Source organism: Lissotriton helveticus, chromosome 8, assembly GCF_964261635.1.
Source record: "Lissotriton helveticus chromosome 8, aLisHel1.1, whole genome shotgun sequence".
Classification (NCBI taxonomy): Eukaryota; Metazoa; Chordata; class Amphibia; order Caudata; family Salamandridae; genus Lissotriton; species Lissotriton helveticus.
This window is the reverse complement of record NC_136069.1, coordinates 120,029,720-121,136,421: the sequence shown is the minus strand read 5'-3', so window position 1 is coordinate 121,136,421 and position 1,106,702 is coordinate 120,029,720. Positions and strand designations below refer to the sequence as shown.

The window sequence follows — 1,106,702 nt, the reverse complement described above, 5'->3', positions numbered from 1 at the left end:
TTAGACAAGAAGGGATTTAGTTTCTGACAACCATAGAACATGACAACTTTGCTCTCCCCTAATCAAGAGTCAATCTCAAGAGTCGTGTGAGCACAAGGCAATTATTTTACTCAGTCAGTACGTGCATTCTTAGTCTCATCAGAGTGTAGAGAAAAGGAAGAGACGGGCGTGTTCAATAAAAGATGTTATTTATTGATCAGTCTCTTTTCTCGTACAAGAGAAATGGATCGATATTATTGCAATACTTATAGTTAAGTAAAGTGCATACATTAAAAGCAATAGTATAAAATAATACTGTAAAAACATTGATATGGTTTCTGAGCCATATGATGTTTAAAATGATTAAAATATATTTACATACACATATACATTTGACTAAACGTACTCAACTGGTGTTTCTAAATACGCCTACCCCGTGTACCTGACCTAAGTCTAATACGTGGGCGGGAATAGAAAGTTACAGTTTAAGTTAAGTTTGTTTTTGCCAAGTGAATAACTAAAGAATTCTCTAGGAGGGGTTATTCAGTTCTGTACCTGGAATTTAGGATGAATGAGGAATGGTATCTCTTTCTCTGCTCTCGATATTCCAGGCTGCCTGCGAGGGCTGCCCGGAAGCGCCGGTGCTGGGTCTCTCGGCTTGAGATAGCAGCGCGTCTCTCAGCGCGTCAGGAAGGCGGGGCTGTTGCCTGCGGGGTCTGCTTCTGCTCTTGGCTTCGGCAAGTATGGCTGCTCCGTCTTGTCACCACGCGTGTGTTTGCATAGGGCAAGGTCGGCAATATTTATACCTTAAAGGTGCCGAGATTGACGTAAGGATGGACATAGGTACGTCAATAAAGATGTCATACGACTTGCTCGTTAGCACATTCTTTACTAAAGTTCTCTGTGAAATCAAAACAATGGCCGCACGGATTATCCAGGTTGTCATAGGTTTGATTTGTTATGAGAACGTCGTATGCCTTATCAGGGGCTGGAGGAATGTCGCTTGTCTAATTAGATCTCAAGCGTTATGACCTAATCAGATAACACGTTCCTGTGCCGTAGTGTGACTGCGTCAGATAACGGTATCTGCATCATGGGGGTTTTCTTGCCTCATGGGCTGACTGTTAGTTAACTTGATAGTTAGTTTAACCAGAATAGGGTCAGGAATAGGGGGACTGATTCAGAACCTATAGAAATACACGACATGCTAAGCACATTTACTAGAGGCAACCAAATTACACAGCAGGATTACCTAAGGTCTGTTCCTGCTCAGTCTGCGAGGGACTCGAGCAGGAAAGCCTGGGATGCCAAGGCAGTCGCTTTAGTAAAAGACCTAGAATCCCTATGACTAATAGTGCTGAATGGTAGATTTCAACAAGACACGCTACCAGAATGGTCCTATCATTCCACAGTCTCAAACTGGACACTAGACTACACAGCTGCTACCTCCCGTTACTCCACTTAGTTACTTCATTTAAGGTAATCAAAATGGCCGACTGTGACCACAAGCAACACAAAATCGAAATAAATGCGCCAAATCTGCTCCATCACAAGGCATGCTCCTTACCAGGAGAGCTTGGCACAACTCATTACTGGAAGCTCCGCTGGACATAAAATACCATAGAACACACTGGGAACACAGCCTTAACTCTTGCTAATAACTGCTTCAGTAAGGATTGTCTTAATCCGATCACCAAATGAACACACTTCACTGACAAATTAATGGGTATAAACGAAATCTACATATAGAAGATCATAGAATGATTACGCTATCTGCTTTTAGCGGAGCAGTTAGGATGAAGCGTAACAGAACTCAGCGATAGGCCAAGAAACATCCAGGTTACCCAGAAATACATAGGTCCGTGAAGAGTCTAAATAAAATATTTCGGAAAATGATATGGGAAAAAATATCAACCATAAAACAAAACATTTGGGTAAAAGCACTGTATGTCTCCAAAGAGAAAAACTGAAGGGACTTTTGGAAAATTGTTAACAACCTGAAACGAGCTCCTACCACAGTCAGCAGTAATAACCTAACAGAAACAACTTGGGTTATGTTTTTGACTGAACCTTTTAAAATCTCTCTGGAAGTGGCCATCCCTTATGCATATATACAGGCCTATTCTACCATATCTCCATCTCACAGCCTGGAAGTCATTCCAGATACCTTCTCGAAAGAACAAACATGCAACGTTAATTTTATTTATGTCATTTGTAGAGCGCCTGAATCACCCCAAATGGGGTATCTCAGCGCTATGGGCGAGAAGAGGTAATGAGACAGTGATTAGAAGAGCAGGGTTTTAAATTTTTTCCTGAAGCCCAGGTAGTTAGTGGAGATGCGAATATCCAGGGGAAGTTGGTTCAATAATTTAGGAGCAAGGTAGGAGAAATGATCTACCTCCCATTCTGGTTTGTTTGATGCGAGGTATGAAGAAGGCCTTTCCCCTCTGAACGGAGAGTGCGAGATGGTGTGTATTTAGACAGTTTACTGGCCAGATAGACCGGCCCCATATGTTTTAGGCTTTTGAATACTGTACAACAGATTTTGAAGTGTATTCTTTTACGGATGGGTAGCCAGTGGAGTTTGCTTAGGAGTGGGAGGGAGGGGGCATGGTATGGAGAACTAGTTACCAGACGGGCAGCAGTATTCTGCACCACCTGCAGACTTTGAAGAGCAGAGTCCTTGGCGGAGATCAGCAGAGCATTGCTGAAATCCAGGTGGTTGAGTACTAATGCGTGAATTAAAGTCTTTCTGAACGACTGTCCGAAGCAGGCTGAGGGCGTTAAAGCAGGCTCGTTTGGTTGCTGCAATGTGTTCATCCATGTTCAAGTTGTTATTAAGAAGAACTCCGAAGTTTTTGACCACAGGCTTGGGCGATGGGGCTATGCTTAATCAAAGGGGCAGGCAGGATGGGGCCCTGGAACCGAATGGTCTGCCACAAGCACTGTTTAAATCAAATCCCCTTTTCTGGGCTGCCACATTAACAACAGTATTTAAGAGTGTCTTGCAAGGACAAATATTTCCAGACTCTTGGAAGGGCTTCATAGATAATCCAATTTTCTAGGGTGGTGCTTGTCACCAACCAAAAAATTATCATTTGATCATCCCTATAGACACTAAGGCTAAACACTGTGATAGTTTGCTATTTTAAGATCTGCTGCGGTGGGCTGATGACAAAGACATTGTGCCACCAAATCAAACAGGGTTCACTCAAGGGGCCGGCACATCAACCAATATTCTAGCATTATCACTAATAATGGACAAGCTCAAGCAAAAAAAAGCACCTGCTCTATCTCTGCACCGTTGATTGTAAGGCCGTATTTGTTTGTGTGTAACATAACCTTCTCTGGCAAAAGTTAAAATACTGGGGTATTCCGGCTCACCTTCTACAAGCCATACAGCTTCTGTACACGGACACCCAGGCAAGGGTGATAATTGGAGATAGCTCTATTTTGTCGAGAAAAATAACAACTTCTCAGGGCCTAAAGCAAGGCTGTGTCTTGGTGTCATATTGGTTGAATCTATTTTTTTTGCCAATTTATGTTCTAATCTGGATGCAGTAAATGTTCACACTCCCAAAATAGGTTCCATGCTCATTTCAAACTGTTATATGCGGATGACGTGATCTCAGCCAGACAAAAATCGGTTTACAGCAACTTATTGATAAGTTATTCTTATACTCATAAACCAACTGTATGAAACTAAATCGGAAAATAACTAAGATTATGGAATTCAGCAGCAAGATTGAGAAAAGTTACAAATGGTTCCTGAAGAAGGCAATAACCTATAGATACTTAGGAGTCATTTTTGACGTTAAAGGCTCTTTTCAACATCATAAGAAAGGCTTGATGAGGAGAGGTAGCCCTTTTATACTTGCCTTTTGCACCTTGCAAAGAGACCTAATGGACCAAGCCTTCTTCCCCTGCTGAAAATAATAGCTGCAAACCTCATCCGAGTGTCTCTCATGAAGGCGAAGCCCTTCGTGGCAGAGATGGGGCAACCATAAACACAATCTCTTCTAAAATATTCAGATTGCTGTTTCATCTCCCTCCAAATGCTTCCCAGGCCCAGAAAAGGCTGGAGTTCCACCTATTAAATAAGATAATAGCGAGGAAAGGGGTCTACGTTAAAACATGGAAAAGAATAAGGTCCTCCTCAGGAAGCCTACTATGCCAATTGTACTTTGGCAGGAATTACAAAGAAATTAAAGTGCCCATGCTCACCGTTACTTCGACCTGGCCATTAAAGATCTAGGGATTCACTCAATATGGGAAAACTGTCCATCACCAGCTTCCTTTAAAACGTTGCTCAAAGTCGTAATTCAGAAAGCATTTGTGCTTAAAGACAACGCGATTTTATCCTCCAGATAGCACACCTGGGCAGATCCAAGTGAGTATAAGAGACTTAAGCCCAAATTCTACTTAGAGGCTGGCTGGTCAAGACATTTAAAAATACTTTGGGGCATCTTATCAAGGGTGTAATTGGCGCTATGTGCAGAAAAAGCGGCGATTTTTCTATCACTCTTTCAACAAGGACATGCTAACAAGCGTTAGCGCGTGTTTCTTTGCTACTTTGCATGTCAGCGATAAATGTCTCTAATGACATGCAAAGTAGGCGATCCCGTCCATAACTCCATATCAATTCACGCTGACATGGTTTTGCGCTTTTTACAATCCTGCAGCAGACATGCAAAGCGATTAAAAAAAACTTGCTAACCGTGTTTATCGCTGGAATTTAACGTCTGCTTTTTATTTGACTTGGCTATACTAATAATGGGAGGTGGATTGTGTGTTTAGGTCCACACTCCCCTATCAGCAGCCCCATAGCGCTGTGAAATCTTTGCTGGATTTCACACGATATTTCTCATTTTTGTCCTTTATCGCTGGAATTACATCGCCTGTTAGCAAAGCGTTGATAATACGCTGCTAACACGGCGATGTAATCCAGCGATAGACGGCGATACACTAAATGCGCTTAGCGATGTTTATCGCTATTCTTTGATAATATGCCCCGTGATGCGCTATTGCTTTGGCCTCCTCCTTGGTGAAATCAACGCAAAGTCAGGGAAAATGTCTACTGCAAAGAAATGTTGCAGACTGTGTAATTATGGGGAAGAAAATATCATACACATTACATGTCTATGCCCAGCCTTATGGCAAGAAAGGAGACTAGTGCTGAAATCCATTTTTAATAAACAAGGGATCCGGAGGTGGTATGTTTTTGTGCGATTGTTAAATTATGTTGTGAGGGTTCACTTAAAATGATTTTTTTAAACATGGTATACATTTCATGTGATACCTTATTAGGAAATTATCATGAAAACCACATTTTAATTTGTATTACGTGATTATAATAGAAAAAGATCTTAAATAATTTGTATGCACTTTATTGTTAGGTTTTAATTAACTGTAGAATAAAAATTGATTTGATTAGTGCCTTCTGCACCCATCCTGGGTGCATCGGGAACCAGTCTTGCTCCTGCGCAGAGGGAGCAGCTGTTTTTACTTGCTGTAGAACTGGCCTTGGGAGCTGAGGGTCCCAGGGCCTTTAGTGGCTATGGGAGGGGGGCCACGTGCACCTCCCACTATAATTCTATGTCGGCCCCAGAGAGTGGAGTCCCGTTGGTGTTTAAAGACTTGGTGAGGGGGGCCATGCACCACCTTCCCATTAATTTTTAATTGGCCCGGGATATGGAGTCCCCAGGTCCTCAGTGAGGCTTAAGGGAAGAGAGACGTGCTAAGGGAAGGGAGACGTGTTCCCCCTTTCCTTTGATATTGTGCCAGGCCCAGGGAGATGGGGTCACTGGGGCTATTAAGGGTCCAGAGAAGGGAGCTGTGTACCTCCTCCATTATTCTTACATTTCAGTCCCCATGGTCTCAATGAGGCTCAGACGGGGCTCCACACGCTCCCCTCCACTTTATTATGCATGGTATCACTTGGCCGCCATTTGATTTTTTTTATATACCGCAAGTCAATGGGAGTCCCGCAGGACTACCACAGGATTGTGGCAAACATTTTATTTTTTATTTTGGCCTCAGTATTGCAGGGTATCTCTACCCTTATGTAAACAAACTCCGGGCAGGGTAATTATTCTCCGAGTTCAGTGATGACTGCCTGCAACATTTTGTCTCAAGTTTCAGGCAGCCAATCAGACCGCTCGCTCCTGGGGGAGCCTACTTCTGTAGGGGCAATTCGGCCCAGGGGAAAAAAAGTCAGCTGAGTCAAGCAGGATGCTCTAATTTTTTAGGTTTCGCCCTGGCTGTTGCAACTGCGTAGCAGTTGCTCCGCACAGGGCGAAATCTTATGACCTAGATATGGGGCTTTGGTTCCGCCTCTGTCTTCCATTGGCTAGCTCCATAAATGGAGGCTAGCCATTGGAAGAGATTGGCTGTCAATCACGCTTTCCCCGTCGGAACGCGAATCGGGGGCGTTTCTGTGTCTTTTTTTAAGTCCCGCCCCTTTTGTCAATGAAAACAGATGGCGAGTCTTTGATCACTACGGAGTGTCTTGCTAACGCTGTCTGTACGGGCCAGTCGGCTTTCTGATTGGTTGGCAACTACCAAATATGCTTTGTGATTGGTGGACCTTGTCAGCCAATCAGAGAGCCTACTGGCGTGTACAGGGAGCATGAGCAAGACACGCTGTTGACCCTTTTCTCCTTTGCTTTCCTTTTCTCCGTAAATAAATCTTCACCGTTTTACAATGCCGAAGCTTCTGAAGCCCATCTGGTTTCTAATTCTTGTTGAGATACATTCCGTCTTGTGCTGCAGTATTTTTTTTTCAGGGGAAACTCGTGGCCGAGGTGCCGTGCACCGAGCACTGGAGAGCTGCGCTGGGACCGTCGGCCACCCCGCTTGTCCTCAATCCTCGTCCCGTTCACTTTAACAGTAGCCAGCCGCCAGAAAGAACACTAGATCCCTTTGACTGTTTTGGGGGTGGGGGCGATGGCAGCTACACGATTATGGAAAGCATTTTTAGAAACATTCGCCCCTCCCGACGTGTTTGTCAATGAAAACAGATGGCGAGTCTTTGATCGCTACGGAGTGTCTTGCTCACGCTGTCTGCACGGGCCAGTCGGCTCTCTGATTGGTTGGCAACTACCAAATATGCTTTGTGATTGGTGGACCTTGTCAGCCAATCAGAGAGCCTACTGGCGTGTACAGGGAGCATGAGCAAGACACGCTGTTGACTCGTTTCTCCTTTGCTTTCCTTTCCTTTTCTACGTAAATAAATCTTCACCGTTTTACAATGCCGAAGCTTCTGAAGCCCATCTGGTTTCTTATTCTTGTTGAGATACATTCCGTCTTGTGCTACAGTATTTTTTTTTTCAGGGGGAACTCGTGGGCGAGGTGCCGTGCACCGAGCACTGGAGAGCTGCGCTGGGACCATCGGCCACCACGCTTGTCCTCAATCCTCGTCCCGTTCACTTTAACACTAGCCAGCCGTCAGAAAGAACACTAGGGGGCATATTACCAACAACTAGCGATAATTTTTGTCTCTAACTTGTTTAGAGACAAAAATTATCGCCGCACATCGGCGATTTTTATCGCAGATTAACCTTACTATTAGCAAGGTTTTTCGCAAATGCGATAAAAAACGGCCGCAATGCATGAATATCGCTGAAAAGTCAGCGATATTCATGCATTATCGAGCAAATGCTCTTAGCCATGTTATCCACCTCCCATTGGATAACATGGTGAAGAACTGCTCAGGGCAGGTGTTAGCTTTTGGAGATATTCGCGCTTAGCGCGAATATCTCCAAAAGTTGGTAATAGGAGATAGCGATGTTAGCGACTGTTTCCAGTCGCTAACATCTTGGCACGCCCACTTTGCATGTCATTAGTGATAAATATCACTGACATGCAAAGCGGGGCCCAAGATGGTCGCTATCTCCTATTAGCTGTCACTAACTGGTGTTAGCGACAGCTTGGTAATAGGGAGATAATTTTATCTCCGCTTTCTTGGCTTTTAAAGCCAAAAAGCGGAGATAAACCCCCTTGATAATATGCCCCTTGATCCCTTTGACTGTTTTGGGGGTGGGGGCGATGGCAGCTACACGATTATGGAAAGCATTTTTTTAAACATTCGCCCCTCCCGACGTGTTTAAACTACAAGGAAAGCAGTTTGCCTCAGCGGTCGTAGAAGTATTGAACTGAGGTCACAATTGTAAACACATTTCGGCTTCTGCCTGCCACTTTTGGGAAAAAAACAAGGGGTATATTATCAAGCCTGTGAGATAAAATTATCGCCGCTTTATCGGCCGAAAACGGCCGATAAAGCGGCGATAATGGGCTTGATAATATGCTCTAAGGAATTCCAATCGAAGCCCATGTTAGATGTGAAAACATCTAACATGGGCTTCGATTGGAATTCCATAGAGCATATTATCAAGCCCATTACCGCCGCTTTATCGGCCGTTTTCGGCCGATAAAGCGGCGATAATTTTATCGCACAGGCTTGATAATATGCCCCAAGATTTTGTTTGAAAAATGTGTAAGCCTGGGTCCGCCCTTCCTCGGGTGAATGCAATAGTTCAAGCTGAAGAAGGCTTGTGGGACGTCGACTACCTTTGCATTGAAAGCTGTCGGCATAGTGTTTTATCGAGTACAGCAAAGTATGTCAAAATATGGACATCGAGTAATACAATATCCAACCATTGTTTGAACACAGAACTGAAGTTCACCACGCACTCCCACATGGAACTACCTAGTGGAAAGTTCTCTCAAGATTTTTACCTACTTGCGATACTTATTTATTTATTAAAAACCAGCCTCCGCAGAGAAAGCTGTCTGGTGTTGCTATTTATATTTATTGATACCTTCGTGCATGGATGCGGCTTGTGTGTGTGTTTTTTAAACACATAGGTGTTCACAGTGATGAGATTAGAAGTCTTTTGTTGGTGTTCGTGCCCATCACTTAGAACGCACTGCATTTAATATCAGAGCAAAGGGTGGTGTCTTTAACGTGCATCAATGTTGCTACAAATGAATGCACGGCAGACACATCTAGAAGGTAAAATATATCCCTAAACTTTTGGAAGGTGGATAATCCATTCTAAGGTCAGCCAGCGTGCATGTTACCTTCGGCCTATAGACTATGTATCGGCATCGCAGTTTGAACTGATGTGAAATCATTTTCTATTGACTATTTGCTGAAGTAAAATTGCAAGAATTGTATAAATGAATCCCAGGTTATGTTTTTGTCTTCAAAAGGTTTCAGTAATATCACGACATCTTGTCATTATCACGCCCTCTTCGTCTGCATACCTTCCACCGTTCATTTTATCTGATATGCCAAGAGTTGGTGAACTTTTGAAGGTAGAAACAGAAAGGTTTTCTCACATCTCAGTGCAGAAAACTTTGGGGCATATTATCAAGCCTGTGCGATAAAATTATCGCCGCTTTATCGGCCGAAAACGGCCGATAAAGCGGCGGTAATGGGCTTGATAATATGCTCTATGGAATTCCAATCGAAGCCCATGTTAGATGTTTTCACATCTAACATGGGCTTCGATTGGAATTCCTTAGAGCATATTATCAAGCCCATTATCGCCGCTTTATCGGCCGTTTTCGGCCGATAAAGCGGCGATAATTTTATCTCACAGGCTTGATAATATACCCCTTTATTTTCTTGTACTTTTCTTGGTGCACTGATCCTGTTGTCTAGCGCCAGGACGCTCCCAGGAGCATCTGTGTGCTTTATGTATCTGTCTTCTTCATCATCATCACCATCTTCAATTTACTAATGCTGGGTTGGCTGCAGGCTACTGTTCTGACGTGGTAACATGCTGCTTCTCTCGAGTGCTGGATGCAGATTTCGAACGCTTAGTCTCCATGCAGACATGACTTCCACTCAGTATTGATTGCCTTTTTGCTGAGGTAGCTGAAATGGTCACAGGAATAAGGAAATAAAACGGAATCAGTAGACCATTTTTTTTTGTACGGAATTTCAAAGAAGAGGCCGGGCCCAGATAATACAACCCAGCAGGGATGTAAAATGAACACTTGGTTCGCGAACACTGTCTGCACTTTGCAACTATTGATACATTCCAAGAAGAAACTAAACAGGCATGGTCTCTCACTGAATACAAAAATCACGTTGCCACTGAGTAACTAAATCGCTTCCCCTTTAGTTCGTAGGTAGGGCAGTCCACAGTATGCCACTCTCACGGCTTCTCTCTTGTACACAATGAAAAGTAACTAAAGGGTGTGTTTAAGTTTAGCAAAAGGAGAGGATTGTTTGTGGAACGAAATGGCGCATTTTGTTGCCGAAGTGGAGGCAATGATGAGTGGTAAAAGGGGAACACTTTACTGATGCCATACATTGCAGGCAGAATATTGGCCAGCTACTTTGTTTAGAAAAATATATTGGTTTGTTATTCTTCCTTGCGTGCTTTTTTGAGACGACGTCATACTCTCGGAACGCAAAGATGAGTTAGGTAGGTCATTGAGGACACCGCTGCTTGTCAGACCGGCTTAACTCTCTGGAGCAATGGGGTTGAACCTCACGGCCTGAAAGACTTTACATCTTGTACAGCGATTTTTTTACCTCTGTGATTGTAGGTGCTCAGAAGTTATTTGTACGAAACCCACATGTTACTGGAATTTGTTGCTGAAATAGGCGGCACCTATTTTTCTCTTGCTGGCCACTGATGTTGTATTTCAGCATTTAATCCCTTCCGTATCTGAATCTAATCTTCACCATATTTGACAAATGTGACAGCAGAATTCTATATGTTCTATAATCCTCCTGTTCATCGCGAGTCTAATACAATAAAAACAGCTTCCATTTGTCAAACACATTTACAGGCTCCTTGTTTGATTATAAGATGAGGGTTGTCTGGATTTTCGGTTGTTTTTAGTCCTCTGTTGAAAGTGGTTTAGACAATGCTGCAACCAGTCATCTTATTTTTTTATGCTAATAGGGGTTCTTTCTGCAGTGAGAGCTCTCATGGCCTACCTGTCCAGTTCGTTTTTTTGTAAATTGAAATTGAAAATGTAGTACTTTTTTGCACTTCGGATGATTGTAGGTGATATGCCGTGTGATCATTAAGTTCTAGTTAGAGCAAACGCGGCATCATATGCCCTGTGACTTCTCTTAATGGTTATTCTACATTAATACATATTTTGCACAAGAAACATGGCAGTGCACAACTTGACAAACGGGGAGTCATTACAGACGAAAATTGCTATCAAAATCAGCAGATGCTTGACAATAGATGCATAAGGATTATTATACACCTATTGTGTTCCACTGTGTTGAACTTTGTGATGGACACCAGATCTTTCCATAACACCCCGCGGGCTGTATTTTATGTCTTATTGCGAATTAATAACATTTGTTTACAAAAATCAAAATCAGCAGATGCTGAAGGCTTCCTTACTACTCCAAACACATTTTAGAAATATAGTTTTACAATTTTTTTCCCGGCTATCTCTGTTTATGAAACCACTGTCAGAGTTCACTGCCTATGTTGTGTATAGTTTGCTTGTATCAGCTATAGTGGTTGAGAACCTTGCAGCTTCCTTGTTTCCTAACACTTGCCCCATTTGAAGTGCCAGCTGTATTACCGAGGTTACATGAATAACCAAAACATTGTTTCAATTCACTGGTTCTCTAGTTTCGGAGAGTTTGACTTAGCCATACAGGAGTGCCCGTGCAAACTTCCAGGATACATGCAAAATGCATTTTGGTGGAAGATACAAAGTTTAATATTGATTGTATTCACCTTTTGAGGAGCAGAGAGCCTAGTTAAAGTTTAGTTTGAAAACGATTTTTGTTGAGGTAAGACAGTATCTCAAATGCATCACGTTTCATTGACTTGCGTCATGTCTTCGCTCATTTACCATTGCCTCCCTCCTCCTTGTAGCTCCCTCTCAACCCTGACTTCTTGCTTCGTCTGAAAGGAGAAGGTGAGAATCCCTCCCATTTTCCTCTCTAACAAATTCTTTAAGTGCAAGTTCCTCATTAATAGGGATCCAACGCCTTTATTTGCTGTGTTCCACTTCTATGCATTCTGTGCTAGTGAGATGATCGATCAGTGGTTGACACGTTGCATGAACCTTTTTACGTTGTTGAGTTAGGAAATACATTCTTCTCCTTAGCTAGCACCATCCACAGGTTAGTGTTCCATATAACCGCTTAACCGCGGCGGCAATTCCGACACGGTCTGGCGGTTTAGCGGAGTGGGCGGGGCCACATCGGCCAACGGACATGCGCAGCACTACGAAGGTTGTGCTTGCGATGGCCGTTGGCCGACAGAAGCACGCAAAGGGTTAAGCAGTGATAGGGATTCTGTCAGTATCCGATACAAGGCTTGATTGTTTAGTTGCTGTTAGTAGGTTAACGGTGAGCATCCTTTGTGCCGTAGTCATGGTGTTGCCCTCTTATCTGGTAGTCCGAGTAAGACTACATCTGGAGTATCTTGTGTAGGAAAAGCCCCTTTATTGTTTACTTTTGTCGAGCACTTCTTTACAGAAATTTCTCAGTTTGGTGCATAACCACCAGAAAAGCAAGATTGATATTTCGGGATCATCACATCTCCAACACTCACCTTTGAAACTGTACTATACCTCTTTCGGCGCTGTGGTGTAATATACCAATTATAAAGAACTTTGAATGTGGCTCCCTGTGTATAACACGTTTGTGGTTGGTGACAATATTTCACCGTAATTTGTCCAATTATTTTGTCATCTATGCTTTTTGTAGAATTCTCTACTGTGTTCTTAAACTTTTCATTGTGTACTCCTTTTTAAGTCTCACCTAGCATCTCAGCGCATGCGCTGCTCGCTCTGCGAGATCTATTGTCGTTGGGTTGCTTTTGGAAGTGGAGTTGAAGCTCCGCCCATGCATTTCATTGGCACGCGTTACACACACGCACGCTTTTGATTGGGAGTGAGGCTCATTTGTAACCTCTGTGGCTCCTTTAGGACCCGCCCACCCGGACTCTGGTCTTGTGTGTTTTTGTATATGGGCATATAGCTTGCACTGTTGCTCTCTCTGCTATACATTTTGCTCTGACACCTCTGGGTAATTAATGTGTACGCTGTAAAGAAAATGCATAAATATATAAACCAAGGGTTATTTTAGACTTATGTCTACAGTAAAATGTTGGATTGCCATGCACAATTATGCCCTGGGCACTCTTGGTAAACACTGGGCAGTGTGGTAAAAAAAAGGGCTACTATTCTTCTCTCTTCACCCTTTAGTAATAAATACAGGATTTTGCCAGCCCTCCGTCGTCGTACTCTTTTGTATTTCATCGTATTAAAAAAAAACAGTTTTTCCCCTGGTCTGGTGTAATCCTGAAGGGCCATCTCCATTGTACTAAGCCGCCACAAACGCCCTGCACGGAAGCGTCTCTTGTGAGTAGGATGCGTCCTCTACCACACTCATACGAATTATAGCAACCAGAAGTTTTGCCGTTTGCTTGTTTTCCATGCTGCTCTACCTCACTGCCCACCTCTTCTCCCCGCGTCCCTACCGCTTGCTGTTGTCCTCTTTCTGGCCTCCGATTTTCTCACTTTTCCGGGATGGGGTTTTGCCATCCTGGTCCGTTTTCCCGGGGGAGACCCTGCTCTTGCTACTTCGGTAGCTCCTCGGGGCAAGGGTCACAAGGGAGGAGTGTGCCCCCCGCCTCCCAGGGCTTCTATCTACCACTTCAGGGAATATTATGTAGTGCTCTCAACAATATGGCTGGAGACTCTTAACCCATAAGGAGGCGGAACCCCAAGGTGCAGTTGACGTAAATTCTTCACCTTTGGGGTTAAGGTCCCCTGGGCTTGAGGGTGCTGAACAATAGACAGTAACACCCCCCCCCAAGACCCACCACACGTGGCCCCTCCTCCGGGCAGCTTGCTGCTGCCGAATCCCCATTGGCCCTCATTTTCTCAGTATATGTACCATTTGATTACTATAAACGATCTATTGTCTGTTAGTTGTGTGAATACATATTTCGTGTTGTCTTAGAAATGTTAGCAACTGTTTTCAATATATCAAATGTATCTAAGTGCTCGTGAAATGTGTTGTTATCGTTCTACCTTTAATACAGTGCTTAGAAACAATACGTGTAAGGTATCGTCCATTTGCGAGAGATTAAGCTATTGGCATTCTAAATGACAATGCCATTAATTTATCTGTTTTCAAAACCAACACATAAAAAAAAAAAATTGTCATTTACAATGCCAATAGCTCTAACTTTTACAAAGGCGAAACCGTTGCATTGTAAATGCTTGTTTAAATTGGGTTCGAGGGACTCTCAAAAGTGTCTGTGAACCCAACCGTCCAGACATACAAACATTTTTGGTCCTTAATTTCTCAAAAACTGCTCAACAGATTAACAGCAAATCACAAAAGGGATGCTTTCTGGACTAAGATTTAGCTTTCTGCCAAATTTAGTGTAATTCCATACAGCAGTTTTTGCAGTAGTGCTGCCTAAAAAAGTCAATGGAAAATGCATGGGGATTTTGCATTTTGGGACCCTATTTTTCATGGTCCCTGCTTAATGTATTACCCTGAAACTTTCCATGAAGAAACGACTCAAAAAGAGAATCTTTTTGGACAGGTTTTTGAAAATTCGTCAAATGGTGCAAACCAAAAAGACATTTTATGGAAACGCACACCTAACTATAACAAGCCAGTGGCGACCATCACTGGTTAGATGTAGTTAGGTCTGTGTTTACATAGGAAAAGCATTATTTGTTTTCCTAATAATTTTGGCTCCGTTTGATGAATCTTCACGAAACTGTCAGCAAAAAAAGTCTCACCCACATCGGCTCCTTCCTGAAAAGTTTCAGGGTGATCTGACAAGCTGGGCCAAGAAAAAGGGGGGTGGGGGTTCCAAAACATGTTTTCCCCATTAATTTCTCCAAAGCCATACCTCTAAAACTGCTGAACTGAAGTACACCAAATTTGCTAGAATGCTAGATCTTGGTCCAGAAAATGTGCTTTTTGTGATTTGGTGAAAATCCGTTCTGAAGTTATTGAGCAATTTAAGCTCACAAACTTTCAATCTTTCAAGCCTCCGATGCTCCTCGGAGCCAATAGATCTCAAGCTGAGTTGTGTTTTTCGTAGGATCCGGGACTGAGTCCTGAGTTTTAAGACAGCTTCCACCACATCAAGAAGGATGCCATAGCAGCCATCTTAGGACTCAGGAATCAGTCCCGGATCCTACAAAAACCACACAAAAAAGATATAAGGGGGCCGTATAGGGATACATTACCCCCCTAGGCCAGGAGGGAGGGACCCAGAGGGACACCCTGCCCCCTTCAATCATGGTTTTATTAAAATGTTGCTGTGAATTTGCGGAGGATCCGTAAATCCAGGGTATAATTTAAAAAAAATGCGGGACATAGTGCTATTAAAAGTAACACTTTCAGGGAGGACGACACATTTAATTATATAGAGGTAGAGGAGCGTGTGGCCCTCCTACCCAAGGCTCACATTTATAAAAAGGCCCCCTCCCCAAACCTTAAAAAGCACAGGTACCCCATCCCCTCGAGTCACATACAACATTAAGGGGAGGGTGGCGCATGGCTCCCCTACCTGAACCTCTAAGAGGTGCAGGGGCACATCCTCCGGGGCTGGAATTTTAATTACTGGTAGGAGAGCTGTGTGCCACCCCTCCTCTGAGCTTGAAAAGGCTCAGGGGGACCCCATTCCCCAGAGCCAATATGTGCAAAATGGGGAGGATATTGCGTGGCCCTCCTCCCAGAACAATTGTATGGCCCTGGGGACCCTATCCGGGATGTTTTCCAGGTTCCTCAACTCCCGAAACACTGCCTTTTTCCCTGCCTGAGAGCACGGACGTGGAAAGTGTAATGTTTCCGACCAAGTGGGGTACAAAGCATCATCCGCCAGGTTAGAGCACAAACTATTAAATTGCTCCCACCCAGCAGGAGCAAAAGAAAACTGCTCCTGCGGGGTGGAAGCAATGTTGGCTCTCACTGCAACCTGTATGACTGCATACAGGGGAGCAGGCGGGGCTGTGGAGGCCCTCGGTCTCCCCTTGAGGGACCCCCAATGAGGGACCTTCTGTGGGGTGCCCAAGGTGGGCATTAGGGCACCCCACTTAAAAATAAAAAATGATAGAAGCAGGGAGCCAGCAGTGACATGGGGGCCTGGGGCTCGCCCCATGGCTCCCAACAGCAATAATCTTGTGGGGTGCCCCAAGTGGGCTCCGGGTGTACCTTCCAAAAAATATTTATTAATAATTGTCGGTTCCTGCTTGGCTCTATTAAATAGGGCTGCCTGCAGGGATCCAGGAGATCTGGGGCTCTTTCCGCAGCCTCCAATGAAAAACAGATGTATTAGTGCCCCAGGTATGACCGGGTCACCCACAAGAAAATGAACTGCAGTAATGGAATTATAAATGAGCGGTCAGAGCCGTTCATTTTTTATTCACTGCTCCTACCAAGGAGAACCCCATCATGTCCTAGACATACTAAACAAGGACAATCCTAAAGGTCCACAGGACATGGGTCAAAAAATATTATCCAAACACAAAGTCATATGGGACTCAGCCAGAATTGGAAACCTCCTCTATGTGTTCGATGTATCCATTATCTAATTAAGTCCAGGATTTCATTTCAACTAAATTAGGCAGAAAAAAAAACAAATTGAGAACAGGAAAAATTTAATTTTCAGCAAGAATGTATTATTTCAGTACATATTCAGTGCAATGTGATGTAACTGATTATAGTGCAGACGACGCAGTGCTCAAATAGTGATAGTATTTACAAAATATAATACATAAGACACTGTACAATTCTGAATGGTTGTATGACTTTGCCAAAACAGAGTCAGATTAGGGAAATTCAAGCAAATTCACAATCCTTTCTTGTTTATTGTCATCTGACTACCATAACTGCACACGTAAGAAACAAAAAACAGAAAAACCTTGAGTCCTAGTGCTGTGCCCTAAAATGCTCCAAACCACAATCACCCATAACTCTCAAGTTAATCACCACTTTCATGTGGGCTATAGGTTATATGACCTGTATGCATCCAGTTAATCTTAGACAATCTCAAACCATCCTACGAATTCAAGAACTTGTTCAACACTACCACCACCTATATGGGTAGTGCCTTGAATGTCAAGTGCTACCAGCTAGAAGGTCCAACATTCACAGAAACCTTAAAACCATAAAAGAGTAGCCATGAAAAATATTCCACCTTTCCTAGCCACATGCTGGTGTGTTAAAAAATTAAATTCCATGAGAATACCAAAGCCTGGTACCACCTCACATAGGGGCAGATGCACAGAACTAATCCGAGATAAAATCCTAAACTTACTACTTTTGGTATTCACAGAAGGCATTTAGTAGTAGTAAAGGTAGGACTCCTAACTTTACTATACTAAATGCCTTTTGTCAATACCGAAAGTCGTAAAGTTAGGATTTTGTCTCAGTTTAGTAGTAGTAAAGTTAGGAGTTCTAACTTCACAACAACTAAATGCCTTCTGTGAATACCAAAAGTAGTAAGTTTAGGATTTTGTCTCAGATTAGTTCTATGAATTGGCCCCACAGTGAACAATAGGTCATCTGGGTCCGACAAACTAAAAATCACCGTAATTCATTATTGCATGTTACCAGTGATATGTAGACTCAATTTATATTATTCTCTTACGGCTCCACGATTCCACTAAGCACACATTGCTTCCATCTATACTAATTCCCCTCAGAGCTACAGCCATAGCCAAATCTCGGATCATAATGTCTGATAAAGTCCAATGCAGAGCAAGAAAAATAGAAACAAGCTTAAACCAGAATCGATCAACAGGCAAGACTAATAAACAAAACACTGTTTGCGAGTAACTCCACTTACCTCGAGCGAGACAATACCCTGCTCCCCGCTACACTGTAAAGACCAAAGAACTGAGGGTAGAGGCTGATTAAATCCGCACACAACAAATGAATGATGTGTCTAAGTGTTAGATAGTGCACGAAACCAGGGAGTACTCCCCTCTATACTCCCCAAAAAATAGGAACAAATCCTACAACAATTTCCAATGCAATAAGTGTTCAGCACTATGCACAGTAATATTGGCGCATCATATCAGAGTTCAAGAACAGTAACGCATAAAGAAATTTCCAGATCCAAGATGTATGTTTCTTGACGAGGTTTTTGTCTTTATTTTTCACAAGCAGATTTTCTCTTTAACATTCCATATATCATATCCTCATAGCCAATGCGTTTCATCTCCAAAGAGACTTCTTCAGGGCTTCAACGTATGGCTTACAATCTATTCCTTAAGTGATTGTGAGATTTCAGATCCAATGGTCATGGGATATCTATAGGTGTCAAATGCTGTTACTTGTATTCTATAAGCTAGCAGGGAAGATGAGGCAGATGCTCCCAAGTTAGTTACCCTCCTGCCCTGCCGTACACTATACCACTAACCTCAAGTCTGCCATTTTGGAGCCATAAAAGTCCCCTTTCAGTTCTAATGAATGATTCAATGTGAATTCATGCCAAGCAAAGTCAATCTTGTCAGCATAGCCTATGAAAGCTGTGGGTCACTATAATTGTGTGCAACCACCTGAACACGGTTTCAGTGCGCCAGAAGCAGCTAAGTAAAGCAGACTGTTAATACTTCCTGAGACAGTGATTGGTGCCCGCACACCATCTGCCTCGCAAATTCGGCGCCACTATATACCAGTGCTGATAAGAAACACCCAGCTCTCCAAACAGATAATTGACATTGAGGCCCATATTTATCAATATTTCATATAATGCAACGCAGCAAGCCATCTTGCTGATGCTGCGTGAAAGGGAGAGGGCAGGAATGCGCCATATTTAACATTATATGGCACATCATTGCTCTGTGACTGTGCTGGTACACAAACTGCTGCCTAGTGGCAACGCAGACACCCTTGCACTACCTGTGTTGAAGGAAGGATTGTTTTGTGCAGGAAGGGGCAGAATCCAACACATAAACAACTCTCAGAGGCATTGTCCTCTTTGCACACTTAGAAAGAGGAAACAGCACAGAGAAATAAAGATTTCCTCCTCGTTGCACCTCTGGTGGGGACGTGTGCAATACGGATGAATTCCCAGGTTTAACAGTGTTGGTAAATCTGGGAATGTGCCAAAATTGTATGTGTGGATGTGAGTAACTCAAGGCAGCACAAAACACTCTAGATTTATCAAGCCACATGGGGCCACACAAGGTGGCCTTGTGTGACTTGGTAAAGGTCATTTACATTTTACGTTCATCTCGCGTCTCTTTGGAAGGTGCAAAGGGTGAAGCAAGACCCTGATAAATATGGGCCTGAAAGATATTTTTGAGTCTAGCGATAGTGGTTCGGAGATAGGAAATGAGGCATATTGGGAATTGGAAAGTGGTATTAAAAAGTTTTCGATCAATGGGGGAGGGAAAATAACATTACATTTTTGGAAACGGGATGGCATAATATTGAAGTACAGTGAAAGTGGAATGGGGGAGTGAAGGTACAAGCACACCTATATGTAGTGCTTTAAGTGGGGCGTGTCCTTGCAAATCAAATTAAAAACAGACACGAAAATGGCTCTCCATTGGCTCTATTTTCATGTTCTTAACTTTACTGGCAAATAACACTGATCAACTTTTGAACATTTAATGCAAAAATTGTTAATTTAATACATGTGAGAGATTTAGTTGCTGTTTATATTTTACGTTTATCTTACATTTCCTAAGAGTGTTACCTCCAGGATGTTTTGTCTCTCATGTCTGTGACAGGTATAATTTTGCCATCCTGCGGCACACATGAAGGTGCCCAGGGGTGTGGCGAATGCAATTAACCACATAGATTCCGGATGTAGTTCCACTTGGTGATACTCCATAGATAAGTCTATCACACTGAAACACTTTGCTTCTCCAGTTGTGATTAGCATTTTGTGAATGTGCAGTAATGGTTGTTTTCAACCCATATATTGTTATTGAGGTCTTGTAAATCAACACATAATCTGATGGGTTTTTTGGTCTATCACTATAGGGACTATCCATTCCAAACATTCTATCAGTTGTATACTACCTAGATGGTTTAATCTAGTTAATTCCTTTCCAACATGTTCTTTTAATAGATGTGGTATAGGGCAAGTCTTGTGTATAACCGGATTGGCATCTGGTTTCAAGATTACCCTATGCTGATAATTTTGTAGGAGTCCTATTATTCTGTGAATGCTTCTAGGAATTCATCACATACCTGCTCTCCATTAATGGATCTATTTATAACTAAGACCTGTTCTGGGTTATTAGGATCTAATGTAATTCCTAATCTTTTTGGTGTTGCCATCCTAAAAGGTTTGATTATTCTTCCACTATGTATGCTATGCCCACCTTGGAGCGATCTTTGAAAGTGATGTGTGCATTTACCATGCCTGTGAGTGTAATGGAATCCTTGTTATATTCACTGGGTGAGATATCAGGTGATTGTAGGATGGCATTCCCTTGTCTGATATGAGGTTAAATTCTCTTTCATTTACTAAAGTGAATGGAGAACAGTAGTCTGAAAGCATTATATCGGATTACTATTCAAGTACAATTTGCATTCTGGGTATTTGATTTGATTATTTAAGTTCTTTCCATTCACCTGGAAAATTATTTTATTTATTACTTGAGAATGTTCTTCTTATATTTTGTTCCCACTTTCACTACAAATTCTGATGAAGTGGCATTTTTATTACATTTTCTACAAGTGGCTGTCCTGCCCTAGCAGACAGGATTATTAGCCAAATGATTACTGCTGCCACATCAGTAGCATTTTAGTTTATTGGGTTCAGGTACATTGTTGTAGTTGTGGGTAGGAGCGTATTTAATTTTACATACTATTGGTTCTGGTTTTTCTTCTTTGATTTCTTTAACTTGTTCTGTGGGGGTTCTTATTTCTTTGAGACAAAGGGCAGTATGCTCAATACATTTTGCAATTGTGATGGTGTCTTGGAGGCTAGGTTTCTTTTCTAGTCGTTTTTCTTGTATTTTCTGATTATTCATGCATTGCATCAGCTGGTCTCTTATAAGAAAATCATTTACACTTCCAAAGTCACAATCTTTACTTAATCTTCTGAGAACGGCATTGTAACTCGTAACAGGTTCTTGTTTCCCTTGTACTCTGCGGAAAAACTTGTGACGTTCTAGTACAATAGTTATTTTGTCCCTAAATTGGCTTTCCAACTTTAAAAATGTTATTTTGTATCCATCTAGGTCTCCATCTTCCGCATCTTATGGTATATTTGGTTCTGGAAGGCTCTCATAAATTATCCTCCCATGGGTTCCCAGGTTGTGGAGTAAAGGATGCTGTTTTCTGATTGGGCTGACATTTTCTCCTCCTATGGCTATTAGGTCTGTTCCAAAATGTTTAACCCACTCTTTCCATGATAAATTGGGTCCACCCTGTTCATTCAGAAATGGTAGTGTTTGTGAAATACATGTGGCTGCCATGGTGGCAAGTTGAGGAAACAAGGAAGGAGTAATAGGATGAATATAAACAATGTATAGCTATTTATAAAAGGAAGATATAGGAATACATGCAGCACTATAACATAATACCTTATTACCACAGAGTACATAGAAAATCTAACAATAAAGTAATACTTTTTCAAAACCATACAGTAAAATGCAATCACTATACAAGGGCACATACTAGAGGTAAATGGAATTTTATACAGGTATATATTACTTTTAAATACACAGAAGGTTTCCTTATACGATTGTTAATATATAATGCAGAGAAAAGGAAAGGTCAGCATAAATCTCCTAAGATTGACACACACATTGAAGGGTGTAAGTATTACTGAATATAATATTGAATGAAATTCAAAGTCAGACACGCCTCACAAGCAGACTATAACTTATATAATATGTGTATTCCATAAGCTTGACAAAGTTAGCGTCACAGCACAAAGCTCCTGGTATGCACGTATTCTGCAATATGGTGTGCATGTCACTGACTGATTTAATGACGACTATCTTATAGAAAATTTGACATCTTCATGATGGTGTGTGTGTCCCCGATAAATTGATAGATGTTGAAAAATAACAATGATCTATGCCCTGGGCAGATGCAGCGCAAACAACCTAAGCCTTAGTCTAAACAGACCAAACTGATATTCAATAGTGATTATCATGATTGGCAACATACCAACAAGAGTTCAATATTAAAATATGATGATAGGCAAAACTGAGAGCCTGATTTAATTTCAGGTGGGCAGCCTGTTTCTCTGACACCCTGATGGGGTGCCCCCCGCCAAATTGAGAAATGGCCACCAAGCATTGGCATGATCCTACTTTGCAGCGGTTTCTGTCAATGCTTTTTGAAGTTTGATGGACAGCTCTGTCAACATGACAGAGCCGTGCACCAAACTGTTTCTTTTTTATTTACAAAATGAAAATTCTGAAGCTGGATTTTCTTTTTGAAAAGAAAAAATTAAAATGCATCCATAGCCACAGAAGCCCTCTCCCATAGCAAGGGTAGCATTTAGTAGTATTCACTACCCTTTATGGTTTTCCTGGTGGTGAAAGGCAGTGAAAACAGACCTCTATTCCTGTCCATCTAAATTCCGTGGGCGGGATGAGAGGTCTGCCTCAAAAAAGCTGCACCTCCGTGGGGACACTGGAGGGATTTAATCACGGCAGAGATGGAGTAGTCTCTGAAGTGATTAAACATAAGGTCCGCCTGCATCGAAATTTGTTGGGCAGAACACAGTCTTGGCGGTCTGTATACTCCTTTGCGATGGAGAATACATTCCGTAAGATTTAAATCAGGCTCTAAGACAAGATCCCAAATTGGGAATAATGGCTGCCTCTGATAAAATTATTTTCCTTTGCTCTTCCTAGCTCACAAAATTTTCTGTCTTGAGGTGGAAAGTAGGATTGATTAAGATACAGTGTCTCAATGCAGGCTGAGAGGAGCACATGCCAGGAAGGAAGAACCCAGTCTGCAGATTATTTACTCTTTAAAGTAGCTGAAAGGGGAACATCCTTTACAACGCAACTGTTACAACGAAGTACCTTTACGACGCAACCATTACAACGCAACTTTTACAACGACTTGCGCTGGGGGGGCGCTCTAGGATAGGGAATAGTTTTAATTTACTATCCGACACCTTCCCTACTATCCACGGGGACTGGAGTTGGAATAGTAAATGAAACTATTACTATCCAGCGACCCCCAACGCAAGTCGCTGTAACGACTTGCGTTGTAAAACTTGCGTCGTAAAGGCATGCGTGGTAATAGCATGCGTTGTGACGTCAAACATCCGCTGAAAGCACCAGATCCCTTCAGGATCCTATTTCTCATGCCCTCTTTGGAGTGACTGAAAGTTCCACTCGGTCAGACCCAGAAGGTGAAGGGAAATGTTAACCACTATATGTTGTATTTCCCCCAGGGATAGATGCTCTTATTGTGGGGGTGTCAGGGGCAGAGACAGAGAGGGCAGAGATAGAGAGGAGTGGCTGTGGCCTTTTCCCTTACTAGTATTGGATTTATTTTTAGTTATTTGAAAAGTTTTATATAGCACGGACTAGACCCTGGAAGGGTATCAGAGCGCTTCACAAAGGTTATATCACATAGCACCTTAATACAATAGGTACAAAATGAGAGTAGAAAGTAGAGAGGGCATACTTGATGTCAAACATTCGTTGTGGGTCCAGGGGTACTCAAGGGTGTGATAGTCATTTGTCTTGAAAATCAAGTGTAAGTTCTGTTTAGAGAGCAAGATAAGTGTTAGAGTCGGGTAGGAATTTGTTCATTAAAAGCAATTTGACTTCATTTTTGAAGGAGGTGCAAGAAAAGTTCATTCTAATTTCCGGGGGCAGAGTATTCCAGATTCTAGGTGCTAGACCGGAGAAAGTATGGTTGCCTGTTTTGTTTTCCAGAATTTTTACAGTTTTAATAGCCAGGTGCTGGTGCTTCCCGATATTATGCCACTGCCTGATAGTTCCAGTTATTCAGCTTGATATTTTGGTGTGCTAAGTGCAAGTCTGTGTGTGTCATAGAGGCAATTTTTAGCTGTGATCTTGCTTCAAAAGGGAGTAAGTTCAGTGCCATTATATCAGGGGTGATGTGGTTGTTCCTTTTAGAGCGGGTGACAAGTCTTGCGGCCACGTTGAGCAAGGCTTTTAGTGGGGCCAGAGTGGATCTCGGCAGACCACATAAGGTTGTATTCCCATAGTCTAATCTGGGTAACACTAGTGCTTGCGCTGCTGCTTTGAGGTCGTCGATGGTAAAAAGGGTTTTAGTTTTCAACTAATGTTCATATGAAAGTTTGCTCCTCTGGTGGCTGCACTGATGTGTTCCTGCATGTTGAGATTTTTGGCGATTGTTATTCCTAGAGATTTTGTGGAGTCTATGATGTGTGATTTGTAGTTGAAGGCTGTTAAGAGTTGTATCCAGTCTTCAAAGTTGATTTGTCCTTGCGGGGAGGTAATTAGGAGAAATTCGGTTTTGAGCGTATTGAGTTGGAGGTGGTTTCTGGTTAGCCAGTTGTGTGGTTTTTGCAGGGTTGTATTGAGTGAGCGGATATCATCAGATGATGATACCTTTAGGTATAGTTGGGTATCATATATGTATATATGTGGTAGTGAACATTGGAGAGTTTCAGAATTTCGGTTAAGGGCTCCATGGATGTGTTGAAGAGGGTAGATGATAGGGAAGAATCTTGAGGGACTCCTAGGGTGACTGCTGTTCTGGTGGACATTGATTGAGCTTGATTCTTTGTGTTCGGCTGTCTAAGAAGGAGGTAAACCATTTTAGGACATTCCCAAATATCCCCATTCTGTGTTCAAGTAAGTATAGGAGACTATCGTGTTTGACCGTATCAAAGGCTGAGGATAGGTCTAGGAGGATTAGGAGGCAGGATTCATTTTGGTCTAGTGTTCTGAGCGTTCGTTCACAATGTGTGTCATGTCTGTTTCTGTGCTATGGTCCTGACGAAAGCCTGATTGGAACTGGTCAGTGAGGTGGAATTGAGCTATGTGGCTGCATAGTTGGGAATGGATGCTTTTCTCCAGTAGTTTTGCTAGGGTAGGACTAGTGGAAATTGGACAGTAGTTATCTGGGATTGTGTGGTCAGCTGTGGGATTTTTTTAAATGAGTGTTACCTGACATGTTTTTAGGCAGCTCGGAAGGGTTCCTTGCAGTAGGGAGGCATTCACTATCTTTGTCCAGAGGGGAATTAGAGAGGTTTTGATCTCACTGAACATATTGGCTGGAAGGGGTGAGGTTCTGTTAATTACGAATTCGTTCGTGCTCAGCCTCCATTTTGTAGACGCCGCCATCTTATGTTGCCCTCACTCAGGCAGCGCGGCGAACGCGATGTTTTTGTCGTTTCTGCATTCACGTGTCAGGTGGCTTCTTTGCCTATGTTTACTGGCCGAGTACACCAATTTTCTGTCTGAGCTGATTAATCCCCGTCCGGACTATTTGTTGGTTCACACCATTCTTTCCTCCCAAGTTATCTTATCTGCTGTCCTTCGCAACATGTCTCATGCATTCTCCTGTTTCACGACTGTCCTTCTAAAACATACAGCTGTGTTTTCTCTACTCGTAAATCGAATTGTGTGGATTCATTTGTAATTTGCTTAAGGGGTCGAGTGACAAACACAACCGGGAAACTTGAGTTGCTTTAGACTTAAAGCATTGTTTATAACGTTTGCCTATGTCTCATGTTTTTGTGTGATTGCATTTTGCATTGTATTGTACCGTATATAAACCTGTGCGCCACGGAGTTAAGTGGCAGTCTCTTTTGAAACTCGTTTTATCAACGACTTCTAAGACCACTGTACTAGCTGCAGCTAATAAATACTATCTTCTACGCCAGACGAAGAGTCCGTGTCTCTGTTTTTGACAAGGCAGGTGAATCCCGGGGATTTCAGGCGTACCCCGCGCCGCCGGGCCTTAGGGCTGCGGTTCTCCAACTGGCGCCCAACGTGGGGCGACTTCAGCGGTAGCGGTTGAGCCCGAGGGTCGTGAGGAACCCCGCAAGAAAATTCTGGAGGAGGCGCACCACATGATCGACCCCTGTATGTCGGAAGTGGACCGAAGGTCTTTGACAGCGCGGCTACTCCTTTCCGATGGTTGCTGACGACTGCTGCCCTGACTGTCGCCCTGCCTTGGACCCTTTTTGATGATGTTTGGTAAAGCGAGACAATAGATGGACCTTCGCTGGTGTAGGACGATCCTTAGTTAAGTATTTGGTGGGTCGCTCCCACAAACCTTTGTTTTGTTTTGTTTTTGGGTTTTATTCGGGTATTGCAATAACCGAAGCCAAGGGGTGAGTACGTTTGTACTGTTTCATTGATTTACACCCCTTGTTGTTTGTGAGCAGTCTAGAGAAGTAACGATGCCTGGACTGAGTACGTTCAAAAGAATTTGTTGCTTAGGTTGTACGAGGGATTCCCAGTTGGAGGATTCATGTCCGATCCCTCCAGTTGGAACTCCCACTTATGAGCTCTATTCTAAACATGGTATTGGTCCCATTACCTTTAACGAAACATGAGTCCGATACACGAAAAATAGTGGAGTTTTGAGATGGCCCCAAAATGGTAGTTTTGACCCCGCCATATTAGATAATTTGGAAACGATTCTGTTTCGAAGAAAAGCCCGGCCGGCAATGTTTGACTCTTTTCGCCTCTGGCGTAAGGAAGCCAAACAGAAAGAAATTAAACAAGCAAAAAAGGATAAGAAAGCGCAAAACATGTCCATTATAGAGGCTGCTCAGCAGTTTAAAAATAATGAAGTAGACGGTGCGAATGAGATACTAGAGAGACAACATCGAATGGCGATAGATAGATGCTATCCGATGCTGCCTACTTCCTCGTCAGATAAAAGTAAAGAATTAGAAGAAGATCCCCTAATGTCTTGTTTATTGAATTCACCACCACCCTATGCCCAAAATCCTAATGCACCTCTGTTACCCCCTCCTATTGCTCAACCAGTGGTTGCTCAATTGCCGATTGTTCAGCAACCGGTTCAGCCTATTAATGCTTCCTTGCCTGCCTCTGCTCCGTCTTTACAGCCTGTAATTCAGTCACTACCTCCGCAACAATCCCCCGACCTTGTCCCTCAGTCGGCTATGTTCCAGTCCCCGTTACCTTCTACATCTGTAATGCCTCCTATTCTCTCAAGGGATTCTCCTACTTCACACAGGAGACTAGCAGATGCTGTCTCGAATTTCTTTTCTCCTCTTTTTGGGTCTTTGAATCTGTCTCCAGCTTTCTCTAGACGACAATCTCGTTGTCACCTTCCTCTTACGGACGAGAAAGTAGTTTTGGGTTCCCTCGCTCGTAAATGGATTGAGAATGGACTAGAATATAGTACAGGGGACATTATGAGTTCCTTCCATCAATGGGTAGAGCCCACACAAAGATATGTTTTTTTTTTTAAAACCTTTATTGACATCAAAGGAAAGACAAGTCGAGGCCTACAACCAATCCGGCCGGCCGCAATGTGCAAAATAATCAGGAGTCACCAGGCAAATATTACATAATCAATCAACACAAAGTAGAGGCCGTACAATCGTAGAAGGGGAAAATTACAGAAACCAAAGGGCTAAAACACAGGAGTAAATAAGGCTTAATTTTATAATATGGGGAGAAGACATATGACAGGCTCATTTGCAATACGGAGGCATCCGATATCCCAAACCAACCTCAACATTAATAAGGGGGCATGGGGGCAAAATATCGGGGGGACAATACAGTGCATTCAAGAAAATCAGGATACGTGAGACACAATCAGCCCCTGAGCATTATCATCGTAACATGCCCGCCACCCAAGACACTACCAAGCCAGAACAGCGGGATCGGAAAAACAATGCATCAAAACCAGCCCGTCATAATAACCTCTGGGACACAGGAAGGAAAAAAAAAAGGGGGGGGAACGAAGTGGGGAAGGGGAAGAGGAAGGGAGAGGAAAATGGAGGGAAGACAAAATAAAACAATAAAAGGAAAATAAGAAAATATGAAAAAACGAAAGGAAGAAGACACGCCGACACAGGCCCCCCGTGGCGGGAAGACAGGAGACAAAAGGAGTAGCGGCCCAAGTGGGGGTATGGCGATCGGGGAGAAAGACAGCCGAAACATAGCAGGAGGATGAACGACGCCACACCCCCCACCCGAAACACACCACAGGAGGTCGGGACAGACGCGGCCTCAAGAAAAAGAGATACAAAAGGGCCATAGAACCAGAAGACAAACAAAAATTAGAGCCCAACCCACCCGTCCCACCCTGCACCCCTGTAGAAGGCTATGGCCCACCCTTCAAACAGCGTGCCTGTCGCCCTAAACCAGAACCCGAAATATAGCGAGAAGTAAGAGAGAAGAAAGAGACAAAAAGGCAACAAAAGCGGAGAAAAGAAGACAGGAGGGAGGAGCAGAATAACCATAATCCGAACGGGCGGCCGCAGCCCTCCGCCCAACCAGACAAGCCCAATCAAAAACAGACCAGGACGACACCCCATCACGTGCCACAAAACATTAGGAGAAGGGGACCTCCCATCTTTCCACGATTAAAAACAATTATGCTACTAAATCGTATACCGGGAATCAAACGGAAGTCGTACATTTCACCCCCAACCCTTTCGAGCGACAAACCCCACCCACCACACGGCAATGTAAAACCACATACTAAGTACTAAATCAGCATGTAATCGAGTGGAATGGTGACTAGCATAGTTACGTGGGGGGTAGATAGATCCACAAGGGAGCAATAGTCCAAACAGAAAGTATCGATGCATCAAATATCGCAGCACGAGCAATGAAAAACAAGAGTTCAGTTGCGCCACTGGAGCAGGCGAGGTGGCCCCAAGTATAGACACAGGCAAAGTCATCGAAGCAGGCACAGTCGGCAGTCCACCAATAGTTTCAGGCAACAATGTCGAACAGGGTCGCAGTACAGCATCCAAGTCCCCGGGGTCCGAACCTTGTAAAGCAGGGCGCCCCAAAGTCACCTACATACTAGACGATCTTCGATCAGTGGCGGAGACACTCAAGTCAATCGAGGGGGGCGAGGCAATGAAGTCTTCGAAACAAGAGGGCGACACGAAGAAATGGCCGCCCAAAATGGCACCAGATCGTGGCGTACCCACCGAGAAGCCCAGGGCCAGGGAAGCGTGTAGGGATCTCAGGGCTTCCAGGATATCTCTGACCGTCGGCTCACGTCCACCAGATCCGCTCCCCACACCAATAGGCAACACGGGCCCGCCGCCACAGGGTGATTCTCGTTGCAGAGGGTCGGCCGCCATTTCGTGAATCAGCCCAATCGCCGCTCACCAAGACCCCCGGAAAGAACAGTTCTCAAATGTAGGACTTTACAAGCTCCGGGGGTCCCAGCAAGGGCGGCCTCGATGCCAAATGGATGTCTGCCCGAGACGGGTCTCCGCCAGCACCAGCACCGGTGCCCCAATCAAGCGGAGTCCGGGCCCCGAGGACCAGGGCCGCCGGACAAAGCAGCGGCGGGGAGAGACCCCCTCACAGACTCAGGTCCCTGGCCCTCTCACCCACGTCGGCCACACGGCCACCAGGGCAGGCCCGGGTCAGGATCGCCGGGATCTTCGCACATCGGCTCCCAACACTGGTTCTCGCTCTCGGCCGGGGCCGAGAGCCGTCGGATCCCACCGGCCAGGTCCCGGTCCAAGTCTCGCAGAGGCCCCGATCTCTCAGAGGCCACAACTCCTGAGCCACTGCACACCGAGACCCCGGGGTCGGATGGTAAGTACAAACAAGCCGTTATGTTTCCAATGCCCCAAAAATGTGTCGTCCCCGGACAGGATGGAAGACAGGATAGGCAATCAGGACGGAGGGCTGCGGGAGCCGAGCTAAAGGACGACCATTACGGCCGCGAGCTAGGCTCCTCCCCCCAAAGATATGTTTTTAATGTCATGTGTCAAACTCTTATTAAAGGTTGGGAAGATATGGAGTTGGATACAGTTCCTTTGGAGTTACTGAAATTACAAGCTGATTTTGATAAAGGTTTTATTGTAGGACCACGAGTTGAAGGGGCGGTGAATAAACTCATTGCGTTCCGAACCATGTTTTTGTCCTTGTCCTTTTCCGAGACTTATCCTGCCAAAAACAAAGGCATTAAGAATTATCCGATGCGTGAAGTTCCTCCCGTATGGAGAGAAGCAGTAGTTGGTCCGCCTCCTGTCCCTGCTCATTTCCAGGGTATATGGGTCCACGAACCCTGGAAAAGGTCTGAAGTATTGGCGCTTAAACAAACTCTTCCGGACCCCCGTAAAAATCCTGCTGCATATTATAAAGAATTGTCTCAAACAGTTGAGGCCTGTATTATGAATTTGGCCGATATTGATATGTTGTTTGGAAATGTTGTTCCGCAAGCAATATGGGCAAGGATTCGTAGGGAAAATCATGTTGGTGAATTAAGTGGTGATTGGGCTGCTATTAGAGCTGCCGATGCAGGTCAAGTGGGTGGTGTGAAACCCGATGATCTGATTACGGCCCTACCAGGCAGAATAATTGACTTGATGAAAACTATGATGCCCGCGGTGCGAGTTAATTGGGATAAGCTGGCCGCATGCAAGCAAAAGAAAGACGAAAGCGTCTCGGATTTCTTCACTCGTTTTGAAGAGACGTTTATTGACCATAGTGGTCAGGATTTGAGTCAGCGGTTGTTTGTGGATAAGTTTGTATATAACTTGCTTCCCGAATTGTCAGGTAAATTAAAGAGTTCTGAAAGTGCATGGGCTGTCTCTTCCCCTGCTAAAATATTGGCTACTGCACAGTATTATGAGAATAGAGATAAGGAGGAGAAGGAGAAACAAGAGAAGAAAAATAAAGATTTGAAAACGAAGGTTCTTTTACAGCATGCTTATCCTCCGCGTTCTGCACAGCCTCAGTTTTCTCAGCCCCCACAGTTTCAGAGAGTGTTCCAGAAACCTGAGTATTTCGCACCAAGTCTTCCATTAGGTCCTAATCAATGTGCGTACTGTAGGGAAGAGGGACATTTCAAGAATAACTGTCCGGTTTTATTACAGCGTAATAATGGGATGTCTGCTCCACGAGGTCGTTGTAATCTTCAGTCAGGATCTAAAGGTAGAGGACGAGGTGTGTCCTCTCAGGAGCAGCGTTCTTTTCCTTCATCTACTACAAATTACTTTGATCAGCAGAGAGTTCAGTCTACGCAGTATTATAATGACGATTATTGTGAAGAAAGGGTTGACGATTTTCAGATCGAATAGGACAGCCATGGACGAAGTGAGGGAGTTGTGTCGATTCCAGTAGATCAAAATGGGCCATATGTCACTATCAATACTATGGGTATTTCAGAACCGTTTCTTTTGGATACTGGTGCGATGAGAAGTTCTATTATGCATACTAAACTCACTGGGGCACCTTTGTCTGGCTTAATAAATACTTCTGTGGGATTTTCTGGCGCCCCAGTTCGTAATCCGGTTTCTTGCCCCTTGCCCGTGTCGATTGGTCCCTATGATTTGAATGCTCCACTTATTCTGACAACTGGTTGTGGCGAGAACCTGCTGGGTCTGGATTTGTTGAAAAGACTACATGCCACATTGTATTGTTCCCCTTCTGGTGTGCATCTTACGTTAGGGAAGAAACTGACATCTTCCATGTATTTGTCCCGAGATCAGTTTCCACCTGAGTTGCTTTCTCTTCCTGAAAGTGTTTGGGCTACAGGCCCGAATGACGTGGGTTGTCTTGCGATCCCACTGTATGTTGTCATGGTTAGAGAGAATGTTAAAATGCCACGCATTCCCCAGTACCGTATCTCTAGTGATGGAGAGAGAGCACTTTTGGCTATCGTTGATGATTTTATTCAGAAGGGCGTGGTTGAAGAAACGAGAGGCAATGTTTGTAACCGTCCTGTTCTTCCGATTCTTAAGAGAACTGATCCTTCACAGCCTCCTGTTTCTCGTTTTGTTATTGACCTTACAGAAGTCAATAAAATTGTTGTGCCACAGTTTCCTGTTGTTCCGGACATCACAGCTTTGTTGACGATGATTCCTGCTTCGGCTGCTTGGTTTTCAGTTATAGATCTTAAGAATGCTTTCTTTAGCATTCCTATTGCTGAAGAAAGTAGGGATATCTTTGCTTTCTCTCTGGGTGGCTGAAGTTTTAGATTTAAGAGAGCACCTCAAGGCTATTGCGAAAGTCTCTCTAGCTATAGCAAGGCTCTTAAGTCACAACTTGATGCTTTCTCTTTGCCTCCAGGTGCTTCGCTTATTCAGTATGTGGACGATTTGCTGGTGGCTGCTGATACGGAAGATGTGTGTAAGAATGTGACTGTTGCGTTGTTGCATCATTTGTCTACTCTACATCATAAGGTGTCCCCCTCTAAGTTGCAATATGCCCGCCAAGAGGTTACCTATCTAGGTCATCTCTTGTCGAAGGAGGGAAGGCGATTGACCCCAGAACGTATTCACGCTATTTCACAAATGTCGGTACCTATCACGCAGAGAGAAGTGCGTGCCTTTTTGGTTATCACTTCCTACTGTAGACAATGGATTCCCAATTTTTCACTTTTGGCTAAACCATTGTTGGCACTAACGTTGAAAGATACGCCCCATCCGCTCCCTTGGACGGATGAATGTCAGAAAAGTTTTGTTGACCTACGTACTGCTCTGTGTTCTGCTCCAGTGTTGGGTACCCCAGATTATAGCAAGTCCTTTACACTATACGTCCACGAGAGAGAGGGTTGCGCATTGTCAGTTCTGACACAGCAATTTGGAGATAAGCACAGACCATGTGCTTATTTCTCCGCTACACTAGACCCAGTAGCTAAAGCTTTGCCCAGTTGTCTCAGAGCTACGGCAGCTGCGGCGAGTTCTATTAGACAGTCTGCCGGATTAGTGTTGGATAACACACTCATTGTTATGGTTCCACATGCAGTGGATACCTTGTTGAACAGAACAAGAACACAGCATCTTACGAGTGCTCGTTTGTCTGGATACAAGCTGACACTTCTGGCGAGTCATGTACATATCAAAAGATGTAACACGTTAAATCCAGCTACACTGTTTCCACTCCCAGATGAGAAAGACGTTCAGGAAAAACATGATTGTTTTCTTCGAACGGAAGAAGAAACAAAGGGTAGGATAGATTTGAAGGACACTCCGCTCAAGGACCCGGATGGGATCCTATGGGTGGACGGTTCTTGTTTCAAGCTTCCAAATGGGGAAACTACTTCTGCCTATGCTGTCACCACCTTATGTACAATTGTTGAGACGGCACGTATTGGACATAATTCAGCCCAAGCAGCTGAATTGATAGCCTTGACTAGAGCGTGTGTGTTGTCGAAGGGAAAGAGAGTGAATGTGTACACAGATAGTCAGTATGCTTTTGGCGTTACACATAGTTTTGGTAAGGTATGGAGGGAGAGAGGATTCCTTACCTCTCACGGGACAAAGATCCAGCATGGTCAGTTAGTGACTGATCTTCTTGAGTCACTTACCTTACCTGCACAGATAGCAATTATAAAGTGCAGCACGCATAGGAAAGTCACAGATGACGTGGGTCGTGGAAATGCGTTTACAGACGAGGTAGCAAAAACTACAGCTAGAGACACCACTGGCCGAATGTATGTAGCAGGTCCTGCAAACTGGGTTAGGGAAATTGGAATGTGTGAAGACACGATTGAGAGTGTGAAAACGATTCAGGGAGAGGCTACTGAGAAGGAATTGAGAACGTGGAAAGAAAGTACGGGAATGTTAGACTCGATGGGTTGTTGGACGGAATTGTCGGAACATCAGCGATGGTTATTACCGGACGCTTATGTGTTGCCGGTTGTGACTATGGCTCATGGTCCAGCTCACATTAGTGCGAAAGGCATTTGTAAACTTTTGGCTCCTGTGTGGCAGAATGAAGGAATTCCGAAATGTGCAGAGAATGTGGTTAAGCATTGTATTGTTTGTCTAATACATAACCCAGGAAAGGGTACCCAGACTCCGGCAGGTCATTTTGCTCCCCCGTCATATCCTTTTGAAGGGTTGCAGATCGATTACATTCATATGGATCGATGCAACAACCTTAAGTATGTTCTGGTATTTGCCTTTTCCCGCTGGATAGAGGCCTACCCCTTGAAAGATAACACTGCTCTGTCAATTGCTAAAGTGTTGCTTAAAGAGTTCTTCCCCAGGTTCGGTTTGCCGCGAATTGTCTGGAGTGACAATGGAAGTGAATTTGTGGGTCAAATTATGCAGAAAGTGTGTTTTGGTCTTGGTATTAGACAGAAGTTCCATGCGGCAAACCATCCACAGTCAGCGGGTTTGGTTGAGTGTTATAATGGTACACTCAAGCTTAAACTAGCTAAGATTCAAGCCAGTACGGGTCTTGCTTGGCCTGATGCTTTGCCCCTAGCTCTTGTGTCAACCAGAACTACTGTGCACTCTCGTATGGGACTTAGCCCATATGAAGTGGTATTCGGATGCCCAGCTAATATTTGGGGTGTCCCTCGTCCCAAGAAATACTCTGACATACCATATCCTCTGTTAATCGACTATTTACATGACTTGACTACTAAATTAAGTGTTATTCGTCAACAGGTACAAAGTGCTTTGCCAGAGGCCTCCACAGACACAGGTCACACTATTTTGCCCGGTGACTGGGTCTGCATCAAAAATTTTCAACGGACTAAGAATCTGGAGCCTCGTTGGTCCACGCCTACGCAAGTTTTGCTCGTCACCCGCACAGCTGTGAAAGTGGTCGGCAAGCGAAATTGGGTGCATGGCGTGCACTGTAAGAAGGTGCCATTGCCATTACCCTTCGACCAGTGGATTCGCAGTGGTGTAAGGGAATCGGACACTGCAGCGGTTCCTTGTTTTGTGCCTTTCAGTGATGCTCACATTTATGGAACTCAGTCTGAGAAAGTGGATGACGACATTCTTCAAGCCGCTGTGCCTGCGCATCTTCGAATAGACACTACGAATCCAAAAACTCTGTTTAAAGACCAGACCGTGCCGAGCAAAACCCGCTACAACCTGAGGCCGAGAGCTGGCCAGAGGAACTGAACACTTTGAACACCTTTTTTTTTTTTGCTCAGAGACATTTTTTTTTAATATTTAGTATTAAATGTGCCATCTGTCTCCGTCGCAGGGTCACGGTAGGAGACTCGGACTGTAACCTGGGTTTTTGTTCTTTTAGTAAGTGGCTAGTGACTCAGGATATACTGAAGTGAGTAGCTGAGTGATTGAGGAAGATTGCCGTGAGCGAATTTTTTTTTAGATAAAGATGGATGGTACAACAATCATAGGTAGGGAAAATAGGAAGCAGGAAATGAGATTGAAATATTGTAAATTATTGCGTAGTCGATTTGGCGTAACTTTGTGTATTTTTATGTTTTTGTGTATTTTATTAGCCTGCATAGGTTGGATTGTACATGTTCTACACCCGAGAAATGTTGCTAACTCTACAACTTCTTTGCCCTTCTCGTCTTTCTGTCTTTTCACATGAAATGCATGCTCTACCCCCTCATGAACAGATAAGGAGAGCTGAATATATGAATAATACGTTTATCCAGTTGTTAAACCAACACCAGTTGGCTATTAATATGACTGACTGTTGGGTGTGCGGTCTTATGCCACACAATACACGAAAGGGGATGCCATATTTGGTTCTTCCTTTCTCATATGAACGTTCAGCTTGGGCTTACCTGACTATGTTTTCGGCCGCATACCACAACAGACTCAGAAGCCCTGTAAAGACTTCTGGGAATGGATTGGATTTCAGCCACAGCTCTTTAATTAAAGGTATAGTAATGATGGCTAAGATTGTAGAGAAGAGCAAGATTCTGTTAGATGAGAAAAGAGCTTATGAAGGATGGAATGTTACCCACTATGTTTCTAGTCTTGATGACAAAACTAGAAAGGGTGAGTCTTCTCCTGTATGGACTGTACCCCATCAAGGTAACTTTTTTCTCCAAGTCAACAGCAAGAAAACTGATAGCAAGCAGAGTTGTTTGTATACTTACATTTTTTCGTCCCCTGATTTCCCTCTGCTGGTTTCCGTCTCAAGGAACATATTTTGTCTGTAAAGATAGAGCTTACACATGGCTCCCTTCCAATTTTTCTGGAACCTGTTATATAGCTTTCCTTCTTCCCCCTACATATACGGCTCCGTCACACCACCACAGAGTTAGATATAGCCGAGGTATATTTGATGTCAAGGACACGGCAGAACAAGAGGGAGGAGACTTCCTCAAAGGATTCCTTCCCTTTTGGGGCCTGATGGTCAACAGCAGAAACATCAGGCAATTGGTTCATGTGGTTGAGACCACTATTAATGTTACTGCAGGTGCCATAGGTAACATTACAGCAGAGCTTCAGGCTGACCGTCTTATGACGTTGCAAAATCGGATTGCGCTAGATGTGATCTTAGCAGACCGAGGAGGTGTCTGTAGATTGATCGGATCTAGCTGCTGCATTTATATTCCAGATGATGCTCCGGCAGTATACCAAGCCATTTCCAAATTGCATACCATCTCCGAATCGATTCATCAGGACGAAGGCGATTGGTCTCTTATGGGATGGTTTTGGGGAATATTGTCGACTTGGGGATGGAAGATCTTAACGTTCCTTGGAGCAATTTTGGCCATCATATTCTCTTGTTGTCTGTGTTAAATGTGTTCCCGCAGTTTGTGGCCTACTGGCTACTTTATGTGTTCCACAACCTGCAACTCAGAAGACAGAGAATATTAGGATGATGGTGCAGCAACAGTTTGAGGATTTTATGAACATCGATGCTGATTCCGACTCAGATTAGCATGAGTTGGTTTGTTTTTGCCTGAGTAATGGCAAAAGGAGGGTCTGAGGTTCTGTAAATTACGAATTCGTTCGTACTCAGCCTCCATTTTGTAGACGCCGCCATCTTATGTTACCCTCACTCAGGCAGCGCGGCGAACGCGATGTTTTTGTCGTTTCTGCATTCAAGTGTCAGGTGGCTTCTTTGCCTATGTTTACTAACAAGTGTCAGGGTCTGGCCGAGTACACTAATTCCTGTCTGAGCTGATTAATCCCCGTCCGGACAATTTGTTGGTTCACACCATTCTTTCCTCCAAGTTATCTTATCTGCTGTCCTTCGCAACATGTCTCATGCATTCTCCTGTTTCACGACTGTCCTTCTAAAACATACAGCTGTGTTTTCTCTACTCGTAAATCAAATTGTGTGGATTCATTTGTAATTTGCTTAAGGGGTCGAGTGACAAACACAACCGGGAAACTTGAGTTGCTTTAGACTTAAAGCATTGTTTATAACGTTTGCCTATGTCTCATGTTTTTGTGTGATTGCATTTTGCATTGTATTGTACCGTATATAAACCTGTGCGCCACGGAGTTAAGTGGCAGTCTCTTTTGAACCTCGTTTTATCAACGGCTTCTAAGACCACTGTACTAGCTGCAGCTAATAAATACTATCTTCTACGCCAGACGAAGAGTCTGTGTCTCTGTTTTTGACAAGGCAGGTGAATCCCGGGGATTTCAGGCGTACCCTGCGCCGCCGGGCCTTAGGGCTGCGGTTCTCCAGGGGGTCACAGAAGTGATTAGATACTTTAAGTGATGTTAAGATCTTGAGAATTTCATTTTCGATAAGAGTTTTGAAATTGTTCCGGGACGCTTTGTTTTTGAGGGTGAGTGCATTTTGGTCATAGGTATGTACAGACAGCGGTGAGTGGGGGGTAGGAGGAGGTATTTTTTTGAGGTGCTCATTTGCTGTTTGGAGTTCATTTTCTATATTTTTAGATTTCTCAAGGAAGTGGGAGGCAAATATGTTGCAATTTGGTTGGGAGTTTGAACCTAATGTAGAAGCATTGGCTTGTTGAGCAGATTGTTGCTTGATAATTTCGAAAAGATTCCTTGGTCGATTTCTATCCTTGTTTAGCTGAACTTTGAAGAAATGTGCTTTTGAGGGTCTGATGTGTTTGTTGTAGGTGCTTCTTCAAGATCTCAGTTGCTTAAGGTGTTCTAGTGATGGTGAGGATCTCCATGCCCGTTCAGCTAATCTCAGGTTGTGTCTTTGGTCAATTTGACTCCCATTTAACCATGGTTTGGAGTCTAAAATGCTAGTCATCCAGTTGTTGTAGTGGTTACTGAGGTCAAGGACCTCTGTCATACCAACTAGCGGAAGTAGTATGTTGTTGCTGAGGCTTGTTAGATCGTTGAGGTTAATGTCACATGTGTTCCTTTTCCATTGTTTGGGTTTCTTAAGTTGGGGTTTATGTGTCTTAGTTGGTTCAGTTATAAGGAAGGTGATGGTAGTGGTTATCTGTCCAGTTAGAGGGGACGACTGATTCTAGTTTGACGGAATTTAGTTTAGCAATGACGAGATCCAGTGTAGCACCCAGGTTGTGTGTCGGGCTGTCACAGATTTGGACCAGGTTATGGTCAGTGAGGAAGGTTTTTAGGCTATTGACTGTGGGGTCATTGTGATCATTCCAGTGAAGGTTGAAGTCACAGAGGAAGAAGTGGGAGCAGTGTTGTCCAATGTTGGAGGAGATGATTTCCATGATTTGTTCGATAAATGAGGGGTTGTTGCCGGGAGGGTGGTAGATCAGGTGTAATTTTCATAGAGGACTGTTGGTGCTCCAATTTTTATGCTTAGGTATTCGCAGGTGAGGTGGTAGGTGGTTTGGTACTGGTTTACCTTAGGTATTGCTGTAATATGTAGACCAGGTGGCTATGAAATATATAATGCACATACTGTATGCCCTTCTAGCAGTGAGCAGTGGGAGGGCTACAAATAGAAAGGGTTTCATCTCTGATCCTAGGGCCATTAAGCTCAAACCCCAATTCGGTAGAATTTCTTCTCTCCACCAGCCCCTATCAATAAATGAGGCATGACTGGACTTTTCTGGGGTGCTTTGTGGCCCTGTGGGCTCGGTGAGGTTGAAGCTGTATTGCCCAGGTTCTGAAAAGGAGGCACCTGGGGGTATTCAAGTGTTGTTTCCCCCACCCCCCATTTCAGTGAATTGGGGGAGACAATGGCGATCATACGATTCTTAGGGTGTTCTTGAGCCTGTCCTTGTATTCAGGATTATTGCAAACAATCGTCTGCAAGTCTCCTTAGCCCACTAGTTTAACTCACTAAACCCTGATGCTTTGCCAAATACTCACTCGCCTACCCTTCTTAAGTTCAGCAAGATCATCAAAAAGTAGTCTAGTCACACAAGATCACACCAGCCCCAACCATCTCCTGCATGACTATCAATCTGGCTTCAGATAACACTGCGCCACCTGGAGACCTACCTTACGAATCATAGGTGGTCTCCTCCTGACCGATACCTTGCCTCCTACTAGATCTCTCAGCTGCCTTCAACATTGTCAATAACTCCTGTGGATGAGGCCACACCCTAAAGTCTTCAATAATATTCATGACAAAGAACCTTCACCGGTTCTCCTCCTCCTCATCCAACCAACACTGGTATGGTCACATGGGCACCTCACAATCCAAATCACCAGCAGAGTCCTGAGGATTCCATTTTGTCCCCTGTCATATTCAACTTCCACATGAAGTCTCTTGGGTCTTTGCTCACAGATAACATAAAATGTCACCAATATGCTGATGACACTCACCTGTACTTTAAGGATGCCTCTGCTCCAGACAGCCAATGCCTCATACACTGTGTGCACTTAATACAGACCTGGATGCCCAGCACCTACCTGAAGCTTAAACTCACCAAAACAGATTTCTTCTGATCACCAGTTACAACAAACAACATCTAGTCCTATGCTTGCTCAACACCATGAATCTGGATAGATTTGAACCCCAAATTTCACCCAATGCCAAGACACTTGGATTTACCCTGAATATCTAATAACATCCTCAAGTAACACACCACTAAGAAAAGAAAGTAGCCTAGTATGAGCTTTCACTACTAAGGAAACATTTCCTCCCAGAAGGTGACTTCCTAACTACTGTTCAAGTTATCACTCTCTTGCAGCAGGAGAGTGGCACAGCCATGCTGCACAACCTTCCAGACTCCACACTGGGAAACTTTATGGGTCTCTTGTGGCAGCGTGCTTCATCAAAGGGATAGCTGAAGAGATATGACCAAATCATCTTCACCCTGCTGGAACTACACATGCTGTCCTTGCCAGCCCACATCTCCTCCAAATCCGCATAGGTTGCAAAGTACTGGTAGCAATATTGTGACCAGAAATTTTGAGACCAGTGAGTAATTTTGTACACCGACCTATGTACTAATAGGTCGGGTTGCAAAATACAAAATTGTAGTGGGTCACAATTCAACCTACTTTATGAATTATAATGAGGTACATCACGAATTGTGATCCACTGCGATTCGCTTCCATCACAGGGATGGTGGCATGCTTGAATCAGCAGACCACCATGCCTGTGACTGCAGTTAAATAAGGCTAACATATTTGTAAACCATTTTACTTTCCTTAAAGGAAATTGGGAAAAAATTAAAAGTTTAACAAATAATTGTTAAGGGTAGGCAGTAATCTATAGGACCACAGCCTACTCTTACATGTGGATTCACAAAAGGGGAGGTATCCCTTCGGGGTCCCTTCCCCTTTCTGAATGGGTTACCACCACCTTGGTGTAGTCGGTAATATAGTCAAGTTTTTCAACAGGATTTTGCTTGTAAAACATTAATACATTCCGGGGGATATTCTCAAGAACGTGCAATAATCATCACCAAAATCGGTTAACGCAATGTTTCATATAGCCGTCTATCGCGGGAAAATAACTCCGTGTTAACCTCTTATTCCCAACACGGCGGTAACATGCAATAGTTACCCGATAACGCATCAAATGTCCGTGATAAAGTCACCGGGACGGCGATAAAAATCTAAACCCCAGCATGAAAAAAGTTGCGATGGGCCCAACCGCTTTAAAAAAAACCTGTGATAATCTTCGCCAGGCCTGCAATTCACACAAGACAGGCGGGAAAAATCACTATAAAAGTAGAAAAAAATAAACACAAACAAAACCAAAACAACTGCGAAGCACAATGGAGGTAATGGTGCAAGTACAGAGGACAACCCCACAGAGGACCAGCCTGGGACCTCAAGGTCAGGGAAGGGCATGTAGAAGAGGAGGATGACGTGGTTCAGTCCGCAGGAAAACAGGATCCCGATAACGGAGGTGACACTGCCACCATCTAATTGCCATCGGTGAAATTGTCAGCACTAAATGTTGCACTTACACTTGTTAGAGTAATGTGCTAATGCCGAGGATTGAGATGCACACAGGGAATGTGTCTTGGAATGAATTTATTTGCATGTGATGTGCCTGTGGTCATTTTGTCCTGTCCCATGATTGCTAAGGACAGTCCCAATGTGACCTGCTCATGTGAAGAAATTGTTAATGATAGTGTCCCTTCGGGCTATTCCTGCTGCTGCTGCACTGGGGTGTGGTCCACCTGCCTCATCCTCATCATCATCGTCCGGTGCATCTGGCACATGGATCCATGGGGCATTGGTGCGTACACATATGTTGTGCAACACACAGTAAGGTCCAGGCACCTAAAACGTGACTTCAACATGCCAAATGAGCGCAACACAATGCCCATGGTGCGTTTGTGGGTCGCTTCAAACTTCCTCTGGGCCTGGGTGGTCGAGCTCGGAGGGGTGTAATAATCCACGGGCAGAGTGCATATCCTTGATCACCTTGACAGGGGAGAGAGCTGTGTCAATCGGTGGTTCTGCATTCTGTGTCGGCAGGCTTATTAGTATATTGGTGTGTGATGTGTGGGACTTTGAGATTCATGTTTGACATGTCCTGCATGTGGCAAATGAGCGGCATCTATATGTGTTACGTTGCCTCGCAGCTTCTCCTTACTCCCCCGAGCCTATTTACTTGTGTGCCCTGCGCAGTTGCATCACTTGCACTCCTAAGATACCCATTGTCATGACTGTCTGCGCATGTCCACAAGCCTGACAACGACACTGTGATATTGGCCATTGAAGGTGGTCAGCCACATGTGTGTAGGCCTATGGTCAAGATATGGCGGATCCAGAGACACACGCAGTAGTTGCTTTGGTGGCCATCCCGGAGGTGAACCACACTCTCAGCGCCTGGCCTAATAATTTCCACTCCTACGCTGGCCCAGCCCACTCAGCTTACGCTTACAGGGGATGACGACCTAGCTACATGTCCAAGGTCTACCCCACTGCCTGAGTTAACATGGTTGCGTCCACTGTCTACGACACCACTTACACCAGCAGTATATGTCCACATGGACATATCTGTGCTCTGCATACTTGAGTCTGTCCAGAACATCACCGCCTCACTTGGCATTGTGTTCATTCTAATTCATGGGTCACTTGCCTCCTTCGCACATACTTGGTTCCCACCTCTCACCACATCCCACTTTTGTGTGGCAGAGGTGCCATGACGTGCAGGGTTTGTCTACATGGCAGGCCCCTGTTGCCACAGTTCCTTGTGTTGTGTCTGGTAGGTGGGAATGTTGTTTGGCATGCTGTATGTAATGTTGTAACGTGTGCATTCCCACAGTTGTGAGTTACATGGTTGTGGAGTTGAGGTGTGTGATGTGTTCATTTGGTACTTACCAACGAGCAGTGCATTTCCGTAGGTGCCCTCCTCGAAGCGCTGGTTGATGATGGACTGTTGGAAGATGTAGCAATCCCGGTCAGATTTTATAAAGTTTTCTGACAAACTCACTCATGCATTGGCCCTGAGAGTAAGGGTGCATGGGAGGGGTGCTGCAGTAGCCACAACAGACAATCAATTTTTCTGGAATTGTGAAAACAGTGCTGCTTATGGTCCTGGTGCCCAGAAACCTATGGGTATGTGTGATGTTTTATAAGCTGCTTTATATCTCACTTACCTGCAACCCTTCGCTGCACTGGCATGGCCGCACTTTGAAATGTCTGCCAGAAATGCAAAAACCTCTCAGCTGCCACTGGAAGGACCCACGCCCACCCCAGGTGTACTGGTCTGACTCACTGTGACCTGGTCCCATCTAGGAATGAAGCTGGTCTTCCAGGCCAGGAAAGGTGTAACCCCCATGATCAGGAACCCACTTTTAAGCACTCTTGAATTGGAAAGTAAATGGCGTAATCTTTTTTTATGATTTTATAATGTAGCATTAAATTATGCATAAAAAATGAAACATCTCAGGGGTCAATATACGAGGTACAGAGGTTATATGACTAAAGTTCTTACATTGAAATTGGAAAGGTTAACATGTTGGCAACAGAAAAGATACAAATGATATGGTCCTTTTTACTATACATCTCTACACAATGTAACAATCAAAGATCATTGAAAGTAAACAATAATCATTCGTAATGACACCAGTAAGGACACGATTCCTGAGAACTGACATAAGGGAACCAAGGAGCAGGAAGATATCATTTATTGATTTTACATAAAATCCCTACGTGCAAATAAATATTTGTATACATGTACCTCGTATATGCTTCCACTATTGACTCTGTGGCTGAAAAGACCCAGGCATCCCCCAACTATACTTCTTTCCCCTGGTTATCACTCTCGGTCAACATCCATGATTCAGGAACATGGTAACAGGAGACAGCATCACAACCGGGAGCTCTCTGCACCTATTGATTGCCTATCATAGCTTGTATGTCTTTGTTCTCCTACTGGGTGGTGCAGGCTACTCCTCGTATTGGATGGTGGTGGGAGAATGGGAGGTTTTGCAAACTTTGTCTCTAGGCACTTGTTTATACTTAGATGATATTCTACCCGGAGAGCACTGTATTTTGTCCCAACACTCCCTGTTTCAGTGCATATACCTCGCGCAAGATCTTTGGTATTAGGCCAAGAGGCCAAGGTCAAGGTGGTATGTCCATTAAATGCTTTTTCCATTTCAGTAGGATAACTAGAAATCTTTCAATAATGCTCAGCTAAAGCACATTCATCATAAGACATCTCCAATCTAGCCCAACTGGAATCCCACTTTTTCTATTATTAGTTCTAGGTCAAATTCTATTTCTCCTTTCCATTGTGGAAGGAGGCTATTTATCTGCAGACTACAGGTTGACACGGGTTCGATCTTCAGAATATTTCAGAAGACATAGCTGTAACCTGATCCCAAGATGTCTGAAAAGCTGGACAATTCAAGAACACATGCATGAAGTCAGCCTGCGCTTCGGGACACTGAGGACAAGGGTCAAAAGGCACGCCATAAGCTGGCCTTGAACTTTTTTTGAAAGACCACTTGGCCTTCCCTTTGATGATATATTTGAAAAAAAAATCAAGATATGGCCAACTATTTCTTAAAACTTTGGTCCATGTGAAGATGTTCACATGAAAGATCAGTGGTGAAGTCACCGGGGGTTGAACTTCTGCAGCTTCCATAGTGCGGTGGTACTTTATGCCAAATTTCCCATTTTCTGGTGCGAATATCCTCTGCCTAGCATGGTTCTTCTGAAAAAGGGACCTGCTGTATCTACAAGAGGGAGCTGTGGCCCACCCCGATATAGGGAATGTGGGCGCACGGAGACGCTTAGCAAATGGTCACTTGGAGTTGATGGAGGCGTAGACATTCAAGCCCTTAGAAAATGACCCCTCACACACAAGAGCTAGAGATGTTGCAGATCCAAATTAGCCTGCGGATAACAGAGCTGACTGGACTCGGAGATGAAGAGATGCTACAACACACTCTAGAAAGACACAGGTTGCTATTAAGACGCCTCCTCAATGACTGGGTCCAACACAGCCCTGGACCATCTACAGGAATAGAGCATTAATTGCAACACAAGGGAATTTGTGAGATATTTTTAAATCCCCCACCACTGAGGACGGATATTAAATGCGCGGTCGTGTTACAACAATCTTCAACCCCAACCCACACACATCACTGGATGAAGTAAGTAGCCTTAATGGTTCAGCTCTGGTTTACTTGTCTGACATTTGAAGAACAGGGGCAATTACGTATCCTCCCGCCCATTTAAAGACTTCTTCGGCTATGAGAATACGCGCTCCCATCTGCCTTATAGGGCAGGACTAAATAAAGATTTCCAGTCGAGCTCTACCATAATGTCTTGTTTAATTCTGAAAACAATTTCAGTCGCTCTGGCCATGTGAGTTGCCATGTCAACTGCACCTAATAAGAGATATTATTTGATGTAGCATTTTCAAGAGCCTTGCTGCTCCCTGGCAGAGTGGGGGCTGGGTGTTTGCAATCTGTTCCGCCTGCAAAGTGCGCTTCCTGGGTTCCTGCACTCTTTTCTGAGATGCATTCCGCAAAACATAAGGATCAGGGGGTTGTCATGTAGGGGGACAATGTTCTTTGAAACAAAATACATCACAATTGAATGTATTTTATTGTTCCGGCTTCCCGCACTGCTTCTGCCTCTATAAAAGAACACAACCTAATTAAGAGAAACACACACAGAAAAAGACAAAGGTGACAGTTACACAAAAAAAGCGCCAGGACAGAGCTGGCATGCTTCATCAGCACTGACAGTAAAATATGTGCATTATTACACCTTTTAATTTGTAACAGCAGGTGTTTCGAAAACGTTTTGGTGCATAGAGTAGAACGTGAGACAACAACCATACCGAGCATTTGCAGAGCTGTCTGCGGGATTTGCAATCAGTTTTTACCCTTGTAAGCTCCTTCTATTTTTTATTCACTCCTTTAAAATACAATTCACTCAATATTATTAGACAGTATTTAAACATTAGTGCACTCTACTGAAGGCGTTCATAGCGTTTTTGCTTGAATCTGTTTTATTGTTAAAATCTTAAAAAGGGTAAGGGATTGACAAATCAGGACAAATTACATTGCCAAGCATACAGCAATATCTTATATAAAACAGGGAAGCAGTATTAACCACAAAAAGGGTAACATGGAACAATGAAACAGGCCTTTGGTCTTAAGTAAAGGACCGATGGTGGGGGCGCCTCAGTGTAAGGGGCCCGCTACTGCGGTTCATGGTCAGCCCACTGCAGGGCCCACAGCACGTGGCATTGACGCAAATCTTTTACAAAATAATCAACAAAGGGGGACATAAAAAAAAGACAAACTGACCCAACATAGGTCTCCCCAGTCCCGCTCCACCCCTCAATCCCTCAAATGTGTCTGCAATACACAAGCTTCCAAACACCTAATCCAGCAGATCTTAGTTGTGGGGCAAGCATGGAGGCATCGACTATCTCCTCACGTGCTCATTGCAAAGTAGTGAGTCAGGTCTCTACATCTGCCTTTGCATGCAGCTCCTTGATGGCAGTAAATAGATCCCTGTGCTATATCAGAACGCGTGCAACTTATGAACTGGTAGCAACGCAATGATCTCGGGGTGAAAAGCAGTAGCCCTCTTACCTATCTACCTAAAATACAAATCTGTGATCTACACATTACACAATTTGCTTTGCAGCAGGCACATTAACCCTCTATGCTGCATAGAGTCAAACTAGTGACTGGGAAAAACACAGATCTCACCAGGTGCTGCATTAACCACCAAAGGTCTTGCTGTTATTATAATCCTCTCACAATTGCTGGGCACTTAAAGATCTCTGCAGCAGGTGTATTAGTCATGCAAAATATTTTAAAATGGAGCCTCTTTGAGACCAATTAATTAAGCTATAACATATTTACTGTCACATTTGTCCTTGTTGCCAATTTATTTGCTGTAGCAGATTTTGTTTTAAACAATCTGAGTGACCCACAGTCATTATACCTTAAAAGAAGCTTATGTAGCTTTATAGCTCACTGCTAAGGGCTACACCAACTTTTAATCAGGGATACATCAACTGTTAATTGCTCTCTCCCTAAGTTTTACGCTCAATTCAGAGGTAAAGACCTATTAAAGTATAGAAGACATATACCAATAATTAGAAGGTTGTAACGCAAAGTCCCTAAGGTCCAACTCCATCTTATGTAGGCCACCACTCCATCATAATCCATGGAAGTCTCCATCTTCCATGGTTCCCGATCAACAAAAGAATCACCGTCAAGGCACACATACAAAGCCCTCAGCACCACCGGACCTGCATACTTCAACCACAGCCTCTCCTTCTACACACCCAGCAGACATCTCCGCTCCTCCCAACTGTTCCTGGCAACTTTCCCATGGATCCGTCAGACCTCGGCCGGAGGAAGATCCTTCTCCTACCTCACGCCGAAGACCTGGTAGACAGATCCAGGTTTTCGCTCTACATCTCGGGCAATCACCTTCACTGCCTCAATTCAGGAAAGACCTCAAGACCTGGCTCTATGACTAAACTACAGAAACCCCTCCAGCCCTCGCAGCACCTTCAGACCCTAACAGGTGATTATCCGTGCTCTATACGAACCCTGATTGATTGATTTATTGATTGATCTTCCTCAACGTAGACAATGGACACCGCCACATTCCCTGATTCATGCAGAATCATTGTCATGTCGGCCTTTTAACGCAGATGTCGCCAAAACATATCTTTCTAAGAATTGTGATATCAAGTTCTTCAATTAATGACATAGATACAGCATTCACCTGGGTCAAATGTCCCCTCTCATCATGTCAAGCTTAACTAAAAAACACATACAGACACATAACCAAAATAATATAGTCTGAATTGACATTCTTTGACCTTGTTGTTCATAAGGAAACATCTGAGAAGCATACCTTGATCCATGCAATCTATGTGAGACATTCCTAAACCTATATCAGATATTCCAATTTTTGTTGATTTAGGATATAAGGACTGCCACTTGACCCCTTGTCAGGAGAGGTCCTTTGCCCCGATTATCCCCCGTGATTTTGCCAGAGAGAGTCTCACCTGCTGTAAGCGCACTTCACACTTTGCAGATGTTACATCTCGCCTGAAGCTAATAAAGCCAAGTCCCGGAGGAAGAAGGCCTGACTGCTACTACAGTGGGTGTTTATCCTTTGCAAGGAACACTGTCTTCATGCCTTCACTGATAAAGACAGACTTTGCAGTCAACAAGGTATGCAGTGTGTCTTTTCTTCCTAAGAAACTCTAGACTGCAAGTTGCTCTGCCTGTCATGCTCTCATAGTATAGTGCATAGAAGTAGGAATTAGGGTGTTAGGTTCTAGATTACATTTTAATGACATTTTAATAATGCTAAAAAAATCATTTTATTCTTGTTTTTTATAACGTGACTCATTGCTGTTTTTATAATATTCTGTGCAGTTGTTTTAGATGTACTGATAAACAGGTTTTTCCTGTAATAATAAATACTTTTAACGTAAAGTGTTAATTCTTCTTAGTACAGTGTGTTTGATACTGTGAATAACAAAATATGGTTGTTGCTGTTTCCACACTGCCCCTGATACCTTCATGGGGTTATTAGTAACCCAAACCCAACACTTGTATACTTCTATGTCAATTACATGTGAAATAGTGTTTTTCAGGGCTACAGTAACTTGTCTTTCATATTCATCGCTGGTCATTGAACGAAGTTCACCCGAGTCACCTGTGGGTGAGAAAGGACTCCTTGTAGAGTTACACCAAAGTTGTAACTTACGCAGCAGTTGGCGCCCTACGCGGGCCCATATCTTATGGCTATGCCTTAAGTAGTTTATACATATCACACACACATTTGAACCACTATTATGTTATTACAGAGACGTCCATAGTAATCACGTTTACCTCCTACCAGGAATAATGAAGCACCTATTTATGTTGGTTTGTCAAGCTTTACTCATAAAGGTTATTCTCCATTCTGTGGATTTTCAAATTCTTTGGTTTCAATTACAATTGACTCCATTCATCATGGCAACACCTATCATCATAGTGGCCATTTGCAGGGAAGCAGTTACTCAACACCTCAAAGCTCGAGGTGTCCTGATGAGGAGGACGCAGTTGCTTTTGTAATAGCTGAACATCCAGCGTATAACTTTGAGACTTTTTACTCCTTGGTTGAGTTCGAGCCTGTTGATGGTGCCCCAGGGCAGCTTCATGACTATACAGTTTTATATCTGCCAGCTCACTATATGGCTTACCAGAAATGTGAAATCCTGTTAACATAGCAAGAACACCAAAATTGGTTTGGTGGTAATTTGCCACACATGCATAGACATGTTAGTTTGGGGCCTCAAAGCTATAAGAGGGATGTGTGACCAGTCCTGGCTGGCTACACTGCCGTTCTTCCCCCTGAAACCCTACCACCACATGCAGAGGAATTAGTGGTATTGAATTATACAGTCACCTTATACAGGAGACTCATACAGTTTGTAAAACCTACTTTGAGCTCCAGACATGCTGTCACAGCAGGACCAAGCCGTTCCTGCACAAATTCAAACTATTAGTCCACAGGCTATTAATGCTATCATGGGAAAAGCGTCGACGTAGCATGATAAAATGGCTTTCTGGATTGTTCGCTAGACCAATTAGTTAGAAGCAGTGCATCCGTACACTACCCCTCCCCCAAAGATAAACACAGAATACTGACTATGTGTCTGCCATTTGGGATGGTGCCTCCCATAGTTAAGTGTAGCTCCTGGGGAATCATCTTTGCATCCATTTATACCAGAACCAATGGTACGCCTTCATTGGCAGTCTTTCCTGATGTACTTCAACAAGTACAAAACAAACAGGGAGCTGCCTCAGCTCAGGATTTAGGAATGAAGTTAATGGTAAACATCTCTACAGTTTCCTCTATCATTGTAAGAAACCTAAAGGGAGAGGCTACAGTTCTGGCTATACATCAGAGACTGGAAGCAGTTTCAGTTTCAGACGTGAACAGGAACTACCAAAAATAGTTGCGGAAGTTTATACCTCTGTAGGTAGAGTTACCTTAGGCAATCGACCTGTTAAGCTACACTTAAAACCTAACCAAGACAGAGAGGGTTCTGTTAAGGAGAAATCTGCAACAGCAGCGAAGAAAAAAACATAAAGATAAGAATAAAAGATAGACTGGATCACCCGCTTCTCGGAAATCCAGCAGAGATGGTTAGAACTTAAGAGACTACAAAAAATTACAAAACCTGACTGGTATCAGTATTCTGAGAGCTGTTCTTCATGTTCTTTTCAGGACAATGAGGGTAAAAGGACAGAAAGACGGAGTCGATCCAAGTACCGAAGAAAAGAGGCGTACAGTAGGGAAAGTGAAGGAGGACATGAGACTGTTGTCAGAGTAAAGAGAGAAGAGAAAGGATTGGACTCTAAAACCCAAGAAAAAAGAGGAAAGGGGCTGGACTTTCTACAAAACATGCTGATTCAACTACGCATCCTTCGTAGAAACAGGACTTGGGTGAGAGCACTTCTAGACAGCGCCACAGAAGTCACAATAGTACATGAGACGCATCAGAGGTTTCTGGATTCAAATTCAACTGATAACTTTATCCAGATCAAGACTCCAGATCAACATTTAAATCCTCCTGAGAGGGTTTATAACCTAAATATACAAATTGAAGGGGAAATACCATTTATAATTAAAGCAGCCTTCTGGACCCAATTATCGGATGAATATGAGATTGTCCTAGCAGAAGAAGACTGGACTTCAGCCTTCATCAGGAAAGCACCCCAGGGGAAGGAAGTCATAAGGGTATCCTCCTCTACAATAGTACATGAAAATATCAGGGAAATGTATGCTGGGAAGGGGCCATAAGAAAGGCTCCAGCTTTATATACAAATCAAGAGGGGTAGGACGAACACTCTAGTCCACGTTATTCCCGACATAGTGAACCACAACGATAAGCACAGTACCCTTTAAAAGCAGAAGCAAAATGTGGTATTAAAGCAATGTAAAGCCAATTGCAGTATGAAGACATAATAAAGCCTTGTCTCTCAACTAAGAACACATCCCTTATTTTCGTCTCTATGCTAGAGGGTGCATATAGAATAGTGTTAAACTATCAAAATTGTAATTCTCATAATCAAACATATGCAGTGCCAAATGCACAAAGGACAGCTTTAATGACAAACCTTTTGCAGAAAAAATACAAGATGACTGGATATTCCCAATGGGGTTTCAGTCAGAATATAGCACCTGAAAGTAAGTATCTAACAGCTTTCAGTTTCAACAAAGTGCAGTTTTCATTTGAACGATTACCTTTGGGCTATAAGTATAGTCCTGGCTTGTTCTCAGCGCGAATCATGGAGATCTTACAAGCAGATCATGAGGTACTGTCATACATTGATGATATCTACTAAACTGAAGATGATTTGAATCTACACCTTACCAGGGTTGACAGAGTAGTGACTATGTTAACATCACAGGGTTACAAGATTAATTTAAAAAAAACATAGGTCGCCTACCTGACAGTGAACCTTTCTTGGATATGAATTTGGCATTAGAGGCAAGGGTCTAGCCCCAGATTTCATCAAGAAGTGAGCTACCTTGAAACCTCCCGGCATACTGAAAAAGTTGCAATTCCTGTTGGTGTTTTCTGGCTTTAGACACACTTATTTGCCTCACTACGCAGAGAGAGAGAGTGAATCCTGTGTATGACAGGATTTTTTCTATGTTTTATTCTAAACAGTGACTGACTGAGAGCACTTACTGATATCGTGTGTGCGGTACAAGCAGACGTGCTTCAGACAAAATATTTACAAGTTAGGGACAACAAAACCAACCTAGCTATTAGAGTCATACTCAGTCACTATGGGTCCACCTATGTGACATGTAATGAAGGATAGACTGTCCTCATTGACTTCAAGTCTCACTTATATTCCCTGGCTGAAGCATAATTTGCTCCTACTGAAAACATCTTGACAACTATACAAACAGCTAGTCTAAAGGAGCCCCCTTTGACGCAGGGCAAACATAGCATTGCTGTTTCTCCAATACCAACACTAGAGGTGGCCATGAAGGACAGCATTCCTAATGCCCATGTCCTACACCGAGATGGGTACAGTTGGCCTCTTCCTTAAGTGCAGTGGATGTAAAGTTTCAGTATGATCCCTCTCTTTGTACACAAGCTTTTCTCCAATATGAACAGGACACTGTTCCAACTCCAGACACTTTACCTGTTGAGTCTTACCAGAGCATCTTTTACACAGATGGGTCTGCCCAACCTGCAGTAGGAACCAGATTCAAGTACTCAGTAGCCTGCACAGCAGTGCAAGTGTAGTGAAGGATGGTGAGTTCATCCCACAAAACACTCACACAAACTCTTAGGTGACAGTACTGCACAACGTGCAGAATTACATTACCTACTGCTTGCATTACAAAAGACTAACTTGCTAGTTTCCACACTTGTGTCTGACCCAGCTTTCTGTGTGCAAGGTTACAATGCCGATTTGCAACACTGGTGACTGAATTGATTCAAGGATTCAAATGAAAACCAATAAAGATTAAAGAGTTTGGAGGAAAGGCAGTTGTCTTAAAAGACAAGCTTCCATTAGTCCTTATGAGGCACATTTTGCGCCATCAGCCTTGTGGTATTCATGCTAAAGGGTACTGTGCAACTTACCAAGCAAAAAAAAGCTGCAATTCAGATTGTCCGAGTAGCAATTCGAACCTGATCTTGAACGAAGATCGACACAGTTTTATTAACAATCATACATACAACCAAGCATGCTGGGAAACCTCTGGCAGGTTTTCCTTCAAAATACTCCCACACCCTTAACTCAGATAACATTCAAGTAGTTACCATACCAGGAGTAAGAGACAGAGTAGTACCTAATAATCTGTCTAAATAAAATGTGTTAAATAAACACACGAGGGGTTGGCCTCTGCATACGCAGGAATAAATGTAACCGTAGTAATATTCTAGCAACCCTATTGGTGGGCCAATCTATATAAACAAACTAGGACCATGTTAGAAATTTTGATATTTGTCAGCAAGCAGTTGGAAGGCCTTCGTGAGCTCCCCTCATGATCTCAAATATCCACTTCACGTCGGTTAATTTGGCTGCTTCAATTCAATTCAGCTAACCAATATAAGAACATATTGGTAGCTGTTGATTCATGTTCTCAATGTTATGGGTATGGCCACAGATAAATGCAAATGCTTCAGTTGTCATAAACGATTTGCAGTGCCTAGTGCCAATGGCGGCAGTTCATTCACATAACAGTCCTGCTTTTACTTGCAAGCCTCAAAGTGATTCAATGTCTGCTCTGGGAGTTTGTTTGCAATTCAACGACCCATTCAAAGCTGAATCAAATGGCATTTGAGAGAAGGCCAATGGCATGATTAAACAAGTTTTGACTGCTAGGGTGTTAAGTTCAGGTCTTAGCTGGTACCATCATCTGTATGAGAGTCAGAGAGCATTGAATAATTTGCCTAGATGAGTATTGGGAGGACACACTCAATACGAGGTCTACTTCGGAGTTCCTATGTATGTGCTTGGCTTTGATAAATCGGAGAAGGTGGCGGATGAAGATAAATTTGATATGGAGAAATGTTTTACAGAGTATCTAAGAAGTCAGAGACAAGCTGTCTAATACAAACTACTCTGATGCCACCACCTGTGAAGAGAAGGTTATTACTGCTGCTGACGGGTGGGTTCCCAAAGTTGGGGAACTAGTTTGGGAGAAAATCCACGACAAGCAAACTTTTGAGCCATCCTACAGATCACCCATCACTATTCTTGGGGTAAACGGAAACAGAACCGTTATCCTGCCCCCTCTGCCTGAATCAAGAGGAAACAGACAGGTGTCTATCGACCACGTCAAAAAACATTATGTGGCCAGTCCTCAATACCTGGTCACTACAGACAACAGGAAGGATTCAGAGTAGTGTCTACCAGCCTCTCCCTACTCTGAATAACATACCGCCTGAAAAGAGCAGTAACATTTCTGGCTCGACTTCCCAGCCGGGGATGTTTGAGCTTAACACTGGCAGTGTAACAAACACAGCTGATGCTGCCGACATGACAGCGGCTACTGTCCAACATAATTCCAATGGTCTACTATGAAATTCTAACCGACGCAACACCATTTGAACTGGTACCCGTTCGAGAGTCCTGCAAGACAAACAATGCTGAAAATGACTCCGGATATTACTTAGAAGATTTTTCAACCCTTTGCACAGTAACTCGTCGTCAGAGACTGCTTCACGTTTGTCAGTGGTTTTGTGACAAGTATATGATTCCTCCATGGTCCCATGAATGGATTGTATTAGGAACTTTTCTTCTCATCATGTGGTTGTTAATGATATTCGGCATTCTACAGCTACTAAATGAACATTTTGTCCTTGCCAGAACAATTGCATCATCTGTGGTTCATGAACTACAGCCTCACTCTTCACCCCACAGAACTCAAAGAGCTTTCTATGCTGCAAACATTATAGTGTATCCTATGCTCAATGGCATAGCCTGGGAAAAGATTTCATACCAGATTATGGGACCTACTGAGACATTGCAATTGCCTTTAGTGATAAAGGTTCAAATACCTGATTCTCTTTCAGATGATTGGGACATTGAGAATGTTAAAAGGAAGATGTCTGATTAAGAGGCATATGGTACTTTGAATAATGAGGATCCTTATTTGAATTCAGCAAACTACAAACTAGATAGTTTGCTATCATCGCTATGCCCAATACTACATACATAGGACTAGTTATCCTAGAGAAGTTCACAATCATACACAATGGAAACATTGTGAGGCTCTGCCTCCCAAGCTTCATTCTATTTTTTTCAAGCAATTCCCTTACTTTCAGAGAGCTGACAGGTCACACCCTTCAGCCTTTTATTTTACACAGAAGCAAGAGCAGCTTCTGAAAAATCTAATCACTACCAACTAGCTGATTTTCTCCACTGGCTATTCAAGTTGATGAGTATTGGAACACAAATGTTGATGAGAAAAGCATGTGGGGAACCAAATTCTGGCAAATTCAAGGTAAAGAAACCTTATTTCAAGCTTCTATAATACCAAAAGAAATGCTTTCTGAACAAAACTATCCAACAGACTACTTTTCTGGGATTCAGAACAATAAAGGATTAAAAAAAACTTCTACTCCAAAGGTCAATTTGACTATGTTCAATAATTGGCAATTGCACATGAATATGTCTCAAAGCAGACATAAATACTATGATATAGAAAAGCACCTGTAACTCAAGACAATTTTCTGTTGAAGGTTTGGTCATAGAATTCTAAAACATGAATGCAGTGTTTCCTTTCTAACACTCCTGGACACAAATGTATTCATCCAAAATCTACATTATATTACAATACAACTATGGTGATTACCACATATAGCATAGGCAAATTATGCCAACAATGGCCAGAGCAGGGGTGCGTGGCCAACAGCATGGCCGGCTAGGACGTGCTCTGAGATAGCTCCCGGTGAGCTGCTCATTGATCTGACTTTGACACCAGTCCCGAGACCCTGAAAAGACGAAGGTGGGTCCGTGAAGGTCCCGGTACCCGTAGGGACCGGAAAACTGCTGAAGAGCACATTTAAAACAGAGGAAACGGGCAAAAGAAAGGCAGCCGCGCGAGGCGACCGCACCAAGATGGCGGCCAGCAGCACTGCAACGGGCCTAACAAAATAACGCGCCGAGCCCAGGATCCGCTAAAAGTGAGTGCTGGAGGGTGGAAACAACTGGGGAGAGCGGAGCGCCGCCGGGACCAACACAGACCCTGCTGCGGTTCCCCTGAGGATAGCAAAGACGGCCAGCGAGGGCAGGACCCAGAGAGCGCCCGAGTCCGGTGCGGGAATCGGCAAAGGAGCGCCCTAAGCCTTGGGAAGCAAGCAGAGAGGCCACCGCACGAGCAGCAGATAGAACGCCGATTACCGGAGGCCAGCGGTAGCTGGTAAGACTGCGCAAACCAAGGAGGGGACAGATATGCAGGAGGAGATGTAATCAGGGAGCCGGGACGCAAGGAAAAAGCATAGTTACGCGGTGGGGAACGTGCACTGAACCATCAGATCGGCTCGGGCGGTGAATGGCGAGCAGAGCAGCCGGAGGCTAGCGCTAGACAGCGTAAAGACCACACAGACAGGCCTGAAGCCGCGCCGTCCACCATCCCTGCACCAGAGAGAGGGGCCAGAATCGGAGGCTGCCACGCGGAAGGCCTAGTGAGTGAGACCAGGCCCTCACGGCAGAGCCTTCCGCCTCCCCCCCATCCACCCCACGGTAGACAAAAGGGCGCAGAGGAGTGCAAGAGGGACCCATCTGAAGGGGGGAGAGAGCAGAAGAGAGCGAGATGGGGAAGAAAGACCAGGTCGCAAAATCCTCACGACAGGAGACTCTGGATAATTATGCCATGGCCCGTCCACAGAAAGAGGTAACTCCGACTGCCACAGGCACACGCTCGGACACTGATTTGCTTATGAGTGCTATACAAGCATCACGGAGGGACATTCAGGACTCGAGGGCAGCCTTGGAGGTCAAGATCGGCGAGGTAGGCTCGGAGGTGCTGCTTTTACGACAAGACTTTCGGAATCTGACAGAGAGGGTGACGACGACGGAGACATGGATCAGCGAGGCGGAGAACTCTCTCATCTCCCTCCGGAGAGACATGGCGGAACTCCAAGCATCACACCGGCAGCTGTTATGGAAGGTGGATGACACGGAAAACAGGGCACGATGCAATAACCTACGCTTCGTAGGTTTTAGAGAAGGAATCGAAGGGGTGGACATGGCGGCCTACCTGCTCTCCTGGCTGAAGCAAACATTCCCGCAGGCACAATTCTCGAACTGCTTTATAATTGAACGGGCGCATAGGGCGCTCCTGGCGAAACCACCAGAGGGAGCAAGGCCGAGGCCGGTCATTGCACGTTTCCTTAACTTTGCAGACCGAGATTTAATACTCCGAGAGACTAGAAAGTTGGGAGAGATACGCCTAGAAAATACAAACATCATGATTTTCTCTGACTACAGCCAGGAGGTACAGAAACAAAGACGCTCATATGATACGGTAAAGGCGAAGTTGAGGGATCTACACATAACATATATGTTGCTCTTCAAGGCGAAACTGAAAGTAATACATGAAGGCAAAACACACTTCTTCAACCGCCCGGAAGAGGCCTGGCAATGGCTTGAGGAGCGACCTGTGCTCCGAGGGGCAACGGCCGAAGGAAATAGAGTACGGGGCGAATTGGCAGCTGCCAGACTTAGACGCAGTCCCCCTAAGACCCAAAGACTCAAAAAACCATGAACCAGAAGGCGCACGCAGACGACGCCGTATCCAGGTCCTAGCACAGAAGAACAAAGAAACTCGGCATCTTCAGCGGGGAGTGCAGTGGCGGGGTCCAGGTTCAGCTGCCTGGCCAGTCATGGTCGCTCCGAAGGGGAAGAAGACTCGGGTGGCCGAACAGCGGAAGGGGAGGAAGAGGAGGACCGCTCCTTGCATCCATTGGTGACTGCAATTCGAGAACTGGAACAGGAAACGCCCAGCTTGGCAGAAGAACTGGGCAACGGGACACAGGACTCACATTCCTAAGAGGGGATCGAACTGGTACCTCAGAAGCAGCTTATCGATGGAGGGGCACGCAAGTTATAGACACCCCTTTTACCTACTGTTTGCTGTTTATTCTTTCTTATGTTCTTGGGCATGACAAGTTAATCGGTCGGGGAAGGAACATGTATCCGCTACACATATTGCAATTGTAGGTTAAGAAGGGGGATCCTGAGGGAGGGCGACAGACCCTCTCCACCAGCAGTCTTGATTCTACGGAAGATGAGACTGAAGGAGGGGGATGGTGGGGAGGGGGGCATTGGAGGGAGTTACGGTTGTTTCCAGTTGGAGGGAGTTGAGGGAATGGAGGGGGACAGGGGGCGGGGGGAGAGGTCCATGTTTACGAGGGGAGAGGAAGGGTGGGGGAGGGGGAGAGACGCTTGTTCTTTATCATGTCATGTCGAGCACGCACGAGCACTACACACCAAATCCCACCACAGGACACGAGGGGCCATCAGACCTCATTCCAAAGAATTGCTCATGGGTAACCCAGAAAGCGAAATCATGCCTAGGGAGGGTTTTAAGGTGCTGACCTGGAATGTAAATGGCCTGGGGTGTAAAATCAAACAGGGACTGGTTAACAACTATGTGAAAAGATCCGGAGTAGATGTAGTACTCCTGCAGGAAACGCACTTACAGGGCACTAAATGTGCCTTCCTGGCAAGGGGGCAATATAGAGTCCTGGCTCAAGCAGGGTTTACCTGGGGCTCCAGAGGAGTGGCAATCTTAATTAAAAAGCATCCACCTATGAGAGTAGCGCAAGTGTGGACGGACAAGCAGGGCACATATATAGGAGTACGCGGACAATGGGGAAGGAAGGAATACACGTTTGTTTCAGCCTAAACCCACCTAAACTTCAGGCAGGTACACTAAAGGGAGTCTCTGATATTATCCTTAACACTTCAGACACGATTCAAATCCTTGGGGGAGACTTTAATGACGTAATGAACCCCATGGTGGATAGAACAGTTGATCGCGACAGGCCCCAGAATGTGACACCGCTAGCCAAATCTATGACTGCGCTCGGTCTGCTTGATGTATGGAGATGGCTCCATCTGGATGCCAAGGCATATTCCTTCTTCTCCAGAGCACACAAAGTATACTCTCGCCCGGATTACATTTTCATGGCGTGACAGACATTGCAGGTATCTGATACAGCAGAATACTGTGCCCGTGGTGTGTCTGACCACTCCCCATTAATACTAGAGGTGGGTAGGAAAAGGAGAGAGGGGCCCAAGTCACCCAGACTGTCAGCATGGGACCTATAAAACGTGGCAATCCTGAAGGGACTAAGAGCAGACGTGAAGGCATACCTGGCAGAAAATATAGGCTCGGTGGACTCGCGGGTAGTTCTCTGGGAGGCTCTTAAAGTTGTACTCCGAGATAGGGCACAGTGTAGACTGGCGGAAGATAGGAAAAAAGGCTGAGATCCAGGACCTGGAAGCACAGATACTGGCGATGGAACATGAACACCTGCTTAACAGGGACCCAGGGAAACTTCGATGCCTCTCTGATCTGCAAGTCCAGTATAAGCAATTAGTGAGTGGGGAGGCAAAGTCGCAGGCGCTGGCGACTCTGCACCGTATCTATGATGTGGGAGACAAATCCGGGAGGCTATTGGCATGGCTAAGCAGGAAGGAGAGAGATGACCGATGGGTGGAGAAGGTAAAAGATGGGCACGGTGGGTGGGCCCGCACGGATGTCAAGATAGCAGATGCATTCGCTGAGTGCTATGAAACCTTCTATGAAGCACGAGACCTCGGGTCAAAAGAGAATGCGCTGCAATATATGGCAAATATCAACCTCCCGAATCTTGAAGAGGCTGATCAAAAAGACCTGGAGACAGATATAACTGAGGAGGAAGTCAGGGTGGCACTGACTAAGCTCCGTGCGGGCAAGGCCCCGGGTCCCAACGGCTTCCCAGCGGAATTCTTCAAACAAAATGGCGGATCTCCTGACTCGCCACTTGCTCGGCATCTTCCTGGACGATGAGGAGGAGGGACAGTTCCCGCTCGACCTTAGACAAGCCACAATTGTCCCAATCTATAAGCAGGGAAAGCCAGCAGATGACTGCTCATCCTATCGCCCCATTTCCCTCTTAAATGTAGAGGCGAAGCTATATGCAACAATTCTGGCTCTCCGCCTGAGACGGGTCATACCGGGGCTGGTCCATCTTGACCAAACAGGGTTCATCCAGGAAAGGGCAACCAGATATAACTTACGACGAAATCATAACTGGCTCCGGGAGGTAGGAAGTAGGACGGAGCCTCACTGGTTCTTATCCCTAGACGCAGAAAAGGCGTTCGATGTTGTCCACTGGCCTTTTCTGGAGGGAGTACTGGAACGCTTAGGATTCGGACCTAAGTACAGGAATAAAATTAAATTAATTAATTAGCGCTAGGGTTAGGGTTAATGTGGTACTGTCGAGGGCCTTCCCTATACAACGGGGAATCAGGCAGGGATGTCCACTGTCCCCCCTACTGTTTGCCCTCTCTATTGAAGTAATGGCTTGCGCGGTTAGGCAGAACGTAGGGATTACTGGATTCCGGATAGGGCGAGCGGAGGAAAACGAAGAAAAATTGTCCCCATACGCGGACGATGTCCTGCTTTATATCACGCAACCGGAAATCACCATACCGGCACTGTTTACTGAACTAGACCACTACGGAGCCAAGTCTGGGTACCAGATCAATTGGCACAAGTCGACACTCTATGACGATTTGGACGATTGGCCCACGTTGCCTGAAAGACTGCAGACAACTGGAGAGGGATTTATGTACCTGGGGATCTTTATCACGACAGACGGTGACTTTCCTATGAACGAAACATTAACCGCGTCGTATGCAACTTTACAGACGACGCCAACAGATGGCAATCGCTCCCTCTGACGATTCTCGGACGGGCAGCTATGTTTAAAATGATCTCGCTCCCAAGATTCTTATATGCATTCCAAAATGAACATTTCCCCATGAAATGCAAGGTCTCCCGAGACGTCCATGCGGAATTGAGGTCCTATTTATGGCTGGGTAAGCAACCGAGTGTAGCACTATCGACCCTACAGAGACATCAATATGATGGGGGGATTTCATTGCCGGATCTAGAGGCCTACTACTGGGTGGAACACCTGACCCCCATTAATGAATGGATACACGCACCCGCCACACACCCCACCTATGCACTGGAAAGGCACACTATGGGCACCCACACGTGTCTACACTACATATACGGAGGAAAGGGGCAGGCTAGACTACTGCCGGCAACTAGAATCACGCTGGGGGCCTGGAAAAGGGCGATGAAGGCAATTAAATGGGAACACAAACCAACTAAGCAAACACCGCTGTGGGACTGCTCCTGGCTGAAGGAACTTAGCAAGCTGAGAGGGTTTCAGGGATGGGACGCCATAGGCATCTCTACTCTAGGAGACGTAACTAAAAATGGGGCGCTGAAGTCCTTTCCAACACTGCAAACAGAATTTGGGCTCCACCGCTCCCAATTTTTTAAGTATATGCAATTGAGACATGCATGGAGGGCGGAGGAGACATTGATAGAGGTACTCCCCGAATACTCTCCACTGGAAGGCCGCCTTTTGCAGGAACGGATCCCCGAGAAGGCAATATAACTAACATATAAAACTATCATGAATATTAGACCAAACAAACTAGAAGGCCTCAGGACCACGTGGGAGCAGGAAGTGGGAGACATAGATGACGTGGACTGGGGTGTAGTACTGATGCACCCTAGGGAGGTAGCGATTAAATCACGTCTCCGTTTGATCCAGTTTAAGATTTTACATAGGTCCTATTTTGATAGAGTGAGGCTATATAAAATGGGGAGGATACCTGACCCCTGCTGCCTGCGCTGCGGCCACGATATCGGAGATTTCTTGCACACAATCTGGTCCTGCCCACGCATTCAAACTTACTGGGGAGAGGTCCTAGCCGAACTGGGAGAGGTATTAGGGAGGGACATCCCATCAGACCCGAAGTTAATACTACTGGGGATGACCAATGATGTAGACTTGGCCCGTCCATTGCTTATTTTTCTGGTACTAGCCCTGGTAGTGGCCAAAAGGGACATAGCCAGAAAGTGGGGAGCACCAGACATACCACAGCTGGAGGAGTGGAGGAGGGGTATGGACCTCTTCATGGCAGCCGAAAGGGTCAGGTACAAAGCCAGAGGGTGCCCAAAGAAGTTCCGAAAAGTGTGGGGAAAATGGCGACAGTATCATGGACTGGTTGGAGGGCTCTAAGGGGTCGCAGCCATTTGCACGTATGATTGCCATGGGGGGGATGGGCTTCTGGGACCAGGAAACATTACTGGAGTGGACTTGGAAGACTGTAATGGCTGAATACTTGGAAGATGGTATTTGGTTCCTGAATCATGAGGGGGTGGAGAGGGTGGGGAGGGAGGGATGTGGGAGTGTGGCTCGACGTCGACGTGCTTGTTGTTTGTTTTTCTTGCTGCAAAAACAATAAAAATGGTTTTTAAAAAAAAGACAATGGCCAGAGCACTCTAGTCTCTCAGCTATGAAAGAACATTTTTCTTCCATTAATGCCAATATGTAATTTTCTGACTTTCTTCTAGGACCACGTCCTCAAAGAAAGAAAATCCTGGCCACAGCAACATAGGCCATCTACAATGAATAAAATAATATTCTGAAAAAAGAAGCTGCAGAAAGAATTACCATATGCAATCACATTGTAATACTGCGGTCGGGACCGCCGACCAGGAGGTCGGTCAGTAACGATTCCGCAACATCCGCCCAACATCGTAATGAGGCCCTATATCTTTATACGGAATGTGTAACACTTTAAAGCCACGGTTAAGCTGCACCATACCTGCTTCCCCCTTCCATTCATTCCCATACATCATGAATTTTTTAATAACGGCCCTTATTTGTTCTAAAAAATACTGAGGGTTGAAACTTAGCCAGCCATACCTGATAATGGTTTCAGAAACAACAGAGTGGTGTGGTAGAACCTTGTATCATCCGCCTGGAAATGTAATCAGGAACATTCCTAGGCATTGTATTTATATTAAATCTATGCATTTTGACAACTTGAACAAATATGTGTCTGTCACCCTAAAAAATAAGTCCCTTTGACTTCAGCAGTTAAAGTTTAAAATCTCCAGACAGCCAGGACTGTTTCAGAAATTCAGCGGCTGTTACATTGACATTACCCGACTCAGTTTTCAGATATTGTGCAAACTATTTTTAATTCATCTGTAACAACTGGTGTTGTGCATCTTCAAAAACAAAAACATAAAATCTGGTCTAGTGATTGGATTTAAAGTAGTATTTGGACTGACTCAGTATATTTTTTATTCTCTGTTCTCTAGCCTTTTGGAAGATTCCCATTCATAATACTGCTAATTGGGTGTGGTATCATCATCGATCTCCTCTTCCGTCATGGAAATCAGCAACATTGAGTACCCATATCCAACTGAATAAAGTTGCACAGAGACTCTAGCATGCTACATGGGACATGCTTGGCTATCTGAACTCAGCGAGAACTGGATGCTCACATATTGCAAAGTCAATGCTACACAAGTAAAGCCTGTTTTCAAGTGCAGAAGTTGTCAGGCTGACATCCTATTGGACTTACATCTTGAGCAGCATTGTGGCTTATCTTGATATGGAATAATCCTACAACCTCTGTATGAGCATCAGAAACAATGTTGAGCAATGCATTTGCCTCTTCTACAGAATGTCACCTGTGACAGACCAGTATCACTAGTGGCATTTCTCGACATAGCTCATGACGAATGGCTTGATTAATTGTTATTCTTTGATCCACCTGGAGAGAAGCCACAACCAGCATTAAGTGTCTCAGATGAGCATCCAGTTGTTGGTCAATCGAGCACAAAGACTATTGACCACAGACATGCTCTGTATGTTCTTCATAAAGATCACACATGTGCTGCGTGTGCACCCAACGATCAATATTTCCTCTGATGAGGAGCGAACTCAATAACTAAGCCCACCAACAAATCATGGCCTGCAGTCTTCACATATAGCACAAAGTATATATGAACTAAAAAAAAAATCTTTTTGATGGACTTTTATTTTTTGCTTTTTATACAGCTTCCTTTTGATCTGGCCTATCCTCACCAACATGCAAAATATGCTCTGGATAGATTACGAAATATGATGTATTATTATTAGCTGTAACACAAGAATTACAAGTATTCATGCTTTGCTATGTGAATTATATATTATATATGTTTTATCTAGCTTTTGTATCTGCAATGCACTATTGGATTTTATATTATACTACAAGTACATAGCAGATAATTGTTTTAGGCCTGTATCTTAACCTAGATAAGAAAAGGGAATGTTAGGGCATGGCAAGTGGGTACACTTGCCAGGTCGACATGACAGTCCAAGAATGCGCGCACAGACTCTGCAGTGGCGGGTCTGAGACACATTTACAGGGCTACTCGGGTGGGTGGCACAACCACTACTGAAAGCCCACTCGTAGCATTTGATTTTCAGGCCCTGGGCACACACAGTGCACATTACTAGGGGCTTACCAGTAAATCAAATATGCCAATCATGGATGACCAATCATACTCACAATTTACACAGGGAGAACTTGCACTTTAACACTGATCAGCAGTGACAAAGTTCACAAAGCATGTAAGCCAGCAAAAATGAAATCCAGTGCACAGTCAAAAATGCAGGCGGCAGAGGCAAAAAGTCAGGGAAACCACACCAAGGATGCCAAGTCTAACATGTACTGAGAAAGATAATTTTCCTGTAGTAATAAATACTTTTATCGTAAAGTGTTCATTCTTCTTAGTACAGTGTGTGTGGTACTGTGAACAATTAAATTAAGGTTTGTTACTATTTTCACTGTGCCCCTAATCCCATCATGGGATTATTAGAAACCCAAAAGCAATATTTCTTTGTCAATTGCACATTGAATAGTGGTTTGCTGGGCTACAATAACTTGTCTTTCACATTCATCGCTGGGTGAGAGCACCCGTGTAGAGTTACGCCAAAGTCGTAACTGACAACAGTTGGAATGTTGAGAGCCATATTGAAGACAATATTGTGGCTCCAGGCAAATGATGGCTGGTAGAACATAGAACTTCTCTCAAATTCCTGCGCTTTTATTTTTGTTTCTTCCTGTTTATTTCAGAACATTCTAAAAAGCAGTAATGATGGGACCCCCTCCACGAATGAAATCAGGCCAGGGAACAGAGGGGAAAAGTTGAAGTACAGTCAGAAAAAAGTTCCCTCGTTGGCCACAGCTATTTTTAACACGTGTACATCATATACTTAATACAACCGGTGACAAATACACAACAATTTTTTTGAATTTTCTTCACCAATATATATCATTTTTATTTTTCTTGGGTATAAATTGTTCATAGCTTTGCTTATACTCATATGTTTTCATGAAAGAAAGAACACATCTATAATAATTCAGTAATACATACAAAAAAAGACAATAAATATATATATATGACATATCACACACGAATAAAAAGAAAAAAGGAGAAAATTGGTTTAATAACTATCTCCATGCCCCTGAGAATACACAACAGTCCACAACATACATACTCATTCATACTAACATGGCATACACATGCACTACGTGTGAAAAAAGTAAATCTGAGTACTCGACAGCAGGGAAACCCTACTGACTAGCAGGTCTCAAAAGTAAAGTATGAGACCCCGCACTCTGGTCTACGCGCGTTTCGGCGGCACATCCGGCCACCTTCCTCAGGACCTTTTTCCTTCTACAGACACAGGAAACCAGGGGACCTAAAAAAGTACAAAGCATAAATTTTGTTGTCGGTAAAGTGTCACCTCAAAGACCCAATTTAATTCTAAATCCATAAATATATACAGTTTAAAAACCCATAGTTGACACTCGTGCTCGAAATGAAACACCACTTTGTCTAAGTATGCAAGGAATAAACATGGCGTCACAAAAGTACAGTCATATCAATACAGTACCTCAGGGCTCAAACAAGTACCCTCGAGACATGATTAATTAGTCAGATATAGAGATCTATATGAGTATCACCCAGAGATCTACCTCGGTCAGCATCCTCTATAAAGGATGTATATACCTCAAAATTCATTGTCAGGAAAAGTTTACTCACACTATAATGCATCAGCAAATGATAGAATCAATGGAACCGATAACTTGGACCACAGCGGAGACAATATCACAGTCTAGCAAGTCCCTAGACAAAAAAAAAAATCATGCCAAATCATTAAATAAGTAGAGGGGAAAATCCTAAATCAGAGTCCACCACATATCGGCTACAGTACATTACCTATATAGGGCTTGCGGGAGTTCCTATGGTAATTTAGAGATGGCACGGAGGTGAATTTGAAGGTTCTCCGGTGTAGGGAGTATTTCTTATATATTGACTAGAAAGGTCACAAATAGAAAAAAAGGGGAGGGGGGAACAAAGAACAAATTGGAAAAATTATGTAAGTACTGCATGACCGACCCCTATGTCCTATCTAATACAGCTGGTAGGTGTAAACATGACCACGAGATCGGGACCCACCTTGAATCCTACACCCGGGGTCATTGTTCTGCGTCCCAATTCCTGCTGCTATGGTTATTTAATTGAATGGATAATAGCGGAATTCTCCATCGGAGGACCCGAAGTAAGCCACCAATTCCTTTTGCACTGTTTGGGGGAATGGAGAAGAAAAATAAAGTATGTATGGAAAGAACTGCCTCAAGACTATGTTGGTCGTATCAGTGAGAGAGACAATCTATCTCAGTGCTACACCTCCCGACTAGAGTGGAGCGTCCCTTATCTCTGATGAATTTGGACCTAGTCAGATACCCTCACTACATCACCATACCATGTGGTAAGCAGTACAGTTACCATCCTATCTCCATAGTGATAACCGGTAGCGTCGGTAGACTTTCTATGTATGTGTACATATGCTGTTCCCTTACCCCTAACAATATATTCTAAGCATCTAGAACAAGCAAATACTACTCATAAAACGCTGCATATGTCTAAATAACACTGTGGATAGAGTGCCATATAGATGTCTAACGGCTTCCCTCAACTCGTACTTCTGAGCACACACGTAATTTACAGATTCTCAATAGGCTACTTACTCAGGTCATGCACGAAGTGCGGCGTCAAGGAAGGAACCCCCACCAATATCGATGGTTCCAAACAGAAATGAGGAACACCGGACCCGTAAATATGCTGGGTCAAACGATCGAAAATCTCGCGGTATCTCGCGAGTAAAGTGAAGACAGAAACTAGAAAACGGACTCCTGCCAGCCTAAAAAGTGCGTGCCATAAAGCTAAAAAAAGAGCTGGATAGAACCAATCAAGGTCCTAGAAGTTGAAAACGGACTGCCGTCAAAGTTATTCACTTAGATATACCCGATGTAAGGATACTTTTACATGCGCCATGTTAAAGCGGTAGATCGGTCCCCAAAAGACTTGATGAAAGTCTCGCGATCTCTCGCGAATGATGAGATCGGTCAGGGTCCTGGAGATCAACAACGGACTATCGTCGAGTTAATTCACTAAGCAAAACACAACGATGCTGACCGAGGTAGATCTCTGGGTGATACTCATATAGATCTCTATATCTGACTAATTAATCATGTCTCGAGGGTACTTGTTTGAGCCCTGAGGTACTGTATTGATATGACTGTACTTTTGTGACGCCATGTTTATTCCTTGCATACTTAGACAAAGTGGTGTTTCATTTCGAGCACGAGTGTCAACTATGGGTTTTTAAACTGTATATATTTATGGATTTAGAATTAAATTGGGTCTTTGAGGTGACACTTTACCGACAACAAAATTTATGCTTTGTACTTTTTTAGGTCCCCTGGTTCCTGTGTCTGTAGAAGGAAAAAGGTCCTGAGGAAGGTGGCCGGATGTGCCGCCGAAACGCGCGTAGACCAGAGTGCGGGGTCTCATACTTTACTTTTGAGACCTGCTAGTCAGTAGGGTTTCCCTGCTGTCGAGTACTCAGATTTTCTTTTTTCACACGTAGTGCATGTGTATGCCATGTTAGTATGAATGAGTATGTATGTTGTGGACTGTTGTGTATTCTCAGGGGCATGGAGATAGTTATTAAACCAATTTTCTCCTTTTTTCTTTTTATTCGTGTGTGATATGTCATATATATATATTTATTGTCTTTTTTTGTATGTATTACTGAATTATTATAGATGTGTTCTTTCTTTCATGAAAACATATGAGTATAAGCAAAGCTATGAATAATTTATACCCAAGAAAAATAAAAATGATATATATTGGTGAAGAAAATTCAAAAAAATTGTTGTGTATTTGTCACCGGTTGTATTAAGTATATGATGTACACGTGTTAAAAATAGCTGTGGCCAACGAGGGAACTTTTTTCTGACTGTATTTCAGAACATTCTACCACCAGTGGGTGAAATATTTCTATAGCAATATGAAAGCAGCCAATGTTCAGATTTGGTTTACTTTTTATAAGGAGAATGCTAATTGAATAAAGGACAGTAATGATGCTGACCTGTTTGTTTTGATATTTGCATCATTTAGGTACATTATTGTGCTTGGAGGCTTCTTAGCTGGTGAGAAGAAAATGTGACTCAGAAATCAGTTCTGTAGCTCTCTCAATGGATGCAATAATTCTCAGATATTCTGATATTTCCGCAAATAAGAAAATAAAATGTACATGTCAGTGGTCTTCTTCATGCTCCACTGATGCCATTCTCTGTATCCCAACTTTATTTTTTAAAGCAACCTCTCTCCTTTAAAGGGACATGGGCTATAGACAGGGGCCACAAACTATACATGTGCTCTGTTCCTTCCAGGAGATTGGCCCATTCCGAAAATAAAAGGTCACAGTCAATCTGGCCACCGATGCTTTGGCGATTCAGAAAATTCAAGGAAATACATTCTGTTAGTGGCCTGACCAACAGAGGGAGCTTGAACCTTTAGTGACAGGGAAAACAGATTTATGATTGCTGAGCTTCTGAGGACAGAGTCAGCCAAGCCCATACCATCTCTAAGAACTTCTAACCCGGATTGTGCCTTAGCTGAAGTTCTAAATAGTTTCGAGGGACAAAAAAAGAAAAAATGGCAGCATTAATGAATCGGAGGTACAAATAGGGATAGTGCCTGTAAGATGTAGTATGCGTTGAAGGAGCACTGCAGCTGGCCCTCACCAAAGGGCTCTAGCCTTGGGTCCAACATGCATGTAAATACATGGCCACACCAGCAACGGTATACACTTAAAATTAAAGAAATAACAGTTTGAGAATGTTTGCACTCCTCCAGTGACACAAACAGACTACATATTGAGAGAATGCAACTTCCATTATCAGCCCAGGTTAATTACCAGTGCCTTCATTCAAGCATTTTCCCCATCACTTTATTATTTACCTCTACCTCATATTGTTGCTCCTTTTTGCACTCTGCATGCAGTAGTGGAAAGTTACATTCATTTTCCCACTTTCTAAAGTCGTTTGAAAGAAATATTTTAAAAGAAGGACCTAAACGCCTCCTTCTCTAATAGACTAACTAAGCGTAGTTTATTCCCCTGAGGAAGGTGACGGGAAGGGAGGCATACATGCTGACTGAAGTGGAATGCACACTCCAGGGAATGACAAACTCTGGTGCAAAAAAAGAAGACAGCCAGAGACAAGTCACAGGCAGAAATGGTTCAACACAGAACACTGTGGCATTACTGCAGACCAGAGCAGCCTGTGAGTGATGACATCTGTGGCTCAAAGATGTTAACAGTGGAAATAGTATCTCCCCACAGAAGTAGCACTGCAGCAGGGAACCCTGAGCTGAGACCAGTACCTATGACCTTGCCTATCTGGGTTTTTCATATGAAAGGACTTGGTAATGTGCTGATTCTCTGTTCAATTCCATAAAAAGCTTGTATTGGGCTCTTAGCATTGCTCTCAACTGATCGTATTGGACAGAACACCAGACGCACACTCAGTACATCGCAGGTATGGACATATAGGTAGATAAATCCATGCACACTGATACAGCGGTAATTTCATGGTAATTTCTCAATACAAAACCTCATCTACCTCTATTTTACCGCTGAAAAGGTGTTGGGCCCTTGACACCATGTATTACCTTCAGGAGACTTTACATAAACATGAACAGACAATAATGCAATTATTATTTAAGCCAATGAAGAGAGTTGTTGAGTATTTTAAAGGGTTTTATTTTCTAGTCCAAAAAATTAAGGTTTTCTCTAACCCTTTATTCATTATTCAAATAACAATCAGGTTACAGAATTTTAAAAACAGGAAAAATAGCATTAATATAGAACATATTACAGTCTACATATAAAAGCATCACATGTAGAAAAGAAAATGTGGCGCAAATGTCAGTCAAAACACTTAAAGAGTTTCTAAAAAAATGAGTCATGCAAGGCTAATCAATAATAATAATTTGCAGAAATCTCCCATATAGAGAAAAAAATGCATAGGACAAATAAACCTTTTCAAAAACTAATTAATTAGTCAAAGCATAAACTTTAGATTTTTAGCAACTAAACCTGTTCTAATCAGCGGCACTCTCTGCTCTGGTGATTGCTCAATCTGTCTCTCTCCCTCTCCATCATCTGACAGAAAGGCTGCTCCTTGAAAATACCCCTCCTTCACAAGTCCTCAGAGGAATGTGATCTGCCTTGCCAAAAATATGACATGCAAGGACTTCTCTGAAAAAAAATATGAGCAAGGCCCCTCCCCTCCCTCCGTCTCTCCTTGGACGCAATCTCCACCCAGGCTGCACCCGCAACGATCACATACCTAACCAATATGATGTCTGATCTCTCCTCTCTCCTCCCTCTCTGACAGAGGCCCCCTGGCTTAAAGAGAAGAGCCCACACGCCCCCTAGGAGGTCATTATTTATACTATAATTCTTGGCAGACTACACAAAATGTTGCATTTCTCAGTAAAGCTTGTAATTGATTGGTTAGGCAAAATGGCACGAGGGTCTCCCCATCCTGATCTCATTGCAAATTCCAAACCATACCGGTTTTAACAAAAGAAGCGTTAATGATTAATACATTTATATGTTTTAGCAACATTTACTAGGAAAAATGTTTCATTCTATTTTCCTCCTTCCTGTCACATCGCAGGCAGGAAGGATACTTTAACTATCACTGGTACATTGGCACAATAACAAGAATGTACAGTTCACAGTGGCCTTGACTCCTTCTGTACTTGAGGCAAGCTGGTATAATCTGCACATGCTCTTTTCTTTTTAATGCAAGTCACAGCCTTGCTGGATTCACAGGCAGCCATTTTATCCTAGACCTAAAAACAAAACAAACACAAAAGAGTATTAACTTTATGTAAATAAACCCATTATGTTTTCCCACCCCCATATTAATACTCTTTATAAATGATTACCTAGCAAAGCTATTAGTTTAAAGCAGCTTTTCCTATTGTTTGTGCACAACATGCAAACAAATGAATACATGCTCATAGCAAAATGCTTTTATGTTTTAGATAGCTTGTCATGCAAAAAGTGTTTTACCCCACGTATAGTGTTTGGTGCATTGTTAATTAACACACATTATAAAAAGAGATGTTATAAACTGAAATATAATCTTTTCTAAATATGCAACAAAGCCAAAGTCTTTTAAGGCAGGAATAGTGAATGTAGATTTCAAGGAAAATGAGCTGGGTAGAGAGAACACATTCTATTAGTATCTTCAAAGCTCAAAAGGCCACTTAAATCACACGTTTTTTCTCTACACTGAAAAAAACATGTTAATTCCGCACAACTATTTCAGACTGACTAGGCCTCATTTCATATTTTCATGTGCCATGTGTTTTAACTTGCACCAAAATGTGCATGTCAATTTAAATGCCGTCTGTCTGAAGCACAAAAATAAAGCAATGCCTGACTCCTGATGAAATCTGCTCCATCAACACAAAGGCATGCACTTAGAATCATGCATCATATGCCAATCCCATTGTGTTGGGACACAATATCGGAAATAGAAATATCGTGGGACAAAATATTGTGTCAAGAATAACAAGGAGAAAAATATAATGAATGCAAATTTCTATTGGTAGGCAAGTTTTTACTATAAATAATTCCACATCCATGTACCTTGACGATATATAAATCTTCAAGGTAAGTAGATGTGGAGTTAAGAATAGTAAATCTAAATTTACCTACTTGCACTTAGTTTCTCAATATTTGGGTCCTCGATATTTTTGACACAATATTCTACCAACATTATATTTTTGTTTCCAATATTCTGTCAGAGATCCCCAACACATAGCTTCCACTACACATTAGAGATAACATATTACACACACCAGAGCACAGATATGCCATACTGTTAAATATCAACATGCCCATACGGTACTCTGTATGTCTGTTCAAATGACACACCACTTGCATATTTCCCATAAAATATTACACATCCAATAATTTAAAGGTGCACTCTCTGTGGGTATAGAGTAGAATATCGAATATGAAATGTCGACTTGCACTAATATCGAGTGCAAAATATCGAGATACATAAATATCTACTGCAAAAATGTCATGGTCAAGAATATCAAATTTATGCTGGAGGAGCTTTGCGCGCATCCGTGATGGCCGCGTGAGCACAGGGCTCCCGAGAACCCTCGCTGCCCCCCGCATTTATCCTGGATAATATCCTGATTTGATGGACGGTCATTGAAGACATAGACCGGCTGATGTACTAGCAGGCTTCTGGGTCGGAATCGGACGCAGGGTCCCCGAGTTACGCCATCCTGAAGTTTGCGGCCTTCTCCATGGAATCGCCTGGGCCTTGAGTTGTCGCTCTACCCGGATCGTAACTCAACAACAACGGCTGGCGGGGATCAGTTCACAGCCTCACTTCACTTTCGGTTTCGTTTCTCCTGCGCACCGTCTCCTTCTGCCGGGTGACGGCTGATCGGGCTGTCCCCTTTGCCAGTTCATTGGGCTTGGAGCTAGCGACAGTTTGGCTGTGGACTCGAATTGACTCAACTTTGCCTCTGGTGGTCTAGTGGGTGAATTCTAAGTAGCCATTTGGACCAGATCCCAAGCCTCCCTTCGGGGCACCCGGCTCGCCATGACGGGCAAGCCCGAGGGTGAAAAACGGAAAGTTAAGACCAATTTCCGAGGAGGCTCAACCCAGACGAATGTCATGGACCGCTACACACTCTCTAAAGGATCCCCCGGTGGCACGCCTAAGACCCGGGAGGAGGCTGTCGACGATCCCGCTGTCTCGGCGAACTTAACGCTACAGGACGTGATGGGCACCATTGCTGGTATCAAGTCCTCTATCGGCCAACAATATGAAGCCCTGGCTCTGAAGCTGGACACGGTGGCCATTGATGTCAACCTCATTCGAACCGATTTGGCCAAGACGAACGAGAGGGTGAAGTCACTTGACATAAAGACATCCAGCCTCACTACGGATGTGTCCGACTTGCAAACAGAAGTGCGGAACCTCAGAACCGCCAATGACTTCTTTGCTTGTCGCTTGGAGGATTTAGAGGGCCGTGCACGGCGCAACAATGTGCGTATTATTGGGGTCCCGGAAGACTCTAGTCCACTCTCCACTGATCTTCGAGTGGAGGACCTTATCCTCAATCATCTTGCTCCCAAGGGCCTGAGCAAATTCTTCGCCATTGAACGTGCACATAGGGTGCCGGGGGGGGCTGGCGAAGCCCGGTTTCCCCCCCCCCGTCCGATTATCGCACGGATCTTCAACTTCAGAGATCGCGACGCCATTTTTCAGGCGGCACGGACGGGCGGTCCTACGCAGTTCGAGAACGCTGCTGTGAACTTTTATCCGGACTTTTCTCAATCGGTCCAGAAACAACGAATGGGTTTTCAAGGGGTGAAACGGCGGCTTAGAGACATGGAGTTAAAATACGCGATGTTGTTCCCGGCCCGACTGCGTGTTGAGTTCGACAATCGGACATTCTTTTTTGTCCGGCCTGAGGACAAAAGTGATTGGTTGGACACTTTACCGGCTTGCCGTGCTGGCCAGGACCATACTGGTGGCGCTGAGGGGGGCCTAATGGACCAGGAATGACTAGGACGTCCGTGTCCGGAATACTATTCCTTATGAACAGCTGAGGCTCACTGACTTCTTTGATCATTCCCTTCGTATCCTGGGGGGTAGCAGGGATGGCGGGACCCTTTCCTCCTCTGGGGCTTCTTTGTGTAGACTAGTTGTTTGTTTGTATTTGTTAGGGCGACAGGCACACTGCAAATTGGGGTGGCTTCTGAGTCTATGCAGGGGTGCAGGGTGGGGGGGAGTTGTGTTGGGAACATTGAGGGGAGGGAGGGAAATGTGTTGGGTTTGTTCGTTTTTTCTTTTTCAAGGCAAAGAACTTTCCCTATTTCTGACATTGGTGTAGTGCGCGTTTTGAGATGGCAGTTCAAAGTGGATTCGGATGGGGGGTAGGGGGTTGAAGGTACTGTGCTGGAATGTGAATGGGTTGGGTGATCGGATAAAGAGGGGGGTGGTTGCGCAGCTTTTGCGGCGCCTCTCGCCTGACGTTGTTTTGCTACAAGAGACGCACTTGAGTGGGAATACTTGCCACGCCCTTAATAGACGGGGTTTCCGTCTTGTTGCCCATTCTGGATTTACATCTAGTTCTAGAGGGGGGGGCATATTGCTTAGGACTTCCCTACCTTTCGAGGTTGATGATGTGGTCCTCGATGCCAGGGGTCGATATGTTGCACTTGTCGGGCGGTGGGAGGGAAAAACGGATTCGTTGGTGTCGGTGTATGTTCCTCCTGGCCTGCAATCCAAGACATTTGCTGACTTGGGGCGGGTGGTTTTGGGTCTCCCGGAGGGTGTTTTGATATTGGGTGGTGACTTTAACTCCGTCGTTTCTGGCAGAGCGGATCCCTATCCGCCCAGAGACCTTCCTGCTGCGCAATCCTGGTTGGGTGACTTTCTGGAGACATTTGGGCTTGTGGATTGTTTTATTTATTTATTTATTTATTCAAAGTTTTATATAGCGCGAACAAGATCCTTACAGATATCAGAGCGCTTCACAGATACAGGGGTAGGGGCAACAGGAATGAACAAGATAATGGGAACAGCATAGTAATCACTAACATAGTAGGATAACAATAATGTACAGAAACATATCAAAATACAATCAGGTAAACAAGTAATATAAGACGTCACAAGTCATTGCTCCCACTACAGAAGGGTTTAGGTAAAGCCTTGGATGTGTGGATGGCTTATACCAATTTCTTAGGATAGAGAAAGCACTGGGTGGGGGCATCGGGAAGGTGAGACAATACACCAATGTGTTAACATATATTGGTCGGTAGTAAGAGAGTAGCGTAGTAGTGACATCATAAAGTAGGAGTATAGTGCCAAAGAACAAGGTGATCAGTGATACAGAGCGATGCAGAGTCTCAGATCCAGTATCTATAAAGTTCAGGAGATCTTGGCCAGAAGGATTGTTTTCACCTCTTTCTTGAAGAGTGCAGTGGAGGAGATAAGCCTGGTTTCCGGAGGGAGCGCATTCCAGATCCTGGGTGCCATTCCTGAGAAGGAGCGCTTGTATGTTTTTTCTTTCCGGAATCTGCGAGGTTTCAGGAGTAGATTTTTTGTACTACGATTGGATCCTGACCCTCCTGATATAGACAACTTTTGCGCGAGGTAGTTGGGTGCCTTGTGGTGCACGGCCGAGTGTGTCATTACTGCAATTTTTAGCTGTATTCTGGCTTCAAAAGGCAGCCATTTTAGAGATTTTAAGTCTGGGGATATATGCGAATGTTTTCTTGAGCCAGTAATGAGTCTCGCGGCAGCGTTCAGGGAGGCTCTTAGGGGTGCTGTTGTGGAAAGCGGGAGTCCGCTGAGGGCCACAATTCCGTAGTCTATGCGAGTGATGACTAAAGCTTGTACAGCAGTTTGGAAGTCTTTGGCAGGGAGGAAGGGTTTAAGTTTCCTCAGTGTGTTGATTTGAAAATTAGCCCCTTTTGTGGCTTTGCTAACGTGCTGTTGCATGTGGAGCTTGGCGTCGACTGTGATGCCTAGGGATTTCGCTGAGTCCACGATAGTAGGTTGGACATTGAGTGCTGTTAGGTTATTGAGCCAAGTTTGGGTGGTGGAAGTTTTCGCCGGGGGTGAGATGAGTAGGAACTCAGTTTTCAGCGCATTTAGTTTGAGGTGATTATCGGCCAACCAAGATTGAGTGTTGCTAAGTGTGGAATTCAGAAGTTTGATATCTTCCGGGCATTGTAGCTTTAGGTAAAGTTGTGTGTCATCGGCGTACATATGGAATTGAACATTGGATGCTTGGAGCAAGGTGGCGAGCGGTTCCATGACGAGGTTGAACAGTGTGGGGGAGAGGGAAGATCCTTGTGGAACACCTAGATCTGCAGGCACCGGTTTAGATAGCACATTGTCGATCTTGAACTTCTGCGACCGGTTATGAAGGAAGGAAGAAAACCATTTGAGAACAGTTCCCGATAGACCCATTCTAGTGCTTAGCAGCTCCAATAAGTTCTCATGTTTGACCGTGTCAAATGCTGAAGAGAGGTCAAGAAGGATGAGGAGGCAGGACTCATTGCGGTCAAGGATTTGGAAGGCGTCATCAATTACGTGTGTCATAGCTGTTTCCGTGCTATGTTTCGCTCGGAAGCCTGATTGGTGAGGGTTGAGGAGGTCAAATTGGTCAATGTGTTTTGTTAGTTGGAGTTGGACACATTTCTCCAGCAGTTTGGCCAGGGTGGGGATATTGGTGATGGGCCGGTAATTGTTCAGGTCAGACGGGTCAGCTGTGGGTTTCTTGAGTATAGGTGTGACTTGCCCCACCTTGAGGGAGTCTGGGATGAGACCTTGTTGAAGGGAGCTGTTGATGATTTTGGTCCAAAGAGGGAGGAGCAAGGGGATGAAGTCTTTTACTGCATTAGCAGGTAGGGGGTCTGTGAGGTGATTAGAGGGCTTCAAGGTGCAGAGTAGTTTGTGTATTGCTTCTTCCGAGTAGGTGTCGAAGTACAGCCAGGATGCCTTGTTTTTAGGTTGAATGTTAGACATTCTGGTGTGGTTGGGGAATCGGCTTAAATCCATGACGAGGTTGTTTCTTATGTTGTCGGTCTTTAGCTTAAAGAAAGCAGAGAAGGCTTCACAGTGTGGGGTGTCGCTTGTTGCGTTGTTTGATTGTAAGGGTTGTGTCTTTGTTTGAGTCTTAATTAGTTCGAACAGTTTTCTTGGCCTGTTTTTTGCTTGGTCCAGCTGACGGCTAAAGAAGTCCGACTTTGTGCGCTTTATTTTCCTAAAGTAGGCATTTCTCTTGTTTTTAAGCGTTTTTAGATGCAGTGATGAGGGGTCAGATCTCCAGGTACGCTCTGCCATTCGCATAGTACGCCTGTCGTCATTGAGTCTGCCATCATACCAGGGGTTAGAAATTTTGTTGGAGACTCTCTTCAGTTGCAATGGAGCGACTTCATTGACTATTGATTTCATAGAGTCAAGGTAGTGGTCGGTCAGTGATTGAACATCCGAGACACCTGAAGGGGGAAGGAGGAGACTGCCGATGTGGGGAGGCGGGGTAGTGGGGTTAAGATTCTTCATGTCCCTTTTCCAGGTTTTGGATTTGGTGGGTTGAACCGGGTTAGGTTTAACTTTTTCGTTAATAAAGAAGGTGATAATGTGGTGATCTGACCAGTCGCAGGGTTGGATCGCCTCCAGTTGGGTAGAGTTCTCTTTGGCGATGATGAGATCGAGTATCGAGCCTTTGTCGTCTGTTGGTCTATCGCATATTTGGGTGAGGTCAAGCGCATTAAGGAAAGTTTTGAGACTATTCACCTCTGTGTCTTTCTGATCATTCCAGTGGAGGTTAAAGTCACCCAGGTAGACTTGAGTGATCTGCCGACCGGCATTGGATGTGATTTTGTCCATGAGTTGTTGGGTGAATATGAGGTTGTCACCAGGCGGGTGATAGATGAGATGTAAAGCACAAACTTGTTTGCCCTCGCTGGTGATATCGAGGCAGAGGAGTTCACAGGAGGTAAGGGAGGGGGAGGCGGCTTTAGTAACGGAGAGGTTGCTCCTAAAAATGCATGCAATTCCCCCGCCCGTCTTGACAGGCCTGTCCAGTCTAATGATGTGATAATTGGGGGGGACTAATATGTTCATTATCGGGGTAGAGGCTTCAGTAAGCCACGTTTCAGTCAGAATGGCTAGGTCCAGATCCTTGATGCTGGGAACGAAGAGATTACCATCTTTAGTGCCGATCTTCAAGCACTTAATTATCTTTGCCGGATGTATGACGTTACAACGCATACTTTTACAACGCCTACCTTTACAACGCGGTTTCCACCACGCATACCATTACAACGCATAGCGCTTTGGGGTGCTGGATAGTGAATAGTTTAATGTACCATTCCAACTCCAGTCCCCGTGGATAGTAGGGAAGGTTATTGGATAGTAAATTAACCTATTCCCCATCCTAGAGCGCCCCCCAGCGCAATGCGTTGCAATGGTATGCGCTGCAAAAGTCGCGTTGTAAAGGTTGCATACCATCTTTGCCTGGTTTGCTGGCATGTCAAGCTGACAATTCACAGTGTACCAGACTTTGTCTTCTTGTTTTTTTCAATCTTTAACATATTCCTAATAGAAGGGTAATGCAAAGTGGCTGGGTGCGCGTTGTATGCACCCGGTTTAAAAACACTTATGTTATGGTGTACATCGGTGCAGCGCTTTATGCAGTCTTACAGTTCTTCCCTGTCCTTCTATGAAATCATCTAAAATGGCACGTCATGTACTGACTATGTTAGGCTACTAGGGTGAATTAAGTGTTGTAAATATTTCAAGAAATTAGAATAATTAGCGCGCGTAAAATGTGTTCACATGTCGCATGACAATGCATTTTCAGAAAACTAAACGCTTTTATTTAGAAGCCGGTTTCTTTTTATAGGCAATACATGTTTATGCTTTGATGCACTTTCATTCCCAATAAATAACACGCCGTGGATGCCATGTACCAAATGTCATTTGCGTGCACTTTGCTTATGTTTTCAAATTCACGGTCACTTACTCTTAATGTTATGCTATGTACCTGTTTTTTTTTTTTATTCTTCATCCCTTTTAACAATCTATGCCCAATTGAAGCGTAATGCAAAGGGGCTGCGTGCGCGTTGTATGCACCCGGTTACAAAACACTTATGTTATGGTGTACATCGGTGCAGCGCATTATGCATACATTGCCCTGAAAGTGTGCAGCGTCAGACACTACTAAACCGTACTTCTACAAGTCTCCCGTCATGGTGTGTTAATGTACACAACACTCTTTCATGAGCCACAGCCTTTATTGCCCATTTCAATACACATTTCCAAGCAGACATAGGATTATGGAGTTGGCCTAACGGCTAGAGCGCCTGACTTCGGACCTGGGGAATTTGGTTCGAGTCTCAGTAATGCTGCTAAACTTCCTGTGAACCTGGGCAAATCACTTAATATCCTCGTGACTAACAAAATGACTGTGTCCTTGTGTAACGCAACTGGTGCTATGTAAAGCGCTCCGATACCCTGCATTTGAGAAAACGTCTACAAGTCTCCCATTATGGTAGTGCTGCAAGGCTCTCCGCAGCAGCATCGGAGCACTATGCAAGTAACACATTTTAATGTAGACAACACTGTCTTTTATGAGCTGCAGCCTTTATTGACCATTTCTATCCACATTTCCAGGCAGACATAGAATTATGGAGCGCTACGAATCCATAGACATGACAGCTATGCGCTACACTGATGACCTAACCGCATACTTCCTAGTGCCTTGCAACATGGCGATAGCCTGCAAGGTCTCAGCAGCGGCATCGGAGCACTATGCAAGTGACACATTGTATAAACTACTAACTAGTAAACTTCGCTTGCAGCATGTACCCTCCCCTCCCCACTCTTACTGATGCACACCAATCACCCATGCCCCCAATACACACCAAACACTTTTGGATGATTGGTATGTGCTAATAACAATAATGACGTGTTGATTTGTCACACTTTGGCCTGGTGTGCTTTGCGCACTCTCCCATCCCCTTGGCGCTTCAGTTGGAAATAGATATGACACACTCACTCTACGAGTACTTTGTCCTGGGAGGGGCGTGTGATCAGACTTCACAACGCAGGGAGGGTAGTGTGTAAGGAGTGGGTCTTGTCAGTATGAATGAGGGCGTTGGGGTCCTGGTGTCATTTAATGCCGCACATTCTCTGGCTTTGGAGTATGAACTAAAATGTATTCGAGTCACTGACTTTAGAGCGGCCCCATGGGCTTAAACGATGTCACGTGTCCTTGTTAGCATTCTTTATTTCTCTGCCTTAATGCATTTTAACTGTCTTATAGATAGGTGTCCATTAAAGTAGTTCTTTAAATAACGCTGAACAATGTTAGCTACATCAGAGTGAGTAACGAAAACATGACAATTACATTTCCGGATGGAGACTTTTTTAGGAAGCATAATTATAGTGATTTACATTGAAATATTTATTAAAATGTCTTTGAAGAAAGTAGCATTTTCCGACTGCTCCGTTTACTACGAAAGTCAAACTTGGGCTTTTAATCTGAAGTCAACGTAATATAGGTATGTTCTTAGTTCTGCCCTGTTTTTTGCTGGTTGCTTTAAAATTAAGGGCAAATGAAAGTTGAGGGTACTAACTCACACAATGCACGCACCTTGCCTAAACGCAAGTATAATACACCTGTGCACATTTCACATGTCTAATGTATACACTTTAGACATGATGTAGGCGTATGTTTATCGTTTTAAAATACTTCCTTATTGCAGAGTGAAACAGAAGGTCATCTTCATTTGTGGGGGGCTCTGCCTCGGCATCTCTTGCACTCTCATGCTATGGAGTGAACAATACCCCCTAGTTACAGCGGCCCCAGAGGCCGCAGCTGCCCATGCTATGCTGCATAAGTGAGGTGGATGGACGCTGTTCAAATTCTATTCCGTGGTCCACCACAGCAAAGCCCATAGGCCGGCCTCTCGTGCAGAGGGCATCGCTGACACTCGCCAGCCTGCTTCATCCAGCCCGATGGGTCTCTGCGTGTGCCGCGGCCAGTCGCACCCTTTCTGTTTCACAAAATTACTTCCAGCAGCATGCGCAGAATATTGTACTTTAAATGGCAACATCAGCGCGCAGCTTCTGTGTGAGGGGCCGCGGGATTCCCACAGAAGCGCCCAGGGTTATTAGTGGGCACGATGCCATAGGTCCTGGTGCAAGCAAGTGAAACTGTCATTGTCTCTGCTGAGGCGGCGATAAAACACAAACAAAAAATATCAGCGTTCAAAGGCCCCTAAGGGCTCTAGTTCCTGGCGCCACTGCACCTGCTGCACCAATAGTAGGCACACTCCTGGTTTGAATTCGCCAACATGGGGTGGCCATGGCAGTTGTGGTGGGAATATTGCTCGCTTCTCGGCCCATTTAATGCTGCGGGCTAAGGCAGGAACCCACAAGGAGTGGGTTAAAGGCCTGCACAGGTAGTTTATCAAACGTACCTCTCTCTCTTCTACTGCAAGGCTCCAACGTGCTTTAAGGTATTTAAAAGACTAGGCTAGGTATTGTGGCCTTTTGTTTACAATTCAGTGTTGAATCGGTTATAGGAAACAAAATAACTTTAAAAAAAAGAAAACTCACTAATGTCAAAAACTGGTGACATTGGGCTGTCAGGCACCAAGATTCATATTTTGGTGTTAAAAACAGGAACATAAAGTGCAGCTTTAGCTCACAGTCTCAGTGTGAGGTACTTTGCCTGTTGAGGAGTGTTACCAAATAACCATGCAGTGGACACAGTAAGGCTCGTCACCATCGGAGCTAAGTCAACCCTGTTTAGCAACTCGAACTTGCGGTACATTTGAAGGCACTTACTGGCACATCATATAAACAATACTACAACACAAATAGTATCAGCTCTAACTACTCTCACACATAGGACAGGTACACAACAGCAGCAGTGCAAGCATCAATAATATGAAAAAAAACAGCACAAACAGCAACAGTGCAAGCTTCCATCATATACAACAACAGTACAGCAAAAGCAGCACACAATTCCAATGCAATAAGTCGGACATTACTAGATTAAGCTGCTACTGTTGCATTATTATTAGCAATACCAACAGCTCAAACTTTTAGAATGCGAGACCTATTGCATTGCAAATGCTAGTTTTAACATGACATGTAAATTGGGTCTACCCAGGTCATGGTCCGAGTCAGTTATTGTCCCGATTTTTAAAAAGGGTAATAGAGGGGACCCAAGCTGTTACAGACCAATTTCACTCAGACTCTGCTGGAAAGGTGCTTGGAAGGGTGGTACTTCGTAAACTCACGGCTTGGTTAACTGAATCAAATACCCTCTCAGATCTGCAATACGGATTTAGGAAAGGAAGGGGTACCACCGACCAGTGCCTGAATCTGCACCTACTAATTGGGAAGTACACCATTGCCAAAAAGGGTACTTGGTGTTCATGGATTTTTCCTCTGCCTTTGACCGAGTGAATAGATCCAAGTTATGGGCTATACTTATCAAACTAGGTGTGGATGGAAATATTGTCCATTTCCTTGCAGACCTGCATAGGGATCGGACCGCTACAGTGAGGTATGATCAAAGGGAGAACTGTACCCAGGGAATATGCATCGCTAATGGTGTTAGGCAGGGGTGTATTTTGGCTCCCCTACTCTTTATCAATAACGTGGATCAAGTTTTAGGGGAAGCCAGTAAAGATATTCTGCGTGGGGGGGATGGGGGATTAATCCCAGCACTCCAATACGCAGATGACGCTGCCCTATTAGCAAGAACTGCGGTTGGCCTACAATGTCTTAACTTCCTTTGCTGTTTTTATGAAATCTTTGGATGTAAGCGTAATTTCTCAAAATCACATACAATGATAATAGGTTCTAAGCCTAAAAGGGTCAAAACTCTATTGAGAGGGTAATGCGATTAAGAGGGTTACCATTTTCCCTCATCTAGGGGTTTTATTTGACGATAAGGGCATGTGGATCCCGCACCTGAATGCACAGAGAAATGTATTGGCTAGATCAACTCCTGCAGTTCGTTTTTGCACGTAGGTTAGGGGCAAAACCAATGCAAGCACTGTTAAAATGTATATAGAGCAAAATGTACCTCAATCGCAATTTACGGTTCATATATATGAGGTTGTAGGGAAGCAAAGGAAATAAAGTAGTTGAGAATACATTTTTAAGAAATTTGCTAGCGGTACCACAATCCACGCCAACATATATAATTCACCAAGAGACTGACAGGCTTTGTGGAGGACTCAATTGTAATAGCACCTCTACTAAAATGAATAGCAACTTGGTTAAATCCTGAACTGGAAATTAATCGTGAAATTATAAGTGATTGCTTAGTTCTAGATCAAGCTAGTAGCATTCCTTGGCTGTGCCATGTTAAAAGGCTGTCAGAGAAACTGGGATGGCCAGAACGATTTAATTCCCCAGACAAATCAGTAAAGGGTGATATGCAGTAGGCGAAAAAAATCCTATTTATATATGGAATTCATGGAAAGGGAAGAAAGGGAGTTGGCAAAACCAACGGTACGTGCCCATCAATTGCTAAAAACGATCTGTGCAATTGAACTTTATTTGAACGTAGTAACCAACTCTAACCACTGCTTTCTCCTGGTAAGATTTGGGCTGAACCAGTTACATTCTCTCCTTGCCGATCCTCCGGGATGGAGAAGGGTGAAGGACCTGGGAGTTTGTTCATGTGACAATTTCTCCACCTAGGATACATTGCACTTGGTTTTATTTTGCGAGCACTTTTTGCGCAGTCGGAAACATTTTATGCTTCTAATTTTAAAGGACAAAGGATTTTTACAAGCAAAACCAGCACTTATATATTTACAGATGCTGTCCAATGTCTGGGAAAATTTTAGTTTAGCGAGTTTCCTTACTGCAGCAGTTAGAATAAGGAGGTAAAAAAAAAAAAAGGAGTGCTTCCTATGACCTAGTTAACATTAATTAACTTTTAATAAATTAGGGTTTTTAATGTCTTATTTTAAATTGTTCGTTGCTGTCTATTCTATGTTTATAATGAGTGCAATATTATCGTTGCTAACAAAGGTTATATTCATGTTAATATTCTTTGTATAGAATGCTTTTATGGTTTTAATTAACCGAATAAAGTACTTTTGACTGACTGACATCCAGTGTCATAACACAGGCTCCCCACCCCCAGGGGGCCCTCTCAGCACAGTACTATGGCTAGAAAGCTCCAAACTGAGTTCAGAGGGGGGGCCCTCCACATGCCTTGCTGGGCCCCCTCAAGTTTCGTTACGCCAGTGGCACTCACCACAGATGGAGCAACACTTTGCAAGAAAAAGCTCTTAAAATCTGTTCCATACTCCTGAAGCTTTGGTACATGATCCTGGGTGTGGGACAGTGCTGCCTACATGTGCTGCCTACATGTCCTAGAACATTTCTTGTACACTGCACTTCTCTGCTCCATCTCTCTACCTAGGCACTGGCCCAATACTATGGTGAAAGACAAGGCAACCACTCAGTGCATCAAATGAAGATAGAAAAATGTTAAACACCTGCTTGGTACAAACTAGATTATCTGAAAAGGCAGCAACTAGACACGTTGCTACAGTGTCTGAAGAAAGGAGGGGTGACAGGCTTGGCCTGGTCATGGCTGGAATCCTTTCTCACCTACCGTAGCTTCTCGGTAGAGCAAGGAGGAGCACGCTCTGACACCTTCGACCTTGGTCAAGGAGTGCCGCAGGGCTCAAGCCTCAGTCCAACCCTTTTTAACTTATATGTCACCCCCGTGGCTACTACTGCGGAACGATACGGGGTAGAAGTAGTGACATACGCAGACGACACACAGTTGGTGGTCGCTCTGACCCAACCTGCTGAACAAGTCGCCGCTAACTTCTCAGCATGCCTCCAGGATATGGCGGGATGGATGGCGAAGAATTGCCTCCGTCTTAATGGTGACAAGACTGAGGTGCTGATTGTGGGAAAACCCCCCTCAGTCTGGTCATCTGCTTGGTGGCCGCAGACCCTGGGGCCCCTTCCTACCCCTAGTGACCAGGTCAAGAATCTGGGAGTATGGGTGGACTCAAAGCTGGACTACGACTACCATACTAGACGGGTAGCCGGGACGTGCTTCTCGATTCTACGGAAACTCCGCAAAACCATCGACCTCCTCCCAGAATCATCTAGGAAGACCCTGGTCCACGCCCTTGTCACGTCAAGACTGGACTACGGCAATGCCCTTTATCTGGGAGCCAATGCCACTAGCCGGCGGCGACTGCAGACAATTCAGAATGCTGCCGCTCGCCTGGTCCTCCGGCTGCCCAGAAGAGCCCCTTCAAAAAAATCCCTACAAACCCTACATTGGCTTCCGATCAATGAAAGAATTGATTTCAAGGTCCTTTGTATTGGTCACAGGATCGTACATGGCAAGGGCCCAGCCTTCCTGCGGAACCTTCTCTGCCCCTATACGCCCACTCGACAACTCCGCTCGTTAGGGGCAGGCCTCCTCGCTGTCCCCAGACATAAGAAAGCCAGAATGGGAGGAAGATCCTTTCGTACATTGGCGGCACAGAAATGGAACACTCTCCCCCTGAGCTTAAGACTGGAAACATCGGAGCTCATCTTCCGTAGAAAGCTCACAACTTTCCTCTTCCCTAAAGATTAACCCGTCCTGTCTGACTGACGGAGTAGATGGCTCTTCTGACAGCGCGGGGACACACTGTAAGTGTAACCATGCGCTCTACAAATTCAGAAATAAATAAATAAATAAACCACAGCCTCTACTACGGATGACATTTTAAAAACTATTCAAGATACTCACCTGTCACTCAAAGGGAAAATTGTTAAGGTTCACACGGGCATTTCCCTGCTCTACCAAGGTGTCTTGTAGCCTAATGCAGCCCCTGGTGATCCGGAGAGAGGACACAGGATAGGTAAGAGAGGGCAGGCTGGGCCTGAGTCCTTGTTGCAGACGACCAGCTTTGGGGTCAGAGCTGAGATGAGAAGGGCATTGTTGGAGGTTAATTCATCCTGAGCAGACTCAGTTTACCTTCCACTCGGGAGCACATGGTAGTCTTTCTAGACTGGATTATATCCTGGTACCGGCTGCCCTGTCCCCTTCGATTGGAGAGATTAGACACCTGGCTCGGGGTATATCAGACCATTCCCCTGTCTGGTTTCATTTTCATCTTAACACAGGCGCTGCAGGGAGGGTAGCCCCGATTAACCCCTGGTATCTTCTTAACCCTAAAACCCGCACTGAATTGATTAAATCATTTGATCTGTATTTTGCTGAAAACGTGGGTTCTGTGTCCTCACCTGTTTCGCTGTGGGAAGCTTTCAAAACTGTTATCAGGGGCCAGGCATTGTCTTTGATTGGGTGTGCCAAGAAATGTAAGAACGAGGCAATTGTTCATCTCGAGACTGAAATTACAGACCTAGAGACTGCATTGGAGCGAGATGTGACTCGAGAAGCATTGCATGTTCTCCACCTCAAACAATTGGAATACAAAACTTTGGTTACTGATGCGGCCAGGATGATGAGTAGGGAACAGCAGGGACGGTTATATGATGTAGGCGATAAAGCAGGAAAATTGATTGCCTGGCTGGATAGAAAGGAGAGCGCGAGTCGTGGGGTTCCTGTGATTGAGAAATTGGATGGTGTACGCGTGACGGACCCTGTTGAAATTGTTGAATGTTTTGCTGATTATTTCCGAGAGGTATATACCTCGGTGTCCGATAGGCCCGAGGAAGACTCTCAATTGTTGCTTAAAGATATAGCACTGCCGTGTTTGTCAGAATCGGATCGGGATTGTTTGGATGCCGCACCCTCGGTGGATGAGGTGGCTCTCGCGTTGAGCTCCGTTTGTTCCGGCAAGGCTCCGGGTCCCAATGGCCTTCCTATAGAATTATATAAATTACGCCTTGATACCCTGGCTCCCTATCTCCGAGATATGTTTTTGGCTGCGCGACAAAATGGCTCCCTCCCTAGGGATCAGCGTCTTGCGACCATTGTGGTGATCCACAAGGAGGGCAAGCCTAGGGATCGCTGCTCGTCTTATAGGCCTATTTCGCTCTTGAATGCGGAGCCTAAGATTCTCGCCAAGCTACTCGCTAATCGTCTGATTACGGTGATCAGCGATCTGATCCATCCGGATCAGTCGGGTTTTATCCCTCATCGTAACACGGCATTAAATTTGCGACGTTTGCATGGTGTTCTCGCGAGAGCCTCGACGTTGCGTGAACCGGCCATCTTGGCGTCCTTGGACGCCACGATGGCCTTTGACACTATTGAATGGTCGTATCTTTGGGCCGCGCTCGCCAAGTTCGGATTTGGCGCCCGCTTTATTGGTTGGGTCAAACTCCTGTATGAAACGCCACTGGCACAGGTGGTGGTTAATGGTCGGGTCTCCATGCCTTTTGCTCTCGGGAGAGGCACGTGGCAGGGCTGTCCATTGTCTCCGCTTCTCTTTGCTCTTGCTTTGGAGCCTCCCGCCGCTTGGTTGCGGTGGGAGCCTTCAATGAGGGGCATACGTTGGACACCGGAATTCGAAGATCGTATCTCCTTGTATGCGGACGATATTTTTTTATAACTCACTTCTCCCCAAAAATCGCTTAACATATTGTTCGACGTGCTTACCTCCTTCGGGAGGAACTCGGGCCTTGTTATCAACTGGTCAAAATCATATATCTACGTGCTCGCGGGTGATGTCCCTCGTTTACCACGGGGCTGGCCCATCCAGTTGTCGCAGTCCGGTTTTAAATACTTGGGTGTGTTTATTATGCTGGATCCGGCGGTGCGCTACGAACAAAATGTACTCCCCCCACTCCAAAGGCTGCGCTCGGATGTAGTGCTCTGGCGTAAATTACCGTTGTCTCCCTTGGGGCGTGCGGCCCTTTTTAAAATGATGTCCTTACCGCGATTTCTATATGCACTTCAGAATAGTTTTGATGTGATCCCGTCGACATATTTTCGGGAGGTAGAATCGTTGCAGAGGCAGTTGATATGGGGCGGACGTTCGCGCATCGCTCTTGCAAAATTAACACTCCCCTGGTAGGATGGCGGCATTGCGCTCCCGGATATTCGCAGGTATTATTGGGCTTCCCAACTTGCTGCCATCAACCATGGGATGTACGGTCCGGCACTGAATCCGGCTTTTGAAATGGATAGGTTGCTGCTCCCAGGTGGTGACTACTACAGGGCGCTTTACTCGGGGTCCTCCCGTTTACAAATTTCGGGACCTACCGCTATAGCCGTGCGGGTATGGCATAGCTCGACTGCGGCTATGGGCTGGAGCTATAGACTAACCGGCGCAACTCCGCTTTACGCCTCCGCGAAATTGGGTTGTCTATGGAAGACTAAGGGATTTGATAAGTGGGACTCGATCGGTATCAGTAAAGTGCGTGATCTCTGGGTTAAAGGTGGGGTGAAGACTTTTTCGGATCTACAAGCGGAATATAAGCTGAGTGACAGGGAAATTTGTCGTTATGTTCAAGTACGCCACGCTTTGACTTCTGTGTTCCCTGTGGGTAGTGATATTCCGGAGTCCTCCCCCCTTGAAGATCGTATATTAGATGGTCACGTGCCGGATAGTACTATCTCATTGTTTTATAAAAAGATGATTAATGACCGATCGAGTTTGCTTGATCGCCTATGTGCAGCCAGGATTGCCGATGGTATTGAACTGGATGATGAGGACTGGCAATCCGCGATCTCCTCTCCCAGGGAGGTTGCGATTCCGGCCCGCCTCCGTCTTGTCCAACTCAAGATCCTCCACAGAATCTATGTTCCCGGCCCCCGTCTGATCCATATGGGCTACTCTACGGATGGCCTGTGTAGGCGTGGCTGCGGTCTCCTCGGCACCTATCTACATATAATATGGGAATGCCCTGAGGTGGTGCGTTTTTGGAACCGTATACATGATGTGATGAGTGAAGTGACGGGTGTTGTGATGATGCCAGAAGCCCGGCAATGTTTGTTAAATGTATGGGGTCCGAATGATTATGATGTGTCGCAGTTTCGGTGGGTGACTCTTGCTAATATGGTAGCCAAACGAGATATTGCACAATTGTGGGGGTCCCCGAGGCCGCCTACAGTGACTGCCTGGAAAGAGAGTATGGACTGGTGCATGTTCAGAGAGAAGACAGTGTATATCGCAAGAGGTAGACCCGGAAAATGGGGAAGGATCTGGAACCAGTGGAACTCGTATCGGGGAGATATCTGTACGCCCCCCCCTAGCAGAAATTCCTAGTCCTTCTCAGTCACCCTGACCTGCATTCCTTCTAGCTGTGTTACATTGAGCTGTTTTTGTGCAATTTTGCCTTTGCCCCCCCCCTTATCGGTCTTCCAAGTATTTTTCTCCTGTTGACATGTGTCTCCCGTCCTCCTCGAGCACAGGCCTAATGGATGTACTATTGCCATATTGCCTTGACTGTTTGTTGATGTGTTTTTTTCTGTTTTATGCAATAAAAAGTTACAAAAAAAAAAAAGAATATCAAATTTCAGGTAAGAAATATCGTTTTCTAAAATATTGAAGTCATTAATATCGTTTGCAAAAATATAGTTGTAAAAACTATCATTATTTAGTTAGTGTTATGTATTTTAGTATGTATTTTACATGTATATGCTCTATTTTTTTGTCTAAGGGTTACATATGTTTTCTAATATATCTGTTAATTTTTTTTAAGTTATTAATTTTATTTCAATTAAATTTTGCGTTTTAGTTCCATAGCGGGTTGTGAGTTTATAGGGGAATACGGTGGGAAGTAATTTAATTATAATTAATATATTGATATTTTTTATGAATCAATATTTATTTGACATTTTATATTTTTATTTGTGGGAATTCATTTATTATTAATTAACGATTAATTGGTTGTTAATTATTATGAATTAACTTGTAATTATGTTAATTGTGGTTTTATAGGAGTGTGTTGTGGGTTGATAGCAGAGTAGGGTGGGAAGTCATTTAATCTTAATACATTTATCAATATTTTTAATATAATATTTAATGTTATTTTATAGTGTTAATTGTGTGAATTAATTTAATAATTATTATATTTTGCATGTTAAATGTTATTGATTAATGTATTGTTAATTAATTATGTTAATTTTGTAATGTTTTACGAAATTGGTGGTGGCATTTATAGGAGAATATGGTGGCAGGTAATTTATTTATAATTTTTTGTTAATTAATGCTAATTAATGAAAATGTAAATGTGACAATTGTGTAATAATTTTGATGTGTGAGTTGTGGGGTTTATAGTGGTAAATGGTGTGAAGTATTTTTATTAATTAATTAATGATTTGTTGTTAATTCATATTAATTTATTAATGTAAAATTAGCTATGGGAATTATGTAAATATTTTTGGTGTGTGTTGTGGTGTTTATTGAGGTAGAGAGTGGAAAGTACTTTAGTTTAAATTAATTAATCATTACTTGATCATTAATATTCATTTATGAATTAATAAATATTGTTGGTAATTGTTTAGTTTTTATTTTGTTCGGGGTTTAGGTTCAATAATTGTAACGTGTTGCTTGTTCATTAATGTTTACATGTTTTAATGTATTTTTTAATTATTAATAATATTTTGTTTAATTGATCATTAATTGTGTTAATTATGGAGGTGCACATTTTATTTTTTATTTTAGATGTGTGTTGTAAATTGTGTGGTGTTATAGGGTAGGAAAAGAAACATTACATTTATGCAAATTCTGATTTTTTTTTTTTTCATAACCAATTTTTATTATGAGTTCAAGCAAAGCTCAACACAGCCCTCCACAGTCAGGAGGAGACTGTCAACGACAGATAGAAAGAGACACATCATTAGCACAGCATCGAACCCAGCGTTATACAATGAATGACAACGAACTACCCCACCCACCCAACCCCAAAAACACCAACCAGCCCCGCCCACAGCTACCCACCCCTTATCCCACCCTAACCCAGTGCACGTGATCACAGTCCAGCAACATGAGATAGCCTGCAAAGGTGGAGCCGGCCAGCAGCCTAGAGTGCGGGATCCACATCCAGCTGTAATGCATCATCAATGTCCACGGGGGGGTCAAGGAGCAGGCCCCGGTAATCCGCCCACCGTTTCCAGATTTTGTAGTGTTTGCGAGGACATCCCCGGGCTTCAAAAACAGGCTGCTCTAGTCCCATGAGGAAGTCCAGGCCCGCCCTCCAAGCCCCGATTGGGGGGGCGCGCTCGTTTTTCCAGGCCTGTGCCAGGTCTCTCTTTGCCACCACCAGCCCCAGCAACAGCAAATGGCGTTTGTAAATATTGCCCCCAACGTTCTCCAGAACATGAAGAAGGCCCAACCTGGGGGTACGGGGTAGGTCCCAACCCAACACCTCTGACAGGCAGTCCCAAACCCCAGCCCAGAATCTAGTCAGTCTCTCACAGGACCATACCGTATGAAACAGGGTGCCCTCTTCAGAACCACACCTCAGGCATTCCGGAGTTGCAACAAGGCCCGCCCGCCATAGGCGGTGTCTAGTATAATAAGCCCGGTGCAGGTATTTGAACTGGATGAAGCGAAGGCGGATGGCTATAGCAGCACCACGGGGAGATTCCAAGGCCTCACGCCAGTCGTCATCATCCAATGGACCAACATCACCCTCCCAAGAGGCCCTCAGCGCCGCAAGGGAAGGGGAACAGTGAGTGACCAGAGAGCAATATATCTGCGAGACCTTCTTGTCACCTAGGTCTCCCATAAACAGTTTAGCCTCAATAGGACTAAAGTCAGGGAGTTGTTCCAGGCCCACCAGGCTAGGAGTAAGAGCGTGGCGAAATTGAAGGTAGCGGAAAAACTGGGTCTTGGGCATGCTAAATTCGGAGCTAAGATCCCGAAAGGACTTTAGGGTAGTACCCGAGAGGACATGACCTAGGGACGAGATCCCGATCGCATCCCAGCCGTCAAATCCGGACAGAGACGCCAGTGCCGGCAACAGGCCATTGCGCCACAACGGGGTTTCAGCTGTAAGCCGACCCCACCAGCCCACCCGGTGCAGGGCCCGCCGCCAGACAGCGAAGACCACTTGGGTGACGTGCGGAAGCAGTCGCCTTCGCCTAGCCGAGTACAGCAGGGTGTGAAGGGAGGCGCCACCCATCAGTGAATGCTCAAGGGCATAAGCCGGATCACTACGGTCCCCATACCACCACTCGTTAAGCACAAGGAGATGGGAGGCCTGATAGTAAGACAAAATATCCGCGGCCGCCAAACCGCCACAGTAGGTAGAGAGGAAGCATGTGCGCAGCGCTACCCTGGCGGCACCGCCAGCCCACAGAAACCGGCTCAGCACAGAATTAACAGTACGGAACCACTGCGGGTCAACCTGGAAGGGATGATTCTGCAGTTGATATAATAGACGGGGCAAAGCCACCATCTTGAAGATGGCCGACCGGCCGTAGATATTAAGAGGCATGCGCGTCCATGTCTTGACGTCCAGTTGGACCCGATCCCATACCGGCAGGATGTTCCGGTCCCATGCCACTGCAGGCGAGGCAGAGAGGAAGACACCCAGGTACTTCACACCCTCCACAGCCACCTGAAGGGATGCAGCCCAAGGGCAGGCCACTGCCGCACCCCCCAGCACCCACAGGGTCGATTTGCGCGGGTTAAGGAAGAGCCCCGATGCCCGACCAAATTCCTGCATCAATTCCAGGACACGAGGACCCGTACGCTGCAGGTCAGTCATGAAAAATAGCACATCATCCGCATATAGAGCTATGCGGTCTGAATGATCCGCACCCCAGACGAAGCCACGGTAGAGCTCATCGCGGCGCACCCTGGCGGCCAGCGGCTCCATGGCCAGCGCGAAAAGGTAAGGGGAGAGCGGACACCCCTGACGTGTGCCTCTAGACACTGGAAAACGAGCCGACGCCGTCCCCGAGATATGCACCGAGGCCGTGATCTCAGTGTAGAGCAGCCTGACATATGAGAGGAAGATCGGGCCAAGGTTCAGCAGCGGCAACAGAGCAAAAAGAAAGGTCCAGCTGACCGAATCGAAGGCACTATCAATATCAGCCAGCAGGAGCGCCGCCGGGTCCCCTGAAGACTCAATCGCTTGTATCGCGGCCTGCGCCCGTCGTATATTGTGTCTCGTCGCCCTGCGCGGCATAAAACCCGCCTGATCTGGATGGACAAGGGCTGAAATGTGTGGAAGTAAGCGGTTCGCCAGCGCTTTTGCCAGGAGCTTGGCCTCGAAGTTGATGAGGGATATGGGGCGATAGGAGTCATGACGATCAGGGGGCCTACCTGGCTTCAAAAACACCACTATTTCAGCATGACGCCAGTCCGGTGGGAGGCGGCCATGTTCTCGTGCCTGTTCCAGGGCCCGCAAGTAGTGCGGCCCGAGCTGCAGATGGAACTTCTTATAAAATTCGCTGGGGAATCCGCTTGGCCCCGGTGCCTTGCCTACATTTAACTGACCCAGTGCGTCACCCAGCTCCTTAGCCGACAGGGGAAGGTCCAGGGCCTCGCGCACCTCATCAGAGACAGCAGATGGGGGAACCGACGCAATATAATCCGCGATAATGGTAGGGGAGAGAGTCTCCCGAGAGGCATACTGGTGCCCATAGTAACGCGCAAAACTCGTTGCAAGAGTTGCCGGATCCGTGATCGCCACTCCTGCACCATCAACAAGGCCCGGCAGCGTAAGAGGCTGTAGGTTCTGTTGGCACAGCCTATGGAGCATGGTGCAAGACTTGTCGCCCCACTGGTATACCCTACTACGGGTGGCCAACCACGCCTGACGAGCCTCGTCCAACAGGATCGAGGAATAGGACTGTTGCGCCTGCAGGAGCAGCCGCAGTGCCATATCATCAGGCGCCTCGCTGTGCCGAGCCTCGAGCTCCTCCACCCGCTCTGCGGCCGCCGCAACACCTCCCAGCCGAGTCCGGCGAGCAGACGCACACCAAGCAATATCTATGCCCCGCAGGGTGGGTTTCATAGCCTCCCAGACTGTCACCGCATCTATCCCTCCGGTAAGGTTGTCTTGCCAATAATGGGCGATCGCGCTACGCAGATGTTGGGAATAATCAGGGCGCTGCAGATGCCACGCGGACATTCGCCATCTGAAAGGGGAACGTGCTTTGCACAAGTCAATTTGTACTGCCACAGGGGAATGATCCGAGAGCCCGCGAGGCCGAATCGCTGCCCCCCTCACCCTGTCAAGGAAAGCCCTCGGGACAAACACACAATCCAAACGCGAAAGGGAGCCATGAACAGCCGACACAAAGGTGTACTCTCGCCGCTCCGCATGCAGATGTCTCCACACATCCACCCAGCCCAGACCATCAACCATAGCCCCCAACCGTGTAGGGGAAGACACAAGTGCCACTCCAGGCCTCCTCTGCCGGTCCAAAGCCACATCCATCACATCATTCCAGTCTCCGCCAATCACAGCCATGGAGCGGGGGAACTCAGCCCATAAGGCAAACAAACGTTCAGCTAAGGCCCATTGCAAGGGGGGGGGGGGGCATACACACAGCCAAACACAACCGGCTCCACACCGACCTTCCCCTGGATAAAGACAAAACGTCCCTGGGGGTCGAGCCACTGACGCTCATGTACATATGCCAACCGTCTATGAATAAGAATGGCCACACCCCTGGAGCCCCTGGTAAATCCGGCATGGAACACTTGATGGAAGCCAAAGCGCTGCAAACTCAGGGCCTTCGTACCCAGCATGTGCGTCTCTTGAAGAAGGAGCACATCTGCCAAGTCCCTCTTAGCCCAGCGAAGCACCGCTCCCCGTTTAATCTTGTCCAATAGTCCCCGTACATTCCAGCTAAGAACACGCATAAGAGCGCCATTGGGCGCCAAGTGTGGGACATCAACCATGATCACAATGCTCCCATCCCCACACTCCCCGACCCCCGGCCCATGCCCCAGACCCCACAGTTGCAAAATACACAGAGACCACGTGCCCCCCCAGAATCAGAACCCCAAACCCCACAAACCCCGAAGCCCCAAACCCCACTACCCCTCCAATCCCGACCCAACCCACAAGCAACCAAACACCCCAGCTCCCCCCACCCCCACCCCCATACCTCAAGGAACAATGAAGTATCTGTCGCGGTATACGGTACTTCAGGCCCAAAACACAGCGCCCAAAGCCAGCCATACCAATGGATCCCAACTAGTCCCCCCCCGAACTAATCAGACGCACTCCCAGAACCACCTCCCAGGTCCAACAGGAGGAGGCAGCCCAAAGTACGCGCCCCGAACCCCAACAAACATACAGCAGAGTCATAAGCAAAGCACCACAAGAATGTTACAGACCATGACGGCCCCGGCATTTGCCAAGAAGAGGTCAATACTGCACCAGCCGATGTATGTCCCACCGACCACCGCTCAGCCTCTGCCAGATAGAGTCACATATAGAAGGCAACCAGCAGACAGTCCCCATGACGGGCGATCAGGAGCCTCCACTAGATTGATCCGTATCAGGCTGTGTGTCCCCCAAAAGGGGGTCCCGGGACAGGGACCTCCGCCGGGAGCGAGACTTGCGATGACGTTTCCCTCTGCCAGGCGGGTTGCTCCTGTCCTGAGACGAGCCACGCGACGATCCAGAGTGCAGCCCCGGTTGGACGTGAGGGCGGATTCTGACTGTCTCATCGGTCCAGTTGAAGACGGCCTCCGGCGTATCAAAGAAGAGGGTCTTGGAGTTGAAGATCACCCGGAGGCGGGCCGGGTAGAGCAGCGAGTATTGAATTTTCAGGCCACGCAGCTTGGCCTTGGCATCTAGGAAGGAGTGCCTCTGTTGGTGGACCAGTTTGGTATAGTCCGGGAATATCATTATTTTATGATTGTCATACAGCAGGGTGTCCTTCAGCCGCGCTTCCCGGAGAATGACGTCCCTGTCGTGGAAGTTGAGGAGCCTGGCGATGATCGGGCGAGGCCGTTCCCCGGCCGGTGGTTTCTGTGTCAGGGCGCGGTGGGCACGTTCCACTATGAAGCATCGCGACAGGGAGTCCGGTGGTAGCCAGCTCTCCAGCCACCGGGTCAGAAAAGCGTCCATAGGCCCATTCTCGCAGTCTTCCGGAAAGCCAACGAAGCGCAGGTTGTTCCGCCTCATCCTCCACACGATGCGCCAGGCCCCGTTGGATCTGTTCCATGTCGGCAATCTTCTTCTTAAGGACACCAACATCTCCCTCCACTGCCGTGACCCTGGTCTCAGTTTCAGTAATGCGGGCGACTGCATTGCGAAGATCTTGGCGCAGCAGCATCACATCAGCCCCCACCGCACCAATTTTCGCATCCAGCATGTCGCGGGACTGTGTAATGGCCGACATCAACGCCGCGTTGTCTGGGCCAGCAGGAGGACCCCCACCAGCCGCCCCGGCTCCTCCACCATGGCCAGTGAACTTGTCAATGGGTCCTGTCTTAGTGGCGGCCGTGCCCCTCGTCATGGCGGCCGCTCAGACGGCAGAGCAGTGACACGCACCTGTATCAGGGCCGCTTCTCGCGATAGTCCACCAACCAGGCCCCGGCCGAGGCGTCCCGAACACAGCAGGCCGCTCGAGAGTCCCTCGCCACCGGCCCACAGATCAGGTATACCCCAGGCAATGCCGCCCCGCCAAGGCGTAGGAAGTCGTCTTCGCGCCCACCGGTACTCCTGGCGCGGCGCAGATATGGGCCTCTCCAGTGCAAGCCACAAGTTCACCAACCGCCGCCCCAGGTACCACAGGAGCAGGATAGGGCAATTATCTGGGCCAGGCGCCTGATTGACCCCTCCGGTCCCGGGGGGCCCCGCTGTGTCCACTCACCAGGGCAATGGATCCGGGCCAGTGACTCCGGGCGGGGACCACCAAACTAGAGGTCCCGGCTTCACCAAGGCCAGGTAGGCCGCAGACCTTCCGACACCCCCTCCAGTCGCAGGCCCCACAGCGAATATGGTGAGGAAAGGCAGGGGATCCCTCCGTAGGTCGTCAGGAGCAGGCAGCCCCGGATCGTGGCCAGCACAGGCTGCAAAAATCAGGGTCCCGGCTGCGCTCGGGCCACCAGGCCGCCCCTGCCGCTCCGGTCCCTTCTCCGCGTCCGCACCACCCGCAGGCCCAGCCAAGCCCTGGGAGGAGAGGCACTGGTCAAATGTTCAATGTCTGCGGCGTCCCCCTCCGGCACAGCTCCTCGCAACAGCCCCCACAGCGCTAGCGAACAAGAATGGAGGATGCAGCTCTCACCGGCAGCGGAGCGCCGCCGCCAGTCCCAGTGGAGGGTGACGCGCCCGCCAGCGGTGGGGGGGCGCCGCGCCCCTGGAAGGCAAAGGGTGCCGATGACCACAGCAGCAGAGCGTCCGAGCACCAGCGTAGATGATCTCAGGCGGGGGTCGCCAAACTCGAGGCCCCGGCTCCGGCAAGGCCAGGTAGGCCGCAGCCCCTCCGAGGCCCCCCACCGGCCCAGGCCCCCACCGCCGGCAATGTAAGGATGGGCAGGGCACTCCGCTGAGGGCCGCCGACCGCAGGCAGCCCCGGAACGCGGCCAGGGAGCGGCAGCGTCGGCTCCGGGTCAGGTCCTCTGGTCAGGGGTGCCAAAATTGAGGCCCCGGCTCGTTCGGCGGGCACCAGGCCGCTCGCTGCACTCACTTGCCCCACCGCCGCAGAAGGTCTCGGTGCGTTGTCTCCGGCACCGGACGATTCCCGGTGTCTTCCGCCACGACCACCTCGGACACGGTACACCTATCGGGGTTCAGGGGCCAGGATAATTCCAGGATAAACGGCGGGCCGGCGGGAGCTCTTAGGCAGCTACGTCCGCCATGATCGCCCGCTAAGCCACGCCCCCAAATTCTGATTTTTTGATTAAGATTCATTCCTATTACAAAATATTTATTTGTGAATGTTTGTTAAATTAAAAAATATATTTTTATGTCAATTTTAGATTGTTGCTAAATTAAAATATTTTTATATGTTTTGTTACTTTTTATATTTTTATATAAGTTTTGCTTTTTAGGGTTTTTATTATATTTTGTCTTATAGTTAATATTTTGTTTGTTTTCAAATTTGAATTTTGTTCTGTGGGAATATTAATTCTTACATTTCCGCTGCCCAAACTTTCCCTGCTGTTGCATTCGCAGGAGTAGGAATAGTTATTTATAACCCTACGTGATCCAACACTTTCCTTACTGTTGCACTTGCAGGAGTGGAAATAGTAATTTTCTTCCCTCCGCTATCCAACACTTTCCCTACTGCTGCACTCATTGGAGTGGGTAAAGTAAATTATTACCCTCTGCTATCCAACACTTTCCCTACTGTTGCACTCATTGGGGTGGGAATAGTAATGTGTACCCCTCTGCTATCCAACACTTTCTCTACTGTTGCACTCCCTGGAGTGGATATAGTAATGTTATCCCCTTGCTATCCAACACTTTCCCTACTTTTGCACTCATTGGAGTGGTAATAGTAAATTATTCCCCTTTACTATCCAACACGTTCCCTACTTTTGCACCTGCTGGAGTGGGAATAGTAATTTTTACCCCACCGCTATCCAATACTTTCCCTACTGTTGCACTCGCTGGAGTGGGAATAGTAATTTTTAGCACTCCGCTATCCAACACTTTCCCTACTGTTGCACTAGCTGGAGTGGGAATAGTAAATTAGTTCCCTCCGTTATCCAATACTTTCCCTACTGTTGCACTCACTGGAGTGGGAATAGTAATTTTTACCCCTACGCTATCCAACACTTTTCTTACTTTTGCACTTGCTGGAGTGGGAATAGTAAATTATTCCGCTCCACTGTCCAATACTTTCCCTACTGTTGAACTCGCTGGAGTGGGAATAGTAAATTATTCCACTTCGCTTTCCAACACTTTCCCTACTGCTGCACTCGTTGGAGTGGGAATAGTGATTTTTTTACCCTACGTTATCCAACACTTTCCCTACCGTTGCATTCATTGGAGTGGGTATAGTAAATTTTTCCCCACCGCTATCCAACACTTTCTATAAATCTGCACTCGCTGGAGGGGGAAGAGTAAATTATTCCCCTCCGCTATCCAACACTTTCTCTACTGTTGCACTCGCTGGAGTGGGAATAGTATGTTTTTACCCTCCAGAATGACTGGAATTTTGTAGGGGGGATTGGAGGCATTGGCATGCACATCTTGGGCAACCCCCACCTACACAAGTGAGGTATCATTATACTCGGGAGACTGAGGGGAACACTGTGATGTAGGACATTTGGGCCGGCACGATAATTCCACATATAAATATGTGGAAAATGTGTTTTTTTAGCTAAATTTGAGGTTTGCAGGCCATACCTCGCTAGACTCCCCTGTGTATCTAGTTTTGAGACATGTGTGGGTTTGGTAGTTTCCCAAGAAGGCCGCCGAGCCCGGGGCCAAAAACCCAGTAGACCCCCCTTGCAAAACTAGGTTGTTTTGTGATAGGTAATTTTGACGTCTCCTCAATACGTTTTGGGCCCTTGCCTGTTCCGGCTACTTGACCCAACCACATGAGTGAGGTACCATTTTTATCTGGAGACTTCGGAGATCGCTGGCTGGTAAGAAATGTGTGGATCAATGCAGATTCCTGAACTTTCCCACACAGAAATTTGGAAAAATGTGATTTTTGTAAGCTAAATTTCCTGAGTGCTGTGTCTTTATTCCAAACTCCCAGGATACACAGTTTCACACTTGGTCCTATTGAGACCAATGATACTCTTGCTAAGCATCCCATTACCCCCTCTTAAAAGGCCCTAAACAGGGACAATCCAAATTTTGTGAATGCATGTTACTGTGTGTCTGCAGCCCATAAGGCGTTTGTCTAATTCAGTTCATCCAAACTTTTCACTAAGTACCCTTGTATAATAACTCCTATACAGATTTTAAATTGCACAAAACCCAAAAACTGTTCATCTCATGACCCCAGCATTTACTTTGTTTACTCCTAATCCATTAGTTCTCCCAAGTCTATCATTCATTTCGCCGTGCACCTATATTTAAACAAAATCTCTCGCTTTTTAAGAATTACAGAGGATTCTAGGAGCACCCCTTGGAGGCTTCAATAGCCATAATTTTCCTGGAATAGTTCTGGAATTTCCATGTTAATTCCAATGGTCTGAGATGTGAAAGTAACAGGTGTTCAAAATGCACATGTAAATACTTTACTAAAGTACATTTTCCACTATGAATACGTTTTCTCCAAGGGGAAACTGTTTTCCTTCATGGAGTAAGCGCTTCAGTTGCACTGCCACAGAGTTTGGGGGCATTCACCATTTCCACCTTAGACAAGGACATACTCCTGCCCTCAACAGAAGTTATACTCCAAAAGTAAATCTCCTACCCAGTTTTTAGCAAGAATGTGCCTTGCAAACATTTAGAAATACACACAAACAGGCAACTTAGTGGTTGCTTACCTACTTTCCACTTTCTCAATTGTAAATTTACATTATCTTATTGGAATTTTATTTCTGAGTAAATAAAGTTTGCATTTTTAAGTTAACAACCTGCCTGCACACTCTTAAAACAAGCTCTTTGTGCACCATCATCTGGACCCTTAAACTATGTTCCATTATTGCGGTAAACGTATGTGTTTCGGTGCTCTTTATAACTCTAACATGGAATCTGTACTGTGCATCACTCTAAGTATGCGGAAAGTACAGCACAGTGGAATCCACCCAGACACTGGATGGAGTAAGCAACGTGCACAGAACGGTTTGTGCTGTGGGCGATCTTCATTCTCCGTTGGCCCCACAGGCAGCCATATTGGACAGGTGGGTTAGGTGGATGGGGCCAGGATTTCATGTCAAGGACGGGGTCTAGACCGACTTGAAACCCTTCAGACGGCAGCACATGTGAAGGAAAACAGATTGAAACCCTGTGAACTACCTACAAGTAAATATAACTTCTCAAAGTACAGGATAAAGGGTCTACCCAGTTATATTGGGAAACCATCAGCTTTTCCATTATATAGATGGAACTATAACACCCTCACAGAGATGGAGGATATGTGATCAGACCGGATTTCATTCAACTAAAGTACTTCTTCCCCAGATAAGAATGTATTAATCAGGGAACAACTTCTTGACAGAATATCTGACTGAAGACATCGATCTGGATAACATAGAACCCCTTTTAGAACCAGAGATAACCCCATGTTAAAAGACAGAACCCCAGGCCACTATACAGATGTAAAGAAATATCTTTTTGGTCCTGAAGAAGGTGATACAAAATTGTTGTTTTCACAGAAACGTGCGTAGACCAGTGATCACACATCTGGGCATTATACATAACCTTTTATTGCCACTCGAAACTGCAGCACTTTAAAGCATTTCTTACCTACACCTAAAAATTCAGAATTAGAACTTCACCACAGTCCATATAAACCAGAACACAGCAGCCACCTTCCTCTTTTATTTCCTGCTCCTGTCAGTTAAGTATCTGCTAGCACTTGCTTAGTTTTTTAATTATTCAATATTATTGTTTGTTGTTAGCATATCTAAATTACAATATATTATTATAGGATGAATATATTTTAAGGAATGCTTTATATTGCTTAGGAAGTGTAGTTTGTTTTATTCCAATTTATGTGAATTTTTGTTAAAACATTTTTTGATGAGTATTAGGAAATGAAGGGCAAGATGTAGGTAAAATCAAATTTGTGAGTCCTTAATAGCGAATTTTACTGATTCGCTATTAAGGAATCGCAAAATTGAATGTAGGTAGGAATCTCTAAAATATTAGCGATTCCTTAATATTCCTTGATAGCGAATCGCAAATTGAGATTCGTTAATAAGGAATACCTACCCATTCATTCCTATGGGCTAGGAGGCCCCTAGGAATGAATGGGAAGATATTCACTATTTGCGATTCGCTATTAAAGAATCGCAAATAGCGGGCTCTATTTCAAGGGTGCCAGGGTGTCAAAAGGACACCCTGTTGCACCCCTGAAATGTGCATGTGTGCACATGTGGCGCACATACATGCCCAAAGGTCATGAATGTGTGCCAGATGGCACTTTAAAAAAAGCAAAAAAGGAAATTGTTAATTACCACCGACTTGAAGTTGGTGGTAATTAGCGATTCCTTAGGGCTAAAGTGCACTTTATGTTGTGCTACTTACATTGCATTTAAGGAATCACAATTTCCGATTCCTTAAATGCAAGAGCAAAATAAGGAAGTGCATATTGTTGATTCCTTATTTTGTTAGTAGGTTTATACTCCCCTATTTTGCTTGCAGCCAAATAGCGATCGCAAATGCTGAAATACTGTTAATTTCAGCTATTTGGCCACCTACATCTGGCCCTAGGAGGTTAATGTAGAAATTAATTGAATCTTAGAAAAAAAATTCTGGCATAGGTAACTTAAGTATAATCAAATGATTCTCTCAAACTAGCGTGAGGTGCAACCTGTTGTGTCCTCTGAATGCAAATGTTCTGACCTAGAGTCTGGTCGTGCTAGCCCCCTTTGGCCACTGATATGCTAGTTCTGGGGTAGAGAACAGTAATTTAAATCCCGTTTCTACAAAATGTCTGAAATAAGTTTGGCTAAATGTGCAAATTCAGTTCAGGTAGAGTTTTTTGTAGCAACATATTTTTGCAAGGTGAAGATTTTGAAACTTGCACTATGAATCTCTGTTTTCGTAAAATACGTCTGATTGCAACATATGTTTTTAAATGAAACCCTCTGCTCATCTTGAACTCTGGTTGAGTTTTGGTTTTAATTAATATTTTTATTAGAATCCACGCTGGAGCAGGACAGTCCAAGCAAGGTGCAACGCAGCTCTCAGATGCAAACACATACAATGCCCGGAAGTAGTTCACAGAGATGGTAGCTGAAGGACTGTTCACCGCCTGAGCCGGCTGAGGGACGCGCAGGCATCTCTCTCCGCGCGCTTCTTCCTGTGAACGTTATCGAGGAGGGGTTCCTTAGCAACGTACCTGCTTCCTCGGCACCTTCTTAACTACAGGTACTCTGCGGTCCTCGCATGAATGAAAGGTCCTCCCAGGGGAGACAGCCGTCCTGGTGGTTACCAAGAAATGTTGCTATAACAACAGCGATGGTAATGGAGGATTGGAGGAAAGAGAGGGGTGAGCACGTGAAGCATTGGAAGCCTTTACCAGCAAGACATCCTATGGCTCTATTATTCTTAAGATATTATATTATTATAGGCATTTGTAAGGCGCGACAGGTACCAGGGAGCAGTGCCCTTAATTGGGCAAAATAATTGAACACGTTCACCATATTGAAAAGCGACAAAATGATGGTGGGGGCAAGATGCAAAGTTAGATGGGTAGGGGCAGCTGAAAGACTCGGCCAAGACTGGAGTGGCGCATTCAATAAAATTTCTAGATTTTCTAGTTAGGCGTGCCCCTGTCTACGATTTTAGTTACTTTCTTGCCCTTATATTTACGACAGGATCAATTTAATGTATATTTTTCTATTACAAATCCTCTTCTCCAGCATCTAGTTTGCCTCTGCTGTTCACTACCTCACACCGCCTTCTCTCTTCTGCATTCCCCACACCGCTCAGCTTGCTGCCCACCCCCAGGGCAGATTTTTGCCTAACCTAACATTTTCCCATACCAGAGTTCGGAGCTCACACATACCTCTTAAAAAAAACTGCAAGTACCAGACACCAGAGGGGAATTTAAGGCTGGAAGAGGCACTTATGCCTAAGAGGGGACACTACATATAGTAAGAAATGCCTGTGAAACCTTTCAGTCTTTCAGTCTTCTTTCATTCAAGCAGACTCAACAGTTCTCCAACAGCGGCTACCCATCCTTGGTATGTTGTATCATGACAGGTGTCACAAGCAACTCATGCTGATGTTCTCGTAGATGCAGTCCCACATTTATTATTGATTACAAAAATACTACAAGTACCAGAATGCATAGGGGAATCCAGGACAAAATGAGTACTCCCTTCTCCCTCCACATATCCTGTAGTGAGACATCTACAGAGCCTTTGGAACACCCAACCAGATTTTCAGGCCTTGCTAACAGACATCTTTTAGTTGCCTGTTGTAGACAATACCAATACTAGCAGTGGGCCTGGTTCAGCCATTGGTTACCACTGGCTGGCTTTCTAGTCAGTCTTGTTTGCTTCTATCGTATTCACTGGCTTTGATTCCACTTCTTGTGTTTGCTGGTCATAGCAGTATTTCCTTAGCATCCTTTTGATTGGATGACTTGTATCCTTCCACAGCTCCACATCGGGGAACTACGGGGCATATTATCAAGGGCACTATCGTCACTTTAGCTGGATTTTTTTGCCGCTAGAGCGGTGATAATTTTATCGCCCTATTAGCAAGTTGTCGCTAACAGCAGTTAGCGACAGCTTTTAGGCGATAGCGACTGGTTTGGGGCCCACTTTGCATGTCAGCGATATTCATCTCCAATGACATGCAAAGTGGGCGTACCAACCTGTTAGCGACTGAAAGCAGTCGCTAACACAGCTATTGCCTAGTAGCAAGGCAGGCTGTGCGATTAAAAAAGTCGCGCTAAGTGCGATTATCGCCAGAACCTAACACCTGCTCAGACCATGACTTAACCTGTATATCCAATGGGAGGTGGATATACAGGTTAAGTCCCCATTAGCGTTAATGCCTGAATATCGCTGGATTTCCAGCGATATTCACGCATTGAGCTGCTATCGCCAAATATTTTATCACATTAGAGATAAACGTTGCTAATAGCATGTTATCTCTGCAATAATATCCGGCGATAGACAGCAATAAAAAAATGCACTAAGTGCATTTAGCGATAAATATCGCTATTTGTTGCTACTATGCCCCCACATTCTTTCTTTTCCGTACAAAAATCAATGAGAGTGCATGTGTTTTCTTGCTCTTTTTCTATGTGCTGGTTCCCCCGCACACCCCGCCCCTGCCCCCTGTTGCACCCACCCATAAGCTCATCCATTGCTGTCCCACACCTATCTGCTGCTCTTGCCATTCATCTGCATTTACTTTACTATCTGACCCTCTATCCACTCCACCACCGCACCCCTATTCTGTTTTTGTGGTGGTCCGACAGCTACAATTTGCTGCCGAATTGCTCATTCCTACAAAAAAGGTGCTTTGGTGCACTTTTTGTTTTTTCTTTACTGCTCCCAGTTGGGTGTCCATCAACTTGGAACTTTTAAATTAAAAGAACAAAAAACAAAAAAGCTGCTGCGTTGTGACACATGTACACGTAGACATCACCATGCCGGGGCCAATGTAGTGCAGTGACAGATACCTCTGCATGCATGATGATGCATGCACACATATTCATCCTCACTTTTTTTGGCAAATGCTGTTTCACAACAGCAAACAAGAATTTAATTTCTTTTTGTCGATGCAGAAACACATTAGTAAAAACCATTGGCAAAGTCAAAAAGTTGGGTAACACCATTGAAAGGCTAAATCTATTGTCTTTGCTAATACATTTCATCCTATACCAAGACATCTAGCATTGCTTAAAAACATCTCAACCTATGACCACAGTATGCCTCTGTGCAAGAGTATGAAGGCACCAATACATCTCTCATACTACACCTCTGTCATGCTTAACGGTGGACACTGGACATTCACAACTCTCATACAATACACCCGCAAACTTGACGTGTATCATTTATATTTATATCAGTTTTGACAGATCTATGCAGTTCTTACAAAGTACCTCTGTTCTGACTTGCTGCATTTGTGGAGAATGTCAATTCTGAGAAACATTTATATTTGAGGAAACATCAGTCAATTGTCCAGGAATACAAAGGTAGTAAGCAAAAGTGAGGTTATTTTCAGACAATCTGAAAGTTGAAGTTATAGAGTAAGAAAGTTTATTCACTAAAAATGCACAATATTGGTTTTGAGGCAAAATTTTGTCTTTTGAGAGAATGACAAACTGATCATTGAGGAAAAATGTGTCCATCTAGCAAAAACGTAAAACTAAATTTCAGGGATCTATATGTGTATTTTCAGAAATTAACTCATGATGTGATATCCGATTATTAGGTAAATTATACCATGCTTTAGCCTTTTGTGTATTGTTTGAAGATTTTCTAGAGGGAAATTCCTTTCCTCTGGCAGGTCACACTTACTTCATTTGAAAAAGGAGCTGGAAAATTGTAGTAAGTCAAACATCTTCAAGGTTAAACATTAGTTTATTTGTTAAATAACAGAGACTGCTAACAGTGCAGCCTTTTGCAATCAAATATCCTCCAACTGATGTCTATCTTTAACTCAAAATTCTACAACAAGCGTCATGACATCATAAGCATAACAATACTACATATACTCTTCCCCTAGGCATTTTTACACTAATGCAGAAATACGCTAAACTACACAGTACAACCTGTTGAAAATATATAGGTACATAAATAGGATTAGACAAAAAATCTGTGTAAAAAACATAATACATGTAAACTAAAATAATAAATAATATATGATATTACTATTAAAATAGTTAGGAGCATATTATCAAGGGCCTCATCTCTGCTTTCTTGGGTTAAAAAGCCAAAAAAGCGGAGATAATTTTTTCGCCCTATTTACAAGGCAGTGCTAAATGCATTTGCGCATGTCAGCAGCCTTTTTCCAGATGCCTCGCTTTGCATCTCTAGTGAGATGCAAAGTGGGTGTCACTAGGCATATCACCAATCAATTAGATGTAAATTATCGCTATGAGTACATCGCGATATTTACAATGCGACCCACAACACAGTTAGCGATTTTAGAAACCGCGCTTACCGTGCTTTTGTCCAAAAACTAACATTTGGTAAAACACTGAATAACCCTCTTTGTCCTATGGCAGGTGGATCGTGCGGCTGAGGGCACCTTTGCCTATTTACAAGGTTTACGCCATCTCTGTGGTTGCATCGCTGGATTTTCAGCGATATTCCCCTCACAACACCGCTATCGCTGGAAATATTATCCCCCCAGTGATAGGCGTGTTTAATAACGCACTATCTCGCCAATAACACCCAGCGATAGACGGCGATAAATAAAAGCGCGCTAAACACGCTTAGCGATATTGATCGCAGTCCGTTGGTAATGTGCCCCTTAGTTTCTATAATGTACACAATAAGCGGAATCTGATAGACAGTCTCTTAATGCATATACTTCTACGATGACCATACCCCATAATATCATTCCCATGGACCAAGGTATCATTCTCAAACATCTGAGAAAGCTCCTCATGTTTATTTCCTTCCTTCCTTAAACTGTTATACAACTTGATCATAAGGATAAGTAGCTTACTCGTTACTATTACAAATCCTTCCAACTTTCACCACTTTTTTAACATTCCACCAATTCTGCCCATTGACTTTAATAGCATTTCCACACACACACTCTGTCAACAACCACTGGCTGAACATATTTCATGCCTCCTTTTCTTGTGTGAACAGGAATTTTGATTCTCACAATAGCTCCAACTGCAAACTGATGATCATATACTCTTTTCCTTGCATCAAAATAAATTCTGTTGAGCCTATGCTTTACTCACATTTTATTTTTACAAAACTATCAGTGTCACTTAACATGCCTTTTCTGACTCACTTAGACATCCATCTGTCCAGGTCCATATCTAGACATCTAGTGACGGGTTATGGCCGCGCGACTTCTGCCCAGAGCGTGAAAGCATTGAGACCATCCATAACATATGCACCATGTCCACGGTTGGGGATCGACAGTGAGAGCAATTGGTAGATACTGGAAAGTATATTTTATCTATTTTGGTTGGTGTGAGGTAGGCTCATGTAATATGTATTATTGGATGTACTGAAGGCGGGCATTTCAGGAGACCTGCGGGTATGCCAGCGCTCTACCACATTCTTTCTGGGTCAGCGTACTCCATATATTGTGCTCCCAGAATTGCCTGAAAGGTGCCAGTGGATCTTGTGTCGTATTTGAAATGGCATTTGAGAGCCAGGAAACCCAGCGGCACCCGTCACCCATTGTGTGGATTACCTGTGTCAGGGGATGTGGAGCAGGTTCAGTGTCGGTGATGCCACATAAGAGCTTCAGTTCAGCTGTGAGGCGCCTATGCATCAGGAACAGACCCACCGGGGTTCTGATTTGTTCCGACAGCAAGTCAAATGGGATGAGCGCCAGTCTTGAAATAAGTCAACTATGGTGCCCACTCCTGCTGAGCCACATAATATCACTTCCTCCCAGCCAGTAGCCTCCCGGAGGGCACAAATAGAGCGTAGGTGGATCTTGGATGAGTACAATGTTATACCTAGTGTGGTCCGCAGTACCCTGCAATGGCATTCATATGCCTCTAGAAGGAGGCTGTTGGAGAACTCCGGCAACTCTGAGCTGGGGAGAAATAGCTCCCATACCAAACTGATTGCTCCAGTAACTGACTCCAAGCACCTTTCTGTCAAATTATCCCCAGCTTGCCATTGAGTGGGTCATTGGACTTGCGCCTCTAGATAATAGTGCTCAAACACGGGGGTGCCATGCCCTTCACGCTCTGTCAGGAGTTGTGGTTTAGACAGGGTCACTCTACGCCCTCCATTTATTTAATATGAGACCACACAGCATTTCCGCGGGGATACTGATCAGTAAATTTGTGAAGAAGTATATGGGTCATAGCAACATTTTAGAGAGAGCCACATGACCCTAAACTGTGAGGAGTAGAAAGCACCAGAAGGCAATCTGAGGCTGCTGTGTGGAGCTCGTCCTTCTAAAGTTACCATTAAATAAAACTTGGGTCGTGTGATAAATATTAATGCCCAAGTATAGGAAGGTGCGAGGTACCCACCCAATGACAAGAGTGCCCACAACAATGTTACGCATGAGACAGTCTGGATGTATTGGGAACAGACAGGTCTTGGCCCAGTTGAGACCCAAGACTGAGTTGGCTTTGAAATCATCCAGAATGTGGGCGACCTCAGCTATATCATCACAAACATCTATTAGATACACTAGGACGTCGTCGGTGTACAGTGAGATGGCATAGATCTTGAAACCCACAGGTATGCCCCAGCCATTGCCAGACTGATGAAGGCACTGTGCCAAGGGCTCCATCGCCAAGGCAAAACACAAAGGGGAGAGGGGATCCCTGAAGCGTGCCCTGCCAATTGGAAAAGGATTATAGATTATGCTACCTATTGTTACCCTCACCAACGGCTCACTGTAGAGGAGTTTGATCAGCCATAAAAGCCTATCCCTGATGCCCACCTTCTGTAAGACGGAAAACAAGGTGTCAAATTCTTTCTTGAGGTCTAGAACCAGGAAAGCTGAGCAGGGCCATTGGGCTGGAGCTTCCTCCAATAATCTATGCAATCAGCAAGTATTGGTTGTTGATCTGCCCAGTATGAACCCCTTCTGATCATGATGGACCAGCACCAGCATGTGTTCCAGCAACCACGCCACCAGCAATTTAATAAGGATTTTATAATCACAAACCATCATGGACAGCGGTCTGTAGGAGGAAACTTCAAAAGGGTCCACCCGACTTAGGGAGGAACACCAAAGCAGCCTCCCTCATGGATGGGGGTAAAGGACCGAGCAACGAGGATAGCAGAGTACAGTTTAGCGAATGTGGTGGCCAGCAGGGCTGCATATGTCTGGTCAAACTTGATTGGTAAGCTGTCCAAGCCTGGAGTTCAGTATGGTAGCCCTAATTTCCTGCTCCACTATAGTTCTGTTCAGGACCTGTCTCGGTTCAGCCAGTATTGTTGGTAATGGGACAGTAGGGAGGTAGTCTGGAGTCCTGGGCTGAGATGGGGAGCTAGGTTGTAAAGGGCATGGTAGTGTAGGCAGAATGCATTATGTCTCGCTTCCTGAGTGGTGGCGACTGTGTTGGGGGAATCACGGACAGCGGCCACCGGCACAGTGTCCGATGCACCCTTTAGCAGCCACATCAGTAAGCGTCCCAGCTTATCCCCTGCCGCGTGTACCCTGGTTTGATAAGCCTTGTAATCAAGACACCTCAAAGTAGTTTGTTGGTATGCAGACAGAATATCGAGTTGGAAATGTCAACTTACACAAACATCGAGCTGGAAATATCGTGACACAGAAAGATCGACAGCAAGAATATCGTGGTCAAGAATGTAAATGTAAATGTAAATGTAAATGTAGTTGAGCTTATATAGCGCACAGCTACCCGCAAAGCAGGTGTCCCGGCGCTTGCTTAGGGAACCCTTCCTGATATTCCCCTGTGAGATAGCAGGGTATCCACAAGGTGAAAGTCAGGCATCCCGCCACGAGGGGCCGTTGTGGAGATTAAGCAAGCTGTTGCCCAGAGTCGCAGAGTGTGAACCCGTGAGTCGAGGAGGCACCGGGGTGAGAATTATCGAGTCCGTGGAATTTTTAGCCCAAGACCCGCCGGGGAGGGGAATTGAACCCTGGTCCAGGACCGATCTCAGATTCCGGGTCTGCCGCCTCTAACCCCTGAGCCACACTTCTCCACAATATCGACGTTAAGGTAAGAAATATCGTTTTTAAAAATATCGAAGTCATTAATATAGTTTGAAAAAATATACGTGTTTAAAATATCGATTTTTTAATTAGTGTTAAGTATTTTAGTATGGATTTTAAATGTATGTGATCGACTTTTTTGTATAAGTATTGTTTTATTTTTTTAATATATGTGTTACATTTTTAGTCGTTATTAATTTTATTTTAATTACATTTTGCGTTTTTTAGTTCCGTAGCGAGTTGTGGGTTTATAGGGGAATAGGGTGAGAGGTAATTTAATTTTAATAAATTCATGATTCTTTTTTTATTTAGTAATATGTATTTAATTTAGATTTTATAGTTTTAAATGTGGGAAGTATTTTTTTATTAATTCATTTATTAATTGGTTGTTAATTAATGTTAATTCATTAATTGGTAAATTATTATGGTAATTGCGACTTTTTTTAGGAGTGTGTTGTGGGATTTATAGGGGAAAAGGTTGGGAATTAATTTAGTTATTATAAATAAATGTTTTTTTTTAAAATATATTAATATTTAATTTAGATCTTATAGTGCTAATTGTAGAAAGTAATTTATTATGAAGTAATTATTGATGGGTTGTTCATTACTATTAATTAATCAATTGGTAATTAATTATGTTAATTGTGTAATTTCTTTAGGGGCTTTAGGGGTTTATAGAGGTGAAGGGTGGGAAGTAATTTATTTTTCATTAATTAATAATCATTTGTTAATTCGTGCTAATTAATTAAAATTTAAATATGCAATTGTGTGACTAATTTTAGATGTGAGTTGTGGGGCTTGTAGTAGTAAAGGTTGGGAAGTAATTTATTTTTAATTAATTATTAATTGTCAATTGACATTAATTTATTATTTTAAAATTAATTATGGAAATTGTGTAATGATTTTTAGGAGTTGGGTTGTGGGATTTATAGGGGTAGAGGGTGGAAAGTAATTTACATTTAATTAATTAATAATTAGTTGATCATTAAAAATAATTTATCAATTGATAAGTAATTAGGGTAATTGTTTATTTTTTGTGTGTGAGAGTTTTTGTTTTATAGGGGTAATGTTTGGGAGTAAATAAATGTTTATGTTTTAATTATTTGTTTAATTCATATAATGTTTTTTGATTGATAGGTATTTATCTTAATTATGAAGGTAAATTTTTGAAAAATTTAGATGTGTGTTGTGAATTGTGTGGTGTTATAGGGTAGGAAATAAAATAATTACATTTATGTATTAATTAATGTTTTTGTGTATGAATATTTTCTAATTAAAAATAGTTATTTTTTTATAAAATATTTTTTAGATTATTTAATATAATATTTCTAGCTATCTCTCATATCTATTTAATATTATAATATGTTTTGATTTTTTAGATATTTAAAATATTTTGTTATATCTAAAAAAAAAAATTGTGTTGGTGATATTTTGTTTGTTTTTATTTTTGTACTGGCTGGAGTGAGAATATACATTTCTGCCTGAGGTACTAATGGCATCTTGTAACTATTCCCAGTCCCTGGCCATTCCAGGTAAGAAACGTTATTTTAGCCATTCAACATACAAGATCAGATGGGGCAGACAGAGTTCCCCCCCCCCCCCCCCCCTTCCCCGGCCGGGAGCCCCCAGGCATGCTGCAATGATGGCACATTGAGAGGTTCAAATATAGTAATAAAACGAATTCCCCAACTCCTAGTTCCAGGCCGTCAGACCAACATATGACTACCCAAACAGTTAACGTAATGATGTAAGTTTGTGGGCCCTACCACACAGCAGTCCAATAGTTGCAGGGTACCCAAAGGGGGGTGGGGGGCATGAGCATTGTGCAGTACTAGCTGTGCTGTATCCAAGCAGCTGCAGAGAGGGCCCATCTTCAGTCTCAAGGTCCAGGGACTCTGACCCGAAGGCACACGCCGCAGCAACCGTTATCAGGAAAGCACCCATTCTGCTCTCAGTTAGAGCAAGTCATCGGCCGCCCATGGCATGACAGAAAGAAGCAGGGTAGGCAATGCACTCAGCTGGGAGTTTGCAGAATCTCCATCAGAGGAGAGAATCCTCTGATTACACTGTGGTGCAGGCTGTATCAGGGTCTCGACAATGAGCCGCCTCTGCGAGGATCGATGTGCTCTCACAGCATGCATGTGCAAGCGAGGGAGCCCCAGAGAAACGGGCAACAGTCCAGGTGATTTGCATTGCTGCAGTCTTCATCTTGGTCAGAGCAGTCCCAAGGCAGGACTCCACAGTGTGGCATCACTGACTTCGGATGAAGCTTGTCTCCGCTGTTCAATCCAGTCCCAGGCATCTCCCGGCTCTGTGAAGAAATGAGATTATCAGATCGACATCATTTTAAGTTTTGCGGGTAACAAGAGAAAGTACTTAAATTCCCCCTCTCTCAGCTTGTGCTTCACACCAGTAAAGGATGCTCTTCAACATTGGATTGCCCTAGTGTTATTTGGAAAAATGAGGATCTGCACATTATAGAATATGATGCAGCCTAGCCACCAGGGGGCTTGTACGACTGTGTCTCGGTCCCTAAAGTTGAGTAATCTGGTCATTATAGGCCTTAGGGGGCACCAGGCATGGGTGTGTGGCCAGCACCTGGTGTGCGCGCTGAGATGGAAAGTGGGGGGCTAGCCCCTCAGGCTCGATTTTAGTGGAAAACCAAGTTTCAAAGAAGGCAGCGCTATCCTCTGCTCCCTCCTGGAAACAATGATTTGGATATTGTTGCACTTGGAACGGCCCTCCATGTCATCCAATTTCCCTTCCAATTGCTTGACTCTAGAGGTAAGGTCGCTGACCTGTTTGGTAAGGGTTTGAGTGATTTTGGCTGAAAGCTAGAAATGCCGGACTCTACACACTTCACCCTGTCCAAAAGCGTCCTCTGGGCTTCTCACAGTAATCCCAGCTCCAGTGCCACAGCATCTACCCTGCCCCCAAGGTCCGGCCGGGTTGCTGGGAATGGTATTGAGGATGGTGTCCAATTTCATGGGGTTTGAGTCCAGTTGTGTCTGTTCCCCTGTGGTGGCAGGAAGCGATGCAGCTCCCACAATCAGGTCTCCTACAATGGGTGCACCATGGGGTGGTCCTTTCCTGTCTTTTACCACACCATTTATACCTGCCTATGGTGGTCTTCCATACTTTCTCCTTCACAAGGGAGAGCTTGAGTATTAACTGACCAGAAAGGGGTGTTGAACCATAGCTCAGGCCTGCCATCGCCAAGCACCGCACTCCAGGCCTAGTGATGCCGGGGACGCACATTCAGCCTACCATCGCTCCTCTGTGAGCGTCTCCCTGGGACGCCCACCTCCTGGACCCAGGCAGCCATCAACTCAGCCCAAATGTCCCCCAGTTCAAGCAAATGCACAGAATAGGGCGATGCAGAGCAGGCGCTAGACCCAGCCCCCCTTGGGCTGCTCCTGGGCGATACCCCCACCTGGCCTGATTGTTTTGAAGGTCCAGCTGCCACCGCTACACGGCCATGGCCACTGGTACTGCCTCCGATACAGCAACAAGCAGCCTCCGGGCCCATCTCTAAGGCCCACCGGAAACCCAGGGGGGCTGCTCTGAGACCAAATATGGCCCCCACCCCTCCTCGGGGCCTGGTGATGCTGTTGACATAAAGGCCTTCTTGCTGGAGCCTCAGCAACATGTGTTCACCATTTTGTGGAGCTGGCCCATGCCCCCCAGGGTGATTGTCTTTGTTGTTAAGATTTCACTGCTTCTTTACACCAAGGAACATATTTGTTTTCTCACCAGTATCAAACCTTTTTCTTATAAAATGTTGTATACATCTTTTAACATACAGTTGCGGAGCTCAGTGTAAGAAGGACAGGTATGAGACTGAGGCTGTGGCAGAACCCAGGCAGCAAGATCAAGAGCATTCAGGTATAGCTTGGTCCATAGTCTTGCAAAACTAAAAAAAGGTTTACTTTGAGCAAAAGAAGAAGGAGCCTCACATGCAGCAACAGGGAGATGTGCACAGGCCTGATGAAGAAGCTGGATTCAGAGGAGTGGTAGAATACAATAAAGGAGTTCACAAAGCTGGAACCGTACGAGGCACAAACATATTATATGAAGGGTACTCCCAAATATACTTGTAGGTCTAGAGGGGGAGAAAAGAACAGCAAATACATATAAAAAAAACCTCTGTACTGACCTATAATACTTTCAAAATAGAATGTATCTAAACATTTCTCAGAGATGCAACTTTGATAGAAAATATTCACATAAACATATTACTCTTTAGTTTTTCATTTATTTTCATTTTCATGATTTGCGAGAATAAAACATTATTTAACATTTTATAGTTTTTTAGATATCATAAAGCTAGAAAAATTAATTTGATTGGAAAATGGATAAACAATGTTTACAATGACAAATTCATTTTTGAACCCCACATACAAACTAAACAGTATTGGCAATCTTTCTATCATTCACTCTACATCACTCATTGCAACTCCACACATACTCTTACAAGTGAAAATTTACAATAAAACAACAAAAAGACATCAATACATCTGAGAATCCCATTTGATCTATTATGAGTAAATTCCCATGGTTGTTCACTCTGTTAGATAATATCTTGTATATTGCTTCTTCTTTTTGATCTTATTCCTTGTATATTTCTTTGTCCGGGTATCCCAGATGTATAGGGCCTACGTACGTTTCGGTGAACTATTTATTTTACATCACCTTCATCAGGGCCAAACAGATACATAACAAACATATATTAAAATAAGGGGGTTCTTCACATCTGAAAAGATAAATATAATATACTGCATATTAATTTGACAGTATATGTTGCATCCTGAGATAAATTATATGTATTTACCGTACGAGGCACATCCTTGGTGATTGTCACTTAACAGGGGACAGTTTGGGACACGCTGCTCGAAGCATTTAAATAAGGATCAGATAACTTCAGTATGAACAGGAGGCATAACTCATGGGAAAGGTCCTTTAGGACGAAGCCCCCATCACGGTGTGCCTTCACAGTGCCAGCAACAGAACAAACACGTCTTAAGCACGCATTCGTTCTGCACACAGTTGTTACAACAACTTGCTTTAGGGGCGCGCATTGGTGAAATGGTGTGGAATTAAAGTCCAACACCTTCCCTGATGTTGCGCAGACTGGAGTTGGAATAGTAAATTAAACTATTCCAAAATTCAGCACCACCTCTAAGGCAAGTCGTTATAACGACTTGCGTGCAGAACAAATGCGTGCTAAAGACGTGCTCATTCTAATGACGGCATTCCCAAGGCATGTGTGATAAACTCATGCGGAATACCGTCATACAATGGTGACAAGTATATTGCTCCACTGTAAGTAGTCCTGCAGCACACCCTTTTTTTTGCCTAATCCGATTTAAAGTTTCTGTCGATATTTTCTCCATTTTAGCGTGCAGCACTCCATAATGCTCCGTCCCAAACAAGCACCTAAATTAATCAGCTCTGTAAAGGGCACGGGTCGTCCGTGCCACAGAGGAGTTGCACAGCCATATGCACAAATGTAAATGATATTCACACATAAACCATATTTTCTCCAAGTTCATCCAATTTTTATTCCAAGTTATATTCCAATGTTTACTCGTTTTTTCACCATCACGTCAAAGACAAGAAGTTTTCAAATTTTTATGCTTCTTATTACTCTGAGAGTGCCCATCCGGGCTTAATCACAGGCAATTGCTTAAAACTTCAAGGTTCCAGAACATTCCTTTCTACCCAATGCATTTCGGTCCGCTTGACCTTCTTCGGGGGTATCTACAATGTTAAAAGCAGGTTTTAATAAACGCTCCATTAATAAAAGCTCCATTAGTAAAAATGCACCAACAACCAAATAAACCGAGTGTCTCTACTAGTACATAAGTGCTACAACTAAACAGTGCATATTAACTCTTGCGCGCGCTGTTGGCTACCCCGTCCTGTATTCTTAGACTAGCCCATAAGGACTGCCCCATTTCACATGGTCATCATGTGCCCTCTCGGTGAACCTCGCGCTCGAAACCCATATAATGAGACTAAAGTGAACTTATGTACTAGTAGAGACACTCGGTTTATTTGGTTGTTGGTGCATTTTTACTAATGGAGCTTTTATTAATGGAGCGTTTATTAAAACCTGCTTTTAACATTGTAGATACCCCCGAAGAAGGTCAAGCGGACCGAAATGCATTGGGTAGAAAGGAATGTTCTGGAACCTTGAAGTTTTAAGCAATTGCCTGTGATTAAGCCCGGATGGGCACTCTCAGAGTAATAAGAAGCATAAAAATTTGAAAACTTCTTGTCTTGACGTGATGGTGAAAAAACGAGTAAACATTGGAATATAACTTGGAATAAAAATTGGATGAACTTGGAGAAAATATGGTTTATGTGTGAATATCATTTACATTTGTGCATATGGCTGTGCAACTCCTCTGTGGCACGGACGACCCGTGCCCTTTACAGAGCTGATTAATTTAGGTGCTTGTTTGGGACGGAGCATTATGGAGTGCTGCACGCTAAAATGGAGAAAATATCGACAGAAACTTTAAATCGGATTAGGCAAAAAAAAGGGTGTGCTGCAGGACTACTTACAGTGCAGTTTATTGAATCATGTCCCTAACCCTGCTAGAGCACCCCGCTGAACATTGAATACAGATTACAATTGGAGCTACTGAATATTCACGTCAAAGACTCATTCTCTGAACATGAAGGAGCAACATTTCTGGAAATACCAACAACGTAATTTGGTTTCAAATGAACACTTACAGCACTGATTCACAACGTGACACTAATATGTTGTTATTTGTAAACCTTTTAACTCATTTGATTATCTCAGCGGTGATTCACATTGTTTATTTTCATGTTTATTTTCAAGTTTATAAATGTATACAGGGAATGGGGAAACTGTTAGCACAGTACATTTTGAGTTGCAGGGCGACTGAAGGGTAGGGTGCACTTTAAGAAACACAGCGAGGCACAGAAACCACGTGACAAAGAAACGAACACAGGTGGTTGGAAGGGGTTATAAACCGTTATGCAGAGAGTCAAGAAAACTTAGCACGCAGTCGAAGGGAGATGAGGAAAGTGAGGTGGTTTAACATCCAGAACGTTTGAGCAGGTATGTTCAAGGATTGATGGTGGGTTTAGAAAGGCAGACGTGGGTTGCACTTTAGTAGATTGTTCACTTTAGTCTCATTATATGGGTTTCGAGCGCGAGGTTCACCGAGAGGGCACATGATGACCATGTGAAATGGGGCAGTCCTTATGGGCTAGTCTAAGAATACAGGACGGGGTAGCCAACAGCGCGCGCAAGAGTTAATATGCACTGTTTAGTTGTAGCACTTATGTACTAGTAGAGACACTCGGTTTATTTGGTTGTTGGTGCATTTTTACTAATGGAGCTTTTATTAATGGAGCGTTTATTAAAACCTGCTTTTAACATTGTAGATACCCCCGAAGAAGGTCAAGCGGACCGAAATGCATTGGGTAGAAAGGAATGTTCTGGAACCTTGAAGTTTTAAGCAATTGCCTGTGATTAAGCCCGGATGGGCACTCTCAGAGTAATAAGAAGCATAAAAATTTGAAAACTTCTTGTCTTTGACGTGATGGTGAAAAAACGAGTAAACATTGGAATATAACTTGGAATAAAAATTGGATGAACTTGGAGAAAATATGGTTTATGTGTGAATATCATTTACATTTGTGCATATGGCTGTGCAACTCCTCTGTGGCACGGACGACCCGTGCCCTTTACAGAGCTGATTAATTTAGGTGCTTGTTTGGGACGGAGCATTATGGAGTGCTGCACGCTAAAATGGAGAAAATATCGACAGAAACTTTAAATCGGATTAGGCAAAAAAAAGGGTGTGCTGCAGGACTACTTACAGTGCAGTTTATTGAATCATGTCCCTAACCCTGCTAGAGCACCCCGCTGAACATTGAATACAGATTACAATTGGAGCTACTGAATATTCACGTCAAAGACTCATTCTCTGAACATGAAGGAGCAACATTTCTGGAAATACCAACAACGTAATTTGGTTTCAAATGAACACTTACAGCACTGATTCACAACGTGACACTAATATGTTGTTATTTGTAAACCTTTTAACTCATTTGATTATCTCAGCGGTGATTCACATTGTTTATTTTCATGTTTATTTTCAAGTTTATAAATGTATACAGGGAATGGGGAAACTGTTAGCACAGTACATTTTGAGTTGCAGGGCGACTGAAGGGTAGGGTGCACTTTAAGAAACACAGCGAGGCACAGAAACCACGTGACAAAGAAACGAACACAGGTGGTTGGAAGGGGTTATAAACCGTTATGCAGAGAGTCAAGAAAACTTAGCACGCAGTCGAAGGGAGATGAGGAAAGTGAGGTGGTTTAACATCCAGAACGTTTGAGCAGGTATGTTCAAGGATTGATGGTGGGTTTAGAAAGGCAGACGTGGGTTGCACTTTAGTAGATTGTTCACTTTAGTCTCATTATATGGGTTTCGAGCGCGAGGTTCACCGAGAGGGCACATGATGACCATGTGAAATGGGGCAGTCCTTATGGGCTAGTCTAAGAATACAGGACGGGGTAGCCAACAGCGCGCGCAAGAGTTAATATGCACTGTTTAGTTGTAGCACTTATGTACTAGTAGAGACACTCGGTTTATTTGGTTGTTGGTGCATTTTTACTAATGGAGCTTTTATTAATGGAGCGTTTATTAAAACCTGCTTTTAACATTGTAGATACCCCCGAAGAAGGTCAAGCGGACCGAAATGCATTGGGTAGAAAGGAATGTTCTGGAACCTTGAAGTTTTAAGCAATTGCCTGTGATTAAGCCCGGATGGGCACTCTCAGAGTAATAAGAAGCATAAAAATTTGAAAACTTCTTGTCTTTGACGTGATGGTGAAAAAACGAGTAAACATTGGAATATAACTTGGAATAAAAATTGGATGAACTTGGAGAAAATATGGTTTATGTGTGAATATCATTTACATTTGTGCATATGGCTGTGCAACTCCTCTGTGGCACGGACGACCCGTGCCCTTTACAGAGCCAAGTATATTCCTCCACCATATATTCTCAATGTTCTTGTGTTTGCAGAAGGTTTTAGTCCCACTGTGTGATCTTCCTTATAAACACATTCCCCATTGTGGCACTGGGCTTGCTGCTGTGGGACTGGAGCCTTTTTAACAGTTTACAAGCAATTTTAAAATGTTCCAGGCCTGTTTGTGCCTGACTACTTAAATTTGTGTCTACCATAACAAAGTAACATGTAGTTTGGGAGGTCAGAACTTTGATTGGGCTCTGAATTAAATTGCAGGAAGCATACTTTGAGTTGGCAATATAGCAGAAGATTTATTTCCCCACCATTTTGAATTGGAAGTGAGATGAATTTATCACGAGATCATCCACAACTCCATAACCTGGAAACATTATAGGTTTTAAACAGTCCAGGGCTGATTTAGGGGTCATTTTGACCTTGGTGAATGCTGGCCATGTGACAAAATTAGAGCATGTTCCATCGCCCAATTTAGAGTGTGTAGCCAGGTACACATTCTACGTGTCCTGCACCCGCCAAACACACCTGGGTTATAGTAGAACACATTTTACTTAGGAAACAAGAGACATTTCCGTTTTAATGCACAACTGTAAATGGTCTACATTGTATTGGAACATTAAAATGTTGAGAGCTCCATTGAAGACAATGGAACAGCTCTGGGCTTCTAATGGCTGGTATAAGCCCGGATTTCCAAAATTCAGATGTTTGTCTTTCTATTTCCCCCTTTTTAATTTAGAACATTCTATCCTTGGTGGGTGGGATGTTCTAATAGCCTTATAGCCCTTCGGCCTCAGGCTGTACACGTTGTTAAAGGTCCTCTCCCTCATTATAGGCCTTTGTCTGCTACTCGGGCCTAAACTCAGGTTCTGGGCTGAACGGCCAATCAGGACCAGTAACAGTCAGTACAGCCCTCGACAGTGGACTATGAGGCTATATTAGTACTATTTTAAGGTACATTTTGTCAGCGTCATTGTAATGGATAACAACAAACATCTGTTATCTATCAGTAGCAGCAAGAAACCCTTAAGGGATGAACGTGCGCCCAGTAATATTCCGGTTGTGTTATATTATGTTATAAAAAGGAATCCATGTTGCAAATATTTTCTGGAAAGTTACAATCAACAGACAGCTATAAGAAAATGTAGGCATTAAGTAACTCTTTGAACAAAGCATTGCTGTTTTATGTGCTAAATGAGGGCGATTTCGGTACCAAATAGAGGGTACGGTACTCCACACAGACACAAGGCATGCGTTATAAAAAAGTCAACTCCGGATTCTACTACTAAAACCTGATTGAAGCACCTCCCATGTTTAAGACACTATGAAGCTGTTCTGTAAATATGAAAGGTGAGTGTATGGGGAAGGGGAAATAGGACAACCATCTATCTCCCTGGGCTGTTCTTGATTCTAGTCGGGAAAATATTGATTATTCATGTGCATTTAATGGTTTTCATAAAAAAATACACATATATATATGTATATATCAAATCAAATCAAATCAAAATAACTTTATTCGGTTATTGTGCAGAAGAAATAACCATAAAAGTACAATATAAATCACAATTTCAAAATTTAAAAAGATATAAAAGCAAGCATGGTTCATTGAAAATATGCTAGTTGAATTTCATACAAAAATTGATTTCCGTGATCTAAAAACATTTTGTTAAAAAGCAGAGACAGATGCAACAGTAAATATATTGTCTAATTTCTGGATGGCTGAAAAAGCGGGCCGACATTGCCTATTGGTACAATCCATCTTATCCTCGGAATAGTGTAAAACTTACAGAATAACAAGATATGCATATCCGATTGGCTGGACAAATCATCGCATGGACAATTACAAAGTTGTCTTGACCAGTCATTTAACTTGGGGAAACTTAAAAATCTAAATAAAATGTTTAACCTAAGCCGCGTTAATAGGAACCTTTTAAAATTTGTCTTGTGTAGCTTAACATACGGTTGGATATTAAAAGTGGTAATTGTTAGGTAGTGGGCCACCACGGAAATCTTTGTCATTTCGGTGTTAGTTCTACAATCACTCAGATGCAACATGCAAAGGTTTTTTAGTCTTTCCTAGAGACCTGACGCATCAGTAAGGGATCTCTGTAGTATTCTTGGTGGTCCTATTTGAGTGAGAAACCTCTTTACATAGTATAACCAGCTTATCTTGCTGACATTATCAATGCTCATAGCATCCTTCTGAATAGAACGATTAAAAACACACTCCTCGGTTGTCCATACCCTATGCCACAGAAGAACCGGTTGTACCTTAATAACATCTTCTAGATACGGCTGACCAAGTTCAGCGTGGCAAATGAACGTGGAAACACTGTCCGAGACTGTTAAGAGGTATCTCATAAAGCAATTTTCTGCCACCTGTAATGATTTCATATTTATATAACCCCATATTCCCGCACCATAAATCGTAATTGCTACACAAGTTGCTCTATAAACACATAAAAGTTCCCCAATTGGTCGCCTACCCATTTTTCCGCTAAAATTAATCAAAGCCATTAAAGATTTACTGAACAAAAACCTTCTTGTTTTTATCGCATTACTCCATAAACCAGACTGATCGAATAATATTCCTAAATAGGGGCATGTGGGAGTAAAATCCAGCGGTTTAGAATTAATGTAGATTATTTTTTTCTTTTATCTGCCCCAGAACCACAATTCATAAGGAATGTTTCGTACAGTTAATTCTCAAATCCAGATTAGTCATGAATTGGGAGAAAGATGTAACCAACCTTTGCATGGCAACATGCGTCCGGGTCATCAAAACCGCGTCATCCGCGTATAGCAGTGCGGGGACAGATCTGTTAGCTATCATAGGCATGTCCCTGCACTCCCTCAACAAAGTTCTTTCTAGGTCGTTAATGTAGATTGTAAACAAGAAGGGGGCAAGGACACATCCTTGCCGCACTCCTCTTGAGATGCTAAATGGCCTAGTACAATCCCCATTCTTCCCAAATCTAACTTTGGCCCTTGCCCCAGAATAAAGCTCCCTAAGAAAAATAATTATATTTTCATCCACCCCTAATTTTTCCAGAATCAACCATAACTTGCTGTGGGTGACGCAATCAAAGGCTGACGTTAAATTAACAAAGGTTAAAAATATGCGACCTCCCTTGGTATATTTTTCTAAAAGAATGTGTAAATTAAGGCCCTGGTCAGTAGTACCAAGGCCCTTCCGAAAGCCATATTGGAGATCACTAATTATCGAATGTTCATCAGCCCAAAGTTGTACTCTGCTTAAGATAACACGTCCAATAATCTTAATTGTTGAGTCTAGTAATGATATAGGGCGATAGCACGAGTAACTTGTTCTATCCCCCTTTTTGAATATAGGTACAATAATAGACTCATACCATGATGGTGACAGTCCGCTCGAAAAGCATGCATTGAAAAATTGCGTGAGGAGTTGGCCCCATAAAGCCACATTATTTTTATACAGATCAACCGGCACCCCATCCGGGCCTGGTGCCTTTCCTCCCATACTGGCATTAATACCCAAGTTAACTTCATTCAGGGTAATACCCAGGTCCACTCTCTTAAAAGTGTGTAGGGGCTCCTCGTTCACTACAATCTCAGTTTGTAACTGCTCTGATGCGGTCGAAGCACTATATAAGTCTGCATAATGTGATACCCATTCACTCTCTGTTATGGCTATCTCTAATCTTGCTTTTGTTTTATAATTAAAAAAAGGGGCATTAACCGCTTTCCAGAAAGCGGCAGCGTCTCTTTTCAAAGAAGCCTCACACAAAGAATCCCATGTTTCCTTTTTCATTACATCCTTTCTTTTTTTCAGGGTCTTCTTATAAATCTTTCTCAAATCCCTTATTAAAATGTGATCTTTATCAGAAGCATTTAGGGCGTGCTTGAGATTAGAACAAGCCTTAGTGCAAGCTGTATCGAACCAGCCCACTGTAGCTTCTCTAAGGTTATTCGTTCCTACCCACAGACTTTTTTTATTATAGGAGGCAATTACTGTAAAATTTTAATAATTACAGAATTGTCTGAATTTTCATCCAGGAAAGCGTGGATACTGGGTTCACATCTCTTTACTATATTGTAGAGAAAGTCCTCCGGTATCACTTTTGTCCATTTTAGGGAATACCCATTTTGTCTATTGAGGACAATATTGTTTATAAGCTGCCTTGATACACTATTTTTATCGGATTCATGGTTAGGTGTTATAATTTAGACACTTTAGGAAAAATGATCGCTTAACGTGATATCCGAGGTATTAAAATTCTTAACTTGTCCTGAGTATCTAGTATATATTAATATAAATCATCGATTATTGAGAAGGCACTTTTACCATTGAATGTGGGACAAAAAGGGACCTCTGGCTGACAGATTCTGTTGGCGAGCCCATGTCACAATAAAACATAATTTCATTCATGAGGTCCCCGCATACAGTATGTTCAAAATGCGTTAAACTGGTCTCTTTGTCCAGCATTATACCACATGTCCCTAACTCCCCTCTTTTACATAATGAACAATTAAAATCCCCTCCCCAAATGACAAAAACTTCTTTAGTTTTCCATCCTAGCAAACTTTTAACATCTTTACTCAAAGCACTTTATCAATATGTATCTTAACCGTATGATAATATACATTATTATGGGGCATCTCTATTTTCTCACATTTAAAAAGATTCAGAATATAGGTGCAAAGTCCCCCTTTAGCCCTACCATGTGTAGATCCTATCGCCGGTGTAAATAATGTTTTTTTAAAACCACACAGATGGTGGGCCTCTTCCGCTCAAGTTTCTTGTAGGCTCAATATATCGTACACATTTACAAGATCAATCCAGATTTGGTTGGACACCTTAGTTTTTAGACCAGCCACATTCCAGAATATAATCTACCATTCATCCTTTTTAATGGTTCTATATACCTGACCGATACAACCAAGTTCATCACTAGTATTGATGTTGTTTTCAACAACGATATTCGCTGCTAGACATTTCCTACCATTACACCAATCTGTTCTGTATTAGTTGCCCCAAGTCTTGCGCAAGGATCTAGTTGAAGGCAATTTGCCCCATCTATGGAATCGCCATTTGATTGTATTACATTTGGTAGATTTGAAGTCAGTTCAACAATAGGGTTCCCGGAACTCAGTCAACCCACTCCTTCAAGCCCATAGAGCATGTCAAAGCGATTAAACGACGGAATGTTAAATTGATTTTTATGCGAAATTGTGGAATCCCCTCGTTGTACCCCGGAGGAATACGGATTTAGTGGCAGAGTAGAAGAGGGGGGATAAAAGTAACTTAAATCAAAAGTTTGTATACCACTTACTCCCCTTCGGTGGTACCAGTCACAAATGTGACGGACCACCCATCTACCCCTTAAATTAACAATGATACAATCACGAGCTAAATCCTTTGAACTATGACCCACCCAGTTTACTCTTCGAGCATACAGAATTTCCCTATGTATATAAGAAGGGAGGGGTCTATTATTGTTTAGCCAAAAGATTGCCTTATTTTTTAATTCGAGATAGGTTTCTGTTCTACCATTGTCCAATTCGGGGAACCCAGCCAATACAACAACATATGGAAAGGAATCTGCTGGTAAATCGATGCGTGGGAAAGTGCGCTTTGATTTAATAGGATTTGTTGTTTCCTTAACTGCACATGTAGATTTTTGGGCCAGTCCCATGTCCCGGGATTCCTGTTCTAACCCTCCTTCCCCTGCCCCTTGTCGTCCCTCTCTTCCTTGTATCAATGCCTCACTATAAGTACTTTTGCCAGCTTCACTAGTCCGGCACAATAATAAAGAGGGTGTATTAGATGCCGTTGGAATGAGCAATGGGAGAATTGTGGTTGTGGAATCTTGTGTTATTTTATTTTTCGCTGCACTTGGATTGTGTATCATCACTATAGATTTTTTCAGGGAATCAAAATTTACTGTGGTCAACTGCTCAAATTTTTTCCAGTCTTTCGCTAATCGTTTTTAACCTCTCTAGCAAGGGTAGCATTAAAGATTTCATCAGTTGCTCTACTTTCTCCATAAATCCTTCGTCAATTTGGGGCAAGGGCAGAAGAGGGTCATGCCCTTAACAGGGGGGGAAGGGGGTAGATGTCATTGAGGGTACAGTATCTAATGGGACCGAAATCTCATTTTCACCATTCTTAGTTGTACTAGATATTTTTTGATATCTTTGGATATCTTCCCTTATGGGAACCCCCTCCTCGCTTCCTCTTAACATTAGGTCCTGATACTAAGGATTGAGGGTTAGGGTTGGATTTGGGTGCTAACCTTGTAGATAAGCATGGGGCTGTTCCATTAAATGTATCGACAAGAACAGAATCATTAGTTAAAGCGATGGAGCTAGGATCGTTTGTCACATATAGATTAGACAATTCCTGTGGCTGATGGTCATTACTTTCTCCCGCAGCAATGTAGTCAGAATTAACATACATTTCTTGTTCTGGTTGTTCTGGCGAGATCGCCGACGTTAGACCTCCGAAGGATGATCGTTTAGAATACATGGGGTCCAATGAAAGGCGACGTTCAGGCAAGGCTATCTCGTGCACTAATACTGACGTGGCCCTGGTGATAAACGGGTCTAGTGTCCCAACAACACTCCCACCGGTCGCTCCTTTCTTCCCTTTCCCTACACGTGCTGCCATTGTTCCTATGTGCTGCACTATATAGCATTTGCCAAACTTTCCTACCCCGCAAAAATAAAACCAAATTTTAATTCACAGTTAATAATATCCTTACGATGGGGACGTTGTTGGAGGGGTGGCCCAGCCCAGCCTCCTCCAGTCTCTGACTGGCTCAGACGGGCTCGCCCTTGGCCCGGGCTTCGCCCTGGCGCGCCCGGGCACGCCCGCGTGCTTCCAGCGCTGCGGGAGCCCTGGCGCCCTTTTAAGGACCTCCTGGTGCGCGAGGTCGCGTTGGGCGGCGGAACTGCCGCATGGGATGCTGGGGGATGTAGTCCCCTAGTGTCCAGGAGTTAATGGTGGCACTCAGCGGCACTCGGCAAGACTTCTGGAGTGCGGCGGCCCCCATCGGCATTCTGGACAACTTCTTTATTTAGGTAACTAAAATCATATATATATATATATTCACTGAAAAAACCATAGGTTATAGACCATATATAGTTAGGAATTAGCATTTACAAAACCTTGAAAATTCACTGAAAAAACCATAGGTTATAGACCATATATAGTTAGGAATTAGCATTTAAAAAACCTTATTTTACTCACACAAAACCATTGAAATTCCATATATAGTTAGTTGCACTAACTATATATCGCGCACCCGCAATCCACTGCTGATCATGTCACATATTACATCATTCATGACATGGTCAGTGACATCACTGATGACATCACTGATGACATCTCAAATGACATCACTGATGACATCACTGATGACATCTCATTTGACATCAATGGTCACATCACTGATGATATCATTCATGTGACAATACAATGCATCTCCTCACACTTTAATATAACCTCTGTTACACCCAGTGTTAAATACAGAATATAATTTTTTAAACCATTGACACACCAATACTAGTTACTACATACGCACTCACTGATTCCTATGTCTACACACACATTCACTCATTCACCCATACAATCATTCATACATACAATCACTCATCTTTACAACACTATCATATGCACTCATACACCTATACAGACACTCACACTCTGCCACTCATCCATGGAGTTACTCACACACCTAGTCAGTCCTGTAAAGAATCAATCACACTTCCATTTTCTAATCTATAAACTTAAACATAGAGTACCTTACATTTTCAAACATATACTAACACATACTTACTCTCTTATACAATCATTGATACAAGTACACATTGATATGCACAGAGTCACACATCTCCCAGCCAGCCACACACACACTCAGTCTCCCATACAAATACTTGGACAATCAATCAATAACCCATATAGTTACTCATATAGCTACTGATCAACACATGCAGCACTTTACAGAACAACAGACATAATGATGCACAAATTAAGACAGTTTAGTCACTAACCCATGCACTCAGTGAGACACATTTAATCACTCACTCATACAGTCAGTCACGCACCTACTAAATCCTTCATCCAGACACTTATATATCTACTCATTCTTCAATATGTAAAACATATTTAAACTTTACAGAAACACACAGTCACTGGATGATGTCATCAGTGATGTCATCAGTGATGTCATTTGAGATGTCATCAGTGATGTCATCAGTGATGTCACTGACCATGTCATGAATGATGTAATATGTGACATGATCAGCAGTGGATTGCGGGTGCGCGATATATAGTTAGTGCAACTAACTATATATGGAATTTCAATGGTTTTGTGTGAGTAAAATAAGGTTTTTTAAATGCTAATTCCTAACTATATATGGTCTATAACCTATGGTTTTTTCAGTGAATTTTCAAGGTTTTGTAAATGCTAATTCCTAACTATATATGGTCTATAACCTATGGTTTTTTCAGTGAATTTCAATGGTTTTTTAATAGCAAATATCATAAGCTGTCGAATGTCAAGTACGTGGTAAGTGAAAACATTTTCGTGTTTATGCACACTGATCTGCTTTGAATGGTGCCCCCCCCCTCATTTCTATTAGGAGTACTCTCTCTTTGCAGATAGTGAAAGGTAGTTAACGCAGGCCTTTGCCCCCGTTGTAATCCGTCGTGCCTGCTTCTCTCTCCATTTGATTGATTGTTATCCAAGTATTTACTGTTTTAGAATTAGTTCTCTTTAGTTCATTCTCTATTTACAAACAAACACAGAGTCGCAATACTCTGTTTAGTCTTTGCAGATAACGAAAAATCGTGTAAAAAAAAAAGAAAAGGAATCGAGCAAAATCAGTAGGCCACTAATGGGATCTCTTTTTGACCTCGCTAAAATAGAAACATTAGGAACAACCCCTCATGACAAATACAAAACTAGTGAGATGAACTGAACTCCACACAATGATGGCTGCAAAACAGCTCGGCTCCGCCACCCACCCCGCCCAAAATAACGATAAAGAACGGCTGCCATGATTGGTTGCGGAATGACCACGACGGAGCTACGAAATGGTGCTGCTCTCATGCTAACCCCAGCTTCAGTCTGAAACATCCAGAAACACTGTAGACTACCAATTCGATCAGTTCCGGTAGCGCCCCAATGTAACCCGGTAGAGAAGAACTAGCCCTCCCCTCTTTGACTGATGGTTCTTGTTGCCTGTCCCTTCTGTTGTCATTTAACAGAACTATTTAGCCTGCTGAAAGGGGTTGTGTTCCGACCGCTGGTTGGTGGAGACATTTTGACTATATTCTGTACCTGCGTTGTCGCGTAATGCGTCATATGACGCGCCGCGTTAGCGCATCCGGAAGTCATCCGGGGCGCGCAGCGCGTAACGTAAGCATAACAAGTCATGTGACTTGTTAATAAAACTTTTCATTGGTTCATTTTACTTTTCTTATTGTAATGATGAAAGGCTTGGTCATATGACCTAAAAATTACGCTTTTCATTACTTCCGAACATTATTTTTTCTTAAATATATGTTATAATGTTCCAGGCTAATGTACTTTCCCGGAAATTTTACAACTGTCCTGCAAGTAAAATATATTCTTTTTTCGAGAAAAAGAGCGTTTCTTCGTCCCATGACGGAGCCGTTGAGCAAAAGAGGGTCGACCTGCTGTCTTAGTCGCCGATATGCCTGAATATGAGATTCTTATCGATCACTTTATGTTGCAGGAATAGAAAACACAACAGCCCTTGACCATTTATCTTTACTGCGTTCCTTCGTATTATACCTTTTACCCTTCATGTAATTGGTCTGCTTTATTTCACTTGCCTTTTAATGATTCTAAAACAGTCACTATTATTAAAAACTTTACCAATGTATATACTACTACCATGTTTTCTTTTAAAAACCTTTATTGTGAAAATTTCATTATACAAATACGAGCCTATAACCACGTGGGCCTGCCACAGAGAAAACTGTAATCGTATATGATGAATAGACATTTACACTGTAGAGGAACGTAACGGGCGGGCCATTAGGTTGCAAGAACTAAGGTGTCTAACAGTTACGGAATCGGTGGACGTACATTTTATAATTAAAATACGACAGGGCCAGTTACAATAAAATTATCTAGATATACATTTGCGGGCAAGTACCATGGGTGACGTTAATTCGAACTTTCAACAGTACAGTAATCAATAACACATCAGAACTTAATATCAATAGGGATGTCGAAATATTCAATCAATTCTCGTCCCCGCCCGCCATGTGCTTCAAAACTGCATACGTATCTCGTGATTTCAAGGTTCTGCAACCAGTACACAACAAGGAGTTACGAGTCCCATTTATTCCGGCGCCATTTTGGGCGAGGACGGGCAGGTCCAGGATATAGTCAAAATGTCTCTACCAACCATCGACTATGATGATGTTCATATGCTGTATTTATTAGAGTAACACTCATCTGTCCACATGAAATTAATTTGCCACAATCTAAACATGTCATTTTAATCTTTCCAAAGTTCTTCTAAATATTTGGGACCGTTTCCCTTGCCTCTGAAGCTCTCAGTGCCACTTCTTTGATGAATGTACTAGCAGGTCAGGGGTTCTCCTCCAAATCTCTCTTTTATGCAGCACTATAATTAATTGGTGCCACCTCTCCATATGACGATGCATGGTATAGTTACCACAACTATATATTTTTTCGGTTCCTCTGGAGAGTTCATCGTGGCAGATGAAGCGTGTAACGTACCGGGCATTTACCTTTTTTTGCATGTACAGGAAAGGGAAAAAAAATCGAGCGTCCGAGTTCTAAGGTGTCCCAGGGCCATTTTAGTGGACCAGGCCCAAATCCAAAGAACAGGCCGCCATTTTGAGAGTCCTCTTGCAGCCGCCTGTCGCTGTAGCATCAAGAGCAGCCGAAACTCAGCTGAATGGCAACTGAAACGGTAAAGGGGCGCCCCACTACAGCAGACGAGCCTCCACCTAGGAAGGCCCATTCTGTGGTAAATAAATAAATAATACCCTATTTTTGAATGTATAAATGAATAACAGATAGCTCAATAAATAAGAGTCAAGATTCGAGGTAGTAGGAGTTTCGCAGGTTTATTACAGCATAAAGGACAGGAACAGGACAACCTGCATAGGAATAGGATGGCAGGGCCCAGCAGCTGCCGGGGCTGGATCTGGGATGAGCGCGCTAGCATTTAATAACAATACACAAGCATATATAGTAAAACAGTTGCATTACAGTACATATGATAGGCGGAGCAGTGGGTGGAGCAAAAGGCGTGACGCGTAGCAGTCGCGAAAGATAAGGGTGAAAGTGGGTGTAACAGGGCGTATACATAGACATGTGATGCAAACGTAACAGAATATGTCATGAATAGGGCGGAAACCATGGAGGGGGCTACCTGAGGAGCCGGGACCTCTAACCTGGTGGTGCGCGCAAACTGGCAATGACGTATCACTAGGAGAAGCTGGGGGCTATGAACTCTGTGCTAGGAGCAGAGACTGAAGTCTGGAGAGTCAGGGCGACATGTACCTAAGCAGTATCTAGTATCCGATGTTTAGAGAACATGTTGATATAAACTAGAAGTCAGGAGGGGAAAGGCTAACTTGATTCTAAGACTGGACCATGCATTATTCTACATGTAGTGCGTGATGAAGAATATTAAATGACCATTAAATGCAGTATTTCTCTAACGTGGAGACGTGAAGGCTAGACAATGACGGAAACTATTGATGCAGTTCAGTAGCTTAGGAATGCAGAGAAGGAGGACTGAACTGATAACTGGAATCATAACATTTTCTTGGCAGACTCAGAGGCAGAGCCAGGCTGAACCGGGCACTGCGAGGCAGGAAGTAAGTGAAGGGTCGAGGATACAGGTGGGGGCTGTATCGCTCCTCAGCGAGGGCTCAGGAGACAGGAGCTGAATCTGGTGTCCAGGCCCTTTTGAGGCCTAGAAACGGGGACTTTATAATGGAATAATGTGCACACTGAGAAACGTGGCAACGTAGCTTTACATAGACCTGATATTCGTAGTATTCACGAGAACTGGAAACTGGCATACTAGAGGTGGACACAACTATAATTGTGTCTTGAATCGAACATAGGGAATACATATGCATATTTAATCATGCACACATAACATATGATGGATGACACGTAGGGACACAGAACATGGCAGAATTTACTTTTCCACATTCCCTCCTTGTCACTACGTTTCCATCAGGAAACATCAATATTCATGATACCATCTATCATTTCATACAGTATCATTTGCTCGTCTCGAATTATCCTGGAACGGGATTTAGAACGGGGTTTGGGATTAGGAATACAAGAGGTAGCACAAATGCCGCAAATCGCAGGGCCACATTGTATACAGAGACAGCAGCTGAATATGATCGCTACTGCAATACCTAGGAAGGACAATATTTTCCATCCCCATGCGGAAATTATATTCCAGAACCAACCGGACCATGTCCAGGTGCCTGGATCTTGGTGTATCAGATGGGCAATTTTATGGAGTCTGGTTATAGCTGAATAAACAGACGGCGCGTTATTTGGAATGAAAATGCAGCAACTAGATCCGATGACTCTACAGGCCCCGCCCCTATCGGCCAGTATGACGTCAAGGACGAGACGATTCTGTAAAACGACAAATCTCATAGCAGATTGCTCTTCGGTTAAGTTACCTAGAGCAGAGGCAGTCTCATTTACTACAGCTTCGAGGGTTCTGGTTAACCTACGGATCAGTTTACTATTCTGGATAGGTCCTATAAAGAAGAAGAAACCTCTATTGAAATCTGTATATTGTTCTAGAGCAGTTTCAGTATAATCGACAATTGGGGACTCCCTTCTATGTCTAATGTGTACTAGATGTGTGTTTCTGTGATAATCAGGTGGGGCTAGGAAAACAGGTGGCAGTAGGAAGGCAATGTAACAGGTTCCCTCCCAATCGAGGGGCAGACGAACATATGCAGTTTGACCACAAATAAAATAAGAATGACGTGAAGCTTTGAAAATAGATTTCCCACTGTCACTATACTTGACAATAGTAGTACAATCACTATGTCCTACATGTACAGAACCATAATTTCGGACACATAATTCGCCTTTGACTGGTAACACTGAAATAGCAGGTAAGTCGGGAGTAGTATCAGACTGAACATTCAGGACCATGAAATTCGAAGAATAGTTACCTAAATTATACACTTTATTTTCTAGATCTAAACCTGTTCTGTGGGGGAGACCTTGCTTGTCTCGGAAACATGTACTGTTAAGAAAAGACATATCTGTTGAGGATGACGTTAACGTGGACCATGCTCCACACGAACCATTATGTGAAAATGGATAAGGAAAAAGTGGCAGAACTCCCTTCGGTGTCTGGAAAGGGGGGAGTCGACCACACACCCAACAATTAGTGGCATTGCTGGTCTGGTGTGAGTAATGTAACATGCGGATAAAGGAATTATTTCGCATAGCGAGGCGGTAAGAGAGTTCATGGGGAGGTAGGTCACTAAACATGTGCTCTACAGTAGCATTAGAAGACATATTTACATGAAGAACTGGAAGATACAGGTAAAATGCATAACTGGTGCAGGAAATCATAATGCTGAGAAATAATATGAAACATAGAAAAACGATACATCGAATTGAGTTTTGACTAACTCTCTCACTATGGGGGTCTATTTTATACATGTCAGAAACAGTCTAACCGTTTCACCTAGGGGAGGACTTAGACAATCAAACTGACTGACTTATTTTACTAGACCGGAGTTTTAACTTATACTCCTGTTGCGGAGTTTTCTCTAACAGGGGGGGTGTAGTAACATTGTCTTTTGCGGGACAGTCCTTAAAAATGGTGCTTTGGCAATCCTTCAAATCCTGGGAAATGTTCTTTAAGACGGGTTTCAGTCCATAAAACTTTTTTATATGAGAAAGGTGCACCCAGCCTTTGCGACCTTCCAACTTCACGGCTGTACGGGTGGTGAGGAGGACCTGTCGGGGCTCCTTCCAGCGAGGCTCCAGCGGACTTGATCTGTCAAAATTCCTCACCAACACCATGGATCCTGGAACGATTTAATGCGGTGCCACCTCGGTATTGTCTGGAAATGCGGCGGCAACCTGTGAACGACATGAGTTGAGGGCAGACATCAAGGAAGCTAGGTAATCTGTCAGCATATTACTTGAAACATCGGTAATACTTCGGGGTCTAGGAGTACCCCACATGTTAGGGGGGCGGCCGAAAACGACCTCATACGGGGACAGACCTGATCTGGAATGTGCGACCATGCGCATATAAAATAAAGCAACTGGTAGAGCTACCAGCCAGTCCACACCTTTTTCTTTGCATACTTTGGCGATACGGATTTTCAGAGTCTGATTATGTCTCTCTACGAGACCGGCTGCTTCAGGATGGCGTACACAATGAAACTTCCACTGGTACCCTAACAACAGGGAAACATGCTTCATGAGTTCAGATGAGAATGGCTGACCGTTATCAGAATATACGACTCTAGGGAGTCCATAACGGGGGAAGAACTCACGAACCAACTGCTTGGCAGTGGTCGCGGCTGTGTAATCTGGGACTGGATATGCTTCTGTCCACCTGGACAAAGCGCATACAACTACAAGGACATACTTGAAACCTCGACATCGCTCCATCTGAATATAATCCATCTGGAGGACTTCAAAAGGGTGGTCAGGGGGCTGGAATCCACCTTGTTCCACCGGGACACTTTTACCTGGATTAAACTGACAACATATCATACAGGTACGGACTTTCTGCTTGGCTGCAGCTCGTAAATGCTTGTTGAACCAAATATTCTGGATACTGTCTAACATAGCTTTTTCTCCTAAATGTGCTGGACTATGTGCGGTATTAATAATGACTTGAACCATAGAGTCGGGGAGAAACCATGTTGCTCTACCCTTCGTTAACCATCCTTGATCTGTCTGGACCCCTCCTTGTTCGGACCATTTCTTAATTTCTTCGGGAGTAGCATGTAACTGTATATCTATGACATCTTGTGTAGGGTCCTTAACTGTCATACATGTAGTCGGATCTGGAGTATGTGTCTGATTAACTGGAATGTCTGGAGTCTGTGCTGTAAGCTTGGCTGTGCGATCTGCTAGATCATTACCTTGGGAAATAATGTCAGTAACTTTCGTATGTGCTTTGCATTTCATGATAGCGATAGATGTCGGTAAGTGTATGGCATCTAACAGAGCTTGAATAAGGAGACCATGCTGAATCTTGGTTCCATGAGAAGTCATGAAACCTCTCTCCTGCCAGAGCACTCCGAAGTCGTGTACGACTCCAAATGCGTAACGTGAATCCGTGTAGACATTAACTTTCAAGTTCTTGGCGTGTATGCAGGCTTGTGTCAGAGCAACTAGCTCTGCTGCTTGAGCGGACAGGGTGTCAATACGGTGTGTCTCAATAACTTCAGTGTCAGTAGTCACTGCATACGCGGCGACTAGTCCTCCTGTACTTGTTCTCATACATGAACCATCCACATAAAGTGTCAGGTCGGGGTCTGGTAACGGAGTATCTGTCAGATCTTGTCTTGGCTTTGTCGTAATGTTAACTACTTCCACGCAATCATGTGTGGCAGAATTCGAAGTAACTGATGGTAACAGTGTAGCAGGGTTCAGGATGTTGCAGCGTCTGATTTCTATGTGTGGCTGGAATAATGTCAATTCATAACCTGTTAAACGTGCAATTGTCAAGTGCTGAGTTTGTGTTCGGTTCAAAAGAACTTCCACAGAGTGTGGAACCTGTACTGTCAGGAAATGTCCTAAGACTATGGAATCACTTTGCCTGATAGCTAGTGCTGTGGCTGCAACTGACTTGAGGCACGCAGGCAGAGCCTGGGCTACAGGATCTAATGTGCTCGAAAAATAAGCACATGGCTTGTATTGTCCTGCTTGATCTTGTGTGAGAACAGATAATGCTGTACCTTCGCGTTCAGTAACGAAAAGTGTAAAAGGCTTACTGTAGTTCGGTGTCGCTAGAACTGGAGCTTGGCATAAAGCTTTCTTTAACTCATTGAAACTAAGTGTATGTTCAGATGTCCAAGGGAGAACAGTCGATACGGCTGCCTCCTGTGTCGTCAACTGTATCAGTGGTTTGGCTAGAAATGCATACTGAGGAATCCATTGTCTGCAATAAGAAGTAAGGCCAATAAAAGCACGTACCTCCTTCTGGGTCTTGGGCTGAGGAAGACTCGCTATTAACTGGATACGGTCTGGTGTCAACTGCCTACCCCTCTTGGACAGTAAGTGTCCTAAGTATACCACTTGCTGGACACAGAATTGAAGCTTAGAAGGGGACACCTTGTGCCCCATCTCGGCTAGGAAATACAAGACTGTAAGGGATGCTCGCTCGCAAGCACGTTCAGAACGGGCTGTGATCAGTAGATCATCGACATACTGGAGCAGGGCAGTGTCAGTTGGCATGTGAATGTTGTCTAGTTGTCTCTTAAGTGCTTGACTGTAAATACTAGGACTTTCTGTGAAACCTTGAGGAGCTCGTGTGAATTTATAGCTCCTTCCATTTAAACAAAATCCGAAAAGGAACTGGCTGTCTGGATGAATGGGAACACTAAAAAACGCGTTCTTGAGGTCGATTACAGTAAAGAACGTGGCTTCGGAATCAATGGCTGTTAATAGGGAAGAGATGTCTGGGACAACTGGGTACTGAGGAATAATACACTTATTAAGCTCTCGTAGGTCAATCACTAATCGATATACTGGGGGTGCATTTGGATCAGTACGTTTCATGACTGGAATGATCGGAGAATTACATACATTGGAGTCAGTTTCTACAACCACTCCTTGAGCAATAAGCTCGTCAATAATTTTGGATAAGGCTGCTACAGCCTCAGGTGGCAATCTGTACTGTCTGATTCGTGGTAACACTACACCTGGCTTGAGAGTCACACGATAGGGTGTGATTTGCATGTAACCTACATCAGTTGGACCTTGCGCCCATAAATGCTGTGGAACATTAGACAGTCTTGAATCAAAATCTCGTAATACATAGTGACCCTTAAAGTCACGTAGGAACAATCGTATTCCCTCTGGGGAACAGCATATAACTGCACCTAACTCTTTCAGTGTCTTAATGCCTAATAGATTTTCTGGACATGACTTAGTAAGTAACAGATCAGTAGTGCGGGACAATGGACCTACTTCTAGAGAAACTGGCTTTGAGATCTCATTTACGATAGGCTTTCCTGAAAATCCAAGGGAAACATTTCTTGAGCCTGAGAGCGGAGCCCCTGGAACTTCGGCGTGACTAATTGTGGTCCTACTTGCCCCTGTATCGATCAAAAACTTTCTGTCTTTCCCTAATACTTGACTATGAACATAGGGACCTTCTTGATCTACAGGTATCTCGATGAGAGGCAAGCCTACCTCCCTCTCTAGGCTGTTTCATGAATACTGTTGGTACTCTGGATACTCAGACTGTGCATACTGGTACATCTGCTGTGTGACATGCTGTGTTGCAGCGATAGGCTGCGGTGCTGTAACTGTCTGTGGTGCATTCTGTAACTGAGGAGTCTGTGAAACTTGTTCTTGTCTAGGCGGACGTGGTCTTTCTTTAGTCTTACCAGTAGCTATGTTGTGTTTCAGAACTGCACACTCGTTTATAAAATGACCTGGCTGTTTACAATAATTGCAATTCCCTTTAACGGGAGCTGCAGGATGACTGGCTTGATTCGGACCCCTCTTCTGACTGTCTTGAGGAACAGATTGTGCAACTAGTACTTTCATTTTCGTGTCTTTCATACGTTTTCTTTCATGTTCTTGCTCTTCTCTGATTCTATTCTGGTGGTATTGGAGCATCTGCAACATCTGGGACGGGGTATTAGCTTGCCAGGTACTTTCGACTTTCAAAACTCGATTTTTAATTTGTGGGCTTGAATTCTCGACTAATTTAGTAACAAAAAGGTGAGGGTATGACTCACTACTTGTCTTGAGGCCACTGTTGATGCTAAAACATTTCTCGAATCTAGAATAAAAATCACTAATATCTTCGTCTTGTTTCTGTTTACAGGCTGAGATTGCATCCCAGTCTTCCTTTTTAGTTGTTAATAATCTGGGTAAAACTTGAATCAATAATTCAGGTAATTCTTTACATTTATCTCCGAGACCGGTACCTGGTACTCGTATCTTATCTTCAGCTTCTAGGACTGCCCAATCGATCTTTTTCTCTCCCACCTCCCATTCTTTTTCCTTGAGCTTTTCATACACCCCTGCGGGCAACAGAACCTTTAACATTTTAATTATATCTGGATACGTGTATTCTCCCATACGGAGCATGTCTTTTAATTCTCTATGGAACCCTGCTGGATCTTTATCATGACAGGGAATTAATTTCTTCATCTCCAGAAGTTCCATCTTTGTGATCGGAGTGTATACAAACACTCGCTGCATTTCGCCACCCGTTCCTCTAACTGGGTGGACTTCTCGTAACGGATTCTGTCTGTCTATGTAAAATGGTTTACTTTCTGGGGGTGAGACATGAACAAAATGCGGGTTCAGAAACGTTCTATATTTGTGGCGCTGTTCTAGAATGACACTAATTAAATCGGTACCTAGACCTCTCCATCTATACTGGAGTAACTCGTTCAGGATATCATGTAACGGACCTGGATCAGAATGTTGACCCTCATACAGAGTAATGAGGTGCTGAATCATATACATACCCACCAGTCGTTGCTCGGCTGGGGGCATTTTCAGAAACATTTGTGCCACTATTTCGTCTGGAAAAGTGGTAGAATCAGTAATCCATCGGACTGCTGATCGGGCTAGTTCTTGTTCATGCATAGTACTTAACTCACTGTAACCGATTCGTGATTTCAGAATGTGATCGGTAGCTTGAAATACTTGTTCTAGAGAACCTTGGTCTGGTACTGGATGATGGAACGTAGACTTGGGTTCTAGACGTAAATGGCGATCTGGAAATCTAGGTTGTCCTACATACGCTATTCTGGCGGAATTCTCGTCGTCTAACTCTTCAGTATCAGAGTTACTTTCTTTCTCGTTTACTTGTGCTGCTTTACGTTGTTCGTGTAACTTTATTATTTCTTTACGGATTTTCTTGTACATACTCTCCATAGCACCGATAGTCTTGTGCTTACCCTCGGCTATACTATTACTCCACTTCATCAGGGCTTTCATTTCGGCCTGATTTTTGGACGGGTAATCTTGTTCTCTTATTAGACAATTAATCAGAAACTTTAATATCATGAGCTGGGTCTCAGCTTTCCTTTGGGACATGACATCACTAATACTTTCTGGATCTTCCCCTGTACGGATGAAACGATATATTCTGTCTAGATCTTCCTTCATATCTGGTAGGGTGACTAGATACTCGGCCACATTTCTTACGCGTAATGAATATAAAACCATATCATCTTCGCCTGGGACTGGGTCATAGCAGCATTCGGCAAGGGATTTTCTTATTTCTACAACAGACAGTCTGGGCGTACGTTGTGACGCTTGCATATGTAATTCGGCTGCCGTTAAACGCTTATGTGGCGGCGGGGTTCGAGGAGGACCTCCTCCTGCGGCCCCTAGACTAGAATCATCAACTGATGCTTTTCGTCCTGGCAGGGTGGGAAATTGGAATGTGGGCTGGACTTGTATGGCGGGCTGGACCGGGGGGACCGTAGCAGGTGCTGCAAAGGGTGCCCCGGTGTCTGGAGGAACGGGAAGTGCCTGATTTACAGGGACTGGTGGAGCGGGAACAGGATTTGCATATTCTGGGACTGTGTCGTCCAAATAGGACGAGATGAAAATATCAGCTGCGGTTGGTTTGTGACGTAACTTGATCGGAACTAGTGGTGGCGGAAAATTACTGGATGCCTCCGGGGTCGCTTTTGGCAAGCCCTCGGCAAGAAGAGGATACATACCCTTAATGAGGGCATGCCTCTGTCTGTCTGACTGTTCGGCTTTGACTTGTTCACCTATCTCGATTAGTTCTTTTTCTTGTGCTCGTTCTAAGGATTCTCTACTTAATTCTGACTTTCTGATTTCTTTTTCGGTTCTTTTATGAGCTTCTTTACGCCATAGCTCAATGGCATCTTTCTGTGATTGTCTGGCTTTCTTTTTCCATAATGCCTCTTCTACTCGCATGATGCACTCGGCATCCCATGTACCCGATACGGGCCATCTATACTTTTCTTCTAACTGTTTTGTATACTCTACCCATAAATCTAGATATAATATGGCACTTATGCCATGCTTCTGATACATAAAATGACCTGGACTGTCCCTAGGTGGGACTGGAACTGCTTCCTCTAACAAACCCTTTCTAGTTTTTAACTGACGTAATTTTGAAAACAAGGGCATGACTGGACTGTAATCTAGACACAATACAATACACAATGAACACGATACTTATTCCCCATTCATACCACGACATTAAAATACATGAAAAACATTTAGAAATAACAGTTCGAACAGAATACTACCTGGAATACGGAACACAGAATATATGACTTTATATGAATTTTCTCGAGAACAGAACTGACTGGAACAGAAACTAGATGCACTGCTGAAACAGTACGAAACTTACCGGTCTCATAAAGAGACACGTCAGGACCCGTATCCACCGAAGTGGACTCTTCGTTTGTGTGTCTGGGTACCACCAACCCACGGACCAGATTCAATTAGATTGACCCTGTCTAGATACTACCCCAGTAATGGTACTCACCGGGCAGCAAGAACGGAAGGCCTCGGACTGGACTGGACTGCTTCGACGACGGACAACGAACTTCGGACTTAAGTTACGGGTGGACCTCCAGATACCTCGGACCTTGGACTCTTGGCTTGGGCTCTGGTCGGGACTCGCCGCATTCCTCCACCGCCTCGTCTGGATGCTGGACCGCCTCCTCCGTCTCCTCCGTGGGCCTGAGGGATACTTGAAGCAGAAATATCTGCACGTGCACGGTATGGTTCCGTCACGGCTGCAGAGGGTCAGGGGGCCGGCGTGGCTTCACCGGCGAGTGGGGAAAGGGCAAGTCCCTATTCGGGCGCCATTATGTGGTAAATAAATAAATAATACCCTATTTTTTAATGTATAAATGAATAACAGATAGCTCAATAAATAAGAGTCAAGATTCGAGGTAGTAGGAGTTTCGCAGGTTTATTACAGCATAAAGGACAGGAACAGGACAACCTGCATAGGAATAGGATGGCAGGGCCCAGTAGCTGCCGGGGCTGGATCTGGGATGAGCGCGCTAGCATTTAATAACAATACACAAGAATATATAGTAAAACAGTTGCATTACAGTACATATGATAGGCGGAGCAGTGGGTGGAGCAAAAGGCGTGACGCGTAGCAGTCGCGAAAGATAAGGGTGAAAGTGGGTGTAACAGGGCGTATACATAGACATGTGATGCAAACGTAACAGAATATGTCATGAATAGGGCGGAAACCATGGAGGGGGCTACCTGAGGAGCCGGGACCTCTAACCTGGTGGTGCGCGCAAACTGGCAATGACGTATCACTAGGAGAAGCTGGGGGCTATGAACTCTGTGCTAGGAGCAGAGACTGAAGTCTGGAGAGTCAGGGCGACATGTACCTAAGCAGTATCTAGTATCCGATGTTTAGAGAACATGTTGATATAAACTAGAAGTCAGGAGGGGAAAGGCTAACTTGATTCTAAGACTGGACCATGCATTATTCTACATGTAGTGCGTGATGAAGAATATTAAATGACCATTAAATGCAGTATTTCTCTAACGTGGAGACGTGAAGGCTAGACAATGACGGAAACTATTGATGCAGTTCAGTAGCTTAGGAATGCAGAGAAGGAGGACTGAACTGATAACTGGAATCATAACATTTTCTTGGCAGACTCAGAGGCAGAGCCAGGCTGAACCGGGCACTGCGAGGCAGGAAGTAAGTGAAGGGTCGAGGATACAGGTGGGGGCTGTATCGCTCCTCAGCGAGGGCTCAGGAGACAGGAGCTGAATCTGGTGTCCAGGCCCTTTTGAGGCCTAGAAACGGGGACTTTATAATAGAATAATGTGCACACTGAGAAACGTGGCAACGTAGCTTTACATAGACCTGATATTCGTAGTATTCACGAGAACTGGAAACTGGCATACTAGAGGTGGACACAACTATAATTGTGTCTTGAATCGAACATAGGGAATACATATGCATATTTAATCATGCACACATAACATATGATGGATGACACGTAGGGACACAGAACATGGCAGAATTTACTTTTCCACAATTCACGCCGGCTCCCCCCCCCTTCGGGCACCCCACGCCGTTATTCGGAGCAGTATTGTAGGATGGCCACACCAGTGCGGCAACTTGCTAGACATCACCTCGGTGGTAACCGAATCTCAACGCCTTGTGGTGTCTTCTATTCAAAAAACATTGTTATGCTGCCTTCGACCTATTCGCCGCAAGTGCGGACACAACTCAACTGCATAGCTTGCTAGACACCACCTCGGTGCCATCCGGATCTTGGAATGTCAGCACCTTTTGGTGTCTTCTCTTCAGAAAATATTGTTGCGCTGCCTTTGGCCCCATTCGCACATCAGTCCGCTACTGACGCCATCTCACAGGCTAATGGGGCGCCCCACGCCGACTTTCAGCATTGTAGAATGACCACACCAGTACAGCAACTTGCTAGACATCACCTCGGTGCCATCCGGATCTCGGCGCCCCACTGCAGATGAAGTGCCTCTCAACTATGAAACCACCACGGTGACATCCGGATCTTGACGCGTTGTGCTGCCTTCGGCCTATTCGCACATCGGTCCGCTACTGACGTCATCTCACAGGCTAATGGGGCGACCCACGCCGAGTTTCAGCATTGTAGGATGACCACACCAGTACAGCAACTTGCTAGACATCACCTCGGTGCCATCCGAATCTTGGCATCTCAACGCCTAGTGGTATCTTCCATACAAAAAATATTGTTACGCTGCCTTTGGCCCCATTCGCACATCAGTCCGCAACTTAGACATCACCTCGGTGCCATCCGGATCTTGGCATCTCAGCGCCTTGTGGTGTCAGTCAGAAAATATTGTTGCGCTGCCTTTGGCCCCATTCGCACATCGGTCCGCTACTGACGCCATCTCACAGGCCAACGGGGCGCCCCACGCCGACTTTCAACATTGTAGGATGGCCACAGAAGTGCGACAACTTACTAGACACCACCTCGGTGCCATCCGGATCTTGGCGCGTTGTGCTGCCTTCGGCCTATTCGCACATCGGTCCGCTACTGACGCAAATTCACAGGCCAACGGGGCGCCCCACGCCGACTTTTAGCATTGTAGGATGGCCACACCAGTGCTGCAACTTGCTGGACACCACCTCGGTGCCATCCGGATCTTGGCGCGTTGTATTGCCTTCGGCCTATTCGCACATCGGTCCGCTACTGACGCCGCCTCACGTGCCAACGTATTTTCTCCGCATTTTATACCCTATGCCGCATAACAGGTCATGTGACTTGTTTATAAAACTTTTCATTGGTTCATTTTACTTTTGGTTTCCTAATGATGGAAGGCTTGATCATATGACCTAAAAACAACACTTTTCATTGGATGAAAACTTTTTTTTTTTCCCAAACGATGAAAGCCCCACCTTGTTTCTGGATGTTTCAGACTAAACTGGCGTCAGCATGAGAGCACCACCATCTCGTAGCTCGGTCGTGGTCATTCCGCGAGCAATCATGGCAGCTGCTCCCCACCAGAAGCCTGCAGGAGTCGGGGCCCCCAAAACTTTTGATGAATTCTCAAGGCGGAGGGGACGCTTTCGAGAATGGGGTCCAAGACCTAGCAGACAAGCGTCCGATTTCCAAGGTGTCCCAGGGCCATTTCAGTGGACCAGGCCCAAAAAGGAAAGAGCCTGCCGCCATTTTGAGAGTCCTGTGACAGCCGCCTATCGCTGCACCGCAAGAGTGGGCGCAACTCAGCTGAATTGCGGCTTTTGACACAGTGGACCAAAAACGGACGGAATGGCAACTGAAACGGTAAAGGGGCGCCCCACTACAACAGATGACACTCCACCTGGAGAGGCCCGTTCACGCCGCCTCCCCCGGGGCGCCCCACGCCGTTATTCGGAGCAGCATTGTAGGATACCAAAACCAGTGCGGCAACTTACTGGACATCACCTTGGTGCCATCGTTCTGCTGCCTTGGAACTATTCGCACAACAGTTTGCTACTGATGACCCACCCCCCGCGACGCCCCACGCCGTTATTTGCTGGGTGGCAACTTACTAGACATCACTTTCGTGTCATCTAGATTTCGGCGCGTTCTGCTGCCTTGGAACTATTCGCACAACAGTTTGCTACTGATGACCCACCCCCCGCGACGCCCCACGCCGGAAATCTGGACGTTGTGCTGCGTTGGGACTATTCGCACAGCCGACCGCTACTTCGTTGTTTTTCCCTAAAAATGTTTATATGTTATTACTATTTTTGTTTTCTTGTATATATTTATAAATTATTAAAGTTTTATAATCTTACTACTTTGTCGGAGTGCTATATATTTTTAATGTGACACATAATTGTAAAAACTTTGATGAACAAAGAGTCATCCCTGGAATCTTCCGCTTCACGCTCGGTCCCCTCCCCAATCACAATACAGGATGGTTTTCAGATAATAGCAACGCTTCTGCTGTGACGGATCTCATCGAGTGTGGGCCTTGATCTACTATAACTCCTTTGAAGAGGGGTGATTCTTTACAGCTGTGGCCATAAACTACATCTGCAGGGCTAGCTGATAGCCTAGGACCGGCCTGGACAATCGGACACAGAGGAAAAGGAGTGTCAGAGGATGCGGTAGTGAATAGGGCGAAAGGGAGATGTCGGGCGGGCACAGGGTGTGATTCTCAGGGAAGAGCAGCGCAGATGGGGGGAGGTTTATTACCCATGCATAAGACAGAGAGCGGGGGTGACCACTGCCTGGGTGAGATGCTTGCGAGGGTGGGGAGCCATGCTAAGGATCGACAGCGTGCACAGAGTGGGTCTGGTCAAGGCATCTAAAATGGCTGCCGTGCACGACAAAAGTGTGGCATTTGAAAAAAGACAAGATGGCGCAGACAATGTTTTTCAACACTTCCTGATTTCCTTCGAATCGAACGTTAACAGACGTTGGGGCATATTACCAAAGTTAAGCGATATTTATCCCTAACGATGCATTGCAAAGATTTTTTTACCGTCAGAAATTATCGCAGATAAACCTTGCTATTATCAAGGTTTATCGCAAATACGATAAAAAACGACCGCAATGCATTAATATCGCTGAAAACTCAGCGATATTCATGCATTACCGAGCTAATGCTCTTAGCCATGTTATCCACCTCCCATTGGATAACATGGCTAAGAACTGCTCAGGGCAGCTGTTACTTTTTGGAGATATTCGCGCTTATCTCGAATATTTCCAAAAGTTGATAATAGGAGATAGCGATGTTAGCGACTGTTTCCAGTCGCTAACATCTTGGCATGCCCACTTTGCATGTCATTAGTGATAAATATCACTCACATGCAAAGTGGGGCCCAAGATGGTCGCTATCTCCTACTAGCCGTCGCTAACTGGTGTTAGCAACAGCTAGGTAATACAGATATAATTTTATCTCCGCGAAGCGGAGCGCTGTTACAGATATATATCTTGTTTTTGAACGTTAATTTCTCAAAATGCACTGAAGCACATATATTGAGACCTAGCAAAGGCACATCGGGCTACCAGTCCCTAATATTTTACCAAGTTTCGTGCAAATCCATTCAGCCGTTCGATTATTATTATTATTTATTTTTTTTGCCCCGCGGGGCCCTTTTAAAACCTCCACATCAAACCTAGGGGGTCAGCGAGGATCTACTATGCCCCCTTATGGTCATTTGCCCCTTCGCTTTGGCCTCCTCTTGTCTCTCGATCCTACCGAGAGACAAGATGGCGGCCGCTACGTACTGTTTGGAATGTTTACAGACACCGGAGAGCCAATCAGCTTCGCTTCGCAAAGCTCCGTAACGCGAAAAGTACGCGAAGCGGTGCGCTGTTACAGATATATATCTTTTTTTGAACGTTAATTTCTCAAAATCCACTGAAGCACATATATTGAGACCTAGCAAAGGCACATCGGGCTACCAGTCCCTACAATTTTGCCAAGTTTCGTGCAAATCCATTCAGCCGTTCGATTATTATTATTATTTATTTTTTTTGCCCCGCCGGGCCCTTTTAAAACCTCCACATCAAACCTAGGGGGTAAGCGAGGATCTACTATTCCCCCTTATGGTCATTTGCCCCTTCGCTTTGGCCTCCTCTTGTCTCTCGATCCTACCGAGAGACAAGATGGCGGCCGCTACGGACTGTTTGGAATGTTGACAGACGCCGGAGAACCAATCAGCTTCGCTTCACAAAGCTCCGTTGCGCGAAAAGTACGCGTCCTGGAGCGCTGCCCGGTCCGCTGTTACAGATATATATCTTTTTTTAAACGTTAATTTCTCAAAATCCACTGTAGCACATATATTGAGACCTACAAAAGGCACATCGGGCTACCAGTCCCTACAATTTTGCCAAGTTTCGTGCAAATCCATTCAGCCGTTCGGGCTAAAAGTGAGGCCAACCGCCCTATGGAAAACTCAATGTTAAAAACACGTTTTGGGACCCCCCTTTTTTCTCAACCCCCCCTGGACGAACCCCCCCCCAATTTTCAGGGGCTGCTCAGAAACAAAATGTGCCATTTTCCTGAAAATTTCAGCCAATTCCGTCCACAAACGCCAAAGTTATTAGACATAGAATTTTCAAAAAAGCCATAGAGAAAAAATCCTAACTATATATACCTACTGGCGACCGCCAGTAGGTAATATATATATATATATATATATATATATATATATATATATATATATATATATGTATATATATATATATATATATATATATATATATATATATAAATATACACACACACACATCTATCTATACTACTATTATGAAGAGAGAACTGTGGGGCATATTATCAAGGGGGTTTATCTCCGCTTTTTTGGCTTTAAAAGCCAAGAAAGCGGAGATAAAATTATCTCCCTATTACCAAGCTGTCGCTAACACCAGTTAGCGACAGCTAATAGGAGATAGTGACCATCTTGGGCCCCGCTTTGCATGTCAGTGATATTTATCACTAATGACATGCAAAGTGGGCGTGCCAAGATGTTAGCGACTGGAAACAGTCGCTAACATCGCTATCTCCTATTACCAACTTTTGGAGATATTCGCGCTAAGCGCGAATATCTCCAAAAGCTAACACCTGCCCTGAGCAGTTCTTAGCCATGTTATCCAATGGGAGGTGGATAACATGGCTAAGAGCATTTGCTCGATAATGCATGAATATCGCTGACTTTTCAGCGATATTCATGCATTGCGGACGTTTTTTATCACATTTGCGATAAACCTTGCTAATAGCAAGGTTTATCTGCGATAAAAATCTCCGATTTGCGGCGATAATTTTTGTCTCTAAACAAGTTAGAGACAAAAATTACCTCTATTGGTTGGTAATATGCCCCTGTGTCCTTTGAGCCAGGTAAACTCGAAAAGTACACCACCAATCGCAACACCCAATACAGCGTTGGAAAGGGGGGGTCCAGTAGATGGACATAGGCTATAAAAAAAATAAAAATAAACGTTATTTAAAAAATAAACAATAAAAAAAAGTAGTCCCTAAGAAGTAGCTAACAACGTGCGTGCTGACATCATCGGAGGACAGGAACGCGAGGAGGAGCGGACAACAGCGCGGGGAGGAGTGGAAAACTTAGCCAGACTGGAGGGAATGAGGTACGTGAACCCCGGGGAAGAGCGGTGAAGTAAGGCGGACTGGAGCGGAATGGAGGACAACAGCGCATGTAGGAGCGGAGAACGTAGCAAGACTGCAGCGCCATGAGGTTTGTGAAACGCGGGGAGGAGCGGTGAAGTACGCAGGGAGGAGCGGTAAGTGAGGCGGAATGGAGCGGGATAGCGGACTGCAGCGGGGCGTGTAGACTGGCTTGGTGTAGTGGGGGGCGGTGAAGTGAGGCGGACTGGAGCGGGATCGCAAAATAACTGGAGCGGGATAGCAAAATAAATGATAGGTTTTAAAACGGCTTTCACATTTGGTGCAGACATTTAAGTGAGAGTAGTGGGGGGCAGTGAAGTGAGGCGGACTGGGGCGGGGGCCTGGGTTTGTGCGACTGGGAGCAAGCGCTGAGGTAAGGTGCACGCAAGCCTGAAATGCTTCCCCAGCCCCCTTCTGCCCCGGGCAACGCTGGGGTGGGCTGCTAGTACTAATATAATAAAGAGAGAGCCCAAACCTTTGAGGCGGGTAATCTGAGGAACCACAGCACCAATCACAACACCCAATACAGCATTGGAAAGGACAGTTGCAGCAGATGGACATAGGCTATACAAATGGCCACCATATACATTTCAAAGGTAAAACAACCTTAGGGGTAAAGTAGTTCCTTGTGGGTGTGGGCGTTGTGCTGTCAGCGATGGGCGCGGCAAACAAACCTTCACAGGACTCCCTTGTGGGCGTGGGCATTGTGAGAGGGGCGTGGACAAACAGCAAACACCAATAGGCGTGGCATTCACGGGGCACAGAGCGCGCCATTCCCCGTCATTACTGGTAAAAGCGAAAACGGCATTGTAAACAAAAACCTTCACTTTACTCCGCTGTGGGCCTGGCCGTTGTCAGAGGTGCATGGCAAAACCTGAATGGGCGCCGCATTCACGGGGTGCGCCTCTTGGACGTTGTGAAAGGGGCATGGTAAAACACCAATGTGCAAGGCTTCACGGGCCGCGGCATTGCTACGGTGCTCACGCGGGGGCTCAAGCCACTCAGCCTAACAGCGGGGATCACAAAGCTTTGCATACTGCTCCGGTGCTCAGGCGGGGGCTCAAGCACCAACTTCAATAAACAGGTACATAACGGTGTGTAAGCTCAATGATAAATAATGCTCCGAAATAATCTTACATTTTGTGACACTTACCTAATGCTGCTAACCTCACGGTTACTTTTTTCCAATTACGACAATGAAAAGGCTTTCAGAGGCACAGTTGTAAATGTAAATGTAAATGTATTTGAGCTTGTAACGCGCACTGCTACCTGTCCGTAGGTTTCCTGGCGCTCTATAACTCTGGGGAACCCGTCCTGGCTTTCCCTGTGGGATGGTCCCTGCTGGGAGTCCCCAAGGTGGAGCCAGGCATCCCCGGAATTGATGGGGCCGTTGTGGAGATTAGGCAAGCTAATGCCCAGAGTTGCCGAGTGGAACCCCTGATTAGAGTAAGCACCGAAGCGAGAATTATTGAGTCTGCTGACCCAAGTCCACGACCCTGCCGCATCGGGAATTGAACCCTGGTCCCGAGCCGACTTCTGCTCCCGGGTCTGCTGCCTCTAACCAGTGAGCCACACTACTCCACAGTTGCTCACACATTCATTACAAATCACGTATGGCACAGGGAGCGGATTGTAAGTGATGTGCCACACATTCTATTTCTGCCCCGGACAACGTCGGGACGGGCTGCTAGTATATATATATATATATATATATATATATATATATATATATATATATATATATATATATATATATATATATATATATATATATATATATATATATATATATATATATATATATATGTGTGTGTATGTTTGTTATTTTACATTTATTGACACATGTTTATCTTGCTCACAGCTTTGGGAAAATCTCTATTGGGAAGAAATACTTCGGCTGTTAAAGAGTTGACCAAATGGATATGTTAGATTACAAATGAACCATAAGGGACTGAAACTAAATCTACCGTTACTTCTTGGAGAGTTCACGGATTCAGTCCACTGGAAGAATGCACATTTTTGGATTACTTAGCGTACACTGAATGTTTGTTACTGTATGCTTCCCGCCACAAGTTACTAGGACGGGGATCTGCAGTAGATGTTCCCTTAGTGATTGTGCCGTTTAATTCAAGAAGTATGGATTGAGTGGGGGTTTATATTAGCTACTAATGTAAATCATCAACATCAAAATAAAGGTTATGACTAAAGAGAGCAATCATAAGCCCTTCCCAGACTGTAACACTTGCTATAGTCACAAAATTCAATATGAAGGTTACCAAGGCAACGAGGGGGTAATCACCAATGACGTCAACATTTCTGTGGACATGAGTGCCATCTGCAGGTAGGAGTGTCAGAGGGAAGTGTCTATAATGGGAAATATTGGATGTAACATCAAAGATCTCTCAATTTTATTGCGTCCAACTATCTATCACTCTGCCTGCTACATATCGCATCTTCCAGGTTCTCAGAGTATGCAGTCCTCTGACGTCCTCATGAGGAGAGAGCGCCCTCTTGATTCCGATGGGGCAGGTTGCAGAAGTTGCTGCCCCCCTTGAAATCTATGGCAGAGCTCTTAACTGGAAATGTTACATTGGAAACCCTCTGAGTGAAACTCGGGGGCAAAATGAAAACTTATTGGGGGAATCAGACCTGGAATTACCAATTTCCACAGGATTTTCTCATTTCTCTGTGGGACCCTCAAGGTTCAACTCGGAATGGGCTGAATATTCTCTATCTCGGAGGTACTGGTGCCACCAGTATTGGTAACCCAGGAATGTGGAAAATCCGGATCATTCCCCATGCCACTCATAATGAGGGCCTGAATATAGGAAAGCAGTGAACACCCACAAAGTCATAACTTTTTTGGTATTCTCAGTTTGACGCATTGTCTGTCATGAGCAGTGTGCGGGCCTACACCCAGCTAAAAGAGTGCACATAGAGTGTGAAACCCACCTCCACCATCAAACCCTTATTTTCCTTTGGGGTGTAAGAGAAGAGATTATCCCTCCAGGGAAAAAAAATCTTAACCATGCAAATTTGCAGAAAAGATACTTCTGCAGACTGTCTTCCATGCAAACAGCTTTTAGCAGGCAGTACAGGGCAGGAGTATGCGTATACATCTGCAGTTTGTATACATGTCCACGTGCACTCCTGAAAAATTTTGTGAAGCCCTTAAAAGATGCAAATCTATGGATTCAATCAGAGGAAAACTGTGATGTATGGATTTCAGATTTTTAACTTCTTTGTTAATCACCCCTCTCCCTAAAGACATTCCTGTACCATAATATGACGTAATATAACATATCATTATAAAATATGATTTGCAGTTGCTTGTCATCACGGACGAGCTGTGCCCGATTGGAGTATTCCTGCTCCTGCTTGTGAAATGTGACGTAAGGCGTGTCCATAGAGTGCAGATGTTCTGCTTCCTCCCAGAGTGGGTGCACATACACAGGGTTCCACATCAGGCCCCTGCATCAAGGTGGGCGCAGGCTGGGCCAGCAGCTGGGCTCAGCCGCTCCACCGGTGGATGCACTAACTGTACCTGGCATCGCTTCTGCCAACCTCACCTCAGCCTGTCAGGAACCATCAGAGCTGGCAGTGCACGCGGCCCATGAAGAGAGTGGGAAACATCTGCTGGAGTGTGCTCTGCTCGGAAGGAGCAGTGCACAGAAGAAGCGGGTATCTCTGCAAGCGATGGGACTTACCTTTATGTTGGTGCCAATGGACCACAAAACTGGCTCTCGAGCAGCAGAGCACTGTACACGAGAAGTGTAAGACATCTGGGCAGGTACTGAGGATTTCGGGGAGAGGTGTTGGCCTAAGGGCTAGGGCGTCGACCTCGAATCTGGGAACTGGGTTCGAGTCCCGGCAATGACGCTGAACATCCTGTGATTCTGGGCAAATCGCGTACTCTCCCGGTGGCTAACAAAAATGAATGTGTGTCCTCATGTAATGTAACTGGTGCTATGTAAAGCGCTCCGATACCCAATTCGGGTCAAGTTCGCGCCATAAAAACACTCTGTAAAAAAAAAAAAAATAACAAGACAGGACCTGGGAAATTCTATTGGCATAAGGAGCTGAGGATTTTAAAAATGAAGTGTGTGTGTGGGCGGGGGAGGAGGGTCACCTGGCACAAGTCTTTCCCATTCACCCTTCTTCTACAGCCCTGTGTTCATGGTTTCCTGATTTGACCTATTACATGCTAGATAAAGGATCACCCACACATTGTAATAAAGATATATTTCACGGAAGCCTGCAACCCCTTATTACAGTAGAAATGGGATGTCCTTAAATATAATATGTAAAAGATAGAGCTGCTTACATGTAATCAGTTCTTACAGTTGAGTTGTGATGTCATAGCGCCTTCTGCCAACGCCAACAGCCAGGGTGAAATGCAGGACACAGAGCATCGCTGCACCTTCCTGTTTAAACAGGAAAAAAAAGAACTGCCTTTTGCCTTCTTATGATCTGTTTTTCTGAAATAAACCGTTTTCAGCTGAAAGGTGAGATTTATGGCAAATGTGCTCATTTTCTGCACATAGTTAATTCCTGAAAAAATCTATCTGCATGTCAATACACATTCTGAGCTACAGCCTTTCTTATTTACATTACCCCGATTCTAACATGTTTTAGTTAAACATTACTGTTTTCGGCGTACTTAAATTCGCATCTATAGAGTCAGACTTTTTTCTTCATTTTAGCAACCACTTCCATATAAAAGAGCAATACCGAAAAGGGTTTAGAATGTTTGTAGAAAGAATGATGATGTGACAATGCATTGAAAGGAATAAAATGCCCTCCGCCATATGTTAGTCGGAAATTGGGATATCAAAGAAAGCTCAAAGTTCCATGACCTTATAAATGATCTGGGTGTCCGCCTATCTACTGTGGAAAACACAATGAGAGAGAAATGGTATTTTTCAAAGGGAATACTCCTTGTCCTCTTAATACGTATCAAAAAACAAATGGAGGAGTACCCCCTGGAGGCACCTCAATGCCTCCACCAAAGGGTTTAGAGGTGCACAAAAGAAAGGAAGGAAAGATTCATACTTTGTTAGAAGACCCCTCACTCACCAACCTAGTTGGTGACATGCTTCATCATTGGGGTCCCACCCGGATAGCCGAGTGGCAGCCGAGTGGCATCCGAGTGTCCTGCGACACCTGACTACAGTGGAGCGGGTTTTAAATTTTTTTTTTTGTGTAGGTGAAAAATGAGTGATTTAAAATGTGTCCAGTTTAATGCTCACTACAAAAATACTATTTATTTTGGAGTAACTGGGCAATATTAAAAAAGATTAGTTGGACACCATGCCAGATTAGGTTGGCCAGTTGTGTCACGGGTTAAGATTGTGAGATAAAAAAAATGGTCTACATGTTTCAACCTCTATTATGATTATAAGGTTTTCGTCAGGAACAGTGATAGCATCCCGGGCGGTATACAGTCGCCAAGGTGTACCCTACCCTTGACTATGTGCAACAGCCCCACTTGGTACTCACAGTGGTGACAAATAATTATTTTCCGGATTCCTAGAAAAGAAAACTTGAGGCACTAAAGTAGCGTGCCTCATGGGCATCGGGGGTGCAGGCACCAGTTCCTACCATGACTTGTGGAGAATCAGAGGGAGGCTGTTATGCCTATCTTGCAAACCGCCACGGCGCCCCGTGTTGTCACATAACTCTTCAGTGACTTGCAATATCATTATAATGTACAGCAGGGGGTACTTTATTTCATATATTGCAAGTCAATGGGGGAGACATGTGGCCTTATCGGGGAATGTGGCTGAAGGCATGTTTAATCCTGCTCAGTGACTTAGCATTCACACTGTCCAGGGGGTCCAGGAGGAGTTATTGTGACATCACAACTCATCGCTAATAGAGAAGTGATGACATCTTATTACAGATGAGTACCAATTTCACAACCGAACAGCAGTTAGGGCATTAGAAACAGAATATGTTGTTCCTAGTGAAATAAGTGGCTCGATGACTAAGGATGGACAGAAGCCAAATACTATTAACATTAAGACTGCAAAGGTCTTAATGAGATTTGACACTGAGTATTTGTTTGTTGGATATTGTTCAGGGCTCCAAAACAGTATATCACAGTAAAACTATTTCCATTGTATTGTCTTTGTGTTAGTGGTGCGCGAGCAACTGAAGGTTGGAGCTAGGCTCAAGCCATATGAATGGTTATAGCCCAGCTCGAGCCCAAAATGAACCAAACTTTCAAGTGGCTTCTGCATGCTAACCATGCCTCAATCTCATGTACTCAGAATTATAAACAAAGCATTCATCTTTGAGGTAAAGCATGAGAGAGAGTGAAAGATATCCATCTATTTGCTGAATTGCACAATGTAAAACCGGAAAACATGACATCAATCCCAGCGTCCCCGCTTGACCAAATCATGTGATCCTAGGCAAATAATTTATGTCACTGTGCCTTTTTGTTTCCTAAATTATTACATACAAGAACATCTTGAAATACATGAGTTCAGTGTGTGCCCTGGCAAGGCCTACCTCCTGTTTGATTTCATAGACTACAATTCAGTTCCACGAGTCATATTTATCTAGAATACATACATGGTGTTCATGACCACTTCCTTGCCTCATAGTTTTGAAATGGTTCGGTCATCAGTGTGGTGAAGGGGCATGAATATATTTAAGTTTAACTCTAGGATATGACCATCTTTTGTGTGATGTTCCCCCAATTCTTTCCCTATTTCCTTTGATGACATTAGTACTCTGTGCACTTTTTATTTTATATTCTTATAAAGCGCCAGACTAGACCCCCGAAGGGGTATCTCCGCGCTATTGCTGCAACACGAGAGTGTGCTAATTCTGAAAGTGTGTCCAGTTAGGAGGAATGAAAGCTAGAGGCGTTATTTGTCAGGATACAGGTAAGTTTTTAAAGTTTTCCGAAAAGTCAGGTGACTGGAAAGAGATCTAATTTCTGGGGGCAGAGAATTCCAGAGTGCTGGTCCGGCATAAGCCAATGCACGGCCGCCTTGTCTGGCCTTTTTTACTCTGGGTGTCTGCAGGAGCTGCTGATGGCTAGAGCGCAGATGGCGCACAGGGATGTAAGGCTGAAAGATTTCGGTCATGTATTTGGGGCCCTCCCCTATCATACTCTTGTGGATAGTGCATAGAGTTTTAAATTGGACTCGTTTCCTCACTGGAAGCCAGTGGAGTCTCATCAGCAGGGGACTGGAAGGAGTCCTTGATGGAACATTCAGGACAATCCTTGCTGCTGTATTTTGGATTACCTGCAATTTACTAAGTTGCTCCTCGTTAGCTCCGAGGAGCAAACCATTGCAGTAATCCACCCTGCTGATGACCAGAGCCTGCACAAGCGTTTTTCTGTGATGGTCCGGTATGTAGGGGAAGACTCGTCTCAACATCCCAATAGCCCGAAAGCAGGTACCAGCAACCTGATTTACATGTCCTTTGAAGGTAAGTTGCTGATCAAAAAGCACTCCCAAGTTCCTAACAGTACTCTTGGGGATGGGGACAGGACCTAGCTCTGAGGGCCACCAGTCAGATGCCCAATATGTTGCCGCTTGTCCAAAACACATAACCTCCGTTTTCCCCACATTACACTGCAGACAGTTTGTTGACATCCAGTCTGCAATGGCTCTCATGCCATCTGCAAAGGATCTTTTGAAAGGAAAAAGGAGTTGGGTGTCGTCGGCGTACGACACCGGGGTGAACCCGAAAGATCTAGCTAAGTTGGCTAGGCGGGCCACATACACGTTGAAGAGTGTAGGACTTAGGCACGAGCCTTGTGGCACTCCCTTATTGAGCTCCCTTAGTGTGGATTTGTGGGAGCCCAGCCTAACTTCTTGGAAACGACCAGTCAAAAAGCTCTTCATCCATGTCAGGGCCTCTCCCTCCACACCCACCTCACCTAGGCGGTCAAGAAGCACCGTGTGAGACACCGTATCAAAAGCGGCGGAAAGGTCCAACAGCACCAGAATCATTGAGCTGCCATCATCCAGTAAAACAGTGCCATCATCCAGTTTACCCCTGCAAAACACACGTAAAGTGTCTGTACTCCCCCTCAGAACAGGAACAAATGGGTCTAACACTGATTAGAGCAATTAACTTTCCTATAAGGCCATAGTATTTGGTGTGGTAGTACACTCCTGCCACGGAAAGCTAAATGCCACATCTGGACTGCAGCACCCACTGTGCTATCCACTGTGCTATCCACTTTAGTGGCAGTGAAAACATAGCTTCAAGCCTATCCAGTGTAGCCTGACAGTAACAGCTTAAACCCAGGTGCCCAAACCTGTCAAAATGACCCTTTTGAAAGGTGGGAAACTCTGGTTTTCAATACTAAATAAGTCACCCCTAAGAGCACCTTGCTGCCACTAAGGTAGAGTGTGTAATCTTTAAGAGACGAACATGTGTGACATTAAACATGGCATGTTCATGCAGTGACTAGGTCCAAAATCACATTGATGGTGGTCAAGTTGTAACTGGCACATAGAAAAAGTTAAATGATATATTATATACTTTAATCTATAGCTTCTGACATGTAACAGCTACAAAAGCCATTCAAAGATGTATTTTTATATTTATAAAAAGAAACAATCTATTGGTAAAGTCTGATTTCTATTAAATATATTTCTAGTGTAACTAATGAAATTGCCCTTTACCTGCACGAGCTTTCAGCTATCTAATTAGCATTAGCCTCTGCAAACAACCAGCCAGTCCTCAGCCCTTAATGAGGTGTTAAAGTTCTCTCAGGAACCACACAATAGGTCACTGTGATTATCAGGTCGACGTGCGTGGGCAGATATGGCCCATTTGAACTCAGCAGAAGGAATGGGGCTGCCATTCGGAACGCACCCTGTAGGAAGCCGACTGTATATACTACACCAAAAGAGGCACAGTGTGGACAGAGTCCAGTGAGTCTCCAAAGCTATGGCAGAGGTAAAAAGTAGATAACAACATGTTCCCAATTCAGTGGTAGCTAGGCTGAGCAGTTCGACGTATCAGAGGGTAGTGTGAATGCATTTATTAGACACACCCACACAAGACAGGAACACACACTCAATGACTAATTCCAGACCAACGTTTCTTAAAAACATTACTTTAATTGCTTTTATTTTAGAAACCAAGTTGAACTCAGTTATAGGTAGGTAATACTTAAAAAAAAAGGCAGTAGGAAAACGTTATGGTCTTGGAAGTACTTTGGTATTGTTAATTCAGTATTGGTGCAAGATAGACAGTTGCAGTTAATCAATAGAGTGCAATGCAATCCTAAGGAAGGAAAACAGTGTTATGCAACAGCGGGTAAGTACACAACTTACGTTGCCAGTCTTCGAGGGTTAGTCCAACCCTGGGCAAGAGTCAGTTTGAGCTGGGCACTGCCCCACCAGCGGCACTGGGGCAACTGGGTGCAGAGTTCAGTAAATATGCCGTGGCGGTCAATACCGGTAATGATGTTTGCTCTCGCAGTCAGTGGAGAACAATGGGGATGAATGAGAGTCAGTGGGCTGCCAACAAAGGGACTGTCGCGTTCGTTGTCAGAGAGTCACTTAAGATCGAAAGGAGACACCACCAGCCCAGCAGCACGGTAGTGGAGATGGAGATGCGCAGGGGATGGGCCATCTTGGAGAGGCCACAGTCAAGCAGACAGGGCAGGAGGTGGCCAACTGGGCCAATTTGAGGATGGTACAGGCTTTCAGGAGCAGAGCTGGGATCAGCTTGGTTCATTGGGTTGAGAGGATCCCTCGATGTTGCGGAGGCCGTCCAGCGCTGGTTCTTTCTTCTGGCAGGGCAGTTTCGTGTCAACACAAGTTTTGATCCTCTACCACTGAGGTCTTGTGGTTTTTGTAGAGTAGTGAGTCGGTCCTCAACTACTGCGTTCATTGTACCGGCGGACGCCGGGGACTAGTGCCTCTAGCCCAAAGGGAGGTTCTTGGAGATTAGTTGAAGGCTGGAAGGTCTCGGGGGTTTCTTGGATGCCTTACAGGGTTCCCGGAAGGGCAGCAGGTCCAGTTGTCAAACCGGCTACAGGCGGCGGGGTTCATGCCGGGTTCTGTCTGCAGCAATTCAGTTCCTAGCCTGGCAGAGGCCTCCTTCCATCTTCTTTTTTTGGTCTGTCGAATCTGAGGAACAAGGTTTAGGAGAGCCCTTAAATACTAGATTTGAGGGCATTACTGGGGTCGGGGGGCAGTAGCCAATGGCTACTGTCCCCTAGGGTGAATAAACCCTTTGGGTGTCCCCTCCCTTTGGGGAGAGGGGCCCATCCCTGTTCCTATTGGGTTGAATTCTCAATCCAAGATGGAGAATTTCTAAGAGAGGAGGTCACCTCAGCTCCTGGTGACCCTAGGGGTGTGCCAGGCTACGCTGGACACTCCTGCTCTGGTTACTAATTTTCCTACCTGTTTTGCATCCAACAAAGGGGTCTGGACAGGGGGGCGGGCATCTCCACTAGTTGGAGCTGCCCAGATCAGCGGCTCACAAGGTGAGAGCCTTTGAGGCTCATCGTTAAATGCCGCTGTTCCAGCCAGGTGGAGGTGTGAAGCACCTCCATCCAGACCAGGCTTTTTTTCTGACATCCGAGAGCACAAAGGCCCTCCCCCCATGAGGTCAGAAACCTGTCTGGTGGTGGCTGGCTGGTAAGGACCGGTCAGCTAATTTTCTAAAGGTTGGTTGTTTTCCAGGGGGTATCTCTAAGATGCCCTCTGAGTGTATTTTATAATAAACATTGGCATCAGTGTGGGTTTATTCTGCTGAGAACTTTGATACCAAACTTCCCAGTTTTCAGTAAAGCCATAATGGGACTTTGGATTGTGTAATAACAAACTCTCAACCCATGTACTTAAAATGGGTTCACTGCACTTACAATGTCTGTGAATGGCACAGACACTGTAGAGGCATATTGCTCATGCAGCTATGCCCTTCCTTGTGGTATGTAGAGGGGTGACTTACCTATGCCACAGACAGTGTTGGGAAGCATGGCACACAGGGAGTTGTCTCATGTCAACTCTTCAGTTGGATCTGCACCAAAACACACGTCATACAGTGGCAATGCATGGGTGTTAAGCAAACGGTCTCCGAGCGTGGCATAATACATTCTGCAGCTCTCAGAGGCCCTCTCTTGTCACAAGGCACTTGGTGCCAGGGGTACCTTTTACAAGAGACTTACTTATGGCAGAGAGTTGTGCCAAGTGTGGAAACAAAGTTACAGTTTTGGAAACGAACATATGTGGTGGGGCCTGGTTAGCAGGGTCCCAGCACACACTGGGTCAAGTTGGCATCAGCTATCTGGCAAAAAGGTAGGGGGTAACCATGCAAAAAGGGCACTTTCCTACACAACTCCTTTCCCCAGAACGGAGAAGGATGAGACTAACCTTTCCCAACAGAGGCTTCATTTTCTAAGTGGAAAAAAACGGGAAAGGCCATCTACACTGGCATGGGCAGGTCCTGGTCGGTGTTCCACTGTAAAGTCCATACCCTGTAGGGAGATGGACCACCTTAACAGTTTGGGATTTTCACTGTTCGTTTGCATTAGCCATCTGAGAGGTATGTGGTCAGTTTGGATTAGGAAGTGAGTCCCAAGCAGGTAGGGTCTCAGCTTCTTCAGGGACCAAACCACAGCAAAGTCTTTCCTCTCAATGGAACTCCAATACTGTTCCCTGGGGAGTAGCGTCCTGTTTATAAAAGCAACAGGTTGGTCCTGCCCATCATCATTGGTCTGAGATAAGACCGCTTCTATACCTAGCTCAGAGGCATCCATCTGGAAAATGAACTGCTTGGAGTAGTCTGGAGCCTTGAGAATAGGTGTGGAGCATATTCCCTCTTTCAGGGTGTCAAAAGCCTTTTGAAAACTAACTGTCCAGTTCACGTTATTTGGCATTTTCTTGGAGGTAAGTTCTGTGAGGGGTGACACAATGGACCCATACCCCCGCACAAACCTCCTGTAATACCCAGCCAAGCCAAGAAATGCCTTGACTTGGCTCTAGGTTGTTGGAGTCCCCCAGTCCAGAATGGTCTGGATCTTGGGTTGTACTTGAACTCCACCTACAAGGTGGCTCAAGTATACCACAGTTCCCTGCCCTATCAGGCACTTGGATGCCTTGATAGGCCTGCAGATTGCAGGGCCTGTAACATCTTCCCCAAGTGGACCAGATTATCCTGCCAGGAGCAGTAAAGACCGCAATATCATCAAGATATGCTGCACTAAAGGTCTCCAAACCTGATAATGCCCATCAGGTGTGGAGAATGCTGTTTTTCCTTTGGGTCCTGGGGCCATGCCAGTCTGCCAGTATGTTGCTGTTGAGTCAAAAGTACTGCGAAATGTGGCTGCCCCTAATCTATCAGCTCATCAGCCCTGGGTATGGGGTGTGCATCTGTTTTAGAGACAGCATTTAGTCCTCTATAGTCCACACAGAACCTCATCTCTCTTTTTCCACCCTGGGGGTGAGGTTTGGGGACTAAGACCAAGCAGCTTGGACCAGGGACTTTCAGAGGGCTCAATAACCCCTAACTCCAGCATCTTGCTTACTTCAGATTGATGCTGTTCTTAACTTGGTCAGACTGCAGCTAGATCTTTGTTTTGACAGGCAAGCTGCCCCCAGTGTCCAAATCATGGGTACACCAGTGTGTCTGGTCAGGGGTTAAGGAGAAGAGCCCAGCATACTGTTGCAAGACATGCCTACAATCAGCCTGCTGTCAAGCAGTGAGGGTTTCTGAGTAGATAACACCATCGATTGACCTATCTTTTAGACTGTTGGAGAGGAGGTGGGGGAGAGGTTCACTCTCTATCTCCTGATACTCATTGGTGGCCAACAGTATGGAAAGATCAGCCCAGTTGCAGAAAAGTTTTAGGCGGTTCACGTGGATTACACTCTTGGGTTGCCTGCAAGTGCCAGGTCTACCAAGTAGGTGACCTCGCTTTTCTTCTCAAGGATAGGGTAAGGGCCACTCCATCTGTCTTGGGTAGACCTTGGTGCCACATGCTCTAAATGCCACGCCTTTTACCCTGGTTGGATCTCTACCAGTACAGCTTTTTGGTTGCACCACTGCTTCTGGAGCTGTTGGCTGGCTGCAAGGTTTTGGGATGCCTTTTCCATGTACTCTGCCATCCTTGGAACGGAGGCCTAGAACATAGTCCACCCCATCTTGTTTAGGTTCATGGAGAGGCCTCACCCAACCTTCTTTAACAAGAGCACGTGGTCACCTTACAGGATGGCCAAACAAAAGTTTGAAGGGGGAAAACCCTAGTCCCTTTTGAAGCACCTCTATGTAAGCGAAAAACAGGTAGGACAAGAGGACATCCCATCTCCTTCTGAGTGTTTCAGGGAGCCCCATGATCATGCCTTTCAATGTCTTGCTGAATCTCTCAATAAGGTGATTGGTTTGTGGGTGGTAAGGTGTAGTAAATTTGTAGTTCGCTCCACACTCATCCAGTATGCTGACATGAAGTTGGTACCTCTGTCTGACACCACCTCCTTAGGGAACCCTACCCAGGTGAAGGCACCAATGGCTACTGCCAGAGCTGTAGTAGACCTAAGGGGAATTGCCTCATGATAACTGGTAGCATGATCCATTACTACCAGTATGTATTGGTTTCCTGATGCTGTGGGTGGCTCCAGTGGATCCACTACGTCCACACCAACCCTTTCAAAGGGAACCCCAACCACTGGTATTGGAATTAAGGGGGCCTTTTGGTGTCCACCTGTTTGCCACTGGCCTGGCAGGTGACACAGGAACTGACAAACTCCTTTACTTTTTGGGACATCTGGGGCCAGGAGAAAAGGCTGACAAGCCTTTCCCAAGTCTTGGTCTGGCCCAGATGCCCAGCTTGGTGGATGTCATGGACCAATGTAAGTAGAAACTTGCTACTGAGGCACTACCAATCTCCTAGTGGCCCCAGGTTTATGGTCTCTGGCATGGCAGGAAGCGCTCCACCCAATAGGTCATGTGGGAGTCACTGACATTTCCCTTTTCCTGTGCAGCGTTTGCTGTTGCAGGCCTTCAAGAGTTAGACAGACCTGCTGTCCAAGGCACAGTTGTTCCATAGAGGAACTCCCTGGGCCCAGGAGCTCAACCTGGTAAGGTTCATGTCCAATGGGCTCAGTTACCTCTTAGGGGCACAAATCCTCTCCCTGAGGAGAAGGGGCCTGAGTCTTTGGCTGTTTATAAGCGGGTCCTCCAGTCTTCTTACATTTCCTCCTGGAAACCTGGGCCATTCTTCCAGGCACCAACACTTCTTTTTCAACCTGTGCTTGAGTTTGTGCTCTGGTCTTCACACAAACACTATCTCAGGGATTTGCAGCATGGCTGCATGGCTTTTCAGCTCTACCTAAGCCCATGCTGAGGTCTCCAGGTCATTTCCAGCAGACAGGTAGCTGGAGGTTTTGGAGAGACCACTACCTGCTTCAGGCCAGTAAACTCCCCCCCTTAGCCATAGAATGGTCTGTAGTGACACTGTCAACGCTTGTGACTGGATAGGTTTTTCCAATCAGTTATTGTCCTGGGGAAACCATTGTATCCTTCACCATTGTGACACTGGGAGGTGTATCCCTCAGGGCTTCTACTCTAGTCCAAGTCACTAACGGGTACAGTAAGTACTATTTTAAGTTAGGGGGCCAGACAGATATAGTGGCCAACTTTACCTCCCCTCTAGAAACTAGAACAGCTGCCGTGTGTGCCCTGTGCTCTGGGCATATTGTTGATCCCATCTGGAGATTTGCCACACCAGTTCTAACTGGAGGTGGACTAGGGGAATTCTTATTAAAACAGGCAGAATCTCAAGTTTGGTGTCTAACCTTGCCTTTAGGGTATCAATAGTTTTACCCTGATACCGACCCTTACATTTTGTGACTCGCAAATTGCGTCACTTTGTGACCTGCAAAATGCAATGTACAACAGTGTCACAGACACTGTTATCGATTCCTAATGGGGTCTCAAATTGCCTGCTTCATTAATATTCATGAGGTAGGTGCCATCTGCGACCCCATTAGGAATGGCGGATACTCCCAGGGATGATGGCCTTCTGGGGTCAGCAGACCACCATGTCTGTGACTGCTTTTTAAATAAAGCAGTATTTTTTTTAATGCAGCTGGTTTTCCTTGAAGGAAAACAGGATGCATTTAAAAAAGAAAAATTAAACATTCCTGTTTCATTTGTAGGTCACGCCTATGCAGCGTGCATGCACTGGATAGGAAAGAGACCTTTAGCCATCGGTACCTTTTTTCGCCCAAAAACGTGCACGCGTTCTATTGCCTTCAATGGCTACGTGTGCACGTTTGGCGATTCCCATGCGTGAGCGAGCAGCTGGCGCCATATGTTATCAATTATCACGCCCTGCTTCCGGGCAAGGCGTGCACGTTTGTGCTTGTGCTTAAGGGCAGTCGCCTCTTCCAAGGCTTGTATTAGAAGGACTCTTGTCTGCCAGCAGATTTTGTTTGAGATTTGCCAGTCGTAAGCAGTTTGGGAAACTTTCTGTCAGTTTTGCTCTCGCGACTTGTTGCTGCTCGCAGCGTCCCCGAGTCTGTTGGTGTTCCTCTGATTTCCTCACTCACGCTGTCTGTTGAGCTGTGTCAGTGTTTAGCAAGTTGACAGGCTGATTTCCTGCGCAGATACTGCAGGGAGCCAAAACTGTTCTGGTTTTGAGAACACATGCTTTTCTCGTATATTTTATAGCATATTACTGCATTTGTCACGGAAACCAAAAACCTACAAAGAGACCGGGTTTTGCTCTCGACGGATTATCAGAGTTGACAAGGGTGGGGGCTGCGTGGGACATTAGCAGCTGAGTGGTGTAATCTGGCAGTGGCTTTGCCGAGTGACCCGTCTTTGGGTTTATGTGTCGCTTCTGTGCCCTTGTAGGGGTTCAGTCCTGTGGTTAGCACTTAATGCCTCATTACTTTATCATTGTTCTGGTTGTTTCAGCTGCTGCAGTTAATCTGGATTCCTCTTCTGTTGTTTACAATTCCTCGTCAATCTAAACAATATAGGCGCTAGCTTGTCTAAATCAGCGGGTCATGTGATGGCCATCAGTACAGCACTTGTCCGTCATTAAAAGCAGAGCGTCTTCCCCTTCTTTACTGTTGTACGTAGGGTAAGTAATAGGGGAACCAATGAAGGCTGTCAGATTAAAGGGGCTATGTATTTGAGATCGGTTACCTTTTTCGATCCATTTGAAATAGCATTTGTTGTTTATTTATGTATCTACTTTGCTCTTGAACTTAACAGAAACAAAGGTTCAGCAATTTGTCTCATGGCAGAAAAAATTTAAAAGTTTAGTTTTCGTACACCAGTTTCAAAGCCTGCTGTATTGTGTGCTGTCAAAGTTTCATGTGGTTTTACTAAACACCTAAGAAACTGGCCTGTGTCTGGGCTGTTGTGGCTAGAAATATATTGTGTCCATCTGAGTGGAGTGTTGGAATGAGACTGTCAGCAGTCACCTCCCCAGAAGATTATTTTAGGTGGACGAACATGGCCCGTTTTAGAGTGATTATCCAACTGTTACTTCAAAGATGCTCAAATTCCTTATTTAAGCATTGTTGTTTGTTTTTCAATGTCAAGTTGATCTATGTGTACATGATTGTGTGTGAAAAGAGGTTTGTCCCACTTTCCAAACCAGCAGCTCGAAATCCTGTTTGTGAATAAATGAATATATAAGTGTTGTGGCCTGTCCTGTCTGTGCATAGATTTTCTTTTAGGAGACGTAGCGCCATAAAACATACATGAACATCAATCAGTTATCGCCATCTAACGACCAACCACTCTTTCAGGCAGAGCTTTGAGTGGGATGAGTAAAGGTGAGGGAGGGGCTCTAAAAGGGGCGTGCCTTAAGACGTGTAATTGTCATTCTGAAGGGTAGTGGCCTAAATAATTAAGGGCGTGACATAACCATGAAAAGTAAAATCATGTGCTTCCAATAGTTCTATTCCACCAGTATTTTGGTTCCTCTCTGTGAGCTTCTATCAAAGGCATATCACACAGTAATGGTCATACATCTAAAATCAAGCCAAACCTATTGTAATTTCCTATGCTTGTTATCAGTATCAGGTAAATGAGTAACAACAATGATTGTTTCATACTGCCAATTTGAAGAGAAAACTCACTGTGAGGAGGGGCAGGGTCTTGAAGGGACGGGGCCTCATGCTAAGAAGTTACTACATGCACTTTTATAGGGACCCGTTTCAAAGCCCGTTTTTAATTACTACCTGAACTGAGTCCCAGAGGGACTGAGCCCACCCAAATCCCTTTTTTCAGGTCACAGAGGACATGCTTAATTTGTGCCTGCTGTTATAGGAAGTTGACACCAACACTCATATTTGGCAACTGGGCTTATTTTTCATCAGCAGACTTTGTCCCAAGCAAGGTCCATACAACTTGTCATAGGTAGATAAATGGAGTCCATTGCGTTAGGAAATAATTATCAAATGCTACCATCACCTAGAGACCATGAAAATGGTATAGTATGCCATATATTTCTATTTTGTATTAAAGTACATGGTGGGACAATGACTTTCTACTTATGAAGCAAAATAGGGTTATTTCGTAAATGCATGTACTACCTGAGATCTGTGATTGGGTACATCAAGGCTCACCATGTATTGTCTCCTGATGAGCGGGCCTAGGTGATAGCGTCACAGGATATTGCTCTAGCATAATTTGACTGGAAAATCCTAAAATACATGTGAATACAGGGGATGGTTAATCTACTATTATTATGTTTGATTAATTAAAATCTTACATATAAGAAACAATAAAATAATGCCTATCCCTTTCAAGTATTCAATTAAATAGAAACTTTATTCGGCCACGTTCTAGCCATAAAAGTACATTTCACATAAAAGAATGTTAGAATCACCTTATAAGTGTTTAACCCTTCAACAGTTGCTGTTGTTGCACTAAGGATATTGTGCTGGATAACTAAACACTTATAAGGTCCCAAAAGCGAGACCTATTGGCTATGCCAATGCTTGTTTAAGAGTAGGCAGTGGTCCCTTTGACCAATGCCTGCTCTTAAGAAAATTCTGGCACCCACTCACAAAAGGGTCCCCTGGGGAACCTTTCCCATTTGCGAGTGGCTTGCCACCTACTTAAAGTAGGTGGTAAACTGTGAGTGTTTTGCAACTGAAAATGTGGTCGCAAAGCAATCATACATTGCAGTTAGACTCGATATTAGGAAGGGATGTCCTTGGTACGACCCTTCCTAATAGCGAGTCGCAAACCATATTTTGCAAGTCGGTACTAGGTTACCGACTCGCAAAATAGGGTTTGTACATGGGGCAGACCAATTTTGTGGGGGAATCCCCCACTTTCCCCTGCGGAGGTTTTATAACCCCTTTCTTTTGGTCACCCCCAGTGGAAGTGTTGCTCACCCAAGTCTTGACCAAATGGTCTGCCTTCTTTCCCAATTCTTAGGGAGAAATTAGACCTAGGACCAACATATACTGATGCAACTTTTTTTGTGCAATTAAGGGGTCGATTCCGATCCGGTAAAAAGCGCCCCGATTAGCTGTACGGAGCCTTTTTCCCCTACGAATCGTACACCTACAACGTCCCCGTACGAACTAGCAAGTACGATCCTAACCCAAAGCGCCACTCCGTACGACTCGTACCAAACACCGTACAACAACAAAGTACATACGAATTCAATCCGGCCGACGCAGTACGCCACGTCCGTACGTAAATATGCAGCCATTTCCGAACCAGGAAGTACGATCTGTGTTGACGACACTGCATATGGCCCTTTTGCTCCGAGAGCTGGAAACTGCCGTAAAACCAGAGTCCGCCACGAACTGCACCCCGGTACGCGACATACACGACATGAACCCCATCGACAGTGTCATCCGAGCCCTGCACGCCTACGTCCTCATACTTAGAAACCGACGACAGCGCAGACGGTGAGTACAACCCACCGCAACAAAGGAAGTATACCTGTACGGTGCGCCACACGCCAGCACATATCACCATTGCAATAGTAATACGTGGCGTACACACGTCCGAAAGCTCGGGGTACGGTGCGTCACAATCTAGCGCATATCACCATAGCAATAGTGATACGTGCCGCACACACGTCAGAAAGGTCGGCGTACGGTGCATCCCAGGCTAGCGCATATCACCATTGCAATAGTGATACGTGGCGCTGACACGTCAGAAAGCTCGGGGTACGGTGCGTCACACGCTAGCGCATATCACCATTGCAATAGTGATACGTGCATACACGCCGAAATATGGGGGTACAGTTCGTCACATCTGAGTGGTGGTTAGAAAAGACCCCCAGCAGTGCCCAACAGTATAGGGGGTGGGTGCAGAGGACCCCCAGCAGTGCCCAACAGTGCCCAACAGTATAGGGGGTGGGTGTAGAGGACCCCCAGCAGTGCCCAACCGTATAGGGGGTGGGTGCAGAGGACCCCAGCAGTGCTCAACAGTATAGGGGGTGGGTGCAGAGGAACCCAGCAGTGCTCAACAGTATAGGGGGTGGGTGCAGAGGACCCCCAGCAGTGCCCAGCAGTATAGGGGGTGGGTGTAGAGGACCCCCAGCAGTGCCCAACAGTATAGGGGGTGGGTGTAGAGGACCCCCAGCAGTGCCCAACAGAATAGGGGGTGGGTGTAGAGGACCCCCAGCAGTGCCCAACAGTATATGGGGTGGGTGCAGAGGACCCCCAGCAGTGCCCAACAGTGCCCAACAGTATAGGGGGTGGGTGTAGAGGACCCCCAGCAGTGCCCAACAGTATAGGGGGTGGGTGCAGAGGACCCCCAACATTGCCCAACAGTATAGGGGTGGGTGCAGAGGACCCCCAGCAGTGCCCAACAGTATAGGGGGTGGGTGCAGAGGACCCCCAGCAGTGCCCAACAGTGCCCAACAGTACCGGGGGTGGGTGTAGAGGACCCCGAGCAGTGCCCAACAGTATAGGGCGAGGGTGCAGAGGACCCCCAGCAGTGCCCAACAGTATAGGGGGAGGGTGCAGAGGACCCCCAGCAGTGCCCAACAGTATAGGGGGTGGGTGCAGAGGACCCCCAGCAGTGCCCAACAGTATAGGGGGTGGGTGCAGAGGACCCCCAGCAGTGCCCAACAGTGCCCAACAGTATAGGGGGTGGGTGTAGAGGACCCCCAGCAGTGCCCAACAGTGCCCAACAGTATAGGGGGTGGGTGTAGAGAACCCCCAGCAGTGCCCAACAGTATAGGGGGTGGGTGCAGAGGACCCCCAGCAGTGCCCAACAGTATAGGGGGTGGGTGCAGAGGACCCCAGCAGTGCCCAACAGTGTTCAACAGTATAGGGGGTGGGTGTAGAGGACCCCCAGCAGTGCCCAACAGTATAGGGGGTGGGTGCAGAGGACCCCCAGCAGTGCCAAACAGTATAGGGGGTGGGTGTAGAGGACCCCCAGCAGTGCCAAACAGTATAGGGGGTGGGTGCAGAGGATCCCCAGCAGTGCCCAACAGTATAGGGGGTGGGTGCAGAGGACCCCCAGTAGTGTCAAGCAGTGCCCAACAGTATAGGGGGTGGGTGCAGAGGACCCCCAGCAGTGCCCAACAGTGCCCAACAGTATAGGGGGTGGGTGCAGAGGACCCCCAGCAGTGCCCAACAGTGCCCAACAGTATAGGGGGTGGGTGCAGAGGACCCCAGCAGTGCCCAACAGTATAGGGGGTAGGTGTAGAGGACCCCCAGCAGTGCCCAACAGTATTGGGGGTAGGTGCAGAGGACCCCCAGCAGTGCCCAACAGTACCCAACAGTATAGGGGTGGGTGCAGAGGACCCCCAGCAGTGCCCAGCAGTGCCTATCAGTATAGGGGGTGGGTGCAGAGGACCCCCAGCAGTGCCCAACAAAGCCCAACAGTATAGGGGGTGGGTGCAGAGGACCCCCAGCAGTGCCCAACAGTGCCTAACAGTATAGGGAGTGGGTGCAGAGGACGCCCAGCAGTGCCCAACGGTGCCCAACAGTATAGGGGGTGGGTGTAGAGGACCCCCAGCAGTGCCCAACAGTATAGGGGGTGGGTGCAGAGGACCCCCAGCAGTGCCTAACAGTATAGGGGGTAGGTGCAGAGGACCCCCAGCAGTGTCAAGCAGTGCCCAACAGTATAGGGGGTGGGTGCAGAGGACCCCCAGCAGTGCCCAACGGTGCCCAACAGTATAGGGGGTGGGTGCAGAGGACCCCCAGCAGTGCCCAACAGTATAGGGGGTGGGTGCAGAGGACCCCAGCAGTGCCCAACAGTGCCCAACAGTATAGGGGGTAGGTGTAGAGGACCCCCAGCAGTGCCCAACAGTATTGGGGGTGGGTGCAGAGGACCCCCAGCAGTGCCCAACAGTATAGGGGGTGGGTGCAGAGGTCCCTCAGTAGTGCCCAACAGTGCCCAACAGTATAGGGGTGGGTGCAGAGGACCCCCAGCAGTGCCCAGCAGTGCCCGGCAGTATAGGGGGTGGGTGCAGAGGACCCCCAGCAGTGCCCAACAATGCCCAACAGTATAGGGGGTCGGTGTAGAGGACCCCCAGCAGTGCCCAACAGTATAGGGGGTGGGCGCAGAGGACCCCCAGCAGTGCCCAACAGTGCCTAACAGTATAGGGAGTGGGTGCAGAGGACCCCCAGCAGTGCCCAACTGTGCCCAACAGTATAGGGGGTGGGTGTAGAGGACCCCGACTAGTGCCCAACTGTATAGGGGGTGGGTGCAGAGGACCCCCAGCAGAGCCCAACAGTATAGGGGGTGGGTGTAGAGGACCCCCAGCAGTGCCCAACAGTATAGGGGGTGGGCGCAGAGGACCCCCAGCAGTGCCAAACAGTGCCCAACAGTATAGGGGGTGGGTGCAGAGGACCCCCAGCAGTGCCCAACAGTGCCCAACAGTATAGGGGTGGGTCGAGAGGACCCCCAGCAGTGCCCAACAGTGCCCAACAGTATAGGGGGTGGATGTAGAGGACCCCCAGCAGTGCCCAACAGTATTGGGGGTGGGTGCAGAGGACCCCCAGCAGTGCCCAACAGTATAGGGGGTGGGTGCAGAGGACCCCCAGCAGTGCCCAACAGTGCCCAACAGTATAGGGGGTGGGTGCAGAGGACCCCCAGCAGTGCCCAACAGTGCCCAACAGTATAGGGGGAGGGTGCAGAGGACCCCCAGCAGTGCCCAACAGTATAGGGGGTGGGTGCAGAGGACCCCCAGCAGTGCCCATCAGTATAAGGGGTGGGTGCAGAGGACCCCCAGCAGTGCCCAACAGTGCCCAACAGTATAGGGGGTGGGTGTAGAGGACCCCCAACAGTGCTCAACAGTATTGGGGGTGGGTGTAGAGGACCCCCAGCAGTGCCCAACAGTATTGGGGGTGGGTGCAGAGGACCCCCAGCAGTGCCCAACAGTATAGGGGGTGGGTGCAGAGGACCCCTAGCAGTGCCCAACAGTGCCCAACAGTATAGGGGGTGGGTGTAGAGGACCCCCAGCAGTGCCCAACAGTATAGGGGGTGGGTGCAGAGGACCCCCAGCAGTGGCCAACAGTATAGGGGTGGGTGCAGAGGACCCCCAGCAGTGCCCAACAGTGCCCAGCAGTATAGGGGGTGGGTGTAGAGGACCCCCAGCAGTACCCAACAGTATAGGGGGTTGGGGCAGAGGACCCCCAGCAGTGGCCAACAGTATAGGGGGTGGGTGCAGAGGACCCCCAGCAGTGCCCAACAGTGCCCAACAGTATAGGGGGTGGGTGCAGAGGACCCCCAGCAGTGCCCATCAGTATAGGGGGTGGGTGCAGAGAACCCCCAGCAGTACCCAACAGTATAGGGGGTTGGGGCAGAGGACCCCCAGCAGTGCCCAACAGTATAGGGGGTTGGGGCAGAGGACCCCCAGCAGTGGCCAACAGTATAGGGGGTGGGTGCAGAGGAGCCCCAGCAGTGCCCAACAGTGCCCAACAGCATAGGGGGTGGGTGCAGAGTACCCCCAGCAGTGCCCAACAGTATTGGGGTGGGTGCAGAGGACTCCAAGCAGTGCCCAACAGTATAGGGGGTGGGTGCGGAGGACCCCCAGCAGTGCCCAACAATATAGGGGGTGGGTGTAGAGGACCCCCAGCAGTGCCCAACAGTATAGGGGGTGGGTGCAGAGGACCCCCAGCAGTGCCCAACAGTGCCCAACAGTATAGGGGGTGGGTGTAGAGGACCCCCAGCAGTGCCCAACAGTATGGGGGGTGGGTGTAGAGGACCCCCAGCAGTGCCCAACAGTTTAGGGGGTGGGTGTAGAGGACCCCCAGCAGTGCCCAACAGTATAGGGGGTGGGTGTAGAGGACCCCCAGCAGTGCCCAACAGTATAGGGGGTGGGTGCAGAGGACCCCCAGCAGTGCCCAACAGTGCCCAACAGTATAGAGGGTGGGTGTAGAGGACCCCCAGCAGTGCCCAACAGTATAGGGGGTGGGTGCAGAGGACCCCCAGCAGTGCCCAACAGTGCCCAACAGCATAGGGGGTGGGTGCAGAGGACCCCCAGCAGTGCCCAACAGTATAGGGGGTGGGTGCAGAGGACTCCAAGCAGTGCCCAACAGTATAGGGGGTGGGTGCGGAGGACCCCCAGCAGTGCCCAACAGTATAGGGGGTGGGTGTAGAGGACCCCCAGCAGTGCCCAACAGTATAGGGGGTGGGTGCAGAGGACCCCCATCAGTGCCCAACAGTGCCCAACAGTGTAGAGGGTGGGTGTAGAGGACCCCCAGCAGTGCCCAACAGTATAGGGGGTGGGTGCAGAGGACCCCCAGCAGTGCCCAACAGTGCCTAACAGTATAGGGTGTGGGTGCAGAGGACCCCCAACAGTGCCCAGACATAGGGGTGTGCATTTCCTACATCATACAACAACTACATGCCTGTATGTGTACATCCCTAACTTGTGACACTCATGATAGTTGCATACCAACACATCACTCACAGCAGTGACCAACTCCACGGAAAATGGTCTCCTGTCACACACTGAGTGACGCACCACATGTGGGTGTTTTGGAAGATCTCACAGCCATATCTACCCATGTAGTTTGCTTGCACACCCCCTCCCCCCCTCCAGCATGACTCAATAGTGTGTAGTCATGCAACAGACCACTCAACAAATGAAGCACAAATGGAATTAGGAAGAGTCATGTACATCCCGGACATGATGTGACTGTCCATGTGGTGAAACATGTACTCCCTCATAGAAGGAACAGGGTAGGAAAGCCCTAGATACCAAGCACCCAAAAGTGTATTTTTAACACATATTTGAAATGAGACTATCTGAATCATGAGGTCAAGGCGGATAAGATCGTCATGCATAGTGTTTGAAAATTATGATGGACTCCCTGAAGGCATTAATACACACCACAAACCCAAGCACAGTGAGTAGCATGGATGGCACTGACCAATTGTCAGATAGCATTTGTGAGCAGGCATGGCCATTGTGCAAGTGAATGCACTAATCAATGGGAAATCTATACTGAAGTCACCACAACAATTGTGCAACTGTCTGTAGTGAATATCTCATGTGTCACAGAGGAAGGGACACTCTTTAGGATAATGTCTGTATGCAAACTGCACACACACAAATCTAGATAATTATCAGAGACATTGGGATAGCACAGAGACACCATGGTCCACCTCATTCCCATCTGAAAAATAGACATCTTTCACAATACCAAAACATTAACATTACACAAACTTTTAGGCACACAGCACCTAAAGAAATTCCCTGAAAGGCAATAGTTCAGACAGAAAAATAAATTGTTTTATTCAGCGCCAAGATGTAAAAAAAAAAATTGATTGCAGGCTCACAGAAGGCCAATAGCCAGTCCAAAACCCAGTCAATAACAGTGGTGACTTTGTGGAGGCTGTCACCCCAAAACTTGCCTGCACATGTTGGACTTAGAGGTCCGTGGACCCATGGGGGGCATCATCTGACTCTGGGGCCGGCACCGCGGGGAGAGGAGAGGGAAGGCTATGTGTAGTGGGTGCAGGTGGGGAGGATTCCTCCACAGTGGCAGGTTCAGCGCAAAAGGTTGTAACATATTCAGCGCTGCACACTGCTGCCAGTTCAGACAGGCTACCACCTGAACCCGGGGATACAATGGGAGTGGAGGTAGAGGGCTGTGAGTCAGGTGTATGGTGCTTGTGGGTGGGTGGGTGATGTGTGTCCCCTGTCCCTGTGAGTGTGCATACATCCCCCTGAGATTGGGTGAATGGGGGTCTGCGCTTAGACTTACGTGTGGGTGTGCTGGGTGTCTCTGTTGGGGTGTGTGATCTTGGGCATCTAGGTGTATGGTGGACACGGATGGGAGAGAGGGATGTGGATGGGTCAGAAGGAGTGGGGGGGATTGACGCTGCAGGATGGCAAATGCTGCCGTCAGTGTTGAGTCCATGGACGCCAAACTCCGACGTTGATCAGACATGTCAGCTGACATGCCCTCCATGAATGACAACAACTGTGTCATTATTTGTGTTTGTCCATGGAGGACAGTCAGCATTGACGCCTGACCAACTTGAATCAGCCGGAGTAGGTCAACAGACTCAGCACTGAGGGCAGCAGGGGAGACAGGGGCAGGGTCTGCGGTGCCGGGGACAAAGGAGACACGGGGTGTAGAACGGACTCTAGGACCCCTAACAACTGGGAGGGTGGAGATGGGTCTGGAGGAGGAGGGGACAGACATAGTTGCAGTAGATGGCATTACTGCATATTCCCCCATCTCCTGGGAGTCATAATCCGAGCCGTCTGCATGGTAGGAAGTGTCGTGATCCTGAGGTCCGGCCGCCTGACTCCCCTCACCCTCTGTGCCACTGCCTCCCTCCGACTCCTCGAAGCTGGTGGCACTGTTGCTGGGTCCCTCTGTCTGTTCTGTGTCTGTGTCTCCTCCAGGTTGTGGTGATGATGCTGTTGGCAACGAGAAAATGAACAATATATCAGTCACCTGTACACATCAGACATATTAGCAACTCAAAAATTGGGGGCATTTCTAATCATGGCATGCATCATGAGTCACATGCCACAGAACTCTGCACATATATAAGTCTAGTAATGCGCAATTGTAAGAGACAAAACACTCATTGTATACAAAGATCCAAGTCACAGACCAGGCCACAACTTGGATTACAGTCACAATGATGAGCCACTGCCTGTCAACAGGAGAGGTGTTGAGCAATCACCGTCAAGTTGCCCACTCTGCCACCCAAGGCCAGTGATGGACATGTTCAAATCTGTTTTAGCCTGTGCCACATGGGAACAGTCTTGCCTGGACAGCCATGTGATGCCATCCCTGGATCTGAAACAAGTTTGCCATCAACTCTCACTGGCATCACAGCTGTATACAGCCAGGCTTGTGTGAAACACAGATGTGTATACAAACAAGCATGGCTGAAGACGGCAGTAATGCCAGAAAGTTGTAGCAGGAATCTTGTTACCAGTCCAAGGAATGCATGACTTGACAATTATGGCTAGACTGTTTCCATGAGGCACACGGATAGACAGATCTGCACATGGCCATGTTTGAATTTGGGGGCAGAGTGTGCAACAGAGAGAGGTGATGGCAAAAAATATGACCTGTTGACTGTGTGTGAGTATATGATTGGTACAGAGGCTCCCTCGCCAGACACCTTAGTGAAACTCCTCACAGTGGCATCTATCCCCAGACCATATAGTTGCTAGCACATAACACACACTGGCTGTCAAGTGAAGTGGCACACATGTACAAAATTAAGAAAATGTCAAAGTTAATGCGCCTACAATTGTGAATGTCAGAAACATTGATACATCATTGACACATCTGCAACCAGATGGGAAAATTGAAAACAGTAGTGTGGACACCAAGCCCAAACTGCGTAGCAACACCAATACATACATGTATCATAAAACGCTGTTGAACAATCATCTCTGGGAGCCAATAACATTTCCTGTAAATCCTACAATGACTACATTCTCCAGCAGCACAGCCTAAGTGCATAGTGACAAGTCCACATCAGATATGACATCCTCAGCACACCACTGACAAGGCTAAACAGTTGGTCCCATCAGACCTCCCATGCACAACATCCCAAGCACTCCGTCAATGTGAGTAATACTGCCCAAGTAGTAGAAAATATGAATCTGGCTCTCAATAACTGGGAAGCTATATAAAGTAAGCCAAGGTCACATTGTTTTGCTGCACATCAATATTAGTCCCAAAGAACCTGCAACATTCCTTGTGAATATGCACACACGCACCGCCCAGTGTGAGTATGCACAAGCCAAAATTAGGGTACATGGGCAGTGTGCACATGTAGCTAACACATGAGAAATACAAAGCATACCAAGGACAAAGGCCACTGATGCAGACCCGTGCAGAACTCCTTGTTGAGACTCATGATCAGTGCCAAGCTATCATGAAGGGCAACCACAGTGCACAGGTTGTTGAACAGTTAAGGTACCAACAAGTGTCACAGACCCCCTCCAACATGATGATTTGCTAAACAATCTGCACACCAATACCTTTCTTCCCTAGGAGGACATGCACAAATATGAAATAGACAAAGCAGGGGCCAAATGTGGAGGAGGGAAAGGGATGTAAAAGAGCATTAGCTTTAAAAAGGGCATTGAAATTACAATGCATAAAGTACCTGCCTGACCAAACCACCCCAACTGTGGGACTGTTACCAGGCTTCCAAACACTGCAGGTAGCATGTGACACACATGACAGCAAACAGACATGTACCTACCCCCTCCTTGCTGCTGTCCCTCCTGCATCTGCCTATGGAGGTCAGGGAAAACGACGGCCAGGACCCGGAGCAGGTTGGGGGTGAGGTGACGTGTGCCTCCATGCCGGCGTGGAGCCTCAAGCTTCAGCTGCAACCGGGCGATACAGCGGGTCCAGCCCTGGATGTCCTGCCACCTCTTGCGGATGTTCCGGACCCTGCGGTAAGGTCCCCCCTCAGACCTGACATCCCTGACAGCCCTGGCAATGTCCAGCCAGATGTCCTCCTTCTCATGGGCAGATACCTGTCAGGAATAAAAAGTGAAAGTACATCAGTACACCTGCTCCATGTCCCAAAGACACACACTTGCCCCACATTGATGATATCAATAGGGCAGAGGATGCAGACAGGACTAGTATCATTTTCCATGTGAATGTGGCCTGTGAGCAAAGAACAATGCACTACATGCCTGTGAAAGGCAATAGATGCCCTAGGGCTTTCAAACCACTCACGGAGCACGGCTAACACTGAACAAGTTATGCTTGTGCAGGGTGGTGTACAGCACGTGACATGCTGGCACAGATCCCACTACGGTTAATCAACAGGGAGGGATGAGGATTTTGTGTGTGTATCTTTCCCCAAGGTAATGTATATTTTTAATCAACAAAAAAGGACACTTGTAACACTGCTCAACCTTTGGTTCAGTGTAGATAAGGAAACCCTCAGAGAAGTCAATGTTTTAGATGGAATTGCGGTAAATTTGTTTCATCCGCCCCACATTGACATTCACGCAGTTATCATAGGGTTATTCCTATTTGTGTGTACTGCTTGCCTCATCCAGAGGCACCTCCAGTCTCGAGTGCAGTGTCCAGAGACAAAAAGGATTTTCCCACAGAAAAAGGTGAAGAAAAATGCAAACAATTGCTTAAAAAATGAAGAAAAAAAAAATGCCAGATAATTTTATTTCAGGGCAAGTTTCCATTGGTTAAAAAGTTTATATATACTAGATTTAGGCCGAGTTACTGGGCCACGTAGTATTGCAAAGAAAAAGTTGTCGACATGTTTCAGCTCTCTGGGCCAGAAGGTCTGCGGAGCTTTCGTCAGGACTTACAAACAAAAATTAATAAAAAATTGATAGACATAAATTTTTACACATGAAATACTACTCACACATCTTGTGCGGTAATCCCTTTCTCATAGTAATTTTATGAGAAGTGTGCTCTTCATAATCTATGGAAGAATGTAAATTAAAACATCTTAGCTGATTGTTGCAGACATTAAATTTTAAAGTGTTCTATGTGGGTTTGTGCAGAATCACAGGTAATAATTTTATTTACACTGGACTTACTAAGAGAGGAAGGAAAAAGGGGGGGAGCTATCAATGCAACTTAGTTGGATGCGATTGGGCGCTAGGAAATCACATTACTTGTATTCAAGACGATAAGTGTATGGGCACAATGCATTTGCGAGACGACCCGTACACACGCACGCACCAGTGGGGTACGCTCCACACTTGTATCGCGTATGGGCACAATGCAATGGTGAGACGACCCGGACACCCGCACGCACCAGTGGGGTACGCTCCAGAATTGTATCGCATATGTGCACAATACATTGGTGAGATGACCTGTACACACGTACGCACCAGTGGGGTACGCTCCGCACTTGTATCACGTATGACCACAATGCAATGGTGAGACGACCCATATACCCGCATGCACCAGTGGGGTACGCTCCAGACGTGTATGGGCACAATGCATTTGCGAGACGACCCATACACACTCATGCACCAGTGAGGTACGCTCCGCACTTGTATCGCGTATGGCCACAATGCATTGGCGAGACGACCCGTACACACGCACGCACCAGTGGGGTACGCGCCACACGCGTATGGGCACAATGCATTTGCGAGACAACCCGTACACACGCACACACCAGCGGTGTACTGGGCGTATCACATGCTCCAGTGAATGCATGTGTACAGTGCGTTCCACAAGCTCACGCATGGCAACATTACTATAGTGACAACAGGAATACACATGGCAGCGATGTGGGTGTGAGTTCATCATGAGGATGTCCATGTATGTATTTGCATGGCAGACCTACATGAGCAGGCCCCCGGTGTGGTACACAGTCATATAGCAGAGGGCATGTGAACTAGTGGCACTGTTGATGTGTGATGGGCTGTGGAGACATGAGATTTGTGACGGGCCACTATGTGGTTTACATCACCTTGACTCTTGTCACATGAGTAACATAATGAACATGTAGTTATTCACATGAACATTATGATGGCACACTGTTCATTACGGACATCTGTCACATGATGCCAGGGACAGGGGCACTGTCTCACTGTACCCATTGGCCCTATGCATGACCCTGTGTGACAATGTAATGTGTGTGCCATGTAATAGGTTGGACATGCTGTTTGTATCGGGTAAACGTCATCCTCTATAGGTGCATCTATGATGAGTCTGTGTCGTGATAGCAAGTGTCTCACATGTACGCACACCATGCCACAGGGGCATTTCAGCAGCTCATGTGTGTGATGGCATCATAAAGCATTTGCCCACAGACATACAGATCTGCATTGAGAGGATGGCTGTGGTGTAGTATTGTAAAATGCTAAACTCATGCACAATACCACTGAAATGTTAAATATAGAGCACATGTGACGTGGGTGTGTTCCGTGCAGTCCGCTGTCTGGATCTGTTGACCACCCTCTCATGCAGGTCATGTGATGTGTGTCACTGACGCAATACATTGGTCTGCCAACTCTGACATGCCCAGATTATCTTTTGTGTGCATGTCATGTCCATTTCACCTACAACAGGGGAATCAGTTTTGTTGTAAGAGTGCAAACCAGCTTGCATAACTGTCCATGATGTATAGCCCACGGCAGGTTCATAAGTGATTTCATGTGTGTAATCAGTGTTGATTGTGCTATGTACATTGTAAATTTTGTTTGTTGATAGTTGTACACATTTTTACCCACACATGTCGTGCAGGGCACCCCCTCTGCCAAGGCCATTGCCTGACTTGGATGCCATGAGGGAACGTGATTGCATCCGCTGCTACAGATTTCCGCAGGAGTTGATTAAGAATTTGACGGACAGGCTGGAACCACATCTACAACCGCGACACAGGTATCCAACTGCGCTACACCCAAGGTAAAGGTGATGGCAGCCCTACATTTCTTTGCCACAGGTACGTTCCAATTCACCATAGGTGATGTGGGGGGGATGTCCCAGACCATGTTCAGCCGTGTCCTCCGTGATGTCTTAGCTGCTATGTTGCAGCACATTGATGAATTCATTAATTTCCCCACTCCACAAGAGTTGAACAATGTCAAGGGTGCATTCTATGCCCTGGGACACATGCCACATGTAATTGGGTCCATTGATGGGACACATGTTGGACTGGTACCACCACAGGCTCAGGAGCAGGCCTTCCGCAACCGCAAACATTACCACTCCATAAATGCCCTGGTGGTGTGTCTTGCTAACATGATGATTTCCCATGTTTGTGCATGTTTTCCAGGATCATGCCACGATGCATTCATCATGAGGCGGAGCAGGGTACTACAGATGATGCTGAAGCTGTGCAACCATCGGGCAGGTCTTGTTCGTGGGTATACACTGTTACTCATGTATGTCTCAATGTACATTTGCTCTCTCATGGCTACTCATTGCACACTCATAGACATGATGTATTGTTGTAGAAGACGCCGGATATCCGAACATGCCGAGGCTCATGACTCCACTACGCAACTCCAGAACTGCCGCAGACCAGCGTTACAATAATGTACATGGTCAGACCCGACGTGTAATTGAGCGTACGTTTGGACTCCTGAAGAACCGGTTCAGGTGTCTCGACAAGACAGGCGGATCCCTACCATAATCCCCGCTCAAGGTGTGTGACATCTTCACTGTGTGCTGCATGCTGCACAACATGGCAGTGGAGGGGGAGGTGCCACTCATCCTGGATCCTGATGAAGAGGACCATCCGCCCGTTGAGGACGAAGGCCTTGGCCAGGATGCTAGCGATGAGGAAGAGGAGGATGATATCTGGAGTCAACTCATACGCAACTTCTTCTCATAATGGTGAGTACCTGTACAATAGTGTGCAATCTACTACCATAGAGTGACATGTGTAGCATAATGTGTGTCCAGCAGACTGTACACAATATCACGTTGATGTTTGTGGTGCTGTGTCACACAAGTGGCGATGTCATGCCACACACATGAGCACAATGATTGAAGTTGGAATGTACAAGTGTACTACGTTGTTAGTGTATTGTACGTGACCATGTCTAAATGAATCTATACAGTACGTGACCCCTTGTGTGCCTGTCCTTTCCAGGTTGCCCGGGCTGTTGTCTGTTTGGGTCATCTTGGTCCTCCTGCAATTCCTCTTGATGATAGCAACGTCGGGTGAATCAGCGTACCCTGCACAGACATGTGGAAATGTCACCTTGGGTAAGGATTCCAAACAGGCAGTCCATTGTTGGTATGGTTTGTTATTGTGTAGAAACTGTTCATGCACATGTTGTAGGCCCATACATACATGTCACATTACCATGTATCAAATTTCATGTTACGCCACTCCCATGACAAGACAGTCACCTTTCTTGACAGTCATCTGTAGTGGAGTTTTGACTTTGGTGAATGCATCAATGTGGGTTAACATTGACCCTGACACATTGCGGATGGCACGGGTTGCCATTGTGTGTGACATCACAAACACAGGCTCTGTGGAGAATTGCTGCCTCACTGTGTGCAGCAGGATGTGTCTGAATCATCCACTCAACCTTGTGGGCCAGTACAGTTGGATTTCCTGTGAACCATGTTGTGCCGGTGTGGGCCAGTGTATGTCCCACATGTTCTATCAACTGTCCTGTGAGTCTGTTTGCATGGATGCATTGCCCCTTGTGGCAGTATGTCATGTCACTGTCATATCGTTACCTCAGTGCCAGTGGAGAACACTGCTTCGCTAGCCTTCTCAGTAAGTTGATGTTAACTTTCCATTCTCATGATGCCAGATATGTTGCGCTGATTATATCACAACGTTGGCCTGTAGCAAATGTTCACACTTACGTGGCAACAGTTCGGTGAGGTCATTGCCTGAAATCGCTTCTGCCATGCAGCATATCCTGGTCACGGTAGGGTTGTATCTTTTAGCATTGTTCCTATTTACTCGCAGTTGAGTTTGTTTACACATGCTTGTCCTGTCTAGCATAGTAAGGCACAGTTGAAAGAGGTAATAACTGGCCCCTATGGGTCTTCCTGGTGTTTAGGTTATTTCCTTCCTCATTTGAGTAGCTGCTTACGGCTCTTGCAGGTGATGTCTACTTTCCCTTCATGACCCTTACTGATTCACAGGGCTGAGTACGGATAGTTGGCTTTGTGTCATTTGCACTGCTATACGTCACAATTACTGAGATAGCGAGCATAAATCATGCACTGTGACGTCGTTCATGACTGCATAGATCTAATTGCATTGTAGCAGCCTAGTGAGCGTCATACATGCTCCATTTTCGTGACAACCTCTATTAACTCTCATCTGTCCGGGATGAAGGTTCTGATCTTGTCTCATTGCAAGATCTGTGATCATTAATAGGACACAGTGGCAGTGGTTACACTACACAGGTGTGAGTGGTACAGTGTTGGTGCCAAGGTAATCTGTTAATCTGTAACAAAAAGTATGGAATCCTGATGCTTGGTTTGCTTTGTTTCAGATCTCCCTCCCTGCAGTTCCCATCCTCACCTTCCCTCGCCTGATCGCCCTAATGTGTCTGTCATTAGTAGTCAGACCAAGGGGATATTGGGAGATGGAACCCTTCCTGCATCACACCACTCTGATGGTCACAGGTACGGACAGTCCCTGGCAGTTGTGTGGAGAGTGTATCACCAGCATTACAGGTAACATCATTGCATGAGTGTTATAGTCGTCAGAGCAATGCCACTGGCCATGTAAATTGGCTGATGCAGCATGGCCTTGCAACTAAGTTCATCCTATTGTGTAGGAACTGTGGTTCACGCTGTACATTGTGCCTCATTGCTGTCACCGCCGGCATCTTTCCAGGCTGCATGCGTTCTATATGGGATTGTTTACAATGATTGTTCATATGTGGTTATGTGTACAGTGACAACAAGCATGCTGTTCGTAAAGGCTAATGAACCATATTGTGCATGATGTACATGGTTGTGTATGTGTTCTGTTGCTTGCTACACACAACGTGCAGGCTACAGCTGCTGACGCAGTGTGTCCTGTGCCCCGCTTTGGATGATGATGACTCGTCCTGTGGCCGTGATGTTTGTTGAATGTTCACACATTTTCTGGCAGTGACCCATGGTTAACCAGCCACTCCTGGCTCACATACACATGTCACTTAGTGCCTAGCAAGAATCCTTGGGTTGTGTGCCTGTTTTGCATGTTCTATCGCCCCTTCTGCCGTCATGTGTTCACTCCTCCCGGCAGCAGCATCCCCAGCCACAACGCTGCACCGCGTGGCCCAATCCTGCTACACACACACCTATGAGATACTCCTCCATCCATCCATCCAGCCATCATTGAAGCATGCCGCAGCTTGTCTGTACCACTGTGCACAACCGCCATGACAAAGGCAGGTCCGTCAGCACCTGCAACATGCACACTGCAAGACACTCAGCTCATTTGATGACACATGTGACAGCATCAGTAGGAAGTCGTTTAGCTAGCAAGTCCATCCCCTTTTTAATAGTGGTGGCCGATTGTCTTTGGCTATCACAGGGGTTCCAGGTGTACACACACTTTAGTTTGACCTTAATTGATATGAGGGGACATAGTAGTTGTTTATATGTGCACCATATTAGTATTCGTAAGGGAATCACTGTTTGTATTTTCCTCTTAGTTCTTTACTCACACGAAGGCAGTGGCCGATGATGAGAAGTGGGTAAACTGGCAATTGTCTGTCAGGAACCCCCTCAGGTGTTGCTACCGTGAGGCACTCTCTCTTTGCTCTCTTTTTTGAAATTTTTTAAGTGGGAGCAGACCTTGGTTTAAATTTTATGTATACATGAAACACACCATGACCCTATGGATTAGTGTCAAGGTACACATCTGAAGCAGTATTTTAAATTGGCCATGTAACTCTGCCATTGGTCGTAAGGAATTGGTTGTGAGGTGGGTTAGGCCTTTTGGTTTTTTAACAGTGTCTGAATGGGGTGCGGCATTTTCCCTTTGTTCCCACTTAGGCTCCTTTTGATTGAATGACACATGTGACACAACATACTCATTCCCGAGCCAACCTCCACACAGTGAACACCAGACAATCATCCACCTGGTAACACGCTACCACAAACACATCCATGACAGCCTCTCAGGCTGTGTGTGCAACTCATACTGACAACACAACGCAGCCACACTTAACAGTGCGTGTACGTAAAACCAGGTCATGTGCCTCGTACTGCACACACACTACTTCCAGCAGCACCACATTGTGGTGTATTACCTCATTGACACAACACCACCACACATCGCATCCAATGCTGTAACATGGTAGTACGCAACCTCAGAACACAACTTCTGCCTGGCCATCACAGATGGATAGCCAAAATCCCACAGGGATCACACACCCAATCCAGCATTATGATTGGTCAGACTTAACGGGGTACACCCTCAGAGTCACATCCAACACCATGGACACACTCTGCATTGTCAAACATCTGCACAGCCAGTTTCACACCAGCATCCTGACCAGCCTCATTGTAACTATCATCTACAGCTCTCCTATCCTACACACAAAATTTGGCTAAGCCATCTATCAATCAGTTGATTAATTAGTTAAACGCACTACCTACCCTTGACGGTCTCAATGCGCAGGGGGGGGGGTGCTGCTACTGATCAAAACACACTGGGCTTGAGAAGTATTGTGTAGGGCAGCAGGTCCTGGGTCTGTAGTTGACTTGTAGGGAGGGTGTTCCAGGTCTTTGAGTCGAGGTAGGAGAATGATCTGGCACTGTCCGTGTTTTTCCGGATGTGAGGGACAGTGGCGAGAGCATGGTTGGTAGAGCAATGGCTGCGGGTGGGTGTGTAGAAGATGAGTCGGTGGTTGTGGTATGCTGGTCCTGCGTGGTGTAGAGCTCTGTGTGCGTGGATGTGGAGTTTGAAGCTGATGCTGTTGTTGACAGGGAGCCAGTGCAGGCCTCTCGGGTGTCGTGTGATATGGCCGGGTTGTGGCAAACTAGGATCAGACGTGCCGATGTGTTCTAGATGCGTTGCAGCAGGCTCAGGATTTTGGTTGTTGTAGCTGCGTAGATGGCGTTCATTTACTCAAAACAGCTGGTGGAGAGGGGCAGGGTGACTGTTTTTTGTGTATTTGAGGTGATCCATTATAAGATCCTGTGGGGCATTCAGAGGGTGTTGAAGCAGAAAGCAGAGATGGCGTTGTCTTGCTTGGTCATGGGGAGTGAGGAGTCCAGGATGCCCCCCAGGTTGTGTGCATGTTTGGTGGGTTATGGTGCTGTTCCTAGCAATGTTGGCCACCAGGAGTCGTCACAGGCTGAGCTGGTTGGGCCGAGGATGTGTTCTTCAGATTTGTCTTGATTCTGCATCAACCTGCTGTCCTTACTCCATTTTGCTACATCCGTGATTCCTCTGTGGAGGTAGATGTTGCCTGTGTGTGGGTCCTTGGTGAGGGATATGATCAAATGTGTGTAATTGTCATAGTAGATGATATTGAGGCTCTGTTGTTGTGCCACATGGGTGAGTTGTGCCATGTGGATATTTAAGTCAGTTGGGCTGTGGGATGATCCCTGTGTGACGCTGCGGATGTTGTCAGTGGTATTGTAACAGTACTGTTGGAGGCAGATGCTCGAGGTTGTGCCGGTGGGAAAGGATGTGGTCCAGCCAGGGCATTTGCTTTGATTCCTGCGTCATGGATGTGTACTGTTAGGGTACCGTGGGCAACCGTGTGGAAGTCTGCTGATAGGTCCTGATGGATGTGGGCGTCTGTTTCTCCTTTGTCCATGAGGATGCAGATGTTGTTGGTGTTGGCTATGAGTGCGGGGTCTGTGCTCTGGTTGATGTAGGATCCAGACTGTGTTGGTTCTATGATGTTTTTGTCTTTGAGGTTGTGGGTCAGCTGTCTGTTGAGGATCCTCAACAGGACTTGTTCGGGGAAGGGGAGCAGGGAGATGTGCTGGAATTTCGACATGTATTTGTGGTCAACATTAGGTTTATTCAGTAAGGCGGTGAACACAACATTCTCCAAACTCCCTGTGAAGGTTGTTGTCTTGAAGGAGAAGTAGGATATTTTTACAGAGAAGGGGTGAGATGGCTTATCTGGCTTGTTAGGAAATGTGGATATGCCATGTGTCAGATGGGGTGTCAGATGGGGTTCCAGAGTGAATGTAGTCCTTGCTCATGATGGTGTCTTCAGTGCGGACGTTGTAGCAGGCAATAAGGTGAATTTTGTGGGTGTTTGTTGCATGGGGGGTGGTCTCGGTTGTGGATGTGGGGCTAGTGGAGTAGAAGCTTTTGTGGATGTCGTTGATCTTACGGCGAGCGGAGTTGGCCAGTGAGTCACACAGGTCTTGTGATGGTGGAATGTAGTTGGCGCTATATTTGGCTTTAGAGAGTTGAATAGCGCTGTAGATGTGCTATTTGCTGGTGTGTGCGTTGCTGTCTAGCCGGTCCTTGATGGGTGTCCTGTTGTCTGTCATGAAGTGTTGGTGGTGTGTGCGGGTTGCACTATTGTGTACGTAGTAGCTTTTTGGTGATTGTTTGCAGTGCGTGCTCCTCTACAGCTTCCAACAGGTGCACTTGGAGGTCCTGGGTTCTTTTGTGAACCATGTGGCAATGTGGTTGTTTTGTTAGGTGGTGGAGGACTTGATTGGGATGAAGATGTCTGCGCAGTCGGTGATCCACTGTTTGAGGAAGATGGCAGCGGTGTGGGGGTTGGTGGGGTAGGCTTGTGGGCCCAGGGTAAGGGTGGCTGTCAGTTAGTCCTTGTTGAGGTAGCACCAGCATCTGCGTGGCATGGTCTGTGTGCCGGGGGGTTGTGTTGGCTTTCCTGAAGGTGAAGTGTAGGCTTCTGTGGTCTCTCCAGTGTTGTGAGGTGTTGTTGTTGGATGAGACGTGTGGAGTTTCTGCAAAGATGGGGTCCTGTGTGTGTCTAGCGGTGTGGGTGTGGGTTGTCACGAGTTGTGGTAATCCAAGCTTGGCAAGGTTGTCCATCAGGGCGGTGGAGTTTACGTCATTGTTATAATTACGGTGATCGTAAATTTCCCCAGGGAGTATGTAGTCCGTGTAGGAGAGGGCATGCGTGATGATGAGGTGAGCGATGGAGTTGATGAATAGTGTTGGGACTCCAGGTGGTCTGTAGATGAGTGTTCCTCAGAGGGTGGTGTTGGTGTGGATCTGTAAATGCATGTTTTAGGCGATGTGGAGGGTGTTGTTGTTGTTGGTAGTGACTCTGGGAGTTTTAATGTGGATGATGGCTATTCCTCCTAACACTCTGTTGGTGTGGTGTTAGCGGGATTTGTCATTTCCTTCAGGTATGTCTATGGTGATGTCTGTTGGCAAGGTGGCGTTCAGCCTGGTTACCGACCACAACACCAGCCAGCCCTACTACAGCAACTACCTCTACACAGGAACAAGAACGTGACTTACGGAGTACTTGTGGAAATCCAGGGTGCATGCACACACCTCATCCTCAACATCCCCTGCTGCTGCCACATGACCATCCGCCTGAGATACCTACCATGGTCCCACAGTCAAAAGCAGGTGCACCTTCATACTCATCAGCCACACTCAGTCGGCACTCCACAGACCCAGGCAAAATAAATGATATTGACGTCTAACATCTAACACCCTATTGCCCACAGTCCGTGTTGGCACCCTCGTCCAGGCCATCAATCTTCACATCCACAGTACAACAGCATGTGGCTTCTAGTTCTCATACCTCATTGCACAGATCCTGGTGCTCACTCCGTGGACACCTAGCATTTTTGCCATGCTCTTGACACCTCACACACTCTTGTATGACTGTCTGTCTTTGCAGTTTTTCAAGCAACCCCCATCTTCTGCAGTTAGTAACCATCACGGGTGAGTATTGCTATCCATGTATGTAATTTAGGCTATCTTGTGACCTAGATGGCTATAGTTTGTAGGAGACGGTGGCATTTGAAGACATTTCACCTCACAAATGTATTAGATTCTGGGTACATACAAATACATCAAAGCTTTTTGTGCGAGTTAGATTTATCTTTTTACTCTTGTGCGTGTAACGTGAGTAGGTGCTGTACAACAAGGGGGGAATCCAAAGTTCACAGCTGGAGATGTGATGCCTTACAGTATGAATCAACAGAGTCCAGGCCACAGTGCTTGGCATCATTGGGCACACTGCGACCAGCAAGTCCATGTGGGAGAGTGTGAAAGTCAATAGGGTGATGCTGTTGCCCACGAAGGCAAGATGACAGACCAGGTGACCTGGGAGTTGTTCATGGCCCTATGCCTCTCAACGTCTTGACCGTGGACGACTCACCTTCCTTGGTGGACCCTCACGTGCAGGCCTTGCCGATGCATGGGATTCTCCGTCTGACAATTCCGCCTCCTCCTCCCTCCCTGTGCCTGTTGTTGGTCTTTGCCTAGATGTTTCTGGCCTCGTGACACAGGGAGGGTGCTGCATGTTGACAGCGATCAGACGGAGCGATTGGTTAATTTCCTGATGCACCATCATGAGCTCATCCAGTCTTGCCTCCATCCGTCCCTGGTGTCGTTCTTGACTGGCATGTAGCTGGGCCTGCTGATCTGTCATTTTATTGAGGGCCTCTATAACCAGGCTGAACTCCCTGGTGTCCCGCCGGTATTCATCCATGATGTCTCGGAGTTCGGACATACCGGGCCCTGCAGCTGGCTGGTCAGGTTCTCGTCTCCGCCTTGCACCACTCCCACCACCCCTGCCCACACGAGCCGGGCCGACGCTTGTGGGCACATCATGTCGATGGGACCCATGAGTGCTGGCAGTGGAGGTGTCGTCTGCCACCTCATGGGTGCCCGGCGAACGATGTCCCTCATTGTCAGACAGGCTCTGTTGTGTATTATGGGCAGGGCTCCGAGCTGTCTGCTGGGATGTGGCGGGAATGGGTGTGGTGGTTGGCACAGATGTATCTGTTCCAGCTGCTGCAGGGGTTTGGGAGCCAGAGGGGCCTGGTTGGTTGGGGTCATCCACAGTGTGTTGAGAGGCTTCGGTTACGGTGGGGTCATTGCCGTGCTGAGACTGGGATCCTTCTCCTCCCTGGTTGGGGGTAGTTTCCACACGTTCCCCTGTGGGTGTGAGAGACAAACACTGTTAATGCACTATCATGCAACATTCAAATGTAATATACATTGTCGTTAGCAATGCTCCCCCTGCTTTGTATATTTTAAATTGTTCACTTGTGTATGTGTATGTTGTGGGCTGAGATTGACATGTGTTCAGGGGTGCTTGACATGTTGGGTACTGTTTTTGATGAATGTCACAGCCATTGGTGTGGCTTGTGTGGCCAGCACCACACAGATCCAGATGTGCTCTGTGTGGCCCAATCTGCACAATGCAGTCTGAATAATTATTGCTGGTTCAAGCATGCACAGGGTTTTTATGCTGCATGTTTATGATGGTGATTGAGTGGAATTTAGCTGATTTCATCCAGGGTTTGCAGGCCCGTGATGAACACCCACTGGCAACCCCCCAGGAGCAGTATACCCTCTTCAGGCACAGGGCTTTAGGACGTGGCACTTCTCTAAGATGCATTACCTTGTCAATACCCATGTCCATGGTGCTACTTGAGTGCATCCACTGCATCACAAAGCTGTGGCAACAGCACTGTGTGAGAGACACAATGGACTTGTGATTTTGCACTGTGCTTTATTTTTTTGCATACGTCATCAAATCAGTATTTTAGAGGTTTTGTTACATGACGATTGTGACAGTGGTGTACTCCATTGTCTGTCCCCAGGGGCTCATTTTCTGTAAAGGATGTGTGTGACAGGCCATGGTAGTAGTTTGAGTGTGATTGGCAAGTGGGCGTCCCTCTTGGTGTGTCTGTCCCCCCATGTAGCATGCTGTCATGATAGTGGTTGTGAGTTCCTGTGCAAGATATCTGCACTTGTCCTGGTGTTAGTGTTTGCACTGGTCACAGGAGGTCCATGTGCTGCCTACACCAGGGCCCAGTGTCAGTTATCTTATCAGTACTTTCACACCCCCTGTGCATTGTGCATGGTGCATGGGTGTGTACCTGGCCCATATGGGTTGAGTGCAGCCTCCTACCATATACCTTGCACCCTCTCCCCCTCACAGCCTTCTGCCACTACCCTTGCACCCCCCCATGCTGTTGGGCACTGCTGGTAGTCATGCCCACCCCCCCACACCACCCCCCCATACTGTTGGGCACTGCTGGGATTCATGGCCACACACCCCCACACCTCCCTACACCCCCATACTGTTGGGCACTGCTGGGAGTCATGGCCACACCCCCCACACCATCCCCCCATACTGTTGGGCACTGCTGGGAGTCTTGGCCACCCCCCCCCACACTACCCCCCCATACTGTTGGGCACTGCTGGGAGTCATGGTCACACCCCCCACACACCCCTACACCCCCCATACTGTTGGGCACTGCTGGGAGTCATGGCCACCCCCCACACCACCCCCCCATACTGTTGGGCACTGCTGGGAGACATGGCCACACCCCCACACCCCCCTACACCCCCCATACTGTTGGGCACTGCTGGGAGTCATGGCCACACCCCCCAACAACCCCCCTACTGGGGCACTGTTGGGAGTCATGGCCACACCCCCCCCACACTGCCCCACACCCCCCTAACCCTCCCATACTGTTGGGCACTGCTGGGAGTCATGGCCACACACCCCCACACCCCCTACACTCCCCCCATACTGTTGGGCACTGCTGGGAGTCATGGCCACATTCCCCACACTACCCCCCCCCATAATGTTGGGCACTGCTGGGAGTCATGGCCACCCCCCCACACCACCCCCATACTGTTGGGCACTGCTGGGAGTCATGGCCACACCCCCACACACCCCCCCATACTGTTGGGCACTGCTGGGAGTCATGGGCACACACCCCCACACCCCCCATTCTGTAGGGCACTGCTGGAAGTCATGGCCACACTCCCCACCCCCCACACCACCCCCCATACTGTTGGGCACTGCTTGAAGTCATGGCCACACCCCCCACACACCCCCATACTGTTGGGCACTGCTAGGAGTCATGCCCACATCCCCCCATCCCCCTATCCCCCCACACTCCCCTACACCCCCCCATACTGTTGGGCACTGCTGGGAGTCATGGCCAAACCCCCCACACCCCCTACACCCCCCATAATGTTGGGCACTGCTGGGAGTCATGGCCACACACCCCCACACCACACCCCCATACTGTTGGACAATGCTGGTAGTCCCCCCATGTTACATGAGTTGTTTGTATACTCACCAGGCTCAACAGCTCCTTCGCTTCTGTGAACTCCCACCGGTGGTAGCAGGGCCATGACTTTCTCCTCCCAGGGATGATATTGTGCCGGTCTGCAGGGAGGTCCACCTCCAGTGTGATGAGCGTTGGCATAGTCCTCATCCATCTTACGCTTAATCATCCTCCGCAGATCGTACCACCTGTTCTGGCAAACCGCCCTGGTGCGCCTGATGGATGCAACAGCATTCACCTTCTCGACGATCCTCTCCCACAGGCGTGTCTTTTGAGCTATGCTGGTCTGTCTGACCAATGCACCAAACAGCTGTGGAAATACTCTGATGACTTCATCTGTAAGGATCTCCATCTCCAGGTTAGTGAACTTTGGATTCTTTGGTGTGTTCATGGTTTGGGGTGTATGTGATTGGGGGGTGATGGTGTGTATGGATGAGGGTGTGTGGGTCTGATTGTGAAGGGGGTGGTGTGTGTGAATGAGATAGGGTGTATGTGTGAAGGTGTATGGCTGTAGTTGTTGGTGTGATGTCAGTGTCTTAGCAAGAATAGGTATGTTGCAAAGGATGATGGGTTGTATGTGTGGGCCCTTCTATTGGTCCTTTTGTGGGTGTGGCTTATTTTGAATTTTTTGTGGGTGTGTCATAAGGGGTGGTTGTGACTTTGGCCCTCTGTTTGTACGTGTACGCTTGATTGTGGGGTGTGCGCCTCGTATTTGTTGGTGCGGCTGGCAGTTCGGGTCGTTAATCGGGCCCGGGGTACGTGTACGCTTGATTGTGGGGTGTGCGCCTCGTATTTGTTGGCGCGGCTGGCAGTTCGGGTCGTTAATCGGGCCCGGGGTACATGTACGCTTGTTTGTGGGGTGTGCGCCTCGTATTTGTTGGTGCGGCTGGCAGTTCGGGTCGTTAATCGGGCCCGGCGTACATGTACGCTTGATTGTGGGGTGTGCGCCTCGTATTTGTTGGTGCGGCTGGCAGTTCGGGTCGTTAATCGGGCCCGGGGTACGTGTACGCTTGATTGTGGGGTGTGCGCCTCGTATTTGTTGATGCGGCTGGCAGTTCGGGTCGTTAATCGGGCCCGGGGTACGTGTACGCTTGATTGTGGGGTGTGCGCCTCGTATTTGTTGGTGCGGCTCGCTCATACGCGATGTTTTCTGTACGATTCGTGCTTCATGCGGGACAACGGTTGCCCGTACAAATCGCGTACTTGGTCCCTAGTCAGGATCGTACTTGTTAGATCGTACGGCATGTTTACAAATCGTACGGTTGGAGTTCCGACGACATTTCGTACGGGTTTTCGATTGTGATTCGTACGGTTCGCTGATATTCGTACGTATTTTCGGAAATCGGATCGTACTACGCTATTCGGACGGTCTTTTATAAATCGTAGGAAACGGCTACGAATACGAATCGTCCGACGGATTTTTCTACCGAATCGGAATTGGCCCCTTAATATGTGTTCTTTCATCAACAGATTATAAAGCGCAACATAGTCATGTACCTCACCTCCAGTTAGCCACCTATCTAGTGTTTTTACTGAGTAATCTATGAAGTCAACCCAGGACTGGCTCTGGGTTTTGCGAGCCCCCTTGAATCTAATCGTATACTCCTCAGTTGTGAGTTCAAAGCCCTCAATAAGGGTGCCCTTCAAGCGGTCATAGGACTCAGCATCTGCCCCAGTAAGGGACAGAAGTCTGTCTCTGTAGTTATCAGAGTACAGTTCCAAAAGTACTGCTCACCAGTGTGACTTCTTCACTTGCCTCATTCCACAGGCCCTGTCAAAGGCAGTGAACCATTTGGTGAGTTCATCACCTTCCTCATATTTGGGGACACTCCCTTTGGGGATTTTAGGGTCATAAGGACTTTCCTTTTCCTAGGTTTTAAGTTGCTTCCACCATTGATGGGAGCTAAGCCCATCTCTGTTGTTTCTCTATCTAGAGCCAGGAGTCTGGACTCTAGGTCTAATCTTTTGGTCACCTTTGCTAGAAGGATGCCCTCTTCATTGGGGGTGTCCTCAATGATCTCATCAGGACCTGATCCACTGTGTGGGACCTAGGTGCTTTGAGTACTACCCTTGGAATCAGGGGCTTAGGGGCCCTGTTCTCCCTATTTAGAGCGAGAGTTTGAGGGTTGTCTTCCACATCACCAAGGCCGGCTTCTGAGTTGGGATGTCTCCCTTCAGAAGGATGGTCCCTTGCATACTCTGGCAAGAGCTCCTGAAGCTTTACCTTGGAGGCACAAGACCACATGGAACTCTTTTTAAGTCTACTCAGAGACCATAACTCACTCATCTCTAGATGGAGGTAGGGGTTTGGGATCGAGCTCCTCAACCCTGTCCTGTGTATTGGGCGTTATTTCACTACTAGTGAGGATCCTTTTACAAGAGGACTAAAATAATTTCTAAAATACTTTTACCCCTAACTTTAGTAAGTTTTAAATTGCTAAAAATAGTAAAAGGCCCTAATAGACTTTTAAAATTTAGAAAAAATTGTAAATTTAAAAAATAGAATCTAAAGACAATTTAGGAGTCTTGTCATGTGGTCAGGGTTTGTCTGAGTAGTCCAACAAATGCAAAATCGTAGATCCCACCGCTGATCCACCAATGTAGGAAGCCGGCTCTGTATATACTACACCAATAAAAGGCACAGTGTGGACAGAGTCCAGTAAGTCCCCAAAGGTATGGCAGAGGTTAAAGTAGATTATACCTTACTCTCCAGAGGTAGCTAGGATGAGCAGTTAGGCTTATCAGAGTGTAGTGTGAATGCATTTGTTGAACACACCCATACAAGACAGGAACACACACTCAAAGACTAACTCCAGACCAATGTTCGTAAAAATATTACTTTAATTACTTTTATTTTAGGAACCAAGGTGAACTCAGTTACAGGTAGGTAATACTTTTAAAAAAGGCAGTCGGAATATTTTATGGTCTTGGAAGTACTTTGGCACTGACAATTCAGAACAGTAACATTCAGTACTGGTACAAGATAAACAGTTGCAGGTAATCAATAGAGTGCAATGCAATCCGAATGAAGGAAAACAGTGATATGCATCAGCGGGTAAGTACACAACTTACGTTGCCAGTCTTTAAGGGCTAGTCCAACGCTGGGCAAGGGTCAGTTTGAGCTGGGCCCTGCACCACCCGCAGGACCGGGCCGGCTGGGTGCAGAGTTCAGTATCTATGGCACAGTGGTCGATGCCATTGATAATGTTTGCTCTTGTGCTTAGAGGAGAACAATGGGGATGAATGGGAGTCAGTGGGTCACAAATGCCGGGTCATTGTCAGTGAATCGAAGGCAGACACCACCAGCCCGGCAGTCGAAGGGATGGAGATGCACAGGGGATGGAGAAGTTTCGCTGAGGTTGGGCCATCTCGGAGAGACTGCAGTCAAGCAGGCGGGGCAGGAAGAGGCCAACAGGGCCACTTGGAGGTGGGTACAGGCTCTGGAAAATGGAGCTGGCATCAGCTTCGGTCGAGAGGATCTTTCTAGGTCACGGACACCGTCCAGCTGTGGTGCTATCATCTGGCAGGGAAGAGGGGCGTTGACACAAGTGTCGGTTCTCTACTGCTGAGGTCTTATGGTTTCTTTTGGAGTAGTAAGTCACGTCGACACAAGTGTCGCTCCCCAACTACTCCGGTCTTTGTATTGGCAGATGCCGGGGACTAGTGCCGCTAGCCCAAAGGGTGGTTCTTGGAGATTGGTGGAAGGCTGGAAGGTTTTTTGGTTTTTTTTGGGTCTAGCAGGGTTTCTGGAAGGACAGCAGGTCCAGTTGTCGAACTGGCTACAGGAGGCGGGGTACTTGTCGGGTTCTCTTCTACAGCGGTTCAGTTCCTGGCCTGGCAGCCATCTTCTTCTTTTGGCTCGTCGAATTTGAGGAACAAGTTTCAGGAGAGCCCTTAAATTCTAGTGTTGTGGGCATTACTGAGGCGGGGGGCATTAACCAATGACTACTGTCCCATAGGGTGACTACACCCTTTGGGTACCCCCTCCCTTTGGGGAGAGGGGCACATCCCTATTCCTATTGGGCCTCATTCTCCAATCCACAATGGAGAATTTCTAGGAGAGGGGTTCACCTCAGCTCCTGGAGACCCTAGGGTTGTGCCAGGCTAAGGTGGACACTCCTACTGTGCTTACTAATTTTCCTGCCTGTCCTGCCACCAAATGTGGGGTCTGGACAGGGGGCGAACGTCTCCACTAGTTGGAGCTGCCCAGATCCGCTCATCACAAGGTAAGAGCCTTTGAGGCTCAGCGTCAAGAGCTGCTGAAGCACCTCTACCCAGAGCAGCCTTAGTTCCTGACCTCCGCGAGCACAAAGGTCCTCACTGCATGAGGTCAGAAACCTGTCTGGTGGTAGCTGGCTGGTGAGGACCAGTCAGCCAATACACTAGAGGTCGGAGAAGTGTGGCTCACTGGTTAGAGGAGGCAGACCTGGAAGCAGAGGTCAGCCCGGGACCAGGGTTCAATTCCCGGCTCGGCGGGGTCCTGAGTCCTAAAATGTCCATGGACTCGACAATTCTTGCTCCGGTGCCTACTCGATTCACGGGTTCACACTCTGCGACTCTGGGCAATAGCTTGTTTAATCTCCACAACGGCCCCTCGCGGCGGGATGCCTGGCTTTCACCTTGCGGATACCCTGTCGAGGTTATGTCACAGGGGAATACCAGGACGGGTTCACTAAGCAAGCGCTTAGAAACCGCTTGGTGATTTGCGCTATATAAATTCCTGTACATTTACATTTACATTTACATTAGTTAGCCAGGGGGCATCGCTAAGATGCCCTCTAAGTGCATTTTATAATAAGTCCAACACTGGCATCAGTGTGGGTTTATTATGCTGAGTCTTGCACCAAAACACGCAGCCTACACTGCAGTGGCAGTCCATGGGTGTTAAGCTAATGGTCTCTGCGAGTGGCATAATACATGCTGCAGCCCTCAGAGGCCCTCTCTGGTCATAAGGCCTTGGGTGCCAGGAGTACCTTTTACAAGGGACTTACATGTGACCCAGAGTTGTGCTAATTGGGGTACGGGTTCCATTCTGGGAAAGAACACATGTGCTGGGACCTAGTCAGCAGGGTCCCAGCACACTCTCAGTCAAGTTGGCATCAAGTATCTGGCAAAAAGTTACGGGGTAACCATGCAAAAAGGGGCACTTTCCTACATACCCCAATGTCAAATCCAGCCTGACAGGTGTCTTTGAGCCACACTTAACATGTTGGTGCACTTGAAAAGAAGCAAACAGGATGCCTCGCAAAGCACTAACTTTGATGTAAAGCACGAAAGAGAGTGAAAGATACCCATCTGTTTACTGAATTACACAATGTGAAACCAGAAAACATGACATCAATCCCAGCTTCACCACTTGACCAGATCATGTGATCCTAGGCAAATAATTTATGTCATTGTGCCTACATTTCCTTAATAATCACATACAAGAGCATCTTGAAATACGTGAATTCAGTATGCGCCCTGTCAAAAGCCTACCTCGTGTTTGATTTAATAGACTAAAATGCTGTTCCATGTAATATATTTTTCTAGAATACATACAGGGTGTTCATGACCACTTCCTTGCCTCATAGTTTTCTAATGGTATAGACGTCAGTGTGGTGGAGGGGCATGGATATTTCTAAGTTTCATTCTAAGGCATGCAAAGGCAGAGTATCCCCAGACGTGGGTCCCTTGCTCACTTTGCCACTGGATTCAAGCTAGCCTAGCTGATGAGGGCTGCTAGCCCGAAACCGGTCCCAGGATGCTTGTTTCCAGTCCAGGGAAGACATGGCTTGGCAGATTGAGCTGGACTGTTCCCATGAGGCACAGGGTCAAGACTGATTTGCATATAGCTGTGTCTGAACTGGGGTGGCGAAGTGAGCTAAAGAACAATGATGGATTCAACCAAGATCTGTGACAGAGGGTGCGTGTCTGAAAAGTTTCAGCGCTCCGTCCATCATCTCCTTGTGTTTGCTTTGTTCACCCTTAGTTGGCAGGGTATGCCCAGACATGGGTCCCTTGCTCACCTTGCCACTGGATTCAAGCTAGCCTGGCTGATGAGGGCTGTTAGCCCAAAACCGGTCCCAGGATGCTTGTTTCCAGTCCAGGGAAGACATGGCTTGGCAGTTCGGGCTGGACTGTTCCCTTGAGGCACAGGGTCCACAGCAATTTCCATACAGCTGTGTCTGAACAGTGGTGGCGAAGTGAGCTAAAGAGCGATGATGTACTCAACCCAGATCTGTGACTGGGGATGAGTGTCTGAAAAGTTTCAGCGCTCCGTTCATCTTCTCCTTGTGTTTGCTTCATTCTAAGACATGACCATCTTTTGCCTGATGTGTCCCTAATTCACCATATTTGTTTACTGGCACTAGTACTCTGTGCACTTTACCCCTGCAAAACACCTGAAAAGTGCCTGTGCTCTCTCTCTAAACATGTCAAAATCGATCTAACACCGATTGGAGCAATTAACTTTCCTATAAGGCCATAGTATTTGGCATGGAAGTACACTCCTGCCACGGAAAGCTAAATGCCACATGTGGACTGCAGCACCTACTGTGCTATCCACTTTAGTGGCACTGAAAACATAGCTACAAGCCTACCCAGTGTAGCCTGACAGCAGCAGCTTGAACCTGGGTACCCAGGCCTGTCAAAATGACCCTTTTGACTGGTGGGTAAAACTGATTTTAAATAGTAAATACGTCACCCCTAAGAGCACCTTTCTGCCCACAAGGTAGAGTGTATAATATTTAAGAGAGGAACATGTGTGACATTACAAATGGCATGTTCATGCAGTGACTAGGTCCAAAATCAGATTGTTACTGGTCAAGTTGTATCTGGCACATATAAAAAGTAAAATTATAGATTATATGCGTTAATCTATAACTTCAGACATGCATCAGCGATAGAAGCCATTCAAATAATTATTTTTATATTTAAAAATATACAATCTAATGGCAAAGCCTGATTTCTATTTAATATATTTGAAGTGTAACTTTTAGGAAATTACCCTTTACCTGCATGAACCTTCAGCAGGCTAATTAGCATTAGCCCCTGCAAACTTCCAGCCAGTCCTCGGCACTTAATGAGGTGTAAAAGTTCTCCCAGGAAACACACAGTAGGCCACTTTGATTGACAGGTTGACCTTAATGGGCAGAGAAGGCCCATCTGAGCTCAGCCATAGGAATTTGGCTGCCATCCTATTATTGCCCCAATGGCGAATCCTGCCTGACAGGTGTCTTTGAGCCACACATAACACTTTGGTGCACTTGAAAGAGGTCAAACAGGATGCCAGGCAATTCTTCCATATCCCTGTTGGGGTGCTTCAGGCACCTGCTTTTGTCCCACTGGACTTCTATCTCTTGGTCTGCTGGGAATAAAAAGCCTGCTTCAATCTGAGTTTTAGAATTAGATATCGGAAACATTAGTGATTACCATAGTGCACTCCCTCAGACCCTCAGAGTCCAAGTTTAGCATGGTTGAAGAGTTTCACCATCTTGAAAATGCACTGGCACATGGCATTTAGGTCCTGTTTACTGTAAGGCAAAAGGGAAATATGGTAAAAGTGGGTACGGTTGCCTCCGGGAACATTGGCTATGGAGTGCCCAGGAGTCAGCCCCGCTCAGTAGCTGGTGCCAGGGCGAACATGGGGCACCCAAAGGCACCTCCTTAGAGCACAGTCTGTACCTGTGGAAGACCAAAAGAGGATTTGACGTGCTGTCTGTGACCTGAGAAGATAACTTAAGGACTTGGACCGGCTCCCTCTTGTGCCGAGGCCAAGGAAGTGGACTTCAAGGAAAATGTTGATTGAGTTCCTGTGTGGCTACAGGGAAACAACAAGCTGTAAGAGGCCTTAACGGAAAGTACCCAGCTGACCAGTGGCAACTGACCCAGGATTGGACTTTGCTGTGGGCTGCTGCTCTCCCCTTTCTAAGTCCCCTCCCCTGACTCTTTGAGGCCTTAGAAGTGTACTCTTGTGTTTTTTGGGTACCAAAAGACACTTTGGAAACTTTGAAAAACGTTAGCTCCAGAGCTCTAGGGAGGCCTGCGTGCAAAAGTATTTGACTGGCTATTCATGGTGTACATTCGGATTTTGAAACATTTTCAAATATTTCACTTCCAGACTTTCACCGGGGCCAATGCATTTGCTGTATCTCGGATGGCCTCAGATTGCCCCTATATCTGGATTTACCTCGGGAGCTTTATGCTTTTTTGGTGCTAGTTTCACTTCAATTTTTAAAAACCTAATGTCTTCAATTCCTCTTGTTGAATTTTTGTCATTTTGGTATTCTTTTGATCATTATTTATTTTTCTATTTCAGAGTGGTTTGACTTTATACTTTTTTGGTACTGCATAAATACTTTACACATTGCTGTAAATTAAGCCTGTCTGCTCTGTGCCAAAGCTGCCAGGGGGTTGAGCTCAGATTAATTTAGTGACTTTGATGGTTCGCAATAACAAGAGTTGTGATTATTCCTTGAGGTGGGCAGTCACCTATCTCAAATATTAATCCAATTAGTTACAATCATTTTTAATAAATGCCTCTCTAGGTAGTGATATAATCTGATGTACAAATTTGAAACGCTAGTGCATGTAAAAGAAATAGACATTTTTCAAGAGGCTTTATCATATTTTTACATGTTTGTCACATGATTTACATGCCAAACGTTTCCATGGCTCAGACTTTCCATAGGTTCCTAGAGCCAAGCCAGACCCTTGGCTTGACCCTAGCTTGGCACTCCATGTTAATTAGCTGGCTTGCCAACCTCTAATTTGCTTTGATTTTTGATCTACCACTGGATCCGTATGTCAACAGCATTTCCAAATTCGATTTGCACCACCTCCTGATAAGCAATCAACATCTTTCTATGGTGGTACAGCTTCATCTATGCTCCCATCCTTGGGAAACTAACTCGTGTACTGAACATATAAGAATTATGATTAGTGCAATAAATATTGGATAGTGGAGAAGCGTGGCTCAGTGGTTAGAGGCGGCAGACCCGGAAGCTGAGATCAGCCGTGGACCAGGGTTCGATTCCCCGCCTTGGCGGGTCTCGGGCTCAAAAATTCCACGGACTTGACAATTCTCGCTCCGGTGCCTACTTGACTCACGGGGTCACACTCTGCGACTCTGGGCAATAGCTTGCTTAATCTCCACTACGGCCCCTTGCGGCGGGAAGCCTGGCTTTCACCTTGTGAATACCCTGCCGGGGTATCTCACAGGGGAATACCAGGACGGGTTCCCTAAGCAAGCGCCTTGAGACCCCTGGGTGATTCGTGCGCTATATAAATCGAAATACATTTACATTTACATATTGCATCCCAAGATACATTTCGGGCGGGCAGGGTTTGGTAAATAGCGGGACATGCGGATTTTTGTGCAGTAAGCACTAAAATCTGCAAGCTATAGCCATTACAGGGGAAAATTCATAATTGAGTAGTAATTATCACACTTGGCAAATACAACCCACCGGAGTCGGATTTTGATGGGAGTGATATATATTGCACCATAAAGAAGACCTAGCACGGAAAAAAAGAGTTAACAAACAGTGTGCCATATTATCAAGCCTGGGCGATAAAATTATCGCAGCTTTATCGGCAGGAAACTGCCGCTAAAGTGGCGATAATGGGCTTGATAATAGGCTCTATGGAATTCCAATCGAAGCTCATGTTAGATGTCCTTCACATCTAACATGAGCTTCGATTGGAATTCCATAGAGCCTATTATCTAGCCCATTATCGCCACTTTAGGGGCAGTTTCCTGCCGATAAAGCGGCGATAATTGTATCGCCCAGGCTTGATAATATGGCCCAGTGTCCTTGTCTCTTTCTGCACATTACGAGGGTCTATCCAATATCCCACCCTAACTACTCACCTAGGATAGTAGAAATTGACCATTTGCTCAACAAAACTAAAACCAGCGCTTTGCTCCACCTCGTTAAAAATCTCATTAAAAACAAAATATTTGAGATGGGCGAGAATCAACTCCATCCTAGTATTTCTTTTTCATGTTTTACTGAGATTGAGAATAGTGGAACAGGAAAAGTGTCTGCAGTGTCAATATTTTGTACCTCTCTGGGACATATTCCAGTCCTTTGTGTATTTGTTGGCTCTGTGCCACCCAGAAAGACTCTAAACATATGCATATCAACTTTCGCCTGATCCAAAAAGAACAGTCAAGCCTGAACTAATAGACTCAGTGAGAACAAGCATTGGAAAGCCAATGTGTTTGTCATTAATGTGTCAACACATGTAAACACAGGGATTCACAATTGCTATTGACATGTGTCACAGCACAAGTGCACTTCAGTGCATTAAAGCTTGCCCACTTTGCCAGAGCTGGGAAAAAGTATCAGAAAAGGATTGCTTTCTGAATAGAATGCATACAGAACATAAAGAATTGAATACTAGAAACAATGTTGATTTAGAGGGAAATTTTCAGAAGTAATCCATCATGCATTCCGAAGGAAACACTTCTAGGAAGGTGGAATGATATACCACACACCCAATAGCATTAAGTGACTGAGGGCCTCATTTATGAGGCTGTGCGTCACTTTTACGCCGCCGGTGCGTCACTTTTTGTGACGCACTAGTGGCATTACAAATGCGCCTTGTTGCGCCATATTTACAAAGTGACGCATCTAGGTAGATGCGTCACTTTGAAAACCTCTGCGCCACATTATACCTGCGCCAGGTATAATGTATGCAAGGGGGGCAATTTGACGCATGAAAGGGTCATGGAAGTGACGCAGTGAAATCTATAAGATTTCACTGTGCCATTTCTTGGCCGCTAATGCAACAAAATCTTACGCCTGCTTCATGGCAGGCGTAAGACTGACGCAGGCACTAACAACATGGGACTTGCCCATGTGAAAGTACACATTGCTGGAGTTGCGTCACTTTTGTGACACACTCCAGCAATGCGTCACTTTTGCACCTACGGATACGTCAGAAATACTGACGTATCTGTAACTCCTTGCGACATGATGCGCCATATTATAAATATGATGCATCAATCATGACGCAAGGAGTGCGCACTGAGCAGTGACGCATCGCTGCTTTCACGCAGCGATGCATCATTTCTCATAAATTAGGCCCTGAATATTTAGGGGAGGGTGAAATTCGCAGCATTTAATTCCGTGGGACAATGCAGAATTACATTAAAAAACTCCACCAGATTCTGCGGAATTTTGCAATGCGGCGGAATGGGCATTTTACGCAATTTTCTTAAAAATGCACCCTCACATCCAAAAATGGATGAAAGGATGCATATTGGCTAAGAAAATAGGGCTTATGTAAGGGCATTGAGTAGTAACTATGTCGTTTTTAAATGTAGAGGTATTGCTCACGGCAGAAAGAGAGAGCAGTCCCTCTACGTTGAGAAACTGCACCCTTTGGCGTCCTTATATACTTTCCAAACAGGGCGGGAAGAGGAAGCAGTCTCTTTATGTTTAAAAATCACTGCAGGTTTAAACTTCAATCTGCAGTCACTTGTAAACATAGAGGGAGTGCTCCCTTTTCCTGCCCTGTTTAGAAATCACTGCAGCGCAGACCCCCGGCGCCCTTACATACTCTGCAGTAATTACTGCAGAGTATGTAAGGGCGCTGAGGGGTATGCACTGCAGTGCAGTGGTCTCTGAAAAGGGCGCGAAGAGGGACTAGTCCCTCCATTTTTAAAACCCGACTGCAGCCGCGGTCGGTAGTGGGAGTACCTGCCGGGGGGTGACGTGGTTGGGGCAAGGTTTGGTAAATCAAATTTCGTTCTATTCACTGCATCCCATTTCGTTGCATTCACTGCATCCCCAAATGGGATGCAGTGCGCGCACCGAAATTCGTTTTATTCATTTAAATATTTACTTACCTGTAAAGCTCCGTAATCCATAGTTTACTACCCCCCTTCCCACGTCACCGCCCGACTGGTACTCCCACTACCGACCGCGGCTGCCCGACTGCATACTACACTTTAATCTGCAGTGGTTTTTAAACATGGAGGGGCTGCTTCCTCTTCCTGCACTGTATAGAAACCAAACCACTACTGGTGGAATTGATCAGTAATCCTGCATTACAAGAGTAACGTGAAATTACCAAATTCCTCCGATTCAGCAGGCCGAATAACAAATTCTGCCCAGCCCTATGAATAATACGCTTCTGGGTGTGGCCAAATACCACTTTATATATATTTAAAGTACTGGTAACATTACACCTTGCCTACAACTGCTTTGCAAAGATAAATGTAAAAAAAATGATGCACATGAATGTAGCCTAGAATATTTGGCTGGGATTCATTCAAGCATCCATTAATCATTTTTGTATTTCTCAGTGTGTAATCCTAAATTGAACTGGTCTGTCCAGATGTGGGGCCAATACATTGAATTGTCAGTCCTTCGACTCGAGCAGCTCCATACTGTCAGTTTACTATCAGTTTAGCATGGAATGTCTGCTTGGGGGTGGGGTCATGTCTGATTGAGTAGGGTTAGTTCCTATCCCACAGCAGACCCCACCGACCTCAAGAACTACCGTCCCATCTCGCTCCTCCCGTTCCCGGCCAAAGTCATCGAGAAGACCGTCAACAAACAGCTGGCCGCCTTCCTCGAGACGAATGGATCCCTCGACCCCTCACAGTCGGGCTTCCGAGCGAACCACAGCACCGAGACCGCCCTCATCGCTGCCACCGATGACATTCGAACTCTGATGGACAACGGAGAAACAGCGGCCCTCATCCTCCTGGACCTCTCCGCGGCTTTCGACACTGTCTGCCACCGCACCCTAGTACAGCGCCTCGGCAACATCGGAATCCAGGACAAGGCACTGGAATGGATCACCTCCTTCCTCGACGGAAGAACACAGAGAGTCCGCCTACCACCGTACAAGTCAGAGGCCACCAAAGTCATCTGCGGCGTCCCTCAAGGATCCTCATTTAGCCCCACCCTCTTCAACGTCTACATGAGCCCACTCGCGGCCATCGCACGCCAACACAACCTCAACATAATCTCCTACGCCGACGACACCCAGCTGATCCTCTCCCTGACCAACGACCCCGCCACCGCCAGAGCCAACCTGCACGAAGGGATGAGAGATGTAGCCGAATGGATGACGACCAGCCGCCTGAAACTGAACTCGGACAAGACGGAGGTCCTCATCCTGGGCTCCTCGCCCTCCGCCTGGGACGACTCCTGGTGGCCCCCCGCCCTGGGCACCGCACCCAAACCGACGGACCACGCACGCAACCTGGGCTTCATCCTGGACTCCTCCCTCTCCATGACCAGACAAGTAAACGCCGTCTCCTCGTCTTGCTTCAACATCCTGCGCATGCTACGTAAGATCTTCCGGTGGATCCCCACCGAGACAAGGCAGACGGTCACCCAGGCCCTCGTCACCAGCCGACTGGACTAAGGCAACGCCCTCTACGCCGGAACCACCGCCAAGCTCCAGAAGAGACTCCAGCGGATCCAGAACGCCTCGGCCAGACTCATCCTCGACATCCCCCGACGCAGCCACATCTCCGGACACCTGAGAGATCTGCACTGGCTCCCGATCAACAAGAGAATCACCTTCCGTCTCCTCACCCACGCACACAAAGCCCTACACGACCAAGGCCCGAGCTACCTCAACAACCGGATCAACTTCTACACTCCCAAGCGCCTCCTCAGATCAACCAGCCTCGCCCTCGCCGCCGTCCCCCGCATCCGAAGAGCGACAACAGGAGGAAGGTCCTTCTCCTACCTGGCCGCCAAGACCTGGAACTCACTCCCGACCGACCTGCGCCTGACCCAAGACCACCTCTCCTTCAGGAAGAAGCTCAAGACCTGGCTGTTCGAGCAGTAACGGCACCCCCCCCCCACCCAGCGCCTTGAGACCCTACGGGTGAGTAGTGCGCTCTATAAATGACCTGATTGATTGATTGATTGATCAAAAGTATCCTCAGTAGAACATTCATTTGATGCAGTAGGGTCCTGTAGTTTATTATTTTATTTATTTATTTTGAAGATTATAAAGCGCACGGCTACCTCCAGCGGAGGTGTCCCGGCGCTGAGATTACCCGAATGCCACCCAAAGAAGGTACCAGGAGTAAATCCTACAGAAAGGAAATAAAACGGAGCAGACACTATTATGACCGATTAGTAAACAGCCAGGTTTTGAGTTTACGTCGGAAGACCGTCTCAGATTCAGTGAACCTAAGATCCAAAGGTAGGCTATTCCAGAGTTTGGCAGCAGTGACGGTGAAAGTTCTGCCGCCACACCTGGAGAGTCTGAATCTTGGGACGATCAGTAAGCGAAGGCTGTTAGATCTGAGGTGTCTAACTGAAGATGAAATTTTAAGGCGTTTACTCAGGTAAGACGGGCCTATTCCATGAATAGCACGAAATGCCAAGGTCAAGATCTTAAAATCAATACGCCGAGCTATAGGGAGCCAGTGAAGCTCATCTCTATACGCTCTGACTGAGGTGCGAGCAGGGATATTGCCAATAAGCCGAGCCGCGGCGTTTTGGACAGTCTGCAGGCGATCAATCAAATACTGGGGGGCACCCGCATACAGACTGTTAGCATAGTCCAAATGTGTGGTGATAAGTGCCTGGACCACCGTTTTGCGGGAAGATTGAGGAAGATACGGGAATATCTTCCTGATCATGCGCAATTTCGCAAAGCAAGCCCCCGCAACCTTGTTGACTTGGGACTTACCAGACAAGGTGTTATCAAATGAGAAGCCTAGGTTGCGGGCAGCCTGAACTGGCTTAGGAGGGGGATCCAGAACAGTGGGCCACCACAGGCTGGCCGGGGGAGGAGATTTCTGACCGAAGAAAAGAACCTCAGTTTTATCGGCATTGAGCGCCAGGTGGTTAGCAGACATCCACGTGCAGATATTGCCAAGGCAGTTTCTAAAATTAGAAAAATGCGAGTCAGAGTGGCCTCTAAATGAGAAGATAAGCTGAGTATCATCAGCATAGGAGACCACCCTGACACCCCAAGATTCTACTACCCTAGCAAGAGGAGCCACGTAGATGTTGAACAATAGAGGGCTGAGGGCAGAGCCCTGAGGCACCCCGCACAGAAGGGGTTTATCCTCTGATTCAAAAGGGTGCAACGTGACCCTCTGGAACCTATTCGACAGAAAGGAATTGAGTTGAGTGTACCCTACTGTATTTTAGGATGCAGCCAGGACCTTTAACAATAACAATAATAATTCTCTGATTTGTATAGTGCAGCTAATCACCCATGAGGGCCTCTAGGCGCTATTCATAGGCCCGGGGAGATTAAGGGCCTGAACAATATCTTGGCAAATGGGTTACTCTGTCACAACGGTGACCAATATCTCGCCCGCCTAAATATAAATCCTATAGGATATAATGGGATTTTTATGTCAGCGGATCTAAATCCTGCCCTAAGTGATCTACCCAGAATCAGAGACCATATGACTCAAACTAAAACTAACAGTCTGAAATATTATGCTATTATATCTTTAGCTCTTACTCTCTAAACTCTATGGTACTTTAGTGCTCTCCTTTTTTACTTTTAGTGTAAGCGCTAACATAATTTCGAATTTTCTGTTTTCTTTCAACGGCAGACTATTGGCTCGGGCCCGGATCATTCTTTAATAAATACGATGTTATTGTTCTGTTTCTGCTGCAACAGTGCGGCTTCATCCTCATTTGAATTTAAATTGACTTCGCCACATTTTGCTACTTCGAGTGAAATAATGTACATTTCTTTCTTTTCCTTCTCCGACCTTCACAGTGTTTCTACCATGGTGTTTCCGATTTGTCGTGTCCTTTTTCCCTGGGTGGAACATAAAAATAGATCATTTTGAAGAGCTGCTTTCATTTAAATCCCATTTCACCTGAAGGAGGGCTTCATTAAAATGTATTTATTTCCGGCTAATCGCCGGTTTCCTTCTGTGTGGAATTTCCATACATTGCTCGTCTCCTCGCGCTGCATTATCAATCCTGGTCATGCTGGCGACGTAATTGTCATGTATATCTCCGCCGGCAGGCATGAGTAATCGCACTATACTACCAGGAGAGAATCAACCCACTCTGTTATCTACCTTTCTTAGAGGACAAACGATTAGCCGAGACTCAAAAATTTGCTAGCATTCGCGACAAGAATTTTCAATTCTATTAAGGACAAGGAGGCGAGGATTATGCTTCTCAATCTTTACTGCATAAAACACAGCAGCCAATGAAAATGTATATTTTCAGTAACATTAACAATAAACTTCATTACCCATGAACACCCATGAGTATAGGCACGCCCCCACAGTCCATAAGAACCCCTTGCGTGCTCCCATCATCCTCTTTCTTTGAGGCGAAACAAGTCCAACAAAACTTGAACAGTCACAATCCTCCAACGTGGAAGAACATCTTCAGGCGGAACATCCTGATCTCCGGAGCCGATTAATCCGACTTCTTATCCGATCCTGAAATAAAGGAAACAACACCCCGTAATTCTTGCATAAAAGGGTGGGTAAGCTTAATACATACAGTACATTAAGCCGGGTGGGATAATCCTCGCCTCCTTGTCCTTAATAGAATTGAAAATTCTTGTCGCGAATGCTAGCAAATTTTTGATTCTATTACAGGACAGGAGGCTTCAGATTATGCTAGTTTAACGCTGTTTAAATACCACAGAAGTAATATCTCCCACCGGCTTGTAATAAAACGTCTTAAACGTTGAATCAGAGGACCAATCTGCACAATGCATAATATCCTGGATACTGGATCCCAAACCATATGACTTGGACGCCATCGCGCCTCTAACTGAATGAGCACCAAAAATATTTGTATCAACACCAGCTTCCTTCATAATGAACCGAAGCCATCTAGCAATAGTGGCAGCCGCCACCGGTTTAAAGGGCTTTTGAATAGAAATCAATAATTGTGAACAGCCCTGCGGCCGCAAGGCCTTAGTACATTCCTCGTAGGTCTTCAAACAATGGACCACACATAGTTTTTCATTGTCAGGAAAAGCATTATAAGATATATGTCGAGACATCGTTTTAGTACGACCTGTAATATGAAAAGAAACCCCTTCCGGGGTAAACACTCTACCTGTTACGTCGAGTGCTCTGACATCCGAAGATCTTCTGCAAGAGGATAGACAAAGCAACATGGCTAATTTAGCCCACAATTGCTTCCGAGACAGGAGAGAATTAACCGGCCATCTGTCGAGCAAAGAAATCACCACTGAGACATCCCACAAACCCGTATACTTGGGTTTGGGAGGGTTGGCCACCCTGATGCCTTTCAACAACTTACAAACAACCGGGTGCATGCCTACTGGTTTACCATCCACCAGGGCATGCCCCGCCGAGATGGCTGAGCGAAAGTTGTTGACCGAACGATACGCTAGGCCTCCTGCCGCCTTCTCGGACAGAAAGTTCAACACTTGGGGTAATCCTGCCCCCACGGGATCCAGACGTCGTCCCATGCACCAATCCACCCAGTTCTTCCAGGCAGCGGAGTATCGCTTCCTGGTGGAAGGTGCCCAAGCCTGCTTGATAAAGTCAGCAGCCTTGTCCGAAATTCCTGGCATTTGCCATTGTTCCCTGAAAGCCTCCATGCCATCAGGGATAACCTGCCCTCCAACAGCAACGGATGCTGTTCCTGACGAGGGCCCTGCAACAACCACTTCAAATCCGGCAGTAGCCGGGGGCGGTCGCAGCTCCACTGCAACAACTTGGGAAACCACGCTTGTGATGTCCACCACGGAGTTACCATGACAATTTCCACCGCTTGCCGTATCACATGAGTCATTACTCTGGGAATCAACAGGAAGGGGGGAAATGCATACTGGGTCCCCACCGACCAATCCTGGAGAAAGGCGTCCGTCGCCGTTGCCATCGGATCCGGTCTCCAGCTGAAGAACCGGGGAAGTTGATACGTCAACCTGGATGCGAACAGGTCCGTCTGAAAAGGACCCCAAATCGCCTGTAACCAGAGAAAGACCTGGGGAAGCAGCTTCCAATCGCTGTAATCCCTCAAATGTCTGGAATGCCAGTCTGCCACTTGGTTGGCCTGACCCGGGATGTACTCCGCTATGACTGATATCTGGTTCTGTAGACAGTAATGCCAAAACTCTTTGGCTATCTGGACAAGAAGAGACGACCTCGTGCCGCCCAACTTGTTGATATACCTCACTGCGGACACATTGTCCAGGCGCAGGAGGATGCAACATGATGTCTGCTTCGGGGATAACGTGCGGACCGCGAACGATCCTGCCAGTAATTCCAAACAGTTTATGTGGAGTTCCAGATCCTGAGATGACCATCTGCCGCCTGTGGAAACCTCTCCACAGCGCGCGCCCCATCCCCATCTGCTGGCGTCCGACTCGATTACCACATCTGGTCGCGACCCGAAGATCGCTCTGCCGTTCCAGGCATCCACGTGGCCTAGCCACCATTGGAGTTCGTGCCGAACCTCGTCCGTAAGCGGAACCGAGTCCGTATACGAGAGACCCTTCTGAAGGTGTCTGATCTTCAGACGTTGGAGGGCTCTGTAGTGCAAAGGACCTGGAAATATCGCCTGGATAGATGACGCCAGGACTCCTACAATCCTGGCCAGGGTTCTGAGCGAGACCAATTGACTGTCCAGTAGTTTCCTGATCTCCTTCTTCAGGTCCCTCAACTTCGCTTGCGGAAGAAGCAGCTGCGCCGTGAGGGAATTGACCGTGAACCCCAGAAAATCTATCACCTGAGCCGGGGTCACCACTGACTTTGCTAGATTTATCACAAACCCCAGGCTTTGTAACAAGGATATAGTCATGGTCAAGTGTTGCTGTAACACTGACCTGTCCTGCGCCATGATCAGAATGTCGTCTAGGTAAATGATCATGCGCACTCCCCTCTCCCTGAGGAAGGCTACCACTGGCTTCATTACCTTGGTGAAACACCAGGGAGCCGAGGAGAGACCGAAAGGAAGAGCTAAATACTCGTACCACCGGCCGTTCCACTGAAACTGCAGGAATCTGCGGTGTGGAGGAAAAATAGGAATAGAAAGATAAGCATCTTTCAGATCTAATCGCACTAACCAATCTCCTTCCTGTAACAAATCCGCTAACATGTGGATACCCTCCATTTTGAAATGGTTGTACACCAGATGCTGGTTGAAGTCTCTGAGGTTGAGCACAAGCCTGTTGCCACCTCCCTTCTTTTGGACCAGAAAGACATTGCTGGCGAAGCCGCGAGGACTTCTTTGACAAAAAGCGATCGCGCCCTTCCTCAGCAAGTCTGCCACCTCTGCCTCTATAAAACTGTGATCTAGTTGGGAAAAATGGAGAGGTGGCGGGGGAAACGCTTGCGCCGGCTGGGAGTAGAAATCCAGCCTGAATCCCTGAACAGTCTGCAAGACCCAAACATCCTGGGTCAACACTCGCCACTGAGGCAGGCAATGTTGTGTGCGACCCCCCAAAGGAAGGAAAGACACATTTGTCAGACTCACCGGAACTTTGATGGGCCTTGAAATTCGCCCTGTTGTTTCCCGACTGGAAACGGCCCTTGTTGAAGCCTCTTCTCGATGGGTAGAAGGTTCCTCCGCGGGTAGAGTCCCACTCGCCGCGGCCACGGCCGAAATCACCTCTCTGGGAGCCTCTCTGGAACCCTCGGCCTGACGAGCGACCCCCGCCTCGCCCGGCCCGGTTGAAAACACCCTGCGTTAGAGCTCGTTTAATACCACTCTGGGCCTTATCCAATGCGGTGAAGGTGCCTACATATTTGGTGACATCCTTCACGAACCTGTCTCCAAAGAGACATCCCCCGGCCAGAGGGCCCGGTTCTGCCTCCGCCAGCTCCGTTAAATTGCTATCCATGCGCATCAGCAAGGACTTGCGCCGCTCCGAAGAAACAGCGCAATTCGCATTGCCCAGGAAACAAATGGCGCGCTGAGTCCATTCCGCCAGGATGTCAGGATCTACTGGATTCGCCCCTTGTTTGGCCGCCAAGGCCATTTCCAGGATCTTCGCTAGGGGCCCTATGACATCGAGCATCTTGTCCTGACAGCCCCGCCAGGCCCTGTCGAGCCCTCTTTTAGGATCCTTTGAAAATTTTTTAAGGAATGTCAGCATACTTGCGTCTATTTCCGGCGTGTCAGCGACGCAGTCCGGAATATCAGGACGCGGGCACTCCGACCGCAGCCGGTTGCGCACCTCCCGGGTGAAGCTCTTCCGGAGGTGGTCATGAATATAATCCGACACATCCGGTGGAGGAACCCAGTCCGAAGACCGAGGGTGAACAATATCCGAAGGATCGAAATGAAAAGCCTTAGGGGTCTTATCCTCCACCACTTTGGGAGCCGGTCTGGCCTTCTTAGGGGGCGGAGGTTGCTCCTCCGAAGTATCAGTATCCGTATCGGTATCTGTAGTCGTGGTTGTGGTGGTATCCGTGTCCACCACTACCAGGCGTTTACTAGTAGCCTTGCCTCCAGACCTTGGCTGGCTAGGGACATCTTTGACCGGCAGGGCAGCTAAGGACTGCGCATGCGGCCACATCTGCCGCTCCTCAGGAACTGAAGCCGAGGTAGAGGGAACATCGCGTTTCTGCTGCTTGCGCTTCCCATACCCATGGCGCTTAGCAAAGCCTTTCAATTGCTTTTGAATGGGGCGTAGGGCCACTGCCAGTGCCTGCTGCACAGTCTGGGGGACCTTCCGGTCCAAGGCCTTATCCACAGAAGCTTGGACCGAGGCATCCAAGGCTTCTACAATGTTATCCTCGAGGACAGCCTCCTGCTGCCCTTCATTAGTTACCTCCCCATCTGCCTCACCATCTTCAGGGTACTGAACCCATTCCTCCATGGTGTTGAAATAATAAGATAACAGGGAACAACCCTGGCAGTATATGGGGGTGGTGGGGGGGGTCAGCCCACTGCACACAACTAAATAATATCACCACCTGTACCCAAACCCCCTCAGCAAAGCTGTAATCAATGCAGCCAGTGGCCAAGGTCCTTAATCTAGAGAGCGTGTGCTCACTCTGGACGCTCAAAATAATACACCCAGCACAGGCGATCAAACGTGAGGCAAACCGGTGTGTAGAACGCGCAAAACGCGCGTTCTAGAAAGTCAGGGAGACGTGCCGAGGCGCGCCGCCCAAAACGCGACCAAATCCAACTAAAAACCAGCCCAAATGGTCAGCGTTTCTGGGCGCGCGCGTCGGCCGTGAGCCACCCGGCCTGAACGCAGGGCGCATTAGGGAAGCCTCCGCGCGCCCTCAGGCAGCCGGTACCGGGCCCCAGTGGTGCAAGCGGAATGCCCCTCGCCGGTCAAAGACCGTGAAAACACGCGCTGAAAGTCGCGCACTCCCCAGGGAAGCCGCGCGCTGACAGGCGCTCGCTCCACCGCGGGAGCAGCCCCTGGGAGAAGACGGCCCAATCGAGGGAGCGCAAGGTGAGCGCTCGAACCTGCCAAAACACACAAACTAAATATAAATCACACCAGAGAGCACCCCAGTCCTCAATCCATAAGCGGAACCACCCGCATCAGTCAGTCAACACATACACTTCTCCCAAGACACCCCCAAAGCGACAAGCAGAGTGAGGGGACAGGGAAGGTACACTTAACTCTGGCTTGTGAGCAGCAAAGAAAGAGGATGATGGGAGCACGCAAGGGGTTCTTATGGACTGTGGGGGCGTGCCTATACTCATGGGTGTTCATGGGTAATGAAGTTTATTGTTAATGTTACTGAAAATATACATTTTCATTGGCTGCTGTGTTTTATGCAGTAAAGATTGAGAAGCATAATCTGAAGCCTCCTGTCCTGTAATAGAATCTGAAAAGCTGATACTGAAGACAATAATGCACGTGGCCTCCGCGTCCGTGGTTCTGTCCACCATAGACACTCGTCACGTGTTTTAAAAGGGTCAATACTAGTTGCATTCGGAATTTATACCCTTCTACGCGTCGTACTTGGAGAAATGTAATTTAAACTCGTTCGCATGAATTAAATTAGAATTTGCTGACAAAATGTGAGTCAATCCTGGCAGGTTGTAGAATAATGGAATAGTTCCCAGCATTTGTGAAATATAATCATCATTCAGGGAAATCTTTTTGATCTCTAAAACTGGTTTATCATCTGCCGTTTAATTAAAGAAATCAAATTAGAAATATATTTCAGCTTTTTTTTCCTGAAAATATCTGCATTTGGTGCAAATATGAATAATGGTTCATTTTTTAAGGTGATAAAGCGAATGTGGGATCTTATAAATATGTTGATTTATTTTCATGTCATGCAATTCTCAGGGGCTTTGGCATAGCCTTCCAGATATCTTAAGGTTCAACACTAACTTGCTATCTATTCGGAAAATCCGAAAGAGAATGCACCTTGTACTATAACCATTTTCCAGATGAGCTAAATATAACCACCAGTGTGCTGCCCTTGTGCAAAGGCTTAGAAACGCCTGTTCCCAATGTACAGAGTGTTTCCCTCTCCCACATTTCCTGTCTTTACATAAAAAACATGTTGTGAAAAATAGGATATTTGTTAAAGCATAAATCTGAATGACAATGCTTTCAGTTGTGGAAATATGATTTTTACTCGTAATAATCTAGGTCATATTACAACACGTGATAAAATAAGCAAATTGATTAATGCTCCTTTTTTGAGCACCATATGTCGATATCGCAGCACTCTTGTACAACATTGGGGCTGGTTCTTCGGATTACTCGCTTAATTTGGATTAAAAGAAACACTTCCAATTCCTTCATAGACTTTCTTATGAAATTCAAGTCAGGTTGTAATTTCTCCTATAATGAGATCTGGTAAAGAAACTGAAGGAGGTTCTGTGTTGTTTGTAGGAGCACTAGCACTGCCGTAAATAAGCTGCTCCCGCCCTGCTAAACTCACAGTTTCCCGCTCTATTTAGAACCAGGGAATCAATGGGACTACCTGTTCAGTGGTATATCTCAAGTAACTATGGGGCAGATGTATCAACTGTTTTGCGACTCGCAAAGGCCGAAATTCGCAGAATTTCGGCCTTTGTGACTCGCAAATGGTTGTTTTGCATGTTTTTTTAATGTATCAAAAAATCGCAAATTAAGAAATCGCAAAGATTTGCGATTCCTTAATTTGCCATAGCATTTAAGGAATCGCAAATTTTGAGATTCCTTAAATGCTATGTATGAAGCATTTTTCTTTTGCGAATTTTTGTTAAGGAATCGCAAATTACCACCAACTTGTAGTTGATGGTAATTTGCGAAGTCCTCAACAAATGCACAATTTTGCATTTTTTAAGGTGGCATGTGACGCACACACATGCCCATGGGGCATGTATGTGCGCCATATGCACACACATGTACATTCCAGGGGTGCAGCAGGGTGTCTTTCAGACACCCCTGCACCCTTGAAATAATTCTCAAATTGCGATTAGCAAATTGCGAATTCGCAATTTGAGAATTAGTTCAAAATCATTCCTATGGGCCTCCTGGCCCATAGGAATGCGTGGAGAATTATTCCTTATTTGCGAATTCGCAAAATGCGAATTCGCAAATAAGGAAGTGAAAGGAATCGCAAAAAAATAGCGATTTTTTTCATACATTCCATTTTGCGATTTCTAAATAGCGATTCCTTAAAAATCGCTATTTAGGAATCGCAAAATTGAATCTTGATACATCAGCCCCTATAACTCGTGCCGCTACCATGCACAGTTTTCTCATCAATAAATTCATTGTAAATGTTGCAGTTTTATTATAATGGTGTAATATGTGGGGTAATTAGCAGTGCATGGCAAGGGCGCAAGTTATAGTTACCTTAGGGCACAAGTTATAGTCACTTGAGATAACTATAACTCGGACTGGTGAATTTCAGTGTTTTTTAGATTTTAAAACATTACGTTGTTAGGGAACATTTCACCTAACTAAAACATTACTTTACCCTTTTTTTTTGCAGTGAATTTCTAGGACTTTTTTTTAACATAAAATAAAATGTAATTGCCATACATAAATCCAACCCCCACCTGGCACAGCCTTTGGACGTGCACGTAGGAGTGTTGGCTGCAGCCAACCCCACACTGCTCATGGCCTTCGGATGTGTGCAGAGGGGGGTTGTCTGCAGGGCCTGGCCGCAAGGCACCCAATTTCAGACTGCACAGAGCCTTTGCTCGTGCACTGCAGGGAGTCGGCCATAGGGGCTAGTTCTGGCAACCCCGACCCCAGGACCCTATTTTTTTTTAAAGGGGAGGAGGAATGCGTGGCACCCCTCCCTGAGACTTAATAGGCCCTGCGGATCTCAAAAACTGAGGCCTTTAAAAAAAAAAAATAAGGGGGGGGGGCTGAGTTACCTATGTGGCTCACTCCGGGTGGGAACAATATTTTGATCTGTTTCCCGGCCTGCATCGGTATGCAGCGGGAAACAGTTAAAAGTTTGATCCCAGCCAGCAGGAGCATTTTTAAAGCTCCCACTGGATGGGAGCAGACTTTGTGTTTGCTCTTGCACGGCAAGATTTTCGAAAATGCTCCCGCCAGGTGGGAGCCAACACATGTTTCCCTGCCGAGCCTGTGTGGGCAGGTAAACTTCTGTAATGTAATGTAATGTAAGGAACATTTCTATAGCGCTTCTTTCACTCCAAGGAGTATCTTGGCGCTCAATCCAACCTAGATGAAAAAGGTTGGAGGGAAAGAAATGACTTGCATACTACACCACATATTACACCAGCTCCCAACACGCCGCATCAGGTAGAGGAAAGATCCAAGTTTTTAATGCTTTCCTGAAGTGTGTTTCTTGAGAGAGTATTCGTAGATGGGGCGGAAGCTTATTCCAGGCCTTGGAACCCAGTACAAAAAGTGATTTACCACCTTTAGTTACCAGGGGAATTGTAAGTAGATTCTGACTGGCAGACCTCAAACAACGTGTCGGGTGATATCTCTTAAAGCCATTGCACAGGTATTTTGGACCCTGCTGATGGAATGCCCTGAAAGTAATTATGAGGATCTTGAACAGAATTATTTTGCCTATGGGTAACCAATGAAGTATTTTAAGTGCTGCCGAAGCAGAAGACCTGCGGGGCCAACGTAATACCAGACGGGCGGCTGCATGTTGGACCATTTGCAACTTATGGAGAACGGTTTTGTTAGCTCCAGCATATAAACCGTTGCAATAGTCCAACCTAGAATTTATTAAGGCCACTGCCACTGTTTTCCTAGCCGATAGTGGGAGAAAATCGAAAAACTTTCTCAAAGCTTTTATAATCTGGAAACAAGTTCCAGCCACTGCCACTGCTTGATTTTTAAAGGACAGTTGAGCATTCTGGGACATAGCTAGTGAGCTGGCCCCTGGGGATGGGGACCCTGTGGCCATTGATGGCTCAGTGAGGGGTCCTGAGCAGCCCAGCTCCCCAAGCCTTAAGAGGCCCTGGAGACCTCATTCCCAGGGGCCGGCCATTATGCTGTGTCCTGGGTTGGCTATGCACAGGGGTTGGAAAGAGGCCCTTGCCACAGGCTAGGACCTGCAGGCAACCCAACACCCCGCTTGGTCAGCGTTTGAGGTTGAAACAAGACGCCATTTGTCTTGCTCCTCAATTTGAAACAAACAATGTAACTCAAATTCCTGCAATGTCACAATTTTGCTGTATGATCATGTGGAAGATGTGGTCGTTCTAACCTGCAGGCACCAGTTGATGGCAGAGCACGCCGTGTTTTGGACCACATTGTGGAGAAAATATATGTACATAGGCTAATATATATATTTTTTTTCCCCACAGAATAAAAAAAAAAAAAGTAACATTATAGTTAGGTGAAATATTCAGTGACTATGTAATGTTTTAAACTCTAGTAACCACAGAAATTCACCAGTTAAAGTTATCGCAAGTAACTATAACTTATGCCCCCGCAATGCACATTGTTACTGAACATGTCACCTAAATATAACGTTACTTTAACCATGTTTTTTTCCAGCAAATTTCTAGGCTTTTTTTAATGTAAAGTGAAATTTAATTACCAAACGTAAATCTAACCCCTGCTGACAAGGCCTTTGGCTGTGCACGGCGGGGTGTTGGCTGCACCAAACCCCGTAAAGGCAGCCAACACGACACTACGCAGACCCTTTGGTTGTGCACGGCTGGGTTGGCCCTGTGGCCAACCCCATGCATGTAGCAAACCTCACGCTGCACACAGCCTTTGGCAGTGCATGTCATTGGGTTGGCCATAAGGCCTGGCACTGGGGACCCCCAACCTGGGAGCCATTTTTTTTAAAGGGGGAGGAGGCCACGTGGCCCTCCTCCCCGAGCCATGATCGGTCCTCGAGACCCCATCCACCGGGGCCCTCATTACGTAAAGGTGGGTGGCCTGATGGCCACCCAGGATACCCACCATACAATCAAGGGGGGGCCTATGGGGGAGCGCCCGGGACCTATGACCCCAGCCAGTTCCCTGCATGTTCCAAGAGCTGGCATTGCACCGACCTAGAGGGAGCAGCTACAATGTTGCTTCCTCTGGGCGGAAGCAATATTTTGTTCTGTTAACTGGCCTGCATCAGTGCGATCCCAGCCGTCAGGAGCTCCCACCGGCTGGGATCAGACTATGTGTTCGTTCAAACGTGGCGGGAGTTTTGAAAATGAAACATAAGTTTCCCTGCCAGCACCGGTGTGGGCAGGGAAACAGCTGTGTCCGGGGGTGGGCTCCCCGGTACATAGGTAGTGAGCCAGCCCTGGGGGAAGTCGCACCCATAGCCATTAATGGCTCAGGGAATGGGGCTGCGTGTCCCCCTCCCTTTCAATTAGTTTAGTGGCCTCGGGGATGTGGTACCAGGGACCTTAAACCAGCTTGGAGAGGGGGGCGCTCCTCTCCCCTTAAAAAATATTGTGAGCCCTGGGGGATGTGGTCCCTGGGGCCGGATACGGCCCCAGGGACCCCAGGGACCACGCACTCCCTTCCCTTCTTGTGGCACTAGCAAACTCTACTCTCTTGGAATTACAGATATCCTGCACACCATTATTCAGCCCCAACAACACCTGAAGATTTTTTCTGCCCTTGTGACTTTTTCCTTCTTGGTTGCTCATTCTGGAAGGCACTAGTTGTCCAGTTAAGTTTTACCCTGGATGGCACTGTGGCTTCTGGAAAGGGTCGCCTGTATCTAAGTCAGTCCCTTTGGAAGAAAAAAGTCTCAAGTATCCAGCATCCAGCCCTTGGCAGGTTGCAGCTCCAGTGATTTCAGGCTCAAGGCCTTAGGATGAATTACGGGGAAAGAAGTCCGAAATATCCAGGTCACGCTTTGGCTCAAGACCTGCAGCAACAAAACCTGGAATTGCAGCAACTACAGGATACAAATCTGGCCTCAAGATGGTCCTTAATAGCCAGGGCCGCAGATTTACCAATGGTGCCTTCATCCACCGTCTAATTTTCTGGGGACCTGACTACAGTAAAGGAACTTGAGGACTCATTGACAAGGTATTTCTCCATTTGCGAAGTACAATTCACACAAGACCGAACTATGGTTGGGTACTTAATCAGCACGGAACCAGCACAATCCTGGGCTATGCCACTGGTAACGTCAAACGACCCGACTCTGTTTATCTGTGGCGAATTCCTCTCCATTTTTAAAAAAGATGCATGAGAGACCAAATCGTCAGCTGCGGATGCTCCCTGTAATTCAGTAGGAAACCTCAGATGTTCTATTTTATGTTACTACATTTTATCAACTGCAGAGACAACTTGAGTAGCTCACACTTTAATGACCATGTTTTGTCGATTTAGGGGACTAGAGTAAGTATAGATTTGATCATTCACCCCGATCTATGACTTTTTCAGAATTTGTTGATTTGCCTTTGCTGACGGAATATCGCTTCAGAGAACAAAGATAGAAGAAGGGTAACCAACGATTTGCAGTTTTATATGGAACTTACAGAACCTCCTTCCAGAAAAAGCCCAAAGTCCAGTCTCTGGAACACATCACAGCTCGACAAAAGAACCGATGCAGATCTGAACAGCCCAAGATGAACTCACTGAGTCAAAAAGATAACACAGTTGCCGGAGTGGTCTGTGCATGTATTGTGGTTCTCCTGAACATTTAGTTGTTCTTTCCCAGCTTGGCCTCAAGTGGGAAACACCACATCCTATCCATTATAAGAGGGTGAAGGATGGGAGAACGTTGACTTCTCTTTGTTGGTTCACCTGGAGCCTTCTCCTCTTCATTATTCCTTATTCCTATAAGGATAGCTATTCCAGGGGGTTATAAATACCTTGTTTCTGCCTTGCTTGATTGTAGAGGCAGAGACCTGCATATCAATGAAGACTAGATACCTGAAAAGGGTATTTTCAAGATGCCCAATGAAGTACTGGAACCTCGGCCAGTCAAAGAAAGTACAACGTCCTTAACATTTGGTCACCAAAGGAAGTCTAGTCTGAAGGTTTTACCACTGGTAGAATTATCAGCAATATGTTATCCCCCCCCCCAAAAAAGAAAAATCAAGGATATCCTGACATCTTTTCAAAGCCACCTCAATAAGAAGTTTTTTGTGCTGTCAACATTGATGCAACCAGGACCTATGGTTCCTTTCTCTACCATCTATTCATCACAGAAGTCTGTAAAGAAGGTCTGAGAAGAGTATCTGCAAGAAAACCTGCATAATGAGTTAATCACTCTTTCCACCTGTCCTGCTGGAGCTTTGATATTCTTTGGGCCCAAAAAATCAAATGATTTGAGGTCTTTCATCGACTATAGAGGGCTAACTAAAATTATGTTAAAGATTATTATCCATTACCCTTAATTAAGAATATATTGGAATCTGTGAGAGGAGCCAACATCTTCACCAAGCTAGATCTTCGTGAGGCATATCAACTACTATGAGTCGAAGCTGGAGGTGAATGGGAAACGTGCTTTCTGAATCCCATTCGCTTAATGTGCGTATTCAGTCATAAGCCAATAATAAAGGGGCCCCCTGCAACGAATAAGGGCAGACGTCAGGGGAAAATAACACTACTGCACGAAAAAAAGTCCACCCATGCGAATTAAACCATGGCTCATAAAGAGTCCACTTATTTTACATTACAACATGGAACTCACCACAGGGTGACATAAAGGTCACAAAGTAACATGGATTACCGATATTGATATAAGAAAGAGTTTTTATTTCCTTTTTCACATTATTTACTTTGTATATTTCTTTTAAATTCAGAACATCAAATTGCATAAAACATCAATAGATAGTTACACAAACATTACATAGATAGATACACATCATATAGATCCCCCACCTCAGCCTCTCAGCAACACACTCTGGTTCATTCAGTCACACACAGACATTCACAGATATACCATACCAAATACATATTCCTCAACGTAATCCCCAGAGTGACACAAGGAGAGGACCCTGCAGGACCTTCGTGGCACACCGCCAGGAAGCCCAGATCGATTAAGCAGGATCCAGAATTCATATAACGCCAACGCGCGTTTCGGTGCAAGGCCCAGATCAACGGGCGCACCTTCGTCAGGGCTTTCACGCCGAGGAAGAGGGGAAGACAAGACACATAAAAGATGCACCAGTGACCAATCTGTTATAAAAAGAGATAACATTTAGATTCAACAGTCTAAATATAAAGCTTATTGGTTTACAATTCTATGCTCAATGGAAACAATACATAGTGGAGAAAAACGATTTTTATAGTTAGTGCACTTTTCATTTGATCAAATTCAACAGTCATGAGTAGATAAACCTATATCAATATGCTTCTAGAATTCTCCACCCATACCAGGTGAGCTCCAATGTTTAGAATAGTATAGTGAATGAACAATAATTCTAAATCAAGAACAACAGAGATAGTCTGCATGAAATCCCTAGATGCAAGAAACATCAAACATCCCATTTCATCACATAAAGAACAGAACAGCAAATTTTCCATGTACATTCTCCCACGGTCACGAGGCTAACCTAAGATAGAAGGTCTCCTCCTTCACTAATCAGGGTAGCAATTCAGATTTTCATTGGGACATATACCCAAATTCTTAGGGTGCTTGAGTCTTTACATACTGCTATGGCACCCCAAAAAGCAGGTTCTAATTAGAGGGTCCCCATTTTTACCTCAGCCCCAATTTGAGGTTCCATGTTGTAATGTAAAATAAGTGGACTCTTTATGAGCCATGGTATAATTCGCATGGGGGGACTTTTTTTCATGCAGTAGCGTATTCAGTCATACCCTTTGTGTTGTGTGATGCTGCAGCTGTGTTCCAAACATTTATGGATCATGTGTTCCCCAACATTTTCTGAAAATTCTTGGTAATATACTTGGATGATATCCTTATTTTGCCTCATAAGATCAAAGAACATAATTGACACATAACACAAACACTATCTATATTAAGATAAAATCAACTATACTGTGAACCTGAGAAGTAAAAGTTCGATCACTCCAAAGTTGAATAATTGGGTTACTATCTGAAATGTCAAAGTTATCTATGGGTCCTAAAAACGTTTCAGCAATCAGAGTAGCCCTATGCTTCACATAGGAAAGAAACCCAATGCCTTCTTAAATTGGCAAATGTGTACCAGCATTTGTTTTCCTCATCTGCTCAACTAACCAGTGATAGAACCCAGATCCAAAAAAAGAACGACCCAAGGATGGGTTTTTCAGGGATTCCAGTGCTGAACATGCTGTCCTAAAATGAAAGCCACCTTTCACTCTACCCCAATTCTGCGCCACTCAGATTTAACCAAAAAATGTATAATGGAGACAGATGCCTGACATTGAGCTACTGCTGCTGTGCTTTTACACAAACAGCAAGATGACGGCCTAGAACATCTGATATTGTACTCGTCTTATATCTTGTCTGAGCGTGAGAGACACTTTTCAGTCTTAGAGTGTGAGTTGTTGCCCATGAAATTAGCCTACAATGCATGAAGAAACTATTTGATAGGTGCTCAAGAGAACTCTGAAATCAGAACGGACCACCACAATTTGCAGTGTCTCCAGATTTTTCATGCAGCTTACTTCTTTAGCCATTACCAATTTTATATTACTTATATTCCTGCTACCAAAACAATGTGGTTGATGCTTATCCCAGAGATATCCAGACAATTATTTAACCTTTCAACAGATTGCCATTCCACCTTAGCATGTCATTAAATTAAATCAATCCTTCATTCAAAGAGTAAAGATTGGTTCTTCACAAAGCAAAATCTAAGATGTGAAAAAGTTAATCTTATCCAAAAAAGAGAAAATGTAATTTAAAGCTCAAGCCCTATTCATGTCATCCAAGGAGTTAAGGGTTGAAATTCTACAGATGTGCCATGATTGCCCAACTGAGGGTCAAGAGGGTCAAGTCTACACTGGAGCTCATTCTCTGATCTTTTTGGTTGTCTTCAGCCTAGAAAGATGTTTAACAATATGCGTCGGCTTGCCCAGTTCATGGCCAAAGCAAACCACTACAGAAAAAGCCTTTTTGGATATATCCTACCAATGCCAGTTCCCCCAGGCATACCACCTCCACTGATTTTATTGTCAGTCTTCCACCATCACTTGAAATGGCTAATTTTTCACCTTTAAATAGAATTCCATCAGCTAAATCCATGGCTCAGATCTTTTTACAAGACATATTTTGTCCTCATGGGTTCCTCAAATAATACTCTCTTATCGTGAATCCCAATAGGTTTTGACATTTTTTGAAGGTCTTCAGTGAAATTCTACTGATTGATGTTTCTCTGCCCTCTGGCTTCCATCCCAAGTTTAATGGTCAGACTGAATTGGTTGATCAAAGTCTCAAACAATATTTGCATTGTTAGTGTAAATCCACTCAGGACAATTGGGCTTCTTATCCCCTCGAGCTGAATTTTCATACAATAACTCTATCAACGGTGAACCAAAGACTTCACTATTTTTTGTTTATAAGATTTTCATCCTATAGCATTTCTTTGGTTCATCAAGAAACGTCTTCTGTGCCAGCAGCCTCTAGATTTGTGGAAGATTTACAATCCTTAAGAATGCAAGAAAACCTGCACAAGCCTAAAGTTAAGGGAAGCAGAGTGATGATGTGAACATAATTATGTCTCCTGCATGCCGGATAGGTAGCAAGTGTCATACTGGCATTTGTTGGACAACATAAATGTCAGGATTGTGGCAGACTGATTCATGTGCACAACCTCAGGATATATTGGCCTATAGACCTACTAGCCCACATTGCACCATCAGCAACCCTAAGCTTACAGGGTAACAAATTAGTGTGCAACGTTAGAACATGACAACCCTAATCCTCCAAGGAAATCATGGAAACACATCTAGATCCTTATTGTTTGGACTCCTATGCCTACCCAAGGAATGACACAAGAAATACTCAGCAAGGCATTTTAATATTTATTGAAGCAATGTGATTCTTGTATAAAATAAGTGTGCTGCAATAATCTATAGAATGAAACAGAGTAGCGTAATTAGCATTATGAGAATAGTGAAAAAGACGAACAATTCCACCATTGTGCTAAAGCAGTGAATATATGCTAGCATATAAATATTGTGTTTAGTGTACTTCTACCTAGCGCTCACTAACCTAGTTTTTCTTAGAGCGGGTGATCTGCCAAATCCCTGCCAGGTAGTCTAACTTCCACATTACGTGAGGCAAGTGCCATCAAGCTGTCCATCTTGGTGTAGAGCTGGACATCCCTCATGTAGGTGAACTGGAATCAGCTGAGCTGGAATTCCAGCATGCAGTGACCTCGCAGTGTAAATGAGTGGTCCGCAGTGGTTCTGTATATGTAAAAATAAACAGCACCCATGTGTCCAAGTCACAATCCATGTCAGGCCGCAATTGTTTATTCTAGTTTGATAGCGTTGTCACATACCGGCCATTAACAACATTTTCACAGTGAATATTATCCCTTCTACTGAATTTTCAACGTGTCGTGAAAGTGTGCCTACAAAGTAGAAATGTAAGCAATGCAGATTCAAAGAATGTTACCCTGCATTGTCACGCACGCAAATATATGTCAAACAGCATTGTGTGTAAAGAGAAGGCAACTTAAGAACAATGAGCATGTATATGGTGGTGTTTGTTACGAGGCCTGTCCTGACCATGTGACACCCACTCCTTGGACATGAGTCGATAAAAGCTATTCCTAAACAACTGATAAACGGTCAATAAGTATAGAAACCCACTAAAATCTAAAAAAAAGCATCACGCTTTTTTAATAGCAAAGAACATAGCGAAAGCCACTTAATAATCAATAAAAAGCGTAAAAACTGTATTAAAACAAATAAGCAATTTAGTAGAAAAAGAAAGTTGAATCTAAAACAGTCCCATGACTCGATACTGCCAGATTATTTATGTGTACCGAGAGGTAGATGAAACATTGCTCTTCTCAGCAAACACAGACGATGTTCCCACAGCATCCATTGGATCAGATCCATGGAGCTAACATGTTCCCATCCATCCCTCCTCAGGAGACACAGAAGGAGGCGCAGCCAGTGTGATATCCGCAGAAGCCTAGCCAAAGTCCAGATCACTTGGAGTAGAAGCATTCTAGGAGTGCTCGTAAAATGTGCTCAGAAGTAACGGCAAGCGCAAGGGACAATAGTACCAGTGGGCCGTGAATGGGCTCACCTGTAGGTCAATATCCGGAGACCAAGCCAGTTGCGTTCCTAGTCATATGTCCAGAGCACACTAGAAAGTGCACAGAAGACAGCGCATTACGGGCTGCACGCATTGTAGCCACACAGGCTACAATGCGTGCAATTCTGCGATTCCTTATTTTGCAATTGCATTTAAGGAATCGCAAATTGCGATTCCTTAAGTGCAATGTAAGAAGAACAATAAAAGTGTAATTTGGCCGTAAGGAATTGCAAATTACCACCAACTTCAAGTTGGTGGTAATTTGCGATTTCTTTGAAAAATGCACTTTTTTGCATTTTTCAAAGTGCCATGTGACTCACATACATGCCCTTAGGGCATGTATGTGTGCCACATGTGCACACATGCACATTTTAGGGGTGCAACAGGGTGTCCTTTTGACACCCTGGCACCATTGAAATTGCATTCTCAATTTGCGAATCGCAAATTGAGAATGTCTTCCCATTGGCACACTCACTACGACAAGTGCTGGATGCTCAGCAGCAATACAAGGCCCTGACACATGATGAGGCCAAGACGCAGGCGCAGGTGACCTTGCATAGACTGTATGATGTGGGAAAAAAAAAAGAGAATATCTTCCCGTTCATTCCATTGGGCCTCTAGGCCCATAGGAATGAATGGGGAGGTATTCCTTAATTGCAAATCACAATTTGCGATTCCCAATTAAGGAATATGTAGCATTCGCAAAATTCTTTGCAAATCCTACATACATTGCGTTTTGCTATTCTCAAATAGTTATTTGCCAAAAATCGCTATTTGAGAATCGCAAATGGACTTTTTCAAACATATGGCCCTATGTTCTTGGAGCAAGGGGGTGCCAAAACACTGTATCATGCATTCACGACACAGAAGCACAAGTGGAAATGCCAGTTCCAGTTGGCCTCTTGATGGGACATCCATTGCAGAGCAGAAAAAGTAAAAGCAAAGTCACAACAATCGGGAACAGGACCAGCGGAAGACCTCCAAAAATGCTTCCCAGGCCGAGTGTATGAATGATGAAAAAATTCTGAAGGCTGTCTGGAAGGTACTAACCAAGCCAGAGCCTACTATCTTAAAAAGTGTGCCACTCCCACAGTACTAGAAATGTTAACAATGCGGTGCACAAGTTCCCCAAAATGTAAGGGGAAATTAGTGGGAGTAGCGACTGTATCTCAGAAGAAGACTTTGCAACTTGAAGATCAAATGTTTCCTTTGCAGATGTTAAGGCCACATCCTTCTGAAACAATAAGGCTTTCAGTCTGCTCAAAACATCAAAGCGCACAATCGAAAGCTGTATTGAAGGCCAAAGCGTAGCCTCCCTAACTGGCAGGCAGATGGAAACAGTACTTGCATGCAACAGGTCACAACTGCAGACACCGTCACCAGATAGTCAATGCCCAGTTTCATGCCGAAGCAGCTCTGATCGTTCAACATCAAATAACTCCCATTCGAGAGTAATTAGAAAGCCAGACGGAGCACTGCAGCTTTGGAACCCTTCAGATAGCAGGACAAATTTTCCATGGAGGCATTACAAGCACCATGAAGTGAATCCTCCCTACATACCAAGGAATGCCCTAAATTATTCTTGCAGTCAGTCACACAATGAAAAACTTCATTCTCTCCATTCCTACAGATATATCTGAAAGGTAATACCATGACTCGTGCACATAACCTTCTACTTGCGCTTCCTATCTGCCTACTTGATGTCTAGGTGTTGTAAACAGTATTGGAAGTGAAATGGTGAAACTGGCAGAGAAATAAACCCGTGGAGTATCCAATCCACTGAAGGTATTTCTAGAACAGTAAATGGTAGTTTCTCCAAATTCTCTATGAGTAACAGTGTATGTCACGTCCTTTTTTACCATGATGGTTTGCTGTTTTCTAAGATTGTAAGGTAAAAAGAAGCTAGTGACTAGAAGCTAGTGAAAAGTCCAGCTCCGTAACATGATTATAAATACAATATGTTCAAATCAGGTGTCTAAAGGTGCTCTCTAAGCGAGCTGAATTGCCTTCATGATGTGACTCATAATGACCTTAGTACTACATGTCCCATAATTCCCACAAACACCACAAACATAAATGATGGTAAAATCCAAAATGGCCCCTCCACTTCAGCATTGAGTGAATCAGTGAAACACAGTCGGGAATTGAACAGGTACGCACGTAAAGATTTGAGCCTTCTTGAGGAATCCGCACTCTAGCGTGTATTCGCTTTAAAATAATTTCGCTTGCATTGTTGCAGATATCGTATCTGGAAACTGTGGATGCGCATACAAACGCACTTAACAGGAGCGCGGCGCACGCAGCGCGGGCAGCGTTGAAAGGAGGTACCCAGCGGTAGGAGCCCACGTCTCCAGTCAAGGTATGTCGTGCACTAGCCCCCCCCGGTGTCACTGGTAGATGAGGGTGATCACATACTGTGATTTTATGGAGTAACAGTAGTTTTTTAATATCAACAGACTCGAGGCAAATTGAACCTGCAAAAGAAACCGCTGCCATTGAGCCTTCCTGCTACAATAGACAGGTAGGAGATAAGCCGGCAGTCTGCCCTTTAGAACGATTTATGACACATGCTTAAGATATGACCACTGAAACGCTACCATTCCGTTTCCCTCCTTCAGGTTGAGACCCCGACCAGTAATTCAAAGGAAAGCGACAACAGAAATCGCAATCTCAGATTTTGGTTTTTCCAAAGTAAACCCAACAGGTATTCCCCAGTGTATATAAAATTAGCGGTGCGATCATTTAATTATCCATCACCAGAATAGAGTGCAGAAATAATAAAACATTGTATTGTTTCTTTGCATATTAATACAGATAAGTGACAGAGCCCTGATGACAGTCTAAAGATTGATCTCTTTGGACCAGAAACGCGTCGGCACACTGGAAGGAGCCATTTATAAACATTAACTGTTTTTAGAACCAAACCATCTCTCCTTCCCCCATTTTGACTTTGTCTCTTTTCCGTTTGTATAAATATCGATTTGATCGTTTATACACAGGATTGTTCTACTGAATGTTGTATATGTTTTGTATTATATGTAGAATGGTTGTGATTGTACAATATGATTGGATTTAATTTTGTGGTTTGTAAATATTGATGTATATATTCATTGTGAAGTAGTTGATGTACATATTTATGGTGAAGTAGCTGAATGTTCTGTTTTTCTTCTTTGCACAAAAGTATAAAAAACAAAAAATACTGAAGATATCAGGTACAAATAAAAGTACCAGGTCGAACAAAAGAAAGGTGTGTTTGTCCTATTGCTCCTAAATAACTGGCATCTTTTCAAAAATTACAAGTGGGTGGTGGCATTTTCGTGCTTTTTCTCATGTTGTAAAGAGGACATGTCCTTCTGTATGGTGTCTATTGCAGATGACACAATGTTACCCAGAGAATATGTCCTAGTGGACAATATAGTCATATCATTATCATCTACTGCTAGAGCCTCTTCTAAATTTGCCATGTCAATTTTGCGAAGTCTCTCAGCACCCTCCTGCTGGTAAAATTTCTGCACTTCATTTTATATTGCATACAAGAAGCGCTTTTGACGTGGTTTTTGAGGACTTATTAGGAAGTCCTGTAGTCCCATGTCATCAGAAAGAAAGGACAAATGTGTTTCACTTGGGGCAATGTTGAGATTGTTAGCCAATCAAGGCACAACTCCCCAACACTGTAAGTTGGTACTACTCCTGAGTGCTGTGTCTGGGCTGGACCTGCTGATCTTAAACCCTTTGCTGTTACCCAGGAATCATACATGACATTACATAACGGCTATACTAACGATCTCTCCTGATTGGTTCTTGTAGAATTGTATGATCCGTTGCAAAGCATAGTGTCTAATGTTTTCTCTGTGTAACCTATTAACTGTTGCTAGTTCGCAAAACATGTAAATGCTGGAATGCTTAGTGTATTTAAATATTTTTTCTTAGCCATGCCAAGACATGATGTTTGCTACACAGTTTTTTCAGGAAAATCAGTTGATGTGGTATCTGACATACTCTAAATAATGCATTGTTCCCCTGAGCCTGCCAATCTTTAGTTCCCCAAACAGATTTTAGATTAACAGTGTCTCTCCAAAAGTCAAACCTTTATGTGGACAATTGGAAAAGAAAAGTTTCAGAATATATCAGCTTTATATCAGTGAGCATTTTTCATTTACTGATGATGGTGTGAGCCTATAATAATAAGACACTGGGTCAGCTGTATTGTGACCAGAGAAATATGCAAACATCTGTGCAAACATTTGTGAACTACCCCATAGTGGTGTAGCGCAGTGTTCCTATTCGATGTAATTAAATACTGCACTTGGAGTACTTGCTTTATACAAGAAATGGTGATCATAATGTTGAAAACAGAACATTTCATCATAATTAGTTCTATCATTATACATGCCCTCAGAGTTAAAAAAAAAAAAGTGGAATATTGTAGATTGTCTAGCATATCATTCACTGTATCAAAGTCCAATCATCGAGGACTGTACTAGGGGTGATAATGTCATTTAAAGAAATGCGGAATATATATGGGATTTGCAAACATTCAGTTGGTCCAAATATATCATACAATACTATCCCAAACAATTCCATCAGGAACCGGAACATCAGATATGTTCACCAGGGAACGGTCTGTTCGCACTTTGTGTGATGAAGAATGAGATATTAGAACCTAGTTCACCAATTGTACAGCTGAACGTTGGGGGAGATAGTGTCCATTCAGAAGCAGGAAAATGACTGTCACAAAACCAATCTAAAGGACGAGGAAAAGTTATGAAATTGTAATCCAAGGAATAGCCAAGAGGAACAAAGCATGTCTTCTTTGATCAATCAATAAATCAGAGTTTTTATAGCGCAGTTGCTTCACCCATGAGGGTCTTAAGGTGCTGTGGGGTCCTGCGGTGGGATCGTGCTGCCTGTTCCTATTGGTTGAACATCCAGGTCCTGAGGTCCTTCCTGAACTGTTGGAGCGACGGTGTTGCTCTGAGGTCCAGGGGGAGTGAGTTCCAGGTCTTAGCTGCCAGGTGAGAGAAGGAGTGGCTGCGCTGATCACCTGGCCGATGCGCTGGGTAGCTGCTAGGGAGAGGGATCTGGAATGGAGTTCCCTGATAGGTTGACGGAAATTCAATCATTTCTTGAGGTACTCCAGTCCTTCGTAATGAGAAGCTTCAACTGGCATCTTGTTGCAACTGATAACCAATGGAGTTTCCTGCGGTGAGGGGTGGGTCTGTCTGGGGAGGCTGTGTTCTGGATAGTCTGGAATTTCCTCAAGAGTTGGGTAGTGATTCCTACATAGAGGGCATAGTCGCAGTCGAGTCTACTAGTGACGAGAGCTTTCATGATAGTTCGCCTGTGTTGGACTTGGCATTTTTTGCAGGGTCATCCCAGAACTTTTTGCCTTCCTCCTGTATTTTGTCTGACCTGGTTTTGTTGGTTTTATGACTCTGGGCACTTTACCACTGCTGATCAGTGCTAAAGTGCATATGCTCTTCCTATGATAAATTGATGTATGGATTAGGGATTCCATTATTGGCTGATTTGGTTTACTTGTCAGACCCTAGTACAGTGCACTGAGTGTGCCCAGGGCTTGTACACCAAATGCTGTTAGTGGGCTTGCAGCACTGGTTGTGCACACCCCTACAGAAGCAGCCTGTAAAAGTGTGTCTAAGGCCTGTCATTGCAGAGTCTGTGTGCAGTCTGGTACTGCCATGTTGACTGGGCAAGTACACCCACTTGCCAGTCCCTAAACCTTCCCTTTTCTTCATATCAGACACCCCTATGGTAGGCCCAAGGGCAGTATGCATTGTACGTATAAGGTAGGACAAGCCTTGATGTGTGTGGCATGTCCTAATAGTGAATTACAGCCATTTTCGTGTTTCATTATTGCAAGGCTACCTGTTCTCCATAAGCCAGAATGGGCAGTTAGATTATTAAATTTTATAATCCTAACTGACTCAGGGAACATGGTAGAAATTCGAGTTTAGTATGCCTGAACTCAGAATGATAAAATACATATTTTAGTGAAGTTGGTTTTAACATTCTGTGTTTGAAAATACCACTGTTAGAAAGTAGGTATTTTCTTGTCTAACTATGCAAGCCTGCCTCTGCTAGGCTGTGTATTCCTTATCTGGAGTTTGAGTGACAGGGCTGGGGGATTCCAGGAGACCGAGTGAGTCAGCCTAGTGGTGAATAGAGAGATCTGCATCTAGATGGGAGGGAGGAGTTGCACCTGGGACCTGAATAGGGCTGTGCCTTCCCTCCACAATGCTGGCTCCACCCCCTGAGTGTGTCTGATGTCTCTGCCCTACACTGTGAAAGGAGAGGAGTCATGTCAACAGAGTGCTCCAGGGCTGTGCTTTCCCTCCACAATGCTGGCTCCTCCTCCTGTAGGGCGTCTGAAGTTTCTGCCCTGCACTGTGAAAGGAAAGAAGCAGTCATATGAACAGAGTGCTCCAGGACTGACCAGAACTGGTTTGGACTAGACAAAGGCCTCTCTGCCTTCAGAGAACAAAGGATTTTGGGGTATAAGTATTGGGACCCTGATTCCAAAAAATTAGATAATTTTTGGATAAGCAAGAAGAAACCTTTGCTGAGGAGAGGAACCTGAAGAAATTGAGGAGAGACTATCCCTAAGCTGAAACGCTGCTTGGAGGATTGGCCTGCAGTGGTTGCCTGACTGCCAAAGAAAGGATAGAGGAACTTTGTGTGTACTTTCTTTAACTTGTGTAAGGATCTCCAAGAGCTTGGAACAGAGCTTGCCTCCTGCTGAAGTCTCAGGGACAACAGACTTTACCCAGCAGCTCCTCAAGAGTTCTTCTGAAGTGCCTGCAGTTGTGTTGGACTTTTTGGGGACTTGCGTGTCGCAAGTAGCTGGAAGCGCGACTCAAGATCAAGAAGCGTGTCGCAGAACTGCCGCTTCACAACTCGAAGCGCCTCGCATCGTAGGAGGAGAGGATCGACGTTGCAGCAGACGACGCCGCATCACCGGGAAGCGTGTTGCAGGAGTAGAGGATCGACGTCGCATCAGATGCTGCCGCTTCTCCGAGAAGCGTGTCGCAGGGCCTGTCGTGGCTCATCGCCGGAGAAGAGGATCGGCGTCGCATCAGACGCCGCCGCATCATCGGGAAGAGTGTTGCTGGGCCTGTCGCCACTCTCATCATTGTGGAAGCAACTCGCATCACCAGGAGAGAGGAACGACATCGCAGCAGACGCTGCCGCATCACTGGGAAGGATGTCGCAGGGCCTCTCGTGGCTCACATCGTGTAAAGCATCTCGCATCGCCGGAGAAGAGGATCGACGTCATAGCAGACGCCGCTGCATCACCGGGAAGCGTGTTGCATCAAGGAGAAAGCGTCATCTTTATTTCTTTGCACCAGATCTTCAACGCATAATGTAATGTGTATACTTGTAAAGCGCCCTGTTGCTGTATACCCCTGGAGAACCCGTCCTGGCTTTCCCTGTGGGATAGTCCCTGCTGGGAATCCCCAAGGTGGAGCCAGGCATCCCCGGCGTTGATGGGGCCGTTGTGGAGATTAGGCAAGCTAATGCCCAGAGTTGCCGAGTGGGACCCCTGGTTAGAGTAGGCACCGAGGCGAGAATTATCGAGTCCGCTGACCCTGGTCCACGACCCTGCCGCGTCGGGAATCGAACCCTGGTCCCGGGCCAACGTCTGCTTCCGGGTCTGCCGCCTCTAACCAGTGAGCCACACCACTCCACGCATCACCGTCCTTGCGTGTAAGGGACTACCGCATCACCTTCCCTGCAACACTTTCGTTGCCCTGCATGTCGCATCTTAAGGTACATTGGCTCAAAGTGTCGCATTTTAAGATCTAAAGAGAACTAAGCTAAATCTACCAATTTAAGTACAATATTGTGGATTTTTGTTGTTTGTGGTCTTGTGATAAGTCTATATAAAGAATACTTATTTTTAATATACAACTGTGTGTGTCCATCTGTGGTGTTGTCACTGGATTACTGTATGTGTTCACAAATGCTTACACTGCCTCTGAGATAAGCCTGTCTGCTCGTGCCAAGCTATCAAGGGGGTGAGCAGGGGTTATTTTAGGAGTGTACCCCCTTACCCTGACTAGAAGCAAGGGTCCCTATTTGTCCCAAGTACCTACCTGTGCCAACTAGAGACCCCCAAATCTAACAGCCTGGTGTTGGGCAGGAGCCATCTGAAGACCTTTCTGGGGATTCAGAGGGTGAGGAAGCATGCAGTGGAGACGGCGCTGACCTGCTTCTTCATGGATAGCTGGCTGTCACGGATGATGCCGAAGTAGCGACATGTTCAGGGGGTTTGGTGGTGGCGTCCAGCTCAGGGGACCACCATTCGTTGTTCCATAGGGTGTCCTTGCCTTTCCCAAAGATGAGAACTTCTGTGTTGAGTTTGAGACAGTTGTAGTTCATCCAGAAGGCCACATACTTAATGCATGTTTGGAACCTGTCTTTGATGGTCATTGGATCATTTATCAGGGAGAGGATGAGTTGGGTGTTACTGGCGTAGGAGATTATGTTGAGACCGTGTCTCCTCACAATGTTGGCCAAGGGTGTCATGTATACATTGAAGAGGGTTGTGTTGAGGGATGTGTCTTGAGGTACACCGCAGGTGATGTTTTTAGGGAGCAAGGAATCGGGACGGATGATGATCTTCTGCATCCTTCCTGTGAGGTAGGAAGCGTTCCACTTCAGGGCTGCTCCTTGAATTCTAATCTGGTGGACTCCGTTGATCAGTGTGTGGTAGGATACAGTGTCAAAGGCTTCTGAGAGGTTGAGGAGGATGAGGGATCCTTTTTCTTGGTGGTCTAGCACCATTCTGATGTTGTCTGTGGCTACGTATAGAATCGTCTCGGTGCTGTGGTTTATTCTGAAGAGTAAAGGGGGTGGGGGTTAGTAGGTTGTGGTTCTCCAAATGTCTGTTTAGTTGGAAGTGGATATCTTTCTTGATGACGTTGGCTGGGGAGGGGAGCAGGGAGATGGGTCGGTAGTTCTTGAGTTCTCCTGGGTGAGTGGATGGTTTCTTCAGCAAAGGCTTCACGTTGACATGTTTCCATTTCTGGGGAAAGTGGGCTGTGGTGATCGAGGAGTTGAGGACATTGGTGAGTTCTTTGCTGATGGGTTGATTGCTGAGGTTGAAAGTGTGGAGGGGCAGGGGTCTGCTGGATCTCTGGAGTGGATGGATCACATGATGGATACCGTTTCTGTCTCAGTGTGGGTGTTCCAAGAGGTGAGCTGGTGTGGGTGGGTGTCCGATGGTGTGAGGAGGTTGATTTTGTCCTCGGTGGGGAATTGTGGTGTGAAGTCTTTGTAGATGATGTTAATTTTGTTGTGGAAATGCCTGAGGCGGTGTCACAGAGGGCTTGAGAGGGTGTGATGGTGTTTTTGGTTGCCAATGGGTTGGTGAACAGCTTGACTATGTTGAACAGTTCCTTGCTGGTGTTGGAACTGTCACTAATGTGGGTGGCTGGGGTGGTCCTCTTGGTGTTTTTCAGGTGGTGGTGCTAGCGGTTGACGGCATCTTTGAATCGTTTTCAGTCCTCGAGGATGTTACTGGTGCCCCATTTTCTTTGCTTTTTTCTGCAGTGGCGTTTCTGGGTTTGTAATTCTGCCGTGAACTAGATGGGGTGTTGTGTTTGTTTCTTGGGGTTGGTGGGTTTCCTAGTTGCAACTTCATCAGCGCTTGCAGTGATCCAGTTTGAAAAGTTTTCTGCCACTTGTTTTGGGCCTTCAATTATGGTGGGTAGGTGGGATTTGAGACCGTTGGTCAATTGTTGTTCTGATACCTTTGACCAGTTGTGCCGTGTTTAACTGGCAGTGGAGGCTGAGGTGTTGGGGGGGTTCTGAGATGACGAAATGGATGCAGTGTTGATCAGTCCAGGTGAGCTCCTCAATGTGGGTGTATGTTACTGTGTTGCTGGCTGAGAAAATGGGGTCGAGCGATGTCCTGCAGTGTGGGTGGGGTTGGTGACAAGCTGCTTGAGTCCACAGGCAGCCATGCTTTTTAGGAGGTTGGCGGTGTTGGCGTCATTGGTGTTTTCAAGGTGAAAGTTGAGGTCTCATAAGAATATATACAGATTTGAGTCAATGGCGAAATGGGTGATGAAGTCGAGGATTATGTTGCAGAAAGCAGGGCGGGGTACTGGAGGTCTGTAGGTGAGGGTGCCTTTGATGGTGGATTTGCTGTTTGTTCGGACTAGGAAGTGGAGGTGCCCCATGAAGGGGGTGGAGTAGTCCTTCGTGGTTAAGCATTAGAAGTTGTCATTGTAGATTATGATGATGCCTCTGTCTTTTCTGTTTGATCGGTCCTGGTGTGCAATCTTGTATCCTTCAAGCGTGGCTATGGCGATGTATGGAGCAGATGCAAGGTTAAATCAAGTCTCTGTGCTGAAATTTGAGTCTGAGGCCTGGGTCGTGATGGTGTCCCAGATTTCCGGGGTGTGCTTTCAGAGTGAGCATGCGTTGATAAGCAGGCAGTTGAATCCGAAAAGAAGTCATCAAAGTTGAAAAAGTAGCCAGAGGGTGTTTGATCTATTTTTGGCAGCTCTGGAGCCTGTGTAGAACTTGATGTTGACTCAAATTTGGGTACACTGACTTACACAGCATCTGTGCTGGGTTTCCAAACTGAAATCTGTGTTTCTGTACAAGTTGTTTGTATAGTAGTTGTTGATGTAGCAGGCAGAAGTGATTCTTTATTTCTAGCTATACCCTGCCGGGAAGTAGAAGCTTCTTCGCTGATCAAAGCTTCCAATGGGATCCTGTATAGTAAGTAGTGAGAGGAGACATGAAACTACTCAGGATCCCAAGTGGCCAACTGTGTAAAACCTGTTACATGATGCAGTTTGATGAGATCTACTGATAAAAAAGTCTTGTTTTGCAACCAGCAAGTGGTGGTAAAAGTACAGTTCTGGTACCTTCAATAACCAGGACAAGGACAGGTGCTCTGTAAGATGGCCCACATTGTTCTTGTCCACATTTTTCTCCTGGAACAGTTTACTAATCTTGGGGATCCAACCAGGAGTTGCTGGTGCTTCCTTCACTTCTCCAGTAGTAGTGCCTTTACTTGGACATTGCTTTGTGCATCCCAGAAGCTGTGCAGTTACTGTAAAACAGCCAAACGTTCATTGATGTCAAAGAGTGTTTCTGCCACCACTGTGCTGGGGCTATCAGGTACCCACATATTAATCCCAAACAGGATCTCATAGGAAGTCCGACCACCCAGGGGTTTTCTAGGCAGATTGTTGAGGGCTCCCTGGACCCCATATGGGTGATGGAAACAAATGCAACCTGAGCTAAATACCCTTGCTGTTAAAAGCTGATTTAAGTCTCACTTCTTCCTCTCCACTATTGAACTTACCTCAGGATAATAGGGCAAAGAATAACGCACAATCATTCCCAATTTTCCTATGTTGTCTTTATAAGCCTTCGAGGCGAACACTTGACCCTTGTCTGAATGGAATATGCCAACTGTGTATGTCCCTATAAAGACTTGCAGATCTTTGATAACAGTTCAGGTGTCAGCCGATCGCTGTGGCCAAATTCACAGCAATCAAGAGCAGGAATCCACTCCAAGCAAGATGTATTTGTAAGCCATATCACATTGTTATGGGGCCGCAGTGGTCCAGATAAATACAAGCGAGCGGCTTGATTGATATTAATAGAGGTGTCTGTGATGACGTGCTACTGTGCAACCCTTTATCTGCTAGCTAGTAAGTACAAAGTTACCTGGTCTGTTTGTATAGACCTGGCCACCAATAGCATTGCAGTAATAGTGAAATTGTAGCTGTCACTCTTAAGTGTGCTGATGCTCCATATTCATGTGCAGCTAGGATTAAACCAAATCTGTAATCTGAATTTGGTATTACTCATACCCCATTACAGGAATATGAGCAAATGTACGTTCTGCAGACTTAAATTGTAGGACTGCTTCGCAGGAATCCTTTCGGCAGTGTTGACAGCCATCACAATGTCTCTATCTATCCAGGTACTAGAACGAGTAATCACAGTGACAGCAGCAGCTTGCACTGTTGCTTTGTCAGCCATTGATGACTCAAGGTGTGAATCACGTGAATCTGTGGCAAGCATTGTTTCAGATTAGCCACTTGTCTCCAATGCGGTTTGTGCTTTACGGTTTAACCTTTGGAATCTCTGAATCCATTCTCGCTCCAATAGTCTACATACTCATTGTAGGCTTCGACGCAATAATACGAATCACACCCTGTGAGTGTGGGGAATCCAGGATCTGTATTCCCCAGTGCCAAAATTAGAGCTCTGAGTGCTGCCAGCTGTGCTGCGCAATTACCTAGTGGCTGTGTGTAGCTCTTTTCAGGGTGGAATTCTGTATTCCACATTCTACCCTTGAAAGCGGCGTATGGTGCTGAATATTGCTGTTTTGTCCCTATGGCAGGCTGTGTAGAAATGTCAGTATAGATTACGTAATCATAATGATCAAGAGGCATGACTTTATTAGGTAGAGGGTATTCATTTTCATACTGCAGATATGCTTGTGTTTGTAGTGTAGAGTCAAATCTGTAGTCTACATATGTTGTGGTGAGTGAACTGGCCCGCTGAATCCATCATGGATGTAAAGCCTTAGCGTTATGAACGCTGGCCTTTGTGGCACCCTCAAGGGCAGGAACTGGAGTAACAACAATTATTTGTTTCCCCTTAGCTAATTCTCTCTCTCTCTCTCTCTCTCTCATTTTCTCTCTCTCTCCAGCAGTCTGTACCGCCAGCAGGATCTTTTCTGTCAGTGCAAAATGAATCTCAGCATTGGTGTATAAATTCAATTTATTTGCAATTGGTACAGTGTCACCTTAATTGAATTCAACATAGGCATGCCCTGATGCTCCTGTCAAATATATGGCGTCCACATAAGACAATGCCTGGTCGCCAGATTCTTGCACAAGTTCTGTGGCCCGGGCTGAAAACATCCCTGGGCTGTTCTTATACCCCTGGGCAAATGACAGAACTGCTTTTGAGAATCCCCCATGCTAAATGTGATCAAGTACCTTCTTTCAGACACTATATTTTGGTAGAAAGATATCAATTTGAGATATCTAGTGGTGTTTTTCTTTTTACTGCATTATTTTGTTCTTTAGTGCTGCGCTGTGTGCGTTCTGTATTGCAATGTACATGTAGCTGTATTTAGATGTCTGTAATCTAATACTAGACAATATGAATGGTCTGGTTTCATAACTGGAAACAAGGGATTATTCATAGGAGAGGTGCAACTTTCAATTACACCTTTATATTTAAGTTGTGTAAGAATCTCTCTAACTTGTTTTTCAGTCTCATTTTTTACAGGGTATCGTTTTTGAGGTTGTGGGGCTGCCCTCACTAGTATCATATGATAAGGGTAACCGTCATCCCACCCCACATGGTTGGGGCATAACGCAGGAGCTAATGCCCACTCCGTGGCATATGATTGTTTTACTGATTCTGGAACGAGGTCAGAAAAAGCAGGTAAAATTACAATTTCTACCTCTGGGCAATCCATCACAAATTAAGTAGCAAATCCTGTTCAGCCAAGAGAACGTTGTAGCCGAATGACAAGTTCTCCCAAAAGAGAACATTAATATATCTTGGTACGTCCCGCTCTACCTGGAGTTGCATTACATATAATCGATGCAGAATGCTCACCCTTGTATCTGGTTTTTCCACCCGGATACAATCACTCAACGCTACTGATTGAGTGATTGGCTACCTGAATTTGTGATGGATTGCCCAGAGGGAGAAACTGTAATTTTACCTGCTTTTTCTGACCTCGTTCCAGAATCAGCAAAACAATCACATGCCAAGGAGTGGGCATTAGCTCCTGCGTTATACCAGACAATCCATCAGATGTCGGCAAACTATTGTGACTTCTGCGCGCTGATCAGCATGGTCAAAGCCCACTCCCCGCTGAGAAGCAGTGTCCTCAATATCCGTTGCATGCTTGACTTATAGAGAAGCTACCTTATTCATTCTAAAATGAGGCTTTGACTAAGTAGGTTTATCTTTCTTTTTTATAGTGTAGTCAGAAGAGCGTTTAGAGTTCTTCTTCGGTTTTATGTACTCCACTGATCTGCGTTCTGAACGTCCACCTCTCTCCAATCGTTTCTCAGATGTATCCTGAAATTAACAGGATGAACGTGTATCAGTATCCTAATACCTGTCAAGTGCCTTAATATTTTCATGGTTACACAGATTATAGTGCTTTTCAGTGGCCTCCTGTTGAGGAGAACTACCCCATGACTTAGGGCCATATGTATGAAGCGAAAATCCCGTCGCAAACGCTGCGAATCGCTAAAAATAGCGTTTGCGACATAACAAATTGCTAATCCCAATGTATGAATGCGAAAATGCATGCAAAAGAAGGAATCGCTATTTAGCGAGTTCCAAACCTTGAGAAAGTGCTAAATAGCGATTTCCATTGCGAATTCCAAATTTGCGCTGAAAACTGTTAGCGAAATTCGCTATTCTGGAAATCGCTATTAAGAATTCGCAGTGGTATGTATCAACCATTCGCAAATAGCGATTTAAGCAAAATCGCAAATTAAGGAATCGCAATTACCATCAAGTGAGAGCAGGTGGTAACCAGGTGCAAAGTATAAAATGAAGCCCAGAATGCAACACACTCTTTTCCACAATGTCTGGGCTCTACATGATACTGAGGAGGCGAAGACTGAAAGCTGTGGCGCAGAGGAGGCGGCGGCAGGAGAGAATATTCCGTTTGCGCACCACCATCTGCCAGCGCACTGAGGAGGACATATACACCCATTACAGACTGGAGGAAGAGAGCATACTTGATTTAATTGAGGAACTCAGGCCCCACCTAGAACACCCCACCCGCAGGACACAAGCCATACCCACACACATCCAGGTCCTGTGTTCACTACACCTGCTGGCCTCAGGTAGTTTTCAGGGGGTCGTAGCCTCAGCAGGAGGGGTGTCACAAAGTGCCCTGTCGCGCTTCTTTCATGCGTTCCTCGACGCCATGACACATAGGATGCAACACCACATCCACTTCCCCAGCACCCCACAGGAACTAGCACAGACCAAGCAGGATTTTTACAACATTGCCCAATTCCCCCACGTAATAGGATGTATAGATGGGACACATGTTGCCATTTCACCCCCCTCAAACATAGAGTATGTATTCCGGAACAGGAAATGCTACCACTCGCTCAACATACAGATGGTGTGTGATGCCAAAAACATAATCACCGACATAGTGGCAAAGTATCCTGGAAGCACACATGACGCCTTTATATTCCGTCACAGTGGGCTATACCGTAGACTGTCAAGAGGTGAATTTGGAGAGGGATACCTACTAGGTAAAAGCACACAATGACAGGCCACATTTCTAATGACTAGCATGTGCATTACAGTGACTGACCTTTAAACATTTTCACCCACAGGGGACAGTGCCTATGCAGTCCGGGATTTCATCCTGACACCCTACCTAAATCCTGCCACTGCTGGGGAGCGGCGCTACAACCGGGCACAGATTTCTACAAGAGGTACCATCGAGAGAACATTCGGCATTCTGAAGAGCCGATTCAGATGCATACATAAAAGCGGAGGAGCCCTCCAATACAGCCCTGAAACGTGCTGCAAAATTGTAGTAGCTTGTGCCATGCTGCACAACATTGCAACCAGGAAAGGGACACCAATGGAGCTGAGTGACTCTGAATCCTCTGACGTGGAGGGACCCGGACCTGTACACATGGAAGCTGGCGTAGCTGTTGCTGCAGCAGGGCGACAGAGGCGTGATGAGATCATGCGCAACTACTTCTAGGTGAGTAATAATGATACAATGACAACTTAAGCCTTTGCTAATGTGTTTAATTCCCAATAGCAACAATGTCACACATCCAAATAATCAAAAATTAACTCTCCCAATCCAATGCACATGTTGAAATCACAGTGCAACAATTTTGGTGTACTAACAGCAAATGCTACACTGTTGCTGGCCCTATTTCACCCCTGTGAGTTATCTTCATTTGGCAGCAGTTCCTATTGGTGTGTGGCAGGCCTGTTGCTCCTGCCACTACGGCGCCTCTCAACAGTGGGTGGTGGAGTGTTGGAGCTCCGCACTGACTGGGAGTCCTCCTCACTGGGGGTCAGCACCCCAGGACCAGCAGTACGCATGGCGCGCAGTTCATCCAGGGCAGCAGTTGACTGCACTACTACAGTGGCGATATCCTGAATTCCGTGAGAGAACTCACGCTGGGTCTCTATGGTACGCCTTGCCAGCATATTGGTGGAGGAGGCCAGCCGGTTAATTGCGCGAGTGTAGTGGTCCATGCGGGCAATCTCTTTGCGCCTGGCTGCGCGTTCTGCACGCAACTCTACAGTTAGCTCCTTCACAGCCCCCCTGATTTCTTGGCAAATTGCCCTGTTCCCTGCCCTAATCTCTCGCTGAATTGCCTTCATATTTTTGGCTGTAGGCGGTGTACCTGAAGCATGTGCAGTTCGAGCCCTGTAAAAACAGATTCATCCTGCTGCTCCCTGGAGCTGAAGCCCGTGCAGGGTCTACGCCTGCCTGTGCCCTGTGGTCTTGACTCCTGCTGCTGTGAAACTGGTGCTTCAGACTGCACTGACTCATTGTTGTCCCCATCCTCTTCTTCCATGATTCTCAATGGCCTCACGATCCTCCTTCTGTGTCCCTGTGGCGGGATGAAAGGACTGTCCTCCCCATCTGTGTCCTGGCCCTGGCTAGCTTCTCCAGAGGCTTGGGGTCCTGTGTTGCTTGCACTGGCTGTTGCATTTCCACTTGCAGGTGCTGTGGATAGAACAGCACACATCAATTTTTTGTTCCTGTCATATGATGTTCAAATAAATTATTTCACAGTTTTCCCTAACTTTACTTGTGTCATTCACCTTCCCTGTTCTGCACATGTGAAATTGCATTAGATGGATGCTACTTCCAACATTAATAACTATTGTGACTACATGTCCCATGATGCATTGCTGTGACTGCCTGTGTACTTGCTCTAGGCTGACATGTGTTACCCCTTATCCCTAGGTTGCTGCAGGGGTTTGCTGGGGGTGGTTTAGGGTGGGAAGGCATGCTTCTTACCTGGTCTTGCAGCTGGTTGGGCTGAGCTGTCTAGCACGGACACGCCCGCAACACTCTGTGGGGGCAGTGTGCCCTCTACCAGTTCCTCCAGTGGTGTTGAGTCTGTGACATTGGAGGTTCCCCCACTGGTGAGCTGGGACTGCTCTAGCCTGGCAGCCAATTTCTCCTTGGAGCGCTGGCGCAGGTCGTACCAGCGCTTGCGCAACACATCTACAGTCCTGTGGGTCACTCCAAGGGCATTCGCTTTGGCTTGAATGCCTTCCCAGATCCGTCTCTTCCTGGTTTCAGGCACCTTGTGTGAGCTCTTGCCAAATAAAATGTCATGGTTTGGGACCATCTCTGTAATGAGGGTTTCAAGTTCTGCCTCAGAGAACTTCAGCTTTCTCTTCCTGGCTGCTTCCCCATCTTGCTGCTCCTGCTGGGTTGCTGGAACATCCTTATTTCCACCTTCTGCCATGGCTCCTGAGTAGCAAACAACACTCCCACACTCTCTCCCACGCAACACTGCTGCACCATGGGAAATTACTCACTTCCTGGATGGTGATGTCATCATTAAGCATCAGGATTGCGATTGGAAGGTTCCAGAAAACCGCTATTTAGCGAATTTTTCCGTGGGAAATTCGCTAAATTGCGATTTTCATCGTGCCATCGCGCTATTTTGTGATTTTATTGGTACGAACTCGCAATTTTGGGAGATTTTACTGATTAGGGATTCGCTATTGCCCATCGCGCTAATATTTTGCGATTCTGGGCGAATCGCTAAATATTTGCGATTGTCTTGATACATGCCGATTTGCGATTCTGATTTTGCGATTCGGTAAAATTCGCGAATTCAGAATCGCAAATCGTGTTCTTGATACATATGGCCCTTAGTCTTTTCTTTGTGTTTCTTATTATCCCACTTCTTCTATATAGAAGAGTTGGTGCTTGCATTGAGATATCCTTTTCAGAATTACTCTTTATTTGTGTATTACTAGGTCTAGTTCCCAAATTATCTCTGCCCACTGTTGCGTACGTTTCTTCGATAATTTACGGTAATTCAAACTCCTGCAGTCCCAGAGCCATGTGTGAGTCGCTGGCATATAACCAACACTGTAGCTCCCCCTTTAATATTACTTAACATAATGGTGAATGCCGCAGTAAAATTGTCAATCAGTTTCATCCCCAAATCCAGGGCAGGGGCTCCCTGGTACTAATGTTGGCTCTATGTAAGTTCCCTCTGGCAAAACAGCTAATGAGGGGGTACCATGATTTCTGTTATATACCGAAGTAAAGACTGTACCCCAAGTTGTGCAGTCTTCCACAGGAAGAGCCATCCCCATTGGCAAGCATATAGTAAGAATTGTATGAGAAAACACTGCTTCAAGTTAAATAGTTTTTTGTGCAATCCAGAACAGATTTCCTCCAGTCTTGTGGGAATTTTACCCATAACAGCATTGATAGTCTGTGGACTAATGCCTGGTATAGCCGATTGGGGTTGTGAGCTTGAGCAGTCTTCACAGGATTGACTGTAATTTTTTGCATGAGGAACTGTGACAGATTCCTATGTAGTCTGACTAGACTAGTCCAAGCAAGAGTAGGGGAAGTACTTCACTTGAAACACATTACATATATGATTACCCCAATAAATGTAGAAAAAATGTAAACTCTTAATATAAAACATATTAATTAACATATATATATATATATATATGAAAAGGAAAATCACTTCGAAGAAGAGACCAGAGGACATAGCGGGGAAATTTTCAGCGACCCTTTATTCACTGCAGCCAGGCATAATGCATTTCGGCGTGAGCCTTCCTCAGATGCCTTTCACGCTGGGTGACACTCTCTCCCTCCTTTAGATGTTCAAAGGCCCTCCCATTGGTTGGAGTAAAACTGGTTCCGCCCATCATTGACTGCAGCTGCAGCCTGCTGGTAACAACTGCATGTCCCAGCATGCATCTTTCCGATCAGTGTGGAAAGCGGAACCACGTAATGCTATTGTGAGCGCTGTTGTGCCTGACAACAAGGGGGGAGAAGGCTTTGTGGTCGCCAAGAGTGTCCCAAAGTACCAGTGTTGTCTGGTCGCCTCCAGTCCCCAACGTCTCAACCCCAAATCCAGGAGACAAACCGAGCCAAGACGCGTAGATACAGTGATCACGAGTCCCCGTGAAGTCACGGACTGCTATTAGCAGCGGCCACTTGCTTGGTCTGTAGCTGAGGTGGACTTGCAAAATCCAATACCTTGGACAAAAGTGCCATGATGCCAATGTTTTTCGCAAGTCTCTTAGTAAGACGGGTCCTCTTGCACGCGTAACTGGCCAACGCGTGGAGACGAATGAAAAGGAAAATCACTTCGAAGAAGAGACCAGAGGACACAGCGGGGAAATTTTCAGCGACCCTTTATTCACTGCAGCCAGGCATAATGCATTTCGGCGTGAGCCTTCCTCAGATGCCTTTCACGCTGGGTGACACTCTCTCCCTCCTTTAGATGTTCAAAGGCCCTCCCATTGGTTGGAGTAAAACTGGTTCCACCCATCATTGACTGCAGCTGCAGCCTGCTGGTAACAACTGCATGTCCCAGCATGCATCTTTCCGATCAGTGTGGAAAGCGGAACCACGTAATGCTATTGTGAGCGCTGTTAGTGATATATATATATCACTAAAAACTGTTTACATAATTACTATTCAATAATTATCAATTAATGCATATTTGTTATTCAATAATTCATTGAATACCTTCCCCCTTGTACCCCTTCAGACCTAGAAATATAATATGTATCTCCTATCTTAGATTCAACACTGCTGATAAACTGTTAATTCCTTAAGCCCATTCAGGGCATGATTGTTCGAACAGTGGAACAAGTTCGTTCGGTTTTTCATAGTAAAAAGCGTCATCAACAATATTGTTCATGTTTAAAAATTATCAAGCGTAATGAGCAATATTTAAAAATAGTGGGGCCTCACATTTTATATGATCATCTGTGCCTTGATATTTAGTAATTCATACAAATACATAAACAGATCAGATCAAATACGAGGAATAGGAGGGTGGAAATGACTCCAAGATGGCCGCCGTTTGTTGATACACACATTTTAGTCCACTGTTTATTTTCATGTTTTTACTTGTATGAAATGCACGAGACATCTTCTATGTTGATCAACATGGTATTTGTTGTTTGTTTATTTAAACATGTATGAGTAAAGTTATGAGTTGACACTGACGAAGGCGGAAACGCTGAAACGCGTTTGTCAATCTGGCTGCAGAAGCGCGAAATAAATAAATCAAAACTACTTTAAACCCCGATGGATGGCTTTTTGCATGCACTCGAGTATATTGGTGTGTTGGAATTACAGACCAGGGTTGGGAGTGTAACTGCGCGTCTCACCAGGCGTCGAGGAAGCACCCGTAACAAGTGGAGCAACGACTGGTGAAAGTACGTTGAGGAATATATATCTATATATATATATATATATATATATATATATATATATATATATATATCGAGTTAGTGATATATATATATCACTAAAAACTGTTTACATAATTACTATTCAATAATTATCAATAAATGCATATTTGTTATTCAATAATTCATTGAATACCTTCCCCCTTGTACCCCTTCAGACCTAGAAAACCACACCTAAAATATACCTAAACACGAACTATTCCCTAACTTACATGTTTAATATAAATTAAATAATTAATTTACAATTGATAAATCAGTTTTACATATTTACATGATTAAAAAGCAATTAAATAATTAATTAACAATTTATGCATTCTTAATTAATTAGCACTTATTTAAATGCCCACCCTACACCCCTACAAACCTAGCAGCCTGCAACTGAAATACTAGTAAAATATATAAGTATTTCATAAATTACACTTTAGAAATCAATTAAATAATTATTTAACAAATAATTAATACATTAATTATTACTTAATTACCTGCCCACCTTGTACCCCTACAAACCTAAAAGACCACAAATAAAATATGAAAAAAAGCTGTATCACATAATTTTCATAATAAATATCAGTCATGTTTTTAAATATAATGTATTAAATACTTCATAGGTAATTATCTAATTAACTTCCCAACCTATCCCCGTACAAATTCAACAACCCGCTACAGCAATATAAATTACTGTTAAAACGTCATTCAAAAATTCTAAATTACTCAAATGTATATGCCATATTTAAAAAAAATTATAACAATTATACGAACAATAGTAACACATAAAAGTAATAGTTCAACTAAAACTTTCAAATAATTAAAAAAACAATATTTTAACTACTGTATTACTGAATACAATATTAAAAATATTGATATTATTTAAGACGATATTACTTACCTCAAAAACTCTATTCTTGTCAGCAGTATTCCTACATCACGCTATTTATGTATCATGACATTTTATTTCCGATATTTCTGTCTGCCAATATTTACAGCTGGATATTTTGTCCAAATATTTGAGCTCACATATATCCCTCCCCACTAATGATCGCAAGTAAATCCTAATTATTTAATCCATCACAAAGAAAGTGGAGTGAATGCACAGAATGCCTTGCTTGGACACACAAGAACAACCCTAGTACGCAACAATAGGCAATAATGTAATGTATGTGTCTTGTAAAGTGCACTGCTGCCCTGAGGCGTCGTGGCGCTGTAGACCACTGGGGAACCCGTCCTGGCTATCCCTGTGAGATGGTCCCTACTGGGTATCTCCAAGGTGAAACCAGGCCTCCCCGGCGAATGTGGGGGGCCGTTGTAGAGATGAGGCAAGCTAATGCCCAGAGTTGCCGAGTGTAATCCCTGGTTAGAGTAGGCACCGAGGCGAGAATTATCGAGTCCGCTGACCCTGGTCCACGACCCTGCCGCGTCGGGAATTGAACCCTGGTCCCGGGCCGTTCTCTGCTTCCGGGTCTGCCGCCTCTAACCAGTGAGCCACACCACTCCACATAATACTGGACTACCCACATACCTTGGGTTCTTCAGCAGCATGCTGGTCAGCGTAATGCACTTCCACACGTAGTCTGGGATAGTAAGGCCCATCTAAATTGAATTATAGTATGTAAATTCAGGAAGTGCATGTACAAAAAACTCTTGTTTTTGATTTAAGACTATAATGTTGCTCCACCTGTAACATTCGAGAACTGACAAGTTCACTAGTGCCATTTTTGGTATGGTAGAGGCGCAAAAATATTTCTAAGTTCATGTTTAAACTCTATCACTTTTAATGTATGCCCATCAATGCAGTGTAACCAGAATGTACACTTCCTATTATACTGTGGCTGCCAAGATCGATCTGGGGTGAGTAGATGTATGTAATGTAGGATCTAAGTAATACTTAAATAAGCCTTTTATGGCCAGATGTAGGTAAATATCATTTACCGATTTTCAAATACCGAAATATACCGATTCGGTAAATACCGATTCGGTATTTACCGAATCGGTATTCCCCATTCATTCCTATGGGCCTGGAGGCCCATAGGAATGAATGAGAATTAACGATTCGGTAAATACCGAATCGGTAATAGGGGGTAGACCTACAAGGGTGGCAGGGTGTCACATTGACACCCTGTTGCACCCCTGTATCGGTCATGGGTGCACATGTGGCACACATACATGGCCTAAGGGCATGTATGTCTGCCACATGGCACTATTAAACAAGCATTAGAAATGCAATCGGGCTCGGATTTATTTGAGTTTGAGCTAATGGCATTATAAATGCCAATGTATTGTTGCTATGTGTTGTGGAGTGTGTTCATGTGGTGTGTACTGCCAGTGATCTCACTACTCTACTCACTACTCTACTCACTACTCACTACTCTACTCACTACTCTACTCACTACTCACCACTCTACTCACTACTCTACTCACTACTCTAACCAATTATGAACTTGTGTAAATCCCGACTCCCGGAATGGTGCTGGACATTTAGAAAGGGTCGGCCCCCGGTCCCCAATGCACCCAATAAGTGGACAAGACCTACACTGAACTACTGACCCCTCCCCCTCCATTTTTCCCCCTTGCATTGCAAGAACTACATGTCTGTCAGTGATGTTAATGTAATATGATTGTGAATCTTAACCACATCTTTATGGCTGTTAAAGGTGCATATGTTTTCACAATTACATTGTTGTTAAAACTAATAAGGAAATAAAAAATAAAAAAAATAATGGTCACATTCCAATTATCATTTCCATGAGCTCCATTGGAGCTACTATCAGCCTCCAAGATACTTATTGATACATCCCTATTTATGCGAACTATAAGAAGTTCAGCAGCAGACTAATAACAGGTGGACAGGACTTAGCTGCAACTGTATTCTGGTGCCTTGGATTAAATTTCACATCATCAAAGTGATGAGGTACATCATAGCCCACTGGTATTCCAACTCTCAGTACCTTTCGTTCCAGGTATTGATGTAGACAGTACCCTAGTAACTACATTGGTGACTGAACTCTCAGAATCTCCTAAGTATTCTTTTATCAACTATACCTCATTTAAAATCCGTCAGATGCCAGTACATGAGAAAGAGTGCATGTATTGATTCTTATCAGAATTAGGGACTGTGACCTCCGTTTCAAAGGGCCGTGTTGGAAGCAAGTCACTTAGCACTCTTTCTCAGTTCTCTAACCTATTGAAGGGCAAGTTGGTATTAGTCAGGAAAGACTACATGACAAAGTCATATTTAATGAGACAGGGAGAAATGAGATTAGTTTCTTGGTCCAAAATATCAGATAAGATATTCGACTGGGTAAGGAAAACTGTAATATCAATCTCGGCCATTCTCATTCAGGGGTTATCAAATACAGACATGCGGAGCAGGGTGAGCCCTTATTTGCTAGACTTCCACCTAAGCCTTCTTATCTTTTCATCGGATATGACAAATGTGGAAGCATCTGAAAATGGATCTCTTTGCTTCTACTTTGTACTCTGCAGGTGACGTCGGCCTGACAAGGCTGGAGAGACGGCGTCGCTGAGGCCTTGACACGGTGCGAGGTGAGCTTCCCTCGTGGAGCCTCCCGCTGCGGCCAGTAGCCCGTCCTGAGGAGCCCCTGGGATGGGGCCCATACTCCCCCCCCGCCCCCCGTCACCATTGAGGCCGGAACCGCCGAAGATTGGTCGGCAGGTCGCTAGGGGTTACCTGGAGTTGGGGCGAGCGGTGCACTGGCGGGAAGCTCCTCCGTCTTCTGGAAATGCAATCATGGCTGCAGCTGCACGAAGGGAGGAGCGGGGCAGCCCTTCCGGTGCTCAGCGCAGTCACACCTCCCGGCTGAGGCTGACGTCCAGCTGGGCGGCTTCTTCCCTTGGCGGCCGGGCGTCCCGGTCAATTTCAGACTGATTATACACTCTGGGCTAGCGGCGGTGATAAATTACACCGCGGGATATGTTAAAGGGGCCGGGGTGCCAGGGGGAAAAAAAGCACGCACTTCAAAAAATAAATGTAAATCAGGCGGGGAGACGGGGGTGAACCAGAGAGCGGCAGAGCAGCTCCCCGGGCCGGCAGGAAGGAGCCGCACACGGCGTCTATGCCTGTGTGCACGTGAGGAGGACGCGCGCCCGACAAACACACTGCTAGATGGTGAACGCGCGCGCACCATCTGGAATGCATTACACGGCCACCCTGACAGCTCCTAATTATAATTAATGTACTTCTTTGCGCGAGCACGAACGAAATATGCCCAAAATGGCGGAACAAAACTACATTTACCCTATCACTTCAAGACTATTAAAACGAAAACACAAGGAAGACGAATCACTGGCCAGATGACAGAAAACGCTAAGGAATGTGTGGAATTCCTCTCGCCAAGGCCCTAAGGATACTTCTTCTTTTTTTTCTTATAACATTAGGATCTCGAAACTCCTCCCCCACTTACAGTGGGGAGGAGTCCGAGCCCTAAAAAGCACAAAATTGCTTTTTTAACAGTTTGCGTTATTTACCACCAACTTGTAGTTGGTGGTAAATAACGAATCCTTACAAGTGAAAAGCACTCACTTGAGTGCTTCCTAAATTAAGGATTCGGTAATTTACCGAATCGGTATTTAAGAATTCGGAAATTTACCGATTACGTAAATTACCGATTCGGTAAATTACCGAATCCCTAAATTAGGCCCCTACATCCCAAATGCCTAATACCGGTCGGTAACGGCCGAAATTCGGTTATTTCGGCCGTTACCGACCAGTATTAGGCTTCCTACATCTGGCCCTCAGCCTTCTATCGTCAAACATTGGGCTGTTGTTGACGTTCATATTCTACTTCATCCACTACAGTGTATATAGCATGAGGCTCTGCCCAGAAGTCATTGTGCGACAAAAGAGTGTGGTTTCGGGTATTAACATTAGTGTTAAAGGGGCAGAATCGTATGCCAACTGCACCTTGTATCGGTAGGAAAATTTTGATTAGTGTGCATGTCTGCTAGTTTTTTAATCTTCGAATAAGTCCTGTTACATTTAAATGTGTGTTCAATACTGTTAATGCATTATAAAGATAAAAAAAAAAAAAAATTTGATTTGTACTCGACTCAGACGTCTATTTACGTCCTTAATATAATATTGTGTAAATCCACTGATATGTCAGTAAAATTGATACTTTGACCAGAATTTTGGTCCAGAATTTTGACTGTTTATCCAGAATTTTTACACTCACTGTCCAGAATTTGCCTCCATGGCAGGTGGTCACCTTACTTGGAAATCGCCGTTCAGAAGCAAGGTTGTTTCCCTTGAACACATGGGTGCCTTTACATAACCACCTGCGCATGTGCACTGCACACCTGCCTCCTCTCCAAAGCTCCATGTACCTACCTTTCTTCCAGGAGAGAAAATTGCTTTTTTGTAATCTTTACACGCACTGTAAAAATCCTGGGAAAGTGTATGACTGACAAAGCCAGATGCGTTATATGATCACAGGGGTCAGTCTCCTTTTTAGAAAATGACGCTGTAATCGTGCTATTTTTCTCCTGCAATTTCATCCAATTTAATGCTGTCTTATTTTCAACGAGGCATGGAAGACACGCGAGATGCAGAGTGTATACCAAACTGCACAATTGAAGACAGTGCTTCCTTATAAATGATGCAACGTTTTATATGTTGAGTCTTCGGTTTTCTGACTTTCCTATGCATTCTTTTGTTGATTAAAATTGCTAGACTGTCATTACTAAGGGACAGATTTATGATGCCCTTGCGCCTCCTTGCGCCGCAATTGCGTCACGTAATGTGACGCAACGGCGGCGCAAACAATGCATCCTATTTACAACGTGACGCATCTAGGAGATGCGTCACGTTGGAAACCCCTGCGCCATAAGGAGGCGTTCCTGCGCAGGGGGGGCGTTCCTGCGCAGGAACGCCTCCTAAAAGTGGCTGAGTGAAATGTATGAGATTTCACTCAGCCACTTTCTACGTCAATTCCTTACGCCTGCTTGAAGCAGGCGTAAGGGTGACGCACAATGCATTGAATAGGTGGCTCCTGTGCATTGCAGGAGTCATGTCGCACTTGCGACATGACTCCTGCAATGCGCCGCCCGTACGCCGAGAGATGCGTCACGCATCCTCACTTCCTTGCACCATGGTGCGCCGCATCATAAATGCGGCGCACCATGGGTGGCGGAGCAGTGGCGCACTGTGGCGCATGTTAACTGGCGCATCCCTGGGGATGCGCCAGTTAACATAAATCTGCCCCCAAGTATATACACCCTTGTGGCATAAGGCTCATTGGACAGCGGGCAGTGTGAAGAGGCAGGACAGAGCCGCAGAAACAGTGCAATATTTGGCCTAAGGGCCCCACCCCCAATTGGTGAACCTTGTTCTCAGGCTGGATGGGACTTTTTGTATGGTCCACCCACAAGCCTTGGACAACTGCGCCTCCACTTCAGTTTGTGCTGTGTGCAGGAAGGAGTTGAACCCATGGACTGCCCAGCTTGAGCATGGAGCTCTCCAGGAGGCTGGAGGAGAGGGGGTTTCTCTTCAAAATTCGGAGGAAGTGTTGGGAGAAGACTGCATCCCGGGGGAGAAATGCCATCAAATCATAAGTGGGAAAATCGTGTTGGAAAATAAGCTTACATCTCATGAAATCATGCAAGACAACTATACAAGAGAAAGAGCTTCCTGCTAATGAAACAATACAAGGAAACTGTAAAAGAGAAAGAGTTTCCTGCTAATTAAGCCATAAAAGAGAACTGTACAAGGGAAGGAGATTCCTGCTAATAAAATCGTACAAGAGAACTATAAGAGAAAGAGCTTCTTGCTAGTGAAACCATGTAAGAGAAAGAGCTTCCTGATAATGAAGAGTACCGTGCAAGAGAAAGAGCTTCCTGCTAATGAATACATGCAAGAGTACTGTACAAGGGAAAGAGATTCCGGCGAATGAAACCATACAAGAGAACTGTACAAGAGAAAGAGGGCTTACAGCTAATAAAACCATACAAGAGAACTATTGTTAGACTTGGCATCTTTTGGCGTGTTTCCCCTGAGTTTTTGCTTTCTGCCCTCCCGGTTTTGACTCTGTTTTTGCTGGCGTAGTGTTTCTGTGCACTATTCTCACTGCTGATCAGTGGTAAAGTGCAAGTGCTCCTGTTGTAAATTGTGTTATGGATTGGTGTTTCCATGGTTCGATATTTGATTCACTTGTTAGTCCCTAGTAAAGTGCACTGCTTGTGCCAGGGCCTGTAAATCAAATGCTACTAGTGGACCTGCAGCACTGATTGTGCCACCCACGTGAGTAGCCCTAAAAAGGTAACTCAGACCTGCCATTGCAGTCTGCGCAAAGTTTGTAACTGCCTTGACAACTTGGCAGGTGCCCCCACTTGCCAGGCCCTAAACATTCCCTGTTCTACATGTTAGTCACCCCTAAGGTAGGCCCAAGGTACCCCCGAGGGCAGGGTGCAGGGTATGTGAAAGGTAGGACATGCCCTGGTGTGTGTGTGTCATGTCCTGATAGTGAATTACAGCCCATTTCGTTTTTCACTATCGCAAGGCTACATGTTCCTCATAGGTCAGAATAGGAGGTTTGTTTATAACATCTTATAAACATAACTGGCCCTGGGAACTAGGTGGGAAAAGAAAATTTAGTATGCCTGAACTAAGAATCTAAAGATGCATCTTTCAATTGAGGGTGATTTTTACATTCTGTGTTTAAAAATACCACTTTTAGAAAGTACTTATTTTCTTGCCCAGTCATCCCGTGTGCCTCTGCTGGAATGTGGATTGCCTGTCTGGGGTTTGGATGACAGAAGGCTGGAGAGCAGGAGTGGCTCCAGATAGTCTGGGTAGGGTCAGGAATGGGCTGAATAGACCTGGGCTGCAATGGGGAAAGGGGGAGGAGATTTCCTTGCACCTCAAAGTGCCTAGTCTGCCTCCGACAATGCTATCTCCACCTCCTGCCAGGAAATCACACTAGAGAAGGCAGAACTGGTTTTTTGGCTGGGCACAGACACTCTCTGCCTAGGAGATCAAAGGATTTTGGGATAAAAATATTGGGGCCCAGACCCCTGAACTTTAGAACTCTTTTGGACCAAGAAGACTGCCAAGAAGAAGAGCTGGAGAAGCTGTGTGGAGGATCTACCACTTTGCTGTGTGCTTTACTGTGTTGGCCTGCAGTGGCTGCTTCTGGCTTGGGCAGTGAAAGGACTGGACTGAACTTTCTGAAATCTGCTTTGTGAGTTTCTCCAAGGGCTTGAGGTAGAGCTTGTCTCCTGTTCAAGAAGTCTCAGGAACTACAAAGACTTCAGGCTGTTCTGCCCGCAGCACTGGGGACTGTGTGTTTTGTGCTGCAACAGAGGAAAAGCAACTCGACTACGTCTACAACGCCGCTGCGGACTCCGTGTCCTGATGGAACCGCAGAGGGCACGGCTGCACCGCGACCTTGGTCTCACCGACAACGCCTGCTGATGCTGCCAACGAGCTGCTGCTCGCACCACAACCTGCAGGCATCGCACTCCGCACAGCCTCAGTTCACGACAATGCCTTGGCATCGCAGAGGGCACCGTCGCAATGCCGCCCTGCGACCCTGGTCTCACTGACGCTGCCTGCTGATGCCGCCACCGAGCCACTGCTCACACAGCGACCTATGGGCACTGCACTTCGCACCGCCTCACCTCACGACGACGCCGTGGTATCCCCGATGACGACGCTCCATGCCGAAATTGACACCACTGCTTGCACCATGGTTCGAGGGCACAGCTCGTAAAGTTACACGATGCACCGCCCTCACCTCGCACTGCAGCCTTGGCCTATCGACGCCGGCGCCATCGACTCCAGTTCATCAACCGACGACAGTGCTTCAGCAACGACGCCGCCGCTGCTTGCACCGTGACCTGCTAGCAGCGTGACGAGCACCGCCTTCATCTCGCCCCGCGACCCTGGTCCCACCGACGATGCCATCAGGCTCTGCCACCAAGCCGCTGCTCACACCGCGACCTGAGGGCACCGCACGCCGCACCGGGGCACTTCGCACTGCAGCACCCGACGCCTGCCGACGCCAGCGCTCCTGATCCTAACAGAGAGGAGATCAACCTGCAACGCGTTTGACTTTGAGGGCCCCGACGACTCCTGCACCGACCTCCGGAACCGACACCTGCGGACGCCTTGTTTTCGGAAACTCAACTAAGAGAATGCCGGCACCCTGCATTTCGAAAAAGTACTGTTTGCAGGTCTTCCCGACACCGTAGCTGGCCTGCAACACCATGGTCAGTCAGAACTGTTTGGATTTGTTTGCTCATGACGCCGTGATAGCCCCAGACGGAGCCATCGACAACGAGGAACTGTTTTTAAAGCATATTTTGACAACTGTAGATTTTTAGGTACTGTATTGTGGATTTTTTTATCATTTTTGGTCTTGTCTTAAAGTATTTAAAAATATTGGCTATTTTTTCTAAACTGTTGGGGTGTCCTTTTGTAGTTCTTACACTGTATTACTGTGGGTTATGTGCAAACGCTTTACATACTGCCTCTAAGGTAAGCCTGACTGCTTGTGCCAAGCTACCAAGGGGGTGAGCAGGGGTTATTTTAGGAGTGTAACTCTCTTATCCTGACTAGGAAGAAGGGTCCCTATTTGGAAAAAGGTGCAAGCCCTTGCCAACTAGAGACCCACATTTCAAACAACTATGCAAAAGAAAGAGCTTCCTGCTGATGAAACCATACAAGTAAATTATAGACGGGAAGGAACTTCATGCCATTGAAACCATACAAGAGAACTATATAAGGGAAGGAGCTCCTGCTAATAAACCATGTAGGAAAAGGGTCTATCCCCTGCTGAAAATATACTGGAGAAGGTCCTTGCTGCTACTGAATTGATACAGTAAGAGGAGCTTCCTGCTGATGAAAATGTTCAGGAGAAAGGGCTTCCTGCTGCCCAAACAACAAGAGAAACAGCTTCCTGCTACTTATACTCGTAATTCGTATTTCGAAATGAAATTACGCAGATTATGTTATCAGTATTATGATTTTTATCTTATAAGACAATTATTCCCCTTTTAGCTTACACATGTTAATCATTTAAAAAAGCATGCATTTGACTGATATGCAACCAACCGTTGTTTAATGTCACTTTTTGTTTGTAACATGATAATTAGGCATGCTCAAATATAGTCACAGTCTTTAGTGTGAGCTTGCTATTTTGTTCCAAATGATTATTGGTAGACCTGTCAGCCTTAGGGTAGTCTTCTCTCAAACCGTTTGCCTTTATCCTTCCATTTTTCTTTATTAGTTTTTGCTGGCTTTTGGACACTTTGCACTTTACCACTGCTAAAGTAATTATGCTCTCTCCGTAAAACATGGTAAAATTTGCTTACACCTGATTGGCATATTTAATTTACTTGTAAGTCCCTAGTAAAGTGTTATACCATACACCCAGGGCTCATAAATTGCATGCTACTAGTGGACCATCAGAACTTATTGTGCCATCCATCAAATTAGTTGATTAAAACATGTCCCAGGTCTGCCATTGCAGGCTGAATGAAGTTTTAAACTGCAAATTCGACTTGGAAATATAACCCCCTGGCCAGGTCTTAAACTCCCTTTTACTGCATATACATCACTCCTAAGGGAGGCCTTAGGAAGCCCATAGGGCAGGGTGTATTGTAATGCTAAGGTTGGTCATATACTTATACGTTTTTCATGTCCTGGTAGTGAAAAACTCCTAAATGTGCTTTTCACTACTGTGAGGCCTACCTCTGCCACAGGATAACATCGGGTTGCCTTATTATATTTAATAAGCCCTAACTTTCCATTGGAAACAGGTAAAACATTTCATGTTTGGTGTTTGTCTGATTTAAAACTCTCTTTAATGGTAAATATGGATTTTAGGTTAAAGTTTTGAAAATGGCACTTTTTGAAAGTATTCATTTCCTTGCCCTAGCTATTTGGTGATTGCAGCTTGTTCCTGGGTCACATGACTGAGTATAGTTGGCAGTTGGACTTTGTTTATTACTCCCAGACAGCCACAGAATAGAAGGATTAGGTGTCCTTGGATGGGCCATCAAAAGCAGGATGCGGGGGCAAAACTGGGCACAGCCCCACGTGCACTGAAATGTCTCCTACTTCAAAGAAGGCACCTTGGATAAAAATAGGACCATAAGACCCACTCTTCAGTTTACTTTCTGAATCTACGGAAGGACTCTCAGAGGACTGCCTGCTGCTGTGTCCTGCTGTGTATTTCGGAAGTCTGCTTTGCTGAACCTGTAAGGACTGTCCTCCAGCCTGAAGTCTGTCTTCAACCCTCAAAGGTATGCCCTGCGGCTTGAGCCCTGCTCCTTTTGCGTAAACCCGGGACTGACTCGCGGGCTGGCCTCCTGATCAGAGCTTCAGGGACAGAAAAGAAAAGGTTCTAACCATCTTGAACCCACATCTGGACCCAGCCTGAGTGATTTCTAACCCCCAAGTGGTGCACCTCCAGGCCCGGAACCTTGGTGGTGATGCTAAAAGTGCTCAGACTGTCAAAATCCAATACTTGGGACTTCAAAACGTTTTGGCTAAAAATTGCTGTGAGAACCAAGGAGAGACTTGCACCAACCTGCTTGTCGATCCGTCCAAGGTGCATTGCTGATCGGCCTGACTTTAGGGCTGCTCCAGCTACGTTTCTCTCCAGAGCAGCAAATCCTGTTCAGCTGTACATTGCAAAAGGGGTATCTTCATTCTGGAACTCTGGTTGGCTACAGTCTCCAGTCTCGTCCTGCTGGAGATTTCTACCTTCTAAAAGAGAGACCTGATTTATATTTCGGCAGACGAGTTACTCCGTCACAAGGGGGATACATATCTCGTCCATTGAAATATTAATCACAAATGGGAATTATATTTAGGAGGATGGGATATCCATCACTGTTGTGACAGACTAACCCTTCTGCCAAAATCTAAATCAGGCCCTTCAATACCTCCTCCTCAAAACTACCTGTCACGTCTACCCTCCAGTGCAGCAGGCCCTGTGAACACCATGTGCTCATTCCCCCCTCCGTGCATACAGTATGCACTAATACCCGCAGTCGGGTCCCTCGCATCCAGATCGCCAGCGCCCACCTCAGCCTTCTAAAAACCCTCCAGCAGCTCTGCCCAGGTATCTAGATCTTCTCCAACCGTATCATTTCTCCTAGCCAGGCGAATACGCACCTCTTCAGCCAGGGCCCATTCAACTGTATCCCTGTTCCATAGTGTCACCGATGGGCCCCTCAGGCCCAGCTACCCATTTCAATACAACACTTGGCTACTATCAGCGGCAAATGCAAAAAACTTCCAGCACATCGCCCCCCTCCGGGCTTCTTAATTATATGCAGGAGACATTGTTGGGGGTCTCTTCCAGCACAACGCCAGTCACTTTCTCCAGTCTCCCCTTCACAATCACCCAAAACGTGTGCGCCATCCAGCACCGCCATGACATATGAAGACAGGAAGGGCCACCTGTTCCCTAGCCATCTCCAAAGCCTGTCCAACATTATACAATCCTTCTACGTGAGTCTATCCTCATTAATCGTCTCCAGCATAGTCACCAACATCCCATCTGGCTGTTTCAAAGACGCAATGGGGAGTCTACTTGCCTCCCTTTTCAAAAGCCATGCAAGCAGTCTCCTGGGCTTGTTGCCCTCTGTATCCAAACACTGTCTATATTCCTTCTGTGTAAACTTGTCTAGCTTATCCTGGGTTTCCCCGATCAAATGTTTAGCCTTTGTGGCATCCGTTCTCCTACCCTTGTCCAACACCACACATCTCTGCAGGTCTGTCAACCTCCCCTCCAATTTCGCCAGCTCCCCAGCCAACTCTTGCCTAATACCATAAACCTTACTCATGCATTCCCTCCACATAACTGCCTACAGTGCCACCTACTCATTTGCTCTGCTAACCATCGTGGCCCAGTTCCCACCCACATGCTCTGTCAATGCCTAACCCAACGTTTTCCAGCACGCTGGGTCCATTAGAGTATCAGGAGGTAGCCTTTAGCTACATGGGCGATGCAGCGACCTCCCTCTCACCAACTCAAGAAGCAAAGGCCTCATACTTGGCAGATCTTACTGCAGAGACTATTTCCTCAGTGCCCAACTCCCTAGCCAGTCGCTTGTAGGTACCATGTGTTAGGGAGTGGCATGAGTATTCTCTGGCTTATGCTAGATGTCCACACAACTCACGTTCTGCATTATCATTCACAGCACCACCACCATAGCTGGCTTCGTCAAATGCTTCTGAGGCCATCTGTCCAGGTCCACATCCAGCACAGTTAAAATCCTCTACTCGCAATAAACTGGTGGCCATGCTATCCATTAACAATGCCTGCAGTTTCAGATAAAAGTCACTATCACCACTGTTAGGCGCATACACATTCAAAATAAAAAGGTCCGTGCCATCCAAAGGTCCCTGAACTAAGACGTATCTGCCACTCAAATGCACCTCAGAGTTCTGCTATTTAAATGGCACTCCAGGTTCCACCCATACCAATACCCTCCAGGCATTGCCACAATATGTTGATGCATACAAATGCCCCTCCATTTCCTTCTTAGGTTACAGTTCTCCTCTTCAAATAAGTGTGTTTTTTAAGACATGATATGTCTTTCCCCTGTCTGCACAAATAGCAAATAGGACTTCACCCTGTTTCTCTTCACATACCCAATGAGTCCTATGACATTCCAAGTGAGTATCTTATAACTTTATGCCATGAGTCTGCTTTGCTCCGCCTTTCAGATAATACAGAACTCTACAAATCATCTTCCACACGGTGGCTCAAACACGGCAAAGCAGGAGACATAACACACAACAATACCTAGAAAAGGGTTTTATTTTACAAAATGCAAAGACTCCCTTTTTAGAATAAGGCTTGGGGTTTTATTTATGCAATGCTCTCTAACAGAAAGGATTTCCTAGATGCCAGGTGCACCATATTCAATGGTATATAGAGAAATATATTTGTATGCAAGCAATAACAACACACTTGGTAAATGCAAAAGTTAAATGCATTGATATTATATACAAACAGCAAATAATATGAGATAACACTCAAGCAAATATACTGAACGTCCTGCAAGAGATAAGAAAGATATATACACTGATTACATCAAATGATTACTTTGGATCTGAACTCTGACTCATTTACACATCACAAAGAAAACACCTCAAATGATCAAAGCCACTGGCCACACATTAAAATGTCAATAATCAAAACTGATAACAACAACAATTGCCTGCACCACTTTTGTTTACAGTCGCTATAAACAAACAAATAACAATTCTGAGTTTGTTTGGGTACTTTTATTTTACCCTTTTGACTTTTTTTATGACTTTATATTTATGTTGTTTATTTTGCATGTGTGAGAAAAAAACTAATTTGTTCTACACAAACTGACATATATACATACAAACTCTGTACAAACAATTAAACATATTCTATATACATTTCTACATTAAACCACAAATTGCAAAAAGACAATCAATAAACCTTTGCAAAATTTTTCAAAAAATAATCACTATACATTACACCAATGGAGGACCATGTAAGGATCAATTTAAAGAAAAAGAGGGGAGATTGGTCAATTAATGATCATGCACTGGTCGGTTATCACTAGATGTTCCTACTCTCTCAGTCTCTAGGCCGACGCGTTTCGAATCCGGGGAACAAGTTCCCAGATTCTCTTCAGGGCTCTCTCACTCTTGTCTGCAAAAATGTGTGAAGAGACAGATTGAATTTTAGTTATTTGTCTGACTCCTCTCTCCTCGTGTCACCTCTCAATTATTAGTAAATGTACCTGTTTTCCTAAAAGGTCAATTCTGTGGGTTCACTCCTTTCGTTTTAAAACTGTACCCTGTAGTTGCATTGATGTGAGTGTTCATCTACAGGATTAAAGAAATTAAGACATCACTATTACCACTTCTGGAAGCCAGTAAGTTACATGATGGGCCATCGCTTTTGGAACATACCTGTACTTTCTTTTAATCTATGGTACAGCTTGAAGCCGTTCTTGATAATGTTGGATGGGGGACCTGTCGGTATAAATACAGTGTAAGCTCATTGGTGCACCTTCTTTTTGGTGCCTACATGTAAATGTACCCGCTTGGTCGCCTACCTTGTTTGCTTATATCAAATCGGCGATTACTGTCTGTTGCGGCGTTTTATTCTCACTGCCGTCTTTCGCCGGTTCTCCCTGACGCGTTTCAATGCACTGGGGCCATGGCTACGGGCTGGCACGCTTCGTGTTCTCGATTTCCTAAATGTGGAAACTGAGTATTAACTCGGAACTCTAGCCGTATTTTGGGACAAAAAACACCCTGCCCCGATCACCACCCAGTTGCATTACCTGTTACTTCCGAAACCGGTGGGGAATCTTTCACTCCGCTACGGAGGCGGCCATTTTGGGGCGATTACATATAGATTTCTCAGTGTGATGCATTCTTGGCGATGTAGTATCACAAACCATCGCCAGTGAATGACCTGAAAAATTACTGTTAGGAGAGTCCTCATAATCGTGAGATCTCAGATAATGTGTTTAAACCACTCTGTGTACTGTTGAACTTTAAGATGAGGTATGCCTCTTTTTTCAGCAAAACTTTATCAACATCTGTAGGGCGTTTCACCTTATCTATCGAGAACAACACTGACCATTTGAAGTCACTTTCTCTGTGTTTATTTGCAATAAAGTGCTCGACCATCGGTGCCGTTAGCACTTTATTTTTAATGCGGGACCTGTGCTGGGTCACGCGTGTATCCACCTGCATGTTGGAATTCTTTGCCCTCTATGGTATTTTCACATGATACGCAATTGCCGCACCTGTGATGTCCTTCTATTGGCTTCAAGCCCCATTGTGATACCAAGTCATTCCTTGGTTTAGGCAAAGATATATCTGCACGCACAATTTGTTGACCAATACTCTGGCTCTTTTTATACGCAAACAGAGGACGTGGAAAGGGGCATTCTAATTCTTCTAGGAGGTGCCAATTCCTCAGGACAATCTGCCTCAATCTGTGGGTATCGGGACCAAACGTGGTTCACAAACCATCCTATCAAGCTCGCGTTTTTCTTTTACTTGTAACAAGCACTCCCGGGGGGTAAACCGTGCCCTTTTGTATGAGTGCTTAAGTAGTTTTTTGGGGTATCCTCTATGGATCATTTATCCACAGACTGTGCTTGTTACAAGTAAAAGAAAAACGCGAGCTTGATACCATACCATAGAGGGCAAAGAATTCCAACATGCAGGAGTGAGGTGGATACACACAGAGTTCACGAACTGCAGGACTCGAAATGCGGTTTATGTAATTCTGTGCCCTTGCATAGCGGAGTGAAAGATTCCCCACCGGTTTCTGAAGTAACAGGTAATGCAACTGGGTGGTGATCGGGGCAGGGTGTTTTTTGTCCCAAAATACGGCTAGAGTTCCGAGTTAATACTCAGTTTCCACATTTAGGAAATCGAGAACACGAAGTGTGCCAGCCCGTAGCCATGGCCCCAGTGTATTGAAACGCGGCAGGGAGAACCGGCGAAAGACGGCAGTGAGAATAAAACGCCGCAACAGACAGTAATCGCTGATTTGATATAAGCAAACAAGGTAGGCGACCAAGCGGGTACATTTACATGTAGGCACCAAAAAGAACGTGCACCAATGAGCTTACACTGTATTTATACTGACAGGTCCCCCATCCAACATTATCAAGAACGGCTTCAAGCTGGACCATAAATTTAAAAAAAGTACAGGTATGTTCCAAAAGCGTTGGCCCATCATGTGACTTACTGGCTTCCAGAAGTGGTAATAGTGATGTCTTAATTTCTTTAATCCTGTAGATGAATGCAATGCAACTACAGGCTACAGTTTAAAAACGAAAGGAGTGAACCCACAGAATTGACCTTTTAGGAAAACAGGTACATTTACTAATAATTGAGAGGTGACACGAGGAGAGAGGAGTCAGACAAATAACTAAAATTCAATCTGTCTCTTCACACATTTTTGCAGACAAGAGTGAGAGAGCCCTGAAGAGAATCTGGGAACTTGTTCCCCGGATTCGAAACGCGTCGGCCTAGAGACGGAGAGAGTAGGAACATCTAGTGACAACCGACCAGTGCATGATCATTAATTGACCAATCTCACCTCTTTTTCTTTAAATTGATCCTTACATTGTCCTCCATTGGTGTAATGTATAGTGATTATTGTTTGAAAAATTTTGCAAAGATTTATTGATTGTCTTTTTGCAATTTGTGGTTTAATGTAGAAATGTATATAGAATATGTTTAATTGTTTGTACAGAGTTTGTATGTATATGTCAGTTTGTGTAGAACGAATTAGTCTTTTTCTCACACATGCAAAATGAAGAACATAAATATAAAGTCATAAAAAAAGTCAAAAGGGTAAAATAAAAGTACCCAAACAAACTCAGAATTGTTATTTGTTTGTTTATAGCGACTGTAAACAAAAGTGGTGTATGCAATTTTTGTTGTTAATAGATATTGAAAGGGTCCAGCCTACCCCACGTCTCGGGACCGGGCTCCATAGTGTTACATAATAATCAAAACTGAAACACCTCAAGCCACTGGAACCACGCATCAGCAATAGCACTAGTCAGAAACAAGTCACCTCACCCGATCGTTCACTCAACATCCTTGCCAACTCAAGCTGGGGGGCCCGTTCACAGCTGGGCTTGGACTCTCGACTGGGACTCAGGTTCCGTATGTATTACAGCAGTATGTCTACTCTGTAAGTGAGCTCCCAACCTAGGCTGTCAACAACCCTCAGCTTTATAGTCTCAAAACAGAAACCCGAAGGTTCAAGAGTCTTTCCCTCTGTGCCAAGAAAACTTACTGGAACTGGCCAGCTTCCAGGCAAGCATTCCACGTCAGGAAGGAGTTACCATGTTCCCTCAGCCTTTATCTTAACGAAGCTTATGAAAGCCTTCCAGGGTAAACAATCTCTCACAAAACAATCCTTGAACGTGATTAACCCAAACAACTTGCAAGCAGGTCTGTGCGCGCAGAGAAGCTGAAGCAAGGCAGAGTCAGAATTCAGGATGACATGAGGCTATGTCAAAACCAATAGTAAGAACTTTATAATTCTTCCAAATATACAACATAATGCACATTTGTGCACCACTGCCTATAGCATCACGTAGTTCATCTCTCAATGTACAACACAGTGCACATTTGTGCACCACTGCTCATAAGACTGCAATTCAAGACCAAAAAGTACATTCCACAGCTCTCTCATGCTCTCAAATGCACATTCCACACGTGCTGTTCTTGGCAAGCTGTCAGCTCCCACTGTAAGACTGCAAGATTACGAGAAAGAAAACCTTTAAGAGAAACAAGGCATATGCAAGATGTCGTACATTCAGGATAGGATAAAATAACACACCAAAGTCAATTAAAATGATGGTTACTCAAAGGTCATCACAGGGTGTCAGACCACAATAGTGCCTCTAGCACTACAGCATCCTCAGACATTTTTGCCCATGACTGTTCCCAGCCTTGCCCCCACCCCCCCTCAGCACCTTCCAACACTCGTCACTTATGTCATCCTGGCGCAGCTCCCTCAGCCAAACCAGCAACATAACCCCCATCCCGGTATCAATGAATCACAAGAAAACAGAACTGTCAAAACAAACTTCTCCCCTCCCACATCCTACCCTGTGTAAAAGCAAAAGAACAACATATTGTGCTTATTCACCATGCTTGGTAAGGACACTCGCCCAGGCCTACTCGTCCCTCTCCCCTGGAACCAATAACAAACAAGGCCCAAACTAAAAGGCCTCACAGACATTTAGATATTAACTACCTAACTAAATGCACAGGAGCAAGGCAACACCCAACAGGCCTCCAATTCATAGAGGATGAGACACCACCAGGAGCCACAATCCAGCTGCCCTAGTATTCCTTATCTAAACACCACAGCAAGCCATGTTGCTCTTATTAATAACTTCCATTACCATTTCGATCTGTGCATTCGCAACTCAGTGATCCTCCTCCAGGGCCTGGTGCCAGCCCCACTATTATTTCTGGCATACTGTATCTTGAGCCCTAGCACAGTACCAACTCCACCCCTTTCATGCGTTTGCTCAATTGTCTTCCAGGGTGTCCACTCAATGACCCCTGTTGCGCAATCCTCATCCATGGTCAGCTCCCTCTCTCCACTGCTCTCAATCTTTCTGCTCAGAGTACCATCCTGCTGAACTAGTACTCTTGACGTAAAACGATTCCTCAGCATTTCTGACCTGAAGGAGTCACCGTCCCTCCCATGTCATATGCTCTGCTGTCTACCCTCACGTTCAGACCTTCATAGATGGCGAATCTCACCATGAACCATACCAGAGTCCTACTTATTGGGGAGCTGAATTACTGGTTCAATGATATAGGTGGGGGGCCTCAGTCGGTTGAGCTCTTGAGCTCACTGAACTGCTTTCCAACATCAATCTGGTTCAACATCTCACCGCCCCCACCCAAATCAAGGGCCACATTCTCGACCAAATCTGGTCTTATAATTCGGACCTCTCACCACCTATCATTTCTCCCTGCATAGGATCCGATCACCATCTGATTGATTTTACAATCACTTTCAGTGGCAGGGCAAAGACCCCTAAGATAGAGGGACGACTGACCAGAAAGTTGAGAGCACTTGATACTCAGGAGTTCATCAACACTCTAGCCAGCTCCGCCCCCTCTGTCAATCCCAACTCCAATGTGGACTCTATGGATAAAGAGACCACGGACTGGCTATATCCATGCTCCGCTCACTAAATTTTCTCGGGCCAGACATTCTGAAGCCCATAAATGGTTCACTAGCGAACTGAAAAATCAGAAACTATTGCTCCGGCAACTGGAAAGAAAATGGAGGCATGATTACGACAGTAAAGATAGACAGCTCTATCTGTCAGCCCGCAGGGACAAAAAGAAAGCAATTCTGGCAACCAAGACTTCTTATTTCACCACCAGGATTCCTCGCTGCCCCTAATAAATCCAAAGAAATTTTTAGGATCGTTAACGAACTCTGCAGCGATGACAGAACCTCACCCTGTTAGGCCCCCACTCAAATGCAGTGTAACCTGCTGAACAACTTTTTTGTGGAAAAAATTGAAACTATCAGGGCCAGTATTCCGATTACTCCTCAGGGGAAGCCTCCGGACAACAACTCCTACAACCCCTCGACTCTGAATCACTTCACCGCTCTATGTCCGGACACCTTACTAGATTTAATGTCCTGAGTCAAATCAGGTTCCCCGAGGGACTGCTGTCCTCCTTCTGTCCTTAAGGATACCTTTGTAGCTCTACCTCATTGTATTCTTCCTCTCCTTAACAAATCACTAAGAAAGGGAGAAGTACCTAGAGCTTTTAAAACCACCACATTAGTCCCTGTCCTCAAAAACCCGGAGCTGACTCTTCTAACCTCTCCAACTATCGCCCTATTTCCCTCCTTCCATTCTTTGCAAAAATTCTGGAGGCCCATGTGGCTAGCTGCCTTTCTAAGTTTATTGAGGAAACAGATTACTTGGAGCCTAACCAAGCCGGTTTCCGCCCGTCTCATTCCACCGAGTCAGTTATCCTGGCAGTGATGGACACCCTAAGGGCCAACGCTGACTCAGGAACCCCGCAAGCCCTGGTGCTCCTGGATTTATCGGCAGCGTTCGACATGGTTGAGCATACCACCTTATTGAACCATGTCGAACAAGCTGGTATACGGGGCGCTGCCTTCCAGTGGTTAAAATCCTTCCTTACGGATAGAACTCAGGCAGTGCGTCTTGGGAGCTACAATGCCCCTAATCGATCCACGTCTTGCGGGGTCCCACAGGGCTCCTCCCTGTCCCCACTATTATGCAACCTCTACATCAGGCCCCTGATTCACTCTCTCAAAACCAGGGGAATCACGGTCTTCAATTACGCAGACGATCTCCAGCTTGTATTTTCGCTGGAGTCTCCTAGTGCTGCTGTCAAATTCCAATCTACAATGTGTCACACCAAGCACTGGATGTATGCGAATCAATTGAAGCTCAACCCTGGCAAGACAGAGTTGGTGTTACCTGGGAAGAGTTCCACTCACTGGGGATCCTATTTCTGGCCGGCCGAATTAGGTCCACCCCCAGCTCCTTCGCCTTCCGTGAAGAGTCTTGGGGTAACTATAGACTTGATCTCACTCTGAGAGGACAAGTGGGCAGCGTGGTCTCCACCAGCCTTTTTCAGCTGCGAAAAATCAGAAAAATCTCACACTTATTATCCTATCCAGCCCTGGTTCAAGTGATCATTGCCCTGGTACTGTCACGCCTGGGCTTTTCCAATTCACTACACTGGCCTCCCCCAGGGCCTGCTTAACCGCCTCCAAATGGTCCAGAACCAGGCAGCAAGACTGCTCTTCAAACAGCCGAAATGGCAATCGGCCAGGCCTCTACTGGTCAAACTACACTGACTGCCCATTGTACATCGTGCCACTTTTAAGACAGGATGTATAGTCTTTAAAACACTGCACTGTGCGAGTCCAACATTTTTGAAAAGTCGGATTACCAAATATGCCCCCACTCGTAACCTCCGATCTGCTCACCACAATCTCCTTACCACCCCCACCATCAAATTAAAAAGGCAGGGTGGGCGCAGGTTCTCTTACTTGACACCCAGGCTCTGGAATTCACTCCCATCCCCAATCAGGAACTGCAACAACCTGCTGTGCTTCAGAAAGGCCTTGAAGACATGGCTCTTTGTGCAACCTTACTAATCTTGGCCCGCCGCATCAACATTCATCTGATTAGCGCCATGAAACCTTTGGTGTCCGCGCGCTTTACAAATTCTTCCTAACATAACATAACATAACATAGTCACCTATTATGCCCAGGGACTCGGTCCCATAATTCCAACCAGGACCACACCTCTACTGACTTCTCAAAAAAGTGGATTTAGCAAATAGTAATCACTTTAAGCCATGCAGGGTACATCAGCATGTAAGAGAGGTTCATCGCTTTAAGTTTCTATTTAACATCCAAAAAGTATTTCCCTTGTTTTTGCACCTTATGTGTGTAGTCCAGAAAAATTTTAATTTTATGATTCTCAAATCCCATTTCACCCACCTCACAGGCGGCCTTTAGTATGCTGTTGCGCTCCCTGTATTGGAAAATTCTTGCTATCATTCCCCTCTGAGGACAGTTCCGTCCCCCCAGTTACCTGGCAACACCGCTGTGCGAACTATACAGGCCCCGAACCAACGACCCCTATGGTGGGGACTCACATGTCTATTGTTACTCTTCTTTCTCCCCCGTGGAGATTGCTTCCTGTATCCCAGCCTGAAAACTTGTCTGATTGGTCTGTAAAGTTCGGTGGATGAAATGCCAAATTACACAGGTTTTATGTACAGAAAAGTTGCGCGAACGTCTGACCGCGGCTAAATGTTGACGCCACCCCAGCAGCCGATATACACTGTACCCATGTTTGATGATGCAACAATAAAAACAAATTAAAAAAAAAATCATTCCCCTCTGAGGTTTCCCTGGTGGCTCACCATCAAGGGCCTATGAGCTCTTTCAATTGGAAACACAGGCAACAAGTCTGTTAAGGGCAATTTTGTTTCCAGTCAGTCTTCCAGGAATCTTTAGACAGAGGCACCCTCTGCTCATTTCCGAAACTCTAGAAACCTAAGATTGTTCCTACCTAACTGTTCTTCTGTGTCCTACTTTCCAGGGTCGTCCTCACCCCATCTCTTAATAGCAGCAGCTGACAGGCCCTCATTACTCCTCTCCCAGCCTTCTTTCTCCGTGCTGCCACAGCGCACCACAGCAGCCGTACAGGTGCAGCTCCTCCTCACCGTTGTTTTCGCTCAGCAACACAGTCCATGGGCCGCAGATCACTTCCCTCCCTTTCTCTCCGTACCAAGTGAACAGGCCACACCCACTAGGCCAGAATAGCCCTCTAGGCTTCCTCGTTGACGTGGTCACGAGAGAGCACCAAGGGCCTCAGGACCCCAGTCTGCCACCGGAGGAGCAGAAATCAGGGCAGTAGGCCGGTTTCCAGTACATGGATGCCGAACGTGGCTGTGCCATACCATTATGTTTCCTGGATTTTTTACTTGGGCAGCAGAGCGCTACAAACATGCGTCTGATTGGCCATCTTGCCTGGCCAGGTGCCCTTTACCCCTGGTTATTACATTTTTACTAGCACTGGTGTCAGCATATCAAACAACAATATTTCTGTGCCAATATACTTGCATTGGAGTTTGAAAAAATAGTTCAGAACCCACATATAACTCCTTGTGGGGTAACCAGTTAAATAGAGTTCAGAATCCTAAAATATAACTTTTGATAAAAACAAGTGCTATAGAGTTTATAATTCTAATGGATGACTCCTTGTGAAACAACACGTGAAAATTCATGTCCTTGCAAGACACATCTCTGGTTCCTAGAATGCCTTTAGTCGACTTCATACATGAACAAATGACAGGATTCCAACAATAAGCCCCGGCTTCAAAAACTATGTATCACAATCCCCCAGCAAGGATACAATGGTCCAAGAGGAACCTAAACTCTATGCTTTCAGGATTCACAATCTGCAGGTCATCTGAGAGACCTGCCAATCTCATGGGATACATGGTTCTACTTACTTCTTTACTCAGGTGCCATTTAAAAATGTAATGCCTAGAGGTGCTTCTCACAGAGTGTGCTATATAATTGTTTTAATTTTACCTCCAGGCCAGCTTTTGGTGTCAACGTCAGATAAAACCATGGCAATAATGTATCAATTAATTACCACTAATTCCATTACTCTCAGTCTATTCTTCATCGTTGCGTTCTATTTTGATAAGAGGGGAGTCCAGCTCTCAAGGCAAGCAAGCCACTGCCCTATCTTTATTTCTACAGACCAAAACCTGTCTAAAAGTAATGGAATTATTGATAAGTAATTGAATTCTTTCGCTTCTCATTTAAGTCATTACTGTATGAGGAATACCCAAGCTAAGGCTGAGAAGGCAGACCAACTACACCGGTATTAGACACTTCTCCAGAAAAAAAAGAATTCAATATGCATCCTCTCTGAGAAATATTTGCCCTCTGTTGTATCTGTTTCACAATATTTGGAAAAAGAAAAAGTGTGAATATTTACCTTCTGTTGTGTCAGTTTCACAATATTTAGAAAAAGAAAAAGTGTGAACAGATGGCAATTGAGTAGCCCTAAGAATGTTCTGAAGGTGAATGATACAAATATCGGATCCTAAATATTGTGTGACAGGACTATAGTGTCAAAAATATTGTGACTAACAAAATATTGTGGAACAGAATTACTAAGATAAGAATATTGCTTTTTGGTATACAATGTAGTTTTTAAAAAGATTGTTGCATTTAATATCATTTACTTTAATATAGATGTAATATATATAGTTTTTTTATTAATTAAATATATGTTGGCATATTAATTTTAGGTATTAGTTTGTTATTATTTCTTTAATACAATATATAATTTTTAATATATAATTTTTGTATTTAATTAGTAATTTATAATGTACTAGCAGGTTAGGTTTGAAGGGGTATAGGGTGTGAAGTAAATATTATATTTTTTTATTGTTAATTAAATATATATTTGACTATTCATGATGTAAAATATTTAATTGTTTAATTATTATTTTATTTAAGTTTAATTTGTTAATTTTAATTTATATTGTATTTTTCAAAGTTATGTTCATAATTTATATTTTTGTAACATTGTTGGGTTTGAAGAGGATAGGGGGTAGCTAATTAAATGATGTATACTTTAATTTATATATTAGTTAATTTTTATTGCATAGATTATATTAAAATTGGTAAACATTTTTTTAACTACTTAACTATCTAATTGTTATTTTACTTAAATTTCATTTGTAAGCTATAATGTATAATGTAATGTTTATAGTTTTGGTAATAATTTCGTTTGCAGGGGAATGTTGTGGGAATATATTCAAATTATATATTTTTTTTAATTAAGTGTTATTCTTAATTAGGTTTTTTTGTAAATTATGTAAATTTTTCATTGTTTATTGTGTAAATTATTTGTTGAATTTCAATTATTTATTAATTTCTTGCTACTTGTTTTTTATTACGTGTAAATATTTTTTATTATTTGTTTTATTTGAGAAATATAAAAGTATATATATATATTTTTTTGGGAGGTTGTTTGCTTTTTTGTGTTGTAGGGAGGGAAGTTAATTTACATTTTATTTCATTTCTTTTTTAATTTGTTTTTTAAAGTTTATATCATATGCATTTTTATATAAACTTAGATAAAAAAAACTATTGTTTTTGGGTATTTAAATGTGATTTAAACCGATGTGTTTCCTGCATTAAAGCTAATGGAGTCATTTAGAGTTTGGCAGATGCAGACAAACCACCACAAACTGGTGGGTATCCTGTTTGCCCAATGTAGAGTGCATGTGTTATATTTGAAGAACAGGTATTGCAACAAGAAAAAGTCTAGAGCCACACAGACAGGAGGTACTTTATTTCATATAATGGGCCTAGTCGCAGCAGCACAGCATCGGTGGTTGTCACAAATGCTCCATCCTCTCTCCACCTTTAATAAACTGCCAGGCATCAGCTCGCACACAGACCCCCCTGTTACCCATACATGATTTGATTCTATAGGCATTAAAAAAAACTTGAAATTTCACAGCATGCATACTCGGTTCATGCAAGTACAAGACACTACTTATTTTCTTTCCTTACAAATAGGACACACTAGCCACGGCAAATTACCACATCATACATGCATATTCCGATTTTTTAAATTTCATCTGTGTCTACTAAACTCTGATGGATCTCTTAAATCAGGCTTGTGCCCTTGTAAAGACCACCAAGGATCACCACAGCCCCTTTCGCTCTATCTCTCAATCTATTGATGCTCCATGTGAGTAAACGTATGGTGCCATTCTTGTGGGCCACTTCTTTCCCAGCTGCCTTTCAGCCATACTGGTGTAGTGTCCAAGTACCATTTCCAATTACTCAGCATACATACATTAACTTTATCTACCCCAAGAAACCCAACACCCCATCTTCATTATGAAAGGCCTAAAACTACCCTAAAGCACGGAGGGGCAGTTTTACAAGCCACTTGCGACACATTTGCACCGCCGTTGCTTCACTTCTGGGACGCAGTGGCGGCGTAAACCATGCACCATGTTGCGACCTATTTAGAACGTGACGGATCTAGGTAGATGCATCACGTTGTAAAGCACTGCCCCACATGAAACCTGCTTCAGGTTTCATGTGTGCGTTCCGTCGCAGGATGGGCGTTCCGTCGCAGGAAAGCCTTGTAAAAGTGATGCCGTGAAATCGACAAGATTTGCCTGTGTCAGTTTTACGACACCACTGCCTCAAAACATTACGCCTGCTTGAAGCAGGCGTAAGGAATGACGCACCACGTTAAGTATCGGCGGCCCCTGAGCATTGCTGGAGTTGCGTCATGCTTGTGACATGATTCCAGAAATGCGCCGCCCTTAAGCCGCAAAATGCAGCACACATCTGCCTATCCTTGCGCCATGGTGCACCGCATTGTAAATGCGATGCATCCGTGGTGGCGCAAGGGGAGTATTGTGTGCCACATCTATTCTGGCGCATCCGAGCTGATTTGCAGAGATGCGCCAGTCATTGTAAATATGCCCCAGAGTGTTTAAAGATTATAGAAACATCATTCACTGAGGAAAAAGAGAGACATTCGCCGGACCCTTCTGCAGCCATCATTTCAGAGGAAACAATTTGAAGCACTGGTAAGAAAAGTGCCTTCATACTTCTCAATTGCCCCAGTGATGTCACTGTACCTGACCTCATGAGTGAAACCTATTTAGTATAGCCACTCTCCTGTGCCCAGTGACCTCATTTTGCCACTCAGACTGTCACTTGTCCCATGACCCAGGGCACTGGTATCATGCCAACACCAAAGTCACCATGCCAGCATTTCTGCACTGATTTGTCGCCCACATCAGAGGCATTTCTCTGTGGTGCTCTCCAATTGTCAAATGTATTCCATGTTTTTTCCTTTGTACAAACATACTTCTCTTCACTATTCCAGTTTCACACTCTGTCTGCCAGAGATTCAATTGCATCTTAGAGGTCAACAGGGTGCTCCCCCGGGCAGCATCAGTCCATATGTGCCGAGTGCCTTCAGTTCTTTCTTTGGTCCTACTGCCCTCCATCCACTCAGCCAGTCCCACACTTCTTTGGGGCAGAAGGACTCTTCTGCGAGCATCCTTGGCCTCACTGAGAACCAAACCATGAATTTTCATGTTCTTTCTTTGTGGACTTGAAGCCTCGTCTTTGTTTCTGTACCACTTGTGTGAAGTCAGTTAACATGATCACTCTAGTGGTTTCATAATTAAGAGATAAGAACCAACTGCTAAATATCATTCCTAGCCCAAGTTGATGAGGAGACGAGTAATGACAGCCTTGCAAGGGGGGTTCTTGAGCATCATCTTAAGTTCCTTCATGTCTCCATGTCTCCTTTGAATTCCTTCTCTGCATTGCCCACTCTTAGAGATTACTTTCAAGGCAGCTTTCAGAAGTTTAACATCCAAAGTGAAAGTATATATCTTACTCTCAAGGGCTGTTCTCCAGTCCCTCATTGAAACCTGGATGTTTAGGTTAAGGAGCTTCTGACCTTATACCTTTGAAGAACCAGGGATAACCACTCACCCTCTCCTCCTTCACATACTAGTAAACACTCAATAGCTAGCCTTGACAATAAGGTGACCCGCTCTTTCCAATGTTCCCTGTGAGCGGGGACTTAAATGGTTCATGAGAATCCAATTGTGGGCACCGAATTTCAGTGTGGCCAAAGGCAGCTCAAAGATAAGAGTAATGGTGGGCCTGCAATTGTGTGGCCACCGGGCTACTAAAAGATGGATTTGGTTGTGACATTTGTCTCCTAATGGTACAGCTGCAGTCATCATTCTGGGGGCACATTTAAGTCTTTTGGGGCCATACAGGAGTACAGCTGCACAGGGGCTAGGGAGCAGAAACATGCAGCACAGTCCTTGCCTTAGGTGCACTGAGTAGTTTACCGCCAATGCTTGCCTGAAATCATAGCCCGGGAGGTGATCAATTCGAGACCATGCACACTAAGGTGGAGGTGTCCCTACTACCTGAATAGGGAAGTGAAGCCACAGGTGTATGCCGGAAGTCATGTCACTTTACTTGCTATTTTTACTATAGCACAGTGATACTCAAAGTACGCCCCGGGTACCGCATGCAGCCCTCATCACCTTTACATGCACATGCGGCCTCCTGGTCAAGAGCAGCACTGGGCTAATGTTTTTGTGTCTACGCACTAAAATAATAAATATGTTAAATAAACCGGCAAGCATTTATTTAGAAATTAATTGAAATTAAAAACAGGAAGTAACTAGGGTGTCCTAAACCACTGAACTTTAGGACCACCATCATTTATAAAAACATCTTGCAGTAAAAATACGATAAAGTTTTTAATAATTACTTAACATGCAGAACCACTTCACCTTAGTACATTAGATAAGCAATCAGCGCATTGAGAAGCATTTTTTTAAGTGAAAATTTCCAAACATGAATTGAGAAACATTCATTCTTTCCTACACCCTGATATCATTGCCACTAGTATACGAAGAGGCAAGTCAAAGTCAGTCGTCATGTATAATAGAAACCCCATCTTTTGGGGGCTGGGGTTTCATATAGTTTATTAAATCAAACACTGGAGAAGGCTTTGTACAGCACACATCCGGAAGTCATGCATTTCAAGGACCTTATATGCTAATGAAAAAAAAGGAGGGAAAGTGAAATAAAAGAATTACCCAGGATGCACTCAATAATTTGATTCCGTACTACTACTGTTTGTGATTCTATCGGAAGGTACAGACTGTTTACCTTCCATAACGATATCAGACAAGAGAGAAAATAAGAATGTAAGAAATTAAAGGAGTTAAAGGTGCGAGTAAAGATGAGGTGTTTAAATTAAGAACCTGCATTTGGAGAGTATGGCTTGACTATAGTGTTTTTTTTTATTTGCTTCGCCTATGCTGGTAGAAAGTTCCAACTTGAATGTTTTGAAGTAAGTGATTTGTACTATTAATAATGTAGCGTGGCAAGCCCTTTGCCCTTTCAGCAGTTCTTTCCCAGCTGTTAGCCCTTCAAGGGTAAATATGAGCCTGATGAGGGGCTAAAAGTAGGACCAATGATGTCACTGTGGTCAAAGAGTGTATGATGTCACTTCCTCCAATCCTGTCATTTTGGAGAATGAACACCGGTGCTGACATTTGTACAGCAGTATGAGCAGAGGGTTACACAATGAACCAAAATAGGTACACAGCATGTACGTTTGACGATGGTGATCCTTTGTGTGCAATTGTGCCAATAATTATGGCAGCGGCCTTAAATCGCGACATTATTATTTTCTAGTGCAATGTGGCTTGCAGACCTACCTCTTACACACCTCAGGTCTCAATCACTGTGAATGAGCATGACTCATTGATTGGTCAGGCTGAAATCTCACTCGAAGCAGGCTAAGTGTCACAGCTGGTGGAAGGCCTAGCGCTGGACTCTACAGTGCTGCAGAGTTCTGCTGAGTGTCTAGCAGCTCCTGATATCCCACGTTAGAGGAGCACTCTTACAGATGTCTTCATTGAATGGGAGGGGCCACGCTGGGCCAATCAGTGTGCTGCTCCACTGCGTTGTCACCCATGAGTCTTCTGTAGTGAGTTCTTAGTGTTATTCTATTGATTTAACATTTATTTTGACCTTCTTATTCCCTTTAGAGACATAACTCCCAGTGTCTCCACTGACTACACTCATTTGTGTGACATCACGTACAGTGACAATATGCTAATTAGTTCATATTCCTAAGAAGTTTCAGAACTTGAGAGCTCTGTCCTTCCACCTAGTCAGACCTTAACAGAACAAGGGTAAAAAAACTACTGAAACGCAGATCCAAAGTACCCAGAAATACCTTTACAGACAATAGGCCATCTTCTTTAAATGAAATAAAATTATAGTTGGTGTTGGACATGGCCGTTTTTGCAGGGTCATCCCTGAACTTTTTTGCCTTCCTCCTGTATTGTTTCTGACCTGTTTTTGTTGGTTTTAGGACTCTGGGCACTTTACTACTGCTGATCAGTGCTAAAGTGCATTTGCTCCTTGTGTAAAGTAATTGGTTGTCCATAATTGGTATGTTTGTCTTACTAGTAAAGTGCACTATGGGTGCCAGGGCTGGTAATGCGAATGCTACTAGGGGGCCTGCAGCACTAATTGTGCCACCCACATAAATAGCCCTAAAAAGAGATCTCAGGTCTGCCACTGCAGTGTCTGCGCACAGTTTGTTAACTGCCTTGTTGTCCTGACAAGTGCATCCATCTCCAGGCCTTACCCTTCCCTTTTTATACACATCAGACACCCCTATAGTAGGCCAAAGGTACCCCCCTGGGCAGGGTGCAGTGTATGTGAAGGGTAGGACATGTTCTGAGGTGTATAACATGTCCTGACAGTGAAATACTGCCAAATTCGTTTTCCCTGTTGCAAGGCCATCATCCGGAGAGCCTCTGCTTGGTTGTGTATTGACTGTCTGGGTTTGGATGTGACAGGGTCTGGGGAGTGTCCTGACACCAGAGAGGAGTAGGTGAGAGAGCACAGGCTGGCCTGCATTTGGTGTGGTGGGAGGAGTAGCCCCTTTGATGTGAAGAGGGCTGTGCTTCTGCCACAAAAGAATGGATCTCCCTCCTGCGGAGTGTCTGGGGTCCAGACCCTCACTCTCAAAGAAAGAAGGTGTGCACTGGCAGAAAGACACCCAGAACTGGTTTGGACCGGGCTCAGAGCCTGAACACAAAGACCACAAAGGCATTTAGGGGTATAAATGTAAGAGCTGAAACCCCTGAACTCAAGACTGAAATCCAGACTGAAAACGGATTGAAATTACTTTGTGATCAAGAGGAACCAAAGGAGAACAGCTGAAGAGACTGAAGAGAAGAACTGCCCTTGCTGTGTGTTCTGGGACTGGCCTGCAGTTTGCTGATTCAACTAAGGAGAGGACAAGGGACTTTGCTGTGTGCTGTGTCCTGAAGTAACTTGTCTCCAAGGGCCCGAGGAGAGCTGGTCCCCTGTTGTGGAAACTCAGGAACATCAACGTTTTCGACTGTGTCTCAGCAACGCTTGGTGCGTGTGCTTTTGCACGCCTGAGACTGCTGTGTGGTCTGTGGTGCTGTTTACGAGGTGCCCCCTGACCGCATTGCCCCTGCAGCGTGAAACATCGTCCACGCTGCTGCATTGCTGTTTGTGGCTCGAGCCGTCATCGTAACTGAGGCTGTGAGAGAGGATAGCCGCCGCCGCCGTCTCGAGCCGCAACGTGCTAAAGGATTTCTTGAAGCTAAGGAAGCTACAAGGTGTAAGGGATCGTAATCGTTGTTCGCCGAGAGGTATCTGCCCAAGATCACCAATGAAGGAGAAGGCAGCACCGTAACTCGTCCGGCTACCACGTCGCCTGGCAACTGAGCTACAACGTCATCTGGGCCGCCCAGCAGGATATCCGATGAGCGGAGAGAGAGAGAGAGAGGCAGCGCACCCCCCCAGGTAAGGCTTGGACTCCGGTTGGGAGTCGCAAGTGTGTGTGGCCTGGGGAGGCGTACAGGAGTGCTCTGATCTCTCTCCCGCTGCACTGCATTAGACGCGCTGAGTCCCCGAGCGGACCGTACCTGCCCAGCAGTACCAGGGCCGCCTCTTTAAGCTTACGACCATTGTCTCCGCTGTTGGGGCATAATGGTCTCTGAGTGGACCATGCAGATTGGCTTATAGCATTATTCCTTGCATTATGAACTACATTATTCCTTGCATTACGAACTACCTGATTCTTGCATTACGAACTGCATTATTCTTGCCTTACGAATTGCATTATTCTTGTATTACGAACTGCGTTATTCCTGTGTTACGAACTGCATTAGTACTTGCATTAAGGACAGTCTTATTACTACATTACGAATTGCATTACGAACTGCATAGCATTGCATAAGGACTGCATTAGATCATCGTGAATTGCTCATTAATACAGCAAGAACCTACAAGTGATTGTTGGCCTAATAATGGGCAAAGTGAAATATTACGAATATGCTCATGTTGGATTTCTATTGTTTGGTCTCATTGTACTCCTTTTGATAAAGATACAGCTATTTTTATAAAATCAGTGTGGTGTCCATCTGTGGTGTTATCACTGGGTTACTGGGAGTGTGGTTGCAAATACTTTACACATTGCCTTGGAGATAAGCCTGGCTGCTCGTGCCAAGCTACCAGGGGTTAAGCAGGGGTTATCTGAGAGTGTGTCCCTCCTTTCCCTGACTAGAAACAAGGGTCCCTATTTGGACTAAGGTACCTCCAGTAGCCAACTAGACACTCCCAGTTCTAACAGGTGTATAAAAGGTGAGGTTAAACACCTGTGCAGGGATTTACACGGCCATGGACGAGTTAATACTTTTTCACCCTGCTCCCTTAGCAGGGGGCCACATTTTCTGCTTCAAGGAAGGATTTTTAGAAACACTGTGAAAAGTATATTATTAGCTTTCGTAATAAATTCACAGACTGCAAACATCTCTTGAATGTCCCTTGGGATTGTGGGTGTGGAGCCTGTTGTTTGGAATAAGGATGATGTGTTTGTACAGAGGGAATAACTTCACAAACACTTTGCTAACTATAGATACTATTAATTATGGAGCAGACTTGGAGCTTACACATGCAGGGTCTGGTGTTCCTTTGGCTGGATATCTGCTGGCGGGGGCGGGGAGTGTCTCCCAGTTCCCTCTAGGAGTGGTCTTCCAGGGGTCATAATAGAGCAACAAAGACAGAAGAGGGAGGGAGCATGCCAGGAAAGAAACAGAGGGCAAGGGAGGAAATGGCAAAGAGAAGGAATAATGAGAGGTGGAGGAATAGGGGGAAACAGAAGGCAAAAGGGGAGCATGGAGGCCAACCATAGGAAAACCAAAGGTTTACTTTTGAATAGTGTGTAAACACAGAGATACGCAGCAGGCAGGCGTGCATGCACACAGACCACCACACCCACAGACACCCATGAACACAGCCCAACAATCATACGGGCAGTCATGTACACAGATGAGAGTCATAGATAACTGTGCGTGGTAAGTGCACGTGGGTGATGTGCACCAGGGAAAGCACAGGATGATGGGCAGTAGAGGATATAAGGTGGTGTGCAGCAGTGGGTAAAATGTGCTGTTTATCAGAATCAGCGGTGGCTTCTCTGCTAAGGCGGATCACTGACAGAATATCGACAGTCAAAATATCGACTTACCAAAATATCGAGGTAAAAATATAGAATCCCAGAATATCGACTTCCTATCTACAAACAGGTAAGTACAAAAATATCGATTCCAAAATATCGATAGGAAAAAATATAGACAGTCAAAATATCGAATTTTTTAAATATCTTAAAAGTAATTTTAAAGTAATACAATAATAAATATAATTATTTTAAACATACTTAAAATACTTAAATAAACTCTAAATTAATAAATAATTAATGTAACTTTAAATAAAAAAAATTACTTTAAAAACATATATATATATATATATATATATATATATACATATTATTAACAAAACATATACAATATTTTTTCCTTAGGATAGCGAGAGGGTTAAATTTACTATTCACACTCCAGAGAGTGCAACAGTAGGGAAAGCGTTGGATAGCGTAGGGATAAAAATTACTATTCCCACTCCAGTGAGTGCAACAGTAGGGAAAGCGTTGGATAGCGTAGGGGTAAAAATTACTATTCCAACTCCAGAGAGTGCATCAGTAGGGAAAGCGTTGGATAGGGTAGGGGTAAAAATTACTATTCCCACTCCAGTGAGTGCAACAGTAGAGAAAGCGTTGGATAGCGTAGGGATAAAAATTACTATTCCTACTCCAGAGAGTGCAACAGTAGGGAAAGCGTTGGATAGCCTAAGGATAAAAATTACGATTCCAACTCCAGAGAGTGCATCAGTAGGGAAAGCGTTGGATAGCGTAGGGGTAAAAATTACTATTCCCACTCCAGTGAGTGCAACAGTAGGGAAAGTGTTGGATAGCGTAGGAGTAAAAATTACTATTCCCACTTCAGTGAGTGCAACAGTAGGGAAAGCATTGGATAGCATAGGGGTAACAATTACTATTCCCACTCCAGTGAGTGCAACAGTAGAGAAAGCGTTGGATAGCGTAGGAATACAAATTACTATTCCTACTCCAAAGAGAGCAACAGTAGGGAAAGCGTTGTATAGTGTAGAGATACAAATTACTATTCCCACTCCAGTGAGTGCAACAGTAGGGAAAGCGTTGGATACCGTGGGGGTAAAAATTACTATTCCAACTCCAGAGAGTGCAACAGTAGGGAATGCGTTGGATAGCGTAGGGGTAAAAATTACTATTCCCACTCCAGTGAGTGCAACAGTAGGGAAAGCGTTGGATAGCGTACGGGTAAAAATTACTATTCCTACTCCAAAGAGTGCAACAGTAGGGAAAGCGTTGGATAGCGCAGGGGTAAAAATTACTATTCCAACTCCAGAGAGTGCAACAGTAGGGAAAAAGTTGGATAGCGTAGGGGTAAAAATTACTATTCCCACTCCAGTGAGTGCAACAGTAGGGAAAGCGTTGGAAAGCGTAGGGGTAAAAATGACTATTCCCACTCCAGCGAGTGCAACAGTAGGGAAAGTGTTGGATAGCGTAGGAGTAAAAATTACTATTCCCACTCCAGTGAGTGCAACAGTAGGGAAAGCGTTGGATAGCGTAGGGATAAAAATTACTGTTCCAACTCCAGAGAGTGCATCAGTAGGGAAAGCGTTGGATAGTGTAGGGGTAAATATTACTATTCCCACTCCAGTGAGTGCAACAGTAGGGAAAGCATTGGAAAGCGTAGGGGTAAAAATTACTATTCCCACTCCAGCGAGTGCAACAGTAGGGAAAGTGTTGGATAGCGTAGGAGTAAAAATTACTATTCCCACTCCAGTGAGTGCAACAGTAGGGAAAGCGTTGGATAGCGTAGGGATAAAAATTACTGTTCCAACTCCAGAGAGTGCATCAGTAGGGAAAGTGTTGGATAGCTTAGGGATAAAAATGACTATTCCTACTCCAAAGAGTGCAACAGTAGGGAAAGCGTTGGATAGCGTAGAGATAAAAATTACTATTCCCATTCCAGAAAGTGCAACAGTAGGGAAAAAGTTGGATAGCGTAGGGGTAAAAATTACTATTCCCACTCCAGTGAGTGCAACAGTAGGAAAAGCGTTGGATAGCGTAGGGGTAAAAATTACTATTCCCACTCCAGTGAGTGCAAAAGTAGGGAAAGTAAATACTTCATATATAAATATAAATAACATAAATATTAATACCAATTACAAAATAATTAAAATATTTTTAAATTTTATAAAATATAAATGAAATGAAATGAAATGAAATAAATGAATAATCAATGAAAATTACAAATAAAAATTAACTAATAATAAAAATTACCTACTAATACTAATTATTTACCAATTACCAATACATTAATTTACAATATAAAAATGAATAAAAATTAGACACAAAAAAATTTAAACAATATAATTACTTACAATTAAATTACTTCCCAAGCTATTCCCCTATAAACATACAACCCACAACAGAAAATAATGTAATAAAAGTAACATATTTATCAATTAATCAATTACAATAAATAAAAAATTATATTTTAATTAATTACCAATTACTAATTAATTAACTATTAATTCTAAATAAATACCAATAAATAAAAGAACATATTTAATTATAATTAAATTACTTCCCACCCTAATACCCTATAAACCCACAACCCACTACAGAAAATAAATTACAAAAATTAACATATTTATCAATTAATCAATTAAAATTAATTACCAATTATATTTTAATTAATTACCAATTGATAATTAATCAACAAATAATTCTAAATAAATACCAATAAATAAAATAACATTTAATACATTATAATTAAATTACTTCCCACCCTATTCCCCTATAAACCCACAACCCGCTACCCGCTACAGAAAATAAATTACTAAAATTAACATATTTATCAATTAATCAATTAAAATGAATTAACAATTATATTTTAATTACTTACCAATTAATAATTCATTAACAATTAATTCTAAATAAATAACAATAAATAAAATAACATATTTAATAAATTATAATTAAATTACTTCCCACCCTATTTCCCTATAAACCCACAACCCACTACAGAAAATAAATTACTAAAATTAACATATTTATCAATTAATCAATTAAAATTAATTACCAATTATATTTTAATTAATTACCAATTAATAATTAATGAACAATTAATTCTAAATAAATAACAATAAATAAAATAACATATTTAATTAATTAGAATTAAATTACTTCCCACCCTATTCTCCTATAAACACACAACCCGCTACAGATTTATATTACACAAAAAATAAAAATTAATATTAACTTACCTTAAATTCGATATTTTTGTTGTCTATATTATGTCTAGTCAATATTATGTCCATTCTATATTTTTGATTCGATATTATTTCCATTCTATTCGAAATTAAAATTTTCTAGCCGATATTTTGGTAGTCTAAATTATGTCTTGTCGATATTATGTCCATTCTATATCTTGTACTCGATATTATGTCTAGTCAATATTAAAAACTCGATATTTTGACTCTATACCGCTAAGGCGGAGGAGCATCGCCACACAGGAAAAAGAAAACGATAATAACACCATGTTATTATCATTTTATTTCTCACAACTGGCTCTGTTTTGGTGAGGGGTGGAGCTGCCCACAGAGCAGGGGGAGGAATGTGGGGCACTTTCTAAGTGTGCATCATGGTTTGGCCGGCCATCTTGGGTCAGCCAAATAGTTCATGCGCACTTAGCATTTCTCCACCCAGCTATATTGCACAGCAATGTGGAGTTCATGCACCGCCTCCCACTCCCTGTCTGAGTGCCAAACCAGGGCATTCAGACCAATCACAACCCTGCTGTCATGCTGGTGGCAGAAGCGTAGTGATTGGCACAGGGAAGTCTGGGAGCCTAAGTGCTTTCTGTTTCCTGCATCGACGAAGAGGACAGAGGAGAGGCTGTGACCGGCAGGTAACTGAATTTTTCCTTTTTTTTTCTTTTTTAACCCCTCTCCCCTCCCTACCACTACTGACCTGTAGCAACCACTACTGGAATTAGTGCAGCATGATGAGCAGCAGATGGCACAGGATGATGTGCAGCAGGGCATGTAAGGTTATGTGCAACAGGGGTAGCAGGATAGTGTGAAGAAAGGGGTCAAATGTGCTGCTAATCAGAGTTAGTGTCGGATAATGTGCAGCAGGGGGCATAGGATGATGTGCAGCAGGGTAGCAGAGAATGATGTGGCGTGTAGGATATAAAGTCATATGCACCAGGGGTAGCACAGGATGATGTGCATTTGGGGGTATAAGATGTTGTTAATCAGGGTTTGTACAAAATGATGGCCAGCAGGTGGCACAGGGTCAGGTGCAGCAGGGGACTTACGGTCATGTGCAGCAGAGGTAGTGCAGGAAGGTGTACAACACCTGTGATGTAAGGTGATGGGCAGCAGGGGTAGCAGAGGATGATGTGCAGCAGAGGAAGTAAGGTGACATTTACCAGGGAAAACACTGGATGAGATGCACCAGGGAGTGTACAGTGACGTGCAGCAGGGGGAGCAGAATGTACTGGGCAGTGGAGGATGGAAGTTCATGTGTACAGGAGGTAGCAGAGAATGATGTGGAGCAGAAAATGCAAGGTAATGTGCAACAGGGATGACAGGATGATGTGTAGCGGGGGTAAAAGATGATCCTGCATCAGTGTAAGTACAGGATGATGATCAGCAGGTGGCATAGGATCATGTGCAGCAGGGGATTTAAAGTAATGTGCAGCTGGGTTATCACAGGATGATGTGCAGCGGGGGGTGTAAGGTGATGTGCTCCAAGGAAGCAAAGGATGATTTGCAGCAGAGGGAACAGAATGATGTGCAGCAGGGAATGTAAGTGGATGGTCAGCAGGGGCAGCAGTGGAGGATGTAAGGTTATATGTACCAGGGACAGCACAGGATGATGTGCCACAGAGGATGCAATGTGATATGCATCGGGAAGTTTAGGTTGATGTGCAGCAGGGGTGTAAGGTGATGTGCAGCAGGAGGTAAAAGATGCTCCTGCATCAGCGTAAGTACAGAGTGATGGTTAGCAGATGGCAGGGGATCATGTGCAGCAGGGGATGTAAGGTGATGGGCAGTAGGATTATTACAGGATGATGTGCATCAGGGAATGTAAGAGGATGTTCTTTAGAGGTAGCAAATAATGATGTGCAGCAGAGGATGTAAGATGTAAGGGGCCAGTGTAGCAGAGGATGATGTGCAGCACAGGATGCAAGGTGATGTCCCTCAGGTTAGCAGAAGATGATATGAATGAATGATTTGATAACGTGTATGAATCACCCCAACCGGGGTAGCTCGGCACTGCAGTCAATACAAAGGTCTGGACATAAAGTCTAGATCCTAAAAAAGCTTTCCTGAATTTACTGTAATCCGGGAAAGTTTGAACTGAGAATGGTAATTTGTTCCAAAGGGCAGGAGCCAGGTAAGAAAATAAATTGCCACCCCGTCTAAGACGTCGAATACGAGGGACCACCGATAACTCCCTCTCACTGGAATGCAGATTTGAGTCTCCGGCTAATGTAGCAGAGGACGATATGCAGCAGCGAATATAAGGTGATATGCTTCAGGGGTAGCACAGGATGATGTGCAGCAGCGGATGTTAGGTGATGTATTCCAGCATAGAAAAGGATAATCTACAACAGAGGGTGCAAGGTGATATGGGCCAAGGTAGCTGATGATTATATGCAGCAAACGATATATGGTCATCCGCACCATGGTATCAGAGATGTGCAGCAGCCAATATAAGGCGATGTGCAGCAGGTACAGCAGAGGGTGCTGTGCAATCTATCAATCAATCAATCAATCACTGCATTTCTAAAGCGCGCTACATACCTGTAAGGGTCTCAAGGCGCTGGGGGGGGGGTGCTACTGATCGAAGAGCCAGGTCTTGAGGAGTCTTCTGAAGGCCAGCAGGTCCTGGGTCTGTCGTAGGCTAGTAGGGAGAGTGTTCCAGGTCATGGCGGCAAGGTAGGAGAAGGATCTGCCGCCGCCGGTGGTTTTCAAGATACGAGGGACTGTGGCGAGGGCGAGGTTGGCTGAGCGGAGGCTTCGGGTGGGGGTGTGGAAGCTGAGTCGGTTGCTGAGGTAAGTAGGTCTGGTGTTGTGTAGTGCTTTGTGTGCGTGGATGAGGAGTTTGAAGGTGATCCTCTTGTTGACGGGGAGCCAGTGCAGGCCTCTCAGGTGGGGTGTGATGTGGCTGCGGCGGGGGACGTTGAGGATCAGTCGAGCCGAGTCGTTCTGGATTTGTTGTAGTCGTCTCATGAGCTTGTTTATTGTTCCTGAGTAGAGGGCGTTCCCGTAGTCAAGTCTGTTGGTGATGAGGGCCTGGGTGACGTTTTTTCTCGTGTCGAGGGGGATCCATTTGAAGATCCTGCGGAGCATTCGGAGGGTGTTGAAGCAGGACGTGGAGACGGCGTTGACTTGCCTGGTCATGGAGAGAGAGGAGTCGAGGATGACCCCCAGGTTGCGTGCGTGGTCCGTGGGTTCTGGGGCTGTGCCTAGCGATGTGGGCCACCAATAGTCGTCCCAGGCTGATGGGGTGGGTCAGAGAATGAGGACCTCCGTCTTGTTTGAGTTCAGCTTCAGTCTGCTGTCCTTCATCCAGTCGGCTACGGCCTTCATTCCTCTGTGGAGGTTGGCTTTGGCGGTGTGGGGGTCTTCGGTGAGGGATATGATCAGCAGGGTGTCGTCGGCGTAGGAGATGATGTTGAGGTTATGTTGTCGTGCGACGTGGGCGAGAGGTGCCATGTAGATATTGAACAGTGTCGGGCTGAGGGAGGATTCCTGTGGGACGCCGCAGATGATCTTGGTGGTTTTTGAGCGGAAGGGTGGGAGGCGGACGCTCTGGGTTCTGCCGGAGAGGAAGAATGTGGTCCAGGCCAGGGCCTTCTCTTGAATACCGGCGTCATGGAGGCGTGCTGATAGGGTGCGGTGGCAGACTGTGTCAAAGGCTGCTGATAGGTCCAGGAGGATGAGGGCGGCTGTTTCACCTTTGTCCATCAGGTTCCTGATGTCGTCAGTGGCTGCGATGAGGGCGGTCTCGGTGCTGTGGTTGCTGCGAAAACCGGATTGGGAAGGGTCCAGGATGTTGTTGTCTTCGAGGTAGCGGGTTAGCTGTTTGTTGACAATATTTTCAGTCACTTTTGCCGGGAATGGGAGCAGGGAGATGGGCCGGACGTTCTTGAGGCCCTTGGGGTCCGCCTTGGGCTTCTTCAGAAGGGCGTTGATCTCGGCGTGCTTCCAGCTTTCTGGGAAGGTTGCTGTCTCGAAGGAACAGTTGATTTTTTTCCGGAGGTGGGGCGCGATGGTTGTGCTGGCTTTGTTAAAGACGTGGTGAGGGCAGGGGTCCGATGGGGATCCGGAGTGGATGGAGTTCATGGTTTTGATGGTGTCTTCGTTGCTGCCGCTGGACCAGGCGGTCAGGCGACTGGTGCGGGTGGTAGTCGCAGGGGTGGTGGACTCGGTGGTGGGTGCGGGGGGGTCGGAGTTGAAGCTGTCGTGGATGTTGGTGATCTTGCAGTGAAAGAAGGTGGCCCGGGAGTCGCGCAGATCTTGTGATGGTGGGATGTCATTGGTGTTGGAGCTGGGGTTGGAGAGTTCTTTCACGATGCTGAAGAGCTCTTTGGTGTTGTGTGCGTTGTTGTCTAGGCGGTTCTTGAAGGTGGTCTTCTTGGTGGTCCTGATGAGTGCAGCAGAGGATGTAAAGTGATGTGCTTCAGGCACAGTAGTTCAGAACAATAAGTAGTTTCAAGTCGCATATTAGGGCAGAACGAATAAGTAAGGGCTGTACCTCGACCTTAATAAGTCACAAAACTGACATCATGCCCTTTATAGCAAATCTACATGCAGACTTATTGATTGGGTTTGGTCTTCTGTGGTGTGTGGTTATCCATTCCTTGCTGTTTGCTAATTTGCCGCAGCCTGGTTGGCATCAGCCACAAAGTCTGTTCAGTAGTTATATAATCATTTATAATCATTGCTTAAAGAATACTTTGTGCTGTACTTCCTGGCAACTCGGGACACGGCATCCCGAGTAGTCTCCACGGTGGCAGACCTCACTGGAGAAACTGTCACAGACGTCAATTCTATTGCTTACGCCTTTGCTGGTTACTATCAGACACGTTATGCTCGGTGCCCACAACCCGAAAGGAAGCCCTCCAGCCGATGTCCCCTTGACGGCTTTCCCGGAGCCTGCCCAACTCAAGCTGGAACGGCCACTGGAGCTCACGGAACAGGAAGAGGCCCTACGCCACATGAATCCCGGAAAGACCCCATGAGCAGCAGAGTTCCCCCTCATCAAACGTTCATAGACAGCTCATGCCCCCTCTCCTTGCAATATTTAATGAGACTATTCAGAAGAGTTGCTGCCCTGGGGTCCTAGACCTGGCCACGATTGTGGTTCTACATAAAGTGGGGAGAGCCCAACAATACTTTCCTCTTACCACCATATTTTTTTGATAAATTGCGAACTGAGGGGCATATTACCAAGGGTGGCGATAGGCAATTATCGCCGGTATAGCGGCCATTTTCTGCCGCTAAGCGGTGATAATTCTATTGCTCTATTACCAAGCTGTCGCTAACTGATGTTAGCAACAGCTTTTAGGCGATAGCGAGCGGTTTGGGGCCCGCTTTGCATGTCAGCGATATTTATCGCTAATGACATGCAAAGTGGGCGTACCCAACCTGTTAGCGACTGCAAGCAGTCGCTAACGTCGCTATCGCTTATTAGCAAGGCAGGCGTAGGGATGGAAATATTCCCGCTATCGCCAAAAACTAACGCCTGCTCAGATCAGTTCTTAGCCATGTTATCCAATGGGAGGTGGATAACATGGCTAAGAGCATTTCGTTGCTAATGCGTGAATATCACTGTATTCTCAGCGATATTCATGCATTTCGCCTGATTTTTATCGCTTTTGAGATAAACCTTGCTAATAGCAAGTTATCTGAGCGATAAAATACGGTGATGCGCGGCGATAAAAATATTGCCGCTAACCCTACTTAGCGATAAATATCGCTATTTGTTGGTAATATGCCCCTGAAGCTTTACATCAAAGTTCTAGCAAACAAGCTAATTAAAGTGCTCACAGTGCTGGTCCACCCAGATCAATGCGGTTTCATCCGCCATCACTGCACAAGGCACTGCGTAAGAGGGTGCAAGCTACGCACACCGACGACCACTGATCAGACTGACAATGCTTATGCTCCTTGATTTTGGGAAAACATTTGATTCCCTAGATTGCGAGTTCCTCCTAGGGGTACTTACAGCTTTGGGTTTGGATTGCATTTTCTCCTGTCTGTGCTATCTATGCCCATCCCTGAGCGCAGGTGAGAGAGAGCCAATAGGGTCCTCTCTGACCCACTTCTGATCCAGAGGATTGCCCAGCAGGGCTGCCCACTTTTGCCTCTGCTATTTGCATTAGAACCACTGGCATTATGGGTTCTCTGTGACGCAATACTTTGAGGGTTTCCCTGTGAGAAGGACAGGGACGACCCCTTCACCGTCTATGCAGATATTTTATTATTTCTGTCCTATTCCGAGGAGACGGAGCTGAGGTCTCTCCAAATCCTGCACGCATATGGACAAGCATCTGGCCTGCAGGTAAACAGGTCCAACTCTTTACTAGTACCCCTAACCGAGGGCAAAGAGCCAATGGATTGGCAGGACCAATTCCCAGCCCCTTAAACACAGTTTTCAATATCTTGGTTTTTACATCTCCCTTCTTCCAAATATAAAGTGGAGCCTTAGCCTTAAACCCTTGGTCAATGGAATGGGTGCACATCTCACTAGATGGGCGAAGCTTCTACTTAATATCCTGGGAAGGCGGCTTTATTTAGAAAGATGGTCCTTCTGCGGATTCTGTACATCCTCCAAAATGTTGGGCTGCTAATGCCACAGACCTGGTTACAAACCAAGGAGGGCAACATACTCTCTTTCTCGTGATAATTGCCTTTCGTTAGTGCAAGCCGTCTACCATTGAAGGGGGGCTGAGTCTGCGGACCTGTGGCGGTATTATTTGGCCTCACAGATGCTGGTACTGAATGAGTGGCTTAGCAGGGGCTTATCGAAGGATGTTCTGACCCAGCCTTCCGGACAGGGTTCTTCTTCACAGGCTGTGATAAATTTATGAGAAGGGGCGATCCCGGGCTCTCTACTGGATATGTCCAGGGCAGTGCTCCTGCGTTGGAGATCGGCCCAAAGCTGGATTGGCTAGGACCGTAAACTCACCTTAGAAACCACTCTTTGGCAAGGCCAATGTCTCAGTCATGTGGCACGAATGGGAGTGTTTGGTGGCTGTAGCCACATTAGCATTTCAAAACTCATAGACATTTGGTGAAGGTCCCCCATGAAATTGCTTCAGGATCTCCAGACGGACTTCTGGCTACATAGCTTCCACTTTAAATTCCTGCATGTCCTTCTTTCCAAACGGGAATCCTTGGGTGTTGTCTGGGAGTGCAGTCCGAATGAGATGAAGATTTTTATTTCACCAGACTTTATAGCTCTGCAGTTTGATGGTCTGCATTGCAGACTATGGATGCTCCAGAGATCTTGTATTTACTGTCTGTGAGCTTCAGACGATGTTTACCCAATCAGAAACACCAGATAGTGTAGCTTACATGGCTCCATCTTTCTATATAGCCACCTGCTTTCTCTTCCGTGAGAAGGGCCCTTAAAAATGATGATCCCTAAGAAAGGTATCACTAATGGAACAGCCAGTCCTCCTAAAAAAGTTACTGATTCAAATTCAAAAACAACTAAGTGGCCTTGAAACCATGTAAAATGGTCAAAGGCACAGGCATGTGCCTTGCTTAACACTTCTATTTCAAGAGTAAATTCACCAAGAAAGAGGACATAATGGAAAGCATTGGAGATGCTCAGTGATGTCCTATATCGGATATCAAAAATTGGGCAATGACACAAAAATGGGTGCAACAGACAGTGCTACCGCTAAATAGTGTCAGGCACGGAAGAAGTAAAAAAGATTTTGTTTTCTGACTATATCTCCCAATTTCAATTGAACAAAATATAACAATGCAAATAAACCAGATTTGCAATCAACGTCATTGGAACAGGGAGCCAGACTACTTCCAAAGTATATACCAAACGTGAATCGGCCTACTATTGTCAGACTCATTGATTATATCGTTGATTTAGGATCATTATTCACAATCATTGACAACCTTTCTAAGTGAATAATCTGACTTCAAGCTAAAAGAGAGTGGCATAAGACCTGATACTTACAAAAATAACGATACTATACTCTGGATAGTTTTGGGGCAAAATTGTTTTTTAGGGTAGGAGCACACTTGGAAACATTTATTTATCTGAGGATGGTGGCAACATTATAGGCAGGCCGCACTTAAAGGCTCTACACATGAAGTCTGACTCTAGCTCAAATCATCAGGCATCTGCTGTTGAGATAGATTATGCAATAAATAGTATTCTGGGAAACAACAAAAAAGTATTTAGAAAAGAAATGTGGCAAGTTGAGAGTTTCTATTATATAAATAAATTAAACCCCAATGCTGCAACTATAAAACACAGTGTGTGATGTCCCCCTTTCAGCAGACACGAGGAGTGTGAGATTTAAAACAAAATGTGTGCAGATGTATTTCTCCACTAGTGGTGGCCAGAAAAAAAGGGTGGAGAGTCTATCTTATGCATTGATCTCTGTACCCCATATAAAAACATTTGGGTAGATTGACACCTGATACCCAAAATAAATTAGCTATGGTCCACGCTGCATGGTGCTAGGGTGTTCACCTTGTTAGATTTAAAGAGTGTCTTTCATCAGATAGAGCTGGTGGAGAGTTCATGTGATTTGACTGTCTTCATGACTGTGAGTGCTATTTGCTTCGGAAAGAAACTGTTCGGGCTAGCATTGGTGGCATCCATCTTTCCACAGCTAATGCATTTGTTGTTTTGGAGGCAAAGGAGATAACTAAGTTCCAGGATGACAAGGATACCGCCACATTTTAATTACTTTCAATATATATACGCTGTATACCAGAGCACAAAAATGCTTGTTACGATTGTCTCTGTAAATTGCCTTTGCAAGATGGGGATTATATAGAAAATGAAGAGTGTCTAGATTTCATTGTGTTGCCATCAATGTGGAATATGCTAAGAAAACTATTTGTGAGAATGTTTGTATGAGAGAGCTGGCTAACTAATTAGTGTCAGAAGTTTCTCAGGTTGTAAGAAGGCTGGCCAAGGGGAACATTCTCTTACCTTGTTGTTACTGTTTCGAGAGATCAAAGATGAAATTTAATTGGAGGATGGATTACTATGCTGCAGAGTTCAAGTTTATCCCATAATGCATACTTTTCTAACTGTAGCCCATTCTGGTCATTTAGGACATATGTTGACGAAAAGTAAACGTTGATAAATGTTTAAGTGGCTAGTCCTGCACTTAAATGTAGACTTGTTGGTTTAGGGTTGCCTTATATGTAGAGAGGGCGATAAATTACTACAGACACATAAAGGCACGCTGGAGCCAGTGAACTACCAGTGAACTACCCTACTGTATTGTGGTGGCTGCCATGGACATAGATGTAGACTTATTAGTTCAGAGTTGCCTTGTATGTACCGAGGACGATGAATCACTACAGATGGACGAAGGTCCGGGGGCGCTAGTGAACCACCCTACTACTGATGGAGCAAGGATTCGCACGTGCAGCAACTTGCTTGTATCAAGAACCTCAAATATAATCAACCTGTTTGTGTTACTAATATTGCACATTTTACATTACACGGGGTGACCCAGCGAAGCTTGCATATGTGTTTACTAATAGTAATATGCTTACAGATTAAAATGGCTGCTGCTACGCGGGAATTTCTTCTGCGCATGCGTCGGTCACACTCACGTGACGTGACGTACTCGCAGTTCTGGTGGGAATCCTTTGCATTTACCCATTAGCAATATGATGGCTGCTTTGTGTTCTCACATGCCCGAAGCTTGTCCTGCAGCTTATGCTATGCTGTTCGTTTTGCACTAATCCTAATGCTATAGTTATTATAAAGTAATGGGAGTTATATAGGGATTCATGGTATACAGTGTAATCATGTATTTCTGTGTTCTAAAATGTTTTCCTTTACTTTTCATGTATCGAATCTGTTGGGCCTGGGAGGTGCTTACTACTCCATCTTTGAAGTCCCTACTGCGCATGTCACCCTGGCAGAGGGAAGAAAAGCTTGTACCAGTGGAACCCAGCCAGCTGGCTGCCACAGCCAAGATGCTCCTGGAAACCGACCTGTAACCCAGCAAGACGAAGCTGAACTGTACTACATTTGAAACAATTGTATATGATTCTTGTATTAACCATTGTTAGGTGAAAAGCACATGTCATGGGAACCCCAAATTCGATGGGAGGTCCCAAAAAATGTAAATTATAAGCTTGAGAAAGTCAAATCCTAGTTGGTGTGATGACCTGTCCTTTCTTTTGACCAATCGAAATTGGGGATTCTTACACTTGCAACATTTGGGGGTTGGTACACGGACCCGAAAACAGTATAACTAGCCTAGGTTTAGCTAGAGAAATTGTCCGACTTGTCCGAATAGCTGACCTGTCACTGACCCAACGCACTCTATAGGTGACTGATACAGAGAGCTGCGGAGCACTCTGTCCGTAGTTTCCAGAGACCCAATCGGGGTTTGAGAACCTTAAGTGCTGGCAGAGCACTTTGCTGGGAAATTCGATAACCCAATCGGGGTTCTGGCTGATAGCTGCAGAGAGGGTGTAGCGCAGGCGTTGCAACTGAACTGCGGGCGCTGGTCTTTCCTTGGTGGCCCTGTCCTGATCCTAATCTGGTTTTCCTGTCCTGGGTGTCCATTCTGCACCTGCTGGCCTACTGGCGACTGTCCTTCCTTGGGTTTATTTTCCTGTCCTTAACTGACCCGTGGCCAGGGTTGGTCTCCACACTGTTCTAGGTAAATATAAATCTGAGGGAACCCATTTTGCATTCTTCCTTTCCTTGCTTTGAATAAATTTGTACTTGCCCTTTATTCCTTTTTCTTACCCTCCCTCTGCTGACAAATGATAAAGTCCTACATTGTAGTTGTTATACTAGCATGTTCCATTTTTACCCATCCTATAAGTACATTCTAAAATACTGTTCATGAAATATAGATGTTCCTTTTCTTTACCCATCCCTTAGGTATCGATAAAACTGTGATATTATAGCATGACCCTTATTTTCCCCGTCCTTTAATTCACCATTTCCAGTCTGATCTCAAAGGCATCTATTTTTCGGTATGTTCCCTGTTCTTACCTTCCCTTTAGAGTCCTAATGGTTGGCCTTCTCCTTTTCCTGCATAGCTATACAATTTTTGTGCTTCTAATCATTGATAGTTTAATTGCTGTAAACATTTTACTTTCTAACCTTGATGAAGCTAGATAAAGTTTTGAAAACTTCCCGTGTCTCTTGTTATTATACGAGTGCAAATATAATAAATGGTATTGTATTTTGTGACTGCTTTCCTTTTACAGCTAGCTCCCTGATCCATTGTGATCATAGGTACCCGTGACGTGGATTGGTAAGTCGGGTACATTGGAAATAAATAGGAAGGAACTGGGTTACTGGTAGTAGAGTGTAGGTTAGCCGATTAATAAAATATGGAGAATTGAATTTATGGGCCCAATCAGTATATGGTAAAATTATAGTCGGGTGACCTGCGCGCTCTATCAGTAATTTTCTGGTAGCAGAGGTGATGGTTAGGGACTAGTTAAAGGTAGGTAGGACTAGTTAAGATAGGTAGATAGGTAATTTGCTGCTAAACTGTGAACATTTATTGCTGCTAAAAGTATCGATCGATCAAATGTACAATTGATGGTTATTGCTTTGAAAAATTATGAAATGTTTTAAACTGTTTTTCTTGCTGTTATATTGATATATGTACTAATACACTCGTTAGTGATTGTTGCATGTTTGTCTGGAATCCCCGGGGGCAGAATAGCGGGTGGTGAGGAGAATCCATCGCGCAGTGAGGTCAGTTGCTCGAGGAAAATTGGTGCAGGTTAGGTAGAACTGGAAGCACTAATTAGGTTTTTTTTTGTATGAATAGATGAATAAATGATAGCAAAGAGTTCATTGGCAAAACTTCCATTGTGATACATCCTAGAAAAGGTCACACGGGAGGAGTAGCAGGTTCGTCTGAGCTTGACTGATAGCAAAGGAGTTCACTAGTGAAACTTTAGACTTAGTATATATCCCAAAAAGAGTGGATGAGTCAAAGAAGTAGCAGGTTCTCTAATGCGTGAATGAAGGATAGGCAGAAGAGGTCTATCTGTAGTGTATGAAAAGTAGACAGAAGAGGTTTACTTGCAGTGAAATAAATCTTTCCTTTCTAGACACTCGAGTACAGTGGCGAATGTATTTACGTTGTAAAATAAATAAAGCACTTGCACTTTAAGAAAATAAATTGAGTTTTCGTTACCTTGTGAAGGAGGGAGTCAGTTGCGGAGCTGTGCTGACGTCACTCTGTGCCATGCTGGTATTCGTCAAAACAGCGGGTGAGTAGCGAAGCCGGTATTGTAAAGGAGGGGTGAGCGCCGAAGCGTGGGAACTTGTCTCACGAAAAGGCTGCGCACTCATTGGTCGAAATTGTTTGCAACCACAGAGTTGATTGGTTGTCGAAAAACTAAAAGATGCGCTAGTATTGGAAGAATATAGTAAACAGAAGAACGTATTCACGCACGATCTAGGTTTACGAAGTATATGTGGTATCCAGAATTTTTACCTGATCCGAAATACTTAGGGTTTGCTAAAGAACAGATGCTAAAAGGCAGACCTTATAATATGTACGGAAGCAAGGGAAAGATGACTTTCGTAGGGGGAACGTCGTTTACGACGCAACGTTTAGCACGCAGTGCTATTACAACGCGGTCTTTAAATCGCATTCTATTAAAACGCATGACTCTGGGGGGAGCTCAAGGATAGGAAATACTATTAATTTACTATCCAACACCTTCCCTAGTGTCAACGGGGACTGGTGTTGGAATAGTAAATCAAAATATTCACTATCCAACACCCTTTTCTGTTATGCGTTGTAAAAGAATGCGTTATAAAAATCGCGTTGTTACAGCATGCGTGCTAAAAGCATGCGTTGTAACAACGTACATCCCTTTCGTAGACAAAGGTAAAAATTATTTCAAGAAGTATAAACCCATCAAAACTAGAGAAGGTATAATTATTCCACCACCTAATACTCCCGCATCATTTATGTTATTTGACAAAGGGTATCATACCTGTGTATGGTTGGAAAATTGGGTGGAATACACCAAAGATGATGGAATTTTAGCATTTCCTTTAGACGGTACTTTTAATGGTAGAATTTTGTTTAATTTGAGGACTCGAATGACTGATTTACATCCCAGACCCAGATTGACGCAATATGAGGCTTTAGAAGAATGGGAAATTGAGGCCTTTAAGCGAGACAGACCTAGAATTGACAAAGGAATAAGTAAATGGTACCCAAAAATGCATGGAGAAGCAAAAGAGAAAAAAATGAAGGAGTGGAGACAGAACATGAAGATAGAAGGACTGTTCCCAGTAATTACTGCAGACGAACCCATAGGAGGGAAAAGGCCAGAAAAGACCAAACATTTAATGGCCAGTGGTGATTCAGATGATGATTATCTAGATGAGTTGTTAATGAAGAATCCACCACCTTATAATGAGGGATCAAGACCCGTAAGTGCGAGAGACACCTGTCTAAGACCTCCTTATCAGGAGGAATCACGACCCTTAAGTACAGGAAATACATTCCTGAAACCTAATTATGGTGAGGGACCAAGTATGACACACCCAACTGCCCCGAATTTTAGTCTTCCATTAGTTCCGCAAATAGTGCATGAAACAACCATGGAAAAGGTACTGCAGGATAGAGAATGAGAAGCTATAATTAAACAAAGAACAGAATTAATTCGGAAAATCTCCCAACTGAATACAAGTCCTGAAGCTTTAACAATTCCAGTAACTATTGGGCCAGTTGTCCCCTTGTACGGGGATAAGCAGAACAGCCTGAAAACTCCAATTATAACCCCATCTGTAGTACAGCCAAGAAAAGAGCCCTTAATTGTAGATGATCAGGCAAATGAATGTGAATCCGTGATTTCCTTGATGGATTTGCTAATAAAGGAACCAGAAGGGGGTTCACAGAGAAAGAAAGTTCCTGTCACTTCGAGAGAAGTGCAGATAGAGTCATCTACTGGTACTAGAAGTGCCACAGTAGTGACTCCTGAAGAAATTGAAAGATGGAGCCGAGAATTAGAAAAACAGAATCCTCAGCCAAAGCCTTTAGATTTATACAAACTAAGAATAGAATTGGAAGAACTGATGGCTGGAAATGTGGGTTTGGACAGATTGAACACCCTGACTGAAGAGGAATTGCTATATATTTGTAAAAGTATCACCTGTAATACCCGAGTGTTCCATGAGAAATTAATGGACACTGCGGCCAGTATGGGAATAAATATTGGAAAATCTAAAGTATTGCAAAAACCCTACAGAGCAGAATTCTCAGACCAATATTTGGAAAACATGAACGTATCAGGGAAAAAGGTACAGATCAGAGAATTGTTAAACCTGTTACAAAAATGGGGAGAATTAGAAAAATGGAAAGTCAGGTGGGCAAAGAAAAAAGAGGAAATTAGATCCAAACAAATGGCTTCCGAGTATGGTTTAAAAGAAGCAGACAAGGCAGAAAAATTATATCCTATGCGAGAAGTGCCAGGTGGAGGATATGTACATGTTCCATGGTCCCGACAGGATATTGTGTCCTTTACAAATGACTTCCCAAAATTACGAGAAAAACCTGTAGAATTGGTACAGACAGGTCGAGAGATTTGTGAAAGTGCAGAAATGCCTCCTGAAAGATTTAGATGGGTTCTTTGACATCGTAGTTCCTGTAGATTTGTGGACATGATGTAAAATTGCTATTGATTGGCCTAGTGAGGAATACCCAAGGGATCCGAAAACAGGGGCTCCTTCCGCAGATGTAATTAAAAAATACAATCAGGTAATATTGCATCTAAAAGGAAAGGTGCCTGCAAAAGAAACTGATTGGACCCGAATAGATAGAACTACCCAGAATAGAGATGAAACTGTGCATTCCTATTATGAACGACTGGTACAGGTGTTCAAGACATTGAGATGAAAGACATGACCCACTTTATTTATCGATTTGTGCTAGGATTAAGACCTGAGATTTCACAGTGGATCAAAGATAATAAAATTTGCTGGCAATCTAAACCAATTGATGAGGTCCTGAAGTATGCTAAGTATTGCGAAGATGAGCTGGCAGATAAACGAAAAGAGTTAAAAGAAAAGGTCATATAGGCACAGGTAAAATTAGCAGAGCACCAGGAACAGCAGTTGAGTAAAATGGCAAATAATCAGAGTCAAGGCCCCGGGGGAGGAGGAAAGCCCAGAGCCAAAATGAGCCGAGAGGTGGCAACGAAGAAGTTCCCCTGTCACGGGTGCGGAAAGATAGGGCACTGGAGAGACGACTGTAAGGCTGTGCAGAAAGGTAACGTGCAAATTAATGATTTAAATCCGCAGACGCAGAATGAAACTCCACGGAAGACACAGCAGCAGGTAAAACAAAATCAGTTGCCTTGTGCACCTAGGCCAAATTACAGGAGCAAAGCACAACAGGGTGAAGACACTGAAGTTTGGGAAGGAAGGGAGGATAGAAATGCAGCAACTTCACAATTTCTGTTAAATGACACATTCCTCTGTGACGACACCTACTGACGGTGCCTGAGGGGGGAGGACGAGGAGTGCGTGCTTGGCGCCTCCTTGCCGGTAGACCAGTCAGGGCCATACATTGAAGGAAAGGTTGAAGGAAATGATGTCACCTTTCTGTTGGACACTGGTGCTACCCGTTCTACTGTGAGAACAGCAGACGTTCCAAACCTACCCCTCTCGGGAGAAGCGATCCAAGTAGTGGGCGTTTCTAATCAGTTATTTAGTACCCCAGTTACAGAACCTATGGAAATTAAAATTGGGAATTTTAAAGAAATGCATAAATTTGTTGTCTGTGATTCCAGGCCTGTAAGCCTGCTAGGACGAGATTTGCTGTGCAAAATGAATTGCACCATCTTTTGCACACCAAAAGGCGTTGAAATTCAAACCCCAGATGAAGATGGAATATACAAATTAATGTTAATAAGACCTGACTCAGAAATTAAAAGACTGACAATACAAAACTTACCTGAAGAGCTTCAACAAACAGTGAAACCAGAAGTATGGATTTTACTGGAAAAGATGTAGGATTAATGGCAAATGTTGACCCAATTAAAATAGCCATAAAAGAAGACGCAGTCTACCCAAATACTCAACAGTACAAAATGAGTGCAGAAGTAAAAGCAGGGGTTGCCATTGAAATAAAAAGATTGTTAGAAACAAATATCATACAAGAAGTGATGAGAAGTCCTTGTAATTCGCCCATAATTGGAATCTAGAAACCTAGTGAGAAGTACAGGGTAGTACAGGACCTGCGCAAGGTTAATAAAATTGTGGTTCCTTGCTGTCCTATTGTTCCAAACCCTGCAGTGATTTTGTACCAAATTCCATGGAATGTGGATGGTTTACCGTCATTGACCTATGTCACCCATTCTTTTCAATTCCATTACATCCAGGCAGCAAATTTCTTTTCTCATTTAAATCTGACAGTCATGTCTACGTCTGGAATCGAGTCCCTCAAGGGTACACAGAAAGCCCCTCAATTTTTAATCAGTTTCTGAAAAGGTGCCTTGAATCTCTGGTTTTACCTGGAGAATCAGTCCTGGTGCAATACATAGACGACCTCTTGGTGGCATCTAAGAGCAGAAACGACTGTGTTACTGACACCATTGCTTTGCTGAACCATTTAGGTGAAGGTGGACATAAAGTGTCACCAGACAAATTACAATTCTGTACCACATCAGTGAAATATCTGGGGCACCAGATAGAGAGAGGTATCAGAAAAGTCACCACAGAAAGAATTAGAATAATTCGAAATATGGAACTACCCAATACCCAAAAAGAACTCAGAATGTTCCTTGGAGTTGTAGGATACTGCAGGCAGTGGATAGTGGGATTTGCAGTCCTAGCAAGACCATTGATAACAATGACAAAGAAAGGAGCAAAAGACCCAGTGGAATGGGATGACGAAAGCATGACAGCTTTTACAAAATTACGAGAATGTCTGTGTACCGCTCCCGCATTAGGAATGCCTGATTACTCGAAAGAGTTTGCATTGTTTTGTGACACACGAGATAATTGTGCACTTTCAGTCCTGACCCAAATTCATGGTCTAACCAGACGTCCAGTGGCATATTTTTCTGCTACTTTGGATCCAGTGGCTGCTGGATTACCTGGATGTTTGAAAGCAGTAGCTGCAACCAGCATGGGTCTTGAACAGAGTGAATCCATCATTATGGGACATTCAGTAACTGCGTATGTTCCACATGCAGTTCTAATTTTACTGACCAGAACTAAAACCCAGTATCTCACGCCTAGTCGGCTGACTAGGTATGAGAGAATCCTTGTAGGTACAGCAAATGTAACCATTTCTCGATGTAATATTTTGAATCCAGCTACCCTATTACCTAATTCTTTCACGGCAGAAGTGAAGGGAGAGGTCGAGCATGATTGCCTCAATCTGACCGAATTCAGTACAAAACCTCGCCCAGATATAAAAGAAAACCCTTTAATTGACGAAAATAATGAGCTGTTTGTAGACGGCTCATGCCTGAGACATGAGGATGGAGGCTTAAGTGCCGCCTATGCTGTATGCACACTAGGAAGCCCTGTGGTAGCATCCTATTTGTTTGGAGTCAAGTCTGCACAAATAGCCAAATTGGTTGCTTTGACAAAAGCCTGCAAATTTGAGAGGAACATGAAAATAACCATATACACTGATAGCCAGTATGGTTATGGGGTTGTGCATGACTTTGGCCAGTTGTGGCTACAAAGAGAGTTCCTGCCTTCTTCAAGGTACTCCTATCAGAAATGGAAATTTTGTAAAGGAATTACTGGAAGCAATCCAGCTACCAAAAGAATTGGCAGTGGTCAAGTGTGCTGCTCACAAATCTGGCAACGACAAAGTGACAGCAGGTAATCGGTATGCTGGCCAACTGGTCCAACATTGTGCAAAACATAAAATATCAATCAATACCAAATTGGGGGTAGGCAGAAACAGCTGCCAACTTATGGTGTTTGAAGAAATACAAACGTGGGAAGAACTGAGAGATTTGCAAAAGGCAGCAGGACCAAAGGAAAAGAAAAGATGGAGAGATTCTGGTTGTCGAAAAAGGGATGAGGATGGTGTCGTTGTTTACACTGATGATATGCCTGTGTTGCCAGATTGTTTGCTTGCTCCTATGGCTAGATTGATACATGGGGATACACATGTAGGAAGAGATGCAATGGTCCGTGTCTTCAAACAGACATGGTTTAATTCGAGATTCAGAAACATAGCAGAGGCACTCTGCCAGAGATGCTTGGTATGTCAGCAATTCAATCCCAGAAAGAAAACAGTAGTGTTACCAGGTACCATCGGAAAAGCTGAGGGTCCTTTCATAAGATTACAAATTGACTTCATTCAGTTACCCCCTTGTAGAGGAATGAAATACGTCCTCGTCATTGTCAGCCTATTTTCAAAGTGGGTAGAAGCTTATCCTGCACGCAGAAATGATGGCATCACTGTAGCAAAATTGTTACTGAGGGAACTGATTCCTAGGTACGGTTTTCCAGTCACAATTGAATCTGACAGAGGTGGGCATTTTCAAAACGAAATAATAGGCCAAATCTGTGAAGCATTCAAGATTTCACAAAAACTACACTGTGCATATCGCCCAGAGGCTTCTGGAGTGGTAGAACAACTGAATGGCACTATCAAGTCAAGATTCGGAAAAGTGTGTGAATCTACTGGAATGGAATGGCCAGATGCTTTGCCCCTTGTCCTGAAGGGACTTAGAAGTATTCCAGATCGGAAGACAGGCCTGGGTCCCCACGAGATACTGATGGGAAGAGTAATGCGGCAGGCATGGGTGCCAGGACACAAACTGATAAACATTACTGATGATTCGGTGCTAGAATACTGCAAGCAACTGGGTGACCAAGTGCGTTCTATCTCTCACCAGATTGGGGAAGACGCCGTCGCCAGGCCAGCAGCTCCAGCTCATGGTTTGCAACCTGGTGATTGGGTTGTAATTAAGAAACACACTTGGAAGAGTTGCTTTGCACCGAAGTGGGGAAAGAAAAGACAAGTGATTCTTGTTACCACAACATCGGTGAAGTGTGCAGGTGTGCCACGGTGGATCCATGCCAGTCATACAAAAAAGGTGACAGAGGACGAAGAAACTGGGGCTGAAGGTTGTGCAGCTGAGGGGTCTCCAGAAGCGGATCCTGACATAGCTGAAGAAGAACGTCGGAGCACCAGTCAAGATGATTGGGTCCCAATAATCGATCTAACACTTGATCCAATAAGAACCAGAAGACAAACCTACTTAGATAGAGAGTGGGATAGTGAGGATGAGACAGGAATAGAAGGAGATAATCAGATCATCGAAATTCACATTAAATCTGATAACGAGGAAGGTCAAATAGGGACAGAACAAGTTATTGATACACCTCCAAAGACTCCTGAGCCTGGAAAGGGACAGTTAGAAATTAGGGCGGAAGTTGAAGCGGAAGAAGATACAGAATTCGAAGTGCTTGAACAGGATCAGATAGATCTAGACGAATGTGTTCAGGAAGTAGAAGTTGAAACAACCAAAAGTCAAAATCAGCACACTCCTGAACCAGGCCAGCTTAGTAGCCAGGCAGAAGAGCTGAAATAAGACCTGGAACTAGTCAGACAGGAAAAGAAGAGGGAGACATTGAAGCAGATGTGCCACAACTGAACGAAAATAAGAGAGCCTTTGAAGAGGGCCAAAGCACGGTATCTGTTAAAAGGTTCAAGGAAAAAGACAGAGCACCTAGATTTGTAAAAAGACTGAGGTTGAGACTAAGGACTGACGAAGAACTTGAGCAGGAAAACCAAAGACAATTGGATCAGTCTGAAACAAAAGCCCAAAGAAGAAGTGCCCGAAAAAAAAGACTAAACAACAAATATCGGAGTCCTGAATGGACTTATCTGGTGTTGGAGGAATATGAAAATCTCGATATAAGTGACAAAAGTGATGAAGAATTGATTGCTGATCAGACTGCCGAAGAAGTAGAACCAACCTGAACGTTGCACTGTGTAAGCAACTGGTGCAAAGTTACAAAGAGGGGTTGAAAAACTTCTTTTAAGCAAAAATGTCTGATTCCACTGTGAATGGAAGACCGAGACAAGGTTGTTTTAAAACATGCTGCCAAGTATGTTTATGTAGTGTAGCAATAGTACTGATACTTTGGATAGGACTAACAATAACTATTCCTTCTATGATGAGTAAAAACCCAAGTCTTTACCCAAATAATAACCTACCTGATGACACTGTAGAATCACACACTAGAAATACCCCACAAAGAGTAGATATACTAGACAAACCACTTAGCCTGAAACAAACAAAGTTAGATTTAGAAGCACCAGATGAGGAAGGATTACACTTTAACAAAATCAAGAACAAAACTCATTTAAATGTTTTCGCAAACCTGTTAGTACATTATGTAGAAGCTATGGAAATAGATGATTGTTATGTCTGCATGAAGCTACCCACTTCAGTAGCTGAAGGTGTGACATATCACCACTTGCCCTTAACCTATGGAATTTCCTGTAGTGTATTAACTAGTTTATTTTACAGAAAAGGACCTTTACAGTATTATTACTCAAATCTTGATGTGACATTTGCTGAACTTCCTGTACGAAGAAACCTGAACCCTGTACATACAACTAGAGATGTAGCTAAATACATGAGTGATTATTTTCTAACAGTAGGTAAGATAGAAATAGATGACGCACATAAAAATAACTTGACCTGTTCATTACACGAAAAGGAAAAAGAATTTCTGAATATGGTAGAGAAAAGAAGAGAAAGTTTCCAAAAGAAAGCCAAAGACAAGAACCAGAAAATCCCTAAATGGGCAGAGAGTGTAGGGAGCACCTCAAGTGGTGAAGCTAATGCTGCCATGGTGCTGGATTTCGAAAAGAAGGGGAAACTTTGTCTTAAAAGAGAGAAAACAAGTTATTATAACAATATTTTCATTGGTTCCAGTGAATGCGAACACAATTACAAGGTAATTGGGGGTGGGGGTTTCAAAGATGGGTCAGAGCCTGTGTTTTCAGGAATTTATTTTATATGTGGAAATAAGGCTTACTTCAAATTGCCCGATCATTGGTACGGGAGTTGTTATTTTGGTATTTGTAGCGATCGCGCATGCAGGCGCAATGATGAGAAAGAGAATCCTTGTTGGGCGTCCCTCACGGAAGCACTACATATACCAGAAGGCCGTGCGGCGCCAGAGATCAGGGAAGTGGGCGGAATCTATATAGCCCCCTCCCATATCCCAGAACGGTGCTTGTCAATGTTGATTCTGAGAACTTCACTTGTTTCCAGTTCTTTGCCCTCTGAGTGTTTCCAGCCGTCGACGAAGAGCTTGTGTGGTCAGAGATTGCGTTTCCAGCCCGTCGACGAAGAGCCTGCGCGGTCAGAGAGAGTGTTCCCAGCCATCGACGAAGAGCCTGCGCGGTCAGAGACTGTGTGTCCAGCCCGTCGACGAAGAGCCTGCGTGTTCAGAGAGAGTGTTCCCAGCCGTCGACGAAGAGCCTGCGTGGTCAGTGTTGGCGTGGATCTGCCGGTACAAGCCGTATCCTGTAACTGCAAGTATTATAGAGGAGTGCGGGCTCGCCTCCTAATCTTGTCTCTTGTTCTTTCTTGCTTGGTCGTTTTGCATTCCGACCGTTCTGTACTGTATTTACTTTGTGGCTTGCTCGGGGTCTCGCAGGTCTTTCTTTCCGCCTTATAAGTGGCGTTTACGTTCAGGATTAATAACCTTGAAATTCTTATTTACCGCAAGGAGTATTGCGGTTACTACTAGACGTGACGTTTAACGTCTCGTAGTCGGATAAACCGCTACTGCATCATTATCCAGGAAGAGGTGGATGTTGCTATTGAGAAGTGGAGTCAACTTCTCATACCTTTAGACTATCCTCTCCTATCTAGACTTCCGGAGTCCTTCACGGCATTAGAAGAAGGGGAAAACGGTGAGTGCAGCGACAGGGGGGATTGGAGAACAAGTGACAACGACTGGTGGTACTAATAGCCTGTCCTCTGTCTTCTCCTCCCCTTGCAGTGCTGCAGTACCAGTGAATTCCTGTGTAGCCTTTTACCAGAGATTCTCGAGAAACCTCAGAAGTCCTTTTGCCCATCCACCTCGCGACCTCTTTCCTCACACACGCAGACCGTGGTGGAATCCCCATTGTTTGGTGTTTGTGGGGAGAAGTCGTGAGGACTGTCATCTTATCGTCTCTGCTGGCCCTCCGAGTAAGGTTAGTGGCGCGTGCGTGTTCTTGCGCTGCTTTCAATCACGACAGAATTGTCTTTAAGCATGGGCGTAAAATCCATTCTGCTCGCGGATTTTGCGGATTTTCGGCAAATTCGCAATCCGCGAACTCTCGCGAATTTGTCGAAAATCCGTGAATTCGCTCGCGGCGGATTTTTTGCTTGGTGATACAATATTGCGGCGCGCGGCGTGGTGCACGGCGTTCACTTTCCGTCATTAAGCGTTTGCCGAGTTGTTTTTCTCGATCATATTTTGCGAGTGCTGTGCCATTTTGGATCTTGCTGCGGGATCCCGCGGGAGTTTGGCGCCCGCGAATACGTAATCGCGGCTTGCCACCTTGCAGAGCACGCCTCGCAAAAGTTCACAATTGCGAACACGTAGTTGCGGCGGACAGGAACAATCTCGCACTCGCCAAATAGAGATTTTGCAATTCTGCACAAGAAATCCACCAGCAAACAGCATAAACCTTCAGAAAATTATGATTTGTATCAGAATCACTCCTCAGGTTGACATTTGCATGCACTTTGTTTTTGCAAGGAGTCCATTTTTTGGGGGAGGGAGGAAGGAAGTGCCCCACAGTCTCCAACTTCCTGTTCCTGTCCAGCAGGCTCCTCCCAGTGCTTTCTTCATGTGCTGGTCACTCTTATTTGGACCTTGACCTGGAAGGATTACTTTTTGTGGGTGCTGCTGGATATTTGGATTTGAGGCCTTTTTGACCTTCTTTGGATCACTTTTGGATTAGAAATCAACTTTCACAAGTAAGTTTGTTTGGGGCATTACAGTTGCTGCAACTTCAATTTTGGAACTTTTTCAGAACATTAAATAAAATATATTGTGGGCAGCCACAGTATCCAGTAGGATCAGGGTTGGTTATGGGTGCATGATGCAACTGTTTTGTTGAATTTAAACACCATTGAGGCCATGGATGGGCTGGGATTGTGCTGATTTTTGTGCTTTTTGTCGTTTTTTTGGGGCTGCTGGTGGGGCCCTTTGCCCAGGGGTGGTGAGTGTTGCATGGGCCTAGTCTTTCTGTGGGGTGTCTTCTTGAATTTAAACATCATTGAGGCCATGTATGGGCTGAGATTGTGCTGATTGTTGTGGTTTTTGTCGTTTTTTGGGGCTGCTGGTGTGGCCTTTTGCCCAGGGGTAGTGGTGCATGGACTGAGTGTGCCTGTGGGGTCTCACTCTCTTTAATGTAAACATCCTGGATGGCATTGGATTGGGGTGATTTTTGGGTGTTTTTCGGTTTTTTGGGGGTGTACTGTTGATGTGGACTGGCCATGTGGGTTGTGGTGGTGGCCATCTTGAGTGCTGGTACAGGCAACATGTGCTTGGGGTGCAAGGGGCCTTTTGAAGAGAGGCAGTGTCTGAGGCCTGCACTTATTTTGCCTACTTTTCATCCATTATGCCCAGGGGTAGTGAGTGGTGCATGGGCCTAGTCATTCGGTGGGGTGTCTTCTTGAATTTAAACACCATTGAGGCCATGGATGGGCTGGGATTGTGCTGAATTTTGTGGTTTTTTTACGTTTTTTGGGGCTGCTGGTGGGGCCCTTTGCTCAGGGGTGGTGAGTGTTGCATGGGCCTAGTCTTTCTGTGGGGTGTCTTCTTGAATTTAAATATCATTGAGGCCATGGATGGCTTGGGATTGTGCTGATTTTTGTGTGATTTTCGATTTTTTGGGGTGTTCATGGGGACTGGCCATGTGGGTGGGGGCCATTTTGAGTGCTGCAACAGGCAGGCCCTGGCCATGTGCTGGGAGGCAGGCGGACATTTTGAATGCAGGCAGTGTTCTTAGGTCTGCAACCATTTTGCTTAGCTTTCAACCTTTATGCCCAGGGGTAGTGAGTGTTGCATGGGCCTAGTCTTTCTGTGGGGTGTCTTGAATGTAAACATCATGGATGGCATGGGATTGTGCTGATTTTTCTGTGTTTTTCGATTTTTTGGGGTGTATAACTGAACTGATGTTCCTCTGTCTTCCATTGCTTTTAGGTGCACAAGACTCAAGAGAACCACCAGTGCCAGGAAGAAGTCCTGCAGCGGTGTGTGTGTGCAGCATAACGTCACGCGACGTCACGTCTGGACACAGACAACTCTGCAACTCGTGCAACTGCTGCCTGCTGTTCTGACCTGCTCTGAAGAAGATGGCCCCAAAAAAAGTTACCCGTAGCTCCTCTAGCAAGAAAGTTGCCAGTAAGGAGCAGAAGAAGCAAGTTACCAAGGAGACTGGTGTGCCGGCCGCCCCTTTTTTTGGGAGTAAAAAAAAAGTATGCCTGCAGCAGCAGCGGGATCTGCTGGGGACCAAGCTGGGAGCAGCACCCCCGCTCCATTAGGCTCAGTGCCACCACCACCACCACGCCAACTTAAGTCCAAGCCCTTCACTGCTGCAGAGGCACTTAGTCTAGTTGTTCAATCACCATCGACCAGTGATGTTGGCTCATCGCAAGAAAGTAGCAGCAATGTCCCTCAATCAACACAGGTTGTTGTAACTCATCTGACGAGTGTTGAACAACCACAGCCGCAACAAAAATCACATGTGCAAGTACAAGCCCAAGTACATGTGGAAGGAGAGGCAGCGCTAGGAGATGCACAAGCAGAGGTGCATGGAGGGTCACAAGTGCCCACAATAGTTGTTCCTCCCGAAGTAGGGGCACATCAGGAAATCGCCAATCAAGGCGAGGTATCATTTGAGGAAGCCACTCCTCCTGATGATCATTCATTGTCTTCCACACCCCTAGCAAGGAAGAGATCAAGGGTGGTGTCTACATCTTCTTCAAGCACACCTCCTTCTGATGATACGGATCAAAATTGGGAACCAGCACCACTGCCGTCTGAGAGTGAGGCACACCATGATCTGACAAAGGTAGTTAAGCGTAAAAGGAAGCTCGTCCAAAGTCTCAGAGTTATGGAGTGTGATGAGGCTCAACAAGAAGTGGCGGATACTGCTGCTGATGAAGACTCTGACAACGACGACCCAGTCATCATAAAGGTCACTGCAGCCCCAGCGGGCATGCAGCAAACAGACATTTTGACCCTAGCCCGAAGAGCTGCTGAGCGTGATGATGATGATGTTGTCGACGAGGAGGCAGTGGAAACACCACAATCATTTGAGTTAAGTAGTACACCAACTCGTACCGCTTCCATATTTCTTTCTCGCAAGAAGGGACCTCCATCCACCTCGACCTTAATTAGTGGCGGTGAAAGTGCACAACGTACTAAAGTTCGGCAATCCACATCCTCCACTTCACCTGAAATTAGCAGCATGAACACCACCACCAGTATCGCCGCCTCCTCCGACCCCCACAGACAATTCAAGTCCCCAGTTTGGGACTTCTTTACTGTTTGCCCAAAAAGGGAAAAGTTCGCCATTTGTAGCATTTGTAAGATTGCAGTTAGTCGTGGTAAGTTTGGTACCAACTATGGTACCGGAGGCCAGAGAGGTCATCTTAGGAGACAGCACGCTGTCCAATGGTTTGCGCACCTGAAGGAGATCAAGGAAGCCCGAATTGGAAGTCAAGAAAACGTTGATGTTTCATCTGATGATGACGAGGAGCAAGAAGACGTGTCAAACACTTCACTTACACCCAGTACCCCTGTCAGCAGCACACCCCATGTGAGGCACACTAAGAGTGCTGGAGCGAGTGAGACATCAATGCGAAAAAGTTCACCAGCGAGCATAATTGGGTCAACGAAGTCATTATCATTCCGTAAATGCTTGGTCCAGGGCAACATTAGAACCATGTTTTGTTCAGACGCGCCACATGAACGCAACCACCCACTGACGCGTCTGTATAACACTAAGCTGGCTAAAATGCTAGCTCTGGACCTTCTCCCTTTTTCTTTTGTAGAAGCGGTAGGTTTTCTAGAATTAGTGGCAGCGCTCTGCCCTAAATGGAAGGTTCCTAGCCGGTTCTATTTTGCCCGAGTTGCGGTTCCAGCACTGCATGAACATGTGCTGGAGGTGATTGGGGCAGCTTTGCAGAAGAGTGCTGTTCACACTATACATCTGACAACAGACATGTGGACCAGTGGCGCAGGCGCTGATTACATGTGCATCACTGCACACTGGATCTCTTTTTCAGGGGTTAAAGCAAAGCTAAACGCAGGTGTTGACCCGGACCAAGTTTTTAAAGCTGCTCAGAAACATGCAACACTAGCCATGTTTGGCTTGGAGAAACGTCACACAGCACGAAACATTTTGGACGAGTTTAACAAAAAGGTCTTTCACTGGCTGTCCCCAAAAAAACGCCAGATTGGTTATGTTTCCACGGATAATGGCGCCAATGTAGTTAAGGCTATGGCGCTAGGTGACTATTTCAGAGTGCCGTGTTTGGCGCACTGTATCAACCTGGTAGTTCAAAAATTCTTGAGTGATAAAGACAGTCCAGCGTGCGAGGTAATGGCCACCTGCCGAAAAATGTGCAACCATTTCAGCCATTCTTTTAAGGCCCGGAAGCATCTGAGGAGCCTGCTACATCAACGTCGAATGCCAGTGAAAGCACTCATCCAGGAGGTGTCAACACGTTGGAACTCAACCTTCTACATGCTTGAGCGTCTGTATGAGCAGTATACGGTACTCGATCACTATTTCTTAAAACAGGGTACAGCTCAGAAGGACCTGAGGATGGATGCGGTGCAATGGGACATAGTTAAAAGCATGACAGAAATGCTTTGTCTTTTTGAGGTCTTCACGCGTGCAGTCAGCAAGGAGGACTGTAATTTGGGAAAAGCTATCCCATTGTTGTGCATGCTGGAGCACCAAGTGAAGGCGGTGTCTTCTGAGTTAGAAAAAGATGAAAAAAACAAAGACCCTTTTGTTTTGTCGGAGAAATTATTAGAGCGCCTACGTGGTGATGAACGTCTTAAAATGATCAACTCAGAACAGCATTACATTTGTGCTACTATTCTGGATCCACGCTACAAAAAGGTGCTGGCAGGCCAAGCATTCTTTCCTTTTGCTGATGAAGATGTTAAAAAGTACAAACTTTGACTAGCCAGGTCAGCCAAGAGGTTTGAAAAAGAACGGCAGGATATTGAAGGAGAAGGCAGTACATCAGCATCAGCAGGCCATCCCCAGTCAAAAGAATCCACTTCTGCACCTGTGGCTGTGGCACAAGTGACCTCTCAGCCGTTAAAGACACCGGCAACCGGATCATCTGCACCACACACAAGAGTAACATTGGCTGCTGAAGAGGATTGGCTAACTTGGCTTGGGTATGGTTCTCGAAAAAAGGTCACAGGCACAGCAAAAAGTAAGCAAAGTGGAGGAACCGTTGAGGACCTTGAGTCGATGGTGCAGGACTATCTGAATGACTCAACAGAGGTCTTTCTTAATGATGAGCCATTGGAGTATTGGCATGGGAAAAAACAATTGTGGCCACAGCTCTCCAACCTGGCTATAAACTACTTGTCTTGCCCACTCGCAAGTGTGTCTTCTGAACGTGTTTTCAGTGCTGCTGGTGGCATTGTAACTCCCAAACGGAGCCGCCTCTCGCCCAAAAATGTGGAGAGGTTAACAATGATAAAGATGAATCAGCACCTCATACCACCAGATTACAAAGTACGAGAAACCACGCCACATGAAGACGAGGAGGACAGCAACGTAGATGAGGGAATTTGTTCTCTGTTCGGTGACACTGACCGCATCCTGCCTGAATTCGCAGAGTATGATGACGAACTCTTATTCTTATTCCCTGACACCGAGCCCTGAAAATGAGACAATGAATCAATAACTTTCTTTTTCGTCCTTATTCACTTTTATTCCTGTGTGTCTGTCTTTCTTTGTTTTGCACAGTTAATTTAATTCAAACTTTAATCATCTAATGACAAAAACAAGCCCATCAGCAGAACTGTCTTCACTTGTTTGCTTATTGATTTGAAGGTGCCGCAGTGTACATTCCTCAGGTTCACAAGTTCTGAAGAACATGCTCCTCTATCCTCCTCCTCCAGACTCCTATTTCCCTCAAAGCAGAGGGCTGGATTACGCCCAATGAGGAAAGACTCAGCACTTGTGGGGGTGTTCTACTTCTTTGCGGGTGAGTTGAGGGCTCTGGGGCCATTGCTGTGAAGCTCTAATAACGGATAAAAGTGGTTTGGACCAAATATGAGGCGGAAATTTCTTGCCGTTTTTGCTGACTTGCTTGCCTTTGAGGTGCTCTTTGGCGGGGTTCCGGGTGTTTGTGGGTGAGTTTTGGGGTCTGGGAGCACTGCTGCGACAGTCTAATCTAGATTGCATTTGCTTTTCAGGAAATCCGTGGTGGAAAACAGGAGTTATGATGATGACCTAGCTGCACAGCGCGTTTGGACCGAAGGCCGAGAGATATTGTAAGTATGAGATTTTGCTTTTTGGCTGTTTGGGGGTGTAGTCGCGTGCTTTTTTGCGGGTGGGTTGGCGGGTCTTGGGGCATTCCTGGGAAGGTCTAATACCGGATAGAAGTGGTTTGGACAAAATCCATGCAGAATTTTTTTTGCTATTTCTTCTGACATCTTGCTCAATGTAGCGTTTTCGGGGGCCTGTTTGGGGGGCTTCCTGGTGTTTGTGGGTGGGTTTCGGGGTCTCTGTCGGAGCACTGCTGCGACAGTCTAATCTAGATTGCATTTGCTTTTCAGGAAATCCGTGGTGGAAAACAGGAGTTATGATGATGACCTAGCTGCACAGCGCGTTTGGACCGAAGGCCGAGAGATATTGTAAGTATGAGATTTTGCTTTCTGGCTGTTTGGGGGTGTAGTCGCGTGCTTTTTTGCAGGTGGGTTGGTGGGTCTTGGGGCATTCCTGGGAAGGTCTAATACCGGATAGAAGTGGTTTGGACAAAATCCATAAGGAAAAGCCTTTTGGCACTTTTTGTAACTTAGGGTTCGTTAGGGTTAGCCCTAGCAGCAGGATTGCATGTGTTTCGGGGTGTTCTAGATTTTTGCAACTGAGTTCTGAGGTCTTAGAGCACTCTTGGAGCGATGATGGCTATGTATACTTTTGCTTGCTTGCAAGTGGTTTGAATACAATCCACGGTGGGTAAGGGGGTATTTGGGCCTACTTTTACTTTCAAAGTACGTTTTGTCACCAGTTTTCTGCTAGGCCTCGTTTTTTAAGATCTGATTGGGGGTCTTCTACATTTTTGCGACTGGCTTTAGTAAGGGTCTGGGTGGGAGCACTGCTGGGAAGGTCTAATTTTGTTCTAAAACACAGTTTACAGAACACCTAGCTTGAGGGGAAAGATCCGCTAAATTAATTTGGCCATACTTATTTATCCTTCAAAAGGTGACTCAGACAGAGTACGCACTTTCAAAAATATTGTACTGTCTATTAGGAAAATCAAAGTGTGACTTTTTGCACCACACAGCGTACATACCTTATATTTATTTATCAGTGGTATTGTAATAGCACTTACTGTTTTCCGTTCAATAATTACAGGTCGGGTTTCAGTCTGTGCAATGGGGAAAAAAGATGGAGTCAGGCTTCACATTAACGAGCCGCAATTCAACATCCGCCAGGCAGGCAGTGGACAGGGTGTCTTCTGTCAGTGGTCACCAACATTGATGGACGAAGCGTCAGCTGGAATGGAGGAGTGCCGCTAATAAGAGGAATTGTTTGCTGCATGCAACTTACTTACCAAATTCAACAGGACAACTCCAACAACATACAGATACAGTATCCATTGTTTTCTTCTATGAGTGTGACTGCATTTCTTGGATCTCTCTCTGCTTCTAAATTGATCCCTACAACCATTCTATAGGTTTTACTTCGGCTAATTTTTAAACCTTATTTAATGTAAGAAGTGTTTCTCTGAGTGCAGAGATAGGCTAGTGAAAACGCTGCAGCCCTGTACTGTCGCATTCTAGTACTACTTACTTTTCAGTAACAATGCATGCAGTAGGGCATGCACTTCCTTTATGTCACTTAAAAGATTTTGTGGTTAGCTTTAGTTTGTACCCAAAGATTTCTTTATCTTCAATTATTGTTTGTCCATGCTGTGCTTTTTTTTTCTTCTCTCAACAAAACCTACCCAGAAAGAAACCCCCATTCCCATCCATTTTCCAAACCCTAACCCTCTTCCCCCAGGCTGTGTGGTTTTGCTTGATGTGTGACTAAATGACATCAATAATTCCACACACTTGCTGGGGAGGATAAGGTCATAGCAACAGGCTGGTGAAGGAATACGAGGATATATTCTAGACTTACTCAGCTTCAGTACTATTTCTTGTAGTAGTAGGAGCCAATGTCAAATAAATTCAACGCAAGTACTAGTTATACTTGCAATACTTTACCATTTGTTAGGCTACATTGTGGCACTGTTCTAGTGTACTGTCACCTGCTATATTCTCTATCGTACCGTAACCGTTGTAATGCTACAGTAAGGACACTTTGGTAGTAGGATTCTTCTTGTTTATTTATCAGTGCCCGTGGAGTAGGAATCCTACATTGTACTCTACCTCCCTTCTTTGTTAAGTACAGTAAGGACAAACCAGGTTTCGTTTTCTTTTTTTCCATATGCATCCAACTGCCACTGTGTCACACCACTAGTACCACCGCAATGAGGACATTTCATCCACCCAGGATTGCCAACCTTAATCCCCATTTCCCGTGGAGCCAGCCCTGGGCCTAGCCCAACTTTCAAACACAAATTACAGGTAAGATAAGCGTTTGGTGGGAGGTAGTATAATGGAGTATTAGGACTAGATGAGAGATTGACGGTAGTACTACTAAAGTCCTAGGACTCTTCAGGAAAACAAACTGACTGTTAAACCCCCACCCACCAGACTCAAAAGCAGTAAAAAACAGGTATGGTCAGATAAAGTTTAAAAAAGTATATTTATGTAGCCCTAACAAAATAATCTCCCTCAAGACCCTCCCTAACCCCAACGATTGTCTTTCAAAAGTCCCAAAAAGAACCCAACTATCAAATCCCACCCCCCAAAAGTCTCTAAAAAAAGGGCAAGGGACACTACACTACTGGAGGGTGCTGTTGAATTTTGCGGCCAGGGCATCATACTCCTTGCGGAGGGTGGCATGGTCGAAGCGGAGGCCCTCCACCAAGTTCTTGTAGCTATGGACCTCCTGCTCCAGGTAGGACACTCTGAGGGATAAGCGGCGTTGGCGTGCCTTGCAACTCCTGTGGGGGGCAGCTGATGTCTTTGCTGCTCGGCGGTGGCGGTTGGCTTTGGTAGCCCGGCTCCGTACCGCTGGAGCACTGCGCTGGCTGGCAGCCCGTGGGGGCACGGAGGAGGATGCAGCTGTCCCAGTGGAGGATGTTGTGGTTCCACCGGTTGACTGCGTGTCCTCCTCCTCCAGGGCCACCAGCCGCCGATATTCGGCGACAGTGGCATCCAGCCTCCGTTGCCGGGCCATTCGAGCCTGCTCCCTCCGTGATGTCGATTTGGAAGGAGCAACTATATGAAGAAAGAAAGACATAGTCTGTAACCAATGCTCCTTAACATTAATAAAACAAAGTGATTGAGCCGAAAGTTGTGTCACAGTACAAGTAGCAAATTGAAAGCACAGTACATAACTATTGAGGACAGTATCTATATAACCTCCCACTTATGCATCCTTGCTCTAACATTAGTGGGAGTTTAATGAACAAATTCTACGACCACTATGGACTTCCATTACAGTCGACTATGACAGTACACCAGTCTTATTCTTCTTCTTCTCTCTTGTTTAGGAAAATTGGTACGTTATCTTATGCAAGCCGGCAGAATGCCAGCGCAGTGAACTTGCACCCGAGAAAAACAGACGCACACCATGATGAGTGAGACAGACTTGCGTTACTGTACCAGTCCAGTACATGCAGGTGGTGAAGCTATTACTTTTCTATTACGGGTGGCACTGAGAATACTCTGTTAAAGGGCTACTGCTTAATTAATTTAGCTTTCACCCTACAGTGCAAATGAGTACTAGAAAAGGAAAATGAAGAAGCTAAATAATTTGATTATCTATCACTTCACATGGGATGTATTTGATGACATATGGGATGACTTTAGGTGCTTTGCTTATTATTGAGTGAACAGTGATACACCCACACATGAATGACGTACTACTACGAAACTAAAGTTATTAAGAGAGGTACGGAGTGTCCACCGTAATAACCGGATATATGCTGTGCTTGCAGTTGCAATACAAACTACTGCTACTATTAATGGGAGTATTTGGACAAATTTACAGCTTCTTTTCCTTGCCTTCCCTACACTGGAACGGACGTGCGGGTGCGGTGTTACATGCTCTTCAAGGTAACACTTAGTTCATCCAGTGCAGTGACCATCTACTCTCTCTAGATACACATATGCTATCTAAGAGTCAAATAATACCATGCTCCAGGCATCCATCCATTCAAAGTATATGCACACATACAGTTTCTGTTTCACCCACCCAGGCTGTTCTCCTTCCACCCATCCTTGCTTCATCATTGACCCAGCCATGCAACATACCATATTCTTTCCTTCCCAGCCACCTCGGGGACCAAGCAAACACATATCATTTTTCTTTGCCAGCCATCATAAAATTTCTCGTCCTTCCACACTTACTTACACCCTTCTTTCGCTTTTCGTTCATCCCATCCATCAAGTTCATCTAAGATCTTATTGGGATTCTTCTCACCAAAAACTTCACAGCTAAGTCGAAGTACATTTAGAGGAGGCTACTACCTGGTTGATTTATAATACACCCGTGCAGAAAGCACACTATGCAGTCTTCAATCTCAATAAGTAAGGAATATATAGCTTACCTCTTCCCGCCACCACCGTGTGAACCCTCACAGGAACGTCCGTCACTTGCACCGCCTCCTCCCCAGAGTCCTCCTCCAACACCACCACCTCCGCGCTGGCCCCGCCACCAGATGTTCCACCTACAAAGTACATTTAAGAATGTTAGAATACACCACTCACTACTATATAATATTTGGTCTAGGAGGAATAAAGAAATGTTAAAAAAACGAAATACAATGTAATAATTTGTAACTGTCTACTCTAAAGTAAAAATGTCCCTTTTTCCAGGGAAGGCTGTTGTCTTGCTGCACTTTTTGGCACAACTGATGAATGCTTGCTTTTTATTTTTAACACACACCACTTTTTCTCCTAACAGAAGCTTGACTTCTAAGAACACGATCAGGGTCAAGCTCAAGTTCAAACCAGGTGAGAGCTCAGCTCGACCACAAGAAATGTGTCCAATTAATCGTTAGCACTAAGCACTTTTCCATTTTCAGTTAAACGTTTACTTTTATGACAAAGTTGATTTTAATAAATGTGTTTACTTTTAATAAAGCTTTTAAACTTAAATAGACTCTGTATTTTTTGGTCCTCCAGACTAGAGTGGATGAGCTAAAGGTTTTGGAATTTTTGCAAGCATGAGTGCCTCTGACACTTCTTGACTCTGACTCCGTACTCTTGTCCTGCGTTGGATAATCTAATCATCATTGGGGATCAATATTCTGTGACTTTGGGAGCTAAATGACTCTGCCACACTATCTAGTCAGTAAGGAGATTGGGGGTTCTTCAAAGTCTGATATCACTGAGGTATGTGGAAAGAAAGTCTACCTGCACCTATTATAATTGATAAACAATGCACTATTTAGTGTTCATAGTTCGGTTTGTGCAGATTTGTCCCTGCAACAGTAGTAGAATGGATTGTCCTCCTATCCAAACCAAAAGTAAAGTAGTATCTTATTCTTTCTTTCTTGGTGGTCATTCATTTCATTTCATCAACTTTTATTCGATTATAAAATTTTGTATAATCATAAAAAGTACAATTTTAGGAAACACAGTGATAATACATATTCAATAGCATTTTAGCACAAAATGTTAAAAGACGATTTTACGACGTATTGATATTACTATTTTTAAAAAGATCGCTATCAACTTTGCTTCGTACAGGGATTTCGGCAATTGAAGGCAAACTAGTGCTGGGTGCGATTGTCTGAGTCCACTTGAACGGAGGAGGGGCAGAATCCATTTTTTCCTTGCTGAACTGTAATATTTACAAAACAGAATGACGTGTATCGTTGATTGGTTAGAAGCTCCATCGCATGGGCATCGCATCAAGTTTCTAGACCAGTTCTTCATTTCAGGAAATGAGACTATACGGAAGAAAAGATCAAACCGTAGTCTCGTCAATAAGAACTTTTCATAGTTTGAGAGATAGTACGTCAAGTAGGGCTGAATACATTTCTGAGTTTGCAATATGCAGATTTTTTCGTTTTGCGTTTTTACTATCTCGACTTGGTTGCGAATCTCTCTTAGGTGGCCCATGCATAGTTCCTTCAACTGTTTCTTTGAAATGTCTTCTATTGAAGGAGGTTCTAGGAAGTATTGCTCGCGATCTAGGTCTTGGAAGAATTTATGGATATAGTTAAGCCACGGTATTTTCCTCCAGTGCGCTAAGCCAAGACATTCGGTGATGAGGGAGCGTGTTATGTGACTTTCGGGGTTACACCATATGCGGTGCCAGAGTATGAGAGGCTGGCATCTTATGGTGTCGGTCATGTATTCCACACCCAGCTCCCGATGAGTGGCCAAAATCGGGGAGCTTTGAGGGAGAGCTAGGATGTATTTAAAAAACGCATTCTCCGTGATCTGGAGTTGATCAACACAGCCGTAACCCCAGATACCTGCTCCATATGTCGCCACGCTGTGGCATTTCGCGTAGTATATGGTTAGCAGTTCCGCTGGGGCTGGTTTGCCTAGTTTCCTAGAGAAAGCGCTTAGTGATGATACTGCTCTGCGGAAGTTGAGGTTTCTGGCTTCAATTGCCTTGTTCCAGGTCATTGTGTCTTCCATTAGTATGCCCAAATATGGGTATACCGATGTTCTTTCCAACCTGGTGTTACTTATGAAGATGGACTTTGAGGCTCCACGTTTTGGTCCAATAGACATTGTAAAGGTTTTTTTAATGTTTACTTTTAGACCCAGGGAGTCCATGAATGACACGTATTTATTCAACTGCCGCTGAAGTTGGTTGGGAGTCCGAGCCAGAATGACCGAGTCGTCGGCGTACAGGAGGATGGGTATCGGGCGCTGCGCTATCTGTGGGAGGTCCTGGCTCCCTTCCAGCATAGCCTGTTCAAGGCCGTTGGTATATAGATTAAACAGGAAGGGAGCCAGTACACAACCTTGCCTTACTACCCGTGATATTTTAAAGGGACGAGATAGTTCGCCGCCAGTTCCATAGCGAACTCGTCCTTCCGCATTGGTATATAGCTCCCTCAGGAAAGCTAATAGGGGTGGGTCCACTCCGAGGTTTGTCATAATCTGCCACAGCTTCTCATGCTGTACGCAGTCGAATGCCGCACTCAAGTCTACATATACCATGTAGATGCTACCTTCTTTCGCGCGTGTATACTTTCCAGCAAGGAGTGTCAGGTTTAGAGCCTGTTCCACCGTTTCGAGCCCCTTCTGGAAACCATATTGCAGGTCTGTGATGATATTGTTCTCTCGGGCCCAAGATTGTAGTCGGTCCAGGAGTATTCGACCTGCAATCTTGCCCGTGGAGTCCAGAAGGGAAATCGGTCGGTAGCACGCGGGGTCGTTGCGGTCCCCTTTCTTGAATATTGGCAAGAGCGTAGATGTTGACCATGATGGAAGGAGTCCAATTTCAGTGACTGCAGCCATTACCCGGAAGATTATTAGTGACCAATAATCAATATTATGCAAAAACAGGTCCATTGGTACCCCATCTGGGCCGGGGGCCTTGCCAGGTTTTGAGGTTTTAATTGCCTTCCTAACCTCATTAAGGGTGAAACGCAGGTTAATGGGGTATATATTATCCTTTGGTTGTTCCTGGTCTTGTGTTTGGGGAAGGTCAATTGGTGTACCAAAGATTTTTGTGAAGTGGAGGATCCATTCGTTCTCGGTTATTGCCACATCCAAGTGGTGTGGGTCAGCGATATTGTTCAGGAAAGGTGATCGTATGGTCTGCCAAAATGCAGTACTGTCTTTCCTTAATGCGCTGTCATGTAACTGGAGCCATAGGTCTTTTTTTATTTGCTGCTTGCGATTTTTCCGGGCGTTGTTGTATATTTTCCTCCGTTGTGAGATTATTTCAACATCTCTTGGCTTCTGACGAAGAGCTTCTTTAAGGCTTGTAAGGGCTTTTCGACAATCAGTATCGAACCATCTCGTCATGGGGAGTCTGGGTTTATTTGCTGTGTTTTTAAAAAGCTCTTCCCTTATTGCTCTTTGAATGTTATTAAAAGAGGTGATAATTGATTCGGGGGATGTCTCTGCCGAGAGACAGTCCATTAGCCATAGGTTTGTTTTTTCGAGCACTCTTTGCGTTGTCTCTTCAGGGTCGATTTTTGACCATTTAATTGCATAGCCATTTTTCTTCTTTAGGGCCAGCGAGTGTTGGTCGAGGGAACTAGCTTTGATTGAAGGCGGACCTGGTTGATCTATTAGGAGTTCCACACTGAGAGAAAAATGGTCACTAATTGGACTAGACCCTACTTTGTAGTTTTTTAGTTGTCCTTTGCAGGTGTTTGAAACTAGAATATAGTCAATGGTTGACAAACAGCCTCTCCCGTGGAAGGTGGGTAGAAATTCCTGCACGGGATCGACTAGTTCATTGACGAAGTCTAGATCCAAAGTGAAAAGGATTTCGTTCAACTTATTGCCAGCCGGGGTATGTGCAAAGTGGGGAACGGGGGTTCCAAGTTCATTATGTAGTCCACAGACCCCGTTTATATGTTTTGGGCATAGTATCTGATTGAAGTCACCTCCCCAAATATATTTTAAAGATGCATTTTGGGTTATTGTTTGGAGTGAGGATGCATATGCCATCATCTCATCTAAGTGCGCACAGCAATCCAAGGTACCACTGTTGTTGTAGTAATTTATGAGTATGAATACATTTCTCTTTTTTGACGCCTCATGTCATTCACCTTTTTATTGTTGGCAATTGTCAAAGCATAAACATTTAGAAGACTTGAAAAGACATTATGGACAATCCCAGAGGACTGCACTCAGTGCATAGAGCTATTGCTGACTAGAATGGGAGTCCAATGGAATTGCCAAATGTGCAATCTTAGTTAGCTACACAGACAGACTAATAAGAATAATCTAGTAATACCACAGGGAGTCATAGTCGAGGCAGGATAAGAATTTAGATCCAGTCTACAAGAAGATCAAAGACGATTTAGAAAAAATCGAATGAGGAACGCTAGGAAAAAATAGGTACTCTATATTGAAATTAAAACTTACTGGGGCCAGCAAAGGAGCCCTCGTCTGCCCGATCCTGGCCTGCATCCTCCTGAACAGCACCCTCCTCCTCCTGTGTCCTCTTGCCCTTGGGGGGAACTGATGTACAACATGAAAGAAAGAAAGACCAGAAAACATGGATGATATTTGTCAACAAAATCAAAAATTTCAAAAGAACAATATCAAAATATTTTGGCGAAATAGCAAATAGATAGACAACTATTCCACGGGATATATTGACCAATCTCATCTGGTATACTACGTTATTCGTATTGCCTGATTTGCGGACCGTTGACTTTGAAAGTTCCTATGTAACTCACTAAGCAGACTACTAAAAAGGTTTGCCTAGGCCTGGCAGGCAGCAGTCCGCAGCACGCGAAGTGACAGACAAAGTCCATCGTGCTTGCAGATCAGTGAATACTCAAACTATCAATCCACCGACCACCACCACTATTTCTTCTTATAGCCATGTGTCTAAAGGAAGTACTGGACTTCAGTCTGTTGGGGCTGATGTAGAAGTCCCTTGCGGCTCATTTTCCTCCATTGTTGCGTGACTTTTGTGACGCAGCGGCAGAACAAAAGAGGCGCCATGGTGCGGCGTATATAAAAAAAAAAAATGACGCATATGGGAGATGCATCACGTTGTAAAGCCCTGCGCCATCAGGGGGCGTTCCGGCGCAAGGGAGGGCGTTCCTGCGCAGGAACGAATCCTAAAAGTGGCTGAGGGAAATCTACAAGATGTCAATCAGTCACTTTTAGGACAATGATGCGTGACTCAAACCCTGCGCCTGCTTGAAGCCGACGTACGGCTTGATGCAGCATTGGGGAGATAGGGCACCCCAGAGCATTGCTGGAGCTGCGCCATCGTTGGCACGTAACTCCAGCAATGCGCCGCCTTTACGGCACAGATGCGTAAGGCTTCTGTGACGTTTTGGGCCCATGGGTGGTGGTGGTGGCATGGCGCACAATTACTGCCGCATCCCTGCTACTTTGCAGGGATGCGCCGGTAATTGAAAATATGACCCTTAGTGTCTAGCATTACGCAGTTCTTTACACTACACTCATACATAATTTCTCAGGCCAATGAAATGAACACAAAATACAAAACAAATAAGCATAGTAGCAAGGCTACTGAGAAGGAGAGCAGTGCACCTGAAATGCATAGAAGATTTTGAAATATAATTTACCTACAATGTAATCGGCAGCATTATTGCTCTTGGTAAAGAACAAAGATTTGCAAATAACAGAGCCGGATAAAACAGAGTAGTGATGAAATAGCTAGAAATAGCTACTACTACTCACCAAGCCCGGGGACCTCTACGCCAAGCACGTCCAGCAAGTCGCGTTCCCGGTCCATGACATCCGTCCAGCGGTGGGTGGCCTGGTTATAGGTGCGCCGGACCCAAGAGAGTTTAAACATGGCTCGGCACACCTTCTCCCACCGCTTCCGGCGCTCCCGGATGCCGTAGCCGGTTGCGATCTTGCCGCCTCCCAGGATGGTCTTGGGGAGGCGGCGCTGGACGTGGAATATTAGTGCGGCCACCTCCTCCGCACTTAAAATCTCCCGGGCTGTCACTGTCTCCCCCTCAAACGCCCGCACGGGAGCCGGGCACGGGCTGCGGGACCCTTCCCCTTCTCAGGGTGCTTCCCGGCTCCCTTTACCATGGTCTGGGCAGAAATGAAGTTAAATATTAAAGAAGAAATAGAATAGGGAAGAAGAAAAGAAAAGAGTTTAAAAAAGTAGTTTAAAATTAACAAAAAGTAGCAGAAAACACAAAAATATAGAGCTAGAAAAATAGAGGGATAGATAATAAGTAAAATAGATCAAAAAAACTTCAAACAAGCAAAGGATGGCAGAGATTCAGAGAGGATACAGAAAGCATGCCCAGAACCATAGCAATGAATGAGAAACAAGATGGCCGCGCCCGTTCACGACCGCGTGGGTAAGTTCGCACGAGATTTTCCTCGCGATCACGCGCGAAATTGTACTAGCAAGCCGCACACTTTGCGAGATTACACATAGCGGGCGGAAACGGAATTACGTCACGCAAACAAGATGGCCGCGCCCGTGTACGACCGCTAGGGTAACTTCGCAAACGTATCGCTACAAGCGCCTTGCGAACACAAAAAAAACACGCGAACATACACGCCGCAAAAAAAAAAAGTGTATTCGCACGAATTCGCGGCTTCTGAAATCGATCTCGCACGGATTCGCGCCCCGCAAATCGCGCGAAATTGCAGAAAAACGATTTTAGCAAAAATGAAAGCAATCAGCAGGTGCAAAAGTTCAAACTTAACATTAGTAACCATTCACTTTAGTGCATCCTGAGGGGCCCCTCCAGAGTTCAGTTGCCTATTTGCAACTATTCTATGACCCTGCTATGACCCAAACAGCAGGCTCATAGAATAGCTACAAGTAGACCATAAAGGTCCTGTGAAAAATAAATTGCACTGCAACAGAAAGCAAATTACAGATAAGGAAGGAAGCAGGTGCCAGCCAGACTGGAAGTTTCAAAATTACTGACACATTAATCAACCCCAAATTAATTCATGGCAGTTGAAGAAGGGCAGGTGTGCTTACTTTCACTGCAACAGAAAGCAAATTACAGATAAGGAAGGAAGCAGGTGCCAGCCAGACTGGAAGTTTCAAAATCACTGACACATTAATCAACCCCAAATTAATTCATGGCAGTTGAAGCAGGGCAGGTGTGCTTGCTTTTTTTCACCCCCATAATCTACAGTGATAAACAAACCTAATGGGTGGCAGTGAGGATGTACCAGAGGGTGGCATGGGTGTACCAGAGGGTGGCAGTGGTGAAACAGAGGGTGCTGTGAACCTGTGATGATAAACCAGACGTAGAAACAACATAGTCGCGGCCGTTGCGAGCCGAAAAGTAAGTTCGCAATTGCGAAATGGTCCACAAATCCTCGCGAACGCTCGCCAACACAAAAAACATAAAAATCCGCAAATCCGCGAGTGTTCGCGGATTTTGCGGATTGCGAATCCGTAAATTCGCAAATTTGCGTACGCCAGATCCGCTAGATCCGCCCATGCTTAATTGTCTTCCCTAAAATATACCATATGGGGAAAATCACTGGAAGCACTGGAAAAACTAATGAATTAGCGCGTACTAAAAGAGAAAGTGCTGGTGAAATAGTAGGAGATATTTTTAGTGCACTGATACCTACAGTGGGAGTGGTTCTGAATACACACAGAATTTGCAAACTGTCAACAGTTGTGGATCGGTTATCTACTGACACTGCTGGAGGTTTCCTAATGGTCAACACCGAGTTGGTTGCGGTGAGATCAATGGTTTTACAGAATAGACTTGCTCTTGACACATTATTGGTAAAAGAGGGTGGAGTCTGCAGAATGTTGAAAGCGCAACATTGTTGCACTTACATACCTGACAAAAGTGTGGAAATTAAAGGGTATATGAGGATCATTACAAATTTGGAAAAAGAGCTCAAACCACGTGAGGTTGACAGTGCCTGGAAGAGACTTAGGCCCACATGCATCAAGCATTTTTGCAGTCGCAGACGGTGCGATTCCTTAAAATCGGCCGTTTGCGAATGCAAAAGTGCTTGTTGGGATGCATCATGCCATTTTAGAAGTCGCATCTTTTTTACGATTTCTAAAATTGCATTAGCATTTAAGAAATCGCAATTGTGCGATTTCTTAAATGCTATGCATCATTATAGAAAAATATGCTTTTTTGAAAAATTGGAAGTGCAAATTACCACGAAGTTCAACTTCGTGGTAAATTGCGAAATTGATTAAATATGCACAAAAATGCATTTTTTAAACTGTAAAGTTACACACACACATGTCCTTAGGACATGTGTGTATGTAACTTATGCTGAAAAGTACATTTCAGGGGTGCATGGGGGGTCCTTTGGACCTCCCCCTGCACCCATGAAATTTTCTAAGTGCCACTCGCAATTTCCATTGACTCCTATGGGCCTTTTGGCCCATAGGAATCAATGGAAATTGCGAAAATGTAGTTAAGAAATCGGTATTTCTTTGGGATTCGGTAAAAAATGCGATTTTTACCGAATCCCACAAGAATACCGAAAATATTGATGCATATCATTTTGCATTTCTTAATTTGCGATTCCTTATTTTTCGCAAATTAAGAAATGCAAAAAGACACAATGATGCATGTGGGCCTTCCTGATGGTCTCTCTGCTATAGGTCATTGGTTTGCTAACTTAGGTAAAAATCTTTTTGAGTAAAGTACTGATGGCAATTGCGGGAATAGGTATAGCTGTATTTATCATAATAATCTGCTGCAAATTTCGCAAACACCAAAAGAAGTACACTGTGAACAAGAGAGGAGTGAAGAGAAATGTGGATGAACTTGAATTAGAGGAACTGAATAATCAGATTTATAAAAGGGTGGAAAATTCTCACCCTAATAAAGAGACTAAAGAAAAACTGAACCGCATGTTTGAAGAGATTGAACTGGGAAAAATGTGAAAAGTTGGCATCTGGTTCTATAAATTTGTGATGATATAAAATATCATCAAAGAGAGGATTGATGGAGCAAGGATTTGCACGTGCAGCGACTTGCTTGTATCAAGAACCTCAAATAATGTTAATAAGTATAATCAACCTGTTTGTGTTACTAATATTGCACATTTTACATTACACGGGGTGACCCAGCGAAGCTTGCATATGTGTTTACTAATAGTAATACGCTTACAGATTAAAATGGCTGCTGCTACGCAGGAATTTCTTCTGCGCATGCGTCGGTCACACTACATGACGTACTCGTAGTTCTGGTGGGAATCCTTTGCATTTGCGCATTAGCAATAAGATGGCTGCTTTGTGTTCTCACATGCCTGAAGCTTGCCCTGCAGCTTATGCTATGCTGTTCTTTTTGCACTAATCCTAATGCTATAGTTATTATAAAGTAATGGGGGTTATATAGGGATTCCTGGTATACAGTGTAATCATTTATTTCTGTGTTCTAAAATGTTTTCCTTTACTTTTCATGTATCGAATCTGTTGGGCCTGGGAGGTGCTTACGACTCCATCTTTGAAGTCCCCACTGCGCATGTCACCCTGGCAGAGGGAAGAAAACCTTGTACCAGTAGAACCCAGCCCGCTGGCTGCCACAGCCAAGATGCTCCTGGGAACCGACCTGTAACCCAGCAAGACGAAGCTGAACTGTACTACATTTGAAACAATTGTATATGATTCTTGTATTAACCATTGTTAGGTGAAAAGCACATGTCATGTGAACCCCAAATTCGATGGGAGGTCCCAAAAATGTAAATTATAAGCTTGAGAAAGTCAAATCCTAGTTGGTGTGATGACCTGTCCTTTCTTTTGACCAATCGAAATTGGGGATTCTTACACTTGCAACATTTGGGGGTTGGTACACTGACCTGAAAACAGTATAACTAGCCTAGGTTTAGCTAGATAAATTGTCCGACTTGTCCGAATAGCTGACCTGTCACTGACCCAACGCAATCTATAGGTGACTGATACAGAGAGCTGCGGAGCACTCTGTCCGTAATTTCCAGAGACCCAATCAGGGTTTGAGAACCTTAAGTGCTGGCGGAGCACTTTGCTGGGGAATTCGATAACCCAATCGGGGTTCTGGCTGATATCTGCAGAGAGGGTGTAGCGCAGGCGTTGCAACTGAACTGCGGGCGCTGGTCTTTCCTTGGTGGTCCTGTCCTGATCCTAATCTGGTTTTCCTGTCCTGGGTGTCCATTCTGCACCTGCTGGCCTACTGGCGACTGTCCTTCCTTTTTTTTTTTTCCTGTCCTTAACTGACCAGTGGCCAGGGTTGGTCTCCACACCGTTCTAGGTAAATATAAATCTGAGGGAACCCATTTTGCATGCTTCCTTTCCTTGCTTTGAATAAATTCATACTTGCCCTTTATTCCTTTTTCTTACCCTCCCTTTGCTGACAAATGATAAAGTCCTACATTGTAGTTGTTATACTAGCATGTTCCATTTTTTCCCATCCTATAAGTACATTCTAAAATACTGTTCATGAAATATAGATGTTCCTTTTCTTTACCCATCCCTTAGGTATCGATAAAACTGTGATATTATAGCATGACCCTTATTTTCCCCGTCCTATAATTCACCATTTCCAGTCTGATCTCAAAGTCATCTATTTTTCGGTATGTTCCCTGTTCTTATCTTCCCTTTAGAGTCTTAACGGTTGGCCTTATCCTTTTCCTGCATAGCTATACAATTTTTGTGCTTCTAATCATTGATAGTTTAATTGCTGTAAACATTTTACTTTCTGACCTTGATGAAGATAGATAAAGTTTTGAAAACTTCCCGTTTCTCTGGTTATTATACGAGTGCAAATATAATAAATGGTATTGTATTTTGGGACTGCTTTCCTTTTACAGCTAGCTCCCTGATCCATTGTGATCATAGGTACCCGTGACGTGGATTGGTAAGTCGGGTACATTGGAAATAAATAGGAATAGGAATGAACTGGGTTACTAGTAGTAGAGTGTAGGTTACCCGATTAATAAAATATGGAGAACTGAATTTATGGGCCCAATGAGTATATGGTAAAATTATAGTCGGGTGACCTGCGCGCTCTATCACTACTATATGGCAAACATCGGGTAAGGACATCTTGGGGCCATTCAGCAGGTTAGGTAAGAAATTCTGTTAATTCATTTCTATTGCAAATTACTATTCTAAGTGATTCGAATGCCAATCTGTAGAGGAACAAACAACAGGCGTATTAGTTCAGTTCCTTAAGGATGTGTTTATTAGAGAGGGTTCCCCAGCTGATCTTGTGACTGATAATGGGATTCAATTTACCAAAAATGGCATTAATACCGTTAATCTCTCACTTTTATTATGTCCCCAGAGTATGGTTTCTACAACTGGTGATGTTACTGCTTGTACATTATAAATATCAGTCACCACTAGATAATGTAATAGTAAGGAGACCGGTTGTGCCAAGCGTATATACAGATTCTTAGAATAAATGTCCCAATATCCATATTCTTATTTCTGTATTTTTTTCAAACCAAATGAAAGAAACAAAGGACAGCCGACGTGTTTCGCCCATATGGCTGACACGCCAAGGGCTTTTTCAAGGTAATAATCTTAAGTAATAAAATTCCAATGGTCGTCCTGTGTAGGTGCTCGGAAAAATTGGTAAACACCAACAAGAAAGTCCTTGCGGTCAAATGTTGAGCTCACCCCTCATATAACATAACCATTGAATAATGTAGCAAAATAAATTATACCAAAAGTTTAGGCGCTCAATGTGGCTCAAACAATTAATCAGGGTCTTGCATAGCGCGGCTACTCTCTCGTGAAGGCGCTTGCAGAGGGGGGCTGCTGGTAGGACTGGGTGGAGGATTATTCGAAGAGCCAGGTCTTGAGGCCCTAACTGAATTGGGTCAGCGACGTGGATTGCCTGAGGTGGAGGAGCAGGGTGTTCCAGGTACTGATGTGAGGTGGGCAAACAACCTTCCTCTGGTTCTGGTCTTGTGGATCCTGGGGATGGAGGCAAGGGAGAGTTGGAAGGATCAGAGTTGGCTGGCGGGTATGTAGAATGTGAGACGGTGGTTCAGGTATGCTGGTCCTTCGTTGTGTAGACCTTTGTAGGTGTCCGTGAGGAGCTTGAAAGTGATTCTCTTTGAACTGGGAGCCAGTGGAGTTGTCGGAGGTGTTGTGGGATGTGGTCTTGATGGGGGATGTCGAGTACCAGTCTGGCTGCGGAGTTTTGGACATTCTGAAGTTTCTTGAGCTGTTTCTGGGTGACACCGGCATAGAGTGCGCTGCCTTAGTTGAGTCTGCTGGTGATGAGTGCATGGGTGACCGTCTTTATGGATTCTGTGGGAATCCATCAGAACATCTTTTGAAGCATATGGAGCGTGTGAAAGCAGGCATCAGAAACTGCATTGATTTGGCAGTTCATAGTGAGCGATGAGTCCAGTATGATGCCGAGGTTGCGTGGGATAGTGCCGGGCGTTGTGGCCAGGTCTATGGTGTCGAAGCGGTCTTAGATCTTCCTGATCTTGTAGTGGAAGAAGGTGTTGAGTTTGTTGCAGAGGTCTTGGGAGGGGGGATGTCTGTGGTCATGCTGTTGGGCCTGGCAAACTCCTTGATGATGGCGAAGAGTTCATTGTTGTTGTGAGTGTTGGTGTTGATTCTTGGAGGGCCGTTTTCCGTGTTGTTTTCAGGAGGAGGTGGTGTGCGGTGACTGCAGATTTGAAGGTTGCGTGAGTATCCTGGGTTTTGTTGTTCCTCCATTTCTTCTCAAGTCATCTGCAGGCGTGTCTGGACTTGTGGGGGGCGGGAGTGAACCAGCTGGCCTTCTTGGACTGTTGCATGCCTGGTCTTTTTTTGAGGGGTGCCAGCGCAGTTGGAGTTTCATCTGTGGAGGTTGTGAGCTGCAGTGTTAGCGTCCTTTGGTGTTGGCGGAGTGGTAGTGCTGAGGGAGCTGTCTAGAAGTTCTTCATCCAGCTGCTTCTGGGGAGTGTTGATGATGATGGTGGTATACAATGGGTGTGGTGAAGGCGAGATGCAGGCAGTAATGGTCTGTCCAGGAGAGGTCAGTGGTGTGGCTGTAGCTGATGTTCCTGCTGGGGTTCAAGCGTGTGTCCAGCAGTGTGGGTCAGAGTGGTGACTAGCTGCTTGAGTCCGATGTTGTTGAGGTACTCCAGAAGGGAGGTGGTGTTCTGATCACTGGGATTGTCCATGAGGAAGCTGAGATCTGCGAGGAGGATGTAGTCGGTGGATGCTAGAGCATGGGCTGCAATGAAGTCTACGATGGTGTCGGTGAAGGGGGATCGGGGCCAGAGGGCCGGTAGATGAGGGTTCCACAGAGGGTCATGTTGGGATTAGTCCGGATCTGGAAGTAGAGGTCGTTGTAGTGCATGGTCAGGTGGAGCTTGATTTTGGGGACGATGGTGATGCCTCCTCCTGGGCGGTCAGGCGGTCCTTGCAGGTGATTTTGTAGCCGTCAGAGAGGGCAATGACGATGTCCAGTCCAGAAAAGGGGATGGTCCAGGTTTCCATGAAGAAAGCTTTGTCAGGAGAGGTGGTGTTGAGGAGGTCCCAGTTTTCTGTGGAGGGACAGCACATTGGGGAGGATGCAGTTGAGCCAGACAGGTGTGCTGTTGGTCGGCTGGGATGGCTGAAGGTGCAGTTGCAGTTCCTGCAGGCGAGAGGTCCAAGGGTCTTCTTTGGTGATGTGGCATCCTGGGTTGAGGGTGAGGAGGGTGCTGGCATTGTAGCGGTGGAATGTCCAATTAGCAGGGTCCTTGGCAATGGGCGCGGTCCAGGCACGGACGGGTGGGGATGGGTTTGCGCACCAGTAAGTAGTGCTGTGGGGGGCTGGACAGCTGGGTGGTAGTAAACGTGGGACGGGACACTGGAGGGGGCAGGGCCATGGGGATCGCAGAGACAGGAGCGACAAGAGCAGGAGGACGCTGCAAGAAAAAGGGCAGAGAAATTAAAAGCAAATGAAAGAGAAAACAAAACAACAAAGGGCAGAGCAGCAAAGCCCAAAAAGGCAGAGGCAGTCAGACTAAAGTAGAGAGAGATAAGTAAAAAAGAGACGGAAGGAGCAGAGAGAGACAGAAGGGCAGTCAAGCAGCACAGCAGTGACGCTCTACCACAGGACCACCAGGGACAAGGTGTAGGCAAGTGTCTGCAGTGGAGGAGGGCCTCGAACTCCTGACATCCGGGTCAGTAGCAGCAGTGGCAGATGGGGACAGCAGGAGCACGTACCTGACGGTGCTGTGCTGTGGAAGGAGCAAGTCCACTAAAGGATAGTGGCAAAATGATGTGGCTGGCTCATTTCCAGGCAAGGCTGTGCTCTGACACAACAGTTTCACGTAGGCCAGGCAATGGTGCATGCTGACTCGGCCAGCTTACTTCTGGGAGTATCACACAGTGATGCTGTGGCTCCAAGCAGGCAGTTATCAGCCTGAAAGTTAGATCCACCACTGGCCAATGTCAAAGACTCCTTCTATGAAAATGCAACAAGTACTGATCTGACACTGTTGCCCTGAATTTGAAGGCTGGGTCTTCTTCTTGTTGGCTCTTTTAAAATGATAATCTCCAAACTGGTGAAGAATACAGCAAAAGGCATGACCCTTCAACAGCCACTCCTCCCACCCAACAAGTGCCCCTTTTCAAACCTCCCCAACAATATCAAGGTGGAGAGGTTATGGGTATCCACACATACCTCCACCACCGCCCCTCGTGCTGTTAGTTAGGAGCACCCTGCACAAATCTATCAGCCTTATTTATGCCCAAATACATACCATTTTTTAAATGTCAGAAAGTGTATTGTTTTTCATACAGTTATCTAATACATTTATTAATAGTTTTTATAAAATGTAACGTAGACCTGCACTGTGTTAGGGCGGTGTCCAAATAGTTGATTGAGCAAGTTACACAAGGATAACCAAAAAGAATAAAGTAAATAGCATATTATAGTTATATTAACAGAGTAGTCAGAGGAGTTCTAATCCTGTATCAAGCATCATTAACCTAAAAAGTCTATGATTGCCTTCTTGAATAGTTGGAAGTTGAGATAGAGCTCTGATTGATGGGTGCGTGGTGTTCCAAATCAGGGGCACATTGCCTAAATTATGTCTTTTGCTTTTTTCTTTACACTGAACTTTCCAGCATCAAGCTGCATGAGCTTCTCAATGTACATTGCATTCCTGTGATGAGCATCTTTTAGTTGAAGTAGTTTGTTGAGTCTGTGTGGAAAAGCTTGTATGAAATACAGGCAAGTTTGGACTGGCACCTGACTTTGATTAGAAACAATTGAGGGACATCAATAGTGAGGTCATGTGGCCATATTTTTTAACCCTGGGCGGAGAACTACGCTCCGTTTGCGGAGTCTGCGAATTTTCGGCAACTTCGCACTTCGTGGCGAGCGCGAAGTTGTCGACTACTTCGCAATCAACAGCGTAGCGTAGTAGTTTTTCTTCCTCGCGCGCTCAATAGCATTCTCGCATTCGCGGTAATGACTTACCGTGGTTCTGCGTTCGCTTTCTCTCTTTTCTCTCCCGGTCGTGTTCGCTACGATGTTTGGAATCCAGCCGCACAATCCCATGCGACTTTGAGAACGCGAATACGTCATTCGGATGCGCGAACATGTCATTGGGACGTGCGAGCCTCCTTGCAGCGCCATGTTGGTAAGATCGCGTTTCCGAACACGCAGAAACTGCAATCTGGCACAGAATATCTCCCGAGCATGTTAAAATCTTCTCAAAAATGTTCATTTAACCCCCCCAGATTGTGATTTGGCTGTATTTTTTTGGGCTAGGAGTCCTCTTTTTGGTTCTACTCTTTTTTTTCAAGAGAAAGGAATTGCCCCTGAGTCTCCAACTTCCTGTTCCTGTCCACCAGGCTCCTCCAAGTGCTTTGTCCATGTGGTGTTGTTCACTTTCATTTGGATTTAGAGCTGGAAGGATCACTCTTTGTGTATCTCTGCTGCATCATAGCATTTAATTGGATTTATTGAGGAATTTTGGATTTGAACTTTTCTTTTACAAGTTAGTTTGAGAATTGAGAATTGGTGTACTGTAAATGTTTGTTTAGTTTGGTTTGGTTTTTTTTAACTACAGTTTTCTGTGCTTCTCAATCTTTCTTAAAAATTATTATTGAGGGAGGCCTGTACTTTCATGAGGGGCCAAGTTGTATATGTTTGAAATTTCATCCAGCACACCTAGAGGTACCCAAGGGTCCACCCATGTTTCTGTTGTGTCTGTGGCATTGGATTTAATTGCATACTCTGTTGTAGTGGAATTTAATTTTTTTCTAAAATTAGGTAACCCTAGTAGTTCATGTAGAAAGTGTAGGCCTGCTTGAGTTCATTTACTTTCTGTGGGTGGCTTGGCCAGGTGGTGGTGGCCATTTTGTGTTTGGAGCCACTGTGTTTTTTTTGCCATAGGCCTCCAAGCTTGTGGCCTACTCTGCCAGTAGGCCCAAGGGTACTACTAGAGTCCTCATCATGTGGGTGCATGAAAGTTGTTCAACTGATTTTGGGTGTTTAAGTTATAAGTGTTACATCATAGGTCATGGATGGCTTTGGATTGATTAGCAAAATGTTTTTTGGTGTTGAATTGCAGGTTTTGGGTGTGTGTTGGATAATATGCGCACTAGGTAACCCTAGAATTCAGCTCGCGTAGTTTTGGTAACTTTGCACAGTGCTACAACGCGACCATACAGTTTTTGTCTTCTTCGCGCGCTCAATGTGCGTGCTCGGGCACGCGATAAAAACGTTTTGTACAGTTCGCGCTGCCGAACACGCCGAATTTGCATTCTCGCGAGCTATATCTCCTGAGTTGCCTAAAACGTTCCCGAAAATGTAGATGCTGTTCATTTTGCTAAAAGAACCTCCTTAGGTTGTCATTTGCTTGTAGTTTTTGGAGCATGGACCACTTACTGTTCCTGTCCTCTATGTACTTTGTTATTATTTGAGGGTGGCCTGACCATGTGGGCGGCTTGGCGGCCATTTTGTCAAGCAGCCAACCATTGTCCTTTTGCCATAGGAATGTATTGTCTGTCTTCTCTTTCTTTTCATGTTTTTGTGGGTGGCCAGGCCATGTAGGGGCGGCCATTTTGTGTGACCTTCCATCGTGGTTTAGTTTTTTTGCCACAGGCCTACAAACTTGTGTGATTTTTTTCTGCCAGTAGGCCTAGAGTCCCAGAGATAGTCAGCAGGATGATTGATGTAGCGTTGTCCATTTTGTCTGTTGAATTTAACATAATTTAGGGCATGGGTGGCAATGCATTGAATTTTCAAATGTGGTGTTTGGGGTGTTATTTGTTTGGGTGAAAAAAACTCTAAATGCCTTTGTTGTTTGTGTTGTTGTGTAACTTTCAAACCTTGTAGCCATGGGGATTTTCTTTTTTGCATTAAGCTGTGATGCAGGCATCCACCTTTTTCCGGCCATATAGGGAGGGATGTAGGCCTGCTTGACTTTATTGTTTTCTGGCCTTTGCCCTTTACCCATGTACCTGTGAAGAGAGTGCCCATGTGGAGCTGGGGTGGTAGTAGTAGTGTGCTGTTTTGTTTTTGACAAATTGGCCTGTGTCTTGCCATTGTTCCTGTTGGTTTATTACTGTTCACATCCCCATTTCTATCTGCTGCAGGTCACTGATGCTGCATCCATCCGAAATGATGCACAAATTAAGGATAAACAAGTTCCACTTCCACTACATTAGCTTTTTAGTTCTTTGCTATTCTTACTCTTACTGGTTGTACTAATAATTCTAGTAGTAATTAAAATTAAAGCTAAAAAAAATCCACATTCGACTGATGTTGTTAACTAACTTCTGCTTTCTTTGCTTGTAGGTGCTGAAGAGGAGGTGTCATCATTCATCGCCTGTCCTACTGCCAGACGGACGTCCTTCTGTACTACGTCACGTGTGGTGTGACTAACCTGACCAGACATCATTCTCAGCAACTTGTGCAACTCAGTGCTGCTGTTGACATCTGAAGAAGATGGGCCAAAAGAAAGCAGGTACCAGGTCCTCCAAGAGAAAGTAGCTGAGAAGAAGGAAGAACAGAAGAAGGAAGTGACACTTAAGTCTGGTGTTGACCCGAAAACCTTTTTTGGGCAAAAAAAAGTACGCCTGCAGCAGCAGTGACCGGGGTCCAAGCTGGGGCCAGCACCTCCGCATCAGTGGGCCCATCAGTGGGCCCAAGCCACCAACCCAGGCCCAAGCAGATGAGTGGGGAAGAGGTAGCCAGCCTAATGGTGGAAAGCAGTGATACTGAGCCTGAGCTGAACTTATCGCTATCTCAAAGTAGTACACATTCCACGCAAGAGGGAAATCAGCAGAAAAGTGGTGAACAACAACCAGAGCCCGCAATAGTACATGTTCAACCTGAGCCACCACCCGCAATAGTAGTTGTTCAACAACAAACACCTCCCGCAATAGTAGATGCTCAACGAAAAGAACAACCACAACCACCGCCCGCAATAGTAGTTGTTCAACAACCACCTCCCGCAATAGTAGATGCTCAACGAAAAGAACAACCACAACCACCGCCAGCAATAGTAGGTGTTCCACAACCACCGCCCGCAATAGTAGATGTTCAACTAAAACAACAACCACAACCACCGCCTGCAATAGTTGTTGTTCAAGAACCACCACCGGCAATAGTAGTTGTTGTTCCTCCCGAAGTCGGGGTAGTTCAGGAAATTGAGCCTGATGCTGAGCAAGAAGACGAGGCAGCACCTCATGCAGGAGATCTATTGTTTTCCAAATCCCCACCAAGGAAAATGAAGGTTAGTCCATTGAGTTCTTCGCCAAGCATCCCTTCTGATGATCTTGATATCAATTGGGAGCCACAACAATCTCAGCATGAGAGGGAGAGACATCCCAAGAAGACCAGGCTAGGGAAAAGGAAGGTTCCAGGAAGCCTACCACTTATGGAGTGCGATGTTGAGCAGCCGGATAATGATGGTGATGATGAGTCAGACCCAGTCATCACAAGCATTACTCCCAGCCCTGAGGACATGGAGACCAACATTTTAACCCTATCAAGAATGGCTGCGACTAGGGATGTAGCACGCATACCACCAACACAGGCCACACCAAAACTACCTCCAGCTTCCATTTTTGCATTTGCACACAGCCGGCAGCGTCCTACATCCAGCACAAGTTCCACCTCAGCAGAAGTAGGTAGTGGTACTACTGCGCAGCCACATAGTGAAATTCACCACACAACAACCTCCAGTTCATCCGGCATTGGAAGTTGCACCTCTAGCAGGAGACAAAAGTTAAACTCCCCAGTGTGGGACTTCTTTACAGTTAGCGCAAATGAGGAGAACATTGCTATATGCTCCATTTGTCATTCCTCTGTTAGTCGTGGTAAGCTTGGTACAAACTATGGTACCGGAGGCCAAATGACCCATATGAAAAAACACCACGCAATCAAGTGGGAGAACCACCTATGTCTCATAAAAGCAGGATTGTTGGTGGGGAAGCAGTAGAAGGTCCACAGGTCGAACCGGAAGAAGAGGGAGACATTCTATCTGGTAGTGGTACACTAAGTACCCCTGTCCAACTCCCCAGCACTGCAGAGGTAGATCCCACATCCTCCGCATCAGCAACATCTCTGTGGCACCAGAGTAAGGGTAACCCGGAGACACCAAGGAGTACGGGTGCAAAGTCTGCGATGCGAATGACAGCATCGGGCACAACAGAAAGAAATACCAAGCAGCGTACCATTGTTAGCATGTTTAGGCAGGAGGGAAAGTATGAGCGCAACCACCCAATAGCACGTTTGTACAATGCTAAGCTTGCTAAAATGTTAGTTCTGGACCTTCTCCCTTTTTCTTTTGTTGAAGGGGAGGGTTTCCTGGAATTTGTGTCAACCCTCTGCCCAAAATGGAATGTTCCCAGCCGCTACTATTTTTCTAGAGTTGCTGTTCCAGCACTACACCACGACGTGCTGGAATTGCTTGGAAAAGCCTTGCAGCAGAGTGCTGTGCATAGTATCCACCTGACAACAGACATGTGGACCAGTAGCCAAGCCACTGATTACATGTGCATCACTGCACATTGGATCTCTTTTACAGGTGTTAGAGACAAGATATCTACAGGCATTGACACTACTGAGATTTTTAATGATACTCGCAAACATGCTACTGTAGCCAATGTTTGCTATGGAGACATCGCATACTGCTGCAAACATTTTGGATGAGTTCAACAGCAAGGTCTTTGAATGGCTGCGACCAAGAGGCCTCAATATTGGTTTTGTTGCCACCGACAATGGCAGTAATGTAGTTAAGGCCATGGAAGATGGTGGCTATTTTAGGGTCCCGTGTTTGGCACACTGCATTAACATTGTGGTTCAAGACTTTCTGAAAAGTGAAAGCAAAGTCAGCAGCTTACTGACCATTTGCAGAAGAATCTGCACGCATTTCAATCATTCTTTTAAAGCCCGGAAGCAGCTACGGGTCATTCAACGTGAGCATAGAATGCCAGTGAAAGCACTCATCCAGGAGGTACCAACACGTTGGAACTCTACTTGTTACATGCTTGATCGGCTGTTTGAGCAGTACATACCACTTAATGCTTATGTCATGACAAGAAGATCAGGGGATCCAACTGGTGTTATTAAAGCCATGACAGTTGAGATGTCGCAATGGGACCTCATTAAATGCCTGACAGAGATGCTACTTCCTTTTGAGGTATTCACACGTGCAGTCAGCAGGGAGGACTGTACTATGAGCCAAGCTATCCCATTGTTGTACATGCTGGAGCAAGAGCTGAAGGAGGTGTCTGAAACATACGAAGGTGTTGAAGGAAAACTTGAAGCATGTCATTTGGCGAAGTCCTTAGCCGTCCGCTTATCTCAGAATACAAGGATTCAAAATAAGATTGTGTCGCATCAACATTACATTACTGCCACAATTTTGGATCCACGGTACAAACTATTTGTGAACAGTAATGCAGTAATTCCTTTTTCAGAAGGGGATGTTGCCAAGTACAAAACTGTAATAGCCGAGGAAGCCACTGATTTAGAAAATGAACGGCTCTCAATTAGAGGCCTGCCAGTGCCAGCCCTGGACAGTGCAAGTACTACTGAGCATCCTACAGAATCAAGTTCTTCTTCACAGCATGCGAGCAGTGTGTTTGCTTCCCAGCAGTCACCAACACAAAAAATAACAACAACCGCGCCAACAGGATCTGATTCATCAGACACAAGCAAAAAAATAGCTACTTGGTTTCTACAGAAAGGGATGGGTAAGTCCGTTGCTGTCGCAAGGCAAAAAGAGGACGAGCAAACCCGAGCACCAATGAACATTGAGCGGTTGGTCCAGGCCTATCTGGATGACACAACAGAGGTGTTCATGGAGCAAAGCCCATTGGTGTATTGTATAGGACAAGAAGCCAATGGCCACTGCTCAGCAGGCTGGCGATAAAGTATCTAGCTTGCCCTGTTGCAAGTGTCTCTTCTGAGCGTGTTTTCAGTGCTGCTGGTGCCATTGTGACTGTGAAAAGGACCAGTCTCTCGCCCAAAAGAGTGGAGAGGTTAACCATGATAAAAATGAATCAGCACTTAATACCACCAGACTACAAAGTACGTGAATCAGAGCTGGAAGAGGAGAGCGAGTCGGAAGAAATAATTAGTGGGTTACAGGACCTACTTCTGTCGGAAGAACCACCAGGGTTTGAGGACGAGCTCCTCTTCCCAGACCACTAGGCTTTGCTTGCAGTGCCAAACTTAATCATCATCAATCACAGGTAAGAAGAGAAGTTTGCTAGGGTGTATAATGGAGGAGAGACTGGTAGTACAAATAGGACGACTATGACTCAGTGAGGGGTACTGTATCTATCTGTTGGCATGATGTTGTTACATGTGGTCAATTAATAATTATTTCAATCAAACACTGGCCGCCGCCCTGCATGTAGAGTAAACCTTGTGAGGTACAACAGTAACCCCACCACAAAACAACATCATATGTGTACATTGAAAATAAATAACATTTATTGATGTACATAAAAATATATCCTCCTGGTCCTCTCCTATCCCACCCCTATCCCCACCCTAACCCCAACCAATGTCCAAGTCCAAAGAATGTCCCACAAAAATAAGTTAACCCCAACACCCAATTCCCACCCACCAACAAAAGTATTAAAAAAGGGGCAAATTAACAGGGTCCATCACAATCGGCGGGCTTTAAGGTGTTTGTCCACCAATATCTTCACACGCTCCTCTAATTGATCCTCCAACTTTGACACCCGGGGGAGAATCTTTTGCCGAAATGCACGGCACCTACATTTGCATCCATGTGGGGGGGCAGCAGATGTTGTTACATGCCGGCGATGAGTGGATGCCTGACCACGGTGCCGTACTCCTGCAGGTGGGGCCTGGCTGGGGCCTGGGGCATTAGTAGAAGCAGCAGCTGCTGCCTCTTCCTCCTCCTCGGCCTCAGCCACCAGCCGGCGGTACTCCTCAACAATTGCCTGCAGTTTCCTTTGCCGGGCCCTGGCTGCCAACTCCTTCCTTGATCGTTTGTGGGAAGGAGTATGAGTATCTATAAAAAAAGGAACAGAATTGTAACTGAAACTCTTCCAAATTAATTCAACACATAGTGGCATAGTAGCACTACCAAGCGCAGTACATACAAATGGTGGCAACTTTTAGTATCTATCTAATCTATCCTCCTGCTTCCCTTGCCTGTAACTTTTGTTGAAGTTTTTTCTGGCATTATACTGGCCCTAGTACTATGGGTGGACTTGAGTACACAGAAGAACACCAGTCTTTTTTGTATCTCCTTTTATATTTTCAAAGTAAGACTCTGCTTCCAGTGACAGTCTACACCTATGATGAATACAATACATTTAGGGGGGGAAAAAAACAATAAAAATAAATGTCTATCATTCTTTATTATCGCCTTAGCTGGTTTCACTTTCACCAACAACCATCTATGCGTCCACTCCTTCCTTGCATTGGGCTTCATTGTCACAAACTCCGCTCATGATTCTTGCTATCCACTATATCCATGCACCCTTATTGTTTTGCCCAACCAGGCATGCATCTTCTCTTTCACCTTCCAGTTCTACCCATCCTTCAACAACCCATGCATCGGATTCATATCAGCCACGTGCATTAACCTTCCACAGTATCCTTCTATGGTCTTTCGTCCTTCCTCCTTCCTCCCTAGTTCACTTCTTTCCCTTTTTGTTCAACACATCCCTCAAGGTCATCTGATCTGATTTTTAATCTTCTCTATAACTTTCAAAGCTGAGTTGGAGTCTGATAGAAGAGGCCTTGTTTACTCCACTCACGCTGGTAATGCTGCAAAGGGTGTCTTCTTCAACCATTGTATATTGTCCAGTACAATTTCAAATTCATATTTTCTTAATAAGTCTCATAGCACAGTGAGGGAAATGTTCCCCTTCCACCTAGTAATGCAAATAAGTAATGAATATAACTTACCACCGCCCACCGCTGAAGTTTCCTCCCCCACTGTTGCTACTGCAGGTGCCGCAGCCACTGTCCCCTCCTGGGTGGCATTAGTATCGCCGCTGGCCCCGTCGGCAGTGGCACTGGTCGTTGGTAGTGACTGTGCACCTATAAAAGCAAGTACACCTTTTGAGATGCCTGCACAACTTCCCCTATTTTACTAATTGTACTTCACCAGGAAGGAAGATTGAAAATACAGTTACGTACAACATAAAGCATTGTAAGTGTGACTAGTCCAAATTGCGTACTACTGTACAGCAGTCATTAGACAGAGTTTAGTTTTACTTTATTAGATGGTCCCTAGGGTCATCTAATCTCTACTCCTACTCTAGTCTTTGGAACGTTAGCCTGAGCCATGTAACCATTTTAGAATGATCCGGGTCTACTGTTTTGACCATGTTGTTACCTTGCAGCTTGTTGCAGTATGAAAGACACCTTTGAGGCCACATGAGTGTTGCATACAACTAAAGAGGTTGATTTACTCACTTACAGTATTGTTAATCCCTTTTGCTTATCCATAATGTTACACTTTTTTGGCATGACTGCTATAAACTGGCATAGTTATTCACTGTCTAACGTGCAACATTTTTCTCCTAGGCAGATGAGAAGATTCCCTTCTACGAACCAGAGATTAGCAGAGCTTTCGAAAGATGCATGTGTAACCAGTATACGTTCAATGGTGAGGGGTCTCCCACAATTCCCACAGTTCTCTATCGTGCACTAGCTGTACAAAAATGTATAGTATTTAATCTTCTTTATTGTGCATGGTGGAGCTGGATGTTTTTCATGGAACAACTTACAAGTTACAACAATACAAAGCTTGTTGTTAAAAAAATAAAGTTTTTGAACTTGCACATAGACTCTGTGGTATATTTTGAGTGTCTGGGGTGTTGTGGACTTAAACGAGTAAGTGAGCGAAAGGGTGTTCTTCTGTTCTGGGTTGTGTAAGAAAATCATTGGGTATATCTAACTATCTACTTGTGGGGGTCGGGACGGAGTGGGACAAATGACTATGACTGAGACACTTAGGTAGGTACACTGTCGTTGAATTGTGGGTTCTTCTGACTGAGTTCTGTGACTAGGGTGTAAGTAAGGTCCAACCTCCCTATCACCAACATCCTATTTTCTTGTGCATAGTTCTGTATGTGCCTGTGCAGAGAATAACCGCAACAGTAGTAGTAGTATAATAACCTAACAAACATTAGTAGGCAAACATCTGGTTGCGCATTTTTGGGGTGGGAATTGACAAAGACTAGAGAATACAGATGACAACAAAAAAGACAGGAGTGGACCCAGTGGCTACAGCTATTCTATCACAGCTTTATTCCAAAGAAAAGAATACCTTAACTAAAGAGTGGCCAACAGGGCAAGCTTAGCTAAAGACAGTCTAATAGTAGTAGCACAAAGAGTCATCGGGCAGAGGCAGTTTGAAGGAATTTAAACTAGTCAGGGATAGCATTAGATACCCAAAATTTGGAGAACAAATTGAAGACCAAAGAAGGTTTAGCTAACATTTAATTAGGAAGGAGGCTTAATAGGTTTGAAACAATAAGGTGCGTTAAAAAGTTAGGGAAATATAAATCATAATAATATAAGCACTGGAGGACTTACTGGGGCCAGCAGCAGGATCCTCGGTAGAGGAGCGCTCCTCTGGTGGTTGTCCCTCCGACTCGGACCCCATCTTCGTGCCACTGGGTGGTGCTGATCATGTAAGAAATAATAAAGAAAGAGAAACATTGAGTGCTGTGAAACAAATACATCATTCAAAAATCCTCTCAAACATTTTAGGAAACAACAATTGCAATAACATTTAATTCGAAGTCTAAATGACTACTGGCTTGCAGGATTCACAGACCGTCTACTTATAGAACACTAATCAAATGTTCCATAAACATTGTGATTGCAGAATATACTAACGAAGCCAGTACCTCCTGACCTACACCACCTATTCTAGAATCCAGCCGGGTCAATTGTTCAGTAAGTCGGCATTTCCATTTTATTTTTGCCCGCAAACATGCATAGATGAGGTGGAGGAGTAGGACACATGCATAAATTTGTGCATACACGAAATTGTTTGTTGCTTGCGTCATATGAAGTGCTACTGACTGACATGACAATGCTATTGCTGCTAAGCCTACCACTCAGTAAACAAACTGCAAACCGGTTCTATGGAGGGGTGGGATAAATAAGAACTAACTAAGCATTCAGTGACAGAGGAGGCGCCGCTTCATGCAGACCGTTAAGAAAATATGAACTAATACTATCCATCCACCACTATTTCACTAAAGGACAATGTAAGGCCTAGACTCTAGCAATAGCATTAACTAACTTCAGTTCTCTAAAGTTAACTCTAACATCAATAATCACCAGCCCAAGCTAGCGCACAGTTACAAACCAGTAAGAGAAGTGGCAAGCGAGCAGCACCTGTGTCATACGGTAACAGAAGATTTTGAGACGGAATTGATCTGCAATGTTACTAAGCGCACAAGTAATCGTGTTACTTATTCGTCCAAGAATTATACACAATACTTATACTACTATATAGACATATAATAATATTACTAGCTACTCACCAAGCCCCACGACCTCGACACCTAGCAGGTCCAACAGGTCCTGCTCCCTGTCCAGAATGTCTGCCCACCGGTGGGCCAGATACTGGTGGGTGCGCCGGATATCCGTGCGGTGGAAGACTGCCCGGCGCACCTTCGCCCACCGGCGGTGACGCTCCTCCGGGAGGTAACCAGAGCCTGGCCTGCCGCCTGCTGCCAAGGTCAAGGGGAGGTGGCGCTGGATAATAAAAACAAGGGCGGCCACCTCCGCCTCCCCGAAAAGATTCCGGGCCTTCACCCCTGAAGGTCGCATTCTGCCGCAAGGCAGCCGGCTCTTGGGCGCAGGCGCCTTGCCCTTCGAGCCTGTTCTGCTGCTCATCTTTGCCATGGTTCTGGGGTGGAGGTGGAAAAGAAAGAACAAAAGGAAAACAAGCATTGAAAATGCAATAGGTCTCGCAATAGAAGAGTTTGACATTTTTCGTTTTTCAAATGGATGAGTGGCGTTGCGTGGATGAGTGGCGTTGCGTGGATGAGTGGCGTTGCGTGGATGAGTGGCGTTGCGTGGATGAGTGGCGTTGCGTGGATGAGTGGCATTGCGTGGATGAGTGGCGTTGCGTGGATGAGTGGCGTGTGTGAGTGGCGTTGCGTGTGTGAGTGGCGTTGCGTGTGTGAGTGGCGTTGCGTGTGTGAGTGGCGTTGCGTGTGTGAGTGGCGTTGCGTGTGTGAGTGGCGTTGCGTGTGTGAGATGTGTGTGCGACAGATGTGTGTGTTTGTGTGTGCGGTTGTGTGTGTAGTTGTTTGAGTGGTTGTATGTGTGAGTGGTTGTTGTGTGGGTGGTTGTGTGGGTGGTTGTATGTGTGGGTGGTTGTATGTGTGGGTGGTTGTATGTGTGAGTGGTTGTATGTGTGAGTGGTTGTATGTGTGAGTGGTTGTATGTGTGAGTGGTTGTATGTGTGAGTGGTTGTATGTGTGAGTGGTTGTATGTGTGAGTGGTTGTATGTGTGAGTGGTTATATGCGTGTATGGTGGTGGGGTAGGAAATTAAACAGCAATCGAGTTTTGCATGCGGTGACTGTAGCCATGTTTTCGCCGTGCCCTTGTTTATCCCCTTACCACATTTGCCCTGGAGTTTCGTTGGCTGTGCAATTTAAGGATATCCCTGCCTGTCTTGGCCCCCGGTAGCAGGGAGGAGAGCGCGCCGGACCGGTCGCGTGGCACTGCTATGGACCCCCGTGTTATTCTTCGAGAGTAGCGCTGCTGATTGCCTCAGCAGACGTCCGGGTAATTATCTGCAGGTGGCGTTGCCTAAAGCGCTGCCATTATTATAAAAATATAGACCCATGACAACATATGAAAAAGCCAACACACAGCACGGTACTAATAAAACATAGTTGAAACGCACTCACATGTGTGCGAGAGGCAGGCGATCATGTGGAGAAGCGTCCTCGGTTACAAACACCTCGTGTAACTAACAGCGGCAGCATTTTAAAACATTGTTTGCACTTTAAAACAAAGAGATTACGACAAACATATGTTTAGTTTAGAAGAAAGTGCCTGTATTTTAGCCCACCTTAACAGTACTACAACAGTGCGTTATAGAAGCCAAAGGAGGGTAGGGCTGGGGGAGAGTCAATGGCTGCAGCGCTACCCAGCATGAACCCAAACATCCCATGTACATTATAAACGCACCAAAGAAGACGCAGCCTTGGTTACAAACACCTCGTTTGACTAAGGCGAGAGGGGGAGGTGGGGGTGCAACTCTGTGTGGCTTGTGCTCTCCTGGCGCCTCTGGTCTGTTTACTGTTAACACATGGAATTCCAAAGCAATCATTAAGCCGGATGGCTCCGTCTATGTTGTGCACCACTGGCGCCTTTTGTCTGTTTCCAGCAGAGAGGAAGGAGCTGGAGAAGCAGGAAACTGAAAGTACGGCCGGCCACCGGCCAGCCATGAATGAACCCCTCGGTTGCCTGCACAAAAATACAGGCATCAGAAGCAAAAAAAAGACGCTGCGAGGCAAAGAGAGAAAGGGACGCGGGCTCATGTTTGTTTGAGGAAATCAGAGTTTAAAAACGAAAGGCACTAATCTCTTGCTCTTTAAGTTCTAGACATGGTCGTTTTTTATGTTTAAATCAAAAGAACTTTTGGCATGCTTGAGATACTGTAAAGAAACATACGGGCATCAGAAGCAAAAAAAAAGACGCTGCGAGGCAAAGAGAGAAAGGGACGCGGGACAGATAGAGAAAAGAAGAAACTGGTAAAACAAGACGGAGGGCATTGCTGTGGGGAGGGGGGAGGAGAAATGCGACACGGCGGGCAGGGGAGGGGGCGGAGCGGGGAGAGCGGCATGAGGGTGTGAAAGCAGCAGGGGCCTGGAGTGCGGCTAAGGGAACTGAAGAAACGCGACACGGCAGGCAGGGGAGGGGGCGGAGCGGGGGTGTGGGAGGAGTGCGGCTGAGGGAAAATACATGCAAGCAGGCGGCTGGGGGCATGTGCACGTGCTTTTAAGCTCAATGCACATGCGCATTAAGCTTGAATTTCACGGGCACTGCAAGGAATCGCCACGATTCCTTGCAAGTTGGTTAAAGACTGTTTAAGCCCCAATAGTCTCGCAAGCTCGATGCGCATGCGCATCGACAGGCGAGACCTAAAAAGTTAGGGGGAAGAAGTAGGAGTAAAATAAAAAAGTAGAAAAGTTTAAAAAAAGGTGAAAAAGTAGAAATAAAATGCAAAATATAAACTTAGGGACAGAGAGAGATAGATGATAAGTAAAAAAAGTAAGAAAAACTGTGAAAATAGGTAACGATTGCACAGATATAAGGAGGATAGAAAACTAGGCCCAGAACCATAGCATAGAGTGTGAAAAACAAGATGGCCGCGCCCATCGCGACCACGTGGGTAAGTTCGCACGCAATTTCACACGAACGCGCACTTTGTCAGTGTGAACAAGTAGTTGTGCTCCCGAACAAGACGTGCACCGCGCGAACACGTTATACGCAACCCGGAAGAGGAAATAGGGGACACGAGCGGGCGGGACAATTGAAAAAACAAGATGGCCACGCCCATAGCCCACTACATGGGTAAGGTCGCACGCTACAATCCCCCTAACACGCAGACAGCGCCCCGAACACGCATAATGCGCTCCCGAGCAAGAAAAACGGCTCGCGAACGGGACCAGCAAGCTACTACGCATGCTCGCGAAGCTACGCGAAGCTACGCAAAGCTCGCGTAGTGCGAGACCATCATCGCGTAGCTTCGCGTAGCGCGACTACGCGTACACGCCCAGGGTTAATATTTTTGTGAACCAGTAAGAAACCTAGCCGCTGACCAGAGTTACTTTGAGAGACATTTTGTGGATTTTGGGATCACCACAAAGAATGGAATTGTCAGTCAAGTCTTGAAAGTACGTAGCACCTGAGTTACAAGTTTGAGATGAGCTTCAGGGATGAGGTGCTTAAATATTAGTTTCAAATGGTGGTGTGCTCCCGGTCCAAGACATTTTATGTGAGTGTCAGCATAATGCAAGCCTTTGCAGCTCCAGGAGTACAAGGGAATCATCATCCTTTTGGGGGCTACAATTGTTAAGTTATGTGAGGTGTATTTTCCGAGAGCGTATATCACTCAGGTGGGTATCACAGCACTTTTGAGAAGGGGAAGGAGCTATATTTTTAGTATCTTCCCAAACGCCAGGACTTAACTGGCTGCTCTTATTTGAAAGGGAAGTGCGTTCAAGGTTATAGGATCCAGGTACGAAAAGGGGCAGTTGCCGAACGCTGGCTCTTTGTATGCGACGGATGGAAGTGAGCAGAAGGCTGGTTCGCGAAAATGTCTGGTGGGGGTGTGGAAGCTGATGAAGCTGTACAGGTAAGCAGGGCCTAGGTTTTCAGTGCTTTGTATGTTTGTGTGAGTAGTTTGAAAAGGCAACACTTGCAGATGGGGGACCAATGGAGGTCTTTGAGGTGTGTGGATATGTGGGTGCAAGGTAAGGGGTAGAGTGGGAGTCTGGCCACTGTGTTCTTGATAATCAAGAGCCTTGTGGTGAGATGTGTGGAGATTCCCATGCAGAGTGCATTTCTGTGATCTAAGTTTCTGGTGATTAGGACTCGGGTGATGGTTCAACGAGTGTTGAGAGGAAGCCACTTGAAGTCTCTCTTGAGGATCTTGAGGGTGTGGAAGCAGGAGAAGGAGATAAAGTTAACCAGGTTGGGCACTGATATGTGGTTGTCAACCTCAATCACTAGGTTTCTGGCTTTGCTGGACAAGATGTGTGTTGGTCCCTGTTATAACTGGGGGTCTCTAGTTGGCAATGGTATTCACCTTTGTCCAAATAAGGAACCTTGCTTCTAAGTCAGGATAAGGGGATTACACTCCTAGATAACCCCTGCTCAACCCCTTAGTAACTTGGCACGAGCAGACAGGCTTATCTCAGAGGCGGTGTGTTAAGCATTTGTGAACATACACAGTAATATAGTGAAAGCACTACAGATGGACACAACATAGGTTTTTAAAAATAAGTATTCTGTATATAGACTTAACATAAGACCACAAATGACAAAAATCCACAATACTGTACTTAAGATTGACTTAAAGATGGTAAAAGTTGCTTAGTTCAAGTTGGTGATATATGCAACACAGTTCTCAATAAAGTACCTGGATGCGTACCGCAAAATAAACAAAAGGCTTGCAAAGGGAGATGCGTCGGTTCCATGCTCCGGGGGAGATGATGCGTCGTGCCTCAATGCTTGAGCAGAGTAGGGGATGCGTTGTGATCCTTACCGATGCTGGAGTGATGCGTAGGTTCTCGGCCTGCGGACAGGTTGCGATGCGCAAGATGGCGCCTCAATGCGATGCGACAATCCAGGTGCGATGCGCGCCCTTGATGCGATGATGCGATGCGAAGACGCCCTGGCAGCCTTGCGACAACTCTGTACTTTGGAGCCGCGACAGGCCCTGTGACACGCTTCTCCGGCGATGCAATGGCGACCCACTCGATGGCGTCACGCTTCTCCGGTGATGCGACAGCAGACAGCTTTGACGAAGACACACTTTCTGGGAGATGCGGCGGCAGCACGCTTCTCCGGCGACATTTACAGTTGCGGCGGCGACATGCTTCTTGTCGTTGCGTTGCGCTTCCAGCTTCCAGTGGCACGCAGGCTTCTGCAGTTAGAATTCCCAGCAAGGAAATTCAGAGGGGAGCTGGAGATGAAGTCTTTTGTCCCTGAGACATCAGCAGGAGGCAAGCACAAGTTCAAGCCCTTGGAGAATATTCTGTAAGAGGATGAAAGTCCTTAAAACGTTCCTTCTCCTTTCCTTGGCAATGAAGAAACCACTGCAGGCCAACCCAGCAAACAGCACACTGGCAGAGTGGCAGTCCAAACTCCTGCAGCTTCCTTGGTTCTTCTCCTTGGAAAAAGGTTTGTCTTGTTCCCAGAAGTTATATAAAGTTCTTGGGTCTGAGCCCCAATATTTATACTACTTTTCTCTTTGTTCTCTGAAGGGAGAGGGGCCTTTGCCCAGTCCAAACCAGTTCTGAAGCACTCTGTTTACAGGACTCCTTCCTTCCTTTCACAGTGCTGGGCAGAGACATCAGACGCCCCACAGGAGGTGGATCCAGCATTGTGGAGGGAAAGCACAGCCAGGGAGCACTTTATTGACATGATTCCATCTCTTCTTCCACATTGCAGGGCTGAGACATCAGCCGCACCCCAGGGGGTGGAGCCAGCATTGTGAAGGGAAGGCCCAGCCCTATTCAGGTCCCAGGTGCAACTCTTCCCTCCCATCTAGATGCAGATCTCCCTATTCACCACTGGGCTGACTAATTCTGTCTCTTGGAATCACCCAGCCATGTCACTCAAACTCCAGACAAGGAATATACAACCTAGCAGAGGCAGGCTTTGGATAGTTAGGCAAGAAAATACCTACTTTCTAAAAGTGGTATTTTCAAACACAGAATGTTAAAACCAACTTTACTAAAAATATGTATCTTATCATTCTGAGCTCAGGCATACTAAATTCGAATTTCTAGCATGTTCCCTGAGTCAGTTAGGATTATAAAATGTAATAATCTAACTGCCCATTCTGGCCTATGGAGAACAGGTAGCCTTGCAATAGTGAAAAACGAAAATGGCTATAATTCACTATTAGGACATGCTACACACACCAGGGCATGTCCTACCTTATACTTACAATGCACCCTGCCCTTGGGCCTACCATAGGGGTGTCTGACATGAAGAAAAGGGATGGTTTAGGGACTGGCTAGTGGGTGTACTGGCCAAGTCGACATCACAGTCACAGACTGCACACAGGTCTTGCAATGGCAGGCCTGAGACACACTGTACAAGCTGCTTCTGTGGGTGGCACAACCAGTGCTGCAAACCCACCAGCAGCTTGATTTACAAGCCCTGGGCACATATGGTGCACTGTACTAGGGTCTGACAAGTAAATCAAATAACCCAATCATGGAATCACTAATTAGTACATCAATTTAACATAGAGAGCACTTGCACTGTGGCACTGAATAGCAGTGGCACAGTGCTCAAAGCATATAACCAGCAAAACATATCAAAAACAGAGGAAGCAATCCGACAAAATGGAAGGGAGACTCATGTAAATGATGCCAGGTATAACAGTCCCAGTTCAGATGGCCACCAGACCTGGGACTAGAGCGCAGTGCCCCTTCTGAAGAGTATCACACCTGTCTTATTCAAGCTGAGGTTCAGATAGTTTGGTTTTATCCAGAGGATGACTTCTGGCTACAGTCGATGATCTCTGGTTGGGTGCTGGGGGTGTTCTTGGAGAGAGAGAGATCTGTGTCGTTGATGTAAGAGATGATGGAGAACCCATGGGTTCTGACGATGTTGGCTAACGATATCATGTAATTGTAGAAGAACACTGGCCTGAGAGAAGACCACTGGGGAAGTCGCATTTCTGACTGGAGGGCTCAGGGCTATAGAGGGCTAGGCTGACCTGTGTGTGGCCTGGGAGGAAAGAGTTGATACATTAAGAGCTGTTCTTCATATTCCTGACTAATGGAGAAGTTGGGTGGAGGACGATGTTGAACGCTACGGTGAGGTCAAGTAGAATGAGGGCCATGGTGCCGCCTTGGCCCGTGATGAGACAAATGTCATTAGTAGCAGCAACAAGGTCTTGGGTTAAACTGAATGGGTTGAGTCCAGGCGGTTGTTCACACTGAGGTGGTCTGCCAGTCTTTTGTTGAAGAGTTTCCCCAAGATGTTTGCAGGGCAGAATAGAAGGGAGATTGGTCTGCAGTTTGCTGGTGTGTTTGGATCTGATGTAGGTTTTTCAGTAGCGGCAGAATTATGGCATGATGAAAATTTAACCTACGCATGCTCCTTTTGGGACAGAAGTGTCTGATGTTAAATACATGGAGTCATGCTGAGGGCAGTGTGGTAAGGTCTTTTCCAAGTTCTCTTAAAATAAAAAAGAATAAAAACCTCTGTATTTTCCTGCAGGTGAGTTGATTAAGTCTGTGCAGAATCCATAGCTACATCACTCGATTCAGAAAGCTGTCATCACTGTGTAATAATTTGTTTCTGTTGTAAAGTAAATACTTTAAGATTCTTGGTTCTTGTAACAACGGTAGCTTTATTTCCGGCCATCACAATTCCAATCCCAATCTCTCAGGACGTTAGGAGGTGGGGGTGGGAGTGGAAGGTTCCATGAAGATAACTTGAAAGGGGTGAGCAGGAAAGGAAGCTAACAAGGAGAGGTCATTTAACAACAGTTTCCAATATTATTAAATAGGTTCTTCAACATATGCTTAGAATTTTGTTCCCTTTCCCGCAGTGCTAGCAAGGCAGTGATGCCTATTTTCAGCAATATCTTTACATCACAAGAGAGCAACTTATTTGCAGCATCCTTGAACTTGAGACAGTGGTTTCCTCCAATCGAACTAGACTCTTCAGCACTATAAAAAAAAAGTTTTAATAAACCTTCCTGAAATACTACTCTGTCTGTAGTAAACTCTTGCCTGCCGAGAGGCCACCCTAATGAAGGCGCACTTTTATGTACTTTATCTGTTCAAAATAGAGTTAATCACCCTTGACTGCGTCATTAGCACAAAAAGTCTTGCCTTGTTGATGAGTTCCAAGCAGAAGAGGAACACGATTTTCCATTTCTTTTTAAATGCCTCATTCCCGACATTTTTGAGCGGCTAGCTCTCATCCCAACTCGACTGACAGATCAGCGTTGTGAAAGTCCAACCTCTGTGACCCGAGCACTTGTTACAGCAGCCAATTACCTCTTGCTCCCTGCATTAAAGATGTCCTCGCGCTTCCGGGATCTCCACCGCGAGCCCTTGATGCCTCCGATGCTCGCGCGCCGGCTTAGAAGTGACGAAACAAAGGAATGCCTTAGCCAGGTAATGGCGGGAAAGTGCGGCCTTGAAGGCGACCTTCGAGGCACTCCATGCTGTTCACATCCTGCAGTGCCCTGACCAACTATTTCAGGCTGCTCGCGGCGGCACTATTGTATTCTGTAGGAGAGGCTTTTGAACAGGCAGCACTTGTGCGTGAGTGTAGGCAGGGCTCAGACTTCATCCAGCCACTGCTAGGAGTGTAGAATATTTCAGACACTATTTGCAGTGCTTAATTTGCAAAAAAATAAGTGCCAGGGCCCTCAAGCTATAAACAAAAACGGCCTGGGGTGGTAGGTATTAGTAATTTTTTAGGTCGAGCATTCGAGTCCTCTTGTATATGCTTTAGCAAGGGCTGGTCCTAGCCATGGGCGGTATGGGCAGCTGCCCAGGGCCTCGCGCTCAGGGGGGCCCCGCCGCCGGCCCCGCAGTTGCGGGAATAAATAAATGATGATGGGGAAAAGCGCTGCGCAGTGAGCACAGCACAGTGCATTCTTCCGTCCAATAATATCAAGAGTGTGTGTGTTTATTTGCAGTTACCGGCCTTGAGACTACCCCTCACGATAGGGAGACATAGCAGACTGTTTTTTAATGTGACCTAAAATGAATCAAAAAAAGCGTTTAAATAGGTGCTGTTGTAGCTGCAGCTGTTAGTGCTATGAGGCTGAGTGCTGGGCCGTAGGTGTGTGAGATGGGTGTATCCTTGTTTCTATTTAAAAGACTGGGTGAGATGGCCCCTGGGCAGCTGTGCTGTAGAGCTCTCATGATGTTCTCAGGCACGCTATAGAAACATACATGCACATTTAGACGTTGTGCACTATTATATAAATCTGTGAATAAATGGGGCTGTGCCTGTAATTGTTTAAATGGTGAAAAATAGAATCCGTGCTTTTAAAGTAAATAAAGCAGATTGTATTGAAGCGCATTCTCAAAGCAGTAGTTATCTTCCGAAATAATTTTTTTTTGTTTTACTGTTAGGCACTTGAAAAGTAGGCAAATAGACCATATTTACACCATAATAATCCTCAGCTTCAAGGTTTGCAGCTGTATCTGTTATAGCGCATTTTTTAGATGTAGGCAAAATTTAGCGAAGGTATTGGAGTGCTCTACAGGACCACTAGTGTCATAACGGAAGAATATATATTTTTTGTACAGACAGGAAAATGTAGTGCTTTGCCCAGAATTATAGGGCTTTAAGTTAACATCAAGACTCAAACCTTGTTCCCAAGCACCAAAGTAGATAGATGTGGCCGTAATGCCACATCCTCTATCCTCTTGAGTTTGTGCTACTGGACATCTCGTGAACATGGCATGGACGGAAACGAAACATTACTGCAAAGCGAACCTTTAAACACATTTCCCAGGTTCATTATTTATTACTTTGGTGATGCTGTGATTCACGCTATGGAAACGTGCATTCACATTTACCCGCTGTGCACTAGTATCTAAATGTGTGTGTCTGTGTGAACACGAGGCCGTGCCTGTGCTTATAAATGTTTACATGGTTACAAATAAAAGCAATGCCCTAAAGGGGATATACATCAGATAGTATTGGAGCGCTTTTTAGAAGCAGCTGTTCAATTTGTAAAGGAAATATTTTTTGACTGTTAGAACTACTGGATGTTACGACCATAACGTCAAGACTCGAACTATGCTCCCCAGCACCAAAGTACAGAGATGATGCTGTTATGCCACATCCTCTTCAGTGCATAGTATTAGGCATCTCCTCTACAAAAACAAGCATTGGTATAGCCAATAGGTCTCGCCTTTGGGACCTTATAAGTTTTTAGCCAGGTAGCACATTATCTATTACATTAGACATTTAAGATATTAAAGTTTGGGGTAAATCAATGGCGGGAGACAATTCATATGCTGTCAAAAAAGCCATCAAATAAATGAATATGCAAGCACATTAGTAATAATGATTTTTTTGTCAGAAATTGATTGATACCTTGATTAACTTCTAGAAGTCATCGGACCAGGTGTTTGCTATGTGCAGATTCACTTCTGTGTTCTGTCAACCCCACACTTCAGGGAAGGCACAGACATACCCAGTTGAAGCAATGCAGTATGGACTTGAAGCTTTGCCCACTCTCCACCCATATTTTTCATTGGCTTGCTTCATTGTCATTTGTAAAGGCTGGCTTCGGATTCGTTAATAGGCTGGGTAGTCCCTCCTTAGTATCTCCTTGTCTTCATTTGTAACCTCCCATGAGGGATGGCCCTTTTACTTCATATTTAATCTGTAAGCACTCTTTTCTTTAATGAGTTTCTCCTACTGGAGTCACAACATGCTTTTCTGCAGCATTCTGCACCATGCGTGCTTTTACTTTACAAGCAGCCAGTGACATTTGCGGACACTTCTTTGAAATTAAATTGGTCCCGCATTTACAGGAGATTGAGCTATTGGCATTGTAAATGACAATTACTTATTTATGTGTTAATTATCAAAACAGATAAATAACAGGCATTGTCATTCACAATGCCAATAGCTTAAACTCTGGCAAATGCGAGACCTATTGCATTGCAAATGCTTGTTGTCCATGTTACTGATATCCACATTAGGTCTCTTCAGTGATGCCAAATAAGATCAATACAATAGTCCTGCCATGTCACTTTCTGTGATGTTATATGCAAATTAGAGGGGCCTCACATCTTGACTTTCGCCCGGGGCCCCAGAAGTTCTAGGACCGGCCCTGTATTATTTACTTATATGTGCATGTACATTGTGGGCTCTGGAGATCAGCCCTAGGACTTGTCTGCTTCCGCTGAGGGACTTTTTTCTGTTCAACTGCCTCTATTTAACTGTCTTGATAGAAAACGAACAACAGAGGTCAGTAAAATACCAGAATTGCTTTCTGCTGAGGGACTTTCTTTTTTTAAATTTTTATGGCAACTGTTTCTATTTAACTTTCTTAATAGAAAACTACCAGCTGAGGTCAGTAAAGTACCAGAAGCATTCTCTAGATTCCAGTCCATAGAAATTGTCTTCCACAAGCACCCGTAGACAATAATATTTTTTTCAAATCTTGTATTTTCTGTGATATGACCACAGATGTCCCTGAATTTAAATAAAAAACAGAGCTTTGGAGTATACCATTTCCAGCTGAAAGGCAATAGTTCTCTCCATGTGTTCCCATACCTGGCGTGTCACACAGTTTGGTGCTTACTTTACTGCTCCATGTTAAATAACAGTAGATGTTTCAGCAGCCAGGCTAATGTGCTGCATAGCTAAATACATATAAGGTTCCAAAGGCGAGACCAATTGCATTGCAAATGCTTGTTTATTGTGTATTGAATGAATACATAGCTGTTATCCTTATCTCTATATTCGACTGACAGTTCACCTTGTACAGACTGTCATAAGAGCCCGTGCTGACAATTAAGTGAACACAGGAACCCACTGGCCTCAAATTAAGCACTGTTTATTTGGCTGCATGTCTACACGTAGTGACATTTTGCCACCAGGTTTTAACACTTCACATAGTGTCAGCCACACACCTTTCCTTCTAATTAATGATTCAGCATATATTTTAGACAACTTGTTGGTTAGAATGGCTATGATACGTAGTGCAGAATGCCGACTAGATCAAAGGACCCTGACACCTTCTCACTGGAAGGAATTTGCAATTGATTTAGGGTTACAATCTGCGCAGATTTACCACGGCCCCATTTTTTTTCTCTTGGAAATTTTACTAGGAAAAGTCTGTGCTCAAGCCAAGGGCGGGGCCCTGTAGTTATTGTAAGGGGAATTACCAGTTACTAACACTTTTACATCATGTGTGCAACAGGGATTTTAGCACCCGTCTCCGTGATCGGACCCTACTCACATTGACGTCAATTAATTCGCCGAAATTCCAGGGGCAGAGGAAGTGACATCCCATGTCCTTTGACAGTCACTCACACACACAGACTTCCACATACACACATTCATACTAACAAACGCTCTCTCTCACATAAACACACTCGCACCCTCAAGCAAACGCCCAACATACATTTAAAAACATTGGTGCATATTAGCAAGAACCTCGTTAAAATTATCGCCGTTTTAGCGGCAGGAAACTGCCGCTGAAAACGGCGATAATGGGCTTGCTAATATGTGTTATAGAATTTCAATAGAAGCCCAGGTTAGATGTCCTGCACATCTAACCTGGGCTTCTATTGGAATTCTATAACGCATATTAGCAAGCCTATTATCGCCGTTTTAGCTGCAGTTTCCTGCCGCTAAAACGGCGATAATTTTAACGAGGTTCTTAATAATATGCCCCATCAGTTTTTTAACTTACTTCAGCTGCAAAGGAATGTCATATACCAGCTAATTGTACTCCATGTTTACTTCACTATTAATGAATAATGCAATATTATTCATTATTAGTGTAATAAACAAATGTCAGAAAACAAAGTGAGTGAAGCCCCAACCGAAGTATGAGCTGCCCCTATGTTTCTGGCATTGAGCTTGTCACCTCTGAACCAGGGTTCGCAAAGGCAATGCCAGGGGGTCACAGCTGCAACCCCAGGCGTCCAAGCTTACTCAGGGAAAAAAAAAACAGGTGCATATTATCAAGGGGGTTTATCTCCGCTTTTTTGGCTTTAAAAGCCAAGAAAGCGGAGATAAAATTATCTCCCTATTACCTAGCTGTCGCTAACACCAGTTAGTGACAGCTAGTAGGAGATAGCGACCATCTTGGGCCCCACTTTGCATGTCAGTGATATTTATCACTAATGACATGCAAAGTGGGCGTGCCAAGATGTTAGCGACTGGAAACAGTCGCTAACATCGCTATCTCCTATTACCAACTTTTGGAGATATTCGCGCTAAGCGCGAATATCTCCAAAAGCTAACACCTGCCCTGAGCAGTTCTTAGCCATGTTATCCAATGGGAGGTGGATAACATGGCTAAGAGCATTAGCTCGGTAATGCATGAATATCGCTGACTTTTCAGCGATATTCATGCATTGTGGCCGTTTTTTATCGCATTTGCGATAAACCTTGGTAATACCAAGGTTTATCTGCGATAAAAATCCCCGCTGCTTAGCGGTGAAATTTTGTCTCTAACCAAGCAATAGCGATATCGCTATTGCTTGGTAATATGCCCCACAGTGTCTCTGCTTCACGTGTTCCTAAAATGCAGGCAAACAAGAGTAAAGAGTGCCAGCATCCTGACTGATTCCATGCGATTCAATATGGACCAGCTATTGCTTTGGGATTAATCTAGGGAGATTTTTTTCAGCACAATGAGTTTTGTTTATTTATTTTTACATTTTGCATCAATATCACATTCAAAATTTCATTAAAATCAAATAGATTGTTTTTAATGATTTTATTTATTGAGGAGAGCCCCCATTCCACTCCACCTTTTTATTTGTCCTTTCCCTACTCTTTTTTGGGTGGAAATGTAACCCATACCAGTAACAGAATTTTACTTTATATCTTCCTTTGCCTTTCCCGATATTGTTGTCCTAATTTTATTCCCTTCCTCATTTTCTTCCCATTTTTTTACTTTCCTGGACTACTACTGGAATATGAGAGGACATTCAAGTGAATACAGCAGTTGGTAAGAAATGCACTTATTGGAAAATATAATCATATTATAAATAATTTGAGAGCATATGGCATTTCAGTGCTTTATGAATGAGCAAAAGAGAATGATAAAAACAATCTTGTATGAGGACAGAAGTGGTCTGCCTTACATGAGCTTTGTAAATGTGTGGACGCAGAAGGGGAAAGCGTTTGAAGGTGCAATGTGAGGCAGATCTAAAGAGAGGAATCTGGGAGCATGACAGGTACCCTCCCGTTTGAATAAACCAGAGTAAAACGGTATTTAAGCAGCATGGAAGAGTGAGAGATGCTAGTGAGCACAGAGAATATAGGTTCTTTCCATTGCATTCTAAATTTATTTTAGATCCTTTAACAAGCTTCTGTAAGTCAGACGTGTTAAGTGTAAGGACCAGTAAAGGAGCTTTGGAATTGTGTTTTCAAATCAAAACACTTTATTTTTCCAGCACCAACTTAGGACCCACCTTTTCAGACTTTATTTAAGCCAGAGTGCCTATTCGACCCTTCAAACTATGGGCTGTTGGTCACTCTTACACTGCAGACTTTCAGTCCCTCAATCTAAGACAAGAGCAGCACTCAAGGGTCTAGACTCTGATTGGTCAGCTGGTGTTGCCATTGGTGTAACTCAAAAGGATGGGAGTCCCCTGCAGAATGTGTTCAGAGGCCCCTTAGACTACCATATGTCACAGATCTCCATAGGTATGCAGCTGAGTGGGTCCCTCTTGAAAGGCGGGGCCAGTGTTGCACTGGCCCGTGTTATGCCTCTAGTGTTGCGTGTAAACAATCCTGGGGGTTGTGGAATGCACACCTATTTATACTTTCTCAACTTTGGTTTATCTGAACGTACTTCGATATGCGTGCAGCTTGGTCGCAGTGTCATGCCCAAAAGACACTGGAAAGATTAACAACATGAAAAATGGGACGTATCTTCGACCCAGACCCTACGCACAGCAAAATGTGCCACATTAGCAATGATTATTTCTTTTTGAACCACTTTGACTCGTTTCATTCATCCTTGTCCTCATCTTAGTGATTTAACTCGCTTAATTTGTTGTCCCCACTTTACGTCGTGAGCCTTTTTCCCACGTTTCTAATGTTCAGCCTGTGCTACTCCGGGCCTCTTGAAAGAACATGACTGATGCGAAGTATCGTAAAAGGCACTCATTGAGTGAGACAACTTGATGATGCAGCATGATGTATTCTGATGGACTGTTATTTTTATTGTTCATTTACAGTGACCCCCGAAGAAGGGCACTTCATGCCCGAAATGCATTGGGTTTTATTTAATAAAGCACTGCCTTTTACGATATTTCGCATCAGTCATGTTCTTTCAAGAGGCCAGGAGTGGCACAGTCTGAACATTAGAAATGTGGGAAAAAGGCGCACGACGTAAAGTGGGGACAACAAATTAAGCGAGTTAAATCACTAAGATGAGGACAAGGATGAATGAAACGAGTCAAAGTGGTTCAAAAAGAAATAATCATTACTAATGTGGCACATTTTGCTGTGCGTAGGGTCTGGGTCGAAGATACGTCCCATTTTTCATGTTGTTAATCTTTCCAGTGTCTTTTGGGCATGACACTGCGACCAAGCTGCACGCATATCGAAGTACGTTCAGATAAACCAAAGTTGAGAAAGTATAAATAGGTGTGCATTCCACAACCCCCAGGATTGTTTACACAAGTGATTGCCCAAAACGTGGGATTGCACCCGATGAATTAAAGGATTGAGTTTAAAATGGAAATTCAGCTCCCCACACGTTATTTGGAACATCAGTCTCGTTTTTGAGCAGGTGTGAAATCATGAAGGAAATGAACTCTAAAGCCAGTCACAGTTGAAATAACGAAACCATCATCACGTTACTTGGACATTGCGATTGTCACACTAAGTTCATATTGATTTTACTGCATTCTGGGATTTGGAGTATTTAGCTTGCGCTCAACCATTTTTGTAGTTCACTCTGAGGGAGATTTCAAACAGCTGAGTGATTGGGAGGAGTTTAAAACGTGAGGGATTGTGGGAGGCATAATGCTTTCTGAAAATGTAGAGGAGAACGAGCGGTTTTAAACGGTTTCTGGCAGTTATGTGTATAACTAGAAGCGTGAACTAAGTTTTCAGCTTAATATCTTGCATAGTAAAATGTCAGTTAATATGTTAAGCAGGGGGAGTGCCAAGGAATACAGTGTCAAATAGAAATATAACACGCGGACTCACTGCCATGACTGATCACCGGTGGTTAAACTAGGAGAGGGAGGGTGAGCTAGCATTGGAATGAAGCGCATTAATTGAAAATGAGGAGAGGTAGAGAGTATGATCATGGAGGGTGCTGTGCAGGTAAAGACAAAATCGCTTCATAAAGAGATGTTAACTGTGGGTTAAAGTTAATATGAGATTGAGTGTGACAACTTGATGATGCAGCATGATGTATACTGATGGACTGTTATTTTTATTGTTCATTTACAGTGACCCCCGAAAAAGGGCACTTCATGCCCGAAATGCATTGGGTTTTATTTAATAAAGCACTGCCTTTTATGATATTTCGCATCAGTCATGTTCTTTCAAGAGGCCCGGAGTGGCGCAGGCTGAACATTAGAAACGTGGGAAAAAGGCGCACAATGTAAAGTGGGGACAACACATTAAGTGTGATAGTTTTATGGAGCCGAGTGTTTTAAGACATGGGCAAAGCGGGCTGTTGCCCAAGGCTCCAAACTTCCAAGGCCCCCCTGGGAAAGTGTTCTTTCTCTCCATCTCTCCATCTCACCTCTGTCTATTTTCTATCTTATCCTTTCTTCCTCTGTCTGCCTTCTTCTACTTTTCTCTGTACCAGTGACGTCTGGTGGTCTTTGAAAGTGGGGAGGCATAACAGCACCAGCGGTTCGCACAATTTCATCGAAATTTGTCTCACTCATACACACTCCCTCTAACATTTACTCCTTTCCCCGTCACTCACTCTAACTTACATTCTCTCTCTTACTCATTCTAAATCATACTCACTCACACTCACTGTTACTTATACACAAACATACTCATACTGGTTATCATTCTCACTTACTAACACACGTACACATACTCACGTACTCCGGGCCCTGGTACAGCTTCACCCCTGAGTCACTTCCTCTTCCTCACACAACCTCCAATCATCACTCGTTCTAACACATTCGCTCCCCAGTACACACTTTCACCCATTCATACCCACTCTCAAACTCCGATTCCCACTCACTTTCAGTCTTATTGACACTTTCAGTCAGACTCACACACACTTCCTGCTTAATCCCATCCACTCTCAATCACTCGCAAACACATACACACATGCATAGCCAAAAAGCATTTTTTTAACTTACCTTGTTTAATTAAGTGGCAACCTGAAAGCTCCTTGGCAGGAGAGCAGGCATCTGGTGCTGGGCTTTGGAAACAGTAACCAATAATTACCAACTAGGACCCAGACGGAGCAACAAGGTGATGTTTGAAACGGAGAAGACCCACCTCAATCTCTCTCCCGGCATCTTGCAGTGGCAGCTGGAGACCTTTAAAAGTGGCGGGGCATAATGTTTGGCTCAAATTCCAGTGAGTGAGCCTGACTTATCAGTGTATCCGTGTGGAATTTTAGTTCGTGTACTAAACATCATCTACGCCATATTGCCGATTCACGTATGAACATACACGACAGCCATTTTAGGTACCATGGTCTCCCTGTTCACGATCGCCCATCAGCACACTTCCCTGAACCTTGCAAGCCTTCCCCGCGCCTCCTGGCTGCCCCCCGCGCTCACATGCACAACCCATGAAACCCCCCCATGACTCTGTCTCAGGGAATCACACCCTGCGCCTGACCAACACCTCCTTTCCGTCCATGAATACCCCTCTGTGGATAAACCCTTCCACCACGCTCGATTGTCCACACCGATCCTTTTCGTCCATGAATACCCCTCCTTTGATGACCCCTTCCTCTGAGCCCGACTGCCTGTACGAACCGCTGGTCACCCCTTAGCCCGAGGATACAGTTTATTGCCCACTACTGTATGCACCCGCCTCTCCTGAAAGAGACCATTATTGATCATGACGTCCCCACCCCCTGAGACTCGATCAGGCGCACACATTCCAAAGGAATCGGCAGAACACTCAGCTGCGTGATAGCCCCTCCCAATCATATGAGGGGAAAGGGCCTCTACTGTTGTCATGTGTTGGAATGGGCCGGAACTGGGGGGGTGCCGGGAATGTCGTTCTCATACTTCACAATGTCCTTGCTGTAATAAAGAACGTTCACATGTCTTAGACCAGTGTATAAAAGACCAGGTCTCAGAGAGGTTGGGAGAGCACCTCGAGACGATACCTTGTTGTCTGATCTGATGTGTTCTACTCCGACGGAATAAACTTGTTTCCTGTCTTCCTGTCTCCAGCGCCTGCCTCTTTATTGAATAACTTCGTATGGTATTAGAGGCGTTTTACGCCGGGCAAATTTAACTTAGGAAACATCTACTGAACTCGCCTGACCATTGTGAATTGATCTTTAACAATTGGCGTCCCAAACGCGGGGCCCATCAGCGACACGTGGATCCAGTGGGAGAGGTCCCGACGACAGAGTGAACAACTGCAACGATCGGAAGAGCTCCTGTCCGATAGACCCTCGTCTGACAGCCGATCATCTGAACTTCACTGATTCCGAGCAGACCTCTCCCGAGTGATCTACGGTCCTGACTGGGAACCACCAGGAGTGCCGCGATAGCAACAAGAGAATAGAGGACAATCGGGCGCTGGAAGCGGAAGACGAGAAACTGTCCATGCGGTCCGGGTAAGGTCGTGACACACGACAAATTGCGAAATTGATTGATTGATTGTTTGAAAATACTAGTATTACTTATTGACTGTTTCTGAGGAATTCTCTATTTGCAAACAAGCACAGAATCGCCATACTCTGTTTAGTCTTTGCAGATAGTGAAGGGTAGGCAACGCAAGCCTTTAACACGTCGTGCCTATTTTTTTCTCCTCATTTATTGATTGATTGAATCGAGCATTGAATTGTTCGAAGTTGGTTCTCTTGAGGATCTTCTCTGCCTGCAAACGGGGAAGAATAGGAATATTCTCTCTCCCTTTGCCGATAGTGAAGGGTAGGTAACGCAAACCTTTAACACGTCGTGCCTATTTCGTTCCTCATTGATTGATTGTTTGCCCGAACATTGACTGTTTTGGGAATTGGTTCTTTTTGGAGGTATTCTCTTTTTGCAAATAGCGTAGAATAGAATATTCTGTCCAGTCTTTGCAAGTAGTGAAAAGATAGGTAGTGCAGGCTTTTGCCCCCCATTGTAATCCGTCATGCCTATCTTCTCCCCATTGGTTCATAGTTGGGTCAACCCGGACCGCTTATTAGAGATGAACCATCCAGCTCCACTGGAAGGCACCCCTAATAAGGACATGTTTACTAAGCAAGGACTAGTCGCTATAGCTTATAGTAAGTTATGGCATAAATATACAAAAAAGGATCCTAAAAACCAGTGGCCACTGATAGGTTCTTTTGATAAAAATAAAATAAAAACACTAGAAGCAGCTGTAAAAATAAACAAGGCAACGCCCACTATGCTTGATAGTATTGGCATGTGGCGCAAAGAAGCAGAACATCGCAGGAAAAGAGAGGAAGCGAAAATAGTGAAAGAGTTACGAAAAACCGCCCATCTGGCCGCAAAAGAACTAGATGAAGAAATAAGAAGAAGAAAGGAAGTTAGACAAACGCAAGAATCAGGACTGGCAGGCCAATGCCCTGTCAGGACCACCTCTGCGCTCTACCCGGAGATGCCCTCCAAACAGCGGGCAAATGACGAGTTACTGCTCGGTCCTCCAATTATCTACATGCCTCCTCCTTATGCTCCCAGCCAGCCTCTAGCACAACACTCACCAGTTCAAAGTGCAGGTGTGGGTGACCTTAGCGCTAGTGCCCCGGCTCTTACGGCCTTCGCACCAGCCGCATTGGTAACAACAGCAGATGAACATGAGACTAGCAGGCACCTAACAGCCAGACCAAATAGGTTGAGCAAAGATGAGCGGGATGGAATCGACCAGATAGCAAAGACCCTGGTAGAACGGAAGGAGAGCGAAGAATATACGATGAATATGCACAATTCACATGCCGGTAGTCACAGACGGCATTTCATTTTACGGTTCAGTTACCACACCCTGAACGTGTATGAGGATAGGTACCAGAATAAAGGTCCTGCTAAATTGACGGCTCTATATAGAAGGGTCGATGTTGGAGACGGAACTGAGAGCGATGTGACGGACCTCTTCATGCAAACGCTTGAGGTCTTCCGCCACCTCGCGGAACAGAAACCGGAGGTCAAGATCACAGTCCCTGAGACGATTGAGCCCTCATTAGAAGCAGCCAACACGATGATGCCTATCAGAGAAGCCGCCCCCTATTGGGTTCCCCCAAGAGGTCAGGGAACAAACGATGATATCAACCACGCAGATGCAAAAGGGAGGGTTGTGTACAACTGGGTTTACCAACCATGGGATCGGCAAGATATTTTAACTTTTAGGCAAACCCTGCCCGATTTACGAAAGAACCCTACAGCATTTTATACAGAACTAGGCACAGCCTTGGGCTCAACCATAATGACTCTAGCGGACATTGATTTGTTTTTCGGGTTGTGTCTGCCGGCTGATGTATGGAAGCAAATCCGGAAAGCCGACCACACAGACCTGTTCGGACACACCTGGAAACAACTCGATGACCTAGATAGGCAGCGAGAGCCCGGAAAGAAACCTGCAAAAGACATACTGGAACTCCCCGACAAAATAGTGCAGAAGCTAAAGACGTTGATCCCAGAAAAGAAGGTAGACTGGTCGATAGTCACGGCTTGTCGCCAGAAACCTCAGGAAGATGTATCAGAATACTTCTCGCGATTTGAAACAGTGTTCTCCGACTACAGTGGCCAAGATATGACCACCGCAACCGGACAACACCTATTCGTGCAAAACTACGTAAAGGGGCTATCGCAAGAGGTCTCCCAAAAGTTACAGACTAGCGAGAGTAGTTGGGGAGCCTCTAAACCTGCAGCTATCCTTCAGATGGCTCAGTATTACGAACACCAAAAGAACGAGAACGAAAGGGCAACTGAGAAAAAGAAAAAGGACTTAAAGGAACGAGTAATGATTGCTCAATTGCAGGGAGTGACTACAGGAAGGGAACGGTATAGGGGAAACTACCAGTCGAATGCCCCTAGGAATTCGGCCCCTAGAGACCGCAACCCCACACCTGGCGCTCCACGAACCGACCTCGATGAGAACCAGTGTGCATTTTGCAAAGAATTTGGGCATTGGAAGTCTCAATGCTTGGCCCTTCGGGAAATGATTAAAAATAAAGAAACAAGGGACATGACAAATGGCTCCAAAACTGGAGGGCAGGGACGAGGGCAGACCCGCGACACCACCAATGACCGATCTGATAGACCAAACACATTTGACCGCCCCCGACAGAATCAGTGCCAACAGTCCGACTGCAACAATGCTCACGACTCTGCATAGGACTGCCAGGGGCAAGGGAGGGATCCAGTCGAGCTCTGTGTTGACCAGCAAGGTCCTTACGTCACTGCTAAGGTCCTGGGTACAAAGTCTCCATTTTTGGTAGACACTGGAGCGACACGTAGTGTATTATCAAAACGACTGATTCCAAGGGCACCCTTGTCTGGCTCACACATTACCTCGATAGGTTTCGATGGAACGCCCTCCACTAATCCCCTGTCTGTACCTATCTCCTTTGACCTAGGAAACAATCCTACTGACACCACGTTTCTGCTCTCCTCCAACTCCCCTGACGCCATTATGGGTATCGATTTACTGAAACATTTCCGAGCTACTATTAGATGTTCTCCGGATGGAGTCCGAGTCATCCTGTACGACAACCCGAGCATGTCCAGACCCTACCCCGCACGACATATGTACGCCATAACAGATGCTGACCTATCCTTGCTCGATACCCTACCCCTGTACCTATGGGCCAGAAACGACTCGGATGTAGGACGAATGATGATCGATCCTGTACACATAACTGTTCGACCAGATGCAATACTCCCGAAACTCCCACAGTACCGGATATCGCCCGAAGTCGAGAAGGCATTGGTAGCAATTATTCAGTCCTTGGTAGATGCAGGAGTGGTAGAGGAAGTGGTTAGTAATGTCTGCAATAGCCCTATCCTACCCATTGTCAAGAAACAAAGTGAGGGAGATGAGAAAGCGTACCGCTTCATTATCGACCTGCGAGAAGTCAACAAAGTGGTGGTGCCACAGTACCCCGTAGTCTCAGACATCGCCACCATTCTGACTCTCATCCCGTCCACTGCCACCACCTTCACTGTTATTGATCTTAAAAATGCATTTTTCTCTATCCCCATCCATCCAGACAGCCGTTATCTCTTCGGCTTCACTTTAAAAAACCGTTCATACCGATTTTGTAGAGCTCCCCAGGGCTACACTGAAAGTCCCAGCATTTACAGCCAGGCCCTCAAAATACAGCTGGACGCCGTCCAGCTACCAGATGGAGTGGTGTTGATCCAATATGTTGATGATATCCTTCTGGCGGCCGACACCACTCCACTTGCAATCACAGCCACTATCCAACTCTTGCACTTTCTGGCGGAGAATGGCCACAAAGTCTCCAAAAAGAAACTGCAGTTCTGCCAGCCCCAAGTAACATACCTAGGCCATCTCCTGTCCAAAGAAGGGAGGAAACTTACGCCCGACCGAATCCAAACCATCCTAGACACCCCCATTCCAAAAACACAGAAGCAAGTCCGCTCATTAGTGGGCCTTACTTCTTTCTGCCGACAATGGTTACCAAATTTCAGTCTCATTATAAAACCCCTACTCTCCCTGTTGGCCAAAGATGTTCCGTTCCCACTCCCTTGGACTCCCGAATGCCAAGCATCCTTTAAGGAGTTGCGGGATGCCCTTTGCTCGGCACCCGTTCTAGGAACACCAGATTACTCCAAGCCCTTCTCCCTCTTCACTCACGAAAGGGAGGGATGCGCATTGTCTGTTCTAACTCAGCCCATCGGCGCCAAACAACGCCCTTGTGCCTACTTCTCTGCCACTCTTGATCCAGTCTCCAGAGCTCTACCTGCCTGCCTTCGAGCAGTAGCCGCTGCTGCTGTCTCTATCCGCCAGAGTGAGGGAATTGTGCTTTCAAACTCCCTCACGGTATTAGTGCCCCATGCAGTTGACACCCTTTTGAACCAGACTAAGACTCAACATCTGACTAGCGCACGACTAACAGGGTACGAACTGACTCTACTTGCACCCCACATCACCCTGAAGAGATGCACGACCTTGAACCCTGCTACACTGTTACCCTTGCCCGAAAATGACCCCGATGTGCCCCCTATACACGACTGTGTGACCCTCATGGACGAACAGACTAGGAGTAGAGTTGACCTCCGAGACATTGCTCTTACAGATCCTGATGGAGAACTATGGGTAGATGGCTCTTGTATCAAACTCCCAGACGGCACCACTTCTGCTGCCTATGCGGTGACGACAGCTCGAACAGTAGTTGAAACCGCTCGCATCACACAACGATCCGCACAGGCAGCAGAACTAATTGCCCTCACACGAGCATGTATCATAGCAGCAGGAACCACGGCAAACATTTACACGGACTGCCAGTACGCCTTCGGAGTGGTTCATCATTTTGGGCTCCTGTGGAGGGAAAGGGGATCCCTGACGTCCCACGGTACACCCATCCTACACGGAGATTTAGTCTCCGCCCTGATTGAAGCAGTTCTTCTCCCCAGACAATTAGCAGTAATCAAATGCCAGGCACACAAGAAGGTGACCGATTTAGTTGGACAGGGAAACGCACTAGCCGACATCACTGCCCGAACCACAGCTGAGAATAGGACAACGACACGCATGTATGTGACCAGGTCACAAGCAGAAAAATGGACTGACGCTAGGGAAACGATCAGGGACATCCAATCGGCCAGCACACCACACGAATTGACTGAGTGGGCGCGGGTGGGTCTAAGGGACGATGAAGGCTGCTGGCGGACAAAAGACACAAACAAATGGTTGCTGCCTGATGCATATTTGATCCCCATACTGACAATGGCACACTCCCCTGCACACATAGGCTCTGCCCCCATGATTGAACTCATTTCCAAAGTTTGGCACAACAACAAGATCCCCGACTCGGCCAAACGCCTAGTCCAGCAGTGCCTTATCTGCTTACAACACAACCCTGGTAAAGGAACTGTGGTACCCCGGGGAGGGTTTGGGATCCCCGACCACCCCTTTGAGGTCCTTCAGATGGATTACATCCAGCTAGAGAGGTGCCAAGGCTTGAAGTACGTTTTAGTCATTGTATGTGCATTCAGCAAATGGGTGGAAGCCTATCCGACCCGAGATAACACTGCCATGACTACTGCCAAAGTACTACTGAAAGAGTTTTTCCCCCGCTACGGCGTTTGTCGAATTTTATGGAGCGACAATGGCCCCCACTTCATAGCTGAAGTTATCCAACTAATCCTGAAGGGGTTAGGGGTAAAACAAAGGTTCCATGCGGTCTTTCACCCCCAATCCGCTGGCCTGGTTGAGCGACACAACGCTACACTGAAACTGAAACTGTCAAAAATAGTGGCCACCACAGGACTTAAGTGGCCAGATGCCCTTCCACTGGCATTACTATCGATGCGCTCCACTCCCACTAAGCACCACTTGACCCCCTACGAAGTTGTGTTTGGACGGCCTATGAACCTCTGGACTGCCCCCAAACCGTCCTCCATTCACGACGTCCCCGACGTCCTGCTGTCAGATTATTTATACAAGTTAACTAAAACATTGTCTGTCATTCATCAACAGGTGCAGCAGGCCATCCCCGATGCTTCCAGGGGTCCCGGTCACGATATCCAACCGGGTGAATACGTCCTAATCCGGAACTTTCAATGAGCGAAGAGTCTGGAACCCCGGTGGACGGGCCCCTGGCAAGTACTGATCACCACTCGGACGGCTCTTCGAGTGGAGGGGAAGAAGCACTGGCTGCACGCCCACCACTGCAAAAAGGTTTCCTCGACCCTGGCCACGACAGACAACGTCAGCACCCAAGAAGAGCTCCTGAACAAAGACCAACCATCACTGGACTGCTATCCTGATACCGAGGCACTTGAACTTGCAAAACACTCTGATCCCACTGTGCCATCTCGAGAAGGGTATTTCCTGCGTCGAAAGGAGGGAGCTTCGGCTAAGTAGGCCACTGACTAAGTTAAAAATCTCAGAACGGTGACCCAAAGCAACCAAGGGTTACCCGGAGAGAAGCTAAACAAATTCTGTGGTTCTGCCCACTACCGAGCACCTTGAAGATGAAGATGATGGAAGCGCCAGATAAGAAGATGATGGAAGCGCCAGATAAGAAGACGTCGGAAGCAACAGGAAATACCCACTTCAGGAACCCAAAGACTGACAATTTGCACAAATCAAAGACAATCGCTTTCTTCATTGTCTTCCTCTTTTGCCTCCTCCTCATGACCTCCTTCTGGATCTTGGAGGAAAACACACCCGCTCACCAGATGTTGCCAACCACTGTCCAGCCAACCACCATGAAAGAGCACCACCTGATCACCCTTTCACCTCAGCTCCGAGAGAGGCGTAGGGAGTTCTGGAACAATTCCTTCGTACAACTGTTGCACCAGCACAACCTTGCTGCAAATGCCACAAACTGCTGGATCTGTGGGTTGCTCCCACATGCTACCGGACACTCCATCCCCTTCATCCCTTCTCCTTTCTCAGTTCACGGCTCCTGCCTCGCCTGGTTGATCCTCATGCAGGAAAGCCACAAGGACAACGCCGCTTCTGGTCAGACAGTGTCACACTTCTACTATGGGTTCTGGCTGAACAAAACAGGAAAGCCCTTTTGTCCTGCAATTTCAGGTTCAACCTTCCTTACGAACATCCCTGCCAAAGAAAGGGTCGAAATGCAAGTGCTCCACAATCCAGCCAACCCACCTTCTCCCACCTGCGGAAACAAACGGCTGCCACCCTGACCGTGGCCCTGTCTGTCATCAATGTCACAGGACTCGTATGCCTCGAAGGACAAGGAACGCAGCTGGTGGGTCACAGTTCTTGTCGCATCACCAAAACATTGGTCTCAGCTGACCCCCCCACCTTTGTTGCTTCCCCGAACATGTACTTTGTTTGTGGCACCAAAGCTTACACTTGGCTCCCGAGAGGCTGGAGGGGTACGTGCTACATCGCCTTCATTCTTCCTCCCACGTATGTGGCTCCAGCCAACCACCACCGGCAAAGGCGCGCCGGAGATGTTGAACAAGCCGACTCCACCGGAGCACAGTTCCTGGATGCAGCAAAGGGACTTGTTCCTCTGTGGGGACCAATGGCAAATAGCCGCGCTATCCGACACCTGACTCAGGCAGTAGAAACAACCATTAACATCACCGCTGGCATCCTTGCTAACAACACGGCTGAGCTTCAGGCAGTCCGCCTGGTGGCTCTTCAAAACCGTCTTGTTCTAGATGTGGTTCTGGCCGACCGTGGAGGAGCATGCCGCATCATCGGCTCCAGCTGTTGCACCTACATGCCAGATAACTCACCTTCAGTCTACAAAGCAATCGAACACCTCCACAGACTGTCCTCGGAGGTTCACCAGGAGCAGGAAGGATGGTCGCTTGGAGGCTGGTTCTGGGACACTTTGAAGAACTGGGGATGGAGAGTGTTCACGTTTTTATTGATACCAATCATGATACTGTGTGGGTGTTGCCTAGGTATTCAATGTTTACCACCTTTATGTGCACTCATTTCCAACTGTATGTTCCCAAAGACTTTGAACTTTACACCTGAGCACATGAGTCCCCTATACGAGATAGAGGTGCGTGGTCTCATGGGGATCGATCCGAACTGACAAGCTGGCGAGACATGTTAAAGTGAGGACTGTGGAATTTTAGTTTGTGTACTAAACATCATCTACGCCATCTTGCCGATTCACGTATGAACATACACGACAGCCATTTTAGGTACCATGGTCTCCCTGTTCACGATCGCCCATCAGCACACTTCCCTGAACCTTGCAAGCCTTCCCCGCGCCTCCTGGCTGCCCCCCGCGCTCACATGCACAAGCCATGAAACCCCCCCCATGACTCTGTCTCAGGGAATCACACCCCACGCCTGACCAACACCTCCTTTCCGTCCATGAATACCCCTCTGTGGATAAACCCTTCCACCACGCTCGATTGTCCACACCGATCCTTTTCGTCCATGAATACCCCTCCTTTGATTACCCCTTCCTCTGAGCCCGACTGCCTGTACGAACCGCTGGTCATCCCTTAGCCCGAGGATACAGTTTATTGCCCACTACTGTATGCACCCGCCTCTCCTGAAAGAGACCACTATTGATCATGACGTCCCCACCCCCCTGAGACTCGATCAGGCGCACACATTCCAAAGGAATCGGCAGAACACTCAGCTGCGTGATAGCCCCTCCCAATCATATGAGGGGAAAGGGCCTCTACTGTTGTCATGTGTTGGAATGGGCCGGAACTGGGGGGGTGCCGGGGATGTCGTTCTCATACTTCACAATGTCCTTGCTGTAATAAAGAACGTTCACATGTCTTAGACCAGTGTATAAAAGACCAGGTCTCAGAGAGGTTGGGAGAGCACCTCGAGACGATACCTTGTTGTCTGATCTGATGTGTTCTACTCCGACGGAATAAACTTGTTTCCTGTCTTCCTGTCTCCAGTGCCTGCCTCTTTATTGAATAACTTCGTATGGTATTAGACGTTTTACGCCGGGCAAATTTAACTTAGGAAACATCTACTGAACTCTCCTGACCATTGTGAATTGATCTTTAACATCCGGGGAAGGCTCACTCACATCCACTCTGACTCCCTCACCCTCACTCAGTCCCACTCTGTATTATTCTCACTCTGATTCACTCCCTTAGTTTAACTAATTCTCAGTAAGTCTAGCTCAGCCTCGCTCAATTGCATTCTTTCTCACTCAGCCTTACTCAATCATCTCACTCTGAATCACCTATTACTCAATATCTCTCCGACTCCTCTAGTCTCACTCAGTCTCAGTCACTTACACTCAGTCCCACTCATTCTGACTCATTCTGTCTCACTCATTCTCTGACTCACCCAGTCTCACTCATTTTCTGACTTATGCAATCACACTCATTCTTAATCAGTCTATTTTATTCACAATAATTTTCACTTATTCTCAGTCAATCAATCGTACTCTGATTCATCCAATCTCACTGACTCACCTAGTCTCAATCATTCTCACTCATTCCTAATCCGCCCCACTCATTTAGACTCACTCTGACGAAATCAGAATCACTGATTCTCACTCTGTCTCTCTCATTCTTACTCACTTAGGCTGTGACTTACTCAATCTCACACACAGTAACAATCACTGCCATTCCCCGTCACAGCTACACTCACTTTCATTCTTCCTCACAGTTACACTCACTGTGATCCACTCACACTCAAACTCACTACTGCTATCACTCAGTCAGTCAGTCATAAAACTTTTATTCGGTTAAAAAAACTTTGAAACCATAAAAAGTGCAAAAACAGAACATATAAAACATCTCAATATAATTAATTAAGAAAAATGACAAAGACGGAAAAAATAAAACGACTGATTAAAATTAACATTTCCATGGTTAGTGCGTTTAGATGACAGGTCAGTTTGAAAAAAGAAATTAATGTAATATGGTTAATCAATCAAAATTGGAACGATATTTTAAACAGGATTTTAAAAAACAGGCTACACATTTTGCGACATATTCTGAGTCCAAACATTTCAAAGCCAAATAGGCCGGACGACAGGATCTCATACCTAGTGTGCGTAGGAGCGGCACAATCCAGCGCTTACGGGCAGAGACATAATATCTGCAAAAAAGAGTGACGTGCATTGTTGATTGTGGGGATATTCCGTCACACGGGCACTTTATAATAATGGGAGACCAGTCCTGTTTTTTAGGAAATGTAACAATACGAAAAAAATAATCAAAATGGAACCTCGTTAGTAAGTACTTTTCATATGAGGTGAGATGGTAGGTTAGGTATGCTTGGATACCCGGGACGATCTGTACTGTCAAAATTTGAACGTTGGAGGGCTTATTAATTTCCTGAGATAGACGTAGTTCTCTCAAGTGAGTTAAACATAACTTTTTTAGATCTTTCCTACTGATATCGGCTAAACAGGAGGGATCTTGAAAGTAGGAAGAACGGTCCAAATCCCTGAAGAAATTGCTAATATATGTTAGCCAGGGTATTTTATTCCATCTATCTAAGCCCAAGCAGTCTGTAATTAGTGAGCGAGTCAAGTGACATTGGGTCTTTGTCCAAATACGGTGCCATAGAAGGATGGGTTGAGACCTAATGATATCTATAAGATAGTCTACACCCAATTCTATCTCACATGCGTAATTTGGGGCACTTTGTGGTACCGCCAGCAGATATTTTAAAAACCCATTCTCTATGCTCTGGAGGGAGTCGATGTTTGAGTATCCCCAGACCCCAGCTCCATAGACGGCTACAGAATAGCATTTTGCATAATAGATCTTTAACAATTCTGGTGGGTCCGGTTTACCCAACTTTCTCGAAAAAGAGACTAAAGCCGAAGTTGCTCGCTGAAAAAGAAGTTTTTTGCTGTTCATAGCCGGTCTCCAACTTAAATTATCGTCCACTAAGATACCCAAGTAGGGATATTCCTTGGTACATTCCAACCTCACTTTGTCATTATAAATACTCTTTGGATTATGTACCCTGGGACCAAGGTGCATAACAAAGGTCTTTTTCGCATTTACTTTTAAGCCTAATTCACCCATAAATTGGCAGTATTTGTTAAGTTGGTTTTGTAATTGGTTCAGTGTTCTGGCTAGAATTACTGAATCATCAGCGTATAGTAGCGTCGGAATTGGGCGATGGGCTATCATTGGGAGGTCCTGGCTCCCTTCTAGCATGGCCACCTCAAGGCCGTTGGTGTATAAATTAAACAGGAAGGGAGCCAGCACACAACCCTGTCTAACCCCTTTTGTGATGGTAAATGCAGGGGATAGTTCTCCGTTTACTCCATACCTGACGCGAGCAGTGGCATCTGAATAGAGTTCGCGGAGAAAAATAATGAGCGAGGGGTCTACCCCCAGATCCCCAAGTATAGTCCAAAGTCTAGAATGCTGGACGCAGTCAAATACTGCACTGAGGTCTACGTACACCATGAACAGATTTGACTTTTTGGCTCCGGTGTATTTCCCTATCAGGAGGGAAAGATTCAAAGCCTGCTCCACTGTGCCGAGTCCCTCCTGGAACCCATATTGCAGGTCGGTCACGATGTTATTTGAGGTCGCCCAATCTTGAAGGCGCTCCAATATCAACCGGCCTGCAACTTTTCCCAGGGAGTCCAGAAGGGAGATAGGCCTGGAACAGGCGGGGTCGTTGCGGTCGCCCTTCTTAAAGATTGGGAGCAATATAGATGTAGACCAGTAGTCAATTAGGCCGGCAGATGTAACTGCCGCTAAAACCTGGGTAATCAGGGGGGACCAAAGTTCAGGATTATGGACATAAATATCTACCGGTACCCCGTCAGGGCCTGGGGCCTTCCCAGTTTTAGAGGCTGTCAGGGCTTTAACGACCTCTTTGTGGTCAAAAAGAAGATTTATCGGGTAGGTTTTGTCCAAAGGTTGACCACCCATGACTGCGCCCTCCTTACTGGTCTCAATTGGCTTACCATCAAAAATTTTGGAGAAGTGGGAGACCCACTCATCAGCCATCACCGTGACATCTAAATGTCTCGCGGCAGATGAGTCAGCCAGAAATGGAGATTTAACTACTCGCCAAAACATGGCACTATCTTTACTTAGACAACTCTCATGGAGTTGGGCCCATAGATTAGTCTTAATTTCTTTCCTGCGGTTTAGTAAGGCAAGGTTATACTGCTTGCTTAGATTGGTTATTTCGATTTTATTTCTCACTGTTTTTCGAAGGGCCGCCTTTAAGTTAGAAAGGGCTTTACGGCAGTGAGAATTAAACCAACCGTTGGATGTTGGCTTTTTAGATGTCTGTTTACGAAAAAGCTCCTCTCTAATGATTCTAGTAATTTCTTGGAAGCTAGTAATAACCTGCAATGGGTGAGAATCTATCGCCAAACATTTTTGTACCCAGGGGAGTGCTTTAATTAAAAATTTTCTGGTCATTTCTGTCGGGTCCGTCTTAGCCCATTTGACAGAAAAGCCATTCGTTTTGTCCATAGTCAGGGTTTGTTGGGTTAACAAACTATTCGTTACGGGACTGAGGGGTACATTTTTTGGTAGCACCACTAAACTATTTGGGAAGAGGTCACTTACAGTGTTCGAGCCTGTTTTGAAATTTACCATTTGACCTTTCATGCTCTGGGAGGACAATATAAAGTCTATAGTACTCGACAGCCCTCTCCCATGAAAGGTTGGCAAGAAATCGGTCGGGGGATCGATCAATTCATTAGCGAAGTCCAACTCTAAGGAAAAGAGACATTCATTTAGACAATTGCCGGTCAGTGTATAGACAAAATGAGACAGAGGAAGACCACGTTCATCTAGTAACCCACAATTACCATTTTTACAGTTTTTACACAGTGGAATGTTAAAATCCCCGCCCCAGATGACATAGACAGAAGAAGACAGAGTCTTAATCCGCTGGGCGGTCAAAAAGGCTGTGATTTCATTTAAAATCCTCACACAATTAGCGGAGTCCAAATTATTATAAAAATTAACCAAGAGGTACGTTATACACTTATTAAAAGACACTTCAAGGATTTGATAACTCTCTTCACCCTTCAATTCCACTATATGTGAGGGAAAGAGATTATTGGTTACATAAATTACTAAACCTCCCTTGGGTCTACCAAACACCCCTGGGGACGCCGAGACAAAAAAAGTTTTGAAGCCCAAGAGATGAATCGGGTCAGTTGACCATGTTTCCTGCAGACATACTACTTGATGTGCGTTTATCGTATCCAACCATGGTTGCAGGTTGGATTTTGGACGTAAACCCGCTACATTCCAGAATAGTATGGAAAAGATGTATGGATTAATGTGGGAAGATCTAGATTCATGGGGTTTCAAATCCTGAGGTTGAGTAGGGTCATAGGATATCAAGGGTTTGAAATGCATAAGATTGATCCTATCATTAGGATCTGAAGATACATTACTGTAACCCATTTTCTGTTGGGTAACCTCTGTGCTAACTGCAACTACTGTGTGAACAGGAACCAAAATTTGATTGTCGGGGGTTAGGTTCTCTTTAGTGTCATTGATCCTGTTCGACGGGAATACAGTATCTTCGAACCCCAACCGTCATTCGCAGCCGTCAAGGCCCGAGAAGGCTTCAAATCTGTTAGTAACTTCCAATGGGGTAAATGGAAGCAGATGATCCATATCCCTCACACCATGTGGGTGATCCCTCCCCCTAAAACTGTTACTAAAGCCCCTGTAAGGCACGGTATCACACCCAAAGGCATTTTTTGGGGCCATAGGTTTGGGCACCTGCGGCGGGTACTGAATACTTAAATTCATAGATTGATTGATCAGAGGGCCAGAGGGGACCCAGGGACACATTATGGGGGCTACCAGAGCTCTTGGGTAGAAGTACGTCAGATCACAGGGCACAATTGTCTTACTGGTGTTCCCTGGCATCCAGTTTAGGATGTATCTGACCGCACTTGGATCCCTAAAGTTTATGACTATTAGGTCGCCCTTGATGTCTTTCTCTCGACTCCCCAACCAAGGGAGGCGACGCACATGCACAATTTCACCGTTGATGTAGCCAGGGAGTGGTCTGTTCTGGGTGAGCCAATGCATGGTTTTATTTTTTAGCTGAATGGGACCCTCTCTCCTGTCATCCTCTAATATGGGGACACCCGTGAGCACAACTACGTAGGGGACTGCTTCTGGAGGTAGTTCAACTTGACGGGCTCTACGATGTTCTACTCTATTTGGAGGCGTCCTCCCTCTTGCCTCCGGCTTGTTTCTTGTAGCAGCTGTGTTCCCCCCCTTCGAGGTTACCTTGGGGACATGTGGGACGGATTGATGGGCAAATACATCTCGATCAACCCCCTGATGATTTCGGCTCACAGAATTACTAAATGGATGTAAGTCCTTTTGAATAACAGGATTAGAAGCAGGCACTACGACTGTATGGGGTAAAGCTGAATTAGCTATATCCTTAGGAAGTCCGACTTTGTTGGTAATAGCCGATTCTAAATGCTCCATCCGTTGCTCTATCCTCTTCAGTCTTTCAAGGATGGGTACCGTAAATGACCTAAACAGGCGTTCAATGGAAGCTAAAGAGGGGACAGATGACTGTTCGTTAGGTGTGCAATCCCCAACAAATTCTGGGCCAGATGTCAAAGCAGTTAGTGTAGGGGTCGATGATATTGCTTGAGGAATCGTTTGGATTAAATCGGATATTAAGGTGTCTTTTGGAGTTGGTGCAAGTATAACTCTTGCCTTAGCTCCTTTTCCAAAGTCAATATGACTGGTCTTGCCTTTTTGTTGAACACCACCCCTCCTTCGTTTTTGTTCGGTGGTGGACCATGGACTTTGGGCGGCTCCGATTTTTTAGGTTTGGTTTTTGTAGTCACCATCACTGCTTGTGGGGTATCAGATATAGCTTCTGACCCCATACTTAAGTTACTAGATAGTAATGTAACGGTTGTATCCATATTATTGGAGACAGCTTGTGTAGGGGATGTATCTCGGAGGAGTGCTGGAATACCCTGAGTAGATAGGGGGTCCTCTTTTTCTAAGACCAAACCTATACCAGGAGAGTTAGTCTGAGATAGTGGGGTTGAGGGAGGTTTGCTCTTAATACATTCGATGGAGCGACGTCGCTCCGCCCCACGTTCGGCCAGTAAGTTCTCCTTGTCTTTATCAGGGGCAGGTTTTTTAAAATAATTTTCTAAAGTACCTTTACTGTTTCCCCCTTCTGGTGGGAATGCGGCTATTTCAGCAGTAGTAGCCATAAAGAATGACCCACCACCGAATGATGTTAGCTACAGAAGAACTCCAGGGCACTGGTAAGAGAGGACGCAAGAGGGTGGGCCCAGCCCAGCCTCCTTCAGCACCGAACGGCCACAAAACGGCCCGCCCTTTGCCCGGGCTTCTCCCGCGGCGCCCGCGCGCGTCCCGCATGCGCGTATATTCGCCTACCTAAATAAGAGGAACCAGGTGCGGCCGTTGACTATGGCGCTCAGCAACCTGGACCTCGCAGTCCCGCTGCTGGAATCAAGAAATGCCCCGAGTCCGTAGAATTTCCGGTATGGCTGGCGGCGATGTCCTCACAATGGCAGCAGAGTCCCAAAGTCAGTTTAGCACCTTCGAGCGGCTCCCGCGGAGCGGGGGCCGAGAGGCGCTTTCTAGTGCTGGGGGGCGGGGCGGGAAGAGGAACCAGGTGCGGCCGTTGACTATGGCGCTCAGCAACCTGGACCTCGCAGTCCCGCTGCTGGAATCAAGAAATGCCCCGAGTCCGTAGAATTGCCGGTATGGCTGGCGGCGATGTCCTCACAATGGCAGCAGAGTCCCAAAGTCAGTTTAGCACCTTCGAGCGGCACCTTGTTTAATTAAGTGGCAACCTGAAGGCTCCTTGGCAGGAGAGCAGGCATCTGGTGCTGGGCTTTGGAAACAATAACCAATAATTACCAACTAGGACCCAGACGGAGCAGCAAGGTGATGTTTGAAACGGAGAAGACCCACCTCAATCTCTCTCCCGGCTTCTTGCAGTGGTAGCTGGTGACCTTTAAAAGTGGCGAGGCATAATTCTCAGTAAGTCTAGCTCAGCCTCGCTCAATTGCATTCTTTCTCACTCAGCCTTACTCAATCATCTCACTCTGAATCACCTATTACTCAATATCTCTCCGACTCCTCTAGTCTCACTCAGTCTCAGTCATTTACACTCAGTCCCACTCATTCAGACTCATTCTGTCTCACTCATTCTCTGACTCACCCAGTCTCACTCATTTTCTGACTTATGCAGTCACACTCATTCTTAATCAGTCTATTTTATTCACAATAATTTTCACTCATTCTCAGTCAATCATCCAATCTCACTGACTCACCTAGTCTCAATCATTCTCACTCATTCCTAATCCGCCCCACTCATTTAGACTCCCTCTGACGAAATCAGAATCACTGATTCTCACTCTGTCTCTCTCATTCGTACTCACTTAGACTGTGACTTACTCAATCTCACACACAGTAACAATCACTTCCATTCCCCGTCACAGCTACACTCACTTTCATTCTTCCTCACAGTTACACTCACTGTGATCCACTCACACTCATACTCACTACTGCTATCACGCATTTCCTCTCACTAGCCCCCTCCACTGATTCTCTTACTTTCAGAAACACACACACTCCACATGCACATGCTGTCTCTAGCCCACACACTCTTACCCACAAACACACACACTTGACTTACCCATATACACAGCATACAACATTTAAAAGCGTTCAAGCTTCTCACTTACCTTGCTGAAGTTCCTGTTTGGAGTCTTGCTGCTTTCAGCTTCAGGCGCTGGGATTTACAGCGGCGGCTCCTTATCAGGGGCGTACGGGCACAGCCCTGCTGCCTCCCGTGAGGCCCCTGCACATTTTCCAATTTTGCAGGTGAACACTGCAGCTCGCAGGTCAGCCCTCTCTGCCTCCTCTCCAGGCTCCTGATGACAGGTGGAGGGGGACTGGGCTGAGGAGGCTGACATGGGCATGATCCAGCCACAGAGTGTTATTTTCTTAATAAAACACCCTCTAGCTGGATGTATTGACTGTGCATGTCTGAGGGGCACAGTTCAACAATGATCCCCTCACACCAGCGCAATTGATTTATTTAGCAGACATACTACGCATGCCTCAAGCAGCACAGTATATCTGTTAGAATGTGGCTCTCAGTCGCCCATTAGTGCATCCCTGAAGCCAATAGAAAGCCAGACAGAACAGCTGGGGAGGATGGTGGGGGGGGGGGGGGGTGATGCCAAGCCCTATCACAACTTTTTGTTGGGCTTTGCTACTAGCCCTGTCAAGAAGCCAGTGGCAGTTGCTCTTGGTGGGCTGCAGGGCCACGACCCCTTGTTTTCTGGCCTGTTTGTTTTTATTAAACAAAGAGTGAATAATAATCAATTCTTCACACTTGGTATAATAAAAATTGTGACCTCCTTCCAGTCCAGCAATAGTCTCTTTCTGATGGTCTGATGGTTGGCGCAGGTGCTTGCACCAGTCTTTAGAGAGAGATCACCAGGGCTAGAGGAATCCAATCCCTGGCCTTGGGGCCCTGGGACATCTCTGTGGCTCCTCCACTTGTGACGTGCTAAGCATCACAGCTAAAGGTAGCATGGATGCTGCAGGATTACGTCCTGCAGTTCTCATGTTTACATGCCAATCAGCCTGTTACCCCACCATTTCCCAACTTGTCACAGAGTTGGGAAAGGTTTGGGTGAAAGAGCAGAGACTAAAACCACAAATCTGCGACTGTGCAGGTTTGAGGTTTCATCTTTAACCCAGTTAAGGATTTTTGGAGCTCTGAGAAAAACATACTGTGACTGTTCTGTGTGCCCCCAGTTCTAAACGTTTATGGTATGGCTCAATTTTGTTTGCCCTCATGCAGACATGAATTAGCATAAAATCTGTAATAAAATGTAAAGTTGGGTCCCCAAATATATCCTTAAAATGACACAGTAGAGACCACTTCAATTTTTAAATTGAATAAAAAGTAGGAAGAAAGTCTAATTATTGCAAAATTGCCTTACTTTTGACGCGCATATTGAACTCCAAAAAGATCTGCCAGGGCTGATTTACTGGTTAAATGACTGTTGGCCTAGTAATAGGAACTGCTCAGGAAGCGTTTTACAGTAGAGAGGCTTGGGAACATTTTATTTTTAGTAATGAAGCATGAGTATTCTGCTAACTCCAAGCGCCTAATATCCTTCTCTGATAATGCCTCATTATGCACTGCAATGACTTTCTTCTTTTCGTGTTCTGATTTAAAAAAATAACGATTATATTATTTAAAACCATTATTATTGCAGATGCAATTTATAAATTGTAAACCAGTATTTCTGTACATGCAGAACCTACCAATCCCTGAGAATACTCAATCTGGAAAACATTGTCTAATAGGAGTGGTAAAATGAAGACAATTGATGGAGTCTACATTATATATATGTGTCTGTTGGACAGGAACATCCGCTGCATGGTTTCCCAGATGTGCACCACCTGCTTTGAGTAACTCAGCAGTGGTTTTCACTGGTATCCTGGTTTTTTTTGTGCCCAACATTCATGATCGATCAATCAATCAAGTGGCTTGTAAAGCATGACTACTTACCCGTAAGGGAGTCAAAGTGCCGAGTGGCTGCAGATCTGTCCCAAGGCACTATGGTTCAGTCGAAAAGCCAGGTCTTGGGGTCCTTTCTGATTGGGGCAGTGATGGTGATTGGCTTAGGGGGAGAGGCCGGGTGTTCCAGGTGTTTGCTTCGAGGTAGGAGAAGGATATTCCCCCCCCGGCCGTGGTCTTGCAGATACTTGGGATGGCGACTAGTGCCAGTTGAGCTGAGCGGAGGTCTCTGGTGGGTACGTGGAATGAGAGGCGGTGGTTGAGGTATGCAGGTCCCATATCATATAGGGCTTTGTAGGCATGATGATAATTATGCACATGCAGTGTGAATGGTTGTGAGGCTCAGAGTATGCCTATGTGATCTGTAGGGATGTGGCACAAGCTTCTTCTTAGGACACTGTACCATGGTCCATGTCCTGGAAGTAGTCATGCAGTAGTGTTTTTGGATCTATAGTAAAGGACTGACCTTTTGTCCTTGTGAGGGAAGTTTCAATACCATGATGTCCCTGGGCACCATCTGACATCCCTATCTAAGTGGTGTGTTCTAGGTTGTATGAACAGGAGCTGCTGGTCTGAAACCATGTTGAATGAAAGTGTGTGACTGTGATGCCACTTGGATCCATTTTGGCTAGTGCCTGGTAAAGCACGAGAAGTGATGAAGGTTAGGGGTAGCCTCCCGAGAATGGTAAAGTGCACCGCTGGCATTCCACAGCTTTGTATTTAATATCAGACAGTAAGGTGTGGGAAGATGGAGACAGGGTTGCTCTAAGTATGCAGCAGTGACATTTTAGCAGAGGCCTTCATATTGCCCCTTCCTGAGCAGCGTCATTTGGCTTGATGTAGGGTGTGCGGCGGGGGAGACATCTGCCTTCTTTGTTGTGCAGAGTGACTCTTCCAAGCAGGGCTCGCCCCTTTGTCTTACCCAGAGATGCTACTCCCAAGGGTTTATGGATGCCAGGTGCAAGGGATTCACCCATGATTGTGTTTTTGTTTTGGATGCTCCAGTTCAAGACACCTCACTTTAGTACTTACTGGGAAACCATCATCTGAAACAAAGACTGAGTCTTCTCTGCAGACTAGATACACTCTAATAGAAGGAACAGCTGTGGGACAATTCCTGGTCATGAAATCAACATTCCTTGTCTGCAAATGACAATAAAAGTGGGATTGAAACTTCCTCATTTGGATCCAGATTTGTTGCTGAACAAAGAGCTGGTACTCTCAATCAATCAATCAATCATATCATTTATAAAGCACACTACTTACCCGTGAGGGTCTCAAGGCGCTGGGAGGCGGAGGGTACTGCTTCTGCTCGAAGAGCCAGGTCTTGGAGAGTCTTCTGAAGGTCAGCAGGTCTTGGGTCTGCCATAGGTGGGTGGGGAGGGTGTTCGAGGTCTTGGCGGCGAGGTGGGAGAACGAACTGCCGCCGGAGGTCGCTCTTTAGATGCGGGGGACTGTGGCGAGGACGAGGTTGGCGGAGCTGGCGGGTGGGGGTGTAGAAGCTGAGTCGTCTGTTGAGGTATGTTGCTCCGGTGTTGTGGAGTGCCTTGTGTGCCTGGGTGAGGAGCTTGAAGGTTATCCTATTGTTGACGGGGAGCCAATGCAGGTCTCTCAGGTGGGGTGTGATGTGGCTGCAGCAAGGGATGTCGAGGATCAGGCATGCAGAGGCGTTCTGGATGCATTGAAGCCGTCTCAGGAGTTTGGCCGTGGCTCCTGCGTAGTGGGCGTTTCCGTAGTCCAACCTGCTGCTGACGAGGGCCTGGGTGACCGTTCTTCTCATTTCGGAGGGGATCCACTTGTAGATCCTGTGGAGCATGCGGAGGGTGTTTAAACAGGAGGAAGAGGCGGTGTTGACCTGCTTAGTCATGGAGGGGGTGGAGTCGAGGATGACCACTAGGTTGCGTGCGTGGTCGGTGGGTGTTGGAGCTGTTCCCAGTGCGGTTGGCCACCAGGAGTCGTCCCAGGCGACAGGGTGGATCCGAGGATGCGGACCTCCGTCTTGTCCAAGTTCAGCTTCAGTCGGCTGTTCCTCATCCATTCGGCTACGACCTTCATTCCTTCGTGTATGTTGGTTTTGGCGGTGAGGGGGTCCTTGGTGAGGGAGAGGATCAGCTGGGTGTCATCGGCGTAGGAGATGATGTTGAGGTCGTGTACTCGGGCGACGTAGGCGAGCGGTGCCATGTAGATGTTAAACAGCGTAGGGCTGAGGGATGAGCCCTGGGGTATGCCGCAGATGATCTCAGTGGCTTCAGAGCGGAAGGGGAGAAGGTGGATGTTCTGTGTTCTGCCGGAGAGGAAGGAGGAGGGCCACTCCACGGCCTTCTCTAGGATCCCGGCCTCGTGGAGGCGTGTTCGTAGAGTGCGGTGGCAGACCATGTTGAAGGCGGCTGACAGGTCCAGGAGGATGAGGGCTGCTGTTTCTCCGTTGTATAGTAGGGTCCTGATGTCATTGGTGGTGGCGATGAGGGCAGTTTTGGTCCTGTGGTTGCTGCGGAACCCGGATTGGGAAGGGTCCAGAATGCTGTTCTCCTCGAGGTAGCGGGTTAGTTGTTTGTTGACGGTCTTCTCGGTGACCTTCGCCGGGAACGGGAGCAGGGAAATGGGCCGGAAGTTCATGAGGTCCTTGGGATCCGCCTTGGGTTTCTTGAGTAAGGCGTTGATCTCGGCGTGCTTCCAGCTCTCCGGGAAGGTTGCTGTCTCGAAGGAGATGTTGATGACTTTCCAGAGATGGGGTGCGATGGCTGTACAAGCTTTGTTGAAGATGTGGTGTGGGTATGGGTCTGACGGAGATCCGGAGTGGATGGTGTTCATGATCTTGATGGTGTCCTCGTCGTTGATGTTGGTCCAGGAGAGTATGTGGTTGGTGCGGGTGGTGGTCGTGGGGGCAGAGGTCTTGGTGGGGTTCGGGGCAGTCGTGGCGTTGAAGCTGTCATGGATGTCTGCGATCTTGCGGTGGAAGAAGGTGGCCAGCGAGTCGCACAGGTCTTGAGAGGGTGGAATGTCGTTGGTGTTGGAGCTGGGGTTGGAGAGTTCCTTCACGATGTTGAAGAGCTCTTTGCTGTTGTGTGCGTTGTTGTCTAGGTGGTCTTTGAAGGAGGCCCTTTTAGCAGATCTGATGAGGTGGTGGTGTCTGCGGGTGGCGTTCTTGTGGGCTGCGTAGCTGTCCCATGTTCATTAGTGGGGCCAGTTCTTTTCCATTTTTCACCAGGTTTGCTTGGAGGCCTGGAGGTGTTCTGTGAACCAGCTGTGTTTCCTGCCGGTGTGACTGTTGGAGGGTTTCTTGAGCGGGGTGAGGGTGTTGGCGCAGTCGTTGATCCACTGTCTGAGGTTGCGGGCGGCGGTGTCGGGGTCGGCAGGAGGGCTCTGGGCGAGGGTGGTGGTTAGCTGGTCTACAGTGACTTTGCTCCAGCAGCGGCGAGGCATCTGTTGGGTGAGGTGGTGTGTGGTGGGCTTCTTGAAGATGAAGTGGATGCAGCGGTAATCGGTCCAGTGGAGTTCGGTGGTGTGGTTGTAGGAGACGTGGGGGCTTGCAGAGAAGATGTGGTCGTTCGTGTGGCCGGCGGCGTGGGTGGGTGACCTGACCTTACCTGGTCAGAGCCGGTCGCTCCTCCCGCCGCGTGGCCCACCCCGAAGGTCCCGGTATCCGCCGCCACTGCCGCTGCCAATTCGTCCTCTGTGCCCCATCTAAGTATCTTTCTGCCTGATTAGTCTTGTGCCGTGATTGTATTCTTGCCTCCTGTACCCCTGAGTAGTATTGTGCCTGAATAGTTTTTGCCGTGATTGTTTGCTTGTCTCCTGCACCCCTGAGTATTATTGTGCCGTGATTGTGCCCTGATTGTTTTTCCCGTAACTGTCCGTCTGCCCTCTGCCTCCACCGCCGACTCACCCCGCTCCCTGCCGCTGCTCCCCGCGGCCCCAACCCCGCCCCCTCCAGCATCACCGCCCCCCCCCCCCTCTCGCCACCCCGCTCCCGCCTCCCAGCTGCTCCTCCCTCCCACTGGATTGAAAAGGTGATGTCCGCGAGGCGGGGAGCTGTGACCTGACCTGACCTGGTCAGAGCCGGTCGCTCCTCCCGCCGCGTGGCCTACCCCGAAAGTCCCGGTATCCGCCGCCACTGCCGCTGCCAGTTCGTCCTCTGTGCCCCTGCTAAGTATCGTTCTGCCTGATTAGTCTTGTGCCGTGATTGTATTCTTGCCTCCTGTACCCCGGAGTAGTATTGTGCCTGAATAGTTTTTGCTGTGATTGTTTGCTTGTCTCCTGCACCCCTGAGTATTATTGTGCCGTGATTGTGCCCTGATTGTTTTTCCCGTAACTGTTCGCCTGCCCTCTGCCTCCACCGCCGAACCACCCCGCTCCCTTCCGCTGCTCCCCCGTGGCCCCACCCCCGCTCCCTCCAGCATCACCGCTCCCCCCCATCTCGCCACCCCGCTCCCGCCTCCCAGCTGCTCCTCCCTCGCCCCTCCCCTCCCCACTCTCCACTTATGGCAGAGTGCATGCCTACGCGCAGCGTTGAAGCGCAGCGGGCGCGCCGATTGCGCGTCAAAGGCGCGCCACAGGCAAACCCGTTTGCGCCCGTCCACGCCTGGACCGCGCCCAGTGCCAGGACCCCTGGTCCCCACTGAGGCAAGACGACCCGACAGACCTACGACGCCGCCGCCCTCAACGCACTCAATGCCGGCCGGAACCCCGCCTGCTACCAGGCCGCCCCGAAACGCATCCACGGACCTTCACCTGCAAAACCTGCACGTTCACCTGCCTCCGAACCTGCACCGCACACGCCAAGCCAAGCACCAGCAGCAACCACCTCAAGTGCATCCTCCTCAACACCCGCTCTGTCCACAGACACGCCGTCGAACTCTGGAACCTGATCGACACAACATCACCAAACGTCGCCTTCCTGACGGAAACCTGGATGACCGCCTCCTCAGCCCCCGACATCGCCATCCCGGACGGGTACAAGATCATCAGGAGGGACCGCGTCAACCAGACCGGAGGAGGCATCGCCATCGTCCACAAGAACACCATCAGCATCACGACCGACTCCAACGACACCTTCGCCGCCGCCGAGTACCTCCACTTCCAGATTCACACCGACCCAAAGACGACCCTCAGAGGCACCCTCATCTACAGACCCCCGGGACCACGCACACAATTCAGAGAAGACATCACGGACTTCATCAGCCCACACGCCCTCCGCTCCGCAGACTACATCCTCCTAGGGGACCTCAACTTCCACCTGGAGAACAACAAGGACCGCAACACCGCCGCCCTGCTGGACAACCTCGCCAACTCCGGACTCAAGCAACTGGTCAACACCCCCACCCACTACGCCGGCCACACGCTTGATCCCGTCTTCTCATCCAGCAAGCACATCACCTTCAGCCACTCCACCGGACTCCACTGGACCGACCACAGCTGCGTCCACTTCAGCTTCAGAAGAACCACAACCCACCACCACCCGCAACAGGTTCCTCACAGGAGCTGCAGCAAGATCACCACCGACCAGCTCACCACCTCCCTCAACCAGAACCCACCCGCCAACACAACGGACCCCAACGAAGCAGCCCGCAACTTCACGAAGTGGCTGACCGCCTGCGCCGACGACCTCGCACCACTGAAAAACCCTCCCAGCAGACCCAGAAGCAAGAAGGCCTCCTGGTTCACCGACGAACTCAAGGACTCCAAGAAGACCTGCCGCACCCTCGAGAAAGCCTGGCTTCTCGACCAGACCACTGACAACATGACCGCCCTCAAACACGCCACCCGCAAGCACCACCAGCTCATCCGCACCACCAAGAAGAAATCACTGAAGGAACGACTGGACAACAACGCCCACGACAGCAAGGAACTCTTCAGCATCGTCAAGGAGTTCTCCAACCCCAGCACCGGCAACAACGACATCACTCCCTCACAAGATCTCTGCAACTCTCTCGCCTCGTTCTTCCACCGCAAGATCGCCGACATCCACAACAGCTTCGGCGCACCATCCACGCACCCAACCGTCGAACCAACGCCCCCCACCGCCACCCTCCGCACCTGGACCACGGTGACCACCAAAGACACAGCCCGCACGATGAACACCATCCACTCCGGATCTCCAACCGACCCCTGCCCCCACCATGTCTTCAACAAGGCCGACTCCACCATCGCACCCCAACTCCGGAACATCATCAACACCTCCTTCAACACGGCCACCTTCCCGGAGAGCTGGAAACATGTCGAGCTCAGCGCCCTACTGAAGAAACCAACAGCGGACCCCACCAACCTCAAAAACTTCCGCCCCATCTCGCTCCTCCCTTTTCCTGCCAAAGTCATCGAGAAGATCGTCAACAGACAGCTTGCCGCCTTCCTCGAGACGAACGGATCCCTCGACCCCTCGCAGTCCGGTTTCAGAGCCAACCACAGCACCGAGACCACCCTCATCGCAGCCACCGACGACATCCGAGCCCTGCTCGACAATGGGGAAACAGCGGCACTCATCCTCCTGGACCTCTCGGCAGCGTTCAACACTGTCTGCCACCGCACCCTAGTTCAACGCCTCAGCAACACCGGCATCCAAGAGAAGGCACTGGAATGGATCATCTCGTTCCTCGCCGGAAGAACACAGAGAGTCCGCCTCCCCCCGTTTCGATCCGAGGCCACCGAAGTCATCTGCGGCGTACCGCAAGGTTCATCACTCAGCCCCACCCTCTTCAACGTCTACATGAGACCTCTCGCAGCCATCGCACGCCAACACAACCTCAACATCATCTCCTACGCCGACGACACCCAGCTGATCCTCTCCCTCACCAGAGACCCCGACACCGCCAGAACCAGCCTACACGAAGGGATGAAAGACGTCGCCGAGTGTATGAAGACCAGCTGCCTGAAACTGAACTCAGACAAGACGGAAGTCCTCATCCTGGGACCATCGCCCTCCGCCTGGGACGACTCCTGGTGGCCCCCAGCCCTGGGCACCACTCCCAAGCCAACAGACCACGCACGCAACCTGGGCTTCATCCTGGACTCCTCCCTCTCGATGACCAGACAAGTCAACGCCGTCTCCTCATCATGCTTTCAAACCCTAAGCATGCTTCGCAAGATCTTCCGATGGATCCCGACCGAAACCAGGAAGACGGTCACCCAGGCCCTCGTCACCAGCCGACTGGACTACGGAAACACCCTCTATGCCGGAACCACAGCCAAGCTACAGAAAAGACTCTAACAAATCCAGAACGCCTCCGCCGACTCATCCTGGACATCCCCCGACGCAGCCACATCTCCGGCCACCTAAGGGACCTGCACTGGCTCCCCGTCAACAAGAGGATCACGTTCAGGCTCCTCACCCACGCATACAAGTCTCTCCACGACCTAGGCCCCAAGTACCTCAACGACCGCCTGACCTTCTACACGCCCACCCGCCAGCTACGGTCTACTAGCCTCGCCCTCGCCGCCGTACTTCGCATCCGAAGAGCCACCGCCGGAGGCAGATCCTTCTCCTACCTGGCGGCCAAGACATGGAACTCCCTCCCCATCCACCTTCGGCTGACCCAGGACCATCTCGCCTTCAGGAGACAACTCAAGACCTGGCTGTTCGAGAAGTAGCGGACCCCTTCCCCCAAGCGCCTTGAGACCCTTCCGGGTGAGTAGTGCGCTATACAAGTGTTATGATTGATTGATTGATTGATGAGTTGTCTGAGTCTGAGGTTGGCTAGGTTGTCGATCAGGGTGGTGGAGTTGGTGTTGTTCTCGAGGTGGAAGTTCAGGTCCCCAAGGAGGATGCAGTCCGTGGAGGCAAGGGTGTGCGCTGAGTCGCTGAACTTTGGACAGGATCCGGGGGTCTGTAGACGAGGGTTCCTTTGAGGGTGGTGTTGGGGTTGGTGTGGATTTGGAAATGCATGTGTTCGGCGGTGCTGAGGGTGTCGTCGGTGTTGGTCGAGACTCTGAGAGTGTTCCTGTGGACGATGGCGATTCCTCCTCCTACTCCATTGGTGCAGTCCCTTTGGGTGATCTTGTAGCCTTCCGGGATGGCTATGGCGATGTCGGGTGCCGAGGCGAGGTTCAGCCAGGTCTCCGTCAGGAAGGCGACGTCTGGGGAGGTTGAGTCGAGTAGGTCCCAGAGTTCGACGGTGTGTTTGCGGGAGGAGCAGGTGTTGAGGAGAATGCATCTGAGGTGGTTGGGTTCTTTCCTGGTCGGCGGCTTGGCGGGGTGGATGCTGGTTCCGGCAGGTGAAAGGTCCGTGGGTGCGCTTCGGGGCGGCCAGGAAGCAGGTGTGTGATCGTCCGGTGTTGAGTGCATGGAGGGTGCTGGAGTTGTAGCGGAGTCGGGTGTCGTGGTGTTTGCAAAAGCCAGGGGTTCTGGCGCTGGGCGCGGTCCAGGTGTGGACGGGCACAGATGGGCTTGCCTAAGGCGCGCCCTCGGTCCGGCCGCCATATAAGGATAGGTGGGAGGGAGGAGCAGCTGGGAGGCGGGAGCAGGGTGACCAAAGGGTAGTCAGGGGGCCGGGGCCGCGGGGATGCAGTGGCGGGAACTGGGACCAGAAGTCAAGAAGGGTAAACGGAAACGGGGCTAAAGGCTAAATACAGAGTAAAGAGGCAAATTAAAATACAAATACATTTTTACCAGAAGCTGAAACACAGTTAGCAGGGCAAAAAATGGCAGGCCCAGGCAAGCGGAGGGAAGAGGAGGAGCGGCAAACCTACGTAGCGGCAGCAGCAGGACACCAGAGGCACGGACGCACAGGTGGAGTGAGGAGCAGCCTGACCTGTAAGCAGGTACTCTGAAAAATACCAGTGGAATTCTTGAGATTCAGGGCTGGTGTTGCTGACAGGCTCCCAGAGGTGTGGGGACATCACCTGGAAAGTTTGCCCGGAGATGCTAGAGAAGCCTCAATACCAGATCCTGACTGGCATGCTGAGAGAGGGGGAGAGAATGATAGCTTTGCAGGAGACCTCGAGGATTCCAGCCACTGTTCCCGAGTGAAAGAGACAGCCCAAAAGTGCAGCCTAGCATGGGAGTCATGCAGTAGCCCACCTGAGTGCTGGAGTGAGTTTACCTGCTTCCAGAAACCATTGTTAAATCACCACTGGCAGCTGTGTCCAAAAAGAAATAAGGGGAGTGAAGCAGAAGACTTGAGTGCTTGGGTGGGTCTCCCTACTTCCTGATTGATGTTTACACCATAACCAGCATGCTGCACCAACGAAGGAGAATGGGAGAGTCAGAGAGCATGACCGCATCCACAGCCTCCAAAGAGTATGCCTGATACTGGTGATGCTCTTTGCTGACTGTGTCAGCAAGCGGAGGATCACCAAAGAATCACCAGAACCTGAGGGATGTGCACCCTAAATATCGACCATAGAATACAGATGGGACAAAATATCAGGGACGGAAAAAAAATATATTGAGAAGTAAATAAGTCTAGATTTTCCATTCCTAAATCCATATATAAATATATATATGTACCTACATGATGCATATGTGTGGAATCTTTAAAGTATGTAGATATAGAGTTAGTAATAGTAAATCTATAATTCCCTATATGCACTGACCATTTGATAGTTTGTCCCTCAATATTCTGTTGTGGATATTCTTGTACCACAAAGTTCTGGGCATTGATATTTAGTAGTACAGTCCCATAGGGTGGGCTCTTCACTTGTTTGGCAGGAGGGATTTTGCTCTACTGTAGTCGGCAGCCACACTTTGTACAACGCGCCCAATCATTATTGGAGGAAGGCAGGGTCATCACACACATACTCCAGAGTAAGAACATCACGCTGGAAACATTGCTGCCGCTACACTCAGGTAATTTCTGCATCTTTGAACTTGTGTTCACCAGGCATTGGGACTCTTTCGACTTTAGCCAAACCTATGGTGGGAGTTGGCAGTAACTGGGGCATTGAAGTAATGGTCTATAGGCTGCAATGCGGAAGTCTGCTTATCGCTAATCATAGTGACCCAGTACCTGTGAGCATATTCTAAGCCTAATATTGTTTTGCGTATTTACCCTGTAGTAGATGCTATGAAACCCTGAACCATGGGCATAGTCCTTGGTGTAGTATTTTGCTTTGGTATGCTAAAGAACTTCTGTTTTATGAAAGAGAAGTACTGTATTGGATAATCATTATTGCATGTTTTTGGTAACTGTTGACCTCCCTGAGAAGCCCCAGACTGCTCGTCCCACTACCCTATGGGCCAAGTGATGAAAGAGTGTACTTCATGTTCAGGTGGCAGTGCCAAAGTAAATCAGGCGCTCGGTGAGCAATGGTAATTGGCCTCAACTTCCATGGTTGTGGCCTTGGAACCCATGCTTACACGTGGACCCCTAAAGAGTTCTGACAATGTCTCAATGAATAATGGACCAGTATAGCTCAGAAGTGTGTTTTAATGGCTGATGTATTTTAAAAATGTTACTTTTGTATGATGATTTATGGAAAATTACCAAGTAAATCCATTTAAATTGGCAAATTATACTTGTATATATGCATAAATTACCCACTAGGTTGTTTTAGTTAGGTCAGTATTTCCATAGGGAATATTTTTTATGTGATGCTAATAACATTGGCACCGTTTGATGAATCGCCATGAGATTTTACAAAAAAGTGCTCTTTTTGCCTAGTTTGTGCATGGAACGTATAGCAGTGATCCATCCAGAGGGGGCTGAGAAAAAAGGTAGGCCCCAAAACGCAATATCCCCATGCATTTACCACAGACTTCCTTAAGGAGTGGTACTTCAAAAAGTGCTGAATGGAATTACACTAAATTAGGCAGGAAGCTAGATATTGATCTGCAGAATGCGCTTTTTGTGATTTGATGTGAAATTGTTCAATAGGTTTTTTTTAAATTAAGGTTTAAATATATGTGGATATCTGGAAGGTTATGCCTGCGAAACTCTCTCGACAGTCTTGTGGGAGCATTCTGATTTACCCAAGGAGGTTTTATTTGGGGGGTGAGGGTTTTGGGGGGGGGGGGTAAGAGGGAAAAATTGAGAAAAAAAAGGGCAATTTTTGCTACGATCTCATGGGATAACAGCAACAAAATAGAAATTGGGGGGCCCGGGGCAGCATTCTTTAATAAAGGGGAGGGGCATGCAGTACAACTCCCTGAGTCATTTTCGGCCCTGGCGATTCCATCGCTGTATGGGCAGGTAAAGGATGGCACTGGAGGCGGTATGGGATGCAGGACTCCCCCTGTAAAAATCACCCCCCCCCCCCCACCAATACAGAGGAAATAGCTGCATGGTGGACAGGAACAGGTTTGGGATAGAGTTATGGGACGGGGGGGGACACAGGGATTGGGTTGAAGTTTAACATGTAATGGAAAGTAAAAATTGACATTTCTAGCTCCACATTTTAGTATTTTCCACAGACATACGTTACACACATTATATCCTCTTCCTTCTTACCTCTGCATTTTTGCACTCTTCTTTGTTACTCTGTTACCAAGAGACTATGTCCCAGCTGGCCTCCTGCTGTTAGCTGACATCCCTTTGGTCATGTGACCAGTTGACATCTAGTCGTTGGTATTGCTACTTTCTGCAGCATTTCCATGTTCCCTCAGTAAGCGCTGTACATCGATATCCTATAGGTTTGAAATGTAGCACTGTTCATCTTGGATACCAGAGACTCTTTGGAATTGTAAGAAATGGGGTTACCAAATCTCCAAGGGGGTAGCACGGAACCAAGCGGGCAGGCCAAACTTCGGAGGACATGTGAAGCACTCACGCAGTACCCACATACGACACACCAGGCACAACACAAAAGAGGTAGGACACCAGTTTGAGTTGGAAAATCAGTAAGTAGTTTAGTGTATCTCCAACCTGCAACACAAAAATGCATAAACAGTGGTATCACACACGGCGCCAACTGGCACCATAGCCAAGTGTATCAGGGGGGATTATTTACATGGGAAGTAAGGGCTGAGTCCGTAAGTCCATGGCTGAAAGGAAAAGAATGTGATTAAATTAACATTAAACCTGGGGTCAATATGGCGGGGCCAACTCAGGCTCTCATCCTTAGCAGTAGACTGTAACTGCAAAGTACAACATTAGCATCAGGACACCCCATGCAGTATAACTCCAACACGACCCCTGTAAAGGAAAAGCTTCATGGCATCACAGCAAGTCCCAACAGACAGGAGCACCTGTAATAAAGCAGCAGGCTTGCTCATTAACATGGGATGTAACCAGGGGCCTGGAATTACACGTCAGGCCAGCACAGGGGCAGGACACCTGTGGTAAAAGGGCACATCAAGGTTTTACTCCACCCTCAACCTGTGGGAATAAAACACTAGGCAGAACTTGTAATGCCTAAATATGTGGGCATCCAACTTTAGGCACAAACTCAGTGAACATAGGGCCTCAACAGCATATCTGGAATAAACCGGTACTGGATAACTACTCAGCCCGGGACCTGCATGAAAGCATGAGGGCATCAACATTAGATATCGGTCTCATCACCTTAGGCCAGGGAGATGACCATCTCATCAGGTAAGTAGGCACCTTGTATGCAATAAAACCTTAGGCATACACATTACGGTGTGACGTTAGGCATTTAACCATGAGCATATCAACACTGGCGCATTATTCCTGAGCAATACCATGGGCATCCAACACATTGCGCACCTCACCAGTGCGTACATTAGGCACACTTAGGGAGGTAAATAACACCCGCAGGGGCCCCACAATCCTCATGGGTATAACGGCCTGGAATCAGCATAAGATCACCCACCCGGCGCAAAACATCAGTATACATTAGTAACAGGTCACAACCATTCATGGGCAGGGATAATCCAATATTTCCTATAACCCGGTCACTGTGCAGGAATAAACATTTCATTAGGGCAAACCTAAAGGTCTCCTCAGGCGAATAACACTCCCTTGGAGGGTACAACTTTTCCTTGGGGGGCCACTAGGACATCTTATATTTCCCCCTTCGCCTTCTTGTTAAGCAGGGGTCTCGGTAGGCAGTTCCAAAAGGGCCTAGGTAGAATCCGGGCCCAGTGCAAAGTACTTCCTAGCACTCCCGGGGGCGGCCTTTACCCGTGCTCTGGGCACCCGGGCCCTTATCTGTTAACAGGGGTGGGGGGGCGGACACCGAACCCGTGCCCCGACTCCAGGATTTCGGGGCAGAGGGGGCAGGCACCGGCAATGTGCCTCAAGGTCCCCCTCTGTGCTTGGGCAGCCAGCCGTGGGGCCTGCCGCAACACTCGGGACACTCCTTCACCTTCACCCGGGCCCCTACCTGGGACCCGGGGCTCTGGGACAGCTTCCCACTCCTTCGTGGGAGGAGGCGGCTCCTTCCTCACCACGGAGCTCCTCAGGTCCGGCGGCGGCGCTTCTCCTGTGGCGGTGGGGCTGGCACCGACAGTGTGCCCCGGCCCCGCCTCTTCCGCCAGCCCCTCACTCCGGTTCACAGACCGGCGGGGTGGGCTCCCGCTCCGGTCGCTCAATCTACGGGGCTCCCCCTCGACCTCGGGGGCCCTGCACCGGCGCTTCACCCGGGTCCCCCTCCCTCACGGGGATACAGGGCTTAGGGTTGGCTCTCCTTCTCTGGCTGCCCGGCCGGCAGCCAATCCCTGCGCGGCAAGGGCGGGACGCGGCCAATGACGCGGCCGGGTGCCCCCGTCACGTGACGAGGGTGACGGCGGCCTCAGGGCCTACTGCGGCCCTCTCTTCACTTCGGCAGCCCTCTCCTCATACCGGGGGCCACCGCGCCGATGACCACAACAGCGGGGGTCCCTCCAAGGCGGCGCCGGCCCGCGGCGGTGATTTTCGGTGGCAGTAAGGGGTAGGCTCCCTTTTATTCAAGTATTTATCTTGCGGGGTGACACCCGCCCAGTTCACGTGGAAAAAGCGCGCCAAAACAGGGGGTAGGCTCCCGTGGCGCTATTCTCCTCAGCAAACGGCGCTATTCACAGCGCACCGCTCCTCCCCTCTGCCCACACAGCTCTCAGCTCCTTTCTCAGGCCACGCAGCGGGGGCAGGAATTTAGCACTACTCCAGCGCTTCCAAATTATAGCGCTTCACCGGCTGGACAGATCAGGTCAGAGCTTCACTTCACACCACATGGGGCACACTCCTCCAGTATCCACAGCGCTAGAGGGTTGTAGCGCTTGACATGCAGCTCCTCACAGCCCAGCTTCTAGGGGGTACAATCCGCCCCATACAGTGCTTCGCAGCACAGCGTCTGGCAGGCACACCTCACAGAGGGCGAACAGCTCCCCAGCCAGCCCCAGGGGCACACTCCTCACCTCCTGGGGAAGGGGGGTGCCAGTCCACAGCACTCCTCCCCTTCTGGACGCTTCTCTTGCGCAGCGCTGGTGTGGTTCAAGGTCCAATAGTGACAGGGACCTAGGTGGGCCCTCCTTCTTCAGGGGCCCAGGGGACAGCAGAGGGGGGGGGTTTAGGGGTGCAGGACCCAGCTCACAGGCACATGTGGCGGTAGCACCTCGCAGCAGGTCCCCTCTCTTTCCTGTCCCAGCTCTGACTGACTCTCTGGTGGCACATCCCCCTTACTTATACCCTCCTCCCAGGCAGTGCCAGAACCTTCTAGAATGTTGGCAAAGCTGACCTAAACTGGCTCAAGGGGAGGGGTTGAGCACCCTGGGTGCCAGGCTTTCCCTCCAAAAGCTAGGGGTGGCTGGGTAATAATATCTAGACCGCTGACCTACAGCAGTCAGGTGGCAAAACCCATGGCCTTGGCATCCATTTTAAATACAGAACATTTCACCAGGGTAAATTTCTAAAATGGGGGAATATTTCCTGCACACCATTTCGTGACATTACATTTTAAAACAGGGCAACTCTACCACACATGGCCTATACAGGTTTATTACCATGGGGGAGACATTTCAAATTAGGGGGGCAAAAAGCGAAAAAGTTTTGGGGAAAAGGGCCAAGTCCAACAGGAATGTTATGCAGCGACAGTCTAGTAATGACCCTAAAGCTTTCATTTAGATTTGGGTGCAGGAACAAACTCTGCCCGTGATTTAACTCTGCTATCACCTCCATCATGGTCCCAGAGCAATAGAGGGGTTGGTCGGCTGCGGTGGAGCAGTGCCAGACACCGGCATAGAGGAGCAAGAACCCCCATGCTGATGTTCATGATCCACTTGCCTAACAAAAACCCTTGCATCCTGGAAATCAATCAATCAGTTATTTATAAAGAGCGAATACTCACTCGTAAGGGTCTCAAGACTCTCTGGGATCGTTATGCATGATGGAGTGGGAGGAGTGGTTGTATTTACCCAGGGGTTCAAAGGCACCATGGTATTATGACTACGGTCCCTGGGGTGCACACTTTTCACAGATACAATACTTTTTTTCTCAAGCCAGCAAGCCTTTGTGTGGATTCTCCATTTGTCGGGATTGTTGGTGCACAGCAGAGATATGCATGTGCTCGATATTCACAAAGGAATATGCAGAATGTACTTCTTTTCAGTGGCAGGAGTGATAATTCTGTGCCCCAAAGAACGTAATGTTCTAATTTGCCCAGGTGCTTGCAATATTGGCATGTGAATTTGCAGGATTAGGGGTTCAATGATTGGAATATAATCCTTGGCATTATGAAGATGTCTTGAGTTGATAGGATGTCGGCAGACAACTCTCCTATCCCTTGGTCCACGGATTCTCCCCCGCTCAACACCCTCCCTCCTCACCATAAGTGGAGTAAGCAGCTAGGCCCAGGGGAGTGGGCTGAGGATGAATGACCGCCACCCGGAGGTGGTGGACCGCTACTGCCACCCAATCACCATTACTTGTCAACCACGTAAAGACTGGGTGGAGAATACGGCTACCTGATCATTATATGCCATGGGTTGCTGCACGTTTTGCTGTGCGGGAGGCAAACATTCTGCCATTGGACTGGCGTTGGGGTGCACTGTATTTGTACATGATGTTGATTTTGGTGTTGCGGTATTGGGAGAGCTGAGTGCAGAGTTCCTGTGATAGGGGGATATCTGTGGAGCTGGCAGCGGGGAACTTGAATTCTTTTGCTATAGCAAAGATTTATTTTGCATTGGAGCAGTTTTCAATCTCTTTGGTGATTACAGCACACTTGGTGGCCCCAATTCATTGGTGGTAGATCCAGATGGCTGAAAGAAAGAAAAAAAGAGAGGGCCCGATTCACAGAACTAACTTGACAAAATCCTAAACTTTACTTTTGGTATTCACAGAAGTTAGGATTTTGTCTTAAGTTTGTCTTAAAACAGACTTAAGACAGACTTAAGTTAGGATTTTGTCTTAAGTCTGTTTTAAGTTTGTTAAAACAAATTAAGACAAAATCCTAACTTCTGTGAATACCAAAAGTAGTAAGTTTAGGATTTTGTCTTAAATTAGTTCTGTGAATCGGGCCCTGAGAGAGAAGAGAGAGAGAAGAGAGAAAGAAACAGAGAGAGAAGAGAGAGAGAAGAGAGAGAAAGAGAGAAAGAAAGAGAGAGAGAGAGAATGAGAGAGAGAGATCTTCTCTTTTCCCGGTTCTCTGTGACTTGGTAGAGAGAGAGAGAGAGAGAGAGGAGAGAATGAAACAGCTTAGGTGAGCACCAGAGGGGTTATGAGGTCCGCAAGGTTGGTCCAAAGTTTGTTATGGGTCAGGGTGCTGAGTAGAGTAGAGCCCTTGCTAAGGTGATGTTGCCATGTGCTCGAGGTGGTCACTGGCATTGGCTGGAAAGATGGAGCGGGAGCAGATAATGTTTTCTTTGTGTGTGATGGCAAGTCCTCCTCCAGGTTTGCTAGTTCTGTCCTGCCTTGCTATCTTGTAGTTGTGAGGAATGGCTGCCATATTGCCATGATCAGAGGACTGATCCAGATTTCAGTGAGAGAGAATAGGTTTGGGGAGAGACTTCAATGGTGTGTTTGATGAGTAAAGAGGAGTTAAGGAGAGCGCAGGCCAGGGCTAGTGAGCATTGTGCATGGTGGTGACTTGAGTGATATGGTTGTCTATGTGGTGAGCGGAAGAGTTGGTACGTGATACAGGAAAATGCGCCTTTACTACTGGCAGGGGAGGCCAGACTGCATTGTGGGGATAAGCGTCTGGGTTTATGGCGCGGAGAGCTGTGGCAGAGTAGCGTTTCTGGCTGGGGTGGGTAGGTGGTGGACCAGAGGTCCTGGCACTGAGCATGGGTGTGGCGTGGATGGTCGCAGACAGGATTTCCTTTGGCATTCCTATGGCATGGTAGTGGTGCACCTCCAGTATGGCTGTCAATAAGAAGGTCCAGGAGGTGAGGAGGAGATCCTGAGGACGGTGGCAGGACAGGAGTCGGGAAAAGAGTGGCATGTGAGCCAGGAAGCAGCAGATAAGCGCGCTGCGCAAAAAGGCAACAAAAGAGAGCTATAAAGCAGTAAAGGGAGGTGCGTAAACAGGAACACAAAAAAAAGCAAAAGAGGCAAAAATGTGAGAAGCAGAGTGCAAAAAGAAAAAAGAGAAGAGCAGAGTGAAAGGCGAAAACAAAGCGGAAAGAGAGACAGGAGGAGGCAGAGTGCAAAAGTCGAAGTGGGGTGAAGTGTAGGCTGAGTGGAAAAGCGGTTCAAAGAAAACAAAGGAGGCTGCAGTGGCGGCTCCTCTATGGGAGCGTTTGGGCGCCGCCCCCATGCTTTCTCGCCTTGCAAGAAGGCAGAAACAAATGGTCGTTATTACCATAATAACTACCATTTGTTTCTGCCTTCTCGCACGGCGAGAAAGCAGAAGTTCCTGGTTGAGAGTGGGCGGTGTTACTCGAGGGCAGGGGGGAGTGGCTTGCCCACTGTTGTTAATACTGTCTGTTTGGGTGGCCGCTCCCCCCGCCCTCGAGTAACACCGCCTACTCTTCCTGTTCTCTTTGTATGCTGCAGCATACAGAGAGAAAATGACGCAGGTGGGGCAGCGGCCAGACCAATCAAAGACGCCGCGGTGGAGGGGAGGGAGGCTGCCTGCAGCCCTCCTGAAGACGAGCAGCACCCTGGGAATTCCAAATGCAGGACGGCGGGAGTCGGGAGTCTGGAGTCTCGGAACTTAAAGGCGGGAAGGTACGTTTTACTTTAATACTTTTATTATTTATCCCGCCTCCCCCCTATCCCCTCTGCAGCGCGACAACACCATTTCCACCCCCCCACCCCACCCGCCCGTAATGCCGGCCGCGACTGCATTTGCGGTGCAAGTATGGATAAAGGCAATGGCCACCAAAAGCATTTTTAAATACAATCTTATGTTTTCTACAAACTGATCTTCAAGGCATTTGTTGGGAAAAGGGAGAAAGGTGTGTTAGGTCACAGTCTGTGTCAAAATAAGCATTTTTCAAAGCAAATATTGTTTGCTTACGTGCGGGGAAAGCATTTTAGAGCTGTATTGTTTTGGTAAAGGGGCAGATGGTGTAGATTGACGAGACACTAGTTCAAAGGCAGCACTAAAATCTCAGGAGTTGCTACTTCCAACTACTCAAGTTATTGTCTACAGCATACTGGTAGGGAATGTAGAGGGTGGAACATTGTGGCCTATACATCTGATCCTCTCACTGCCAATTCTTTTTTTATATATATATTTTAACACTGGGACATATCTTGTTTATAGAGCTCCCGGAGCAGGTAGCACGAGCAGAGCGGGTGCCTTGCCTTACACCTGCAGTAGTGTATCAGCTGTGATCTCGGCGACACTGAAACACAACTCAACTAGGCCCTACCCCTCTCTGAGCTCTGCCTCAGGGGGCCCTTTTGTGTTGTGAGCGCTTCTCCGTACCGGTGCCAGGCGCACTTTATTGGCCATGCTGCGCTCATGAGCTTGCACTTCCCTACATCGAAGTGACGCACTAGGAGCTTTGCGTCACCCAAGGGCTGCCTAGCACTGTGGAACGCATCTTGTAGAACCAAACTTCCTGCTGCTGCTCACCAGGCTAACAGCTTCACCAGCCAGAGGCCTCACTCTTCCGATTTACATCAAAGTTGAGGTAATATGGCTTTGAAATAGGGGATTGGTACATGCATTTTTCCTATTGCGTTGTTATGCAGATTTGATTTCAGGCTATATATATATATATATATATATATATATATATACAACAAAACGTGTTATCTCTAAAATGTAGTGTTTCTTATGCATGAGGATGCCTGCACAGCTCCAAGCAGTGAACTGCACCGCCTAGTTGTGCTTTCAGAGTGGCTCGTTTTTAGCTGCCTCTTAAACATGGCTTTAAGTGCTCCCAATCTGGTAGATCCGAGAAATGGGGTGCATGCGTTTTTTGGTCTGTTGTCAGCCTCCTCACCTGCAAAAACATAGAGGGTTCTGAGAGATGATTTGCAACTGATAACCTGTTCAAAGTAGAGAATTCAGGATCAAAACCCATGCGTTTTTGGCAATACAGTTGGCAATTAGCTTTCAGGCCTTTATTTTGTGCCAGTTATATGTTTCCTGATATCATTTAAAAGTCATGTTTAGTTAAAAATAGTTCTGGGATCAAATGGATTTAGCCGACAAGAAAGCAGATGAATGGGGAAGTTTAGGAATTAGCCCAGGATCACCCAGTTTCGTCATGTGGAAAAGCTGGAATTACAATTCTGGTCGATTCATCCAAACTGACTTTTTAGGCAGTAGGCCCAATATCGCCCTGTGAGTCCCTCAAGGTCACATAGAGAGCATTTTTTTATTAGAAATGCAAAACACAATTTTCCTCAAAATAATTTAGCTGCACTGTACTTCGTTGTGTTTTCACAGCCCGCCTGCAAAAACTTTCTTAAGAACAAGCATTCATTACATAGTTTTATTCAGTAAGATATGGAGCATTTTTTTGTTTTAACATTTTAATTCTACATTTTCACAATTGCTTTATATATATTCTTGCTTTCTCAAATTTACCTGAAAATGTACCATTTGTCCACTACATTTTACAAATTTTCCCCAAGGGAGAACCTCCCTAAATCTCCATATAACGGTCAGGATCGCTCACTACGCTCTTTCACCACTGGGCACTCATCCCGAACATTTACTGACTGACTGACTGACTGACTGACTGATTTTACTTGTAAAGCGCACTATTGCCGAGGCGTCTTGGCGCTGTGTTAGGAACGAGACATCAACTGTGCAGACGTTCGGATGACTTTAGGGAAAGAGCCAGGTTTTAATTTCCTTGCGGAATGCATGTCTACTAGGCAGGCTTCTTATGTGCAGCGGAAGTTTGTTCCAGAGTTTTGACGCCCTACCACTTTCATTTACGCCCTACCACTTTCAAAAGTCACGAGCCGCCACTGGCTGAGTAGAGAGTGTATTGGTTGCGAGGAAAATGGGTAGACACAAGAAGAAGGTGCACAAGACAATGGAATATGAGCAGGGGAAAAAGGCACAGAGAGCAAGCCAGGGCAAGGAAAAAAATGCAAGAGAGACAAAACTGTGAAAATGAAAGGGGCGAAAAGCAAGAGAAAAAGAGGCAAAAAAGTGGGGAAAGAGGAACAAAGGCGGGAGGCTAGGGGTGACCCAAACTGGTGCAGCTGAGCGAAAGTGGGGTCCGAAAGGGCATTGTCGGAGGACAGAGGCAGGAGGTAGGTGGTCTGGCAGGGGCCTTCTTTATGGCTGCTCTGTTTTGTGGCTGCCATTAAGATTATCCTGGATTGGGGAGGACGGAGAACATGGGCGGTGGGCAGGAGCAGGTGCTGGGAGATGCGGGTGGCACGAAGCAACATGCAAGTGTATATATTGCGCAAAAAGGTAGAAAAGGGCAGTAAGCAGAAAGGCACCAAAGGGAAGCGCGGAAACAGCCAAAAGAGGGAAAAGGGTGAAAAAAGGGCAAAAAGAGGAAAAGAGAAGGTCACGGGGGTTTACCTCCACTTGTAGAATATTTTGGGGCTAGTGCAACTCTCCACCAAACCGTCCAGGAATCTTATTTAGTATTCTAATTCCACTCCTGGAATACTTTAGCAAAGTTAAAAATGACCCAAGTATTTCATTAAAGTGTTGAAAAGTCGTAGTTTTGCATTTCAGAAAATGCAATCTTGAGGTCTCCCCGAAAGGCAAACAATTAGAAAGGTTAGAATGGTGAGAATTGTTATTCTAAGCCTAATTTCCTTAGCATACTGGGACTTGTAGTCATCCACTTACAATCGGAAAACAAAAAAAAAAAGAGTACTAAAAAGGACAAGAATAAAACCAGAGCTCTTGAATTTTGCATAAACCTCGCTTAGTAGCGCATCCGGTTCAGGTTTTTTTCTTGCAGACTGCTGCATCTAGCCCTTCTGATTCTATAATGGAATAAACAGGACTACATGTACCAGAATGAAAAAAGGAAAACCTGGACTGTGTGATGTAATGACGATGTTACCTGGGAACCTCAAGAGCTCGATATGCTACTCACATCTTCCCATTTCCAGACCGTGCCACACAAATGCCAACAGTACCTCTATGATATGGAAAAAAACACCTCTTTTCAATGCTCTGTCAGATCGCTAATCGTCCTTTGCTGCCATCTTGCGGCAGCAACCCCAAATTGCATATTCCATTATGTATCGAATATCTTTTTATTTCTGAGAAGTGTCAATAGACCGCATTGAAAGCGAAAAGAGATACTTACTTTAAGCCTCAAGTCCCCTAGTAGTTTTACTATTACTCCTATCATCCTTAATAATACTATAATATATGGGATTCTGTAAACCCTGTATAACCGCCTGTGGCTAATTTCTTTATAACTGGTTACTTGCAGAGGTGGTCGGTAATTTTAAGGGGGGGTTGGTGGGCACACATACACATCACTTACACCCATGCATTCACCAGGGGCGGTCTTAGGCATGTGCAAGCTGTGCACCTGCACAGGGCCGTCAAACCTCAGGGGCTGCCACGCCAATATATATCCTTAATATAATAATCCTCTGAGGATGGATACATATTTGCGTGGCGGCCCCTGGCAGGGATTTGGCGGCCTCCGGCTCTGTTCCACTTCCAAACACCCTGACCCCCCCCTCTTCACTGGCCTCCGGCTCCGCCCCGCCCGGACCCCATATTCCGGGGCCCCCTAATTGAAGTGAGTTTCCGCCACGGCTTGTGCTGCTTGTGCGGAGGGACAGGAAGCTCTCGGCGCATGAGCAGCGTCATCGCAATTGCCCGCCCCTTCCCTACTTAAAATCACCTCACAGCGCGGACGCGCGCAGCGAGATTGTCAACCTTGCTGTGAGTTGCGCTAGTTTTCTGAACTCAAGTGGGATTGAGGGCTCTGAATCTGTGAAGGCCAATAAGTTGTTTCTACGTGATTATTTTAACTTTGTCTGCGGTGATTACGACCGCGCTAATTTCTTTTTGTGCATTTCTGTGCTTTTAAATTGTTGCTGTGAATAAGATTGCACGATCCCTACCTGTTGACCTTCCGGTGCTGGTCCCCGTTTCCGCCACGGCTTGTGCCGCTTGTGCGGAGGGACAGGAAGCACTCGGCGCATGAGCAGCGTCATCCCAATTGTCCGCCCCTTCCCTACTTAAAATCACCTCAGAGCGCGGACGCGCACAGCGGCACGCAAAAGGCGCGCCTAAGGCAAGCCCGTCTGCGCCCGTCCGCGCCAGGACGCCGCCCGCTGCCCAAATCCCTGGCCAATTTTTAATTTGTGCGGCACTTTAGTAGTCCTGCTTATCTACCATGCTTTATTATAGTCGTCAGCAACTGCTTCAATTAAATCACAACAATCCATTAGAATCCCAGGTAGCTTGCTCTACGGATTCTCCTTTTAGGTATGACCCGACTGATTTGGCTGTTCCATCTCTGCTGTGTAAGGGTTCGGTGGAAATTGGACCCGATAGTTCACAGGAACGAAGTAATATTAATATGATTTCGGACTTAAATCCATTTACTGCTCTATATCTTAATACAAGGTCTATTCCAAAACACGCTTTAGAGCTTTGGTGTCTACTGGAAACTCAGAAGCCAGACATCTGTTTCTTTACAGAGACGTGGCTTCATAATCAGGCATCGCCTGATACCGCCACAGCATTCCCCAGTGAATACCATCTAATCAGATTAGATAGAGTGGGTAAAAGAGGGGGAGGCCTTGCAGTAGCTGCAAAAGCCCCCTTGGAGATTACCCGCCTGGACTCGCTTTCTAACGATTCGCTTGAAATATTGATAATTAATATAAAACACAATTTGACCGTGGTAGGTAGAGCAGCCCTGGTATATAGACCCCTGGGAGGTAAATCTGATTTTGCTAACAATCTGCTGGATATCTTAGCCTCCCATGTGTTGACCACAGATAATTGTATCCTACTAGGTGATTTTAATCACCATGCTGAGCTATCACATGACGTGGATTCCTGTCACTTGATCTCAACCTTAGAAACCTTGGGTCTAACTCAGCGGGTCAATGGCCCGACCCACTTAGCTGGGCATTTATTGGATTTAGTATTTTCTAATATGATTGATTTATATTGTGACCCTCCCCTGCCGATGATCTGGACAGATCATTTTTTAATACATTTTAAATTTTCTATTCCTTCTAGGTTACAGACCACTGCCCATAAAGAATCTATGTTCATTAGACCTTGGTATAAAATGACTTCCGAGGCGTTTAAGACTCATTTTAAGCCTCCAGATGGTAATTCTGATGATGTTGGTGCAATGGCCTTCAATTGGAGAAATCCATTAGAAATACACTTGAGGAAATTATCCCAGAAAGCAAAGTAAATCTGAAAAGGATAGCTTCACCTTGGTTTACTGAGACCTTGAAACGAGAGAAAATTGATTGTAGATCGGCGGAGAGATTATGGCGTAAGACCAGAACGCCTGAAAACCGCTTGAAGTACAAATTAATTCATTCTGATTATATGAAACACATAAAAGTAGCGAAATCTCTTTACATCTCTCAAAATTTGTAATAAGGCCTCTCAATCTAGTAAAGAACTGTACAAAATAGTTAAGGAGTTTACCATGCCGCAGGTTGAGCAATCTGAATTCGCCCCTCGCCAGATTGGGTGAGTTCACTGGCTTTCTATTTTCACAATAAGATTCAGGCAATATACTCCTCATTCCCCTCCTCACCGTTAAGTGTGGCTGCAGGCGTGGAGGCTTTTTGTAATTCTGCGCCCGACCCTGGAATCATGGACTCTCCGTCCATGACAGAATTGGAGCCCACTTCCCCTGCTGAAGTGCTAGTAGCACTCAAGAAAATTAAGTCAGGATCTCCTAATGACCCTTTGCTCCCCCGTAAGTGCGGTGATCTCTTTCCTTTGCTGGCTGATGTTTTGACCAGTATTTTTAATGCCTCCTTTGAGAGTGCCTCCTTCCCTAGCAGCTGGAAATTGGCGCAAATCAGGCCAATACTTAAAAAGCCGAATAGCGACCCATCCATCGTGTCCAACTACAGACCAATTTCTCTATTACCTTACTTTGGTAAGGTTCTTGAATTTCTGGTAAACAAACGGGTATCTTCGTACATTGAAATGCATGCACTCCTTGATCCGTCACAATCTGGCTTCTGTGCCGCTCATGGGACGGAAACCGCAGTAATGGAAATAGTGGATAACATCCGACTTTCCTTGAACGGGGCGAATCGGCAATTTTGGTATTATTGGATCTTTCTGCTGCCTTCGACACCATCTCCCACAGCATTTTGAAACATTGGCTGTGGGAGGTTGGTGTCAGAGGCAATGCTTTGGCATGGTTCGTGGATTACCTCAAGGATCGCCACTCTCACATCAGGATGAACTCCCACACATCTGCCACTATTACTCTTCTGTAGGGGTCCCACAGGGGTCCATTCTCAGTCCCCTTTTATTTAATGTTTATCTCTGTCCTTTAGCCCATATAATAAAATCTTATGGCTTCTCCACCGTGTCTTATGCAGATGATACGCAGGTACTTATTACCTGCAGATCTAACTCCCATGAAACCTGTGTCCGTTTTAAACAATGTCTGACCCATATTAAAAACTGGATGAGTGATAATAAGCTTCAACTCAATTGCAGTAAGACTGAAATCCTACTATTTGGGAAAGCCACGACCTTTTGGTCGCAGGACTGGTGGCCCGCTGATCTAGGGCCTTGCCCAGAGCCTAAAGAAGCTGTAAGAGATCTAGGGATCATGCTTGACCGGGATCTTTCAATGAAGGTTCATGTCAACCATGTTGCCGGGACTTGTTTTGGTATTCTTCGACAACTGCGCAAAATTTTTAATTGGCTCCCAATTGAAGCTAGAAAGCCCCTGGTCCAGGGACTGATTATTAGTAGGCACGATTATGGAAATGCCATGTTTGCCTCCATTAATGAGAACCTACTAACCAAACTACAAACTATTCAGAACGCGGCGGCAAGGCTAGTGTTGGGTTTGCCTCCCAGGTCTGCCTCCAAACCTATTCTTAAAAAACTACACTGGCTCCCTGTGCGCCAAAGATGCCATTTTAAAATTTTGAGTTTAACCCATAAACTTCTTCACGGAATCGGTCCCTCCTATCTAATAAAAAAACTAGCCTGGTATAACCCGACCAGAGCACTGCGCTCCAGCTCTAAGTTTCTGTTGTTTCAGCCTAGAGTACGGACGTCCAGGAATGGACGCCGATCCTTCTCATATGTGGCTCCCCAACTATGGAATAAGCTACCTACACATCTTCAGTCCCTCTCCCACCATTTGGAGTTTCGAGGGGCTTAAAAACGTGGCTCTTTCCCCAATAAGTTCCTGTGTATGTGCTTCACCCTGGTAGGTTAATGCCTTTCCTCTGCAAAGCGCCTTGAGACCTTTTGGTGATAAGCGCGCTATATAAAAACATTTGACATTGACATTGACATATAGGCTGTGAGGAAAAGGGAAGAAATTACAAATAGGTCTCCCTAAAGAACCAGGTTTTCAGGACCTTTCTAAAAAGAGAGTGAGCTAGCTGACCCTTAATGTCTGCCGGAAGAGCATTCCAGATCTTGGGGACAAGGGAGTGGAGAGACCTCCCGCCCCATCTGGCTCTGTAGATTCTGGGGATCGCAAGGAGATTTTTATTGGCGGATCGAAGGGCCCTAGGGGGGATATAGGGTGTTAGCAGAGATTTGAGATCTTCTGATCCACCGGCATGCAGGGCACGGTGAGTAAGACATAGAGCCTTGAACTCAATCCTAGCCTGGGAGTCTAGGAGCATTAGCGACAAACCGGGCAGCTGCATTTTGTACCAGTTGCAGGCGTTGTACCCTACCTACGCTCCCTGTCCAGGGCCGCTATGAGCCTAGAGCCGCCCCTGCATTCAAATATGCCCACACACCCATTCACAACACTCATTAACAAATGCACATGCATTCATACAAACACGCAAACATTACAAAAAAAATAGAGCTTACCTCACATGCATCTCCGAAAGGAAAGCCTCGCAGGTCCCAAGAGGCTTGGGACAGCTGCCTTCTTTCATTGGCTGATCGAGGGAAGGCAACAGCCGCAAGCCTCGGAGGTCCCAGGAGGGCTGTGAGTGCTGCCTTCCCTCATTGGCTCACCTTACGTCAGCCAATGAGAGAAGGCAGCAGTCTCTCACTCATCACAGAGTTGGATGGGGTCACCAAGACCGCTGATCCCACCCCAATCTGTGAAGAGGTGTCACTGATTTCAGATTCAGAAATACTTAATTTCCAAGAAATATATTCTTATAGAAAAATTACACACATTCGCAGATCATACAAAACCACCCCCAAAAAACAGACAATTTTTGTAACCCAAAACAACAGAGCATGGTTATATCCTTCCACCATGACTACTTATAGATTATACAGTTTCAACTATATTGACTGATTGACACTTGGCCCTGGGCGCTTCAGAGCTTAGAAACTGAAGTTCCCAGGTCAGAGGCAGTGGATGACACTCCCCTTATCACAAGGGGGAGGACCTTGAGGCATATTTGCCAGTCTGAGCAGTCCATGCCCACTGGGCTGTGAAATACTCAGCCTGGTGATCCACAAACATTATAAAAATGTTTCTTCTCACTATTTACTCTATCACTCTAACCATACTGGTCCATTTACAGTTAAACAATTTGCAGCATTACTTTGACCACAGAGGTGAATAGTCCTCTGATGGAACTTTCGCAGCAGACAGGAGGGATGGGAATTAGGGCTTCCAAAATTCAACATTAGCCACCCAATGAGGTTAACACCCAATGAGCCTGACTCAAATACACCACTGTGAGGACAATGCTATAGAAATAAAGTATTGCAATGGGAAGACCTAACCTCCTAAAGAAGTTAAGTCTAACCAGAATTATGCATACAATGTCTGCTACAGCAACACAGAATAAAAGAAGCAGTACTTGTTACTCTGAAAAGATTCTCTGATTCTCCCTGTTTTTTATTTATTGCGCATTCATTTATTTGCATATTTATATAGCGCTAACTCAACCCGAAGATATTGGAGGGCTTTACATGAGCACTGTATTTACATTACACATTCAGGAACGGGGAGATTAAGTGATTTGCTCAGAATCACAGGATGCAAACACAACCCCGAGGCTCGATCCCTGGTTTCCAGCACCAAAGTCGGCAGTCTAGCCGACGGACCACATCCTCTCCCCTAACTTAAATAGAAAAATAGCACCATTCAATAAAAGAACATCAGGACACAATAACAGACTTAGACAATTTAGATACTTTGGTTATTGTATTAATGATCCAAAATCAATGCACATAAGCAATCTTTTAAGCATTTTAGTCAAGAAGGTTACAACATGCAGTATGAGACTACACATTTAGTCAAAGTTCAACCTCAAAGAGGATAGTTATAAAATAATCATCAGATACAAGGTTCTAACCATCATTGAAGGCAGAAGATGGTTTTCAGGAACTTCCATCCGCTACAAGTTAGAAATTCCTACCACCATTAAAGGCAGAAGGATGGTTTGTTACTCTGACAGCATCAAAAAGATTTTAAAGCAAAAGGGGTAAAGGAGCCAAGTTAAAGTCCACTAAGGGCGAGTCCATAAGAATGGGTAAAAAGAGGAAATACGTCGCGTTCAAGTAGCTCGACAAAGAAGGAATCCAGACCAACTGCTTAAAGGTAGCAGTATCGACAAAAGGCAGTCCAAAAAAAGGAGATCAGAATCATAGGAAAGCGTTCAATTCTTTCTCAATGAAAAAAAAAGCACGGAGTTCGTCCGCCTCTCAAGGAAAAGGAAAAAACATGGTGTGGCCCCTCCCTTGGGGTTTCTTCTTCTATAAGCTTTATGAGGCTAGTGGTGAGGTAGTATCACTCCACAATGGTCAGTCTATCACATGTTTAGTTTACGTATGACATCACCAGATACATTTTAGGTATTCCTGCATGCTTTCACATGCAGATCATGAGAAATAACTAGCTTTCCGGGCCTCACAGGTTTGTCAACAGTAAGAAGTATACACTGTAGCAGTTCATGGCATCAGGCTATAGTTCACTTTCCCACTAGACCATTACACAGTGAACTCTAAAGGAATGTCCTTACAACGCAAGAAGTTACATGTACAAAACAAATAAAACAACATTTGCAGAAATGCAAAAGGTCCATTATATTTGGCTAAGGAAAAATTGCAGATTAGGATAGAACGTTTAAAGGTCTTAAAAGGCATATGTCAGCATTCAATGAATTAAACTCAATTAGAATCAAATATAATGAATTAAATCAAGCCTTTTATAATAAGAGAAAAATAGTAGTGCTTCACCAATGTATTTTTATACAAAATTGATTTACCTTAACTATGGCCTACTGCCACAAATTTTCAACATTCATACATGTAAATTCTTCCTAAAAAGCATTTTATTATTGATTCACATTAGTAAAGCACAAACTTATATCCCCTAAGGGTATCCAGGCACTGGGAGGCCATCGGGAGGAATTAGAGAGATGCTTCCCAGAGTCACATGATGCTAAGCTGAGCTGCCGCCGAGAATTGAACCGTGAGTACCCAGCTCCACAGTCAGCCGCTGTGGCCAATGCGCCACACCTCTCCCTTTTACTAAAATCATTTTTGGTTTTCTATAATTATCTACTATCATAATTGAAAGTTTCAGCTTCCTAACTAATTATATTGCACAATTGCACCATATTCTCTCATGATACATTACAATGAAAGGCAATAATAATGCTAAGCCACACCATTAGAGTCATTAGTATTTCAACAATAAATGAATAACAAAACTTTATTTTTCATAAGTAATCTTGTTATGGAAACCCACTAATAATCGTTATAATAATTTTGCATTTAATTTCGCTTTTCTTACACTTTTCAAGCACACATTTATGGTGCTGTTACTTCAATTGTCTCAATTGCTGTGCCATTTCATTCAACATGTGCAATGTGCACACTCAGGTTTCTGTGTCTAAATCAGTAAATGTTTTGTGCATAGTATTTTGAAATATTTTGCTTTGTCACATAAAGTTCAGCTCAGGCAGCCAGGAGCCTTCCACATTTAGGGGCCGATTATGATGGCGGACGGACCTGAGTCCGTCCGCCACCATACAGTAGGGGGGAACGTCCGCATGGGCAGCGGCGTTCCCCCCGTGAAGATTAGGATGTGACCGCCAGGGTGGCGGTCACATCCTCAATCCTTAACATTGCGGCGGGTGCAGCTTCAAGCTGCACCCGCCGCAATGTTAAAAATGCATACTTTGCATTTGTATGCAGAAAGCGGCAGGCACCGCGCGGTGCCTGCCGATCTCTGCATACAAATGCAGGGGGGTACCATAGGTACCCCCCATGTGCACCCCCCACCCCCCCTTCACCTAGGGGGCCCGCAACGGGCCCCCGCAGTGAAGTTCCACATGCTTTTCCACGGCGGAAAATCCACCGCGGAAAAGCATGTTTTTAAGCATTTCCTAATATGGTGGACAGTGTCTGAGAGACACCGCCACCATATTAGAGCTTTTCCGCCGCGGGACCGCGGCGGAAAAGCTGCGTACGGACTTCCCGACCCCCCTGCCATCCTAATCTGGCGGGGGGTCTTGTGAATCACCGCAGCGGTGAATCCGCATCCTCTGGGCCGGCGGTGGCTTCCGCCGGCCCCGAGGATGCGGATTCACCGCAATCATAATAGGCCCCTAAGTGCATATCTAGCTCCTGGCTGCCTGAACTGAACAAGGAGAGTGTCTGCCAGGCTAAACCTTGTTCTGCCTGACAAACACTCTTCTTGCCTGGAAAAAGATGGGGGCGTGGCCCGTCAATCTGAATGGATGGGCTGCTGCTGGTGACTTGTGGTGCACCCAGTCTTCAATTAATAAAGAAAATACCTTAGAACTCAACTATGGTAAGTTGTTACAGTTGAGTGTTTGATGTCACAATGCCTACTGCCAGTAGCCAGGTGAAAGGCAAGTCAGGTCACAGAGCGTGATTGAAGCAGCTGTTTAAAGCAACAAAAAGAAATGTTGCTTTTCTTTATTCTGCTTTTAGTAGTTTACAATGGCCAGCAGAGGTAATATGTTTATTTTTTGTATTCCTTAGATAGGGAAAAGGTAGAATCTTTTCAGAGCTACTGCAGCTTTTTTTTTTTTAACTGAGTTGTATTGCACTGTTTCTAATATATGTTTGCGACAAATATCTAACAGGTTTTTGTTGTGTTTAAATTTCCCACAGAGGTTTTATTTTTATTCTTCATGTTTGCAAACATGCCTGATCTTTCCTTTGAAAGAGCAACGCACCAACATTTTAGGTGGATTGTGGGAAAGATGATGATCTGACTATGTATTATATGAGATAAAGTACCTCCTGGCGTACATTATAAGGATATTGCAGGGCACCTTGGAGTTCCATAACCTTATAAGGTACTCATCAGTGACTTTCAATATCCATATAATGTCCAGCAGGGGGTACTTTATACCTAATATAATATATGGGATTCTGTAATCCCTGTTTAAACACCTGTATCTTATTTATTTACAATCAGTGATTTGTAATACACAGAGTCACAGATTATAAAGAAAAGACATTAGAGCTCGACTATTAAAAGTTATGACAGTCAGGTTTTGACATCAAAATGGCTGCTGCCACAGCCAGCAGCTCAGATGAAAGCAGCAGCGGCTGGTGTAGGAAAGCGCGGTGAAGCGGGCGGGAGGTTGGGGGAAGTCGACAGACGACGGAATAGGGACAATTCAATAAATTAATCGTATTCCGTCATCTGTCGACATCCCCCACCCCGCCCCACTGCACTTATCTGTACTGGCCGCTGCTGGATGAAAGGCAGGTCAGGTCACGGAGCAAGCAATGATAAGGAAAAGTAGATTTTTTGCTTCTGATCTTTTTTTTAGCTTACAGTGACAAGCAGAGAATATTTTATTTTTGCAATAATTAGATTGAGAAAAGCTAGAACCTTTCTGCATGTTTCTACACATGCTGAGCTAATGGAGTTTTTTTTATACTGAATTCTAGTGAACTATTTATAATTCCTGTTTGCAGCAAATTACTAACAGGTTTTTGATGCGTTTAATTTTGCACTAGAGGTTTTCTTTTTAAATTGTATTCTTCATTGTAGGAAGCTGGCTCTCTGTACAGTGACGTACACTATGTAGAGAGTCCAAGAATCCCCACAAAGTGGTTCAGTGGTAAAATAGATAGTACTAACACTCTATTTTTGTGGTAAAGTGGGCGAGCATTTAGGTTTATCTCGGGGTAGTGCTATTCATTTGTTGTTACATACAAAGGCAATAAACAAGGCACACATTTGAGAATGAATCGGAGGCCAATGATGTATACAAATAGCACAATCGTTATATATATATTGGAGAAGCAAGACTTCAAATTGGAATACACTTGTTTACAGTGGAGAATACTTCAATACATACTCTGAGGACTGTATGAATCGGAATAAAGACAACGCAGTTAAAAGTATGCAGTCCTTTCAGTATCTACACCTCGGCGGTCGATGACGGCAAATATTTACCATCGCAGTCAGTGCAAAAAGCAATGGAGAAGTAAAGGCTTTATTTGAGTAAAGTAGACCACCAAAACATTCACAGTTGTGGTTGCCTGCAACGGGTCAGTAGAATTGTATGGGTGCACTGCCAACCCAGCGGTTGCAGGTGCTGGAGTGAGGATGCAGGCTTGGTTGGTGGAGGACCGACAATCCAGCGGTCGTTGGTTCCTGGAATGAGGACTCCCTCAGGGACTTTCAGGTGACCACGCTACCTGGAAAGGCTGGAGGTATTCGTTACCGGCTGGATGAAGATGCTCCGAGGTCCAGGATTTGGACACCACTGGAGAAGATTTGGGCCTGTTGCAGGAGCACAAGAGCTGAGGAAGCTGGTTGTCGTGTTTCACCGGCAGGGGCTAGGCCACAGGTGAGTTTGTAGGGCAGACTGTCACAGTGGAGAGGTGGTCATTCTGGCGTTGTGGTTGTAGGTCGTTGGGGCCACTAGAAGGAGGCATTGTCAGTCGTCATGCTGCGAGGATCCCTCAAGTTGATGGAGGTCTTGGCCTGCAACATTTCATTGGAAGTGGAGAGTTGCATTGATACAAGTACCGGTCCTCGACCGCTGCGGTTTCTTTACTGACAGACACCAGGGACTAGAGCCTGTAGCCCAAAAGGAGGTCCGGGACAACTGGCGAAGGCTAAAAGGGGCCCAGGGGCTCCTGGTCTTCAGGAAGGACAGCAGGTACAGTTGTCGGTTTCTTCTGCAAGTTCACTTCCTGGTCGGTCAGCGGCCTTCTTCCATTGTCTTCTTTGGTCCATCGAATCTGAAGTCAAGTTCTCCGGGAGCCACCTAAATACTGAATTTAGGGGCATTTTATGGAAGGCCAGGTAGTAACAAATGGGTTGCCTACCTGTAGAGTGCCTACACCATCTTTATGCTCACCCCACATGGGGGGTGGGCATACCCTGACTCCTAATAACCTACTATCCCTATCCTCAAGATGGGGGCTAGTGAAAAGTGAGGTCTACCTCTCCTGTCCCACCTGAGGGGTGGTGCAGGAGAGCGGTAGACACACCTCCTAATTTACCTAACTTTCCCTTCAGTCCTCCCGCCAAAAGTGGAGTAGGACTGGGGGTCACTATCTGCTTCCAACAGCAGAGGCCAGGGTGCAGGGTTCAAAGGCGGCATGCCCTTTGAAGCTTCCACTTCTGCCGAGGCAGAGCCTAAAGGGGGGGAAGTTGTGACCACCTCCACCCACCCCAGGCATTGTTTCTGAATCCGGAGCGCTCTGGCTCTCTACCCAGGGGTCCAGAACATGTCTGGACGTGGTAGGCTGGCTACAACTAGACAGGAGCCACACCAGTGATTGGTCGGCTTCAGGGGATCCTCTAGAAGGATCTCCTGTTTTGAAATTAATAATAAATCCAACACTAGGGTCAGCTAGGATTTATTAGGATGAGATGTTTGGTACCAAACATCCCTACTTACAGTGAAGCCATCATGAAACTAGGGGACTCATGTTGGCGGGTATCTAGCCCATGTAGTCCTTATGGCTTCCCTACGCCCTTAATACCCCAGAATGGACTGGATTTGTAGGGACACCCCTGCTCCTGCAGGGATGTCTACACCTGAGATATAGTGAACCTTGCCTTAAATCTATTAAGGCCTTCTATAGGGGTGATTTACCTATATTCAAGCAGTGTTTCGGAGGCATGGCACACAGGTCTGTGTGCCTTATCGACTCTTCAGTTTTGTCCTGCACTTGGACATGCAGTCTACAGTGGCAGCTCTGCCTTATCAGGGTGAGGAGTCCTAGGGGGCCTTTTTCTGCCCCCTGCCATCAATATAGAGGTACCATTTACTAGGGACTTATAGAGGAGCCAGAAGTTGTGCCATTCATGGTACATTTTAGGGAAAGAGATCCGGCGCTGGGTTTCTGGATGGCCGGGCACCTGCAGACGTACAGTTTGAAGTCACATCAACGTCCAGCAAAAAATCGGGGCTAAACATGTAAAGAGACACTTTTCTACATTCATGTTTGCAAAGAATGCATGCTCTTTCATATGAAAGAGCTGCACAGAAAAGTTTTTGTAGTTTGTGGGTAGGTTCATGGTGTGATCATGTATTAAATCGGATAAAGTACCCCCCGCCATACATGATAAGGTTATTCAAATCAACTCAGAATTGTGAAACCTTATAAAGGAGCTCGAACTTCAGCCTCATTCTCAGGGGCGTAGGTTCAAGGGAGGGTGCTTGGGGTGTGACGCCACCCAAATAAATGCATACTTGTCTTGGTAGTTGGGTCTGGGTCCCAGAGTCAGGATGCTAAATGATTGGCAAGCGCGTGGTCTCCTAGAATGGGAGGAGCTCAACTATTTGAAATGCCCATATCCTCGCATCCCAGTCCTATACCTGTTACCTAAAGTCCACAAGGACCCCACTAATCCACCAGGGAGACCATGACTTTGGATTGAAAGCTGTGGAATACTATCTGAGGAGACGTTCGGTCGCCTTCCTCTCCCACTCCAAAATGATTCTTTGCATGATGGAATTTTTTTTCTCTTCGATGAGGTAGTGTATCATCAGTCACAGGGCACGGCAATGGGCACCTGCTTTGCCCCCAGCTACGCCAATTTGGCGATGGGCTGGTGGGAGGAGCGGGTGGCCGCCCACTTGGAAGATCATGATCGCTGTGTCCTGTGGCTGAGGTACATAGATGACATTTTTCTGATCTGGGATGGTGATGTGGAATCGGCATGTAACTTTGTGAAACGTCTGAACGATAATGATTATAATCTCAGATTCACTGAACAGATGAGCAAAACCAAAATTGAATTTTTGGATGTTCTAGTGGAGATCGTAGACAGCACCATGCAGACGAAATTATTCCGCAAAAGCACAGCAGGCAACAGTATTTTGAATGCTGCTAGCTCACATCCTAGACAGTTAGTGCACAGTATCCCCTATGGTGAGCTATTACGGGCCAGACGTAACTGTAGCTCTGAAGAAAACTACCAATCGGAGAAACAGACTATGATTGGTCGGTTTTTAGAACGAGGATACAGTCAAAAGAATATCCAAGAAGCCTGTGCTAAAGTTGACACGATGCCAAGAACCAAACTACTCCACCCTGATTCAGAGGCCCCAGAGAAAAATAACTTACGGTTTATTACCAAATTCTCAGGTCAAGCCTCACAAGTTCGTAAAATATTGCACAAACATTGGCATGTACTGTTGACTGATGCACACCTGGAGAAACATCTAAGTGCTAAACCACAGATTACTTTCCAAAAAAGCAATTCTCTGAGAGATGAGTTAAGTCCCAACCTGATAACTGGCAAGCAAAGGAAGGACAGGGCTGTCTCTGGGGGTTTCACCAGGTGTAGGAAGTGCAAGGCCTGTAGTAACAGCTCTGACTGCAAAATTTTATCTATTGCAGGCACAGGAAAAAAGTTGACCATAAAAAAGAAACTGAACTGTAACACCATGTATTGTGTGTATGTACTACTATGTCCATGCAATAAAGCATACATAGGGAGTACGATCAAGTGTGCCAAAAATCGAGTGTTGGAACACATGAGAGCGATAAGACACAACAATAGACAGTATCCAGTTGCACGCCATTTCTTCGAACAACATTTCCAGAATGAGAAACTGTTGAGAATGGTTGTCATCGATGAAATTCCCACTAACATCCGGGGTGGCAACCGCAAATTGGCACTTCGTAAACTTGAGTCCAAATACATTATCGATATGGAAACGATGATGCCACAGGGTTTGAACTCGAGCGAAGAAATGTCCATCCATTTGCACTAAGAAGTGCCAAACTGAGGGAGTCATGTATATAGTGTGATTAACCAGTGCTACTTATGATCCATATAATTGTGGTAAATGTCGCCCCTATGTAAATATAATTGATCTGTGCTTATTACAGTGGCTGTCGTTTTTTGAACTGTTTTTTGAACTGTTTTTAAGAATTCGTATATATGTTTTCTCACTGTATGATATTCTATTGATTTTTAGGTGAAGGCACATTATTGGTGATGGTGGAACACGCCTATTGGATCTTGACCAGTAAAGCTATACTGTTTAGTATACCCTTTGATGTTCGTGCCCACTAGGGCAAGACTCTTCCCTTTTTTTTATGTCCATTTAGAATAATTGACATGCATTCTGCGCAGTGATTTATCATGGCCCACTTGGGCGTTGAATCTAATTATTAGCAGCTTGAGTATCATTGTTCTATATTTTGCTGAAATTATCACTGTGGCAGCTTGCATAATTGTATTTCATGAACTATTAATGGGTTTCTTGTACATACATTGGTTATTTAAAATGACTAGGTCAAAATGGCGGAACCTGCCAGACATTTGTTTAGAGACATTTTTTCACGGTGTTTAAGTCCTTTGTTTATGTTTACTATTGATGCATATTTAAATGTGTAAACTGCTAGGCTTCTTTAGCGTGATCAAGCCGAAAGGTGAAACGCGTTGCGGTGCAGTCCTACATTTGAAATAAATTACCTGCAATCCATGCAAGGTGTCCGTGGTGTTTCTTCCTTAGCGGGGAAGTGCTGGAATTCGATAGTACACAGGGCTGCCGGTGCCCTGATCACGGACCGCCCTGTTTGTCGGCTTCTTTCGGAACCGGAGTTTGTTGGCTCGCATAGAATTGGAAGAAGAAGCTGACGGCGCAGTGCCTGTGTCATCGGTATCCGAGGAAGCGGAACTTTCACATGCTCCTTGATGGGACCGCTGGATGGTAACTAGCAAACCAGCGGGAGTACCGAATAGACTTGGGAACTAATAGCCGGGACGTGATCTGGCTGACGTGACTCGTGAGTCTCTTGACACTACCGTACTCTTGTCCCTGGCGGAGAAACGCGGTGTTCGATTTGCTCGAGGGTCTGTTTCACTGGATCGCAATCCGGCTGGGCATCTGCGCGAAGGGAGCCACTAGTGCATTCTGGACTACGTAGTCCGGTTGGTGGCGTTGCATGGTAGTGGCAGGAAGCAAAACCAAGAATGGCTGCAGCTTTGGAAGCGAAGAGGAAAACGGCAGCGGACAAACTGTTCTTTGCACAACAATCAGTCACAACCACCGATAATACCCAGGTGGAAAGTACTAACAGAAACATTTCGGAAGAGATCAAAATACAGGAATTATTTATGAAACTGGAAAAACTTCACCGTAAGGAATTGGCCAAATGGTGGGAAGCTGAGTCCCTCCAGCGTTACATTGAGGCATCACGAGTACCACGCGGGCTGAGAATCTTCACGATCCCGACATACGAGGATCCAGACCCCGAGATGTTGGATGATTGGTCAAAGAATTCTAACGCATGCTCGATGGTCATGATGCAAATCCTCGTAAAATTCGCCTTAAAAGATCGTAAGAAGCTGCTGGCGGCAATTGATGAAATAATCTCAGAATTGGAGAAGTTAACTACTAAAGAAGCGATTGAAGACTTTATTATAACTTTATCCAAGCGTTTGGAGATTTTAGAGGCTGAAATCACCGCCAAAAAACAAAGAAAGTTTATGAGGGACTACAGGGATTATGAATATGGACGCACACTCACTTTCCACAAAAAGTATGATCACCTCTTTGAGAAAAATGGAGGGGGGCTGAAGAAATCTGCTGTGAGTGACAAAAGTATTACTATTTCTGAGAGCGATGTATCCGATGGCAATATCTCAGATAGTTCATCCAAAGCTACACCAGCCACAGCTAAACAAACGAAGATGCCGAATTTTTTAGACCAGTTTCAGGCGATATATCAAGGAAGGACAGAACAACACTCTCAGCAACAAGGTCTAAACTTCCAGAGGGGAGGTGGACGAGGAGGCAGAGGCAAAAACAGAGGAACAAACAAGCCAAAACAAGACGCAAGAAAAGATGCAACCCCAGTGGGAATGGTAACAAGGGGCAAGAAGGCTCAAGTATGACGGTGATGAATTTGTCAAAACGGACATTAACGGTGGAAGAGACTGAGCTACTTGTATTAGGTTTGTCTTTTTGTCCTACCTCCAATTTTAACTTTCCCCAGACTCGCATTGATTTATTTTACTTTTCACGTAAATTGAAGTTAAAAAAGTGGTTTGACACTAAACATCACTCTGGTAATGTCCAAGATACTGAAACACACAGCAATCTAAACAGGAATGATGTTGATTTGTTAAATGTATTGACGTCACAGGGTGATGTAAATAGTGATGATGTTGACCTGTTACAATATAATCTGAGCGGTGATAAAAACCCTTGCAGTGGTTTTAAACCAAAATCGATTTTCCTTCCATTAGTAGAGTGTGATGCTATTGATGTTTTCGAAAGAGGTGTACTTAAGGACTTAAAAAGAATGCGATACTGTAGAGTACCTGGGGTTGAGAAAAATCTAACGTTAGGACAGTGGCAAGCCTTGGATAGACTAAAAAATGATACTTCAATTGTGATACGGCCTTCTGACAAGGGAGGTAATGTTGTGGTCCTTGACAAAGATGCATATTTAAAGGAAGGGCTTAGACAACTATCTGACACTACCTGTTATGAGATATCTGACATATCTTGTGTGACTGAATCTAACAAAGTATATGGTGAAATGCTAAATGATTGGCAAGCGCGTGGTCTCCTAGAATGGGAGGAGCTCAACTATTTGAAATGCCCATATCCTCGCATCCCAGTCCTATACCTGTTACCTAAAGTCCACAAGGACCCCACTAATCCACCAGGGAGACCCATTGTGTCATCTATTGGGTCCCTTCTTGAGATGACATCAAGATTCATTGATCATTATTTGAGACCCTATGTTGTCAGCCTGCCCACGTATCTTAAAGATACCACCCACTTCCTCACAATTATTGAAGGAATCCATTGGGAACCCAATTACATTATGGTCACACTAGACGTGTGCAGTTTGTACACATCTATAAGACATGACTTTGGATTGAAAGCTGTGGAATACTATCTGAGGAGACGTTCGGTCGCCTTCCTCTCCCACTCCAAAATGATTCTTTGCATGATGGAATTTTGTTTGCAAAACAATTTTTTTCTCTTCGATGAGGTAGTGTATCATCAGTCACAGGGCACGGCAATGGGCACCTGCTTTGCCCCCAGCTACGCCAATTTGGCGATGGGCTGGTGGAAGGAGCAGGTGGCCGCCCACTTGGAAGATCATGATCGCTGTGTCCTGTGGCTGAGGTACATAGATGACATTTTTCTGATCTGGGATGGTGATGTGGAATCGGCATGTAACTTTGTGAAACGTCTGAACGATAATGATTATAATCTCAGATTCACTGAACAGATGAGCAAAACCAAAATTGAATTTTTGGATGTTCTAGTGGAGATCGTAGACAGCACCATGCAGACGAAATTATTCCGCAAAAGCACAGCAGGCAACAGTATTTTGAATGCTGCTAGCTCACATCCTAGACAGTTAGTGCACAGTATCCCCTATGGTGAGCTATTACGGGCCAGACGTAACTGTAGCTCTGAAGAAAACTACCAATCGGAGAAACAGACTATGATTGGTCGGTTTTTAGAACGAGGATACAGTCAAAAGAATATCCAAGAAGCCTGTGCTAAAGTTGACACGATGCCAAGAACCAAACTACTCCACCCTGATTCAGAGGCCCCAGAGAAAAATAACTTACGGTTTATTACCAAATTCTCAGGTCAAGCCTCACAAGTTCGTAAAATATTGCACAAACATTGGCATGTACTGTTGACTGATGCACACCTGGAGAAACATCTAAGTGCTAAACCACAGATTACTTTCCAAAAAATCAATTCTCTGAGAGATGAGTTAAGTCCCAACCTGATAACTGGCAAGCAAAGGAAGGACAGGGCTGTCTCTGGGGGTTTCACCAGGTGTAGGAAGTGCAAGGCCTGTAGTAACAGCTCTGACTGCAAAATTGTATCTATTGCAGGCACAGGAAAAAAGTTGACCATAAAAAAGAAACTGAACTGTAACACCATGTATTGTGTGTATGTACTACTATGTCCATGCAATAAAGCATACATAGGGAGTACGATCAAGTGTGCCAAAAATCGAGTGTTGGAACACATGAGAGCGATAAGACACAACAATAGACAGTATCCAGTTGCACGCCATTTCTTCGAACAACATTTCCAGAATGAGAAACTGTTGAGAATGGTTGTCATCGATGAAATTCCCACTAACATCCGGGGTGGCAACCGCAAATTGGCACTTCGTAAACTTGAGTCCAAATACATTATCGATATGGAAACGATGATGCCACAGGGTTTGAACTCGAGCGAAGAATTGTCCATCCATTTGCACTAAGAAGTGCCAAACTGAGGGAGTCATGTATATAGTGTGATTAACCAGTGCTACTTATGATCCATATAATTGTGGTAAATGTCGCCCCTATGTAAATATAATTGATCTGTGCTTATTACAGTGGCTGTCGTTTTTTGAACTGTTTTTTGAACTGTTTTTAAGAATTTGTATATATGTTTTCTCACTGTATGATATTCTATTGATTTTTAGGTGAAGGCACATTATTGGTGATGGTGGAACACGCCTATTGGATCTTGACCAGTAAAGCTATACTGTTTAGTATACCCTTTGATGTTCGTGCCCACTAGGGCAAGACTCTTCACGTTTTTTTTGTCCATTTAGAATAATTGACATGCAATCTGCGCAGTGATTTATCATGGCCCACTTGGGCGTTGAATCTAATTATTAGCAGCTTGAGTATCATTGTTCTATATTTTGCTGAAATTATCACTGTGGCAGCTTGCATAATTGTATTTCATGAACTATTAATGGGTTTCTTGTACATACATTGGTTATTTAAAATGACTAGGTCAAAATGGCAGAACCTGCCAGACATTTGTTTAGAGACATTTTTTCACGGTGTTTAAGTCCTTTGTTTATGTTTACTATTGATGCATATTTAAATGTGTAAACTGCTAGGCTTCTTCAGCGTGATCAAGCCGAAAGGTGAAACGCGTTGCGGTGCAGTCCTACATTTGAAATAAATTACCTGCAATCCATGCAAGGTGTCCGTGGTGTTTCTTCCTTAGCGGGGAAGTGCTGGAATTCGATAGTACACAGGGCTGCCGGTGCCCTGATCACGGACCGCCCTGTTTGTCGGCTTCTTTCGGAACCGGAGTTTGTTGGCTCGCATATATATATATATATATATATATATATATATATATATATATATATATATGGAATAAAATATCCACTGCGGTGTATACAAATGATATTATACAAAGCTATGGAGTTCGATGCCCCTAAAATGGAATTCAGCCGTCATCATTAATCCTGTGTGACAGGGAACACCATTGTGACCTGCAATATCCATATAAACCTACAGCACGGGATACTTTATTCCATTTATTGATACTTGTATTGTTGTTGTTTTCATTTAGACAGAAATCCACAAGTTTACTACATTCATCCGTGTCATTGATGACTTAGTGTAGACACCCTATTTTTAAAATGTTAATGTCTGTTTACATGGTCTCTATGCTCTAATATAATAAATGTATTCACCTCACAAGGCAATTGTATTGGTTGAGTTGTGGTCAATGAGTGTTAAAGACTATTTGCCTAATTCTGTACACCATATACATTTTTTCTTTTTTTTCTTTACATTTCTCTTCGCTGCGTCTGATTTCACAACAATTGCTCCATTTTCTAATTTCATCGTTCTGTTTCTGGAAAGGGTCACAGACATCGCTGTGTAAAGATCCGGTACAGACCCTCGCAAACCAGTTCCTTATATATTTCTAGTAATCGCGGTTGTGAAATGACGGCAGCGGAGAGGCGCTACACCTCTGAAGGCCCCCTGCTGGTGAGTGCCTGGCGGTGTCTGCGCGTGATTAATTGGCTGCCTCCGGGTGACGTGCGGGGGCCTTTAATTAAAGGCTCTGCTTGACAAGGTGGAGCAGGCATCTGATCAGCTAATTACCACGTTTGTACAAGGAACGGCCCCGATACTTGGAAACTAATTTGTATATCTGGCGCGGGGGCACCTGACGTGGGCTGACAGCTTCACCGCACGTCACACGAGGCACATTGACGAATCAGGCTTCAGGTATTCATTGTTAATACGTACGTCCCCAGGGTACACATTTGGCATGGGTTTTTCTGCTAATCTCCTGTATCGCTGCCAGGTGGATTTCTGTCATGTATGACACCTCCAGCCAGTGCTAGCTTTGTATACAAAGTTGCATTCTGGGCCTTGTAGTTTTGTTTTAGGTCAGCCTTGAAAGCAGCTGTGTGAGCAACAAAAAAATGAGGTTATAGAAGCCATGCTGCGAGGGTGTCTTTGGCTCCACCAAAATTTAGTTTTTTTTCTGACAAAAATATTGATTGGGTGGAAGTTGCATACTTCAGCTGAAAAGAGTTCCTGTACTTGCACTTTTTGACATGTGGAAAAGCTTATGCTCAGTAGAGCAGGATTCTAGTGACAAGCCACTGATCAAGATTAAAGGCCTAATCTGTTTATTATGATAAATTACAAAAAAGGTGGTAGGCCTGTCTTATCTATTGTGAAAGACATGAGTTAAAGCAAAAAGGCTATAAAGAGTGGACTTTCATTACACTATTGTTGGCCTGAGTTGGTTATGGAGATGACCAATGAATGAGGGTACACACCTCGCTGTTTTATTTGGGGGGGGGGGGGAGTTTTATATAGCGCAAACTCGACCAGAAGGAATCAGAGCGCTTTACATGAGCACCAGTTGTGTTGCAGAGGGACACATTCATTTAGTTAGGTACAGAGAGAAAGTTATTTGCCCAGAATCACAGGATGTTGAGCTTCCCTGCTGAGACTCTAACCTGGTTCCCCTGCTTTGAGGTCGACAGGGTCTAGATATATCAGATGGTATAGGTCTGATCTGTTTATTATGAAAAATTGCAGCATAAGCAGTAGGCCTGACTTATTTGTGAAAATCATATGTTAAAGCCACCAAAAGCCCTTTACGGATAGATTGAAATTATACTGTGTTAGCGCCTGTAGACTGGTATTTACTTGTATGGAATGCCACAGATTACTGTAGTAGGCAGCGACTTTGGTGTCGGTTACCTCCATGGTAAAACACTGGGAGTAGAAGGCTTGCACTGTGATACTCCGTGCTTAGACCCTCTTAGGAGCTATAGTTTGATGTGATTCTTTGCCACACCGGGTTTACAAATAAATTAATAAACTCTACCTACACATACAAATATACAGGGTCTTAGCTAATTTTCTGTACAGTATGGTTGAGTCTGATCTAAATTTCTGTCTGTTCAAGTGTTCTGTTTCTCCCCATGATATTACAGTGCATGAGGCAATATGTTAGCTGATTCCAGCCATTGGCACTAGTGCGCTGTGAGAAAGGGCATTTTTTGCCACATGTTTTAGAAAATGAAACTGGGAGACTTAACCAAAATAATAATGAGAATGTATTTCTCCACATTGACTTCAATTGAAGCAGAGGCAATTTCAGATGGGAGACAGACAAAATAAAGCCTTTTTGACCTAAAAAATCGCATGTCTCCCACCTGAATTGGGTCTATTGGCATGTATGCTTATTACATCTCGAAATGTGCCCGAAAATCGAGTATGCTTCAGTGTTTCAATTTTTGTCATTTTATAGGTCACCTTTCATTTCTTTCTTTCTTCTTTTTCAGCCCTCTGCAGTTTCCTCATATTTTTATTGGACTGCTCACTTGCTGCTCATTTCATCCACTTGCAGTGCAGCTGCTGCTTCTAAATGGGGAGCCATCTTGGAACTGCATTGTCCATTGTGTATCATAGTTCTACTGTTCAAAGATATCCTCCATGTTGAGAAGCATTATGTTGTTCACCTTGGATCAGAATAGCAGCGATACACTATACACTTCTACATTCAAAGATGAATGCCCAGTGCCCTGTAGACTGAGTGGTCCCCGGTAGCTTGTTTCCTGTCCAGGGAAGGCATGGCTTGGCAGTTCGGGCTGGACTGTTCCCATGAGGCACAGGGTCAGACTGATTTGCATATGGCCATGTCTGAACTGGGGCGGCAGAGTGGGCTAAAGAATGGTGATGGATTAAACCCAGATCTGTTGACTGGGTGTGAGTGTTTGATTGGTTCAGATGCTCCGTCCATCACCCCCACCCCCCTTTGTACCACTGTATACTGAGTGGCCATGGAATGGTAATGTGCTTGTAATATCATTGTTTTTTTTGTTTTTGTTTTTGGGTTTAAGATGTCTAACGTTGCTTCTAAAAGTGGTACCTATGTTCAAAATTTAAAGAATGATACAATCTGTACAATATCATTCCAAAACGGGCACCCGCTTGTATGTTTAAGTTTCTTTCTGTAGAAAGAAACTTAAACAAGCATATGCCCACCAAAGTTAGGTGGCAGAACCTTTTTCAAATTTGTATTCCTTTAATTTATCCTCCATTTACTGGTTGAGTTTGAGTGTCTGTTTTATTTTGGATGGGTAAGTGGGTGAATAAATGAAGGAGTTGGTCACTTTCCAGGTCCATTTTTCCCCCCTATTTCATTTTTTTCTGATTCTTAACCTTGTTTTCTTTTGCAGGCTCCTTCACCCTTAATTTTGGTTTTCTCCCACTTTCTCCTCTTAACTTCTGCTTGTTTCCTTGTGCTCCCTGATAGCTTATTTCACGCCTGAAACCCTCTACTTCCCACCCAGCACCACTCCCCCCTTTCCAGGAACCTAATTAATGAAGGCAGCAGTGTGGCCGCGCTGCCAGCATGCCAAAGGCAAGCCCATTTGCATCCATCGGCTCCTGGACTGTAGCTAGCAGCAGGGCCCCACGGCCCTACCTACCCACAGCTACACCAGCACTAAGCATCTAGCCCTTAACTCAGGACCATGCAGCAACTACTACAACCATGCATCTCCTTGATCAATAGCAGGACCTTTCTTCAGCCGTAACTGTTCCTTCCACTGTAACATAGAGGCCCCTGCTCCCGAGCCCCCACCTACCGCCACCACGGATGGACAAGTCCACTGCCTGATAATCAACACCCGATCACTCCACAAACACATCATCGAGATCAGGCACACCATAAACCCCCTCACACTGGATGTCGTGTTCCTCATCAAAACCTGGCTCAACTCGTCATCATCAGCAGACATCCTCACCGCCACATCAAACGGATACAAGATGATTCACCGGGACAGCATCAACAAACACAGAGGTGAAATAGCCATCATCTACAAAGAATCCCTCAACTGCACAGCCACCACCGACAGCACTACCCCTATTTTGGAACACCTCAACTTTCAAATCAGCACCAATGGCAAAACAACAGTCGGAGGTACCTTGCCTGCAGACCCCCTGGACCACGCCCCGCTATCTGGAAGGCCATCCCTGACTTTATCGCCCCTCTGGCCTTCAACCCGAAAGACTTAATATTCGTTCTCTGGGACCCCGATGTTAACCTCAACGACCCCAACGTTTCCAAACACAACCAACCTCCTCGGGAGCATGGACATCCTCGGCCTCTCGCAACTAGTCACCAACCCCACGCACATCGCTGGGCATACACTTGACCCCATATTTTCAGCAAGTGACAGAATCTAGTACAGCCACACCTCTGAAACCATCTGATCCAGCCATGCGATCATCCACTTCTACATCACAACCATCCTCGACATCACCACCAACCAGTCCAGCACCCCCCACAGGAGTTGGAGTAAAGTAACTGAAAACCGTTGGACCAATGCCCTCCGCACCTCTCCCCTCCCTAGAAACCACCTCCAACCTTGAGTTGGCCATCGAAAACTTCCACATATAGATCACCGAATGCGGGCACACAGTTGCCAAACCAGGCGGACCCTCCAAACACTCCAGCAGGTACAACTCAGAACTTAGATATACCAAACGCAACTCCAAATGACTCGAAAGGGTCTGGCACACCAGCAAATTACCCAATGACCGAGCCAACTTCAGACTAGCTCTCAACGAAAGCCACCAACATCTGAAAAACGTCCTGAGCACTTGCCTCTAAGCCAGCTCCAACCACAACAAGGAAATCTTAGGCATCATCAAAGATTTCTCCAACCCTACAGCAACTGAGAACACAACACCCACTCAGGAACACTGCGACATCCTTGAAGACCTCTTCTACAGCAAACTCACCACCATCTATGAACACTTCGACCCCAAACTACCAATCGCCGATTTCAACAGACTCCTCAACCTCACCGACTCCAACACACATGCAAAAATAACTATGTGGTACCTAAGTTCTATGCAGACCACTGCCACTATCATGAGTTCCATCCAGGAGAATTCAGAGACCCCTACCCCAAACCACATGTTCAACCTGGGGAACAGCACTATTAGCAAGGAACTTATCCATCACCTCTGACTCCTTCCCAGAGGGAGGGAAACACACAGAAGTCAAACCTCCCCTCAAAATACTCACCTTAGACCCGAAAGAACTCAAGAACTACAGGCCAATTTCCCTATTCCTTTCGCCTGCTAAAATTCTGGAGGAAGCAATAACCCACAAACTCACCCACCACATAGAAAACAACCACCTCCCTGACCCATCCCAATCTGGGATATGCTCTAACCACAGCACAGAAACCACCCTAATCGCAGCCACCACTGGCATCAGGTCTCTCCTAGACAGCGGAGAAACCGCAGCCATAATCCTCCTCAACCTCTCTGCAGCCTTCAACACCATGTCCCACTGCACCCTCCTACACAGACTCCATCACATGGGTATGGGTATCCAAGGTAAAACCCCCAAATGGATTGCATCCTTCCTCACCGGAATAACCTAGAGCATGGGTACTCACAAACATTCTCTCGGGGGCCAAATTTACAGTGTGGTTTATGTCCGAGGGCCGGACCGGTGGGGGCGGGGTCAGTGGGGAAGGGGCCGGGGCTAGAGCAACAAAAAAAAAACTGTGACCATGAGGTTGATCACAGGTCCCTGCAGCGGACGCCTTCGTCCACTGAGCTACCAGGCCCGGCATACACACATCTCTCTCTCTCTCGTTCTTTCTCTATCTCTCTTTCTCTGTCTCCCTCCCTCTCTCTCCCTCTGTCTCTCTGTCTCACTCACTCTGACTGTCTCACTCCCTCTCTCCCTCTGTCTCACTCACTCTGACTGTCTCATTCCCTCTGTCTCACTCCCTCTGAATGTCTCACTCTCTCTCTCTGTCTCCTTCTCCATCTCTGTCTCCCTCTCCATCTGTTTCCCTCTCCCTCACTCTGTTTCCCTCTCCCTCACTCTGTTTCCCTCTCCCTCACTCTGTTTCCCTCTCCCTCACTCTGTTGCTCCTCTCTCTCCTTCCCTCTCCCTCCTTCCCTCTGTCTCCCTCACTCTGCTTCCCTCATTCTCCTTCCCTCTCCCTCCCTCACTCTCCTTCCCTCTCCCTCCCTCACTCTCCTTCCCTCACTTTCCCTCCCTCACTCTCATTCCCCCACTCTCATTCCCTCACCCTCTCTCCCTCACTCTCCTTCTCTCACTCTCTCTCCCTCACTCTCTCCCTCACTCTCTCCCTCACTCTCCTTCCCTCACTCTCCTTCCCTCACACTCTCTCCCTCACTCCTCTCTCCCTCACTCTCCCTCACTCTCCTTCCCTTTCCCTGCCTCACTCTCCTTCCCTCCCTCTTCCTCCCTCACTCTCCCTCAAACTCACTCCCCTTCCCTCACTCTCCCTCCCCCACTCTCCCTCACTCTCTCTCCCTCACTCTCCCTCCCTCACACTCCCTCACTCTCCTTCCCTCGCTCTCTCTCACTCTCCTTCCCTCACTCTCCCTCACCCTCACTCTCTCTCCCTCACTCTCCCTCACCCTCACTCTCTCCCCCTCACTCTCCTTCCCTCACTCTCCCTCACCCTCACTCTCCTTCCCTCACTCTCCCTCACTCTCCTTCCCTCACTCTCCCTCACCCTCAATCTCTCTCCCTCACTCTCCCTCACCCTCCTTCCCTCACTCTCCCTCACCCTCACCCTCACTCTCCTTCCCTCACTCTCCCTGACTCTCCTTCCCTCACTCTCCCTCACTCTCCTTCCCTCACTCTCCCTCACCCTCCTTCTCCTTCCCTCACTCTCCTTCCCTCACTCTCCTTCCCTCACTCTCCCTTCACCCTCTCTCTCTCCCTCACTCTCCTTCCCTCACCCTCACTCTCCCTTCACCCTCTCTCTCTCCCTCACTCTCCTTCCCTCACCCTCACTCTCCTTCCCTCACTCTCCCTCACCCTCCTTCTACTTCCCTCACTCTCCTTCCCTCACCCTCACTCTCTCTTCCTCACTCTCCTTCCCTCACTCTCCTTCCCTCACTCTCCCTCCCACACTCTCCCTCCCTCACTCTCTCTCCCTCACTCTCCTTCCCTCACTCTCCCTCACTCTCCTTCCCTCACTCTCCCTCACCCTCCTTCTCCTTCCCTCACTATCCTTCCATCACTCTCCCTCACCCTCTCTCTCTCCCTCACTCTCCTTCCCTCACTCTCCCTCACTCTCAGTCCCTCACTCTCCCTCACCCTCACTCTCTCACTCTCCCTCACCCTCACTCTCCTTCCCTCACTCTCCCTCACCCTCACTCTCCTTCCCTCACTCTCCCTCCTTCTCCTTCCCTCACTCTCCCTCCTTCTCCTTCCCTCACTCTCCCTCACCCTCCTTCTCCTTCCCTCACTCTCCTTCCCTCACTGTCCTTCCCTCACTCTCCCTCCCGCCCTCTCCCTCACTCTCCTTCCCTCACTTTCCTTCACCCTCACTCTCCTTCCCTCACTCTCCTTCCCTCACTCTCCTTCCCTCACTCTCCTTCCCTCACTCTCCTTCCCTCACTCTCCTTCCCTCACTCTCCTCCCACACTCTCCCTCTCCCTCACTCTCCTTCCCTCACTCTCCCTCTCTCCACTCTCCTTCCCTCACTCTCCCTCCCTCACTCTCCCTCCCTCACTCTCTCTCCCTCAATCTCCTTCCCTCACTCTCCTTTCCTCACTCGCCTTCCCTCACTCGCCTTCCCTCACTCTCCCTCACTCTCCCTCCCTCACTCTCCCTCATCCTCACTCTCTCTCCCTCACTCTCCTTCCCTCACTCTCCTTCCCTCGCTCTCCCTAACCCTCACTCTCCCTAACCCTCACTCTCCCTAACCCTCACTCTCCTTCCCTCACTCTCCCTCCCTCACTCTCCTTCCCTCACTCTCCTTCCCTCATTCTCCCTCACCCTCCTTCCCTCTGTCTCCCTCACTCTCCTTCCCTCACTCTCCCCCACTCTCCTTCCCTCACTCTCCCTCACTCTCCTTCCCTTACTCTCCTTCCCTCACTCTCCCTCCCTCACTCCCCCTCACTCTCCCTCCCTCCCTCTCTCTCCCTCCCTCTCCCTCCCTGTCTCTCTCTCTCCCTCCCTTTCACACCCTCCCTCCCTCTGTCATCTCACCCTGCCTGTGTGTGTCTGGGCTGAGACAGCTTCTGGGCACACACACACAGCCGCACCCGAGCACTTCACAGGTCTTTAAAAGACCATTTGCATGTTAATGAGGCTTTGTTCACATCTTAGCCCCTGCAGCCCCACTCTGACTATGGCGGGAATCGCCCGGCCCCCACAGAGCAGAAGAGGCTTTGAGCCGCACTGCCGCAGGGGTGTTTGCTGACACTCTGTAAAAAAAAAAATGTAAAACACGGTACATGTCTGCAAGGTCCGCTGGCCGGGCCGCTGACGGCCTGCGGGCCGTACTACGAGTACCCGTGACCTAGAGCATCCACCTTCCACCCTACGTCTCGAGCCCAAAGATCATCATCTACCGCATTCCCCAAGGGTCCTCACTGAGCCCAACCCTGTTCAACACATATATGGCCCCTCTGGCCACCCTGCTCAGATCCTATGGTATGAACATCATATCATGCACTGAAGACACTTAGCTCATCCTCCCCCTATCCTCAGAGCCCACAAACACCAAAACCAACTTCCACGGGTATATGACTAGCATCGCCAGCTGAAGGCAGAACACGTGCCCCAAACTCAACACCGACAAAACAGAGATACTCATCTTTGGGAGCAACACATCCCGATGGGAAAACTCCTGGTGGGCAGCTGAATTTGTCCCCTCACCCACACCCACAGAGCACACAAGGAACCTCAGCATCATACTCAAAAGCAAGCTCATCATTCTGCTTCCTCACTCCCCGCATGCTCTGGAAAATCTTCAAGTGGCTCCCCATCACCACCAGATGCATAGTCACCCAGGCCCTTATTACCAGCTTCCTGGACCATGGCAATTCCCTCTATGTGGGGATCACCTCACAAATGCCAAATGAACTTTAGACCATTCAGAACACAGCAGCCAGGTTCACCCTCAACCTACCAAGAATAGTCTACATCACCCCTCACCTCAAATCACTAAACTGGCTCATCAGCAAACCGTGCCAGTTCAAAACCCACACATTCAAGGCCCTACACAACATAGGACTTGCCCACCTTAACCACAGAGTGAATTTTCACCAACCCGTCAAACAAATGTGCTCTGCCTCCCTCTCCTGCATGCCCCTCATCCACGCCTTCTCCTACCTGGCCGCAAAGACCTGGAACAGCCTTCCCCTCCTCCTCCGGACAGGCCCCACCCTGCAGGCATTCAGAAACGGGCTAAAAAACCTGGCCGTTTGACTTATGACCCACAGCAGCATCACCCCTCCTCCCAGCGCTTGGATACCCTCACATGTGATGAGCAGCGCTATAAAAATCCTGATTGATTGAGTGGGTGGATGCTTTATAAGTGCAAAGATGAGTGAAGGTGCATGTATGCTGACTTATTGAGCACGTAAACTCTTCAGTGACTTCAGTTATATGTCAGACCTATTGGCATTGCGGATGCTTATTATCAAGGTCTATGAAAGCTAGAATTCCAGCTTGCAAGGTGGCATTGACATAGCTTTAAAGTGGATACCATCAGTCACTTATGTTTTTTTACCGCAACCATATGTTGCACTCTGGAACTTGTAGCTCTGCCTTAAACATTGCAAGGATGAGCACACAAGACTCAGAAAGCATAGTGTTTAATCTAAACAACTGAAACTGGATAATGGTGTCACTCATGACATAGGGCTGCTTGGCTGCTATGTGTTGACTATAGGTCATGACTACCTAAAGGTGCCACGAAGGACATAGTCAGATACATCAGCAGCCCATCACTGATTGATTAAGGGATGAGCAACCCTTGCAGTCCCATATGTTACCAATATGTACCTCTTCCTCATCCTAAGAAAAAGAAAAGTGATTTCCTAAATGCTTAAATTCATCTCAGACACTGGTAATTACTTGTAGCTGCATTCCATTCAATACAATGTCACTCCAGACAGATACTACCCATATACAAATCAGTCTTGGTCAGCCTATGAGCAGTGCAGCTCCAATACCCAGGTCAGAACCACTTCCGAAGTGAGCAGATGTGAGCACAACCCCAGACCAGTTTCAGCGTTGTCAGGCCTTGTCAGTGAGATGCCGCTTCCATCCTTTGGTACAGTAGTGCGAACCCACGTCTGGACATACTTATCACTTAGCTTGCCTTACTGAGATAAATAAAAATGTTCTGATTTGAAATATTTAATTAATCTCAGCCACTGGTGAGTACTTGAGGCCGCATACATGCTGACATTTTTTCTGCCCATTATGTCACTCTACAGAGGAGATACGTTACATTATTTCTTGGGCGAGGAACGTGGATCAACTGAGTAGAAACCAATGTAACAAATCTTCACCTCATATTCTATGGGGACTTCACCAAGTTGATGACGTTTTTTTCTTTCATAAATTAGACTAGATTAACCCCAAATCAAAAGCGCCAACTGGAAAACAGAGAAATAAAGCACATATGCACTCTTCTGTTGTGTGGCCAATATTCTATTGTTTATTTATTTTAAAAAATGATGCCCAGCTAAACACACAACAATCTATTTTCGGAGTCCAAGGTGATGAAGTCTGTTTACTCTTTCTTATTTTTTGAAGACCTCTTAGTGGGTACAGTGTGCTTGCTACACCTCATTCCCTCTGGGCCTGTCTTGCTTTCTTCAGCCAGTCCTTTAGCTTCAGTTTCTTTAAATCAGGTGTGGACTTAGACAGCCATCAAATCAGCCTGGATGGGGAGCATTTAATGAGCCATCTTGTCTCTGAGAAACCAGACACCTTTAATTAAACAATATTGTGACAAGAATTGCATCATCAGAGTGCAAGAATAACTTGCTTACTTCAGGATTCTGGTACAGATTATTATTTTAAGAACAAAATAAGAACATTCCGGTAACGTTGCAGATGACTGAACATGTAGCCCTTTTTTGTGATGCTGTTCTGCCCATGCAGAACAGATAAAGGTATGTAGGCAGTGTATCTAATACAACAACCTCATAGATTTTTAGAATGTGATTAATCAAGACATCGAGGGCCCGATTTTGGTATTCACAGAAGGCACTTACTCATTTTGGTATTCACAGAATAGGAGTCCTAACTTTAGGACTCCTAAATGCCTTCTGTGAATACCGAAAGTCTTAAAGTTAGGATTTTTCTCAGTTCAGGAGTAGTAAAGTTTGGACTCCTAACTTTAGGACTCCTAAATTGAGAAAAATCCTAACTTTAAGACTGTTGGTATTCACAGAAGGCATTTAGGAGTCCTAAAGTTAGGACTCCTAACTTCTGTGAATACCAAAATGAGTAAGTGCCTTCTGTGAATACCAAAATGGTAGTAAGTTTAGGATTTTGTCTTAAGTTAGTTCTGTGAATCGGGCCCCAAGACACCAACCGCTGTAAGTTGTCTAAACACTTGGAACGGCACCTCCCCAGGCACCGAACCGTCCTGGGAGAAGACTACATTGGCACCTCATTCTCAGGTCCCAATCATCTGCTGCCTTGTTGTGTTATGTTATAAGGATCTTACGCTTACACACAAAAGTGTCGGGATGCTGAAGCTCGAACACTAACATTATTGGAAAGCTCACATACTAACACATGAAAAAAGTACAGGTTTGAGCCTTTTCTTAATCACTGAGAGTCAAGGTATTAATCTACGAAAAGTTGGTAGTAGCTGATTCCATTCTTTAAAAGAGTGAAATCATTGTTGAGTAGGTTGAAATGTGATGTGCTTTTTCAAAGCGGCAGCAGGTGATCCATGTATACACATAAATAATGCACAATGCTTTGAAAGTAATAATTTTGCTAACTGGAGGCCAGTGGAGCCTAGCAAGCAGTGGAGTGATGCCTAACTTTAATCACTACCTTAAGAAATAGTGAGGGTTCACTTGAGAATCTATTTCAAGGTCCTTCTCTTGTCCAGTCCTACACTTAGATGAATACATGCAGGATTTTTAACTTCATGAGCGCAAGACTATATCTGGTGTTCGATAAAGACAAATGTTATGTTTAGCTATGCTATGCAGAGCTTTAGAGTGCACTATCACCTGTGCAGGTAGCCTGGCGCTGAGCAGGTGTGAGTCTAGGTACACGTAGGACCTAGAGGGACTACTCAAAAAGCCAGATCTTCAGCTTCTTGTGAAATTCAAGAAGTGAGAAGGAGGCTCTTATGTTTAGAGGCTGGTCGTTCCATCCTTTAGAAGCAATGCAGGAGAAGACCCGAACACCAGATCTGGTTTTCTGTATGCGTGGGATTTGTGCAAGAAGGAGTCTGGATAGCGGAGGTGTCTGGAAAGTTTAGGAAAACAGATGCAATTATTGGGTGTTAGAAAGTCACCCTTTTTGGCCTGTTCACCCCCATTGTTTGGTGCTGAGTGGAACTGGTGTTAGCTGACTTTGACTATATCTGGGCTCTGCTAGTCACGTCCAGGTCCAGTGCTATGTTAAACACAAACACATACATTGAGGTGCACTTATAATGGCCATGACCTACCCTATAAGTCCCTTGTAGATAATAGAGCCAGTGGATGAAAACTACCTATAAGTCCTTGGTATATAATAGGGCGTGGCAGTTTAGGGGCCAGCAGCCTATGTTGCATTTACATTTGTGCGCTGCTGAGAGCCTGAGGTAATTTTAAAAGCAGCCCTGTGTTGAAGCACTGCTTTTAAAAGTTTAATTCACAGCAAACTCTACTTAGGTGGTATGGGCACTTTAAAAGGGGAAACATTGTGTACAATGCGGTGTTTACACCGCACTACCTTAACAACGCTGCCATTATAACGCAAGTCGTTACTACGACTTGCGCTGGATGGCGCTGTTGGTTAAGGAATATTGTAATTTTATATTCCATTCCAACACCTTCCCTACTTTTACGTGGACTGGTGTTGGAATATAAAATCATAATATTACACAATCCGCGCCCTCCAACGCAAGTCGTTGTAACGACTTGTGTTGTAATGGCAGCGGTGTAAAGTACCGTGATCTAAAAGATCGCGTTGTACTGACATACATCCCTTTAAAAGTGATAATCTCGCTTATTTTTAAATTGTGAATACCTCCAAGGTCTCCCCTAGGCTGTTTCTTCAGATAAGTGAACATCGCACCCCCTGCCCTATCACAGCATCTCAGAGCACTGCTATCAAATAGCTGAAGTCAGGTGAGCATCGGTCTATTGCAGGCAGTGCTAGAGCTAGGACATCCTGAATCAGGCTTTCTCCTGCATTTCACTTTCAGAATGAAGTATCATTCTCTACAAATGATGGAATTGTGATTCCCTGTAACAGAATAGATTGAGTACATTCCACCTACTTGATGTCTGTGTTTATTAGGACAGTACATATACATATGAGTTTCAGAGTTGCCCACTTTCTCCGGCACATCTGGATATGGTGAGTATGTTAGCCAGAAAAGCTTATTTGTTGGATTGAATTCGTTTGTATACCAGGCAATAAACCTTCAGCCTGCTTTTACCTTCAATTAGGAGCAATGGAGTTCTTTCAGACGAAGGAGCTGGGTGTGGGTTTTTAGGTTTCGCCCTGGGCGTTGGAACTGCGTAGCAGTTGCCCCGCCCATGGCGAAACCTCATGATCCTACATATCGACTTTGGTTCCGCCTCTGTCTCTCATTGGCTAGCTCCATAAATGGAGGCTAGCCATTGGGAGACAGAGGCTGTCAATCACGCTTTCTGGCGAAAACGCGATTTGGGGGCGTTTCTGGGACTTTTTTAAGTCCCGCCCCTTTGTCCCGGGCCGCGCTGTCATTGGCTGCCGCCCGGGACACCCCCGTGATGTCATTCCCCGGGCCGCGCTGTGATTGGCTGGCCGGCCCGGGACCTGACTTGTTTGTTGCTGGGATTGATTTTTCGTCTTAGAGGTAAGCACATAAACTAGTTGCATCAGAACATTTTAAAATAAGGTCCTGCACTAGAGTTACTGCCCTCCAGGAGTAAAACCAGTCACGTTATGAATTAAACGTTGTGTAAAATGCCACCGAGTCCTGCTGCCGCTTGTGCAATGCTGGTCGGCTTTCAAGACCAGACCGCTCTTCTGATTGGTTTGGAAAGGAAGTTGGATCACGTGGTGTGGTGACCCATCAGATAGAGAGCGCAGTGTGTGCAGCGAAGCCCTCGGCTGCTCACTCCTGGGGACTTTCCGCAGGAGAGCTGCAGTGTGTGAGACAGAAAATACCCGCATCGGGACCGAGCACTCCGCCCTAGACCTGGCCCTAAAAGCGGAGCTTCTGAAGCCCATCTGGTTTCTAATTCTTGTTGAGATACATTTCGTCTTGTACAGATATCTTAAACTTTCGCTTCTTTGGAAATATTAGCTAATTATCTGTTTACACCTAACCTTTACCCCCTCATTTACGGTGACATATAACGCCATCCTAGAATGCGTCTTTGAGGGTTCATTCATTTCCCTCGCCCTCAATTGAAATGGCGTTTATCTGGAATATTCATTGTTCTTTATTTAAGGTAACATCAAATCCATATGAACCTAGTTTCCTCGCAGTAGCGCATGGATGTCACCCACCCCCTTTACTTCTAATAGCTGGTCTGGGGTTGGAATTTCTAATCCTTAGTGTTTATAACCGTTTATTTCCGGTGATCGTGAGCAAACGTCCCACCCGCTTAAAAGATAGTGTTTGGTGAACAGCAATGCCCCTGCCGCCCCTCCTCGCAAAAGCAGGATGTCCCCAGGGAACAGCCATCAATGAGGGGGCGGGCTCCGTGCACTCCCTGCTCCCCCTGCCACAGGCATGTTTGGAGGAGGCTCCGCTGCGGGCGTGGTAGGTGCTCTGCAAAGATCGGTTTTGACTTTTCTGTCCCACTCCCCCATCTGATTTTCCAGAATGGTTTCTTGTTGGGTCGAGGGGGTAGCAGCCAAATATACTTGAACGAGTGATATTTCTGCTTTTGGATGTCTGTCAGGGAAGTTGGGTTGGTCACGTGTTATCACCCATTGCTCGCTGTGACAGACTGGGTTATATCCAAGCCTTGAGGGAATTTTTGCCACTTGCTCTGCTGGCCCGGCTATAGCGCCGAGAAATGTTTCTCCTTTTTTTCGGTCTATGAAGGGCCTGGACGCGGGGTACATTTCACTTGCGCTCTAAATGCAGAGGATGATGGCCAGGGCGATTGTTGTATTGCACCCTGCAGTGCCCTCCTACCAGGAAAGGCAAGGGTGAGGGTTGTAGGTAGCGGGGAGTGCCATGCTGCCGGCGGTGGCCTGAGTAAGGGTTGTGCATCACTCTTGGTACTTTGCTGCTGATTCTGGGTAGGATGAAGGTTGTGTGCCACTTGCTGTGCCCCGCTGCAAGGATGCCCAGGGTGAGGGTGCATTGGCACACACTGTATTGTGGCTTTGCTTGCCTGGATAGAGCTGTACGTGTTGTTGTGAAACAAGAAGGAAAGCCATTGTTCACTTGCTGTGCTGCCAGGCTTCCCATGGCAATGGGTTTGTCACTCGCTGCGCTATCAGGATGGCCTGGAGGTGGCCTGTATTGTTACTTCCTGTTTTCTGCTGGCTGGCGTGAGAGTTTTGCCACAGATGACCAAGCCGATTGTTGCATGTAATTTCCTGTGCTCTGCTTGTTCGCCCGGCTGGACTGTACAAGAATGTTCAGATTGAAGGGGTGTGTATATATAGGTCTCTTGCTGCGTCCTGTGTGCTTGTGGGTGTGCGCAGGTTGGGAAAGCCCATCGCAAGGGCACTCACTTTGTCACTTGCATTCGCAGTCTGTGGTGAATTATAAAGTCTGTACATGCTCGTTGCCAGTCTTTGGCCCTTGGGGTTTGGTTGGTCCAAGGAAGCGAAGCATTTGATACTTGCTGTGCTCTGCTGAGTGGGGGAGGCTATGAGGAGGCGTGCCCGTCTCTCGCTCTGTGTTGAGCGGATCCTATCTTATATACTGCAGTATTTTTTTTCAGGGGGAACTCGTGGCCGAGGTGCCGCGCACCGAGCACTGGAGAGCTGCGCTGGGACCATCGGCCACTCCGCTTGTCCTCAATCCTCGTCCCGTTCACTTTAACACTAGCCAGCCGCCAGAAAGAACACTAGATCCCTTCGACTGTTTTGGGGGTGGGAGCGATGGCAGCTACACGATTATGGAAAGCATTTTTTGAAACATTCGCCCCTCCCGACGTGTTTAAACTACAAGGAAAGCAGTTTGCCTCAGCGGTCGTAGAAGTATTGAACTGAACTCACAATTGTAAACACATTTCGGCTTCTGCCTGACACTTTTTGGAAAAAACAAGATTTTCTTTGAAAAATGTGTAAGCCTGAGTCCGTCCTTCCTAAGGTGAATGCAATAGTTCAAGCTGAAGAAGGCTTGTGGGACGTCGACTACTACCTTTGCATTGAAAGCTGTCGGCATAGTGTTTCATCGAGTACAGCAAAGTATGTCAAAATATGGACATCGAGTAATACAATATCCAACCATTGTTTGAACACAGAACTGAAGTTCACCACGCACTCCCACATGGAACTACCTAGTGGAAAGTTCTCTCAAGATTTTTACCTACTTGCGATATTTATTTATTAAAAACCAGCCTCCGCAGAGAAAGTTGTCTGGTGTTGCTATTGATATTTATAGATACCTCCGTACATGGATGCAGCTTGTGTGTGTGTTTTTTAAACCCAAAGGTGTTCACAGTGATGAGATTAGAAGTCTTTTGTTGGTGTTCGTGCCCATCACTTAGAACGCACTGCATTTAATATCAGAGCAAAGGGTGGTGTCTTTAACGTGCATCAATGTTGCTACAAAGGAATGCACTGCAGACACATCTAGAAGGTAAAATATATCCCTAAACTTTTGGAAGGTGGATAATCCATTCTAAACTCAGCCAGCGTGCATGTTACCTTCGGCCTATAGACTATGTATCGGCATCGCAGTTTGAACTGATGTGAAATCATTTTCTATTGACTATTTGCTGAAGTGCAATTGCAAGAATTGTATAAATAAACCCCAGGTTATGTTTTTGTCTTCAAAAGGTTTCAGTAATATCACGGCATCTTGTCATTATCGCACCCTCTTCGTCTGCATACCTTCCACTGTTCATTTTATCTGATATGCCGAGAGTTGGTGAACTTTTGAAGATAGAAACAGAAAGGTTTTCTCACATCCCAGTACAGAAAACTTTATTTTCTTGTACTTTTCTTGGTGCACTGATCCTGTTGTCTAGCGCCAGGACGCTCCCAGGAGCATCTGTGTGCTTTATGTATGTGTCTTCTTCATCATCATCACCATCTTCAATTTACTAATGCTGGTTCTCTCGAGTGCTGGATGTAGATTTCGAGCGCTTAGTCTCCATGCAGACATGACTTCCACTCAGTATCGATTGCCTTTTTGCTGAGGTAGCTGAAATGGTCACTGGAATAAGGAAATAAAACGGAATTAATAGACCATTTTTTTGTACGGAATTTCAAAGAAGAGGCCGGGCCCAGATAATACAACCCAGCAGGGATGTAAAATTAACACTTGGTTCACGAACACTGTCCGCACTTTGCAACTATTGATACATTCCAAGAAGAAACTAAACAGGCATGGTCTCTCACTGAATACAAAAATCACATTGCCACTGAGTAACTAAATCGCTTCCCCTTTAGTTCGTAGGTAGGGCAGTCCACAGTATGCCACTCTCACGGCTTCTCTCTTGTACACAATGAAAAGTGACTAAAGGGTGTGTTTAAGTTTAGCAAAAGGAGAGGATTGTTTGTGGAACGAAATTGCGCATTTTGTTGCCGAAGTGGAGGCAATGATGAGTGGTAAAAGGGGAACACTTTACTGATGCCATACATTGCAGGCAGAATATTGGCCAGCTACTTTGTTTAGAAAAATATATTGGTTTGTTGTTCTTCCTTGCGTGCTTTTTTGAGACGACGTCATACTCTCGGAACGCAAAGATGAGTTAGGTAGGTCATTGAGGACACCGCTGCTTGTCAGACCGGGTTAACTCTCTGGAGCAATGGGGTTGAACCTCACGGCCTGAAAGACTTTACATCTTGTACAGCGATATTTTTACCTCTGTGATTGTAGGTGCTCAGAAGTTATTTGTACGAAACCCACATGTTACTGGAATTTGTTGCTGAAATAGGCCGCACCTATTTTTCTCTTGCTGGCCACTGATGTTGTATTTCAGCATTTAATCCCTTCCGTATCCGAATCTAATCTTCTCCATATATGACAACTGTGACAGCAGAGTTCTATATGTTCTATAATCCTCCTGTTCATCGCGAGTCTAATACAATAAAAACAGCTTCCATTTGTCAAACACATTTACAGACTCCTTGTTTGATTATATGATGAGGGTTGTCTGGATTTTCGTTTGTTTTTAGTCCTCTGTTGAAAGTGGTTTAACAATGCTGCAACCAGTCATCTTATTTTTTTATGCTAACAGGGGTTCTTTCTGCAGTGAGAGCTCTCATGGCCTACCTGTCCAGTTCGTTTTTTTGTAAATTGAAATTGAAAATGTAGTACTTTTTTGCACTTCGGATGATTGTAGGTGATATGCCGTGTGATCATTAAGTTCTAGTTAGAGCAAACGCGGCATCATATGCCCTGTGACTTCTCTCAATGGTCATTCTACATTAATACATATTTTGCACAAGAAACATGGCAGTGCACAACTTGACAAACGGGGAGTCATTACAGACGAAAATTGCTATCAAAATCAGCAGATGCTTGACAATGGATGCATAAGGATTATTATACACCTATTGTGTTCCACTGTGTTGAACTTTGTGATGGACACCAGATCTTTCCATAACACCCCGCGGGCTGTATTTTATGTCTTATTGCGAATTAATAACATTTGTTTACAAAAATCAAAATCAGCAGATGCTGAAGGCTTCCTTACTACTCCAAACACATTTTAGAAATCTTAGTTTTACAATTTTTTTCCCGGCTATCTCTGTTTATGAAACCACTGTCAGAGTTCACTGCCTATGTTGTGTATAGTTTGCTTGTATCAGCTATAGTGGTTGAGAACCTTGCAGCTTCCTTGTTTCCTAACACTTGCCCCATTTGAAGTGCCAGCTGTATTACCGAGGTTACATGAATAACCGAAACATTGTTTCAATTCACTGGTTCTCTAGTTTCGGAGAGTTTGACTTAGCCATACAGGAGTGCCCGTGCAAACTTCCAGGATACATGCAAAATGCATTTTGGTGGAAGATACAAAGTTTAATATTGATTGTATTCACCTTTTGAGGAGCAGAGAGCCTAGTTAAAGTTTAGTTTGGAAACGATTTTTGTTGAGGTAAGACAGTTTCTCAAATGCATCACGTTTCTTCGACTTGCGTCATGTCTTCGCTCATTTACCATTGCCTCCCTCCTCCTTGTAGCTCCCTCTCAACCCAGACTTCTTGCTTCGTCTGAAAAGAGAAGGTGAGAATCCCTCCCATTTTCCTCTCTAACAAATTCTTTAAGTGCAAGTTCCTCATTAATAGGGATCCAACGCCTTTATTCGCTGTGTTCCACTTGTATGCATTCTGTGCTAGTGCGATGATCGATCAGTGGTTGACACGTTGCATGAACCTTTTTACGTTGTTGAGTTAGGAAATACATTCTTCTCCTTAGCTAGCACCATCCACAGGTTAGTGTTCCATATAACCGCTTAACCGCGGCGGCAATTCCGATGCGGTCTGGCGGTTTAGCGGAGTGGGCGGGGCCACGTCGGCCAACGGACATGCGCAGCACTACGAAGGTTGTGCTTGCGATGGCCGTTGGCCGACAGAAGCACGCAAAGGGTTAAGCAGTGATAGGGATTCTGTCAGTATCCGATACAAGGCTTGATTGTTTAGTTGCTGTTAGTAGGTTAACGGTGAGCATCCTTTGTGCCATAGTCATGGTGTTGCCCTCTTATCTGGTAATCCGAGTAAGACTACATCTAGAGTATCTTGTGTAGGAAAAGCCCCTTTATTGTTTACTTTTGTCGAGCACTTCTTTACAGAAATTTCTCAGTTTGGTGCCTAACCACCAGAAAAGCAAGATTGATATTTCGGGATCACCACATCTCCAACACTCACCTTTGAAACTGTACTATACCTCTTTCGGCGCTGTGGTGTAATATACCAATTATAAAGAACTTTGAATGTGGCTCCCTGTGTATAACACGTTTGTGGTTGGTGACAATATTTCAAAGTAATTTGTCCAATTATTTTGTCATCTATGCTTCTTTGTAGAATTCTCTACTGTGTTCTTAAAACTTTTCATTGTGTACTCCTTTTTAGGTCTCACCTAGCATCTCAGCGCATGCGCTGCTCGCTCTGCGAGATCTATTGTCGTTGGGTTGCTTTTGGAAGTGGAGTTGAAGCTCCGACTATGCATTCCATTGGCGCGCGTCACACGCACGCTTTTGATTGGGAGTGAGGCTCATTTGTAACCTCCGTGGCTCCTTTAGGCCCCGCCCACCCGGACTCTGGTCTTGTGTGTCTTTGTATATGGGCATATAACTTGCACAGTTGCTCTCTGTGCTATACATTTTGCTCTGACACCTCTGGGTAAGTAATGTGTACGCTGTAAAGAAAATGCATAAATATATAAACCAAGGGTTCTTTTAGACTTATGTCTACAGTAAAATGTTGGATTGCCATGCACAATTATGCCCTGGGCACACTTGGGAAACACTGGGCAGTGTGGTAAAAAAAAGGGCTACTCTTCTTCTCTCTTCACCCTTTAGTAATAAATACAGGATTTTGCCAGCCCTCCGTCGTCGTACTCTTTTGTATTTCATCGTATTAAAAAAAACAGTTTTTTCCCCTGGTCTGGTGTAATCCTGAAGGGCCATCTCCATTGTACTATGGCCGCCACAAACGCCCTGCACGGAAGCGTCTCTTGTGAGTAGGATGCGTCCTCTACCACACTCATACGAATTATAGCAACCAGAAGTTTTGCTGTTTGCTTGTTTTCCATGCTGCTCTACCTCACTGCCCACCTCTTCTCCCCGCGTCCCTACCGCTTGCTGTTGTCCTCTTTCTGGCCTCCGATTTTCTCACTTTTCCGGGACGGGGTTTTGCCCTCCTGGTCCGTTTTCCCGGGGGAGACCCTGCCCTTGCTACTTCGTTAGCTCCTCGGGGCAAGGGTCAGAGGGGAGGAGTGTGCCCCCCCGCCCCCCAGGGCTTTCATCTCCCACTTCAGGGAATATTATGTAGTGCTCTCAACAATATGGCTGGAGACTCTTAACCCATAAGGAGGCGGCACCCCAAGGTGCAGTTGACGTAAATTCTTCACCTTTGGGGTTAAGGTCCCCTGGGCTTGAGGGTGCTGAACAATAGACAGTAACACCCCCCCCCCCCCAAGACCCACCACACGTGGCCCCTCCTCCGGGCCACTTGCTGCTGCCGAATCCCCATTGGACCTAATTTTCTCAGTATATGTACCATTTGATTACTATAAACGATCTATTGTCTGTTAGTTGTGTGAATACATATTTCGTGTTGTCTTAGAAATGTTAGCAATTGTTTTCAATATATCAAATGTATCTAAGTGCTCGTGAAATGTGTTGTTATCGTTCTACCTATAATACAGTGCTTAGAAACAATACGTGTAAGGTATCGTCCATTTGCGAGAGATTAAGCTATTGGCATTCTAAATGACAATGCCATTAATTTATCTGTTTTCAAAACCAACACATACATAAAAAAAATTGTCATTTACAATGCCAATAGCTCTAACTTTTACAAAGGCGAAACCGTTGCATTGTAAATGCTTGTTTGTGGAAGAGATGAGAATCGCCAAAGAGTGTAAAACAGGTTTGACAAGGGAGAATAAAACTTAATATGTATGGCATTTTTAAAAAACAGGCAGAAAATAAAGTTTGATTTGCTGGTCTCAAGTGGGCTGAAGAGAGGTTTTTAAAGGTTTTTGAGAAAGTGAAGAAATAAATCTGTTGATCTGGGCAATTGATATGGAGAACGTGTGAAAAGATTTGAGCCCAAAGATTTCAACTGGGAGGAGAGAGAGGATAACAAATCTCCACATTGAGTTTGATAATCAATAATGATTTGAGTTGTTTTTTGTGCTTAGGAGTGGAGAGGAAGAATTCACTCTTTTGTGGATTGAGCACTGGTGAAAGTTTTATGTTTTAAATGTTTACATTACCACGAAAGTAAAACAAAGACATGCTAATGCTATTTATAGAGCTATGTAATGTTTATTCATGTTGAGATTGACTAATGCTAAAGTAGGCCTGAATTACTTCAACTTTTCTAATGTTTTTTGCCATCTTATTTTGCGATACTTGAACATTTTATTTCTAGGTAAACTAGAGTTCTAATTTTCTAACACAATGTTCTTTTTCCGTCTTTCCCATATGAAGAAATGTTTTTTTCTTTGTGATTATCGTGGAATGTTGTTTTACTGACTAGTGCATTCAAGGGAAACCTGAAGTATGAGTAGTCCATACATTTTATTTTGTTACGGATAGTGTAAGTTTCAAGGACACAGAAGAAGCTTGGATTTTGAGAAACCTTGAGAACCTATCAAGTATGTCATTGTATACTTTTGATTTAACCTGATTGGACAGTCCTTTGAGAACTGTCTGTAGGTGTGCAAAATGTTAGAATTTGTGTGTCTTCGGAAGAGATCCGAGCATAATAGAGCAGAGTAGAGCAGACTTTTAGAGAGTTCTCTCAGAGAGAGAACTAACTTTTCCTTTGCCTCGTGCTGATTTGTCCTATTCTTCTAAAAAAATGGTCTCAATTGATTGCCTAATATTTGAAGCAAACACATTCTGATTATAGGTTGCTGCTAGCCTGAGTTTTGTCTTCTATAAAGCATTAACGTGCAATAAACCTTCATGGTTTGATACTAAAATATTAGGGGATTAAGATTGCTCCCAGTCCATCTGATAGCGCTTTACAGTCTTTGAATTCATCACACAGAAAAGCTCTAACCATACCAAGAAATGTATTCAGATCCAAGATTGTAATTTTGAAAGACAATTATGGAATGCTAGAATATTTTGGAGCAATACAATTTTTAGTCAGAATTGTGTGTCATCTCCATCTTGGTTAAGAGCATATGCTGTTACTACCATTAATGTGCTCAACAGACCCAGACACAGGTTGAAACAGTGGGGAAAAGTATAGGCCTGTTTTATTCTAATGCCCTCAGTGTAACTGCAGTAAAGCCTGCTGCTGGGCTTGGCTTGTGCTATACAAAAACATGGATAAATAAAAATAAAGAAACTGAACCTGGAGAATACCTGAGAGCAGTGTGTCCCAATAACAACCAACTGGGCTAGTTGAGAGAAGATATTGTGCTTAACTCGTCTGGGCACTGCACGCCACTGCACTGCAATGCACTGAACTGAACTGGAGAGTTTGTAAGTGCTCGGTGATCAACTGAATGAAAAGATGCTGAGAGATCAAGAGCAACAAGGAGAAAAAAGCACCTGGGAAAATGTGATGCACATCATCCAAACCCAGAAATATTATTAGATGTATGATATGAAAAGTGACCTCTCTCCTGGACAGGTCACCCCAAATATAAACAGGGCAGCCACTAGCAGCGAAGCAGCCCTGTGTGACAGTTATGTGGAGCACATTCTGCCAAAATATATTTAAGCCTCCAGCTACAGTGTGAAAGCGAAACTACAAGTCACAGATGGGAACCTTTGGTTTGCTATAACTCCAGGCGACTATGACGGTACAGGAAAAAATGTCACTAGAACCCTTCGAAATGTCGAAAACGAATACATCAAAATGAGATATGAATATTTTATGTGTGGGGGATGATTCAAATACACCATGCCAGCTTTTGTAGAACTGCTCCCTTATTAGGGCTGGCCTTTAAGACTGCTTTAGCTGCCTTGCCACACTACTGTTCCTTCCGAAAGGGTCACAAATAATTTACATACATATAGCAGCTTTTGGCCAGTCTTCTTCCTCCATTGGTCCGTTAAATTGTAAATTGTATTTTGCTTCCGCTAACCACAGCTTCCAGCCTGGGACAGTGGATCAGCCATGGGCAAACCTCTGTGTGATTGTCTGAATTTTGTTTGTGTACAATGTGGTCATCCACACAGAAAAGAGTGTACTTCAATGCCAAGTCTTTTGGGACAATGTTTAATATTATGTTATCATTTTTGTTATGCCACATCCATTAGTGCTCTCCCAGGTACGTCTTAACTTTAATCCCCAGCACTGATGAAATATGAGAATAGTAAGACAATACAGAGCACATAGAATAGAAAATAAAGAAGGTCCCCCATCACGAACTGTTGATTGCTTTGCCAGCTCTCAGGGCAATGAGGTCTGGTGCTACAAAAGTGAACAGTTTTCTGACAGTGCGAGGGGTCTCTTCACCAGCTGCTCACCCCTCATGTACAATCCTATGCTCTGCTCGAAGACCTCACACTGTCTTGCACAAGAGATGGTGCGTTAAATGGGCAGGTACTCACAAGTACTGAGTACCTGCACTTTTTAAATCTGAAGAGGGGGTCTGCAATACTCTGCAAGGGTGCAGTACTTTTAGTGGGGAACTACTGGCACTTGTCAGTTGCAAACAAGTACTCTGGGATAGTGAGAACTTGCACTTTTATATTTCCATTTCAAGCGCTGGTAACAGATGTTGCCTTCCACCTTCTTCTATTAACTCTTGCTGGAATGCAATGGAAAGCCTTAGCATGAATGCCAGACATCGAATACCTCATAAATAGCTCATATTAGCAGGTCATGGCAACATCACTACTACAACCATTGCAACCACCTCCACTTCTACGACTAGTGCCAGCACCATAATCACCTCTATAAACTACACCACTAACAACACATGCATGCCAACATTTTGGAGAAGGCAAGTGGGGGATTTAAAAAATATAGTCGGAGAATGTATTTTCCCCATTGACTTAGACTGACGCAGAGGTAATCTGTCTGAATCAGTCCATTGGCATGTATGGTGACAGACAATCAGCATTTTATTTTTGTCAGTTTAATAAAATAGCACAAACAAAAACAGAGTTCTAAACCCTTCTTTTTGTATGTGCTATGTAAAACTGCCAAGAATGAAATGTTGATACCTGTCACATCCTCTTATCTCCCCCTCCAAGAATTAAGGGTAAAGCGTTCTGGCTTAGTACATATATTTCCAAGCTCAAGCAGACTTGTTGCCTGCAGATCATGATTCGGCAATCGGAATCAGGTTGCTGCATCGAGGAACCGGGAGGCGGGAGACTAGCCTTGAAATTTTTAGTCTACCGCTTAAAGCGGGAGTGTTGGGATATATGCTAGCACCATTGTGATCACTGCTGTCACTACTTCCGCTACGCAACCATCACCAATTATACCACCCCCACCATTATCATCATCTCTATTGCCATCACCATTAAAACACCATCACCATGACTAACACTACCATGAATACAATACCTACTAAGTACTACTATCACCTCCATTATCAATACTTTCATTGTCACTAGTACCACATTAACATTATCACCACTACATTATCATTTGTGTGTGTGTAATTGCAATGTGATTTTGACGGTGTTGTCTGTGTGTGAGAGAAAGGATGATATATGCATTGTAGCTTCCTCCCGAGCCGGGATACCTGCCAAAGGCCATGCCACACACGGAGCTTAGTATTACACATCTTTATTCATCTGTGTGCAACTGCGAACTCCACATTCTAAGCCTGCCTTCATTGCATTCCACTCTAACACTTACATCACGGTTCTACAAATTCCATCAGGAGATAAAAGGGTTCCATCATTTCTAACTCGCAAGACACTACATCTCCCTCTCTGTTAAATAAAACAATTTTTTTTATACAAAATATATAACTAGCTAGACCTATACTGTTAAATCTCTTTAATCAATCTTTTTTGTGCTGTAATTGTTAAGTTCAACTTGATCTTGTTCTTGGAAACTGGGAACTGTCATCACCAATTTCCACTGACTCATTGTCAGTGAAATTGCTCTCCCTCCCTCGCAGCTCCACCATTAAGTGAGGCCCTCCTGCACTCTGTGTTGGTGTTCGAGGCCCTCCTCCACCCGCAGGTTATACCTGCGCCTAATCCCTGGTGGTCCAGTGGACCTCTGACTCCTTCTCTCGCTCTGCTCTGTCCTCTCCTTTCTGCTCTGCTTTTCCTCGTTTTTCACTCTTCATTTTTATTTTCACCCTTTCACTCTCTTTTATTTTCACCCTTTCTCTCTTTCTTCCACTTTCCTTCACTTTTCCTTTTTTCCCACTTATGCACCCGTTTTTCTTCCCGCAGCTGCTACCCCCACGGCCCCTCCCCCCCAGCGCAACCAGCCCAAGGCAGTTTCCTCTCCCCGCTCCCGCCTACCAGCTGTTCAGCTTTCCCCGACCCCTACTTAATGGCGGCCGCTGTGCGGCTGCGCAGTGGGCGCGCCACTGGGGCGCCACTGGGGCGCCAAAGGTGTGCCAAAAGCAAGCCCGTCTGCACCCGTCTAAGACCAGCACCAGGAGCCCCGGACCTTTGCACCACCAATGATACAACCCAGTGGCACTCCACGCACTCAACCAAGGCAGCAACAACAACTGCAAGCTACCATCACCAACCAACACCCAAGGACCCTTCAGCTGTCACCGCTGCCGGCACATCTGCAGCACCGCCAGGAACACGGACGCAGCACAACCCGCCTCCAAGAACACAACTGTACTGTAGACTCTGCAATGCAACCTCCTCACTGTCCTATCACTCCACAAACATGGCACCAAAATCTGGGACCTCCTTGACAGCACCACCCCGGTTGTAGCATTCTTCACCGAAACCTGGACCAACAACACCTCAGGACCACACATCGCCATCACCATTCCCCAAGGATACAAGATCACCCTGAAGGACCACACCACCCGCCAGGGAGGAGATATCGCCAACGTCCACAAATCTACCCTCCGGCAGAGCACACTCCCCGACGAGCCCACAGAACTAAAGTTCATGATACAGGCCAGCCCTACCACCACCCTCCGAGGAACTTCCATCTACAGACCCCCCGGACCCTGCGGACCTTTCACCAACTCCATCACGGACATCATCTCCCCGCAAGCCATCGCATCCACCAACTACACCCTGGGGGAGACCTCAACTTCCACCTCGACAACCAACTAGACCCTAACACCACATTACATCTGGACAACCTCCACAACATTGGACTCCGCCAGATCGTGACCGAACCGACGCACTCAGCTGGACACACCCTCGACCCCCTCTTCACAACAGGAAACTCCATCACATTTAGCCACACCACCAAACTCCCGTGGACAGACCATCAATGCATCCACTTCACCTTCAGAACACCCACCATCCACAGACACCAGCACCTGCTCCCACGAAGAAACTGGACCAAAATCACCGATGACAGGCTCATCTCCTCACTTGCAACTCTACCCCAACCACCGCGGAAGACGACAACCCCAACACCGCAGCCCGAACTTTACACAGATAGATCTCCGAAAGCGACTACACCATAGCCCCCCTCAAGAAGAACAACAAACCACATGCCAAGAAAGCGAACTTCGAGAGTCCAGACGCACATGCTGCTGCCTCAAAAAGGCCTGGAGAAACTCCAATGCCACAGAAGCCCACAACAACTTCAGAGCCGCCACCAACGCCCACCACCAACTCCTCAGAAATACGAGAAAAACAGCGACCGAAGACAGAATCTCCACACAAGCGCACAACAACAAGGAACTCTTCAGCATTATCAAGGAGTCCGCCCAACCCACAAGCGAGGCTACTGACATTCCTCGCTCACAAGACCTCTGCTACAAACTCAGCACCTTCTTCCACCACAAAATCAAGAACATTTACGACAACTTTGACAAAGACAACCAACACACTGAACCCTCACCAGCCACCCCCGACACCCTGAAGCCAACGATTGACAGCTGGACAGCCCTAGCCACCGAAGACACACTAAAGACGATGAAGACAATCCACTCAAGGGCCCCCACTGACCCCTGTCTGATAAAGATCAATTTACAATGGTCAGGCGATTTCAGTAGTTGTTTCCTAAGTTAAGTTTGCCCGGCGTAAAAACGCCTCTAATACCATACGAAGTTATTCAATAAAGAGGCAGGCGCTGGAGACTGGAAGACAGGAAACAAGTTTTATTCCGACGGAGTAGAACACGTCAGATCGGACAACAAGGTATCGTCTCGAGGTGCTCTCTCTACCTCTCTGAGACCTGGTCTTTTATACACTGGTTCAAGACATGTGGACGCTCTTTATTACAATAAGGGCATTTATGAAGCATGAGAATGACATCAGAACGATATCCCCGACACCCCCCAGTTCCAGCCCATTCCAACACATGACAACAGTAGAGACTCTTTCCCCTCATATGATTGGGAGGGGGCTATCACGCAGCTGAGTGTTCTGCCGATTCCTTTGGAATGTGTGCGCCTGATCGAATCTCTGGGGGTGGAGGGTCGTGATCAATAGTGGCTCCTTTCAGGAGAGGCGAGTGCATACAGTAGTGGGCAATAAACTGTATCCTCGGGCTAAAGGATGACCAGCGGTCCGTGCTGACGTTCAGGCTCAGAGGAAGGGGTCATCAAAGGAGGGGTATTCATGGACGGAAAGGAGGTGTTGGTCAGGTGCGGGGTGCGATTCCCTGGGACAGAGTCATGCGGGAGGGGAGGGCTCATGACTTGTGCATGAGAGAGCGGGGGCAGTCAGGGTGCATGGGGGATGCTTGCAAGGTCAGGGAAGTGCGCTGATGAGCGATCGTGAACAGGGAGACCATGGTACATAAAATGGCTGTCGTGTATGCTCGTACGTGGGTCTGCAAGATGGTGTAGATGATGTTCAATACACGAACTAAAATTCCACAGTCCTCCCTTTAACATGTCTCGCCAGCTTGTCAGTTCGGATCGATCCCCATGAGACCCCGCACCTCTATTTCGTACAGGGGACTCATGTGCTCAGGTTTAAAGTTCAAAGTCTTTGGGCACATACAGTTGGAAATGAGTGCACATAAAGATGGTAAACATTGAATACCTAAACAACACCCACATAGTATCATGATTGGTATTAGTAAAAACGTGAACAGTCTCCATCCCCAGTTCTTTAAAGTGTCCCAGAACCAGCCTCCAAGCGACCATCCTTCCTGTTCCTGGTGAACCTCCGAGGACAGTCTGTGGAGGTGTTCGATTGCTTTGTAGACTGAAGGTGAGTTATCTGGCACGTAGGTGCAACAGCTGGAGCCAATGATACGGCATGCACCTCCACGGTCGGCCGGAACCACATCTAGAACAAGACGGTTTTGAAGAGCCACCAGGCGGACTGCCTGAAGTTCAGCCGTGTTGTTGGCGAGGATGCCAGTTGTGATATTAATGGTTGTTTCTAATGCCTGAGTTAGGTGTCGGATTGCGCGGCTATTGGCCATTGGTCCCCACAGAGGAACAAGTCCCTTTGCTGCATCCAGGAACTGTGCTCCGGTGGAGTCGGCTTGTTCAACATCTCCAGCGCGCTTTTGCCGGTGGTGGTTGGCTGGAGCCACATACGTGGGAGGAAGAATGAAGGCGATGTAGCACGTACCCTTCCAGCCTTTTGGGAGCCACGTGTAAGCTTTGGTGCCACAAACAAAGTACGTATTCGGGGAAGCAACAAAGGAGGGGGGGTCAGCTGAGGCCAATGTTTTGGTGATGCGGCAAGAACTGTGACCCACCAGCTGCGTTCCTTGTCCTTCGAGGCACACGAGTCCTGTGACATTGATGACAGACAGGGCCGCAGTCAGGGTGGCAGCCGTTTGTTTCCGCAGGTGGGAGAAGGTGGATCTGGCTGGATTGTGGAGCACCTGCATTTCGACCCTTTCTTTGGCAGGGATGTTCGTAAGGACGGTTGAACCTGAAATTGCGGGACAAAAGGGCTTTCCTGTGTTGTTCGGCCAGAACCCATAGTAGAAGTGCGACACTGTCTGACCAGAAGTGGCGTTGTCCTTGTGGCTTTCTTGCATGAGGATCAACCAGGCGAGGCAAGAGCCGTGAACTGAGAAAGGTGAAGGAATAAAGGGGATGGAGTGTCCGGTAGCCTGTGGGAGCAACCCACAGACCCAGCAGTTTGTGGCATTTGCAGCAAGGTTGTGCTGGTGCAACAGTTGTACAAAGGAATTGTTCCAGAATTCCCTACGCCTTTCTCGAAGCTGAGGTGAAAAGGTGATCAGGTGGTGCTCTTTCACGGTGGTTGGCTGGACAGTGATTGGCAACATTTGGTGAGCGGGCGTGCTTTCCTCCAGGATCCAGAAGGAAGTCATGAGGAGGAGGCAGAACAGGAAGACAATGAAGAAGGCGATTGTCTTTGATTTGTGCAAATTGTCAGTTTTTGGATTCCTATAGTGGGCATTTCCTGTTGCTTTCGACGTCTTCTTATCTGGCGCTTCCATCATCTTCTTATCTGGCGCTTCCATCATCTTCATCTTCAAGGTGCTCGGTAGTGGGCAGAACCACAGACTTAGTTTAGCTTCTCTCCAGGTAACCCTTGGTTGCTTTGGGTCACCGTTCTGAGATTTTTAACTTAGTCAGTGGCCTACTTAGCCGAAGCTCCCTCCTTTCGACGCAGGAAATACCCTTCTCGAGATGGCACAGTGGGATCAGAGTGTTTTGCAAGTTCAAGTGCCTCGGTATCAGGATAGCAGTTCAATGATGGTCGGTCTTTGTTCAGGAGCTCTTCCTGGGTGCTGACGTTGTCTGTCGTGGCCAGGGTCGAGGAAATCTTTTTGCAGTGATGGGCGTGCAGCCAGTGCTTCTTCCCCTCCACTCGAAGAGCCGTCCGAGTGGTGATCAGTACTTGCCAGGGGCCCGTCCACCGGGGTTCCAGACTCTTTGCTCGTTGAAAGTTCCGGACTAGGATGTAGTCACCCGGTTGGATATCGTGACCGGGACCCTTGGAAGCATCGGGGATGGCCTGCTGCACCTGTTGATGAATGACAGACAATGTCTTAGTTAACTTGTACAAATAATCTGACAACAGGACGTCAGGGACGTCATGAATGGAGGTTGGTTTGGGGGCAGTCCAGAGGTTCATAGGCCGCCCAAACACAACTTCGTAGGGAGTCAAGTGATGCTTAGTGGGGGTGGAGCGCATCGATAGTAATGCCAGTGGAAGGGCATCTGGCCATTTAAGTCCTGTGGTGGCCACTATTTTCTACAGTTTCAGTTTCAGTGTAGCGTTGTGTCGTTCAACCAGGCCAGCGTATTGGGGGTGAAAGACCGCATGGAACCTTTGTTTGACCCCCAACCCCTTCAGGATAAGTTGGATAACTTCAGCTATGAAGTGGGGGCCATTGTCGCTCCATAGAATTCGACAAAGGCCGTAGCGAGGGAAAAACTCCTTCAGTAGTACTTTGGCAGTAGTCATGGCAGTGTTATCACGGGTCGGATAGGCTTCTACCCATTTGCTGAAGGCACATACAATGACTAATACGTACTTCAAGCCTTGGCACCTCTCTAATTGGATGTAATCCATCTGGAGGACCTCAAAGGGGTGGTCGGGGATCTCAAACCCTCCCCGGGGTACCACAGTTCCTTTCCCGGGGTTGTGTTGTAAGCAGATAAGGCACTGTTGGACTAGGCGTTTGGCTGAGTCAGGGATCTTGCCGTTGTGCCAGACTTTGGAAATGAGTTCGATCATGGGGGCAGAACCTATGTGTGCATGGGAATGTGCCATTGTCAGTATGGGGATCAAGTATGCATCAGGCAGCAACCATTTGTTCGTGTCCTTTGTCCGCCAGCAGCCTTCATCGTCCCTTAGACCCACCCGTGCCCACTCAGTCAGTTCGTGTGGTGTGCTGGTCGATTGGATATCCCTGATCGTTTCCCTAGCGTTGGTACATTTTTCTGCTTGTGACCTGGTCACATACATGCGTGTCGTGGCCCTATTCTCAGCTGTGGTTCGGGCAGTGATGTCGGCTAGTGCGTTTCCCTGTCCAACTAAATCTGTCACCTTCTTGTGTGCCTGACATTTGATCACTGCTAATCGTGTGGGGAGAAGGACTGCTTCAATCAGGGCGGAGACTAAATCTCCGTGAAGGATGGGTGTACCATGGGACGTCAGGAATCCCCTTTCCCTCCACAGGATCCCAAAATGATGAACTACCCCGAAGGCGTACTGGCTGTCCGTGTAAATGTTCGCCGTGGTTCCTGCTGCTATGATACATGCTCGTGTGAGGGCAATTAGTTCTGCTGCCTGTGCGGATCGTTGGGTGATGCAAGCTGTTTCAACTACTGTTCGAGCAGTCGTTACCGCATAGGCAGCAGAAGTGGTGCCGTCTGGGAGTTTGATGCAAGAGCCATCTACCCATAGTTCTCCGTCAGGATCTGTGAAAGCAATGTCTCGGAGGTCAATTCTACTCCTAGTCTGTTCGTCCGTGAGAGTCACACAGTCGTGTATAGGGGGCACATCGGGGTCATTTTCGGGCAAGGGTAACAGTGTAGCAGGATTTAATGTCGTGCATCTTTTCAGAGTGATGTGAGGCGCAAGCAAAGTCAATTCGTATCCTGTCAGTCGTGCACTAGTCAAGTGTTGAGTCTTGGTCTGGTTCAAAAGGGTGTCAACTGCATGGGGTACTAATACCGTTCGAAAGTACAATTCCCTCACTCTGTCGGATAGAGACAGCAGCAGCAGCTACTGCTCGAAGGCAGGCTGGTAGAGCTCTGGCGACTGGATCAAGAGTGGCAGAGAAGTAGGCACAAGGGCGTTGTTTGGCGCCGATGGGCTGAGTTAGAACAGACAATGCGCATCCCTCCCTTTCGTGAGTGAAGAGGGAGAAGGGTTTGGAGTAATCTGGTGTTCCTAGAACGGGTGCCGAGCAAAGGGCATCTCGCAACTCCTTAAAGGATGCTTGGCATTCGGGGGTCCACGGGAGTGGGAACGGAACATCTTTGGCCAACAGGGAAAGTAAGGGTTTTATAATGAGACTGAAATTTGGTAGCCATTGTCGGCAGAAAGAAGTAAGGCCTACTAATGAACGGACTTGCTTCTGTGTTTTTGGAATAGGGGTGTCTAGGATGGTTTGGATTCGGTCGGGTGTAAGTTTTCTCCCTTCTTTGGACAGGAGATGACCTAGGTATGTTACTTGGGACTGCAGAACTGCAGTTTCTTTTTGGAGACTTTGTGGCCATTCTCCGCGAGAAAGTGCAGGAGTTGGATAGTGGCTGTGATTGCAAGTGGAGTGGTGTCGGCCGCCAAAAGGATATCATCGACATATTGGATCAACACCACTCCATCTGGTAGCTGGACGGCGTCCAGCTGCCTTTTTAGGGCCTGGCTGTAAATGCTGGGACTTTCAGTGTAGCCCTGGGGAGCTCTACAAAATCGGTATGAACGGTTTTTTAAAGTGAAGCCGAAGAGATAACGGCTGTCTGGATGGATGGGGATAGAGAAAAATGCATTTTTAAGATCTATAACGGTGAAGGTGGTGGCAGTGGACGGGATGAGGGTCAGAATGGTGGCGATGTCTGAGACTACGGGGTACTGTGGCACCACCACTTTATTGACTTCTCGCAGGTCGATGATGAAGCGGTACGCTTTCTCATCCCCCTCACCTTGCTTCTTAACAATGGGTAGGATAGGACTATTGCAGACATTACTGACCACTTCCTCTACCACTCCTGCATCTACCAAGGACTGAATAATCGCTACCAATGCCTTCTCGCCTTCGGGCGATATCCGGTACTGTGGGAGTTTCGGGAGTATTGCGTCTGGTCGAGCAGTTATGTGCACAGGATCGATCATCATTCGTCCTACATCCGAGTCGTTTCTGGCCCATAGGTGCAGGGGTAGCGAATCGAGCAAGGATAGGTCAGCATCTGTTAAAGTGTACATATGTTGTGCGGGGTAGGGTCCGGACATGTTCGGGTTGTCGTACAGGATGACTCGGACTCCTTCCGGGGAACACCTAATAGTAGCTCGGAAATGTTTCAGTAAATCAATACCCATAATAGCGTCAGGGGAGTTGGAGGAGAGCAGAAACGTCGTGTCAGTGGGATTGTTTCCTAGGTCAAAGGAGATAGGTACAGACAGGGGATTAGTGGAGGGCGTCCCATTGAAACCTATCGAGGTAATGTGTGAGCCAGACAAGGGTGCCCTTGGAATCAGTCGTTTTGATAACACACTACGTGTCGCTCCAGTGTCTACCAAAAATGGAGACTTTGTACCCAGGACCTTAGCAGTGACATAAGGACCTTGCTGGTCAACACAGAGCTCGACTGGATCCCTCCCTTGCCCCTGGCAGTCCTATGCAGAGTCGTGATCATTGTAGCCATCGGACTGTTGGCACTGATTCTGTCGGGCGGTCAAATGTGTTTGGTCTACCAGATCGGTCATTGGTGGTGTCGTGGGTCTGTCCTCGTCCCTGCCCTCCAGTTTTGGGGCCATTTGCCATGTCCCTTGTCTCTTTATTTTTAATCAGTTCCCGAAGGGCTAGGCATTGAGACTTCCAATGTCCAAATTCTTTACAAAATGCACATTGGTTCTCATCAAGGTCGGTTCGTGGAGCGCCAGGGGTGGGGTTGCGGTCTCTAGGGGTCGAATTCCTAGGGGCATTTGACTGGTAGTTTCCCCTATACCATTCCCTCCCTGTGGTCACTCCCTGTAGTTGTGCAATCATTACTCGTTCCTTTAGGTCCTTTTTCTTTTTCTCAGTTGCCCTTTCGTTCTCGTTCTTTTGGTGTTCGTAATACTGAGCCATCTGAAGGATAGCTGCAGGTTTAGAGGCTCCCCAACTACTTTCGCTAGTCTGTAACTTTTGGGAGACCTCTTGCGATAGCCCCTTTACGTAGTTCTGCACAAATAGGTGTTGTCCGGTTGCGGTGGTCATGTCTTGGCCACTGTAGTCGGAGAACACTGTTTCAAATCGTGAGAAGTATTCTTATACGTCCTCCTGAGGTTTCTGGCGGCAGGCCGTGACTATCGACCAGTCTACCTTCTTTTCTGGGATCAATGTTTTTAGCTTCTGCACTATTTTGTCGGGGAGTTCCAATATGTCTTTTACAGGTTTCTTTCCGGGCTCTCGCTGCCTATCTAGTTCATCGAGTTTTGTCCAGGTGTGTCCGAACAGATCTGTGTGGTCGGCTCTCCGGATTTGCTTCCACACATCAGCCGGCAGACACAACCCGAAAAACAAATCCATGTCCGCTAGAGTCATTATGGTTGAGCCCAAGGCTGTGCCTAATTCGGTATAGAATGCTGTAGGGTTCTTTCTTAAATCGGGCAGGGTTTGTCTAAAAGTTAAAATATCTTGCCGATCCCATGGTTGGTAAACCCAGTTGTACACAACCCTCCCTTTGGCATCTGCATGGTTGATATCATCGTTTGTTCCCTGACCTCTTGGGGGAACCCAATAGGGGGCGGCTTCTCTGATAGGCATCATGGTGTTGGCTGCTTCTAATGAGGGCTCAATCGTCTGAGGGACTGTGATCTTGACCTCTGGTTTCTGTTCTGCGAGGTGGCGGAAGACCTCAAGCGTTTGCATGAAGAGGTCCGTCACATCGCTTTCAGCCCCATCTCCGACATCAACCCTTCTATATAGAGCCGTCACTTTAGCAGGACCCTTAGTCTGGTACCTATCCTCATACGCGTTCAGGGTGTGGTAGCTGAACCGTAAAATAAAATGCCGTCTGTGACTACCGGCATGCGAGTTGTGCATATTCATCGTATATTCTTCACTCTCTTTTCGTTCTACCAGGGTTTTTGCTATTTGGTCGATTCCATCCCGCTCATCTTTGCTCAACCTGTTTGGTCTGGCTGTTAGATGCCTGCTGGTCTCATGCTCATCTGCTGTTGTTACCAACGCGGTTGGTGCGAAGGCCGTAAGAGCCGGGGCACTAGTGCTAGGGTTACTCACACCTGCATTTTGAACTGGTGAGTGTTGTGCTAGAGGTTGGCTGGGAGCATAAGGAGGAGGCATGTAGATAATTGGAGGACCGAGCAGTAACTCGTCATTTGCCCGCTGTTTGGAGGGAATCTCCGGGTAGAGCGCAGCGGTGGTCCTGACAGGGCATTGACCTGTCAGTCCTGATTCTTGCGATTGTTTAACTTCCTCTCTTCTTCTTATTTCTTCATCTAGTTCTTTTGCGGCCAGATGGGCTGCTTTTCGTAATTCTTTCACTGTTTTTACTTCCTCTCTTTTCCTGCGATGGTCTGCTTCTTTGCGCCACATGCCAATACTAACGAGCATAGTGGGCGTTACCTTATTTATTTTTACAGCTGCTTCTAGTGTTTTTATTTTATTTTCATCAAAAGAACCTATCAGTGGCCACTGGTTTTTAGGATCCCTTTTTGAATATTTATGCCATAACTTACTATAAGCTATAGCGACTAGTCCTTGCTTAGTAAACATGTCCTTATTAGGGGTGCCCTCCAGTGGAGCTGGATGGTTCATCTCTAATAAGCGGTCCGGGTTGACCCAACTATGAGCCAATGGGGAGAAGATAGGCATGACGGATTACAATGGGGGGCAAAAGCCTGCACTACCTATCTTTTCACTATTTGCAAAGACTGGACAGAATAGTCTATTCTACGCTATTTGCAAACAGAGAATACCTCCAGAAAGAACCAATTCCAAACAGTCAATGTTTGGACAAACAATCAATCAATGAGGGACGAAATAGGTACGACGTGTTAAAGGTTTGCGTTACCTACCCTTCACTCTCTGCAAAGGGAGAGAGAATATTCCTATTCTTCCCCGTTTGCAGGCAGAGAAGATCCCTAAGAGAACCAACTTCGAACAATTCAATGCTCGATTCAATCAATCAATCAATGGGGAGAAAAAAAATAGGCACGACGTGTTAAAGTTTTGCGTTGCCTACCCTTCACTATCTGCAAAGACTAAACAGAGTATGGTGATTCTGTGTTTGTTTGCAAATAGAGAATCTCCCAGAAGCAATCAATAGGTAATACTAGTATTTTCAAACAATCAATCAATCAATCAATTTCGCAATTTGTCGTGTGTCACGACCTTACCCGGACCGCATGGACAGTTTCTTGTCTTCCGCTTCCAGCGCCCGATCGTCCTCTATTCTCTGTTGCTATTGCGGCACTCCTGGTGGTTCCCAGTCAGGACCGTAGATCACTCGGGAGAGGTCTGCTCGGAATCAGTGAAGTTCAGATGATCGGCTGTCAGACGAGGGTCTATCGGACAGGAGCTCTTCCGATCGTTGCAGTCGTTCACTCTGTCGTCGGGACCTCTCCCACTGGATCCACGTGTCGCTGATGGGCCCCGCGTTTGGGACGCCAATTGATAAAGATCAATTTACAATGGTCAGGCGATTTCAGTAGTTGTTTCCTAAGTTAAGTTTGCCCGGCGTAAAAACGCCTCTAATACCATACGAAGTTATTCAATAAAGAGGCAGGCGCTGGAGACTGGAAGACAGGAAACAAGTTTTATTCCGACGGAGTAGAACACGTCAGATCGGACAACAAGGTATCGTCTCGAGGTGCTCTCTCTACCTCTCTGAGACCTGGTCTTTTATACACTGGTTCAAGACATGTGGACGCTCTTTATTACAATAAGGGCATTTATGAAGCATGAGAATGACATCAGAAAGATATCCCCGACACCCCCCAGTTCCAGCCCATTCCAACACATGACAACAGTAGAGACTCTTTCCCCTCATATGATTGGGCGGGGGCTATCACGCAGCTGAGTGTTCTGCCGATTCCTTTGGAATGTGTGCGCCTGATCGAATCTCTGGGGGTGGAGGGTCGTGATCAATAGTGGCTCCTTTCAGGAGAGGCGAGTGCATACAGTAGTGGGCAATAAACTGTATCCTCGGGCTAAAGGATGACCAGCGGTCCGTGCTGACGTTCAGGCTCAGAGGAAGGGGTCATCAAAGGAGGGGTATTCATGGACGGAAAGGAGGTGTTGGTCAGGCGCGGGGTGCGATTCCCTGGGACAGAGTCATGCGGGAGGGGAGGGCTCATGACTTGTGCATGAGAGAGCGGGGGCAGTCAGGGTGCATGGGGGATGCTTGCAGGGTCAGGGAAGTGCGCTGATGAGCGATCGTGAACAGGGAGACCATGGTACCTAAAATGGCTGTCGTGTATGCTCGTACGTGGGTCTGCAAGATGGCGTAGATGATGTTCAATACACGAACTAAAATTCCACATGTCCCCACCACATCTTCAACAGAGGCGCCAACACCATTGCACCCATACTTCGCCACACCATCAACCTCTCCTTGGCGAACGCCTCCTTCCCCGATGACTGGAAACACACCGAGATCAATCCCCTCCTGAAGAAGCCCTCGGCGGACCCCACTGACCTAAATAACTACAGACCCACCTCCCTGCTCCCAGCGAAAGTCATCGAGAAAGCCGTCAACAGCCAACTTGCCACCTTCATCGAAGAGCACAACAACCTCGACTCCTCCCAATCCGGCTTCAGAAAAAACCACAGCACAGAAACCGCCCTCCTCGCCGCAACAGACAATATCCACTCCCTCCTGGACCAGAAACAGTAGTCCTCATCCACCTCAACCTCTCAGCGGCCTTCGACACAGTCTCCCAACGCACCCTAACACATAGACTCCACGACGCACAGGATCCGGGACAAGGCCCTCGACTGGATCCACTCTTTCCTCTCCGGCAGAACGCAGCGTGTCAGATTCCCTCCTTTCCTCTCGGACCCTACACCAACCACATGCGGAGTCCCCCAGGGGTCCTCCCTCAGCCCCACGCTCTTCAACGTCAACATGGCTCTGCTCGCCCCCATCGTCAGAACCCACAGACTCAAAATTGTTTCATATGCAGACGACACCCAACTCATCCTCTCCCTATCCAACGAACCCAATGCAGCCAAACACAACTTTCAAGAAGGCATGGAAGCTGTTGCCAAATGGATGAAAAGCAGCTGACTACAACTCAGCACTGACAAAACAGAAGTGCTCATCATGGGCCCACATCCGACTGGATTCTGCCTCGCATTGCTCATAATTTTAAAAGTGTGCTGCATTTCTTGCTCCAATATCGTAACGCCTGGCTTTCACAGTGATTCTGCCTCGCATTGCTCATAATTTAAAAGTGTGCTGCATTTATCGCTTGCTTCCTCCTCGCATCGCTCGCACTTTAAAGTAGGCTGCCATTAATTAGCCGCGCTGCAGAATCGAGTTGATTGAAGTTATTTCACTCGAACACGCTTGTTGCTGTCTGTTGCTGCCGGATTCTAGAAATTGACATAGGTGAAGCGCGCAGTCAGCGAGTCCGCATTGTGCCTTGATTTAATTTATTAATATATATGTTTATGAATGCATGCTTGCATAGCCTAGTACTGCCCACTACAACTTGGTTATTTTGCTAGCAGCCATTTTCATTCTCACGTTTGTTGTGGTGCCTCCTTGCTCGGACTTACACCCCGCCCTCGGCCTCCCAGCTGTCCCTCCCTCGCCCCTCCCCCCTTCACTATCCATTTAAGACAGATGTCCCAACGCGCAGCGTCCACGCGCTGCAGCCGCGCCGAAGGTGCGCCAAAGATAAGCCCGTCTACGCCCGTCCGCGCCTGGACCGCGCCCAGCGCCTGTCCCCCTGGTCCCCGCCGTACCCAGCCCAACAGATTCACATATAATGCCGCAACTCTCCTCGCCCTCAACCCCGGACGCACACCACAATGCTGCGATGCCACCCCAGGACATACCCACGGCCCATTCGCCTGCCTCACCTGCAAGTTCAACTGCTTCAGGACCCTCACCAATTCCACGTCCTCCAATCACAACTCCGATTCTAACCACCTAAAGTGCATCCTGCTCAAAACCCGCTCGGTCCACAGACACGCAACAGAACTCTGGGACCTAATCGACTCTGCGTCACCTGACATCGCCTTCCTTACTGAAACATGGATGAACACATCATCAGCTCCAGACATTGCCTTAGCCATCCCGGACACTTACAAGATTATCCGCAAAGACCGCACCAATCAAACAGGAGAAGGCATCGCCATCATCCACAGGAACACCATCAAAATCACAACCAGCTCCGACGACAATCTTGCAACAGCCGAACATCTCCACTTTCAGATCCACACCGACCCCAGGACCACACTGAGAGGCACCCTCATCTACCGGCCTCCAGGCACCCGCACCCAATTCAGCGATGACATCACGGACTTCATCAGCCCACACGCCCTCGCCTCCGAGAACTACATTCTTCTGGGAGACCTCAACTACCACCTTGACAGCAACACCACCACCCTTCTGGACAACCTGGCCAATCTCGGACTCAAACAACTTGTGGACACCCCCACCCATGTAGCCGGACACACGCTCGACCCTATCTTCACATCCAGCAAGCACATCTCCTTCGATCGCACCACAGTTCTCCACTGGACGGACCACAGCTGCGTTCACTTCAGCTACAAAACCTCCCTTACCCACAATCGACCTCATCCTATCCCTCGGAGAAACTGGAACAAAATCAGCTCCATCCAACTCCTCACATCACTCAACCAAAACCCTCCCACCCTCCCATTGGACCCAAACCAAGCGGCCATCAAACTCAAGCAATGGATCACCCACAGCGCTGACGAATTAGCACCCCTGAAAAAACACCAGATCAATCCATCCAGCAAAAAGGCTCCTTGGTTCAATGATGACCTTAAAAAATCCAAGAAACTATGCCGCTCTCTGGAGAAGATATGGAGAAAAAACCCATCCTCAGACAACATGGCCTCCCTCAAGTCTGCCACCCGCAAACACCACCAACTGATTCGATCCGCTAAGAAATCAGCATTCAAGGATCGTCTCGACAACAACACTCATAACAGCAAGGAACTCTTCAACATAGTCAAAGAATTCACCAACCCCACCGCAGCATCTAACGACATCACTCCCTCCCAAGTCCTCCTTCTTCTACAACAAAATTGCCGACATCCACAACAGCTTTGAGAACTCTCCAAGCAATCAACCCTCCCCACCCCCCTCTGATCCTACTCCGCCAACTAACATCCTCAGCGCCTGGAACCCAATTACCACTGAAGACACCATTCGCCTCATGAACTCAATCCACTCTGGCTCGCCCACTGACCCTTGCCCCCACCACATCTTCAACAAAGCTGACTCCATCATCGCCCCCATCTCCGTGATGTCATCAACGGCTCGTTCAACTCTGCCACCTTCCCAGAAAGCTGGAAACACGCCGAACTCAGCGCCCTTTTGAAGAAACCCACAGCAGACCCCTCTGAACTTAAAAACTACCGACCCATATCCCTCCTCCCATTCCCGGCCAAAGTGATCGAGAAAGCCGTCAACAGCCAGCTCGCCACCTTCCTTGAATCCAACAACTCCCTTGATCCATCTCAATCTGGATTTCGAGCCAAACACAGCACCGAGACCGCCCTCATTGCAGCGACCGACGACATCCGAGCACTCCTGGACAACGGAGAAACAGTGGCCCTCATCCTACTTGACCTTTCCGCCGCTTTCGACACAGTCTGCCATAGCACCCTCAGCAACATCGGCATACAAGGAAAAGCCTTGGACTGGATCATCTCTTTCCTCACTGGGAGAACTCAAAGAGTCCGACTTCCCCCATTCTATTCTGAGGCCACCGAAGTCATCTGCGGCGTTCCTCATGGATCCTCACTCAGTCCCACCCTCTTCAACGTATACATGAGTCCTCTCGCCTCCATCGCGCGTCAACACAACCTCAACATCATCTCTTACGCCGACGACACCCAGTTAATCCTCTCCCTCACCAAAGACCCCAACACCGCCAAAACCAACCTTCACGAAGGCATGAAAGAAGTAGCCGAATGGATGAAACATAGCCGCCTAAAACTCAACTTAGACAAAACGGAAGTACTCATCCTAGGTTCTTCCCCCTCAGCTTGGGACGACTCTTGGTGGCCTTCCGCACTGGGCGCAGCACCCACACCCACAGACCATGCACGTAACCTTGGCTTCATCCTAGACTCCTCTCTCTCGATGTCCAGACAAGTCAACGCCGTCTCGTCCTCCTGCTTCAACGTACTTCGCATTCTCAAAAAGATCTTCCGCTGGATCCCCCTCGAGACAAGAAAGACTGTCACCCACGCACTGGTCACGAGTCGACTGGATTACGGTAACACACTCTACGCCGGAATCACTGCAAAATTACAGAAAAAACTCCAGCGCATACAAAACGCTTCAGCGAGACTCATTTTAGACATCCCGCGTGAAGATCACATCACCAGACATCTAAAAGACCTCCACTGGCTTCCCGTTAACAAAAGAATTACTTTCCGCCTTCTCACCCACGCACACAAAGCCCTCTACAATCTAGGACCCGAATGCCTCAACACTCGACTGTCCTTCTACAAACCCACCCGTCAACTCAGATCGTCTAATCATGCCCTCGCCACAGTCCCCCGCATCCGGAAATCCACCATGGGTGGCAGATCCTTCTCCTACCTGGCTGCCAAGACATGGAACTCACTCCCCACTCACCTCCGACTTACTCAGAACCACATCTCCTTCAGAAAAGAACTTAAAACCTGGCTTTTCGACAAATAATGAACCCCTTCCCCTAGCGCCTTGTGACCCTTTGGGTGAGTAGTGCGCTTTATAAATGTCAGAACTTGAACTTGACGCCTGGAACGACACCTGGTGGCCCCTGCCCTCGGACATCTACCCACCCCCAATGACTCTGAGCTCAAAATGGACCACCAGATCAATTCCGACACATCCTCTTGCTTTCATACCCTTCGCCTCCTATGTAAGACCTTCAAATGGATCCCCCTCGAGCACAGAAAGACCGTCACTCATGCCCTTGTCATCAGCAGACTCGACTACCTCAACACACTCTATGCCGGAATAAACAAAAACCTCACCACAAGCTACAAAACATCCAGAACGCCGCCGCCAAGATTGGTCCTCAACCTGCCAAGACACTGCCATATCTCCCAGCATCTGCGCACACTCCACTGGCTCCCCATCGAGGCTGGACTCACCTTCAAGATTCTCATCCACGCACACAAAGCCCTCCACAACCCCGGACCAGCATACCTGAACAGCCGACTCAAATTCCACACACCCCAAAGGACCCTCCGAACACCCCAGCTCTCCTACGCCTTGGTACCCTGCGCCAGAAAGACCAGATCGGGAGGCCACTCCTTCTCCTTCCTCGCGGCCAGAGCCTGGAACGCCCTACCGCTCCACCTGACAGACATCATCATTCCCCATCTACACGAGAAACCTCAAAACGTGTATCTTCGACAAACCCCCTCCTTGATTAACTGGAACCTGCACCTCTCCTCTTCCCCAGCGCATTGAGACCCCTATGGGTGAGTAGTCGCGCTTAACAAGCATATGATTGATTGTTGTCCAGGATATGCGTCAACGGTGTAAAGGCAACAGCAGTCACTGATGTTTTCGACCCAGTCTCAAATATTTGTTTACCCTTGGGGAATAAGAGTGGAGTAAGAATTTCCTCCCTCTCTCTTTGTTTTGATATATTTAGACCCAGTCTCTCCTTCAACATATCTGATAAACGATTAGTTAAGTGCCTACAGTACGAAGAGTCTCTGGTAAAGTCTTCACAGGACGCCGGGCAGTCACCATGTGTCCCTTGGTAGACACCACCTGAAAAGGTTCTGCATCAAATGGAGCACTGGATTTTCTTCTCCGCATCAGTCATGCGAGCATTCGATCTCCTTTCTTAATAAGGATGTTATTTGCACGTTGTCTTTGGTTAGCATAAGTTTTCATCTTTTGTTTGTTCACCAAGCCCTTCTCATGAGTTATTTTCTTATCTTTCTTTCTCTGATTGGTCCATTGAGGTAACTTCGGTGTCCATTGCTCTCCCGAACATCAGTGTTGCAGGACTTTCACCTGTGCTCTCACAGTAGAATTCAACACAGTTTTCAAATCAAGCTTCTCAAGAGTAGCCCACTGCACTGCTTTCTTTAGTGTACTCATAAAACGCTCAACAAGTCTGTTGGCCTTTGGCCACAAAGATGTCCTCTTCTGATGCGATATATATAAATGGTTCATTAAATATTTAAACTCTCAACTGTTGAAAGGTGGGCCACTGTCAAATTTCACTATGGCTAGAACACCCCATGTCACGAAGATGCATCTAGTCTTTCAATGACTCGTTCTTGATTAGTTCATGAAAGATCTTCAATTAATGGAAATTGTGAGTTTTTGTTTAATACTCACCAGCAGGTGATGTTCATTGTCGAATGGACCGAAAAAGTAATTGGCTATTCTCTCCCATGCATGCTTTGGGAGTTCTGACATTTTCAAGGTATGGTGAGTAGTTTTTGTAGAAAAGTACTTGCATAGATGGCAGGCCTATAATTCCTTTTCAACCCTGTCATCAAGATAAGGAAACCAGACTCAGTCTCGGAGAGCTTGTTTCGTGGCAACAATTCCACAATGTCCTTCTTGGGCCATTTCAATTATTTACTGTCACAGACTTTCCAGAATCAGGATTCGCGACCCTTGTAGTATAACTCCTTCCTGAGTTATGGACAGTTCATCATTGACATTTTAGTATTTTTGAAATTCACCATCACTGGTGAACGGTTGAATGTGTCCTATGACTGATGTATAATTATATCCTTCAACTTTACCATGTCACTATCATGGCTGGTGGCAGTGATAATCTGGGCTAACAAAATGGCAGCTGCTGTGCTTGATTTTACAATGAAGTTGATATAGGACTCAGCCATCTTGGATGGAGTACTGTGAACTTATATAGGCACTCTGGAAAAGTAGTCAGCAGGGTTCTTATCCTTCGCTGGACAATACACAATGGTATAATTATACTTTTACCCTTAGTCCCCATTGCTCAATGCGAGGAGGCATTTTGGTCTTTGGATCTCCAAATATAGTCAGTAACGTTTGATGATCAGTTACTATCGTAAAAGGTTTTCCATACTGGAATACATGGAAATGTTCACAAGCCTACCACAACTAAACTGTATATTTCTGGTTGTGAGTAAGCATGTTGTGTTTGGGACAAACTTCAACTTGCATATGCCACAATATGCCTTCTGGCATTCCAGTGTCCAGTGTCTGGCATTCTGCTGAGCTGGGCTAGCGTCAACCACATCATATATATGAATTATCGGATTGAAGTAATTCATTTCAGTAGCATTTAAAGTGGCTTGTTTAATCATTTCATAGCTTTTCTCACATTCATGTCACCAATGAAATGAAACATTCTTTTTTGTCAAGTCTCTCAATGGAGCACTTAGAGTGGCAAAGTCTTGTATGTATCTGGAACAATAACTGTCCATGCCAAGAAATGAATGAACCATAGAGTTATCTTGTGGGGATCAGAATTTGACAGCGCTTGTACTTTAGCAGGATCTGGTGTCATAACCTCTATCAGAAAAGATATGGCCCAAAATGTTAGCTTTGTCTTATGGAACTCACGTTTGTCTGCATTCAGAGTCAAACCTGCTTCAGTAAGTAAATGTCATACTTGTGTAAGAGCTTGATCGTGTTTTTTTGTATAGCTCAGAAAACGAATATGTCATTGCTGTAATTGAGTGCATTTAAGACAGGCTGTATGATACCCCGAATGATGTCTTGAAACAGTTCTGCAGCAGAAACACAACAAAACTTAGTCTTATGTATTGAAACTGACCAACATGTTTAGAAAATGATGTAAGGTACCTAAATAAAGGCGAGAGAAGATCTTTGCACAATTTAACTGTGTTATCATGTCATGTGTGGACCTGGATATCGCTATTGTTCCATTGCCTTGTTTACCTGGCCCATGTCAATGCATATTCATACAGCTCATTCAGTGTCCTTTTTAGGCACTACAACTATGGAAGAAATCCATGGCGTTGGATCAGTGGAAAGCTCAATTATATCATGCTTAAGTAACACTTAAAGTTCTTTTTTAACAGCTTCTTACAAATGAAAAGCAATTTGTCTATGACTCTGAGTAACAGGACAGACGTCCTCGTTTCTATGCAACTTTATATTCATAGCCTTAAGCTTTCACAAACCATGAAACAACAAAGGGAACTGACTTACTATTTCATGGTGAGCATTCATGTTGTAATTCACAGAAAGCAGTTGCATATCAGCTGCTGTGCTGAAACTGAGTAGACAGGCACTTGATGCTGTGCCTTGAAGCACATGGATGAGAACTTGCACATTCACCTTCTTGTGTTTTATTGTAGCTACAAAGAAACCTATTTTTCAGGACTTTCTTTATTGATTTTTTCATACATGACCCATACAAGTGTACAAAACATCAATCAAGTTTCAAATTAAATAACATTGTGCAACATCTCAATACCGTTGATCACACCTTCTGTTATCCAGCCTGTTCCCAACACCCCGTATTGATATCAATAGAGTAAATGGTATTTGAAAAGGCCAGACCATACTCCAGCCATGCATGAGCATGTGTGTGGGTGATTGACTTAAGGCAGTAGGTTAGGTCGCGCCAGCAGAGCCGGCAATCACCAACCTTCAGTACATGTGTGCAATGGCCATCTCTCAGAGCAAACTCTGGTCACCAAAGTGTTGTATAGAGCAAGATATCATCAATAAGCCACGCAGTGCCAATCGCCGAGGGTAGATATCTTGAGTTTGTGAGCTAGGGGTTAGTAATTCAGCATATATGGTCAGTTGATCGGTGCGCGGCCCCTCCCTCATTTGCATGCAACTCTACACTTGGCCAATAGGAGACTAAGTGCTACATATTTTCTGAAACATGCTTCTATTTCTTCTTTGTGTCCCAATACAGCCGTTAGTGGTTTGAGGGTTACAGTGTAACTAATCTTGAAAGCAATCACCTCCGCAACCTCACCCTAACATGCCTGTATTGGCCCGCACAACCACTCCAGATGAAGGAAGTCTTCCTACGTCATGCCACACCTGACACACCTGTCGCTGGAGTGAAGGTGAAAAAGGTGTAGCCTGGCCGGTGTGTAGTACACACCGGCCGATGGCTTGAGGCTATAAGACCTGTCTGCTGACAGCAGTATAACCATTGTTGATCTGTAAGTGGAGTCCCCAACTCGAGGTCCCATCCGGCGCGAGTGCCTTCCACCAGTTAGGGTGCCTCAATCTGACCAAGGGTATAGAATGGGGACCAGATGCCTTTGACTGGTCAAGTTCAGCATAGTAGGATGCTGAATGTGGGAGGTTCTCGGTGGAAGTCAGAGATAGCCACCTTAACGTTATGTTGGAGACTGATGTAAAGAAATGTATCTAACGGGGAAGGTGCCTCCAAAGCAAAAAAGAAATTCTCTGTTGACAAATAGTAGCGATCCCCCCAAGTGGTCAGTCCAGCCTCATGCAGCATGGCTCTGCAAGACGCTTTGTGCTTTACCATAAAGGAGAAGTGATCATAGTAAGTAGGTTTTTATTGTTTGTAGTTAATTAAAACCTTTACAATTTTGTTGCATAAAAAAAATTATTTAAAGATAAATTGTACAAACTGACAGGATGGTTAAAAATAAAAGTTTCTGTAATGTCTATGTGAGTAATATTATTATGGATGAAATTACAATGTCTCTGTTCATAGCACTTCATGCTTCGGTTTTGTGCCTTTATCTCTCCTTTTTCTCAGTGTTCAGGATTAACTGCGATGCCTTTTCACAAAATCTCGCAGCCCTGCAAGCTGTCTGCAGCTGGTAGCTGTTCAGTGCTAGCATGACGGCCGGGCGGCATGATCTTATTGGAGTAGATAATTACGTCTCAAGCTCGTCAAAGATGGACAAATACACAATATACGCATCAGTGATTCTCCCATTTGGCCACATAGTCTACAGGCAGAAGTCGGCCATGTTTGTTTCCATGCGGGTGTCTGGTCTTTTAAAATGAAGGATCCCAGCCGTAATCTTAGTAGTGTTTTTTGGGTGGCTGGGGTTATATGGTTGACTAAAGGAGAAGTGATAAGTCAGTGGAATAAGTGGAGAGTACAATATTGGTCTACCGGATCCTTTGGTCAGTTTATCCCATGCCGCTCTTGTACATGCAACAGTGGATTTCGCAGCCACAGCAGTGAATGCTCTCATACTCAAGTAAGCAGATGTTGGGATTGGGGCCATGTAGCCTTGTTCTATGGCTACAGACGGCATAAACTTAGTGTGACTGTACTAATGTATGGTTGTTGGCACCCCGGTGAGTAAGGAATATATAGGAACAAATAAAATAGTTTCGGCAAAATGGCCATTTTCATGAGGGAAATGCGCCTCACAAGGTAGATGGGTAGCAATAGCCATCTAGTAATATTATCTGTTACCGCAGTGAGGGCAGTCCCATAATTTGCTCGTATTAGTTCTTCTCCATCTCTTGAGATCAATATTCCCAACTATCTAAGTACAGAGTCGCATCACCATAACTGTTAATCCGAATGGAATCACTTTGTGGCATGGATAAAGTGAAAGAGGTGAGATTTCTTCCACTTCTTCTGAATACCAGAAATACCTCTGATATGGATAAACATGCACAGCAACCCATTCAGGCTGTCCTGAGGGTCTCTAATATATAATGTGATGTCATCTGCATATAACAACACTAGTAGATGCCTAGTGGGGTATCTGAACGCATAATTGCAGTGATGTTGTTGAAGTTTGGCAACCAGTGGCTGCACCGCCAGTGCAAAAAATAAGCGTGATAGGGGACACCCCTGCGTAGTGTCCTGCTCGATGGAAAAAGGGGCCAAACAGATTACATTGATTTAAATTTTGGATGATGGTTGAGGCTACAGGTGGGCAATCCAGGCTAAAAAAAGGTGGAGGGAAACCCATGGGCCAAAGGACGATCATCAGGAAGTGCCATTCCAAAGAATCAAAAGCCTTGGTGGCATCAAGGAATAAGGCAACAGCAGCTAGGTCTGGGTCAATGTCCTGTAGGAGGACAAACAGGGTGCACAAATTGTTCGATGTGGCGTGCCAAGGTATGAAAGCTGACTGTTCAGGCCGCACCAAAAAAGTCATTAAGAGGTGGAGGCGATTTGCTAGTATCGTAGCGAGAATTTTGGCATCCCAGTTAATAAGAGATAGGGCCGGTAGGACTCACAATACTCCGCTGGTTTGCCTGGTTAGAGTAAGGCAATTATCATTGCCTCCCTCATTGAAGGTGGGAGCAGGTCTATGTCCTGAGCCTCATTGTAAACTGATTGAAAGAGTGGGACTAGTGTGCCAATATATGTCTTATAAAAATCGTCCGGTAAGCCATCAGGGCCGGGTACCTAACCAGATTGTATCTGCATAATGGCCTCTCTGATATCACCCCCTCTATATCTGCAGATAGAAATTCACTAAGCGCATCACTCAATCACCCCTACGCCAGATCTCCAAGGTACGCATCTATGTCAACACTTTGCAGCCTGCGAGAACCATAAAAATTGGTTTAGAATTTCGAAAAGACCCTTAATATTTCCAACGTATCCCGAAAACAGTGTGCCACTTTCATCCCTAATATCAAGAACATCATTCGCGCCAAGACTTGCATGTTGTTGTGGTTAATGCATGTTCCGGTCTCTCTCCGTCTTTGTACTTCCTTGCTCTAAAATATTTGCACTGGAACAGACATTCCCGCTCTGCATTTTCCTGATAATCCATAAGGGCCTCCACGATTCAGCCTTTAATACCAGGCCTGCTGGATCTCTCAGGCTTCCCTCCGATATTTTGAGATCTTCCTCTATTTCCTGAAGATGATCCCTGACAGAGAGCAGGATCCCACACTGTTGGCCAAACAAACCCACGAGCAGTAAACTTAAAGGCCTCCCATACTGTGCTACTCTCCTGGACCGAGTCATTGTTCCTATTGAAAAAATCCTCAATCTCCTGCTTCAGTTCCTCATGGAATGTCTCATCCAGGAGTAATGGAGGAGAGCACCTCCATATAGGGAGGGGACATCAGGAGGGCACAGCACAAGCAGTACTGGAGAATGATCTGAGTAGGTGCACACTACATTGTTAGTCCATGTATCCAAGTACCAAATCTTCAAGATATGAGCCAGTATTCTAGTCTGGACCAGCTATTGTGCACTCCAGAGTGGAAGGTGCCCTTCCTCGCCCGTGGTTGCATTGGACTCCATGCATCTAGTAAATTATGTTCTTCAATAACGTTCTGAATGTGTCAGCTTGCAGTGGCATGAAAATGAGATAGTGTGTGAGACCTGTCCCAATTAGCATTAAGCACAACATTAAAATCTCCTCCCCAACCAATGTGTGGTGACGATGTCCAAAATCTTCCCACACAGACTATACAAAAAAAGCATTGTCAGTGTTTGGGCCATAGCAATTAACAATAGTGATGAATGCAGAGGCCAACCTTCCCCACATCAGGGTGTTGAATTCCTGGGGGTTGTTAGGATGGCCCTGCTGAGCAAATGGGTGCCCTTACAGATAAGCGTTGCAGTACCCCTTGCATATGTAGAGTATGTTGTGAAGTACCTGTGTGATGCCCAGCCGGTAGCAAAGGTAGTGCGCTAAGAATCTCATATTTGTGCCTTTTTTGCAATAAGGTGAAATTAATGTTACGCCTGTCCAGGTATGCCAGTAAGTGGTGACGTTTTCATGGATTACCAAGCCCTCTGACGTTCTAAGTTAGACAAATATATCTAACCAGTGCATTGACCTTTTGTGTCGTCTGGAGTTAGCCATACCGATTTAAGTGTTGCTTCTCCACTGTAGTGTTGTAATTCTGTGCGACATTGGTATGATAAGTGGATGTGCACACAAAAACAAACATAACAACACCCATCCCGCCCTCCTCCCGATCTGGCGGCCCAATACTACCAAGAAATCGTTTTATCCCCCTGGGCAAACAGCAGTGAAACTGACTTGGTATCATCCAATGGATCTATGACATGTTTGAGTTTTTTTTAAAAATAAAGAGAAAAACAAAAAAGCAACAGGCTATAGCAACTAAGAGGAAAAGTGAATAGAGGTCGCAAACCAGTGGGAGAACAGGAAGAAATCAGGAGAGGGTGAAAAGGTAGGAGTAGACTTAGATAAGTCAGAGGTAAAGTGTTACAGTGAAAAACAATATACCTAAAGTAAGCAGTGCCTCTTCTAAATTACTGCTTGTTTGCTGCTAAAATGGAACTGCATTCATTTTTATTGATTTTATTTGACAATACTGCTGCTAAACCTACTGTTGTGTGCTAGACACCTGGTCCACCGCGAACGTTGCGCGTTTGATGTGTAGGGAGTCTTTCTTTTTAAAACTTCTTTCTTTGCTGCCATTTTCACTCATTTCCAGGGGAAGGAGGTTGGTGCTCTAGCGCTCCAACCTCACCCATATAAACCGGATGCTGCAAGCGAAGCGCTGCGGGCGCGCCGGCAGCGTGCCAAAGGCAAGCCTGTCTGCGCCCGTCTGTGCCAGGTGAGCGCCAGAAGCAAGGACCCCTGGTTGGGCCGCTACAGCTGTGAATACCGTAAGCAGCATCAAGTGTTACTCTAGACAGGAATTACTTGATTTTAGGAACACTAACTCATCATACTGCCAATATGATTCTTTACCACTAGTTGAAGGACCTTTTTCGTGTAGAAATTGCCATTATCAGAGCAATGGTGTTGACATAAGGCGGACTTGGGTAACATCTGACCACCAGTTATCAAATAAAGCACCCTACTATATAAGTCCAGCCCCCTCACCATGTGAGCCATATTCCATAACTAAAAGCCAGCGAAAATGGAAAAACATACTTTGCAATCTCCGTTCCCTTCCCAAACACTCTATTGAAATTTGGGATTTATTTTCTTGAATACAGCCGGAGCTGAGGTTTCTAACGGAAACCTGGCTCAAACCCCATTATACGCCTTCTATCAGTTTGGCAATACCAGAGGGCTACAAGTTTATTAGAATGGATAGACCAGTAAGATCGGGGGAGGGCTTGCCATCACACACAAAGATTGTATTAACGTTTGTGTTCTGGATGAATACTGCGACTCAAAGATGGAAGCTCTCATTTTCCGAATTGATTTATCAGCCCAAGTCAGTTGGAAAGGGGCCTTGATCTATCGTCCTCCCGTCCCCATAGCAGAATTTTTCAAACTTACTCACTGAACTTATAGCTCCTCACGTACTCGCCAGTACTAACTTTGTGTTACTAGGCGATTTTAACATTCACTGTGAATGTTCTAATAATATGGAGCCATTAGCCTTTCTGAATAATCTTGCACTTTTAGGCTGAAATAAATTGAATGAAGGTCCCATCCATATGTCTGGCCACCCATTGGATATTGTTCTGTCCAACTCCCCTAACATACAGTGTGAACAACCAGTGCAACTTACATGGACTGACCATGCCTTAATTGAATTTGTCATTAAGAGCCATAAAGTTGAACACAGGGGTCAACGTCAAGACACTGGCATGACCCGTAGGCAATGGCAGAAAGTCTCTTCGGAGAACTTCAAAGCTTCCCTGAAAGTACCTCGAAACAAACCTTTAGATAACTTAGAAAAAGCGCTCACTAAGTACAACTCTGCATTAACTGAAACTATTGACCATCTTGCGCCAGCGAAATACTTCTCTACGTACCCTAAACGTCAGCAAGCTGTCTGGTTTACCCCCCAGCTACTTACTTAAAAAAAACGATGTAGAAAACATGAGAGGAAATGGCGTACCACTCATGAGGAGAGTGATAAAACACAGTTTCTAACCTCTCTGTCAAGCTATCACAGTAGTATTAAGCTTGCACTAAAGAATTACATCTCCACCCAACTTACATTGGCCAGTAATGCGCCAAAGGTTTTATATAACATCCTTCAGTCGTTTACGAAACCGAAGGCATGTGAGAATGCAGAAGCACCCCCACAAAGACTTTGTGATAACATTGCATCTTATTTCTCATTAAAAATGTAATCAATTTATGATAACATTGTTTCTTCGGGGAGTTCACATCTAATGCAAACTCTGACAATAGATGCAGCAGGATTGACTTCTTCTATGCTGCTTGAGAACTTCCCTCCGCTTACTACTACAGATGTAGAAGCTTTAATGCACCAAGTGAAGACCGGCTCTCCATGCGACTTGATCCCTGCAACAATAGCTAACACTCTTATTCTTCAACTTGCCCCATTGATCGAACATCTTTTGAATCTTTCTCTAAAAGAAGGTTATGTTCCATTGGAATGGGAAGCAGCTCAGATAATGCCTGCCAGAAAGAACACGAAGGCCCCTCTGACTGATCTGACCAATCTTTGTCCTATCTCACTCTTGCCATTTCTGAGTGAAATACTAGAGAGGTATGTCAACAAACACCTCTCTAGTTATGTCGAATTGTCAGGCAACCTAGACCCTTCTTAGTCAGGTTTTAGGCCCAAATATAGCACCGAATCAGCCTTGCTAGTGGTAACAGATAACATCAGAATCACCCTAGACAAAGGCCACACTATGAGTCTGGTGCTATTGGACCTATTCGCCGCATTCAACACAGTTTCTCATCAAATACTACTCAGAAGGCTGAAGGAAATAGGACTAAGAGATTCTGCCCTCCGTTGGATGGCAAGTTTTCTATCTGGTCGGACTCAGACAGTCAATCTGGGCCCGTATCATTTGGCACCCATGGAACTTACCAAGGGAGTTCCACAGGGCTCTTGCCTGAGCCCTACCATATTTAACACCTATGTGGCTCCCTTGGCTAATGTTCTAAGGAAATATGGGTTTATTCCGATATCATATGCCGACGATATGCAGCTACCTTCGATGAACTAACTCCTACCATTCAGGAGACCTTCTCTTTGGGCATGAATGCCATTTTACAATGGATGAGGAATAACTTTCTTCAGTGCAACTTTTTGGGGTAGCTCCCATGGTATGGTCCCCCAATTGGTTGCCCATTACTCTTGGAAAGCCTCCTATTCCCAAAACTTCTGGAGTCCGGTTAGACCATGCCCTTACTTTTAAAGAGCATGTTGGCCAGGCAGTTGGTGCATGCTTCCATACTTTGGGCTTACTGCGGCAAGTCTTTCCTATACTTCCAGACTCTGTAAGAAAGACTCTGACTCAAGCTCTTATACTGAGTCAACTAGACAATTGCAACGGTTTATTGCTTTCTGCTAATAAAGCGTCAATCAATAAACTACAGGTAGTTCAGAACACTGCGGCGCGACTGGTTTTAAACATGCCACCCAGATCTGCCTCTCGTCCTCTTCTCCTAAAACTCCATTGGCTGCCAATACGCCAACAGATAAAATGTAAGATTTGCTGTACCATCCACAAAGCACTATTCAATCTTGGTCCCAGCTATTTGTCAGAAAAATTCACTCTCTATCACCCCCCGAGATCTTTGCATTCCAGCACTAAACATCTACTGACGGTGCCTAGAATTAAGAGAGCGAGAATAGGAGGGAAATCTTTATCATACCTCGGACTGAAATACTGGAACGAACTTCCCTTTTCTCTAAGAGAATGCTCAAATCATCTAGCTTTTAGGAAATTGCTTAAAATCACTCTGTTTTGCTTTTAATAAAAAATACCCCATGGACTCCCCTGCATAGTTGATATGCCTCCACAAAAGCGCAGAGATACTCCTTGGAGTCGTTTCTGGCCCTATACAAATCCATAAATAAATAAATAAAGTGAGTTAGGGGTATATTTTTAGGTGGTCAACCAGAGTGTCTGACGGGGTCCTCCTTGAGTAAATAAGGGAGGCAGGGTGAAGGCGTGAGTGTCCCAAATGACTCATCATTGCTGCAGCAGATATCTTAACACTGTTCAGTACACAAGCATTGATTGCGTCCTCCAGGGCAGTGCTGATATGGAAATTCAGTTACAGTGCAAAAGATATACAGTTTTCAACTAGCATTCTCCACTTATATCAATTTAAGTCTCCTCGTGTCCCAGAGTCAGATCAGTTAATCCACCAACCATCCACTTAAGGCAGGACTAGCCCACCTCCGACAGTGGCAAGGAGGATCTGGACATTTGTGACGTGCGGTCCACTAGGGAACTAAGATCCACGTTGTGCTTCAGAAATTTGCCAACCTGTTGTGGATTGTACAGAACTTGTACCTTGCCCTGGTGGGTAACACAGAGTCTTGCAGGATAAATCATTACATATTGAATGTTTGCCTTCTGCAGCTTCTGCTTGATGGGTATACATTTCCTATGAGCTCCCTGAAAGAAGTGGTAAAGTCCGGATATAAGGCTACCACGTTACCTTTGAAATATAACATGCGGTTTTCCCTTGTCATCCTGAGAGCAGGGCCCCTTTCTTGATAGTTAAGTAATCTGTCAATAATCGGTCGGAAGGCGCAACTGGCAGAGAGCAGTTCATCAATGTGCGTTGGGCTTCTCCACAATTCGCATCTTGGAGAAGGAATCAGCATCAAACAACAAGGTAAGCAGGCATTCCACAAATTCCTCCATTTTGTCCGCATTGGCAGTTTCAGGGATCCCATTATTGCCAAGTTATTCCACTGGGATCTCGCCTCCAAATCCTCGTTCTTGGCAGAGATTATTTTGAGTACTTTTTCCATGTTAAGGAGTTGTTCACTGCTGTGTGAGACATTGTCCTCAACTGCAGATATCCTGTGCTCTGTTTCAGTGATGCAGCCATCATGTGTTACCAACTTTTGCGTAAGTGAGTCCATCCTGGTACACATGGTGTCCATTTTGGATTCAATGGAGGTGAGGCTCTGCCACATAGCAAAAAGTAACTATTTCATGTAAGCAGCTTCAGTCAAATCTTCCATATGAGAGTCTTCTGAGACATTATGGTCAGTACTGCCACTTGGTGCCTGAGCGGATCTGCGGGTGTCACACTGCAATTTGGTCCGCTTGCTGTCAGTTTTCCCCGCACCGTTGTCAAATGGCGCCCCCTAGTATCTTGTACACAGGTGGGCTGCAGCGTGGCAACAGTTTCAGACAGAGTAGCAGTCTTCACTTATATCTCAACCACTCAGCAGCGGCGGAGGTAGGCGCCCGTCTCCTCAGAGTCCCACCTCTCACCCACAATGCAGCCGGGGCACCTGGCATGAGCAGACTCGGGCACTTGTAATGGCAGCGCCTTGTGACCCATGCCACTGGGATTTTGAGGAAAAACAATGGCTCCTGTGGGAAAGATACTTCATTGTAGTTTGAAAGAAAAAGGCGAAAAAATCGCATATATATGCAGGGATTGATGTGAGATGCCAGATAGAAAGAGACTCAAACACACTGATTCAGTTCTTCAATGATTATATTGAAATTTAAATTGCAGTGAAAACGTTTTACAGTAAACAAGTTTTACACGGATAGCAGAAAATATTTACAGTTGTGTAGTGCGTCCCAAGTGAAATTATGAACCAAAACATAAGAATAACATTTGTGTGGCAATATGTGCAAGGTTTCAAATAAACTTTGTTGTTTACAAATACGACCACTTTCTTTTGTCAAAATACATAACATCTATATGATGATAGAATGCCAGTCACAGTGGTTCGCTTTTCTCAATTGTCGATGGAGTTTCAACCCTAATATGGATGTAGGGTCTCTTCAGGACCTATAATGTGGGGGACATCTGATTTAGAAATTGCTAGAATATTGGTGGTGTGCGTATACAACCGTGTGCAGGTGAATTTAAAATACTCACTAGGAAACCCAGCCGGGTTCCCTAATGAGCGCGTGAACTATAGCAATTCAGGGATGCGCAATGGCTGTCCTCTGGGTTTCCGGGCTTGGTTTTAGATGATTCATTGGCTGGATGCTGATGTCTTAGTCAAACGCGGGCGCTTAATGGCATTCACCGCGGATGGTGTTAATTTCTTTCTGTGATTGATACAACGGCAAAAGAACCGCTTCCGTCAATTCTCGGGAGGTACAATGACACCGGGAGGCACAGGGGATGTTGTGTTGACAGTAGTGGATGGTTTGTCTGCAAGTGATGTCCATGATGCCACACTGATAGCACCGAGCAAGTATCAGCACCAGCTCTACTAAACACAGTTTATTTTTCTTATGTGTATGGCATACCAGGAGCTCGCAGTGAGGAGCAAAAACGTGTGCCCTCAGGGAGAGTGTGCTATTTTTTTAGGGCAGCACTAGGACAAAGCATCTGTAGAGGCATCTGGGGAGATGACCAACACCATTGAGTGTGTGGGGGTAGTCTTTGCTCGCCACATCACACAACCCGCAACAGTGATCCATTTCCTCCAGGCCCCCACCAACGTCTGCAGGCAGGGGACCGATTATGCACTGCACTTTTCGGGGCCGATGCGCCGCAGATGGGGCCAAAATCCAAATAGCGGCGATCACTTTTTAATCCTCATTAGCCTCCGGGGTGGCAGATGACCCTCGCGACTTGTCCCTGTTCGCTCTAAGTAGGCCTCTCTCCTCACCAGAGGTCGCCGCCCACGACTGTCGGTCCGGGCTGGACACAATACAGGGGAGAATCTAAAAGGAGCACGCGCCCCAGTCTTCCATCAGGTGTCTGGGCCTCCAATCCCGGTGGCTGCCTCTCCCAGCCTGCGCCGCGGAAGGCCACCAGCAATGTTATCCAGGCTCTCCCAGCGCCCCCTCCACTCTGCTCCGTGTGAGGATTGCAATGGGGAGAAGTAGTCCCGCAATCAAGCAGGGGGGGCGGTCAGCAAGCCTGCCACTTTATGGCTCACAGCGCCCATCAACTCTGTCAATCACCAGTCAACATTGTGGCCACCATGACAGTCATGTGGCCTCTGAGTAGTCCAACAGGGCCACGAGTCTCTAACTGCAGTTAAGGTCCTCTTTTTTACTCAGGATTGGTGGCAAACAGCACTCCGCGGTGTCTAGGAGTCTCACAGTAGATATTATGGTATGATGTGGTCATTTGAGGTAGGATGTTGTCGGATGTATGCCCCGGACAGCAGGAGCCTCACATCACTGCAGCTATCTTGCTTGACGGTTCTCTAGCGCTCTCTAGCTCTCCGCTACATATGAACCTTGACTTTTTAAGGGTGTCAATGCAGTCCATATATACACTTTGGTTTTCGATGGCGTAAGTTGGGGCAATGGAAATAGTTCATCATATTTCTCCTCAGGCATAATGTTTATCGAGGCACCACTGTCAATAATGAAGGGTATCGAACACCCATTTACTTTCAGTGTAATCTTCGGACAATGTTTGAATGACTTTAGTGTTTTGGCATGTCAAGCTTGCTTTGACTGACATTTTTCTTTACAAGCGGCCAAACAAACATGTGCACACTTTTCTGAGGTAAACATCAACATGGCACAACCATTTTCATCACTTTCACTTGATATGGATACATAAGAACTGAGAAGAATTGACGAAGATTTAGATGACGATCTACTTCGTTCAGTGTCGATTTGTCTTAACTGATGTCGCTCCTTGGTTTTGTGGGTGTGGGTCAAAACGCTTCTTCTGGAGCGTTCTGCCAGCCATTTTGTCTTCGAGCCATGACACACTTATTTTTTCCTTCGCTTTGCAAACCATCATAAAACGGTTATTATTCCCACAGCCTTTACATATCTGTCCAAGAGCAGAACATTTACCTTTGTGTGGAGAATAAAAAATCCTTCGCTACTTTTTACTTGTAGACATCACTTTGTGTCTCTCGGTCTTTTGTTTTGGCTTACTTTTCACACTAATGGTGGATTCATTCTGGGCACCCCTGGCCTTCATGTCAGCAGCTTGTCTAACAGCATGCTCTTCAGCTATGGAAGCCATTAAAAAATTTCTCTCAGCATTATTCTCCTGAATGAATCATGCAAGCATCCGTTAATTACTCTCAGTCGCATAGCTTCTTCATCATTAAATTCATTGAACTTACAATGTTTGACGCGTGTGTCGAGTCTCCACAAAAATTATCAATGCTTTCAGCAAATTTCTGGCATTTTTGGTTGAAGATGTAGCGTTCGTAATTAAAATTTGAGACTGGATTAAACATGAGATTCAACACATTTTATTTATGACTTCTGTTACACCATCACCAGCAAGATTTTTAAGATACTTGATAATCTTTTTGTTATCAGTCATTTCAAGTGCATCAATGAAATAATCAAATGTCTCTATCCAAGCTGTTCATCTATCACTAATATTTAGCTTTTTGGCGGTATGGAGCGGTGGTGGTGGTTTTAGGAAAGTGGTACAAAAGGGGGTGGTGATGGACGGAGTATCTGAACCAATCAACCACTCACACCCAGTCAAAAGATCTGGGTTTAATCCATCACCGTTCTTTAGCCCACTCTGCCACCCCATTTCAGACATGGCTATATGCAAATCAGTCTGACCCTGTGCCTCATGGAAACAGTCCAGCCCGAACTGCCAAGCCATGTCTTCCCTGGACCGGAAACAAGCTTCCGAAGACCGGTTTCAGGCATTACAGCCTTCTTCAGCCCGGCTTGCTTGAATCCAGTGGCAAAGTGAGCAAGGGACTCACGTATGAGCATACCCTGGCACACTTATGGCGGCCAAAGCGGTACAAAAGGGGGTGGTGATGGACGGAGTATCTGAACAAATCAAACACTCACACCCAGTCAAAAGAACTGGGTTTAATCCATCACTGCTTTTTAGCCCACTCTGCCACCCCAGTTCAGACATGGCTATATGCAAATCAGTCTGACCCTGTGCCTCATGGGAACAGTCCAGCTCGGACTGCCAAGCCATGTCTTCCCTGGACCGGAAACAAGCTTCCGAGGACCGGTTTCTGGCATTACAGCCTTCTTCAGCCCAGCTTGCTTGAATCCAGTGGCAAAGTGAGCAAGGGACTCACGTCTGAGCATACCCTGCCACACTTATGGCGGCCAAAGCGGTACAAAAGGGGGTGGTGATTGATGGAGTATCTGAACCAATCAAACACTCACACCCAGTCAAAATATCTGGGTTTAATCCATCACCGTTCTTTAGCCCACTCTGCCACCCCAGTTCAGACATGGCTATATGCAAATCAGTCTGACCCTGTGCCTCATGGGAACAGTCCAGCCCGAACTGCCAAGCCATGTCTTCCCTGGACCGGAAACAAGCTTCCGAGGACCGGTTTCTGGCATTACAGCCTTCTTCAGCCCGGCTTGCTTGAATCCATCACCACCCCCTTTTGTACCGCTTTTAGGAAAGTGGCAGCATTGGAGCCATTTATGGAAGTGGTTGACATGGAAGGTGGAACCCTCTCCGGCTCCCTCGGCTGTTCATTTTAAACCTGTCAGTGTGAGCCATCTCTAAGACCTTGAGATGGGCTGGCCTTTGGATTATCCATGATGACTATTGGAAAAACTGCATCGGAATTTGCGTTCATTCTCTCACCCTTCAACAGTTCCGTAGACATCTTCAGTCACTTTGGATTGTCACCAGCTTGGTAAGCACATTCCCTGTGCTTTGCCTGAGATGCGGCGCCTGGCACTGAGGTCATACTGGCTCACTTTACTCAGGTTCTGGTGAATAAATAATTGTTTTATTCTTTGGTGTCTCTTTGCCAGCTTTTTGTCTTCACCACTTTCTAATTGTAATGTTATCTTGAAATTGGTGATTGTCAATGGCTGCTCTTTGAAAATCCATTTGTATCTGCCTTCAGCCTTAAAAGCTCCTTATTAAGTAAGACAGTATATTGCTTGGCGGCCCGCTACCTTTATGCACGGTCTGGCCAGCAGGTTCTTGTTCTCCAATATGTAGATTTCTTTGCAATGCTTTCTTTCTTTTCTATTTCTTTACAGCTGCTGGAATTGTGCCTTGAGTCTACATGCGTTAAGATTTGGTTCTGTACTTTGACTGCAACACACGTAGCAAGCACAAGGCAGTTTGCGTGGATCACAGCAAACTCTCTGTGAGAGGGCTGTCAATCTTTGAGTTATTTAGCCCATCCTCGTCACCAGTTGTAGCGTCCTCCGCAGCCTGGGTATCCACGATGACTACTGCCCTGCCAGGTAACACGCATCATGGGTTAGACTAATGCATTGTTGTGCTTGTCGCCACATCACCGGACTAAAATTCATTAGTCACGATTATTGAGCCCCTTGGAACCCTCCACAATGAGGCATATACTCATCGAGGCAGCTGCACTAATAAACAGCCAGTGCACTAAAATTGCCTTAGTCTGCAGCCTTGCAAAAATGGTCTCTGAGTCAGTGTTATCACAAATCTACATTACATGAATTAATTGACAAACGCGCTGGGATCTACCAATAATACTGACAAGTATTAGTAAAGGTGGGCCTAGGCTTAAGATCTATGAAGCTGAGCCCTGCCCGCCTAGCTCCTAGTCCCTCTCCGACCATGTGGTCTCTCTCAGCTGTGCTCTCTCAAACTACAGCAGGGCGAGGCTCTGCTGCAGCATGGGGATGACGCTGGGTGGCACCCTGCTTGCCTGTTTTAGTCTGGAAAAGGAACCACAAAACTGTGAAGATGGCCTTTCACTTCTTCCATGCAGTTTTGGTCAGCAGCTGCTAGGTAGAGTTTGGAATCCAAACCCTTCCTCTTTCCATGCTATACTTGATTAGCCACCCCAACCACACAGTGTATTTCTTCTGTCCATGACTTGGCTGATCTGCAGTGAGCTCGGTTTCTGCTGGATCAAACAGCTTTGCACACTGTCAGGATCCATAACTCAGCTGCCCCACTCTCAGACTCTAGTCTTTCTCATGTTTTTCATGGCAGTGTTTAAAAACAGGTGCTCCTGGACATGTAAATTCATCATGCTGCTCAGTATCTTCGTTGGGGATGTCGACTATCTCTTTCCCATTCAGAAAGCCCCATTCAGCCTCCATTTCGATTCTGCTACAACTACACTATATCATCAGAGTTAGTCCATCACTGTCACTGTCAGAATTTGTGAAGGATACCCTGGGAGGTCGCACAAGCCCCTTAGGGTACGCAGGTAAGCTAACCCCTGTCACAACGCAATGTTAGGTGTTTCATGTGTCATAGGTGCCAAGAGACACTGTCATTTTTGACTCCTTTGGCCAGTTGTCAGCATAGCTTTTTAGCAAACATCAGTTTGCACATTTGGCATTTATACTGCAGCTCGAAAAATTAAACTGTGAACACCAAAATGCAACATGATGCAGGGTACAAAGTCAGAACTTGAAGAGGTTTAATACATGATAATGGGCTGTGTGGAAGCAAAACCTTAAATTACAGGCACCCTTTCAAATTGAAAGAGGCAGGAACAATAAATAAGCACAGGAGTCACTAGGATTTGGGAGAAGTGGGGAAGAGAAACTGATGTAAGGAGGAGGTACGAAAGACGGAGGGTGAGAACTGACAGGGTTGAGATGAGAAATGGGAGTGAGAGAAGAGACAAAGGGTTGTAGGAGAGCTGGCCCTTTTTTCAGGGTTATTCCAAAATGTGTTTTAGCCTTCCACCTATACTTTTTCTGACCTATTTTTGTTGGTATTCTGACTCTCTGCACTTTACCACTGCTGATCAGCGCTAACATGCAAGTGCTCTCTCTTCCAAACTTGGTAAGATTGGTCTACACCTATTTGTTTTTACCTTTAAGTCCCTTGTACAGTGGTATCCTATATACCCAAGGCCTGTAAATTAAATGCTACAAGTGAACCCGAGGCGCTGCTTGTGCCACCTACCAAAGTAGCCTTTCAAACCAGTCTCAGGCCTCTGCTGCTGAAGGGCCTGCCTGGACAGTTTACAGCAGCAGTCACATGGCACTTAAAGTGTTTGCCATGTCTGAAACTCCCCTTTTACTGCATATAGATCACCCCAAAGGTAGGCCCTAGGTAGCCCTATGGGCAGGGTGCTGTGTAGGTAAAAGGTAGGAGATGTGCCTTCGTTATGGGGCATGGCCTGGTAGTGACAAACAGCCCATTTCGATTCTCACTGCTGTGAGGCTGCCCTCTCATAGGTTTGCATTGGGAATTTCCTGATATGTGTTTCAGTAGTAACTTATATAAAAGGGGTAGCATGGCCATATTTGGTATGTTTGGAATAGTAGTAATAAATCCCGCTTACTGGTGAAAGCGGATTTGTTATTACTATTTTAGAAATGCCACTTTTAGAAGTAGGCATTTCTGTGTGCTTATGACACTGTGTCCCCTGCTTGGTTGTGTATTCACCGTCTGGTTTAAACTGACAGGAGGAAAAGGGGATGGGCATTCATTCTAGACAGTCACAAGGGGGGGTTGAGGTGTGTCCTGCCTTTCCTGGGAGACTCTACACTGGGCTGGATAGACCTTGGCTGCATTTAGCGCGGTGGGAGGAGCTTGCCTTGCACCTGAATAGGGCTGTGCCTGACTGTCACAATGCTGTCTCTGCCCCCCTGTAGTGTGTCTGCAGCCCAGGCTTGGGATTGAATGGGGGTGCTGTACCCTTCTGTTGCAAAGTCATCCTGTGCCCTGGGCACACACCAACTTTTTGCTGACTGGTAATGGGGGTAACTGACTCTGACTGACCCTGGGCTCTGCCTAAACAGGCCCAGGGCCAGTGCCATGCTGAGACACTTATAATACAGTGAAAACACCTACATACACTAGGGTGCACTATGGGTTGGGGTACCCCTGTGATTGGCATGACCTACCCTATCAGACCCTAGTACATAATAGGGCAGGGGGTTGAAACTACCTATCAGACCCTAGTACATAATAGGGCATGTCAGTTTAGAGGCCAGCAGCCTTTTCTGCACTTGCATGTTTTTCCTGCTGAAACCTGAGGTCAGTTTGAAAGCAGCCCTGTGTGGCAGGACTGCTTTCAAAAAATAAAGTATGCCCAAACTCGACTTTGGTGTTTGGGACACTTACAAATGGATAACCTACAATGTTTTGGAATATTAGGAACCCCTAAGGTATTCCCTAGGTGTCCCTGGGGTGGGGGCCATGTATTTATAAGGTGGACCCTTATAAAATGAGTTTTATATGCCCTGGGTTAAGTGAAATTTCACATTTCACTCCACACATTGTGGTAAAGTACTGGCCAAATTCGACTTTGATTCTAGGATCACTGTGGAGGGAGGATCTACAATATTTCTACATATTCAGAACCCCTAATGTTTCCCCTAGGTGTTCCTGGAGTGGGGGTAATGTAGATATATGTAGCGTACTTATAAAATATGTTTTTAAAAGCCCAGGTGCTGGAAAATGGCCTAAGTCACTTTTCCCATTTCAAATGCCATGCTATAGGTTAACATTGGAAAATATTATTAGTTAATAACTGGAGAAAGAAAAGCCATAAAACTAGGATTAAAGTAGAATGGTAATGATAAATCCAACAATATTGTATTGTTGATTTATTGTAAAATGTACAGACAAGAAGTTATAAGACTTTTCTTCTCTGTAAGCCAAAATTCAATCATGTGCTGCTTTGCCCTGATTGGGCAGAGATAAGTGGGTGAGCCTGGCTTCTTTCAAGAGGTGATAAACGACCCGTGGGGTTAGGAAGCCTCTCAGGGAGGTGAGGTTGCTGGCCAGGGGAATGCCAGAGCAGGGGGAGGAGTTGTAAACCATGGACTTCAAGAGTAAGGGGAGGACCCCAGTGTCATTTACTTTACCCTGTTCACCTACAGCCAGATGCTAGGCTTAAGAAAGGTATGAGCAGATGCAAGGCAGCGAGACTATGGAGACTATGGAGATTAGCCATCCTAGGTGTGTGTTTAGCCAGCTCTTCTCTCCCTGCTGAAAATTCTGACATATTGAATTTTGGAAGAATAGTGGTTTCTGGGTTAGCATTTTGTCACACTCTGCAGGAAATGGTCAGATCTTTGGGTGGGGCCCTGCAGCTCATTGGACAGGAGTGCTGGACCCCAGAGAACACCGATTATGTATCTGAGAGGGGTGGTGCCTCTCTGATCTGCTACTTGAAACTTAAGAAAGCAAGGCACGCCATGCTGGAAGTTTGATGTGCATTTCCAAAGACCTGCACGCTGAAGACTGCACCTTCTGCACCATCTGCAACTACAGCCTGTGGATTACTTTGCTATAAAAGGACTAAAGAGTGACTCTCTGTAAACTACAGGTTAACACAGCTCACTGGGAACATCACCACAAGAATCCCCAGCCTGGAGTACTACCAGTGGCTTTGTAAGGGTTTTGTTCAAGTAGATTGTGGGAATTGAAGTCTCACACTTTCAAGGACCCTCTTGGAGATTCCAGAACCTTGGATTTTGTGTTGGATACTTTGCGACCGGCAAGAACGACTTTGGGAAGGAGTTCTAACTAGACCCAGCCTGCTGGAGGGGGCTGCACAGGACTGGTGACCGATCCTCTAGAACAACTGCTAAAGGTGAATGTGTCCCTGTCAGAGCAAAAGAAATGAGTAAAAGGGGCACTGTTGGTTTCTAAGCACTAGAAAATTACAAATTTTGTAAAAATGCATATCTCTGGTTCCCTACAGTGGATTTTTTTCTTTTTGGTGTCATTTAAAGGTTAACAATATTTCCTATTTTTATAAATTGGTGTTTGATTTTTATTTTGTGTTATGTCTTAATTATTCACTGAATTTGGTGTTTTTAAATGCTTTACATACCTGTCTTTGAAGTTCAGCCTGCCTACTTGCAGCCACGTTACCAAGAGTTGAGCATAGGAAAAATGTTCTAAGCCCTATTCTGAGCCCTATACAGTGTTAGTGGCCTTATTTCCAGTGGCAGACCTACATTTTCCCCTACCAATAATCAACTTTCCAACACCTTCTGAAAGTTGTTTGGAGTGCCCCCAGAACAAAGACTTTCGAACTATAAGTACAGGGGCTTTGACCCTATGATTTGAGACACTGCATGGACTTGTAACCAGATGCTGCTGGTTCTACACCAGAGAACTGCGGGACTGCCAGGAGGAACCGCCTTGGAACTTGATTACTCTAAAAGTGCCAACCTGCTGCCAGTGGAGCTGAAATAAGGACTGACAATTTGTTTTAGCACCCTTGTGCTGGCCTGCTTGCCTGCACCCTGCTGATGTGCCCCTAGTGCTCTCCAAGGAGTGCTTTTATGCTCCTTTTCCTAGCAATCTCGAGCGCATGGGGAATCGCTTCATCTTTGGCTGCTGAGAGCCTCCCTGTGCTTCGTTCCTGGAGAAACCCCTGTGCATTTCGGTTTCTGAGGGAAGTCTTCAGTGTGCATTTCCTTGGGGCCTTTGAGGGACTAAAACCCTCCTGCGCTGGCTCTTGGCTCCTTTCTGGCTAGACCCAGCCGTGTGTGTATCGGCGCCGCAGCACCAGAGGATTCTTCTCCAGGCGCAGCACGACAGAAAGTCTGAGCCTGAGTGCCACAAACCGAAAGAAGACCTTTCTTGGGGCAGAGTCTACTAGTGAGCATCTTCTCTCTAACTCATCCCCCTCAGGCAGCGGCCTGATCGTGTGGCTTGCTCCATTGGAAATGTGTTATTTATGGACACATTCAGTGAGTGGCTGGTAAACAAGAAGTAGTATTTGAAACTTACTGTTCTCATTATTCAGCCAGGCAGCGCTGGATGACTGGCGCGACGGCTACTCAAGGCAGGTGGCAATCCGCCTTTGTCAGTCCAGGTGGCTACTAGGAGTGTGTCCTCAGTGAATCCTGAGAGCCGCTACAACCGTGACTCTGTGCGTTCCGTTGCACTGCACTTTCCCTCAGCCAGCCCAGATTTAAATTATATTTGAAATCAATTCAGTTGCGGGTGGGCGGCCATTAAAGCCCACAGCCACCACAGGGTCAGTGCGGGTGGCTGGGCTAGAGCTAGCTGCAGCGCTGTGGACCTAGCACCATTTGTGGCCGGCCCTGCCTGTAAACAAGTGAGCTGCCGGCCTTAGTTCCTCACACAAATTCCCCGTGCGCAGGGACGTGATGTTCCCCCATGGAGCCAATCCGGTCACACGTGTGTCTCACGCAACCTGACTGGACCCCGTGCTGTCTTGGCAGTAGCTATTAATCAATACCCTGGCGGTGAGGTCAGGCAGGCTCGGCCATGTGGTGCAGCGAGAAATCTATTACAGGACTGAAGGCTTCTGATTATGCTTCTCTTTCTTTTTATTTGCCACTCACAGCAGCTAATGAAAACGTTTTGTATGCAAATGAAAACGACATTTCCCATGATGCTTAGTATACATCACATCCTGCATGACCCTATAAGAGCCACCATATCATGTTGCTGAGCCTCTTTCTTTGCTGCTCACGCAGGAGTTAAGTTGATTACATTTATTAATACTTGAATTGTGATTGATTCAGAGCATTTGTTAATGCATGCATTTGATGTAATCGCGCATTGCGCGCTATAGTCTTTGAAGGCCCGCATGGGCCGAGTGTATTTGAGTCTCCCGCTGGGACTTTACGTGTGATACGCCCGCTCAGGCTTAATTGATTGCGCGCTCCCACTGGGAGCTTTACCGCTGATGTTTGGCTCGCCCACTTGGGCTTAATGGGGTTCTCCCGCTGGGAGCTTGCAGGCTTGTTAGGACACCCGTTGGGGCTTAATTGAACTTCAAAGCTCCCGCTTGGAGCTCAGAGCACCGCAGTGCTCTCGGCAGCGTTTGCAGGCTGAATTACTCCGCACACATCGCGCTGACCGCGGTGGCTTCCCTAATGTGCTGGGCGGTTTAACATTAAGAGCTTCACTCACTACGATGTGCGTAGCCCATTTGGGCAACTTTTTAGTAGATTTTGGGCTAAGCACGTCGCGCGCGCCCCTGGTAGCTTCGAGGCTCATTAGCCTTGAGATATTTGGTTTATTCTGACGCCTGATTTCACTGCAAGAGTCGTCTGGCCCTGGAGTGAGCACACACTCCTCTAAATTCTAGTTTTTGTTTTCCTTACGCCCTGTGGGCTGCAATAATTCTATACAGCACTGCTGAGGAGCTAGGTATTTGGCTTATTTTGTGTGCATTGGATTGGCTCCCCCTCTACTCCTCTAAGCTATAAGCTATATAAATATACCGCCTGTATAACATGGATGACTGGGTCAGGTATGAGGAGGATGGTTTGTATCAAGAAGAAGTGGAAGCAACTTCTTTGGAGGACAATATTGTTGAAGCTCTGGACGCCTCCGTCCAAGAGTCGGTCAATCGGGCCATTGAAAAGGCAGTACCTGGTACTGTGCAGCAGGTATTGGCCGCTGCGTTGAAACCCATCACTAAACAATTGGAGAAGTTTGCCAAGTGGCATGGGTTTAACTCTGACCCTTAGAAGGATGATGCATCTGGCGAGCCTAAAGCGAAGGCATGGCCTCACTCATGCACACTAGCGACACTACCTATAGCTTCTACCCCGCCCAGCATGGGTGAGAAGGCTAAGCGTAAGGAGCGTAGGGACACTGACACTGATACTAGTACGGATGCTACAGGGACAGACACCCCCGAGGAGGAGGCTCCTCCCAAGAAACGGTCAAGGAAAACGAAACATGTGGAGCAAGACCTGTCCCAGACTTTGAATACCCCCTTTACTTTTAATCCGGCAGACATTATACACCCTAGGTCGTTGGATTGGGCTCCGGTCCTAGAGGTGGCAGCATATCTCCACGACAACCTGCGCAAGAGCTTCGATAAAGACGCGCATAACAGGTTGCGCTCAGAATGCCCTAGGCCTGATATTCCAAATAAGGTGGCAGAGACCCCAGACATAGACGTAAGCCTCCCTACCTTCCTAAAGAAGTTTTCAAAAGATCCAAAGAAAGGAATAGATCGTGTCTGGCACGGCTGCCAGGACAAGCTCCTGGATCTGGCGGGCCTCTGGCCAGGCCTTGGAGGCGAAAGAGTCTGGTGCTCCCTTAGATGCCGACGTCTTGGCTGGGTGCAATCAGCTTACTGGGAAACACCAATTGTGCTATTTTCACTGAGAGGCGCAAGTCACTCCTCATGAGAATGGATTCTAATTTGACAGAGCTGGCTGCAGCGGAACCAGGTCCTCTGGAAGAGGGTACCCTCTTCGGCAAATATGTTGGTACATTGACGTCCCTTGACAAGGCCCAATCGGGCATCAAATGAGTTTTCCAAGCTGGCCTTTTTAATCAGGCCGGGCGAGGCAGAGGACGCTCGCCAGGCCGTCAGTACCATCAAGGTACTCACCGAGGAAACCACAGCCATGGTCGAGGTGAGTGGGACTCTACTTGTGGGGTACCTTCTATACCACCAGACAGCACTTAAACAGAAGGCGCTTCAACAGAGGCGGACATTGAGTGGGCTTCCAAGCTCCAGAGTTTGCCGGTAAGAGTTTCCGACAACTTTCAGTTACCCTTGGGGGGGTCGTACTCAATTTTTCTATCGCAATTGGGCTCTGATATCACTGAATGTGTGGGTCCTATAGACAATACAGGGGTTTCACCTGGATATCTATAAGGCTCCCTTTCAGGACGTTCCACCACAACAACTCTCTTTTTCCCAACTGCAGTGCGATTTTATAGATGCAGAACTCAACCCATTGCTGCAGAAACGTGCAATTGCGAATTGCGACCATGGTCCTCGCGGTTTCTGCAGCAATACCTTCTTGGTTCAGAAGAAAGGCGGAGGTCATAGGTTCTTACTAAATCTAAGGGAATTCAACCATTTCATGACATACAAACATTTCAAGATGGAGGGTATCCATATCTTGGCAGATTTGCTGAAGGAGGGAGACTGGATGGTCCGGTTGGACCTGAAGGACGCCTACCTGTCGATCCCTATATTTCCTCCTAACCGCCGTTTTCTGCAGTTCCAGTGGTGGAACCGGTGGTTCGAATATTTGGTCCTCGCTTCAGACTTTCCTCGGCGCTGTGGTGCTTCACCAAGGTGATGAAGCCGGTGATAGCACACTTACGAGAACAGGGCGTCTGCATGATAGTGTATCTTGACGATATTCTTAACATGGCTCAGACTCCGACTTTGGCTGCGCAACAGCATCACTTGCACATGACCATGTCTATTTCTTCAAAACTTGGGGTTTGTCATCAACATACCCAAATCGGCCCTTTGTCTTGCTCAGACCATGGACTTTCAGGGGTTCGTCATCAATTCACAGATGCCCAGTTAGTTGAGCCTTCCTCCAAATTGAAAGACATCAAGAAGGATCTTTCCACACTGCTGTCCAAACAGACGGTTTCATTGAGGGTGATTGCCAGAATAGTAGGTCTTCTAGCCTCCTCGATACCGGGCCATTCAGAGATTGAAGATTCAACACCTCCGGAAGGGTCTGTCCTACACGGACCGAGTTGCCCTTTCTAACGAGGTGCGAGAGGAAATAAAATGGTGGCTGGACCATGTGGATATTTAACAACAAGGGGTGGTGATGGACAGAGTTTCTGAATTAAGCAGAATACTCTCACCCAGTCAAGAGATCAGGGCTAGATCCAACACCGTTTTTTAGCTCACTGCACCATCCCAGTTCAGAACCTGGCTATATGCAAATTAGTCTGTTCCTGTCCCAGTGCATGATGGGAACAGGGCAAACCAAACTACCAAGCCAATTCTTACACTGGGAAGGAAACAAGCTTCCGGGGACCGGTTTCTGGCATTTCAGCCGTCGTCGGCCCGGCTTGCTTGAATCCTGATGGTGCAATGAGCAAGGGACTCACATCTGAGTATACCCTTCCACGCTTAGGGTGGACAAAATATTTAACAACAAGGGGTGGTGATGGACAGAGTTTCTGAATTAAGCAGAATACTCTCACCCAGTCAAGAGATCAGGGCTAGATCCAACACCGTTTTTTAGCTCACTGCACCATCCCAGTTCAGAACCTGGCTATATGCAAATTAGTCTGTTCCTGTCCCAGTGCATGATGGGAACAGGGCAAACCAAACTACCAAGCCAATTCTTACACTGGGAAGGAAACAAGCTTCCGGGGACCGGTTTCTGGCATTTCAGCCGTCGTCGGCCCTGCTTGCTTGAATCCTGATGGTGCAATGAGCAAGGGACTCACATCTGAGTATACCCTTCCACGCTTAGGGTGGACAAAATATTTAACAACAAGGGGTGGTGATGGACAGAGTTTCTGAATTAAGCAGAATACTCTCACCCAGTCAAGAGATCAGGGCTAGATCCAACACCGTTTTTTAGCTCACTGCCCCATCCCAGTTCAGAACCTGGCTATATGCAAATTAGTCTGTTCCTGTCCCAGTGCATGATGGGAACAGGGCAAACCAAACTACCAAGCCAATTCTTACACTGGGAAGGAAACAAGCTTCCGGGGACCGGTTTCTGGCATTTCAGCCGTCGTCGGCCCGGCTTGCTTGAATCCTGATGGTGCAATGAGCAGGGGACTCACATCTGAGTATACCCTTCCACGCTTAGGGTGGACAAAATATTTAACAACAAGGGGTGGTGATGGACAGAGTTTCTGAATTAAGCAGAATACTCTCACCCAGTCAAGAGATCAGGGCTAGATCCAACACCGTTTTTTAGCTCACTGCACCATCCCAGTTCAGAACCTGGCTATATGCAAATTAGTCTGTTCCTGTCCCAGTGCATGATGGGAACAGGGCAAACCAAACTACCAAGCCAATTCTTACACTGGGAAGGAAACAAGCTTCCGGGGACCGGTTTCTGGCATTTCAGCCGTCGTCGGCCCGGCTTGCTTGAATCCTGATGGTGCAATGAGCAAGGGACTCACATCTGAGTATACCCTTCCACGCTTAGGGTGGACAAAATATTTAACAACAAGGGGTGGTGATGGACAGAGTTTCTGTCCATCACCACCCCCCTTTTTGTAATTATTTTGGCCACCATGAGTGTGGAAGGGTATGCTCAGACATGAGTCCCTTGCTCATTGCACCATCAGGATTCAAGCAAGCCGGGCCGAAGACGGCTGTAATGCCAGAAACCGGTCCCCGGAAGCTTGTTTCCTTTCCAGTGAAGAATTGGCTTGGTAGTTTGGTCTGCCCTTTTCCCATGATGCAATGGCCAGGGACAGACTAATTTGCATATAGCCTGGTTCTGAACTGGGATGGTGCAGTGAGCTAAAAAACGGTGATGGATCCGCAGTTGTGAAAAAAAAAAAACGGTGATGGATCAAGTCCTGATCTGTTGACTGGGTAGGAGTGTTCTGATTAACTCAGATACTCTGTCCATCACCACCCCCTTTTTGTAATTATTTGGACCATGTGGAAGCGTGGAACGGCAGAGCCTTCTTCGACTCTCAACTAAGTTTGGGCGTAAAATCCATTCCGTACGAGGAATTTGCGGATTTTTGGCAAATTCGCGGTCTGCAAATTGCGCGAATTTGCCCCAAAATCCGCAAATTCGCAAGCTGCGGATCTTTTTGCTTGGCCGCGCTTGAAAAATACAATATCGCGCGCGCGGCGTTGATTTACCGTGATTCTGAGTCCGCCGAGTTGTTTTTCTCCCGGTTTGCGGGTGCTGCGCCATTTTGGATCTTGCTGCGTGATCACGCGAGAGTTTTTCGAATGCAATTACGTCATCGCGGCTCGCCATCTTGCACAACGAGAGTTTGACAACGCGAGTACATCATAAGGGCCCGCGATTACGCATTGCGGGAGAAAACAATGCCGAACACGTAGATGCCAAGCTATATGACAGAAAACAACAATACATTAAATATTTACACACCTATATATACTTTGTACATACATGAAAAACAAATTCTTTACACAGTACAAAAAGAAAATTTCTTGCATCAAACATTACAAAAAACTAAGAATACATCACAAACAGCATTAGAACAAACATTACAATCAAAAAATGAGAAAAATAGGAAAAACCAATCCTAGGGGGAATTATAAGCAAATGAATGGCTCTTAAACAAATTAATACTGGACCAGCCGGTCCTAGTATCGTAGAGATGACATTTTATTCCACCCTATGAAAGTGCACTTTGATTTGGATCTGGAGCTGGAAGGATTACTTTTTATGGCTGGTGCTGGATATTTGTATTTGAGGACTTTTTGGACTTTGGAGTTTGGATCACTTTTGGACTTGAGATTTTACAAGTAAGTTGGTGTTGTTTGTTTGGTGCATTGCAGTTGCTACAACTACAGTTTTAAAACTTTTTTCACAACTTAAAAAATATATATATTGTGGGTACCACAGTATCCAGTAGTCCCAGGGTTAGTCATGGGTGCATGATACAACTGTTTCTGTGATTTTGTTTTAACTTAATTCTCATTTATGTCATGGAATTTTAGCTTACTGTTAAATGATGATTTTTTTTTTAATTTTGGGGTGCCTGTAAAGCCTCACTAGCCAGTAGGCCCAGGGGTAGTGAGTGGTGCATGAACCAAGTCTTTCTGTGGGGTGTCTTGAACTTAAACATCATTGAGGGCACGGATGGCATTGGATTGTGGTGATTTTTGTGTGTTTTCTGACTTTTTGGGGTGTTGTTGGGGCCTGGCCATGTGGGTTGGGGCCATTTTGAGGCCTGGTCCAGGCAGGGCCTGGCCATGTGGCGGGGGGTCAAGGGCCCATTTTGAAGCCAGGCAGTGTGCTCAGGCCTGCACCCAGTTTGCCTTGCTTTAATCCATTATGCCCAGGGGTACTCGGTGGTCCATGGACCTAGTCTTTCTGTGGGGTGTCTTGAATTTAAACATCATTGAGGGCATGGATGGCATTGGATTGTGGTGATGTTTGTGTGTTTTTCGACTTTGTGGGGTGTTGTTGGGGCCTGGCCAGGTGGGTGGTGGCCATTTTGAGGCCTGGTCCAGGCAGGGCCTGGCCATGTGGCTCGGGGACAAGGGGCCATTTTGAAGCTAGGCAGTGTGCTTTGAGCCATAGGCCTGCACCCAGCCTGCCCTGCTTTCACCCATTATGCCCAGGGGTAGTGAGTGGTACATGGACCAATGCTTTGTGTGGGGCCTCTTGAATTTAAACATCATTGAGGGCATGGATGGCATTGGATTGTGTCGATTTTTGTGTGTTTTTCGACTTTTTGGGGTGTTGGGGCCTGGCCAGGTGGGTGGGGGCCATTTTGAGGCCTGGTCCAGTCAGGGCCTGGCCATGTGGCTGGGGGACAAGGGGCCATTTTGAAGCCAGGCAGTGTGCTTTGAGCCATATGCATGCACCCAGCCTGCCCTGCTTTCATCCATTATGCCCAGGGGTAGTGAGTGGTGCATGGACCAATACTTTGTGTGGGGCCTCTTGAATTTATTTTAAACATCATTGAGGGCCTGGATGGCATTGGATTGTGTTGATTTTTGTGTGTTTTTTTACTTTTTGGGGTATTTAACTGATGTTCCTCTGGCTTCCATTGCTTTCAGGTGCACAAGAGAACCATATCCAGGAAGAAGACCTGCAGGGGTGTCTGCAGCACAACGTCACGTGACATCACGTGTGGCCACAGACAAGACAACTCTGCAACTCGTACAACTGCGGCCTGCTGTTCTGACATCTGAAGAAGATGGGCCCAAAGAAAGGTGGTCGTAGCGCCTCAGCGAAAAAAGTTGCCAGTGCCACTGCCAGTAAGAAGGAGCAGAAGAAGCAAGTGGCACCACCTACCAAGGAGATTGGTGTGTCCACCGACACCTTTTTTGGGAAAAAAAAACTACGCCTGCAGCAGCAGCGGTGTCCGCCGGGGACCAAGCTGGAAGCAGCACCTCCGCTTCATTGGGCTCAGTGCCACCACGCCAAGTTAGGTCCAAGACCATGAGTGCTGCTGAGGCAGCCACTTTACTTTCTCAATCACCATTGACCAGTGATATTGGCTCATCACAAGAAAGTACCATCCTATCAACGCCGGGTGTAACTCAGCTGACGAGTGTTCAACAACCACAGCCGCAACGACAACCACAGGTGCAACTAGTACAAGCGCACGTACAAGCGCAAGTACATGCGCAAGGAGAGGCGCAAGGAGAGGCACAAGGAGAGGCGCATGTAGAGGTGCAACTAGAGGTTCATGGAGCGGTACGACTGCCTACAACGCTTGTTCCTCCAGAAGTAGGGGCACATCAGGAAATTGATATTCAAGCGGAGGTAACGGATGACCGTGGAAGCCACTCCTCCTGATGATGATCCATTGCCTTCCAGATCCCCAGCAAGAAAAAGGTCAAGGGCTACTACTACTACTACAAGTTCTTCTTCAAGCCCCCTTCATTCTGATGACCTTGATCCTGATTGGAACCCACAAATGCAGTCTGAGAGTGAGGCACGCCATGAGCCGACAAAGGTAGCTAAGCCTAAAAGGAAGGTTCCCGCAAGGCTTCGACTTATGGGTGATGACGACGAACAAGAAGTGGTGTCTTCTGATGCTGATGAACAGTCTGACGATGACCCAGTCATCACAGTCGTCACTCCAGCCCCAGCGGCCATGCAGCAGACAGACATTTTCACCCTATCCCGAATGGCTGCTGAGCGGGATGTGGGCGGCGTGGCACTGGTACCACCACCAAAGCAGTTAACTACAACACCAGCATGACCTACAGCTTCCATATTTTTTAGTCAGAAGGGCCGGCAGGGACCTCCATCCAGCTCGACCTCCATTACCTCAAGTAGTGGTGCTGTAAGTGAACAACAGAAATGAATTCAGCCACGCCCATCCTCCACTTCATCTGGCATTGAAAGTCAACGTAGCACCTCCACCACCAGCAGACATCTCCAGTCCCCAGTTTGGGACTTCTTTACTGTTAGCCAAAAGGCGTAAAACATGGTCGTTTGTTCGATTTGTAAAGTATTAGTTAGTCGGGGTAAGCTTGGTACCAACTATGGTACCGGAGGCCAGAGAGGTCATCTCAAAAAACACCACACTATCCAGTGGGATACGCACCTAAGGAACATCCGGGAAGCCCAAAGTAGAACTGATCCAAATGTATCTGATGCTGACGAGGGGCTGATTGTGCAGGGGGGAAGTCAAGAACCGACCGACATTTTCTCTGGTACACCCAGTACTCCTGGCAGCAGCACTGAAGTGGTAGCGCCCACACCCTCTATCCCTGCAACATGTATGAGGCACACTAAGAGTCTGGGACAGACACCAATGCAAAAAACTAAATCAATAGGCCTAACTGGTTTGAAGTCTGCATCATCATCATTATCATCACGTAAAATGGTTCAGCCCACCATTAGCAGCGTGTTTTGGTCGGATGCGCCATTTGAACGCAACCACCCAATGGTACGTCTGTATAACGCAAAGCTGGCTAAAATGCTAGAGCTGGACCTTCTCCCTTTCTCTTTCGTGGAAGGGTGGGTTTTCTTGAATTTGTGGCAACAGTCTGCCCTAAATGGAAGGTTCCTAGCCGGTCCTATTTTGCCAGGGTTGCTGTTCCAGCACTACATCAAGATGTGCTGGAGGTGATTGGTGCAGCTATTCTGAAGAGTGCTGTTCACACTATCCACATGACAACAGACATTTGGACCAGTTGCCAAGCCCTTGATTACATGTGCATCACTTCACACTGGGTCTCTTTTGCAGGGGTCAAACAGTTAGAAAAAGCAGGTGTTGACACGGACACAGTTTTTCAAGCTACTCGCAAACATGCAACAGTAGGCATGTTTGCCATGGAGAAATCTCACACTGCACGTAACCTTTTGGAGGAGTTTAACAGGAAGGTCAATGAATGGCTGCATCCAAGAAATCGCATAGTTGGTTATGTTTCCACGGATAATGGCAGTAATATAGTTAGGGCCATAACGGATGGTGCATATTTCAGAGTGCCGTGTTTGGCGCACAGTATTAACATCGTGGTGCAAGATTTCTTGAAAAAAGAAAACACAGTCAGCAAGTTACTGACCACCTGCCGAAGAATCTGCACACATTTCAGCCATTCTTTTAAGGCCCGGAAGGAGCTGATGAGCATTCAACATGAACGTAGACTGCCAGTCAAAGGACTAATCCAGGAGGTGGCAACACGTTGGAACTCAACCTTTTACATGCTTGAGCGTCTGTCTGAGCAGTGGGGGGTAATACATGAGTATGTCTATAAACTGGGTTCTACTATGAAAGACATGAGGCTAGTTGGAGGAATGGAAGCTAGTTGCAAGCCTGACAGACATGCTTCGTCCTTTTGAGGTCTTCACACGTGAAGTCAGCAGGGAGGACTGTTCTTTGGGCAAAGCTATCCCATTGTTGGTCATGCTAGACCATCAACTGAAGGCGGTGTCCTCAACGTTCCGAGATGATGCTGAAAAGCAAGACGCATATCAGTTGGCGGAGAGGTTATTAAGCCGCCTAGTTGCCAATAAAAGGCTTAAAACCATACATACAGAACAACATTACATTTGTGCCACTATTCTGGATCCACTGTACAAAAAGGCAGTGGCCAGCAAAGAATTCATTCCTTTTGATGAAGCAGATGTTTCAAAGTACAAACATTAGCTAGCTGTGTCAGCCACTCGGTTCGAAAAAGAGCGGCAGAAAATTCAAGGAGCCGGCAGAAGTACAACTGAATCAGCAGGCCATCCGGCGTCAAGTTCCACTTCTGAATCTGTGGCCGAAGATAGTCACTTTCCCTCACAGCCATTAACGACACCAGCAGCAACCGTATCATCATCATCACCTGCACCAGGCCCAGCCATAATATTGTCGGAAGCGGATTGGCTAACTCATAAAGAGTTTGCTCGTTCCAGTGCTGCAAACGCCACAGATGGTGCGCAAAGTGGAACAACATTGGAGAACCTTGAGTCGATGGTGCAGGCCTATCTGGATGACCCAACAGAGGTCTTTGTTAATCAGAACCCATTGCTGTATTGGTATAGGAAAAGGCCTCTATGGCCACTGATCACCAACCTGGCTCTAAATTATGTCTTGCCCACTCGCAAGCGTGTCTTCTGAACGGTTTTCAGTGCTGCTGGTGCCATTGTAATTTAAAAAAGGACCCGCCTGTCGCCCAAAAATGTGGAGAGATTAACACTGATCAAGATGAATCAGCACTTCATACCACCAGATTACAAAATATGTGAATGTACGCAGGAAGAAGAGGATACCGACTTAGGTGACGGAAGTTCTTCTCTGTTAGCTGACCTACTCCCGTCCCAATTCATAGAGTTTGAGGATGAGCTCTTCTTCCCTGACACCGAGGCCTGAAAATGACTTCCTTTTTTTCGACCTTATTCACTTTTATTCCTGTGTGTCTTTCTTTGTTTTGCAACTTTTACCACAACAAAACTCTCACAACAAGTCCATCAGCAGCACTGTCTTCATCTCATTTTCCTTATTGATTTGAAGGTGCCGCAGTCTGCATTCCTGAGGTTCACAAGTTCACAACTCAATCATGCTCCTCTATCCTCCTCCTCCAGACTCCACCTATCCATTTCCCTCAAGGCAGATGGATTACCAAGAATAAAGAAACTTTGTTTTCATAGATGAGTCCCCTCAAGTGGGACTGAAATTACTGACTGACTACATGCTTGCTGATTGCTGACAGAGTTACTTCTGAAATTGACAGGAGAGGCTGCCCTGTGGGCCCTCACTTTCCGAAGAAGATGCGGACAAAAAGTAGAACAGGTAATGAATAATTAAGAAGATGGCATGCAGTGGACAGCAATGGCTGTCTGGCTCTGATGAAACCAATTGCTGTTTGTTTTTTGTGCATGAAATGAATCGTATGTCTTGTCTTAGTTATTATTTAATCTTTTACACAGTAATTGTAACTCATGTCAACTACTCTGTTTTTTTTTACCTTGTTTAATTCAATTTGTACTTCAAATTCAGGGGCCACTATGTTGCATTTTACAATATGCAAAATGTCCTTGGAGTGGACTCACTCCAAGGACAATGATGATTGATTAAATAATATATCTTTTTTCTTTACAGTCACTCACTGGGATGGATGGATCATCAGCGTCGATTTACGGAAGAACTATGGCCAATTCGTGAGTGGCAAATAGGTAAACCAGTCTACAACAACTACTACAGCAGAACTACATGTCTGTCTATTCGTGGTATGTAGTGGTCGAGGGCGAGGCAGCGTACTGTTGTTGTTATGCCAGGCAGAGTCCACTCCAGACAGCAGTTCATGTAAAATTGGGGCTATGTGGCTTGCTGCATACAATTAGATATGCTTTGTCTGTCTGACAAAGAGCCTTGCTATTCTACATCGGGTTGCTTCACTCAGTGGTGCCTGCCTTGACCCTCTGGCTTGGTAGTTCGGACTGGACTGTTCCCATGAGGCACAGGGTCAGAGCTGATTTGCATATAGCCAGTGTCTAACCCAGGGTGGTGTGGAGTGCAAAAAAACGATGGATTTAGGCCCAGATCCTTGTACTGGGGGGAATGTATGACATTGTTCTACATTCTGTCCATCAACTGTGTTTTTTGCAATTTTCACCCCGAGTGGGCTGGGTATGCTCAGACGTGAGTCCCAGGCTCTCCATACCACTGGAGTCAAGCTATCCAGGCTGATGAAGGCTGATAGCCAGAAACCGGTTCTTGGATGCTTGATTCCGGTCTGGGAAAGACATGGCTTGGTAGTTCGGACTGGACTGTTCCCATGAGGCACAGGGTCAGAGCTGATTTGCATATAGCCAGTGTCTAACCCAGGGTGGTGTGGAGTGCAAAAAACAATGGATTTAGGCCCAGATCCTTGTACTGGGGTGAATGTATGACATTGTTCTACATTCTGTCCATCAACTGTGTTTTTTGCAATTTTCACCCCGAGTGCGCTGGGTATGCTCAGACGTGAGTTCCAGGCTCTCCACACCACTGGAATCAAGCTATCCAGGCTGATGAAGGCTGATAGCCAGAAACCGGTCCTTGGATGCTTGATTCCGGTCTGGGAAAGACATGGCTTGGTAGTTCAGACTGGACTGTTCCCATGAGGCACAGGGTTAGAGCTGATTTGCATATAGCCAGTGTCTAACCCAGGGTGGTGTGGAGTGCAAAAAAACGATGGATTTAGGCCCAGATCCTTGTACTGGGGTGAATGTATGACATTGTTCTACATTCTGTCCATCAACTGTGTTTTTTGCAATTTTCACCCCGAGTGGGCTGGGTATGTTCAGACGTGAGTCCCAGGCTCTCCACACCACTGGAGTCAAGCTATCCAGGCTGATGAAGGCTGATAGCCAGAAACCGGTCCTTGGATGCTTGATTCCGGTCAGGGAAAGACATGGCTTGGTAGTTCGGACTGGACTGTTCCCATGAGGCACAGGGTCAGAGCTGATTTGCATATAGCCAGTGTCTAACCCAGGGTGGTGTGGAGTGCAAAAAAACGATGGATTTAGGCCCAGGTCCTTGTACTGGGGTGAATGTATGACATTGTTTTACATTCTGTCCATCAACTGTGTTTTTTGCAATTTTCACCGTGTGTATGGCACTGCCTCAAGCTTGGGCCAAACATCCGTTATGTTTGCGAAATTTGCTGTTTTTCGCAAATCTCGCGAAATTACCGAAAAATCGCAAATTCTTGGGCGGAACGGATTTTTGGCCCATGCTTGCAGCAGGGCCATGCAGACGGTCAAGGCAGGCACCACTGAGTGTAGCATCCTGATGTAGCATACCTAGGCTCTTTGACACAGACAGACAAAGCATATCTAGGGTTTAGGGTTCAGTGCGATTTACTAGGGTTTTTGGGTTTAAGTTGGTAGGGTTCCCGCTGAGTCTAGGGCTCAGGGTCCGATGCAGGCTCCTTCATAATGATGTTGCCAAGGTTTTAGGGGGGATTGGCGTTCTTTGGTCCAGAATTGGCAGAATTTTGGCCTTTTTTGGTGTTTTGCGGGCGCGTGTGTTTGGGTGAAAACTAAGTGAAAACTAGTCATAGACCTTCTTCTTCTTCTTCAAAGAGCGCAGTGGTTTGATTTTGTTCTGCCTTGCTGTGATTCTTGGGAATCGCTGGAACAAGTGTCCAGGTAAGTTTCAAGAGGATCGAAGTAGTGGAAGTGCTGAAAACCGCAATTTTTTTGTGAACTGCGCAATTTGCCATGTTTTGAATATACCAGTATTCCATGTTTTTCGGGGGCTGTTTGGGGGTGTTCTAGATTTGTGGGGGTGGGTCGGGAGGTCTTGGAGCACTGCTGGGAAGGTCTAATTTTGATTGCAAGTGGTTTGAAGAAAATCCATGGTGGAAAAGGAGGGTTGGGCCTAATTGCAGACAGAGTTTTGGCACAATTTAAACTGAGGCCTAGCAGTATTTCGTGTTTTTGGGGGCCTGTTTGGGTGGGTTCTAGGTTTTTGGGGGGTCTGGGGGTCTGGGAGCACTGCTGGGGTAGTCTAATGTTGATTGCAAGTGGTTTGAAGAAAATCCATGGTGGGACAGGGGGGTTGGGCCTAATTGCAGACAGAGTTTTGGCACAATTTAAACTGAGGCCTAGCAGTATTGCGTGTTTTTGGGGGCCTGTTTGGGTGGGTTCTAGGTTTTTGGGGGGTCTGGGGGTCTGGGAGCACTGCTGGGGTAGTCTAATGTTGATTGCAAGTGGTTTGAAGAAAATCCATGGTGGGACAGGGGAGTTAGGGCGTTGCTGCAGAGTGCGTTTGGACTGATGTTGACTGGTAGGCCAAAACATTTTTAAGTGTCACATTTTCCATTTTTGCTTTTGGCCTGTTTGGGGGTGTTCTACTTTTTTGCGGGTGGGTTGAGGGGCCTGGGGGCATTGCTGGGAAGGTCTAATATCGGATGCAAGTGTTTTGGATACAATCCATGGTGAAAACGTTTTTGCATTTTTGCTCACTTGCTTGTTTTTAGGGGGCTGTTTGGGTGGGTTCTAGGTTTTTTGGGGGGGGTCTGGGGGTCTGGGAGCACAGCTGGGATAGTCTAATTTTGATTGTCAGTTGATGGAAGAAAATCCATGGTGGGACAGGGGAGTTAGGGCCTAGCTGCAGAGTGCGTTTGGACTGATGTTGACTGGTAGGCCAAAACATTTTTAAGTGTCACATTTTCCATTTTTGCGTTTGGCCTGTTTGGGGGTGTTCTAATTTTTTTGCGGGTGGGTTGAGGGGTCTGGGGGCATTGCTGGGAAGGTCTAATATCGGATGCAAGTGTTTTGGATAAAATCCATGGTGAAAAAGTTTTTTGCGTTTTTGCTCGCTTGTTTTTTGGGGGGCAGTTTGGGTGGGTTCTAGGTTTTTGGGGGGATCTGGGGGTCTGGGAGCACTGCTGGGATAGTCTAATTTTGATTGCCAGTGGTTTGAAGAAAATCCATGGGGGGAAAGGGGAGTTAGGGCCTAGCTGCAGAGTGGGTTTTGGCACGATTTGGACTTAGGGTTCAACCTGGTAGCAGTATCGCATGTTTTTAGGGGGCTACTTGGGGGTGTTCTAGATTTCTGCGAATGGGTTCAGGGGTCTGGGGTCTGGGAGCACTACTGGAATGTCTAATTTTGAATGCAAGTATTTTGAAGAAAATCCATGGTGGAAAAGGGGGGGTTGGGCCTAGTTGCAGAGTGCGTTTTGGCACGATTTGGAGTTAAGGTTAGCACTTTCGCATTTTTTCTGGGGGCTACTTCGGGGTGTGCTACATTTTTGCAAATGGGTTCAGTGGTCTGGGAGCACTCCTGGGAATGTGTAATTGTGTAATTGTGATTGCAAGTGGTTTGAAGAAAATCTGAGGTGAAATTTCTTTTTTTTTCCAAAATCGCATTTCTGCGGAGGGCTACTTGGGGGGGTTCTAGATTTTTGCGGCTGGGTTTAGGGGTCTGGGAGCACTCCTATGAATGTCTAATAATCATTGCAAGTGTTTTGAAGAAAATCCATGGTGGAAAAGGGGTCTTTTGGGCCTAATTTCAAAGTGCGCTTTCTGCTTTATTTTCAACTAGATCGATTCAGAAAAGGGGGTGGTGATGAACAGAGTGTCTTAATTAAGCAGACCAGTCAAGTCAAGTCAAATGATCTTTATTCGGATTAACAGTACATCCATAAAAGTACATACAGATAAAATGCAATTTAAAACAGTTTACAAGCAAATAAGTTGATAAAAACTAATTTATCAAAGTGGGGTTAAGCAGCGTGTATCATAAAGTGCGAAGTGCCTAATGTACAGTACAAAATAGATAATAGGGGAGAAACATTGTTCAATTGACAACTCAGACATAAAATTCATGTTATGTTCTCCCAGGAATCATTTGTATCAATATTGATAATCAGCTAAATCAATGATCAATTTACAATAAAATAAATAAGTGCAAATAGTGCAAAAAATGCCAAAGTACTAATATCTATTATCCAAACTCCAAGCATGACCTCGATTTCACACATCTTTTTATAAAGCAACTTACAATGTATATCACTTCATCGGTGTGCAACATTTGGAGAAATTTTAATGCGAGCTTAAAGTCTCTAAGGTTATATTTACAAAGGGTCGGCCTTAAATATTGGCAGGTATACAATTTATAGAAGCCACAAAAAAAGAAGAAGTGCAATAAACTTTGTTTCCCGCCCTGAGAACAGGGACAGTCCAATTCTTCCAATTTTTTATTGTAGCCGAGCGGGAAGCTGAGCAGATTTACTATGCTTCCATCCCGAAACCTGAATAAAAGGCTCCGATTCCACTTTCCTATTGGTTTTGACAAGTATCTATAAAAATTATTCAAATCAGTTAAATTATCACAACTTGAATCAATAATGAGCTGATAGCTGATAACACCAGGTTTAGTAGACTCAGATCGCCGTCGATCCTCTTTATATAAGTCAAGTAAAGCCCGTTTGATACTACTCTTATGGGCGGGTACAATAGAATTCGGGGAACTAAACAAAGAACCCTGACCCACACTCTGCAGGCTATTCTTAACTGCATTTAACCAAGGTATGTGGTGGGCGTTATCACTTGACAGACAGTCAGATATTATACTGCGCGTCAAGGACGCTGCTGGATTTAACCATACCTTGATCCAAAAAAGAGCAGGCCTAGACCTAATGAAATCAACAATGTAAGACAATCCTAGTTCATTATGACAAATAAGTGTGGAGGCGCAAGGGACTCCCCCCAACACCCTCCTACAAAATCTATTTTCCTCCGACTGCAGACCGTTGCTATTGCAGTATCCCCACACTTCAGCTCCATATGTCCCAGTTGGACGACATTGCGTGCGGTATATACTAAGTAGGGGTGTTATCACATCTGCCATTTTCGGTTGTCGGAGGGATAGAATTGAATTAATTGACTTGCCAATTTTATTCCTCGCATAAGCAGCATGTGGCTGCCATGAGCTAGAGTTGGAAAAAAGCAACCCTAAATAGGGAAAAGTGCTAGTGCAGTTTAAAATATTATTACCAGATTTAATTGATGTGACATTGTACTTTTTTGGTCCGCAGTTCATGATAAAGGATTTTTTAAAATTAGTACTTAAACCAAGGTCGGACATAAACGCAACAAACCCCAAAATTAGAATACGTAACGCATTCGGGGTTCGCCCCATTAATACTGCGTCATCCGCATAAAGTAAGGTAGTAATGGGGGAGCCGTTTATAATTGGAACGTCCTTGGTAATTTTACTCAGAGTGCTACTCAACCCATTAATATATAAAATAAAAAGCAGGGGGGCGAGTACGCAGCCCTGTCTAACTCCTCTGCTGATAAAAACATCATTGGACAGATCGCCATCATTATTGATCCGTACTCTAGCTTTTAAGTCCCTATGTAACTCAGACAGAAAATAAACCAAGGAGTCATCCAAACCATAATCAAGCAAAAGTGACCACAACCTAGAACGATTAACAAAATCAAATGCGGAACTCAGGTCCATGAAGCCTAAATAAAGAGGGGATTTTTTAACAATAATATATTTGGCCATGATCAGATTTAGATTTAAAAACTGTTCGACTGTGCCCACTTGGCTTCTAAATCCAAGTTGACTACAGTGCAGAACGTTATTATCTTCAGCCCAATCCCTAATTCGCTTAAAGATCACCCTACCAAGGACCTTTAACGTATTATCGATCAGTGAAATCGGCCGGTAACAGGCGGGATCCAACCTGTCACCTTTTTTAAATATTGGTACGATTACACTGTTAGACCAGGATTTGGGAAAAGAAGTTTCATGCAAGTTGTTAAATAAATTGCATAAAAGAGGTGCCCAAAAATTAATTATTGATTTAATCTGATCGATAGAAAGACCATCGGGACCGGGTGCTTTGTTACTTGCGCTATCGATTATAGCTTCCTCGACCTCCATTAATGAAAAGGTCAGGGGTTCAGCGCTGTTGGGTCGGGGGGCAATAACTAGAGAAGTGGCCGATATAGCATAGATTTGAGTAAAGTGCTCAACCCAGGCCTCACCAGTTATGTTGCAATTAATAGGGTTGAGGCTAGAGCCAAAATATCTTAAGGACTTCACTTCTCTCCAAAAGCCTGCTGTGTCCTTTAACGTGGCGGTACGCGTAAGAGATTCCCAGTGGTTAATCACCAAAGCCTCAGATCTATTGTATAGGGCAATTTTATATTTTGATCTTAAATCTCTTACCAATGACACATCCCTAGGGTTGGTTTTTAAGGCAGCCCTCAGATCCCGATTGGCCTTGGAGCAGGAGGAGTCAAACCAGCGTGGGCCTTGGACTATATTCTGCCTAGCTGGTTGTGAAGATTCTATTTTAATGGCCCCACATAGGTTACCAAAGGCTTCAACAACAGCATCACTGGGACTCGAGTGTGACAAACAAGTCTCTACTACCACAGGATATTTTTGAATTACTCTAGCTAAAATATCTTTATTGTCTACCCCTTTCCACACTAGTCTTAATCTATCGGTGGATAATGCCAGATTTTTTGGCCCACTCTCTAAATTTAGTGCCGCTTTCATGGCCTGCGGATTATGTAAATATATTCTGAGGGGATAGTGGTCACTATAAGCAGAACAGATGACTTCTGCTTTTAGAATTATGTCACTTAATGATGGGCATGTAAATATGTAGTCTATCGTGGATGCACATCCATGACCCACAAAAGTAGGTGTGGTTATATTATTTACACTTGAGCCCACAATTTCCATTACATTTAATAAGTCACGGGAGGCTAGGAGATTTTTCAACTCCTCACCGTTTTTACACGGGGGGCTACTACGATATATATGGGCATTGAAATCACCTCCAATACAGATACCATCAAAGGACCCATACTTATGCCCTTCCATAATGTCATCAATAAATGAGAACAGAGAAATAAAATTATTATTAGGATGAGTTACAAAATCATTGTTATAAAAATTAATAATGCACAGTTTCATTCTATTAAAATACTTAATGGCCATAAAACAGTTACCCAAAGTAGGGATCAATTTAGTTTGGACCCCAGGTTTTATTTTGGACCAGATGGATAGACCCCCACTAGGCCTACCCATGTGAGAGGGGGAGGCTTTTAAATTATGACAACAGAAGCCCTCCATTAATGGAGACGTAATACACCAAGTTTCTTGTAGCATCAATATGTCACAATTGTTGTCAACCCAGTTTAGCCATTCAGGAATTTTTAATTTCGGTTTTAGACCTGCAATATTCCAGCTTACAATCAATAAGTTGGAGTCCAGGGTCTTATTATTTGAAACCAGATTTTTTTCACTCGTAACCAATCGAGGCAAATGTGAGGGTAAATCTTCGGGAACAACCTGAGATTCAAGAATTGGTGACAGAGATGATGCAACAGAGCTAGGCAAAGATGGTCAATCTTGCAAATCTAGGTCTGACAGAGGTGCAAATCTGTTGAACATACTAAGAGGAAATGGAGCCGGTTGAAATTGCATAGGCGGTGGCTGAAAATACATAGATGAGGGATGAGGATGCATTGGTTGAGGTAGTGGTTGTGGAAAAAATTGCCTAGAAAGAGGCCGGGGGTGTCTTGCCATTTGTCTATAAAAATAGCTTAGAGGTAGCAGGGTTGCAACAGTGGAAATGGTAGAACAATTACTGTGTCTATTAAGAAGGTTCCTCACAGTCCCAGGGTTCTGAAAATTAAGGACTATGCAGTCGCCTTCTTTGTCCTTAGTTAGAGGTCCAACCCATGACACCCTACGTACCGATAAAATTTCTCTAGAGATATCATAACCAACGCCTTTATGTTTAGACAACCAGTCTATGCATTTGTTTCTCAGTTGCACCCATGACTCCCCCTGACCCTCCCTCAACTGTGGTACACCTGCAAGAACCAAAACAAAGGGACAGGCATCAGGAGGCAGATGTAAGGCGGGCCCCTGATGCTTAAACAATTTGTTTAACAATTTGTTTGACCCTTGTTTATCAATACCTTCAGTATTATTTGCAACAGACGGTCTTGGCGCAGTCGTTGATGGAATAAGACCATTCTTACTAGTCGAGGCAGTATTGGTATGGTTTATAATAGAAAGAGATGTCGTTTTTCTGGGAGCAGGTGTGGGGGTAGGCCTAGTGGTCAAATCAGATTGTGTCAAATGAGGCCCTCCATCAATAGATCTAGGTGGAATTGTAGAAGACACAGTATGCAGTGATAAAATTCCGGGATTACTCACAGCCCCGCCCAAGGGAATAGAAGAATCCAGTTTCGTTGCTGACAGTGTGTGATTTACAGATTCCAGTTCTTTTATAAGACGATCGGCCCTAATTTGATCCAAAACAACAGACCCCCTCTTTTTGGTTTCTCCGTTTTTGACCAAGTTGTCTAGTCTATCAAGTCTTTTAAAAACATTATTAAACTGACTGATCATTTGCTTTTCTATCCGATTAAAAATGGTGTCCACTATAGTTTCTATAAGGTTTACATTCTGCCTTGAAAGATTATAGTTATCTCCCATTAGTGCTGTTTGGGTCCAGACAGAATTAGAATTCTCACTCGAGTGAATAGTAGATGCGACGGTAGTGCTGCCCATATCTGCTTGATCTTTATCCTCCATAGAAACGGATTGCACCCTTGTAGATTTCTGTTTGTTCCACAAACTTTGGGGTGTAGGCTGATTACTCTGAATCGACGGTTGTTTCCTTTTATTGGCACTTTGCTTAGTGGTGCCTCGTTTACGTTTTTCACCTCCCTGTTTGTTGCTACTAGATTCCAAACTGTCCAGGGTAGGTACCTCATCTGGTGAAGGTATTATGATAGTTGGAACATTTCCATTTAGCGAGGCTACAGGAGGTGTTAATATAAGTGCCGGTTCTAAGGCAACAACTGCCGGTGGCGTCGGTGCCGGATCTAGTGCCATATAATTGGCAGTATCTTCGTCATCTAAGACAATAGGAACATCAACAGGAGGATATGAGGGCTTGACAATAATAACAGTAGGGGTTATATGCAAGTTACCGTTAGTACTACTTGAACTATTTGTGGTTGCACTCGAAATAAAATTAGAGGTAAAAGGACCCATAGAAAACCTCCTCTCTGTCTCCACAATCTCATTAAAGGCTGTGTCTATCAATGTCTCAAAAGATGTGATGAGGGACGCAGCGGTATCAACAGCCTGGGTAGATACATCAGTGTTATTAACGGTAGGCGTATAGTCGCCCATTTTCATATCCAAGTGCAGTGCTCACCTTAAAGGATTAAATTTAGGGACGTGGCCCGCCCGGCCACAGCTGACCACAGAGGGCCACAGAGGGCCCGCCCTTTGCCCGGGCTTCGCCCGGCGTCCCGCGACGCGGGGGTGCTCCTCCTTTTCTGCGCCGCTGTTGGCGCTCCCTCGACGCAGCCGCGTCACTCAGACGCGCCGCCGCGGTACCTGCCGGGATTTGGAGTCTCCCGGAGCGGCGGCGCGGAGTCTGGTAGCCTTTGACTCTTGGCGGTGGCGTGGGCAATAGCTTCAGCCTTCCTCGGGCTTATGGTAGGTAAGTCTGACTCTCGGCAGTGGCGGCGGTTTCAAAATGCTCTCCACTCTTACCCAGTCCAAAGATCAGGGCTTGATCCATCACCGTTATTTAGCTCACTGCCCCATCCCAGCTCAGAACCTGGCTATATGCAAATTAGTCTGTCCCTGGCCCAGTGCATCATGGGAACAGGGCAGACCAAACTACCAAGCCAATTCTTCACCAGAAAGGAGACAAGCTACCGGGGACCGGTTTCTGGCATTTCAGCCTCGTCGGCCCGGCTTGCTTGAATCCTGATGGAGCAGTGAGCAAGGGACTCATGTCTGAGTATACCCTGCCACACCTATAGTGGCCAAAAACGATTCAGAAAAGGGGGTGGTGATGAACAGAGTGTCTGAATTAAGCAGACCACTCTTACCCAGTCCAAAGATCAGGGCTTGATCCATCACCGTTATTTAGCTCACTGCCCCATCCCAGCTCAGAACCTGGCTATATGCAAATTAGTCTGTTCCTGTCCCAGTGCATGATGGGAACCGGGCAAACCAAACTACCAAGCCAATTCTTATACTGCAAACCTTTTTTTTTGTTTTCTTTTTTTTTATTAAAGAACAAGTATCAGCATAAGACAATACAATTAGCTTAGAAACACTGAATAAAGTATATACACTAGGGACCAAAGAAAATGATAACATAAAGCTTAACAGTAATAATATACGAGAATTAGAGAGCAATTGTGATGGAGGACACTAACAGAAAGGCTAATGACATGAATACTTTAAAATACAGAATCTCATTTATCTCAACCAATTCCACTGGGAAATAAACCTTCTTTCCAAGTAGAAATTGGGCTCCATAGTTCTTCACCACGGAGCTTTGTTTTGCTTCCCCTAGTGGCAAATATTGCAGATTCATAATTAAAGACAGCCAGGAAGCGAGTTAACCACATTTGAAAGCTAGGTGGTAAATCATCCTTCCAGCGAGCAGACAAAATTAATCTGAATACAGCTGTGCCTATAAATATTAATCTTTGTTCAGATTTGGTTAAGTTCAAAGATCCATCATAACCCAGAACATATAGGATGTCAGACTCAGGAAGTTTATGATGGAAGATTTTCTTCCAAAATGAGGCAATCATGCTTTTTATGAGGAAAAAGTTCGGGGCAGCTGCTAAACATATGAACTAGTGTCGCTGGACCTAGTGAACAACGTGGGCATAAATCGGTCTCTCTTTTACCCCACGCGAATAATTTGGCCGGGGTAAAGTATAGATCGTATATTGTTTTATAGAGCTGAGCTTTTAAATTGCTGGCCATAAACAAATTATTGCTCATATCGAGTACTTTATCTATATCAATATCGGGGTTGTCGAATTTCACCGCCCATTTAGTTTCTGTTTTCTCAATATCATCGCTAATATTAGTTAATTTTAAAATTAGTTAATTAGTTAAAATTAGTTAATATCATAGAATGTTCCTATTCTGGTTTTTGACGTAGTAAACGCTTATATTAGATCAATCTTCTGGAGACTAATTAAATCACTTTTAGCATTTAATTTAGCATGAAGCTGGGCAAATTTAAGAAAGTCCCCTTCAGAAAGACCGAATTTTATTTTTACATCTTGAAAAACAGTGTGTGAGCCATTTACCCAAACATCCTTAACTGTTCTTCTACCCAATCTTTGCCATTTCTTAGCCGTGTGGTCAAAATCAAGACCAGAAGTAATAGTGGATTGGAGCAAAGGCGTATACAGGGTGATTTTGCCTATCTGCATGTGTTTAAGTACCTTATTCCAAATTATCCAAGCACTTTTTATGATTTCACCCTTGATATGTTTGTATTGGGTAGCTTCAGTCTTTCTTAATAAAAGGCCACTAGCTTCTTGGCCAAGTACGAGTTCATATATTGTGGGGATTGGGGTAATAGTTGTCCCAAAAACAGGCGGTAGTTCTAGAACCATTGGTTTTAGATGTTTTAGAAAGGCTGCCCAATGATACAACATAATATTCGGTGCCGTAAGCCCACCTCTGGTGTATGGAATAGATAAGTAGGAGAGTGAACGTCTAATTTTGCCATATTGCGAGACAAATTTAGACATAAGTTTGTTAATCGACATAAGTATCTTAGGATCCACAATTAGAGGAATTGTACGAAAAAGATATAAACATCTCGGTAATATGTTCATTTTCAAATAGTTCACCCTGCCAATAATGGAAAGATATAGTCCATTTACCCTATCCAGACCTGTCTTGATCTTATCTATAAGTGGATCAAAGTTGATTTTTACTAGGGTCTTGGTATTAGTAGACATGATCACTCCAAGATATGTAGCTGTTTTAGCTCTTCTTGTATCTGAACATAGAGTGTTATCGGTGCACAATATAATGTTTTTTCCCCTATTGAGAGAATAGCCCGAGTAGTTGCCATATTGCAGAGACAGTCGTTCAATTTCGTGCATCTTCCTCCGGCGGGTGAGATGTTAATACCGCGATGTCATCAGCGTATGCCAATACTTTTGTTTCAAATTGATTACAGAGAATTGGCTTAATATTATTATTTTCTAACAATTTTAAAATAAGGGGATTAATATAGAGGGCGAAGAGCAGGGGCGAACAAGGACACCCCTGTCTTGTACCGCTTGCAATATTAATGTATCCGGATTCCAAACCTAGCACTGATATTTTTGCTTTAGGGTGTCGATACATAGATTTTATAGATTTGAGAAATTTAGGGCCGAAATTAAGACGTGCCATGGCAACCCACAAAAAGTTCCATGAGACACGATCAAAGGCTTTCTCCGCGCCAAGCAGGATCATAGACATCTGGTCCCCCGTGACCGACATGCGTCAAAGAGGGCGATAGCCCGACGGGTATGATCGGTGGTTCCTTTTCCCGGAACGAAGCCATGCTGCCACGGAGAGACCAGGTGCCCAATGATCCCGCTGAGTCTGAGAGCCATCACTTTGGCATATAATTTGGAGTCCGAATTTATCAGAGAAATTGGGCGATATGAGGTCAACTGCTCGGGTGGTTTTCCCTTCTTAGGAAATACTATAATACTAGCCTCATCCCAAGAACATGGGGGAATGCCATTGAACTGAACACCCAAAAACAAATCCAGTAATAGGGGACTTAGTTGAAAACTAAGAGTTTTGTAGATTTCAATCAGCAGTTTATCTGGACCTGCCGCTTTACCAGACGATAATAGCGATAAAGCTGCCTCTACTTCAGCCAATGTAATCTCGGCTTCAAGTTCTTCTCTAGCCACATCGTCTAATAAACTGGTAGCTGCCGACTTATTAAGAAAACCAGCCAGAAAGTTATCGATATCATCTTCAGAATTAGTCACTTCTTCAGAATATAATTTTTGATAATATTGTTGGAATTGGAGAATAATATCTGCCGATTGCACATAAGTCTGTCCACCATCTATAATAGTGGTAATATTATTTGAAACATTTTTTTGACGGGTTTGTAATGCCAATTGTTTACCTATTTTTTCCCCACTCTCATAAGCTTTCTTTCTATAAGCTCTGTAGGTTTGGACAGCTTTCTGGCTAAGGTTAGTATTAAGTTCAGCTTTTAAAACCGCTACCTGAAGCCATTGATTGTTGGCTTCTTTGCCCCGTACAATCAAGGAGGTGTGCTCTATTTCATCTTTAGCCAGTTCAGATACCTTTGCTTCATAATGATTTCTTATTTTGGTTCGTGCGGCATATTGAAAGCTAGAGATCTCTCCTCTTAGGGAAGATTTATATGTGTCCCAAACTAAGTTTCTCGACGCGCTGAACCGATTTATATTTAAAAACTCTTCAGTCCATTTTTTAATGTGTGATATAAATTCATTATTGGACAGTAATTTCCTATCGAACGACCAAGACCGTTGTTGGGTAAATAGAGGAATGACTATAATTTCAAGAATTAATGCATTGTGGTCTGAAATTATTCTTGGGATTTTTTTAATATTCGATTGTGACGCAAGCTCCCCAGTAACAAACATATAGTCGATTCGAACGTGTTTTTGATGAGGATGAGAAAAGTAGGTGAATCCTTGATCGTGCGTATTGTTTTGTAACCACGTATCAGTTAAACCAAGGTTAGCTATAAGCCTCCTAACAGCTTTATATACCCTGGGTTTACGGCCTCGATATTTTATTTTGGAAGAGATGTTAGATAATGGTGGTATTAGTGAAATATTAAAATCACCACACAAGACTAACGGGCCTTGCCAGGTGGCTAATTCGATCTCTAGTTCCTCAAAAATTGTGGGATCATCTTGGTTTGAACCATAAACGGTACAAATGGATATACCACAAGCAAGTTTAACCGTTGCCCATCTGCCATGAGGATCTGAAAGGTGTCGTAGCCCTAGTCCAAGATTGTTCTTGGCTAATATTGCAACCCCCCTTATATTCGAGGATTGTGTGGAGGCAACCAGAAGATTGTACCCATTCATATTTAACCACGATTTTTTAGTCCATGGTACATGGGTTTCTTGAAGACAGAGTACATCTACTGGGTTTAATTTAAGCAGCTCAGCCAGACGTCTTCGCTTATCCCCTGTTAAAAGCCCTCCAACATTCCAAGTTTGGATAATTAATCTACCCATTATTTATAGGAAATAGTTGTAGCATCACCTCAAGCATATAAAACTTTATTATACAACAAATGTCTGACTCGATTAATGTTTTATTTGGTACCCATTTAAATAAGTCTTTAGCTGAGAATCCTGGTTCTTTTTTTTCTTTTTGAGTTTTCACCCCCCTAGGTGACCCTCCCTTGCCCCCCTTAGCGACCCTCCCACCCTTCCCTTGAACCCCCCGTTAGAACACCCCCCCCCATTTAGTAGGCAATCAGACTCAAGCAGAGTCTGGGTGATGCAGTCACAGCATAGTGTCTAAGCTTCCGCTTTTTAAGGTGCTTAACTAATAGAAAAAATAGTGAGAAGGAAAGCAAAAAATTTGCAGATTAGAAGTGATAGATTGGAAACCTGTAGTAGTGCAAATATTTATACATATATAACATCAACTAAGATGTATTAAGCCATTAGTTAAATTATGATAAACGACTCCTTTTCTTAACATAGCAGCACAATTACTACATATTTACAAAAGAGCGAGTACATTTACTATTCTCATTAATATTCTGAAATTTTAAGAAATCTGATCTAAATAAGCCTTTGCTTTGATTTCTGATTGAAAAGATTTTGTGATGCTGCCGTGTACTATTTTTAACTTCGCGGGGTTGTTGAGATAAGCTTGTGCGCCTTTATCTTGAAACGGTTTGATCAAGGAACGAAGCCGCCATCGCCTTTCCACAGTGACATGGCAGAAGTCCGGTCTTGAAAAATAGGAAAAGTCATTGTACTTTACTTTGAGGTCAGGTCTAGCTTTATCGGCAACGATCTGTCGTACCAAAAAGTTCCCAAAATAGACTAAAATAGCTCTGAGATATATCCCAGGTTTCGTAGGGATATTAAAGGGCATCCGGTGAGCTCGCTGGACTTCTGCATTCAGGTTCCAATCTTTGAGGGCAGGAAGGGACTCTTCAAGCAGTTTAACTATGAAGGCTCGAGTGTCGCCCCCTTCAAGTTTCTCCGGGACGCCTAAAATGCGGAGGTTATTACGACGTTGCCGATTTTCAAACTCCTCCAGCTTCCACTTAATATCAACAAGCTCGGCTTCTTGAAGCTTGGCTCGTTCGGCATTCAAGATGGTTTCTTTCTCGTTTGTCACAACCCTAGCCTCCATCTCAGTGACTCTTTCACCTATCAGAGTGCATGATTTAGAAAGTTTCCTAACGACTCCTTGCATTTTGCGGAGCGCGGCTCGGGATCTTTTACTGTCTTGAGCTGTCTCTTCTCTATGAGCCGCTATAGCCTGCAAAATAGTCTCTACAGCTGATTGCGATACCTCCGGATTAGATGAGTTACTTGGCGTTGCAGCTGATTGTGACAGTGAGTTAGGGATCGGATGATTTTCCTTTTGGCCCTTCTGTAATATCCTAGTTGTGGATTTAGGTTTGGCTCTAATTGTATTGATGTTTGAGTCTTGTTCATCTGAACTATCAGCATAGGAGCTGAGCACTAGTTCAGACTCAGATTCTGAGTCTACTGAGCCCTCCAAAGAATCCGTTTCATCAGACCACTCCTCCTGAACATTTATACCATTCTCATCGGAGAAAGAGTAGAATTCCCTAGGCTCCTTCTCTCTTTCTTCAGGTAGATGAGTCTTTAAAGAGCTTTCCTCTGACGCTATTTGACCCAATGAGTTTAAGGAAATCCATGGTGGATCCGCAGAATTCAACCATAGTTACTATTACTATCCTTGTAAAGGAGAACCAGGTTACGCACTTTTGAAGTGATGATTGTATACAATAATAATGTCAGCTCTGAAAACTGAAAGTGTTATTTTTGCACTACACAGCGTACCTTAGATTTTTTTTAACTGGTTCACTTCCTGTTTTTTCCATCAAAAAATACAGGACGGCTTTTACCATGTGCCATGGAACAAACGCTGAACTCAGATGCAATCCGCAATTACTCATCAGGCAGCCAGTGGACAGTGTGTCTGGTCACCAATATTGATCGACGGAGCGTACGATGGAATGGAGGAGTATATCGCGAATAAGAGGAATGGCTGGATGCATGCAACTTCACCAATTCAACAGGACAACTACAACATAAAGTTACAGTATTCTCTCTTAACTTCTCCTTATCTTTTAAATGTTATTGTTGTAAACTTGAACTTCTACGAATGTGACTAGGTGCGTTTCTTTGTTCTCTGCTTCAAAGTCATCTCTCCAGCTATTTCATACATTTCTTTGCTATTTTTACAACTAAATTAATGTACTAATAATAAGTGTTTATACTCTATGAGGGCAGAAAGGCAAGTGAAATTGCGTAATTAATGCAGCCCTGTACTAGTGTCAATGTCAAATTGTTTCCTCATACTTACTAATAAGATGTAGTAAGTACAACTTTTCAGTAACCTCACCATCCATTTAGCAAACAACTTAATGTATGCAGTAGTGCACTACCTTTATGTCCCTTAAAAGAGTTATGGTTATCTTTGAATCCAAAAATGTGTTTCTCTTCATTTGTTGTTTGTCCATGCAAAGTTTTGTTTTTCTTCTCTCCACAAAACTTTTCCCAAAAAACCCCATTCCCATCCAATCTTCAAAAACCCTAACCCTCTTCCCCCGGGATGTGTGGTTTTTCATTGAGGTATGACTAAATGACAACAAGAAATTCCACACACTTGCAGGGGAGGATAAATTCTAAGCACCAGAAAAATGTTGGAAAATGGAATTTCATGTGCGACATCGTGGATTCAGCATCAAACATCATGCTCGTACACATGACGAAACAAATGGTTAATTCTTATGTTTAAGTATCCTTTGCCTTCATAATATTTCTTATAGTAGCCACAGTCCAAGAAACTTATACTTATATTTAGAATACTTTAGCACTGCTTAGGCTACAATTATGGCACTTTTCTGTAGCGTACTATCTATCGTACTGTTTCTAATGCTATGCTCAGGCCACTCAATGTTTCATTTCATTTTTTTTCATATGCTGTTACTGCCAGTGTGTACCACTACTACTACCAGCACAACAAAGAAATTTCATCCGTCGAGGATTCAAGTCAACAACCAACCTTAATCACCATTTGCCATGCAGGCAGCCCTGTGGCTATCCCTATTCTCAAACACGAATCACAGGTAAGATAAGCAGTTTGGAGAGGTAGAATAATGGGCTAGGACTGGGAGGAGAGCAGAGACTGCCAGTACTACTAGTAAAGTACCAGTTGGGCTACTGAATTCACTAACTCGGTTACTGGCACTTTGGTACATTTCAGGACTAAATGTTTCATTCATGCTGGTAAGTTGGAAGAAACCAAACGTCCAGTAACCACCGTCCACCCCCACACAAAATATTATGAACGTGTATACTATGTTTTGGTATGAAAAATAATTATTAAGAAATATATTCATGTAGTCCAAAAATAAAATAAATTAACCTAAGTCACCCCCCTGCCTAACCCCAACCAATGTCCAAAAGTCCCCTTTTCCAAACACCCAATTCCCACCCCCCAACAGTCTTTAAAAAAAGGGCAAAGGACAGTCACTTCCTCCGGTGGCGTAGTGTGGACAGCTGTTGCTGCACGTCCCGCAGCTCTTTGCGGAGGTCCCGGAGCTGGCGCTGATGTTTTCCGGCCAACCGCTCCAGGTACTCCACTCTTTTACGGAGGCGGCGTTGATGTACCATCCAGGCTCTGGGGTGGGGGGGCATCTGATTGTGTTGCTGCTGTGCGGTGGCGGCGGGAGGCTGTCAGGCCACGGCTCCGTTTGGCTGGAGGCTTCTGGTCGGTGGACACAGGGGCACTGGAGGAGGATGCAGTAGTTGCTGTCTCCTCCTCCTGCTCCCGAGCCCACAGCCACTGATACTCGGCACAAATAGCCTGCAGCTTACGGGCCCTGGCCTGGACAGCCATCTCCTTTCGGGTGAGCTTTTTCGGAGTAGCATCTATATGAAGAAAGAAAGAAAAATACTGTAGCCAATAGTCTTTAACATAAAGTCAAAATAATTCAACGGAAAGTTGACTCTCAGTAACACCAGCAAGTAGCAAACACAGTATAACATTTTGGCATGTATCTTTCCGCCGTCTTTGTAGGCTGCTGTAACATTACTGGGAGTTTCAGGAATTCCACTAGCAGGACTATGGATGGACTCACTAATACATACATAGTCAGAGAGTACTAAAAAAAGTCTTCTGTTTTTTTCTCTTGTTTTGCAAAAGAAATTACTGGTACGTGAACTTGTGGTAGCCGGCATGGCAGCTCACTCCGCTTGCACCCAAGAAAAACAGACACAAGCCATGATGACGCAGACTCGCAGTACTTTAAGCAGTACATGCAGGTGGGGATAGAAATCTCTTACTTTTCTATAGGGGTGTCTATGCCACTGGCCATACTCGGTTACATCAAGGGCTACTGCTCAATGTAATGATATCTTTCGCACTGCCCCTGGGGCCTTGACTACTACAAAAGAAGAATGAAAATTATTCAATTCTGATCATATATCATTATCCTGCCGATCACATGATCTTTGTTTATATGATGGATGCCTTTAGGTGCTTTGTTTTGATAGATTGAGTGAACTACAGCGATAGTGCACCCATGACACAGCTGAAATAAAATTATTAACATAGGGAGTGAGTGTGGTACTCATAATTGGCGGAGGAAGGGACTTGACTTGATATAATGTTGTCAACTATACAATCCATACACAATAGATGCTGTGCTTGCAAAGTAAAGTACTGTACTGTTAGTCAAGGCAGGGAGTATTTGTGAACAATCACAAATTCTAGTATTTGGTTTTCCTCAGCTTTGCTACTCTGGCACGGACAAGCTGTTCAAAGTAACAATCTTCATCCACTCAGCGTCTGCTCTACTACATCATATACCTCTTCTATCGATGAGGAAAAAGAAGATAACATCCAGGCTTCCAAAGCACGTCTATTATTCTTCTTAATGTCTCAAATGTACCAAGTTTTCTTTTTCTCATCAACCAACTAACACCCTTTTCATTATATTTTGGAAACCACCATCTTCTTCTCTTGACTTGCATTCAAAAACACCATTCTTTACAGTCATAAATGTTAAGACTCGCACGTCCTTCGTTTCACCCTTCTTTCACTTTTCGTTCTTCACATCCCTAAAGTACATCTGATATGACTTGGCTTCACGATAAAAGTTTGCCAGCTGAGTTGAAGTCAAATAGAGGGGGCCATTGCTTACCCGAGAAGTACCGCCGCTAATGCTATTACAAGTCAAGGTTGACTGTCTTCTCCCTGATAGCCAAAAAAGTAGTTCTAAATTAGTAACTGTTCTTAACAGTACAGTGTACTTGTACTAGTGTCATACACTCCTTTGCGAGCCTACTCAAAAATTTCAATAAGTAAGGACTATAATAACTTACCACCGTCCGCCGCCACTGAGCCTCCCCCCCCCAGCTCCTCCTGGTGGCGCCGCCGCATCCACCCCTAGAGTGGAGCCCTCCGCACTGCTGGCCCCGGCACTGGTGGTCATCTGTGCCGCATCAGATGTTGTGACGTCTAGAAAAAACATGTCATATTTTCAGATGCCATACACAACCCCCTATTTCGTCTCCTAATGGAAGAAAATGTTACACATTTTTTATTACTGGGATTGAAAAAAAGTAACGGTTTTGGGAAGGGTGTTAACTTTTTATATGCTTATTCCATTAAATGCTACACTTCTTAGGACAACTGATGAATGCTTGCTCAACGTGCACCATTTTTCTAATTACAGAAAGAAGATTACATTGCCCTTCTGCTAACAGGACGATTCACCAACTACTAGTAAGTCATCACCAGCAGTACTTTAAGTACTTTAAAGAAGGTGGGGGCTCCCGCACAGTTATTCTAATAATTTAATGTGTCTGTTAACTATTACGTTAAAGTAATTTGATTCATGGGAATGTTGTTTACACTTTAACGTCATCTATTAGCAGTGCTCGCTCCGAATACTACGCTATTTAAATAAAGAAATAATTTTTTCATTTCTTAATTGAAAATAAAACTTTAAAACTAACAAACACTGTGTGGTTTTTGTTCACGAGTGAGTGAGCGGAAGGGTTTGAACTACTGCACTTGGCAGTCATGTTTCAGTGACTCAGATAGGCCAGTTCTCGGTGGTAGTCTTCTTCTGTTCTTCTGGGTCATAAAATCATTGGTCAGACACACTAGATAGTCGGTCAGGGGATTGGGGGTTCAACTTCTGTTCGGACTGAGGAATGTGGAAAGTCGAACTGCACCTATCATCAAATTTCTCTTGTCCATTCTTCTTTATGTGCAGAATAGTCCCTGAAACACTAGCGGTATGGTATGTGCTCCTAGCAAATCAAAAAGGCAACTGCTACTTTTTTCTTGGTGTAAACATTGACATTTTCTTGTTGGAAATTGTCTAAGCACTTACATTAAGAAGACTGGAATAAACAGCAAGGGCAACCCAGACGACTGCACTCAGTGCCTAGAGCTATTGCTGGATCAGAGTTTTGTTTAACACCGTTTGCCGACTGGGCAAGCTTACCTACCTAGACAGACTGACTCATAATCGTAAATAGTAGTAGCACAGAGAGTGATGGTAGAGGCAGGATAAGAATGTAGAAAATAGTGTAGATTAGAAGAAGATCAAAGACTATTTTATAAAAAAGAGAATTAGGAAACAGTTTGTAATGAATTGGGGCCGGATGTAGGTCGGTCGGTAACGGCCGAAAATCGGTATTTTCGGCCGTTACCGTCCGGTATTTAAAAAATGGTATGTAGGGCCAAATATTTTACAGATTCGGTAGATTTACCGATCGGTAAATTTACCGAATCTGTAAAATACCGATTCGGTATTTTTACCTATTCGTTAATTTCGATATGTAGGTGGGACTCTTCTGAGTCCCACAACCCTTACCGAATCTGTATTTTACCATCAAATATATTTGATGGTAAAATACCGATTCCGGTGTGCATGCACATGTGTGCATGCACACCTGTGCCATATGACAGGCAGACCTGCCCTTAGGGCAGGTATGCCTGCCACATGGCACCCGAATCTTTTTAGGGGGTGCTAGAGGGTGTCAAAGTGACACCCCCTGCACCCTTGTCAAAATCGGTATTTATACCGATTCGGTAAATACCGACCGGTAATGCCCCATTCATTCCTATGGGCTTCAAAGCCCATAGGAATGAATGGGGCATTACCGGTCGGTATTTACCGAATCGGTAAATACAGATATTTACCGAATCGGTAAAAGGAACATCTGGATGTTCCTACATATCCACCCCTTAGATTTACCGATTTTTAATTACCGAATCGGTGCAATTGGGTAATTAAAAATCGGTAAATCTATTTTACCTACATCGGGGCCTAGGAGCTGTAAAAGTTAGGGAAGTAGAAGTATTAATATAACAATAGAACAACTTACTGGGGCCAGCAGAAGAGCCTGCAAGGGACCGATCCTGTGACTGTCCACCTTCTTCCACTGGAGTCTCAATGGTGCTAGTCGCCTTGCCCCTGGGAGGTGCTGATGATCATGAAATAAAGTAACACAACATGGATGATTGTTTTTTTGAAATATTTGATTTGTTTGACCACAATCTAAAATTATCTTGGGGAAACAAATGAGCAACAATTGCACTAGATGTATTGACCTATCTGATCTGGTCAACTAGGAGGATACTAGTACAGTATTACTGGATGCGCAGAACGTCTACTTGGAAAGTTATGTAAATCGCTAACGAAACCAACAACAAAAAGGTTCTACTACGACTGCCAGCACTCAGCAGCACGCGACGTGACAGACACAGTCCGTCATCATGATTGCAGAGCACTAAAAAATGTCCTACTACTAATAACAAGTCATAATATACTCAACCTATCAATCCATCACTATTTCTTCTTCTTAGTGGCAGCAGGAGTACAAAGGAAGGACTAGACTTGAGTCTCTAGTGTCTCTAGCATTACGCAGTTCAAATGAGCACAAAGTTGCAAACAAGTAAGCATAGTAGCAACGCCACTGAGCAGGCGAGCACCTGCAATCACAGAAGCTATTTAAACATAAAACATATATTAGCAATATAACACAGAGCAGAAGAATACGATGTAGTTATTAAATAGCTACTCACCAAGGCTAGGGATCTCCACACCTAGCATGTACTGCTCCCGGTCGAGGACGGCGGCCCACTGGTGCGTCGCTTGGTCGTAGGTGCGCCGGACCCCCGACTCCCTCCGCATGGCCCGGCACACCTTATCCCACCGCTGCTGACGCTCCCGAAGGCCATACCCTTTACCGGGCCTGCCCCCTGCTGCCAAGGTCTTAGGGAGGTGGCACTGAACAAAAGATATCAGGGTGGCCACCTCCACCTCGGTAAAAACCTCCCTGGCCACTACATCAACTCCCCACAATCGCCTGCAAGGGACCCGGCTACGGGGTGCAGGACCCTTCCCCTTTGACTTGCCGGCTCCCTTTGCCATGGTCCTGGCCGGAAAAAAAAAGAATAGGGGGAAAGAAATAAATAAAATAAAAGAGAGAGCTAAACAAAAAAAGTAGTTATTAAAGTAACAAAAAGTTGAAAAAAACACAAAATATAGATCTAGACAAATAGAGAGATAGATAATGAGCAAAAAAGAGCAAAAAAAAGTTCAAAGAAACAAAGGATTGGAAAGATTACAAGAGGATAGAAAAGCCAGGCCCATAACCAAAGCAATGAATGAAAAACAAGATGGCCGCGCCCATTGAGGACCGCGTGGGTAAGTTTGCGCGATATTTCCCCCGCGAGCACGCAAAAACACGTGCGAACTCGTAATAGCGCGCCGCACACAACGCGAGATTGCCAATAGTGCCCGGAAATACGCAATGCGCACAAGATGGCCGCGCTCATGTACGACCGCATGGTCAACTTCGCGGTCGGTGAGCTGCAAGCGGTCCGCGAATACGCAAAAAACCCTGCGAACAAGCAAAAAAAACCTGCTAATTTGCACGAATGTGCGGATTATGCAGATCGCGAATTCGATTTTGCGCAAATTCGCCTATACTTACTCTCAACCAGAAGTTGTCCTACAGTCGGACGCCAGCCAGTGGGGCTGGGGAGCGTGCTGCGGAGGTATCTCCACCGGAGGTCGGTGGTCCCTGCGCGAGCTCGAGCTGCATATCAGTGGTCTAGAACAGTTAGCAGGGTCATTCGCGATCCGGGCGCTCTCTCCCAAACAGGTCTCATGCTGCATCCTACTGCGGATGGACAATATCTCAGCAGGGAGGTATATCAACAAGTTGGGAGGCACGAGGTCATCGTTACTAGCAGAGATAGCAAAGGACTCCTGGCATTACTGCCTGAGTCATCAGATTTCGGACATAGCGGAATACCTTCCGGGACAATCCAACGCAGTAGCAGATTGGAACTCACAATACCTCAAGGATTACAGCGACTGGCAACTCCAGCCCCAGATATTCAGTTGGTTGCAAGCTGTGTGGGGCACTTGCGAGATAGACCTCTTTGCGTCCAGACTGAATCATCAAGTACAGACGTTTTTCAGCTGAAGACCGGATCCGTTAGTGAGCGCGATGGATGCATTTTCTCAGGACTGGCCTAAAGGTCTGAACCATGCCTTTCCACCCTTCATCTTGATTTCGAGGGTGACAACACTTGTAACCCGGCAGCGGGTGGAGATAATTCTGATAACCTCACTGAAGAAGTCGCAGCCCTGGTTCTCAATATTATTGGAGATGAGCTGCGACTTCCCCAGGATGACTCCTTGGTCCTCGACGATGCTCCTGGGCCCTCATGGAGAGGTGCATCCGATGCTAGTGTTGGGACAGTTGTCCCTGATGGCCTGGAGGCTTTCAGGCAACAATGGGAAATGCCAGGATTTTCGGGCAAGGCTCTGGCCTTCATTAACCAGACCTGGGCCCCTTCCACCAGGAAGTGATATTCTTCAGCCTGGAAGGGCTGGGTTCGTTGGTGCGTGGAACAACATGTGGATGCTGTGTGGGCAAAGTTATCCCATGTTGTGAATTTCCTATCAGAGAAAGCGTCCAAGGGTTTGGCGTACTGTTCCGTTAATAATTTTTGGTCCTCTTTTTCCGCTGGTCATTCCCAAATAGATGGCAAACCCGTGGGCATGCACCTGGTCATTTGTAAGTTGTTAAAAGGTATCCGTGTTGCAAATCTTCCCAAACCAAAATATTCTTCCTTGTGAGGCGTTTCCTTAATTCTTTCCCTATTTGATAGATGGTCAGATAATAATTCTAGGAAACAACTGTCGTCCAAACTTGCTATGTTTTTGTGCCTATCTGCCTGTCGACGTTCATCCGACGTCAAAGCTGTGGATCTTACAGGTGTAGTATTTACTCCGGAAGAAGTATCTTTTAAAGAGTACTGCCAGAGCTAAAACATTCTCTAAAAGTGTTGATTATCATGCTTTTACCTCTAATGCTAAGTTATGAGTGGTTCAATGTCTTAAGGCCTAAGAAGAGTGTACTAGGTCTATATGTTCTGATGGTTCAGTTTAATTGTTAATTGCATTACAAAAACCTCATAAACCTGTGTCTGCAGCTACCATTGACAGATGGTTAAAATCAGTCATGCAAGAAGCTGGTATTGATACCCAGGTGTTTGGGGCACATTCTGTTCGTGGTGCCTTGGCATCAAAAGACTTTCATGTTGGGTTCTACCATTCAAGATATTATGTGTTTTGCTGACTGGTCTTCTGAGTCTACATTTAAACAATGTTATTATAAACCGGTGGGTGATATAGCTTCAGTTGTGTTTGATAAGCGTTAAACTAGCATAATCAGAAGCCTCCGATCCTGTAATAGATAAAAAAATTAGCTAGCATTCGTGCCAAGAATTTTCAATTCTATTAAGGACACGTATCATCTTGCCATACCATGGGTCCCATAATATCTAAAGCCAGTTCTTCCCATGGCAGCCTGGGATACCCTAAAGAAGATTGGTGGATTAAGATTCGCAGCTGACACATTCTCGAACAGATCTCTCAATTTCTAAATCAATTCCAGGCCACCAGTACAAAGCTTTAATATTTTTCTTGGTCCCGGAAATCCCAGGATGACCCTCGTGTCCAATACTAATAATTTTGGCCGAATACCTTTGGGCGGAATCAGCTTTTCACCACGACAAACAAAACTGTCATCCACACTTAATTCATTTCTCACTTCCCAAAATGGTCTAATTTGTGGATCAGATTTGGATTACGTAAACCACCCATTAGTAATTTTATCCACAACATTTTTTAGGACTAAATCCTTCGTACACTCTAGTTCCCATTCATCCTCAGATAAACCCTGGGGATCAGAAAATACTTCAGCAACACAACAGTCATTCCATGAGCTCTGTTCAATTTCTCTCAATGGTAGGGAAAGTCTGCTAAGAAAATCTGCAATGACATTCTTGACTCAAGGAACATATTGTACCTCATATACATAGTCCTGAAGTCTCATTCTTGCTGACGCTCCACACAATCCTTCAGTTATCAGCAATTTGGTTAAAAGCTTATGATCAGAATGGAGCGTGAACTTTTTGCCCCAAATACATTTGTGAAAGTGCTCCATTGCCCATACGCAAGCCAGAGTCTCACGCTCGATGACGGAATATTTCTCCTCACAAGGTGATAGTGAGCGTGAAGCAAAGAGTAGGACAACTTCTGCACTCTGAGGAGATAACTGTTAGAGAACACTCCTTAACCCAGTACCACTAGCATCAGTGGTGAGGTAAGTTTCAGACGAAGGGTCAAAACCTTGTAATGTAGGTGCATTAGCAATCGCAGACTTTATTTCATGGAATGCTGTTGTGTTTATTAATAAAGTTCTTTCCTCTAATGTATTGCTCTCGTGCCATGTCTCTGCACGAGCGACCTGCCGGTGCATTGTGACGTCAGTATGTCTAACTGACCACCGGCAGGTTGGCAGTTGATTGTCAGTTACTAGGTTATGGTGGCAGCGAACAGATGTGCCCTGGTGTCAGGTTATTATAATAAAGACCTTACACTTACCTTCTGTGTCAGTCGTCTTTACAACTTGGCGACGAGGCTCCTGACACCACGAAGAACCCACGGGAGGCCATTGGACCGGTTTGTGTTGGGTGCATCTGGCGCAGTGGTGTCCACCTGTTTATCGTTTTCCGCACTCCGCGGAATTTCCAGGATGCAGCTTTTTATACATGCACGTTGAGCATGTGGAAGTGAGTCGGGGATCGGCGAACGGCTTTGCAGTTTGGTGTTCATTCCTGGAACACGCCTGGAAGAAAAGAAGGTCTGGAGGTCTTGTTGAACGCCATTGAATAGGGTGAGTCAGTGTTTCCCAGCCTTCGGTGCCAGCGCTGCGAGCGTTGAATGTTCCGCATGAAGATTCCGCAATTGTGACCTTCGGTCAGAATTTGAAGAGCGGCCCTTCTCCCGCATCCTTGCGCTGTTGGTTGTCTGTTGCGCATAGGAGTGCACTTGTACTGTTGTACAGCTACGTGAGGATAATTGGGGAGAGCGAGTTGAGTCTCCGGCGTGTGAGAAGTTCTGGAATATTTCACCTCAGCGGTTGTGCTCTGCGCAGGCACGGTAACCTGAGGAGAGATTCCTGTCAGCCGACAGAGTGACGTCAGTGGAACGCATCGCAGGACGACGTTGGGCGGCCATTTTATGCGTGTCTGTCATCCGGCAAAGGAGTTTCAGTCAGTTTCACGGAGGAAAATAAAAAGAGAAAGGAGGCGTTTTTTTAAGCAAACAACGCGCCGTTTTCAAGAAATGTTCTGATTGCGTGTTACTTACAGCGGTGACACGCACACCATTGAAAGTTATCCTTGGTATAGACTATGTGAACAGGGAACACATAAGTTTGTAATAATTAGTAAAAAGTGGAAAAAGAGGGACTACTATCCTCATTTAATAGAATAAGTGTTCTCCAGCTTAAAGTTGAATTGAAAAATAATTACTTACCGCTTAAAGTTAGGTTTTGGCCATGGCTTCAGGGAATGTTTGGAATCTATCTCCACCTTTACCTTTCATACCGTCTACGGGGGATGACGCCCTAAAATGGGAAGAATGGAGAGAGTATTTTGAAAACTATTTATCCACATTTGAGGGAGATGAAGAATTGACTCCTGAAAAGAAAAAAAAGATTCTTCTTCATTGTTTGGGGGCAAAGGCTATGAAAATCTATAATCGCATAAACAAAAGAGCAAGACCAGGAGATGTTTATACTATTGCTTTGGAAGATTTAACGATGTATTTTAAACCTACTATTTCCATTTCAGTGAATAGATTCAAATTTTTTCAACGCAGGCAAACACAGGAAGAGTCTGTGGAGGATTATGTTGCTGCGCTGAAGAGTTTGGCATTAACATGCAGGTTTGGGGCGTTACATGACGAACTGATTCGTGACCAGGTTGTTATGAGATCCTCAAATAAACATGTTCAAGAGAAACTGTGGGCGAAGGGAGAATTACCATTGGAAGAGGTTGTGGAAATAGTTAAATGTACAGAATTAACTGGAAGGTGTGCCAAAGCTGTTTTACAAGAGGAAAAATCCTCTACTGAGGATAAGTCCATGGTAGCAAAAGTGATTAGTTCTAAAAAGTCAAGTAGTATGCCGGGTTCAAGGTATGCACAACGTAGTGATTCTAGTAGTAAGAGTAAACTCTCAGATGACAGGAGGTGCTACAGATGTGGCAGTAGATACCATTTGGCCAATGACAGGTCATGTCCAGCAGTGAGACAAAAGTGTTCAAATTGTAGTATGGTGGGACATTTTGGTGCTATGTGTCCAAAGAAAGAAAAAGGAGGGAGGAATGTAAAAGCTGTAATTTATGAGGAAGAAGAAGATTGTACATCCTCAGATGAATATGACATGAATTTGTTTGTGTTAAATGTTGAAGACAGTGTTAATAAGAAGAAAAAACCTATTTGTGACATGAACATTGGCGGGGTTGACATGTCAATTGTGGCGGATTCAGGCTCGCCGTATACTATTGTAAATGAAAAGGTATGGTTAGAGAAATTTGTTCCAACCATTGGAACAAGGTTGAAGAAACCTGATATTTCCCCTAAGTCTTTTAATTACGAACCAATTGAAATGCTAGGTTACAGGGAACTGGAGTTCATATTTAAATCACGCCAAGCTATGGGCAAGCTTTATATATCCAAGGTCGGTCCATCAGTGTTGGGATGGATGGACCAAGGGGAACTAGGTATAATACTTGATCCGAACAGTCCTGACCCAGTTCTCATATTACAAACTGAGGAAGATTGTAACAATTTCTTTAAAAAAAGATATCCTATGGTGTTTACAGAAAGCATAGGGAAACTAAAAGGGTTTGTACATGAAATCAAGCTTAAGAAAAATGCCATACCTTGCATACACAAGTCTAGGAACATACCGTTCTCTATAATTGGTGAGGTGGAGAATGAGTTGAAGAGATTACAGAGGGAGGGCATCATTGAGCCAGTTGAATCGGCCGAGTGGGTTTCACCTTTAGTTATCGCGAAGAAACCTAACGGCAAGCTCAGGCTATGCATTGATCTTCGCGATCTAAATAAAAACATATTGGTAGATCAATTTCCCTTGCCGAAGATTAATGAGATGCTGTCCCTTACCAATGGTGCTAAGTGGTTTTCAACTATCGATCTTAGCTCTGCTTACCACCAGGTGGCTTTGCATCCCAAGAGCAGATGCCTGACTACATTTGTAACTCCTCTGGGATGTTTTAGGTTTAAAAGAGTACCTTTTGGACTGGCCTCTGCTGCGGCCATGTTTCAGAGGTTAATGAGTGAAATATTCAAGAAGGAGAAAAATCTATTAATTTTCCAAGATGACATCATGATCACGGGCAAAAGTAGAGGTGAACATGATGCTAAATTAAACAGAGTCCTAGGGTTGCTAGAGCATCATGGACTTACAGCCGATCTGCGCAAGTGCAGGTTTGCAACTAATAAAGTCACATATTTGGGGCACGAGATTGATGGGAATGGCATTAAACCAAAAGAAGAACTACTGTCAGCCATCAGGGAAGCTCCCTCACCTAAGAATAAGGAAGAAGTTAGAGCATTCCTAGGTTTATCAGAGTTTTATGCAAAATTCGTTAAGAATTTCTCATCTAAGACCTTACACCTCAGAGAACTAATAAAACAGAAAAACAAGTTTGAGTGGAATGTTGTGTGCGAAGAGGCATTCAAGAAGATTAAAGAGGATATTTGTGAGGCCCCACCTCTTCAAGGGTTTAACCCCTCTCTTAAAAGCATAGTGACAACTGATGCTAGTAACAAGGGTTTGGGTGCAGTCCTGTCACAAATTGATGTAAACGGCAAAGAGGTCACTGTTGCTTTTGCTTCTCGTTCTATCACTACCACAGAGGAAAAATATTCTGTGATTGAGAGAGAAGCACTAGCCTGTGCTTGGGCTTTGAACTATTTCAGGCAATACATTTGGGGGTACAAAATCACCCTTAGAAGTGATCATAAGCCTTTGGTGAAAGTGCTTTCTACCAAGGGTCTTCAGGTTGCTTCTCCTCGCTTGTCCAGAATTTCAATGAAATTGTTAGAATACAACTACGAAGTTGAATACCTTCCGGGTGTGAGAAACAAGGTGGCGGACTGTCTAAGCCGTCTACCTCTTCCAATCAGAGATGACCAGATTCAGGACATTGACACCTTCTGTGTAGCTAATATCACGGAAGAAGTACCATGTATCTCAGGGGCAGAGTGGAGTGAACAGATGGGAAAAGATGTCATTCTAATGGAAGTGAAGGAGAAAATAAGAACAGGGTGGCCAGAAAAGAAAAAAGTGTCTCCTCTTTTGCGTCCGTTTTGGGAGGTAAGAGATGAGTTATCTGTAGAAGGAGATCTTATCTTGAGAAATGGAAGAGTAGTTCCACCCGAGAAGTTACGTAAAAAACTGTTGGATATTTGCCATGAGGGACATCTTGGCATTGGAAAAACCAAGAGCAGGGTCAGAAATTCTTACTGGTGGCCTGGGTATGACTTGGAAATCGAAAGGGGTGTCAGAGAGTGTACAGCTTGTGAAAACTCGGACAAGACAAAATACACGTTGAGACCACCCCTTCAACCGTTGTCATGTCCTGATATGCCTTGGACAAGATTGGGAATTGACATTTGTGGGCCAATTCATGAACATGGTGAGATGCTGTACTTAATAGTGTTAGTAGACCATTTCTCAAAGTGGCCAGAGGTGGAGGTGGTGAAGGAAGCTGATGCTAAAAGTGTGGTAGGATTTTTGAGGAAGCTATTCCTTAGAGAAGGCCTTCCCAATTGCATGGTGTCAGATAATGGTCCACAATTCAAGTCTAAAATTTTTAAAGAGTTCCTGAGAAACCAGGGAATAGAACATAAAACCACATCTGTGTATCACCCGGCAGGGAACGGAGCTGTAGAGAGGTTTAACCGGGTGATCAAAGGCATAATTCAATTGGCTAATCAGAATGACATGTCATGGAGGAAGCAACTTATGAAAAACCTTTGGTCATTCCGAGTTACGCCATGTGTGTCTACTGGTACTAGTCCTTTTGTGATTCTGAGAGGGAGGACCCCCATTACAAAAGATAATGTAGGATGGGTTACTCCTAAAAGAGTAATGTGGTCTCCAGAGGAGATAAAGGAGAATGTAAGAAAATGTCAAACCATAGAAAAAAAATACTATGACAAAAAACATTCATGTAAAGAGGTTAACATTAAAGCAGGAGACTATGTGAGAGTGAGGAATAACAAAAGTGTCATCAATGGGAAACACCACTACTCACAACCGTTGCAAGTTAAGGAAGTGTTTTGTAATTCCGCCCTTTTGAGTGATGGGAAAACTTGGCATTTTTCTGCTTTATCATTATGCAAAGAAAGGAAAGGAATGTTTGACTTTCAATCCATTTATGATGAGGAAGGGGCTTCCGGTTCTCAAGACTTTGAGTGGATTCTAGACCGAGAAGATGGGGAAGGTTCTCAACCGAGTGGTACCAATATTGTATCTCTGGGTATGAATGAAGTACCTTCGGGTAGTGAGAATTATTCGGACGCTTCTCGGGTAGAAGACAGTGGTAGTAGTCTGAGTAAGGAGGCAAGTGAAGAATATAGGTATCAGACAAACAGTGAAGCAGATTCTGATTCCGAGGACTCAATTTATGAAGATGTTATGGCGCAAGACGCTAGTGGTCAGGATGAACCTTCTGTGAGCAGGTACGGAAGGGTGGTGAAACCACCAGCTAAATTACAAGATTACATTCGTGATTAGCAGTGGTCATTCCTCCCTTCCTCATGTTTCACCAGGACATCTTCTTTCTGACAAGTTGCTCTGGGAAGGGAGATGTGTTGTGTTTATTAATAAAGTTCTTTCCTCTAATGTATTGCTCTCGTGCCATGTCTCTGCACGAGCGACCTGCCGGTGCATTGTGACGTCAGTATGTCTAACTGACCACCGGCAGGTTGGCAGTTGATTGTCAGTTACTAGGTTATGGTGGCAGCGAACAGATGTGCCCTGGTGTCAGGTTATTATAATAAAGACCTTACACTTACCTTCTGTGTCAGTCGTCTTTACAAATGCCTTTTTGCGCCCATCACTCCAAACAAAAGGTGTCTTATTCTTCATCAAAACACGCATTTCATATGTTTTCTGAGAGAATTGATTGACAAACTTTGAATAAAATTCAGCCAATCCCAAAAAGGATCTGAGTTCGTCCTTTGATTTGGGTTCCGGAGAGTTAATGATTGCATCCACCAATTTTGTTTTAGGTTTGATACCCAATTCACAGATTTCGTGCCCTAAGTATGTGACATATTTTTCTGTAAACTTACATTTGCTTATCTCAGCAACTAGACCATTGTTTTCTAGAATTTTGAGAACTTCCCTGAGAATAGTATTGTGATGCAATCTGCTTTTCTCCATAATTAAAATGTCATCCTGGGAAAAAATGACTTCTGACATATGACCGAATAATCTGGACATTAATCTCTGGAATACCGCAGCCGCTGAAGCTAAGCCAAACGGCATACGCTTAAACCTGAAACACCCAAAAGGAGTACAAAATGTTGTTAAATGTCTGCTATCAGGATCAAGGACAACTTGATGGTAAGCTGCGGATAAGTCCAAAGTGGAAAACCATTTGGCTTTTCTAGTCAATGACAACATTTCATCTATCCTAGGCAATGGATATTGATCAATAAGTATTTGATTGTTTACATATCTCAAATCCACACATAAGTGGGCCTTTCCATTGGCCTAACATGCCACGACCAATGGAGAAACCCACTCTGCTGCTTCCACTGTTTCAATAATATTAGATCTCAACATTTTGTCCAATTCAGACTTGACTTCATCTCTAATGATAAATGGTATGATGCGTGCTTTATGTATCTTTGGCACAGCACCATCTTTGAGTCGAATTTGGTGAGTAAAACTTTTTAGTTTACCCATTTTCCCTGAAAAAACAGAAGGGAATTCGTCTAGAACCCATTTTTTAGTGTCCTCACCTTCACACGAGACTAAAACTTGCCCCTTGCTATTGGGGTCCAGAATGATATTCAGATTTTTCTGGTCTTTCCATCCTATTGCGGATGGTCCATCTTTGGAAATATATAATTTCCTAGTGGCATGCCTGCCTTTAAATCTAAAAACAAGTAATCTGAACCCTTGCATATCAATTATTTCTCCAGTATAACTCTCAGGAGTAATATCAGGAGGTTCCAACCAACTACCAATTTGAGAAATGAAATGTTCCTCCTATACATGTTGAGCAATAATAGTGTAAGTTGAGCCTGAGTCAGCCACTAATTGAATTGACAAACCACCTAAAGAAACTTGACATATGGGTTTAGGGGATGAAATATCTGATATGTTTAAGACAACATTCTTTTTCATGGTGGTTTGTATCTGTACACCTTCTTCGCTTGAAGATGAGCTATAGTCAAACTCTGTTACTTGAATGCACGATACTTTACCTTTAGTGTTCTTATGCATTTTCCTTCTGCACACCTTCGCAAAGTGCCCTATTAAGCCACCAACTAAACATTTGGTAGATTTTGCAGGACACTTTGGAAAGTTAGCTGAGTGCGAATGACTGCCACTACTATAACATACTAGCTCAGAGTTTTTCCTGAATTCAACATTTCCTTCTTATTGCTAACTGCTTTAAAATCTTTGTAGATCTTATGGCTGACCTTACTTTTCAGAAATTTTACTTACAACCTTAACTTCTTTTTTATCACTGGCTAACAACGCTTTAGCACATCCCTCTGACAGCTCAACTTTTTTAACCATTGCAATAATCTCTTTTAAAGTACCTTCACCTTCCACCCATAACCTATCCTGTGTGGACTTGTTTTTAGTGTACATAACAATCTGATCACGTATGAGCTCATCGTGTAGTTGGGCGAATCTGCACTTGACGGCTAGCTTTCTTAATGCTGCTACATAGTCTTCAATGTTCTCATGTTTGTCTTGCTTTCTTTGGAAGAAAGAGCGTCTTGTAACAGCAATACATACACTTGGCGAAAAATGATCATCAAATCAAGGATAGCTGCTTTGAACACATCCATGTCTCCCCTAACTCTCTCCTGCTTCTGTAATTGATTATACGTAGCTTTTGTGGACCTCAGAGTGGCCTTTGATCTGGTCCCCAGGGGGAAGCTATGGAAATTGCTAAGGGACATGGGTGTCCCCGGGGACATTCTCCAACAACTGATCAGGTTGCATGAGGGAAACTACGCAAGAGTGAGGTGGGGACCTAATGGAGAGTTAACAGAGAGAATAGATATAAAGAGAGGCGTCAGGCAAGGTTGTGTCCTGGCGCCAACCCTCTTCTCCCTTTACGTAAATGACATTCCAGACACCCTCTTGGGCTGCGAGCATGACTCTCCCAAGTTGTGTGGTCAAGCCGTTCCGGCCCTATTATTCGCAGACGACACGATTTTAATTTCCCAGACCCCTAAAGGATTACAGAACCTGCTGAACAAATTCCAGTCTTATTGTCTGGATAAAAACCTTGAAATTAATTCCTCTAAAACTAAGTTCATTATGATCAGTCCTCATAAGGGTTTTAACAATGATTTTATTGTAAATAATGAAAAGATTGAACATGTGCAACATTTTTAATATTTGGGTATTACCCTCAACACTAAAGTGAATTGGAAGCCACAAATAGAAAAATCGAGGTTAATTCTAACACAAAATCAAGCCCCCATAATTAGGAAGCATAAGAATAGCTGCACCTGCAATTGAACTATTTAAATTTAAAGCTCAATCGGCTACCCTATATGGGGCAGAACTGTGGGGCCACGCAGTAAGAGATGCCTTTTCAGTCCAAGAAAACGGCTTCTTTAGACAACTTTAGACAACTTTAAGCTGTTCCAGGTTGCACCCCTTTAATCCCTTTATTTTGGGATTTGAATATACGCAGTTTGGATGATTATGCCTCCCTACGTCCACTACTATACTGGGTTCGCCTGTGGTCTACCGACGAGCTAGTGGACTATAGAGATGCATTAAAGGAAATATTGCAAATAAAGAATACTACCCGGTTGGCATGGTTAGTGCACATTGAAAATTGTTTTTTAAAGCTGGGCCTACGTAGTTTTTGGACAGATCCTGACTCCCTTACCCATTCCTCTAAAATTGCTGAAGGCAAGGTACTGGGAATATACCCATAGTTGTTTATTACAAAATTCTAAAGTAGGAATATTGACCCTTAAATTCTTTGATGTTAAAATTGAAAGTAAATCTGAATGCTTTATGGATGAAATTCTGCCCCCTGTGGCTAAATCATTGTATCTAAAGTACCGTTATGGCATTCTACAATTTAAATCTAGAACATCAACGTGGGCGTGTAATAAAGGACCTAGGGGCAGTACCAAATCTGACTTGTGTGAATTGTGTGACATGGGTGTTAGGGAAGATGAGGCCCCTGTTCTATTTGTACGCCCCGCATACCTGCAGGCAAGGAAAAAGTGGATTAAACCCATTTGCCTCCTCTTAGGCTTTCGGCACATCAAAGATGGGGAAAGAGTGTTTAAGGGCGACACGTCACAGACTATAGTATTTAGTCTGAGCCATTTTTTTCTTGCTGTAGCGATAGTTAGGAAAAGAAATGGCTTAAAAATGTAACAGTATTATCAGGACAAGTACTGACATGACATGTATCAGCCTTAAAGTTTAATCCATTGAATGTAAATATGCTAAACAAGGTGGACTTTTTTTTTTTTTTACTAAAGTCCCCTCTATATATTAACCCTAATTGCAACATGTGTAATGTCTTATAGATTGCCATGATTCAAATACTTATTAGTTTTAACATTTTTTTTCTAATATAATAAGTTCCTGGTATTTTTAAGCTTTTTAAAAAAAAAATTTTTTAAAAAGTTATCTATCATATTTATTCTTTTACATATGTATTACCTCGCCCACGGATGCTTGGATTTGTTGCAAAGGATTGATGAATTTATACTGTGACTGGAAGAATCTCTAATGTCTTCACAAACTGTGTGCCCTCCAAAGCCAACCTTTTACTGAGCAGATATTTTATGTACATATCTATGTACCAACTTTACTTCCTTCAATTGGCACATCCCATTTATGATGATTGTTTTTAAATATTGTATTGTATTCTTTTATGGTTATTTTAACCGAAATAAAGAAATTGATGATTATACACCCGAAGGCCTTCAGGAACCAAACACAACATGAGAATTCCTTTTTTTTCTTTCAGGCGAAAATGAACCATTAACATATACAAGATTTGCGATATAATTAAGGAAATACTCCTTTCAGTCGCCCCAAGCAACAGGTGGTTCACCTGACACAGATAAGAATTCTCTAGGTGACTTGATATGCATTCCGTGGACAGAGGTTCCCCCGAAGAAGCACTTGAACTTGTGGAAGGCATGTAGAGGCAGAATGTCAACTTCAGCAATAAAGCAAATAAATATAAGCTCTGTGTTTGTTCCTTGCTTGTAAGTAAAAAAAAATCAATACTCGAAGTAAAAGTGTATGAGAACATGCAGTGCAGCACCCTTCCAATAAGTACTAAATACCGTAATAGTTTAAATACCGTAAAAATTATTTCTTCTTTTGTGTAGTTGTCGATTTCTTTTACTCCAAAATAAAAGATTCCAGCATCGGTAGTTCCAATATGTGATTGAAGCCCTTTAAGATGGCCGCCGGGCGTGACCTTTGCGGACCGTGACATGATTTAACCATGCGAAGATAACGTCAGGATAGCCCTACTGCATCACAGACACTGTGGGGCCAAGGAGTCAGAACAATGAATCTCCTAAGATGCACCGGAGCGTGAGGAAGGCGTCTTTTGAAAAGAAGATGAGGCGTGCAGGAAACGGTAAAGGCTGTTACAGAACTAAACGTAAAGCACTGCACTTACATAAAATTATGGGTAATGGACTTCAGATAACATCGCCTCTCAGTTCCGACCTTACACACATTGAAGACATCCCTCAACTCTTACGATTTCTTCTTTCCTCTTATTTTTAATGAAATGTCACGTTGCTCCGAATCAAAGTTCCTCCAAAGTAGCTGGTAACGAGTATTGTAATAGAAATCCCACGTAGGTAGATCATCGGACTGTCGCCAAAATTGGCGAACATTCCAGGTTCTTCTAACATATTCTATTCTAAATTGTATTTATTTATTTATTTATTTTTATAGTTTTATAGAGCGCGAACCAGACCTAAGCTAGGGTATCAGAGCGCTTTACATAAGGTGTAAGGTGAACACATTCAAAGGGGAACATTGCTTGCAAAGAAACATAGTCTGCAAGTAAGAAGGAGTAGCAGCACTGAAAAGACTTGTTCTGAACAATAAAAGACCATTCAAGTTCGTGTGGGTCATCATTTCTCGTGGCAGCATTGAGAAGAAATGTTCTGAGCAGAAAATACAATTTAAGTTCATGTAGGTCTGAAATAAGCGGAACCTGAGAATAGAGGTAGTTTGGGGTTTGCCGATCTTGTGTCGTGGTTGTACTGATTTAAGTTAGGAAATTGCTCATCAGGAATTATTTTGCTTCCTTTTTGAAGAGAGGAGATTTTTCTGATGTGTGGTGGAAGGGAGTTCCAAATTCTTGGCGCTGCCCCTGAGAATGCTCTGTTGGAAGTTTTAGACTTTTTGAAACATGAGGGTTTCAGAAGTAGATTGTTAACACTCCTAGAATGTCTGTTTCCTCCAGATAGGGTAAGTTTTTGGGCTAGGTACTGGGGGGTGTTGTGGTGTAGCGCCTTGTGTGTGATGCAGGCCATTTTTAGGTGGATTCGAGCTTTGTATGGTAGCCAGTTGAGTGCGATATGTGGTCAAATTTCCTAGAACCTGTTATGAGTCTTGCTGCAGCATTGAGACAGGCTTTTAGAGGGGCGGTTGAGAATTTGGGAAGCCCCGCGAGGGTGGTACATACGTATTCAACTACCAACTAACTAGTAGCAAAGGGTCGAACAAGAAAAAGGATGTGTGCCTGTGGGCAATGAATATAGCTGTGACAGTTTGGATAGCGAAATCAATCACTGGGTACTCTCTATATGCTTTGAGATATCCCCATCAGAATCCCAACCTGTACCGCCCTACATCATTTGGGAACCAGTCACATAGCAAATGGGAAGACGTACCCAATGGAGGACTTGGCCAGATTTAGCCGAATCTACCATCTAAGTCCCAATGTATGTATGATGTTAAATCGGTATCAAGTGGTAACTGAAGAGCAGTGCTAAATAGTGAAAATCAAACGGTGTTGAAAGTGATAAGGTATAAAATTGGGTAAGCAGGAGGAAAATCATTTTAATAGGCACCTCCCTTTCCCCAACGATAAAAACAGTGCAAAAGGTAGTGTAAACAAATAGCTACCCAGATGTACGTAATGGTCGACATGTTTCTGCAGTATACCTTGGGCCTATAGGTCACCTACTGCTTCATCAGGACCTTGTATGCTACTGCTAAATGTTGTGAATAAACATAAAGGTGAAATAACAAGGTAATTGTCACCTGAAATTCTCCTGTTGTCAAAATCCCAGGGTGTAACAATTTAACAGACACACAAACATGGAAAAAGAAAAAAGATATGTACATATCATTAGTGATGTCTTTATATCATCGTATGCCTGCTGATTTGATTTAAAAAGTCAGGAAAGTATAATACAAAGTATCATGTTACCTAAAATAGGTATATCATGAGAGCGATATCTCTGAGATATTAGGAAATTAAAAATATTCACTCACCCAATTTGTTGGAGAATGTTGCCCCACCTCACCTGGCCACAGCGCAGGTAAAACGGAGCACCGCTCTATACAGGCAGAACAAAGGAAAAAGAAGTCAGAGGAGGTACTACGAAGCTGAGAGTTAGACCACTACTAGTCTGTACTAGGCTGAAGTTTTGCAAAAGTAGTTTAGCGTATGCGGGTTAATCTTGGTGATCTAGCTTCTCCCGCCATTCTATCTGTCCATCATCAGATGAAAGGATTCTTATGGTACATCGATGATGTTTGTCATGCCACATTGACTTGGCAAATATCCTTGCGACTGGATGCCTGTTACTGAATATGCCGCTGGGGTGTAATGCATGCGAGTCTCACTCATATTGTGATGCAAGCCGACGCGTCTCAATTCAAAATGCGGCCGTGTGTTGAAAAAACTATCCTAAACGGTTCATTCGCAGATCCAAGAAAAGAGCGTCTAATAATAACAGGGAGAGTTTACTAGAAATCTTACCTCCTAAGCCAAAACAGGATCGGATCACCTGTGTGAACACATTCTGCACACAGTCGAACCAGATTCAAAAAAATAGTGAGGAAGCACTGGAGGATCTTGAATACAGGTGCAGACTCCATACAGGCCCCACTATTTGCGTTCAAAAGAGGCCAGAATCTTAAGGATAAACTGGTCCATACACGACCGAAATGTGAGATACCTCGAGCAATAGGCACATTGTGGAACATGCCAGCAGCTACTGGGCATCACCCATGTGGCAACTGTGCGGCGTGTCCGCAGACTGCGAAATCATTGACAATAGACATTGGTACGGACCGACCGTGGGAACAACGGAGGTTCACAAATTGTAATAGTACCAATCTTGTGTATCTCATTACCTGTCCCTGCAACAAAAGATATGTGGGGATGACTACACGTAAAGTCAAGATACAAATTTCAGAGCATAAGAGTTCAATCAGATGCTCAAAACAGTCTACCAGAATGACAAACCATTTCATAGAAGTCAAACACGCTCCCACAGATCTACACTGGACGGTACTCGAACAACCACTAATACCCACACATGTCACAGATGTGGTGGCTTTCTGTTTAAACGTGAACCAAAGTGGGTATATAAGCTCCAGACAGACAAGCATGGACTGAACGAGGACATCCCTTGGATGTCATTATGATAATGCCCTCTAGTAACCAGATCTTAGATCACAAGAAGGACAAGTTCTCAAACCATCCACAAGAAACAGACTTTTTTCTAACTTCCGTTTGTTACATTAAATGTACCCGCAGGGTCTGGTAACAGAGAATGACCACTCCGACTTATTCCAATTACTAATTGATACCATCTTATGATTACCCTTCATGAGTGAGAGTGTACACAATTAATGCTTTCGCTATCACCCACTAAGGAACTACATTTCCCTTAAGCGCTGGGTACTCACGCAATACGCAATGCGTTGTCCAACAAACGGGGAGGTCGTGACTACATTTCCCTACATCCCTAGCGGAGCGTTGTGACGTTGTCATCCCAAACACGCCGCAACCGCAGGAACGAAATGTGTAAATAGACCTTTGCCTGTCCGCTCGGTACCTCCCACAGACAGCCCAGAAGGACGTCCGAAGTACCGACGGACAGGTGAGTACGATGCAGTGGGATGTATGTGTGATTATCAGTTAGTCGCTTTTACGACAACAAGTGATGAAGAGTGCTTGAATCTAAGCGCAGCGTTATATTAGGGCGTATCCATCAACACACGGCCGCATTCTGAATTGAGACGCGTCGGCTTGCATCACAATCTGAGTGAGACTCGCATGCATTACACCCCAGCGGCATATTCAGTAACAGGCATCCAGTCGCAAGGGTATTTGCCAAGTCAATGTGGCATGACAAACATCATCGATGTACCATAAGAATCCTTTCATCTGATGATGGACAGATAGAATGGCGAGAGAAGCTAGATCACCAAGATTAACCCGCATACGCTAAACTACTTTTGCAAAACATCAGCCTAGTACAGACTAGTAGTGGTCTAACTCTCAGCCTCGTAGTACCTCCTCTGACTTCTTTTTCCTTTGTTCTGCCTGTATAGAGCGGTGCTCCGTTTTACCTGTGCTGTGGCCAGGTGAGGTGGGGCAACATTCTCCAACAAATTGGGTGAGTGAATATTATTAATTTCCTAATATCTCAGAGATATCGCTCTCATGATATACCTATTTTAGGTAACATGATACTTTGTATTATACTTTCCTGACTTTTTAAATCAAATCAGCAGGCATACGATGATATAAAGACATCACCAATGATATGTACATATCTTTTTTCTTTTTCCATGTTTGTGTGTCTGTTAAATTGTTACACCCTGGGATTTTGACAACAGGAGAATGTCAGGTGACAATTACCTTGTTATTTCACCTTTATGTTTATTCACAACACTTAGCAGTAGCATACAAGGTCCTGATGAAGCAGTAGGTGACCTGTGGGCCCAAGGTATACTGCAGAAACATGTCGACCATTACGTACATCTGGGTAGCTATTTGTTTACACTACCTCTTGCACTGTTTTTATCGTTGGGGAAAGGGAGGTGCCTATTAAAATAATTTTCCTCCTTCTTACCCAATTTTATACCTTATCACTTTCAACACCGTTTGATTTTCACTTTTTAGCACTGCTCTTCAGTTACTACTTGATACTGATTTAACATCATACATACATTGGGACTTAGATGGTAGATTCGGCTAAATCTGGCCAAATCCTCCATTGGGTACGTCTTCCCATTTGCTATGTGACTGGTTCCCAAATGATGTAGGGCGGTACAGGTTGGGATTCTGATGGGGATATCTCAAAGCATATAGAGAGTACCCAGTGATTGATTTCGCTATCCAAACTGTCACAGCTATATTCATTGCCCACAGGCACACATCCTTTTTCTTGTTCGACCCTTTGCTACTAGTTAGTTGGTAGTTATATTGTCATAAGGGCTGTAGCACTGGTTGGTCGTTAAATATTCCCTTGGACCCCCCCCTTTTTGTTGTTATTAACATACGTATTCAAGCCTAGAAATAACTAAGGACTGGACTGCAGATTTGAGGTCCGAATTCTTGAGAAATTTTTCATTTTTCTGAGAGAGCTGGAAGTGGGCATTTTTAGGCAATAAGTTGACGTGGTTTTGCATGTTAAGATTCTTATCCAGAGTGATTCCTAGTGATATGGAGGAGTCCACTGCAGTTGGCGTGCAATTCAACGCAGTGATAATTTTGATCCATTCCTTTGTCTCAGTGGAGTTCTTAGGGGGGGAGATTAGAAGAAACTCTGTTTTTTGAGAGTTTAGCTTGAGGAAGTTGATCGATAGCCATTGGACTGTCTTTTCGAGAGCTAAATTCATTGACCTTATCTCTTCGATAGAGGAGATCTTGATGTACAATTGGGTGTCGTCCACGTACATGTGGAAGGATATGTTCTCCAGCTGTAGTAGCTCGTGAGTGGTTCAACGTATAGGTTGAATAGCATGGGAGATAGTGTGGAGCCTTGAAGAACTCCCAGTAGGTTAGGTGAGGAAACTGAAAGATTGTTGTTGATCAAGTACGATTGCGTTCTGTTTTCCAGGAAGGATTTGAACCAGTGAAGGACTTTACCAGATAAACCCATCCTGTATTCTAGTCTTCTTAGTAATTTGTCGTGGTTGACCGTATCGAAGGCTGAGGAGAGGTCGAGTAAAACTAGCAGGCAGGTTTTATTGCGGTCAAGGGCTTGCAGGGCGTCATCTACTATGTGCAGGATGGCTGTTTCTGTGCTATGCCCAGGTCTGAAACCCGATTACTGAATGTTCAGTAGATTGAAGTGCGAGATGTGTTGGTTCAGTTGTTGTTGAACACATTTTTCCAAGACCTTGGCTAGCATGGGAATATTGGTTATTGGTTGGAAGTTGTTGGGGTCGGAGTTATCTGCTGTAGGTTTTTTAAGGATAGGGGTGACTTCGCCTGTTTTTAAGCAATCTGGGATGTGACCTTGTGCGAGTGAGGCATTGATGATATTGGTCCAGAGAGGTGAGATGATATGGAAGAGGTGGGGTAAGCAATTTGAGGGGACAGGGTTGTTGAAGTGGTTGTTAAGCTTAGTGGTCGCAATAATATTGGTGATTTCATTGAGATTGTAGAGTTTAAAAGTGGCCCAGTGAGAGTTATTTTTGTGCAGCGGTAGCTCATACAGTGCAGGAATTTTGGCTTGACTGCTCTTTGGGGTGCCTAAGTTGAATGCTGCTACACTAAGTTCGAGTTGAAGAGAGTTAGTTTTAGCTGAGAAAAATGAGGAAAATTCTAGACTACTCAACTGTGATTTCGATGTTGGGAGTGAAGATTTGGCTAATTTGTTAGATTGTTGTTTCAGAATTTCAAAGAGTTTATTTGGTCTATTTTTGGTCTCTTCTAGTTCTGATCTGAAAAAGTCTTTTTTTGATTTTAGGATACTTTTATTGTAGGAGTTTCTCGATTTCCGGAGAAGTTTAAGATGATTGGGGGAGGGATGTTGCCTCCATTTCTGCTGCGCTGATCTGAGTTTGCGTCTCTCTTCATTTAAGGCTTCGCTGAACCATGGGTTTTTGTCTTTATCCCCAAATTCTTTTGAGTTTTGGTGGAGCAGATTGCTCGACGACTTTGGTCATTGCGAAGTTGTAGTGAGCTGTGGGGTCATTGACGTCTGACACGTTATTCTCACAGTGAGAGGCCAGGCTGTTCCAATCGATGTTTTTTGTGTCTCTTATCCAATGTTTTTGCTTGCTTTGTTGCGAGAAGATTTTCTTGTAGGCAGATGGAATTTGGAAGGTGATAATGTGATGGTCTGACCAGTCACAAGGCATAACCGAGAGTGAGTCAATAGTATTTTGTTTAGATATGATCCAATCAAGAGTGGCACCCTTTGAGTGAGTCGGCATTGAGATAACTTGGGTCTGGGAATGGTCTGCTAGGAAGGTTTTGAGGGCGTTAACCTGCTTGTCCAGGGGGTTATCCCAGAGGAGATTGAAATCACCCAGGTATATGTCTTTGGAGTGATGGGAAAAGTTTGAGGTAATAATTTCCATAAGCTGTTCAGTGAATTCAGCATTCGAACCTGGAGGATGGTAAAGAATGTGTAGTTTGTGAGAGAGGGTACTTGAAGAATTAAAAGAAATCCCCAAGTATTCACAAGAGACAAGGGGTTCAGAATGAAATTTCGAGATGGTGGTGTCAGACCGATGTATGCAGGCTAAGCCTCCGCCTGTCTTGTGCATTCTGTCTAATCTAATGATGTTGTAGTCAGGGGGGACAAGAAGATCTGGGCAAGCGGAGGATGATTCATTGAGCCAAGTTGTTTCTGTGAGGATGATTATATAAATTTTCCTGTTGCGGGCAAGGTTGGCGATGTCAGAGGCGTGTTTTGGGGCTGACCGGCAATTCAGTAGAAGACAGGAGAGCGCTTTTGAGGAACTCTTTAAAATTGGCTCAGGGTTCTCAATGTATGCAGTTAATGATAGAAGGTTATTCAGGTTAATTTCTCTAGGTCTTGGATGAGAAGTTCTGCTTGGGTCGCTAGGGACTGGGAGTATAGCATATTCATCTTTATTTGTGTTAGGACCAGCCGTCGTTTTATATTGCTGTAGAAGTGATTGGATTTCACGGTCCGTTATGTTGTTGCGGAGTCTGCATGTGCGCAAGACTCGATCCGATAGGGATAGGGGGATAGTTTTTATCCCCTTCTCGCCTGTTGCTAGGGATTTTTCAAGATGTTTAAGTGTAGAAAGGGAGTTTTCAGCAAGATGTAGGATGTTTCTGATTTCTAGGATAACGTTTTGTAAATTATGGACGGTGAAGAAAGGCTGTGTTTTAGGAGAATATTGATAGGGCGGTGGAGAGCTGAAGTTGGGTGTTGATAGGGGGGTGATGTTGTGGCTGTTCTTGCTAGTTCTAGAAGAGGGAGTTGGTATGGTGTGTGAGATGGGCGGGGAGTTGTTGCCGCTTCTTTCAGCAGATGTAGGTAGAAGCACGGGTCTTAGCTCTTCCGAAGGTGCTGAAATGGTGGAGGGGGGAGTTAGGTTCTGAGGTACCCTGGGTGGGTTGACAGACAGGCTTTTTAAAGCACAGAGCTGATGGGAATTGTTAATGCTACTTCCAACAGTTTTAGGTGGGGTAGTCAGTCGTTGATCCTCAGGATGATCTGAAGGGGTGGAGGGAGAGATTAGGCCCTGAGGAGCAAAACGATGAGTTGATGGACTGGCTTTTTAAAACACCGAGCTGATCATGATTGCTAATGCTACTTTCAGCAGTTCTGGGTGGGGTAGGGGGTCGTTGATCATCAGGAGATGAAGGGGTGGTAAGGGTGGTTTGGTCCTGTGAGATGCTGAATGTGTGGTGATGGTGTGTGTTTTAAGGGTGAGGAAGTAATTATCGAATAGTTCTAGGTCCTTGTTAGCTGCTTGAATGAGCACAGTGCCATTTTTGTTGGACGTTATGTTCAGTGTAGCTCTGAGGTTTTGCGAGGGTGTCATATTAATCCTAGTTCCGTAGGGGATCTTTTTCTGTTCCTGGGTGTTTAATAGCTTGGAAAAGGTCAGTCGCCATTTTGCTATTTTTCTTGTGAAAAATATGAGGTTATTGAGTATAGTGCCTTTTTTGAGATTAAAGGAGGGATCTAGGAACAAGGTATCGGGGTTTTTCTGAGCAAATTGTGCTTGAAGGTTTTAGAGGCATTTTTCGATAGCTTACGGGGGTATTGAACAGAGTATGCGCAGTTGTCATCCTGCATCATGTTAGGTCCCGCCATGGTGTGAAATTTCCTTTGTATCGTGGAGGAGAGATCGTAAGACAAACAGAACGTTTAAGCACCAGTTTCCAGAGGGTTGTTAGTGGGTGATAATTCTCTCTCTGAGGGAAGTTGTTGCAGGACGTCTGAAGTTTTGGTGGACGCTATGGTGAGTGGAGAGCTAGCTTAGTGGGTGCCAAGCCTCTGTCATAAGGCTTGGGTTATAATACTGATAGAAGTAGAAGGAGTACAGAGATAAATTGTACATAGAGGGCTGCCATTTTGTTAGGGCCCTGTGAGAAAGTGCCATCTTTCTTGCCTTGGTATGCCCCCACTTTTTTCTGAACTACTGATGTGCTTTGACTGAGCGTGCCCTGGGTCCCTGACAATCAGGTACCCATGGTCTGTGTTCCTTCCCTAAAAAGAAAAGCTATGCTGAAACAAAATGCCCAATAGGCACCTCTGGCCACCTGTCAGCCACTAGTAAATGGTACCCTGGGTACCCAGGGCATGGTGACCAGAGAAGACCCCTGAGGGCTGCAGCACTTATTGTGCCACCCTCAGGTGCCCTGTACCCTGGCTCCCACACACTGCCTTTGCAGGCTGAGTGCCTAAGTACAGAACTAAAACAAGAGTCGACATAGCACACATCCCTGTGCACCATGCCCACAGAACCCACTGCCCTGGCATACTTCAGTCACCCCTCTAGCTGGGTGCCCTATGCCAGAGATGAGGGCACAGGTGCATGAGCCCTGTGCCCCTACAGTACCCAGGGCCATTCCTGGGCACTGTAAGTGCAGTGATGCCATTTAAGAGGATATGGTGCTGGGAGGTTGTCATTACGAACTCCACAGCACCATAATGGCTACACTGAAGACTGACAAGTTTGGTACTAAACTTCTCAGCACATTAAACCCGCACTGATGCCAGTGTGGGATTTATTGTAAAATGCACGAGAGGGCATCTTAGAGATGCCCTCCAAAACCCGAACCTACAATCCACGTTTGGGCTGAGTGGCTGCAGAGGCTGCCACACAGCAGACATGTTGCTGGACCCCTAGGTGGAGAACCCCCGCTCTCCTGGGCCTGCAACAATGCACATCCTGGGCGAGGTGATATGTCTCCTCCCCCAGGATGGACAGGGGGAAGCTTCAAAGGCATACCGACTCTGAGAGCTTCTCCAGACCATTTGCTGTGCCCAGCAACTGTCTCCCCACCTGTTCTACCTCCACTCTGGCGGGAAGACTGGCGGGAAAAACTACGTCAGGAAGGAGGGTGTGCCAACCTTTGACAACTCCACCCCTCAGGTGGCGGAGGCGCGGTGAAACACGACCCCGGGCTCCGGCCATCTTGTAGATGGGGAGCCCTGCCCAATCCCAGCTAGGCTCCTGCCCCCCTCCCACAGGAGAGGAGCAGGCTAGGGGTGTCCTCACCCCAGGACAGGGACCCATTGGTCCCTGCTCTTGCCCTACCTGTAACGCCCCTAAATTTAGTATTTAGGGTCTCCCTGAACCTTCCTTCCTCAGATCCCGATAGCAAAAGAAGAAAGAAGATCTAGAAGAAGAAGACCCGCCGCGCAGCTTCTAACAACAGGACAACAACAACTGACTTGGCCCCAGACCTACTGGCCTGTTGATCCTGGAACCTTCTCCTGCCTAATCCTGGCGACCTCCGCGGACAGCAACCTTGGGACACCCAGAGGGCCTGCCTGCCTTGACCCTCTCGAAGATTGGGACTCCCATCAGCAGAGGCTCTGCTGCAACAACCCACCTGTGCTCACTCTGCACCAGCCGAGCCCGGGCCAACCCAAACCAAGACCACGAGGACGTCCCCCCGGTGACTGGGACCCGAAGTCCAGTGCCCAAAGACCCTTCTCGATGAACCAGCCGACGCCTGCAGACTCAGTACCAGAGGCCACCCCAACCGCGACCAGCCGAGGATAAGCTTTTCCGACCCCCAAAAACACCCCTGCACCCGGCGCCCCGCAGCCCCCTGTGCCTCCCTTTGAGGTACCTACCTGTGCTCCAAGATCCCAACTTACCTCTCGAAGTGCTGGTCGCCCCTGGAGAGTCACTGTCCCTGAGCCTACAGCCTTTGTTCCTTTTTCAAGATCCTCATTGGATGACATTGAGCGCCCGATGGCTCAAAAGCACCCTGCACCCGAGTGCCGCTGGCTGTGACCTCTCTATCCTATCTTACTTCCCCCCTTGCCCTGAGCAAGTGACCAGGAGCCCAGCTCCCAGAGACGCGTGGGCTGCTAGCCTGCTAGCCAGCCGCCACCAACCGAATGCTCCCTTTCCCTCATTGGATAACACTGGGCCTACCTACCTCTGCACCCAGCCGCCCCTGCGCCGCTGGGACTGAACTAACTGTACTCACCTGACCCTGGGGGACCCCTGAGTCTACACCCAGAACCCTAACTTCACCAACCAAGTACTCACCTGGAAACCGGTTATTCACTTACCTGCCATTGTATAACATTGACCCATTTTGACTCGAAACTTTTCTATGTGTGGAGTTTTGAAAATTTTAAATATTATTTATTTATTTCACTTATAAAGCGCGCTATCACCTCGAGAGGCATCCTGGCGCTGGCAGACTCAAAAGAACAAGCATTTGCAATGCAATAGGTCTCGTATTAGGAAAGTTTGAGCTATTGGTATTGTAAATGACAAATCTTTTATTTAGGTTTTGTTGTTGAAAATAGCGAAATTAATAGCTTTGTCATTTACCATGCCAATAGTTATAACTTTCGCAAATGTGACACCTATAGCATTTGTAATGCAATATGTGTTGTATTTACGTGACTTACATGTATTGATATTAGAAATAACAATGGTTTTGATTTTTTTTTAATAATTAATACTTAAATAAAAGTTATTGTAATGTATAATGGCAATAGCTTAAACTTTTGTAATTAAATAACATTTGTGAAGATTATGTTCAGTGTATTTTATTGTGACGAAAATCCAAGAACATATGTCAAATATTAACATCTTTTTGTTACATTTGTAATAAAGCTTGAAACATTGAGATAACATATTTGAACCAGTTGTTGTTGAATGGTTGCACAGAGTGATGCTGTGGTGGTGCCGAGTGATGCTGTATGCTATGCTATGTTTTGTTTTGCTATCCTATGTTTTGTTTTGTTATGCTATGCTATGCTGTTTTGGTATGCTATGCTATGTTTTGTTATGCTATGATATGCTATGTTTTGCTATACTATGCTATGTTATGCTATGCTATGCCATGCTTTGTTATGCTATGCTATGCTATGCTTTGTTTTGCTATGCTATGTTTTGTTATGCTATGCTATGTTTTGCTGTGTTTGGTATGCTATGCTGTGTTTTGCTATGCTATTATATGTTTTGTTATGTTTTGTTAAGCCATGCTATGTTTTGTTATGTTTTGTTAAGCCATGCTATGTTTTGTTGTGTTTTGTTATGCTATGCTTTGTTATGCTATGCTTTGTTTTGGTATGCTATGTTTTGTTATGCTATGCATTGTTATGCTATGTTTTGTTATGCTATGTTTTGTTATGCTATGCTAAGCTTTGTTTTGTTATGCTATGCTATGTTGTGTTTTGTTATGCTATGCTATGCTTTGTTGTGTTATGCTATGCTATGCTTTGTTATGTATGCTATGGTTTGTTGTGTTTTGCTATGTTTTGTTTTGCTATGTTTTGTTATGCTATGCTTTGTTATGCTATGCTTTGTTATGCTATGCTTTGTTATGCTATGCTTTGTTTTGTTTTGCAATGCTATGCTTTGTTATACTATTCTATGTTTTGTTTTGCTATGCTTTGTTTTGTTATGCTATGTTTTGTTATGCTATGGTATGTTTTGTTGTGTTTTGTTATGCTATGCTTTATTATGCTATGCTATGTTTTCCTATCCTATGCTTTGTTTTGTTATGCTATGCTATGTTTTGTTATGCTATGCTGGTGAGGGTGAGTGAGGGTGGGTGGGTGAGGGTGGGCGAGTGAGTGAGTGAGGGTGAGTGAGTGAGGGTGAGTGAGTGAGCGTGAGTGAGTGAGTGAGGGTGGGTGGGTGAGGGTGGGTGGGTGAGTGAGGGTGAGTGTGTTAGAGCGAGGGTGAGGGTGAGAGGGTGAGAGGGTTGTGAGGTTGTGTATCCTATGCTTTTTTTGTTATGCCATGCTATGTTTTGTTATGCTATGCTGATGAGGGTGTATGAGGGTGAGTGAGTGTGGGTGAGTGAGGGTGAGTGAGGGTGTGTGAGGGGGTGAGAGGGTTGGGAGGGTGAGGGGGTGTGAGGGTGAGGGTGTGAGGGTGAGTGAGGGTGCGTGAGGGTGTGTGCGGGTGAGGGGGTGTGAGGGTGAGGGTGAGTGAGGGTGTGTGAGGGTGAGGGTGTGTGCAGGTGAGGGGGTGTGAGGGTGAGGGTGTGAGGGTGTGAGGGTAAGGGTGTGTGAGGTGTGAGAGGGGGTGTGAGGGTGTGAGAATGAGTGAGGGTGCGTGAGGGTGTGAGTGAGGATGTGAGGGTGTGTGATGGTGAGGAGGTGTGAGGGTGAGTGAGGGGGGTGAGGGTGTGTTAGGGTGGGTGGGGGTGTGTGAGGGTGTGAGGATGTGTGAGGGTGAGTGAGGGTGAGTGAGAGTGAGTGAGGGTGGGTGAGGGTGAGTGAGGGTGAGTGAGGGTGTGTGAGGGTGAGGGTGTGTGAGGGGTGAAGGTGAGTGAGGGTGTGAGGGTGAGTGAGGGTGTGTGAGGGTGAGTGAGGGTGTGTGAGGGTGAAAGGGTGTGTGAGGTGAGAGGGTGTGTGAGGGGGTGTGATGGTGAGTGAGGGGTGTGAGGGGGTGTGATGGTGAGTGAGGGTGTGAGGGGTGAGGGTTGTGAGGGTGGTGCGGGTGTGAGGGTGTGTGAGGATGAGGGGTTGAGGGTATGAGGGTGTGAGGGTGAGGGGGTGTGAAGGTGGGTGAGGGGCTGTGAAGGTGAGTGAGGGGCTGTGAAGGTGAGTGAGGGTGTGAGGGTGGGTGAGGGTGAGGGTGTGAGAGAGGGTGTGAGGATGTGTGAGGGTGAGTGAGGGTGGGTGAGGGGGTGAGTGAGGGTGGGTGAAGGTGTGTGGGGGTGAGGGTGAGTGAGGGTGTGTGAGGGGTGAAGGTGAGTGAGGGTGTAAGGGTGAGTGAGGGGTGAGAGGGTTTGAGGGTGTGTGAGGGTGAGGAGGTGTGAGGGTACCAAGTAAATAGTGGCAGGGCAGACATCGTAAGAGAGAGAAACACAAATGTTAAGATAACAGTGCTCGAAGGGGTTGTGAGAAGGTGCATGCTGAAGTCAGACAATGAATCCTATACATGGAACCCATTTCTAGAAACCACAGATGCGGCCTTTGCTGTGTTAGAGGGGGCACGGGTTTAAGCCTGACGTCCTTGTGAAGACTTAACCCAACATGAAACAAGGATGGGGTAAAACAGGTCTATCTATGGTCGTCTTTCTAGACAGGCAAAAATACTTGGCGTGAAGCTGCTGCATGTCCAAAGCCACAGCACATTTCCGTCTCAAAATAAACAAAGATCGCGCAATGCTACATATAAACTGGTGGGTTGTGGCGCTCAGCAGCAGCAGACAGTTGCCCTCTGATAATAGCCCTCGCACAGGTTTCCTTTCAAATTACGCAGTAGAAAAAACACTGCAATTAATATAGTTTACATTTTTAGCTTATATGCCCTTCGTTCTGCTAATTAAAAAATAAATACAGTGTAAAGGTGCTGCCTCATAAAAGCACCGGCCTTTTATTTCTTGCAAGTTATGTACTAGGACAGCGGCTGTAGCCGAGTGTTTGTAGGTACACATACATAGAATTGGTATTGTGGCTCCACTAAAGGCGATATTTTTGGATCATGTGCATTTTTTACTAAGTACTGCTATTCCCTTAAAGTAAGAAGCACACAAAAAACCTTTTTATTTAAGAAACAAAACAACAAATGTAGAGTTACATGCATGTTTGTTGTAAAATACATATACAATGTAAAGCTGCTGTCTATTTACAACACCAGCACTTCTTTTCTTAAAAGGAAAGCTGAAGCTACGTGTTTGCAACTAAACTCAAATTGTTTGGGGGAAAAACACAGACTGAAAGTCTACTGGAGTGTGACTTTATGTGTAAATCCCTACACTTGAGAAAGGAAACCAGGCAGGCTAATTAAGGGTGAAGTAGCTGAGTGAGAAAGATTGTAATCTTTCGTCTGCAGCATCTGTGACATGCAAATGAAGGACAGCAGGACGCTGAGGTTGTTAAAGTAACAAAAGGCACCACTAAAGTCTGCAATGCAATAGGTCTTGCATTTACGCCTTTGAGCTATTGGCATTTTAAATGACAATGCCTTTTATTCATGTTTTGATTTTAAAAACATAAATAAAAGGCGTTGTCATTTAACAATGCCAATAGCTCAAAGTACAACACCGTGAAAAGTGGCACGTGTAATTTAAAAGACTGGCCATTCAATTAAGAAATCTAAAAACGGAGATGGGAGTAAATTAATAAGGACAGAAAATAGTAAATCCAACAAATAAAGCGATTGGCGCTATTGCAGGGCAAGGAGTTTAATATCCGACAGCATAATACCCGATCTGATGTAAGTTCACTGTTAAAGAACGAGGGCGCACAATCTAAGGGAAAAAGAGGAAAGGAAGCATCACTCTTCCATCCCGATATTCAGCAAGGTATGGTATATACATTACAAAAGTGAAACAGTAACTCAACGCTCCTCTGCGGTCCCGTTATATTCAGGCTGGTAGCCCCGTGCATGAATCTAAAATGTTATCATTGAAACAAAAGGGCGCGTTACCTATTTGTCATCAGAAACATGATGGCACTATTGAAAAGTTTAAACAAATGCACAGCCTATCGTGCGCTATAGATGGGCTTACCTCGAGGAAGGTGCTGCCAGTCACTGAATAAATCGTAGGAACAGAAGCCGGTCCCGAAACTCTGCTTATGAGCGCGTGCGTGTGACACGCGAATGCTTGCAGCCGCTAAGTGCTGGCGAGGAACCGCGTCACGGCGGGCCGATTCTCATGGACCGGGACAATAGACTAAGTTAAATGATCTGGGAACCACTCAAGTTTCAAAGTTCAAAGATGCACCTAGAGGCACTGTGTGTAGAGTAAGACAATTGTCGGTGTATGTAAAGTCGGGTGAAGAGTCCCAACTGAGTTGAATTCACCATACCATTTAAAATAATATACAGTATGTGACAATTCTATTACGGGGGAAATGGAATGTATAGTTTAATGGGTCTCACTCCTATGAACTCCGTAAGCGTCCAAAAAATAGAGCAGTCAGGAACGAGCATCAGTGAGCTCAAAAAGGAAACGCTCGTAACTGGACTAATTACCATAGGGAGTACAGAGTCATAATAACAATTCAACTAAACCATGCCTGCACGCACCGCACATTAGCATTGAAAAAGTTTATATCGTATTATGTGATTACCGAATCCAACTATGCATTCGTGACATAAAGTACATAGTCATAATAAACGGCGCCACAGACTGGAATAGAACAAGTTTATATCATATCATATGTGGCTAACGGTTGGCTCAGGTACAGTGTACCTCTGAATTTGGTAATCATTTAAACGATCAGTGCGGGTGTAAAGGGCTCCAACTTTCATCTGAGCGCTAGTGCGGCAATCGGCTGTGCTTGTGTACATACTCGGTCGCTACAACCTAACTCCTTTTCATCGAAATCATTTGCAATTCTGCCACACACATCAATAGAGCTCAGGTGCAGTATTTCAAGAGCTGCCAGTTTATCATCTCGGAGGCTAATATGTATAAAATATCTCGAGATTTGACGATGGCCCTCGAACGCGCGCAGCTCGGGGAAAGCCCAGTGAGTGTCTGCATAATATCTATAACGCGGTGAGAAGCAGGCATTCCGTTTTTCCAGGGCCGTTTCTGTCTAGCCCTTACTTTGTTTGTAATTCACACAGATTAGCGTCGGGGATTTCATGTTCAAATTGATGAAAATGCAGGGCACAAGTCCTAAACAAGGCAGCGCTGGAAGGAAGGAGAAATGCGAGTCACGGCCGGAGGCCGGCCGTGAAAACAATGCAGGCTCCTGAAACTGAAAGCACGGCCGGCCGGCCGTGAAAGCCTTTGATGCCGCAGGGGGTGGAGTGGCAAACTGAAAGCACGGCCGGCCGGCCGTGAAAGCCTTTGATGCCGCAGGGGGTGGAGGGGCACCAAGCTGGGCAACAGATGGCTGGCGATTTGATGCTGTGCACGCGCATTTTAGGTCAATGCGCTTGCGCATTGACCTAAAAGCGCACGGGCACAGCACTAAATCGCCACAGTTAGGTAAACTTTGTTTAAAGCCCTATAGTCTCGCTTCTCTCAATGCGCATGCGCATTGATAGGTCACGAGACCTAAAAAAGGAGGGGGCAGATGATAACAGGCTAAGGATTCGGAAAAAGCCAGGTTTTCAAATGCCTTCTAAAAGCAAAAAGGCCGGTGACCTGCCTGAGTTCAGTGGGAAGAGAGTTCCAGAGCTTGGCCGCAGCCACACTGAACGATCTAGCTCCTGCTCTGGATCTCCTAAACCTCGGTACGGTCACCAACCTGGCCGAGGAGGAGCGTAGACTACGGTAAGCAGGCTGGGCCTAACCCGTGGAGGGCTTTAAAGGTCAGACAGAGGGACTTAAATGTCACCCTCTGCCTCACTGGGAGCCAATGCAGCTGAGCCAGAGCCCCTGAGGAGGAAGATCTAGTTGGCCACCCCTAGGGCTAATTTTGTAGCGGCGGACTGGAGTGTCTGGGTCTGTCCAGGAGATAGCTAGGGGACTCCAGCAGCAGGGCTTTGCAGTAGTCTAACCTACTGAGCACTGTGCAACGCACCACCTCTATCCGAGCAGGGGGCAGTAACAAGGGCAGGATTTTTCTCAGGAGGCGAATGATGGTCAAGCAGCCAGCTGCCACTTTTGAAAGCTGCGCCTCCAGGGTGAGATCACTATGGAACATCACACCCAGATTCCGTACTACCTTCACAGGCTGGACCAGTGGAGAAAAATCTATTGGCCAGAAATTGCTAGGTAGAAGAGAATGAACCCTGGGCCTTGGACAAAATAACACCTCGGTCTTTCCTGTGTTAAATTGCAAAGAGTTTGCTTTCAACCATTCCGCTGTGGCTCACAGGCAGTTGTGAAATTCCTGCCAAAGAGGTAGATTTGTTTCCCTCCAAGGAAAGAATCAACTGCGTGTCATCAGCGTAGTTAACAATTTCGATCTTGTATTGTTTGATGACCGCTATTAAGGGCTTCATATAGATGTTAAAAAGTATCGGACTAACTGCCGAGCCTTGAGGGACACCGTGCGAGATGGTAGAGAAGGAGGACTGAAAGGGAGGAAGGGACACAGCTTGTTCCTTACCCTGGAGGAAGGACTCAAACCACCCAAGGGCACTCCCTGCCACCCCTACCTCTCTCAACCTGTCCAACAAAATGCCATGGTTCACCGTATCGAAGGCGGCAGACAAGTCAAGCAGGATCAAAACCCTTGCCTGTCCCGTGTCTGCCCGCCAACATAGCTCACCCAGCACGGTCACAAGGGCCGTCTCGGTGCCATGAGCTGGGCGGAAGCCAAATTGAACATCCTCCAGGAGCTTGTGCTGTTCAAGCTGTCTGGAGAGGGTGCCTGCCACCACCCGCTCTACAATTTTTGCTGGATAGGGTAGGAGCGAGATAGGCCTAAAGTTCTTAAGGCAGTCTGGATCAAGGGTGGGCTTTTTCAGTAAGGGGGTCACCACAGCTTGTTTCCACTGAGGTGGAACCACTCCACAAGCAAGCGACTGGTTACACACCATCCGAAGTGTGGGGAAGAGCTCGAGCTCGAACTCCTTCCAGATTTTAAGTGGGAGCGGGTCAAGCGGAGACCCAGATGTAATAACAAAGGCCACGTCCCTGAACTCCTCTGCAGAAAGCCGCACAAATTCTAGAAGAGGCTTGTGAGACTGTGGGCTGGGCGGACCGGAATAACAGGCTGGGAGGCCGAATGTAATGAGCTATGTTCAAGGATTTATTTGTTTGATATTGTACACAATGTCTGGGTTCAAAGAGTTTTCCAGGGAAGAAGCGCCGCCGAGAAGCACCCAGCCGGGAGGGTGTGGTTGTTGTGGGAATCTCCGGGTTGTGGTCCTCTGCGGGGCTGATGTCATCAGGGTACGGCCGGTTGATGGGTCTCCTCGGAGATAAGTAAGAGAGAGTACAGGGGTTAGTCCCGTCCAGTAAGGACTGCTGAGTACTACCACCGTCACCGGGAAGTGAGGGGCCAGGTCATGAAAGTGGGGAAGGTGGGAAGGGTAGGTAGGGACAAGACCAATCCGCAAGCAGGAGGGTAGTGCGATGGAAGGTGTCCGGGACGAGTGCGAGGGAGGTAATTACAGTGCTCGTGATACGTTTCTTAAAGGCTAAGGCGAGTGCAGGGTGCTCGTGAGGCTCTATATACAGTATGGTACAAGCAATCACAATATTTACACTATGGGACACGGAGAAGGATAGAATGTACTCACGTGCCCCGCCGTAACTCTCATCCGAGTTACGGCCGCTCTCCAGCCACCTCCGGAGGTCGCCACCAATCCTCCGTCCACAGGTCTTCTTCCTCGTCCTCTTCTCCGATCTCCGCCTCTTCTCCGCTCTCCTCCTTCCTTCTGCTCTCCGTCGGGGGTTCCGCGCCGTTCGCTGTCTCCTGCCACGAGTCCGCTGGGCTGAACGATGTTTCCCCGTTCCTGCCGTCTTTTCTGTGTTCCCGGCGGACCTCAGTGGACGTGCTTCCGGTTCCGGATGGGTCGGGTTCGTCGACAGGAGTTCCGCTTCCGGTTTCCTGCTGTTCTGTTTCCGGGTCCTTGGGGCTTAGCGGATCCTGTGGGTGAAGAGAGGATGTCCGGTGACCAAGGGACGCTGTTCCTCCCGGAGTGGGGGTGGGGCCCCCCCGACTACAACGTTCTTCCGGCGAGGTAGGGACCCCCGGTCTTCCACATCCCCTTTCCCTAGCTGTCTTGCTAGTAGGGTTGGCCGTAACTGGAAAACGGGAAAGGTAATCCGCATTGCCCTGGTCTAGTCCCTTCCGGTGTAATGTCCTGAATCGAAAAGGCTGTAGAGACAAGAACCAACTAAGTACCCGGTCGTTGTGGCCCCGGTTACGGGCCATCCACTCCAGCGGGGCGTGATCTGTATACAAGAGGAACTCCCTGCCCTCCAGATAATACCGGAGACTATCCACAGCCCATTTAATGGCTAGAGCCTCTTTTTCCACGACCGCATAGTTCTGCTCTCGTGGGAAGAGCTTTCGGCTGAGGTACAGTATCGGTTTTTCGACCCCTTTGTCATCTTGCTGGGACAGGACGGCCCCCAGACCCTGATCGGAGGCGTCTGTCTGCAGGATGAAAGGACGGGAGTAGTCAGGACTGATTAACACGGGTTCTGACAACAGGGACTGTTTGAGGAGGCCGAAGGCTTGAAGCAGCTGGGGAGTGGGTTGCTGTAACTTCTCTTCTGTTCGGGAGGCTTTTCTCAACAGGTCGGTCAAGGGAGCGGCTATTTGGGAAAAGTTGGGTATGAACCTCCTGTAATACCCCAGCAACCCGAGAAAGGCTCGCAGTTCTCTCTTTTTATGAGGGAAGGGTATGGAGTGAATAGCCTGGATCTTATTGTTTTGAGGGCGAATGACCCCTTCTCCCAACAGATAACCCAGATACTTTACACTTTGGGCCGCCAAGGTGGTTTTGGCAGGGTTGATGGTAAAACCGTGTTTACCAAGGGCGTGTACTACGGTCTGCAAATGGTGTAGGTGTTGTTCCCAGCTGTCACTATATATGACAATGTCATCTAGGTATGCCCCGGCATAGCCGGCATGGGGTCGTAAGACCAGGTTCATGGCCCTTTGGAATGTTGCCGGGGCCCCATGGAGCCCGAAGGGCATCACTCTGAACTGGAATAAACCCTCAGGGGTTGAAAACGCCGTTTTCGGTCGGTCTTCGGGTTTTAAAGGGATCTGCCAGTACCCCTTGCACAAGTCAAGGGTACTGATATATTTGGCTTTACCGATGCGCTCTACCATCTCGTCTACGCGAGGAAGGGGATAGGAATCAAAGGCAGAGATTTTATTCACCTCCCTGAAGTCGATGCAGAAACGAGTTGAGCCATCTGGTTTGGGTACTAGAACGATTGGGGAATTCCAACTGCTGCTGGACGGTTCGATTATACCCATCCTCAGCATCTGGGTCGTTTCTTCTTGTATGACCGCCCTTCGTGCTTCAGGGATCCGGTAGGGTCTCTGTCGCACTATTTTCCCTGCTTCGGTGTGAATGGCGTGCTCCACAATGGTGGAGTGCCCGGGCAGGGAGGAGAATACTGCTTGCACAGAGGATAAGACTTGTCTAAGGTCCTGTTTGTTCCTTTCCGGGAGGTCCGGATCAATACAGCCCTCAAAGGGGAGAGAGGGTGTGGTTGTTAGAACAGGGACGGGTCCTACCCACTGCTTCAACAAATTAACATGGTATATTTGGGTGACCCCTCGGGTGGTATCGATATCGAGTTCGTATGTGACGGGAGTCACCTGTCTTAGGATAGGGAAGGGGCCCTGCCATTGTCCCAACAGCTTATGGTCAGAGGAGGGTAGAAGCAACAAAACCAGGTCTCCAGGGTTAAATGAACGGGCCTTGGTTCCTTTGTTGTACTGTTGCTTCTGGGAGACCTGAGGGGCTACCATGTTTTGTCTCAATATTTCTCGGATTTGGGTTCAGTGGGTTCGGAGATTGTCGACATATTCAGGGAGAGGACGGGTTCGATCAGGCTCGGCTTCCCATGCCTCGCGGGCCATGTCTAACAGAGTCCTAGGGGCTCGGCCATATAACAACTCGTATGGGGAATACCCGGTGCTACTCTGTACCTTACACCGGATCGCAAAGAGGGCAAGAGGAAGCATCTCTTCCCACCTTTTACTCTCAAGGCCTAGCAGCTTTTTGAGGGTGGTCTTTAGGGTGGCGTTATAGCGCTCTACCAACCCATCTGTCTGGGGGTGATACGCCGAGGTCCTGATCTGTTTAATACCCAGATGTGCACAGACCTGACGCATGAGGGAGGACACAAAAGGCGTACCCTGATCTGTTAGGATCTCCCGAGGGAACCCTACCCTACTGAAGATGGAGATAAGGGCCTTGGCGATGTTTTGGGTAGTGGGCTGTTTCAAGGGGACGGCTTCCGGGAACCTGGTGGCATAATCCACCAACACCAGGGCGTATCTACACCCCGTCCTAGAGGGCAACAGGGGTCCTATCAGGTCCATCCCTACTCGGGAGAACGGCACATCAATAAGAGGAAGGGGCTGGAGCGGGACTCGGGGGGGCCGATATCGGCTATTTTTCTGGCAGACCGGGCACTCCCTGCAGTATTGCTTTATTTGACCATGTACGCCCGGCCAGTAGAATTGTGCAAGGATTGTTTGCCCCGTTTTTTCATCACTGAAGTGCCCACCCAGCAGGTGACTGTGGGCCAGATATAGAACTTTATCCCGAAACAATCCCGGGATGACCAACTGGGCTGGGAGCTGTGGCCCCCCTTTTCTGTAGAGAAGACCATTCTTACGAAAAAAGTAAGGACCTACATGCAGGGGGTCCTCATTGTCCAGAGCGTGATTCCAGGCTTCTTGCAGCACGGGGTCCTCTTGCTGGGTGGCGCGGAACTCACGGTCGGTTTCCCAGGGGTGAACATCAACCTGAGCAGGATAAGCCCCAGTGAAGGTCCTTTTCTCTCTTTTCTTTTGCTTCTTGGTTTTTCCAGGCTTTGAAGGAGAGTCTGCTGATGGAGTACCCTGGGGAAACGGGGCCTCCGCCCACCACCTCTTTAGGGAGTCCGTAGTGTCTTTCAGGAGGCGGGGAAGACCACTGTAGTCACTGCCTAATATGAGTTGTTCAGGGAGGTTAGGGACCAAACCGACGGTTAACATTCTACCTTCCTCGGCCTGTTGTTGTACCCGTACTTGGGCCGTCGGATAACTCCGGGTGTCTCCATGGACACATTTGATAGCGACCGTTCCAGTTGGTGGTCCGACAGGATGGGGTAGTTCCTGGGGTCGGAGGACGCTATGCCTACATCCCGTGTCGGCCAATGCCATCAGCCGGTGTCCCTCAATTCTCACTGGGCAGCGGAACGGCGGAGGACTGACTTCGTCGGTGAGACACACATAGTTCCGGGCCATCCCGATGTCCATGGGCTCCTCTCTTTGGGGACACACGCGGGCTATGTGGCCATACCCTCCGCAGTGATAGCACTGAGGACCGGGTGGGTTAGGCCGAGGCATGACGGGGTAGGGCATCAGGGGAGTAGGATCAGGTCTTCTGGCCGTGGGAGGAGGTCTTTGTGGACGTGCGTGGCTGCCGTGGGGAATCCGTGGATGTGGTTCCTCTTTGACCCGTTGTAACTCCTGGGCTCTGCTATAGGCACTGGCTATCTCCACCGCACTGTCTAGGGTTAGGCGGGCGTGTTGTCTCACCCATTTTTGGGTGGCCGGATGGAGAGACGCCAGGTATTGCTCCAGGTATATTTTAGAGAGGATGTCCTCTTTGGTAGCTGTGGCAGGCTTCAACCATCTGTTTGCCAGGTCTTGTATCCGGAACGAGAGAGCCCGGGGCGTTTCTTGGGGTCCCTCTTTGGCCTGTCGCAGACGAACCCTATACGTTTCGTCATCGATTCCCAGCCTCTCTAGTATACAAGTCTTTATATCTTGGTATGGAGTCAGGCCCTGGACATTGGCCTGTTGAAACGCAGCCTGTAGTTCCCCAGTCAAGAGAGGCCCCAGATAATGGCCCCAGCGATCCGCAGGCCACGCTGCTGCCTGAGCTAGGCGCTCGAAATTTGTAAAAAAATAATCTGGGTCTTCACCCGGGACATATTTTTGGAGGACGACTGACGGGAGGGAGGTAGTGGGTCTTTGTTGTCCCATGACCGTGGTCAGTTTTTCTAGGGCTTGGTCCTGAGCGGTCCCCTGTCCCTTAAGGACGTCATGGAGTTGACCCCGATCGTCTTCCGCGGTTTTCAGGAAGCATTCCATCATTTTGCCAAGCTGCTCTTGACTCTCTGCTAGGTGTTTGACAGCGGCCTCCATGCTTCCGGCGGATCCCACTTCTGACACCACCTGTGAGACTGTGGGCTGGGCGGACCGGAATAACAGGCTGGGAGGCCGAATGTAATGAGCTATGTTCAAGGATTTATTCGTTTGATATTGTACACAATGTCTGGGTTCAAAGAGTTTTCCAGGGAAGAAGCGCCGCCGAGAAGCACCCAGCCGGGAGGGTGTGGTTGTTGTGGGAATCTCCGGGTTGTGGTCCTCTGCGGGGCTGATGACATCAGGGTACGGCCGGTTGATGGGTCTCCTCGGAGATAAGTAAGAGAGAGTACAGGGGTTAGTCCCGTCCAGTAAGGACTGCTGAGTACTACCACCGTCACCGGGAAGTGAGGGGCCAGGTCATGAAAGTGGGGAAGGTGGGAAGGGTAGGTAGGGACAAGACCAATCCGCAAGCAGGAGGGTAGTGCGATGGGAGGTGTCCGGGACGAGTGCGAGGGAGGTAATTACAGTGCTCGTGATACGTTTCTTAAAGGCTAAGGCGAGTGCAGGGTGCTCGTGAGGCTCTATATACAGTATGGTACAAGCAATCACAATATTTACACTATGGGACACGGAGAAGGATAGAATGTACTCACGTGCCCCGCCGTAACTCTCATCCGAGTTATGGCCGCTCTCCAGCCACCTCCGGAGGTCGCCACCAATCCTCCGTCCACAGGTCTTCTTCCTCGTCCTCTTCTCCGATCTCCGCCTCTTCTCCGCTCTCCTCCTTCCTTCTGCTCTCCGTCGGGGGTTCCGTGCCGTTCGCTGTCTCCTGCCACGAGTCCGCTGGGCTGAACGATGTTTCCCCGTTCCTGCCGTCTTTTCTGTGTTCCCGGCGGACCTCAGTGGACGTGCTTCCGGTTCCGGATGGGTCGGGTTCGTCGACAGGAGTTCCGCTTCCGGTTTCCTGCTGTTCTGTTTCCAGGTCCTTGGGGCTTAGCGGATCCTGTGGGTGAAGAGAGGATGTCCGGTGACCAAGGGACGCTGTTCCTCCCGGAGTGGGGGTGTGGCCCCCCCGACTACAACGTTCTTCCGACGAGGTAGGGACCCCCGGTCTTCCACAAGGCTCAACTCCTCCCAGTTCATAATCTGCCCCAGGAGTCGACAGGCTGCCACAATCAGCTCCTGCCGGAGGTTGTTGCTGCTCCACCCCCAGATCATCAATAATCAATTTGATTTTCTCCTGAAAGAACCTAGCTAGGTTCCCACAGAGTTCCTGAGAGGGGGGAATTCAGTCTTGGCACAATCTAGACTAGTAAGGCTGCTCAGGATATTAAAAATGCTGCAAGAGCAGTTCGGGGCATCAAGAATCACATTCGCGAAGTACTCTGCCTTAGCTCTGTGGATCTTCTTCTTAAAGTCCCCCGCTTAGCTTTCCAAGCAAGCCTGTCCCTGTCCAGGTACGCATGCCTTCACCTTCTCTCTGCTTGTTTACATTCCAGTCTCAAATTTTTGAGACTGTCTGTAAACTAGGGTGCTGAGGGTCTCCCCCTGCTCCTATGATGTTTAAAAGGAGCAGAGGTATCCAGCACCGAAGTAATCTTCGAGCAGAGGGCAGCGTAATTCACCTCAACCTGTACGGCGGAGGCAAAGCATTCCTCAACCATAAACGTGGGTGATGCACCTTTTTTCCGAACAAGGGACTTCCAGTCCCTGCTGACATACTCCCTTACTTGGCCAGATGTCCCTGCAATAAGCGTGCCTGCCTGTACAAAAAACTTAATCAGAGAGTGGTCCGTCCAAGCCATAGGTAGCACATCCCCAACAGTGAGGAGGTTGGACTCAGAGAAAATCAAATCCAGTCGATGACCTCCTGTATGGGTGGCCTGTAGAATTCGCTGGGAGAGACCAAGGGCCTCACATGAGTGAATCATATTAAGGAATCCTGTATTCAAAGTGCCATTCAGCCACAGGTTAAAATCCCCAAGTATCACCAGATGGCTATGAATGACAGCCATATTGGAAAAAAATTCCAGTAGTGCCTTCTGCTGAGCTAGCGTGAAGACCCCCGGAGGTCTATAACAGATGGCACACGTTAAAAAAAACCTTTGTGAATTCTTAAGAGAGAAGCCAAATAACTCACAGCCATTGCACTCTTCAATGTCGATGACATTCAAGTCAATTGTGTCTCTAAAAATCACACCCACCCCGGCCCCCCTCCCACTAGTTCTGGGCTTGTGGCGCATTTTAAACCCTGCCGGGCAGGCATTCCCAGCATCAACTTCGCACCCCGGCGCAGTCCAAGTTTCCGTCATACACAGGAAATCAAGTTCGTGAGACTCCAACATCAGTTGAATATCAACACTGTGTTCAGGGAGAGACCTCACATTCAAAAGCCCATCGGCTATGGTGTCACCCCTCAGAAAATCCGACACAAGGAAAGCAGTGTTGGACAGCATAAAGGTCCCTCTGTCACGTCCCCTCTCACCAATAATAGTAAGTTCATTACTGGTGTACCGTCTGGGCTTCCCCTCTAGAGGAGAGCAGCACGAGTGAAACGCGGCTAGCCCGGACCCCCTCTGCTCCCAGGTATGTGCAGGTATGTGCAGAGTGTATAAGCAGTTGTTTAAGGGAAAAGTGCCCAATGTAATTAAAAAGCCAAGGAGCTATTTCAATGCCCCCAGAGTAAGAGTCAGACAAATAGTAAGGTTTAAAAAAAATAAAAGAACAGAAGCCACAGCCGTTAGCTCTGTCATGGCAGCCTCCCAGCTTCGAGTTACCCTCACAAGCAGCGCGATCGCTCCAGCGATGGCTTTTGTGCCCCGTGAGTCCTGGAGACTAGACCGCCACTCTGCTAGTCTGCTCCTCCCAAGATGGCGGGTCCGCTCGCACGGATGGACCCCACTAGAGGAGAGCAGCATGAGTGAGACGCGGCTAACCCGGACCCCCACTGCTCCCAGGTATGTGCAGAGCAAATAAACAGTTGTTTAAGGGAAAAGTGCCCAATGTAATTGAAAATCCAAGGAGCTATTTCAATGCCCCAGAGTAAGTGTCAGACAAATAGTAAGGTTTAAAAAAATAAAAGAACAGAAGCCACAGCCGTTAGCTCTGTCGTGGCAGCCTCCCTGCTTCGAGTTGCCCTCACAAGCAGCGCAATCACTCCAGCGACGGCTTTTGTGCCCCGTGAGTCCTGGAGACTTGACCGCCACTCTGCTAGTCTGCTCCTCCCAAGATGGCGGGTCCGCTCGCACGGACGGACCCCCACTAGAGGAGAGCAGCACGAGTGAAACGCGGCTAGCCCGGACCCCCTCTGCTCCTAGGTATGTGCAGAGCGAATAAGCAGTTGTTTAAGGGAAAAGTGCCCAATGTAATTAAAAATCCAAGGAGCTGAGATGGGAGTGGGGAGGTTGGATCTGCTCTGGTATCCAAAAATCAAAATAAAGTTTTTAAAAAAATAAAAAAATCCAAGGAGCTATTTCAATGCCCCCAGAGTAAGTGTCAGACAAATAGTAAGGTTTAAAAAAATAAAAGAAGAGAAGCCACAGCCGTTAGCTCTGTTGTGGCAGCCTCCCAGCTTTGAGTTGCCCTCACAAGCAGCGCGATCACTCCAGCGACGGCTTTTGTGCCCCGTGAGTCCTGGAGACTAGACCGCCACTCTGCTAGTCTGCTCCTCCCAAGATGGCGGGTCTGCTCGCACGAACGGACCCCCACTAAAGGAGAGCAGCACGAGTGAAACGCAGCTATCCCGGACCCCCTATGCTCCAAAGTATGTGCAGAGCGAATAAGCAGTTGTTTAAGGGAAAAGTTCCCAGTGTAATTAAAAATCCAAGGAGCTATTTCAATGCCCCCAGAGTAAGTGTCAGACAAATAGTAAGGTTTAAAAAAATAAAAGAACAGAAGCCACAGCCGTTAGCTCTGTCGTGGCAGCCTCCCAGCTTCGAGTTGCCCTCACAAGCAGCGCGATCACTCCAGCGACAGCTTTTGTGCCCCGTGAGTCCTGGAGACTAGTCTGCTCCTCTCAAGATGGCGGGTCCGCTCGCACGGACGGACCCCCACTAGAGGAGAGCAGCAGGAGTGGAACGCAGCTAGCCCGGACCCCCTCTTCTCCTAGGTATGTGCAGAGCGAATAAACAGTTGTTTAAGGGAAAAGTGCCCAATGTAATTAAAAATCCAAGGAGTTATTTCAATGCCCCCAGAGTAAGTGTCAGACAAATAATAAGGTTTAAAAAAATAATCAGACTGATTTGCATATAGCCATGTCTGAACTGGGGTGGCCGAGTGAGCTAAAGAATGGTGATGGGGGGAGGAGCTACGTCAGCGAACGAGATGGTCGCTTAGGCTCCCGGCTCCGCCGCCCTCCGTATTCCACCGCAATATCCTGTACATTATCCTGATTTTATGCCTAGCATTTGTGTACATGAACTGTTCCGCACTCCGATGGTGAAATCCGAGAACTTTTATCGGCTGGTTTGACGAAGTTACACCGAGTTGAAGATTGTGGCCTACTCCAGTGGTGAAGCCGGGGCCTCGATTACTTTCACAGCCGGGCTGCAGTGCAACAACATCGGCCGGGAGACCCAGGCTGGGGCCGGTCAATTGGAGTGGAGGCTTTGTTTAAGCCCGAATTTGGCGGCGATCGTTTCTATTGCTCAGCATCGATGGAGGAGTGACTCTGCTCGCTGTTGGCTGCGGGTGGGGGTCCCCGTCCCGCGGACCCGGTATTGGGCCCGCCGGGATTCGGTGGGTCGGGGTCTCCGGCCTGCGGCCTTAACCGGGTTGACCGTGACTGCGACTAAGGATTGGTCACCCTCCGCATCTGCACGTTCGTGACCCTGTTTGTCCCCCCTGAGGATGCCTGATTCACCCGGGGAGGTGATTGTGATTGGTGTCGGGTGTGAGATTATGGATTGAACGGTGCTTGAGCCATCGCTGAGGTCAATATTGGCAGAAATTAGGGCGTTTCATTCACATGTGGATGTCTTATTGTGCAAATTGGACACGCGCCTATCTGAGATGCTCCTGGCAGAACCGGACCCAGTCTTACTGTTGGAACAGCAATCTGCAGCCATTCAAACCGCGGCCATTTTGCCTCTGTGCGCGAACCCCGCGAGGAAGCAAGTATCGCAACCATCGGATGGTGCCCTGGAGGAAGGTGTCCCCGAGGTCGTCAGTGTATTGCCGAACCTCCCACCACTATCGACTTTGGAGGTATCGAAAGGCGTTCCCCTCCCGGAGACTTTTGTTCTTGACTCTCCATTCATTCTGTGGTCGTCTTCTCCTTTTTTGGTGACTTTATGACTCCTGGGCAAGATACATTGGGACGGTCCATCTAAGAGGGAGAGCTCTTCTGCGTCTGAAGTTCTTGTGGACTCACTGCATACGAGTTGCCATAGCTTGATTCTTGATGACTTCCCTCTCCTCTATTACTCCTTTGTGTGCCTTTAGGTCTCGCTGGGGGGGTTCGTGTGCTGATTCGGAAGGGCCAAGGTTAAGATCAACTAGGTCGGGACGGGTTAGAGTGGCTTTTACGGGTGTTCGACCTGCAACTGTTTGATCTAAACGGCTGGGCGGTGTATAACGGTGCCCCCAAATTTTTTCTTTAAGTGTTGTCATACGTTGGTCTTTTAGTGATAGGGGGTGTCTGTTTCTGGCGAGGGGACTAAAGGGGCTGGGAGCCCAAAAGGACAAACCCTCCTCCATTCTTTTTCCTACTTTTACGGTTTTTAGTTATCAGGGGCGACAGGTACGCTGCTGGTGGGGGTAGGCTATAGCCATTTGCAGGGGTGCAGGGTGGGGGGTTGGAACGTTTTTTTTTTATTTTGCCTTTTTTTATTTCTATGGCCTTTTTCTTTCCTTCCCTTTCTCTTCCTTAAAGGATCAGTATAGCTTGTGAATCTTTCGGATTCTTATCGTGTACCCGTATTTAGTGCTTATGCTTTTATGATATCCTGATTCCCGGGTGGGCAGGCCCTGAGAACTGGCGCTCAACATTGACTGTATATTGTATTGTCGTTTGCATCGATCCGTATGCTTTGGCGCCAATGTTCCATTATAGCGGTTCTTACGTGCATATCCTGTCTCTAGCCCTGTCCCCCGTATTCTTCTGTTTGATTGCATGGCACCTGGTCCTTTCTTAAATAATATAAAATGGAACCTCTGTCTCATCCTGGGACTCAGTTGTGCATTCTAATACGAGTTCTATCCTGTATCGCTGCCGGACCTCAGGGCTGTCGGCTGATGAGCTGTGTTGTACTGTGATATAGGGGGTCTTAAATTTTGTTTAGCGGCCGGCCCCTGTGGTTGTAGGCCCATGCTTGTATTTTTATTGAATGCTACAATAAAGGTTTTTCAAAAAAAAAAAAGAATGGTGATGGATTAAACCCAGATCAGTTGACTGGGGGTGAGTGTTTGATTTGCTCAAACGCTCCGTCCATCATCCCCTTTTGTATCGCTTTGTTCGCCCTAAGTGTGGCAGGGTATGCTCAGACGTGAGTCCCTTGCTCACTTGGCCACTGGATTCAAGATAGCCTGGCTGATGAGGATTATGAATCCGAAACCGGTCCCAGGATGCTTGTTTCCGGTCCAGGGAAGACATGGCTTGGCAGTTCGGGCTGGACTGTTCCCATGAGGCACAGGGTCAGACTGATTTGCATATAGCCATGTCTGAACTGGGGTGGCCGAGTGAGCTAAAGAATGGTGATGGATTAAACCCAGATCAGTTGACTGGGGGTGAGTGTTTGATTTGCTCAAACGCTCCGTCCATCATCCCCTTTTGTATCGCTTTGTTCGCCTCAAGTGTGGCAGGGTATGCTCAGACGTGAGTCCCTTGCTCACTTGGCCACTGGATTCAAGATAGCCTGGCGGATGAGGATTATGAATCCGAAACCGGTCCCAGGATGCTTGTTTCCGGTCCAGGGAAGACATGGCTTGGCAGTTCGGGCTGGACTGTTCCCATGAGGCACAGGGTCAGACTGATTTGCATATAGCCATGTCTGAACTGGGGTGGCCGAGTGAGCTAAAGAATGGTGATGGATTAAACCCAGATCAGTTGACTGGGGGTGAGTGTTTGATTTGCTCAAATGCTCCGTCCATCATCCCGTTTTGCATCGCTTTGTTCGCCCTAATTGTGGCAGGGTATGCTCAGGCGTGAGTCCCTTGCTCACTTGGCCACTGGATTCAAGATAGCCTGGCTGATGAGGATTATGAATCTGAAACCGGTCCCAGTATGCTTGTTTCCGGTCCAAGGAAGACATGGCTTGGCAGTTCGGGCTGGACTGTTCCCATGAGGCACAGGGTCAGATTGATTTGCATATAGCCATGTCTGAACTGGGGTGGCCGAGTGAGCTAAAGAATGGTGATGGATTAAACCAAGATCAGTTGACTGGGGGTGAGTGTTTGATTTGCTCAAACGCTCCGTCCATAATCCCCTTTTGTATCGCTTAAAAAAAATAAAAGAACAGAAGCCTTCTGTGTCTCGTTGCTGCCTTCTGTGTCTTTCCCCCCTCCTGCTGCCTCGTTGTTGCCTTCGTCGTTTTCCTTCTCCCCTCTGCTGCTACACACGTCTTTCCCTTCTATTCTGCCTGTTTGCCCTCTGTGTATCCCTTTCCCCCCTCTGCTTTCCTTGTGTCTCCTCCCGTCCGCCGGACGACCCAGCCGCCGCTGAGCCGCCCTCAGACCTCCTTCCCGCCACAGCCTTCCGCCGACTCCGCCCCCCTCCTGCCTATTGGCCGCCCCGCTCCCGCCACCCAGCTGACCCGCCCTCCCGGCTCCTCACTTATGACGCCCCCAGAGCGACCGCGCAGTGGACACGCGCAGCGGGAGCGCCGAAGGTGCGCCAAAGGTAAGCCCGTCTGCGCCCGTCCACGCCTGGCCCGCGCCCAGTGCCAGGACCCCTTGCCCCCGCAGACACCAGCCCACCCGCCGGACCTACGACGCCACCGAGCTCAACGCACTCAACGCCGGCCGGATCCCGAAGTGCTACCGAGCCTCCCCGAGACGCACCCACGGACCCTTCTGCTGCCACTCCTGCAAGTTCACCTGCATCCGGACCTGCACTACACCAGCACCGACCAAGACGAGCACCAGCAGCAGCCACCTGAAGTGCATCCTGCTCAACACCCGCTCCGTCCACAGACACGCCGTCGAGCTCTGGAACCTGCTCGATACCACAGCCCCTGACGTCGCCTTCCTCACGGAAACCTGGATGAACGCCTCCTCAGCGCCCGACATCGCCATCGCCATCCCGGACGGATACAAGAATACCCGAAGGGACCGCGTCAACCAGACAGGAGGAGGCATCGCCATCATCCACAAGAACACCATCCGCATCACGACCAACACCGACGACACCCTCGCACCTGCCGAACACCTGCACTTCCAGATCCACATTAACTCCAAGACCACCCTCAGAGGCACCCTCATCTACAGACCCCCGGGACCAGGCACACAATTTAGCGAAGACATCGCCGACTTCATCAGGCCGCACGCCCTTCCCTCCGCTGACTACATCCTCCTCGGGGACCTCAACTTCCACCTGGAGAACAACAACGACCGCAACACCACCACCCTGCTGGACAACCTCGCAAACCTCGGACTCAAGCAGCTGGTGACCACCCCCATCCACTACGCCGGACACACACTCGACCCCGTGTTCTCATCCAGCAAGGACATCACCTTCAGCCACGCCACCGGACTCCACTGGACGGACCACAGCTGCGTCCACTTCAGCTTCAGAAGGACCACAATCCACCACTACCAGCAACAGGTTGCACGCAGAAGCTGGAACAAGATCACTGCCGACCAGCTCGCGACCTCCCTGAGCAAGAACCCCCCCACCGGCGCATCGAACCCCAGCCAGGCGGCCACCAACCTCACAAAGTGGATCAGCAACTGCGCAGACGACCTCGCCCCTCTGAGGACCCCGCCTAGCAGACCCGGCAGCAAGAAAGCCCCGGGGTTCACCGACGAACTCAAGAGCTCCAAGAAGAACTGCCGAGCCCTCGAGAAAGCCTGGCGCAGAGACCCAACGCAGGACAACATGACTGCCCTCAAGCTCGCCACCCGAAAACACCACCAACTGATTCACGCCACCAAGAAAACTGCATTTAAGGAACGACTGGACAACAACGCACACAACAGCAAGGAACTCTTCAACATCGTTAAAGAGCTCTCCAACCCCAACGCCGGAATCAACGACACCACCCCCTCACAAGACCTCTGCAACTCCCTCGCCGCCTACTTCTACAACAAGATCGCGGACATACACAACAGCTTCAGCACTCAACCAACGCACGCCACGACCGAACCACCGCCCCCCACCACCACCCTCCGCGCCTGGACCCCGATCAGCACCGAAGACACCGTCCGCACGATGAACTCCATCCACTCTGGATCTCCGACCGACCCCTGCCCTCACCACGTCTTCAACAAAGCCGACACTGTCATCGCACCCCACCTGCGGGACATCATGAACACCTCCTTCGACACCGCTACCTTCCCGGAGAGCTGTAAGCACGCCGAACTCAGCGCCCTACTCAAGAAGCCATCAGCCGACCCCACCGACCTCAAGAACTACCGCCCCATCTCGCTGCTCCCGTTTCCTGCAAAAGTCATCGAGAAGACCGTCAACAAACAGCTGGCCGCCTTCCTCGAGACGAACGGATCCCTCGACCTCTCGCAGTCTGGATTCCGGGCCAACCACAGCACCGAGACCGCCCTGATTACAGCCACCGATGACATCCGAGCTCTGCTCGACAACGGAGAAACAGCGGCCCTCATCCTCCTAGACCTCTCCGCGGCTTTCGACACTGTCTGCCACAGTACCCTAGTGCAGCGCCTCAGCAACGTCGGAATCCAGGAGAAGGCACTGGAGTGGATCATCTCCTTCCTCGCCGGAAGGACACAGAGAGTCCGCCTCCCCCCGTTCAGATCAGAAGCCACCAAAGTCATCTGCGGCGTCCCTCAAGGCTCCTCGCTCAGCCCAACCCTCTTCAACGTCTACATGAGCCCCCTCGCAGCCATCGCACGCCAACACAACCTCAACATCATCTCCTACGCCGACGATAGCCAGCTGATCCTCTCCCTCACCAACGACCCCGCCACCACCAGAGCCAACCTACACGAAGGGATGACAGACGTGAACAGCCGCCTGAAACTGAACTCTGACAAGACGGAAGTCCTCATCCTGGGATCTTCACCCTCTCCGCCTGGGACGACTCCTGGTGGCCCCCCGCCCTGGGCAGCGCACCCAAACCAACAGTCCACGCACGCAACCTGGGCTTCATATTGGACTCCTCCCTCTCCATGACCAGAGAAATCAACGCCGTCTCCTCGTCATGCTTCAACATCCTGCGCATGCTACGTAAGATCTTCCGGTGGATCCCCACCGAAACCAGGAAGACGGTAACCCAGGCCCTCGTCACCAGTTGTCTGGACTACGGCAACTCCCTCTACGCCGGTACCACCGCCAAACTCCAGAAGAGGCTCCAGCGGATCCAGAACGCCTCAGCACGTCTTATCCTGGACATCCCCCGCCGCAGTCACATATCCGGACACCTGCGAGACCTTCACTGGCTCCCGGACAACAAAATAATCACCTTCCGTCTCCTCACCCACGCACACAAAGCCCTACACAACCAAGGACCAGGATACCTCAACAGCCGCCTCAACTTCTACGCTCCCACACGCCAGCTTTGATCGACCGGCCACGCCCTCGCCGCCGTTCCCCGCTTCCGAAGAGCCACCAGAGGAGGAAGGTCCTTCTCCTACCTGGCCGCCAAGACTTGGAACTCCCTTCCGACCCACCTCTGCCTGACCCAGGACCACCTCGCCTTCAGGAAGCAGCTCAAAACCTGGCTGTTCGAGCAGTAGCGAACCCCCCCCCAGTCCCCTAGCGCCTTGAGACCATCCGGGTGAGTAGTGCGCTTTATAAATGCTTTGATTGATTGATTGATTGATTGATTGATTGATTGAAGCCACAGCCGTTAGCTCTGTTGTGGCAGCCTCCCAGCTTCGAGTTGCCCTCACATTCCTATCAAATCAGCCAAAGTCTGAATTCGAAAATACTCACCTGTGATCAGGAGAGAAGCCAGTACTGTATCTTTCAGCCCAGTACTGAACCGCAAAAGTAATCCCTAGCAGGTTCACTAGTAACCTGTATTTCCTCCATATGAACCCATTGTCTGCTTTTCTATGAAATTTCTTCTAAGTGTCTACTTTTGAAAACTGCAAATATTCTTTAAAAATCGTACGAAATACTGAAACGCAATTACCTACCTGTTTTGAGTTAAACCCCCTGTGCTGGCCCTAGGAGACTAGTGCTGGGTTACAAAAGTAACGCAATCGTACTTTACCTGTAACCTGAATTTCCTCCCATTGAATAACATTGTCAGAATCACCTTGAAAAGTTTCTAAGTGTGAATTTTTAAAACAGCTTTATATTCAGGAAAATTCATCACAGTAACTAAAACGTTTTTGCTAATCTGGTTTCAGCTTAGACCCCAGGACTGAATCTAAGATCTAGTCCTGGAACTACTAAAGTAATCCATAAAGTAATCAACTGTACTTTCCTATGAAAAACCCATTGAGCTCAATGCTAGAGTGTGGTTCAGAACTGTATTGCTTATTAGCTCTCCTGTAATTATTGTGTGTACAAACTTATTGCTCCTCTGCAAAGTATTTACATGAGAGTACTCGTACCTTGAAAAGTATATTTTTATAACTGTTGGTTCTAAAAATAACACCACTAGATCTGAGGATATAACAATTGGCCTGGAGTTCAGTTCTTGAGTGTGTGAAACCTTTTGCTGACTGAGTGTGTACAACAAATGCTTTACACTGTCCTCTGGTACTGCCTTACTGCTCAACCAAGCTACCACTTTGGAGAGTAAGGTCAGTTCTGACTTCAACCTCTGTTATACCTCTGGGGCTTGTGGACTCTATACACACTGTACTGCCTTATTGTCCAGTATATATAGAGCCACTTTCTCACAGGCCCAAAAAAGGATCGTAAACGATATTTGGTTTGGACGGTCTTATTGCTTATAACGATAAATAGGGCTATAGAAATAATCGTGAAAGATGGCTGCCATTTCGTAGGGGTCTAAGGCTAATTGTCTGTTTATATGGTGTTGATAGTCTAGTCATTAGCCATTACAAGATGGCTGCCGTTTTAGTCACCAGCTTCAAGCTGTTGTGGTGTTAATGATTAAATGGGATTCAACGTTATAGGATGGCTACCTCTTTTAGATGTGAACCCTTCGAAGATGGCTGCTGTTATGGTAGAAAATGTTGCAAGATGTCTGCCAAGTATAGGAATCTTCAGAAGGTAAACAGTAACTAGCAAGGGAGCTATTCCGATATGTCTGCTGATTAATTGGGAGCCATTTTAAAAGTTAGACGGGAAAGTGGTACTTAGTATGAAAAAGGCTTCACACTACTTGCCAGGCGTGTGAAAACAAGGTTTCTCTCCACCTATTAGGCTGAAATCAGATCTAATTTCATATGTTTACTCACATAAGATAAAATCCCCGGTTGCGCTCCTCATTTCCAGGTCAGGCATCGTGTCAGGAGGTGAAGGAGAATTAGGGAAGGTGGTCGGATGTGAGCAGACCAGCTTCGGTGAACAACTGAGGAAACTGTTGTAGAGTGCAGTCACTGGGGGCGGGACATCCAGTGCATTCGCTGAGCGTCAGAAATGACAAAGGAGATCCGAGCGTGGCCGCTAGACTCCCTGGCCGGAAAACGTCTCCCTGACTGTACCGGAGTGCAACCCCATGCGGGTGCAAAGCAGAGAATGGGAGAGATCAGAGGATCGGGTGGGCCCGCCGTCGTCTTCGAGCCGGACTCCAACTCCGTACTCTGACCGCAAGGCACGGCACAATCTTAGCTTCCCGCAGCTCACTGAAGCTGCAGGCTCATGGGGCAAGCTGGTGCGGCTCAGCAGGCAATCCAGGTCCAAGGAGTCCGTGCACAACTGCTGGCATACTCGGCGCATCTTCCCCCTCCTCCCGCCGTCGTAAATGATGTAATACATTCTAAATCTAATAGTACATTCCAAATAAAACTAATACATTACCACAGTCACTAATAGTTGTTGACTGTCAGTCATTTTTACACTGAAATTATGAAAATGTCACACATCAATCTGAAACCTTGGCAGTTCTGTGACAATGCCACATATGGAGCTTAGCATTATGTGTCTTTATTCGTCTGCGTGTAAACAAAGTCCACCCGGAGCCAAAGGGTTTCAACATTTCTAACTCTATAAGCACTACATCTATGTGTGTGAAATTAAGCCAAGGGCATCTGCAATTAAGCCGAGGGCATCTGCATTCTTGGACCCAGGGCCCGCCCTCAGAGAGGTCCCCTGACCGCTCCTCCTACTCCCCCCGCCTCCTAGTCATTCGGCCCCCAACGCCCCCTCCCACCTCCAGTCCACCCCCTCGAAGCATCCTCTGTGCGTAACACCCCAGCTCATACTTCGTCGAAAGCCGAACCCCCCCACCGGTTAGACACCCCGTTACCTTCCGTTCCGAACAGCCCAGCCCCCTACGTCTTACTCCCCCCCTTCCTTGCTCAAAGAGGCCCCACGGCCCCCTAGTCCAGCTAGGATGCCCCCAGCCGTACAAATGGACACGCATCCTTGCCCTTCACTCAACCACTTGTCTTCACTAGGGCAGAACACCTTCGCTATAACATTCCCACACAGTCTCTCCTTCAAAGCAAAAAAACGCTTCAAACAGAATTTAATCAGGCAACACCCCGAAACACTAGTTATTGACACCACCACTGCTCATCTAGAAGATAGAGTAAAATGGACTTCATTTTCCATACCAACAGGCCTGACCTGTGTGCCACCATCTTTAACTCACTCCTTCCCGTCTCCAAAACCACCGTCACAGAACACAACCGTAAACTAACAATCTCCCCCCTGAACCAACAGTCCCTGACCAGAGATATCTCCATCACCATTTTCGTGAATGGCACCATTCTAATTCAGGCGAAAGACGAGAACCTAGAGTTCTTCGACTCACTCTTGCGCACACTTAAGATGGCTACAGCTCACTACCCACACCAGCCGATCCCCTCCCGCCCAGTGGCTCCGTACAAACTCCAAGTCTTCAGAGCATGCTTTCGCCACCACAGCGACCCCACCCCCCATGCTTAGTCACCCCGCCAGTCATACGTCACCCTCAGCCCGAGATCCCCCTATCTCCGAACCCCCATCCTCCACCCATCTCACCCAACCTTCTAGAACTCAGCCCCCCTCTCATCCCCAACTGACTCCCAACCCCCCATTCCCTAGCTCCCGAAGCACTCCTAGTTCTCAGTCTCCCGCCCTTAGAGATCCCAGTCCCCCTAACAACTCCGATTCTCAGCCCTCCCGCTAACCCCCACCCTACTAGTTCACATCGTTCCCCTCAGTGGAGAAAACTTTCACCTCCAAAGGGACCGCAACCCCCCTCCCACTCTAGCCCTCCCACATCCGAATTTTAAACTTGACAACACCGATGCAAAGCCCCCCCGCTAACCCCCACTCCCCTAGTTCACATTGTCCCCCTCAGTGAAGAAAACTATCAACTCCAAAGGGACCGCAACCCCCCTCCCTCTCTAGCCTTCCCACAATCGAACTCTAAACCTGATCCAGGCACCCCACCTGTTAACCCCCCAGTAGTGACTCACCCCAAAGCCCCTCACACTCAGGGCTCAGCTCCGCCCACCCTCCCCTCCTCTCCCCCTCACTCAAGCTGACACAATGCCTCGACCTTCTAGAAGCGCAGATCGCTACCCTTATTCATGTCCTGAAGGAAACCGTATCCTCCATGGGAATCTCCAGCTGCCCTCCCCTCACTCCGCAACACCCCACATCCCTCCACCTTTCATTAGGAATGACTCTCCACCCCCCAACCGGTACCTGCCCCGCCCAGGTTCCCGGCCTCCACTCTCTATACTCCGGACTTAGTTGCGAGCAGAAAGTCCCAGAAGAACTATACCCACCCTCTTCCCCCCAGGAAGTGAGCGCACTTGTCTCATCTTACAAACTCCCCTCTAACCAACTAGCCCAGGCCCCACCCCTAAACTCTACTCTCATCTCCTCGATCCAAGTCATCACTAGAGTGGATAGGGACCCACCCCCCCGAAGAGCCACTAGACCCCCAACGTATCTATCCTCCATACCCAGAGTCAAGCCTGATAATTTGAAATCAAAAGAAGACCCTCCCATTAACGGTATGCTTATCAATAGCCAATCCGCCGTTAAACATGCAACGGAAATAGCTGACGCCATTCTCTCTTATGACCTGGATGTAGCCTTCATCACGGAAACATGGCTAACCACCCTGACCCTCCCCATTCTGGACATGCTGGTGCCGCCCGGTTTCTCAATTATCCACAAAGACAGGCCCGAACACAAAGGTGGTGGCATAGCAATTATCCACAAAAGTGACCTCTCCATCTCTGAAACTCCCGCCTGCCTGTATAACTCCTTCAAATGCCTATCGGTCATCGTCAAACCTCCCACTCATAGTTCACTTCAATGCCATCTCCTATACCATCCTCCAGGCAACTCCAACGAATTTGGAGCTCAGCTGTCGGATCTGATCACCCAATCCGCACTCAACAGCGACCACAGAATAATTCTGGGTGACCTCAACCTAAGATGGAACAAAACTAAAAACCCGCTCATTCAATCTCTCAACACCCTTCTGCAAGACAACGATATGATCCAACACTATTCATAGGAAACGCACCATAGAGGAGTGATCCTGGATGCAATCATTGCAGACAAAAATGATATCACGATTGATCATATCATCCCGGTGGACTGGTCAGACCACCACATCATTCTCTTTCATATCAGCTATTCGGCCCTATCCCTCCAACCCACTCAAGCCTCCCCTAAGTGGGTCAGGAACACATCCAGAGTCCCCCTAGACAAGCTAGAAGAAGGACTTAGCTCACTCCTCCCGAACACGAAAGAGCTCCTCTCAACCACGGAACTCACCTCGCTCTACCATTCAAACTTGGAGATTACCCTGGATCAGCTGGCACCTCTGAAACTAAAAAACCCAGAAGCATCCCCTCTAGGTCTTGGTTCTCCATGGATATTAATGAGGAAAGAAGACACCTCAGATCCCTGGAAAGAACTTAGAGGAACAACCCCACCTCCCTCCACCGGGATCAACTCAAGGCAGCACGCAAAAACTACTATAATCATATCAAGAGCAAAAAGTCATCCTTCTTCTGTTCTGCTTTAGACAATGCTAAAAACCGCCCCAACGAACTCTTCAACATCATCAGGAACCAAACCTCCAATCCAGTGACAGCCAACCTGGCGGCGTCCAAAACTCATTGTGTCAACTTTGCAAGCTTTTTCAATGAACAAATCGCCAAAATTGATCGATCATTCAGCTCAAATCCCTCCCCCCGCACAGAGTCGCGGACTCCTGCAACTAACCACAACACCCCAGTAACCTCGTCTATCCGCTGGTCATCCTTCAGGCCTCAAACCACCTCAAACTCAATGAAGAGAAAACATAAGTGCTCCTCATCTCGAATAAAGATGCAAACCCCCAAATAGTAGAATGGCTCAAAGCCTTAAACGCCCTCAATGTTTCTCTTGAGCCAACAGACTCTGTAAAATCCCTAGGGATTACTCTTGACCCCAAACTGGACATGAAAAAACACATCTCGAAAACCACCAAAAGTGCGTTCCTTAACCTGAAACTTCTCTACAAAATAATACCCTTCCTCCCCCCGAAAGATCTGAAACAGGCCACTCAGGCACAGGTGCTCTCCAGAATTGACTATGGCATCGCAGCTCTGACTGGAACATCCAAATCTCACCTAGAACCTCTTACCACTACCCTCAACGCCGCAGTAAGAATGGTCACTAGAACAAAGAAATATGAGCACATCTCACCGGCACTCAAGGAACTGAAGTGGCTCCGTATACACCTACGAGCCAGCTTCCGTACAGCTTGCCTCACACACAAAGCCCTGCATACAGGCAAACCAGAATATCTGGCCACGAAACTCAAAAGGGCCGGTCAGTCTAGGAACCTCAGAAGCTCCAACACGCTCCTACTCATCCCTCTGAAATCACAGAAACACAAAACCTCAAATAAATCCTTTGCGGGTAATGCTCCCGGGATCTGGTACTCCATCCCCCCCCCCATATCAGAATGACCGCTTCCTTCCTGAAATTCAAGATGCTACTCAAAGCCCTCTTCCTTGAGCGCTCTGCATCGTAATGAGAACCCCACGTCTGACTGTGAAAGACCGCTTTCTCTTTGATCCCAGAGCCAGATGATTCGCTCCTGATCTCCGTCCCGTAGTATGCTCAAGTTGATGTTGTGCAGACTCTTACTTCCCGCCTGTGTTCCTTGTTCTTGTTTTCCGTCCACATTTTCCTTTTGGTGCATATCTGTATTTGCTGTGAAGCGCTCTGATACCCTCGGGTCCAGTTAGTGCTATACAAAACTTCAATAAATAAATAAAAATAAATATTGTTTGCTGTCAGTTATAAACATACATAAAAAATAATGTATTGCCTTTGCCAATGCTTGTTGTAAATGTTTCCTACGCTAATTCAATCGTCACTCAGATATTTTCTTCTCTTTGTCTTTCCCGAACTGACCTTTTCTTTCCATTTACTGTGAGTCCCTGTCCCTCTAGTATGGGAAATAGTGTCCCCACTGGTATGTATGCTGGGTTTGCTGACCCTGCTCAGTGTCACTTGAGAAGCTGGGAATAAGAACAATCACGTCTGCATGACAAATATAACTGTCCAATGAAATGGTGGCAAAGCTAACGTAAAACCGCTACGTATGGGACAATCGTGACGCCGTTTTAGAATGGTAAGTTTTTGTCCTTCACGAAAAGAAATAAATGTATTTGGTGGCATTTTTTTCTCCGCAAACAATTTTGAGACTGGTCTCAGTTTTAATATACCTGCTTATTTCCAATTTATTGTAACAAATGACGATTCGCCCAAAAAATCAATCTTAACGGAAAGACCATTATTTTTCAAAAATGTGATTGTGGAACCCTGCAAGCAGCCGATATCCTAAAACGAATACCTACCTTGCCTAAACGAATGTGAAATGATATTCTCCATCTGTATTGCCACTGGTTATCTTCGGTTTCGATTCTCGGATGGTTATTCTGCTTTTTGTTTCTATTCAGTCGGCGTTCACCGCGTCCATGGTAACAGTGCGTGGACCTCACACCCACTACGCTACTACATGACAGCACACTGTTTTCGTCGTATGGTACGCGGTTGCCATGGCGACTATTCTCAGCGTCCTATGGCGGCCTCCGGGGGACAGTGCTAAAGAGACACGCGGCTGTGGGAGCTGGGGAGCTTTGCTGCTGCTGGAGGGAATTCCGAACATCTGCCGCCACCAGGTAAAAGCAGGGAGCGCCCCCTACCTCATAATGGAGGGATCAGACTCCGCCCTCTCTGTAGGAGGACATCTATTATTGGTATGACCTTCCTGTCAACAATATAACTTGTTGTATTCCCCCAGGCAGCACTCAATTGAATCTCTCGATACACCTAGCCTCTCCTTTTCCGTTCACAACAAGAAATAATGTTTACCTTTAGGGTTCTGAGCTTTTGCCAATAATTGCTCCAATTGTAACGCAATCCCTCTAGAATTATATATTGTCTATACATTGATGCATCTTATATTTATTTGTTCCTATGCAGGAATCCAATCCCAAACAACTTTTACAGGGACAAACAGACATTTTTTGTTCTACTGAACTAGATACGTTTTTCGTTAGCAATTTCTTAAAATATATTCCTTCTTTCTACCAAATGTGGTTTCAGATGTCCGCATTCTTCACATTTTTCCAAATCGTTTATCCCAAGCTGAGAGAAACAATGCATAATTAGCTGGGTAGTTCCATGCATTACGACATGTTCTTAACAAGCATTTGCAATGCAATAGGTCTTGCATTAGGAAAGTTTGAGCTATTGGTCTTGTAAATGACAAATTTTTTATTTATGTGTTGGTTTTGAAAATAGCGAAATGAATAGCTTTGTCATTTACAATGCCAATACTTTTAACTTTTGTAAATGTGACACCTATAGCATTTGTAATGCAACATGTTTTGTATTTACGTGACTTAGATGTATTGTATTACAAATAACAATGACTTTTAATTTTTTTAAATAATACTTAAATACAAGTTATTGTAATTTATAATGGCAAAAGCTTAAACTTTTGTAAATAAATTTTGAGAAGATTATGTTCAGTGTATTTTATTGTGACGAAAATCCAAGAACAGAAGTGAAATATCAATATCTTTTTGTGACATTTGTAATAAAGCTTGAAACATTGAGAGAACATATTTGAACCAGTTGTTGAATGGTTGCACACATTGATGCTGTGGTGGCGCTGAGTGATGTTGTGGTGGCGACGAGTGATGCTGTGGCGTTCAGTGATGCTGTGGTAGCGCATAGTGATGTTGTTGTGGCCCTGAGTGATGCTGTGGTGCCCCTGAGTGATGCTGTGGTGGTGTGATAGATTTATAGAGGGAGGGCGATAGATAGTTAGAGGGAAGGGTGATAGATAGATAGATAAATAGAGTGAGGACAATAGATAGAGTGAGGACGATAGATAGACAGAGTGAGGGCGATAGATAGACAGAGTGAGGGTGATAGATAGACAGAGTGAGGGCGATAGATAAAGTGAGGGAGATAGATAGATAGAGTGAGGGCGATAGATAGAGTGAGGGCGATAGATAGAGTGAGGGCGATAGATAGAGTGAGGGTGATAGATAAGAGTGAGGGCGATAGATAAGAGTGAGGGCGATACATAAGAGTGAGGGCGATAGATAAGAGTGAGGGCGATAGATAAGAGTGAGGGCGATAGATAGAGTGAGGGCGATAGATAGAGTGAGGGCGATAGATAAGAGTGAGGGAGATAGATAGAGTGAAGCCGATAGATAGATAGAGTGAGGCCGTTAGATAGATAGTGTGAGGCCGATAGATAGATAGAGTGAGGGCGATAGGTAGATAGAGTGAGGGCGATAGATAGATAGATAGAGTGAGGGCGATAGATAGAGTGAGGGCGATAGATAGAGTGAGGGCGATAGATAGATAGAGTGAGGGCGATAGATAGATAGAGTGAGGGCAATAGATAGATAGAGTGAGGGCGATAGATAGATAGAGTGAGGGCGATAGATAGAGTGAGGGCGATAGATAAGAGTGAGGGAGATAGATAGAGTGAAGCCGATAGATAGATAGAGTGAGGCCGTTAGATAGATAGTGTGAGGCCGATAGATAGATAGAGTGAGGGCGATAGGTAGATAGAGTGAGGGCGATAGATAGATAGATAGAGTGAGGGCGATAGATAGAGTGAGGGCAATAGATAGAGTGAAGGCAATAGATAGATAGAGTGAGGCCGATAGATAGATAGAGTGAGGCCGATAGATAGAGTGAGGCCGATAGATAGATAGAGTGAGGCCGATAGATAGTTAGAGTGAGGCCGATAGATAGATAGAGTGAGGGCAATAGATAGATAGATAGATAGATAGATAGAGTGAGGGCGATAGATAGATAGAGTGAGGGCGATAGATAGATAGAGTGAGGGCGATAGATAGAGTGAGGGCAATAGATAGAGTGAAGGAAATAGATAGATAGAGTGAGGCCGATAGATAGATAGAGTGAGGCCGATAGATAGAGTGAGGCCGATAGATAGATAGAGTGAGGCCGATAGATAGTTAGAGTGAGGCCGATAGATAGATAGAGTGAGGGCAATAGATAGATAGATAGATAGATAGAGTGAGGGCGATAGATAGATAGAGTGAGGGTGATAGATGGATAGAGTGAGGGCGATAGATAGAGTGAGGGCGATAGATAGATAGACAGATAGAGTGAGGGCGATAGATAGAGTGAGGCCGATAGATAGATAGAGTGAGGCCGATAGATAGAGTGAGGCCGATAGATAGAGTGAGGCCGATAGATAGATAGAGTGAGGCCGATAGATAGATAGAGTGAGGCCGATAGATAGAGTGAGGGCAATAGGTAGATAGAGTGAGGGCGATAGATAGATAGATAGATAGATAGATAGATAGATAGATAGAGTGAGGGCGATAGATGGATAGAGTGAGGGCGATAGATAGAGTGAGGGCGATAGATAGATAGACAGATAGAGTGAGGGCGATAGATAGATAGATAGATGGTTGTGTGTGTGGGGGGTTGTGTGTGGAGGGTTTGTGTGTGTGTTGGGGGTTGTATGTGTGGGGGGTTGTGTGTGTGGGGGGGTTGTATGTGTGGGGGGTTGTATGTGTGGGGGGTTGTGTGTGTGGGGGGGTTGTGTGTGGGGGTGTGTGTGTGTGGGGGTGTGTGTGTGTGGGGTGTGTGTGGGGGTGTGTGGAGGGTGTGTGTGTAGGGGGTGTGTGTGGGGGGGGGTTGTGCCTGTGTGGGTGTGTTTGGGGTGGTTGTGTGTGTGGGGGGTTGTGTGTGTGTGGGGGGGTTGTGTGTGGGGGGGGGGTTGTGTGTGTGTGTGGGGTTGTGTGTGTATGGGGTTGTGTGTGTGTGGGGTTGTGTGCGTGGGGTTGTGTGCATGGGGTTGTGTGTGGGGGGTTGTGTGTGGGAGGGGGTGTGTTTGGGGGTGTGGGTGTGTGTGGTGAGGTTGTGTGTGGTGGGGTTGTGTGTGTGCACGAGAGTGAAACACGGGCTGTTTAGATCAGAGGCACCTCATGTAAATACATTTCAAGGCTAAGAAGAAAAAAGAAGAGAGACCAAAGGTAAGTATAGATGGAAAAAATCTATAGATTCAAGGGTTGAATTCTCGAAAACAGAAATCATACCTGTTAATTTTTTCTGGCGAATATGCATCCAGAGGTCTATCCGTGTCCATAGGGGTCCACAGAATGCCAACAAAAACCCGGCAATAAATAAGGAGCTGAATAGAGAACACCTGTCTCTGATTCTTGAGCGTATAAAGCTCTTCCTTCCTATTATACCTGGAACAGGTTCGATGCCATATTGGGTGTATAGAAGATGTAAATACTAGCAGAATAACGCTCACTAAAAATATGAGCCTTGCACAAATGATCCTAGTGGGTAGCAGATGAGGGTGACATAATACTATAAAGACTTAAAGACATATGTATTCACAAGCGTTATGGGCTGCGATGGCTGTTCAGAGGTAACTAAAAATAAAAGACGGACAGCTAAAAGAAGAGTACAAATCTTGCAAGCTCCCAGTTCCTCTTTAAAGATAAGAGCAAGAAAGCGCAAATAAAACCTGGAAGAGGCTAATGAGTGACTAAAAAATAAAATGGAAAAAGAAGCACAAGCTGGAGATGGTTCACAAGTAACAATAATGACTCAGAGGAAATCGTAACTTTAGATAGAAACCTGCTTCCAAGATAAGAGACATGAGATGTACTGTAAAGAGAGGAAGCACCCCAATACAGAACATTATACAGTTGCGATCGGGATAATTTCTACCTGATGCGCCTCGCTGAAATGCTGTCAAGTATGACATTAAATTACAAAGAAAACAAGCTCTCGGCATTGCTGGGGCGGGGGAGCGCATTCCTTTGAAGTCTGATGGGGGGCAGGGGAGCGGCTTGGGCGCGGCTTCTTTTGAAGTCTGATGCCGAGGCTCAGACAAATGGTGTATGGTGTGCGATGTGGCTTGTGATGTGCACGCGCCTGGCTCACATGAACTGCACCTAATCCGCAGTGGGTAGACTTTTGAAAGCTTCTTACTATAATCTCGCCAAACAATGCTTGCGCATTGCTTCAGCGAGACCTAAAAACCATAGCAATATTAAATTGTGTAGCCATTAGAAAGATTCAAACGTAATTACACGACGTATATAGAGATCCTTAAATGAATCTAGATGCACAGAATGGAAGCAATATAACACATTCTTGTCTGAGAATATTTTTATTTTGTCATCAACGGTCATTTAGGGGTATGCACACATATTCAAGTCAGTCTAATTAAATGCATAAAGTCTACGATTATCGAAAAAAGAGAAAAGTTAAATCAATATTTCAGATTTGTTTTCAATGGCATTTTAGTGGTCAAAATCTCTTGCTCTCACCTACTCTTCTATGTACGTCCCACCTAGTATTTGTGAGCAGAGGTCTTCATCCAACATTGAAATCCAAATATTGATGGAATGTTAAATATTTAACAATATTTTAGTGATGTTTCCATATTTGGTTTACAACAGTTGTAGTGAAGAAGGGCATGATGTACCGTGGGATTTTGCAGTTGAAAGCCTGTGGTCCGCAAAAACACAACATTTGTGAGCACAAAACACCTTTTTTGAGATGAGACATTCTTTGTGAGTCTCAAAACTGCTTTTCCAACCTATTATGAATTACACATAGGAGTGAGCATAAAAAGAGAGTCCCCCTTCTATTCAAGAGTTGCAGTTGCAAACCATTTATAAGGGCCCACCACATTCACTGCAAGACACATGCACACTAGACTGCCTTGCACTCTGGCCTTTGTCCAGATGACGCCTTCCACATAATTATCATAATTTCAATATCACAGAAATGTCTCTGGCGTTATACTATTTCGAAATACTCTGCAATACATAGAACCACTGTTTTTGCTTCTTTTACCGGTATTACGTCCTAGCTGGGATGGCAGTGCAAACTCCTTAAAAGGTTGTATGATCCTGCCTCTCTTCTAAATTTTGGATAGACTGTGCCCCTATTATTTAGTTTTTTTTGCATTTTGCCTCCGGTGAAAGGATGTGATGAACAACCTTTTATGTTACACTACGCAAACCTTCATCACTCCTTATGTGTTCCAATAATGAGGCCCTTTTAAATTGAAAATAACTCTCATTCTCATCCCAACACAAATTAAAATGCATTTTTTCCAGTGGCAACACAAGACAGGGAAGCCCTCCTACTCTTGCCAGGTCTTACTTCGATGCCCGGGATTACACCAAGCGAGAAGAGCAACCAATCCCACTCTCTTACCCTCGAAAGGGGCTTTGGGGCTTGTTTCAATATCAACTCAGCTGTTTTCGATGCCTACAATAATGGTGCCCTCAACACACAATTTGTAGTTTCTGTAAATGCAATACTTTGGTCTATAAATTTCAGGTTGCCATTCTTGTCAGTTCTATTGTTTATTTTTGTCTCACATGGACAGATAAAGCCTCCTTTCCTGAGATGCTTTTAAGGATCTACGATAGACACGTGGTGGAATGCTCACACACCACCTGGATGCCCAACAATCAAATAGAGATACAGGGCAAGTAAGAAGACTTGGCAGCTGGCACATATTTTAAACTGCTGGTAGAGATGAGGCAGAAGCAGTCAGTGCCAGGCTCCGAGCCAACAAATGGCGCCCCTAGGCCTGCCCCATGCTGCGCAAGAAACATAAAGGTGAAAACATGCAGCGTGAAACCGACCAGACTGACACAGAATGCAGTTATTCATTCTGATTACAACTCAACTCTTAAAATACATTCATATATTTTGGAAGCATTTCATTTCAATTAGCTAGAGTTTTTATACTAACGGTCTTGATGAAAAACGTACATCTAATCAACAAAATCTCTTGCTGAAGAATTTTAACTTCTTTTAAATTATTTCAGCAGAAAATGTGTCTCGGGTAACTGGCCTAAAGATCAATCGGCGGAGAATGCATGTAAAACAAGTATTAGGAAAAGAAAGAAATGAGTTGGCTGCATCCTCGGTTGTATTGCAGAGGGAAATTATTAGTATAAGAGAGTGACCATACTGTTTAAATACATTTAATTTTCAATGTGTTTCCATGTAACGCGGACTTTAACCGAAGGTGTTACAGCGCTTCACAATAGAAACAGTAATGATACATGAGCAGGAAATTACAAGTGAGCTTGTAATAAAAACTAAAAGTTACGTTACAGCAGGCAATAGTGACAATTGTGCATATATGAAAACCAAAAAATACGAGGTACCAAATGATTTGCGGCCAATAGCTGAACATAATAGCAACAGTGGGGCGGAGGTTGGTAGATGAAGGATATTTGACAGCATCTTTAAAAGAGTAATTATGCGACAGCAAAAATAACAAGTGTGTAACTCTGTGTAAGTCGCAGTGAACACACGAGGAACTGGCGAATGCACCAGGAGCATAGGGTGAGTCAGTGCAAAGAAAGTGCCGGGCACACGAGGTCCACTGAAGAGAGAGAGGGGGTTGGTATCGGTAGTAGACACAAGGTAACGCTAGTGCTTTGCATTAGTAGGCACAAAGGAATACTATCTAGAGGCTGGCAGCAGTGGGCACAAGGGCACACAATCCAGAGACAGTGCATCAGTGGGCACACGGGAACTCTATATAGAGACAGCACTTGGCATCGGTAGGCACATGAGGATATTATCTATTGCTTGGCATCGGTAGGCACTTACCCTGTGTGACCTCCTGGATCCGGTGGACGCCCGCCCCCTGCTGCTGCTTCTCTCGGGCTACGAAAGCAACAGTGTGAGTCACGTCATGAGTCATGCTGCGAGCTACGCACGGGCACTAGTGATGTCGGGATGTGCAGTCGGAAGTTCGGGTGCGTTACGACTCTCGTGGGGCAGGACTTCCGTTTTCTATGGGAAGCCCACGCCCACGGAGTGATTGGCAGAGAAGCAGTACTGACGCGGGGCTCCCATGCCCAATGGAGAGCCCCGCGATGGCTGCAGAAGTCAGAAGTGGCGGCTGCCGATGCGGTGAGTGGGGCGGGGGGCAATGTACGTGTGTGTATGTGTGCGTGTGTGTGTGCGTGTGTGTGTGTGTGTGTGTATGTGTGTGCATGTCTGTGTGTGTGTGTGTGCGCGCGTCTGTGTGTGTGTGCGCACGTCTGTGTGTGTGAGAGTGTGTGTGTGCGCGTGTTTGTGGGTGTGTTCAAGGAAGGAGGGGTGGCTGTGTTTGTGCCCGCGTGCGCGCGCGTGTGTGTGTGCTTCCATGAGTGTGGATGTGCGCGTCCACAGACCAGAAACGCCACGCGTGCCCCGGTCTGTCTCCCTTGAGAGGCATCTCGACGACAATAGGTCTCGAGAGCGAGACCTAAAAACGAACGAGTCTCTTCTGTATAGGCCACACGTCCATTTCACTAGAGCACAGCTTTCCAAACTTTTCATGTTGGTGACACACTTTTTAGACAATCTTTATTTTGTGACACGGTAATGTGAGGGAGCCCGAACCTCCTAAGGGGTTTCGGGCCTATTATTCCCCCGAGAACATTTTGGGAAAATACTGGGCAAATGGTGCATTTTCAATCAAATTTGAGAAAGCAAGAATGTTAATAAAGCAATTGTGAATCTGGTCTAACACAGACAGTGACTGGCAAAAATGGGTGTAAGAAAGGTTAGGTTTGTGCCTGAAAAGAATATAATCATGCACACTGCAGGTACTGATCTGCAGAAAACACAACACATGAACCGCAGAAAATGTTTTTCTGCTCTTGCTCTTTCTCACAGGCGGGCCTTGGCTATATGTTCCCACCATCACTGATCTTCCGGCAAGAGCACCAATCACAATCAAAGAGTTGAAGCAGCCACTCTTTTCACACTTCACCCTCCAACCACTTCAGGCTCTCTCGAGTTTAATTGCCCAGTGATGGTTTAAGTCAGACATAGCCACTGTCAATGTACATTAGGATCACTATGTCCCCATTTCTATAGTTTTACGGAGAGAGAATGTGGCATAACAGCTAGGGCGGTCGACCTCGGAGCTGGGGAACAGGGTTTGAGTCTCGGCAGACACGCTCAACATTCTGTGATTCTGGGCGGTTTGAGTCTCGGCAGACACGCTCAACATTCTGTGATTCTGGGCAAATCACTTAATCTCCGCCATGCCTAACACAAATTAATGTGTCCGTCTGTAACATAACTTGTGCTCATGTAAAGCGCTCTGATACCTTTGGGTCTAGTTTGCGCTATTTAAAACTCCACAATAAAAAAAATACAGAGCACCTGATGAGTCTGGGTCAAAAATATCACTATGGTTTGTGCATCAACTTCCCAAATCCTAACAGTAAATGTCTGAAACGGAAACCTAGGTAAAATAGTGGCATTTCCTGAATGTCTGCATTGGAAGAAGGGATATAGCTGGAGCAAGATCACTAAGAATTTGAAGAAAGACCTCCTCTTAAAAATAACAAATCTTGGATTGGGTTTTATTCCTTGTTAAGATCAAGAGAGATGGCGGCTGTAGCAGACATCATGCAGAATTGGAGTGGCAAAACGCAACCTGCCTGGCCGTGAAAATTGATTACCAAGCAATAAAATAGCCAGACGTACCACATATCTGTATCAGAAACTCAAATTCTGCATCAACTTCTGCCTCCTTTTATAACGACAATGGCAAACTTCACAAGGAAAAAATAAAATATATGAATAAATAAAGCATGAACATCGACTTCTATGGCACAACCTATGTCTAAAAGGCAAGCGTAGGTGCAAGGCATAAACCACGTTTTGTGAGCTTGATTTAAAAGGATGTCATGTGATTATTTATAAGTACCTAGTTTGAATTGCAGCTCACGTGAATCACATGGCTATAATACTAATGAAAAAATAATCTTCACTGTTCAAATTTCTCATAAATAAACTGTACTGGCCCTACCCCATATAGCTCCCCCTTTTCATTCTCCTCTTCCCCTCCTGCCCATTTCACTTTTGCTATGTACACCCACCTTTTTGCTATCTCCTTTCCACTTCTTGCGAAGGGGTGCACTATGATTAACCCCTTATTACCATGCCTGCTCTGTTCAATACTCCACAACATATCCTCCCCATCCCACCTCTTTCGTACCCTAACCCTCTTTCTGCTTACTTTTCTATGTTACTGTTTTGCATTTCTTGGAGTCTATTTTTCTTTCTCACTTTTCATTGACAGTAAATGTGCTTTAAAACACTTGGCTTTCGCTGCTCTCTTTGTTTCTATGCATCTCGCATTCATTTTCCCGAACTCGACATGGCGTTGTCCAACTCTCCACTGTTGCTCAGCCCACACCCCCTCATGGAGGTCTGGTTTTGTCAAAGATTAGCAGGTGCTATTTGTGGTCAGCACAGACCATAGCCAGCCGCTTTTGCCAATTACCACAATTTAAAGAAGGATGGGGTACTGTTGAGTTCCTGAGAACAGCAGTCCATTGGAAAGCGGGTGCTCCCAGACGCACCCTATGGGTGTTACGCACCAGCCCAGGCTCCGAGGCGCTATTCCAAAGATGTTCAGGGGTTCTGTTAAAGTTGCTAGGGAAGGTAGGCAGCCTGGAAGCCCTGCCAGGCAGGTGGCTGTTTCACCATGGGGCGCCGGCGAGTGACTGGTGAAGATGGCCTCCCCTCATAATAGGTAATAAATTATGCCTCCTATAAATGTAAAAGCGCGCCCGGGTTTTAGAGTTTATATTGGTTTAGAAAAAATTTACTTTCAAATTTGACATTTAAGAGAGCAAGTATGTAAAATGTCAAAAAGCGTGTGTTGCACACACCATGCTACACAAAAGACCAAAAAAGACGAAGAATGCACAGAGCACTTTAAACATCACACTTTTACATGGCCTTCGAATAATGCCAATGGATGCATGGCAGTTAAAAATACGTTAATCAGAGTCAACTTACTGCCTGTAAATCCCTGTAGCCACCGCCTATATCAGCAAAACTTATGAAGCTAGCGACCTTGTGACAGCCCTAACTCAGTAATTGTTAGCACACGATCAACCCCCTGCCCTCCTCCCATCTTCCTCACACCTCTTCCTCTTGCAATTACATCACAACGACCCCAGCCCCCACAACAATCAGTTTCTTTCTGCAGTTACAGTAATTCGATTACGGCCAGCAATGCGTGTGACCCTCTGCAGGCCACCTCCCCCGCCCCTGCCTCTTCCACAGTGAACTTCTTCTCCACAATATATTGTCTTCACTTCTCCAGCATTCAAGTGACCATTTTTTCAAGCAGCTTCACGTTATTAAAAGCAGCTGAAACGGTCTCTTTCATGATTTGTGAAATGGGCGCGCTTCGCAATTCAGTTTGCACGCTCGGGGAAGTTACAGTGCATGCGCACATCTTACAGGGATCACTGCTGGTGTTATCCCGCGACACACCCACCGTTTGCAGGCGACACAGTGGGGTGTGTGGAGGTTGCAGGCGGGTACAGAAAGACAGGAGCCTGTAGTGCTATAGCAGTTGCACTTTATTGAAATAATACACTCTGTTAGGGAAGAGCGCCGGGCGTCTGCTCTTGCTAGCGCAATGCCGGCAAGTCCTATGCGCACTAACTCCCTTCGCGCATGCGCAGCGCCTCTCAGCGTGCCAGGCGTGTTACGTCACACGCCTCTCGCGTGCAGCGTCTAGAACGCTACACCACATATCTCCCCTTTTTCCACAGGGAAGGCAACAGTTCAAAGTTCAATGTCCCTTTACTCAAAGTCTCGTAGATGCAAGGGCCTGACCACTAATCTCCCTGCGCGCGTGCGTCTTACCGGAGTGGAAGCTCTTCTCAACAGCTCTGGGTCGGGGCTCTCTGCTTTTCCTGCCCCTTGTTCTTGTCCTGCTCTCCCAGGCGTTGCTCCTGCCCTCGCTGATGTTTCTCTACCACTGGTTTCGCGGGAATCCTCCATGTCCCTGTTCTCTATTTCCATTCCTTCGCTAGATCCTTCGAGCTCTTCTTCTCCCATCGTTGCTCCTTGTACCTGGACTGGTACTTCATTGCTGTTCTCTTCCGGCCACTTCATTATCCTGTTGACCTTGGCCATGCGGTCTTGTGACCACACCCTGCCATCACTCAGGAGTGCCGCTCTGCCATACACTTCTTCTACTTGTAAGGGAGAACTGTACTTACTCTCCCCTTTCTTCTTCAGGACTGCGTGTTTTACTCTCACCCACTCTCCTTTTTCCAATGAAGCACTTTGCACCTTCTTCCTTTGATTGTAGTGGTCTGTGTACACCTTCTGTGCTCTCTGTAAATTGTGTTGACTACAGCAGGGGACCATTTGCTGGTAATCGTCTTCTCTCGCCAGATCACATTGTCCTTCGTGAACGGGTGTCTACCTCTGAGAATTTGGAAGGGACTGTACCCCGTCGTGGTGGGGGTTATCCGGTATGCCCACAACATTCTTTGGACCTCCAGTTCCCAGTCTTTTCCTTGCATTATGGCAGCTTGAATGGAACCCATAAGCACGTGATTGAATCTTTCCACTTGTCCATTGCAGGCAGGATGATACACCGCAGTGTGTTTCGACTTGATTCCATTTCTCCCGTGGAGAAGTGTGGCTCACTGGTTAGAGGAGGCAGACCTGGAAGCAGAGGTCAGCCCGGGACCAGGGTTCAATTCCCGGCTCGGCCGGGTCTTGAGTCCTAAAAAATGTCCATGGACTCGACAATTCTCGCTCCGGTGCCTACTCGATTCATGGGTTCACACTCTGCGACTCTGGGCAATAGCTTGCTTAATCTCCACAATGGCCACTCGCGGCGGGATGCCTGGCTTTCACCTTGCGGATACCCTGCCGGGGTTATCTCACAGGGGAATACCAGGACGGGTTCCCTAAGCAAGCGCTTAGAAACCGCTCGGTGATTTGCGCTATATAAATTCCTGTACATTTACATTACATTTACATGCATCTTAGCCATTTTTCAGATGTGAACTGTGGCCCATTATCAGTCAATATCGTCCTTGGAATACCTTCTCTTAAGAAGACGGTGGTGAGGAATTTGATTACGACTTCTGCGTCCATTATTTCATGCACATGCACCTCAGGCCATTTGGAATATTTGTCCACAACCACACACAGATACTTGGCTATGCCTTGCCCATCCAGAACGGGCCCTAAGATGTCAACCGCCACGTCTTCCCATGGATCACTGGGTTGTTCGAAGCGGCCTAGAGCAGGTCTCAATGGCTTGAGTACTTTATCCGACTCTTGGCACTGGTTGCAATCCCTGACATGTCTCTCGATTGCACTGTCCATTCCTGGCCACCAATACATCTGTTTTACACGCGACTTGGTCTTAACTATCCCAAGATGTCCTTCATGCATTTGGTTCAATAGTGTCGGAATTAGGCCGTGTGGGGGTATCACTTTGTCCCCTCGGTACAGAAAAGTACCTGAATCACTCATGGACAACTCCTCTCTCAGTTCAAACATTTTTCTGAGTTCTTCTTTCAGCTTTCTTTTGTCAGGCCAGCCATCGACTAAGTACTTCTTTACTTCATCCAATGTCACATCATTTTCATAGGCCAGGGTCCATTCCTGTAGGCTTATCGCTCTTTCTACGTCTTCCATTGCTGCCACCATTTCCTCGTTCTCTTCTGCGGGAGTCGGCGCTTCCTCCATATCCGACGCCCTGCTAAGGTAGTCTGCCACCTTGTTGCGCGTGCCCGGGATGAACTCGACATCATAGGTGTACTCCAACAGCTTGAGCGTCATCTTCGCGATGCGCGGGGTGGCCGTCGCGTGCCCACTGGAGGTCAGCACCTTGACTAGTGGCTTGTGGTCGGTTTGCAGGCGAAATCGTGTGCCCCACAAAAATTGCCGGAACTTTCCCATGGCCCACACTACTGCCATCATCTCTTTCTCAATTACACTGAACTTCTGCTCAGTGGCTGACAACGCTCTGGACGCAAAGCTGAGTGTCTCGACAGTGTTATCTTCTCTTTGTTGAGCTAGGACTGCTCCCAGTCCTTTTTCACTGGCATCCGTTGTTAGGATGCAGGCACCCAATGGGTCATAACCCTGCAACGGCACAGCCTGACTGATGTCCCTTTTCAGCTCCTCGAACTCCTTCTGAGCCGCACTGTCCCAGAGAAAGGGAGTCTTGTCTCTGATCAGATGACGCATGCCATGTGTCTTCGTCGCGAAGTTTTGGACGAACTTACTGTAATACTCTGCCATCCCCAGGAATGACCGTACCTCCTCTTTGCTGGTGGGGGCTCTGGCATCGCAGATGGCTCTCACATTGTCCCTTTTTGGCGTGATCCCGTGCCCACTTATTTCGTGTCCCAGGTAGGTGACTGAGGACATACCAAAGCGACACTTCTCCCAATCAGCCGTGAGACCTCTTTCTTGCAATACTCCCAGTACTTGGTCTAGTTTGGCGTCATGGTCCTTGCGATCCATCCCCATTACCAAGATGTCATCTTGGAAGTATTGTATGCCTTTTACGTCTCTGAACAGGCGGTGCATACGTTTTTGGAAAACGGCCGCAGCGGACGCTAGTCCGAAAGGCATCCTGCTAAATCTGTAGCACCCATAGGGGGTAATGAAGGACGTCAGTTTCCTGCTGGATGGGTGGAGTTCTATCTGGTGGTACGCTGACGTGAGATCGACGGTGGAGAACCACTGCACACCTCTTGTTTCAGCTAGCATCTCTTCGATTCTCGGGAGAGGGAATTTCTCCACCACCAGGCATTTATTTAACTCGCGCAAGTCCACACACAGGCGCACCTTCCCGTTGGGCTTCCTGGCTACCACAAGTGGTGCCAGCCACTCCGAGCTGTCGATGGGCTCTATGATGCCTTGCTCTTCTAGCCGGGACAATTCCTGTTGGACTGCCTCTCTCACTGCGATGGGTATATTGCGGACCTTGTGAGCTACCGGTAGGGAGTTCTCTTTGAGCACGATTTTGTGCATGAATTTCTCCAATTTTCCCACTTTGTCTCCAAAGACCCTGGGGTATTCTCTCTTCATTCTGTCTACGTCAGGCCACTGCTCGTCGTCCGTAAGGAGTATCTGTTCCTTGCCTCCAGGATCTAGTTTAATTCCCAAGTCTCCTTGGTCTCTCCACCCCAAGACCGAGGGTCCTTTCTCCGCTACATATAGTTTACAGGTAGCTGTCCTTCCACGGAATTCGAACAGGAGACTCCGATACCCCACCATGGGGATCAGGTTTTCCGTGTACGATATCGGTCTGATGTCTGGTGGATCGAGGTGTGAACCTAAGCTCGGACTAAAGTCTCCTTCCCACACGGATCTCTGTACAATGGAGTATGGAGATCCAGAGTCAATCGCTACTTTGATACTCACTCCACCCATTCTCATTTCGGCTCGCGGCTTGTCGGATCGTCGAGCGTTGACACTTAGGACCTGCTCCTAAATGCACAGCACTTCATCATCATCGTCCGTTTCCTCTCCTGTGCCTGCTTCGTGTCCGTGCTGCGCAATGTACTTCACCATTGTCTTTTTGTCCTTCTTGCGGCACACTTTCTCATAGTGGCCTATCAGGCCGCAGAACATACATTTCGCTCGAAAGGCTGGGCAGCGTTTGTCCTGGGCTAAGTGGTTTTTACTGCCACACCTGTAACACGACGATCCGGTAGCCAAGAACTGTTTTCCTGCAGGTCCCGACTTTCCCGCCCATTTGCTGGGTGCGCGGTCACCGCTCGGCGCCATTTTGTGCCTGTATGACGGTCCTGCATCGTCAATTTTGTTTACCATTACTCTTTGCGCTCTTTCTTTCTTTGCTGCTTCTGCGCATCTTTTGGAGAGTTCCGCTTTCTTCACCATTGCGATTACTTCTTTTAACGTCGCTTCCCCATGGGCCCATAGCTTGTCTTGCACATTCTTGTTGGTAGTGTGCATTACTATCTGGTCTTTGATAAAATCCTCTTCCATGTTTCCGTACCTGCACGTTACCGCTAGCCTCCTCAAGGCTGCTACATAGTCGTCGACCGACTCTCCTTCACCTTGCTTCCTTTGCTGGAAGTTGAACCGGTCAATGGAGACGCATACCGCCGGGCGGTAGTGGGCATCCAGGTCTTCCAGGGCCTGCTTAAAGTGATCGGCATCAGCAGCTTGAAGTGGTGCTGACGCGATATTTTTGAAGACTCTTATGCCCTCTGGGCCCAAGTTGTGTAGTAAGATCCGTCTCCGTCTCGCTGGGGTGAACTCATCGGTGGATTCGTCTTCCAGGGCTTCTAGATAGTTGCCGAAGTACTCCCTCCAGTCCTCCCATTTCATCTGTGGTTCACCAGGTCTTGGTAGGAACGGGATGGGGGCTGTGAGTGAGGACGCCTGGCTACTCATCTTGATCCTTTCTCCTGGTCCTTCTTCTTGATTCCTGGGACTGCCCGGTGCGTTGTCGTTCCCTTCTTGGCGCTTGGGGCTGCCAGGGGCGCCGGCACCGTGTGCTTGCGACGTCACAGCGCTGTGTGCGCTACTCCCCGCTCCTTCGTGGGCACCCTTCTCCGCCAGGTTCTATGAGGGTTGGTTGCGCTGGCCTGCGGTGGTTTCGCACTGTTCGCCTTGCCTTGCTGACCTGTGCTGGTGTTCCTCCTTTGCCTGCACCTCTGCCACGCTCTTCCCTTGCGACGATGTCTCTTCCTGTGCTGCAGGGGACTTCGTGTTCTGGTGTTCCTTTTTGGGCTTCCTTTGCCTCTGCTCTGCCTTGTGCTGTTCCCTCTATCTCTTGTGGGAAAATCCCATCCTCGTCGCCACTGTGGAGGTTGCAGGCGGGTACAGAAAGACAGGAGCCTGTAGTGCTATAGCAGTTGCACTTTATTGAAATAATACACTCTGTTAGGGAAGAGCGCCAGGCGTCTGCTCTTGCTAGCGCAATGCCGGCAAGTCCTATGCGCGCTAACTCCCTTCGCGCATGCGCAGCGCCTCTCAGCATGCCAGGCGGAGTTTGGAAAGCTCTGCACTAGAGGAAGGGCTACTGTTATAACTCTATTTAGGAGTTTTCATTCATAAGGATTGTGGAATGTCCACCTGGAGATCGTTTACTAGCGAGTCGTCTGAAATCGGGTTCCCCGACACATACCGTATAATGTTTTTGGCTTCAATTTCTGTGCACTGTATTTTCCATTCCAATGAGAATTATTCCACTAACGTCTTTGAGAGGTGTGCTTGCTGTTCTTTCTATTCTTTCTAATGCTTAAGAAAAACAATAATGGTCTCATAATGGAGAAAGTAAGGTTATTTACTTATAATCCTAATTTTCCATCGCAGGTTACATATATATATAAACAAGCCACTCAGCAAAAAACCCAAAAAACTGTTAACGAGATATAAACCACTAACACAATACGATGGATGCTGGCTGCAGAGCAGCCATATAATTAAAGAGTGTGGTTGTCAAACCGCTAACCTGACCATTTCCGCATTTTGCCTTGCCAAATACTCAAATCGGGTGAAGAGGTCAGTGCATAAAGATAGGGTGGCCAGAGTATTTGTAGTGAAGAACGTAGTTCTACGTGGCAGCTTTTTAAATAAATCTTGGTTAAAAAGAAGGCTCAAATATATTACAAAGTTATTGGAAAGGAGTGATAGGTGAATGGGGGGCTCCGGTTTGCTGCATATTACAAATGATTTCGTACAGCTCTTTTTGTGGTGAAGAGGCATTTAAACTTCTCAGGTTATGCAATATGTATATATATATAGCATGATATGTCATGGCACCCGCCTTCAGGTCGGGATCTTTATACCTGCTGATGGTTCCCAACTTTGAAAGAAAAAACACTTGGGAGGGAGATATTTTAGGATGTTTCAGCCTCAAAATGTGGAAATGCTCTCTAAATTCAGGTTAATTAAATTTCTTATTGCATACCTTAATTGGCCTAAATGCCGTGTCTCTTTGCTGTCTATCTGTGTTGTCCTAAAATCACGATGACGCTTAGTGTAACTGTGCTAAAAATAAAGAAATAGATGACTCCATGCAGTCTATGTGAGCTGGGAATCAAAGGCAAGGTATCACATTGGATTACATCCTTTCTTCATGATTGGTTCCTTTTAGACCTGTCAGCCCTAGGGTGGTCTTACCCCGGTTTTTTCGCCCTTGCTTTGCTTTTTCCACCATCTTTTTAGTTGGACCTAGGTCTCTGGTCGCCTTACCACTGCCAATCCGTGCTAAGGTGCAGGTGCTCTCTCCTACCAACATGGCTGCCAAAGGCCCCTGCTACTGCGGAGTGGTCTTTTTAGTAACATACTAGTAGTCAGGAGCTGGCTGGGACATTAGGATACTGTAACAATGCCATCCCGCCTTTTCTGCCCATAGCCCAGACTGTGGAAGCTCCTCGAACCTTCCAGAATAGGGGAGGAGTTACACTTTGCCGCCTTAGAGAGTTGTCACCTGACCTAGAGGTATTTAGGGAAAGGAGGGAAACCTGTTTGCCAGTTGGGGCATCACTGGACCTGGGGAAACCTCTGCAGGAGTTTAGGCGGTAGGGCCTAGGGGAGGAACCTACACCACTGGAAGTGACTGGGCCTAGGCACTGCCTTCTAAGTTGAGTGAGGGACTCTACCAAACCCACTGATCTGGCCCAGCGTTGGGTAACCCAGGGAACCACCTACAGTGAGCTAAGGGAACCATCCTGACTCTGAACCACAAACTCAACCCCCCTTCTCACCTACCCCCCAAGAAACTGCCTAAGAAGAGCGCAGGAACCATCTAGCGCGAAGAAGCACCTATCTACAGCGAGGACTGCTGGGGGATCAACCAGGTAACCAGCGCTTACCACCTGCATTGTGTCCCTGCGCTGCCCTGCCTGGACTGTGTCTGTCCCCAAGCTGCCCTGTGCCCAGTCCCGCCAAGAACTGTGCCCCTGTGCCGAGTCTCCTGGGCGCTGAATTGACTGAGACTGCCTTCACCCCAAAGCGCTGTGCTGAACCAAGCGCTATTGCCAGCCCCACAGCTGGAAGAGGCTGCTTCTGTGCCCCACCACGTCGTGTTGAACCAGGCGTTGTGCCTCTGATAGCGCTGCCCTTTGAAGCGCTGCTTGTGCCCTTCACCGCCGCGGCCCTGGTGTCTCCTAAGCGCTGAGCCTTGGAAGCGCTAGCTGACAAACTTACGCCGCAGCCCCTACACTGCCTGACAAGGCGCAAGTCTGACGATCACCGCTGCGGGCCCGATCACCGAGGAGGCGCTGCGCCGGAGTGCGTTGGAGGACTCGTATCACCACCGCGGCCCCAGCGCTCTATTGGCTGAGTGCGCGCTGCAATCTCCGTCCCCGCGGTGGCCCCCGGAGCCAGGAGAGGGGCGCTGCAGTACTCAGTTAGGCCACGCTAGGCTCGTGAAGTTCCGCACTAGCAGTACGTGATGGGGGTGTCGCCGCGTCACAGGCCACGCCCCCGCCCGCTGTGCAGCCATTGGGCCAGGCTGCTGATCCCCGCAGGCCGCGTTGCCATAGGCGGCTGCGGCCGCGCCCACCAGCTGCGAGCACCCTGACTGGTTCCCGGGCCCGGGGAGGAGTGACAGGCCCGGGACCAACTCTCCACATCAGCGCAGGTCGGCGAGGGGGGCTCCCAGGCAAGGGAGAGCCCCCGATCGGCCCGTGCCCGCCAGGCGTCCCGCCAAGGTGACGAAGAGCTGCGGGGAGCCCCCGCCTTCCCAAGGGTCCCCGCGAGGGATCGAAGATCAAGGTAACTCCCCGGGAAGGAGGGCGGAAGGCCGAAGAGGGAGCGGGGCCCCCAGGTAGCACAAAGGGAGCCCCATGGCCGCCCCTCCCCTTCCCTCAGGGGAACACTGTGGTTGGGCCCAGTTCGCCCCAGTTGTATTAAGGAGGATTCCTGGACTGGGCAAGAGCCCGAATTAAGTACTCAATGACTATTTTGCAGTAAAAGTTAACCCCTGATTAGGGGACTGTTCTCCATAGTCTGCCTTTAAGCAGGAAGCTAAGTTACTGTTAATAATGTGCCATTCAGATACAGATTCTTATGTTTAATGACCCTGGAATACTGTTTCAATGAACCTGCTTAGGCCAATGCTGATGCTATGCCCACCTAATGAAATGTTGATTGGGTTCTGATAGAATGAATTATGTACCTATTCTTTTACCCTGAAGTATTGCCTGTACTTTGAAGGAATGGTTCTATTTCTGCTGCTCTAATGCAATGTTGCCTAATGAGTTGATGCTAAATTGATTGCAATGAATTACTTACCAGTCATGAGCTCGAGCTAGATAAAAGCATCTTGATTCTAAAAGACTAGCTGGTGTGGTGTCATTTATTGTGTACGTTCCCTGTCTCAGTATGAGTGTGTGCTGCACTTATACTTTACACCTAGCTTTTGGGTGCCTTCCCGCTCACTCCAAGCTACTGCTGTGGAATTGGTGACCCTAGTTCTCACAGTTCCCGATTATTAATGTTTGTCCCTTCCAGTCAACACTACTTACTATCGAGTTTGGAATCCTTAATGGCTTGGATTTGTCCCCTTTATTCTAAAACCTATATGTGGCTCTCCTTCATTCTTTCTATGTATTTGTTATGCCCATGATACCTTACTTACTTGTAAGCTAAAACTCCTAGCAGCACTGCTTACAACATCTTCACAAAGTGTCTCCCTAAAATTGATCAGTGATTGGTGAGAAGACATGCTAAGTTTCTCAGTGCAAAAGGCACCCTTGCATCCAAAATAGACACAAGCATGTATTTTCCTGTAAGAAATATCCCTAAATGCTAGAGAACACAAATAGTGAGCAGGCTCTTGTTAAATGTTCTCTCACAGTAGGACTTTTCCACAAATTACTTTTAATTACGTGAGGAGGCGTAATTGATTATTATCAGTAATTCCATGTCCAACAGTAATGCAGGACCAAAATCACTATGGTATCTCGGGCGTAACTTAAATTCCGCCCAGGCCTAACACTGACTCACCATAGGAGATCTTGCCGTCGGCCGTTGGAGTCAGCCAGCTCACAGCATGCCCTATGTAAACACTACAGGTCAGTGGTCTTGAAACATTTTAATACCTCACCCTCCAAGCCGGACTCCAGTTTGAATACCCCTGCTATAGGTTTTTTGATGGTTGAACATCTTTGCCTTGAATGCAAGTAAGCATGTATGTGCATACATCTTCACGAAAAAAGCTGTTCTCCAACAGACAACAAAATAAAACACATTAATGCGCAAGGACCATTAGAAAACAGCACTCTGGCAGTGTGGCAGGCTAAAGCATCCAAACAGCAGACACTTCATAAATAATATGTCCATAAATTAGCAATTAGTATGAGAAATACTTTTTTTCAGGCCAAAGGCCATTAAAGTTGCAAAATAAAACAAATTAAAAAACACAGTACATTAACTTCGCAAAAGCCATACAGGGATCTTACATAAAAATGTTCATAAAGTACTCCACTATTGGCCTGAATACATAAAGAATACACAAACACAGACCATAGACAAAAACCTAAGTGGTCCGCCATGTCAAGAGGTACAGTTTGTGCATATTGCAGAATAGTAATAACTGTGTTTAGATGAACTCACTACCATGTAAACAATTAAAACATTGTAAATGTATAGGCATTTATATAGCGCACTACTTACCCGTAGGGTCCCAAGGCGCTTCGACCGCTGCGAAACCCTTCCTGGCTTCCCTGAGAGATGGTCCCTTAATGGGTATCTCCAGGGTGAGACCAGGCATCCCCGGCGGTCTGGTGGGGCCGTTAGTGAAGATGAGGCAAGCTAATGCCCAGAGTTGCCGAGTGTGAACGCTGATCAGAGTGGGCACCGAGGCGAGAGAATTATCGAGTCCGCTGACCCTGGTCCAGAAACCTGCCGCGCCGGGAATCGAACCCTGGTCCCGGGCCGTCCTCTGCTCTTGGGTCTGCCGCCTCTAACCAGTGAGCCACACTACTTCACTTAAAAAAGAAGTACACCAGTAAAATTCATCATGCACCTTGGTAGCGTACAATCAATTAAAATGTCATCATATCTACACAGGAACTACATCAAAGAACACATGCTCCGTCTTGTGCCTAATCTGCAGTGTAACAAAACGAATACATGAGCTCTATCACCAAAATATAATGGCCACACAAATAGAGCAGTGTAACCATTCTTGAAATGCAATAGTCTTGATTGACAGCCCATCCACGCAATGGCTAAGCAAACCCACAATAGGCACTGGCTAACCCAAAGCCTCTCTATTTAGGTTTCGGTGAGCCAGCGCATGCGCTGCTCTTCGAGAAATTTAGTGTTCGGGTTTTCAAAGTGCTGCCACAGGCTTTTGGTGGCCTAACGCTTGCGTTCATGCGAGCGTGCACGCGCGCAGCCGCCATCTGTCTTTGATCGCGATCACTTTCACTTTCGCGGGCCGTGTCACTTTCACGGTCGCATGGCCAATGCTTGTTTTAACTTTGAGCGCGAGGCACGCGCGCCGCCAGTGCTTATCATAAGGGGGCGGTGATGTCATGCTTGCATTGTTAGTATTAAGTATATATTTGTTATTTGGGTAGTATTTCACTGTAATATATTTATGGTATGTAATGCTTCTCTGTCACGTACCTGCTTTTTGTTATTATTTATAGTATGCTCATGATCTTCACTCTGGAACTTCGCTTTGGGTGAGTGTTTCAGGCAACGGCTCTGTGGCAGTTGTTGTGTGTCTCTCATGGAGGAGATTGCTGTCCTGTGGGCTCCTTTAAATTTGGAGAATAAACTTCATTCTTGATCCAACGTTTTGTGCAGAAAGTTTTCTTTCAACAGTCTGCTCACGCATCTTTAATATTTTTATCGTTTTGCCTCTCACTCTTCGATGGTGTTTCATGCTTTCATTAGCATGTGTGTGAAACACACATTGTAATGTTTTTCCAGGGCCGCACCCGCCCTCCTTCCTGCGTGAGCTCTCCACCAGCTCCGGAAAAGCTGCTGACCAGCCACGCCAAAGCAGGGGACTCGGGTTTGCACACTTTTCACCCCAACAATAAGAGGCTAGGGCGTTTAAAACATATGACGTGCAGGTATGTTTTCAAAGGTCTAACGGCAAAGCTCACAACAGACAACCACAGATAATACAATCGATGGCTGGGCGATCACAGAGATGCTGCAGGGGGCAGGACCACACCTTTGACGCAGGGATCAACGACTGGAGAAGAGACAAAACCCTCCCAGCAAGTTAGTAAATAAACAAAACAATGTGGCAAAAAGAACTGCTCACACCGGGAATGCAGAAAACTCACATGGTCAGCGACTAGCTGCCGCCTCCCCCCCAATCCGGCACCCAACACCCAGGAACGTGGACACGAGACGTCTTTACTTTTTGGAAGGCGGGCGCTAGTCGCCCGGCCGTATTTATTAAAGTATGAAATTAAAAAAGGTTTTAATTGCATAATCAACAATGAATACAAAAATCAGCAGGACATTTAGTTACACAATTCTTATCAACAAGTTTGAGAGCCTGACCTTAACAAAACTCTAATACATGTTGTTTCCTAACTTAGACTAAACATCCTAACTTGATTTTTGTACATTTCTGGCCATATGGCAGGGTCACTACCGGTGTCAGGTCCTACAAGCTGCGCCTCCCCCATAGATGTGCGCATGCGCAGTGTTACCCCGGGAATTGCCCGGTCTACGCCCTAAACTCCATTTACCCACTAAAGGAGGGCCCTTACTCTGCGCCGGTGGCGTCATGAGTCCACGCGCGCGGGGTGGCTACCAGCCTAAGGAAAGCGTGAACTACTCCTACCCGCGCTCCTTTGCCTATTACCTTGCCCCTGGAGTTCTGGGAGTGGCCCGCAGGCCCCTCCCCCTGGGCGGGAACCTCCATAGGATGATGCCCGCCCCCTCAGACCTCAAATATGTGCTCACCGATAATGACCTTACCGCATGCCCCATACCTAATAAATACGACGACCTATGGGAAAAAATTCTAAAGGACAGCTACACTGGCTAATAAATAACAGTATCAACGTATAGCTACAAAGGGAACAAGCATTTACAATGCAACGGTTTCGCCTTTGGAAAAGTTTGAGTTATTGGCATTGTAAATGACAACATTTGTATTTATGTGTTGGTTTTGAAAACAGATAAATAATTGGCATTGTCATTTACATTGCAAATAGCTTTAACATTTCCAAAGGCGAAACCGTTGCATTGTAAATGCTTGTTGTTCCCTATGAGGTTTAGGCGAGTTGGGCACCAAGTCTCTTCCTCACGCAGGAGGGCATGGGAATAGTCTGAAAAATGAAAATTACCCCCTCATTGAACCATTGCAATTGGCATTAAGTGAACGAGCGCAATGAGCAAGCCCAGTAGTCATTCCCTTGAAGGAATTCTGATACGTCCTTACTGCCCTCCATTCCTTTTCAGTATTTTCTTTTCGTAATCTTTATGTCCTTTCCACCCTTCCATTCACCGTCTTTTCGCTTCTCCATCCCTCTGTCTTTATCTTATCATCCACCCATATCTGCAGCCATCTTGCCACCATCCATCCCTCAATCTATCAATTTTTCGATCCGTTCATCTTTCCCTCATCCACACCTCCATTTTTATCATGCTTTGTTTCATTTGTTCTTCCGCCCCATAGTTCATTTATATTATCCACTTACACTATAGTGATATTTATTTACAAGCTCCTGTTTGGAGGCTAGCGCTTCTCCCTCATTGTAGGAATGGGAGCTATAAACAAATAGTTTAATGTTTCATGTTAATCAGAACTGTCCAGTGGCACCCGCCCCCACTGAAGCTGCTAAGGGGAGGAGGGTTATTGACGCCCCTGCAGGTATGTCATGCGTTATTCTAAGGCAGTAATATCTCTGTTTTTCCCAAAATGTTATTACTTTCCTCTACCGAGGGCACCCTACCTTCCATCTGTCATACAAGTCTCCCAATCCCCATGTACAGTGACGACGCTGGGAGGTGGTTCTTGACATAGTTGTCCTGAGCCTATCCAATCAGTGTTTAGAACCAAATACCTTCTGCTCCTATTCTTTTGAGGGGGTGGGGGGGATTAGAACGTAAATATCTGCCTACTGGGATAATTATTGGGCTGTTTAAAGCATTCCCACAGCCTGTCAACAGTGTTGTTGAAAAGAGAACTGAGGTACACAGGAGAGGCAGCGCAGCTGCCACACCCTGGGACACAAGAGGCGCTTCCCAACACAGTGACAGCGTGGGAAATGTGTTTGGGGGAACCGGCTTGGCAACTACGATAAAAGAAAATCTGCAGAGAAAACATTCAAAATGAAAAGTCTATGTATCGACTCACTGAGGCGAAAACGGAATTTTTGCGGTGTCTTTCGTAATCTCTACCGAGAAGCCTCCTGCATTTTTCTTTCACCATCTCCGTTCTCTCTCCTCGGCCATCTCTGTGCCCGAAAGCCCCTGCACCCCACAGCTCTAAGAGAACCCCTCTCCTCCTCTAGTAGATAAGGTCCACGAATCCCTACCACAGCATAAGTGATGATCCCTAAACAATGCTCCTTCTCTGCCGTATTAATGGGAAGAATCGTGCTCCTCCTCCCAGTCTCTGCCAGAGAAGGACCATAAAAAGCTCTCATCCTGCGCTATCTTTGAGCAGCCACTGCATCTACTCGGCTCTCCAAAGTGCAGTCCTCTGAACACTTCTCTTTCTTCCCTATACCATCAGGAAAGGTCCTGTATACTTCTCGTCCTCCACTAAACTCTGAGAGAAGAATAATACATGCCAGCTGTCCTCTGAACACGTCCCCTCCTCAAAACTAAGAGGGAAGTTCCCTGCATCTCCCGCCTGTTACCTGCGGTCTATAGGTTGATACCTCTCCACCTCGACTACTTAAGAAGCACCCTGCAACCACCAGCCCGCCCCAAGCTGCTGCCCATGGAAGACCCTGTCTGAACACACCTGCTCCGCTACCTCCGAGCCCACCTCGAACTCTCATGCCATTGCAAGAGAAACTCTGAGTGCAGCCCACCGCTATCGCTGCGAGAACAGGGGGTGCAGCAGGTGCAGTGGCACCGGAGCCCAAAAGCCCGAGGGGCTCGCTCAACCCCGACAAACCTCCATTTTACTACATCAACAGCAGTCAAAGGGACCACACTCCTTGCTACGCCACAGCGTGAGAGATGTCGCCCTAGCGCTGGCCGTTCTTCCCCGTGTCTTCCCGCTCCCAGGAGGCACGCGAGGCTGCTGACAGATAGTGAATAAAGTTGAAACGCGCCAGACTCACCAGTAACATTCTTAGGAGCACAACCCCAACGGCCCCGACCGCCCTCACTGCTGTTAGGGGTGGGGCAGGTCCTGCAGGCGGTACCTGTTGCTGGACAGTCCTCAGCCTGCCCGCGCCGTGTCCGGTGCTCCCGAGGCTCGGAAGGCGTAGTCCCGCTCCTGGGGTCACTCCTTGCTCGGCGGCTGCTCAGAATCCTGGCTCTAGGTCTGCTTGTTCTTTGTCCGAGTGCTGGTCCTGTGATTTACCCCTGCTCCGTGCTTGTCCCCGACCAGACCCCTGCTCCGTGCTTGTCCCCGACCAGACCCCTGCTCCGAGCTTGTCCCCGATCAGAGACGACACTACTCCCCGCCCACCAGCACTCCGTGCGATTCTGGCCGACGGCGTAGACTCCACCCCGCTGCACTTGTTCGCAGACCGAGTTGTTTGGCTGCCCCGCTTTCCACCCTGCACTTGTTCCCAGGATCACATTCCGCCAGTATCGTTCCGGCCCCCGGGGCTCAGCTCCACTCTCACCAGAGCCCAGTTTCGTGACGTGAAAATGGAGGGGGTGGGGGGCGAACAAGAGTGAAAGCTGCCGCCCCGCCCCTGGAACAGGAGAGGGGGGGAGAAACTATCTGAGAGGGAGGAGCGAGTCTGAGGAGAGAAAGGAGAGGCGGGGCGGCAACATTGGCAAAGGGATGACACAGGGGGCGGGAGAAAACACGGACGGAGGACACGGACGGCGGGAGGGGGCGGGAGAGGACACGGACGGCGGGAGGGGGCGGGAGAGGACACGGACGGCGGGAGGGGGCGGGAGTGGACACGGACGGCGGGAGGGGGCGGGAGAGGAGACGGACGGCGGGAAACGTGCACAGGACAGCGAGGGGGGGGCGGAAAGGCACACGGAGGGGGCGGGAATGGGCAGACTTTCTGTGAAAGGGGAGGGAACGGGAAAAAACGTAACTCCGCCCTGGGAAAAAATCTCCGGAACGCCCCCGAATCTGGTCCAGCCTTGATGGACAGATCCGGCACTCAATGGCTAGCCTCCATTTATGGAGCTAGCCAATGAGAGCCGGGGGACGTTCCAGGAGTCCTTATTGACGACATAGGATTTCACCTGCGCTGAAGAGCTGCGCAGAGCGCAGCCTTCGGCAGGCGAAACCCAAAAAGGGCCTAAAGACACATGGCATCAAATACAATTCACTTCACACATGTTTTGCTAAAAAGGGGGAAAAAATTCCTAAACAAAAGCATCACAAAATATACCAACAGATCCATCTCTACTACCCTGTGAGACCTGTGGACCGTACCTTCAAAACTTACCATTCAACCAGACATAAGAACTGCTACAAGACTTTTGTTCCAAGGGATGGTGGGTGGGAAAACTAAGAAGCCCCGAACGCGGGGCACAACGTTCAGCGAGGGAGCGTCCAGGGACAAGGGGGTCTCCTGGGCGCTCCCCACCTCTTATTCCCGAGGGGCCGGGCGGCCCCTCCTATCGCCCGCCCCCCCTGACCCAGACCCACTACCTTGGATCCGGGTCAGGAAGGCCGCCGGCCAATCGGCGGTGGGCCGCGCCCCCAGGGCACGCCCCCACCGCCGAATGACAACAAAGGGGAAAGGGGGGGCGACGGTCGCCGCGCTGCCATGCGTGCGGGGGGGCCGAGGGCCCCCCCTTTTCACATGGTCAGCGACTAGCTGCCGCCTCCCCCCCAATCCGGCACCCAACACCCAGGAACGTGGACACGAGACGTCTTTACTTTTTGGAAGGCGGGCGCTAGTCGCCCGGCCGTATTTATTAAAGTATGAAATTAAAAAAGGTTTTAATTGCATAATCAACAATGAATACAAAAATCAGCAGGACATTTAGTTACACAATTCTTATCAACAAGTTTGAGAGCCTGACCTTAACAAAACTCTAATACATGTTGTTTCCTAACTTAGACTAAACATCCTAACTTGATTTTTGTACATTTCTGGCCATATGGCAGGGTCACTACCGGTGTCAGGTCCTACAAGCTGCGCCTCCCCCATAGATGTGCGCATGCGCAGTGTTACCCCGGGAATTGCCCGGTCTACGCCCTAAACTCCATTTACCCACTAAAGGAGGGCCCTTACTCTGCGCCGGTGGCGTCATGAGTCCACGCGCGCGGGGTGGCTACCAGCCTAAGGAAAGCGTGAACTACTCCTACCCGCGCTCCTTTGCCTATTACCTTGCCCCTGGAGTTCTGGGAGTGGCCCACAGGCCCCTCCCCCTGGGCGGGAACCTCCATAGGATGATGCCCGCCCCCTCAGACCTCAAATATGTGCTCACCGATAATGACCTTACCGCCACAGGCCAGCATTGTTAACCGACGATCTGGCCTCCCCCCTCTAGCCCCTACCTAAGGACACCCTCCTACTTTCAAAACCCTCTAGCCAGGCCCAGATATTGTCAGACCATAAGACATTACCCTCCTCTGTTAAATGAACTCCGTCCTTCAAGTAATACTTGTCGCCCCAGATGCACCCATGAGGTATTGACTGTAACAAGGGGGCTCGAAACAACCTATCCAACCGTGTGTTGATCCTCTTTACCGAGTGATTCAACGCCCTGACCGAATGTCCCCCCCGCCACTGTAGTCGAGGTATGAGTTGTGACCATACTAGTGTGCAACCGGGGCAGGTCCTAGCCATCCAACCCGCCGTTGAGATAATCTCCTCAATCAGAATGCGCCTACCCAGTGTTGCCAAATCATTCTCACCAAGGTGAAGTATCACCACTGACGGTGGAGATTGCCGGCGTGCTAAAAGCCCCTGGAAGAATCCCCTAAACTCGTGCAGACACAACCCCCCTCTGCCAAAGAACGTGATGTCCAACCCTAGTTGTGCCGCCCTTTTCCTCCTGTCACCTGACATAAAGACACATTCTGCTCGTTTTACATATGAGTGACCCACAATCCAAACACTGGTCTTCATCGTTTCCTGGGTGCCGCTCCGTGCTGATGTATGTTGCCGGTGCCCGACGCCAAATTCCTCCCCTGCGTAACAGGTCTGAGAAACTGTAGGAGAGCGGAAACAAACCAAGCGTGAGCGACATGTAATCATAGCATGTCAATCCGTACATAACGTTTGTAGCATTCTGAGGACCATCTCCCAATTGTCTTCACTCTCTCCACTGGGAGGCCCCCCGCCACCGCCTCAGTTGCTGCCCCAATCCTAAAGGAATGAGAGCCAAACTCTTTAGGGTCAAGACCTGCTTTCCTAACCCCCATCTCTAATACCTTCCTGAATTGGTATCTGGTCAAGGGGCTCCCATCGGCGTGACAGAGCAATGGCCTGCCCGCTGAGCCCACCAGCAGTCCGTGCAATAATTCCACGTGCCTCACTGGGCAGCAAGGGTTGGCGGGGGCCCGTTGGAGAACTATGGTGTGGCCCCTAGACTCCTGGTCGGTCTTTGACTTTGGAATAGTTACCCACATGGTGTCCTCCCTTATCGTCACACTAGCCCTTTGCAAGCCGCCCAGTAGGTCTGACTTAGAGCCTGCCACAAGTTCGCTAATTCTCAGCGCCCCATAGAATGCCAAAGAGAATGCTGCCTTAAAAAGAAACACCTCCCACTCCGAGCTACAAACAGTGTCCAGCGTGGCCAGTAGAGCTGTCAGCCGGGCTAATCCTATGGGCTTTCTCTTATCCTTATGATGGCCCTGTATACGGCGCCATCCCCTCAAAGCCTTACGTACCATAAAGGTATTAGTGGGATCCCGGAAGCCCCTAGCCTGAGCGAAGAATGACACCGCTGCCCTATGTCTGTTTGCCGCTGCCACCGAGCGTCCTTCCTTATGCATCCATTCTAAATAGGCCGCAAAGCCATCCTCCTGTGCCCAAAGCACTTCCCATTGTTGTCCCAAGAAAGAACGATAAGACAAAAACGCCCCTTCGTAAGCCGTCTTGGTCCTGGGGGCTAGGCTAGCGACCACGAGGTCCTGTAATCTGGGGCACCAATCTGCCAAAGTACTGCTGGGAAGTGCGCTGGCGAGGGGTCTGCTGTAGGAAGATGCTCCCTGAAAACCTGCATTTTGAAGCGAGAGACGGAGTCAGCTGCATTGTTCAGAACACCTGGGACATGTTTGGCCTTAAAGTTGACATTCAATTTAAGGCACTGCAACACAATTTCTTTGATCAGACGAAGTATGAAAGGACACCGTGCCCCCTGCTGGTTGATACATTCCACCACCGTCATGTTGTCTGACCAAAACACCACTGATTGATTACATAGGTGTTCGGGCCAGACCATCAGTGCCACCCATATTGGGAAGAGTTCCAGGAAGCCAATGTTGCTGGTCAGGCCCCATGTCCCCCATATTCCCGGCCACTGTTGAGCGACCCATCTGTTTCCTAGAATGGCGCCGAAGCCCACACTCCCGGCAGCGTCCGTCCACAGGCCCAACTCTGCTGATGTTGTCAGCGGGCCGGGCCAGACTACCCTGCCGTTAAAATCCTCCAGGAATGCCATCCATATAAGCATATCCTGGCGAATTTCAACCGACAGTCGAGTGCGGTGGTGCTTCTCCCTCAGCCCCTTCATTGCCTGCGCAATAGAGCGAGAGAATGGGCGAGCCATGGGGATGATCCTCAGTGCAAAGTTCAATTGCCCTACCACCTCCTGTAATTGCTGCAAAGTGACCTTCTCCTTCCGGAGGCATAACTGTAGCGCTGTCTTGAATTTGTCCACCTTGTCCCTAGGTAATCTAAAACATCCCTCCATTGAGTCAATCTCAATGCCAAGGAATTCTAGGCAGGTGGTCGGGCCAACCGTCTTCCCGGGCGCAAGAGGGACTCCAAAAGCCCGCATGAGCACGCAAAATTCCTGCAATGCCAGTGCACACTCCTGAGATCCCGCTGTACCCAGGAAGAGGAAATCATCTAAATAGTGCATGACCCGCTGATGGCCCGTCACTTGTCTCATGGCCCATTCAAGAAAGGAGCTAAACATCTCAAAGTAAGCGCAAGATATAGAACAACCCATAGGCATGCATTTGTCCATGTAGAACATATCCCCAAAAGTGAAACCTAAAAGATGCTGATCCGCTGGGTGGACCGGGAGGAGGCGAAAGGCTGATTCTATGTCTGATTTCGCCATCAGCGCCCCGGGTCCCGTGGCCTGCAATAAGTTAACAGCCTGATCAAAAGAGGCGTATTTAACACTACAGATACCCTCGTCAATGGCATCATTCTATGACGTCCCCCTAGGTGCTGACAAGTTATGGATCAATCTGAATTGCCCTTTCTCTTTCTTGGGGACAACTCCTAGTGGGGAACACACAAAATTGGGTACTGGCACTTCAGAAAAAGGGCCAGCTATCCTGCCTAACGATAGTTCTTTGTCAATTTTGGCGGCCACCACAGCCGGATTGTGCTTGACTGACAATTGGTTTCTACAGTGCGCGCTACCTGCGTATCCCGCGGCCGGGATCCTAAAGCCTTTAGAAAAACCTTCTTGGAGTAAGGTGGCCGATGTGTGGTCCGGGTATCTGTTCAACCATGGAATCATTGCCACCACATCCACTGGAGTGGGGGGGCCTAACCTGTCTATCTTATAGTGGCTTTCCCCTACCCCTCTGACCTGTGTTTCCCTGCTTGGACCTACAGGCAGTTTCTGGATGAGAGGGGTGCCCACAGGAGGAACATGCATGTCTAAACTTACACGCGGCCCTTGTGCAGGTGCGCCTATTAAAATCCCAGCACGCCCCTTTTTTCTCTTGCCCACTGGCCCTAAACTTCCCAGGCACCTCACTCGTTTGGGGGGGCCGAAAGGGCTGTTGAGGTCTAGAGAACACCTTGACCGAACCAAACTGGGGGGGGGGGGTGCAGTATCTGAGAACTGTTTGTGCCAAGCCATGGAATCTACCGTGTCCCATGCCAATGTTCTGTTAAATTCCAATGCCTTCCTGAAATTGACATCATACCCTTTCCATGCCTCCCCAGAATACTGTTCACTCCACCCCACAATCCTGCTCGAGTAGCATGCCAATGCTGCCTGTAAATCTGGAGGACGCTCAGCTTTAATAGCAGTGAATACAGCCCATGCTTTCATCCAGTTGTTGAGAGTTTCCTCAACCCTAAATCTAGCACACTGCACCCTCCATTCGCTTGGGAGCATCCATTCTTTCAGTGTTTTTACCTGCTCCATTTCCCTATTATCTAACAACAAAGAATAAATATAAACGTATTTGTCCGCCCAAATCATCTCTTTCACAGCTAATGACACATGCTGAGCCAAATTCTCGCCCCTGGAAGGTAGAACCCCATCCCCCAAGAGCGGCAATGCCACTTCCTTACCAATTGCGAGCACCGTGGGCGGCTGCCCTCTAACTCCGTCCGGCTGTGGAACACCTGTACCTGCAAGGGGAGAAGATATTGGCAGTGCCACACTGTCGGCGACCGTCGCCGATCTGATTTTTTCCACAAACCTCGCCGCCTCTGCTGCATGGTCTGCAGAATTCGGGAAAGCACCCCCTTTTTGGAGCCATGGCATCAAGGCCGTTATCTGGGATAACAATTCAGGGGGCATTGAATCTAGATTACCCCCCGGGACAACAGGTACCACTGGGGTTATGCCCTGTGGTAATGGCGCAGCTGGCAGGGCGGGAGCCGGGTGTGGCAACCCTGTACCCGGGATTGTGGGCACCGGTGGGGGAGCAGGCCCAGCGTCTACTGGTTGACCTGCCGGCACCGGCACCACGGGGGCTAGGGGTGCAGGCATAGGCAAATGCGGGGGTGGGACGACCGCCGGCGGCGCGGCAGGTACTGGTTCTACTGGCCCTGGGGTGGGGGCAGCATCCCTGGGTCTCTTGGACCTAGACTTCCCGGGTGGGGTGAAAAAATCCCCCCTTGGCACTGGTGCCACCCTTTTGCGGATAGGCCTACCAGAAGGGGCCGGGGCATCCCCATGCCTCTCGTTCATCCGTGTTTCCAGCTCATTTACCTTCCCTAGCTGCTGCTTTATTTCACTCATCTCACGCATCATGGCCCGCATCATAGCCTCCATGTTGGACCCCCTTTTTCCACCCCGTGGACCTGGCATGATGCTACCCCAAAACAACCGCAGCCTACTCTCTTAAATTCACAACAGGTCAACTATGTGTACCTTTCAGATGGAGGGTCACCAGGGGGCTTTCAGCACCATGCAACGGCGACCGCAACACTAGCGGCTTGTCCGCTTATGTAAGGGGTGAGTAAACCTAATGTAGACCCACCCGGCGGCCACCAGGAGCGATGAGTGCTAGCCCCCCGTACCCCTCTTACCGATCAGTCCGTCCGTCCTCGTTGGCGGTAGGTCAGTGGTCCCCGTCCACACCACGTTGAGTGCTGGATGGCCCTAGGTCCTGTCCGCTAGAGAATCGCACCCCAAAATCTTGTTAAATTGCCTGTAAGTGAGATATGTATTAGCACCGTGTAAAGAAACAAGGGCAGATTTAGGGAAACCTAGTGTGAGTACAAGGAGACAATTGAACCCCCCAGTTCACCTCACTGTTGCTGTGTACCACAAAAAATAATATCAATACAATCACCCCAAATCACCACAATATCCCTCCTATAAACGACCTATTGCACCATTAATGTCGTTAAATGTCTGCATAGAGATACTTATCACCAGCCTGTAATAAAAAGTGGGCTGATTGTAGGGAAAACAGACCCCTCGATTTTCAAAAACACTGGAGGCTTGCAATTAAAGCCGTGTCAATCATACAACTCAAGCAGCATTCAAAAGATCCATAGACCTTAATTCACTTTGTGTAAGGCTATGCACAAATAATCACCTAATAATTAAACAATACCTTAATGAACAAACATTTCAGACATGTCACCTCGTTTTCTGAAAATTGCACACTGTGTGTTACATCCAGCGCAATGATTAAGTAAACTTTGCAAGGGGTCTCCCCTCCAGGTGCTGCCCTGGTCGACCCTGCTTCGCTCCCTTTTAAATGCGCGCGCTCTTATTCTGTTTCAACCGTTCCTCCCAGTGCGCGCCAAGATTCCCTGCTCAAAACAATAGCGGCGCTTTATTATCCTTTGTCTGGCCGCCCCTCTGCACGCACTCAACCTAATCCCTCTCCGGACTGGCCAGCGAGACCCCGCCGCCCCCACCCGATACCTGATTGTCCCACGCTTCCTCTACCGGTGCCGGCACCTGCGGCGTGACGCCCTCAACCGGATTCACAGCCCCGACTCTCAGCTGACCGCAATCGGCGAGGCGACGCTCCGTGTCTCTCTCCGCGGCCTGAAAGTAGTCGAAGCCCACACACCACACTTGATATCCGTGAAGAACCAGGACGCTCCCTGTCCTCTCGACGCGGCTGGTGCTCGTTACTTCAGCGCTGCTCAAGCGGGATTCCCTCGAACCTGAAAATAAAAAGGAGAAAAATTACAAAACTAAGAAGCCCCGAACGCGGGGCACAACGTTCAGCGAGGGAGCGTCCAGGGACAAGGGGGTCTCCTGGGCGCTCCCCACCTCTTATTCCCGAGGGGCCGGGCGGCCCCTCCTATCGCCCGCCCCCCCCTGACCCGGACCCACTACCTTGGATCCGGGTCAGGAAGGCCGCCGGCCAATCGGCGGTGGGCCGCGCCCCCAGGGCACGCCCCCACCGCCGAATGACAACAAAGGGGAAAGGGGGGGCGACGGTCGCCGCGCTGCCATGCGTGCGGGGGGGCCGAGGGCCCCCCCTTTTCAATTGCAAAGCTTTATGCTGATGGTTTTAAGAGGACCAAACCCGCTCTTCTCCCCTTATTATCATTGGGGGTGGGGTTATGAGAATTGTATTTGTCTGGAGCTCTGTGACTGCTCTTACAAGACAGCTTTGTTTAGTGTTTAGGCGTTACACAGTAAGACCTCCTTTGCACACACTAGTGTCACTCACAGCCTCGTGCAATTCTAGGGTTACTAGAAGCTGAAGATTTTGGAGCACTTTACCAGACTACAATTACATTACACATGACATTTATTCATTGTTGTAGGCATACGGAGATTAATTAACTTGCCCAGAATCAAAGTATATTGAGCCGGCGCCGAGACTCGAACCTCACTCTCAGGTTCCAAAGGTGGCAGCTCTGGCTGTTATGCCACATCCTCTCCCCGATATTCAGACAGGCTTTTTGCACAAACTGCGATTTTACAAAGTCTTGCAAAACCTGATTGCTCCCCCCAGAACATATCGCTTCTTGTCCTTTATTCGGCCTGGTCTTCCTTCCCCAAGCATTCTGGTATTTGTAGTGTTTAATGTGCTCCGTGTACTACCGGCCAAGTGGGCCCGCCGAAAATAACCATTCAAAAAGCCTCGAGCTAGTTAGCAATTAAAATTTGAAATCACGTTCTTGAAGTTTTCATGTACACATTTCATGCTTTTTGGCAATCGTCAGAGAGGAGAATTGCTATCTTTTTGGAGGAATGATCCCAATATGTTGTGCCCAGTGGTCAAAGTGGGAAACAACAAGCATTGGCATAGCCAATAGGTCTTGCATTATAAGTATTTAGTTATGCAGCACAATATCCTTCGTGCAACAACATCAACTGTGGCATGGCTAAACACTTATAAGGTCTCAAAGGCGAGACCTATTGGCTATGCCAATGCTTGTTGTACTTTGATGAAATGACGTCTTTCAGCCAGCTAAAGCGGTCAATCGCTAGCTATGTTCCCTTTAGACTGCTTTTGTGCGCATACAGCCTTGAGTCTCCCTGCGCCCAGACTGTCTTTGGGAGCGCCCTGGACACTTCCAGGAGCTAAAGGGCCAATAAATGGACATTTTACTTTCACCACACGGCAAGTGTTTTCACTCTGGCTACGTGGTGCAAAGGAAATGTCCCTTTATTGTCCATTTTGCAAGGTGTGAAATCGCACTCTTGTGCCGCAGACTTCGCTGCAGGATGCCCAGCCCAGGACATGCCCTGAAGACAAAAGGGCTGTTAATTTAACTACGAATGGAGCATTTCAGGAGGCCAATCCGGGGCAGATTTGATATTAAATCATACATGCCAACATTTTAGGACAGGGACGTGGGAGATTTAAAATTAAGAAATCGGGAGAACGAAAAATCCCCATTGACTTCTACTGTGGAAATGCAATCGGGTCTATTGGCATGTATGATTAAATGCTTTGAACAGGATTATTTTGTTTAGAGACTTGGCAATTTTTTTTTTTACCGAGCCTCTTGACCCTTCATTATCGCACACGAGAGCTCCTTCATATATGACATCAAGATGCCTCTTGATCAAGTCTGGTTTTAGGGTTGCGTTGTGTGTTCAGTAGTTTGAGGCAATGGTAAAATGTCAAAATGACTGGTGATTAATGTTTCTGCTGGAGAGAGATGGATCTTTGTCTAGTGGCAGTTTTGATTTTCATGAAGTAGTGTAGAGGGTTAATATGCCTGCCTGCTGCAAAGAATGTGTACCATGCAAAAAACAGAATTGTATTTGTGGGGATAGCTCAAGTAGTGACTGCTTTTGTCACATAGATCTTTTTGTTACTTGCAATTCATAAGTCTCACAGTCCTACTATAGCACTGTGAACTATAAATTGTTATCAAAGAGCTGCATGTAAACTGCATTGTATAGGTTATCACTTTATGCTTGTTTCTCGGGCTTTAATTATCCTAAAAGGGTTTATTTGGCTGGAAATAGAGTCTTATTAGTAATGCGAATCCTATCCACTGAGGCCAATCCCAACCACTGGGGTACATTTTAAATCCTGAGTCTATGCTACTCCAGATTAAACACTCTTAAAATACACTGCCGACTAGTATTGATGACATGTGATTCCTATATCCTTTAATCCTTATTGTCTTATGTAATATTTTCTATAGACTGATTTACACACATATGATTCATTGTCTCTGTAAAATGTACATGTATGACGTAACGTGCCCTCACACCCAGCACTGGTATGAGTAGTGCTATACAACAAATTAATGGTGTGTGAGAGAGGGGCACTTGAGAGATGAAGTACACTGTTGGAGGGAGGTAGTGAGGGAATCCATGGAGAAGGAGGTCATTGGGGGGTTACTAAAAAAGATTGTCGCGTGTGCGCTGTGAAAAGCTGGCCTGTTATATGATTTCCACTAATGTAATTGGGCACCTTGCACCAGTCCAGACAACCCTTGTGGTGATTTAAGATGTGTTAGACAACCATAGAAAGCTCTCTAAGGGTTAGCTGTTGAGAGCAGCCTTCAGGCTTATTTATTTTTAAAAGTTTTATATAGCGCTTGCTTGACCTGTGGGTATGAAAGCGCTTTACATACACACCGTAGGGACAGAAGAAAAAGTGCATTTCATAGTAGGGAGGCGGTTAGGAAGCAAACAGAGATATAAATACAACATAATAATTAGGTAAACAGTGCAGGAGAGGGAGAGAAAAAAGGTGGCTAACATAATCCGGTCACCATCTATTCTTGAATGTCAGGTGAGGGAGGAGTCAACTCTGATATTGAAGTCTTAGTTTGTTGACGTTGGTCGGGAAAGTAATTGTTGAGGAGATGGAGTTTCAGGGCCCTTTTGAAACAGAAGAAGGAGGGCTTGCATCTGAGGTCTCTACGGAGAGCATTCTACATCCTGGGAGCGTTGCCTGAAAAGGATCGGCACTGAGTAGTTTTCTTTTTCAGTTTCGGATGGATAAGGAGTGAGTTTGAGCTTCTCAGAGTTATGGATATTCCTGCTTTTACCAGTTTGTTGCTTAGTCCAGAGGAAGTGTAAAGCAGCTTGTTTGACCAGAATGCAATTTTATAGTATAGATTAAGTGGAAAAGAACCACTCAAGGTATTTATAAAAATATGTTTTTATTATGTAATACTTTGTAATACGTTTAGATATCTCCTACATGGAGATCAACACAATGCACACAATACTTTGCATAGTAATAGAGTAAATAGCACGAAATACACAGTGGGCCCCTGGGGAGGAACAAAACCATATACTAAGAAAGTGGTGTAAGAACTACGACTTGGGTCAAGACAATGTCGTGAGGATGTAGAAGTGCTCGGGACCTAAGGAACCACCCAAGGTGAGTGACTAGAAACCCCACGGAGAGTGTGCAGTGTTGGAACTCGACCACGTGCTCCCGACAATTCTAAGTGTAAGTTTCGTTTTTTTTTTTAAAGATTAAGGACCATTCCCAGTGAACCCTGAGGAAACCCAGTGGAAGACAGAAGGTTGGAGAGCCAACCCACCCATGGATACCCTAGTACCGACGTTACCTACACCAGGGAAGCCGGGTGCATATGTGGCAAGTGGTGTCAGAAATCTCCTTAAAACCCAATAAAGGACTTCAGGAAAGTGCAGCTGCTGAAGAAGGAGAAAGTGTCTGGTGAAAGCCAAAGATAGATTCTAGTTGAGAGGTACCTGCAAGCAGAGGGGACAGAGTCTATGTGACTCAGGGATGACCAGGAGACTTGGTAGACAAATGCCCTCCAATTTCGAGTGTTGCAGGATGGGTGATGATGACCTTGACTTGACAGCTGTGAGGACCAGGCGATGCTGAGGAGGACCAGGAGCCATGCACGAGTTTTCCCACAAAGGATTTTGATACATTGATATAATTCCGGGCCACGGGGCCTCTCTGACACGGACTGCCCTAACTGACAACCACACCTGGGAACTGTACCCAGGGTGGCTCTTTGGGGAGGGGGGAGGTAGGAGGGGGGAGCACAGTGAGGGTAGGACATGGGGTGTGGGTAAGGAGGGGACAGTAGGGGTGGGACGGGAGGGGAGGGGGAACGGCAGAAATGTTGCTCAAGAATTCGATGTTCGGAAATCGGCACTACAAGCTTGGATAGGGAAAAGAACACAGGATATACAGCAAAGTACATATAAAATAGATGACTATCAGTTTGGGGATGTAAGCAATAAAGCTATATGGCATGTAGAATAGCCTCGATAAATGTACGTGGGCTCAACGAACAAAAAAAGAGGTTTAAGGTAGCAGCACTACTCAAAACACTGCACGTTGATTTGGTTTGTTTGTAAGAGACCCATATAGAGGGCACCAACGCCCACCTATTGGGCCAACTAGGGTTCGAAGTTATGGCAAAATCAAATCAAGGGACCAAAACTAGAGGGGTGGCTGTGCTGGGCAGGAGTAGGGATACAATTATAAGGAGGAAGAAAGAAGATCAATGGGGTAGGTGGGCGCTGACCGAGATAGCTTTTAAGGGGGAGATATTCACCTTAGCTACAATATACGGATCTACGGAAGACGACCCAGATGTATTTCAGTATCTGGATGGGGAATTAGCACAATGGCCTGAGCCAATTGTATGTTGTGGGGATTTCAATCTGCATGACCCAACCAGTTCATTTTTGCAGCTAGGCTCACAATATCAAGGCAGGAAGAGGAAGGTGTATAGGGCACTGTCTGATATGGCGACGCACAACTCATTGGAAGATCCCTGGATAAAATGGCACCCAAACTTGGACGGTAGCACTTTCTTCTCATCACCTCACCAGGTGCTGGTCAGACTTGATTACTTTTTAATTTCAAATAGTTTAATCGGCGAAGCAAAAGTTGAAAAAGAACCCCGAATTATATCCGACCACAGTCCATTAGTTTTGACAATAAAATTAGGGAACTTTAATAAAAAAGAGGTGGAATGGACTTTTGAAAGGTCGCTACTGCAAGATAACATATATAGGGAATATATGACAAAATGGATTAAGGATTTTTGGGATATAAATAGAGGGACAGCACCCCCAGGGATAGTTTGGGATGCTTTTAAGGCTGCTGTTAGAGGGGAGACGTTAAGCTTTGTATTGTCCGCACAAAAAAAAGAGAAACAGAAGACAGAAGAAATACGGCTAAATCTACTAAAGGCTCAAGAAGAATTAGTAGTAGCTATTCAACAACAGCTCGAGATAGAACAAATTATATTTAAACTAATATCGCTGAGAGCAGATGCCCTGGAAGGGGTTACCCAAAAAATGGTTGAGAAATATATGGCGAATAGGGAGAACGCACATGAGCTCAGTGAAAGAGTGGGACATATCTTAGCCGTCCGGACCAGGCAGAGAGCAGCAACAGCAGACGTTAAAGAAATAGCTGATGCACAGGGAAATTTGTTAACAGAGTCAGGACAGGTAAGGGAGGTTTTTAAACAGTTTTACACAGATCTCTACTCCTCAGACATTACAGTAAGTACGGAAGAGGTAGAAACATACTTGAGCGAGGTGCCTCCCTCGGTGCTCTCCACAATGGAAAAGGAGGAGTTAGATGCTGGATTCCGGGTAGAGGAATTAGTTACTGCTCTTGGCAGTTTGCCCTCTGGGAAGGCAGCAGGGCCGGACCAGATCCCGGTGGAATTCTTTAAAACTTTTCAAACAGCAATCATAGGGGACATGTTTAACATCATGAATCCGTCCCTGAGTCCTGGGGTGCAGCCAATATAATCGTAATACTAAAAAAAGGTAAATCAATAACCGAACCAGGTTCATACCGCCCAATTACCCTGCTGAATGCTGATGTCAAGGTTTACTCAAAGATGTTAGCTAAAAGATTAGCAGGGGTGATCGAGGGTTTAGTTAATCCTTCCCAGCATGGGTTCATCCCAGGTAAAGGAACTACACAGCATGTTAGGCAGGTTATCACCATGTTTGATGCAGCAGGTACCCTAGGAGACCCCATGGCAGCGCTGTTTCTAGATGCAGAGAAGGCATTAGATAGGGTCTCCTGGAGATACCTATGGTCAGCCATGAGGTGGAATGGAATTGGGGAAGGTTTTATTAAGGCCATACAGACCTTGTATATCAATCCAATGGCTAAGATTAGGGTTAATAGGGGATACTCTGCAGCAGTCAAGATATGTAGAGGGACCGGACAGGGCTGTCCATCATCCCCCCTGTTGTTTGCGCTATACCTGGATCCCTACTTGCGCAGGCTGGAACAGAATCCACAGATTGTTCAGATGAATATAAACGGCTGTGCAATAAAAACCCTTGCGTATGCAGATGACGTTGCTATTTTGACACCTAACCCCTCCACTGCCATTAGGGAAATCGAGGCAGAGGCGGGACACTTCGGTCAAATCTCAGGATATAAATTGAACAAACCTAAGACACAGATCGTTGAAAATAGCTATTCAGGGTGTAATGACGCTAGGGTAGTTGACTCAGCCATGTACTTGGGGGTGGCTATATCAGCAAATCTGGATAGGGTGGTAGAGATAAACATGGCTCCTCTGATGTCAAGAGTAAAGATAGATCTAATAAGGATGAATAATTTACACCTTTCGCTGATGGGATGCACTAACGTTATTAAGATGTTGATTCTCCCCAAATTACTTTACTTTTTTAGATCGATTCCTTTATTTATTGAGAATAGTTGGTTTAATACATTAGAGACATTATGCAACAAATTCATCTGGGCCCATGGAAAGACGCGTAGGGCATATAAATATATGACGCTCCCTAGAGAAAGGGGGGGGGTGGGGTGCACCGGACTTCAGGCTATACTATATGGCAGCTGCTCTACAGTACATGCAGGGGTTAATAGGAGGAAATGGCCTGGATGAAAGAGTCAATAACCTGTCTACGAAAGTGTATGCTACGGTCCTAGGGACAGACGCGGGAAACTGCTTTTTAAACTGTATTGATTATGGCTATTTTAAAAGAACAAGGTTCAAGACGATCTCATCTGCTGTTAAGATATGGACTGCCTTTTTGAAAAGAAGTAAAATTGGGAAGTATAATAGATACACTAGACTCTTTAGAAATAGGTCGTTTCCCCATGCAATCTTTGCAGATGAAGCAATGTTTGAATGGGCAAACAGTGGAATCATCCAGATCGGGGACTTATTTGATATAGAGGGGATCGTACAGTTCGTAGATTTAAGAACTAACTTTGGTATTAACAATAGAGATTTCTTCAAGTATCTCCAGGTCAGGAGTTTTTTTTATGATAAAGCAGGGGGGTCTGTGGGAGTAGGCAGGAATGAGATACTGGAAAAAATTTGACTTTTGGGGGATCGCACCATTAGGTCTTTCTATGCCTGTTTGATTAAAGGGAAAACTGATGACTTAGGAAAGGTGGGCAATAAATGGGCGGGAAACTCAGCGTAGACGCTGGGTGGTTTAAAAAATCACTGGACCTGGGCCGTACTATACTGTGCTCATCCCCCATGCAGTCACAACACTATAAAACTATTTATTCTTTGTATCATACTCCTGCCAAGATAGCCAAATGGGGAGGGAGCACGGGTATAAATTGTCCCCGATGCAATTCTAGTGAAGCAGATAGTATCCACATTTTCGCTACATGCCCTCAATTACACACGCTAATAAGGGACATCGAGGGCTTTCTAGATAGATCCCTGGGGATTCAAATCAATCTTAGCCCAGCTAGAATAATCTTAGGTTTGGGATTGGAAGGGGCTGATACACATCAGGAATTTCTGTTTGTGGCAATGTCAGTTTATAGATTGACCCTAGCAAGGGCTTGGCTTGACAAAAACCCACCAACACAGCAAACCTGGCTGGCTAATCTATTGAATGCGTATAATATGGAGAAGAATATCTATTCACGTAAAGGGAAAAGGGGAAGGACATTAGGCCTAAGAATATGGCAACCCATAAGTATTTGGAAGGAAGGAATTGGGTCTCAGGTAGATCCAAGAAGGGCTTAAGCTTTAACTGTGGTCAACAAAGAAATTAATAAATACTGTTCGTGGAAATGTGTAACGAAAAGCTTGTATATCTTGTAAAAATATTTTATTTAGTTATGAAGCATGAAGTATTAATGCTGGAAAATTCTATAATGTATAAAGTGTGTGCAACATGGAAAAAAATAAACACAATAAAAAAAAAAACTAAAAAAAAACAAAGGATTTTGAATGCTGAGGGGTCGGTGTCTGGCAGGAGCACCAACAAGCCTTGGCAAATGCAACCAATGCAGGAAGTGTATAAGGAGCAACGTCCGGACCAGCAAGGTACAGGGAACTCAACAATACACAGGGGAGTCAGGGCAGGCCCGAGTAATCTGGGGAGCTCAAAAGAAACAAGTGTGTCCCTCAAATGGACCCACAGGCAGTAGGCACTGGAGTCGTGAGAGGACCTCAAGCACCTCACCAAAAGATAGGTCACGATGCACACGATTCAGTGTGGCTCAAGATTCTGGTCACTGGAGGTGCTCGAGGTTGGGGCTACTTAGAGCCCAAAGAACTTCTTGGAAGGAAGCCAACAAGCCTTTGCAATTGCAAGTTGATGCGGTGCACAGGGGTTTGGTTATTGCAACCCTCACAAGGGGTACTGGCCTCAAACTTGGTAAGAGAGCAGGGCAGGCCTCAGGAGCTGGGGAAAACTACCACCTGTGTTGCTAACCCTATGGAGTCCGGAGGAGCTCAGGATCAGCAGACTGGTCGACTTAGTTGCGGTGCCTGCGAATGAAGAGGAGTGACTCCTTCACTCCAAGGGAGATTCCTTCAAGTGTCTTTGATGCCCACAAGCCTTGAAAGGTTCCTGTATGTTGCACAGGCACAGACGATGCAGCAGACTGGAAGGGAGACAAAGTTGAGCCCAAACAAAGTCCAGCGAAGTCCAGAGTGCCCAGACGGTACAAGAAGTGGTGTCTGATCTGAATCTTGTCCCACAACAAATCTAGGGACCTATACCCAGGTAATCCCTTAAGTACCCCAGGGAATGGGTTGGGAAGATTAAGGGTACCCTCCCCGGGGAGGGTCTGGACAGGGGGAGGTTACTCCCATGTCCTTTGTCCAGTTTTGCTTCATAGCGGGAGCCAACGGTTCCCAGGACTGGTTTGAACTGGACTAAGCACAGGAACACCAAATGTGCCCCTCATGCAGACTTTGTGGTGCTGGCAGTGCACCCACCCCACCACAATACACTAAATCCTGTCTGTGAGGAGGCCATGCCTCCCTGTGACAGGATATCTATTGTGCTTTCCACCTCCGCTCGAGCTTGGCAGAAATGTGTCTTTTTTCAGCAGCAAATATTTGATCCTGTTCGGGTCAAGAAGACTGGTACTGGGAACACTAAGAGTCTAACGGAGGGCTCTTCCAGTGCTTGGAATAATACCTCCCACTCTATTTACAGTGTGGGGGTATGATTCCAACATGTTTGATACCAAACATGATAGGATTTGTTGCAGCCAGTTTCAAGATGGTCATTGCGTAATTACGCGGTGCCCCTGTATATAGTATATGGCTTCTTCAGTGACAACGTAGGAGAATGGACTCCGTAGGCTGTAGGGGTGTCCTGCTCATTTAGGGGCACCCTCTCACAAGCACCATGCCTTCAGGTTGCAAAGGCCTGCTAAAGCGATTTAAGTGAAGTGACCCTAGATATAGGAAATCTATATCTTTAGTAAGTAGTGCAAGCACCAGCTTACACAGGCTTCAATGGCAGGAATGTAGTTCCATTTTGGATGGTCTTCCATGGTTGGTATAATGCATGCTTTAGCCCAGGGGGGACCTTTGTTATGTTATGTTATGTTATGTTGTCTTGTAAAGCGCATGGCTACCCCAGCAATGGGGCGTCCCAACACTTTAGACCACTGGGGAACCCGTCCTGGCTTTCCCTGTGAGATGATCCCTGCTGGGTATCTCCAAGGTGAAACCAGGCATCCCCGGTGTATGTGGGGGGCCAATTTAGAGATGAGGCAAGCTAATGCCCAGAGTTGCCGAGTGTGATCCCTGGTTAGAGTAGGCACCGAAGCGAGAATTATCGAGTCCGCTGACCCTGGTCCACGACCCTGCCGCGTCGGGAATTGAACCCTGGTCCCGGGCCGTCCTCTGCTTCCGGGTCTGCCGCCTCTAACCAGTGAGCCACACCATTCCACTTTGAGGTACCTATGCCGTGGGTACATTTGAACTATATACTAGGGGCTTATAAGGGTACCCCACTATCCAATCTGAGGTGTACCTAAGTCCTGAACACAACAATTTAGGGGAAAAGCAGATAGACTGGGGTCCTGATTAGCAGGATACCAGTCAGACTAGTCAAATACAGCTTAGCACCAGGCAAAAGTGGGAGTAACCATAAAAGCAGATCCTACTTTCCTACATGTGCCACCACAGGTGCTTTGAAAGTAGTGTGTTTCTCATCGTAGAGACATACCATATATTCTTTGAGCGCTATGTTTGACAGTGCCGCTGTTTAAGGATTTGCCTAGTCTCATTCCCATTAATAAGTCAGTAGGCTTTTTTTAATTTAAAAAAATGTACTTAAACACTTTGCAAAAGTTTGAATAGTGCCCCCATAATTGATATGTGAATTCTTCAAATATATGATTTTTTTAAACAAAATATATAATTTTTTTAATTGAATACCTGTTTTTATCTTAATGTAAAATTATCACTGTCATTGGTGTAGATCCAGGCCGGGCTCTGCACTTCTGTCAGCAGCTGCAGCTAGGGCTGGAAAATCACAGCTCCAAAACCTGTTTGTGCTGTGTGCCTCTCTTTGGAAGGGGTCAGGAGGTTTGATCAGCTTATGTTGAAAAATTCATTTTTGCCTCGAATCTAAATCATGTTTACCAAAACAGTCGCCCACAGGAACAGGAGTTTAGTCCATGTCAGTCAAGAACTCCAGATTCTTTTCCTAGTCCTGATGTCACTGAAGCGGGAATAAATACAGCTGTGGAGTATTTAAGGCCACAAGGCAATAGTTGAGTAGGCCTGATTTGGCAGGCCTGTCTTAGAGTACCCCATATATGTCTAATCCACTGCTGAGGCTCCGGTGCCAGCCTCTCTCCTGAGGGTGCCTCATTTCACCCCCTCCTCACTCTGTTACCCCTGTCTCCCCCAGTCAGCAGCATCTCCCTCGTGCACTACCTTCCCTCCACTCCTCGGAGTCCGTCATACTCAAGGGCATCATAGAGGGGCTAGGGAGAGGATGCATGTGTGTGGTATTGGAAAGAGTTTCAGTGTCCAGAACCAGACCTGCAGAGGACAGGTTGGGGAGAGCTCTATTCTTGGGATAGTGAGCTGGATTAAGGAGAATTATGGACTCTGGATGTAAGGCAAGTCTTTCATCCTTCTCAGGTTGATAAACTGAGCACCAATGAGTTGTGTACCAGTCCCTCAAGGTGTAACTTTTAACGGTATGCTTTTGTTAGTGTCATGAGAATGAATAGCCAGACATTCCCACGTGAAATTGAGTTCAGAGAATCAGTCTACTCTCACTAGTAGGCAGGTGCCAGCACTGGAGGTAGAGTTTTGAAGGCTAAGGCTCAGTGAGGGGCATGTCAGCACATGGGCTGATGGGAAGGACTTATAGATTGGCTTGCAAGGATCGCAGATAAGAAGCACGTCAATACTGTGGAGAACTCGTAGCGAATGTGGACATCAGCACTGGGCTCTGGAGGGCCCAGTGAAGGAACATTATCACAGTTGGATGGAGTTACAGCTCTGTGACAAGGGGAATCTCTGTACATGGGTCCTGAAGGCTGATTTGTACTCCTACACACAACCTTTCATGTATTCCATCTCATGAAATGCAGGGCATTCATATTCATATCTCAACAGCTCTCTTCTTTCTGCATACCTGTACCTGTCTAGCTTTCCCAAGTATAAGGTTAAGGATGTTAGGGGCCTCTGGAAAGACCTATTTTAACTGCTTATGTGTGACCCAAATAATACAAGTTTAACATTATGTGGGCTTGAAATAGAAGAAAATGGATAATAAAATGTAAAGTTGTTCGGAACTGTTCCACTCCCCTAAAAAGTACCCTGCCCAGGCCCCAAAACTCCTTGAACTGATAGTGGAGAAGAGAGGCCAAAAGGCAGTAAAAGACTGGCTGTACAGACCAATAGAAGACCATGGATGCTCGGAGGGACAGGTACCCAGACAGAAGACGGCGAGTGACAGACGCTGCTGCTCGGGTGGTCCTGCGCGGCACGTGCGGGTCATGAAGCATCCCGTGCCCCTCCTCCATTGGCTCGGGCCTCCTGTCCACGGCCCAGATGTCGCGTCAGATGTGCGCACACAAAAGCTTCCGATGAAGACAACAGAACGTGCCGTTTGTCAGGTCTGTCAGAAAGGAAACCTCTGAAAGGGCCATCGCCTAGAGGAAATCGATGGTCACGGGCCGCTTTCGGTGGGAAGAGGCGGCCAGCTGTTTGACGCGGACATGAAAGGCCGTCCGGCGAGGGCTTCTGGGAGCTGCGACAGGCGGTGAAAACCTCAACAGCTTCCACACACTGAGGAGATGACCGCACTCCCAGAAATCTGTCTTCTTATTGAAACGTCACTACATTACTCAGTGCTTTTTAAAGGTGAATACACTTAAAACAAGTCCCCTTTGTACGCACCAGCATTGCATTGCTTCACCGCCCGGCCGTCTCAGGTACCCAGGATCGGTGACATCACCAACACAGGAGCAGTGGCCAATGGCGAGCTAGCAGGGCGGAGTCTCGGAGGCGGTCGAAGGACAGGGGCTACGAATCCTGCGCAGCAGCCGTCCTGCCCCGCCTCTGCACCGCAGCCGCCATTCCCGCAGCACACCGCAGGTCCCGCCGGAGCACTTTTCAGCCTGCCCCTGGTTTGGAGCCCCTGGCCACGTCGCCCCCGCCCGCCCATCCATCAGGAGCCGAGGACCCGGCGACTGTCCCCAACAGCAGCGGTGAGGAGCGTGTGTGTGTGTGTGCCTGCTCGCATGTGTGTGCCTGCTCGCGTGTGTGTGTGCTTGCGTGTGTGCCTGCGTGTGTGTGTACCTGCGTGTGTGCCTGTCTGCGTGTGTGTGCATGTGTGTATGTGTGTGTTTGCGCACCTCAGAGAATCTGAGGCAGGAGATGGGCATGGCGCCGGACTGGACGTGCACGTCCACAGACACCAATCGCCACGCGTGCTCGACCCCTGTCTCAGATTCCCAGGAGACGGGCGACAATAGTTGTCGAGTAGGATGCAATGCTTCACATTGCTGAGCTCGACCTAAAACGGGGAGGAAAGAGATAAGGACAAGGTGATACAGAGATTGGAAGTGGATAGGGATAAGAAAAGGTGTGAGGAGGAGATAAGAGATTCATGATGATACAACAGAGAGAGGAATGAAATGTAGAATGATTAGGGAACAAGATTCAGTGGCTCCGGGGTTCAGAGGTGCACAGAGCCCACTGGCTCTGTAATGTGTACCTTTTCATACCTGCCCAAAGCTGAGGGGAGGTCAACTTTTTTCTGACTTAAATTAGGGACTATGGTACCCTTGCTATGCCACTGATTTTGGTAGCTTGCATGTGGCACATACTTGCATATTAAGTTGTTGCTTGTCTTCAGTGCAGATAGCCCTGACTGTAGGGCATGAAGCACCTTTATTGCCGCACACAAAGGAAAAGAATTAGAGGGAACATTGGTTGCTAGACCTAAAAAGTAATTCTTAATTCATAGAAGTGGAATTTGGGCTTATTCAGGTTGCCTACATCCAGCGTGTAAGTGAAGGAACTTGCCACAAATGTTGATGGCTGTGACTGCCTTTTCAGTGTCAATGAATGTGTAAGTGGCAAAAGCAATTCTCTGCATCATCAGTATTGTATAGCTCCAAGATATCCAGAAAGTAAAAAAGAAATTAATGAAATGCAACCCCTCTATCCCTGGCTTCAAAAGAGACATCAACCTCCTCCTCCTCAACAAGTACTTTAATTCTTAGACCTCTGATCCTGGTTTACTATTCTCGTGCTTAGGACTGAACCTTATGTCATAGTCGGCTATTTGCTTGTTTGCTTATGCTGTCTACTGATCCTCTCGAACTGTTATCATGGTTTCTGTTACTGTGCTGTTGTTGTGTTCTCTTATCTATTGAGTCTCACCTCACATGTTTATCGTGTTCCAGATGCACTGGATTGGCTCACAATCATGTAAAGTGCTCTGACAACTTTGGGTCTAGATATCGCCATATAAAACATATATATACATTTATAAATAAATGCTTGAATTAATGTTAGCCTCTGGTGATTATTCTGGGCTCCTACCATTCCACAGTTCTTTAGCTCGTCTGTGCTATAGCAGATGGAGTCAAACCATATGCAAATGAATCTTGGCCCTCCTCTAAAAGTAACAGTCCGAACCACCAACCCACGTTTCACTGATATATTTTTTTTAACATATTCTTATTGTGGTATAATTTCATTGCAGCCATCAGTACATGTTAAAAATCATGCACCTGTGTACCATACTGAGATATATATATATATATATATACACACATATATATATATATATATATATATATATATATATTACCTACTGGCGGTCGCCAGTAGGTATATATAGTTAGGATTTTTTCTCTATGGGTTTTTTGAAAATTCTATGTCTAATAACTTTGGCGTTTGTGGACGGAATTGGCTGAAATTTTCAGGAAAATGGCACATTTTGTTTCTGAGCAGCCCTTGAAAATTTGGGGGGGGTTCGTCAAGGGGGGGCTGAGAAAAAAGGGGGGTCCCAAAACATGTTTTTAACATTGAGTTTTCCATAGGGCGGTTGGCCTCACTTTTAGCCCGAACGGCTGAATGGATTTGCACGAAACTTGGCAAAATTGTAGGGACTGGTAGCCCGATGTGCCTTTTGTAGGTCTCAATATATGTGCTCCAGTGGATTTTGAGAAATTAACGTTTAAAAAAAGATATATATCTGTAACAGCGGACCGGGCAGCGCTCCAGGACGCGTACTTTTCGCGCAACGGAGCTTTGTGAAGCGAAGCTGATTGGTTCTCCGGCATCTGTCAACATTCCAAACAGTCCGTAGCGGCCGCCATCTTGTCTCTCGGTAGGATCGAGAGACAAGAGGAGGCCAAAGCGAAGGGGCAAATGACCATAAGGGGGAATAGTAGATCCTCGCTGACCCCCTACGTTTGATGTGGAGGTTTTAAAAGGGCCCCGCGGGGCAAAAAAAAAAATAATAATAATAATCGAACGGCTGAATGGATTTGCACGAAACTTGGCAAAATATTAGGGACTGGTAGCCCGATGTGCCTTTGCTAGGTCTCAATATATGTGCTCCAGTGGATTTTGAGAAATTAACGTTCAAAAAAAGATATATATCTGTAACAGCGCTCCGCTTCGCGTACTTTTTGCGTTACGGAGCTTTGCGAAGCTGATTGGTTCTCCGGCGTCTGTCAACATTCCAAACAGTCCGTAGCGGCCGCCATCTTGTCTCTCGGTAGGATTGAGAGACAAGAGGAGGCCAAAGCGAAGGGGGAAATGACCATAAGGGGGCATAGTAGATCCTTCCTGACCTCTTAGGTTTGATGTACCATTTTGCCAAGTTTGGTGTAATTCCGTTCAGCCATTCAGGCTGTAGACGTATGTAAATGTCCTATGGAAAATTGCATGGGGAAAACACATTTGAAAGTGTTGAAATTTAGAACCAATTAAAATGTTACTTTGGTTTTGTATTTGTGTGTGATGAAAGTTAATTGGTTATGTATATATTTCAAATGAGAGGAAACCACAGCCATTTTGTGATACTACTGTCTGAGGTACATTTGTGAGGAATTTTTGGTGGTGAATTTCTGGTGTTTGATTTACACAGTACTAACACTTCTCCTACTTTTAAAAAGGTGAGTTGTTAATTTGTAAGGGGAACTATGTTGTACACTTGAAGATAATTTGAAAAATGTTTTCTGTTATTTATTTGCAGTCCTTCTGTTATACTAAATACTTGATAAAGTTAGTTTTATATTATGTATTACTAAAAACGATAAATGAAAGTGATTATTTTTTTCTGCAATTTACAGCAAGCAATTTCAAAATAAAATGGCTCACAATGAAGAGACCGTGGCAATTTCTTTTGAATTGTCCACTACATTGATTGAAATTGAGAGCACCAATAATGAAATATTGTCACAAGGAGGACATGACTTGTATGATTCCATTAGATTGATTGAAATGGACAGCACCAAGAATGAAATATTGTCACAAGGAGATGACTTGAATGATTCCACTACATTGATTGAAATTGAGAGCACCAATAATATTGTCACAAGGAGGAGATGACTTGTATGATTCCATTAGATTGATTGAAATGGACAGCACCAATAATGAAATATTGTCACAAGGAGGAGATGACTTGAATGATTCCACTACATTGATTGAAATTGAGAGCACCAATAATGAAATATTGTCACGAGGAGATGACTTGAATGATTCCACTACATTGATTGAAATTGACAGCACCAATAATGAAATATTGTCACAAGGAGGAGATGACTTGAATGATTTTTTTGATCAATCTCTTGATGGCGAATTTATCGAGTGTTTGGAGACCATAGAGTTACAAGAATCATCATTGGAGACTTTTCATGAGGACATTGCTGATGAGGACATGTTACTAGTTCTTTCAAATTTAGAAAATTCTGAAGAATAAATTTATATTTAGAAATCAAAAATTGTTTGAGACATTATTCATTTTTATTTTTAATTTATGAGGTTGTAGCGAAGTGATTGTAGTATAAAATGAGACTTATAGTATAGAGTGCAACATTTTTATGTTACATGGTAAGTTTACTCATATTTACTTCCCTTCTGCCACTATATTATCTCCAATGTGTATTTGACATCTCTTCTTCATCTCCGGCCTCCTTTCTCTCACTGTGTGTCTCCGATGCATCTTATCGCTGCTATTTTGTGTAATTACAGAAGAGAGTAAAATAAAATAGTTCGGAACGTGAAAAGGGGGCAAAGTAGAGTACTCCTCACCCCCTAGGCCTTTTTAGGCGGTCCCAAAAGGATCAGTTTCTGCTTTCCTGAGAGATTATGGTATGAGTTCCATATACCACAATAACTTGCATTACAACATGCAAGATATCTATCTCCTATTACCAACTTTTGGAGATATTCGCGCTAAGCGCGAATATCTCCAAAAAGTAACACCTGCCCTGAGCAGTTCTTAGCCATGTTATCCAATGGGAGGTGGATAACATGGCTAAGAGCATTAGCTCGGTAATGCATGAATATCGCTGAGTTTTTAGCGATATTCATGCATTGCGGCCGTTTATTATCGCATTTGCGATAAACCTTGATAATAGCAAGGTTTATCTTCGATAATTTCTGACGATGCTTAGTGGTAAAAAATTCGTTGGTAAGCATCGTTAGCGATAAATATCGCTTAACTTTGGTAATATGCCCCAACGTCTGTTAACGTTCGATTCGAAGGAAATGAGGAAGTGTTGAAAAACATTGTCTGCGCCATCTTGCCTTTTTTGAAATGCCACACTTTTGTCGTGCACGGCAGCCATTTTAGATGTCTTGACCAGACCCACTCTCTGCACGCTGTCGATTCGTAGCATGGCTCCTCACCCACGCAAGCATCTTCCCCAGGCACTGGTCACCACCGCTCTCTGTCTTATGCATGGGCAATAAACCTCCCCCCATCTGCGCTGCTCTTCCCTGAGAATCACACTCTGTGCCCGCCCGACACCTCCCTTTCGCCCTATTCACTACCGCACCCTCTGACACTCCTCTTCCTCTGTGTCCGATTGTCCAGGCTATCAGCTAGCCCTGCAGATGTAGTTTATGGCCCCAGCTGTAAAGAATCACCCCTCTTCAAAGGAGTTATAGTAGATCAAGGCCCACACCCGATGAGATCCGTCACACCACACGTGTTCCTACTATCTGAAAACCATCCTGTATTGTGATTGGGGAGGGGACCGAGCCTGAAGCGGAAGATTCCAGGAATGACTCTTTGTACATCAAAGTTTTTACAATTATGTGTCACATTAAAAATATATAGCACTCCAACAAAGTAGTAGGAATATAAAACTTTAATAACATATAAATATATACAACAAAACAAAAACAGTAAAAACATTTAAACAACGAAGAGACCGTGGCAATTTCTTTTGAATTATCCAATAGATTTATTGAAATTGACAGCACCAATAATGAAATATTCTTGTCAGTAGCGGTCTGTTGTGCGAATAGTTCCAAGGCAGCAGAACGCGCTGAAATCTAGATGGCACGAAGGTGATGTCTAGTAAGTTGCCGCCCAGCAAATAACGGCGTGGGGCGCCGCCGGGGTGAGTGAGTCCAGTAGGCACCACAGCTATTCTTACCGGCATTGCAGAATTACTGCTGGGGACAATGCCTGTGCTGTAGCAGGGTCACAGCAGAAACAAAAAGGATTCTGTTGAAGATGTTGTTGGTTTTCAATTTGAAAACAGTTCTGGTGTCAACTGCTATGCTAATGTAGTGGTTAATGTTTTGTTTTCTCTAGAAAATGTAAAAGAGGGGGAGGCAGTCCAAAGTTCCGTTAAAAGGGCAAAGGAAAGGATCGGTGGTTTGAACTATCAGTCAAAAAGGGGAGGGGGTGCAATAATTTTTCCTACCGGGTCACACTGTGCTTTCACCGGAAGTGAGGTCTGCAGGATTCTAGTAATTCAAAGTGAGGCTGGCGCCAGCATGGGAGCGCCGACGTCCCGCGGATACAGTTTCGTCACTCCACGGGCGATCATGGCAGTCATTCCCCATCGGGGGTCGGAGACTCCCGCGGCTCCTCTAGAATCTTCAAGGTCGTGGAGGACTACGGTGGTGGAGTCAACCAGTGACCGGGCCATTTCTTTATGCTGGGCCCGCTCTTGCCAGGTCGACCGCCATTTTGAGAGTTCGGCAGCTACCGGCGATCGCGGGGTCACATGAGCGGACGGGCTCCACCCTGCCGGGCGAGACGTTGCAGCATGGCCACAGTGGAAGAACCCTTTTCCGGGCGCCTGGAGCGCTGAGGGTGCAGCTGGGAAGCCTCCACCTGGGGAGGCGGGAGAGGCCTGTTCGCACCGTCTCTCCCTCCCAGTGCACCCCATGGCGTCTCGCTTGAGATTTGTTATGGCCGGACCAGGCGATGAGGACGAGGGGGGGGGGGGGGTCGGAGGCATGTGCAAGACATCCCCCCCCAGTGTTGTCGCAGCCATTATTCAAGAAAGAAGAAGTGTCCCGTCCGTCTTCGGGCCGGGCTTCCGGTAGATGTCGGCCGGACGCCCCTGGCTCTGGCCCCATGAACGGGTTTCTTGGTTTATCGGCTGCAGCCGGATCCCGTCGGCCTCGGCCCCCCGACCGTTGGTGGCCGGACCGGAAGAGCATGTGGCGGGACTACCTGCAACTCTCAAGGGCCACCGCGGCCGGACTGGGAGAGAGAGTGGAGGGTCGAGGAGACATTCCCCCCCCCTGCAACTGTTCAGCGTTGTAAAGGCAATCTCCTGGCCGGGTCCCGCTGGCCTCGGCCTCTCCTCCGGCTACACCCTACGTTAGGATCTCCTGGCCGAGGCGTGGCAGCAGGACCTGCCTTATATGGGCTGCTCCCGGCTGGGCGTAGTCGGAACCCTGCCCCACCTTGGAAGTTTCCAGAGTGGGGGCGGATGTTCTACTGACTTGCATTTTCCCTAGTCTATCGATTTTTTTGGCGTGGCAGGCGGTGGGACAGCGAGGGGTGATTTGGTTTCTCTTACTGTTTTTCTGGTCTCTCACCACTGGCATATTTTAACGTTTTCTTGTTTCTAGGACATTAATAGGTTTTATCATTACGTTATGTTATCGTTTCTTTGTTCGTTGTTTAATAAAAGTTCATGTTCATCAGTGGCCTACTGATTTTCGTTTTCCTATTCTTTTCTTTCCAGGTTGTTTCATGCTAAAGTTTCTGTTAACAGGATACAGTGATCACTTCGTTATTATTGCATATGTCCTTTTCACTAGGGGTGCTCTCTGGTCGGGCCAGATGACGTATCTCTAGTAAATGGTCCGGGTGAAACAGGTGCATCAATCAGTGGGGAGTAGATAGGCATGACAGATTACAACGGGGGAGAAAGGTCCGCATTACGTACCCTTTCACTACTTGCAAAGATTTTCCTACGTTTATTTGCAAACAGGGAATACCTCCAAAAAGAACTAATTCCCAAACAGTCAATGTTAGGACAATCAATCAATCAATGAGGAATGAAATAGGTACGACGTGTTAAAGGCTTGCGTTACCTACCCTTCACTATCTGCAAAGGGAGAGAGAATATTCCTATTCTTCCTCGTTTGCAGGCAGAGAAGATCCTTAAGAGAATTAACTTCGAACAATTCAATGCTCGATTCAAACAATCAACAAGGGGTACTGTGAACACAAATGAACGCCGCTTATGTACATACGCATTGCTATTTTCAACAGGTTGTTCCTAATGTTTCTATTTTAGCGAGGTCAAAAAGAGATCCCATTAGTGGCCTACTGATTTTGCTCGATTCCTTTTGTTTTTTTACACGATTTTTCGCTATCTGCAAAGACTAAACAGAGTATTGCGACTCTGTGCTTGTTTGTAAATAGAGAATGAACCAAAGAGAACAATCAATCAAATGGAGAGAGAAGCAGGCACGACGGATTACAAAGGGGGCAAAGGGCTGCGTTAACTACCCTTCACTATCTGCAAAGAGAGAGTACTCCTAATAGAAATGAGGGGTGGGGGGCAGCATTCAAAGCAGATCAGTGTGCATAAACACGAAAATGTTTTTACTTACCACGTACTTGACATTCGACAGCTTATGATATTTGCTATTAAAAAACCATTGAAATTCACTGAAAAAACCATAGGTTATAGACCATATATAGTTAGGAATTAGCATTTACAAAACCTTGAAAATTCACTGAAAAAACCATAGGTTATACACCATATTAGCATTTAAAAAACCTTATTTTACTCACACAAAACCATTGAAATTCCATATATAGTTAGTTGCACTAACTATATATCGCGCACCCGCAATCCACTGCTGATCATGTCACATATTACATCATTCATGACATGGTCAGTGACATCACTGATGACATCTCAAATGACATCACTGATGAGATCACTGATGACATCTCATTTGACATCAATGACCACATCACTGATGATATCATTCATGTGACAATACAATGCATCTCCTCACGTTTTAATATAACCTCTGTTTCACCCAGTGTTAAATACAGAGTATAATTTTTGAAACCATTGACACACCAATACTAGTTACTACATACGTACTCACTGATTCCTACGTCTACACACACATTCACTCATTCACCCATACAATCATTCATACATACAATCACTCATCTTTACAACACTATCATATGCACTCATACACCTATACAGACACTTACACTCTGCCACTCATCCATGGAGTTACTCACACACCTAGTCAGTCCTGTAAAGAATCAATCACACTTCCATTTTCTTGTCTATACAGTTAAACATAGAGCACCTTACATTTTCAAACATATACTAACACATACTTACTTTCTTATACAATCATTGATACAAGTACACATTGATCTGCACAGAGTCACACACCTCCCAGCCAGCCACACACACACTCAGTCTCCTATACAAATACTTGGACAATCAATCAATAACCCATATAGTTAATCATATAGCTACTGATCAACACATGCAGCAGTTTACAGAACAACAGACATAATGATGCACAAATTAAGACAGTTTAGTCACTAACCCATGCACTCAGTGAGACACATTTAATCACTCACTCATACATTCAGTCATGCACCTACTAAATCCTTTGTCCAGACACTTATACATCTACTCATTCTTCAATATGTAAAACATATTTAAACTTTACAGAAACACACAGTCACTGGATGATGTCATCAGTGATCTCATCAGTGATGTCATTTGAGATGTCATCAGTGATGTCACTGACCATGTCATGAATGATGTAATATGTGACATGATCAGCAGTGGATTGCGGGTGCGCGATATATAGTTAGTGCAACTAACTATATATGGAATTTCAATGGTTTTGTGTGAGTAAAATAAGTTTTTTTAAATGCTAATTCCTAACTATATATGGTGTATAACCTATGGTTTTTTCAGTGAATTTTCAAGGTTTTGTAAATGCTAATTCCTAACTATATATGGTCTATAACCTATGGTTTTTTCAGTGAATATATATATATATATATATATATATATATCCAAGTTTTCAATGCTTTCCTAAATTGCAAGAGATGTGTATTATTTCTCAATTCCTTAAATGCAATGCATGAACCATTCCAAGATTGCGAATTCGCAATCTGGGGCCGCTATTTACCACGAAGTCAAACTACGTGGTAAATAGCAAAAACTTAGAAATATGCACTTTAGTGCATTTTTCTAAGTTGTATGTTACACACACACATGTCCTTGGGACATGTGTGTGCGCAACACCAGTGAACATTACCATTTCAGGGGTGCAACAGGGTGTCCTTTGGACACCCTGGCACCCTTGAAACTGCGGCACATTTGCGATTCGCTAATTGCTAATCGCAAATAAGGAATGACTCCCCATACATTCCTATGGGCCTTTAGGCCCATAGAATGAATGGGAAAGCCATTCCTTATTATAATCGCAAATAAGGAATCAGTAGAAATCGCAAATAATATTGCGATTCCTACATGCATTCCGTTTTGCGAGTCTTTAATAGCGAATCCTTAAAATTCGCTATTAAGGACTCGCAAAACATAACTTTGATGCATCTGGGGGAAAGTGATTTAAAAGCTATAATTTCCATTATTGGGAGCCAGTGAAGTTCTCTCATTGCTGTAGAGGGAGATGACATTCTTAATCTATTCAGTGCTAGTTTTGCGGTTCCTGTTTGGACTCTGTATAATATTTTTATTAGATAGTCTGTTATTTCTAACAGTAGCGCTTTACAGTAGTCAAGCCTGCATAAGATGGTACTTTGCTCTATCAGTGTTCTAGCTTGTGTTGGTAAGAGGGATACGAGGGATAAGAGTATTCCTAAGTTGCATGGAAGTGCAAAGCAGGTACCTGCCGTCTTGTTGACATGGTTCTTCATTGGTATTGTATGGGAGTCACTTTCTTGACTGCCCCTGTCTATAGTGTTAGGGTTTTGTCCACCCATCTCTCCTATCATTAGGTTTAATGCTCAGTTTCTATCAATCCTCGATGATTTTTTGGTCTTTTCCTTTTCTAAATGGTGCTGTCTCATAGTTGCATGCCTAGCTTTTCTTTTAAGGTGGTCTAGTCTCCGGAGGGCCTAGCAGACACTGGAGCAGCATTCTCCAATGTGATTGGTCCCATGTCAGTTTATCATCGCCCCTCATCATTTCCATATAAAGTTCTGCTAGTTACATTCAGATATTTCTGACAACCAGCAGCCCAATCAGGGTTTGAGGAGTTGGAACCAATGAATGGCTACCCTTTACTTCACTAGAATCAGCCCAAGCGGGATGAATTTACGTTTAATTTTCCCCTTCTTTGTTCTGGGGACTATACCCAGTATGTTCTGCTTTAAGTCAAGCGCAGGTCACATTGACATCTTTGCTGACCTGATCTCTCTGTGCTTCTTCTAGAAACTTGAACTACAGTATGGCTTTGCTCAAGAGGAGCTGTGTTTAGGATTCAGATGTATAACATAATTTTCAGCTTACCTAAACCTTATGGAAACAAGACTCTCAGTGCCTAATTCACAAAGGGTCTCTGCTCTTGTGATGGAGGCCCGCAGTTGTGGTGGAGGACCCGAAGTCATGGCGGGGTGGCCTGCACTTGTGCCGGGACCTCTGCAGTGCAGTTCCTCATTGTAGAGGTCCCGCCACAAGTATGGGGCCCCCGCCAAGACTGCGGGGCCTCCGCCATGAGTGCAGAGGCACTTTGTGAAATGTTCCCTCAGTTTTGAGACCTCTTTTTTTGTGCTGCTTGGAAGTTTCAGAACATCGCCAGCAGAGTACTGTCTGGTTTACAGAAGGTCAATAACATGATTGAGGATGTCAGATATGCCAAGGAGACTACACGACTTGTTTGAAAACCAAGTTTCAGAGAGGAAGGGCAGTGGCCTCAGCCTAAGTAAAAAAGAAATGTCACCATATGAAGTTCACCCTGAAACTCACTGTGCTGCTTTTGGGAGTTAGAGATGCGATGGTGTCAAAGATGATTAAAAAAAGATGGTAAGACTGGCACTGTCCCATGGTCTGCCCCTGAGCTGCTTTCTGGATGTGGCAGTTTTCTGTGTCAGGTTCTTGCCCAGCATATCGACGGCCGCTCAGTGATTCAGAGAAATTTGAAAGACATCTCAGTAGGTTTAGAACAGCAACCAGAAAGTTGATTTTCCTGATATCAAGGATGCTGTAGCGTCAGAAATGCTCTTAGCTTATTTTTGATCCAGTAAAGAGTGTCTCTTAGAACAGTTAATGCAAGTACCTATGGTCTGGGGGGCTACTTGTCAAAAAAGTAATATGATGATGGTGTTTGAGGGCACATTGGCACTTCCAATCGTGTTTTCATTTTGAATGTGGAAAATAATTCTTAGTTTGATATAGAAGCAATCAGCATTCTGCATGCTGCAGACATTTCCTTTACTACCTAAATGGTAATTCCTCAATTGTCATCGCAGATCCTAAACGATTGATTATCATCTCTGATGGATTGGCACCACATTCTCCAGATCAAATTGAAAGATATCTGCTTTAAAATCAATAATGGGTTTTAAGAAGATCTACATGTCTGATCTTGAGACCACCTCTGATTATCTCTCCCACCACCTGTGATTAGCACCTTCATGTGAATTCAAATAAGCAGATCTCTCTTGACCACTTTTCTTTCCAGCTGTGCTTATAACATACTATACTTCCTCTGAAATCCCTCCCTTATTTATGTCTGGTGCTGCTGTTTGTTTTTCATACTTTGTTGCCATTCCTGCTTTCCTTTTAGAGTTGCAGTAGAAACACTAAAAATATTACTGTGATCTTGTTTGTATTTATGTATTTCCTTACTTATCTTCTTTTTTTTCACTTACTCCCATTTCCTATCATTTCAAGTATGGTTGGGCAGTTTGGCTTTGTTGAATCGTCATTCGGACCTTTGTATTCAATTCTTTTATTGGGTCCTTAATGATTTTCTCCAATTGTTTCACCATTTTGGCTATTTTTAAAAATGGCATTTTCATAAAGACTGTTTGCTTTCCCTAAACTGGTTTATCATGGTACTTACAGAGTGTTCCCTAATAATTAGGCTCTGATTTGGAAATCGCGACAAGACAGCTGTTGTTGCAGTCTTTATTATGATCATTACCAATGAAGATGCTGTATCCTTCGCATTTTTCAGCCTTCTTAACCTCTCTGAGCAATGTGACATAATCCCAACACACACAGAGACAAGGTTGGGTACCAAAGCTTCAGAGAACACGCTGACCCAATCATCTCATTCCTAGGCAAATACTTTCAACAGGTTAAATATGGCCCCTTTCTAACTACATGCTAGACTTCAACTGAGCTGTCCACCAAAGATGTCTCTGTCTTAGGTCCTCTTCTGCATTGTGTGCATGCTATTGACAACAGAGTAGGCCACTTCTTTCATTCCTACACAGACTACTGACACGTCTAAGCAACCAATACCATATAGTCATGATCCAGTTAAAACTCAGCGGCCTCTCCGTGTCAGCCAGCAGCACATTCAGCATCCTCGGCTTTACATACAAAACATCTCATCAGCAGTACCTGGAGTAGCTCTTCCATAAGGTAAACCTCTACATAAACAACCATCTTCTGTGCTCCTCCAGCCTAAACATATCAGAGGCACCCCGCTTCAAGTTTGTTAAAAAAGCAAGGACACCTCACCTTTCAGGCCTGCAAATTGACCAGAGCACTTGAATTGTGAAATTTGTTCTAATGTCATTCTGGAAAGCTGACAATTTTCTGTTTAACACAGATCGGACTAACCATCCATGATATTCTGCTGTGCACCTACTGTAGACCAAGTCAAATGCTGCTTATCGTCACCTCCTGGCAGCTCTTACCTTTTGCACCCGACTGAGAGTTGTGACCAAAAGTCCATCCCATCCAGCCCGCTACACGCTACTGCCTGAGTGTACAAGAACATTACAGGCTATCAGTAACAAGCCTTGTTGATTGCTGTAGTAACAATCTAAACTGCATTGAGGCTCTTGTTCGTAGTGTGCACAATAAAAGCATCTCATGGGCCCGCTTACTGCCCGAGTAGCTCTTCCATAAGTCAACCCGTAGACAAAAAAACATTCTCTGCGCTCATCCAACCTAAGCGTAGTAGAGAACTCTTGCTACAAGTATGTTAAAAAAGGAGAGAGATTGCACCAGTCAGCCCTTAATACTTGAATAGACTCCAAGCACTTAAGGGAGAGTCTTTTGCTAATGTCCTTCACAAAAGCTGACAATGTTCTATATATGTAAAAGATCAGGAGTGAGGCTTAGGCGCACAGCGTCAAGTTGAGTGGTAATAGGGAAAATTGGTGGTGGGTTAGAGATTGATAAAGGTGCTCCTACGGGCGACGCAACTGGCCGAATGCGTCCACTGAATACTTAAAGGTGAGTGTGCTACGTGGTACATAGATACATCCCCGTAAAGTGGGAACACTTGAAAGGTTCAGGTAAACTGACTCCAGTATAGTTCAATGAAAATGAAAGTTAATGAAGAGTCAATACGTAAGTTTTCATCATGTAGTCTTTTTTAGTGATTTCACGAAATTTTGTATGAGAGCGTTACATCACGCTGAACAAGTAAATACAATCCAAAGATATTTTCAAGGCATGCTCCAATGCATTTCGGACTAACAAAAGTCCTTTATCAAGGAGCGCTGTGGAAGGATACAAAAAATGCAACTTAGATCAACAATAAATGAATGCCAATACAGAAGTATTGTGCGAGAAAAGGTCTCAGTTTGCGGTGACAAAACCCGGTGTGTGCTTAACATGCATTCACGTGGCCGTCCACTTTAATGAAGCACACCACAGCGTGGCACAACTGAAGTATTTGGTACTTGAAATGGTTGCCCACGTTGAGGGCAGAGACAATAACAAAGTTCTCTTACAACGAGAGACCTCATGGATATATCGTCTCCAGTCGCTGAAACCGTTCGGTCTCAATGATCGGACCAAACTTAGTTGTTATTTATAATGGTTTACAATGTCACTGTTTAATGCAATGTTACCCGTCCTGCTTATGCACTTCACCCCGTTTACTTTCACCCACTACAAGATGGCCGCCCCCATCTTTTTCCACTTGGTGTCCTTCATCTATTTTAACCTCCACACACTCTCCCCCGTCGAACTCCGCGAAGCTCGAGAGATGCAGTTCACCGCTTGAACCTTTTCACAGTAAGTAATCACCACAGCGCGTCCCCCACCTCCTCAACCTCGCTAGGTTTTGATAACGCTTGTTAACGATCACGTTTCGTCTTCTTGCAGCTCGGATATGAGCGCCTAGCTGTTTTCACAAGCGTAAGATTCGTTTCAACCTCCATCTTTTGATATTTTGATCACCACACACGAATTTCCCTCACAACCTTTTTTCTGAGTAATGAAAGCATGCTCACAGATTGTAGTTTCACACGCACTCCCACATATTTGACAAATGCATGACCCCGTCTTGATTACCTCCTTTAATGTACACAATGGGGCTGTTTTACCCGCTCATTCACACGTGAATGCATGTTAAGCACACACCGGGTTTTGTCACCGCAAACTGAGACCTTTTCTCGCACAATACTTCTGTATTGGCATTCATTTATTGTTGATCTAAGTTGCATTTTTTGTATCCTTCCACAGCGCTCCTTGATAAAGGACTTTTGTTAGTCCGAAATGCATTGGAGCATGCCTTGAAAATATCTTTGGATTGTATTTACTTGTTCAGCGTGATGTAACGCTCTCATACAAAATTTCGTGAAATCACTAAAAAAGACTACATGATGAAAACTTACGTATTGACTCTTCATTAACTTTCATTTTCATTGAACTATACTGGAGTCAGTTTACCTGAACCTTTCAAGTGTGCCCACTTTACGGGGATGTATCTACGTACCACGTAGCACACTCACCTTTAAATGTTCTATATATAACACAGATCTGACTACCCATCCCTGTGCTGCTGTTCACCTACTGTAGACCATGTCAAATGCTCCTTCTCATTACCTGCTGGTAGCCCCAACTTTTTTCATTCGACCGAGAGTTGTGACAAGAAACACCAACCCATCCACCCCACTATTGCATCAGTGTATGAGAACATTAGAGGGTATAAGTAACGAGCCTTGTTGATTGTAATAGTAGCAATCTAAAATGCATTTGGACTATTTTGTTCCTAGCGTGCACAATAAAAGTGTAATAAATCAGTAATGTTGATAGCCCTATTCAGTACTGCGTAAACAAAGTTTTGGTAGCACGTCTGTGTTTTGTATGTGTACGTAAAGATTACGTTGCAAGACTCTTTCATACTTAGTAATTTTCTCTCACTTTGTCACAGGTGGTTTAAAATATGGACAACCCAGAGCATACCGGTGATCCATCACCATCACCATCACCATCTAAATCTAAATCTACTGTAGTGAAAACAAGCAGTGTTCATGCAACATCCCAGGAGGAAGAGGTGAAAACTAACGATGAGCCAGGGCTCTCTGAAGAAGGAGTGAGAGCCGGAGATGAACCAGCAGAGGAAGTAGTTGAAAGCAGCGATGAACCAGCATTGCCTCAAGGTGAACCAACAGTATCTCACGAGGAGCCCCATGAGCTGGAGGCACCCAGTGAGTCTCCACCACCCCAGACTGAGGATACTCAACCATTCCAGGAAGAAGGGGACATAACCAGCAGGCACGATCAGCCAGCTCCCCACGAGGAAGGGGACACAACCAGCAGAGACGATCAACTGGCACCTGAGGAGGAAGGGGTCATAACCAGCAGTGACCATCGGCCAGCATCTCAGGAGGAGCTAAGAGCAAGCGAATATCCACTTGAGGGGGAGGGGCTAACAACCAGTGAAGGCCAAACACCAGGCCAGGAGGAGCAGGAGAAGGCAGGAAGCGAATCCACACTCTTTCAAGAACAGAAGGTATTTCATGGCTAATAAACACTTGTAATATGCTAACAATAGTCAAAATCTTCAGATATATGACTAAATAGTCCAAAACTGCTCCCATGACCCATAAATTCAGGGATCTACTTATCATTTGAGAGGCTGTTGATTTTTGTGCTATATTTGGTCAGAAATGTTTTTAGAGGAAAACCCTGTATTTTGCAGAGCATCAGCAGTATTTAACTTTAAAATATGTAATTTGTAAATTTCTTAGGGCTAGAATATACAGTATTCTCACTGGACTGACTCTGGCCCTCAGTGTTACGTTTGCCGCCCGATCTCGGCTGTCACTAAGAGGTGCTGCTGGTACTAATTTGCCCCTGTGCTTGGTATGGAGCTTTACTCCAGCTGCAAATAGATGAGAATGTTAGTGACTTAAAATACAAGCACTGGCAAAGCCAATTGGTCTTGATTTTTATTTATGCTGTACGTAGTAATTGTTAATTTTGTTGAAACAATTATTACAACAGAAGGATCTGATTTTTATTTACTTGTACATATTTGAATTGTAATCTATATACACACTTAAAACATTGGAATATACATAATAAAATAGAATTGCAAGACTTTTAAAGGGAATTGAAAGCAAATTAAGATGTATTTTTAATTATATACTATTTAGATATACACTTGTTTACTTTCATTGTACCCATATTCATATATGATAAGGGGGCTAGTAAGGTATGTATGGTAGGAAGGTATGGTTTGTTTTCTATAGTAAGTTGTTCGTTACGGTGGGTTAGGTAGTTATAGTAAGTAAGAATGGCAGGTAGTTCGGCAGGTTGGGTACGGTAAGTAAAATATGGATGGTGGGTTAGGTAGGTGTGGTAGGGAGGCATAGGTAAGTGTGATAGGTATGTTAGTTTAGGTATGGTAGGTTGAAGTGGTAAGTGGAAAGGATGGTATGGTAGGTAGCTAGGTATAATAAATATGTGGACAGGTAGGTTAATATTGTCAGATAGGGTTGGTATTTTTTGTAGGTTAGATATGGTAGGTTATGTTCAGTACTAGGATAGGTATTCATTTCATTTATTTAGTTAGTGTTTTTCTATAGAGCTTCTTGACCAAGTGGTATTAGATCCCTGTACAATGTAACAAGGATACATAGTACCTAAGATAAGATGTGTACAAGTAGCATCATACTAAACAGCAGGCAAAACATACAATGAGGGAATGGGTTTAAAGGGACTGGGAGCGGTACAAGTGAGTGGGTAACTGATGCAACAATATAGTGGTTCACTGTTGTACATATACGGAGAAGAGGAACACAGGCAAAGTTTGAGAAAGGGGCAGATCAACTGAAATAGTGATAGACATTTTATTTTTATAGCAAAGCCTTGAGAAGCTTTCTGAAGGAGACAATATGAGGAGCCAATTGTAATTTCTAATATCAAAGACAAAAAAATAGAGGGAGAGGAGAGAGAGTGTATGCTTTTGTTTTGATGATGATGACGATCATGATGATTTGAGAATGGTCCACAAATGCTGGAAGTCCCTCACAAAATCTATGAGTGAGTTCTTAGGGGCTGATTAGGATAGCGGAAGGACCACCACCACTGCCGGGCCGGCGATGGCGGTCCTTCCGCCATCACACAGTGATATTCCCACCGCCAAATTAGGATGGCGATGGGAATCCCAATCAGTCCACGGCTGACGGAAAGTCAGTCCGCCACTGGTCCACCAGAAGCAATCAGTCTGATTGCTTGGCAAACGGACAAGGGGGCATGAAATGGCGGTGGAGCCTAGCAGGCACCGCCCTCCAGATAACAATGCTGGCGTCAGCCAGCCTTTCCATGGTGGTGGAACTGCCATGGAAAGGCTGGCGGAGGCTGGATTCGGGGGCCCGTTGCGGGCCCCCTCTGTGTTGGGTGGGATGCACTGGGGGGTGGTACCCATGCAACCCCCCCCTGCATTTCCATGCACTAAGTGCAAGGCACAGCGTGGTGCCTGCCACGTAGTACAGGGAAATGCAGTGCATGCCATATTAACATTGCATACAGTGCTGCAGCCAGCAGCACCATCTGCAATGTTAAATGCCCTGGATGAGCCTGCCAGTATGGCGGGCACATCCTAATTGCAGTGGAGGGATCGCTGCATGTCTGGCGGGCAGTCCCGAACAATGCAACGATGGCGGGCGGACTTTTCTTTTCCTCCAGACTTTAGTCCCACTAATGTGTAAACTCCACAGGGAGTTTTTTTTAGAGGTACCTGTTTGTCTTTCTCCACAGGGGGGTGGCTATATTGATAACTCTGGGTGATCTGAGTGGCAGGTAAACCTAACTCCCAAATCAGGGTACACAACACAACTTTCAGGAATGTCAATATTTTTATTAGGAAACAAATAACCACTCTGCAGTCTATTTTGAAACCCAAATATTTATGAGGTGAATCTCTGGAACCATCTTGCATAATAATGCCTCTGAGTCGCTATTCCTACTAGGTGGGAAAGCAGCAGGGAGATCTAGTAGAATGAGGATGGAACATTACAAACAGATTAGCCTACTCTTCAGTCTGTGGGCAAAGGTCAGGCAGGAATACGTTCATACACTGGAGAGCTGAGATATCTGACCTGTATAATCACAGGCCACATTGGAATTTGCAGCCTATTTTAGTGAATTTTAGGGAGGCTTGATTAATAGCTTGCCCAATGTAAATTTAAAGCCGTAGATAACGAAAGCGGGAAAGAAACCTCAAAGTAAGATTTGAAACGAAAAGTTATAACACTCTTAAGAAGCTAAAGAGAATGTATAGGGGCCAGAAAACAGCCCATAGAGACCATTGTTGGGGACAATAGCTAGAAGCAATAGAAAACAAAAACTCAATATGTTTTAGGAAATTAGTCAAGAAGGGTCAGGAAGAACGCATGTTACTTTCGTGGGGGGGGACTTGTGGGGTCGGGCGAAGAATTTTAACCATTGTTTTGCGCTCCGGACTATAGTGCGGAAGTCTGTCGAACATAGGGGGAATTTATTCTGCTGTTTCGAAGACTTCCATGCAGCCTTTGATTTGATAGACAGGGATCGTCTGTGGGAAGTATTGATATAATACAACATTCCAAAAGACCTCTTATGGCTAATTCAGGAGCTACACAGGAGTAATTGGGCTCAGGTCATTAAGGCTACAGAGGGGACATTCACACAAAAAATAAAAATTAATACAGGCTGAGGAAGGGGTTTGTATTAGCCCCTTACTCTTTTCTTTATTTGTGGCGGATCTGTCCACTGTACTATCGAATGCCAAAGGGTTTAGCCCCAGAGTAAATGGTAAACACATGGCATGCCTCCTGTATGCAGATCATTTTGTAATTCTAGATCAGACAGAAATAGGTCTGAAAAGGAAACTGGACGCGTTTAGGGAATATTGTAACTATAAAAATCTAATGGTAACTATGGACAAAACCTGTGTGCTGTGCTTTGGGAAGCAAGAAAGTAATTCAGATGGTATTTAGTACCTACTAAGCTAGAACCAGTTAATGAATATATGTATCTTGGTGCCTGGTTCGAGAGGTCCCTGGAATGGAAGACACATATGAAACCAAAGGTCAGTGCTGGGGCCTCGGTGAGTGGCTTGAAACAAAAATTCAATAAGGACTTTGAAGAAATGTCATATCGACCCATTCTAAAAGCCTGTGTAGCAGTGATACCCCTGTAACTGCAATATTGAGCCAAGCTGCTATATATTAGTGGGAAGAGTAGGTGGGAAGCTGAGGAGGGGAAATGTTTAAAGAGATTTCTGTCCCTTCTCTGCTCCGCCATGATTCAAGTGGTAAGAATGGAAACCGGTATGATATAATTGATTGTACTGGCCCAAATGGCTCTTATAAGATTCTCAAAAAAGATTGGGTGCGGGTAGGAACAGAATGTTTCTTAGAGGTGTAAAAACGAAATTCTGCAAAGTGAATTGAATCGGGAAAAAGCGTCAGAATGAATTTTTGAGGAAGTCCGTGAGGATATGAAGGTGAAGTTGGGCCTACAGAACCTACATATTGAATTTTCAAGGAGTAAGTTAAGGACACTAGGTAAACATTTGTCCTATGAATATGACTATCAGTATTTAAGTGGGAAATAATCGGTACAATTTATGTTAAAATCTTGGCAGAATAAAGAGCGATTTCCGTTTGATAAAAAGTGAATTATTGAGAAAGAGGATCTGAATCAGTCCCCGTCAAATAAATGACATGATAAAACCCAAGATGTTCCGACCAGGAGGTAACTATACCTGTGATCTAATACAAAATGCAATACTGTGCACATTTTATTAGGCTGTGTAAAGATTACACAGCAGCGAAGACAATTTTTACACCCAATATTTTTTAAATATGGAATTATGTGCCATGAGCAAGCTGTAGAACTTTTAAATGATATGCGTTTTCTGGATATAGCGTGTGCCATAGGTAGGTTTATGATGGCAGTTAAAAATGTTATGTTAAGTTAGTGTTCTAAGCAACTTATACGATTCTATAATAAGGTTCAGCATTTTATTTGAAAGCATATTTTAATGAATGGGCTTTAAAGACCTTCGGTCTAAATAACCATGAATTTCGACTGACTAATAGCATGCCTAATGTGCAGTGAACAGGTGCCAGTTAGCTGCATATATTTTGCTCCCCCATACTTTACGACAAACTGAAGTACTAGTATCGCCAACATAGTGTAGCGACAGATGTAGGCAGCTCTTTTGTTATTTTTAGTATATTGAGTCGGTATTTGTATTTGGCAGTCAGTAAATACATTTAGTATTTTATTTAATACTAAAAGCTTGACAATAAATCTACAGACATTAGATAAAAAAGCTCTGCCCTAGGCCAGACACTGGGTTCAGGCTGTTAAAATACATACAATTTCGATACTAGTTCAAGACAATGCAATGTTCAAACTTTAACCACTCTATTGTTGGCAAAAAGAATGGCTGAAAATATAATTTAATTATGCCTCATTTATAGATTTTTTTTAAAATTCTTTTTATTATGGGAATAATGGCAGCATACAAAGCAACGTGCATCTTACATATCTGGCATGCATTATATAGTTTGTCAAGTTCACACAATTGCTATTATTATATACAAGGATACATATTTTTAGTAAACCATACAACAACTAAGGCTATTGGCAGTGCTACAGTTAATAATATACTAAGCACATTGTAAGGAGTAGAAACATGGTATAAAGGCTAGTACAGCAATGGCAGGGCGGTCAATTCGGTGACAGATAACTTTGGCATAGTCATATAGACACTGTTAGACACCCGGGGGCATATCTTACAGTTACAGGACAGAGAAAGTGATGGAATCACAAGCAAATGTGTGCGACAGGAAAGATGTAAAGACAAACAGCGCATTAGAAGGAAAAAAGTGTTCCAGTGGGCCCAGGAGCTAGCAGCGTATCTCTGTCTCGTACCCATTGTAGGAATGGTTCCCAGATGTCCCGAGGACGAGAGGCAGTCGGCATGGACTCCCAGTAAATACCAAGTTGAGTGTGACCATAAGTTACTTGTGATAACCAGTCTGCAAATGTGGGAAGAGTCCTTCGCCCCCAACGAATTGCCACCTGACGCTTAGCGTATAACAGCAAAAGAGCATGCAGTTTGCGACATTTAGATTCCGTGTTAGCCACCCACCCCAGTAGACCCAGCAACGGGGATGGCGTATCCACCCGCTTGAGAATCTAGTTTATGGCTTCAAAGATTGCCTGCCAGTAGTTATGAAGGGATTGGCAGCTCCATGCCACATGGAGGAAAGAGGCATCCTCCGCACCACATTTCCAGCACTTATTGTCCTCTCTGAGACCCATTTGATGGAGAGAAACGGGGGTGCGATAAAATCTATGCAAAAATTTGAAGTGGATTAACCGGAGCTTATAATTAGGGGAAAGTTCCAACAATTACTTTTCCTGGAATTGCTGAGCGCTCCCTGAAACTGTTGCCAAATTGTGTAGTGCTTACAGCAGAAGGACCACTGGTCAGTGGTCAGTTGCGGGTCTAATTCAGCATTCCACATGTGTATAGAGTTTGGAGTGATGAGGGGAGACTGCTCCTGCATAGCATTGTACAGACGTGATATCAGCTTTTTCGGGGACGCCCTTGCTAGAATGTTCTGGAGAGCTTGAAGTAGTGGAGGCTTCTCCGGAAACTGGTCTCCAAAAGCTTTATAAGAGGATTTCAGTTTATGGTACATGAACCTGTCTGCAAAGGATGGGACCGGTTCATCTTCCGCTCCTTGTATATCACGGAACCTGCCATTAGGATAAAGATCAGCGAATGTGTGTAATGACACTCCTGACAAGGAGATGTCCCCTCTGCTGTCCTCCAGGCACGGCAACATTGGGTTTTGCCCGAGAGTAATTGCCGGCGCGTATAAGAGAGAAAGACCTGCACGCCTTCGCAATTCTTGCCATGCCCAGCGCAGCATGTTCGCAGTGTCTATGTCTATTGATGGTCTCGGGGTTTAGTGATAGAGTGCTACACTGAGTGGAAGCGGAGCCACTGAATCCATCTCCACCGCCACATGTGGTTGGTAAGGAGTGGAGTAAGCCCAAAAGTGTGCAAACTGGGCCTGCGCGCACAGGGCATATAGATGCATGTCAGGCGCACCCATGCCACCCTGCCTCAATGGCAACGTTAGGAGCGCCCAAGACAGTGTAGCTTGTCCGCCCGCCCACACCAATGTAAGCAAATGGGAGCGCAAACAGGCGAAAAATTGTTTCGTCAAGGGGATCGGAATATTCACAAAGAGATACAGAAACTTTGGCAGAACCACAATTTTTGCAAGGGCAATTCTGCCGGCAATAGATAGCGGCAGCTTTGTCCATATGGCAACCTTCCCTTCAAGCCAGGCCACAGCTCTGCCAAAATTAAGGGTCCAGATGTCCTGGAGTTTGCGGCTTATCCACACCCCCAGGTACTTGACTTCTTCTGCCTCCCACCGCAAAGGGAATTCGGATTTTACCTCTAAAGTGTTGTCAGTTAGTGGAAAAATGACCAATTTAGCCCAATTAATTGAAATACCTGACAACCCAGCGAATTTAACAAATTCGCGGAGCAGCGGGTCCAAGTTTTCAGCCGGGTTCGATACATATAGGGTCACGTCGTCAGCATATACCGAAATCAGTAGGCTTCTAGTGCTAAAACCAATCCCACGTGCAGTGTGGTGCTGCCTAATTCTGGCCGCCAGCGGTTCCATCGCAATGGCAAATAGGAGTGGGGATAGAGGGCAGCCCTGTCTTGTACCCTGGGAAACAGGAAAAGACGCAGATATTAAGCCATTAACTCTCACCCTCGCTCTAGGTGCAGTGTAGAGTGGACGAATCAGCGCGATAAACATTGGGCTAAATCCCATGCGCTCCAGGATTCGGAAGAGATAGGGCCGTTCAAGAGAATCAAAGGCCTTCGTGGCATCTAAAAATATCGCTGCGGCCTGTACATTTGGATGAAGGTAGTGCAGTACTGAGAAAACGGTCTGTAGGTTATGTGAAGTGGCGCGGCCAGGTATGAACCCCGATTGGTCGGGGAGGGCTACCGTGGGGGGCAGCGGCAGTAAACGGTCAGCAATGATTTTCGCATAAATCTTTACATCTACAGTTATAAGAGATAAAGGCCTGTATGAGTCCAGAGATTTGCTATCCTTGTCCGGCTTTAAAAACGTGACGATAAGGGCCTCCCTCATAGACTCCGGCAGTATCCCCTCTACTCGAGTTTCGGTGAAGACAGCATACAGCCTCGGTGCCAGTTCATCTACATACGTTTTGTAGAAGGCCGTAGTGAGCCCATCAGGGCCTGGGGCCTTGTTCAAGGGCAGACCTTTAATGACCTTAGCAATGTCCTGGACAGTGACCGGGAGATCCATATATTTGCGATGGGCATCGTTAAAACAGACTAGGGCGATAGAATCTAAATAGGTCTCTAGCAATTCTCGCGTCTGCACATGCTTGGATTCATATACTGTAGAGTAGAAAGTGGCAAAAGTCGACAGAACTTCCTCCTGGCTACCACTTCCCCATCGGGGCCAATGACGGTATGCACGCAGGCGGGCATTGTAGCAGTAGTGATGAGCTTGGCTAATGTCTTGCTGGGCCTGTCCCCTCCCCATATCTACGCGCCTCAGCCTGTTTGCCTAGGAACTTAAGCTTGCGCTGCGCTTCCTCTGTATAGTCTAAGAGCTTGGCTTTAATCTGCTTTGCAAGTTCAGGGGTGGGGTTGTCACAGAAGTTTTTCTCAAGATCTTTGAGGTCTTTTTCCAGCGCGCTGTGCGTACCCCTAATAGCCTTAAGAACCCCCGCCTGACGCGCTATGCATCGTCCCCGAATTACCACCTTGAATGCATCCCACAATACTGATTCCGTAGATACAGAACCGACATTTGTGTCAAAGTAATCAGCGATATCTGCCCTAATTTCCTCAGTGAAGGCAGCATCTTGCAAGGCATGTGGTGGCAGGCGCCAGGTAAAGGCATGAGTGGGGGCACCGGGGATCCTTAGTTCCAACAGGCAAGGGGCGTGATCAGACAGCGAGCGGGCCAGACCTTCCACACCGACCGTCCAAGCGGCCACATCTGAAGTAACCAGCCAGAAGTCTAGTCTTGACCAGGCCCCATGGTGACTTGAAATACATGTGCCTTCCCTAACCCCAGGGTGCCTAACCTTCCAAATGTCTATCAGTGAGCCTGGGGGCACCTCTCCGATCTAGGGAATCATTTAGCACCACATTAAAGTCACCACCCCAAATGATCGTAGGGCAGTGCATCAATGTAATCTGGGCCCATACCTTCCTGAAAAACTCCAGATCATCTACATTAGGGCCGTAGACAGCCGCTAACACTATCGGTTTACCCATGATAGTCCCATGTACAACCACGTATCGCCCATCCGAGTCACAGGAAATCAAATGTTCCCTCCAGTCAAGGCCTTTCTTTACCAGTATCTCCACACCCCGGGCATAATTAGAAAATATAGCAGAGTATACGGGGCCCCATCTAGCATGCTTAAGTCTGGGTGACGGTGAGGTGTTTAGGTGTGTTTCCTGTAAAAAGCATATGTCAATGTTGTGCCGTTACAGATAGCCATGCAGCAATCTAGCCTTCCTACTGTCCTGCATCCCTCGGATGTTCCACGTCAGCACCTTAGTCACCCCCATGTGTCCATAGTTGATCCATGGTGTTCATAATCTAGCCTTATCATAATATGACCATGTAAAACAGCAGTATATGATTAAGTAGCAAAGCTCCGACCTGCAGCCAAACAACCCATTCCCCCATCACTCCCCCTCCCACACCAACCCCCCAATCAGGTTGTGATAAAGTCCCCCAAAACGCACAAGGCGTAAAAACAACTGAACAAGTAAACAATGGGAGATACCCCTCGGGGGCTAGGCATCCCGAGCATACAACCCCGTTCACACAGGGTGACTGCGTTAAATTCAAGTTAGATCGAGGCACTGAATTGCAGAAAGTATAAAGGGGCACAAGTGCATAGTGGGAGAGCCACGCAGCATAGGCACATTGCAAAAGGAGACCATATCAGATATAACAGTTGCAACAGCAATAATACACAGCAAAGCGGAGCAAGACTCGCATAGAAATGGTACAGCCCCGCAATAAACGAGGCCCATGTCGAAAGAGACACAGCAGCAAGGAATTTCCAACTGTCAGTCATTGTCACTCAGTCTCGCCTCCGATTCTCCATCAGGTGCATTCTTTTTTTTCGACCTAGAACCACATATGTGCTTCGCAAATTTAAGGGCGGAGCGGGCATCTGTAAAGTAATTGGTAGTCCCCTCATGAAGAACTCGTAGCTTTGCAGGGTAGAGGAGGGAATATTGAAGGCCTGCCTGCAAAAGTAGGCACTTCGTCGGCACAAATTCTTTCCTGCCCGTCTGCACCAGCGGCGTGAAATCGGGATAGAAGGAGAGATTATTTCCCTTTTATGTTATTTTACCTTTCTCTCTCGCCAGTCTGAGTATGAGATCTCTGTCCTGATAGTTCAGCAGCTTCACAAAGATGGGCCTAGGTGTTTCTCCAACCAGCGGTTTCTTTCCCAGCGCCCTATGTGCACGCTCCCCAGTAAACACAGGTGACAGGTGAGGATCAAATAGTTCATGCAGCATGTCAGTAACGAAGACCTCCATTTTCCCAATCGCCGTGGTTTCTGGAATTCCCGTAATTCGAACGTTGCATCTCCTAGAACGTGCTTCCAGGTCATCAGCTTTGGCGCGCAAATCTTCAATCTGTTTCTCCATGCTGGTGAATCGTACCTTCGCGTCCTGTTGGAATTCACAGCATTCAGTGTTGCGATTTTTTAGGCAGTCTAGCCTGGTCTCGAGCGTGCTGACCTGTGCCTTCACTGAATTCAGTTGGGCAGACATGGAGTCCAACTTCGAATCTATGCTTCGCAAGCTAGAGCGTAGCTCCAGCATTAAAGATTTAACATCTATGTCATGCTCGTCATCATGCGCCTCCGATTCCACAGCCCCTGAGTCTTGAGATGGCTGCTTATTGTGGCGTTTTTGGTCGAATGTGAGGCGTGGTTGTCGGGGATCCCCCTTGCCCATCCCTCCAGCCTGGACGAAGTGCCAGCTACACGTCTTCAACAGTCTGTGTGTAATAACTCGTAGCACCCAATAGATCAGGACCAGGATTAGCTGGGTGTAGGCCCCACAAACTCCAGCACCCGTGCAGGATTAGTAGCAGTAAGGTGGGTGCTTGTATTTATGGGCTTAGCCGGGATATTTAACGATCTCGCAGACTCCCCCAATCACACCACATCGCTCGGATGAGAACAGGTGGCACAGCAGGGGCCAGGCGCTATCCAGGGCCCCGGCGGGCATCCCACGCATGCACAGGAAACCTCCCGGCCCCCCAACAGACCGTCGGTGCAGGCCCGTTGACCGGAGGGGAAGCACGCGGTACACCGCGTGCAGCGCCGTGCATAAGAGCCCACACAGAGCTTTCTAGTCAATTCCCCACGGCCGGCTGCCACTCCCGCTTTCAGAAGATGCCCGCCAACTGGTTACAAAGCATCTAGGGCTGACCTCAGAGCACAATGACCATGTCCGTTTTGCGCCCCAGGAGATGCGCGTGGGCTCAATCTCGTTTAGGCAGAGAGGTACAGTGACCCAGGGTGAGCAAGCAGACCAACAGTGGGGCAATGTATCCTCAAGCGAGGGAGCCGAGATCGCAGCCGCACAGGTCAGCCCGATCCAAGATGGCGGCTTCCAGAAATCGTTTAGTTTCGCTGTTGAAATGTTCATTTATAAAGCCTCACACACCTCGGAATAATCGCCGCAGACGGCCAGCAGAGCAGAAACGTCCCCTCCGCCTATCCGGTTCGAATCTGCCGGTCTTGCCGAGTCGTGGAGCACCGCCACCAGCGCGGCCCTCACATCCACGGGCTCCAGTGGACTCAGGTGCCCAGCGATGATATCGCCACCCGCGGCCGCCACCGCAACTCCGTCCCGGCGTCAGCAGCTGGAGCGCGCGACTACCGAAGCACACACGCTGCGGTCTGCAAATTACACCTACGGGTGCCTCTCACCAGCCGCAACCGCACCGTGTATGGATTTACTGCCGTGCGATCTGACAGGATTATTACAGGATTTATATTGCAGTCGGCAGAGCTCGCCTATTCAGCGGCCATCTCGCTGCTCGGTCGGCCACGCCCCCTGCCTCATTTATAGATTAATCTCTTGGGACTATACCATAAAACGGCTTTCCATTCAAAGAAGTGGCTCAGGAATCTGGACGGTTGATAGATTACGATTCCATAGAGAGCATCTGAAATTCATATGAGGACCCCCAAAACATTCCTACACACTAAGGGGCTTTTACTCGTAGATGAAAAGGTCCATACAATCAAGTCCAAGGTGGTGTCAACAGCCTAAACACGACATGCTAGGCTGGATCTGATCTGAAAAGTATAGATGGGACTAGGTGCATTTTGGGTATCAGCGTTGGAGCGAAGACCAAGATTGGTGAGACCATGCTTGGAGATATTTTTAGGTTATGCAGTTTAGATGTTCAATTCAATTCAATTCAAATCAATATAAACTTTATTCGGATAAAAGTACATATCCATAAAAGTACAAAAACAGAAAATCAATTAAGACATCTGTTAGAATTAAAATTAGGCCTCCAGTGATACTGTGCACAGTCTCATAGTGAGACAAACAATAAAAACATATAACAGTTCAGGTTAAAAACGTGAAATAAAGTACTATAATTCAGCACGGGCGCATATAATTACGGGTGCGCACCGCCGCCTTCAAGAAAGAACCAACCCGAAAGGTTAGTTCATCATCATTTAGATCAATGACCATCCCATAAGCTGCTTTATAATCGATCACAGGTAAAGCTTTAAAATAAGGGATCAAAAACCTTTTGGTAAGAATTAAATAGTATGAACAAAAAAATAAAAAGTGCAGCATTTATTGTTTGTATTGATTATTGCATGGGCAGGGTAGAAGGTCAAGGTTAGTAGTAAAACCCACAGGGAATGATAACATAAATGTCATAGTATCAGTCCTCAGCCGGAAGAGTAAGCCCCTTTCCCAATGGCCGAATAGCTAGAAAAAGCGGGAGTAGCATTCTCAATATGCATGTATCTGGCCACTGACTTTTTATTTACATTCTATAGCCAATCTACAACTTTTATACGATGCATAGAGAGTCCTTTGGAGGGATTTACTACTAATGGTGCTAATGTCTGAGGGGTTTAACAATCCAGATTCTAGGTTCACACTAACTAAACTTTTGTGAACCGCAGCCAACCATGGTATATCCATCCCCCTGTCACATTTCAAACAATCTAAGATTATCTCTCTGGTTAGTTGAGCTGCAGGAGTTTTCCAAATTCTCAACCAAAATAGAGTTGGACGAGCCTTAATGTAGTCTTCAATTTATGGAAGAAGATTGAGTTCACAATGCTTGTCACCCAAATTGTTTGCAAAGTATTGAGAATGAATTCGCCCCGCAGGGGCTCACACATTTTGAGCATACGAGGAGCGGGTCGTATCTAGAGAGTCTTTTAGCTGCCCACTACTTGTTTTGCACAGAACAATCAGATATTTTAATCCCGATCCCAACCTATATAGGTCAAGGCCATGATAGCATTATCGATTATATCTTAGTGTCATGTCCCTTGATGGACCGTATTGGTTCTTTTGGAGTTAGACAGGTTGGGATAAGTGATCATAATCCCCTTAAGATGGACATTAAAATTAAGGCCCTTAAGTGTGAGATACCTCTGACTCTTATCTCAAATTCTAATATAGTTGCTAACTGTCAGGGTCGAAGGCTGAGATGGGAGGTAATTACTCCGGCCGATTTCCTTGGTAACTTGTACAATAGTAACCGTGAGGATTTCAGCCTTTGCACTAATATGGGTGCTGAGTCAAGGGAAATTTTAGGTGCCTTTGACCGCATCACAAATCAGATAGCGGTCAGCCTGACTCAGCGGGGCAAACCAAGGCCAAAGAAACAAAAAAATTGGTTTGACCAAGCGTGCATTACTGCACACACTGCCCTCATGGTGGTCCTGAAAGATCCTGTAAGGGATACTATTAGGATCACTGAGGCTAGGAGGATTTATAAAAATGTAATTAGATCGAGGAAAACCGAGCTCAAGGAGATGGCTTGGGATGAACTGAGTCAAGTCAGTACCCTAAAAAGTAGTACCCATTTTTGGAAAGTGATTAATAGTCCAGTTTTTGATGAGGCAGATAATACAATCAAGGACTGCCTCATCTCTCCAGAAAGATGGGTGGAACATTTTAGTGGCCTGTACTCTGTGAGTACTCACTTGTTATCTACTCCTCATGGGGATTCTATTCAGGCACCAAAAATTACTTTCCAGGAGGAGGAAGTTATGGAGGCAATTGTGTCCACAGCCAAGGGGAAAGCACCGGGCCCGGATGGGGTCCTGGCGGATTTGTACAGGGCTGATCCGAGTGTGTGGGCAAAGATTCTAACTCGTGTTTTTAATGCTGCCACCAAGGCTGGCGTCCCAATGTCTTGGGGCAAAGCAGTTATAGTCCCAATATATAAAAAGGGCTCAAGAGAAGATCCGGCCTGTTATAGGCCCATCTCACTCTTGGACTCTGCTGCCAAGATAATGGGAAAAGTTGTACTAGCACGTCTCACAGATTGGCTGGACAAAAACTCCATTATCTCGGACTTGCAGTATGGTTTCAGACAGGGGAAAAGTACAGTTAGCCAATGCCTTAATCTACATTTGGTCGTAGGAAAATACACGGTTGCAAAACAGGGGGACATCCATTTAGCCTTCATGGATTTGTCCACTGCTTTCGACCTTGTAAATAGGCAAAAGCTATGGGCCTCTCTCTCTGACATTGGGCTGGAACCTGCTCTAGTATCCTTCCTGGCTGATATACATGGAAACAATACCGCAGCGGTCCGTTATAATGAAAATGAGAGTTTAACTGAAGCATGGCCAGTCAAGCGAGGAGTAAGGCAAGGATGTATCCTTGCCCCTTTACTGTTCACGCTTTACATAAATAACTTGGGAGACACATTAATATCATCTTGAAAAGATATCCCAAGGGTAGGTCTTAAAAAGATCCCAGCACTACTATATGCAGATGATGCAGTTTTAGTGGCTAGAACAGCAAGAGGGCTGCAATTGCTTTTAGATCGTTTTATTAGTTTTATGGACTCTCTCGATTTAATAACCAATTTCAAGAAGTCACACTCTATGACGATAGGTGGGAAGCGGGCGAAAAAGGCACGATTTTTTTGCAAAGGCCTAGAACTCATTAAAGTTCCACCTTTCCCATATTTAGGGATACTATTTGATGAGAGAAAAAGAACAGCCTATCTAGGTCTACTGGGGCTGTTTTGGGTTTTGCAAAACGGATAGGCTCAAAGCCACTCCCAGCTCTTATGGAAATATATCATGTAAAGTGTGTCCCCATGGCGCTATATAGGAGTGAGGTATGGGGCAACATAGATGCTAGTGAAATACAAGTAGCAGAAAACATCTTTTTACGAAAATTGCTGTCGCTCCCAGCATGTGCTGCTACTTTTAATATACATGAGGACGTGGGTGTTGGCTACATTCTAGATCAGATTGCTGTGGCCCCACTATTAGGTTGGCTAAGAATTTGGGCACAGCAATCACCTAACCTAAACCAATTGATAATCCAAGACTGTATGTCCCTAGACAGAGCCCTTGACATTCCATGGCTTAGATATATTAAAACACAAATGGATGTATTGGGCAGCCCGACCTGTTTACAAACCCGAGGGCGCTAAGCAAGGTGGCTATTAAAGCCATAAAATCCCAGTTTTTAAACAGGGCAATGTTAATGAGGGAAGAAGGGGAGTTGGTCAAACCTTCAGTCAGGAGCTTTGTAATGCTGAGTATAGGAAGAGAAATCCAGCCATACTTGACCTATATAAACAAGCCATCCCATTTGTTTGTATTGACAATATTCAAGTATTACATGCTCCCATGGCTATTATCTTTTCCAAAAGGTTTTTCCAAGGAGGGGGTTCTTGGGCCCTGCCCCTGTGATAATTTCTCAGAGCAGAATACTTTACATATGGTTTTTTTCTGCGACTTTTACGTTTTATTACGCAAGAAATTTATATTGCCATTGTTAAAGGGTTATAACTTTGAACAGGTTAGGCCGGCCTTGGCATATTTGCAATCCCTGGGGTCCCCGTTGGTGTGCTTTGGGGTAGCTAGCTACATCACGGGGGACATTAGACGAAGAAACAAGGTGTAGTAACTGTGACACCAATTCCCCACCTTCGTATCTATAGTGACTTTATGAAAGAGGAAATTTTATTGGTGTGAAAATTTAACAAATGATTTAGGGAATTTTATAAGGAATACTCAATGGGCGACAAATCTTTTAAATTATTTATTTGAACTCCATGTATTGTTTCATTGTGGGGTTAGGCAATTTACATGGTTTTTTAATTAATTAAAAAACATGCACATTTGTAATCTGTTAATTACATTCAATGGTTGTATGTAATGTATTTTTTATCCTATGAAATTTTGTTTAGTACTGCGCTTTGATGGTTTTAAAATTTTAACCGAATAAAGCATATATTGACTATGACTATGACTATGACTATGAGTTCACAATGACTGGCGTATTTGGATGATGAGATGGGTGCCCCCAGGATTTTACAGATTTTACGGCAAAATCTATTTTCTTCACCCTGGATGCAAGCACTGTTAGTATGCCCCCAGACTTCAGCGCCGTAAATTGCAAGGGGTATACATTGGAGTCTGAAGATCTTAACAGTTGAGGACACCACCTCTACATTCCTCGGCTTGGGAAGCCCAAGTATAGTGTTGATAGAAATTGTAAACTTCCTCCTGCAGTAGGCAATGGTCAGTCCACATCCCATTAGAGGCAAATACCAAACCAAGGTATGGGAAAGTGTGGAAGCTCTGTAAACAGTTACAATTTAAAACTATTGATGAGTTAAAATACTTCTTAGACGCACACGCCAATAAAAAATAATTTTTTTTCATTGGTGCATAGATCCTGGCCTGCCATGAACTCTACAAAAAATCCTGAGTCCTGAGGAGAACCCTCAACTCATCAGTGGTTCGAAACGCGTTGACCCCCAGCCTGTGACAAGGAAGAAGGGTGCAGCAAGGGAACAATTAATTTTATTGTCACCCTCCCTAGCTGTACAATCCTTAAAATACTTAATCACAGGTCTATTTAGACAGGCAGGCAGTTTCATTGAGTTTTTGTGTCCGCCTGTCTATTGGTATATAATTTGAAGGACTGGTTCTTTTTGTTAAATGTTTTTCATGTCTCAATTGATTTGTATATAGTACTGTTTTTGGTGTTCTGAACTTACAGTATTTATTGTGATTTTGTTTTACACTTGTATATATTGCGCACATGATTGTCTGAATGTTTACTTGATTGTTTTGACAAATGTGCCTTTGAAGACACACTGATAAATCAATGAAATTTGAACAAAAAATAAAAAATCTTTCCTAAACAAACTTGTGGTTCATGCAGTACAGATAGGCTGGGTGTTTCTCAAATAACTACAAAGTAAACCTGGCTGGCTACTTTGCTCTGTTTTGTATGAACTCTACAAAGCCATGGACCAAGATGCGGAGAGCTTTTGGGTACGTCCCATCAGCACCGCGTCATCGGCATATAACAATGCAGGGAATTTGTTGCTGTTAATAAGTGGGACATCCTGAGTTAATGTTGCCAAAGACGTATTTAAATCATTGATGTATAAAATAAATAGGAGAGGGGCCAGGACACAGCCCTGCCTGACCCCCCTACCAACATCAATGGCTTTGGAGACCTTGCCATCCTTACTAATACACACCCGGGTGTGTAGATCTTTGTGCAGATAAGCTAAAAAAGAAACGATTGACTCCCCCAATCCATAATATAAAAGGGTTGTCGACAGGCGAGATCTGTTAACATTGTCAAAGGCCGACGTAACGTCCATGAATGCCAGATATACAGGTGTTTTCTTAGCAATGTTATATTTGATGATAATCAAGTTGAGGTTAAGGCATTGTTCCACGGTGCCGATGTTATTCCTGAACCCCAACTGACACTGATGTAAAATCTGACATTAATCGGCCCATGACCTAATCTTGTTATACAATACCCTCCCTAAGATTTTCTGGGTATTATCGATCAGGGAGGGAGGCCTGTAGCAACTCGGGTTAGAGCGGTCCCCTTTCTTAAAAATCGGCACTATAATACTGGAGGACCAAGTATGGAGTATAGGAGAATTGGTTAAATTGTTAAAAACATTTAGCAGTAGTGGCGCCCAAAAATCGGGGTGATTTTTGATAAGGTCAACGGCCAGACCGTCAGGCCCGGGGGCTTTACATTCCAGGCTCTGTTCAATGACCTCCTCTACCTCAGATAAATCAATCGGGATCCTGGTAATTGGAGTATTATCCTTAATAACAGAGGGAGAAACCGAGGCAGCATAGAGCTTACTAAAATGAGCCTCCCAAGACTCACTGGAAATATTACAACTAATTGACGACATAGAGTTTCCGAGAGACTTGATACCTTTGACAGCCTGCCAAAAGTCCTTGCCATTTTTTAAAGTGTTTGCCCGAACAAGGTTATCCCAATGCTCTTTTATAATCTCCTCCTTTCTGATTGTGGTAACTCTTTTGTAACTCAGCCTAAGTGATTTAACCAGAAAACTGTTCCTAGGTTTGTTAACAATCGCCCTTCAAGGGGCTCGATTAGCTGAGGAACAGTCGGCATTAACCCAACCTGGGTCTAAGTTAGTTTTCTTATTGGGTTTGGACAACAAGGATTTGATGCTGGTACGAATGTCTGAGAAAGCACCGACTACCTCCAGGTTACATTCTCTAAACGTCAGACAGGTGTTAATCAAATCGGGGTAAGATCTTACCATCCTTTCGAATTCCACTTTATTATCTAAACCACGCCAAACTAGTCTAAGGTTGTCAGTAGCAGGTGTCAAATCACTGGCACCCTGCGCATTGTGATAAGTTGATCTGGGCGTGAGACTCAGGGTCAAATTAATCGGGTTGTGGTCCCCCTGAAGTATGGGAATTACTTCCGCCTTTAACACACAGTTTTCTAAACAAGCTATCGGAATCATGGGTTGGGGATGGTACCCCCAGGCCAAGAGAGAGACGCCTCTCGGTCAGTTCGATTTCATTACTGACAATGCTGACTGCTCTTTCCAGCATACTATCAATACTTGTTGCAGCAGGCCTAAATACCGATTGTCCCACACGCTTCCCCATAGTCATGTTAACATAAATATCTGATTTGTATGGGAAAATATACTTGGCTCACCTAAGGTGGGTTACAATCAGCAGAACACCGGTTGAAAAGGCCCATAGGGATGAATGGGAAATAAAAAATACCGAATGGATACCTACATCCCATTTACCGATTCTAAAATACCGAATCGGCAAAATTCGGTATTTTAGAATCGGTAAATCTGGATTACCTACATCTGGCCCTTAGTTAGTTACATCCTGCCTGTTAGAAATTCAGACCTGCTTGTATACAAAGGCCTCCTGTCATAGTAGCCTACTAGTATATGATAAGATTGGGTCTTGTATTGATACTTCCCTTTCAAGGCCAGCTGAGAGGAAGATGTTGGCACCTTGTCGCTGGTTTGATAATAACTGCACTAATGCATATAAGGCACTTTTAGCAAAGCAAAAACACAATCCTAGGGATAGTGGGGAGGTAAGAGAATACTGGGCATTGCATAACGCAGCTGTTAATAACAGAAAGAAGCCACTAAACACAGAGCTGTGGGAGGACCTTCAGCACCTCCAAAGATAGCACCCAGTTCTGGAAAGTGGTCAACCACCCTTTTGAGAGGGAGGATAATGTGCTTGACAATATATTATTGCTGCTATCAGTTGTTCCCTCCTAGAGTCATAGCGTCATTCTGTCATTATACCCATGTTCTGGAAAGGGAATGGGACTGACCCTGCCTATTATAGACCCATTTCTCTCATCGAGATAGATAGTACGCAACTTTAAACATAAAACTAGGGGTGGAAAGACATTGGCGGTCCTAGGGACCAAAGCCTGGAACTCCTTGCCAACACAACTTAGACACACACATACAGAACTCAATTTTAGGAAGTCCTTAAAATCCGGGATCTTTGGGATCCCAGATAACACTGTTTGGTCTCTTATCTAAAGCTCTGACATCTTAGTCTGTGCCAGCTCTTCTCCTATCAGGTGCCCTTTTCTCCGCATACAGCGCCAAGATACTCCTTGGAGTGAACGTTGCGCTATATAAATGCTCCTTCATTCATTAGGTCGAGGACCTAAAGGCTGCGCTTACGCAGTCTCCGGTCGGAGATTTAATGTCTTTGAGTACGGGGCTTGAACCCGCCTCTCTCCTCCACCTCTCCTCCATTGGCTGGCTTCCTAAACGGAGGCCAGCCATTGGAGGAGAGGGGCATCACTCCAACCAAGCCCCGTCTCTTTCGGATTCGGGGGCGTGTTTTTGGCGTTCTTTCCACCTGTGACGTCATCCGTCACTCAGACCGCCAAAACACGCCCCCGAATCCGAAATTTTCAGAGGTTTGCGGCCGCCATTTTTTTTTTGTGTGTTGTAGTCAAGAACAGCCCCGCTGCCACTCCAGGTAAGTTTGTTTGTGCCGTTTTCGTGCCCCTTTGTGCCTCTGTGCTCCCTTGTCCGTGATCCCGTTTTTGTGTTGGTCTCCTTACCCCCCCACCCTCGTTGGTGCGCCCCCTGTCTGTGATCCCGTTTTCGCGTTTTCGCCGCCCCTCCCGATTACTAAACGTCTAGTATTTTTCTAATTCGACGTTATAGGAATGTCCATGAGAAGTCCTGTAAAGTGGTTTACACTGCCACCCCCTTCCCATTTCGGGTGCCTGTGATTGCTGGCAGGATTCTATGTGCCTCGGGGGCCGCATTCCTCTCCATTGTTTTATCTGTTTGTGAACACCGGCGGCATGTCCACTCGAGGCACTGATCTGGTCTTGACGTCTCCGGCATTCATTCATTAAAGCTGAGGAGCTGGTTTGTAAAAGCTCATTTCTACGTAGATAGGCCGTTGCGTGGCCTTGGAGGGCGCGTGGTACAGTCAGATGCAGTGTTCTCGCACCCTGGCAGAGGTTTGTGAGCGTGGCTTCAGCACTGAAGAGAAGCAGAGAGGGCAGGGAATCCGGGAGGGAGTAGAAAAAACAATGAGAGATGCTAGGTCAGTGATGTTGTCTGTCAGCTGTGTCGGACCAGAAAAAGTGAGTCCACCAAACCACTAATGAAATATTGCTGGGTTGAAGAAAATTCCCATCAGCACACCCTTATGGTGGAATATCGTCATGTGGGATAAATCTCATAAGTCCAGATCTCACCCTACGCACCTGGTGATTGTGCGGAGAAGGATTATGATAGTATTTATCACAGCCACAGCAATTTTCAAAATAGTGCAGATGGAGTGCAGTGCTAGTAAAAAACAAAGTGAGGGAGTGTGACAGTAAAATTGACTCAAAGGACAAAAAATATGTTTATTAGATATTATCCAAGGGCCAAAAATTAAAACAACGCCTGATAGTTTCAAATAATAACTATCTGTTGGCGCGGTGCAGTGGGGTCAACATGTTTCAGCTCTATTGGATGAAGTATCCAAGCATTCTTCAGGACCAGATTGTTCTAGCAACTGCAAAAGTTGTGGAACTGTGAATAACAGAAATATCAATACTCATACACAAAGAAAATGGATTCTGTCAATTTTACTGTCACACTCCCTCACTTTGTTTTTCACTAGCACTGCACTCCATCTGCACTATTTTGAAAATTGCTGTGGCTGTGATAAATACTATCATAATCCTTCTCCGCACAATCACCAGGTGCGTAGGGTGAGATCTGGACTTATGAGATTTATCCCACATGACGATATTCCACCATAAGGGTGTGCTGATGGGAATTTTCTTCAACCCAGCAATATTTCATTAGTGGTTTGGTGGACTCACTTTTTCTGGTCCGACACAGCTGACAGACAACATCACTGACCTAGCATCTCTCATTGTTTTTTCTAGTAACTGCAGGAGTTTGAGTTGCTATGGTCGTTAAATATTCCTCCCTTGTTTGACCCTCCTTACTCTATTTTTTCTAATCCGGGAGGGAGGCCTAGGGCAAGAGGATCACAGAGGTCTAGGATAGAGATCAACTGCCTGAGGCAGTTAGAAGGAAGAAACAGTAAAACCCCGCAGGAGATCCCTAGCAAAAGGAGACACTGCACTCTGAGACTGTTCATGTGCGAGGCGTCCGGCAGCTGCAGCCGCGGGAGACATGTACAGCTACCAGAGACCGGTCCAAGGAGAACCTTATCATAATTGGGACCGAATAGATGGCAGGGACCACATGCGATCTTTCCATCGAGAGGGCATGGATTTAAAATCAGTCGAGCCTTTCAACAAGTTGCGTGTCATTTGCATAGTTGGAACGAGTGATAGGAAGGACTGGATCTGGGCAGCAGGAGGTCCGCGTAAATGTTAATAAGAGAGGGACTAAGTGCAGAGGAATACAAAGGATACTCCTATATTGGACCAGTACAGATAAGGCGTGTTTGCAGAGCAGCGCCGAGAGCCAGCGTAACCGAAACCCCATGTGAGCACTGCACCTGGCAGCACTGGGATTGAGAACCGCTGCCTCCTCGCCTGCGAGCCGCAAAGTAAGGTGCAGAACATAGATGTCATGCTGTCACGTGGCACCTCTGTGCCTCTCATGGAATCCTGTCATGTTATTCAGCACCGAGGGTTGAAAGCGAAATTGAAACCCGATGCATTTGATCCGGAGCTCTGCTTCGAAGCTTTGTAGAGTTGTGTGGGGTGGGCGCTTTGTGACGGTGATAGGGTAATTTATTCTCTGAAGGGAACATTTCAACAAAACTCTGATTTTCTGGCACTGGTATTTTGGAAAACCCACACCAATAAATCCTACTCACGGGGTGCTCCCCTGTCTGTGTTCCGGTTTTTGTGCCTCTGTGCTCCCCTGTCTGTGTTCCCGTTTTTGTGCCTCTGTGCTCCCCTGTCCGTGTCCCCGTTTTTGTGCCTCTGTGCTCCCCTGTCCGTGTTCCCGTTTTTGTGCCTCTGTGCTCCCCTGTCCATGTTCCCGTTGTTGTGCCTCTGTGCTCCTCTGTCCGTTTTCCCGTTTTTGTGCCTCTGTGCTCCCCTGTCCGTGTTCCCGTTTTTGTGCCTCTGTGCTCCCCTGTCTGTGTTCCCATTTTTGTGCCTCTGTGCTCCCCTGTCCGTGTTCCCGTTTTTGTGCCTCTGTGCTCCCCTGTCCGTGTTCCCGTTTTTGTGCCTCTGTGCTCCCCTATCCGTATTACCTTTTTTTTGCCTCTGTGCTCCCCTGTCCATGTTCCCGTTTTTGTGCCTCTGTGCTCCTCTGTCCGTGTTCCCGTTTTTGTGCCTCTGTGCTCCCCTGTCCGTGTTCCCGTTTTTTTGCCTCTGTGCTCCCCTGTCTGTGTTCCCGTTTTTGTGCCTCTGTGCTCCCCTGTCTATGTTTCCGTTTTTGTGCCTCTGTGCTCCCCTGTCTGTGTTCCGGTTTTTGTGCCTCTGTGCTCCCCTGTCCATGTTCCAGTTTTTGTGCCTCTGTGCTCCCCTGTCTCTGATCCCGTTTTTGGGCTGTGTGGGTGGCTTTGTGTGTGTGGCTCTGTGTGGTTGTAAATGAAGTAGGTCATGCATTTGCGAGCGATTATGCTATTGGCATTGTAAATGACAATGCCATTTATTTAACGATTAAGCTATTGGCAATGTAAATGACAATGCCATTTATTTATGATTTAAACAAAAAAAATGTCATGAGCAATACCAATAGCTCTACCTTTAATAATGCCGAGACCATTGCATTGTAAATGCTTGTTTTTTTTATAGTTGAGATCATAGGTAGGGTATACTGAAACGCTTCACCAGTGGGCTGAGGAATTGCACATACTGACTGACATTCTATATAGGTTTCGCCTGGGGAGGGGCACTGTGGAGCAGAAACTTAATCTTTTAACCAACAAATATGATCGGTCAAAAAAGGGATCACTCCATTTAGCGTTCATGGACCTCAGCTCTCCGTTCGATATGGTTAACAGAGAGAAGGTCTGGGCAGAGCTGGGGGCCATGCGGGTGTATGTGACACGGGTAAGCTTTCTCAGGGATCTCCATTGTGGGCTGATGGCTTTGGTCTGCTATGGTAGCAACGGGGACTGCACTAAGCACTTTGCTCTTAGAAGGGGGTCCCCCTTTCTTTTTATCCTGTACGTTAATCGGCTACAGAATGCACTCCTTGTCCCGGGCATAGACCAGCCAAGAGCCAGAGGCAGATTGCTCCTGGATCTTTTGTATGCTGATGATTCTGTTTTATTTGCTTGCACTGCTAGAAGCCTGCAGTTGATTTTGGATTCTTTTGATGATTTTATGAGTAGCATGGATTTGCATACTAATTTTAACAAATCGCATGTGATGGTCCTGTGGCCTAAAAGCACAAAAAGTGCTACGCATTCCGCTCAAGGATGAGCGGAAAGCAAGGTTAATAACTTTACATATTTAGGTATTTTAATAGACTCAAGATTGAGCTGGCAACCCCTAATAAAAAAACTGTAATCTCAAGAGAGAGTAAATAACGGCACAAGCTTTTATTGGCTTATGACAACGGGTCATAAACCATTAAAAATCATGCTGGAGGTTTATGAAGCCAAATGTATCCCCATCTCCTTTGGGTGTGAGATTTGGGGATATGCGCTGCTAGATCCTCTAAGGTTAGCAGAGACTACATACCTTAGGAGTCTTTTAGGGCTGGAACAATACACCCCAAGTGAAATGATAGATGAAGAGCTAGGTATGCGTTATTGTAAATTACATCCAGTTGCAACCTCTCTTGTTATGGTGTGCTGTTGGCTAAAGGTTGCTGTACATCTGAACAGGGTACTCATTTTAGATTGTATGAAATTGGACAGCATGTGTATCTTTGCCTGGTTGATATACATTCGAGAGAATTTTAGAGTTATATTATAATCCCCTAAGCATTACTAAAAAAGATGTTGCATGGTTAAAAGAATCAGCGGAATAACAGTGGAAAGGAAATATTTAGCATTATCCAAGCCTCTTAACCAAAAATTTGTTTTGGTCAAAACAGTACCTAAGAAAGAGCCAAATCTTCTTTTTGAGGTGCCTACCCATCAGCGTTGTCGCTTGATGTTTTTCAGATTGGGTTTGTTTTAGCACCTGCTCTATCCCGAGAGTAATCTGATCCACCTACATGTATTTGTGATCTTTTCTCTAAATGTGACATCTTGCACATTGTATTGATATGTCCTTTTTATAAATCTCTTAGGCACAAGTTTTTAAAACCTCTTTTTTTTATCATTGGACTTTTATCAGGCTAGGCCTGCTTTTCTATATCAACAACTTTTAGGTTCTCATGAATCTGTTATAGTGTGTCAATGTTTCTCATGGGGGTTTACAGATCAGCTCAACAGGGGTAGTTATTAATGATCAAGCTCTTGATGTTTTTATACAATTTTATGCCAATATTTACATTTCTTGTATGCTTTGTTGTATAATTGTGATATTTTTCAATTTTCTGCTGTACTTATATGATTTTGTTTTTAAAATCAAGTAAAGTATTGATTAAGATGATGACTACATCTAATACAGCAAATAGTCACCTTCATGGTATGAAGAAAAAATACCCCATTCCTCGCAAACAATGGCAAGTGGCTAGATATTGCTGCTTTATATGATGATGCTTAAGCTCTGTAATTACATTTTTTTGTGCCTTCTTCACTTATTCTGCATGAAATACAATCAATTGAACAGCAGGCAGCCAGACATGAAATGCTCTTCACACTCTGTAATGCCAAACTTCTGTAAGCCACACATCAGTGTCTCCACAGCACTGGAATGAATGTTGCTCAAAGTGTAGTCTACTTGTAGAGATTCATCAATTTTTTTCACCTTGGGACCCTTTTGACTTGGCAAAGTAAAACTTTTGCCCAGCCTAAACTTTCCTTTTTAATACTTATAAGTCACCCCAAGAGTAGGCCCTAAAGGCTCATAGGGCAGGGTGCATTGTATTAAAAACGCTCGACATGTGTACTTAATTTTAACATGTTCTTGCAGTACAAATCTCCTTAAGTTTTTTTTTTTTTTACTGTTGTAAGGTCTATCTCTCCCATTGACTAACGCTGAGTTACCTTATTGTATTTATTAAGTGATAATGTTGGAAAATGGTAAAGTAAGATTTTAAGTCGCAATTCTGAAAATATCACTTTTAAAAAAGGAAGCGTTTGCTTGACCTAACCATCTGTTCCTTCTGCAAGTGTCCTGGGTCACATGGCTGTGATTGGCTCATTGTTGGGGTTTGCGTATTCTTCCAGACAGTAACACAATGGGAGCTTGGGTGTTGACAGGATGGGCCATTCTGATTGGATGTCTGGGTAGGGGTTTTACACTTACACTACAAAGAGCTTTACCTCCTGCACACAAAGGAATGTGACACAAGGCCTGCCCTACCTTTTGTCTCACACTGATAGTGTGGAGCCTTGACTGGGGACAGGGAAGAACGTTCCATATTCAGATGTGGGATAGGCCAGGGAGTCCACCCACACAAAAGCTGGAACCAGGTATAAATATTGGCATAAAGTATCGGATCTGCTGAAGTATCAGAAGAAGTACTGTTCTGCTGCTTTAAGAACTGCCTTGCTGTCTGAAAAAGAAGACAGGACCTGCTGCCTTCATCCCAGGCTACCCAGAGTCACTCCAAGGGTCCCAGGCTGAACTTCTGTGTGAGCTACAGGGTCACAACAAGTTTCAGAGGCCTCCCTGCAACTGCCTAGTTGACCTCGATACTATTGCAGCTGAACCTGCTTGGACCTCCAAGTGGACCTGCCGGAGCCCTGCTGCTGGCCTCTCCCGGAGTGAGTCCTGATCCTGAAGAAGTTCCTTCCAGCTCCTGGGCCCTTGACTTGCATTAGTTGAAGCTCCTCCTGAACGGAAAGGTGACAAAAAAGCTGCAATACCTAATCTACTATACAGAACTTAACGTACCATCTATAAAATCTCGCAACAAGTTTCCCTACAGCTAGAATTTCCTATTTTCAAAACATCACTTACTCAAAGGCAATCACTCTCCGGTTTTGCTCCCACAATCTGGAACTCTTTTCCCAGCCAATTATCCTTAACATTAGAATGTTGAAGCTCTACTGAAAACAATGACGTGACTCAGGGCTTATAATCACTGGTATAAAACTTCTGCTCCAAAGTTCCAATGTTTGTCTTTATGTGTCTCCCTTTTTAATTTGGAATATTATACCCTCAGTGAGTGGAACATTCTAGTCACCTTATAGGTCTTCTGCCACGGGCTTTGAAGGCTCCATCCCTCGTTATAAGCCCTCACTTGCGGCTTTGGCCTATGATGTGGGTTGAGGGCCTTTAACAACCAATATATGATTCTCAGAAGCAGACTATAAAGCTATATTTATTATATTGTATTTTAGTGTAGCAGATCTAGATTAGAGAGGTGATGGACATGAGCAAAAACATGAATATACCACACTTAATAACAAATAGGAAAACCCTATCCTACATAATTCTCATTAGCTTCCAGGCTTAGTAATGAAAAATATTTCGAGGCCAAATTGGGTGATAAAACCGAAGATTTCGATCAAGTGTTTAACTAAACACTGTTCATTGGCTAGTGTAAAGTCAATCTATTTTCACAGTCGTTATATTTTTTCTTGTAAAGTCTAATCTCAATTAGTTATTTTCTTCTGGAGGATTATATTGATGATGTGATAGCATGGTAGATTTGGTTCTGATGTTTCTAGTTGTTTGGTCTATTAATTTAAGGCCAGGGAGAGTGGGAAGCGATAGTTCCTCTACAGTCGATTGTCAGTGGATTAATTGTTTCTTTATGCAATCTTATTTAAACTAATGATATGATATTTTATTGATGTTTAATTGATTAAAACCATTACATTACATACCACATAAATATGAGTTAAAAATCAGTACATCAGGCAGAATATCTTATCCGTAATATTCAATCACTTAAAATCATTATATTACTGTACCTATAATTATGCTTAAATTCATTACCGCAGAGTGAACCTGATCATCCCCGTAAATGATATTCTTCTGCCTTCCCTGCAGCTAAACCCCTAAACGCGCATTACTACCTACAGCTTACTGTGCCCCAGTGGGTCATAGTTTCTCAATAGCCACCAACGCCGAAAGTGCTACATGGCTAAAGTGCTTTGTGCGAGTGGACAATGATTCAGGATGTTGCCCGACTTCCGATACAAAGTCCACCAGTAAGGTCCTTTCCATGCCAATACCCTGTTGTAGTAGTAGTTTAAAAATGAGGTAATAAAACCATAAATAAAGAAATCTGTGATTATTGAATTGTATTTTCTATGAGCCAAAATCCAGCCTTTTAACAGCCTCTACTGATTGGCCAACCCTTTAAAGGCTTAGCCAAACTGCTTTGATAAGGGGATAAGTGGCCTGCATAGAGGCAGGTTTTATCTGGGAGTTCTGCAGCTGCAGAGACCAAGCCAGGAAGGAGGATGGGTAAACAAATTGGGTTTCAAAGAGAACAGGAGAGTAACAATTGCTTGTCAGGCCTGCTCCCTCTTCCTGTACCCCCAGCCAGATGGGAGCCCCTGAAATGGAATTAGCAGGAGGTCTGAAAAAGGAGTGTTAAGGGAACTGAGCCACACCAGTAAGGTGTGAGCTCTTACTCACAAGGAGAGAAATTCTCCATCTTGAATTTTAAAGTACACTGCTTTGTTTGACAAGAATATGTCATAGTTTGGAGGAAGCTGTCATGCTTTTGGGTGGCACCCTGTACCCCCTTGGTCACGGGTGCCCACCCCACCTACGTCTCAACCTAGAGCATTGGATAAATACGTGAGAGCTGTATAGCAATGCTGATCTGCTGCCTGAAACTACAAGGAGATGTTGGACTGCCCTGCTGAAACCCTGGTCTGCACCCCAAAGGATTGCACTCTGAAGGACCGCACCTGCTGCATGCTTGGAACTACAGCCCTAGGACTTTGTCTTGCTTCAAAAAGGATTAAGGAGTGGATTCCCTGAAAGCAACAGGTTAACAGAGCTCTCCTTGACCATCTCCCCCAAGACGTCCCCTGCCTGGAGTGCGTTCATGGGACTTTTAAGGATTTGGCCAGGTGCGTTGTGGAAATTGCAGTCCCAAACTTCCAAGGACCATCTCAGAGCTTCTAGACCCTTGGATTTGTGATTTGGACACTTTGAACCCTCAGTAAAAACATCAGAAAGAAGTTCCAGAAGTTTGGGGCAACGTTTGGAAAAAGTTCCATAAGATGACCGACCCTTCGACAAGAGTCAGTCTGCCGACGTGGAACCGCAACCTGGCCTCGATTTCAGGTTCATTCCGCTGAATGCTCTGGAGCTCAAGACTTCCAGGATTTCACTGAGGCCTTGTACTGAGCCAAGCCACCAACATTGACTCGAATCCAGGCCTGAAGAAGAGCCTTGCTCGACAATGAGAGAACATGCTCCAGGAAAGTTTCTATAATCAAATGTAAACTTTTGACTTCGGCCTCCCTCTTAGTGTATTCGACCAGGACTCCATCATGGTCGGCCCCAAACTTTGACTTTGTGTCGGTCAAGCGCGGTCCGATGGCCCAAGTTGGAGCTATATGTTTTTAAACACTAGAAAGTGTTTAATCTTTAAAAATTTACATCTCCGGTTCCCTACCTTACATTTTTGTTGTTTTGGCATCATTCTAATCATAAAAATATTTCCTATTTTTATAAATTGGTTGTGGATTTTTATTGCGTGTGGTTTCTTACTTATTTAATCAATTGGTGTTTTCAAATGCTTCACACACCTCTCTCCTAAGTTAAGCCTGCCTGCTTGCAGCCAGCTACCAAGGGTTGAGCAGAAGCTAATGTATTGAGACCGTGACTGGCCTTAGTGCTAGTGATAGGTGCAGACTTACCCCTACCAATAATCCACCTTCCAACACTTGTGTGTGAAGGATTATTGCTTGATTTGTGAGTTTATACTATTTGGTATCTTGGGCAAGTTGAATTGCTTGGATATTTTGGACAAACACTCTTTCTTTGTTTTCATATTTATTTGTCTATCTAGTCTACACCAAGCATTCAGTCATACTAAGGTATGTGGGTGTTATTTATTAGAGAGCCAGTGGTACAGGTGAGCCTGGGATGGTCAATCAGTGTTGCAAGTTCCCTAGTACACTAGACACCCTCAGTTTCCTAGGGGAATTCACGCCTGGGTTAGTGTGCCGTCTACTATTATTTACTTATTTTTTATTCTATTACAGACTCCATTCGGGGTGTAAGACTCGAGGCTGCAAGCGGGGAAAGGCCTTTGTCAGGAAGTACATCAGAGCTTGCGCCGACCGCGGAGAACAAGGGAATGGGTTTCATCAAAAGTTCTCATAATGCAGAGGAAGTGTACACTCATGCGGTCCTAATGCTGCTCCGGATAGCGCGGCCAGGCGAGATAAATAATGCGCTAGAGCTTTGTAAGGAGTGCTGACTCAGTCACGCAGTGAGGCTAGAAATTGGGGACCAATATACAAGTTATAATGGCAGACTTCAAAAACGATAATACCAGGCCTACCTTAACAGAGCTGGCAGTACTTATCTTAGAAGGGTGCTGTAGCAGCGAAGAAAGAGGAAGTATAGGAGGAGACATACTGTAAAACAACCTATAAGAGGAATGGACTGATCTCTAATTGGTTGAAAGTTTGCTTTCCCTTTCTCAAGTGTTGCTGGGAAAGTTAGTTTGCTTTATTTGCAATGCTCTACTGTGCTGCTGGTAGAATAAAGTGAAGAAAATTAAGAAAAAAGAGTGTGCCCTCACCTTCGGTCCTTACATAGAATTTCACAATATGAGTACAATGCTGGATGGAACAGCTTTGGAGAGTTAAAAGGTATGCTGTGTCAACAGAAACTTTAAAAACATTTTCTTATGGCAATCAGTATTGGACAGATACATAGAAAATGCTTAAGGGACTCTTGGCCCACATTACAAATGTGGCAGATAGACTTTAGTGCTATCAACATGCGTCAGAGTACTGGAGGCATTGGCTCAGGTATTAATATTGAATTTTCTGTGTCATGGCTACCATTAAATGTCTTTGGGATTCTAAAGAGTAAAAGTAGGAGCAGGTACAATCCCCAATTTGGTCCTCAACAATAATTTGTAGTCTTCTTTGAACCTGTGGGCCTTTTTAATATGTTTATAATTGTCTTTATCTCATTAAAGATATGTTTCTACCAGTTCTAACTCATAGGGCCATATGTATCAACAAACTCTTTTGCGATTCCTAAATAGCGATTTTTAAGAAATCGCTATTTAGGAATCGCAAAATGGTATGTATGAAGAAAATCGCTATTTTTTAGCGATTCCTTAATCTTCCTTATTTACGAATTCGCATGTTGCGAATTCGCAATTAAGGAATAATTTCCAATGCATTCCTATGGGCCAGGAGGCCCATAGGAATGATTGCGAAATAATTCTCAAATTGCGAATTCGCAATTTGCTAATCGCAATTTGTGAATTATTTCAAGGGTGTAGGGGTGTCTCAAAGGCACCCTGCTGCACCCCTGAAATGTACATGTGTGTGCATATGGCGCACATACATGCCTTATGGGCATGTGTGCATCACATGCCACTTTCAAAAATGCCAAATTGTGATTTTTTTGAAGAATTCACAAGTTACCATCAACTATAAGTTGGTGGTAATTTGCGAATTCTTAACCAAAATTCACTAGCCAAAAATGCTACATACATAGCATTTAAGGAATCGCAAAATTGCGATTCCCTAAATGCTATGGCAAAATAAGGAATCGCACAACTTTGCAATTCCTTATTTTGGGAATATTTCATATATCCCAAAACATGCAAAAAGGCCGTTTGCGATTCGCAAAGGCCGAAATTCTGCGAATTTTGGCCTTTGCGATTCGCAAAAGGCTTGATACATATGGCCCATAGTCACTAAATAATGTGGTTGAAAACAAAGCAAATTTTCCACAGGAGTTATTCTCTATTTCTTATGATATAAACGAGCGAACCAACACATTTCAGCTGAGTCTGGCACTGAAAAAAATGTAAAAAATGAAAGACAAGGACACAACACACAGTTTTCCCAAAGTAGTAACACCGAATCCTAGATCATATGGGGCACATGCATCAATATTGTATTTTGCGATTCCTTAATTGCGTAAAATAAGGAATCGCAATTAAGGAATTGCAAACTGCAATGCATCAAGAAATCGCAAAAAAAATAGCGATTTTTTAAAATTCCTTAATTGCGATTCTCTAATTGAGAATCGCAATTAAGGAATACCTCCCTATCCATTCCTATGGGCCTAAAGGCCCATAGGAATGAATGGGAAGACATTCTTAATTTGCGATTCACCATTAGAGAATCGCAAATTGAGAATGCAATTTCCATGGTGCAGGGGTGTCCATAGGACACCCTGTTTCACCCCTGAAATCTGCCTATAAGTACATTTTGCACACACACATGCCCCAAGGGCATGTGTGTTTAGAAAATGGAACTTTGAAAAATGCACTAAAGTGCATTTTTCAAAGTTTTCGCAAATTACCATGAAGGTCAACTTCATGGTAATTTGCTCCCCTTATTTGCGAATTTGCACATTTTTTAAGTTTGATGCATTGCATTTAAGGAATCTCAATTTGAGATTCTTTAAATGCAATCGCAATTTAAGAAATCGCAATTTTGCGATTTCTTAAATTGCGAAAAGTACAAAAATGGTAATGCATCCCAAAAATTGGAATTGCATTCGCAAACGGCCGAATTTTGCGATTCGCACCGTTTGCGAATGCAATTTCCATTGATGCATGTGCCCCTAAATCTCCTATGGAGTGGTCTGAATTAGTATAAAAAGGCTCCTCAGATAATGAACCTCCAGTTATGTGTTATTTCTTTTTTTATACATGACAATAATGAAGGATTGAGACAAGTGTAGTATTAAAAACCTTTGCAATTGCAGAGCAGGAGACTGTATAATACTAACATTGGCTTTCTGTGTTTTTTTTTTTTTAAAGAAGATCATACGTCTAAATTTTGACTGAATTGTGGGTTTCTTTTGTATTGTCTGTGCTATGACCCAAACTAATGGCCCAATGTTTTTCAGGCACTTCCCATTTCTTTAAGAAGCAAACTTGATACAGTTATGTTTTCCACATTTTCTTTGAGTTCAGCAGTTGAGTGTGAGAAGTAAGTTGCTTCCTATGGATATTTGTCCAGGGTGATATACTAGACAGAAGATGTTATGTTATGTTATGTTATGTTATGAGGCATTTCTTGAGCGCACTGTCACCATGAGTTTCCCGGCGCTAGTCGGATCTTAAAGATTGACAGAAGGGTTTTTAGTGAGGGTGAGAGAAAAGTAATGTTTTTAGGGATTTCCTGAAAGAAAGAAGGGAACAGGAGGACTTGAGTGAAAGTGGGAGGGAGTTCCACAGCTTGGGGGCCAAACAAGAGAAGCTGCGGCCACCCGATCTAGAGAGTTTAAAGCGGGGGACAACTAAGAGCTGGAGGTGGGTAGACCTCAGAGTGCGAGAGGGACGGTAAGGAGTGATTAGGGACTTGAGAAAGGCAGGAGAGGGGCCAGTGAGAGCCTTGAAGACCAGGCAGTGGACCTTAAAAGCAATCCTTTCACTGACTGGTAGCCAGTGAAGATGACGTAGTAAGGGTTGGGCCGACTGCCATCTGGGGATTTTGAAAGTAAGCCTAGCGGCCTGGTTTTGGACGATCTGTAGCCTGGACAGCTGAGATTTAGGAAGGCCATGGTATATTGAGTTAGAAAAGTCCAGCTGGGACATCACCAGGGCTATTAAGACTTGTAACAAGGCTTCGGGAGTCAGGAGGTGGGCGACTTTCCGTATCCTGTATAGCTGGAACATACAGGAGGATGTTACTGCGCTCACTTGGGCCTTGAGAGTGAGCCCAGAGTCAATAAGGACCCCGAGGCTCTTTACACAGCCAGCAGGAGAGGGAGATGTCCCGAGCTCGATGGGCCAGTACTGAGGATCCCAGTGAGGGGCACTTCTCCCAGGGAGGAGGAGCTCAGTCTTGCCCGGATTGAGCTTTAGTTGATTTTGATTCATCCAGTGCTGGATGTGTGTCATGGCCGTCTGGAAGTTGGTAACAGCATCAGGGGAGGTGAGGGGGAAAATAATTTGTAAATCATCCGCGTAGTTAAACACGGTTACGTCCCACTTACCTAGGGAGTGCAGGAGGGGTTGGAGATACAAATTAAAAAGGAGGGGGGACAGGGAAGATCCTTGAGGGACCCCGCAAGGTGACGGAACGCTGGTGGCGCTAAAAGGGCCCAGGCTGACTGCCTGAGACCTCTCCTCTAAAAAGGATTTAATCCAGGACAGAGCAGCCCCACAGACTCCGGCGGACTCGACACGGTGGATTAGGATGTTATGGTCCACCGTGTCGAATGCAGCCGATAAGTCGAGTAGGACTAATGCCTGGGGTTGCCCTCTGTCATCGTTGCTTCTGAGGTTGTCCAACACGGCGAGAATCACAGCCTCGGTGGAGTGGGCTGGTCTGAACCCGGCCTGGTTGGTCGCCAGAAAGTTGGACTCCTCGATAAATTGCGAGAGGCAAGTCGTGACATGAGCCTCCAAGATTTTAGATAGGAAGGGCAAGAGGGAGATGGGGCGGTAGTTAGCGAGGACCGCACGGTCGGCGCCGGGTTTCTTTAAGAGGGGCACCAGTACGGCCTCCTTAAATGAACTGGGGACTATACCAGAGTTGAGGGAGGAATTAAGTAAAGGAAGAATGCAGTGTGGGAGGGTCTGACAGATATCGCGGAGCACAAAAGGGGGGCAGCAGTCCTTGGGGGATCCAGATTTCACGCGGATAGACAGCTTAGCAAGAGATTCCGGGTCGAGTGTAGGGAACCGGGAGAGGGTGAAGGTATTGGCAGGGGAGAGTACTGCTATGGCTGGGGGGAGGGAATGGGGGATGGAGTTTTTGATTGTAATAATCTTGTCGGTAAAGAAAGAATTTAAAGCATTGCATGATTCTAAGGAGGGAGGCGGGTTCGCGAATGTCCTGGCGTCCGATGTTAGTTCGCCTAGGACCTTGAAGATCTCTTTAGATCTATTGGGGGCTGTTAGGATCCTATCAGAAATGAAAGCAGACTTGGTAGAGATAATGGCATTTTTGTAGGTTTTTCGCGCGGACACATACGCTTCCCTGTCTCAACTAGAATAATTACGCCGCCATCTACGCTCCAATTGGCGCAGCTCAAGGTGTTGTTGTTTCAAGGCAGGGATGTACCATTTGTGAGACTTATTAGAATGTGTTCGAGGGAAGCGGGACAGAGGTGCAAATAGGTCGCTAGCCGTCGTAAGCCAATGTGAGATGTTGGCGTCCATGGTGTTGACGTCTAAAGTGTCAGAGATTGGAGGCTGGGTCTCGGCAAGTGAGGAGAGGAAGGCGCATAGATCAAGGGACTTCCAATTCCGAGCGGACCTCCCGTGCCGGGGAGGGGGCCTGACCAGGCCCTTTACAAGGATAGATGATTCAATCAGTGAGTGGTCAGACCAGTCGCAAGGGGAGATAGTCGGGCCAGAGAGCGACACCCCCTGTGTCCAGATGTGGTCTAGGATGTTACCCCCGGTGTGAGTAGGGGAGGTAACATGCTGCGTCAGATAAATATTATAGGTTACTTCTGGGCCAAACTGGGCTTAGGGGGGCTCAGACAGGAGGAAAGGTGCATTTTGCAGTGACAGAAGATCCTATCCTAGGATGACCCCACCAGAAATAAATTAATATTAGATTGGATTCAAAAGCAAAGTCCCTTATCTATGTGGTGTACTTTGGGGAAGAGCGCATCAACAATACCAGTGGTGATGATGGAAAAAGCCTTTGTGCAATCCTTACAGAAGAATTTCAAAACTGTTTTTTTCTGTTGGTGGCTTCATTGATGAAAGTGGTATTGGTACAGTACTTTGGCTGATGTGATTAGCTGTTTACGTGTTGCTCAGGCAGACCTCAGTACCATGAGGATTACCAAGAGTTCTGTTTTTCTTCTATTTTCTTTCCTGTTTGTGGAGAGATTGTTTAATGTCAGGAAGGTCTGTAGAGTACTAGGATGTTGACGACAGATAGCTAGATTTTTGATGTATTGTATTATTAATTGAAATCATAAAAAAAAATATTTTGGATAAAAACAATATATCCACAATAAAAAGAATGTGATAGTATTGCACATTCACAATAAACATTATACTTATAAAGAAAAAAACAGACATGTTACAGAACATAATAATTTGCACACTCAGTGATTCTATATATCCTGTTTGCAATGTTATGAGTTTAGTGTACCTACTCATGCTTGTCAGTGTGTAAATCATTTCTCCTGGTTGGAGGAGAAACCAGGGTCTCATGGAGGTTTGCACCACCTGTAACATTTAGTACACAGAAAGTCGTAGTGCCCTTGTCCCCAATTATCACAATCGACCTACAACCTTGTTTCCCTAGTTGATGTTGAGAAAGTCCCATCGGAATAAGCAGAGAGGTGTCAATCTTCATTGGTGTTCAAGATTAGGTGTATTCCATGTCCTTAAAACAATGTTGAGTAGATGGATCCTAACAGTGAATGGAGGAATATTTCTCTGAATTGATGGTATGTCATAATTTGGTGGTATGAGCTGGCTTTCCACGCGGTTTGTTGGGGCTGGTGTGTCACCTTGTCACTTGCTAACTTTGTTTTAAAAATTCCACTATCAAGTGTCTGGATTCTCCCTTTAGTTAGGACTCCACCGCTTTGTTGCAGGTTCAGATGTTTAAGGTTCTGAAGATTGGATGGGACTAGAATGTTCGATGCTGAGCAACTTAGAAGGAATACGCCTTACTTTACCCTCCTCAAAATCAATATAAACACACAAAAGAAAGTAAGGTAACTTGTAGTAGCAATTTTGTCAAGTTGCACTTCATACAACAATGTAGCAGGAGCACCTTCACTTTGTAAACACTGCCCTCACTCACAACGTGTTGTGGCATGCTTCATCATAGGCCTGCTGCAAAACGCCTCAGCACAGACCAACGCTAGAGGCAGAGCAATAGGGTGGGGTAGTGTTGGACTGGCCCCTTTTGGCAGGTTCACCCCTGAACTTTTTGCTTTACGCTCTGACATGGTAGTAGTGGTTTTAGGCCTCTGGGCACTTTAGCACTGTGGCCCAATGTAAAGTGTGTGCGCTCGCTGAGTGCGTGTGGTGAGATTGGCCTGCCCTCCGATAGGAATGTATGGGGGACATGTGTGTCCATGGTAATTCCTTGTATGATAGGAGTGCAGGGGCGAGTTTAGTATGTATGAACTCGTGAGAATAAATGCGCAATGGTGTGCGCAGATTTATGGTGACTGGTGGAGAAATGCCACTTTTAGAAGTTGGCATTTCTGTGTGCTATGTGTCTGCCTGCCTGATGTGAATTGCATGTCTGGCTTGTGAGTGACAGGAGCTGAGGGGTGTGGGTGGCTCCAGGAGACAGGATAAGTCAGCCCAGTGATGAATAGAGAGATCTGCATGCAGATGGGAGGGAGGAGTTGCACCTGGGACCTGAATAGGGCTGTGCCTTCCCTCCACAATGCTGGCTCTGCCCCCTGTGGTGTGCCTGATCACTGAGCCCCCACCTGTCAAAGGGGAGAGGAACTGGGAAAAACAAAGTGCTCCAAATCCCCCCTTAACTAGTTCTGACTGGTGTCCCCCAGGCCTGTGCTGTGACACAAAGGAAAAGGGTGTATAAAAGAAGGAGCTGTGACCCCATGAGGTTGTTGTGCTCTTCCTGACTTAAGGGGGGGGGGGGGCTGCTGATGCTGCTGGGATCCAGGAGGAACCGCCACTAGGGACTGCCTCCCTGCTGGAGGGCCCTGTGAGCTGGCCTGCCTGGGCCCCGCCTTTACCCCCTTCCTCCTGAAGGGCTTTCCCTGGACTTTTGGACTTTATCTTTGGGCGCGCTTTCCCTGCATGAGGGAGAGGGCTGGAGACGTGCCCTAGCGCTTAGAGAGCGCTTCTCTTTGTCATTTGCAGCTCTGGGCTGCTGCCTGTGGATTCCCCTGCATTGCTTTATTTTCCGGGAGCCCACCCTACGTTTCAGCAGCCTTTGGTGCTCGTTGTTTTCATAAACGGGTGCTCACCCCGCAGTTGTGCCCTTTAACGGGTGCCCACCACGTGTTCTTGCTGAACTTTTTTTAATTATTGCCGGGTGCCCACCCAGCATCGCCGCTTTTGTGGAAAGAAATTCACCGCCGGGCTTGAGCGACCAGGAAGCCAGGCCCCTGTGCGTGACTGTGGGCGGGGCCTCAGGTCATCATTTCCGCTTCTCCCGTGCTGCCGAAGAAGAAGGCAAGACACAAGAAGAAGCCTGCGGAAGCCGTCTGGAGCCTCGAGGCTCCACGTCCAAGTATTGGTCCCAGGAAGAGGGACCGGATGAAGTAAGGAAGTTGGAAGGAGCCTGCCCGACTTCAGGTGAGGCTGCTGGTTCCCTTCCAGAAGAGTCCCCGGGCTGCCAGTGGGTGGAGGCGCCCGCGGGGGCACAGTAGTGCCCGTGTTTTGGTAATCTTCACAGCGGCATCACAGTCGCGGGCCGCTGCAACGCATTGGCCATTTCCTCATTTATTTCTGAGTCCTGGAGGGGACTCCAATGTGCCCATTGCCGGGGTTTATTCCCAGCTGCACCGCACCAGCGCGGGCAGCTGCAACGGTCTGGCGGCATTCTCTTCAGCCCCTGAATTCCCGGCGGAGCCCCCAGAGGCCCCGGGTTAAGTAGGCACAATTAAGTGCCAGTGCCTGTATCTTTGGTGTTGGCCCTCAGCTGCCCTGTGAGAGTGCAGGTAGCTGCCACGTGGGGAGCATTTAATTTAGAGTCCCAGAGAAGGGCTCAGGAGGCACGTTGGTGCCAGGGCCCATTTTCACAGCTGCCCAGCAATTAGTGGGCAGCTGCCACGTTTAGGCTGTGCAGCGGCACACTTTGCTTTTGCTGTTGTTGCAGCCAGCCCTGACTTTTGTGGGACATAGGGCATTCAAGCCCCCATGAGAGGTCAGTTGGCCTGGGGCCAGTTTCAGTGTGTTGTGCCCCCAATTAGAAAAAAACAACAAGTGATGGACTGAATGTGGATCAATGTCACACACTCCCCCAGTCAAAAGATCTGGGCCCAAATCCATCGTTTTTTTGCACTCCACACCACCCTGGGTCAGATAATGGCTTTATGCAAATCAGCTCTGACCCTGTTGCCCCATGGGAACAGTCCAGTCCGAACTACAACAGCCATATCTTTCCCAGACCGGAATCAAGCATCCGAGGACCGGACCGGTTTCGAGGTAACACCTCTCTTCAGCCTGGCTAGCTTGACTCCAAGTGGTGTGGAGTGCCTGGGACCCACGTCTGGGCATCCCCAGCGCACTTAGGGCGGCAATTGCAAAAAACAACAAGTGATGGACTGAATGTGGATCAATGTCACACACTCCCCCAGTCAAAAGATCTGGGCCCAAATCCATCGTTTTTTTGCACTCCACACCACCCTGGGTCAGATAATGGCTTTATGCAAATCAGCTCTGACCCTGTTGCCCCATGGGAACAGTCCAGTCCGAACTACAACAGCCATATCTTTCCCAGACCGGAATCAAGCATCCGAGGACCGGACCGGTTTCGAGGTAACACCTCTCTTCAGCCCGGCTAGCTTGACTCCAAGTGGTGTGGAGTACCTGGGACCCACGTCTGGGCATCCCCAGCGCACCTAGGGCGGCAATTGCAAAAAACAACAAGTGATGGACTGAATGTGGATCAATGTCACACACTCCCCCAGTCAAAAGATCTGGGCCCAAATCCATCGTTTTTTTGCACTCCACACCACCCTGGGTCAGATAATGGCTTTATGCAAATCAGCTCTGACCCTGTTGCCCCATGGGAACAGTCCAGTCCGAACTACAACAGCCATATCTTTCCCAGACCGGAATCAAGCATCCGAGGACCGGACCGGTTTCGAGGTAACACCTCTCTTCAGCCCGGCTAGCTTGACTCCAAGTGGTGTGGAGTGCCTGGGACCCACGTCTGGGCATCCCCAGCGCACTTAGGGCGGCAATTGCAAAAAACAACAAGTGATGGACTGAATGTGGATCAATGTCACACACTCCCCCAGTCAAAAGATCTGGGCCCAAATCCATCGTTTTTTTGCACTCCACACCACCCTGGGTCAGATAATGGCTTTATGCAAATCAGCTCTGACCCTGTTGCCCCATGGGAACAGTCCAGTCCGAACTACAACAGCCATATCTTTCCCAGACCGGAATCAAGCATCCGAGGACCGGACCGGTTTCGAGGTAACACCTCTCTTCAGCCCGGCTAGCTTGACTCCAAGTGGTGTGGAGTGCCTGGGACCCACGTCTGGGCATCCCCAGCGCACTTAGGGCGGCAATTGCAAAAAACAACAAGTGATGGACTGAATGTGGATCAATGTCACACACTCCCCCAGTCAAAAGATCTGGGCCCAAATCCATCGTTTTTTTGCACTCCACACCACCCTGGGTCAGATAATGGCTTTATGCAAATCAGCTCTGACCCTGTTGCCCCATGGGAACAGTCCAGTCCGAACTACAACAGCCATATCTTTCCCAGACTGGAATCAAGCATCCGAGGACCGGACCGGTTTCGAGGTAACACCTCTCTTCAGCCCGGCTAGCTTGACTCCAAGTGGTGTGGAGTGCCTGGGACCCACGTCTGGGCATCCCCAGCGCACTTAGGGCGGCAATTGCAAAAAACAACAAGTGATGGACTGAATGTGGATCAATGTCACACACTCCCCCAGTCAAAAGATCTGGGCCCAAATCCATCGTTTTTTTGCACTCCACACCACCCTGGGTCAGATAATGGCTTTATGCAAATCAGCTCTGACCCTGTTGCCCCATGGGAACAGTCCAGTCCGAACTACAACAGCCATATCTTTCCCAGACCGGAATCAAGCATCCGAGGACCGGACCGGTTTCGAGGTAACACCTCTCTTCAGCCCGGCTAGCTTGACTCCAAGTGGTGTGGAGTGCCTGGGACCCACGTCTGGGCATCCCCAGCGCACTTAGGGCGGCAATTGCAAAAAACAACAAGTGATGGACTGAATGTGGATCAATGTCACACACTCCCCCAGTCAAAAGATCTGGGCCCAAATCCATCGTTTTTTTGCACTCCACACCACCCTGGGTCAGATAATGGCTTTATGCAAATCAGCTCTGACCCTGTTGCCCCATGGGAACAGTCCAGTCCGAACTACAACAGCCATATCTTTCCCAGACCGGAATCAAGCATCCGAGGACCGGACCGGTTTCGAGGTAACACCTCTCTTCAGCCCGGCTAGCTTGACTCCAAGTGGTGTGGAGTGCCTGGGACCCACGTCTGGGCATCCCCAGCGCACTTAGGGCGGCAATTGCAAAAAACAACAAGTGATGGACTGAATGTGGATCAATGTCACACACTCCCCCAGTCAAAAGATCTGGGCCCAAATCCATCGTTTTTTTGCACTCCACACCACCCTGGGTCAGATAATGGCTTTATGCAAATCAGCTCTGACCCTGTTGCCCCATGGGAACAGTCCAGTCCGAACTACAACAGCCATATCTTTCCCAGACCGGAATCAAGCATCCGAGGACCGGACCGGTTTCGAGGTAACACCTCTCTTCAGCCCGGCTAGCTTGACTCCAAGTGGTGTGGAGTGCCTGGGACCCACGTCTGGGCATCCAATTAGGGCACACTGTGTTTATCCTTGCGAGGCCTATTGCCTCATATGAGTACTGCATAAAGTGGTTGTGTGCTAATGAGGCCTAACCTAAGGTGTTTTATTCTAATGTGATTCATGTCTGACATCATTTGGGCATTCTATGTTTTATGTTACAGGATCTAGTTCTCAGTGTAGTATTTCGCCCATAGTTACGGGTTGTGCTCTACATTTACTATTTGTGCTACATTTACAATTGGTGGTTTGTGATGGTTTTGACAGGTCCCTAATTGGCCCTGTTGTGTGTAAATAATCCCCTGTAAATACTACCTAGTGCCAGTTGGCACAGTGTACATTGTGTGATTATGATCTAATGTGTTTATGACAATACAAAGGCTGTTATTTTATATAACCTTGTGTGGAGTTTCTTTTGTGGTGTGCCTAGTGTGTTGCTGATGTGTGGGTGTTGTGCAAATGCTTTACACATTGCCTCCAGGATAAGCCTGACTGCTCGTGCCAAGCTACCAAGAGGGTGAGCAGGGGTTATCTTTGGCGTGTAACTCCCTTGCCCTGACTAGAGTGGTGGTCTCAGCCTGGCTTTGGCGCAAGCCTTAGCCAACCAGAGATCTCATTTCTAAACGGTAGACAATACAAACAAATAAAGAAGGAAAAGAAAAGGATCCACAAAAAGGTGCAGACAGTGAATATTAAAATCAACTAAGAGATATCCTAGTAACACTTTTATTCCTGGATTCCCTTGTCAGGATTAAAAAAGGGTAATAAGTACCTCCGGATGGTGGTGCAGTGAGTGTATCATGCACTCTCCACCCCTCCATTCTGCATAGAGGTCAACATGTTTCTGCCGGATCCAGTGTCTCTACCGGCATTCATCAGGACAAACGGATCCCTATGCTAACTTTCCTTTCCGGAACTTAATACAAACACATAGGATTTGCAATGGAGATTCAGGTGCTGTCTGGCATGGACTGGCCAGTGGGCCTGAGTTGCTCCCTAATCTCTCATACAATGTGCTTTTAGTGGCATTAGTCCAAATCTTAGCCACACCAGCTGTCTTTCTAGCTGAAGTTCAGAGGTTGCTTGAGATATGACAGGACATTAGGATGGTGGTATACCATTAGTGCTAAATTGGCCTGGGCATTTGTGCTGAGCTCCTCTATGCCTAGGTCTGCGGACAGGAGTTTCTTGTTTGTTTAATAGCTTAGCTATGTGATTACTTGGAAACCCCATCTCCCATATCTGTCTTTGTTTGGAAGCATGCAAGCACTATTCAAAAAAGATTTCCATGAAGAGTCCTTGTTTAGAAAAATCCATAGATAATTCTTCAGGGTGTTCAGAACAACTTCCTTTAGGTTTGCACAGTAAGCTAAATAGCTTGCTCTTAGCATTAGGTTTTGTCTCCTTAGAGTAAATTCCGTACTTAGGTGTGCTTGGCCAGTGGAATCTGAGAGCAGAAAAGGAGCTGGAACATATTGTACTGGACTTTATCAAGCCATTTGCTAAGGCGGTTGCTAAACGTTACCATTCCATATGGCAGTGTCGGCATTCATTTGCATCCTATAACTTTACTTATCATTAACATGTCTGGTCCCATCACATTCTTCAAAAGGCAGAGGAACGCAATATTTGAAGGCTGTATGGTATTCTTGAGATGCTTTTATGCGCCCCAATGTGTGCCATCTCTCATCAAATCAAACTCCTAGATATTTGTAGGAGGTTACCCTTTCTATTTTCACTTTGTGAATGTGCCATCTTCCTTTTTTGTTTATTTTGTTGCCAAAGATCATGATCTTAGATTTTTCTATATATATTTTGATGGAATTGATGTGGCTGTATGTAGCCAGTTCATTCAATGACATTTGCATTCTGATTGCTATTTATTCAATAAGATGGTGTTATCAGCATATTGTAAAATGTTAATCTTTTGACCTGCCTTGTTCGGGGGACACATTTTTGCTGAGGTAAAAGCTGTATCGATGCCTACCATGTAAAGGTTACAAGGAGGAGCTAAAATGCAGCCTTGTTTCAGTCCTTTGTTGGTGGGGATTTTTTGTCTTTGATGTTAGTTTGATTTTGACCCAGGTGCCAATGTAGACACTCCTAATAGCTCTTAATAGGAGAGGAGGAATGTCCAATTTAATCATTTTAGCCCATAGTTTGCCTCTGTCAATTTTGTTAAAAGCTGTGATGACATCTAGAAAGATGACTTATGATAGATGTCTCTTCTCATTCATTGCCTGATCCACGAATATCGCCAAGGTTAGGAATTATCTTTAAAGCTGTAGCCTTTTTGGAACCCTGTCTGGAAAATAGGTATGATGTATTTCTCTGTTGCTCATTGTTCCAGTCCTTTATGCAGTAGTTTGGCAAAGCACTTCTCCTTCCACGTCAAGCAGGGCTGTTATATGGAACTTTTCTAGCGTGCTAGTGGGCCCTTTTTTTGTGAACTAGCACCGAGGCACAGCCCCGTCAGCTGTCAGGAGTTGAATTTATAGACGGACAGTTTCTGTAAAGTGATAATACTATTTCACTATTTCGGCCCATTGTGACTGAGCTTGCTTGAAGATGGCTACTGGAAAGTTATTAGGTCTCCATTGAATTGATGGTGTTCTCCAGCTCTCATAGATTTATGAACAGCCCTGAACCTTTTTCCGATGTTGCATTTGGATGTATACAATCCACTTCATCTTCAGAACTTATTATTGTACTGTCAAAATATCGTGTTTTATGTCTCGCCTAGGCAGCGCATGCGCTGTCTCTTTGAGACATGCTGTATTCAGGTATGGAATTTAAGCTCTACCCATTTCCCGCCCAGCTCGTCAATTGGCTCCTGTTACTGTCCTCTGTAAATGGGGGCTTTTGATTCGTCATTGGGCGCAGTAGTCCTTCCTTAGTACCTACTTTTTACCTACATTTGACCTATTGTAACCTCCCATGAGGAGCGACCCTGTTACATGTGTTGTTACTCTACATGTTTTAACTACAGCCTGTGAGCACTATTTTCTTAAAACTCTTTCTCCTGCCAGATGTTGCAGGCAGGACACTCTCTCTCCACCAACATTTTTTTTTAAACCAGTGCAGCAAGCCTCAGCTGCACTTCCCATTTAACTTGTCTGTTTGCCGTGATGTTTGTGGAAGTTCCTCCAAAGCAGACCCCTCCCACCTCCCCACACAGCTTGGCCACTAAACATTTACATGTAAACAGCTTTACGTGTAATATTACTGCACTGCAAACAAAAACATAAGTTTAAAACATAAACATTTACAATAGCTCAACTTTCACAAATGTGAGACCTATTGCATTGCAAATGCTTGTTGTTATATATTGACCAGTTAGCTGGACTAATGTTTATTAATGTAATGACAGAAACTGTTTTTTGTTTGATGCTGACTGATTTACAAAGATACAGAATTTCCTTAAATCTTTTAACTTTGCTACTTCATGTAGCTTAATCCATTGTTTTCTTGCTTCAGGGATCTCATAGCCATGTTTAGTTTCAAATGGCTCATTTCTTTGCATTGGGCTTGAGGCATTACAAGTTGCTCTCCATGTGAAGGTGATGGGTCATTCAAGTAAAATGTCACCTTTAATTTGAATGAAAACTCTTTCCCTGTGGCAGTGGCTGCAAAAAGAATTGTCTCTAACTGTGGTATATTCCTCTGTGCATGACTTCAATATGACATTCAAGGTTTCAAAATTGGAGGTTAGCCATTTGATCTGTTTGACCGGCACCAATTTGGCCAGATTGCCAATTAAGTGTTGGCTACTGTAAGTCACTCCATAGTAGTGTAAAGTGATTTCCGGCCATGCCTGATCACTTTCAAGGTTTAAATTACCTTGAGTTCAGTAATTTGATGGAATTTGACAGTGGAGACTCATGTGTAGCCTAGACTTGTCAACCTTTGTTGTGGAAATATGGTATAGGTAGCCCATGCGTAATCTAGAGTTGCCAACCTTTGTGGGGTAAATATGGGTATAGGCAGCCTGCTGATGTACAGGGGTGTAAGCCCAGTTTATTTTAATGAGCTAGCCAAGGCTTCACCCTTCTTATCTTTTTTCTGGAATTGTATTTCTTTTGGAGGGATTTTTATGTATGAATCATTGCATTCCTGTCATTTTGAATCAGCATCTGCAAATAAAAGATTTTCGTTGAAATAGTCTGTCAGTAACTATATTATGTCAGAGTGATTTGCCATCATTATTTTGTATTTATTTCTATATTGGCATTTAATCGGGAATCACCACAAGTTGTACAGATTACAATAATAAATATTTTCATAAAGCGGACGAACGTACAATCCCATGCATACATTGACAATATTCTGGTAGCAGATCATACAATGATATGGAGGGGTAGCGGGGCACAGGGCAGAAATAGGACAGTAACCTAGAAATATGCAGAGCACCCTGACTTGTCGAGGAGTAGCCAATGTGTACATCACCCAAAAAGGAACCTGTCACTTTTGAAACCCTCTGACTGGCGCTGTCATGTGCAGCTAAGTGGAAGTGCAGCAACATGAATGGCAGAGTATACTACAGACATAAAGGATATAGGCAGGTGGTCGCATCAGGGGGGGAAAGGAAATGGGGTGAGCCTCTCCATAAACCACCGCAGAGAGCGCAGGGCTCCCAGTAATGTCTGTGAAGCGCGTGTGTGTAAATGAGTGGGTCACCCTGTGGCTCAATCGGGTCCTCCACACGGCACTTCTTCGTTGGAGGTACTAGAGCCTAGGGGAGGGTGGATTCAAGCTATCAACTAATTTTAGAATGTAGGTGTCCCACATCGTAGCTGCTCCACCACCCCTCCCTCAACCTGCAATAATGTATCTTGCATCCTTTTTTGCCAGAGCCCATTTGTGAGTCACATGAAGCTGGCACTTGTTTATTGGAAATGCCAAAATATTGCGTAGTGTACCCAGGAGGATCAAATTGTTTTTTTTTCTTCCCAGGTCTTGGGATAGTTGCTACTCCTCCCGAGGCGTGCCCTTCATGTTGTGAAATCTTTGCTTATTTAAGAACTCATTATAGTCTGGCATGGTGAATAACACTTGTCACTGTGTCTCTTGAAGGCATATGATATGGAATAATTTTAAATTCTTCATCACAACCTGATTTATTGTTTTTTCCATTAATGCCCCAGATGTTCGATGAATACAAAGTTACCTGCCTATTCAAAAAGGTGCTCCCGTTTTAAGGTCCGATGTTCAAGCATCAACAGTAGCTAGGACCAATTTTCAGCTTTGGATATTTGTACAGCTCCTTTTTGTTATCATCCTCGACCAATTTAGTAACTGTTGAAGGCTTTGGCTTGCAATTGCATGTTTTAATTTTGATGTTGATGTTAACATAGTTTTTCACAAACCTTGCTGAAGTTATCCTGAAGGGTATAAGCATTGGGCTTGGAATTGATAGGGTGAGAGATGAGTTCAAGCTTTAAAATGTCTATGCAAAAGTCTTTGAAGGATTGGTCTTCTCTTTGGGTTGAACTTTGTTGGTAGAATACGGGGCACAAATTGTGGATGGCAAAGTGGTCAGTGCAGTCCAGGAATATGTGTGGTTTGCATTGGATTGGGGTGATGTTGAAAAGACACGGTTGAGGAAGAGACTTTTGAAGTGTGTTGGTTGTATGAAATGCTTTACCATTTTCAGTCTGTTAATGAGGTTGAGGAGGCTGTCTCTTGTTTGTTGAGCTTGTATTGTCTGTGAGGTTGAAAAGTCACCCAAGAGGTTGGTGTGGACATGTCGGATAGACAAGGCGGTAAGGCGATCTGAGAATTCATCAATGAAGTCCTTGTTCTACCTGTGGATGAGATGGAATATGGTGTCTGAGTTACAGAGAATGGAAATAGCATGTCAGCATCTGCTTGGTGTTGTATCATTTCCGAGGTGCTGCTTTTTAAGCTTAGATGTGATTTCACCAATCTTAAAAGAGTTCATTACTACACAAAGTGGCAACTGTCTTTATTGCTGAAGTAAATATATTACGACAATTATATAGTTGAAGTGCATTTCACTGAAAATTCCAAGAGATAAAATCAGGGAACAGCACCAAAGAATTCTTGAGGGCTTGGACACATGGGCATCTGTTCACCAAAAGGTCATGGGTAGCAGAAGTGAGATCATGCAATATTTGGCCTGCTGATGTAATCACAAGGTTGACCCCGTGTCCAGTCCTTATCCAACTAATTTGCTACTGAGTTGTTAGAGGAAGGGCAGGAGTAAAAACTACAGAAAGTAAAAATGGCTCTTAACATCCTATTTACTTTCTGTTTTTGCAGTTGCTTTTAGGACATCTGATAACTGTGGCAACAAGGATAGTATTTGGGGCACCATAGGACAAGCTAGTGGTAGCCAATGATACCCGCTTGGGCAGCATCGATTAGTGTAGTAATCTGATTAACATGATCAGAAGTGCTTTGACCAGGGAGAAAGCCATGTTGTTCCACTGAAACAAAATTAGGCAATATGGAGTGGATCCATTTGGCAAGCAGCTATGTATAAGGTTTCTCCTCAACATTTATCAGCAAAATTGGGCGCTAACATGCACATGACTTAAGGTTTTCTTATATGGAACTATAACGTAACACCAGGTTTCTGGGATAGTGGTGGTCTTCGTGGCATACTAAATTACTAAAGGACTGGAACAAGTACATATGACCTATTTATAGAACTAAGTAGGGAGCATATTTCCACCAACCGTATTTATGGGACTGTACAATAGTTTTATTTTGTTCAGATATGCAGATTTGTCGACAAATGACTTTTGATCTGCACGATAGGGACAGTTTTGTGATGTATCTTGATTTAGGAAACCCGAGGAAATGCAGAAAGTAATTTGTAACCTATAAACATAAACATGCAGATATAACATTACCTGCATGTTTTATGCTTCCTATTGTAGTGTAGATAGTATCTCCTTCTTAAAGCGTCCCTGTCAGAGGTTGATCAAGTGAAGGGCTTAGTGTGTTGGTTTTACACCTCTTTATGTTACCCAGTCTTTCCCTTGTATACACAATAAGGCCCACCGAACAGGCCCACTGGACTGGTGTAAATCTTATCAGTACATCACAACTGTCACGCAGGACTCACTTGTTTAGAGCTCTACGCTTTTAAATCTGAAAGCTTTGCAATTACATTGAATACATTCTATTAGTTTTTCACACCTTAACATATCGTAAACCTTCACCAATAGAAGCTCCCAAACCAGTTTTTTTTAATTCTATGCCTCCCATCATAAATAAGACACCTGCATTTATTAACTTGCCGCCCGAATGTGGTGCTTATGTAGCGGTCCTTGTGAATGTGCCCAAACTAAGGAAAGACCACATGGAAAATCACGACACACTCAAGAACAAAACAATATACTGGTCGTCTAAAAACTGCGGCTTCCCAATGACTCGGGCAAATCAGGTACTGTTAACCCAAAGGGTGGGGTGGATTGGTCCCCTCAAGAAAAGTTTCGAGGGTGACTGTATAATTATCAATTTTAGGACTCCCAGCTGGGCACGGAACACCTTAGTGAATGCCCCTTCCCCGTCATGTTGGGAGTTTAACACAACTCTCCTGCCCTTAGGATATTTTTATAGACATTTGATGGCGAGAAATAACCATGACAGTCCAAATCCTAACTATAATCTTAAATCTAATAAAATGACACCGCCATTAATACCGCCACTTTGTATTACAGTCCCCACATACAATAGATTTCAGGCACTAAGCCCCCTAGAAGACAATGACTGACTTATGTCAGGTTATGGTTTAACCCCGAAATACAACTCACCAGGGACTTTGCATAGGGAGACTGAGGGGGTAGCATCAGAGGTTTGGCCACCCTTTTCTTTAACGTCGCAAGATTGCAGGAAATGTCATGTAGAAATGGCCATTGTTAAGAATAGTGAAATAAATAGCATACCCCCAAGGGGGGCAACTGAAACCCCGATAACAATAAACGAAGAAATGCTTGACATTTCCCATAAGGAGAGTCCAGTTACCCCCCACCACCCCAATGTACACCTGTAAATGACATCCTTAATGGAGGTTACACTATTGTAACATGGAATATCGCAGGTCTCAGTAAGAAATTGGATACGCCGTTCTGGAGGGATTTTATTACCTTAGGCTATGATATAATCTGCCTGCAGGAAACCTGGCGCAGGGAATCGATTTTTGTTGAGGGTTACACCTCGCACTGGTTAAATGCTGCTAACTCCATGGCAGGCAGAGCAAAGGGTGGTCTTTTGCTGCTTGTTTCGAATAAATTAACTGTATGTAAAATTAAAAGTTGTACAACAATAGACACTCATAGTCAGGTGAAGAGGCTCGACTTCCACAGGGGCAAAGACTTGGTTTTAGTTAACTACTATAATAACATTTTTGACAACAGTAGGGGGTCTGTAGTGCAGGCTTTGGGAAAAGAGATCGAAAGGGTATTGGCACTGCCAAGAAAGTTAGCCATTACTGTTTGGGTTGGCGATTTTAATATCCAAGCATGCTAACTAAGACATGTGGATTTATGAAGGGTCATAGTGCTGATAATAATATAGACCATATACACTTCCCCCATTGTGAATACGGTTCAGCTTTAAATACTTTAATAGCGAAATTCGATCTCGAATTATTAAACTGCAGCATGAGAAGGGAAAAAATACCAAATGTCCAACCTTCACTGGCAAGAATGCCGCTACCTACATTGACCACATCCTGATTTCATGTAACAGTGACTACTCTAACTTATGGATCACAGAACAGGCTGTAAGTGATCATACTAGCATTTCCATATCACTGTTATGCTGGGGGAATAAACAACACAATAATAGTGACCGTATTTCCAATATTGTCCCGACAAGACCAAATGGCATGAGGATAAAATGGGCTGGTGTTGACCCCTAAAAGATTCTGGACAGGGTGTAAACCTTGAACAGAGTCCACTTTAGGAGGCCAGATCTTGCATCTCAGATGATATTTCAGATTTCATGATCTTTAGATTGCTACTTAAACCGGCATGTATTACAATCTGAGGGTGGTTACTGTGAAGTGCTGTGAATTAAACGTGATCAACTACTAAATTCACACGCATCTTTACCATATGAGAGTATGGGACATATGTCTTATGGTTTCTTAAGTAATATTTGTCTCCTCCCTTTTCTCAGGCCTCTGACTTCGACACTATTGTAAAGGAAGACTCTGCACCGCTAGTAACTGCACACGAACAGGTGAGTAGCAAGTTTGCAAAACTACCATAGTGGATGCAATACATGTGACTCTCGGAACATAGAGAGAGAATTTTGTAAAGTAAATGCATTACCTTTCTGTCATGCTTATAAAATAGGGTATAAACTAAAACATCATCAGCGGTGGCAAAACCATTTAGTGAAAGATAAGCACAATTCTGAACACCTTATTCCTAGTACTCTGTGTTAGTGTCTGTCTCTTGGTAGTGCTACTCCAATCCAATCAAATCCAAAGCCCTGTCCTTGGCACATAAAGCACTGCACAGAATCGGTCCCGAGTACCTAAAAAACAAATGTAGTTGGTACTCTCCACAAAGACCTTTGCGAGCCGCAATTGTAAGACCAGTGATCGTCCCCAGAATAAAGAAAGCTTCATGGGACGGTCGCAGCTTTGTTTACAATGCCAGCCAATTCTGCAACAAAATGCCCAAACATCTCAGAAGCCAGTTGCATTTTTTATGCTTTCACAAACAGCTAAAAACCTGGCTGTTTTCACTTTCCTTATAAGCCTTTGCAGCATTTTGGGCTTGAATGAGGCCTAGACAGGTAAATTCAATTAGCACCGAGATGAGATGCCTTTGGGCATTCAAGCGCTCTAGAAAACTAAAATCAAATGTAGCAACACTTTTCTTCTGTTTTTCACCATAAATACATTAACTGTTGGTCTATAAAGGATGATGCTAGAACATATGCATAGAGCATATTCGAAGACAGTCTCCAATTGGTGCACAACAGTGGTTCTTCATAATCATCCCTCGAGATGCCTACGATTACAAAACACTGCCCAACTGACTCCACATTGGTGCATCATGATTTAGAGGTACACAGTTTATGATCTAATAAAGTGTCTCTTTCAAATTGGTCTGCTTCCTAGGCCTTACCCAGCCCTTTCTCTCTTTTTCTCTCTCTCTTACATTCTCCTTCTCACTTAAATTTTAGCAATGACTGACCAACGTTACTCCGGGCTAAAATCTTGACAATAAAGACCGGGGTAAAATAAGGCTTGAGCATTGGCTTGGTAATTACCTCTTTACCATCGTCTCTAATGTAGAGAGGGAGGAAATGAAGTTACTCCTTCAATAGATGGATAGAAGGAGTGGTTAGCCACAATACAATATACTTTATAATTGCAAGAAACCAGTCCCTGAATAGCCATGCCTGATGCACACTGCTGTTTAAGGAGAGCATAGGAACACTGAGAATATAAAGAGAGGGGGCCTGAGCCATGGTTGCCTATTCTAGAGTGAGTCCCTGGACCCTTGGCTGGCAGAAGAATGCACTCCTCTGAAAATCCTGAAGTTTTGGGCTCTTTGCAACTGTGAACAGGCACATTTACACCAAGATTCTGCCTCCCAGTATGACCTCCACCGCAAAACTCAGGTGAACTCGACTCTTTGAGATATGCCAACTGCCAGCGAAGGCCATCACCACAAGATCTGCACTTCAAGTTTGAGCAATAACAGCTTCAGTGACCATCGACTCATACTTCCAGCAATGACTGTTGTGATGCCTGACTAGATCTTCAAGCAACAGCAACAACCATCTGCCACACTCTCCCTGCTCCTCACTGCCTCCTCCACCTTGAACAGAACTCTTCATGCCAGACTATGAGAAGGTAACTTTTTCAATGGGACTAATCTGATCCCTATATGCCATGCTCTATCGCAGTCGGAGAGAATTTGAGTTTTTTCCTTGGTCTAGCACGATCAGATGACCGCCAGTGTCACTTTGTGCTTTTAGGCTCAATACTCACCTAAAAGTTTGAAATTGCATATCTCCGGTTCTAATTATTGGACTTTTTTGTTCCGGCATTGTTTTTTTTAATTCAAATATACTCTATTCTTCTAAAATGGTGTGGATTTTTTTTTTTTGTGTGTTTTCACTTTATTACTGTCTGTTTGCTGCATAAATACTTTATACATTGCCTCTAAGTTAAGCCTGAAAACTTTTGTGTCAAGCTACCAGAGGTTTAACTACAGGTTAATTTGGTGACTTTTGTGGTTCACCCTGACAGGGATTGTTGTTGCTGCTTGAAAAGAGTCTTCACCCTCCTCAATCAAAAACCCGATTTTCTACAGGTGTATTTCAGGTCCTTTGTTAAGACCTCAATCAAGAACCCATTCACAGTACCATTTGCGTGTTGAAAGAAAGTGCCCCTTTTTTACACGGTCACTCCTCTTTTTGTTTGTGTTTGATGTAATTTCGACTGGAAGTGCACTGGGTTCCTGCTAACCAGGTCCCCAGTGCCAGATCTCTTTCCCAAAAGTGTACAGTTGTTTCCCCAATTGGCAATATCTTTAGCACCCTCTGTAAGTCCCTAGTAAATGGTACCCTTTGTACTTTGGGCCTGAGGTACTAAAGAGGGCCCCCCCCAAGGGCTGCAGCACGAATTCTGACACCCCAAGGGACCCCTCATCAAACTCATGCAGGGCTGCCATTGCAGGCGGCATGTTTTTCTGCAGTCAAAAGTGAAAACACAACATGACACACATCCCTGTGTGCCAAGTCCCCTAACCCTGCATGTAATATTTGTAAGTCACCCCTACAGCAGACATTGCAGCCCTAAGGTTTAAATGATATGGGAGGGCATACCGGCATGAGCAGGTATACCTCTGTGCTGGTCGGTTCCATTACTGCCAGTGCAAGTGAACAGGGAAGTCATTCTAGAACATGTGCTGGACACTGGTGAAAACAAGTTCCCCAGCTACATGATGACTTCTCTGAAAATAGGGTTGTTTAATATCAAACATCTCGTATTGATAAACTCACACTGATTCCAATGATGGGCTTATTACTACCTGCACACAGAGGGCACCTTAAAGGTGCCCCTGAAAACCTACCATCCTCTGATGTGTTGGCTGGCCATCTAAGACAAGTTTCTGACCTCCTAGGATGAGAGCCTTATGCTCTCAGGAGGTCAGGAACAAAGCCTGTCGGGAAGAGGCTGTCACACCCCCTCCCACAGGATAACCTGCTTATTTGCCTTCCTAGGCTGGCAAGCTTCAAGGAAGTTGCAACTTTTGAAATGTGAATCTCCCACCCTTCACAGGAGAGGAAGCCTTTTGGCACCTGGACAGGTGGAAAAAAGTAGCTAGGTAGATAGGCATGCCCACCTCCAGGCTAGTACCACCCCTAAGGTGATGAGGGTGCGTCTTTCCAGAAGTGGCCATCTTTGTGTTGGCACACTAAGGAACTCTGGGACAGGGTATGCCCTCTTCCCACAGCAAGTGTTTATATAGGGAGCGTAGTGACTTCAGGGGTAGGTAGCTCATTGGCAACTGCCCTGCACTCCCCTAATGCCCCTAAATTCAGTATTTAGGGGAGTAGGTGGCGCCAGAAAATCAGCTCCTGCCGACCTCAAAGAAGAAAATGGGCATGAAGAGTTGCAACAGCAAGAATAGAAGATCCAGCAACTGACTTGGCGCCAACCCTGCCAGTCTGCCTGCTGACTTTGACAATTGCATCAAAAGACGACTTGCCCTACAGCTGCTGAGTCCCCAGAGCCAGGGAGACCTGCCAGCACTTCACCCAGGCACCAAGAACTCCTGAGAACTAGTGGACCTGCTTCCTTGCATCCTGCGGGCATACAAAGACTCCTGAGAGGACTTTGTGACCACAGAAACCAGACGCCTTAAGACATCACTGAACCTGTCGTTCCAAGCCTGAGTTGAAGTGGGCCAACTGTGTGGTGTCATCTCTTGTGGACTCCCCAATGGCGCCTCCCTCCACCACAACTGCTCACGGTAAGGAAAACCCGGCGCCTAAGGACACTTCTACACCCATCATCCCTGGGCCATGGAGAAGAGTACCAAAGGTGTCCCTACACCCCCAAGCATCATGAGGCCCGAGCCCCCCCTGAAGGTTCAGCTGGACTGGCCTCCCAGTCCGAGCCCGCAGCCTCCTTATGCAAAGACCGATCCCCATAGAGTAACATTTGGTACCCGATGCAGTTTTGCACCCTTGCACCCGGCCGCCGTAGTGCGGCTGGTGGTGTTCTATTGGTACTGCCTTGGACCTTGCCCACCACTCATCTTGACTCCTGGAGATCGGTCCCGTAAGTCCCTGTACTGTACCTGAAAGCCACATTTGCTTTTTCTCTCATAGGATAACATGGCAGCTTCTAAAAATTACACTGTGCTGTCTTTTTGAGCTCAAAAGTATTTCTTTTGAAAAACGTACTTAGCTGAATTAATTGATTCTGGTGCCTAAACATATATAAAGGGTAATCACTTTATAAAAAGACAAGTATAATATATAACAAGTCAATGTCAAGCACATAGAAAAGGGAGAAGACAAGGGGAATGGTCGGTATATTTTTTGGGTAACAGTAGTTGTAAAAGAACTACATTACATTATTTGGATGGTAACCCAGAGTACACTGTGCACAAATGTGCTCATGGTAAGGTGAACGGTGCAAGTGACAAGTGAAAAAAGTGAGATAACAGCGAACAACGGTGCAAAAAGCAAGGATAATAGATGGTTACAAAAAACAGTAGGTAGGACATTTTTACAGGAATCAGACGTAGAGAAGTGCTGAACAGTCGATGGCGTTTCGACCCACCTGATTTCAGGTCCTCATCAGGACTGGGTTACTTTGAGTAGGATGGTGCTGTACAAGCTATTAAAAGGAGGGTATTAGCAAGTGGAGGTGACAGGCACAGGGAGAGGGAGAGAAACGCGATCAAGGACAAAAAAGCTACATGTTGTTGAGGTAATACGAGTAACTTTGTAAGAGTGTAATTCAGGTATGGAAGGCATCCTACTTTCGATCAGTTGGCCCAAGAATTTTGCCTACACCTTTCCTCCTTTCCTCCTTTGCCCCTGATCCGCAAGCTGTTGGAGAAAGCAAAGATAGACCACTGCAATCAGATCCTCATTGTTCTGGCGTGGCCTCGACAGTACTAGAAAGCGAGCTGCTGCAGTTTTTGAGCACGTCCAGCCATTCCCATGAAGGTGCATCCCAGGATATTGTTGAGGCATCAAGGAGAGATTTGTACCACAATCCCAAGTCTGTGACCTTGACAGCATGGTACCTGACCACCTAGAATTTGTACATCAATAATGTAAATAGATTCTGGTGCAGGCTTGTGCTTCACCTACCAATAAGACTTACAACTCTGAGTGGAAGCATTTCTGTGTCTGGTGCAGAAATAATGGTCATCATCAGCATCAAGTAAAGCCTTCTCGGAACCTGCCATATTTGTTAAGCTTTCCCAAAAGTGGTCTCAAATATTCTTCAGTCAGGGTCCTTCTGGCTGCTATCTCCAGATTTAGTAGAACTGACAATTCGAGGTCTACTCTTTTCCCCAAAGGATCATTTAACAATTTATCAGAGGTCTCTTCAGAGTTTTTCCACCTCTTCAACTTCCTTAGGTTCCCTGGGAACACTAAGACGGTCCTCAGTCAATTGATGTTACTTCCTTTTGAGCCTTTCTATAAAGCAGACTTAAAATGTGTTCCTTGGAAAGCAGCTCTTCTCCTAGCGCTAACATCTGCCAGGAGAGTGTGAGAGATTCAAGCATTAACCATCAGGGAACCTTTTCTTCGATTCATGAAGGACAGGGAGATTCTCCGAACCAACCCTAAATTTATTCCAAAGGTTTCAACTGATTTTTACCTTATTGAGCCTGTCATTCTAATATCTTCATTTCCAAACCCATCTACATCTGCAGAAGGATCGTTACATCCTTTAGACTCATGGAGATATCTCAGATTACATCTAGACAAGCCAAAGGACATACACACATCAGACCAGCTGTTTCTGTTTTTTAGTCAACCAAGAAACAGTCAAGCCCTGCACAAACGGTGTGTAGCCTACTGACTCTCAGCCTGCATTGCTTTCTGTCATGCCATTGCCAACAGTCCTCTCCATGGAAAGGTGAGGGTGCACTCCACCAGGGGTTTGGCTCCAACTGCAGCACTCTATGCTGGGGTGCCCTTGACGGATATCTGCCATGCATCCACCTGGAGGATCAGGCATAAATTCACTAAGCACTACTGCCTATATGTGGACACAGAGGCTGACGCAGCAATGGGACAGGCAGTCATGAGGAACCTGTTTCATTAAAGGTTAGCCTGCTTCCCGCTTTGTTGTATTTCATAATGTATACTGCTTGCTGTTCTGATTCAAGCATGCAAATATATAAAAGATTCAATGTTGGAGAGAAAATTAGTTACTTACCTGTAACTCCAGTTCTCCAACATTGGTATATTTTAGATATTCACATGCAACCCTCCCTCCTCCCCGGTTAGAAGTTCATTGTATTTTATTCTCACATTTGTGCTTCGAAATCCGAGTTATGGTTGCCTCTAGAGAGAGGAGGGGTGCTTAAGCTTCCATCTCATTTTCTGACGTTTGTGTTCTTTCAAATGAGCTGAATGTGTTACTAAATATACTGCGTTCTCTCACTAATATGGCCATTTTGTATTATACACTATTCGTTGTACATTTTTACACTGCATTCTGCTATTTTAATGCACCGGGGATGGCAGCCTGATGACAGAGAATGATTCAAGCATTTAAATATATAAGAGAGGCCAATGTTGGAAAACTGGGGCTACAGGTAAGTAACTAATTTCTTAGGTGGCTAGAAATGTCAATTTTGTGGCATTATGTAGCAGTATTTGAGATTGTATTACTTCCTTTTTCATTATGTTCTGTGCAAAGGATTCACCTCATTAGTGCCGGCATAACACTCAAATACGGCCATAAGCAACGAATATACGATGTTACATCGCGGTGTTCACACCGCGATACCTTTACAACGTAGGCATTACAACACAAGTCGTTACAATGACTTGCGCTGGAGGGCGCTGGATTTAGGAATAGTATGATTTACTATTCCAACTCCAACCTACGTTACTGTAGGGAAGGTATTGGAATAGTAAATCATACTATTCCTTAGCTAGAGCGCCATCCAGCGCAAGTCGTGTTGTAAATGTATTGCTGTGCGAACACCCCGATGTAACCGATGTTTCCGTAAGCAACAGATTACCAGGCTACCAGGCAACCTTTGTTAAGAAACGTGCACTGCGCCACAACTGTGACCGCTGCGTTTCAGTGACTTTTGATCCGTGTGGGCAAGAAGCATTTTTTTTCTTAAAGTCTGCAGATTATGCATAAGATGATGGATGGTGTGGCAACTGCAGAAAATTCATAATTATGTGAAAAACGCCATGGCAGCAAAATCGCAGCCTTGTTATAGGTGGAGTAAGAACTCTGTGCATCATTATTAAGCAGTCAATGGAATAGAACTCCCCCCCCCTCTATGTCAACTTCATCAAATGTGTGACTGCATCTGACAACCTGATTAAAGAGACCCTTTGGAAATTCCTCCCCAACTACGGTGTGCTATATAAACTCTTAAGAATCATCAGGAACTGTTACGAGGGAATTTCCTGCGAGATAGTCTATGGAGGACAACTCACTGAAGCCTTCGAAGGGAGGATGGGAGTCTGCCAGGGTTGTTTGTTCTCGCCTTTTCTCTTCCTGCTGGCCATAGACAGGATCATGAAGACATTGTCAGCAAGAAGAACAAATGGAATCCGGGGGATACCTTTGATGCTGCTCGATGACTTGGACTTTGCAGACGACCTGGCCCTACTTTCCCATACCCATCCGCAGATGCACGAGAAGACTGACAAAGTGGCAGTCACATCAGCACAACTTGGCCTAAAAATCCACAGGGGACAAACCAAGATCATGAAGGCCAACACGGACAGCACAACATAGACAAGCAGGGCGGCACAGATGCTGACGTCAAGGCAGGAATCGGCAAAGCAAGGACTGCCTTCAATCAGATAAAAGCGATATGGAGCTCTAAGGACCTAAGGCAACAAACCAACATCAAGCTTTCTAACACCAGGGTAAAATCGGTCCTTCTCAAGAAGCAGAAACTTCCAAGACACCAGTGACCACGGCTAACAAAGCCCAGACCGTCAAACACTATTAGCCACAACAACCTACACCAGCAGACTTTCCAACTCCCTGCTCATGAAGAAATCATGCAAACATGCTAGGGCTGGATATGTCACCCTCCGCAAGGTCACATCAAACAACACCAGGCAAGCCCTCACCTGGAACCCTCAAGGGAAAAGGAAAGAGGACGGCCAAGAAACACCTGGCATTGAGGACCCCTGGCTGACTGCAAGGAGATTGGTTACACCTTGGGTCAGATTGGAAGAGAATCCAGGATAGATATGGCTGGAGAGTCCTGGTTGATGGACTATACCCCAGGAGGGGTAGTAGGCGTAAGTAAGTAAAAACTCAGAATGAAACCCAAGTGTACGAGCTGTATTCAAGAGAGTACTTTCAGAGCAGCTGCTGCTACTGCTACTGTGAGGTGCTGGTGCCCTTTTTCATAACAAGGTTGTCACAAGTACCTGGAAGATATGCAGAGCCTTCTGTTTATTGTTCATTCTTTTTTTATTGGATTATCATTTGATACAGTACCAAAATGTACAAAACTTTGTAGTGCATAGTTGTACTGTCAAGACAAAAACACATTTCACCATGACCGATCCAGTGAATGGGTTCCCTCTTATTTAAAAAAAATGTTATTTGCAAAGCTTTATAAAGTGCTAGCTAGACCCAGAGGTATCAGAGTGCTTTACATCAGGATCAGTGAGATACAGGTTCCATAATTATGTAGACAAGTATAGACATAGGAGAAAAGAAGAAACATGTGATTACACAATAATGTGAGATTATTAGCGCGTACACGTGTTTTATGGGGAGTGAAGAAGTAGAGGGGGAATGGTAAATTGGTGAAAGGAATGTGGTCAGAAAACACAACGTGGAGGCGAGGAAATGATGTCCGATGTCCGGCTGGGTAGGTGCCGGCCGAGGGGTGAACCAGAGCCAAACTCCTCTATAGCTGCATATGACAGCTCCACCAGGCATCAGCCAAAGTTGCTAGGGCACCGCGGCTTTACATGAGGATCAGCGAGTTACAGGTTACAAGATTACATCAGTTATGGGGCTAAGAATAAACGTAAGGAGAAAAACCGTGATTACACACTAACAAGCGATATTAACGTATCAGCTGGAAAGAGGAGGTAGCCACAGGATCACGGAGGGAGGAGGTGGTGGAGGGAAGGAAACACAGCAGGGAGACAAAGAAAAACTATGTCCAATGTCCGGCTGGGTAGGTGACGGCCGAGGGGGTGAACCAGAGCCAAACAACTCTATGGCTGCCTACACAGCTCCACCGGGCATCGGCAATGTTGCTCAGTCTCCACGGTAAGTACAATATTCATTACTTCTGCCCGGGGGCCTTGTCATAGCTCCATCTGCCACACCAGTCCTGTTGTTACTGGGAAACCCTGAGCGTAAGTCAAACATCAAGCAGTGCTTGCTCCTTAGTGCTTGTCCAGCTGGTTCCTCAGACCATGCTGCAGCGCTCTCCATGGGGATTTCCATCTCCTCAATTCTGGAGCTGCTTCATAGCACAGTCCACCAGCCCTGTTCACAGTAGCTTACAGCTAAGCCGCCCCCAGCAGAGGTGGGAGTAAAGCATCATAATATTATTCCGCTGCACGGAAAAGGGAAGGCCGGGTGTTGCTGCGGCCCAGGGGACGAAGGATCGTGGAAGACGTTCTGGAGCACCAAAGCAATGGGATATCTGGCTACTAACAGGGATTATACTGTACATTGCTATTGACTCTAACGCTGTTACCAAGCCACGGATACAGAAAAACCTTCCTGCTGTGGCCGGATCTGGGAGACAATCTGCTGGACTGCCTTGCTAGCACAGGGCCTGCCTGGATGAGATGACATAAGACCCTGTACTCAAATTAATCTCCTGTACCAAAGGGATCAAGATGTGATTGGATCATTGAAGGATGGTACCAGCTGGTAGGCCTGACTGCCCCTTATACTGCTTGACATTGTGAGTGCCCGCATTATATTTGTTTGAGCTCCTGCATCACGTGTGTGCTGCCTAAGAGGATACTAGTGACTTTCCTTCCATTCAAGGTTAATCTGTTGGATTCCTTTGGCTTTTGATGATCATGCTGGCAGCCATCTTGGAGTGTGTCCTTCCTGTATATTACACTCATGGCCTGCTTTGTTACCCCATTTCTGCAATGTTGATGGTGAATATTTCCTATATGGCCTTGTATGAAACAGCCTGCCTGAACTGACTACCCTCTGAGTTTTTTTTTGTATAAGTCGGCCTCCCTGAACTGCCTTCCCTCTGAGGATTTATAGACACAGATTGCCTCCTTGGAGTTTTTTCTTACGCATTTATCTCACACATGTAACTGCTTAGTTTGCCCTATCACCGCATAGTTGGAGATGCCTCAGAGTGACGGTCCAGTGATGTGTCTGTGAACTGATGGCGTAAAATGGTGGATCGCGAACGGAGTCACCATTTTGTTGTTTCTTGTCCTCTCTCTCGGTCCGACTTTATCCTGCCGACCCTCAGACATTGCTCCCCAGCTGGACAGCCTTATATTTTTCATCCCCCCCGCCCCCCCCAGGCCCCTGTCTCTTCTGGCACCTATCTCCTCTCCCTCCCCTCTCTCTCTCTACCCCCTTGGATGTCTTATTTCTCTGTTCGCTCTGTTGAAAAGTAATATACAATCGTTTTTTGCCTAATCGTTGTGAAAATGGAACCCTGAGTGAATTTACTATTTTGCATAGTTACTTGTGAAAATGGAACCCTGAGTGTATTCACTATTTTGCATAGTTACAACTCTAACCACTAGTATATGTCGTAGTTCTTTGTACTTAATATCACTATTTTGTGATTCTGAGCTTTCCCGTTTGCATCTCTCTCCTGAGTGACTCTACTATGTATACATTTCTTTTTCTGCTATTCGTATCTCTTCCTTGTGGTACTCTTCAACTCACTGACTCTTTCCCTTTGTCCTCCCTGACCCTTGCCTTTCGTGGATCCTTTTTCTGGATCCTTAATTTACCCTGGTATTGAATGTGTTATCTTTCTGTAATTAATGCGATTTTGTTTTGCTGTTTGTTCCCCCTCTGTTGACCTGCCAGTTCTGACCCGCCTCCTAGCCCCCCTGTCCCTTGTTGCCCTTTGACTAAGCACTCCTTCTCCCCTTGTAGGGGAAAGATCCAATATTCTTACTCTGGAGTCTCAGTGACCCTCTGAGAGAGTCTACAGCATCAAGGGAACCATGCACAGCTGAGGCATGGTATGCACCCCTTACCAAAACACTCCCTCTCCCCTTGTTGGGTAAGGATCCAGTAGGTAGGCCTTGGAGTCTCAGAGACCCCTCTGAGAGAGTCAACTGCGTAAAGGGAGCCTCACACAGCAGAGATGTGGGAATGATACCACTTCCCCTGGCATCACAGCTTACAGGACCTTGGACGAAGTTTTTACCTATTTACCGGTTTGTGCCCCCTTCACCCTCCCCCTTTCATGCTCTCTCTCACCCTCCCCTACCGCTTTCCCTCTTTCATTCTTTGTCTACTTCCGCTGCCCCTATCCCCTCTCCCCTTTATCTCTCCTCTTGCCTGCTGTGCCGCCTAGCCCCCTGTCCCTTATGCCCTTTAACTAAGCACTCCTACTCCCCTTGTTGGGGAAAGATCCAATTACTTATACTCTGGAGTCTCAGTGATCCCTCTGAGAGAGTCCACAACGCCAAGGGAGCCACTCACAGTTGAGATATGGTATGGCGCCCCTTGCCAAAGCACTCCCTCTCCCCTTTTTTAGTAGGTAGGCCTTGGAGTCTCAGAGGCCCCTCTGAGAGAGTCCACTGCGTAAAGGGAGCCTCTCGCAACGGAGTTGGGGGAAAGGTATCCCCTGGGATCACAGCTTACTGGACTTTGGACGCAGCTATTACTCGTCTACCGGTTTGTGCCCCCGTCACCCTACCTCTCGTCGTTCATGCTGTATCTCTCACCCTCCCCCTCCTCTTTCCGTCCTTCTTCTATGTCTACTTCCCCTGCTCCTACCCCCTCTCCCCTGAATCTCTCCCCTTACCTGCTTTTTGCCTTATGCATATTGTCCTTATTGCTTGGCTTGACCTAACATGTAACTATGTAGCTATGCTCTAATAACTGTGTAACCTTTGTAACGATGTAACCTGCAACCGTGGTCTGATACTCATGTAAAGCGCTCCGATACCTCCAGGTCTAGCCAACGCTATATAAAACCTTTCATATAAATAAAATAAACGAATATTACTGCAATTTCCTCTCATTGCGGACCTCCAGCAGCCCCCACGCCACTCTAGTGTGCCATGCGCCCCACCCTTCTCATGTTACAGTCATGAGAACAGACTTCATGGGTCCCCAAGTGTGTTTGAGACTAGCTATATGCAGGGCTTAATCCTAAAACCACCATTTGGTGTTTTGTTTTCTAAGATGCAGTAAATGGTATTCCTTTAGGTGCACCGGACAAGTTTTTAGTGGGAGCCAGACTGCGTAGGGCCTTCCTCCGAATGAATTCCATGCAGTGCCATGGTTGACCTGTCCGCTAGGGCTTGGTGGGCATGATAGATGAACTTATCAAAATTGGCCATGTGCTTCACCGTGTCCAGCAAGTATAGCTCAAGAACTGCCTCCTTTGCCGTCCGCGTGCCCAGTTGGAGGAGAATGGGCCTTAGATGGATTCGGCAGATTGACAGCAGGACGGGACAGCTTAGTAAGATGTGGGCCAGTGTGTAACGCTTGTAACGGCAGAGGCGACACTCCGTAATCGCTGGTCTTAGTTTCACTGAAGGATACAGATGTTTTAAAGGAAGCATGTGCAGTCTGGCTGCAAGAATCTTTTGCAAACTAAGGTTACAGTTAGTTTGGAAATCAATGGAATGTTTTACATTTCTGCTTAGGTTTCAAGATTTCTGCCAGACTGGCTTCATTTGATTTCAATGAAACAACCTTCTATGCACAGGTCTGCTGTGCCATTGCTGCTACTCTTATTTTCTTATGTATTATTTTAGACTCTTCAGTCTGACATTAACCAAGATTTGTTTGCATGCTAGGGGGTGGTGCGGAGTAAAACTGCTAGTGCAGGCAGAACATGTACCACTCAGAATACATGTAGGGTGCAAAGCATGTTACAAGATTTGTATTTTTAGTAAGTCAGTATACTTAGTAACTTTAAGAAGTTTTATGAAACAATTATTTGTGGTGTGTGTGTGTGTGTGTTACTTCCGATGCCTTTTGTAAACATAGACATTTCAAATGAGGCGCGGATATCCTTGCTGAAGGCCAATGCTAGGTGGAGCTCTGCAGGACAACATGGCAGAGGCAGCCATTGCTGGCTGTCTACTGACATAAACCTTACACTCACAACTAACTTTCATGACCAAAGACTACAGAAAAATATAATACTCTGCAGTGTCACAAGAGAATCAGTCAAGAAACTGATATTTAAGCACCAAAGAACAGGGTTTTCGTATTCAGGAAGAAATTGCGCTCTACCTATTGACGTCAGTGTGTGTAGAGTTCATACAAATTGGTATGGTGCTAACTGGGAAGGGGAAACCCTAAAAAACCCTTAATTTGTGCAGGGAAACCCTACCACATGACATAGATCATCAATCCCGTGCACACATACAGTATTAAAACAAGCAATGCAAATGTATTTAAAGCAAAATAGAGCAAAATCCAACGTAGATATCTTGGTATTTCTTTAATTAGTTGCTGTGTTAACAACTAATTAAATAAATGCCAAGATATCTATGTTGGATTTAGCTCTATTTTGCTTTAAGAAATTGATGTTTGGTGGTCACTGTGAGAACATTGTCGCAGGCAGCTCCTCTGTTATTGCATTTGACTCTAAACTTTTATTTTCAGACTGGGGAAGTTACAGCTGAAGAAAATGTAGATGGCTTGCCTTGGCTTCCCCTGGAGGATGAAGTAAGTAAAATTAACAATTTACTACTTTCCTAAAAAGATTGTCTTACTGAGTTTATCTTTGCTATGCTTAACGTCGAAGCAGAGTTTTGAAGAGTACAGATGAGTTTTCCTTATGTTGGTGTCCAGGATAATTCCCCTTCGGTGACACCCTTTGCACAATAGAAATGCAGATTGTTGTCAAAAACCTTCAAACCATTGTTATCCTGTGCAAATTTAACAATCAAATACATGTGAAATATCCATCTATTTGGTAGCACACACCATAATGTGACCCTAGTATACTAGGGTCAGAACACCATTTGTTTTCCCAAGGAAACAGCAAGTTAAATATGAAAATACATTTAAAATGTACATGCAAAATTCAGATTGCCAAAGAATATGCAGATTTTTATATGCCCAAACATCTGCTACAGGATAATTATGCTATAGTGAGACACAAAAGGGTGAGTAATTGAGTGTTCCACCGGAGGTTCAGGGAAGTAGCGTGCAAGCGATGTGAGCACCCACAATGTTGCAATTTGAAGCCTTATTTACATCCTGGAAGGCTCTACTCCAGTCCCCTAAAGCTACGGAAGGATATACTCTGCTGTCCTGGTGCACTACAGCCTTTCATATTTAGAGACTTCCGCTTGCCTGGTGGATATCTTTGAGCCTTCAGAGAAGATAACACTACAGCTGCTCCGCGGAAGGCACTGTACTCTACTGTGCTGACACCATGTTAGATGCACCTGCATAGCAAAGTTTTCTATTTTACAAACAAAGACTCCCAGAGCGGGAGTTTGTTGTTTTAAAACAAAATAGAGTATCCCTTACAATCGGCTAAATTTTTCTTAGCATGTTGGGGACATTTATTCGTCTTCATGTTCGAGACCGCCACGCTTTTGCACCTAACACTTCCTTACTGTGTGCCCCTCTCACCACCACCCTAAACACCTCCCATTCTGTACTCATGTTTTCTGATGGTATCTCTAATAAGCTCTCTAAAAGTCTGGATTCAGAGTGCAACCCAAGATCTGACTTTGTCCTCAGGGAGAAAGGTGGCGATACGGACAGAGCTTTAGACTTTGGAGCTGGGGGAGCCAGGTTGAAGTCCCGGAATCGGCTCAACATCCTGTGATTCTGCGTTAATCACTTAACCTCCCCTTGCCTTAAAAACAAAAACAAAAAAGTCAATCTGACGGTGTGTATTGTATTTTGGTGCTCATGCAAAGGTCTCTAATGCCCTTAGGCTGGTTGTGCTATATAAAACTACGAAAATCAAACCTTAAAAATACCCACAGTTGCCTTGTCAGACACATATAAGTGGATTTCTCATTTCCGAGTAAGCAGCAAGGATTTATGATCAGAAATAGTTCTGCTCGCATAGTCAACATTCTTTGTAATCCCCCTGTTCCAGTATTAATTAGGAGATCCTGTAGTCTTTTGCTTATGTTGTGAACAGGCAACTAAAAAGAATGTTGATGAGTCAGTGGATGGGTCTCACATCACATATACACCAATGAATAAGCTAGTCTCCAAATTACACCTTTGTAGCTGTCAAAGGATGAGTCAGCTATAAAATGTAAGTCGTCTCCTCATATGGTTGTGAAGCTATTAACTTCATCAGTTGTTCAGCAGGTAGTCGGAAGAAGCCGATTAGATGTACATTAGAGATAGATATATATTTATATATAAACAAAAGGGAGGGGTGCACCATCTAACTGTTCCTCCACTTTGATCCATTCACCCCCTTTGTCTGCATGGACCATTGTCTTCTTTTTCCCTCTATTGGAATTGTATTATATTCCCTGACAATATAACGAATCCACTTTCTTGGGGAACCCAACTTGGGCGATAATCCCCCAGTTATTGGGTTTGATAAAGGGAGCCAATTATGTGTAAGTTATAGGGACAGGGACAGGCTCTATGCATGCCTTACCACATTCCTGCTGTGAGATAACTTCAGTGTGGGGGCGGCGGTGTAAGAAACAAAGATGTTTTTGGTGATATGCATGTCTGCCCTAACCCACTCCCGCCAAAGGCACCAGTAGAACCTTGGCTGACATGCATGTACTATTCTACAGATGTCTTCAATTCTCAGGTTTAGCAAACCGGGTTACCAACAGAATCATTTTTGCTCTTAGTGTTGGGTGCATAGGAGCCCTTGGTGTAGGTATCAGGTGATCCTCCATTGCTTGGCTGCATCAGGGAAGTGTTTATTGTAACTGGTAACTTATTATACTATGTGGAGTTTGATACTCATGTTTTTTTTTCAGACTCAAGAAGTCGTAGCTGAAGGCAAGACATCTAGCTTACTTCAACAACCACAGGTGGAGGAGGTGAATACAGTTAACTAGAGTGTACACTATACAAAGCCCAAGTACAGTGATATTAACACAGATGTCGATTCCCAAAAGTAAACGATCAGTGTTTCTGGAATTTGATTTTTCAGATTAAATAGATTAAATGTCCTCCTAGCTGACTTTGATTTCCTTCTTGATTATGAATGGGATCAGAACCTTTCGATTGGCAGATTGAATCTAACTGATCTTTGGATCTTGTAATCTTTAAGGATTTTAGCAAAGGACAAACATGTATGGCAATGTTCTCTTTACATAGAAACTTGCATAATAGAGACTTGACTGCATACACCTGATAGGCAAATGTAGTGCCACTAAGTAAAGATGTAGGAATTAATCATAAAGTCCTCCACATGAGTGGAGTGATGGGTGCCTTACCTTCCAAAAAGTCACCAATCACGAGATCTCTCACCACTAATTTGATTCTTCAAAGTCATGGTGTCTAAAATTCTTGACTCTGGGGGGTGAGGGTCTAGCCAGACTTCCATGCGGACCTGGTCTTCCAGATCTGAGGCACAACCTTATCTTTTGGGGCCCGGATCTGCAGCTGGAATTGAGGGGAGGAGATGCCTGGGCATCTTGGAATCAGGGAGGCCTCCCTGCTGGACTGGGGAAGCTTTCTGTGGCCGTCTGTGATGTCCCGTCCACGCCAAAGGAGAGAAGGTTAGTGCCCCTGGAACTGCTGATTTTCAAACTCCCACCGGCCTGCGAGGTGTGCCTAGTGAAGGAAAGCTCCACCAGGGAAGACTTCAAACAAAGGACTCAGTGTGGCAAGCTTTGCCAGGAGAAAACTTCCTAAAGTTGAAAGCCAGAAGAGGTAGAGTGGAGAAATAAAAAACGTGTATGCCCACAACTTGCAACACCAGCCTGGCATGGTTGACAAAGTGCAGCAAGCAAGTAGTGGAGATCTGAAGACGGAGATGGGGATTTGGACACTGAAACCCTAATTTTATTGACACTGCAAGACCATCAGAAAATGACTGCAAACATTGATCGAAAGGTGACCTCAATAGTTGCTGCAATAATTTCAAATCAAAAGAGGCTCTTGAAGACTGAGGGAGAGCTTCAAATGTCACAGAAGGAGTCTATGGTACATGAAATGGAAGCAGGCAAGGAAGCCCAGTTCAGTTTCAAAAACAGAATGGTTTCTGACCCTGCCTTACATGGAGACCCAGCAGGAAACTATAGGGGATACTTTGAGGATAGCCAATATGTGAATGCTGAGAGTGGCAAACCATTTTTAGTAGGCCAGACTTCTTCTGACCTCGTTCCACAATGTCCTGGAGAAGGATATCTTGGCAGGCCCAACCCATGTAGTAGTAATTGTGCAAAAGGCCTACAGGCTTCCAAGCAAAAGCTTTGAAAAGCATGGTGATTGTGGGGTTGAGTAGCCCTCTATAATGTCATGCACACATGCAGTGGCTTAACAAAGAACCAGCATTAATACAGTATTAATCCACAGGGAGATGAATTTCCAGATTATAATTTGCCAACCAGTGCCAAGGGAACCAGTTAGAACATATAAAGAAGGGCCTGTTGCGTTAGTGAATGGAGGCATTCTTTTGGCAGCCGGCAATAACTGAAGGCCAGAAATAAAGAATCTCAATTTGTGTTCACACAGGTCGGAGCAGCAGAAGTCTTTCTGGAGACAAAACAACATGACCAGGCAGGATTACCTGAGACCTAACGCTCTTGGAGTGCATTGCTGAAGACTAAATTTTCTCCTCCTTTGGGTTCTCCAAGTAGTAATAGGCAAGACTGGGTAACTCCCTTGCGCCTAGGAGGATTTTGTGTGTAATTTGCATTCCAGTATCTACTCTACCTTGCGAGTAGCGCTTTATGGGCTTTTGAGACATTAAAGGTTGGAGTAAAAGCTGATGATGTCCCTCATACCTTCACTTTTTCCTCTCCCCTCACACAGTAGTGCATGGGGTCAGAAATAAGCAAGTGGTAGTTTTGGAGATGATACATTTCTTTTCATCAAAATATAAAAAAGTGTTCTCCTTGCCCATCTGGCTGGGTTGTGGGCAGAGTTCCTGTATTCGTTATCTGTAATAAAAAATATTCGACTAAAATGAGTTACAACCAAAGAAGATTAAAAGCTGAAAAATGTACTAGACTGCTCATTTTTCTTTCTCAATGTTGACACACTCAATTCTTGTTTTTTAATTCAGGGAGTGATACACGAACAGAAGGCGCACAGTTTGACTACCCTGCCTGATGAGGAAGGGGTGAGTTCATTTAATGAAATAAAATACATTATCAGTGGTATGTTTACTATTCAAGCAAAGGTTGATGCATTTATAGGCAGACATTGGCAGCGCCTTAGGTTTCTTCTCTACTTTCAAGGCAATGCTGGACCATTGTTCATTGGCACCAGATAATATTAATGTATGAATATATATATTATATATATGTATATGTATATATATATATATATATATATATATATATACATATACATATATATATATATATATATATATATATATACATATATATATATATTGCACAAATCCCTTAAAGATAAGAGAAAAAGTCCGCACTCACAAAGAGTTTCTTCCCAATCTTCCGATTTATTAGTCAAAGTTCAGCTTATAAAGTTACAAACCAACGCGTTTCGCAACCCACAGTTGCTTGTTCACGGTAAATGTAACAAGTGTGCAGACTCCTCCTATATTTTCGAAGGACCCGCCACATTTTCCTGATGCTGATCTCACTTCCTGTGCGCCCACAGGAAGTTAGATGGGAAATGTAGTTTTTTAGTAAATTCTTTGTCCGTATGAAACCTTGTACACACACATTTATACAACTAATACCGGCCATAGGTAAATATATTACTTCATATATTCTATCAATGCTTTGATTCAGTACCTTTAGACAATTAAGTATCATTCGCCCCATTCTTATCCCGTGGCAGAATTCATAAACACTTGGAATTTTTACTTGTAAGCCCTCTAGTGGGCACAATCATTGTTGCATACATTGATCCCATAAATCGGCTGCCTGTGTAGGACGCTCTAATCATATTTAATCATGCCCTCCGGTGGGCTTAATCAATGTTATGCAATTCGTAAAAAGGTTCCATTGTTAAGCTAATGATAATATAATAAATCAAGGGCATATTTATAACATATTGTAAACACTGATTTGGATTACTATACGTATTGACTGCGCAATGTATCCTACACTGTATATGGCCGTATATAGCAATAGAATTACCCGTGTACTTCATGAAATCATAAACATATATATCCATTTTATCTACATTTAAATTTTTAAATTTTTCATAAAAGAAAACCTAAAGTTTTCACTGTTATCTCTGTTAAGGGGCGGAGATCAGGAAAAACAACTGAGATGTAGAGAATAGTGACAAATCCTGAATTTTCGAACAATGACCCCATGGGGTTTAAATCAGAGTGAAGAACTTTATGTACATTTATAATTTCTCCTTTTTCTTTTTGGTGTTTTTTTTTTTTTTTGATAAAATGATGTGCCTTTGAACGAGAAAAGAGATAACAGTGAAAACTTTAGGTTTTCTTTTATGAAAAATGTAAAAATTTAAATGTAGATAAAATGGATATATATGTTTATGATTTCATGAAGTACACGGGTAATTCTATTGCTATATATGGCCATATACAGTGTAAGATACATTGCTCAGTCAATACGTATAGTAATCCAAATCAGTGTTTACAATATGTTATAAATATGCCCTTGATTTATTATATTATCATTAGCTTAACAATGGAACCTTTTTACGAATTGCATAACATTGATTAAGCACACCGGAGGGCATGATTAAATATGATTAGAGCTTCCTACACAGGCAGCAGATTTATGGGATCAATGTATGCAACAATGATTGTGCCCACTAGAGGGCTTAGAAGTAAAAATTCCAAGTGTTTATGAATTCTGCCACGGGATAAGAATGGGGCGAATGATACTTAATTGTCTAAAGGTACTGAATCAAAGCATTGATAGAATATATGAAGTAATTAATTTACGTATGGCCGGTATTTGTTGTATAAATGTGTGTGTACAAGGTTTCATACGGACAAAGAATTTACTAAAAAACTACATTTCCCATCTAGCTTCCTGTGGGCGCACAGGAAGTGAGATCAGCATCAGAAAAATGTGGCGGGTCCTTCGAAAATATAGGAGGAGTCTGCACACTTGTTACATTTACCGTGAACAAGCAACTGTGGGTTGGGAAACGCGTTGGTTTGTAACTTTATAAGCTGAACTTTGACTAATAAATCGGAAGATTGGGAAGAAACTCTTTGTGAGTGCGGACTTTTTCTCTTATCTTTAAGGGATTTGTGCAATATTTAAAAAGCAGGGCTCTGCTTAGTAGTCCGGCACCGGCGGAGAGAGCGCCATTGGATCGCGAAAATTTGAGCCAAGGCTGTGGATATATATATATATATATATATATATATATATATATATATATATATATATATATATATATATATATATATATATATATATATATATATATATATATATATATATATATATATATCTCTCCTCCAGTGTCGGTAGATGCGTGGGGTTGTCCCGGCGCGGTCCTGGTTAGGCCACCGACAGGCCTCAAATATGTACCAATCCCCTCCAAATTCTGAAGGAAGCCAGGACGCTCAGAGTTCGTTGCAGAATATTTTAATGGCAGTAGAATACGGTGCGACGCGTTTCGCCGATAAGGCTTGCTCACGCTCGTCAACAACACATAGTCAGCCATTTTTAAATGCTGAAAAACACACCCCCAGTGTACTACAGTGTACTCAGACGTTAACACAAAGTCGCCATCTTATAATGTATAAAATACATTGAAAGAATTATCCTAAAGTGTAAATCATACAAAACAAAGCATTGTGCGCGTAAGGGGTTAAACATAATTCTTGCATGATGTATGCTAAGTAAATTTCAGCCACAGATAAGATATTGGGTTGCTATCCCTTCATGCGCTAGTAAAACCACATAGTCCAGTACAGATTGTTATCGAGTATCGTTCAATCATTATAAGCTAATATACTAAAGATCTTGTGATAGCGAGAAGTTGCGATCACGTGGTTTACTAGGAAACAATATCCCCGCGCTCATTGGCTGCTATGAATATGTCTGAAGTCAAACCCCATGTGATTGGATATCGTCGCTAGGTAACGAGGGAAACAACAGTTTGTCACGAAAGGACGTGTAGCAGTAAATAGCAATTCAAACATTGCCCAAGTGGGCAAAAGAATAATAGTGTTAGATTGCAACATTTATAATATATACACAATGATGTTACGATATAGAGTCCAAATGCGCCGTGAGTGATCATTGATCGCGCCATTTCAGTGACAGTTCAAGGTCCTTGCCCCAGTGGGCATTAATGTTGTATTTCCACAAATTGTTCCAAACGAAATAGTATCCAAATCCAATCCACTCATGATAATACGCAATGCCACATAACGTCTGTGAAAGAAAAGGTTTCTTGTGTAAGTGAGTGAAATTAAAATGAAAGGATTTAAAATACAGACAGCATATATACAGTACAGTTCATTGTAATGTGTGTATCATTCTTCATGTAAATGAATGGCCAGTTCCTCACTGGTATTCAATCCTACAGGGGCCAGACATTGAAAATCTATAATGTATCTGGATTCAAGTTTTCTCATGGAGAGCTCACAGTTACCACCCCGTACCCCCAGATCCACACAATCAATTACCACCATGCGTAACTTAGTATCATCCTGCATGTGGTGGTCAAAAAAGTGCCTGGCGACGGGATATTGCTTGGTATGATTCCGAATCGCTCTCAGATGTTCTAACACCCTCTTTTTGGCCTCATGTTTGGTACTGCCCACATACCACTTGTTACATGGGCAGATTAACAGGTAAATACTGTAGGGGGTGTTGCAGGATAAGCTCTTTTTAATGGTAAAGACCCTCGATGTACCAGGTATGGTGAGAGATTTACAATTGGTACTGAACCTGCAGGCCTTACATCTCCTACAGCATGTGAATCCATTGGATGTGGCTTGGGTGGGGGGATTGGTGTCTGTCACATAATTGCTACTGAGCTCATCACGTAATGATCTGCCCTTTCTAAACGTTATCTGGGGGTTATCTCCTAGATATTTTTTGAGGTGATCATCCGTATTTAAGACATGCCAGTGTTTCTTAAGTACTTGTCTGACATCATGGGATTGACCAGAAAAGGTAGTGATGAATCTGATGGTTTCAGTTTGTTCTTGAGGTGGTTTAGGAACTAACAGTTCCTCACGGGATTTGCTGCTACTACGTTCTATGGCTTTGGCAATAATTTTATTGCCATAACCTCTTTGTCTGAACCTTTGGCACATGATTGTTTCTTCAGCTTTGTAACTCTCTTGTGTGCTACAGTTTCTCCTGGCACGCAAAAGTTCTCCATAGGGGATACTGTACACGAGGCTTTTGGGATGGCAACTGGATGCTTTCAGAAGGCTGTTCCCTGCTGTACTTTTTCTAAACAGTTTAGTGGTCAGGGTATTGTCAATCACTTCTACTTCTACATCCAAAAACTCCATCTTCTTCTTACTGATATGTTCAGTCAGAGTTAGATTGAGTGTGTTGTTATTAAGTTTGTCAACAAATTGTTTCGCCGACTTCTCATCACCATTCCAAATGAAAAAAATATCATCAATGTATCGCAGCCACAGGGACACATTGGTGAATTCCGCCATCTCTTGGACAACCTGCTCCTCCCACCAGCCCATGAAAAGATTCGCATAGCTGGGGGCGAAGCAGGTTCCCATGGCCGTGCCCTGCGACTGGCGATACATGATGTCATTAAAATAAAAAAAATTATTGTTCAGACAAAAGTCTACCATAGATAGAAGCATTTGTGAATGCAATAGCAGGGAAATGGACCTGGAGTTCAGATAGTGTCTGACCGCTTGTAGCCCATATTCATGTTGAATACTTGTGTACAAACTGCACACATCTAAAGTGACCAATGTAAAGTCACGTTCCCAGTAGATGCCATTGATTATGCTCAGGAATTGGGTGGTGTCTTTAACATAGGATGATAATCCCACCACAAAGGTTCTTAAATAGTGGTCGATGTACTTCGATGTATGTTCAAGGCAGGATCCTATTGAGGAAACGATCGGACGACCAGGTGGATTATCTGGGTCCTTGTGGAGTTTGGGGAGAAGGTACAATATTGGGACTTTGGGATGGGCACAATATAAATACTGGTATTCTTCCATCTCAATTAAACCCTTGTCCCTCCATTCCAATAATAGATCTCTGAACTTCCCTATTGATCTTAATACATCTTCCCTGTCACAGATGCAGTAACAGGTGGTATCCTGTAGTTGTCTAAGGCCTTCCTTGATGTAGTTTTGTTTATCTAGTACCACCACATTGCCCCCCTTATCAGACTGTCTTATAACAATCTCCTTGTCTGATTTAAGGGAATCAATGGCTAGTAATTGTGTCTGGGTTAGATTCTTATTGTTATAAGGGATTTTCTTGTATCTCAACTTCACAAGATCTTTAAGTACACCACGTTCAAACACATCAATAGAATCACATTGAATAGTCGGTAAAAATATACTCTTGGGCTTAAATGTGGACCCCGGATTGTTATCTAAGTCCAAACCCCAACTTTCCCATTCAGGTTCATCAGACGTATTTTCATTGCTACCATAAATTTCCTCAAGAAAAAGAATATCATTTACATCAAGGTTACTCAATGAACTACTGGCTCCTGTGACCGGTGGGTCCTTCACTTTGGTACAGAACCACTTTTTTAATTTAAGTTTTCTGGAAAATAAAAACAAGTCTATGCGAGTCTGGGCAAAGTTCATATTCTGTGATGGACAGAAAGAAAGGCCAAGTGCCAAGATCTCTTTCTCACCTTCAGTTAGCACATGGCGAGAGAGGTTCACCACTGTTTTGTTCATTTGGTGTTCTTGCTCCTTGTAGACATTCCCATTGGAGCTTCTGTTCCGTTTGATCCTCCTCCTCTTTGCTTTCTTGTTCCTCCTGTTCCTCCTCTGCTTCCACGTCCTCGACCTCTTTGATTCCCCTTGTCCCCCTGAAAAGTCTCTGTCCGGTTCTGACTCATCATCTGATATTGAGCTAAAAAATTCACCCTTTTCTTTATAGCTGCTACAGGTTCTTGAGGGATTCCAGAATTAGAGGCGTCGGATAAGTTACCGTCAGATGCGTCACTTTCCACCACCCTTGTTGTTTCCCTCGTTACCTAGCGACGATATCCAATCACATGGGGTTTGACTTCAGACATATTCATAGCAGCCAATGAGCGCGGGGATATTGTTTCCTAGTAAACCACGTGATCGCAACTTCTCGCTATCACAAGATCTTTAGTATATTAGCTTATAATGATTGAACGATACTCGATAACAATCTGTACTGGACTATGTGGTTTTACTAGCGCATGAAGGGATAGCAACCCAATATCTTATCTGTGGCTGAAATTTACTTAGCATACATCATGCAAGAATTATGTTTAACCCCTTACGCGCACAATGCTTTGTTTTGTATGATTTACACTTTAGGATAATTCTTTCAATGTATTTTATACATTATAAGATGGCGACTTTGTGTTAACGTCTGAGTACACTGTAGTACACTGGGGGTGTGTTTTTCAGCATTTAAAAATGGCTGACTATGTGTTGTTGACGAGCGTGAGCAAGCCTTATCGGCGAAACGCGTCGCACCGTATTCTACTGCCATTAAAATATTCTGCAACGAACTCTGAGCGTCCTGGCTTCCTTCAGAATTTGGAGGGGATTGGTACATATATATATATATATATATATATATATAGATATATATATATATATATCTATATATATATATATATATATATATATATCACAAATCTCCTTCCCAGAAAAAAGGAGCAGAGACCCAAGGGGAAACAGTTTGAGGCGTTTATTTCAAAGTCAGTGGCGGATGCATTTCTGGCCGGTGATAGCCTTCGTCAGCGCCCAAAAGCCTCCTCAAGAGAAGCAGCACTCTGCTGATGGGTCCCGCCCTTATAAACCTGTAGTAACAAGTCTGCACCGCCCCTCAGTTCTTGATGCAGCTCACCTGTGTAGTACCCAGTTGGTGTAGGGAAACTACAAGTCCCAGAGTTCCCGATGGTAGGTTCCTGGAGGCATTGCTGGGGGGTTTTGAGTAATAATTAACTCCTTGTGCATGCGTGCGGGAAGCAAAGTGTGCCCTCCAAAATTAAAAAACCAAAATGTTAATGATTTCTTAAAAAAGCGGCTTTACAGTCCTCCAAAACAGCGCCTCCTCTGCTCCCCTGTACCGCTTCAGCCACAAAGTCCAGGGATACATGCGGCAGGGACTGCAGTGAAATCACACGCTGCCCAGAGCGAGGTTAATAACCTCGCAACTACCAAATTTCTTCCCGGGCTCCTTGGCGGACATAGGACCATCCAAACACCTTTGGCACCAAAAAGAACTGGAACAGTTCAAGCCAGTTACGTCCAAGCCCAAAGCGAAGCGGGGGTACTCTGGAATGCGTCTCTGGCTGACGCTGGATATGTAGAACAAATCTCCTTCCCAGAAAAAAGGAGCAGAGACCCAAGGGGAAACAGTTGGAGGCGTTTATTTCAAAGTCAGTGGCGGATGCATTTCTGGCCGGTGATAGCCTTCGTCAGCGCCCAAAAGCCTCCTCAAGAGATGCAGCACTCTGCTGATGGGTCCCGCCCTTATAAACCTGTAGTAACAAGTCTGCACCGCCCCTCAGTTCTTGATGCAGCTCACCTGTGTAGTACCCAGTTGGTGTAGGGAAACTACAAGTCCCAGAGTTCCCGATGGTAGGTTCCTGGAGGCATTGCTGGGGGGTTTTGAGTAATAATTAACTCCTTGTGCATGCGTGCGGGAAGCAAAGTGTGCCCTCCAAAATTAAAAAACCAAAATGTTAATGATTTCTTAAAAAAGCGGCTTTACAGTCCTCCAAAACAGCGCCTCCTCTGCTCCCCTGTACCGCTTCAGCCACAAAGTCCAGGGATACATGCGGCAGGGACTGCAGTGAAATCACACGCTGCCCAGAGCGAGGTTAATAATCTCGCAACTACCAAATTTCTTCCCGGGCTCCTTGGCGGACATAGGACCATCCAAACACCTTTGGCACCAAAAAGAACTGGAACAGTTCAAGCCAGTTAAGTCCAAGCCCAAAGCGAAGCGGGGGTACTCTGGAATGCGTCTCTGGCTGACGCTCGATATGTAGCACAAATCTCCTTCCCAGAAAAAAGGAGCAGAGACCCAAGGGGAAACAGTTGGAGGCGTTTATTTCAAAGTCAGTGGCGGATGCATTTCTGGCCGGTGATAGCCTTCGTCAGCGCCCAAAAGCCTCCTCAAGAGATGCAGCACTCTGCTGATGGGTCCCGCCCTTATAAACCTGTAGTAACAAGTCTGCACCGCCCCTCAATTCTTGATGCAGCTCACCTGTGTAGTACTCAGTTGGTGTAGGGAAACTACAAGTCCCAGAGTTCCCGATGGTAGGTTCCTGGAGGCATTGCTGGGGGGTTTTGAGTAATAATTAACTCCTTGTGCATGCGTGCGGGAAGCAAAGTGTGCCCTCCAAAATTAAAAAAACAAAATGTTAATGATTTCTTAAAAAAGCGGCTTTACAGTCCTCCAAAACAGCGCCTCCTCTGCTCCCCTGTACCGGTTCAGCCACAAAGTCCAGGGATACATGCGGCAGGGACTGCAGTGAAATCACACGCTGCCCAGAGCGAGGTTAATAACCTCGCAACTACCAAATTTCTTCCCGGGCTCCTTGGCGGACATAGGACCATCCAAACACCTTTGGCACCAAAAAGAACTGGAACAGTTCAAGCCAGTTAAGTCCAAGCCCAAAGCGAAGCGGGGGTACTCTGGAATGCGTCTCTGGCTGACGCTGGATATGTAGCACAAATCTCCTTCCCAGAAAAAAGGAGCAGAGACCCAAGGGGAAACAGTTGGAGGCGTTTATTTCAAAGTCAGTGGCGGATGCATTTCTGGCCGGTGATAGCCTTCGTCAGCGCCCAAAAGCCTCCTCAAGAGATGCAGCACTCTGCTGATGGGTCCCGCCCTTATAAACCTGTAGTAACAAGTCTGCACCGCCCCTCAGTTCTTGATGCAGCTCACCTGTGTAGTACCCAGTTGGTGTAGGGAAACTACAAGTCCCAGAGTTCCCGATGGTTCCCGCACGCATGCACAAGTAGTTAATTATTACTCAAAACCCCCCAGCAATGCCTCCAGGAACCTACCATCGGGAACTCTGGGACTTATCTTATTATGATGATTTTCATGGTTTTTTTGACTAGTCTAAAATGGCGGGACCGCAATGAATTTCTTTTCACTTAGGTGTAAGTCCTTTTTCGATGTTTGTTCACAAAAGTATATGTAAGTGTGTTTACTGGGTAGCTTCTTTAGCGTGATCAAGACGTTAAGTCGAAACGCGTTGCTGTGCAGTTGCATGAATAAACTTTCTGCAATCCATGTGAAGTGTCCGTGGTGATCTCTCCCGAGTGGGGAAGTGTTGGTGTGGCATTGTGCAGGGCTTCCGGTGGCCTGACCGCGGACCGCCCTGTAGACAGCCTCTTCTTTACCGGAGTTGGGTTGCTGATATATATATATATATATATATATATATATATATATATATATATATATATATATATATGTCTCTGCAAATCCTGACCGCCAGTAAATCGGCGGACTACGCCAGGCAAGGACCTCTGCACCCAATCAGAAACCTCAAGGAAGAGTCAAAGCCAGACTTGCGAACAGTTCCATCCGTTTATTTATCAAGGTGAAAATGCCAGACCAGTGTCCTCCATAACGCGTTTCACTCCTCAAAGGGAGCTTCATATAAAATCATATATACACACACCTATATCAGAAACCATATTGTATTAAAATAAGACATTCTAGTAAACAACCTGATAATCCCATTCATTCAAATCAAATCAAACTTTGAGGCTCATTAGGATGGCGGACAGACTAGAGTCCGTCCACCATCCTGGTGTAAACTGGGACCGTACGCCATGCATGCGGCTGTCCCGCACACCGGATCAGGATGCGACCGCCACCGTGGTGGTCGGATCCTGCATGTTAACATTGCAGCAGTTGCTGCTGACAGCAGCTCCCGCTGTGATGCAAAATGCCATGCTGTGCATTTCACAGTACTAGGTGGCAGGCACCACACGGTGCCTGCCATATACTGCTATGAAATGTAGGGGTGTACCATGGGTACCCCCACGTGCACCCTTGCCTCCCCCAACACAAGGGGGGCCTGCAACGGGCCCCGAAACCCAATCCCCGCCAGCCTTTCCATGGCGGTTCCACCGCCGTGGAAAGGCTGACTCCAGTCAACATCGTAATTTGGCAGACTGTGCCTGCTAGGCCCCGCCACCATTTTACCGGTGAAGAACGCTCCACCAGGCAATCGTAAGGATTGACTGTGGCAGTCCTGTGGCGGACGGTCTTTGCGACCGCCACGGTCGTGGTGAGATTCCCCCCGCCATTCTTATTTAGCAGGGAAACTTGCGGTCGGCGTACGAAAGGACCACCACTGCATGGTTGGCGGTGGCGGTCCTTCTACCATCGTAATCAACCCCTATGTTCGGATTTTAGCAAGAATCCATAAAAGTACAACAAACCAAATGCATACATTAAAAACTCTCACCCATAGCCAGCATAAAATATTACGATGTCATAAAAAACAATATAAAACAAAATCGACATAAAATTATACGAAACGTACATATATATCAATTGCTCTAAAAAATCGTACTCCTAACGCCATAACTAAGCTTGTAGGCATGAGAAGTATTACATAGACCATATAAGCTCATTTGTGGTAATATAGTCGTTAGAGCGCAACAAAATTAAAATGATATAATCAATAAAAACTCTTAAATAAATAAAAAAAATAATCGTTAAAGGCACAGCGGAGAGAAATAATTAAACTCTCCAGCTAAAAAGAGCTAATTGTAAACCCATTATTTGATTTGGGGCTACACAAAGGGCTTTACGTGTTATTTTGTCTTAGGAAGTAGGCATAAAGATCTCGGCCCATTATTTAAACTGCCTCATAACACAGCCCATGAAGGTGCCCTAAGGATTTGCATCTCCTGATTGCGTTCTGAATAAAGGGTACAATAGGGTGACAGGTGTAAACATCTGGCAATTTCCTAAGAAAATCAAAGGCCATCCTATAATAAATAAGACCCTGGGATAAGAATAACGGATGGAGTACTCTTAATCTTATGACTTTATAAAATGTACAGAGCAGCATTAAGTCCATAGTGGATTGACCAGCTTTTTCATCGCATGGGCACTTGGGTAAATTTGATGACCATGCCTTTGATTTAGGAAATGCAGCATTATGGTGAATTAATTGGAAGCTTGGTCAAGTAAGATTTGTCCTGATTATTAGTCATGATAGTCAAGTAACCTTGTACCCCTTGCTGCATTGGTCCCTTGCAATAACTTTCCACTGTCACCTTTGTTATTTCACTTGAATCTCTGTGAGAACCCCCCCTACCCGATTCCTAAAAAGACGGCTCTTAACTCTTCCTTACTGAATTGTAGAATGCCTGCAGGGACCCAAACACTGCCATTTTCCTCCACTTCTTTCAAAATCCCTATTCTTACTGACTCATTTTGCCCTTACCATATCCTTTCCCGTCACATACGATGGCCCACTATCCCCCTCAGCAATAGTACTCACAGACCATTCCGTGCTACTAGTTACCTCTCCACTTCTGACCTTACGAACCTAGTGAACTCCTACATTCTTAAGCCTTTAACAACTGACCTCCCTCTCCCCTACTCCAAGATCCCAGTGATTATGGAATAAACAGAACACCCTCATCTCCCATCTCTCTTCAACCTCCAGCCCAACTTTCCTGTGTCCACCCTTGTAAAACTGCCAGTGTCCCAGTGGTTATGGGCATTAACTGAATCCCTTCCTCTCCCATCTCTCCTCAACTCCCAGCCCAACTTACCTGCATCCACTCTTGCAAAACATAAAAATGACAACCCCAAACCCCTGTCTTGCATGCTTGTTAATTGCCGATCTGCAGTCCATCATGTGACGGAAATATCTGAAACCATCCTCTGTGAGGCTAATGACATCGCCTTCCTGACAGAAACCTGGCTAAATGAACACTCAACGACTATCCTTGACTTACTTACCCCCACACACCCCGGCGGCTACACCATCATTAGGAAAGACCGACCCAACAGAATAGGGGGAGGACTAGCTATAATCTTCAAAAATGAACTTCAAATCACCCCTCTAAAAAACTCTGACCATTCTACCTTTAAATACCTCGGCGTTGAACTCACCTCTCAGGGTTCTCCTACGATTAGACTACATATCTATCTCTTTCCTGTTGAACCTCTTCTTTTTGTTGATGAATTTTCTGACCTTTTTTCACACTCCTCCCTTTCTGTCTCGAAAAATCTTTTTCTAGGAGACTTCAACATCCACTGGAATAATCTTGAGGATCCCACTGTCATGCGCCTCTCCAACCTTCTAGAGATTAATGACCGTAAGCAACTTTCTTGCAGACCAACCCACAACAAAGGGGCCACACTCGATGCCATGATTTCCAGCACTGACCTGAGATCCCTTTCTAACATCATCCCCATAGGCTGATCTGACCATCACCCCATCCTTTTTCAGATTGCTTCCATTGCCCCACTACCCCCTACCAGTAATACCAAACACTTGAAGTGACCAGAAACCTCAAACAAATCCCCCCTAGTGTTCTTGAATCTAAACTCCAAGCACACCTTCTCCCCCCCCTTCTCTCCCAAAATGTTAATGAATTCACAGAGCACTTTAATAAGACCATTAGCGACGTCCTGGACCAAATTTCCTCTCTTCAACTTAAGCACCAAAGAAAATGTCTGTCCAAATCTTGGCTCAACCTGGAACTCCAGCTGGAAAGACGACAACTTAGACTGGTTGAAAGATCATGGAGACAACACCCCTCTTCCTCTCACCTTGCCCTCCTCAGATCGGCCAGATCAATTTACAAGAAACACATTCTCTGGAAAAAGGTAACCTTTTTCCGAGCTCAACTTGAGCATACCAAAAATCGGCCCAGAGAAATGTTCAACAAACGTCTTCCTCCCATCCTGAGTTGGTGGCCTCAACTGAGAGATGCAAATAAATTGCTAACTTCCTTTCGGCCAAAATGGCCAAAATTGACCAGGTCTTTCATCTTCCTCTGGTTACGACAAACCCCCCTAATCCCCTAACGCTTCAAATGACACGCCCCCTTACTAACTCCCCCCAACCATGTAATCCTCCCACTTACCCACCCACCACCAACTCCCCAGATGACCACTCTCCTAACTTACTTCTGAAAAACAATGCGTCCTGGCATAATTTCTGACCTATGATTGAGCTCGAAGTGTTCAATATCATTTCTAAACTTAAGCCAAGCTCGCATACCAAAGATCCCCTCCCTTCTATCCTTGTTCACCAACTTAATCACAACATTGCTACTTCTTGGACCAATATCATCAACTCCTCCCTTGCCACTGGTTGCATCCCTGACTCCCTTCAACTCGGTCAAATCACTCCTATTGGAAAAAAAACCACTGCTGACCCCAATGATCTCTCCGCCCTATATCTTACCTCCCTCTTCTCTCTAAAGCCATCGAAAAATGTGCATTGCTCCATTGGACAAACACATAGGGAATATAAATTTACTTGACTCCTTCAATCTGGCTTCAGAAAAGGTGTAGTACTGAAACCGCTATGCTAAACATCGTGGATGACATTCAATGTTCCCTCGATAATGATGAATCCTGCCTTCTTATACTCCTTGAGCTCTCTGCAGCCTTTGATACTGTTAACCATTCTGACTTGCTGAACTCACTTAAAGGTCGCTTCGCCCTTAATGGTCTGATCCTCAAATGTTTCTACTCCTTCCTTCAGCACAGAACACAACAAATCAAAATCCAATACTGCCTCTCCAGCCCTACACCTGTCTCCCTGGGCGTCCCCCAGGGCTCTATCCTCTCCCCCTCCCTCTTTAACCTCTTCATGGAACCCCTTACCCTCATTTTGAAACAACCTGGAATCAATGAACACCTCTAAACTGACGATACACAACTTTACTACAAGATTAGATCCCCCTCTGACATACTCCATCTCAATAACGCCCTGAGTAAGATCCAGGACTGGTTCTTCTCTAACCATCTCAAACTGAACCCGAAAAAAACAGAAATCATTCTCTTCTCCCCAAAAATAACCGACTCCCCATCCAAAGCTGGTTCTCTGACCTCAATGCCCTTAATTGCTCGCTCTCCTTATCCAACTCAGCCAAATCACTTGGTTTGACCCTGACAAACACCTTTCCCTGAATGACCATATAAAAAATTCTGCTAAAGGAGCTCTTTTCACTCTCCGACACCTTAAGAAAATGTAACCCTTCATTCCTTTAGATGACTTCAAATGTGTTGTCCAACCTCTTGTTATTTCCAAACTTGACTATGGCAACGCTATCCTCACAGGAACCCCTAAAGTACACCTCGCTCCCCTTAGATCCGTGCTCCATTTTCATCACTGATTGCAAACGATTTGATCACATCTCAACAACCATCAAAGCCCTCAACTGGATACTTATTGAAGGCAGATGCCTCTACAAGACTGCTTGCATTGCACACAAAGCTCTTCACCAACAAACCCCGCCTTACCTTACTAATAAACTCAACAAAGCAGGGTGCTCCCGTCCGACGAGAAGAACAAACACTCTCCTCCTCATACCCCGTTTGTTCAATAAGAAATCTACCCAATCTCGCTCCTCCTCTGGCAACGCCGCAAACATCTGGAATTCACTCTCTAATGACCTGCACTGCAACCCATTCTACTTCAGCTTTAAAAAAGACCTTAACAAATACGTTCATTCATAATCCCTCCTCTGACCTTACTCTCTATTCTCCCCCGTGTATTAATGATCCTTTTTGCCTTTACCCCGTATCTCTCCTGCTTCCCACTTTATTAGTCAGCAGCTATCTTTTCTGTTACCTGTCCCCCACTCCACCCCTCCCCATTTCCCCATCTCTCCCCACCCATCACTACCCTTATCGTTTCTCCTTCGCTTGCCCTACTATTCTTCACCATGTCTCCCCCCATTTATTTTATTTAGCCGTTCATATCATGGTAATCCTCCGGATTGTAAGCCCACCTCCTCACTATATTGCTGAGCCCTTCTTGTGTGCTTTTATTACCTTTGTAAAATTGGTCTACCCTCCTCTCATGTTAATTATCCTGTCCCTCCCTTTTTATTTCCATACCACTCGTGGTGTTTTAATCTGGCTGTTTTTACTTTTTCCCTTTTGCCCCCTCTCGTGTATTTTGCTCGTACCCGTCCCTTTTTATATCTAAATCAAGTTGTTGTGTTGTATTTGACTGTTTATGCTTCTCCCTGAACAATTGTTTATACCTATTGTACTGCTTTTGCTCCTGTAAAGCGCTCTGATACCCACGGGTCTAGCCAGCTCTATATAAAACCTTTCAAATAAATAAATATATATCTAAACCAAGGGATTTGTTCGTACTGGTCAAGTTCTAGGCAATCCCCTATGATGTCTCTAGTAACAGAAGTGCCTTGTTTGGACCAGATACTGTGGCATTTGATAATGCTACTAAGATGCATGTGATCTTCAATATAAAAGAGGTCAAGTTCTTTCTGGATTATGTAAAATGGAGTTGAATGCGGGACTGCTAGCAGTCTGCTTAAAATGGCATTTTTTTGTGTCTTGATCTATTCACTATTTGTTATACTCCAAATTTGTGCCCCATATATTATAACTGGGAGGCATTTGCTTTTATACAATTTTACCATTTCACTAATGAGTTTCATTACTATTTATTGGCTAATTTAAAGAGCGGATCATAAGCTCAAGAATATTTTAGGTTTACGTTCTTTAGATGGGGTCCCCATAACCCATCCTGTGAAAACAGGATGGCCAGGTAGTTAAATGTTTTTACCTGTTCAAACTTTTTACCTGTAACAAAATTTGCACAGTCCTTCTTTTTTCCCTTACGGCAGACCAAGGTATATATTTGTCCGGTTAAGTTTTAATCTTCTGCCCTCCATGAAGGATACAATATTATCTATTCGAAGCTGGAGGGTGTTAGATAGCCTTGATATCAGCACTGCGTCATCTGCATATAGTCAAATCGGGGTAACACGTGGACCAGTTTTGTGTGCATCTGCATTTAAGCTTTGGAGCATAGTGTCTTCCGCATTAATATATAGGAAAAATAAAAAAGGGGCCAAGACACAACCCGGCCTAATGCCTTTTTGTTACCCTGAATTTATCTATAAGTCCCTGTTTTTCCAACAGTACACGCAATCTGTTAAGGAGGCGTACAGCTGTGGGAGAAGGCATATTATATCAACAGGGGCACCCATTTCGGCTAATGTCTGCCACAATATAACTTGATTCACTAAGTCAAATGCAATGCTCAAGTCTGCGAAACAGAAGTGGATATGTCGCTGGCGTGCTACTGTGTATTTACTTATCATGAAATGCAATTTGATGCTACTCCACCTAGCCAATTTCCCTCCTAAACCATATTGGCAATCAGACAATATATGGTTATCCGAATCCCAGGTTTTGAGTCTGGCCAGAATCACCCTCCCCGTTACTTTTACAGAGGAGTCTAAGAGGGATATTGGTGATAGCTCATAGGGTCTCCCCTAACACCTTTTTAAAAAATTGGTACTATGGTACTATCACCCCATGTTTTGGGGAAATGGCCGTGTGCTGCTGCACTGCATACTTGAGTTAAAGATGTCGACAGGTACCCCGTCTGGCCCTGTCAGTTTTCCCGGGGGCACTATTTTTAAGTGCAACAATAACTTCCTCTATGGTGATTAACTTCAGGGATTTATTAAATCAATCAATCAGTAATCTTATCAATTGCGACTACTCACCCATGTGGGTCTCAAGGTACTGAGTTGAGGGGGGTCTACAGTTCAGTCAAAGATTCGGGTCTTGAGGCCCTTTCTGAATGGCGGTAGAGATGGTGATTGCCGGAGGTGCATAGGCAGGAAGTTCCAGGTCTTCTGCAAGACCACGGCTCTTCCTCCAGCCGTGGTCTTGCAAATCTATGGGATGGTGGCTAGGGCCAGTTGTGCGGAGCGGAGATGTCTGGTGGGAGTGTAGAAGGAGAGGAGGTGGTTGAGGTATGCAGGTCCGGTGTTGTGTAGGGCTTTGTAATCATGCGTGAGGAGCTTGAAGGTGGTTCATTTCTTGACAGGTAGCCAGTGAAGGTCCTGGCACATTAAATATAGCCCCAATAGAACCAATATCAACATTATTTGGGTTACAAATCCCTACAAAAGGGCTCATCCATGCTTTGCAAGCAACTGCGACCTCCAGGGTCGACATTAAATTATAATTTAGAAAAGGGGTATTATCGGTTTTCCAAAACAAGTTGCAGTTCCATGTATCTGCTGCCCTTACTAGGTTCTCCCAAGCTTGCTCCTGTAGTTCCTTTTTTCTGATAGTAAGAACCGGCTTATAGTTCCTTCTTAATTCTTGGATGTGCCCCCAGTTTTTTTGACTTTTCTGTAATGGTTTCCTTAGCTCCTTACTGGCTTTGGTACAATGTTTCTTAAACTAGCCATGAGTCTTACTATTACCCCTTAGGCCTTGATTGGGGCCATCAGTTTATCTGCTCCTGTGACTGCAATGTTCTGAAAAGCTATTAGGAGTCTTTCATAGTTTACTCACCATTTGGTACAGATGGCAAATATTCAGTGTTCTCCGTATCTACGGATTATAATAGCCTATTTCCAGTAATTCCTGCCCATTTTAAACTGACCCCTTTTGTACCCACTGGTCTAATGGGCATTGCTAATTTAGTACCCTTTGTCTTGCAGAAGAATATATTAAGTGTAAGCTTAAGCACCGAATGGTCACTATGTACTGATGGTTTTATCTTAAGTGATCTGACCAAATTGGGCTTGGTTACATAGATGAGCATATGGTCTATGATGGAACAAGGCCCATTCCCATGGAAAGTAGGTATCAGAACGACATTTGGCTCCCCTACTTCTTCTAACAATTCAATGTCTAAGCTATACATTAGTTAATTTAAGGATTCCCCTTCCAAATCATGGGGAAAACGGGGTTGATCTTTCCCATAACAGTCTGTGTAGCCACATACAAGGCTGTAAGGGCGCTGACATTCGCTCTTTTTGAAATCCCCAGCCCAAACCAACATGTAATCAGTTCCTTTTTTTTCACAAAAGTCCTAATGTCCTTACCCAATTCTACAACAACCATATTTCATAAGTTATTAAAAACATTGCTATAGAAGTTGATCAGAACAACCTCAAGATTCTGCTCTAATGCTAGGTGCACCATCTGATAATACAGTGAACTATTACGTTGTTTTCTAATTACAATAGGAGCTAAAATTTAAATAAATGCTGCCAATCTGCCCTTTTCTTACCCGCTTCCAGAAGGAGTAGCTGGCCTTACGATTGATAACAAAACGTGTAACTGAACATCTTCCCTATGCCAGGTTTCCTGCAAACAAATAATGTAAGCTGATTCTATGAGGTTTAGCCAATCAGGATACCCCATTTTGCTTTTTATCCCCGCAACACTCCAGGATTTAATAACCATATGATCTGTGGTAATATCCATTCATTCCAATCAAGCTGACTCATTTTGTGTAGAATCCTGGCATACTCGGGCCTTCCTACATGTACTATTCCAGTTTGACTCCTTTTGTCAGTCCTGCTCATCAAGATGGCATAATGTGGTAAATCTATTTGATGTTGCAAAGGGAGAGTAAAAATAACCATCCTGGAGAAGAGGTCCATCATATTGTCTGGCATGTGGGTGTTGGGCTCGCTCTTGAGACGGTCAGCGCCCTGGGACTGTTTGTCTAAGGGAGGGTCTTTCGGCCACATGCATCATTGCACCCGTTTGCGATTCCTAAATTGCGAAAATTAAGGAATCGCAATTTAGAAATCGCAAACTACAATGCATGAACAATTCGCATTTATTTTTCAGATTCGGTATTTTTCCTTAATTGCGATTCACAATTTGCGAATCGCAATTAAGGAAAACCCTTCCCATTGATTCCTATGGGGCAAAAGGCCCATAGGAATGAATGGGAAAGCATTCACATTTTGCAAATTTCAAATTGCGATTCGCAAAATGTGAATGCAATTTCAAGGGTGCAGGGGGGGTCCAAAGAACCCCTCCTTGCACACCTGAAATGTAACATTAAATGCAATTTATACACACACATGCCGCAAGGGCATGTGTGTGTGTAAATTAAAACTTTCAAAAATGCAATTTGTGCATATATAAAAGTTTTCGGTAAATTAGCATGAAGTTCAACTTCATGCTAATTTACCACTTCCAAATAGCGAATTTGCAATTTAAAAATGATCATGCATTGCATTTAAGAAATCTGAAATTGCGATTTCTTAAATGCAATCGCAATTTTAGAAATCGCAACATGGTTGCGATTCCTAAAATTGCGAAATGCATGATGCATTCCAAATTAGTCAATTGCATTCGCAAACGGCCGAAAATTGCGATTCGCACCATTTGCGAATGCAATTGACTTTGATGCATGTGGGCATTTGTCTATTAAAGAACCCTAATGGGAGGGCTTTGATCTTACACAAGGGAGATGTCATCTGGACATGGTCATGTAACAACTTACTAAACGGTGACTCCTTAAGTTGATAATAATACAGTCCCCTCTTCTATCCTTTGGATGTATGCCAAGCCAGGCCACTCTTCTTACATGTACTAGCTCGTTCATCCCGAGTTCATTTTCAGCCAATGCATTGCCTTATTTTTCTGTGTCATGTAATCTTCTTTGACCCCCGTAGATAGTTCTGGAAGATTTGTTAAGATGATAATATAGTGGACATTCATGAGGTACTTGTGGGTAACATGAGGGCTGATGAACAACAATTGACAATGGCTTGTGAGTGGAACAATGGGCCAGTCCAGGGACCTTACTTTTTAATTGTGTTGCTGGTGCTTGGGGTCAGAAATAAGCTAGATGTCGTTTTAGAGATGATACATTTCTTTTAATCAAAATGTAAAAAAGTGCTCTCCTTGCCAATCCGACTGGGTTATGGGATGAGTACCTGTATTCGTTATCTGTAATAAAAAATAGTTGACCATAAAAGGAGTGACATCCAGAGAAGATCAACATTAAAAGCTGCAAAATGTACAAGACTGCTTATTTTCCTTTCTCAATGTTGACACGCACAATTCTTGTTTTTTATTCAGGGTGGAACACCCAAAGGCAAGGCGTACAGCTTGACTAGTCTGCCTGATGAAGAAGGGGTGAGTTCATTTAATGAAACAAAATACATTATCAGTGGTATGTTTACTATTCGAAACAAAGCCCGCTGCATTTATTGGCAGAGAGGAGCAGCTCCTTTGGTTTTTGTCTCTACTTTCAATTCAATTCTGGGCTGTTGTTCATTGTTACCAAATAATTTTTATTTGTGATTGTTTACATATATATATGTATGTGTATATATATATATATATATATATATATATATATATATATATATATATATTACCTACTGGCGGTCGCCAGTAGGTAGTTATAGTTAGGATTGATTTCCATAGGGAAATCGCAACATTCTATTGGGAATAACTTTGGCGCCGGTTGAGGAATCTGCCTGAATTTTTCAGCAACTTTGCCTCGCGGCTCTCCGCTCCTTCTCTGAAAGTTTGGGGGGTATTCGTCAAGCGGGGGCCGAGATAAAAGGTGGGTCCCAAAACGTGTTTTCCCCATGTTAATTTCCATAGGGCGGTCGGTCGCACTTTTAGCTCGAACGGCTGAATGGATTTTCACCAAACTTGGCAAAATTGTAGGGACTGGTAGCCCGATGTGCCTTTGCTATGTCTCAAGATATGTGTTCCAGAGGATTTTGAGTAATTTAGGTTAAAAAAAATTTAGATATCTATAGCCGCGCCCCGGTACGCGTACCGGGGAGCGCTCCGGGCGCGCCACGCAACTTGCGCACGGAAAGCTGATTGGCTCTCGGGTGTCTGTAAACATTCTAAACAGTCCGGAGCGGCCGCCATCTTGTGTCTCGGTAGGATCGAGACACAAGAGGTGGTAAAAACAAAGGGGGAAATAATCAAAAGGGGGCAAGGTAGACCCCCCCTGACCCCCTAGGTTTGATGTGGGGGCCATAAAAGGGTCCTGCGGGTCAAAAAAAAAAGTATTTTTTTTTCGATTTTCGCGGGGGGAGGGCCTGGTACGCGCCCCGGGGAGCGTACCGGTACGCGTACCCTGTAGAAAAAAGATGGACACAGATTCTTTAAAACTATGGGTTTATTTTTATAAATTAAAGGTAGTTCTAAAAAGAACTGTTTTTTTATTGTTTTTGTTGTTTTATATTTTTTTATTGTTTTTTTGGAACATTTTTTATTTTTTTTGGCTTTTCTGAAGTTTTATGTTTTTTTTTTATTTTTTAAGGGGAGAAACAAAAAATAGGGAATTCCAAAGGGCTCAACAGGAGCAACAAAAAAGTCGGAAAAAATCAATGTTTCTTTGGGCACTTGTGGTTATCCCAAGCAAGGTTAATAAGTGTGATGCTTTGCTGTCCATAGCATATTGTTTGTCCAAAAAATACAAACCATTTTTAAATTGTGAAACTTTCTTTGTATGGTGGAGCACATTTCCCTAACTTCCGATCCCGATGGGGTGGGATCATTAGTTTGGGAGGTGCTGGCAAAAGATTGGACAGGGTTTCTGGCCAGTTCCCTGACCTCTGCCCTAGAATAGTTATTTGGATGCCTGCGTAGCATATGCCTGATCATGGTGTGGTTGCCAAAGGAGTACTCTTTGTTGGGATTCCCCCTTGACAGCTCCTGATGGCATATTAAGCAGGTTGCCTTAGGCGCATTTACTTTTTTTTGTCATTGGGGATTGAAAAAAACTGCCAGATGATGTGCTCTTTAGGTTTGTAGGTTATATTGTCCTCTCGGACGAATCTCCTCTCCTCCTCCTCCTCATCCTCCTCCTCTTCTTGATCTCCACCACTGTGAAGTTGTGGTGGTCCTTGTGGTGGTGGTGGTGGTGGTGGCGGTGGACCAGAAGCTCCAGCAGCTGCAGCTAATGTAGCCATTTTCGACTGAAATAACTGCAGGTCTTCCTCTCTCAAAGCACAAAGGTAGAATGAGGAAAAAAGGTGGGGTCTTTTATCATTTGGAAAAGAAAACTGTTCTAAACCAATCAAAAGTGTTATTTTTAGGTCACATGACCTGGCCATACATCATTAGGAAACCAAAAGTGAAATGAACCAATGAAAAGTTTTATTTTCAGGTCACATGACCCGACGCGCTTACGCTACGCGCCCCGGGGCGCGCTCGTAGTCGCGACCCGGGGCGCGTTGCGTAAGCGCGTCAGGATGTTGCGCGATCGTATGCGCACGCGTGCTTCCGGGTGCGCTTACGCTGTGCGTCATATGACGCATCACGCGTCTACGCGATACGTCACGATGTTGTTTTCGTTTGCGAGAATAGCGCTAACGGGACGCTCCCCGGTACGCGCCCCAGGGCACGCCGTAACATTGCGCTTACCCGTGCCTTCACCGGTACGCGCCCCGGGAGCGCCCCGGGGTTAAAAATAAAAAATAAATTTAAAAATTTGACATAATTATACAATATAAAATTTGTTAACATTTTTTTACATTTCATACCTATAAAGATTTGCTATTAAAAAACCATTGAAATTCACTGAAAAAACCATAGGTTTCACACCAGTTATAGTTAGAAATTAGCATTAAAAAAACCTATTAAATTCACTGAAAAAACCATAGGTTTTACACCAGTTATAGTTAGCTGGAAGTTTTACTCGCATAAAACCATTGAAATTCCCACGTTATAGTTAGTTGGACTCACTATAACTTGCGCGTGCAATGCACTGCTGATGACGTCACATATTACATCACTCATGACATGGTCAGTCACATCACTCATGACATCACTGATGACACCATCCTTGTGACAGAGTGACAGACCTTCTTTCACTGTAATGTAACCCTTGAAACACATATTCAAAAATAGAAACTAACATTTTCAAAAAAATGGAGATACCCATACCACTTACAACAACCAATTCAATAATTCCACCATCTATATACACATCCACTCATTCACCAACAGTTCTATATAGTCACTCATAGATATACTCACTCATCATATGTAGTGATACACCTATACATCCTGTTACACACTGACAGGCATCCAAAAGTTACTCACACACATACTCACACATGCAAATAAACTATTGAACATCCATTTATTTGCATATACAGCTATACACACACTACCACTTTACTTCTAAGGAAACGTACACATACTTACTCTCTTAAACAATCACTTATAGAGACACATACTAATTTAAACAGGAACTCTTACAATCCCTCACTCTCACATATACTCACTTATATACATCAATATTCACATATACTAGATTAAAACATATGTAGTTACTGATAAAGACACTAGTGAGACAGTCATTCAGTCACCAACACACACATATACACACTCATCCACCCATGCAGTCCTGCACATATGCTGTCTTCAAAACACATACAAACAGAGAGTCAGTCACTCATGCATCCATGTGCTAAGTAACACCCCTACCAAACCATACAAACACTCATACTGATACTAAGAAAAACATCTAATAACCCATATACATACACATGTAGCTACTCACCAACCCATGCAGCCACTTATACACCAAGTTATATACTAATAAATATTTTTAAATATTTAAACATTACTCACTAATATTTATTTTTCAGAAAGGCACACATTCACTGGATGGTGTCATCAGTGATGTCATGAGTGATGTGACTGACCATGTCATGAGTGATGTAATATGTGACGTCATCAGCAGTGCATTTCACGCGCAAGTTATAGTGAGTCCAACTAACTATAACGTGGGAATTTCAATGGTTTTATGCGAGTAAAACTTCCAGCTAACTATAACTGGTGTAAAACCTATGGTTTTTTCAGTGAATATATATATATATATATATATATATATATATATATATATATATATATATATATATATATATATATATATATATATATATATATATATATATACACATGCACACACATGTGTATTAAAAAGCATATTGGATTAAAAGAAGACATTCTAATAAACACACTTATAATCCCATTCTTTCTCTGATGCACATGAGGATCAGTGAGTTACAGGTTCCATAATTACATAGACAAGTATAGACATAGGAGAAAAGAAAAAACATGAGATTTAACAATTATGTGAGTTTATTGGCGTGAATACACGCATTATGGGGAGTGAGGAGGTAGAGGGGGAATGGTAAACGGGGGTAGGAAATGCAGGTAGGAAAACACAATGGGGAGGCAAGGAAAACAATGTCCGATGTCTGGCTGGGTAGGTGCCGGCCGAGGGGTGAACCAGAGCCAAACTCCTCTATAGCTGCATATGACAGCTCAACCCGGCATCAGCCAAAGTTGATCAGGCACCGCAGCTTTACATGAGGATCAGCGAGTTACAGATTACAAAATTACATCAGTTACAGGAGCCAAGAATAAACGTAAGGAGAAAAACAGTGATTACACATTAACAAGAGATATTAACATTTCAGCTGGAAAGGGGAGGTAGCCACAGGATCACGGAGGAAGGAAGTGGTGGACGGAAGGAAACACAGTGGGGAGACGCAGAAAAACTATGTCCAATGTCCAGCTGGGTAGGTGACGGTTGTGGGGGTGAACCAGAGCCAAACTCCTCTATTGCTGCCTAAACTGCTCCTCCGGGCATCGGCCATGTTGCTCAGTCTCCACGGTAAGTACAATATTCATGGTTTCCGCCTGGGGGGACCACGTCATCGCTCCATCTGCTGCACCAGTCCCGTTGTTACTGGGAAACCTTGAGCATAATTCAAACACCAAGCGGTGCTTGCTCCGTGGCACTTATCCAGCTGGTTCCTCAGACTGTGCTGCAGCACGTACCATGCCTCCCTCAATAGTTCCTGTATTCCAGCGCGATCAAACAGTGAGGTGGGGAGTTGTTTGTAGGCTGACTCTCTTTCAAGGCAGGCTGTTTCTGGCACAATATGGTAGGATCTGAGTCTCAATGACCTGAGCCTCTTCAATCCATTAAAGCTGTGCACTCTTCATTAAGGCTAGGCATGCAGCAACATCAGGAAATGTGGGGGCCCGGGCCTTTCATCAGCAGGCAATAGTAGATCACTGTTCTCTGGGCTCTGTCCCAACCAGCCGCCATCTTAGTGTCAGGCAGCCCCAATCTCCGGTGTTCATGGCTCGCCCGCTCTCAAGACCATCAGTTTAATCACCAAGTGAGTTTCTCCTGCTCTTCCCCTTTTACAAAGGCTCACCGGTATGGCAGCTGTTCCTCCTGAATTGGACTAGGGTTGCTCCGTTCGGTCTCATGTGGGCTTCAGGAATCGCGGCCAAGTACCGCCCTCAAACTTCTCCGATCTCTGCCAAGGGCATCTTCTCCTCCAATTTCAGTGCTGTGGCCTCATGTCCTGCTGCGTCCTAGAACCGCTCCTGGGCTCGGGTTCGCGTTTGTTAAACAGCAAGCTCGGCCGAGGAGCACTCCGCCATGGAAGTCCACCAAACAGGAAAAGAGTCGGTAAGGCTCCGCCGGTTACCAGTTGCCTAAGCGGAACAACCGTCACAACGAACGCTGCCTTCACTCTGCCCACAGAACTCACAAAAAAGCAATGAATGCGGTCTGTGATATGCGCACAGTCTCAGGCTTGAGAACCCTAAGGCAGACCGGGGAGCAGCGGATGTAAAACAACGAAACACGTGCAGCCTCTGGACCGTGTACACTCAGGTAGACTGGGAGGCAGGGGGTGTAGCTAGCGAAGTGGTCAGCCCTCTCCCACGCTGGTAAAGCAGAAGGGAGCGAGCAGCAACTCACTTGGAACCGCTGCAATGCCAATCGGAGGAAATAGGCGCTCGTGTGTCCACCGGCAAGCACCAGGAACACCCTTGCCGACATCTCAATCCGCCGTCCCTCGAAGATTCGCATCCTCTGATCTGGTCCGCACCCGCAAGGCAGATTCCAAGCAAACTCCAGGCGCATCGACCAAACTTGTTCGGTAAGACTCTCCCAATGGCCTTGGTCAGGCCTCTGAGAAGGGGGATCCACGTCCTGTGGTCCCCATAAGGGTAGATGGGGCTTCGAAACGGCATCCACTGTACACCTAAGCCTCCCTCTCCGAAATGAGACAGGAGTAAAGGGTGGATGGGGGGCCAAACAGGGATATTCACTTACAAGTGATCCCAAACCCATTGCCTCAGCAGGGAGCTCCCTCTCGTTAGCCATCTTGACAGCCATAGTAATATACTTTTATTTGGAATGTTCCTTACTGTTTTTTGTTTATCCGCTACCCGTAATATGAAGTTGTGTAGTTGAGTAGCAAATCAAAGACCCTAAATAATTTTGATAAAATGTTTATGTGAGATATGAACTGGTAGGACATTAGTTGTTCTGTGAAGTTGGCCTTGAGTTTTGGTGGGCTGCGAATCAGATGCACATAGCTCCTAATGTATTGTGCTACTAAGATGAATACTTTTTCACATTCAAAAAGTTGAGTAGTTCCTTGTTGGCATTTGTTACAGATTTGTGGGTAATCCTGTTTCCTATTTTCGCCTATGGTCATATTGTGTCTATATCTGTTTACATCTGTGCTTGTATTATGTTTTCTTGCTTTTTACACAATGCACTTTATAGCATGATCTCTATATGGCTATGTTCTAGGTCTTACAATTTGCTGCGTCCTTGGGGCGAGGTATCTATAGAAGATCTGTCAAAACATAAGTGCCGTATAAAGGTCACCATATAGTATACTGAATATGGAGAGGCTTAAATGTTGTGTTCTTCCTCTGCTGCTGTAGTTAATTTGTTTTAAGTCTATGATTGTATTCTTTTACTTTTTATATGGCCATGATATTCTGTATGCTGTACGTTTATGGTTTTTATTTCCTCACACAGATTTCTGAGTTGGCTAAACCACCATCAGAATTAGGAGATCAGTCTTCTCTTATGATGTAGTGGCTTGTTCAAACTAAGGAGTAAATAATAGACCGTAATAGGGCTCAGACATGATTCAATGATGGTTAATGACCCACACCATTTATTCTCCCATAAGCTCTAGTTGTCTGTCTTTAATATTTAATGTGAGTAAATTGTAATTTGAGAGTTTCTTTTCTATGAACCCAGGGACTAAATTGATACTTCATGGCAGAGTACACAACAACCAGAACCTGTAGCATTTGAAACAGTTATTAACACGCCTAATAAACTCTACTAAATCTGCATCTCAATGTTTCATTGGTGCCAGAAACAATCTTGCAGCTCAGGATCAGTCACCAAAGATCCTCTTCACAAATAGAGATATTTAGGAACTTTTACATACTTGGAGTAATCAATGCTTATTGTACCAGATTGAATACTCCCTCCCATACAATCCTGCTGAACGGAGACCCTTCTCAAAGGGATTGGATACCCTCTGCCCCATTCCCAGAGAAAATGTTCCACTTACCAATAACTTTCCGATAACGTAAAATATTGTATCGTATCCAAAGGCTATTGCTCTTACTTTGCACTAACTCTGGCAGAATTGCACTGAAAGTAGGTGTCACATCAGAATACAATTCTTAATGTAACTAGTTATGGAAATATGATGGTTTGGTTTACGTCATGCATGTCTGCTGTTGATACACATGTGAAATCTAATGTTAAAACACAGCCTGAGACTGTTCAAGAGGACTGTTAAAATGATGAAACTTTTTTGTACAACTTATATTAAAGTGTGGGACCCTTCAGGAGGTGATATTAATGTTCATGTCATAGTGAGTATTCCAAAATCTCTTTCCTGTTGCAAGGAGGGATGGGAATTAGCCCACCTTCACCTTTTTGGAGCCATATTTTTGATTTGGGTGAAGCTCTGGCAGCCCATCATGTGGCCCAAGACGAAAGATGAGGGATCGATTGGGTAAATGTGTTCTACCTAATGATTTTACTACTTTTGGGTATTCACAAATGTAAGTTACTACTAGTAAAGTTAGAATACTGGTCTAAGTTCAAATTCACAAAGGTAAGTTACTAGTAAAGTTAAAATACTGGTCTAAGTTTACCTTTGTGAATACCCAAAAGTAGTAAAGTTAGCCTGTTGCTCTAAGTTTACCTTTGTGAATACCGAAAAGTAGTAAAGTTAGACTTTTGGTCTCAGTTTACCTTTGTGAATACCCAAAAGTTCTAAAGTTAGACTTTTGGTCAAAGTTTACTGAAAAGTAGTAAACTTACACAAAAGTGTAATTTTACCTTTCTGAATCGGGCCCACAATGCTTTGGATTGTTGTTGACTACTCTTCAGCTAAGATGTGTCACATATTGAATTCTACCTTAGTGAAAACAGGACGTTTTTTGTCAAGGACCCTGTAAGAACTGGGACCACCAGTTCTCCGGGGGGTAGCATGGCTCGAGCAGGAAGGCAGCCAGGGGCTTGCGTGTAAAGCAGCTACTTAACACACACATCCAATGAAACACACAGTGGCGCAATAATTGAGACCACACCAGTAGTTGTATTTGAAAAATCAAGATCGTTTATATAGGCTTTCAAGTTAGATCAATGCATTGGTAATTCATTAGCATTTCAGATAAGCATTTCATTAAGACATTTCATGAAGCACGTGCAGATTGCATTTCCTGTAAAGGGGTAAACATTTCATTAAGCATTTCAGTAAGACTTTTCATTAAAATAATAACCAGCTCATCTAAGCAATGAAGCATTAACTAACCCCGCCTGTCGCATCAGACTCTTTGACAGGCAAAGGGGTAATTGTATAAACCTGGAGGATCCTACAAGAAGCGACTATAGTATTGCGTGTAAGTAACACATCAGACCTCTCATGGACGCTCTTCCTAGAAGGTAATAAAACATATCAGCAAGTACTTATCAGTCTAGCAAGGAACTTCAAAGAACACAGCCTTTAGTCAGCAACTACAAGCCTTTCTTCTTGTGAATACAGATCGGTTTGCGACCTAGATCAGATCATCAGAATATTGTGGAAGTCCACCTCTGCAAGAAAATTCAGTACAGTGAAGTGACTCTCCCTCTCATTAACAGGCTTGTAAATATGGTACACTTTGAACATATCAGGCTTGTAAATATGGTGCACGTTGGACACCCCCGCGCCGCACGGCCACCAGCTGCTGCGTGTGCCCCCTTTCCTTGCTCTCTGCCTCGCTGCCTGCCTCGCTGCCGGCTGACCCTGCTGTTGTTTGTTTTGCCTTGTTTTGTTCTACATTTGTGCTTGTTTTGTCATAGTGTTTTGCCCGTGTTAGCTTGTTTTGTTCTCCATTTGTGCTTGTTTTGGTAATAGTTTTTGCCCGTGTTAGCTTTGTTTTGTTCTCCATTTGTGCCTGTTTTGTTAATAGTTTTTGCCCGTGTTAGCGTCCTCCTTCTGTTTCCCGCCCTCCTCTCCGCCCCCCGTCTTCCCTCCCCGCTCCCCGCTTCCCGCCACCACCGCAGACCCCCGCCCCTTTTTTCCTTCTGTTCCCTCCCCGCTCCCGCCTCCCAGCTGCTCCGCCCACCCGCGCACTTGGCCTTATATGGCGACCGTGCGACACAGGTAAGTGTGACCCACTTGTGGGACACCCCCGCGCCGCACGGCCACCAGTTGCTGCGTGTGCCCCCTTTCCTTGCTCTCTGCCTCGCTGCCTGCCTCGCTGCCGGCTGACCCTGCTGTCGTTTGTTTTGCCTTGTTTTGTTCTACATTTGTGCTTGTTTTGTCATAGTGTTTTGCCCGTGTTAGCTTGTTTTGTTCTCCATTTGTGCTTGTTTTGGTAATAGTTTTTGCCCGTGTTAGCTTTGTTTTGTTCTCCATTTGTGCCTGTTTTGTTAATAGTTTTTGCCCGTGTTAGCGTCCTCCTTCTGTTTCCCGCCCTCCTCGCCGCCCCCCGTCTTCCCTCCCCGCTCCCCGCTCCCCGCCACCACCGCAGACCCCCGCCCCTTTTTTCCTTCTGTTCCCTCCCCGCTCCCGCCTCCCAGCTGCTCCGCCCACCCGCGCACTTCGCCTTACATGGCGACCGTGCGAACGCGCAGCGTTCACGCGCAGCGGGCGCGCCGATTGTGCGCTGAAGGCGCGCCAAAGGTAAGCCCGTCTGCGCCCGTCCGCGACCGGATCGCGCCCAGCGCCAGGACCCCTGGCCCACGAAGACCCCGACCGACCCGCCTGACGTACACCGCCGCCACCCTCATCGCACTCAACACCGGCCGACTCCCAGAATGCCACCAAGCCTCACCACGACGCACCCACGGACCTTTCAGCTGCCACGCCTGCAAGTTCACCTGCATCCGGACCTGCCGCACACCAGCACCCGCCAAGCCGAACACCAGCAGCAACCACCTCAAGTGCATCCTGCTCAACACCCGCTCCGTCCACAGACACGCCATCGAACTCTGGAACCTCCTAGACGCCACAGCCCCTGACGTCGCCTTCCTCACGGAGACCTGGATGAACGCCTCCTCAGCTCCCGACATCGCCATCGCTATCCCAGAAGGCTACAAGATCGTCCGGAGGGACCGCAACGCCAACCAGATGGGAGGAGGCATCGCCATCATCCACAGGAACACCATCCGGCTCACAACCAGCACCGACAACACCCTGACCACCGCCGAACACCTGCATTTCCAGATCCACACCGACCCGAAGACCACCCTCAGAGGCACCCTGATCTACCGACCCCCGGGACCACGCACACAATTCAGCGAGGACATCGCCGACTTCGTCAGCCCACACGCCCTCCCCTCTGCCGACTACATCCTCCTGGGGGACCTCAACTTCCACCTGGAGAACAACAACGACCGCAACACCAGCTCCCTGCTCGACAACCTCGCCAATCTTGGACTCAAGCAGCTGGTGTCCACCCCCACCCACCTCGCCGGACACACACTCAACGCAGTCTTCTCTTCCAGCCCAGACATCGACTTCAGCCACGCCACAGAGCTTCAATGGACGGACCACAGCTGCGTCCACTTCACCTTCAAGAGAACGACGACCCACCACCACCAGCAACAGACCGCCCGCAGAAGCTGGAACAAGATCACAGCAGACCAGCTCGCCACCTCCCTGAGCCAGCACCCTCCTGCCAGCTCAGCGAACCCCAGCCAGGCTGCCGACAACCTCACGAAGTGGATCAGCATCTGCGCGGACGAGCTCGCCCCGCTAAGGACCCCGCCCAGCAGACCCGGCAGCAAGAAAGCCCCGTGGTTCACCGACGAACTCAAGAGCTCCAAGAAGAACTGCCGAGCCCTCGAGAAAGTCTGGAGAAGGGAACCTACACCGGACAACAGGACCACCCTCAAGCTGGCCACCCGGAAGCACCACCAGCTGATCCGCGCCGCCAAGAAAACCGCATTTAAGGACCGGTTGGACAACAACGCACACAACTGCAAGGAACTCTTCAACATCGTGAAAGAGCTATCCAACCCCAGCGCAGGAAACAACGACATCACCCCATTGCAAGACCTCTGCAACTCCCTCGCTACATACTTCCACAACAAGATCGCAGACATACACAACAGCTTCAACAACCAACCAACGCACACCAGGACCGAACAACCACCCCCCACCACCACCCTCCACGCCTGGACCCCGATCAGCACCGAAGACACCATCCAAACGATGAACTCCATCCACTCCGGATCTCCGACAGACCCCTGCCCTCACTACGTCTTCAATAAGGCCGACGCTGTCATCGCACCCCACCTGCGAGACATCATCAACACATCCTTCGACACCGCCACCTTCCCTGAGTGCTGGAAGCACGCCGAACTCAGCGCTCTACTCAAGAAACCCACAGCGGACCCCACCGAACTCAAGAATTACCGCCCCATCTCGCTCCTCCCATTTCCAGCCAAAGTCATCGAGAAGACCGTCAACAAGCAGATGGCCGCCTTCCTCGAGACGAATGGATCCCTCGACCCCTCACAGACCGGCTTCCGAGCCAATCACAGCACCGAGACCGCCCTCATCGCCGCCACCGATGACATCCGAACCCTGATGGACAACGGAGAAACAGCGGCCCTCATCCTCCTAGACCTCTCCGCGGCATTCGACACTGTCTGCCACCGCACCCTAGTACAGCGCCTCAGCAACGTCGGAATCCAGGACAAGGCGCTGGAATGGATCATCTCCTTCCTCGACGGAAGAACACAGAGAGTCCGCCTCCCACCGTACAAGTCAGAGGCATCCGAAGTCATCTGCGGCGTCCCTCAAGGATCCTCTCTGAGCCCCACCCTCTTCAACGTCTACATGAGCCCACTCGCGGCCATCGCACGCCAACACAACCTCAGCATAATCTCCTACGCCGACGACACCCAGCTGATCCTCTCCCTGACCAACGACCCAGCCGCCGCCAGAGCCGACCTGCACGAAGGGATGAAAGAGGTAGCCGAGTGGATGACGACCAGCCGCCTGAAACTGAACTCCGACAAGACGGAGGTCCTCATCCTGGGCTCTTCACCCTCCGCCTGGGACGACTCCTGGTGGCCTCCCGCCCTGGGCACCGCACCCAAACCGACGGACCATGCACGCAACCTGGGCTTCATCCTGGACTCCTCCCTCTCCATGACCAGGGAAGTCAACAACGCCTCCTCGGCGTGCTTCAACATCCTACGCATGCTACGGAAGATCTTCTGGTGGATCCCCACCGAGACCAGGAAGACCGTCACCCAGTCCCTCGTCACTAGCCGACTGGACTACGGCAACGCCCTCTACGCCGGTACCACCGCCAAACTCCAGAAAAGACTCCAGCGGATCCAGAACGCCTCTGCCAGACTCATCCTCGACATCCCACGAACCAGCCACATCTCCGGACACCTGAGAGACCTTCACTGGCTCCCCGTCAACAAAAGAATCACCTTCCGCCTCCTCACCCACGCACACAAAGCCCTACACGACCAAGGCCCGAGCTACCTCAACAGCCGAATCAACTTCTACGCTCCCAAACGCCACCTCCGATCAGCCAACCACGCCCTCGCCGCCGTCCCCCGCATCCGAAGAGCGACTACAGGAGGAAGGTCCTTCTCCTACCTGGCCGCCAAGACCTGGAACTCCCTCCCAACCGACCTGCGCCTGACCCAAGACCACCTCTCCTTCAGGAAGAAGCTGAAGACCTGGCTGTTCGAGCAGTAGCGGCACCCCCCCTCCCCCAGCGCCTTGAGACCCTACGGGTATGTAGTGCGCTCTATAAATGTCACTGATTGATTGATCAGGCTTGTAAATATGGTGCACTACGATCTAATGACGAAAGTGTCTGAGCCTCCAAATACTTGAGGCCCATTCAAAAGGGGGCCAACAGGGCCCAGTCACAGTTAACCCTGGGGGAGGGGCAACCTCGGGCCTCACTCGGCCTACCGTTCTCCTCCCCAGGGGGTTACCTCTCTGCTTCGGCCCTCCGGGGCCCTCGCGTAGGCTGGAGTCGGCGGGAGAAGCTTCCGCCAGTTGGAGGACCTCTCGCGGCCTGACGCGGTGCCAAACGCTGCTACAGCGCACCGGCGCCAGGGGCGAGAAACACACACTGCGGGACCAAGCGGAGGGGCGTTTCCAGCTTAGGACCCCCTCCGCGATGAATCACGGCCTGTTCCGGGTGCCGGCCCTGAAAGAAGGGCTGAATCGTGGCAGCCAATGGCTGCGCGGCGTGGCGGGCGGCGTGGCCGATGACGAGGCCGGAGTTCCCCCGTCACGTGCTGCAGGTAGGGGAAGCCTCAGGCCTAGCGGCCTAGTGATTACGTTGCGGCGGCCCTCTCCTGACACCGGGGGCCGCCGAGGGGGGATCAATGGCGCGCCCCTTCACCGGAGCGCCGGGGCAGACGAAGGAGGATACTTTCCGGCCCAGCGCGGCCTCTCAGGGTTTCCGGCGGCCCTCTCCTGGCATACGGGGGCCGCCGAGGGGGGATACATGCTCCCTCTGAGGAGATTCCACGACAACCCGGGAGGGCGCGGACGGCTCCGGGCCGTGGCTGTGAGTTGTCCTGGCAATTAGCGCTTCTGGGCACAGCGCTCGGGGACAGCAGGTGAACGCTTGGGGGCCAACGCAGCGCCTCGCAGGCAGGATGTTCCCTGAGGGGAAAAACGCCTTGGAATTCCAGTGCCTCACAGGGGACTTCAGCGCTAGAGTCACGAGGGTACAGTTAGCTCAGGGCAGGCAGGATGGGAGCAAATAATAGCGCTTGTCATACAGTTCAGTCAGGGGGAGACAGGTAGGCCCAGTTGTAGGCAGGGGATGCGCAGGGCAGCACTGTCCAGTACCTGGTCTCAGGAAGCAGTTTTCTTGGTGCTTGGATGGTTCTGCGCCCTTAGTTGCTTTTTTCTTGAAGTGGAAGAGGGGGGGGGGTGATGAGTTGAAGGCCTGAAGAATTTCTCCTCAGTCACTGCAGATGGGCCCTGGGGTTCCCTACCACTGGGCCAGATCAGGGGGCTAGCTTTGGACACCTCACCCAGCTTAAGAGGCAGCACCTAGATCCTGTCACTCCCAGTAGCATAGGTTCCTCACTAGGCCCTCCCGCCTAAAACCCCTGCGTGGGTTCCCCAGGTCAGTGATGCCCCAACTGACTAGAAAAAGTTCCCTCCCTTGCTTATATATGCCCAGGTCAGGTGACCACTCTCTAAGGCGGGAAAAGTCAGGTCCGCCTTTCTTCTGGAAGGTTCCAGGAGCTTCCCCACTCTAACTATGGACAGGGGCTGGGTGGCTGGTGTTGCAACATTGTATGGGGACCCAGCCTGCTCCTGACAACTAGGGTGCTACACTAAAAAGACCACGCTTCAGTAGCAGGGGCCAGTGGCAGCCATGTTGGAAGTAGAGAGCACCTGCACCCTAACACAGATTAGCTATGAAAAGGTGCCCGAAGACCTAAGGGCCAACAAAAAGTAGGTGGAAAAAATGAGGCAAGGGCAAAAAATCACGGGGAAAGACCACCCTAGGGCTGACAGGTCTAACATGCGTCCCCCCCAGCTGAAAGTGGGGAGAGCTACCCAACCTCTAGGGAGTTCTCGTCACTAAGGCGGAAAAACCGGGAGAGACCGTCAGCATTGGCGTGGTCAGCTCCGGGCCGAAGTTCCACCCTAAAGTCCATCCCCTGTAGGGAAATGGACCACCTTAGCAACTTGGGATTTTCGCCTCTCATCTGCATGAGCCAGCGAAGGGGTCGGTGGTCGGTTTGAACCAGGAAGTGAGAGCCAAAGAGGTATGGCCTCAACTTCTTCAAAGCCCAGACCACAGCGAAGGCTTCTCGCTCGATGGTACTCCATCGCCGTTCCCGAGGGAGGAGTCTTCGGGAGATGAAGGCCACATGTTGGTCTTGGCCATCATCATTGAGTTGCGACAGCACGGCGCCTACGCCATGCTCTGAGGCATCTGTCTGCACGATGAATTCTTTTTGGAAGTCCGGAGTGGCCAGCACCGGAGCGGTGCACATCGCGCGCTTCAGTGTTTCAAATGCCTCCTGGCAAGCAGCCGTCCAGATGACCTGACGTGGCTGCTTTTTGGACGTCAACTCGGTCAAGGGGGCCACGATGGTACTATACCCCTTGACGAATCTGCGGTAATAGCCTGTGAGGTCGAGGAAAGCTCGGACCTCAGTCTGAGTTTTGGGGGGCTCCCAGGCCATGATGGTCTCAATTTTGGCCTGGAGGGGTTGCACCTTACCTCCGCCCACCAAGTGTCCCAGGTACACGACAGAGCCCTGTCCAATCTGGCACTTGCTAGCTTTGATGGTCAAGCCAGCATGTTGTAACGCCCACAGCACCTCCTGGAGATGCTGCAGATGGTCCTCCCAGTTGCTACTGAAGACAGCTATGTCATCCAGGTACGCCGCTGAGAAGGACTCCAGGCCAGATAATACCTGCCTCCCCAACCGCTGGAAGGTGGCCGGAGCATTCTTGAGCACGAAGGGCATCACTCGAAATTGGAAGTGGCCCTCGGGGGTGGAGAACGCTGTCTTCTCCTTCGCTCCATAGGCCATGGCAATCTGCCAGTACCCTGATGTCAAGTCGATGGTGCTGAGGTACTTGGCTGCTCCCAGCCGGTCAATCAGCTCGTCTGCCTGTGGTATCCGGTGAGCATCTGTCTTGGTGACAGAGTTCAACCCCCGATAATCCACACAGAACCGAAGTTCTGGGGTGGCGCCCGGTGGAGCCGCTTACGGCACCAGAACACCGGACTAGCCCACGGGCTGCTGGAGGGTTCGATTACTCCCAGCTCCAGCATCTTGGTCACCTCACCCTGGATGCTGTTCTTTACTTTGTCGGACAGCCTGTAAGACTTGGTTTTCACTGGTAGACTGTCCCCTGTGTCCACATCATGGGTACACAGATGTGTGATTCCAGGCGTAAGGGAGAACAACGAGGCGTGCTGCGCCAAAACCTGGCGGCAGTCCCTCTGTTGTTCTGGGGTCAAGGATGGGGAGAGGACAACTCCCTCCACTGAACCATCCTTCTCCTGAGCTGCTAGAAGGTCAGGAAGAGGCTCCTTTCCTCCTTCTCGCTCCCATCCGTCACCATGAGGAGAGCAAGCTCTGATCGCTCAAGATGAGGCTTCAGGCGGTTGACGTGGAGCACCTGGTGGGGTTGTCGGGGGGTCTTCAAGTCCACGACGTAGGTGGTCTGGCCTCTTCGCTCCATAATCTCGTACGGACCAGTCCACCGGTCCTGGAGGGCACTAAGCTCCCCAGGCTCCATGACCCACGCCTTCTGTCCAGCGTCCAACTCTTCCGTCCGAGCGTTGCGGTCATACCACTCCTTCATGACGGCTTGGCTAGCCTCCAGATTGTCTGAGGCTTCCTTCCACAGCTTGGCCATCTGACTGCGGAATGCCAGAATGTAGCTGACAACATCACGGGGAAGCTTCTTCGAAGTCTTCTCCCACCCCTCTTTGACCAGACTGAGGGGTCCCCTAACAGGATGGCCATACAGCAGTTCGAAGGGGCTGAACCCGACTCCCTTCTGGGGTACCTCGCGGTACAAGAACAGCAAGCAAGGGAGGAGGATGTCCCATTTCCGCCTCAGGTCTTCTGGCAGACTCCGGATCATCCCCTTTAAGGTCTTGTTGAAGCGCTCTACGAGCCCGTTAGTCTGGGGGTGGTAAGGAGTGGAGAACCGATAGGTCACTCCGCACTCCTTCCACATGGCCTGCATGTAGGCCGACATGGAATTTGTGCCCCTGTCCGACACCACGACCTTGGGGAATCCCACTCGGGTATATATCCCCATCAGGGCCCGCGCCACCACAGGTGCAGTAACGGTCCTCAGAGGGATGGCCTCCGGGTACCGAGTGGCGTGGTCCACCAACACCAGAATGAACCGATGTCCCGCCGAGGTCGGAGGGTCCAATGGCCCAACGATGTCAATACCGACCCTCTCGAAAGGGGTCCCGACCACTGGGAGTGGTTCCAATGGGTCCCAGTCTTGCCACTGGCCTGGCAAGTCTTGCAGGTCTTGCAATAGGTGTCAGAGGCAACTCTCATCCTAGGCCAATAAAAATGTGGGACTAGCCTCGCAAAGGTCTTGTCCTGGCCCAGGTACCGGCTAGAGGTACCTCATGCGCCAGTTCCATCAAAAAGGCCCGGTAACACTCGGGGACCACTAAGGCCCTCGAGGACCCATGCACCGGAACCCTTGGCTCACTGTACAGGAGGCCATCCTCCTAATACACGTGATAGTTGCCGGTCTCCTTGTTCGACGCTTGGGCTTCGGCCTGTCGCCGCATGCCTTCAAGCGTGGGGCACTCCTTTTGTGCCCGACAGAATTCCTCCCGGGTAGGACTTCCTTCCACATGCCACTCGGCAAGGGTCGGCAAATCCCCCACGGGAACGACATCCACCTCCACGGACTCCGGGGTTACCTCCGCGGGCTCCCCATCCATCACACGGGGTGTGTCCTCCACCACACTCTCCTCTGGACCGACAGTGGGTTGGGCCGTTGTTTCAGGCTCCAACCCGGGTTGAGCTTCTTGCCGGGCAGCCGTGGACCGCGTGACTACGCACGTCCACCCTGGTAATCCCAGCATCTCAGTGTGGGCCTTAAACTCCACTTCCTTCCAGGCGGTATGTTCGAGGTCATTACCGAGCAGACAGTCCACAGGCAAGGCAGGGCTGATCGCAACTCTCAACGGGCCTGACACTCCTCCCCATTCAAAGGGAACTTGAGCCACGGGATAGTAGCTCATTCTGCCGTCAGTCAAGATGGCCGGATGGTACACATCAGGAACAACCTGCTCAGGGGACACCAGCCGCCTCACTACAGTGGTCATGCTGGCTCCTGTGTCCCTCAGAGCGTCCACCTCCTCCCCATTGACCTTCACCCTCTGCTGGAACTTAGCAGTATTTGATGGTAAGGGCGTCACTGGGACCATCTCTTTATCCCCGAGTGAAACCAGGGTCAGGCCTGTCCACTCCCCTTCCCTATCTAGGGGCAGCTCCAACCCAAGCGCTATACTAGCCACCCCGGGACTCTTGCCACCAGTGGGGGCTGGGGGTCGTTTGCGACACTGGGGGTCTCCCTTGTAGTGCCCGACCTCTCCGCACACATAGCACCGGACCACTTTTGGCTGCTGACTCTTGTCAGGGTAAGTGAGCTTTGGGGAACGGTTCTGTGGTGGGGTACCTACTTCTTTCCCAAACTGTCTAGTTTGTGGGCCTCGTGAGAACTCTGTTCTTTTATCTCCCCCCTCCTTCTTCTGAGGGGCGCCCTGGCCACCTTTCGGGCCATCTCCCCTGGGGCCCTTGTGTGACACCCGGGTGCTAACCCAAATATCCGCCTCCTCCGCGAGCTCACGGGAATCAGTAAGCTTGCGGTCCACCAAATGTTGGCGCAACTCCGGAAAACACTTATCCAAGAGGTGCTCTCTCAAAAAAAAGTTATACAGACCCTCAAAATCTCGCACCTCGCTGCCACGCACCCAACCATCCAGAACCTTTCGGGCATACTCAAAAAAATCCACCCAATTCTGCGTGGACAGCTTATGGCTGCCACGAAACCTCTGGCGATACCTTTCAGGAGTGAGGCCAAAATGTTTGATAAGCGCCTCCTTCATGGGGGAATACCTAAACTGGTCTGCCTTCTCCAAATACAGGAGTGAGTCCCTGACATCAGGAGGTATATACCGGTACAAACGACCTCCCCAGTGTTTCTCAGGCACCCCATGGGCAGTCAAGGCCACTTCATACGCCCCCAACCACCTGGCAATGTCATCCCCCTTGGTGTAGCTCGCTATCACCTCCTTGGGTAACCAGAATCTGGGCTCCTGATGAGCTCCTGGTACGCTGCCACCATTAGGACTTCCTGGCGCACTCAATGCAGCTCCATTTCCTTGAGCTGCAGCTCGTGCGCCAGCTTCCTTTCCTCCAATGCTAATTTCTCTCTCTCCAAAGCAAACTGCTTATCTTCCCTTTCTCTCTCTAACTCTAACTTGGCAAGCTCCCACTTCAATCGCCTCTCCTCCCTCCTGTCCTCGTACTCCTGCGGTGACACACTCTCCCTAGATACACTACTCCCTGCCCCTGAATGTCTTCCTGGCAATATATTGTCTGATATGTCAATGTTGAGCAGGCCTGGGTCTTCTTGAGTGTCCACCTCCCAGTGTGTGATCCTCTTCTTCCTCTGGGTGGGCCCTTACCCATGCCCTTAAGGCGGTACGGAGCTCTTCTTTTACAGCTCTCGTCCCCACAGGCACCCCCATCCCCTGACAAAACTCCCTTAACTGCACTGCCGTGTACCTATCAAGGTCAGCCAGCTGGAACTCCATTCTGTCAGGTGAGGACCTAGATAACCTGGAAGAAAAATTCTAGGACGTGGGCAACAATACTGGTTCAACACACTCTGTTGCAGGCTAGACAGTGGTGAGCAATTGGGTTTGCTTGAAGCAAGATATATGTCCAATTAATTGCAGCGCACTCTGTCCCACTGGAGGGTGTTAGGTAGCTACAGGTCCTGGATCCCACCGCTTGCCACCAATGTAAGAACTGGGACCACCAGTTCTCCGGGGGGTAGCATGGCTCGAGCAGGAAGGCAGCCAGGGGCTTGCGTGTAAAGCAGCTACTTAACACACACATCCAATGAAACACACAGTGGCGCAATAATGGAGACCACACCAGTAGTTGTATTTGAAAAATCAAGATCGTTTATATAGGCTTTCAATTAGATCAATGCATTGGTAATTCATTAGCATTTCAGATAAGCATTTCATTAAGACATTTCATGAAGCACGTGCAGATTGCATTTCCTGTAAAGGGGTAAACATTTCATTAAGCATTTCAGTAAGACTTTTCATTAAAATAATAACCAGCTCATCTAAGCAATGAAGCATTAACTAACCCCGCCTGTCGCATCAGACTCTTTGACAGGCAAAGGGGTAATTGTATAAACCTGGAGGATCCTACAAGAAGCGACTATAGTATTGCGTGTAAGTAACACATCAGACCTCTCATGGACGCTCTTCCTAGAAGGTAATAAAACATATCAGCAAGTACTTATCAGTCTAACAAGGAACTTCAAAGAACACAGCCTTTAGTCAGCAACTACAAGCCTTTCTTCTTGTGAATACAGATCGGTTTGCGACCCAGATCAGATCATCAGAATATTGTGGAAGTCCACCTCTGCAAGAAAATTCAGTACAGTGAAGTGACTCTCCCTCTCATTAACAGGCTTGTAAATATGGTACACTTTGAACATATCAGGCTTGTAAATATGGTGCACGTTGAACATATCAGGCTTGTAAATATGGTGCACGTTGAACATATCAGGCTTGTAAATATGGTGCACTACGATCTAATGACGAAAGTGTCTGACCCTCCAGCCTCCAAATACTTGAGGCACATTCAAAAGGGGGCCAACAGGGCCCAGTCACAGTTAACCCCGGGGGAGGGGCGACCTCGGGCCTCACTCGGCCTACCGCCCTCCTCCCCAGGGGGTTACCTCTCTGCTTCGGCCCTCCGGGGCCCTTGCGTAGGCTGGAGCCGGCGGGAGAAGCTTCCGCCGGTTGGGGGACCTCTCGCGGCCTGACGCGGTGCCAAACGCTGCTACAGCGCACCGGCGCCAGGGGCGAGAAACACACACTGCGGGACCAAGCGGAGGGGCGTTTCCAGCTTCGGGCCCCCTCCGCGATGAATAGCGGCCTGTTCCGGGTGCCGGCCTTGAAAGAAGGGCTAAATCAGGGCAGCCAATGGCTGCGCGGCGTGGCGGGGGGCGTGGCCGATGACGAGGCCGGAGTTCCCCCGTCACGTGCTGCAGGTAGGGGAAGGCCTCAGGCCTAGCGGCCTAGTGGCCTAGTGATTACGTTGCGGTGGCCCTCTACTGACACCGGGGGCCGCCGAGGGGGGATCAATGGCGCGTCCCTTCACCGGAGCGCCGGGGCAGACGAAGGAGGATACTTCCCGGCCCAGCGCGGCCTCTCAGGGTTTCCGGCGGCCCTCTCCTGGCATACGGGGGCCGCCGAGGGGGGATACACGCTCCCTCTGAGGAGGTTCCACGACACCCCGGGTGGGCGAGGACGGCTCCGGGCCGTGGCGGTGAGTTGGCCTGGCAATTAGCTCTTCTGGGCACAGCGCTCGGGGACAGCAGGTGAGCGCTTGGGGGCCAACGCAGTGCCTCGCAGGCAGGATGTTCCCTGAGGGGAAAAACGCCTTGGAATTCCAGTGCCTCACAGGGCACTTCAGCGCTAGAGTCACGTCGGCACAGTTAGCTCAGGGCAGGCAGGATGGGAGCAAATAATAGCGCTTGTCATACAGTTCAGTCAGGGGGAGACAGGTAGGCCCAGTTGTAGGCAGGGGATGCGCAGGGCAGCACAGTCCAGTACCTGGTCTCAGGAAGCAGTTTTCTTGGCGCTTGGATGGTTCTGCGCCCTAGTTGCTTGTTTCTTGAAGTGGAAGAGGGGGCGGGGGGGGGGGTGATGAGTTGAAGGCCTGAAGAATTTCTCCTCAGTCACTGCAGATGGGCCCTGGGGTTCCCTACCACTGGGCCAGATCAGGGGGCTAGCTTTGGACACCTCACCCAGCTTAAGAGGCAGCACCTAGATCCTGTCACTCCCAGTAGCATAGGTTCCTCACTAGGCCCTCCCGCCTAAAACCCCTGCGTGGGTTCCCCAGGTCAGTGATGCCCCAACTGACTAGAAAAAGTTCCCTCCCTTGCTTATATATGCCCAGGTCAGGTGACCACTCTCTAAGGCGGGAAAAGTCAGGTCCGCCTTTCTTCTGGAAGGTTCCAGGAGCTTCCCCACTCTAACTATGGACAGGGGCTGGGTGGCTGGTGTTGCAACATTGTATGGGGACCCAGCCTGCTCCTGACAACTAGGGTGCTACACTAAAAAGACCACGCTGCAGTAGCAGGGGCCAGTGGCAGCCATGTTGGAAGTAGAGAGCACCTGCACCCTAACACAGATTAGCTATGAAAAGGTGCCCGAAGACCTAAGGGCCAACAAAAATTAGGTGGAAAACATGAGGCAAGGGCAAAAAATCACGGGGAAAGACCACCCTAGGGCTGACAGGTCTAACAGACCCCATCCCCTAATTTTAATACAATGCTGCTTTTGGTAATCTGCTGTCCAATGTTAGTAGTTGAACTAACTGTTTCACTAGATCTGCTGAAGTTGAGACTGGATCCACCAAAGAGGTCCACATTGTGCTTGGTAGCTGCTAGTGTATTGTGGCTCGTATGATGCTATCCAAAGATACCCATGAAGAACCAGGACAATAAATTGATTTATCATGCTGCTTCTCTGAAACCAGGAGTATGTGCAGCTCCCATTGATCATCTACCAACACACCTAACATCTGCCAACACAACTAACATCTACCAACACACCTAACATCTACCAACACACCTAACATCTACCAACACACCTAACATCTACCAACACATCTAACATATACCAACACACCTAACATCTACCAACACACCTAACATCTACCAACACACCGAACATCTACCAACACACCGAACATCTGACAATTTATTCCTCCAACCATTGTGAGGTGAAACTTTGTGGATCTTGACTGCCAACTGGTGTGCCACGATTCCTTGACTATTTGAACAAACGTGCTATTGTGTGTGTGTGCAAGTTGCTCGAGGCTTCTGGAATGTGGACTTTTTCATGTGTGCAAGAAACAGATTATTTGCCACTAATTACCAGAACACCCTGAGACTCACCTTAAAAGTGAGGAATTACAGTGAGGAATTGGTAATGCCAGCCCCGTTGCCCCCAGTAATTGCTCATTTCCCTTAGAAACCTTGGCCTCAGAAATGCCTGGATGTAAGACACCAGCGGCACTATTCACAAAGAAGTAGTACAGTTGCACTGATACTTATGTCTTTGTATGGGTACAGGTTTACTACTTTTGGGCCAGTTTTCTGGCATGGTACTAGGAATGTAATGTTACATCTGCCTTTTCCCCAATTGTGGAAATGTGCACAGCAAAGAATTTAGCACAGAAAGCAAGGAGCCATCTGTGCAGACGCACTTGTCGTACTCAATGATAATGACATTTGTAGCCAGGGAGAAAGGCCTCCTCCTAGACTCTCAGTAAATATGCGCTGCGTAGGCGAGACCTAAAATTGAATGTGTGCTTGTGTTATGTAACGGGTGCTCCTGTAAAGCGCTCCAATAGCTTTGGGCCGCATTTGCACTATATAAAACTGCAAAACCATAATTTTGAAGAACCTGTTAACTCTAATTACTGGCTCCATCTGAATTAAGTAGGCATTCGTAATCGAGGCTTAGGTGTGCAATAAACTTGTTTACCGCAAATTAAAATCTTCTGGAATACTTTTCCGCCTGCGAAGAAGCCACACCAAAGGAGACAATCAACCTATCTCTGAGTAAATGATGCAGGTCGTATCTACCGTCTATGTATTGTTACGTCTGATTCTGGAGCAAACAGCCCAATCTGGTTACTGCAGGGAAGTATGGAGTCACCCTGTGTTCCTCACAATCTGGGTTAAATATAGGTCATAGCCATAGGTTTGGTCCTGCCAGAAATACTCAACACATTTAATAAATATTTACAGGTAGTTTGCTTCCAAACAGTCCTTCCCAAACACATTAATTGATACAAATATATTTTAAAGCAGTGGTTCTTAACCTTTTGACTTCTGTTGTCCACAGTTAATCATTAATACTCCCACTCATGCTGCAGGACATCTTTTGGACCCAATCTTTTCTAATCTGTCTGACTTGATTACCACTACCCTTGCCCTCTACTTTGGTCTTACCACTCTGCAGTGCCTTTTAAGCTGAGAATTGCATCTTCTTGTGTACCCTCTTATCTGACCTGTAAGGCAAAAACCAGGAGCTGGTCGAAGCTGAACCTTCTGGCTTTTAATAATTGACTTCACGATGCCGAACCAGACATTGTGGAAGAGGTGTGGCGCCGCGGCCAGGGCGACTGACGCTGGAATCTGGGGACCACGGTTCGATCCCCGGCTCCGGCGGCAGGTCAGCCCAGCACCATGTGACTCTGGGCAATAGCTCGCCTAATCTTCCCGACGGCCCCCCAGCGCCTAGAGACCCTTACGGGTGATTGTGCGCTTTACAAATGTGGACTTTACTTTTTACTTTTACATTAAACAACTGTCTATCCTAGACCACGACCATATCCATCATTGGCTTGGGGACCGTGGATAAATGATAACGGGCCACTGTAAAATGTTGTGGATGTTCTTTGCCTCCTGCTCCTTGGTGTAATGAAAAGCTCAAATTTATGAAAAACCAATGTAAAGTCCTTGAAAGGCTCTGGAGAAAGTCCTATACAGAAGACACCAAAACCAACTACAAAGTAGCACAAAAAAATATCATGGGCTCTGTAAAGCTGCTCAAGCTGATTTCTAATCCAGTAAAATCTTAGGCGCTGAAAATTGTGCAAAAACACTCTTTAAGGTGGTGAAGGAATTATCTGATAACTGTTCATCACCAGCTTCTCCGTCACTTATTCCCAATTGGCTAGTGACCATTTACAGAGAGTACAATTGAACAAAGCCGAAATATTGGCCGTCATTCAGAATTCCTCTCCTGGTGATGGACATAATCCTCAGCCTATTTCTAGCCATTCACCTGCACTCAATACTTGGTTCCCTCTGGACATTACATATTTCAATTGTATTCTCCAGTCCATTAAATCAGGCCCCCCTCTAGATCCTCTTCCCCCTTATTTGCTTTGTCAGCTTGACCCCAGCTTAATCCATGGTTATGGACCTTTTTAATGCCTCTCTGAATGAAGGAGTGGTTCCCCAGTAGTGCAAAGATGCGATGGTCCTTCCTCTCCTAAAAAAAACAACTAATTTAGACCCCACCAATCTGTCCAATTTCCGCCCTATTACTTTGCTGCCCATCTTCTCTAAAATCTTGGGTAAACATGTTAATGACCAGCTAACCTCTTTTGTGAAAGCCCAGAACTGCCTTCTTTCTTCTCAGTCCGGCTTTAGGGCGGGTTACTCAACTGATTCCACCCTTCCGTGGGTAACCGAGTTGTTAAGGCAGCGCTTCCATGAGGGAGAAACAGCAGCACTCATCCTTTCAGATCTCAGTACTGCCTTCAACAGCGTGTCTCATCCCATCCTTTTGGATGGGCTGATGGCACTCGGTCTTGAAGGTATGGCCCTGGAGTGGTTCCGTTCCTTCCTTAAGGACCGATCCTTTCAGGTTTTTGTCTTCATCTGCTAGGGATGATTCCTAAGCCCTTTCTCTTGGAGCTCCGCAGGGCTCGGTGCTGAGTCAGAGTCTGTGAGCCCCTGTATAGTGTACCATAAGTACCCAGGGCATAGGTGCATCCAAGGCCTACCAGGGGCTGCAGCATGTATTATGCCACCCCTGGCTGACTATCCATAATGACACCACAGGCTGATCACTCAGCTTGGGTAAGGTGGTGTAATCACCCCTTACTTAGATATAGTATTCCTATATCTAACCGTATATATAGACACATATGCGCCTATAAGTCACTCCTATGGAAGGCCTCGACAATCCTGGAGGCAGAGTGCTTGGTTTTATGTGAGCTGAGCCCCTCTGCAGCTTTCGGAACCATGTCCTTATAGCTGTTCTATGATATAGCCATACCATATACTCTTAAGTGCATTATAATCCTCGCAGTTAAATGCTAACTTTGGTTTGGCTTTATCAAAACATGTCATGTAAGGTGTCAAACGCTTTGGAATACTACACCCCCCCGCCAATTCTGGCGGCGGGGGTAGCATTCCACCCTTCTAGAGGGAAAAGACACGTATGTTACTGCTTTACCCGGTTAAAGTTAAACAGAGCCTCAGCATCACAAAATGGATGCTGCTGCCACAGACATGAGTCTGACCTCCTGCAGCTGGGGGAAAATCCAGCAAGGGAGGCCTTTCTGTCGAGGGAGGTGCTAGCTCCTCCCGAGACAGCCGGTAGTGTATTGGGGCATGGTTGGTTGAATGGAAAGATGCTTTTCCAGACACTGCCTGGGGCACACAAGGTGCTCCATGCATAGATCGGTTCAAACCAGTTGCTGGGGCACTCCAGCCCCAGCTCTGGCGCGAAACTGGACAAAGAGAAAGGGGTGTAACCATCCCCTTCTCAGGTCCACCCTTAGGAGGGACCTAGCAGGTAATCCAGCCGCTTAGTTTGGTATAAAGTTAGGAGCTGTGTCTAGAGACATTAGATTACCCTGGAAGGAAACTACGATACAGAACTCTTGGACTTCGACAATCTATGCTGACTAGAAGACTAAAGAAGATCTCCCTTGTGGTAAAGGAGTGACCACCCTGTTCAAACAGGCACCACCAGTAACTCGCCGGTTTGCTTTGTCGACGCTCCAGCTGGAACACGACAACTCAGCGACTCAGAGACTGGACTTCCAGACTTCTCTGACTTCGATCCACATCCACAGCAAAGCTGAAACCCGTGGCGGACACGAGAGACGTGGGACCGGTTATCCTGGACTACCTGCACTTTGCTAATTGTGAAACGACCGAGGCACCCTCGCAGTTGTGCATTGGGGTAAGAGAAGCCCCAGACCCGAGCATCATTTCCACCAGAGCGGGAAACATCCTTTACAACGCAACTTTTACCACACAGTGCCTTAACGACGCAACTTTAACAACGCAAACCATTACAACGCATTGCGCTGGGGGGCGCTCTAGGATAGGGAATAGGTTTAATTTACTATCCAACACCTTCCCTACTATCCACGGGGTCTGGAGTTGGAATAGTAAATTAAACTATTCACTATCCAGCGCCCCAAAGCACTATGCGTTGTAAAGGCATGCGTTGTAAAAACCACGTTGTAAAGGCATGCGTGGTAAAAGCATGCGTTGTAATGTCATACATCCGCACCAGAGCTCATCCCTCCTCACTCCACGAGTGACGCTTGGGGCCCGCTCCTGCATTTCAGCTCGATGCGTCTTCCCGGTTGCTAGCCCGTTGGCTAGTGAGCCCTCCGAAGACCATCCTTTGATTTGCCAACACTTGCCTGGTTGCTCTGGGCTTGCTCCAGCTTCCCTCCAAAAGAGAAGCGCCTCAGACCTTGCTGGTCTGACCTGAAGCAAATCTTCACTTCCTGCGTGGGTTGCGGTTGCCAAGGCTTGTTGGGTCCAATCCGGATACCGACACCGCAGTCAACTAGATCCTTCGCGGTACAGCTCAAATCCAGCTCCTGGTTGTCGTCGACGCCTCCTGGTCCTTGTGGCTGCAGAGACCAGCTTCACCTCTTCACCTGTTTGCATCGCGACACCACCTGGTTCCATCCTGGTTCCAACCTGGTCACTGGCTAGTGACCCAGACTCTGTCCCCTCTGCTTTCAGGTTCTTCACTGCTTCGATCCACCCTTGGATCCACCCGAACACTCTCCCTTCGGCCGCCTGCAGCACTTCTTTTGCAGGTCTCCATTGAAAGCATTGACGAAACCCGACACGAAAAGACACCTATGCACCCGGCTTCCCTGGGTAAGATAACTTGAGTACTCCGGTGCTCCCATGGGTATTGACTATCCAAGTGTCCTAGTTTAAAGGGGTTTTATGGTAGTCCACTCGGAAGTGCCCTTAATCAGTAACTTTGTGATTCCTTCGTTCTCCATTGAAAGTCAATGAGAACCTGCACCTGTGTTTCGACACTGCAGGCGCCGCCCGTGGGTCTCCTACTTCCTAACCTTTGGTACTGTAGTGTAGCCCCAGCGATTCCCTAGGCCCTAGGCCTATTCACTGTTCGTGTAGTGGTTCTTATACCACTTACTTAGTATATGGTTCGTGAGGCCCCTAGGGCAGAACTGTATTTGTGCAACTTAAAGTATGCTAAAGGAGTAACTTGTAATGTATTTCGATCTCTGACCTCATAAAGAGTTCAGGGGATTGTGTTAGTAATAAATACATATATTTGATATATACCTTGTTTGGTGTCCTTTCATTTGGTATTCAAGGGATTATATATGGTAAAACAACTGGCTTCACATGCTCTCTGAAGTTTTAGCCTAAGACTGCTGGTCCATGCTACCACTAGGATAGCTTGTCTATAAAGTTGACTTTACAGCCATCACCATAAGGGTCGTTTAGACTGGTGCAAGGTGCCCACTAGAATAGTGGACATTATATACCAGGCTAACTTCTCACATCCTACTCAAACTCATCAGTGATAAACCAGAGGTCATGATACTGGGCAAGAAGCTCGATGTTTGGGTACCTTGTCACTGGCCTGTTACTTTAGATGTTCCACCTACTCCTTCAGATAAGGGCTTTAGTGTGGACAAATCATTATCTATGAAACCACAAGTGGGTAGGGTGATGGCCACCTGCTTTGCTGTACTTATAATGGCTAAAAAAGATCCTTTGGCTGATCCGCTTTTCTGCACAAAGGACAGTGATTCAAGCTCTCATTATCTCTAGTTTGGATTATGGCAATGTGTTATACCTGGGAGCCGATAAAACCACTATCCACCGATTTCAGCTTGCGAACAATGCTGCCGCTAGGCTTCTTTATCGGTTACCCAAATTTGCCTCCGTTTCTAACCTTCCCCGTGAGCTGCACTCTCGTACTGTCTCAAATTGCATTAAGTTTAAATCTCTATGTTACATGTTCAAGGCAAAAGCCGGAGTTGGTCCCAAATACATTTTGGAATTGGTTAATCCATATCACCCATCCTGCCCTCTGTGATCTTCGCAACAAACACAGTTTATTGTACAGAGATTCCTCCTGTCCAGTATGAAAGACTGTGCTTTTGCCTATCTAGGCCCTCAACTTTGGAGCTCCCTTCCAGTTTCATTGAGGGACTATGTGTCTCTCCCTGCTTTTTGCAGGGGCTTAAAACCTAGCTCTTCTAATCCACTTACTTAACTCTCTGCATTCCCCCTATCTGCCATGCGCAGGGAAACCCTGTGGGTATTGCTATGCGTGCTAAAAGTTCACAATATTAATAATAATAATTAATGGAACCCAGGGACTTCCATTGAATTATTGTTTGTGACCCCCATTGAGTCATTTCTGTAAGCCGAGGACCCCAGCCTAAGCACTTTCAATAATTTGAACCGCAAAACAATACACAGGAGCTACTCATCGCACATACTGTATTCTGTTTGATGCACTTGCATTGCTCCCATGAATCAAACTGAGTATACTAACTTAATTTTTAGCCTCCAGTTTCAAATTACTTCACATTTACAGAATATTTTTAACATTTTCAATTGTACCTTTCTTCTTTATTTGTATCCACTTTATTATTCTGTTAATATTATTTAATTTTCTAAGCAGTCTCTGACCCCCTGAGTAGCCTTTGCGGACCATCAAATGTCCCCGGACCACAGGTTACGAACCACTGTTCTTAGGTGCGCAATAACCATGTAGTATAGTTTTCTCTTGGCAATAGTAGTTCAATTCACTACATAGGTGAAAATTAATCAAAACAAGGTGCTCGTCAGTCCACCCCATTGACGCCTGACAGGTTTTTAAGACTCCATTACTTTACCCAGCCCTTATTCCTCCACGTGTCCTTAACTTGCTTGTTCATGCTGTACATGTCTGAGTGAGCAATTTGTGGACACGTTGTCGATGCAATGTTAAGTTACTGGATCTAATTGAGTTAGAATCCAAAACACCAGCGCGATCCTAGCATTGGCGACTATTTGGGGCGTTTTTGGAGGAGGTTATGGCAACTTTTTGAGGCGATTATCTTTTTTGAGTACACTCATATGACCAGAGGGTTTCCGTATGCTGTTCTGAGGAAGACCCCATTTGGTGATAAAATATCACACTGAATCTTTGGGGCCGAAACGTCAATGCTATTTAAGTCGGTACCACTCTAACAGCCAGATTCATCAAACTAAAATCGGCTCGCAAAGGGCCAGATTCTGAGAATCTAGCCCTTTGCGAGCTCTATTTTTGCATTTGGGATTCATCATCCCAAATGCAAAAATCGCAATTCTAGAAATCGCTAAATTGCGATTAATTGCATTTAAGGAATCTCAATTTGAGATTCCTTAAATGCAATTCATGAACCATTTTAAAATTGCGAATTCGCAATCTGGGGCCGCTATTTACCGCGAAGTATAACTACGTGGTAAATAGCAAAAACTTTGAAAAATGCACTAAAGTGCATTTTTCAAAGTTTCATGTTGCGCACACACATGCCCTAAGGGCATGTGTGTGCGCAACATATGTGCACACATCATTTTCAGGGGTGCAACAGGGTGTCCTTTGGACACCCCTGCACCCTTGAAATCGCAATCTCAATTTGCGAATCGCTAATTGCGATTAGCAAATTGAGATCGTCTTCCCATTCATTCCTATGGGCCTCTAGGCCCATAGGAATGAATGGGGAGATATTCCTTAATTGCGACTCGCAATTTGCGAGTCGCAATTAAGGAATTATTAGTAATCGCTATTTTTGAAGTGATTTCTTGATGAATACCATTTTGCTATTCCTTAATAGCGAATCGGTATTTTTCGCTATTAAGGAATAGCAAAATGTGTTCTTGATGAATCTGGGGGTAAGGGGGCTCGATAAACTAATGGACTCTTGATAACTAGCATCCATCACCAACAGAACTACATATTAAGATGGTTCAATAAGAACAAGTCGATGTTATGTATTTTAAGCCTTTCACACTCACTCACTGTTTCCCAATTACTTGTTACACTGCACACAGAGCACCCTGTGTTGCGAATTTCAGTCTATGTAGTGAATTGATCTACTGCAAAAAATATATATATTACTTGCAAAGAGAAACTGTACTCCGTGGTTCTTGTGTGCTGCTTTTGAATATATTTTCGCAATTAATGTGTTTGGAGAAGGACGGTTTCGAAGTAGACTGTCTGTAAATATATAGATATTGTTTTCGGTATTTCCGACAGAACCAGATATTTGGCTCTGGTGCTCTGGTTACTGTGCTTGCTCACTGCTTACATTAAAGCTAGAAGATCCGTTTGCCAAACTGTCTAGTGCTAATGACAATTTGGACCAGTGTGAAATCAAAACAGGAAACAGGTTGACATGAAAAAGACTAACTATATGCGACAGGGGTCTGTAAACAAAGGAAGATCTGGGATTCCAATAAATAAAGATGACACAAATAGTCATAAAACCCCCATAAGAGTGGTGGGTGCCTCGTCCTCTACAGAACCATAAACATCACACCCTCCCTTCTCACATGGCCACTGATTCACCATACTCCTCAATGTCTAAATGTAGTGACACGTTGAACCAATCAGCATTGAATGCTGAGCTTCGTTGGATGCTTCCAGAATGTTATGCTTAGCTCTTTTTCATTTGTAATGTTCTCTTCTCCTCTTGTTTATATTCAGGAAGGACTATCGGACGACGAATTATGCAGCGTATCTTCTCTGTTCAAGATTACGGGGGTGAGTGCAGTTAGTGAGATAGAATAACTGTGGGTTCAAAGTTATAAAAGTATACACAAGTGATGCTAAGATCAAACCACTTCCGTAGAATTGTCTTTAAAAAACTGTAAAAAGCTGATGTAGTGTTCAGAGTTGCCTGTTATACATATTCATTTGTAAGAAAGTCTAATATTATTCTCAGAAACCACATGGTATTCAATAAGACAACTGAGAAATAAATTGATAATACTGTTTGTCCTTGTAAGAACAGTAGTAATACAAAAAATAGAAGTGGTTTGTCTAATGTAGAGAAGAAGGGGAGAAGAAACAGACCAAGGACAAGAAAACCAAATACTGAGACGGAACAACATTTCGTAAGTTCATGTGACCATTGGGTAACAGGAAACATTGTCTACAAGAGATTTTCAAAGCAGTCGGAAGCTCGTTAGCTGTTTTGTGGATCACAGCTGTGATTTTGTATTCCTGAATAAAGGTAACTTTGCACCTACTTGTCACTTAGGTGTGAAAATACTTTAGGAATCTGGCTTGTAACAAATCCAGACCATTCCCCTGAACAATGAATATTGATGGCTTGGTTAACTTCCCCAAGGGTCCTTCCATTCCTCATTCTGTTTTAGATTATTCTTTTATCAATGCCAGGTGGTTCTTTCATTGACTTGAGGATCATGCAGTAGCCCACAAGTATTCAAAGGTTTCTAGGTTATCATGTAGTTCTGCACATTCCTCCCCAAAGTGATAAACATTTCTACATCTCCAGCTGTTTGGAATCTTGGAGTTGAAAATGGATGTACTGATTTTCTGCAGGGAGATTTGCTTGGTGCTTAAGTTACACTAACTTATTTCTCATTTACCCCAAAGAGTAGATATTTGAAGCTTTTCACTTTAGTAACTGCTTTCCTTGCAAGTCAGTACTGTGTGATACTGGTCGTGCCAGGCTACAACATCCTGGGTTGCTAATGATATGAAGTAGAAGACTAAGCTGATGGAGGAGTAGGAGGGTAACCATCGGGCCTTGTTTGTAGGTCCGGTCTGCCATATTACAAGTGTTATTGGCTGTAAAGCACTTTTAATAAGGCGTCATGTTTGTCACGGAGTATCCTCTCTGGCAAGCTCTAAATAAGGCCCATTGTTGTTTGGGTTGCCTGTCCAATTCACTGGTTAAAACACCCTCTACCAGGTAACTAGATCAAGCTTTCTGTCTGAGAGTGGCTGATCCAGCAATTTGGCGTGCCCTCTGGCGATAATCTTAGCACAGAGACTTTCTCCTAATCAATGGTCAAATTCTGGATTTTACATAGGCTTTTGCCACTGATTTTATCTTGTTATTACAAAATAAAATGAGGCTCGGAGACGTGTACAGACTAAGCTATCAGGACCCAAAATGCCCCACCTCTGTCTACATGTTGATTTCCAAGAGGCCATCATTAAAACTTTGAGATCTGAACAGGGAAGGACCATACTAGAATTGTGGCGCCTGTCGTTGCAAATAATAAACAAGAAGTGAGCTAGACCTTCACACATTAGGCTAAAGATATGCAGTCGAGAAATTGAAAAACAGGCTAACTTTACTCAAATGGAGTCTGTTACAGTGTTCATGACATCCCCACTTAGGGGTAAAAGTTACTCATTTAGAGGCCTGTGAATCCTAAAGATGACATTACACATGAACAGTGTATACATGATAATCATTAAGAGCAAAAATGCATATGAAACTTAATAAAACCTGATATTTGTTGAAGTATACGGGTCTCTGACAAATGAATGATGGGTGCAGGCATCAATGCATATAAAACATGCTAAAACGTAATATATACAAAAATACATTGTGCATAATGTAAGATGTGTTTTCATAATGAGCAAACCGAGTATTATATTGGGTTTTTAGCAAATACATCTAGGGAAAAAGATAAAAAAACAGAAAGGTACAGAAACTGTCTGAAAGTACTTTCCTGCATCTAGTTTCAGGAAAGCAGGAACTGTCTTTTCCCTCTAGGTTGAAGAAAGATCAGGGGCCATATTACATAAAGTGCCCAGGGGGCGCAACAGGCATGTATGCCCGCTTTGTGTGTCTGTGGGGGCGTGAACACGTGAACATGACAATCACTTTGCCTCTGTGCTCGCTCCGTATTATGGACATGGGCAGGCACGGACTGGCCATAGCGGGCACCGGGCAATCCTCCGGTGCGCTGCAAGGGTGGGGGCCGTTTTTGTTACAGGGCCGTTTTTGCAGCACAGCTGCAAAATCGTCCCTGTAACAAAATCGGCAGAAAACCACCCCTGGCAAAGAGCTCGGCGCCACCCCTCCTCCACCCTCCCCGCGGGGGAGGGGCCGGGGGCCGAGCACTTTGCCAGGGCCGGTTTTGGTTCGAAGTCCGGCCCTGGACATGGGCACAAAGGCAAAGAAGCTGTCAGGAGGCGCACTGAAAGTGCACCACAACAAGTTGGTGCACTATCACTCCCCCCTCCGATGGCGGCCCTCTGAAGTGGGGCAAAGTGCCCCATGGACCCTCAAGACATCCCGCTTCCGGCGGGTGCAGTCAATCACTGTTGCCGCCTGAACATTGAAACTCGTAGCAGCTTTGAAGCAGCCGCTCCGTATTTCACTTGAATGTACTGACCCTAGTTCAGCACATGTTTGTGGCTGCCCTGGGGGTGGCACATTCACTTTAATACGGCACACTCTGCCTGTTTGCGCACAGCGCACTCTTTAAAAAGTGTGTCGTGGCCCAAACATCGAAAGTGCACCATAAATGTAATATGGCCCCAGGTATTTTATTTTCCAATCAATAATGGTGGTATATAGTTTGCATAGTTTCCTGGAGCCTTTGTAGCAACATGTGAGGTATTGTCAATGCGGTGATGTCGCCCCTTTGACTTGTCAGTGTTACTGAAGGAGATGGATAAACACACTGGAACAGATCCTATAGCTCCGCGGCATTTAGAGGTGGTGATATTGCTTTGTTCATTAATTCCGTAGCTGTAGATGATTTGAGTGTTAAGAACAGTCCATCATATTGAGCATATTCGGTAATTGGTAGGTTTATTGCTTTGCAGTAGGTTTGAAGCAACTTCTACAGATTTAGGAATTGTTTTATGTTGATGCCCATGAAGGCACCTCCAAAGGCATTTCCAAAATGATTTCTTGCACACAGCTCATGCACCAAAACACGGGTCTCACTTGTAGAGCATTCATTTTACGAAAATACAAAGCCCAGTCCTCACTCAGTAACAAGAGGCAAAAGTCACATAAAATGCTAGGGCCTCTCTGCATTTCTGCTCAGCTGGGTGAGTGGACTCGATGTTGTTGAGGGAACTGATACATGTTCTTTCCTATAAAGAGAATGTCATAGTCAGTGATGAAAGGACTGCAGGGCATCTGCCAAAGAGACTTGAAAACAAGGAGTGAAAAAATAATGGAATCAGTCCAAAAAAAGCTTTAAATCCAGTTACCAGATCAGATCCAATGGTTATGAAGAAGTGCACATTGCCAGTTGTGCCTGAGGACTGGAAGATAAGGTGCACCGTCTGTGAAATGAATAAGATAATGTGTCTGCCCACGTCTCTGAATCTCTGAAGCAAAGCAGGCTGTCTGTAAGTCAAATGTTTGTTTTTGTATCAAAATGTCAAGAAGCTTGCTTAGTTTATCAAAGCGCATATCGCCTGTGTCTATTCGAGGCCAAGGGGCATTTTTTAGCACACTACAGGGTGGGGGATACAAGGCTATTCTAAGAACTTTTTATCACTTTTGATACAGTTATCAAATAGGGTTGGCCATGTGCCATTCTGCAACAGCTTTCATTAGCTGTTATTAGATATGAAGCATTATACAAGAGTGTATGATGAGTCAGGAAGTATAGAACAGGTGCAATTGATAATGTACAACCTGACCTGGCTTTAAACGTTTACAAATTACATGCAAAGTAATGGAATCACACAGGAGTGAATGACCTAGAGGGTTTGTGCAAGCAGATATGCTTATGAATGTGGGACTGTCTTGAGTTAGGCATAAGAGCTCGAAAAGTAACTCACACTCATGATGTAGGAAGTAGTTGTGCATTTGTCATACCTACTCATGCACTTATACTTCTGCTAATGATTTTTGGGCGCACTTACCCCATTTAGGTATTGCATCAAGCCTCATGAAAACAAGCAGAGGAAATGCTCAATAAGCGTCCTAAATAGTTGAGCAAGCAGCAGGTCTTGTCAGTACCAAGCAGGTCTTACCATTGTTTTGTATTCCTCGGTTAGAGCCCTCATATTTACTCAGACGCGTGGCAGCGTCCATCGCAAGACCTACCCCTGCTTTGCTGTATCTAAGAGAGCAGAGTCGGGTAGGCGTGGTGTTTATGAATGCAGCATCGACATGCATGCATTGGACGCTAACCCCAGTCGGGATTTTTTTTAGAGTACAGAGACTTCGCATTGAGGTAAAGCAAGTACTATCCATACCTCCTTACATTGGTACATTATGTGCATTTATAAATTTATCTTAAACTCGTTTTAGGGCAAAGCATAATAATAAAACAGGTAGAAGCAGCCTCTTACTAAATGTTATGCTGTTCCCTACTGACTGAATGGCTTGCACGAATAAGTGTCATTCAGTTGGGGAAGTGATTGTTAATAATAGAAATAACCCATGGGCATATGTGCACTGATGTCTTGATTTTGTAATTCAGATTGACAGACACTGTTAAAATTTATAATGGGATTCATTATTGCTACTGTTATTATCCATGACCAGTATCACTTTGGTCCATATGTGATACCAACATATAAAATCTGATGTGTGTACTACATGTTTAATCCCACCCAGGGAATGTCATCATTCAGGCCAATTGTATGTGTAGACAGCCGAAAGATCCAATTTTTCTCTTTTCTAGAAAGGATCTCTTGACTTGTGTGCTGGTGGGCTTCCAATCAGTCCATTTCAGGTCATCCGCAAAATGGCCCGCAGTTACAAAATATGTGCTAATTTTTGTGGTTAGTTTTTTGCACCATATATTGCTGGGGTGCTCAGTGATCCTCACCTTCACTGCGCTTGTCGTCATGCCTATATATATCATTTTGCACAGGCATGTGATAATGTAATACCGTTTTTTTGAATTACTGTTAGTGTGTTTGTTCTGTGACCATATGGAAGTGTTATTTAGCTGAATGGTTTTGCTAGCTTCTATTAGGCCACATACATTACACTGTCTACATTGATAGTGGACCACTACCGGAGGTAGGTTCCATAGTTGTTTTTGTATAGTACCAGCAGGTTTTTAGGTCTAGTACGGGCAAGCATGTCCTTGAGATCCGCTGTTCTTTTAAATGCAAAGCTTTTGAGGGGTATTGCCGGGTTACCAATCTGCAGAATCTTCCAACACTTTCTTATGATTTTCTGAATTGTGTTGGATTCAGGGGTAAAAGTAGTAACTCCTGAGAATGTCAGAATTGGGCCTTTCCCTGGATTCTAGTAGGGCTTCCCTATTGTTATTTTGTTTGCGTTTCTGCGCAGTTGAAATACATTTCACTTGATGGTGACATGCCTAAGGTGGTCTGTAAGCTCCTTGGCTTGTGCAATGTAGTCCCTTATCCCACTACAGTTCCGGCAAAGTCACAGGAATTGCCCATATGCAAGGTTTCACTTAGGGCCTAAAGGTGATGGCTGTCATATGTAAGCAAGCTTTGGCTGTCAGTAGTTTTTTTTTTAAAATATCTTCGCATGCAGCTTTCCACCTGTCAATTGGATCATGAGATCCAAAAATGGCAATCCTGTATCAGAAGTGTTGCCTGTGAAGGGATTTAGTGTATTCACCCATTCTATAAAAAGACTGCATGTATCTCTGCTTCCCTGCCAAAAGATCAGGATATCGTCAATCTATCGCCGCCAGAATTAAATATTCTCCCGATAGGGATTCGAACGAATTCAAGACACTTTCCGGCATGAAATCTGTTGCCTGATGTTTTAAATCACTAAATTCACAATGCCTATTAGGTTAATTATTTCCTAAATTAGCACATTATTCTTTTAATTAGGCTAGTCAGCTCAATCATTAAATAGTTCTGACACTGAGTATCACAACACCTATTTAAAATCACACTTTAGAACACCTTACACATATCACAAAGCCCACCCACTCCCACTTTACGATACAGCTATAAAAAAGACCTCCGGCAAAGAGCCCCCTAGTAAGTGCCATTCCAGCACCGGTCTGATTAGGAGCAAGCCCAGGGATGAAGCGTGACACCCTTTTGGGTGTGTGAGGGTCTGTGCACCTATTGGAGCACATTCCTTTCCCTGGAACTGTAGTACTGTCTCTTACGTCTTTAGGAACTGCAGACCCATATACCTGAATTGTAATGATTTAGAAGCATGTGTGCTGGACCTGAAAAGCTCCTGGTTCTTCTTATATAGAGTGATTAAATCAAGGACCAGGAGTGTGGGAAAGAAACAGTTTCATGCATCTGTCTGCATCAATAGGTCATAAGGCTATTCCTTTAGGATATAAGTTACGAAACTATGCGTTCCTCTCCGGAACATACGATTTAATTTAATTTAATGTCAGTCTTGTTTGCTTTCATTTGCTAATTCGGGAATTGTGTTAACTCATCTTTTCTGATGGAAAGCGTTTTAAATCTTTCATGGTTCCAAATCCCAGACAAGTTGTCTGTTGGATAGTTATGTACAGGAAAATCCTTTCTCTGGGTATTATACATCCACTAAACAAGGATTCTTTACCTTGTACCTGCCAAATGTTTGCTACCCAAACACTTTTCTCTTCAATATTTTCTTTCCAAAACTCATAGCCTTGTATGGAGATGTTCTTAGCAAACACATGAGAATATATTTACTTATTATCAGTGATCAGGTTCTTTTTTAATTGTTTTGGGTTTGTTAGTAATAAAAAGCTGAAGGATATGACCTATCATCACATTAAACATAAGGACATTTCTTCAAAACATTTGGGTGGCTATTTGAAGGCGAGCCTGGCATTGTCCGTATTACGTATAATTGTATATCTCCTGTGGATAGGTAGTTCTCTGTATTCAGTGGTTGTGTAAACAATTCATGTTGTTATAATTGTCAGCATTCATATAAGGAGCCTCATTATCGAGGGTTGTACATGCCTTTCAAATAAGACATCATATTTGTAACAGTCCAAATGTCCCAATCATTTGAAAAGGAACCAGGAGTATCATATAAAACATAGGGCAACTGCAATATTTCTTTGGGTCCCATTATCTGATATTCAATCTTTTCCAAAGCCATGTCATCAGGCACAGAATAGGCTGTAATGTTTGCAACATAGAGTTCTCGTGAAGCTCTGTGGGAAGAAGAATGTAGTTGCAGTCCTTGAACCACAGGAAGTGACATACTTTAATCAGAAACTTAATGTCCAATCAATAATAGCAAAAAAAGAGTTAACATGATGAGCCACATAAACAAGGAAAAACACCTGTGTAGCAATCCAGAATTAGGCCCATGGTGGTATTAAATACCTGTCATGAACCAAAGATAAGCAAGGAGAAATCAATTCTGTTGAGGGACTGTGGAGTGTTTTGGTAAATCATCTGTTTGAAACTCACAGTCATTTTCATAAAGCTTTCTTGCAAATGCATTGTTTCAACTGATGTCAGCACTATCGTCTGTTTATAGTCAGACAAATTATTGGTTGGAATTGTTGCAACTGTAGACATGATAGCATCAGACCCCCCTGTGTTATCTGTTACTTGGTGTGAACCGGGAGGCACAGCAGACTTGGCAATTTCAGGATTGGGACTCAAGCTTTCATTGTCGCTGCACTCTTTCTGGGATAGCTCCTTCAGAGTAGGGAGGGGTAGAAAGCTCTATTCTGAAGACTCCTCGGTGTTAGAGGGGGTCTGCCGTACAGAATTGGCCGCAACGTGTTTTTTAACGTGATCTTTGGACATCTTAATGATTTTCGTTGAACCAGGCACCGGAAGCAGGATTTCGGTACAGTGTCTTCTACCCAAAGAACAAAAATGGCACAAATATTCTTCTTGAACTTTATCACCTACTTTGGGATCCTCCCAGCAGCAGCTCGAAAAACCTTTTCTTTGCCTGTGGCAGACTCTGAACGCTTCAAATTAGATAGCTTGTCTCTGGCTTCTTGGACTCTCTATAAAATATGGGAATGTTGGTCCGGGTCAAACTATTTCTCTTCCACCACCTTTCCAGGATTATCTAGGTCAGGTCCATACATAAATATTCCAAAGAGCATAGAGCAAAACGCCCTCAAGTGGATCCCCTCCTTTCTCACAGGACACACTCAAAGCATCCAGCTGCCTGCCTTTACGTCAGAACCCAAAGACATCACTTGCAGCGTTCCCCGAGGATCTTCCCTCAGCCCACCTTGTTCAACACCTACATGAGCCACCTCACAGACATTGTCAGATCCCATGGCCTCAACATATTCTCATACGCAAATAACACACAACTCATCTTCTCACTCACGAAGACCCCTCCACCACCAGAACCAACTTTGTGATGCCATGACCAATGTAGACAACTGGATGAAAGACAACTGCCTTAAACTCAACTCTGACAAAACAGAAGTACTCATCTTTGCGAAGAACACTTATGGGACCACAGCTGATGGCCAGCAAAACTTGGACCAACACACACGCCAAAAGACCTAGGCATCGTCCTCGACAGCAAATTGACCATGAAATGACCAGTCAAATCAGTTGCCCCCTTCTGCTACCACACCCTTCGCATGCTCTGCAAATACCTCAAATGGATCCCAATCAACACCAGAAAAACCATCCCTCAGGTCCTCGTCACCAGCCACCTCAACTATGGCAATGCTCTCTATGTTGGCATCGCAACCCATCTCCTCCGAAGACTCCAGACCATACAGAACACAGCAGCCAGAGTCATCCTTGACCTCCCCATATGGACCCACATCACCCCACTACAGAAATCTCCACTGATTCCCCAGCCAGCAGAGATGCCAATTCAAGATCCTCATGCACGCCTAGCAAGCTCTATACAACTATGGACTGGCTTACATCAACCCGCGACTGACTTTCCATCAACTTGCAAGACACATTTGTTCTTATTCACTAGCCCGTGCGCATCCCACGCACCTGTCCCAGCCGCAGCGGGCCGCTTCTTCTCTTACATTGCCGCAAGACCTGGAGCGACCCGCTCCTTCATCTTCCAACTGCACTGTCCATGGCAGACTTTAAAAAGCAACGTAAGACCTGGCTTTTCGACTGAGGCATTGCATCCAGAGTACCCAGATACCCATAGGGGTAACAGTGTTGTGCTTTACAAATGTTGATTGATTGATTATCTGAAGGAGGTAACCTTAATTACAATGGACGTCTCTGTGTATTTATAATTTTCAGTTCTTTTACCTGTGTTTATTCAATAACGACTCAAATGTTCATAAAAATCTAAAAGCTGACCTTAGGCACCAAATTATAAAAATTCTAGGATTTTCCAGACTTTCAGGGGTCGCACTTTTATGCCACGAGTGCAAGGGCTTAGTTGAATGCACTACACTGAGGAACAAAATACCATTTGGACCGCAGCCCTATCACTAGCCTACTAAGTAGTCCTGTGCGGGCAGCGTTTTCAGGTTACCTATGAGTCCTGTTCAACTTTCCAGGTCATCCAAACAATCTTTCATTCTTGAACAAAACTTTTAGGCAGAATACTAGGAGCAACAGGGATTTGTTCAAAACGTTTATTGTAAAAGTCTTAAAAGTCTTAGGGCCTGACTTAGATCTTGGCATACGGGTTACTCCATGACAACGGTGACGGATATCCCGTCCGGCCGAAATATAAATCCCATAGGATATAACGGGATTTATATGCTGGCGGATGGGATATCCATCACCGTTGTGACGGAGTAAATCAAAATCAGGCCCTTAGAGTGGTACTTAAATTGTACATAGTAACCACACATCACGGCAATCTAAAAACAGTCATGCATGTCAAGCAGCGAGAGTAAAATGAACATCTCTAATATATTTAGAAAGTTCCTAGGATCCTAACACCCCTTATCTATTTCCAAGCACTACACTATATTTTTATCATGTTATATCATACTTGCCTCGTAAATTTCTTAAGGATGATCACAGGTCATACCTTTTGAGAGCTAATGCAGCTGTCCTTCTTCAGAGTCCTGCTGGGGGAGGGAATGTGCTCAAGGCAAAAGAGCCCCCTCTGCTAGGATTCCAGACCAGGATCTCCAGCTGAGAGTGGGTGACCGGGCGATCTGGCATGTTCTCTGGTGATTAAGCAAGAAGCCACTCCTAATCAATGGCCAAATCCTGCACTCTATATAGGGTTTGATCGCTGATTTCTTCTTGTAAAAAATGAGGTTCTGAGACATGTAATTCTTAACAGGCTTCGCTCTTATGAAACAGCTTTGTCCAAATGTTGACTTTTAAGCAGACATTACCAAAACTTTGAGATCTATATAGTGAGGGGTCATATTAGAATTGTAGCACCTTTCGTTGAAGATAATAACCAGTATTTGTGCCGTTATGAACATGACCTTCACAGGTTCGGCTAAAGATAAGTAGGAGAGAAATTGTGAAAGAGGCTCACTTAACCTAACTAAAATGAAGTCTGTCACAGCATTCACAAATGCTGGTTTGTCCGCCTGTGGAAGGCCGTGTGTAGGGGCTGGTCAGAGGTCAGACCATGCCGGCACCACACCTGCACATGGTTGAAGGCCATTCACAGGGGGGTTGACTACCAGTAGCAGGTGGGGTGCAAGGTACGGTAGGGGTTGGAGGCCTGTGGTGGGCGGGGCAGGACCTGTAGCCAACCCCCTCAGATGCTGTGTGCAGTCAGGACTGGCCACTCACAGTGTGCTGGGTGTAGGGTTTGGCAGCCAACTCCAGATGCGCTTATCCAAAGGCCTTGAATGGGATTGTACAGGGCCTTCCTTCTGCTGTCACATGAACTTGATCTCTGTGGAAAATTCCAGGCAAATGTGGATATTATTGCTGTAGTTATATCCCATCTCGTGGTCCCAAAGTTAAGAATAAGAAATCACTTTGTTGGCATATTTACGAGTTTAATCAATTTGTGGATAAAACTGATCAGACCATTTCTACTTTTGCCTCTGGCAAATGTTTGAATATACTGAAGCAGTGTGAGGGAAGAGATGAATCAGCTTTGAAAAAGTTTTAGTAAATAAAACAACTCCAGCAATTGTGCCTAAATCCTAAATTTTCTCTACGGTGCACTGTCTTTACTTTAGGTTGCTTCCATGTCAAATTGCTTTCCACCAAAGGTAACATTTTGCTACCATTTCATTCCGTATGTGCCAATCTATGCAATGTCCACCTTAGTCAATCCTATACCCCTATCAACTCGTCAAGTGTTAGCATTCGAGCTCTGTAAACGAAGGAGTGACCAATCACCCAAACGAGAAGCATGCTGCTGGAGGCCTTCTCAGCCTTAAAGAATGAGCTGCAGAATGAGAACCTATCACCACGAGGCAATAGTTTGTATTACACAAAACTCTGATTGTTAAGTTAATTTTGGTCAGTTTGTTTGCTTTCTGTCAAGAAAGAAAAATAAGTAGATTGCAAATAAAGTTACAATGAGCTGTAACCGTAAATTGTGGCTCTCTCTTCTTGGATAAAAAGCCTTTATCTTTTCATTTTTAGAACTGGACACCATACAACTCAAAGTAGAGTCTATGCTTTAGTTGGTTCAAAATTATAAGGAGATACCAAGAGATACCAATACGTTTACAGTTGTAGTCTGCTGACTAACAGACTACGCATGGTAAACACTTGACCAGACACGATACTAGAAACATGATGAGATCAGGTAACCTTAGAAACTATTGTACAACAGAACGGGGCCTTTCAGTTTTGGATAAAGACAATAAGGTTATGCCAAGTTCAACTGATGCCTTTGTTTACAACAGCAACTTTAAAAAGCAAATGTTGATTTAGATTTTAGATCCTTACCCCTGGGATTCATATGAGAGTAGCATTCCATACATAGGATGACTACAACTCACAGAGAGGAGGAGGAGGCTGTAGTGCATAGAAGATGGACAGTCTTGTCCATAGATTTGAGGGATCACAGAAACAGAACTTTTCAAGGAGGTTATTCAGAGTGTTATTATCCAGCAATTGGGAATGAGTTCTCGGTCCTACTGATATGGCCAGATGGTTTCTAATGCTGCCAACAGAGCAAAGGTCTACTGCATGTGCATTGGCCATGCTAATATAGCTTCCACACACAATATCAGTCAACACTAGGTTTATTCCAATGTCCTAGCAAGAGTGATGCACTGTTATGCATGGAAAAGCGAAAGTCTCGATCACTCATTACGTCATTGACTTTTCCACTCTCTTACAGCATCATGCACTTTGTCGACTTCACATCCTTTCTCACACCGTCCTTCACTTTTGCTTAGTATCATACTCACTCACTGACCTACTTACTCTCTGTCATACTTACTCATCCGCTCCTTCTCATTCATAACTTCGTTTTTAGTCACTCATGTTTTCATTCCTTGACCCCCTTACATTTCCTCAATTTTCCGAACTTTCTGTCACTCTCACTCTTTCACTAACTTTCTCACTTGTCTGCTCTTTCATGCACAGTCTCCCTCACATTCTCCCTTGCACCTTCCCTTACTTTATCACTCTCACTCACTCTTCTAACTTTCACACTAACCCACTTACTCCTCCTTGCTCACTTTTATTCGTTAACTACCTCACTTTACTCTCTCACTCACTCTTTACTTTCCACCTCTCATTGTCTCTGACCCACAGTATCAGTCACCCTCGCTCATGCTCTCACTCGTCCTCATACCCTCCTCACACTCATTCATTTTCACTTGCTGTCCTACTCCCTGTATCTCTTACTTTCACCAAAACCCACTCAGTACCCCTCACGTACCTGATCCCTTTTCCACACCCACTCGCCTACAAAACAAGCACCATATATTTGTATCTTTTTTTGAACTTTAAAATTCGTTCAGAAAGAACTACTTTTTGTAGACTTTTTTCATTAGAGTGAAAACAAAAACAGCCAGTATTTCACAACTGTATATATATTTTTAAAGTAGGAAAAGAAATAAAAAAACTTTGATAACTGAAAAAAAAATATTTTTTGACAAATCTTGTGAAGTTTTTTTTAAATTTTTTTCAGCCGAGTGGCCTGGTTTTGCTTACCACAGCCCATGTGCTTGTCACACACTAGATGAAGCACTGTTGTTATAACTGGAATCTCTGGCTTTCTGCTCCTTCTGTAGAATTTCTTCGGATGATCGATCCCCTCACCTGCTTGGTGTCCCTCTTTCTTTTCTTTTTTCTGCTGTTTATGCCATGCATTATGATGCTTGTGCAGCGATGTGCTCCCAAGGGCGTACTTCTCAGGGTTGTTCCTTCTGAACTTCTATTCATAAACACGTCATGTTACATACGTAGAAGAAAGTTTTTATTTACCAGGTGGATTTCTGAAAAACATCCATACAGTAGATTCCCGTGGGGATCTGGAACCTTCAGTCTCATTATATTCCAGTTCTTTATGTTCCCTCTTTTGTTCTGGATTTCTTCTGATCTTCTAGTCCACTAGCCATGTTTTCAAAGAGCAAAAAGTATTGGGGCATATTAGCAAGAAGCTCGTTAAAATGATCGCTGTTTAAGGCGATCCATGGTATAGGTCCAGCATTCCTGGGGCAATATTTTCACTGGCACAAACCTGGTAGACTTTTAAGGTCAGCTACTCTGGGACTGATCAAGACCCCACGCATCAGGAAAGTGTGTTGGGGAGGCAGGAGTTTTAGCCGAGGGGCGGCGGTGGCCTGAAATGCCCTTCCAGCGGCACCCTGACTGTCCCCCGAGCTGATGCCCTTTCGGCGAAAGCTAAAAACATGGCTTTTTGTAAATTAACCTGGGGATCTAGTTTCAGGAGATATCAAGATAGCGCCAGGACACCGTACGGTAACAGTGCGCTTTACAAGTGTCAAAAATAAATAAATAAATAAATAAAACGGCGATAATGGGCACGCTAATATGCGTTATAGAATTCCAATTGAAGCCCAGGTTAGATTTGCAGGACATCTAACATGGGCTTCAATTGGAATTCCATAGAGCATATTATCAAGCCCATTATCGCCGTTTTAGTGACAGTTTGCTGCCTCTAAAGCGGCGATAACTTTATCGCCTGTCTTGATAATATGTCCCAAAGTTCAGCAACAAGCTCCTTTGCTGCAGGAATGTCCAACATCAAGGAGCCAGTGACTGTGCCAGATACCCAATGACTATTTGAAAAGGCATCAATACATGCCGAGGAATGCACCAGACTTGTGCAATGTTCCAATAATGTTTGCAAACTTTCCACGAACCTGGAAGAATAGGCGTGGGTGGGACAAGCATGCCCTGGTCTTTTGATACTTGTACAGCGAAGCTTGCTGGGCTTGAAAAGTGCTAACATTACCATTAGGGTTCCTGGTTATGTAGTATTTATTTATTAGCCATTATGTGCAGTTATCCATATTTATCTGTGTTTATCCATGCTTATCTTGTGTTTTGAAAAACATGAATCTGCAACTAGCATCTTTCCACTTTTATTTAATTGACAAGTGTATGCTTCCATTTGGGTTTAGTGTTATAAGAAAGCATATACAAAGCATCACTCATATGCAATCATCTCACATGAAAATATTCACAATGTGGTATAAAAACATGCACATCTGCAGCTAGTTACTTCTTCATTAGAAAACACAGTTTTTTTAATCTCCGTGTGTCAGCCTGTACAGCTATTGGACTGGCAGTAATGACTGAAAGCATTGAAAATACATATTTTCTATTTTTCCCTCATCTAAAAATAAATAAAGCTAGGGAAACAGATGGTTTCTGTCTGTATTCATCTGTGAAAACTGTAGAAATGGAAAACTGAGAACCTTACTTAACATCTAAGCATAGCATTATGTTTACATTCAGAGTACTTAAAACAATAGGTTTTCCAATCGAACTCAACTTAAAAAATATATATATATAGCGGGTTTTTGGTATATGTTTTTGTATTGCAGTTCTCAGAACGGAAGTCCTGCCTCAGTGGTCGTGTAGAAGCTGTGAATCCAAATGTAATATTGCGAACCTTTATTGGCATAGAAAGTGAAGAAAATTAACAAACCAACTGAAGATACTTTCAAACTACATCCCAGAGTACGTTTTCTTAACAAATGCAACGTTTTAAACAATTTACAGGGAATTACAATACTCAGAATGGAACTTCTTGAATCCCAAGCCCCCCAAAAAATGAAAGGAGACATCTTATTGGCTACATACTGAACTGGTTTTAAAAAATACAAGTTTGACTCTTTTAGAACAAGGTTCCCACGCTTCTACAGACATCATTTTGAGTCCAGTTCTCAAAACAGAAGACATAAGAAACAAGCATTTGCAATGCAATAGGTATCGCATTTACGAGAGTTTGAGCTATTGGCATTGTAAATGACAGGAGCTTACATTTTTGCAAATGCAAGACCTAAGTCATCGCAAATATTCTTTGTTGTATACATGCGCCCCATGCTGCAATTTCACATTAATAGAGGCCGCGCCCCCTTCTTTAGACTAGCCGCGTCCAAAGAAAATGGCACCCCCGCCATTAAAGTGAAAGAGCGGTATGGGGCGCTTTTACAAAAAAAAGGGTTTGTTTGTCAAGTTGACAAACAAATGCTTTTTTTTTTTTAAGTGCCCCATGCCACATTTTCACTTTAATAGCTGCCACAGACCTTTCTCTAGATGCGTACTGTCCAAAGAAGGGGGTTTGGCCTCTACTAACGTGAAAGTGCAACTGTGGCGTGCCGTGCTACGTCCTTAGGAGAGAACGTGTCTTGCCTGCTACAGCAGGCAGGTGAAAACAACTTAAAGAAATGGTGCTCGGAGGCTGTAATTCAAGCCTAGTGAGTAACAACACACGTAAGAGGGTTACAAGATGAGACAATGCGGTACAGAGGGACTACTAAGCCTATTGACCAATGAAGAGCTACAGTTTACAAAGGACATTGAAAAATATGGGCGGAGAGTGGGCGGAGCTTCAAGTTCCTACCTGAATACCGCATGCCTCACAGAGCAGCGCATGCGCTGCCCAGGCTCGACCTAAAAAGACAGCAGTAATAGGAGCCCTAAAAGAATGTCACAGGACCCAAGAAGTTTGTGGCATGGACATTTTTTATGCATCCTTGAGGAGAGTGAAAAGTGAATGATTGCAAAGTATATCTCGCACAGTTTGCAACCAAGGCCTGCAAAGAGGTCATCCTGGCATATATTCTTTTGAGGCTTTCGAGATGATCAAACATCTTCAAATGATGCATTCAAAATGTTTTTTCTTCAGCTTAAGCGGATAGAAGGGGTGAAGAAGCACAAGAAGAACATCCTGTGGCCTCAGAGATGCTGGCTGTAATTAGGAAGGGTCGGGCCCATGCCTGAAAATTCAAAACAATCGTATAGCTGTTCAAGGGAACAAAATCGAAAAATTATCTCCAGTGCTATAAACAAACACTTAAAAAATTACAAGGACTTTTTTGCTTCCCTAAAAAAATCAATATGTTTCTAGTTTAAATGAATGAAAAAAAAATAAAGATTTGCTTCCTAACTTTCCCCCAGTCTCTACACCTACTTCAGGTCCAATGAATTCTGCATGTTACTGATGCAGGATTTACAGGACATGCCGTAGATGCAGAGGCCAAGGGGGCCCTAGGAAGTAAATTTGACGAAAGGGGTCTGACTGCCCGTAACTACCTATGGAGCGGATATAGCTCCTAACAAAAGTTTGAATGCAGGAAAGTATCCTCGCGTCATCACCCAAAGAAACCAAGGATTGAAAGTTCCATAAAAATGGTTTGTCTTTGTGGAATGCATTTGAGACTGAAGGCGCGTGCACAAGTAAAAACCATATATACGTTTAGTGCTAATAACTAGGGATCTTGCCTCTCCCGATGAAAGCCGGGTGACCCCAGAACAAACCAGAGCCGGTAGAGACATGTAGACCTGATTGGATGTGGGAGAATTAATACACTCTGTGCGCATCTATTTTTGTTTTTACCCTTCCAAGAGTCACCCGAGATTAAAAGAGGGGAAAAGGGAGTTATCCATAAGCAATTTTCACCCTTAAAAGGACCCCAAAAATAAAAATCAGAGTGCTCCCCAAAAGTGTGGTTGAGCTGACCCAGAGGTATAGACCTAATGGGCAGGGACTCGAGGATGAAGCATTCCACATGATGTTGTGTGGGTGAGAGTCCTTAAAATATAGGATTCTATCCCCTGCCTGGAGACGGATGTAGGGATACAAGAGCCCTGTTATGACAGGGAGATGTTCTCTTGTGGTTACTATAGTGACTGTCTGGAGAAGACAAGGCAACCTGCCCTGCGACCCTTCTGAATGGCATGTTTATTTTGAATCTAAAAAGGGTTTTACTAGCTTGCAAAGCAAACTGCCTATTTGTACAATCAGGTACAGACACATTTCACCCCTCTTTCTATATCTTATCAATCAGTTTGTAAATGGCTTTAGCAAGAAACCTTTGGATCATGGCTATACTTCTCTCATTCGGGCGGTGGACGTGATTCACGTAGGTCACTAGGTGTGGAGCCATCGGTAGAAAGCTTTTCCCGATGTGAAGAAAACCCCCGCCACCGACCCATGAAGTGAAACTAATCCTGCTTTCACATTTACACACCTGGAATTACCAGGGTGTTCCGGTAATAATAACCGTGAGTTTGTTACTTTTTGGCACAACACTGAGGTTAGTGTGCGCCTTAGCGTGCGTACACCGCCCAGTGGATGCACTTTTCTTGTTGGTCCTGAAGAAAGCTCGGCCAAAGTGGCCTAAATGAGCAGAAACATGTCGACCATTCGATATATTTAATGGGACAATCTGACTCAAATTTACAGTCATACCTTGTCCATTAAACATTTTTTAGAGGCGTGCTTACGCTAACCTTTATTAAAGTTTGGTTCTGGTTAGAGTTCGCACTTTTTAATAATTCTTCACAATCACGTTTCACACTGTTTTTATCTTACAAACCAGCTCCACTGCAACTGCAGGTGTTGTAGCACACGGGTAGGCATTCGGCCCGCCCGGTGAAAAAACACCAATGATGAAGCATGTCACCCAATAGACGGGTGCGTGATGGTTTTATAAAGAACTTTGTGTGTTCCCACATTGCACCTCACTTCCCCTCCCTCACATTTTTTCCTTATTGATTAGTCACTCCTTTGTTGTTAGACATATTCAGACTGGGGTAGAGGAGTGTCCTTCCAGCCCTTGCTCTCCTGTTGTTTATGTATACTTCTCTCATGTATGGAAGATGCCAAGGACAACTGACTCAGCAGAGAATTCCAGGGAACTCACTAATGGGTTTTGCATGCAAAGTACTGCAAGATATCTTTCATGATTAGGTTTTCCTCAGTTAGATCTTTTTGTAGGCAACCAGAAATAGTTCACCTCCTGGTACTAGCAGCCAGAGTTCAAGAAGAATGCCCTTTTGATAGACTAGTTAGGAATGTCTCCTTTAGCAAAGCCAGGATGATCCTTATAGCTTTAGAGTGGTCAAGCAAATGGTGATTCACTCACCTTCTACATTTCTTGGAGCGACGACATGGGAGACAAACAGACTTACACACATAGAAGTTACAAATCGCCATTTAAGATTGTTTATGTTTAGGAAGGGATACCTTCCTGCACATAAACAATCATTCCCCACAACCAGACACCATTGCATTATGTTGCAAGGGTGCCTGCGTTGGTGCTAGGCAGCTGAAATTAGCGCCAGCACTGGGGGAAATGCAGGGCTGCACCATATTGTTGTAAATACGATACAGCCTTGCATATCAGAAGTGGCAGAGTGCGGCATTAAGCCAAGAAGGCCAACGCCACACTGTTTTGATTGCGCCTATCAGATAATCTCAGAATCTTCCACACAGTAGCCCAACACCTGGCGCAGTCAAAACACTTTAACACAGCACCTTTAGAAAAGGGTTTTATTTTACAAAATGCAAGGACTATGTCTCTTAGAACATGGCTTGGGGTTTATTTTACACAATGCTCTCTAACAAAAGCTTTCCCAGATGTCAAATGCACAAGATTCAAATACACAAAGATATATATATATATGTTTATATGCAAGCAATAATAATACACTTGGTAAATATAATGCATGAATAATACTGATGAATAAACAAGCAGAAAATAATATGAGATAAGACTCAGGCAAATATACTGGAAGTCCTGAAAGAGACCAGAAAGCTATATATGCATCAAATTAGTACTTTGTAGGTGCACCTTGACTCACTCACACATCACAAAGAAAACACACTCACTCACACATCAAATGATCACAGCCACTGGCTCACATCACAATGGCATAAATCAAAACTCAATACATCACCTGGTGCAAAAACACAGGATTGGTGTCATTACAACGCGTTGTATTACAACGCATTCCGTTACAACGCAGATTTTACAACGCGGGATCCATTACAACGCATGTCATTACAATGCATGGCATTACATCGCAGATGCTATTACAACGCATGGCATTACATCGTAAGTATAGGTAAGTTGACTTTTTTTTTAAAATGTTATTTAGTTTATTGTAATTAAATTTTTTTAAATAATTTAATTAAAAGACATTTAAAAATTGTCATTAATTTAATTTAATAAAATAATATCTATTTAATAAATGTAAATATAATAAAAATTGTAATTAATTTAATTTAATTAAAAAAAGTAATTAGTTTAATGTACATATTTTTTATAATGAAATTAAATTAAATTAATAATATTAAATTATTTAATTTAATTAATTTAATTAAAAAATGTAATTAATGTAAAATAATTAATTTAATTTATTAAATATATTTCTATTAATTTTAAAATGGTAAATATAATTTAATTATCCCTAAAGCCAAACCCTGCCCTAAAACCTAAAAACACCCCTGTACCCCAAAACCCAAACCCTGCCCTGAAACCTAAAAACACCCCTGTACCCCAAAAACCAAACCCTGCCCTGAAACCTAAAAACACCCCTGTACCCCAAAACCCAAACCCTGCCCTGAAACCTAAAAACACCCCTGTACCCCAAAACCCAAACCCTACCCTGAAACCTAAAAACACCCCTGTACCCCAAAACCCAAACCCTACCCTGAAACCTAAAAACACCCCTGTACCCCAAAAACCAAACCCTGCCCTGAAACCTAAAAACACCCCTGTACCCCAAAACCCAAACCCTGCCCTGAAACCTAAAAACACCCCTGTACCCCAAAAACCAAACCCTACCCTGAAACCTAAAAACACCCCTGTACCCCAAAACCCAAACCCTACCCTGAAACCTAAAAACACCCCTGTACCCCAAAACCCAAACCCTACCCTGAAACCTAAAAACACCCCTGTACCCCAAAAACCAAACCCTACCCTGAAACCTAAAAACACCCCTGTACCCCAAAAACCAAACCCTACCCTTAAACCTAAAAACACCCTGTACCCCCAAACACCTATACATATACTCCTATACTCATATTTATTTAAAAAATTACTTAAAATAATAAATTTAATTTATAATATTTAAAAACATAAATAAATATTTTTATTTATTTTTATTTATAATTAATATTAATTAAATCATTTATATATTATTAAATAAAATTAAAATAAATTATATACTTACCAATACTTACGATGTAATGGTATGCGTTGTAATAGCATCTGCGATGTAATGCCATGCGTTGTAATGCCATGCGTTGTAATGGATCCTGCGTTGTAATAGCTGCGTTGTAACAGCATTACGACGTAAAAGTTGCGTTGTAAGTGATACACACCAAAAACACCGCATCTCAAAGTGGGGAAGTAAACAGCCGTGATTGAAAGCGTCTGCAACAGGGTTCACTCCGAGATAGACGCGTTGGTCCTCGCTCAGATTCTAAACTCCCGGTATCCAAGTTCACAACCCTCAGCTTTAAACACACTAGAAAGTTCGGGAAAGACCTCCCCCTGGGACCGAGGAATCTTACCAGAACATGTCCAGGTTCCAAGCAAGCATTCCCACTGCAGGCAGGTACTCTCACGTCCCATTCTTCAAATCTCGCTTGTTCCAGCCTCCATCTTTACGGAGCTTACAAAAGCCTTTCAGAACACAAACAATCCTTCACCAAAACAGAAAGACCTTGAACGTGAATAACCCAAGCAACTTACAAGCACTGTTGTGCATGCAGAAAAGCTGAAGCAAGGCAAAGTACTAAAACAAGATGACATGAGGCCATGTCAAAGCGAATAGTAAGCAATTCACAATTACATTCCACACCTCTCTCTCCCTTTCATGCTTTCGAATGCACATCCCACACGTTCTGCTCTTGGCAAGGCTGTCTTACTCCGTGACATCACCCACTGAAAGACAGCAAGATTACAAGAAAGAAGAAAAGCAAGGCATATGCAGGACATCGTACATCCAGGCTAGGATAAAATAACACACTAAAGTCAGTTAAAATAATGGTAGTCAATGGTCATCACAGGGTCTCAACTCACAAGAGTGCCTCTAGCACTACACACGCTCCATCACTTCTTTGTAAATATGACCCTTAGTGGCTTAGCCCCTGAACCTATACAATAAGGACGCCTTAATCGGCCCAAAGACTGTGAGGACAGTTTGAAAGAGGCTACGAGTCTAACAACAAGAACTGCATATGGCTTTAAGTGGAAGTGATCATGCATCTGATTTACTATGAACAATTTTGATCCCTCCAGGTGTCAGGAAGAGGCATACTCCATTGGCTTCCCTACTTAGGGAGATCTCAGCTGCACCTCTTCTCAATTAAGATATGTCTAGCAGCTATTACTGCCTCCAGAAAATACCTTACAAACCTCTTTTTGAGAGATTGGGAAGATGTTTCCATGAGTCAAATGACTTTCTCCACCATGGGAAGTTAACATAACATGCTGTGGCCGCCTTTTAAACCAATATAAGGCATCCTTATAGCCTCAGACGTAGAACGTTGGTGTCCTTGTATCAATTACTTAAGCCTAAAGAGTCCTTGAAAAACAGACCCTCTGCTGCTATGAACATTACACTGTGTTCCTGTAAGAACAAGTTTGTTATGAGAACTGATTAAAGTTTTCTTTCCAATGCAATGCTGGATTTTCTATCAATAACATGATTTAATTACTAACTTTTTCAAAGCCCTTCTTCTGTAGTGGAGAAATCTCTTCACATTCTCGATATTAAAAGAGTTTTGATGTCTGTCTGGATAATAGTAAAAACTTTAGACAGTCAAAACATTTATTTCTAAACTATGAGTTAGAATTGGTTTAACCCCAGAAAAATCTTCCATTTCAAGGTGGATAGTGTCATTCATGTTACTATGTTACCAGGTGGTAACATAGTAAAACAAAACTGTTCATGGCTGACCTAAAGCCCATTCTGATAAGGGCAAAGCTGCTACAAGAACTCTGTTCAGAAATGTTCCTGTTGCAATCACCAAGTTCCTTGCTGTGCTGTTATCTACTTAGATAGCATTTTGATTTGCACTTTCCTTCCCTTTCTCTGCACCTCCTTTAACCTTCCTCATGGTATATTTGACCTGGTGGCAGTTTGGAGTGTTTGTGAAAACAACCTCAGAGCTTTTCTGAAGAGAACTTGGAGATGGATAGAAATAAAGTTTGACTTCCTTTTGCTGAGTGGCACTTGATTTATTCAGTGCTGATTTCAGACAAATGTTGAGCCCGACTTAAAAGTGTCTCCAAAAATGTAGAATTCACATTATCTTGAATCAGACTCCAGGGCTGAAGACCAGGTAGGCCAAGTTTCCTTAAGGTACCTTTTTGGGTAAAGATCATAATCCTATGTTTATTTCTCCACTTTTTTTTATAGGAGATGAGCTTGCTATTCTGTTCAGTGCTTATAAAGAGGATCACTTAGAGGAAAGTTATTTAAATGTAATCCTAGTTTTTCTTTGGGGTACTTGTTATTAAAGTCATAAGCAAGTCTCCCTCCTCCTTATAGGAATGAACAGGGTGTATGTGGCATAATGCCTAGGATGCCTTCTCTGTGAAAGGAACTTTCCTAACTGTCACTGACAGGGCATGATGGGATCCTGAAAGAATGTGATTCCTTAAAGGTGCTGTGTCAGTTTTCCTGTCTCTGGATTCTGCAGCTTCTCTGTCCGTCTGTGTCTCGCTTCCCTGCCTTTCCTTCCTTTTTCATTTTAAAAAGGTTTTGCGAAAGATCTGGTTTGCCTCCCTTACTGCGTTAGAGATTTTTTAATATGAAGCCGGTTTCGTTTAAAAAAAAAAGTAAATAACCTACATTTGGCCGTTTTAGCGTTCTATAATCTGAAAAAGTACTTAAGGTCAGAAGAACTAAACATTTTAGTAGTCACAAACTCTGCAATTCGGTGTTTGTGACAGTTAAAATATGTTTTCTTGTGTAGTAATCCCATTTTAGGAGTTAAAAAAGCTTGTGATTCTGAATGGATAGCGATTCGGTATCTGGAAGGGAATTTTTGTAGGTGTCCCTTTCAAATACTGAATCAGTAACTTGTGTATCAATGTTTTCCGACCAAAATCCAGTCGCAAAACATTGATATTTTACCAGCACCTCAAAGGAGGTGATAAGGCATTCACAAAAGTGAAGGGGTCCCCCTGGCACCCTTTCCCCACTGTGATTGTTAAAAAAAGATGGGTAAAGAATAGTCAGTGGTCCAGGACACCACTGCCATCTCTTAATCCCAAAAAAGTAAACTTTTCTTTTTAAATGTAGTCCCATTTTCTTTGAGAAAAACAGGCCATAATTAAAAAAAAAATGTTTTACCTTATTAAAAAGCAATCACCAACATGGTGGTCTAATGACCCTAGCAGTCCACCATTCCTGTGATGACCTCCAATCATAGTGAGTCGCAATTTGCGGCCTACCTCATTAATATTCATGAGGTAGGTCAGATTCCGGCCCACTGTGATTCGGAATATTAAGACCTAACCTCTGAGTGCATTAGTCTGTACCTACTCTTCTTTAATGGTTGTGAATTGCAAAAATGTTTTGGACTTACGACTCGTAAAGTTTTGAGTGTGGAGTCTCCACACTTGGGTGCAATCTGAGCAGTGCAGTACGGAGATTCCACCCAGAGTGCGGATACTCCGCATTCGTAACTTTACAAGTCATAAATCCATTTGTGAATCAGTCCCTCAGTGTATAAAGATAGATTAAAACGTGCTCTGGGATCCTGCACGTTGGTGAGAAGATTCAGTGGTTATGATTGATAAGGATTCCCCTGGAGGAGAAATAGGATTACTCTTCCTTATTCACCTTATTTATAATGTTTCTCTATTAAGCACCCTCTAGTGGCGTTAGAGCTATTTGGTGTGTTGGTATTTAAAAAGATTAGTGGACATTAATATGATCACAGCACTAAACTCCACCCCTACACAATTTGAATCCGCAAAATCACTGGGAATCACGCTTGATAAGAACCTAGACATGAAAGCTCACATCAAATCAATGACAAAAAGTGCCCGGTTTCACCTGAGCTATATTAGAAAAGTGAAACCACTCATCACCACAGCGGACCTCAAACTAGCAGTCCAGTCCTTAGTTATCTAAAGGATTGAATATGGATGTACAACTCTGGCAGGTCTGTCAAAAATGTCCACAGCTCCACTAAAAGCGTGTCTAAATGCGCAGCAAGACTCATTACTGGATCCAGAAAATATGACCATATCTCCACTCACCTGAAAGCATTAAACTGGCTACCGTACGAAGCCAGAATTCAATTCAAACTGGCATGTACTACACACGAAGCACTCCACTACAAAACTCCAAGGTACCTAGCTCAGAAAATAGAGCTGTCAGGGGGAAACAGACAAGCTAGGAGTGCCAGAGAACTGCTGCTGAAACCACCCATCTTTCGGAAGAAGAAAACCTATGACAGAGCTTTCTCCGGAGCAGCCCCCAGAATCTGTAATTCACTCCCTCCAAACATCAGAAAAACTCCAAACATAGCAACATTCAAGAAGGAAGCGGAGAGCTTCCTGATGAGCAAGTTCCTTCCATAAGACCAGACTGCTCTTTAGCTGTTTAATACCAAACGTCAATCAGGAACTGTTCCTGTGGTCGGACTCACAGAAAGCACTACAGACCCTTGTATACAAAAATACTTTATTTTTACTGAAATGGATAAGAATGTCTTGTACATGAATAATATATATAATAATACTGCTGTTTTTTTAAAAACTGATAAGAAAATCTTGTACAGGAATTTTATATAGCCAATCGCACTGTATCTCAAATGTTCCATATGTAACTGTGAAGCGCTCTGTCCGCGCTATATAAAACTCTATAAATAAATATATAAAATAAACACTCTAATCTATGCCACTGCACCCTATGCCAATCTATTCCACTCCACTCTATGGCAGTGCAACTTACCCAGCACCACTCCTCTCCAATCTGTGCCACTCTATTTTATTCCGCTACACTATAGACCACGGCATTTTATGCCAATGCACTCTACACCACTTTATTCTAAACCAATGCACTCTATACACCACTCTACTCTACACCACTGCACTGTTAGCCACTATATTCTACGTTGCAACACTCTACACCAATGCACTCTACGCCACTCTACTCTACACTGCTGCACTCTACGACACTCTACTCTTTAACACTGCACTCTCTGCCACTGAACTCTATGCCACTCTATTCTACACCACTGCATTCTATTCCACTGCCGTCTATACTGCCTCACTCTACTCTGCACCACTCTACTCTGCTGCACTTTACGCCAATGCATTTTACGCCAATGCACTCTGCGTCACTGCACTCTATGCCAACATGCTGTGTGCTAATCCACTCTACACCACTCTAGTCTGCTGTGCACCACTGCACTCAATGCACTGCACTCTACACCAGTCTGCTCTGTCAGTTCACTCTACCCCACACTACTATGCACCACTGCAATCTTCACCACTGCTCTTTGCACCACTCCAGTCTAGGCCAATCCACTCTACTCTGCACGACTCCACTGTATACCTCTCCACTCTTTGCCACTCTTCTCTGCAGCACTGCACTCAGTGACACTGCACCCTACATCAATGCACTCTATGACACTACTCTATGCCACTGCACTCTACCCTGCACCACTCAAATCTATGCAACTTCACTCTACTCTGAAAAAATGTACCCTACTCCACTGCACTCTATACCACTGTACTCTACACCACTATTCTCTGCGCCACTCCACTCTACTCCACTGCACTTTATGCCTCTACTCTCTAAGCTGCACCAATCTTCACCACCCTACTTTTCACCACTCTACTCTGCACCACTCTATGCCACTGCGATCTACGCCAATGCACTCTACACCACTTTACTCAAAACCAATGCATTCTATGCTAACTACTCTGCACCACTACACTCTACTCCACTTTACTCTTCTCTACCTCAATGCACTCTATGCCACTGCACTCTACGCCACTGCTCATTATGCCGCTCTACACCATTGTGCTCTACATCACTGCACTCTACGCCACTCTACTCTGCACTACTGTACTGTGCACCACTGTACTCTGCACCACTGTTCTCTGTGCCGTTGCATTCTATGCCAATGTACTATGCCACTGCATTCTACGTCACTGCACTTGAATGTAAGTTGATTGATTATCATCCATTACTCAGTGGTGCAGAAGCATTCATCAAGTCTAGGCAAGTCTAGTTCCTTAGGGTTTCCAGTTTTAGAATAATCTTTGTGTTATCTGCATAGCTGTAAGTTGAATGAGCTGACCGGGTATGGTAAGGAGGTGAGGTAGATGTTGAACGGGAGTGGAGACATGATTGAGCCTTGTGGGTTGCACTGTGCGAGAAGTGATGAGATGATGTAGACATTGGTATCAGTACCATCCTTTGCCTTTCTCTGAGTTAGTAAGAGATCCCAGCCTTGTTCCTCATAAGTAATTTGTTTTTTTGTCTTAGAAGTAGTGTCTGATGGTGGACTATGTCAAAGCGTTCTGATAGGTCCAGGAGTAGTAGCGCTTCACCCCATTCTTCACTGTTAATTTCAGGTCATTCTAAATGGATATCAAGGGAGATTATTTTCCTGGGTGCAACCTAACGTGCTAATTCAGGAGTATATTCTCTTCAACAAGGTTGAAGACAGCTTTTTCAATCATTTTGTTTGCAATGAGATAGCCGTTAGAGATCGTCCTATAATTGACTGGGTTAGGTGGATTGGTGTTCCTTTTTTTGATGAGTGTTCTGGTGAAGGTCTTGAATTTGAAAGGAAAACTTCTTGTATCTGGGAAGCTATTTGGTATGTCTATTGCCACAGACCCAGTACATGTAGTAGAGAGGCTATTTTGGGAGATTCTCTCTTACTTGCCTTGACTTGTTCACTGGACTTGGTATCAGAAAAGTGTAATGTTAACCAGAAGGTCGAAGAAGGTTAGTGTCTGTTTTATTGCTCTACTATTCATTTTCTTTATAGGTGGCACATTGATTATTTTATTCTTGAGATAGACTCTATTTTTCTTTGGTTTGGTGTCCAGCTCGTTGAGGAAGGACTAGTGAATATGGCATTTCAGCTTTGGTGCATTCTGGATTTCCATGTTCTGATAGGATCCTCTGTCGTTCTTTTGAAGAATGTTGTGCATTAGCCATATATGTTGAGGTATAGAGATGTTTTCTATTTTTGATTGCACTTGACATATTGTGTCTCCTGTTATGGCATAGGAGTAGGATGGTGATGAATACAAAATGTTCTAGCTATCGCAACAAGAATTTAGATTCTATTAAGGACACGGAGGCGAGGATTATGCTTTCTCTATTTCTTTACTGCAAACACAGCAGCCAATTAGAGTAAAACTACAATAATAAAAAACATCAATACCCATGAGGCTTTGAACCACGCCTCCTGTGTAACAGCCAATCACTGCAATATCAAGTATACAAAGTAGAGAGAGACTAATCTGTCTTCCTCTTTCTTTGCGCGAACTCAGTCCAATAAGAACAAATCAAAGTCTTAAACTCGCAACGGAGAGATGAACAGTTCCATAAGAATTCTCAACTGAGAAATCCACAGCAAACAAAGAGATCCTCTTCTGACAGGAAGGCAAGACGGCTACATCTGGAGTAGACAATCCATTCTTGTTGGAATTATTTCCTAAAACAGAAAACAAGGTTGAGAAAAGGAGCCCACTACTTCATTTCTCATCGGGTGGGCACAAAGTTGTTAAACACTTATAACATCAAAACAACTTTACAGTTGCATAAACTGTCCCAACGGGTGGGATAATCCTTGCCTCCGTGTCCTTAATAGAATCTAAAATTATTGTTGCGATAGCTAGAAAATTTTGTATTCTGTGGCAGGACCAGAGGCTTCCGATTATGCTGGTTCAAAACTCATCAATCACAGCATCAGAAAATGAGGACTTGGTTATAATAAAACACCTTAAACATTGAATCAGAAGATCAGTCAGCTGCATTGAGGATATCTTCCAACCTGGAACTTACCAAGAAGGCTTTGGAGGCCATAACCCCTCTGGCAGAGTAGGCACCCTAAACAGAAATGTCAATACTTGCCTCCGGTACCACCCCTCTAACCCACCTAGCTAAGGTGGCAACAGAGACTGGTTTGAGTGGTGTCTGGACAGAAACTAGCAACTGACCCGAAGTGTCAGATCTGTGACTCAAAGTACAGTCTTCATAACATTTTAAACATTGTAAAACACATAACATGTTATAATGAGGAAAGGAAGGATACTCCACTGAATGAGACATAGTCGTAGTCCGTTGTGTGATCACAAAAGAGATACCTTGAGGAGAAAAAACATCCTACCAGCCAGGCCTAAAGCCCGTACATCAGACACTCTTCTACACGAAAAGAAGCAAAGCACATAGAAGGCTTGACAGAAAGCTGATTTAAAGATAATTCAACATTATCCGTCCAGGATTCCAACAGGGAGAGAACTAGAAACCTCCCATAACGTGGAATACCAAGGCCGAGGAGGAGTGGCCACTTGGACACCCCTAAATAACTCAAAAACCATCAATAACATAACCAGCAGAGAAGGCAGACCTGAAAGTACTAACCCATCTGAACGCAAGGCCTGACTCTGCAAATTCCGACAGGAAACTCAAAATTTCAGTAATGTTTGATCCCACTTGATCCGCTCGCCTTTGAGGGCACCAACCCACTCATCGCTTCCAAGAAGCAAATATCGTGTTCTGGCGGAAGGAGCCCACGCTTGTTGCAAAAGATGGCAACCGCCTGAGAAGATTCTGCAATGCTCTCATGCCGCCGGAGAGCATCCATACCACCCGTATTAACTGATGCTGAAGGGCCAGAGGGTGGTATGGCTCCACTGGGACCAGGAAGAGATTCGGGACAATGAAAGCTGGAACCGAAGATCCACAGATAATTCCAATAGTGTGAGGAACCACGAATGATTCTACCACAAAGGTATCAGTAACACTAATGAAGCTCTCTGCCGGCGGGCAAAGGCCGCCACTCTCGGGATCAGAACAACAGAGAAAGGCGTAGTTCCTCTAATGCCCCCAATGGTGAAGGAACGCGTCCGTTCCCATCGCCATCGGATTCGGTCTCCGACTGAAGAACAGGGGAAGTTGGACATGGAGACGAGAGGCAAACCGATCTATCTGGCAAGGGCCTCGCACATCCAAGATCTGAGCAAACAGCGAGGGTTGAAGCCTCCAAACGCTGAAATCCCATAGAATCTGGATTTCCAGTCCGCCACCTGGTTGAGCGTCCCCGTAAGGTACTCTGCCACAAGCGAAATCTTACGATCCAGGCAAACTGCCAGAATTTCTTCACTATGGTCACAAGCAAGCGGGACTAGTCCCCCCTAACTGATCGATGTATCTCACCGCTGAAACCTTGTCCATTTGAAGGAGGATGCGACAACTGCTCTTCAGGGGTGAGATAGGTCTGATGACAAAAAAGCCGACCAACAGTTCTAGACAGGAAATGCGTAAGTCAAGTCTTTGTCTGACCAACTATCTCGACAACCATGTCTGGGGCTGTGCTGAAAATTGCCCGGCCAATCCAGGCCATCATGCTTCAACCACCCTTGAAGCCCATCCTGGGCTCCCGAGGACAGGGAATAAGCTGGTTGTAGTGAGAACTCTTTGAATGTAGTAAATCTTGAGACTTTGTAAGGCCCTGAAGAGTAAGGGACCTGAAAAAGTAGTTGTAATCGAAGATGCAAGAGGACCCACTATTCCTGCAAGAACTCTCAGAGAAGTTAACTGGTAGGACAAGGTGGCTCTGATCTCCTACTTTATGGATCTGATCTTGGTTACTGGAAAGAGGAGATGGGTCGAGATGGGCTGCAGCAGGAAGCCCAGGAACTCCATCCTTTGACATGGAGTCAGCACAAAAGTTTTAGGAAAAGATAACAGAACCCAGAGTCAGTAACAGGGGCATCGCCCACTCCAAGTGAGGCAGAAGCAGAGTCCGCTCCTGGGCCAGAATCAACATGTTGTCTCAGTACACAATGAGTCGGACACCCATCTCTTGCAGGCGGGAAACCACAGGCTTCCGGAGTGTGGTTAAGACCCACGGGGCTGATGATAGGCCCAAGGGGAGAGTTCGATACCGGTACCAACGCCCCATCTATTGAAACTGCAAGAATTTTTTGTTGAGAGGGGCAAACGGGACAGTGAGTTATGCATCCTACAGGTCCAGCCGGACCCTCCAATCTCTGTCCAACAAGAGACCTCTCAAAGATGAATGCCACTCCATCTTGAAGTGGCGAATAACTATAGGGGTGGAAACCTCTCAAGTTTAACACCAGGCGTTGGCCAGCACCTTTCTTTTGCACAAAAGACGTAGCTGCAAAACCCTCGGGAATGAAGGGTCCTATGGCAAAGGCTCGCTCGGCCAAAGCTCTTTTAGTCGTGAGTATATAAAACTCCTTACGTGAAGGGACAAGGCGAGTACGGGGAGGAAACGCTGGAAGGGGACAATCTAACAGTTCAATCTGGTAGTCAAGATGCTTATATCCTCGGTTAACCCCCCCCTGCTAAAACGGCCTCTGTAGCCGCGTGACCTTGAAGGATAGAAGCCAGCTTGCTCGGGTTCTTGGGACAACGTCTGCCACGTCTAGGGGCATATCCTCGTTGAGGACAAGTATTTGGATAGCGGCCGGTCGAGTCTCTTCTGCTATGCCTGGCCCTACCAGAGACCTGGTGCAGCACTCATTTCAATGAAGCTTGAGAGTTGTCGAGGGAAGTGAAAGCACTAATGAACTTGCCGATATTGTATAAACTTGTCACGAAAGAGCTGGCCCTCTGCCAACGGCCCAGGATCTGATCAAACCAATTCCACTAACAGTGGATCCCTCCTGAGAAGTATGGAGTTGCGTCTCTCCGAGGCCAGGGCGCATTAAACGTTTTTAAGCTAGCAAACCGCCCGTCGCGCCCACCCAGCCAGGACCTCAGGGTGGATAGCGTCACCCGTCTCCTGAGTTCGGAGGGCTAGTTCTAGAATGTAGCTAACTGGGCCGAAAGGTCAAGGACCTCGTCTTGGTACGCCCCGAGGGCGTGGCCAATCCCCTTCTTGGGATCCTTCTATATTACTTTAAAAGGTAGTCAATGAGCTATCTATGTCGGGATAAGGGACAAAATGCAGCAAGGTCTGGATGCAGACCTTCTGACTTCAAACAGGTCCTAACCTGTTTGTCAAACCCCTGCGCAGGAAGGTCTGCAAATATTCCGCCACCGCAGGAGGGGGAACCCAATCGGAAAATCTAGGGTGGAATAATGACTGAGGGGCCGAGCAGGACGGGAGAAGGACTAACAGGGGAGGAAGCGTGTTACGCTTCATTGCGCACTTATGAGGCCAAGAAGCCTAGGAGTAGCCAGTGTTGGTAACTGTACCCTTGGTGGTGTCTTGCACCGTGAAAGGAGATGGCTGAGGAAGGGCGAGGGACTCCCTCCGGTACATTTCAGTAGAGTCGTACCGTTTAACGTAGGAGTGTACCTGGGGCCAAGAGGAACCTGTGGGAGCACTCGCTAAGGGCAGAGGGGCCGGGTCAGGGACAGTGGACGAAACTGGTGTGGGCTTATCAGGGACAGACAGGTCTACCTCCTCAGTGAGTGGTAGCAGGGCTGAAGAAAAAGGCCTAAACTAATTTGATGGTAAGTTTCTTGTTACTGAGGTCCTGCATGGACTCATCTTCATAACACTCTTCGTCGCCCTGGTCGACGCACGCAGCAACCTCCTTTAGGCAGCAGTCATAGTCTGCCATTCTCGCCAACAGATTTGAGAAATCCAATCAAAATCCCCAGAGGGAAGCTTATTTACCAGCCTCGAAATAAGGGCGTCAATTGGGAGCAGTGCCAGGCGCAGGAGCCAGTGAAGGAAAATAATACTAAGTCACAACAGTCACTCATAGAGTAAACAGTCCCTTTCTAGGACTAACGGAGGTATACACCCCTACCTGGAGAACAGATTTGGGGTCCCAAAAATTGGGGCCTGGAAGCCCTGGTCGATCAGGGGTTAAATCTAGCCACATGCAGCAATCAGGAGAAATCACATAAATGGCCTTAATGCTGCCTCAATGTCGTGAAAAACGGCCCAAATCGGCTCCTGGCCTGCTGCGTGGCAAACCCCTGTTCAGCCCGGGGCAGAGCGTCTTTGTCGGCACTGAACAGGGCTGCGCGCATACTGAGACGCGCGCAGACCCGGAGACGCACGTTGGGAGCCCGCGAAGGCCTCAGCGTGCGCCTCGCTCCCTGCCAAGTCCCTCCTGATCGAGTCTGGCGATCGAAAGCAGCCGGAGCTGCAGGCAGCTAACAGACGGGCATGGGGAGTTCCTAAAGCGCAACACGCGCTCAAAAAGGGGCTAACTAAGGAACAGAGCGGGCGGGGAAGCCACGCTTCCGAAAGGGAAAGGAATGCGGGACAGCGCTACACGCAAGCCCGCACCAATCAGAAAAACCCCAAGTAAGCCAAGTACAATCAAAAGATATCAAAATAGTGGACATGGCCATACGTAATGCAGAAGCATAAAAGCATGAGACAGTACAGTGCAAGTATACAGAGTAGAGAGGCACTTATCTGGGCTGCGGAGCAGCAAAGAAAGAGGAAGACAGATTAGTGTCTCTCTACTTTGTATACTTGATATTGCAGTGACTGGCTGTTACACAGGAGGCGTGGTTCAAAGCCTCATGGGTATTGATGTTTTTTATTATTGTAGTTTTACCCTAATTGGCTGCTGTGTTTGCAGTAAAGAAATAGAGAAAGCATAATCGGAAGCCTCCGGTCCTGCCATAGAATATGGCATTTGATTGTCATTCATCGATGTTGTAGTTCACCAAGTTCCGTTTTTAGCTTCTTAATCTTTTCTGTGAGCCAAGGGGCAAGTTCCGCACTTGCCTTTAAATGGTGAAAAAGTGTAATATTTTCCTTGTTATTTTCCGTTCAACATGTTTCCTTCTCTACATAATGTCCTTTAACAGGATCCTTGACAAAAGCCTACTAAATATCAGTTTATTAAGTTGGAATATGTTTCCAATTTTTTTTAAACAATGTCTTCATCATCACCGTTACAAAAGAGTGCTTTTTGATACAAAGAAGAAGTACTTCGGGGAACAGATTAATAATGCCAAATACTCCACAAAGGAACTTTTTAAAACTATTTCAAAACGTACAACTCCCTCTAGCGCCAAACCACGGAGTGACCCTGAAATCTATGAAACCCTAGCCTCCTCCTTTTTTGGGGAAAAAGTGGACATCATTTTCTCCTCTTTCAGCATCCTGCCAAAGGATGGCATTAAGATGGGAGCCTGGGGCCCATCAAACGACACCAAGGTATTCCCCACTTTAGACAGCTTCGCGACATTGGAGGCACAAGATGCTACAAAACTCCTGTTGGCAATCCAATCTGGCTCCCCTCTGGATCCATGCCCAGCATCAGTGGTCAAACTCGTCCCGAATACTATTGGGGCGGCCCTTGCCCCGTTTTTTAATATCATCTTCAAGTCTGGTCTGTTTCACAAGGCCTGGAAAAAAGCTTCCATCCTTACACTTCTGAAGAAATCTAATTTAGACCCAAACAACTCTAGACCCATCTCCCGCCTTCCGCTAATGGCTAAGATGATTGAAAAGGAAATTGCCTCTCAACTAAGCTCCTTCCCTAAGACTAATGGCCTTTTAGACCCAACACAATTTGACTTCCTTGCTGAACACAGCACTGAGCTGGCTCTGATTAAATCAACTGAAGAAATCCGAGAGGCATTAGATTAGGGAGGAGCTGCAATTTTGATTATGTTGGATCTCTCGGCCGCCTTCGACACGGTCCAGCACGAAGTGCTGCTGGACCTGTTAGGTGAAATGGGGGTTTTAGGCAATGCCCATGCCCTTCTAAAATCTTTTCTCACGATAGAATCCAAACAGTGGACCTGGGCAAGGATGGTTCGAGGCCTTTCTCCCTGCCCTGTGGCGTTCCACAGGGGTCGGCACTTAGCCCTACACACTATTTAATGTTTACGTGTCCCCGCTGGCAGCCCTTATACGATCATTTGGGCTCCAGCTGAGCTCCTATGCCGATAGCACACATAGTGTTGTCAATATAGAAGGGCAAAGAGGCTGAGACAGGTCGCGACTGTCACGACTGCATGCAAGCTATCACAAGCTGGATGTCAGCAAATTGCCTCAAGTTAAATGCAGGGAAAACTGAGGTGATCATCTTCGGTAACTCCTCGAACCTCTGGTCACCTGATTGGTGGCCTCAAATTTTGGGCCCGCCCCCACTCGCTACCTTCCTGGTGAAGAACTTGAGGGTGATCGTGGCCTCTAAACTTTCCTTTGGTGATCAGATTAGCCGAATCGTTTCTTCCTGTTTCCATCTTCTCAGGATCATGAGGAAAATTACATTTCTTCTTCCTGAGGATAGTCTCAGGACAGTAACCACTGGTCTCATTTTGTCTCGACTTGATTACTGCAACGGTCTCTATCTTAACATCCAAAAAAGACATCTTAACTGACTATAGGTCATGCAAAATGCAGCAGCCGGGGTCTTTTGGGTATTCCAAGGTTTGTTTCGGTGAAGAAGGGACTTTGGAACCTCCACTGGCTCCGGGTAAACCAACACGTGGAATTTAAGGCCCTTTGTACGGTCTTTAAGGCCCTTAAAGGATCCGGCCCTTCTTATATGAGACAACACCTTCAATGGTATGTTCTCGGTAGAGCACTGCGCTCGGTTGAGGCAAAAAAAATTAAAATCCCATGGGTCAAAACAGCCAGCAGGAGTTTCTCCTGTTGTGCCGCAAAGGCTTGGAACAGCCTCCTCCTCCATCTTAGAAGTGCAACCGAGTTCCTTTCCTTTAGAAGGGTGCTGAAAACCTGGCTTTTTTTCTTGAAATCAGTTTCCTTTCCAGTAACCAAGTAGGTAGCTCCCAGCGCCAGGACATCTTTGGGTAGCAGTGCGCTTTGCAAGCTTTATTAACATTAACCAATTAAATTAAAGAATTTTATATGCGTGATTTCCAAGACACAATTTCCGTCGCCAATCTCAGTGCTGAACCTGAAGAAACCTACAGTGGATGAAGGTGGAGAGGTAAGACAGGATTGCATGAAGCATTACCTGAGTAAGAAGACTCAGGGTGGAGGTGATAGGAGAGTAGGTGCTCATCAATGTGGTGAGAGGTGGGAGGGTATGAAAGCTTCTGCAAGCATAAATGTGGGAGGGAAAGGACAAAAACAGTACAACTATTGGAGGGAGAACCTCATGGTGAGTAGGAGGGAGGTTGGGGAGCAGAGGAGATGTGAGAAGTTTGAGGCTGGGTTGACGGAAAAGAACGATTCCTTCAACTTGGAATGGTGGTGATAAAACCATTAAGCATTAAACAGTACCACGGAAAGTAAGTTTGCGTGAGCTGCCTATGTGATTCTGGGGAGTGAAGGGACTGTGTGTGGTTAAGGCATGTGAAGATCACAGATATCTCTGGGGTCAGTCTTCCCAACACATATGGGCTTATCATGAACAAGGATTGGGGGACAGTGAGATGTTAGACAAGGAAGGTCTTCAGCTCATTCTGGAATATAATGAGAGAAGATACAGCTTGAAGACTTATGTGAAGTTAGTTACAGATTCTCAAGAAGAAATTGCTGTAGGTTTGTTCTTGTTAAGTCTGGCCTAAACACAGCTTTAGCTGTCTTGTCAGCGTCATATTTTCCAAACAGTATCATGCAAAAAATACATATATAGGTTCTCCTAATCAACACTCTTTCACCATTGGTCTGTTGACATGTCATTCAAAATATACTCCCTCCCACCCCAGCAGAAGGTATAGATCAATGGACCATCCCTCTCCTGGCAGTATTTTCTCTGGTTCCTGGTTTTGAGCTGCACTTTTCGCCTTTATGCGCGGATGTCTACTGTTTCTGGGCAGGCCAAGGGAGGGGTGCGGACTGGTGTTAGCCTGTTTCCTGCTACCGACAGGCCTTTGTTTTGCCCGCATTCTTGCCGCACTTGCTCCACTGTTCTGTGTTCTATCCCCCCCACCACACAGCGCCTTGAAACCCTAATGGGTAAGTCGTCGTGCTCTGCAAGAAACCTGATTGAATCTGATAGGTAGGTGCAGGAGTATTATAGTATTAGAGTATTCTGCAATGTCAGGGCTGGCCCAGCAGCACAAGACGCCCTGTGTGCATTTATAAAATATTATTACTGGTGACTAGTAACATACTTTTCTTATTATAAGCGTATTCTGACATCAGAAACAATTAACAGACTTATAGGGTGATTGCTGTCTCCCTGTTCCTCTTCCTTACGATTAAATGCCAAGCCTTTGCAATTGGAACACTTTTTACGTTAGGCAGGATTTTTCGAGGCTGCGTGAACTTCCATTGGAAGCATGTGGACTGATTTCATGAAACCATTTATGCAAGTAAGTTCACCTTACACTCGGAAATGATTTGATTTGCAAGCGTAAAGAATTCACCAGAATAAAATGTGCACTTGTAAATCGATTTATGCATGCACAATATTATCCTAGTACGGAAAAGTCAAACATATTCACACCAGTACCTTGTGACCATCTTCCCCTCAGAAAAGCAGAAAATGACTTCCCAGCTGCATTCACTATGACTTATGATCCCAGCATAGTAAAGTAATCTACAGTGTCTGATATTGAGGATAAGGATAGAAAGTTTATTGGACACTAGTTTGTGGCAGGCTGCTCATTCTTTCTTTGTTCTTTCTTTGTTCGTCTTTCTTGTTCTAGAGTGAAGAATATATATTTCCGTACCGTTTAGAAGATTTGCCTCCACTGCCTGAGCCTGATGAGGTGAGTACAGTTAATCAGATAAAATATGTTATAAAGATTAGGTTTACTGTGTCTAACCAATGAAGCAGATTTGAAATTGAAGGACTAGTAACATCTGCAGTGGGTATGTCTTCAAACGAGAAAGAGTCAGGTGTCTCTAACCATAAGCCCCAGACTTCTACAGCGGACTCACTATGTAGAACTATTAAAAAAATGAAATGTAACTTATATTTAACTTATAGTTATTCAAAAGTCTGTTCATTACCTTTTTGAAAATGTTTACATATGCTGGTGTCATGTCTGGGTATCATCACTATAACATAATAGGGTGTCTCATGGAACACCTGCAATTCCTGCCCCAACACACCACCACCCACATAGTCAGCCCCAAGCTCCTTCATAAAACCAAATCACAGTCAGGCCCCATATCGTCACCTATGATTGCAAACCTCGAGTACCGCCCTAGCCCACCGTTGCTCCTTCCCATGAAGAGTTTAACGAGTTCACGGCCTATTAAGCAATAGTTCCACATTTCTTCACTCATCGTTTAAGTACCCTCCAGGTTAATGGTCAGGCATTCAAGCACCAGTTTCTACCATAATCGATGGTGCCATTGGGCCTTTTTCCAATTAACCGCCGGGCTCTTCTCGCTCCTCCCAGCACTGCAAGACCACACGCCATTCATGTTGAGGTAGACCCTTGTATCCTGTCATTCTCAAACCCAATGCCAGGACCCCTGGATCTAGAAAATGGGGAATTCAAAAAACGTGTCTGGCTTTCGCCTCTCCATCCCTGACCTTCATTACCTTTGGACACCCACGCCAAACTTGTAAGGCATCTGCTTGTCCCTCACATCACGCCAACATTTATGGCTACCATTAGTGCACATGCTATGAAGGCAAGCTTGCATGTAAAACCCACCGTAGAGCAGTTTATAATGTCTCTCCCTGCAGTTAGCACATGTGGACCTTCCATGTATATCTCTCCTCAATAGTTTCCACTGTAGCTGAGAAATATGTTTGCCCAAGGGTTTCATTTCGACATGGCTGCCCAGGAGAAATGGGAGAAGGCTTCAGGAAGCACTGCATAATTATGGGCTATGGCACATTGAGCACCCACCCATTTTCAACTCAAAGAGTGTACGGTCTTTAGTGGCAGCCTGGTTAACCATTGGGCTGAGGACCCAGTGTCTTGATTGAACAAGTCCCTCCCTTTTATGTTACTGGAATTAAACCCTACATTGCATACAAGATTATATCCTGTCTCCATGAAACAGGTCTGCAATCACCTTGCAGCCTATAATATCATGGTCCATAAGCACCCCTACTTTATCCAACTATGTTTAGACCGTAAATGTGCAGGTCTGGCAGTTGCATGTCTGGTCTCTGTCTAGTTCACTGGAGTAAGTGCAAAGGAAATCTTGCTGGGAAGCCAATTCCGGGGAAACCTTGTTATTGATTTGCGTACGTTTTCAAGAAAGGTATTCTCAGTTTGAACTACAAAACCTTGAAATAATTACAGGAGTCTCAGTAATAAATACATTTTTTACAGCATTGAGTCTCCCTGACCATGATATGTAAAGAAGGGGACCATTGAGCTAATTTCTTCTGTAGGCCCATTATTACAGAGAGGAAATTGGCTCCATAAATGTCCACCACCCATGAATGGTATCTAATCCCCAAGTTTTTTGATAAATGCATTTGCTCATGAGAAGGAGTATCTAATTTCCATCAGTTGTGCCGTGTGTGGGGTCAGGGAACATTTGAAAATTTCTGACATATCTAAGTTTATCTTGCACCCTGCTACCACTTTAAAGTTAATCAAATATTGGACCACCTCAGGGAGTGAGATGTCAGGTAAGCGTAAAGTGAGGAGGACATTGTCACCATACAGGATTGTTTTCTATTCAGTGGAATCAAAAGGAATCCTCGTATAACCAGAAAGCTCCTAATCGGACAAGCAAGAGGTTCTATATTGAGACTCAGTAAGTACATAGGTCCATCAATTTTGAGGTCAACTGGGTAGTGTAGGTCTTATTAAGTTCCCAGAACATCCATCAGGCCATAGCACTTAATTATCCTTCAGTCACCCTACTGCCCTCCTGACCACTTCTTCCTCTCCAATGAGGATCATCCAGTGCCTCCATTTGCTACTCTGTGAGTGTTGGGAAGTTTGTTCTTTCTGATATATCGAAGTTGCTGTGGAAGTGAGTGACTGCCCCGTGTATATAAAGAGGAATAGGAATCTCTGAAAGCTAACTTATCCTCTTTCACCAAGATGGTACCATTGCAGATCTTCATTTGTTAATATAATCCCCTACCCTCCTTCTTTACAGTAATTTAGCCAGGTGCATGCCAACCTTGTGTACTGCAACACAAGAGTGTTGCTTCAAAGGAAAAAAGGACATTTCTGCTCTATTAATATAGATAACTCCTGCCGTTCCCTGATGGGGTCAGCTTTTGGGAAGCTGCACAGTTGGACTGTCCCTGTACGCAGCCTAAATATAGTTTCTGTGGTTTGGCCTTATGTCCTCAACCTCTGTATGTGCGACCTAAGCAATTTGCACTCCCCCTTCACCTCTGCTTTAAAGTGTTCCTATGCCCCACCTAGGGATATACTGGTACACTTTTTCAGGAAGCCTAATAATCACTGAGCTAAGTGTAATCTCCATATTGTCACTTTGGGGCCTTCCCTCCCAAATGTAATTTGAATCAGGACATGGTCAGAAACAATATGAAGCCAATCTCTGCTGTGGCAACCACTGGAATAGGTTCACTACTCACTGTTGTATAATTAACATGTGAGCCATTTCTTTCAGAGTTCCCTTGAGATTCGTAAAAAAAAAGTGCTCATTTGCCTCCTTCCCCTGGGACACATATCTCTCTAGGCATCCCACACTGCACTGAAATTTGAAATCCCCACTTATTATAATGTCACCCATTGCAAACCCTAATAGTATCTTCAAAAAGCCTCTCAAAAGCAAGTCTTGGGCATTCAAACAGCAATCCTGTCAGAATCCGATGCCGTCCTTCACTGTCGGTACTGTGGTAAGTTCCTGCTCTAGAAGATGGCTACAGCAGAGTGTTTTGACACTGCTGATGAGTAGTAGGCTGTTGGGTACACCCATTGTTTCATTCGCTCATGGACCCTCTTCAGCCAGTGCATTGCTTGTACGCAAGTAATATCCGGCTTAGAGACCCTGAGAAATTTCCAAACTGCTCTCCTTTACACCAAAGCATTGAGCCCTTGCACATCAAAAGAGACAATTTTCACTATTGTTTGATGCTATGATGGGTATATCGCTTGTCTTCAAGGCATCTAATAGCAACTCCTCTATACCTCCCGATGTCCCGGCTAGTACATTGTGGTCCAGTTATTTCTTCTCCCCAACGAGTGCCCCTCAACAGGACCCCAAGACACATCATATTCCCAACCCCACTCCAACTACCCTGTATAACAAAACGTCCTAAGCAAACGCAAAACAACTTTCAGGTAAACTAGTATTGTCGATAGCAACAAAATTACCTCTTCTTGAAAAGTGCTGGTGCTCTGCCAGAGCGTTAAGAGGTTCTCGGTGCTCCCACACAGTATAGACCACATCTTTGTTGTAGCTGGATCATTGGGGAGGACCGGACCCTCCCAAATCACTCATTTGAATCAACTTCATGTGCCTATCCGCCCCACCTTAGAATTCAGGGAAGCGATCCAACCCAGTTAGAAGATCCCAGCCTGTTCTATGAGGTGTTCACCACCACTGTCCTTAGGGGTGCTGTGAACCATCCCTGTACTACATTATTAAGAGCCCCTTCTCAAGCCTCTTATTAGTATTTGGTAGGTTTTCTAATTTGTTAGATTCTTAATTTGTTGATTAAAGTCAATGACTAGTCACCATCCTCTCTGCCCCTAACTGATTTTGTTGCACTTGCCAGTATGTGCTTTGCCAGATCTCAGTCTTTGATTCCAGTCTTCAGTTTGAATGAGGGTTCTCAGATACCCTCAGAGGTTCCATCCTGTCTGCAAAGTGATGGGCGTTGCCTCCATGTTCAAATTTAAGCCCAAAAGGAGAAGTCTATCTGTAATGCAACTGCCAGAGTGTAATTGTTCCATTATTGGCTTGAAGGCCTCTTGTCTGGAGGGTGGACTGGGAGACATCTGAGAATATTGTGGAGGAGCAAATTCGGAAGTGCACCTACCTTACTTCCTTGATGCTTTCAATAACTCCTCTTTCAGAGAATAGTAATGACATTTGGCAAGAACATCACAAGGTATCTGAGAGTGCTGCGGCCTGCATGGTCTGACTTAGTGCTCCCTATCTATCCTAACGTCTTTATACCACTCTCCCAGAAAGGATGAGAAGATTCCCACTGTGTAGTCGCTAAAACTAGGACCCTCCGCATCTTCCTCCAGGCCTCTTATGTTTAGGCTGTCCCTCCTGGACTTATTTACCAGTTCCTCTGGTTACGTCAGGGCCGGCCTTAGGCATGTGCAAGCTGTGCACCTGCACAGGGCCACGAAACCCCAGGGGCCACCACGCCAATATATATCCTTAATATAATAATCCTCTGAGGATGGATACATATTTGCGTGGAGGCCCCTGGCAGGGATTTGGTGGCCTCCGGCTCTGTTCCACTTCCAAACACCCTGACCCTACCCCCTCTTCACTGGCCTCGGCGCTCCGACCCGCCCGGACCCCCTCTTCCGGGGCCCCCCACCTACGCTCCCTGCCCAGGGCCACCTTGAACCTAGAGCCGGCCCTGGTTACGTTAACTCAGAGTAAAATATATTGCTTCCATTTCTCTCATCTTTAGTTTGGCTTCAGAAGATCCACCATGTTCTCGCGTTCCACTTTTCTGGCCCCTAATGTGTGAACATTCTTCGTCACGTCCCCAGTTTTAGAAACCCATTCAGAGCGGAGATCTTGCAGGTTTCTCTCCACATCACATTTAAGTTCCCCTTGCAAAACTTATTTAAATGGTAGCAGGCTTTCTGACAAGTCCGCTTTCGTGATAGAAATGTCGGGATTTTGTGATGGCTCTGCACCTTCTTTTCTCTCTTTTTGGGAGACATTCATTCATTGAATGATGGTCAGCGACTGCATTAGACTTCTAGTGGGCATGAGCTAAAGCTTGTATGGGTGTTTTGAGGAGGCTTTCTGTTGCTGATCAACTATCTGACTGGTGTGTTTAGTGTGTTTCCAGTCGGCAAGGCCATATACATGTCTTCCAATCTGAAGAAAGTTTCTCATCCTTGTAGCCTTCACTCGTCAGGCAAGCATTCATCCAGACCATATCGCTAGTCTAGTCTGCATTGTTGTATTTGTCCCTCGCTCACTACACATAGGTCACTTCTCTGTACATCTCTGGTATGGCTGTGAAGGTTTTCTGGGAATGGATTTCGGCATCCCCATCTACTCATACTCTGGGTTGTAAATCACTACTGGGCCTTGCAGCTCCAAACCTACTAATGTAGGCCGCCCCCTTTGGCAAGGAAGCTGCGCTCATAGATGGTGGCCACCATGCTGCTGTCAAGCCTGGTTCTCTCCTCATCGCAGGGAAAATGTAGATTTTCCCCAGCCTTGAGGGTCAGAAAATCTGGATTTTATTAAAGACATGCTGGCTAATAATATTGCAATCTTCATTTTATTGCTACAGCTCAGCCACTGTAAGGAATTTAAAACACCTTCAACAAAGAATTCTTTCCAATAAAATGCCAGAATCCTCCGACCTCATCCTTCTTTTTTCCTATCTTCATTCATATGATCATAAACATGTTTTCTAAAATGTTCCAAAACAACAAGTAACCATGATCAAGTTCATAATCTTCCTCCATGAAAGAAGTCAACACCAATACTACAAAAGATCCGCATCATTGGTGCTTTCGCTTCGCCTCATCCTCTTCGTTTATTGTTGACAAATTGATATAAACACATGAATAAACAGGGTTGGGTGTAGGGTGAGAATAATATTAGCCTGTGTCTTTAATAAAATCCAGATTTTCGGACCATCAACGCTGGGGAAAATCCACAATTTATGTCAAGACCGGAGGCTAACATGTTCAAAGCATTTTAACAAACAACATGCTGCATTTTCAAGAAGCTTGAAGTAATACTTGCGAAATGTTGTATCATTTGACCAATCAGCACATTTCAAAATGTCTTGTAAAGCACCACTTAGCATAAATGCTAGTGAAGCAGATGCATCTCTCAGAGAATGTGCTCCAAATAAACTCACATCCACTCCTGAATTCCTCATCACCTCTTTCACTCATCTCGCTAGAGTTGGAGATGACACACTCCTAGGAGGACTTCTAAAAGAAATCAACAATGTTTTCATATCTGATGCTTTCAAATGTAAAGTTCTCTCTTTGTACTCACTCACACAGCGCATCACACATACGTTTTCATGGTCATCAAAATATGGGTAAAATATAGCATGTGAATTTGTCTTTGCTCTTTGGTTTAAATAAAAAGACGCACCCTCTGGAGAAAGTATCCTTGTTATTGATTTGCGTACGTTTTCAAGAAAGGTATTCTCAGTTTGAACTACAAAACCTTGAAATAATTACAGGAGTCTCAGTAATAAATACATTTTTTACAGCATTGAGTCTCCCTGACCATGATATGTAAAGAAGGGGACCATTGAGCTAATTTCTTCTGTAGGCCCATTATTACAGAGAGGAAATTGGCTCCATAAATGTCCACCACCCATGAATGGTATCTAATCCCCAAGTTTTTTGATAAATGCATTTGCTCATGAGAAGGAGTATCTAATTTCCATCAGTTGTGCCGTGTGTGGGGTCGGGGAACATTTGTAAATTCCTGACATGTCTACGTTTCTCTTGTACCCTGCTACCACTTTAAAGTTAATCAAATATCGGACCACCTCAGGGAGTGAGATGTCAGGGAAGCGTAAAGTGAGGAGGACTTTGTCACCATACAGGATTGTTTTCTATTCAGTGGAATCTAATGGAATCCTCGTATAACCAGGAAGCTCCTAATCGGACAAGCAAGAGGTTCTATATTGAGACTCAGTAAGTATATAGGTCCATCAATTTTGAGGTCAACTGGGTAGTGTGGGTCTTATTAAGTCCCCAGAACATCCATCAGGCCATGGCACTTTATTATCCTTAAGTCCCCCTATTGCCCTCCTGACCACTTCTTCCTCTCCAATGAGGAGCATCCAGTGCCTCTGTTTGCTACTCTGTGAGTGTTTGGAAGTTTGTTCTTTCCGATATATCGAAGTTGCTGTGGAAGTGAGTGACTGCCCCGTGTATATAAAGAGGAACAGGAATCTCTGAAATCTAACTTATCTTCTTTTACCAAGATGGCACCATTGCAGATCTTCATTTGTTAATATAATCCCCTACCCTCCTTCTTTACAGTAGTTTAGCCAGGTGCATGCCAACCTTGTGTACTGCAACACAAGAGTGTTGCTTCAAAGGAAAAAAGGAAAGTTCTGCTCTATTAATATAGATAACTCCTGCCGTTCCCTGATGGGGTCAGCTTTCGGGAAGCTGCACAGTTGGACTGTCCCTGTACGCAGCCTAAATCTAGTTTCTGTGGTTTGGCCTTATGTCCTCAACCTCTGTATGTGTGACCTAAGCAATTTGAACTCCCCCTTCACCTCTGCTTTAAAGTGTTCCTATGCACCACCTAGGGATATACTGGTACACTTTTTCAGGAAGCCTAATAATTACTGAGCTAGGTGTAATCTCCATATTGTCACTTTGGGGCCTTCCCTCCCAAATGTAATTTGAAACAGGACATGGTCAGAAACAGATATGAAGCCAATCTCTGCTGTGACAACCACTGGAATAGGTGCACTACTCACTGTTGTATAATCAACATGTGAGCCATTTCTTTCAGAGTTCCCTTGAGATTAGTAAAAAAAAGTGCCCATGTGCCTCCTTCCCCTGGGACACATATCTCTCTAGGCATCCCACACTGCACTGAAATTTGAAATCCCCACTTATTATAATGTCACCCATTTGCAAACCCTAATAGTATCTTCAAAAAGCCCCTCAAAAACATGTCTTGGGCATTCAAACAGCAATCCTGTCAGAATCCGATGCCGTCCTTCACTGTCGGTACTGTGGTAAGTCCCTGCTCTAGAAGATGGCTACAGCAGAGTGTTTTGACACTGCTGATGAGTAGTAGGCTGTTGGGTACACCCATTGTTTCATTCGCTCATGGACCCTCTTCAGCCAGTGCATTGCTTGTACGCAAGTAATATCCGGCTTAGAGACCCTGAGAAATTTCCAAACTGCTCTCCTTTACACCAAAGCATTGAGCCCTTTCACATCAAAAGAGACAATTTTCACTATGGTTTGATGCTATGATGGGTATATCGCTTGTCTTCAAGGCATCTAATAGCAACTCCTCTATACCTCCCGATGTCCCGGCTAGTACATTGTGGTCCAGTTATTTTTTCTTCCCAACGAGTGCCCCTCAACAGGACCCCAAGAAACACCATATTCCCAACCCCACTCCAACTACCCTGTATAACAAAACGTCCTAAGCAAACGCAAAACAACTTTCAGGTAAACTTGTATTGTTGATAGCAACAAAATTACCTCTTCTTGAAAAGTGCTGGTGCTCTGCCAGAGCGTTAAGAGGTTCTCGGTGCTCCCACACAGTATAGACCACATCTTTGTTGTAGCCGGATTATTGGGGAGGACTGGACCCTCCCAAACCACTCATTCAAATTAACTTCATGTGCCTATCCGCCCCCCTTAGAATTCAGCGAATCGATCCAACCAAGTTAGAAGATTCCAGCCTGTTCTATGAGGTGTTCACCACCACTGTCCTAAGGGATGCTGTGAACCATCCCTGTACTACATTATTGAAAGCCCCTTCTCAAGCGTCTTATTAGTATTTGGTAGGTTTTCTAATTTGTTAGATTCTTAAATTGTTGATCAAAGTCAATGACTAGTCACCATCCTCTCTGCCCCTAACTGATTTTGTTGCACTTGCCAGTATCTGCTTTGCTAGATCCCAGTCTTTGATTCCAGTCTTCAGTTTGAATGAGAGTTCTCAGATATCCTCAGAGGTTCCATCCTGTCTGCAAAGTGATGGGTGTTTCCTCCATGTTCAAATTTAAGCCTAAAAGAAGAAGTCTATCTGTAATGCAACTACCAGAGTGTAATTGTTCCATTATTGACTTTAAGGCCTCTTGTCTGGAGCATGGACTAGGAGACATCTGAGAATATTGTGGAGCAGCAAATTCGGAAGTGCACCTACCTTACTTCCTTGGTGCTTTCAATAACTCTTCTTTCAGAGAATAGTAATGACATTTGGCAAGAACATCACAAGGTATCTGTGAGTGCTGCGGCCTGCATGGTCTGACGTAGTGCACCGTATCTATCCTAACGTCTTTATACCACTCTCCCAGAAAGGATAAGAAGATTCCCACTGTGTAGTCGCTAAGACCAGGACCCTCCGCATCTTCCTCCAGGCCTCTTATGTTTAGGCTGTCCCTCCTGGACTTATTTACCAGTTCCTCTGGTTACGTTAACTCAGAGTAAAATATATTGCTTCCATTTCTCTCATCTTTAGTTTGGCTTCAGAAGATCCACCATGTTCTCGCGTTCCACTTTTCTGGCCCCTAGTGTGTGAACATTCTTCGTCACGTCCCCAGTTTTAGAAACCCATTCAGAGCGGAGATCTTGCAGGTTTCTCTCCACATCACATTTAAGTTCCCCTTGCAAAACTTATTTAAATGGTAGCAGGCTTTCTGACAAGTCCGCTTTCCTGATAGAAATGTCGGGATTTTGTGATGGCTCCGCACCTTCTTTTCTCTCTTTTTGGGAGATATTCATTCATTGAATGATGGTCAGCCACAGCTCCATTACACTTCTAGTGGGCATGAGCTAAAGCTTGTATGGGTGTTTTGAGGAGGCTTTCTGTTGCTGATCAACTATCTGACTGGTGTGTTTATTGTGTTTCTAGTCGGCAAGGCCATATACATGTCTTCCAATCTGAAGAAAGTTTCTCATCCTTGTAGCCTTCACTCGTCAGGCAAGCATTCATCCAGACCATATCGCTAGTCTAGTCTGCATTGTTGTATTTGTCCCTCGCTCACTACACATAGGTCACTTCTCTGTACATCTCTGGTATGGCTGTGAAAGTTTTCTGGGAATGGATTTCGGCATCCCCATCTACTCATACTCTGGGTTGTAAATCACTAGTGGGCCTTGCAGCTCCAAACCTACTAATGTAGGCCGCCCCCTTTGGCAAGGAAGCTGCGCTCATAGATGGTGGCCACCATGCTGCTGTCAAGCCTGGTTCTCTCCTCATCGCAGGGAAAATGTAGATTTTCCCCAGCCTTGAGGGTCAGAAAATCTGGATTTTATTAAAGACATGCTGGCTAATAATATTGCAATCTTCATTTTATTGCTACAGCTCAGCCACTGTAAGGAATTTAAAACACCTTCAACAAAGAATTCTTTCCAATAAAATGCCAGAATCCTCCGACCTCATCCTTCTTTTTTCCTATCTTCATTCATATGATCATAAACATGTTTTCTAAAATGTTCCAAAACAACAAGTAACCATGATCAAGTTCATAATCTTCCTCCATGAAAGAAGTCAACACCAATACTACAAAAGATCCGCATCATTGGTGCTTTCGCTTCGCCTCATCCTCTTCGTTTATTGTTGACAAATTGATATAAACACACGAATAAACAGCGTTGGGTGTAGGGTGAGAATAATATTAGCCTCTGTGTCTTCAATAAAATCCAGATTTACGGACCATCAACGCTGGGGAAAATCCACATTTTATGTCAAGACTGGAGGCTAACATGTTCAAAGCATTTTAACAAACACCATGCTGCATTTTCAAGAGGCTTGAAATAATACTTGCGAAATGTTGTATCATTTGACCAATCAGCACATTTCAAAATGTCTTGTAAAGCACCACTTAGCATAAATGCTAGTGAAGCAGATGCATCTCTCAGAGAATGTGCTCCAAATAAACTCACATCCACTCCTGAATTCCTCATCACCTCTTTCACTCATCTCGCTAGAGTTGGAGATGACACACTCCTAGGAGGACTTCTAAAAGAAATCAACAATTGTTTCATATCTGATGCTTTCAAATGTAACGTTCTCTCTTTGTACTCACTCACACAGCGCACCACACATAAATTTTCATGGTCATCAAAATATGGGTAAAATATAGCATGTGAATTTGTCTTTGCTCTTTTGTTTAAATAAAAAGACGCACCCTCTGGGGAAAGTATCCTGTTTAAAACATCTAGGGCTAGATGTAGGTAGGCTATTACCGGTCGGTAACCGCCGAAATCGTCCGTTACCGACCGGTAATAGACTTTTGAGATGTAGGAGGCTTTTTTACCGATTCGGTAAATAACGAATCGGTATTTACCGATTCGGTATTTACCGAATCATCATTTACCGATTCAGTATTTACAGAATCGGTAAATGAGATGTAGGAAGCACTTTTAACAGTGCTTCTGGGCTTTAAGGATTCGTTATTTACCACCAACTATTAGTTGGTGGTAAATAACGAATTCCTATGTAAATGCAAATATGTGCATTTACACCTGTGCCATATGACAGACATACATGCCCTTAGGGCATGTATGTGTGCCACATGTGCACACAAGCACTAATCAGGGGTGCAGCAGGGTGTCGAAGTGACTCCCTGCCACCCTTGACTTTTTTCCAATTTTACCGAATCTGTATTTACCGATTCGGTAATTGACATTCATTCCTATGGGCCTCCAGGCCCATAGGAATGAATGGCAAATACCGAATCGGTAATTACCGATTCGGTAAATACCGAATCTTACAGATTCAGTATTTTTTACCGAATAATTACCTACATTGCATTTACCGATTCGAAAATACCAAATCAGTAAAATATGGTATTTTCGAATCGGTAAATCTAAATTACCTATATCTAGCCCCTAATGCTTTAACGACTGATACTCTTCTAAAGTAAACTAAGCATAATAAAGCTTAACTTTAGGGATAAAGACTTTAGGCTTAATAAATCATTAGCCCCCAATCCATCCAAATACCTCAACACTTTTGTCACACCCCAAACAGAGTTATATCTTGAAACCAGCGGTTTTGATATTCTAATATTCCTCATGAGTCTCTTCACCAAGACATCCTGCCCTGCAAAAATTTCCATTTATAAGATTGTGACCCGAAGTGATTGCTGATCTGTAAGCATTAATTGTCCTATAAGACAACTCTCTTGCAAACATCTCAGACAAGTAGTTCACTACCTCCACAATATCCACTGAAACTGGATCAAAACCTTTCTCCACACACCAGCAAATCATTTTTTTCCATGCCAATCTATATATTTTACGTGTTCCCTGCACCCAAGTTTCCTTGATAAGATTTGATGCCGCTTGTGAAAGTCCTAGCACCTCCCAAACTCTCCTGAAATTCTCCATGCCATCAGTCTCAATTGGTCCTCTGATATCAGATTGTGTAATTCCCCTGTTGTTCCCACTAGGATCTCAGGAACATAGGCAGCAGAATTGGATAATCTATCATAATTTCTAGCAAAATAGGGTACCACACTTATGACTTCCACAGTGGTGTCACCAGCACCACCGTCTCTTTCCACCTGCAAACCATCATAGCTACTCGAATATTATTGAAAATGGTGGAAAAGCATACCCCTTCAGACCCCTCCACTTCTGTCTGAAAGCATTAATCCCAGCTGACTCCGGATCCGGTCACCAGCTGTAAAACATCTTCAACTGGCTATTCAACCTGTCTGCAAACAGATCCACCTGAAAAGGGCCCCAAATTTACATCAATTTCAAGAAAACTTGTCTGTCTAAAGTCCAGTTGCTTGAGTCTCTGTGATTTCCTTAGAGCCAGTCTGCCTCCTAATTTCTCAAACCTGGGATATGTTCCGCCTGAACTGAAATGTTCTGACTCAAACAATAATCCCAAAACACCTTGGCCAGATCTGCCAAATCTTTTGACTTTGGACTGCCTAAATTGTTCACATACCTCACAGCAGACGCATTGGCCATCCGCAACACAACCAAACATTTCACATTGCCCTTTGTAAAACTTTTTATCAACCAGAAACCTGCCAAAAGTGCCAAAGAATTTATGTTCAAATTCTTCTCTCTGACCATAAACCTCTTGTAGATGTTTCGCCACAATCTGTCCCCTAACTTGTCATACTTGCATCCGATTCTATAATCAGGTCTGGTGACGTTCCAAAAATGTCTCTCCCATTCCACTCCTCCATATTTTTTAACCACCAGCCAAGCTCTTCCTTGGCTTCCTCTGAAAGAGTCAGCTCTTCTAAATATTTCAACCCCTATCTTAGGTGCTCGGTCTTCAATCTCTGGAGAGCACAATAATTCAAAGGTCCTGGAAAAATAGCCTGAATTGTAGATGACAACAAGCCTATTACCCTTGCCAGCATTCTTAGAGAGGTCTTTTCCAAACTCAGAATATTTTCTTTCTTTCTTTATATGCTTCAATTTTTCCTTTGGTAGTTTTAGTTGTCCCTGAACTGTGTTTATCATAAAACCTAAAATCTGAGTAACTTGACTCGGAATTAAACATGATTTCTTCCTGTTCACAAAACCCAACTCCTCTAACTGCCATGAGTGTATGTTCCAACACCTTGGATCTTTTCTTATCCATAAAAAGGGAATAGGACATGTTACAACGCAAACATTTACAACGCATGCCTTTACAACACGGTTATACATTGCAACATCCATTAAAATGCATGATTTTACAACGCATGCCATCACAACGCATTTTTAGAAACTACATTTACAACGCATTCCATTAAAATGCAGACCATTACAATGCATAATACTTTTAGGTCAACAGTAGGGTAAGTGTTGGATAGTATAGGGGTAAAATGTACTATTCCCACTCCAGTGAGTGCAACAGTAGGTTAAGTGCTGGATAGTGTAGGGGTAAAATGTACTATTCCCACTCCAGTGAGTGAAACAGTAGGATAAGTGTTGGATAGTGTGGGGATAAAAATTATTATTCCCACTCCTGTGAGTGCAACAGTAGGGTAAGTGTTGGATAGTATAGGAGTTAAAATTACTATTCCCTTTTACCTACCTTATAATGCGTTGTAATGGCATGCGTTGTAGTGACATGCATTGTAATGGCATGCGTTGTAGTGACATGTGTTGTAATGGCTGCGTTGTAATGCCATGCAATGTAAAAGCAGTTGCGTTGTAATGACCGCATTGTAAATGTCGTGCGTTGTAATGACTGCGTTGTAATGGCTGTTTCCCATGAAAAGGATGTCGTCTAGAAATATGATCAGGCGTACACCACTTTCCCTTACATATGCTGCCACGGACCGAAGTACCTTGGTGAAGCATCAAGGGGCCGAGGATAGACCGAAAGGAAGACACACAAACTTCCACATTTTACCGCCCCACCTGAATTGCAGATATTTCTAATGGGGTTTCCAAATTGGAATTGTTAGGTAAGCGTCTTTTAAATCCAATCTGGTTAACCAATCCCCGACGGAAGAACATCCCTTATAAGATGTAAACCTTCCATTTTGAAATGGTGATATTCCACCCAATCGTTCAGACTCTACAGATTTATGACTGGTCCCATACCTTTGTCTTTTTTCTCTACTAAAAATATATTGCTCACACAACCCTCTTGAGTATTTTTCACCTCAACAATAGCTCCTTTCTCTTCGAAATCTTTTACTTCCCTGTCCACCAATTTTGAGAGTTCCATACTGAACCTTATTATTTCTGGTACTTCATTCTGAACTGGTTCTTCTAGAAAATCTATGTGGTATCCCCTCCCGGTTGCTAAAACCCACAGATCTCTTGTTACCTTTAACCAATTGTTGAAAAACTGAGCAAGTCTCCCGCCCAGTTTTAGGGGGTTAACAGTAAGGTCTATACTTACCCAACCCACAAGCACGACCGACGTTCTCCTTGTGTTCCCCTGCCTCAAGTCCTTTATCTCTGTGAGTAAATTCCCACTGAATGATGTGCGGTTAGGTATAGCTTAGGTATAACCCTCTTGAAAAGAGGCCCTTGAAATACTTTGATCCCGGCCGGGGAACCGACCCCTCATTCGCCCAGCCCAAAACACGCCTGTCAAAAACTTTTTTTAACTTCCTTTGAGACTTTTGTATTGAACTAAACACACCCACATATCTTGAAATCGCTTCAATGAATACCTCTCCAAACAATAAACCATTCGCTGCTAGCCCTTCCCCATTATTGGCTACTTCAACCAATTTAGAATCTATTTTTAGGAGGATGCTCTTCCACCACTTAATAGATATTGCGGTATTCGGGTAACCTAAAAGGCAGATTGCTTGTTGTATCCATTCTGTTAGTTCCTCCACATTAAAGGGGGTCTTATCCACAAAAGCCTCTTCCGTTATATAAAAAGTTTTTGTTACTGGACCCATTAAATCCAGTAATCTAGGCACATCCATAACCTTTATCTAATCCCTTTCTGGGATCTCATCCTCCTTTTCCAATAACGGCTATATTTTTTGGGTCCACGTCAGGGGTCTGCATTACTTTATTGGCCAACATAGGTCTAGGTCACTAATCTAACAGCTTTAGAGATTTGTTTTCTTAACCAAACTTGCACATACTCTGCAACAACAGCAACTGGTGCCCATTCAGGGGAAAGCGGGTGTTTTATTAGCATGGGATCAAACATGAATCCCCCAAGGGGGTCAATTAACACCCGTTCTTGCTCATCTGCACTCTTTTCAGTTTCTGTGTCACTACCTCATCATCATTGTCTATATTAAAGTCCGATGAGCTGCTTAGCTCCACTTCTGCACTCCCAGAGGAGTTATCACTATGCACAACTGAATGTTTGTGTGCTGTCCACGTTTCCTTACATTTACCTGGACCCTTATGTTGGTCCTCTTGTGTGTCCTCGACACCACCAATTTTTATTCGCACTGAAATTTTATTTCTAGATCCGTTAAATTTTCCTCTCTTAGACTGTGACACAGAATAATCTATGTTTTTACGCTTTCTATTCACCTTACCTCTTTTTTAAATCTAGGATCCTTCCCCAGCTGACCAAAACCATTCCTCTTCAGCTACAACCCTCTTTTCCTGCAACAAATTCTATAACTTTCAATCTATTTTTGAATCCAAATCCTGAGAGAATTTTTCTAGCATTTCCTTTAATTTATCTTCCACGGGTGAGGCCAAACTATCCGAACTGCTTCCCCAGTCATCTCATAAAATTATCCACACACTTTCAAATCCTTTTCAAATATGAAAACAGCAAAAATAGTAAGATAACCCCAATAAATGTCTTCCTTACGATCGCTGTGTAACTGACAAGCTCTGAAGAATGGTTGAAAAGTAACCGATAAATCCGAGCTGTCAAAAAGTAATAAAGTGTAAGTAAACCAGAGGTTTCCCAAACCTCTAAAATGGCCGACCGATCTTCACTTAAACGTGAGATGACGTGCCATACTTTTGCCCTTTCTTTTTTTCGATGTTTGCCTAACAGACTCCCCGTTGATTAGGAGTATAAATTAGAGTTTCTTATGGATACATCTGCCAGTGGATTCCTCACTTTGTGAATATCCCCCTGCGTCAGCAACATTCGGAAATTCTTTTTGTAGCTTCGCGCCGACGTGGAAGACGTCATAGAAGCACGGCATCCCGCGCGGCTCAGCTGACGTCACCGACTCCATAATAGGCCCACGTCGGCGTGACGACATCAGTTCCCTTTTTTCCGCGTCGTTGATGCCAACGGTTTTCGAGGGATCCTCTGTAGCTTTGATAGTAACTTTGTTACGGTTTGTTGGTTTTCGTGTTTCTTGTATCGCTTTCTCCTGTCGATATGTCATCGAAGAAAACCGGATTCAAGCTGTGTGGTGAATGCGGTAAGATGATGTCGATCACGGACCCGCATGAAGATTGCGTCTGGTGCCTGAGCTCGGATCATGATATCCAGGGTTGTCCATCCTGTAGGAAGATGAATCCGAAGGCCCTTCGTGAGAGAGAGGCAAAGCTCCTGGTTGCCAAGATGAAGGGAAAAAAGGACAGGAAGAGCTCGAGGTCGCTGTTGAGGCGGTCGAGATCGAGGTCTCTTCGGGTCATGCTTCCAGGTCGACTAAGAAGAAGCATAAGAAGAGGAAGCATGGATCACGACACCATTCTGGGAAGGATTCGGATTCGAAGCAGAAGTCGCCAAGTAGAAGGTATCGAAAGGATGATATATCTCCTTCACCAGAGGCTCTGGATCCTGAAGGTGAGGCTTCGCCCATGGAGTCGCCAGAGCATTCACCGGCTCCGGTGTCGAATCCCTCTCCGGCTCCGTCTCGATCTCCAACTCGAGAGGAAGAAGAGGCTCCATTGCCTGAGGGTTCGACGACTCCGGTGCACCAACCCGAGGAAGAGGTCGAGAAGACTCCGGTTCCTCAAGAGCAGCCTGTGGGTTCATACCCTCCTTTTCCAGGCCCAGGACAAGACCCTACACAATTTTTAAACGCTATGTATGGTGTCTATTCAAGAACCTTATACCCCTCTGGAGCACCGGCTGGTCCCATGGGTCCCATGGCATTTAACCTGGGAGTCCCCCAGTCTTATGCTCCGGCGCCGTTTATGCCATTTATGCTGGCTCCGACACCGCCCTGGCATTTCTCAGCGCCGCCGAAGCCTTCGACGCCGATGCCTTCGTCACCGGCGCCGGTTCCGGTCCGACCTCGAGAACAGCGGCCTGGTCCTCCGGCTCCGAACTCGACGCCGGCTCCGGCTCTGTCGGAGTAGATTTCGGATCTGCCGACGCCGTTCTCGAAGGAGAGGTCGAGGCGTGAGGCTCAGCGACTTCTGGAGGAACAAAGATACCGAGAAGCCGAGATGGAAGAGGGTGAGCTGCAGGAATCTGAGGATTTCTTTGATGACTTAAGGGAGGCTAGTGGACTGGAACTATCTCCGGATTGGGAGTTGGCCTCTGTCTCTGATGCCCCTTCTAAAGATGTGGCTCCATATCATGTAGTCATCAAGGAGGCGGCGGACCTATTGAATTTAATTCTACCTACTGCAGAGTTCAAGTCGAATATTTTGACAGAAGTCCTCCACTCTCCATCTTCTGTTGTAGAGCCCATGCTTCCTTTCAATGATGCTTTGATGGAGCCAATCTTAGAGGTGTGGAATAGACCTCTTACAACTCCTGCTGTCTCTAAAGCTGTTGCAAGAAGATACAGGGTTGCTCCTGGAGACCCAGACTTTTTATCTTCGCATCCTTTACCAGAGAGCTTGGTGGTACAGGCAGCCTGCTCCAAAAAATCTGCAGGTGCTTTCCCTCAGGTGCCTGGGGACAAGGAATCTAAAAAGCAGGACCAAGCCGCAAAGAAAGTCTTCTCATCGGCGAGTATGGCTCTCAAATCAACAAATGCTACATGTCTCTTGGGGCGTTACATCCATGCTTTAATGGATTCTGTGAAACAACTAGCTCCTAAGATTCCAGAGGAGGACAGAACATTTTTTAATGAGGTGCTTGTTGACACTCAGGCTGCTGCTCAGCAAGTCATCCAGAGTGGGTTGGATACGGCTCACTAGGTGGCAAGAGTCATGGGTTCTTCAATTGCCACCAGAAGAGCGGCCTGGTTGAAGTCCTCCGAATTCTCTGCGGATGTCCAGGCTACCTTAATGGAGCTACCTTTTGATGGCTCTGACCTTTTCGGAAAAAAGGCTGATGCTGCGTTGGAGAGATTCAAAGACAGCAGAGCTACAGCCAGATCCTTGGGCTTGCAAACCAGAGGAACTGTGGGCAAAATGTATAGGGGATTTGGGAGGTCCTCCTTTCGTCCCTACAAGCCTTCGCAACAGCAGCAGCAGCAGCAGCAAAATCCGCTGTATAAGTCATACAGGGGCAAGCAAAGAGCTCGTCCTCGAGGACGTCAAGCTTCCTCCTCCTCCTCCTCCTCTTCCTCTCCCCACCCCCTTCAACATCAGCAAAGCAGCCCTAGATCTGCCATTCCGGATCATGTGGGTCCTGTAGGGGGTCGGCTTACATTTTTTCTACGAGATTGGGAATCGGTCACATCGGACCTTTGGGTTCTCAATCTCTTGGAGAATGGGTATGCTCTTCCCTTTCGGGAGTTCCCTCCGAATTACCCTCCTTGCCAAGGGTTTTGCTCAGAGGACCACCTGCTACTCCTGCAGGAAGAAGTCCTGGCGTTACTGAGAAAAGGTGCAATAGAGGTGGTTCCGGAGGAGGAAAGGGGACAGGGATGCTACTCCCGGTATTTCCTTATCCCCAAGAAGGATGGCAGACTTCGTCCAATCCTGGATCTCAGGGTCTTAAACCTATTTCTGAAGCAGGAGAAGTTCAAGATGCTCACCCTTGCGCAGGTTCTTCAAGCGCTTCTGGAAGAAGACTGGATGGTGTCGATCGACTTGCAGGATGCATATTTCCACATCCCCATCCTGAAGTCCCACAGGAAGTATCTCCGTTTTACGGTGGGATCGCAGCATTACCAGTTTGCGGTCCTTCCTTTTGGTCTTACTACTGCGCCTCGAGTCTGCTCCTCGAGTCTTCACCAAGGTGATAGCTGTGGTGGCTGCACATCTCAGAAGATCAGGGATACCAGTTTTCCCTTATCTGGCTGATCAGAGAAAGTGCTCCATCATTTGCAGGTCACAACTCAGTTTTTGTTCAGATTGGGTTTTTCGATAAATGTACCCAAATATCACCGGGTGCCCTCCCAGCGTAACCTGTTCATAGGTGCTGTACTGGATACAACTGTATGCCGGGCATTCCCTCCTCCTCAAAGGATTCGCGACATACAGGAAATTATTCCTTTATTTTACAATGGAGCGGTCGTTCCAGTCCTGAAGGTCCTCCGTCTGCTCAGTCTGATGGCTTCCTGCATTCTGTTGGTCAATCATGCACGCTGGCACATGAGGGCACTCCAGTGGTGCCTCCGCAGGCCGTGGTATCAGCACAACGGAGATCTCAGGGAGTCAGTGAGGATCTCCAGAGAAGCTGGGGCGGATCTGTCTTAGTGGAGCGTGGAGGGCAATCTGACTCAAGGAAAGTCCTTCCATCTTCCTCCTTCGGTTGCCACAGTGATAACGGATGCATCCACTCTAGGGTGGGGTGCTCATCTGGCGGATCTGGATATCAAGGGTCTTTGGTCTCCAGAGGAAAGGTTGCTTCACATCAACCTTTTAGAGTTGCGGGCGATACGTTTAGTTCTCAAGGCCTTCCTCCCTTCCCTTCGCGGTCAGTCAGTTCAAGTCCTGACGGACAACACTACCGCGATGTGGTATGTCAACAAGCAGGGAGGAGTGGGGTCGCATTGCCTTTTCAGAGAGGCTCTGCGTCCCTGGTCCTGGGTTCAGGACCATCAGATTTGTCTGATGGCAAATCATCTGGCCGGGGTTCTGAACGTGTGTGCAGACAGTCTCAGTCGGCAGTTCTCAGCCGATCACGAGTGGAGGCTTCATCCGGAGGTGGTTCGTCACGTCTTTCGGACGTGGGGGACACCTCGGGTGGACCTGTTTGCCACTCACGAGAATGCTCGCTGCCCGTCATTCTGCAGTCTCCAGTATCCGATGCAAGGAGCTTTGGGGAAAGCGTTTCAGTTGAGTTGGGACTCAAAACTCCTTTACGCGTTTCCTCCCATATCCTTGATTCCTTTGATTCTGAGGAAGATTTGCCAAGACCGGGCCCAAGTCATATTGATCGCCCCGGATTGGCCAAGAAAGGTGTGGTACACAGATCTTCTCCACCTCTCCTCGTGACTGCTGCTGCGTCTCCCTCTCAGGGCAGATCTCCTCTCTCAGATTGAGGGGCAGGTTCTACACCCCCACCTCCAGACCTTACAGCTTCATGCCTGCAGATTGAACGGGGCAACCTGAATTCTTTTTCTCTCCCACATGATGTGGTGGATGTCATTTTATCGGCCAGGCGTGATTCCACCAAGTCTATCTACTCTTATAGATGGTCTAAATGTGTCTCTTGGTGTGGGGAGAAGTCCATTGACCCTTTGAAGGCTCGATTATCTGACATACTTCAGTTTGCTATTTTTTTGGCTCAGCAAGGGTTTGCTGTGGCTACGGTTAAAGGTTATCTTTTGGCCTTGTCGGCTTTTCTCTGTCTGCCGGATCAGCCGTCCTTATTTAAATCTCCCATTGTTTTAAGGTTTCTAAAGAGCCTTACAAATAAATTTCCTCCTACGCCCTTTATTGTGCCTCAATGGGACTTGAACCTTGTACTTACTTTTTTGATGGGTTCACCTTTTGAGCCTTTGCACAAGTGTCCCTTGAGACTGTTGTCTTTTAAAACGGTCTTCCTGATTGCAATTACCTCAGCAAGGAAGGTAAGTGAGCTTCAAGCTCTTAGTTCAAAGCCCCCATTCTTGACCATTCATGCTGAACGAATGGTTCTCAGGACCAGGGCTGCTTTTCTGCCTAAGGTGGTAACTCCCTTCCATCTAGGGGAGTCCATTACTCTCCCTACCTTCTATCCTCCCCCTCACCCTTCCAAGGAGGAGGAGAGACTTCACCGCTTGGACCCGAAGAGGGCGGTGAGCTTCTACCTGGACAGAACCAGAGAGTTCAGAGTGGATGACCAGCTCTTTGTTGGTTTTGTTGAAGCCAGAAGAGGCAAGGCGGTGCACAAGCGCACGCTGTTCAGATGGATTGTCTTGTGTATCAAGATATGCTACTCTCTGGCGGGTAAGGAACCTCCTGAAGGTTTAAGAGCTCATTCCACAGAGCAAGGTCTGCTACATCTGCTTTGTCTAGGGGTGTACCTGTAGAGGACATTTATAGAGCTGCGACTTGGGCTTCCCTCCACACTTTCGCGAAGCATTACTGCTTGGATTCCGAAGTGAGGAGGGATGGCCACTTTGCGCGTTCTGTTCTCCAGGATTTTATGGTATAGGAGAGTGGACACCCTCCACCGGGAGTGGGGACTGCTGTGGGACTCTATTCACAAGGTGAGGAATCCACTGGCAGATGTATCCATCAGAAGAACAAGTTACTTACCTTCGGTAACGGCTTTTCTGGTGGATACAGTATCTGCCTGTGGATTCCTCACTGACCCACCCGCCTCCCTGTTGTCCACTCTTCTATACCTGATTTAGTGTAATGTAAATATTTATTGTCTAAGGAAATGTGTTATTATAATTGCTTTTCTGCATTGACTGCACACCGTGTGTGTTATTTTGATTATTTGGTACTGTGTACATTGTATGTATATCTACTGTTGTCGATCCGTCCGTGTGCCTCGAAGGCACGGAAAAAAGGGCGGAACTGATGTCATTACGCTGACGTGGGCCTATTATGGAGTCGGTGAGCCGCGCACGATGCCGTGCTTCTATGACGTCGTCCATGTCGGTGCAAAGCTACAAAAAGAATTTCCGAATGTTTCTGACGCAGGGGGATATTCACAAGGTGAGGAATCCATAGGCAGATACTGTATCCACCATAAAAAGCATTACCGAAGGTAAGTAACTTGTTCTTTGCACACACTGTCGAGATATAATCCACAAAGTCGCCACTATGAACACCACGCGTTTGGAATGAGAGAAAAATCAGTCAGACTCCATGGCATGGAGAATAGCGCGCCATTGCACAAAACGCACTGCGCGCTCACAATCACAGCTTTATCGTCTCGAGAACAAGACCCTCTTCCCGCTCCCCACCACCGTCTGGGTAAGCGATGTGTGAATTAATCAAAATGTTTAAAAAATATTTATTCTTACCACTCCCTAGCCTTCAAGGGTGGGGTTAAGCACCCGTTTATTCTTAATTATTTTCAGGCATTAAGCGAAAATATGGTCAACAAGTCAAATAAATAAGCTCTGTAACCAATGATCCAAGTTTAGATAGCTCAAATAAATAAACACTAATTTAACCATGTTACTTTAACGCAAAGCATTCAAATGAAAGCATTCTATCCACAACCACAAGAGCGAGATCAATTTAATACTTATCTGCTCAGTGGCAGACAAAAAAAGAAGGATGAGGTCAGAGGATTATGTGCTTGTATAGGAAAGAATTCTTTGTTGAAGGTGTTCTAAATTCTTTAAAGTGGCTGCGCAGTAGCAATAAAAGGAAGATTGAAATAATGTTAGCCTCCGGTCTTGACATCAAATTTGGGTCTGTTCTGGTTTTCCAGTCTAAATTCTTTCCCTTCCGAGGCTGGTCACCTTATTTCGGACCATCGATGGGGCTGGACAGAGAGCAGGGAACTAGCATGTCAGTTTATGCTGCCGCCACTGCCTGCACCAGCCTAACTCATTTTTCATTTGTTCTCATTCAAACTCTAAGGGGGTCATTAGGATGACGGCGGACTTAATCCGCCCGCCATCCTATCGGGACTAGGGACCGCCCGCCATAAGGGCGGGGATCCCGTGGGTGGTATTAGGATGCGGCCGCCACAGTGGCAGCCGCATCCTCCATTTATAACATTGTGGCGGGCGGTGCTCTCTGCACCGCCCGCCACAATGCCATAAATGCATGTATGCATTTGCATACACAATGCGGCAGGCACCGCGCGGTGCCTACCGCATTGTATATGCAAATGCAGGGGGGTACCACAGGTACCCCGGTGTGCACCCCCCACCCCTCCTTCACTTTGGGGGTCCACAGGGGTCCCCCAAATTGAAGACCGGGCCCCCAAAGTGAAGACCCCATGCCATTCCGTGGCGGCATTACCGCCACGGAAAGGCATTGAAAAATGCCCATCATAATATGGCTGGCAGTGTCTGATAGACACTGCCACCATATTATTCCATTTCCGCCCCGGCCGCAAGGTGTCCCGGGCGGAAAGCGGCGGACGGTCTTTCCATCCGCCGAGGTCCCCCCCGCCATACTAATATGGCAGGGGGGGGGTAAACAAGTGTGAATGTCGGGTGGATAGCCTCCGCCAGGCTGGCGGTGGCTACCGCCAGCCTGGCGGGGGTAATCCGCCCGACATCATAATGGGCCCCTAAGCGTTACCATCAAGCTAATTCTCAATTAATTATTATTAAATTAAATGTATTGTATTATGCATCCCTTTCCTTGCTGTGATATTAACCATAAGCTTTAGAAACAGTTTAATTATTTTTCTTTTTTTATTATCATTAATTCAAACTTTATACTTATACTAACACATTATTGTTTATAAGTAATTAAATGTATTTATAATATCTAACCTAAACCTTACACTATTTGAAATGAATTTGCACCTTACTCTAATTGTAATCCTTACATTGTAACTCATTTTTATATAACACTTCACTGTAATGTATTTGTATTGAGTACAGTAGTCAATGTAGTGTACACTGATGTAGTTGCTACATTGATGTAGTGTCACATCAAAGTATTGACATTGTTATATGGTGGGGATAGACGCTTCTTTCATCTCCCTGACCACAGATGGGAAGCTGGATGAGCCAGACCTCTCAAGTGACTACACAAGTCATCATCATAATAATAACTTTTTTCAGTCTTTTTATCGATCCATAAACATACATAATATTCACAAAAACACATTAAATAAAACATACATCATACATGTGAATAAAACTCATTCAATAAATTGTTAAAACATCATTAATAGAAATCATCTTATTTTCTTGAAATGTAAAAAACATTAACAGTCTAAAATTACCTATCAATAAGCTTTGTAGGATAAATTGTCTAAATATGCAAGGGTTTTCCTTCTTTTTATAGCCCGGCTTATAAATCCAGACACCGCTCAACATGCTAATTTATTATCAAGGGAGAGGGGTTGGCCTAACGGCTAAGGCGCTCGACCTCGGACCTGGGGATCTGGGTTTGAGTCTCGGTAACGACGCCAGAAACCCCCTGTGATTCTGGGCAAATCACTTAATCTCCCCGTGCCTAAAATGAAAGTGTGTCCTCATGTAACGTAACTGGTGCTATGTAAAGCGCTCTGATAACTGATTCGGTTCGGTTCTAGTTCGCGCTATATAAAACTAAAAAAAAAAAAAACATATAAAGTTCATGGCATCCTTATAATAGAAAAATGTACTTGTCATAAAAATTGGCCGTAAAAATATTCGCCTGAAATCTCTATAAAAGTTACTGAACAGCGCATTGTGGGCTGAATGGTTTTTCCATCGGATGGGCAACTGTGAACTATTTTCTTCCATCCTTCATTTCTTGGGAAAGTCAACAGTTCATTGATCGTACTCAGTCGTAACCTTGTCAGAAAATATCTGTCATGTGTATCTGTAACTTTGACTAGATATTCAGGTAGGCCAGACAGTGTTATACTAGCCAAATATCTTATCACACTTGATTTTTTTCTCTTCTCTATTAGCTCCTTCTTGGATTTGTATCTCGGTATAGATTTTTTGAATTTCAATTTTACCATATTGCAGTATTCCTGCAGGTTTTATCACTGATAGGTCTATATCGATTTCCATCAGTAGCTTATCCATATACGCTAACCATGGGATTTTATTAAAGTGTTCCAGTGCTAAGCAATCCTTAATCATATCCCTAGTAAACTTTGTTCCCTCCGTGCACCATATGTTATGCCAAGAGCACAAAGCTCTGGCTTGTATTAGATCGGCTACGTACGGTGCATCCGATTCTTTGTGTAGGAGATATACGGAAGTGCACTTTGGTACTGCCAGCATACAACAGAAAAAATAATTTTCACAGGATTGTAGTATGTTTACACTGGTATTATCCCATACTGCAGAGCCATAAGTTGCTACTGGTAAGCATTTGCTGCCATATAATGTAAGCATATTATGAATAGGTCAACTGCATATCCTATTTCTAAATCTAAAAATAGCCTCCAAAGATCGGATTAATTTGAATCTAGTCTGATCTATATGGGGGCCCCAATTGACATTTTGGGAGAATAAAATGCCTAAGTAGGGAAAACTTTGGACTTCCGTTAGCTTGTATTCCCTCACACAGTGGATCTTTTCCTTAGCCCTAACCAGTACGCAGACCATCACAAACGTCTTGGTGAGACTTAATTTTAAATCTCTTTGCTCCATGTAATGAAGTTTCAACCAATTGTTGTAGTCCATTTGTAGTTCTAGATATTAAAACTGCATCATCTGCATACAAGAGCAATGGGATTGGATGTGAACCTACTTTCGGGGCATCAGTATTCAATTCTTGAAGGGTTTTGTCTATCCGTTTATTATATAATGAGAAAAGGAGGGGTGCAATAACTCAGCCTTGTCTTAGTCCCCTGGACACATTAAAGTTTGAGGTGCACTCTCCTTCCCTCTCGTACCTTACTGTAGATGTTAATCCTGCATAAAGCTGTGATAGAAATGAGACAATGTTATCCGGGGCACCCATATTAATCATTGTTTCCCACAATTTTGCATAGTTTACCCAATCGAAGGCAGAGCTTACGTCTGCAAAACATAAGTGTATGTGTTCTTCCTTGGCGAACGTATATTTACCAATGATTAGATACAAATGTATACACTGTCCCACTGTCCCCATCTCCCCCCTGAATCCATATTGAGAATCTGTTAGGATATTACTATCAGTGGCCCAGGCCTCCAGCCTTCCAAGGACTATTCACCCCATGATCTTTACTGATGAGTCTAGAAGAGATACAGGGCGGTCGCATCTCACATCCCCCTATGGCTTTTTCAAAAATAGGGACAATTAAAATATCAGTCAATGTGTTGGGTGTGCAGCTTTTAGGGGCTGCGTTGCAGATCTGAGCTAATGTCAGTGCCATTAGCTGCGTATGGTTTTTGTATGCATCGTCCGGCACCCCATCGAGTCATTCCTTGTCATTGCGCTGGAAGGTGAGGGTAGCAAGGCTTAATGGTGTCCCTGTGCGGTGGCCAGGACATGCTCAGAAGCAGAGGCAAGTGTCTATTTGGAGCCAGGTTTGGACCTGTAGCCTGATCTTAGACAGCTACAAGCCCTAGATTGCTTTGAAATGAAGGAATTACCACTTTCTCTAGGTATTTTCAAGCCAAGGACGGATAGCAATGGGGCCCTAATGCCCATCAACTGTCTCCCCTATTTCAATTTGTAGTTTACCAAGCCTCCTCCTAAGGACGGTAAATTTACAGCCACACTGCGGGCCAGCACACTCAGGAATTTGGTCTTCGGAAGATTCTGTAGACTTTGCTTAAATAACGAGTGGGAACACATTATAATAACGTTGGCTAGTAACTACTGGAAGTCACCTAACACAGTTTGCCTGGTGTTGGCTGAGGCATTGCAGTCATTACTAGCCATTGGGGCAAACTGCAGATGAAAATCTGATTGACACAAAGAAGTCTTTCAGACCTCAAACTCACAAATAACATTGGTAAAAAATATATATTGTTCATAAAGCACTTAACATGATATTTTTTGACTTGTTTAAGTATTGTTAACAACTAGAGTAACTGTTACACATGATACTAGTTTCATGATGCTCAGTGTCCTTGTAAGGACAAGAGGACAGTGTTGGCCTTTCCAAATCTCAAACTAATAACCTTCAGTTTACACTATCGGCCTTAGTCTTAATACCAGGTAATTCCCTTTGCTTCTGATAGTTTTAAGTATTTGGGTGCTGTAGATGTAGCCTCTCAATTTTTAAAAAGGTGCTTTAAGACTAAGTTAAACATTTTTGGTACACAATACTTTGCATATAGGCAGAACTGCTAACCTTGAAAAAACTTTCATTGTGGGAGGTGGGCTTTGTAGAGGCCACTTCACTACATGAGCAAATATGTATTGCCAATGCCAATAGGTCTGGCTTATGAAATTGCTCACAGTTTAGGCGCTCAATACATCATTATGCACTCTGCCATTCTTCTCTGCACTTCTACACCCATTCATCCACCCCACGATTTATTCTTTTATCTTATTTTATTTGTTATTCTTGCATACACCCACTTACCCATCTGCAATAGCAAAAAACTTGCTGGCAACTAAACCTGGTGCGTATGCTTGCAATACAAAAATTAAATTAAATGTAGTGGCAGGTGGTTGTCTTTCAGTGGAATTGTACATAGTGTATTGTTCTTTTGAAGTCCCAACATAGCTTCCCCACATAGAAGCTGTGTGTTGGCCATCTTGGAGCAGTAAAAACAATGATATATTATTCACAATACCATTCCAAGATGGCTGCGTAGTAAACATCGCACCAAGCGGTATACACTGTATCACTGGTATGCTAATCAAAGGTGGCAACACAATGCTTTTAAACATGGTTGCCATCGTTGAACAGTAAAACAGTGATCCACTATGGATATGTCAGTCTAAGATGGCAACTTATTTTAACAAGAGTGGCTTCCCAGGATTTAGCACACTTCAGTTGAAATAAGCAATATTTGAGTGCCCCAGTAGGACTGCCTGTAGAGCTAAAAAGCAGAAGAAAAAGAAGGAAAGAAATTAAACAGAACCTAGAAAAAGAAAATTGGAAATCCAAAGGACCAGTCACGAGCCCGATCATTGAAGCACACTCAGTTGAATTCAATTAAACAAATGTTGTTTTGGTTACATATGCAACCTTAAATGTGCATCACAGAGATAATCTCAGTTCAGTCCATTAGACAGAATGCATTGTAAGAGCAAGTATATTACAAGCTACAAAAAAGTGCCAGGGCATGGTTACCTAAACAACTGACTAAAATTGTGAGATAACATGAGATTTAATTAGGACAATTGCACCTATAAACCCATTCCAATATACAAAATACATCATAAAAACAGTTCTATTTGAAAGCAGTAAAAATAACATGGTTTTCCTTTTAGCAACAGCATATTTAAAAAAAGAGCATATATTTACACATAGGGAAGCAGAATTTAACTGTTGCAGAAAGACCAAGGCAGTTCCACATCTTTTAAATATACTCTCCCTAATAGCTGGTATTAAAAACCTTTTGGTGAAGGCAGAATACCTGACAGAAAAAAAGTAAAATTGAACAGGCTCTGGGGAGAAGATTCATTGCATGGGCATATTAAAACTTTAGATGAATTGACCAAGGGGAAAACCGAAGTGCCATCTCACAAAACCAAGCCTAAAACTTGCTAAAACAATATTTCCCAGCTGTTGTTCATCCACTCAAGGTACAGCTCCAAGGCTGATGTTGTTTGGAGCTTCACATACTCCCTGACTGTGATTTTGACAGTTTGGCAATGCCCAATGCTTCAAAGGTTTTCTTAAACCAGACCACATCAGACTTGGTCATCGATACAGAACTCGAAAAAGGGGCTGACCTACTCAGAGTCGCTAATTCTGACTTAATATATTTTAGCCAGGGGATTTCCATGCCACTGTTATACGCATCATTACCAACCACAGGGGCAGCCCAACAAACCTGAACCAGGGGAAGTCAGTATATAATCCTAACAACGGTGTGAGAAGGAGTTTACTTAAAAATACAATATCTACACATAAATCCAGACTACAAGCAAAACAATTAAGCAACAATATAGCAAAAGGAAAGAAAAAGAAAGCCCATATGCAGAAAAACAATTTCTGAAAAATTATCACAGATTTATTACATGTTACATGTTATAAAACAATTAAGACAATAGCGCTCAAGACAAAATGCTGGTATACAAACAATACATATAACGAAAAAATACACGTTACAATAAAGGAACAAAAGGTACAAAATGAATGTGTCCTCCGTTCGTTTTTTGGCCACATAAGCGTCTACGGCGTTTCGACCACTGTAGAATTACACGGTCATCATCAGGACTAAGAGTTCCATTGAGCGTCACAAACAATTCTGTATATGAAGAAATGCATATGGGTCGCAAATATTAAATGTAGGCTCCTTCGAGCGAAAAGGCCTACTTAGAATAAATAATAAAAAAATAGAGTGACGCACGTGCTGTAAAGTAAAGCATCGAAAGATACCCAAGAAAAAAACTTTCTAAAAACTCCATTTTGCGCACCCAGTGAGCCATGAAAAAATAAAAAGAATTGCCATCACCAAAGTCTGAAATTACCTCCCTATTAAATGAGGCATGGGGGTGTGTCCAGAAAGCGCACCACCGGGCAAGGAGGGCCAATTTAATACCATCCTCCATGTACTCAACCCCAAGCTCTAATGAGCGATGAAAGTTGCATAGGCAGGAGAGACTCTCAGGAGCAGGCTAAGCACCCTAGTTTGCTCACCCTGAAGGGAGTTGATACGGGAGTATACCCAAATGCCCGCCCCGTAGGTAGTAATAGGAAGGCATATACCTCCAACAAGGGATCCACTGGTTTTCTTCCAATACAGGAGGCAAAATTATAAATATACCCAGCCACACTCACAAATCTGTTGCACACCTTAGTGGTGCAGGTTCCCCAATTCCCCCTGGCAGCAAAAACAACTCCCAGATATGAAACATCATATAGAAACTACAGGATGACCTTGCAGATCTATATTGCAAATCTATTGATGCCTGGTTCCACAGGCCATGGTGAATGCTTAGTCCGATTAGTAGCAAGGCTAAGTAAACCCATAAAGGTAGCAAACTCCTGAAACAGAATATTGAGGCCATTGAAGGTTTTGGCGATTAGTACAGCGTTGTCGGCATTCAATAACACCGGGATCTTACTTACAGATGAGTAGGACATCCAAAGTTTTATTTGAAAGGACTGTGCCTCGTCCGTTAATATACAAAAGGAATGAAATTGGGGTCAAGATATAGCCCTGACCCACCTCCTTCGCTAGCATAAAAAACTATTTGTGCGCTCGTGTGCTGGGCCAAACCTTACTGAGGCTGAAAGATCATAATGTAGGGTTTGCAGAAATTCCACTAAGACACCTTCCACCCCCAAATTAATTAAATATCTCCCAAAGTTTTGATCTTGCTACACTATCGAAGGTGCAGGACAGGTCCATGAAGGCCAGGCGGATAGAGCCCTGCTTAGTTATGGTATATTTGCTAATCAGCAAAATCCACCATGCCAAGCCACTCATTGAATCCATACTGGACCTCCAAACCTGCGTCTGACTCCCTGACCCATGTTAAGAGACACTCATGGACAACTCTTCCTGCAATCTTCACAGCTGAGTCCAGCAATGATATCGGCCAGTAACAACCAGGTGATTGGAGATTGTCCTTTTAAAAAATGTCAACTACAGTGGTGGTGTGCCAAGATACTGGAAGGCCCGCTTTAACAAAAGCATTACAAAAGTTACACAGCAAGAGGCGCTCAAATCTCAGGTAGGGATTTATACAAGTCGATAGGGACCCCATCCGGCCCGAGGCATTACTTGATGCAGATTTAACAAAAGCCTCCCAGACTTCTTCAACAGTAAATTCTGGGGCTGCAGAGAAAGCCACCTCTTCCTCACTTGACTGTACTAGGTTGCCAGTACCATAAAGTGCTTTAAAGTGGTTAACCCAGACCTCGCGACTAATGGAATTGTAATTGTAATTGTAATTTATATTCATATAGCGCCTTATCACCAATGGTCTCTAAGCGCTTCAGAGAAGGCAACTGCTTTGAATTAATGGTAGGGAGACAGTGCTTACTGTAAGGCCCAGGCTTCCTTAAACAGTAGGGTCTTTAGTTGTTTCCTAAATGGGAACAGGGCACGTTCCTTTCGGATGCTAACGGGGAGCCTGTTCCAGATCTGTGGAACGCTGATGGAAAAGGCTCTGCCACCAAGGGAAACCAGGCGGGAGCGGGGGCAGACTAAGAGCCTCGCCTCCGAGGATCGGAGTACTCTGGTTGGAACATAGTTGGCTAGGCTATCTCTGATATATTTTGGTGCCTGGCCGAAGATGACTTTATGTGCAATACAAAGTCCTCTGAATTTTATACGTTGCCTAATCGGCAGCCAATGGAGCTGACGCAGAAGGGGGGAGGCATGGGTGCAGCGGGGGACCTTGAACACCAGGTGAGCCGCATCGTTCATAATAGTCTGGAGTCTGGCCAATTGGTAGTCTGGTAGCCCTAAATAGAGTGAATTTACAATAATCAAACCTGGATATGATGAGTGCTACTACCACTCGTTTAAGAGTATCCAAGGTAAGAAGGGGGGCCAGTTTCCGCAGTTGCCTTAATAGGTTTGAGCAGACACCCACAGTAGTCGAGACTTGTAGGGCCATAGTTAATTTGTCATCTATCTTAATACCTAGGCTTTTAACTGCCGAGGCTGGCTCGGGGTATTTGCCCAATTCTTGTGGCCAAAAAAGGCTGCTCCATGGGTTAGTGACAGAGGTGACGGCCAACACCTCCGTCTTATCTGGTTTGATTTTCAGAGAGTTGGCCGTCATCCAATTAACAATGTATTTAAGAATATTCTGAACTCTAATATGGGCTAAAGGGGAGTTATCAATCTGGATAATAATTTGGGTATCGTTCGCATAATTATATATTTGACACTCCATCTGATTCAGTGCCATTAGCAATGGTTGGAGATATGCATTAAACAGGAGGGGTAACAACGCGGATCCCTGCGGGACTCCACATGGAAGTGTGCCCGGCCTGGATACCGCATCTCCCAGCTGCACTCTCTGGGAGCGCTCTTCCAGGAAGGAGGTGAGCCATGTCAGAGCTATGCCCTGAACCCCAAAATCATACATCCGCGATAGAAGAAGCTCGTGGTTTACGGTATCAAAAGCCACGGATAAGTCTAGGAGGATCAGGGCACAGGGAACCTTAGAGTCAGCCCTCAGTCTCAGTTCATCTAGTACAGATAGCATGACAAGTTCTGTACTGTGATGCGCTCGAAAACCTGACTGGTTGAATTGTAGAAGGTAGTTAGCCTCCAGGTGGTATGTGAGCGAGGTGAGCACATGCTGTTCGAGGACTTTGGAGAGGAAAGGGAGCTGGGAGATTGGCCGAAAATTCTTTTGATTCTTAATGTTAGCCCCGGGGTTTTCAAGAGGGGAATCACGTGCGCCTCCTTGAAGTCTCTCGGGACTACTCCAGTTTCGAGGGAAGAGTTCAGTAATGATAGGATCTCGTCTTTGATCCCCGGGAGGGCCATCTTGTAGGTCCTGGACGGACAGGGGTCTGCTGGTGAACCAGACTTCACGCGTCCCAGAAGTGAGGCAAGTGCTTCAGGCGCAAGCGGGGGAAATGAGGTAAGGTCCTCTTCTACAGTAGAACATGCGGGAATAGGTTCCAAGGGACACCGGAGCTGTGGCGTGTCTTTAATTGTAGTCAAGAGGTCCTCCACTTTAGAGATAAAGAAGGCTTGAAAATTATCACAGTCTTCAATCCCAAAAGAAGGCTTCTGTTCTTTAACCTGTCTGAGTTCCTTAAGGACTTTAAACGTTTCTTTTTGCGTATTTGGGGCAGAAGTTATTTTCTTTTCGTAAAAGACAGCTTTCCTCATTAGTACGGCCTTTTTATATGTGGCAAAAGCTCCAAGATACTTAGAGCGGGCGGTTGGATCATATACTTTCCGCTAGGCTCTTTCGCTTTGGCGGAGCTGTTGTTTAAGGCTCCGGAGGTCCTCAATAAACCATGGGGCTACCTTCCCCTTATCTTTAATCTTTTCCCTATGTGCTGGTGCTAGAGTATCAATGGCTATGTTTAATCTTTCCATAAGGGCGGTATTTTGTGCGTCGGGGTCCCCCGGCGGATAATGTGGCGGGCTAGGTCTTCTAAGAGCAGAGACCAGATCATCTGCCCTTATTTTATTCCAGCTCCTGATTGTTTTCCAACTAGGGGGTGGTGAAACTCCCTGCTTGGGGGGTTGGATAGTGCCGCAGATAAGCGAATGGTCAGACCATGCACATGGACTGATGACGGGGGGCCCATAAGGGACAGAGAGTACCACACTAAATCCAGGAATTAATGACAGAGTTACCTATAGTCCCTTTAAATTTAAAATTGTTAACTATCGCCCAGAAGGCCCTGGTGTCTTTCAGTCTGCATGCTGACACCAGCTTCCCCAGGATTCATTTTGAAGTTCCTTGCATCTACAATGCTGGGGCCGTTTTATACACTGCTCTAAACTGTTGCATTTTACACTGCTCCCGGGGTTTCTCCCTCAGCACCTTAGGGAAATTTGCTGAGGCTTCCTGCAAAATTGGTCCTACCATTTCACCTCATGGTTCCCAGATCTAATCAGCTTCTTGAGTGAATCGCTTACTATCTGCCCCTGCTGGACAAATTGGTTGGCCAGGCCCAAATAGTCATCAGATGGTGTAAGACAATTAAAAACCGTATTAAGACAGTTGATGCACAGATAAGACATGAGGCCATGTACATCAACATTTCTCCATGCCAGCCGGAGACCTTGCATCTTAACAACTAAGGCAGATGAGGCGACACCCTTCACACCACTACCCTGCTTGCAAATACTTAAACTAACACTCAAAGGATGGTGATCGCGATATATACTTTCTATTATCCCACCCAAAGAAGCCCAGCCCATTAAATCTCTAGATACAAAAATGTACTCGATTACTGAGCGCTTTGGAAGGGTAGAGGGGTTCAGCAATTCACAGGTATTATTATTAAGGCAGAATGAAAGTGGAGGCTATTCAGCGCAAAACAACACAGGCCTGGCAGAGCGGCAACCAGAAGGCGGAGGAGAAGGTGTGTGGAAACTGTGGGTCTGTCCATCGTGCACCCAATGCATGCCCTGCACGGGGTAAACACAGTCTCAAGTGTGGCAGGCTGAGCCATTTCACCAGAGCATGCCATAGTGCCAGCCAGGTGTTCTGGTCCAACACCTGCGGGTGTGGCAGACCTGCCCTCAGGCGCTTGTCTGTGGTTGATGATAATGAGGTGCAGTCGGAATGTAACCCCCAGGCATTGAATGAGGCAGGAGAGGATGAAGATGAAGAAATCTTTTATCCAGATCACTGTCTTAATTGATAAAGGGGTATCTGTAAACGCAATGGATGAAGTCCAATTTAGCAAGCTATTTCCATGGCCCACTTTGGCGGCAGCCCAGGGGAAGATCTACCTGGCGGGAATGTCCCCATCCCTTTAAGAGGGGTGATCAAAGTGCTTGTGGTGCGTGAAAACAAGATGGCTATAACCAAATTCCAAGTGTCAGAAGGAGAGAATGGAATGGCGCTAGGGTGCCTTATGGTTGAAGATTTAGATCTGTGTTTTTTGCTCGTCAGATGCATCTGTCATACTCCGACGCCATCTTGGAGGAGTCCCCTGAGCTGTTCAAGGGCCTTAGATGTTTAAAAGGTGTTAAAGTCAAACTACACATTGACCAGGCGGTTCGCCCAGGGCATAGAAGTATGTGATGTTTGCATAATTGACTGCCTGGTTGCTACACACTCGCTAAGAATAGAGGCACACATGGGCTATACATGACAACCCGAGTGCCCTTTAGTTCAGCAATGGCGTTGTCGTCAGGGCGTGGGCGGTGTAGTAATGATTCATTAGTAATGATTCTAACCATTTTAACTTATATCTCTTAATGCGGCGATATAATCTGATGTAATACATTCCCCATGGGTTTCTTGTAGAAACGTCTTCCGCAAAATGCAATACACCGACAATTGTTAGTAAATGGGTTAATTAACACTGTTTAATAATTAATTTATTTGATTGTGCATGTACGAGTCAGGGTAATCAAAAGCATGATCTGGTCTAATGGCAGGTGTTCTCTGGCAATTATTTGCATTAACTTTCTGCCATCTAGTGGCCGACTGTAAGAAGGCAGGTCTGTTTTTCAAGCCCGAACTGCAGGAAGCCCTTCATTATTTCTACCATTGTCCCTCATTACATTGTGAATTTCAAGCACATTAAGATAGACTTATGTTTCATCGTTAGGAAGAAGAGTGAAGAGGTGAGCACAGAGTCTTGGCCACCAAGCGCTGTACCGAGGAGTCGTCCAGTGTGGTAGCACTTAGTGGCGGCTGCTGACATTTGAAAGGGGTGCGGCATAAACTTTTGGTCAGACTTTTATGTAGTGAGCGACAAAGGCAAGCTTTAATGGACAAACGTTCGGTCGAGGTTGGATCCTCTTCCAGAGAAAAATAAATTAAAAAAATTGTCAAATGGTGCATTATAAAACAAATTAATTTATGAATAAAGCAAGGCTTATAAAGCAGTGGGAATATATAGTTTTGAAATATTGAACATATAAAAAACTGCCCTATATCTTACTGCATTGATATGTTCCTCAGTTACTGTAATGTGCAATTGTACAATGCAGCAACTTCAGCCTTCTAAAGTATGTGCTTGCCCAGTGTCTTGCACTGTATACGGCATCAGCTTTGGAAGAAAAGGCTCTAAGACTGTTCAGGAAGGACCCACAACTGCGGATTGCTATCAGTTGTATAGAAATATGTGAACACAGGTCTTTTAAGTGGGATGAAAAATGCGTGAATTCTCTAAAAGGGAACACATAAAATACATTTCTGTGATTCCCATAGTGTGCTACCGACCGTTATTTTGGTTTCTCTCTGAGATGTAACACAATAGCTGACCTACACCTAAAACCTGTCAGTGCTATTGGCTTTGTCAATGGTTGTTAGCTGTTTAACATAAATAAGTAACAACAATGATTTGTTATAAATAATTAACCTCCAAAATGTTTCAATTCTGAAATTTCAATAGCATTGATTCCCGTGTAAGGAGTTTTGGCTTTCAGTTATATGCACTTTATGTTAGCTACATATGTCCTTTTTCTCTGCACATCTCATCCATTTGCACATCTTCAACCACCTCTCTTTCCTCTTCAGCACCCTCTTTTCACCGTTCCCCAAATGCACTTCTTTGCATCTCCCTCACTTCACTGCACTCACTCACGTTTAAGCAATTTATTTACTTTTGCTCTGTAAAAATTAAGCCACCTGTGCACTCCCTTCACACACATTTTCACAAAAGTGCAATAATAACTGAAATACATGATCAATGTTCTGTGTGCTCTGCAGAGAGGCCAACCCACTGACAGGCCCTTTGTTTTGGCTTCAGCCTCAGAGCTCTCAATCAAAGCCCCTCATAAACACCTGCACAACTTAAAGTACAAATGGAAATAAATACAGAAAGAAACACACCATGATTAAATATGTAACTCTTGAGGAAGGCAAGAGTAAGTAAAACCTGAAATAAGAGGGAAACTAATTCACAAAACTGCATTGCCTTAACGTTTTTAACATTCATTGTTCATAAATCAATCCATGTTTTTGGCATCAGTGTTAACTTAGGGGCATGAAGACAGGGCCAGTTTTAACATCATACATCAGAGAACTGTCCACTGTAAGAACATATCTCTAGTTTTGTGCTTTACTCAGATATTTGGATCAACTTTGCAAGGTAACAAGAATCCTGGCCTGCTCATCTTTTCTATCCATTTTGCAGGGGAACAAATGCTGCAGCTCCACTTGTAATGGGGTCAGCAAGGTGCAGCCAGGGCAAGGATAGCGTGGCGAGGGGGTCTCAGAAAAATATACTTCACAGAAGATTAGCATTCTAACACTTACCATTACAGAAGACAAGCCACCAAAACATGGTAGAGGATGGGATCTATGCCTGTGAATGACGAATGGCTGCTCTCACACAGGGACGGGGACTCCAGCGCCCCAAACCATGACGCTGACAGCGTCACTGGCCTATAGTGGAAACTGCCATAGATTAGAATAGCAATGATTCATTATGAAGGGCTTTAGAACAGTAAGCCCTGCGCCGTGCATCACAGTTCAGAAATGTTATTTACTGCCTGGCTTCTGTCTCCTGCTTCAGAGCGAGGTGGGGCAGCCAGCTTGGGACAGGCAGCCCAGACAATTTGAGGTACGATTGTATCTCTAAATAAATGGATCTATGTAATATCTGTACAGGAATGTGATGGAATGAATTTCAGGGTGGCGCAGCCCTAGAGCCCTAATTGAGAATCCGCCCTGCAAGGCATCCTCCCAGAAATCTTCTACCTCCCATGCAGAGGCCATCCTTGACTGAAAGTGCTACAGATAACCCGCTGCTTTCCGCCAGACAGAGTTTCATGGTCCACGAAGGGTCATGAACCAACTGCAAGTCGAGGGCATTCCAGGTTCTTTAGACTCTGTTGCACCATTGACCGAGGCGCCCAGTTTCCAAGCTTGAGTCAGTCTGTCCTTTTGAGCATGGTATTCATTCAAAAAAGTAAAGCAAGCCTCCCTTCCTTAGGAGACTCTCTGCCATCGCAATCCCTCCTGCACTTCAAGGTATAAAATCCCACTTTGCTGTCATGGATTCAGAGACTTGAAGTGGGTCAAGCCAGCTCTTCATTTGTGCATTCTGTGTCTCAGTGCTTGTCTTGGCAGGTAAGCCCATTGCCTGGTTTCTTCTTTGCCCTTGTAGTGGAGCCTCGCTGTGCAGGTGGCAACACTAGCAAAGGTAGAACCACCTGCAGGCACCTGTCATGCTGACCTTCTAAGATGTGTAACCATCATCAGTCTTATTGGTATGCAACTCTAATCGAAAGGTGCATCGCACTAGCCAGTCACAACCTTTCTTCTCAGTACATCCAATGGACTCTCAAGAGTCTGTTCCAGTTCCAGCGGTCTATTGCTTCAGGATTCAGACCCTTTGGACTCTTACCTGGCTGCTCCTTGATCAGGGGAAGTAGGTCTGACTTTCCTAATTCTTTGGCTAGGAGTAGTTGAACCAATAACTACCAAACCCCTTCTTTCCCTCTTTAAACCCCAGTCCATGATAGACCTCTGTGCTGTCCTCAGCCCTCAGCTCAGTCCCCATCCTGGATGCTCTGAGTAATAAGCTGAAGGCTAGGGAGGCCACTGTGATCAATCCGCCTCAAGCCTATGTGCAACTTCTGCCTACTGCAGGACAACTTCCACCATCTCCTGTTTAACATCTGCTGACTCTATTCACCTCCCACCCTCTCCAGTGCAGTTCCACTAAGGCTAACAGACTGGCTCCACCATCAGACCGTCCTACCCATCCAGCATTGCCAGTCAATGAGTGGAAGAGAGAGATAAAGAAATGGGGCGTACAGGGTCTTGGAAGAAGAGACCTGAGGAGGAATCAAAGACAAGGCAGCCGTGGAATTTGGCATCACCAGCTCTGTGCTTGCAAGAAAAACATTGGACCATTGCATGAAGCACTTATTTTTATTGTTATTATTTTCTACAAAAGGAGCACTGGACGATAGATGTGCAGTGCGACAGTAGTGTTAGCATTACCAAAAGGGAATTCTCTAATAACCGAAGGCTTCTCTTGGAAAAACGTGGCTCTCCTGTAGGTGTGACTAAAGAGGAAACAGCCACACTCGAATTATCTCTATATTATACACAGGCAAGGCAAAGAAAATGAATGTACCTCGATAATGAATTCTAGCTCTCCCACACATATATGCCGCTATTGGGGCCCAATGACGGCAGCAGTTTTGAATCAGAAGGCAGTGTCCTGATTTCTGAGAGAGAAGGAGACCTGATGTCTTATGCAAGTGCCCCTGTCATTGAACCTACCTCCATGTACCGAATGCGGACCAGTAATGTCCCTTATCAGCTGTACCACTTGCAGTTGTACCAGTTGATTGCCTGCTGTGACAGACAAAAAAGCCCTGCATGCCAAAATGACCATGCCTGTACCGCCAAACAGTCTTGCCTGCCACCTGGCCTGATACCTGCTTTGATGGTGATTTTGACTCATTTGCTGAGGTCTTGCTCCTAATGTCCAGTACCTCTGAGATTAAACTTGTGGCCTTAGCTTGTTTTCAACTGTTGTGATGAATCAGTTATTTTTAATATGTATAGGCAAGCAGTCGCATCTCTACCAAAAGGAATAGAACAGTCCATTAGACCATGATCAAGAGAGTATTGTAATTAACTATGACTGTCCCCTCCTGTCTCAATGTCGATACAGAAATTGTGTTTATGCATTCACAAAACCCACAGTGGAGTAGAACCACAATAGAGGAGCTTGTATGTGCTGATGTGAATGCCGAGCTGGCGAGCATGAAGCTAGATGTGGTGAGAGCAAACCCCTATCCAGGGAGCAGACAGCAAGATAAACAAGAATATGCCTGTGAGGAGTTGCAGGTGAGTTATGTAAAAGGCACACTTCTGCTGGATCTGGATAATAAGGGAGCTTGTTGGCAGTGGTAGTGGCTCTGGCTAAACCAAGGCTAGAACAGATGACTGTTGTTCTGGCTCTACGCCTGTGACCAGGATGGGTGTGGAGGAACTCCAAGGGACAGCATCAGGAACTTTTAGTCCAAAGAGGGTCCTGCCATGTACTGATGGTTGTCCGGCCTACAACAAAACACTAGTAGAGAAATCCACTAAGAAAGACATACATGACTTCTTCCAGACCAGGAGAAGAATTGTGAAAAAACTGGATAAGGTGGAGTCATAGTTTGAGCTGCAATAGGAGAACTGAGACTTACAAAGGTAGATCAAAAGATGTTTGAAATGGAGGGTAACAAAAAAGAGGCAGGCTCAAAAATGCAACAGATGGAGGATAGGATGAACCAGTCAGGGGAGAAATTAAAGATGTTTGCTGAATTTGGTGGTCAAGTTTCCAGGGCATTCCTGACTTGGGACAGTAGAGTCAGAGCACCAGAAAACATGCCCACATTAGAGTGTGCTGGGATTCCCAAAAAACCCTCCAGAAGCCAGAGTGGTGAAGCGCCTGGCCCTTCCTTATCATGAAAACGGCAAATGTGTGAGGCTCCCAACCAGGAAGAACAATTCCTCCGGAAACAATAGTGGGGCGCTCTTAGTGTAGTCCTTTGGGACCCAGATTCCTGTGGCCATATTCTTTGCAAAGTAGCACTGCTGAAGCAGAGCCTACATATCGGCGGAAGGCGGACTCTCTTATTCCAAACCTCTGGCCAACTGCTCAATCCTGGAGAGGGTGAAAGTCCGGATGGTGTGATAGGAACTATTGGCTTTGGGAATCGCTGCTTCAATCTGGTACATTTTACGCTTGCAGGTGGAAAAAGATAGCAAGACTTTCATCTTCTTTCTGTTGTAAGCAGCTTGGGCATTTCTCAAAAAGGCCAAAACAATGGTACCCTACCTGTGCATGGTGGGATGAAGTAACTTAAGTTTGCAGCTCGATGACCTGTCCTGTGCGGCTTGAGTCCGAGGCCCACCTAGAAGACACGAGTTTTTCATCTTGGTTTGTTTACATCAGTATTCATGCTGGTGAATCTCAGTAATGCATATATGAAAATAGTGGTTCACTAGATACCTATTTAAGTCATTTGAACAATACTGGATAGACTATACCAGTGTTCAATAAATGTGGAGCATTGTAAAGCACTGAGAAGGAGAGGCAGTGTGACTCCCCGGCCCCTGTGGAGGCGGACAGTGACAGTCACGCTGTCATTTTCTCGCTCAGATGAAATATCCCGCAGCTATTTTCATGCCATGCCTGCCACTACGAGATATTTTTCAAGCCATTAACATACCCTGGTGCCATTAATCCATTACCAAGTACATGACTAACTTGCGGCTACTTTACAACTCGGTGAGTTATATCTGTTCTTACCCCTAAGTTTGATTCATACCAACACTAAGATCTGCTTCTGGCCTAGTCTTTCACATGATTTTAATGTTTTGCATATAGTTTGCTAACAACACCCTGTGCACTATTTATGTGCTCCTCCAGTTTTATTTGTCCTGATGATGACCTTCAGTTGATTTGAGGTCGAAACACGCGGACTCACAAATGTATCAGCCCCTTTATCACTGTTCATGTACATACATGAATTACCCTGCGTTCACTTGCATTAACCGAGGACCTTTGTATGGTATAAGGATGAGTTTCAGTAAGGCACCTCCTGCATACCATTGTGCTTTCTCCTTTTGTCTTTCTACTGCTTTTCTTTTCCTCCTTCTGCTTTTCACTTGCCCTGCTCTGGTTCCACATTATCTTCCCTTCTCTTCTTTCACTATTGAGCTTCCCACATTGATGTTATGCTTGGAGGGAAGTATTCACATGGACTTTAAGCCGCTACTTCTTTTTTTATCAAAGTTGATAATAATATTGATTTTGATTTGCGATTCCTTAACCATATCTGGGATGTTGTTGTTTGGTGGGATCAATGTCACCCTGTTAAGTCTATGTGATTTACTGTTAACAAAAAAGATTTGAACTAACTAATTATGTCTGGTTTTGGCCCATTTCACTGGCCCAATTGTCTGTCAGTTTCCAAGGACGTTTTATGGAAGCTGCCATCTTTCCCACAAAATCTTGTTTCAATTAAATCCTGTTCCAAGTAATCCTGCTTGGCAAGCGTGCTTTAAAGTGGTCCACTTGACACTAATGATCCCCAAACATTGTTTAGGGAGACATTCAAAAGACTTCTGTAAAACTATTGCTACGTCCCTCCTCGTTTAAACTAATGATACTGGTCCAGTGGGTTTAAAGTGCTACGTTTACCACTCGATTTCCCAATATCCTGAAATCACACTGTAAAGTTGTGTTTAAATTCTTTTCACTTTTGACCAATATTACTGGCTCCCTGTACACATTGGTACAAATTTACTCCAAATTCTAGAAGGAAGAGCACCAAAAGCCTCCCCTCCTTTTGACAATCGTCTTTAACCTCTACCAGGTTCTAAGTGCCGGTGGTACTTGACATGTATGTCTAAAATGGCCCACTAACCCCTCACTTTCCAGACACAGTCCTTGGGGAGATCACTTTTGCCTCTCAGAAAACATAGATGCCAAGAGGCTTGTATCATTTGTGACACTTCGAACCAGTCAAGGTTTTTTGCACATTGTGTTTCAGAAGAAAGGGCAGGGTGCACTGGGACAGGTATAATAGTTTCCCTCCCTCCTTCCTTTTCACTCTTCTAAGGGACTTTGCCCATCCCTCAGTTTCAGGGCAATGAGGTGTGGCAAACATTAGGGGTTCACTTGCTGTTCCTACCGGGACTATAGAAAAACCTTACATAATTCCGTTGGTTGTGGTCCTCACTACACAGCCATTGGCCACTAGGCACCCAAAAACCTGTTTTGAAAGCAACCTTCACAGTTTCCAACAGTGCCCCCTATGCATTAGGTCTCTGAAGTTTCTAAAACATTTATATTCCCAATAGCAACATTTTGAGCCTCCTCATTCCCAAAGACTTGGTCAGTGCATGAGTAATGCCCATCAAAAATACTGTTCCGGGTCAAACACTGTCCATCAACATTATTGTGTTATTTTAAAGTGAAAACCATAAGAAGCTCTATAGTGTCAGGCAATTGCTGCCATGAAAACACTGTGTGCCCTATAGAAATACCACCACAAGGTGCTTCTCTGCTGTGGAATATTACCCCTCACTAATGTCTTACTGGAGTGTACTTTTTAGGATGCTATTCTAAGATCAAGCACAGAAAATGTTGTGTCTGAGGCCAGTTCCATAGTATGAATTTTGTATTTATTTTTAGAGTTTTCTATAGCGCGAAAAAGACCCAGGGTAGGGTATCAAAGCGCTATACAAGGAAAGCATAGTAAGTGAGGAACATTTTGCAAAACAAAGGATCAGACAAATTGTCAAAATAATCCTTAACAAGGTTAGGTAGGTAGTAGCAATGAGCATGTAGCAGTAGGAGCAAGTTCAAGTGTGTGACAGTCATAGGGGCGAAGGTGTCATTCAGGGGTCGGAGGAAACAGGTTTAAAGTCGTAGACTGGTTCAGTGCCTTGTGGAATTAAGGGAGGAATTTGCTCATCAGGAATGATTTTGCTTCCCTTTTTAATAGTGGTGTAGAAGATATTTTTCAGATGTGTAGAGGTAGCGAATTCCATATTCTTGGTGCCGCTCCGGTGAATGCTGTTAGAAGTTTTTTTCTTGTTGAATGTGTAAATGAACACAATTGAACCATTTGATTACTAAATATGTGCTGCTTTAATTTGGAACTGGAATATATGGTCTATGCCATGTCATGCTCCTGAACTATGGATGTCACGTTGGTGTTTGTCAGCAGGGCGCCTTGCTACAGTTCTTCAATGTCAGATTCACTAGTTCAGTCCGTTCCATTGAAAGCACTTGAATAATCCAACTGATGGAAAGCCCTTCACTTGGAAGAATGGGCCCTGCCCATGGGGAACACTCAGGCAGTCAAATACCTAACACTGGCAATTGTGCGAATTGATTGCATGGCCGAGCCCTGCAGTGTCGACCGCAAGCAGGGCAATATCCTTGGCTAATTGCTTCCACTGCACCCTTATCAAACTTGATGATTGAAAATGTGAGTGTGAGTTTACAGGCTGGTGCTTAACCCCACATGTGGAAGAGGAGCTAAAGCCAGCCTGCCACTTATCCCATAGAGACGTCTTAGGGTGGTGCTCAACCCCACACGTGGAAGAGGAGCTAAAGCCAGCCTGCCACTTATCCCAGAGAGACGTCTTAGGGTGGTGCTTAACCCGGCAGGTGGAAGAGGAGCTGCAGTCATCCTGCTGCTTAACCCATAGAGACGTTGTACGCTGTTGCTTAACCCCTTATGTGGAAGATGAGCTGAAGTCATCCTTCTGTTCAACCCTTAGAGATGTCTTAGGTTGGTGCTTTACCCAGCATGTGGAAGATGAGCTGAAGTCAACCTGCATCTTAACCCAGAGAGTTGTCTTAGGCTGGTGCTTATCCCCACATGTGGAAGATGAGCTGAAGTCATCCTGCCTCTTAACCCAAAGAGACGTCGTAGACTGTGCTTAACCCCTCATGTGGAAGATGAGCTGAAGTCATCCTGCCTCTTAACCCAAAGAGACGTCGTAGACTGTGCTTAACCCCTCATGTGGAAGATGAGCTGAAGTCATCCTGCCTCTTAACCCAAAGAGACGTCGTAGACTGTGCTTAACCCCTTATGTGGAAGATGAGCTGAAGTCAGCCTGCCGCTTAACCCACAGAGTCGTCCAATCTCCCAAGTGAGTTTTGATACATATGGTTTAATTCAACCTGCCATCTACTTTTCGTCCATTTATTTATAATCAAATTGGGAAGGTATGATCATCTTGTGTTGTGTAACAGCGCTCCTTAATAAAGAGTATGGTTTAGGCAAGTTTTAAACCACTCATTGTAGCACCTAATGGTGGGTAGAGTTTGGCCAGCACCATAATTCTGACACCATAGATATGTCAAAGTCATCTTAACATAGGTGTGAAGTCCAAGGAACCGACTTAACAAGGCATTGATTATCAGTTAGGGCCTCATTCCAATAATTTTTTCAAGCCAGTACTACGGGACATGTTGTTGTGATCCCCTCCCCAGACCCACCTCATTGAAGATACAGCTTCAGTATTATTTCACAAGCTGCCGATTCTGTGGATCATCAGAAGGAAAGGTTACCCATCTTTGGTAGCAATTTATTTAGTGGATACGCACTCTCACACATTCTTCATCGTTACTTATCTTTGGTAGCAATCTTTTTAGTGGATACTCACTCCCCTCACACATTCTTCATCGTTACTCATCTTTGGTAGCAATCTTTTTAGTGGATACTCATCATCATAATAAACTTTATTCGGTTTTACATCAAGTAAACCATAAAAGTCATAATAAAAATACACAGTCCTTAAATACATACATTAAAAATATAAAATTAATGTTTTTCGGAAACGTGAGTAAAGTGCTACAAGTGCAATAGTTAAATGTCAAAATCTCACCAGATAGGCACATAAAAAGCATATATATGATGATAGGTGCAACAACCCCCGTAGTTGGCTAATATTCTAGGCAGGCCCTAGTTCTCATCAATGATTTTAAGTACCCTAAAATGAAGATAATACACTCCGGTTTCAGCATCTGAAGGTACAAAAGAGCTGGGCGCACCTGACTAAAATTAAGCCACCTTACAAGGGGGAGTAAAAAGTGTCTCCGGGGCACATCATAATGTTTACAGAGGAATGTGAAGTGAAGCAGGTCCTGTGGAGACAGGTTGCCGCAGCCACAGGGTGCTAACACTTGACCTCTTCTGGACCCCTTAGGCACCGTCATTAAAAGATGAAAATGATCTAGTCGGAACCTAGTCAGAAGAAAACGCTTGTAGGTAGTCAGGGTCCCCAAAACATAAGTCTCTGTTGATGGCTCAATTATTAAGGTCAAGTATGTACGGACACTGGATTTACACAATTCCTGAGCGTCTGTTTCCAGCCTCCTTCTAGTGATGAATACATCTTTAACAGATTCAACATTTTTTTTATGATGGTTAAGGGTTTAAAAAAGAGGTCAGGGCGACCCAATTCTGAAAGGCGACCTTTAATATACCATAGCCAGCGGATTCGGGGCATGTGGTCCAGGGACATACAGTCCATCATAATTTGCTGGGTTAGTTTTAGGTCTGTATAAAGCCAGCACTTGAGCCAAAAAACTAAAGGGCGCAAAGCGGAAATGTCACATAAAAAGGGGATCCCCAATTCTTCATGGGCTAAAAGATTCGATAAGCCAGTAGGCATTCCCAGAAGGCGTTTAAAAATGTATTTTCTACCACCTGCAGTGAGTCTGCCGTGGTGTTCCCCCACACTTCGCAACCATAGCTCACGGATGAAACGCCCTTCGCCTGGTTAATTTTCAGCATCGCTGCAGTTGGTCGCTTGCCCATCTTAGCAGCGAAGCTGAAAATTGCGCCCACTGTTCTGGTGAACTCCCCCTTCTTCCTTTGGATGAAGCGCTCATCCAGCAATACCCCTAGATATGAGAAAACGGGAGTTGTGGGAACCTTCTCAGGGCCTACTGAGAAACAAAACTTTTTCTTTTGTCGTGGCCCCACCTGCATAATATAGGATTTTGCATTATTAATCTTTGGATCACGAGACCCCATAAAATTCAGAAAGGCATCCAGTAGGCGTTGCAAACCACTTGGGGTGCTTGCTATCAGGAAAGCGTCGTCCGCATATAGGAGGACAGGGAGACCCCGGCAACCCACATGCAGAAAGTCAGCCCCTGTCAATACCAGGGCTTCCTCTAGGTCGTTGATATATAGATTGAACAGGAAGGGTGCAAGGATGCATCGCTGCCTCACCCCTCTCTTGATATCAAATGTCCTGGATACCCGAGGTCCTGTGAGTATCTGATGTTTGCTTTGGCTTCTCTATGCACATCCGTCAGAAAGTCCATGATAGGGGCCTCCATGACCCTCATGGACTGCCACAGTTTGACCCGATTAACGCAATCAAACGCGGACGATAAGTCCATGAAGGCCATGTAGATCGTACCCGGGCGGGCCATCATGTACTTGCCAAGGATCAGCTACAAATTTAGACCTTGGGCCACCGTTGACTTTCCTGCTCTGAACCCATATTGGGTGTCGGAGATGATGTTGCCTTCCTCTGCCCATGAGGATAATCTTTCCAGTTAGGCCCCTCCCATCACCGTAACCACAGAGTCGATAAGAGAGATGGGCTGATAACAATGTGTACTATTACGATCCCCTTTTTTGAATACTGGGACGATGGTGGAGATTGCCCAAGCAGCAGGGCAGCTGTCACTGGCCGCTGCATTTAAAACAACTGTCAAGATCGGGAGCCCAGAATGAGGAATCCGATTTGAAAAGGTCTGGCGGAGTCCATCTGGACCCGGGGCCTTGTTGCTTGAGAGGCCTGCAATACCTGCCTCTATCTCAGCCCTCTCGAATACCATGGGAACAGTATTTGGTAAATAAGGTAATTGAGCAGTGTTGCTCTTCTGGTCCTTGAACATTAGTTGAAAATGAGCCACCCATTCCTCTTCCGTTATATGAGAGCCAATTGTATTACTGGGATCTTCAGGAAACAGTGGCCTGTTAACAATGCCCCAGAACAGAGAGCCATTCCTCGGCGTGCTTGCCTCCACCAACTCCCTTCAAGTCTCCTCCTTGATCACACTTTTACGTTTAGCCAGGGTCAGTTTATATCCTTTCCGGCAGTCCTGGATATGGGTAGGATTCTGCGAAGAGCGATTTTCAGTGCCTTTCTTAACTTACGGGCTGCTTGCGAACAGGAGGAATCAAACCATCTTGGGTTAGGTTTAAGAAACCTGCGAGCTAGAGCCCTCAGCTTTACATGCGATAGAGCAAAAGGCACAAATGACGTTCTCTGACGAACTCTCCGGGTGGACATAGCGGACAAGTTCGACTGCTCACGAGTCTCTTACCTCCCTGTAAAAGGCACCCGGATCAATCTGGACCATTTTAGCCGGCGCCCACCGTCTGCGTGTTTCATTATGCCCTTTACTGCCTCCCTGGGCTTACTAGAAAATAGCAAGCCACAAAAATGTACACAGAGAGGATTGTGGTTGCTATAACCTATGTCTTTGATGGTGAACCTCTGAAAGAGAGACTGAAAAGTTGAGGAGACTAGAATGTGATCTATAAAAGACCCCGTACCTCTCTCTTTAAAAGTGGGGGTTAAGATTTTACTGTTTGGTGCAGAGAGGGACATCAATGAACACAAGTCGAATTCATTTATTAAGTTATTTAATTCTTCCCCCTGTAAAGAGTGTTCATAATGAAACCCCTCCATTCTGTTACATCCTATATCACCCATGTTTGTTGACTTAGGATCGCCACATGGGTGAATATTGAAATCTCCCATTACCATCAGGGGATGTGGACTTAAGTCGCACAGCTTCCTTATATAATGACTCAATTGAAAAATGCTGCCCTCCTTTTTTCCATTAGGTGGATTGTAAAAATTAATCAGGGTTATTCTGTCTTTCCCCTTCTTAAAGGTAATAGCGAGTATATCTGGTGCGGCAGAAGGACAAATTTGTACCCGGCAGTCAATGGCCAGGGAGATATAGATGACTAAACCTCCTTTAGCTCTACCGCTGATTGAAGGGGTTGCAGAGACAAAATAACCTTTGAAACCCTCCAAAAGCAGATTACAATCCACTAACCAGGTCTCTTGCAGGCTAATAACGGAGAATTGCCTAATAAACTGGTGCCACAGGGGGTCACTAAACGTATGTGCCAGGCCTGCTATGTTCCAGGATATAATGTTACTGGCCACCTCATGGGTAGTCAACTCAGTTTGTGGTAATTTCGGGCAAATCGGAAGGGTGGGCTCAGGCTCAGTTATCATACTCTGATTAGCCTTCTGTTGGCTCTGCTGTTCAACTGCAGACTCCTCTATGGTGTCCAGTCAATCGCACTCCTCCATCCCAGATAGCATAGAGAACCTATTGGCTAGTGCTAGGAGGGGTGGTTAAACAAAGTTTGAGTTGGGACCACATGAGTTAGTTATCCTATGAGGGGATTTTAAATATCCATGGTTATTGCCTGCATTGGATTTATGTGGCCATCTCTCTTGGGGATGTTCCCTATCAATAATACCCCTGTTAGCCCTATGATGTTCCACTCTATAACAGAAACCCAGGGGTAGTGCATGTATTAAAGAACCATGGGATAGTTGGCCTACTTGGGCAGCACCTGATACAATTCGTTCAGCCATGGCTGCCCTGTTAAAATTAACTATGACACAATCCCCTCCGCCCACCTTGGGGGAACAGCCAACCCATGCCACACGTCGTACCATAATGATACTGCGATCTAATCCAGGACATGATTATTTGTTAGCCAGTGAAGTACCTTGTTCTTCAAGTTATTATGGTCTTCAAACATGTCAAAGCGGAGGGGCATTACCCAAAACAACTACATATGGTGTAGATTCTGGTGGGAGATAGATAATCCTCAAATGGCACATCATTACCCTTCAACTGTCCTGCTGTGCTTTGGACGACCTCCTTATACGGAGGGGCTACCTGGGGTCCACTGGGTGCAGGAACACCCCGTGGGCCATTGGTTCCCTCTTTCACTGGCTGTGCTAGTTGATACTGTGCAGGTGGAATGTCTGCATGGGATTTAGTTGAATTTGTGAAGGTGCTTATACTCTGGTTGGCTTCTAGGTCTTGTGCACGTATGAACCTACAAATTTTACAACAGTCCAAATTACACCCCCCAGCAAGGCTAGTCTCAATTGCTGACAACCTCTCCAAAATGGGGCTCAATTTGGCATCTAAATATGTGGTCATTAAATCATTTAAAACCTTGATAGCTTTTGAGTCCAAATTTAGATTTAAGGGTGCCAGCTTGGACACCAGAGGATTAGCTGGAGGTTTGGTGACTGGGGTCAGCTTGGTTCTTTTAGCTCTACTCCCAATGGCTTGGAGTTTTCGTTTAATGCTCCCCTGAGCGGTGGATTCAGGGGGCTGAAGGAGCGTAGTGGTTGTTTTAGGGCTCAATGCTTTAAAGCTATCATTCCCTAGAGCTAAGACAGTGCTTCCACTTCTATTGATGATGATAGCTGGGGAGAGGGCTATGGGCAAAGTCCCCGGTATCGCTGAGTGGGGCACTTCATTTGCAGGCGATGAGCCTTCAGTTACCTCGGGAGCTGAAAACGACCCCTGAGGATTGTCAGAACAAGTTGGGGAAAGTTCGACCAGAGGCACACTAGGTCTATGTAAAGATGAACCCATACGGTTAATGGGTGATCTGGAAAGACAATGCATCGAAATAGCACTCACTCGCAATTTCTTTTGCTATAAGGACAAGATATATCTACAAACCACGGGCACCTCAATGGGGGCAACAATGGCACCGAGCCTGGCATGTATATATGTAGGCCAATTTGAAGAGCACATCATCTATCCTACCAGCAATCCCTTCAGAGACCATGTGCGTCTCTGGAGGAGATATATAGATGATGTGCTCTGTATTTGGACTGGAGAAGAGACTACCCTGTTGGAGTTTCTTAATTGGCTCAATTGTCAAGATCAAAGCCTGAGATTCACTTGGTCTTACAGCAGGGATTCCGCTGTATATCTAGATCTGGACATTACAGTCAAAGATAAAACCCTGACCACGAGCGTACACCAAAAACCCACAGATAAGAATTCATTATTGTCTTATCAATCTTACCATCCGCGGGCACTCAGGGACAATCTCCCGGTAGGCCAGTTCCTCCGGTACAGGAGGAATTGCTCTAGCACCGAGAACTTTGTGGAACAATCGCAGGTGTTGGGAGAGAAACTTTTACAAAGAGAATACCCTGCAAGAACTATCAAAACTGCGAAGAAAAGAGCTCTTAATACACCACGCAGTGCTTTGTTAGAAGTAAATAAAAAAGAGAAAAAGGACTGCTTACCGGTGGTTATGACTTTTAACCATTTAGCCTCCAAAATCCGGCAGTCAATACGTAAACACTGGGCGATCCTCTCTAATAAAGACTTCAAAATGCCACAACCCACTTTTGCTTTTAAACGCACCAGCAATCTAAAAGATAAATTGGTTCACACTTGTGTACAAACAACAAGAGCAAACAGCAAACCACATCTTACAGGACATCATCCCTGTGGCACCTGCTCTGTATGTCACCTTACTGAAAAAACAACTCATGTCACCCTACAGTCAGGCAGAGAATGGGAGCTAAGGCAATTTAGCAATTGCAACACCACAAGTGTGGTGTACAAACTAAGTTGCGAATGCGGCCTCCAGTATATAGGCCTTACGACATGGAAAATAAAAACACGCATTCAAGAACACCTAAGCACCATAAAATCTGGGAAGCTGACAACGAAACTTGTACAACACTGCCACACGAACAAACATGCATTCAAGTGGGTAGTTCTTGAGAAGGTGACAGGTGACACATACACAGTGGAACGTCTGTTAGCCAGAAAGGAAGCTAAGTGGATTTTTCAGGAGAAATCAGATAAGATGGGGCTGAACGATTTATTGGAGTGGAATAAGATACACTGAGTTCCACTTTGGCATCTGTATGAGGGTACTTTTATACTCTTATTGCTGTAAGACATGTCCCTGGTGCACTTATATATACAATCTGGAGCTCCCTTTAATGTGTTCTTAAGATGGGCTTAATATGTATTCTGTCCACATAATGAAAGCACCATCTTTCAATTCACAGTGATTCATAAAAATAAAAATGTTATTTGTGCTAAAAAAAACATTTCGCCTATTTTAAAGGCTTCACTTTTGGCTGGTCTATAAGGTCCCTTTGATTTATTCAGATTGAAGGAATGTGCAATTTGGCCCCTTGTAAACTGCAAATAAGACGAGACTGTTTACAGAAATGTGCATAAAGTTCTAAATGGGTTGTGTTGAAAAAAGCGAGATCGAGATCACGCGTCGAAATCTCGCGTGAGGTCGATCCTGCCTAGCACTTCTCATTCTTTGGAATATGAACATGCCCAATCCAAAATGGCCGACGCGGTTTCCTCGCGAGACCACGGGCAGTATTACAAGTACTTCCCAACTCTAATGACAACACGGCATGGCTGAGATACAGCAGCCGCTTCTCTACTGTCCGGTAAGGAAATGGGGGGTCTAAACGCCGGGTTACAGGAGACTATGTTCAGCGCATGTGTGCAGAGGGCTCAGGTTTTGGTTCTGAGACACACAGTGTTCGCGCTACTAATCGACCTGGTGAGACTGTTTGTGCACTCTGCAACTTGGTGCAGGGATGACAGGGGGTCCGTTTCTATTAACACTGTGTTAGTAACGTGCAGGGCTTTCTAGTTAAACTTGAGCAATGTGCATAAATGTACACATTTGCCCATTTTCTACCTCGTGAGACTCTGTGTAGGCTCTGCAACTGGGTGCAGGTACTGCAGTTGGTCCGTGTATATTAACACTCCGTTTTTTTATTAACACTCTGTTTACAACGTAGCTAAAGGTGAGCAATGTGTATAAATATACACATTTGCTCAATGCGTACTGAGTATATTGTTTTGTCTCTTCCATCTCCATAGCATTCTGAAAGGGAGAAGTGAACTATCGACTTTTTGCGATTTTTCTTGTCTTTTAAAGTACAACCGCGTCCCGTCTGGCTGGTAGGAGCACGTATGGCCTGTTGAGGGTAATTATCAGAGAGTCAAATGTGTGTTAGAGTAAGACACGGACTAGAGGCTTTATGTTAACCACAATGGTGCGGATTTTATGTGTTTACAGTTGCGAAGACATGTGGGTCCACCTGCAGTGGCTTTAATATACATGACGCCCTGATGAAATTGCCTACAAGTTACCAGGCAATGAAACATGTCGGCAAGTAAAAGTATGAGTGGTTAAATAGGTGATAACCACCTCTACTTTTTTCCTTTTATTTTTTCCATACACAACACAAGAAATTGAATAAAAGTATTGTGTCTGTGTTGTGTTATGAGTGTTTTAATGTGTTGTTTGACACTGTACTGGTTATTCTTCTTTATGCTCACTGCACTTTTTTCTGCACAAATCTTTTGTGTATTTGGACACTATTTTCTGTTCTAAGCTTGATGGTACCGATGATGACAACAGGGCAGTCCTGACGAGTACCAGTCAGGTCCCCGCTTGGTGGTGCGCCCGTGAGGTGCCATCTCGCTTTCACCCACTTTTTTTCGGTTTATCACTATATTTGGTTTTGTCACGAGATTAAGTGTGGTATGATTGGTCTCGCAACTGTATTTTACTGTTGTATGAGAATCAGGCAATTTTTTGGAATTAAGCACTAACCCCAGATATTTTGGCTACCCCAATTAAGATGTAACAAGGGGAGTAATGTTTGCTAAAAGAATAGCAACGAACGAAATATTCTAAATAAGGGTGAATTTTCACATGTGCTTCCATAGTCTAGGTCTTTGTGTATTTGCTGCATATTGAGTGGAGGGCGACCTATTGACTAGCTTTTCCCTCTAAAGCTCCTCTTTTTCTTGAACTGAATTGAACGGCGGCGCAGCCGTGAGAGCTATTTAGCCTTATGATTCTCTTGTTTTTTTAAGAAATGTTTAATCCGCACTTTTGTGTTGTCTAGTCCATTCCTGTGAGTCGCGAGCCTCAGGAATTGCTTTTCACACTCTGACTCTTCTGATTAACTAGACTATGGATAAAAACTGTTTGGCCTTTTCTGAGGATCAGATTGCCGCAATTCTAGCGGCCCCTTCACTTCTGTCAGACACACCATTACTTGGGAAAACATCTGTGAGAGAAGAGTGGGAGAAACTAAGTAATTTAAAGAAAAAACAGGTTCGAATAGCTCTACATGGGGCGTTGATGTCAGAATACTACACGTCTGGAGCCTCCCCTGCAAGCCTTTTGGTTAGAATAGAACCAAGGATATTCCTTGACGACAAAAAGTTCAGACTAGACTGGAGTTACATCGCTAATAAGTGCACCAGAGACTGGTTGATCCTTATAATCAGTACAGCCCAAAGATTAAGTGAGGATTTGCTAAAAGAGATCTTAGATCTCGAAGAGAGTATTAAACGTGACAACACTCTTACGAATGCCAAAGACCATCTGAGCAAAATACAAGACGATATCTCAGAATACAAAACTTACATGATAAACCAGAAAATCAAGGGTTTACAAAGAAATTTACAGAGATATACGCACGAGTGGGCTTTTCCTTACGTAACTGACACTTATTATCAGTCTGATCCTGAACAAACTAATCAAACAGGACCACGTAGAGGTGGTGGGGGGGGCAGGCCGGCAACAACCCCGTCCTCAACAACAGAAACGCACTCCGGCCAACTGGTCTTTTGATAATACGTCGAGCGAGGACGAGCAAGATAGACCCCAGGGAAACCGAGTAAGGTTTAACGAACAACCACAAAACAACGCCGATTTGGGGGTTCTATTGCGATCTTTTTTAGAGCAAGGCCAGGGGACCAACAAGGGTACAGGCCAACCAGGAAGGGGAAGAGGACGAGGCAATCGACCACCTCAATGGCAGACCTACTCCCCAAGACTAACCCGCAGCAGAGGCAGACAACCCCAATGAACAATATTGTGGTCAATCTCTCTGACTACCAGCTTACAGAAAGTGAAGAACGTGTCCTTAATAAAGGGTTGGGTTTTGTTCCGACCCCTACTCACGATCCCTTTCTATGTAGGGTCGAGTTTTTTGAGACTATTCGAAAAATTAAACTTAGAAAGTTTTTTGCCACTCACCCCCAAGAAAAGCAGGGTGGCTATAATACTGATCTTAAAAAACCATCTGGATTTACTCCCCCGAGTGCAGTAGTGGGACCGGAAATTGCTGTCTTTGAAGCAAAAGTCCTAGAGGACATCGAAAAACTGGAATCCCTGAATCAGAATACAGGCTACAAGAACATGTCCAGATCTGATTGGGAAGCAATTAAGTCCCTGCAAAACAACACTAGTATCACTATCAAAAGTGCGGATAAGGGGGGAGCGGTGGTGATACTCAATACCCAAGACTATGAGGCAGAAGTCCTACGACTATTAAATGTCAGGGCCAATTACCAACCGCTAGTACGTGACCCCACTCAAGATTTACAGAAACAAATCAAGAAACTGGTGGCAGAGGCTAAAGAGAAAAAATGGATTACGAGTAAGGAAGCAGAATTCCTGGTGAATATGAATCCCAGGATGCCTGCATTCTATATTCTACAGAAAATAAATAAGCCTGCCCGGCCACCGCCTGGCAGGCCGATTGTATCCGGGATCCAATCGATCCTCGAGCCGTTGTCTCAGTTTGCAGACTATTTCCTACGGGAATCTGTAATTACCCAAAAATCTTTTGTAAAAGATACTATGGATATCCTGAATGTGATCGGGGAAATTTCCTTTGACCCCACGTGTGAGATATTGGTTACTATCGATATCGAATCTCTCTACTCTTGTATCCCTCAGGACGCCACACTGGTGGCAGCAGCAAGGGCCCTGAGGGACCAGGAGTGGTTTTATGATGCCCCGCAGACATTTGTGCTTCAATGCATCGAAATAGCACTCACTCGCAATTTCTTTTGCTATAAGGACAAGATATATCTACAAACCACGGGCACCTCAATGGGGGCAACAATGGCACCGAGCCTGGCATGTATATATGTAGGCCAATTTGAAGAGCACATCATCTATCCTACCAGCAATCCCTTCAGAGACCATGTGCGTCTCTGGAGGAGATATATAGATGATGTGCTCTGTATTTGGACTGGAGAAGAGACTACCCTGTTGGAGTTTCTTAATTGGCTCAATTGTCAAGATCAAAGCCTGAGATTCACTTGGTCTTACAGCAGGGATTCCGCTGTATATCTAGATCTGGACATTACAGTCAAAGATAAAACCCTGACCACGAGCGTACACCAAAAACCCACAGATAAGAATTCATTATTGTCTTATCAATCTTACCATCCGCGGGCACTCAGGGACAATCTCCCGGTAGGCCAGTTCCTCCGGTACAGGAGGAATTGCTCTAGCACCGAGAACTTTGTGGAACAATCGCAGGTGTTGGGAGAGAAACTTTTACAAAGAGAATACCCTGCAAGAACTATCAAAACTGCGAAGAAAAGAGCTCTTAATACACCACGCAGTGCTTTGTTAGAAGTAAATAAAAAAGAGAAAAAGGACTGCTTACCGGTGGTTATGACTTTTAACCCTTTAGCCTCCAAAATCCGGCAGTCAATACGTAAACACTGGGCGATCCTCTCTAATAAAGACTTCAAAATGCCACAACCCACTTTTGCTTTTAAACGCACCAGCAATCTAAAAGATAAATTGGTTCACACTCGTGTACAAACAACAAGAGCAAACAGCAAACCACATCTTACAGGACATCATCCCTGTGGCACCTGCTCTGTATGTCACCTTACTGAAAAAACAACTCATGTCACCCTACAGTCAGGCAGAGAATGGGAGCTAAGGCAATTTAGCAATTGCAACACCACAAGTGTGGTGTACAAACTAAGTTGCGAATGCGGCCTCCAGTATATAGGCCTTACGACACGGAAAATAAAAACACGCATTCAAGAACACCTAAGCACCATAAAATCTGGGAAGCTGACAACGAAACTTGTACAACACTGCCACACGAACAAACATGCATTCAAGTGGGTAGTTCTTGAGAAGGTGACAGGTGACACATACACAGTGGAACGTCTGTTAGCCAGAAAGGAAGCTAAGTGGATTTTTCAGGAGAAATCAGATAAGATGGGGCTGAACGATTTATTGGAGTGGAATAAGATACACTGAGTTCCACTTTGGCATCTGTATGAGGGTACTTTTATACTCTTATTGCTGTAAGACATGTCCCTGGTGCACTTATATATACAATCTGGAGCTCCCTTTAATGTGTTCTTAAGATGGGCTTAATATGTATTCTGTCCACATAATGAAAGCACCATCTTTCAATTCACAGTGATTCATAAAAATAAAATTTTTATTTGTGCTAAAAAAAAAATTCACCTATTTTAAAGGCTTCACTTTTGGCTGGTCTATAAGGTCCCTTTGATTTATTCAGATTGAAGGAATGTGCAATTTGGCCCCTTGTAAACTGCAAATAAGACGAGACTGTTTACAGAAATGTGCATAAAGTTCTAAATGGGTTGTGTTGAAAAAAGCGAGATCGAGATCACGCGTCGAAATCTCGCGTGAGGTCGATCCTGCCTAGCATTTCTCATTCTTTGGAATATGAACATGCCCAATCCAAAATGGCCGACGCGGTTTCCTCGCGAGACCACGGGCAGTATTACAAGTACTTCCCAACTCTAATGACAACACGGCATGGCTGAGATACAGCAGCCGCTTCTCTACTGTCCGGTAAGGAAATGGGGGGTCTAAACGCCGGGTTACAGGAGACTATGTTCAGCGCATGTGTGCAGAGGGCTCAGGTTTTGGTCCTGAGACACACAGTGTTCGCGCTACTAATCGACCTGGTGAGACTGTTTGTGCACTCTGCAACTTGGTGCAGGGATGACAGGGGGTCCGTTTCTATTAACACTGTGTTAGTAACGTGCAGGGCTTTCTAGTTAAACTTGAGCAATGTGCATAAATGTACACATTTGCCCATTTTCTACCTCGTGAGACTCTGTGTAGGCTCTGCAACTGGGTGCAGGTACTGCAGTTGGTCCGTGTATATTAACACTCCGTTTTTTTATTAACACTCTGTTTACAACGTAGCTAAAGGTGAGCAATGTGTATAAATATACACATTTGCTCAATGCGTACTGAGTATATTGTTTTGTCTCTCCCATCTCCATAGCATTCTGAAAGGGAGAAGTGAACTATCGACTTTTTGCGATTTCTCTTGTCTTTTAAAGTACAACCGCGTCCCGTCTGGCTGGTAGGAGCACCTATGGCCTGTTGAGGGTAATTATCAGAGAGTCAAATGTGTGTTAGAGTAAGACACGGACTAGAGGCTTTATGTTAACCACAATGGTGCGGATTTTATGTGTTTACAGTTGCGAAGACATGTGGGTCCACCTGCAGTGGCTTTAATATACATGACGCCCTGATGAAATTGCCTACAAGTTACCAGGCAATGAAACATGTCGGCAAGTAAAAGTATGAGTGGTTAAATAGGTGATAACCACCTCTACTTTTTTCCTTTTATTTTTTCCATACACAACACAAGAAATTGAATAAAAGTATTGTGTCTGTGTTGTGTTATGAGTGTTTTAATGTGTTGTTTGACACTGTACTGGTTATTCTTCTTTATGCTCACTGCACTTTTTTCTGCACAAATCTTTTGTGTACTTGGACACTATTTTCTGTTCTAAGCTTGATGGTACCGATGATGACAACAGGGCAGTCCTGACGAGTACCAGTCAGGTCCCCGCTTGGTGGTGCGCCCGTGAGGTGCCATCTCGCTTTCACCCACTTTTTTTCGGTTTATCACTATATTTGGTTTTGTCACGAGATTAAGTGTGGTATGATTGGTCTCGCAACTGTATTTTACTGTTGTATGAGAATCAGGCATTTTTTTGGAATTAAGCACTAACCCCAGATATTTTGGCTACCCCAATTAAGATGTAACAAGGGGAGTAATGTTTGCTAAAAGAATAGCAACGAACGAAATATTCTAAATAAGGGTGAATTTTCACATGTGCTTCCATAGTCTAGGTCTTTGTGTATTTGCTGATCTGGAAAGACGCCTGTTAACAAGTTCTATCTCCTTGTCAATAACAGCAGCTGTTCTTTGCAGGAAAGAGTCCATAGTACTAACTATAGAAGTAGTAGAAGAGGTGCTTACCACAGATTTGGTCCCAGTGGTACCCGTCTGGACCTTTCTTCTCTCCATACCTTTAACCCCTTGCATGCTCGTGACGGAACCATTCCTTCACGAGCCATAGTGGTGCTGTGCTGGTGACGAATGGTTCCGTCACGGCCCGGCCGCCGCGCCTGCGCAGCGCTGATTTCGCACCTGCGCTGAGCGTTCTATTAGACGGGCGGGGCCGTGACGGAACCATTCCGTCACAAGCACAGTGCCAACACGGCTCGTGACGGAGTGGTTTCGTCACGAGCATGGCGGTGCCACGCGGCCCCCCTCCCCCTTTTTGCGTGCGGTCCAGAAATAGTGGTTTTTTGCCCTTCAACCACTGCTATGACAATTCAAACACGAGTGGAGCGTCATGATTTGGCACTCCCTTTCGGACGCACAGCTGCATTCCTTAAATAAAGGTTATTTCATTTCTTCTTTGTTTTATACTTTATTGCCAATATTCAATCCTTTCGACAATATAGTTGTGAAGTGATAATCACATATGCGGCAGTTTCAATGTGTTCTCAAATCTTCAAATGATGCAGTTTGCCCATACAGGCCTTTTCTTACTGCAACACGATGAGTACATATTTTTTGTCATCCTTAATCCAATGACGGAACCATTCCTTCACGAGCCATATTAGTGCTGTGCTGGTGACGAATGGTTCTGTCACGGCCCGGCCGCCGCGCCTGCGCGGTGCTGATGTCGCACCTGCACTGAGCGTTCTATTAGGCGGGCGGGGCCGTGACGGAACCATTCCGTCACAAGCACAGTGCCACTACGGCTCGTGACGGAGTGGTTCCGTCACGAGCATGGCGGTGCCACGCAGCCCCCCCCCCCCTAGCGCTGCGGCGGTAATTCTAATAATAATAATAATTAAAAAAAATGCGGCGGAATTACCGCCGCGCTCAAGGGGTTAATAGACTTTCTCAAAGTACCAAAATAGGCACCTGCAAGACACAGAAATATTGGCGATGAGAGGGCAGAGAGATGATGTCTATGTGATAAACGTGTACATAAAGGGCCTCACTATGCACAGGGGCTAATCTTACTTCAGTTAATGGACTCGGAGAAATGTCCCCAATACTTAAGTCAGGGTGAGCTTTTACCCCCAGCGATAAATCAAAAACCCTGCGCCAATACCACGTATCAGACTTCCTCACTATATTTCAGAAAAGTCTATTTAGAGTCTTCAAGTTCAGCCTACCTCCACACCTGGAGTTCTCGAACCATTAGGAGCATTTGTATTTGTATTTGTATTTCCAGTTTATATAGCGCCAACTCACCGGCAGGTCTCAAGGCGCTTTTGACCGAAAGGAAACAACATCTTACTCAGCAGGATGACCAAAGGGGGAGCGTGCTTAGGCTAAACTCAAAGCCTCTCTGAACAGAATTGTTTTCAGAGACTTCCTGAAGCGAAGGAGGTTTCCCTCTTTGCGGAGGGACTCAAGTAGTTTGTTCCATATTTTAGGGATCAAGACCGAAAAGGATCTTCCACCTTTTGTAGCGAGTCTAAAACGGGGACAAAAAAGCAGTTGTGCATCGGAGGACCTAAGACACCGTTCTGGCTTGTACAGCTCCAGCCGTTTTTTTATGTATAACGGAGCTTGTCCATAGATCGCTTTATGGGCTATACAAAGGCTCTTGAATTCAGACCGCTGCCTTATAGGCAGCCAATGGAGGCTCTGTAGCAATGGTGAGGCATGTGAGCGTCTTGGTAGCCTGAAAATGAGGCGGGCCGCATCATTTAAGGTCACCTGCAGTCTGTTAGTTAGTATTTTCGGAAGGCCTAGGTACAGCGCATTTCCGTAGTCCAGCCTGGATATTATGGTCGTGGATACGACTGTACGCAGCATGGACCTGGACAAAAGAGGGGCTAATTTGCGTAGTTGTCTAATCAAACCCGTACAGGTGCCGGCTACGGTGGAAATCTGACTCGCCATTGACAACTCACGATCAATTTTGATGCCCAGACTTTTTACTTTGTCCGCTGGTTTAGGAGTAGGGCCCAGATCCTGGGGCCAGTACAAGTCACTCCATGGGGAGCAGGTCGATGCGACCACTAAAACTTCTGTCTTCTCAGCGTTTATTTTCAGAAGATTCAAAGACATCCACCTAACGGTGTATCTGAGTACATTCTGCGCTTGGGTCTGAGCTTGTACTGTATTCTCTATACTCAGCAACAATTGGGTGTCGTCAGCGTAATTAAATACGCGACAACCCATCTTTGCCAGGGAGTTAATTAATGGCTGAAGGTACAGGTTAAATAGGAGGGGGGATAAGGCGGAGCCTTGAGGTACCCCACATGTTAAGTTTCCAACCTCTGAGATCTCCTCCCCTAGCTGAATCCTCTGTGTTCTCCCAGTCAAGAAAGATTTTAGCCAACAGAGTGCTGACCCCTGAATCCCAAAACTGGTCAACCTGTCCAGGAGCAGTGTATGGCTGACAGTATCGAACGCCGCCGATAGATCTAGAAGTATCAGGGCGCTCGGTTTCTTACTGTCAGCCATCTCTCTCAACTCATCCAGCACCGAGAGCATCACCAGTTCGGTGCTGTGGTGTGCGCGGAATCCTGCCTGAAGTTCGTGGAGAAGGTGGTGTGACTCCAAGAACGAGGCCAGGGACTTCAGCACATGTTGCTCCAGGACTTTGGCCAGGAACGGGAGCTGGGAGATCGGCCTATAGTTTTTCAGGGACTTGGGATCGGCTCCTGGTTTCTTTATTAAAGGCTTTACCCAAGCTTCTTTAAATCCATCAGGTAGCTGCCCTGTAAGTAATGATTTGTTCAGCAACGAGAGGACATGCTCCTCTAGAATAGGACATGCAATGCGGAATACGCTAGGGGGGCACGGATCAGCTGGGGACCCGGACTTGGTTATGCTCATAATTTGCTCCAGGCTCATAGGGTCTAGTTGAGGAAAGTGTGAAATGACAACATCCTTCAGAGGATGATCAATCGATTGATCAATGAGGCCTGACCCAGCATCCTTTCTGATATTCTGTAGGATGGTATCTACTTTTTCTAGAAAGTAGTTTTGAAAGGTATTGCAGGGGATTGTTGTTTCCGTTTCTTGGGGTCTTTTACTTAACTCCGTTAGGATTTTAAATGTCTCCTTCTGGACGTTGTCGGCCTGGCTAATCCGATTCTCAAAGTAGGCAGCCTTGGTTGCCAGGATGAGCTTTTTATAAAGGTGGAATAGATTTCTATATTGTTCTCGGGCTATTTGATCTTTTTTCTTTCTCCAGCTTCTCTCGGCATTACGAAGCTTCTTCTTATGATCCCTCAGAGCTTGAGTGAACCATGGTGCTCCCTTTCCCGCCCCCTTGACTCTTTGTGATTTCTCAGGTGCAATCAGATCAAATGCTTTGGTCAGGCTATGTGTTAAATCCCTGTATTCCTGATCTACATTGCTATTAGGAACTATCGGATGAATGAGTTCCGAGAGGGTCGTTCTCAAGGTGCCTTGTTCAATTTTCTTCCACTGCCGGACTTTCTTCACTTTAGGTGGCACTTGCATCGGTCTTGCCTTTATGGGAATGTCACAATGAAGTAAATGATGATCAGACCAAATGCAGGGTACAACCCTCGGGGGAGCTACCTTAGGATCCAATGTCCAAATGAGATCCAGGATGTGTCCTTTTATGTGTGTAGGTGTATCTACTAGCTGTCTAAAACCTAAAGATGACATGGTCAGCTCTAAATGACATGCCGCAGGTTCTTTTATTAACCTGTCCCAGTGTAGATTAAAGTCTCCCGTTACTACTACATTTTTGTAGCGTGAGCGAATGTCAGATATGGTAGACAAAAATAGATCGTTGAAGTTTGGGGTGGAGTTAGGTGGACGATAGACTGTAAGGATCACCAAACATAGATTGTCAAATATAAACTTTACCGCAATCATATCAGCTAAGTCTATCGTTTCTGCCAGGATTTTAATTGCCGTTAAAGATTTTTTAAACACAATTGCTACTCCCCCCCCTCTGGCGTTGTCTGCTCGATTATGCCATAGAATATCGTATTCATTCGGGACAGCAGCTATAATATCTGGCAGTGAGTTGTCTCCCAACCAGGTCTCGGTTAGTGTTAGAACATCAATTTCCCCGTCCTGGAGTAGGGAGAATATCTCGAGATTGTGGCATTTCAACGACCTGGTGTTTAGACTGGTCAGTTTTAAGGGGGGTAGGCTTGATGCGGATCTACAAATAGTTGGTCTTAGGATGCCCAGATCGGATAGTGTATTCACAGTACCTGGGTTTAGTACTGCTGCTTCAGTGTGTCGTTGGTGCAGTTCTGCCGATGTATAGGACAGTCGACTGTCAAGAGTCCCGACCCCCGCGCCCGTCCGTGCGCGGACGAGCGCAGACGGGCTGGACTCTGGCGTGACTCCGGCATGCTCACGCTGCGCGCGAACGCTCCGCGTCAGCATGGCCGCTCTAAATAGCTCCCAGTGAGCAGCTAGGTGAACAACTAGCGCGGCAACAAAGATGGCGCCGCCGGGCGTCTCCGCGTTCCCTCGAGATGGCCGCCGGTGAATAGGGAAGTGGAAAGGACCCGCGAAATGCGGTGCTTTTTTCGTATTATGGTGCAAGTATGTGGTTTTGGCAATAAAAGCAGGGGAAAATTCAAACCAAATGTAAAAGCAAATACACAACAGGAATTGTTAAAACAATCAAGTCTGTGCCCACACGAAATCCGCTTAGCGCGGCTGCAGTGTATGTAGTGCGCCCTATTCGATTTCTTTATCAAAGAGTTTGTACCCTCTACCCCATGTTACGTCCGAGACTCCATGTCCATGATCTCGCTGATTGAACACCATCCTTTTGACCCCACAACGGATACTTTATGCACCATGGACGTGGAGTCTCTGTATACTAATATCCCCCAGGTTGCAGCCCTGAGAGTAATTCAGAAAACCCTAGACACACGCCCACGTCCCCATGCAATACCAACCACTTTCATCTTGCAGCTCCTCGAGCTCTGCCTGACCAAGAACTCTTTTTCCTTCAATGGCCTCTATTACCAGCAAATAAAGGGGACTTCTATGGGGGCTATTTTTGCCCCTAACCTGGCCGTATTGTTCATGGATGAGATCGAGAGACAGGTGGTTTTACTACCATCAAACCCCTTTTTCTCTGGGATCATCATGTGGCGTAGATACATTGATGATATCTTCATGTTATGGAGATATGATATCAATGTTCTACGCCACTTTTTGCATTGGCTGAATAACAATTGCTCAGGCCTGAGCTTTACACTCACATCCAGTAAATCCTCAATAGACTTCTTGGACCTCACTATCTTTCACCAAGAAGGGGTACTCCTGACACGGTTGTTTAGAAAACCCACCGAGCGAAACACATTGCTGGAATACTCAAGTAATCACCCTAGAGCTCTTTGGGACTCACTCCCATTTTCTCAGTTTCTCAGGATCCGAAGAAATTGTTCGTGTAGGGGGGACTACTTCAAGGAAAGTGCCATCCTGGCAACCAAACTTAAAGATAGGGGCTACCCTAGAAGAATTGTGAAACAAGCTCTCAAACGAGCCTGGTATAGACCCCGAGAAACCCTGCTAACACCTACTCCCAAGAAAGATCAGGAGAGGTTAGCTTGCGTAACCACGTTTTCCCCACTATCAAACAAACTGACTCCATCAATGGCCAATCATTAATGCAGGCACAGTAGAAATTGAACGACCCTTATTTGCTTTCAAACAAAGTAAAAACTTGAAGGATCACCTGGTCCGTGCAGCCCTTCCCAGTCCCTCACAACCTTCCACACTTGAGGCTGTATGGGGTCTGTCCCCCATTGTTGGACATGTTAAATGTGGTAATTTTAGCGTGTGCAACTTGACCATTGAGGGTAAATCCATGGTGTTTAACAAAGTCACTTTCAAAAGTAATACCCTCTCTAACTGTAACACGAATAATGTTATATATCTGATTCAATGCCCGTGCAGCAAATTGTATGTTGGACCAACATCACAGAAAGTCAAAACCCGCATTTGCCAGCATAGAAGCCGCATCAGATGCCAAACACCCAACGCCCCACTGGTGGAGCATTTCATCAATGCCAATCATAAGGAAGATGATTTTCAATGGACTGTCTTGAAAGTCTTGAGGCTTCCGCCAAGAGGAGGAAACATGTCCCAGCTACTTAATAAGGAAGAACTTAAATGCATAATTTTGCTGGACACAAACCAGAATGGACTGAATCGGACAGAGGATTGGGCTGGACTTCTTTAAAACCTGCTCGGGTTACAGTAGAAATTGTAATTTTATTACATGACTGCCCTTCTGAATCCTGATTAGTAATTGAATATGTTGTTACTTTCCAGATGCCTATTGCTAGCCTATACTTGAACGAAATTGAGAACAAGCAAACCTATTGTTCTGCAATGATATACCACTTTTTATCCATGTCACTCAATCGCTCACTGGTTATCACTGGTTGTTAATGCATGTCTCCCAAACACGACCCCATTCCAATATGGCCGCCATGTCAAACAAGAAGTCCGTTTTCACTTTCACTTGCCTAGTAACTCGACTGAACTTCAGGCTTCCATTGATATCCGGATTCTCGTGTGGTCGGATGTACAGGCCATTGAGCCCTCCGATCCCCAGTTTACTGCTCAACTTTGGAGCCACCTTGATGCCCAAAATAGGTAAGCGCCCGTGCTCTGGTAAGGTAATTAGTACCACGCAACAACCATATGGCGCCCTGACACCTCCTTAATCTTGCAGCGTGCTTCGTAAATTCGTCCAAGGCTGGCACTCGTTTATAATTGGAGCATCGATCTCCGCCAAACCAAACCAGGGGATTCCACAACTGAAAGCCCCTGGATCCCAGTCCCAGTGACTTTTCCGAAGCCTGAGGTAAAATAATAAATATTAACACCCGGTCGCGGCACTTCACCAGCACAAATGCGGACCTTTAACCCCTATCTCTAATCCCTTTAGGTATTCACCTCCAACCTGGTCCGCGCCCACAGACCGATTCATGAGTCCGTGCTAAGAAACTGAATCCCACAGGTCAGCCCCTTTTCCCCTCTACCACCAGGGTACCACTGCATCTGTTCCGATTCGCACCAGGCACCGTTGCGAGCTCGGCCGATTCACGTGCAATTCCATTAGGCACTAGGTCGTAATCAGTCACCTCACATGAAATTCACGAGATAGCATGTTCATAGTCTCCCAATATGCACTCGCCGTTAAGAACTCGACTTAACCACAACCTTCACAAGCAATCTTTTAGGCTAGCATGTTTACGTTTGGTAATAACACACTCGGCAATAGGATAGCGACCTATCCGGAACCCACCATCACCTGTGTTGTTTGTGCACTCGTTTCATAATGGTTGATCCTTTTAACCTTTTTTTTAAAAAAACGGAATGTGTGCCGCGTACACCGCTGTGCACAATAATAAGGAGAAGCATGCGGAATTCTTTAATAACGGTCTGACATACGATGGACGTTGTTCGCACTTGTAAATATGTATTATATTTTCGTTTCTGTTTTCTCCTTCTATCCTCATTTTTTACAGGCGCTTCAAATAACAAAACAGGCAACATAACACCAAGTCCCGATGATGATCCCGGTTCATTAGGAGCCAGGGGATCGAAACGTCGTCGACAATCTAAACAATTCTGCAGTATATCGATTGTGACTATCTTATTGCAGTAATTGTATGTCCAAACTTGCTTCACAGTTGACTCAAATGCAAGGGACAGTTGGCTCCCAGTTCTTTCTTGCCTGAAATTGTTTGTTTCCCTTTTTTCTCCATTCTTTTTCTGTAACGGCTTGTTAGCTCACTCTTGGATAGGTACAGGCTTGTACCCTATCAAATGCTGTATTTGACCCCCTTCATGGTCTCCTTAACTCTTGTATATACTAAATAAAATTTCCAGGCCCGGCTGGGTACTGGAATTACCATATACAGCACTGATTCAGGTCTGTATTTCTCACTGTATATGTTATTACATTATCCTACGGACCCTTGTTCCCTAGAATAAAAAAAAAAAATACCTCCACACCTGGGGCACGTCTCAATGTCCAGTTGGCGGGTACCAAGAGCAGTGGCCCAGCCCAGCCTCTACCGGTCTCAGATGGGCTCAGACGGGCCCGGCCTTGGTCCGGGCTTCGTCTGTGCGCGGTCCGCGCGTGCGTCCTGCGTTGCTGGAGTCAGCGGGCAGTTTTAAAGCGCCCCTGCCGCTGTGGGATGACGTTGCGGCCGTGCGCAGCCGGTGAGCAGCTGGAGCTGGAGGCTGTAGTCCCCCAGGCAGTCTCGGCAGTGTTGCGGCTTGAAAAGATACTCACTCTCACACATTCTTCATCGTTACTCATCTTTGGTAGCAATCTTTTTAGTGGACACTCACTCTCTCACACATTCTTCACCGTTACTCATCTTTGGTAGCAATCTTTTTAGTGGATACTCACTCCCCTCACACATGTTTCATCGTTACTCATCTTTGGTAAAAATCTATTTAGTGGATACTCACTCCCCTCACACATTCTTCATCGTTACTCAACTTTGGTAGCAATCTTTTTAGTGGATACTCACTCCCCACACATTCTTCATCGTTACTCATCTTTGGTAGCAGTATTTTTAGTGGATGCTCACTCCCCTCACACATTCTTCATCGTTACTCATCTTTGGAAGCAATCTTTTTAGTGGATACTCACTCCCCTCACACATTGTTCGTCATGACTCATCTTTGATAGCAATCTTTTTAGTGGATACTCACTCCCCTCACCCATTCTTCATCGTTACTTATCTTTGGTAGCAATCTTTTGAGTGGATACTCATTCTCCTCACACATTCTTCGTCATGACTCATCTTTGGTAGCAATCTTTTTAGTGGATACTCACTCCCCTCACACATTCTTCATCGTTACTTATCTTTGGTAGCAATCTTTTTAGTGGTTACTCACTCTCCTCACTCATTCTTCATTGTTACTCATCTTTGACAGCAATCTTTTTAGTGGATACTCACTCCCCTCTCACATTCTTCATCATTACTCATATTTAGTAGCAATCATTTTAGTGGATACTCACTCCCCTCACACATTCTTCATCGTTACTCATCTTTGGTAGCAATCTTTTTAGTGGATACTCACTCCCCTCACACATTCTTCATCGTTACTTATCTTTGGTAGCAATCTTTTTAGTGGTTACTCACTCCCCTTCCTCATTCTTCATTGTTACTCATCTTTGGCAGCAATCTTTTTAGTGGAAACTCACTCCCCTCACACATTATTCATCGTTACTCATCTTTAGTAGCAATCATTTTTGTGGATAGTCACTCCCCTCACTCATTCTTCATCGTTACTCATCTTTGGTAGCAATATTTTTAGTGGATACTCACTCCCCTCACACATTCTTCATCGTTACGCATCTTTGATAGCAATCTTTTTAGTGGATACTCACTCCCCTCACACATTATTCATCATTACTCTTCTTTGGTAACAATATTTTTAGTGGATACTCACTTCCCTCACACATTCTTCATCATTACTCTTCTTTGGTAACAATCTTTTTAGTGGATACTCACTCCCCTCACATTTTTCATTGTTACTCCTCTTTGGTAACAATCTTTTTAGTGGATACTCACTCCCCTCACATTTTTCATCGTTACTCATCTTTGGTAGCAATCTTTTTAGTGGATACTCACTCCCCTCACATTTTTCATCGTTACTCATCTTTGGTAGCAATCTTTTTAGTGGATACTCACTCCCCTCACACATTCTTCGTTGTGACTCATCTTTCGTAGCAATCTTTTTATTGGATACTCACTCCCCTCACATTTGTAATCGTTACTCATCTTTGGTAGCAATCTTTTTAGTGGATACTCACTCACCTCACACATTCTTCGTTGTGACTCATCTTTCGTAGCAATCTTTTTATTGGATACTCACTCCCCTCACATTTTTAATCGTTACTCATCTTTGGTAGCAATCTTTTTAGTGGATACTCACTCACCTCACACATTCTTCATCGTTATTCCTCTTTTGTAACAATCTTTTTAGTGGTTACTCACTCCCCTCACACATTCTTCGTGGAGCTGCACGCCTCCGGTTCTGAGGAGTATTCCTGCCGCTCTTAGTAATACAATACCAGGTTAAATCCGTCCTGTGTCATTCTGTCTGTCTTGTCTCCCCCTCTAAACAGAAACTGACTTCAGCTCGAATTAATTATTTACTTAATTCATTGACATTCCTTTTTAAATGATCACTTGTTGGCCTTTTACCTTGACTTTGTCAAATACCCCAGCTCACAAGTGTTTGTTTGGGTCGCGATCTTCTTCCCCTTACAATGCTCTGTGACGTCACTTCCAGACCAGGGGCATGAGCCCTTCGGTGCCTCTGTTTTTCGGATCCACTGTGGATCCAGGAGGGGATCATGAGTTTACAATCTTCAGGTAGAAAGAATATCCATCAGAAAATTAGTTACCAGAAGAATAGATGTTTTTATTTGTTCACAGTTGAGACATTTCCCAAAAATTTAAAAATACATTTTCCACGAGGCTTTTTTTCGATTTTAGAGTGAAGCACAAGAAAATACATCTGTGCTCGTAAACTATGCAAAGTGGTTATATTTGTTTTGAAATGTAAGAGTCCTGAAACATCGAGGTGCATGTTGGCTTAGCTAATGCAATGATAGTATTTAATGAAAGCAGCAAAGGACAGGAGGTGCAAGAGAACCAGGCATGCTTATGGTAATTATTGTGTTTAGTTGTGGCATATAGTATAATAGAGGAAATAAAGATGCAATTGGATAGGCTGAGAAAATAAAAGAAACCACTTGAAAGGTACCAATAAAATGACCTGACTTCACCGTTGCCACCCTCAATACCTCCATCATCTATACCACCCCACAATACAAATACTGACACCACCACCAATAATACCAACAATATCACTCCACCGCTGTTGAAAGTTGGGCTGAAACCGTCAACATTATCGGCGCCCTCTTGCTCTCCTTAAACCTTTTGTGCGCGTAAAACAGCCGCCATTTTGGGCACCTTGGCTTCCCTGCTCTCGCCGAGGGCCAGCGCGCCTCTCTCTCCCTCCTAGCTTCGCTGACAACCCCCCTGCCTGCACCTGCCTTGAATCATAAACCCCTCTTCGGCGCTGCTCTGCCCCAGGCCCTCATCCTGTTCCCAGCGCGACACCTCCCTGCTTCCCTTTCATGATCTCCGGCCCTTAGATGCAAACCCCTTTTTCCCTGTGTGCCCGTTTTGTCTTCCCCGTTCCCAGGCCGACACCCAGCTCTGCCGATACCAATCCCTTGCCCCTCCCCGTACAATAGAAAGCTTCCCTCCTCAAAGGACCCCCGAGATGATCAAAGCCCCCCCTCATCCCACGAGATCCGATCGAACCCCACACACTCCGAGAATCGGCGGAATATCCAGCTGCGCGATGATCATCACCTGTTGTGAACGGGGCGGGGACTTCCACTGTAACCTTGCGTGGGAACGGGCTGGAAAAGGGGGGGATTCTGAGGATGTCTTTCCGTACATCAAAGTATCGACGAGAATGTGTTACATGCAATAAACAGATAAACGTGTGTATAAGAGGCCAGGCCTCAGGGATGCAGTTAGAGCACCTCAGAACGATACCTTCTGTCCGTTTCGTTGTGTTCTCCTCCGGAGAAAATAAAAACCTTGTTTCCTGCCTTCCAGTCTCCAGCGCCTGCCTCTTCAATAGTTTAACTTCTTTGTGGGTTCAAGAGGCGACACCGCCGGGCAATACTTAAGGATCTTATATTCTGGTTGGTAGTGCCCCCCAATTATTTTCTACAATTGGCGTCCCAAGCGTGGGGCCCATCAGCGACCCATGGATCCAGTGGGAGAGGTCCTGACGACAAAGTGAACGACTGCAACGATCGGGAACGCGTCTGTCCGATAGACCCTCGTCTGACAGCCGATCATCCGAACTTCACTGGTTCCGAACAGACCTCTCTCGAGTGATCTACGGTCCTGACTGGGAACCATCAGGAGTGCCGCGAGGATAACGAAGAAGAGAGGACGATCGGGCGCTGGATTCGGAAGACAGGAAACTGTCCATGCGGTCCGGGTAAGGTCGTGTAACCACGACAAGTCGCGAAATAATTGCTTGATTGCTTGTTTGTTTAAAAATACTAGTATTGCTCTTTTTATTTATTTGGAGATTCACTGTCTGCAAACGGAGAAACAACGGGCTCTCTCTTTGCAAGCAGTGGAGGATAGGTAGGGCAGCAGCCGTGCTTATTTTTTTCTCCCCCACTCAATAATCACTTGAAACTGAACTGTTGTTCGCAAAACTATTGTTTCCTGGAGATTCCCTGTCTGCAAACAGGGAAGAGACCACCCTTTTTGCAGATAGTGAAAAGGGTAGGTAACGCAGATCTTTGCGGACCTGCTCATTCTCCCCATTGTTATTTATTGGTCTTTTGTTATTTTTGATCCATGAGGTATTCACTGCCTGCAAACAACGTAGAATAGAAATATTCTGTCCAGTCTTTGCACCTAGTGATAAGATAGGCAGTGCTGACTTTTTAGTCCCTCGTTACGAGCCGTCATGTCTGTCTTCTCCCCACTGATTAGTAGCCTGTTTAGCCCGGACCGCCTATTAGAGATGGACCATCCAGCCCCACTGGAAGGCACCCCTAATAAGGACATGTTCATGAAGCATGGATTGACCGCTATAGCCTATAGTAAACTATGGCATAAATATACAAAAAAGGGTCAAGAAAGTCAATGGCCCCTGATAGGATCCTTTGATGATGATAAAATAAAAACGCTAGAAACTGCCCTGGGTAAAAACAAGACAACACCTACTATGCTTGACAGCTTCGGCATGTGGCGAAAAGAAACTGAACAACGTAAAAAGAAAACTGAGAGTAGGTTGGAAAAAGAGCTGCGAAAAGCAGCCCACCTAGCTGCTCAGAAACTAGAAAAAGAGATAAAGGAAAGAGAGAAAGCTAAACAGAAACTAGAAATGGAAACGCCAAGCCAGTGTCCGGTTAGAACCCCCTCCATGCTCTACCCTGATTTACCCTCGAAACGACAAGCCAATGAGGACCTGCTGTTAGGTCCTCCTATCATCTACATGCCCCCTCCATATGCCCCTTCTCAACCCTTGGCGCAGCACGCGCCACCCCCAGGTACAAACGAAGGTACCGCCACAGCGTCGGCCCCAATGGCCTCTGTGCCAGCCGAACCCCTTGTATTAAAACCCGCATCAACAACAACGTTAGACGACCATGAGACTCGAGGGGCTGGCCCTGCAAGAACAAACAGACTAGACAAAGATGAGCGAGCGGGGCTCGACAAAATAGCAAGGACACTGGTAGAAAGGAAGGATGATGAAGAGTACATCACAGATATGTTCAGCTCGTATACAGGGAGTCACAGACGACATTTTACCGTACGACTGTGTTATCATGTCTTGAATGCATACGAGGACCGATATCGAGACAAAGGTCCCGAGAGCCTAAGGACTCTGTACCGGAAGGTCGATATCGGGGATGAGGGCGAGTGTGATGTGTCGGACCTCCTTACGCGTACGCTTGAGGTTTTCCGCCACCTCACTGAACAAAAGCCGGGAGCTAAATCCGCAGCCTCCGTAGTGACCGAACCACCAACCGAGCAATCTAACACCATGATGCCGATACGTGAGGCTGCCCCTTACTGGGTTCCTCCTCGGGGTACAGGGACTCACGATGATGCAAACAACCAAGATGCGAAGGGAAGGGTAGTGTACAACTGGGTCTACCAGCCATGGGACCGGCAAGAGATACTGACATTCCGGAAATCTCTACCCGACCTACGTAAAAACCCCACTGCCTTCTATACTGAATTGGGTACAGCCCTGGGTTCAACGATCATGACCCTGGCTGACATCGACTTGTTCTTCGGGTTATGTCTACCAGCTGATGTGTGGAAGCAAATCCGGAAAGTCGACCACCTTGAGCTGTTTGGACATACCTGGTCACAACTCGATGACCTGGACAAACAACGGGGACCAGGACAAAAGCCGTTGAAATCCATTCTAGACCTCCCAGATAAAATCGTAGAGAAATTAAAAACCCTAATCCCAGAAAAGAAAGTGGACTGGTCGATAGTAACAGCCTGTCGCCAAAAACCCCAGGAGGATGTATCGGAATACTTCTCCCGGTTTGAAACGGTGTTCTCCGATTACAGCGGCCAGGACATGACCACTGCAACCGGACACCATCTGTTTGTCCAGAATTATGTTAAGGGCCTATCATCGGAAATCTCCCAGAAACTACAGGCCAGCGAGAGTAGTTGGGCAGCCTCCAAACCTACAGCGATTCTCCAAATGGCCCAATATTATGAGCATCAGAAAAATGAAAACGATAGGGCGACAGAGAAAAAGAAGAAGGACTTAAAAGAGAGGGTGATGATTGCCAAACTGCAAGGGGTGACTATAGGACGAGACCAATACCGGGGAAACTACCAGACAAACGTCCCTAAGACTACATTTCCCCAGGACCGCACTCTGACTTCCTACAGTGGACGCACAGACCTTAGAGAAGACCAGTGCGCTTTCTGCAAAGGGACTGGCCATTGGAAATCCCAGTGCCCAGTTCTTCTGGAAATGATCAGAAACAAAGACCCCAGGGATGTAGCAAACGGACCGAGACCTAAGGGACAACAACGAGGGCCCCCAAATGACGCGACTAATGACAGATCAAGCAGACCAAATACGTTCGATCGACCCAGGCAGAACCAATATCAACAATCTGACTATGACGACACTCACACCTTCGCATAGGACAGCCAAGGGCGAGGGAGGGATCCAGTCGAGCTCTATGTTGACCAGCAGGGCCCTTATGTCACAGCTAAGGTCCTGGGTACCAAGTCTCCATTTCTGGTAGACACTGGCGCAACACGTAGTGCGTTATCTAAACGACTGATTCCAAGGGCACCCTTGTCTGGCTCACTCATAACATCGACAGGTTTCGATGGAACGCCCTCCACCAACCCTTTGTCTGCCCCGATTCTCTTTGACGTAGAAAACAACACCACCGACACCACGTTCTTGCTTTCCTCCAATAGCCCTGACGCCATTATGGGACTTGACTTACTGAAACACTTCCGAGCGACGATTAGGTGTTCTCAAGATGGAGTTCGAGTGTTTCTTTACGACAACCCCGTTCTGCTTAGACATTGTTCCCCCCGACACATGTTTTCCATCACCGACGTTGACGCGTCCCTGCTTGACACTCTACCTCCGTATCTGTGGGCCAAAGCGGATTCGGACGTAGGGCGTATGTTAATTGACCCAGCGCACATTACTGTCCGACCAGACGCAACACTCCCAAAACTCCCACAATATCGGATATCGCCAGAGGGCGAGAAGGCATTGGTAATGATTATCCAGTCACTGATAGACGCAGGAGTGGTAGAGGAAGTGGTTAGCAACGTTTGCAACAGCCCTATCTTGCCCATTATCAAGAAGCAGGGAGAGGGAGATGAGAAAGCATACCGTTTCATCATCGACCTCCGAGAGATCAACAAAGTGGTGGTACCCCAGTACCCTGTGGTCTCAGACATCACCACCATCCTGACCTTGATTCCATCCACTGCCACCACCTTTTCCGTCATCGACCTCAAGAACGCATTCTTCTCCATCCCCATCCACCCAGACAGCCGATATCTCTTCGGCTTTACCCTAAAAGCCCGCTCATATAGGTTTTGCCGAGCGCCTCAAGGCTACACGGAAAGCCCTAGCATCTACAGCCAGGCCCTCAAAAGACAACTAGACCAAGTCCAGTTACCCGACGGGGTGGTGTTGGTACAATATGTCGATGACATCCTTTTGGCAGCCGACACCACCCCTCTAGCGGTTACCGCCACCATTCAACTCTTGCACTTCCTTGCGGAAAATGGCCACAAGGTCTCCAAGAAGAAGTTGCAATTCTGCCTACCCCAGGTCACTTACCTAGGCCACCTTTTGTCCAAAGATGGAAGAAAACTCACCCCTGATCGAATCCAAACCATTCTAGATACCCCTGTCCCTAAAACCCAGAAGCAGGTTCGCTCCCTATTAGGCCTCACCTCCTTCTGCCGACAATGGTTACCAAACTTCAGCCTCGTTGTAAAACCACTGCTTTCTCTGCTAAACAAAAACGTCCCTTTCCCACTCCCTTGGACTCCTGAGTGTCAAACTTCCTTCACAGAACTGCGAGATGCCCTTTGCTCAGCCCCTGTCCTGGGTACCCCTGATTACAGAAAGCCCTTCTCCCTTTACACTCACGAAAGGGAGGGGTGCGCTTTATCTGTCCTGACCCAGGCCATCGGCCCTAAGCAACGACCGTGCGCTTACTTCTCTGCCACTCTTGACCCTGTCGCCAGAGCCTTGCCTGCCTGCCTTCGAGCTGTAGCTGCTGCTGCAGTCTCTATCCGACAGAGTGAGGGGATTGTACTCTCGAATTCCCTCACGGTACTGGTACCCCATGCAGTCGACACCCTCCTGAACCAAACCAAGACGCAACATCTGACGAGTGCACGACTGACTGGATACGAACTGACCTTGCTTGCCCCCCATATCACCCTGAAAAGATGCACCACACTGAACCCAGCAACTCTGTTACCCTTGCCAGAGAACGATCCCAATGTGCACCCCGTACATGACTGCGTGACTCTTACGGACGAACAGACCAGGAGTAGGGTCGATCTCAGAGACACAGCTTTCCCTGACCCCGACGGGGAGTTGTGGGTGGACGGTTCTTGCATCAAACTCTCCGATGGTACCACTTCCGCTGCCTATGCAGTCACCACGGCTCGAACTGTAGTAGAAACAGCCCGCATCACCCAGCGATCTGCCCAGGCAGCGGAACTGATTGCTTTGACGCGAGCCTGCATCCTGGCAACAGGAACCACAGCGAACATTTACACCGACAGCCAGTATGCCTTCGGGGTGGTTCACCATTTTGGGCTCCTCTGGAGGGAGAGAGGATACTTGACCTCACACGGCACACCCATTTTGCACGGGGATTTAGTCTCCGCCTTAATCGAAGCTGTCCTCCTCCCCAACAAACTTGCCGTTATCAAATGCCAGGCACACAAGAAAGTGACAGACATTATTGGACAGGGAAATGCACTAGCCGACATCACCGCCCGAACGACAGCTGAAAATAGAACGACAACACATATGTACGTGACCAGGTCACAAGCAGAAAACTGGACTGACGCCAAGGACACAATTAGAGACATACAAACGACTAGCACACAACACGAATTGACTGAATGGACACGGGTGGGATTGAAAGACGATGAAGGCTGCTGGCGGACAAAAGACACGAACAAATGGTTGCTACCTGATTCGTACTTGATTCCCATATTAACCATGGCACACTCCCCTGCCCACATAGGATCAGCCCCCATGATCGAACTTGTCTCCAGGGTTTGGCACAATGACAAGATCCCAGATTCCGCCAAACGCCTGGTCCAACAATGCTTAATATGCCTGCAACACAACCCCGGGAAAGGAACTGTAGTACCCCGGGGGGGATTTGGGGTCCCAAACCACCCATTTGAAGTCCTGCAGATGGACTACATCCAGCTAGACAGATGCCAAGGCCTGAAATATGTACTCGTCGTGGTGTGCGCCTTTAGCAAGTGGGTGGAAGCATATCCAACCCGTGACAACACCGCTATGGCCACTGCAAAGGTTCTGTTAAAGGAGTTTTTCCCCCGTTATGGCCTCTGTCGTGTTTTATGGAGTGATAATGGCCCCCACTTTGTAGCCAAAGTTATCCAGCTCATCCTAAATGGGCTGGGTATTAAACAGAAATTCCACGCAGTCTTCCACCCTCAATCTGCTGGGCTTGTCGAACGACACAATGCCACACTAAAGCTTAAACTGGCCAAAATAGTGGCTACGACGGGCCTGAAATGGCCAGACGCCCTCCCATTGGCATTGCTATCGATGCGCTCTACCCCCACCCGACATCACTTAACCCCTTATGAAGTTGTCTTCGGTCGACCCATGAGCGTCTGGTCTGCCCCGAAACCAACTTCCATTCATGACGTTCCGGATGTCCTAATGTCTGATTACCTGTACAAATTGACTGAAACTTTGTCTGTCCTTCATCAGCAGGTGCAGCAGGCCATCCCCGATGCTTCCAGGGGTCCGGGTCACGCCATCCAGCCGGGGGACTGATCCGAAATTTTCAGCGATCAAAGAGTTTGGAACCCCGGTGGACGGCCCCTGGCAAGTGCTGATCACCACTCGGACCGCACTTCGAGTGGAGGGGAAGAAACACTGGCTGCACGCTCATCACTGCAAAAAGGTCTCTCCAACCCTGGCCACGACAGACACCGTCAACACCCAAGAAGAGCTCCTGAACCAGGACCGACCATCGTTGAACTGCTACCCTGATACTGAGACACTTGAACTTTCAAAACATCCTGACCCCACTGTGCCATCTCGAGAAGGGTATTTCCTGCGTCGAAAGGAGGGAGCTTCGGCTAAGTAGGCCACGGACTAGGTTAAAGGATCTCAGAACGGTGACCCAAACTACCAAGGGTTACCTGGAGAGAAGCTAAAACTAAGTCTGTGGTCCTGCCCACTACCGAGCACCTTGAAGACGAAGATGATGGAAGCGCCAGATAAGAAGATGATGGAAGCGCCAAATAAGAAGCCGACGGAGACAGCAGGAAATACCCACTACAGAAATCCGAGAATAGACAGACTCCATAGCTCAAAGACAATTGCACTCTTCATCGTAATCCTCCTCTGTTTTCTCCTCATGACTACGCTCTGGATTATGGAAGAACACGCACCTGCTCACGAAACATTCCTAACCACTGCTCAGCCTACCACCACGAAGGAACATCATCTAATTTCGCTCTCTCCTCAACTAAGAGAGAGGCGAAAGGAGTTTTGGAACAACTCTTTCGTGCAGCTACTTCACCAGCACAATCTTGCCACCAACACCACCAACTGCTGGATCTGTGGGTTGCTACCCCATGCCACTGGACATTCAATACCATTCATCCCTTCACCCTTCTCCGTCCACGGCTCCTGCCTTGCCTGGCTGATCCTCCTGCAAGAGAGCTATACGGGCAATGCCACCTCCAGCAGAACTGCAGCACATCCTTCTCATGGGGCCGGGCGAAACAAGACAAAGACACACTTCTGCCCGCTGACCCCCAGCGACTCGATCCAAATGGACATCCCGGCCAAAGAACGAATCGAAATGCAGGTGTTCAACAATCCAACCAGACCCACCTTCTCCTATCTGCGGAAACGAACGGCTGCCACTCTGACTGTGGCCCTGTCGGTCATCAACGTCACAGGCCACATGTGTGTAGAAGGACTTGGGACACAGCTGGTGGGTCGCAGCGCTTGCCGCTTTACCAGCACTCTGGATTCCACGGATCCACCTTCCTTTGTGTCATCCCCAAACATGTATTTCATCTGCGGCACGAAGGCCTACACCTGGCTCCCCAAAGGCTGGGGGGGCACTTGCTACATCTCCTTCGTCCTTCCTCCAACTTATGTGGCCCCAGCGAATCACCACAGGCAAAAACGAGCCAAAGACGTTGAGCAAGCCGACTCAACAGGGGCGCAGTTCCTCGATGCTATGAAAGGACTCGTCCCCCTCTGGGGCCCGATGGCAAACAGCCGTGCCATCCGACATTTGACTCAGGCAGTCGAGACAACCATGAACATCACAGCGGGCATCTTTGCCAACAACACTGCCGAGCTCCAAGCGGTCCGTTTGGTGGCTCTTCAGAACCGCCTCGTTCTAGATGTGGTTCTGGCGGACCGTGGAGGAGCATGCCGCATTATTGGGTCCAGCTGTTGTACATACATACCGGACAACTCACCCTCAGTGTACAAAGCCATCGAACATCTTCACAGACTCTCTTCGGAAGTTCACCAAGAGCAAGAAGAATGGTCGCTTGGTGGTTGGTTCTGGGACACCGTCAAAAGCTGGGGCTGGAGACTGCTCACCATTATCCTGATTCCCGTAGTTGTAATATGTGGCCTATGCTTAGGAATTCAATGTTTGCCACCTATGTGTTCTTTATGTGCAAGTTGTATTTTTCCCAAAACTGTGGACATTGGAAGCGAACATATGAGAGCATTGTATGATACCGAAGTTAGGAATTTGATGAAAATTGACATCGAGTAAAGCAAGGTGGCTAGATATGTTGAAAAGGGGGGACTGTTGAAAGTTGGGCTGAAACCGTCAACATTATCGGCGCCCTCTTGCTCTCCTTAAACCTTTTGTGCGCGTAAAACAGCCGCCATTTTGGGCACCTTGGCTTCCCTGCTCTCGCCGAGGGCCAGCGCGCCTCTCTCTCCCTCCTAGCTTCGCTGACAACCCCCCTGCCTGCACCTGCCGCGAATCATAAACCCCTCTTCGGCGCTGCTCTGCCCCAGGCCCTCATCCTGTTCCCAGCGCGACACCTCCCTGCTTCCCTTTCATGATCTCCGGCCCTTAGATGCAAACCCCTTTTTCCCTGTGTGCCCGTTTTGTCTTCCCCGTTCCCAGGCCGACACCCAGCTCTGCCGATACCAATCCCTTGCCCCTCCCCGTACAATAGAAAGCTTCCCTCCTCAAAGGACCCCCGAGATGATCAAAGCCCCCCCTCATCCCACGAGATCCGATCGAACCCCACACACTCCGAGAATCGGCGGAATATCCAGCTGCGCGATGATCATCACCTGTTGTGAACGGGGCGGGGACTTCCACTGTAACCTTGCGTGGGAACGGGCTGGAAAAGGGGGGGATTCTGAGGATGTCTTTCCGTACATCAAAGTATCGACGAGAATGTGTTACATGCAATAAACAGATAAACGTGTGTATAAGAGGCCAGGCCTCAGGGATGCAGTTAGAGCACCTCAGAACGATACCTTCTGTCCGTTTCCTTGTGTTCTCCTCCGGAGAAAATAAAAACCTTGTTTCCTGCCTTCCAGTCTCCAGCGCCTGCCTCTTCAATAGTTTAACTTCTTTGTGGGTTCAAGAGGCGACACCGCCGGGCAATACTTAAGGATCTTATATTCTGGTTGGTAGTGCCCCCCAATTATTTTCTACACCGCCACCACCACCAATCAGAAAGAGGGAAGGAGCTCTTTTTCCCAGACTAATGTCTTTTCACGGACCGTCGTTAATGCTGTGACATTTATAGATTTTAAAGCAGGCTTGGTGTATTTCTTAGCAACTAACTTGGTAATGCCAGTATATTGCACAGATGCTGTGAGTGTGCTGACTCAGGGCCTGCAAAACATTCTGACCTGACTGACCTCCAATACCACACCACAAGCAGTAACACTGTTAATACCAGCACCACCACCATAACTAATACCACCACGAAACACACAACCACCAGTGCCAGCAAAACGATTACAGTAGCCACTACCAAGTATTGGCAAAGCCATAGGTCCAAGCATTGGCAAAGCCATAGGTTTGTCTGGCTTTTACATGCTTTTACATGGAAACCACATTCTGTGTGCCTGTGCTTACATGTGGTGACTTGTCACATTAAAGTCAGACCTAGTGGCTTGCTTGCTAAAGCGTGTTTGACTTGCACCCTGAACTACATTAGCTGGGCTCATTACCATTTTTAATGTGCCTCTGTGCACCCTGAACACAGCTCTGCATACCCCCAACCAGACAACCCATCACCTTCAGCTATTACCGTTACAAAAGAGGCAGCAGTGGACAAATTAACAACCACACAGAAACCTCCCTATAGGCCAGTAATGCTAAACAATATTACACAGTGCTACCACATACTGTCACCTCTGCTGCCGCAAGGTACAAATTAGTCAACTGCAAAAGCGAGTGGCTTCTGCAGTGTTTCATGCCTGAAGCAAACAAATATTTGAAATTAGATCATTTGTGATGCAAAGAGAAAGGGAAAACTCATGTATTTATAGCATTAGCCGAATGCATTGGTTTATGACAATGTCATAATTGTATGGAGGTTTAACATCGAACAGGAAATATTCACAATCCTCCTATGTTACTATTTATCTACAAGATGTAATTGATTTTAGATGAAATCACCACAGCCAACACGTGTTTTGTCTAAAAGACTTCCGCAGGGCCACTGTCATGTAGCACAGTAGGGCTGCTAACACATATGCTATGCACCCTGTGTGCCCTCAACCACGGACTACCACCCCCTCATCCACATTCTCCGGACTTCAGCAACACTATGTGAACCCTCAACCACATCCTACCACCGCCTCAACCACATCCTACCACCCCCTCAACCACATCCTACCACCCCCTCAACCACATCCTACCACCGCCTCAACCACATCCTACCACCCCCTCAACCACATCCTACCACCACCTCAACCACATCCTACCACCCCCTCAACCACATCCTACCACCCCCTCAACCACATCCTACCACCCCCTCAACCACATCTTACCACCCCCTCAACCACATCCTACCACTCCCTCAACCACATCATACCACCCCTCAACCAGATCCTACCACCCCCTCAACCAGATCCTACCACCCCCTCAACCACATCCTACCACCCCCACCCTCAATGACATCCTACCACTCCTTCAACCACGTCCTACCGCTTCCTCAACCACATCCTACAACACCCTCAACCACATCTTCCCACCCCCTCAACCACATCCTACCACCCCCTCAACCACATCCTACCACCCCATCAGCCACATCCTATCACCACCTCAACCACATCCTACCACCACATCAACCACATCCTACCAACACCTCAACCACACCCCAACACCACTTCATTCAACCACATCCAACCACCCCTTCAACCACATCCTACCAACCTTCAACCACATCATACCACCCCTCAACCACATCCTACCACCCCCTCAACCACATCATACCACCCCTCAACCACATCCTACCACCCCCTCAACCACATCATACCACCCCTCAACCAGATCCTAACACCCCCTCAACCACATCCTACCACCCCCTCAACCACATCCTACTACCACCTCAACCACATCCTACCACCCCATCAACCACATCCTACCACCCCCTCAACCACATCCTACCACCCCCTCAACCACATCATACCACCCCTCAACCAGATCCTAACACCCCCTCAACCACATCCTACCACCCCTCAACCACATCCTACCACCCCCTCAGCCACATCCTATCACCCCCTCAGCCACATCCTACCACCCCCTCAACCACATCCTACCACCCCTCAGTAAAATCCTACCACGCCCTCAGTCAAATCCTGCTGACGTCAGTGACACTATGTGCACCCTCAAGCACATCCTACTACCACCGCTCACCACACCATGCATTCCCTTAGCGTACCCTGTCTACCTCGAGCCACACCCTGCTTACCACAAGGCACACCCTGTGCGCCCTCAACCACATCCTCGCACCCCCTCAGCCTTATCCTGCACGCCATGAGAAACACTCTTTGTGCTCTGAGGCATTTCAGCTTAACCTGAGCCACCCTCATATGCATGCCAGGGGTAAAAGGGCTTTGCACATTGCTGCAGAGGAAAAGGTATTGGACACACACAACAGGTTTGGGGGAACTGGGGTGGAGAGCTGCAGTGAAAGTATAAGGGTCTCAGGAACACTGCACACAGCCACCACAGGGATAAACTGTACCCTATACTTTGCTGTCTCCCTGTAGTTGCTCGAAGCACCCGTAGGTTTCAGGCTGCTTTAACACTACAGACATTAGCCGAATGCATTGGTTTATGACAATGTCATAATTGTATGGAGGTTTAACATCGAACAGGAAATATTCACAATCCTCCTATGTTACTATTTATCTACAAGATGTAATTGATTTTAGATGAAATCACCACAGCCAACACGTGTTTTGTCTAAAAGACTTCCGCAGGGCCACTGTCATGTAGCACCATAGGGCAGCTAACACATATGCTATGCACCCTGTGTGCCCTCAACCACGGACTACCACCCCCTCATCCACATTCTCCAGACTTCAGCAACACTATGTGAACCCTCAACCACATCCTACCACCGCCTCAACCACATCCTACCACCCCCTCAACCACATCCTACCACCCCCTCAACCACATCCTACCACCGCCTCAACCACATCCTACCACCCCCTCAACCACATCCTACCACCACCTCAACCACATCCTACCACCCCCTCAACCACATCCTACCACCCCCTCAACCACATCCTACCACCCCCTCAACCACATCTTACCACCCCCTCAACCACATCCTACCACTCCCTCAACCACATCATACCACCCCTCAACCAGATCCTACCACCCCCTCAACCACATCCTACCACCCCCACCCCCAATGACATCCTACCACTCCCTCAACCACGTCCTACCGCTTCCTCAACCACATCCTACAACACCCTCAACCACATCTTCCCACCCCCTCAACCACATCCTACCACCCCCTCAACCACATCCTACCACCCCATCAGCCACATCCTATCACCACCTCAACCACATCCTACCACCACATCAACCACATCCTACCAACACCTCAACCACACCCCAACACCACTTCATTCAACCACATCCAACCACCCCTTCAACCACATCCTACCAACCTTCAACCACATCATACCACCCCTCAACCACATCCTACCACCCCCTCAACCACATCCTACCACCACTCAACCACATCCTACCACCCCCTCAACCACATCATACCACCCCTCAACCACATCATACCACCCCCTCAACCACATCATACCACCCCTCAACCAGATCATAACACCCCCTCAACCACATCCTACCACCCCCTCAACCACATCCTACCACCACCTCAACCACATCCTACCACCCCCTCAACCACATCCTACCACCCCCTCAACCACATCCTACCACCCCCTCAACCACATCATACCACCCCTCAACCAGATCCTAACACCCCCTCAACCACATCCTACCACCCCTCAACCACATCCTACCACCCCCTCAGCCACATCCTACCACCCCATCAGCCACATCCTATCACCCCCTCAGCCACATCCTACCACCCCCTCAACCACATCCTACCACCCCTCAGTAAAATCCTACCACGCCCTCAGTCAAATCCTGCTGACGTCAGTGACACTATGTGCACCCTCAAGCACATCCTACTACCACCGCTCACCACACCATGCATTCCCTTAGCGTACCCTGTCTACCTCGAGCCACACCCTGCTTACAACAAGGCACACCCTGTGCGCCCTCAACCACATCCTCGCACCCCCTCAGCCTTATCCTGCACGCCATGAGAAACACTCTTTGTGCTCTGAGGCATTTCAGCTTAACCTGAGCTACCCTCATATGTATGCCAGGGGTAAAAGGGCTTTGCACATTGCTGCAGAGGAAAAGGTATTGGACACACACAACAGGCTTGGGGGAACTGGGGTGGAGAGCTGCAGTGGAAGTATAAGGGTCTCAGGAACACTGCACACAGCCACCACAGGGATAAACTGTACCCTATACTTTGCTGTCTCCCTGTAGTTGCTCGAAGCACCCGTAGGTTTCAGGCTGCTTTAACGCTACAGACATTAGCCGAATGCATTGGTTTATGACAATGTCATAATTGTATGGAGGTTTACCATCGAACAGGAAATATTCACAATCCTCCTATGTTACTATTTATCTACAAGATGTAATTGATTTTAGATGAAATCACCACAGCCAACACGTGTTTTGTCTAAAAGATTTCCGCAGGGCCACTGTCATGTAGCACCATAGGGCTGCTAACACATATGCTATGCACCCTGTGTGCCCTCAACCACGGACTACCACCCCCTCATCCACATTCTCCGGACTTCAGCAACACTATGTGAACCCTCAACCACATCCTACCACCGCCTCAACCACATCCTACCACCCCCTCAACCACATCCTACCACCCCCTCAACCACATCCTACCACCGCCTCAACCACATCCTACCACCCCCTCAACCACATCCTACCACCCCCTCAACGACATCCTACCACCCCCTCAACCACATCCTACCACCCCCTCAACCACATCTTACCACCCCCTCAACCACATCCTACCATTCCCTCAACCACATCATACCACTCCCTCAACCACATCATACCACCCCTCAACCAGATCCTACCACCCCCTCAACCACATCCTACCACCCCCACCCCCAATGACATCCTACCACTCCCTCAACCACGTCCTACCGCTTCCTCAACCACATCCTACAACACCCTCAACCACATCTTCCCACCCCCTCAACCACATCCTACCACCCCCTCAAGCACATCCTACCACCCCATCAGCCACATCCTATCACCACCTCAACCACATCCTACCACCACATCAACCACATCCTACCAACACCTCAACCACACCCCAACACCACTTTATTCAACCACATCCAAGCACCCCTTCAACCACATCCTACCAACCTTCAACCACATCATACCACCCCTCAACCACATCCTACCACCCCCTCAACCACATCCTACCACCCCTCAACCACATCCTACCACCCCCTCAACCACATCATACCACCCCTCAACCACATCCTACCACCCCCTCAACCACATCATACCACCCCTCAACCAGATCCTAACACCCCCTCAACCAGATCCTAACACCCCCTCAACCACATCCTACCACCCCTCAACCACATCCTACCACCCCCTCAGCCACATCCTATCACCCCCTCAGCCACATCCTACCACCCCCTCAACCACATCCTACCACCCCTCAGTAAAATCCTACCACGCCCTCAGTCAAATCCTGCTGACGTCAGTGACACTATGTGCACCCTCAAGCACATCCTACTACCACCGCTCACCACACCATGCATTCCCTTAGCGTACCCTGTCTACCTCGAGCCACACCCTGCTTACAACAAGGCACACCCTGTGCGCCCTCAACCACATCCTCGCACCCCCTCAGCCTTATCCTGCACGCCATGAGAAACACTCTTTGTGCTCTGAGGCATTTCAGCTTAACCTGAGCTACCCTCATATGCATGCCAGGGGTAAAAGGGCTTTGCACATTGCTGCAGAGGAAAAGGTATTGGACACACACAACAGGCTTGGGGGAACTGGGGTGGAGAGCTGCAGTGGAAGTATAAGGGTCTCAGGAACACTGCACACAGCCACCACAGGGATAAACTGTACCCTATACTTTGCTGTCTCCCTGTAGTTGCTCGAAGCACCCGTAGGTTTCAGGCTGCTTTAACGCTACAGACATTAGCCGAATGCATTGGTTTATGACAATGTCATAATTGTATGGAGGTTTACCATCGAACAGGAAATATTCACAATCCTCCTATGTTACTATTTATCTACAAGATGTAATTGATTTTAGATGAAATCACCACAGCCAACACGTGTTTTGTCTAAAAGATTTCCGCAGGGCCACTGTCATGTAGCACCATAGGGCTGCTAACACATATGCTATGCACCCTGTGTGCCCTCAACCACGGACTACCACCCCCTCATCCACATTCTCCGGACTTCAGCAACACTATGTGAACCCTCAACCACATCCTACCACCGCCTCAACCACATCCTACCACCCCCTCAACCACATCCTACCACCCCCTCAACCACATCCTACCACCGCCTCAACCACATCCTACCACCCCCTCAACCACATCCTACCACCCCCTCAACGACATCCTACCACCCCCTCAACCACATCCTACCACCCCCTCAACCACATCTTACCACCCCCTCAACCACATCCTACCACTCCCTCAACCACATCATACCACTCCCTCAACCACATCATACCACCCCTCAACCAGATCCTACCACCCCCTCAACCACATCCTACCACCCCCACCCCCAATGACATCCTACCACTCCCTCAACCACGTCCTACCGCTTCCTCAACCACATCCTACAACACCCTCAACCACATCTTCCCACCCCCTCAACCACATCCTACCACCCCCTCAAGCACATCCTACCACCCCATCAGCCACATCCTATCACCACCTCAACCACATCCTACCACCACATCAACCACATCCTACCAACACCTCAACCACACCCCAACACCACTTTATTCAACCACATCCAAGCACCCCTTCAACCACATCCTACCAACCTTCAACCACATCATACCACCCCTCAACCACATCCTACCACCCCCTCAACCACATCCTACCACCCCTCAACCACATCCTACCACCCCCTCAACCACATCATACCACCCCTCAACCACATCCTACCACCCCCTCAACCACATCATACCACCCCTCAACCAGATCCTAACACCCCCTCAACCAGATCCTAACACCCCCTCAACCACATCCTACCACCCCTCAACCACATCCTACCACCCCCTCAGCCACATCCTATCACCCCCTCAGCCACATCCTACCACCCCCTCAACCACATCCTACCACCCCTCAGTAAAATCCTACCACGCCCTCAGTCAAATCCTGCTGACGTCAGTGAAACTATGTGCACCCTCAAGCACATCCTACTACCACCGCTCACCACGCCATGCATTCCCTTAGCGTACCCTGTCTACCTCGAGCCACACCCTGCTTACCACAAGGCACACCCTGTGCGCCCTCAACCACATCCTCGCACCCCTTCAGCCTTATCCTGCACGCCATGAGAAACACTCTTTGTGCTCTGAGGCATTTCAGTTTAACCTGAGCCACCCTCATATGCATGCCAGGGGTAAAAGGGCTTTGCACATTGCTGCAGAGGAAAAGGTATTGGACACACACAACAGGTTTGGGGGAACTGGGGTGGAGAGCTGCAGTTAAAGTAAAAGGGTCTCAGGAACACTGCACACAGCCACCACAGGGATAAACTGTACCCTATACTTTGCTGTCTCCCTGTAGTTGCTCGAAGCACCCGTAGGTTTCAGGCTGCTTTAACACTACAGACATTAGCCGAATGCATTGGTTTATGACAATGTCATAATTGTATGGAGGTTTAACATCGAACAGGAAATATTCACAATCCTCCTATGTTACTATTTATCTACAAGATGTAATTGATTTTAGATGAAATCACCACAGCCAACACGTGTTTTGTCTAAAAGACTTCCGCAGGGCCACTGTCATGTAGCACTATAGGGCTGCTAACACATATGCTATGCACCCTGTGTGCCCTCAACCACGGACTACCACCCCCTCATCCACATTCTCCGGACTTCAGCAACACTATGTGAACCCTCAACCACATCCTACCACCGCCTCAACCACATCCTACCACCCCCTCAACCACATCCTACCACCCCCTCAACCACATCCTACCACCGCCTCAACCACATCCTACCACCCCCTCAACCACATCCTACCACCACCTAACCACATCCTACCACCCCCTCAACCACATCCTACCACCCCCTCAACCACATCCTACCACCCCCTCAACCACATCTTACCACCCCCTCAACCACATCTTACCACCCCCTCAACCACATCCTACCACTCCCTCAACCACATCATACCACCCCTCAACCAGATCCTACCACCCCCTCAACCACATCCTACCACCCCCACCCCCAATGACATCCTACCACTCCCTCAACCACGTCCTACCGCTTCCTCAACCACATCCTACAACACCCTCAACCACATCTTCCCACCCCCTCAACCACATCCTACCACCCCCTCAACCACATCCTACCACCCCATCAGCCACATCCTATCACCACCTCAACCACATCCTACCACCACATCAACCACATCCTACCAACACCTCAACCACACCCCAACACCACTTCATTCAACCACATCCAAGCACCCCTTCAACCACATCCTACCAACCTTCAACCACATCATACCACCCCTCAACCACATCCTACCACCCCTCAACCACATCCTACCACCCCTCAACCACATCCTACCACCCCCTCAACCACATCATACCACCCCTCAACCACATCCTACCACCCCCTCAAGCACATCATACCACCCCTCAACCAGATCCTAACACCCCCTCAACCAGATCCTAACACCCCCTCAACCAGATCCTAACACCCCCTCAACCACATCCTACCACCCCTCAACCACATCCTACCACCCCCTCAGCCACATCCTACCACCCCCTCAACCACATCCTACCACCCCTCAGTAAAATCCTACCATGCCCTCAGTCAAATCCTGCTGACGTCAGTGAAACTATGTGCACCCTCAAGCACATCCTACTACCACCGCTCACCACGCCATGCATTCCCTTAGCGTACCCTGTCTACCTCGAGCCACACCCTGCTTACCACAAGGCACACCCTGTGCGCCCTCAACCACATCCTCGCACCCCCTCAGCCTTATCCTGCACGCCATGAGAAACACTCTTTGTGCTCTGAGGCATTTCAGTTTAACCTGAGCCACCCTCATATGCATGCCAGGGGTAAAAGGGCTTTGCACATTGCTGCAGAGGAAAAGGTATTGGACACACACAACAGGTTTGGGGGAACTGGGGTGGAGAGCTGCAGTGGAAGTATAAGGGTCTCAGGAACACTGCACACAGCCACCACAGGGATAAACTGTACCCTATACTTTGCTGTCTCCCTGTAGTTGCTCGAAGCACCCGTAGGTTTCAGGCTGCTTTAACACTACAGACATTAGCCGAATGCATTGGTTTATGACAATGTCATAATTGTATGGAGGTTTAACATCGAACAGGAAATATTCACAATCCTCCTATGTTACTATTTATCTACAAGATGTAATTGATTTTAGATGAAATCACCACAGCCAACACGTGTTTTGTCTAAAAGACTTCCGCAGGGCCACTGTCATGTAGCACCATAGGGCTGCTAACACATATGCTATGCACCCTGTGTGCCCTCAACCACGGACTACCACCCCCTCATCCACATTCTCCGGACTTCAGCAACACTATGTGAACCCTCAACCACATCCTACCACCGCCTCAACCACATCCTACCACCCCCTCAACCACATCCTACCACCCCCTCAACCACATCCTACCACCGCCTCAACCACATCCTACCACCCCCTCAACCACATCCTACCACCCCCTCAACCACATCCTACCACCGCCTCAACCACATCCTACCACCCCCTCAACCACATCCTACCACCACCTCAACCACATCCTACCACCCCCTCAACCACATCCTACCACCCCCTCAACCACATCCTACCACCCCCTCAACCACATCTTACCACCCCTTCAACCACATCCTACCACTCCCTCAACCACATCATACCACCCCTCAACCAGATCCTACCACCCCCTCAACCACATCCTACCACCCCCACCCCCAATGACATCCTACCACTCCCTCAACCATGTCCTACCGCTTCCTCAACCACATCCTACAACACCCTCAACCACATCTTCCCACCCCCTCAACCACATCCTACCACCCCCTCAACCACATCCTACCACCCCATCAGCCACATCCTATCACCACCTCAACCACATCCTACCACCACATCAACCACATCCTACCAACACCTCAACCACACCCCAACACCACTTCATTCATTCACATCCAACTACCCCTTCAACCACATCCTACCAACCTTCAACCACATCATACCACCCCTCAACCACATCCTACCACCCCCTCAACCACATCCTACCACCCCTCAACCACATCCTACCACCCCCTCAACCACATCATACCACCCCTCAACCACATCCTACCACCCCCTCAACCACATCATACCACCCCCTCAACCACATCATACCACCCCTCAACCACATCCTACCACCCCCTCAACCACATCATACCACCCCTCAACCAGATCCTAACACCCCCTCAACCACATCCTACCACCCCCTCAACCACATCCTACCACCACCTCAACCACATCCTACCACCCCCTCAACCACATCCTACCACCCCCTCAACCACATCCTACCACCCCCTCAACCACATCATACCACCCCTCAACCAGATCCTAACACCCCCTCAACCACATCCTACCACCCCTCAACCACATCCTACCACCCCCTCAGCCACATCCTATCACCCCCTCAGCCATATCCTACCACCCCCTCAACCACATCCTACCACCCCTCAGTAAAATCCTACCACGCCCTCAGTCAAATCCTGCTGACGTCAGTGACACTATGTGCACCCTCAAGCACATCCTACTACCACCGCTCACCACACCATGCATTCCCTTAGCGTACCCTGTCTACCTCGAGCCACACCCTGCTTACAACAAGGCACACCCTGTGCGCCCTCAACCACATCCTCGCACCCCCTCAGCCTTATCCTGCACGCCATGAGAAACACTCTTTGTGCTCTGAGGCATTTCAGCTTAACCTGAACCACCCTCATATGCATGCCAGGGGTAAAAGGGCTTTGCACATTGCTGCAGAGGAAAAGGTATTGGACACACACAACAGGTTTGGGGGAACTGGGTGGAGAGCTGCAGTGGAAGTAAAAGGGTCTCAGAAACACTGCACACAGCCACCACAGGGATAAACTGTACCCTATACTTTGCTGTCTCCCGGTAGTTGCTCGAAGCACCTGTAGGTTTCAGGCTGCTTTAACACTACAGACATCTTCAGTTGTGCAGAAAGGACCAAGGGTGCACTGGCGTCATTCATGAGCAGTGCAGTCAGACACTCTGGCTTTAGGAAGGCTCCAAGGCTTCTTCAGGTCTTGTTGAACCGACCAAATAGGACATGCACAGTGCCTGACTGGCCCTCTGAGGTCTGCTGGGACAGCCGTCACTGCTGAGCCTGGCCCCCAAGACTACTGCTGATTCCAAACTTTGCAATTGCAGCCTCAGATACACCTGAAAGATGTACAGCTTCATCTTTCCAAGAAAGCGAGCATTCCCCCTGTGCCTGGGAGTATCTCCAGCTGTGTGCACACATCCCACCGTTCAGCATGTCTGGGGAGGGGGGAGGCCGAATGGGGGGTGTTCTGGTAATCTCTCTTGTAGACCAGGACGCTTTTGAAAGACTCACAGTGATAGATACATATTTCATTTGCAGAGAGGAGTTAGACAGACTTGTTAATAGACACCCACATATTCGCAAAATAGCAGATAATAATGACTATTTGCAACAGATGATTAGTACATTTTGAATTTCATTCTTTCTTGTAATATACCTCACTTTTTTACATTTAAGGAAGAAATACGTTTCCTGAAAGGAGAACTCCTTCCTGTTGAAGTTGTGTGTGAAGAATACGTAAGTACCTGTTCCTGAAATGCCGTGGGTCTGCTGGTGTTAGTTGGAGTAAGTGTTGTGTTATTGGTACATGCCCTGAGCCGTGATGAGATTGCAAAAACATCAGTAATGTTTCTGGCGACTGTACTATCAATGCATGGCCCAAATGAATATTCTGAAAAAGAAAACAGTTAATAGAGTGGTAGTGACCCCTGTTATTTGGAGTCCTAGGAAACAGTTAAAGTACGGTGGAAAACGCTATTTAAAAAAATCAAGCATTAGCAAAGTCAGTTGTTTTCGGCTTTGCCAATGTATTTTGCAGCCATGTATTTCAGTCGCCATCTTGGCCAGAGCAGCAGAAGCGTGGGGAGCCACCTCGAGCTGCCTATCGGTTCTTTATATGACTCCCAGGACCAGGGTGTACCCATCCCCCATACTCACCGTGTGGTGTCTGTACTGTTTCAAATGACCATGCCCATGCAGTTGCACTGCCCCCTCTCTCAGCCCTCCTCTCATCTACGGTGAATGGAAGCAGCGGGAGCTGCCAGTGCCAAGGCCGGCTATCACCTCCCAGCTCAAGTTTACTGCCCAGTCCATGACTGAGTCACGGTAGGTCACCCATCAAATCAGTCCAGCCCACTCCAAGCTGTGAGCTGCCTGTCAACCAACTCAGACAGTGTTTATACACTGGAGAGGCACGTGCAATGTCCACAGCCAATGAACACTTCAGAACTCTATGCAGGACACTAACATTGGCTGAAGTTCTTTGCAGCCCAATACCATTGGCTGAAGTGCTGTCAATGCTCCTACCTTAGGCCATCTTATACATACTGGGCCCGATTCACATAACTAACTTAAGACAAAATCCTAAATTTACTACTTTTGGTATTCACAGAAGGCATTTAGTAGTAGTAAAGTTAGGATTGTGTCTTAATTTTGACTTAAGACAAACTTAAGACAGACTTAAGACTTAGAGATTCATCAGTCCAACAAGTACCGACTTGCACCCACCTGGGTGATCCACTATTGCACTACAAGTACCAGAATCCCGAGGGGCGATCCGGAGGAGGGGCTAGCGGTGTGCGCTTCATTGCGGTGATATAGAGATTCATCAGTCCAACAAGTACCGACTTGCACCCACCTGGGTGATCCACTATTGCACTACAAGTACCAGAATCCCGAGGGGCGATCCGGAGGAGGGGCTAGCGGTGTGCGCTCCATTGCAGTGGTATAGAGATTCATCAGTCCAACAAGTACCGACTTGCACCCACCTGGGTGATCCACTATTGCACTACAAGTACCAGAATCCCGAGGGGCGATCCGGAGGAGGGGCTAGCGGTGTGCGCTCCATTGCGGTGGTTTCAATCTAGTTCTGTGAATCAGCCCGAACAGTCCCTCCCACATATGTGACTCCCAGAATAGCTGTCATGCGATCCAGAAGTACTTATATTACAGACTTATGTCATCATTTAAAAAATCAACAACGGACAACCAGCAGTGGGCTGAATTCACAGATGGTCCATCTACATACCCAACACATGGTTTGGTCACCTTAGACTTTGGCTACCTCTGAGAGTAGGAGAAATTCACAGCATTAGGAGTTTAATTGATATGCGACAGCATGAAAGAACAAAGTTCCAAAACTGTGCCATTCAGCCATAATTTCTAAAGATGGGAGTTTCATTTCCAGCCATGAATGTCAGCGGATTCCATGTCAGTCTGGATTTTGGACATGATGCCCATGTTGCTTTTCTACTCTCCTATGCACTTATGCTGAACGTAAGTGTGCAAACTGAGTTGTGGTTTCGGTTTGCGCCCTCCATCTTTTCCCAACTTCCTCGCTGTGAGATTTATAAAAAGCTGTTTAGCGTCATGTGATCATTGTATAAATCGCACACGTACCTTTAAAAAGACATGCTGTCATTCGATTATATATTATGATTGTCTACTGTTCAGCCTTTCCACTCACACTGTGTCATTGTTATGTGTTTTCTTTGCAATTTCTTACTTTTAGAAAGTGCAGTTTCCTGATGCAGAATGTCCCACCCTGCCCAAGGAGGAAGAGGTGAGTGGAGGTTCAGTCATTCCTCTTTCTGTAAGGGAGGGCATAAAGAGTCGGTTGGTTATTCATGCTTGTGCAATCAAGACGTGTAAAGTGGAAAGTGTTGTTGGTTAAAGTCATTGCTGGGGAGAGTAAAATAGGGGGGCAGTTCATGAGCTAGTGAAGTGGTATTCCTCTAGTACTGATTAACATACTCATAAACGCCATGGTGAACTGGACCCATGATTTGTAATCTAACCTTCATTAAATGTTACAGTTTTGATGGCTTCCTTTTTGAAAGTGTTACAGCAAACAAATGATGGATGGAATGATGGCAATGAAAACATTCTCCCCCAGTCAAATGATCTGGGTTAAATCCATTGTTCTTTTGCCCACTACGCCACCCCAGTTTGGACCCAGCCAAATGCAAATCAGTCTTGACCCTATGTCCCATGGTAACGGTCACGACCGAACTGCCAGGCCAGGTCCTCCCTGGACCAGACCAAGCATCCTGGGACCGGTTTCAGGGTATGTCACCCTTCTTCGGCCAGGCTCGCTTGAATCCAGTGGCACAGTGAGCAACGGACCCACGTCTGGGCATACCCAGCCAACTTAGGGCAAACATTTTTACAGCATATAAATGATGGACAGAATGCTGACAATGCAAACATTCTCTCCCAGTCAAAAGATCTGGGTTAAATCCATCGTTCTTTTGCTCACTAAGCCACCCCAGTTTGGACCCAGCCATATGCAAATCAGACTGGACCCTGTGCCTCATGGGAACAGTCCCGACCGAATTGCCAGGCCAGGTCCTACCTGGACCCGAATCGAGCATCCTGGGACAGGATTCAGGCTATGTCACACTTCTTCAGCCAGGCTCGCTCGAATCCAGTGGCACAGTGAGCAAGGGACCCACGTCTGGGCATACCCATCTCAGTTAGGGCGCAAAGTGTTAGAGCAAACAATGATGGACAGAATGCTGACAATGCAAACATTCTCCCCCAGTCAAAATATCTGGGTTGAATCCATCGTTCTTTTGCCCACTACGCCACCCCAGTTTGGACCCAGCCATATACAAATCAGTCTTGACCTGTGCCCCATGGTACAGTCCAGACCAAACTGGCAGGCCAGGTCCTCCCTGGACCGGACACAAGCATTCTGTGACTGGTTTCAGGGTATGTCAAATGTTTGTATTTCAAACTAGGCATCTAGTTCACCTAGGCATTTATGAGGATGTGGAGGAATACTATTGGTGACTTTAGTACTACTTCATGTCCTCACATCATATCTGTTTATAGGTCTCACATACGCAGCGCACATGCCTTGCATAGGAGACCTTTAACCTTTGTGCAGCTCTTTTTCAAACCACATACTCGTGTTGTGGCTGCATACACCTTGTGGGAGCACGCAGCGGTGCGCCACAAGCACGAGTATGTGCTTTGAAAAAGAGTTGAGTGCTCCCCCAGCGTGCGTGCACCACTCGCGGGCTCACAATTAACTTTCATTTGTTTTTTAACAATATACCCCCTCTTTCTCACAATTAACTTTAGCGTCCGTGCGGCCGCGCTTGTATTTCAGTGCTTGTTCTTGAGCACTTCGGGAGTCGGGACAGTGTGCTTTGCGGTTCACGCTGGAGATTTCAATGCATGCACAACCCCTTTAGCCACTCCGCAAATATTTTAAGCTGCAAAAACCATGCTTCCAGAAACATGTCCTCTGCATTCTTGAAAAATATATTTAGATAAACTCCCAACTTTTCACCTTTTTTGCCAGCTGCCGTTAGGGGAGGAGCTGGTTTTAGGCGTCCCTGGGACTGAAATTCTATCTGTCTCCTCCCCTAACTCACCCCGCACGTGGGGGTCAGGCGGCTCTGGAAGACCGTGTGACAGTTGCAAATGAAAACACAAAATTGATCTAGAATCCTCTGCGTATATACACCCTTCCCTGCCCCTTCCAGGGCCCATTCCATGCCAAACCGAGAGTTGCCTCCAATCCAACCACGCGAGCCCGTTTTCCTTTCAATTACCCCTCCCTCCCTCTCTCCTCTCAGCCTCTTACTCTTCCATTTCCCCGTTTCTTTATTTTCAATTTTTTCCCCTTTCTTCTTTGCTTTCTCTTCACATATCTCCCACTCTTTTCTTTCATATTTCCTTCTTTATTTCCAATTCTATACTTTGCTTTCTTTATCCCTTTCTATTTATTTCCAACCACTTTCTTTTTTCCTCTTTATCTTTGATCTTTTCGCTGAAACCTGTAACTTGGTCGTCGCTCCCCGCTCCCATTTTCGCCCCTACATACACCCTCTTGTAGTTAATCGGGTTTCGTGTTCTTTTTTTGCATGCTGGCTATTTTTAATTAACTCTATTCATTTTCTTGACCTTTTGGGAGTAGGACTTATATTAATGGTTTTAATACTTGTTTGGAGTTGCGTGTATACTTTCTTCATCTTGGCAGGGGGGGTATTCCTATATGTGTGTCTTCAAAACGCAACTGTTAATACCATTATTATTAAAGCTTGCATTTTTTTCATCATATTTTTGTTATTGTGAATCTTGCAATATGCAAATGTAAGATCAGACACAGGTCTGAGGAAACTTGGCATCTATTTATAATTGACCACTGCCATACATGCCACAAACAGAATGGTCTTTTGGGAGTCTAATAGCAAATTGTTTTTAATTACCCACTATGATTCCAATTTCTAGCAAGCATTGGCATAGCCAATAGGTCTAGCCTTTGGGACCTTATAAGTGCTTAGCCATGCAACAGTTGATGCTCTTGCACCAGGGATGTTGTGCTGGATAACTAAACACTTATAAGGTCCCAAAGTTGAGACCTATTGGCTGTGCCAATGCTTGTTGTGAATTGCCCCCTTTGCTGGTATTCAGGCTCAGTGATGGTAGGAGTCATAGAATGTGTTTTGAGGCAATTCTGATTTGTGGTAAGAGTGATAAAATTTGCTGGAAAATCCACCTGTGAAATTTCCTCCACCACTGTGATAATATAAATGAGAAACATATACTATTATATCAGTATTAAGTGCTCTTTCCTCACATCAGAGGATTTACTGTTACTGGTCAACTCTAAACCAGTCAGATGTCAAATTGTGGATGTGATTTAACTTTGTAATATGGGGGTTCCATAGAGACTTAGTTCTGACTTGGCATGATTAATAATGCCACCTAATTAAGCTACAAACTTTGATTTTTATCCAATAAGCCTCTCAATGAGCTAGTCTAGCAGAGTATTACGTTCATTTTTGTCACTGACAGTGGATGTGTGACGCGCCTAAAATAATTAGTGTTGCTTTATTCTTTTCTATATTTACAGCAGTATTGGAACTTTGACCCTAATGTATCAAGACATTGCCCCACAAACATACATTGGTTGAAGCCCTTTGATACATCAGGCCCTTGTTTCCCAGCAACAAGAATGCTTCCCAACCCGCAGAAGCAGTCCGTGGTGGGAAAGGCTTAATCTAAGCGGATGTCTGACAATGACCACAAGGGCAGATCCATGCTGTCATGTGTCCTAGTTAGGCCTAGCAGGAAACGCCGCCATTTTGTATGCAAATGGATCTTTCCTAAAGTTGCCTTCACTTTTTATCGACTTTGACACACATTTTCATTCATGACACTTTGGGTTAGTTTCCTAGAAATACTGACCTTGCTTACACGATTCAACTTACAAGAACATTATCACATTGCCTTTACCCCGTGTACAAGGCCTACACGTACATTGTGCAAACGTGTTTGTTATTTACTCATTTTAGTCCATATGGCGACACAGCTATAAGAAACATGAAAATAATGGCAGCCTATAACGTTCTTCTCCAGAAATCACAGTTACGCGTGGTAAGTGAATAAGATGGATTTATTGGAGATAATGGTAAAACAATTCACCAAGGGAAAAGCCTGGGCTAACTGACGTTGCCTGGAATCTGGGCTACCACGAGGTTTTAGCCCCAGATTCTTCTTAACATCATTGGCCAGGATACAACACATCCCCTATCATTAACACATTACAATGTAGATAACATTCACAAAAATGACATAATGAATTTAGAGGTACAGCAGAAAACAAGATTTGCAAAAGCAACAAACCTCCATGTGTAAGGTAAAATCCTAAACAACATATATACAATGTCACATATATATAATAACAATCAGAAAACACCGTGCTCACATGGAGATGTGTAAACTCATGACCTTAATTTGTCAAACTATGAAATGCCATAGTCTTTGCACCAAGCTGGTTTCATTTTCAACCTTGTTCCTAGACCCTTATTTGACATGTTGCTGCTTTGCTTTTTATCCGCAACATCTCTCAGAAAAATTGTCAGCACCATTATGCTCTTTAGGCCATAAATATGAAGTTACTCTAACAGCTTTGCTCGTGCTCCACCCATTTCCATCATACAACTCTACTACCTGGTGTCCCACTCTGACAATTTTCATAGGAACGGAAAACCTGGATTCTCTAATTTAGTTACTCTGCCCTTCTTCACACAAACCCATTCATCAATATCAAATTGAAGGGTGGGACCCTTATGCCTCTGAGAAAACTCTTGTTTATCATTTGATAACCATCAATGATCAAACTTTGCCACTTTGGTACCACTTGCCACTTTGGAATGATCTACTCTATTTCTCATTTCCCTCACCCACATCTGGTTTAAATTACACGCAGCCTTCCTTTCCCTCATTTTCTCAAATGGACTGTTCTGGGTGTGACGCTATAATTCCATAAGTCTTTGAGTACCTGAGAACATTTTTTCTGACTAGCTGAAGCCAACTGTATACCATCCTTCAAAACCCTTATCCATTTTTCCACAATTCCATTGCTTTGTGGATAATACACTGACGTTCTTAAATGACTAATACTGTGTTTATCTAAATAATCTTTCATCTCAGTTTCACCCTTATCTCCAATAAACCCATCGTATTCACTCACCAGGCGTAGCTGGGTTTTCTGGAGAAGAACGTTATACTGGCGACGAGGATGGGAACCAAAGTAATGAGCAAATCTCTTTGTTGTGGCCATCCCAACAAGCAAGATCCTTCTTTAGCTACATACACATTGGCAGTTATGGTCTTACCTTTAAAACTAATACTGTCAACAAAATAACCTAAAACATCAATGGGTTTATTGCAATAGCCAACCAATTTAATGTCAGAAGATAACAATTGTATGTTGGGAAATGTTTTCAACCATTGATCACCAATTAAAGTAAGGCGAGCACCAGAGTCAGCCATAACGTCAATATCTTTACCATCAATGTTAATAACACAGAATGGGGAATCCTTGTTTTTATCATTAACTTCATGGTTACAAAGGAAAAATTCTTCTACTAGGTCATCTGACTCTTAATATACTTGTTTTTATTTCCACACATTCTGGCATAGTGTCCTTTGTTATTACAATACCTACACACCTGTCTGATTGCTAGTTATGATCTGTCATTTGCTGAATGACCAGATGACCGGCATTTGAAAGAAACATAATTTTTATTTTCTAAACCTTGGAGACTGATTCTAGTTTTTTCCTTGCAACTATCATTTGTTGATTTATCATCACTTGCATTCTTTTTTACTAGTTGTACCTCAGAAGTCAGTTTTGCGGCCAACTCTTTCATACCTAACTTCATTTCTTCAAATCTATGACTAATATCAGTAGCGTTCTCTAAAGTAAGGTCTTCCGCAGCTAACAGTTTCTCTGGTAATTTTGTGTCACCAGTTTTGTGTACCATTTGATCACGTAACATCTGGTCATGGAATTCGCCATACCGACATTTTGCAGCAAGAACCCTTAAAACATTAACAAATGAATCAATGGATTCATTGGGCAATTGAGCTCTACTCAAAAATGTATGTCTAGAAACCACCTCATTCATTTTTTTTATATAAAGTGTATCCAATTGTGAAATCGCCATGTCATATACATCAAAATTATCTTCGTCGTCTTCCAGCGCCAGGATACCCTTTGGGTGACAGTTGCACTATATAAGTAGGCCTACATACATACATACATACATCAACCACAATGGGTGGTATATGACTTATAACATGTCTTCCTTCCGCTCCCAAACAATGTTTAAGAATAGCAAGTATTTGTTTATCAGTATACACATGTATGACCACCAATAGCTTCTAAATAGGCTTCAAATCCATATTTCCATTGTCTCCACTCTAAAACTGGATCACCTGGATTGGGTAAGAAGGATAACGGTGCAACAATGCCTTCCATTTTAACCGAAACTGATATTATATTATATTTATATTTTGTCCAGTGTGTGTGTATCACCGTATGATGTTCACACTTTTGATGGTGTCCACAATGCTGAAGTGCATACAAACTGTGCAGTAGTTGTCTTCAATAAAGTTATTTTGTCGAAAATATGTAGTAGTACAGCTGGTGTCTGCCGTCATACAAATTTTCCAAATGTTAAGTACAAGGCAGAAAAAATGTATTGCACTGAATTGTATGCCAATTGTTCAGGTGTGCGGATCTCCGCAATGATTATTTACCATGACCTCGGTAACAATTTAGCTGATTTTCACAACTGGTTGACTTTGTTTTATGTTTGGCGTTGAACCTCAAAGGTTATTCAAAATGGCCTCTGGCAACAATTTGACTGATTTCCATAGTTAGTTGGCCTTGGTTTATGCCTGACCGTTTAAGAGAAACGTCAGGCCAATTACGCTGGTACTCGACGTACGTGATTGCATCACCACACAGCTGTGCGTGGCATCCACCTCTTTTCTGTAGCACGAGGGTAAGCGCGCAGAAGCAATCTCCAGCCAGTAGCGTGAGGAAATGCACACGTTGGTACTCAGTGTTCACCACACGAGCGTAAATTAAATATGTTCCCCTCTTATACTCACAACTGTTGTTGATGATCGAGTCCGCCCTTTATCAACAACGGAGGCTCACTTTTTTGCACACGCGAAACGTGGTGTGCGCCTCATAATTATTATTTTTTTTTATTATTTTTTTTTATCGCCCCGTAATGGCCGCGTATCGACCACGATCGTCGAGCACAACGTCATCTATCTCCAAGGGGAGGGAGTTACGAACCAAGACGCCCGCCCCCTTGAGCCCGTGGTGAAACCTGAGTGCGCTACCAGATGATACCCCCTCCTATTCAGCGCATGGCAAGTGTTCCCTATCAAATGAGTTTCCTGAAGCAACACAACATCGGGTGAAAGGCGTTTCAAGTATTGCAAAACCAACCCCCGCTTAATCCTATCACCCAGCCCGTTCACATTCCAACTCAACACCCTCAGCCCCCTACCCCCCGTTGTAAAAAGGTACCCAACGTCCCCCCCTCATTAGGACAGCCACATTCAGCGAAACTTGTATTGAAATAAAACCTTGGAGTAAGCAAAGAAACAGAAGCCCCCACCCCCAACACACATCCCCCCACCCTGCACCCCTGCGTCGATCCAAAGAACCACCCCAACTTGCAGTGTGCCTGTCGCCCCATTAAACTAATCTACAAAAAGAGAGAAAAACCCCTTGGAGGAGGAAGAAACCCGAACCCTCCCACCCCTGGGTAGTCAATTCACATGCGCTCAGTAATAGTCAAACCACTGCTGCAAGTCCTTAAAGCCGGTCCTCCGGTGGGGATTCACTCCATCCGTTCCTCCAGACCTCCTTCAGCACCGCCGGAATGTTCAGATCGATCGCGCTGCGTAGGCAAAGTATCGAGCCAGTCACTAGCAGACTCCGGGCGATCAAAAAAGAAAGTGCGCTCCTCATATTGGACCCTCAAGCGGGCCGGGAACAGCATAGCGTACTTTAGGCCCATATCCCGGAGGCGTCGTTTCACACCCGTGAAGCTCATGCGCTGCCTCTGAACTGACTGCGTGAAATCCGGGTAAAAATTAACAGATACATTGTCAAATTTCGTGGGCCCACCAGAGCGCGATGCCTGAAGAATAGCGTCTCTGTCCCGAAAGTTGAAGATCCTGGCTATAATGGGCCGCGGCGTCGCTCCCGATTTAGGCTTACCACCAGGGACTCTGTGGGCACGTTCCACGGTGAAGAAGTTACTGAGACCCTTAGGTGCCAAATGGTTTAACACGAGGTCCTCAACCAAGAGATCCACAGACACCGCTGCAGAACTTTCCGGAACGCCAATGATGCGGACGTTGTTCCGCCTGGCCCGGCTCTCGTAATCATCCAGCCGACGAACAAACAAGTCATTAAATTTCCGGAGATTGCGGACTTCAGTCTGTAGTTCCGAAACATCAGTAGTAAGACTTGCAGTTTTAATGTCCAGCGATTTTACCCGCTCATTAGTCTTTGCAAGGTCTGTTCTGATGAGGTTAACCTCGATAGCCACAGTGTCAATCTTCGAGGCCAGTGTCTCATACTGCTGGCCCATGGAGGTCTTTACACTAGCAATGGCACCCATGACGTCCCTCAGCGTCAGATCATCGGCCGCAGGTAGATCTTCTCCAGAATCACCCGTGGTTTTACCTAGCCCCCCAGGGGTGCCTTTCGGGCGGGCGAAACGATCAATGGTGTTAGACTGAGTCGAACCCCCACGGTTCGTGACCCTGGTGGCCCGCTTCTCGCTCTCAGGTCTACCCGACATGGTGGCCAAAGAGTCCTGGCAGACCCCTGGGAGGGTACGGTGAAGGCAACTCTCCGGAGATCCGCCGTGTATGATCAAAAAGGACGAGAGACAGGAGATGCGCTGGGGGCGGGCAGCTAGGCGTAGGGCAGCAGTACTGGCAGGCAGGAGGCCACGGAGGACAGCGACCAAAAACGAAACCGAAAGTACCACGAGGGTTGCAGTCAAGTCTCAGTGACCGTTGTTGTTCGGTTACCACTCGGGCATTTCGGCAACTCGAGACCGTGGGCATCCGCTGGTGTAGGCCATAAAACTCGAGATGCAGCAAGTCCGGAGTCCGGCGGCCAAATCGAATTCTGGAAGACAATTTGGTATCAGCAGGCCTTCCTTCAGTCGAACCCGTCGTCTAAATCAGGATATTAAACAGGATAGTCGTAGGAGGTGGAAGGGGTCTCGGGAGCCCTGTGCTCACGCGTCCATCTTGGATCCGCGCGTAGCTCCTCCCCCTCATAATTATTTTTGATCTGCCGCGATGTCACTTCTTCACATCGGCAGCACTCCAGGCCTTCCCGCAACTCGAAACCGCCCGTCGACAGTATAACGTTCTTCTCCAGAAATCACAGCTATGCGTGATGATTGAATAGGATGTGTTTATTGGAGATAAGGGTAAAACAACTCGTCAAGGGAAAAGCCTGGGCTAACTGACGTTGGCACCAGATTCCACTCAACATCATTGGCCAGGATACAACACAGCCTTATCAGAACCAGCCCAAAGGAAGGATTCTTTCTATAAATAAACATCTGTTTCTGAATATAATCAGAGGAAACACTTCTGCTGACATCGAGAGGTCCCAGCATGCTGACGCTTTGCCCTGCAGCTGACTAACATCTCTGTGAGGGTTGTCTAGCTTGTGACCAAGACGAGGACCTACATTCTTAGCCGCGAGGTAATGGGGTTGGATCATCCAGTAAGGGGCTTTTTGGCAGAAAATACACATGCACCCTACGCACGTAGGTTAGTCTCTGCATAGTAGGAGCCAGATTGTTATATTATTTTCTATATGTTTGCATATATATCAAATCAAATTAAGTTTATAAAGCGCATGGTTGCACTAACCAGTGCGTCCCCCCTCTGCGACAAGGTCCCGTCCCAAGCAGAACCATAACAGTGAGAAATCAGACAATGGAATTATCAGATGGAAAGAGCCACGTCTTGAGCTCTTTCCGGAAGATCTTCTCGGATGATTCCAGCCGAAGCCCCATTAGAAGTTTTTTCCAATAGGAGGCCGCTAGGAAACAAAAAGAGCGGCCACCCAGCCAGGCTCGCCTGATGATAGGTGTGCGAACCAGACCCGTTCCGCCAGATCTTAAACCTTGCATGTGAACATACGGTATGAGAGAATCATGTAGATAGGAGGGGCCTTTCTTCTGCAGAATACGGTGACTGATACACATAGCTTTAAATAGAACACGTTTCTTCAACGGAAGCCAGTGCAGAGAAGCAAGAGCCTTACTAGATTAGGCTCTCTTCGGGAGCATTAAGACTAGAAGTGCAACCGCGTTCTGAATATGCTGAAGTCTCTGAACACACTTGATGTTAGCTCCCAGATACAGAACGTTCCCCTATACTGTTTCAGCAAGATCATGGAACTCTTCATTCTATTCACTATCTTGATGCTCATTATAACTTTCATCTGCTTCTGTATATTGATCATTGCAGCACATGTATTCTATAAAAGAATCATGTTGGTTCAATAAACATTGAAAATGTTCCTCTGTGTATTCTTTGTAAATTTCTCTGAGCAAAAGAGAGCACAAGTGTATGACCGAAAGGTTCTACATCTGTCACCACGATTCCTGAGGGGTCATGATTTTCATGTTCAGTGGTTGCCTGAACATTTGCTCCCTGTCTAGGTTAGGGGGGCTTACGGTGGCTCTGTTAGCTAGCTGGTCTATGGGACAGCATATCCTGCGGGGGTGGATGGAATCGGTCTGGCACCATCCAATGTTTATGCTTTCCACAAATGTGCAGTACCTACTGATTAGTGGAAACTATACGACATGGCTCCGCCAACGTTTGTTGGGTTCTTATTTTATATGGATTGACTGAGTAATTTAATCATGCCTCCTCAGTGATCCCAGCACACCTATTAACCGGAGACATCCGAAGAGGTGGGAAATATCCTCCTTAGCTGAGCAGGTATATCCTATGTAGTGGCTATTGTAAGCTCAAGCTCGAAAGGATCTAATTCCCACTGTGAAAGCCTACTAAATATTTCATTTCTTGTATAAGATGGTGCAGAACATCTCTGAGAACTGCAGATATGCAGTTACTCAGAAACTACTACTAAATGGCCTCACAGTAGATGGTGGGAAGCTTACCTTTATTATAAAGGCACAAGAAGCATATAGAACAGAGGGTTTTCATTCTTGGGTTACATTTCCAGCTGCAGATGATGCAACACGAGTATTTCAAACATACATTGAGGATGAAATACCAGAAAATTACTCTCTGTATGAGGAAATAGACGTTTCTCTCACTTACCAAGAACATATTCCTTTGTTTAAATGTGCCCTCCCACACACTATAGAAAATGGAAGACTGGGCCTACTCCGCAAGGAGGTGACATGGCCAGTCTTAGCTGGATATGCACCGCTACCCGGTGTAAATTATATGTCTGCCGCTCAGATGTGAGGAGTATACCATAATCTACTAACAATATATAGATGCTTTACGCAGTTCGTGATGCAAACATTGACAATTACTCTTGCGCGGGCTGTTGAAGCTGCACCACCACCATTGGTTACACCAGTCATTAGCCCACAAACACTGAATGCAGTTTTGGGTAAGGTCCCACCCAAGAGAGAAGAAATTCTGTTTTGGATTGCACAAAAAGCAAACCAGCTTGAAGCAGTATTTATTCATACGGGCCCACAGGAAAAACACAGAATAATGACCATTTGCTTGCCGTTGGATATGGCTCCCCTTGTAGAGGATTGAGCAACTTGGTGTATGTTCTTTGCTGATGTATATACCAGAACACATTGTACCCCTCCTCTGGCTGTTCTACCAGAAGTGCTGAAACAGATGCAGAATAAGTACTGTGCAGCACCTGCCATGGACCTTGAGGACGAAACTTTATGGGCCACTTTGCCGCAGTATCTGCCATAATGTTGAGCAACATTAAAGGGGAAGCAGCAGCATTAGCTATACGCCAATGCCTGAGGGATTTGACTCCTGAACAACAGGAGTGTAAATTACCCCAAATTATCGAAGACACCTATGCTATGCTTGGTAGAGATAATTTGGGAGCCAGACCTGGGAAACTACAAGTGAAGAGTGATTTTAAAAAGGATAACCCCAAGAAAGCACCCAACTCTTTGGCAAAGGAAGTGGGATAGTAAGAAATACAAAAATAAAACAAAATCATGTGGTGGGTCTCCTACACAGGAATCCACTGAGAAACATTATAATTTATGCAACAGTGATAATGTTATACTGCCTGGCAGGTATCAAGACACTGATACACGCTCGTCTCTTTCCTTTCAAACGCTCGGAGAGCGGAGGACGATCAGAGCACATATCAGAAGAGCACATGAAACCAGGGAAGGACTTACAACGCTTGTATGATTACATAATTAAACAGGAAGAAAAACCTAAAACATCTAAACCTCAATTTAAGAAGAAGAGGGTATCTGGACTTAAGGTCAGCCATGCCCCAGATATTGAGGACTCTGCTCTGAATGGGGAATGGTTACTGACATTGCTGGACAGCTCGCCAGAAGTCACAATAGTTCGCCAGAACCTGATGCATTGTCTGGTGGGGTAGCGCTGAGTGAGTACATCACGGCGGAAACACCAGATACCAGGGTAAGCGTTCCACATTGTTTATACAAAGTCCAACTAAGGTTGGAGGGAGACAGGCCCAGATTTATTAATGTCTTATTTTGGGGGATCGCACTCAAGTATCCAATATTCTTTAGGCCAAAAAAAATGTGGCCACCTGATTTTATAATGGATTGCCCAAACATGGAAACGGTAATTTTACCAGCCTTTTCCGACCTCGTCCCAGAATGAGTAAAACATTCATACGCTGTAGGCCCTAGCTCTAGCTCCTGTGTTATACCGCAACCAATTTGGTTGGGATGATGGTTCACCTTATCATGACATTCACTTGAGGACAAACCTATAACCTCAAAGACAATACCCAATAAATAATTAAGCTAAACAACAAGTATGGAAAATCCTGGAATAACTTAAATACCAAGGTGTTATAGAAAGTTGCACCTCTTCAATTGTTTCTGGTCATGAAACCAGATAATTACTATCATCTAGTATTGGAGTACAGACATTTAAACTCAGCTACCCTTAACTCTGCATTAAAAATGCACACAGTGCCACACTAAAGAACAACATTGCGTGGAAAAAATACAAGACAACACTAGATTTTTCTGCCAAAATATAGCACCTTGAAGCAGATATCTGGCCACATTTTCAGTGCTACTCTCTAACAGTTCTGCTTTTTGCCCCAGGGGGTATAAGAATAGCCCAGGGCTTTTTTTAGCCAGAGTTACAATCCTACTAGAAAATGTTGACGACCAGGGATTGTCCTATGTAGATGACATATATTTGATGGATGATAATTTTATGGAACACTTGACCAGAGTAGACCACATAATGCTGTGGTTTACTCACATGGGCTAAACAATTTAATTCAAAAAACCAAAAATTGCCCAACTCAATGTCCTGTTTGTAGGATACAAGTTGTCAAGTGAAGGCAAAAGCCTGGTGACCCATTTTTTGGGAAAATGTGCATAACTCCAACCTCCAACTACTTTAAAATGACTACAATCCATATTAGGATTTCTGAATGTTGGCAGAACTTTCATTAAAGAGTATGCTGAACTGAATAAACCATTCTACAACTTGATACTTCCAGAATTTTTAAACACACACTGGACCAAGATAAATACAGAAATTCTATGTGGACCAAGAAAAATACAGAAATTCTATGTACCGTATAAGCGGACATGAAGCTCCCAAACATCTACACACATGTGTAAACACAACAAACCTGGTGATCTGTGTCATTGTGGGGGCATCACTATATTCCACATATGTCACTTTCAATGAAGGTGACATAGTGCCAATCGCATATAAATCTAATTTATGTACAAATGCTGAAATACGTTTTGCACCTACTAAAAAGATACTGACAGCAGTACACACTGCTGTAGTGGGAGAGCAAGCCTTGGCTCAAGGGAAACACAAGATTGTTGTGACCCTGGTACAAACTTTAGGGGTGGTTAACAGAGCTAGCGTTCCAAACGCTAAGGCTCTACATCCAGTCACTTGGTGGTTGCACAGTACAGCTGGCAGAACTAAAGGCTCTGGTACTGGCACTACTGAATACGGATGCTGGATTTCCCTCACTTATAGTGTGCAATTCGTATTACTGTGTGCAGTCATATAATGAATACTTGCATTATTGGAGCCAGAATGGATTCAGGGAATCTAAGGGCAACACAGTAAAGCATAAGCTGCTTAGGGAACAGGTGGCAAAGCTGAAAGAAGGCTTGACACAGGCTCATGTTATTCACACACTGAGCCACCAACATGTTGATGTTCATGTTGCAGGGGATTCAATGGCTGATGAAGCAGCAAAAGTGACAGTTTGTACTGATGCGGTTGCTACAATCACTCATTCTAGTATGAGGATAGACAGAGACATCATAGTGGCCATCAACTCTGCTCGAATGACACACACCTGCCGAAAGGTTTTCCATTCAAGTACTCCTACAAGTTATATGTGCAGAATACCCAGTATGCTCAGATTCCAGGAGTGGGAGATAGAGTAATTCCAAACAGTGATTACAGGTCGGGGTTATTTCTAGCTGCCCAGAAGGGTCTTGTTTCTGCACATGCAGACCCATTCATTATTGCAGCAACACTATTTGGGCGGGTCTTTACAAACAGACCAAGGTCTTTGTCCCCAGATGTGACATCTGCCAGCAGATGAAGGGTTCCACCGTGGTGCGTCCACCACAGACGCCTCTGCTGATTTCAAACAAGCCATTGGCTTGTGTTTATCTAGACCATTGTGGCCTCCTATCATCAGACTAGGCTTACAAGTATTTCTTGGTGGCAGTGGAAACATGCTCTTGATTCCTATGGGTCTGGCCACTGCTAACGGCTGACACCTAAACTGTTACAAAGGATCTGCGAGTCTTCATCGGGACATACACATTTTGCACTGTACATTCCGACCAGGGTCTGGTGTTTAGCTCTAAAGCTTACAAAGAGGTCAATGGAAGTTTGGATGTGACCCTGCATTTCTTGTCTCCATACTATCCCAAGGGAAATGTGGTTATGGAGAGGAGTAAATGTGACTTAAAGCAGTCTTTAACAGCAAGGGTCTTAGTTAGGTTCAGGTCGCCGTTGGGTCCATCACCTACATGGATACCAGGTGGTTTTCAATAACTGGCAAAGAAAATCCCCGGGTAGTCAGACTTACGAGATGTTGTTTGGGGAAGATGTGGGTCCCAGATCTCGGCAATGACAGCACAGTGGCAGCAGAAACATAGTTTGACATCAAGGAATGTTTGGCTGTTTTACAGGAACTGAATGACTTCTGGGACGAACAAACTCACTTTTTAACGCACTGCCAATGGAGAAATTAAGGTAGTTCTGGCAAGGCCCAGCTGGATCCCGGAGGTTGGGGATCTGGTCAGGGAAAACATTATGGGTAAAAAATAGTTTGGGCCATCTTATAGAATGCCTGTGCCTGTCCTGGCTGTTGAAGGTACAAGACCGTACTGGTTCTGCCCCTTGCCAACCGTCGAGACCAAAGGTTTGGAAACTTTAATTACATTTGAGATTTGTTCTCTCCAACGGGAGTCTACACTGAATAACAACAAAGTATGTCTTCTCCCTGTTGCAAAAACGACAGCAACTGTACAAGTTGTACAAGTACAGAAACACAGATTTCAATGTATAATCCAGAAAAGAACAAGGTCTATGTCAATGTACCACAGATCGAGTCTTCATTGAGTTCAACACAACCTGCTGAGCTGCCAAGGATAGACCGGACGGCTTCTGTCTATTTCATCGGCTATGATTACTTCTCCAACGAAACCTTGGCGCAACCTACGCCTCCACACTCCCTGCCTTTTAAACTGAAGGCATTTGCTTTCTGTTTTTGGCTGAAAAGAACACACTTTTTTCCATGGTTACATCTTTGGATTACAATTGCATTACCTTTCTTGACTCTTTGGATTGATTTTGTGACAGTGTTCTTTCTTCTGGTAAATGGACATTTCATCACAGAACGCTCTGCAGTACAAATAATTCAAATAATTAATTTGATTATAAGACCACATGCATCATCACACCGGTGAACATTTTGGCTGTTCCAGTTCTAGCTGGGATTGTATGGGATAAGGTATCATTTGATGTGTATTACAAAGTACAACTTTTTTCAAATTCTACACTTGTTTAAAATGTCTTAAAATGACATCATCAACCCTACTGTTTCTGATGATTTGGACATTGATACAATGCATGAAATGCTAGAAGATCTAGACCATTCAACTGTGTTTTCTTCTGATGAGTTATATGATGGTAGAGCTTACTTTGATGAGATATTTTGTTTTCAACATTACAGCATCATTTTCTACACAAAGCTAGTATTCCTTGTGAGATTTTTAACTTTACACAATGGGAACATTGCCCTACACCACCACTCTGTAGTTCTAAAGCATTTGAACAGAAGTTTGACTATTTTTCTAGGTATGACACCTGTGACCCGGCCTCATTCTATTATAGGCTTGCACCATCACCTGCAAAGACAAATATATTGACAGATTTACTCTGCAACTTTCCTTTTCACAACTCTCTGTACAAGGTTTCTACTTCGGAGGGACACAATAGATGTGAAATCTATCTGGGGGACTAGAGCCTGGCATGTTCAGAGATCTGAGGCTTTATTTAAAGGCTGCTTAATACCACAACAAATGATTTTCCTGAACACAATTGTGCAACAGATAACGTGCCTTGGATTAGCTAAGATAAAAGACTAGAACAAACCACTTGAGGATACTATAGACACCATGCGTCGTAAAAGTAGGCATAACTCATCAGACCCCCAATTGGAACGGATGGGTAGCCTGGCCATTAGACACAAACAAATGTCATGCTTGTAACAGCAAGGGATTCATAGAAAATAGGCGTGGCATGTGATGTGCACAGAGTGAACATTCAAGGGTAGTGACAACTTATAGTGTTGGGAAGTTGTGCCTTGACTGACTAAATACCTCAACACTATCTCAGGTGCAACAGCACTTGTCCCTTTTATCTGATGACCTGGATCAACCGGAATTTTTTTAGGTCCTCAAAAGTCACATCGAAAACGCTTTTTTCATGCTGTCTACAACGAGTTATGGAAATAGTCTCACCAGGAGGCAGTTGAAAGACTGCGCAAGGTTGATAGGGCCAATTTAAAAAAAAGGCTCTTGCAGTAGTAGAAAGCGGTATGACTACTTTACTATCTAGAATGATACTCTGGTGGTTTCTCTTCAAACTAAATACATCTTTCGCTTTTTACTAGAATATACTCCCTGGGTAACATTGTATCATCAACAATAGACAGCATACAGCCAGACATGTCGGCAATACAGCACAAACATTCCCAACTTAGGTCTATTCTATTGATGAGTTGGACATTACAGACACTTCGTTCTGACCACGTGACATAGCAACACATTAACACCACAAATCTGTTTTAACCATACCCTCTTACAGAACAACAGAGACTTATGGCATGGAAGGATACAAAATATACTATTTTACATATTGAGAAACTGTAGAAATTACCTTTTACAGTTGATGAAATTGCATCTTTGTAAAGTATAATCCATGGGTACATTACACTACCGATCTTAACTTTCGATTTTCAGTGCTGTCTACAACACCATCAAGTGAACAGATATGAGGCATAAGTTAAGGGTTCATACTTGAACATTGGGAGGTTACTTTCAAATTCCGGTGTCGGAATGAGGATACTGACTTTTTTTCAGTGACTAACTGCGTGCGAGAACACTTTGAGTAGGTCCCTAGTATGTAAAGATGTTTCATTATATGGAACATGCAATGCCTCCATGGGGAACTTGTCTTGCTGCTTGAAAGGCTCCCTGACGGTTGTGATACTTCCAACTTTCAGATTTCTCTTGAATGGGAGTTACCTGATGTTGAACAGTCACTGCTGTGGAATGAAACCAGGGGTTGCCTATGTGGTGATCGTGTCTTCAATTGTTATTTGTTCTAGATAAGTCCTATGTCCAACTTCCCATACAGTTAGGGAGGATACGCTGTGGCCTACGCTCAATCTTACCAACGTGCTCTTTGATGCCCTGAGCAAACTGAAAGGGAGACGTTTGATCTTCTGGCGGTGACGTCTTCATCAGAGATAAAGACGCTTCTCTGTACTAATTTTCCAAGCCATTTTGGAGAATTGGTACATTGTAGTTGTAACATGTCTAGTGCAACTGGAATAGCAGGTTTTTTCAAGAGTATATGCTCTGTGTTGGCCAGTACCTTCCAGGTGGTATTTGGAGTAATTCCATCTTGTCCCATATGTCCCATATCAATAGCAAATGGAGCTGGCACTGCCTCATGTTCTGTTGTGCCATGAATGCATGGTCACGCAAGTTATCTTAACATTGGAGGGAGTGCTTAGGAGCATTGAGTCCTTGTCTCGGAATAAGTCCCCTGCCCTGATGAGATTTGGCCAGATCTTTTTCAGGACAACATTGAAGTTTGGGCTTCGGTTCTGACACTGGTGTTAAATGCTGCTGCGCTGAAAGGGACGTTGCCCTCCTGGTCTACTGCCACCATCATTCCAATTTATAAAAAGGGGAATAAAGACAACCCACAATGCTATCGCCCTATTTCCCTCAATGATGCCATAGTTAAGGTACTGGGCCACTTCCTTTTAACTAGACTCTCTACGTGGGTTTAAGCCAATCAATTATTATCGGAAGTTCAGTTTGACTTTTGCCTGGGAAGTCAGCTATCGATCAATGCCTTAGCCCCAACTTTTTAGTAAATAAATATGCGGTTGCACAACCGTGAGTGTTGTTTTCAGCGTTTATGGACCTTACGTCCGTTTTTGATCGAGTTAATCGGAAGAAGTTGTAGGACACAACAGTGGTGATTAGATTCTCTCAAGAGAGGGACTTAACTGAACATTTTAATTGCACCGAAGGGGTTCGCCAACGTTGTATTTAGCCCCTTTTTTATATTAATGGTTTAGAAGTTGCCCTCTTGGCCTTACATTCTGATTCGCCTAGAGTTGGCAGGAGATTACCTTTGCCAGTTTTACTATATGCAGACAATGCTGTGCTTATGGCCCGCACAGCCCAGGGATTGCAGGTTTTAATTGACAGGTTTGTGGCTTTTATGGATAGGTTGGACCTGTTAGTCAATTTCACAAAAGTTGCACGTCTTGGAAGTGGATACCCGGGGTCTCAGATCGTAAACCTTTAAAGCAGGCTCTCACACTCTAGCAAAGGTCCTGGCATTCCCATAATTGGGAATTCTATTTGATGACCAATTAAACTGGAAAACATTACTGGAGGGCAAGCTCAGTGATCTGCACAAATCTATAGGTGCCATTACCAGCTATGCCTAAAGATTGGGATTTTGGGCACCAGAGGGGATCCTAAAATTATACCAGTCCATGGCACCTCAAAGGCACTATATGGTAGCAAAGTATAGGGGTATATTGCTGCACATAAGCTACAGGTGGCTGAGAATGAGTTTTTGCATTGGATCTTGCGGGTCCCTCAGAGTTTGCCAGCCTATGTAGTGACAAATAATTGGGGGTTAATTTCCTTGTGGATCAGGTGGTAGTTAAGCCTCTTTTGTGTTAGGTAAAAATGTGGTCAAGGGAAAATAAGGACCTCAATTGCTTGATCCTCTCAGATTGCCTATCACTTGAGCATGCTAATCCCTTGGTTGCATTATGTAAAGGAGTCTTTCTTTGCTCTAGGTAGGCCAGATATTTTTCTCTCATGCGTTAGTGTACAGTCCCAGGATCTTAATATTACAAAAGATCTGTATTTTAAATATCCTACCGCCCACCGTGAAAACATTGAGCTTAGGAAACCAACAGTGAGGGCTCATGCCTAGTTAAACTCTGTCCAGAGAATGGAACATTACCTTTTTTCCTTTACTGGTGCACTCAACAGAATTTATATCACCGGTTGCAAGTTCAACCTTCTTCATTTCCTTCTGGCATCCCCATTGGGCTTTGTCCCACTAAATTTAAGAGGACCCTCTGGCTGCAACTCTAGGTCTCCACAGAATACGTTACACTTTGTAGTCCTGTGTAATAAAAAAATCCCTCCCAAGAAGGCAATTTGTTTGTCCTCTTTTGAAGAGCTTGAAGTTTAGTCAAGCCAGAGTGGCACTTATGAATTTACAGGTGTTGCCTAATGAGCTCCTCTGTGCAGTAACACGTTTCCTGTGGGCTGCGTACAGATCCAGACTTTCCAGACCTGATTAAACTTTGATAGGCCTCTGTGATTAAGTTGTGCTTTTTTTAATCTTAATTATCAGAAATGACAAGGATTGGCTTTTTTTACCCTTTCTTTTAGATTGGATGTGCTGTATTTTTATCTGATATTTTAATGATGTTATCCTTTATAATGTATGCTTGTATATTTTATGGTTGCGTTTGCTTCTGAATAAATATTTGCTATTATCATTATTACTATGCATTTATGTTCTCACAATATTAAAAGGATTTCACATAAGTCATAATATACATTTTCTTCTGACACCCCTAGTTGTCTGTTGTGAGTATCATATGAATTTGCCTTAGTACAAATCATTCCCGGCTTCTAATTAATTCAGGACTCTTGGAGACATTACACACTCTCTCACTCCCTTCACCTTCCTCAGTAATACTTTGTATGATGGTGCACCCATGAACATACATTACCCTGAGACCAGGTGAGCCAAAGGGCAGGGCAGGATTAGCTCTCATTGGCATCCATGTTTGCATCAAGCACTAGAGCTAAGTTGCCTGCTGCACACGACATTAATTGTCCTATCCTTACTTTCCCCCTTTCCGCTCCTACCTTTGCTGTACCACCCACTGTACAACTCCTACAATGTTCACTGCTCAAGTGTGTTGTACGTAGGTCTGCACTTTATAAGTTACGTTTATATTTATATGGTAAACATGTATCTTTTGTACATCACAAAATCATTACAAATGATATAGAACAACCATGTTTCATCAACACTGCAGAGCTTACTCAAGGATGGAGCATGGTGGGGCTTAGTGGATGGTGTAACATATTTATTCATAGTTAAGATTAGGGTTGCAAACCGCTTGCCACTTCTCCCCACAACAGAGGATGTAAAAGCTGTTGTGCACTGTAGGATATGCCACAAAATTGGATTGCAAACTTTTTCTGTAGATTCAAGGACGCTAGTCATTGCAGGCATGAAACAAGAGAACCAGCACCTTTAAATAAGTCCACGCAACCACAGGTAAGCCGTTCAGCTTGAGGAAATTCCTGCTGTAGATCCATGAAACTGGCTTTGCTGATGCATTTACATAGACATGAAGATGTCCATGCCCTTCCTTCCACAAATCACTAGCTCCCAATTACAGGTATGTAATACACAAGGGGGTAGCTTGTTCCTAAGACAATAGAGACATGTGAGGGGTGAATTCAGGAAGGATGTCAGAATTGAGGGGAGGGGGAGCTTCCTTATTAGGAAGTGCTGCCCTCACACACCTGTGAGGGTGTCTTGCTTCATCATTGGGCGTTTTTGCTCCTCGTGGGGTCGGTGCTTCAATACCCCAAGGGCCCCGTGAGAGGTCTCTTTGGCGGAACTGGTGAGACTGTGGATTAAAAATACCACAGTGGTATCCAAAAGGGAGAGATTTGTATTCCTGGGTCCACCTGGTAAGGTTAAAAACAGAAGTCAAACTGTTACTTCCCAACAATGAGGATGCACAGTTTAGTCATAAATGCAGGTGAAGTGAGTCGGTCCAGGAGGGATCCGTGGCTTTCATCCAGACCGAGTATTGGTGTAATAAAAATAAAAACTAATATCTGTCTCTAAGGAATGGGAAACTGAAGGGGTGGGTATTTATATATTACTCAGCCAGTCTGGATGTGACTAGTAAATTAGGTGCAAGAAAAAGCGTAGATGGTCAGTCACCTGAAAAAACAAATATATATATCCAACCTGAAAAAGAGGGGAGAAAAAATGTGGTAGGAGTACAGCCACCAGAAATAATGTGCAGTGGCTAAAAAGTGTCACTACTGGGTGGGGGGGTGGGGTGAGGGGATGGATCCTTCTGCTTTCTTTATAAGCTTTATAGGCTTTGCTCAGGAATATACTGGACTACGTGCGATCGGGGGAGTTGGGGTGAATCGTTATGTTATATATATATATATCCACACAAGTTGCTGCACAAAAGAACAACAGGGAACAACAGCGGTCTGCAAGCAGGTAGGTAACTTTATTGGGTCCTCGGCATGACGCGTTTCAGCATTTAGCCTTTATCAGATGCCGAACAAGAAATTACTGGCGCTGTTTTGTAGTCCCTCTTTTGAATGCTGCCTGCATTCCCCCCATTGGTGGAGGCCCGATGGCCCGTAGAAACTGCAAGTCCCAGCATCCCCCTTCTTGGGACACTAGGGATGGCTGCCAGACAAAGGAGTCAGTGTGTTGGAAACTCCGCGGTCCCCACCTGCTGCGACCTACGTCTTCTGCAGCCTGCCGATGCAGACCTGTTTAGGAGTTGCCGGTTAATACTCAGCGCCTCGCCATGAGCTATGGCCCCTTGCTGGCTAAACACAGTCCTCTCGTGGCCGCAGCGTTTCCAGAAGGAATTCGATCCCTCGAAGAGCATACAGGTGTGCCACTAATTTCTGGAAACGTTAGGACGGGTTCCCTCAGCGTGCAGTGGCCGCACGCAAAATATCCACACAAGTTGCTGCACAAAATATATATATTACCTACTGGCGGTCGCCAGTAGGTATATATAGTTAGGATTTTTTCCCTATGGGATTTTTGAAAATTCTATGTCTAATAACTTTGGCGTTTGTGGACGGAATTGGCTGAAATTTTCTGGAAAATGGAACATTTTGTTTCTGAGCAGCCCCTGGAAATTTGGGGGGGGGGTTTGTCAAGGGGGGGCCGAGAAAAAAGGGGGGTCCCAAAACGTGTTTTTAACATTGAGTTTTCCATAGGGCGGTTGGCCTCACTTTTAGCCCGAACGGCTGAATGGATTTGCACGAAACTTGGCAAAATTGTAGGGACTGGTAGCCCGATGTGCCTTTGCTAGGTCTCAATATATGTGCTTCAGTGGATTTTGAGAAATTAACGTTTAAAAAAAGATATATATCTGTAAGCGCGCTCTGGGCAGCGCTCCGGTTCGCGGACTTTACGCGTACCGGAACTTCGCGTAGCGAAGCTGATTGGCTCTCCGGTGTCTGTCAACATTCTAAACAGTCCGGAGCGGCCGCCATCTTGTCTCTCGGTAGGATTGAGAGACAAGAGGAGGCCAAAACAAAGGGGGAAATGACCATAAGGGGGCATAGTATATCCTCCCTGACCCCCTAGGTTTAATGTGGAGGCTTTAAAAGGGCCCCGCGGGGCAAAAAAAAAAAAGATTTTTTTTGTTTTTTTGCGTGGGTAGCGCCCGGGTCGCGAACCGGGAAGCGTTCTGGGCAGCGTACTATAATGAAAAATGAATGATAGACTTTTCAAATACTGTATGTTAATTGATTGTTGGTTTTGTTGATTATTTTTTAATTTTTTTATTTTTTAAGCAATTATTTATTATTGTGATTGTGTTTCAAAATTTAATAACATTTCTAACATTTAACTAGTTTATGAATTACATATAAAAATGATTAAAGACTCAAACAATTTTTTAATATTACATACAATTTTATTTTTCAGATTGTTTTTCAAAATTTAATAGAACGTCTAGCATTTGACTGTCCGATATGTCCTCTTGTTGAGTGAACATAAGTTCCCACATTTGACCGTCATCATAATGGAGTAAATGATCGACAGATTCTACACATTGAAGTAATTCATAGTCCCGTGACTCATCCATGAATTCTAAGTCATCAATGGGTTCCATAACTTGTTCATTGTTGCTGTCCAGAACAATTTCGAAGGAAACATTCTGCTCACCTTCCATTTTATTGCTGTAATTTGCATAAAAAATAAATATATCAGTAGTGATAGGGCACTGTTGGGTTTAAGTTCAGACAGGTACTTGTGAGTTTATAACAGAGAAGTAATCTATGGGCACTGTATGGTTTCAGGCGTGAAGTAGTACTATTAAAAAGTGCCTGTGAAGAAGCCTAAGTAAATTCATAATTATACCACAGAAACCTAAATCAATCCATAATTATAATAAAGAAGCCTTTCTCAATGTCTAACTCTTACAGAGGGATAGTATATAACTATCTGAAAATGTTTTCAAATTTATAAAATAATATCTCACCTTCTAAAAACAAGTTTAAGTTGTGAGTGAAAATGATCTTGCAATGTAATTCAGGAAGTAGTAGTCAAAATGGCTGTGTTTCTCTCTCTTTATATATATTCAGGTACATAACCAATCAAATGTCAGGTAAAAAAAGTAGAAAATGAAAGTAACATTTTAATTGGTTGTCAATTCCAACACTTCAGATGTGTTTTGAGAAGTAATTTACCTCAGGGTATTTAGAGAGGTCTACAGGCTAAATGGCTAAATGGAATTCCAATCAAATTTGTGAAAATGGTAGGGATTGGTATGTAGTATGAGCTAATCTATATTTGGTGAAATTGTCTCCAGTTGCTTTTCTGTAAACTACTTTCCCACCTTTTGTGATGGTGCGCTTCCCAGGGAGCGACCCGGTACGCGAACTGGTGAGCGCCCCGGTTCGCGAACCTTAAGCGTTACGGGAGTCCACCATTTTGTGTTTCGGTCGAATTAAGATACAAGATGGAGGGCAAATAATGTTCAGAATGGGTAGAAGGGGGCACGGTAGACTTATTTTGACCCCCTAGGTTTTCTGAGGGTGGCTGAGGAGGCTTATATGTGCGAAAAAAAAACATTTTTTTAAAAAAATTCGCGAGGTTAGCTCCCGGTTCGCGTACCGGGAAGCGCCCCAGGGAGCGTACTTTGTTGAAAATTAGTGAAAAATGTTAGAGTAAAATAATAATTGTGAGTGATCAGATGTAGGGTAGCTCTGAGAAGAGCTTTTGGGTTTATGGTACATTTAGGTACTTATAAGTAGGTACCAATGCACAGTCTTAAATTCAGAATGAAAATTCTGTTGCCCTCATCTGAGAAGTGAACTCCATCTCCTCTGTAGATATCTTGCATGTAGTAACGCAAGTTATTGTTGTACAGGGAGCCCATTCCATGGTCTCTCATGTAAGCTGAAACAGATTTGTTTACATGCTTCCTCGACTTCTCAATTTGTGGAAAAAATTGGTTTGACCACCTCCATTTCTGTCTTTGGCATATATTTGAATATACCAAGGCAGTTTGAGGAAAAAGTGCCATCAATTGCTCAAAGGTGTCCTTTAAAAGCATTTCCAGACCTACCCCAGTCAAAGTGCCCAAATCATTACCTCCACAGTGCACAATTAACAGGTCAGGTTTTGGCAAATGCATAAAGGTTTTCACCAATGGTATCAATTGGTGACATTTTAATCCTCTGTGGCCAAACCACTTAATTTCCACATCTTGTAAATTGAGGTTAGGTAAATTTCTGTTCTCAGCATACCTGTGAGCCCAGTGGATATAACTATGTCCAACAATCCAGACAGAAAACATGGTGAGAGAAGGTTCTGCTGCAGTCAGATGAAGTGTGGCAATGAAATGGCAGTTGAAAAAATGAGAGTTTAAAATGAAAAAAACTGTGGAGTTTCTGTGTTAATGAAGCAGTAACAGTGATTGGTGGATTTTGATTGCTGAAAACAGAAAGTTAGGGTGCATGGATGAGTTCTTTGAAAGATGTATTTTGAATGGTCAATAAAAAGTCATTAAATGAAAGATTGCAGTGGATACGCAGGTGCACTGAGAGTTCAGAGTTCAATTGCAACATTGTTGTGTGAACTTGCAAACACCAGAGGTCTTCCAAGAGGTGGTTGCCATGCAGAAAAGGCATGGAATGGCAGAGGGGGGAAGGGTTTTCATTTGAAAAAAAGTGAGGGAAGAGTTTTGATTGGGTGACATGAGAGATATGTGTGAAGAATTACAGCATTTCTGTGCTTTTGATAGCTGCAGACTCTGGAGTGCATACCTTTTGCTCTGCTGAAGACAAATTGGTGTGTTTCTGAGACTGTTTTCAAACTCAAAGTATTTGCTAAGGTGAGAAAATATTTCTTTAATTTAGATAGAGAATAGTGTGCTTTAAGGAGAAAATTATGAAGAAAGTTGTGTTTTTCAAATGTTGCTTTGTCTCAAGTGTTTTACAAATAGATTTTGTTTCTTTGAGAAAATGTAATTGGAGAAAATGTGAAGTATTAGTACTGACAGGGTGTTTTTCTGCATAGGAGCTGTGGAGTCTTTTCAAATTATGACTTGAAAATCGTTTTTGAGGAAAATGAATGGTTATAATATTTCTGACAATGACATAATGGTGTATGCTTCTTTATAATGCAATTGACTGTCTCTGATGTTATTTTTCCCATTTTAATGTAAGACCTTTCTCTGTGGCGCAAATTGCTTGTAAATATGCTCCCACCTGTGCATGGCAAATTTAGATTTTGAATGTTTGTGTTACATAGCCATGTTAAAAGTGATACAAACATGCTGCAAAGGCAATCAAAAAACACTTTTATGTGTCTTAAGGACATTTTAAGTAATTTTCCCATGTGCAGTGTTTTGAAATTATGATTTGAAAATCGTTTTTGGGGAAAAGGAATTGTTTTTAAATTTATGACAAGGACATAATGGTGTATGCTTCTTTATAAGGCAATTGACTGTCTCTGATGTTATTTTTCCCATTTCAATGTAAGACCTTTCTCTGTGGCGCAAATTGCTTGTAAATATGCTCCCACCTGTGCATGGCAAATTTAGATTTTGAATGTTTGTGTTACATAGCCATGTTAAAAGTGATACAAACATGCTGCAAAGGCAATCAAAAAACGCTTTTATGTGTCTTAAGGACATTTGATGTCATTTTTCCCATATTACATTAAAAGACCTTTCTCCGTGGGGCACATTCCTTGTAAATATGGTTACACTTGTGCATGGTAAATTTAGATTTTGACTGTTTGAGTTACATAACCATGTTAAAAGTGACCCCAAAAAATTGCAAAGGCTTTCAAAAAACACTTTCATGTGTCTTAAGGACATTTTAAGTCATTTCCCTGTGGGCAGTGTTTTCAAATTATGACTTGAAAATCTTTTTTGAGGTAAAGGAATGTTGTTAAATTTTATGTGCGCCATATGCCCCCAAATTTCTTTTTCAGGGGTGCAGCAGGGTGTTCTTGAGACACCCCTGCACCTTTGGAAAAATTCCTAATTTGCGATGAGCTAATTGCTAATCGCAAATTGCACCTTCATTCCTATGGGCATCCTGGCCCATGGAAATGAATGGGTAATTTGCAATTAGCAATTTGCTCATCGCAAATTAGGAATGGTAAAGAATCGCTCGTTATTCCTTAAAATTCGCTATTTTGGAAATGCAAAATAGTTTGATGATACATATGGCGGTTGATCTCTAACAAGATAAGAAGCTTAGGGATACATTTATGATGACTGGCGCAATGAAGTGGACATCACTTACTTCATTGGTAGAGCTTTACATGTATTATCTCCTCTGTATTCTTCATCAAGCGTAACTTTAATCTGCAATCCTGAGTAGGCCTCTCCTTAAACAAACCTCTGGATAGGCCACACCATATCGTCATCATGAATTAATCATTTAAAATGCTAGGGACAGATTTATGATAGGTGTATGCCTCTTTTGCGCCACTTACAAAACACTGCCCATGGAGAAATGACTTAAAATGTCCTTAAGACACATGAAAGTGTTTTTTTAAAGCCTTTGCAATTTTTTTGGGTCACTTTTAACATGGCTATGTGACTCAAACAGTCAAAATCTAAATTCACCATGCACAGGTGGGAGCATATTTACAAGGAATGTGCTCCATGGGGAAAGGTCTTATAATGTAATATGGGAAAAATGACATCAGAGACAGTGAAATGCCTTATAAAGAAGCATACACCATTATGTCCTTGTCATAAATTTACAAACCATTCCTTTTCCCTAAAAACGATTTTCAAATCAAAATTTGAAAACACTGCACATGTGGAAATGACTTCAAATGTCCTTAATTCAAAATTTGCTATTCCTTATTTTGCGATTGCACTGAAGGATTTGCAAATTTTGCGATTCCTTAAATGCAATGTATCAAACAAAAAATATGTAAAAAATGACATTAAGGATTTGGAAACTACCACCAACTTCTAGTTTGTGGTAATTTGCGAATTCTTTTCAAAAAGCTTTTTTTCCAAAAAACAAAAGGTGCCATATGACGCCAATACATGCCCTTAGGGCATGTATGTGCGCCATATGCCCCCAAATTTCTTTTTCAGGGGTGCAGCAGGGTGTTCTTGAGACACCCCTGCACCCTTGAAAAAATTCCTAATTTGCGATGAGCTAATTGCTAATCGCAAATTGCACCTTCATTCCTATGAGCCTCCTAGCCCATGGAAATGAATGGGTAATTTGCAATTAGCAATTTGCTCATTGCAAATTAGGAATGGTAAAGAATCGCTATTTATTCCTTAAAATTCGCTATTTAGGAAATGCAAAATAGTTTGATGATACATATGGCGGTGCATCTGTAACAAGATAAGAAGCTTAGGGATACATTTATGATGACTGGCGCAATAAAGTGGACATTACTTACTTCATTGGTAGGCCTTTACATGTATTATCTCCTCTGTATTCTTCATCAAGCGTAACTTTAATCTGCAATCCTGAGTAGGCCTCACCTTAAACAAACCTCTGGATAGGCCACACCTTATCGTCATCCTGGATTAATCATTTAAAATGCTAGGGACAGATTTATGATAGGTGTATGCCTCTTTTGCGCCACTGTGCGTCACTTGTATGATGCAGCGGCGGTGCAAAAGATTTGCTATGAGGCGACAAAATTACAAATTGATGCATTTAGGCAGATGTGTCATGGTGTAAAAAAAACGTACCACATGAAACCGATGCAGCAGTGATGCAAAAGATGCACCATGTTGCAAGACAGGCCTCACTTGGGGCCATATGTATCAAGATAATTAGCATTCGCAAAGATCAAAATTCTGCAAATTTCGGCCTTTGCGAATGCTAATTAGACAAATGGTATGTATCAAACAAGTTTGATGCAAAATAAGGAATAGCAATATTTGCTATTCCTTATTTTGCGATTGCACTGAAGGATTTGCAAATTTTGCGATTCCTTAAATGCAATGTATCAAACAAAAAATATGCAAAAAATGCCATTAAGGATTTGCAAATTACCACCAACTTCTAGTTGGTGGTAATTTGCGAATTCTTTTCAAAAAGCTTTTTTTCCAAAAAACAAAAGGTGCCATATGACGCCAATACATGCCCTTAGGGCATGTATGTGCGCCATATGCCCCCAAATTTCTTTTTCAGGGGTGCAGCAGGGTGTTCTTGAGACACCCCTGCACCCTTGGAAAAATTCCTAATTTGCGATGAGCTAATTGCTAATCGCAAATTGCACCTTCATTCCTATGAGCCTCCTAGCCCATGGAAATGAATGGGTAATTTGCAATTAGCAATTTGCTCATTGCAAATTAGGAATGGTAAAGAATTGCTATTTATTCCTTAAAATTCGCTATTTAGGAAATGCAAAATAGTTTGATGATACATATGGCGGTTCATCTGTAACAAGATAAGAAGCTTAGGGATAGATTTATGATGACTGGCGCATCACCAGGGATGTGCCAGTCATCCTGCGCCGCTGTTCCGCCACCCATGGTGTGCTGCATTTACAATGCGGCGCAGCATGGGGCAAAAATGGCACAGATGCGTGACGTATCTGTGCTGTAAAGGTGGCGCATTGCTGGAGTTGTATCGCAAGTGCGATGCAGCTCCAGCAAGGCTCAGGGGTGCCCCATCTCCACAATGTTGCGTCAAGACCTATGCCTGCTTAAAGCAGGCGCAGGGTTTTGACGCAGCTTTCTCCTATCTGATTGTAAATGCGGCACACCATGGGTGGCAGAGCAGCGGTACACGTTAACTGGTGCATGCCTGGGGATGTGCCATTTAACATAAATCTGCCCCTTTACATTTAAGTATGTGCAGGGGACACAGAGTCGGTGAGGCTTATCCAAGGTTAAGAAGAGATGAGTCCTGTTCACTGAAAAATTAGACATAGGCTTCACCTGCTCAGCATCGCTGGACATGGCTAAATAATAGCTGCAAAATGTTACTCTTGTTAAACAATTTTACTATTATAATCTCTGAGATTTGTCTCTTACTCTGCAACATCTCATTGTTGTTATCTTTCTTTAAAGATAAAGACAACATCAACATGAGCGATAATCTGCAATCAGTTGATTTTGACCTCATCATTGAACTTGTAATTGAAACATCAGTGGATGTTGATCCCTTGGATGATTTAAATCCTGAGGATGAAGAAGAACGTGATGAGGATGCAGATTTGTCCGAATGATATGACATAGGGTGGGAAGCTGACCTGCTTGATCCTATGGAACTATAAACATTTATTTTTAAAATTTATAATAAATAAAAAGTAAAAATGTAAACCGTTTAATTTAAAAATAAAGACACCTTCAAAAACAGGTTATGTGTAGTGTCTTCAATAAAATATTAAAATATGCTCATAAAATTAGATCAAATTCACATATAAGATAGCACAGGTAACATGAATATAAATTCCATTTCTTTTCTGCTATTTCTGTATTCTAAAATTGCCATGCACTAAAAAATCTTATATGTAAAAATGTAAAGTAGTGTTTTAAGTTTTTGATTACTGTTATTGATGTACTGTTGGGTAATAGTGGTTAATAACATTTTTTAATATATTTTACCACAGATTCAACTGCAGATCATTTCAACATTTCACCATGCCAACGAAAGAAAGACTGAGAAAGGCTGCAAAACGTCAAAGACAGCAGGTGATTGAAAAAAAGCAGCAGTCCTCTAACAAAAAGATCTGTCAAGTCAACAAGAAAGCACCGGGTAAGAGTACAAAAACATTCATAAGAAATATTTGCAGTAAAAAAAATATTACTACAGAAAATGTTTCAGTCCAGAAAAAGAGAAGCAATTCAAATGGAAAGGAAAGGCCAATCAAAAATGTTACTGCTAGAGCAAGAGATAACTCTGTGCATGATAGTAGAAGGAAACAACAGTTTAGGGACATTCGTAAACGAATGTTCGCAACAGGATAATTGGCAATTTGTTAAAAAATATTAAGAAAGGTCAACAGAAAGTGGTTTTTTATAAGAGAAAAAAAAAAGTTGAGAAAGTTATTGATCAGGCATTTGAAATTAAACGTAAGTTATTTATTTTGATAATCAATAGAATTAGGAAGCTAAACAAGGCAATTTATGATTTCAAAAGAAATAGTAGATGGAAGAGAATAGTTAATCGTAGTAATTTTTGTGAAGTTTTTTCTGGAGAATGGATGCATAGTTCAAGCTGTGAGGCATTTTTTAATGAGGAGAGTTATTTCCAGGATAATGATTTGGTGCATGCAGTTGACACCAGTGGTCGTGCTTATGAAGTGAAAGATGGTTGTCCAGTTGAAAAAGAAAAACTTGTGACAACAGAGGCAGAAGAGGTGTTAGGTAATGAGGTTTTAGGAAGACGTGCTAAGGGTCCTGTGTACACCTGGAAGTGTAGTAGTATTTGCAGTGTGCGACAGGATTCCATCAATTTGCTTTGTGATTTTGTACGGTCATTTAATAAGAAAAGTTTGAAGCAGAAAATAAGGTTGTTGCAAGAATTAGATCCTTGCAGAGTGAGAGAAGTGACAGGTTTGCATGGTCATTCACTGGCTTGTCTTTCCAGGAGAGTATGCCAGAGTGTTTTTCATCATTTCAGGATGCTAGCAGTGCATCATAATAAAGTGAGGAAATTAGTTAGAATGTTGTATTATGCTAAGAGTCCAGCAATTATGCTTAAAAAATTATGTGCTGCTCTTTTGCATGGTTCTGAAATAGATGTGAAGAATATATGTGAAGAAATTGAGTTTTGTTACTTTGGAAGTAAAGAGGAGAATGTTGAAATTGACCAAGAAGAAGCGGGTAATGTGGAAGATAGTGTACAGGTTTCCAGTACAGATAATTTCCAGAGGGAAATTGCCACGTTTCAGGTCAAATCAAGTGAGAGGCCAAATTTCACTTGTGTGTGTTGTCGACGCACTTATTATAAGAATCAGACTAAGTTAGTGGATTTATATGCAAAAAGTGAAAGGGAAAATAATAGTGAATGGAAGGATTTCGCAACATACTTGATGGTAGAAAATTGTTTTGATTTGGGATTGGATCAACGTGTGTGTACTTATTGTTGTTGCAAATTAAATCAAAACCAGATGCCTGCTAGAGCAGTTCATAATAATCTGGAATTGGTTGAGATTCCTTCTGAATTGAAGGATTTAAATACTTATGAATCTATTTTGATTCAAAGTATCCATCCCTTTCAGGCTATTGTAAGAATGGAGCCAAAGACAGGGAAATTGCCTCCATCAGATTTACAGAGAGGATTAAAGGGAAGAGTTGTTTATTTGCCTCTAGATTTGAAGAAAAACATTAACACAATTGGAGTAGAAAAAGTGGACGAGGAACCTCTGGTTATCTTAGTTAATGGGGTTCCGACAAAGAATAAGAAAATATGGCAAGATTTAGTAGATGTTAGGAAAGTTAAAAAGGCAACATTGTATTTGAAAAAAAATAATAAATACTATAAGAATGTATATGTTGCAGAAGAGGAAGTAAGTGAGGAAGAGGATAGCGATTTGTGTGCTGGTCAAATTGAGAAAGTAGAAACTTCTACTAGTGAAGAAATATATGAACATTATAGTGTTCATCCTTTGCATTCCAAGGAAGTCATGGGGAATGCTATTGAGTTGTTTCAAATGAAACAAGCCAAAGGGAGTCCCATTAGTGTTTGGGAGGAAAGTTTGGAAGCTCGGTGTTTCCCACAGCTTTTTCCAACAGGTCAGGGAGGAAGATATGATGAGCGACCTCATCAAATTCCTGCTTCTGAATACCGGACTTTGCGATTGTATGCAGGAGATGCTAGGTTTCGACAATGCATTCCTTATTTGTTTCATCTCCTGTTTGAAAGCGATCTGTCTGGACTGTCATATGCAGTGAACCACATCTTGAAAAGTGGTATACACATGCAAAACATCTCGGCAAGTGACTTTATGGATAAAGTCAATGTCCAAGACAGTATTTTGGGTTCTCACCTGATTAATCTCATGGCGTGTCAGAGTGGTACTAATGAGTACTGGTACCGTCGTCATGGTGATTTAAAATGTATGCTGAGGAACTTAGGTACTCCCACATGGTTCCTCACTCTGAGCTGTGCCGAGTATGGCTGGGAAGACTTACTTGAATTTCTACGAGAGGCAAATGCTAACGTAGAAAACATCGAATTCAAGACACCCGGAGAACTGTGCTCTTTGGATCCAGTCAATGTATGTAGGTACTTCAATCATAGATTTGAAGCTATGATGTCTTTCATCATGAATAAGAAGAATCCACCTCTTGGAGAGGTGTTGGATTTCTTCTGGAGAAAGGAGTACCAAGCAAGAGGTGCTCCTCATATACATATGTTGCTGTGGATCAAGGATGCACCTAAATTTGGAACGGATCCAGAAGACTCAGTGATGAGTTTTATACAACAGTATTCTACGTGTGCTGTTCCAAACGCAAAGGAGAAGAAAAGCCTAAGAGAAAAAGTTCTGCGTTTCCAAAGCCATCGATGTGGAAAGTACTGTCGTCGTAAATTCCGAAACAAGGACAAGTTCTACACCAAATGTCGTTTCGGTTTTCCACGACCGGTGATTTCTAAAGGAAGAGTAAACAGTTTGATGTCTTCGCTGCGACATAATGTGATGAAGAAATCACCTAAAAACACATACAATTTGAAGAGGAACGAAGAGTCCAAGTAAATCAACGACTACAACCCGGTGATTTTGTCCATGTGGAATGCTAACATGGATATACAGTTTGTGGCTGATAACTGTATGGCTGTGGCTCGGTATGTGACGTCTTACATCACCAAAAAAGAGAAGACAGAATTGAAGGATATGTGGGAGGACATTTCCCATGAAAAGAGCCTCAGCAAGAAGTTGTACAGTTTCAGTCTGAAGATGTTGTCGCATCGAGAAATCGGAGCGTACGAATGTTCTGACCGGTTGTCTTCAGCAAGTCTCTATGCCAAGTCCAGGAGTATCATTTGGGCGAGTCTTGGTCTTGCTGCAACGCGTAATCGAGTTCTCAAACCTGTGCGGGAAATTGAGTATTTGGCGGAAAAGGAGCCAAACAGTACCGACATTTTGAAGACCAACATGTTGGATACATATTATCCAAATCGAAGTATTCACCTCGAGAATGCTTGTCTGTATGAGGTTCTTCAAAATTACATATTCAAGAGGAACATCAAAGAAGATACTGAGAAAGGAGTGTATGCTGTAATAGGAAGTGAGGGATGTCTGGTCAAGCAAAGAAAATGCCACTTGGTAAACCATCGAAAATTGAGTGGCGAATCTCCTGAAAAAAAGGAGTTTTTCTATTTAGCACTTTTGCAACTTTTCAAGCCTTGGCGTGCAGAAGAGGAACTGCTTGGAGATTTTCTCTGTTACGAAGACTCTTTCAATGCCGCCAAGGAGACCATAGAATGTCCTGCTTTTCCCAAATATGTACAAATGTTGAATGCGGAAATTGAGCAGGAAGCAATGATTGCAGCCGAGATTGCCAGAGACAGTTCTCAGGACAGTCAGAGTTCTGCTTCATTGAGTCAGGATCCACTAGGAGGACCTGTTATCGAAAATGAAGCTGCCACTGCTATGAATGAAGTGGAAAGAGCCATGGCACATGCTCAGGAGGATGCGGTTAACTTAGAAGAGTTGGAAAGACAACTCAACGTTGAGCAGAGGAAAATATATGACGAAGTTACCATGCAAATTGATCATGGATTAAGTCATGACAAGAAAGAGTGCTCATGTACGTCGTTGAAGCCTGTCCGACTGTACGTGAGTGGAGAAGCGGGAACTGAAAAAAGTTTCCTCATTAAAGCAATTTCATGCTATTTGCAGGAAAGGACAAAGTCATCGCTGTCTTGTGTTGTCACCGCTCCAACTGGACTGGCAGCACATAACATTAAAGGGATTACTTTACATCGTTTACTGATGCTGCCAGTGGAGCATGACAACAAATTACAATATCACAAGCTATCTGGAGATGCTTGTTTTGAAGTTTCAAGAATCTTGAGGAAAATGAAACTTCTTATCATTGACGAAGTAAGCATGGTTTCCAATGTCATGCTTGCCTTTGTGCATTTGAGAATGCAAGAAGTTCTCAAAACAGAGTATGATGTGTTATTTGGTGGCAAACACATCATTGTTTTCGGAGATCTTCTGCAGCTGACACCAGTGAAAGGGCAACCTGTGTTCAAAATGCTCACGCATGAAGATACCAGGAAGTGCCTAGGCAGCATTGGCAACGTCAATATATGGTTAAACTTCAATTATGCTGAACTGCATGAAAATATGCGTCAGGCGAAGGATGAAGTTTACAAGACTATTCTACAAGATGTTAGAATTGGAAAAGTGACCGAGCATGGGAAAGAAGCTTTACATGCACGATTACTGTCAAATTTATATCCAGAACAAGATGTTGTGCCTGAGAATATTTTTCAGAAAATTACTGAGAAGAAATCTGGAATATGTTTGATGCCAACTCTTGCAGAATGTGCCAAATTCAACAACAAAATGTTGCATTTAGAAAAGCAAGAGATTGTGAAACTGGAAGCTATAGACAGAGTAGAGCATATGGGATCAACAATTATTTTGTCTGAGAATCTGAAAACAAAATTGGATTCATTAGAGAAGAGTATATCTAAAACTGCAGGTTTTGAAAAGACTCTGAATGTGTGCTTGAACTGCCGTTTAATTTTAAGAAGGAATTTACATGTTGAAAGAGGTCTGGTAAATGGATCAATGGGTAATGTTGTTGATTTTGTAAAATACAGAAATAGAGATGGAATTGAATTTTTAAAAATTAAATTTGATGGCATTGAGGAAGTACAGCTAATTGGTCGTTGCTCTGCTAGATTTTTGCTTGTAAAAGACTTATATGTTCGCCGTAAGCAGTTTCCTGTTTGCTTGGCATATGCGGTGACAATCCATAAATCGCAAGGTTTAAGTGTAGACAGTGCATTGGTTAATATTGGCAGTTCTGTGTTCAAGGAAGGTATGGCATATGTGGCATTGTCACGAGTTAGAACTTTTGTACTTGATTGAGTGTGATGTCACAAGCATTTGTGCGGATCTAGATTGTGTTAAGGAATACAATAGGTTAAGAAGAGAGTATGCGCCACATTTGCCTCAATATCCTTTGTTTGAGAAACGTGTGGTAGGCCGGAAACGAAGAAATGTAACCAATACTGGGGAGGTTGTAGCAAAAAGACGAAAAGTCGATGAACCTGAAATTATAAGCAGAAACAAAAAGAATTCTGTTGAAGATGTTATTGGTTTTCAATTTGAAAACAGTTCTGGTGTCAACTGCTATGCTAATGTAGTGGTTAATGTTTTGTTTTCTCTAGAAAATGTAAAAGAAGAGATTGTGGTCAATTCTGATCAAAGATTTTGCAGTTTGTTAAATTCTGTGTTAGAGAAATGTAGCACTGATAGAACAAACATAGAAAGTGTGTCTGAAATTCGAAATCTGTTAGACAGATGTTCAGGCCAAACACAATTCTCTCAAAATATTCAGCAAGATTGTCAGGAGTTTTTAATGTATATGCTTGATGTATTGCATGCTGAAGGTGTAGATGTAGATCAGCTGTTTGGGCTTTCTTATCAATGGCAGCATGACTGCGAGAACTGTATGGTATCAAGTACTACTAGTGTAGACTCAGAAAGATTTATATATTTAACTTTGCCAGACAGTAAATCAGTCTCCTTTAATAAGCTAGTAAAAGCAGCTGATCACAACATGGAGTGTAGCCAATGTAAATCTGAAATGATGTCCACATTATTTATACGAACATATGGCCAGTATGTGATTTTAATGTTCCAACGATGTAGGCCTGATGGAACAAAATTGACAACTTTAATTAAAATTTTTGTGGCTTCGCAGTTGTCAATATCAGGAAGGACTTTTGTAACTGCAGCAATTATATATCATGACGGCCCTTCAATAACATCAGGACATTACACAGCTTATTTAAAGTCTAGAAATGGCTGGTCATTTTGCAATGATTCTGTTTTAATTTTCAAAAAAAAATTGCCGTATGACCTTAAAAACTCTTACCTGGTGTTTTTAAAACCAAAATTTTAGGGAAAGAATCTCGGGATGTGCTCTGTGGAATTTCAAGAAGTTCTAATGGCTCCTACACGATTTGGCCTTGAAGATAAGTGTAGTTCAGAGACATAACTTCTAACCATAAGACTGGACGTCATGGAGAAATAAGTGCACTTTGAATGAGTTCAGAAAAACTATTTCTTTTTATAAGCTAATTGAAGCAGCCAATCAAAACATAGAGTAGAGGGAATGTAAGTCTGCAATGCTGTCTACTGTTTTACATTGCTTTGTGATTAAAAGTGATGTAGAGAATTAAATAATTGTAGTAGTCATAGAGGTAGAGTAAGTCTGCTTCATAGTAAGCAGTATCAGTGTCATAGGAAATGTAGAACATGACTGAGCAAGAAGGGGAAGATATTACTATTCCAGGATTGTGAAAATGATCTTCAACATTTTAATTCTGAAAGTTGCAGAAATGCCAAATGACGGGATTGGCTTACAAGAAATCCAAGAGTTATAAATGGCTCTGACAAGATTTGGCTTTGTGGAAACTTGTGGTAGAGAGCAAGAAGTCATTTATTGCATGTAACATGTTTTTAAAAAACGATGGAGGTTTTCTTTCAGAAAGTGGCGGGCTGAAAGTAATAACAGCACAACAGAGTGTAAGCTGTTCATAGGACATCCTTTGACGTCATGGAAAGTAAGTTAACTTTAAGGAGTTCTGAATTCTGATTTGCTATGTTGTATGGGTTTTTTAAACACAATCATTTTGATTGTGTTTTTTTTTCCCCGCTGTTATATGATGAATACCTTCAAGTCACTGTTTTTAGTGAATTTTGATACATTCTGAGAACAGCAAAAATAAACCATTTAACATGTATAATTAATTCTGTACGGTTTGCATTTATGATGTATATGTAGAACTGTGTAGGAGGCATGGAGAAGGTGAGGCTTCTGTAAGTGTCAAAGTTGTTGCATGCAGTGCTGCACTTCTGCGTACTCTTTCATATGCTGGACTACATCTGCACAAATGAGATACCTAAGCAAAGGAAACACAAGTGATGTGATTGTGAAATGAGCAAAAGAAATTGCACGTATTTCAATTACATCACCTGTGTTTCCTATCATTACGAATCACATTGTGCAGATCAACTTTAGGTCTGTCCAGGGAAACAGAGGAGGTTTGGCCTTTGTTCAAGAGTGCAGTGGACATGACTCACTTCATTGGTAGACCTTCACATGTATTATGTCCTCTATTCTCTTCAACAACTTGAAATTTCATCTGCAACCCTGAGTAGGCCTCACCTCAAACAAACCTCTGGATAGGACACATCTTATTGGCATCCTGAAGCAATCATTTAAAATTTTAGTGTCTTGCGACACTTTTCTGAGACAACAGCAATGCAAAAGATGCACCATGTTTTAAGATAGGCCTCACTTCATCTGCATCAAGATACTGTTAGTTTAAAATGTATATCTTTAGGACTGTGTAGGGGGCCTGGAGAAGCAGAAGCTTCTGTAAGTGTCAAAGTTGTTGAAAAACTGTTTGTCCTTCAATCTTTTCCCTTGTCTTTTGTAATTTTTAAATACATGTTTTAATATTTTTCAAATGTTTGTTCTCTCTTTCACAGATTGAAAGTATAAAAACAAAAAGTGAGTAATTTAACGACAATTATAAGGTAAATGTTTTGTACTCTTTTCGTTACATTTCTATCACATTTAACTTCTATTAGTTCCACTGCTTCATTTCTTTAACCCTCAGTTTCCTGCCTTTGCTACTTCCCTCATTCCTTTCTCTATTACCTACTTACTCAACTCCTTCCACTCTTTTTCTCAGTCCCTCTCTTCTCATAGTTCCTCACTCTTGTTCACTCACTCCGTCTCTATTACTCTTAGTGTCTTTGACTGATCACTCTATCACTATTTGTTCATAATGCTTTCTCTGTGTAGTTGAAGCACACTAAGGGGCATATTATGAACACAGCCAATAAAATTATTGCTGTTTTTATTGGCAGAAAACTGGTGCAAAAGTGGTTTTAGCGGCAGTTTTCTGCCGCAAAAGCGGCTTTAGCGACACATTTCTGCCAATAAAAGCTGCAAAACCTTTATTGCCTATGTTGATGATATGGCTCTATGTTACTTAACATTTCTTTGCTGTTTCAATTAATCTTTTTCTGTTATTTTTTGTTTTCTGTTTTCTATTTTTTCTCTCTGTTATTCCCCATGTTTTAATCTTATTTTGAACATTCACTCACATTCTCCAAGAAACTCTTCTTTGTTAATGTTATACTCTCTTTTTTTTTCTTTCACTTCCTTATCTATTTTGTTTTTCACAATTATACCCTCTTCCGTCCTTTCTTCGGTAAATAGATCTATTAAACAGTATCTCTTCTGTACTCCCTATAGCTGTCTTTCTTTTAACATCACTCTCTGTTTACTTTCCTTATACTTACTCTTTTTTTTTTTTTTTTTTTTTTTGGTTAGCTCCCGGTCCGCGTACCGGGAAGCTAACCGGGAAGCGAACCAAAAGAAATAGAGCTTGCCAGAGTGCTAAACATTCTAGCAATTTTTTTTGAAAGGGGAGGTAGTTCTGAAAAGAACTTTTTAAAAAAATATTTTTGTTGTTTTATATTTTTTTTTATTTTTTGAACATTTTTTGTGTTTTTTGTATTTTTTGAACGATTTTATATTTTTTTTGGTTTTTTTGGGGGGGGGAAACAACAAAAAACAGGCATTGAAAAGGGCTCAACAGGAGCAAAAAAAAATTACTGGGGGCGGTTTGGGCAATTATGATGTTCATAAGCCAGGTTGATAGCATTTATACTCATATTACCACATGCTATCAACGCACCACAGTGCATACAAGTATGTTTCATGTGGCCAAAATTCTCTTGTATGTTTAGCACAGTTTCCCGTGCCTCTGCTGGTGTCAATGATATTGACGATCTTGATCTGGCCACAGGAGTTGATGTTGGATTTTCTTCCAAATCCCGTATTTCCGCCCGGCTGTAATTAAGTGGATGCTTCCTGGTCATGTGCCTATGCATGGTATAGTTCCCATAACTATACTTCTTATCAGTCCCTCTTGATAATTTATCTTTGCAGATGAGGCAGGTGACATACCTCGCATTCACTTTTTTTTGGCCTGGAGGGATTGAATAAAACTGCCAGATGAAACTGGCTTTCCTATGGGAAACCCGGGGCACCTCTTCCAAGAACTGTGGTTCTTCTCTCTCCTCTTCCTCCATTTCTTCCTCTTCCTCCTCTGTGTTGGTCATGACCTGGGGAGGTGGTCCTCTCTTCCCATGAGGAGGTGGAGGTGGTGGTGGGGGTGCACCAGCTGAAGCAACTACTGAAGCCATTTCTGAAGTATTAATAAAGGTCTTCCTCTCACAATGATGAAAGTCAGAGTGAGGAAAGAAGGAGGGGTTTTCATCATTTGGGAAAAACAATAGCTCTCAACCAATGAAAAGTGTTATTTTTAGGTCACCTGACCTAGCCTTACATGATTATGAAACCAAAAGTGAAATGAACCAATGAAAAGTGTTATTAACAAGTCACATGACCTGGTATGCTTACGTTACGCGCTCCGGTCCGCGCCTCGGATAGCTTCCGGGTAGCTGCGCTTCGCGCCTCGGTCCGCGCCCCGGGGCACTTCCGGGTGCGCTAACGCGGTAAGTCATAAGACGCATTACGCGGCAACGCAATACGTCGCGCTTTCGCGACGCGCCGCGGATCGCTTCCGGGGAGCTGCGTTTCGCGCCTCGGTCCGCGCCCCGGGGCACTTCCGGGTGCGCTAACGCGGTACGTCATAAGACGCATTACGCGGCAACGCGATACGTCGCGCTTTCGCGACGCGTCACGATGTTGATTTCTAAAGCGGCAGTTGCGCAAACGGAACGTTTACCGGTTCGCGGACCCGGTCGCGGCATCAATTTAAGCTAACGGAAAGCTTTCCGGTTCGCGGACCGGGAGCGAAACAAAAAAAATATTTAAAAAAAATTATTAATAAACATATAAAATATATTTTTGGATTTAAAGAAGAATACATTTTACAGCTATAGATATTAGCTTTTAAAAAACCAATGAAATTCACTGAAAAAACCATAGGTTATAGACCATATATAGTTAGGAATTAGCATTTACAAAACCTTGAAAATTCACTGAAAAAACCATAGGTTATACACCATATATAGTTAGGAATTAGCATTTAAAAAACCTTATTTTACTCACACAAAACCATTGAAATTCCATATATAGTTAGTTGTACTAACTATATATCGCGCACCCGCAATCCACTGCTGATCATGTCACATATTACATCATTCATGACATGGTCAGTGACATCACTGATGACATCACTGATGACATCTCAAATGACATCACTGATGACATCACTGATGACATCTCAAATGACATCACTGATGACAACATCCAGTGACTGTATTTTTCTGTAAAGTTAAAATATGTCTTACATATTGAAGATTGAGTGGATGTATAAGTGTCTAGATGAATGATTTAGTAGGTGCATGACTGACTGTATGAATGAGTGATTAAATGTGTCTCACTGAGTGCATGGGTTAGTGACTAAACTGTCTTAATTTGTGCATCATTATGTCTGTTGTTCTGAAAACTGCTGCATGTGTTGTTTAGTAGCTATATGAGTAACTATATGGGTTATTGATTGGTTGCCCAAGTATTTGTATGGGAGACTGAGTGTGTGTGTGGGTGGCTGGGAGGTGTATGACTCTGTGCATAGATGTGTGAGCAGTTGATTCACTAGATGTATGGGTTCAAAAGTGCATGTGGAAACAGCTGTATGGGCGGTTGACTGTGTGCATGAGTGTATTGGTGAGTGAATGGATATCTCAGTGCTACATGTCAAAGTAAGTACATATGTAAAACACAGTACATGTGAGAGTTGACATATATAAATAACTGTGCAAAAGAGCCTGTGAATGTGTGAGTGGCTGTATGGATCATTGTGAACTTGTATCAGGGATTGTATAAGAGAGTAAATATGTGTTAGTATATGTTTGAATAAGTAAGGTGTGTATAACTGTATAGTTGAGGAAATGGAGGTGTGATTGATTCTTTGCATGACTGACTAGGTGTGTGAGTAACTCCATGGATGAGTGACAGTCTGTGAGTGTCTGTTTACACTGAGTGTATCTAAGGTTATATTAGAGTCTGAAGAGCTTCATCGTATTATCACATGAATGATGTCATCAGTGATGTGATCAGTAATGTCAAATGAGATGTCATCAGTGATGTCATCAGTGATGTCATTTGAGATGTCATCAGTGATGTCATCAGTGATGTCACTGACCATGTCATGAATGATGTAATATGTGACATGATCAGCAGTGGATTGCGGGTGCGCGATATATAGTTAGTACAACTAACTATATATGGAATTTCAATGGTTTTGTGTGAGTAAAATAAGGTTTTTTAAATCCTAATTCCTAACTATATATGGTGTATAACCTATGGTTTTTTCAGTGAATATATATATATATATATATATATATATATATATATATATATATATATATATATATATATATATATATATATATATATTCCCTCCAAAGTACCTCTCGTATAAAGAAGTTGACCTGGACACCCAGCGTTTGCTATAATCCTTTATTCTGGCACGAGAAAAGTCACGACGCGTTTCACCATTACGGCTTGATCACGCTCGTCAGGCCGATAACACACAGCCATTTTTAAAATCCCAAAACACACCCCATGTGCAGGTCATGTGACAAACAATGTGAATAGGAGGACATCTTAGTCTAGTCAGATGTCTGAAATAAACATTATGATTTAACCAACATGGTACACTATATACGCAACAATATCACATATGTGCAAATAGCTAAATAAAGTATACCATACAAAATTGTATCGTATATTATTTGATAAACGCATGTCGAAAAAATTATTCAAAAAATTATTCAAAGAATTAATTGCAGACATTCGAACAAATAAAGTTCATGTTGTATCCATATTTGACACAGTGACCTTCAGCACAGGATAATTTAGCATTGACATATCCATTGTTTGGTAGTAGGACGTTATCAACTTTCTCCTCTAGAACAAGTGTTGTGATTGGCTATGGTCCCATCAGCATAAGTTCAGCCCAAGTGGGCGAAGGTCCATTGAGAAGTTGCTCAATATTGTAAGAAAAGGACCTGATTACACCATAGATAATGTCACTGCATAACTTCAAAAAGAAAAATCCTTATTCCTGAAACTGTCACTGTGCTTCTATGATAACGAGCTGACATTTAGTCCTCCAATATCATCTGAAAAATTAAAATGTTAAAATCAAACATAAGGCTGATAAATCTGATACATGATGTCAAATAATGTACAATTCTTATTCATATAAGTGGACTTTTAGTTCTTCACTCATGTTAAGTCCCATCGGAAACAGGCATTGAAAGTCGATAATATACTTAGACTCAAGTTTTCTCAGGGATAACTCATAGTTGCCACCTCTCACTCCTAGATCAACACAATCTATAACCACCATACGTAGCAAGGTTTCATCCTGCATGTGTGTGTCAAAGAAATGTCTTGCAATAGGGTATTGTTTGTTGTGGGAGCGAATAGCCCGCAGATGTTCTAGCACCCTTTTCTTGGCTTCATGTTTGGTACTTCCCACATACCATTTGTCACATGGACAAATTAGTACATATACACTGTATGGAGTATTGCATGTAAGACGTTTACGAATGGTGAATTCCCTATTGGTCCCAGGAATGGCAAGAACTTTACAATCCCGACTATTCTTGCACGCTTTAAATTTCCCACAGCATACGAAGCCTGCACGGGTTTCTCTTCTCTTTCCCGAATTGGTGACATAATTATGGCTAAGCTCGTCACGCAGGGTTCTACCCCTGCGGAACGTAATCTGTGGGTTCTCCTGGAGATATTTTGTCAAATGCTCGTCTGTATTTAGAACATGCCAATGTTTTTTGAGAATTCTACGAACTTCGTAAGATTGACCTGTGAATGTGGTTATGAATCTCACTGTATCAGATTCTTCTTTCATCTCTCTAGGGTGCAACAGTTCTTCCCTAGTCTTCATACTGACCCGTTGTATCGCTCTGTCAATAACCTGTTTACTATATCCACGACTCAGAAATCGCTGACACACGACTCCCTTCTCCACCTCAAACCCATCCAAAGTACTGCAATTTCGCCTGGCGCGTAACAGCTCGCCGTTCGGAATGCTGTACACCAAATTTTTAGGATGGCAACTTGAAGCTCTGAGAATGCTGTTGCCTGCTGTACTTTTTCTGAACAATTTAGTGGTCAGTGTGTTGTTTATCACTTCCACATCCAGAAATTCCATACTCTTCTGGCTAATATGTTCAGTTAGCTGTAAGTTGAGACAATTCGTATTCAACTTGTCAACAAATTGTTTAGCTGAGCTGGCATCCCCATTCCAAATAAAAAAGATGTCGTCAATGTATCGCAGCCACAGGGCCACGTTGTCAAATTCTGCCATTTCCCTGACGACCTACTCCTCCCACCAGCCCATGAAAAGATTCGCATAGCTGGGGGCGAAGCAGGTCCCCATGGCTGTGCCCTGTGACTGACGATACAAGACATCATCAAAATAAAAGAAATTGTTGGTCAGACAAAATTCTATCATTGCCACGATCATTTGCGAATGGTATAACAGAGAAATTGATCTAGTCTTTTAAAAGTGTCTTACTGCCTCCAAACCCAAACTGTGTTGGATGCTAGTATAGAGACTACTCACGTCTAATGTTACCAGAGTGAAATTCGTCTCCCAGTGAATCTCATTAATGGTACTAAGGAAGTGAGTAGTATCTCTAATGTACGACGGTAATGCCATCACAAAAGGTCTTAAATAGTGGTCGATGTATCTAGATGTGTTTTCCAACAAAGATCCTATAGAGGATACTATGGGGCGACCTGGTGGGTTAAGTTGGTCCTTATGTAGTTTGGGGAGAAGATATAGAATTGGTATTTTGGGATGGGCACAGTATAAATACTGATATTCCTCCCACTCTATCAACCCCTGGTCCCTCCATTTCAGCAATAGTTCTCTAAAGATGGTAAAAGATTCCAATAATGTGTCTTTGTTACATTTGCAATAGCACTTTTCATCATTTAGTTGTCTGACTCCCTCTAGGAGGTATTTCCCTTTATCAAGAACAACAACATTACCCCCCTTGTCCGATTGTCGTATGACAATGTCAGTGTCAGACTTGAGTGATTCCAAAGCAATGTGTTGACTGTTCGACAGGTTCTTTTTAGAGTTAGGTGTTTTGTTATACCGTATCTTCAACAGGTCATTTAAACCCCCCCTCTCAAACACGTCAATCGCATCACATTGTATTGCTGGCAAAAACACAGATTTAGGTTTGAACTTAGAACCAGGGTTGATATCACACTCCATTCCCCACGTATCCCATTCAGGTACAATGTCTATGTCTGTTTCTCCCATGTGCAGTTCATGTAATAGTTCCACATCATTAACATCAAGATTGCTAAAAGCATTAGTGTTACTCACAGTTCCTTTATCCTTTGGTTTAGTGCAGAACCATTTCTTCAATTTCAGTTTCCGTGAGAATAAAAAGAGGTCGACCCGTGTTTGTGCAAAGTTTAGATTTTGAGAGGGGCAAAACGATAAACCCAAAGCCAGGGTTTCTATTTCCTTCTTTGTCAAAACCCGCTGTGACAGATTCACTACTGTCATATTCATTTCTGCATTTGGCTCCTTGTTGCCATTCCCATTGGAGCTTGTGCGGCGTTTGTACCTCCTCTTTTTTGCTTTCTTGTTGCGTTGGTTCTTCCTCTGTTTCCACGCCCTCGACCTCTCTGATTCCCCCCATCCTGAAATGTTTCTGTCCTGTTTTGGCTTAGCATCTGAAACTGTAATAAAAAATGAGGCTTCTTTTTTGGATCCATTACAGTTTCTTGCGCTCTCCCAGTATTAGAAGAGACAGATCCCTCAGAGATATTCCCATCGGATACATCACTTTCCACAACTTCCTGAGGGCCGCCCGTTTTGGCGGAGCTCATAATTGCCATGCCTGTTTTTTTGTCGAAAAGATGATCATACTTTTTCTGGAAGGTTAGGGTTCGCCCTGATTGATAGTCTTTGAAATCACGAATGAATTTACGTGCTTCTTTGGACATCATAGAGCTAATTTCTGATAGCAATTTTTCAATTTCTAGCAGTAATTTAGCGCGATCTTTGATGGCATACTTCACAAGAATTTTCATCATGATATATGAGCAATTGGCAGAATTATTCGACCACTCTTCTAACATTTCCTGATCGGGGTCCTCATAGGTAGGAATCGTGAAAATTCTAAGACATCTCGTTACTCTTTTAACATCAATGTATCTTTTAAGCGATTCTGCCTCCCACCACTTAGATAATTCCTTTCTGTACAATTTCTCCAACATATTCAGTTTGGTTTGTAAGTTCACTTCCAGAGTAATATTTGCTGAGATTTGTACATCTTCCATGTGTGTACTTGTTTCTGTAAAGAAAAGTTTATCAGCCGTCTGTTTGCGACGAGCATCCATATCTCCTGCCATGTTGTGGAATATAGGCAAGCACCCGCTGTGCGTGTTGAGTGGCTTGCAATTATGTATCAGCCCTCACACGCTCTCCGTCTCCCAAGTGATTCCGTGCACTTCTGCGGCGACAACGGACTAGCAAGAACCCTAATCGAGATCCCCGTAAGCGTCTCCCACCTACCAGGTTCTTCTTTCAGGAACTGCCCGCCCAGCCACCACCAAAGGACGTTGAATGTATATAGCGATACACCGTTCCTTCACACCTTTGAATACACTGTGTCACTGCTAAGTCGTTTCTTCGGGCGATATTTCTCCAGCCCCATGAACGGCGTCCACACACTCAGGAGGTCAGTTGCAGCTCTTATACAATTATAAACTCCACCACTGCCAGTACGAGCATTGCTGCTGTCTCGAGCGGTCCAGGTTAGGTCACTGGCCGACCTACAAATTCCCTCCAAAGTACCTCTCGTATAAAGAAGTTGACCTGGACACCCAGCGTTTGCTATAATCCTTTATTCTGGTACGAGAAAAGTCACGACGCGTTTCACCATTACGGCTTGATCACGCTCGTCAGGCCGATAACACACAGCCATTTTTAAAATCCCAAAACACACCCCATGTGCAGGTCATGTGACAAACAATGTGAATAGGAGGACATCTTAGTCTAGTCAGATGTCTGAAATAAACATTATGATTTAACCAACATGGTACACTATATACGCATCAATATCACATATGTGCAAATAGCTAAATAAAGTATACCATACAAAATTGTATCGTATATTATTTGATAAACGCATGTCGAAAAAATTATTCAAAAAATTATTCAAAGAATTAATTGCAGACATTCGAACAAATAAAGTTCATGTTGTATCCATATTTGACACAGTGACCTTCAGCACAGGATAATTTAGCATTGACATATCCATTGTTTGGTAGTAGGACGTTATCAACTTTCTCCTCTAGAACAAGTGTTCTGATTGGCTATGGTCCCATCAGCATAAGTTCAGCCCAAGTGGGCGAAGGTCCATTGAGAAGTTGCTCAATATTGTAAGAAAAGGACCTGATTACACCATAGATAATGTCACTGCATAACTTCAAAAAGAAAAATCCTTATTCCTGAAACTGTCACTGTGCTTCTATGATAACGAGCTGACATTTAGTCCTCCAATATCATCTGAAAAATTAAAATGTTAAAATCAAACATAAGGCTGATAAATCTGATACATGATGTCAAATAATGTACAATTCTTATTCATATAAGTGGACTTTTAGTTCTTCACTCATGTTAAGTCCCATCGGAAACAGGCATTGAAAGTCGATAATATACTTAGACTCAAGTTTTCTCAGGGATAACTCATAGTTGCCACCTCTCACTCCTAGATCAACACAATCTATAACCACCATACGTAGCAAGGTTTCATCCTGCATGTGTGTGTCAAAGAAATGTCTTGCAATAGGGTATAGTTTGTTGTGGGAGCGAATAGCCCGCAGATGTTCTAGCACCCTTTTCTTGGCTTCATGTTTGGTACTTCCCACATACCATTTGTCACATGGACAAATTAGTACATATACACTGTATGGAGTATTGCATGTAAGACGTTTACGAATGGTGAATTCCCTATTGGTCCCAGGAATGGCAAGAACTTTACAATCCCGACTATTCTTGCACGCTTTAAATTTCCCACAGCATACGAAGCCTGCACGGGTTTCTCTTCTCTTTCCCGAATTGGTGACATAATTATGGCTAAGCTCGTCACGCAGGGTTCTACCCCTGCGGAACGTAATCTGTGGGTTCTCCTGGAGATATTTTGTCAAATGCTCGTCTGTATTTAGAACATGCCAATGTTTTTTGAGAATTCTACGAACTTCGTAAGATTGACCTGTGAATGTGGTTATGAATCTCACTGTATCAGATTCTTCTTTCATCTCTCTAGGGTGCAACAGTTCTTCCCTAGTCTTCATACTGACCCGTTGTATCGCTCTGTCAATAACCTGTTTACTATATCCACGACTCAGAAATCGCTGACACATGACTCCCTTCTCCACCTCAAACCCATCCAAAGTACTGCAATTTCGCCTGGCGCGTAACAGCTCGCCGTTCGGAATGCTGTACACCAAATTTTTAGGATGGCAACTTGAAGCTCTGAGAATGCTGTTGCCTGCTGTACTTTTTCTGAACAATTTAGTGGTCAGTGTGTTGTTTATCACTTCCACATCCAGAAATTCCATACTCTTCTGGCTAATATGTTCAGTTAGCTGTAAGTTGAGACAATTCGTATTCAACTTGTCAACAAATTGTTTAGCTGAGCTGGCATCCCCATTCCAAATAAAAAAGATGTCGTCAATGTATCGCAGCCACAGGGCCACGTTGTCAAATTCTGCCATTTCCCTGACGACCTACTCCTCCCACCAGCCCATGAAAAGATTCGCATAGCTGGGGGCGAAGCTGGTCCCCATGGCTTTGCCCTGTGACTGACGATACAAGACATCATCAAAATAAAAGAAATTGTTGGTCAGACAAAATTCTATCATTGCCACGATCATTTGCGAATGGTATAACAGAGAAATTGATCTAGTCTTTTAAAAGTGTCTTACTGCCTCCAAACCCAAACTGTGTTGGATGCTAGTATAGAGACTACTCACGTCTAATGTTACCAGAGTGAAATTCGTCTCCCAGTGAATATCATTAATGGTACTAAGGAAGTGATTAGTATCTCTAATGTACGACGGTAATGCCATCACAAAAGGTCTTAAATAGTGGTCGATGTATCTAGATGTGTTTTCCAACAAAGATCCTATAGAGGATACTATGGGGCGACCTGGTGGGTTAAGTTGGTCCTTATGTAGTTTGGGGAGAAGATATAGAATTGGTATTTTGGGATGGGCACAGTATAAATACTGATATTCCTCCCACTCTATCAACCCCTGGTCCCTCCATTTCAGCAATAGTTCTCTAAAGATGGTAAAAGATTCCAATAATGTGTCTTTGTTACATTTGCAATAGCACTTTTCATCATTTAGTTGTCTGACTCCCTCTAGGAGGTATTTCCCTTTATCAAGAACAACAACATTACCCCCCTTGTCCGATTGTCGTATGACAATGTCAGTGTCAGACTTGAGTGATTCCAAAGCAATGTGTTGACTGTTCGACAGGTTCTTTTTAGAGTTAGGTGTTTTGTTATACCGTATCTTCAACAGGTCATTTAAAACCCCCCTCTCAAACACGTCAATCGCATCACATTGTATTGCTGGCAAAAACACAGATTTAGGTTTGAACTTAGAACCAGGGTTGATATCACACTCCATTCCCCACGTATCCCATTCAGGTACAATGTCTATGTCTGTTTCTCCCATGTGCAGTTCATGTAATAGTTCCACATCATTAACATCAAGATTGCTAAAAGCATTAGTGTTACTCACAGTTCCTTTATCCTTTGGTTTAGTGCAGAACCATTTCTTCAATTTCAGTTTCCGTGAGAATAAAAAGAGGTCGACCCGTGTTTGTGCAAAGTTTAGATTTTGAGAGGGGCAAAACAATAAACCCAAAGCCAGGGTTTCTATTTCCTTCTTTGTCAAAACCCGCTGTGACAGATTCACTACTGTCATATTCATTTCTGCATTTGGCTCCTTGTTGCCATTCCCATTGGAGCTTGTGCGGCGTTTGTACCTCCTCTTTTTTGCTTTCTTGTTGCGTTGGTTCTTCCTCTGTTTCTACGCCCTCGACCTCTCTGATTCCCCCCATCCTGAAATGTTTCTGTCCTGTTTTGGCTTAGCATCTGAAACTGTAATAAAAAATTAGGCTTCTTTTTTGGATCCATTACAGTTTCTTGCGCTCTCCCAGTATTAGAAGAGACAGATCCCTCAGAGATATTCCCATCGGATACATCACTTTCCACAACTTCCTGATGGCCGCCCGTTTTGGCGGAGCTCATAATTGCCATCCCTGTTTTTTTGTCGAAAAGATGATCATACTTTTTCTGGAAGGTTAGGGTTCGCCCTGATTGATAGTCTTTGAAATCACGAATGAATTTACGTGCTTCTTTGGACATCATAGAGCTAATTTCTGATAGCAATTTTTCAATTTCTAGCAGTAATTTAGCGCGATCTTTGATGGCATACTTCACAAGAATTTTCATCATGATATATGAGCAATTGGCAGAATTATTCGACCACTCTTCTAACATTTCCTGATCGGGGTCCTCATAGGTAGGAATCGTGAAAATTCTAAGACCTCTCGTTACTCTTTTAACATCAATGTATCTTTGAAGCGATTCTGCCTCCCACCACTTAGATAATTCCTTTCTGTACAATTTCTCCAACATATTCAGTTTGGTTTGTAAGTTCACTTCCAGAGTAATATTTGCTGAGATTTGTACATCTTCCATGTGTGTACTTGTTTCTGTAAAGAAAAGTTTATCAGCCGTCTGTTTGCGACGAGCATCCATATCTCCTGCCATGTTGTGGAATATAGGCAAGCACCCGCTGTGCGTGTTGAGTGGCTTGCAATTATGTATTAGCCCTCACACGCTCTCCGTCTCCCAAGTGATTCCGTGCACTTCCGTGGCGACAACGGACTAGCAAGAACCCTAATCGAGATCCCCGTAAGCGTCTCCCACCTACCAGGTTCTTCTTTCAGGAACTGCCCGTCCAGCCACCACCAAAGGACGTTGAATGTATATAGCGATACACCGTTCCTTCACACCTTTGAATACACGGTGTCACTGCTAAGTCGTTTCTTCGGGCGATATTTCTCCAGCCCCATGAACGGCGTCCACACACTCAGGAGGTCAGTTGCAGCTCTTATACAATTATAAACTCCACCACTGCCAGTACGAGCATTGCTGCTGTCTCGAGCGGTCCAGGTTAGGTCACTGGCCGACCTACAAATTCCCTCCAAAGTACCTCTCGTATAAAGAAGTTGGCCTGGACACCCAGCGTTTGCTATAATCCTTTATTCTGGCACGAGAAAAGTCACGGCGCGTTTCACCATTACGGCTTGATCACGCTCGTCAGGCCGATAACACACAGCCATTTTTAAAATCCCAAAACACACCCCATGTGCAGGTCATGTGACAAACAATGTGAATAGGAGGACATCTTAGTCTAGTCAAATGTCTGAAATAAACATTATGATTTAACCAACATGGTACACTATATACGCAACAATATCACATATGTGCAAATAGCTAAATAAAGTATACCATACAAAATTGTATCGTATATTATTTGATAAACGCATGTCGAAAAAATGATTCAAAAAATTATTCAAAGAATTAATTGCAGACATTCGAACAAATAAAGTTCATGTTGTATCCATATTTGACACAGTGACCTTCAGCACAGGATAATTTAGCATTGACATATCCATTGTTTGGTAGTAGGACGTTATCAACTTTCTCCTCTAGAACAAGTGTTCTGATTGGCTATGGTCCCATCAGCATAAGGGAATAATGGAGTTTATATATATATATATATATATATATATATATTTTTTTTTTTTTTCATTTTCATTTATGTGAAAACTGTCAAAGCTATGATATTTGTATAGTTTGATTAAGCAGTCGTCTCTGGAGAACAGAACCCTGCAATATATGTGTACTTTGACAAATAGAACATTTCTTTAAAAAAAAAAGTGTGGGCAACAGAGGCACCACACCAATTGCAGTACAAAGAATTGCATATACTTCATTACACGTCCCTGCGAACTTAGGTATGTAAGTATGGCCACTAGAATGGTAAAAATACGAATTATGGAACACCAAAGTACCATATGCTGCAGGAAGGCCAGTACAAAAGTGTTGTCCCATTTCTTGGAACTGAATCATACTGCAGATAGTCCGAGGTGGACTACAATTGAGGCTAACAATAAATGGACACAAAATCCCTTTTCTCCAGAGAGCAGCAGTGGGTCTTCCGCCTCAAGACATACACTCACGGGCTAAATCACGATATCCCCTGAGCTGAATGCACCATCTAACGTTTACATCTCCAATAAGATCTAGCACACATATATACCCCGTGGATATACCTCTGGGGCACCATCTAACGTGTATATCACCTTTGAGATCTAGCACACATATATACACCGAGAATATACCTCTGGGGTACCCTTTTCCCTACCTTGTACGCAAGTATTATGAAATCTTTCTCTGACACATCTTTATACCATATCGCGCCTTTTTCTCCATTTAAGACGCTACTTTAGTGCATATACAGCAGGATTTACCACACCCTGTAAACATTTCATTGACACAACCTGATAGCACTGTTATGCACCCATTACCCACACACATCTACAGGAACATTCACGCAACCACCTTTTTACCATAGCACTCTGCCCTTCCTGTCACTTTTATAAGGGTCAAAAAACATTTTTAAAATCTGTATGGCTGTCTACACCTGTACTACTGTTCCCTGTTTGCTCTGTCATGTTCTATATTTTTCACTTCCTCCCTCCTCTGGAGGCTACTACCATAAGCTCCATTGGTGAAGCGAGTACATAGACTCACGCGCAGTCACTCTCATAGTACATAGACTCTCAGTAGGCTGTCAAGGGATCAGGCAAGTAGCCCTGATTTCTTACACAACGCCCCTCCCCCCGCGCCAAGCCCGGATTTCTGGGTCATGTGGAACGCGACCTGGTGGATCCCTGGCTGGCAGTTTCCCGGGCCATTTAACTAGCCCTATTTTGAGGAGCGGTCCTTCCAGGTGAGCAGACTTGAGGTAGGTCATTATACCGACCACTACCGAGATAATTGTGAGTACGTCATGCCAAGCAGCCAGGTTTTTCCTCAATCGCCCGGTTCCCTTGTTTAACCAGTGAGTCTGCTACCCTATGCTGCAGGTCTCACACAGCAAGCGCCTGCTCTTATCCAAGGGCCTATATCGTATACAAAAGAGGGTAAGCAACATATCCCTCTTAAATCATGGACGTTTTTCAATACGCAAAATCTACGAATGATTCTATGTGTGTGTTTTGTTTGTTGTGTACTTGTGGTCCTTCTAATGATACAACATTTTTCTAAAAGTACGGGCTTGCATGTAACCCACTCAAGATTTTGGAATGAATGACACCCAGCAATGATATAATCTTCCTATTTCACCTCTACCATGACCTGTTGACACTTTTTAGCTACTGCACATTATTTCTGGTGGCTGCCCTTTTACCCCATTTTTTCTCCCTCATTTTCCAGGTTGGATATATATTTAGTTTTTAGGTGACTGACCATCTACGGTTTCCTTTGCACCTAATTTACTTGTCGCACCCAGACTAGTACACAGGTGGGTAATCTATAGATACCCACCCCTTGACTTTCCCATTCCAGAATCTGGGTAGGGACAGGTATAAATGTTTACTTTTATTCCCGATGAAACAACATCAATCCCTCCTGGACCAATAGGACGTGAAACCCACTTCACTCGCACTTATTGCTAAACTGTGTTTCCTCATTGTTGGGAAGTAACAGTTTGGCTTTTGTTTTTATCCCTACCAGGTGGACCCAGGGATAAAAATCTCTCCCTTACGGAAACGCCTTTGGGCAGTTGTTCTTTTCTGTCACCCTGGTCAATTGACAGATCACCTGTCACCATAGACCGGCTCCTGATTTTCTTTAACTCAACATTTACCTCCTGAGAGTTTGGTGGTTCAGGAGTCCACCAGCAGAATCAACACTAACACCTTCCCGACGACTCAGAGTCCAAACACCTGGAAACATTTGGCAAGAAAATATTCTCCACAGCCATCCTTGCTTTGAGGTCAGTCAACAACAGCTGCCTCCTTAGTTGTTACACCCGCACATTTTCAGACATGGTTGGTGAGATCTTACCGGCAGTTCTGGAGAACTTAAGAGCTTCCTTGCCCAAACCATTCAGGATGGCCTGAATGCGACCAAGTTCATCATCCACTTAAGACTAGACATCTATGATTGCCTAGGAGCGGCTATTGGGACAGGTGTGGTGCTCTGGTGCAATGCATGGATGAGATCCACAGGCCCCTTCAGGGTCATCCAGGCATCCTTAATGGTAATGCTTTTCAACTGTACTCACCTGTTAGGCAAAAAAGCGGACTCCACTGTGAACTTTTTATGGGGATATGCCATGGGCTTGGAGTATCCACAGCAGCAGGCCCTGTTGTGTAGTTGCTATAAACCTATATAGGATATGTGCATTTAGACAACATACACTGTAGTATTTGTGTACAGACGGATTGTAGACACCCCTACCGAGTATGATAGCCTGTATACAAGCTAGCTCACAGTGCCACTAGAAACCACAATTATCAAGGAGTGAATAGTTCTTGGCAACTATCGAACATGACAACCCGGTCCCATCAGGGTTCATGGAAACAGTGCGATACTTTTCGCTCAGTCACTCGTGCTCACTTGGTTTCAGAGAGATACACAGAATAAACGGTGGGGATGTTTTTCAATAAGCATTTATTGAACCAACATCCTTCTAGTGTAAAATAGGTGTACTGAAACAACTATTAGACAGTAACCGATATAAATGATTATAAGCACTAACAGAGTAAAAGGATGGTAGATGTCTACCATTGCGGTAAATCAATGAAAACATGCAAGTATATAAAACACATGACAGTAACAAATGCGTACTCCTACGCTGCAACCCTAACTAGATGTACCTAAGTGTACCTACCATGTATGTGGGTGTAAAGGCCAAGAATCTCTCTAGGATAAAATCAACCACATTACCCGAAGTGAGAGACTGTGGGACCCCGTCTTGGTCTCGAGATGAACACCCCGCAAGGGATGTTAGACCACTGCGAGATGGAGTGACTACATGCAGGAACCTCAGCGTCTTGCGCCAGTGTGTCAGCATGGAAGTCCTTTTCTTCTCTGACTATCTCAGCAAGATATGGCGTATATATACCCAAAATTGTACCCCCTGGGGATATACCTCGCTGTGTCATGTCGGACTAGGATGATGGAAGGAATGATCCTTATACATAGTTATTATGCAGGAGATGCTAGGCCTGCTGTCCTGCTGTGATTCCAAGAATCCTCATGCATAATGAATGAGGCTTAAGCTTTTCGGAGAAAACCCCATGTCATCTTTAAGCATTACCGTAACTAGGTAAAAGGTCAGTACTAAGGACTGTTATGCAGTGTTATATCATGGGAATGTAGGTGAAAGCTGCATTACGTACTTGAGCCGATCTTGGGGTACCTATATGGAACAAAACAGCCCTGCTCACTTCCTAACAAGCCTATCAGCCCTTTTGTGGTGAGAGCAATGACCAGGCCAACAGGCGCAGCATACAGCCCAATTCTTCCTGCAACTTTCTCAAAGCATCTGTATTACGCCTTTAGCAGCACACACCCATCTGGTAGGAGGTAGTGTCTGCTACTCCCCTATAGGGCGGCAGAGCTTTACATCCAACAGGTGGGTCCTTCAAATTGTCCAACAGGGCTGCGTCCTGCCATTGCTTTTGGGCACCTTCATCAGAGCAGCTTTTCGAGGACCATCTGTCCATTTTGCAACTGGAGGTGCAGCCTCTATTAGCCAAAGGTGCCATAGAGAGGGTACTGCCCTTGGAAGAAGAGACCCAGATGTTACTCATGCTACTTCCTTGTGCCAAAGAAGGACAAAGGCCTTTGTCATATTTTGGATCTTCGCCCTCCCAGCTCTTTTCTGCACAAAGACACATTCAAGTTGCCAATGTTGGCCCAGGTTCTTTTGTGAAGACTGTGTCAGTGCTCATTTTGGCTGTGTTCGTTCTTTGACTGTGGTTAGCCTTTTCTTTCTCAATATTAGAAAGTGTGAAGTTCCTAGAGCACATGTGAAATTTGTTGATTTCATCATGACCGACATCTCTGTAGGGTGACATGTTTTTTGTTTTTGTCATTGGGCGCAGCCATTACAATATGGCGCCATACATTGTAAGCTTACAAAGATGGTGGTTTAATTTCAACATGTAGATAGAGCTGGCGTATTTTTGCGCCATGTTCTTTTAGTCTGACAGTAGTCTTAGAGTCTTCAAACCCTGTTTTTGTTTTGTAAATATGAGATAAAACCAGTAGTCAAATGGTATATAAACCCCAGTATTTGACCATTGTTTATGAGAGGCCTTTGCACTATAAAATTATGCCAGAGGTCATGCCAGATTGCAGAGCCCTACACTTTTATTAGGAGAGTTTATTTACAGAAGAAGGTGTCCATCACCCATAGCACATATTCTGCCTCATCGGCAGAACTCGGATAAGAAATAGCTGAAGCCAGCTATTCAAGTGATTGTTTTGCGAATAGTCCTAGAAACTTTAAAATTCCAAATGCAAGTTTGCTGTTTAATGCTTGTGCTACGAGTTAGCATAGCGCTTAGAAATAGCTTTAGGGTGTTAGGATGTCAGAAATTCGCAAACAATGTTAGAAAATGTATCTTCTTTTCACTGACCATTGCACGCTTAACTGCTTTTATTTTTGCATTCTGTATGGTTACCATACATATTTTATGCATTAGGCTGAGGATTTAAAAAAAAACATTTAAACTGCATGCCGTGCTTCTTACTGCTTTCTTTGAGTCTGTTATTCATAAACAAAAGACTGTATGGATTACAAATGTATCCGGGAAGTCATCTGGAAGGACTGATAGTAACCGGAAAACATGCCCTGAGCAAGACTGCACGATGGGCTCTTGCTAGAGCTGTGATCTGTCCAGCTTTCTAATTAATTGTTTGGGCCTCAAACTTAGTCCTTGGACCAGAGGATAGAAATCCGATCTCGGTGGCTCTGGGGACCTCCAAGTTTCTTATTTGTTCAATCTACCCTGGATCCTGGCGATTGGATGCTGGGGGTTGGTCCTGCAGGGCACCCATTCTTATCCTGCAGATCCACATACGCTATCAGTTGTTCAGGGAGGTCTGTGAGCTCTTTCCATTTCCTGTGCTCTATTTTGGGCCCATCAGGACCCTATATTGGGGTAAGGTTGTGAGCTGGTCTCACAAACTCATGAATAATTGTTACTTTTGATATTTTGCTCCACGTTTGCAGTGTCACGTGATTTCACACTCACATAAAATTTTGAATGTGCATGGTGTGTATGATGTTTCTTATCCCTTATCTGCCAAAAAATACAACTTATCGAATAAGAAAATGTATGTTTATTTTACAAGAATATAAAAACACCAGTTTTATTTAGAGGATGACATAGGTCACCCTAACATAGTGGCAATATCTGTAACCAATCTGGTATGATAGGAGCCCGAATCCTGTCCTGATGAATGCAGTGGACTCACTTGAGCCAGCGGCAGAAACATGTTGACGACAAGAGTGGTGATGGGGTAATAGTTCCCTTAATCCCCACATTCTAGTTTTTAATACCAAGTAATACTCTATGATTAAATGTAATGTGGGTAATACATTGGTTTTTAAATCACTATTGCACGGGCCCCACTTATATTATTAGAAGTGCCCCCCTGTCTTCAGGTGTAGGCCCGCTCTTTTTCAACCCAGGTTTTTAGAGAGCGAGGACTACCTATAATGAAGCATGACACCTGGTGGTGTGTGAGGATAGTCCTTAACCTTTTTGAGATGCCCAGCACTCAACCAATTTAGTGTTTTGTAGGAATACGGTTACATTATGTAAGTGACCATTATTTTAGGGTAGGGTGTGTGCATTTGATAGGTTTGGAGCCCAGCTCACCCTGAAAACCCCATAGCTTTGAGTTCCCTGCCTCGGATAATTCAAGGGTTTTGGGTTTAGATGGTGGTGTCTACCCATGTTTGGGGGTTGGGGTACTAGCCTTCCCCTACCTTGACAACTGGCTTTGAAAGTGGGCTCGCAACAGTCAGTCCGGACCACCTCCAGGCAACGGTGAATCTCTTGGCATCATTCAGGTCCTCTATCAATGTGCCGAAGACACAACTGACTCCTTCTCAGAGACTCCCTTTCATTTGAGCCATCATGAATATGGTGCACTTTCAGGTCTTTACTTAAGACCAATGAGTTTAGGACATTCAGGCTATGATCCAGATATTTCAGCCTCTGTCCTGAGTCTGAGTGAGGGTGACTCTGAGGCTTCTTGGCTTCGTAGTCTCCCGCATTCTGTTCGCCAACCTTGCTAAATAGCACAAGCAGGCTCTCTTGTGGTACCTGAATTCTCAGTGAGAACAGTACCAGGGGAACCTATCAGATGCCAACCAGGTGTTGGTGGAGACTGAGAAAGGTATGCAGAGGTGGCAACTTAACCAAAATTGGACCAGCAGAAGATCCTTATCCCAACCCCATCCAGTTGATGGTGGGGACAGACGAGTCACTACTGGGTGTGGGAGGCCAACTAGTAGAGGTGGAAATCAAATGACTGTGGTCTGTGGTGGACACCAGCCTCCACATGAGTTTGCTGTAGATGCAAGTGATTCTATTTGCATTGAATGCCTCCATGCCTACCATCGAAGGGAGGCTGCTGCAAGTTCTCACAAACAACACCACCAATCCATTAAGTCGGGCGTGGGGTAGAGATCGGGCACGGGTACAATCACTCCGCTCCAGATGCGTCTGTCTCACAAAGGAATCTTAGGTGCCTTGGGAGCTGCTTGCACCACCTTTTAGCTCCATTGTTGCCGTGATCAACCCCACTCCGAAACAATTCCAGTTCCTACTGGGGGGATTTGAGGGGACTCAGGCAAGCAGTGGGTTGGTTGTGTGTTTTTACTGAGGCCCAATAGCCGATCAAGACTTAGTCAGTTGTCCCCAGGTGCATCTGATGCCTACTCTGCTCTAATAAGCGTTTCACTGGATGTTACTGGGAATCGGAACAGATCCTACTGTTCTCACCGCTGATCCTCCCAGTCCACACCCTCCACCAGGTCGTCAGCTCCAGTCGCCATGCCAGAGATTGCACAAAGAATCAACACTAGCAGGACACCAGTTGGGTCCATGGCCACCCCATGGACTGCTTCAGAAATCGCCCCTAAGGCAGAGCTGGTTGCATCGTCCACTGATCTTATGAACTTACTGCAGAATACCATCAGCCATTGACTGTCTCTGGATCTCTGGCCACCCAAGGTGGCAGCGATAAATTTCAAGCACGGGGAAAACCCCGGCTAGATCTTTTCTCCACTGGAGAGAACACACAATGTCAAAACATTTGTACACTAGAGTTCCCTATAAGGTTGCCTCTCAGAGACATATTACCCCTTCAAAGTGGAGCATTTAACTTCTGTATGCCTTTGCACAACTGCCATACCTGCCCCGAGCCCTGAAAAAGAAGATTAGAAGCGACACAATCCAAGTCATCCTTTTGGCTCTGAATTGTGCAAGGAGCGTATAGTGCTCAGAACTTCTGGGCACAAGCATCTGTCTTCGGCTCAGACTATCGCTTCAGGAAGATCTGGTGCAGCAGCAGGTCAGGGTCCTGCAGCTGAGCCTGCACAATCCTCACCTCCATGCGTTGAGATTGAGCGGCGGCAAATAACATCGCTCACTCTTTCTCCCGAATTTGTGGATGCTATCCTGGCTACAAGGCGTCCTTCTACTAAGTCTATCTATGCTGGGCGCAAGGAAAGGTTTGTAGCCTAGCATGGCTCCCACAAAATGGATCCATTACAGGCTAAACCACCAGATGTCCTCTTGTTCGTTTTATCCCTGACTCTCCAAGGACTTGCACTGGGCACCGTTAAAGATTATCTGTTGGCCCTTTGGGCTTGTTACGTTTACCGGCCCAATCTTCCCTGGTCAAATCCAAGATTTTTTATATCAGTAGCATTGGAGATCCGGCATCTCTCAACAACAGGTCCGGCTTTGTTTCAGCTACTGAAGTCCTATTGGCGCTACATCAAATCGGTCTGCAAAATATTTTTGTTGATTGGCGGACGTACAATCTTTTATTCTGTTTGGTCCTTGCTTATGTATTCTCTTATCCAATTGCCTAGATCAGAAAGGCTACTTATTAGCTGTATCACCATGTATTTATTGCCAGTGTACATTTATAAAGGGCTGTCTGGTTTGGCCCCTTGAGCGGTCATACCAGGCATGGAATCGATGGGAAAGACCTATCTCTGTAGCTTGTATCCGTTGCCTTCTAGAGATCTTGATGGACTCTGCTATCACTATTTTTCTGATGTGGTCCAGTGTTGTTCTTTGTCTCAATTTCATTACAAGCCTGCTTTGTTCCCACTCTTGGGGTTTATCCTGAATTCCTTTCTCGTGGAGACCCAGTCTCACGCATTGTCAGGGATGTTGTAAAAGTAAGACTTTGATTGAAAAAGTACCTGAAATGTACCTTATTGGTACCTTATTGTCCACTGGAATTATGTAGTTCTGCGACGTTTTACGCATAATTATGGATTTACTGCATTTGCCATTTTTGGATAAAGTCACAAGTTCAGGCCAATCTTAATGAACTGCAAGTCGAATATAGCGACCAGTCTTGTCCTGGTAAAAGTTTATCTTCTTAAGAGTCCAAGCGAAGAGCTGCAGGTGGAGGTTCGCGTTTGCTATGTGCCGCGTAGAGATCGTTGTCAGTGTGAAGAGCAGGTCAGCATCGCAGGTGGTCTCTGTTGTAGTGCAAAGAGGCAGTCACACTCAAGCTTCGCCTTGGCTGTCGACACAGATTGTTGCTGTTGATGCAGATGTTTGGAGTGACGCGATGTGCTGTAGTCACTGGAGACTTGCTTTGCTGCAGTCGCCAGAATTTGTTTTCAATATGATGAGCAGGTTGTTGGCTGGTGATGCGGACTGCTGAGTTATGGCAGGAAGGTGCACCTTTATGGTTGCACAGAGCCCAAAACCTCTGTATCTTCACCTTTTCTTCCAGAAGAGAACACTCTGTTGACACCCAAGTGTCCTGGACCTGGGGGCAATTCTTGGGGATCAAGACTCACTTCAGCAGAGACCAGCGGCAGGGCTCAGGACACTGAGGTCCATTTGGTGCGGGGCAATTGCGGGGTGGCCTCCAAAAGCTTGTTGTGTCCGTATATATCAAACAGGAGGTCTGATAACTGACCCTTAGAGTCACTCTGGAGTGCCTGGGTTCAAATCAAGCAGATCCAATCTTCCTTTCTCAGACAACAGGGCAGTCGTCCTTCTGAATCTTCCTTAGGCCCAGGAGTGTTGTGATGATAGGTTCTGAAGGTGACACTTTTATACATTGTGCCAGCCATTGTTTGAGGTAAATTCCTTCCCTACCCGAACACTGGTTCTGGTCAGTTCTTTCCCTACCACTCATCGTGGCTCCAACTTATCTAGGATGACAAAGGCAAGAGCAGGCCTGGTGTCAGGTTCATTTGTTAGCAAGGGCGTCAAGTTGCCACTCGATTTCACTCACGGTCAATGATCAGGGATCTGACTCCATAATTGATCCTGATGCACCCGAGGTCCCTGGGCCACCAGGTCGAAGCCTTTTAGGAGGCCTTGCTGCACATTTTTGCCACTCTCCTGGCTCTCTGTGGCATGCATTCAGGCCCAAAGGATCTACAAGGATTTGTAGTTGTGTTACTGCCAGTGGATCCATCCTCAGTGCAATATAAGCCCCTAGAAGACCACACCAACTCCAGTGACAACTTACATTCTGGCTTCAAGACCTGTGCTGGTCCTTCTTTCATTGACACAACACCTGATGTTGCTGGGGACAGACTCTGATACATGTTCTGAGACAAACCTATCTTGTGTGATTCCGAACTCAAGCTACGATCCACTCAAGCGCACCAAGGTACCCTATTGCCTGATTCCTGCAATATACCTCCACTTCTATAGAGCCATCCATCATCTTTTTGGTTCCAATTATGACCAGAGTTTACCGCCACCTGGAGATGACAATGAAGATGATGGGTATGATGTACTTCCTCAGTATGATGATGACAATTTATGCATGGGCATTCAGAAGGGCAGTGGGCTTGACACCTTCTCTGATAAAGGTCTGGTTTCCGCAACCTGGGTCTGCTTCTTCAGAGCCCTTAATTCCATTCAATTAAGCCCTAACTGAGACTCCTATAGGTAATTGGTCTAAGCCTTGTTTTTGCCCAAGGGTAAACATGCAGGTGGCCAGAGGCCACAGACCGGTGCCTGGTGACCCTGATTTTCTTATGCAGCATCTTTTTCCTGAGCGTTTGGTTGTGCAAGCTTCCCTCAGCAAGGTAAATCTTTGTTCATTCCCCACAACCCCCCTGGATAGGTGGTTGAAAAGGATTGAGATGTTCAGAAAACAAATGTTCTCTTTGGCCTGCCTACCCTTGAAATCGATCAATGTGGTTTGCTTATTAATCTAATATACACATACCCTTTGGGACATGGCCAGCGAGTATTTGCCAATGATACCTAAAGAATGTAGGGCCTCCCTGGCTCAAGCAGTCCAAGATGGTCAAGATGCAGTCGAATATGCATTTGAGCTGGCTTGGATACTTTTGATTGCTTGGGGGAAGCAGTTGTCATAGTGTGGTGCTTTGGTACCGTGCTAAATGCGATCCACAGGGTTTTCAGATGTATAAGCATCCCTTCAAGATATGACTTTTTTTTTTAGGAACTTTTCAGCCTTTTTTACCCTTGCGGGCACAACACATAAATAAACAAAAAATAACAAGCATATAAGCAAGACAAACACAAGTTATAGATTTACATTTTGACATGTACAGTGAGTATCTTTGAGGCAAGACCATCCAAAAGCCTTTAACCCCAGGGCCCCCCGAGAACACAATTCTTCATAAAATAATGTCCCTAACATTATCTATCTTTCCAAATATTCAGGGGTTCCCATATTTGCAAACCTAGTCTTCTTCCCCTTTTACCCTTCCTTGCAAATATGCCCCTCTCGAGATTGTAAACAGAAAGGAGTCTGGCCAGCCATTGATGAAATGTAGGGGGCATTGGATCCAGCCATGCTGAGGAGACACAAAGCCGTAACACTGCCATTGCCATAAAGATAAAGTAACAATCAGGGTTACACATACCTTCCCCCTCCACTCCCAGAATGATCCTGGAAGGTGTAGGAGCGGTATTTATTCCCAATGATTTTTCAAGGAAGGATTCTATTGCCTTATGCAAAGGGTGTAAACTTGGACAAGTGGCAAAGATATGTACTATCCCAGCGTCTGTACTACTACACCGAGGGCATGTAGTTCCACAAGTGCCTCCCCAGTGTGTACTCTTAGTGGGAGTATAATATAGTGAATAAATTGTTTTGTAGTGTTGTGCCTGGAGTGCAGCAGAGCAGAGAATCTTCCTTCCTAACTCAAGAGAGAGACCGAAGCTGTCTCCCCCGGCACCAAGTCTCTCTGTCCACTTATGTTTGAATTTTTCCAGGTTATCCTCTCTGCTTGCTATTAATTCTGCATATATTCGCTTAATCGTACAAGTTCCTCTGCCTTCAAAGAGCTCCATGATTTAATTTTTGCCAAACCGGGCAGCAAAAAGCTCCTAACTTGCAAGTATTTGTGGAAGCTCCTTGTCTCAACACCATACAACTGCTGAATATCGGAGAACTGACACATTCCATGTGGGCCCATAAGGACCCCGATTTTCACTACTCCACGCTGCCCCCAATCTAGGAAAACGGAGTCTGCGAAATTGCTGTTGGGAGAGACTTATTTCCAATCAGCCGCATTTACGCATTATATCTACCAAGGCCGATTTTTTTCTTAAATGCTAACCATATTTTATGAGCACCCATCAGGGTCTTGAATTTAGTCCTCTTGAAATAGCTAGGGTCTGTATATTTTAAAAAAGCATTGGGGGCCTCCGCCCCTAGCAACAATGTGTATATAGGAGTAGAACCTGAGGTGTCCTCCGCCTCCACTGTACCTCCCCCTATGAGCCCAGACATATATTGCAATGCTGCCGCCCAATGATACATTTTAAAGTCCGGAACAGTCCACCCACCGCAATCCCTGGGAAGTGACATGTATCGTAGGGCCCGCCTCGTTTTGCATTGTGCCCATATAAATCTATTTGACATCTGCTCTAATATAGTGTACCACCTCTCCTCAAATGTCAACGGGATTGCCCTAAATATATATAAAAACTTTGGCAGCAGGATCATTTTTATAACGTTGGCCCGACCTACTATAGAAAGGTGAAGGTTGTGGAGTCTGTCGAGATCTTTTTTTGCCTTATTGATTATTGGTTCTAGGTTTCTAGCTACTACATTATCCAAATCTGCTGATACTACAATACCTAGATATGTACCCGATTCAACTACCCGGCTATCAGAGCAGGCCACTTTATTGTTTTTGATTATTTGTGTTTTTGGGCCGTTAAGGACATATCCAGAGACTCTGCCAAACTCCGCAGCCTCCCCTTCTATTTCCCTAATAGCCTCTGTAGGAGCTGGAGTGATGACTGCCACATCATCAGCGTATGCCAGTACTTTACACCCTCCACCCATGGTCTTTACAGGCAAGATGGACCTGTTCGCTTCGATCGTCCGAAGCAGGAGGTCCATATACAGTGCAAAGAGTAGAGGTGAGCACCGACACCGCTGCCTCGTACCTCGCTTGATTTCAAGCGTCTTCGTGTACTCCATATTTACACGGACATACGCTGTTGGTTCTATATATAGCGCCTGGATAGCCTGTATGAACCCATTATCGATATCTGCCCATCTTACTGCGGCCCAAAGATAGTCCCAGTAGACCCGGTCAAATGCTTTCTCAGCATCCAGCAACATGACAGACATCGGATCTCCTGACACCTCTGTGGCGTCGAATAAGGTGATGACCCTGCGGATATGCTGGGTCGTCCCTCTTCCTGGGATAAATCCGTGCTGTATTTTGCTAACCAATGTGCCTATCACCTTTGAGAGTCTAGAGGCCAAGACTTTAGAAAAGATCTTTGCGTCTGCATTCATTAATGTTATTGGCCTATAAGACCCAGGGTCTGTCGGAGATTTCCCCTTTTTGAGTATAATGACTATCTCTGCTGCAGCCCAAGTCATTGGAATGGAACAACCCCTTTGGGCCTGTTTTAGTGTTTCAATCAAATCCTTAGCAATTTCTGCCTGAAAAGTTTTATAGAACTCAAAATGGTTCTGGTCCGGTCCTGCGGCTTTGCCTACTGGCAAGACCGCCAGGGCGGCCATAATTTCTTCGACGACCATAGACGAGTCCAGCTCTTCTCTGTGCTCTTACAGCAGAGAAGGGGAAGGAATACCTGCCAAATAAGCCTGGATTTCCATAGGGTCCTTTAGTTGCTCTTCGTTGTATAGCTTAGTGTAAAATTGTCTAAACACCTCGCAGATCCCACTCGTATCCATTATCAGGTTTCCAGAGCTATCCATAATCCCCTTAATCTCCCCAAGTGCCGATTTTTGCCTTGTTCGAGCTGCTACGGTGTGGCCCACCCGTTCGCTGCATGCATAACAGTGCTCCTTCTTTGCTGCGTACGTTGCTGCTACCGTGCGAGCAATACTTTCCTCAGCCGCTGCCTTCGCCCTCTCCACCTTGACCAAATTTTCTTCTAAAGGCGCGCCTGCAGAAGAGAGTACCGCCAGCTCCGCTTCAGCCTCCACCAAAAGTTTTAGTCAACTCAGTTGTTCTTGCCTGATCCTGCCTTCGTTTAAATAGGCTAAAACTCAAGGTTTCGACACGGACTCCTGCCTTGAAAGCATCCCAAGTGAACCCTTGTTAATATCCCAGTATTCTCTAATCCAATTTTTCATGTGCAGCACATAGCTACTGTCTTTTAAAAACCCACGCTTGAAAGTCCACTTGCTCTTAGGCCCGGTTCTTATTGTGTCATCTAAGGAGAAAACTAAGGGATTGTGGTCTGATATGATGCGTGGCAATTTTTCAATCTGGGATTTTGCTACCAAAGTATTAGAGACCAAGAAGGAATCTAACCTAACGCAAACTTTATGGGGAGCCGAATAGTAGGTTATCCCATCATCTCGGGGCTTAAGTTTGGACCACGCATCTACTAGTGCATTGTTCCTAGCCAGGCTTCAAATTGCCCGGCATACCTTCTTCTTACGCCCCTGATATCTATCTGTTGTCTCCAGACCAAGTCTTCCTACACTGTTAATGTTAAAGTCCCCCCCAAGGATCACGTAGGGGGCCCACGCTGCTAGCTCTACATCCAGAAAAGAAAAAAATCTACGGATCATCCTCCGTGGAGCCGTAGATTGAGCCTAGGGTAACCCATCCACCGTTAATCATGCACTCCACTAAAGCCCACCACCCCCATTGATCCTCAAGTTTCCTCCTCACTGGGACATCCTTGTGTTTAGAAAATATTGCAACACCTCTGGTTTTGGCCCCTTGCTTTGAGTAAGCCAACACTTGATAACCCAATTGCTTCAACAAAAACCCCTTGTTTCCTTCAATGTGAGTCTCCTGTAGGAGAAAAAAGTCCGCCTCTAAGAATCGCTGCGACTCGCTGCCTTTTAAGCCGTTCATTCAATCCACATACATTAATGGTAATTATTCGTGTATGCATCAGGTTACATCTAATGGAAATCCTGACCAGTCATCCCTGCCAACAAACGGATTTCTACTATTGTGTTCAAAGCCTACAATGTCCCCTGCTACCCCTCTGTTCTGTGTGTTCCTTAGTGTGTAGTGCCTATGTAACCAAGAGTGTCCTGCCGTGATGTGCCCTACCCCCTTCCTCCCTGCCCCCTGCTCCCCCCACCCTCAGAACCCCTCCCTCAGAGCCCCCCCTTATGGGCAAATAGGTCAGTCATGACCTATATACAGCTGCTGTGTGCCCGCAGGGTAGAGCGCCGCCTTCCCCTCCCTATTATATTCCACCTTAGTGCCTTTGTGCTGATGACCTGTGCTTTTAACTAATACACCACTTTGCTGAGTTTCGAAAACTGGACCTCTGGCCTAATATAAATACTACTTTTAGGTTAACTATTATGTTCCGTCAGTAGCCCCTTGTTTTGCGCCTTCCTTTCCTTTAACTCCATCAAGTATGCCTGGGCCTTTATCTCTGAAAAAATATCCTTACTTGTCCGTTCACAAGCACTTTCAAGCGTGGCGGAAATAGCAAGAAAACCTCGTGGCCCAAAGATCGAAAAGCCGGGATCATTTGCCTCAATCGCCACCTTCTCTCCACTGTTGCGTGACAGAAGTCTGGGCGGGCAAAGAATGTTATACCCTCAGTCGACCTCTTTGCCGCTGGTCTTGCCCTGTCCATAATCTCCTGTCTAAGGAGGTAATTCCCTATATAGACAAGAATCGCCCTTGGTTTGATATTTGATGCTGCTGCATAAGTCTTCCTCTGGGTCAGAGGGAATCTATGCACCCGTTGAACCTCGCTTTCCCAACTCAATGCTGATAACTCAGTAAAGGCACTCTTAAGTAAGGCAACCACGAAAGAGCGGATATCTTGCCCTTCCGCCCCCTCAGCGATCCTCAAAAGTCTAACCTTATTGCTCCTTTGGCGATTCTCAAAATCTTCGAGCTTCCATTGCAGATCTTCTGACAGTTTTTCCTGTGTCTCCTTGAATTCCTGCCATTTGTAGACGTCATCCCCGAGTTTCCCAGTCCGTTCCTCCACCTGGGTGACTCTGCATGCCATATTCATAAACATTTTGTTCATCTTTCTTAGCGATCCTTGTATTTTTTTAGACGCTTGTCTGGCCCTTCTTGTTTCTGTCCTGGCCTCCCCTTGCATTTGCTTAAGGGTACTAAACAATAGGTCTATGGTTGGATGTTGCAATGTGGCCACAGAATGATGCTGCGCATCTGAGCTTCCGCTTTCTTGATACAATTGAGATGTTGCGGAGTAGTCCCAGTCGAGTTTTTTGACTACCTCCCACTGAGATGGGTTACCTCTCGATTTTTGTTTGACCAGGGTGCTTTCCCTCTGCTGCATTGCCCCCTTGGTACCAGGTGCCTTTTGAACTGAGATTCCTTCCTCGGTCGAGGGTTCAGAGTCGGAGTCGAAGTCTAAATCACCTGTCGAGCTCTCCCCACTTGATGGTGAAGAACAAGTATCATTGTTGAGAGAGAAAAAGCACTCATTGCTGGGAGACCCAGGAACCGAGTGTGGAATAGCAGCCTTCTGGAGTTGCTTAGATCTATCGAGCCCTGCCGTATCTGCTAAAACCAGAGATGCCTTAATCCCATCCCTCCTGGCGCGATTTAACCTGTCTGTGAGGCTTGCGTTCTTCCCCCCTCCTTCTACAGTGTCCGAGCCTGCCATAGGTATTCCCGATCCCTACCCAGATCCTAAGTGGACCTTCTGGATAATGTCAAGAGCCCCCGGAGTTTGTCCCATCTCGCATTCCATCACCTGCACTCCTACCTGGGCAGCCGACAATGCTGAAGGTGGGGCCGGGAGTTGCTGGCTGTTGTCGACTTCAGTCACTTCTGTGACTGTTACTAAATCATTCTCCACGTCCGCTTCTGGGGCCTCTGGAGTCTATGCCTCATTCCGCTGACTGCCGCTGCTGACCAGACCGGATGAATCCTCTGGTTCTGGTGCGGGGATTCCCCTCCCACCCTCCCTCCGTTCAGCTTTGTCGTCCGCTTCCTGAGTCTGCTGTACTGAACTCCCGACTTCACCCACACTCGGCTTGTTCTGCCTTGCCAAGGAATCGATGCTGCAGGGAGTCTGCTCAGGTGCCGTAGGTCGTCCAGTTTCATCTGTGTTCCCGTCCCTCACTGGAAAGGCTAACCCTTCGGATGCAGCGAAGAAAACCTTGTGCAGGGTAGGTTGCCGTAGCTCAGAGCCTTTGTCTTTGTCTTTGCCTTTCACGGCACCAACCTGACGACTCTTGGTGCTCTTTTTTGCTGCATCGCTCGGCGTCTCTCTTTCTCCCGCACAATGCCTGGTCTGCTCTTTCACGATCCCTGAGTTTTTGGCAGCTGCTGCTGCTGCTGCTTGCTTCTTTGCTAGGGCTGCGCCGCGTAAGTTCGGAGCAGCTGCTGTCACGGGTGTTACCGCTGCTGCAGACACTGCTGCGGGTTCTTTCAATTCCTTTTCCTTTTCCTTAGTCTCCTTAGGTTTCGCTCATCTCGCGGCCATTCTGGACATCAGGTAGCCCCCTGCTGGAAGAGGTGAGCCTTCACGATTCTTGCCACAGTAATCCGTCGTGGGGACTCGCTAGTTTGGTGCTGACCCTGCCTCCAACTGGTCAGTCTGTTCAGCATTCGCAGGAGCCAGTCCGAAACGGCCAGCATACTCAGCACACTTCGGCATCAGCTTCTATAATCATATCCTGGAGGAGAGAGGCAGCGTGGCTGCTCTCCTACGGTCTGCCAGCGGCCATCTTGCCCCCCTGCTAGATATGACTTTCAATGGATCTCACCTTTTCAGCGAGAAAGCTGACTCTGCCTTTGAACACTTAAAGCAAAGTTGTGTTATTTGAACCACTCGAGCCCTGTTAGACAGTTTCCTAATTAGTTTCAGCCCTTCCAGGGCTACTCCAGAGAGTTGTCATACAGGCATAGCCAGGTTCCCCCCACTTCCACTGCATTCACCCTAGTCCTTTTGTGGTTGGGGACGGGGATCAGGCAGAGAGGTGCAGGTCACTATGGGCATCAATCTTCCCATTTCCCCTCCCTTGCTGCATCAGCATCAACGCCTCTTAAGTTCGCCCTTAGCGGCGCACAACTGCCCTGTGGGAGGTAGGAACAAACACTTCTTCCAGGGTGGCAATCTATCACATCAAACAAATGGGTCTTCCAGATCATTCAGCATGGCTCTGCCCTGCCGTCCTTGCCAACCCGCCACATCTTCCTCCCATATCAGAGCTACTCTCAGAGGAGCACCTATCCATCCCGCTGCAAGAGGTGTGAGTTCTATTGTCCAGAGGGGCTATAGAGAGTTTCTGTGCTCAGAAATAGGGAGGGTTTGTTGCTCTTGCTATTTCCTTGTGCTGAAAATGAACGGGGGCCTTCATCCTATTTTCAATCCTATAGATCACACTCTGATTGCCTTCCTGTGGAAGGAGCACTTTGGAATGCCCATATTGGCCCATATTCTGTATGCCTTGAATCTGTGTGACTGGATGATAAACTCAGACCTGCAGGACACATACTTTCTTTTGCCAATCCTGCAGTCCTATAGACATTTCCTGCAGTTCAAGGTTGGCCAAGAGAATTTTCGGTTTGCCATGCTTCGGCCTTACCAACGCCCCTCAGAAATTCCTAAAAGTAATGGAGGTGGTCACTGCCCATCTTCGGGGATTATAGATTCCAGTTATCCCAATCTTCTGAGGTTATAGATTCCAGTTTTCCCCTACTGCGATGACTGGCTTTTGAAGATGGACTCACCACTGTCAGCTGTAGAGCACTGTAAGATGACAATGAACCTTTGAGGTTCTCAATCAGTGAGCTGAGATCACACCTGACTCCTTTGCAGAGACTTCCTTTATAGGAGCTGTTTGAACCTGGTGCAACGCAGGGCCTTTTTTCCACCACAATGAGTCCAGGACATTCAGGTTATGATCAAGATGTTTCAGCCTCTTTCCTAGATTTCGGTGAGAGCAGCTCTGGGGCATCTTAGACTGTTAACCGCATTCATCCTGATTTTCCACTTCACCAGGTGTCATATGAAGGCTCTGGAATGGGATATGAAGTCTCAGTGGACCCAGCTTAAAGGAAGACAGTCAGATGTCCTACCGATTTTGGACAAGACTGCACAATATCTGCAGTGGTGACTACAACCTGACTGGTGACAGACCGCTCTCCCTTCCCCAGCAAGAGCTGATGGAGATGACGGATGCATCCCTTCTGGGTTGGCAAGGTCACGTAGAAGTGGTGTAGATCAGAGGACTGTTCTCTAGTGGAAACCCAACCTCATAGCAATCTGTTAAAGTTGTGGGCCATTCATATGGCATTGTAGTCCTTCCTCCAATCCATCAACTGGAGGCTGGCACAGATTCTGACAGACAATGCCACTGTCATGTGGTACTGCAGCAAGCAGGGTGGTGTGGGGTTCAGAGTCCTTCGCCCGAAGGCGTTGTGCCTTTGAAGATTTCTCCCTAGCTGTGATTTAGTTGAAGGGATCCTTGAACGCCAGGACACACAAGCTCAGCTCGCAGTCCCTGACTCATGATGAATGGCAGCTGCACCCTGTGGTGGCACAGGGAGTCTTTCAACAGGAGAGTGTTCTACCCGCCACTTCTGTGCATGTGCATCTGTCCTCCGGTCAGGCTACCACTTCGGAAGAGTTTTCTGTCATGGCAGTAAGACAGGGTTCTCCACCTGAATCTGAGCAATCTACACCCCAGTACTTGGAAATTAACTGGTGACAGTTGACTGCATTTGATTTTCCAACAAAAGTTATGAATGTCACCCTGGCTGCCGGGCATACTTCCATGAAGCCTATTCAAGATGGGCGTTGGGACAAATTTGTGGCCTAGGGTGGTTCCGCAGGAAAGACCCTTTGCAAGCCAAGCTGTCAGATGTTTTATTTTTTGTTTTGTCTTTGGCCTAGCAATACCTTGCTGTTGACACTAGTAAAGGTTATTTATTGGCGCTTTCGACATTTCTGCATTTACCAGACCAACCATTCTAATTTAAATCACCGGTTGTAATGCTTTTTTCTGAAAGGTTTGACACGCATGTTTTTCTACAAAACTATTTGTGATGCCACAGTGGGACCCAAATTTGGTCCTGACATTTCCCATGTGTTCTCCCCTCAAGCCGATTTATAGCTGCTCATAGCATCTTCTTCCTTGTTGTGATCACTTCAGCTTTTCGCATGAGTGAGCTCCAGGCTCTCTCGTTGCAAACTCCTCCCACCACATTTTATCCGGAAAAACTGATGCCGAGTAGCATGGTGGTCTTCTTGCCGACAGTCATGACTGCTTTTCATGTTGAGTAATCAAATGAGAGAGACCCCGTGCAAACCAGGGGAATCGGGTACAAATAAATAGTAGAAAAAAGGGAGATCCCTTGGTGGATCTAAATACCACAACCAGATGGTAAAATGGTTGTCTGTGTTCTAGCCCGTATATTAGAAGTGAATGTCATGAACAAATCAATAAATTCTAAAATACTTCTTTTATTTTCAGTTAAAAAAGGTTAATACACAAAGATTTCTTTAAAAACAATACATTATCATCACATTCAAATATACAACAATATACACCTCATGATTAAAACATTTTTGACATTAAAAAAAGTTGATCCTAAAGAGGGGAAAGACAAAGGAGAGAACAAAAAACAGACAAACCTATTTGTCATATTAGTACATATCAGGGAATTCAAATATAGGACCCTAATCCAGTACACGTTCTACTTATATTGTCTACGGAAATAGCTCAGTCCCTTGATTATGTGATACCAGGCGTCGACGCGTTTCGATGGTTAGTTTAAAATTTTGACCATCTTTTTCAAGACCAAATAGATATGTCTCTCCTATCACACTGGCACTGGATGGTTGCCAAGTTCATAGAGGTCCTGCAGATAAACATACTTGTATGAGTATTGTATATACCAATATTTCCACCTCTATATACTTGTCGAATTCTTATAGATACAGCTTATGTTAAAATATATAAAGTCTGATTTTACACGGCCTATACAGTAATTTACAGTGCTAGCAATGTCATAATTCCAAATACATTTGAACATCAACCTTCCAGTACTTAAAACTACTATTTCTTAGTAGTATACACATTGTCACATTGAACCCATCTCAAATCTCTTCTCTTATTGTTATAGAACCCTATGTATCATTTCTCATATATGGGCTTTCTGGAAGGGTTTACTGATCCCCAGAGATTATGCGGGCAAAGAATATGGGTGTCCAGTAATACTGGCATTCGAGTTTCCCCCTACCCCGGGAAGCGAAGTTAAGAAAAAGCTGTGGCGTAGTTAACTGGGTAAATGTTTTTTTGACCTTATATCATATTCGCCTCAATTTCCTTCTGACTATCAATTGTTGTTTTTTTGCGATTCATCAGGGGATTGTTCTATGCAATTTCTGTTGCTTCTATCTATGGGAGAGAGGTGTAAAGAATGTATAACTCCCTATATATAAAACGTATTCCCTTTACAAAGTATTGTCACTGATTATTTAGTACCTCTTGTTATTCAATGATATGTAAATGAGGAGCGTCTCCTATTATGTTTGGTTACAGGAGCCCACTCCCAAAAAGAGTCTGGTTCTCCAATCTTTATTTACTCTGTATAGGAAGACAGAATAGTGATAAGTATCCCTTGTGGGTACTCCCTTGTTCAACAATAACACTCGCCAGAAACTAATTATACCGTACCTACTCGCTTGTACATAGGTATCATATTCTCTTTTTAAGCAGTTTATTTCTCATGCTAACCGGCAGTTTCCAAAGCGAATTCCCTTCTATATACTCGCTGTAATTAAAACAGATCGGGAGAAAGAGACTTGTTTGTTGTGAATGTTTAAATAGAGTCTATTTAATTCGCATCTATTTCCCTATTATTGGCACTAAATTTTTTTTTAGGTCCAAAATCAGACATCTGCATAACAGTAGCTTCATTTGTTTTATATTCTGGGTTCAAGGGTGTGGAATGACTCAAGCAAGAAACTGACAGCGCTTAGGGGTGGCGTTTATATATGCGGCTCCGCTTCGTCACTTTAGGGGCGGAATGAAGCAAACGCAGAGCTGCTAGGCGTTACCTAGCAGCACGCAAAAGCTTTTCGGATCCATTCTGGTCCATGGGGAATATTCTGACAGTGAGGAAATTTTGGTCAAATAGAGTATCCGCCTGTAAGAATTTGTTCTTTTGTTATTTACTAAGCCATTTGGTGTCTGCTATCTTGGATCTGTAAATAAAAAGCAAAGCAAATGGTTCCTGCATCATTATTCTTGCATGCAGGCATGCGCTAGCGGAACGCACCTGCATCATTGTCAGGGTTGGATTGGGATTGAAAATCGGCCCGGGCACGACCAAAAAAAAATCGGCCCACATTTGCATAATCACTCCTCAAATCACTGCTTTGGCGTAATCTTATAAAAAAAAAAACTTTAGGGGGGGGGGAGTAAAAAAAATGCACGCGTTAGTTTACAGTGGTGAAACAAGTTAGGCCACTTTTACTCAGGCCCCCTGCCACCACTCAGTATGTGCACACATTAATGGGCCGGCCAGCGAGACAAAGGGAGTAACACCTCTCGCTAAACGGAGGTAATGAGCGCCCATCTGCCTCTAGAAAGGCCACTCAGACACCTACTGGGCCGCTGGCTGTATTCGAACAATAGAGACAGCGCCCAAATGGCCCCTCAGACTGCTAAAAAAAGAGTCCCACAGCAGCACTCGGACACCGGCCCCTCGGGCATTGCCCGAATGCCCGCGTTACCAATCCGACGCTGATGATTGTGCCTTAAATTTCCTTTCTTCTCAATGTTGCACCTTAACATTTTGTTTTTATTTACTGTTCAATCATGAATCAGTAAACAAAAAAATGCTGCTCACATATGTTTGTATGTTTCATTGCTAAGCACTGTGGTTCATTAGGGCTAGGCAGCACTACACAAAAATTGTCAACCCCTGTTGTAGCTTTTTCAGTCTCAACTGACAGGTTTAGCCCATCTCTTTCTTTTCCTCTGCTGTAATCACATGAGTGGCTGTCAGCTGACACAGTGGGAAGGGTATGCCCAGACATGGGTCCCGTGCTCACTGCGCCACTAGATTCAAGTTAGCCTGGCTGATGAGGGGCATTAGCCCGAAACTTGTCCCAGGATGCTTGTTTCCGGTCCAGTGAAGGCCTGGCTTGGCAGTACGGGCTGGGCTGTTTCCATGATGAACAAGGTCAAGACTGATTTGCATATGGCTGGGTCTGAACCGGGGTGGAGAAGTGAGCTCAGAACAATAATGGATTCAACCCAGATCTGTGACTGGGGGTGAGTGTCTTACGCAACTCCCCTCCTGAACTTCAACGGACACCCCGGCAAACAGAGAACAAGTCCGTGAATGATTCTTTTGGAACTCAAACGTTATTCTTAGATACGTTTGTGTGCTGGGAATTTAGCCTTTCTATGAAAATGATGCAGTTGGTTCTTATATGCCTATGTGAGTAGTGCCACACTGGCAAATGTGAATTATGTTGCATCTGTTCCAGATATTCCAGTAGTTTCCCTAGTGTAATTGTGTGTCGGCTGTTTGAACATTATTGTTGTATTTACCATGTGTTATTATTATTGTTTGTGTAGACATTGCATGTATCCTTCTAAAAGTTTGCTGACAACTTCCTTGGCAAGGTAGAAATAAAATACATAAATTAAAACTATTAACTGAGGGGTGTGAGTCTCTGGGAAGGGTGACATATCCCTCCTCTTTGATAGTCAGGCTGCTGCACAAGTCATAGCCATTTATGAGTCAAAGACTGACAAGTGACTTAGGACTTGTTATGTTGTTATGTTATGTTATGTTATGTTATGTTATGTGATGTTATGTTATTGGTGATTTGTAACGCGCACGGTTATTCAGAGGAGTGTCCAGGGCCGACGCAGCAAAAGAGAACAGTGAAAAAAAGAAGGAAGACAGGCTTAATTGAATAGGAAAGTTTAAAGTTTTTCCTGAACTGAGAGGGGTTTTGAAGGCTACGGAGCTCCAGGGGGAGAGAGTTCCATGACTTAGCCGCCAAATAAAACAATGAGCTGCCCCACTTTCTTTTCAAACGGATTTTGGGTATGGAGGCCAAGCACGTGTTCGAGGAACGCAAGTGTCTGCCCAGGATATAAAACGAGAAACGTTTCCTCAGATACATAGGGCCAGGCGCGCAACAACCATTGGGCTGAAAGGGCTTCAGCCCCCCCCGTCAGGTTCCGTGGGTCGGGCTGAGGCTGCCAGGCAGTAGTCAAGGTTCATCCAGGATATTACTCGATCCGTCCTGAAGCCCTGGCGGTTACAGCTATCCTCTTGTTTATCCTATTTACTTATTTCTTTCTTTTAGTACACTCCCCTGCATGAATGACCCTTTCATTCCTTAATGGCTGTATCTGCATGACAACAGCGCCAGAGACTGGCAAAGTTAAAAGTGTTCAAAGGTGTGAAGTAAAGTTAACCTTCCCCTCCCCGTCCGGGAATGAACAGAGTATCCTTCAAACAAAAAGGAATGCAGCCACATCACGACAGTAGCGGATTGATGATTGTAAAGTGGGCATATCATTCATGATAAACATAGGGTTGCCACATTTTCAGATGCAAATGGGGAGGAGGCTGGTAAGTGAATAGCAACTAAATCTGCTGTTAGCCTTTTTTTTTAAAAATACAATTATTCACTCACAACTCTTAACTTTTTTGCTCAGGCAATTTATTTTAGTTTATAATGTCACCAAACTAAAATGACAGTGGGGTTTAAAATGAACACAGTACAGAAATGTCACATAAAGTATAGTAGTCTTGAGGAGTTCGCAATGCGCACTCGGATATAATAGACAAAAATAAAATGTCATCTGGAGCACAGTGAATGTGAAGCTGCAATTATTAGATATAATACACAGGGAATCGAAGTCTTAAAGTCAGGTCATCAAAAATGTTTAGAGACACATATTGAACAGCAAAGAGTAAGACTCTGTTAGCTTTAATAATAATTTAGGAATTGTGTATGTTGCTTGGTAATAATTTTGATGTGATATATGCAGGGCCACTGAAATTCTGCAGCAGGGGAGAGCCAAATCATGCAGCAAGGTTGAGTCAATTATGTGGCATAATGCTGCACATTTTGTGATAGCATTACTATATGAATTTGTAATTTTGACACTTTTAACAATGTCCAGACATTGGTTGCATCTAGTTTAAAACTCAAATATAGAAATAAGCAACAGAAAGGTGACCAGTCACCATTTTCAAAAGTCCTTCCACTGCGTGGCAACCTGTTCCTGCATTTTTAGTAACTTTTGAACATTTAAGCTAAAAACATTTTTTTTCTGTTAACATCTGGAGATTGTGAGGCAGTTTATGTGGCACATGCAGCAAATATTCAACTATGCGAGAAGAAAAACACAGCCATACAGTTGCATACCTCCAGTGTCTATGGATATATACCTGAATTAACTGCTTGGACCTCGTAATTCAAACAAGGCTAACTAGGAGCTTTTGCTGAGTTCCAAGGTTTTTTTTACCAGCTGTTACTTAAAAATATCCGCTATTTAGGTAACAGGCTGGCCAGGTGCAATCCGATGGGAAATTACAGCATGGAGGGAAAAATGGATGAAAGTGGGGCAGAACCAGTGAGCGAAAGTAACAGGCTATAGGAGTGAGGGAGGGAGCAGAGGGAAAGGCGAGTGTATGAGGGAACTAATCAGTCAGAAAAAGTAATGCTCCGCAAGAAAGAGGAAGGGCATGCATGGAAGAAGGTAAGAGACAGGGGAGAGCTGCAGTTGAAGATTAGGGCATGGAGGCAAGGGCTGAGCTGCAACTGTGGACACTGCTGACATATTTAACATAGTAAAACAAATTTTACTCAACATACAAAAGACTGATGGCTCCTCAGCTCTTGGATGTCTAAAACCAGACTGAAACTTTACTCATGCTTCCGCAAATGACATAGATTCTAGTAGTGATTCTACAATTTAGCTGTGATAGTTTTGATAGGACTTTCAAGCAACCACTCTCTATGATGACTATACAGTATAAAATGCTGGGGAAGGTGCTGGTAAATAGATTGTTGCCCTTGCTCTCTGTCTCATGATCAAAATGGCTTCATTTTGGATAGTTAAAATTCCTTGAACTCTAAGAGAGTGGTCTACTCAATGGCAGCCCTCCTATATGTTTTACAATTACCAGCAGTGGAATCATTGCCCTTTTCAAATTAATACAATGTAAGTTTCTTCATCAAAACTATCTCACCCCAAGGAAGCTCAGAAAGATATGGACATTAAAGATTAATCTTTCAGACATGAGGGTCTAAAGATAGATTTGATCATCATCTGTCTGTCTTTAGGAGTGCTGGTATCTATTAGACTACGGGAAACATGACTCAAACAACAGCAAAAGTAGTAGGTGAAAGAATAGACTACTCAGAGGGTGAGCATGATGGTCTTGATGCCTAGAGCCAAAAGAAGGAAGACTTTTCAGGTGTGCAGATTTGACCATAGTGGCAGCAACATGTAGCGTAGCTATGTCAAGAAAAACATCAATATCACTTAACAAAACAGTTTGAGGCAGACAAAGAAATAGGTGAAGGCAGAATGTACAACAGTGCGAAACTCAGTTATACACATACATGGAGCAGCTAGTGGAAACAGTAATGTTGTAAACTGAAAAGTTTTCAGATTATAGGCCACCCTCAATAACTGGTCCTCCCAACTGCATAAAACACTATACTGATGTGTGATTACCAATTCAATGTAGACACTGGTGTGTGGTTAACAAATAAATATACACTGTATAAGAGTCAGAAGATAATCAAGGGATGACAACACACTGCTCACCGGAAGAGCAGATACACCGTAAAGTTTAATAGGCTCACGACCAGTGAGAGACCCAGTTTACTCGGGGTCCAAATCAGTATCCTATGGTATTGCATAGTTGTGATCACTCATTAAAAACAGGTTAAAGCTGACCCCCAACACATAAAGAGTACATTTTAAAATAACAATGTATGTGCTTTAAGGTGATATTCATATGCACTGTAATAACATGATTGTTTTAAACTTTATAAAATGTTTATTAAAATACCAATTATTTGGTGCAATGTAGCATTGAAGATACTGCCCTGGAGTGTCTGCCTTTTTCTATCTGAGAGGGCATAAACAGTCCACATCGCCGTATTTTAGTCATGTTTGAGACCTCCCACTTGCAGGATCCCACAGGGCTTTTCTCTGAGCCCTACATTGTTTACTGTTTATCTTATTAAGTTTGCTTTATTTATACAACCCTTTAGTTTCTCTGTGACGTCCTACACAGATGATATCATAGGATCATTTTCTTCTGCAATGATCTGGGGTCTGCCCAAGAGAAATTATGATCTTGCTTTTTCACAGTTGCCTCCTGGATTAAGTCAAATCAAAACTCAATTATGACAACACAGAGGGCTTCATCTTTAGGGAACCTTCAATGAATAGATATGGTCTTCAATTTGGTGGTGGTGGTGGTGGTGGAGTTGGACCCATCGTCCACTCGAGGTTGACTCAGCAAAAAATCCTGGATTAATGTTCTCATTCTTTCAGCAGATCAGTCACATTTTCTCCTTGCATTAACAGCATCCTCATGTTAGGAAAAACCATCTCTTTTCGCGATCACAGGACTGCTATAAATTAAACTATTTTCTCACAACTAGATAATGGAAGTCTATCTTGGGCTTCCTGCTTTCAAATCATTCAAAACCCTCTTGCATGCCTCATCTGAGGACTGCCCTCTTGCTTCACAATCTTTTCTTACTCACTGCTGTACTGTCTATTGCCTTTGAATGTGAAACAATGTGACTTCAAAGTGTTGTTCCTAGATCGGGGCGCTCTCCATAAAACAGATTCTCTGCTTCTTCACCATTGTATCACTCTTTATATTCTTTCCAAAATCCTATGCTTTGCAGTAGTCACTGCCTACATTCCTAACATTAGGCAAGTACCTAATGAATGCTGATGCTGCTCATTTCTGGCATCAAAACACTGAAACTCTCTGTCTCCCGAGCTCCAAGGACTCCAGTCCTTCACAAAAAAAGAAACGTGCCTTTTCCATATTAGTGCAGTCTCCACCTCTCCTTCATTTACTGCTCAGCACCAGGCTGCTTTTTTAGGGTAAAAGTGCACTTTACATATTATTTTTAATCATTCATTTCATTCAGTAAAACAATAAATATAGAAGTCTGCTTAAACTGCACTATTTGCCACCATTTTTCGAACCACTCTGGGAGGTGGGACGATGGAGGAACCCAAATATCTTCTAAAAGTATTTTGAATGCCTAATGATTGAAGCTAATACAATTCAACTCAGGTGTTTTACAGTGCATCATATGTCACTAATTGTTGGTAAAACTGTAATTATAAAAATAAATGTCATGTGAGGGTAGGTAAACTCATTAAATGTGTACTAAAATACAACATTTAATATTTGTTCTACTAGAATTCTTTGAAGGAAAGTCCTAAACTTCCTGCAAAACTTGGTAAATACTATTATGAATACATTAATGTTAGAGCCCAACGTGCTTTGAATTGAGCTGTGATGTATCGGCAACAAAATAACCCCTATGCATTATGCCACTACAATGACAGGATGACCCACCAGCAATTTCTAGTCTGACTCTGAATTTGGCTCCGCCTCCAGCATTTGAAGTGTTAGCCCCCCCCCGAAATTTGGTTCTAGTTGCGCCCCTGCATAGGGCCGTTTTCATATAGTGCTGCATGGGCCGTCACTAAAGCCTTGAACAAGACCCTAGCTTTTAACGGCAGCCAGTGCAAATTACGGAGATGTTGTCTCACGCTAGTATGTTTGGGTAGGTCCAGCAGCAACTGCGCAGTGGCGTTCTGCACCACCTGCAACTTATCCATTAGGTAGCCAGGGAGACATACATACAATTCATTGGCATAATCAAGACGGGAGGTGACCAATGCCCTTATTACTGTTTCTTTGGCAGAAAGAAGCAACAGGGGCAGAAGTTTTCTGAGCATCTTCAAAATGCAGAAACATGTACCTGTCAATTTGCTAATCTGATTGCCAAAACTAAGTTTTTCGTCGAACCAGATCCCCAGGTTCTTCACAGGAAGACTAGAAGGGGATGGTCGCGGGGCAACAGCGGGCCAGCAGTCGTGAAAAAACAGCGAAGGGAATTCCTTAAAAAACAGTATCTCTGTTTTATCTTCATTGCATTTCATCTGGGCCGAAGTAAACTAGTTGAACACCACAGACAGACAGGTTCTAACGTGGTCCGTACTGGACTCGTGCTTTTTCCAGGTGAATAAAAGCTGGGTATCATCAGCATATGCTACTACTTTAGCACTTGTGTGATAACTTCAGCCAGTCCTGGCTCCCAGCGATGTTACAATCGACAGCTTTTAGTTACGCTGTTGACTTTTTAACCATGGTTTTAGAAAAAAAAACGTGCAAACTGTTGTTGACTTGCTGTATAGCCTCGCTTAAAGACTTTGGCAAAACCAGTAGGTCTCAAAGGACAGACCTATTGGCTTTGTCAATAGTTGTTTTCCTTACCTTCCTCTTTGTCGTACACTCTGCTTACTGCTCTCTTTTTGGAGTTTTATACATCTCTTTCTGTTTTATTCACTGAACTTGGCTCACTTATTAGCCCTTGACCCTCAACCTCTCAGCCCTGCCATACTCTTAGAGCCTTTTACGGGCTTTTGGCGGCACCCTGCACACAGAAGAGACAATATACAACTAATCAACTTTCAGTAGGACCCACATTACCAGGCCACAAGGTGCAGTGGCTACTCCCCAATGCGGCTGCTAAAGCAGGTGGTTCACAACGCCACTGATCCCAGTCCATCGTTTTTTGCCCACCATGTCACCTCAGGCAGAACCAGCCATATGCAAATCAGCCTTGGTCTTGCTTCAGAAGGAATAGTCCATCCCGAACTGCCAAGCGAAGTTCCCTTTGCTTGGGAACACATGCAACCGTACTCCTACTTAGGCCTCATCAGTGAGGACTGTAATCCAATCAATGAAAGGTCCTCTTGTCCCCCAGTTTGTTAGTAAAAGACGGCCTTACTTGAGGTGCAGTAGGCCTGGTGCCACTGCACCCGTTGCACTGGTGATAGGTACGAGGCCTGAAGAAATTTCTGATCAGCAGAGTGAATTCTTGTTGATTTTAAGTAATGAATATTCAGACCAGAAAAAAGACCTGAATTTACAGACTACGAAAAATAACTGAAAGAGCGACTAACAATGGACTTACTGATTGTTAATAATTTAGGGAGCAGGGCCCATATGTTCAAACCATTTTGTGGTCTGAAACGGCTCGATCATGTCATTTCTAAAAACAAAAGTGCTTTTACAAATGTACAAAATACATGTTAGCTAATTTCAATGTGTGGTTGTGATTTGGTATTTGAAAGGGGCGTGTTTAGGGCATCCCTTCCAAATACAAAATCTGAATGGGTGCAACCGAATTACAGTCGCAAAACATATTTTACCAACCCTCCTAAAGGAGGTGGAACCCCATTTGCAAATGGACTCTTCCCCTTTCACAATGGAAAAAAAATATATTTAGGTGCAGGCAGTGATCCCATGAACCACTGCCTACTCTTAGAAAACGAAACTTCAAACTTTCAGTTTTTTCTTTTTAAACGTATCCTCTTTTCCTTTAAGAAAAACAGGCTGCATATAAAAAATAAATCTAAATCACAGACATGGTGATCTGCTGACCCCAGCAGGCCACCATTCTTGTTTTGGAGCTAATCCCAATGGGTCGCAAACTGAGATCTACCTCAAAGAATAAGGAGCTGTTTCCTACCTGTTTAATTTGCTAATCCTTCACGTTAACCCTCAACCTTATGCTTGCATTCTGCTTTGAGCTTGGTTTTCTCGTCTGATTGACTACCTTTATTGAGAGGTGGGCGTAACAGAACAGATGTAGTATGTATGGGGAAGGCCAATAGTAAATGTTCCAATCTTGCACAACTTAATAGAAGAATCTCATGTTTCCTAGCATATTTCTGACCCATGCAAGCCTCACTTATTGCCAAATTCTGAGAGCGCATTGGTTAAAAATACTAGAATTTTCTATTTAAAATATTGCAAAAGCTTTTTTTTATCACTTTGTTCACCTGTGATTAGATCTTTTTATTTACAAGATATTTCTATTTTTATTCCAGCTGCTTTCTACTTTGTGGGTGTTTAGGTATTTATATTCTCATTCCTCTGTAAACCAACAGTTCATTAATCAACAATTCACTAATTCAACAACTGGCCTTTACCATTGTTTGAATGTGGAATAACCTATAGTAGACATAAATGTGTTAATTAATATATTCTCTTCATTGTAAGATAGCCCACGATTGAAGCACCATATAGAAATGTTTTGTCCAATGGACATTAAATTGCTTTTACCGTCCTTATTAGAACTCAGTTTATCATCTTCCATGTAATCCTATTTCCGACTCTAGGCTGGCGGAGCGGAAGATGGTCTCTCATTGGCTCAGCTAGACAGAGTGAGTACAAGCTCAATAAATCTAAAATGAAAGCATGTATTGTTGAAACCATGATGAGTTTGTAAGAACAGTGTGTAATTATTGCAATGCATATTTTTATCTAGGCACAGTGTTTCATTTATGCACCTATTTCTTAAAATTGAAGACAGTGAAATATAATGTGTGTGGCATACTCTCTCTGGTCTACAACCATGTGTCTCTTCAGTGGCAAATCACAAAACCCAGTTCTTCTTATTTGAAATAGATTCCAGGGTTATAATAGCAATTAGGCAGACGGTCAAGTGACCCACACCTCCACTCTGATACTCTCTGCAAAGTCAGCCCTGGAAAAAAGAGACCAACTCTGCAGCCTCATTGATGGGCTAAACATGGTACAATATGTCACACAGCCAACCCACTATTAATGCCACACCCTCAACTAGTCTGCTCAGCAGCACAGATCACCCAATGCGGACCATGCATGGCCCCAGAAAGGAAGGCAAATTTGCCATGCAAGCCCTACATAGAGAGAAACCAAACAAACATGCATGATCCTTCAATGAATTCTTCATCTACAGTCACCATCTAAAATGTATCTCTCGCCCAATCACCAAACCCACCGCCAACGTCTGAAGTCAAGATCCATATAAACACTTCGCCTCATGCCTGCAAAACCATGTAAATATCCGTGCAGCCTCAAAAACACTAATGTTCATGCCTAAGCATTACCATCCCGGTCTCCACTCATGAATAATAAGAGCATCATTAGCAGACAGGGAAAAAATGGATGACATCGGATTCTCTTGAAGACAGGAAAGAAAATGGAAGCAATCAGATTCTCATCATCTCACACCCCTCTGTGTAACACAAAGGCAACTTATCACTTCAGGTCAAACCAAATCATACTCCAACACCATCAATGCACACTCTTCAAGACAATCAAGCATTGCATTAACCTCCTCCAACACTGTCCAATCCGTTATACAACTTGTCAGTTAAAGAAAATTAAACATTCTGACAGCATATCGACAATACCAGGCGTGCCTTCCCTTACCTACTCCTCCATGCTACCTCTCTTAGTGGTTATCTTTCAACCTTGTCTCCCTCATAGACCTCACAACATTCTAAACACCCTCAAAGCTACCTTCTATAAAGACTGTGCCTTACCATCATCATTTAGCAAAGACCACCATTTTCAACACCTCTGACACCGGAGTCACTTCTTAGAAGTCCTCAACCAGGGCCAGATCATCCCACTCCTGAAATAAGTTCATTTGGACCCCACCAGCTATTAGCCCTTGTTACATCTACCCCTTCTTTGGCAAGATCACTGAAAAGGCAGTCTAGACCCAACTACAAGGTCACATTAGCACCAGATGTATCCGACCCGACTACCAATCTGCCTTCAGATCACACTGCACCACTGAAATAGCCACCTTACAAATTGTAGATGACATCATCCTAATTACAGATAGAGATGACACCTGCCTACTGGTTCTTCCGAACCTATCAGCTTCCTTTGACTCCATTATGACACCCTCGTTCACACTCGGATGAGAATAGTCCACTGGTTGCTTTCCTTCTAGCCCAACCAATACCAGTTTGTTCTAATAGATATTTCCAGATCCCAGAACACCCATAAGCTGTTGAGTCCCCCATAGACCCATCTTGTCCCCTACCATTTTCAACTTGTACATGGAGCCCATCATCTACTTACTGACATCAGCATGAACATTCACCAATAAGCTGAGATCACACAAGTGTACATGACAATGATTCTTGACACATCTGAAGCCAGGGCACCTCTAGACTGCAGATGAAGAAATGTAAAACAATTGAAAGAAACCGAACACAAACCTTCTCCATCTATGCACCCATGATCTTGAACAATATCCCTGTACCCAGACATGCCTCTTCAAAAAAACACGACTTCTCAAACCATCTCCCCTAAGCTCCCTTCTCTCAGCCCTGTCTCCTTATTCTACTTGTTACATTGGGCCCTCTACAGTGCTTTGCTGCCTCCAGCTAGGTTTTACACTATATATGTACCACTTACATGCAATACCTCACGGTCAGATGTTTTTGGCTCGCAGGTCACCATGACCATAACTCAGCAGAAACTCTATGGGGAAAATCCAACATCCAACACAACATCTCTCTTGCTATACTGGGTCCCACAGGCAAACCTCTGTGGCCAGGCCTCTACTGCTGACACAGTGTCTGCAAGGAAAAGTGCTAATTGGGCTAATTAATTGTTGAATGTGTGCTGTTTAAAAACTGCGTAAAATGATATAACAATTCTTGTTCTTCAGCTGGGGCTGTTGCAGTGACAGCCACTGATCCACTGGAAGTCATTACCAGAAGTGATTCATTGGGTGCATAAATGCAGTAAACTGTGCTGAAGACATCAGTTCCTTCTTTTGTTCCATGTCAGCATCTGGAGCTCAGTTGTTTCTTCATTTTTCATGATTTGGATTCCTCATTCCCTCTTGAAGTAGTGAGGATTTCAGTTCTGCTCACGCGGTCAGACACATGTCAGTGAAAGGGGTCCTCTTAGTGTTTAGGTTTGGACATGAGACTGGCATGTGTGACCCATGAGCTGTCATGCTATGATACTATCATGTAATCTTAAAACAAACAAATCATCTCAAAGGGTCATATACATTGGGCCAATTCTGAACACTGTCCAGGAAATGACGGGTGACTGAAACGATGGATTACATACTGGGGCTCTCTCCTTTGTAAGTGGTAGAGGGTTGGAAGAGCTGAAAATGCACATATGAAGAGCCTTATTTTCAGGTTTTTTTCTGAAGGTCTTCTAATTTGATTGATTTTTTGGGTCAGCGAAGAGTATTTCAGATTTGGGCACCAAGAACCATTTGTTTTCCATCAAATCTGGATTGTACATTCATGTTTGCTCTGCTTGACATTGAATTCCAGTTAAGAATGCAATGCAGTGTCAATTTATGCAAGTAGTGTAGGCTAATAATTTGGTGCATTATTGACTGCTCTACACAGGTGTTTGAACTGTAGTCTAAGTGTGTCTGGTAAGCAGTGAATCTTTTTGAGGGCTGGGTGATGTGCAATGATTTCATACAGCTATAAGCAAAGTCTGACTGCTTAGTTATTTTTTTTACATATTTATTTTATTGGTGAAAATACACAATTAGGATAGCTGACTGGACAAAGCACATTACTTTTGTACAACATCACTGATTACATCTTACTGTTCGATCCTTTTACAGTATAACAAAAAGATCTTGCTTTGTTGGTTTAGTATAATGCACTATATACATATCGTTTGCACCCACTTATACAGTGCTCTCTTCTTGGTACAGTACACCGAGCTTAGTCCCACCTCCTCTTGCATCCTCGCCTATATGGCGAGAGCTGTAAATGCTGCATCTGCCTTAATTCACGTGTTCAGTGGGTGATTGCTGACTTTGTGGCGGTGTCGCCGTATGTTGTGTCTTGAGTGTTTGCTCTCACAGGTTCAGGTGTCTCATTCCTCATTAAGTATATATGCTAGCTCTCCCATATGTTTTTGGGTCGACTACGTAAGGGAAGCAAATCGTTATATACCTCAGAATGAATATTGCATTAGGTCATGTCTGTGTGCCATAGTTCAGCGGTGGGCACTGGGCCTTTGGCCCATCGCATTGCTACACAACGCTTGGCCAATAATAGCCCCACTGCTATCAATTTACAGTGTGTTTTCCCAATATCCATTGTGTATCCCAATAGGGCTATAAGTGGATCTACCTCGAATGTGATACCTGCTATCTGCTCTAGCTCTCGAAAAATAGCCTCCCAGAAGGTAAACACTTCAGCACAGTGCCAGGCAACATGTATAAAGTTAGCTGTTGGGTCTGAATACCTATGGCACGCCGCTGTACTCAGGAGTCCAAATCTGTGTAGTCTCTCAGAAGTGTAGTCGATCCTGTTAATTTACTTGAATTGTATTAGCCTGTGATGACCATTTTGCGACACCCCCTGTCCAGAGGAGTTGGCTCCCGCTGCAGTGGAGTGCGTGGAGCACTTTAGGATTCCTTTAGTGCCCCATGTATGTGAGCCTCTGGCGTGGGCTTGTGTTGCCGCACTGCCGCGACATTGAGCAGAAGACAGGCAGACGTCTGTGCATGGTTGCAGGTGGGGTTTGCGGAGAAGAGGGGACCACAAAACGGAAGTCAGGTGAAGCCAGCCTGTCTGTGGGTGGAGCTGCCCCCAGACGAGGCAGCCAGGCCGGAGCTGTGCCGGTGGTGGGCGGGGTCCACTGAAGGAGATCGCGCCGGAGCCTAGTGGGCTCCGAGGGTCGGGAAAAAAATAAGTCTCCCTGCCAATGAAGAAGCAAGGAGCCCTGGTCTGAGTCGCCTTCAACGACGCAGTGGCGCTGCATGGTCACAGGCCGCTGCATATGGTTCTTCAACGTCAGGAGCCCCTGAGAGCACCAGAATCGTACTGAATCAGCAGCCAAGCCACGAGGAGCACAGTGGCCCAACTGGTGGTCCCAGCAGAAGTCCCCGCTAGTCCGGCTGTCTCGGGAGAGCGGGGCAGTCTATATGAAGCAGCGGGACTGGTAAGAACCCCGGCGGGGAGCCGTGCCAACATTTAATTTACGTGCTGAGCAGCAGCCCTGAGTGGCAGTGGGCAGCTGCCCCCTTACTGAGTGGCATGAGCATTACTGCAGCTGCACCGGCAGCCAAGGGGCCAGTTTGGAGGCCTAGTTTTGAAAGGGGCCAGTTTGGGGGGATTCGTGTTGAAAGGAGTCCAGTGTGCCTTGTCATCTTCCCCCATCTTCTGTATGAATCTGTATGCCCAGGTATCTCACCGAATCAGTGGACCAATTTAAGGAATACTTAAGTGGAACCGGCTGCATTACTGGGGTAAGAGGAAATACTATGGATTTTCCCCAGTTGACGTGGGCTCCGTACCGCTCCACCTCTCTAAGTACCGGGGAAAGATTATTTTCCAGATCACAAATGTATATTAGTGTATCATCCGCATATGCAGAGACAATAGGAATGTAGCCAGGGAAGCAAATCCCCCTATGGCCATTGTATTCTTATGTAAGTCTGGCTGCTTAATTCTGTATTTTTGTAAGCGTTTATGTCTCTTTCATTGGAGGCCTGTTGTACATGGTTCCACAATATTGTAGTCTTGGCAACGCAAAACCCATGCTGAACTCAGTGCAGTTTTAAATGGAGAAGAGCTAGACCCCATTAACCAAGACCTTTTGCAACCAACTGATAGGGCTGTGTTGCCATTATGGGCAGAAAACGAACTGGGGTTTGGCCTGAGATTAATTTGAGCATTCCTTCCATCACTTTTTTGCAGTCTTCTTTGTAACGCCTTAAGTGCGACGGGTAAGACTCGAAGTGAGTCCCATGCTCACTGTGCCACTAGTATCAAGCTGCTCCCGACTCAAAAAAGGCTCAAATAGGCTGAAACATGTCTTTGGTTGCTTGTATTCTGGTATGGTAGAGTGGCTTGCTCTCCAAGAAGAACCAAGTTCATTTAAAATCTAAACTTGAACTGGCGGCGGAGCGAGGGCAGCTCCCTATAGTCACACTTTCATCAAGGTGAGCTGCAACACCACTGTGTGATCTGCCCTCACAGCGTTTACTTGGTGGATATGTTTATTTAAAAGACTCCCGCTGTCGATGGATTGCCTCTTGACTCTGATCATTCTCTGTAACAAAAGGAAGGCAGTCCTTGCAGAGCACACTGAACCTCACAATATTTAAGAAGTATTAGAAAATTGGGCTCTAGTTGCTAGATAATCAAGGTAGCATCCATAGCCAAATTATCAGGAGAAACCTTGGGCTGCCTGCAGACTGAAAAAGTATTTACTATCCTTTCTTTTTATATGACCATTCTAATAAAAGTCTTGCTATCAATGGCCACAGTTCCAATCCAACTGGAACATGTAATAATCTCCCCACTCACAAAGAAACCCAGAGCAGACACTCAAAAACCTTCTATTGTCTGATTTCTAACTGATGATTCTCCAGCAGTCTCCTTGAAAGAGTAATAAGAGCTCAACTCGAGGGCTACATTGAACAGAACTGGCTGCTTCATGAACGCTTGTCAGGCTTCTTACCTTTGAGTGGGTCTGACATCAGAGGGGAGCATCTCACTATACTCAATGAAAGCCAAGAGCAGCCTTGATTCTCTGAATGTCTCTGGCGCCGCTGGCACAGTTGATCATTACATTATACTTTACAGATTGGGAGATTCGTTCTTGATATCCAATATTGCTTCAAAATGGACCGGCTCATTTTTTCGTGACAGTACTTAGCAAGCGCAACTTGTATTTTCAGAATGCGTCTCCTGGGGATCTGTATGCGATGTCGCCAATGGTTGGGCTGTCTCCTTGCGCCTTTTCAATTGCTACTTGTGACCCCGTCCCAGCTACTAGATCAGTAGTAAACCTCACTTACAGATGTATGTTGAAGACACACAAACCTACATCTGCTCGGATGAGAATCCTTAGGATCCCAAAAACTAACCAATTCCCTACATTATCAGCTTCATTTGCCTAAATGGACCCAAAACAAAAATACAAATGTTAGGTGTCAAGACACCGCTTGTAGGTTTAGTAAGTGTACCTGATCCATTTGCTAATCTAAACGATAAAAACCTGGGGATCGACTTTGACTTGAGCCTCTTATTCACCCTTCAAATCAACTTACTTTGCAAAATTCGCCCTTTCCTTTAATCCTAAATTGAATTCAACTTGTTTGGTGATGGCTAGACTATTGAAATATAATTGAAACAGGACTATTAAAGAGTTTGGTTGATCAACTGCAGAAATAAAGCCACTAAAATGTGTCAAATTTAGAGAAAAATGGCTCTGAAAGTGCTCAACTCGCTCTGGCATGATGGTAGCATTGAATTCAAATCACTCTGCATCATCAAGAGGGTCTGTTGGAATAGAGGCCCAACATATTTACAATAATTGGCCCCAGATTACCTCTCCTCTAGAAACCACTAGTCACCATCATCACTCCTGATTCCAGGACACCCCCTTAACCATCGAAAGTGACCCCTGGATTCTAAATATTGAAATGCTCTATACTCAAAACTCAGATCCCAACATCCTCAAATTATAAACAAGCATTGGTATAGCCAATAGGTCTCGCCTTTGGGACCATATAAGTGTTTAGCCATGCAGCACCTTATCATACTACCTAATGTGTCACTAAACTGTCTGAAAATCATCTACTACCTTCTGGAGAAAGCCTGGAGCACCTGAAAAGTGGACCTAAAAAGTGTGCAGTACTAGTTTGTGAACTCCATTTCCCATAAACCTCCAGGGTGTGCTATTTTACTGATATTTATTACCAAGCACAATCTTGCTTCCATTGTCACTCGCAAGTTAGTGGAATAGATGCGAGTGACTACATTGCTCATCAATCATCATATAAACAATCCTGTTCCGCAAAAGTGCCACTACGACTGCCCATACTGGCAGTGAGTTGGCAATTTGCGCAAAGTGACCCCTGAGAAGGCCCCTTTCACTCTCCCCACTGGTGTGCAAAGGGCACTGTTGTCTGCAACAAAACGCATAGTTGTCACCAGCAAGAGAAGAGCCAGATTGAAGCGATAATGAAACTTCTGAAATAATAGGATCAATTTCTTGGCACCACACTCTTGAGTTTCATTACTCAAGAGAAGCAGATTAATGCATACAAAAGGTAAAAAGAGTAAGCGCGAAATGCACAGATGCAAGTAATATGACTGAGCAGCAGCACAATTTGGTTAAAAAAAAATAATAATTAAAATAAAAAAAAAAATAACTGTAAAACCAAAAACAAATGTGGTAAAAGCAGTATCGGAAATGGTTTAAAAATCCGTATTTCTAGCTTGTTACTTTCTCTTGTACAATCGTGAAAACGCGTCACCTACAGTTAGTCAGAATTCATAGAAGGAATACAGAAAAGCCATTGAGGCTGGCTCTCACTGGCAGAACAGCGCTTGGAAGCATGGGTGCTACCGCGTCCAGATCTGGGCAGCCAGAGCCATAACTAAGCCTTCTAACGCAATTCTATGTGTAACGTTAGCAACAGAGTATCTGCATAGGCCAAAAGTGATCATCAAATCGGCCTACTGTCAAAACAAAAATACACAGCCCTACTGTAATCCTCCCACCACGCTCATTCCGTCTAAAGCATTTTCACGTATGATCAACATTTCGAAGTCTGTAGACCCTCCTCACGAGTTTGACATGATTCCTAGAAGCGTTTGCATTTGCCGCTCTCCTTCTCTCATTGCTTCCTCCCCTGCACCACCGAAGCAAAAGTGCCCAGAGTAACGCCGAATCCTGCTTCCTGGCTCACCTCTGACGCCCACTGACCTAGCTGTGGAATTTAAAGTAGCGCTGACACCAGATCTCTTCATAGATTTGGGGGCGGGAGGGGTGGGGTGGAACGTTTGAAGACAGATAAATACTACAAGAAGTCTCTACCTATATGTATCAAGCAGGCGCTAACAAGTCGCCATTGGGTCCACTCACAGTGAAACTGGCCTATCTACAGAGACATGCAGAGGGTCATAAATTCAAAAGCATATCAAAATGTATTAATGATCAAGTAATACATTTTTATACATAAATAATCCAAAAATTCAAAAAAATAATAATAACATCCCATTCATTCACACACTCCTATCCACAGACTCATAAACACCCATTCTCTTTCGTCCTAAAGCTCAAGGGTCCATTCATACTAGCAGCGATTAAGGCAGTGTTTGATACAGGGGACCATATTTGTCAAAAGAAGTTATTATATACATCAAACTGTTATTATACATAAAAATCTTTGTTTCCTTTATACACAATATCATCCAGTTGATAAACAAAGTTGGGGAGTAGGAATGAGCAGATGAGATGATAAATATCATATGGTCCACATGTATTTCCAAATGTGTTGCCTTTTGAACTCTGTGCGTTTGCCATGGCACACAGCGTCCAGGAGGCATGGAGTGAAGTCTATAGGTGGAGAATGGAGCAATGTGGACAATGCGCACTCAGCAGAAGGGGAGGCTGAGATACGTGAAGGAAGCTCCTGCAATTATGGTGAATGAAAGAGAATGAAACAGAGCAAAGGGCCAACAGAAATAGAAGGGAGGCAGAGGGGAGGCAGTGGCGAGATGGAAGTAATGTAAGTTAGCCTTAACCTAAAGCTGTTTCCTGGGATCGAAGGAAAACAAGGAATGCGCGTGAGAGAGTGGAGGAGCAGGAGGTAAGCCCGGGAGTGGTGCGTGCATGTGCCCGCAGTCTGCTCATTTTCAAGCACTGCACTCATGCTTGTGGCGCGCCCCTGCTCGCTTCCGCAAGGTGGATGCCGCCACAAGCACGAGTGTGTAACCTAAAGCTGTTTCCTGGGATCGAAGGAAAGCAAGGAATGTGTGTGAGAGCGAGGGGGAGCAGGAGGTGAGCCCGGGAGTAGTGCGTACGTGCGAGCGCAGTCTGCTCATTTTCAAGCACTGCACTCGTGCTTGTGGCGCGCCCCTGCTGGCTCCCGCAAGGTGGATGCCGCCACAAGCACGAGTGTGTGCTTGAAAATTAGCAGAGCGACGGCTAAGGCCCTCCTATGCAGAGCATGCGCGCTGCGTAGGCAAGACCTAAAAAAAGCATTTTTTTAAGGAAGCTTTTGTCTAGCACTTATCCCAAGCTCCTTGGTTGAATAGTAGCTGAAGTGAATACAGACTCATCTGACTAGATTCTAAGGGCTGGATTCTTTTTGTTATTACACTGTGGTCTTATTTTCTATGTGCAATAGAACCCCAACATTATTGTAAGATGATACTCAGTGCTTTACAAGACACCTGAATATATAAATAACATGACTGCTTAAAAACAAGAGACTCCATCCTGTTTCCCTGATAGTGCTTCTTTCCCAGTTCCCCAGGTGATGCAAGTGGTACAAAGAGGTGTCTGAGTTGATGCTGATATTTATGTTCATGGCAGTCTTACCTGGCATTTCGGTAACACATAAAAAGTCTTTCAAAAGTAAAAACATTTGCTTATGAGACCCATCAAAGAAAGAGCGGGAAGAGGAGATATGCCTCTAAAATTGCAGGTGAAGCAGCTGCATTTTTGACTTTCTGGAGTCCACTGATAATGAAGTTGGTAAAGTTGGGCATGCGGCAAACAAGATATCCATTGCTTGAACTGGATTGTTCCATTCTCGATGCTATGATACTAACAGCCTCATTACAAGTCCCCTTATAATTCCTATGGGGCTGATACTAAACGCCACATTGGAAATTCAAGTGTTGCAGTAACTCTGTAGTTCCTTATATTTCACCCATATACTTCACCTGCTAAAAGCAAGTGGAGTCTTTGGATCAAATAAATACCAGTAACGAAATTAGGAATCAGGGCTGGATGTACTGCTTCCCTGGCAATGCCTTATTTGTCAGGCCCCCTAAAATTCCCACTTGCAAGAATTTGACGGGTAATTCCTTCTCCCCTGGACTTACCAGTACCCCCAGTATCGGTAACTGCAGGGAGGATGGATTACTGTCAGCATAACCAGGGTACATGTAATAAAGCCCAATGTGTATTTATGAAAAACAAATGCAAGGTCTAAAATCGTCAATAACGTATCTCTGAATTCCCAAAGAAAGCATATAAAGACTACAAATTTAGGAAGCATCCCATATTTAGGAAGCAGAAATGTCTTTAGATGTCTTCTGAATTATAGGTTTCTCTTAGTCTCCTAGATAAATGTTCTCAAAATGGATGTTTGGGCAGAAAATCTTCCTTGCAGTGATTTTCTTGTTCTGTTGACATTAAACAATACATCTCAGATAATGTCAAAGACCTGATGGGAAAGTAGTGGATCTGAGTTTCCTGTAGAAACAAGGGGCCCTCTTATATAGAAACATTATGAGTCATAGATATAACAAACAGCTTAACTCCATGACTTGAGATGGTGCTCTTCTCATAATCCATTGTTGGAGTCTTCTCAGTTTCTGTTATTGCCTAGAGAGAAGAGACTTAACTCCATGACCTGAGATGCTGTTCTTCACATAGTCCAGCACTTGACAACAAGTTATTGTCTTGCCTATATGGCACCAGCTTTGACTTCATATCATGAGGTGTTCTGATTCTCTTTTCCTGGTGTCTCATCCTCTGTGTTGGAGTCTTGAATCTTGTTTTAGGCAAGCATCTCGTCCATCCACCCACTGCTTTGTCTTTTTAAAATTAATTTTCTAAAAAGGGAGATGAGAAGGTCCACCAGAAACAGAAGGAAAATCCTTGAGATACCTGAACTGCGTAAGAGGGGTCCATGCTCCCGTTGCGACTGCTGATAATCTGGCTAAATTTGAGGAATTATTGGAAAAAAATAACTGCAACATTGAAAATATTTGGGCACTGCTCCTGTCCCAAGAAAAACACATGTCGATAAGCTATTGTGTTAGAGAATTAAGACATAATAGTATCCTTTCAGTGAAGTGGTAAAATACATGAAGTAATATACATAGCTTAGAGGGACATTCTACATATTCTCTGGGTGAATTTCAGATATTTTAAACAGAAGTTATCCTCTTCGTATCCATTTATTTGAAAATATTTGAAATGCTAAAGTATAAAAACCTCAGAGAGATGCTTGATTATACCTAGGTCAAAGGTACATTGGCATCCATATCTACACTTCAATACCAGACTGTACATTTTTGGAGACCCACCAGCTCTACCCTTTTATGCTTTTGATCATTGTTCCCTCTATGTTATTATCCGTAACCTCACATTTTGTGATATGAAGCAATATTTTTGGTAGTTCATTTTTAAAAGAACTGATGTTTGATATCTGTAATACAAAATTGACTGCTTTGACTATTCTAGGAAAAACTAATAACAATGAGTGACACAAAAAATGACGCTCTAGCATTCTACCAGACATCCCCTTGTCTACAAGCTCTGAAGATTTAAGTAGGAGAGGTTTGCCAGCACTTAAAACATATAGGTAGCTGATATCAATAGATCCTCACTCTAGCAGCATAGCATTCCCTGTATGTGAGTAGGCTTGGATAACAAAATTACAATGGCATAGTTTACATTATTTTGGGAATTTCTTGGTACGCACAATTATAGCATAGGAGCGAAAGAAGAATAAGAACAAAAAGAACACGAATGGCTGTTGTTCGCAGAAATTATGTTCTTGGTGCCTATTTTTCCACGTGAAATGCATTCTTGATGTAAGGACATATTTCGGCAAAAATATAGCACTGAACGTAAAGAACCGGGTCTTTTTCAGAACCGGCGGTGCCAGGGACACACCCGATGTCTTCGGATTCACCTGTCTTGGCAAACAGAGACACGGAATACTTCTAGGTGGCGTCAGAGATCAAATTTATTAGCTGCAGCTAGTAACAGTGAACCAAGCAATACAACACGGTGTACAACTCAGGAACCTGCTCAATTTTGGTAGAGCAAGACATCTTCTTTTATGCACAGTTTCAACCCATTACGAATGCACACCCATTGCGGCAAATTCTGACCAATAGAAACACATTTCTATACATTATCACATTCCAAAAAGCTCACTTTACATTGCACCAACCCACAAGTTAATTATTAGGACTGTCCCAAATTCGATTACCAAAAGCCGGACAAACCCATAATTGAAAGCACTACCCATGTAATGAAAAGACATAAAGAAAAGAGCAATTCAGATATAGTGTAGGATAAGATATGTGCAAGAAACTAAAGACTAACGATATCCTGAAAAATGATTGGATTTCCAGATTACTATCAGCTAACGAAACTAGTGGGTGGCCACCCACTCTATTAAACGTAGGCCATGGCACAAAATCACTCTCCCCAAACTCACTCAAATTTGGGAACAGCCTTCACTTATCAATCTCGATAATATTGACACTGCTCTCTCCATATTTAACTCTACATTGATAACAGCTATTGACTCTCTTGCTCCACAGAAAAATGCCAAAAAACCTACTATAGCGAAAAGGGAAATATGGTATACGGAAGCTCTCAAAAGTGAAAAGAAGAAATGTAGAAAAATGGAAAAATTGTGGAGACGTACAGGTAATAGGGAAGACAAGAGATGCTACCTGGAGGCTATGTCCTCCTACTACAAAAATGTCAAAAAAGCTAGGAAAATGAGTCTGGCCACTCAAATCGCAGAAGCAGGTAACTCTACTAGAGAGTTATTTAAAATCGTTCAAACCTTCACTAGTCCTGAAGTATGTGAAAGTCCAGACACCTTCACCCAAGAACTATGCGATGACATATCTCAGTTCTTTGAGGAAAAAATTGAAGCTATATATAAAAAAATCACTACAGTCTCTGACACTCTGGGGACTGAGGCCCCTGAAACTGCTCCACAACTGACTTCTGGTGAAACTCTTCTGGACATCCCCAAAATTACTATTAAGGACCTGACTACTCTCATTAATCGAACTAAATCTGGTTCTCCCTCTGATCTGATACCAGCTAAATTCATCCCTCCGCTAATCGAGATATTAGGTCCTCATATTCAGAACCTACTTAATTTGTCCTTTGCCAAAGGCCAACTTCCATCTGCCTGGAAGGAAGCGGTAGTGAACCCTATTCGCAAAAATTCCACCATGCCCTGGTCTACACTCTCCAACCTTCGCCCGATCTCTCTCCTCCCCTTCATCAGCAAACTGGCAGAGAAGCACGTCAACACCACCCTCTCCAGTTTCATCGAAGCGACAGGGGGCCTGGACCAATCCCAATCTGGATTCAGGCCCAACCACAGCACTGAATCAGCCCTCCTCTCTGTGACAGATCAGATCAAAATGTCACAAGATAGAGGGGGCTCTATGATCCTAGTGCTGTTGGACCTGTCCGCAGCCTTCGATACCGTGTCTCATAACACCTTATTGCACCGGCTGCAGGGAGTAGGAATCGGAGGCGTAGCATTATCTTGGTTGGAGAGTTTCCTGGCCGGGAGATCACAATCTACCAGCCTGGGCCCCTTTCGTTCCATCTCAAGGGGGCTCACGAAGGGGGTGCCACAGGGCTCATGCCTTAGCCCTACATTGTTTAATGTCTATGTGGCCCCCCTTGCTGAGATTGTGCGGAAATACGGGTTCATACCGGTTTCCTACGCTGATGACACTCAGCTCCTCTACCCTTTCAGCTCCCTTGACCCTAAAATCAAGGGGAATTTTGCTGAGGGTATGAGAGCGGTGTCACACTGGATGGCGAGGAACTGCCTCCAGTGCAATGTAACAAAGACTGAGGTCTTGCTCTTTGGCAAAGCAAGTATCCTCTGGACCCCTGACTGGTGGCCACTCGACCTTGGCCCAGTACCGGTACCCAAAACACACGTCAAAAATCTTGGAGTGAAGTTTGATCAAAAACTGACCATGAAAGAACACACCAATTACATCGCGGGTCTGTGTTTTCACACCATTGGTTTACTCAGACGTGTCTTTCCTTTCCTTCCTGCCACATGCAGAAAGACACTTGTACAGGCCTTGGTAACCAGCCGCCTGGACTACTGCAACGGCCTGCTGACATTAGCCAGTACGGATGCAGTAGGCCGTTTGCAGGTGGTCCAGAATACGGCAGCCAGATTGGTCATGGGTGTACCTGCCAGGACTCCTTCCAAGCCTTTGCTGAAAGAACTGCATTGGCTTCCCATACGACAGCGCATCCACTTTAAGATCTGTTGTACGGTACACAAATGTTTGTATGGAGTAAGCCCCAAATACCTAGCCCAATCTCTTGAACTGTACCAGCCTAGCAGGTCCCTGCGTTCCTGCAACCAAGCCCTGCTAAAACCTCCCATCACAAAGAAGACTAGACAGGGTGACCGTGCTTTCTCCGCTGTTGGTCCTGCCCTTTGGAACAACCTTCCCACTAACCTAAGAACCACCATAAACCACCTGTCCTTCAGAAAGGCATTAAAAACCCTTCTTTTCCAAGAAGCATTTCTATCCACATAAACCTCAGGCTGCTTCACCTAATATCTGTCTTAGCTGGCTAAGCGCGGAGATACCCCTCGGGGATTGATTCCTGCGCTCTATAAGAAATTAAAAATAAAATAAATAAATAAGGGTCAGTTACAGGTGAAGGGGTCAGCATCTTGCAGTTCACTCGCAAGTCGAAAAGGCCCACGTTAATATGTACATGAACAACGAGGCCCATGCAACTTCGTTCGTTCGTTTACTACCTAGGCCTATGTGAGGCAACATAAAATGGCGTCTCGAGCAACGCAAAACAAAATGGAGTCCGGTCCCGAAAACCACGGAACCTCAAACGGCAGATTCACATTTTGTGTAATTATACGTTATTTTGCAGAATTTTCCTGACATTTTCTATAATAACGCAAAAGCAAATTATGTGAATATTGCACATTCCTTTATATTAGTATACAAGATTCGCTCTCAGACATCTGGTGCTTCTCTGAAGCTTGCATCACGTCCTATGATCCAACCAGAAGGTGTACTTCCCAGGCTTGTTTGCCCTCCAGATTAATTTACCCACCAGACCCATGCACATGGGAATAAATGAACCCACCGGACTTATGCATGTACTAGACTTAGGAAGCCATCAATGTGCACATCAGTTAGATACATGAACACCTTCGGCTCTTGTCCCAGTTATACATCCATCCCTGGTATGCTGTGTCCTGGAAATACGGATTCCTTTGGATACCACACCCTTTAAATGCTGAGCTACTTCAATGCCATGTCCATCGGGTACTAAGTTCCCTCACACTGGTGCTCCTCTGAGGCTGCGTCTCTCATTAGTTGTGTCCTATGGAGGGTGTGTCCCTGTTTCAGAGTTTTTTTCCTTCAAGGCTATGTGTTTCAGAGGCATTCTCTTGCAGATGTCTTCTCCAAGCTATTTCCTCTAAATCATTGCACTTGGAGACTGTTTCAATAGGAGGATGGGTACTTTGATAAATACGCATCTCTGATGCATTTACTGCCTCTGAATGCAAGACACCCTTAAGATGCATGTACCTTGCTGCTTGTGTTTTGCATTTTTCTTTTTGACTAAAGGTTTGTCTTCCTACAGAGTGCTTGAAACAACTTGCCACAACCTGGGCAAAGCATGCTGATCAGTTTTTAATAAAGATATTTTGATCTGAAGACCTGTAATTTTAGACTCAATCAGATCACAAGGAGTGATCATTCGGCTGAACTGATACAGGCAGGGTTATAACGCGATTGGTTGTGAAATCTGTGTCTTGTCAATTGAAACTCACGAAGCCTGCTGCATATAGAACATCACAGAAAGAGTTTAGGAAGGTTAACTTCTCATTTGGGACCTTTGAACCTCAATTGCATTGTCCTTGACAGTATATTGGTAAATTTAGCAAATATTTTCCACCCATTTTATTCTCCTGGGTTTATTTGCATTTGACTATCCGGTATTTGAACTTGTACAGTGGGTTAGCCTCACCAGCTGAGACTCAATCGTGGTAATTGGACTGAGAGTGTTAACCGCCAGTGTCTGCCTTTTGGTTTAAGGCTGCTGATGTGCTACTGGGTTTAGAGACTTTGGGCTGGTTAAACATGAACACATGCACACATGCATGTGGACACGTGTGCGCGCTGTGAGTGTGAGACTTCCGTCTTGTGTAGCCTGGTATCTGTGCCCAGGTAGTGTGATGCAGAAGGTACTCTTCAAGGATTGGTGCTGCTCAAGGGTAGGCCTTATATTGAGTGGGGATTCATAATGTAGATCTATACTGCCTAATTAAGGTTTGTGTTGCTTACACTGTGCTACGCATTATAGGCAAAATGTGCACAAAAGTATAGATTCACCCCACTTCAGCCTACAAGTTCCAGTGAGGTGTCAATCTAGGGTAAACATGCACTCTGAGTGTACATTTACGGTCCCTGACATCATACTTACTCTCCTTATGGCACTTTAAAATTTGTCATATTTCCCTGGCTCAGCTCATAATCAGATTCCATGCCTTTGTCCCTCCACTGGGCCAAGTTAATGGCTCTTTTCTCCAGCAGGAGGATCAAAGGCCTCCCCACACAATTGGAACATTAATCGTGTTTGACCTATTTCTGGGAAAAGGAAGGGGTGGAGGGGAAATCAGCAATTGTTAACTAGCTTGTCACACTGTACCTGTGCCAGGAACCCAGGATCGAAAGAGGAGAGCTAGAGCACTGGAGCCAACACAGGAGAACCGCGCCTTTGACGTTTTGGTGGGAAGAGATCAGGCAGCTGCGTCAGCTAGGGGTGGAGTTGAGGCTCTCAGGGAAGCTCATTCCACTGACAACTTGAAGTCGCTATATTGCCAGCATCAGCTAGGGATGGGGTTGAGGCTGTCAGAGACGCTCTTTACCCAGACAACTTGCTGTGCAGGAGGATTTGGACTGGGATGCCTGGTTTCTAGAACTTTCCACATCCACATAAAAACTCCTGCACAAGGGAGAGGCAGACGAGAAGACTGGACCTGGGAGCAACGATGACCAAAAATGCCCCGCTGGAAGCAGAAGTCACCTCATGAATTGGCAGGGATGGACTTTGAGAGTTTGTGCGTTGATTCACAAATTGCACTTTGTGATTTATTTTGTAGTACTGTAAAAGTTACTACAAAGTGTAAGTTTCGCCTATACGTCTATGTTCAGAGTTCTCTATTCCAACTGTGAAGTCTCTGCACATTTAACAATAGATTATATTGATAAAGGTGGGCGGGACACAAGAGAGTGAGAGGGAAAATGAGCAGGCTTGACCTGCCTAGAACAGCTAAAGCTCATGAGCCCAGCGTCACCGCAGCCCACTCCTCCGAAATCTATGTTAACTCCCTGGTGTTGCCTCCCACATACAATCAATAACTACACTTTCAAACAGACACACATGGAATCGTATGCGGCACACCAGTCGCACGTAGTGGCATTTTTGTCACTTGATTTCAAGCTGGAAAAACTTACATCACAAATTCATGATGCAGTGCTGCCGAGAGGCATTACTGTGACTGTATATATGACATGCTTCTTTGGAGCTATATGGATATTATTCCAGCTCTGTTGTTATTTGAAATTGTGAATGAGTGAACTTTTAATGGAATTTAGAATAGCCAAAAAGTTAGACCCTCCATCTGCTATTTCTGTTATGAGGTATATGTGATACCTTGAGGCATTACCATAGGGTGAAATTTATTTATTATTTGTTTATTTGTGTTTTTATATAGTGCAAACTTGACCCGAAAGTGTCAGAGTACGTAAATTACATAAAAGATACGAAACAGATAAATTCGAACCTCACATAACAATGGCAATAAGTACATATGTCTACTACAGATACTAGTGGTTAGAGGTACATATATACAAGTTGCAAATTCACTCAAGATTACATTCTAAGAAAAGTTGAAGCGATTATGGTTGGACAAATATATATTACATATTTACAGGGTAGGATCTTTTCACCATTGCTGGGGGTTTTGCGGTGTTCATTTAGCCAGGGGTTCAGGGTGCTGTTGCAATCATGGGGTGATCTAGGGCCTGGAGGGATCCCCGAACTGGTGATGGCCGTAGGGGTAGAAGGCTGGATGGGTGTGGACGATTGCGGCGAGCTGAGGCCTGAGGCTGTTCTTGAACTCGTGCTGGACGCCAACTATGGTTGGGGGGTAGCTTGGTGGTGTAGGGCATGAAGGCCCCATAGCGGTGTAAATGGAGGAGAGGCAGTCATTGGTTCGTTGCTGTGGGAGAGAGACTGGAGTAAGTAGGAGCCGGACAGTCTGTGGTGCACCTATGACGGCGTTAATGCAGAGAAACTTCGCAGGCGCAAACAGGTTGGGTGGGCAGGCGAGAAAAGAGAGATAGCCTGATAAATTAGCCAGATCGCCGATGAGCTGTAGGGTCACCATGGAGAACACTGTTGGCTCCTTCAGTCGATATACGTCAGTCTCCAAGATGCAGGAGGGCAGCGTCGGGCTCACCTCTTGATCATCCACTTTACCACTTACTCGCCGTCTTGTTGAGCCGGGCACTCTGAATGGAGTCAGATGCCCTCCATGTCTGCCTCCCTGGTTGCCTCAACGCTCCTGGCACCACGAGAATGGTCTACGAAGCCAGGATCAGCCCAATGCCGCGGTAGGCCGGCAGCTGAGAAGTGCAGCGGTGGGAACACCATGGCCGCCCCACTCACCCCATCACACACTCCGTAAAGTCGCAGGCGGGCAGGTGAGCAACCAGTGCAGCGTCAAGGACTCAGGCTCGAGCAGGGCATATCCCCCAGAGGGAAAGGGCTGAAACGGTACAGCAAGGCGGCTGCCTGCAGGCACCCATCAAATGCAGTATGTCCTATTTGCTAGCATGGGACATAGTAAACATTTTATTATTAGTTTAATGACGCCCAGAGCTTTTTTTTGTTTGTAGTTTTTTAGATATGGTCAACTCGATTTGAAGGTTTTGGAGGTCTTTACATGAGCACCAGTTCCATTACAGATGGTCTCATTCAAATCACCACCTCATTCTGTCTCAGAATGTTTGTGCACCTGATTAACACATTTTTTCTCTTTTCAACCTATGATCTTACTGCAGATTTGAGGTATTAACTCATGCAGTCAACATGGGCAAAACAATCAGAGGCGCTGTGCAGTATGTACTGCTGCAAAACTCTTGAATGTCTAACACAAAGAAAAGTGACGTAGGCTCCAGGTACCCCGGACCTCTTCATTTCTAGAATGCTGTCGCGGTAGAATTATTTCTTGCCGCCGGTCTTAACAACCTTCAGTTTAGGCAGCAACTGATGGCTTTGAGAGTGCAGTCGTTTTTTCACAGGATGTGGCGTCACGGGGCTGGGCAGTGCTGTAATACTAAACGAGTGTCGCTATGACAATCTGTAAACAGTCTCTGGGCCGGAGGTGTGCACCGTGCTGCCTCGTTCATTCGCCCAGTGACCCGGAGGCGCAGGGACGGACAGTGACCCCCGGGAGCGGCCCCCATCGCTGCGGCCATTGGAGATCAGCGGGGGGTGCGGGCGCCTGCCGGCCGCGAAATGAAGGTTGTAACAGGCCAGGTGTGTATGCTGCTCTGCGATATGCCTTTAATACCCTAAATGCTGATGGTTTGTTGCTGCAGTTGCTGTTTTTTTGGCTCCAGTTTGATCTGGCCCCAGCCGCTGTTCATTCTTTTGGCTGAAGTCTAAGTTGTGCCTCGTCTGTGGGTGCAGTAAACTGAGTCGAGCTGAAACGGGGGCTTCTGGGCCAGAGGTGACTTGTTCTCGACTTCGGCTAAATCTGCAAATACCAGTGAGACTTAATCAGTATTGTTGAAGGGCAAAGGTCAGCGTCTTCAGTGTGAGCAGTTTTAGTTTAATCTTTTTTATTGATTTTTAACAAACCTTGAAATTAGTATACGAACGAACCTAAACATTTTTTCAGACACATCCCGTGATATTGTAGGGGGATTTCTTTCAGCATTCTTTCCGGTCTTGAGAAGAAAAGTTGGACATAGAAATAGTTCATTTGTGACATCGCATCCAACAAATGCGAAGTCATCAGAGCGCAGGTGCGGGCAGTAACACCGGCTTTGATCAATTAAACAGGAAATATCACGGTTTTTCACATTGCTCCCTTAGCCTGCACCCTAGGGGTCCCGTTGAGTTCGTATTGTTTGTACATTGGCCAACGAAGTAATATGTGCGTTATATCCTGCTGGAAATATTATAATAAACCCGTCTCGTGCCCACGCAGAGAAATACAAAGTTCGCTCCAGTCCGCTTCAGTCATATATTAGCCAGGCACAGGCGAAGAATGGAATGAAAGAAGGGTGCAAAATGATAACTGGGAAGGGGTGGAAGGGCAAAGACTCCTGTAGGAAGGAGGCAGCAGGGGGTGAGTTGATTAAACAACTTCTGGAATGGTCGAGTAAGTTGATCTGTCTTATGTCAGTCTTATTTGAGCCTTACACCTGCGTTTCCTGAACTAATTCAGAGCTTTTTCAATGAGTAACTGTGTCTTTCCCTCAGTCTGGCTTGCTGTGGGTCACGCAGATATGGTTTAGAAGCTGCCCTGTGCCTGCCCTGCTCTGGGTCATTATTTAGCAGCAAGATGCAGTTCTTTGTCATTCAGGGCATCTATTGGGTGGTGGATTGCATTTGTTTAAAGGTTGTTCATATTTGCAATATAATTTATGTAAATATTTACATCTAAATAAATAAGGTACAATTTCCCCCAGTGATGTGGAAATCCCAGTCTTGCACTTGTTTTCTTTTTGCTTTAATATTCCTATTTTTAGTTAACCTGATTGTTCAAAAGTATTTCAGTAGAAGGGGTCTATGTCATGGCCAGCAGGGGGAGAAGTGATCTGAACGACTTGATACTTTGCACCAGTATTTGATATGCGCTATTTCTGTGTTAGCACATTTCCCATTAGATGCTAAAGTGTTCTCATTCTGGTGTCCCTTTACCATTTCGCCCGGGTGTACCATTTATTCTCTCCTCATGCACCCTATCCACCATCCTTTGAACATTGAATATTCTGCTGAACCTCTTTAATACATTGCCCAAAGTTTTACAGTTTGCTTTCAGTGTCTTAAAGAGTGCTGCATCCCGTCTGTAGGAGCCTGTGGTTCCCTCTGTGGTCTACCATGAATTATTTTGTTTAGATGACATTTGCCATGATTCGCAATCCTGATATCACTCCTCACTGGCTGTCCTTTAGTTGTCTCTTCAAACTGTAGAAAGAGTCCCTGCTAATCTGGAGTCCTGATTGCTTGTCAAAGCCCCCCTCGCCCCTGAATTCCCATCTTGCTGCCAATTTACCCAGAAGGATCACATCAACCTAAAACCAGGTCAGTGTGGAGCAGATCCTAGAAATGTACCTCTCTCACAAAACTATTTATCCCCTTTCCAATACCAGCCTCAATCCAACAAACCCCAGTGGTTCTGGGCCGCAACAATCACACTTCTATGTCCCCGCACGCTCCCTGCGCTCTTGCAGCCTGATTCATCAATCTCCCGTTTTGTGAGCCCCTAATAGCGATTCATAACGAATCGCTATTAAGGACTTGCAAAACGGTATTCATGTAGGAATTGCATAAAGAAATGCGATTCCTACACATTCCTTATTTGCGATTAGCAAATTGCTAACCGCAAATAAGGAATAACTCCCCATTCATTCCTATGGGCCTAAAGGCTCATAGGAATGAATGGGGAGACATTCCTTATTTGCGAATAGCAATTTGCTAATCGCAAATAAGATAGCGATTTCAAGGGTGCCAGGGGTGTCCAAAGGACACCCTGTAGCACCCCTGAAATGTAATCTACATTGGAGTTGCGCACACACATGTCCAAAGGACATGTGTGTGTGTAATATGCAAAAGAAAAAAATGCACTAAAGTGCTTTAATCTATTTTTTCGCTATTTACCACGAAGTCAGACTTCGCGGTAAATAGCGGCCAAATATAGCGAAATCGCTATTTAAAATTGGTTGATGAATTGCATTTAAGGAATCTCTAATAGAGATTCCTTAAATGCAATTCCTCGCACAATAGCGAATTCTGTAATAGCGATTATTGCATTTGGGATGATGAATCCCAAATGCAATAATTGCGCTCGCAAAGGGCCAGATTCTCAGAATCTGGCCCTTTGCGAGACGATTTTCGTTTCATGAATCAGGCTGATAGTCCCTATGTTATGCCCAGGTCCCACGCTTCAATCGCCAGAGGATAGGAGGCAGCTTTTTTGCAGTGAAAGCGGCGGTTGCATGGGATGCGCTTCCTCTGGTCCTGCGCACTATCCAGGATCCAGCTGTTTTCAAGAAAAAATTGAAAACTCATCTTTTCAGCTGATGCCCACTGCTTTATCCCCTTCGGTCTCTCGCCAAGACACTCATGAGTAGCCGTGTGCGTAATAAATTGATATAACATAACATAACAAACAGGACAATCACTGTGATGACATCTCTACTGCTCACCTCTTCAGAGGCTTACCTCTTGATTTGACTTGACTAATTTGATTTATTTCATAGAGTGCTCGATCATCAAAAAAGTTATCTTGGCGCTGTGGACCAAGAACTTAATAAAAAGAGTAACAAGCCTCTGAAACAAAGCAGTGAGGCAAAGGCAGATCTAGCAGTGTAAAACCGTTTAAGGACTTTCTTGATTGTAAAGTGTTGCATGCATGTTTTTAAGATTCACAGGAGGATAGTTCAAGAGCTGGGGGCCTAGCAGATACAGAATTCGCCCTCACAATCCAAGTCATTTAAAACAAGGAACAGTGAACAGAATCTAAGACAGGAGTCTCTCCGATGGCTGCAGGCCTTAAGTTATTTTTGCTTCCACTCTCTGTTGCTGCCTGCTACTACAATCTCAATTTTATAGATATTAATTTGAGCAAAATCAGATCCCTCTTTCCAGATCCCTGTGCGTCTGATGTAAAGTTTCATAAGTTGCATGCATGCTGCAATCAGAAGTCTTTGAAAGCATTTCAAGGCTGGTCTGAATCGCTTTTGCTTCTGTAGCACGTGGGTATACGTCGTTTTTATGACTCTCCCAAGGCCTGAGGTTGGAAATTTAGGGCCTCAAACAGTTTTGGATATCCTGCAGTTTCTGATGAACAATGTTTAGAGTCTGCATTGAGGTCACCACCCTGATGAGTGAGATCTGTGATTGGAGTTGGCGAAAGGAGTGATGTTCCAGATGAAGGTAATAGTTGAAGGTGTTGATGATCTGGCTGTTTTGTAAATTGAAGATACGTTTATGGTTGAAAGCAACTCCAGGACTACTGACGGACTTGGCTGAATTAAGCGTAAAGGTATTTGTGAAGGTGTTGAACATACCATGATCTCACAAAGAGGATTTCTGTTTTATACCTATTTTATGTTGACCAGCTGAGTTTCATTTGTACATTAATTTCTTGGGCTCAGTGATGAATGGAATCTCTAGACTCCTCTGTCGAGCTTCAGGAACTGCTATGTGTTGGAATACATATAACAGTGGATGTAAAATTCCCAGATGATGAAGTGAGTGGAATCATATAAATGGTGAAAGAGAAATTTGTGGACACCAGAAGATAAGTAGGTTTAGTAGGAGGAGAAAAAGGACACTTTTAATTGTTATTGTCGATAAAGAAAGGAAGTGAACCAATCTAGTATTAACCAGCGACACCTGTATATACTGTCAAATGCTTTGACAGCACTTCATGATTGATGATATTAAAGTACTTTCTCTACATTGGGTTGGTACTGTTAACCTAGTCTAACTAAACATAACAAGCTAAGTTGCGATGTCATCAAAATCAGCCTAATAAATGCCAACTGGTAGTAAAACTCTCACCCATAATTCACAAATTTATTCATTTGATTTACAGGTTTTATCTCCTTCATGTTCATCTATTAATACATCGTAAACCAGGGTACAACCTAACCTTCATCAAGGAAATTGTCAACATTCTTTATCAAGCCAGGCTCGATCATCACTCATATACATGCTTTTGTGTGACTTCAATCTCTTGGTTGACATACCAAACAGCAAACAGACTTTTATAGCTGACTAAAATCTAAAGTCCCAAGATTTCACTCAGATTATATAAATTTAATTCATTTAGCAGACCATATATTTGGCCTGGTGTTAACTTGTGTCATTAGCAACTCCGATGCTAATGTCAAGTCTAATATTGAAAGGATCATTTGGTGATCACATTGTCTACAATATCTGAATGCAAACATTAACCACATATGCAACACCCGTTCAGATCAGAGAGTGAATTATTTCTTACTGACAAAATTCCAAAGTTGAACAATCTGTGTCCACTGCTCTCAACAAGTACCCATTCCAAATATTCAGTACAAAAATCTCAACTATGTAATCTGAAAAACGGTAAATATAGTGACCTCCGGACTCAAAACGGCAAAACAATGAAGAAGTCAGACAATAATTAATTCAGTTCAGTTCTGACCACCAGGAATAGAGTGCTCCAGAAATTGAAATATTAAGACAGATATTTGGAAAATGCAAAAGAGGGGATACCACCGATACAATACAAAAGTGTAGAAATTAGGACGTTTCAAATTAAACAGGTAGCACATCAAACTATGGTGCTTCTTAAATATGTGGCGGCGTAACAGGACCACAGGAGTAAAAGGAAGGTCTTGTAATTTTTAGAGCATACTCTCATAACTTGATGTCTGTCATGAAAACAAGATTCTTAAGATATTAATCAACTGATCAGAAAGATAAGAGGTCCTATCAAATGACCATCCAATCAAAATCATGAACATCCAAAAATTCCCTTTGATCGTTTACTACCGTGAGTCTCAAGCAAATACTCAAAAAAGCAGATACAGTGAAGGCTGTTGATATCTCTGTTAAACCTTTCTGAGATGCCACAGCAAAACATCAAAATACTACACTGGGTCCCGAAATGGTGGGATTTATTAATGCTTCATTCCATTAATAAATAAACCACACAATTATCTATCCCTTTCTGAAGAACCCATTTTCTAGCCAGCATGATCCAGAAATAACCGGTTCTTTTTGAACCTTCCCTTCATCAGCAAACTCTTCAATCAACGCACCACTGCAATCATTTGTTGAAGCAAACAATCTAATTGCTAGAAAATCAGGTGTAGCACAGGTGTGTGGAACAGAGACTGTAGTTGCTGAAATAAGAGAAGATTTGATCAGCTGCCTTATGCAAGGCAATCAGAATCATGGCCCTTCTCAAATTGCAGAAAGCACATGTTACGGTGAATTATAAAAAAAATTTGGAGCATCATAAGACATATCTGTATCACTAATATAAGTCTCCCACAGCTCCAATCATTCCTGTGAAACAGAAGCCAGCCAATTAGAATTGGTTTGTGTTCTTGACTTTGAAACAGCCTTTGTGTGTGGTCACTCTGCCTTCCTTTATCAGCTACTTAATGTTTACATAAGACCCCTGGCCCAAATATTATCATCACCACCCCCTTTTGAACCACTTTGGCCGCCATAAGTGTGGCAGGGTATGCTCAGACGTGAGTCCCTTGCTCACTTTGCCACTGGATTCAAGCAAGCCGGGCTGAAGAAGGCTGTAATGCCAGAAACCGGTCCTCGGAAGCTTGTTTCCGGTCCAGGGAAGGCATGGCCTGGCAGTTCGGGCTGGACTGTTCCCATGAGGCACAGGGTCAGACTGATTTGCATATAGCCATGTCTGAACTGGGGTGGCAGAGTGGGCTAAAGAGCGCTAATGGATTAAACCCAGATCTTTTGACTGGGTGTGAGTGTTTGATTGGTTCAGATGTTCCGTCCATCACCACCACCCCCTTTTGAACCGCTTTGGCTGCCATAAGTGTGGCAGGGTATGCTCAGACGTGAGTCCCTTGCTCACTTTGCCACTGGATTCAAGCAAGCCGGGCTGAAGAAGGCTGTAATGCCAGAAACCGGTCCTCGGAAGCTTGTTTCCGGTCCAGGGAAGGCATGGCCTGGCAGTGCAGGGTGGACTGTTCCCATGAGGCACAGGGTCAGACTGATTTGCATATAGCCATGTCTGAACTGGGGTGGCAGAGTGGGCTAAAGAACGGTGATGGATTAAACCCAGAACTTTTGACTGGGTGTGAGTGTTTGATTGATTCAGATGCTCCGTCCATCACCACCCCCTTTTGCACCACCCCCTTTTGAACCAAATATTATCACAGCACCACAGTTCTAACCTGAGAGATTCATCAGATAACTGCCTGCCATTGATCTGGCTGACCAAAGTCAGATCTAGGTTATCTTCTACACATATAGTCAAGAACGTGAGGGGTCTAGTTTGAAGAGAATGTTTCTTTTCATCGTCATATGTCAGCTTCTGTCTTATGTTTCTAAGGAGGTATCCTCCCAGCTGCTCCAGTTAACACATCACAACATTTCATTGTCCCTCGAGGGAACATTTCAGATTAATTAAAATTTACAGTGATGTCACATTTGTGATCATTAATCCAATTATGCAGGGAAATGTATGCACATATACCGGAATGTATCAAAAAGGTATATCTTTTATTCAAATCAACTTTTTTTGTATCAATTGATGCCTTGCAACGGACATACTACTGAAGTTCTTAACTGAATTGACAGTAGTAAAAAGAACACCTTTTGCTAAGATTATGGATAATCCAAACACCATATTCAGTTGAAATTCAACATAACAATTCATCAAAATTCACAGTCTGTAGAATTAACACATAAGCAAAACGATGTTAGGCGTCGACGTTTCGGTCCCCCGTTGGTCTAAAATATCCTCAGGACCATCATCAGGACGGTATTGTTGCACATCTAAATTTCTCAAAATACTTCCAAAGGAAGTGACAAAGGAGATATATCCTATTGAAGATGTCAATCCAATGAATCTGTCTTCTTAAACACTATGACATATCACCACAAAATTAATCGTTTCAAAAGAATGTAATCGCTTATGACTGGATCCTGCTTCGCTAAGTCCGTATACGCCCGACTCATTGCATTGAACTGACCTGGGCCATTGTGTTATCAGGACTTGACTATTGCAACATTTCCTGTGCCGGAGCCCTGCAGAAAGAAATTACAGAGGGCCAGATGTAGGTCGCCAATTACCGGTCGTAACGGCCGATTTCGGCTGTTACCGACCGGTATTTGGGATTTGGCATGTAGGGGGCATTTTATTTACAGAATCGGTATATTTACCGATTCGGTAAATTTACAGAATCGGTAAAATACAGAATCGGTAAATTTACCGATTCTGTAAATCAAGATGTAGGTGGCACTGTAATCAGTGCCACAGGCCCTTACCGAATCGTTATTTACCATAGAATACTATTCCATGGTAAATAACGAATTCCAGTGTACATGCACATCTGTGCATGTACACCTGTGCCATGTGGCACACATAAATGCCCTAAGGGCACACAAGCCAGAAACAGGGGTGCAACAGGGTGTCAAAGTGACACCCTGTCCCCCTTGTAAATTCGGTAATTTTACCGATTCGGTAATTACCGAATCGGTATTTGCTATTGAATCCTATGGGCTTGAAGGCCCATAGGAATCAATGGCAAATACCGATTCGGTAATTACCGAATCGGTAATTACCGAATATTACCGATTCGTTATTTCTACCGATTTTTTTTTACCTACATAGCAATTATTGAATTGTAAATACCGAATCGGTAAAATTCAGTATTTACCATTCGGTAATTTGCTATTACCTACATCTGGGCCAGAGTCTCTAAAATCAAGTGGCCAACTCTGCTCCAACATAAACTTGACAGATCACATCTATTCAGCCCTCAGAGATCTTTATTGCCTTCCAATGCCACAGAGAATACAAGTCAGATTTCTAATTTAAAGTATTGGAGGGCCTTTCTCACAAATACTTGTAGGCTATATTTCACCTCATACACCAACCCATAACTTAAGATCTATGAAGGCACACAACATCCTACAAGCTAATTTCTACAAGAAGCATGGAGGGGGTTTGATCAAACCCCAACTCTGGAATGCTTTGCCTGCCTCGTCAGGATATGTTCTAATCTAATTTTGGTATAAAAAATTGGACAACAAATCTCTTCAAAGCATCTTTCCCATCCTAAATTCAAGTCTCAAGGACTTCCTTCTTCTTTCAGGATAAGGCTCAAAACAGTGTAAAGTAGCCATGGGGATAAATGTAATTGAGTAAACGTTATACTATTCCAACCTACAACAGACATGAACTCACCTTTGTTAGGGATGGGGGAAGGGTTTCTCAAGAATTTTCTCTCTTCTTCTTCAGTACTACTACATACAGTGGCCTACCTCACAAAAGTGTATTTTACAAAATATGTAATAAATGAATAACATAACATACATTTGTACAGCGCACATTCACCCAGAAGGGTATCTTGGCGCTGTTTGTTACGCAACTCAGTGGTACTTGAGTATAAAAGAAATGCAGTGCTGAGTCACCCAGCCTATCTACATTATTTGCCAAGGGGTATTGCTCGGGTAGACTTGAATTGCCTCACTGAAATGAAATACACAGTAAAACTGCACAGCATATTCTAAGTAACAGACATCATAACAAAGTTGGGATTTGGAATCCAAAGTGAAAATGCAATTTTTGTATTCAGTTCTGAACCTAGAACTCAACTGGTGTCCATACCAGAACCAAAGCAGTTATGTGGCATCTCTATGGCCCGTATGCTTCTCAGAGGAACTACTGCGGTCTCAACAAATACCACTGAGAGCAACTACTAAACTGACCCAATGATGTTGCAATTTATTCAGACACCCTCAACTCTTGATCAGATGAAGACAAGCCAGATGATAACTTTGACCCAAACTACACCACTATCCAGGTGTGTGCCCGTGAGCCCGAATAGGCCTAGACCACTACCCTGGTAAAGACGTGGGACCTTATGTATAGTTTGGAATATAGGGTCTTACGTACAAATGCGGCAATGTCTTGTCCTCTTTATTTAGAATGCAGTTGACTATAGTACACTCGTAATATGGAGGACAGCACATCTGATATATTTTTGACAGATTACCTTGTGCGTTAGGACCGGATTTATAGTTTAGTAGTAACTGAAAATCCTCCAGTTTCTGGAAAATGCTCCAAATACAGAGTACAATTTACCATCTGCATTTAGAATTTCCTCCAGAAAACAGAATACTTTCAGTTGCCATCCATCTCCAAACTAGTGCCATTGTTAGGCTCCGGTATACTCAGTGCCCATTGACTATAAAAGCAACCTGGAATAAAAAAAAAACAATGCCGTTGTGCTGCATTCCCACTAGTTGGTATGTACATTCGTTGTATATGTGTATTTGTTGTATTATTGATTTATTTTGTTTACTATCTTGGTAACAAGTTGACAATCTTATTAGATTTCCTTTTTTGGATGTTCTGTATCTGTTCAGCTATTTTGAATTGTTGTGCTTTGTCCTTAATCACCCATCACCTTCTTCAGGGTGTAAGGCTTGAGTTTAGCCACATTAGCAGAATGTGAGTATTGAAGGCTAACTTGAGGAGACTCAGTTCCTGGGTGTAAATAAGCAGAGTGTGTGAATAGCCGTTGGACCTTTAACTACCAGGCCAGCGAATGCCTCCTGCAAACATAAGACCTAGACTATTTACCACTGCCATAGCAGCAAGGGGGATGTAATTGTGAGAAGACCCATCTGTATAGCTATATAAATAGGGTCTTACATGTGCAGTTTATCTTAATTTTCTACTTGATTTATATTGCTTGAAGAACATTGTATGACATATTCTGCTCCTGTTTTTTGTTATTTTTTCTTGCGATTAGTCAATAAAGTGAATTGCATCACGCTTGGCAATATACTTCCTTGTTAAGCAATTCTATGTTTCTGAGATAATGGAGTGATGAACAACCCTTTGACCTGAACCATGTGCACCTGTTGTCCCCCAGTTACCCTGAAAGTTTGAGTGACATATTTTTTGCCATTTCCCTTAAAGGATGCCAAAATGCCTGTCATAAGAGATGGTCAGTATGACAACAGAAAGACAAGTAAAACAGGCCACGCCCCCGGGTGTAAACCATTAATCTTGGGAGTTGGGGAGGCCCCTGGCAGCCCTCCTTATCGCTTTATTGAGAATGAAACTAGGCAATAGATGGGTGCCTGATTTGGTTTCATAAATATAGGTGTAGGCTATATCTTAGGAGGATGAATTGTTGTCCCCTTTACCAGTTAGACATTATATCGGGTTATAAGACCTTAAGAGGAACTGGCGTCTTTGTTCCAGACATATTGTTAATGCCCGTGTTTTCTTTTACATTCAGGAAACCACTGAAGACCAGCAGACGGAAACCCCGCTCTTGACTCCAACATCACAAGCCTCTATAGTTTCCATTTTTGCTTGTGCTGTTGCTGTTTACGCTCTTGGTTTCATCTAACTCTAGGACAAGGCCCTGTCCCACTAAAGCCCAATAAATAAGGCGTGCTTGCATTAGAACAATCCTGCCTCCAGTGCCTCTTTTAGTGCTGCTCTTTGGTCTCTTAAAAAAACCCTCATAAGTGGGTTTTTGTTACAGATTGTGTGAATTTGTATTTTTATATATTTAAGGTAATTGTGAAAAACAGGAACAGTTACCTGTGGTAACTCCAGTAATTTTAATTGAAAGGCGATATTCTGTTACCAACTTTTGGAAAATATGGGCCGCATTGTGGCGGGAGTGAGAATTGCGACTAAGCAGTTGAGTCAGGGATTGGCATTTTCTTTATTTCTATTGGTCTAATCAGACATTGTGTAAGATTTCAAAGTAACCCAGAAGGTTTAGAAGCCTGGAGATGAGCCACATTGCATCTCTCTTTTATATCTATTGTTCAGCCGTCCTTAGACCCTCCCTATAAACCGTACCCCTCCATCCTATATGTAGTGATGAGGCCAAACCTAATATTATTGTCCTAGCCAAGCTGTGTAACAGAAAGAAGTCAGATGGACTAAGAATACTGGAGTTATTGTAAACGAGTAACTATTCCTTACTCTTATAACCATCTCTGTTACATTTACATCTGTTGTGAACATTGTGAAGAAGAAAATACTATCAGGACAGGACAGTGACATCTTGTGTTAGATTAGGCATCAGGGAAATTGATTATGTAAAACTATCTGTCCCAGCTGCTTTTGAAGACACTCTTCCAGAATCCATTTGGGATGGCCCAGGCTGAGCCTCCTACAAATCTCAGAACTAGGAACAAGATTCAGGAAAGCTAACAGAATACCTTTGCTATTTCTAGCAATCACAAACCCTTTTCTGCATTGTAGTGTTTAGAATTGCAGAGTGACATGCAATCGAGGACACATTCCATTGTGAAAAATAGGAATAGAAAACATGTCTTGCCACGCACATTCACAACATTATCCTCAAATGGGCAAGGAGAATCGCTAAACCAAAAGGTATGGCCTTTATAGGTTACAAAACACTACTTTCTCCATACCTTCTTGATGGCTGTGGCATAAGAATCTTCAGGGTAGTACAGAAATCTGAAAAATGAATTCCCCTGCAGACAGAATACATATGGATAAAAAATTCTTTAGATTGCAAAGGCTGTATTTTAACTTCACAACTTCAATTTATATATATTCAGAAAGACCCAAGTAATTCGAAAAGGGATTTCATTGAATTCTCAGAATGAGATTAGCATCTCCTTGAGGATATGTTTCCCGTTATGTCTTTTGATAATCAGGTTTGATAAAAGAGGAGGACTAGAGCAGAATTGTTCTGTAGGGACTAAAGCTAGCAGGTAACTCTTGTCAGAGTGTACATTAAACCAAGTAGAGTGTGGAGCAACCCCCAAAACAGGGCAACTAAAATAAATTGAAGAAGCTGAACCACTCACTTTGCAAGGCTGTCTAAGACCTTCTTGGTATAGGAAGGAAAAAATGATGTATCTGAATGTGACTTATTCAAGAAATGGAAATTGTAGCTTAGTGGGAAGAGAGATTAGAGGGAATTACCTTGAATTTGAAGTAGGAAATTGAGCTCTTGCTTAAGGTTGTAGATACTATCCCTCATCAGGGACAGGAAGCCTGAGAACTACATCGAGTGTACCTGATATGGTACGCTTAGAGTTAGTGTCTATCTGTTCAACAGAATATTGGTGCGATTTGTCAATTGTTAGAATCAGAGGAAATGCATACATTGAATTACATTTACAGTTTATGAGCAATGCATTGTTGAACAAACCCTGATATCTCTTTACCCAGGAGGCATCCCGCTGCCATTTGGACTTACAGTTGGTGGTGAGAGGTTGAGTTACACATGTACCTTGCCCATAAACATTAAAGATTTAGTGTGAGGCTGTGGTGTTGCATCCCCTTTCCTATGGGATATTGTGGTGCATGCTGATTCTGTCTGCCTTCATTGTATACTGCTACTGAGTTAACTCCCTCTCTTACTTGGCTAGTCTGCAAAAGTGCAGTCATTGGATGTCAAGTGTCCTGTTGAACTTGGTCAAGGCTGGGGTGTTAGTGTATGGTCCATTGTAGAAGGAGACCTAGTGGATTTGAGATTAAACGATAGCTTTCAGCTATGGCCCTTGTAGTGAAGTTTGTTGTCCTCTTATGACTAAAAAGCCTAAAAGAGTCCACAGTGGCTCCTTTACTAAGCACAGTGGTCTCAGTCGGTATGAATGTCTATAGATTTAGGATCTTGGCTTAAACTCTAAAAAATGATCTACTTATTTGCCCTCCAAGACATAACTGGGAGGAGTACTAGGTGTATTTGCTGATCTATTGATTGAAGATGTTTTTTTAACATACTGCGTGGAACATTGTAACTGCCTTGCAGTCCTTAAAGTTTCACATGCAGGTTTCAGTGTACGTGCAAGGTCATCCACATGTGGGCCCTCTGAATCCACTATTCTAAAGTGGTGCTGTGCATTTTAAAGGTCAACATGGTCTTGTTCATCACTTTATTTCTCTCTTTTGGAGCAAAAGCCGTAACCTTGTTGGACTCCAGGATATCCACTATGAGCATAAGTTTCTGAAATGATTGCAAGAAAGATGTTGACCGATTGATGAAGGCTCACAAGTGGTGGAGGATGCTTAGAATGAAATGGAGACTAGACATGGCCAAAAGTGAAGTGGGTAAACTCAGCCATATATGCCATGGAAGTGCAGATGGAGTGCCAGCAACAGGACTTTGTGAACACTATTGCGGTTGCATGTAGACTATGTACTAGGCGAAATATTTAGTGGGTCCTCCATAAAGACGTGCAAATCGATATCCCATGGACCCACTAAGCCAAATTTCCATTTGAACCACCGACAGTTTTTATATCTGACAACATCTTGAATGGTTTTAGGTGACAGAATTGATTTAGCAGAGTAAAGTTCAGATGGGGGTCATTCTTATGTTTCTGGCACTGTACAGCGACAGGAATAGCCTTGATTCTCTTCTAGAATGTTTTGGACATAGGTAATTTCAAATGATTTGGGATTATGAGTGAATTCTTCATGAAACAGTCTTACCAGAACAAAATTACCCACACATCCCTGTCTTGTGCACATACATGATCACTGCAGGACCTAGATAGTGAAATAGGTATGTTCAAAGAATCAAAGAACCTGTGCAAATCCTGTTTATGCCTAGAGCAGCAGTGGCACAACTGTGTATGATGTTCATTGGTGACATGTGGCTCTGACGACAGCCGTTGGAGTCAAGTTCCTTTCTGTAACCTCATCCACGCTCATGACAAACTCAGTTCGTCATGATGCACGGTTGCGCTGTGCTCATGACGAGCTGAGCTCGTCATGACCCGCGCACCGCTCACACGCTGGGATAATTCCCCCGCTGTGCTGAGCGTTCCATTCAAACGGGCGAGGTCGTGACGAGCTCAGCTCGTCAGGAGCGCAGCGCCACGTGCTGCGTGACGAGCTGAGCCCGTCACGACCACCGGGGCGCTGTGCGCGCCTCCTCTCCCCCCAGTACAGCGGGGGAATTAGCCCCGCAGAGAAGGGGTTAAGATTGAGGACTCAATATGTGCCTGCCATAGGTCCTCTACTCACTGGCAGTCTTCCCTTTATTGAATAAACAGTGGAGCACCGTCTCTTTCAGGATTCCAGGAAACGAAAAAAACAATCTGGTCTTAGTAAACGTGCAATAGCCATTACAACCTCTGGGTCTTGAGTGCTCGACTGGGAGACCTGGATAAGAAAGGATACCCCTCGCTTCAGTGAGGGTTAACAAACACATGATCAGTTCATGAGAGTGGTTATCACACATTAGAAGTCATGTTGGTGGCAGTTGGAACATAACATAGCCCATTTGTAAGAGCCATGCTTAATTTCTACACTCTTCAGTCGAATCCCTTCTGTAACCACTCAGTTTATTCTATTACTAGCAGCCCGTCTCGACGTTGTCCGGGTATGAATTGCTGCCGGCCAGTAGTATATTGTTTTGTAGGATTTCGTTTTGATAGCATTTCTTATCTGTGACAGGCCTGTGAAACACTCCGATTCACAGTGCACTGCTGATGCACTCAAGAGTGCGCATTCAGTAGTGTGTGAACTCGGGTTTCCCTACTTTATTTTTCCTTGCAATATTATATAGCGCGAACTCGACAACATGGCATGAGCACAATTTACATTACAGAAGAACACATTCATTTGTGGTAGGCCCGGGGAGACAACGCGATTTGCCTGGAATCACAGGATTTTGAGCTGATGCCAAGATTCGAACGTAGCTCCCCAGCTCTAAAGTTATCAATTCTAGAACTTGTGGCGGGAGGTGTGTCTAAAAGTGTATGTCGGTGCTGGCCATCAATGAGAGAGACCTGTGCATTTTTCAAATCGGTGGTGAAAAAGTATGAGTATATGGCTGTCGTGCCACCAATGTACTTACCGGGGGAGGGTAAACACCCATTATTCCGCAACTTTCTTTCAGCATACCATCACTCCGCATACTTTCATTACGAAATTACCATGACTCCGCAATGCCATTATAACGCATGGCATTATATTTTATATGCTTTTACCATGCATACATTTACAACGAAATTCGTTGTAAATGCATGAATGGTCAAAGCATGTTTTTTTTAATGTTTGGATAAGGTAAGTATGGGTATAGGGGTATATGTATTGGGGTACTGAGGTATAAGTTTTGGGGTGTTTGGGTATTTTAAGGGTTCAGATATAGTTTTGGGTTATGGGGTACATGGGTAGTTTTAGGGTTTAGGGATAGGTATGGGTTTTGGGGTACAGGGGTATTTTTAGGGTTCAGGGCTAGGTTTGGGTTATAGGGGTATTTTTAGGGTTCAGGGGTAGGTTTGGGTTTTGGGGTACAGGGGTATTTTAAGGGTTCAAGGGTAGGTTTGGGTTTTGGGGTACAGGGTTATTTTTAGTGTTCAGGGCAAGGTTTTGGTTTTGGGGTACAGGTGTATTTTAGGGTTCAGGGGTAGGTTTGGGTTTTGGGGTACAGGGGTATTTTTAGGGTTCAGGGCTAGGTTTGGGTTTTGGGGTACAGGGGTATTTTTAGGGTTCAGGGGTAGGTTTGGGTTTTGAAGTACAGGGGTATTTATAGGGTTCAGGGCTAGGTTTGGGTTTTGGGGTACAGGGGTATTTTTAGGGTTTAGGGATAGGTTTGGGTTTTGGGATACAGGGTATATATATAGGGTTAAGATGGGTTAGTGCTTAAGGGTGTTGGGGTATTTTAAGGAGTAAGGGTGGGTTATGAGTATGGGGTGCAGGGGTATTTAAAGGGAGCAGGGTGGACACCCGGAGCTGGAATGTACAGAACCTGGGAAGAAAAAACAATGAAATATTGGGCACAACGCTCGCTTTTTTTCCGTAATCCCGTGCCCCGCACACGCCCACGCCCCCAGCACACGCCCACAGCACACGATATGAGACATGGCATGAAGGGCGGAACGTACCACACGCCCCCAGCGTTTGTCACGCCCCCAGCACACGCCCACAGCACAACGCTGACACACCCACAAGGGACTACTTTGCTGGCAAGGTTCTTTTACCTTTTAAATGTATATGGTGGGCGTCTGTATAGCCTATGTCCTTCTGCTGCAACTGCCCTTTCCAACGCTGTATTGGGTGTTGTGATTGGTGCTGTGGTTCCTGAGATTACCCGCCTCAAAGGTTTGGGCTCTCTCTTTATTATATTAGTATAGATATGTGGCACTCAAATAGCTTTTATATCAGCATCCCAATGCTGATAGTGCAGCACAGGACGAGAAGAGTAACCTATAGTTAGCTGTTTTGAATGAAACAGGTCTTTAATGATTTGCGAAAGGAAAGTTGCTTACTTTCTGATCACAATGAATCGGGAAGGTTGTTCCAGAGTTTAGCTGCATTAAAAGCAAAGGAGCGGCCTCCATATTTTGCCTTTTGAGCGAAGGGCACTATGACAGTATTGGAGGAGCGCAGAGTTCTTCTGGGGCTGTAGGGCAATACCAAGGGACAAGTGATAGAAGGCCCTTTACCACGTAGTTCCCTATGACCGCTGGAGAGAGATTTAAATTTGATTTTCTTTGCCCCAGGGAGCCAATGAAGGGTGCTCAAGGTCTGGCTGCCTGATGTTTTGGAAGTTTGTGCAAAATCCATGCAGTCGAATTCTGTATGACCTACAACTTCCTTATTGTATCTTTTGGCACTCCCAGACAAAGAGAATTGCTAAAGTACAGGCGCGAGAGAATCAGAGAATAGACAGCCAGTCTCTTTGAGGTAAAGGAAGGAGAAGGAGGATTTTTCGGGGCATCCTAAGCATACCATAGCAAACACCTGCTAACTTTGATGCTTGGATGTCCTGTTTAAGGGAATTGTACAGCCACATTCCTAACCTCTTATAACTGTTTTTGGGATGGGAGGGGAGCCCAGACAACTTGGCCACTCCGAACTCAAGGGAGCATTGATGTTATTGCAGGAATCATAGTCTCCATTTTAACTCTCTTAAACTTGCGGCAAGAACCACTCATCAGCTACCAATTTTCTCAAGACAGGGACCTAGCGGAGAAGGGAGGGATATTTGGGTCTGAGTGAGGGTAAAGTAAAGACCAATTGCGTGTCTTCAGCATAGGAAACAATTGACATCCTAAACGGCAAGACAATATCTGCCAATGACCTCAGATATACATTAAAAAGAGTAGAGTTTAGAGAGGAGCCCTGGGGTTCCTCACAGTTTAGTGGAAAAGCGTCTGATGTACATGCTCCACCAAAAACCTGAAAAGACCTATCTTTGAGGAAAGATCCAACCAGGAAAAAGCTATGCTCGAGATTCCGACACTCTGCAGTCTTTCTAAAAGAATGTCATGTTTACTGTATCAAATGCAGAGCTACGATCGAGAAGGATGATAACCGGAGATCATCCCTGGTCTAGCAAACTTTTGGCTTCTTCTACTACTGTCAGAAGGGCAGTCTCTTTGCCATGGTAAGGTCTAAATCCAGTCTGTGTGTGATGCAAAATGTTATGGTTCTCTAAGAATCCAACCATTAGATCTTCTAAAATGCTGAAGGCTGGCGTGTTTGCCAATTCTTCCAAGTTGATATTAAAATTTCGTAAGAGGTAGAAATTAGCTTCAATGCTGGCTAAGTTAGCCATTACTTCTGGAAGAGATTGGCAAAATGTGCCACTGTTTCCTGGCGGTCTATAAAGTAAGACTCCAGAGAAAGTAATAGTGGAGCAGATGGAAATAGCAAAGGTTAAACTTTCACCGTCAGCAATTTGTGTCGGTTCAATGATACACCTATATTCTTCTCTAGGAATAATAGCAATCCCTCCTCCTCACTTATTGTCTCAATCTTTGCGAAGGACGTAGACCTAAAGCAATATCTACCTCAGAGTCATTATGGAGCCAGGTTTCTGTTAAACTGACTGTGTCTGTTTTTTTTCCTCTAGGAGGTCAAAAGCTCTAATCTATGACAAAGGAGCGACCTTGAGTTAATCAAAAAAATGTGCCAGCTGGGTTTCTTTTTTTGGGGGGGGTTTACGATCACTCACCTGAAGAAGGGACCAAGAGCAGTGCCTACAGCTGGTTTCTCCTGTGGAGGGCTCAATAGAAGGAAGACAGCTGTCATTTAAGGTCTTACTTAGGGGCACAAGTTGCTAGGTAGAATAAATTAACTTATTTAGTTCTAAAGAACTAGGGTCCCTGGCCCTTAGCCTCTTCCTGACGCCTGCAGGTGGGCTTGCGATTGGCGCGCCGGCAGCATGCCCGCATCACGCGTCTGCTGTGCGTCTGCACTTCAGAAGTCATTTTAAGGCAAATCCCCCAAAGAACGCTGGGGCACTGACCCTACTGGCATCTGACAGCTTGAAAGTGCATCTTGAACAATTCTCAAGCTTTGTTGTATTTTAAAAAATGTTCGAGTAAAAGCAACATAAAATCAATCATCTATTTTCCCCCAGTGGCAGCAACATCTTGATTCCCTCAATCTGGTCCGTGCGAGACGCTAACAGTTTCTAGTTTATTTGTGGAGACCTCATTTCTTTGGGCTAACCCATTGCGTACTGTTCTTTAACGTTGTTTTCCAACCACTATGCTTCCTGTCCCCCCATATATTGATGTCAATGCTACCATATCAAAAAACAAAACTACATTTCTATGAGTTTTGAAATCTTGTTGTGTCCAAAGTGTGTTATATTGAAGCCCATATCAATTGTGTAGCTCCATGTCAGACTTTCCAAGAATCGTGTACAACATACGTCACCGCTGGCACAGCTTATAGGGCTCAGTTAAGAACTTTGCCCCTGGCTCTTGGTAACTAATTAGTGGTTTGTTATGGCGGGAATGGTTGTAAAGCATTAATGCATTCCGTTGTGAGTCACAAAGAGAGGAATGAAGCTTAGCACATAGCCACCCCATCCTTAGAGATGTCCAAGGACAAGTAAATACTGGTTTCATTTTCATTCATGATAATAGTGAATTGCAATATGAACTACAAAACAACTTTTGTACATTTCAAATGAGGACTTTGCATTCACCAAGTCAGGGCTTTGTGAATATGAGGTTCTTTCGAGAATCTGACCGCGTGTCAGTTTTGCGGAAAAAGATGTGTTTGTCCTGAAATGGGGGGCAAAGCCTTTTCTGTGGGCATCCTGTTGAAGGGCTGAGGTCTTTATTGAATTCCTTAAAAAATATACTGTTGTACCGGATTCCCTGTGGAGAGTTGCTGGTGACCTCTAGTGTGAAGGATTGTGGTACTTATAGAGAAACAGGTGTTAAGGAGATTGCCAACATTACTTTAGTCGCCTTTTCTCATGGAGGGTACACGTGGTTGGACCCGGTTCCCACTTTTTCTGCTTACTTTTTTTATCACAAATGGCAACCCCTTTCAGGGGTACCTTAGCAAAAGAACAACCGCAAGAACTAAAGGGAACGTAAGATCATGGACTGAGTCTCATCAACACTGGGACAGTGGTCCTGAGGCAGCATCAGGAGGGAAGGAAACTGGCTGAAAAGCAACCAACTTGAGGTTACTTTTTACTGAAATGCTGTGACTTGTGGAAAGGGATTGCATGGGACGACTCTATGAGCGCTCCCATGACAGTAAATCAACATCAACCGGGACCAATCGCCGTGAATGTGTCCAAAGGTAGCGGTAACAAACTGGCAACTGTTTGATGACACCTCATTTTCCTCCTGCCTGAACAGCGTAAGATCTGGCTCACCACGTGATCCGGTACCTGCAAAGATCTTAAAGTTGCTGGATCTCGAATCTCGGCGAGTTCTCATGAGACTCTTGAATGCCTCCTTAAATGAATCTCACGTGCTACAGGATTGGAAACATGCAATGGTTGTCCCCCTCCTAAAAAAGGCTGGAGCTGATATGTCTAACCTTGCCAATTTCAGACCTATATCCCTGTTGCCCGTACTATCTAAAGTGTTGGAGAGGCACGTGAACATTCAGCTTACCCATCTTGCAGAAAATCAGGGCTTTCTACATCCTTCCCAGTCCGGCTTTCGTGCGCATCATTCTACCGAGACTGCGCTACTCGGGGTAATGGAGAGGTTACGGCACGGTATCGACCGCGGGGAAACTTTTGCCCTCATCCTTTTGGATTTGAGTGCGGCGTTCGATACCGTGTCTCATTCTATCTTATTGAACTCTCTCCGGTCCCTGGGAGTAGATGGTCCTGGATTGCCTCCTTTTTAAGTGAGCGCACTTTCCAGGTCTTCTCCACGAAAGCCGCATCTGCTATTTGTCCCTCGGCGTATGGCGTCCCTCAGGGGTCCATTCTCAGCCCTCTAATATTTAATATTTACATCAAACCCCTAGCTTCCATCGCGGAGGACGCCGGGCTGACCATTTTTTCATACGCCGATGACACACAAATTGTCTTTTCCCTCTCCAGCACTGAAGGCAACAATGTGCCTAGTCTGAAAATTGGATTGTGGCTGAGTGGATGCAGAAGCATCTCCTCAAGCTAAACGGTGACAAGACCGAGATTGTCATCTTGGGGAAACACAAAGATCTTTGGGGCCCAGAACACTGGCCTTGTGCCATGGGTCCCCTTCCTCAACCTGTCTCTGTGGTTCGCAACCTTGGATTCCTCATAGATGACAACCTCTCTATGAGGCAACAAGCTACCAAGGTGGCTGCCATCTGTTTTTCCACCTTGAGATGGCTCCAGAAAATTCTTTGGGTGTTGCCATATGCCACCAGGAGAACCGTCGTCCAGGCCTTAGTAACATCTCGTCTGGACTATGGTAACGTCCTTTACCTTGGTGCCGACGCTGCGACCATAAATAAACTGCAGGTAGTACAGAATTCATCGGCCCGACTTTTATGTAACATCCCGAGGAGATCTTCGGCCACTCAGGCTCTCCGTGATCTACATTGGCTCAAGATCCCGAGCCGCATTAAATTTAAAGCCCTATGTTACCTCTTTAAAATCAAGCAGGGCTCAGCCCCACGGTATCTTCAGAGCCTTGTTCAACCTTACAGGCCTAGCCGCACATTAAGATCTTCGGCTAACTGTGACTTTGTCATTCCAAGATTCAAACCTGTTAAGATGGGGGGAAGATCTTTCTCCCATCTAGTCCCAAATCCTGGAATGCGTTACCTATTGCTCTGAAATCCGAGACTAATATGTTGTGCTTCCGCAAAAAATTGAAAACTTTACTTTTTCAATAGATTTTCTGCCGCTCTAGCTGTCAATAATGCTGTTGTGATGTCCACATTTTCTTCTCTAGTCTATCCCTTGCGCCGGGAAACCCACTGTGGGTAGCTGTCGCGCATTATAAGTTTTAAATAAATAAATGGGAGTGATGTGTACTAAGGAGAGGTTCTGGTACTACTGCAAGAAGGCAGCATGAAAGTTGGTAATAGATGTATACGTAACTAGCATGCCAAACATGCTTTCCTATGGAATCGTTATTCAATAAGCATTATGTTACTTTGAGCAGATACGTTGTCATAATACCCTGCAGGTTACCAGTATATGAAAAGTGGAGTGCTGGATTCGCTCTTTTGATTGCAGCAGGAAGTAGGCAATAACATCAGTCTGTGAGACTAGTTTAATAAATAAGCATTGACACCCACAGCAGAGCATGCCTTGTAGGAAACAATACTGACATAGCCTCACAGCCAATGGAGAAAAGATGTACTCTTTAGCAATAGGCCATTTAGGTAAGAAACCAGCAGCCTGCCTGCCTAAGAAACTAGCAATGCTGTCACCAACCATGTGATAGTTTGAAATCAAGTAATGCCTTCCACAAACGAATTGACCAGCATCCAGCACAAATAATGATGTAATCCTCCATCTAGACCTGGCAGGATGGAATCAAAGATGTCCTCTGTCATGTGACTTGTTAGATGTGTCACTAACCATGAGACCAACTGGCTTAACCAATCAACCAGTGGTCAAAATAAGCATTTATTTCATTAAACAACGATCTTGTTGTGGCAAGCTGCCAAAAAGGCGAGGACCCATCACTTTACGACTGCTCAGTTCCACGTGCAACCGAACTGCCAGACTAATGCAGATCCCTCTACTATAACCAGTTAAAGTGCTAATTTAGTGCTGGGCCCTGAAAGATACTGCTAGTCTGTGCAACGTTTTTGCGATCTAGCCACTGACCGCTTTAGTTGTCTGTAGCATTGTAACCGATACTTCACTGTATTCCTAAAGGCGTTTTAAGGTCAGTCCTTGCTCTTGAGTGAATGGTATTCTTGCCTCTTACATCTCCGTCATGGTGAATCAATGAGATTGCTCCCTATTCATGTGTTTGTCCTGACCAGAGGAGCATTTCGGTGTCACTACGTTTTGATTGAATACGTTTTAATCTTCCACTGCTGATGTAATTAGGCTATTTTTCCTTTTTCATGAACATTAGAATTGCAGCACTTAATGATAGCCCTTTCCACTAGCAAGTCGAATCTCATTGGTAGCTTCGCCCTTCAGTCTCCCCACCTGTGATTGCCCATGTGATGGTTTGATGGATGGTTTCAATGAAAATGTGTTCCCTTCCAGGCACTGTCTTTCTTTGCTGCGCTTTGGTATTGTCGCTAAATGTGCTCAAGACAATAGGCAAAAACTGTTGGTACAATTAGTTATTCGGCTTCTTCAGTCTTTGGCTGAAACATTGCTTGAAGACATTTCGAGTGTCTGGATGAAATATTAGGGGAATGCATATTTTCTTAGCTGGTAGTAAAGGAAAGTCTTGATTTTGTTAAATAAACAGAGTCGGGTTTTATGCTTACGTTTCTTTCTTTACTTTACACATCATCCAGTACTTAACACAAACTAACTGTGGCTTCTCAGAAGCAGAGAAATACAGGCCAGTGAGGAACAAATTGTAGTAGACTTCTTGGGAAGAACCCTCCACAATATTATCAATGATTGCGAGCAACAAACCCTCCTCATTGCCAGCAGGATCAAGTAAGCATTATGAAATGGTGGAAGGGACAGTTGCAAAAACAATACAATCAGCCAGTAGTAGAACGAAAGAGTCTTGAAGATTCTCCAAAATGTTTACTAGAAATTAGTCACAGGAGTAGAGCAATGTGATGCCCCCACTGGGTTTAGTGAAAGACTAGTTGAAGATCTCCAATGTGATTGAAGACAGTTGGAAGATAACCTCCTGTTAAGTGTTACTGCCAGCTCGATTGGTAGCAGCAGAAATATAGAAGACAGGGTAAAATTATTCATGATACGGTGGGCTAATATCAGCCTTTAATAAAATCAAGCCTTTACTAGCAGATTGGAGAATCTGATACTCATGGCAATGCATGAAGCTAATATTATGCTTATTTAAAGCATAATAACCATTAAAGCATTATGAGTTACTGGTTTATGCACTCACGGAACACTAATGCCAAGACCCCTCATTATTTGCATACTCTAAAATCATTTTACCTACTAACTCTTACAATCAAAGGCAAGGAACAATTTATCAAGAGACCAGACTGCCAATCTCAGAATGTCCTCTAGTCTAAATTCTGCCTAGAAAACGTGAGATGCCACTGCACCACTTTATGAATGGGAACCAAAGGAGGAAATGCCAATATGACCAAGGGACAAAACTAGATAGCTAAATAAAGTAGGAGAAGAAGTCAGTAACTGGGAGGAAGAAGACATTCTTAGATGATCAGTTTTTTATTCATAAACATTATTGGCTGATGTAGGAAGTTAGGATAAAACACGGTTGCTAAGTTAGTGACAGTTATTTCTCTAAATTAAAAACAAACACTCTTTGGTGTATATTTTGTAGGAGAAGAAATATCCATTGCTTTAAGAGCTTAAAGATATTTCATAGAAAATAAACCGGTATTGGATAGAAAATAAACAGTGCATCATATTTAGTATTGCAGATGGTAGTTTTAAGGATAAAAGATAAGTATCAGAGCAGTAAAGCAACAAGTTAAAAACTGACTTAATATGCCACAAAAAAACTATGCTGAGGCCCAGGTGGATTATAAAATGTACTTAAATGGCAACAAATCAGAATATGTTATTTGTCAGGTTTCCCATCTACTTGACCATGTTCTTTGAAAATGCTAAACAATAGATATTCACATTTCTGTAGGTCTTCTCTTGGCTAGCCAAATAGGCTACAAAGTTCATGATCAGAGTTACATAGACTGAAAAGGGATCAACATATTTTCACTAACTCTTGTTGACCATGTTGAAATGTAAGCTTCGTAACAACCTGGGGCCCAGCATTCACTTCTGGGGCTTCTAATGAAATACCCGGGGTCCTCCAGGCCACCACAAAACGTTTGAAGATGTGAGCAGTAAGGTTTGGTTCAGGATCAGCTCATGCTTATGTCCCTGAGAACTCTGAAGTAGATCGGAGAATGGGGCACTGTGAGTTGAGTATTCCAATGCTAGTTTCAACAGGCTGGAACCAAACCTGATATGGCCTGAAAAGAGTTCCTAGGATCAAACTTCTCCTTAATGGATGACCTGAGCCGTGATTCTGGCAGTCACTACAAAGGTACCAAATGCATAACTGGCCCCTAACATACAATCTTGTAAAAATGGCTTCTGTTGCAGAGGAAATGGGAACTTGTCTCCAACTGAAAAAAGAGGGAATTTGGATATTGAGCTGAGCTGTAAAGAAGACGTCTATCAAAACAGAACCCGACCAGGGAAAAAAGTATTTTGAATACAGGTGAACAGAGGTGAAGACACCAATCCCAGGAATGAGAATTCCCTTGAGGGTAGCTGCAATGCCATTACAATATGGTGTTGAGATTGCCAGGAATAAATTATGCTTGGACTGAAACATTTGTTGGAGACCACTCCCAAAACTCTTTTCTATTTCAAAACAGGACTTTAATTTCTTTCCCCTCAATGGTTTATTTATGTGAATGCAGAGAGAGTGTCCATCCCAAGAAGAATTGGCTCTGTTTTATGGAAAACTATGTGTTAGATCTGGGGGTCTCTAGTTGGCAGAGGTAGGTACCACTGTCCAAATAGGGACCCTTGCTTCTAGTCAGGGCAAGGAGATAACCCTCTGAGATAACCCCTGCTCACCCTCTAGGTAGCTTGGCACGAGCAGTCTAGGCTAACCAGAGGCAATGCGTAAAGTATTTGTACCAACACTCACAGTAACACAGTGAAAACACCACAAACTGACTCCACAACAGTTTAGAAAAATAAAGGTATTTTAATCTAAACTACACAAGACCAAAACGACAAAAATCCAACATACACAGTTCAAGAATATGGTTTCAAAAAGAGTTCTTAAGGTTGCGTTAGAATTCTCTACGTTGCGATAGAATTCTCTACTGATGCGTGAAAAGTTCACAGTTGCGTCACGTTTACTCACAGTACCTTTTAGTTGCAACAAAGTTCGAAAAGCAGAAGCTGGTGCGGTGGAAACCAAGCGATGCGTTGCTCCTGAGACCCTGGGGAGGCGATGCGACAGCCCCGCTGCAGCAGCGGGAGTGTTGCAACGAATCCGGTCTGTATGGGGAGGAAGGCCACTTGTATGGATTCCGGTGCGTAGGTTCCGTAGGAAGTCTGTTCTCGCAAAGGCACGATGCGACGATCTCGTAGGAGCTGCGACGATCTCCGGGGCGACGATGCGCGGTCCAGCGGGGATCCTCTCTCTCGCAGCTCCTCGATGTGTTGATTCTGCGACGATGCTCGCAGCGACGTGATGCGGTCCGCAAGCAAGCGGTGCGGCGTTCTCACCCAGCGACGACAGGCTCTGCGACGATACTCGCAGCGATGTTCGATTCTCCCGCACCGGTCTGGTGCGTCCCGCAAACGAAGGATGCGACGGCTATGGCAGCGGCGTCAGGCGCTGTGACGATCTCGACCTTCGTAGCGGCGGGAAACTTCTCGCACTGTCGGGGATGCGCTCCGCAAGCGAGCGATGCGACACTTTTCAGTTTCAAAAGTCACTCAAGCTTAGTTTCAAGCTTCCCAGCACAGGTACAACTTCCAGAGGCCCCACAACTGGATCAAGCACTCTAGGAAGGACATAACTCTCTCAGCAGAGTTCAGGGAAGCTGGGGGTGAAGTCCTTTTGTTCCTGGGACTTCAAAACAGGGAGCCAGCTCTTCTCAGGCCCTTGGAGATTCCTTCAAGACAGGGGACACAGCTCAACAGCAAAGTCCTTCCCCTCTCCTTGGCAGCAAAGCAACAGGTCAGTCCAGCAGAGCAACAGCAGGACAATCTTCCTTCTTCAGTTTCAGCTTTCTCCTTGGCAGAGGTTCCTTCTTGATTTCCAGGATGATCTAATTTTCTGTTGTCAGGGGTCCTGTACTTGTACCCCTAAAGTCTTTGTTCTCTGGGTGCATGTGGGCCCTGAGCCCGGTCTGAACCAGTTCTGGGTGGATCCTGAGCACTTTGTTTTGCTGGCTGCATCTTTCCTTTCAGAGTGAGGGGCAGGGTCCTCAGCCGCCCAGCAGGGGGGTGGAGCCAGCATTGTGGAAGGCAGGCACAGCCCTATTCAACCCAGGTGCTAACTCCTCCAACCACTCCAGTTGCAATTGCAGTCATTTAGCCTAGTGCTGACTCATCCAGCCTCCTGGGGAATCCCCCAGTCCCTGTCACTCTCAAACCAGACAGTCAATACACAAACAGGCCCAGGCACACAGAAGGGTCAGACAAGAGAACAGCAACTTTCTAAAAGTGCTGTTCTCAAACACAGGATTTAAAAACAACCTTTCCTAAAAGATGTGTTATTAAATTCTGAGTTCAGGGATACTAGATACTAATGTCCTATCTTGTTCCTATGGGAAGAAATGCTGTTAACCACTGTAGCCAGCATCCCCCATGTTAACCTATGGAGCAAGATAGCCTTACAGTAGTGAAAAACGAAGTGGCTGCCATTCACTACCAGAGCATGTCACCTGCACTAGTACATGCTCTACCTTGTACATACACTGCACCCTGCCCAGGGGGGTACCTTGGGCCTTCCATAGGGGTGACTGATGTGCACAAAAAGGGAAGGGTTAGGCCGGGTCAGTAGGGACACTGACCAGGAGGACATGGCAGTTCTAAACTGCCCATAGGCACTGCAGTGGCAGGCCTGAGACACCATATTAGAGCTACTCCTGTGGGTGGCACAATCAGTGCTGCAGGCCCACCAGTAGCATTTGTCATCACCAGCCCTGGCACACCCAGTGCACTTTACTAGGGACTTCATAGTGATACAAATATGCCAAACATGTATATTCAATCAGAATAACAATTTACACAGGGAGCACTTACACTCTGGCACTGATCAGCAGTGGCAGAGTGTCCAAAGCATCTAAACCAGCAAAAACGAAATCCAGCACAGCATCAAAAATACAGGAGGTAGAGGCAAAAAGATAGGGGAAACCACGCCAAAGATGCCAGGTCTAACACTATGGATGGCCAAAGGAGGCAACAAGCACCTCTAAACCATTTCTATGCAGATATTACTACTTTTTGGACAATATACCTCTATTCAAGAACTGGAGACATCTTGCTCCCCAACTTGTCAGTCTTGCATCTCACTGTAGTACTAGTTCTCAGGTGGAAGCAAAGAAACTCCCCTTTTCCAGGTTTGTAGATCCAAGACAAACTCTTGATGTTTTGAACTGACATCACTTTTGAAGTTTCCTTTTCCAAGGTGACAAACTGTTGCCTTTGAAGACTCGATAATGAAATATAGATCTGGGAAGAATGCTTGAATCGACCAGAGTAGCTAGGGCTGTATCATGATGGGATTTTAGCTAGGGCTGTATCATGATGGGATTTTAGCTAGGGCTGTATCATGATGGGATTTGTTGCCGTAGAGCCACGCCACTGTTGTATGTGCCTGTAGTGTGTAAAGTGAATTATTTACCCTGATATTGCTGTGAGTTAGTGCTTTAATTTCAGACAGCAAAGCTCTATACCAGAAAAAGGCATACCTTACTCACAGCTTTTGAGCTGTATGATATGGAAAAAAAACACTAACTCAGAAAAATATTGGGTTAACTGAGTTCACTTTATGCAGTACAGTGCATAAAACAGGCGCTCGGTTCTGGATAAGTTAGAGAAGCCCATCATGAATGGGTCTCATGTTTACTGGTCCACCCAGAAGCCTGAGGGTAAACTGGCTCACTGTTTATAGCACAGACTTTGAACTGTAGTAGTCACAGAATGGATTTCTCTGAATTGATTACAAGCCCTAAAAATGCCATCCGCTTTGAAATAGTGAGTCTAGATTTTTTGTGTATGAAATAAAACCTATATTCTGCAGCAACTAAATTGTTATATTAAGATGTTGATGAAGGAGTAGAGGATCTTTGGCCATAAATAGCATATCATCCAGCTACACCATGAGTCTTATACCATAAGCTCTTAGAACTTCCACCACCAAATTCTTGAGTTTTGTCATACACCTGGGTCCTGATGAAAGATGGAGCAGGAGGCAAGTAAACTGATACATTTGGTTGTTCCATTGGGGTGTAGAAATGTCCTGCAGCAACAGCGAATATGACCTGTCAAATAAGCGTCCTAGAGATCTAGATGAGCCATCCAGTCTTCCCTTCCTGCAACAAAGAATCCCTGAAGTGAATAAGTGTCTCCATTTTGAAGTGGTGGTAGACTAACAACATGGTTGGACTGTCCGAGGTTTACCACAGGAAACATTTCTAGCTCTTTTGTAGAATTAGAAATAAGGTAAAATGAAATCCACCATAGGGTCCTTTTCATGATAATTCATGTGGCAACTGATGGGGACCCACTTCAGTCTTCAACAGTAAAGATGCTATCAGCCTTGGTAGCAGCGTAAGCCATAGTCCAGGATATCGTGAGCTGCGTTGCCATTACAGGAAACCAGCTATCATGTCATCAGCCTTGCAGTCATTGAGGAAAACAACAATGGATGCTGTCTGCATTACTTCCATTGTGACTGCCAAGCAATGATATAACTATATATGTTACCTATGTACAAAATCAGCAGTGGAGTCCTAACCTCCGCCATCAGACAGTTTCTATGAACCATTCCAGAAGAGCACAAAGAAAGCAATGCTTATTTGGATTGAATGATGGGAATACAAGATGGTGCCATCGCTATGTAACCATTGATTCCATCATATAGCTGACCAGTAGCTGAAATAAACATTAATCAACACAACGTTGTGAGCAGCACAGAAAGAGGCAGTGGTTTAATAAGAGATGTGACTAGCAGCCTCACCAACCAATGATTCCATCACCCAGTGAACCGAGGCATCACTAGCAGATGCCATAGGCCACAAGTTCAGTGTATATTGTAGTCCAAGTCCTCAGACAAGGGCTACTGGAGGCAACAATCTACATGTCAGCAGCCCTAAATCTGGTACAGAAGAGAAGTGTTTTGATCAGTCCCCTGGCAGGTGTCACAAATTGGCGTAATGTCATCAGCTGTGTGGCCTGGGCCTGAATATCATCAGCAATTTAATCTGCCTTGCAATCAAGTGAGGAAATATCCATTGTAGGAACAAGATGAAAAGCAAGCAATGTTTTAAACACGACGAGCATTTCAAGCAACAAGTTCATCACACAATCGACCAAGAGGCACTTCAAGCAGCAAATCCTTCAAGCAATCTGCCATAGGCACTTCAACCAACAAGTCAATCAAACAGTTGATGAACAAGCACTTCAACCTACAAGCCCATCAAACAATCGACCAAGAAACAAAGTCCATCAAACAATCTGGTTGACGAAGAAGCACATAAACCAACAAGTTCATCATAGAAGGCACTTTCAGCAACAAGTCCTCAAACAATGGACCAAGAGACACTTCAAGCAGTGAGTCCCTCAAACTATCAACAATTGTCGGCATAAGCTATGCCAGTCCATAGTGGAACCCATAGTCTAATTTTCTAATAAAAAAATGAAGACTACAAGTCCCACAATTCAAAGAAAAAACAGTTTCCATGGCAGCATAGCCAATGCCTGTTGTGGTGTGGGGAAAGCCCTGGCAGCAGGCTCGATGGTGGAGAAATGACTTGAGTGATTGCCCTATGTAGGGCTGGCTCTCCAGCTCCATTCTTGCTAACCTCTGTTCTTTCCGGTCCACTGCTTCAACCATGGTAATCCTAGACATAAAAATCCAAAAATGACTAACAATGCCCTTAAGCCATTAGTCATAATATTTCGGTAGATAGACCTTCAGTGTATGGACTGGTCTTTCGAATATTATATATGAAGAAAGGGCCAGCATGCGGTCATTGCATTACAGACCTGCTGTTACTTTTTATCCCTACAAGAGGCTCCTGCCATAGACCAAGGATCTGCTTTGGGTAAAGAATGTCAGCTCAAAGTGAGAACAGGTTCAAAATAGATGGGCCGGCCATGGGTGGAGTAATGGATGGACTGCCTCTGATCTACACAGGAACTAGCAGTATGGATGGCCAACAACTGCCTCAAACTGAATGGGAGCAAGACGGAGGTGTTGGTGGTTGGTAAAGCCCCCTCTGTCTGGACATCAGCTTGGTGGCCACAAACCCTGGGCCCGACCCCAGAGCCCAGTGAACAGGTCAAGAACCTAGGGTGTGGCTTGACCCCAAGCTCTCGTTTGAGCACCATACAAGGTGGGTGGCAGGCACATGTTTTGGAGTCTTGCGTGGTCTCCGTAAGACGCTGGACCTGCTGCCCACTACAGTGAGGAAAACCATGGTCCATGCCTTGGTAACCTCTTGGCTGGACTATGGAAATGTCCTCTACCTAGGTGCTAATGTCAACTGCATACAGAGGCTGCAGCATATCCAAAACGCAGCGGCCCGAATGGTTCTGATGCCACCTAAAAGAGCCTCCTCCAGAAGGGCCCTGGCTGCCCTGCGCTGGCTACCAATTAAGGAGCGAATCCTGTTCAAGGCTCTATGTGTAAGCCATAGGATTCTACACAGGAAGGGGCCCACCTATCTACATAACCTTCTGACCGTCTCCGAAACCTCCAGCCGAAGGTGCGCTGGGAGTTTGTTCCACTGTTGAGCTGCCAGGAAGCAGAAGGAGCGGCCGCCCATTCTAACCCTCCTGATAGCGGGAATCTTGACCTGCCCCATTCCGCTGGATCTCAGTTGGCGTGAATGGGTATACGCTACCCATTCACGCCAACTGAGATCCAGCAGAATGGGGCAGGTCAAGATTCCCGCTATCAGGAGGGCTAGAATGGGTGGCCGCTCCTTCTGCTTCCTGGCAGCTCAACAGTGGAACAAACTCCCAGCGCACCTTCGGCTGGAGGTTTCGGAGACGGTCTTCCGCAAGAACTTGAAAACCTTCCTTTTCCCTAATTAAATTCCTCCCCATGCCTCACTGAATAGCTTTGGGTGGTAGGGTCTGAAGGGTGGTGGGAGGGCGTTGGCAGCCTACCTCTTGGTGGACGATACCGTAGCGCTGGGACACACTAGCCTAGTGTAACCAGGCGCTTCACAAACTTGCATATTATTATTATTATACTGTGATCAGTTCACAGAGAACTACAACATCTCCAAATCTTTTCTATGGGTGCAAAACAGTATATTTATATATCTCCCCATTTATCTCCACCCTGTTTTTCATTGCACTACCTAAAATAACTGCACTTCTTGTTCAGTTATGTTTTGCGTACATTTATGGAAGTTACTGCTTTTATGGAATATATTGTGGAGTTAAAGGGCTCTGTTGGCAAACGAGCACTGACTGCTACTGTGTCTGATGCTGTAATCAGTCTGTGAATACTTTTATGACACTATGGCTCCATCATGCTAGTTTTATTAGGCTGTATTTGTAGGTTTAATGCAACGCCTCTCTTGCTGGGCTGGTTATGAAGCAGACACTGCATAACTGCAACAGTGTTCTGTTTAAAGGACACAATGTGTCTGCCGTCCTGTAGGACAAGGCTCTTTATTCACTTGTGTACAGCACTGGCGCCCAGGTTAGACTCTGTCTCCACGGAAAATGATTCCAGGTTAATGAGAATGAAAAGGCAAGAAAAGGACAGCATTTCTAATCAGTCTTCCTGAGAAAGATCCATTAAGACAGTAGATGCACCTCCAAAAGAACTGTTTACACAGACGGCTGAAAAACTCACCCAGTCAGTGACACTTGGCCCTGTTAATTGGTTCAGTGAAAATTACCAGGCTCTACAAGTCACAGCTCAATACCCTCCAACTTCAGTATGTTCTACAAGCCACAGCTCAATTCCTACCTATTTCAGTATGAGTTCTACAAGCCACAGCCCCATAACCACCCATTTCAGTATGAGTTCTACAAGCCACAGCTCAATAGCCACCTATTTCAGTATGAGCTCTATAAGCCACAGCTCAATACCCACCTATTTCAGTATGGGTTCTACACATCACAGATCAACGCCCAGTTGCTTCATTATCAGTTCTACATGTCGCTGATCAATACCCACCTATTTCAGTAGGAGTTCTACACATCACAGATCAATGCCTAATTGCTTCATTATCAGTTCTACATACACTGGTCAATACCCACCTATTTCAGTATGAGTTCTACAAGCCACAGCTGAATACTGACCTTTTCAGTATGAGTTCGACCAGCCACAGCTCAGTATCCACCTATTTCATTATTAGTTCTACAAGCCATAGCTCAATATCTGTCTTTTTCTTTATCAGTTCTATAAGCCACAGCACGGTGTCCACCTTTTTCACTATCAGTTCTACCAGCCACAACTCAATATCTACCTATTCCATTATCAGTTCTACAAGCCACAGCTCAATACCCACATATTTCAATATGAGTTCTACAAGTCATAGGTCAATACCCAACTATTTCAGTATGATTTCTACACATCACAGATCAATGCCCAACTATGTCAGTATGCATTCTACCTTTCACAGATCAATACCCACCTATTTACCTATTTCAGTAGAAGTTCTACATTCTTCGTTACAGATCAACACCCACTTACTTCGGTATCTGCTTACCCTTTACAGCTCAATACCCAACTACTTCGATACAGTCTTTAAGTCACAGATCAGTATCCCCCACTTGTGTATCTGTTCTCTCAGGCAGAGATCTAAACCCGCTTTCATTGGTATCTTTTCCACAAGTTACAAATCAATACCCACCTACTTCGGTATCCATTCTAAAAGTCAGATGTCATTCTGATGGATACTTCTACCGACCTGGAACACTTTAAAGCTATTAAGTCGCTGATAGAAGCTGCTGGAGCCACTTAACACTGGAAGTGAGGTTAGCCTACATCACAGAGGCCATAAAGCACCCTTCTCGGTGCACAGATGTCAGTTCCCTTTTTTTCTGCGCCTTCAATGCTGATCACCAGTTTCCTTCTCTCTGAGGCGATTTCCTCAAAAAATCTATCATGCTTGCAGCACCATATTTCCTCTAAAAAAAAAAAAACAGGTATCTAAGAGAGACTTCTAGCCATAGATTCCTTAACTTAGAATTATCACTAGGCCTCAGACTGGATCCAGAATTTTTTGCAGAGCTCCTGTGGGCCTGTAGGTGCCATTGTTTGTCTCCTAGTCAACAATGTCAGCGATGGTTGTGACGTACTTGGTGCCTATATAAGCTCCACCTTGGCACACTGACGTCAGTTTTTGCCTTTCCGCGACTGATAGCACAGATCCATGGGGAGCTACCCCTCAGTCACTTTGACTGGCTTATTTCAAAGTTTGGTCGACCATTTTCGAGAAACAATCCTTTCTCCTGGTGTGACAGGGAGGTTTACCAAGAGACCAGCTGGTTTCAAACCATGAGGCGCCAGTCACAGACAGATGTCTGTCTATGGTGCCTCGAGAAAGACCATGACTCAAAGGCCTGCAATTTTCACTTTCTCTTGCTCAGAGGGGTTCTGCTGTTGGCATTGTGGAGAGATATTTAGCCACCTTGTCTGCTTTCCCGTCTCCCGGATCAGATGTCCCTGTTGAAATCCCCTGTTTGATGCTTTTCTTCAATGGTTTGACTAACCTCTTCCCTACAACTACTTTAGTGGTTCTCAATGGGACTTAAATCTGGTACTTGCCTTTTTGATGGGTCCACCGTTTGAGCCTCTTTCCCTCTGTACCCTTCATATGTTAACCCTCAAAACTGTGTTTTTGGTTATCATGTCTGCTACAACCCTTATCTGTCGCTCTCCCTTCACTTCCTTTTTTCCCCGGTAAGTTGGTGTTGCATACCAGGACTGCTTTCCTCCCTAATGTGTCACCTCTTTTCATCTTGCTAAGTCTATCACTCTTCCAGCCTTCTATCCCCCACCTCATCCTGCAAAAGAGGAACAATGGTTGCAACGGTTGAATCCGAAGCAGGCGGTTACTACTAGCTGGAGTTCACCATGTATTTCCGTTCAGATGAGCAGCTCTTTGTTGGCTACTGCCAAACAAACAGTAAGGCGGTATAGAAGAGGACTCTATATCGGTGGATTATCCACAAGATAAAGACCTGCTATGCCTTAGCCAAGAAAGAGCCTCCTGAAGGGATCAGAGCCCATTCCATCAGGGCTACATCAACCACTTCTGCACTTGCTGAAGGAGTCCCGATTGCAGGCTGCAACGTGGGCTTCCTCACACTCCTTTGCAAAACATCATTGTTTGGATTCAGAAGTGCACAGGGATGGGCATTTTGCCATATCCATCTTGCAAGATTTCCTTGTCTAATCATCTGTCAACCCTTCTCCCTCTACCTTTGAAATTTGTTTTACGGGTTATAAATCTGCAAGTAGAAGTATCCATCTGAAGAAAAAAGTTATTTACCTGCGTTAATGATCTTTCTGGTGGATACTCTATCTACCTGCAGATTCCTCACCAACCTGCACGTCTCCCCTTTTGATGGATGGATAGTAGGGAAAGGTAATGGGAAACCATGATATATTACCTACTGGCGGTCGCCAGTAGGTATATATAGTTAGGATTTTTTCTCTATGGGCTTTTTGAAAATTCTATGTCTAATAACTTTGGCGTTTGTGGACGGAATTGGCTGAAATTTTCAGGAAAATGGAACATTTTGTTTCTGAGCAGCCACTGAAAATTTGGGAGGGTTCGTCAAGGGGGGGCTGAGAAAAAAGGGGGTCCCAAAACGCGTTTTTCCCATGTTAATTTCCATAGGGCGGTTGGCCTCACTTTTAGCCCGAACGGCTGAATGGATTTGCACGAAACTTGGCAAAATTGTAGGGACTGTTAGCCCGATGTGCCCTTGCTAGGTCTCAAGATATGTGCTCCAGTGGATTTTGAGAAATTAACGTTAAAAAAAAATATATATCTGTAAGCGCGCTCCGGGCAGCGCCCCGGTTCGCGTACTTTACGCGTAACGGAACTTCGCGAAGCGAAGCTGATTGGCTCTCCGGTGTCTGTCAACATTCTAAACAGTCCGGAGCGGCCGCCATCTTGTCTCTCGGTAGGATCGAGAGACAAGAGGAGGCTAAAACAAAGGGGGAAATGACCATAAGGGGGCATAGTAGATCCTCCCTGACCCCCTAGGTTTGATGTGGAGGCTTTAAAAGGGCCCCGCGGGGCAAAAAAAAAGAAACATTTTTTTTTTTTTGCGTGGGTAGCGCCCGGTACGTGCACCGGGAAGCGGTCCGGGGAGCGTACTATAAGGAAAAAAGAATGATAGACTATGATATTTTGAAATATTGTATGTTTATTGATTGTTCTTTTTGTTGTTTTTTTTTTTTATTTAAGTAGCAGTATTAATGATTATTAAATATAAATGTATTTTTGGAATTGTGCACAGTATACTATAAGTCTGACTTTACATTATAATCAATTTGGTACTAGTTTATGAATTACATATAAAAATTATTAAAGACAAAAACTATTTTTTAATATTAAATATAATTTTATTTTTCTGATTCTTTTTCAAAATTTAATAGAACGTCTAACATTTGACTGTCCGATATGTCCTCTTGTTGAGTGAACATAACTTCCCACATTTGACCGTCATCATAATGAAGTAAATAATCCACAGATTCTACACATTGTAGAAGTTCATGGTCTCGTGATTCATCCATGAATTCCAAGTCAATGGGTTCAATTATTTCCTCATTGTTCATGTCTAGGACAATTTCAAAGGAAACGTTCTGTTCTCCTTGCATTTTTGTGCTGAAATTTGAATAAAAAATAAATATATCAGTAGAGATAGGGCACTGTTGGGTTTAAGTTCTGACAGGTACTTTTGAGGCATGAAGTAGTACTATTAAAAAGTGCCTGTGAAAAAGCCTATGTAAATTCATAATTATACCACAGAAACGTAAATCAATCCATAATTATAATAAACAAGCCTTTCTCAATGTCTAACTCTTACAGAGGGATAGTATATAACTATCTGAAAATGTTTTCAAATTTATAAAATAATATCTTACCTTTTAAAAACAAGTTTAAGTTGTGAGTGAAAATGATCTTGCAATGTAGTTCAGGAAGTAGTAGTCAAAATGGCTGTGTTTCTCACTCTTTTTTTATATATATTCAGGTACATAACCAATCAAATGTCAGGTAAAAAAAGTAGAAAATGAAAGTAACATTTTAATTGGTTGTCAATTCCAACACTTCTGATGTGTTTTGTGAAGTAATTTACCTCAGGTTATTTAGGGAGGTCTACAGGCTAAATGGCTAAATGGAATTCCAATCAAATTTGTGAAAATGGTAGGGATTGGTATGTAGTATGAGCTAATCTATATTTGGTGAAAGTGTCTCCAGGGTTTCTTCTGTAAATTACTTTCCCACCTTTTTTAATGGAGCGCTTCCCGGTGAGCGCCCCGGTACGCGAACCGGCAGCGTTACGGGAGTCCACCATTTTGTGTTTCGGTCGAATTAAGATACAAGATTGAGGGCAAATAATGTTGAGAATGGGTAGAAGGGGGCACGGTAGACGTATTTTGACCCCTAGGTTTTCTGAGGGTGGCTGAGGAGGCCCATATGTGCGGAATTTATTTATTTTTTTTTAAATTTCGCGCGGTTAGCTTCCGGTTCGCGTACCGGGTAGCGCTCCGGGGAGCGTACTTTGTTGAAAATTAGTGAAAAAAGTTAGAGTAAAATAATAATTGTGAGTGTTCAGATGTAGGGTAGCTCTGAGAAGAGCTTTTGGGTTTATGGTACATTTAGGTACTTATAAGTAGGTACCAATGCACAGTTTTAAATTCAGAATGAAAACTCTGTTCCCTTCATCTGAGAAGTGAACTCCATCTCCTCTGTAGATATCTTGCATGTAGTAACGTAAGTTATTGTTGTAGATGGAGCCCATTCCATGGTCTCTCATGTAAGCTGAAACAGATTTGTTTACATGCTTCCTCGATTTCTCAATTTGTGGACAAAATTGGTTCGACCACCTCCATTTCTGTCTTTGGCATATATTTGAATATACCAAGGCAGTTTGAGGAAAAAGTGCCATCAATTGCTCAAAGGTGTCCTTTAAAAGCATTTCCAGACCTACCCCAGTCAAAGTGCCCAAGTCATTTCCTCCACAGTGCACAATTAACAGGTCAGGTTTAGGCAAATGCATAAAGGTTTTCACCAATGGTATCAATTGGTGACATTTTAATCCTCTGTGGCCAAACCACTTAATTTTCACATCTTGTAAATTGAGATTAGGTAAATTTCTGTTATCAGCATACCTCTGAGCCGAGTAGATGTAACTATGTCCAACAATCCAGACAGAAAACATGGTGAGAGAAGGTTCTGCTGCAGTCAGATGAAGTGTGGCAATGAAATGGCAGTTGAAAAAATAAGAGTTTAAAATGAAAAAAACTCTGGAGTTTCTGTGTTAATGAAGCAGTAGCAGTGATTGGTGGATTTTGATTGCTAAAAACAGAAAGTTAGGGTGCATGGATGAGTTCTTTGAAAGATGTAATTTGAATGGTCAAGAAAAAATCATTTTATGAAAGATTGCACTGGATACGCAGGTGTACTGAGAGTTCAGAGTTCAATTGAAACATTGTTGTGTGAACTTGCAAACATCAGAGGTCTTTCAGGAGGTGGTTGCTATGCAAAAAAGGCAGAAAGGGCAGAGGGGGGAAGGGTGTTGATTTGAAAAAAGTGAGGGAAGAGTTTTGATTGGGTGACATGAGAGATATGTGTGATGAATTACAGCTTTTCTGTGCTTTTTATAGCTGCAGAGTCTGGAGTGCATACCTTTTGCTCTGCTAAAGACAAAGTGGTGTGTTTCTGAGACTGTTTTGAAACTCATAAAGTATTTGCTAAGGTGAGAAAAGATTCATTTAATTTAGATAGAGAATAGTATGGTTTAGGGAGAAAATTATGAAGAAAGTTGTGTATTTAAAATGTTGCTTTGTGTCAAGTGTTTTACAAATAGATTTTGTTTCTTTGTGTTACATAGCCATGTTAAAAGTGACGCAAAAAAGTGCAAGGGTCTTACAAAAATGCTTTCATGTGTCTTAGGGTATTTTAAGTCACTTCTCCATGAATGTAGGTATATAATTGTTTTAGAAGATGTGTTCAAAAACGTTTTTTTGAAATCAATTAGGTTTCTTGATATGTACTGCTAGAGTTTCATAGGTTGCTTGGGGCATATTTTCAAGGCTTTTGACTTCCTTTGATGTAATTTTTCCCATTTTAATTTAAGACCTTTCCCTGTGGTGCAAGGTCCTTGTAAATATGCCCCCATCTGTGCTTGGCAAATTTAGATTTTAATTCTTTGACTAACATAGCCATGTTGCAAGGGCCTTAAAAAAAACACTTTCATGTGTCTTAGGCCATTTTAAGTCATTTCCCCTTGAATGGAGGTATCTAATTGATTTAGTTGATGTGTTTAAAAACGATTTATGAAAACAATTAGGTTTCTTGATATGTACTGCTAGAGCTTCATAGGTTGCTTGGGGCATATTTATAAGGCCTTTGAGTCTCTCTGATGTTATTTTTCCCATTTTAATTTAAGACCTTTCCCTGTGGTGCAAGGTCCTTGTAAATACGCCCCCATCTGTGCTTGGCAAATTTAGATCTTGGTTACTTGACTTACATAGCCATGTTAAAAGTGATCTAAAAATGGAGCAAGGGCTTAAAAAAAACGCTTTCATGTGTCTTAGGGCATTTTAAGTCACTTCCCGATGAATGTAGGTATATCATTTATTTAGATGATGTGTTTAAAAACGATTTTTGAAATCAATTAGGTTTCTTGATATGTAATGCTAGAGCTTCATAGGTTGCTTGGGGCATATTTATAAGGCCTTTGAGTCTCTCTGATGTTATTTTTCCCATTTTAATTTAAGACCTTTCCCTGTGGTGCAAGGTCCTTGTAAATACGCCCCCATGTGTGCTTGGCAAATTTTGATTTTGATTATTTGACTTACATAGCCATGTTCCATACAGTTCTAACCTTCTGCTTAGTCTTTGATATGCTAGACTCCATCTGCACTATGAGATACCTAAGCAAAGGAAACACAGGTGATGTGATTGTGAAATGAGGAAAAGAAACTCCACATTTTTCAATTACATCACCTGTGTTTTCTAAGTTTACGAATGACATTGTGCAGATGAGGTTTAGGTCTGTCCACGGACACAGAAGAGGTCTGGCCTTTGTTCAATAGTGAAGTGGACATGACTTACTTCATTGGTAGGCCTTCCCATGTATTATCTCCTCTGTACTCTTCAACAAACGTAAATTTCATCTGCAACCCGGAGTAGGCCTCACCTTAAACAAACCTCTGGATAGGCCACACCTTATCGTCATCCTGAATCAATCATTTAAAATGTTAGGGACAGATTTATGATAGGTGTATGCCTCTTTTGCGTCACTGTGCGTCACTTTTGTGACGCAGCGGCGCTGCAAAAGATTTGCTATGTGGCGACATATTTACAACTTGATGCATCTAGGCAGATGTGTCATGCTGTAAAGTCCCGTGCCACATGAAACCGATGCAGCAGTGATGCAAAACATGCACCATGTTGCAAGACAGGCCTCATTTCATCTCCAACAAGATAAGAAGCTGAATCTTCTGTAAATGTCAAAATTGTTGTATACACTGCTCAACTTCTGTGTACTCTTTGATATGCTAGAGTCCATCTGCACTGTGAGATACCTAAGCAAAGGAAACATAGGTGATGTGATTGTGAAATGAGGAAAAGAAACTCCAAATTTTTCAATTACATCACCTGTGTTTCCTAAGTTTACGAATGACATTGTGCAGATGAGGTTTAGGTCTGTCCACGGACACAGAAGAGGTCTGGCCTTTGTTCAAGAGTGAAGTGGACATGACTTACTTCATTGGTAGGCTTTCACATGTATTATCTCCTCTGTACTCTTCAACAAGCGTAAATTTCATCTGCAACCCTGAGTAGGCCTCACCTTAAACAAACCTCTGGATAGGCCACACCTTATCGTCAGCCTGAATCAATCATTTAAAATGTTAGGGACAGATTTATGATAGGTGTATGCCTCTTTTGCGTCACTGTGCGTCACTTTTGTGACGCAGCGGCGGTGCAAAAGATTTGCTATGTGGCGACATATTTACAACTTGATGCATCTAGGCAGATGTGTCATGCTGTAAAGTCCCGTGCCACATGAAACCGATGCAGCAGTGATGCAAAACATGCACCATGTTGCAAGACAGGCCTCATTTCATCTCCAACAAGATAAGAAGCTGAATCTTCTGTAAATGTCAAAATTGTTGTATACACTGCTCAACTTATGTGTACTCTTTGATATGCTAGAGTCCATCTGCACTATGAGATACCTAAGCAAAGGAAACACAGGTGATGTGATTGTGAAATGAGGAAAAGAAACTCCACATTTTTCAATTACATCACCTGTGTTTCCTAAGTTTACGAATGACATTGTGCAGATGAGGTTTAGGTCTGTCCACGGACACAGAAAAGGTCTGGCCTTTGTTCAAGAGTGAAGTGGATATGACTTACTTCATTGGTAGGCCTTCACATGTATTATCTCCTCTGTACTCTTCAACAAGCGTAAATTTCATCTGCAACCCTGAGTAGGCCTCACCTCAAACAAACCTCTGGATAGGCCACACTTTATCGTCATCTTGAATCAATCATTTAAAATGTTAGGGACAGATTTATGATAAGTGTATGTCTCTTTTGCGTCACTGTGCGTCACTTTTGTGACGCAGCGGCGGTGCAAAAGATTTGCTATGTGGCGACATATTTACAACTTGATGCATCTTGGCAGATGTGTCATGCTGTAAAGTCCTGTGCCACATGAAACCTGCGTCAGTTTTCATATAGGTGTTTTGTTGCAAGGTATGCATTAATTTGCATGAAAGCCCTGTAAAACGAACACAGTGAAATTTAGAAGATTTCACTGAGTCAGCTTTATAGCATTGCTGAATCAAATCCTTACGCCTGTTTGAAACAGGCATAAGAAGTGATGCACCATGCAATGTGAGGCTTCCTCCTGTGCATTGCAGTAGACATGTCGCGCTTATGACATGATTCCTGCAATGTGCTGCTTTTGCGGCACAGATGCGTGACGCATCTGTGCTGTTTTTGCTCAATGGTGCTCCACATTGTAAATGCGGCACACTATAGGTGGCAGAGCAGCGGTGCACATTAACTGGTGCATCCGTAGGGATGCGCCAGTTAACATAAATCTGCCCCTTTATATTTAAGTATGAGCAGGGGACACAGATTCGGTGAGGGTTATCCAAGGTTAAGAAGAGATGAGTCCTGTTCACTGAAAACTTGGACATAGGCCTCACTTCCTCAGCATCACTGGACATGGCTAAATAATAGCTGCAAAATGTTACTCTTGTTAAACAATTTTACTATTATAGTCTGTGAGATTTGTCTCTTACTCTGCAACATCTCATTGTTGTTCTCTTTCTTTAAAGATAACGACAACATCAAGCATGAGTGATAATGATCAATCTGTTGATCTCGACATTATCATTGAAATTGTGATTGAAACATCAGTGGAAGTAGATCCCTTGGATGATTTAAATCCTGAGGATGATGAAGAACATGATGAGGATGCCGATTTGTCAGAATTGTATGACATAGGGTGGGAAGTGATGTTTTTGCTCCCTGTCATCTGTCTACTCCCACTCTCAGCGCGTGGACACGCCGGTGTGCGTAAGCGCAGCGCTCAATAAATGTCCCAATAAATAAATAAAAAAAATAAATAAGCTGACCTGCTTGAGCCTATGGAACTATAAACATTTATTTTTAAAATTTACAATAAATGATAAGTAAAAATGTAAACCGTTTCATTTAAAATTAATCACACCTTCAAAAACAGGTTATGTGTAGTGTCTTCAATAAAATATTAAAATATGCTCATAAAATTAGATCAGATTCACATATAAAACAGCACAGGTAAAATGTAGGAGCATTCCATTTCTTTTCTGCTATTTGTGTATTCTAAATTTGCCAAAGCACTAAAAAATATTCTATGTAAAAATGTCAAGTAGTGTGTTAAGTTTTTGATGACTGTTATTGATTTACTGTTTGGTAATAGTGGTTAATAACAGTTTTTATTATATTTTACCACAGATTCAACTGCAGATCATTTCAAATTTTGAGAATGCCGTCTAAGGATAGAATCAGAAAGGCTACAAAACGTCAAAGACAGCAGGTTCATCAATTAATGCAGCAGTCCTCTACAATAAAAAATCGTCAAGTCACCAAGAAAGCACCGGGTAAGACCACAAAATCATTCATAAGAAACATTTGTAAAAAAAAAAAGTAGTACTACAGAAAATGTTTTAGTCCAGAAAAAGAGAAGCAATTTAAACGGAAAGGAAAGGCCAATCAAAAATGTTACTGCTAGAGCAAGAGATAACTCTGTGCATGATAGTAGAAGGAAACAACAGTTTAGGGACATTCGTAAACGAATGTTCCGCAACAGGATAATTGTCAATTTGTTAAAAAATATTAAGAAAGGTCAACAGAAAGTGGTTTTTTATAAGAGAAAAAAAAAAGTTGAGAAAGTTATTGATCAGGCATTTGAAATTAAACGAAAGTTATTTATTTTGATAATCAATAGAATTAGGAAGCTAAACAAGGCATTTATGATTTCAAAAGAAATAGTAGATGGAAGAGAATAGTTAATCGTAGTAATTTTTGTGAAGTTTTTTTCCAGAGAATGGATGCATAGTTCAAGTTGTGAGGCATTTTTTAATGAGGAGAGTTATTTCCAGAATAATGATTTGGTGCATGCAGTTGACACCAATGGTCGAGCTTATGAGGTGAAAGATGGTTGTCCAGTTGAAAAAGAAAAACTTGTGACAACAGAGACAGAAGAGGTGTTAGGTAATGAGGTTTTAGGAAGACGTCCTAAGGGTCCTGTGTACACCTGGAAGTGTAGTAGTATTTGCAGTGTACGACAGGATTCCATCAATTTGCTTTGTGATTTTGTACGGACATTTAATAAGAAAAGTTTGAAGCAGAAAATGATGTTGTTGCAAGAATTAGATCCTTGCAGAGTGAGAGAAGTGACAGGTTTGCATGGTCATTCACTGGCTTGTCTTTCCAGGAGAGTATGCCAGAGTGTTTTTCATCATTTCAGGATGCTAGCAGTGCATCATAATAAAATGAGGAAATTAGTTAGAATGTTGTATTATGCTAAGAGTCCAGCAATTATGCTTTAACAATTATGCGCTGCTCTTTTGCATGGTTCTGAAATAGATGTGAAAAATATTTGTGAAGAAATTGAGTTTTGTTACTTTGGAAGTAAAGAGGAGAATGTTGAAATTGACCCAGAAGAAGAGGGTAATGTGGAAGATAGTGTACAGGTTTCCAGTACAGATAATTTTCAGAAGGAAATTGCCACGTTTCAGGTGAAATCAAGTGAGAGGCCTAATTTCACTTGTGTGTGTTGTCGACGCACTTATTATAAGAATCAGACTAAGTTAGTGGATTTATATGCAAAAAGTGAAAGGGAAAATAATAGTGAATGGAAGGATTTCGCAACATACTTGATGGTAGAAAATTGTTTTGATTTGGGATCGGATCAACGTGTGTGTACTTATTGTTGTAACAAATTAAATCAAAACCAGATGCCTGCTAGAGCGGTTCATAATAATCTGGAATTGGTTGAGATTCCTTCTGAATTGAAGGATTTAAATACTTATGAATCTATTTTGATTCAAAGTATCCATCCCTTTCAGGCTATTGTAAGAATGGAGCCAAAGACAGGGAAATTGCTTCCATCAGATTTACAGAGAGGATTAAAGGGAAGAGTTGTTTATTTGCCTCTAGATTTGAAGAAAAACATTAACACAATTGGAGTAGAAAAAGTGGAAGAGGAACCTCTGGTTATTTTAGTTAATGGGGTTCCGACAAAGAATAAGAAAATATGGCAAGATTTAGTGGATGTTAGGAAAGTCAAAAAGGCAACATTGTATTTGAAAAAAAATAATAAGTACTATAAGAATGTATATGTTGCAGAAGAGGAAGTAAGTGAGGCAGAGGATAGCGATTTGTGTGCTGGTCAAATTGAGAAAGTAGAACCCTCTAAAAGTGAAGAAATATATGAACATTATAGTGTTCATCCTTTGCATTCCAAGGAAGTCATGGGGAATGCTATTGAGTTGTTTCAAATGAAACAAGCCAAAGGGAGTCCCATTAGTGTTTGGGAGGAAAGTTTGGAAGCTCGGTGTTTCCCACAGCTATTTCCAACAGGTCAAGGAGGAAGATATGATGAGCGACCTCATCAAATTCCTGCTTCTGAATACCGGACTTTACGATTGTATGCAGAAGATGCTAGGTTTCGACAATGCATTCCCTATTTGTTTCATCTACTGTTTGAAAGCGATCTGTCTGGACTGTCATATGCAGTGAACCACATCTTGAAAAGTGGTATACAGATGCAAAACATCTCGGCAAGTGACTTCATGGATAAAGTCAATGTCCAAGACAGTATTTTGGATTGTCACCTGATTAATCTCATGGCGTGTCAGCGTGGTACTAATGAGTACTGGTACCGTCGTCATGGTGATTTAAAATGTATGCTGAGGAACTTAGGAACTCCCACATGGTTCCTCACTCTGAGCTGTGCCGAGTATGGCTGGGAAGACTTACTTGAATTTCTACGAGAGGCAAATGGAAGCATTGAAAATATCGAATTCAAGACACCCGGAGAACTGTGCTCTTTGGATCCAGTGAATGTATGCAGGTACTTCAATCATAGATTTGAACCTATGATGTCTTTCATCATGAACAAGAGAAATCCACCTCTTGGAGAGGTGTTGGATTTCTTCTGGAGAAAGGAGTACCAAGCAAGAGGTGCTCCTCATATACATATGCTGCTGTGGATCAAGGATGCACCTAAATTTGGAACGGATCCAGAAGACTTAGTGATGAGTTTCATAGAACAGTATTCTACATGTGCTGTTCCAAATGCAAAGGAGGACAAAAGCCTAAGAGAACAAGTTCTACGCTTCCAAAGCCATCGTTGCGGAAAGTACTGTCGTCGTAAATTCAAAAACAAGGACAAGTTCTACACCAAATGTCGTTTCGCCTTTCCACGACCGGTGATTTCTAAAGGAAGAGTGAACAGTTTGATGTCTTCGCTGCGACATAATGTGATGAAGAAATCACCTAAAAACACATACAATTTGAAAAGGAACGAAGAGTCCAAGTACATCAACTACTACAACCCAGTGATTTTGTCTATGTGGAATGCTAACATGGATATACAGTTTGTGGCTGATAACTGTATGGCTGTGGCTCGTTATGTGACATCTTACATCACCAAAAAAGAAAAGACAGAATTGAAGGATATGTGGGAGGACATTTCCCATGAAAAGAGCCTCAGTAAGAAGTTGTACAGTTTCAGTCTGAAGATGTTGTCGCATCGAGAAATCGGAGCTTACGAATGTTCTGACCGGTTGTCTTCAGCAAGTCTCTATGCCAAATCTAGGAGTATCGTTTGGGCGATTCTTGGTCTTGCTGCAACGCGTAATCGAGTTCTGAAACCTGTGCGGGAAATTGAGTATTTGGCGGAAAAGGAGCCAAACAGTACCGATATTTTGAAGACCAACATGTTGGATACATATTATCCAAATCGAAGCAGTCACCTCGAGAATGTTTGTCTGTATGAGGTTCTACAAAATTACATATTCAAGAGGAACATCAAAGAAGATATTGATAAAGGAGTGTATGCTGTAATTGGAAGTGAGGGATGTCTGGTCAAGCAAAGAAAATGCCACTTGGTAAACCATCGAAAATTGAGTGGCGAATCTCCTGAAAAAAAGGAGTTTTTTTTATTTAGCACTTTTGCAACTTTTCAAGCCTTGGCGTGCAGAAGAGGAACTGCTTGGAGATTTCCTCTGTTACGAAGACTCTTTCACTGCCGCCAAGGAGACCATAGAATGTCCTGCTTTTCCCAAATATCTAGAAATGTTGAATGCGGAAATCGAGCAGGAAGCAACGATTGCAGCCGAGATTGCCAGAGACAGTTCTCAGGACAGTCAGAGTTCTGTTTCCTTGAGTCAGGATCCACTAGGAGGACCTGTTATCGAAAATGAAGCTGCCACTGCCATGAATGAAGTGGAAAGAGCCATGGCACATGCTCAGGAGGATGTGGTTAACTTAGAAGACTTGGAAAGACAACTCAACGTTGAGCAGAGGAAAATATATGACGAAGTTACCAAGCAAATTGATCATGGATTAAGTCATGAGAAGAAAGAGTGCTCATGTACGTCGTTGAAGCCTGTCCGACTGTATGTGAGTGGAGAAGCGGGAACTGGAAAAAGTTTCCTCATTAAAGCAATTTCATGTTATTTGCAGGAAAAGACTGAGTCATCGCTGTCTTGTGTTGTCACCGCTCCAACTGGACTGGCAGCACATAACATTAAAGGTATTACTTTGCATCGTCTACTGATGCTGCCAGTGGAGCATGATAACAAATTACAATACCACAAGTTATCTGGAGATGCTTGTTGTGAAGTTTCAAGAGTATTGAGGAAAATGAAACTTCTTATCATTGACGAAGTAAGCATGGTTTCTAATATCATGCTTGCCTTTGTGCATTTGAGAATGCAAGAAGTTCTTAAAACAGAGTATGATGTGTTATTTGGTGGCAAACACATCATTGTTTTCGGAGATCTTCTGCAGCTGACACCAGTGAAAGGACAACCTGTGTTCAAAATGCTCATGCATGAAGATACCAGGAAGTGCCAAGGGAGCATTGGCATCGTCAATATATGGTTAAACTTCAATTATGCTGAACTGCATGAAAATATGCGTCAGGCGAAGGATGAAGATTTACAAGAATATTCTACAAGATGTTAGAATTGGAAAAGTGACCGAGCATGGGAAAGAAGCTTTACATGCACGATTACTGTCAAATTTATATCCAGAACAAGACGTTGTGCCTGAGAATATTTTTCAGAAAATTACTGAGAAGGAATCTGGAATATGTTTGATGCCAACTCTTGCAGAATGTGCCATCTTCAACAACAAAATGTTGCATTTAGAAAACCAAGAGATTGTGAAACTGGAAGCTATTGACAGAGTAGAGCATATGGGATCAACAATTATGTTGTCTGAGAATTTGAAAACAAAATTGGATTCATTAGAGAAGACTATATCTAAAACTGCAGGTTTTGAAAAGACTCTGAATGTGTGCTTAAACTGCCGTATAATTTTAAGAAGGAATTTACATGTTGAAAGAGGTCTGGTAAATGGATCAATGGGTAATGTTGTTGATTTTGTGAAATACAGAAATAGAGATGGAATTGAATTTTAAAAAATTAAATTTGATGGCATTGAGGAAGTACAGCTAATTGGTCGTTGTTCTGCTAGATTTTTGCTTGTAAAAGACTTATATGTTCGCCGTAAGCAGTTTCCTGTTTGCTTGGCATATGCGGTGACAATCCATAAATCGCAAGGTTTAAGTGTAGACAGTGCATTGGTGAATATTGGCAGTTCTGTGTTCAAGGAGGGTATGGCATATGTGGCATTGTCACGAGTTAGAACTTTATCGGGATTGTACTTGATTGAGTGTGATGTCACAAACATTTGTGCGGATCTAGATTGTGTTAAGGAATACAATAGGTTAAGAAGAGAGTATGCGCCACATTTGCCTCAATATCCTTTGTTTGAGAAACGTGTGGTAGGCCGGAAACGAAGAAATGTGACCAATAGTAGGGAGGTTGTAGCAAAAAGACGAAAAGTCGATGAACCTGAAATTATAAGCAGAAAGAAAAAGGATTCTGTTGAAGATGTTGTTGGTTTTCAATTTGAAAACAGTTCTGGTGTCAACTGCTATGCTAATGTAGTGGTTAATGTTTTGTTTTCTTTAGAAAATGTAAAAGAAGAGATTGTGGTCAATTCTGATCAAAGATTTTGCAGTTTGTTAAATTCTGTGTTAGAGAAATGTAGCACTGATAGAACAAAAATAAAAAGTGTGTCTGAAATTCGAAATCTGTTAGACAGATGTTCAGGTCAAACACAATTCTCTCAAAATATTCAGCAAGATTGTCAGGAGTTTTTAATGTATATGCTTGATGTATTGCATGCTGAAGGTGTAGATGTAGATCACCTGTTTGGGCTTTCTTATCAATGGCAGCATGACTGCGAGAACTGTAGGGTATCAAGTACTACTAGTGTAGACTCAGAAAGATTTATATATTTAACTTTGCCAGACAGTAAATCAGTGTCCTTTAATAAGCTAGTAAAAGCAGCTGATCACAACATGGAGTGTAGCCAATGTAAGTCTGAAATGTTGTCAACATTATTTATACGAACATATGGCCAGTATGTCATTTTAATGTTCCAACGATGTAGGCCTGATGGAACAAAATTGACAACTTTAATTAAAAAGTTTGTGGCTTCACAGTTGTCAATATCAGGAAGGACTTTTGTAACTGCAGCAATTACATATCATGACGGTCCTTCAATAACATCAGGACATTACACAGCTTATTTAAAGTCTAGAAATGGCTGGTCATTCTGCAATGATTCTGTTTTAACTTAAAAAAAATAATTGCCTTTTGACCTTAAAAATTCTTACCTGGTGTTTTTAAAACCAAAATTCTAGGGAAGGAATCTCAGGATTTGCTCTGAGGAATTTCAAGAGGTTCTAATGGCTCCTACACGATTTGGCCTTGAGGATAAGTGTAGTACAGAGTCAAAAGTTATTTTTGAGTTTTAAATAGTTCCTGGAAAAAAAGAAGATTTTCTTACAGAAAGTGGTGGGCAGAGATTAGTTGAAGGACAACAGAGTATTTCCCAAAGCAAACGGTGTTCTTACCATAACACTTGACGTCATGGAAAAATAACTGCACTTTGTATGAGTTCAGAAAAACTGTTTCTTTTTATAAGCTAATTCAAGCAGCCAATCAAAACATGGAGTAGAGGGAATGTAAGTCTGCAATGCTGTCTAGATTATTGGTCCAAACTTTTGATTATAATGTCATTTTGAAAATCCAACTATATAAACCTGATGAAAGTAAGTCTTCAACTTTAATTACAAATGTTGTGGCTACACAGTCGTTGATTTTAGGAAGAACATTTGTAACTGCAGCTATTATATGGCATGATGGTCATTTGACAGATCCGCTTATTACACAGCTTATTGAAAATGTAAAAAAAATTGCTGTTTCGGAAATTATTCCCATTTGACTACGATACAATGTTGCCTTTTTATTTAAAAATATTCTTACTTTCTGTTTTCAGAAAAGAGAATTTAGGGTAGGTAACTGGCGTATAATGATTCTAGGGGTTGATATAAGTTTATCTACTGTTTTATATTGCTTTGTGATTAAAAGTGATGTAGAGAATTAAATAATTGTAGTACTCATATAGGTAGTGTAAGTCTGCTTCATAGTAAGCAGTATCAGTGTCATAGGAAATGTACAACATGAGTGAGCAAGAAGGGTAGGATATTACTAGTCCAGGATTGTGAAAGTGATCTTGAACGTTTTCTTTCTGAAAGTTGCGGAAATACAAAATGACGGGATTTGCTTACAAGAATTCCAAGAGTTATAAATGGCTCTTACATGATTTGGCCTTGTGGAAACGTGTGGTAGAGAGCGAGAAGTCATTTATTGTATGTAACATATTTTTCAAAACGATGGAGCTTTTCTTTCAGAAAGTGGCGGGCTGAAAATAAAAACAGCACAACCGAGTGTAAGCTGTTCATAGGAAATCCTTCGACGTCATGGAAAGTAAGTTACTTTTGAGGAGTTTTGATTTCTGATTGGTTATGTTATATGGGTTTTTTAAACACAATCATTTTGATTGTGTTTTTTTTTCCCCGCTGTTATATGATGAATACCTTCAAGTCACTGTTTTTAGTGAAATTTGATAAATTCTGAGAACAGCAAAAATAAACCATTTAACATGTATAATTAATTCTGTACTTTTTGTACTTATGATATACATTTAGAAATGTGTAGTAGACATGGAGAAGCTGAGGCTTCTGTAAGTGTCAAAGTTGTTGCATACAGTGCTCACATTCTACATAGTCTTTCATATGATAGACTACATTTCCACAATGAGATACCTAAGCTAAGGAAACACAGGTGATGTGATTGTGGAATGAGCAAAAAAAATTGCACGTTTTTCAATTATATTACCTGTGTTTCCTAACATTACACATCACATTGTGTAGATGAGGTTTAGGCCTGTTCCAGGAGACAGAGGAGGTCTGACATTTGTTCAAGAGTGCAGTGGACATGACTCACTTCGTTATTAGGCCTGCACATGTATTATCTCCTCTATACTCTTCAACAAGCCTAAATTTCATCTGCAACCCTGAGTAGGACTTACCCGAAACAAATCTGTGGATAGGTTACACCTTATCAGCATCTAGAAACAATCATTTAAAATGTTAAGGGCAGTTTTATGAAGGCTGTGTGCCTCTTTTACGCCGCTGTTCCGTCACTTTTGTGTAAAAGATGCACCATGTTGCAAGATAGGCCTCAGTTCATTTCCACCAAGATACCGTCAGTTTAAAATGTATATAATTAGGACTGGGTAGGGGGCATGGAGAAGCTGAGGCTTCAGTAAGTGTCAAAGTTGTTGCATGCAGTGCATACTCTTTCATATGCTGGACTACATCTACACAATGAGATACCTAACCAAAGGAAACACAAGTGATGTGATTGTGAAATGAGCAAATGAAATTGCACGTTTTTCAAATACATTACCTGTGTTTCCTAACATTACGAATCATATTGTGCAGATGAAGTTTAGGCCTGTCCAGGGAAACAGAGGAGGTCTGAACTTTATTGGTTGGCCTGGACATGTATTATCTCCTCTGTACTCTTCAACAAGCCTAAATTTCATCTGCAACCCTGAGTAGGCCTCACCTGAAACCAACGTCTGGATAGGACACACCTTATTGCCATCCTGAAACAATCATTTAAAATGTTAGGAACAGTTTTATGATGATTGTGCACCTCTTTTGCGCTGCCATTGCGTCACTTTTGTGAGACAACAGCAGTGCAAAAGATGCACCATGTTCCAAGATAGGCCTCACTTCATCTGCATCAAGATACTGTTAGTTTAAAATGTATATCTTTAGGACTGTGTAGGGGGCCTAGAGAAGCAGAAGCTTCTGTAAGTGTCAAAGTTGTTGAAAAACTGTTTGTCCTTCAATCTTTTCCCTTGTCTTTTCTAATTTTTAAATACATGTTTTAATATTTTTCAAATGTTTGTTCTCTCTTTCACAGATTGAAAGTATAAAAATAACAAGTGACTAAGTTAACGACAATTATAAGGTAAATGTTTTGTACTCTTTTCGTTACATTTCTATCACATTTAACTACTATTAGTTCCACTGCTTCATTTCTTTAACCCTCACTTTCCTGCCTTTGCTACTTCCCTCATTCCTTTCTCTATTACTTACTTACTCTACTCCTTCCACTCCTTTTCTCAGTCTCTCTCTTCTCATAGTTCCTCACTCTTGTTCACTCACTCCGTCTCTATTACTCTTAGTGTCTCTGACTGATCACTCTTTCACTACTTGTTCATTATGCTTTCTCTGTGTAGTTGAAGCACACTAAGGGGCATCTTATGAACACAGCCAATAAAATTATTACTGTTTTTATCGGCTGAAAACTGCTGCAAAAGTGGTTTTAGCGGCAGTTTTCTGCCGCAAAAGCGGCTTTAGCGACACATTTCTGCCGATAAAAGCTGCAAAACTTTTATTGCCTATGTTGATAATATGCCCCTTTGTTATTTAGATTTCTTTGCTGTTTCAATTATTCTTTTTCTGTTACTTCTTCTTTTCTGCTTTCTGTTTTTTCTCTCTGTTATTCCACATGTTTTAATCTTATTTTGAACATTCACTCACATTCTCTAAGAAACTCTTCTTTGTTATTCTTCTACTCTCCTTTTTTTCTTTCACTTCCTTATCTATTTTGTTTTTCACAATTATATCCTCTTCCATCTTTTCTTCGGTAAATAAATCTATTAAACAGTATCTCTGTTTTAGTCCCTATAGCTGTCTTTCTTTTAACATTACTCTCTGTTTACTTCCCTTATACTTACTCTTCTTTTTTTTTTTTTTTTTTGGTTCGCTCCCGGTTCGCGTACCGGAGAGCGAACCGGGAAGCAAACTAAAAGAAATAGAGGTTGCCAGAGTGCTAAACATTCTAGCAATTATTTTATAAAGGGGAGGTAGTTCTGAAAAGAACTTTTTTTTAATGTTTTTGTTGTTTTATATATTTTTTATTTTTCTGAACATTTTTTGTTTTTTTTGTATTTTTTGAACAATTTTATGTTTCTTTTGTTTTTTTGGGGGGGGGAAACAACGAAAAACAGGCATTGGAAAGGGCTCAACAGGAGCAAAACATTTTTTATTTTTTGGGGCGTTTAGAGCACTTGTGGTTTTCATATGCTCTGTTTATCAAATTAATACTCATATTGCCACATGAGAGTAAGTTACCGCAATATATACACACTATCTTCATGTGCACAAAGTTTTCTTGAATGTTTGGCACTGTTTCCCGTGCCTCTGGCCCCGACAGAGTTACCTGTGCCGATGTCCTGGCCACAGGAGTTGGTGGGTTGTCCTGGAGGTCACGCATCTCTGCCCTGCTGTAATTTAGTGGATGCCACCTCTGCATGTGACGGTGCATAGTATAGTTGCCGTAACTATACTTCTTATCTGTGCCTCTAGATAAGTCTTCTTTGCATATGAGGCATGTCACATAGCGAGCATTAACTTTTTTTTGTCCTTCAGGAAAAGAAAAAAACTGCCAAATAAAACTATTTTTATGGTGAGATAGCCGGGGCTCCTCACGTAAAAACTGTGTTGCCTGTATTTCCTCTTCCTCTTCTTCATCCTCTTCCTCCTCTGTGTTGGGAAGGAACTGTGGAGGTGGTCCTCTCTTCCTATGAGGAGGTGGTGGTGGTGGTGGGGGTGCACCAGCTGCAGCTACTAATGAAGCCATTTTCTACTCAGCAAAATAGGTCTTCCTTTCACAAAGTTGCAAGTCAGAGTGAGAAAAAAGGTGGGGGCTTTCATCATTTTGGAAAAAAAATAGTTCTAAACCAATGAAAAGTGTTATTTTTAGGTCACATGACCTAGCCTTACATCATTAGGAAACCAAAAGTGAAATGAACCAATGAAAAGTTTTATTAACAAGTCACATGACCTGTTACGCTTATGTTACGCGATGCGGGACGCGCCCCGGATCGCTTCCGGGGAGCTGCGCTTTGCACCTCGGTTCGCGCTCCGGAGCACTTCCGGGTGCGCTAACGCGGCGCGTCATTAGACGCATTACGCGGCAACGCGATACGTCGCGCTTTCGCGACGCACCCCGGATCGCTTCCGGGGAGCTGCGCTTCGCGTCTCGGTTCGCGTACCGGAGCACTTCCGGGTGCGCTAACGCGGCGCGTCATAAGTCGCATTACGCGACAACGCGATACGTCGCGACAACGCGATACGTCGCGCTTCCGCGACGCGTCACGATGTTGATTTCTAACGCGGCAGTTGCGCAAACGGAACGTTTACCGGGTCGCGGCAGCAAATTGAGCTAACGGGAAGCTTCCCGGTTCGCGAACCGGGAGCGAACAAAAAAAATAATAATAAAAAAATTATTAATAAACATATAAAATATCTTTTTTGATTTAAAGAAGAATACATTTTACAGCTATAGATATTAGCTTTTAAAAAACCAATGAAATTCACTGAAAAACCATAGGTTATAGACCATATATAGTTAGGAATTAGCATTTACAAAACCTTGAAAATTCACTGAAAAAAACATAGGTTATAGACCATATATAGTTAGGAATTAGCATGTAAAAAACCTTTTTTTACTCACACAAAACCATTGAAATTCCATATATAGTTAGTTGTACTAACTATATATCGCGCACCCGCAATCCACTGCTGATCATGTCACATATTACATCATTCATGACATGGTCAGTGACATCACTGATGACATCTCAAATGACATCACTGATGACATCACTGATGACATCTCAAATGACATCACTGATTAATTTAAAGGCTCATCAATAAGTTTGCCGAGCCTCGGAGGAGGTTTTCGGTCACTTCCTTTCAAGCTGCCTGCCTACATGCAGACATTTCTGCAAAACGGCTGGACTAGCGTTTTGCCTTTCTGGCATTTCCACAATAACCTACGAGCTTGGTGGCAGATTTCAGGGAGAGATGAGCTGGCATGACCCAACTCTGCATCCATTCTAGTCGCAACCTGTGTGGTGTCTGTGGACACATTGCCTGTCTGGTTCAATGTCAGCTCTTTGGGTAGAGAGTTATCAGCTTACCAGAGCTACTAAACTCATTTGTAATCTCCTGACATTTCGATGGTTTTACAAATGCGATTTGGATGCCCAGCGATCTGTTAGGAGATCCGTACCAAGGGGCATATTTACAAGAGCTTATAGCCACAGAACATCACTTTTTGTGGCATTCTGGTGGTGATAAACTCTTCGCCTTATTTACAAGGCGGCGTTAAGCCACTAAATGTGGCTTAACGCCGCCTTGTGAATAAGGCCCCCTTTCACACAGCACTTAGCGTGAAAGGGGAGAGCAATGGGTGTTGCAGTGTGAATTCTGCCGCAACACCCATTCCTTTTTTATGCTGGCCCCTATTTACAAGGGTGGCAGCACCAAAAATAAGACCAGGGAAAACCTGATCTTAACCTGGAAAAATGAGGGGAAATTATTAATTTCTCCTTGTTTTAGCTGTTTCTGTGTGTGCTGCATTATATGACTGTTCAAGTGCAGGAAGGGGCCCCTTCCTGCACATAAACAATCATTTAAAAATGATGAGTTGGACAAAGCAGAACACATAGAAGTAACAAATCGCCATTACTGATTGTTTATGTGCCGGAAGGAACACCGTCCTGCACATGAAATGTTTTGATAACTGTGTTTTTGCTTTTGGACACATTGAAATGTTTCGAAAAAAATATATGTAAATAAGTAAAAACGACTAAAATGAAAATTTTTCCCGCTTAGGATTATTGGCTAGGTGTGGTGCGAAAATACTAAATTAATCTATCTGGCCATCTTTGTTGTTTAATAGACTCTAAATAACAGCATATGTTTAACACCTTTTATGAAGGATACAATCCGTGCTCAACCTGAGCCGCTGGTTACTGTTGGGGGCATCAGCACTTATTTTTGTGGACCAGCACTTACTTTTCTTTATCAGATATTTACTGACTGCAAGAGTAGGCAAAACACACAGATCATGAAGACGGAGGAAGGAAAAGACAGAAAACCTATAACAAACAGAAAGCAGGAACCAGTAAGAGCAAGATAAAGGGACATGGAGTAGTAGAATAAAGACTATCATAGGCAAAACACACAGATCATGAAGACGGAGAAAGAAAAATACAGAAAACCTATAACAAACAGAAAGCTGGAACTTGTAAGAGCAAGAAAAAGGGACATGGAGTAGTAGAATAAAGACTATCATCCTTGGTATTCGGCACGCTGATGTTTAATTGCTCCGGACTGGCTACAACATAGATGCTTGATAAACGATCACGGAAAAAAAACTGACTGCTTGTTGGGTGGAGAATCCTCCAGAATGTTCAGTCACAGTAATCCTTATTATTCTTAAGTAAATGTTTTCTGGATGCCGGCAGAGACAGTGTGGGAATAGGTTATGTTTGAATTGCCAGTTGAATGGATACAGAACTATCTAGCCGAAACCAGGTTAATAACTTTGTTTTGAACATGGACCTCGGCAATTGAGATGTTGCCACAGTTTGGCTCCCCTTCTGTCGTGTTTTGCTTTACCTTATTAACTTTAATGTTCCTAGACGACTGGGAGGACACAGGTACTTCAGCAGGAAGGTCATATCCCGGTAGTACTACTTCGTTATTCTACAACAACTAGTCTCTACTTTTTTTTTTGTTTAATAGATTTTTATTTAATTTTCAATTACAAAGAAATACAAGGGAAAAGTAAACAAAACCATCTATATGGTACATTATGAAAATATGGAAAAAATGAACAAAAGAAAAATGGAATATGAACATAATATGAAAAAGAGAAAGAAAAAGGAAAGGGAGGGGAAAAGGAAAAAGAGAGAGAGGGAAAAGGGAGAAAGAGAAAAAAAAAGATAAGATACGTTTAAAGAGGTATAGGAATAGAATACAAAAGGAAGAAAAGAGAATGAAGAATTAACATATGGCAGAAGGAGAAGATAAGAAGGATGAAAAGGGTAGCCAGAGTAGGTCAGATTTTACTTTTTGAGAAAAAGAAATGGAGGATGCAGTAACAATTCTATGCTCATCGCAGATCAAATTCCACCAGGTAGCTGAGGACAAAGTAGAAATATCTTTCCAGGATGATAAAATAACTTTAAAAGCTAATGCAATAAACAGATCAAATAATAAGGAAACAGGAGAAAATTCATCAATACTAGACGATAAAGAACCTAGAAATACATTTTGAAATGTTAGATTAAGGTCACATTTAAATATTTTCATGCATGTGGACGAAATAGATTTCCAAAACAGAAAAACATTAGAACAGTCAAACAGTAAATGCTTCAATGTACCTGGAACCGCAGAACAAGACCAGCATAAAGGAGATGAAGATGAGGAAAACTTGGAAATCCCAACAGCAGTTATAACAGCTCTACTATATATGAAATATAAAGACTGGGTAATGCGAGCAGCAACAGAATTTTTGAACAGTTTGGACCACAATTTATCCCAAGTAGTAACAGGAAAAGAACTCAACAAGTCCACTTCTCATGCAATTTCAGTGGAGGACTTAGGTCTCAGAATGACATTCGATAACAACAACTTATATACAAGAGCAGCTTTCGGTGTGCGTATAGTAAATAAAGGATATAAAGGAGAAGAGGGGGTAAGGGATGGCGTAACATCTGGTAGAACAAAATTATGTAAATATTCCTATAAAGTGTTGGTGATAATATTATACTCAAGAATGCACGAATCTGGTAAATGGTATTGTGCCTGTAAAGTAGAAAAGGGGATAATGGAATTATGGGATAGCAATTGATGAACAAAGATAATTCCCTTCTCTTTCCAGAATTTGTAGTAAAACGATTTACCTTTATATCTAAGGTGTTTATTGTACCAGATAGTGGAGAGTAGGAAGCATTGAAAGGGAGAAAAATAATTTGAATATATACTATATAGTAAACTCTGAGAATATTTCAAAATGATGTTTTCTTTTAGAAAAGTGCTGTTAGACATAAAGAGCACATGCTGGAAAGAGAAATCTTTAAGCAAGGAGCGTTCAAAAACAATCCATCTGGGGATAGGTGTATCAGGAAAGTCATGGGATAATGCAAAGGCTTGCTTAATTAAAAAGGCAGAGTGATAAACTCTAAAATTAGGGAAACGAACACCCCCTTCAGATTTGGGACGAATAAGTCTAACAAGCGCAATACGGGGGTGTTTGTTATTCCACAAAAATTTAGTGCATGTCGAATTAATCTGAGAAAAAAAGGAAATAGGAATTCAAAAAGGTAGCATAGACAAAGTGTAAAGTACGTGGGGGACAATCATCATTTTTATAGTGTCTAACCTACCCTACCAGGATAAGTGTAAGGGAGACCAGGTATGAAGAAGGGATTGTATCTTAGCAAGTAATGAAGAAAACGTAAATTTAAGTGTGTCACAAAGTGAGGAGGAAAACCAAATACCAAGGTATTTAATTTTAGTGGGACACCAAGTAAAATCAGTATCATCGAACATAAATTGGTAACATATAGAATTTAAAGGTAATACCTCTGTCTTTGAAAGATTTAATTTATAACCAGAAACACTAGAATATAAGTGGACCTCGTCTAAAAAAGGTGGAAGTGATTCTGTAGGATTGGACATGTAAATTAAAATATCATCTGCATAAGCAGATATCTTGGTTTCAATGGAGTCGTGAATAAAGCCACAACTCCATTGAAACCAAGATATCTGCTTATGCAGATGATATTTTAATTTAATTTAATTTAATTTAATGTGAATAAAGCCAGAAATATGAGAATTATTACGAATACGTTCCAAAAATGGTTCGAGGCACAAAACAAAAAGTAAAGGTGAAAGCGGGCAACCCTGTCTTGTACCTCTAGATAGAGAAAAGAATTTTGAAAAGTGATTGTTCACAAAAATACTAGCTCGAGGGCAAGAGTAAAGTAACTTAATAAATGAAATAAAATTGGGACCAAAACCAAACGATTGAAGAGTTTTGAACATAAAATGCCAATTGATGTGGTCAAATGCCTTCTCGGCATCAAGTGAAAGTGCTGCAAGGGGACATTTATATTTTTTAGCATGTGAAAGAGCATTCGCAAACATTCGTGCATTATCCGAAGCCAGTCTGCCTTTTATAAAGCCAACCTGATCAGTTTTAACTAATAATGGAAGAATAGTTTCAAGTCTTAATGCAAGAATCTTGGTGAAAATTTTACAATCATAATTAATTAAAGAAATGGGACGAAAATGTTTACATTGGGAATGGTCTTTATCCGGTTTGGGGATAATAACAATTAGGGCATCCATAAAAGAACCCGATGCCTTAGCTTCTGTAATAAAAGAATTAAAAAGTGCTTAGAGATGAGGGACAAAAATAGAGGTAAAGGTAGAATAAAACTCAACAGATAAACCATCAGGATCGGGTGCTTTGGATTTTTTTAAAGACTTAAGAGCTTGAGTTATTTCCGAAGAAGTAATCACTCTTTCAAGTGCATTGAATTCATCTGGCAGAGATGGGGGGGATGGAAGACCTGAAAAAAGGTATTTAAATTCTGGTCAGTAGGATGGGTGTCATCAGAGTAAAGAGATCGATAAAAATCATGAAAAACCTGTGCAATATCTTCATCCGATGACACCAATTTTTTAGTCGAGTCATTATAAATAGGACCAACATTTTTACGTTCAGATTTAATTTTCAAATAGTTGGCAAGCATTTTACCCGCTTTGTTTTGACCACCATGATATTTAGATTTGATTTTCAGCAGAATGTTACAAGCTTCAATTGTTGCTAATTTGTTTAAGTCAGATTTAGCCTTTATTAAGTCCTGGAGAGTGGAAGGCGATTTGGAGGAAAAATATTTATGTTCTAGAACTTTAAGTTGAAGTAATTGGTCAGTATATTTTTTACGCATATCTTTCTTCCTCGCGGAGACATAGGAAATGGTAAAGGCACGAAAAGAGGCATTAAAGGCGTCCCAGTTATTAGGAACAGAGGTATCCAGAGGGTTATTAAAATTAAAAAATTCAGTAATAAATTTGTTGGCATCTTTAACATAAGCAGTGTCAGATAGTAAATAATTATTATGTTTCCAACGACTAAATTGGGTGGCAGTAAGGGAAAGGTCCAGGACAGCTTGAACAGGGGCATGATCAGAGATAAATATGGAACCTATTTCTGAAGATTGAATAGTTGGCAACAGGGGTTTACTAACTAAAACATAATCAATTCTAGAGCGAGTTTGGTGAACATTGGAGAAACAAGTATATTCAAGTAAGTCGGGGTTACATGTTTTCCATACATCATATAATGGACGGGAACTGATGGCAGACTGAAATGCTTTGTGGGAACGATCAGGGTAAAATTTACATTTAGACAAACGATCAGAAAAAGGATCTAACCATTGGTTAAGATCACCAGCAACAACAATGTTAGGGCAATCTATAGAGGATATTAAAATTTTAACGTCATTCCAAAATTTTGAGTCTGGTTTAACAGGACCATAAATGTTGTGCATAACAACTTTTGCCATCAAATTTGTACAGATAATGATTTATGAAATAAAATAGCAACACCCCCTTTTTTGTTAGAAGTAGGAGAATAAACAATTTGTCCCACCCAGTGTCTTTTCAACTTAAGAGATCCTACATCATTACGATGAGTTTCCTGAAGAAAAACAACCTGAGAACCCACCTTGGACAGATGAGATAGTACCTTTTGTCTTTTGACGGGGTTACCAAGACCACGAATGTTCCACGTGACAAACTTACACATAATGGAGGGTTAGGAGGGTAGAATACATGTGGAGTTGAAACACATCAGGAAAATATCTATAAAAGATAAAACAGCACATATGAGATACGGGCAACGATATCAGTGCAAAACAAGAAATATAGAAAAAGATGTACACACACCACCATGAGAAGTAAACAGCAATCTGACCATGAATAGCAGTAGAAGGAGAAAGAGGACGAAATAACGAAAATGCTGAAAAAGTACGAAAAGAAAATACATCACACCTAAATTTAAGATAAAAAGAGAAGCAATGAATACAGAGAGAGAAGCAGGAGGAGAGAAAAGGGACAGAGAGGAGAGAGGAAACACACATGACAGACAAAGGCAAAGAAGCCAGATCTGTAAGAGAGAGAAAACTATGAGGAGGGAGCATAGTGACGCGTGGTGGCACAGACCACAGGACTACAGTGAACAGATATAAGGAGAAAGGAGAGCCTTGGAGGTTTAAAACAGAAATGCATATAATCACAGGAGAGGACAAATAAGTAAAAGAGCAGGATAACAATTCAAGGATAAAAACGAAAGAAGTCAAGTGTTAATGTCCATTCCAGCGGATGAGAGGTGTGGAGATAAAGTCTCAGCTGTGCCGGATCCTCAAAGGAACGTGAACGACCATCATGAGTGATCTTGCAAAGACAAGGGTGAAGAATTCCATATTGAATATTGAGGTGCCTCATCTGAGGGCGTAAAGCGAGGAAATCTTTGCGGCGTGCATTGGTTGCATTGGAAAATATTGTGACCAGACCAGCTAAGACTGCGTTTGAGTTTGGCAGCCTTTAGAACAGACATCAGTTCAGTAAACTCCAAAAACAACATTATAATGCCACGAGGTTTTGAGGCATTGGTGTTTAAACGACCCAAACGATGTGCTCTCTGAATATTAAGAGGACTATTTGAGGCTGGAAGGTCTAAAAGCTCTGGAAGAAATTTCTGTAGGAAAAAAAACCATGTTAGACCCCTCAATATTTTCAGGAAGGCCATATAAGCGAAGGTTATTCCTCCGATTTCTATTTTCAAGGTCCTCTGTGTGAAGTTTGAGTTTAGAAATCTCCTGCTCTAAGACTGGAATTTTGGTTGAGACATCCTGTAGGTCACTGACACGTTGCTCGAGTTCTAACACTTTACTCTCCATGACAATCCATCTATCCTCAATTTGTTTAAATTTTTCATTAGTCGCAGTCATAAATGGTTGAAGACCCCGGACTTCATCCAGAATAGAGTCCAGAACCGGGTTAGAGGAGGAATGAATCGGAGAAGGAGGATCATTTTTATGTCTCTTAGGCTTTGTACCGGAAACAGAGGGTCTGGTAACATGAATATCAGTAGACATTGTAAACTGAAATAATCAACAAAATTTGTTCAGCAAGATTTGTTCAGCAAGATTGCAATTATGTTACTCCAGGTGAGACGAACAGGCTGAAGATATCAAACCACAAAGCACAAGAGATGAGAAAGGTTGTTTACCTCAGAGAAGCACAATCATGACACGAAAATGTAATAAGTCGTGAGCATAAGTTGGCACAGTTGTGAGAAATGCTCTTTGTGAAGTAGATAAATTAGAAGCTGAAGTATATGATAGGTAACTGCCTCCAGGAAGGTGAAACACCTATATGCGACTAAAACGACTGCAGCAGAGGAGATGAGCGCAAGGAAAAAGGCACTCCAACAGGCAATGCAGCGGCAGAACCACGAGCTCAGCGGCTCAAAAGAGCGGTTGGCCACGTCCACTGAGAAGAAGTACTGCCACAGAATTAATGAAGTGAAAAAAGTAACTCCTGGCAAAATATGAGGCAGCTCATACAATTGATAACTTGCATAGGCATTACACCCAAAATAGTAGTGGGGTATATAATAGACCAGAGTATCATTAATGTGCGCAGAAAGTCATGAAAAAACAATATATGCGACCAAGTTGCATCCAAAACACCTCTTCATGTGCCACAGTTGGACTATTTATGCTAAGAGCGGTGTTAGTGCTGAGAGGAAAGCGAAATGCGGACTCAGCGATTCAAAAGAGCGGCCGCCCACATCTTTCTGAGGAGTAGTACCACAAAATCAAAGGGTTAACAGGAGTGAAACCTTAATAAAATATGAGGCATCTCACGTATCGGGTACCCATCATGCACCTTACATCCAAAGTAATGGTGAGGCACAAAAAATTGCCAAAATATTAATATTTGTTGCAGTCAATTATATTGTGAAGGTGTGTCCAAATACCTCATTATTAGCCATTCCTGGACGGTTTAGGCATGGAGCGGCGATAAAGGTGAACAAAAACCGGAGCGCGGGCTCAGCGGCCGAAAATGGTGGCCGCCCCGATTCCAAGATGAGGAGAAAAGCCGGTGATTTCAGCTGAAAACAGGCAGCGGTAAACATTCCGGGAAAGCTGCTGAAAGTCGCACCATAAGGTCCGCGGCAGAAGCCTGTCGTCTCCGAAGTGAAAACAGCGCAGAGAGGGCTCACAATAGGTTTCTGAGTCCCGCGTTGTAGCGGAGCTCACGCCGGGTCCACCATGCCAGCTCGGCGTGCAAGCCACGCCCCCCCTAGTCTCTACTTTTAAACGTAAATTGTTTGAGCAGAACAGGAAACCAGTTCTAGACATGTATTTTATTGTGTGTATACAAGTTATGATTTCAGGCTGGATCCCCTTAATCTCGGGAAATCCAGAACCAAAGAAAAAGGCAAATAATTAGAAAACCAAAGAAAATGCAAATGTTGATGGTTCCACTTCTGTATTTTTGGTGTTTTAGGTGAAAATACTGTCTTGAGTGCGACAGTAGAGAAGGTTATGCTGCATGGGTAAACACCAGGCTCTCTATCACTGTGGTCAAATCCATAGAGGATGTATTCGCAACATAACTCTTAGGCTGATGATGCCCAGTACAGTTATTTGACTGTGTGGGGATGTGGTAGTAAATAGAATACAGAGGAAGTGTAAGATCAGTGGTCCTACCTACAGTCGTTAGAGTCGCGACAAGGCAATACAAGGCTGACACCCTGTGATATAACCAGTGGGTTACGTGTTGGTGACACCATGGGATATACCTTTATTATACGCGTAAAACCAGTCTGCGGCCCCGGACAATGACTTAGAGGGATGAGTATTTATCTTTAGTGCCCTTTAACTGTCCACGGTTTGTGACTTCAATTACTAGGCTAGGAGGAGGGGTAGTCTTCTAAATTATGTGTGGTTTGTGTGTTTTATTTCATTCAGATGCTGTGGGAATGTGATGCGTTGCTGGTCTTAGTTTCCTGGTTGAGGTATAGGTCTCGAATTGCTGTATTAGGGGTAAAACAAGGTTTTGATTGATGAAATCCATTCATTGTAACTGCCATTTTAAGTTGTATTCAGACTGTCACAGGCAACCTAGAGTGTTGATAAAAAGTGGAGGCGATATGACAAGACTTTCAACTGATTTTGATTGCCCCTTTTGCCATATTTTGGATTTTCCGGATATAGCAATGACTAGCTTCGGTAGTACTTGATTAAGGATGTTCCATAATCCAATCCAAAAATTCTTTATTTCGGCCACATAGGCCATAAAAGAAGCAGTAAAAATACATACAGATAAAACACAATATATACAATAAAACCAATTGGGCTGCAATGTTTAGAAAGTACAAGGTAAAATAAGTTAACCTGACATTTTCTTCCTTATTAGCCATGCTGCCATTAGGAATTTAGAAACCGCAAACACAATGTGGCCCAGGGTGTTAGTTTTCAGGACCCTGTAAGCCTGTAAATAGTTCCTGAAGCCCAGGTTCCGGCATAGTGGAGCTAACCAGCGCCTCCTCGGGCTCCGATAAGCATAACAACAGAACATTATGTGCAGGTCGTCTTCATCCCTAGCTTTGCAGCATGGACAAAGCTTGTCGCCCCCTGACGCCCATTTGTAGGTAAAAACTTTCCATAATCCAATTTGGCCCGAACTTTGGCCATTAATATGACCGCGTTTCCTCTCACCCAAAAGGACTAGTTGGAGATTTCCTAATTAGTTTAAGTTAATGATGATGCTTTTACTCCTCAGTCCCAAAGTCTTTACTCTTGAATGGGTGTTATGCTGTGTCCCATATGGAAATAGTCCTGTTCATCAGAGAGTGTGTAAGAGCAGCTGCATGGAGCCCAGCTCCTATCCTTGTAGGCTGTGCCAGTTGGGCAGTATTGTGTTCTCTGCTTTCCCACCCACTGTTCCATGTTAAAATTAGAAGTCACTCTCTGTCCCTACCTAGAAGGGAGTGTTGTAGTAACAATATAGGTATCACATAGGAATGTAACCAACAGGGGCAAAATTACATGAAGGTACTCTAACTGCATTAAAAAAATGTAATGTTTTAGCCCTAATTCTGAGTGGCGTGGATATTCCAACTTTGCCACAAATGGGTATTTTATCTTATTCTGACTGACAAGTTATACGAAATGACTGCACATCCGAGGAAATATTCCCATGCAGATTTTATTGAGAAAAACACCCCGCATTTTATGTGAAAGACGCATTGGCAAGTTGCATCTGCTGTAATCAGAATTACAAGGGGAACAACTACAAATGCAACCTACAGCGCCCATGGGAAGATTGCATTCTGTGTTATCCCTAATTTGAATGGGTGAACGTGCCATAACCATATATTGGACAACTCACAATGTGGGCCTAAAAGAATGAAAAGAATTGAAAGAAGATAGGGAGGGACTATTCGCGTATAAAATATAAAAGTTAAATAGAAAGGTCAGAAAATAAATAAAACAATACTGATCCCAAAATTGGAGGAACTGTGAGTCAGCAGAAAGTAGAATTATGTGCCTCTTAAATAGCTAGTTGAAATCATTTTCAAGGTGTGTGCAGATGAAAAAGGCTTAAGTGTGTCGGCAAATAACGTAACACTCCCCGAACACACTCTGAGCGAGGGACTCCAAATCAACAAACTAGCTTTTCATGGCAACAGGCCCTGGCAAAGCCTGTAGGTCTGGTTTCTTTGGTATAGCTAGTGTTTGGTAATAGTTGGGGGACTTTATGTGTGTTGCTCCGAGCTGTCCTAGAAAGATAATTTAATAATGAAGCAACTTCTTAGACTACTATATTTGAGAAGCTGTGAGAAGGACCCATTTGCAGAACAGACTACTTTAGTAGTGAAGTTGTACCCTCAGAAAGGATTGTGTTGAAAAGGAGTAGGAAAAATACGTATGTGGTGTAAGTGATTGTAAGTGCTAAACTTAAATGACATCTAACGCCACATTTTGCATGCTCGATGCCTTTGACAAAGGACTAGTACTTTCTTTGCAAGCTCGTCTTTACTGTGTGAGCTAAAAAGGCTCTAAAACCAAAACTTGTAATCACCATGACAGCAAAGTAAAACAAATGAGGAGGCATGGGCAATTAGTGAATAGCACTGTGGATGTGCCAAACAGCACACACTTCATAAACAGAAAAAGCATAAAGCATAAACCAGCCAGTAAAATGGCATTGTGCCAGCCAGTTAATAGGCCAAAGAAGACACCGTGAATCAGTTATAAGCTACACTTCATGTTACATCCTCCTGCGCCAAATTGACAGTTTGAGAACCATTGGCAAAACCTAATGGGAACACAAACGTACCAATGCAGTGGGTTTGATGAACACCCCATCAAAGCAATAACAAACCATGGGAAACACGTGGAAGCCAAGGGCAGATGGTACTGGCCCAAATCTCATCTTCTCTCTCTACTTGTGTTATACTTTTTTGAAAAATTGATTAGATGAGGAGGCTGCCCACAATCCATCTGCCTCTGTGTTATTGCAGCAAGGTATGCCATTTGGGTATATTTGATACCAGGTGCGTTTGCTTCTGATCAATGTGCATGCTGCAGGTAATGTGACATTTGTGATTTATTCTGCATTTTTTCTTTATAACAATTTGGGTTGAAAGGATGAAAATAAAACTTTGGGGTGAATAAATAAGATAGAAGTGGTTGCCCTTGTAAGACTCTGGAATGTAAATACTGCACTGGCTGCCTGCCACCGCCTGATGTCCATTTAAGTTCCTGAAATTCCCCCTCCCGCTGAGACTGGGTTATATTGCTATGCCAACATCTTCATTCGTAGAACCTCCTGCCATGTTCAGCTGTCAATAGTAGGGGGAGCTACGTAAATGAACCCTCCACAGTGGTGAACCATGTGGGACAAGCACTGCTGGTTACTACATACTAGCCTCTTATTCTTTCTAATTCCACGTTCACTGAAGTGATTAAGTGAGTGAGTTATTTATATAGCACAAACATATGCCCATAGGCTTCACAGGGCTCAAAAACTGCGCTAAGACATAACCAAACCCAACAGGTCTTATTTTCATCGGCCTGTTAGGTTTCAGCTCTTTTCTGAAGGATCTTAGTAGGACCAGTGGCGGCTGCTACCGCATGGGGGAGGTTGGGTGGTGTGGAGTTGTTGATGGAAAAAAAATAAAAAGGACTTACCTGAAACTGACGAATGCACGCCTCTCCTGCGTCCTCTTTATCTTCTGGTCCCAGTCCAGGCCGGCAGCAGCAGCAGGAATCACCCAGGCAGCAGGCTCTCCTGAGCCAATTACAACGTTGCAATGCAGCGTTGTGATTGGTCTGAGCGCCATGGTTTGGCACTCAGACGAGTACAGGTAGGCTTTGCATGTTCCTCTCAAGGTTGTGTAATGCAGCCTGGTGGGGAACATGCAAAGTGTGCAGAACTGCTTGGGCGGCCCATGCAGTCATGCACACTTAGGGAGTACAAACCACACCCCCCACTGCACTGCCCAGCCCCGCACAGCCCCACGAGCCACTGACTTTCGTAGGAAAAATACAAAGATAATAACGATACATTATTACCATTGTATTTTTTCCTCTGGAGCAGTGGGGCGACGATCCACCGCTTTAGCGGAGAAGCCGCCACTGGGTAGGACATTCCAAACTCTGGCATCAAAACAGAAAATGCTGTACCACATGATCCAGATTTCTTCACCGGTGTAACCTGTAGAAAATAAAGCCTGTAGAAAAGAAAGTTTTCCGATGTCAGTGATCAAAAGTTTTATTTGTTGGGAGCCTCTGTGAGAAAGAATCATGTTTCATATAAGCACATTATAGCAGAAGCAAAAGGCTTTAAACGTCTTCTGTCTCTGCACAGGAGGCCAATGAAGGGATCATCACACGTCATTGATTTAAAATGATTTATGCAGATGGGATGAGGGTCATTAAGTTTTAATTAGAGTCAAATATTTCTAATAGAAGTTACATTTGAAGTGAGTTCCACTCTTAAAACGAGAAACATACATTTGTATGTACAATTATGTATTTGGAATAGATTAATATTTCGTTTCCAGGTGATCCTCATGAATAGTCATAAACACTGAACTTTCCCACCCACATGCAGGAGCCTGGGGCATTCTACAGAAATATATGTGAAAATGTACAGATGTGCACGATTTTCAGTAGAAAAGTGTGCTTACATAAAGAACACACTGTCTTAGGAATCTATTAAAAGGCTAAAATTGTCACATTTTATGTATTTTTCAATTTACAAAATCAATTTAGACCAATTAGTCACTAAATCAGCAAAATGTGACTAGAAACTTCTTTTACAAACTTTTTTAAAAGGGAAAGCAAAGGAAATGAATGGCAGTGTTGGCATAAAGACTGTCATAAAAATTAGAGTAAAAGCTGGCTCTGTGATTCTAAGGGCCTCCTCCTTCCCCCCATGGCTTTCCAAAAGAAGCTTCTTCATTAAACCAAGATCAACTACCCTCCCTACACAATCTGGGAGATTTGCTCAGTCTTAAAATATTGAGCATTTGAGGTAAACGTAGAAAGTTGTGTGACAATGCCGTGGTTGTGACATGAATAGAGGGTAGATGGGACACTTGTGTGAATGGAATGGTTTCCTTATGGTTGAAGATGATAAACTCTGATTTCCTGCACACCGAGGGCGTCTTGATATATGCAAGACTGATGAAGGCAGCTCGAATGGCATGAAACTTCCACCCAGGGATACCACCTGACTCTTAAGACATAAATATTTTCTGACTCTTGCCATGGGTGCAGATCAATACCCACAAATTCCTGACCCACTTAGAAAATGTTCAGAGGAAATGGTGTTAAAGATGAAGGCAGACATAAGCTCTAGAGACTTTGCTGGTGCCTAAAGCATTGGCTGTGAATCCTCTTTTTGAGGCCCGAATGGGAAGAGGTGACACAAATTGGCTGCCATATACGTGCATTTCCCTACAGGAGATATTTCTATCCTTTGATTAGTATTGGAAGGGCTTTTTTCCAGGGAGACTCCACACCTTTTAATGTCAATATAATTGCCCACTATTACCCAAGTGGGATGTTTACAAAACTGAAATTGCGGCGCATTGACTGATTTGTTTCAAAGAACATTGTCTCAAAAGTCCAGTTTTTTAAGCAGTCTCTTCACAATGTTTTCTGAAAAAGTGAAAACCCCCAAGTGGAGCAAGAGTAACTTCTTATAGATGGCGATTTTACTGTTGCTTACTCCAGTTCACTTGCTAGTTCTGTGGACGCCTACTTCGGGGTGTGGATGGCGGATCCTAGTGAAAATGGCCCCATCTTTGTTCTGTGATTATCTACCCCTACTTACACTGGTGTGGATGCGTGATACTAGTGAAAATGGCCACCTCTGTGTTCAGTGATCACCATGGGAATCAAGCTCAAATATTGGTCTTAAGAGAGATGTACTTGGCCAAAATACCTTTCATTTAGTGATTCACTGTAAGTCTGTTCTGTACTTTATTGTCAGCACCACTTCTGTATTTTAAGCTAACAAAGAAGATGGAGTTCACTTTGGATCTTTTTAAAGGTGTTTATATTCATCAAGACTTGATTGAGCCTCCATTCGGCGTTGTACCTGGTATTCTCCAACCTCACCCACCACCCTGTTGTTGTTGATAACAGGGATATTGATGAGTCTGGGATTGGGGTGGCAGAAATACTCCCAATTACAGGTGTAGAGCAAAACATGGCGAGAATTGATATTAACTCACTGATTTTTGCCTCTTTTTGTCCAGTATTTCACCAAGTGGTGTTGGCTGCTTTCAGCAGTCAAATTCTTTGGGTGAAATTCTGCAACTCATAATCCTGATTTGACTGAAACTCCATTTATCATCTCCATCTGGATTACCAGACCCCTCAGAATAAGAACATTGATGCTAGAGCATTAAGAGGCCCATTGGATTGTTCATCTGGCTGGGAGAAGTGAAGCCTTTGGGGTCTTTATGAGTCTCTGGACTCAAGCGCCCCGCCCCCATCAATGGGCGATCAAAGAGATTAAGTGATCGAATGAGAAATGTGTACAATGGGTATGTTATGTTAACTACAATTTATATAGCGCATAATCACCTGCGGGACTCTTAGTACTTGTTGAGAAAACCCAAAATACATCAGCCATCCCTGAATAAGCCCCTAAGTGGAGGAGTTAGACTGTGTCCAGTACCTGCCTAAACCGATGAGTCTTGAGGCGTTTCCTAAAAGGAAGAAGGGCGGGTTCCTTGCGGAGGTTTTCAGGCAATTGGTTCCAGAGTTGGGGAATTAAAACAGAGAAAGCAAAGGCATAGCAAACGTCCAGGCAAAGTAAAAAGACAACAGCTGTTTCTGGAATTACAGATGAAGCTGTTTTATGAACACATTTGTATAAATAGTTATCCAAGATGGAAAGTGGTTTTTGTATTTCAGACCACTTTCTCTGCAGGAGGATGGATCCAGATCTGATAATCATCTAAATCCCTTGAAACATAGCAAACCCATAGCCACATGGTATGGTATTTTGGAGGCAGATTTATCAATCTTTCATGCAGCGCAACGCAGAAAGCCACCTTGCTGTGCTGTGCTGCGTGAAAGGGCAGGAATGTGATATATATTCAACATTATATGACACATTCTTGTCCTTTCCTAGGGCTGGCGAACTTTTGGCTGCCCAGTTTCAACGCAGGCACCCTTGTGTCATGGTGCATGGTGCAAGGGTGCCTGCATTGTAGGCAGGAAGGGGCATCTTCCTGCACAAAAACAACCATGAGTGGCAAAATGCAGCACACATAAAAAGAGAAGCACACAAGGAGAAATAAAGATATTTCTCTTTGTTACGCCTGACCTGTGACCTAATGGTAAATCTGGGAATGCACCAAAATCCATGGATGGATGCATGGGAATACCGCCCTGGGGCAGAGTAACGCAAGACAGCGATTTGTGCTGCATCGTATTACTCTAGATTTATCAAGCCATGCAGGCCCATGCGTGGTTTGATAAATCTCACTTAGGTTTTGTGTTGTCTTTGCCTGGTGCAAGGGCAATGCAAAACCTCGATAAATATGGGCCTAGATTTGTAGATACAGGCCCAATATGGAGGTGTGGAGGGAGTTTAGATAAAAGTATTAGCTTGCAATGTAGTGTGTTGTTTATAAATGTGGTCAGTTAACCATAGCATCTTCACTACTGATAAAGCTCCTGCATAAATCAAAATACTACCAGTTTTGGGGCAGAGCAGAAAGGAAACTGGGCAGAAAGACAGAAGAAAGGAAGTCCAGACACCACAGCTGAAACAGAGTAGGCAGGCAGGAAGGAAGTCCAGACACCACAGCTGGAACAGAGTAGGCAGGCAGGAAGGTAGGGCAGACAGTGCAGCAGGAACAGAACATGCAGACAAGGGTGCATGACACTAATATTGTTGTGAACATATCGTTACATACAAATATCATGTCATAAATAGTGTGATGTCAAGAATATCATAGAACAGAATATCACATGTATATGTTATTTTAAATCGTTCATATGTTTTTTTTTTAAAGTTGTATAAATAATATTATCTATTCATTAAAATGCACATTTATGTAGGGCTTACTACTCCTGATGAGGCATTGAAAATTAGTTGCTTTCTTACTTTTTTGTGCTATAAGTTATTAAAATTATTTTAGTATACTTTTGTTCTTACTTTGATAATATCTATCAAGATTTTTTTATTTGCACTTTTTGGAATGGTGTAGGGTGGGAAGAGTTTTTAATTTATAAATTTACTTTATATTATGAATGTAATATGTTAATTTAATTAATGTTGTAAAAATGTTTATAAAGTATGTAATATATAATTTAAAAAATTGTAATTTAACTTTTAATTGGTTAATTATATTATTGATTATGTAAATTAAATAATTGTTTACTTTCTTTACATATTCATTAAATGTAATTTGGTATTTGTATATAATAATGTTATGGTATTTTGGAATTGTTCTCTGCTTGTAATTGATTTCTAGTATTTTTCTCTTCTTCTTGTAGGTGTTTGGTTTTTAGGGTAGTAGGGTGGGAAGTATTTTAGATATACACTTATATGTATAATGTTTTTAATTGGTACATTTCATTTTTAAATATTTTATTTTTGGATTTCATGTTGTGATCTTAATTTCAAATTACCATGTATATTATAATGTTAAAAATAGTATATATTTTTAGTATATTTGTTGAAATATATTTATGTGTATTTTTATTCTATATTTCATTTTTTAATTTTTTATTTAGGAGTGTGAATAGCCATGAAACCGCCAGGTGTACGCGCGCTTTAGAAATGATTTAGACTCAAACTCAAACTCAATAGTGAATCTGACCTTTCCAAAGTCCAACACTTTCTCTACTGTTGCTTATGTTGCAGTTGAAATAGTAAATCTGCCCTCTCTAAAGTCCAACCCTTTCCCTATTGTTATTGCAGTTGGGGTGACAATGAAAAATTTGACCCCACGAAAGACCAACACTTTACCTACTGTTGCTTACATTGTGGTGGAAATACAAAATCTGCCCTTTCCTAACTTCAGTACCTTCCTTCCTGTTGCTCAGGTTGGAGTAGCAAAAGTAAATCTAATCCCTCTAATGTTTCCCTGCTGCTGCTCAGATTGTAGTGCGACTAGTAAATGTGACCCTCCAAAGTTCAACACTAGTGTTGCTTAGTTTGGAACAGCACAATAACAAATTGTCCCCGTAGGAATTATTTACATATTTTTCTTCAGTACTTTTTTGTCACCGCAGTGATCTAACGTTCATATGAAAGCAAGGAGAATACAGTGTAATACTGTTATTCTTTTTGTTTTTATCAAAAATTGCACAATATACAGATTTTGTTTTCTTGTAGTATTTGACACCTTGTGTTCTTTGCATGGAGAATTAAACTACCATGTGGAGAGGATTGTATTTCAACATATTACATTCGTTGTAACATAATACAAACAATGATATAAATGAAACGGTGTCGTGCGTCGACGTTTCGGTCCCTCGTCGGTTAAAGCAAATCCATAGGACCATCATCAGGACAAGTTGCACATATACATCAAAAACCTCCAGCCGGATGTAATGAAGACCAAACAGACAATACTGTCCAACCAATAAACAGTTGCTTCTAACCACATCCAAATGTGACGTCTCATATATAGTTATTTATCCAGAATAATTCGACAGCGACTCAATCACTAGAAACGAAGAATGCAGCGTTCGTGATCCTCTCAACTCAATCGGAATATTCTGATTTCAGGCAAATGGTGCTGTTTATGTTTTGGCAATATTTATTATTGGAATATTTTTGTCAATGATGTTATGTCATAGAAGCCAGGCAAGGAAGCTGGTGAGCTGTACTGTGAAGCATGGTAGAAGTGGGAATATTGGTGTTTAACTGAGATGCACCTAGAGGTGGTATGCACTAGATAATGGGATGCCATAACCTGCTGGCAGGTTTGCTTCCACACCAGAAAGGCGGGAAGGGCCCCAGACCAGGATAGACAGAACCACAAAGGTTAGGTAGATACGGGGGAACTCTATAATGCAATATGGCTGAAATTATGGCCAGCCAGTGGAAAAGCAGAATACAACGCAAAGATAAGGAAGAAATAGAAAAAATACAGCTAAGCTGTGATAGTGCTCCACTAATATGATGGTCATGAGGGATCTATCCCCTGCAAAAGGGACCAATTAAAAGATGAGACGCTCAGTAAAGCGCTGAGGACTAGCTTAAACAGATAACTTGTGTGGGATGTGCCACAATGAATTTCCTGTACCAACGTTGCTTAGACGTAACCAATTGCAAGTGTTACTGCCCTTCTCTTGCTCACCACCAGTCAAGGTCTGACACAACAGTCCTTAATGTTATGCAGGTTAATTTAAGAATGTTTTGTCGAGTTGCAGCGCATTGGCACTAGGGGGTCAACTGAGACCATTGCCACACTACCCTGAAGAGGAATTAAGGTGATGTATGACTAGTAGATTATTCTAACATGAGCATGTCACCATGTTTTGCCTTTTCTGCAAGAGAAATCTGATCTTGGAAATCGTCACAATGAATTCAGTAATGTCATGGTACATTTTAGATCTGGCTGCAGACAGCTTTAGTTGTTTATTGCAAGAGCTCATTTAAGCAAATCACAAAACAATACAAAAAGACAAAGGGAGAGCGAGAGGGCGTGGGCTTTGGTTCAGACCCCTTTCCCTCCTTTCGCCATTTGATTTTGCTTGAATGTCCTGTCAATCAAAGTGACCTCATTTCTCGGATGCTTCTACTGTGGCTTTGGCTTTACATACCAGCTTTGGTGATGGGGCATAAAGTACTTCCTTCCTGTACAGGAAGAGTTGTTGCACTGTTTTGTGGTTCTATGACTGGACAGATCGGTACCAAGCAGCCGCTCACTGCCTCTTCAAGCATCCCTGGCCCTGCTTCACCCAGTGTTGCTGTTGACTTCAGAGCCTCATCCCTCATTGCACCAACGCTGCCTTGCATGGCTCCATAGCCCAAAGGCATGCTCCAGCCAGGCCGCTCTTTCATGGTGGGGTGTCGGGTGGCTCTACTGTTGTGGCTCTCGTTGGACCTTTATGCATGAGATCTTCAGTGGTCTCCCAGTCCTGCAACAGTGTTAGCCTCTCTCTCCATCACACACTCTCCTCTCTCCTTATGCAGGATATTGAGGCATCCATGCCAGCCGGCACTCCTGCATCCTGTTGGTGTTTTTGCACCGTTAAAATGCATGCCCCAGACCCATTGCTGCCCCCAGAGGGAACATCCCATCCCTAGGTGCCATCTCCAGCACCTACCTCTCTGTAGACAGCAGAGTGGGCTTAGATTCAATCTAAGAGGAGATCATATACTGTTGGCGCATTAAATAAGATGAGCATAATTCTGTTCTGCTCATTGTTTTTAATTTATTACCCCTTTATTCCTTGACTTCCAGCCATATCCTAGCCCTGCTTCAGTCTGCTGGTTTTCTGCACCTCATATTATATAGGATCGTAGTCCGCTTACAAATCTGTCTGGATTTACAAGAAGATCCGCTGTGTGTCTCGCTAACTTTGAACCCTTTCCCAGTCCGGCTGCTGGCCTTGCACTAGCAGGTTGTTCCTCCTCACACTTCTGCAAGCAGAAGAATAGAAATCCTATCTCAGATGGAGGCTTGCAATGCCCTAGGCTCAGTAGAGCCCTTCACTGTCGTTGGCAGTGTGACTTCAGCTCCAGGGCGAGTCAGCGATCTGTGGCCCATCAGCAAGCACCACCCGGCACACCCGCTCACGCACCATGGTTGATGAGCTAAGCCCCTGCATTGGCCTGCAGGAAAGATGGTGCACCCTAATCACTGTAATGGTGCTGTCACACCACTCGGTGCTCATCATGCACTTGAGGCTGCGGTAGAGAAGCAGCCTGGCGATGCACCTGGAAGGCACAGCAAACAATGAGTACTGCCCTCCCTGGACCCAGGTGTCAACAGCTGCTGTTGAGGAAAAGGTGGCCCTGATCCCACCAGCTCTAATGTGGAGGGAGACAACCAGATAAGGTGTGCCCAAGACCCCTCTCCGGCACAAAGGCCTCAACGCTAATGACATCTACAAATAAACCTAGCCTGGCCAAACGCAATAGATCTGGCTTTAATCAGCTAATGCTAACATGTGGGAATCGCATTTGTTCATGCTGGCGTATGCATGCATTACCATATTAAAGTCAGATCATTGCCTTGCCAGTGCTTAGTTGGAAACATAAACTTTATTTTGAGCTATTAACTAACCTCAGTATATTTTACAAACGAACAGCCACGGTGCCTGAGAAGTGGAATTGTAGCAGGCTGTTTCATGCAAATGGTGCAATAAGCTGGGATAATTTCAGGGGTTTCTGGATATGTTAGAGGGTGCATGGCAGGGGAGAGAGTCAGAGGGTCTCCACACACCGGCCCCAATGAAATACAAGACTCTTCGTCTGGTCCTTGCCTGACCCATAACCGAGATATATGTGAAGGGGAGGAATTCAAAATGGTGGCCCCAAATATCCCTGTAGGATGGTGAATGTCTGTGTTCCATAGGTCTCCCTGATGCTTTCTTGCTTGTGAGGTGCCTGAGAAGAGGGGAGAGCCGTCAGTCCGAGACCTTCACCAGTTCATCGGTTTCCTGCATCTTCATCAAGTATGCAGACATCCATGGGAACCTGTTGAGCCTCTTTCATCGTGGACCTTGTGTGATCAAGGTCTGCAAGCGACAGGTCGGACCACCTAGCACCTTCACTAGCGCCTTCACTAGCTGCCAGCCAACAGTAACCTCAAGATCAGTTTTTGATCCAGAACACATAGGAACAATAAGCTGCACATAATCATTGTTTCTACCACCCAGAAGATGTGATATAATCAGTTTCATTCTAGATGGACAGTTGTGCACAAGAAAGCTTTCTCTCGCTGCAGATGTTAAAAGTCCAAAAAGAACAATTTATGGACAGAAGGCAAAACAGTGTCATACATTCACCCAGTACAGAGTTCTGGGCTTAAATCCATCGTTTTTTTTGCTCACCATGCCATTCCAGTTTGGACCCAGCCATATGCAAATCAGTCTTGACCCTGCGCCCAATGGAAACAGTCCAGCCCGAATTGCAAGGCCAGGACCACCCTGGACTGGAAAGAAGCATCCTAGGACCGGTTTCGGGCTTTCAGCCTTCATCAGCCAGGGTAGCTTGACTCCAGTCGCATGGATGTTAACCCCTTCGGGGCTGATGACGAGCTCAGCTCGTCATGGGCGTAACCTGCCCTACGCTGATGACGAGCTGAACTCGTCACGTAACGCTGTTTTTTTAAAATCGCAGCGCGCAGCGGGAAAACCGCTAGCGCGCATGCGGTTAAAAGTCCTACAGAGGCAAATCCCATCTTCTACCTTTCCTTGTCCATTGTTACTTTGTGCTCACCACAGCATGAGGGGCGTGCACAAGCATCTGGATACACTAAGGTTTTGTGTGCATGGAATCACATGGTGACAGTGTCTCCTCGAAAAGCTGGAGACTTCTACTGAGACTGCAAAATACGTCTGTGAAGTACAGACCCCATTTTGCTAGTCAGACAAGCTTTTTTCTGGCTCACAAAGGTTTTTGTGACCCATACCAATCAAAACATTTGGAGGCTTATGAAAAGGCAGGCCCACCTAATGGTAATGCATAGTTAAAGATATCAGGACACCCAATTTGGGGTGGTGTCTGATTTGAAAAGGGGAAGGTGCTCACAGGGGACAGCCTCTCTTTGGGAGTAGCCACGGGTCTGGGGACGATTGGAAGCCCCAATCCCTGCCTCTGGTTGCTTTCACTTACAGGAAGCCTATGTTTTTTTTCAAAAGCATAACCTGTCCCTCTAAAGGTAACAGGCTGCTTAAAAAACAAGCATTTACAATGCAGTAGATCTCGTAGTGACAAAGTTTAGAGCTATTAGTATTTTAAATGATATACTTTTTTATAATGTTGTTCTTTTCTAAAAAGTATACAGTATATATTAGTAATTATGCACCATCAGAATTTAGATAAATTAGTGCCTGATAAGTGAAAGTAAAGCGATAGGGAGCCAGCGATATGGAGACTGACAGGGCGCGGTGACAGAGAGGCAGGGAGGTACGCGTGTGTGTGTGTGTGGCGGGGGGTCCTCGCCGGGGAGAAAGGTAATAACGTGAAGAAAGTGTGACCAGAGGGAGATCACAGGAGAGTGTGTGTGTGTAGGTGGTGTGGAGTGATGTAGATAAAGAGAGGGGGTACGGATGTGCACCGGTAGAGAGCTGTGATGTGCGGTTGGAGGGAGGTGGTGAAGAGCGAGGCGGGGTGAGGGCTGAGTGGGAGGCCGAGGGTAAGGGTTGAATGGAGGTAGATGGAGAGAAAGTATCGCAGTGCAGATGGAGAGGAGGGAAACTAGGTGGGTAAAGAAAGAGAAGAACAGTGGAGGGAGGAGAGCTAAGGTGAGGGTAACTGGTGCTGTAGGAGTGGACGGGAGCTGGTAGAGAGGAGGGGCTTCAGGGGGAGGAATGTTCCTGGTGGAGTAGAGCATGTGCCTGTTTCAAGGCAGAAAGGAACAGGTGGAGGGTGCAGCTAGTGGAGGAGAAGAGGGGCTTCAGACGGAGCAGCGTTACAGGTGGAGTAGAGGGGATTCACTTGTTGGGAGGCAGAAGGAAGCAGGTGGAGAGATGGGGGTGCAGTGTGCAGGTGGAGGGATGGAAGGCTGAAGGGTGCAGGTGGAGTGATAGAAGGGTAGAGTGTGCAGGAGTAGGGGAGAGTGCCGGTGGGTGGGAACAGGTCAATTAGGGGGAGAGGCGGAGTAGAGGCTAGGGCAGGCGTTGAGGAGTGGGAAGGTACGGGTGGAAGGGGTTGTTTGGGTTGTGGTAAATAAAATAATTACCCTGGCATAATTTCTAGGCATTAACAATTAGCATGTATCAAATGAGAGGCAGAGAGTCTGTGGTATCCAAGTTAAAAGGGCTTTATTCCAATAACTCGAGTTAAGGGAGAATCTGTTCCATCACCACTGAGGTTCAGGAAGGGTCTTCTAACATTTAATAACAAATTAACAACATATATACATTTTGTCTTGTACATAGGGCGTAGGAAGGAACGCAGAGCAGAGAAAGAAACAGATAAGAGCATGTGGGCGTACATGTGGGTGTACACTTTATGAGTCATAGGTAGGTGATAGGTAGGTGTCATAGGTGGGTGGTACACAGAGGAGGAGTTTGCATGACCAGCTGGAACTTTGCCCTACTTGTGTGCAACTTGGTCATGACGTGCAATTGACGTGCAACTGGGAGGAGAGCTGACTTTAAGTCTAGTAGAGAAACCTTCAGTGTCAGGGCGACCAGCACATCTTGTACTATCTGATATCTTAGAGATATCTAGAGTCGGGGATGTATTATCTGAAGTAAAGGTTGCTCGTCACTAGGAATCAGAAAAAGCATATATTTCTTTGTTCATTGCGTGGGGCTGTGAGCTTTCTATGGATGCAAGCACTGTGATTTCATCTAAACGGAGACAGGAAAACTAGGCCCTATCTTTACGGACGGGTTCTGTTTACCTTTTTCACCGGGCATGCAGATAACTGTTAAGCAAAATATACTGTCTTGGCAGCCCTTGCTGGATTTCTTTCGGCTGAGGTAGAAGCATGCGAGGTCAGAGATACGTAATTGCAGCTTTCAGTGTGTCAGGAGTCATGAAAAACCCTTATTTCAGAAAGTGGCTCAGCTGAACCACAAAAAAGGTTTCATCGTGATTTATTTAAAAGTGCACAATGTAAATACATGGGCCTTCATGTTAGCTTAATATTTCTTACATGGGAGACTTAATTTCTGGCATCCTAAAGCAGGACGTGATTGCAGAGGCCTCTTTGTTCAGGCCACTTAAGGGAAAATATGCATGGGTGACATGCACATATATGTACCACACATGTAACATAGGGTACACGCAGGGGACATCTTGGTCAGGCAAAATTTCATTTTCCTCATTCCCTCCTTGTACCCTACGTAACCCTTCAGGATACATCTATATTCATGAGACCGTATAGTTGATCATACAGCATCATTTGTTCGTCCTTAACCCTTTGTATACTTGGATGTGGAATACATGCAGTTGCACACAGGCCGCAAATGGCCGGGCCACACTGCAGACAGAGACAGCAACCAAATATCAGGAGTAGGATCATTCCTAGGAAGGACAACACTTTCCATCCCCAAGCAGATATCACACCCCAGAGCCAACTGGACCAAGTCCATGTGCCTGGGTCTTGATGTATGTCATGAGCGATCTTGTGGAGCCTTGTTATCGCTGCATACACAGATGGCGCGTTATTCGGGATGAAAACGCAACAACTAGATCGGATCACGCTACAAGCTCCGCCCCTATCCGCCAAGATGACGTCTAGAACGAGGCGATTTTGAAGAACAACAAGTCTCATAGCAGACTGTTCCTGGGTCAAGTTCGCCAGGGCAGATGCAGTCACATTCACTACTGCTTCAAGAGTCCTTGTTAACTTGCGTATCAGTTTACTGTTTTGGACGGGACCTATGAAGAAGAAGAATCCTTTGTTGAAATCTGTATATTGCTCCCAAGCTGTTTCAGTCTGATCGACCTCTGAGGAGTCAGTCTCTCTCCTTTGTCTAACATGCTCTAGTCGTGAATCTCTATGATAATGGGATGGGGCCAAGAATACAGGTGGCAATAAGAATGCTATATAACAAGTCCCACCCCAGTCTAAGGGCAGATGTACATAGGCTGTCTGACCGCAAATGAAATAGGTATGGCGTGATGTTTTGAAAGAAGAAAGTCCTTCATCATTAAACTCCACTACAACTTTACACTCGCTGTGTCCCATATGTACTGAACCTTTCTTTCCAACACATAAATCACCTTTTGCTGGTAGAACTGAAATAAACGGTGGACCTGTATTTTGCTTGGGTTGAACATTTAACATTACAAAATTAACGGATGCATTTCCCTGTTCGTACTCTTCATTCTCTAGATCGGTTCCCTTCCTTTGAGGAAATCCGTCTTTGTCTGGAAAACATGCTTCATTCATTACTTTATTCAGGTTTCCATATATCCAGCCACCTGGATAAGCTATGTACTTTCTATCTATTGAGGTCATTAAGGCAAACCATGCTCCACATGAACCATTGTGTGAGAACGGCAGAGGATAGAAGGGCAGAACTCCCTTCGTCTTTTGATAAGGAGGCAGTTGGCCACATACCCAGCAATTAGTCGCATTGCTGGTCTGATGAGAATGGTGTAACATTTGAATAAAAGTATTGTTACGCAATGCAAGTCGATATGACAGTTCATGAGGTGGCAGGTCACTGAATGTATGCTCTACAGTATTGTTAAGGGATGAGTGCATATGTGAGGCAAGAGGAAAGAAAACATGTAGTAATAAACTGACACAGATTATAACAATGCACAGAATAAAAAGAATGATCAAAGTAACTATACATCTACTGCGTAATAACTTGCAGTACTTTTCTCTCATTTTTCTCTTCTTACTATTCTCGTATGTGATCTTATACATGTCAGAAATATTAGTCTAACCGATTCACCACCGAGTGGACTTAGACAATTAAACTACGTCTGACTTACTAGATCTTAACTTAGATTTATACTCCTGCTGTGGAGTCTTTTTTAGTAAAGGCGGCGCAAGCGGCGCAAAGTCTGTATTTTTTTTTTTAATGTTTTTAGTATCTGTATCAGATTGTCCAAAGTGTCTTTTATAGTGTTGAGCGTGAAGTTTCCCTTGCGTCCTTCGACTTTCAGCGCGGTCCTCGTGGTCAGTAGCACCAACTTCGGCGTCTTCCAACGTGGCTCAAGGGGGCTTGATCGATCAAAGTTCCGGACACAAAAAAAACGAGGTCCCCAGGGACTATGGCGTGTTCCTTGACCTGGGTGTTGTCAGGGAAGGCGGCAGCAACCTGTGAATGACAAGAGAGTAGTGCAGACATCAAGGAAGCCAGGTAATCTGTCAGCATGTTACTGTCAACATCAACATTTTTTTTTTGGCATAGGCGTACCCCACATATTTGGCGGTCTACCGAAGACTACTTCATACGGGGATAGGCCTGTTCTGGAATGAGCTACCATACGCATGTAAAAGAGGGCAACCGGCATGGCTACCATCCAATCCACGCCTTTTTCTGCACATATCTTGGCAAGTTTTGTTTTGATTGTCTGATTATGTCTTTCTACAAGGCCTGCTGCTTCATGGTGTCTTACACAATGGAACTTCCAATTATATCCTAACAGAAGAGACACTTGTTTCATTAATTCAGAGGAGAATGGCTGACCGTTATCAGAATAGACGACCCGAGGCAATCCATACCTGGGGAAGTACTCGCGCACTAATTGCCTGGCTGTTGTCACAGCAGTATAATCTGGAACTGGATATGCTTCTGTCCATCTAGATAGTGCACACACAACTACCAAGACATACTTGTAACCTCTACATCTGTTCATTTGGATATAATCCATCTGGAGGACCGCAAAAGGGTGGTCAGGAGGATGAAATCCGCCTTGTTCCACCTGGATGCCTTTACCTGGATTGAACTGGCAAAAGATCATACATGTCTATCATTGCCTTTTCTCCCAAGTGTGCTGGACTATGTGCTGTGTTTATGATTACTTGTACCATGGAATCTGGAAGAAACCATGTACCTTTTCCCTTAGTCATCCAACCTTGTTCAGTCTGGACCCCTCCTTGTTCAGTCCATTTCTTTATCTCATCTGCAGTGGCATGTGTCTGTATGTCGAGTACATCTTGAGTGGGATCCCTGACCGTCATACATGTTGTCAGTAATGGTACCTCTGTCCTTGTCGTGTCTGTTGGTGTCTGGGCTGTAAGTTTAGCTGTTCGGTCTGCCAGGTCATTACCCTGGGAAATGGTGTCTGTAACTTTGGTGTGAGCTTTGCACTTCAGGATAGAAATGGCTGTAAGTAAATGTATTGCTTCCAACAGGGCTTGAATGAGCTGGCCGTGCTGGATCTTGGTCCCATGGGAGGTCAAGAAACCTCTTTCCCTCCAAAGTACCCCGAAATCATGAACTACGCCAAAGGCATATTGTGAGTCGGTATAAATGTTCACTTTCAAGTGCTTAGCTCTTATGCAGGCTTGTGTCAGAGCGATGAGCTCTGCTGCTTGTGCTGATAGTGTGTCTATTTTCTGTGTCTCTATGACTTTAGTAGCAGTGGTCACAGCATATGCTGCTGCTACTAACTCTCCTGCACTTGTTCTCATGCATGATCCATCTACATAGAGCGTTAAGTCTGGGTCTGGAAGTGCAATATCTGTCAGGTCTTGTCTTGGTTTTGTCACTTTATTCATTACTTCCACACAGTCATGTGGTGGTGCATTTACTGTACTTGAGGGCAAAAGTGTTGCAGGATTCAGAATATTACAACGTCTGATCTCTATGTGTGGTTGAAATAATGTCAGTTCATATCCTGTCAGTCTTGCTACAGTCAAATGTTGTGTCTGTGTCCTGTTTAAGAGAACTTCCACTGCATGTGGTAAACTAAAACATGTGGTCGCTAAAACTGGCGCTTGACATAATGCTCTTATTAATTCCTCAAATGCCAAGGTATGTTCTTGTGTCCTGTGTTGTCAATTGTATGAGTGGTTTGGCTAGATAGGCATACTGGGGAATCCATTGCCTACAGTATGAAGTGAGGCCAATGAATGCACGTACTTCTTTCTGTGTCTTGGGCTGTGAAAGGCTAGAAATTAACTGAATGAATGGCTTGTGTTAGCTGTATTCCTTGGAAAGTAAGTGTCCAAGGTACACCACTTGCTTTTCACAGAATTGCAACCTTGAAAGGGACACCTTGTGCCCCTTGTCAGCCAGAAAATGTAAGACTGTCAGTGACGCAATTGCGCATTCTGGTTCTGAACGTGCTGTAATTAGGATGTCATCTACGTACTGTAGTAGGGCAGTGTTGGGAGGCATATAAATACTGTCTGCGTAATGAGACTGAGCGTGTGTGAGACCGCACTACAGGACGCACGGCTCTAACTGAGTGAGCTGCAGAGCGGGGGGGCGAGACTGATGCACCTCACACAGGGCTCTAACTGAGACTGAGCTCCAGGGCTGAAGGGTGTGTGAGACTGGGCTGCAGGGCCCTGGCTGTCTTTTCAATGCCTGACTGTAAATACTAGGGCTCATTGCAAGAGCGAAAACTCCTGCCAATTATTCTGTTTACACTACGAGGGAAAAACTATTCATTGCAAGCATGCTTTATCTGAAGCCAATGAAGCTTTCAGTGCTGGTTGTAAGGAAGAGCAACTTGACCCCCACCTTTTATAAACAATTTCTCTGCGGCTCATCAAGTTTTATCTTTTTTTATATTGGTTTTTATTTTCTACACTGGCTTCCCCTTCATCGTGATGTCACCCACAGGGCAGTCCCTCCACCCTTTCAAAACTCGGAGAGCTAAGAACAGCTGCCAAGTGTCCGCGAAAAAGAAATGGAGTATGGCCAATGAAAACAAGACAGGCACTGCTTGGTGCTTCAAGAGGGAAAAGCCCTCCCTTTACAAAATATCTTTCCCTGCGAGTCAGGCAACCTCAAGGTCGAAAAACACATTCTCTGTAATTCAAAACATATCTGTACCCTCGGCTAGGGAGCTAACCAACATTCTCTAACTTAACTGAAGCAATTTTAAAACGTGATAAAAAGCATCCTAGAATCAGTAATTAATAAGGACATATTTAACTTATTTCGTAACCTAGACACATGCTAGCATTTGAAAATAATTATATCATAAAATATTGTTACTAGCTGCAAAGGAAAAAAAAAGAAACAGAACAACATGGCATGGACATTTTACTTTTTGAAAAAACCATGTGAAAACCCCATAATTTTGCATTGCAGAACCAAGATTTTCATAATTAAGTGTGCAAGCTCTTCTATTCTACCTATCAAAAGGGCCAGATTCATCATTTTTCAAAGAACCATGTTTTCTAATTGAGTCTAATTGAGTGGATTAACTGTCACACGCTATACTAAAGGGCAGCTTGCATTGGGAAAAAATAATAATGTATATTTTGTAGAACAAATTTTAATTTAAAAAAACACACGGTTGCATTACACTAATTAAAAGCACATTCTATGATGGGTCTGTTTTATATTTCCTTCTCAACCGTGAAAACATTAAAGCACCCTCCGTGCAAACCCTTATCTCAATCCGACTGGTTTACTTTCCATGCAAGAAGTTACCATTCAGTCAGCAAACTGACAAAGCACATAGGCAGACCCAGCAACCACTGAAAAAGTTAAATCAAACCATCAATCAACTAAAACACTTACTGACATTTAGTGTCAGCTCACATAACCATGCATGTTAAACAGCCATGAAATCGTGCCAAAACGCACTTCCAAACTACGCCAAAAAGACACCTTTCCCTCCACTGATTTCCTTCAAACTACTTTGCCGCAAAACTAGACACTCCCAAGTTTCAGCCGATCCCGCAGACTCAGTTAAGAACTACTTAGCACACCACGAAATCACGGCCTAAAAGCACGCACAAATCAAAACAGCTCCATTTTCCAAAAAATACACATTAGCCAAACACACCCTTCCGCCCAAGCCAAAAATCCCCAAAATTCAGCACATCTGGCCATCCACCTCCTCTACCGCTGATCCAACCCCCGACCCCTAGCGCACCTGGAACACCCCCAAAATAATTTCTCAATTTTCAGAAAAACGCCCAATGGATAACATGGCAAATCGCACCTCCGCACAAAACATGCTTTTTCCACCACTTCCACAGCTCAGATCCTTTTCAAATTTGGCATCACAGTAGTCCAAGCGATTCCCTAAATCCTCACCAAAAAGCAACCAAATCCATCCACTGGAACGGGTACGAATTTCCGCTCAAAAACACGCCCCCCCCGCAAACACCAAAAAACGCCAAAATCCCTCAACACCTTGTTAAACAGCATGTTAAAACAAATACTGCCTTCTCAATACAAGACACCAACTCTTTGGCAGCTGAACGTAGACACTGAAGGCTGAAGCACAATCATTCCCCAATGACTGCAGTACATGGGAAAGTCATGAACTCATCTCTCCACGTTATCACATAACACGTACGCACATCTTCAAAATGTTTTCTCCAAGCACTTGAAAAAGATCCAGCTCTCTCCTGCCTAACGTAATGATAACAAGCTCTGCACAAACCATAACCACATGGCGCTATTCACAAGCCATATTCACAAGAAACTCAACAAGTTATAATAATGACATGCTCTTCATAAACCATATTTACAAGGAGCTATTTACAAGGAACTCTGATGCTGTCAGCTTCTTTCTACATACTCTAAAGGGTACAGGTGGTGGCGTTCGCGACCTACTGGGTGTTTCTGAGGAGGTCACTCTAGCTAGTTCTTTTTCTTTTGCTTTTTCCGCTGCGTGTTTAGTTCTCTCTACTTTATTAAATTCTTTCTCTATTCTCCTATGTGACTCTTTGCGCCACAATTCGATGGCATCTTTCTGAGAGGGTCTTGATTTCTTTTTCCATAGCGATTCCTCTACTCTCATAATGCATTCAGGATCCCAGGTTCCTGAGATAGGCCATCTATACTTCTCCTCTAAACCCTTGGTGTACTCTACCCATAAGTCTAAAAACAAAATGGCGTCTAGTCCATGCTTATTATACATATAATGACCAGGTGTGTCTCTAGGCGGGATGTTAACTGACTCTTCTAGTATACCTTTTCTGGTCCCTATCTGACGTAATTTCGAAAACAGTGGCATGTTGAAACCAACAAAATGGAAATACAATACACAAAAATAGACTGAAACAATCAACAATCATTCACACTAAAACATCATAACATTAAAACAAACATGATCTAAACCAATACAGAGAACTAAACATGTACTTGAAAAACTATATGCACTGGAATACAGTACAACCATACCGGTCTCAAAAATGAGACACGTCTTGACCGTGCCCACGTTTACCATGGAACCGTCTTGACCGTGAACATATAAAATGAACCCGTCTTGAAACTTTATGCATTCCCCATAGTGGTACTCACCGGGAAGCAGGACTTGAAACTTGAAGGCCTCGGACTTCTACGCATCTACGTCCACGTCTACTTCTACGCATGCGCCTTGGAACAGGTGGACCTCTGGCCAAGTTAAAAGGGCTTTATTCCAATAACTCGAGTTAAGGGAGAATCTGTTCCATCACCACTGAGGTTCAGGAAGGGTCTTCTAACATTTAATAACAAATGAACAACATATATACATTTTGTCTTGTACATAGGGCGTAGGAAGGAACGCAGAGCAGAGAAAGAAACAGATAAGAGCATGTGGGCGTACATGTGGGTGTACACTTTATGAGTCATAGGTAGGTGATAGGTAGGTGTCATAGGTGGGTGGTACACAGAGGAGGAGTTTGCATGACCAGCTGGAACTTTGCCCTACTTGTGTGCAACTTGGTCATGACGTGCAATTGACGTGCAACTGGGAGGAGAGCTGACTTTAAGTCTAGTAGAGAAACCTTCAGTGTCAGGGCGACCAGCACATCTTGTACTATCTGATATCTTAGAGATATCTAGAGTCGGGATGTATTATCTGAAGTAAAGGTTGCTCGTCACTAGGAATCAGAAAAAGCATATATTTCTTCGTTCATTGCGTGGGGCTGTGAGCTTTCTATGGATGCAAGCACTGTGATTTCATCTAAACGGAGACAGGAAAACTAGGCCCTATCTTTACGGACGGGTTCTGTTTACCTTTTTCACCGGGCATGCAGATAACTGTTAAGCAAAATATACTGTCTTGGCAGCCCTTGCTGGATTTCTTTCGGCTGAGCTAGAAGCATGCGAGGTCAGAGATACATAATTGCAGCTTTCAGTGTGTCAGGAGTCATGAAAAACCCTTATTTCAGAAAGTGGCTCAGCTGAACCACAAAAAAGGTTTCATCGTGATTTATTTAAAAGTGCACAATGTAAATACATGGGCCTTCATGTTAGCTTAATATTTCTTACATGGGAGACTTAATTTCTGGCATCCTAAAGCAGGACGTGATTGCAGAGGCCTCTTTGTTCAGGCCACTTAAGGGAAAATATGCATGGGTGACATGCACATATATGTACCACACATGTAACATAGGGTACACGCAGGGGACATCTTGGTCAGGCAAAATTTCATTTTCCTCAGGGTGGAGCAGGTATACGGGTTAAGTAGACAAATGTGCTGGTGAGGGGACTCGGGTGGAGCGGGGGCGCGCATGGAGTAGAGAGAGTACAGGGTGAGGAACGTAGGCAAATAGGTGGAGGGCGGATATGGAGCAGACACAGGTGGAGGAGTGACCAGATCAAGCTAAAGTAAAGGTAGTGGTAAAGTGAAGGAAGCTGTGCAGGAGAAGAGTGAGGGTGGCAGGGGTGTGTGTTTGTGGGTATGCACAGAGAGCATGTAACTGACAGGCCAAAGTAACATCGAGCAAAAGGATGGAGATCAGAACAAGCACACTGTAGCTGGATGAAAATCTGTTTGACCATCAGCTTTCAGTTTAAAAATATTTTCTCTCAATTGATTAGTTTTCCATACAGTTTCCGGTGATTGTAGTAGAATCAAGCCCATTCTTTTTCTGACAATTGGATGTAGAGAACCGAGCAGAGTGACAAGTAAGGAAGCCTTAAGAAGCATTGGCAAAGCCAATAGGTGGCAGTATAAAGCGAAGGGCTTTTGGCTTTGCGTATTCTTTTTTTCAATGAAATTCATGCATGTGCGCACATGGTCTACAATGTTAGGATGGGTTTCTATCAAAGAAACTCCATTTCAAGATGGCCTCTGATGCACACATATGCATTGTAATGCACATTGTTTATTTCCTGTACAGATTTAACATCACAGTCTGCCTTGTTAGACTGGCAAATTGAAATAAAATAGAGCATAATGCAAGTCAGGCAAATTGCGAAAAATTAAACGACCAACCAAGCAGCTGGCCCCTGATAATATAAATAAGTAAATAAATAAAAAAATTCAATACAGTTTTGGAAGCGGGAAGGAGACTGCGGTGAACATCACATAGGGGAAAAGGGAGGAAAATAGATAAAGCGGTCCAGTAGTTCTTTGCAGCTGCCAGGCTCTCATAAAAAATAAAAATAATAAACATTTTAAAAAATATATATGGGGAGCATGGGAAAGCAAGAGGGGTGAAGAGGACGCATTCGGGGGTGGGAAGAATAACGAAGCAAGGAAACAATGGTCCTGGGAGGACAAGCACCAAAACAGAGAGGAAAGGCAAAGGATGAGGGAAGACAGAAAACAAGACTTGCCAGGCTCAAAGTGTCGCCTTTTGGCTCCCAAACCAAACGTATTGTCTTTGTCAGAGAATTTTGCCGATACTATTTAGCATCGGTAAAGAGCGGAGAAACAATGCTTTTCATGCCAATACGGACAAGAAGTGGTAACAACAGCAACAGTACATATATCCGCATGCATTATCGCGCATGCTCACGTATGTGTCATGAAGCAGCAGCAATATTGTAATAAGGTGTTATGGAGCTGTAACTTAACAAAACAAACAGTGTGGCAAAGCATATTTCCTTTTTTTGAAAGGACCGGACCGGCTGTAAAGTGCAGTTTCCCGGCTCTTCAACAATATATATTTTTTTAAAGATGGATTGGGGAGGGAACAGCAATGCTGGATCAGCAGGGGAATGGTGTACACGAAGACAAGCAGCAGGAGCAAAATGGGGGAGGGGGAGCAACAGAAAATGCCTCCGGAATCCCGCCGCGGCCGCACCGGAAGTCAGGCAAGGTCGCCTGTGACGGGGGCGGGGCCGCGTCCGGACCGGAAGAGGAGGCAGGCGGAGTCAATGCGTCTCGCGCCCCGGGGCTCCTGTGAGCGGTGGAGAGCCCCGGGGCCGCGCCAGCAGGAGGTTGCGCGCCGCGTGCTGAGAGCAGAGTCCCCCGAGATTGGCCAGGTAAGTTCAAAAGGGCTGGGGGGGCTTGGTGCACTCGTGTGTGTGTGTATGCTCGTGTGTGTATGTATGTGTGCGACGGTGACGGCGGCGGGGAGGGGGGCCTTGGTGCACTTATGTGTGTGTGTATGTGGGGGGGGGGTGTATCTCTGTATGTATGTGCGTGCGTGCATGGGCGCTTGTGTGTGTGTCTGTGTGTATGCGCATGCGTGTGCGGTGTTTCGAGCTTCCCAGGAGACAGCACCTGGCCACAGCGCGCGTTTGCGTGCGCGTGGCAGATTCCAATCGCCATGCGCGTGGCCAGGATTGTCTCCTGGGAAGCAGACACGGCAGCAATAGGTTCTCGGCGGAGACGCGCTTCCGCGCGGCTAGCCGAGACCTAAAAAACGGCTATCTAAAAAATAGTATTGTTAATACCGTTTGACTGTGATTATGTTTCTTTAAACTAGACACTGCACCTGGAGGTTTGTGTTTTAACTTCATTTACCGATTTGGCAAAACTGCCTCAGGTCAGCCTCATAATTCACCTGCTCATGTGACATCGAGCACAACCACATCGACTCACCTGGGAAACTATTACCGTGGCTCCCTGCAGAAAAAAGCGAGGATTTTCGCTACATGAGCAACTTATCAAGCAATAGAATTCAATTAAGCAGACATCTCTTCTCGTGAGTCAAAACAGTCAATTTCGACCAACAGTCTGGCATCAGGCTTGAGTGACACATCAAGCTTTCGACATTGGTATGCTGTGACGCTGCTTGTAGACGTACGCACCACACATGGGGACAGATAGTACACGCCTTATTACAAAGCAGGACTTTAAAAGTAGTAAATCGATTCCTATTGGTTTTGTCCTTATCTAGAATATATTTCTGACGTTTTAAAGATTCATAAAGAGTCAGAGGCGGTTGCTCGACCTGGGCAAATGAGATGATGTCACAGGGGCAGACAAACGAGGGAAGAAGAGGAGACTAACAGACTCCCCTGCCGCAGGCCCACAATCAAGAGTGGCAGTAGACAGGCAGCAAAGCAGCACGCACACAAACACACTGTGGATTTCAGAATGGGATATATCCAGGGCCACTGGAATATGCGTTCCGCGGCCACGCCATTTTTCCGCATAATTATAAATTTCCGCATTTGCCACATAATACATCATCTACTGTATAATCTGCAGATTTTAACACAAAAATTGTTTCTAGCTCAAACAGTTCAAAAGTTACTAAAAACGCAGCGACATGGGTTTGTGCACAGTGGAAAGCCCCTTGCAAAGGTTAACCAGTCCTCTTTCTGTTCCTTTTTTCATTATTTGGTTGTTAAACGTGTCCTAATGAGAGGAAATCTCAGTATTTCCAGGTGTAAAAACTACAAAAAATGAAGTACTAGTATAAGAAAATGTGCCCCATTATGCTGCATAATTTGCCTTTACTTGCTGCAAAATGTAGTAAACCCTGCTGCATAATTTGGTGCTTCCCTGCCACATAATTCCAGGGGCCCTGGATATATCCAATAGGAATCCAGACAGACATTCATCTAGTGTATGTCCTGTGATCTACTACGTCCCCACCTCTGTCTTTCTCTGGATCCCATCCTCAGTCTGGAGCAGGCGATATGGCAGTACAGCCGTGTAGGGATAGAAAGGCAAATCCACATTTAGCGGCCATATTTCGCGTGTGTCTAGGAGAATGTAAGTATGTGTCAGCATGCATGTCGGCCTAGGTCTGTGGGTGTGTATCTGTCTATTGGTTACCGTGATATTTTCTGACACATTTTGTCAGAAACACATTTTGCCAGCATGGTGACCACCCCTGGAATAATAACACTGGCATATTGTGATCATCCATGTCAGTTGTGTTTTAGAACAACAATAACAACAAATATTGTCTGCCATAAATATAATTTTAAAAAATATTACTTCACCGAGAGTAGATTTTATATTACGAACTTCAAAGAAGTTATTTTTTGTAAACACTACTTTGGGAATTCTACTTTGTCAGATGATATTCTGATACCATACCTCCATGGCAGAGTGATAGTCATTTTATGAATTGTGGTGCACGTCCCTAAAATACTAATGATCGTTCTTGGCATAATGGTGGTTAGACCTGGCATAATAGTTTCTTTCCAGCTCTGGCATAAAGGTGGCCCTGTACATTGCAGGCATTCTGCACTTACTGTATGCATTCTTGTCACTTTAGTGGTCATCTCTGTCATAGTAATGGCAATCACATGCATAATATTTAGCCCTGCTGTCATTATGGCGACTACCACTGACAAAGTGCCTTGGTCTCAAGTTGAACCTCACTGTGGAAATCAAAAATAGGCCACCACCAGACTGAAGTTTATTGTGTCTCAATTTGCAGAAGGGACCGGGCTTGACAGTTTCTGCTGTAAGTTTCCTATTGGAGAAGGAACGTATCTGATTTGCATGTGTCTGATCTCTGCCTGACAGCGAGACAAAAAAACACAATGGACGGGAATGTGGCCCCTCAAAAGTGCCAGAGGCTGAGATCAACGTACACACAATGAGGAACAAGAGGTACAAGGTTACAGGGATGCAAAGTGGACATGGAGAGAAGTATGGGAGCAGTACAGGAATGTGCATACACAGAGAAACTAGGAGACTGGGAGACAAGGGAACACACGAAGAAATCGAAGGGAAACAGACACTCAATCCTGCTAAACGATACTGCAGAAGAAGAAAACGGCATGTATCAGCGAAAACTCACACTTCAGCAATCCGACAGAGACACACAGTCATAGCAACGGCAGATATGTGTTTCAATAAAAATACAAAGTACGGTAACATAACAAAACAAAACAAGGAAGTCACTGTTACTCACGAGCCCAGCATTATTTTCTAGCAGCCTCACCGGAAGTCAGGCAAAGTCGCCTGTGACAGGGGCGGGGCTGCGTCCGGACCGGAAGAGAAGGCGGAGTGAAAGCGTCTCGCGACGCCAGAAGGAGAGCGGAGTCCCTCAGAATTGACCTTGTAAGTTGAAAAGGGCTGGGGGGGCTCGGTTCTCTCGTTGTGTGTGTGTGCTTGTGTGTGTATGCATGTGTGAGACGGCGGGGGAGAGGGGGGGTGCACTCGTGTGTGTACGCGCGTGTGTGTATGTGTGGGGGGGGGTGGGTCTCTGTATGTATGTGCGTGGGCGCTTGTGTGTGTGTATGCGCATGTGTGTGTGCTTCCCAGGAGACAGCGCCTGGCCACAGCACTCGTTCGCATGCGCGTGTCAGTTTGAAATCGCCTCCAAGGCGATGCGCGTGGCCAGTATTGTCTCCTGGGAAGCAGACACGGCAGCAATAGGTTCTCGGCTCCCCGATGCCACAAGAACCCATTTTTCTATTCCTTAATAGCGAAAAATAACGATTCGCTATTAAGGAATAGCAAAATGAAATGCATGAAGAAATCACTAAGAAAATAGCGATTTCTTAAAATTGCTTAATTGCGACTCGCAAATTGAGAGTCGCAATTAAGGAATACCTCCCCATTCATTCCTATGGGCCTAGAGGCCCATAGGAATGAATGGGAAGACATTCTCAATTTGCGAATCGCAATTAGCGAATCGCAAATTGAGAATGCGATTTCAAGGGTGCAGGGGTGTCCAAAAGGACACCCTGTTGCACCCCTGAAATTGATCTGTGCACATATGTTGCACACACACATGCCCTTAGGGCATGTGTGTGCGCAACATGAAACTTTGAAAAATGCACTTTAGTGCATTTTTCAAAGTTTTTGCAAATTACCATGAAGTTCAACTTCATGGTAATTTGCGAGCCCTATTGGCGAAATCGCTATTTTTTAAGCTTTCATGCATTGCATTTAAGGAATCTCAATTTGAGATTCCTTAAATGCAAGTAATCGCAATTTTGCGATTTCTTAATTTGCGATTTTTGCATTTGGTATGATGCATCCCAAATGCAAAAATACCAGTCGCAAAGGGACAGATTCTGAGAATCTGCCCCTTTGCGAGCGGATTTTACCTTGATGAATCTATGCCTATGGCCCTAATTCTGAGTTGGTCAGAGTTGTAGGTGCTGTTTATCGCACCCGATAACCTTTGACATTTGTACTTGGGTTCTTTAGGCACCAAATCCACATTCTCCGGTAAATACTGTATTCTTTTCCCCTGTTAAATCCCGGTTACTCTTGCCTGCTGAAAGTTATTGAAGGGTGAGGTATTTGGCACCTGGTAATTACTGGGTACAGTAAATACTGCACAGCTTGGAATTCCAACATCTGTGCAATCAGCATTAGCATTAGGGTCAGAAATCAATGAGTAATTGAGAATTAGGCCCTCGTGGTCACAGTTCCTCACTGATGAGTTAAATCTAACATTTTGTGGTGCTACGGATGGATGGGAGTTTGAGAACCATGGTTCCAGGTAAGAAAGTCTTCTAGGTGCAGTTGGCATCATGTCCAGTCTTAGTGAACAGTAGAGCAGGGCTGATGCTGGAGTCCTACTTAGGAGGAGCTTACTGTACAAATGTCTTTCTCTTTAAGCCTAAGTCGGTGTTGGAGGTTATACAGTCGGAATGTGGAGTTCATGTCTGCTTTGACCGGAGCAGTACGCTGGCGAGTGCCGGCACTGGTGGATCTCAAAGCTGCTGTAAGCTCTACATCCACATTAAATGCTGGAGTAATGGCTTGGACGAACCCTGACATAGTTTGTACCTGCCTGAACAAGTAAAGGCAGTACAGAGAACAAGTGATGGTTCTATGTAGTTCACAGTCCATCAGAAGACCACCTCTACCTGAAGGACAAGGCTTATGCTCGTTCGCACACTTGCAAATGTCAGTGGATTTTGATGTGCGACTGAAAGGTTCGTCGTTCAGCCCCCGGTGAAGAGTTATCCTGTCTGATGATGGGGTACGAGAGGTTCTGGTTGAAGCGCACTTGTTATACAGAAGTCTTCAAGTGATCCGCTTAACAGAGTATATGCAGGGCCACTTCCTAAAGTTTCATCTGCATTTACAGTAATGATTTTGGGCTGATGTGGGATGGGGAATTGTGTCTACTGAGGGCTCCAGTCCAGCATTTCATTGAGAATTTACTGTATGGTTGCCGATCTTTGTAAATAATTGTGATTTTTTTCCCCTAGTGTGCAATCAGAAAGACTCTGATCACAGAATTGGAGCCTGGGGAGTCCACAGAGCGGCTGACTGCCACCTACGAGGAGCCGTACGACGTGTCGTTGAAGTACATGGAGAAGCACAACATCCTGCAGATATTCCAGGTGACGCACACACATCCCTTGGCCAGAGTCTGCTGAGGCAACGCGTAGTGGTCGAGCCATGGTGATTGGTAGAGACACTGTAACTAACATGTGGTCCTAGTGCCATCCGTCTGCTGAAACCTTTACACTGATACATGCTAGAAATGGGCAAGGGCTTGCCGACTGCGGGCCAACTCAAGACCCGTTGGCTTCATAAGACCTACCTGGGAGATCAACATCTCAATCCTGTGAAGAAGGCAGGCGGTCGGCATTACTTGGCCACCTAAGAGATGACCCAAAATCAATGCAATGCAAATTGTTTGTGGGACAGTGAGTGCAAGGGTTTATAGGGAATGGCGAATGGCTTCCTTGTGTTCCTGTGGTTTCTTTGATCCTGGGTCCAAAGTCTGTGTGGTTCTTCGTTCCCAGAGTGGTTGGTTCGTATCTGCATAACTGCTCAGCTGCCCCTTCTTTTCATTTAAGCATCTGTGACCCGGATACCGTCTGTGTGTTCTGAAGCTGTGCAGTTCTACTTTTATTTGACAGTCACATGCAAAGTGACTGGCCACTGCTGCATGCAATAATGCCAGTTAATTGCCTTACCATGCACAACCGGTCAGAGGTGAAAGGATTTTGCCCATTGTCTCGAGAAATGTGTCTATTTAGCACCCTCTTCACTTCCTCCTTGTCTCTTCTTCTTTGACTCCCTGCTTGCTTGTTCCTGCTCCTGCTTGTGATCGCCTTCTGTCCCACTACACCGCATCACACAAGGCAAATAACCATTCGGCCAAGTTCTGACAACTTGCTCTTACATGCCAGCATGGCAGCCTGTCTCTTGTCAGCATGGAAACACCCATCCCTGCCTGGTGCAGTGTCAGCTTAAGGACTTTGGAGGCAAGAAATATTTTGGGGGCCCATGTTTGGAACAACTTCGGATTTTATTACCCATTTTCTGCTCATTCAAGCCCATGGTGCCAAATAATATAGAATTCTACATTAAAGGTGGAGATAGAGAGGTAGACAAAAGTGGGCTAGAGTGAGAAAATTCACTTCTCCTGGGGCCGCTAGGAAGGTGGAGGTCCCACGACAATTGCCCACTTTGCCCATGCCTTACAACATCTCTGACCTGATGTCTTCTGCAGCACAGCAGATGCAGTCACAAGCTTGTTCGTGCTGCACACCTACCTTTCTACTACAGAGCCAACACCCACAGACTCATTGTGAGTGCAGGGCTGAGGACAAGGAAGGTGAACCCGCCCATTCAAATACCATTACACTACTCACAGCGCTTCCTTAAGCACTTTTGGTGCCTGGTTCTGGGTGTTTTTGGGCTGGAATCGGCAATACCATGCAAGACTTTGAATCTGGTGTCATCTCATGTTATTTAACTGTCTCAGCGGCAACAGTTTCTCCAGGTACGAAGGACGTTCCATGGCCAGTAACCTAGGACTGAATGTGGTCTGTACTCTGTTTACACACGTGTCCTCTTGGTTTCACCACTCCTGTAGCTGTGATAGTGAGGCGGTGACACAGTGATGGCAGCAGTGGAGCCAAGCTGCTCCCACCAGAGGTGCAGGCTGCCACTGAGGGCTCTGTGAAGCGCCTTCTAACCTGCTCCCGTGCTGCGAACCGCTGGATCTGCGGAATGACTACGATGTCCAGTTTTAATCTGCAGGCACACAAAATGCACTCCTCAGCTTTGACACAACTGTAAAACCTAAAAGGGAGTTGACTGAACATGCAGGGTGGGCTCTAGGGCGGTGCAGCTGGTGCTGACCTTAGTGGTGGGGGAGGGGAGGAGGGACGCTGTGTTTAGAAAGAATACTACAAGCATTTGCAATGCAATAGGCGTCGCATTTATGAGAGTTTGAGCTATTGCCATTGTTAATGACAATGGCAATAGCTTAAACCCTTGCAAATGCGAAACCTATTGCATTGTAAATGCAGTTTTTGGGAAAGCTCCCCAATGCCTTGCTTTCACGTTAATGTCTGCCACGCCCTTTCTTTATACGAGCCGCGTCTAAAGAACGGGGCGTGGCCGCCATTATAGTGAAAACACTTTATGAGACGCTTTTACAAAAAAAAACATCTGTTTGTCAAGTTGACAAATGCTTTTTTTTTGTAAAAGCACCCCATGCAGCGGTTTCACTTTAACAGCGACCACCCACCTTTCTTTTGATGCGGATCATAGAAAGAAAGGGGCGTGTCCGACATTAAAGTGAAAACATCTTATGGGGCGCTTTTACAAAACAATATTTGCAATGCAATAGGTCTTGCATTTGCGAGAGTTTGAGCTATTGTCATTTATAATGACAATAGCTCAAACTCTTGTAATGCAAAACCTATTTCATTGCAAAGAAGCAGCAATGATTGTCCCAGGCTGCTTTGAAAGTCAAAGCGTGCTTGGCTGAATGTTGCAGGAAAGCATGTTGTGCCTGCTGTACCAGAAACTTAAAGAAAATACTGCTTACAGACTAAAATAAAGATACTGTGTAACAATAGAAGTAAAAGGGCCAGTCCTCATGGGAGGTTACAAATTAAGACAAGGCAGTACTAAGGAGGGACTAACAAGCCTATTAATGAATCAGAAGCCAGCATTTATGAAGGACAATGTCACAAGTCAATTAAAAATATAGGCGGAGAGTGGACGGGGCTTCAAGTCCATACTCGAATACATCATGTCTCACAGAGCAGCGCATGCGCCGCCCAGGCTCGACCTAAAAAGCACCTGCTGTAGAATTTATTGTATATCCAGGTTTCAAGCAACAATAAAAATGTCAAGATAACATGATTATTGTTCATGCTGGAGAGAGAGCGGAGTTTTTTCTAGGGGCATCCCTGCCTAGTTAATTTTCATTAACCGGTTCTTTTTCTGAACACTTGGCTAAAGTCCCACGTATCTGCCGGCATAGAACCAGCCGCATATCTTTTTCTTATTTAGGGACGGTTAACTGGAACAAACTCCCTAGGGAGCTGCGCTCAATACGGAACCTTCCCTTCTGTAAGAAAAAACGAAAGATGTGGCTTTTCTGACAATCTGCATAAGTCTTATCTGTAGATGCCATTATGTCTGTTTAGCGCCAGGATACTCTTGGGAGTAGCTGTGCACTGTATAAATCTATTTAACATAACATATAACATTAGACAGCCGCGGATATTAAGTACTCCAACCTTCGCACACATATCCGTAAGGTACTCAATAGATGGAAGCATTGCACGATGTCCTGGCTAGGACGGATTGCAGCTGTCAAGATGACTGTCCTCCTCCAAATCTTGTACCTGTTTCAGGCCCTTCCCCTTCGGCTCCCACGGGGCTGGATTCAACAAACGCAGGCGGACCTGTCGCATTTTATATGGCATGGGTGTAAGGCGCGTTTCCGACATCAAGTTGCGGCTCTACCGCCAGAGAAAGGGGGAGTGGGAGTCCCCGACGTCCAGCTTTATTTCCATGCTGCCCAACTCAGATACCTGGTAGAGTGGCACCGCCTGGAATCCGAAAAGCACTGGCTGTTCCAGGACCAGGCGGTGGCAGGCAGGCAGGCCATTACAAGCGGTGCCCTTTCTTAATAGAAACCATAGACCTCCAAACCTATATGCCTCATACATCATGAGTACAATAATGGACTCCTGGGACCATACGAACGTCTCCAACCAGCTGACCACCTTCCCGTCACCCCTCACCTGGCACAATTGGTGGTACACACAATTGCTGGCCCAATTGCTTCTGCTTTTAGGGCATGGCGCTCTACTCCCTGTAGGTCACTGGGCCATCTCTTCGACATGAATGGTATCATTCCTTTCTCACAGCTCGGGGAGGATTACGGCCTCCTGGAACTGGAGCGGTTACCATATTTACAAGTCCGGCGCTGGGCACTGCTTCCAATAGTTAGGCCGCAAGCACAACGTCTACTGACACCATACGAAAAGTGGCTAGTAACGTGCACCTCTGATAAGAAAATTATCTCTGACATCTACAAAATGCTACTAACCACTACTACACACACATACAATGCAGGCCGCTCCAGGTGGGAAAGGGACCTGAGGAGAACGCTGAGCCATAAAGAGTGGGAGGGCATTTACCATAGAGCAAGGCACTCAGCGTACCATATGGTCCTCACAGAGACCCTGACCAAAGTAGCCACCTACTGGTGCTACACACCTGAGCGCATCCACCACTTTGACCGGCGCCGGAGCGACCGGTTTTGGAGGGAATGTGGGGAGGCGGGTACCCTAGAACACATCCTCTGGAGCTGTCCAGTTATACAACCTTACTGGACCCAAGTCCTCGATGAAGTAGACTTACACCTTGAAACACACTCCCACGTTTCCCCTCATACATTCTCTTGGGCCTGCCCAACCCGCTAACATATCCACTTAAGTCGCGGAGGGGCCGATTGATTGCTATTGCTATAAGAGCGGCGATATAAAACATCCTGATCCACTGGCGCTCTACCCAGCTCCCAACACATGCCGGTTGGCTTCAGCGACGATGGTCAGTGCTGGGCATGGAGAAACTCACTCTAACGTTGGCTGGCAGAGAGTCTGAATTCCCTGAGTTGTGGCGACCTTTCCTCACTTTGCTGGTGTCGGAGTTCTGGGAACTAACATGCCCTCGGTACATACGACTCCTTCGCCTTCCAGATGCACAAATTCCAGACGCCGCTCCTTATGGGACACGTAAACTCAGACGATAAGCATTAGCCTATTTCCCCTACCACTTTTTTTTCCCCTTTCCTTTTATGGTTCAAGGTGGATGAGGGGGGGGGGACTGGGAAGAGGTGGGTTTTTTTGTAAATGTTCCTGTTCCTGTTAAGTTTGAGGGCCCACTCCATGCTTATTACCCATGGTAACAATACTTATTGCCACCCAGTGGTCTCATATGCACGGATTTAAAGGAGCCGAGAGCCTTGTCTTTTTCTTTCTGTCTGTTTTCAAATCAATAAAGAGATTTAAACCATAACATTAACAGAGACAGTTCTGAGACATTTGCGACCTATGAGTTCATCGATCGCATCGCAAAATCAGAGACAAGTCATAAATAGTCCGGATCTTCGTCCGAGTGCGGACATAATGATAGTACTCGTGAATGTCCTTTGTGGATTCCCAAAGTCATAAACTTAGACGTTTGGTCTAAGTTTAAACCAAACATCTAATTTTACCTTTGTGAATCAGACCCTCAGTGTGCAGTTTGCCACTACTTTTTGTGATCAGTCTGTTAATGCATCTGGCCCCTAAACAATATGTCATTTTTTGTCTACTGTATATCTCTCGGTCTCCTTTAAAACATCATAAGGTATTTTGCAACATTTTATATCCTGTCTAGCCTTTCTCTCTGTATGTCAATTATGGGCCGGACTGGGAACCAAAACCGGCCCCGGCAAAGTGCTCGGCCGGCCCCGGGGAGGGGGGGGGAGGTCAGAGCTCTTTGCCGGGCCGATTTTCAGCAGATTTTGTTGCAGAGCCGATTTTGCTGCATAAACGGCCCTGTAACGAAAACGGCCCCCAGGGGCCCAAAACCGACCCCCACCCTTGCGGCGCACCGGGGGATTGCCCGGTGACTGCAACGGCCAGTCCGGGCCACCGTCATATTTTCTGTCTAGCATGTCTGTCTAGTCTGTTGTAGATACCACCGGGTAGCGTAGAAAATATCAAGTTCTGTCCCATCTGTTTGTCTCATTCAAAAACAACCCAAAGTATTATAGAAAATAACAGTGTCTGCCTGTCGTCTTTCAACAAGGAACTGAACATATGAAAACTGAATATAAATTGTACTCGATGAACCTGATGAACAATTAATACTCTTTTCTTCCTCCCTCTGCCTTATCATTCTCTCCTCATTCCCGTCTCTTGTACTCTTTTCTTCCCTTCCTCTGTCCCTTCCCTGGCTTGTTATTCCTGTCTCTCACACTCTCTTCTTCCCTTTCTTTCTGTCCTGTCCGTATCTCTTCATTCACATCTCTCACATTATTTTCTTCCCTTCCCCTCTCTCCTCTCCCTCACACTTTATTCCCATCTCTTGCACTCTTTTCTTCCCCTCCCCTCTCACCTGTCTCTTGTTCTTTAAACCTGTCTCTTGCGCTCTTTTCTCCCCTTCGTCTGTCCTGTCCCTTGTTCTTTATTCCCATTCCATGTGCTCTTTTCGTCCCTTCCTCTATCCTGTCCCTCGCTCTTTATTTTCGTCTCTTGCACTCTTTTCTTCCCTTTCCCTCGATCCTGTCCCTCACTTCTCATTCCCATCTCTTGCGCTCTTTTCTTCCCCTCCTCTATGCCCTGTCCCTTGTTCTATATACCTGTCTCTTGCGCTCTTTTCTTCCCTATGAGTGTCCTGTCCCTTGTTCTTTATTCCCATCTCCTGCACTCTTTTCTTCCCTTCCTCTGCCCCATACCTCACTTTTTATTCCCATTTCTTACACTCTCTTCTTCCCTTCCTCTGTCCCAACCTTCACTCTTTATTCCCATCTCATGCACTCTTTTCTTTCCTTCCCCTCTGTCCTGTTCCTCCCTCTTCGTTCCCATCTCTGTTCCACTCCCAGGAGATCACAGAGAACATAGTGTTCCAGAAGCCCGAAGACCCCCTGCAGTTTATGCTGGAGCAGGTATGGTACGAAGAGTGCAAAGTGGGAATATGGGGGTCTTTCCTCAAGTGTGTGAATCCTCTTGGAAACCCCGCTCCTCTTCCAGATCACAGGAGATGCTGTGCTTCAAAGAAGTTATATCACTGTCCCATTAAAAGTTGGGATGTGAGAGGTTGTGAATGCGAAAGGTTGTGTGCAAGTTCTCCTCGGCAAACTCAGACAATCGGAAAGTTGGTAACCTTCACAATTCCCGTTGCAGTTCTCATTTTACCCACATCTAATTACAAGTAGTTGTGGTGGTATCATGGAAGGAATCTAGCAGGTGAAATACTTTATAAATAATTGCATCAAGTTAAGAAAATAGTTCTCTTTGGCCAGGTCTGAGTCACTAACAATCGCCACCATCAAGAATCCTAAGATGTTCTTTTGTGTACAAATGTCAGCTTGGGTTTTGAGACATATTGTGACATCATTCTCCAGATGGCACCTTTGAGCTAAATATCTCTTGTTGCCGGGTTACATCAGCTATTAAGGTACTGCAACATGGCAAGGTCCAAGCGTAAGGTGGACATGGGCTGATTCTGGTACAAACACCAGTTGGCCAGTTACAAATGGGTTATAAAGGATAATGGATCCAATTTTGGCCTTTGTATGTTTTGTATATTTGGCTGCATGCCCCCAAAGGAAATGTATTTTTCCATTTAAGGTTTTTGTGTAGTGCTCCATGGTGGGTTTTGCTGCTTCAGAGTGCTTTCAACTGGCAGTGTGGTAGGTGGAAGAAAGCAACGAGTATTGTGCAATTTGTTTGTATAAATACTGCTATCGGGTCACTGGTAAGTCCGGCATGCAAACTTTGAGTTGTCCACTATCCCATGGAGATGCAAGAACTAAAAGCAACTGCGATCCACTCCATTGCAGTACATTTCAATAATACCTGCATCAGAGTGGTTGGATCCAGTGCCTTGAGACCTTCCCGGGTGAGTAGAGCACTTTACAAACTCCTGATTGATTGATTGATCCATTAGACACCACTCATTAGTTGTCTATTGGAACTTGAAAAGAGGAGTATTTGTACTCAATTTTCGCAAGCTTAAGGTTGGTCATAATAATTCATGATTATACATCCCATCACAATCAACCCTTCCTTCAAGAGGAAGCAGGACAAATATTTTTCAGGTATTACCCCCACGAGGCAGGAGACATATTTGATCGCACAAGATATATCAACCCAGACACACGGTTTCCACTCTCTCCTTCAGTTTCTACTTCCACCAGTAGGCCAAAAGGAGGCCCTAGCACTATGAAGTTGAAGGAAAGTGACAAGATGGCAGTAGGCAAAAAAAACAAAAATACTTACAATGTGGAAACATATCCAGTGGGAGTGGGGAGGGCTGCTGAACAGAGAGAGGTGTGGCACAGGAGCCAGAGCTGCTGACTCCAGAGTGCGGGGCTCACGGTTCGATCCCCGGCAGCAGCTCAGCATCATGCGACGCTGGGCAAAGGCTCACTTAATCTCCCCAACGGCCCCCCCAGTGCCTGGATACTCTTAGGGGTGATAATTTTGCGCTTTACAAATGTGGAATTTTGAATCAGTATTGTCAGCCATGTGCAAGTGTATTACAATGAATCGTTAGCGACATGTAATACATTGTATTCTGGCGATCCAACCTGTGATAGGCACACCCTAAGAAAGTATTGGCAAACTCAGTAGATGTAAATAAAAGTTACGTTGACTAAGGGGAAGCGGAGTTCTTGTTGTGAGATTAATGAAAAGTCACAGCCCCCGCCCCCTTTGAAATCTACTAGCGCTGAATGGATACAGCTTTTTTCGATACATTCAGTAGATGACTCCAATTACCTGGCCAATGTTGGGCCTTTTAGCTTTACTAAATCCACAATAAAATGAGCAATTACAAGAGTAATACCAGCTATCAGACCTCAGGCTTCTGGAACAATTTATAGGTAATCATTGGAATAAGGTCTGTATATCAAGCATTGAATTGTACTCGCCTTGGTAATGTGGCATTACAGGAAGATTGTAATAATCTGTTATGCGCTTAATGGCGGACATCCGTTGTGCTTTCTGCGCAATAAAATGCAGGACAATGGCTCCCTGGTCATCTTCATTCTTTATTACTAATAGTAATGTTCTGGCGCCGCTGACGTGTCTGCCAGGACGTTTTGCACGCGCAGCTAGCGATTGCCGCCATTTCAGTGTCGGAGCTACTAAGGTGTCTATTAGCAGAGGTTTTATTTCTCTTTCTGCTAGGGTGTTGATGTCTGCATTAGCTTTGAATGGCCATGATTCTCTGTCTGCTCTAACACCGCGCTCATTAGGAGTGCGTAGCAGTGATAGTTGTGTCAGAAGCAAAAGGATTAACAGCCGCCGATGCCTTCATTGCATCAAAGGCTCCGAGCGTACGAGTAATGAGAGTGACCTGGCTCTATTTAACACCTTTAATCCAGACAGGCTGCCAGCTCCCTGCACAAAGGCGCATGCGCATGGGTTCAGTATTGTTTGGAGGAAATGTGCTGTGTGGCCTGCAGGGGCAGAAGCGTGCCTGATGGAAGTAGCACTTTTCCTTTATCACTTATATATTTTGGTACACATATTCAACTGTGTAGATTTCACACCACTCTTTTTTGTATTTTTGATAAGACTGACTAATACCTTGTTTTAGGTCCTTTATTCTGGCCAGTTTGAGGACGCTGACCTTATTTGACACATTGATGATGCCCCCTCTTCGCAGAGTTTCCCAACATTTCAAGTTGCTTAATTTTGCAGCCTATCACCCAGTTTTGCGGGCCAGTGTCCAATGGCTCTCTGAGGGCTCTACGAAAGGTTCCTGCTTCCTAGACTCTTCATCTGTATCAGGGATAATGGAAGTCTGCTGGAATAGAGACTGCCAGTGAAGAGGTGGTGGTAAAGGCAGAGGGCTGAGAGAATGGAAATGAATAGAGAACAATTATGGTATGTTAAGGAACCAATCAATCAACCTGGGATGGTTATGTGGTGCTCCCTCTGCAATCCAAAACCATAAAACAAAAATGTAACGTTTCTAAAAGGCACTAAACGTTCATGTATGATCAAATTAGCAAAAGCTTCCTTTTAAATTTTCTCATTTGAAAATTCAAGATACATTTATGAAAGTGGACTCAGTGAATTATATCCGCCACCATATACAGTAGGGAAAGCGCATCAAGTCTATCCTGAGATACTGTTGTTTTCTCCTTTCTTTTTTTTAGGTCTCGGCTAGCGTAGGCTGCACTTGCGCAGTCTCGCTGGCGAGATGTTATGTTTTCTAGTAGGGGCTTAAACAAGCCAGCTCTTCTCCATTGGCTGGCTTCCTAAACGGCGGCCAGCCATTGGAGAAGAGCTTTGTCTGTCACTTTAAGCCCCGTCTGTTTCGGATTGAGGGGTGTGTTTTTTCCTGTCCTTTCTCTTTGTGACGTCATCAGGAAAAAACATGCACCCCAGTCTGAAAATGCAAATGGCGAGCGCTTGTCTTCACGATCCCTCCCCTGGTGTCCTCCTCCTGCCCGTCTCTTCCCACAGCTTCTCTTTCCCTCTGTCTCTCTCCCTGCCCCTTCTGTGCTCCTCCCCACCTCCTCACCCCTCGGTGCCCTCCCTCTTCCCTACCCTGGCTGCCCCAGCCTGTGGAGGGCAGGAGGAGGAACCGCCTGCATGGGCTCGACTGGATCTGTTCCCTGGAGCTGTGGGATTACTTCCTGAGGAGCAAACAGCAGCGGCGGCTTCATCCCCGGGGCGGGCGGCTTGCAGGGACCGCCCCTCGTTGCGGTGCAAGACCCCCCTTCTCAGAAGGGCAATCAGTGTGCGCCATCGCCAGGATCGGTGGCTCCTCCCCCACCTTCACTTCTGGAGCAGCATCGGACCCCCCCGGGACCCGGCCCAGGAGCAAAACAGAGTTACCTGCCCCCTCCCGGGAGCCATGCGCCATTAGCAGACCGGTTCTAGCTCCGGGATCCCCCCAGGTCACTTCGTGCGCACCACCCTTGGAGCTACCGGCGGTGCCCCAAGGCGGCCGAGGAGCAGAGTCACCTGCCCAGCAGCAGCAGATCGGCCCTCCCGGAGACGGAGGTGGGACCCCCACGGGAGCAGCGGTGGATACCGGACCCCCCTCCGGGATGAGCGGCCCGAGGCAAGGGGCTGCGGACGTCTGCACAGGTGCGTACCCTGCGCCGGACCGGGCGCTGCCCGAGTGCCCCCCAACTCCTACTCCCCGCCCAGACACTTCCCCTCCCCACTCGGCTGAGTTCCACCTCCTTCCCCCACGTCTGGGTCAGAGCGCTGGCACCCCCTCCACCCTGCCCGATATCTGCCCTCTCCTCGGCCACCCTTCGCCTAAGCCTGATCTACGATTTCTGCCCCCCCTCTTCTCCAGTCCACCGACCGCCGGTTCCTCTTTTGAGCCCCCGGTTCGAGCTCTGCTGTCACCGACTGCGCCGAGCCTCCACCCAAGCTCTGCTCCCATCGAGGGGTGCTGTCCCCCCAAACTCTGCCGCCACCCCCCACACCCCCAGATCGGAGCTCTGCTCAGTGTGATCCGGGCTCGGCTGATTGCCCCGAGGAGCTCCATGTACCCGCACTCTGCAAGAACCCCACCCCCACCGACCCCACCGCGTGTGATCCCGGGTCTGCTGCTAACCGGGGGAGCTCAGTTCATCCAAACTCTGCAACTCCAGGAGGTCTCCGCCTCAGGCCCATGGGAGCTCTGCCCCTCACCCGGAGGAGCACCGTCCATCTGTACTCTGCCTCCAGTGATCCGAGCTCTGTGCACCCCTGCATCTGTGCGCCCCCTGCTCAGACCCGAGTGGTGCCCCTCAGCCCCTGCACCCATCCTCCCTGGCTGATGGTCGAGCCCTGCCCCACCCCGAAGAAACTAACTGCTAACGGGCCCCCCTCTCCCATCAAGCTTTCCACCCCCTGTCATCTCGAGGCGTGCCCCCCTCACTAAACACCCCTTCTCGTTCCACACTCCTCCTATCCTGAGGGGCTTCGGTCTCTCTCACCTGAGAACACTCACCCCTCACCCTCTAATGTCTCTCTTTCCCCCTGGAGGTGTCTCCGGCCCTGGAGCTGCCCCTGGCCCTGAGGTAAGAGTTTGAGGGGGGGGCGGTGGTATCTGTCTAAGTTGGAGACCTGTGTTTGGCTCTTGACGGGACGGGGGGGGGGGTACTGCAGGAAATGTGCGCAGGGAGTGACGCGCAGGGTTGTGTGTGTGTATGTGAATGAGGAGGGATGCGGGGTGCCATGTGTTTGTTGCTGCATACTAGGCTGTGAGGCCCACTCTTGCTCCCTGTGACGAATTTTCTCGTTTCTTGGTGGGGGCTGTCCCCCCCTCCCTCTGTCTTTGAGAGTGCCGTATCTACCAGTCAGGGACACCCCTGTCTGCTGAGGGGCAGTTGGTGCCTCTGTTCCCTGCTTGTGCTTGCTTTTCTTGCCTCTGTTCCCTGCTTGTGCTCGCTTTTCTTGCCTCTGTTCCCTGCATGTGCTTGCTTTTCTTACCTCTGTTACCTGCTTGTGATCGTTTTTTTCTTGCCTCTGTTCCCTGCTTGTGCTCGCTTTTCTTGCCTCTGTTCCCTGCTTGGGATCATTTTTATTTGCCTCAGACGATGGCTGCCAGGGGGGACATGTAGATGTTGAAGAGGGCTGGGCTCAATGATGAACCCTGTGCCTATGTATCTTTGTATGTCGTTGCCTGATTGTAGTGTCAGGTAATAGAAACATTTCTAGAGAAGTAATTAGTATCTTATTATTTTTCAGGCCTCAAAAGTCAATGTTTTAAGGGGAAAACACTTAGGCGGCATATACCCTGCCATTGTTTCCTTGTGTGTTTTAGTATTGATTATATACACAAACATGTCATAATTCTAGTATGGTATTAAAAGAATGCTTAGTGGAAGGAGATCTGTCCATATTTCTCACCACAGTATGATAAATTGCCAGAGAGATACCAATAAAGTATAAAGTACTCAAACCAGCCCATCACTAGCCCAGAAAACTTATCTAGCATGTGGCATAAAATAGGAACATGCCTCAATCAATCAATCAGGGGGTTTTAAGAGCGCTACTCACCCGTGAGGGTCTCAAGGCACGGGGGGCGCACAGATCTGTCCAGCCGAAGAGCCAGGCCTTGAGGGTCTTCCTGAAGGTGTTCAGGGAGGGGGCGCAGCTGATGTCTGCTGGTATTTCGTTCCAGTTCTTGGCTGCAATGTAAGAGAATGATCTTCCGCCTGCTCTTGCTCTATGGATGTGCGGGGTTTCGGCCAGTGCAAGGTTGGTGGATTGGAGGTTTCTTTTGGGTATGAGGAAGTTGATTCTGTCATTGAGGTATTTGGGTCCACTGTTGTGTAGGCATTTGTAGACGTGAGTGAGGACTTTGAAGGTGACTCTCTTCTCCACGGAGAACCTGGCGAGTCACCGTAGGTGTTGGCTGTTGTGTTTGTGCTGGGGGGGTGCCGAGGACGAGTCTGTCTGCGGTGTTCTAGATTCTCTGGAGCTTGCGGAGTTGTTTATGCCGGCGTAGAGTGCATTTCCATAGTCCAGTCGGCTGGTGATGAGTGCGTGGGTGACTGTCTTTCTTGATTTCGGGGGGATCAATTTGAAGGTTTTGCCGAGGATGCGGAGGGTGTTGATCTGTCGGTTCATGGTGAGCGATGCATCGAGTATGATGCCAAGGTTTTTGGCATGGTCTGTGGGGGTAGGTGGGGTTTCGAGGGCAGTGGGCCACCAGGTGTTGTCCCATGGTCCCATGGTGAAGGGGTGGTTCCTAGGACGAGGACTTCTTTCGTCTCGGCGTTGAGTTTGAGGAGGCTGTTGGTCATCCAGACTGCGACGTCTTGCATTCCTTTCTGAAAATTGAGTTTTGCTGCGATGGGGTCTCTGGTGAGGGAGAGGATGAGCTGGGTGTCTTCGGCGTAGGATACGATGTTGAGGTCTTGTTGTCAGACGATGGCTGCCAGGAAGGCCATGTAGATGTTGAAGAGGGCTGGGCTCAGTGATGAACCCTGTGCCTATGTATCTTTGTATGTCATTGCCTGATTGTAGTGTCAAGAAATAGAAACATTTCTAGAGAAGTAATTAGTATCTTATTATTTTTCAGGCCTCAAAAGTCACTGTTTTAGGGGCAATACACTTAGGAAGGAACCTATATTCTTCTCACATCAAACACCTCATGTGTTTTCTATAGGTACTCCTTGCTGTACTATGTTTGCAGGACCATTTGCTCAAGCTAGGGTACATTAAGGAGCTGTGTTTGGGAGAAGAATCAGAATCCAAAATTACACAGCCTAATATGAATTTAGATTACATAGATTACATATGATTACATTAGCTTACATATGGCGGCAAGCCCATAGTTCAGGTTGTTAGCAAAGGAGGAGCACAGGGTTCTTCTGTGTCGCTCCCAGAGCCAGACTTGACTTCCAAAGTTCATCTGTGCAAAAAAGCACGCACTGCGTCTGATGCAAGGGTTGTTCATGTGGAAGCCATGCATGCAGGTCGCGAAGGAAGGGAACAGCTCAATGCCACGCACTAGTCACATAAAACCTTCGTTTTGTAGAATGTTTCTAACTGGTAGACCTCCAGAATTGGTAAAAAAATAATTACAATATTGTAGAAATCGCAGATCATCTGCCAGTAGAGTCATGGGTATAGATGAAATACTGCAACAAAGTGCTAATTTCAGACTGGCACTCAGAGCTCTGTAAAGAATGTTTATGAACCATCACCTGGCTCACAGAGTGGCCAGGCTCAACATCTTAGTAAATTTGATCAAGCCTTAGTCAACTGTGTTCCTTTAGAAAATTTATTTATTCTTTCACTTAGTCAAAAGTTTTTCACAATTGACACCCCCCACGCTCCAGACTTTCTTGCTATTTTTCTATGTTTGTTAATTTAATATCATCGTGAGTATGGGCCATATTGTGGAAGTCGTTGATCACGCTGGAAATATCTGTCAAATTTTTCTGTATTTCGACACCTGCAGAGGTGCACACGGGAACAGGTAAAATGGATCCATGTTGGACTTGTCCTTTCCTGCAGGGTCATCCCCAAAGATTTTACCTTTACTCTCCTTTTTTCTGAACTCGTTTTTGTTGAGCACTGCTAACCTACGCTTAAGTGCTTGTGCTCTCTTCTCTAAAGATGGTAGAAATGGCTAACAAACAATTGGCGTATTTAATTTATTTGTAAGTCCCTAGTAAATTGGTTCTACATGTACCCAGGGCCTGTAACCTGTAAATTAAATGCTACTAGCGGACCTGCTGCACTTGTTGTGCCACCCACTTGGCCCTTTAAACATGTCTCAGCCCTGCCACTGCAGCCTGTGAATGCAGTTTTTAAATTGCAATTTCGACCTGGCAAAATAAACCTTTTGCCAGGCCCACACCTTCCTTTATATTACATGTAAGTAACCCCGAGGGTAGGCCATGGACAGTCCAGAGGGCAGAGTGCTGTGTATTTAAAAGGGTTTACCTGTACTTATAAGTTTTACATGTCCTGGCAATGAAAATCTCTTAAATCAATGTTCACTACTGCAAGGCCTATCTCTCCTAAACACAATAACATAGGGTTACGTTATTACAATTAATAAGTGATAACTTTCAGTTGGGAGCAGGTGAACAGTTCAAGTTTAGTGTCTATAGAATTGTAGTTAAAAGCCTACTTTAATGGTAAAGTGTGATTTTTAATTACAGTTCAAAAAATGCCACTTTTAGAAAGTTATATAATGGGTAGGAATGCTCACAAATGTATTAACAGAAATGTATTTATCCTTTTTTTAAATTCAATATGTCCTCTTTTGACATCAATAATTAAATTCACAGTTATTCAAAATTAAATTAAAAATAAACCATTACTTAGAGAGAAACAAATTCCAAAGCAGGTGTGTAGATTAATATTTGTATATTGAAAACATTACGTTGTATATACAGAAGGGGTTCACAAAAGATCAATCTCAAAACACATTGAAAACATTTATTCTTGAATTACACGTATCTTAAGGGACCACTTGTCAATGTATCAAAAGTCCAAATACTATATCCAGTATTGGATCCTGTCCAGCAAATAGACCTTAGTTACAAATAACACATTTGGCAATAGCTTTTTAGAGGAGATTGACCACTACATTGACGTTTCGGTGTCTGTCGCTGTAAGTCAATGAGACCATCTTCAGGACTGTAGATTTTGAGGATGGAGAACCCCTTGTATGAATTATTCAAGAAATATAATGACTGACAGATTTCTAATAAACTCGAACTGAAATAAGCTACTACACCTGCAGTGACAAGAAAGGGTAAACAAACATGCTTAAAAAGTGTCACAGTGCCCTGAACCCTTTGGGCGCGACCGGAATTAACCCGCCATGCAGGCGAATTCCACGTGTACATAATTCGGACAGCCCCCGGCCGTCCGACACACACGCCCACCGTGACGTCTGACGCATGCAAAGGGTTAATCTGCTCCTAGAATGTACCATTAAAGGGAAGAAAGATTTTACTTCCAGCAATTTCTATCTTACCATGAATTCAGCTGGCACCGCAATGAGATTAGGTCTAGTTTTCAATAACTAAAAGATGACCTGTACTTTACTTTGCTGATGAACAATGGTGTAAAGAACTCCATGCTCACTGTCAACCAAATATCTGATTCCAAGTAAATGAGTATTCTCTGATCGAGTTGGTGAACATAGTAATAACATCTGTCAAGTATGAAAAAGTATATGGAAGAAATAGGGCAAAAAACAAAATCCATATTTTGGGCTAAGAGTTCCGGTCTCTAATGGTATCCTGATACAATGGAGAGTTGTTGATACTCTTACGTATCTTGGAGGTACTCCAGAACATGGGAGTTACAGGATATGGTTCAATCAAACAGCATTTGTATAGCGCAGCACTGTCACTCCTAGGGGTATCTGAGCGTTGCATCTCGGTTGAAGAGCCACATTGTGAGTCTCTGAATTCTGCCAGCAAGAGGGCTGCACGAAGCTGGAGTGGAAGGTCGTTTCAGGTCCTGGCTGCGATGTAGGAGGAGCGGCCACTGCTGCGACGTATGTGGGGGGGTGTGCAAGTGCAAATGAAGAGAAGTATAGGTGTCGAGAGGTCTTGTGGAAGTTCAGTTGGATGCTTTGTTGAGGAACACATGTTCTTTCTCACTTTACCACGAAGCCTCCATGTCATGTATTTGTATGATTATCCGCAGGGTTCTTTGGGGGGGTCTGTGTTATTGAACCAGTGCAGTATCTCGTTCTCAAGAAAGCAAGAGCCCCAGGAGGGTGCATACAGAGATGATCAAGAGCAAACCAGATGGGAAATATATGGTTGTACTTATAACCAAAAGTAGAGATTGATCATTGAAAACAGGCGGCAAATGGCAACCAACAAAGAGAATGGCCTGTGCAGAGAGGTCTAAGATGAAATAGGAAATGAAAATGAAACATGAATTAGTGAGTTACAGATTGACTCGAGAGAAGAGTGAGATGTAGATTGGATGACAAACTAAAAGAGGAGGACAGTAATCAATGTAAAAGATGTAGTAATCCGAATTCTGGTAAAAGGAAAAGATACAAAGAAGCAAATGTTATTAAGTAGGCGACCCTGGTTCTGATACACGTGCAGCTTACCTCACGTCAGTCTCTGTCCATTTGTTGTTCCAGCAGGTGCAGAGATTGTGTCATGAGAAAGAGCTTTGCCATCTGATGTTTTTGATTTTAAAAATATGTACAAACGTTGACTAAGCATCCGTGTCTGACAGATGTGCAATAAAAGGTTTTGGTGCCATTAAAGTCAAAGGGCTAGATGTAGGTAATTCTATTTTACTGACTCATAAATACCGAATTTTACCGATTCGGTATTTATGAATCGGTAAAATAGAAGGAGGGAGATGTAGGTAAAATCTTTATTTGATTTACCGAATCTGTAAAAATTGGTATTTACCGAATCGGTAAATACCGATTCGGTATTGCCCATTGATTCCTATGGGCCTTGTAGCCCATAGGAATCAATGGGCAATACCGAATCGGTAAATACCGAATCCTGCAAGGGTGCAGCGGGTGTCACTCTGACACCCTCTAGCACCCCGAATACAGGCATGTGTAACATGTGGCACACATACATGCCCTAAGGGCATGTCTGTGTGTCACATTCCACAGTGTGCATGTACAGATGTGCATACACACCTGGATTCGGTATTTTACCACCCAATAGGATTGTGTGGTAAAATACCGACTCTTAAGGGCTTGTGACACTCTCAGGAGTGTCACCTACATTTGGAATTACCGAATCGGTAAAATTACCGATTCGGTATTTTACAGAATCGGTAAATGTACCGATTCTGTAAAATACTGGCCCCTACACGTGAAAACCCAAATACCGGTCGGTTACGGCCGAATTCGGCCGTTACCGACCGGTATTTGCTCTCCTACATCTGGCCCCTAGTGACTTTGAAAATGACGGAGTTACTTAAACATTATTTGCCCTACCAAATATTGAATTAAAATCACCATGTGTAACAGAGAACTCTCTGCAACTATAATGTCAATGGAAATAGAAGAGCCAATCCTGTGTTTTACTGTTGTAAGCGAGAAATGCCAAGGGCTACTAGCAATGTGGACAGATAAGAGATACAACTTGTTTGTAAAACATGTGATCATCCTAATAGAATCACAATTCCTAAGCATTATTGTTGTGTCTGTTCTTCCCAGGTGCAGGATATGATCCAGAACAAAAAGGCATAGAAGCGGTTTGTCGGCGGGGAGGAATGCATCAGCACAGCGCTTTCCAGTCGTGTCCACTCGAAGTATGCATAGGAAGCCAACATGTCGGTCTCTTTCAGCAAGGACATCATCTGTCAATACACCACTACTGTGGCAGTGATGGCCATTGTGAATGCCAGCCTGGAGTGTTTCCTTGTGTTTATGCAAAGTACCACAGAGCCCATTGATTGGGCTATGAACCATGCCCCATCCTTGTATTAATGCAAAGGTCCCTTGGAGGTTGACACCTACTAAACCCTCTACCTCTAGCAAATACCCTGTTTGGTGGGACATCTTCCGTCATTACTGTTGCACCAGTTGATTAGTTTGCTGGTGAATGTCTATGCAAACCTCACAGTATTCTATCCTCTGTCCCTGGGATGCTTTTTCTCCACTGCAGCTCAGGTCCTCCACTGGTTTAGTTTTAAGGTATGGCTTCCTGACAATGTTTTTTGCACCTTATATTCAGAATCCCTTAGAAAGTAAGCTTCTTAGGGAAATATTCCAAACTAGATTTCATTTTTTGTTTATCATGGAAAGACACGAGGCTTCCTGGCAGTTGCCATCACCCCCACCTTCCCCTGTTGGCATGGGACATGTCGGGGCAGTGTGTGGTATGTGGACCGGGCTCTCAATCGAAATCAAAGTGACCAAACGATCAGGTTCAGTTTAAAATTAGGCTGAAAACGTGGCTCTTGAAGAATGAAGTTTGACTATCAACGTCCCATGTGTTTTTTAGTAGCTGTAATACGCTTCCTGGTTGGCTAGTACTAGGAAACCCTTGGCGTAGTCGTGCACTTTAGAACCGTTTTTAAGGTTGATGAACTGAGCTGATTGCATCCTTTGTTACTGTCTTCAGTGGAATAGAACTCTTGTGATGTGTCAGCCTCAATATATTCTTGTAAAGACAATATCGTACCGAACTCGAAGTATGACCCGTTATTTGATTTTCAACTCAAACCAAGACCCTTACTTGATTTGCTACAGAAGAGAAACGGTTTGTATTTTAGTCAAACCTAACAGCTGTCACAAAGACCACAGTCTGACAATCATGTCTTACGTCTTCCGAAAACTGGGACAAGTTCTCCCTTTCATTTTCATTCCTATGTTCTGTGTGCCCCTTTAACCCCTTCGATGCGGCGGCAAATCCTCCGCAGCGCTAGTGGGAAGGTGGGGCCGCGCATCGCTCCCATGCTCGTGACGGAACCGCTCCGTCACGAGCCTCGGGCGCGCTGTGCTTGTGACGGAGCGGTTCCGTCACGGCCCCGCCCGCTCAATGGAACGTCCAGCGCAGGCGCAAAATCAGCGCCGCGCAGGCGCGCTGAGCGGGCCGTGACGGAACCGCTCCGTCACCAGCACAGCGCGACCGAGGCTGGTGACGAAGCGGTTCCGTCACCAGCATGGGAGGGGTTAATGGCTTTTGTTTTGGTTATAACTCATTAACCTAATTGTTCCTAATTTTAATATGTTTTTCATTGTCTATATCTCTCTGCAGCTGAGCTTTATGTTGTTCTCTCCACCTTTATGCTGATTCTTCCTCTCCATTACTGCTTTCCGCCTGCCTCCTTAAGGATCCCACTCTAGTTTTTTCCTTTTTTGTCATCCTTCACGTGAAAGGCAGCTACAGAAGCTCAGTCTTTCCCTATAGTCCACATCTGATGAGTTGTCAGGCAGAAGGATGTGGTGAAGCTTCAGAAACAAACTTCTCACACTTGGTCAGAGAACCACATGTGGAACAAAGGCGGGCTCTGGCCATGTGCAGAGTTCACGGGTTCCTACAAGTCACTTGGATTTCTTGGTAATTTGCATGAGTAAAGTCTTGATCCAGTCTTTCCTCAAAAGGATGGAAATGTTGAGTCTGAGAATGTTAATTTTCTGACTTGTTATATTAGCCACATG

General features: G+C 45.1%; 1 protein-coding gene across 2 annotated transcripts; it reads left to right on the top strand.

Annotated features, from left to right (window-relative positions):
• The first annotated feature begins 573,210 nt into the window (after nt 1-573,210).
• On the top strand, nt 573,211-1,105,975 carry TEX55 (testis expressed 55). Of its 2 annotated transcripts, XM_078656720.1 has the most exons (15): nt 573,211-573,343; nt 635,945-636,526; nt 686,984-687,046; nt 700,836-700,898; nt 703,154-703,216; nt 705,412-705,468; nt 725,549-725,605; nt 757,133-757,189; nt 794,429-794,491; nt 886,194-886,253; nt 888,247-888,297; nt 971,892-971,936; nt 1,086,341-1,086,475; nt 1,092,988-1,093,050; nt 1,104,753-1,105,975. In XM_078656720.1, the coding sequence occupies exons 2-15, from the start codon at nt 635,957-635,959 to the stop codon at nt 1,104,783-1,104,785; spliced, it is 1,380 nt and encodes a 459-aa protein (XP_078512846.1). In that variant the 5' UTR covers nt 573,211-573,343; nt 635,945-635,956; the 3' UTR covers nt 1,104,786-1,105,975. The 2 variants fall into 2 exon arrangements, with proteins under 2 accessions (XP_078512846.1, XP_078512847.1); XM_078656721.1 differs by lacking the exons at nt 1,086,341-1,086,475; nt 1,092,988-1,093,050; nt 1,104,753-1,105,975 and adding an exon at nt 1,002,612-1,002,779.
• Nucleotides 1,105,976-1,106,702: the final 727 nt, after the last annotated feature.

Excerpts from the sequence above, each read along its gene's own strand:
- TEX55 (XM_078656720.1), top strand. The coding sequence starts at position 635,957 with ATGGACAACCCAGAGCATACCGGTGATCCATCACCATCACCATCACCA. Across the intron at positions 700,899-703,153 it reads GGCTTCCCCTGGAGGATGAA|ACTCAAGAAGTCGTAGCTGA; the intron begins GTAAGTAAAATT and ends TTTTTTTTTCAG. Across the intron at positions 705,469-725,548 it reads CCCTGCCTGATGAGGAAGGG|GGTGGAACACCCAAAGGCAA; the intron begins GTGAGTTCATTT and ends TTTTTTATTCAG.